The 1,153,433-nt window shown below is 39.9% G+C and overlaps 2 protein-coding genes and 1 long non-coding RNA gene across 30 annotated transcripts; 1 reads left to right on the forward strand and 2 right to left on the reverse strand.

The window, feature by feature from the left end:
- Positions 1 to 29,644: 29,644 nt before the first annotated feature.
- CELF4 (CUGBP Elav-like family member 4) lies at positions 29,645 to 743,973 on the reverse strand. 24 transcript variants are annotated; one of them, XR_014939851.1, is made up of 14 exons: positions 743,485 to 743,973; positions 648,324 to 648,406; positions 341,090 to 341,138; positions 143,163 to 143,288; positions 138,258 to 138,337; positions 122,233 to 122,376; positions 111,423 to 111,570; positions 105,749 to 105,898; positions 92,029 to 92,094; positions 90,339 to 90,419; positions 84,376 to 84,519; positions 61,807 to 61,973; positions 41,119 to 41,206; positions 38,257 to 39,167 (listed from the first exon to the last, which is right to left on the reverse strand). XR_014939851.1 is itself a non-coding variant. In XM_085530178.1 (13 exons), the coding sequence occupies exons 1-12, from the start codon at positions 743,762 to 743,764 to the stop codon at positions 61,846 to 61,848; spliced, it is 1,479 nt and encodes a 492-aa protein (XP_085386304.1). In that variant the 5' UTR covers positions 743,765 to 743,973; the 3' UTR covers positions 29,645 to 30,111; positions 61,807 to 61,845. The 24 variants fall into 24 exon arrangements, 19 of the variants coding, with proteins under 19 accessions (XP_085386304.1, XP_085386302.1, XP_085386307.1 ...); XR_014939849.1 differs by having other exon boundaries at positions 143,163 to 143,291; XR_014939852.1 differs by having other exon boundaries at positions 38,515 to 39,167; positions 92,032 to 92,094; positions 143,163 to 143,291.
- A 1,884-nt stretch (positions 743,974 to 745,857) lies between these two features.
- On the forward strand, positions 745,858 to 900,384 carry LOC107305733 (uncharacterized). Of its 5 annotated transcripts, XR_014939856.1 has the most exons (5): positions 745,858 to 745,946; positions 747,397 to 747,489; positions 758,241 to 758,326; positions 780,433 to 780,587; positions 841,493 to 841,914. It is a non-coding gene; the product is annotated as an uncharacterized LOC107305733 (long non-coding RNA). The 5 variants fall into 5 exon arrangements; XR_014939858.1 differs by lacking the exon at positions 780,433 to 780,587; XR_001551880.3 differs by lacking the exon at positions 747,397 to 747,489 and having other exon boundaries at positions 745,860 to 745,946.
- A 229,750-nt stretch (positions 900,385 to 1,130,134) lies between these two features.
- Positions 1,130,135 to 1,135,996, reverse strand: LOC146754183 (rho GTPase-activating protein 32-like). The gene is made up of 8 exons (XM_085530097.1): positions 1,135,883 to 1,135,996; positions 1,134,974 to 1,135,055; positions 1,133,814 to 1,133,916; positions 1,133,521 to 1,133,653; positions 1,132,787 to 1,132,907; positions 1,131,396 to 1,131,600; positions 1,130,783 to 1,130,922; positions 1,130,135 to 1,130,644 (listed from the first exon to the last, which is right to left on the reverse strand). The coding sequence occupies exons 1-8, from the start codon at positions 1,135,994 to 1,135,996 to the stop codon at positions 1,130,229 to 1,130,231; spliced, it is 1,314 nt and encodes a 437-aa protein (XP_085386223.1). The 3' UTR covers positions 1,130,135 to 1,130,228.
- Positions 1,135,997 to 1,153,433: the final 17,437 nt, after the last annotated feature.

Consider the following 1,153,433-nt stretch of genomic DNA (forward strand, 5'->3'; position numbering starts at 1 on the left):
ACTGTATGTCTACCCTCTGGAAAATGCCTTCCCAATGAACAGGGGCTACCCACGTCTCTTGAAGTCTGGCCTCATGTATTTTCAGGCCTGAGGGGTTAATTTCAGGCTTTGGGAAACAAAAGTGGAGGAACATGGATGTAGCTGACAAATGCAGCCCTGATGAGGTGATAGATAGATCCAGCACACAAACCAATCCACGGGCTGCAGAGGCAGCCTTGAATTCCTTGTTTCTTTGCTTTCGGTGTCCTGAATATGTGAAAAAACCAAACAACACCCCCAAAAAATCCACTTTACTCATTCGTAGCTTTTAATAACCAGCCTTAAAGGATAATGTTCATTCTTTCTGATCTCCTGTCTGCAGAGAGGAGGAAAGGGAAAAGCTGTCTTTCTTGATAGCTTCCCGGCAACTACCTTAAAGAACTTAAAGAACTTAAAGAGGAGGTGATCAGTGCCCTTGTCCAGTCACAGAGCGGTGAGTGCCATGAGCATCAAGGGCAAAGTGGGCAGCCCGCTCCTCTTTTAGAGCTGGTAAGGAAGGAAGTGGTGAGATGGGTTCACAGACACAAAAGCTGTCTGTGAGGTATTTGCACTGACATTTTAAAAGCACCGTGTCACAGTCTTGCAGTGTTTAATTATCTGCTACGAAACTGGATTATTTTGAGGTTGAATTTGCCTAGTTTTAGTTTCCAGTGGGTGGAATTAGTTGTGCCTCAATAAGCAGGACTGCACAGTTCTCCTGTTAGCAGACAGCCAGCACCCCGTAGGCAGCCTGCTTCAACCCCTGCTCAGTCTTCTTTGGCAACCTGAGCTCCTTTGAGTGTCCTGCCGTAGTGTTTGTTTTCCAGTGACTGTTCTTGAATGTTCTGCAACATTTATGCACCTGGAAAGGTTTTCACTGTAGCAGGATGCCAAATTCCAGTTACCGTGGCTGTGAATGGGGATGAAGCGGCCACATTCTCTACAGTATTTCCTTTTTGACGCTTCCAGGAGCCTGGTTTGGAGGTGCTGGCTGGGTACCTGGTCTCATTGCACTTAAGGTCTTTCTTGGAAGCAGAAAGTCTGAGAGTGAAACCAGGAGACTCTGTTATATTTAGAAGAGTTGAGGAGAAGAAAATAATGTGAAGCAGAAATACTAAGCAGGAAAAAAAGCATAGGATTCATTTAGGGTGGAAAGTGAACTTGGGCTTTGCATCTATGAGCTCAGCCACCGAGAAAACAATTTGAAAGACACCTGCTTAGTGGCAATGGGGAAAGCCAGACAGCAGAAACCTTCTGAAGGGGAGGAGTGAACAAAGCAGGAGGTGATGATACCTGATAGCAACACAAACAGACAAGAAGACTTTGGATCTGCAGGTGAGGAGGCGATGACACCTCCAAATTGCAGGGAAATGGCTCCTTGTCAGTGGATCTGGTGCCCCTGTATTTGCACGAGCGCCTTCAGCACAGGGATCTCATTACCAGAGAGTTTACTGGCAGATTGGAGGGATTTCAGTGAGGAGTAATAAAAATGATCAGGGGCTGCTGGAATTGACATAATGAGGAAACAAGACGAGAAGAGTCAGATATTTATAGCTTGGGTGAGAGAGACAATTAAAAGGTGGGATGGGAGATGGACTGGGTGACCTGAAAGCCTTGTCTGTATCTAATAGCTTCTCATCGTCTGCTGTACAGAGGGCCTGAATTTACCAAGGCTGTCAATCTGGCTCCTAACAGCCCAAACTTCCCATGTTGAAAAGCTCAGGTGGGTGTGCTCTGGCTGTACTGACACTGTCAGAATGTCACCAGTACTGTACTTTGTTTAAGAAAAAAAAATAATAATCATCATCAGCCACGTTGTGGAAAAATTGACACTTTGACAGCAAAGGAAAAAAAAAAATAAAAAAAAATTAGACCTTCATAAAATGAAAAGCCATTGAAGTCCTTGCTGGCGACTGAATGGGAAGGGCTCCCAGGGTGTTCAAGTGTTGACTGAACTCTCCTTGCTGTCTGCAGGGTGTCCTGCTGAGGAAGATCCTTTTAGAGGCAAACCAACCCCTGCTTTCCATCCATGAACACAGGCTCTCATCCTTGGCCATGGAGACCAGGGTTTGCTGGGTGTGGGAGCTGCAGCAGCCTGGCCAGAGATACCCTGAGTCCACAGGCAAATTAAGCACTGCTGCTGTGCCTGCGGGAGGCACTTTGGGGAAATACCCACGTGGCATTGGTTGGGTCTGGCGGTGGTGTCTGTGCTGTTTTAATGATACCTGCGTGCAAAGGCCAGCATGGCTTTCATCCATTTCACATCAGTCTGACTTTCACAGAACAGACATAGCCTGGGGTGGTGGAAAGGAGAGAAAGATGACCAAAAAATAATAATAAAAAAAAAAGAGAGCCATCCACTTTTTACTACTCTTCCCATGCTTCTGAGCTGTGATATCGGGCTGTGGCTGAGCAACAGTAATCTTATCCAGCATACTGTTGATTTAAGCCTCTTGGATTTATATAACTTTGGAAATGGTAAACTATATTAATTTGCTGTGTTTTCAAGGGAAAGTTATTTATTGAGAGACATTTTTAACTCAAGTGCCAGGAGCCTTAAATCATTATAATAAATTCATGCTATTCAGGGTTTCTTACATTGTAATAAATTTGTTTTAAACATGAATGAGGAGATCCATGATTTCTTTAATATACTGTTATGTATTTCCTTTCAAAATGACACAGCTCACTATATCAAGTGGGAGAATAATAGTGAGAGATTTACAGTACTTAAGAATAACACAGCCCAGGAGTGTGACACGTTAACCAACGTCGGGCAGGGGCTGGCAAAGGGGACCCACCACTGCACAGGAGAGCTCCTGCTCGGTAAGGACTGATTACACCTCTGCTAACCCTTCCCCTCACCACTGGACAGCTGTGAGGAGCGTGAGACCATAAAACAGGAAGCTGCTTTATGTTGTGTCTGACCCCTTGCTAAAGCAAGTTCAATAGAGCAGGTAGCACAGGAAAGCATCCAGGTGGGGTTTGAGTGACTCCATAGAAGGAGACTCCACAGCCTCTCTGGGCAGCCTGTTCCTGTGCTCTGGGCACACTGAGCTCTGCCACTCAGACAGTTCTCAATCTACCTCACTACCCACCCACCTATCCCACACCTCCTAAGCTTACCTATGAGGATGTTAAAGGGGACAGCGTGAAACGCTTTACTGAAGTCAAAGTACACAACATCCCCTGCTCAGCTGTCACTGGTCACTGGTCTGTGACTTGCCACAGGCCTCCTTGCCCTTTCTTGGATTCTGGAGTGATGGTGGCTTTCTTCCAGTGTTCAGATACCTCCCCGTTCTCCTATATCTTTTGAAAATGATAGAAAGCACTATAGAAATCAATTCTGCCAGTTCCATTAGCACTTGAGGGTGCACCCCATTAGGACCTGTGTGTGTCAGGTTTGCCTAGACCATATCATCCTTGACCGAAGGGAAGTCTTCCATTCCCCAGACTGTCTTGTCTTTGGGGTCCACAGTTCCTTAGGAGCAGTCTTAGTAGTAAAGACTGAAGCAAAGAAAGTGTCCAATATCTCTGCCTCCTCAGCATACCCTGTTACTAGGGCACCCGCCTCATTCAGTGGACCCACATTTTCCCTAGTTCTCCTTTTGCTATTGACATACCTTGAGAAGCCTTTCTTGTTATTCTTGGCCTCCTTCATCAGATTTAATTCCAAGTGGGTCTTAGCCTTCCTCGTCACATTCCTGCACGCCCTGACAAATGTTCCTTCATTCCTCCCACTTGGCCAGTCCTCTTTTCCACATTCCATAGATATTCCATAGACTTTCTTTTTCCATTTGAGTTCATCCATGATCTGCTTGCATATCTTCTGCCATCTTTGCCTGGTTTCTTACACTTCAGGACTCTTTGGTAGATACAGCTTATAAATAAAGGCAGATGGATGGCCCTGCTTCCACCCCTGGTAATCCAAACCTGCAACCCTAGCAGCCCAGCTGCATACATGGGGCTGGTAGGGAGGCCAGAGGGCCTTGTCCTGCTGGTAGGGAGAGGAGATGGGAGAGGGCTCTGCCTGCCCAAGAAGTGATGGCAGGACCTCATCTGTCAGTGCAGAAAAATGTCTGGCCAATAAACTTGCCAAACGTCCCTAATAAAGGGCTGGATGTGTTATCATGTAGAATGGTTTTATAGGGGACAGCCATAAAACGTGCACATTGCCCTTTAAAATGCCAGGACGAGGATTGATTCCAGCAGGGTGGAGGGAGAGGAGGAGGGAGAAGGAAGCTAATTGGAAAAGGGGGATAAATCCAGGGGCTTATTTCTCTGCTGTGGCTCCCAAGGGTGTCAGGGAGCAGTAACAAAGCTGAAGTCATTGCTGGGCCTGGGCTGCTTTACTATATCCCACTGTGATGCTGGGTGTCCCTTCAGCATCTGTTTCTGCTGCTGGTTCAGCCCAGCCCTGTTCTTGCTCCTCACCATTAGCTCTGAGGAAGTTGTGGAGATGCCTCCATCAGCCCCTCTGTAATTTCTCCACATTTCTGCCTCTCCTTGTCATCCCAGTGGTCCCACATCCTTGCAGGCTCCAGTAGATGTGTCCTGTCTGCCCCAGCACCAGCTCACCTCTCCTTCTCCCTTTTGTGTTCCTTTCTGCCTGGTCTCCTGCTGTGGGCTGGCCCTGAAGTCCATCTCTGCCAGGAAATGGACCGACAGATTTTGAGCAGCACTTTGGGTTCCCTGCTCTGTGGACAAGATGAGCGTGTACTCGGGATGCAGGTGCTTGTATGTGCTCTGGACATTGCCTGGATAAACAGGAGACACGGAGATGGAAGATCCCGGCTGTGTATAGAAGCGATCAATAAATATTTTGTACTCCAGTTCAATTTTAATGCTGCAGAAAACAGGCAGTGATTTCACTTAATAAATGCGGACAGTCTTGCAGGGCTCCAAGATCATCTATCCTGCTCAGCCATTCCTACACAACAGGATGGCACGTGACGCAGGGCCCAGCCTTTATCTGCAGCTAAGTCCCGTGGGCTGTGTTGGCAGAGGGGCCTGGGTATGATTTCTCATTTTCTTTTTCTTAATTTCCTTGAGAAGAGATTCTGGGCAGCCAAACCCTGCTGAGATATGCTCACAAACAATATGACTAACAGATACGGTGTATCACGTGAATTTGGGTGAGAGGACTGGTTCTGATATTTATTTATTTCTTCTTTCTGGAAAGCAGAGAGGCTGTGAAAAGCAGCCAAAGATGATGAATCTCAGCTGAATTTTTCATTGCAAGGCACTGCTTCGTGTGCAACCAAGTTAGGTTTATTCAACAGGGGAGCTCCAGGACTGACACAGAGTTTGAGCTCTCCGGACTCAATGGTGTTCAGGATTTTCAGCCTTGCTGCACGGCGGTGAAGTTCAGAGCAACGTTCAGACTCACAGCCTGAGATACATCTCTGAGGTCTGGATTCACTTCTTCACTGCCTTTTGGCTTAGGACTATGCTCTATGCTCATCACAGTGAAACTGTCATGGAATGCATTCTTAGTAATTAAATTTAAGGGTTGGTAAATTTTGCTAAGAACACTTTCCTGGCCTCACTTCCTAAGCTTTCAGTCTATTCATTCTACTACTTGGGTTTTTCCAGACATTACTGTATACTGTATTGTCAGCAAGTATGAAAAAATGTGGGATTTATAAAAATACTAATATATCTTTTTCTTTTTTTTTTCTTTTTTTTTTTCTTTCTTCTTGTTTGTTTGTTTGTTTCTAGAATGATCTCAATATATTAGAGCTATGAGGTTATGGGTCAGGTGGGAGTCTCATTCTACCACTTGACTCCAAGGGCTGTGAGCTTTCCACTTCATCAACTTTATGATCAAACCACGCACATGACAATACCATCTGTAATTGCTCTCTGAATTAAAGCATTTCCTCCAGAATCCAGCAATAAGGAGAATGAAATATTCAGGTAGGGTTTAGTGGCTCACCTTGAAAGAATTTCATCTCATGCAAAACATTAAGCCGTGCAGCGATATCTGAGCACTTGTCTACTTTGAGACCCGTGGGAGAATTAAATCAAATTCTGTTTTAAAGGGGATTAATTAAGCTGCATCTGGACCCTATTTCAACACTCAGAATTTAGATAAGTTGAAGTAAGACCCCTTTAATTTCCATTTTAGGGAAAGAACTGAAAGAGTTGCATGACCTCTGACTTCACACGAGGGTGTCTGAGGAGCTGCTGATGTGGTTTGACTAATCTGTTTTACATTATACTTCAGTTAATTCAGACTGGAGACCTGCTGAAGACAAGCCTGGAGATGCTGGGCCTGGATGTGACTGTGTGGGGAGTATCTGCTTTCCCAGCTGTTTTGTGAGGGGATAGAAGCTGTGTGGGCAACGAGATGATCTATAAAATGCAACAGAGAAGGTAAAGTGGAGGTGACTGCCCCAAAATATCTGTGGCTCTGAGCGGGTTTTGTCCTGTATCACTTGCTGTGGTCTCTGATTGCTTTTTAAAGTTTAATTAGTGCTTTTTTGTTCACCTTTGAGTGAAGACTAAGACTCATTTGGAGGATTAGATACCAGGGCGTTGTGTGCATTCTGTGCCATTAGGACAGATTCTTTTTCTTATTTACGCCACCAGTTACTTGGCTATGAAGGCTGATGTCTCAACCTTTGCCAAGATTTCAGAACTGAGTTCATGGTGTGGGATTTCTCCATCATCTGGATTTTTCCATTTCAAGACAAGAATATTTCTGTTTATTACATCTTTTTCCTCCTCCCTACCTTATGTCCATCCTGTTGTGCACCAAGACCCCAGCAGAGTGGTCTATTTACAAGACTTCCAAAGACCTGTTTGAGAAAATGATTTTTCCCCTCCCTCTCTGTCCCACATCATGCTGGATGTTCTCAGGTTGTATATTAAGAAAAAGTTCTTCCCCAGAACAGTGGTGAGGCGTTGGCACAAGCTGCCCAGGGAGCTGTAGAGTCACTGTCCTTGAAGATGTAGAAATATGGCACTGAGGGGCATGGGTTAGTGGATGATATTGGCGGTAGGTGGATGGTTGGACTAAATGATCTTGGAGCTCTTGTCCAACCTGAATGTTTCCATGATTCTGTGGGCTGTGTGGACAGCCCAGATGCTTTTCATGTTCACCCATCCAAGAGGCAGATCGCTTTTTAATCAGTGTCCCCAAAGAGACACCTGAAGGTAACAACTGTTTTAAAGAAACATTTCTATCTGATCCCTCACCCTCATTCCTTTTGCCTTCCCGCTATAGCAAGTGGAGAATAAATGCTCACAGCAGTGAAGGCTGGACAAAGATGGGATGGGACTCAACTGGGTGAGGCCATATTTCTTGGGATCAGAGGGTTATGGAAAGCAGTACAGAAATGCTAAGAGGAAATTACAATTGCTCCCTTCCCCCCTTTTTTTTTTTCTTTTCTTTTTTTCTTCCTCTCCTGTCACTGCTTCTTCCTCCTAGGTGTTGGGGTCTTTTCAGAGGCAATCGTTGCTGTTAATGATTTTAGCTTGTTGGCTATTATCACATTTGTGCCTGGGGACTGCAGTCGGCTATCTGGGCTCTGGCAGGCCTTGACAGCAATCAGCTCCTTCCTGCTTCGCACTAATTTTCTCAGGGGAGCTCAGAAGAAAATACTTTTTCCTTCATTTCCCCTCCCTCCCCGTGCCTCTCCTTCCCCTCTGCTCTTCCCCTGCCTCTGGGTGCTCTGCTCCAAGAACGATCTGTGGGGAGAAACTCACAGCAAAGCACACGGGAGGCACTGGGACATCACTGTGAGAGGAAACATGTCCCGTGAGGAAGCACGCTGGCTCTTGTTATCCATGCTGTGTTTGCACCCATTGCTGATCCCCCAGCAGCTGGGGAGAAAGGAAGGGATCACTGGTTATTTTATGAAAGAGGTTCGTGGATCTCTCAGCGTCGTCGGCTGAGCACAGAGCTTTTACAGCCCTGTATTTAATATTCTCTTTTTTCCCTCCATCATCATTTTATATTATTCAAAGCAAATCAGACAGCCTTTGAAGAACAGCTCAAAGCCTTTTTTTTTTCTTTCTTTCTTTTTTTTTTTTTTTTCCTTTTTATTTAAGGTGGGAAAGAGTGGGAGCCACCTGCTACACCTCCTTTCTCAATTCAGTGATTTTATTTAGTGGGGAAGAGATTGGTTTGCATCTTGTTCTTGAAAGGAGTGTAAACGTCAGGTAAGAGCCGTATTTCTGAAAACCCTCAAATAAGGCTTTTCTGGAAGGGTGATGAGCATCTTCCTTGCACTGGAGCAGCCTAGATGCTGGAAATGTCATGACTCCTGTGTGGAAAGGCTCTGACCTGGAACCACTGTAATCCTGAAACCTACTGATGAAAAATCATTTCTCTGAGCCACTTTGCTGTCAATCCAGACTGATCTTACAAAGACCACTGAACTAAGCAAGGTGGTTGTCAGCAAACATGTCAACCCACTCTGAGTTGCCTTCCAGAGGATTTTCTGTGCTGAGTGATGCTTTGGCCAAGTGAGCTCCTCCTAAGGAAAGCAGTTTCCCAGAGGTCCGAAATACCAGGTGGAAGACTGGAAGGGGTAAAGGTTTCAGCACCTGTGTTTGTATGAGGACCCACTGGAGTGCTTGGTTACACCATCCCCTTCACAGAGCGTGCATGATGACACTTGGATTGCTGATATTTACACTCTTGGAGGCTGAAGAGTTCTAGGAAGGGATTTTCCTAATTCCAGTTCATGGGTAGATATTGGTGCCTTGGTGTTGATCAAGCAAGATAGACCTTAGTATCTTGATGCCTTGGAACAGATTTCAGTGCAGCCAGAGCTTAAATCACACTCCTTGCTCACAGAGCTTATAAACCCGAGACAATGAAAAGGAAATGCAGTTTTATTAGCCAAACATCATGCTGTTACTCTGTTCCCTACCTGTTCCAAGTGATGAGTACTCTTTGACAATGTCACATGTCCTGGTTTGTCTGTTTGTTTGTTTGTTTCTGCTCCACAATTCTCCTTTTTTCCCCAACTCTGGGGAGCAGAGCGCTCTCAGCTAAAAAACCCTGCCTGACATCAGCCATGACTGCACGATGTTGTTGTTGAGGTGAAAGCACCAACTCACAGGTGCTCAGAAAGCAGGAACACATGGAGGTGTGTAGCTCCTTCTGGATCTCCCTCCCTAGCCCTGAGCTTCCAGACCTGCCCATCTCTGCTGCTCTCACAGTGCTGAGAGAAGAAACATAAAACAAGTCATCAACCCCAAAGGTAATGGTCTCTCTGGGCAGGTTGCCAGTCATTTATTATCTATCTTCAGTAATCATCTAGAAGTGGAAGTAAATAGCATGTTAATGAAATGTATGGGTGAGGCTGGATTGGGTGGGAGCTGGAGGGGATGATCTGGATGGGGGAAATGCTGCAAAAGGACTCGGTGGGGTCAGAAAGACAAGCAGGAAATTTCAGCTTGGGAACATCATTAGTAATCATGAAAATATGTAAAAAAATGTCAAACCTCACATGGATGGTCTTTGATGGAAGGCCTGTGAGTAAAAATCACTGCTAAGCATGTCTGAAATTGCAGTGCACTTTGGAGGTAATTTCGGTCTTTGGAGGAAAGAGGGACATTAAAGAATAATCTATAGAAAATAGGGAAAGGCATTTAACTCAGAGGTATCACATCAGTTTCAAATGGAAACATCTTCTGAACAGCAAGTTATTAGGTGTGTCGAGTTCCTTAAGTTGGAAGGGCCAAAAGAGTTTGATTTCCATAGGCCAGGTTCCCACAGAAGTTCCCATGTACCCTCATGGATAAATAAAGGGGAGGAGGAAAGGGATATGACAGTGCTGGCACAGAAACAAGCTGCTGCAGTCTGTTTTGAGTGAGAAATAGGGAGAGAAGAAAGGCCATGTGCTGGAGATGGCTCTGGATTTGCATGGGAAATGATGATGGTTATAATTTGCTTATCAGACGTCTGGAAAGGTTTAAGAGCTGGTTCTTGCAGTCTTGTGTGGATGGTACTTTTAATGTGAGTGGACAAAGAGGATGTGGTCAAAAGCCGAAGGGGTCAGTGTGACAGAACTGGGACGTTCATGAATAGAGATGGTCAAAATAATCACAATTACCATCTTCCAGTGATCTTCCTTTTGACTTTTTTTTTTTTTTTTTTTTTTGCCAGATACTGAAAAACTTTGAATGTATACATTTCTCTTCACCTCTTCATCCCTTCAGCTTCTCCTGGAAAAAAAATAAAATAATAAAAAGTCACATTATAAAGAAAAAGGTTGAATATATAATGAAAACGTGCAGCCAGTTCTCTACTGTGATCAAAATTGAAGAGCTGTGGCAGGGCACAATCCAACTCGCCTTGCCTGAGCTCCCATCACCTCACAGGTTGCCCGAGGTTCATTTTGCACTGTGTCTGGGTTACTAAAAAGATTTTATGAGTTCCTGAGTTGAACCCAAAGTTTTCTGTATCTTGGCAGAGTTTCTCAGGGGAACGAGCCCAAGGGGAGGCCATGAAAACCATAACAGTAGGTGGAGGTGGGTTTCCCTGCAAGGGGTTAAATCTTCTCACCAGAGCAGGCAAGATGATAGGCTGAATTAGTCTGTAAGTTTGTTGGTGCAGCTCTCAGCTGGAAACAGGAGGGATTTGTGATACAAGGAGGCTGGAGATTGCCTTACAATTCATTGCTAGGTATAGATAGACTCTCTGACTCCAAAACAAGGGATCTGATGAGGCTAAAGGGGTGGCAGGGACTTATTTCAAGTGAAAGGTGTGTGTAAAATCTTCAGAACTGTGCCCATGAGAGGGAGACCTGACTGAGGAATTTGGAGAGGAAGCAAGGTGTGTGATTTACTAACACAAGAAAGCTTACCGCCTCTCCCATCTCTGCTCGTGGCTCAGGCCTTCCCATGTCCACCCATCCCCATGGCTTTTGCTGCTCTCAGAGATGGAAAACAAAACAAGTCATCAGCCCCAGAGCTAGCAGCCTCCTGGGCAAATTGCCAGTTGTTTAATATTGTTGCTAATGATCTACAAGCACAAGTAAACAGCACGTTAATGAAATGAGTGGAGGAGGCTAAATGGGAGAAAGATGCAGGAGCTGGTTTGAACAGAAGATAAAATACAAAGGTTTGGGGAGGGTGAAAAAACACAAGAGAAAACCAGAACATAATTATTTTGGGGATGATTCAAGGGAAAATTACAGGGGGAGTGAGCAGTGCCAGGTATCAGTACTGCAGTGAGCACACAAGCACTGCATGGCACTGGTGGAAAAGAGCCTTTTGTTGCAGCGTCTGCAAGAGCATCAATCACTGCACAAAGCTCTTTCAGGCCATAATTAACCAAAAATAAATATGTTTTCCCAACATTGCAGCTGGGGATTGAAGCAGGAGCTCTGAGATGAGCCCGGTGAAGACAGCAAGTTTTCTATTGGCATGGCAGAGTTGGAACTGAAGTTTCTGCATCATGACCGTCTTGAGCAGGGAGATGGAAAGCTTCACCCTGAGCCAGCAATGGGATGAGTTTGTTTAGCCTCTGGCCCTTGTCTGGCCTGCAGGGGGGGGGGAAGTCAGTTGGGATAAATAATGCCCCAAAACATTTCTATTTTTCTTTTTCCTTTTTTTTTTTTCTTTTTTTTTCTTTTTTTTTTCTTTTTTTTTTTTTCCTCCTCCCTCCCCCTCATTTAAAATTCATTGGCTCTAATTGCAGAGGTAGTCAAACTTTGGCTGCGTCTGAACTGCAGGTCTTCAAGGGGACTCGCAAGCTAGACAGCGAGATGAATGATTTATTATTATATTATTATTTATTCATTTAAATTCATGAATGCTTATCCAAATCAAAAATTGCCCAATTTCATCCAGATCTGAATTTATAGATTTTCAGGCCAGATGGGACCGCTCTGATCAGCAGCCTGACCTCTGGCATCGCACAGGCCAGAAAACACCGCCCGGCAATTCCCGCAGCGGAGGGAAGAGATGCTGCTATGTAAATCAGCATTATCAAGCCCAGTGACTTGTCTCAAATGGTCTCTAGTGGAATCTGAGAAACTGCCTGGTGGTTTTCAGCCCTTCTTTTCAGTGCTTACATCAGGGAAAATGGGGCTTCGGCTCTGCTCTGTCTGGAAGACAGAGCTACCAACAGCAGTGAGGACTATGGGTTCATCTTCTCTGCAGACACAAGATCCAAGCTTGCTTTCGTATAAGCAGTTGGGCAGGAAAATCACAGAATCAGGTTGGAAAAGAACTCCAAGATCACCTAGTCCAGCCACCCACACACCACCACTGCTGCCCACTAACCCATGTCCCTAAGTACTACACCTCTGCATTGCCTGAACACCTCCCTTGCCAGATGTTCCAATGCCCAACCACTCTTGGGTTGAGAAGCTTTTCCTAAAATGCACAACAGCTCCCCATAGTGCTAATGTGAAAAGCTTTGCTTTTTCTATCAAACCTGTGCCAGAAACCAAGGAGAAGTGAGCTCCCAAGGCAAGGGGGGTCCTGCCAAACTGAGCTCTGGTGGCTTAGGGGGAGTTTGTGTGGACACCTGACATGAGGACAGAGAGCAGTGAGCTTTACTGCTCCCATTCCTTTTATTCTTCCTGAATTGTTTTGCTGCCTGTATTGAGGATGCTTTATGCCAGCACAACATCTAAATACCGACTCAGCATGGCAATTTCTGCAGGGTGCAGGGTTTTGAAGGAGTTGAGGGATTGGTGTGTGTCAAGGGGGAAGAGGTTGGGAAGTCAAACAGGAAGCAAGCAAGTAATTAAAGGCAGACAAACTTAATAGCAGGCAAACGCAGAATGGGATCCAGTCTGCCTAAAGAGTGGGATAAGAACCCTATCTCCCAAAAGCTCATTAAAATGTGTCTATGCATATCTCAAGGAGGGGTTAGAAATCAGGAAATTAGCTCTGGCAGCAAAGACAAGATAAAGGAAACCCCTGAGAGATGATCTTACTTTGCTTCCAAAGACTTCGTGCTTTTGCTGTAAACTAACGACTTGGAAGAATTTCTTCTCTACTCACGGAAACACTGGTTCCTTTCTCCTCTTTGCAAGAAGGTCTGCGATGAGATGATGTCTGCTCACCTCAGGTCTCACCGCTCCAGGTTGTGTGGTTGGAGGATTGAGCTGGGGGACCTCTTCCACATTCAGACTATGGTCCCACACTGCCAGCACCTGACTTAATAGCTTTCATTGAGTGAGAGGAAGCACAAATCTGGAGAGCTGGACTTTTGAGGAAACCGCATTTATCTCCACAAACACATCCACCTATCTCGTATCCTTATAAAGAAGAGACCTGTACAGCCATGACAGGTTTGTATGTTACTCTTACATCCTCCATTCTGCTTTAACTGCTGGACAATAAAAGCTCAAAGAGCTCAATCCATGAGCAAGAGCACACAGAAGAGGGTCAAACAAATGCTGAGAAGCAAGAATACAGATGAGCAGATCTCAGAAACTCTGTCACTCTGATGTTGTAAATAGTACTGGTAGGTTGCTCAGGTTAGGAGGAAGCAATGTGGACTAATAAATTGACTGTGCACGTGTTAATTCAGATAACAGTATTTCCATTATGGTTTTAACCATCTGAATACCAGCAATTTGCAGGGAAAGATATGCACTACTGGTTCATTGTTCTGATCAGATCACAGTTCATTTCTGAGGTCTTCTCCTGACCTGGTGTATGAAATTCCCTTTATTTTCTGCTTGGATAAGCTTTTACCTCTGAAATGGCTGTAGGGATTCTGCTGGTTGGGTCTCAGAGGTCTTCTGCTCAGCAGAGCCAGCTTGGTGAGCTCAGAAAGCAGGAAGTGCTGGTCTTGCAAAAGGAATCATTGTTTCAAACATTTTAGCACACATGAAGCAAAAACTACATAGAAGGGAGAGAGACCCAGGTGGTTTGTGCTGCAACGGTATCTTCTGCAGCCCTTCAAAGGAACTGCAAACCACTTCAGACGCTCCTTAACTTGCAGAAATTCAAAGATCACCTTATCCAGGATCAAAAGACATCTTAAGTTCCACGTTGCACAGTGGCAATTAAAGATTAGAAGCGCTGTGGCTTTGTTTTGTTTTTCAGGTTGGTTGGACTGAAGGGAAGAGGATGCAGTCATCAGTTGGATGTTGTCCTGGATTCTGAGGCTGCATCCATACCTGTGAATTAACTGTAGCTGGGTCTGCTCCCTTGTGGAGAGGCCAGCTGGCACTGAGTATCCTGCATCTGTACTATTAAATTCTCTCACCCTCCAAACTGCCTACTGAGAATGGGCACAAGTCTGTGCTAATTACCAGGCTGCACGTAGGCATCATCTGGGATGATGCTAGTTAGATAGTGCCTAAAAGATGCCAGATAGTCTTATATGACTTACATACAGAACATCAAGTTCTAGTACTAAAGATGAAGACTGAGGGTTTATGTTATGGCTTTAGCTGGAAAACCTGCAGATCCTTTGTGTCTACAGGTGTTGAGTCCTTTGTGTCCTCAGGTCCCTGCTGAAGATAGCGCAGTTCGGGGTTTCTTCCCACTGCTCATTGCCAAAATTTCCTTTAATCTGAAGGCACTGGCATATATGGATCTGCCATGGAATGGACAAAGTAGAAGCAAAAAAGAACTCGAGGAAGTACCTGCCACCACAGAGTATTTTGCAATAGCGTTGAGGCCATGGACTGTGCACCCTGATCTAGCTGCAGATGTCCCTGTTCATTGCAAGGGAGTTGGACCAGATGGCCTCTAAGGGTCCCTTCCAACTCAAACGATTCCAGTATTCTATGATTCCATGATTCTGTGATGTTGTCAGATGCTGGAAGCACAGGTGTGCAGTTTCCTTCCAGGCTGATTTATGCAGAAGCCAGGGGAATGCTGAAAGCAGCCCTGGGGTACAGGAGTTGCATTTTGGCAAGCTTCACCAAGGACATGATGCAGAGACTTGCACAGGGTATGGGCAAGGTTTAAACTGTACAGCTATCCTGTGTACAGATTTGGAGTCCATGCACTGATGCACAACCTCAGTAGCTTCCCGTCCAAGCGTTTCCCTCAGTGTGGGATGAGATGGCATCACACGGCACAAAGCCCAGGCTCTGGACTGTGCTGAAAGTTGATGACACATCTCTCTGGTCCGAAGCTGGGGTGAAACGAGGGAAGGGTCACGAGCATGCTGTGAAGGCCATGACAGGAGCTGTTAGAGGCTTTTTGGGAAGGAGCGGGGGGTGAACCAACATGACATCCCCGCACCGCGCTAATGGCAGCCGAGACGACTTTCTGCTAATGCAAATGTTCACAGCTGTACGCTGGATGTTGCTGAGTGGATAATGGCTGATGAGGTTGCCTGTAGACAGTCACTCCACTACCAGTGTGTAATTAATTGCTATGTAAAGTGCTCCGAGATGCGATGCTGCTGAAACGCCTGGTGTATAAATGCCATCCCCACACAAAAGGGAACAACATGTAAATTCTCTCAATATATTTTTAAATATGAGCATTTTTCAGCTGTTTGCTCTTTTGTAAAATTTATTAGGCCCCCTCCTGGGAACTGGAAGGCAGCAAGGGCAGTGCGGATGGATGAGCTGGCTTCCTGGGCTCCCACTGTTTCTGCTGCTTGGCCCCAGACTCCAGGGGGTCATCTGTTTTTCTTCCCCCATTCCTTTAACCTCTGCTTAACTCCTGTTTCCCCTTTCTTTTGCTTTCTTGCATGGTGAGCTGCTGCCTGCCTGCCTGGGGAGGGTAGCAGGGAAGGAGAATGCTTTTCTGCAAAGGACAGAAGCTAATAAATGGTTCAGCCTGTTTCCTTGTCCGGCTTCCAAAAGATATACGTTATTCTGAGTGGATAAAATACAGAGAGATGAGGTTTCAGAAGCTGGAAGGTCAGTGGCGTGGGGTGGCAGCCCTGGCTGCAAAGGGCAGAGCCCTGTAGCCTGGTCATAGAGATTTTATGTCAGCTCTGAGGACTACATACCCTGGGAACAAGTCTAGAACAAGGTGTTCTGAACAGGAGTGTATGAAATCTCAAGTGCTGGAGATTACAGAAATAAGGCATGATGACCCACTGATTCCCATACCACAGACTGGAGATAACATCTAGCAAAATGATCTCGCAAGCTGAAAGAAGTTGGGAAGTAGTTATCCTTAGGGCAAAAAATCCAGACTAGGAATTCCTCATCACAGCGAACAACTGAGGTTTAAAAAAGTAGACTGAATCAGGTTTACTTCTGGCCAGAGGACTGTGGTGGTTTGGAAGCTACCGCTGGTACAGGAGCTTTTATGACTCCAGTTATCAGAAGCTGGGAGAGTATGTGGGGGTCAGGGAGAAAGTCACCATTCTTACAGTAATTTTCTAGGCTTCTCTCATTGTTAATGAATAGAAGAAAGGCACAGATACTATATGGACTGGAAATCTTAGGTCTTATATTGTGCTAGTATTCAGTATATTAAGAAATGAATAGATGAGATATCTTGGAAAGAAATTATGAACAGGAAATCTGTTTAATGAATGCTTTCCTGTAGGGTTTCTGAGAGGGCAGCCATAGCTTATATGTAATTTGATTTTTTCATCGATGGCCAATAAATAAATGAGGACAGTGCCACCTGCCCAAATGTATAGGCAACCTACGGTACAGAGAAGTGCTTAGTATGACTTGGGGGTGCATGGAAAAGACTCTGGGTTCATCAGTAGTCCAAACACATAGAGCATGCCTTTTCACAGCATCAAACTGGGAGAAAGAATGAGAACCAAGAGGACAGGTTCAAGCTGCAGAGCAGCGAACAACAAAAATCACAGAGCAGCTGAGGTTGGAAGGTGCCTCTGGAGATCACCTAGTCCAACCACAGGCTCAGAGTGGGGTCAAATACAGCACTCCCTTCAACACTGTATCCCAGTTCAGTTTTGAACTTCTCCAAGGAAGGAGAGAGATTCAACCATCCCTCTGGGCAACAGAGGTAACCCAGCTGTGACCACTCACAGTAAAACATCTTCTGACATTTCAATGGCATTTCCTGAATTTCACTTTGCCTCTTGTCCTTTCACTGGGCACAACTGAGAAGAGCTTGACTCTGTCACCATATATTTATGTATGCTGGTAAGATCCTCTTCCACCTTCACTTCAGCAGGGTAAATATTCTCAGCTATCAGCCTTTCCTCACATGTCAGATGCTTCAGTTCCTTAATTCTCTCTCCAGTGTTAAGGAGAGGAGAAGAATCACTTCCCAGCAGTGCCTTTCTTTGTGCAAGGGATGCTGCTGCCCTTGTTTGCTGCGCACTGCTGGCTCCTGGTAAACTTGGTGTGAGGTGGTCTGTGGCTTCCCCTTGAAAGGCAGTGACTCTGAAGATGACAGTATGAGAAGTAATGGTCTTTTGTTGTGCTAGGAGAGGTTTGGTTGGATATCAGGAAATAAGTTTCTTCTCAGAAAGAGTGGTGGGCTGTTGGCACAGTTGCCCACCTGGAAGTGTCTGATCATCCCTGGGCATATCAATAAAAGGGGAGATGTTGCACTGAGGGACATGGCTTAGTTGATGTGCTGATGATGGGCTGATGGTTGGAGCAGATGATCAAAGTGATCATAGCGATTCTATGATTTCATGCGTTAAAGATCAAGAAGTTCTAAGATAGTCCATCTGAACCTGAACCTTCAGTATGATGGTGGAACCAACTAATGTTACCTTGGAGGGAAATGGTGAAAGGATGAAACTAATTTTAGCTTAGTATAAGTCACAAGAGAACAGATAATAGAAACCTGAGCTTAGTTTAAGGACATTCACTTTGCCAGGGACATTAAGAAATCAGAGAGTATGCAGAAACTGGGCTGGAGAAAATGCTTCCAAGTAGAGCTCATCAACAAGTTGAAGTGGTGACTTGCTGTGTGTACGTACCTGGTACAAAAGAACTCTTTACTCTGAAAGAGACAGAAAGGCACAAAATAGAGCAATGCCTCAAGCTGAGCACAAATAGATGCAAGCAGGAATCTGGGCACCTATTTTTCTGGTCATTGTCTTTGGGAATGAATTGCCAAGGATTCTGGTAGGGGCTTTGTTTCCTGATATATGTCAATAAAAACCATGCAACTTCAGTTGACCCCAGTTGACAAGTGACTCACTGCAGTGTTGCAGTCTACGGTACCAAAGATTGCAAGCATCTTGCAGTAGTCTTTAGTTTGAACTAGAGTGTTCCCTGAAGTGGTCACAAGCACAACAAGTGATTCACAGCACTTACTTTCTTTCCATGTAGCTGACACGCTGATGGTGGCTTCTCTTGCTGTGCTCACCCTGCATGGGCAAGGATTTTGGGTGGGTCTGAGTGTGGGGTGATAGGCAAAGATTGGTGGGGAAAGTGAATGATGCAGACGGGGATTCCTTCATTTGTGGGAAGGCAGAAATGCCTACATAAAGCTTCTAGAGCCACTCATGGAGACAGCTAGCTGGCAGAAGCCCTTCAGTCCAGGAGAATTTTGGGTAGTCTTCTCATAGCATATCAACAGTAAATGGCAGTCCCAAGGGATGTCTCAGCTTTACCATGCCTCTTTAGCTTGTTTTTCTCCTTGGAATCTGAGCTATTTCTCACAATACCTGTATCCATGGCCAGTAGCAGGTGTCCTCTCTGAGGAAAAGTGCATTCACTAAATGGTGTACAGACCCCATATTTCCATCAAAATGCCTCTTCAAGCCACTAAGGGCCACTGCCTATTTGTACTGCTGTGGGTTCCTGCAGATGAAGCAGAAAAAGTGCCGCAGGTCCGTGATGGGAAAAAATCTATAGGCACAAATGTTTCCTATTTTTGTGCTTTTAATCATCACCCACAACAGCTTCTATTTCTAACCCTGTATTAAAAAAAAAACACACCAAAAACCAAAAAACAAAAAACAAAGAAAAACACCAAAAAACCAACACAAAACAAACCCTTGAAAGTCAATATTTATTTTTCAGTCTCCCTCTCCCCTGCTGTTCATCTCTGAATTTAATGCTTTTGAAAGGTGAATGATTGACGATTTACTGAAAACGAAGTTAAAATATAAATAATTCCATGATTTGGCTGCTGTATTAAGCAGGCATATGAGAAAAACCCAGAAGACCAAGGTTGGCTTTTATTATTAACAAGGAAAAAAATTAAATTTAAATAAATGTAATATTTATTAAAATTTCCTTTCACGTTGTTACCTGAGGTTCATAAAACTTTTGAGCTGTGTCAGCTTTGCACTCCCCAGTACATTGAACTCCAGGGAAAACTATAAGCAAATTCTTAAGATCAATGCAAACTACTTCTCCATTACTCAAAAAAGGGAATTTTAACTATTTTTGAAGGCCCCAGGACTCCACTAATCCAGATATAAAGACTTTTTTCACCTTCAAACTTCACAGTTCCAGCTCCCCTTTCACCTTCTCCCCTCCCATCACCACCCCAACACATGCTCAGCCCTTAATACCCTGAGAGGGAAGTGAATGTACATTCTTTAGCCCATTTTCCATCTTCTACATGGCTTATTGTTCTGGACTAATTACACGTAGATACAATTAAATCTCATATTGTGCCCCACTCCTAAATTATGACAGTATGTAGGCTACAAATAGGGAGTTTAGATTCAGATGGGTATTTGCCAGAAGGTGGAGGAGAGCAGTGCTGGGCTGCTCCTGCTCTCCAGCAGTACTCACAGCAATTCCAGTGCCAAGGGAGGCAATGTAGGACTCCTCTAGAAGAGGATGGCACCAAGAAAAGGACATCTTCCTGGGGTAAAGTCACTACAGTGGCAAACCAAGCCTTGTTCTCTAATCAGCACAGAAGAAAAAGGTTGGGGATGAAGGGTCTCTTACCACCCACTTAGGTATCAGATTTAAATGGTAAAGACAGTGAAAAGATCCTGTAGGTTTTGCCTTATTGCTTTTAGTGCTTACAGTGCAGGAGGAGAGGAGGGAGCCACGGAGAGAAAAAGCCAGACCAATTTTAACAGCAGACACTTGTCTTTGAAGGCATGAGACCAGTGGCCAAAACCTGTTCTTTAGTCCAAGTGTGCCTTCATGTTGATCACTGTAGTGGGCTTGTGTTCTTGAAGTAACTTGTATCTAAGAAAACTATGGCCAAGAGAGAAGGAAAAACAGCACTGCAACGCCTTAAATCCTCACTTGGCCATGCCCCAGGGTGTGGATAGGCTGCCTTGCCTGGTGATCAGCCATGAAGGACCAGTGCATTTCTTTCCATGGCAGTGGAGGGAGTCTGCAGGTTACCCAGGCTCAGATAGGGCTGTCACAGGACCAAGACTTAGGCATCCCTCTGATGGATCCATGTGATAACAGCACGGAGCTAAAGCACTGGCTTGTCTGGGCTGAGTATCCTGAATGAGATCTACAAATATAATCCGGCACATGCATCTTATTTGGTTGGGGTGGGAGGAAAATGCACTGGGGGACAGTCAGAACAATGCAGTCCTGGCATAGATGAGTATGTGCTCCTTTTTGCAGGAGTACCACAAAGAAATGCTCGGAGGCGCACAGGATTTTGGTCCTTACTTGAGGATGTCTGCATTGCCCAAACTTTGGAGGAGATTTTGTGCATAGAGACAAGTTTTTTCTCCCGGTGAAGTCAGTGGATGTGGAGAGCATGGGTAGGCTTGGACTCTGCAAGAGTGGATTCAGAGCAAAAATATGAGCTTTATGAGAACGTGCTTTGATGTTGATAAATGTGCCTTGTGGAGGCGTTAGAAAAAAGCAAAAGAGAGAGGAAGAAGGATGTTGAAAAGGATGATAAAGCAAGAAAAAGATGCATGGGATTTGGAAGCATTTGAAGAAACCTTTTTATAAAGCTGTTCTAGGCACGTCCCGTCAAATCTCTCCTGCTGTGAGGAATTTTCATGTTACTTTGCAGATAAACTTGTTGAGAGCGTGCTGTCTGCCTCCATGGTGACAGAATGGCGTCTCGAAGGAAACAGCCTTGCATCATCATTTCTTCTTCGGTTTCAGGCAGCATCTGTCCCTGCAGAGCCAGGCTGTGAGGGGTGATTTAGACCCACGTCCTTGCTGTCTGTGGGAAGTAGGTTCACATTTGGTTCCTTGCAAGCTGGGCTTCTTAGGCTTTCCTTTGGTCTTAGCTGGGGATTAGGACACTTGGCTTTACTCAGGAGCAATGACAGCCAACTGCATGTGTGTCTGGGAGGAAGGGGCAGCTCACTTCTTCCCTTCCTGCCCATAGCTATGCAATTCCCATGCTTTTGCTGTCAAGGCTTCTGAGTCTTTCAGTTCCTGCTCTTTCTTCATTACACCTCCTTCTCTGCATTGCTGCTACAGCATTGCCTTGAAAGGCTACAAACACTTTGTTGCTTCAGTGTCTCCTTAAGACCACACTGAAAATGGTCCCAGATACCTTTGAAGCCATTTACATGCAACGAGCCAAGGCAGTGTTGCATGGGAGGCAGCCATTTTTTTCTATCACTGCTGTACCCTTGGGTTGTTCCCACAAGTCGTCTGCTGTCATCCTGTTATTACACACATTTTTTTCACCTTTTGCTTACTTTTTCTTGGAAAACAGTGAATATGACTCAGCTACCCCTCATATAACACTGGGCATGCAAAAATGAACTCATCTTTGCCTTGTGAATGTCATGTGCTCAATGAGAAAAAATGGACATGGTTGGCTCAGTAGAGCTCTGTGAGGTTTTGAGGAGGTTGCTTTGAATTTTTGGGTTCAAATCACACTTTGGGCTGCAAGACATTTGGGCTTTGAATGTTATCCAAGTGCAAATCAGCACCTGGAAAATGAGACAGAAGGGGGAGGGAAGGGGAAGAGGAGAAGGAAATGGAAAGGGGAAAAGGATGAGAAAAGGAAAAGGAAGGGCAAAGAGAAAAAGAAAGGGGAAGGGAAGAGGGAAGGGAAAGGGAGTGGGGAAAGGAAAAAAAAGAAGCTATTTCTGGTCTCATGATTCCTCCAGCTTCTTGACTTTTAAGGGATCAAGTCTTCCAATTCTTGCAGGATAGTCCCTGAGGCCATGTTAAGTCACCCTTGTAATTACTGTCTTTAAAGAGAAAATTTGGAGTGCTTTAAAAGCAGATTCCCTTGTATTAAGAGATGGTACAGGTATGAAGCTGTGTGCTCCAGTGAGCTGGAGTTAACTCCCCATTTTTCCACCTCCGTGCCTCTGGTACCAATCTCTGGTAATTTTGCTTTAGCAGCTTGGTTGCGGAGTGTTAACTTCTGCTCTGGGTGGTGAGAATACGGGTGATATCACTCTGGGACATTGTGCCATGCTCTCTTGCAGACATGCTTGGCTGGGAGGGACTGCAGCTCTCCCCACATCTCGCACAGAAGTATTTCAGGCAAAGCCTTTATGATAAATTAGGGAATGTGGTCAGCCAGAAACAGCCAGAGCTCTCCTTTATTAATCTGCGGGTGGGTAACAATAAAAATGATGAAAGATCTAATCAGCTCTGTTATTAGCTAAAGGTTGCTGGGGGCAGGAGGGCAGAAGGCTGTGTGGGTGCTGTGGGTGCTGGCTGGGTTCAGAGACAGAGGGACAGACAGGAGCACTGTCTGCAAGCACAGTCAGCCAGTAAAACTGCATGGTGAAAGCTGAGATGATGCCTTCCAAATTCTAGTCTTCAGTGCCTCTTTCTCACCTGCTGTTTCCTGGTGAGGTCTGGGTGCACCTGTGCTTTGATATCCATACCCCCTTCAGAGCCCAAGGTTCCCATATCACCTCCATCCTGCAACTGGGACCCAAATAAGGTGCTCTGTCTTTGTGGACTGCATTGAGTTGTGAGCTGCTGGGTTTTGTATCAGGTCTTTAATACCAAGGAGACTTCTGATAGATGTGAGGAGGTGGGCAATTCAGTACTAGCTGGAGAGCTTTGTGAACAGCGAGGGAGATGCTTCAGGCAGTGGGTTAAGGCTCCTGTTTATTCTTTGTGCCCTCTTTTGCTTGGGGTTCTATTCTCTTTAAGGGTAGCAAGTTAAGCGAACACAATAGAGGAGAGCCGTGTTTAAGCATCTGGATACAGAGGAATTGAAAGGCTGCAATTCCCCATTAAAGCTTTCATTTGGCAACATCACAAAGTCCTGCAGTCAACACACCTGTATGCAAATGCATTATGGACAGCTAAAAAGCCTCTGTTCCTTGCTTCTTCTGTCATATTTTGCAATGCATATTATTTGCTTACAATTCAGGTCTCTCTCAGAGTCTCTGTGGTAAGAGCATATTGAGGAAAGTCATCTCCTTTCCCAGTAATTTTCTCAGCTTCTCTTGATCATTAACATGCTGGAAATCACTTGAAAGAAACACTGCAATTTTTTAAGGGATTTTATTCATTTATTCATCAAGGTTAAGGACCCTGAAAAACTGCTGTCTACATCTTTTAGCACTTACTTCTTTCAAATCTCATATACATTATAGTCCTCAATCTGGAGCTCTCTTTCGCTATGAGGTTTTCTCTGCCTGTATCTTTTGTTGCAGTCTTAATGTACAATAAACCCCTTTAAAATTAGTTATACTGCTACAGTTGTCAGGAGAACTCAAGTGATCTGATGAATTTAGTAAGAATTCCAGCCTGTGAAACAGATACAATGAAATTCTCTCCTTCAGCCTACTTGCCTCATTATTAAATCTCCAGTTTATAGTGTGCAGACAGTCGCACACTATAATTGAGGTTGAATTGCCATTCTCATTATAAATCCCCTTTTCTCGTGTGCTCATAACTTCAGCCAACACATGGGCTGAAACTGTGCGCACTCACTTTTAGCTCGCAGTAGGATATTTTACTCTGTGATCTATAGGCTTTAGCTCTGCTGCCATGCTCTGCTGCCCCATATATTTCACTGTAACTGCAGCTTTTGGCGAGGTTAAGTCACAAAAGCTGGGTGTGAGCAGGTCTGCATAACTTAGAAACCTGACTTGTACCTGTACTTCAGGTAGGGAGCCAGACCATTGTTATCCATCTGTCTGAAAGGATGTTGCTCAAGATCACCTTAAGTAACAGAAGTCTCTCTGAAACCTTGAAAACCACCTGTCCCTTCCTTTTGACTCAACAAGCCATTTAGGCATTCCCTTCATTTTCTGCCCAGATTTTAGGGATAACTAAGTGTCAACAGAACCCTGGCTATTTTGACCCAGAGCAATTCTGCTGAGCTCCCAGTGCTGGGACAAGGACCTTTCCTCCATTCATGTGCTGTAGCTGTTCTCAGCTCTGCTGCCATCTCTAGTTTTTGAGCAGCCTTACCCTCAATGGGATTAACATAGAAAAAAGCTCCTGGCTGCACACTCACAATGAATGGGCCAACTCAGCACTAAGTCCTCCAACAAAGGGTCAGTTCAGATGGAGATTTCTGCTCTGCATCTCAGCCTGCACCCAAACAGAGCAGAAGGAAATCAGTCTCATGGCTGCAGCACTCAGTAAGGATATGAAGTTTTGGGGTTCAGAACTCATTTCTGCTGTTTGCCACAGGTTTTGTGCCTGCCGTTGGGTGAGGGCACTGGGTCCACTAAGCAGAGCTCTTCTGACCCCACGGTGGCCACAGGCTCACAAGTAGGAACTGACAACTAGATGGGACCGTCCCCACCACAGCTGTGCTCTGAGGGATGATTGCATTGGATGAAACCAGGATATCTCCAGCACAGAATGCACAGCAGTACCCTGGGCAGGTGTCCATGCCCTGTCCCATGCACTCTGCACAGGTCACAGAAGCGTTTTGCTGAACTCACATCAGCACAGTGAGCTCCAGCTTCGTGAAGAGGACTTGAGAGCTGAGAGTTTGCAGAAACTCATGCTGAGAGTTTGCGGGGAGAAGAGAGGTGTGAGGGATAATGAAAAACTAGTGCACATTTGTCAAGAAATCCGAGCCAAAAGGATTTATGTCAAGAGATTTATTTTTTTTTTTTTTCTTGGCAGTTATGAGAGATCACATAAAAAATAAGAAACACACACACTCATATATTTATAATAGAGAGAAGGAGGTGGAGGAAAGAGATTCGTGCTAAAAGGAAATTGTCAGGTTGGGAAACATGAGGTAGAAAAATAAATGGCATCCTACAGTCAGACAAACTGCAGAGCAGGACCAGCCCTGTCTGCAGATGGTTGGCATGGGGGGGAGTGCTTTTGATGCATGCTGTCAGGGAGGCCATAGCTGTTCACTAAATCCCTCTCTCTGCCCTTGCTGTCATGGTCCAGTAGCTGCTCATGGAGTAGACAGCAGCGGTGATGGAAGGTGCTGCCATTTATCCCCAGCGGTTTATCACCAACCCTTCACTCCAGAGGCACAGTGGGAAGCCTCCTTCTGCCTCTAGCCCTCCAGCTCCTTGTCGATCTGTCTGGTACCTCACTGATTTTCTTTGGCCAGCAGCCCAGGACCCACTTCTACCACATCTGTGTAGGAGGGGCTGAGGACACAAGAGTGTGTGGTGACATCAGAGGACACCACAGCGATGTTTACAGCGCTCGTCTTCCCATGCCCCGGATCCCTGTCCTCCTCCAGGCGTACAGCTCAGCATTCTCACACCTCTCCTCCACTCACTTTGCTCCCTGCGTGGTATTTGTGGCAGTGGGTAGTGAAGTGAGGGAGCCTGAGGGAAAGGGGAAAACACAGTCTGTCTCTCTATGAGAATCTGAAAGGGGCCTTCCTGCATGCTTGGATCCTTCCCTCTGCCCTGTGTGTTGCCAGCTGAAGCGCTGTGTCCAATTGCACTGAGAATTTTGCTCAGAGATGCAAGAAAAACTAAAAGGAGGGATGGAAAGTGACTCCTACTCTGCTAGCAAGGGTAATTTTTTTTTACATACACACACTTGATTTAGGTTACAAGGATTAACAACTTCCTTCATAATATTTCTTGCAATTCAGATCCCCCTATCAGAGGCTCCACTGTGTGGAAGATGCTGGAGTTTCCCTGCATGGCACGTGCACATTTTTGAATGCTTTGGGGATCCTAGCACTAAGGCAAAGTCCTTTGAAGCACAGTTTTCCTTCACTGTGATGACAGGAGGGGCTGGGGGTGAGCTTTCCAGGCTGCCCTGTGACAGCAACCTTAACAACTCCTTTACAGTCCTTTTTCTAAGAAGCAGTTCTGGCAATCACTGTCCAAATTTGCCTGGTCTGGACAGAGTTTTAAGAAGTAGGTTGGCTAGAAGAAGGTAGTTCTGAGCTTTGCTGACCGCATTATCCTTCTATGATGAGTTTCCGCAGCCACAGGATCTGTTCTGAATTTTTAATGTATTTGAAAATCATATCCCTAGACTGGAAAAAATGGTTTGCTCTGGATGTGTGTGTAATGACAGGCCAACTCCAGCTAACACTAGGTCCAGCAAACAGAGATAAGATGTTCTGCCACTCCCTGGGTGACAACAATGTCTATGCTCAAGTATCATCATTAGGAATGTTATTCTGCTCTGTTTTTGGCCACCTGGAAGAGGGTTATACCTAAGACAAGTAGAGACAGCATGCCTCAGTGCTGCTTGAATATAGATGCAGCAACATACAAAATATATGAAGATAATGTACACACCTAGGATGATAAGTCCCATGGAAATTTTTTTATCTGCCTCCAACTCATAATTCTGTTCCTTAGATTCATCCTTGCTCCAATAAACTGTCCTCTGAAGAAATGTGGTAGCAGTCATGTGGGCAGTGTGTTCTATCAGCTGTTTGACTAGCAGTGCCATATGTCATAGGGTTTTCCTCTGTTCCTCTGAACAGTTTGCATCTGTGTTGCTTTTGTGTTCTTGTTGCTTGTGTTTTGCTATTGATTCTCAGATTTTGAGCCATCCTCAGCTCTGTGTTCATGCAATGAAGGCCTTCAGGACCCCACACAGCCTGACTGTGGCTACTGGAGATGGACATATCTTTCCTGCATAAATACATTTGATACAGAAAGGTCAGTGCTGACTCCTCTTTCTTTTCCTTTCTTGCTTATTCAGGTTTTTTTTTTTGGGGGGGGGGTCTGATGGACTTAAAAGGCTTTGTTGTTGGTTGTGTGCATCAGTGCTCATGTGAATCGCTGCACTTGCTGGTGCAAGTCTCAGTTTGCGTGAGCTGTACTTCCACTCTTTGTTATGGGTCCTTCTCCTTCACTGAATACTATTTCCCATAAAAAAAACTCTCAAACTCTGGGCTGGTTGGCAGCTTCTCCCTGAAAGTTTTGCTGCTACTGAATCAACAGTTTCTCCATTTAAAAGTTTATGTATTTTGAAAGTTTTGACCCCGTTTGGGCTGAAGAATGTCTGTTTTCCAGGCTGGAATTCAAGAATTCAATTATTTTTCCACGGAGGCCTTCTAAGGAAACGTGTGGGAGATTTTGCTCCCCCCCGCTCCTTCTCCAAAAAGTTCAAGCAGGTCAAATGCTAGTGTCGACAATCTAACTTTAGCTTTACTCTTTCAAATCCCTACCAGTCTCCTGGACTTGACTTTACAAGTCCTTTCATGTCACTTCACTCTGTAGTGGGAGGAAGTGAAAATTACGGGCCACAGGCAGGGTTCCAAAAAGTGCTCTCTCTTTCTCAGAAGGCTGGCATCTTTCCATGGGCCTTCATTGTATTTTATAGCCATACTACAGTATTTAACAGCATAATTTAGTAAGTGTCGGTACTCCGTCGCAGAGTGTGGAGAAACCGTCTTATTCAACCTCTGGCGACGTGCACTGATTCAAATAACGCACTGTGAGGTAACATTAATGTTTTCTGGAAATGAAATTGGAGTCAGGAATGCCCTTATTGGCCATCAGCATAAATACTGGTGTCATTCTGATCAGCAAGCAGAATTCAAGACCTTTTACCCTTAAAAGGTGATTCTCTTTCAGACCTCTGTGTTTTAATTCATTTCCCACCAAATTAGCTACCCCAAAGTGCAGACACCAACTCCATTCATTTATACCTGAGACAAGGACAAGTTTTTTTCCCTGTTGTTCATGCACACCTTTCCCAAGTTTTAAGCAATCAGAACATTCCATATTCACTATTATCGTGTTGTACCTAATTTTTTTTTTCTTTCTTCTTCTTTTTTTTTTTTTTTTTTCCCCCAGTTTATATAATGCATTAAATGAGTTAAAAAATACTATAGATTGGAAATATACCCTAGAGGAACCCGTAGAAGAATGACGACAACATGAAATCTGAGTGAAACTGTTTCCCACCTTTCCAACTGCGGCACCTCGTTGTTTCTCATGCGCTTCACATGCTTGGGGGAGATAGATCTGGTCAGTACCCTGCACTGTCACCTGAATTTGTGTGTTCTAAACATAGAGAGAAGGGGAAGTACTGACTCTTATGGGTTGCCACAGACACCATTTCATGTTTACCTCAGCTGTACAGCCACCATCTGGGGGGGACTTGTCTTACCAGTGCGTCGGGATGTCAGCCATCAGATGAAGTATGAGGCAGCAGTCACATCAGAATCTGGACAGATGTAATCTCCCGAAGAGATTTTAGCATCTTCTCCAGCCTAGAAGGCTGCAATAGTCCATCATAATTTCCATCAGCTGTATCGGACTTGTACTCAGCATTAAAAGACACTGAATCCATGTAATATCATTCTTCAATCTTGCAGCCACAATGACAAGACCCTCTTGCGAGGACTGCTGCACTTTGGTCTATGCTGTACCAATTTTTGACATCTAGCCAGGTCTAAACTGGAGGTTCCTTGGCATATCAGCCAGGGGGATGCAGCAGTTCCTCAGGTCACCCTTCTCAGCTTAGATGAGCTCTAATTTCTGGCTGTGCATGTATCATCTCCTGCCTTCACACTGCAGGCACTGAGGCTGGACTTGGCCTGATGAGGGCAGCCAGTGACAAGCAATTCGTGTGCATATGGGAAACCAGTTCTCCACTGGGTGGAACTGGGAACTACCATGTGAGGCAGGGCATTTACCCACAGAGTGCAGAGGGGTCCTTGTCCCTCTGCACATCCCAGCACTTAGGGTAAATGTTTTTGAGCTCACCACCCTCCCTGCCCACACCAGTTTTCCTTGCAAAGATACCCAGTCCAGAAGGGAGATGAAGTAAACCCTAGTAGATCTGCTAGGTTAGGCAACAGTGAAGAGAGAGCTGCACTGGGTGCCTGTTTCACAATGTAAGTACAATTATAGTTGTACAAGTCTACCTATATAGCCTTTTATAGCTTTATTTCATGAGAATAACAAGCAACATGGCCACAAACAGACCTGATTTTAGCAGGAGATTGAACTAGAAAGCACAGAGCTCCCTCTGTGCTTTGGTTCTATGCCTGCTCTGTTTGGGAATTTTAGGGGATATCTATAGTAGTAACATACTCATAGATCTACGTGCATCCACAGCAATAGGTAATACATTTCTTCTGTAGCCTTGATTTGATGTTATCAAAGCAGTCAGAGTACTTTATCAAGAATGAGGTAGATGAGAAATGGAGCCCCGTATACTTTTAAAAGTCTCTTTTATAAGTCTCAAAACCAAGATGAAGCAAAGTCATACGCCATTTCAAAAATGGGTAAAGTGAAGTGATGCAATGCAGAAATGGTGATGAGTAACACCGCCATAGGCTAAGCAGTGGTCCATACACTCCTCTCAAGATGGCATGTGGCTTGGTAACTGTCCAACTCCACCATCTGCAGAGACTGAAACTCAATTGCTGTTAACGAGAATGAAATTATGGCAATATTAGCATAATTAAAATGAGAAGAATCCTAGTTCAAGGATGATTGATGCCTATGGAAAGCTTTGGGTGGAGGCAGAAAAGGCTGGTCCAAGAGTGTTGGCTCAGACTTTATTTACCTACACAATTTCCCCAGGTACTGGAGGAAATGTCCTCAGAAAAAAAAAAAAAAAAAAGAAAAAGAAAAAAGTTTAATGTGGCTACTGACTGGTATTAAATAAATGATGCATGTTGGCAGAGCGATAGATGAGAATAGTGGAAAACACATTGTGAAAGGAACCAGAAGAATTGCTGTCATAAATCTCCCCAAACTATTCTAGACAGAGAGAGGCTAAAAACTAAGCAGGCTACTGGGAGCACAGGGAAGGGGGCTTTAGGAGAAACCCATAGTTCTATAGATCCATTGCCACAGGTTTTGCCCAGTGTCCAGTCTCTTGGAAGAGGAACATTGGATGACCGGGGAAAGGAAAGGGGTGTGAAGGTGTGACATTGCAACTTGGGTTGTTTGGCTTTTCAGTTTTATTTTTTATTTGAGGCAGGTTAAAAGAGCTCCAGGTGTTCTCTCTAGAAAAAAAGAGATTAGAAGGCAACATTAATCAAGTTTACAACATATTCAAGCAAGTAGATAAAGAGGAGAGAAAAAAAATACCCTGAAATGTTTTTCTAATGAATGCATATTTTAGCTGAAGAATTCACAGGGGTCGACATGGAGAAAGACATGTATATATGCAAAACTAGGGTTAGAAGACAAAGTGGGATTATTTTCAAAGCTCATAAATAATTTAACTGTTGGAAGAAAAATGCAGAGGTTTCTGTTGATCTTATTGCCAAAAGAACAACTTCAGGCCTGATAAAGTAAGGGGCTAAAGGGCATTTCACACATAAGCAGTGCACAGCTGTTTGTCTACTACAACATTTCACATCAAGCACTGTTTTTCTTGGGTAAAAGATGGACATGCTGGGACAGGATATGCCGGCTTCTTTGACTCTCTAAAACACCTTTAGCTGGGGCTAAAGGACCTTTACATTGGGAAGAAATGACTGATTCCTGTTCATTTTTGTGAGGGGTCTGTTGAAATAAGTTATAACGTCCCCATTAGCTTTTCTTTTCTTTCTTTTTCCTTTTTTTTTTTTTCCTTACTTTTTTTTTTCCTTTCTTTCTCTTTTTCAAAAAGAGAGCATTACTGAACGCTTTAAACAACCGTAATTGCAAAAGCATGGGAGGAGCTTGACAGATGTCCAGCCGCTGGAAATATCTGAGGAGCAGAAATGCTGTCTTCATTTGCATTTCTGGTTACCATGAAAATTGTGTAACTTCACAGTGACCAAGGCAGGTCATAGAAGAGCTCAGTGATCTATTTTGCACGCACAATTATCCCTGCCATTGTCATACCTACTTAGTCTTCACATCAGTCACTTTGTACAGTTTAGTCAAGCAGTCAAATGGCTAAAGTTCTCCAAGTCCCTGTTCCATATAATTTCCCTTCCTGCCAGGTGAGAATGACCAATAACTGTCCCTTCGACTTGTCTTCCAATTGTGCGTTACTGAACTGATCTATATTTGTATTTGTCTTTGAAGTCACATTTCTGGACAGACTGGAACTAGACTGGCAGCACTGAAACCGGCTTCCTGCAAACCTATGGCCTCTTTACCCATGCCCACTTGTGACTTGATACACTCCATGTCTGTTGGCTCAGGAAAGAGGGACACGGTATCTCCAGTTCTTCCTCCCAGTTATATGGTGCCTGAGCATGTGTGCACTCTGTTGGGCTCTTTCAAGTAGTCAGAGGAAACCATGGCTAAGCCGTTTGACATCCCACTGCACTCAGCTTCTCTTGGTTACAACCTTTCAGCTGAGATCTAGTGGTTCTCATCTTCACCAATGTCCCTTCAAGTGTTTTCTCATTCAGCCAGATGTAGAGCTCAGCTGTGACCATTTGTCCATCACCCGCTGAACATACAATGTCTTATCTGCACACTCCTGTCTTGGAGAACTAAGGACTGAGAAGTAAGGTCTCAGTAAATTTTTTGGCTAAAACTTCAGCAAAGCACTGGCAGGGCTAATGGGCAGTGACACAGACCCCCCTGATTTAGGTTTGTCAGAAGACGTCTTACTGACCAACATGGTGGCAAGTAGCTATTGCTGATGATCCAGAACAGAGGCAAAGCAAGGTCTGGTCAAAAAAGATTCGTCCCCAGTTGCACAGAGCCCTGCCCACATTTCTTCACTGTTCCCAGTTAATGGGGAAGGAGTGCTCTTTTAAATCTGATGGATGAGAACCCTTCCTGAAATTGGGCATTTGGCGATATCAGCCTCTTCACGGAAGGAAAAATTCCCCAGTCTCTGATTAAACTGGATCTGGACTGTAAGTCTTTCAGGCAAGTGTGTTGCTTTACGTGGATTCCCTACCTCTAGGAAAATAAAACACCTTAAATGTACAGTATTTCACCCAAACACAACTTTCTCCCAGCACTGCAAAAGCTTGGTAGTCAAGCAGAGAAAATATTTACTTAGTAAAGCTTTAAGATCAGACTTTTGGGCTGCAAACCAAAAGGGCATAAATAAGCCAGATACAGGACAAGTCCCACTTAAACTGCAAAGCTTAATCAGCAGAGCCAGGTTCTTTGCCCTGTTTTGGCTTGGGCAGCTGTGTGCAACCTCAGTATCAGAGCTGAGGTTTGGCCTTCTCACACTGAATGCTGTGCTCGCATTGGGCGCAGGGGGTGGCAGCTGGTCTCACACACAGGGCTAGCTTGCTCTTCTCAGGGTGACATGTGCCTAATCCCAGCGTCCTGCTCCTGCTCATATCCTGAACTTGCTGCTGATCAACCAGCAGAGACATACACAGAGTTTCACTTCTCCTTGTCTTTGGCATTTGGGCAGTGTAGGTGTTCGGGATGTCCCTTGAGGTTGCGAGCATTGGATCCAAAGGCAAATATCTCTTTGTCACCAGTCTCCTGGCTGCCTGCCCTTGAACCAAGGCAGGCTGTACCCAGAGCCTATTGCAGTGCACTTGCATGAAATGTGATGCAAAGTGTTTGCTGGATACCCATTGTATAAGATGAATGTGCTCCAGCGTGCTCTGGGGTTGCTGTAGGAAGCATCAGTAACAGTGCAGACCAAGTGGAAGGAGTTAAACTGAGGAAAAATTAGGCTGACGCTTTTCATCTCAGCTTACATGCTATTGTAACAGTGGCTGGGGGCATCGACTAGCTTGGCTTAAAAAAGATATTGCTAATGTCTAACACTTGATGACAGATGGTTCACCAACACAGCTAGGCCCATTGTCTCACTTAATTGCTCTTTGTTCTAGCTGAAAGAAGGTAATCTTTTCTTGTAGGAGTAGGTAGGAGGATCCATGTACAGTGTGCTTGCTGACAGCCACTCCAGTTCTGGAGCCTGCTCTGTAGTTCACTGAAATGGAATCATCTCCCTCACCCTCTGAAGAAAGGACCTGCAAAGGAGTCATTACAGTCAGGATGCCTAATTTGTGGGTGCTTTGCTGCCTGGTAGGCTTCACAGCATAAAATGGGCAATTGAAAATCTCTGTGCAGTGAGTGGAAAAAGCAAAGTGCATGATGTCGCGTGCCTCTGAAGGTGAGGAGAAGCTCAGGGTCCCTGCAGAGCTGAGGAGGGGAGCACCATTTTTGGGATACCAAGCTGTGGCTCAGCACTGCGACTGTCAACCCACCCACTGACCATGTGAAGATGTGTGTGCTTGGGGCTCTTGCTTTGAGGAGCTGCAAGCAATGACTGTAACCCAGCAATGCATGAGTCCCAGGAGCATGTCCCAAGCAGCAGGGTAAGGTGTACCAAGCAGTCTGTGTTCCTTTGCTAGGTGTCCAGTGCTCTGTAACGGCACGTTTACCTGCACGTATGCACATATGCACGTATCCTTCTCCAGTCTGTGCTCAGCTGGAGATAATTCATGGCAGGTTGAAAACTTACCCGATCAAGACCCAGAATTCAGGGTGCCTTCTGAATGCCATGGAGAGAAGATGCTCGGCAGCAAGGTGTTTCTTGCCACAAAACCAGTTGTGTTTTTATCAGTGATAGTGCTATATGGTTTCTTCAGAAGCAGTGTGTAGGGATGTTCAAGTTTGAGTGAGCACTAAGAAAAGCTTGTACAGTACCGGTGGTGACTGTAAGTGTGCAAAGAGATACCAGAGTGACCTCATTCACACAGTAAGTGGTGCACAAGGGCTCTGATTTGCTACCTTCCAAAGATTTATTTTGGATTTGTTTGCTGTATTGAGAGTTCTTACTGTATTTACAGGGAAGCCGTGGGACTAAAATCTGAATTAGTATCAGCTTTCTTCAGTAAGTAGGGCACCAGTGACACTCCAAAAGGCATTTGTAGACCATGACCTCATCTTCCAGTGGCTCTGAAGTGATAGGATGAACCAGGTATTCTCAAATGGAATTTACCGAGGGACCTTCGTAGGCAACAACATCAGCAGCCTCCTTCTCTAAGAGCTGGTGTACACAAGCTTGTACATCTCACTGAGGCACCCAGTGATATGTGTTTCCCCACTTTCAAAAGCCCTGTGGAGTGTGAGTGGCTTCCTGGGACCATAAACAGGAATGTTTGGCATTGATTCACAGTAGTCACAGTCCTGGTGTATTTGCAACAAGGGGAAGTGTGCAGCTGGAAACTGAAATGTTCAAAGTGGAAAAGTCCTCATTTTGCATCATAAGGACATTTCCAAACAGTGTCATGATGTCAGGACAGCAGGAAGAGCTCCGTATTCAAAGTGGTTTAATGAACAGCTGCAGAGAGTGGAAATGGAGTGGTGGTGGTGGTGGTGGGGGAGGAAAGGTTTCCTCTTATGTGTGGCTATGTTGGGAAATGCAGATTGTCTTGAAGAAGGGATTTTCTGTTGTCTTAGAGACACAGAAGCATGATTTGTGGTTGAGGCATGTCTATGGGATTCCCAAAATAATGACTGCAAACCATGGCTCGTACCAAAGGTTGCTCCAAGGAGCACCATGGTGAAGGGTGCATGCTTTACCTTTAATACACCTTTAGTTTCATGTAATGTGATTTAACAGCTACAAATAAGAGGCAGCAGCCAGCATCAAACACCTAGTGGCTTTTGAGCTTCTGCAATGGTGTTACTGGTCTGCTATATTCTGGTGCATGTAGGCAGGCAGCTGCAGGCTTTCAGGCTGGATTTGCCTTTCTCTTCATCTTCACACTGGTCTACATGCCAGCCCCAACAGCACAGCCCCATGCTGAAACCAACCCATGGTGCAAAGCTTTATTGATTATACAGCACCTTAATGGCAGTGTGAATGAAGAAGAGGGTCTCTATATAGCAAACAGTTAAAGCTTAAAACAGGGTGGGTATGTGTGAACAGCCCAGAGAAGGGTGTTTAATCAACCACATGGCCAAGTCTGCATTTCTGCTTCAGCCCATCCTATTTCAGTCTGTGTTTTCAATATACCCTGAGAGCTGAGCTCAGCGAGTAAACAGCACATGGTTCAGGCAGCAGTATGGGCACAGCAGTGCTTCCGTCTCCCTGCACACCAGTGTTAAATGAACCTACAGAGGGCAGACAGTGTTGCAGTATTTCTGGTTTCTGGGGGGAATGGGCATGGAGATTTTCCCACTTAAATACCTGGGGATATGGTGGAAAAAAAAAAAAGTGAGGAGAATGCAGGGTCCCTACTGATCCATTGGTTGTCCCCACTGGTCTCCAATGCCAGGTTCCTCAGTTCAGTAACCCCTATGATGTCTCTTTGGAGCTAAGTATTTTTGGGAGTCAAGTACTGACCTGGGCCACCCAGGTAACTTTAACAGTGTTTTCTGGCCTCCCCTTGTGATTGCTCTCCAGCACTAGATATTTTACCCACTGCATATTGCAGGTACCTGAGAAAAGGTTCTGAAATGTCATCTCACAGTATGCAACTGTCATCCCCTATAGTAGCCAGGGATGTCCCCATTTGGATACCCTGGGAACATATCCCATTTTACTTAGGCCACATGGCCATGCCCTTGCAGGTACACCTTTCAGGTGCTCAGTGTCATGCAGGATGCCCAAGCCCACTGCACTGATGCAGTATTGGAAAGGAGGGAGCTTGGGGGCCACAAGGAAGAGCTAAAATGGAAGCCTGAGAAATAGAGAGGGAATTGGGCAACAGCTTTCAGCACCACTCTTAATATGCCTCTTCCCTATCTGTGTTTTTTCCTCTCTTAGAAGGGCTTTGGGTGATCTAACACTCAAAACTGGCTGATATCAGAGGATGAGCCTCTCTCCCGCATCCTTACAGCCTGGGGTAGGATTCTGAACTGGCTTTGGGGCAGAAACTGGAGACTTAATCCTCATTTTCTAGCTGAGTGACGTTTGAGGCTGATTCCCTCACCTTTATCCTCTTCTGAGCATCCCCTGTGATGTGCTGTAAGCAGAGATGAGACTGATGAATGTGCTCCTCTGCATTTACCCTTTCCTTCAGATGAAAAAAATAATAATAATAATACTGACCATATTCCCTCCCAGTATTTATCACCTGATTTACATTTCATTTATTTCTATAGCCCTGAACAGACATTAGTAACTCATAATAGTAATAATAGGAGTTTCTACTAATAGAACTCCTTCCATCTGTGGAGTTCATATTATGGACAAGCACCATTAGTCCTATTTAGAGACAGATTTAGCTGGTGCAGCTTGTCCAAAAGCAGACGTGGCTGCAAGTATTGGGACTGAAACGCAAAGATCCTGATTTCAGCCCTGTCCTCAGCTCAGCTGACCTGGTACAGCCATTTGAGGCTGTGGGAAAAACCATAATGCAAAGGATGAGATGTGAGGGATGCTCAGGAAGAAACTGAACCTCACCTCTGGAGACTGCTGAATTTCACAGGGTTGTCCCAGAGCAGCAAAAGGAGCAATGTCCCAAGCTCTGGCGTCTATACTTATCAGCATGAAATAACTATGAGCGTGAAATCAAACAACAGGCTTCAAACAGGAGCTACAATGACTCTAATTTGTATGTACCATTATTTGATCTTCTAACCTACTAGGTTTAAGGTAAACCACAGTGGAATATCAAGCAGACATTAAATGAAACAGTGTCATTAATTCAATCCAATGAGATATGTTTTATATAACAAAGGGATTTGTTCTGATACTCAAACAATGTATATTAATGAAAGAGTTGAAATAGATTCATTTCGTTCTCAAAGCAAACACATTAAGGAAAGCCATCAAGAAGCAAAGAACATGGTATTTTTTTTTTTTAAACTGTGCTTTATTTAGGGCTAAGCTGGAAAGCGTCATTCAATAATTACAGAAGATTACAAGGAGTTTTAGGGAATTGAGAGTGAAAGAGCAGTTGTATGGAACTGCAGCTGCGTTACACATCTGTACTTCCTAGCTGTGGGCTCAGTCTGGCTGTCCTTGCTCGGGCAAAATACCCAACACATCCCAGAGGGAGTTCTGCTGGAGTAAGGACGGGAAGATCAGGCCCATTAGGGAATTAAAAAGTAACAAAAAATAACAAAGTAAAAAAAGGGGGAAAAAAAAAAGGAAAAAAAATGAAAAAAGGAAAAAAGAAGCTTGAGATCAAGATAAAAAAACACTAAGAAAAACAAACAAGAACATTAAAACAGAGTTAAACCAAAGAATCAGAAACAATTATCACACTGCTCAGTCAATGCAAACAAGTGTGAGAATGATGTAAATCAAGTTTTAAGACTGCGAAAATAAATTATAATAAATATGATATACTTTAAAATATATGTGTTCTTAAATAATTCATTGTTTTTTTCTTTTTCTGAGTCAGATTTTTTAAAGCAATGTCTTATTTTTTAACTGCTCTAAAGTCATTTACCAAAGATAAATATCGTGCTTTCATTAAATAGTTTTCCTTGTTTTTCTCTATCATTACAATTAAAAGTCCTACAAAATATGCAAATTTATTTACAGAAAAACAGAGCCAGCATCTATTTTTTTTTTTTTTTAAACATCCCCGTTTCTCAAAATTCCTTGTAAACAGTTTCAGAAGTTCTTCAAAGAGATTGTTTGCTTAATGTTTGTCTTATACTTAGGTTTTATACTTAGGTTTTTTTTTTATGTTTTTTTAAATTTTTTTTATTTTTTTTTATATTTTTTTTATTTTTTATTTTTTTTATTTTTTAAGTTTAAGGTTTCTAGGCTAATCACTTGCCCTGAAGGTTTCTAGAGCAAATATGGAAGCTACTGAAGCATAGGATGATGGGAATTTCGCGGACAGCAGATCATGAAGACATGAAGCGTTTAGCTGTGTTTCATCGCTCGAGTTAGAACGAACGTCTGATAAAAAGACAGCTGTTTTGTTTTCCCATTTGCATTGTCTACAGAGTCGAGTTTTATTCTGTTTATTTTGTTAATAGCTGGAATGCTTGCAGTTAAAAAAGCTGCCATAATAGCCATTTATCTCCTTTGTCTCCTTAATAAATAACAGCATCCAACAGCAATTGGCAGAGTAGGAATTTATGCTCAATCTAAACTCTACAAAAATTACAGTTCTACAACATCTTTGTTTTTAGCATTAACGCTAACTTCTATGTAGTATTATTTTTTTTTGCTTTTTTGTTTTTTTTATTTTTTTATGTTGTCTAATTTTTTCTTTTTTTCTATTATATAGGTATTTTAAACTTTCTTTTTTAAATTCTGTACAACTATTAGGATTTTAAATGGGGAGAGTTAGAAGCATTTACAAACCTTTTTCTTTTTTTTTCTTTTTTTTTTTTTTGTTTTGTTTTCCATTTTAATATCAACCATCTTTCCTTTCTCTTCTCTTCTATGCTTTTTAGTGTATTCATTTATGTTTTTCCTTTTTTTTATTTTTATTTTTTTGCTTTTCATAGATATCCATCTAACCTGCCTTTAACAGCGCAATCCTTACGTATTATACAGAAAACCATATGAAAGCTTCATAGACTCTAATTAATGTATAACCAAAGAACCTCCCAAAGTATCAAAGAACTATTATCTTGCCGTTTTAAAAGCATTTAAGCATTTTTTTTTTTTTTAATTTTTATATATTTCTTATAATCGCTCTCAAAAACTGTTTTAGGAACAGCTCAGAGAAAAGGAAAGAACTTCCATATTTTACATACAGCTACAAGTCTGCGGTAAAAAGTTTTGTCCTTTGGTCCCTATATAGCTAAGGAATGACAGATAAAGATGCTCAGTGACTGTTACCATGGGTCGCGCATGGTAACCGCATCCTTGGTGGCAAACAGGCACTCCTTTGTCAGTATCCAGGTTTGCATCTCCTGTTTGAAGAAAAGCCGCTGTGGTGATATCAGTGTTTCTTCAGAAATCCTGGTTGATCTTGTTCCTGTTCTGATTTTACTTATGTGTTTGTTTGTTTGTTTTCAAGCGCATGTCCTTCGAAGTCAGCAGATGTGATACTTTTCTTGAAGAAATGTTACAGTCTAAACAATCAAAGAGAGAATAAGTCTGAAGTCTTCAGCTTGATTGATATTTGCTGATATGTCAAAGGTGTAATCCAACAGTTCACGTTATTTTTTGTTTTGTTTTTAATATATACTTTTGTGGTTTTTTTTTTTGTTTTTGTTTTTTTTGTTTTGTTTTGTTTTTCTAATTGTGGCCCATTCAGCTGCTGCCCTAAAAAATGAAGAAGATCATTGCAAATTAAATCAAAAAGGGAAGGGGGAAGGGGGAAGTAGGAAAGGAGGGGGGGGGGGGGGAGGAGAGGGGCAGTATTTGGGACAGGGGAAAGAGACCTAAAAATGAAAACGAAATTAAAAACAAGTCTGTTCTTTTGGGCCCAATCCTGCTCCTGTTGAAAGTAATGGGTGTTTTCTTCTCCCTTCAATTGGGACAGGATGGGGTTTCTGCTTTAGTGGTTTGCTTTTTGAGTCATTGGCTCTGATTCTGCTCCCACTCTTGTCAACAGAAAGATTCCCCTTGACTTCAGTGAGAACCGGATCAAACCCAAAGCAAGCAAGGTAGTCACGATCATGATAGAGAAAAATACAATTGTTCCTAATAGTAATAATAATCATAAATCAAAATAATAGTGAGGGATGTCTATTTAAATCTGTATCAGTGTGTATGTACAGATAACTACGTTTTAATTATTTTTTTTTAAGAAGTGCCACTTTACAATGCCAAATCACAGTATTGCCTGGTGGGCTTTTGTAGTGTGAAAGGCATTGAGAAAGAATTCTTCTGCGTTTTAATGGGATGCTGTCTATGACAGTGTGTGAGCGTTATGTGGAGACATAGCTGCCAATAACATCTACATCTTTCATGAATGTCAGAAAGTGGGACTTCGAACAGGTAATTTATAGGAGGTTAAATAAAAAAAGTCTGTTAGAATAAACTTTTTTTGGGGGGGTGGGGAGGAGGGGAATGTAAAGCTAATGTTTCTTAAATAAAAAAAAAAGTTATTTAAAAAAAAATGTAATCATGATCCGACTAGGCTTGACATTTAAGTAGGATGCTTAATCATTAAGGATTAGCTCTTATCTCTTTCTAGCAAGCAGGTTCTTCTTATACACTTGGTGATTTATTACATCAAGAAACTTAGAAACTGCAAAAGGTCCACTCTGGTGGAAAAGTGTCATGCGGAATATCAATCCATGCTGGCAGGTTTTCACACTGTTGGTTCAACAAACAGCAAACCGTACACAGCAGTCTAAACAATTACAACACCAAAAATAATAATAGAATAAAAAAATAAAAAACACTCGTCAAGGACCCTTTTTCAGTTGTAAACAAAAAGATGCATTTTGCGTTTTGATCTGGATGTTTTTAGTTTTTTTTTTTCTTTTTCTTTTTCTTTTTCTTTTTTTTTTTTTTTTTTTTCCCATTCAAAACAATCCCACCCTCCCCCTAAGCAATTAATTTTGGCTGGAGTTGCTGTAATACAGAACCTTAGAATTAGGAATTCTTGAAAAGACATACAATGAGGCTTTTCTTGGGGTTAGTATATATATATATATATTTTCGGATTGCTATAGTTTTCAAACTACTGTTACTATCATTTTTGCTTTTTGTTTTATTTCTTATCATTTGTTTTTAAAATTTTGGAGAGTGATTTGAAATATCCTAAGGGGTAAAAAAGGCATCAATTGAAAAAGGCCCCCAATTCTCCGGAAAAAAAATAAAATCACAAGATTTTCAGTGCAAAAATATTAACCACACATTTTTTCTCTCTCTCTCTTTTTTTTTTTTCCAAATTTTCTGTAACGTTATAACAATCCCATTTTTTTTTTTTTCTAAAGAATTAGGAATCCATCTTTTTTTTTCCTTCTATGTGACATCTAGAGAAGCATAAAACGCTGACGAGAAATCAAACAACAAATAAAGAAACCACTGCAAGCACCAAAAACGAAACGAAAATGAGCACAGCAAAAAATTGTGGCAGCACAAAGTCAAAAAAGGCACATGTGATCATGACTGGCCAATCATCAACTGATACAACATCCAAGAAAAATGCTTCAATCACGGCACCTGCACGAAACTTGACGGCATGTCATGCAACCAATTCTTAGCTTGTTACATGACGCCATCATGTCACACTTTCAACTTCGAGTTGATTTGAACTTACGGCCTGGGGGACTGTATTCTCCACTTTCATGTCATTACGTGAACTTTTTTCCTAGCTCAGCGCGAGACTGTGGTGGATTTGACTGGCTCTTGGTTGGTTTTGTTGGAATTTGATTGAATGACAAAAGAAGAAAAGATTTTTTTTATATATATATATTTATATATAGTGTGGAAAAAGGGAAAGGTAAGGAAAGAAGATATATATAAAAATAATAATAATAATAATTAAAAAAAAGTTACAAACACAGCATCAGTCAAAAAGCTCTAATGGAAATACTTGCCATTAAACTATATAAAACAAAACAAGAAGTAATGCAAAGCAAACAAACCAAAGGGAATTAAAGAAAGGAGGAAGAAAAGAAAGAAAGTAAAAAGAAAAGGATGGAGGAGGCCTAGCCAGAGACACACACGTAAAACACACACTTAAATGTAGACACACAGTCAACAGTGAACAGTAACAGAACGCTGTGCAGCGGCTGTTGAGGAGAGCATGCACTGAATGAATGAGCAGAGACACAGATCGGTTTGCAAAGTCTGGAAAATAAATACATTTGCTGCCAACCAGAATGCTTTCGTTAGCACCAGCCTCTCCCGCACCACCCCCAGCCTCCGGGGCATCGCGGGACAGCTAGCCCAAGTCCGCTGGGAGCTGTGCCGTTTCCTTGGATGGACTCTGGAGCTGGCACTGCTCTAATGCAATTACATCCCAGAAAGTTTAAAGTCGTGGGAAAGTAATAGACCAAGAGCTGCTTTGACTACTGAGAATTAAAAGAAAAGAAAAGAAAACAAAAAAAAGTAAGAAAAGGAAAAGGAAGAAGAAAAGCAACTACTGGCGGTTGTTGCATGTCTATTTAGCGGTTCTCAGGATGGCAGGCTCTGGATACAGCAGTGCTGGTATGGTGTGAGAAGCAAACTTGTAGAAGGACTCAGAAGACACGATGGTCCCTACATCTGCATCATTGAAAGAAGGAAATTTACTGCTTTGGTGTTTGGCTTTGGACTGATTAATTAAAAAAAAAAAAGAAAAAAGTGAAGAAGAGGAAAGAGGAGAGGAGAGGACAGAGGAGAGCAGGGGAGGGCAGGGGAGGGGAAAGGGAGAAGGGAGGGAAAGGGAGGGAAAGGGGATGGGAAGGGGATGGGAATATGAGGAGAGGGGAGGAGAGGAGAGGAGAGGAGAGGAGAGGAGAGGAGAGGAGAGGAGAGGAGAGGAGAGGAGAGGAGAGGAGAGGAGAGGAGAGGAGAGGAGAGGAGAGGAGAGGAGAGGAGAGGAGAGGAGAGGAGAGGAGAGGAGAGGAGAGGAGAGGAGAGGAGAGGAGAGGAGAGGAGAGGAGAGGAGAGGAGAGGAGAGGAGAGGAGAGGAAAAAAAAAAAAGAAAAAAAGAAAAAAAAAAGAAAACAGAAACTGCCTGGGGTTGGTTGCTGCAATCTTCAGGAACATTCAGTCTTTTTCTTACCAAGGAAAATGTCCCTGTATTGGCCCAGGTGGTTTTGCCTCAGTAAACTCCAAAAATCACTGCATATAATGATACATTTGTCTTAGTCAGCAGGTCTGCACCCTGCGCTCAGGTACTGCATTTCTACCCCCTTGGCAGGGCTAATATCTTTCCTCCCAGCCTATTTCTAAAATGTCACTGTATACACTGTATACAACTGAAATTTCACCTTGCGTTTGGGTGTCACAAGAACACTGTTGGCAGTTCTCATCCTGAAGTCATGCATGCTGGCTAGAGAAAATTCATTCATTGGCTTTTTATTATTATTTGACTTTATTTTTTTTTCTGAGCTGAAATACACTTTCTGGCTAGCACCACTATGCTCAGCTGATGAGACACTGAACTAAGCCCCTGAACTTAGCACTGGCTTCAGCTCTACACCTTGTCCACAGCTGGCTGCTTCTTGGTTGGAGGTGTCTCCTTCTCAATGGCCTGATCCCAGAACTCTGAAGCTGGATGAGCTGGAAGTGTTAGCCTAAGCTTCCTGGGTTTCAGGTGAATGGAATTGGCTGTTTCCCCTAAAGGGCAGATGCGAGATTTCATTCTACAGTCACTTTTCAAGCCAAAAGGCAGAAAACTGTCTTTCTGAAGATGGCTCAAGGTGGAGATGTTGTCACTTATGTTTCTGGACACTCAAGAAATAAGCAGTGTGAACAGTACAGATCTAGGCTGTGCTTAAGGAAGCAAAACAGCGTCTAGCATCCCTCTTACCCATGGGGGCATTTTTGGCTACAGACACCAGTCACAGGATCAGAGGTGGACACACCATGGTGCATCTATGTGCATCTATGTGCCTATGAGCAAAGATAACACCTCACCTATGCCAGCTCAGGGCAACTCTCAGACTGTGGAGAGGCTTCTGGACATAACCTTGACTGGGAAGAACATTTTCCCTTATGGCTGGAGCAAGAAGGACCAGGTTGATCTGCCATTGGCTTTGGAGCAGGTACTACCATCCCTCTGCCCGTCCTCCACACACACCTTCAGACAGTGGGGATGTGACGTGCACACACACACATACACACACATATGTACAGATGAAGGATTAGAACTTGCTGAGGCTAAAAGAACAAAACAAAACAGAAAACATGCTTTCAAATGAAAGTCAAACATGGTTGTCCTGTCTGCCTAAATCTGGTCTGTCTTCAAGCACCAAATGAAGCTGTCTTTCTAAAGCATGGGCCTGTAGCACCTCCTTGGTAGAGAGGAAGAGATCCATTGGACATCTCTAGAGAGATATCCTGCTCATGCAGGTGAAGTACCTGAGGTTGGGCAAGGTTTCTAGTGAGCAGTAATGTTTTTACATCAATTGACAAATGATATAGACTACCAAGTGCCCAGTGCTCTTTTCTGGGTCCTAACCTCAGGCAGATTTTCCCTCTGGAGAACTCCATAGGTACATGCCTTTCTTGGTTGACTAGGCAGAGGACTCAGATACCCATCTGATGAAGACTGCTTCATCAGATGCCTGGAACTGAGAGGCACATTAGGTGTCTATGTCAGACAGGCTAGACACCAGCCAAAGTCATCTGTTAAGGAAAGCAATTCACTTTTCTGGGGAGAGATATAAACCTTTAGTACTGCTGAAGTAAATTTGTGAATAGAAATGTTAACATTATCAAGACAAGACCCTAGCTCAGAAGTGGTGCCAGGGAAACAAAGAGGGAGCATACTTCCTGACCACCTGGGGTCTGCACACAAGGACAGATTAGGAAAAATATCTTTGCTTCAAGTGACATTGACCAAGAACGTGCTGTGCTGAGCAACCATAGCCAAATGCACCTGGTAAATGCGAATATTCCTCCAAAACAGCTTCTTGTTTGAAGCCTCTAAGTGGAGCTGGAGACCATCTTCTTTGAATGCTGAATGGAGATAATGGCTTAAAGTCCTAATTAGGCTTAAAGTCATAACACCTCCATCAAAGAAAAGGACTCCAGGTGGCTTTAGTGGGGAGAAACAGGACTTGCAGCACACAAGTTAACACATCCTAAAAGATTCTTTTGATCGGACTGAACCATGGCAAAAAGGAGTCTGTGTCTGTCTTGATGATAATGAAGACCCTGAGTGCCTATCTTTGATGGGGATAGTCACACCCTAAGCCTTATGTTACATTTGTTTATGTTATAAAGGGAAACCTTCCTAAAGATCAGCAATGTCCCTCATGTCCAAATCTAATTTTTCAGCTATACATACATATTTCTGCTCTGCATTGGGCTGTGGCATTGCTGAAACCTGACAACCATGCACCTGAGGCTCTGGATACAGGCTAGGCTGCATTGCCAAGACTGTTGGATCATTACTGAAGTGCCTTTTGCAGATGCAAACTGCCTCAGTGTCAACAAGAGCTGGCTTTCTACTCCAGCTACTGAATATTTTGGTGGGAGCTAGTGAAGGACAGGCCTTTCCCAAAGACTCTAGGAATGTGCAGATGAAGTATGCAGCTCATGTGCTCTGTTTCATTCAACACAGTCCAGGGAAGGTTAGGCTTGTGGAGGACCCTTCACGTACCTCTCTGCCTGCTGTCAGGGTATGAATGTATTTGCTCAGCTTGCAAATACAACCAATGGTACATGCGACATAGCTCTGTGTTTTCAGAGGACCAGAGAATTGGCTGAGCACTGCCTCTTCTGTACTGCACTGCCAGACTGACGCTCTCCTCCCTCCACTCCATAAATGCATTCCCTTCTATTCCACATTTTTCCTACAGTGTCCCTCCCAATACTCCTATCTAGCCAATTCCCCATGGATCACCTTCTCCATCCCTTTTGCTGCGCTGTCTTAGAGGCAAGAAACCTCTCCCTGAAGGGACTCAAAAACCCTTCCAGCGCCAAAGAGACAACCTCTTAACCTGCATCCCTTTTGATGACTGAACACTGCTCACCCTATATGTAGGTTTCTTTACCTGTATGCAATATCTATTTGCACAGTCATCCAACAAGGGAGTCCAGACCCTGTCCTTCTGCCTGTTGGAGCCTGTGCCCAAGAACACCTCCAGCTAGGCAGGGGAGATATTTTTCCTACGGGTGACAGATCTTTACAGCTATTGCCTCTGAGGCTGATCAATATTATTTAAATTCGAACCTGTGTTTTTCTCCCTTGCCTTTCTTCTTGTTTCTATAGCAATTTCTCGCTCTGTTTTATACCTCTGCACCAACTTTCTCCCAGCACTGGTTGGAACTGCCTTCCCTCTGTCTCAGTTCTCCTCCTCACCAACCTCTTGTTCACATGCCCCTGTATGAACCCTGTCCAGTGCAGATGGAAGAAGGACACAGGGCTCTCCAAAATAGACTTCATTCCTGCAACAACCACTGCTAATAAGGCTGTCATGGGGAGTCCAAGATCAGGAACTCAAATTTCTTAGAGCAGGGAGGGCACTACGGTCAAGGGGATTTTGCATCCATGCTGGGATTAAATGAAGCCTGATCATTTATACTAAAGATCAGCGCGTTTACCTGGGCTCTTGGGGTGCTATTTTTAGGAAGAAAAAAAAAAAAGAAAGAAAGAAAAGAAAGAAAAAAAAAAAGTGTTTTTGTCAGATGCTTCAGTCCTAACATCTGAAGGTTAAAAAGGAGACAGCATATGTGAATCTATATATACATGAATATGCACACATATATATCGTACATATGTATACATACAGAGGTACTATATATACATATATATCAACAGAGACAATTACACGTATACAGACAAAGGGGCTAATGTGATCTAAAAGGGAGATGGGAGTCCAGCATTTCAAATGCTAATGTTTTCAGTTGTTTTTTATTTAAGATGCTCGATGTTCCTGCCTCATTTTTCCCACTTATAAATTAAAGGTGATGACAAAAATTAGCTTTTAAATTGTAATGCCCTTCTTTCAAATAACTGTATGACTTACTTGCTGTGCAGTGTTGTTACTAGGATTGTTCTCATTTAACCATGTTACATTCAGAGCTAGTTGAAAAATGACCATTATTTTCCAGGGGAAAACTGTCATTATTTTGGCTTTCTTTCCTGTAAATATTTTAGTTAATAAACAAAGCGAAACTGGGGTGGGGGAGGTGGCTGGAGAATGAGATTAATTTTGGGGTTCTTTTTAATCAATCTGAAAAACAGTCCATTTTTAACAGAAATTTAGTGTTTCAAAGGCCAGCATTTTTAATCAAGACAGTTTTGGGTTTTTGTTGTTTTTTGGGGGGGGTGTGTGTGTGTGTATGTGTGCGTGTGCTCTTGGCATTTCTTTTTTAATCTTCTGGAATGAAAATTTGCTGCGGAAAGATCCAGTTTGGTCAAAATGTCACTTTTTGGTCACCCCTTCCTCCCCCAGCCAGTTTGATGAAAAAATGTCAAACAGCAATAGCTGTGTCACCTCTGATTTATCTATTTTTCTAGAGCCATTAGTCTCAAGCAGCAGATGAAAAAGCACCGCATCGGAGCGGCTGTTCCTGGAGAAGCCAGCCTGGTCAGTCAGAAAATGTCACTGGTTCCCTGTGTGATGTTTCCTTTTCTCTCCCTGTCCCCAAGTGGTAGCAGGACAGGTGGCTACTGCATGATAAGGCCCACAGGGGGACACCCTGAAGGAAATGATAAGGACCACAGGGGGACACCCTGAAGGAAATGTGGAGGAATGGAAAGCAGAGGTGGGTGGGATGGAGTGGGATGCAGGGTGCTCTGATCTGCCCTGCACTGAAGTTTAGGTAGGGAGCTGTGGGGAAGGACTGAATGGAGCCCTGTCTGCCCTCCTCAGCAAGGTTCAGAATTTATTTGCACAAGCAAACATAGCCATACATCCTGTTCCTCTCTCAGCTGTGCTTTACCAGCTTTGCAGACAAAGGTCAGTGCAATAAACTCAGGCGGTTTCGGGAAGCAGGGCGGTAGTGATGGTAAAGGTCAAATGTATGTTATGTGGTTACTTTTCCAGCAAAGCCTGTAGCCTCTTCCACTTCTGTTGGCCAGCTCAGCAGCACCAGTGCCCTGAGGAGCACATGTTCTGCCCCGTACAAGGCAATCAGTCCTGCTTTTGCTGCTGGAGAACATTAGGTGGGAGAGGAAATTAAGCTGTGTGGAAGCTACCTTTCTGCACATAATGAAAGGTTCTTTATTACAAGGGGGCCTCAAGGAGTTTGCTATCTCCTGAGCATTGTACCAATAGTTTAATTAAAAAAATGTACATGGTTGAGAACCAAGTCTAATTGGGAAGCTGTGAGCGAGCCTCTGTGCCCTGTCTTTGCTTAGTTCTGTTTTTTTTTTTTTTTCTTTCTGTTTTTTTCTTCTTCCCTTTTCTAAACTGACAAGAGCTTGTCAAAATGCTGATGAACTGAATGCTTTGCTCTTCCAGTTTTTGCTGCTGAGTGTTACACAGGGGCACAGTGCTCACCTTCCCTTCCTTTATCCCTGCCAGATGATGACACCTCCAGGAATTATCTGTAGGGACCAGGGGAGGTTGTGGCTGGGAGATGAGGAGACCCCATCTCTCCTCTAAGCTGAAGTCTCTGCCAAGAGTCCCCAGCTTGAGATCTGCCAGTCCTGCCACACTTGGGGTGGTGGGGTCATCCAGTGCCCCATGGCCACACAAGATTGCCTTGTGGGCTGGAAAGCTCTGCACTCAAGAGGCCGCTCCAGCCTTGCATAGCACCTGGACCCTGCAGCATGTCCCACTCTTCCCTGTGACATACAATGGGACTGCTCTGCAGGGGTGAGACCTTACCCATGTCCTGCCAAGCCTGTTTAGCGCCTCTCCTAGACTCCGTATCCCTCTGAATTAGAATGCAGCCAAGAACACATGCTCCCAGCTTGCAACACTCAATTACTCCTTCTGATATTTTATTTTTTTTGCCTGCAGCTTCAAATTACCTTCAAGGTGCACAGTGCAATTAGCTAAAAATATTTCCTGCTTCGTTTTAACTGCACTAAAACTCTAATGCACCTCCAGCGAGGAGCAGTAAGGTGGAAATTGGTGCCCCAAATATTTCAAATTGATTAAAGCCCAGGATGACTCAATAAGCTTACATAGTTCTATTAATTATTAAATGTTATTAATTTTTTTTGTTAAAAAAAACACACAAAAAAACCCCATTCCTGAAGCCACATTCTATAAAACGTTTCTGAAACAGGCTACTTTCACTAAGGATAGGGAAAGAATTCCTCCATGTAGCTGGAGTGGTTTCCATCTGAAGAATTCACAGCTCTTGGCAGATTTTATTATCTCTGAATTTGATTCTGAAAACACTTATGTACGTGACTGATGTATGTGACTTATGTATGTGACTCATTTCGCTGCTACAGCTGAGGTATTTATATGGTTCCTATTTAGAGCTGGATCACGTTTTTGTTCAAAGCCTTTCTTAGTTGAAAATGCAGGTGATCAGTCAAAATACGTTTGCTTAAAAATAAACTAGAATTTTGTCTGAGAATTAAAAATAAAGGAAAATTTATTTGAAGGCACTGAGAACCAGACTTCTTCATTCCTTTAGTAGCTGGCTCATACGATTACTTCAATGTACTATGAAAAATTATTGAAAATAAACTCCAAATTCCACTTGCATTCAGTGAAGAGTTTGATTAGACTCAGACCTTTGGTTTTCTGGTTCACTGTCATCTCAGACAGCCTATGCCTGCAGCAATGCTGGCTGGAAGTGCTATCATCCTCCATCTCAGAGAGCTGAACTCGGGGCTGGACCCCTTTAGCTCAGCCACTGAGCTTTGTACGGGATCGCTCCATTCAACTCATTTTATTCATAACAAATCTGTGTGTCTCACATGGCTGAAACAGCAGGTCACTGCTGGTCTAGACGACTTTAAACACATCAGGAGGCCACTGCATGAGCCATTCAGCTGCCAGGAGTGAGGTGTTGTGAAAGGCTCTGAGCAGCCAGAGCTGGAAAGCCCTCCAGCTTATCTTGCTGCAGCTGGAAGCTGAACCATAAACTGCTGCGAGCTGCCAATGCTTCAGACTTGCACCTAAGCCTGGTAATTTCATTCCCAAATGTTAATATTATTGGACTTATTGTTTTGGGATGTAGAAAAATATTACAGTCATCTGAGGTCCTGAAATTTTGTCAAGGAGCCTCAATAGGTCTACAGAAGGATTAATACTTATTTTAAGTTCTATCTATCTATCTATCTATCTATCTATCTATCTATCTATCTATCTACCTACCTACCTACCTACCTACCCATCCATCCACTTATTTTGCATTTTTAGTGCCAATGTGAAAAAATCTGAAAGGTTAATGGACTAATGGATTTTGGAAGTGTTTTCATTTGCCAGTGCCAGTGTGATATCTGAGTGTGCTGCAAGTAGTTCTCAGCTATCAAATGCACTTTCCAATGTGCATAGCAGTTGGGATCTGTGTGCAATATGGATGTGCTTAGGAGGAACAAAGCTGAGACCCAACCATTCATTTCACACGAGCCACCCATGATATGTCAGATGAGCAAGATTTCTGAACTACAATGGATTCAGTGGATTTATCATTGATCTCATACAAGTGATAGGCATGTGCTAACCTAACCTTTGTGCCTCCCAGGCTAATGATCTCCTTAAATGAGGAATGGTGGTAGGGTAGAGAGACATGATGTGCATCTCATCCACTTCCATGGTTGTGAACGAAATTTGCTAATAACAGTGGAGTCAGTGGCAAATGTCAGAAAAAAGCTCCCATCTCTGCAACCCTCTCTCCTTCTGTACTCTCCAGGGCAGGAACAATCTCTGACCAGCTCAGGAACCACTTGTGTCAGCAACTAATTCTTACACAATTTCAAGGGAAAATGAAGGTGCTCAGCCTCTTGCCACGGGGCACATTGAGAAGATGAGTGTCTGAAAGAAACCCAGCCCCTTGTTGGTGTGCAAGTCCATTCACTTGCATGCTCTGAAGCAAGACTCCAAGAAGGCAGGTATTGGCTCCTCCTTCCCCGTGGGAATACAGGAGACAGATTAAAGAGAAGGGGAAAAAAATCATTTCACAGCTAGTCTGCCCCGAACAAGAAAAGGTTCCTGACACCAACAAACTAATCAACGCTGAAAGCTTATGAGGTCAAGGTTTCCCTTCTCCTCCATTATTCTTTTGATTTTTTCTGACTGGCTGGGACTTGAGCGCTGCCCTGGCAAGTCTATAAATCTAAAAACCGTTCTTGCCTTCCTCTGGAGCACAGTGAAGACCATTTGAATACCTGTGGGGAGAAGTTAAAACTAATGCAACTGAATGCAACTCACAAAAAACAGCTTGTCCAGCCAGTCTTCAAGCTCTGACCATAAATTGCTGTGAGTCAGGCCCAAGAAGCTTTCCATGCTCAACACGAAATGGGAAAGGCAGCTCTCCCTCCTAAGAGCAGGCCCTCTGGATTTAGTGTTTCATGAGGAGGCTTATGGCCAGGAATGTTAATGCCAGGGAACACGCCAGGTTTTCAGTGGGGTCTGAGCTGTGCCTTGAGGAGGGAGCCCAGGACTATCAGGGTTGAGCTCTGCTGTTCCTTAGTTCCTGTATATCCTTTCCTGTGCTCCCTGAAATACTGCTCAGCCTGCTTGGATGGCCTGCCTGTTCACACCTGGTAGAAGTTTCCCTGACCCAGCAATCAAGAAGATTTCAACATTTGTAGAGCCATTTTCACAGGCACCTCTACAATGTAAAACACTCCTGGAGCCAAAGGAGCATCTCTCCACTATTGCATGGAGAAGGATGACAAGCAGTCTAGAAATATCCACCTGCACAGGCTGGTTCTGAGGTTCCCTGTCCTAGGCTCTTTACATCCTCTCTGCACTGCAGCACAGGGATCTTTTCTCAACAGTCTTTTAAAGGCCAAGGATGTCTCCCTCCATCTTTTCTGTTCTCCTCATCTTTCCTGTTTTCCCTCTGTTTGGCTCTGCAGTACTTCAATGAGTACACTTGCTCTGTGAGAGGCTCTGTTTGGTAGAAAACTGGAAAAGAAAAATGTCCTATTCCCTACCAAGGTCTGACAAACAGGAATCATAGCTGCAGCATAAGCTTCTCTGATGGATTCGGCTTCAATGAAATGAAATTAAGATTTCAGCAAACAAGCCCCAATTCCGTGGTACCAGTAGAACAAATGACATCTGATAATTGCTAACTCCTTTTGCTTATTCTTTGCTCTGTTCACCCTATCAGTCTCTCCAGATTATATTTTCAACTGAGTTTAATGAACGCCATTTATTAAACTAACACCAGGGTTCTGCTCTGGCCTCAGACAGATGTGCCTGCTAATATGAATCATTTTGTTCAATTGGATTATTCTGATAAAGTGTGGATCCCCACCACTCTGCAGAGCACAAACAAATGGGGAACAGCTCGCCTCCAGTTGTGACCAGCCGCTCCTGTTCATTAGGAGGCAGCTCCAGGCTCTGCAGGCAGCTTGGCAGGGTGGTGTCCCTACCGATCCCATCAGCTGGTGCTTCTGCTTCACTCCAAATCCCCACCACACAGAGAGCCCAGGTCTCAGCACAGCCCTGAGCCTGGCTTGTCATCATGAGAGTATCACCATCACCCTTCCTTTTACCAGCTGCATGGGCAAGAGGATTCGCTTTCTCTGTCAAAATGAACGGTCCTTATTTGAATATACACTAAAATCCCCAAACTGTATATTCTTTCCTGCCTGGTGTGCCAGGCCTGACCTCTTTTACATTGACATCTGAGAAAATGTAGACTACTTATTTGCTATTGATCCCTCTTTACTCTGATCTTCTCCAATTTTTTTGGGCAAAGGGACAGGGATGATATGCTTTTAAAGGCTTAAAGTACTTTATGAGTCAGAGAAAAGGGATAAAATCCGTTTGAAATCTCTCTCTCTGAGGTTTCCTCAGTCTATGGTTTGGGATTTTAGCGTTGAAAATGTTGGGTCAATCTCTGTAATACGCTGTGTTCAGGCACCAAACATCCATCTATCTGTCTATCTCGATACAAATCCTACCTTCTGTGAACCATAAAACTCCTCACTGAGTGACATTACCACTTCTCACATCGACAGAACATACTGCGCACACATATCTCGGGGAAAAATTACAGTGGCAATGTGAAAGATCAAAAGAGAAAAGCAGAAGATTTCTCTTCTACCTGACTGTAAGTAGCTAAATCCCACAACAGGCCTTTAATTGGCAGAAATCATTATTGTTCCATTAAATCCTATTTCTTTTCTCCAGGTGTAGGGAAGGCTCAACACTTCCAAAGCTAACTTTGATCCTTAGCACAACTCATTCAAGTGTGTTTCTGAAGGAAGAAATTTTCATTGCAATCCTGAGTAGCACCTAGGAGTTACTTTAAGGAATCGCTGTTGAGAGCCAGAAACCTGACTATTAGAAAGTGGGGATGCACTGACAGAGAAAAGACCCCAAAACCGGCTACGGTGCTAATCTTTGTACCATTACTAACAGTCCTGGAGCATGCTTCTTTATAAAGCCATCTGCTGAGATTTGCATCCCTGTGTTCAAGTTTCAGTTAGGAACACATTTCCTTTAGTGCAGTATTCCATTATGTCTGATCATGACTTGTGGACCTCTCTCTAAATTGTGTTGGATTGGTCTTCATGGGGAACAGGAAAAAAACCTACGTGAATACCTGATGGGGTTTCATTTAACACGGTCTGTAGTAAATAATGCCCTTGTAAGTTGAGTGGAAGACACAAACCCTCAGCTTCAATCCCCTGCTCTTCTGAATTCACCTTTAGGATCTATCCCAGTTTCCTAGAGCAGATGTTGGACTGCCTCCCTGGTTTCCCATTGCAGCACCCTGTCTACCATGATGGAGCAATGTCTGTCATGCAAGGAGAATGGACAGGGGAAAATAAAGAGAATGGAAAGTAATCACTTGTTATATGTCAGAAGAGATGGGGTGTCATGTCTGTTGATGAGTGGGGATAATTCTTCAAGGGGGGTGAAAAATGTTACTCATATTCAGCAAAGACAAATCTGCAGCTGACTGCACAGCCTATGGGTTCATGGTGGTCATGCTGTGCTCAGAAAATGGTCCAGTAGCTTCCCAGACCTTAGAAATCAAGGCAAGGAGACCCTTTTCAGGGAAGTCATTGTATTACATCACTCTATCATGGCAATCAATGTCCACAGAGCTCCCAAATCAAACAAAGATGTTTGCTGGCTTCAAGGACATAGATACAAGTCTCCAATGAAGTCATGTCCTTGCTAAGAGGATTTCAAAAAGGCTTGAAAATAGTCTACTTTTTGGACTTGAAGTGCAAATTGCTTTTCAATTCAAGGAGGAAAGACTGTTCCAGCTCCGTTTCATTGCTGGGACAAAGCATGAGGTAGTTGGGAAACACAGACATGCTGAAAAAGCCATCACTTGTCTTAGAAAGGGATGGGTGCCCCAGACAGACCAGCTGCTGGATCTGTCCTACACAGGAAAAACAGGGCATCTGAAGAAGTGGGGAGGAGAATATCTCTAAAACAACAGGAGAAGTAGTAATAGGAAAGAGGGGTTTTCTAAAGAGAATTGTTTGAAACCATGGCTTCCATGGCATGGCAAGAGAATTTCTCTTGTTTACAAGTCATTGTAGTGAAAAGGTGCTTTTCAAATAAGCCACAGGGATGTGTTTGGAGGTAGGCATGTTCGTTCCCTTAGTTTCTGCTCTCAAAAGACTAGAGTGGACAGAATAGGGATGCTGCATCTCCCTCTAGAATTGCAAATGGTTCAAATCTCTCTGCACTGTCTCTGCAAGGAGATGCTTTACAGTTAAGTAATTGTGGGCCTGAATCCTTGGCTGCAATACATCAGTGTCACTCCATGGAGTTCAGAGGAGCAGCTGATTGATGCTGCCTGAGAACTTCACCTGATCACAGTGGATAGTACCTTTCTGGAAGGAGCACTGAGTTTTCATTCAGTGCACTTCTTGGTTGGGAAATGACTTGACTGCTGTTCTTGCTTTCCCCTCCAGCTCAGCCTTCTATCCAGTCTTTCAGAAGGGTTGGATGAAAGCTCAGCTTAGTGGAAAAATAACCAATTTGAAATAAAAGCTGTCTTTTCTCTAACTGCAGTCACAAGGCAGGTCAAAAGACACCCGAGAAACAGTGTTTGCACTGCAAACCTTCAATTGTCTGCTACAGCTGAATCAAACACTTCAGAGACCAGAGTTTTGATATTCACTTGTATCTGGCCAAAGTTACCGCACCTATGAATTATTCAAATATGCAATTATTGCATTTGATATATCACTGGATATAACTGTGGGAATGAGAAACACTGTTCTAGTGCAGCTGATTGTATATGCCTTCCAAACCATAAGGACATCAATTTAAAGTGCTCACATTGATGGAGCACTCTGCAACCCCTTATTAAGATTCTTGCCAGCTCCTGTAGCAGTATTCCCCTGCAGAGTAAATTTCATGGAGTTTTTTAGCTTCCCTTTCCTTTATACCTACAGTGTAAGTGCCAAACACTACCCCATACAGCTTCAATTCATGGTTCTGCAGTAGCTCTGAAAGGTCAGTAGCAAAAAGTTCAGTTCATTTTCAGCCTATTGATCAGTGCTACACAAGTAACCTGAGTTCTGCGAACCATGTGTTGCAGCTGACTTGTAATTTTGACTTCATTGGGAGCTTCCCCCATTAACCTCCTACTTTTCCTTAGGGCCAGAGGACTGTGCCCTGAGTGGTCTATACCATCCATACTGTCTTTACCTGACAACAAAAAAGCATGTTCACAATGCTGATGTTTTCTTTCAGTTGAGCACACAAAAGGGAGATCTGTTACTCTACAAGCACATGAAACATGGGAACATCTCAGAAGAGCAACTCTTGCCTGAAGTCCTACACTGTGAGGTCTCTCATGTTGGACTTTAAATGACTCACCTTTTCTCTGTCCCCTGGTACATGTATTTAGAAACTGACAACAGATTTCTTACCAGTCTGCTCATTAATGGCTATTACTCTCCCCAGTGCCCCACTGTCAAAAAGATTTTTCTGGTTTGTCCTTTATTTTAAGATCTTGTAGGAAAATGACCATACACCATTTTAAAACTCATACTGGCTTTTCCAAAGCCTCTCTATTTCTGGGTCTTTCCCCTTTCTCATTCTCTTTATTTTATTTAGAAGAAGATTGCTTCTTGTCAATGTTTGCTGCCGCTGGAACAAACATTTTGGCGATGCATTTCCTCTGTCTTTTTCCATCTCCTTGGCTCTTACTTCAAATCACTGCTGTTTAAAGTATCTATCTTTTCCTTTGCATACATTTTCCAGTTTTTCTTCAGCCCCTCCTGCACTGGCCCAGTCCTTCAAAGACCACTGATTATGGGTTACTGCAGCTGCCCATTAATTGAAGGAATCATCACAAGAAGGCTCTAAATCTGACCTATTCAGCTGATGAGCAGTGATGTGGTCTCCATGAGGTCCCATAGTAGTTTTTTATGCTCAAGGGACTAAATACAACACTCCCTTCCACTCCCAGGCAACATCAGGGCTTTGAGGTTTTGCTGTAGAAAGCCTTTCTACATGGCACAACCACAGCAAGCCCCTGGTCTTTTCACAGCAGGGAAAATACTGGCTGCATCATTGGAAAAAGTTCTCAAAAGCCTCAGAAAGTTTACTCTGGAGCATCAGGACCAATTGTATCACAGTGGAATGAGAACTGGGATGTTAGTTTCATATGTATTATTTAATTTTGAAATAATTGCATTATCTAACATTTAAAAAAAATCATGACATGGGTTTTAATGAAGAATTCATGCTCTGTACTGAAGAGAAGTACTACAGTATTGCATTGTGCTGCTCTATCACTCCCATGACAAATAGTGCGGATCTGTTAGTGACCTACATGGACTCATTTAGATGCAAACACAGCAATACTCCTGAAAAGCTGCCCTGCTTTGAGGAAGAACAAGTTCCAAATATTGCTGAATGGAATTCAGTCTCAGAGCAGTAATTACTGATTGTAATTTTGGAGTAAATGCAGTAATTAATTATTGTCGTTTTCCATCAGTGCATTATATTGTGTGCCAATCTTAGAATAACTACAATAATTAGCAAATGGGATTTTGCATGCTCTGGTATTGAAACTGTGGTTTATAGAACAGACATGAGAATTTTACCATCATAAAGTTATTAGCAATTTAAATGGGCAGACAGGTTAAAAATGATTGGCCTGAATAGAAAACATTTCCTTGTCAGTATTGCAAATAACTTAGGCGTTTTTGTTTCAAACTCCCCCAGTTACATCCAGTCGTGTACTCATGTATGAGCACAACAGTGTGAAGTTTGGGTTACAAACACACTGTGACATACGTTTAATTTAATCACAGTTGTCAGTGGAAATTAAAAGGAAAAGTAACCCAAATAAAAAAAAAAAAAGGCTGAACTGATGTTTTTCCAGTACCTAAACAGACTTTCCCAATTGAAGCTGTGCTGATTTCACTCTCACTTTTTTCACTTATATAAAGTTTGTGATGGAGTACTCTTTTGGTGTAATGATGCTAGTGCAAGTTTGTATAATGTAAGCAAGTCCCAAATGATCTAAGTGACGATTAAAGGATGGAAATGACAATAATCTGTGCAGGAGGATGAGGAATTGGTTAGCATGATTGTAGGATGCACAACTGCAAGAAATTAGATTAGGTCCTGACAAAGGATATGTAGTCTGAATCTCAAGCTGAACAGCTGAGCAGCAAACAGTGAGATCATTGCAACTGCACAACAGCCTCTCCCCGGAGGTGACAGAAGACTATCTGAGACAGATAAGCTATCCTAAATTCACTAGCACACTTCCATCTGACTTTGCACTGCATATTCCAATAGAAAAAATATAAATTCCTATGGGAAAAAATCATCACCTATTCCAGTCAGCTGCAAAAATGAGCACCTAATTCCTTCTGCAATAAATCACATATCAGCACGTATTCAAGAAGCTGTAAGGGAGGACCTGGGCATCTTTCATATTCAAACTTTGCTCTATGTTATTTCCTCTTGAAGAAGGAGGTTGCTTGGACAGTGCATTCACTTAATACTTTGCCACTACTCTCCTTAGGAGAGGAGCTTATAAAAAATCATCCTGCTATTTTTTTCCTATCTTCAGTATCACTTCCACCCCACTGAGTCTGGTCACTCATGTACTTTGTCCTTCTCAGTTTCATGCCAGTCAGTACTTCAATTTAGACATATCTCTTCATCTTTAGCTTTGAATAAAACTTCAATAGTAGCCTATCTAAGGTGGAATATAACAGTTTTCCATTGACTCGTCACCAAAGTGAGCGGGTAGTGAGGTCCTGGAACAGGCTGCCCAGAGAGGTTGTAGATGCCCTGTACCTGGAGGTGTTAAAGGCCAGATTGGATGGGGTCCTGGGCAGCCTGATCTGGTATTTGATCTTGTACCTGGCAACCCTTCTTGTGGCAGAGGCTTGGAACCTGGTAATCCTTAAGGTCCCTTCCAACCCAAGCCATTCTATGATTCTATGAAATGAAGCCACAGGAGGAATCTGGACAGGATTTTCACTGTTCTTCTGTGCATCAGCAATTTAGTTGTACTGCAGTGTACTTAAAAAGCTCCTAGGAATGGCCACCCAAGTGAGCTGTGGATTTCAGTACTTTTTTTCTTCATTATTTCATGCATTTACTATCTGAAAGACATATGAAGTGCCTTTGAATCTTTGCTTTCTGGTCCTAAGGGGGGATTTGTAGTAGAATATATTGATTTTGGCAGAGTTGCCTCAAATGATCCTCCTCTTTCTTTTTCTTTCTATTCTCACAACCCTATTCTTTTTTTTTTTCTTTTTCTTTTTCTTTCTTTCTTTTTTCTTTTTTTTTTCCTTTTCCTTTTTTTTTTTTTTTTTCTTTTTTTTTTTTTTTCCCTGCTATAACCACTTCTTTAATTATAAAGGAAAACGAGAACAGGGGCAGACATTTTGAAAATGTTTTGACTTCTGAATTTTTCAGAGCTTTTCTTTCTGCAGCTCATGGACTTATTTGCCACATCACAGAGATACTTTCACTGTGTGATGGCAACTTTAGAACACTTAAAAGGAAAAGACTTCCAATCAGTGTGGACTGGACTACTTGTGTCCCAAAAGAGAAATTTATCAATTAAAAAGTGCATTCAGAATTAAAATAGAGAGGCAATCTTTCCTTCTTGGTTGAGAAAAAAACCCTTAGTGGATTACACCAAGATGGGTGTTTGCTTTTGTTTTTTGTTAGCAGCTTCTTATTTTTGGAAGGGAGTTTGATAAAACAAAGCTCTTTCTTAGAAAAATCCCAACTAAAAAAGTTTCTTGAGCACATACTTGAAGCATGTGAGTAACTTCCCCAGTGTCAATATGGTTACTCACATGCTTCAAATTCGAATTGAGGAACCTGAAAAGCACAGACCAGAGCAAAAGAAAATTAAAAAAAAAAACCAAAAAACAGTTATCGTGTTTCAGTCAGTTAAGGGAGTGCTTGCTCTCAAGCTTTGCAATAGCTATCCCATGCTGTGGACCTTCTATCCTGGTGGCTTTAGGAAACTTATTGCTGCACTGTCAATCTACTGAGTAGGCAAATCACTGACTAACAATAGCATTTTGGTGACTGGAGTCTGCACATCAACAGGCATGGGGGTACACTAACACATTGCTGAGTCAAAGACAATCAACACTTCTTTAAATACAGCTAATTATTGAGGGTTTAGCCCTGTGGCCTACCTGAAAACTGCTGTACTGGGCCACCATGACTAAAAATTCCATGTTTGCTTAGGGTGCTGGCATGGAGATCTCATAGCACTGGAAATCAAACAAGCTGAAGAGAGATTTAAGCCCTTTCTGTCACTAACTGTCCTCTTCAGTCTAACTCAATACAGTAATTCCTATGCTAAATCAGATCCTTCCTTGGGATACACTCCCCTGAAGCCACATAAACTTGGCTGTTCTCTTTTGTGAGGTGCAAAATAAATCCTCAGATAACCAGATACAAAACTTTCTTCCTGGATAACTTCTTTCTGCTAAAAGATAGATGTATATTCAACTCCTTCAATGGGTTCCTCAAGATGGGAGTCTATGTGAGAATAAGGACCTTAGAACTGCATCTACTAAGTTCTGGTAGGTACTATTCTAACAGAGGCAGAGGCACTGATCTGGTGAATTTGCTGGTAAGTAAGCAATAAAATCTAAGTAAAAGCTTGGAACGTTAAAGGACTTTGTAAGCAGAGAAGACCATTCAAAACTGTTCTTATGCTTTGCAAAAGCCAAGAAAAAAATGCTCTAGGAGAAAGATTTGAAATTTCATTGCCATTTTACCTGATGGTACCTTATCACATATATTATATATATTATATATTATTAGGGAAAAAACTACATCCACTATTGTTTAGAAGGAAGCTAAGACTTCAAAATCAGCCTTGTCATGAGAAGCTAGACCAAGAGAACTTGTAATAATCCATGGTGAGGAAAAAGCAATAGACTCATACTCATGGATCTTTAAATTAACTGGAGTCTACAACCTGCACCTTCTTACATAATCATGAGAAACATGCATATCCTCAGTGATCACAGCTGCCCTACAACATAAAGCTATTGCTCGGAGCCACACAACTATGGAGATGTTTTTACTTCTTCATTTATTCGCAGGAATTACTGAAAATCTCCCCAACAAAGACAATCCCTGCTTTAGCAAAATAGCATGCATGCATATCTCCCAACACTTCTGAGCAAAACCTGCATTAATAAAGCCAGTGTGATGAAGCGAAAAGCACTTTGATATGGAAACATATTTTGGTTTCAAGCTTCCAAGAGGCCTTGCCATAAGCAAGTAAAATAAAAGAGGTATTTGTAGAGGGAAAATGCATTGAAATTATCTTGGTGTAGTCACATATAAAGGAGTTTCTGAACTATGGAGGTTGTATCTTGAGTCATTATTGTCATAGAGATACTAAAAGTCCCTATGAAATTAGCCTATGCACCTAATATGTTGATTGTACATTTTCTTAATCTCCTTCATGTTGTCTTTAGTGCAGCACCTCGTTCAAAGACTTGTTGATTCCATTTGTTAATTCTCAGTAGCAAGGATACTGCTCTGAAGTCCAAAATGAAGTATTTTCAAATATATTAGGAACACCAGTGAAAAATGTCGTAATTTTGTAGCTCTTTAACACTGTTGAAGATGGAGGGTTTTCTACCTGAACTCTTGGTGGGTCAAAAAAAGCCTGACTCAAAATCACTGAATCTGAGATATTACGGACATAATGGCCTAGAAAGGTCACCTAACCCATCTCACTGTTACTAATTTGAGAGTGTAAACTGCATGCTGCAGCTTAGGGCCACTGAAAGTGCTGGCTTTATGGGGCAATCTGGTGTGGAATGGCTTTAATAGCAGAGAGACTTCCCATCTCTGTGAGAAACACATACACTTCTATATTCATATTTCTCTACGAATTATCTGGTGGGAAAGCCAGCCAGTGGTGGAAAATATTTCAGTGTTTGAAAATATCTCCATTTTTGTTATTGTTGATAGGCTGGGATTCCAATGAAACAAGCTTCTGCTTCTAATATTTTTGACACTTACAAATATTAGAAGTTTCCATCAAGCTGTCTCCTTTCCCAACAGCACAAAGTATGTGAGTACAGCTATGAGACCCTCAATCAGATTTGTCTAGGTCCTCACTCAAGCAAAGCTTCCTTGGCTTTGATAGGGCTTCCTCTGTACACAGAATTTAACAGTATCTGAGCAAGATATGAGCATGGATCTTTCTATTCATTTCTTGGGAACAAAGGAATTAGGGGTTATTTAATTGTCAGGAAGACATATTAACATATAGTTATTATGCTGGAATGAAACCGGATACAGACTACACTGCATGAAGAATGAAGAATGCTTTGAAACATTTGCAACACAGAGCTATCAAGACAGACACTGTGCCAGTCCAGTCACCTGGGATTACACTGCAACCCAATCCCATTGCTTAATTGCAGATTTTCTTCAGCAACCAGAAATGCTGTCTTTGGCTGAGCAAGAGGAATCAGGATAACTGCTGCCTCCCCTCTAGCAACCAGGAAGACTTTCTAGAGATGCAGGATACCACTAGGTCAGCCCTTGTTAGGCATCCTTCAACCTCTCATTCTAATGAGGCACAAACAGTTCCTCGTTTATGTGCAGGTGTGTGTCAGTGTGGTGTGGCTCTAGCCAGAAGCCTGAGTGGAAAAGGCAGAAGCCAGAGAGTTGCAGAGCTGAATCTTTTTGAGGGTCTACAACACAAAGAGAGGCTACAACCACAGCTGACACCCCTTTCCCCATGCAGTTACCTGTGCTAGTGCTTTGTATCCAGTGGTTCCCATAACTTCTCAGTAGGGACGATTAGCATCCTTTGGCCTCTTCAGCTGCACCTTCAGCCTCTTCATGCCAATCTGGAAGCCATTCATAGCTTGGATGGCAGCTTGGGCACTGGCAGGATTGTCAAAACTCACAAAACCTGTCAAAACATGAGGTAAGGCAGAAGGTTGAATGTGCTGAAGGGGGCCAAGGCACGTACATGCAACGACCACTGAGAATGAACATGGGGAAGGGCTTGAGGGTGGTGGGAGGGAGGGAGTGAGCAGGTAGGAGAGTGTGTGGGTGGGCAGGAAAGTGAGGAGAGTATGGTTGCCAGTAGGGGACGGAGGGTAGGAGGGGTTGTTACAGATCAGTGTCCCAGAACTCAGTGCCTAGTATGAGTGCTAGTTCAGACAAGAGACTACATGAAGCATGGAGGTTCAGATCCTGGTGTCAGTATCAGCACAGATGGGATCTGGGTTGCCCTAGAGCTGGGTATCAGCAGATGTAATGCATGGTCTCAAGGCATTTGTTCTTTTCTGTTGTGACTAGGGTACATCTGTTTCTCCTTCACACGCCAACATAGAGGGACTTATCAAAAGAGCTTTAAACTAGCTACAACAGGAGGAGGGGACAAGACAGGGCTCACCAGAGATGAGCCTAAGGGAATGATGCTTGAGCTGCAGGGTGAGGCAGATGACTTGGCTGAAGCATGTCTACACCAATGCACACAGGAGGAGTAGGAAATGACTGTGCATCAGGCTAACTATGACCTAGTTGCTATTACTAAAACATGGTGGGACCACTCCCATTAATGGAGTGCTGTGATGGATGGTTACAAGCTCTTCAGAAGGGATAGATGAGGAAAGAAGGGTGCTGGTGTGTGGCCCTTTATATTAAAGACTGTTTTGATGTTGAAGATCTTGGGGTTGGGAATGATAAGGTTCAGTGTCTGTGGGTAAGGATCAGGGGGAAGGCCTGTAGGGGCGACATCTTGGTGGGGGTCTGTTATAGACCACCTAATGAGGATGAAAGGCCATAAGAAGGACCCAGGGAACTACAGGCCTGTCAGCCTGACCTCAGTACCAGGGAAAGTTGTGGAGCAAATAAATCATCTGGGGTGCGATCACACAGCATGTGCGTGGCATCCAGGGGATCAGGCCCAGCCAGTACAGGGCCTGATGAAAGGCAGGTCGTGCTTGACCAACATCATCTCCTTCTATGACTGGATGACCAGACTGGTAGACAAGGGAAAGGCTGTTAATGTAGCCTACCCAGAGTTCAGCAAAGCCTTTGGCATGGTCTCTAACAGTATTCTCCTAGGGAAACTGGCTGCCCATGGCCTGGACAGGTATACCCTTCTTTGGGTAAGAACTGTTTAGAGGGCCATGCCCAATGGGTAGTGGTTAATGGAGTTAAGTCCAGCTGGCAAGCTGTTACAAGTGATGTCCTCCAGGGGTCAGTACTGGGGCCCATCTTGTATATGTCTTTATTGATGACCCAGATGAGGAGACTGAGTGTACCCTCATTAAGTTTGCAGATGACACCAAGTTGGGATGCGGTGTTGATCTGCTCAAGGGTAGGGAAGCACTTCAGAGAGGGATCTGGATAGGCTGCATCACTGTGTGAGGTGACTGGGATGAGGTTCAACAAGATCAAGTGCCGGGTCCTGCACTTTGGCCACAATAACTCCATGCAGTGCTATAGGCTTGGGGCTGAGTGGCTGGATGAATGTGAAGAGGAGAGGGACCTGGGGGTGTTGGTCGACGCTTGGCTGAACATGAGCCGACAGTATGCCCAAGTGGCCAAGAGGGCCAATGGCATCCTGGCCTGTATTAGAAATAGTGTTGCCAGCAGGAGCATAGAGGTGATCATCCCCCTGTACTCAGCTCTGGTGAGGCCACATCTTGAGTACTGTGTTCAGTTTTGGGGCCCCTCACTACAAGAAAGACATTGAGGTCCTGGAACGTGTCCAGAGAAGGGCAATGAAACTGGTGAGGGGTCTGGAGTACAAGGGAGCTGGGGTTGCTTAGTCTGGAGAAGAGGAGGCTCAGGGGAGACCTCATTGCACTTTACAACTTCCTGAAGGGAGGCTGTGATGAGGAGGGGTTTGACCTCTTCTCCCAGGCAACAAACAGGATCTGAGGAAATGGCCACAAGTTGTAACAGATGAGGTTTAGACTGAACATAAGAAGGAACTTTTTCTCTCAGAAAGTGGTCAGGCACTTGAATGGCTGCACAGGGAGGTTGTGGAGTCACCGTCCCTGGCAGCGTTCAAGAGGTGTCTGGATGTGGAGCTATGAGATGTGGTTTAGTAGCTGTGGTAACAATGGTGATGGGAGGACACTTGGACTAAATTATCTTGTAGGTCCTTTCCAACCTTGTGATTCTATGATTCTATAACCTTTCCTTTGCCTTTTTATATTCAGAATGAAGGGAACCTGATATACCTACCACTACCTCCTTATTATGGCAATATAAGCAAAATGTGAATTTAATAAGCTCTCCATTATGGTATTCATTGGCGTGAATAGTTTGATTGTTGGCCACTTAAGCAATATGAGGAGCATAACTGGCTGTTACTGCAGACCTTTACTTTATGTTGATAATGCCATTGAGAAAGATGAACGCTGGTGCTTTCCTAAGGTAGTTTCTATAGGTAGTTTCATACCTTGTCAGCATATAATTCAATGAGTTGTGGAGTGCCTTTAGCAATAGAAACACCCACACTGATTAAATTTTGGCCACCCAACATGCCATCCTTTGTCTCAGTGGAAGACCTGCTATCTGTAGATATATGAAGAGGCAAAACAGGTCATAACCAGACTAGACACAATGCACCAAACTCATTCAGCTTTGGGGAAAGTTTTTAATGTGACTTTTTTCCTTAATTTAGCTCCAAGAGGAGACCTCATATGCCCATACTATACATTATTTTTGCTGAAGTGACCATGAGACTCAGATACTGATGAAGCAGGGGGCCATCACTTTGTATAAGGATTGCTTCTGCTGCCTTTGCCAGAAACGTCCCTGTGTGCCAGCAACATTTCTGTGCAAAAACCCTAGGTAAGTCTAGCCTGGACAAGCCTGCACTCCAGACAAAGCCATCTGTTTTCCCACCCCTGCAATGCTCTGGCAGCACAAATCAGCCCCAGGAACCCAGTGCCTCTCAGTAGACAGACTAAAATGAAGAGACAGCTTTAGAGCCCCTCAAAAAGCTAATGCTGAGCATTTGCTGCCAGGTATACACCTGCTCCTGACAACAGCACTGGACATGGTTTACAGCCTTGGGATGTTCTGCATTTGCATTCAGCAACATCTCTTCTTTGGTCTAGTTCCTCCTTGAAAGCAAGTCTCACATATGACGTGGGGTGGCTTGTGTTTGAAAAAGACACACATACACAAGAATACGCACATATACAGAAACACATCTTCTCATTCTTGCATTAAAGCTGTATTCCCTGCCTTTGGATAATAATATAGCTTTATGAGAGGTGATAAAAGCTACAATCTTAGCTTCATAGTGAGACAGCAGTATTTTTAAGTGTGGCAAAAGTGGTTTCAAGAGGGAGACCCATGAGACAAATAGGCATCCCTCCTTGTCCTCCTTTCTTCAAGCAAAGCTCCAACTGACTGTCTCTCTTTGCAGTTATCCTGCCAGCTACCTGGGTGAGGCAGTACCAACACTGCAGCTCTGAAGATGTGAGCAGAAGTGTTGCTCAAGCCTCACAGCAGTCATCAATCTCTAGAGAGAAAACTAGAGTTATAGTGAGTAATGAGCTGTAGTATTATTAAATGGCAGTGGATCTGCATTTGCAATCATATCTTAGCCAGTAAGCACCTGGTAATGTTCCCAGTTTACATTTGACTAGTTGAATAATCTATCAGTCAACAACTCTCTCTGATTTGATCTCAGCAAGAAGAAAGAAAATGAGGACCTCCTAATTTCACCTGAGTGGATTTATTATTCAGATACTGCTAGAAGATCCTTGGAAATGCTTTCCTTGATCTGCAACTTGAAATGTGCTCTCTAGCTAACTCACATCTTTGGATACAATTATGGTAAAATGACCCCTAGGCTGTTAATACTCCTGTCTGAGACTCATCAGTTGTATCCCTAGCAGTAAACCAAAACTGTGCCAGGGAAGTTCAGAGAAAGTGAAGCTCAATCACCTATACTGTTGAATTTTTAGAAGGACTCTTGACACAGTTTTGGCTTTTGCCTATCTCCAATTTCTGGACAAGCTGTGACTATTAGCACAGCACAGAAACTGTTTTCAGTACTTAGCTTGGATGTTGCCATGATATTTTGGAAAGTAACACAATATAATAGTTTGGGTGTGGGTCAGTCTATGCCAGCTGGACCCAATGCTAAACAAAGGTGCCAGGTACGTTTACTATTATACACGGCCACCAAATATGAAAGCTGGGTTGGCTGCAGCTGCATAACTGTTTATATCATGTCTTTGGAGAGCCTAGCTTTCATGTGAACTTTGATTTCTACTCTTGCAACCGGTCCTATTGCAATGTACTTCTGCTGGTTAAACGTTCATTCAGAGTGTGTCTATACATACAGCCATTTATGAGCAAGTCACCTTGGGATCCTAAAATAATCAATGGAGATTTAGCCAATATGGTCAGTGAAGCGTAGAATGCAATTTATTTTTTTGGTGGGCCACAACTAACTGTGCACAGATGAATCATGCTGTTTAAGTCCCACTGGCTGTGTAGCAGGGACCAGTACGGACTGCAGTGAAGATGAGTAGTCAGTTTAAACTGAGGTTTTAGTTGGTCTTTACCTGATTTTGCAGTTGGGACTGACATCTTCAGGTAGGACTGTGTTAACTGGCTAATGCCTGTATGGGTCATTCCTCAAAGTGGTATTAACTATTGAATCAAAATCCTAATGCTTGCAAACCCCACCAGAAATATTGCCAAATGTGTTGGAGGTCTACCATTTGTCTACTCTTCCTAAGACAGACCTTTAATTGGGTAATAAGCTCTGGTGCTGGGATGTTGATACCTCTGCAAGAACTCTGCCTCTTGATAAGCTCACAAAGCTACTCTGGTTTTTATCATCACTTTGCTTTTAAGATGGAATTCTACGGCCATTTTCTCACTCTGTGCAAAGCTGTAAATAATACAGCATTTTAACAAATGGGACTAATAAGAGAGATCAGAAGTGCATTTGCTCACTATATTTCATTTAGACCAGATAATGAAGCTGGGAGTTGTACTTTGAAGCTATTGGTATATCAGTTGCCTACAGATCTTGACTGGATTTGGATTATTTATTTTATTAGCCTTAGTTGTCCTGATATCCACTGCTGTAATATAAAGATCTCTACTGTTTTACTGCTGGGGATGGAGGGGCTATATTGGGTGGAGGAGGAGGGCAAATGCCTTTAACTGTGCATTTTTAGTATAAGCACTTCCTAGGGACAGAGCAGTTAATACCTCTATCTTCATTTGAATTTGACTGTTTTAGTTTTCAGGGTCTTGATATGCCTAGAAGTTGTTGATGTGTTCAGCTCTTCCTGTTCCCATTATTTACATGCAGTAATATTCACGTTATTGAAAGCATTTGGATGGGCTTCAAAAAGAAGAAAAGCTATGGTTTACTCTGAGAGCTGAGATTTAACAGTGATAAAGGGATAGGAAGATAGACAAGCCATGCTAACAATATCATGTCCCTTTCTCTTTACAGGTCAAATATCTACTGATAGATTAAATGACATTCTTCTGCTAATTGATCTATTGACAGCTTACCAGCTTTGTTTCTGTTCTGATACGTGCTGGATTTAAACACCTGTGACTAAGAACAAAATAGATTAGGTGTCTGCTTTCTGAATGGCTTGGGTGCTTGAGTTTGTAACTACAGGATCAAAGCAAAATGCTGGTATTTCCCTTGCTGAAGAAGCTGTGTTTTGAGCACCGCCCCTGCATTGTCATCTGCACTCTTAAAGGACAAAAGAGAAAGGGAGAGGTTAAAAAACTTGAAGCTGTTTCTGTGCATTAGTTAATTAATAATCAGAGAAATATATGTCCTGGTCGAAGATGGTTGGTAGGAGGACAGGATTTTGTGATAAATCTATTTTATGTTTTTCTTTCCTTTTTTTTTTTTTCTTTCCCTTAGGATTATGTAAAAAGGCTGTTCTAATAAATGATTTATCAAAGCAGCAAAGAATCAAGAAATGTGCTAGGATTGCAGCTCAGGGCATCTAATCTTCCTGACTCTGTACAGCAGCTTCCAGAAGGTACTGACATTGGAGTCTATGGCTTCACCTGACCAGATCTTTTCCTGCATGACTTCCTACAGATGGAAATAGGGGCAATGTCTTGTAGGGAGTTTTGATTTCACTCCCATATTTTCCATGGGAATCTGTGTTGTTGGGTCTTTCTGAGGGAGCTTCATTCCTTTATCATGATGCTACCACATTGTTTCTATGTAGCTGATTTTTCTGTTTCAACCAGCTGAGATGGTCAAGGAGGGAATTCACAGTCTGTCTCAGGGCACATTTGAAGACTGTTTTGTGACTGTGAACTTTTTATTCACAGCGAGTAGTATCTCTGCACGGCCATGAATTAGTTTGTGCAGTAAGCGCAATCCTGAATGAGCACATCATTAGGTTCCCATGGATTCCTAATTGGTCTTTGTGAATTTTCTGTTTCTCTTTGCATTCTGAAAGGAGAATTAGCAGTTAATGTGCAAAACAGGCTTTTGATGATCTGCTACAAGGTTGAAATAACAAGTTGCATCTCTTCAGTGGAAGCTTCCCTCTAGACAGAGTGTAGTACATGGAAACTACAGTGAGCATCCCCAAAAACAGAAGACCCTGGTCAGTTGCACGTCCAGATGTAAACATTTCATCCAGACATTTGAGTCTAGGGGAGATGGTTCTACAGCAGGTCTGCTCATGTAACCAGACCGTTCTCAGGCAGTGGAAAGGAAAATAGGAACCTCAAGGAAATATATATTTAACTTGTTTTAAAATTAATAAGAATTATTGGATTCCTGTGCTGGATGCTTATTGTATACAACTACAATTCCAGCAATGCTCTCTGTAAGAGTTTGCCATGAAAATATGGACATTGGTCTTTATAACTACTTTTCTGGAGAGGTGGGGCAGTGGGGCAGTTAGTTTTCTGATTCTGTCAGTCTATTTGTCTGACTAACAAGAGGGATATTTTCTAGCACTCCTTGTTGCTGCAGCTATGAATGTCATTAGCTAAGGAGACAATCTCATTCTGCTGAACTTTTGTCCCTTCATTCAACTCACACCGGTTTCAGCAGTGGGAAATGTAAGAAAAGAGGAAGATGCTGTGTTCTGCAGATCTGTGCATATGGAGGCAAATTCCTATGCAATGAAAGGGAAGAACCATCATGGGTTTGATTCTAGTGCAGGAGAAGTCCATGCCCCTTGCTTCCTTTGACTGTAAGGTGTTGCTACTCATAGATAAGAGGGGTCTGAACTAGACTAGGAAAGTGGAGGAAGCTGCAGAAAGCACTGGCAATTGCTTACACTCTCTTTCTTCCAAAAACAGTTGTGTTAATAATTAGTGAATTAGTTAATAATGCAATAGGCCATTGATATAACTGCTCCTTCAGAACATGGTTTCACTGTTTTTGTTACTAACCAGTGAAAGGTGACATCCAGGAAAGGCAAGGAGGCATTTTCAATTGGGAAGGCAATTGTGATGTGCTCAAAACAAAAAAGCCTTCTCCTCTATAGGAAGGGTTCTGCGGAGGAGCTCCCATCCTCCTCCCCCCTCCAGGAGCTGACCTCCTGCCTCAGAGCTTTTCCTTGCTACTTCAGTGCATTTCATTTTTAAGACTGCTCAATTTCTCTTTTCCCATGTTTATTAGTCTTATCAGAGAATGGAGGCTTTCTTTTAATTGCCTTGCAAGGTCTTTACCTTGCTGTGTTCTTTACACAATGTAGTAGCTGCTTGCAATTTTTTAGTGCTGTAAAGAATTTCAGGATACAATCTGTATGTAAGTAGCTCTATAATGTATGTGTGCATTGGAAGGAATTGTATTGTTAGGTGATTTATGGGTACTGGAATACTCAATAAAGGAGTATGTCTGCAGATCAAGGGCATAGCACTTCAGCTGTTTTCCAGTGTCTAATAGGGTTGGATGACTTTTTGGAATATTTAACCTTCTGATGTTTAATCATGTCCAAGTGAGATCTGTCTATCCAGTTAAACATCCCATGCCTTCATCCATCCATCCATCCACCCATCCATCCATTTTGTAATGTATGAACAGTCAGTAACTGATGACTATGCTAAACAACTACTATTAAATATTTCACATCTGTGGGATGAGATAACTGGAACCTCAGAATATTCAAAGAATTGGCTCAGAAATTTGCTGAACCATTAATGTTCATTTTAGATATTTATGGAATATTAGAAAAGCTTCGAAGTGTTCCAGAAAAAAACAACAACATATTTTCTTAATTTTTAAGGATGTAAACAAAATGACCTAGTAAACTTAGTTAATATTTCATAAGCCTAGGTAAGTTTATGGAAATGTTGACATGAGATGATATGACAGAGAATTAAAAGGTGTACAATCAGTACTAATTGGTCTGGTTTCGTGTAAAATAGAATCTATCAAATGAACTTGATCTTATGAAATTGCAGATTGGGTTAATAAAGTAAGCTTTCATAGAGTACACTTAAACTCTTCTGGAGTACTTGACAGAGATTTCCTTTATAAAAATAAAGGCAGATCATATTAAGCTTCTAAAAAATTGGATAACTCATATACCAGCAAAAAAATTGTAAATTATGGGTTATAATATCAAAATGTTTCCTGTAGGCTCCTCCAGGAGCACATTAAAGTCTTTGTGCTTTTTAGTTTCTCTAACACGACCTGGAAGATGTTTAAAGTAACTACTGGTAAAATTTGCCAGTCATGCTGAAAGTGGTAGAAAATGACAGAGTAAGTCAGGCTGACCTGGGTCACTGTGTAGTCTGGATTCAGTTAAATAGTGTTCATTTTAACCCAACGAAATGCAGAATTAAGTATCCACAGGAAAAAAATAATATGGGTAGCTCATAAAAAAGAGAATTATTCACTAGAAAATAGTGCTTATAAGAAGAATGTAAGTTTCTTGATAATAGCCAAATACATGAGCTCTCGATATTAAGCTGAAATACTTAAAGGGCTCAGCACAGTCTCTGGATAAATCCAGTCTCTGGGGAATATCCTCTAGAGATGGTGAAGTGATGCTACCCCTGAATAGGACTCAGAAAAATCCTTACTGGAATTTTGGTTTTAGTTCAGGTGATTCTTTAAAATTATACATATCTTAAGGATTATTCAGAACTACAAGAATAAGTCTTGATCTGAAAAATTAGTAATAGATGCCATGGTTTATTGAGGAGAATATTAAACAACTTCCCAATCATAATTTATAAATAATCTCTAGTAGAATGTGGGGTTTTGTATTACAGAAAAAAAGAAAAAGAGCTTCCACTGGATGGAAGCAGACGTTTGACAAATTTAAAATGGAAATAAGACACTGAGTCTGCATTTTTTAAATTGTGAAGGTAATTAACTATTTTGGAACATCTTGTTTAGCAATAGGGGTGGAGCACCTATCACATGAAATCTTGATTAAGAGATTTTCTAAAAGGGATGCTATGACTCAAGCAGAAGGTTTGAACATGTCACATGAGCTGTGGTATCTGGCATATGTTACTTTGGAATTCAGTCCAAAGGATCAGAACAGTCCCTTCTGATACTGTATATCTGTTTGTCTGTCTGTCTGTTGTTCATTTCACTTTTGAGATATTTGGAAAATCAGTTCCTGCCTACTTATCTGGCATAGACTGTGGTAACTGTCATGACAAAGGTGACAATTGATGCTAATGCCTTATAATAAATGGCCCCAAAGTGTGAGCTGTGGACCACTGAGACAGCTGACTGGTACTCGTTCTTCATCTTGCTTCCAGCTGAGAGAAACTGAACAGATGGGAAGGGGAGATTAAATGAAGAGTGAAAGTAGATGGCATGATTAACTTTCTCTAAAGGTCAGAACACCCAGTGCAGAAGGTAGCTAGAAATACATGAGCTTCTTCCCTGGGTCACCTTCCCGTCATCCCAAGCAGCTACTTCCATACAGCGAGGCAGTGTGATCTTGAATGTGCAGAGAAGTGGCCCCTACTATTGTGAATTGTCAGTTGGATGCTCTCCAGATGCTGCTTTAAAGGAGCAGTTGCTGAAAAAGTTTGAGGGCTGTGGATGCTGACCCTCAATATGCTAGTTCTACCCAAGAAGACTTTCATTTCCATTTTCCTCCTCTTTCCCAATCTGTTCTTTCATATAGATATTGTTGCCATGATTACACTGAAAGCACATGATTAAAATTCAAGATTAGACTAAAATTTAGACAGTTTAAATTACTGCATGGTCTGGAGTTTTGACTCGCATACGTCTGGAAACAGGGCACATGATGAGGACCAACTTCTAAATACAGAAAAAGAAGAAAAAGCTAATAAAGAAAACCACAATAGATTTCTCATCCTGTGAGCAAAGGTAACCTTAAAAGCTCTTCTTCCCTGTGTACAGAACCCATTTAAAGGATGTGTATCTGAATGTCTAATGCTGTGGACTGTGGGGTTTATGTAAAAGAAAGGTAATGCTCCTACTCAATGACTTTCTCATAAGGAACAAACTAGCCAGCAAGGATTTGCTTACAGATTAGTCAGTGGTACTTGGTTCTGTATGGGTGATAAATGGAACTGAAGCAATTTCCTAACTGCCTTCATGAACTGAAATAACTCTTCTGGACTTACTTTTTGAGATTTCCTTGTGAATATTGAATTCGTGATGTGTCAGTATAAGACTTTTGGGGAAAGTACATAGTTGGAAAAGGTGGATGAACTTTTAAGAAGACAAGTTCTGCTCCTGGTGTAAAACCAGAAGCAAAGAATTAGCTCTAAGTGAGATCTAAGTAGGATCTAAGTTAAGGATGCATTGAATGTTGCTGAATCAAAGTGAAGGTTATTTTTACATTGGTTTTGTTGGTATTATACATTATAAACAAGAAGAAACTGACTACTGAAGCTCCCAGCAGACAAGTCACTCCAAATGGATGTGTCCCAGTCCTTTTATCTTAATCTCCATTTCTTTTCCCCAGAGTTCTTTCTTAGATCCCACTGAATTTCTAGGTTCTTGATAAAGAAGCTATGCATGAACACTGCAGACAACAGCAGTCATCTTTCCTGGACCAGAAGGAAGATGCATTGAATTTCACTACTGACTACAGACAGTTCTTCATGTTCAGAATGAATCAGCAATGTTCAGAATCCTCATCTTACTCCTCACTGATCATTAATTTGATGGAAAACTAACCATCTCTCTCCTTTATGTTATTACATACACTGTATCCCATTATTGGTAGGTTGGGGCAACCTAGTAAAAATAGTAAGACTAGAAGCTTCTCTTGTTGCACAGTCCAGGACTTTCTGTTCAGAAGGCAGAAATAGTGATGAACAGCTTTTGGTAGTACAAACTGCATTACTTTCTATGGAGGTTATTCAGTGAAAAACAGTGAACAAAACTAGAAGTGAAATTAACAGCAAAAAACTTCATATGCGATGTGTCATCTGGGAAGCAAAAGAAAAGAGGAAGGTTCTCAATATATTAAAAAGTAGTTTGCGATCTGGCACGGGCTATGCTGGGTACCAAGAGGAGAAATGAAAGTCTTATGTATTTTAAAGTGGGAGATATGGTATCAAACCACCATTACATCTGTGGTCTTTTCAGGGTCAGTGTAAAACTTCTGCATATTTGATAACTTACAATGGAATGATCAGTTAGCTTCTTTTGCCATTAACATCAATGGGAAATAAACAACTTCATATTACAGTGTAGCTGCAGATAAATTCCTCTGGGTTTGCCAGCAGAGAATTCACCACTAATGGCCTTTGAAAGAATATCTAGAATTCTACAGATCTCTTTGAAACCTAGTGGAAGTCCTCCTGCTGTCCCTCATGAGAGTAACGTTTGCTCTGTGGGATTTGAGTTATATCACTGATTGCCTACAACCTGATCTAATTCTGGCTTTTGGGGCACCTGTACAATGATCCCTTCAAACTCTTGGTCCAGCCTGGAGCAGGAGACAGAAAAATATACTACACTTACATTTTCATTACTGAAATAATGGGAGTAGAAATATCACTGGAAAACTCATTTATGATAACACTTTTGGTTGGAAAAACTTAATATCTAAGAAAGACAGGATTAGTGATGGATAATGGAGAAAGCTGGTTGCCTGTGAAGTAGCCAGACAGAATCTGCACTTAGATGTTACAAAGACCTCCTCTGTTTTTTAACAGTAAATATACCTGTTAATATAGGATTCTAGGATGGTGGAAAAGGTCTCAGGCCTAGTGTCTTAAATAGGTTACATCTCTAGAGGATCTTGTCAGTGGTGTGCAAAGGACAGCAGCATTCTGAGCTCTATTAACAAGGAGCATGGTCGGTCAGTGAGGGAAGTAATTATTCTTCATTGCTCAGCACTTAACCATATCTGGATACTACAGCTATTTTGGGCATCCAGTCTCAATGTAGGAAAGACAGTAACAACGTGGAGTGAGTTCAGCATATATCCATAAGGATGACTATGGGCTGAACACTTGCCTTCTATGGAAAACAAAATGCTTTCCTCATGGTGGTACATGGTTGGGAATGAGAAACAAGGGGAAGAAACTGAAACAAGAGAAGTCCAGGCTGGATATAAAGAAAAGCTTTTTCACCATGAAGGTTAGCAAATGTTGGAGCAGGTTGACAAAATGCATCTCCATCCTTGGGGGTTTTCAGGACCTAAGTGGATAAATCCCTGAGCAACCCTGAGGTCCAATTCCATAGCTGACCTTGCTTTGGGCAGAAGGTTGGACTCCTGAGGTCCGTGAAAGGCTCTGTGAGTCTATAAATAGGGAGAAACAGCAATTTCCACAATTTATGATTAATAATCCCAGTGACCTTCACAAGGTACGATGGATATACCCGAAAGGCTTATAAAGTCTTATCCTTCACTATACACTCATATTTTCAATGCTTATACACCCATCCTTTAGATAATGGAAGTAGAAAGGATTTAATAGGAACCTCTCTTGATGGAGTTTAACACAAGAGTATTTTGACCATATACTTTATCTGATTCTAATCAGAATATCTTGTTCCATCTGGATTTTACTAACTCCTTTACAAAATTCAGCTGCAAGCTAAAAACAGGCGTTTTATCATTTACTCAGATTTGCTTAGGCACATTTTATACAGTCATTTTCAAGCTGCTCTTAAGTAGCTCTAGTTCAGTTGTTTTCATTGTTTTCATTGTTTTTTTTTTTATAATCTGCAGACAAACTGACTATTAAGAGAAATATTTATAAATAAATATGTATAAGACATATATATTTACGTCCTTATACATATGTAATATAGAACATACTGAGAGTGGGGTTGAGATTGAATTTGTTTGGGGATTTGAAATTGGGAACTGAAGATGGATTTGTTGAAGAAGACTATTTTATGGGGATCTGCGACTTGTTTTACTGAAGGCAACCTTTGAAGATGTCATTGCATATTATCTGAAGACGTTCATCTCATCTCATGCATTGGTTTTGGTTCACTTACTTGAAAAAGAAAGATACTGCATGCACCAGTACATTAAAACAATGATAAGATTGCAAAATGAATCATTCAGGAGTTAAAAATGCAAGAATTGATATTATCTATAAAACTTTAATTTTGTATTGCTTTGTATATGCAATAAGGCTTTGCTTCTAGCCACATATTTTTGTATTTTTCATTGCATGCTTGTTTTAATTACTGTGGATAATGAATAACAGGGTGAGGAAGATGGCAATGGATCAAACTTAATATTGCTAGTGTTGGAATATAGACAGTAAATAAGGCATGGAAAAGATGGTTACTTGGTGTGGTTGCACAACCAAATGCTGCCTTGGAGAAATGGACTTGATACCTATGCTTTCCATGATGTCCCTGTTATACTGGGCAGATAACATCACAAAATTCCTTGAGGCTGCAAAAATTCCTCTAAGGCTACATTTTGTTACTAGTAAATAAAATACACAGGATTTGAATGCAAATGGCACATCCTGGTTTTATCTTTATGTCTGTACTCTCTTGCTCCAAACAGAGGAGTAGTCTTTTCCGTACCTAGCCAACCCTGAGCCATGCCCAAAATGTTTTGGCCAAACTAGAGCCAAAGGCATGCAAACATTAAAAACATACCAGCAGACATGGCACAGAGCATGAACTGATATGCAGGGTCTCTTTAGTTTAGTGGTGCAGATGAAGCTTTACTGTGTGTTGCTTTCTGCTTAATGCTCTGTTGATTTGTGACTTGAGATTTGGCTGGTGTAAAGACCATGTGTCTGTACCTGCATAAACACAGCATACCCTGCATTGTGTTAAGTATTTTGAGACAACAGACAGACCTATCATGCTCTTGGCATCTCAGCTGAGGCATCCAAGATTAATAAATAGTTTTGAATATCTTTCTATGTCACACCATCCCCTTGGTGAAACGAGGATGACATGATCACTGTGAAAATGCTGTTTTTCAGCCCCATGAACCTCTCAAATGCTCTATTGGGAAGGGCCTTAGGAAAACAGATGAGGAAATAATAATAAATTCATATTCATTGCAGGGTTTGAGTATTGTGCATGAAGGAAGGCCTGGGGCCAAGCACAGAACTGTGAATATCTATTGAACAGCTGCTCAGTAACGAGTTAGCTGACAGACTTCAGAAAGCTGAAGAGCAGTCCTGTGCAGTGAATGAGAAAGGACAGACAGATATAAAGAAGTTGAAGATATATATGTGGGAATGGTTGGATGGGTTGATGCAGAAGTGTTCATTCTACGGGTTGAATTTGCCTTGAATGAGAGAGATCTTGGGAAAACAAAAATGAAAAGAGATGGAATGGACAGACTAAATGCTCTTATAGTTTTCCAATCTCACAAGAGCAGGCTATGGAAAATTCACATTCAGCAGATCAATCCCCTTGAATTCAGAAACGGAGCTGCCTGATTCACTATTTCTTACTTCTGAACAGAAACTTCTGCACCAAATGAAAGTATCAGTACAGATACTCCCTGGCATTTCTACACATGGGGATGTTTGCATTTGAAACTATTATGTCCTCGGAGCACTGGTGGGACCACTGCATATAATTAGGGTTCATCTATCTAAAATCTAGTATGTATGCTGTACAGTCACAAGTGACAACTCCATCAAGTTCTTTTCCTATTCCAAAAGCTGAAGGTTTGGGCTGAAGTTTGGGTTGAAGCCCAGAACATTAAGTTTTTAATCCCTTTCTAAACTCTTTTTTTTTTCTTTTTTTTTTCCTTTTCTTTTTCCTCTTTTCTTTGTTCTGGTGTTAGCTCTTACTATCGGTCATTTCCATTAGTCACATAAATGGCCATTCCTCCTCTGAAGTTCATTAAATGAGTAGCCACAAAGACCCTGCAGTAATTAGTTCCTCCGTCTAATTACAAAACTAGTGAAAATGTTTTAAACGATTGTGAGTGTATGTGTATAGATATGTATAAACACATACATAGCTTCTAGAAATATTCTGGATGGACAGTATCTATCACCTGGGTGGATAGATGTATATAATAGACACACTGACGGACGGATAAATAGAAGATAAATTCTGCTAGCATATTCTTGTCTAATAAATTGTTAAGCAACAAAAGAAAGCAGAAATCCCTGTGTACAATGTATAGATTTCCTTTAATGTGAGTTATTGGGAAAAGACAGAGCTGTCCCTTTAACTGGAGAGCTGCAAACAGCTGTTCCTTATGCATACATGCTTGCTTGGTCTGAAAGTTTTGGTAAGTCAGTGCATAACTGACAGTTAGATTTATCTCCCCAATAAGCAATCAACATTATAATAAAGGAAAAATGCTTTCAGTGCACCTTTGAGAGTGCATCAGAAATTAATCTAAACATCAAATTAATTATAGTTTGTAAATGAATAGTGGCTCACAGCCCTAATACTTCTCCCGCTCCTCCTCCTCCCCCTAAAGCCTCCCCCAACCAACTGCAGTGGCTGGAAGTGCTGTGCAGTGAGTTTGATGAACATATCCTTCTCTTCCTTATTCACACAACTCTTTCCTTATCAGCTGGAGAAATGTCCCTTCTTTACTCGTTGGAACTGAAGTGTCAGATCCTAGGTGCTTCGGATTGTAATAGAGAGAAGCTAGCAAATACAGTTGTATTTTCTTCTGCCCTTCCTCTGGAAGCCCTAAGCACCCCTTCGATATTGTTCTGCTGATGAGTGTCTCCTCTGTCTCTCTCATGTTCTTCAGAGTGGAGAAGACTCAACAAACCCATGCTGACCTGAACCAACACATCCCAGGGGTCAGACGTGCCTACTACATTTCATAAATCATCTCCTTATTGTCTCAACTTAAGTACTCAACTTAGTGATTTCTTTTACGACACACTGAGCTTTGGTCTACAGCTTTGGTCAGAATTCATTGCTAGTGCTCATGCAAAGCACAAGACAAAGACTAATTCCAAGGGCTCCTAACAGAAAGTCAAGGGTAGAGATTTTTCTTAGGAAGTCTGAAATCAGGCTAAAGGGAAAAAAAATAATTTAATGATAATGCTGGTAACAGAGGCAAGCAGAACTTCTAATATTCCTGTATCTGCTGAGAAAGGTCATTTACCAAAGGAAGAATCAGAGGAAAGAAACAAAAACACAAAAAAAATCTTTACAGCTGATAAATAACTGTACTCATCCAGGTAACTCAGACCCCTCCGCAGAAAAATCAGTGTCCTGATACATGATGGTAACACCAAGGCATACAGATTAGTTAACCTATGATTGCCCAGATGGGACAGGAACACAGGACTGGAATTTCTTACCATTGCATCACCTTACCCCTGGACATGCACATTTCCCTGAATGAACCATTTGCCTATTTATTTATTAATTTGTTTGTTTAAGTGTGAAACCACCAGCTTTGGCAGGGAATGTTGGAGGCACATTGTATGTAGGTGCTCAGCAATACTTTACTGATGTACCTCAGCGTCTGCTGGTACAATTCTATGTCTTACGGAGTGCTGCTAATTTTGCTTTAGACCTGATTTGCAGTGCCCCTAAATCCCAGAGCCCTGCATAGCTTTCTTGATGCCCCGGCTTCCTGATGTTTCTGCTCCTTCTGTTTCAGATTCCAGTGTCTGTATTATGACCTTCTGGCTGCCTTGCTTCTCCCACCCTGCCTTCTGCTAACATATTGAAGTCTTGAACTGCCACAACAGGCTTTTAATAACATGACAAAAACTCTATCTCTCAGTCCTTCTTCTGAGTTTCACTCCCTCACTCACTGCTTTTCTCGCTGTATTTAACGGTGGGAGTTATTAGCTAGAAAAGATTGAGCAGAGAATAGAAATATTTAACAGTGTTATAAGCTACTATAACCCTTGTTAAGTAGTGTTTTATGATCTCTTTTGGTATCTTCAAGGAAGACTGGATGTTTTTTCAAATCAGCGGGCCTGTAAGAAACATCTGGTTGGAAATCTTGGCAGGAATCTGGAGTGAAACTTGACATCCATATTATACTAAGAGTCAAATGATGTTTTCTTTAGGCCAAATAAATCCATGGTTCTGTGCAGCCATCTGAGTTTGAAGACAAAGCTAGAATGCCCCTTGCTACATTTAAATGGGGACTTTCAAAAAGAGCTGGGGCATCCCAAGATTGTGTGAATATCCTTCTGGAATAGGCAGAAGAAATGAAAAGCATCCAATGGATGTGGTTGTTCACACCTGAGGTGTCAGACCATATGGAACTCAAGGAGAGAAACTACAGTATCCCATGGGCATAAAGGAGATTGTGTTCAGCCTTCTGGAGTCAATGGTTTCTGGGGAGAAACTGAAGCTGCCACACCAGAGGGCATGTGGCATAGGCACAGAGTGAGGGACTGCACATTGTGGGTATTACAGGGTATGTGGAACAGAATGACTCTGACAGTGTCTGCTGCTTGATGGAATGCAAAGAGACAGAGCATCAGGTGCTCACTGCTCTCAAGACGAGGTAACCAGAGGAATGAATTTCCAAGTGCACCAGTGTAACAATTCCTTTGGCTTTAATTTATCTACATCTTCTGTGACACCTCAGGGTAATCATTTGGCCTCTGCTGCTCCATCCACTTCCTCGTTTTTCTCATTTCTGTCATGTCTTCCTAATTAATATTGCCCAAATCTATCCTTTGCCTTCTCTGTTAAAACATTTTCCTAGAACCGGGTTGTCTCTGCCTTTCACTAGTTTAATGTCTTCAAATACCTTCTTGAAGTATACTCTATAACAACACTACTCCTGAAATTCTGACTGTTTACCACAGAGGGAGAGTTAACTTTGGATGGACAGCATGGAGAGTGACTCTTCTCACACTAACTTTAATAGCTTTAATTGCATCATATTAGCGGAGTTTTCCTTTTTGCCTAATGCACAAACCACTCACAATTCAATCATCTAGATATCTGGAAGGGAAGCTTTTAAGAGAACCATTGTGATCAGCACATCGTAATATATTGCATGTCCTCTGACATTTACGTATTTACATATGGAAGAACTTACACACATGCAGTGGGAAGTCTCTGCCTTATACAGACACAAAATAGAGCCCCAGGGTCCTGCAGAAGTTGATGGTCAGGCATATTATGATCCTGTGCAAGACAACCCAGATCGGTCTACTGTGAGATTGGGAGCTGCTGTCCAGAAAGCAAGGTAAATTAAGTGTAAATTAAGTCAGACAACAACTCCTATGATGGCCCTGCCATTTTACCGGGAAAGGATAGAATAGGCTAGTGATGGTAAAATAAGTGTGTGTAAAGTGGCTAAAAATATCAGCTGGGCATTGAGTGAAAAGCTGGCGGGAGAGGAGAGAGAAGGACAGAACAGTGAAGGGCTGTGAAAGTGAAATCAATAATTTTGAATACTAGAGGGTGGATGAGGCAGTGCCTGAGGGGAATCCCAAGGAGATGCTAATATGGTCAGTGTGATGAAGGCTTAGGCCATGGGGATAGAGAGGGTGGTGATGAGTGCGAGGGAGGAGCATGGTGTGTATTTGGACACATTTCAGCTGCATCAGGATAGAGGGGAAAGTAAGAGCCAGAGATCTGAAAAACTGAAGGAGAAAAGGGAGGATCTGGGTTCAGACTGGATGCAAGCAGCAAGAGGAAAGTCTTAGGCAAAGAAGCCTCCCTTTTTCAATGACTGCTTTTCAGTGAGAAGTCAGGTTTGTTTCTCAGGCAATCTCATACACTGCAGCAAGCAGACCTGCTATGGTAAACAACAGACATATTTCAACTGCTTTCACATTTTTTGCATGAAATCAGTGCTTGCCATAGTCCGAACTATAACATGTTTGCCTCTGAACTCAGAAAGTCAAAGTCTCTATGACCAGGGTGTTGTTTTTTTTTCAGCGCACACAGGTTTTAATGGGTCTCTGCAGGATGTTGGATTCTGGTTTGTAACTGGTCTCATTTTCTTCCATGTCTTCCCCTATACTACTCTGCCAGCAGTGGCCAAAGGAGATAATGCTTCCATCTTTGTGCTGAAAGTGCAGGGGGAATGCAGGTTCAGAGACAAGAAGGAAGGAATAAAAGTCCCTTTTTGAGATGGTGCTCTCCTGACTCACCGGCTACTTACTAGTAGTTCAACACTGACAGAACAGAAAATGAAGAATTTTCTCTTTCCATGGGGGAAAAAAAAAAAAAAAAAGATTTTTCTCCATGGAATTTTTTTAAGATTCTCAAAAGCAGGACTTCTTGACAATTTCTCTACAACCTGGGGCTAGACTCTGTTAGAGCAATTTACTTGGGATCTGCATAGCAGATACATTTTAAAAGGTCATATAATGGTGGAATATCTTTCTGGGGCCAGACAGCATTGTCCCCCCAGGCTACCAGTTGGAGAGCTCTGGCTTGTTAAAAAAAGTAAAACAGAATGCAAATGCTATGTTTTTTACATGTTGAGTTTTGGGAAATGCTTAAGCAGAAAAAGGAAAGAGTTTTCTTATGTTCAAAGTTGACAAAAATCCTTTTTTTTGGGGGGGGGTCATTTTGGTAAAAGTAATTTATCCTTTTTTTAAAAAGTAGGATTTCAGAACAATAAAATCAGCATCAACTTCAGTGGACACAGCAAGACAAATGAAAGGTCTGATTATCTCTAATACCCTCCACAGTTTTATGTTGCTCTAAACTTGAAGGTCAGCAGGGTGGGAGGTTTTGAAGAGCAGAGTGACATACTTGTGATAATTAGCTACCTGTACTTCTGCCATTTCTGTCCTTCTGGAAGTGTATGTACATGGCTGTTAGTCAGTATCCTTATTAAAAAGAAAAACAGCAAAAGTAAGAGAAAACTGGATCTTGACACCTGGGTTATGAAACTGACTGAACCTGGATGTTTGTGCTTCAGAAGTTAATAAAAGATGACTAAAATCTACTTGCAATCTCTGATTCCCCTTTTTGCTTGGTCTTGAGTCTATACATCCAAAGTGCACCTTCCTGCTTTCAAGCTTGAACATCCTAACATTAGCATTGGATGTTATTGCATTAAACAACTTATGGCTTGGGTTCTTCCAGTAAGACTCATGCTTAAGAAAAAATTGTGCTAAGATGCCCCAATCTCTGCTCATCCATAGCCTCAGAGCACCTTGGAAGTGGCAATAAAGCCAGCACCATAACCCTGCCCCACAAGCTAGGTATGTGTTATTATCCTCATGAAGCCTTGCAGCCAGGAGCTTTTGAAATATAAGGGGATGTGGTGAATCTGTTTCTCACCTTGCATCTCTGTTTAGTTTTGCCTTTCCCCTTGCCAGTTCCGAGAGGAGCCAGGCGCAGTATTCTCCTAAATATTATTTATGATAGGAATAGCAATTTCAGTGCCGAAGGTCTGTTTCTAACCTGTTGATATCCTTGGAGCTCTAGTTTTCAATGTCACTAGAGCTGTACTGGTCTGCTCATTTTGTTATGAGCTTTTATATGGTTAAAACTCCATAAAGAAGGTGGGCTCAGGAGTGAATATGGATAATTAATAATTTCTCATTTGAACTTCCCAACTGCTTCTTCTAACCAAAATACTTCTTATTCTTCATTCTCCCAGTGTTTGAGAGTACAGAAATCTCATGATGACTACCATTGAAGGAAACTGCTGTGTCCTCTCAAACAAGGGAAAAAAACTTCTAGAATCAAAGAGAAACTTGGTCTGACCCTCTTTAGATGGCAAAGAGGAACTGTGCACAGAGAAGATGCAGAAAATTCTTGGAAGTACTGTCTGTCATGCACCATAGCAAGGAATGAGGTAGGAGTTTTGGGAGGTGGGCTCTCTGGGAAGGGACTGGGGAAAATAGCATGGAAAGAAAGCATGGTGTGGAGACTGAACGTGACTTTAAATTCAAATGAAATTCCAACGAGTCTTAACTCTGGAAGTTTGCCTGAGAAACAGAGTCCAGATCAGCTGCAGGTAAAAGGAACAGAAAAGCAATAGTTTGTCCCACCATAATTCTCAGGGAAGGTTTGCAAGGAGTACTGGGTGGCACAGAACATGAAATTTCACATCCCGTTGGTGAACGTGAGGATGAGAGAGATCCAGAGCCCACCAGCAGAATAGTGCCACATGGCAGGGTGGCAGGGTCCCCCTGCTGCTGCACTGCCTGAAAGGACCTTCCATAGCAACACTTTTGCAAACAGTGAAATCTCAATGAAACGCATGTTACCACACAGCTTTTGGCAGGCTGATCCACCCTTGTGGGTACAGACTGGGGTGTCCCTGTCTGGCGGACCACATGCAGCTGAGGCTGTGTTCCACTCATGCTCCAGCTGGTGGAGCTGAGCCAGCCGTATGCCCAGAGCTGTGTGAGCAAAGTATTTATTCAAACCCAGCTGAGGCACAGGGTGATCTCAGGCTGTTTGTATGTGCTGTAGCGCTGGCTCAGGTCTGGTGGGTTCAGAGCATGGTTGCTGGCATTTCAGTGAGCAGCCATCCCTACAGGCATTCAACTAACGTTCAGCCTTTGTCCCTTTGCAGTTTAATGCATCACACCTGCTGGAGAGCTGCCCCTCAAGCTCTGTCTTCCCTTTGACTTCATGACCTGTTTCTGCTTTGCCTTGGATACAGAAATTCCCCTTCTGCCACATGCTCCCACTGCTGACCCCATCAGCATTTCACCTAACCCTCTGACCTCCTCCATTTTGCTGCAGGTGCTTTAGTCTCTTCTGCACCCTCCTCACCTCCCCTTACGAGGCAAGATATTTTCCACCCCACCACCAGCAACTGCAGCACCCAGCTGCTGGTGAGATGCCAAACCTTCACCTCTAAGCAGCGCATACAATTCTGAGCATGAGACAATTAGGAGAGAAAGAGGGAAGGGGGAAAGTATTGACAGGAATAAATCGAGAGAAATCATAAAAGCTTAAGCAGAAAGAAAGCAGTTTGAAAGGTAAAGTATTCAGAGAAAGCCCTTTCCTGGATGAATCTAATTGTTTTGTTATCTTTACCCACCAAAGCATTTACTTTGGTTTGTCGCCCGATCCACAAACACTTTCGAGGAGATGACATTACCGAAAGGCAGGAACATCTGCATCAGCTCAGCATCCCCAAACTCCTGGGGCAGATGGTAGATAAACAGGTTACAGCCCTCTGGTCCTGTCAAGAGAAAAATAAGATCCATGAATAGAGTTAAGTGGGATATAAGAAAGCACATGGTGGGATACTTTGGTGTCTCCTCTCTGACTGGTGATGTATAACTGTGAGTCTTCAGAGCCCAGACTGCATGTAGGGATGCATGAAGAAAGGGCTCCTCAGTGTATCTGACTTTCCTCACCTGGAAAACAGTGGGCATGGGATGTGCTTTCTCCTGACTCATCTCTTTATCGTTACCACTTCATCCTCTTTGGAAAACTCCACGCCTAGCAATGTGACATCTGTCATAATCACCCTTCCTTATTCTCCCATGTTGGTCTTCAAGACACTTTCAGAGGAACAAAGAAAGCAGAAGACTAGGAACTCAGGAAGTAAGTCTATGCTAACCTTCTTAGCACAAACACCAGGATAAAAAAGATAAATAGAGGAATGCAGCAGCACATGTGGCCATGGAAAAATAAAGCAGTGGAAAAGAACAAAAAGAACAATATATGTAGTTCTTGGTTCCTCATTTAATCTGTAGAGTTTTGGGTGACCACCCCCTAATCCTTACTTCTCTGGGTCTTCACCCAAATGTTTCATTACCTCTATGGTTTGCTGTTGAAGACTGAGACACCAGGAGAAAGGAATACAGAAACCTGTGGACTTGTTTTGCTTTGTAAAACTTTGCATTCAGTCCCCACAATATGACTCAGTCCAAAGACTCCCCATAACCTAGACAGCTTAGTATCATTCCATAGGGTTCCTCAAAAGAGAAAATCAAATCCAAAATCCTAGACTTCAGAACAGGAATTGCTTTCTTTTTTCTTTCTTTTTTTTTTCTTTTTTCTTTTTTTTTTTTTTTTTTCTCCTCAGTACTGTAACAAATATCAAGAGAAGAAGTCTTTCAGTGTAATATGCATTTTTGTTAATGCTGAGGCATGGAAAATGTTCAATCGGGATTGCATTTGGGGGTAGAAGAGAACTTGCCTCTGGCTTAGAATGTGACTTGTATCACTGCATGTAGTGTGTGACACAGTGATCGAAAATCAAGGGGGGAGTGGGGTGGTGGAGATTATTTCCAGGGGTATTTCCAGCTGCTGCCCAGCTCTACACTGACCTCCACAGATAACTCCAGCTCTGGTTTGCTCATCAGGGTCCAGATGAAGGGGAATTAATGAGTGCTCCTTGATGGTAGGAGGACAGAGAGAAACAGAATGCCTTCCTTCCACCCAGCCCCTGTGCTTACATCGCTGCGACCTCACCAAGCCTTCTTTCCCCCATTTAGAGCTGGGGCACAGTGTGGGGAAGGAAAAGGTTTTTTAATACTCTTGTTTTCTTCATTGGGGCATAATTATGGTGTCATAACACAGCAAATTACAACTTTGCCTTTCCTGTTAGAGAGAGGAGTTTGCCTAGATGCTCCCACCTTTTATTAGCCATTATTCATCCCCCCGGCTGGCAGGAGAAGTACGGCGAAGTCAGGATTCTGACAGATGCCCATTTAAAGCTCATTAAAATTCCTGGGCCTCAGCATGATTGAAGTCACAGGCTCTCCACATTTCCTTTTGGATTAATGGAAAATGAAGCCCTAATGAATATTTGCTAAGCACAATTTTCCCCACTAATTTGCTAAAAGGACTGTCACGAAGGAACAGCTGATCCTTTGCATCTTGTGCATTTCCTAGAGGTCATGGGGATGGTGACCGAGTTTCTTCCAAGTGGGGGGGATACTGGTACAGCGGTATAATTAACCAATTAAGCACCCAGTCAACCGCTTAACTAATTTACTTTTGAAACTCAGTGGCCCACACTCAGTCTCCCCTATTTTATGCCAAACTTTTCATTCTTCCCATCAGCTCCTGTCTGCCTCTTCCTTTGTCTCCCCACTGAGTGACTGTCCTTTCTTCAGTCCTTTCTGCAGTTCAGTTACATACAATGCAGTTACTGGCAGAATAAACTGGATATGAAACACTCTGAAAATGTTAAACAAACACCAACACCCTTAGGTGTCTGTTAGAGCTGAGAAAATGCTGCCCAGGAGAAGACCGTGGTCCAGAATAGTAGGGAAAATTTCATTTCTTCATCTGAATGTGCCCCAAAGCGCTTCTGCTGTGGGATTTGAGATCTGCATTATTATGGAATGGGTAAAATCTTGGCTTTACTGCAATTAGTGGCAAAATTCCCACTGACATCACGAGAGCCAGCAGTTTGCTCTGTAAAACTGGCAAATTCTTTCAAAAATGCCAGCTGTATTTCCTGGGGTCTTGGATGTGTTGTGCATGAGTAGAGATTCTGCCTGCATGTGCTGAGAAATACCTACTAAGGCATAAGGCGGATCAGAAGGCACACAACTTCATCCACACCAGGCTTGGATGCTGGGCTCAAGGAGAGAACAACACTTAGCTCATCTTAAAATCAGCTTTGCATAACAGTGCTTGGACACCAAGAGAAAAAGGCCAGGAAGGATGTGAAAAAGCAGAGACGAAAGCCCAGCCCTGTTTTTAAGTGTGGCTTTAAAATCCATGCTGTGGCTTCCCATACTGACACAAACATTCAAGGCCAAATTTACTCCATTCCCAGCTACAGAGGATTTTTGCTAATTCTCAATGCTGAAAACTCCACCTGCTACTGAGAAACAACCCGGGGTAGTTTGATTTGTTTTATCATCCTCACATATGAAAATTCTGCCATTAGAATTTAACAAGCAATTTCTTGTTAAATCCATCCATCCGTAAGTTACCTATCGCAGTTAGACTCCTTGGTAAAGAATTCACAAAACAAGCTCTCTCTACCTTGTTTTTTTCCTTATTCCTGAGTCAAGTTAATTCTGTCACTCTATGGTAGACAACATAATTGTGCATATGACCATCCCTTTATGCATATGTATTTATTTTTAAGACTGATTGCATGAATTGTTACACTCAGAAAGCTATGAAGAGCTAAGTTAGTTCTCAGTACACATATTCAAGGAGTTCTAAAGGGATCAAGAATATTGGGACAAGATTACTGTTGGTATGGCAAAATCTTAGTGAAAACTTTACTGCCAAGAGAAAGGTCTCATTTTGGACTGAGTTAATGGATTACTGAAGATCGGTACAGTTGGCAGTTCAAGGCTGAATACAATACTAAAATTCTTTACTAAGCACTTTACTTTGGCTTTCAGAAGGGCTGTAAGTCAGCTCGAAATCTAACCCTTGCAACATTTTATGAGAAGAGAATCAAGGTTCATTTATATCCTGACACCTACCACGGCTTTTAGTTTTATTGCTTTAAGTAATAGGTATTTCTGCTCATTAATACACTGGAAGCAAAGATAGCCTTGATTCAGACAAAAGGAAAGAAAAGTTGTAAGGAACAGGCAGTTTATGAGCAGTTTGCATATTACAGGCAAACCATGTTGGATAACAGAAACACATGTGCCTGGGAACACTAGAACATATGGCAGAGAGATCTGTTCTGGGTCTGTTTTGATTTGGCTTGGTTGGACTTGAGCTGCTAAGTCATTGCTCTGCCCATGCTCATCACTGGCCAGCTTGTGGTAGTTACTTAGGATGGTGACAGCAGCGCCCCATCCTATCTCTGGGTGTCAATGTGAGTAATTAAAAATGAGCTGTCCCATAAGGATGTACTAAGTTTGCATGCAGTCTTTAGTCTGGATGCACAGTAAATCGGATTTATACCTCACCTCCACTCAGAGGCTGTAACTTGTTGCCTATTCTTTATTTGCTTGCTATTTAGTTCTCAGCATACTTGAATGCAGGAGTCACAAGCCTTCCCTACTTTATTTTAGTATCTAAGTGTATTTCTGAGTTTCACAAACTATGTCGAGATGAGTAATACAATACAAATTTGAAATTACCCCCAAGTTTTGCCTGGCTGACATGATCTGAGTTAAGACCTTGTCTCTACCTTTGGTAATTTTGGATCTGTTCCACCCTATGCAACCCATCAGCTGCCGACAGCCTCAGTACTCATGTGGAAGCAATGACTAATCTCTACAGGAATTATGCAGCAGCCAAGTAGTCTGGGCTTGTTATCCAACCAGGATTCAAGAGCTGAGAGTTAGCATCATTATTAACAGTGTGATCATCAATGTTGTTGTTGTGGTAGGATAGGTTCATTAACAAATCAATGTTTGCGCACATTCTTGCAAGCATAAAGCACTCTTTTCAGCATTGAGTATTGTTATTACTAGAGTTTCCTCTTGCTGCATCTTTCTGTTAAAGGGTAGAGAGGTTTGAAGGTCTTGACTTTCTGCTAAAATGCAGCATTGTGCCCCTAATAAATAATAGAGAAAGCCACAGCAGATAAACATTACATGAAAATGGAGGACACTGGGAATGGCTACCTGCCTTGAATCAGTGTTTCCTCTTCTATACCTGGCCCCCAATAATCATAATATCAGATGCTTATAGAAAGGAACAAAAAGTTATGAGATAACTTGTCCACTGGGTGACACTCACCCTCAACCCACAGATACACTGTGCCTTATGAACATGGGGATCTTTGGACAGTGGTGCTCAGAGTGTGTACAACAGTTATTCCTTTCTTTGGATTGTTCCTGGCACAATGCTATGTTAAGCAATGATCTGCTCTCCATTTTGTCCTGTGCTTAATCTAGCCCCAGTAAGTAATAAAAAGCAAAGTCCTTCAGCATGGGGGAAACATCTCGGTAATGATACGCTAGGTCTGTGCATCTGTTCTCACAGCAGGGATGTGTACTAGAGCTAATCAGGAGCTGGAAGTTGTGTTCCCCAGGAAATTCTGACATCAGAAAAAAATTAATTCCAAATTAGATCGAAATGCTGACATTTCTAATTTTCTCACAAAATGAGATTTCTCCCCCAAAGTAGTTCTAGGCCATCAGAATGTTTTAGTCTGATAGTCTAATCTTGATTCATTTTGTTCTGACTGTTACACTGTATTAAAATATTAAATGTAATTATATATATAATAACACATATAGAATATATCTGAATTAGCAATCTAGTAAGGAGTAAAAGTTGAAATATAATTACTTAAAATGACGGTCCCTACACAAAGCTGAAGCACCTGACATAAATGCCTCACTTTAGGTAAGCAGTTTCTTGTCCAAAGAGAGCAGTGGATGGCTGGGGCTATCTAAGCAGGTTGCCTCTGAGGTTCCCACTGTTCCCTACTGGCTGTAAAGCAAACATAAATGACTCCTCTCTTCATTTAAGCAAATTTTTGGTTGCTGTGCATTACCTCCCAAAACAATCACATGTAACACTGGGAGGTTCACTTATCCATGCTTTTAATGTCTCCAGTGCAACTATCCTTTCCTCTGTACTACATAAGTCTAGCTCCTCTTGTAGTCAATGCAAAGAAAAGGGTACCTTTGCTACATGAATAATCTCATCCTTATACGGATATTACTCTCTAAAAGGGCTGATTTGTGTTCCCAGAGAGGCTGAAAGGACTAGATCAGCTCCACTTAATAGCAGGTGTCTGAAATTACATTACTGGCTTCTAATGAAGGATCACCATTATTTGTTTCCTATTAAATTCTTTATTCCAATGCAATTACTCTCGTTGGCTGTCTTTAACAATCCCCACATTGCTAACAGGCCTTTCCATAGCCCATGCACATCAGCACACTCCTATCCCTGGGATCTTAGGAAATCTTGGCAGGGATCTCCCATGAGGATGTTTGCAATGTGGCAATACCGCCACATATGGAAACTGAGAAAAGACTCAGTGGACCAGGGATGCAAAGCAATGGGGCATTAAATGGATGCTCCCTAGGTGCATGAGGAGGGGAACCAGTGTGGTGGGGACAGTATGCTGGGTGCAGAGAAAACAACAGACCACTCACTCACCTTCTCTCTGTTGCTGTGGTATCATGGGAGGTGGCTGTGGGAACGCTTGGCTAATCTGGCCATAAGCAGCAGGATAAGCAGCTGTATAGAAAAGAAAGGGAGAGAAGGAAAGGATAGATTTCAGTTCTGGGAAGCAAGAAACTTTCACGTCAAACAATCACACTAATCTGGAGACGTGCTTTCCCCTGTCTTTTAGACACCTACTGTAGCCTGATATATAATAGAAGTGTCACAGGTAGTAGCACTTGTCCCTGAGCATCCATTCTCCCTTTAACTTTGTAGCACCGGGGACAGCCATGTGATCTAAATTGGGGTTTAAACGGAGATCCACAAGATCTCCCCTACCAGAGATGGGCAACCATTCCAGGAAGTACGAGAAAAACACTCATTCTTGAGCTCACTGTGTTGATGACTGTGGACTGGCATGTGCAGAGCCAATACCCATGTTTTTATTTTGCACTCTGATTTATATACATGATTATGATAACAGTTCATATGTATTCCCTCTCACTCTATACAGAATATGCACAGAAGCAGACTTGTGCATGCATTCTCAGATATACATTTCCTTTCTTGTCTATAGACACAATCTTCTACACAAACACAGTGGAAACAGTGTGCAGCAATTAAACAATTTTCCCCACCTCAGCTCCCCTACCAAGCAGACAAGGGGAGCCATTCAATACCACAGATGGTAGATGATGTGCCTTGCTGCTAAAAATACAGAGTACGGGTCGCCTGCGAGCCCAGAGAGAGGGGGATAGGGGCCATGTGTGTGCAGAGGGGTTAATTAACAGCTCAAAGGGTTGAGCTGCTTCCCATCTATCAAACCTCACAAGCAATAAATGACAATAACTAAAATACCGGCAAATGAAGCCCTACATGGAGAATTAAATTAAGTTTCCAGATACAGCACTGACATGAAATAATAGCCATTCCTCAGCGGGAGCCCATGATTGCTCCAGTTACCACAGGAAATTATGACTTTGAGGTGGCAGCTTCCTTGCAGTGTTGGCCATGGACACCTCGCAAGGGGAGGCTGAACACAGCAGGGTCATGGTCTGCACCAGGTCACTTTGGCTGGTGTCAGTCCATCAACTGCAAAGGAGCTGCTCAGCATACACAGAGACGTGAGAGTGAGAGAGGTCTGCCCACTGGAAGTCATGGAGAAGCTGCTGGGAAATCAGGAGTATATGCAGCTTCGAGGCTAGCCTCAAATCTATACCTTCAGCCACGCCAGAGCTGGCCGGTGCTGGTGTGCCCTCACATATGCCCAACCAGCAGAATTCAGATGTACCCTACAGAATGGACATGTGCAGACAAACACTTGACAGTGCCTTGCACTCAGGAGACCCCCAGATCTTCTGTAACGTTAAGTGGCTGCAAACCAACCTTGCTCATTGTACGTTCTACGGAGGCCAGACCCAGTTCTGTCAGTGAAGCTGCACCAAGGTACAGCTCAGTGGGAGCCATTCCCCAGTGCTTCATGAGAGGAGGTTGCCTCTCTCTCAGGGACAGAAGACTCTGCATCTTCAGGTTTGGTTTCATGAGTACTGCAAATTGAACCTGAAGATCTGTGGCCCTGGTTTCCCCACTGCAGGATCCACTTCCCTTCCCACAGCCCCCCTTATCAGTGTTTACAGAATTTAGAGAAGAAAAAGGTTTACTGGGAGAAAGTGTTAATACTAACGACCTGCGTACTGCTGCACTCCAGCGTAGGCTTGCTGCAAAGGGTCTGCTGCAGTGGGGCTCTGTGCTGTGGAGACAGAATAGAGAAGGAAATAAGGGATTAAAACAGAGAAACAGAATCACAGAACATCAGGACTTGGACCAGACCCCAAGGATCATTGAGTCCAATTCCTGCCTCCACACAAGACCACCCAGAATTCAAACCATCGCTATTACACACAGCAGAGCTCAGCGCTGCCCTGCGCTCTCTGTGAGGAGCTGCAGCCACCATATGAGGCTCCTCTCAGCTCCTCTGCCCTGGGCCCAGCATACCCAGGACCCCCCGGTTGCCCCTTTCTTTTCCCTAAGAAATGTGTGCTCTAAGGCAGACAAAACCAAAAGCTGAGAGTCCTAGCAGTAGAGCAGCTAGCTCGTTCTACAGACAGGACTGGTGCAGACCCCTCCGTGATGGCCATGAGGGCACCGTCCCCAAGCTCTGTGTTTTCCTGTGTGACTTTTTACAGTGCTAACAAACCGCTCTCCACCTTTCTCAAGGTTCAGAGCCCACCTCTAATCATGTAGATTCTTGGCATTGCTGCAGTCAACCCCAAAGAGCCCGCATCCTAATCCAGGACTGATGCTGTGCTAGGTGCTGTGCAGACTCAGATCTCAGTGACAGCTACCAGCACATGAAACTTTCAATCAGAGAAGAAAACAACAGGGGCATAGCAGGGGGAAGTAGAAGAGAACAAAGCACTGGCTCCTGCTATACTGACGTCCCTTCAAAAGACCCATTGCTGCTAGGCAGCCCCATTCGAAGGGAGGAGAGGCCCCTTGGAGGGGAGGGGGACACTGCTTGTCTGCTCCAGGCAGGATGCTGTGAATCTCTGCGTAGAGCACGCAGTCCCTTGCTGGCTTCAAAGTGCATTCTCTCTCTTTACAAGTGTGCAGTCCTCCCCCTTAAAACTGTTTATTTTTGTGAAACTTTGAAGTGTAGCTCAAATACAACCAAAGCTAGTTAAGATATTTTTTTTTTTCCTTTTCCCCTTTGGTTGATAGGGAGAGAAAGGGAGAGCAAGAGAGAGAGAGAAACGTGTTGGATAAGCTCTTTCTTTATCTGCAGCAATAAAATATTTAAAGCAAAGCTTGGCTGAACCTCCAGTCCAAATGTCACCTTGGCCCTAATATTTCACTTCTTGTTATGAGTTTAATTTGTATTTATTGGTGCTGCATAGTTCTACATTTATGCAATCCCTCTGGCTTTGTACTTTTAGGATGTTCCCTTAGGGAGCTGCTGATTCCCCCCCACCCCCCCACATACACACACCACTTCCCACTTTCTTCTCTCCTACAAGAAGGCTGGTGGAAAAGGCATGGAGGGTGTGTAGATGTTGAACTACCCAACAAGGTAGTTCAAGGGGGGAGTCAGGCTACATGCCAAAATGTGTGATTAGGTGGCAAATGAGTACCATGGATCTGAAGAAAACAGACAAAATGCTTTGTAACTGGATATTTATTATGGATTTGCCTTAATGTCAAAGAGTACCACTGATCATGGTGTTTTGTAAGGTCTCCTTGTACAATTATCTCCCCACATACAAAGAGGAAGGCTAAGACCAAGACCAAACTTGGAGGGGAGAAATACAACTATCTAGCTAGGTCTTGGAGGCTCCTATACTTATAATATAACTAGATCTCTAGAGGTGGTGTCAGGAAGAAAAAGGTGTGGGACTGTAGTTCTATGCTGGAAGTTGCTGGGTTGAATCTCTATCTGACTTTTGGCAGGTCCCACAGCATCAGTGTAAAACAGAAAAGCACTGCATTACTGTAAGGATTTTCACTCATATGAAAGAACATGAGGAGAATTCATTAAAACCTCTGGAGATCAGTAGAAGCATCACAGGGATGTAAAGTTGTATTTTTAAAGTGTAGATTCTCCAGGAAACTGGAAGAAATGCTTGAAAAACATAAAATCTCTTCTCCATTTACTCTTGCCTTCTTGAAGAAGGAAGTGACTGACGTCTATTCTTTTCAATTTCTCTTCAAAATCATTTTCTTCTAAAAACAGGCTGTTGACCATAGTGCTCTAGAAGAAAACTGACTGTTACAAAGTTCTGAGTGACACAGCAGTTCCTGCACTCCTTTGGGAGAATGGTTCTTACAAGCTCGGACCTTCTAAACAGACCAAGATTATATTCTTTCAGTTAGAAGGAACATCCTGAGGAAAATGCGAGAGGAGACGTGGTAGAGGGAATAAATCTTTATGGAAGAACCACAGTACTGAAATCTGAAGCAAAGGAGATGATCTGCTGTGTCTGCCCTAAAGGCAACTGCCCTTTCTTGGTGGCACCCACCTGCTCATAGAGCTAAACAAAGAGATCCTCTTTGTTGCTCAGGAGATACACTCACAGCATTTTAGTTCTCTGCACTGGATTAGTCTAGCTGGATCATAAGGTCATGCCTGTCAGAAACCACAAATCAGCTCCCCAGGAGGGCATGGTGTAGAAGGAGCCTGAGCAGCTGGGCTGAGCAGGCTGGTGCAGAGCACCTGACTGATGTCCTGCATGATAGCAGTACAGCTGGGGAACATTTCATCCAATGTGTCAGTGCCATCAATGTGTCCATGCTGACATGGCTCAATCTGCAGGCCATGCAGAAAGGTATTGTAAGAGCTGACAATGGACTTGGGCATGCACTTTCTTTCTCTGACATACTGACAACTGGCAATGCCTGTCTCTTTGTAGATATAGGAGAAACCATGGTGTGACATCTATTCAACTATGGTCCTTATCATTTTTCTTCTTGCCTTATGTAGGCGTATGTGGAAACTGTCCATTCTCCCAGCTACAGCTGAGGCTGAGTCCTGCCCATGCAGGACAATGACAAAAACTTCCAAATAAGCTATATTATGAATTCTTGGGCTTTGCAAGCTTTGCCTTTCCTGAAGGGAACCTGACACTTCTAATTTTGGTTTGGATCAGAATAAACTCTTACAGTTAAACACCTTTTCCTGGACTGAGCTCTGGGCATACAGTTTAAACACAGATTAAATCCTACTGGGGCTGGCCACTTTTTAGAGGAACATGTTTCAGCAGCTTTAGAAGCATTACATTGTTTGGCCTTTGTGCCAGTGCTAGGAACTGAACAGGGCCTCCTGGTTCATTGATGAGCTGCTCTCCTTATCCCATGCTTTGGTATCTTGCCTGTCTTTGGAACCATAATCTGACCACTGTAACCAAGCCATTCACTGTAGGAAATATACACTGAAAATCACTGTTCACGTTTAAGATTAAATGCTAAAACTGGGCAAATGCTTTATTTAAAGGGTTTGGAACAACAAGCATTTAAATGCAGCCTTTTTCCCTCCCACACAGAGCTTTTAGAATTCATTATTTCCCTGCACCTTTAGGACTTGTCAGCAAGGTGTGTATATCTAACTGAGCGTTTCTTTCTCAAGAGACTGTTTCATCAGCCAGAATAACTTCATGGCTTGTAGTATATAGAATCACAGAATCATAGAGGGTGGGAAGGACTTCTGGAGATCATCTATTCCAACCCCTCTGGTTAAAGCATGTTGCCTAGAGCAGGCTGTGCAGGAAAGCATCCAAGCTGCTCAACTTGTGTGATACACCTTTGGCTCTGCAGCTGTACACCTTTTCCTCTCCAGCTGTGCTGGGGCTGCCTTTGTTTCATTATGACCCTAATCCATAGAATCACAGAATCATAGAATTGCTCAGGTTAGAAATGACCTTAAAGATCATCAGGTCCAACCACAACCTAACCATAGTACCCTAACTCTAACAACCCAGTCCATGAGCACCATATTCCCTTCTATTGGCTGGACTCCTTCAGCTTTATAAAAGACAAAGGATGATGTATAAGATAAAGTCCACTATAGAATATACACTGGTGGCTTTAATAAGACACCAAGTTGACTAGCATGACTTTTCTCTCTCTTTTCCAGAAATCACAAAGCTACCACAAGCACCAAAAACAGCAGTTATTGGTCACCTTTCTCCAATAGCCGTCATCAGATTTTCTCCTTCGCTGCCAAGGACTGACATTCTTCATAGCCCAAATTCTATGCCTAGGGTTACCAAACCATCTATTGCTCCCAAGTGAAAGCTCTCCACTGATGCTGAGGGAGGATCCAGTGTTTATTTAAATCATTACTTAAACAAATATCAAATAGTGACTTATCTGATGGAAAGCTGTATGATGGAAATCAATGCAGTACTGAGTGCCCACAGTCTAATAATGAATACATTCTACTTCCTGAAGCTCAGCTGATGAGCAAAGACTGCAATGACTTGGAGAATGGGTGTGATTAGAGCTTAGATTTCTCTGCACCAAAGGAAGTCATGGAAACTCCAGAAGAGGCAGAGAAGGAAGTGGATAACATTGTTAATGATGAGGACACTGGCATTCAAGATGTCATGCACCGTAACTCTTCAGTTATTGCTGAACCAATAAAACTAGACCATGCAGCATCAACCAGAGACTGTGGCCAGTCTCAAGTATTTTGTGAAGATTTCTCAGATGCTCCTGATGGGAATAATTGTGTTTCTAAGAATGCAGATGAAGATGAAGATATTATAGGTGATTGTAGTGAAACCAAAAGTTAGGAGGAAACTTCTAACAATCTAAAATTGGTTAAGGATGATGGTCATAGATGGGCTGATGGTGATAGAGATAAGGGTGATATCTTTAGAAGTCAATAGCAAAACTCTCCCTCGATTTTGTCAGTTTTGATCAAAATGGGAAATAATATACTCGTAAGTAAAGAAAATGCCAGGCGTTTACAGCTGGTTTGGCATGCAGGACTGCACCAGTGGCCAAAGAGTCCCTGGATGCTCTTGGAAAGAGTGGGGTAAAAGCACCACTGGGCTGCAGCACCAAACCACATGTGGAGGCAGAAAGTCCAACCTGGGTATCTGTTTTATTCAGACCCTTACAGAATCACACAGAATCACAGAATCACAGAATGACCCGGGTTAGAAGGGACCTCAAGGATCATGTAGTTCCAACCCCCCTGCCTAGCACGGCCACCAAACATACACCTTTACTAGATCAAGTTGCCCAGAGCCCTGTCCAACCTGGCCTTGAACACCTCCAAGGACGGGGCATCCACAACCTCCCTGGGCAGCCTGTTCCTTACAACCTATTCTGTCTACTTGGGAAATGCGGTTGTGGTGGGTCACCAACTACAGCTTGGAAGCAGATGAATATGTAACTTCAGTACAATGTATGTGTCCCTGCTGGTCAGCCAGGCCAGGGAATACAGGGGCCACAGAATGCAGAGTTGGCTGGGTGTCTCAGTACAAAGCTGAGGTGGGTTGGGCAGCCGTGAACATTTCTTCATGCTCTTATCATTATGCTGGATGAATTAATCTTAGCAAAGGGCAAAACTGCCTGTGCTTCCAGCTGTAGGGTAGATGAAGCCAGTGGTTGGTATTGGTCCAGAAACCTCTAGGCACAGATTAAACATTTGTGGAAACTGTGGCCATACTGTGTTCAGTAAAGTGACAGCTCTCCTATGTATTAATGACCTGTGTGAAGCTCAGAAAGGGCTCAGATGTACAAGAGGCCCATGACTCAGTGCTAACCCAGGGGCTGCTTGTTACTGTAGGCTGCAACATATCACATACAAAAAATTCAAAGTGATGGGAAGATGTGAGTCACTTCTGTGTCTCAACATGAGGAGATCAGGAGACAAAGTTTCTTTATTCTTTCATAAGATGCAGACAATATAATAATGCTCCACTGAGGAAGCAGATCTCATACCTTATCTCAGCAACCCTTTCTCCCCATCTAGTTTCTCTATTACTGTAACTATTAGTTGGTGTGGTGACAACTAATAATTACGATATCCCTGGAAAATGATAGACCAAATTCAGTGGTCGGGTAAACTTTCTGCATCTTGAGCCTTTCTCTCAGCTCTTTATTACATGATGTAATGTACACACTGAGGATCAGCTGGTGAAATGAAGTAAAAAAAGCAGAGAGGCTCCGGAGAGGCCAGGGAACAAGTATCAATCATGTCAGCCCCACTGAAGTTAGCATAGACATGCTTTCCAGAAACTGAGGATCTGGCCTTTCCAGGGCAAACTATAGGTGTACTGTGAAAACAGATGCTAACAGTAACTTCATTTGGCAGCTCAGGGCAAGAGCCTTATCCCTGGACATTGCTTCTATATTAATTTGATAATTTCCATATCTCCATGGGAAAAATTCTGCTCAGATACAATTGTCGCTTTGCAAGACAATCCTGGCCAAGATGCCACAAGGTGACCACAGCAGATAACCTTCCATAAACCTGGAGACATAAAACAAGCCAATGACCTACTATATGGCCATAAATATAAATTTAACGAAGGCAGCACTTATTCATTAGGCAGAAGTCAAGAAATGACTCCCAAGTCCTTCAAAGAAAGTAGATCCGTTAATGTCACTTTCCGAATCCAATGCCCGATGCCAAAAAACCAAGGATGATTTCGATTTCCCAAGTCAGCATGAAATACCACTGCTTTAAAATTAAAACCAGGAAGCTTTCTTACTACTCATATAATTCTAGATTTAAGTCCAACTTTTTAAGGGGATGTTCAGCTAGTGTTAGACCTGGCATTTAGCTTTAGTCAGACAATGAAAGAATGGAGGCGGCAGTAAGAAGCATGCTGTTAAAAATAAATAAAATCAGTTTAAGTGATGTTCTATAAAGAGTGCCTCCTGAAATGCCTGTAACCTCATGTGGAATCGGCAATGGAGCTATTATGTGGATGCAGCAGGTGGAAATGGTTGTAGGAGAAAGGGCAGAAGTCTGCTGTAATTGCTCAGTGGTGTAGATCGGGAAGAGCTGCACTGAAGCCAGAGGAAAAGGTAAGGAAACGTGATGATGGTTTCTGCCTGGGAACAAAGTGCCAATCTCCTCTGAAAGACAAAGTCAGGGTCTGGCACATCTGGGGCTCCCTAAACACCCTAAGATTTCACTTTGGTGGAAGGAGTAAGCAAACTGTACTCCCACATGATATTCCCCTCAGTACCTTCCATTTCATTTCAATAACTGCATTTCCTGGAAGCTGCATTTTATTCCATCTATTTCAACCTGTTTTCTAGCTCTGCTCCCTGCACAGGTCTACCAAAACGTGTTATCACCTGGATCCACAACTTTTTATTCTGCATCTTCCATTAATTTCTCTCACAATTCCAGAGGTATCTTACACCTCCCTTACTCTCTCCCCCCCAGGAATACAGATCTGCCACTGCAGCCTGTGGGAGATAGATAGGGATGGAGGGTGATCAGAGGGTGGCAGGGCTGTTGGGGAGGGGAAGAAAATGATAGCAAAAAAAAATCCATGTGAAGGGTAGGATTAAAATAAATAAATAAATAACTGAGTGGGAGGGCTCTATTCACCTTCTTAAATCCAATTTAAATCACTCTCTACAGGCCTAATCTATAGCCATAATTACATCATTTCGTACAACAAGCTTGTGAGAGGTCTTAAGAAATTTATGTAGATTAAAATTCATGGGTGCCATAGTACAGATCCCATATTATTAAGATTGATTAGGACAGCTGATGCTGTGATTAAAGAAGCCAGCGTTTACTGTTGTAATTAATTAGGTATTCAGACACAACAATAACTGCAATAATAGAAAGAATGTGCTGATCCGGCAGAAAACAGAGACCGATTCTATGTTTTATAGTCTCATTTTGCCATTTAGGGACTGGACACCACTCAGTCAAAGATATGTTGTCCCATTGTCTGTTTCTGTACACATCAGGGGAGCTCCCCTGCTCTATCATGTGAGCTGGAAACAGTCTCAGGTATAGTAGATGCTTGCTTGGGACGACAACAAATGAGCCTACTATGAAATCCATATAGCTCATCACTGGAAATCAGAATTATCTCTAGTATTTTCCCTATAGACCTGCCTCCAACCCCATCCAAAACTGGTCTTCTGCTGGGACAGGACAATAAGAGTCACATCTGGCCAAGAGCTTCCAATGGACAAAGCAAAAAAAGCACAGGAGAACTGGAAATGTCACAGGGTGGAGGTGGCTGGCCAAGGTGACTTACTAATTCAGCAGCAGAGCCAGGACCAGACTTCTCTACCATTGCCTGAGCCCACAAACATATAAATCAGGGTCAGGTTTTAAACATAATGAAGCACTGAACTCCATGTTTTTGGGAGCTTACTTCAAGTGACCTCCGGAAAAGAGAAAACATTCTCACTTAGGTGCCACTCCTCTGAAAACTTCAGCAAAGTGCCTGCTTTGTATTTACACCTTCTTCCAGATCAGAGGAGAAAATGCTTTGCCTCTGAAAAGGCTCCCACAACTGCCTTAAACAACCTCATTCATTATGTCTGCAGTGTGATCGTTCGAAGTACACAGCATCATTAAAGTAGCTTAGACTACAATTGAAGATGGCAACTTGTTATTATATTTTTAATGAGTGCATTCCTTCACTTATTTATTTTACCAGTAAAGCGTGGTTTATGGCACGTGGCAGATTGTTACAAATGGGTCAAATAAATGCTTTCCAGTCATAATGATGTTTCAGGAGCTCACTGTTGCACTTTTGAAACTGCTGATACAAAATATGAAAGTGAAAGCTCATCTCGGGATTTATGGTGGACAAATACAACAAAGCCAGACATTTCCCACAGCAAGTAACTAAGCCTAGGGGCTGCTGAGCCAGGTATTTTCTAGGACATGGTGTATGACTGGGCTGAATGTTATGGGGATTGGGCCTTCCTATAGGTGATTTTGTTATTCTTTTCTTGTTCCTGCTCTTTCCTTGTTCTCCTGACTCACATCCTCTGATAGCTTTGAGATGCGTGCAGTGGGGTGGTGGAACCTGGTTCCTTTCTCTGTCTGCACAAATGAGTCCCTGATCCTATTCAGTATCACTGGGAGGGGTCTGTTGAGACTGGGGCAGATTCCACGACCAACTAGTTTGGAACAGCAGCCTGCCCATAAGTAGTGCTGCTAGCAAATTGATAAGGTAATGGATAAGACTGTTGTATCACTGTGTCGGCAACTCCTCTCGTACACAATTAGCTTGAGTAATGTTAAAAATTACAGATGGAGTTTGAATCCTGTCTCTGATGGCAATAGGTGAAATTGGTTTCTTCTTGATAGCTCTTTGTTGAGCCAAGGAAAATAAAATGATGATCTTGCTTTAGCTCTTAAGACATGAGTTTTCACAGGACATGCATTTACCTATGGGGGACACCTTTGCTGTCAGTTTCAGCAGTGGCATGGAAGTGTGGGCATACAGGCTTGGCTAATAGCTCCTTGCTAACAGCTAGTACTCAACAGAGAGGACTGGACCCTATGCAGGTTATCAAGTGGAGCTTGCTGTCTCACTAACCCAGACATAGACACTGAGTAAGCAAAGGCAAATGGAGGAACTTCTGCAGTATCTGCAGTGAGGATATATAAAGCTGTGCCTGGCAGCAGCAGGCAGCCAGGTACGGTAGCACTGTGAGCAGGAGAACATTGAATGAGGCAACACATTTATAGAGAGTCATGAAGAACTGAGGGAAGTCTTTTGTAGATCTCAGTAACCCAAGCCCAGACTAAATATACTGAAGAAACCAGTGTCCTGGAAAGCATTCTCCATCTGAGGCACCGCACTGCTGCCCTACCATTGGGTCCCACTGAGTACTATGGGATATCTTCATGCTTCCTTCCTGGGCAGCACTCGCTCTTTTCTGAGTGCTCTGCTCAGTGCCTTCTTCTAATTCTCTCCTTTTGTGTCACTGATCCTGTGACAGCTGCTTCTGTCTTTTCCATTCACTGCTCTTTGATCTCCCACTTTTCTCTCCTCCTCTTCCCAAGGAGATTTTATTTCTGCAGGGAGTAGTTTGTCTAGACCCTCATAATGCAATCCAGTAGTAGCAGAACTTGTTTTTGGAGAGCAGGGTGCTGATGGTGTGAAACATAGCAGAAGGCAGTGCAGATGATCTGTACTGTTGTTGTAGGTCAAATGCTGTTACAAGAAAGGCATTGGGCTCTTGATAGCCAAAGAACATGGGCAGAAGAGAGCAATCCCTACTACTGTGACTAATGGTGAAATGGCAAATGCTCTTGCAGTACTGCAAAGTACCATGGCACAACAGATTATGCTCATTGTCCCCACTGTATGTTGTGACACACTGCCATGTTCAATAGCTTTGCAAGCTGAAGACTAAGGGGCATGCATTAGCACAACAGGGCCAAATATCCAGAGGGACTTACACTACCAGAAGAAGAAATATTTTCTCTCTTTTGATTCTGTCCATGCCCAAAAGTGCAGTAAGAGGCATTATGTACTGGCTGTACTTGGAGAGGGTGAGAGCACGGCTTGCAAAGCAAGGAACTGTTTTCAGGGGATACTGCATGGATCTGTAACTCAAGCAGAAGTCACAGAAAGAGAGAATTCCTGCAGGGTCCTGGCTGTGATTAGAGGCCTGGTGAGTAGGGATGTTTGACCTATTCTTGCCTTTGCCCCAAGTCCATAGGGGTTCAGATGTCTGACCCAAATGGTACTTTGTGTGAGTCCCTGCTCCACACAAAGGCAATATATAAAAAAGAGGATGGGGTAAGACAGAAAAAAAAAAAAAAAGAAAGAAAGAAGAGAGAAGGAAGGAAGGAAGGAAGGAAGGAAGGAAGGAAGGAAGGAAGGGGAAGGAAGGAAGGAAGGAAGGAAGGAAGGAAGGAAGGAAGGAAGGAAGGAAGGAAGGAAGGAAGGAAGGAAGGAAGGAAGGAAGGAAGGAAGGAAGGAAGGAAGGAAGGAAGGAGGAAGGAAGGAAGGAAGGAAGGAAGGAAGGAAAGAAGGAAGGAAGGAAGGAAGGAAGGAAGGAAGGAAGGAAGGAAGGAAGGAAGGAAGGAAGGAAGGAAGGAAGGAAAGAAAGAAAGGAAAGAAAGAAGGAAAGAAAGAAGGAAAGAAAGAAGGAAAGAAAAAAGAAAGAAAGAAGGAAAGAAAGAAAGAAAGAAAGAAAGAAAGAAAGAAAGAAAGAAAGAAAGAAAGAAAGAAAGAAAGAAAGAAAGAAAGAAAGAAAGAAAGAAAGAAAGAAAGAAAGAAAGAAAGAAAGAAAGAAAGAAAGAAAGAAAGAAAGAAAGAAAGAAAGAAAGAAAGAAAGAAAAGGAGTGAAGCTACAGGGTAAATACAATTACAGAATTTGCACCTACTTTTAGAGTGCAAAGATTGTGGAGAACTTGAGTCGCTTGGATGTAACATCAAAAATATTATAGCTAGACACAAAGGTGAATGTGTAGACAAACTGCACAATTAATGAGATTTATTTGGGTCTGGATGATGTGGATGTCATCCCTCTACAGATTTTGATTGTCCTGCTTTGCTATTTTCAGGCAACAAAGCACAGGATATAATGGTCTGAACCCACATTTCAGGTTTTTTTTGTTGGGTATGAAAAAGTATCTAAGAGCAAAATTCAGGCATTAAACAATATATGACAAGTCATAACCATAGCTTACTATGGTAACATACATAATACTGCAGCACTCTCGGCCACTTTTAGAATGAGAGATATATCATAAAAGAAAATTGTTTGGAAGATGCTGACTTTGGATGGGCACTGGTATGTTCTTTTCTTCTCTGTAGTGTTAGTGCAATTGAATGCTCAGCTTTAACATTTTATTTCCACTCTTGCATTTAGAAATGCAGAACCACGGGGCAGTGCCAGTAACAGATACAACATTCCAATGATGGAATAAGCTGCCCAGTGATGAAAATTTCTTTCTAACCCCAAGCAACTAGTGGCCGGATTATATAATAAAGCATGAAGGTTTGTGTCTTTTCTACATTTTTATCCAGTCTAATGTGACTCTGGATGTCATTATCCATATAAATGTCTAATCTTTTTTTTTTTTTTTTTTTTTTTTTTGGCCTCAATAAAGCCTATGGCAAGGAATAAAGTTTTGGAGTGCATAAATGCTCATTAGCAGGAGAAGAGAATAAGATGGAGGAAACACATGACTTGTCCTACACCCAACCTGCTACAAAGGAACTTGCTGTAAGAGATTCATTGCTAGTGGGCACAGGCAGAAGTAAAATGAGAGGTGAGGGCTTGGCTGACCACTTTATACCTCTGCTATCCCTTAGGATGTCATTGAGATGAGAGAAAGTTGAGCACCAGGAAAGACCAATGTATTGCTGAAGACATGCTGAGATAAACCCAAATGCTGTACAAAATATAATATTTGCATGTCAGATTTTCTTGGTAGAGGGGAGACCCTCTGCCTGCAGTGAAGACAAGCAAAGATGATTTTACCTTTCAGTATCTAATGCTTTTGATGTTTGTGCATGGACTTACTACGGGCTGCTGGCTGAGCAGGGCTCTCCAAAAACAGAGAATCAGACTAAGGCCATTGACTTTTATATAATATTGGATGAAGTGCCTAACTTAAAGCTTTCTTTAATTATGGAGGTATTTAGAGATAGTAATAAAAGCTCAAGTCATTATGATTCATCTAGAAATATCATCTTTTCTCTGATATTTGCATTAATGGATCGTGGACAATTAGCCAAGAGAAGCTAGATAAAGCACTGAAAAACACTGACAAAGAAATGAGTGGATAAAAAGAGCAATGATAGGCTGGCAAACAGGTAAATACTTAAATGGATAAAGGAACCAATGGATATATCACCTTAAAGATAGGGTTCTTTCCTGATGTTATGGCTGAGCTCACTGAGCACACTAAGGCTTCATCCAAACATCTGATGCCTCCATTAGCTGCCAACTAATCATCCCTCTACACTGCTACAAATATATATACATGCCTAAATTTTAACACAGTAAGTTCCCTGATTTCAGTTCTGCTTAAAGTTCAACTCATGGCTAAATGTTTATAAGATGTGTGTGGGGGGAAAATTATAGCTATTTTTTCATTATTCAATACTTTCCTTCAGTGACTTTGAGCAGCAACTAGGAAAGACTGTTGTACTTCTTTGTTATGATATTTTTTCCTTGTAGCTCATAAAGTCCCTGGTGAATCTTAGAAGTTTTTAGGGCTGTTTGAGATGGAAACAATTTTTTTGTTAGGGTGTTTGTGGGCTTTTTGTTTGGAGTAACTGGCTGATTTCTTGACAGATCAGATTAATCTGAGTGTCCCAGGGTAAAATATGCCTTTGCCAGGTGGTAGATAGGATCAATTAGTAAAATTCACTTAAAATTGTATTGTTGTGATTGGTATTATTAGTGTGCATACAATCATTGCTAAGAAATGTCTTTCCAGCTCCAGCTTGAAGCAGAGGTCTTTATCAAATCCCAACAAAACTAGAAAAATATAAGTGCACATTTAGGACTTGTAAACCCCTAAGTTCTTGGTGATTACAGCCTCACAGTGTCCATATATTGTTAATATAGGCATAGGGGTAGATACATATTCTTTAATCTCCCTGACGGGGTGATTTTGACGTCAGAAATCAATGAGGGAGATTAAAGAATAGTTAAAGAACTAGCTCTTTTGAGCTGGTTGCAGTCTATGAACCCTATGAGCTGTCTCCAGTGGCGTGCCAGAAAAGGATGAAGCTGAGCCTGTTATGTGGATGTGCTGAACTAGCTACCATCACCAGCCCTGGTAAGGCTACAGGGTTTGAATGCAGCAATTGTTTTGGAAACTAGCACACACTGCCTGGTGCAGGGTTTAGCCCTTCTAAAGTAGCTGATGCTACAGACATTTCCTTTATACAGATGAAGCAGGCTGTGAGCACGGCAGTGGTCTGGCTTACCTGGGTAAGGGTGTATGCCATTAGCAAACACGGCTTCTGCGGCGGGCTGCCCGTTAGCCTGCGGCGGGAGGCCAGTGAAACCATTTACCCCAATTGGAGATGGGATGCTAGGCACAGCTGGTGCAGTTATGCCAGGAGGCGTGCTTCCACCTGCAAGGGGGGAAGAACACAAAATCAAAGCTGATGAGTACTGGAAGCAATAAATATGTAGGGAAAGCTCGTGACACAACAGCTACGACCACCACACAGAAATCTCACGATGATTCAAGAAAAGGAAAATCTTCCAAACTTTCTCGCAAAGAAAGCAACCACTCACATGATCGCAGGCTAAACTTACCATTGCTCTTATGTTTGGAAAGCATTTAACATAAGAAAGGTTTGCAAAGCTTTTTCTAACAGCCGCAAATTTGTTTGATGATCCCGATCTCTAAGACTAGATCCGCAGCTAACGTCATATAGTAGAAGACAGCAGAAATGCTGCCATTCCTCCTCAGCTCTCTCCCTGGAGTACTACATGTTTGATGACTTAATAAGCACACATTTCTTTCCTGGATATCATTTAGCACCAAAAGCAAATTCACAGTCCCACTTTTCTACAGTTTCTCTTTGGAGATGTCAGCTTTGTGGGCGTAGTGATTTTCAGGGCCACTCTTTCTGCACTCTCTCATGAATACACATGTGGTGTGCAAACTAATTTTGAACTTCAGCATTAGGGATACTTAAAATGTTTGGCAAGTTGATTTGTAGCCTACAGACAGACAGCAATAGATTTTTAGTGTTGCTGCTTTGCTCCTGCTTGACTTTATAGTTTTAGCAGGGATCTCTCACAGAAAAGGGGCAAAAATTAGGCTAACGTTTTCTTATGGAACAGCGCTCATCCCTTTCCTCCCAGACTCATAATGTGGGGGCTGTTCCTCCTATTTCAGAGGAACAATTTAAACTTTATATTTTGTGTGGGATCGTGTCACCCATTGATAACAAAATCTTAAAATTTTGAGGGGAGAATTAAATCCCTCTGCTATCTTGCTGTCTTCTCCTGTGAATATTTGAAAGGGCTGGACAGTTTGTGTTGCTTGATACATATTCAGGATATTTTTAGAGAACAAAAATGAGTTTTCAATATGCACGAAATTGTATTTTTCTCTTGCTGTTTGTGGGTGGGAAGTTAAACTCTTATCTTTACCTGGTATAGGGAACCTGCTTTGGCAGGGGAGTTGGACTTGATGATCTCTGGAGATCCCTTCCAACCCCTATGATTCTGTGGTTTTGTGATCTTCAGTAATAATTTTCTGTGTCAGGATATACTACTGATTGAAAATACCACTTTTTTTTTCTTTTTTTTTTTTTCTTTTTTCCCAGGAACCCCCTTTTTAAGCCAATTGCAGAAATCTTCACCATCGCAGCACTCCATGATGGGTTAGTCCAATAACACACTTTAACGACTACTTAAATCTGTGCTGGTGCTTTAAGAGAACCCATACAGATTAATGAACTGCTTCAGTACGTTCTGATTTGAGCAGCCCAAGAAGCATGCAATATTTCGTCTCTTTTCTTACACCCTGAGCAGACAAGCTGCTGCTTCCTCTTTGCTTATTTAAATGGTGTTGGCCTTTAAAAACGTCCTCGGTGGGGGTGCTGGGAGCCAGTGGTGGCAACCTGAGTCCAAAGGCAATGCTCTCAGCATATGCCATAAGCTTGCAAATCACAAAGGCTAGTTAAAATTTCAGTTGCTTTTCTGGATCTCTCTTTTATTTGCATAGGCAATGTAAGTAATGTTTTCTAAAACTGCAGCAAGGGATTTGCGCTTGCTATTTTGTGCATGGGTAAGGAAGTTTAGGAATATTCATTGCAATTCTTTAATTTTCTTGTTATAAAGAACCCCCTGGAGAGGTCAGATCTGTAGCTGGAGTAAGACTGGCATAATGCCACCACAGAAAACAAATGGCAGTGGTGCATGCCAGTTGTGGGTTTCATCCCCAGTTTGAGATATCTTGCTGAAGCTACACTGGGTGCAGATTTACAGCATGGAAGGAGGAAGAAGAAAGAAAGGAAGGAAGCCCTAAAGGAAATATCCTTTCTAGTCCTCTCTTTGCAGTAAGCAGAGTGTCACAAACATCTCAGAAGACCCACCTTTCCCTCATGTTATATTAAGACAGGAGAAAAGTAAAATGTGTACCAAAATTCCAGAGACATGAAATCAATTTCCTTGTGGATGTAGACTGTCATGTGAGATGAACTTCATAGGGAACCATTAGAATACAGGCAGACAGCATAAAGTTAGCATGCTGTATGCAGTGCCCACTGTGATTGCCTACTGCTCACCACTGACTGCAGGCAAATAAGATGACTATGTTGGATGTATAACTTTCGTACAGTTAAAGTCTGGTGTGTTGCACCCTGTCTCTTAGATCTGTTAGATCTGCCTGGATCCAAGGCTCATTAAGTTCCCCACTCCCATGGGAAGTTGTGAACATGAATGAACTCATGATCATGTTCTGAGGAACCCACTGTCCTGGAGGCTGGATTAGGAATGCAGCAGAAACAGGTTATGGTCTGAGAACACGAGGGGCCTGAAGATAGAAACTCAGAGGCGCTGTGCTCAGCCAGCACCTCCAGTGCCTTTAGGACTTCTGTGTTACCAATGTCTTTTTTTCTAGCACAATTTTTCTTTTGCTTAGGAAAGATCAAAACACTTTTTCTTTCTCTCTCTCTCTCTTTTTTTTTTTTTTCCCCCCAACGTTCCAAACACTTTTTCTAATGTCTGTTTTTCAGAGAACTTTGAAATGTTTCATTTTCATTCCAAGTCAGAACAAAGATATACTTCAATGACTGGAAATCCTGCTATGAAGCAGAATGATCATTTTCCATTTGGCTTTCTGAATGCTAACAAAAGCCAGCAGGAGAATTCACTTTAGGCTTCAGATATCTCCTGGCTACTCAGAAATTGCTGCTAGTGTTGTAGACTTGCTTGCTCAGACATATGTGAAACATTTTCTATGCATCTTATCACAAGCTTTGTGAGTGTTGTGGTAATACAAGGAGTCATTTCAAAGTCTAAACATTTCACCCAAGGAATAATTGTCAATGGACATTTCCACAAACCATTACAGAGGTTTTTCGTGAAGGAAGCTACACATTCAAGGTAAATCTGCAATAATGCCAAAGTGCATAGGCTCTGGTATTGAAAATATGTCATAAGAAGAGTGTAAAATCTGCCACCGTGAAAGAGATCAAGGGATCATCTAAACCGGCGTCTTATTTTCAATAATGACCAGTCATGGGTTCTCTGAAAACCATGTAAAAAACATGAGCTCTCTTTCCTCTTCTGTATTCTGACAATAGTTCCCAAAAGGTAGTGGGCACATCAGGAAAGTGCTAACACAAAAGAAAAGCTGGGATATTTTTTCATGCGCTGTATATTGTGGCTGGTGCAGAATTTGGCTATCGTGCTAGTATTCACACACCTATGCCACAGAAGGGCTTATTTTCAGGGCATTTATATGCAAAAGTGACTGTGCTTGTTTGTGGTGGGGACATCACAAACCACTGACTGGATTCAGCTTTCCAAGCCCTGAGAGCATTTGAATTCCAAGCATTCTTTGTTTGACGTTCTCTCTGCTCCCACCAACACAAAACAAATCTAGCTAATGCAAATATGATAATCTTTCCAGCAGCGGGTTTAAAGGGTGCACATATAATTAAGCCACTTTTCTATTTGGATTTGCAGTAGCTTCATCGACTCATTGTTTATACATTTATCGCTATGTAAACATATATTTTGAAATGTATGGTGTAAGATTTTTGAGTCAAGCACTTTTCCTTGGTTCTCCATAAGCTGGTGTGGAATTAGATCTCTCTTTCTCTCCTTTTCCCCCTGCACCTCATATTCTAATGGCATCAACAGAAAAGATAAATATCTGATCCTGTAGCTGCTGACATTGTTCCAGCTACAGATTGTGAAGAGATGCTAAGCTGTATGTTAATGTAGAAAGGGTTGGTTTTTGGTTTTTTTTGGCAGACAGAGGTTAGCAGAACCGGGTTCAATCAGAACAACTACTAAGCCTGCATTACTGTGGCATGTTGTCTCCTTGCCATCCAGTGTCTTTCCTAGCTGCAGTGTCAGTTGGCCTTTTCCTGCTGGTGTGGATTTCTCTGCATTCAGCAGTGAGGCTGCTCTCTTACCAATCTGCTCTGCAGAAGAACCAGATCCTTCACTCCCAGCACCAGCTGCAGCATGGCTGGCTCATGCTCACCACTGCCACATCTCACTCACTCAAAACTGTTGTCAAGCTGGTCCTTTCCAGGTTAGTTCAGTGTTTCAGGTCCACATAATGGCATTGCAATGCCTCATTATTGAACTCAGTCTCATCTCCAGTACCTCTCATAGGAACAACTGGCATTGTCTCTGCGACCCTAAATTGTTCCTTAGAAAATATTCTTCTTCACTGTTCCACCTCTGAATCTTCTGCTTCCCAACAGAGTCAGCAGGATATTGCAAACGCCTCCAAATTCTCACTTCTTTCACAGTTCGGCCCCAGCTGTTACCCTGATGCCCTGCAGTTAGGCCAGCAATCCCTAAATGGTTTATCTGTCCTGCCATTTCCTTGACCTGCTCCTGTCCAAATGATTTTCTTGTTCTTGAGGAAAGCCAGTCCTACTTACACCTCAGCTTAATTCTGTGCCCCACCAGCACAGGCTTCTCATGTCCTGCTACAGCCCAGCCAGCTGTGGGCCTGTCACCAACTACCTGTCTATTCTGTCTACTCCAGCTATGAAAAAATCTCACCAAATACTTGCACTCCAGATAGCATCAAAGGACTTCTCTGAGTGCCAGCAGCTCTATTTCACAGTAGGTAAAAGCTTATGCATTCCCAAAATACAGCTCATCTCAATAATGACATTGCATCTCAGTACAGATGTCATTCTGTTTGTGTCTGGGTCAGCCTGGCTACAACAGCATGAACACATCCCTCATACATCTTTACATAATACCAGAAAGCCAGTACAGGTCAGTGTAGGATAATAGAACTTCTCAGGTTGGAAAAGACCTTAAAGATGATTGAGATCAACCGCAGCCTAACCAAACTACACTTGCTCTAACAACCTTCTGCTAAATCGTGCCCCTGAGCACCACATCTAAGCTGTTTTTCAACACATTCAGGAATGGTGACTCAGTCACCTCCCTGGGGAGCAGATTCCAGTGCCTTTGTGTCATTATTCCATTGTGCTAATGGAAAGTTGTGTAGGGGATGATGCTGAAGGTCATGGTTGCGAGCCTTTTCCAGTGCCTTACAACTCCCTCCTTCCAGCAAAATCCATCACATCCCACATCTGGTGGGTCTCATCCCCAGCATTCACCGGCTGCTCAGCATGGAGCATTGGTAGCCCAGCAGCTCACTGTTGGTGATCTCTCTGACTTTGCCTTTGCACCTTTTTTGTGACACAGATACAGACTCCCAGCTGGTCCTGCTCATCGCATAGGACTCCTGTTCCAGCCCCCTAAAATGATCTGGTCTGACCTCTGCTCCTTCCTTGTGGTGGCTTCTACCAGCAAGACCAACATTTCAGCAAACACTTACAGAGGGACAAGCTGACAGTTAACACTTCCTTCAAGGTCTCTCACCCCTCCTAAATTTCCTGCCCTTTGTCTCTTCCACCCATCCCAGCCCCTTACCTGAGGTTGGAGTCATGGGGGCAGCTGCCAGGCCATTCATGTTCAGAGCCGCCATCTGCTGCATCTGGGCTGCAGCAAAGGCTGCCATGGGGTTCAGGTAGCCGCCCTGCGCCACCGAAGCCATGATCGCGGCTTGCTGCTGCATCAGCTGGAACAAAGAGAGCAGGGAAAAAATATCACGCGGTCACCAGCAGAGCAGCCTGGGTCACCAGCACCAGGATGGAGACCACAGGCCAGAGTGTGAGGCATCTCTGGACTTTGAGATGCTAGTTTGGTATGTCCCTGCCCTTTGCACTTCTTTCTCACTACAAGAGCGAGAAGCCAATTGCATCAAATGTGTCTCAGAGCATCAACATGTCTTTATGGTTCCCACATCCCCAGTGTGTTCCCTAGTGTAGAGGTCTCCTGTGAACTGCACTCAACACTCTGAGTTCTGATCTTTCCTTACTGAGAACGTCAGAGAGAATACTTTAAATGTTCCAGAGCAGAGAGATTTCATGGCCTGTGCTGCTTGTATCAAAGCTCTGGGAAGGCACTGATGGCTGCTGATGGGAGACCAGTGTATGTAGAGCAGTTAGAAGTGAGGATCCCCAGTATCTCCAAAGCAGCAAGCTTAACTAGTTCTCTGGGGATGATTTGATCTATTTTCATCTGTTGGTGAGAAAAATTGGTTGGTTTTTTTCATGCTGCTGTGAGGTCTCCAGTGGGCACTAAGCTAAACCATGACCAAAAACCAGAGTCCATGTTAACCCAATTACAGCACCTATTTCCAACACAACCAAGCAGATATACTCCCTGAAGAGCTATGCAAGAGAAGGGAGTTCCCCTGCTTTAGCAAGATTAATAAAGTGCAGTGGGAAAATCCCTTCACGGTGGTTTTGATCTGGGATGATTTCTGTAGCTTTAAGTACTCTTTTTTTTTTTTTTTTTTTGCCTTCCCAAAAAGTAATTAAAATGTTGCCTCTTCTAAGGCCCCTAAAAAAGGTAGAAATGAGAAATCTGGGCTGTATTTTCAGGCATTTTGCAGTATGAGTTTTGGAGCAGAAGAGTGGTGAATGGCAAAGTATGCTTCCTGCATTAAAACCAGACTGTGCCATCATTATTTTACACTCTGAGCCTAGCTTTTAGATGGTGCAGTTCATGCATACAATATGACTGCAGTGGGTTAGCTCCTGAGATGAAGGAGAAGAAAATTAGATGAATCTTCCTCTTTTCTCCTTCCCTGGAGCTGCAGAGTGAGCCGGGCAAGGCACATCTGAGGTTCTGTGAGACAGCATCCAATCCTCAGTAAAGACTGATGGTAGATGCATGGAGAAGGTGTGAGGAAAGAGGATGAGCAGAGTCTGAAACCTCATTTTGTTCATTCCCCCGCCACATTTAGCATGTGATTTGATGATAATAATGGAGAAGGAAGCTATTTTTTTTTTTTCCATAGTGATTGTAGAAGTGACTCATGTCTTATCTGTCAACAGAATGAGTTTTACTCTCTCTGTGATTTCACTCTCTATCAAGAAGTCACTCCCTGATGTTGTTGTTTAAGCACACGGGATACACTGTTCAGCATTAAACAGACCTTAAAAGTCATGAAGTCTGATAAAGCCCTGACAAAGTCACAACAAAATCTGTTCCTTACTGTTTAACATTGAAATATTGGCTGAATTAGCTGCTCATACATATACACACTGGAACAAATCCCTTAAATCATCACTGTCATTCAAAAGCTGAAAAATTCCTTGTCACCACCTGTGAAGAGTCAAAATTAAAGGATGCTCTGCCACTGACCTGTTGTATAACTGTGGACAAATTGTGTATTGTTGCCTTGATTTCTCCAGCTATTATACACTGGGGCACAGGATATCTATCTCCTCACGTAGGGGTGCCTTCAGATCTACAGATGAAAATTGCTGTACTAGAGCTGAGTACTATTATTTTTCATAGCCTCATGCAGATTGGTGCCAAGGCGGTGGCTTCCCCTTTGATTGTTAATTACCCTTTTTTATTGTACCCTGCATAAGACACTTTCACATTTTAATTAGTGATATCCTGTTCTTTGTAATTACTGATGGAGTGATTAGACAATCTTTTCTATTATAGCACAAAGCTGATTCCTCTTTAAGGAGTACATTTGTTTCTAGGCATCACTGGAGTTTATTCTCCAGATGGGGTACTGAGCAGGTGATTTTATTAAGTATGCCAATAAAGTGAATGAGGAAAGGGGAATCCATCCATCTTTAACATTGGTCTGACTCCAGCACTGGGTGTACTGACCCATATTTCATTTTCTGTGTTGGGTAATTCACCTGGGGACAGCTGAGGATATCACTAGTGGCTTGCAGAAATGATAGCCAAGTTTTGTGCCTATAGCATCTATTTAGCACTGCTGACCAAAGCAGCATCTTTCTGAGATGGATGCAGTTGCAAGGGCTTGATTCAGCCCCAGTCTGTCCTTTGCTAACTTTTATTCTACATTCCTCTAAACCTGCACAAACAAAACATGGAGTTTCCTACAGCTGATCATGTGTGTGCCGTGGTCAGTCTGGCTGACAGATAACAGCCTGGTATTTGTAACAGAGACTTTCCTTAGGGCTTCTAGGCAGACAAGGGGACTATGATTTTGGCATTTCCCCCTGTCAGATTCAGTAAACTAAATACAGATGGTATTTTCTCTGAGCTGGTCACCTACTACAGTTGATGCGATAACAGGAAGAAGGGTTTAGGCCAAGATTCATCTCTCCCTTCTGTACCCAATTGCCTCTGGGCAGATGAATTGCAGCCTTGTTTCTCCCTACTAACTGCATTCAGAGCCCTAGGTGATCTGTTCTGCTGCACATAGTGACACAGCCAGGTGAAATCACTCCCACCCCTCACTTGGCCCACAGCAGATATTTTTGGATGACAGTTTCCAACCATTTAAAATAAAAGTATTAATCTTTGTTGTTGTTGTTGTTTGCATTTTAACTGCACTAAAAGAGACACAGGGTTGTATCTACACAACGTTGTCTTGCCAGTGGTAGTACAAATGATTGTGCTGCTTCAAAGACAATCACCATTTTGCACTCAGCAGAGCTAAGCAATCACTTGTGACATTATTTACGGCTTATGCAACTTCTATTCCTGCTTACGGATGTCACTAAGATGTTCATTGTTAACTCCACTGTGGCAGGTGCTCCTCCTGGTTTGCAAATGGTGTTTGACTTCTTGTCTATTCAGAGGGCTTAAAGTTAGCACAATAAGATGCATGTTGGGAGACTATACCTTGATACATGCATGCCACTTACTGCAGTACAATGCCATGCATGCTCTTCTGTTACAGATCTTTAGAAAGAAGGTATTTTCTCTCTTGGTGTGGGAAGAGCAAGATATTCCTAACCTTCTTATTATTGCTTCTTAATACTGTGCAAGAACTGCAGCTAAAAGACTGGTGTGTTTCAGAAAAGCATTCAGATAAAACTGGTCGTATTCCCATAGAGACTCAGGAGCTTGAGGAGCAAAGAGGTTAATTTTAGCTTAGAGTTAAAAAGCTAATGCAGAAAAAATAAGGTAGTAATTAAGGCTCTTAACTGTGTTTTGGGAAACTAGGTTCAGTTGCTTCTGGGATAGCGAGAATCCTGCAGGGAGAAGCCACCTATTTCTTTAATGCTCAGTGCTCCTGGGACACCAGAGTTGTCCTGGAGACCTGGAAAACCCCCTAGCATGGTGAACAATTGAGCTGAGGAACTGTACCTCGTGACCCAGAGGACACACACATCACTACAGCTTTCATAGACACTTCATAAGGTCCATCTGGACGTCCTCCAGGGCTTGAAGGAGTATAGCATCCCAAACCTGAACACAGACACAAACCCCAGCTAACTGGCTGAAGAGGGGACACCAACTCTAACAAACAGACATCACAGCCCTTTGTGACATTCCTGACACCTTTCTGCTTTCATGTTTCCCATTCGTGCCTTGAAGATGTAGTCCTTCCCTATTACGTCTAAGGTACTCAAGGATAAAAGAACCAAAGGGGAAGACCAGGGAGACCTCTTCAGACCATCTTCTGGTGGTTATAGCATGGCCAAGTGCAGCAGCACTGTGAAGGTTGGAGGATGGAAACTCCCTCACCTTGAAAGAAGCTGATGACAAAGATCTCAAGTTCTGTGAGGGTCACTGGTCTTTCTTATAAAATCACCAAGGCAATCCCAAGTGAGCTCAAACAAAAGTCACCCCTCTCCTTCCCCAGCTCCCCATAAAGACAAATGTCCCATCCACTCTCTTTTCACTTTGAAAGGGGCCCAGTGTATGATCCCAGTTAATAAAGCTGTAGAAAGTGAGGCAGTGACCCCACCAGAGGCAAATCAATAGCAGCAGGGCCCCTGGGTATTGTGTACTTTAAAATATGCCATTTGAAATGCAGATTTTCCCTGCCTGAGCTGGGGCCACAGAGCACTAATCAGAAAGGCAGCAGCCTTATTATCTTTGGCTGTTCCAAGGGGATGGAAGGGAGATATTCCTTTCCTCAGCTGAAAGGATGTATTTCCTTTTCTTCTCTTCACTTCCTTGGCGTGATCTTTGCCTCAGCATTTAGAGCTTTTTCCCATCTGATTTTATGGATTCATTCCACAAAATTCCTCCAATCAGGCTATTACTTATTGCTCAAATATTTATCTTCTGAGGAGACCAGAAGATGTTACAGACTGGTTGATGCATAGAAACAGCAGGCTGCAGTGTCTATACCAACGCTTGAGAATCAATGAGACAGATGAAGAGGCACTGGTGAGGCCATACAGGCATGAAGAGGACTCATGGCAATGTGGGAGGATTCACCCCATATGGTTTTTGCTACCTCAAACAGAGGTGGCTAAACTGCAGTCAGCTTTATCATCAGTGGATGGACAGATACCTACATAGGGTTTTCCATTCTATCCTACTCTGGGAGATTAGGATGAAAAATAAAGAAGGATGTAGTGTGGCAGCACAGCTGCACCAAAGCAAGAGGTGACCAGTGCTAACAAGTGTGGCAGTCTCTCAGTCTCTGCTGCAACCTGTGCCCCAGGACAGACAGATGCCTGACACCGCTTAGCATAAGCTCTTGGACATCAGTAGAACATTAAACACGCAGCACAGAAACAAAGTGCGTGCTTCCAGCTTCCGTCCAGAAGTGGGCCCTTGCATGGTCAATATCAGTCTAGAGGAATGTATGGAGGTGTGTGGTCAGAGGTGGTGGTGGGTATGAGAATGCCACCTCTGGCTTGAGTGCCTGTTAGTCAGGAGGGCTGTGCAGCTGCGCTTACTTAAGGAAAATCATCCCTTCTCTACAGGAGCCACATATGCATGGAGAGATGAGATGACTTCCTCAAGGCCAAAAGCTCCTTCCAGTGATAGCACAAGGATGCTCAATTCAACCTTACCCAGACCCTAAAAGATACAAATGTGAAGCTGAAGGTAGGGGAGAAGAAGGATTATTTGTGAAATACTGTAGTTGAAGTAGCATGATCATTTCCCTTGGCAAAGGCTTTCTCTGAATGATCTGATGACCTTCTCTCTTTATTTTTTTTTTCTTTCCCTGCCTCTGAATCACCTGACATTTTGTCTGACTTTTCATATTCTTCATTCTGTAATAATAATAAAAGTAATAACAGCATCCTACGCTTCTCACCTCTAATGATCTATACAAACACTTAGCTAATTAATCCTTATGATATCCCTGTGATAGAAAGAGGTAAATAAAGCGATCAATCAAGCAGTAAGAAGGCTCATATTTGGTGAAATCACAGAACTGATAAATCCACGACTTCTTTATCTATCTGGTCTTTGGAAAAACATCTGGAAGCCCTCAAGCAAACTTCAGATATTCTGAGAAAGTTCAGAAGGGTCCTGCCTTTTAAAAATTTATTTCCAGAAAAAAAATATATATATTTAAATTTTATTAAGATAAAACCAACCAAACAAAAAAAAAGTGCAACATCTGGATTCACATGTCTTAGTGTTTTTCATACTGATACACAATGGTTTGGATTTGTAACTTCAGAGAACCATGGAAAAAGAAAGAAACTGAACAAAATATAAAAGTACATGCAGCCCAAATCTGCAAATGGCCATGCCATGGTTCATTCCCTGCTGCTCAATTTATCTGAATTACCAGGGAAATGACAATCAGATATGAAGTATTCATCCTGCTACAAAGTACTGTGGGTTCAAAATAGCTTCCTCTTCTGGAATGAATCAGAATAACTGGTTTGCATAACTGGCAGTATTTACCAAACATATGACCCTATTTTGGTCACTGAAATGTAATAACAATTATACATAGAAGATTGTCCGTCTATGCAAAGTAATTTTTCCATGTTTTTTAAGGGCTAGATGATTTCATTTAAACATCTTTACAAATTAATTTTACACCATGAATTAAAAAAATGTCCAAAAAATGATTCTTCCCTCCAGCACCTCCTCAGATCATTCATGAGAATGCCCTTTCATTTCCCTGGGAGCTGGGGCAGGGTGATTGAGGTGGGCGGCTGGGCTGTAATGGACAGCATCACAGGATGACTACTGCCACACTGCCCTGAGGTAAGCACTGTGCTGGATGTGCCCAGATTCCTTGCAGTTGCTGTCTGCAGTTCAGGAGCTGCAGCCATTTGCACTTTTTCAGAGTGAGGGGAGCTAGGATTTACTGAAGGAAAAGGATTTGTTCCAGGCCAAAGAGCAAATGTTACTATTATCTGTGCTTCCCCTGTCCCCAGTTTGTCCATTTCCACTCACTGAATCTCTGCCTGTCCCCTGCTGCAGGAAGCAATCAGTTCCACAGCTGGAATTTGGCCAGGAGACTGTGGCTAACACTCCCACCCCATTTTTTATGTAAACTTGATTTATGACTTTGATCTTATTTTAAATAATTTAAAAATTAAATAATTTATACATTATCTGTCATTTTCCAAGGCTCCTTCCTTTGTTCTTGGTGTTCTCTTCTCTGTTCCCATCTCCCCGACCCTTTTTGGTCTCTGCATGTTTCCTTTTGTTCATGGTGGATCAACAGTGACTGAAGACAGCTGCTAAGTTCTCGCTATTTCCTTCACAGAAAGAAGAGTTGGAGGAACTTTTGCCACTGGTGCATATTTGGGCTTGGACTATACGACTACAATTCATAGTCTGGTTTTATTTTAACTGCTCATGATTTCAGGCTTGGCCACCTTATGGAGTCTGAGAAGATGCTCTGTGCCAGTTGGAGAATGTGCCTCATCTGGCATCAGAGCAAAGCTGGTGCCAGTCAGCATCAGCCTCTTCCACAGGCTGAGTTCAGACCTGTGGCCTCACTGAGACTACAGAAACAGTTACCTACACCCAGCTGATGTCGATCCACAGTAATATGACATAAAAAGGGCTGGTGCCCTAAACAAAAGTGAGCTAAAATAATTAATTGCCTCATAAAAAAAAAGAGAAGCTAGATGAATATGTGAAGATATTGCTGGGGGATAAAAAACAACCCAAACAAACTGAAACAAATTAGTAAAGGGGCTCTGGGAGCTTTGGGGAGCCATGAAAGCTGACTTGCTCTGAGCTGCATACAGAAGAGGTGAGCTGGGTCTGGTGTGACTTTCTGCATTACTGAAACAGCTCACGAAGTTCCTGCCAAGCTTTGTCCTGTTGGTTGTGGGTTTTTGTTTTTTTCTTCCAGGTGGTACATGATGGGGAGGCAAAAAAACACACATAGAGAAGAGGAGAATCCCCTTTCCTTCCTGATTCTGTTGTATCTGAAGCTGAGGCCATATGGCTGCTGAACCTGAGGACTAGTGGTGTGGCTGACATAAGGCCGTTGCTGCTATCAAGGTTAAGGTTGCTTAATCTGGGGCTTGGCAAAGAGCAGCAGTGGGGAGTGAACCATGACATGGCCATTTGCTGAGCTGCAAAAGAAGGAACTTAGAGAGGAGCTTGGGTCCAGAACAGTCTTGGTAGCACACTAACAACTGTCAGTCAAATACTGATGGACTGAGACCCCTGCCACTTCTCCCCAGCGATGCTGCTTAATTTGTAAATCCAGAGCTGCCTGGTAATATCTCAGACAACTGCACCATGAGGGTTTCTGCTGCACTGGTCACTCTGACACATGGAAACCTTTTTGTATGAGCTAATTCAGCCCCAGTGATGTGAATGGGCAGAGGGTGCCTCTCTGGGGAGGTGCCCAGTACCCTGGGACAATGCAACCTCCTCCATGGGTATGGCCATTAGAAACTGTTTGTTAACCAGCAGTAGGACTGCTTGGGAACTCTTTTATGGTGATGTCAGTCACTGCTGGACTGCAGTGGGATATCTGGGAGGACATGGTAAGACTACAATTCAGAAAGCCTATGTCTCATGGTATTCCTGGCTATACTGTGAAGCACTGAAGCAGTTCTTAAATTTGCCCTGTCATCAGGTCTGTGTGTGAAAAGGGAGGAATGGCATGAGAGGGAGCCATGTCCCTGAGGGAGACTGGAAAATAAACAAATCTGGTCATCTTCTTCACTTGTAGATGGGGACATAAGTCTAGGAAGTCAAATGACTCCCCCAAGGTCACTCGAGTTGCTGGTGGCAGTGGCATCAGCTGTCACCACTGCCCTGCACTTGTGTTTTCAGTTTCATTTTCCCTTTTCTTGACTTGCCTTAGCTTTTAAACTTCAGTTTGGGCTGAATAAAACTGCCCCCCACCTCCCCCAGTCACTCTCTCACTATCGATCTCTCCATCTCCTGCTGGCATTTACAAGGTGCCAATCATCCTGATATCTAAGAGCCAGCAGTCCAAGGTGGATTAATCGGGACCGAGGGAACGTCACACAGCCTCGGCTCTCCCTTCCTTTCCTTTCGTGTGAGACTCTGAGATGAAGCAGATAGGGAGAGACATAGATAGGGATGCTGATTGAGAGACAGCATCTGAGCACGCTCTGGGTGTACAGGCACCACAAAGAAATGTGATCCCATCATTTAGAAAGCTCTGAAGTCCCCAGGGTAATTGGTATCACTAGCTTGTCATATCCAATGGTCCAAGATCTGAAATTTATTCTTTCCCCCTTATTTGCATACTCGCCAGCAGGAAAAAAAAAAAAAAAAAAAAAAAAAAAAAGAATAAAGAATAAAAACAAAAGAATATGGGTCCAGTACTGTTTTTACAGAAATCAATAGGAAAAATATTCATTGGTTTCAAGGGAAGCAGGAGCTGACCCAGGAATTGCTCTCAGTCTTTCTTCAGAGATAAAACCTCACTCAAGCACCTATCCTCAAAATGTCCTGTATTGCCTAGTGAGAAATAGAGGGAAGAACTTTTGTGGTATAAAGGTGCAGACCTCATCCTCTTTTGTATCCCTATAACTCTGGGCTGACTCTTTTATAACGGCAATTATAATAATTACTCTAGATTAAAAATGAATGTAGCTAAGAGCGCAGTTAAGAGGAGATGTCCAGAGTACGAGGACAGCAGTGTCCTTATTACCTTTCCAGCTGCCTGATCAATGCCTGTAGTGTAATTCTGCAGTCAGATCTTCTGCCTGACAGCCTCTGCAGATGTGTATCCTCAGCTGCCCATGAGTTCCCCTCCTGTTTATTCCCTTGGTACATGGGGGAGCAAGTGCTGCACCCACCTGACAGGCTGCTGGCCACTGGCCAGGGCTCATTTGGGATTTACTGTCTTTTTCCCCTTCCTACAGCCTTGCCCAGATTGGAGGGCAGTTGAACACAGCTGAGATAGGGAAGGGATAGCTCTTCAGACTGTGAGGAGGAGAGCAGGGAACCAAGGAAGAGGCAGCTGAGGCCTCTATTGTCTTTGAGAATAACAAAATGAACAGGGAAAAAAATAGAAGGAAAAAAAATGAAATTGCTTAATGAGAGAATTAAAAAGGTCCAGAGTAGTAACAGGAGAGTGGGAGCATCTGTGAAGCTCCCTAAGTATGTCCTCATGTTTGTTCATGGCCCACATGAGGGCTACGCTGAGCTGTACCAAGTGCTCAGCAAAGCAGCACATGGCACTCAAGAAATGATGGATATTTGTAGGATCTCTATTTAAAAAAAAAAAGAGAGAGAAAGTGTGGATGGGATGGGAAATCCATGATGCCAGTTTATGAGGATTAAATATACAGACAACACAGCTTGGCACTGTGATCAATGTGGCAGAGGGACTACAGGTACACTGGAGAGATTCCTGAATTGGACCTGTATTACCTAAGGCAAGTCTCTCTGATTAAGGAAGATATTATTTTTCAAAATGGGTTTCTTGCTCACATTTCCAGTACAGAGCACAAGAGGGTCATATTTTATCACCAGATGGATGAAACATCTAGGTATACTTTTGCTGCCTACAAATGCTTCTGTTTAATCATCTGTGCTGGAAAAGGTATCCAGAGTCACCTGATAGTGTTGTATCTGCCTGCTGCAGGTATCACCCTGCTTTTCTCTGAAGTATGTGACAAAGGGACCAAGTTACCAAGTTGCTTGTCTTGTGGCTCTCTGTTAATTATAGCCTAAGTAAAGCCAGCTATGCTAAAAGCATCAAATACATAATTATGCCCAGAGCACAGCTCCTTGTTCAGTCATGGGTTGTCCCAGAGGTCCAGGGGACAGGTTAGGAATGGATACCTGATATTACAACACTGTTTTAAATAGCTGAAGTGTTTTCCCAGTGTGCTTAAATCATACTGTTTTGAGGAGTCAGCGGTGTATCATCCCACAAGAAGTGTCTTGCACAGGCCTGGTTAATGGTTCCTCCTCTGCTTGTCAGTTGTCTCTCTGCTCACTTGTGTTTTTGTGCAATCTGGGTGCTCTCCCTATTGCTGTAAACATGCAGAGAGCCAATGTCAATACTTACTGCCTGTGCATAGGCGCCATATGCTCCAAACTGGATGGCCATGGGGTTGAACATGCCCATTTGTCCTGCCATTTGCTGCATGCGCCTCATTGTACGCTCCTTGTCTGTATCTGCAAACTTCACCACCAGGCTTGAAGAGGCTCCCTGCAGGACAGAAAACAAGAGATACAGAAAAGAATTAGCCAGGAGATATACACCAGCTCATGCAATCCATATATCGCACATAGATTTGGTAGTGTAGGATCCTGCTGACACTGATGTTTTTTCCACACAACCTCTCTGGCCTACTGGATGGGGTCTTTTGCAAGAGGCTGACAGTATAGGAAGGGAAGGACTCTGGAGGGAAAACAGCTGAGTCCAGCTGTTCCTACTTTCCTCCGAAGTTCACATTTGCAGGCTGTTATAAATACTGTCTCTGCAAAAGCTGTTGCCTTATTCTTTCAACCTTTAGAAAAGCTTCTGGCCTGTTAGCTCTCATCAGTGGATGAGGACTTGGACTGGTGCAGGAAAAAGTAGAAGTCTTTGATGGATGCATGTTGTGGGATTTTGAACTGACTTACTTTGATGGACTTTGTTAGCTCTGTGCATTCCAGACCCCTGAGCCAAATCATCCTTCCATACTGTGCTGTGTTGCAACCTCCATGTTCAGTGAGAAAGCCCTGTTCTTAGAGGCAAGGATCAGTTTGCTGCATAGGACATAAGTCCCATCAACAAGCAGTGTCTATTCAGCACTGTTAAATCCAGGCCAGTTCACAATATTTGGGTTCTGTCTGCAGGCAGTGCTAGTGCAAAGCTACTGATGATTATGGAACCTGGATACAGAAGTCTGTGAAAAATGTAGAGCTTTTGGGAATGAACAAAATCCCATACCTTCTCAAAATGAGATGAAAGAACAGTAACTGCAACTCTCAAACTTCTGGTAGGAGTTAGAGATGGGAAGAAATAGATCTGCCTAGGAAGGCAGGCACTGATATTGTTTTGGCTGGCTTCAAGGACATCCTCACTTCATGGGTTGCTTGATTTCCTACACCCTGGTCCCCCTGGGGGAAGACAGATGCGGGGAAGGGGGATCTGGCAGCAGCCCTGACAGCAGGCAGACAGTTGCCTCAGGAGCTGGGCTGCCACCAGGTCTGGGGAGATGGGCAGGTGAGCTGTCAGGAGACTGACAAAAGAGCAGCTGAAATCACTGCGCTCCCATGGTACACTTCCCTTTTGACACACTGGTATTCACTGATGGAAATATAGTCAGCAGGGAGATCGCCAGCTCAGCCTCTGGCTGTGGCAATGGGGGGAACACCAGCTCTGTGCCAGAAAAGCTGGTCTAGGGCATAGTGCCCTTTTTTGTCTGGTGGAGTGGGATTCTGTGGGGCTGCACAGAGAGTGTAGTTAACTTTCTTACCTACACATCTATGTACCTGCATACAGTCTCGGGGAAAACAGAGCTGGTCTGTATCAAACTGTAAATAGTTTAGTAAACTACAGCTACAGACGTACATATATGTAAGTCCAAGTTTTGCATATTCAGTAGCCTCTCCAGATCCTCAGTTATGAATAACAGGTTGAGGAATTAACTTGCTGAAACATAAAACAATCTAAGGCCACACAATGAGCGATGTTCCCCTGGATTAGCCACCTGCTCCGGGAAGAAGTGATTTTCATTGGCACAGAATCTTTCTTTTTGACCTGTTACTCTTTCTCTAATAAATCTATAACCCACTTGAACAATGTGGTGAAGAACAAGGGGCTGAAAGAAGTGCTTCAGGAAAACAAAGGTAGGGAGAGATGAATGCGCTATTCAAGGGTGGAGAGCAGTCTTCAGAAGTTATTATGAGAGCAAAACAGAACACAGGGGTGAAGGGAGAAGAAAAAGAAAGCCAGCCAAGATTTTTCTGCATTTCTGCTCAAGGCTGGGCAACTTTTCATTATTTTTTTTTTTTTATTTTTTTTTACATCAGATGATGTAGTTATCGATCCTTCCCCAAATCACACTCTTAATTGCAGCTCATCGACAAATGAATATTTTAATGCATACATTTCCTCCTAATTATCACCTGGACCAGTCCTTAATTAGATTTCAACACTCATTTAATTAACTGTGATCCAAGAGACTGTTTGGTAACCTGAATCTAATGATTTAAACCTATTTGTAGCTGTATTGGAGGGAGGCAATGGTCCACAGCAGATTGGGCTGTTCAAAGCTGCTGCTGTACAGCAAAGCTGCAGCACGGTCAGCACAAAGCAACATGGAGGATTTTTGGACTGAGTAAGGGGAATAAGTATTTACCTCTGCATATGGGTTTTGAAAATGGAACCTTCTCTAGTTAACAGGATGGAGAAATATAAATAAGTTGGTGGTTTTTTTTTTCCCCTTCCCTTTTCTTTCTATCTCTATTTGCTCTGGAAGTCTTATGGCTGGAGACATACCTCAGGAAATTGCTGATCCCTCACATTTTTGAAAGCCAAGCTATTATTGTAGATGGCATCATGAAAATATCGGTAACCTCCACATGAAGTTCTTGCCCCTGGAGTGTTCTTTGCTCCTGATGTGAGTTGTAGTGACTGCACAGCAGCCGTTTGACCCAATGGGATCTAAGACTGCCTCTTATGAGATGTTTTTCTGGGTTGCCTGTCACAGCAGGGCTTCGGGCCTCTTTGAACACCACTATCATAAACACAGGGTGGAAAGGCCATTGGCAAACAGAAACAAGTTACAGCACGCTACAAAGAGTAGAAAAAGGAGCACTTCTATAGAGCATGCTGCAATGAGATGCACACATACGCATTTAAAGACATGTAGCCAATAGAGACTCTGCTCTTGAATATGAAGATTAACTTTGGGATTGATGTTTACTGTATCTGATCTGTCATGTGCAGCCCTTCCACATGGCCTGAAGGAAATCTGCCAGTGAACTCTATCAGGCCATGCATTGCAGGACTTTTAGCAACAGAGACAAACAATTCTTTTCTTCTAACAGAGCTGGAAGACTGCTTTCTACTCCAGTGACTCCGCATAATCCACTGGATAACGTTAGAAATATCACAGAATGGGCCCAATTTTCAACCAGAGTAGAAACTGCAGAGCCCTTCGTGTGGACTATTTATTGCTTCCGCGAGCAGTTAAACCATTGTGTAAATCAGCTGTTGTCCGCTGACAAAGGCAATAGGTCCTGTCTACTTGGTCATTTATCAGTAATACAGAAGCTTTTCCCTTGCATTCCAGTTCTTGTATTGGACACTACATTTCCACAACCCCCATAAGAGTTACAGTAGGTAAGTCAACATTGCTTGAAATATACTTTGAGAGTTGTGTTAATCTGCATTTTACCAAGGAAAAGACCTGTTTATTTCTCTGCCTTGCAGAGCCACAGTCAAAAGAGCCTATTATGAAAGTGAGCATTCCTGCTGGTACCTCTGCAATAGGCTACTTGGATTTGTCATTTATCTCCTTTCCCATCAAATCAAACTCCTTTTTCAAGTGCTTTGATATCTACTGATGAAAAGAATAATATAAGGGCTAAGTATTATTATGCTTTCCCAATTTTCTCCTGGGCCAGCAACTCTACTTAATATGACTATCTTACTTCTTGTCCCCCTCCCGTGTGCGGTAATGAATTGCTCCCCTTAGTCAGCAGTCAGATGTTCTCTAGGCTGGCAGGGTGAGGAAAAAGATGGAGGAAAAATCACCCTGCACCACACTCACTTTGTAATCCCTAATCAGAGTCCTCTGTGGGAAAAACTAATTTCCCAGCCTGTCTTGACTTGTGAAATAAAGTCATTCTTGAAAATGGGAACTTGACAGGTCACTTGTGAAATTTCATATTCAACTAAAAATAAAATATCCATCCATTGATATTTCATTTAAAGGCAAAGGAAAAGCAAATCTTTTCCTTGGTTGTTGGGACTGGTTCCCATTAGTTATGGCTCTCCAAATGGAGAGTGTACACATAATGTCTACAATGTTTTCAGCAGACCAAATAATGCTGCACAGCAAGAGGGAACACTGCTTTCCCTAGGACAATATTCGTAGGAGAAGTTTTGTGAAAATGTTTCCTTGCAGAATGTTTGCCTGAGTCTTCTTTACCTGTCAGCCCTACGTGTCTTTTCTGACTCAGGTTACCTACCTCTAGAAATGGTTAGACATCTTTTATTTGCAAAACTGATGAATTTGGACCAAATTCACCAAAGCCATTCAGATCATATTTCTCTTTAAGCTTAATTAATGGCTTACTGGAGGTAGGCATGCAAACACCTCAATACTATGGAGGTTCCACATAAGCACTTTACTGCAGGAATGTCCATCTCATAGAAATGGACTTTCATTTCATGGTTGGCTCAAATGGTGCCATTTAAAGGTTTTGGGCCAAAGAAAATTGAAAAGGGCTTGTTATATTAAAATTCCAGTGAATAAAGCTCTTGTAAGCTCTGATTGTGCAGGTATCATTAAGTACCTTCCAAAACATCAGCCATGCGCACCAGGTAAAATACTCAAATTAATAGATACTGCTAGATACTTCCCAGTTGGGCAATCAAACTATCATTGCAAGTTTTACCACGTGAATAGGATTTCTGTGTTGGACATTTTGCCTTAGCATTCTTTTCATGACTGCAAAGCAGAGTTTGGAGGATGTTGATCTTTATCAAGCCATTCAAGGTGGTATTTCCACACAGGGTTAGGCTGAAAGTCAAGGAAGGATTTCTTTGTTTTGGGCTCTGTCAGATCAGGACATTTGGTAAAACGAGTCCTAAGTTTGAAAACAAAACTAGATTTTTTTGGGGGGGGGGAAGTCTGTGTAGCTTTACTGAAATAAAGTAGCTGTTGAATTAGCTAGTAGTGTCTTGACCCCAAATGGGATTTTAGACAAGTGAGAAAGAAACTACTGTCCAATTAAAACTGTAGAGCGGAGGGAATTTGAGCTAGGTAGAGATGTAATTACCCACTCTGGAAGATGGCCAGAAGACCAAGACTAACATCCCTTCCCGCTTGTGAAATATGCTATCTTTTTCTGTACTCAGGGCTTCAATTTTGTGTCTCATCTGAAAGATGAGTAGGACAGCAGTCACTAGGAGCGATTTCCATTGTACGGTCCTGAGAGCTGGTTTAGACACACTTGAGACAAGAGTGACAAAGACAGAGTGGGGAAAGGAGGCATTAATCCAGAGCTGGAGTGACAGACCCTTTGATAATGCTGCTCCCCTGGTAGAGGGGATTCTTCATGCAATGTCTTAGCAGCGAGTTGCTGCAGGTACCTCCCTTCACAGGTCTCCAGAGCAGTAATTTATTTGGAGTGGAAGCTTGATTTAGGTTTTACTTGCCCATACACTATTTAGCAGGTGTCCCTCTCAGCTAAAGTTATTGCTTTCCACAGGGCAACAGAATCATTGACTCCTGGTGACACTGTACCCAATTCTAATTAAAAAGAACTCAATATATAACCTAGGTATTAGTCCGACCCTCAGATCAAAGCCAGATGCCCAAACAACCTAAACTTCAAAGCTGAATTCCTTGAACAGCTCTATATTTTTCAGCTCAGTCTTTGGATGATGAAAGTAATCATAGAATCATTTACCTTCTTAAGGTGTTATAATACCAGCAGACTAGAAATTATTTCCCGCTATTTAGAAATACAAAAGCAATATTTTTTTAATTTGTTTTTGATTTTGCTATTTTAAGGAAAAAAACCTAAAATCAACAGCAAAGCCAAATTCAAAAGAAAATTTTGTTAGTTTCTCTTTTCCACTAAGAGCAACATTGTTTGGAGGAGATTGCATTTTTAGCTCACTCTTCACGAATATGTAGTTCTCTGGAAATATTTTAGGAATGAAAAATATTGACTTGCCATAGTTGTTTGTTTGTTTGTTTGTTTGTTTATAAAATATTATTATTATTATTGAGAAAATGTATGGTAGCTGCAGTATAGAATCCTATTAAAGCTAATGTTGGAATGATGACAACCTAGAAGATACAATACCTCTCATTTGATTCCAACAGAAAAAGTAGAAAATGAGTAGAATAATTCCAGTGCCACAAAGTGAACTGCCTATTGTCTCAGCACACTATCATCATATTCAGATGCAATGCTAGTGTGCAAGTGGCACAGAAAAGCACTGCAGCTGCGCTGTGTTGCAAACAGTCTGCATATAACTGGGCATTACAGTCATGATGTATCATTTTGGACTGTTGAAGCGGTAAAGAACGTTGTTTGATAGAAGAATTTGCATTATTGCAGCATATTTAAACTGAAGACCCCAAAGCACTGTACAACTGTAGGGTCATTTATTGATATAAACCTCTGCTTGCAAGGAGGCATTACCCATACATTACAGGGGTGAAGGAGGTGATCACCTGAAACTACAAGGTAAACTGGTGCATACTCAGTAAGGCTTGGTGGGACAAGAAGGTGGTTTATGCTGAAAAACCCACCTATACTGCCTCCCACACCACCAGGGCTGAAACCTATCTTCTTTCTGCTGGATGACACTTAGCAAGCATTATTCTCTGCAAGAACCACATAGACCTTTAGGACGAGAAGTCAGGTAAACTCCCTTGCCTGTTCTCACTTGTCAGGGAATACCTGAGGCAAAGACATCAGTGTCCGATCAGATGCTTTCCAATTATGAATTTGTGCTGATTTTGATTGAGGGTCATATCTGAAAGCTATTGCTGTGATCTAGACGCATTTTTGTCCTTTAAAATTTCATTCTGATCTTTGCATAACCAGTCTGGGTAATAAATACCGAATCAATTCACATTGGTTGTGTTTTTGAAAGGGATAGCAGTCTGCCCATTACTACAGTCTCCCTGCCTTCTTTACAAGAATGTTATCAGTCCAGATCACACTTCTGAGCTGGGCTGGGAAGGAAGTGGATTAAAGGATAACATGCAGAAGCATTCAGAGCGATTTAAAGTTGATCCAGAGACCACTTAAATAAAACAGACGGTCCCATTCTTTAAATGAGGTTAGAACAAAAAAACCAACCAACCAACCAATCAAAACAAAATAATAATAATAATAATAATAATTTAAAAAAAGGAAGGACAGACAGAGGAGGAATGAACCTCTCTTCATAGCAGGCAGAGCAGGAAGGAGTGCCTTCCTTCCTCTCCATGATGTGAAGAGCATATCCTTACTGCAGGAAGATGGAGTACCCTACAGAAGATGGGGGATTTCCCTGATGTGTATGGAGCATTTTACACCATGTAAATGGCTCTGATCTCCCAGAAAGGTCAGCACTTGTGAGTTATTTTAGCCTCCTCCCAGCCCCTAATCTCATCCAGCTCAAACAAATGTTAAGAGTGGTGAGCCTCCCAGGGGCCACTGTAGCATCAGGATTTGGCCAACGCTGGACTACAGCATCATCCAGCTCTTGCTTTCCCCAAGCCACTTCTGCAGCTGTTGATTTATTTCCAAACTTCCCTTGGACCCATAAGGAGGCATTATGGTGCCAATTAGCTTCCTTTGTCTAAGGTGAGGCTGTGCAGCTCATGAGCAGTTATCTCTCTCATCCCATTTGGAAGCAATGAATTCTGTGATTCAGAAGGAAGACAGAGTAAGGAAGGCTGGGGGAAATGGCTATTGAAGCCCATCACGTCCCACAGGTCTCTTCACTGTCCTGCCAGATGCCTGTGTGGCTACGGCGATGTGACCAGAGAAGAAAAGCAGCTCTGATGAGTGTTCCAGCCCCAAAAGGCTGTCTTCAGTGCCAGTATGATTCATACCCCCTGTCAGGCAGCAGGACTGCCTGGATTTCTATTCTGGGACCCAGAAACTTGTGATTTATTAGCTCATTTATGGAATAAGGGAGGAGGAGGGAATGCAGTCCTATGATTTTATTTTATATAGAAATTATTAAAGGAAATTATGTTAACTGGGACACTGCTGGCCCAAAGGATATGAAATCAGCTGTCTTGGTGGCAGCAGTGGGGTAGGATAGTCTATCAACTTTAGTCTGTCTGTTGCCAGAACCTGCCGTCCTGAGGCAAAGCAGCCTGAGATACCAGGAATCATTGCATTTTGGTAGAAGGAATGACTGCAATTTAGCATCCAGGTACTAGGTGTCTCGTTTCATCCCAACAGACAACACATGACTTTATAAACAGTGTTTAGGTAGCCTATTAGTAGAAACAATTCATTACTGGAAGGAGGGCTAGGTCTGTTGATGCTGAGTTATGAACAGACTCCTAATTCATTATTAATTTTTAATAATAGGAATGGGTGTGTTGTGTCTGGCCCAAAGTTAAGGAAGCCAGTCAGAGTGTTACAGAAAGCTACTGCTTGGAGTACATTTTCTTTAACAAGACAGAAGATAAAGAGAAAAAAGAAAAATAAGCAAACAAACAAACAATCTGAATTGGCATCTCCACTCTTTTCCATCAATTCCTCCAGCATTATCAGTGTAAAATCAAACTTCAGCCTTCTTTATTAATATGAGAAGGAGATGGACTTACACTGATTACAGCCCACTCCAAATGTTATGACCCTGGGTAAGTAAGTTTAAGGCAGATCCAGTAAAAAAATATATGGAGCATTTTACATGCTGGACTCATCAACTTTCTCCAGGAGTTATCTGTCTATTTGTATTATGCACTTGTCTAGAGTTCTGTTTATGTTACCTAGATATTTTGAAGATGCCACTGGGTAATGAGGTGGTGAACTGATACTCTCAAGCTTGGTGTTCTTAACTGTATGTTTTCCAGGTTTAAGTAGATTTAAAAATTTGCATCCACCAGTTATTACCTATCTACTAGGATTAGGAACAAGAATTGCTATGATTTTTGCTACAAACTGGCTAAATCTACAGGTCAATTGTGTGTTAGACTTGTTCGTTTTCACTGTACTGCCTCTTGTTGCTTCTTTCACTTCTCTCAGCCCTCAGGGGACCTTACAAATGACCTAACTGCAGCCATTTTTGGTGTCTATTCTAAATCATCAATTATATAAGAGAGACAGATGTCCCCCTGAGGGATCAGTCTCTATCCATTAACTGCAAGAGAAGTGTGTATGATAAGATTAGAGATGATCCCAAAGTTTTATGTTTTAAACAATACTTTGATGTTCATCATGTCAACCCTGGCCTCAACCCTAGTTGGTAAGCCACTAAGGGTGGAGGGTATTCCATAATCAGTTTTTATGGTGCCTAGCGCAGTGAAATTCTTTGCAAGGCCAATGATAACTACATTTCCATCAGCAGCAGTTGTTATGAATCACCACAGAGTTGGTATGGAATAGAAATCAACTAGAATTTTCAGGAAGGTGAAGAGCTTACCCCCGTAGAGGCGTGATATGCAAACACAGCGCCGTGGTTGTGCCCACTCAGCTCCTAGATTTACTTAAGCAACTAATTTTATCGACTTCCTGAAGGTTTGTCTTGTTGGAGGTGGAATGTGCTACAAGGTTTAAGTGGGGTCTCCCAAACGGTGGAAAAGACAAACCCTCCTTCTGAGTACTAAGGGCTGCCACGAGCCTAGAGGGAGAAGTGGATTGTGCAGCTGCATGTGCATGTATTTGCAAAGAAGGGAGGAGAGACAAGGAAAGTTTCTCCTATGAAAGAAATGATCCAATTTGAAGCAAGTCCCTCATGGGAAGAGCTGTGACAGAGGCTGCTCTGTTCCTGTTAATTTTCACAGTGCAGCTGTCAGCGGGTCTGTAAATAGTACTCCGCGAAGCCAACACTTCCTATCCACACATCAACCATTCAATTAACAGAAGAACAGAAGAAGGAAATAAAGTGCACCACCGCCTTCTATCACAGCTTTGATGTTTCCCAGCAATTTATGAAAGTGTACACAAATCTAATTACAAGCCCCACTGCTTCCCATTTACATGGAGCTCCTCAAGTTCAGAGCTGTTTATATCAAAATAATTGTTAAAAATACCTCAGCTGATCTACAGCATTGTGGCCCCCCACTCACCGGAGCCGCCACGCTGCTCCTCCCAGGGAGATTCTGCCGACTCAGCGCTTTGGTGCCAGCATGCATGCATAATAAAAGCTGCTTCTCTGCCACTCTGCAAGCGAGGCACCTGGGCTACAACTTCATCATGCCCATGAAGGCCTATTTTCCTTCTTTCCTCCACCTGCTCAGTGCTCTTTCTGCAGAATCTTACAGCCTGCTTTTCCATCCCTAATTCACCTAAATATTCCTTTGCTGTGTTGATGGGGGTGAAAACAGCTGCTCAACCAGTTTCCATAATGGGGCTGTGTCTGAAGTTAACTTCACAGTGCTGTGCAAAACCTTAACTGCTCTCTAGGAATGCACAGCAATTACATTAGCAGTCATCATTGTGAGCCAGGGTTGGTTTCTTTGGCTGGGGGCCTGAGCATACAAGGAAGATGGCAGCTGATGCCCCATTTGCCATGAGTCTGAAACAGGGCCACATTACGTGAGGACAATTGCACTTGTTTCTTGGGGCATTTTAAAAATTATCTTATATTTAAATCACTCTCGCTTCGTGAACTAAATAGGTTTAAAAAAGAAACATCAATGTTAATCTCTAACAGTATGAAAGGTTACACTGTGTAAAGAAATAAGAGAACCTCTTAGTCTGATTATTAATTGTGTTTATTGGCAATTTTATTGCCATGGTAGCACTTCGAAGGACTGTGGTGGGCACAAGGTGAAAGCCAACCTTGTTGATGGTACACTGTCATTTGTATTTTGTTGATCGATTAAAAAAAAACCAACAACAAATGCAATAATTAGATATCCAATTAGTCTGTAGTCTAATAAAACATAGCCAGAATTGCATGATTATATACAGATGGCTACTGAGCAGAGATTTGAAGTTGGTTTTCTTATTTCTGTTGATCATTGATGAACTGCACAGAAAATATATAAATGGATGTCCCCAAGTTAGCAAAGTTTTGGGTTGCAATACTTTTTTTTTTTTGTTGTTTTGTTTTTAAAAGTTCAGCTAATCTGAATCTTTCTCAGTGAGGCAGACATCTGTTCAGTGCTTGTATCCAAGTCTCACATTTTTCTTTCTTTACACAAAACCAAAGATTCCATCCAAAACGTAATTTTCATGGAAGATTTTCAGCCAGGCATAGATAGACTTGGGATGCTACTGCCTGGATGCAGAAGAAATACTGTGGTTTCATGAAGCTGATGCAAAGACTTTTATAGCAAAACAAAATAGTATCTAGCTTGTGTAATGGTGGAAGCCACCTTACGTTGTTTTGGAGATCTTAACAGTCTCAAAATTCATGGATAAGAGAGATACGGAATGAATATAATACTGAGAGTTGGAGCATTAGGCAAGTTCAGAAGGCATCTAAATAATTAGGTATCAGAGGAAACAGATGAGGGCATGTTTGGTTTCTTACTCCCATTTTGCTTTAGAATCATAGAATCATAGACTTGTTTGAGTTGGAACGAACCCTTAAAGGTCATCTAGTCCAACTTGCAGTGAACCAGGAAACCTCCAGCCGGACTCTGAATATCTCCAGGGACTGGGCATCCTCCACCACTCTGGGCAATGTGTTCCAGTTCCTAAATGCTCTTACTGTAACAAACTTCTTTATATTCAATCTAAATCTCCCCTCTTATAGTTTGAAACCATTTCCCCTTGTTCTGTCACAACAGACCCTGCTAAAGAGTTTGTCTCCTTCTTCCTTTCAGCCCCCTTTCAGGCACTGAAAGGCCACTGTCAGGTGTCCCTTTAAATGGTCAGAAAACACCCAGAATAAGATTCAGTTCCCTTTGCATTAGACATGAAGGACATATGAACAGCATCAATATCTGACTAGTAGATGTGTGATTTGGGATAGAGTTACCAAAGCTTTTAGCTCTGGAAAGGTTACTTTGGAGGTGGCAGTGAACCCGAAGGACTTCAAGTGGCAAGGGTCCATCACAGAGAACAAAGGCCATTGTGTCCTTCCAGTCATCTGCACGAAGCAAGTGTGTTTGCTTTTGTTTTAAAGTAGTGAAGGTCCTTTTTCATTCTCAGTTGCACTTCAGCAACCACTATTTTGGATCTGAGAGACCATGGGAATCTGACACCTAGAATTAGCTGAAAAGCACACTTCTATGTGGGTTTTGGTTTGACAGGTTTTAAAATCTGTTTCTCTAAAATATAATACCTCCAGAGGTATCTGTTTCTATTGACTGTAATAGAAACTTAGATGACAAGCACTTAGATGACAAGCTCATACTTCCTAAACTTTTAGATGTCTTAGGTAAGACGAGTCCAACCTGAAGTATTCAGTCCAATGCCATTATGGAGATATTCATTTTAATTATTTAAAGTGATTTCTGTTTTAATTAACGAAAGGGAACTGTACTGTTTTATCCTTACAGAATCTATTCATAACAACTAGAATTTCTGAGGCACTATGGTATGAAATAGTCAAAGATATGCAAAAGTAGTATAGTATTTAGCCCTGTGTACTAGCATAAACACTACTGAAATTTTGGTGTGAGTGATAATGCATGGAGAAGGGTTTATTCTGTGTGGGTGGGCGAACAAGGCCACATCTTAGATGTGTCGTGCAGAATGACTCTTCAACATTGGCTGTCGCCTGGATGTGAAGACAAGGAGAGAAAGAGAAAACTGAGCTGAAGATGATGCCTAGGTAGGAGCATGACTGACAGGTAGGATGATAATGTTGTCCACAGTGATTGAAAATGGAGGTGAAGGAGAGAGGAGACAGTTTGTGAGGAAAAGTTTAAGAGCTCTGTTTTATACATTCTGAGCTTGATCTGACAGCTAGACATCCATCCTGTAGGAGATGCTGGAAAGACAGGCCAAGATTTCAGTTTGGACAGGAGTCAGTTCTTCACTAGAGAAGTTAGATCTGCAAACCGTCACTTCAGAAATGGTAGCTGAATTCTCGTTGGTGAATAAGGCTGCTAAGGACAAGAGTTGGATGAAGAAGTGAAGAGAAACAAGGGAAGAGACCCATTTGTGCCCCTTACAGGTGAGGAAGAGATACAGGAAAGGACAGAGTAACCACAGCTGAAGGTAAAGGGCAAATTATAGTTAAAAATACATGCAGAAGTACATGAAAATGATGATCTCTCACAAGGGAGGACATGAAGGTCAAGCATAAAACTATTCTAAAGCCGATGAGTTGATAGGCAATATAATTTAAAAAGACCCAAAAATAAAGCACTCTTGGCAGGTAGATACAGAAGGAACTTCGGGCCTGCTCAGAAGTAAGGGGTTTTGGGAAAGTTATTTCTCAAAGCAATTGCTTTGTGTTTAAATTTGAAAGTTGTATACCTGCTTGTTGGGCCCATAGGAGAAAACAAAGCCTTGCATGGAGAAGTGGGCTTGTGACGGATGACAGTCAGGCACCTGTCCAAGGAAAGGTTAATAAAAAGAAAAAAAAAAAAAAAAAGAAAGAAAAAAACTTTCATAAAAGAAAGTTGCCTTTTGAAACTATTAGGCAACATATGTTGTGTGAACAGGAAGTCACAGTAGAGCAATAATCCTGACAGCTGTGGAGAAACAGGAGTCTGCCGCAGGAATGAACGGCTCGAGACCTGACAAGAATGATGATGGATGCCCCGTTGGTAGTACACGAGGACAAGGCAAGAGACGTTTAAATTGGCTGAACCACAGGAACAACTTTGAGTTGGCATCGCAGTCAGACAAATGAGGCCAGTCCTAATGGTGAGAGAAATGGGAGGGGGAGCTGGAGGAAGATGGCAGCAATGCACCCCTCCTTTCCAAGGACGAGGCCTACATCACCATCTCACCACGAGGTGGCTGCATTTCTCTGTGAACACCCAAGCCCTGAATGAAGCTGCGTGCACACCCCGAAGCACCATGAAAATGAGAGCGGCGATCACTTGCAGAATTTGGCCCATGTCTTTCCAAGTGTCCGAAGTGTTTTGAGGCTCTTTGTGAAAAGCACTGTGTGTTCAGTGTCTTGATGAAGTGTCAAGACTTTCGACAGGTCCTCACTAGTCTGTTGAGCCATGGTAGCTGTCTGTGTACGTGATAATAGCTCATGGGAAATGTGAGGAAGTGTCACACAATTGAGCTCAAAACAAAGAGGTCAAAACATAATTTTCTCCTTGCATTTTCTGCAAACTGATAGAATGTGCACCGAGTGCTGCTGAGGTTCAGCTGATTCATGGAAACTTGTCAAACCATTCAAATTTATGAGTCTGGGATGTGTTTAGTGAGTGTTAAAGTGCAGCGCTTTTTGGATACCCAGATTTGGTTATTTAAGAACCAGGTGTTCGGTTATTCTAGAGCAAGTATTTGATTAAATAAGTGAACAAGAATAATGGTCCCATGAAAAACTGACGAAAAGGCCATATTCCCATATTTTTTCACTTTTTTCTTTTCTTTTCTTTTTTTCTTTTCTTTCTTTCTTTCTTTCTTTCTTTCTTTCTTTCTTTCTTTCTTTCTTTCTTTCTTTCTTTCTTTCTTTCTTTCTTTCTTTCTTTCTTTCTTTCTTTCTTTCTTTCTTTCTTTCTTTCTTTCTTTCTTTCTTTCTTTCTTTCTTTCTTTCTTTTTTTTTTTTTTTCCACATCCTCTGTTGACTTCAGCAGCATGGAACAAAAATTTGTTCCAAGGTGGTCAAAATGGGTATTTCTTCTTATCTAAGTAGTGCTGACAATAGGAAGAATATTTTGGATATCGTAGATCTAGATAAAATCTTCAGCTCTTCTTGGATTTTGTCTGCTTTCTTCGCTGTCTTGCTCTCATCAATGTCACCCAAGTTTCTAAGGGGACTGGAACTGACATGTTAATACACCATCTAGTGATACTAAATACCCTGGAATTACAATTACTGACGTCATCTACAGACACCATCACTTTGGGTGATAGTTTTTAAGACATAGTACTTCACTGACCTATTCCAGGAAAGATGTTCGTATTTCACAATGTGGTATTAGCAATAAGCCCAGCATGTCATTCTATTCTAGAAAGTTTCCCAGTCTTCATCGTAATAATTCAAAAGTGGATACCCCATCTAATACCTTCTTTAGTAAATGTGTACCATTTTCTGACATGATTTATCTAAGCATGGGTTCTAAAAATAAGATTTGATGATCTGCTACTTCTTATCAAAAATCTCTTCCCATGGGAAGAACTTTCAATTTCCACCTCTACACAGACCCAGAGACAAGCTACCCATCTGCCAGGCCAATTTTAATATTATTAGGATAAACTCATGAACTGAGATTAGAGGACCTTACTAAAAAGAAGATTTTGCTACCTTAAATATTTAATAACGAGAATCCCTGTACCCTTTACAAGTTGTCAGCATGCTTCTTAGCCCTCCATTATTTACTCTGTGAATAATTAGTAACAAAAGTAATAAGCTATTAAAATAAACCCAAACATACTGGACTAGATTGTCTTTCTGTGCTGATAATGGAATGACTTACATTCCTCCAGGTCTGCATGGCAGTGTACAAGAATCATTCTTCACAGAAAATACATTTGCATTTTAATTTCCACTTCCCAAACTATCAGTTTGGAAACCTCGTATCACAAGACATTAGCCCAAGTTGAGCGATCCCTCAAACATTTCCTGGGAGTTTCAGTAGTTTGCCAGGTGGTCTTTCAAATGCTGGATATAGAGAAGACCACATTTATGCTGAGGTAGCCTCTTATGCAATAGCATAGAAGACACATCTCTGTGATGTGTCTCTAGCATCTACTGCCATCATGTGAAAATTCACATAGAGGTAGAGACTCTTTGTGGAAGGAAAACAAAGAACCCCTTAGGTACAAATCTGTGATTTATTCATCACTCTGAAACTTAAGTGGCTCATGGTGAATTTGACTCAACATTTTTGGCATCTCTGACTGTCTTTTTTTTTTTTCCCAGTGCATCAAAACTGCTGGTGACAGGACATATCACCCCTTGCTTTAATGAACGCCACCCTGTGCTTTAATGAAATGACAGTATCATCCTGGCCTTTCCTTTGATGAGTTAAACACACCCAAGGCCCCATATGCCATCTTCCTATAGTATAAGTAGCAAATCGTACATAAATCATCCCTCCTCCTGTAACAGGCCATGGGCCCCATTCTTGCTTTTCATGGTACAGGGCTACTCACCGGCATTGTCTGGCTGCCATGCAAGGCATTGATGGCTGCTTGGGCCTCTGCATGCGAAGAGTATTTCACAAATGCACACCCTAGATAAAGAAAAAGAAGAACATAAGAAAGGTTGTTTGGGTACAAGTGACAGACCATTTAAGTATCCTATTCTGTCCTCAGAACTGGTGATATAAAAGGAAATGCAGAAAGCGTAACAAAAACTGGTTATTCCTTCCCAAAGTCCAGCCATGAGCAGCTCAAGGACTTCTTGAGGCAAAGCTACATCAAGAAGTTTCATGCTGCTTGCATATAGTTTGGGTGGACACAAACTTAGTGAGAACCTTCTGAATCCACTTATCTTTTGACCTTAATAGCTTCCCATATTAGCAGTGCACAATTTTATAACTTATTGTGTGAAAGTGACATTCCTTTTTTTTTGTATTAAACATAATGTGGAATGCTCCTCTCTCTGGTGTTCTGGAAAACAGTGAGGAGTTGAGCAAAAGTAAGCAGAAAGATTCTCATTCTTGTTGCAAGTCACCACAGGCCAGCTGTAGGGTTTGCTTCAAACACACAAGGTATCTGTCTTACATCACTTCAGAGACTGCTCAGAGCTTGTCTTGACTCTAAACAGCTTTGGTCTGACAAAGAATGAGATACATTCTGATAGACAAATGGAAATGGAAGAGATCTGCATGTGATGACTGCCATCTTGCCACCACTGAAACCTGAATTTTACAGTGAATATGTATCATAAGCTGCTTTACCAGTAGTTCTATGGGTGTTTTCCTCTGAACATCAGAGAAATGTGGGCACTGCTTCTCTGGCCTACAGTGCCATGTGAAGAATCTCACAGTGTCTGAACTCTTACAAAAGATTCTAGGGCAGAAAGGTGCATTTATGAACATATGCTGGAGTGCAGAAATGATCAACACTTCAAAGGGTCACATGCATCACAAGAGTGGGGGAAAGTATTGCTAACACTCTTAGCTACAAGCAAATTGACTCAGAGGGAGGAAGAGTAATTTCCATATGCTAAGGAGGATTTTAGAACAGATTGGAAGAGATCTGAGAAGTTCTGGCTTCCATCCTCTTTCATTACTATTAAAGACTCTTGAGCTTTTAATCAATTTGCAAAGCCCTTGTTGTTTCCCTGAAGGGGTGCAGAACACTCATGAGGGATGCCAGCCCTGACAACAGGACAGCTGTCCTTCATTTCCTTTGTAGAATCTTTAGAAGGTCAACAAACCATCATGGATCCATACAGTGTATGCTGGGAACTGCAGCACTACAATACCTCACTTACAAAAGTGGAAGAATGAGCCCCAAAGGTGTCTATAATCATCACAACAGGCTGGCAGAAGTGGAATCAAATAAAGGAATGATAGCCCCTTTCTTAAAAGAACACATACGTCTGCAGTCAGCTCCTGGTTAGGATTCCTTCACTTTGCATTCCCTCATATCCCTGTGCTCAGACTGTATTTCAGGAAAAGCATAATGATCGTTGCTTAATAGTAGGATCTAATTTATAAGGAGCTGAGAGGAGACAATCACAGGAAAATGAGATAGATAAACTTCAGCTAGAAACAATAGAGATCAATTATGACATAATCGCAGCCCAGCATTCCCAGGCTCCTGAGATTCTGTGCCTTCCTCTTCATTAATCAGAGATAATCCAGAATTAGGGTGTTTAATTATTTGCACAGATTCTTTTGTACTTTATGCCTCTAAAAATAAGATGCTGATTAGCAAATATACAAAGGCTTTCCAGCTTCAGTTACCCATTGCATTTAGAGGAGGATTTTTGGCTACAGTGTTGCTGTCATGTTGAAGGCTTCACTCTCTTCAGGTGAAATTCACCTCTGTGCTGAGCAACCTGACAGATGAGTGCAACTGGATAAAGGTGGGAATGAAGGGAGCAGGAGGCATTTGTCCTATTTAGTGCCTCTTATGCTAATGAGAATCCTCCACTGCTTTTTCCTTTTGCTTCCTACCTGGGTTTTGAGCCTGAAGGACAAAGGAAAACTCAGTATTCGCCTATGCATGATGTCAAGGAAACATTTTGTTCCCTTTGTTTGTGTTTTCAATGGGGTGGCTTCTGTACACAACATGAAATGTGTACATAATCATCCTTCTGCCCTTTGTCACCAGGATTGTGCCCAGGATCTCATGAGCTGAGAAGATGAGTCACAGCACTCCTCAAAACGATGGTGTCCTTGTGACAGGAGCAGTTCTGGAGTTAGAAGGGATTTTGACACATAGAGAGATATATAACCAGTGCTGAGCAGGGAGATACATGTGCACGGATGTGGTGGGGTTTTTTTGTTTGGTTGGTTGATTTTCTTTTTCTTTCCTTATTTCAAGATTGTAGAGCTGGAAGGGCTGCTCTGACTGTCTTGTCAGCTCTCCTGCAAGAACAGAGGAGACTGCAGAGTCAGGGCCTAAGGTTATCATTGGAGAAGGTGTTAGACTCCCCTTGCAGGACTTCTGGTGTCACAGGAAGTCTTTGCTTTCTGAGATACGAAAGTAGACAACTGCTGAATTAGAAAATAAAAGTAAAAAGAATTATATGAGAAAACAACAAGGAGGGTATCCAGCGACCAGCAATACAGACCCTATGGGTCCTGCTGGATTGCTAAACTTGATTCAGTCTCTCTGTGGCTTTTGCACCTGTGGAATCCTGCGGTCCTGCACGCACACTTTACATGCATGCTTTACTCAGATTGACGTAGGGAAGCTCATTCCTTTCCCATCTCTCCCAGCACGGACATTCTGTACATCCCTTCAGGCAGAAAATTGCCCTGGTCCCAGTTCTTCTGACGCCTGCTTGTGCGCTTCAGACACTAACTGTGTCTGTCTGGCCCTGGATGACTCATGCAGATGTCCACAGGCCCTAGTACAGGGCATGCCTCACATCTACCCATTCAGGCAAGGCTGAAAAGGCTTTCTGGCTGTGTCTGAGCTATGGTGGTATTCTCTGGGAAGCTGAAATTCAAAGTCATGATTGCATCAAGGTATCTGGAGGACTGGGAAGTTCACCATAGGTATATGTGGTGAAGCTTCACAAAATGGGTTTGCTAGGACCAAAGCAATCTGATTGCTATCTGACGCTAAGTTAATCTGCCTAAAACTCAATTTGGGTGGAATTTACGCCTTATGGGTCTTGCCCAAAATAAACATCTCACAAGTGATATGTGTCACATTGGTTTCTAGCAGATGGAAAACATTACAGACTGGGAATAACTTTGTGGGAGTTGTGGCTCGCCTGACTGTCTCCTAAAATAAGGGCACTACCCTTAAGTTTTCTACAGGAGTGAATGCTCTTTGTGTGTATGTATCTGTGCGTGTGTGTAAATTAGGATCTCCACATTCTCAGTAAATAGCACCAGTAAATGGAAGCTGGAGCCTCTGTCAAGGCTCAGTATTGATCCTGAACAGCTCAGTGAAATGCAAGCCTGAGACTGCAGCCTGCTAGCACTAATAATTAAACTGGTTAGCAATATGGAGCTGCCACTCAGATTCAGACTTATAATGAAACTGTTTAAGAAAAAGCAAGAAAGAGCAAGACTGAATACAAGTCTGCGGTTTGGATCTCCTTTGAAACCTCTTTCTTACAAAACTCAGACATTATTGCCTTTGTTATTATTCTGTTTAACTCCTTTGTCATTAGATTTTTTTCTATACAAATCCAGGTAGAGGAGGACTTTTATTTTATTTTATTTTATTTTATTTTGGCTTTTACCCAATTTACTGATTTCTTCAGTGAAGGGAGTGCTGAAATACCTGCTACTGAGCAATGGTTGGAGCTCTTCTTGGTCAACCAAGCCTTTGGGTGTCATGAAATTAAAGCAGCCATAAAATTTAAGAAAGATGCCCACAGTTTATTTTAAGCCATTTATATAAGGAAGATTGGGCTTTGCTGACTTACATCAAAATATTGCCTTATAACGCCAGAGTGAAATCATTTTTGTGTTACCAGTGATTTTGCAGAACAGCAGTATCTTTCTCCGGTATATCACTGTGATTTGGATTTCTTGCCTTTCCATTGCAAAAAATATGCTGGTTGGTTTTGTCACATGTCAAAATATCTAGTGAGATATGAACTGCATCAGCAAGAGTGGTCTCTTCCCTGGTGCTGCATATTCCAGCACAGTTTATGATGTATTATAAGCAGATCAATATTTAATGGACACATTATACTGTCAAGAGAAGAGGGCTTCCTATTCAAATTGAAGTAACTTTGTCTAGTAAGTGTCAGGAGAAAAAAATGACCCTCAGATTCAACAGAGAAGTTTCATTCTCCCACTTGAACTCTAGAAAAGATTCCTTGTGCTGCCCAGGTAATGGGGGATTCCAAAAGGTGACAAAAAGAGGTAAGTTTTGCAATTAAGCATTGATGTATTTCAAACAGTAACAGCCTTCTGACTGTGTCATTTACATCACACCCTGCACTCTCACAATTTTGATTGCTGGTTGGTGTATAGACCAACTAAAGAAGGGGAAGACCTGGGACTGGTGCATGAGGAATATGCAGTGACAGTGGTGGAAGAAGAAATGAGCCTGCTCAGTGGGGAAAGAAACTCTCAGCTTTCCCAGGGCTGATGGGGAGAGCACTTGTGAAGGTCTTGTTTTTAGAGGGATCAATCTGCCCTCTGAGGAAACAGGAACAGGCAACAGTGTACACATGGAAGGACAGCTTGTTGTGGAGGGGGGTATCCTCACATGCAATTGGCTCTTTATTCTCACACATAAGCAGACAGAAAACAGCAAAAAAATGGCTTCCCTTGGCAAGTATGACCCTTTCTAAGAGATGTTGTCCTGGCAGCCATCTGCTGACTTTATTGTGCCAGAGTATTACATACACACTAAGATCTGGTCTATCTTAAAGCTAAGGCCACAGTATGCCACAAGCCATCACCTTACCTTTGCTGTTTCCATCGGGTCCCCGAAGGATTGTGCACTCCTCAATGTTGCCAAATGCCTCGAATAGCCTGCGCACATCATCTTCTGACTGCTGCTTATTAAGCATGCCCACGAAGAGTTTTCTGTCTTCTGGAACAAAATAAAGAGATGCTTACCATATTTCAGGAGGGATTTGAAAGCCAAGATAGCTCAGTATCACATGCAAAAGAAACAGTGAATTCATTGAGGTGACATGTTTCAGAAGCTGTAAGTCATTTCAGGTGCTTGGCTCGAAACACCTTAATAACATCTGACTCTCAGTGAGTACTTGAAAATAATTTGACAATTTCAATGAAAGAAAAAAAATCTCCCAAACCCAGAAACATCTAAAATATTTTAACTGCTTCTTGAAACCTAGGCACCAAAGTCTTCCAAATTAGCTTCTTCTGATCAGTTTTTGCAGTCAGCTTGCAGTAAGTGAAATGACAACATTGCTCAGACTGCTGTCCAAGAGAAATATGGATAAAGACAGCATACAGAAATAAAGTCCAATTGAAAAATAACATAAGTTAATATCCTTTGCAATACTAAGTACATAGCAGGAAAAAAAAAAAAAAAAAAAACAGGTTTAACATAAGCTGTTTTAAATGAGGATATAATGGAAGCCACAATCTGTAAATCGAGATTTGTCATCCCACTCCACTCACAGGCATATACCTTCAAGTTTGTATTATTCTTTAAGTTCACCTAAAATAAGCCCAAATTTTTTTGCAACATACATTGTTTCTTGAAATGTGAAGTTAATTTATAGGAATGCTAACATCGGAGGTAGCTTAAGAAAGGTGCTATTTCATGCCAAAGCAGGATGTGACCTACTGACAGATATTGTGTCTTGAATGAAGAAGATTATTTATACTTGGACTTATACTGAGAATGGAAAGTTGCAGTCCACAACAACAACAACAGCCTTGAGAAAATGCCTGTGGGAACAGACCAGACCACTGAGTCCTGAGTGGGTAGGAAGATCTCAGGGATCACTGGGTGATGCCACTGAGTCAGGTTTGAACTCAGAGATTAGTGCCATTATACCACATAAGGAACAACAAGAAAAGACATGTACGTAGTTCATGTCATATATGTAAACAGCCCCTTTGCACATGATTCATAAATGTCTTATTTATCATTCATTAAACAATATGTAAATGAGCTATCCAAGATTTACTTTATTCCCCCCCCCCCCGAACGCTCTACAGAGCAGATGTAGCCAATTTGAATAAATATGTGTAAATAAATAAATAAATGCTTTGTTTTATTTATTTTTAAACGCATACATTAACCTAAAGCTGAAAAAAACACATTGGTTTGCAACAACTCTTTTCTGGCTGAGTAATTGAGTGATTTATGTCACTTTTGTTCACCAAGAAATCATTGGTGTAGGCAATCTGTTCTGCTTCAACCAGTGTTTGATCAAAATTCCCCTTTCCAAGATGCACCTGCAAATTGGCAAATTACTCTACAGCCTTGGGCGAGGATAATTTTTCATGCAGTTGATATCTACTGAGGATATTAGGAGTTTTCAATCCTGCAGTGGAGTTATCCATGTGAACCAAAAGTGTGCTAACCACAGAAAATGAGGGGATATGTTGCTTTCAGTAAGGCTACAGAAATGGTAGGGAAAATAGGCTAAGGAGGATACGTGTGTGTTTCTGATAGAAGAGAAAAAATAGGGCTAGACTTTCAACAGACACATTAAAGGCAAAAAATACGCTTTATGTTGGATTTGATTTGCTAAAGGGACTTCAGTGTCTGCTGGCAGCACAAAGTTGAGGCCTTAATGATGCACAAAACCTTTATCAGCACTGTGTAGCCTATATTCACCTGAAGAGAAGCTGCTTTGGACAACCAAAAGGTTCATTTTCTGGATGGATACATCCAGGAGGGAAAATGGTATTTGTGATTAGGCTCAGTGAATGGATTTTTTTTCCCCCAAACATATTTGTCAGTTTTTTTTGTTTGTTTGTTTGGGTTTTTTTTTCCTCCAGAATTCTTAGAAATGATTTAAGTAATTTTAGTTCAGTAATGTCAAAGAATGAACTGTATAGTCCAAAGATCCCTACAGTCACAGCCCTTGTGGGCCTGAGTGACCTCTTTGGTTCCCCTGGGCCTGTGATGGACTGATGACATTTCTCAGTCAAGTTACCAAACAGCAGAGAGACAGGTGTGAATTTTGCTTTAGATATATCTCCCCTACTTGACCTAACTACTGTTCTCATTGAATACCTTGCAGGTCCCAGAAAACCACTCTGCTTGGTGATTAAAATGACTTGCAAAAGAGCAGTTATAATGCCTTAGAAACACAATAGCCAAAGCTGAATGTGTGCTCTGGGGTTGTTTTTAGACTGGGTAAGGACAATGCTCAGGAAAAAGCCTGGCTCCAAAGGTTTTTTAGATAGCTGAGGAAAGCCCACCTGCAAAGTGAGAACAGCTGTCGTGGCCAACAGGAGACCTTTTAAGGAGGGAGCAAAGTGTTGGGAGAAAACTGGGAACTCTACTGGCAAAAAGCTTTGTCTAGGAAGTCTGTCCAGTAAATACTTACAGCTCAGAGTAAGTGTCTGTTATACCATACTTTACACAGTTTCCCCTGTTTGAAATAAGCTGCATCAGCAGAAGCTCTCCTATAGCTCTGTAACTGTATTTTCACCAGGCTTTTTTGCTAATATAAATGTATCATTAAAAAAAAATCACATCCCTCCTCTGTCAGCAGAACTCTCTAGTGTGGAACTGGCCTGAAACTACCTTGTCTGATTTAGTTTATGCAACGCTTAAACCAGGTGTGTTAGGAAACATTTAATTTTATGTTTTATTTTGTTTTATTTTAGTTCTCTTCTCCATGTCTGGATACTGAGAGGTGTGATGCCTGTCCCCACAGGCAGCTGGCAGAAGTTGTGGTGCTTTTGGGTGCTGCACACAGGTGGCCATCAGACCGCCAGTAACAGGCTTTGCTGAAGGTGAGGACTACCTTCCCCAGGCACTGCTGGTCCAGCTGCTCCAGAGGAGGTGACCTAAAGGGGTCCCTCAAGGCCAGCCAGCACTCAGCACCATCTGGACATTACCCTCAGCCCTGTCTCCAAATCATCACCATCTCTCCCTCATGAAAAACTGTACCTTGGTTTGTCAGGGGAATCATCTGTCACATCTGCCATCTCAGAAATCTACACAATCACGCACTCGGCTGATAAAAAATGAGTCAGTTTAAGATTTTTTTTTTCCTTTTTCTTTCTTTCTTTTTTTTTTTTTTTTTTTTTCCCGGTGATGCTCTTCTAACAAATTGCTGCATTTACCTTTCACATCTCAGCCCTGCTGGGAAGCTCGGCAGTGCATTATAACAATGTCCCTTGCACGTCTCAAGTGGGAAGAGAGAGGAAAGGGGCCAGCAGCTGGGACCATTCAGCACATTCCCGATCTTGGCTAATGAATGTATCCCCTAATGGGCTTGTGTGAACCTCTCACACCCTGAGTGCCCCTAAGTGCTGCTTTGCCAAGGCCTGGACAAAAAGTCAACATGCTGTGCACTGTGGCAACCACTTCTGCTCTGTAAATGTGTCTGAACAGGGTCATGAGGCTGCTGGTGTGAAATGAGGTGAGGATGTGCAGGTTGATCAGCAAGACCTGTCTGAACGCATGTGTACACTGCAGATGCTCCCCACCAAACTTTTCCAGTGTACTTGCTTAGACCATACTTAGACCAGTTTACATGCTACAAAAACAGAGGTTTATGCTGTAGAAAAGACTGAAGCAGTTGCCTAATCAAGCTGTCTCCAAGCTCTGTAGGATGCAGGCCCACTCCTACCACCCCAGTGAATCCCAGGCTTCTTCCTTTTTCAGCAAGAACCATCCCAGACCTATGTGATCCCAGGATCCTTGCATCTCACGTCTAAATTTTTCAAGTGAGTGAAGAAACCTCACTGACCTCATTGGAGCAACAGACTGAAGCAGTCTGAGCAGCCACTCTGCCCTGCAGCACAGACATTCAGTGGGATGTCCACATAAGCCTCTTCTCCCCACATCTTTATTTCATTATTGTTAACACCATGATTGGCCTTTCCCCACAACCTGAACCCATCATGCCTGGTTGACCCATGGAAATAAACATGGAAGTTATTCCTTTGTGCTATGGTTTGCTGAAGGAACAAAATTTTTTCTGATTTGACTCAAGACCTGAAGAGTGAGTGGCCTGAGGCACTCCTATAGTGTCAGGAATTAAGTACATCTTAAGTTGACCCCTTTTTGTTATATATAAAGCATGATGACCAATGAAGCCAGCACTCCTTGTTCCTCCCAGGAACAGAGATAAGGAAAGGCTTCAGTAATCATGGAGTTTCAGAGGTGACCCCTTGATAACACTTCTAGTCTTCCCACAAAATGAGGCTCCTCTCCTCCTAGACTCTTGAGGCTTGCTCGAGTTGAGAAAAACTGTCTGCAAGGTACGGTGGTGAAGAAATGTAACTTGTCAGATAAATATACAGTGTCTATAAATCTCCCAGCTGTGTTTATACAAAGCCTCGACACCTTCCCCGGTGCAAATAGGGGTTAAATTATTCCCTGTTCTATTTGTATTTAAATGTTATGTTTTTATGATAAGCGTAAGGCAGAGGTGTCAGACAGGCCCGGGCGAAGGAGACGGCACACGTGAAAGGTGAAATAATAGAGCATTGCAAACCAAGTGCCAAGAGGAGATGGGAAGGGGGGACACGGGAGCGGGAGAGAGAAGGGGGAGGACGGTCACTAATTAAAGAGACAGAAGAGACAATGAGATGCAGGATGTTTGACCCTCTGCAGAGCAAAAGGACAAGAACAAGAATCACAGCAATTGTGGAGGGACTGGGGGAAAATTAGGGTCATTCACAGAGAGACATGACACAGGTTTGTGTTTATCCAGATAGCTCTCGCTAATGTATGTGTGTGCGTGGGGGTGCATTTAGATAAGAGCATATAAATACACTTGTGTTCTCCTATTCCACACACAAAACAAAGAGGTTGAATCCTTGTATCAGGAAAGCATCAGCCAGCTTTACCATCAAGAACATTACATCCAAGGCCTTGGGAATAAGGAGAGACAGATCTACCACCCTCATGGCCCAGACTAATCAGGAGGGCAAACCAGAAGATCACTACGGTCCCTTCTATCCATCAAACCTCTTATTCTAAAACCTATGAGCATCCCTGTTTTATCATGAGTTTGTTGCCAGGGCATCACAGACAGATAGTGTGAGTGTTTCTCCATGCAAGAGTAAAACCTGTATTTGCCTACTTCTGTAGGGGGATGTATGTCTGCAAGGAGTGTGGGATTCACCAGAGCAGTTCTTCAATATTACTCCATGCTTTTGGCTTTATAAGCATCAGGATCAGGTTGCTGTATGGCTTTGTTTCAGAAAGCAGATGCTAATTAATTCTACTATTTGTATAGCTAATAATTATTTGTTCCTACTGCCATTTCCCTCCTCACCAAACACTGCTTGTGCACACAGTGAAGGACCAGCTGCAGAGCCTCAATCCAAGCACTGGGAAGGCCCCTTTCAGGCTTATCTCTTTGGCACTATGAATGAACAAGTGAACTACCCAGCAATGTTTGCCCTACAGGTGTGGGTAAGAAGAAAATGCTGCTAAGTAGGACTGAGTGTCACATCTTCTGAAGAGGAAGTAAAAGGCAAAGCAATCTTCCTTGACTGCTTTCATCAGTCAATGGAACGGAATGTTCATCAAGGAGACATGGACAGATGATCATGCAGTAGAGGCATGAATGTGCCAAAGCCAAGGAGGAGTTACAGACAGGGGCCATTTCAGACAATTAAGGACTTTGGGCCAAAGGAGGTACAGATTAGAGAGGTGAGCTGTGTGCCCCCAAACCTATGGAAGTTTGGGTTGAGGTCCAGCTCTGAACTTAACTCTGCAGGCTCAAACCAGCACTCAATCAGTGTCTTGTGGCTCCCCTCAACCCACGCTAATCAGGCGGATCAATAGGCTAAAAGCAGGGCATTTCCTGGGGCCTGGGCTGCACACTCCTACTGCCATTTTCACAGCAGTCCTACAGCTCCGTGATGATGATTACAGCCCTTTCCACAGGGGAAGCAATTACGAATTCTGTTGTAGCTAATTGTAAATTAGCTAATTATCTTCTCCATGGTACCTTGCTGGAAAATACATGAACCTTGTAAAATGGAGGTGTTTCAAAAATTAGGACAGGGATAAAAAACAACAACCAAAAACCCAACCTACTCTGGAAATAACAAAACCCTATTGCTACCTAACTGGGAACAATAGCTACCGAATCCTCATTCCACTCACACAGGCTCTTATTTCCCCCCCTTTTCACACCCCTCCCCATATCCAACAACACCCACAAGGGGCTAATTCTGCTGCCGGCTTTAAAATGTTTGCTGAGTTCACCTGTTCCTCACAGCTGGGTGTTTTGGGGCATCCCTAATCACATCTTAGCAGGAGTGATTTCTTTGTGCTGATCTCTTCCCCTCCTCCCTCCCTGGTTTGGTTTTACTTAACAGATTCTTTATATCCCATTCGTTAGCAGATATGATTGCACAGCTGCCGGTCTCTGACTGCTGGAGACAGAGGCTTTGAGACACCCGGGCTAGAGAGAATAACAGCTAATCTGAACAGCTGTGTGATGGGGACAAGCGCAAATGAATGTAAGCCCAGGTGTGGGAACATAATTCTCCTGCACAAAGAAGGAAGCTTCATCCCACAGGTGCATTACTCTCTACTGTTGCATCTGAAGTTTGAAGAATTTCTGTTGTTTAATTGCATGGCTCTACTCTGGGCCTTGACTTGGATGTGGATCCTGCACACAGAGAACAGCTGTATGAGAGATAGCAGATCTGACTCAAAGTGCTGCCTCTTACCATGGCCAATTACAGATGCGTAGGAAAACATATAAGAATGGGGTAAGCAATTTTGAAAACCCCCCAAAATATTCTCTCAGACTCCAGCATTGTGCAGTTTAGGTACTTCTGGAGTCTCAGGCTGTTTTTGTACACAGCAGCTCTTAAACTGTCTTTCTTAGATGTAATTGTTCACTGGGATTTGAACCCATGAGGACTATGAACATAGATGGCATTCTGCAGCAAGAAGATTTGCAGCTTAATCAAGCATTGCGTTATGAACTACCTCCTTGTGCTTACTTTGAACATGCCACAGAGTGGTTTCCAGTGATGGGCCCTTGTTCTTATTTTGAGAGAGAGTGCAAATCACTCCTGACTCAGTTATGGAAGAGTAGACTCATGAGGATGCACAAGAACTTGGCCAAAGTTCTCATCTGTACATTTCAGACTGGTCCTTGGGACTCATCTCAAGTTCTGCTATGGATATTAAAGAAGGCAAAATCACTTTTCCCATTGTATGATTTGTTGTTCCTGGTACTAGCAAGATGGATAGCCATGTAGTTACCATTACCAAACATTTCTAATACAACACTTGCAGGCACAGCAGCATCAGTGGAAATAGAACATATATAATTACCTAGTGAAAGAGCAGCCTCAGTTTCCCTATCTGTAAAAAGAACAGACTACTGTTTTCATTGGGCACTAAAGTTCTTCAGTGTTTGACATGAGCCAGAAATGCAAGCAGTTCTAGCAAAAACAATGAATGGCATCTGACAGACTGGAGGTCAGATTTATGGTTGAACCCTCTGATGGTGTCTATCAGATTAAAGAGGCTTAAGATTTCCCCAGTTGCACATTCATGCAAGAGAAAGGGGTAAATTGGCTTGGTTCTGAAAGGAAATTCCTGCTTTTGAGAATAACAGTGAACGTGGGTCTTGAACTGGTCTTCTGGGAAGAAATTTTTAAGCCCTGCAGTGGCAAGATCCCTGAACACATTGTCAAAGTGGTGATCTGGTTGTATCTGTCCAAGAGAACACAGATGGTAACTGCTGTTGTTTCCATAAGTAACTGGAAAGAAACTAAACACGTGCCAACAAGTGAGCCCGAATTCTAAGATTATGTTTTCAAATTAAACGTGTCCAGGTCAGTTCTCTATTTTGAAGGCTCTCTGTTGGATTCCCCAAGTAGAGAGGCCTTCTTGATGCTGCTGAAAGAGATCCTTGGTCTGTACCAGCTGCTCATCCGTGTCCAGAAGTTGTTTAGGAGAGCAGGGATATAAACAGACTGACTAAAATGCAGATCTGGGATAATAATAATAATAATAATAATAATAATAATAATAACAAGAAGAAGAAGAAGAAGAAGAAGAAGTAATCGAAGGACGTGGAGACGAAAGTTCATATTGGAAGGCTGATCATTGTCTGGACTTTGTTGGCCCATGCTCCTGTGGCAGTACTCACTGTCTACTTGTAGAGAAGTTACATCCAAGAGTACATCTACAGTCCTGTCTAGACAGCTCATATGAAAGCTCAGTCAGGCGTCCTCCAGGTAGGTACAGAATAGGTTATGGACAAAACCTGGGCAACAGGCCAATCAAACCCTGCTATGAAGACATACCCTAAACAACTCTAACAGCAGAATCTCCTTGTACAACTGAAAATATTATAACCCCAAGACAGATATCAGCAGTTCTGACTTGCTGAACAGCACCATCATAACTGTCCATTGCTAAGAGATGCTATACCCTGTGCAGATCTCAAATGACGGGTTTTATGGTGTTAGATATTGAGCTGGGAAAACAACTCACAACGACTCACTTTATTAGTAGCCCTTGCTTAGGAAGTCTTATGGTGAGTGCAAGTCTAAGACCCAGTGTCATGCAAAGCACAAAAACTCTGCTTGATTTGTGTCTGGCAGATCATAATTCTTCCAAGTTTATTTATCATCTGAAACACTCAGATGGAATATTTCAGAGAATGATTCATGGGGCAGTGTTTTTTGGGAAAAGGATCAAGACTCAAAACCTGATCTTTCTAAATTCAACGTATAGCCAAGAACCCAGTTTGTCTTCTCCATCCTCAAACCAGAAGAATAACCGAATTCAAATCAGTCTTTCCATCATGGAAAAAAGAAATTGCATATATTTCCCTAGATATTGGTAGCTTGTGCTTACAGCTGACGTTTCCACCTCTGGCCATGAGCTGGCACACTGGCATATTCATGGTAGAAAAGCATCTGGTATGGAAGTATGGAGGCATGCAGCTGTGCTGTAACTGAGCCTTGCAGGATTTTCCATGACTGTTTGGGCTCCCAGCTCCTGAAAATCTATGGATTTTTACTGCGTTGTAAAGCTTGATGGATTTCTTGGAGAAGAATGAGGTGAAGGAGAAGCTTGTCTTGTACTATCAAATGGCACCTCAAACAAATACTGAGTTACATCATGCTTTTACACTCATCTTTCAGAGTCAGCTTAGATTTGAATACAACTCCTGCAGCCTTTGGTTCTTAAGAATTTAACACATCTTAATTCCTATGTGTAACATCCCCTTTTCACTCTGTGGCAACACTGGGCTGAGGTTGAGCCTGAAGGGCCATTTGGTTTTCACACTCATTCAGAGCAAAGCTTAGAAGCTTCTTGACAAACTCTGTAGAGTCAGTGGTGTCAAAGCTGGTATGTCAAGAAAATAAGTTTCAGTTCCTAAACTCATCCCACTGGTGACCTGTCAGGGCTTTGAAACCCCTTCCAGAAGCCCTGAAGGCCACAACATTAATCCATGGTAGCACTCAAGCCTTGAGCACTGAGAGTTGTTGGAACAGCAAAGACTTGGGCAGGAAAGGGGGGTGGGAAGGACATATTTTCTCTTGCAGAAGCTGTGACGACGTTTCAGATCAAATTAAACTTCAGTCTTTAAAAGACTTCAGTGGAGGTAATTGAAACACTTCCTCACAATTGCCTGAACCTAAGTGTTATCTCTCTTTTCCTCTGTATATCATCCCTTTTCCCCCAAGCCTGAGACAGCCCTGCATGGCCGCAGCCTCCTTAATATTAAAAACGGTGATTAAATGGGATTCGCCAAAAGACAAAGGGCTGAAAACCTGCCAATTGTTAATCCCTCTTTCGCTGTGCTTAAAAATTCCATTTCCTTCATTTGAAGAAAGGTGGGGGGGAAGAAAAGAGAATTATACGCCTATGTCTAATTTAAATTCTGGCGTCGCGGGTCCTGTTCCCTTCTCCCTCTCTTGACGTCTGAATATATTCCTTTATTACCATTATTACAGCTTTCTGATTGCATTAAAATTCATCCACACGCTTCTCTCCACATTCCACTTTTCTTTTGCCAGTTTTTTTGTTAATTCCCTTTTTCTCTCCCCCCCTTCCCTCCCCACTTTCAAATTATACAGAATGTCATTAAAGATCTCCACAAAATGCCTCAACTTCTTTTTCTCTTGCTTTTATAAACTTGCTGGCTTCTTTCCTCTCTATCCCTTCATCTACAAACAAAGAAAATGAAGAAGGAGAGGCAAAAGAATACAATAATAATAAAGGAATTCAAGCAGCATGTCTCATAGGTCTCAATAACACCTCTCCTACATCATACAGCTCCGGGCCTAATGCTCAATTCAGTTATGAAGCCATATTTCACAAGGAAGTTTTGTGTATTATTTGTTTGACGCTTGTATCTGGAATCCACAGCTAAAATCAGAGTGGAGTGTGCCAGACTGTGTCCGTAAACATGAAAAGAGACAATCCTGCCTGTGACTATGAGCAGAAAAATATGAAGGTTAGAAATAGAAATATGATTTTGCCCTGCTTTACTGAGCAAGAGATGAAGTCCTGTCAGATTTGCTTGTGGATGTGTGCAGGAAGGGTGTGAGGTGCATATAGGCTGCAAGAACTGAACTTAAATGAGATTCACCCACTGCATCCTTCAGACATCCCACCATCTTTAAGGAGGCCTTAACAGTGATGTTTTTTCTCCAGAAGACAGAACACTTAAGGTGTATCTTTCCTTAAGCCTGTTCTGCTTTACCCAGGTGGAAGATTCAGAAGAGGGATTTTGTAGGTAAAAATGAAGGTGAGACTTGGTCTTCTTCCCTATAATGAATACCATCTCCTTACAGACATTTAAACTACAGCATGAGGGCATAACATAATGACAGTGTGATCAGGTTGCAGTGGTTCATCCCCCTTAATTTGTTCCTGTGACCTTTCTAGCCCAACTAGGAGGAATAAACTGCTGTTGTTAAACTTTCATTCATCCTCTCCAGTTCTTCCCAGGGTGCCAAAGTGGGTTTTGTTTATTTTTCACTCATACCCCCACTGATGTAATGAAATGACTGAAACTGGATGAAAAACAGGATTTTCTTTCTATGGGAAATACTTATGTCTCAAAAAAATGTGCTTCCACTTAGAATCAGCAAGGCCAAAGTTCTTGTGAAATGGAAATTATTCAGTTGTGAAATGTTACAGGGTTTTGTCTCAGAGGAATAGAAGGCTTTGTCTTATTAACCTCAAAACGTAAAATATCTGAAGTAGAATGGCTGCGGTTTTCATCTAGACAAAAGAAAGTAAACTTTTACACACTGTATGAATAAAGGAAAGTGTTTCTGCCATGAGATGTTGTCATGAATTAGCTCTGAGAAGAATGAAGCAGATTTGTGGTGGCTGTGTCCACTCACTGCTACTAAGTATGAAGATCCATATGCAGAATCTATCTTAGTGACTAAACTTACATCTGCTTGAAGCTGGAAGATACTGAGAGAAGGGTCACTTTTTATAAAATCCCTACTCTTTCTAATGAGCACTGCTGGAGCAGATGAGCTACACTAGAAAGCCTTTGGTCTAACCCAAAGTGGAAATTCTTATGCTCTTCGTGATTTAATACAATACATACTTGAAACAAAATTAATCAAAAAAAGATTATGTTAAAATGAAAGGTTTGTGCCTCCTGAAATGAGAACCTGATGCATTAATTTCTTTTTTAAAAGTGCCCTGGCAAAAACCTCATGGAAGTGAACCTGTTCCAGGGGAATGTTTTGCTTTATAAAGAACTACACATTTCTCTAGATAACTATTACTTGAAATGCTTTGGCCAACTCAAGAAATGAGTTAGGAAATGAATGGGTCTGCTTCAAGACAGTGCCCAGCAGGATCAGGCCTGACTTATCCACACACTCGTTTAGACCATTACCCTAAGGTATGTATGCAGTGTAGCATAGTATTCCAAGTGATGCTGCACCAGTGCTTGAAATAAACATCGAGGATTCAAGGTTACAGCTTAAGCTTATTGAAGTTAATGAAAAAGAGTGTCATGGAACCTTGCAGGCTTTGGATTAGACCCTCAGTTTGCTGAACTGCTTTTTTGTATGTTCCTCCCACTGCTGCTGGTATCAAATCTCCCAGGCAAAATCTTCCTGATGCAAAATTGAGTTTTACAGCTGTGTCAGGGGAGGTCTGGTGAGGAATGAGGGACAGCAGAGCCTGAGTGATGCCAGTAACACCTTTCATGTACTAGGGTCTGGGAATCTGTATATATTTGCCTATACATATTTCCCTGATTCTGCCTCTTTTCTTAATCTCCTTTTACCATTGCACTGCAACAACAAAAAACTCTCCAAAATAGCCAGCACAGACAAAATTCTTCCCTCCTCTGAGCGGAGAGGAAGGTTTTATTGCGAGACTGACTACGCCTTTTAAAACAGCAGCCCAGAGCATGGAATCATGAAATATCTCAGTCTGGAAAGGACCCAGAAGAATCAACAAGTCTAACTCTTTGCCTTCACACAGGACAATCCAAACTCTTGAGTCTGACAACATTGCCCAGACCTTGAGCTCCAGCCCTCCCCTGGCACAGCTCCATGCTGTTTCCTTGGACCCCATCGCTGTCACACAGAGCAGAGCTCAGCACTGCCCTCCCCTCCCTTTGAGGAGCTGCAGCTGCCATGAGGCTCCCCTCAGCTCCTCTCTGTGTGCCCAGCACACCCAGGGATCTTAGCTATAATGAAACACAGTTTGCAACCCACACTTCCCTTTAGAGAAATCAATAATCAGCACATGCCTGGTTGGAAGCAAGGCTCCCAACAAGAAGTTACCCATAGATGTGAGATGCCCCTCAGCCCAATCTGAAGCCTCCCAAACACTTCTCTCTGAATTGGCATTCGTTTCAGTCTCATAGGAAAAGTGTTCCCCTCAGCGCACAGAGCCAAAGATCTCTTATCTCACTGGTGAAAGTGAGATTCCCCTGATAACATTCCCGTGCAAACGTTTTATTGAAGATTATTTCTTCCACTTCCCCCTCTAACTCCCTCAACTTTCAACCCTGACTGGATCTAAATGCCACTGTCATTTCCATCTGCTGACAGAGCTCTTTAACTGCAGCACCGAATGGCATTCGCTAAAACTAACTAATAGAGGGAAATGAGGTTAACCTTTAAGAAAGGTGAAAACGAGCCGGGTGCTATGCCAGCAGTAAAGAACAGTTCATAAAGAGCCTCCTGCTGCAGAGGCAGTTTACTCCAAGCATCGTCTGCTTTCCTGGTAGCTCTGTTTGCAGCTGTGTTTCAGGGTGGGCTTGCACAGGGGAGGGCACGGGACCTCCATGCTCACACAGCTATTCCAGGTTCTGCTGCTGAAGGAGCAGGGGGCTGCGATGATGATGATGGTGGTGCTTTTGTGGGCCAGAGTGAAGGCTGGGCCTATGCGAGGTCTATACAGCTGTTGTCTGACAGGCCTGTGGGGACAGTCCCATGATTCTGAGCTTTGGCTGCTTTCATCAGAACTCGTAGCAAATTTACTTTGACCACAGAGAACACATACAATCAGTGGCTTACACCAGCAGAGATTTTCTCCTCTATTTTCTTTGCTCACAAGCTGGGAGATTGGTGTCTTCTTATTGAGTTTCCCCTTTTCAAGTGCTCTTTAAAAAGTCTTTCACAGCTCACCTTAACATGACCTACTAACTCTTACTAAATGGCTTTGCTTCTGCAAAGATGGCATTGTAGGGTGGTCCTTTACTCTCCGAAGAAGCATTATTACAATTTTGGCTTCCTTCAGGTTTCATTCACTAGTCTTTAGTTGTTAGGTAAAATCCTGGCCTTGAGCCACAACTTGATCCTGCCTGTGCCATTGCCATACTCAATCTGCAGACTCTATAGTGTGCAACTCATGAAAGAGAAAAAAACAGAAAGAAATAGAAAATGGAAACCAAGAATTTCCATACAATAACTGCAAGAGGGTGAGCATCTCTTAGTCTGTACAGAATATGAGCCTTACAAGAAGGAACTCAGTACCTTACAAGTTTGGATACCAGAAGAAGGAGATGGTAGAACAAGATAAATATTTAAGTAATTTTCTGTTGTCAGGGCTCTGCTTCATCTAAGTTTAATTAGACTAGAGAGCCTGAAGGATGCTTCTACTACTACCACCTTTATTAACAACAACTAGCAATAAAGGATTGAGTCCACATGAAGCCGGTATGCTGATATCCTGTTTTCAGTCAGTGCTCTCCTCTGTTTATGCAAGATGCATCTCTGTACAGGAGGGCTCTGAGAGAAGCATTTCGTTTTTCCCCCAGCCAGTACTGAACATACTGTTGTCTTTCTCTTGCCATGAGAAATTGTCCATGTTAAAAGTACTTGCATCAGAAAACTACACAACTGGACCAAACAACCAGTAAGCATAAACTTCCAAAGATTCCTGATGCAGGTTCTTTAGTAGTTGTAAAAACAATAAAGATATATATCTTGCAATGACAGAATTATTTTCTCAGCTGTGCTCAGATAAACAATTATAAATGCCCACTATATTACTACTGCCTAGGGTAGTACCTGCAGATATTCATTCCCCAAATCAGGGCAAAACCTGAGTCACAAAAATGCCAGTTGCAGGCTACCAGAGCTTCACTGTCCATGAGGGAAAACCTAATCCCCAGTAGGCTATTTTCATCTCTGATTTCATCATCACTAACAATGCTTTTTGCTTAATGATGATTTTTTGAGGTCTGGAGAAATGAAAGCTGTGTAAGCCAGATTTGAACCTGGCTCTAGTCTGTATTACTGCAACGGTACTGTAACTGTGCTAAGGGGAGTCATCTCTTCAACAGTGGTAAGGACTGAGACACAGGGAGAGGCAGGGAACGAAGGTGCTGTTTTATTGCAAGCCTTTTCCTGAGCACGAAAGCTCACAGTGCTAATATTTCCCACTTTTTCCCTCATTTCAGGCCTTTTTGTGTTTCATGTTTGGCCTTCGGCAGGCTGAGAGACGTGCTGACAAGTTGTAACTTTCACTCGGCTCTGCAAGGGCTTTGTTCTCTGCGTGCATGGCACAGGCTTGCTTCCTCTTTCGAAATGTGACAGCGAGTGATAACATTGACACCAGGAGCCAGCACATGGTCTCGGCACGCTCTCTATGCTAAAGACCCTCTCCAGCGATCTGCAGCATCAGTCAGGAGGCAAAGATGGGAATCATGTGGGAAGAAGATCTAGGAACAGCAACACCATCTTTCTATCAAAATCCCCTTAACCCTGGGCTAGTCAATAATTCACAGAGTTATCAACAAAAAAAAAAAACAAAAAAAAAAAAAAAAGGTTTTTCAGTCATCTGTCTCTCCCACTGTGCACTGCAGACGCCTACAGAGCTGCTCCCAAAGACCCTCCCATCCCATGGATGAGTCACCATGCGTACGCATTCTGCTTCTGGCATACAGGTATCCCAATTGGATGTATTTTGGCTAAACTGTGCATCCTGGAGAGGAGTCAAGTCTTACTATGAAGACACCAGACACAGCAACTGGCAGCATCATAGGCTGCTTTGATGCGTATCCTCTTGTGACAAGAGCCTGATTCTGACTTCTCACTTCAGTGTGTTTGGCATAGCATTCAAATTAGAAAAGTTTTGGGGAAAAGTTCAGTGTCTCTCCAGCTGATCCCTCCCCGCCCAAGAAATGACAGCTTTTTAACCTGACCCTCTGAGGTATTTGCTTCATTTATCCAGGTCTTTTCAAAATCTTGTACAATTTCTAAAAGCTGCACACTGGGCTAGGATCAGTTTGTCAGAGCACTTTCCCACCAATGCTACCTACTAAAAAGTCATCTTTGTCTTCCAGTTTCCTTATTTGTACAGCAAGAGGTCCCATTAGTTGATTTTACCCACCACCATGCTGGGAGATAATGTTGGCTTCCTCAGCCATGCTAACCACTTTTCTAGGTCACTGCCTAGGTACTTTTCTAGGTCATTGTCTTATGAGGTATAACCCCTAATTCCTTAGGTCTGGTTTTTAGCCTCGTTCCTCTATGAGTCAGCTTAGAGTTAGTTCTGTGAAAAGACGCACATAATGCCTTAGTCAGCCAAAGCTCATTCAGAGTGACCTAAGTGAGTCAGATGATTCTGTATCAGAGTCCTGCCCATACAATTTTCCATTCTGTGTTATCCACAGATTTTATCAGCTGGGATATTTAATTCCTCTTCATTCATGACAATGCTGACTATCATCAGTGCTGGTACTGATCTGTGCAGAACTGTGCTACAAACAGCCTCACTCTATCACACTTTCTCTTTGACAACCGCATTTTGAGATTTGTCCATTACCCACTTCTTAATCCATTTAATGTCCGCTCTCTTGAATGCTGTACTCAGCAGGAACTACAAGAAAGTTCAAATTCTACGGATCCAACCTTTGCAGCTCATGATAGTTTCTACTGATAAGGAAAACTCTATCAGCTGGTTTTGCCAAGGAGAAGGTAAGATCTCAAGGACATATAGCCCTTCTCCTGCCTCCCCTTGCCTCTGGAATTTCTCTGTTGCTTTTTCTCAGGGGCTCACACAGCAGGCCTTCAAATCTATTGAAACACTGGCATTTAAGGAATATTGTATCTTCCTAAATACTGGTAGTGTTCTCCAAATATTGTCACAGAAGATGGACACAATCCTCAGTTGTGTCTATTCCTGACTTTTGGTAGTTACTGCCTATTGCTGATTGCTGGTTCACTCAAAAGTTGTGTCTGCTGGGCACAGACATTATCTTTGTAAATGTTCACTACCACAATAAAAACAATGTTCTTCACCATGTTGAGGTCTTGCCACTACTACATCTGTAAGATTCTGCAATGATAAAGCAACTATATATGTGAGAACTGAAGGAAACCAGTCACAAAAGGAAAATAAAGTCACAAATCTGAAGAGTGTTTCATGCAAGAAGGGGACACAGGACAGTCTTTTCCCTTCCTTCAGCTCAACATCTTTTTCCTGGGAACAGAAGTAATTGTATTGAATACATTTGGAGATTTCCTTGCACAGTGAAGCAATGTAAGGCAATAGGATTCTTGTCATTCAGCTTCCCTGAGCATTTCTATGAGCTAGAAACAAAGCCCAAGTCCCAGTTGGGATGACATTTATTTAGCATATGTAATGTTAACCGAAAGAAAGTCAGGAAGCATGCACTGAACCCAGCTTTGACTGCTCCACTGATTAACTATTGGCTTTCCTCACTCACTTGGCCTATTCCAGCTGCTTTGTCCTAAACAGAGAAAGGTATGGCCCTGAATGATATGGATGCAGACCAGGGTGGTCAATCAGATGCTAAGCCATTTTTCTTTCAGGTAGTAGCATACACAGAAGCTAAGATCCAGAGAACGTAAGCAAGAAGGATTTGATGTAGACTTTCTGAATTTGAACAAAACCACTGAAAAGGTGCACATCAATCACCCACTCAAGAGTAAGATACAAGAGTGTGTTCCCTGCACCCTGCTTGGTTTTACCTTCAAGAGAATGCCTCTCTCTTTCTCTCTATATCTCTATGAAATGGCAGAGTTATTTTGTCCAAATCTTTCTGTCTTCATCTATCCATCTGCAGTTTGGGGGAATTTTAGCATTGGCTGATTAACATCTAATGCTAAAAAAACACACTGTCCTAGTTATAGCACCATAGTATGTAATAACACTGCTCTAACATATTCACGAAACTATCGCCCAAATCATAGCAAGTGATGCTGTTGGCCTCAATTCAGGTTTGGGGAAACTGAGGTATGGTGAATTTAAAGAGAAGCATGATCTGGAATGGACTCTGGGAATTGCAAATGTTGCCTTGCATTGAAACCCAGCAGAATGCACGGTCTTCTCCTCTGGGTATGAATTTTTCTACGGCGCTTTCAGAGCACTCCTCCATAATCCTGACACAAGAGAGTTCTGCACAGGCTGCTTAAATTATATTAAAGCGCAAGATTTGGAGTTCAGTTCACTCAGAAAATATGTGTGCTTGTCTGTGTGTTTGCATATGGATGTGTGCAGCGTGTGGGTGTGATTCCCTAAATACGAGGCGAAATGCCTATCACAGAGAATAGACCTTAAAAGGGGTTTCTGAGCTGTAAGTGAGAAACCAAAGCTGGAAAGAAAAAAGGCAGCCTTCCCACCACCAGCAGCAACTCAAATTAAAAACGCAGTTTTGTGTGTAAGAAACAGAAAGCTTTAGAAATACAAGGATAAGTGACATTTGTTGTGAAATGCCTCCCCAGCTCCTGTCCCCAAGTGATAAGAAAACAAGCTGGAAGCTGGGGGTACTCCAGGTTGGATTTCAGCAGCCAAAACATTTTCAGGTTGAGCTTCATTTGGTGCTGGTTTGAGTTCCCCCATTAACTGGCAGTGGACAAAGGTTCCTCTGCCACCACTCTCAAACCATTTGTGTCACTGCAAGGGCTTGGTGCAAACCTAGGCAGGCACGCACGGGCAGGCAGCTCTTTCTCCCTCTGTTTTCCAGTAAACACTATTATCAAACTGCCTCCCCACCCTCTACTTTAAGCAGTGCCCCATTGAGTTATGGCATGTCCATTCTGCTGGCTTTCCAGGGAGCAAACCTGCAGGAGGGGTTGGAAAGTAGGAGAAACTTCTCACTCCCAGGAGAGCACGTGGGACCCAGGGCGCTGCTGGGACTTTCCACGGCTCTGGTTCATTTCATGGCAGAATCAGCCAGACAGGCAGTGCAGCCAACATCAGGGGGTCTGAGGTGGCTGACAACTGTCAACCAATGTTAGTGCAAGTGAGAGAGACCCATCTAAGGTGCACCAGGAAGTAAAATCCAAGTATTTTAAATGGTAGGGAGGGAGTACTTGTTCCCTTGTCTTTGGTGGAGCTGAGGTCACTGCCTCATCTCCATTCCCATCACCCCATGAGTTCTCAGAAATCTGTGCGGAGCCAGATCCAGTCCAGTGCTGAGCACTGCCTCAGAGATGCTGAGGTGCTGGCAGGATCGGGCTGCTGCTGATTTACTTCCTCACTGCTATTTGGGTGAGCAGCAAGGTAGGGAAGAGGGGATGATTGAAAGGAGTGGGGAGAGATGAAGAAAGGGGGAAGAAAAGATAATAAGAAAGCCCCCACTGCCCTCTGCCATTGTGCTGTTCACTAGAAGGCTCCCTACAGAATTACGCTGTCGTGTTGCAGGAAAGCATGTAATAACTGAAAATACAGTGTCAAAAGGAATTTTTCAGGCTTTGACAGCTCATAAATTACAGTTCGTTGACTTCTTCCTGGGTCTAGATTTAAATTAATAGGCAGGCAGATATATATTTCTTTTGCTCCTTTCTCCTGAGCAGTAGCAGTTGTGGAAGTGACGCAGTTTCTCACATCTCCGTCTCCCCCTTCCCTCCCTCCTTTCCTTACAAGTAATCTCACCCTGATGCAGATCAGCTCAACTCACTCTCAAACCCCAGCGTTTGGCAGAGTGATCCTCCCAACACTGCCTCTCCCCAGCACACATCCCCTGAACCTGCAGTGGGGAAAGAAAAGGCAAAGAAATTCACTGTTCCCTATAGCAAATGGTGTATTTACAAAATCAGGCCCTTTCAGGGGACATTTGGCAGAAAATAGTCAAAGGCAAGTAAAGGTCAGAGGTGCTTGGATGAATTGGTGATGGCTGCTGCATCTGAAGTGAAAGTAAGTGAAAAGGTCTGTCTTCTAAACAAAACGAGATAAGATGGCCTCCAATGAACAAATCTAGATTGCCCTTTCCATGAAATTGTAGGTGTTCATATTTTGGCTGTAGTGAGAATAAAGGTAACTATGCAAATGGATAGCTGGATAGGCAGACAGACACTTATAATAACAAACAGAAGATCATAGCTCCAGAGAGTAACCATGTTCTTAGGGCGATTATACTTTCTCTGCTTGAAATCCCTTGAAGATACTTCCCTGTGGATGCTGCGTTAGCCTGCATGGTAAGTCTGCCAGGCTCAGATGAGCAGTAACCAGCATTTTGGTGCAAGGAGAAAGAGAAGCTTATACCTCATTTTCAGAACCCTAATGAACAGGAACACTGGCTCCATCCTGTCTGCACAGCTATCTGGAATTTGTGCGAAAAAACCCACTGTGGGTAGCTGGAATGCTGGAGATCTGTCATTCTTTCCTATCAAATAGTGATGAATTTATGAGTTTGGGACAGGACAACCTCAGGTCTGCCCATGTTGTTGCTCTGCAGTGATGAGCTCAGCCTGCACCAGTGACAGCTGTGAAATTCCTACAAGGCTGCGGATTGGCAACATGTAGGTAGTAAAATGCGTCAAGTGCTTTTGGGCCCTGTGCTTTGAAAAGGTCTCTTGTAAACAGGGGAATGAAACAGAGGATATTAATAGTATTAATTCTTCCTGCTGCAAGTTGTAATCTGCAGCCACCTAAAAAGCTGAGGTGATACTGGGCCGTGCGCTCAGCAGCTCCTTTCAAAGAGCAACCCAGGATACATTTGTGTTTGGGAGGGTGGTGATGACTCAGAGCTGGCAGCTGAACATTTCCCTTATTTTCCATAGTAACACAGCAAAAGGGGGTGAAAACTGCAGAACCAGAAGGAACATGGCTCCTGGCTGCCCTTATGGAGGTGTGTGAAGGGACAAGTGTGATAATCACACATTTGAACTGCTCAGAAGATCTTTTGCGCTCTAGCTATGGTTGAATTACTGCTGGTGATGAAGGGCCATCATGTTGTGCTGAAGAAATGGTTTCTTGTGAAGACTGCAGGCTGTGGACTTAGTTACCTTCAGCTCAGCACTCCCATGAGATGCCCTGGGCTGTGCGGCTGGGTAAGCTGAGGAGATTTGTCTGAGCAGTGAAGGGCTCTGGAGAACATGCAGGAGCTGAGCAGGTGAAGGACAGAGCAAATAGGAGTCCCAGGTGTTTATTCTTGCAGGGAGACCTCATGTGTGGTGTCATGGGGATGTTTGTCACAGACCAACTCTGCCATGAAATGGCCAGCCACTGGGGCCTGAGTACGATACGATGAGAACTCTGGGTGCTTCCTCTGTTGGATTTGGTGCAATGACTGCAGCAACACAGGAGGAACGGAAGCTCCATTTCAGCCCATCCAGGAGGAAAATAACCTACTTAGTGTTTAAAGCTTTTCACTGTTCAGTTAGGTAAGGCTTGTGTTTGATTGTTCTAAAGAGAGGTGCAGTTTAGGCATGCTAGTAGCTCAAGTGGGGAAAGTATTGAGAGAACTGGGGCAATCTGCTAGATCGAGGAGAATGATCAGAGTAGAGCTGAAGATGTGCGTGCCAGCTCTGGCAAAGGGGTGAAACACTCCTGGCTGCATTCTGTGAGGAGCGAAGCACATGGCTGCAGGCTCTACCAGTTTTATTGCAGGCTGTTAGAAAGCTGCATTCCCCAAATGGGACCGCTGTCTTGGAATGAAGAGTTAGGGGCTGTAGGTGCTTACATTCATTTGCTGTAAGTCATTACATGACAACCTGTTCTGGGAAAAACATTTATTTGCAATGCATTGTTCAGAGGAATACCAGATACCCCATCAGTGGTAATCCTGGCATTTTTGGTGGAGAGGCATCATTTATAGTTTAGATTAAGGTTTGTGCAGAGCTGGATCAGACTTCCTTCAAGCCCCCCAAATACTTGTATCAGCACACTCTCAATTGGAGTTGCTAGAAAAACAGTTTAACAGAGTTCCAAATAAGCCAATTAAGCAGTCTGATGAACCCACTGAAGGCCCTTCTCCACTGCTTCTGGTCCACCACTCATCTGCAGACCGCAGCAGTGGAAAACTATGTTTGGCTAAGAGATACCCTTTCATGAAAAACTGCCTTGGTTTCCAGATTGTGTCCTTTTGTCTAAATTTCAGCTCACAACTGTTTCACATCAGCCCTTGCTCCCAGCCCCTCACTGGGACTATCTAATCTGCTATGCCCCTACAGCCCTCTGCGCCTTGCTCTGATGAATACTTACTGCAGTCCCTTGCTTTATGATTTGCAAAACAGCATTTTGCAGAGGACACGAAGGCAGAAGTGACAGAGAAATAAGGCAACCTTTCAATCCATTTATCAAAGTCCTTGAAGTTCCCATTTCAAGGAAACAATCAGAAACAGGGAGCATAAAAATTGAATATGAAATCCAGGGCATTTTAAATAAATGGAAAGGTTAACAACAAAGCTGACTCCCCTTGATGATAATAAGAGAAAATCAGTCCTGAGACCTGTTGATCCTGGCTGGATCTTATTTATTAGGAAGAGCCAACTGAATGAACTGATAGAAGAAAAACACAGAAATATAATGTTTATTCATTTCCTGTTTCTGTTTTCTTAATTGAATGTTTTGCTTTGCAAAGTGCAAAAAAATGGTTCTAATATTATGCTGTAGTCAAGCGAGACCCATTTAATCACACTCAATGGGTCAGAGTCTACATTAGGCCATGCACTGTTGAGCTGCACCTGTATTCCCCTGGCAGAGGCATCATTTACTGGCAAAGCTCATCCTGATGTTGCTGAAGACTGAGCAGCACATGCAAACCACTGCACCCTCACTTGGAAATGGCAACAATTAATGGAACAACTAAGCAGGAACTTCACAACTGGACTTGGGAGCTATGAGTCACGGCTGCTAATTTACTGCTGCCCATTAGACCATCTCCTGGCTAAGGAAAAGTTCTTTCCATGATAGTTGTCTGGCATAATTATTTTCAGGCATAGAAGCATTTAAATAATAAAGCTCAGGAGGAGTGATTTTTTGAGCTGAGATCTCAACTGTTTAGGTGTTTGCAGCATGTGTCATGATAATCTCTCAGCTTCTGGCTCAGTGAACCAATGAGACCTTGGGCATATTCTCCCAAGTCTGTTAAACTTGCAAGATTTTCTCCATCTTCTAGAAAGTCTGATGCAGTCTCTCTAAAAGGTACTGGACAATGAGACCACAGGTCCCAGCTTTTGTTCACGAGATGTTACAGCTCTATGCTGAAAACAGACATGAATGAAGACAACCCACATCTCTTCGGGAAGGGAACTGTTTAAGTCCTATCAGTCTCACCTGTGTGCCAGGAAATATCATGGAGAGCATCCTCCTGGAAGCTATGCTAAGGCAGATGGAAGATAGAACGGTGAAAAGAGAGAATCAGCATGGCATCATCAAGGGCCAATCCAACTTGACCAACCTTGTGGCCTTTTATGATGGCATCACTGCATCAGTAGACAAGAGAAGATAAGAGGCACTGGAACAGGTTGCCAAGAGATGTGGTTGATGTCCCATCCCTGGAGACATTCAAGGTGAGTCTGGATCAAGCCCTGGGCAACCTAATCTAACTGTGCATGTCCCTGCTCACTGCAGGGGAGCTGGACTAGTTGACCTTTAAAGGTCCCTTCCAACTCTAAGGATTCTATGATTCTGTGATTCTAAGTGTGAGGCAGACAAATAATGAATAGAATTAATCTCCTCCTACGGGATTTGCAAAGAAGTCTATAGGGAATGTAAGCCTACTCCATAATGAGTTATGTACCAAACGAAGACTCTGCGGAAAAAATGAAATGCTGTTCTTATTGTTTCATTTAATATATTGTCACAGACTTAGAGCTGAGTGCCACCACCTTTCCCACTGGCTCGAATGGTGGACTTCAGGAAAACAACTTAGAAGCATACGTTTCTTTTCATTTTGTTTGGATAAACCACAGGTTCCTTTGATGACCTTCACTGTTCATTTATTTCCCCCCTACTTGCTGCCAGTGTTTGAGGCCATGGTGGCTCATAGCATTTAGTCCTTTGCACAGGAATGTACACAACACCCAGAGTTTCACAGCTGACGGTTCACTTGTGATGGCCTCAGCCAGCAGCTGAAGACTACAAGAGTGAAGGAGACTTTGCTCTTTTTGAACATTTATTTTCCAGGTCCTCTGAGGAATGGAGAGAGGATACTGGGGGTACATTACTCTGTCTGCTTTGTGTCTCAGCAGAGGACTAGTATGCCCAAGGTATTCAGTCTGACATCTCTTCACCATCACAAAATATTCTAATTGTTCTGTTTTGTTTTTCTCGTCTTTTGTTGTTGTTGTTTTGTTTTTCCTGTGTGTATATATATATATATATATATTTATTCAATGGTCCTCTAGGATGCTGAACCTCCATTATGATCAGAGGCTGTTGAGTTAAGGATATGGAGAATTAGGCTCAGCTGGGTATCTCTGCAGAGAGCTACAGTAGGTTTTTATAGATTGTACAGTATTTCCAGCAAAATACTTTGAAATCAGAGAGCACCTTCTGTGTGAGGGACAGGGAGCTCTTTACCATCAAGGAGGCAATGCAGAAAAGAAAGCAGGAAGCTTTTAACCCCTGTCAGTCATCTGTCTGCTTCTCAAACCAAGGCCCAGAAAATCTCCCCTTCTAGCTGATGGGATGCCTTTGCCATGACATAGCCCTGACAGCTCCTCACTCCCCCAGCATTGAAGTACTCAATTGCATGTGTTTGTGTCTGTGTGCATTTAAACCCAAGTAGTTTCAAGCAAAATCTGGTGCCACCTACTCAGCATTCCTTTGATAACCAAATAACACTGTCCCCCCTCAGCGTGTATTAAGGTCCTACCAACCCCTACTTCCCCATCCTGAGTTGCAGAAGAAGTTATTTGTCTTGGCACGCAGTGTAAAGAAGTTTTCTCTGTTAGAAATCATTTCACAAGGACTAGCTGTTTTTGAGTCTTTGAGGGAGGCAAAATATCTATTGCATAGGATGAAAGCCAGCATCTAATTCAGGAAAACTGGCAGGGAACTGGTTTGGTGTTAGGCAATCTTAAAACTGCCTTCTGCTTCTTCTAGAGCACCTGGTTCTTCTGAAAAACTTGATCAAAATCAGGCAGCCAGATTCAATTTATATCTTCTTTGTCCAATGTTGATTTAAAAATGGTATATAATGTGACCACCCTCGTTTCTCTTCTGATATGTTTTCGCATCCTAACTGCACACATGTGCTCAGAGAAAGGATCTGGTTCTGTTGGAGGTAGTATCTCCTGGGTTCTTGCCTAGCAAAGAAGGTATCACACAGTATCTGCATGCTAGGAAAACCTGAAGCAGAAACCTGTGCACATCATCAGGCATTAGATGCAAACAAACACCGAGTGAGTTTAAGCATGATTGAAGCATGAAAAGAATAAATGGAAAGAAGGAAAGCAAGAGAAAGAGAAGAAGAAAAACATGAATGCGCTGGGAAGAAAACTTTCAGCACCCAGCCCTGCATTTCACGTTTAGGATAGGGCAAGCAACATGAAGGTGTCTGTGGCTGATGAAGTGGACCCGCACAGCCAGGTCAGAGAACAACGGAAGCTTTAATCCCTTTGCTCATCTGCCAGTTCCACTTAATTCAGAGTGGTTATACCTTCTAGCAAACTAGAAGTCTAAGCCTGCCTTCTTTCAAGAAAGGGAATAATAGGAAGTGTATTTTGAAACATACTGCAAAGCCTTCTGTAGGCTGAGAATAAGTTCAGGTGAGTCACTTATGAGACCTTTGTAACTTACTTTCTCACTACATGTGCATACACACGTATGTGAGCTTCTGCCATCTTGCAGATTCAATGGAAGAGTTTCTGTGCAGCACCCTGGTTTCTTTCTGTTCAACAGATCTAGAACACTGCACCAGATGAAGGCAATTTCCCCCCTCAATCTCATAGGGTCAGAACAAATTAGCATAGCCCTTCCCACCTCCCCCAAGGGCAGGATAGGGTGTAATGTAGCCAAGGACTGATCTTGCCATGCAGTATCATTGGGGGTGACACAGCTGAGCCCCTGATGAGATGTTTGCTGACATGTGTCAGGAAGGATCATGGCATGCTTCCCTACATGCCCAAGTGTATTCTGGGTATGCCAAAGGAGGCAGGGGGCTCGTAACATTTTGTAATATGGCATTTAAGACAAAAAGGAGTGAGCTGAGGCAGAACAAGACAAATTAATGTAGGATGACAACTGCCTTAAGGAGCATCAGATGTCCAGAGAAAATCAAAAGAATTCTTCTGCCCAAGTCTCCAGTGCAAGTATATATATATAAGTACATATATATATATATACACACACAGGCATACATCTGTGTTTGAGAATGCATATAAAGATATACAGACAGGTGATAGTGGATAACAGTCTGCTGAATTAGGCAAGGTATATGAATATGCTTAGATATACATTACCTGTTTGCTTTCTCTATGTATGAGTTGAACACATTTGATTACAAGCCATCTATATATATAGGTGTATGAATGTGTAAATATTCTTTTCACTCTCTCATACATCTTGGATACAGAAATTTTCTGGAGGTGACAAGTATGAATGCTATTAATAGCAAACATTAGGAAGAAAGCTTCTGTGTATAGACGTGGCAGCTATCTGGAGGTGTATCTATAAGAGATGGGAGAATTGAATGATGTGATTCCTAGTGCTTTAACTGCATGTAAGAGGGAAATTAAGGAAGAAAATTTGTACTGAATGGCTTCTTGGCATTGAATTCTCGAGACTGGAGAACTGTCTTAAAAGAAAGGAAGTAGAAATACCACAATTTGAGAATTTTAGATACAATACAACTAAAGTGCACAATTATAGAATAGCTGAAATAGGCAGAGATAAGAGCTGGTAAATGCGTATGGGTTTTGTGTTATCAAGCCCTGCTACTCTATGAAGCTGATGTACAAACACTGATATGCTTACAGACTTCAATATTGCAGAAGCCATCGCTGTTTGGCTATAGGAAGGAAGTGTGGCATACTCACTATCTGTCTGTATCAAACAACTCAGTATTCATCTTTTTAATGAAATCATACTTCTGGGGTGAGGTTGCAGATTAAAACACCTCGATTTTTCTCTCTACAGATATAGACTGACCATTTAGACTGCCAGAACCAGTAGAGAGAGCGCTGTATAGTTAGGGGAGCACAGCATGCTATTCCGCTTACCTTATAATGGACACATGTATTGGACAAATGCATTGACCTCCAGGCTCCATGCTACACTGCCAAAATGTTTGTTGACTGCAATGGGAACAAAGGCTCCTCACCCTCATGTAGACGCCCCCATCTGCAAATCTACAGTTTGGTGTCTCAGTTTGGAGCTGTGTTACTGCTTAAACAAGCCATCCTTTGTTTCAGTGTAATCCTGCTTCTTCTAACACAGTAAGGAGTGTCATTAGGGGCTACAGAGAAGGAATCAGCCTTTTAATATCACATCAGACATCTGAATCTGAGTACATCACTCCCACATCCCTTCACAGTCAACAGAGGTATTTGTGCCTCGACAGGCTGATTCATCCTATCAACAGTTATCTAAGAAAGGTCGGGCAAACTGCTGTGGGCAAGTGCCTATCTCTTTCAACTACGTAGAAAGTAAGTTTGAGCAACTACTTTAGACTCAACAGTTAATATTCAGATGGCTAAATTTAAGAGAGCTGAATCTCACCGAGAACATACAAATTAAACACGCGTAATCTCTGATCCTTAACTGTGCCTGCAGGTGTGTTATGCTGGAAGCGGTACAGATACATATCATAGCTTATCTGACCAATCGCAAACAACCAACACAGCTGGAAAAGCTGGTATCAAATAAACACTGTGATTCCCTTTGTGATAAAATCTACAGAGGTAAAAAGAAATTGTCAAAATATGTGTCTTAATAACAGTATAAAGTTACTGATTGATGGACACATAATCTGCTTGTACACTGTGCGTGAGAAGGAAAGCAAGTCAAAAGGAACTGGGAAAAACAATTTGTGAAGTATTCCACCACTAATATACAACTAACTGCTATCTAAATAACAAACTTCTTAGACAAAGACCAAAAACATTGAAAAATGTGGTGACAGTTGGTAAGACTTTCCAGCTCCTGAGGTTTCAAGATATTTTGGAGAAATAATATTTTGCACATATACAGCAGGTTTCACCTGAAGATCTCAAAGCACTTTGTAAATATATATGCGTTAATTAATCTTCACAGCAGCTCTGTGAGGTAAGCACTGTAAATATAATTATCTTGATTTTACAGATGGTGAACTTGAGACTCAAAGCACTGAAATAACTCCCCAAGTTCACACTGTGAATCAGCAACACCGCAGTGACTGGAATCCAGCAGATTCACCGCTGCTTTTCTTCACTAATGCATATGACAGAAAACCCTTTGCTTACAGTAGCACATGGAGGAGAATGCTTCTTGGGGGCTTCACAGTTTCTTGTTGTTGGTAAAACATTTTCAACCCTTTGAATAGGGGATATGATTAATGTATGCAGTCATATTTATTATTAAAATGTCCATTAGCATCTGCATTACAACCACTGGAGAACCATTATCAATAGATGGCGTTTGTTGGCAGGTGAGATCCTATCCCTAGCATCTAGCATGGCCAAATCTGGTAACCACTTGATGCTTAAAAGGACAATTTCCTTAAGAAGCAGTTCTTAAGAAGGCTCAGACAGCAATCACGCTCCCTGCACATCTTTTGTCTTCATTTAGTGTGACATTCCTGTTGTATCTTGTAAATAATCTGCAGTTGTCCCCACTGGCAAGAAACACATTTTAATATAATGTCAGCCTGACCTGAAACTGAGAAAGCTGAGCTTGCTATGAAGGGGAGGGTCCTTCAAGCACCCACATCCAGAGTGTTCAGCTTACTTTTACCTCAGTAAAAAGTCAACCTGCCAATGGATAAGGGGCAGTGAACAAAAGGGGAAGACATATGGCAAACGTGGGTGACAGTCAGTGATAATGCTTTTGTATGGTGGGCTCTCAGAGTCAAGGGGGTTCTACAAAGGCACTTGGTCCCTTTTCTCCCTGAAATAATAAAGGTACTGCGTAGGGCCATATATTTTGAAATCATTACTTTTTCTCTCCCCGTATTAGCTGTGTCTAAAGATGGACTGTGTTTCTGTTTTCATTTATGTTCCTTCTGATTATTCTATTTTTTTTCTGTTCTGCTCTACTCTTTTCCTTACTGGGTGCCCATCTCCGTGGGCTACCTCTGTTCATGGCAGTGATGCTCCAGCAAAATGTTTTGATGATTGTTTTCTATGAAACCTGCGTATCATAGTATTCTTTACTGCCCTGAGATTCACAAAGGTATTTTCAGCTGGTTAAATCCAGGCTGCATCTATGCACACACGGACTGGGTGTCTGTCTGGGAGACTTGGACTTTCACACTCTTTTGTATCCTACCAGTATATTCATGTCAAACAGTGTCAGGCTTCACCCGCTTCCCTCAGTAGATGGTTGTTCAACCTTCATAAGAATATTATTATATTTTCCTTTGTAATGTAGCAGAGAAAAAGAAAAAAAGAGCATCCTACAAGCCACTGAGAAGGTAACTGGATTGCATAAGGGTCATCACATATGGGCATTCTGGGCTGATGTCAATGTCCAGGGCTAGTTCCCATTTCACTTTAGGAAGACATCTCCCTTGCAACTCAGAGATGTCTCAATACCAAATGGTCTCCAAGGCCACTTCTGCAGGGGACTGTGATGACCCCCTCACTCCAGCAGCCCTCCAAACTTTTGTCTCTTTGTTATGGAAGACAGTGGGGCACAACCTGTCTGCCTGCATTTCCTCCTTGGCATCTAACGATAAACCAAGAAGATGATCAGGTTTCCAGCAAAGATCAGGATATGTCCCTCCTTCCTTGCAAATTCCTGGGAAAAAACATCAGTTGTGTGGGTAGTGAGTTATTCAAAGCCAGATCCTGCCTTGGGCTCCCACCACGCTGCCCCCTTGAACATGTGCACTCCTGGGCTCTCTTTTTCTTCTGCCACACTTCTTTTCCTTTTTTATTTTATTTTTTTCTTTAATTTTAATATAGGCTTAGTTTAAAATCCACCTCTCAGCTGTGCCTGCAGGGAGTTTCCAGCTGAGGCCAGTAACAGATGTGTGGGCACATCTGAAAGCAGGACGCGTCCCTGAGCAACCTCCTGTTTGCTGTCCTGTGGGGATGGACCTCAGCTGCTGGGCACAGCTCATGATTCCCAAAGGCAGCACATACCCTTTTCACTCAGTTATCGTTCTGGTAGTATATTTAAAGGAGAGGGGAAGAGGGAAGAAGGAGAGAAAACGCAAGAGAAGCCTCCAAAGTCAGGTGGGAAATGCCTGCAAGCTCTGGATGCAGTGACATGTGATTCCTTCCTTGGCATTTCTTCCCTAAGTTTGAAAGATGCCCTGAGGTGGGTTGCAATATCTGCATAGATTTACTGGTAAAGGCAAAATCGCGCTATTACACATATCCCTGTTGATTGCCACATTGTTATGGGAACCCGGGGAGTCCGTAAAGAAAAGAGTGGAAAAAAGAAGTAAAAAAAAAATTGTAAACAATAAAAGCCGTGCTGCATTTCCCAGGAAGCCCTGAAATAAGGATGTCTCAGAGAGGAGTAAAGCTGACACACAAACACATGTCTTGATGTAGCAGACAACGCCAGACCTGCATCCCATTCTAATTACCACCTTTGTTTGCACATGTATCTGTTTGTGCAGATCCTTCAAAACACTTCAGCACTGTTTCACACAAATACTGATCATCTCAAGGAACTTAAAAGCTGAACAAGGGAAGAGAGAGGAAGGGAAAAAGAAACCACAGCACTCAACTCTCCCAACAAAACGTGATCATACCCACCACTTTGAAGAGCATTTCATTGCTATGAGCGTGCTCTTCAGGAGCCATGTAGGCATGGCCTATGGTACTTGTGACTGTCAGTGCTTGCTGGCTATTAGAAAACACTGCTTTTGAACATGCTTCTTGCATGGGGTAAAGATGCCAGAGGACCTTCCTAAAGCCTTGTGCTCATTGTCTTGTGCCTCTCAGTTGTGCAAAGGTAATGGAAGGAATGGAAGAATACACTGGTTCATCTGTTTGTCTATTCGGATTTTCCTTGGAGGATCCCCTTGTGCAGTTCTGCTGTCCCCAGAACAGCTGCTGAACTCCTGCAGTTTTCAGCTTTCCCATTAAGGTTAAATCAACATAGATTCAGGGTTCTGCTTTGTGTAATAATATTCAGTAACCACTACTACCTTCTACAGCCTGAGCAGGATGCCTTGTTCTTTGCTTTGCAATTGCCACGTTGTATGTCTAGTCTTCACCTGGCTGCATTTTGGAAACTGAAATGAGACCTCAATGCATTATTTCATGATTGCACAAGTTGCCAGTCTTCAGGCTCTCTGATTAACTTCTACCCTCTCTGGGGACAAGTGGTCCTGCTTAAGCAATGAGAAATGTCAGCGATGCAAAACCAGTATCTAAAACTTCCCCACGAGCTCAAAAACAACAGCACAATTCATGGAAGAAAAATTCATTGAAAGCTACTGATACAAAGAAAGTACTTCTGGCTCAGGAAATCCCTGAGCTGCAGGAAGCTAGGAAATCATTGCTTTTGTAATTTTCCCTACACTTTATGATTGACTACTCTAGGAGATGAGATATGTGTGAAACAGATTGTTGATATGACTGGCTATAATTGTTCTTATGTACTTATATTATATTCCTGTGTTCCCTGGGAAGAGTGAACCAGTGCTCCCGAGAATGGGTGATCACAGCAGCACCCTGTGGAGTGCTGTCCTCAGCAGAGTGTTTTACCATGGCAAATTGGTAGCCATTTCCTACGGCTGCAGCTCTTATTGGCAGCAACAAGGAATAGAAATGAACCATACGCTTGGTGAGCTAAGGCAGATGCAAGAAAGAGTGATATTAGTAGTAGGGTAGATAGAAATGAAAGAAAATAGTTTTTTTCTTTCTGATATTCTCCTTACAAGAGCTGCCCCAAAAGTTTCCATGAAGAACATTTATAGAGAAAACACCAGGCATGCTACTGGAAACAAGGAAACAGCCTTCTGTACACCCTTTACGTAGTTTTGTTTAATTAAGAAAAGTTGAAACCCAACATTTGCAATGAGGAATGTGGTTTAGATCAGGCAAGTGAGATGAAAGGTGGATAGAGGTGATGGTACTTGGATTGCTGTTGGATTGGATTGCTGCACAGTTAGAGCCTGACTTTTGAAGTCAATAACTAGGTACAGACATAGCATTGTAGACAACCACTAAGATAAGATACACTTCTACCAACTGTACATCTGCGTTTTAGAAGAACAAGTGAAATTCTTGACAATCACTTATAGGATACCAATCCAATTTAAGGTGCATGTTACAGGGCTGAGCCCAGTGGTAACAGGTTAAGGTAAATCTTGCCATTTTGATGTACAGTCCCAGCTAATTTTTTCAATCTTTATATTTAATTTTCATAATATAGAAAATATAGTAAATTCTTGGGCAAACAGATAACTGGATGGGGGGCATAGACAGAATGATTCTGCCTTTTGTGATGAGCTTTTTGGCTCAAAGGATAAACACACAATTCACTGGCGGTCCAAAGCACCGCTAATTTGTTATTAATTTATACTAATTTAATATTAATTTGCACTGAGGATATGCTCCCTTGAAAGATGCAACTGAAGAGGAAGAGATGAGCCTTTTCACAAAAGAAACCACAGAACAGGCTCACAGCATGGGTGAGGTCCACAGCTTAACAGCTCAGAGATATTAGAGGCAATGGGTTTGTTTCAAACCCTACTTTTGTTTCAAACTTTTCTGCTGACTTCAAATGGAGAAAACTGGGGAAGAACTGTGAGGCATAGCATCAATAAAATCACTGCAGATTCAATGTGGGAGAAAGAAGTTTCCTGGCTCTGACACAACTTATGCTCTAAAAGCAATATCCTAACTGCTAGCCATCACTCCAAGGTCTTCATTAAACACAAACTTGGTCAACCCAATCAAAGCCTTAAATTAATCAGCTGAGCTCATTCCTCTGCTGGTGTAAAGTGGCATTTCCTTTCTCAAAAACAGGAGCCTTCCTACTCATTCTATTTGAACAATGCTTCGGAAAAAACTCAGTAACTTCTCCCTGTTCTTCCTGGGAACAAGTTAGGATCCAAAATATTTCAGTGGGGACACGTGAATGCCTTCCACTTGGATGAAAGACAACTCCCATCTTGCTCCTTCCAAATGAAAGCACTTTTCCTTTGGGTTTCCTCTTCCCTCTCAATAGCCATTAGCTCCTACAGTCATGGAAGCTAAGGGAATGGACGTGGAAGCTGGGATGAATTAACAACTTCCTGCATCAAATGTGGTCGCTGGTGTGACACCAAAGCCCCTTGGTGACCCTTCCTACCATTCTCCTCAAGAAGTTCTACTAAAGGAGGGTAAGAGGATAGAACCTGCTGATTGCAGCCATCAGTTGCGGGTTGGAAATGGCGTCCCAAGTGCCAAATGTTGGAACCTCACTTTAATGTTTAATTTTGTGTTTAATTTTTAAAATTTGATTTGATCATTACCATAAACATTAAACAATATTTCCTGTTTAAATATGAATAGGCTGCATTATTTGATTGAAATGAGTGTTCAGATGGCTAATGCGTTTTATTACAGCCATAGAATTTTACTGTTATTTCCCCTCCAGCTGCTGCTGTTCCAGGGAACTTGAAGGGATTCAGTTTTCAATAGGACGGGCTCTATCCGATGGCATGGCGTGGTACACAAGCTTGCCAAGAAGAGTCTTTCTCAGCCTGGGGATACTGCTGCTGGTAGTTTTATAACACTGATGAGTGGCTGTTATGGTTCAATGTCCATACAGGGATCTCTGAAAGGCTCTTTACAGCCCATCTCCCCTCTACCTAGCATCTCTTGTTTGCTATTGAAATGCCAGCTCCCATCTTTGGTTATCCTCTGATAACATCCTCTATCACTCAGTAATTGAATTTTTTAGACAGGCATCTCGTTGTTTTCTCCCATGTTGCCCCTTCATTCATGGTAGGAGCTCCTTAAAGAGTGCTGCAATCCCATCTCTGGATGTTCCCTGAAATTCCTCCAAAACCTGTCCCCCTTACTATGATGCTCTCATATGGTTTTGACAGCACTGAGACTGAAAGTGTTTTGAAACCACTACACTGCTGTGAAACTCTTTTCACAGTTTCCTCTACTCTCTTTTCTGTTCTTCTCTCTCTGTTTTCTCTCTCACTATCCCTAACTTTTAGAAAGTTTGGAGCTTTTTATTGACCTCTGTAAAAGCACTTGCATAGTACCATCCTTCCCCATGACATGGATTTCCCAGCGCCATTTTAATTAGGGTAAGATGGAACACCAGAACTGCATTTAGTAGAAAATGTCAAGATTTTGTACATTGTTCCAACTCTGGGCTACAACCTTTCACAAATGCTTGAGTTGACAACATCACCCTTTCCCCTCTGGAATTCTCATGAGTCAGCAGCCCAGGTGTCTCTTGTGCCATCAGAATATGGCTTGCATGTGGGAGCACCTGCTGATGCAAAAAAGTCCATCTTGAAAAATCCACCTCAAAAACCTGTCTGGTAAGTTTCATCAAATCCACTATTTTTGTGCCCAAGGTCTGAATCATGAAAAATTAACATTTTTGCCTGAAAAATTGTCTCTGTCAGCACTCATTAGCATATGGATAATAACCACTTAAGAAAATAGCTTGCTGGCTATTTCAATACATCCAGACCAAATTTTACTGGCAGAGAACAGTGGAAAATAAAAGTCAGTAACAGCTCTTTCTGATTAGCAGCAAAAGCATTTCCACTTCTGTTAAACTGAAGGTGTATTCCAGTTAATCCTCAGGAAGGATTATAATAAGGAAACAAATCCTTACTGTGAGGTTATTCTGAAACTCTATCAGAAGAGATTAAACTTCTTTCAGTGGCAATTCAGAACTTTCTAAGATGACGAGAAGTTAGTTATAGGTATTCAAATTCAGAGTTTCCTGAAGTTAAAGTGAATTCCCTGTTTCTTTTAAAGGGAGGGAAGTGTGATCCAAAGGGAGTCATTTTTTCTTCCCTAAACTGTTATGTATGATCTTATTTAAAACTAGCTGGCCAGACTCTAGAAGAAATGTAGAGAGATGCTGGTGAATTTCCATGAAATGATTCATCCTCACCTGTCTTAGGAGTGCATTAAAGAACCGGTGGGAATACCCATCTTCTTCTTTACTGACTGTCAAAACACACAGACAACAAGTGTGGAATAACTACCTAACCTTTAGAAGACAAGGGAGATGTACTCCACTCCAAGCAACTTGCTCCAAATTCTGTGGAAAGAATTAGACCAGACTTCTGCTCTTCTGATTTTGAGATCTGTCTTCTGTTGTCTGACCTGCTGTGATGTCAGGAGTGGCTATATCTCTCTGGTAAATAAATAAATAAAGTCAAGAACAAAACATCAGGATCGATAATGTTTCCAGTCAGGTACTTTGCAGAGTCTCTTTGATACCATTTTCATTGCTTTTGGATGCTGTAAAATGCATACATTTTGGTACTTCCCCCTTCTTTTGTCTACAGACAGAAGCAAGTTCTGAGTAAGCAGAGAAAGGACAAAAAGTGTCAGGAAGCATTATGAAGATGCCTCACAGCAAGCACAGATGAAAAAGTCTTGTGAGCTTACGTGGTCCTCTAAAGACATGGGACATTCTCATGCAGAATATTCACCATTTTGCCTATCCTCATTTTAAGTAAAGTTACATCATCTCCTTCCATTGAGGCCCACCTCCTTAATCCAACAGAGTTCACCATGAGGACCTTCTTCCTTGCATCTAGTATAATTTCCCCTTTGTTTGAATTTTGCCCAGACAAAAGGACTTCTAATATTTCTTGTGTAAGATTAGTTCCATGGCCCTCTAAAATGTCTGATTATAGAATTCTGAATGCACACATATTTCCCATCCGATATAATGTTTGCCACCCATGAAAACCACATATGTCCTTAAGAAACAGCAAATGCTTGCAGCAAAAGCTAAACCACCTGTCAATTCTATGAAGATACTGGATGCTGATAACTAATAAATATGATCTATCACACAGAGTGAGGGAAGAAAGCCAACAAAGCTGAAGTTCTATGAAGGCTTAAAGCAGGTATCTACCCATGCAGCTGCGCAGTCCTTAAACAAGACATGTTCTCTGCAACAGCTGTTGTTACAGCAGTGAGATGGTTGCCTCATGGCAAGAGGGTGAAGCAGAGTAAATCTTACTTACTCACTTTCCAGCAGCAAGACAGAGCATGTAGCCTACATGATTGTGCTGTTGCTGTCTTCTAGACAGATATACACAATATGCACTAACATGGTACTCCACAGCGACAAAAATAGGCCTTAATTGTATTTGATAATCAAATCTGCTGCCCCAGTCAGGTACTGTACAGCAGGCAATTCAGAATGAACATAACAAATAGGCTCTTTTTTTTTTTTTTTAAGTGCTTTTCTTGATTTTCCCCTAAACTCAATGCAAAATATAGTAGGTTTGTATGATCCGGCAGGCATTCCCAGGGCCAAGCTGTTTATATTAATAAAATAATACTAGAAATGGGATTATGTTAATGGATATCAGTCCCACTTGCATTCTGAAATGGTCTTCTATTCCATTTTATTTCTAATATTTGAAAAAGAGCAGATTTCCCTCTCCCTCTTCCCTTTCTCCTCTTTTTCCTGCTTTTTCCCTGTGTCTATTACAAGGATTTTAATAGACATTCAAACTGCAACACTCAGCAGCCCATGAGAATCAATTATTATTATTATTATTATTATTATTTTTTTTTTTTTCAGTTGCTGGTTACCATATTATTTTGTATAATTGTTGATGTCTGTTGTCTAAATTATCTCCCCCCAAAAAGCGATCAGGTACATGTAGAAAAATAAGAATAACAATAATAACAGCAACAGCAAAAAAACAAAAACAAAAACAAAAAAAACCTAACAACCCTTCACAACCCAGACACAACCTTGAGGGAAGAGAAACACTAAACAAAAGAGAAAATAATAGTAAGAAAAAACAACAACAACAACAACAACAAAAAAGAGCAGTCCTCCTAGCTAATTCATCTGCCCAGTAAGTGCGTGTGTGTGTGCAGCGGATCAGATAGGCTTGACGGCGGGTGATGGGGGTCGGGGCTTTGCACACACTCTGAAAGGGTTTTGATGATTGCAATTACTCGCCCACGCTTTGACATAGCACACAATGAAAGACTACAATTAGACAACTATTATTCCTAACTGCTGATACCAATGATGTCCATACAAATGCATCTCACTTTGTCATTGCATTATTCATACTTGAGGTGCATTTGTGTATATGAGTCTCTGGAAAAAAAAAAAAAAAAAAAAAAAGAGGGGTGGCAGTTGCTGTTTGTATTTGTGGCACTGTATAAATTATCCCGATTTATGCACACTGTCTCTGTAACTCTATATTTAAGCACACAACCATGTGCTTTGTTTCTCTGCCTGTATCTGCAGAGTGGAACACACGGAGATGTAGCAAGATCCCTGGGATGGCACAGTGCAGCTCTCCTGGTCTGCAGGCAGAGCCCATAGGGTTCACACTGACATTTCTGGGTTTGGGGTGAAGCCCTGGATGGGACTGTGGGTAGGGATGCAATGTCCTGTCCCTAGCTTGTGCCTTTTCAGGCTCTCTCATTCTTTGCACCTCATTTCCTCTTTGCTGCTGTGTGCTAAGCAATGGCTTCTGAGTATGCTTTGGTTACAAAGAGGTTTTCTTTAACTACAGAAGAGTTTTTAAATTGGGAGAATGTTAGGACAGAAAATTTTTGAACTCATTTTTTAAACTGAAATGCTTACCTCTGCTCAGCAGACACAACCCAGTGCAGTTCGAGACATAACTATTCTGGAATCATTAATTTCTAATAACTAATATTAACAATGCTTAATAATAAGAGAAGGTAATAGCAAGCAGGAATATCCAAAGTTGATTAATCTAATTCAAGATACTGCAGTCTGACTGGAAAAAAAAGAAAAGAAAAAAGGAAAAAAAAAAAAAGAGCAACTAGACAGGGAATTAATTAAGAAAAGCTATTCCATGTTAAATGCACTCTATACCTTAATCTGAATGAACTTCTCTGTGTAGAGAGCCCTTCTGATTTATTTTATCCTATGGTATAGGGAATTCTAGTCAAATGTTGCCTAAAGGAGTTAAGGCACCGCTGGGATGGGGCTCTGTGCACTGTGTGGGATCAGAGCTGCAGGATATGCCAGTACCTGCTTCAGTCCTTGCTCTTGCCTCAGCTGTGTGCACAGCAGTTCTTGCTATAGATACCAGGGAGGCAATCACCAAACAGGTAATAAATATATAGTTAGATATATTCAGCCTGACTTTGGCAATGTGAAATCCAAAGGCACAAGCAAATTTGCCCGAGTCAATCATGTTTTAATTGATTTACGACAGCATCATCAGGATGAAAACAGGTCCATAGCCCTGCATTACATGTGTGCCTTCTGCCAGTAAAGATTTATTCATGAACGGTTTTGGACTGCGCTGAGAATTCCTCCCAAGAAAGTAAGTCACAATGAAATGAAATGCAAGTGTAACCATTAATGATAAAATCAAATAATAAGGCGCAAAATAACACAAAACAAGAGTAATAAACCTCTCCAGGGAATTGCATCATTGTTAACGAAGCAAGTAATCAATAGACCATTGTTTGAAAGTGTTGCTGGTTGCATGACTGCTTAGATAGAGACTGAGTAACAGCAGCAGCCTGAAAAATGATGTGTACTGTAAGTAGCTACTGTGTGAGAATCACTTAGGAATTACGGTCTGGGATATGAAGGTCTTTTGCTGATGGCTGTTCTGCAGATTTGCTTTCTTAAAGAAGGCAATGCTCCACCTGCTTAAGCGAGCCCTTAAGTCCCAGTTTGTGATTTATCAGTGGGAAATAGCAATACGGGTACTGAGAGCAGGCTGGGGCCTGAGGAATGTGCTCAGCTGAACTCTTTGTACTGATGGCTGTGCTTTCACAGGGCCTTACTGTGGCTGGAGAAGATGGACCAGGGACACTGCAGGGAGCCAAGGCCAGGGTGGTGGGGCTGGTCACTACTGGTAGGTGTTACACTGGGGCAGGGAGGGCAGGCAGTCAGGGCTGGGCACTCACCAGCACCACGCAGCCAGGCAGAGCTCAGAACCTGGAAGCCACACTTTGTCTACTGCCACCTCTCAAAGCTGTCCAGGCTCCCTTCATCTCCCCAGCGGGGTTTCCAGTCACAGACATCCCCACGACCTGACAAAGCAGAGACAGCCCCGTTGCAGGGCAAGGGAGCGCACGGCAGAACGGACAGGGATATTTCAGCACCAGGGATATTCTGTCCAGTTACAGGGACATTCTGCAGCAGGATGGTGCTGGGGGGCTGGGAACTGCTGTGGTTTTGCTTTTGCAAAGTGAGAAGCACCCAATGCAGCAACAACCTGTGGCCCCTTGTCTCAGGCTAGGTGCTCTATAGCAGCACTCTGGAAACTTTCAGGATAAAAACCCCAGTGCTTGGGAAGTGAGCCTCTGCTGGCTGGTCCCATCTTATGGCACGGTTTGGAAGCCATGTGCAAGCAAGGCCCCCCCTCCCCAAATGGACAGTCTGGGGGTAGATATTTTGCTGTCTCAGTGAATCCTCTGGGCTTTCCAAGGTGGATGGGAAGAGAAGGAAAAGGAAGAAAAAAGGTAATCTGCCATTGGCTCCTGGAGCTGGAGCAGACTGTGGGCATCACTGTAAGAACCCCAGCACTACATATTTTCTTTTGGAGATGAAGGTCCTAGCAGCTAAGCCAGGTGTGTTCATCTTAGGTACAAGAACAGCTCCACTGGCTTCAGGCAGAGAGCACAGGATTTAAGCTATGCATTTCTTTAAGTATCTGCCACACAAGCCTTTCTCTCCAGTGCACTTCTCACTCCCTTGGGCTTAATTTCAACTCCTTCCACTTTATAGTCTGTGGCCTCTGCTGCAAATTCAGGGAGCCGGGGAACTGATTTTTAAAAAATACTTTCTGCTTGAAATATTGCAAGTAAAGAGCAGATGAGAATATATATCAGTTAAATGCTTTTTTAAAGGCATATATGACATGGCACGACACACTGGATTCTAAAATTAAGTACAGTAGCAAGGAACCCCCAGCTGGAATTTCCTAAAATATGGCTTTCTTCCTCTGAAACCACTTTTAATTTTAAGTGCTGACTTTCCTGACCCAGAATAAAGTTACAGGCAATGTTTACTAGCCATCATAGAAGGGAATTGCTCCCTTATTGCATTCCAAGCGTGCAAGCCACTGAAAATCAATATAAAGAAGTAGGAAAGAAAGAATAAGAGAATGCCCACTCATCTCCCCCTCCACACGCACAGACAGACACATCCATAGACCTGTCTCTCTCCTCCCCACCGTGACAGGTAATGGCCCTCTCTAACCTTAGAGGTTGGCAGTGAAGGAAGATGAAGTTTGTCACATTGTTCCCAAGCAGTAAGTTGTACAGCTAGGTCACCTCCGATTTTTAGCTAGTCAGTCAAGGCTACATTTCCACGAGCAGCACACAGCTGCCTTTCCCAACAAATAGTGAAATGATGAATCCATGTCACAGTGGAGGACACCGTCTAAACTCCTGGTGTCTCCATCACTTTGGGAACATGATGGGAGTTGACAGGGACATCAGATGGGGTGATGCAAGCCAGGAATCTCCATCACAGGGCTCCTTGCAGAGGTGGTGAGTGGCCAACCTCTGGACATTTCACAGACACAGGGAGCTGTGAAGAGGTGCAAGGTTACATCTGGAAGCTGCTTCTGCAGGGCAGGGCACTGCGAGAAGGAGGCTGATCACTGCTTGACACCGGAGCCTGGAGGCAGACAAGATACTGCAGTGATCCAGGAGATGTCTTCCAGACATCTTGCCTTCTTAGTGCAGTTCAGTGTCGAGGCAGGAGGGAGATGAGAGAAAGGAGGAATGACTCACTTGTCGATTTTGCTAAACTTTCTGCGGGAGGGCCATGCAGCTCTTAAAAGGGGTCAGATTTTGTCTTTGCTTACAGGGACCTGTTTGACTTCAGTGTGACTTGCAGGCTCATCTGCAAGAGAAACATGAGGTCCTGTGTGCTGTTTTGGGGTTTATTTGGCTGCTGCTCTTTCAACATAAATGTCCTGGTGCCACACAAAGCTTTTCCCACTGGTAAGACCAAGAAGAAGACTGTTGCAAGAGGAAATCTTTGAAATCAGCAAGACTGCCCTATCCTGAGTGGCTCAGATCTCTTAAAATAAGTCCCAGGAAGTATCTCTAAATGATGCAGCCCCAGTCAGTCCTCAGTGGCTGCAGCCTTGCCTGCAGCTGACAACTTTATCACCTCCTTCTCTCCCTCCTGCTCTCTCACTCGTCCTTTGGTACGTGGGGTATTCAGGGGGATGGCTTGTGCCAGTTTTAATGGGAATAACACTTGGAGGCTGCTGAAGGGAATCAAGGCCTCTGTCTTCCCAGGCCATCACTGCATTGCGAGCTCTGGCTCTCACCTTTAATGTGGAGTCAGCTTTCTTGGCACATGGAGGATTCACCCTGTGGGATACTTTGCTGACTTTTCTCTTCACCTTGACTCAGACACACACAATAGAAATAGCAGCTGCGGACTCCTATGGTTTCAGACCCTGCCCTGTTTCAATTAGAGAGGCACATGGATCTACAGAGGAGGCTTTCAAGGAGGATTTGTGGGTTTCCTTTTGAATTTTAACACATAGGAAAAAAAACAAGTCTTGCGTTGCGCTGCCTGCTTCTCCTGAGTACCTCCAAGCACCTGGCAAGCAGGCAATAGTGTTGCTGCAGTCCCTCTTCTGATGGGAAACGTGGAGTATGCTCCAAAGGGATTTCCACCCTTTCGCACGCTTCCTTCAACACAGGCAAAATCTGTCCCCATGGTGAGTTGTCCCAGTGGAAGAACTTAAGTCAAAGGATGTTGCTGAGAGCATGGCAATGCTGGGAAAGCTGTGTACTTCTCTATTCCCAGCGACTCCAGGACTGGTAATCACCTGTTGCTATGGTGAGGTCACCCTGCCAACAGTTCAGCTCTGGAGGTGGGCCTAGGGCAGTGAACGGCATCCTCCTGGGGTCTATGAGTGTTGAAGCAGCATCTCCCTGGCTTCCTGATCCAAGCCCTGGTTAATGTTTTCCCAGCCCAGCTTCATCTGGCTCCCTCTGGGAAGCTGTGCAGAAGTTCTTTCAGCCTCTTCCACAGGGCTGCTGCAGAGGAGGTGGGAAGTAGCTGGAAGAGGAGCGACTGCTGGCAGCTGAGCACGGCTTGTTGGGCAGGTTGACACCAAGGAGCATTTGTTCTCAGAATGTCTTTGTGTCCTGGAAGGGCTCTCAGAAGCCCTCAGGAAGCACACCCTTGCCTGAAAGAAAGCAAGCACCTCTACAGTTAATTAGAGATGCTCGATTTGCTGAAGCAAAAGCCTTCTCCCTGCCCTACTCCTCTATTCCCCCCATTAGGATAGAGGGAAATAGCATAGATCACCTTCCTCAAGAAGCACCATCCTTGCCTAGGAAGAGCAGGTAAGATAAACTCAGAAAGTGTTTGAAATGCTGCAGTAAGTAGTTGGGCACATTTAGTTGGCCCTTTTTTCCTTGTAAAGAACTGCCACGAAATTGTTCTAAAATAAGTCAAACTAGCATCTTCCCCACACCACTCGCTACTTGGCTCCAGGGAAAGAGGGGTAGTGCCTGCTAGAGGGTTGTGGCAGGGATGGGGCTTAGAAACCAATCAGGATTTTCACAGCATCTCAAGCTGTTTGAGGCCTTGCCCTCTGCTGTCATGTGCACGCCAGAGATTTTTTTTCTTTCTTGTTCAATAAATCCCCTGTTTTCAAGACCTCGGGAGTGTACAAAAGTTTGAAAGTGACCCAAGTTCAAGCACAAGGCTCAGCAGGAGACAAATAAAAGGAACTTTAAATCCATTATTAAATAAGTGAAATCTCACAACATCTTTAGGTCTGACTTGCGTTTTCTGAGCCCTTGAAGTTGCTAATAAAGACCAGCAAATGGCTTGAATTTTGATCCTCAGCTCTGGGGGAGGATCTGCTTTGCCTGATAATTCTTGGGAAAGCATCCAGAAATTTATTTGTCAACATTTGGAGACTTTGGAAAATGCTCCAAATTTTCAAGTTGGGTCAAGCCTGTTCACAGGCTAAGTAGAGTGCAAATATTGTTTTCATATCTTTAATGGGGAGTCTGTCAGAAAGAGAAACAGAGGAGTTTTAGGCAGAAACTTTGCAGAGAAGTAGCAGAGCAGCTTATTTATCAACGTATGTTTTTCTATGCTGATTATTTCCTTTGTTAACCAATGATTAAAACCCAAATAATTCTTCCTCAAATTCTTCCAAATTGCCCTACCTTACAGTTCACATTTTGAAATGACCTAAATAAAATGGTTGGTCATCTCAACCTACAATATATTGTAGGTCACCTTGATGCATTCAAAATATGGCTTCTACTCAGAATGTGCACCCTCAAGAACACGATAAACCTGAGCAAGCAGGGCTCCTGACCAAGCCTCAACACAAACCAACAGCCATTTCATTACAGATATTATAAGGACAGTGTTGTAGAGCAATCATGGCCAAAAAGCAAACTCTGGAAGTCCATGAAATGACTTTCAGATTGTTGAAATATTTCACATGTGTTAATTAAACTTCAAATCACCTGGCTTAAATCAGAATAGCAGAACTACTTCAAAACTAACTTTGAAGTTCTCCTGCTGGGAGCAGGAAGCTGGACTGCATGTCCTCCAGAGGTCTATTCCAACCAAAATTACCTGATTTTGTTAAAACAGCACAATGTTATCATTACATGGAAAGTTGGTTGCAGAGACAGAAAGAGAAATTGGAAGTTTCTAGCCACACACCATGTTATTGCTCAAGAGCCAGAGACTGAGTGTGACGGTCCTGACTTAGCATCCACAATCCCCATCTCTCAAATGCCAGACAGTGCCCCCAGCACGAGCCTGGGGACACAAGCTGTCTCTCCACTAAACAATTGCGTTACTTTCAGAGGAAGGAAAAGCATGAAGTGTTTGAAGGTCTCTCTGTCTGAGCGGATATGCATGACCAGTTCTGTTAGCAATCACGCATCTCTGGCACGCCTGGGTAGTTAGATGCTCTTCAAAGATTTGCAGTGGGCAGTTTTAGCCATGCATCTTTTCATCTTTTATAGCCACACTCCTTATGTCGGAGCCATTAGCAATATCTCTAAACTCCCTTTCAATCATGTTTTACGGTGCCTGTTCAGTGCATTGAGATACCTTTTATGGTTGGGATGACACTTTCATTATAAGCTGCTGTTTTCGGTGGTTTATAACTTTCCCCCAAAATTACCTTTGGGGGCTGAAATTTTCTCACGTTTTCTTATTCACAGGCCAGCAGTGAATTTATTTAGAAAGTTGGAAGATAATCTCCTCATCTATTTTGGAGTAATCAGAAGTTAGAGGGAAAAAAAAAAAAAAAAAGGAAATCTAGAGTATTTTTAGCCATTACAAAGAAAATGAAAGCATTTTCAGTCTCCTATAATGCAAAAATCTAGGGTGAATGTGGGCAAACAGACAACTGTTTGCTGTGATTAAATTTAGGCAAAGAAAAAAATTTAAACACTATGACAAATTGCAGGGCACTCAGACACAGTGCAATCCTAATAGTAAGAGATGGAAAATATATTTATGACTATTGGAGGCTGAAGGATCTTTGTTGCTGGCTTCAGCACTTTGAGTTTCCTGAGCTTTGTGCAATGAGCCCTTAACAGAGCATCAATAAATGCCTTTTGATTTCATAAAAGCCCAACAGTCATAGCCACTCAACAAATATATAGGCAAATGCAGCTAAGGTATTTATCAACTGCTCTCAAGGTGTTTACTCACTTCTGAGTATGTGTGTTCCAGTAGTCATTGTATGGGCCTTTTTGTAGTTGTGCTTACTTCTCTTGTCAGGAAAAGAAAACACAAACAGAACATTTTCCCTCTTAGTGCCTAAACCTCTTCTCTGGACACATTTGCCTGTTTGTATGATGGAGGCTTTCATCTGAAGACCTAAATGTTGTCAGAAGGAGGCTGCTGGGCAGGATGGGTGCCTGCTTTGATATTAAGTGAGATCATTGACATGATAAACAGGTAGATATTGTTATGGCTGCTGCAAGTCTACCTGGGTTTCTTTTAGGTATATATCAGGAGGAAAATAAATATGGAGACAGATTCGGTTTAGATTATTCTCTATGGATCTGCTCCAGTGCTGGCTCCAGCCAGTGGGTCCCTTTTTCATTGGCTTTAATGGCTTTCCAATCAGGCTCTAGGGTCTGATTTTATGTTCAATGACCTGGCTGCTCATGATGAGGCTTCAGCAATTTCAGAGTAACTGGAGTTGCCGAATAGTTTTGGATATAAATGGTTCACTTCCCTCATAAATTTAACAAAAGCAGCTCCACCTGCAGGATCCCCCAAATTAGTGGGATTTAAGCACCTCATGTGAAAGGGGCTACAAATGTTTGCTTGAGCTTTTAAATTTTGCTTTAAACCTCTGTTAGGATTCTCCTGTGCATTTCAACCTGTGCATGGCTGCCTTAAACAGCATCTCCTCTGGACTTGCAATAGCACCTCTCTAACACAACTAAAATCTGAACTTTGAGTCTAATGTTCTAATTTAGGGAGTTACAAGCTATGTCACTTTTCAGCACAGTGCTTAATCACCTTACTTAAATTTTCAGTGCAAAGAAACCAAAGCAAAGGCGCTCCCTGAAACACCAGGCAGGGCTGAATGGTCTTGGAAGCTTGACCCAAACAGGATGAAGCAAAAACCCCTCCACCCACATCAAAGGTCATGAACAAGATGACAGTTTCTCTTTAAAAGACGAGTTACTTCATCCTGCAGAATGATACGCTGTATTTAACGCTTCATTTTAAGCTGTTTTGAGCTCAAATGAATATAAATACCCAATGGTCATTCTCTTTATTAAACTAGAGCTACACAAAGGACTAATAATCTGGTTGTCTTGTTGTTCAGTCTAATTATAGTAGGGAGTGTGAGGAATCCCATGTGCCTCCTAACTTTGGATGAAAACAATTAGTCTGCAGGTTTCTTCTTTTGGCTTTTATTATTGTCATTATTGCAATTAATAAACTTCATCTTCCGCTGCCAGAGTCCAGAGAAACACACACTGCAAAACTGGGGGAAGAAAGGCAAATGAAGTATTCTGCCTTTTTTTCCTGTGATTTCTGTCTTGCTTTTTGGATAAGATTTGTTTCGTATATCAGGGCAGTCAGCTCAAATGCTGGATCCTGGCAAAGAACATTAGAACAAAATGCTCAAAAATATTTTGGTAATGGAGGCTGCTGTCAACATTTCTCAAGAACAGGTCAAGCGCAAACCTTGAAGAGGGGCCCCAGGGAGTGGTTTATAGTATGGACTGATACAGTAAACGCAATTTGTTTTAATTAAGGCGATGGGTTATTGCATAATTCACATTGCGCTGGCTGAAATGACCGCACCAGGCACTTTTGGAGAATTACAAGCCATTCTCATAAATTCCATTAACTGTAATGCAGCAAATGTTGCAGGAAACTGAGTTTCATCAAGAAACATAAATGCAATATTCCTACTTCTCACAAGTTTACACCAAAGCTAATTCTGCAGTATATCTGCACCTCTTAGCTCCTACACATTATGAGACAGAGTCTTTCATGTGCTTTCCCTGGTATAGTTAACAAACCTGCAACTACAATCAGCATTCAAAGCACCAAACCAAATACTTCAGAAACAACAAAAAACCTGGTGCAATGGATATGGCACATCACCCAGACCACCCAACCATGCCTGGTCTCTAGATCCACACAGGTCATTACACTGGTGTTCTGTGACCTACACAGTATCAACACAACGTGATTTGGAAAAGCAGAGGCTGTTTTTTTGGTTTTTTTTTTTTTTCATTTAGGAGATGGGGCTGTGCACAACCTGAGATGCTCTTGCTTTTCAGGGTGAGCACACAGGGCTGATTCACTCTACTCTTGTCTTACGTAATCTCAATTTTGGTGCACACAAAAAAAGTGCGTGATTATGCAATTAAAAAGTGAGTCAGAATCTGTGGAGCAGGAATGCAATGGAACAGATTTAAATTCGCCTGGGCCACCCTAACATTAGCATTGACAAACTTTTTCACGGACTGTTTTTCAATATTTACATTCTTTTAATGTCAGTAGTATGTGTATCATATCTTATATAGAGAGGGTGAGCTACTACATGTAGTATTAAGAGGAAAGATTCTAGGGATGAAAAGATGCTAAGGATCTGAAAAAAAAAAAAAGAATAAAATAAAATAAAAAATAAAAAAGATGTGATTCCATTGTTAAATATTTACTGCTTCAAATGAATCACTCAGTGCACTTCAGTTACTCCAGTACCACGAAACTGCAAAAATCATGCACTTGAAAGAAAACAACAGCAAACATCTTACTATGATGGTGAGGTAATTAAAGAGAGAGGAAGAAGTGAAAGAAGAAAGATCTTGGTTCGGCACTAGAATTCATGATTAGATGTAACCACACAGCGAAACACTGATAACCCCAGTAGATGTGGGCATCTGCCTCCTAACACTCTGTCTTAGATTTAACTCGCTTAACACCAGCTGCCTAAAACTCACTCTTCTGTTCTCAGACTGTTATCTAGGGTCTGTCTATAGGAAATCGCTATAGGTTAACATAAGCTTAAAATTTCAGGATAAGGTTTAAAACAGGCAGTGTGAGCCATTAATGCTGGCCAACAGAGAAATGAATTGGGAAGTGACCTTTTTTTTTTTTCCCTTCGTGTGTGTGTGTGTGTGTGTGTGCGCAAAGATGTAGCTAATGTTGTAGCAAAGCATAGCTAATGTTGTAGGAAAGCTGCTTTCCTGAGGTGGATAGTTGTGGAAACCTGCTGTTAACATTTTAAAATTTGACAGCCCTTAATGCTGATGTCAGCCAGAAAGCTTTCAGAGTGTTCTATTTGCATGATCCTTAGATTATGGTGGCCAACTGGTTTCTTCTGAGCTGCACAGAGCCAGCAAGGCTCCTCTCCTGGTCTGCTGGTGGCAGAAAATAAAAGCCACGAGGTACATGTCAGGCTACCCGAGTCACAATTTGTGAAACAAACCAGCAGAGCGTGCTGAAGCCAAAATATCCACCTTCTCTGGCATGCAGTTGCATGGCCAGCACAGCCCCATCTGCCACTGGTACTCCACAGACACACACAACCTGCTGCCAAGGGTAACTGGGTCACCCCAGAACCACCCCCAGGACCCTCCTGGGATCTGATCGTGCTAACAGATGTACAGCATGACTTCAACACACCTTTGAGGCTACCTCTGTCTAACAGTGTGGTTGTCACCAATGTACTCCAGGCAAAAACGATAGCATTTGCAATCTCTGTTCAGCTTCAGTTTCCCCTTCCAACTGGCTAATGAAATAACTCTCTTTATTGTGCTTCTTCTTCTTTCTTCAGTGCCTGCCTTATCTATTTATTTTCTTCTCTGCTGGGGGACACAGACCTCTTCTCTGTTTGCATTTGGGCAATGCCGTGATCTCAATTTGAGGAGGGAGAAGAGGCAGATTTAGGTGCTGCCTGGCTAAAGAGGAATGTCAACTTATAATAAGTTGGTGGCTGTGCTCTTTCCTTCCCCTCCTACTCTGCTGTCTGTGATGTGATTATCAGTTTGCCTCCTGTTCTTTCTTTTGGAGCATCGTAAATATAACAGCAAGACAGTGCTGCTTTTGAGCAAAGTTCCTCACTGCATTATACATGAGTTTGGAAACAAGAGGAGTTTGTTCTGAATCCCATTTAGCCCTGTGAACTTTTGCAGGTGAATTTCAGGCCTATTTGGCTGGTTAAAGCTGAAGTTTGAATTATTGAAACAACAGGGGGGCACATTGGATCTCTTCTGCCAGAAAGGCTGAGAGAGACAGCATTTTATTTTCAGCCTTATTAAAACTTCTCTATAGAGAGGAAGTCGATCTTTTCAATTGCTCTTAATCTCCAGAGAAATCTCCCACTGATCCCTAAAATGCCGAACTTGCAATCCTGGAGCAGTTTTTAACCTGCAGCACTGGAACCTTTCTAAATCTTCCAATCCTACTTAAATGCATCTCCTTTTGCCGATTATCCGACTGTGGCTGGATACAGCCAAAGCCTACTATGGTGTTAATTTGCACAAAGTCTGTAATTGTTGTCTACAGACTTGTGCAACCACCTCTGCCAACCTACACTTAGTTCTGGATGCTGAGCGTTTCATAGGGATGCTGCAGCACGAGTCTGAAATGAGAATTGTGGTGGTTCACCCTCAGAAACAGGACCTGTCTTGCCTAACTCCAAGAATTTGATTCAGCTCCAGCCTGCACACATCTACTTCAGACAGATGTCTTTGTGCACATCTCTTTTGGACGAACATGTTTGGTTTTGTGCAGCTGGCTATTCATTTTGACAGATAGACGAGCCACATGTTCTGCACAAGTTTCCCTGTTCATCTGCAAGCTGTTGTCTGGGCATCTCTCCTTTAGCCTAGGCAGGTGGTCTGGTAGCAAAGGAAAGGGGCAGGAGAAAGCAACAGCACTATGGGAGAGGCTGGCAACTAGCAGGAACCACGGTGGATGGAGGGGATTCCTCTAAGGCAGAAACTACACCTGGAAGTGGGGTATTGAAGAAGGAGGATACTTTAAAGTATCCAAAACAAAATGAGTTTTGTGAAGACAAAAGACAAGACCCCATCCAGAAATCTGAGGGCACTGGCCAAGTTTTACCTGCACTTTTAACACATGCCATTTTAAGATGATGCGTGTGAGATGAGCAGCTTTTGTTTTCAGATCCTAGCTGCCTCCATTCCCTGGCCTGGAGTGATTCTTTATCTCAATTGCCAGCTTTGCATGTCATTCAGTTCAACTTTATCGCAAGGACCCACAAATCAAGCGATTTCAGGCTGGGGGCTCTGCCTTACAAACCATTTGCACATCAGCAAATAGGATTTTCTTGCACTTCCACACAGACTTAACAAAGACATTTGCTCTCAGTTTACAGAATTTACATAGTGCAATTTGAACATTTCACAGTGCTATTTGTGTGAGGATCCTTTTCAAGTCAAAGAGCTCAGATGGCATATATGAATGGATAGGGATTAGCACTGCAAATACTGGTTGCAACCAGGTTGGAAAGCTCATAATTTAATGGTCAAGGAATTAAACCAGATTCAGAGTTAATATCCTCAGCTGATTTGAATGGATAGAAGTCTTGCGGAGATACAGGTTACACATAGAACAGCACCAACAGAATTGTATTGATAATAATTATTAATTCTCAACCAAACTAATATTAGAATATTAGGCTGTTAAACTGAGTTATTACGAAGAATTCACTACTAATGCTGTGTATATTCTCAGATCTCAATGCAACTTATTCAGTGCAGCCCAGTACATAAAGTGTACTGAATGGGGGAAAAGAAACTGTACCTGAGAACACTGTGAATCAAGGCTTATTTGCTTCCCTGCAGTCATCAAATAATACAAACTCTTTAATAATATATGGAAATCCAAACATATATGGAAAAGCTAGCTGAGTTCTTTATTATTATTATTTTTTTTTTGGTCACTTGTTACCTTCAATAGCGAGAAGAACTACACGTGAAAATTTAAATAATACATGATTTTGGACTGAGGAACACTGAGTAGTCTTAGCTAAAAATATTGCCCTTTTCTGAGCAAATGTTTGATCTTGGGTCAAAGAGCGGTGGTTGGTGAATTCTTGTTTCAAAGTAATATTTAAATTTTTATCTAAAGCTTGACCTAATTTCTAAAAGGGCATAAATGGGTTAAATAACCCTCACATTAAACACAAATGTATTTTTAATGTATAAAAGTACATTTTGGGCTGATCCAAAATTAAAAATAATTAAAAAAAGAAAAGTGGAGTGTCACTCTGGAGAGCACTCTCTAATGTTCAGGGGATTCATATCACTTCAGCAGAAATCAGCAGAGAGATGTAAACCACAAAGGCTTCAGGCCTTCTGATCCAGCATTATCATGTATCCAGCAGAGATCAATGCCTCAAAGAAAAGTGCAAAACCTCCTGAAATGCCCCATTAAAGGCTATGCATTTAATAGCGATTAGTATATGGACGTCTGAGGTTCCACCTCTTCTCCTTGTTATCATCTCCATTTAATGTGACATTCCCCATACGGGCTGCTGGGATCACATGAATTTGCACTGAAGGAAAGCAGAGAAGCTGCCTCTATCCCAACTAGTTGCAGGTCACTTTGCTGTACATCCAGTGGATGTCCTGTTCTTCACCCAAAATCAATTGATCTTCACTACAAACCCAGTTATTTCCAGGTGTGTGTGGCAACACCTCATTCCATCGCAATCAAGTCTTCAGGACAGAAAGTGAAGCACAACTTTGCATGCTGTTGCTGTGGTCGTGTGGTGCTGGGTGGACACATGGACATGCATAATGTACTCTTAAAAATGGAATTTGGTTCTGAAAATGCCATTAGCAACTGTTGCCTTGCTATCAGTGCCACGTTATCTGCCATGGCCACACATGGTTACCAGTTGTAGGCTACACCAAGAAACAAAGCACTGAGCTGTTTCAATGGAAATGGCTTTCCACAAAGTTGGAAGCTTCACTTCTTGTGATCATCTGAGATTAAAGTCTGAGAAGATGCTTTTGTTGATTGTGGATGCTTTGGAGAGCCCTGGTCTTTTGTTCAGGTAGTCTGATTTGTTTGTCTTTTGTCTTATCTCTAGTTGCAGCTCGTCAGAACTGGTACTACACTGTGCAAACCAATGGAGGAATGGTGTAGGAAACTTCTGTCATGATGACAAGTCCAGTGAACAGGAACATCACTGTTCTATCACAGGTAGCTGACTAAGGATGGAAGAGATGCTTAAGTGGACCTGTGAGCTCCTTTTCCAGTGTTAAATCCTGGGAAACACAAGAAGGAAGCTCTCACTCCAAGCTCAGATAACCCTTCAAAACAGCAGCAGGCATGGGGAGAAGTGGGAACAGGAACACTGAAATGAGCACAGTGTGATTATGTGCCCTACATCCCCTGGGAGCTGGTTATCCATACTTTTCCTTTCCTCTTGCCAAGAGATGATTTCCCCCCTAGTGCAATAAATGTGTGTGCAATCACCTTTCATAACCAGTCAACTCTACAGGCTCCATCTCATGGCTACTGAAGTAAGAAGACTGGCTTTGCTCTGCCCCATGCTCCCCAAAGAAGCAGCTGAAGCCTCTGTGGTCCCATTACTCCATCAGGCTTGTCAGCAGAAAACCACATCCCTTGGTGGCTTTTGTGCACAGGCAGCTGAAGAAAACCTCATGATTCCCATTTCAGAGAGATTCTGATGGGCATTCTGAGGATATCAGGACATCCTCTCTTGAACTCTGTGTCTTCTGCTCCAAGTACATGAAGGCATTCATGGATACTACAGCAGAAGCTGCTGGCAGCTACACTGAGCATGTTACCATAGAGGAGATGCTCCACTTTTAGAGTCACACAGCTTGACGGCGTTTTTGTTTTCAAAATGTCACTGAATTTTTTTTCTTTTTAAAAGCTTAAAATTACACTGTCTGCCAACATGAAGGCTCATACATACATACATGCAAAAATGGTGGTATGAGCACTAACACACACACACACACAAACACAGCTGGAGTTCACCTTGCTAACGCCTCTAGCAAGGAGTATCTTCCAAGGAGTTTGCATACCTTCCAGTGAGAAGCCTTTTTTGTCTTTGAGAAAAGTTGCTTTTCATTACAAATAGGGGCTATTCGTTTAAACTGTTTTTTGAGGTGTCAAACATAAAAACAAGAAGAGACGTCAATCGGGGCCCAAGGGGACAGGGAAGGGGAGACAGAAAGACTGAAAAATGATTCCAATGCAGGAGGCTTGTTTAAGCACAGGGTGTGCTGCAGCCAACTGGATCTTTGGAGAAAGAGATGAATTTCTACCCATTTAAACATGAATAAGCTGATATGAAGGGAAGGGAAAAATCCATGAAGGTGAAGAGCCTTTTCTTTTCTTTTTTTCTTTTTTCTTTCTTCCCCCTCCCCCTCCCTCCCCCCCTTTTTCCCTGTTGTGATGGATGATTTCAGCTTAAAGTACTGAGTTTTCCAGTGAAGAAAATATCTACAGTGATTTTGATAAATAAATGCTTAGACCTTGCAGTTGTCACTCTGATGCTGGAAGGAGAGAAATTGATGCTTGGTTGTTTTTCTTTCTTTGTGTGCATTTTTTTGTTTGTTTGTTTGCTGTTGTTTTATTGTGTTTTGTTTGTTTGTTTGTTTTGTAAGGGGCTGAAAAAGAACAAAACTGGGACAGTTCTACCACACCTGAAGTAAGAAGAGGGACATCCTTTCCTATTATTTTCTTCACTATGCAAGAAAAAAAAAAGAAATGAAGTACCCACAGAGGGCAATGTCAAGATAATAACAGGATGGCATACGAGGCTGCCAAGTGCTTGGAAAAGGCAAAGAGACAGGATACTTCATCCTATTGACCTCCAGTGCTGGCTTCTTTCTCCGTGCTTGTAACATGAGCTGTCTGGAAGCAAAATGTCTTTGGAGCAGAAATAAACTCCCAGACCTCAAAGTACATGGGTAAAGCCTGTCCCAGAGCTTTTTCTTTCCTTCAGCTGCTTACTCAGAGGAGCTGTTTCACCACCTGCAAAATGTGGCTGCTTCCATGACAGGACATCAGGGGATGCACTAAACAGTATTGCAGTTCTGTACAGTTTTGCAGTAAAGTAAAAAAATATATATATCCAATTCCATTTCACCTATGATTGACAAAACACAAAAACCCAAGCTGGAATAGAGCTCAGTTCATAAAGAATAGCCTATGCCTTTTAGAAGAGAGGTCTTTCAAGCACTACCTGTGATTTGTGTTTTACACCCCAGCCACGCTCCCAGCTCTGCTCTGGAGCAATGTGCCAGGAACCTGGTGTGCAGTTAGTCACCAACTCTGATATCTACAGCAGAGATTTCTTCCCCCGGAGCTCTCCTAGTCCTGTCTTGGCCAGATGTAACACTGCCTTGCTGATGAGATGTGAACAGATCAGAAGTGTCAACCTATGTTTTGGAGAAAACAGACTCTGGTGCTTCTGTCAGGCTCTGAGTTGGAAACAAGCATTGCTGGATTCCCAACACAAGTTACAACAAAAAATAAAAATAATGATGAAAAAGAAAACAAACAAAAAAAGCATTTCTTAGCTTTCAGCATACTGGGCATCTGCTCACATCACTTGTCCCCTGACTCCTCCTTTCCCAAAGCCCATTAAGGCAGTCCTACATCAGCACATGGGAAAGGGCAAATGAGGCCAAAGACATATTCAAGTGGAGCAAAATCCCGGTCCTTTCATTCACTTTCTCAGCACTGGGATTCCTGATGGGGACAGCTGTACTCTTATAAAAGGTGGTTGTAATTCCTCTCCCCCATCTCTGCCCAACAATGATGGGTCTAAGACTGCTCAGCATGAGTGTGGAGCTACAGAGGAGCAGAAGAAAAAGCCTGAGTTAAATGGAGAACACAAACACATCTCTGAGCTGCACTAATGAGAACATAACTAATATGTTACATATTCCCAGCAGCACAAAGGAAACCGAAGGGAAGCACAGGCAGTCAGAGGTATTATTTCACTTTCTGTAAGCTAGTTCTATTCACACAAGGGTCTATCTTTCTGTGTATTTAAGCTGCTCTACTGGTTTCTCGTACCCTCAGAAATGCCCTAAACTTTGAATCCGTGTCTAAATTGCTCAGCTGTCTATGCAAAGCTGCATGAAACTTGAGATCCAAGGTATAGAGGAAGAGGTGAGCTTTGGTTCAATAAAAGTGTGGAAAAACTCTTGAAATCTGCAAGACTGCTTTTATTCCCTGTGAAGTTTGCTCAGTTCAGTTAGCAACCAGAGAGCTTCTGAGAGCCTCCAGATTCGCCCAAGCTGCGAGATGAAAAGAGGTTAGAAGGAGGGCTATAAACAAGATATATATCCATTTTTTCCCCTCTGCAGTAAACTGTGGCAGAGGCAGGAGCAGACAGGAATGCAGATGTCCGTGTCATTTGCTCCCCAGTATATCAGGGGAATGACAGGTCAGCACTTGGGTTTGCAGTGATTTGCATTTCCGAGCTGAGCAGGGTGACAATTTGAGGTGACATGACAGCAGGCAATGTTTGGAGCCAAATTGGCCCTCAAGAAACCAGGGACAGGACAGAAAATGTGACATCTCTTATCGGGGCCAATGGACAGACTCATCCAGGGGATATTTCTAGAAGAGGATGCCTACCCCAACACCTGAAAAAGATGCAAGGAAGCTTTTTTTGTTGGACTTGTCACACAGTTTCCTTGTTGTCTGTGAGAGTGAGAGCAGAAAGAGGAAGACAAGAAACTGAATTTTATTTTCTTCTTCCACCCACAGTTTCTCATCCTCACCAGCTCACGGTGCAGCTGTGAGCACACACTCTGCCTCTGCTCCAAATGGGTGCAGCACAGATGTGCCCCCAGAGCTGCTGTCCCAGTGACTTGCTGACACTATAAGATTACCCTTCTGATGCTTTTATAGTTTTCATTTATGTTAAGAAGGTTTACTGAAAAGTGCACAAAACCAGGAACGAGAGGTCTGAGACATGGCAAAGAAACTCAGTGCAGGCTTCTTTGGCACTGCTTTTTCCTGCTTCCACTTGCAAGTCCTGGTGATGCCTATGTGCAGCCAAATACTGCTCACCTCTCTTCTGGGGCTTTGCACTGCCTCCATGGGGGGCACTTGCTCTTAAACAAAAGGTCTCAATCCGACCAGAGCCTGTTGCTCTGTCTTGAGCAGAAGGATCAAAAAACAAGTGAAATTTACCCTTGTGAGAACTTCCACTAGAAGATTTCTACATTTCCTAACTAAAATGAAACCTTTAGAGAGAAGGGGAAAACTAGTCTAAATTGTTAACATTTTCCTATCAGATCGAGCTCAGGTGGGAGATACTATGCAAACAGAATCACAGAATAAATCCCCTCAGACCTTCACGCTGGATTGCCAGGGAAGTGGCTTGTTGGCCAGGAAAAAAAAGAAGTCGCATGAAAATGCCCTTACTATGCAGGCTGCAGAGGCTTCCCTGCTTTGTTCTTCACGTCATGTTTAAGGGATTCCTCTTATGCCCAGTGGAGCATCTCCATTGACTTACAGCAGCTGGAGAGCAGACCCCTGGGCAGATATGTGACTTTCTCTTGCTGAAAAAGCTGATGTATTTCATCCCAGAGGAAACTGCCTTTGAGTATCTTATAAAGCAAATCCAGAGCGTATGCAGGAGTGTAGTCTGAAGTCCTAACTCAAGCAAAAGCCCTTGGCAGGGAAGAAGGATGTAGGTGGATCAGTATAAAGAATCTGTGCTGTAGAAGAAATTTGGGATGTGCTGTGGGGAATGCTGGAGCAGAAAGGGCTAAGCTAACGTATGGTACCTTAACTATTATTTGAAGAAAAATCTGCATCTGGAAACCCCAGCTCCATCATTAACTAAAACACAGGCTCACTGGAGATTCACAGAGCTTGGCACTGTCAGCATTTGGGAAGACACGGTCTAGCTCTTTCCTAAGCGGTCTTTCACATTTATTTAGTTATTTTAAATGGCACTAGAAATGAATCTAATTTACCAAGTTCCTCATATCATTTAAAACGTCTGTTACAGAAAATAACATTAAAGACAGAAGGATACGAAGCCATAGCAAAGAGTCCAACAGAGACTAGGTTTACCTATTCACCTCCACATATGGAAAACAGACCTAACCAAAAGGACTCAAGTCCTAAGCTGTGATTTTTAGCAGCAAAGCTCAGTCAGAGAGAGGCATGGTTAGGAGCAAATACTTCTTTTCAGGTCATTTTAAGTTTAGGTGATGTGATTAAGGAAGCTCACTTTTTGTTGAAAAGAAGGACTCTGAGGTGAACTACTGCCTGGGTAACAAATAAGTGTGTTTTTAGATAGGGTATCTAAAAACTGGGCAGTTCTAACTTTCCTTGTAATTCCTTATAGGTTGGTTTTTTCCCCGCTATGTGATTTTGCAAAAAGAAGCAACAAAGCATCTTGCCAGAGCTGACCTCCTGTGGGTTTAGAGTGTGATTGCAGCAGAGGTACAACCTTCTTGTACCCACAGAGGGGTTTGCAGGATCAAGCCATGCGACGGTATCTCCACGCACAGATGTACCTAGCTTTCACACTACCCAAAAGTCACCACTGCTATTCATAAATGCATAGAACTGTTCTGTTCCTGCCAGGGAACTACTGTACAAGCATAACAAAATTCATCCAACAGCTTTCCCTTGAAACATATATATATAATGATTCCCAGATATTACAGGTGAGGAGCAAGAACAGACAAATCTGTCAGCCTGACCAAATCATCCTTTTTTAGCCTTCCTATGCTACCCAAGCATTGCTAGAAGCCTGTCTGAGTTTCATTTCCCGTGACAGAGCCATGTGCTGCAGGAGTAACCCTGGTGTAAATCTGTAATGGCATTGCTGATTTCAGAATAGCTGGGCTGTATCTTTCCCAGCCTGAACAAACTGCTGAAGGAAAAGCACTGCTTCCAGAGACACTTTTATTCTATCTAAAAACATATTTTCCAGCACGCTGCCCAGTCAATTAGCTGAGAGTGATAGCTGCTCAGGGTACAGGGAATGGCCAGGTTCTGACGCTGTCTCTATGCAAAAAGCTCAAGCAGTAAGACTGCAAAGCCCTGTTCTCTGTAGAGCATCCATAGCTGGGGTTAGGTGACACACATTACTGGATTAGCAGAGAGCTTTCATTAACATGATGGTAGCACTAAGCTTGCACACCTATGTCCCAAAACATTTAATTTTCAGAGAAACAGTATCTTCAAAACATCCTCACTGTATAAGCATTATTTTTGTCAGTCCCAGCAAAAAGGCCAAGAGCTCAAATTTAGCTTTGTCTGTTTCTTATCATCCTGCACTGCCAAGAGGTTCAGGTAAACTGGTGGGAAATAGCATAAAACAGCCACTGCTCATCAGAGACTTGATGGAAGAAATCAGTCCACCGAATGCTCACTACTCCAGGGAAGGGCAACTTTATGCCTGTCTTTATCTGTCCTGGAAAATTCAATCTCATGTGTTCTTACTCACATACATGTGTGCATGTTGTGCATGTGAATGCATACGGAAACAGCCCCAGAGTTTAGTTTAGCAAAATCCCAAGGTGTGTCTGTAATTCTGGGTGGCTTTTTGACTCCACAGTTCTGGCTTTTTTTCTGTGCATATCCATTCTGGCTGGAATGAAATCTGCTGTCCAAAAGAAATAGGGAAGAAAGGGTGAAAGCAAGCAAGGGAACTGTGGGGAGTGGAGTGCCAGGGGCTGTCGTGCAGAGATTTCTTTTAGCTCCTATTCCCAAGAAGCAAAGCAGTGTGCTGGGGATTGGTTTCACACACCCTGTCCACTGAAGGGCTGTGCTTGAGAAAGATGTCTAGGAATGTCATGAGCACCTGCACTGCCCACCTTGTTTCCAGGGAGAGGATGATTTAGAGTGCGCAAAACATCGCGCTTTCTTCCTCCACCTTCTGTCTGTGCTAGCTCAGTCTGGGACTTTTGAGCATGCTTGGTATTGCCTTCCTACACCACAGTAAAACAGCATGGCCCTTTACTGTAGCATAATTTGTGCTCTCCAGCAGTTACAGCAATATTCAGGGTTTGGAAGGTCTGGAATTAATCTCTGGCTCTGCCACAAGTTTCTTTGGCCTGAAGCAAGACATTTTTGCTTCAGTTCCTCAACTCTAAAATTGTGGTGACCAACTTGGCTGACTTGTCTTTGGAAATCAATAGGATTTACTACAGCCCTGAAACAAAGAATGCGCATAGCTGACTGTCTGGGCCAGTGGAGATTGCTCACCATCCCATAGCCTTAGAGATGAACTAGGAGCAGATGATCTTGGAGGGGGGTCCTGTTCACATTTCACCTGGAACCTGCTGAGAATTGCGTGCACAAAAGCACATCTCTCTCACCTTGAAACACCTTATTTTGTCCTAGAGACTGCAGTCCCAAAGTTCAGCTTGGACCAAAGGCTTTTATACCTGTGATGCTTAAGTGTGCATCATTTGTACTTAGGTAAACACACACATACACACACACACACACACACACATGCAAATGAACTCTTTATCATATATGCACATCCATATGTAAATATATACACAAAATACAAAATGATGCTTATACATTTTACATACATGTGCACACACATATATGGATATATCTCTCCCTGAAACACTTGTATTACAGGCAAGATTTTCTTCCTTACCCTGATGCAAGTCCTTTTCTTAACCTCCTCTGAAAACACCTCCAGTGCCTCATTCTGGTGCCTAATTGGCCTTATCATTAAGATTTTTATTTATTTATTTTTTTTTTTAACTAATGTCTAAGCTAAATGTTTCCGTTTTAGGATTCAAGCCATTGCTTCTTGTTATGCCTCTCTCAATGATGTCTACATAATATGGATTGATATGCTAGCCGGGGATGGCTTCAAAAGAAGCAAATAGCATCCATTAAGGAAAGGCAATATAGGAATGAGTCATACAAAAATATCCATCTATCTGTACATATATTTCTGTCTGCACGCAGATGGGCATGCAAACCATTACAAGTACACACACATGCAAACATGCAGAGTAGACTGCTAATTTTCATGAATTTACCACACATTTAAAACTCATAAAATTATAATATCACATTATTTCCCTCCCCAGATATCCCAAACTACTAGATGAGCATACACTTGCACAATCCCAGTAAACCACAGCTAACTGAAACACAGCTTGTCTGCTTCTAACCATGCCAGTCATGCTCATTCTACAATCTTGTGCTCCCTGTTTTCAGATAGTGAAAGTTAGGTGAGATAAATCCCACCCAAACCCTGTAAAGCTGTAGGCCTGAAAACAGTCATTGTTATAATTATATAAGCTTGTGGTATCTAGTGAAAGAGGCCTCCAGGCCCTGATTAAGATCTCTATTTGCTGCTCTAATGCAAAACAGTATTATTAATAGTGTTAGTAATAAGCAGTACAGAATGCAAATCCCAGGAACACATGTTATCAAAGCTTGTGCAGACTTTAATACTTGAATGTTTGTAAAGTACTTTTTGATCTTAAAAATAATAATAATAATAATAATAATAATAATAATAATAAACGTGCCATGGAAGTAACATTATAGCTTCAACTCCTCTACGTACATTTCCCCCATTTTCCTCATTATTTATACAGTAGGTGATAGGCTGGTGATGGTAGCAGTCCTGCAGACAGGACATAGCATAGCTCTGCACATATTGAGAGTGAGGAGTAAGGGCGAATTCTGGGGTGGATAATATGTCTATTGAGATCAGAATTCACTTTCTGCTGTATGTAGTTGGGGTGTAAAATGCAAAGCACAGAACCAACAGGTAGGCTAATGCTGAGAGCAGGAGTTTTCTCACTGCTTTTCAGAAATGTTTAAGTATAATCATTAGGTAGAAGTTATTGCTGCTTTAATGAACAATTTCTTGCACAGTGATGTCCAAACTAAAATTCTTTGATCATCACAGTACACTCTTCCCTCTTTCTGTTCCCAAAGCCTATTAGAATAATTTAACTCACCTCAAGTTTCAGCGCAGCTTGTTGTTACAGGAAATTAACTACTTTGTCTGATCCAATTTCAAATTAGACAACATAATCAGAAGAGCCTCTGCCACTTCACTGGAAGAACCATACTTCCACCATCAAAAAGACCTCATCAGTCTCGTAGTCTCTAAGGTTTTCTTCATTTTCAACCTTCTCTTAATTGTAGCTTGTTTGGACTTCACAAGCATGTCATGTCTTCAATCTGTCACCTCACACATTTATGTAGTTATCTTGCCTTGTTTTCTCGAAGTGATAAATACATCCATTTCACCACTTTTTTCATGCATCTCCCTGAATACTTTTGCTGTGCTTTCTCTGACTTATCTACTCATTTTTACATTGTTGTGTTGGCTTTTTTTTTGCCACCCAAGGAGGACATTCTTTTATACACAGTGATAAAACAACTACGCACGGTGGGGCCTTTATTCTGCATGTGCCACATATCTATTAGGGAGATGTTAACATCTCAGGGAAGCCTTTTCAAAGTCATTTCACTGCTCCATGAATCACAGTGGATGTGTTTCTGGAATGACAGACAACAAACTGACCTGAGAGGCTGGACCATATGAGAATGAAATAGGAGCAGTATCTTTTCCTTTTAATCTTAGCCTCTTACAGAAGAAACAAGGTGCTTCATCTCCTTCTTGCATCTGACATAAGAGGGATACAAAATGAACTTTCAACAAATTTCATTTCTGAAGATTACCTCCTGCAAATCGGAATATGAGATCTTAACTCTGCTGCTGTAAATTGATAAAAAAGCCCTGTAAGATCAAGCTGTATCTGCTATAATCCTTCTGTAACCACAGCTGTACTGAATAAAAAAAGCCAAGTGTAAAGTGTGACAGAGGTACACAACCCCAGAATGAACTTATCTCAGTTTGGACCAAAAAGATAAAAACATCACCAGGACAACAATCTCTAAAAAACAAAAATACACAGCAGAAACAAAGAGACTTATGAAAAAAATCTGGAAAATCATGCAGAACCAAGATGCTGCAAAGCAGCAATGCTTTCATCAAGAATTCACCCTTTCAGTTAGGCTGCTATTAAAAATCACATCTGACTGCTGTGTGGGAATGTTGTGCGGTTTCTTTTGTTTCTTTGTTTCTGGATGGAGACTTGGTTGTCTAATATTGGAAAAAGTGGAAAGAAAAATAACCTGTTTCTACAGTAGATCATATCGACATATTGGGATTTCATCTTGCATAGCTGAATCATTTGTATCTGACAGGTAGTACTACATAGAAGATGTTAGACTTCAGAGATAAATTAATTCTAAGAAATGTTTATAAATCTAGAGAGCTGCACCCATTGACTTCTGCTCCAAGCTGAGGCACAGTAACCATGTTTTCAAGAAATGGCTCTCCTGCTGCTCTGACAAAAGAGTTTTTGGTGGAAGTCATTCACTTTTTATTGCTTGAAGAAGACAGGGCCAGGTCGAAAAATTTCACAGTAATGTTTATGATGTTAATGAATATAAATCACAGGGCTGTTTGGCCAAATGTAGTGGCTCTAGGAAGGGCTTTCTTAGCTAAAGGGATGTGTTTTGCTTTTGGTATCACGTTGTTCAGAGAACAGGAAAGCGGGAATAAACCTCCCTTCATGGAGTGCCAAAGAGTGGCCAGTGATGGATGAATCCTTGCAATGAATGGGGGCTGCAAGGTGATTTTGAGCAAGGGTAGAGAATTATAGAATGACTTAGATTGAAAGAGATCTTAACCACCACACAGTCTCAGCTCCCTGCCATGGGGATGGATGCCATCCACCAGACCACATGAAGAGAGTTAGGAACAACCTTTGATTTTGGTAGCCTAGATTGCATGGCTTTCAGCCTCCTTTGACCAAAATGAACTGAACTACCTCTGTCACTGTCATGGTCATCTTCCTAAAAAGCACCTAAATGAGTCACTCAGAAGCTGATGGAGTAAAGATTTCCCTGGATTTAATTCTATGGTGTACATTATGTATTGATGGAAATTTAACACCTAAGCTGATGTCTTTGTTCATCAGTCTCTGGATCTTGGAAGGAAAACGGTTCAAAGGTAAAAATATTTCTTAAAAAAGGAAATAACAGGGATGAGATGAGGGAAGAAAGGAGAAACTAGTTTTAAATGGCATAAATTATGCTTTTTCATGTTAAGATGGAGCTGTGGCAGGGTGTTTCTGGTACATTAATTTCCACCTGAGTTATGTCAACTACATTAACGCATGCATGCACGCGCTTCATTTTCTGTACAACTGTCCCTTCCTTCAGTAAGTCCATAATCACTTCTGTTCTACAGCTTGCATTAACAGACTACAAGATTTTCATGACCTGGAAACAGCCAAAACAAAGTTTTTGTCTAATTAAAACCTGTGGTTGAGAGAATCAAGCTGAGTATGAAGAGAGAATGAAAGAGTTGTAAAGTACCTTTCATGGTCTACTAGCTAAACTACATGGTCCCTCCAGCATTTTGGCAAATTAATGCATGAATCAGCTGTTATTTAATTTACAGGTGCACGTGGGGGGTAAAACTGTGGTGACTGGCAGTTCTTTCAGTTCTTCTGAATATGTCCTGCAGATACAGAGTTCCCACCTCAGTATATCATAGTGTTAGGCTTAGTGCATGAACAGAGACTAGAGGCAGGGAATAAGGACAGAAGGCAGACAGGTAAATAAACTGACAGTTCTGTTCTTTGCATCTAAGAATATGAATGTGAAGAAATGTCATCCGTCTTCATGACCATTTCAGTGTTAACCTATGTACCGAGTGAAGATGCACTGGTGCATTATGTTCTCCTAGTGGGAGCCTTCTCCTAGCTCTTTCTTTCCCTAATCCTCACTAAGCTCATTTCATGAGCTGATCTGTTCTGCAGGCTGCACTTCCCACTTGCTCATGTTGGAGTCCATGCTATTGGTTAAGAAAATGAGTTAAGAATTTATCCAAGTGAGGCTTGTCCTACCTCTAGGATCGGTCTTAAGGCTAATTTCAAAGTCCACTAATTTCAATGGACTCTGCATCAAACACAGTGGAGTTACAGTAACATTTATCCAAGGCAGGAGAAACTTGGGCAAGTTGTCTTGAAGATGGTTGTGCAGACCACTGTCAGTGGGTATTCTCCACTAAAAGATCTAGAAATCAGAGTCACTTAGGGAGTTCTCCCTTAGGTGAAGAATAGTAGAAGGGGGATAGAAAGCAAAAAAAAAAAAGTAGGTAAGTAGCAAATAATTCTCTTACAGGGTATAGGGTTATCTTCTCAGAAAATAGAGCCTGGTGTGAGAGCAGTGAGCAATATTCAGGAAGCATGGCTGCAAGTGCCTCAGGTGCCTCCTGAGCTGGTGGGTTTTGCTGAGTGCCAAGTTCCCTCTCTGGCTAGACAGTCAGCTACAGGAACCTCTTGGCTAGGACAATATTTCTGCTGGGCAGACAGAAATCAGCAGTGCTGAGAGGATGGTCCCACAGACTGGTAATGAAATGTCTTGCTAATGAGAGATGAGTTGGGCTGGTTACAAAGATCATTGCAAGGTGCTGATGTATATGAGGACATCTGTCAGGTGCAGTTCACCTGCCAGAAACAAGCCATTTTAGTTGGATGTGACTCAAACTTCCTCTGTCTCTACATGATATTTGTATGCTTTATGGAATAAATGCTTCTTGTTACCTTCGTTAGCATGTGTCATTGAATATATAATGTCCTGTCACTTCCACTAGTATGTTCTACTGACTATATTGCTGCTTGCAAAGCTCATGTTGAGTTAATGTACCCGATTTATTTATACAATTCATTTTGCTTTATTTCCAGAGACATGCTGTGACCATACTGTGATGCAGATCCTGTGGTAGTGACTATAATAAATAAATCCAGTGAACAATTATCTCCCAAATACAGCTTCACTGACACAAATCAGCGGAGTATAGTTCTTTGCTTACATTTAAGAGCTGGTGGTCGCATACCAAATGTGGAATTTGACCAACAGGGAGTACAAGCAATGCATTTGTGATCAGAACTGGAGGGGCAGGAGGAAAAAAGCAATCAAACTGCTCCACTAGTAATAATTTGGAGAGGAAAAACAGTTTTGTGGTGTGGATGTGCTGATAAAAACAATCTTTCTGAATATCTGCAATTTTTCCCAAGCTTTCTGGTGCACTGATAGATAGACAGATAAACAGGCAGAAAAACAGATGGACAGATAGATCGCTTTTTAAAAAATTGGGATTTTTTTTTCTTACAATGCTTGCATTTGGAAGAAAAACACCTTGTCCTTTGACAAGAAAAATATATCATTTTTTTCCCTTTGTCTGCAAATCTTTTCTTTTTGACTGGGCAACATTTCATTCCCTGAATATCATGTTTGGACTACCCTGATGTGAAAGTGCTCTACATACCAGCGGAGACAATACCATTTCAGTGTTCACAAAAACTCATAAGGTCTTTGGAAACTGGAAGAAATTTCAGATTTCTATAAGCAGAGTGCTTCAGAACCAAAGGAATCCCATAATCACTGACTTATTCTCTCAGTACTTCACAATAACTCTAACTGTAATGTAATGGATCTCACCTACCAGTAAGGTTTTGAAGTGTAAGTAAGTGTTGACATTTTAATTGGATGTTCAGATGCCCCAAATAGAAACTGAGATCTCATCAATACAGTTAGTACTCTTTAGGACAGGATTCCTCACACCAAATGATGGAAACTACTTTGGGCTGAAATGAACCTTGAGAAAACTCCACTGACCATGTTGCCAGGCTCGCCGTTGACTACAGAGGCACTCAAGCAAGGCTTGATCACAAGCAGACACAAATGCTGAGTATGCACATATTCATTCAGTTGAGTCAGTGAGGCAAACAAAGTTGTGAAAGATGAACCTTTCTATGTGGCCTTTCTTATTATTCTTCTCATTCAATAGCCAGCATATTGAGGAGAAATCCTTATTCCATTATTCAGTGGTTATTTTTAGCACTTTCAGCACCAGGGTCTCTAATTCCTCTACGCTGCCTAATGACCATATGGCATCAGTGAGAAGACTGCAGCTTTGATTGCAAGATTGCTCCGAAACCCTGAAAAGCTAATAAATGTCTTACTCGCTATCATTTTTGTCACTTTGAGCTTTGTGCTCTGAGATATCTAGCTCCTGCTATGCTGCTATGCCTTTGCAGAAGATCTACTAGGACAATGACAGTATCTTCACATGGGCAGGAGCTGCCGCCTGTGAGAGAATCCACATGTCTGTTTCAGAATGAATGAATTCATTCTCTTTGGTAGTGACTCCATTCATTAAGTCATGCCATGGTAGAGGAAAGGAAGGAAAGTCATAGGAGGAAATTATATGAGAAGCTGGGAAATTTTACTAAGTTTACTAAGTTTACTGAGTTACTGAGGTTTATTGTAAGAATAATTTGAAACTTGATAGGTAATGAACTCAGTGCTGAGGCATGAAGCTTCCCCCTCCGCAGTCCAAGGCCATATCACCAGTCAGTAGGCTGTAGCTCAGTTTGTTCATCTGCACCAATGTAATTTGGGCCAAGGCACAGCCTGTCCATGGTACAGCCTCGCAAACACATGACGCAGGTCTTGACCTTAACAGAACTGTAAAGAGTAGGCACTGAATATCAGCCAAAGAAGTCCCGAACTCAGTCCCTGAAGCTCCTGTTAGCAGTTGTACCATGGCTTGCTGATACTTGAGCTGCTGGCAGCAAGAAAAAAACTGTTTTGTGACAGCAGCTATGCACAATGTGTCTCTCCAAAAGCCAATGCATGGCAGGGTGAAGGGAGGGTAGGATTTCAACCTTCGCTCCAAGTTGCCTCGCTTTCCTGGGTTTATGTCAGGCCCTTAGCGTTATTTGAACATAGTTTTTGTGGTTTAATTTGCATAATTGATGAGATGGAAAATTATCTCGATGATTGATGGATGTTCTGCATGCACCAGAGTTTGTCACAAAATATAATGCATCTGTAGGATGAGCCTGCTGCTCCTGCCATGTTATTTCCCAATAGGGCTATAAAATTTTAACTTAACCCTGCAGGTTTTTAGGTTTCTTTTGTTTTTAATCTTTTACAATATAATGTGCAACACAGTAAACAAGCAGAGACACAGCATCAACTAAAGTTACCATCTTTCTTCATTGTACTCCAAGGACATGGAGTAGCAAAGAAGAAAAGGTAACACACTTGTGGAACTGATCCAAGGCTTTCCTACACCAGGTGCTCACACTGCTCAGTAGACTTTCACCATAGCTGTATCTATACATTTTCACTTGCTTTGGGTATGATGTCTTTACCAGAAGCTTGAATTAATAAAAACTTATTTTAATTTGCAATTTGTTTACAGTGTGCATACAGATTCCACAATTCATCTGAAAATTGCACTTTTAAAAATAGTGATCTTTTTCGCAATCAGAAGATAATGCCTAGTGCAATGGAATGGTTAACAATACTTATTCCCATAGGAAACCCAACTTGGTCCATTTCTGTTCAGCACAGCACTGAGATGCAGGGGTGACTTGGAGCAGAACACTAAGCTGACTACAAATTGCATATGTTTTATGTCCAGTGTGCATTAAAGTTTCCTATTGAGGAGAGACAGGCTTAGGGACACACTCAACTTCTTTGATCAATGATGTATTTGGAGAGCTGATGTCATCCCTGTCCTGCCTTCAAATCAGTGTACAGGCACAGCAGGCAGCTATGAATTATATGTTTACTGGTCAAGCTTTGCAGGGTGTCTTGCACAATTGTCTGAGCTGAGAGTGTCCTACTCTCAGTAAGGGGTGGGTCAGTCCCTCTAGGTAGCCTAAGCTGCCAGTCTGAGGATGACTCCTACATACAGAGCTTTAGGGAGAGAGAGAGATGCTGTTTAGTCCTACACAGGCTGTACTCAGGGGGGATTTATGAGGGAAGAAGGGAAAGAAGGAGATGATAAGAGTTTCCTTGATCCTCAAATTGAACATATCTGAACTACAAACAAATTTTCTAGGGCATTTCCAAATCATGATTTCAGCAGACTGGAAGCATAGGCTAAGCCTAGGATTAACACAGTACTTGAAGGACAGTTTTGCTGTGTCAGGTGAGTTTTCTGTACAATTCAAGTCTTGGTGTTACGAGGACACAACTATACTGATGTCAGTGAGGATGGAGAAGATGGACACTGGCAGTCCTCCAGCTGGTTAAGAATAAAGTATTTACACCAGCAGCACTTTACAGTGACAACACATTTGAGCAAAAATTTGCTTGAATGGGAATTCGTTCTCTCTCAGCTAGAAATGGGTTTCTTCAAACTTTGAACAGGCCTAAACTGCTTTCCTCAATGACATAAAATTTACTACACTTAAGTTTACATTTAGAAGTGGATAGAGACACAAATATGGCATGCCACACTGTACAGTTTTCTCATCATCTAGCTCATGTCATTAATGTTTCCTTCAAGAAAAGTGTAAGTCAGACAAAAAACAAAGCAAGTAAGTAATGAAAAATCCACAACAAATAATGGTAATCTACAGGTAGACTTGGACAAGGTTGCGTCTATGCCCTTAGAAAATGGCTTCAAACTTGAAACTGTTCAGCTTCTGAGCACTGATGTAGAAAAATCATATACAGCCACGGTTCTTTTCCAGCAAGGAACCTTTCTACCAAGGAAAATGAGAGATGTTCTTTCTGTCCCTGATCCCCACCAAATGCTGCTCCAGACTGAAGTGACAAAGGGCTGATTAGTTATGATTGGCTGCTACAGCTGAGGCAATACAGAACTCCAATCAATCCCTCGGCAATCAATTCGTTACACCAAACCCTCCTTCCCTCCATCTGCAGCTGCCTGACATCCATCAGGGCCCCCATCTCCTGCCTGCGAGGCCTGGTGAGCATCTGAAGGTAGCTCAGTGGGCTGAAATGGATCTCACTTGCTCAGCATGCTATTGGGCAGACGTGCTAGAGGCCTTAACCCTCCGGAGCTGAGCAGCTCAGCTGTGCACTTCAAGTTTCCACTGTGATATTATATTTGACATTCAATTTGAAACCCTAAACTCCTTTAATGCAATATCTCAGCACAATGATAGTAATAAGGCAGTACTACTTGCTTTTATTTAACTAGCAAAGGCAAAATGGAGAGGGGGAGAAAACAGGCCAATTATATTAACCCCTTCATTACTAGCAACAGTGGGTGATTTGCTTCAGAAGAACAATCTTCCATGTGAAAATAAACTAGGAAGAAAATCTGATGAGTGTTTTTTTGGCCAGCATCTGCAATGCTGTTTTTTTTTGTTTTTTGTTGTGTATTGCTCACTGAAAGTCCCAGAGGCTGCCATTTTGCTCTGTAAATCTCAGCAAAAACTGTGCGGAGGTGGCACTTGTTCCTGGTAGACTAATCACATTGTGTAATTGGCAGGAAAGCAACAATTAAAATTCTACACTTCTAAATGCACAGCCATGATGGGACCCTCAATGATGTCCTTCCAATACTTCAGAAATCTCCCTCCATGTTTTTTTCATGATTCCACATCAAGTTAGACGATAGCAATGGTTTGAAGTACCCTGATGGCCATTCAGTGTAGAGAGATGGGTGGGAAATCAGTGCAGCAACTCTCAGCATCTCTGTTTTACAAAAGGGGAAACCTGTCAAAACCGGGCTTTGCTTTAGATGGGAAATGTAGAATTTGTTTATTGTCCCAGTTGAAATACTCAGCTAAGATAGCAATCCACTAGGGTTTCCAAGGTTAAGATCTCGCTATCAGTAATCAAGTGCGTTCAGACACTATTTCCTGCCCAAATTTTCCTCTAATCCTAAAGCACTGCAGGACTGTCACCCAGAATTTTGTCAACCTTCCAGCCTGAGAAAATACAAAATGTGTTTTTGTTATACCAAGTTTTGTACAGCTCTTCCACTGGACTTCACAGTCTATTAGGCTCAGCAGATCTGAGCCAGCATGAGTCAAAGCAGGGACCAGGCTGGGAGAAAGGAGACTTGGAACAAATGAGTCAAGTCCAAAGTTACTTAATATTCTAACTACAAACACACTTGTTAAGATTTTTTCCTTCTGGTAATGTCACTGTTTTCTTTTCCAGTCCTAGCATTTTGTGTGTGTGTGCAAAGCTGTGCTTTATGCACCAGCTCTCTAGCCATGTTTCTAGACGTATGACCTGTACTTCCCTGCATGCTTCTTCCCAGCTTGCCCTCAGATACCAAGTGAATGTCAGATATCGAGACTCAAACTATTTAAAAGCATTTAGCTAGCTTTACACGGCAACACTTCGGTCAAACTTTCTCTGCTTTAGGAAAGGACATGTCGCCCCTCTTGGCAAATCAATTATTCAGACGCTGTGATAGTCCGAGGCATCGTATCAGTAATAAAGTGGTGAATTATTAATCACCGCTTGTGCCGTTTCGATTAGATTTGGGAAATTCAGGATTAAATTTCTGGCACCCCGTGTCTCGGATTGAGCTCAGCCCAGCTGGCCTGACAGGCATGAGCTGGCTTTGTACTTCAGAGGAGGCTGGTAGATAAAAATTACTTGAAAAGCCTCAGAACTTCAATTATTATTATTAGTATTTTGGAAAGAACTGGAATGACTGAAAATAGATTTCCAATCTGCAGGGCAGTTTTGGATTCACACAAAACTCGTGCTGTAATAGCTCAGTCTTTTTTCCCCAGTTCCTCTGAACTCATCTGCTTGCTGCAAGAAAGACTAACTGGGCTTGAAAGACGAGGCATTCTGGTGTGTCTGTGTCTATGTACAGTATTTACACTTTCCACATTTTATCTGGGCTCTGAGGACACTCCAGGAGACTGAAATCATATTAATTAGAAGCACAGGACCAGCCCTCCTACTGCTCTGTCAGTACCAGCTGAGAGAGGGAGAGCCTTCATGCAGGAAGAACGAGCCTTGGCGTGCAGGAGAATTTGATTACTGCCTGCTTAGGGCCAGTGTAGGAGAGGGAACAAGGAGGTACACAAATACATGGAGGACATGGGGAAGTGCTGGTCAGGGCTGACACATGGCATGAGCTAATGGAGGTTGGTATTGCCATGTAGGGGTTGTGAATTAAGAGTGACCCTGGACCCCAGACCAGTTGGGAGAACAGCGGTAGGGAGGGTGAATTTTGGGTGCCCCTACCCAGAGCAGTAAACGTGCCATAGGACTATGAAGAAAGATCATTTCCTCTCTGGTGACTTTCATCCATGGATGAAATTTAATTTTCCATCCTTGCCTATAGGCATAGCAGATTTGCAGAAGTTAGTAACTTCTCCTGCAGTTAGGCTGGGAAGTTAAGTAACTTTGTACAGGCCTTAAGGAAATCAAAGGAAAAACCCAGGTGACCTGACCTTACGCTCACATCCTTGTCAATGCAAACTGATAGCACAGGTCTGAAATGAAACCTGCTGGGTTTCTCTCTGTGAAGTTGGCCTTTTGCTAGACATACAACTGAGGGAACAGCTTTTGCCACAAATGTAGTCCAATTCAAAACCTGAACAGGACTCAAAAGTGACCGAGTTGAAAACCCTTGACATAAAGGAAATAACATTTTACTCTGCGCAGTTTTAATTTCATCCCTCTGCCCTGGAGTCAGAGGTTTCTGAGCAGAATAGGGACTGAGGACTGCATGTGCATTGTGGGGAGGAAAGTGTGTGGGGAGATGCTGCGTGGAGCTGCTTTCTTACCCTTAGAAGCCTTCATGACTTTGGGGGAAAGGGAAAAAAAAAAAAGAAAAAAAAAAAAGATTTTAAAAGAATTTTTTTTTTTTTTTTTTTTGAAAGAGGAGCTGAAAAAGACATCAAAACAGATCAAAGAAACTCATGGAAGTGGGAAAAAAAATAAAAAAAAAAACAACAGAGAGAGGAAAAAAAAAAAAAAAAGAAGGAAAAGCTCCTGCAGTAACATTGGATGAAAATTAAGCTTCTCAGATCTGTTTAAAAGATATTCTGTTTGATCTTTTATATCTTCTGCTCTGATTATCCAGGTTCCTTTTGATGTTGCTGAGCCCTATAGAACTGATATGTAAAAATACACATACATATGTATTAATATAGTGGGTACACATGCACATGCACACATCCTCTCATGCTTTCCCTGCTGCCTATGAATGGGAGATGCAGAGCCAATGGAAATGAGCTGTGAAGGGCCAAAATCCCTCACTTTGACCCTGTGTTGCGTGTCTCATGCCATGATGTCCACAGGGAAAGAAAAGACTCTTTTTTTCCAGAGTGGGAATCCACCATCTCTGAGATGTACAGGTCTGGTTGATATATTGGCCAACACTGAATTTGGGAGCTGTCACGGATGGCACACGGATGTCCTGTTAAGTGCAGTTCCTAAGAAGCTGCACCTAAAGTTTCCTCCTTGAAAATCATAGACTGACAGACTTGAAAACCTATCTAAGTTCTGCAAAAACACTGGTATCTCCAAGACTGTCCTAAAGAACACCAACAATTAGAATGGCATGAGATCAGTTCTTGAGGTGCACAGAGCACCTCCCTAGCACCTCTGGTCCCTCTTGTCTCACTGCTGATCCCTGTCCCCAAGGCCAGAGAGTCCTTCTCTTAAGTTAAGGACAGACCTGGAGTGAGTCAGGATGATGACAAAGGATTTTGCCCAGTGTGCCAAGGCAGCTGCTGTTGCTAAAGAGGTGGATGGTGGCTGCACTAAAATCCCCTTTCTGGCCATGCAAAGCTTTTCCTACGCTGCTGTGGAATGTGGCCACTTCAGAGGCAGCAGGACCAGCCCTGGGTGGCTATGGTAAGCATAGTGTCCTCCTGAGTCTGGGCTGCACTGCACCGGCCTCTGCTCCCCACTGCTGTGGTGCCCATGTGCCTCCAAACCTTTAATCTGCTTACCCTCAGGAGGCCCAGGGAGGCAGGAAAAGTGGTATTAAGCTCATTTTACAGTGGGGAAACACAAACAATTTCCATACAAATACAGAACAAGTTGGCAGAAGAGGTGGGATGTGCTGCATCTCTGACCCTGCCTCAGTCTGCAGGCAGCTCACCTCCACCTCTCCTCTCTTGGCTCTGCACTGTTTGTGTCCTTCATGTCCCTCTTCCACAGCCACCCCCAATTTCTGCTTTTTTCACCCCCAATCCTCTCATGAGGATGAGCACAGCGGAATTCTTGCTGAATTTGGGCTCAAACACATGCTTTCATGCAATTTTAATGCACCAAAGTGCTTCTAATTGTTGTAAATGTTTGGAGTGGAGCATAGGCAGCTGGGAGCTGTAGGTTCACTATTTTGTTTTTTTTCTCAGATGGAGTTTGCACACTTCCTTGCTTAAGTCCTGGGTGCCTGCAGGTTGATCCCCCCCGCCTCCACAGCTGCAGTACTGAGTATTTATTTTTATTTCTCTCTCCCCCACCCTTTTTTGGATGTTCCCTAAGTAGATCGGTCTGTTGCCACTCCCCTCCTAATGCTCTCAATTGAAGGAGAAGAAAAAAAGAAAAAAGGAAAGTATACAGCAAAATAATTTTAGTTTTACAGAGTGCAATAAAATGATCAAAGGCTTATTTGTAGCTAACAGCATACACACACCATTCATTGAACTAAGATGGTGAGGGGGGAACATTTTCTTCATCTCCCTACAAATGTGTTTCTTTAAAAAAAAAAAAAAAATCAATAGTGGCAGATTTTTTAATTAAAATAGATGCTGATCCTTCCTGCCCCTGATGCTGCTACTTGTTTTGTTGTTGTTGAGGATGCTGTTATCTAATCTGGGCCTTTATTTTTTTATTTATTAGCCCCTGACAATGGGAGATTGTAGCTCTGATTTTCCTGCTAGACTTGGGGGAACAGCAGGGAGGTGGGCCCATAGGGGGAAAACTCTTTTGTTTTGGTTCCAATCTCTTTGCCCCACAGGTAAGGGTCAGACACCCCTTCCTCAGGCTCTTCCCTCCTCTAGCTCTGGCGATGGATACAAAGGCTAAGCCTTGCTGTCTCCTTCTCTCCGTCCTTTTTACAGATGCAAATCCCTGCTGCTCAAGCTCAAGAGTGTCTCGGGGAATAAAATGTGCTCTGTTCAAATTCCTTCATTTGAAAGTGTTATGGAGATCTGGAGCTGAACTGCTGAATGGGGCAGGCTTTTATTTCTTTCACCCGCTTACCTCCACCTTTCCACTGTCCCTCCAGAATAAAACACCAATTTAGGGCTCTGATAACAAGTTCAAGAAAGTCTGTTCCTAAACATTCACCCTTCTTCCTTGCCCAGCAGATTTGAATCCTGTTTACTTCCTCTCACTTTCACACCCCTCCTGTGTGGGCTCCCATTACATATGAGATCAAAGGGTTCCCAACACGGTTTTCTAATGAATGAGTATCCAAGATGAACACATTTGCTTCAAGCACACTGCACTTAGAGCCAGTGTGGGATTTTATGGAACAGGTAGGACCAAGTACATGGCCCATCTATAATGCTCTGGCTCATTTCTACCATGTTTCCTGGTCTTCTGCCCTTCCAACTTAGGCAGGTACTAGAGGTGTGAATTCATTTGCTGACAAGGATTTGCCATGCCCAGTGGTTATAAGCACTCTAAAATCTATAGCAGGGAGATGAAGCTTCAGAAAGTCTAAATCAAGGAAGATTAATTCTCCATTTCAAGAATCTTCACTGTAAGTTACAGTCAGATCATGATGGAGGGAAATACCCTGAGCCTGAACTGTCCTCTGTTGTAGACCCTTCCTGAAGGCCATCTTCCAGTCCTCTCAAATGCCTTTTCATAGAATGACAGAATCATTAAGTTTGAAAAGGCCACTAAGACCATTAAGACCATCTATTCCAACTATCAGCCCATCCCCACCATGCCACTAAGCCATGTAGAGACAGTGGCACATCTATCCTTTTCTTGAACACCTCCACAGATGGTGACTCCACCATCTCTTTGGGCAGCCTGTTCCAATACCTCATCACTCCTTCTGAGAAGAATATTTTTATACTATTCATCCTGAATCTCCTTTGGTGCAACTACAAGCCTCTTGTCCTAGAAAAAGGGTCCTCCCTTCTCCCATTCATAACCTGAGAGGCTCTCTCAACTCTCATGGCACAAAAATGACTCACATCAGATGAAGATCTGGTCAAAACATTTCTCTTTATGTGTCAATAGGACATAAGGTCAGTGCTGCAGTGCTTGGGGACAAATGTGTCCTTTCTGTCCCTCAGTGTGCTGTTGGCCAGGTGCTGTCAGGAGGGTGGGCTTCACATGGCTCTGTGCACCAAGCACAGACCACTGCTGGAGGCACAGTACCCGACTGGATGGATCACTAGTCCCATCTGCTATAGCAAACTATACCTGTGAACGTGGAAGGAAATTGTGGTTAAAACCTTTTATTTTTATCTAGCATATGTCCACATTGCAACCGTCTGTCTGAGCCTGACTATTCATGCTCTGCACACCTCAGACCTTTACCAATTTTAAAGGCTGTCCAGGGCACGCAGCTCTTCCCTGGGACTGTGTGTAGGTGCTGGTATCCCTCCTTACAGATTGAGAGATATGTCTGAATACCTAATTGTTTCCTTCACTAGCCAGCATGCACATCAACAAAATAATTTTAAAAAATTACTTCCCAGGTTGCTATATTGATTCTCCTGACCCCAAATGGAACTTTTTCCATTATGTTTTGTTCCTTTTTCATTAAAAGTAAGCAGATTAATAAAGGAAATTGTGAAAAAGAAAATGAAAACGCTTTGTTTAAAACATGCCTCATCAGCAAAATAAAAGTTTCACATTTTCACTCAATTGAATTGATTGTAGTATCTTATTATTTGATAGGAGCATGCATACATTTCCGCTGAGTGCTCAGCTACTTTTTTCTTCTTCTCTCAATGAATAAATATTTGACCAAAGAGCTTCCTTTCTTGTAATCCAGCAGAGCATCTTACATCATGTCTACAAAGAAAACTAGAAAATGCCGTGGATGGTCTGAATAGTGTAACCCAAACATCCATTCTTTCAGCACAAAACTGATCTCTGACACAGTTTGGGTACAGGACAGTAGGTCCTGTCCCATGCTAGACATAGTGTGGAAGACAGCACAGGGACCTTCCACAGGAGGTAGAAGGATCTGGCCTTCCAGAGGAGATTAATTGGATTTTGCCATTTTGTTTCAGAGAGAGAATTATGTAGAACTGCTGTAAGCTCTCCTGTGCCAGCTCAGCCATTTCCTACAGAAGGGCTCTGGCATTTCTTATTTACAAATACAGGTATATTCATAATTTTTCAACTGTTTTGATGATGCTGGGGATCATGCAACATCTAAAGCACTTGTCAAGGTAGGTGAGGCATAAAAGCTATTCCGACTCCTGTACCTCAATACAATACACACAAAGGAAAAAGACAAAACAACAGCAACTAAAAAACCACAAAGAACTCCTTCCTAATTCAAAATCTCATTGTCTTTGACTTCAAGAATCTGCATGGTTAGAGACTGACTTTTGAAAGGGTGGGAGAAGGTTGGAGGAACCAGTTTAAAAATAGCGTCTTTAAAACTGTTTAGGACACTAACAGGATTATGCATAACTGAACAGGACTATGGTTTCCCATTGCTGTGCACTGACACACAGAAATAAGCACTTCTAATTTTCAGATCAAATGCCTATGGGCAGAGGCACTAAATGTGTGCAGCAATTCACAAGTTGCTATTTGCTGGTGCAAATATTCACTCTGTAGGGGAAACTTTTATCCATATCCATTTTCTACAAAAACTTTCTTTTTCTTATTATTTTTCAGACCTTAAAATGCATGGAAAAATTAGAAACGAGATATAAACAGCTCCCCTTCCCCCACCACCCACACTTACGTAAGCACACACACTGAAAAGAAGTAAACTATATATATATATCTGCAAAAGATAAAATCCACTTAAAAATGCAATCTCTAACCCTGTTCCAGCTTCCGCATTTATCAGGTGGCAAGAAAAGACTTTCACACCAAAGGAGTGTAAGTTCTGTTAATAAATTCTGCTACAATATCTTTGAAAGTGTGAGCCAATAAAATGTTATACCTGGAGATTAAACTATATCCAGCCTCAGTAGAACAGCCGTGACATCTTTTCAGTGGACTGGGTTAGGATATGGGCTTTTTATGCATCTCTCTTTACCTTTCAAAGGGAGCTGAAGAAGGACACTTTATTCATGATACCTTGGGATAGATGTATCTTTCACTGCAACCCCTTATAACCATCCCTGTTTGGGTGTTATCATGGGAGTAGCTGCCTTGCTATATGCATCTTTTCTCAATTGCATGCTATCGATTGATGGTGTAGCAAAGTTTTTGAGTGATAGCTCAACAATGGAGAAGTTCCAGACTCCCCTTCTCTCTTCCTGTGTCAGTGGAGGGGAAAATGTCTTATGCTCAGCATTAATTAAACCCTGTGAAACCTGTTTCTGTGATAGAAGACTTGTGTGTAGTTGTAGACTCACTGACAACATCTTAAATTCACTAACTGGCATTTACTACCTAAATAAATAAGGGGATGAACCAGCACTACTGTATAAAAGCCAAGCAAAACCTTTGATCTCCCTGTTAAACATGTGGACCAGTTCATCTGATCTAGAAAACCACCAAAGCTTACTGATTACACCATTAAAGGATGAGCTCCTGCAAAGGATCTACATGTGAGGAAGTCTGAGCTGGAGGATGACTACTACTGCCATAAACACAGTTTATCCTTAGGTATAGGCTACACCTCTGCACAAATACAGAGATAGTTCTCATCTGCATTTATATGCATCAGATGGGGGCTCAAGCTTTTGCTGTCACATGGGTACATTATCCAAATGAAAAACTCTCTGAGCAGAGAAGGCAAGCATCAGAATCCTCATAAAATGAGGGCTGCTCCAAAAGCCTTGCCTCCTATTTTATTATGTTGACCCATGAATGTCAAGGTGTCAGAGGAAGATGTTGGTGGTATGGCAGATTTTTATGAGCATAGCATGCTCGTTCATTGCTGGTGAAATGCAGAGCTAATGGTGGTGATTATGCTGACAAGAAGTGTTTTGCAGCTGTGAATCTGCCCTATCAAAGAGTATTATTGTGTTATTTGTAGTTGTTGTGGTTTTTATGGAAAAAAACTAGGAGGCATTACCTTCAGAGCAACATATCCCTAAGTGTCTACTGCTGGTCACTGCTTTAGAAAGGGCAGTGGATTACTGTTCTCTTTGATCAGAGGCACTATAACCACATTTATATCCTGCAATTTCTTTGTCACCTTTAAAGATAAAGCATTCCCGAGTTCTCTCTTCTAACTCTCCCACCCCCATATAAATGCTCCCACTTAATCAGCCCATTCTAACCACCGCATTCCTCCCCCTTGAAAATCAGGGCTGACTTTCAGCTCTCAGCATGATTGGAAAAAAAGTCTGGCAGAGTATAAAGCAAAGAGTTGCTTTTCCCTTCCAGAATCTGTGTGGGAGGATGAGATTGGCACAAGTTACTGGCTAAAATATCACTTACAAGTGGCAAAGCTCTTGCTAGGACAGTCTCTTTCACATCCCACTTACAATAACAACAATAGCCTTGGTATCACTATCACTTTGAAAGAGAGAGCAGATAAGGTGTGGGGGTGGGAAGGGCAGGAATTACAGCCCTTATATTAATCAGATAGAAAAGCTCTGTCTCCCACAATTCTTTCATTAGCTGGCGAGACAGGTGCCCTCCGACCTCTAGCATCACTTACTTCCTTGGTAACAACTACTGCTGGCAGATGATCCCTCTTGTAGACTTCATCCATATTCAAAGAGTTGTCACATCCAACTGATGCTAAGAAGCTAATCAAGTGGAATTTTCTTTCCCTTTTCTCTCTTTTTTTGTTCCCCATTTCACTTCTCTCTTGCTAGAAAGATAGTTCCCCACCATGCAGTCAAATTCTTTTGAACCCTGGGAAAAGACCAGATCCGTAGGGAAAGGGAGACAATCCCTTTTCTGCTCACACATGAAGTCTCTGATGATTTTTCCCTTTCTACCCGTCAAGCACATGACTGTTTTGCATTCCCATTAACAGCAGTTAAGAACAACCAAGCACAACCAGAGGCTTGACTAAGACAGCTGTCACCTCACACTTGCTGTTTAAGGGCAAGCTGAAAATTTCCCATCAAAACTTTCTTTTTTTGAGAGAGAGAGAAATTAAATTTCCAATATTGTCTAGGTTTGAGAGGGAAGCGCCCTTACTCTAAGCCAGTTGATTCTGCAACAAATATAAGATGAGAGGAGTAGAAAATTGTGTTTTCCACAGAGAAGGGCAGTGTTTGCACCATTTTTTTTTCCTTATGGTAAACCCATCAGCTACATCATGTTTCTTTCCTGTGATCAGAACCAGGCTTGCCAATGTGGTGCTAACAAAATATCCAACAATAGGTTAAATGAGAGCACTTTGTGTGCAAGGGAAGCATTTTGTATGAAAATAGTTTCTAACAGAGAATGCGTGGTCATCTCTTCTACCCATGCAAAGACTAAAGTGAGGCAATTTCAAACACTGAAAGCCAAGTCTGAAGCAGTAACTATTATATGGGAAATCTGACACATATTCCTGATGAGAAAAAAGAACTAGAAGAATAATGAAGATGCCATTTCTGATTTTTTTTTCCCATTCTGAGCTTTATAGATTTCTGATCATCTGCATCTAAGAGCAAATCTGAGGCCAGTGAGTTCAAACAGACGGTGAATCTTCATTCACTACTGCATGTGTATGACTGTCAGTCAAACATGAGGAAAGGGAATCAAAGTCAGGAATCTCTGCTCCAGAAAGTGTAGAACATCAGTGCTTTAAGGAAGCTTCAAAACAACAGAAATATATTATCTCCAGCTTCTGAAAATTAAATGCTTTTAGATAGAGAGAATTCCTGAAACCAGTCCCTGGTTTTTTTGAAAAATATTTGTAAGCAACTGACCTGAAGAATCTCTAATAAAAAAGCATCATCTATAAACAATAGCCCTATTACAATGCCACTGATTTGCACCATTCAAGAGGAAATGCTGACAGCTTCCATTCAAGCACTAGTTTGAAAATGTTGTTTTAAATCCTGATGGCATCTGTTCCTCTTCTATGAGTTAATTCAAGGGGAATAAATGTGCAAAACAAAGGAAAATAGGAAGGCAGGGCGCACTGGTACCAGACAAACATCGCTCCCACAAATCTCCCTTATTTCCACCATCCGCTGCCAGGCTTCTTGTTAGAATGTGCAATGCATAATTTACTCCTCATGTCTTTCCTTTCATCATCCTGTGAGTACAGATTCTTCCATAGGCATCCTTGGTGTTATTGCCATTCCTGTCACTGGTGCAAACTGAAGCTGGCTGGTGGGTTTACTTCTATGAGTGTGCACGCTGCGGGATTGCTGCTGCAACTTCTTAGCAGCCTCTGTCTTCATGACACTATTTCTGGACCTCCCTCTCACTCTCTCTTGTCTAGCAATGTCTCGTCTCATGGAGTCTGAAGAGCTAAGTTCATTAAAATGGAATTTGGTGGGTTATCGCACAAAATTACCTCTATTTACATCTGCTGCCTGTCACTTTCAATGCTCTATGCCTTTTATCACTTAATACTTCCACTACCTGTCCATGCCAACTTTCAGTGGGCAGCAGTTGTAAGCTGAAGTTAGTACTGCTTGCTGCATGCACTCCTTCCTACCGCAGCCGCCTTTAATGGGCTGTATGAGCTTGTACCTTGGCCAAGAATATTTGTTCATTGGTAAGACAGAGCTACAGCTGTGCTGATATCCAGAAATGCCAAGAATATAAAAAAAATGTTTCTCCCATGCTGAATTATAATTCCTACACTGAAATTAACTCTTTGGCTTCTGCAAAAGGTCTTTTTTGAGATCAGCTGAAAAAGGAAAAATAGAATGAAAAGTAAGCTTTTGTCCACGGCATGCAATGAAGCTGAATCTGTCAGATCTCAGCTGGTCTGAGCTGCAATATCTCAGCTGAAAAAGAAGCTCTGCATTCTTGCTCATAGAAGACAGATTGGCAGTAGTTCAAGAGGTGGAGACCTATCTGAAATCCCACCACCCTGAGTCAACCGACCATACCTATGTCCTGTTTGGGCGGCTGGCAGACTCTGGTGCCTACAGTTCAGCCACAGCTCACAGAGCAGCAAGAAGTTCCTGAAGTGCAGCACACACTCCTGGCTGTACAGCACTGCCCCAGGTACTAGAAAATCATGAAAACCAACCCATTTTCCTGTCTAACATGCCACATCCATCACCTTCAGCTCTGTTTACTTGTGCGAGCCATTCCGCAGAGACACTGGAAGGATGAAGAGCAGCAGAGTATGTGTAATTTCCACAGACCTCAGCAGGCAACGACAAATGCCCCCCATCTGCAGAAACTCAGGCAATTGCATTTTCTTCTTGCTCGCTGCCACTGTGACACCCAAGCACCTACTCAACTACCACAGCGAAGCCAGGAAACCTCTCTCTATGAAAATTAGGTGCATGCTATAACACGGGCTTTAAAGGCTTCCTTCCTTGAGCTTTCTTCCTGCCCTTTCGTCAGTGAATTAACATGGCATCAAAGTGCCTGCCACCCTGATCTCTGACCACGAGCTTATTAAAATTGCATTGGAAGTTAACAATGAGGATGGAAAACAAAGATCAGATGAATAATGCATAAACAAAGCACTTCAATTAGAGATTGAAGGAAATAATATAAATATATTAGGTAGCAAAATATCTTGAATTATAAATCGGATGCGGAAATTCTACATTTTTTTTTCCCACCAGGAGGAAAAAAAATAAAAATAAAGGAAACAAAGAGATCCATAGACTTTGATTGGTTGATGAGAATAAACTGTGGGGATATTTATACTTCTTTGCTGTTTGAGCTTAATAATTTCATGTGTTTTTGCAAGATAACACTTGGGCCATGTGATTTCATCAACCAATTGAGCTGCCAGGCTCTTTGCTGACACTCAGTAATGAAGTGATACGGTAGGGTAGGACACAGTCACCTTATCTTTTTATAAATGCATTGAGTGGCATTTGGGATGCCTTCCTACCTTTCCGGTTCATTTGCATTACACAAGAACCCTCTAAATGTTAAAGCTTTCACTTGCCTCCAAAGTTTGACACTTCCAGCGGCATTCAAGGATATCTGTCTCGGAGTGGCATAAAAATAATGACGCGCGGCTGTGTGCGTGGGGATGGGGCTGCGTACACGACGGGCCCAGCAGCTGGCTGAGGCCTCCATCCGAGCTGACAGGCCTACCCAACCTGAAATCATCGGAGTGCCGTTTCTGAAATCGTTTGAAAGTGGAGTGTCAGGAAGATGCTTGCATGGCGGCTGACATCTCCTCCCGGCGTGGTTTAATGACATCCCTCCCTTGTCACAGCTCTGCTCACGCTTCACAAATAACAACAGTGGCGCAAGGACTTGGCAAGGCAGTGTCAGGGGCAGGAGTGGTAACCTGGGGAAGGGCCGGGAGGCAGGGAAGTGCAAATCGCTGGAGACAAAACCACTTGAATGGGCTTGAATCAACCTGAACATTCATACCTGTAAGGGCTGGGAGCGTTCTTTGCTTTCCACATCATTCTCCTGTCTCGTTAAATGAAGAATACAGATTTGCCTGGCTTTACCAAGTTACCATGGCAGGAAAGGATGAAATCCCGCTTGGTTCGGAGGCCAACCTACACAGGTGCTAAAGGTCTCTGGGTGTTTATTACAAGTTTGGTGGTTTCAAGGAGGAGGGAAGCAATAAACAAGCTTTGGGACTCTCCTCCTACCTCCACGTGGCTTCTGGCTTTGGTGAGATGGGCAGGTGGGCAGCACTGACCCAACTGAGTGCATCAACTAAAACCACGAGTTCAGGGTCTGATGTGACCAATTGAGCTGACTCACAAGGACAAGGTGCTCCCTGTTTTTCTGCCTCAGTTTCCCCTTTGTAAGACTGGGAGGAGATGGCAGCACTAGGACTGTGGAGTGACAGATCAAACCATCAAGATGACATGAAACATGCTACAACACCATCACATAAGGCTCTTTTAAAATGCCTCATTGGCACTATGTTATCTTAATTAAATGCAATTATAGCTAGAAAAAAATGATCAAGAGCTACCTGATAGAGTCTATACTGATGTGATATTTCCCTCATTTCCAAAGAGGTTTATCTTGAATGTGTTCGCTAATTAATGTTATCTCCTAGTTAATATAAGATTGAGGCTTCTGTACCCACTTTTGGTCAGAAGAGATGCTGACTTGGGTTTCTGGCAGGGAAACACCTGGTGGAGCAGTCCACAGCAAAGACGGTGGGCTGCCAGGTAGAGGAAAGACTTGTTTCTGTCAGGTGTGAAGACAGCAGGGAACCAAGGAGCTAGGGAACCAGGTACGTTATCCCTGTGTCTCCGTCTGGTTGTCTCAGCTGTCTTGGCAGCCTTAAGAAACAGCTTAGGAGTTGAAAGCCTGCACCTGCCACTGAAAGAAACATGATTTGGTAGGTGCTTGGTGTCTGAGGATTTCAATGTGCAATAAAAAGATAATTTATAGTAATCATAACAATCAAGGGTGAAACCTTGAGGCCTTTAACAGTCTTTTGTGGGGCAGAACTACCACATAAGCTGGTGACAAGTTTGCTGTCTCAAGGACTGAGTAAATGACTGAACTGCAGCCCAAGGACTCGCTCAGTAATAATACGGCAAAGGGAATGTGAAGACCCTTCTTGCTTTAGGTAATACACCTGAAGAAGGGCTTTTGTACCCCCGGATTCTTTTTTCTCCCCTCCCTCCATGTATTGCAGTCCTTAAGATATAATCTAATAAGATTTTAGGGGCATTTTTTTTTTTGCTTTTCTTTTATTTTTTCTTTGTTTTCTAGCACAGAGGTATGCATGAGCTTCATAGACAACATTAAATACCGCTGGACAAATTATGTTTCTGTTGTTACAAATTTGAGTGCAGAAGAGATGTATTTTAACCACTCTATTCAACTAGGCAAGGGCTATTGCAAGTGTCTGTGCAAATCCCCACAATTTCTCACCACACACACACTCTAGGTGTGTGCATAATTATCCCAACACTGAATTTTGACATTTTTCAAAACAGCCACCATTACTCAGGTGATCAGTGGGCATCTGGTGAGGATGGAGGGCAGCTCACTGAGGGCACAAGCCAGCATTTATGCCTTTGGTAGTGATAACTGACACTGTGGTAGTTTCTCAGGCTTGCATGTGCTCTGCCAGCCCTCCGGGAGTGTATTTACAAATTAAATGAAAGAGACAACAGATGCTTTCACATTACTTCACAGGGAACTGAATGACAAGGTCAAGGAAAAGGAAGGGTAGAAAAGAGCTCTGTCAGAAGAAGTATACACCTCAGTGTCCAGGATTGCTTTACATGGGCTCACATACTTAGTGCTGAGGGAGCCAAACAAGCCTGTCCCAGGGATGATTTGTTCAACTAGTATCTTTTGCTTCTCTTGGCTTTCAAGATAGAGGTTAAAGAATTCCAGAGCATTTTGCTTGTCCAAAAAGACTGATTCCTACTGCTATATCCAAGGTGGTGTGCATGCAGGTACATGACACACAGAGATTAGCAATTGTCCTAGTCCATGCATGACCCTTCTAATTATCCTAATCTAAATACTGTCCTAGGTATCATTTGACAAGGAATGCATGGGCACATCAGTAAGCTACTTGCAAACCAAGAGATGCTCTTGTCTCTTGCAGATGTATGTGCTTGTTGCAGATATACACTGTGGCCTTGGAAGATGTAGGGGTGGATATGGCACTGGGATTCTTTCCTGCACCATGATCATGATTCAGGTTTAAGGAGGCATATATGAGCTTGATGGACAACTTAGAGAAGGCAACTTATGCTTGACTTGCTGAGGATAGATAAAAGTCTGTTTAATAATAGCCTCTCCCTTGTCCCCACTGGGCTTCAAAGAAATCCAAGTGCTTTGGGTGAAAACCCCAGGAACTCATTTCACCAAGCACGAGACATCTGAGGGTTTGGGACAGAGTCAGAGTGAACCATGAAAACTCTCTTTATTACCAGGGTATAGACTCCTCTCTCAAGGGAGTGACTCCTGCCCTAGTTATGGAAGTATAACAAGAACTTCGTGCCAGAAGTGTATGCAGGTTACCAGGGGAAAAGTGTACAAACCAGGACAGCAACTTCAGCCTAGCAGAAACAGCACCAGCAGACACAAGAATATTCCGGTACATCTTGAGGCAGCCAGAACAGACACACAGTTGGCTAAATTGTATGTATTTCTGTTCAGTGCAGCACTGAATCTAAAAGTAAAGTCTCTCAGGTGGAGATCCCCTTGAATTTCTTACATCTTATGTGTCTTGACTTCCTTACATGTCTCCCTGACCCCCAGCTTGTGTTTCCTCTGCTATTCACCGCACAACAGTGATGAGAAGACTTGAGTTTAACTGTTATTGCCAGGGGGTACTTCAGGAAAGTACTGTATAATTCTCCACATTTAATGAAGCAACGGAGGAGGGCTATCATACCTATGCTAACCAAGATTTTTAACAGGGAGGATACCTGATTTCATTAGAGATGTTCAGGATGAAGTGCTTAAGAAGATAAGTACTGGGTAAAATTTGGAGATATGAGCTCTTTCTCGCTTTATTTTTTGTTAGCATAAAATTGTTGTGACCAGAAGGGGACTAAAAACAACAATAAGTACATCTTTTAGACAAACGTGGGGTATATATATATTTAAACCAGAAGTATTTTTGAAAGGCTTATCCCCAGTTTTAACATCTCCATCTGTATTCAAAGAAACTTCTGGAAGCTGACACATAGTCTGAAAACATTAATGTCTTTGGCCCTAAACACAAGTAGAGGAAAGTTGATACTTCCTTTTGAATACTTTGGCCATGCATTTCTGAGCATCACCCTGATGCTTGTTTTACACATCTCTAATGACCCTAGAGTGGTCAGGATAACTGTTTATGTCTGAGCTGAAAGACAGCAAGAGAGAGAGAGAAGGTATGTAAAGGGCAGTCAGTAGTGAAGACAAGTTTTCAGTCTTTGAGCTCCTGAGCTTTTTCTTCTCTGAGATAAAGGCAGGGAACAGGCTATTGCCTGGCACAAGAACGAACCCAGCGTAGCGGAATAGAACGGCTGCTCATGAGCTCTTCTGATGCAGGCAGGCCCATTGGGAGAGCTCCTCCTGCATGAAGATCTGTGCTGACACTAATGAATTTCTTGGCGATTGATTATGGAATCAAAGCTCATCGTTTGTCCTCAATGGGCATCAGTATAATTTCTGCATGTGTTAAAGAAAAGGCTCATCTTTGTTGATACAGATTAGGATTAAAACACAGAGGGGGAGGTGGGAAAAAGAATGGAGCTCAAAGCTTCCACCTGTATCTTCTCATCTCTGGAGCGTAGCTTAATAAAAGCAGAAAACATATGCAGGTGGCTGGTTCAGAAATACTTTGCCAGAAAAGCAGCTGCTTAAAAGCTTCCAAATGTTCAAGATGTTTATGAACTGGGATCTATCTCTTGTCATCCTCCACATCCTGCTCACCTCCCTTGCTGCAAGAATATGAAAAGTGGAATAGCAAGTGCATCCAGATGAAGCTATGGCTTTGGATCTGTCCCCCCTTGTCTCAATCCATCAAATACAGGGACATGAGAGAGCAGTTTATGCTGACACAGTTTGGGTTCTCCCCATTTCATCCATGTGCACTTTATGGCATTTTCTACTTTCTAGAATGCAGTTTAAAGAGGAAATTGAGTTAGTAGGAGCTTTACTGCTGGAATTGCAGCCCAAAATTTAAGAATTGTTGCAGAACAGGAAATGATGGAGCAGCTCTGCATCAGAGGCATGACTTGGAAACCAGAAGCAGAGCTTGTGTAGTCATGCTCTCATGTAGTCATTCCCTTAACCCCCAAGGACACTGAGGCTAACAACCTGCATGGGCACATAGAGACATAACTTCACCTACACCTTTGTTCATACTAGAGCTCCCTTGGTGTTTGAAACAACCCTGCTTGTCTGCAGGAGGACTCAGGAAAGCGCTGACCCATCAGTCTTCCTCCTGTGGCCAGGTCCGCTGCTGTTCAGGTGCGCTGCAATTTGCTGTCAGCTCAGTGAACCAGATCCATGTGCCAAGAGAAGGAGCAGTGCCTCCCGTGACTGTTCCACATCACATAAACTATCAGATATTCCTTTTCTCTTTCTTACTCTTTTTCTTTTTTTTTCCCCCACCCCTGCCCTGCCACCTGTGGAAATTCTAAAACTTTTTTCATTTATGCGGAAAATTAAATAAACAAATAAATAAGCTCCCAGAACTCAAAGATTTCTTATTAAAGTTCTGAACATATGCTACTTAGGAAAAAAAAAAAAAAAATTAAAAAAAATCTAAGTGAAATTGGCTGATAAAGTAAGAATCCCACAAAGGGCTGTTCTTCCAATCATCCGGTATTTCTCCTGTAATTTCCTCAGAGATTGTGGAATGATTTTCCAGATGTCTCTGTTCCTTCCAGGTGGCGTGTTCAACATGATTTGGAACAACGCCAATCTTAAGCTTCTTCCTATACAGGATAGTGGATTCTCAGTGATGCACATATATGTACACACTTTCACATTTTTGGGAACATAAATATTGTTTTCTTAAATGTGCAAGATCAATTTAGATTGATAGATCAATTCAGATTAGCTTAGAAGAAGGGCAGTTTTCTTGTGAGGCCAATGAACTTTCAGAGGAAGGCAGCACCTTCCCTGATGAGTAAGGAGAAAATGAACAACTTTTACTGTGCGACAGGGTTTGTAAGGGACCAGGAAGTGGCACAGTTTCCTGCTGCCCTTTAGGATCTCAGAATCATAGAATGGTTTGAGTTGGAAGGGACTTTTAAGATCACCTAGTTCCATCCCAGCTTATATCAGGGATACACATGAATCCTGTATATTATGAGAGCCACCTTGATTCCCACTATGTGCTATTAAGTCCTTGCTTGTGTGGGTGAACATTGTCTGGCAGCAGAAATGTGCAGCCATGGGGATAGGGCTACAGGGAGTGGGGCTTCTTTTAGGGCAAGAAGCCTATAGCAAATGAAACTAGCAAGCACCAGGTTTAGAATCATAGTATCACAGAAACCTTACGGTTGGAAGGGACCTCTGAAGACCATCTAGTCCAACTTGCCTGCAATGAAAAGGAACATTCACAGGTAGATCAGGTTGCCCAGAGTCTTATCCAGCCTTGCCTTGAAAGTCTCCAGGGATGGAGCATTGACCACCTCCTGTCCATGGCACAAACCCTGCATATTCTGCTTATATCTAGTATCTGGGCATCTGGAACATTGAGATGTGTCAATATCTCTCCTGGAGGGCCTAATCCTCTGAATGCTCCTGCATGGTATGCAGATATGTACATGAACAGTAGGCACACAGCTGCTAACAGGGATCTAGATCCCCCCTCAGCACCTCCTTCAGCTGCAAAAGAGCAGGAACAGCTGACAAAGAACTTGATGATTTGTCATGGAAAGTCTTTTCTACTCTTCATCCCATCTGCTTTTCACCCTGCACACTTAACTGCTTTGCACTAAATGAGAATCATCATTATTTTTGGCACTAGCTCACAGCTCTGCTCTGTGTAGTCAGAGATATTAAGCCAATCAGTACCACTGATAACCCCTGAATCCCTGCGATGGATGAATATGGTGGTGTAAATGCCATGGGTGAATTTCAATGCTGGTGATTTTTAAATGGTGATGTGAATCCTTGCTGGGAGGACAGACAGAGCCAGACATTGGCTGTCACATAGCAGAGTGGAGTTTTCATTCTCCCTCCCCCCAGCGCTGACCTCAATAATGACCCCTTGCATTTTAAGACACAGGAAGAAAGGGAAAGCATTCTCCCTCTTTCATATTGACTCCTGTAATACACCTCCAGCATCACAAGCTAGGCATAAGCAAGGGATCTGGGGCCTCTGTTGCCTCAGCTCCACAGTTCACTATTGCAATTCCCTTAGCTCAGACTCCATGTACATGCTTTATCCATTTTCACTCATGTTTTTTCAATAGAAATCCAGCCTTTTAATGGGTAAGTTTAGCCAGCAAGAGGTAACTAAATGTTCTTAAAGACATATTTCCCCCACTCCGGAAAATGTGTGATTTACGAAGAAACTCCTTAATATTGTGCTACAAAAAAAACTCGTTTCAATTGAAAACTTGCATCACCTGTGGAAATCACAATATTCATCTCCTGTCTATCTGCTATGTCCATCTGAGCTATGCATGAGCAGTACAACCCAGAAGTGTTCTATAGAGCAGTAAGTCTGATATCCTGTGTGAGTACAAGTAAATCCCAAAGAAAATCGGGAAAATTAGGAATGGGATACAGTCTAGAAAGTTCTTCTTCTTCTCTCTTTTTTTGAACTGGAATCAAAAAAGAAAGTTGCTACCTTGATAACTAAGCTGAATAATTACAAAAAAAGAAAAAAAAAAGAAAAAGAAAAAAAAAAAGCAACCACTACCACCAACAAAAACAACCCAAGATTATGTCAGTATCAGAATGCTGTGCCATGTTTTTAACCTTTTGATATCTCTTTTTTAACAAGAACTCTTCCTTCCCAGTATTTCATGTGTTTCTAGTAAGCTCCAGGTCTATGGCATGATGATTTTCTTATCAACCAACATCAACTCAAAGACACACGCATGCATACATGGATCAGTGCTGAAAGAATAGATTTGTACACAGTTTCCATCCTGCTATGTCTTGGTAGAAACCAACGTTTAGCTTTGAATGATTTGAATTTTGAATACTAGCTTTTCCAATAAAATGTAGGACCTGTTTCCCCTCTATCACCCCCTCTTTCCCTAACTGAGGATGTTTAAAAGTCAGATGTCTAAATTAGCTGTTTTAGCATAACTTTGTTGTCATTTTGGATATACAGTTTCTGATTACGGTTCATCTTTCTTACATTCTTGTCTGGTGTTGAAGTGAAACATGCTCTAGAGGTGCTTTCTTGGAAAGCCAGGTAGGCTAATCTGCACCAGAATCATATATTCTAGGATACCTAAACAAGGGAAGAGGAATCCTGTCCCAATCAGAATGGCAGAAAATGACCTCAGACCTTGTTAATAGCATATTCATGATCATCTCTATTCAGATCCTTTGGAATTTGCTGATTCCTGGAGATTTCTCATGGACTAATGAGAAACCAGAGAGGACAGTAATATGCAATGTCACCTGTGGCGCATAGCTAGCTCAGAACTGCTGCTGAAGGGCCAGAAAGTTTGGAGACCACTTTCTACCAAGTCGTCAAAGAGAGCACTGGCAACAGACTATATTTGTCTCTAAAAATCTCTTTTTCATTTGCACCTCAGGTTTATTTCCCCAGAGTTTTCAACAGACGGGTTCTAATTTTGGATACGTGGCTATCTTTTACTGTGACGGTCACCAAGAACACGAGATTGACAATAAGTTTTTGGATGTGGGAATCAGCAACAAATTACTTTTTGAAAGTAATTTGAGCAACACTGAGTAGCTGATAGATTCAGGCCACAAGCAGTTTCACCTGCATCAAGACAGCCTCCAAAACAAATACACCAGCCTGGAAGAAAAGAGCCGCCTTGTGCTGGAGGGATGATTGGGTCACTGAGCATAGCAGTACTCATTATAGATAGAAAAACATAAGAGGAAGGATTACAAGGGGGATCTTATCAGGTCTAGGGAGAAGAAGGGTGTGGAGAGAAGTGTTGAGGACACTGGAGTTATTCTAGCCTGTTGAGATCTTAAATGAAAACTAAACGGGTGTCCAGAAAGACATGGGAAGACAGCAGAAAACGCAGAGTGTTTGGCTGCTCTGATCTCAATGCAGCCTGCAGTGAGCCTGAAAATGACCTCAGGCCAGAGATGCCCAGCTATGATTCTGGCACAGATGGTCCCCCTTGCTGTCAGTGGAGAAAGGGCAGAAGAGCAATAGGTATTTTTACACCTGCACTCACTCCTCAAACACACAAAAACTTTCTGCCCCAGGACAATAATAAAACCTGCACTATCCTCCTCCTGCAGAAAGGGAGCAGTGACCTGCAAAAACAGACTCTGGCAGGAGGGGACCTCGCATTCTCAGACCCATTGGACCGTCCTCTTGCCTGGAAGAACCCCAGCCTGATCCTGCTCTCAGGGGGGAGGACTGACAACAATCCCTCCTGACTGGAGAGCGGAAAGATGTGCTGATACATAAGTTCTTTGGGAAGCACTGCCTATCTAGTGTGCAGCTGCCCAGCAGGAGAGGGCTGTCTCTCTGCAGGACCTCACTAGTTACATCTACATTACTCTGAAGGGGCACCATCTGGAGCAGCAGGAAACACAGCACACTCTACCTCCTGTGGATTGCCTGCCTGTGGAGAGTGTGTTTGGGCCTGCCTGGTAGTTTACAAACTCTCCACCTATCCCTGGGCATGCAAGGTCCTGTGCAGTGCAAGCTGAATATACCTGAAACAACTTAGGCCATTCTTTCAGGCTCATTATCTGCTCGGAGGGTGATTTCCTGGTCTTGAGCTCTGAAGGCTACTCTTAACAGCCAGTGTAGACATCTAACATCAAGTGCTGTTAGATTCCACCTGTTCGCAAGCAGCTCTTTCCCTCTTTTGGACTGGGAAACATTTTACACCAGTGTCCAATGGGGTCATTCTTCTCTCTCTCCACTCAACTACACAGAACTGCGCTTGACATGCGAGAAGGAAAAGCTGATTTACCATAACAGATCAGAGTGTGGGTACATTGCATAAAATATGCTGTTTGTGACAGAGGGAGCCATCCAGCCAATTTGATCGCTCCGCTCCCCGGGGATTAAAACACTTCCTTCATCTCGGCAGAGAGCCTGCGAGTGGAAAGAACATGAATTAAAATCTACCTTTTGCTTCGGTGCTTTCAAAACACCGTTGTCTCTTGTGGGCAAAGCCAGAGGTAATCCTGGATTCAGTGTTCCCTCTCAGTGCTGTTCAGTTTGTTATCTCTTCTCGTTTGTTTGTTCCACTCTCTTGCTGCATCCCCCTGACATTAGGATAACGACAGTCTCTGGAGGAAGGAGCACTGTCCCTGCTGTAACCCATGGAGCTCTGCTTGCAGATTCCCAGGCATCCATAAGCCTCACCTGGTGAAGGGACTCACAGTGGTCCCCTAACCCAGCACAGGAACATCAGCTCTAAGCACCCAGGTAGCGCACACCCATTTCTGCCTTTTACATAGCTCAAGTTAGGTGAAGTAAATAAATCTTAATCTAATCGACTTCATCAGGATAATGCACATAGTCTGCAATGGAGTAAAACACACAATTTACATCAGAGGTCAACGTCCTCCCCAGCCTCAGGTTCATTTCGCTAATATGAAATAAAAATACATCAAAGGCTACTAAAGAGAAAGACACCACCTTTGGCTCAGGGAGCTTTTGAACTACAAATCATGGGAGACTGGATGAATATTTTAGGGAAGAATCACTACCTGCCTGCCTTCGTTTTATATTTTTCCTATTGGCCACAGGCAAAGACAGAATACCAGGCAAGCCAGAGATATTTGGGCTGCCCCAGCCTTGCCATCTTTGTGTTCCTCCCTATCTCAGACCTTGGATTAGTCACTTAGGGACAGCTTTTTAGCAACAAAATTATTCCCAACTGCCTTGACCAAGGTCACATTGAAAGTCTGTAAAAGGTCTGAAAATTAATTCCAAATTGCTCAAGTGAAATTTCTACACATTGGCCTGTCCACCCCCTGATTCATGGCTGCTACAACTAATTTCAACTGCAGACTATCAAACTTTTTCAGGAGCTGTCTCTGATCAGTTGATAGTGTTTAAAAAAAAAAGAAGGGGGGAGGGTGGGGGGGGGAGGCACATGTCAAATAAATTCAAACAATAAATAAGCCAGCTGAAATCGAGGTCTGCTCATGGATATTCAGTAAGCCGCAAAAGAATCAAAATCTGTTGGATAAATTATTCATTGCAAATTATTTGTTCATCTTGACAGTCATAAAATTATACAATCCATTAAAAAAAAAAAGAAAAAAAAAGAAGTCCAGTCACAGTATTTGACTCCAGCCCTGTGCTGCAGAGAAAACCCCGCTAGACTGGTATTTGGGATGAATGGCACACCTGTGCCCTGCTGATGGGAGCTGGGGGTGTTCAGTTCCTCCTAGCTCAGCCTCAGAGATGCAGTAGTGTACAGATTGCTGCCCATTGCCTATTGGGTGTACATTTTCATTTGCTTTCGTACTGTCTGAGGATATTCCTACAAGTTTCTCTCCCTATCCTAGATGAAAAGACAGGGAACAAAGGCCACCACTCTCACAGTTATTAAATACTGTAAGTCACACAAATTCCCCCCAGCTTTACTCCAGTGGGCTTAGTCCATAGCAGGCTGTGTTGTAGCACCTCCTCCTTGGATGTATCTGGTGCTCTTTATGCCCATTTCGGGCACTAGTGTGCATTACTGTTACCTCACAGTGGTCCTGTTTTATATGTGGGTCTTTGGATTTGTTCTAACAGACAAAGCAGGGAGCAGTGGTGCGCGGCTTGCCTTCCCCCACTCTCCATCCTCCTCTCTCTAATGCACACCTGGGACCCTTCTCCCTCACAACATGATAAATCTGCCTCTACACAAGAGAGGCACATTGAGCTATGCTGATAACTCATGGCTGGGCACACTCCTTGTGTTCACTTTGCATTGCCAAGCTTAGAGGGGTTGCACTCAGGTTGATAAGCACAAAGGCCATGTCAGCCATCACTTTGCAAAGATAGATCCTGGTTGGTATGGTCCAAACGCTGAAAAAACCCTTTATTTTCAAAACAAGATGTACAGCACAGTCCTTATCAACATACAGCAAAGTGTACCACAGGAGCACACACTTCAGTGCCATGAGTCCCATACTATGCTCTTATCATGGACCAACCAAAGGCTGAAACAAGTGGAGAAGCCTTTGATTACTTTTATACATCAACACACAATCACATGCATGTATGTATACATCTGTGCGTGGGTTATGTGTATGGATGTGCAGTGATAGGTGAGATCTGATCAGTATTAGAAAGGTTTCAAACCTCAGGAATAAAAATCCCTGTTACAAAGACAGACGGGAAAGAGGTGCTTCTGCTCTGCTCTGCTCTGTCTTAGGTCTTACATGTAAGCATCATCACCATGGCATTTATTTGTCTTTTCTGATTTTTTCTTCTTAAGTTTTGATCTAAGGCCAGGTTTTCTAATGAGTTTAGTAAAGGATCAAAGGATGAGAATCACCATCTGCCTAAGGAAAACAATAGTATTTTCAATTGCTTGATGTTATCTGGTGGGGAAGACAGATTGCTGGGCTCCTCAGCTATATCATAGGAGGGATATGAGAAGAGCAATAGGGAAAGAAAATGTATATAATCAGATGCCAGTTAAGTTTCAAGTCTTCCAAAACCTCTGCCAATTATTTTGTTTTGGCACCAACAAAGGGGAAAAATAGATTTGGGAAGGACTGAAGAGGAGAGGAGATGAAAGGCAGAGCAAGGAAGCAGTGGGGAGAGAAGAGACTACTAGGCATCTATGTACCTCATTAGGGATCCAGCTCCCATTGGAAACCTGGATTTGTGTGCCTTGTGCATCCTCCATCAGACATCATTTCTCCATCAGACATGGAAAGACAGAACAGGTTGCCAAACCTTTGCATTTCATGACATCACCTTTGCAACTAGCTCTCTTTAGGAGAGAAGACTCCACTCTAGTAGAGTGTTTGTATTTTTAAAGCTGGTGTCACTCCCTTCCTCCTAGGCAAGTCACAGGTACAGAAGGGTAAATGAGCTAAGCAGTGCAAAGAGGGAGACACCAAATCCACAGCCCTAGAGAAACAAGATAAGTAAAGGACTTGCTCTGGCCTTTAGCACAGCATCCTTTCCCTTACCAGCTACTTGGCATTCCAGCAGGGTGGGTTAATCCTTTGCCTTTGATGAATCTTTAATCTTGGCACCTTGTGGCTGAAGCCGGCACTAACTAGCAGATCCTGGCGATCAAAGTCATGCACTTAAATATTTAATTTATAAATAGAAAATAAAAAAATAAAGACTTGGCTTCATAATAGCAATAAGGCAACTCCAGGGGCGTTGTTATTGCCAATTAATCACACTCTTGGGACTGATGAAGAGCTCCACTGCTCCTTGTAACTCTAATTGCCCTATGGGTGCAATTATCCATAACCCCCTCTTCCTCTCCCTGTCCAGCCAGACCTTATGGCTTACTTCCACATTAGACTTTCTAGTTTTTAACCTCTATTTCTAAAAGCTATCCTTCACATACTTCAGATTGGTGATGGGGAATGCTAAGACTAATTCCTCTCATGTGCACATTCACCCTGGCTGGCTACAGTGCAGGTGTGTTCACACTTGCTTCCACATGCACAGGTCTGGGAAATGGCAGAAGGCAGTTCATGGACACTGTCTTTTTGGATCTGCTCTGCAGCTCACATCCAAGGAACCACACAATACTTACCTCCTACCTGGGACCTCAAACTTCCTACTGAAGCATGAGCCTCTACTCAGATCCTGGAGCTGGATCTGAGCCATGAAACTTTGGGCACGAACATGATGACTATTTCTGCTGCTTTGAACATCTGGCAAATACTAGAACTAATCCCATTAAAGAGGCGCATACTCTTTTCTGCAGTATTTACTAGTGAAGCATTTCCCAGTCTGTGTTTTGTACTTGAGCCACAAAACACCTAAGCCTGCAGATAGGTAGAGACATGTGGCACTGCCATGGGACTGCTAGGGACAGGTACCTGGGGGAAGGGAAGAACACAGGGATCTCTGATTTAACAGATGAAGATATAGAAAGAAACACGTCCTAGAAGATGAAGTCTGACATTGAAAGTAGAAATGAGGTAGAAAAGAGTAATTACTATCAGAAATCTTTATCAAGTTTTATGGAAGATAAGCTATCACTAACTGCTTTAAAGTGGGATTGGATATTTTCCTACAACATATACTTAACTTCAACAATATCTCTCAGACTTGAATTGGGAAATAATTCAGAGAAGTCTGAAGGCCTGTTTTATGTAGCAGGCTAACTTAGATTGTCACACCAGTCTCTTCTGGGCTTAAAATGCATGAATTATTGAGGTCTGATACTGAGTCTCCACGGCAAAGGTTGCTTTCTCTGAAAGGCTCATGCCTTTAAAGGTTCACTTGCAGCTTCTTGTAATGTTCATCACCTGCTGTAATGAAAGCCCAGAGCTTTGAATTCAGGGCTGTAAAAAAAAATAATAAAAAAATCAAGGACTGGATTCAGACTGTACATGTTTTGTGCCTGATCTGCAGTTGGTCACCCCGCTATGCCTAACCATGTGAATTGAGGGCTGCAAAGAGCTGTCACACTGCAAGTTCAGAGCTCTTTATTTCCTTAAAGAAACCTGGTCTGCAACAATAAAGTTTTCCACACATTTTTATTCTTTAATACATTCTCAGCCGGTATAGAGGAGCAGAGCTCCCCTAACTACAGCCAAGATGCAGCAATTTACCACATCTAAGAATATGTCTCATTTCACCTCTCCATTCACTGATGGCATCACCTCTCGAGAGAAGAAAAAGGCAAATTTAATTCCCATCACCAATTCATTCCTCGCTTGCCCTGCTGAGGCAACTAACTGTTATTGTGGATCGCACACGCATGCACACAGCTTTGCAGAGAATCACCGGAGTGTTCCTGCAAAGAATGTGCTCTCGCTTTCATAAAAATCATAGATGGAACAACTCCTGTGCCTTGTCCTTTCCTCCAGCATTTAAGGCCTGGAAAACTTGCTGTTTGTGTTGTAATCATACCCAGCTGCAGGATATGTGACTGTGTTGCTTATTCCTCCCCTGTGTAATGTAGACCTCCATGCCTCACATGAGCCAGAGCCTTGTATGAGTTATATGGCTATTATGTTATAAGTAGGACTGATGTATTACAGAATGCTGCCATAGATCCTATTAATGGCACTCGGGCTCTATTTTTTTCCCCTGTAGTAAATTCTGCACTTTTTTTTTTTTTTTTTTGAAATGGACAGCTTCACGAACATGCAAAGATCCAGCATCCAGGCTGAGCTTAGGCAAAGTTCAGGGCCTAGGTGTAGAGGTGGTAGCAGAGCATCTTGCTTTTCTGTGGTGGCAGGATTTCCACAGACATCACCAGCCCTGCTGAGAAGCCAGTGTCTTGTCCAGCTTTGAACAGTACCACTGCCAAGAGCTGACAACCCCATACTCCATTGCCCAAATTACTTTTAACATAATATTGTTTTCCCTTGCTCTGAACTTACAGTTACCTCAGCCCTGTGCTACCATTCATTCTTTCTGCCCATTGACAGATTTGCTGGTATCTGCCCTTTTCCTAAAGTTTTTCTTACCAGGAACAAGATGTAACCTGGTATGCACAAGCAGTGTTGGTTTTTTGTTTTTTTTTGTTTTTTTTTTTATTATTATTATTTTTTTTTTAATAGAAGGGTGATCTCAGAAAGAGATGAATCTGCAGCCATTTTTCAGGCTCAAACATCTTGGATCTTTGTGAGATATGCGTATTTCTGGGCTGTGGTCCCATTCTGCTGTCAGCACTGCAGGAAGAACCGTAAAGCCCAGGATACGCACATGTAGGGAGTTGAAATCTCCTTCTGGATGTGACTGGGGCTCAGCTCAGCTCTTAATAATCAGGATTCAAACACAATCCAAATCCTTTACTTCCATGACAACCACATCCTCCTGCAACTAACCTTTGATGAAATTTTCTTGAATTTACAGCTAGCTGCAGGAGTGTATTTGGAGAGGAGCATACAGATATGGAAGATGGTTGAATGGATATCTCCTTCAGTTTTGAAATGAGAAAAGAGGCTCTCATTAATAACAGTGATGGACTGAAACTACATCAGAGGAGGATTAGGATGGGTGTAGGAAAAGGCTATTAACCAGAGGGCTGTGGGCATGGAGCAGGATCCCAGAGCAGTGGTCACAGCCCTGAGTTGCTGGAATTCAGGAGTGTTTAGGCACAGACACAGGGCTTGAATTTTGGGTGATTCTGTGTGGAGCCAGAATGTTGTGGGTCCCTTTCAACTTCAGATATACTGTTATTCTATGGTTGTTCTGTGGAATGGCATAGCAATGTGGCTTTGTCTGTATCTATGAAGTAAACTAAGCCAGAACTTGGGCCTGGCTGCTGTGCCACACCTGTGGGCCAGGTACCCTTTCCAGAAAGAAATTTAGATTTGCTCACTCTGCCCTGGGTAGAAGAGATTTTAGGTATGTGGATAAAAGCTGTACTGTGTCACTTGCTCCCTGGGCCAGAAAATGGGCCTTGGCTGGTTTAATTTACTAGTGTAGATACATGTTTTAAGATTGCATCGTTTGGTAATGATAACAGGACAGCGAGACATGAACGTTTAAAGATAACGATATCTCCCTCAGTCCTTCTAACAGCTCACTGCAGCTCCTCTGTATCTTACTGTTCATTTTCTTATTTCTTTCCTCTATCTTCGCTCCTTCTCAAAACCTAGCCAACGTGCACTATGTCATTTCATACTACATGTCTGAAATAGTTTTGAAAAGAGCCAGGTTCTTTGCTAGAGGGACTATGGGACTTTGATTCAGAGCTGCCTCTGCTCCAGCCTAACTGAATGTTCAGAAGCACAAGTGAGAGAACAAAGGGATGTAAAACTATGATGCAATCCCTTCCTGTCACATCTGATTTAGCAAACAAAGTCAGATGGCCTTACAAGAAAAAAAAAAAAAAAAGGAAAAAGAAAAAAAGAAAAAGAAAAAATAAGCATAACTACTGCTTTTGTGTTTGAACTGAAACATTAACAATCAGAGGACAGTATTGAAGCAGCACAGCCAGCCCATCCATCTTAGGCACATCAAGCCAAATGGAAATCCATGGTCAACAGATACAAGAAGCCTAACAACCTTGGTGTCGGTAAGACAGGCTCAGCCTGATTACAGGAAAGCTGGTGAGGCACAGGACTAATGCATAAATCTGGAGTGCACAATGTGATGAAGACAGCCCTGACCAAGGGGTGGGATTCAGGGCTGGATTAGCTGAGTGAGGCACACGGGATTAGGGAATGCAGGTCTTGAATGTGTGCTGAATCCAACACTAAATTAATCAAGATCTCTTTTCAGACCTCTGATGCATCTCGTATTGCTAATGAAATAAACTATAATAATGTGGGGAGGGTTCATTAAAGGGAAGGGAAGGAGAGGGAAATGAGATTGAAAAAGATTTGCATTTATATATCTCCAAGTGACTCACCCCGGTGGTTTGAAAAAAGAAGCATCCCAAAACCAATACGAGTGCTAAGATTACGTGGCCTGAATCAGAGACATGCAAAAAGCAATGGTTTTCTGCTTTGTCACATGTTCCACATCAGGTGAAAATCTCAAAAAACCGCTAACCTCACCTGATTGCTGGCATGATGCTGGGAAGTTTCTGACACCTGGGAGACTATTTAATAAGATTTTGGTAAGGTGCTGTCCTTGTCAGGAATGTGTTGGTTGAGATCAGGTGTAGCTTTGACCCCGAGTCCTCATGAATGTAGGCATGTCTTAGATAGTGTCTACTTTACATACGTTTTGCCTTAAACGCAACAACCTTTTTTAAATAAAGTGAGGCAAAGGCAGATGTAACAGGGGAATTGATACTTCAGTGTTTGTCCTGTTGGGTGAAGATGAGTGATGAAATAGAGAGAGGGTAGAAAAGAAGGTCAGGAAATCACACCCAATTTGTCAGACTAGCCTATTTCTCCATCATTCGCATCTTTCTCCCTCTTTTTCTTTATTACTAGGGACATTAACGTGAAGGTGGTGTCCTCTCTGAGCTGCACTCCCACAGCTCCTGCTAGCGGAACGTCTCAGAGTACCTTGCTGGTATGAGCATATGAAGCTTCACAGCACCTTTGTGAGAGCAGTCAATATCATTAGGGATGATTGTACATTATGATACATTTTCTAAAGCTCCATCTATGTTACAATTAATCTCCAATTCTAAGCCAGTATTTGGCCTTCCAAGGTACACATTTACTTTCCATCGCACATAGTAACGATTTTCTGTCCCTGGTCCCGACTTTCCACTGGTGTAAATCTATACAGAGCCCTCTCCAGCTCATTTTACACCAGCCGATCATCTCAGACTCTCTCTGATATTTGTGGTCTGGTGGTGTTGCGGGTCATTAAGATAGATGCTTGCGGCTACCTTGGGACAGGCGGATGTCAGTGTGGAGAAGATGTGTTTCCTTATATATGGTTTGCTGCACTCAGTGGGATCTTTCAAGGTGGGATAGACTATCAGAATGCAAAGTGCAATTGAGTGCATGGGCTGTCACGACTGTTGGGCTGGAAGGCACCTAGAAGGAGCTCATTTTTCTTATGAGATGACAGGATCAACTCTATTTGTGTTGCTCTGGTTGAAAGTTTGTCTATCCTGCTCTTCTAAATCTGTAGTCATGGAGAATCTCTGCTCTGTGTGAATAACAGATTTCAGACTTCGCCGTTATACAGCGTGTCAATTTTGTACAAGTTTTCCTTCACATAAATTTTACATTTTTTATTGAAAAGTTTTAAAACTAGCACCTGCAAGCCCAGAACTAAGTGAGCATTGTAGGCATATTATTACAGTAAGTTTTGAAGCTTCATAATCACTGGGACCTCTCTCCCCCCTATTCTTCGGATCTCAGAGGAACAACAACAAAAAAAAGAACAAATAAAGCAAAATGTGTTGCAAACTGAAATAATCCTGTGGGCATTCATTTAAAATGACAGCAAATAAACACCCCCACAAAAACAATTAAAAAAACCACAAAAATCAAGCAAGCAAAAAAAGCCCAACCCTACCCAATATTTTAAAGTAGTTTTCATGCTTCTGTAAAGTTTGACTTAAGTTTAAATGTTTGTGATAAGGACTACTACTACAGTGGGAACCAGCATGGGCCAGTTTACCTGCTCAGCTCACATGAGAAACAGACATTACTCTGCCCAAACTGGAAGCAGATAAGCTGCACACAGCATCACATGACAAGAGAAGCATACAGCCATCACTTGTTTAAGTGGGCACAGATTGGGAAGAGGACACAAGAGTGTTTGGGTGACGTCTGTTATTCGCCCATTCAGGGCAACATCAGTCTCTGAAGAACACCTGTAGTTAGTACCAAGATGCTTAGGAGCCTCTCAGCTGTGTCTGAGAGGAGAATTGGGCACTTAATTGCACAGCATGGCTGCATGAGAAAGGTGTACAATAATAATAATACAGCAGATGAGAAAGCTGGCTATTTGAATATGACAACCTTTGTCAGCTTTATTTCACTTAATAATGTGACATGGCTTGGAGAGGGAAAAAATGATTAACCTTGCCATTTTTAAGCCCGAATTGCTGGGAGTTTTTCTGCTGAAATTCATGTCCTTAACTTTCTTTGATATTTAACAAATTCACAGTTTTATCTCCATGGAAGCTTCTTTCAGGAGGGAAAAAATCTAAATGTGTGTGTGGAGGGGGTGGGGGGAGAGCATTGAGCAAGCCACCATTTGGGAGTTGGGTGTAAAGTAGCCTGGCATTGATTAACGTGGTTAAAAGAAAGTGGGAGGGGAAGTGTACTGAAAATGAGTGAAAGAACTGTATTGTAATCTGCTTTATTGCATTCCCGAGATGCTTGACTTAGCCTCATTGTCATAGCAAGATGATGTGTACCCTACGAGTGTATAAAAATATATGAACTCCTGGGACAATATAGTTCAATCTGCTCTGCTATTACCCATCATGCTCATCTGAGCACACTACAGCTATTAGATCTGTTTGTGAAACAGCTGAGCCCATGGATGGATCTCCTGCAAATGGAGCCTGAATGTACAGTTGAGACAGGGTCTGAATGTACAATACATGAAGGGAGAAACAATGGGAATGAGTGTACAATGGGAACAACTGCACAATGGGAGGTGCAAGAAGAATGATTCTGCTCCAACTGTGGATACGTAATAGTAAAATAGACGGATTGCCATCTATAATTCATGGTGTTTTCTTCCCCTTCCCCTTGTCAGATAGCCCTCAATCAGTTTGACTTGCAGGAGCTATACTTCACTACTAAAAGTTGTTAAAAAGCTGCCATGTTCTGCCTCAGAGGTAGCTGCATTTACAAGACAGGAACTGAGCCATGTATGTACAGAAAATTATGTCCCATGCTGTCTTTCTCTATTCAGAGGGACCACAGTGGAGCCACCTCCGAGTGAACAGCACTAATGCCAAATAAGCTCACTGCAGAGTATGTGCAAAGACAAAACAGACCACATTCAAGAAATTAAACTCCCCTGTAAAATGATGTTAAAGGCTAATAATGCATGCAGAATCCTACCATTCTTAAATAGACTCTGTCACATTACTAATAGAAATTCATTGTTACAATACTGGAAGACAACTATTATGCCATACCTGCAACTAACATTACTAACTCTCGTGTTTGGTTAGCATTGGCACCATGAAATAACTCAGTAATGTTCTTTTAATCCCACATTACATTAATTTTTACAGACACTTTTTTTGTTTGTATTTGTTTGGTTTTTTTCTGACGATGTCACTGCTTAACATATATTAAATACTAAATTATAACACATCTGCATCTCTGTAATTTAATCTGAAACACTATATCCTTCATTCTTACTATTCAGCTTGGAAAAATTGTATAATGCTCCAAATGTTTTCCCTTGTCTATTCCTGAGATACAACTCTCCACTAGGAGAGGAAATAAAAAAAAAAAAAAAAAAGAAAAAAAAGAAGAAGAAGAAGAAGAAGAAAAAAAAAGAACAGAAAAGAAAAAGAAAAGAAATGAAAAAAGAAAAGCTTGTCTTGTTTCCTTCTCTGGATAATTGCATTTTCCATACCTCCTCTTTCAGAGGCATTTACAGTGAGTTCTGCCTTCCACTGCTTCTATTGATTTGTAGCTCTGCAGGGTGAAAACCAGACCCTGGCAAAGCCAAAGGGAGTTTTGACTTCATTCTTTAAGAACAAATCCACTGGTGTGCTGGATCAATGCAACGAGTCTGAGCGCTGGCCTGTTAAACTGGATTTGTAACTGCTGCTCAGAGCTACAGCTATGCAAGCAGCCGAACCATGCTGCTGAACTTTGTCTTTACTTTTTGACTGGCTTTTTTTTTTGTAACTAGGTTGCCTGGGTTATAGGTAAATGAAGGTCTGGGACAGACCTTTCCACTCATGCAGTTGGTTTGTGCATTGAGAGTTGCTCATTTGGTCTAGCCCTGTGACTGTGGTTCAAACTGGGTTTTATGAAAAGGTTCTTTTCCAGATTGTGGTGGCCCCTGAATGGGCTCCCCAGAGCACTGGTCACAGACCCAACTTGCCAGAGTTCAAGGAGCACTTGGAAAGCCCTCTCAGACATAAGTTTCTATTTTTGTGAGGTCCTGTGTGGATCCAGGGGTTCAACTTGATGGTACATTTGGACCTCTTCCGTCTTTGCACATTCTATGATTCTATGATACTCTGATTCTGTGAATGGGGAACTTGGTTCTGAGCCTCCCTAGAAAGCTTTGAGAAACCCTGCTGTGGACAAAACTTAGGATCTGCCATTGTGCTACCTAGTAGTATGAGCTACGAAGTCCTTCAAGCACCAGTGCCCTGACTGGCATACGGCAGTGGACTTTGTATAATAAAAGGTAGATTGGGTCCAAATAAAGTGACGTAACTCCCCACACATCTGGCTGTACTCCAGCAACCAAATTCCTGACAGAGAAAGGGATGGGGTCCATTGCATCATCTCTGAGATCATATCAAGCTTAAGAGCTGAATAAGCTGTTGACCTTGGCCTGTTTGCTGCCTATACCATCAGAGCAGATGGATACAATTGTTAATAGCATAGCCTAATTACTTCCTAATTTCTTCAAGAATACCCCAAGCATAAGAATTCAATTAACTGCAACTATATGGAAAGTTTGAAGTCTGAGCTATTCTCTTATTGACATCATTTGGATGAAGAGAATGTGAGCACAGATGCTACATTTCTTAAAGAATCCAATTTTTAATTAATTTTAACTTATAAGTTAATGAATAAGTTTCTCTTAGAAACTCTCTGAGAATTAGTTCTATTTTCCAAAAGCAAGAATGTTAAGCTTGAGAAGGATAAGCTGCTGTTTGCTTGCAAAACAAAGGGACAGGATCCCTGCCTCCACTGCAGGCAGAATTTTTTGGAGTATCACATCCAGACTACACTCCTGCGTTTATTAAACTTCTTTATACTTCTCCATATGATTAACATAAAACTGTCAGCAGCTTCTAGGAAAACTGTGGAATTGTGATGGTCAGTAAAGGTTTGTCAGATTTTCCTTCTTTTCCTTTCAGTCTTACTCCACTTCCAAATGGAGTTGTTCATTAGCAACAGTTCAGTTTGTACAATCTTTGCAATACCTGAAGACTGTCTTAAGATACTGAGGAAGGGATCCCATCCATTGCATGTGCAGCAAGCTTTACATTCAACGATCAAACCTTTTGGTTTGGGAATTTGTTTGGATTCCCTTTTGGCAGGGAATTTGTGGAGATGAAGCAATGGGAGTATTACGTTTTCAGGGGCTAAAAACAAAAAGCATTAGTAATAGAAGCTCAGACAGTGGTAATACAAGGCCTAGCACAGGTAAGATTGTTACCTATTATCACCACATGGAGAAAATGGTCACAGAAAGTCCCAAAAGTCCTCTGGGTAACCACTCACAGTCAACTCTGCTGCATATCTGGGCCAGTCTGCAAGCATCTCTGGGAGGTATTTTCAATACCTGACCTGATGGTTTGAACATGAACTGCATCCAAATTTGTTTTCACTTTCTCTAAATAGTTGAGGACATACAAGTAAATACAGGCAGAACCAGAGGGAAAGCAAGGAACCAGGAATTCCTGCTGCGCTTGATGAGAGACAAAAGATTGCCTTTATCATGTCTTTCAGAGAGATGAAAATGACCCTTGGGCGATCTCTTAGTTAAAAATTCTACTGAAGTCCAGCATTGGTTTACACACATCCACAGACACACAGGGCAGATGGGTTATAAATAGCAGCTGTGCTTGCTTTGCTTAAGACTGAGCCAGTTTCTTCTTATCTCTCTGGTTAAACTCAAGGAGCTGTCTGTACCATAGAGACTGCCACAATAAGGGTCGAAGGTATGTAGTTAGTTCCCTTTAAGTCTTGTGATGAAACGAAATAGCTATGGCATCCCATTTTGCAGCTCCATATTGGGCAGAGATCTGGAGAGGGTTCTGGTTTTGTATGCAGTGCAATGATAGCAGAAAAACACAGAAATAATGGCTTAAAAGCTTTTTGTCCTCTTGCCCCAGCAGGAGGTTGCACCACTTGAATGTGCTGGAAAGTGAAGGCAAGACAACTTCAATGTAAAGAGAAGGTTCTGGGGTCAGAGGAACACATTCCCACAGATCATAAATAAAAATTAAACTCTGAAAGGTGAGTGTATGGAGCAGAGCTAGTCCTAAGCTCCCCAGGATGGGTGTTAGCTGTACAATTGCAGCAGCATGAATGGCCATGGAAGGTACAAAAAATACCATGGAAGTGCTGAATGTGTCATCAGTCGATGTTACAAGCTGTCCTGAGCTCAATGCAGCTGCAGAGCTGTATTGGGCAGTACAGGAGAAATGGCTCAGATGTGCTTAAAGCTTCTGAGCAGTAGAGGTAACAGCTCAGCTCACCTGTACCCTGCGTGGTTTGTGCATGACTTCACTGAAGAATGCTAACTTTTGGGATCCCATGGGCTCCCCTTCTCCAACTTGCCTCTGGGAGGCCTGAGGATGTACCTGACTTTACTGAGTTAGTCAGATGCCTGGAACTCTGTAAATCATATAATCTCTAAAGTTGGAAGGACCAATAAGATCATCCAGTCCAACCACCAGCCCATGCCTGTGACCTCTCTAGACCATGTTCCTCAGTGTCACATCTACCTTTTTCTTGATCACCTCTGGGGACAGTGACTCCACCACTTCTCTGGGCAGCCCATTCCAGCACTTCACCACTCTTTCTGAGAAGAAATTTTTCCTAATTTCCAGCCTGAAATCACATGCAGACATTGTTGAGACACAGCTAGGCCAAGCCACCACTGACCTGACCGTATGTGGATGATAGCCTTGCTGTGAAGGCGAGGCTGAACCAAACTCTATCAGAGGTCCCTTCCCTCCAACACACTGTTGATTCCTCTACAGAAACTTAGCTGTTATCTCCTTGTCCTGCAAAGTGGAGGGCAGGTGTAGTTTGCCTCCATTACTTGGCTGTTCACTGTCCTGCAGTGATATTCTCCAGAAAGGAGCAAGAAAAGGTAACTTTTCCTACCACAGAAAAAGAAACCACGTTTGCTTTTAAGATACATTCCAGAAAGAGAATCCCAGCTGGCCTTTGAGCCCCAACACAGAGGCAATTCTCACTGAAGTTGGGTTGGTGTCTTCAGTAGATTGCAGAAAAATGAGGGGCAGAGGCAGAGACAAGCATTTCAAAATGTGGTAATGAAAATGCTCACAGGAAATATGTTAGATCAGTAAATACACTTTAATGGCATTTGCACTTATTTAGCATCCCTTTTACACATCCAGGATGGCTGAAGTGAGCCTCAATATAAATGCGAATTGGGATCATACAGAGAGGAATAAATACAAGGAAATGGGCACAAACTCAGATGGAGACTCTCAACTGGGATGCACTGGCATACTTCCCAACACATGGAAGGTAAATATCCAGCCACGCAGTGTGCACTCACACATAGATGAAGACACACAGATGCATGCACTTTTCCTTAAAAATAGTGAGCTTTCACTGGGCCCCACTTCCCATTAAAAAGGACTTACATCCTATGAAAATTCATAAACTCTGCAGGCGTTTCCACGGCGATTTGACGGAGTAATCTCCCGTCATCTCAGCTTCTTGGTGACAATGACAAGAGGAAGATGGATTTATCAAATACACAGTGACATGTTTATGACCCTGTTTTGCATAAGCAGGAACCTGAGCCAAAGGCTGTGCAGCTTGAGATAGCAAGAAGGTTTTTATAAATATTGTGACAAGCAGGAGTGATATTTGGAAGAACATGAAAAAAAAAAAAAATTTATCTTTCAGGGGGTTTTTTTGTGGATTTTTTTTTCCTGTTTTTTTTTTTTTTTTTTTTTTCCCAGCCTTTCCCCCACTTCCCCACACTTCAATTTCCCAGAGAGCACAAAGGCTCAGCTCTCCTTCTCACTTCAAGAAGTTCTTCTGTTAACCCTTCTCCTCCCTGAGTGCAAAACACCCTTTTTATAGACGTGTTGTTAGGAAGGAGGCAGGGGGAAATGATCTCCATTTTTGGCAATAAGAGATAACGTGGAGGAACTGTAGGAACACAGATGGCATCAGAGAACTCTATTTATGACACATGCACGCAAACATGCCAGGCCCAGCTCTAGACGTACTGCTACATTCATCAGCACAGCTTTTAAATGGGGAGCACCAGCAGAGGGCCCACACACTATTTGAAGTGATTTTACCCTACTTTTGCACACAAAAACCTACCACTGCAATTATTAATGCAGTTTCTAAACAGGTATTTCACAGAGGATTGCTCAGCCAACTCTCTCAGGTTACTTGGGGCTGCAAAAGATTTTGTCTCATTGAGGAAGAACAAGGTTGTGAAGACGCTCTAGGTGTTCTGGAGCTGAGGTTTGCAGAGCTGTGCTGTGCAAAAGGAAGGAGCAGGGACAGAGTGATGTTGCAGACCTGAGAATGGAACCTCATGGCTTTATATCTGTGAGTTTCACAACAAGAGGTACCTGAACACCACCAGATGCTCTTTTGGAGGCTGGCAGGGAGATGCTATAAAAATTTGTACTTTCGATTTCTCATAAAACCATGGGAGCTAGTTGGAAATATAGGAAATAAATCACAAAGAGGGGAAAAGAAGAGCCAGTTGTGTCTTTCCTCCTTGGATTCCATAATTTTTGTCATAATTTATATACCAAAAGAAAGGACGAGGCTAAAACAGCAACTGTGTGGAAAGAAAGGTGGGTACCCAGAGAGTTTATGTGGTAGTTCATATGAGCAAAACCTGCAACGCTCACTATGAAATCCAGTCTTTGTTTTTAGTTCTCTTCCCCCCTCCTTGCTCCTATTTTTCCCTTCCTCCAGATAAATATATTAATTAAATGACCCTTCTTTAGAATTACACAGAAAAGAGAGTTCAGGAACCTTTATTGAACCGACCTGTAAAACTAGAGCAAAATCAGCTTCTCTGTTGTTCTCTCTAAATGATTTTTCCATTGCATTTCACATCTTATCAGGGACTTGTTTGGGCTTGAAGCTCTGAAGCCTTTTCTGTAGGTCAATTCAATAAGGCACTCAAAGCTGCTTTTCTCTTCATTGATTGGGATGTTGGGTATGGTTTTGGGTTTTCTGTGTTGCTGTTATTTTTTTTTTTCTTTAAAGTAAAATAATACTCTTATTTTTTTTTATCAATTTTTTATTTCTTGCATCTTTAAGGGAGAACAGACATAGTCTCATTCTCACTCCATCACAATTTTTTTTTTCTTTAAATGAACTCATCCCATTTCATTATATTATGTCCAGAAGGGGCTCGTGCATCCCCATGAACATTGCAGTATCATAAAATTTGACTCCAAGGTTTGGATTCAAAGAGTTGTTCCACCATCTGTGAGGTAGGTATGAAGCAGTAGCCTCACCAGCCATGTCAGCTCCAGGGTAAACTGGTTGTTTGTACCAACAACCGATAGCTAATTCTATAAAACAATTCAGATGCCCCAAATTTCATTTTTGATGTCATTACTAACTGCCAAAATTGCTGTACATGTCTCACATCAGGTCAATAATCTGCCAGCTGATACCCATTCAGGAGTTGCTCACTGGGATGGTGGTGGTGGGACAACCATGATGTCATGATGAAAGTGATGAAAGTGATGCCTATGTGAGAAGCTCATACCTCTTCTGTGGCTGGGAAGCTCCATGCACACTGTCATACATTTTGTTTTCAGTGTATTGGCAGTTGGGCTTAAGTTGGGTGGAAGGGACAGCAAAAACTTTGTGACAGTGGGACATGTATAACAGCCAGGGGACAGGTAACTCAGTCATCTTAGTCCCTCCACCTACATTAGGATGACTGCACAGGTCTGCTTTTCAGTCCACCAGTCACTAGGATATTCTCAGGATGAGCTTCTGGGGAGTGCTTGGGGAAGTATGAAACGCTGCACATGAGATGGCCCTTCAGTATCTCTCCATCCATCTGCCTTCACGATCAATAGTCCACACCACAGTGTCCAAGACCACATGGAGTCACTCGCCTCAAAGATCCCTTATTAATTCCCACTTCTGTTCCTGGAGGGAACACACCAGGGCACTGCATGGCCTCTAGACAGACCTCTGGGTCTGCAGCATTGAGTGGGACTACCTGAAACCCTGAGAAACCAGACATCTCTGTGAGGACAAAATCCAAGAGCCCTCCAAATAATGATGCAGGGCTACATACAAACAGCACAGCCTCCTCCCCACAGCCCCTATTCAAGCCTGAGCCTTCATTACAATATCCCAAGTGGCCAAATACAAAATTGCTATTGCTGTATATGGAAGTCACCTTTCTTTTAGACATTAGTAAAAATTTCCTATCTCCACTTGACTGATTATGTATTTTATCTGTTATATTTCTTCTTCCCTCCATCCTCCAGCCTCTCCCCCCTCGCAGCAAACAGTTTCATGCAAACCTTCTAAGATTTCTGTGGGGAATGGTAGGCAATAGAACTCTGTTGTCTAATGGGACTTCCACCAGCATTTGGCATCCTTCCTGGCATTTCACCCTTCATATTATAATTTATAGTGTAATGTATTTTTTTCATATCACACTATAACATAAATTATTGCCAGTTTGTCCTTAGCACTCAAGGAGACAGTCTAGGGCTTTTCAAACCAGGAAAAAGAATGAGAGAAAGAAAAAGAGAAATAGAGAGAGAGATGGAAGGAGAGCAAGAAGGGGGGATGGGGGGAAAGGGATGAAGGGAGGAACGAGGGAGTGAAGGAAGGAGAGAGGAAGGAAGGGAGGGGGAGGGTAGGAGGGTAGAAGAGAGAGGAGTAAAACCATTTACAGAAAAAAACCAACACTGTTTTCCTAAGGCAAACTTACCAAGTAAAATAAAATGGAGAACAACTTTTTGTCCTAATGACTTATTAAAATGCTCTGCTTCAGCCTAGGATATATCAATGAGTCCTCAGTGGATCAGACAGGAGAGAGTCTGAGGAAGAGACCATCATGCTGAAAAATAATGTATTTTTAAGTTTCCTTATCTTTCTCACTAGTATGTCCCTTAAATTATTAAAAGTGAAAGACATTTTAATATCACTTGGAGGCTGTTTGTTCATTTTTGGCATCTCATTTAGCCTGGAGAATAACATTATAGAAGACAGTTTTACTGTCTATTTACTTTATTACTGTATGTTATTTCTATTATGGTCACAGTTAGAAGCCCTGTTGGGTTAGGTGCTGCACAGATGCATCCCAAGGCATGAACAGCCTGTTTAGCTAAGGGGACTGTGGGGATGCGTTCATATCCCCTCCTTTCTGGCAAAACTGTGCCCTGCATGCAACAATGCTGGCAGAAGATTGCTTCTGTGTTCTGCATTTGTGGAGTTTGATGAGACCATCATACCACAGCAGCTGAAAATGTCCTCTTTTTGCTCACATATCCCATGCCTCCTTTTGAGAGCTCCGTAAGAGCAGCCAAAAGTGCTCAAGTATTACTGAGCTTTTGGGTTCTCTGAACTCCAAGGCGAAGAGACAGACTGATGCCCTTTTCTGTCATAAATTAATCTCAATGATAAGGAAAGAAGGAAGGAAGGAAGGAAGGAAGGAAGGAAGGAAGGAAGGAAGGAAGGAAGGAAGGAAGGAAGGAAGGAAGGAAGGAAGGAAGGAAGGAAGGAAGGAAGGAAGGAAGGAAGGAAGGAAGGAAGGAAGGAAGGAAGGAAGGAAGGAAGGAAGGAAGGAAGGAAGGAAGGAAGGAAGGAAGGAAGGAAGGAAGGAAGGAAGGAAGGAAGGAAGGAAGGAAGGTTATATATATATATATATATATATATATATATATATATATATATATACATCTACACCTACATACAAAGTTTGACATTTTACTGTGGTTTGAAGGATCAGACCAGAAAGGGGCATTTGACTCTTGGCTGTAGCCACCTGTATCTTACAGACTGGACAGCCTCCCCCAGGCAAGCTCTCCATGTGGACCCCTGTGAGAGTTCACTAGGTTTTTAGGTCTGCATGGAAAGGCAGGAACACTGCTGTTGTGCTGAGGGCAGCTCTGGTGGTGTGTGCTGGGCAGGCCTGAAGACAGACACTCTTCTCCTCACACCACACAGGGGAATTCTGCTGTTGGCATGGTCTCTCTCTTCATGGCAGCTAGGCTGCAGAATGAAAGCAGGAGCTGGATGTTTGGTTAAACAAAAATCACTCACTCACTAAAACTCCTAGATCAATGCCCATCTCTTTGTCCTATCTGCACACAGTATTGAGGGACACTGAGTGAAGAGAGAGATCTTGGAGAAAGCCAGTGCTTCCTTCCCGTTTATTTTGGACAGAACTTGTGAGGCACCAAGCCCTGGGAAAATTGTTGTTGCCTTTAGACCAGTATCTTTGCCGGAGACCAGCTCCCACCACACTTTGAACAGATGCAGCAGAGCAGAGAGGTTACAAAACCACCCAGAGCCCTCCAACTGCAGTAATCGGCTTTTCCAGCCTTTTCTTCTGGATGTACATTTTCAGGCTTTGCTTGCTGCAGACCCAACCCCTTCCCATGCCCAAAGGAGGCACTACAGGTGGGCTCCGGTTCTCAATCTATTGCTAAATCTCAAGATTTATCTGTGTTTCACATTCTGTCTGACTGTATAAGGTTTGCCCATCCTAATCTTCTCAGGGGGTGGCTCATAAGAACCTCAGCTGTTCTTTAAGCCCATAGAGATGCTTAGAGGAGGGAGCTCATGCCTATTCTGTGGAGTTGCACTTCTGAGACAAGGCTTATAGAAATAGATGCGCACATATTTTTTAGGCTCTTGAAGCAACAAACACACCTCTTCACTTTTTCTCCCCATGTGAACCTGTCTCCTTACTCCTTACTCAGAATATCTTTCACTCATCAGAGTCTGAGCAGAATTTGACTCAGTGTATTTACTTAGGCATTTTTTGTCAGCCAGCAGAGCAGAACCACTACATTACAGGGGCGCGTGTCGACCTCTTTTGGACTTAGTCCACTCCCTGTGTTTTTGACTTGATGGTTTTGAATCCAATCGATTGGTAAATGGCTAAATAGTGAGAGAAATTGCTTTCTCTCATTACTCTGCATGGCTGTGTCATTACCCTTTAATATTGCATCGTTATTGACTGATGCAGCCCGTCAAGACATGGCCAGCGGGATGTAATGCAGTGGTAGAGATGTGCAAAATATTTAATTCAAAGTTTATGCCTCTAATGGGAGGCAGTTGTATGGTTGAAAGGGGAAGCAGAGGAGAGGAGTGAGCCCCAGCAAAAAATGTACAACCCTGCTCTTGAGCTTGACCGAAGCTTCAGTCTGTGATGAATGCCTTGGTGGAGAGATGGACCTGTGCTTTACCACATGGACTAGGAATTATGTGAGCACACGTAATGTATGCTCTTAAAATGAGATATTCCCCCTGCCCTCAACACAGTAACTCTGACTTTTGTCTTTAAACACTGTTATGGCTCTCGATCTTTTTACTTAAACAGGTGTTTTGAAGTTGCATGCTACCAGCTGTGGGCTTCTTGCCTCCCTCAAGCTCAGATGACGACTTTGGGCAATGTATCAAATTTTAGTAATCTGCTTTCCTAATCTCATTTAGTACTTGGAGACTTCTGCCAAGCAGTCTTTTCCCATTCAGGATCCTAGTTTGCAGCTTCCACGTCTGAGCAACCCAGAGAAAACAAAGGTCAAAAACAAATAGAGGAAATATCACAGAACAGAAGAAAACAAACAAAAAAACAAAGAAAGAATGAAACATAAATATATGAAAAAAAAAAAAACAACAAGCTATTTCACAATGAGAAAAGAAGAAGTGACAGGGTAGGCAAAAATAGTCATGAATTCAGCTGTTCATGCTCACAGCGTATCCATGATTGCTCACTCCTGTCTAACCATGGTTACCACCAAATCAGCTCCAGATGGCTTGAGGCATTTGGACACACTAATAACCACCTGCCAAACACCGTTCAACACAAGTACAACTGATCCACGTAACTCCTTGCTGCTGGGAATCACAAATGTTAACAGTTTACATGGGGGCAAGTAATTGATCACAGGTATTTACGAGTGGAAATTCCACCCAGTAAAACTAGATGCAAAGAAACCCTGAGTCTGGCTGTTTGAGGCGGTATCACAGGGAAAGTAGTGCTGTGCATTTTTCTTAGTTTTGTACTCATACCTGCTCTTTGCTCCCGTGGTTGGGAGGTACTGTATTGTAAAGCCTGGCTTGATGTGTCTCTTGTTATTGCCCTGTGTTCACATAGAATATGTATTTTGAAACAAAACCATACTAAAAAAAGAAGGAGAGAAGTGTAAGAAAGAGACCTTAGCAACCGATTAAGAGTGGAAGAAATAAAGAAAAAAAATGTATTGCCAGAGGGCTGGCTCTCTGCCCTACTATTCTGCTTCCCCTCCCCCTTGCCATCTTAGCCCTCATTTGGGAAAGAAGACCCGTCAAATTAAAGATGGATAAAAACTCATTAAGAAACAACAGGCCTAGATGAAATTGCCACTGGGATTGCACTGATGGGATGGTCTCCCCCTGCCCTTCCTTCCGTTCAAAGATTACAAACCCTTTTTCTCCTCCAGGGCTCTTTCCTCCATCCTGGTCCTGGCTAACTCCACGCCTGCACGAACCCCTGGGTTTGAAGGGTCCATGTGGGTAGAGAGGGGGAGAGCGTGAGGGTTGTTTGTTACGCTACCTTTTGTTTTTAATTAACCTCCGGTGTTTTCTTTGCCTAGAGAGCAAATCCTCTCACCCTGATTTTTTACACATGCCTGCATTCAGACTACAGAAGAGTTAGATCTAGAGAGAGAAAAACTGAGAAAGTTAGAAGGAAAAACAAAGCACAAAAAAAACACCCCACCTTCTCCATCTAAAGGAAAAATGATTTATGGAGAGGGAATTGCAATCTGTGTGAGTTTTACAGGCCAATCTTTGCTTATTAATCCTGGTGCGAGGGAAGCCCACAAGAATAAAACTACTCACAGATCAATGGTGAGCTGCTGCTCAGGATTCTTGTAGTAAACTCTCATTGCAGGGGTCTGCAGGTATATCTGGGCTGGGCTTTAAGTCAGATTTGGGGAATAGAATTCCTCCCCATACCCCTGCTCCAAAGGTTTCTTTTGTTCCTCAGCCTACACACCTCTTGATCACAATGATGGTTCAACATCTGAAACAGCTCTAAGAAACTAAGCAAACAGAACAGTGGTTGTAGAATACACACACAGGGTTCTTCTGTCCTCCTGTGTGTGTGCGCACTGTGACAAGGCAGCGTGAGCATATACTTAGGCCCTGAGGCAGCAGGAAGGTCATGATATTTTATATGGTAGACAGAATGAAGAAGGGGCACGTCACTGCAAAGTGGAGGCTAGCAAGAGCCATTGTCTGCACTGAGGCAGTTCCTGGGGAACACTGCTGAGCATGTGTACCACAATCACAGGTTATATTTCATGTGCCTCAATGTCTGAGGGAGAGCTGAGCTCTCAGTCTCCATTCATGCTCATGCCAGCAGAATTAATTACTGTTTTACCAATATCTGGGGAAATTCCACATGTAAACTAGTAGATGGGTTGACTGGAGGCTAAGGAAAGGTATAAAACCTCCAACACACCACTCTGAGAGGAAGATGTTCCACTTAGCTAGCTAAATTTGATTGCGATTAGAGAAGCAAGAGGAGCATTTCAGATATGTATTGAAACAGATATGGTGGAAGACAGGACAGAGAGATTTTTGCTAGGCAGATTAGCACAGGCACAGTCAAAGGCTAGAGTCACATTTACGCGTAAACATTCATTCCAAGCAAATTGAGATTGAAGATATCTGTAGAAACTGAAGAACAGATTTCCTTAAAAACCCATTATTTGTGTGGACTTGTTCAATAACTGCACAACATCATGCTGCAGAGAGGTTGCTCACTTCAGCAGCCTGAACCTTTCCATGCATATTAGCGTCCTCATCTTTTTTGGTCTCTCCACTTTGCTAACAGTGCTGTTACATAAGGGAACACGCTGAATAACAGCTTTCCTGTGAAAAGCGTTATCTTTCCAAGGAAGAGACAGCCCAGCAAAAAGCTTTCTGTCACTTTTGATAGGGACTTTGGGCTAAATCCTCAGCTGATGTAAATCAGTGTAGCTCCACTGAACCTCAAGTTGATGAAGCAGCTTGAAAACACCTGAAGTTTGTCTTGGAGAATCCACAGGAGACGCTGGCACACAGCATATGTATTAAAGCTATAACAGTAATAGTGACAATGGGAATTGTCATTATTAATACAAGCAATAATTGCAATTTGCTGTGGGCCTCTGGAAAAACAAAAGCAGCCTGAAAATATGGGCTGTATAAACGCTTGAATACGAGCTTCCTGTTCTGTAGACCAAACCTGTGAAGTCAAAGTTTTGTAAATAAGTTTTGAGTAAACATTTTTTTTTTTTTTTGTTAATAAAGAAGTTCTGAGCAAATAATAATCATTTCAGTGCTGTTTTCAAACAGTAAAATCTAGAAGTAAGATGAATTAAATGACTGAGTAAAAATAAGGGTATTTTGCTTTTTGTGCAACTAAGTCCCAAACCCATTCATCTCAGTCTGCTATAAGAAATCCTAGCTGGGGAGTAACATGTGCAGTATAACACTCAAACTCCTGTATCACACTGAATACCTATAGAACACTGCACTGAAATGGTTGGACTTCAGCTTCTTCAGACCTGCAGTTCTCTTAGTACTACAAGGGAAGTTCGGTCACTGCAAATGTCAGTAGTGTCTTTCTTGCAAAGGAATAAGAGTCACCTCAGAGCAAGTTTACTCTCACAAGGGGCACTGCAATACAGATGGCTTGCAGGAAGCATATAGATGGCCATGGTATGACCTTACATCCATCGAAATTAGGTGCACGTCCTGGTCTTACAGCGTAATTGTAAACCATTTCTTTTTGCCTACTTACCACCTACTTTGAGGACCATTTCATGTCATTCCAACTTCTTCACCCTTTACATACCAAACTGTGGAGACTGTGAAATGAAGAAACTCTTCACAAAGCTTTGGGTCTGTTCCTCATGAGAGGACGACCACAGCCACAGCACAGGGGTGTGAAGGATCCTAGAGGAGCTGCTTCTCTCATCTGCACAGGTACAGGACCAGATCTGACTATGGTGTTTCTGACAGTTGCTTTTTTCCCCCCATTTTTAGTCTGCCTCTAGTGATTCAGCCTCAGCCTCCCTAGACAACCAGCTCTACAGCTTTTTTTTCCTCACCATTAGAAAGGATTTTATTTTTTTTTTTCAGCCTGAATCTTTCTCCGTCCAATTTCCTGCCTCTTGCCAGTGGCAATAAGGAAGCGAATAGACCTTCAGACAAACAACAGAAACCCCACTCTCTCATTAAAGATGTCAGCTGTAACATCGGTTAAATGACTGGTTCCATGAGATCTAGACATAGATACAGGGCAGCGAGTTACCCTGACAGGGATGAGGGGAAGGACATGTCCTTCCGCTTTCTTTCTCCCAACTTTATCGAAGCCAATCTTTGAAAATTCAATATTCATTCTGAGCTCCCGCTTAATAAACTTGGCAAACCTGACATTTTTAAAACAAAACAAAACCATGCTGTTCTCTTTCCCTTTTCATTCTTAATTGGCCCATCTAAAAGCAATCAAGTGAACATTTAGCTGTGGTAGAAAGAACTGCAGGAGACCTCTCCTCCAAATGCCATTATTCAGGAGTGCACAGGAGTGTGGATATGTTTATGGAGAGTGGGAGGCACTTTGCAAATACTCTCTCAGCAGCAACAGAGGAGCAGAAGGATGCTCAGGGCTTGGATAACAGAGGGATGTGGGCACGACAGAGCTCCAGCACCAGGGACTCGCTGTCCAACACAAATCCCAGTCACCCACACCTTTGGTTTAGGATCCCTAAATGGTGTTGGGTGAAATTAGGCATTAAAGAATAAGCTCCATAGGGTGTTGCCTAGACTCGCCAAAACAATGCAATGCAGTGAGAGACATCTCTGAAATGCCATCCCTCAATGGGACTCAGTTGCTGCCCAGTGTTAGGGGTCTCTTTCCTGGGCTTAGGTGCTCAAAGTGCTTCCTGCACATGGCACCCACGCTTATCAGGGTCCCTCTCCACTGGCTGCTCAGCAAAGGGAAACACCAGACTATAAGAAGCGTGTGCAAAGCATAATTGTAAGTCTGTGTCTCCCACAGCAGAAAGGCAGACCTGGTAGAGTACTTAATGCATTTCAAGTGTTAATGGTCTTGGAGGTAGGGTAGTCCTGGCTGGGCTGCTGGGTGTGTGCAATGACATACATTGGGTGTATCAATCAAGTTAACTTCTCACAGCAGGTACTACCATTTCTAGAAATACACACGAGTACATCTAGGACAGGAATCAGATTTCAGCAGTGGAGCTATACAGAACGTATAATTATATTTTGCATTTTTAATAGACTTATTAGCATAATAATGCATTAGTCTAATAGAATATTAATGTGATGCAGAAATATTAGCATATTATAGAACCTTATTCATTAATACATTAGACCCTTATTGTATTAGTGGCACAATCTACTAGAGAAAATGTTGCTTTGTGTCTGATATTGCAATCCAAGAAAAAAATTGAGATGGCACAGAGAGAGCTTCCCTGTCACAGGCAGGCCAGCGTGTAGGTGCATCTGCAGGAGCTGAGGGGAAAATCCTCCTGCAGTCAGAAAGTGGTTGATCTTTGAGAAGCTTTCATGCATTCTCTGACTTAAACCCAAGAGCTCTTCTACATTTTTCATTAAACTGTCAAACTCCTCAGCCTTCTGAAACCTCAGCCCCCCACGTACCTCAGAGCAGAAGGAGAAAGCTGCTTTTATAACATTCAGATGCTCTCCCAGGATACAGAGGGCTGAGTTCAGATCCCTGTGTCTCAGAATCACAGAATCACCAAGGTTGGAAAAGACCTACACGATCATCCAGTCCAACCAGACACCAATCACCAACAGTTCTCACTAAACCATGTCCCTCAACACCATGTCCAAATGTTCCTTGATCATCCTGGAGAACATCTCCACCACGGACCCATAGTGACAGACATCCCCTCACAGAGCTCCCATGTTGAATGCTGCCAAACACATCACCTGAGCAGTTTGTACCTCAATACCCCACAATGTCAGTGAATGATCCAACTGCATGACTATCTACTTTTCTGTTGTTTTCCACAACAGAATTGTGAGGAATGTCTTCATGGAAGCCTGATTGAAAACAGTAAGGTCCCATGAAAAGATATGAAAAAAAATCTATTATATTTAGGTTGCAAAAATTCTTCTGTAGATTTCTTAAGACTTAGTCAGTTTGACATCAGCCCTGGAGGAGAGGGTCCCACCCTGAACTGTTCTCTCCATCCACTTTTACTAGGGAGCAATTTGTCCTGTGTTGCTGTCTGTGTCTTTCTACTGGAGAAATGCCCTCTCAGGGCATTTTAAGGCAGGCTCCCATGGCAGAGCATTAAAACAGGCATTTCATTGTCTGCAAGGTACTTGATGGTATGCCCCCATGAGCAGGACAGTGTAAAGCAGTTACCTGCTCAAGCTTTGTACCAATCTGCATGACCCTGATGTCCTTACAGCATCTGAATAAACATGCTCTATAAGCTATAGAAAACAAATATCTAGTTACTTAATCTCACATCTTTCATTCACAGACAGACTGACAAACAGGACAGATTCCTCTCTTACTAATACTTTGACTAAAGACAGTGATTCTAACCAAGATGACTCATGGGGTAGATTACGTGCTTTTAGCAGAATGGGGAAATGTGCTAAAAAGAAAAAAGAATTTGTCATAGGGACGCTGAGCTTTGAAGAAGCCTGTTGTTTCTGTCTTCCTTTCAGAGAAGTGTGGTACAGTCCTTTCCAGAGGCAGGTATTCCCAAGCCCCAGGTAACCCTCCAGAGTAAGGACAACAAAGAGAAGGTGAAAATCACAGCACTCGCTCTCTAGAAAACATTTGCATCTGCCTGACATCTTTGTGGCACTGGGATTGTTTGAAATTCCTTCTAAGGAACTCAGCAAAGTAGATATTTTGCTTTTAAAGAATTACACAAGATTTCTGGTGTACAAAGCTATCAAACTGAACTTGCAGTAGCACAATTTTTTTTCTTTCTCTGTTTTGCATTAGATCCAATGGGCTGGTTTTCTGGGGTTGTTTTTCGTTTTGTTTTGGTTTTGGTTTTGTTTTTTTTTCATTTCCCTGATGCATTTAAACAGCAGCTTTTCTCTTCTCCATGTGATCATGTTAAATGTTTAATTGCTCTTTGCATTTGCTGATGGCACAACATAAGCCCCTGCAGTAAAAGAGATTTGTGCTAAAACTCAAGTGCTTAAGAAATAAGGAAAAGGGTTATATTTTGGGTCAGTTCAATTATCTCAATTTTGGGGGGAATTACATATTAATTTTAATATATGTTGCAGCATAGCAGTGCAATTAGCATTCAGGCAGTGTGAGAAAGTCTTTCGTGAAGTTAACCAATGTGTGCAATCCATGCAAGAAATTCAGGAAGGATAGGAGGTGCAGATCATGGCCATAAGACAGCTAAGCCAGGTGGTGTAAATCAGCACTGCCAATGGAAATACTCTGATTTACACTGAATAATTGTGTCCCTCTACTGCCGTTTGAGATGGACTCAAGATGATGGCGTTGAGATCATCACTAGAAAGCAGACTTACTTCCTAAGCACTAAATTGCATTAAAGTCATCCAGGTAGACTGAAAGCTAGAAACCCAAGCAAGCATCTTGTTAGCTGGCATCAAGATATTCAGAACCAATGTCAGCCACTCCAAATAAGCTTGATTTAAGTACCAAGAAGAAAGCCCTGCATTCTGCTTTCCCAGCATCCCAGTGCAGATGTTTTCATACTCCATTTTAAGTTCATTTTAACTGATTCACTGTCTTCCTGGTATACGGGAGATGCAGAGCCCAGGAGAGCCAAACTACTCTCAGACTGAACCCACCTCCTTAAAGTAATGCCTCAGCTACAAATTCATAGATATTTACCCTACTACCACATCTTGTTCCTCATGTCTGAATTTGCTTTAGCCTCTTAGTAGGGCTGACTTATGTTTTTTCACCAAATAAAGACCTCTGTCCAGCAAAACACAGGCAAACAAAAACCCTTTGTTTCTAGCCTCAAAACTGCCAACCAGTTCTAGTTGGGAGGTTTGCTCAGTTGTTTTGTGAAAAGGTCTTGACTGACAGAACGTCTGAACTCAGAAAATTAATGAGCTTGTATTCTGCAATGGGCTGGGAAAAGGAATCCAGACGGAGAGACCCTTGATAGGACTGCTAGCGCTGCTTTGTTGCCATCCTTTGTTCAGCGCTTGTAGAGTGCCCAGCAGTCAGGGGTTCTGCTGTCTGGAGGAGAGGGGGCAGGTGATTCTGAAATGCAATTAATGCATAACAGCTTCGACCAATCCATCTAATTTACTGCTCGCATTTCTCCTGGGCTTGCTTCCTCTTTCATTTTTCCCTCTCACCATGAAGTATAGCCACTTATCTTAAAAATAAATAAATTAATTAATAAAAAGAAAGGAGGAAAAAAAAAAGAAAAAAGAAAGAAAGAAAGAAAAAAAAGAATGAAAGAAAAAGAGAGAGAAAACACAAGATCTGGATTCACTCTGCTTTTTCACTTACTGAGTGCTGTTTGGGGACTCTTTTATTTAACAAAACAAGGTCAGCTCATCAGCACAAAAGCTGAAAGTTTCGCAGGGTCCAAGACTGCTTCCATCTATGGAATTACTTTTTAACACATTCTGAGTTAAAATTATCCCCTCTGAGCCAAATGCAGATTGACAGCCAAACACCAAACGATCACATTTTGTTAATCCATTTACAGAGGTGCAAATGCCTAATTCAACACTGGTTTGCTCTGACATCACTGTAATGTTGCAGGGCTTTCTACCTTTTTTTTTTTTTTTTTTTTTTCCCTCTCACTCTCTCTCTTTTTTAAAATACCTATATTTTTTAACAGATAATCTGGAAGGGATACTCCAGTTACTGTTAAAAGGAGAAGAAAGGGATCCTAGGAGCCCCTGGTGCTGCAGGAATGCTCACCACCATCTCAGCTCTCTTTTGCTTGTTTATAGTTCAGAATGCAGCTTTTGTGTCAAAAACTGAAGCCTTTAACATTTTCAAAGCCTGTCTACCTCTCATCTATGGCACACATGCTGATGGAGCAAAACAAGGGCACCCAGAGTTCAGTAGCTCTTATAATTGGACGTAAACTGATTTCTGACTAAGGTCAGTTTGAAGAGGAGGCTTCAGGTGCCATTCAGAAATGACAGCGAAGCTCAGCGTAAGCCCCAGTATTGCAGAATCATATAGCACTGATCAGTTAGAAATCATGTCTGGAAAGTTGCCGTCAGGATTGTCTTGCCTGAAAGTCAGCTGTGGAACCAGATCATTTAGACAGACAGGCAGGCAGACAGACAGATACAGGTGAGATTCTGTCCTTGTCACTCAGCAGTCCAATCTCACCTGATTTTCTTCTGTTTAATCTGTGTGCCTTACTGCAAAGGTGCCTATAACCTCAATACCTAAGAAAAGAAAATGTGAAATTGGGCTAACATCTAAGAGAGATAAACAGTTATACCATCCAACAGAAGTATGTCTGTTATTGCCTACGTTACTCCCCTTGCCTATTTTTTCTACTTAAGCATCCATCTTTTGGTTTTTAGTGCCACTGGAAAAGGTAACTTTCAAGGCTTAATATTTGTCTGCATCTTTTAAAGCAGTCAATACACAGACACACACAGGTACACACACAGTCATAGCTCTGCAGCAAACAGACCTCATGAAAATAGTTTGTTGAATACCTCTGAAATATCAGCATCAGGGCATTGCATCACCCACAGGATGCTCAAAAACCATGCCCAGTGCTGAAAACGTACCTACTCATTTTGCTTTTGCCTTATCCTGGGTATACAAAAGCTGTCACCCAACACCTTGACCTCCAGAAAACTACTGCTTCCCACTGTATTTTGAAAACACCTTGGCTTATGCCTGGGTTTTTGGTTTTGAGGACAAGCAGTTCTGCACAATGTGGGAGAAGGATTATGACACACCCTGTCAGCTAATGTGAGTCGATTGGCATTAGGCAGAGTGGCAGTGTTGAGCATGGTGTTGCTTGTCCACCTCATAAATAAAAATGCAATTTCCCACCTTCTGCCTCCTCTACCTTTAAGGAAGAAAAGGCTCTTAAAGATCTGCTGCCCACCTACTGTCCCAAGGACCAGGGGCTGAGTTAATCCCATCACACTAACAGAACATAACAATGTGTTGAGAGTACTTACCACATTCCTTGAAATTGAAGAAAGTTGCTGTGGTTATTAGTAGCTCCTAATGATATTTGCATAGATTAACAGACTTTAATGCAATCATGAATGCTACAATCCCGGGGAAAATAATGAAGAAATCCATTATGAGGTAATAAAGTAACTAAGTCAATACAGTAATAATTTGATCCCATATTAGTAATAATTTTATCTCCTGCTGCAAGGCAATTTTAATGCACATACCATTTCTGGACAGTTTTATAAATATCACCTTTGTTTGAGATAATTAATTAGCAAAATCAAAAAATATATTGCTGGTATTTTATACGATAAATTAGTCATTAGGTTTAAACTGGCAGGCTGTAATAAAACTTATTAAGATAAATGTGCTGGGATTCTTAACACTTCAGAGGAGCTGTTCTCCTCCGTCTTAAGGCTCTTCTGGTGCAAAGCTATTATCGCTGCTGGGTGGTTTCTATGTGTGTTAAAATCCAATTATGAAAATCATGTTTATAACCCCAACTTGCTTAGCAATAGGAACTGGATATGTTAGCCCATACCTGCCCAATGGATGACGCTAAGGTGATGGGGAGATGCTGGATAACGCTAAGGTGATGGGGAGATGCTGAGGGCCCAGCTATCTCCCTTCCCATCATCAGTCAGAGCCCAGAACCTCCTGCATGTCTACTGCAAAGTAACTTCAGCTCCAGAGGAACATGGGCCCAGGTCATTCTGCTGTTCCAGGAGAGCATTTTGCATTCAGGGGCAGGGACAGAATATTAGTCACTAACAGGGTGGTTAGCTACTATTCTGCTTTTCTGCTTTTTGTCTTATTTTGTAATTGCTGAATCTCTTTTTTTATTTTTTTTTATTTTTTTGCTTGCCAGCAGTGCCTAGAGATCACAATGAACCTCAGCAACATATGTGCCAATGTGGTCTGCACTGGAGCTAAAAGCTCCTGCACTTTACAGTGACCAGCATTTCCAGCTCTCTAGGCTCTGAGAAAGGCTTTGCTTTGTGTTTGGGGACAGGTCCCAGCCAGATGGCACAGGCTGGCTGTGACTGTCAGAACTGGATGGGGACCAGCTTCTTGCAAGGAGCGCAAATCTTGCCATCTAATGAGCTGGTCTTGGATTCCTGGAAGACTGGTCTACAGCCAAAGTAAGGACTGCCAGATTGTGCTTCATGAAACCACTTCCCAGGAACAGGGGTATTAAATCAGTAGATTGCCTTCTCAAAGGGAATGTTCTGGGGCTTGTTTGGACTTCCCCTGAGCCAGTTTGCTGTCGTCTTCCCAAGGCATTCTGATTTCACACTCTGACCAGTCTGCACTTTCCCCACAGTTCCCCATTTCTGAGGTTTCCAAATCTCTGTCACTTTGCATTTGAAATGGTAGGAAATGACACAAACCCATCAAACTCCAGTGCTCTGTATGGGCCAATTCCGAATAAAAAATAGGAATGTCCCCCAAACCTCATTCTGATTTATAAAAAAAGCAGGGTGTTCAACATTTATCTGGGAGCTGGCCATGAGTGCTGCTGGAAACTACTATTAAACTGATACTGTAGCCAAGTAAGCAGTCAAAAGACAGAGAAAGTGGAAAAAAACACTGCTACCTCTGGTGTAATACAATATCATTAGGGCAGCACAATATATTGCAGAGCTAAGAAACTCACTATGTTGTAGAAATACTCCCTTTTCTAATACACCACGGGCATCACTCTCAAAATAAAATTATATAATCAATACTTTGTCATACTTGTTTGGGGAGAACAAATGTTTTTCCCCACCAAGTAGCAGTGCCTTCACTTTATGGATACTTTCTCATTAATGTTCAAAGTGCTTTATGTACAAGTTCTGTTTAGGAATCCCATAGGCTCTGAAGTGCTGGAGGCTGGAGGAGCAATTGTGGCAAAAAAAAAAAAACCAAAAAAAACCCACAACAACAACAACAAAAAAAACCCACTGTATAGGCATTTTGTTTTAGTAGTTTTTCCTAAGCATGCTCTACTTGCCATTGTCAGGGAAGGGTATTGGATGAGATGGACCTTTCATATGACACAAAATGGCAGTTCTAACAAAATCGTATCACATCCCGATACCAGTTGACACGAGACACTGTTGGTAGACTGTAATTCTTGTTTCTCAAAGACTAAACCTGGTTTAGTCCTGGATTTTCAGTTCACATAAAAGGTTTGTTAACTGGGAGGCTGTTTACAGGCATTGTGACATGAAAACTGCAAATCTAGCCAAAGTCTCAGAGATTTTTTTGTCTGTTGTTATTTGTGGAACTTGCCAACCCTGCTGTGCCCTCTCTTCAGCCCTTTAGAGGGCTGCAGCTCCTCTCCTATGAAGAAAGTCTGGAGTTTCTTTGTCCAGTCTGGAGAAGAAAAGGTTCTGTGGGGAGATCTCGTTGTGGCCTTCTAGTACTTGAAGGGGGCTTATAAACAGGAAGGAGACTGAATTTATATATGGTTTGATAGCGACGGGACAAGAGGGAGTGGTTTTAAACTAGAATGGGAGATTTAGGTTAGATGTCAGGAAGAAATTATTTACTAAGAGTGGTGAGGCCCTAGCACAGGCTGCCCAGAGAAGCCATGGGTGCTCCATCCTTGAAGCTGCTCAAGCAGAGTTTGGATGAGGCCCTGGGCAGTTTGATCCAGTGCATAACCTAGTGGATGGCAACTGTGCTCACAGTAGGGGATCTGGAACTAGATGATTCTTCGTGTCTCCACCAACCCAACCCATTCTATGATGTGGTGGTTGTGAATGTGCAGTGTGTTCTGTGACTGATCAAAGGGGCAGGTATGGTTTCTCAGGACCAACTTTCTAGGGCTAAGCTTCCTTAGATGATTCTGAGACTTGAGTACCCTCCTAATTATCCATGGGAGATATTCCTTCAGCTAATCTCTGTTGTGCCTGATGTGTGATGAGTGAACGTGACACAAGCTCTTTGTGTTTGTGCTCCATGTGTGTTACAGTAACTTCAAAATGATGTTTCAGGGATATCTTCTGGATGGATTGCCTGATGAATATTACAGTCCTCTGCCTCCCACATGAATTCAGATTACAGAACATAATCCTAGGGGGTTTCTCTATCCAAACAGGACAAGCTCCCCATGCATTTGGCCATCTGAAGCTTTGTCAGTTCACAACAGATTTGGGAACTCTTAAATTCAGATCTCTTTTGCATCAAGGACCATCTTGGTCATGCTGAGCACTAGTTAAATCAGATGACCTCAGGGGCAAGAACAGGGAGGAAAGGCCTAGGTAAAACCCCTTCAGCATCTCTTGTGGAAAAGTGGTTTTAGTGACAAGCATCTCACAACTGCCATTCCCACAATCGTTCCCCTTGTCAATACAATGACCTTTCAGAGGCGGAAGCTCCTTTTTATTACTCTGTGCACTGGGGTAAACCAGGCCACACTGTGTTATCTACTCAATTTATCAACACTATTTACAGCAGGTCCATTCCACTGTCTGGCTTAACTCAGTGCCCAGAGACCCAGCATTGAGAGAGAAGGCGGCTGCTGAAGAGAAGAAATGTCAATTCCAGCCCAGTCCCCTAAAGTGAAATAAAAGAAACAAAGTAAATAAGGAAGGGAAGTAAATACAGTATCTCCAGGGTGATTATGTCTATCTAGTCCAATACAGGCAAGTGTGAAACCAAGAGAAACATAGCCTTATCCTCTTAGTTATCAGCACATCCAGAATGTCATCTCTTGGTGGCCTAAAAAGAAAGAATCATGCCACATCCATCTTTAATGAATATGTCGTATCTCTCAGCTGCTTGTATTTTCAGCAGCCCCAAACTGCTGAAAAATGAGATATGAATGTCTTTTCTCCCTGTTTGCCATGAATCATGATAGTGGATTAATTTATTTTATTAATTTTTTATTTTTTTGTTCTGCTTTGTTGCTTATTTTTATAAGAATTACTTTGGGTAATTTTGTTTTCTTTCTGCTCTTCTGTGCTTTGAGGGTTCAAGTTTGACAGCTTTTCTCCACAACCCTGTGATCAGCATATATCCGTTTATTCCTCTTTGAGGGAAAGTAGAACAGCCTTTTATAAATGAAAACATTTCTTAACGTGAGGGTAATTGGAAGACACCAAATATCACAAGACTTACTGTGAAACCACATGGGTTTCAGTCTCCTCCCTCCATCAGATTCAAATCATTTAAGTTTTGGACCTGATTTTCTCATAGACTCAGATTAATTAAAAGTGGCTAACTAGGCTGTAGTGTTCCCTTGTGATACCTGGAGGATGCTCTGAGCCAACTAATGAAGGAGATGCTGCTCTTATGCATCCCATCCTGTCTCAGAAGGTCTCAACATCATGTCCTTCTGTCATATGATATACATTCCTGCCTCCCTTCAATAATGATCATGCCATGGCCATCACGTATTATTTGAATGAGTCAATGTATTATTCATTGGATATATTTATATATTACTACCCTGTACCCTGGATTGATATCAACCTTTGATAGCTACATTAGCTCAAGACTAAATAGGTGGCCAACAGTATCTTGGTTTTTGTCTTCTGCTGTTCAGACAAGTATTGGACTACCACATGGATTGTCAGTGGTAAATGTGAAGAATGAAAGAAATTGTTTCCTTACAGCTGAAATACAGCCCCTCAAAATCTCACAAAGGCAGTGTATCATGATGTCTGGGCACAGTCAGGAATCTAGATTAACCGTGTCCTCACAGGTTCACAAATCAATCAGAGCAAAATCAGGAGGCCTGCTCAAAATTATTTTCTTAAGTCACATTTGAAATATGAAATTAGCAGAACAGAAAGAGTAAAACATGAAAGAAAAGATCTATGTATAAAGAATAATTCAGACAGGTCCCACTGAAACAAAGAGCTCTGTTCAGGTTTGCTATTAGAATTACACTTCATTGCTGGCTCTCTTGAATGACTGTCTAGGAACAAGTCTCTGACAGCTCTGCCTGTAAAGCAGGCTCACTACAAGTTCAGTGCTCTCTTGGAGTTGTGAACTGTACCTGCTTACTCCAAGCAACTAAATCAGCTGTCTGGCTGAGGACCTAAAGAAACAATTTGCTTGCACATGCCTATAAGTCAGAACTTCAGCCCAGCCACTGAGGATTTGGCTTCAAAACTGATACAGAAGATAGCAGGAAAGAAGACAGTAAAGGTCTAGACTTCACTCCTGCCTACCCTCACAAATACCTCACCACGGCAGAGGAAACCAAGGTCAGGATGATGCTTTGCAAGGAGAAAATCCCTTGACACTGCACTAGGCTCACTCACAATGGGGCTATTGAGCACCTTGGTTTCTACACGACACGAGCAACAAGTCCTGGTTGCATCCAATGCTTAACGGAAAGCATTTAACAGGATTAGCTTGTACCCGTTCCAGAACAAACATCCTGCATGTAATGCGCCTTGTAACTCCCTCTTTATTTACCCTGGTGAGCAGAAAATAGCCCATCACTGGTGATGTGATGTTCCAGTGTCACTGTGTCAGCTTCTGGTAGCTACATCCTGAGTCTCATGGTCATTTGGATACTGCCAGTATTTTAAGATACCTTTGGCACTCCTATCTGATTAGCAGTGAAGTGTAACACCACCAGTACTGAACTTTCTGCAGTGTGTGTTAAAGATAAGGGGGAAAAAACTTGAATAATTTATGTAGTTAGTTTAATTTAAATAATTTATATGCTAAGCATTGCAAACAGAACTGAGTTGATAATGAGTCCGAGAAGCACATTTTGAACTCAGTTGCAGATTCTACTGCATTGTAATTCCTGCAGGATACAGGATTTCCTAGCAGTATAAAGGCCAGAGAGTGTAAACAAGGTAGTTGCTTGAAGAGGAGTCTATACAGACTCCTTCTTTACCAATTACCACCAGATCATCTTACGTTCTCTACAGCTTGCTCAGCTTGAACCTTGCAAAATTATCAAGAGCTGCATGCATTTCCCTGAGCCACAGAGAGATGCCTGCTTCCATTGTCTGACAAATAACAGTTTGTAACTGGTGTAATCTGTAATCAGGAATCAATTAAAGAGATATCAACAGGAAAGGAAAGATAAGGGAAAACCAGGAGAAAATCAATGACCAACATAAGGGAATTGATCATTCAAAGGGTCCTTCTTAAGCAACTGGGTCTTCTTGCAGGACTCTTTGGTGCATGTCCCATAGGCTTTTTCCTTTTTTCCCAGATCATTTAAATGAAGCAGCCTTTGTTTTTAGCAGTGGGAAAATATAAACATCCACGACTCCAACTTCCAGCCTTCCAGGTTCATTGAATGGCAACTGCCTTTTGCACTTCTTATAATGCAAGTGAAACACATCTGAGAGCTTTCTTAGATCTAACGAAAATGGATGCTAAACTTTGTGAATTCTTGCGCGAATTCACAGCAAATATCTCCAGGTTCACTTTAGAGGATATACATTCACTCCTCAGGGATATGAGCACCAAAGAGATCCCTAGCATATACTCCACAAAAAATAAATTCCTACAAATTCTTACACAGTTTAAGATCTATCCTGTCATAGCAGACAAATTATTTGCTACTGGTTTCTTTTTTGGGGATTAATTTTTTGGGGGGTCTGAAGTTCCAGCATCCTTAAAAATATTCTTACTCATTTCAAAGAAGCTGATAGAACACCAGTAATGAATCTATATTACCAATGCCATCAGTTGCAGTGAATGTCATGATATACTGTGCTCACCCATGACCCCTTGCAGAGTTCTGCTGTCATGTGTGCAAATCACAGCTTTCAGTTAAAAAATAAATATCTTTCTAGACATTTGTTGCTGTGAACAAGAAAAGCTTATAGATGAGACTCAAGTCCTGAGCACTGAGGGCTCAAAACCCATGAGAAGTGAAAAGAAGTCACAAGTTTAATTACCAAGGAAAAAAAAAAAAAATGTAGTGTTTATTACATCAATTATTGTTGTGATTTTTAGAGGTTCTTATTCATCACTTTTGAATAAGTTGGCATGCTTGTGTAACTGCAAAAAGCTTTAGAGCTTTTTCATGAAAAATGGCATAATTTGGGTCATTTCCTCTTATCAGCCATATGCTAGTTAAGGAATTCCCATTTGTATTAAAATAAACCTTATGGTAGAGGTAGCTTCCTAGGATCCTAAGAGGTCAAGGGCAAAAGCTCCAAGTGAGGAGGGCCAGAGGACATCTTCCTGCCCAAATGAGAAAGGAAGAAAGGAACACAGGCTTCCCTTGTGCCCCAGAGTGAACTTGGGAAAGGTCATATGAATACCAAAGATATGACCATGGGAATACCTACTTCAAGTGAAGGACTTTCATAGAACTGGGAAAGGTTTTGAAAAACTCAGGACATCGTCTCTGGAATGAGATTTGGCTAATTGCTAGTAAATAGATCTTTTCATATCTCATTCAATGACTGTGTTAAGAACAGTCAAAATGAAGGCTGCATATTTAGAGATGAGTTCCATTAGCCCACATCTAATCTTTCTCAATAAACCCCTTCTTCTTTGCTTGGAAATGCAGAACCCCAGTATCCAAAGCAATTATAACATGGCTGTCTACGACTGAATTTTAGGATCCCTGATTTAACAGGAAGGCAGGAACTTCATTTTGGCAAAGCTAGAATTTTTCTTTTCTAAGCAGTGTGGGATAAGTATTAACCAACTCTGCTATCCAAGGCTGATCTATCGAGATCCCTTCTGATATCAGCTATTCTGTGATAAACCAAAAGTAGTTGAACTATGCTTATAAACTAAGGGGACGGGGGAGGCAGGAACTGACCATGATAGCTATATTTCATAGCATGTAAATGTGGCTAGGAGAATAATTTATCAATTGCGTTAATTTCTTCTCCAATTTGTCAGCAAGCATTCTCAAGCCAGAGAGTCAATTTATGCTACTGATCAGAATTTAACCTTAGCAAGGATGAGATAAAGCCTGGCAAAGAGCCATGGACTTATCTATGATAGGGTTAAACATTCTGCTTTTCAGTTGATGTCTCTGCAGCTTAACTGAGGTGAATACAAAAAGAGAAGAACTGAATTTGCTGTACTGAGCTGTACAGTGTTGGTCCTTGTTGTCTTCTGCCCAGACAGTGCCTGCTGCTTTGGAAGATGGTGATCTCCCCATTTCACCCACATAATTCACTGGGTCAATTATGCAAAGTTAGACACAGAGAGCAGGAGAATTATTTCCTGACCCCATGTGCCATCAGCTGAGAGACTCCTTTATCTTTTGCAAGTGATGCCTTGAAACCAACAGGAAGTTATTGCCACTGCTGGTAAATAAAGGCATTTAAAATCCATTATAAGGAGAATGTAATGGGTTTTCTTTCCATCAAGATCTCTTTGTCTTGATCAAAATACAAGCAGGGATGAGCCCTTCTCCCAGCGGTGGGTGGTAATGGTCAGAGCTCCTTTGACCTCCTCGCATTTGACAGCCCTTTCCCTCTGTTCTTTAGGGAGGGAAAGGTTAAATGCCACCTCTGCCTTTCTTGCTTCTTCCCTGTTGCTTTCTGAGAAGGAAAGGCCTGAAATTCATATGGTGACATCAAGTACAGGGTCTCCTGTGTTACTGCACTTGTAAATTAACAAAATACCCAAGATTCTTTTTCATCCCCTCTTCCCACCTCTACCTACCTCTGGGCTTCTTTATCATTCTGAGCTGAGCTGATCAAGAATTCCCTCTGCCTTATTTCCATTCAGGCTGGTGTATCCCTGCTCTGCCCTCCCTACAGCAGACACATCTATTCCCGTTCTTCTCAGATGTGGGACTTCCTCAAAACACTGGAAAGAGTGGATGGAGGAAAAGCCAAGAATATCCTTTAGCTCTCTTCTCAAAATCCATATGACACCACACCATATAGCCCTCTCTTTCTTTTGCCAATGAGTGCCTGCACATATTCTATTGATTTTCATTTTTTCCCTGACCCACACAGAATGTTTTCCTTCCTTTATACAGTCTTATTTTTTTTCTTATTTTTTTTTCTTTCTTTCCCTCCCTCCCCCACTCCCTCACTTGCTGTGGGGCTGACTGAAAGAATGAAGCTGCATTCACCAAATTACACATTCAATTCTTTTTCTTCCATCATATCATATTCCCCAGTAGTTCTGCCACTTCCATTACCACCATTCTAGCTGCTTGATGCTCAGGTCGTGGCTGAGCCAGCATGCAGAAATGAGCAGTGGTCAATGTGCAGCTCAGAGTCACTGGGGAAGTTGTGGGTCTGCTGGTGCTCTACCATTTACTCCTAACCTTGGAAAGAACAAATGAAGAAAATACAGAGAATGAATTAAAAGAAGGCAGAAAGGAAGGTTCTCCTGTAAAGAAGAGCATTTGTCTGGATAGATGATGTCACCTGCTCACAATTACTGTTCCTTTCCTAGATTCAGGAACCTCACAGAGATGAAACACGGATCCTTTCCCTCTGCCAGACACATGTATTCAGTACATCTAACGGTGTGTGATGTATATCCGCGACTATGCAGCTTCTCTGTTTGTAAAGAATACTGACTCATCACTTCTCTTTCCTAGACTCTTGCTGACCACTTTACTGGTGAGACGTAACTCAAAACACTTTAGAATAAAGCACTGGTGAAATGGGTGAAATGTCAGTGCTTCAATTTATTTTTATTTTAAGACAAAGACTTACACAGGGTGTCCATATGAAGCAACTGGAATTGCTCAAGTCGCTGAGTTCACTTCAGCCTGAGGACTGCATTCATTATTATTATTACTGCATTTAATTAGTAATAACACATCATTATAAATTATGCATCAGAGAATAAGTTGTGTTCCTTACCATTAATGTCTCAGAACCTAACAGGCAACATACTTTGTGGAAAAGTGCTAGTCAAACTGACTGAAAACACAAGTACTGTATCAAATATAGAAAACAATTATTATTATTGTTATTATTGTTTTATATTACGTACAAGACAATTATACCTTTCAAGAATGCATTTTAGACCAAGTGCCCCCATTTTTCTACTGAACTTGCAGACAGTTTTCTCCTTTAAATGTGGATAATTTTCTGTCATTTGTAAAAAAATCACTGAAGGACGCCTGATGAAAGTGGAAACTTCCCATAATTCAAATAATAGCGCTGAGAGCCATTTCTTGCGAGAGCCATAGTTTAGCTGTCTCACATCCCCATCCTTCACAGGACTGAGCTCCCCTGCCAGGCTACAAATCCCATGGTGCCCCCCATCCACAGCATTTGCCTGAGGCACTGCGACAGCTCAGGTTTGGCCTCTTGGAAATTGAATTTCAATTTGAGAAAAGTCTAAATGTTCTTCTTCAATCAAAGATGTCAGACTAAAAAGTTACAGCGCTTCTGGAACTCCTCGTGCCAAGGCAGGGTTTGATATCCTGCCTTTTCATTCCAATTCAGGACAAAACCAAATGTTGACAAAACTGTAATTGCTTAAGTCAGCTTTCCTTTTTAGGTCCATTGTTTTAGAGCAAGACGAAAGGCTGTGAGGACATTCCTACTCCTGCACACATCATTTAGGAATAGCTTTAAAGTGCAGAGGAATCAGTTGCTCTCTTAAAGGAACAATGGCATTTGTTTTAAATAGTTAAGCCCTGGTTAAATGGTGATCCAGGTGCACGGCACCTGCTATAGAATTACAGAAACATGGTGCACATGGAGCAAAGCGCTGATCTTACACTGCTGGTTCAAATGTCTTTGAGGTTTTTGATGCCTTAACTGTGTTTTAAAAACTCTCAGACAGAACCTCAGGTTCAGACAGAAACTGAGATTAAAGCCCCTCTGCAGAAAAAACCAACATTAAAACTTGAAGGTATTAGAAACAGTGACTAGCTCACTGCTGAAAATGTGGCTGAGTGCTCATGTCTGTACTGTATAAATTAGCAGCATAGTGCAAAATGCTCAGCACCTGCTTTAGAGATTTTGGAGCCATATCTAATGAATTGCCCTCTGTCAGCTAACCTGACATAACTCATCAGGTGTGTCCTTAGATCTGTCATCCATCTGTCTTAAAATCAACAACAACAAAACCACCAACACACGAAAAACAGAGATGGCATGAACAGCATTAGTTTGATAACTGCAGAGCACATGACTACCCTTCAGTCCAGTGTTATTACACTAGTGCAGGACTTTTGTGGCTGAAAATCAGGGTTCGTTCCTGATTTTAGCACCGTGGACAAAAATAATGGCAATTTCATATGTCTGTGAGATGTTACATGCTTGGACACCTTCAACTTAAATACAGATCTTCTCAACTGCAAACCCAAACCTAATCTTGTTGTGAACTAAACGCTAAAGTACCTTGCTCAGCTTTTGACACAACCATAAAGAAAGAAAGATGCTATACTTCATAAACTACAAATGGCTGCAACACAGACACAGACTAGCACATCCCATCTCTGACATTGGCCAGGAGTGAATGTGTTGGAAAACTGCAAGAGCAGGTACTATTGCTGCTTGAGGATGTCCTCTCTGCCTTGGAAATTAATTGATAAATCTGTTGGCATGGCTCATGATGTGTAATAGCTCCATCATGCACTTTCTTGAAGGGAGACCACCAAAGCTACTACCCTTTCCCCTGTGATAGGTTTACAGCCCTCATTCAGAACTGAAGGTGGGCTTTCACAGTGCAGCACAGGGGAAAAAAAAAAGTTTCACAACATTTGTGAGACAACAGGAATCAGCAAGGGATACTCAAGGGCAAACACAGCACCTGAAACTACCTGCAATGCACATTTTTTTTCCAGAGAAGGCAGCATGTGTTGGCAGTGTCATTTTAGCTGCGTTGACACTGCAGTGGTGGCAGGGATGGATTCTCCCCGCCAGCAGTGAAGTCAGGTTTCAGACACACGGGGCTATGAGCCTGCTGCTTCCAGCACCTTACTGAAATTGCTTCCCCTTTAATCATATTCCTCTCTAGTCCCCTGTTTCTCAGGGCACTTTGTAACCAGACTTTGTCTGGTCAAACAACAGCCCTCACAGTGATGAACTACATCTCTATTTGAAGGAATGAAAATGGGAGATCAAACGCCTGTCCTGAACGCACCTGAGACCCTGCAGCAGCAGGTGTGCACCTCCAGGATAATATGGGCCTGAATGACAGGCAGTAGTTTGTTTCTTTAAAACCACTTAAGAATAACCCCATACATAACTTAAATAATTCTGCCATGCATTATCATTGCTTAGTTGGTCCTGATGTATGAGAGCTGCTAACTAAACAAGTTATATGAGCAATAACACAAATAAGGGCTTTTTGAACTGATGTAGGGATTGAATAGTTGAAGCATAATCTTGCACATACATGATTAAGCTGAGGCATAAAGAACCACCCCAAAGCTAAGCTGACCTGTTGTCTCAATTAAAACACTTCAAGCATTCTTTTGAATACCTGAAGTTGATGAGGAAAATATGCACTTAGAATTATTCTTTTGAGTCACGCAGAGAAACCAGCTCCTGTTCACAAAATGCAACAAAAAAGAGAGCAGCCAAAATAAATATCCCCATTTACTCCAGTGCTTCTGGAAGATGCTTAGAAAGAAAAGTGACCTTTGCAGAACTATGCAGAATGACTGCCTAACCATTCTCCTTTCTGTGTCTCCTCTGATGTCTGCAGACCACCATGGAAACCTCCTAAAGCCATACACAGGGCAGAAGACACCCATACAGTGCCACTTCCCATCTTTTGTTTGGGCAGAAAGGGACAAAGCTAGGCACCTACACTGCAAGGCACTTCACCCCAAGGACAGCCATACACTGAATCTGAGTGCAGGAAAATATTCTGATGCAGGATGAACTTTAAAGAAGGGAGTTTGGCTATGAATCAGCAGCAAAAGGATTTTTACCAATCTGGAGATAGGTAAATATCACAAAAGGCTTAGCCTCACTAACTATATTATCTGGTAAATAAAGCAACGGAGACTTCAATGGAGAAGAGAGAAATGGCTGTGCCCGTGAACACCAGGCTAAAGGATGGTATTCTGTGTTTGGAAGATCTTTGAGATCTCTCCTGCCAGCAAAACTGGAAGTTAAATGCACTACAGGTTGTCTGAGCCGAATCAGCCTGCAAGTAACTGTGACAAGGCAACCTGAAACTGATTTCCTGGACACCCCATAATATGGTCTCTGGGTGCTTAGTAGCGGTCACCAGGGCAAAGCTGGCAGGATGGTCAGGAGCTGTGCACCATGGTCCTCAGTGGATAAGAGGAACCTTCATGAGTCTGGGTAGTGTGGTGACAGAGAAGGATGTTAATCAATCACACGTTAAAGTGTTGGAGTCCCAACAGGGGCCAAACTTCCTTAATTTCTCTTTAAGCTTCTGTATTGCTTTGAATAGAAAAAAAAAAAAACAAAAACATTTTGCTGACTATGTACAAGAGAAAATTCCAAATAAACAAGCAAAAAGAAAACAAACCCCCAAAATCTCAGAAGATAGTGGGGACAGAATGGGGCAATGAGATCCAAGTATTATGGTAAATTGTAAGTATCTCCTGAGACACACAAACTCCCAGCTCTATCCTCTGAACCAAAATCCTGATGTTGGAAGGCATGCAGGCTCACAGGAAAATAACTGTAATTTGTGTGAAGAAGGCATTTGCAGCAATTCATTATAATTCCTTGCTTGCTGTCACCCGTCTCTAAAGTCACTGGCAATGCAGTACTTGTGTGAAGCTATTAAGGCCAAACTCTTTTTAGATTCATGGCAAGTGCCGAATGACAAGGCAAGAGCCCAGGCAGTGATAAAGTGAAGTGACATGCCATAGCCCCTTCCTCTCCCCCACCCCATCACTACCATGCCAAGGATGAAAACACTGTGGATTTTGCAAATGAGAGCTACCTCTCCTCTCCTCTCCCTGCCCCTTCCTGGGCTCTGGCTGCCACACACACATTTCCGTGAAGCACACACCCAGAGGAAGGAGTAGGAGGCAGTGGAAGACAGCAAAAGAAAATTTCCTTTTCCTCATGCTCCTTCCACAAAGATCACACAGATCCAGACAGATGGTCTGCATGTTAGAGACAGAGATAGGCAGGCTTGGGCAAGGAGTGGAGAGATCCAGGTGGGAACTTTTCAGCTCCCCTAGATAAGAGATACCTCTTTAATATACCTGTATAATTCAATTGCAAACTTATCAATATCTATGGTCATCCTTTTGTCTATGCTTTGTTGTTCATTCCAGTAACGCTCAAGACTATACAGGGGATAAGCAAATCTCTTACAGCTATACAGACTTCTAGCAAACTAAAACTGTAGGTAATGGGTGATAATTCTAGAGATCGGTGCTCCTTTCAAACTGTATTTCTCTGTCCTCTCCTGTTTTTTCATGCATCCATGGCCTCTATATTTTTTTCCTTTCTCTCCCTATCCCTTCTTTTTCTAAGCTGGGCTGAAAAATCAGCTTAAAGGATAATACTGCTCAGCTTTCAGTGGGATAACATAGCCAGCCCACAGGGAAGAGAAAACCTCAAACCCAACCAGAACGATGAAAACAAGCAGGTTATTAAAGGTCCTCCTAAAACGACAGCTAAACTCATGTTTGCAGATACTCACAGGCTGTTGCTCAGCAGTGAGGATCTCTGGTTCAAATCCAAGTACTTGCCAACAGCAGAGCTGTATCTGCAAAACATCCTCTCCTTCCTCTCAGCCCCTTTCTCCAGAAAAACCACATTTTTTTTAGTGGTATAGGGATACTGATATACCCTGAACTTAATCTATCAGAAGCCAAAGAGGAATCACCTTGTCCCAAAAGCTTCTGACAAGTTAAATTAACATGCATTCAGTTATTGTCTGTATTATGTTTAAAACTACTACTATATTGCCAAAACTTTGTATAGACAATTAAGAAGCATCAGATGCGACTAGATATATTTGGACACAGTATTCTATGTTCTCACAGGCCAGATAATGGCTGTCCCTTATGTTATCCTTTATTCCACTGTACTCTCCCTTTAGTCAAGGGAGAACATGTGGGCCTCCTGAAGTTGGTCAGAAAAGTCAATGTATTCAAAATCTTGTCACAGGGAGCCTGCAAAAGTATTGCACAATTGGTACCTGCTGCCAGAGGAAGGTTTATCAGTAGCCAACCCTTTTCTGACCCCCCAGAATGATGTGTCAGAGCTGTTGACTTCTCTAGTCCAAGCATGAGCAGAGAGGTGTTAGCTCCCAAATTCCCAAACTCCTGAGGCTTTCAACTGAAGCCGTCCCTATGACTGAAACAGTGAGGCCCAAGGTGCACGACACCTCAGAATGAGGAAGAAAAGGGGCCAGGATGCTCTGGGGAAGCAGGGCAAAGGGACACGGTCATGCAATGCATCAGAGAACACAGGAGTGAGTTAACTTTGAGACTAGAGTTAAGGCTAGGGCACAACATAAATGCATCCACTTGTTTAAATTAAAATTGCCCATAACCCTTTTATTTCCTTGCATCTGATTCTTCTTTGGCAGATGACAAGAAATTGCTGGTCGTTTGCGTTTTTTCCTTGCAGTGAAAAGCCACAATCAATCACGCTTACTTCTGACCCTGCAGTTAGAGGAAAACAGAATGACTCTGGGCTGTATTTTCAGACTCCACAGGTTGCTCAGAGCCCATATTTGGTGCTCCCCCTCCCCACCCACCCCTTCTCTGCCTCTGTGTTATAAAAGATCAGGACTCTCTTTTATAAAATAGTTCTGGCATTTCTATTATCACACATGCCTGAGAACAGGGATGCGATTGCACTGAATAGTGTGGAAAAAAAAAAAAAAAAGGAAAAGAGGGAAAAAAAGAAGAAAAATCAAAGCACAGCCGAATTGATTATTTAAAGAGCTGGGTGAAATTTGCCATCCTTTTAAGGCATCCTGGGCTCTGGAATATCACTGTGTCACTTAATGTTTGCAGTTAAGTATTTACAGATCTGTTTCTATGGCAACCGATTCTTCAAAGTTACTTTTACAATTCTGTTTTCTAAAATGTGTTTCTTTGGTTGATTGCACAGGGATATTTGGAAAGCAGCCAGGTCTAAATCATGATTTTTTTCCCATTAAGGAGAGGTCCTTTCTAATCATGTTTAGTTAGTTCTTTGATGGCTTTATCTTGATTCGAAAATGTATTTTGTTTTTTTTTTTTTGTTGTGTAGTGGGTGGGAGAAGAAGGGGGGGAATGTGAGCAAGTATCAGGAGGCTTTAGTTAAAAAAAAAAAAAAAGAAAAAAAAGAAAGGTGCTGGGAATTAAGAATGTGAAATATGCTTGTCTGAGTTGATCTTATTTATCCTTTCATTGTTTAGAAGAGTAGACCTTTAAACATATCTAAATAAATAAATAAATGCCCCACTGACAGTATGAACACGTTACGAAGCCATGGAAGAAGATGATTCACTTATTATTATGGAGATGGTTGTACGGTGAGGGAAGATGAGCACTAGAAACAGCATCAAAACTGAGATGGACAGATCCAATTTTTTCCCCCAGCAGATACCTGCTTGGGCCTGGGGAAGGTTGGCCCCATGGTTGAGGACACACTGTAGGCAGCAGTCATGGGATCTGCCACATCCTCCTTTGCAGCTGCAGGCAAAGTCATTGCAGTGTGTCTATGCGAAGAGCTAAAGAACATGAGCGGGTGTCCCAAGACCAGTGATCTTGTTCTTCCCATTACTGCCAGAGCTATTAGTCCAATCTCCAGCCCATCCAGAGTACATAAATGAGAGCACAGGAGCTGAATCTAGTTACCAACACATCAGAAGCCAAAGAAGTACCTGGGATAGATGGAGAAGGGGTGAATATTTTCTCTCTAAGAAGACATTATCCCTACTTAAAGTCAGAAGGATTTAAGCTTGTCAGGATGTTTTCAAGAGAAGTTTGCTTATTAGTGATTTGGGAGATATTTAAACTTTGGGCTCTTTCTGGAAAGAAAATCAGCTCAGATGTGCTTGTAAACCTCATTACAAGTGGGTGCCTACCAGGTCACCACCCATGGCTGTTCAGAATGTGGCTTTTCTTTCATGTCAGTGTTGCCCTACTGAAATACACCATCCACTGTCTCACTGTGTCACTGACAAATGTCAATAGGTCCTGTTTTTCCCTCGTGAAGGAATTCAGTGACACATCTTTGCTTCATGCACACTTCCACGAGTTGCCATTTTGCCAGGCTGCCCCTCTGCTGTCATCTGCCATACGGCAACAGAACACAATGGAATATTGTTGGGAAGTTTCAGTCTCTACTACCATACTACCAACATCAGACACTGATGTTGTGGGTCAACATCATAAAAATAAAAGGCATTAATTTCAGAGCAACCCTTGTATTTTTCACCATGCCACAAAAGGCAAGGTTTCATACCTAAAGAAAAGGATATAACTGAAAGACAGAGTACTGCAGAGCTGGCACATAATATCACAAAACATAAAAGAGAATAAATCAGTGGGGCATCTGGCATTGATGAAGTAGATTAAATATGGATGGATAATTACAATTAGAGGAGAAGAGATAGACAGAATGATAGCCTGATCCATATTTTTCTGTTCTTTATGTGAAACAATATCAGATGTCCAGATGAAGGAATGAGGAGTCAGGGTGCCTGGGCTCTGCCACTAATTAAATATGTGATCATTTAGGCACTCTGTGCCTCCACTAACCTAAACTTAAAGGACTGTTGTCAGGCTCAGTTAATTACTGTCTGCATAGAGCTTAGAAACACACACAAGAAAGATGCTAGACAGGTATCCTGGCTTTAATGTTAAAGTTCAAAATAATATAATTGGAGAGCTGAAAAGGGGTGTGGATCTGAAACTGAAGCAACAGAAATGCAGAGCAAAGCTTATAAAAAAGAAGGAAATCTGGGGAAAAAAAATAATAACTAGAAAAATAAAGAAAGGAAAATGAAGACTCCTAGGCAGGTGACGGGCAAGGCAAATTTTGGCTGACTGAGATAATAAGCCACTCTTCTGAAACTTTTTCACTTTTTCCTCCTGCTGCAGAAATGCTCCATTAACTCTCAGGAAGATGATTTACCATTTGCCCTTTATAGACAAAGCTGAAATAGTAGGAACATCATAGCAAAACATATGACCCAGCTTTTGGCACACCCTGTGGCTCCAAACCTTTAATGCACAATGCAGAGTCTTGGAATCTGAAGGGAGATGACAAAGAGATGCTGCCGTGCTATGATGGTTATTAAATGGACAACAACTACTAAGAGGACCAGAAGAAGTCGCAGGAGGCAGATTCCTTGCCCATAGGCAGTGGAGAGCCTTGATTTCTTTGTGATTTATTTACCCTTCAGTCTACTGGGTGAAAAGAAATCTTCATGAGGCATGGCTTTGAGGACAAAGAAGCAACAAGAGTTGTGCAAGGTTATCTCCAGGAAAACTCTGAAAGGAGAGTAAAATAAGAGGAAAGAAAAGTGAAATTAAATAGAACAACAATGGAGTTGGGCTGTGACCTGCTATATTTTTAGTTTTGGCTGGCTGGTGGGTGTATTTAGCCTCCAAAAATGGGATACAAATCACGAAAACAACAGATAATAATAGCTGCTCTTCCCACCTCCTCCTTCTCCTCCCCAGTCATTTGGTGGCTGGTCCAGCTGAGTGTCCTGTGAGTAAAAGGTTGCTGAATGAAACAAGAGTGATCCAACCAGCTCTGGATAACCAGCTAGTGAGCCTTCAGGCTCAAGATCACAGCTGGAGAAGTAACAGAATAGCTTCCCGGTGCTTAAAGATACAGATTTTCAGCTGCTGCAAATTTATCCTCAATTTCAGAAAACTGAGAGGTACTGGATACCTCTGGATGGCTAAACAGAACAAGGTCTGGGACCATTCTTGAGCTGTGAGGTGCGATGATGTGATCTGACTGTATTCACAAAGTGTCTGTTATGTTGGATGGATTCCTTTCACAGCAGTGGGAGAGAAGTCTGTGTATCACAGCAGGGTTTTCAACACATGGAAGTGCAGGGGATGTGCTGATACTACCAGGAGTGGCACAAGGATGTACCAGGGCCCATGATCATGCAAAGTATATTGATAGGAACTGCTACGCTACTTTTGAGAATGACATGCTCTCACCTAGGAGGAAGGGAACACTTTGGGCTCAGGACAAAACAGCCAGGGGATGTGAAAACAATTCAGTAGTGTGGGGCTGTAGGTCAGGGATCACACCATCACTCTAGACTGGTTTATGTACACACAGCGATTTCAGTGGTGGTGTGGCCCATAAAAGCATCAACTTGTCCTGCATCACCAGCACTGCAGTTGTTCTTTACTCTTTATAGTTTGTTCAGAAAACCAACCCCCAGAATGCTAAGATGTAGGTTTTCTGGAGCTGTCCCTAACATTGTGTATTATTATTTCATTAGGATACAAATAAGGGTCTTCATTCTCATTTATATAGGAGATACGTCAGAGAGGAGTAAAGACAGACTTGGTTTTCTCTGATGACCTATACTATATAGCATGTTCATTCATGTTACGTGGACATCCTGACAAAAAATCAAATGAAAAACAGCTGTTCAAGACTTTCATTTACAGTGTAATAAGTCTTTTCCCAGTCATTCTGGAGTGAAACAAGCTGACTTCACTAATAGTACTCTCATCCCTATTACAAATAATTTTTGTTGCAGACATTTAATTGATGTTATTATATGCTATTTATTATGTGCTGTGGGAAATGACTATTTCTCTCAGTATACATCATATTTTGGTTTATTGTCTTTCTTTGACTCAGTGCAGTAGCCAGGTGCCTTACAGGTTCCCAAGCAATCATAGACAGTGCTACAGGGACTCTGCCTTCATATTCACTCATTCACTGGGGAGAAGGGAGTTTACCATCTTCTTGGAGTCTTTAGGCATCTAACTTAAATGCAAATGGGAGCATATGGAGTGAGGAGCATACAGATGAGACTTGTCTAAAGATAAAGAGTCTAAAAATCAGGTACCTCCCAGTGTAGTCAAGGGAAAGTAGCAACAACCTGGATGCCTGCCTACGGCTGACTGCATGATCTGTGCCCTTCACCAGCCCATTCTCAGTCCACGGGCTCTGAAAAATAACCAACTCAGACTTCCTGTAATTCTAAATACTAAAAACAACAAGGATGAATCCCACCCCTATATAATGAACAGAGACACACAGGAGTCTCCAGATTTCACAGGATTTTCTTTGGATGCCTTAGGGTAGACAGTATTAACACTCCCCTCTTGTGCCTGGGCTCAGATCCATCCCTGTGGCTGCTTCCTTTCCATCTTAGAAATGTGCTGTCAGGTTTAGATTTCCAAAAAGAAGTCAGAGGAGTGAGAAATTTTGATGGGATGAAAGTGCTCTTCTCTAGCAAGCCCCAGCGAAATGCCTAGACTGAGTTTTCAGAATAATGCCATTCACTGAGCAGTAGGATTGCCTCCAACAGTGAGGGGTTTTTTTTATGAGAAAACTTTGCTAGCTACTTTGAGTAAGTTCTCACCATACTTTATGAAGTATTTTCCACCAGAAGATCTGAAACATCTCATACAATTCATTCAAATGGGGCTCAAAACTCATATGCAGTTTGCCATCATTGTGGCTGGTGGTTCTTTTAACCGGACAAGGCATGCTTTGTTTTGACTGAGTAAAAGCGCTTGAGTGGACTTCTGGGCTTTCCTGTCTGACCATACAGTCTGCTGGCTCCAGTGCAAACCAGATGGTGCTACCATTGCAGCTGTTAACTGCAACGATAAATTTGTGATAAGGAAACCAGTGTTGCTCTGGTCTGGTGGTTGGTGACCCTGCCCATGGCAAGGGGGTTGAAATTAAATGATCTTTGAGGTCCTTTTCAACCCAGGCCATTCTATGATTCCTGGACCAAAAGCACAAAGCAGTGTTCTGTGTGAGCGTCCTTGACATCAGCAGCAGAAGTTTCATGCACGTACAAAATGTTCTGGTATTCACCATGTTTGTGAAAGCTGTCCTGATGTATTGCCAGCTGCCTGTAAGCTTCAGCACATGCAACATGCGCGTGCACACGTACTCGCTCACACAGACACACACAAGATAGAGTCTTCTGCCACTTTCTATCTGGCAACATATTAATCTTGTGTTTCTCATTCTCTAAAAGCTTCACCATTATAACATAATTACTGCTGAAATTGACCTTTAAAATATATTCCAAATTTCAAATGTCTTTAAACCCCTCAGTGAGCACCATTTTTCAATTTCACATATTGTTTTCTTTTTTAGGAGAGGCAGGACAAGAGATGGGAAAGAGGATTAGCAAATGAATGTCAGCCTGTAACATATGCACACAGTGATAAAACAAAATCTTGCAAAGATGTACCTGGACATTTTTAATACCCAGTGTTCAAGCAGTTATGATTTCCCGTAAGGTAAATGAAAATGTAATAAGACTAACTAAAATGTTGCATTTGTGTCTCACCTTTCCCCAAAGTAATTCAATCAATCAGTTTAGCTTCACTAATATTCAAATGTATACCTGATGCCAGCAATAAAAAAGTTCAAGTATTCCTTGGCTTTTAAACACATTTAAGCCATTTTATTAGATCACACACTTCCCTAAATTTGTATTAGTACCTAAAATTGGTTGTGTTTCTAACTCTACCTAAAGGAAAAGATAACTCTGTTTGCAAATGAGATGCCAAATGGTGTGGGGAGACAGACTCCTGTGTCCTCAGACTGAAAATATGTATAACACATGGATGGTCATGCATACACTTACATCAATGTGTGGATAAGCAAGTATAAGAAACAAGTGGTGTAACTCCAATTTAGCAGCACTTTCACCCAGCTTAATCCTTTCTTCCCACAGAAAAAGGAGAGGAGAAGGAGGAGAGGAAAGGAAATTTCCTCCTCCTCTGTTGTAGGGTGTCCCTGTGCTGCTTGGGCACAGACAAAACAGGGACTGCCAAGGAAAAATGGCATGTGCAGGGTCTTGTCCCTTTGGCCACTGAAAAGCTGGCATGGCTTATTTCACACGGTTTCCAGCTGTGAGCTTTCCTAGGGAAATCCCAGATGAAAAATAAGTGTTGGTTCATAGTCTGGTCACTCTGCTCCCACAAAAGCAGGTGTACTGTCTGCATGCAGGAACCATGTGCACATAGGACTATAGTCTCTTCTAGATGCAATTCCTTGCAGTGTCATATTAACAAACACTGATTAGGCTACAGAGGGAAAGGCAACAAAAGCATGAGGGAACTGTACCTGCAGAGGCCAACAGTCTGCAAATCATGTGCTTCTGGTTGTTTTGTGCACCTCCTGGTGCTAAGTAACTCTGTCACTGTACCTCACTTCCCAAGCCACTTGGGATGTCCCATCCACAGAGCTGCCCATGTTTCTGGGTACCAAGAAGACAAGATGCCTGCCCACTCCAAAACCTTCCCCACATTTCATCTAGATCCTTTCCTAACTGCCAAAGAGGACACTGGCAACTGAAGGTATGTGACACTGCAGGAGAAGCTCTGATGATGGAAGACACATGGGCAAGTGAAGGAAGACCAACAAACATCCAAAGTGTGGGTCTGCTGCAGGATCAGGCAGCTCCTCAACAGAGGAAAAAGGGGACAGTCTCATTGAAAACACCTGTTTTGCGTCCGTTTACTCCAGCTGAGGATCCAGTCCATTATTTCCAATTAGGTTTGATGGAGGATTAATCCAATCTCAGGTGTCAGTTTTCTGCCCACTGACAGCTGCTTATGGCATGACGTGCATGCTGTAACCTGCTGGCCCACCTCACCTTTCCCTTTATGAAAAAATGCCATGCAGAGTCAAGCTTGATAGAAATGAAGACAAATGAAAATCATCAGAAATCTCATTAGTGACCATCCAACTGCTTTGCTGAAAGCTAGAAGGTTTTTGCTTTCCCATGCACACACCTGCTTTATGTTGTAGGGTTTGTTGTATGTGTCATCCCCCTCAACACACGCTTTCTCCTTCTTCCATTCTTCCATTGCGGTGAGGTAATGTGAATAAATTGCTCTGCCTGATTTGCACAAAGGTTTACATATTGTTCTGTTGATAACGCTTTTGGTATGCCTAATAGATGTAAAGGGGAAATACCTGTCTGTATCACTTCTAAAGTTTGTGTATTATCTAACTAGCTCACACTGCTTTAGAGGTTTTAAGCTCTCCATAAGAAGTCCTTTTGCCTGTGAATCTTTTATGTTACACCTAGGTGTCCTCATTATAAGGGCTCTACTATTTGACAAGCAACGCTTGTCTCTACAGTCGGTGATGAACACAGCATGACAGGCAATGTGTGCCTCTGTCCAAGGCACTGAATCACAATAAAATGGTAAATTACTGTCTGTCATAGCTAGAAACTGCAGTGACTAATATCCAATTCTCTATTCTACATAAAATGAGGTGTGTGTGTGTGAAGAGGGGGTGCACTCATTTGGTGGTGGTGGGAGAAACTAGATTCTTTTTTATTGAATCCTTGTGATTGAAAATGTACCTGGACACTGAGAAATAAAGCATAAGAAGGGGTTCTAGCAGGAGAGAAGAGGTGAATTACTAGCAAAAGGCTTATTGCTTGAATATTTTTGGACAGCTTGGAATTTGTTTTTGTTTGGGGATCATCGGGATAGAGATATTTGCAAATGGGATTCACTCTTCTCACTCCTTGGCAGAAATACGGAATTCAGCTTTGATTAAAATGCAGTAATAATTGTGAGTTGGACTGCGTGTCACTGCTGCTCAGAAAGGCCCCCATTAGACAAGCCTCTATTTTAAAACAAGCCATTCATCATTGCAGTATAATTTCCAGTAAATATATTGTTTATTCAACTGTAATGCTAGAGATAATGTTTAAAATTCTCCCCTCATATCTCATTATGAAATAATTGATAGCAACATGGTCATTTCTTTTCATTTGTAAGGCTTTTTTGTTGTTTTTGTTGTTTTTCTCCCCTTTTCCTTTAAGGCAACTTCTTGAAACAATCAATATCAGCAGTTTCAAAAGTGCGATACAATAAATAAATCTCTCAGACAATGACAGAGAGCATCCTTATTATAATAAATTTACCATAAATAAAACTTTGTATGATATTTCTAAGAGCCATTTTACACGAAAGCCTTCAAATTCTGTACAATGAGAGAGAAGAAAAAGGCGGGGGGAGGGAGGCCAGGAGACAGGAGGTGGAAGGAGAAGAGGACAAAGATGCATACAGATTTGTGTTCAACAAAATGCTTAATTCTTAAAAAATATTAAATTTGGCTTGCTGTATGGATCATACAGACTCCTTTCCCACTGTATGATGCACTGTTGTTTGGAGTTGTTTAATTAATGTTTGCCTTGATTGCCATATATGACTGGATTATCTGCATCCTTTTTTAATAAGATATATTGCTACAGCAGAGGTTATAACTCATCTGTTTTCTAACAAACCACGCTTAGAGTCTTTCTGCTGAGATATTTATAGGGACCAAAATGAGGAAGGAGCTGTTTTAACCACTGAGATCAAGTTTTGATACAACCTAGCACGAACATACATGGCTTAAACATCAACACAGCCCTGATACGTAGCTTACATCCTATCATTTCATATGCCACAATCCAGCATTTTATGTGAGCTTGAATTCTTAGAGAAATTTCTTCCCCTCCTCTTTCCTCCTCTTCCTTCTGTCTTTTAGTAAAACTGAGGCTTCATTGAGCATTTGGCACCCGGCTTTCTCAAGCCTTACCAAAACTCAGCCTAAAGCATGTGCTTTATTTCAAGTACATGCTTAAGTGATTTGCTGAACAGGAATCAAGCATATGCATAACCTTAAGGAGATGTCTTCTTTGACTTTGAACAGAGATGCTTCAGTTGTCTACACAAAAGACCAGAAGGAGGAAGGATAGATTTTTATGCAAGACTTGCAATCTGTTAGGAGTTGATATTGGTACTGGCATGCCGGTAGTGGTATGGAGGTGGTAAAACGCAGGCAGACACAGGGAGAACAGGCTCTTCTGTAGTTTTGGATTGCTTAGATCAAAACACCTCTTTTTTATCTGTGTGCTGGGGATTTTATACTCTCTTACCAAGTTGTACTGGTGTTATCTGAACTTCAGAACTATATTTTTTAGGGGAAAAGAATAATACCTGGTAGGTGGTGTATGTTTTGTTATTAATAGCAATACTTGGCACTCAGCTGTCACTTTTCATCTCCAAAGCACTTTACATAATTAAGTAATTCATCTTACCATCCCTGCATGAGATAGAGCTTTGCACTGAAGCAGCCCAGGAGCTTGTGCTTTTGGGACCCACAGTGTTTGAAGAGCCATCAGGCTATGCAGATGGGACTGCTTTGGGTGAAAAACAGCTGACCTGTGCCAGGACAGGGCAGCCTTAGGACATTCTATGTGTCTATGTAGTAAAGAAGTGTTTGCTTTGGAAATGTTGGCATGTGGTTCCCCAGAGGTTCTCACCCAAAGCTCTACAGAGAGGGATTCTGTGCAGAGCTTGCTCCAGTGACCCCTCACTGGGGCTGTCCCCAGGTCCTGGAGGCTTCTTGTCCCTGTGGGTACCTGGAGGACAGTGGCAGTAGAATCACAGAATCACAGAATCACTTTAGTAGGAAGAGACCTCTAAAGGCCACCTGTTTTAACCCCCCTACAAGGAACAGTGACACCTACACCTCCATCAGGTGCTCAGAACCTGGCTTGACCTTGAGTGTCTCCAGGGATGTGGCACCAACCAAGGGTGGGACCCATCAGTGTCCCCATACCTACATACCTACATATCCACTCAGGTCTGCCTTCAGTGGGATCTGGTGGACACAGTGGACTTAGAACAGGTCTGTTAGAAGAACCTGTATGCAAAGAAATCTGCAAAATCTGCCTTTCCTCATCTTCACAACAACACCAGCATTTGCAGTCACAAAGGGCATGCAGCAGACTTGCCTTGTGGCTCCTTGCTCAGCAACTGTATTTGCTGACAATATTTTGTTATTTTTTTCATTTCTTGTACCTATGGAATAATGGAAATTTTGCATCAGAACCTAATCCAAAGCACCTTGAAGGCACTTTTTTTTTTTTTCTTTTTTTTTTCTTTTTCTTTTTTTTCTTTTTTTTTTTTCTTTCCATTGATTTCATCACATCCACCTTATTTGTGACCACCTTGGAAGTGCTCTTTTAGTCCCATCAGAAGGCCACACTTATATTATACTTATACTTCACTGGCCCAGTGATCCTGCACTGGAGATCATAGTGGGGATCTCCCAGAATCTAGCTCTGGGGAGCAAGTAGAGCAAAACAGCAGAAGATGATTTAAGGGGCTCAGGGCAGAATGACTTTTAGCACAGGATCTCTAGTGCAGCACCAAAAATCAGCCTGCACAACCTTCCTGCAGGCCTAGACATATGCTCTGCTGAATCTGGGGGATGCTGAGGTTTTTTCTCAGTGCTCGGACATCCACACGTGCATGGGAGGGACTCTCCACCAGAAGGTGATTTGTCAGAACTTACAATGAAAGTCAAAGCCTGCAATTAGAGGGAGCGGCTGTACTTAAAAGAGAGATGCAGCCCAGCGCACACTTGGATTTATCATATTGAAAGAACATAGTCCTCTTTCTACGCAGTTGCAGTTTTTGATAAACGGCCTACATTAGGACACCTCAAAGGTGCACTGCATCATTAATTACCAGGGTATACGCTGCAGAGGAAGTTAATAAAACTTGTCTCTTGCATGGAAGTGAGAAATCTTACTACCTGATGATTCCTGATGGAAGAAGATGTTTCTGAAGCCACATGTGCAACCTTGTACAGGTAATAATAGCGAAACACTCAAGGGAGTCTTTTATGCTTGAGGATGTCATTTTTCTTTTTGATTTATAGGATACTAATGGCTTTTCTTTTCTTCCCCCCCACCCTCCCCCCACCCTTTTTTTTTCTTTTTTTTTTTTTTTTGAGCCAAGAGCCATGGTAAAAATCAACTGATGATGCTCAGATTCAGAGAGAAAAACAGAACAGAAGAGAAAACGGAGCAGAACAAAATGGGACAAATACGAGTCTCTCTGGGAGAAATGCCAGCCGCTAGCTCTGCTATTATTATACTGGAAAATCTTATAAAACTCTAGCCATTAATAATGGGCTGCTGCCAGATATTGATAATTTATTCAAATTGTAGGTCTGGATTTGAGGGAGCAGATGTTCCTCATGCAGACACTTTCAGAAAATGAATTCCAAAGAAACAAAATAACATTCGGTGCTATCAGTAGAGAGGAAAGGCAGTATTTTAGTTTTCAGTCAACATCTGGACTACCTCCTATTTTTATTGTCCCCCTTGCCTCCAGTTCTCTCCTTCCCATCAACCGTTACCATGGAATGATTCTGTTGCTCTTCTTCTGAGATGGCAAATAAATAAATAAATGCTTGTGTTTGAATTTATCACAAATGATTTAACTGGGAGTAATGGGATCTGACTAACTTCAAATCACTTTGAGCACAAGCAAAGTCTCCAGACAAGCCTCCTATTAGGAAGATGGGAAATTAATTTTGATCCAGAACAAATTCCTGTAGTATCTGCACAGTTTTGAGTCTGCTCTACCCAATACGGGGCTTAGTTTTACCCTCCAGCAAATTCACAGATGTTCTTTCTCATTCTCTCTCCCCCTCTCCTAAGCCTTTGCTAGGCTGGAAGAAGACGGGGTATTCATAACTCCAAAATCTCACTGGCACAGATGCTCCAAATTAAAGCAAGCTGTTCCATCATCTCTTCCACTTGTTGGCTGCTCCATTTGAAACCATTCTAGACATGGTGCAACAGAATGCACTGTGTGTCCAAAAACTGTTAAACATATTTCCTTGGGCACAGTGACAATTGTTGATGAACACTAAATGGCAATGCTCACTATCAGTCATCTCGTACTCTCCAAAAAAGAAGCCAACATCTAGGACCAAATCCAGAGGATGTATTGAGATGTGTTGGCCAGCTCTTTTTCCTGTGAGGTCACTTTGCTTTCTGTAGATCTATGCGGTTTTGCACTGCCTCTCTTTTGGAAAGGTAGGTAGGTTCGAGGCTACCAAGGGAGCTAGAACATCATCTAATTTTCAGCACTTTACAAATGACTGCAGACACTTGCACTCCAAACCACTCTCATTTTACAATTCCTATCCAGTCCCAGCTAATCCTGTGCTCTCATGCAATAATTTGTCCTCCACCAGTTGCACATTGCCATCTGTCCATTTTCCTGACAGATCCAGAGGTGCCAGCTGCCTTTCTGTAGCTACCCCCCATTTGGAGAGGTTCATAAACATTAATGCACAGAAGTGTAATCCCTTCAGACTGTCTTGTTCCTGCCTATGACTGACACCCTGTTTTCGCAAAACCAGGAGACCGAAGAACACCCCCTTTGTTGCTCCCTCCTAACTCACACACACACATATATACACACACTTGTTAGTGCTACAAAGGATTGTTTGCAAACAAGAGGAATCCAAGCTGGTGTATGTCCAGGGAGCCACATAACAGTGCCTGGGAAGTACCGGGGATGGAGTATAGTCACAAGTAATATATTTACAAAGTGTGTAAAGATGCACTTGCGGGTCATTGCACACTCTGAATATTCCTAAGAGTCCTTATGAATCCCTTTGTTTAGTCCCCACTGCCCTGTGGCCACTGTCAGTAATAACAGGCATCCAGGGAAGGCTCTTGCATGATGGGAAGCTAAAAGCGACTGTTCCTAATTTCCCCCCCAAAGCCCATTTTATGGCTTTTGAGACCTCTTCATGAAAAATTCCTACTGCTTTAGAATCTGGCTTGCTTAGAGATCTGTTCCTTTTGCTGGAGAAACAAAGCATAGCTGTTGCAAAATTCCTCTTGAGTAAATTGTTTTCCTTTTGTCTTCCCTGTGTTTAGGCGGGAGGGAAAAACTCTAAATTTCACTCAGTTGGTGACAGCACTTCAAGGCTAGATAGCAGAAGAGAAATTGAGTCATTACCTCACCTCCCATCCTTTGCAATTGTGGTTGGACTCCAACACTGCACTTCCCATGCATGATACGGAAAATAGTGGAAGTATCAATGACTGCAAAGCATCTCCTAATTCTTTTCTCTGCCCAGTTACCAGCTGCCACTAACTTTGCAAACTTTATTGACTGCTGTTATGTCTGGTGCTAAGTATCTTCCGACTTCATTCCAAGTCATAGGAAAAAAAACTGAGGGGCAATCAGCTAGTTCCATGATGAATGAAGCCCATGTCACTCAGAGAAAATGAATATTTCTTTGCAATAATGACCAGATGGTAGCAAGACTCAGATCCAAATTAAAACATGCATGATAAATGCCAAGAAAACACAGAAAGACAAAAACCCAACCTGGAGTGAAATCTCTCTATAAATCTTCCCCCCTTCCCCCCCCACCCCCCCGCCCCTACAACACAGGCACTTCTAATGGGAATTAAATTATTAAGAGATGTTGCAAGGAGAATACAAATGTAAGAGTCTTCCTCCTTCTTGGAACTTTTTGAAAGAGTGTTTCAGCACAGCCAGCTGGCTTTTCTTCTCCATATGAGACAGCACTGGGCTGAATGGGATCTTTTCATGTAGAAGCACAGGCAAAATACTAATCCAGAAAATAAATTATACATTGGAGTTGGCATAGAAAGAGAATATATTTTGCCTCCTGCAGAGCTGACCTATGGAACTTCTTGCTGCAAGAAATTATTACAGCTGAAATCTACAAGGACTTAGAGAGGAGTTAGCATATTCAGATAGTAATACTACCCACAATTATATTAAAAAGAACAAATGTGGATAGTGGATGTGCATTATCATAGTTCCAGGTGTATTCTAAAGATAAATTAACAGTGTTAGAAAGAAACGATATTATGAAAAATGTAGAGTCCATAATGTTTCCTGTGCTTTTTCATGAAGTATGTGATATTTGAAAGTGGTAAGACTGGGACAAAGGATAACAAAGGCTGCTGGATCTGAGCTAATACAGCATTTGGGGGGATACTATGGATGCCCCAGCCCTGGAGGTGTTCAAAGCCAGGCTGGATGGGGCCCTGGGCAGCCCGGTCTAGTATTAAATGTGGAGGTTGGCAGCCCTGCTTGCGGTGGGGTGGGTTGGAGCTTTGTGATCCTTGAGATCCCTTCCAACCCACACCATTCTATGATTCCCCGATTCTATGACTCTATGGTATTATGAAAGAAGAATGTGTTTTGCATCTTCCTGGATAGCTACTGGGCAAGCCAAACCTAGTTCTTCACTCCCCCATCAACCCTCAGAAACTTCACTTTTAACTCAGTCCATTTCTGTTCCTTCATGATCCCTCTTACGTCCCCTTCCTTCTATTTGCAAGTCTCACAGTGATGCAAAATGGATGATTTCTCAGGGGGCTGGCCAGCTCCTCCCTGTCGGCACTGACAACTTTCCCAAGCAGTAAGTTAATGAGAAATATTAAATTACAGAGGCACACACACACTTTGGAAAGAAACATGGTGTCTGATCCCCCCGAACTGCCAAGCACTACTTAAAACCGATAACAAATGTTCTTCCCCTGCAAGATGTGATTAGCTTTTATACCTGTGCAGATTGTACAAACACACAGGAGGGAGCTTTTAAATATCATTGATTTGCCTATTTGAAATTATTAATTTCAAATTCGGCTGGAACAACCTTTGCTAAATTACACTGTGCCAGTGGGAGTTAGAGGACCCACAAGTCTAAACTTAACTTAAGAATGGGAGGAGGGAGGGCTAAAGAAGAAGAAAAAAAAAAAACTGAAACAACTAAAAGTCCATTTAAACTCAGTAGGTTTCCAGTTAATTACATTTTCACACCTATCCCGGTAGTTACAGATGTATTTATAATGTATGCCTGCCTCGGTGGTTACTGAATACTGCATTCTCCACGGACTCTATGAGCCCAGATTTCTTTCCTACATCTAAAAGACCTTCTGCTTTAATTGCAGTCACATCCAAATACTGTCTCAGTTCAATTGTAACGATTCAAAGTAATTTTCGTCCCCTCATTTCTTCCCTTCTTTCCCTCCCTCCTCTCCCCTATATAGAGGGAACAACTGGATGTCATGTACGAAGACATCGCTGACTAGAGCATCTTGCTGGAGGACAAACCCTTGCTTTCCCACTGGAACAGTTCTACACGACAACTCATCACACCCCTTCCATCCTACCCTCAAAACAAACCCCATCTCTCTTGGGTACAAATATGCTCCCTCCACAGCTCCTTGACAGGATGGGAACATACCCCTTTCTTTCCAAAGCCTTAACCCCATGAGAAGCAGGGCTGTGTGATCTGCTTTCCAGGTCCCAGGAGAGGAGCAATGACTAGATTTAGCCCACCATCCTCAGGTCAGAGCAGGGATCCCATGGATCTGTGGAAGAAACAGGCTCCTCCAGAAGCCAACTGCTCTGTCTTTTTACTTTTTTTTTTTTTTTTTAATTATTTTATTTTTTTTAGGAGATAAATCGCCATCTGGAATTACGTTTTTCTCTCTGTTGGCTATAAAAGGAGCCATGGGTCACTAGCTCAGTCAGATAATCTTCCTTGATACCTAAATTAAAGAAGATGAATCCCACCCTATGAGACTTGCCAGGGTCACTTGAAGAGGCTGTTGCAGAGCAAATGACTGAATGTGGGTACACCTCAGGGACTGAAACTAATGCTACTGAGCCCACTCTGCATATGGAAAGGGCTCCTGCATGTTCAGAATGGAGGAACATGATGTGTAGACAGAGAGTAAGTTCTGCAAATCCCCTCCACTCTGCTATCTCTCTTCCAGTGGAAATTATCAAACCTCTGAGCTCATCCCTTCAGGCCAGAAGTTTCCCAGCTCCTTTAAGCAGCAGTGGAGAAAAGCCCTATAATTGTGCTCTTTAGCCAAATGCTCACAGCACAGTCAGTGATTTTTCAAGGGCTTTGTAGAAGCAGTTCTTGCTGAAACAACAGCTATTGCAGACCTAAGAGAGCTTTTGGTCCTAGAACTAGGGATGTTTCCTCAGCTTCCCTCCTCTAATGCAGGCCTCAAGTGTAGACACTGTGACAGGCTTCAGAAACAAAACCAACAAAACCAAAGTGGTCATGTACCTAAATTTGCCCCCCTGAGAAGAAAATGAGAGAAGGGGCTGCACTGAAAAGAAACTGCTCATATTACTTAATGCATGACTGGAAGGCACTCCACTATGCTGGTGCTGAGGATAGGATGAAAACCTATTTGAAACAGAATAGCACTCAAGAGATTATTCACAGCCACAGCATAAACAGTGAAAATTTAGTGGAGTATATAGACCACCCAAGTGTGTCGCTAAATGAGCTTCATAGTAATGGAATTGCCATATCTCCCTGAATTGTACCTCAGTAAGTCTACCCTGCTGTTTGAAAAGCAAATTCAGACTAGATGCTAGGAGCCTGGACTATTAGAATACAAGCCATAGGGAGAAGATAAACTGTCTAACTTGATAAGGATAGCATGGACTAGTCTGACAGAGCAAAAACAGTATGAGCATTCAAGGAGACAAACAGGTTGTGGAAATATGGCAATGTTACATTTAAGGTTGTGGAAATAGTCACCTGTAGCGATGCTGTACTATCTGGAAAGCCAACCTGTGATTGCTGGAAAATGCAGTTCTTTGTCTGGTGTCAATCATCATAGCTCCATTGATGTCAGCCTCTTTTCCTGGTAGTGTAGTGTGCTGTTTCTTTGCTAATAAAATGCAATATAATTTCACACTTTTTAAACTTCAGTGGAGTTACATATACTTCCACAAAGTTAGGGTTTTGTTGACAACCTTATTATGATGCACATTCAGAAGAAGGCAGAGCTAAGATTATCGGAGGCAACCTCAACCTTCTTTCTTGACATCGGAGTGCTTGACTGCAGAGCCAGAGCATTACAGTAGCAAAGATCCTCCCAAAACACATCAGCCAGCCTAACCACTTCCATTAATTATAGCCATCCCCGTCCACATCTTGAAGAGAGTTTAATGAAAGCAACTGAATGCAGCCTCCATACCCAACTATCGAAGCCAATCTGCAAGCAGCAAGCCTGATGCAGGAGGAGGCTGACTGGTTTACTGAGGTCACACAAACTGCCTCTTATTCTTACTGATTTTTCACTTTCTCCCTGATTACACTTTTAGTGGCAGCAGTCAGCATGAAGCCATAACCAGCAGCTTACGGTTTTTAGGATAGTCCTAGCAGCTGGGGAGGGTCAAAACACCACAGCCACGTTACTGTCTTAGAAGGGGCCTTGCTCACCGGTGCTATGGTCTGGCCATCCCTGTTGTTCTGCTGATAGATAACACACTGGCTGTTGCTAGCCTTGTCTAGGAAGCACTCTCACAAGAAAAACCTGGGCATGGTTTGGGGGTGGGACAAGCATCCTCCACTTTCCTGCAGAGTAAGGGACAGCCTGGGGCTGGAGCAGATGAAAATGCTCAGATATCTCTCTCCTACCAACAGCATTCACATCATGATTTCTTTTCTTACCCAGAAACATTTAAGTGAGGCACCATGACTAAGACACTTAGAAGTACTCTACAAAATGCTTTTCAAGGGAGATTGGCAGTTGCCTCTGGCTTCTGGGAACATCCTCCTTCAGAGATGGTGGCCAAGACTGTGGGTCAGTTTTGGTGTTCCTAGCATCAACTTATGTCCCCCAGGTGCTGAGGCCAGAGGCCTCAGGGCCAGGTCTCAACCACTCAGCCTGGCTCTGAGCGCTTACTCAGCAGAACAGGGGGATGGGAGGTAGCGGAAGAGAGATAGCAGCGAAAACACAAATAAGCCCTACCACACCAAACCAAAATGTTTTCAGCTCCTGTCACAAAAAGAAAGATTGGAAATGACATCAAGTCAACACTCATTGATTCTTTTTTCTTATGACCATTATAGAGAGCTTTCCAATCCTTATGTTTTCCTGACTGGCAAAAGCAGACTGAGCATCTTAACTGAGCGTCTGTGGGCCACCCTCTCCCATCCTCTCTTTTAAAATTATTATTATTATTATTATTACTACTACTATTATCATTGTTTTTAAATCACTTTCCACATAACAGTTGTTTTTCACGTTAAATAACATCAAATGAGAGCCTGCCTTAGTCAGAAGAATGAAACTGTCATCTCTAATTTGCCTGGCAGAAGCCACGTTGACAGGATGTTGTCTGTGGTTGTTTAGAAATAAAATAATGCTCTGAGGAGAAGTGCAGAAACTTAATAGGACTTTAAAAACAACAGGAGCCATGGGGACTGCAGATGGTTCCTAGGCCTAAGGACTAAATAAACAGTGATTTTATAGGCAAGAATGTAGCCTAGGGGAGATGGCCTCTAAAGAGATGTTCACACATATTGTGTCCAACATCATTAGACTGCCTGGTGGGAGCAAACGTTCGACAGTTAAAGACATTTTGAAAAGGAAAAATCAGCCTCAAAAGATGCTTTAAATGAACAGGAGGTGCAAGAGCAAACTGTCTGAAGAACTTCGCGCAGCTAAATGACTCACCAAACATCTGTCTCAGGGACCAATAATTTGAAACTGATTGACTTACTGGGTGTAAAATATATAGATAAATGCAGAGGGAAATAGTAAATAAAAAACATCCAAAAGGGAGGGTGGGATTTGCTGCAGGAAAACAAGCGGCAGGGATCGGTGAGGGAGGTGGATGGGGAGGTGGAGGTTCATAAACAAGTGGCGATAACAGCTCTTTCAAAGGTCCGAAGAACAGCTCACGTTCTCTGCCTTTCTCTGAGGTTTCATTTAAGCCTGGCACACCCAAGTGCAGAGATTATTAAAAGGAAAAAAAAAAAAAAAAAGAAAAAGAAAAATAAAAGACATCCAGGAATTCGCCAATTGAAGAAGCAAACACAGGAACAGCTTCAAAAAGGCTCCAGTGTTGCAATTCTAAAAATAAGGGCCTTGCAACACGAAGTGCAATCTTCTACCCAGGGCTGCTAAACCCTTTCTGCCAAGCCATTTACATTTATAAGGCCTTCAATCATGTGTGTTTTTTTTCCCTTTCCCCCCTTCCCGCCCCACTCCCCACCTCCCCTCTCTCTCCATTCTGCAGAGCGCTCATTTCAGTCTCGCTCTTTTGTTACACCTGTTTGCAAGTGGATATTTTGCAGTTAACTTATCTGGCCTCTTCATATTTATGGCTTTCAAGACAGGAGGAGATGGGGTGATGGGGAGAGCCGAGCCAGGCTTTTTGTAAGGAGGTGTGGTAAATTTTGTCGCTAGCTTTTTTTGGCGGTAGGGTTTGCTACAAAGAAAGGGATGCTGGTGATGCAGCTGCTGCTGGAGAGACTTTTCTCTGCTACAAATAGAAAAGAATAGTGAAATCTCTATTCCGTTAAAGCCAGATACTTATTTTTTATATCTCGATGGCTATATATATATATCTATCTGTTAGATGCCAAAGATTTTCTTGAGTTAATTGCCTGGGAATAAGCTTACATTTCTAAAATAACAGGTTCTTTTATAACTGGAAAGAACATATTTATTTATTTATTTATTTATTTATTTCCTTGGCAAGAATGTCAAAATACAGCATTTTGACAATTTCCTGAGATTTATCCCAGGATTATTATTATTATTATTTTAAAAGTGAAATATATTCTGCAGCGATCTGGTATTTACTAATAAGCTTCACAACAAAGGAAGCCATCCAACTGAAGCAAAATACAATGTATTGGAAAATTCCCAACTGTCTCACTGGACAAGGGATGCTTTTGTTATCCAACCTTACTTTTAAACCTTCCCCTGGACTTGGCAGTTTAATTGATATGAACCATGTTGACCCATTATTTTTTGTTGGTTTTTTTTGTGTTTTTTTTTTTGTTGTTGTTGTTTTTTTTGCTCATTTGAGGGTACTTGGATCATATTCTGTGTCCCTTGAAGCAGTAGAAAAATAGCACCAGTGCTCTTGAAACTAACAGGATGCTCATCACCTTGGGTTTGTAAGACGAACACCAGATAAAGAGAATCAATAATCTATCTCAGAGCAGCAAAAACATCAGAGCAAGCCCTTCCACACAGCCCTCAAAGGCTCACAGTGAGTCACCATCAGCAAATGCGGATCTTGTTTATGCCTCTCACGCTATCAGGATAACACGCTAGAAATAACACTGCTATTTAGATCTTGAGGAGCGTTTGTGGGAGGCAACAAGACTCTCAGAGCTCTTGGGGAAGGCAGCTGAAGCATCACTGTCCCTGTTCTGCAGAGCAGGTAACAGAGAAGCCCTCAGTAAGGGCCTGGGAGTCAACCAGGAGAACCCTCATAATGCCCATCTTGATATCTTACCAACACAGGCTGCCCACATCACCAGAGGTATGTCTGGGCACAGTGGAGACAGAAACTTTGGCTGCAACCAAACACTGCCTATTGAAAGCACTATTCCCTTCCTGCAGAAACTGTTCTTAGAAACAAACTTCAGCTGAACCAGGTCGAAATTGATGATTTCTAACTCCAGGAGCTCCAAAACAGCTCTAGAGAAAGAGCGAAGAATCTCTCTTGATTTAAATGGGTACCCAGAGACATGTTTGGTTCTGTTCCTGATGCTGAATCACCATCTCTGCTTGTGACCTTCATCTCCTCTCCTGTGCCAGCATCTGCAAACATGGGTCCCTGAAATTAAATGCCTGCATCTTTATTCAGATATCAAAATAGTTGGCCTTCATCTCAAAGTTGCAAAGCAACTATGTCTAGCACTGGAGAGAGTGGGACAGGAAGCAGTCTGCAGTGCCATTGCTGATAATACAGGCTTTGCCCCATCCCTCAGTTTTGAAGAAGGTGGCTGCATTCAGGCACCTGATGGTGAGCTTCCTGACCTTAATTTCCTTTTACTTTGTTTCCTGCTATGCAGTGGTTGCTGAACCTTGCTGAGCATGGGGACTGCTCCTGCAAAACTCCTGGAAGGCATCTTGAACTACTAGGGAGAAAGAGCAAGGTACAAAGCAGATAATAGCAAGTAAAAGCCCTGAAACAATGATGCAGCATTAGGAAGCATGAGCAGCTTTTGTATTCCTGTAGCTGCACCATATAATGAAATCCTCATATTAATAAATGACACCTCACAGACAAAGTCTTGCTAACTTAATATGCCCATGCAGGGTCCTATGACAAACCTGATTCCTATGAGTTGGAAAGCCTTGAGTAATAGTGATGGGGCATGGGGGCAGCTACCAAGCACTGAATGAAGTTTGGGGAGTCTCCAAATACCCCAAACCAAGCTCTCTCACCCATTAGCTTCTATGTGCAGCCTGTTTGAACCACAGCTTCTCTGTAGAAGATGCTTTTGTCTATGGCTGTTTCTGTCCCCCAAGCTTTCATAGATTAGTCATCTGAGTCTCACAAAATAAGCATTTCATGGGGGCAGGAGGGGGAAATGATCCCCTAGCTGAGGGCAGATGAACCAGAAGCAATATTGAGATGTAGGGATTCAGAGCAGCAAGTCTTTGGTGGGACAAACTCAGTTCTGCACAGAGGAGTCTGTACCAGGCAAGAAGGTGGAAAATATTGCACTGTCAGTAGTTGACAGCAGCTGGGGAGGATGGGAACAGACCACTTAGTGGAAAGAAACAAAAGGGGATAAGGGACATTACTTGGGGATATTGTCACGCTCATGCTTCAGCCCGAAGAAACATCACAGAACCTGACATTTGATCCAGCCCAGACCAGCCTGGGCATTATGCTGGAATTCTTGTATCTTTGCTCATCCCAGACTTTTTTCCACACTCAGGAATTCCTTCCTTGCTATTACCATTTTCTACCTTCCTTATGTCTGCCTTACACTGAGATAAAGAAGCACATAAATCTCAAACAAATGAATACATCATCATTTTGAAAGCACAAGGTGTAAAAGAAGAACAGAATTTGGTGTAAGAATTTGGAGCAAGTTTGTAGTGTTTGTGGAATCACAAGCATTCTTGTTGGTCGCCTCAGCTCTCAGGTCTCACCCACACCACCCCTCCTCTCTTTTAGAGGAAATAAATGAAGAAAAATTCTGACGACCGGGGAGAGGATGCTGCTGTGACATATGAAATGGCAGTCCCTGCCAGGCTGTCCTTGCACAAACAACCCCTGGGTGCTGGCGAGCAGGAAACATCCAACAAGAGAGAAAGCAGAAGCTATAAACTATAAGCAGCCTGGCTATTTTCAGGTCCCATTCCAGACCAAACTGGTACTAAATTATTTACCAACCAATTGTGTGAAGGAATCAAATCCAGTGGCACCAACATGCGGCACTCATAACCTACTAACTGCATTAACACAGCTGAGGATTAAAGGAGATTTGAATCAAAGTAATGGGAAAGAAATCATGTGCTGAAGTATTTAGATGTAGTCACTTTTCATGCAGCCTCGATGCCTCAGGACTTGTCACCCCCCTTTCCCTGGCAAGTGGCCACAGCCAGCCACTAACCACCAGCACTGATAGCTTCCAGCTCAGCCAAGCTTCCATTTTGGAGATCGAATTTGCAAAGATGCAGCTGGGTCCAGAAGAAAAAATAAAATATATTTAAAAACAAAACAAAACAAAACAAAAAAACAAAACAAAAAGAAACAAAACAATACAAAAGAAAAACCCCACAGGGCTATAGACGAAGAAAGAATGAAAACAAAGGAAAGAAAACTAAAATAGCTCACCCAGTGCTTCAGGGACTATTTGGATTAGTAGCAGGGGGCTGGCAATGGGCAAAGGAAGTCTGTTAGGGGTCTCCTAACTTTTCCCAGATGATTCTGCTAACCAGATGACATCTTTTGCTGGATTAGTGCCTGATGGGATGGGGAAATGAATCCAAATAGCAATAAGGCAGAGAGCTGGAGCAGTTAGTCTGTAAATGAGCAGCCAACTGCTGCAGTTGTGGAGACAGACAGTTTTCCCCTTGAATAAGGAAGGAAGAGGAGAGAGAGTTTCTTACGATTTGGGGAAGAATAAGGGGAATCGGTGAATGTGTTTATGACGTTCTTCCAGCTTTTAACACCATTAGGACTTTCTCTACAGCTCAAATCAGGGCTACAAAGCTCCAAATGTAATAGCCATCCTCCAGGATTGATGGGCTATAGCAGTGATGCGTGGTGAAGAAGAGAGGCAGGCATAGGCTCTCCCACATCTTTGCTTTCTCCTGCAGAGCTCACTCATGCTGAAGAAGAGCCGAATCTGTGAGAAATCCAGGCTGGAACAAGATCAGCACAATGCAAACCACTGGGTTACTTTCAAGACACTTTGTTTTGTTTTGTCCTCTAAATTCTGGGTCCAGGTGATATCTTAGTGCTAACTCCGTGCAGAAGATTTGCAGCACTGGGAAGCAGGAAAGCCTGGTGTGAGGGTGGGCTTCACCCCAGTGGGCAGCGTGGTGCACCTCTTGGAGTGGTGTTTGCGGCAGCGAGGAATACTCTCTCTGCAGAGCCTGTAGAGCAAGGACGCAAGCTGGCTCTGCATAGTTAAACCCTGGAAGTCATCATGCACTCAGCTCACACACAGGCCTTGTGTTACAGGGAGATGGAAACATTGGCAAAGACATCGAGGTGACATCTCTTCTGCGAAAGTTACACTGGGCTCTTTTTAAGCTTTTTTTGGACAGCAGCCACTAGAGATGGGCAGGACAAGAGAGCTCTGGTGAAAGAATTCTCTGAAGGACATTGGTCCTGAGCATGCAGCCCTGCACTCTGGGGCAGCTCAGGGTTGAGGGATGAGAACAGACACCTTTCACTGAGCCATGTTTACTGCAGCCTTTGCAAATTTGAGCTTGAAATATTTATTCACTCCCAATACCCTCTGTAATGTGAGTTTTTGACATGGCAATCAATGATGCTGTTTCCAAGGGTAGTGCTTAGTCCTGGCAATAAAAGGTGGCAAGATCAGACCTTAATGGTGGGAGAGGAAGGAGCCTGAGTTGAAAGCAACAAAAATAGCAGCTAGTCTGGACTTCCCCCAAATCCAATAGTAAATTAAATTCAGTGGGACTTTGATCTTACCAAAATGCTTCTTTGCCCCTCTCTCTTGTTAAAACCCTACAAGACAGATCTATATCTATCTCTTGTACTTTTCATAGATCAGGAAACTGAGGCACGGGCAAGAAGGAGTGGGACATGACGCGCTCTGAACAATCTGAATTCAGGCTGGCTCAGAAGAGGCTAGATGAACTGACTGAGTTCTCAGCAGCTGCCTGGTGTTAGCCAAAAATGGTACAGGGATGAGATGGTTCTATTGCAATGTGTGGGTGTATGGAGAGCTCAAGAGGTAAATACATGTACTTTTTCCTAACTCTGTGCAATAACAACTGCATCTTCCATGTTATCCAACAAGCCACAGCAAATCGTATTTGAAAACTACAGTCCATTCTTGCCTGTGTGAATGATTAATGCTGTGGCCTTGCACATACAGACAAGGGCTCATCAATTTCTTTAAGTGGTGATGGCTCTCAAATGCTTTGCCTAATTTCAGTGAATTTGCAAACCCCATTTCATTCTACCCAAGCCCGTCTCCCAAGGGCTTACGTTGTGCAGTTTCTCTGAAATTTGTGCTGCTTTAGATCTGTGCTTTGCAATTGGTTAACCACCTACTTAGCAGCACTTGTCATTTGGGATTTTCCTCTTTTTAATAGCCTTAAATGTTATCAAAACATGAATCCTAAATAAAATTCCTCCTGATAACTACCAGTCATGGAGTCATTATTGGAAAGGGCAGCTGGTGGAGGACAGCAAAGCAGAGCTCAATGCTGCTGTTTGGAAAGGACAGCTTTGTACTTAATAATAATAATGAAAAGTCACTGCGTACTTATACTCTAGTTTCCCACACCTCTTCTTAGCATGAAGTCTAATCAGAGTTTGACTCTTCTCTATAGAGAAACAGCTGATTCAAAACCAAACTGACCTTCTTTGGTTAATAGTAATAACAATGAGAAAAGAAATAGCATTCACAGGCATCTCCTTAACAAAAGGAAGCACTCAATTTCATGCAGAAGCTATTACCTTCCACTAAGCTAACACATTCTGAAGCAGGCTATAAATGAAAAACCAAAACATTAAAGCAGAACAGCCTTGTCATATATTTTAACTTTTAATCATCCTATCAAGTTGATTAAATAAACAGAGAAAGTGGAGATTTATTAGATTGAGGGAAGAAGGTGACAGGGAAACTCTGAATGCATTCAAAGATCAGATGAGGCGCCGTGTACTAAAGCAGAAGTCAGACAAGGAGGTACAGCCCTAAATGCCTTTTAAAAAAGCCTTTCCTTTGGATCACTTGGTTCCCAGCTCACTCACAGCTCATGGACAGGAATCAAATTTTCAAACAAAGAGGTTTAGCTCACAGTGTAAATGAACCAATGGTCTCCTCCTATCTTGGTAGGATACTACCCCACCAGCAACTAACCCTGCGTGGTTGTGTAAAAATCAGTCTGTCTCATCTTGGAAAGAAACCTTGGATAAAATCCAGAAAAAAAAGTTCACATTTCAATTTTTTTTTTTAGGGCTATTTTTGGCCTAAAAGTCTAACCACTCTAAATACTGGCACAACTCAGGATGAGATTTTTGAACAACATTTCCTCTTGATATTATTAAATCCCCATCTGCTGTCAGATACCACTCTTCCACTTTGTTTCTACCCCTTGCACTCGCTACTTGCAGTTTGAGTAACAAGAGCTGCACAGAACACAGATGAATCACGCAGGCAGGTTAGGGTGAACAGCTCTTGTATTAGTCACAAAAGCCTGAAGAACAAGATGAGTTATGTGCATGCCAGTTGTTGGGAGAAGATTCATTAAACCACTGGGCCTTGAGCTTGGTTAAAATCACACCCTTTTAAATCACCCTGGAGAGCTTTTCTGGTCTGGGGGATAACTCACCAAAGAGAGACTGTGAGAGCTGGGATCTTAACGTGCTCTGACATGGACAACAATATGACCTTGGAAAAGACACTTTACATCTCTGTGTCTTTGTTACCTCTCTTATCTCTCTATGTAGTGTGTCAAAACCTACAGGTCAAGATCTGCATCTGCATGCTATTAAGTGTAAATGCATCACTCTGGAACCTCAAACCACACACTGAGAGAACCCTGAGGTGCTACCAAAGGGTGAACGGCAATGCTGACCCCACACCTGTATGTACAGGCAGAGAAAGGCTTGTGCCAATGCATGTTTCACACTGCAAAATGATTCCAGAATGACAGTGCAGACAATTGCCCTGGTTTTATGCATTAACACCAAGATTTACTCCATCAAGAAGGGGCAAAAACAAACTGGGGAGAGGGCAAACAAGACATTTAGAAGATCTGAGTACTGGCCTTCCAAATGGGAATCAAGGTTGCCTTGGTAAATACAGATATTTTACACAACTCACAAGGACTGGTAAATACATGAGCCAGAGGCTGTGTGTAACAAGTAAGAAGCAGAAGCTTATTAAGTATAAACAAATACAAAAATGAAATTAAAAAGAAAAAGATCTGAGATCAATACTCTCTCAAATACCTGTCTTATCAAGCCTTGCATGTTGATTGCAGCCCAAGTAAAATGACCTGCTGTGAATGATTCCCAATCCTTTTCTCCTTCAATTTTTATTTTTTCATTCTTGCACTAGGATAATCTTTTATTGATATGATACATGCTTATAAGAACAATGCTGTAGAGACTGTGGGCTTGCATCATTTCACAAGCAATGTCACGTTCAGGACTTTTACATCCCAACTATGAAGAATACAGAGGGATACAGGCAGGGATTTTCAAAGGAGTCTAACCTCAAATCAAATACGTAGATTTAAGAGGGAGCTGGAAGTCCCAAGGAAGACAGATAAATTTACTCTGCAAAGGCAGTTCTGAAGAAAGTAAGAAAGGAGATTTTGTCCTCAGTGGTGTTAATTTGCATCGGAGGATTATCTGTTTTTTCATTTGTTACTCTCGTTTTAGCAAGGGTAAAACTAAGGCTCAGGAAAATAAAGTCAGTAGGTTAAAAAGAAAAAGAAAAGAAAAACAAAACCAAGAAACATTATCATCTTATTCTAACTGAATTAGAGAGGTTGCATAACCACTGAGACTAGAGGTGTAGCAACCCCTACACTGCTCTCAAACTTTTCAGAGCACTTGGACATCTCTGGCTGGTCCAGGGATGGTGGGATGGATGCAGGAATCACTGCCTGAAATCCTGCACTGTGTGAGGACAGACAGAGATGTCAAAGGTTAATCATGGCCCTGAAACCTCCAGCTAGTGCAAAAAACTGGAAAAAGTGCAAAAGTTGAAATTACTATAGTTATTTCTACCAGTAAGTTGTTTTATACTGCCAGTCTGAATGCCCAGTTTGTCCACTCAGTTTCAGATTCATCTCTTCTCTACCTAAAGACTTGTATCTTCTTTGTAAGACTGAAACTCGAGTTTTCCATCCAAAGTTGCTCCCTTAAAATAAAAAATTAATAACTCAGTTCTGCCTACCTCGAGTCTCCATCTCAAAGGGATTCACAAAGGACTGTCAAAGAAACTTATTTAAATAGCATTATTTGGACACAGTAACCAATGTGATTAAAATTAAATGACTGCATGAACACTTTGCATGTATCCAACAACTCACGGACCATTACATCCTCTAATTGCATGAATTTGGTGTGCTGGATTTTATGAGGCTACATCATTGAAAACTCATGGAGCTGAACAAGGCAGAACCTGAGGTATGAAGTACTTTGTATCTAGAGAATGTTTTGGTTTGTCCTAAATTCATGCATACTGGTGAGATTCAGGTAATGCCTTGTTCATTCCTTGGCTGCATGGATGAAGGGGTATTCAGGCAGAGATGACATCTGTGTGTCCTTTGAGTAAGAGTCTGCAGTCATTAATGTCTTCCCTATCTGCTGCTTGTAAAGGGTCAGAGCAAATCTCTTCTTTCGCTCGCCCTTCTCTCCTGCCTTTAGACCTCATGCCCAAAGCCTTCATCAGTCCCTCACGTACAGTCTTTTCTCCAACAACAACTCATTAATTTTACAATCAGTGAGCTCCATTTCAGCTTGGAATGTTCCTTTCTCTCTTCATCTTTGTCCATGTTTCACCTCTACCCTCAAAAACTTCCTTCATCTGTTCATATGAGGCATTTTCCCTCTCACCTGTAGCTGCTTACTTCAGAGCACATACGTATTGTTATTTTCATTTTACAAGAGGTTCTGAACCAGCGCATACATTTGCTAGCACCCACTCCTATAAGCATCATAGCTCCTTTACCAGTACAATACTTGCTAAATGGGATTCGATGAGCCCTGTCATCACGTTATTTACTATCCATAAAGGGAGGAATCCTGGGTTTGCAGATCTAACATCTAGTTCACACTTTGCATGATGTAGTGAGTGACTACGGATAAACTAATTGTCCTTTGTGAGAGGGCCACTGTTCCGTGGGGAACACATTGTCCTTTCCAGTCCTTTGCCAACATTTCTAATGCTTCCATTCTTTTTCACTTAAAATGACAAACAGAAATGAGAATGAACACAAAAGTTTAAAAGTTCCTGAGGAAATGAGTTCAAAGAGGCTGTTAAGGACAATGAGGTAGTATAGGAAACTATCAGAATTAAGGGCAACATTTGGCCAAGACACTCAGGGACCAGAATGCTACCAAGCAACTTCTGTAGCATTAAGACATCAATTTTTATTTTTATTTATTTGTAAGAAAATCAAATGCAGAAATTGAGGTAATACCTGAACCTATTGTGGGCAGTTACAAATATTCCTGTCACTGATCAGAGTTGAGCTGAGCAGAGATCACCAGTTCTCTTGCTATTACTGCTTAAGGCGTATATTCAGGAAGAGACACACAAAGCCCAGAAGTCTGGGTAAGCTACCCAGGAGCAGACCAACTTCAATGGAATGTGACAGGACTTAGAAACATTGCCTGGTTCAAATGCACTCAGGAAGGGTGGAACACGAGCACCAGACTGAATCACTGCGGACCACAATTGTTATCACCCTGCAGCCATCATCTTTCCAAATATAGAAGGGGATTCACTGACAACCTCAACTTCTTATCTTTGCTGCTGACCTTTACTGAGTTACACAATTGGCTTCCTGCAACCGCCAGTGCTTGGATTCACAGTTTACTATGCACTGCCTGCCTCCACTTTTATGGTTTGCACTTTTACTTTATTATCTTTAATTTTCTTCTTCCAACTCTTCAGTGGATATTAGAAAGTCAATACAAAACCTATTCTGGCCTTTTATTCTAAAATAACAGCACTAAGCTTGTTTATTTACACTGAGACAAGATGATATTTGTGACAGCCTTGTCAATAGTTCAATGGCATGATGCTAACTTTTTTCTTTAAACTCAAATACACTTTATTTGTGTGTGTTTGTCTGTCTCTCCAGATTAACTCTTGTTTTCCAGAATCAATATCAATATTCTCCAAAGAGCTGAAAAACTGCACAGAAGGCATGTGTCTTTTGAATGCCTCACCTTGGGGCAAAGGTGTGTGATCCCCATGAAAGAAGGGCGAGCTACTCATGCACTGAATTTTCAGCACTCGCACTGCTTAGTTGAGCTGGACCAGTGGACAGAATTAGCTTTTACCATCAAGTAAGCAGTATCTAGGATATCATAGGATACCCTTGTGAAAGGGCTTTTCCCTCTGCAAATTCAGATTCTTTTGTCTCCTAACCCAGCTTCCTGGTCTCCCCAGTCCTTGTGTCTATTATCTCTGTTCTTGCTAGCAGCTGTAAAGTCATAGAATCACAAAATGGTTTGAGTCGGAAGGGACCTTTAAGACCACCTAGTTCCAACCCCCTGCTGTTGGCAGGGACATCTCCCTCTAGACCAGGTTTCTCACAGCCCCATCCAACCTGGCCTTCCATGCCTGCAGGGAGGGGGCATCCACAGCTTTGCTGGGCAACCTGTCTCAGTATCTCAGCACCCTCACAAGAAAGAATTTCTTCAAGATATCTGGTCTAAATCCACTCTCTTACAGTTGAAAAGTATTTCCACTCATCTTGTTTCTACATGCCCTTACAAAAAGTCACTCCCCAGCTTTCCTGTAGGTACCTTTAAAGCACTGGAAGGATCAGGGATGAGCAGGCAATATCCCTTCACTCAGTGTTTCCACTGGGAAAAGATGTATCTTCACCCCTGTCTTGATGGAACTTGGTGCCCCACAGCAACCTGAGAGGAAAATCTTGGTCAATTTTGATAGCATCTATTTTCCAGTCCCGCTAAAACTGGTACTATGGGCATCTTAGACAGGCCCTATGTTTTTTGTGCCTTAGTTTCCCACCTGTGAAAAAGGATAAAATACAAAGCAATGTAGCACTTGGTTATAACTATCCACTGATTAAATTACGTATGCTTTCACATTAGCTACTCAAATTGTTTGATTTTCAGAGGTGCTGCACATGCATTTTTCCCAAAGAATTAAAGTGCCTTCTAGCAATGGCAAAAACTCAAACCACGAGCAGTGTATGTAACGCCTTCCTCACAAGATTAGTATTGGGGTTGGAGCTCTCAGCACCAGAGCAACACTTCAGCCAGGGGAGCTACCTACAGCAATGCAGGTTTCTCTGTTTCTCTAACATGGAGCCATCACCAGTGGAAGCTTTTGCTGCTCCATTTTTGGAGTTGGCAAAAGTATGCAGATCCTCTAGGAATCACTGAAGCATATAGAAATGCCCCAAGAAAGATTGTTCTGTACTGAGAATTTTGATATGACTGAGATTCAGAGCACCTCTCCGTCTCCAAACACAAGGAAAGAATCTCCTACTTGCTGGCTAGGTGAAAGGGACTACACCCTCTTTAGTCCTACAGGGTAAACTGGAAGAGACCTGCAAACCCTTTTAGTTTGGGGCAGGTTCTAACAATGCTGTAAGAAGTGAAAGCAGGCAGGTCAGTCTGGCTAGAAGGGAATTTGTTGAGATCAAAATGTTTGACTTAGATCAAAAGCCAGAAGTGAGGTTGCTCATCTGAACCATCTGAAACCCTCAAGGCTGAAGAATGGGTCACTGAATCGAGGGTGCTTTGTCAACTGCCCTTTTCTCAGTGGATAGAAAGTCCCCAGCACATCCCTTCTCAGAGCCCTAGGCAGCTGCAATGAATGCTGTAACACTATTTTATGCTCTCCGTATGCTTTCCTAGCTCCAGGTTATCTACCCCTTACAAATCCAAAGTAGCAGTCAGGCTCATTGCTTTCAAATCAGGCCCAGCTGCTCTCTTAGTCACCCGCTACAGCTCTTCATTTTTTACCACATAGTGTGGGAAAGCCATCTTCCAAGAGAGCACCCTCCTCCCTAGATGTTATACAGACACAAGTGCTGACTTACCCAAACATTAAAAACCAAGTGTCAGGTGGACACATGCACTGACTTACCAACTTAAGTATAAACTGATCCTTTCATTCCTTAAGATAAGACCTTCAGTGCAAGCCATGTCAGAAAGCCCCAGTGAGGCAGCCCAGGCTATAGACCTCTCAGCAAGTCTGTTGTGTCTAGGGTGGTTTGTGGTTGCAATCAGTAATTTCTGCTTCCCTGTCTCCCATGAAGTGTTTGCTTTCTTAAAGTGCAGCCTACACTTGCAGAACCTGAAATCTGTGATCCTTTTAAGAAAGACTGTCAGGAGAGTTTGATCACCTTTTGAAGGGAAAGAGGCAATTGCCTGAATGTGATCCATTTTCATTCTGTGCAGATCCTGGGGCCTAAATGAATCCTATAACTCAAGACAACACTTGCTCCAGCTCTAAAAATGCCTGATGTTTAGCTTGAACACAAGCTGTAACTTGCTAATTGCACTTGTGCTTGCACACTTTTTCATGTTCTGCCTAGAACACGTAGCTTTTTTGTCTTATCTACTAGACCATCATTTTTTCTTGACTCAGGCCACAGACCAGAACTCACTTCATTTCCCATCCTGCTGCAAATGTTTTGCACTGTTGCTGTGTCTGCTCCAGAAGTAGTTACCTTTTCATACCAGCTACAAACAGCAGTCTGCCAACTTCTGTAAGGACACTGTGGAGAGAAGGCATGCTGCAAGGGCAAAGGTGGGTCACGAATTATTTTTGAACTCTGATTAGCAGTAAAGTGGTGCCTGGGAATAAATGCTAAACTGCGGAATTCAGATGTGGCTGGCTGATTATTTCCCATCTTCTGTTGACCTTAAAAGTCAATAAAGCTCCCGTACTACCCTTCTTTGAGATTCCCCTCTCCTCTCTATAATAGTGTGATTAAAATACCCTAGTTCAGGCCCAGCCTATTTTGATGGTTCCATGTGCCTCTTCCCTATGGATTTCTTCGCTCTGGCTGTCAGCCAATCAAAGCTTCAGCAATCTGATCAGCTGCATGATTTAACGAACCCTCCTTTCGTGGGGAAGGGCACATTCTTTTATAAAAACTGGTGAGATATCACATTTCACAGGATGACCTCTACTTTCATAAGATGATGGGAGAAAATTGGTTTTGGAAATCGAGGAAGATTGCATCTTGTGAAACAGAATCCAGAGAGTGACACAGAGACCACCTTTCCATTCCAGTCCATTTAATTTTCAGGTTTTGGTTTTGATGGGGAGCTAAATATAACTTGGGTCACTGGACCAGAAGCACGAATAATTAAGAAGGAAAGAAGCCCCTCTCCCACTTCTTTAGTCCAAGAAACTCTCATAGCAAATGTACCATGCTCAAAGCTGAATAGAGAAATAGAGCTTGTCCTCCACACCAGTGCAGCAGTCTTTGTGGTGAAAAGTGTACTTTTATTATCAATGTTCTGCAACACTGTTCTGCTGCTATTGCTCTGCCTAAAAGCAGGATTTGAAGAGGCAGAATGCAACGGTCCAGACATTTAGATTCACACACCTGGACCCAAATGTATTGTCTGGGTATCAAAGCGGAATTCAAACCCAAGGAGTTTGGCATCTGGGTTATTTTCAGAGCCCTATCTTGAATTCTTGAAGAAATGAGGCTAAAATAGTTAATGTTCATAACAAGTAGAGATTAACTTTGAGATTGTTCAGAGAACTTAAGAATGATTCTCTTTCATGAGGTCATAAACTTGATGCTGTAGGCTAAATAGAGTCTGACAGGCATGTTTGTTCAGGATACATTTATTACTGAGCTATCTAGGGACATCCACAATTACTGTCATGAGACGTCTGATGATTAAAGAGTAGAATGAGCAAAACGGAAGATTAAAGGCATAGAAAAGGGAGCAGAGATGTCTGTCTTCACTGAGAGTGCTCATTTGAAAGGAAATTTAGAGCCATTCAGGAATGTGCATGGCATATGGTCATACAACGAAATTTGCTGTACATTTTTTAGATATCACCCCTCTGCTTCCATCACCTTTTACACAAACAATAGACCAACAAAGAGCACAACTCTTATGTTTCACATCCTGAGCTCTTAGAAGAACCCATCATGCAACATTTGGGCACAAACAGGGATGAGTTAGAACTACACGAGTGTTTGCCCTTCTCTGGAACCTCCTGAGTTGCTTTGTATCCTCAAATATCTACAAAACATCATTCACTTTCAGTTTCCACTCTTCCTGGCATAAATTTGGAAGGTACAGAAGTACTACCAGATTCAGTAATCTGTTTGAATCTGTTTGCGGTTTTGTTGGTGGTGGGTTTTTGTTTTGTTTTGTTTCCTCTTCTTTTTTTTTTTTTTTTTTTTTTGGTCAGTACTGTTTCATTTCCAGATAACCCTACACTAGTTTCAAAACTGAGGGGATTTGACTGGGGGTCAGCAAGTGGGGTGCAGTGTGCAGTGACTGACCCTAAGTGTAGCTGAACAAGGATCACATAACAGATTTGGGTTTGGTTGGGTTTATTACACCTAAAATACAGGAAAAAAAAAAGATTTCCTTGTGTGTCCTTGTGCCCTGTGTTCACTCTGTCCCTTTTTGAGTCAGACCTTCTTGGACTTGTTTTTCCTGGTGAGCTCCCTGGGGGGAACTAAGGAAGATAAAAGGCCCCTCACTGTCTCTGAGCTGCACTGTTGTTTAAGACATGTTTTGATCTAAATGCATGCAGGGGCCGGTAAGTGTGCCAAGCTCTCTATCATTGAGGATCCATTCTGAATAGTCAAAAATAGAGAAGTATGCATGAAGAATTAAAATGTAATAAATGGTGAACAACGGAGAGTGTCCCAAAGGATTTTTCCTCTAGAAATGCAGGAATGCCAAAAGAATAGGGATGTTTTATAGGACATCCTGCAGCTGGCATGATGCAGCACAACCTCCTCTGTTCCTTCAGAAAAAAAAGTTAAAAGTTTTCAAAAGAGTGATCCACCTATAGAAATCCTGGAGCAAGCATAGGGATGCTCATGCAATGGCCCATTCACAACATACTGTACAAGGGCTGCTCCAAAAGTAACACCTCCTGTTTTTTTCTGTTGACCCACTGCATCAGACACAGATGTTGGTGGTCTGGCAGTAGAGTTTGAACCTTCTTACCAATATTCCACTACATTTTGTTGCTGTGCAACAAGTGGCAGCGGAGGGGCTGTCTGACAGCATGGCCTCTGACATGGAAGTGCATATGTAGCAAGGGTGTGTCACTAATTTTCTACACGAAGGAAAAACAGCACCTATTGGCATTCATTGATGCTTGCTTAACATTTATGGACACCAACAGTGGATGTGAGGACAGTGAGGCAGTGGGTGATGTGCTTCAGCAGCAGTGGCACTGGCAGGGGGTCACCTCTTCTGGTGCACAGGTTTACAAACACATCATACAGGCTCTTGTTCATCACTGGTGAAAATGCAGAGCTAATAGTGGTGACTATGTTGACAAATAGTGTTTTGTTGCTCTATCAAATAGTGTTACTGTGCTCTTTGTATCTGTTCTAGTTTCCATGGAAAACTAGGCATTACTTTCAGGACAACCTACATATATTCCCCTTCTACTAATATCTACCTTTTCATTTCTTCATTCCTCAAGGAATATTTTTCCCTTTGTCTTTATCTAGAATGAGTGTGGAGAGCACCATGCCTACAAATGGGATTGAAACAAACAGCAGAATAAAGGGAAAAAAAAAAAAAAAAAAAAAAAAAAAAAAGGTGTCCCTGGAGTCTCTTCACCTGCAAACACTTTTCTTTCTGTGTGTGCATGGCTACATGTGCTGCAACTTTATGACTGTGCTGGGTTCCCTTGGGAGCTTCCAACTCTCTTAATGCTTATGACCGCCAGTCAATTTCTATCCCGAAATATCCTCCATAGTAAAGACATGCAATAGGCAAGAAGAAAACAAATATTCATTACTCCAGGAGTTAAAGTAGCATCCATTTGGATTGCACATCTGTAAAAGGCCAATAAATTGAAGGCAATGCTCATAATTACATTTCAGGCCAGGCTGAAAACATGATGCATTCCTCCAGAGCAATTTGCTATTGTTGGGGTTTAGAAAATTTCTCCCTCCCTGCTGCTGCCAAAAGAAAAGGAAAAAAAAAGAAGGAAAAAAGATTCTTCTTTTTTTGGATGTTGATGATTAAATAAAAGAGAACTGAATGGCAATAGTCATTAGACCAGCAGGAGGAATAAATAAGGAACATCATTGGTAGTTGTAAATAACGGATGCCGTTTTGAGCACAAAGCAACACATCTGGTAATTATTCTCAATTCCACTCCAATTGCTTTGATTTGGCGGCGTAAGGTGCCACAATGAATTCTGCCGTTATTTATTTATTTATTTATTTGCAAATCAGTGTTTAATTGTAAATTGCCTTGGAGGAATCAATGGGATTTATTGCTTCTGCCACGTGAGGTGTGAAATGTTTGCCATTACTGAACAATGGATTATTTTTTAATAATCTCTGCCTAACGTCCTCTTCCCTTGCAATAGGATTATTTTATCATGAGTGGGAGTTGCTTTTGGCTCTCCTCATGTTCACTTTTTTGTTTTTTTGGTGTTTTTTTTTTTGTCTTCCTCCTTAAACTTTTGAATGGCTGCTCATTTATTATTATGTATCTCTTTTTTAAGTTAGAGTTTAAATAGGACTACTCTGTAAAACCTTTATGTGTCCTTCTTACAGTTACTTTTAGGAAGACATTTTGGAGGGGCATATTTGGAGCAGACCAACACACACAGACCATTAACCAAAAAAACAGGGACTTTTTTTTTTTTGCATTGTCTTATACCTGTTTTTTTCCATTATTATTTTTGTTTGCCTCCGGAAAGCATTCTTCATAGCCAGCCTCACTCCCTCTTTAAAATTGCAACAAATCCCTTCCGCCTCTCTGCAACTAAGGATAAATGAAGAAGGCAGTTTTCCTTTTCTCTTTTCCTTTCAATGCTTATTTGAAAGTTCCAAAAATTTGAAGGAAAAAAAAAAAAAAAAGAAAGAAAGAAAAGAAAAAAAGAAGGAAAAAAAAAAAGAATTTGGTAGAAATTTGCAGTTACAAGAATTCTCTGGCTTTGACTGCAAGCATTTGTAGGTGACCCTCTCCTCATTCATGAGTTTCAATTAACTCTTGCACATAGCATGACCAAACAACAACAGGGGTGATGGTGACTACTGCACCTTTAAAATGTCTCTGGGCCTCCGCTCCTCATCTTTGACACGGTAATAATGGACCTTTTTTTTCTGAATTGTCTGCTGAGATTATAACCATGCCAGGACTTCTCTTTTATTACAGTGCATACAGTACTTAGCAGAACAGGGACACAGTCACAGTTGCTTTCTCCAGATGATACTGTAATTACCACATTAATTTGTATAACAACCTTCAATCCTCTGGCTGGGACACTCCTTCCCCTGAGCCACACTTATTCCTGTACTAGACTGACACATCCTCTCTCCTTTGGACAGGATTCAGTTTGGTTAAGTCTCAGATGATTTTTTTGTTTTGTTTTGTTTTGTTTTTTTTTAAAGGAAAAGCAAAGGAAAAAAAAGTAGAATTTTTGACTTTAATTAGGGAACACCAATTTTCATGAAACTGTCTTGATGTCAAAGCTAAAGAAGGAAAGAATCCCCATCCTTCAGGTTCATAGTACTTGTGCACTAGAATTACCATAATACTTCTTTGTGTATGCAGGGATGAGCTCCCAGACTGGACTGCAGATCCCCAGACTTCTGAGGAGCCCAGCAAGCCCAAAAAAGAGACCCAGGGGAACATCGGAAGGAGAAGGCCGATTTACTGTCTGTGAGCTAGACAGGCTCTGTTTCCCTAGGGATGAACATAAAGTGGCCTCCTTGAAAGCCACTCTGGTGCAGAAGAGCAAAGTCACTGGAGCTAGGCACAGTCTCCCCTCTTTTCTTCTGATGATGATCACCATACATTTTGCTCAGCTGTGGAACGGAGCAGACGAGCTAATTAACACCATAAGTCATAAAGAGACGGTGCCAGTGGGGAAAATGGAGCTGCGTGAGCTGTCTGTATCTGTACCCTGAACAGTCTTTGTGTCACGAGATCCTAAATGTATGATTAAGAATGACAAGTGTTAACCCCTCTGGTCTGGGGGTCTCCCAGCTCTCCTGCTGCAGTGGTCTCATCCCATTTTCTTTCTCTGAATTACAGCAATTAGCAACAGAAAAGACATTAGTTCATCTGTCCCACATGCTCTCTCTCTTCTCCTTGGCCAGGGTGAAATGAATTCCTATATTCTTGCAGTTCATTGTCCAGCCAATTTTTAAATGGCTCACACAATGAAGATCCTTTTAAAAAGCTGTTTCATTGACTAATGCCTGTCTTTCATCCCAATTACCTCCCATACATAATAGAATAAAATTTATTTTGGGGATAGGTGAGTCTGAGAGGTTCCCCTTGAAGAACATTCATCAGATTCCTCCCTTGGGGCTGGTCTAATCCTCTATCCAGAAATCATATATTGACTGGCAGCCTGTATTTTGCCCAGGAGACATGCTTTGAGTCTGAAGAAGACTTCCACATTGGGAATGAAACTTCTCATAAGCAAGGGAAACAAAACCAGGACTCCTACTTTTGGAAAACAGTCTGCTTTGTAGCTGTTCTGTTTACCAAAAAGAAATTCATTCTGGGGGGAGGACTACACGGAGTATGGAAATACACAATCCTGATGGTATTCCCTTGGGGAGATTAAGCTGGATTCATGGCTGAGCATCACCAAAAGCCAGACAGAGTCACACTTGCAATGTCCCTTTTTAAGGACTGCAGCAATTAGTGTGTGTGAGAAGGGAAGAAGGGAAAGGCGCAAAGGAAAAGGGAAGGAAAAAGGATTAAGTGTGTTACTCCAGATCATCCAGACTCAGTGGCTCTCAGGTCCTTACTTCCATCTTGCAGAAAACAAGGATTAAGATAATTCCTATGAATAGCTGAGTCAAAGGATCATCTTTGTTGCTATTTTTTCTTGGAGTGAATGTCCCTGTTTAAATTGCACAAAATCATAATAATTGAAGATATACAGAATAGCTAGGTAAATTCCTTGCATCACAACCCATTGGGAACAAATGTCATTTTCAAGACATATTTGTTTTTTGCATTTGTTTTCCTTCTTTTTAGCTAGCAGTGCCTCACACTTAAATATCGCCTAAAGGGAAAAAATATTAAAACCTACAGAAGAGCTGATATAAAGAAAAGGACTGAAAAGAGCGCCTGACTAAAGAGGTTATTATTATTTGCCTTGATACACACTCACATGCACACATACACATTAACTCTTAGCAATCGCTTTACTAACAGCTTCACTGACACTTGATGGTTCCACTTCAGTAACGAGAATTTATTGCGTTCTATCAATAAAAGGATCAAAATTGGCCAGGAGCATCCCTTCCACTCCAGCAGGCATGTGGGCACCCAGACATTTTGCAAAAACTTGGGTTTGACACAGAGCTCTCTGCTAGCAGCAGTGGTGTTAACATGAGCTGCGCTGGGTGAGATCTCTAGGTTTATTTTCTACCCACAGTCATGAATAAAATTAAAAAAAAAAAAAAAAAGAAAAAAGAAAAAAGAAAAAAAGAATATTATGTGTTGAAGCCTGATTCTGGCAAGTGGGAAAAATTCTCAGCCTACAGACAATTATTTTTTTTAAGTGAGTTATATAGAAATTCTTCACTTTTGGAGAAGGGAGGGAAGTGTGCTTTCTACATTCAAAAATAAGGAATCAAAGCTCATTTTTAGGATACACCATTCCAGAAATTTCTGTTTCTGTTCAACTTCTGCCTTAAATCCCCAGAAGATAAAAGGCAAATGAAGCACCCTAACTATGAAATATTGCCCAACGCAGATTCAAAACACTCACTGGTTCCAGAACTTAATAGTGAGTCTGAACAGACCCAACAATGGCAGACTGAAGGAAGAATGACTTCCAAATCCCAGATTAGTTTCATTCTTCATGAAGCAAGTGACTTGGAGATGGGCATAACTTTTAAATGCAAGTATGCCTATTATAAGTCACCATTGAAAAGTTCTCTTGGAGGCTCTGGGACTTCAAGCCAGGAGATTCATCACTTGCATTAAGGAACACATTACTTCTGCAGTGCCACTGCCAGTACTGAAAGATATTTACTATGAAAATAGCTTAAGGCATCTTAGTGGCATTTCACAGAGACTGAGACAACACAGTTTGAGTTTGTCTGACCTAAGGAAATTTGGTTTCAGAGACTATGGGTCAATCAGGCCTGAGAAACTAAACTCTGGTGGTGCTCAATCTGTTGCCAAAATGGGCATAGCCAAGCATGGCCTGAGGGAAACTGGTCACTGAGGTGTCTCTATGATATTCCATTTCAGTGGTATGTTCAAAGATAATACTCACTGTATTATTGGGAACTGGAAGGAAGGGCTTACAGAATCACTGGCTCTCACACTTGCAGTAAATGTGGAAAAGAAGCTCTACAAACCCTGCAAAACACCAGCCATTTTTTTCCCTACTATTTCATGGAGCACTATCACATACTAGCTATCACAGAAATTTAATTATTTCCTATAGGGCTTCAGATGCCTTTACAATTCTGCCTCTTAAGCAAAGACCATCTCACAGGGGCTGGTGGACATTATCCTTACAGTATATCAAAGACCGAGACAAGTAATATCACTGTTTTAACATCTGCTGAGGGCAAAGGTGATTTTCCATTGTGTTGGCTGTGCTGCCAGATGGCAAAGGTTATAATCTTGACCTGCTTGACTGGGATTTCGCTCGGAGGTCTGTTTCCCTCAAGTGAAACTGTACTAAGGGGAATGATGCTAAGATTTAGGTAATTGCAGGTAACTTTGCAAAGCTTTCTCTTCTTCCTGAGTTGCTTCCTCACATGGATTCAGAAAACACTAGAGACAGATATGCCTCATGTCATCCCCATCTTGATGCTTCAGGTAAAGACAGTGAGGCTATCTGGATGAAAAATCGGGTGGGTATTGCATGTTTGTAAGGGGTATTACCTGAGGTGAGCTTTTATACTCTTTCATACTTAGCAGTCTCAGCTTGTACTGAGTACCCACATGCCATCACTCAAAGCTGGAAGATGACCTCTGGCTATGCCTTGCATACTTGATTCTCACTTCAGTCTTGTGATAAACCACAGTGACTTTTTGAAACTTTTCAACATCTATTCCTCATTCACATTCACTAAACTGAACACAAAAGTAGATTTCTTCCCTGTTTTTTATTTAAGCTGCTTTTGCAGTTGCCTTTCAGGGTGCACACAACAGCTGCAATGGCCAGCTTCCAGTACCTGATTTTTGAAACAAGCTTATACCTCATCTTCTCCCTCTTCTGTAGAAATTTGGGAAAAGACATACACCACCAGCTGGGGACCTCATAAGTCAATATTTCTATATCTGAAACACAGAATCTGTGTACACAAACAGGAGAAGTATACAGATGGACTAATATAATACAAAGTCAGCTTTGGAAAAGCAGCAGTAAAATTAATAGATAAAATTTATCCTCTCTTGGTGACTTTGGCAACAGGTACCTTGCTCAGGCCTTCCCTTCTTTCACATCTCTGGCCCACAGCTGAGGGGTTCTCTGTATCCTAATCCCAGGGCAAGATATTCTGCTTACTTAAAGAGAGCTGCTGCCTCATTTGAAGTTGGCTTATTAGTGCCACACCACCCATAGTGATTGTCACATAAAGGGGTTTGTTTTCAGCAAATAAACCTCAGCTTCTGCAAAAGGCCATGTTGGCAACACTTTCCACTGCAAAGCTGCCTTCTTTTGTCTGGTCCATCACTGTGTAGATATCCAGCTACCAAGAGGATGGTGTGCAAGAACCCTGTGCAGAATCCTTGTCACCACTTTGCTTCCTTTGTCTCTCTTCTCTCCTTCTTTTCAGTTTTCATTCAAGAATGGGAGGCAACCAGCTTTTTTGCAGTTTCATCCTGTTGGTCCTCTATACACACAAACTCTGTCAGGTTAATGTATACCAAAGCCTGCTCTAATGTACCCCACAGTAAATCAAACTGACTTTTAAGAACTTCTGTGGACATACTGCTTAGTCACTACCATTTAAAAAGAAGAAAATCTGGTTCTATTGTTTCACCTGCTTGTTATAACTTCTAGAAATTGTGATGATATTGCCTAGGAGAGGAAAACAGGCAAGCAGGCAGGTGGATAGCAGAAGGAAATACAGAGAGAAAGAAAGAAAGAAAAAATGAAAGGAAGAGAGAGAGAGAAAGAGAGAAAGAAAAAGAGAAGGAAAGAAAAAGAGAAGGAAAGAAAAATGGAAGGAAGGAAGGAAGGAAGGAAGGAAGGAAGGAAGGAAGGAAGGAAGGAAGGAAGGAAGGAAGGAAGGAAGGAAGGAAGGAAGGAAGGAAGGAAGGAAGGAAGGAAGGAAGGAAGGAAGGAAGGAAGGAAGGAAGGAAGGAAGGAAGGAAGGAAGGAAGGAAGGAAGGAAGGAAGGAAGGAAGGAAGGAAGGAAGGAAGGAAGGAAGGAAGGAAGGAAGGAAGGAAGGAAGGAAGGAAGGAAGGAAGGAAGGAAGGAAGGAAGGAAGGAAGGAGAGAAGGAGAGAAGGAGAGAAAAAGAGGGAGGCAGGGAGGGAGGGAGAAGACATTCCTGTTTCCAATAAAAAAAGAATTCCTGTTATAAATTCTAAATAATAATAACAATAATTTGACAAATTGAAAATAAAGCCTTTGTTTTTTCTTTCTGTAAGAAAGAAAAAACATTGTGCACATGCAGCCCACACCTAATAGTGTGTAAATCCACATATTCATATCATTGTGATTTTCTTTGAAAGTAAGAATTAAACTGGCTTTTCTTCTACCTAGATTGCTACAATGAGAACAAATAAGTATACACTTTAAAGAAAAATCATGACCAGAAGAACTAAAGGGTGACAGCATTTTCTGATACACACGAAAAGCAGTAAGTCTGACATGACCTTGATTTCAAATAGCCCTTTGAAATGCAGGTTGCAATATCACTGGTGCAAGCTGGAGGGTGTATTCCAGATGTTGTTCCTTGTTCTCCTTGAAATAAAAATTAGTTTTATACATGTATGCTTTTAAATTCCACCGATTCCTGGAGGTTTTTAGCTAAGGTATATGAGTGTTATTTCAAAAATCTTTGATAGAGAACTTCACCCATAGGTTGCCCTCAGAACATTAAACCATATGCTGTGAACATCTCCATCTGCACACCTCTGTCCAGAATTATGCTTAAGTAATGCCCAGAGACTTAACTTCCATCATGAAAAGCACAAGAATTCCAGATCTAAAGCTGAAACACTGTTTTTCCTGCAGTCAGACATACTGCCACACATTTGGGCTTTGGAAATCTGCTTCAGAGTGCACTTTCCTGCACTTTGAGATGAAGAGAAATACTTTGAGTAACAGCTCAGATTTGTTTATTCCACATGACAAACAGACAAAATACAACACTACTTATGCAAAAGAGTCTGGGAGAAAAACTGATACAAGCTGGATCATCTTAACAAAAAATAAGATTTGCTCACCCACCTTTCTTAACCCTGCAGTCTGTCTAGACAATCTGATGTGACTGATTTAACAGCAACTAGCTTATGTTTGGACAGTACTTTTTATGCTGCAGCACTAACACCATTATGTAAGGCTGTGCTGGTTTTCACTGCAAAGCAGCCACCTCTGATGTTGTGGTGGCTGTTAAGCAATGTTCAGAAACTCTCCCCAGTGGTTTTGGCTGGGGAAGGAAGGGAAGCACAACAAGCAGGCTGACTTTTCTGCTGTGTGAAGCACTGTTGAAATCAGCAGAAAGGAGCTAAGAGATGTGTCTGACATCCTGTTAAAACCAAGAAGCTGTTACTACAGGAGGCCTCTTGACAGGGTATCAGAGTGCACATACTGAAACAAGTTGCTTCATGGGCAGCCGAATGTGTAAACCCTCTTCCAATGTCCCTACCCCCATGAGTTCACTGATGTCTAATAAAAGATGGGCTTATGAGCACTAATGAGAACTCTCTGCTCTGCTTGGCTGCCTATTTTCATGAAATTTATAGGAACACAATAGCTTTGGGACCTCTTCCACCCCATCAACGATAGGTTAAATTACCCAGTGGGTTCAAAGCTCAAAGGAGGAGCCCTTGACAGATTGACTGATAGACGGACCCAGGCACACACTAACAAACAGCTTGATTATACAAGCCTGATTTCCTTTGGAAAGAAGGAGCAGGGGTTTTATTGGTCCCATCCAATAGATAGTATTACTTAGAGCAAATTGCCTCCTCTTGCTTTCTTAAGATGGTGCTTCAATGACAACTTAATGCCAAAGCAGCTTTTGGATTCTGAAGATGTCATGTTAATATCTCCCAGGGACAAGTGTCCTTGCTGGGCTTGAGAAGATAGGATACCTTCACCAGTGAAGGTGGAAGAGCTGTGAGTGCATCAAAAGCAAAGGTCTGGAAGAAAAGGGGAACTATTCTGAAGCATGCCCTTCATTTTAAAGGGCAAGGCTGTGGCTTTGAGAAGCCAAACAATTTCTCTAAAGCACAATTTTGTTTGTGCTGCAGGGGTATTTACTGGTATTTGGATGGTGCAGGTAGAATAGCTTTATGTAAAAAGAGGAAGAAAAAAATCAAACCTTTAAAGGAGCTTTAAGAGGACAATAACCAAACTCTCTGACTGTTTAGGGGATTTTATTTGGACAGAGCTGTTGCTGAGCCTTTTGTGACCAGACATTTGTATGTGTTTTACTGCGTGTTTGCACGGCTGCACGCAGGAGATAATATAACTGACAGCCTAGTGATGACAGATTCCTACAGCACAGAGGATGCAGGGAGGTCAGGAGTGGTACTAAGTCCTCTCCAGTATGATAGTACCATCATTTCCTATTTACCTGCAGTGTCAGCAGCAAGATGTTCCCCATCCACAGGAAAGGTGCATGTGTGTGGGTGCCAAGAGGGCGTGCCCAGAGGGGGCTCCTCTCCAAGTTACCCTCATGTTTACCCCTTTGCCCAGTGATTCACCCTCTATAACATTTAGAAAAGACCAGAAAATATTCAAGTCAATCTGAGCTGGGAAAAGAGGAAGAAATGATTAAGTAAGAAGGCCGTTTTAAGTAGAACACTGAATAGGACTGAGAAGACATGACTACATGGCTTCTGCTCCGAGCTATGTAATGAGGTCCTGCTCTCAATCCACAGTGATTCACTGGTCTTCAGTTTTCCCATCCATAACCTGAACAAGGCAAAGAATCTGATTTTGCATGAAACAAATTTTGAGAGTTCCTGACAAAACTGTGGAAGGGCAAGCATACATCACCCAACTGAGCAGAATGCACTTTTATGCCATCCTTGTACCTGCCTTTTCTTTGTGGATAACGGTGGAGAGCTTTACACTGCTGTTTCAGGGACGAGGACAAAAATGTCCAGCAGGTCCATTTTCTACCCTATCCTGTTTATTTCAGTGGTCAGAAAATGATGTGTTCACAACTAGCTTAGTATTTGAAGCTGTAGAAAGCAATGTCTAACTGCAGAAAGCTACAAGAACTGAAGGGCAGAAAAATATAAAAAGTTGAATACACAATCAGGGATAAACCCTTCTGAAAAATTCTGATGCAAATTTTCAAGTTTCTACCTATCTTAACACTATCTTGACAGAATAAACTACATTTTATGTCTTCAGTGGTTGAATTTTTGTCTGGACTTTTCCTGTGCTCACATCTCAGCTCTAAACACATTTGCAGGAGTGGAAACAAAATGCGTGCCCTTCCTGGTAGCAAATCCACTAACTGTCTCTGCACTTCACTAGGCTGTGAAAGGCAGACTTCACACTACCAGAAACAGTCCAGGATAAATCAGCCCATTCACTCTCTTCATTCATCTTCTGAATGTCTTTTGCATGTGTTCAGATTGTATCGTGGTGTAGATAATGCTGAAAGTCTCTTCAATATTCACTTTTAATTGTTGTCTGTTACAGTGTTTGGCTTTCAGAGAGGGAATGCGATTAGTGAAGAAAATCCAAATAAAAAATAGCAAACTGATGGAAGGAAAATGTTTGAGGGTCAGTTACTTGGACAGTTCTCATCAGATCTTCTATGGAGGCCTTGATTCAAATGCCACTGAAGTCTGAGAAGGTTTTGGTGCAAATGGTAAATATTTCATGAGAAAACATTGGTATCTGATCTCATCTCTGTACCACTAGAGATACATTTTCACAGAGCGAGGTTAAAACCTTTCCCCTGTTCAGGACCAGCATGCCTGTCCTGGCTGTAAAAGGTCCTGCTGACAGAGAAAGTAATTGCTTACATTGAGAAGATACCATTAAGTACATACTACAGCCAGTCAAGAGACCTTCTGAAGTATAAGTGCTTATGATACGCCTCTGCATTTGGGTTTTGGATACTCAAACTGTAATCATTCAAGGAAATCAAATGATGAATGTGCAGATTTCCATCTTTACTCTGAGGGCAAAACCTGCATGGTCTATAAACTCTGCTGGCTTGTGATGAGAGTAGGCTTGACCAAGTGACAGGTAGATCAAATCAAAACACCAGAACTGTCTTCTGGACCAGCATTTCTTTCTCTAGAAGTGATTTTATTTCAGAGGTGCAGGGGAAAACAGACTTACAGAAATCTGCTTGTCTCAAGACTCACATCTGGTAGACAAGTGGAATTAGAGTCCTGCAGTCTGTTTGCTGGTTCTCCCACATCAGGAGCTTGAAAACAGAGAAAAACTGAGGCTGGGCCTAGATACAAGGAATAATGGAAACCTCAGCATCAGACTGGCCTCAGAACTTTCCACTTTGCAGGTGGGAGGATCAGCTTATCAAAACAAGAGCCATATGAAGTGTAATATTCTATCCTGGCACAGCTAAATGATGACACTGGTGATCATTCTTTTCCATTCTGCTGATTTAAATACCAGCTGCAGGTACATATCTGCTCACTAATGCAATCCTGTCTCCTCTAAACAATAGAAAAGGTCTCACGCAGCTTACTGCCTTGCATACTTCATCTTCAGTGAACCATAACCTATGGGGAAACACTGATCTCCTTTGCTCAGAAAAGACAGTGATGTCCCAAAGAGGCCAAGGGACACAACCAAAGTAACAGTGCAGACACTTGAATGGAAAGTTCAGGTGGGCACTTCAGTTTTGAGGCTGTCCTTTTCTGCACATGAGAGAAGGCAGAGTCAGAAGGAGCCCAGCAACAACCACTGGTTTAATAACAATCATTACTATGCCAGGAGACCGGATGGATAATGCAGTCCCAAAGCACAGACATGAACTAATGTCATCAGCATTGGTATAAATAGGGTGTCTGCATTTAATTAATAAATAATAGGCTGCAATGCTAATCTCCTTCTGCTAACTCTTTTCTAAAGGTGCAATCTATTAATCACATGTCACTGCCAGCCTGGTCACTTCTTTTTTTAGATTCAAGAAAAAAAAATAATTAAAAAAAAAAAATAGCTAGAATTAAATTGTTCCTAAATACAGCAGGGCAATTGAATAGCACAGCCAGCATTATGATCCACTGCTGATTTCAATCCTTCGCTACAAGTTTTTTTTTCCCATAAGGACTGATATAATGCTTTAAAGAGAGAGTGAAGGCTTGTGATGTTGTTAAAGGTCAGCATGTTACTAATGTCTGCAAAATGGAGGTGTTTTTTTCCCCCTGATTATTTGCCCATGGAAATTCTGCTACTCTACAATGTCTGTCGACCTGCAATAAGACATATTTCTGTGCGCACTTGGTAAGGCAGATGAGATATTTCTATTGAGCTAGAGACAGCATAACTTTCATAGAAGTTATTTAATGGAAATATCTCACCTGCTTAGCACACTTTGAGACTTGGAAGTGAGAAACTCGAGGAGAAAAAACCATTTGTGTTGGTATGGAAATGTGCTGTGGGGGAAGTGACAGCACTGCTCATCTGGGACCATGCAGAAGGAGACATGCAAATTGCTTCCTTTGCATGTGAATATCCACTTTCTGGGAAGCTTCCCTTTCAGTGCTCTGAATGAACTCCATTGTGTCCATAGACACAATGAAGATTTTCACCTGTTCAGCTTCAGGATTATGGATATCCCTGCTGTGCCTTTTCTAGAGTCTCTTTAGAAAAATCTGGAAAACTTTGCCCGAGGTAAACATTGCCCCGGGTGTCTTTGTGTGCACTGAGGTGTGTGCATTTATGTCACAAATCAACTTGCAATCCAAAATGTTGTTATTAGAAAACATACCCTGCCTTCTCTACTCTGTTGCATGTAATTAATCACAAAGATGTAACATTACTAATGATTAAAAGCTTCTTGGAAAGTTCATCTCTGCAATTGCAACCTGTTTGATATCAAAGTTATACTGAAGCCTCAGAAGTGACATTCTCTGGTTAAATTTCTTTGTTCTTCAGTCAAATGAGAGGCAGAAGTCTCAGCTCAGAACATATGGGTGAAATTTTACACTCTGTTTATGGGAGAGGTTAAATGAGATCTAATGATTCCTTCTAGATCTAAAACCATTAATTTTCCTTTAATCTAGCATGGAACACCAGAAGAACAGCTACCGCTGCAGTGCTTTGGCCTTTCCACTCAAAGTCCAAACTTCAATCAGGGAACACTACAGGCTCTAATAAAAAACACATTGTCTGTAATAGCAGGGAATAGTGCTGGATCACACACTGAGATCAAGGAGATACAGGGATAAATTCAGCTCATTGCAAGCACTGGAAATATACTTGCATCAGGATTTGAACTTCTTGTGGTATTTGACCCTGTTTTGTTCTAGGCGGCTCCAGTCCCTTTGAAGAGTTCCCCATTAAAGAGCCACTTGGTATTCAGGGACAGCTGTACTCCAGTTTCCTTCTGCATCCTTGTTTCTCCTATGGACCTGCCTCTGCGACAGTGAGTGGCACAGTGGCAGAACCCTCTCCCTGTCACTAGTAGTGTGCCCCAAAAGCATCTGCTGAATCTCAGTTTCTTTCCCACTAATCTGTGACCAAGTGTACCAACCAGAAGTATGTAGTGTGAGTGCACAAGAGAGTCCTTCTCAGGAAGGAGGTCATGCTAGTAACTTAAAATCTTGAGTATATTATTCAGGATGTCACCTGTGTTTTATAATTGGACAAGTCCCCAGAAAGAGCTTTGCTTGAAGATTGTCCTTAATGTTTCCTTTCCCAAGGAAGAGCCTAACTTCACAACATCTGGCCTGATGTATTGGTTTCATTCCCAGCTGTACAACACAGTACAGCACTTTTTCTCACGTCTGGGACGACATTAAATAAGAGGTCTGCATCCTACCCTGTATCTGCTCCACTGTATTTTGAGGCTAAGCTCTTAAGATCCTCCGTCTGTTCTGCTCTCTACAACACACCTGGTGTCGTAGTTCATAACTGGTCTCCTAAGTACTGCTGCAAGATAGATAGTAAATAATTAGATTTCTGATGTTGGGAGTGGAGAGACTGCTTTGGTTCAGTCCAATCTCTAAAGTCATTAAGCTCACACTGCCTTCATTCTTGCTTGCCTGAGGTTCTGGCCCATTCTCCCACACCTCTTCTTCATTAGCTACTCATAATAATAATAGTCATAGTCATCTTGGAATAAAAATATCCAAGAAAGCAATTCATCCAATGTAACTTATATTGTGGCAACATAATTTCAAGTTAATTGGATGGCTACTTGGAAGTGTCAGTATTTTGTGGTTTATAATCAATGCATCTGGCCATTCATCAACAACTCAAGAGATGGATAAAGATTTGGGGCAATTAATTACCATTCATATTGCAGTTTATGTGCAAGAAGCATCCTGCTATCAGTGAAATCCTACATACTAGGCTGCTGCAAGAAAGCATCCTAAGATTAATTCCAGTCTTAATACACTTGACTTACTTATCCCTCATTTTTAACTCTCTTGTAGTACTGTACTAATCATTGGGAAATCTCAGCTTGCGTTATGAAACAGACCTGATTTGCCCTTTCAGCTGGGATGTGTCCCACTGCAGTTCCCACAGTATGAGTAGGCAGCATCTCCTAGAGGACTAAGCCTGACCTGATTCCACAGAAAGCAAGTGAACCAGCCCCATAAAGCTAGCCTGAAATATTTAGAAGAACATCGTTATTTGGGGAGATTTTCAAAGGGAATATTTAGACACCCAAGGCCCATTGACTATGTGAGATTTGAGAAGTGTAACACATTTGATACTTTTGAACATCTCTGTTTATCTAACCAAACTACCTCTGTGGAACTAATGATTAGAGAACCTGAACACCTGATAATCATTAATACCTGTGGTCTTGTAGCACCAGCACTATTTTATAGGTGAAAGTTGAAATTACAGCAAGATACTGGGCCAATCTCATATATATGTATATATTCAGACAGTTAAAGGTAAATATTAGTCAATAGTTCAAAAAGGACTGAGAATAATAGCCTGATCCTAAGTAATCTCTTTAAGGTCCAGCAGAAAATCTGCAGCAGTGCAAAAATTGAAGCCTTGGTCTTTCAATCTGCAATCTATTGTCCACTCTACCGCTTTTGCTTCCTCAGGATCATGCTGCAACACTGCCCTTAAAACTGAAAAGAAAGGAAACTGTCCCTCACTAATTGAAGCCAACTGTTTGTCTTCCCTGGGGGAAAATGTTTCAGTGCAGCGCTGCCTTGAAAATTACCTCTCTACAAATGATATTACAAGGGGTCATATTCATTTTCCGCCACAGATTCCAAAACAGGCTGGTTTTAAAGATAAAAATATTTTTGTTAATTATGAAAATGCATTTTCATATTTTAAAGAGACAGATGTTAGGCACTGCTTTCAATTTGAAATCCTTTTTTATTAGTATTTTGAGTTCACCTCCTGCCATAAGAATGGGAGTGGTAACAACCCCAAATATAAAAACGCAAATAGAAATGGCTTTTAAAGAAGAATCAAAATTGATCAGATTTTCCCTATTGCTCAGGCTGATTGGGATGCAACCCATCTTATTCTCCTCTCAATACTGTGAAATAATCACATTAATGGAGAGAGATTCCTTTCCTTTTTAGGACAGAAACCAACATAGCACCTTTTGTTAATATACTTTACTAAGAGTTTCAGAAAAATCAAATATCACCATTCTTATGGTACAAATGGAAAACTGAGACACATACAAGTAAATGTTGTGATCCATCCTACCTCTCTTCAGATGCCTAAAAGCAGGACACCTAAAGTGGTTAGTTGCCATAAATTCACTCCAGATTCAGTGGAGAGAGAGAGATGGGGAACTTCAGAGCACCTTTTATCCCATGTGTTTGAGGATGGGGTGAATCACCTTCTAGAGGTACCTCTTCCTCTTCACTTTCCATAGCAGAAGCCAACATAATTAGCTTTCACTTCATGCTTAATATTTAAGCACTAAGCCCAGATAAGGTGAATTCTGCCAGAAACAACATTTTAAGTACAGTGGCATGAAATCCCACTTTAAAATTTATTCTGGCCCTTTATCCAAGGATCCTAGCTAAGGAGCTCAACTTCTAGGTAAAAGTGCTAGATACTAGTTTACTCACAGTGCCGAATTATTTACATACTGATTTTCCACCTCCCAGATTGACTTATTCATACATGCTGCAATTGAGAAAAAAAAGGTGTATATGTCATGGAGAAAAGTTTGCTTGGCCTCCAGTATCTCCCAAGTCTCAGAGCTTCGTGAGAGCTGTGACACTGTCATCTGGGATCTGAGCAGGCAAGCAGCAAAGCTCATCTAGTAAAATGCTCAGCTGATAGAGGGGGATCAGTCCACACCAAAACAGTCTGAGGCATTTTTATGTTTTAATTGCTCAGCTGCAAACTTGCTGTGCCTATGGTTAGAAGATATTGACTGTAGTCCAGGCATTTCCTAGTTCCCACATCCCAGTAACACCCACTTTCCAGAAAGACCCTCGATTACCCAAGAGTCAAAGGGCATTGCAAGCATGCAGTAAACAAGTGGCAGTCATGAACAAACAGGAACACAGCATTACTTTCTGAATGCTGAACTCAGTTTATACCCTAGTAATACTTTAGGCAGCAATTTAGTTGTTTGAGCTTACCAGATCTAGAACAAACAAACATATTTGTCTAGGACCAGGATTTTAAAGGTGATCACGTTGATGCTGCTTACACTTTGAGTTAGATGGAGAAATAAATACACATAAATTACATGCATGTGGTGGATGCATGCAGCTCTACATTGCCAGAAAGAACTCAAACTCAAACTCAGAGTAATGATGATGAGCAGGAGAGAAAATCTGGAGAACTTACTGTATTTGTTGTTGTTGTTATTTATAAAATATTTCTCTTTTTACCGCAATTCCGGGTGATCTGCAACCACTGAGTTTTCTGATAGATGATTCTTTTATACTAATTTATTTTTATTGTTGTTGCGTTTTTTAAATAGTCATTCTTCCCTTTGTCTTTTTTCTTTGCATCACATTTTACATCAGGCCTCTCCTAAGGGCTCTTCCTTCATGGAGTTTTGTATGGGAACAAGCAATACTGGAATTTCAGCATAGGGAGGAAGATGACTTATGCATTTTCATTTAAATATCACTTGGTAAAATATAAGGGGGAAAAAAAAGCCCTGAAGAAACAAAGACCAGCAAACAATACCCAATGGGAGAAGGAACAACACCAAACACCTCACACCTAACTCATTGTTGACTCTGTGCTGGAAGCTCGTACATCACTAAGGAGGCAAGCTCCTCTCTAGGAGCTCGGCTTGGATTTGATGTGATAAAATTTGGATCCCCTGTGATTATCAGACCAAAGTCACAGGGAAAAAGCCTGGAAAATCTGAACAAGTAAATTAAATCTGTAAAGTGTGAACATTAGTCACCCTTATTTTCTTCAACACCGAGTGGAGGAATGGCCTATACTTTCCATTTCCCCCAGATGCTTCTCTGAAAGAACAGCAAAACATGCCTACCATTTTTTAAAGAGATGTACATGTAACCATAACTACAAGTTAGTCAATAGAAAAATACATAATAAATGGCTGTTATTTCAACTCTTTTGTGAGACAGTTCATTAGAAACTTCATTTGTCTACATGGATTGCACTTATTCAGCTATATTCTAATAAAATGTGCATTGCTTCCAGTAAAGGGAATGCATTTGCTATTGATGTGCTATGAACTACTATACAGAGAGGTGTTATTATATCCCTGTGTAATAACAAGCCAATTATAATGATCAGCAAAACCTTTACAATAAAGTCAATGCATGAGGAGTGATTATCATAATGCATTCTAACTGTTCAGCGCCATAAATGCTTTGCAATTAATCGTGGAGCGTATCTATAAATGTATTATTAATTCTGTATAAAAACCCATTGACAAGCAACCTTTACATTAAAAAAAGATAGCAGGATTGTAATGTGTCCCCAAGTTCACCTAGGAGGTTGAGCTGTATTTACAAAGGCAGAATTTTTTTATGGAATTCTATTTTTTATTTCCTTCACTCTCCTCACCACTTCTTCCATCTTTATTCTGTTACAGAGAATCCAGTTATACACCATGCTGGATTTTTTGGTCCTCTATGCATCATTTTGGTCACAACTACAAGCTTTCACTGGTGTCTTAATGCTATGACACTGACAGCCCATCTTGCTTGAACGCCAAAGGCACTAGCCACAAGAAATAAGCAAATAAAAACATATCATATCCTAAGCAGGCAATGCAGAAAGAGTGAGAAGAAAGGAGTCAAAGTTACATAATTGATCAAAAGTTGTGTGGTACCTCAGCAGCAGCAGAGAAAAGAACTGACATCAGAACCTCAAGGCAGTGAGCTCCCCAGCCTCTCCCTAGGCTCTGCTCTAGGCTCTTCTCCTTGTCATTAAACTACTAGGTTACAGATGCTATGTGAAAAATGTGCAATATGGTTGGTTTTGTTTGTTTCCCCCCCCTTTTTTTTTTATTTCCTTAATGCTTCATTTTAAAAGGTTGTCCTGAGGACATGTGCTAGAACACAATGTCCTGTGGAACTCTTCCAGTTCCTATTGATGGGCACCCTTCCATCGATCTCAATCACGATGGAAAGGGCAGACGTGAACAAAAGTTTGATTTCCCTTATACAATTTCAGCAGGTGAGTATGGAGTGGAGCACATCAGCCTACAGCACTGTCACCGAATATAAAACACTACACATAAGGATCAGCTAGAGCCCTTTTTCTCCCCCAGAATTAAGTTTTACCGGACAGAAGACAGCACAAATTGGGTCACCCAAGTCTACTTTGAATTAACTGATCCATTTGCATGCAGCACTGATGGTCCTTTCTGCCTGCTTGAAAATAGGACCCTGTGAAGACAACAGGGAATCAGCCCTCAGTATGGCAGTGCAGTCATGAATTTCTACAGCACTGGGATATTTTTCATTTCTCATTATCTGCTATGACAAAACACAACTAGAAAGAGAAGATTTCCATGACTACTAAAATCCTGTTTCCAGATCAGCCTTATCCTGGGATTTAAGGAAAAACACCATGTTTTGTTTTTTTTAAAAACAGATGTTTTGTTCTGGAATGAAAACTGGAGGAGACAGATTCCCTTTGCCCCCAGTGGCATTGCTGTAGAAGGCTCCATCACATGCACTGGGGTCTAAAGTTCAGCTCTGCTTCTGAAAGACTGTGGCCTCTCATAGACTTGACTGAGAGATAAGAAGAAGCCCAGGTATGGGTGAGTTTCTTGATTCTGCCCTGGACTCAGGGAATCCCTGTTTTCATTGGAAGGAAACTAGGAAACATGGGCCAGAAGGGACCAGAGAGATGCTCAAGCCTATGCAATATAAGATGGTCCTTGTGGTTCCAGGTCCAAATTCTTCCCTATCTCATGACCAAATAGGTGGAGAGACAAACTGACTTCCTAAATAGACTGTGTCTCAGAGAGCTGTTCCTCAGTGCCGACCTTGACAATGGTGCTTTGCTAGTGCTTTCTGTGGGTTCTTATACTTCTCCAAACTCTAGGGCAAGAAGGCTGCCTCCCAAAATGATATCAGTGTGTATCAAGCAAAGTGTGACACGTGTTCTGTCTGATCTTCACAAGCTCCTCCTTGTTCCACCCACAACTTGAGCTATAAAAGATTTGGGTGAGTACTACTGGACTCATTATGATTTTGGTAAAATGAATGGTGGCCTCCAAGGATGTGTTCAGGAAAGATCAGCTTTGATATTTCTGATCAGTGGTAAGAAGAGAAAACAGTATCTCTCCATGGGTTTTGCCTGTGCTGACTGCCTGGTCCTGCTAAATGGCTCTGGGACTGTTAAGAAGGAACTGAGGAGAAGAAAAATCTGGGCAGCCCAAGCAAAACTGGGATGAATGGATCACCATTTGGAAACAAGACATTCTGTCATTCTGCTTTCTAGCTTCTGAGATGGGAAATAATTAATGAAGCTCAACAAAGATAAAAGCCAGATAACTGCTAGTAAAATGGGTTTCATGGAATCTGGCATCCCAGGCAAGATGTGTGATTCAGAGAAAAGAACAAGACAGTACAAGTCTGATGTGTGCACAGTTTCAGCCTTGGACTTCTGGCACATGGGTAGGAACTTTTAACCTTGAGAAGTGCATGAGAGGAGATGCTGAACTCCAGCAAGATTGCCACTTCCTTACTTACCCTTAGCTCTTGTCTTCACATCTTCCTGGTGGGTGTAAAGGCCTTTTCAAAGCACTTCCAGAGAAGAAGGAAATAATTCCACACGGCTTTGTTATAGCAGAGTAAAGCCAAACCAACCTGAAGACAACCAGTCATGTTTCATTTTAGCAGTTAACCTAGCCTGTGTCTGGATTGTATCTGGACAGAAAGGTTCCTGGGACATTTTTGCCAATAGCGTGACCCATAGAATTCTGAATATTTAAATGAAAAATAGCTAAATACCAGATAGTGAGTGGAATCTTGGGCTATGTTTGTCACAGACAAGCCTTGCCAGCTGCAGCAGAGGGCTAGTGAGAGTTAGAAATGCCACAGATGATATAAGAAATAGATCCAGACTTTTGTCCCCGAAGACAATAGGCCTTATAAACTGCAGAGAGGTCGTTCTGGCCCCATCATCATTGCTGAGCTGATGGAAGGGAATAAAAAGAAACAGATCATGGTGCATGAGCAAAGCACCACAGTATTGCTGCATATTGTGAGTGAGTGCTTGGACATTTTGTTCTGAAGCTGGAATAAACCATAACCAAACAGATAATTTCAGAGCTTGCACACGGAATAACAGCTAGAGAAATGATGCAAGTCAGTTGAAATATGACAGTCCAAATCTTCCAGCAGCTGCTATCACACTCCCTAAACAGCAGACAAAAAAGACACTTAGATGCCTTCCACAAAACATACACAAACAAATTTTCTTGCAAGCACAAACAGACACAAAGGCTTTTGTAGATTTGTGAAGTCTTGCATGCAGAAAGCACTGCAATGTGACGAACTGCAGGGTCTCCTGTAAATCCCTCTGCTCCCTCTGTGCTGGACATTTCTGCCTTTCAAGTAAGCGACTTTGGACTTGGGCTTTTTGGTTGTTGTTGTTTGTTTTCTTTAGTACAGGAACCTTCTGTAACTCCTTCATAAAATACAAGAGGACCCAGAAGCCACTGTGAAGCGTTTCTGGGTAGAAACATTAGCACCAAGCCTGGGCAGCACACTGTGTGTGCCTTTGCATGCCTTCCTTTATGGACCTTCCCCTGTCCTTTGAGAGGAATGTGGAGGCAATGGCGCATCTAAGCATCACTAATAGAGTGTAACTAGAGTAGCAAGAGAGTCCTTTCCTTTTAAAAAATGTTACTTCCAGAACAAGCTAGTGGGACCTTAGGGCTGCGTTTATCACAGGTTAACCCTGCCAGCTGCAGCAGGAGTTGTCTAGCGAGAGCTAGAGATACTGTGAATAAAATAAGAAATGGCTCCAAACTTTTGCCCCAAACCACAAAACAGACTTGAAATCTTTCCCTAAGTTTGCAAAACTTTAATTCATTGATATCTACAAAACTAACTTTAGAGCTGAATAGAAAATTATAGAAGAATAGAAGAACTAAAGTCATCAACAGGATGAAGTAGACAATTCTGTTTAATTGGGATTTGTCTTATTCAGCATATAACATGGAGGTGTTTTGTTGTTTTGTTTTGGTTTTTAGTTTACATGCATAAAACATATCAGACAACCTAACACATGGCAAAATAGCTTCTGTGGGATCAAAATAAAATTTGGGCAGCATAAAGGCCAGAAAAGGATTTTAAGATATCCTTAATGTAGCTAATTACACTCTGAATTTTCTGAAAGAAATACAGGATTTTTGCCTTTTTGTTATGTTCTATCAATCCCATCACTGCTGAGGTCTTTATAAAACATCAAAGGATTCTGACCTTCCTATATTTGGAGCCTCATGAAGCATTTGATAGAAGAAATACTCCAATGTAACATTCTGCAGCTTGAGCATTTGCACACACAAACAGGCAGGAATGCAAGATGCACAATTTTCCCATTAATTTAGACTGTTTCCCAAGAGAAATGTATTGAAAATACATTCATTTCTAGGTCTTGTGAGATTAGGCAAATGTAAATAATGCCAGTTTTTATTGAAAAGGATTGCATTCTTTGTCTTGCTCTGAGTCCAATATGGGGATTAACAGACAAAATAATAAAAACAGCAAAACTAATAAGGGGCAGTCAGCATTTCCATTTTGTTGGGATGAGTGAAATTTGTGCCAAGCAACATTTTGCATTCCTCCCCAAATCTAGATGGTCTGATAGACTAAATTCATGCTCACATACACCAAATGCCAACAAACTCGCTTTTGTTTCAACTGAGAATCAAGACACAGAAGGGATTAAAGACCAATGAATTCCAGACTGTAGAACAAGGGAGAAAAAATTGCTGAGCAGATTCTGTTTTTGTTGCTCATATTGGAGTAAATTCCAGACTCCTATCAGCTTTGGGTTTTGGGAGATCTTACTGGGAAAGTCAAGGGCTCATGCTTCAACAAAATGTGGGTATTTGTCCTTGTGTAAAACACAGTATCATTGCCTCAAGAACACTTCTCATCATTTCCAGTTACAGCCTCCTTCTAAACTACAGGTTCAAACAGCATCACATCCTCTCTTTAATACTTTGACCTGGCACCAAAATTCCCTATGTGTCAGAAGGCAGGGGTGTATTTAGAGCATGGGCTTTGAGCAGACTGTGTGGTACAGAAGAGATGCTTCATCTTCCAAGCCCTCCCCCTTTCCTCATGTCCCATCCTGATACATGGGTTGGGTATAATAAGCTACAACTTAAGTTCCTTTGTTGTTGAAGTTGACCTTTATCTTGCAGCCCTAATGAAGTCTTTTGATGTGCTCCTAAGATACACAGCCTCCTTTTTAGCATTCTGTTTGCCTTGACTCCTTTAACCGGTGGGCTCACAGAGAACGTAAGTTTTCATACAATGCCTCCCTTGGGTGCCAATTGTTCTTTTCTCCCATAGTTGCCCTTGAGTCATGCTGTTCTGAAACATCACCAGCCCACAGGCAGCCTGACAGTGGGAAATTAGGACAATGTGTCTTTCACACCAATGATGAGCACACACGTTTGGCCCCTACATTATGATCACCACCGACAGAAGAAATACGGAAGCAAAGTGGGTAGAAAGAGACGAGGCTTGTATGTGTTGGGGAGATAATTAGGTAAAATACAATGGAGAGGGAACTACTGGTGTGACAGATAATGTGGAATCAAACTGCCACCCGAGCCCTTTGCGGTTCAATCCACTCCTCCTGAAAGCAGCTGCTCTTAGCAAGAGTTTGAAAACCGTCCCCAGAAAACCAGGCATGTGTTCTCTATTAGTGATTTGCATTTAAAAAAAAAAAAAAAAGTGATTGGGAGCTACATACCCTGTAGGCGCACTGAGCAAATTGGCCAGCCTAATTATTATTTTTTGGTATGTCTAATTAAATAGACAAAAGGCTCTCCCTTCACTCCCGCTGTCAGCACGAGCTCCACTGGAATGTGCATAATGTCCCCTCATTTGCCCAGGCAGCTGAGCCTTTCCCTTTTCCCCTAGGAGATCTGCACTGACAACTGCCCATGGCTTACCCACACCTACTAAGACGTGGAGCCAGATCTTCAGAGAGGAAGGAAAAGGGGGCAAATTGACTGTTCTGGTAAAAACCACCAGAAGATGCTGCCTTGTGTGACATGCTTTGTTGCAGATTAGAAAAGTGCTGTGCCCCTTGATAGCAGAACTTGCCACTGCAGAGCCTGTTGAATGCTTTCTGCATGATACTAGCCAAACTACCCTGAATTTACTTTATGGAGACTCCATTCCAGTATTCAGCTCTTGCCCTGCTCTGCAATTACATGGCACCACAGCTCTTCCTTACAGAGCCTCTGCCAACCTGCTGGTTTCACCACTCCGTGACACCAGCCCTTTAACTACGAGCTATGTACAAAGTCTTCCAATGACTTGAGTCACTGGAGAGTTTCAGCCTCACACTGATGCAGTCAAAGCCTCTGGAACCCAAAGCTTTCAACTGAAAAGGAAAAGAATTTCAGGGCCTTTTGTCTGTTGGGCATTTTGCTCCTTTTAAGCAGCTTGTGCTGGGGAATTTCCACTAATGACAAAAACAAAGATAGTAGTCACATAAATGAAGAAGAGTTTATGTCCATGTTGAAAATTAAAGAGTTTTCATACAACTTAGAGCCAGATCATCACTAGATGACAACATCTATTCCCATATTTCTACGATACCTGAGCACTACTACTTTAACTGCATATACTGAAAAAAGTCTCTAGGTTTTTTGTTTGTTTTTTCAGCCAAAGTGATAGCTATAGAGAATAAGGAAGTACCTTGCCATTATATTATATATACATATATATATGTATGAATAATATTTATATATTTATCTATATGTACATAAATATGCAAATACAATAAAACAGAGTGAAAACTTGTCCTGAATGACTGATCATGTTACCCATTTTTAGTGAGCTCTGTATTTGATCTGACAAACAGACCCCTACCGAACAAGTATGCTGTAGTACCACAAAATCAGTTTTGGAAGAAAACCTATCACAGGAAACACCTTATTGTCAATGATCAATTGAGTGGTCACTTAGCCAAGCCTTCTAAATCCACCAGGCAGGATGGAAAAGATAAAGACCAGCTCCTGATTCCAGCTACACCTTTACAAATCCCGAATAACTCCTTCTTACTAAAAGAAGTCTTCAGCTTCCACAACATGTTTATCCACATAAGCTGATGCAGGTGTAGAAAACTCTTCACAATTTACCTTGTCCAAGACCAGAGTTGTTTCAGTTCAAGAAGAAACAACCTGGTCAGATAAATCGTAAATGTCTGCTTTGTCTTAACTGCATTAAACACCTCTGCAGCTCAGCCAAACATAGGTCTGAAAAGCCTATGTTGCCGTCATTGCTGTTAAACTTTGTTAAGTCAGTGCCTGATGCTTCACTTCTTAACAAGGCAGTTATTTGTTTTTCAGGCAATCTCTGGCACCTGCCTGCCTTTTAAAATCAAATAATAATTGAATATGAGGAAAGCGAGACGAAGTAAAGGAGATTTAATAAAGAGAATCTTTGCTGCAGAGGGAATTTCTTTGGCAGTGATTACGTTACTAATTGATCAGCACATTGCCTGAGAGAAGCCAGAGACAACAATTATACTTAGCACTGTAGCTGAAAGCAATGCAGTCAACTACCTCCTCGGCTCTCGCTGTCCGCTGGTTTCACCTGGATCGGTCTATTCATCTGTAAGAGAAAACAAAGAGAGACAGATATTTAACAATGGAATCGAGCATTCATATATAGAGTCATGCATCATAGTAAGCACAAGAATACACTCTGTGAGGAGGAAAAAAAAAAGCAATTAGTAAGCAAATAAGTGACCACAGAGCACAGGCTGCTTGGGAAGCTTCTCAGTCTGAGGTAATTCAGTGCCACCCCATTTACCTGACAGGGGCTCTGCTGAATCACACCAGGAGAGAGGTCTGACTCATTTCACTTGGGTCATGAAATTTTAAACATAACTTTTAAAATTTCTAATAGTTTCTTCTGAAAATGCTACTGTGTGAGAACAGAAGTGCTTTGTCAGAACAACGGGTTTGGTGAAACTTTAATTGCAAAGGTTTCTTGAGAAAAGATAATTGAAAAGTAAATTTCACCTCAGCTGTTGGCTCAGAAGGAGGTTTGGCTGTATGACTATCAGTAGCATGGGGGAATGGTACTTAGATCTAGTTTGCCCATTTTATGGAAGCACTCCCATTGAGACTTCTGAGGACAGGCGCAGTAAGCCAGTCAGAACCTCCCTCTCCCACTTTTGCTTTTTCAAACACGTGTTTCCTTTCTTACATCATTTCCTTACATCCTTATATGTACATATACAAATCTTCCCAGCCTCCTGTGACACTTAGCCAGTTTTTGGTCTAACTTTATTGGGAAGCAGTGGGTTGGCAGATTCCCATTACCATGTTTGTATGGCTTGGAGGATCCCACATTAGTTGCAGCATGCCCAGTAAAGCTGTTCTGGCTTCCAGGCAGAGGGCAGAGGTGCTCAGAAGTGCCCTACATGCCTTGACTGCAAACTACATTAACCATAGCCACCTCTCTGTGCTCTCTCAGAGTAGGGGTAAGAGGAACAGTCGTGATGGAGCTTTGTGGGGGAGTCTCGGTCTGGCCTGCAAATGCAGGGATAACAATTTTTCTTCCTAGTTCTTGTCAGTCTGAAATAGGCGTAGATCTGAATTATTCTCTTTTCTCTGGAAAGCATTGGAAACACCAATTTTGTACCAGCTATCTTTGCAACAACAGCCTTGCCACCTTTTTAGTTGTGGTGTTTGTATCTAGGCACAACTACTATGTAATACTCAAAATATCTTATTATTCTAGCAACTCTGTGCTTCTCTTCAAGTCTTTCTACTACCTTAGAATGCAGTAGAGGTGATCTTGCTCCTCTCTTTGTGGCTAAGTGCAGCTGGCCAACAAATCTGTTTCTTTTCTTTTCTTTGGTTTTTTTGTTGTTTTTGTTATTGTTGTTTTGTTTTTACTCCCCTAATTTCCTTCTTTTTAAAACTCCCCTAATTTCCTTCTTTTTCCTTTTTTTCCCCCTTCTTTTTTCTTTTCTTTTTCTTGAAAGTAGTTTGTAATCATTTAGATTTATTCTAATTGCTCTGAACACATATTTAGTAATAAAAAGTCATCAAACTGGCTGACAAGTAGGTTAAGATGATGGAGAGCTTCGCAGATCCTTCTGCATTGTTGTCTCGAGAGGAAAATGTACTTAGCCATAAACTGACTACAGTTAGAATCACATTTGGAAAAAGATGGATCAGTGGCTCCAGACACTACTGAGCAATTTCTGCTCTTCTATATGCTGGCACCATCTAGAAAACTCCAGGCAGTTTAAGTGCTAAAAAAAACAAAGATTTTGGTACTGGGTAAACCTCACATCAGCCTCTGATTCTGCAACTATAAAGATCACACACAGCTATCACAAGATACTAGCAGAGCCAAACACAATGTATTTGTCATCAGCAGGATGGACATCCTGCCATAACCCTCTTGTAACCACACTTGAGCACCTAGCTGTTGCAGCCACTTAAAGATCTGTTAAAGATACAGGTCCCTGCAGCTTATTTAAAGACAGCGAGAACTTGCATTCCAGACAGCTGGAAAGAGGAGTGGTCACATAAGGTAGGAATTTATAGGAGGTGTGCTAACAGCTACAAAAATCCCCATTGAATTAAAGTGAGCTTTGCATCAGCCTTTTGAACAACTCTCCCTACTTGTGAAGAACTAGATGTAGTCAGTTCACAAAAGTCAGATGAGAACATCAAATTTTTTAGCAACATGAGAGAAAGAAATATTTAGGTAACTTTTCTTTTTTTTTTTTTTTTTTTTTTTTCCTATTTCTTTGGGTTTAGAAGCTGGGAAAATTGATAAATAAAAGGCTAGGGTCATTTAATGTGCACTCTGATTTATACACTTGGCAATTTCTTTATAGACCAAAGAGAAAGTGCTGTATGCACAGAGCCCATAATACAAATTGAGATCATCTTGACATGAAAGATAACCATTATGGGGAGAAACACTGAGAGGAAAATAATTAAGTTTCCTCCCTCCATCGATGGAACTTTCTTCTCTCTCTTTTCTTTTTTCTTTCCTTACACAAGAGACCCTGGAAGCAGGGATCTGGCTTAGGGAACAGGGAAAGACTAAGTGGAGAAATAAAATGTACTCTCCCCAGCCTGGGAAATGCATGATTGGAGAGAAAGGAATTCAGAGGTTCAGGCTCTCTGCTTATTCTTCAGCTGTGAACTGTCACTGTGCAAAGAAACAATTTTTTAATTTTATTTTTAACTCCAAACTGCAGTCCTCTGAAGTGTTTTTGGGAATAATGTTATGGATATCTCTAATGTCCTGTCTTGGTGGACAATGGGAGTGTGTCAGGTGGAAGAATAGTCCTGTGGCATTCAACTGGGCTCACAACAGGAGGAAAATATTGAAGTAAATGAGATTGCATAATGTCATCTTTGCTTTGAACTAGAAAAGACAGCGACCTCAAATTACTGTTTTTAGTTCACTTAATTGGGAAGAACTCAGGTCATTACACTAGACATAGACAATATCCCTTGGTGAGGATGCCCCTTCCCAGAACTGTGAGGAGAACTTGAACTTAGAATTGGTAGAGTTGCTTTTGAAAGAATTAGCACACAAAGGTTTACAAACATGTCTCAGTGCCCTAAAGCTTGGGAAATCCAAAGCCGCTACTATTGTTCACTGATGAAACTTCCACATCTTTAAATGTCTCCAGTGTCATGAAATATATGTGCTAATAGCTGTCAATTCAGTCAGGAATTACATATTTCATATAAGCTTTTCTGCAGGAAACTGTAGTTTTCATCAGAAGAGCCCCAAACAGGCAAAGAAGAGAAAGCAACCTCAGATTTGAGGAAAACAGAAAAGTGTTAATACCAATGCCAATCAGAAAATCCGATTAATGTCATAGGCAGCCACAAGGGATCATAGGAACTAGAGATTGGCTGTGAACTTTTAGTGATTCATATCACTAAAAAATCTTTAAGAGAGATTTGGCATTACAGGGAAAAAGAACTAGGTAGGCTAATCCAGTATTTAAACTGACAGATGGACTGGACAAAATCTGGAAGGTCATCCTCCAGGAACTGTTACACTTCTCTTTGCTGCAGTGGTCCTCCTTTCCTCTGCCCACAGATGCTCTCTGTGGTCTCCTTTGAAATACGATCATGAATTCTCATTCTAGATTATCCCTGTTGAGCTATCACAGTGAAAGAAGTACACTGTTTTAGTATCTATTAATCTGGCATGAGTTTATCTGTAGCCTTTCTCCTGCCTTTTAGGACACAACTGAAAATGTTCATGCTCTGTGTGAGACATGAACATCTATCTATTTGAAGTGTTTATAAGATTCCCAACATTATGGTCCCAGAATGCCCCATTCACAATGCAAAGGTCTCTTTGGCCACAGTAATGATTTGAAAGAGCCTCACTCAACATCACTGCCAAGATGGAGCTGTGCTGAGGTCCACAGAGAGAGAAAGAGATTTAGATAAGAGCCAGAAAATGTAATTTGAATTTCTGGTTACGCATAAGAGACCCAGTTTTCAAAGAGGTGGCAAATAGCAATGAAGAATCAGAGTTTTATTCGCATTTATGTTACTTGTGTAGCATCATGCAACCTTCATGTCTCAGACTCCCTGTGTTAGAAACTGTGGGTGCTGTGTAACAGAAAAATGTGAATCCATGCTATTGCAGAATGGGATGCTGTGGGCCTTTTCTCATAAATGCCATAAGTGATTGGCTTGACTGGGGAGTTAAAACTTCAGCTGCACTACACTGCTCACTTTCCTTTCATTCTTTGCACCTTCATCTCTGCTGAAAACGATCTCTACTGTTGTTTTTGCACACCTTGCACAGAATTACTCTACTCGTTACACTTCACAACCTTCACTTTGTCTTTTCCTTCCCTTTGCCTAAAACCAACTCATTCAAATAATGCCAAATTCATCTTCCCACATCAACTTGCCATTTGCCCCACCTACGCCCACCCCAATCCTCCCTGCAAGTGGAAACACGACATCATTTTTCATGTCCAATTACAGCCACCATGGTGCCACTGTTAAAAGACAGCGCAGGTACTCCTGTCAAAAAGGGTTTGAGTTACAAGAAGCGATGAATTACAGCAAGCCCTTTTTCAATTCTCTGCAGAAATGAAATGTCAGAGCTTGCTACTGTATTTTTCTCAGCACCATCAGCTACAGGCCACTGCAGGAATTAGACAGGGGACAGACGCTTTTCTGTATCATGATTTTTTTCCCCTAAGGTTGTCATTTTCTCCCCCACCAACCTTTTTCTGCTCCCCCTGGCTTTGATATTAATTTAGAGCAGGTAGAAGGATCACCTGGGAAAGAAGAGTAGGAAACAGCGACAGCTGATTTCTCACTGTCTCCATCTTTCTTCCTCTTGCTGTTCCTACTACCCTTCCCTTTCTTGTTTCACTTTTTCATTACTCACTAAATTACACATGGTTTCTAGCCAGGACTAAGGCTCTATCAAGCTTGACAATGGACAAAGAGAACTGAAAACAGTAAGAATGAAGGAAAATATTAAGGGTGGAGACTTGTCTTGGACAGACTTAAAGGAGAGCAGAGATAGGAAGGAAAACTGAGGAAGGAGCTGCTAAAGATCACCAAAATACCACTAAGAAATACCACTAATTATTGTGAAATTAGAATCCTGTGCAGAAGGGAGCAGCATTGGAGATGATCTGCTGGCTATGCTGAACAAATAAGACTCTTCAGCAGACAAAAAAGTTATTCCAGAGGTTGTAGGAAACTTGAATCCATATAGATGACCACATTGATCATTCATGTAATAATAGTCCTTACAGGGCTTAAGAAATTTGAATAACAGATAACAAATTGGGTATATGATTAAGGCTTTGTATCAAAAACCGCAAGGAAAGGTAATCCGTTGTCCATATTGACTCATGCTCCCAGAGAATCAGGCTGGTACAGTCTAGAAAGTAGAGAGCTCAACATCTGACAAGGCCTGCTTCCAGCTGTATACTGGCCTTCTGGATGAATCTGTTCATACCATTATATGTGCATCTCTCTCATCTTTATCTTATGTAAAATGAAGGTGAGGACACCCTGATATAAGTCTACAGTTACTTTTGTGAGTAAAGGTATTGGCATGAATGTATTTTAAGAGTGGGTCATAACTTTTAGAGCACTGAGCAAAATCTGCTGTGATTGAAAGCCCTAAGGAAATGCAAAGTATATTAGTGTCAAAGTTGGAAAGGCCAAGAAAATCACCTACAATTGAATTGTGCGTGTGTAATTGCAAAGTTCAAGTAAATCACTCTGTACCTTATTCTGAGTGACATAATTGAATTACAGTGATCTAAACTAGATTGCTATAAGACTGAATCCAAAGCAATCTCCTCTCTGAAGAAAAAAAATAAACTCATGGCCCAGGTCCTCTGATCAGGGAAATTTCCATGAGCATTACAGAATCAGAAAAGCTGCTTCAGCATGGGTCAGCTACACAGCCAGCCTTCTGTATTTTTCTATTGCATCTATAAGGCATAAAGCAAGTGCCTGCTCCCATGGGAATAGAGGTAAGTGATATGGTTGCATGAAATGTCATGTGAATACACCTTCAGTATACTTCTGTGTGGGCAGCATGAACCAATACAGTGCTGGATTAATGGCAGAGTAGGGACAGTAAACCCTTTAGAAAGTTTGGCAAAAAAATCACAGGGGCTTAATGAACTGTAGTAATGAACTGTATCTGGAATACAGAGGTCCCATCTGGAGTACTGCATCCAGGCCTGGGGTCCTCAGCATAAGAAAGATGTGAAACCCCTTGGAATAGGTCCAGAGGAGGGCTGCTAGGATGATCAGAGGCTGGAGCACCTCTCCTGTGAGGAAAGGTTGAGGGAACTGGGATTGTTTAGCATGGAAAAGAGAAGGCCTTCCAATACTTGGAGGGAGTGTATAAACAGGAGGGGGAACAGCTGCTTACAAAGGTGGATAGTGACAGAACAAAGGGGAATGGTTTTAAACTGTGTTGGGGGAGGTTTAGGTTCGGTATTAGGAGGAAGTTTTTCACACAGAGGGCAGTCACACTGGAACAGGTTGCCCAAGGAGGCTGTGGATGCTCCATCTCTGGAGGCATTCAAGGCTAGGCTGGATGTGGCTCTGGGCAGCCTGTTCTGATGGTTAGCGACCCTGCACATAGCAGGGGGATTGAAACTAAACGATCACTGTGGCCCTTTTCAAACCAGGCCATTCTATGATTCTATGATTCTATGATCTACGATTCTATGATTCTATGATTCTATGATTCTGTGATTCTATGATTCTGTGATTCTACGAATGTCTCTGTTCCAAACCTTATCTGAATAATGGACTCTCAGTTCCTTCCCACCACCTTCTTCTCTGCCTGACTAGATTTGTGTCATAGATGTGTACACAAATAGATGAGAAGACCTGAAATAGGCATGTATGAGGTATGAAAAAAATATCTTGGAGGGTCTGACCTTTACAAATCAGTCAGTGCTCTGGTGCCTACCCCAGAGAATGATTGCTACTGGCCATCCCTGCACTCAGAGTATTTTCTATATATCATATAAAACACATTACAAACCATCCATCTAACTATCGATCCATCTTTCCACTTGTCTCGTGTATATAGATGAACCTAAAGGGGGCTTAAGTTCACATTCACATGCAGAGCCTATATTTTTGAATCCAAAACTTCCTCACTGCAAAATATTTAGGGCTTGATTCTGAAGAAACAGCTAATCTTGTTAATAACAAAATAATGACTTTCCAATTCCACAGATGTGTTGGTTTGTTCCTGGGGAAGCTGAGCACGTGGTGACACTGTAAGTGTCTCTGGTTTTGAAAGAAGTGAGGAAGTTGAGGGGTTTATGGATCTCAGTGCTCAGCCACCCACTGCTCTGCAGGCTTGAGGACAGTAAGAGGAACAAATGACAGGATGCTTGGAACAACAAAGCCTTATTATCCAAAGCAAGAGAGGCAGCAGTCTTGCTTTTTGAGCACTATTTCATATGCAAAACTGCATGTGAAAGAGACAAGCAGGAGGTCTCCTTAGAGCTCTGGGCAGCTACACAGTTAGTCAGGTCTATATTTCTTTGCCTGGAAAGAAAGGGGGCTGGATGACGTTGACTTACAGCCACATGCACAATGACTTGTAGGAAGCTGAAGGTATTTTTGGTTTGGGAAATGTGTCTGCACTCCAAGATCCCTCATATCCACGATGTCATTCTCTGTGTAGTGAGCATACTCGAGCGTGTCCCGGGTGATACTGAGCAATAATGTAGGGGCCTATTTATCTGAAGATCCTGACAACTGAGGTATAAGTCTGGACGAGGAGCTCTTCTCATGAAATCTTTCCTGCTGTTACCACAAGCAATCACAACTGAAAATCTATTAATAAACACGTCAAATTCTGATACAAAACTAAGTCTTTTGCTGCCCTTTCCTCCCATCTTTCCAAATACTAATGGGAATAAGCTTTCCATACTGTCACCTCTCCTCTAATTTCTCACTTGAGTTTATTTCAAGATAATTTATATCCAATTTTAAAATGTGCCCAAATGAACTTTTATCTAAAATGATATTCTCTATCAGGGGCATTTTCTATTAGCTAGCTCTGCATGCATTTACTAGCGAAATCACATTGTCTTTTAGCCTAGATATTGTGATCCCAGCTCTTTCATGGCAAAGCAGCAGCTTAATCCACTTATATGAAAGTAGCCCATAAAGATATGACCAAGATAGCCTTAAACCAGACAGCACGGCTAAGAAATAACAATATATAGATGGTGGCACAGAACTTAAATGAATGCCAAGGGTCCTTGATCAGTTTTGCTGTGTGTGCTCAGCTCTCAGACCTTTTCTATGAATTGTCTCACAGATGCTCTCTGTGCTGATCTGCTCTGAAGATTCCCAGCACTGCCTGCAGCTGGTGCTCAGTCAGGCAGAGGCATAGCCTGGAGGAAGCTCAGGAGCTGCCTGGGTGAAGAAGCATAGATATGGGGGAAAGGATAGAATGTTTGCCACATATGGGGCATGTGGGACAGGCAATCAAGCCAGAGAGACAGATGTACTACTCAAGGCATTATGGACATAACCCCTGCCCTCTCACTTAGAGATGAACATCTGTTCTCCTCTTTTCTTTATCCCAAGCCCATGACCTCTGGCTGTTGGCACTTCCCTGCTGTGCTCTTCATTCTCTAAGCTTTATCTCTTCTTCTGAAGCAAGACCCAAATGCTGCTTTTGCCAATAATGGCTGCTTGGCTTGCCTTTTCAGATTTTAGGCAAGGCCAAGCTCCCATTGACTTCAGTGCTTTGAGTTCAAAAGGAGCTTGGCCACCATCCATCCAAGTAGATTAGGCCTTCTGTGCTTGTGGCTTTGTATGCCTGGCCACAAAGATAAGAACCACAGCCAGCCCTCTTGCCCATGGAGAAATTCTTTCCACAGCAGTGCCATTTAACAAACTGAGTAAGCAGTGCAAATTAACTATCTGCTTTCACCCATTGCCAGATTCATGAAATAAAGGCACTCCCACTGATGTAGTTGTGCAGGAAGCCTCGAGGCCTGTATTCAAGCACAGTCTCCCCAGGAAATGAAAGTGGGCATAACTGGGTTAAGGCTGCAAAAGCAGGGTTTTCCTTCACACTGGCCTGGCTCTGGTCTGTGCCAGAAACCTATCTATCTTCCCCCAGCACAGAGCCTACTTTCAAGAGTGTTCATGCCCTTCTGGATATACTAATTTCCCCTGTTCCAGGGGTTAACTTTAAACATGGCAAAGCTTGCCATAGAAGAGTAGGTGGCTGCCTGTTACCTCAGTCATACACTCTGGGAGGGCTAAACCTAAACCTAAACCTAAACCCATGTAGGTCTCTGAGGCATTTCTAAAGCAGAGAAATTTCCTTTTTAAGGCATGCCTCCATCAAGATTCAGGTAGTACAGCATCCAGTTCTATCAATTTGTAAAACTCAGTATTTTATGCTAACCTGAAATAAGCCCTGTTCAAACACAAGGAAAATAACCCTCCCTCCCCGCCCGCCCTCCCCCAAATGAAAACAAAACAATAAACCAGCCCCACAAACAGAAAACTTCTCAAAAAACAAAACAAAAAATCCAGTAGCCATGCCACCTTCTCTACTGGTTTGTCTAAACTGACTTGAAATCACACATCACATTGGATGTGTGAAAACCTTGCCTAAAGTTAAATCTATTTGCTGTGTGCTAGATCAGGGCTGCATTTCCTGGAGGAGCATGCAAAAGGAAAAACACTAATAATAATAATAAAAGAAAACAAGGAAAGACTCAGGAAAATAATAAGATTATCTTTATCTTGACAGTGCTCCTTTAAAGAAAATCTGTGAAGGGGCTTAGGGAGTTAAATTTTGCTTCACTACTCTCACAGCTAGGAAATGCTTTCTGGAAGGAGATTTTAAAGCCATTCAGCAGCCCAAGTTAGCCCTCTATTTGTTCATAATAGTGAACAAATGGATAAGTGCAAACAGAAACCTTGAAAATATTAGTTCAGCTTTCAAGAAGAAGAGAAAGCAAAAATTCTTAGTTCCCAAAACACTTCCCAATTTAGGAAAAGCACAGAAAGATTTGGAAAAAAAAAATCCTTTGTCTGACACAAAACTACCATTTTTTTCTAGATTCTCAGTCCTCTGAGTCCCCATGCACATTTCAGCTAATGCAGAATCAAGCCCTCTTACTTGAGAAGAGCTGCCCCTCACCCCCACCTACATGTAACTGGTATCATCTGGTCCTGTGTTTTGACAATTATCTATAACATAATTACAAGACTGATGAGAATTGCTGATTAATTATGCCACCCTTCAAAGTTCTGGGTACTTACAATAAACAAACATCCTGGTTGGGCAACAAAGGTGATTTTCTGTGCCTATTCAAGCCAGCAAAGGCTAGTAATTTCATTCCACCAGAGAGGGATGTGGTTGGAGAATCACAGAGCTGCTTCTGCTCTGGTTTGCAACCACACCCTGGTTTCCCCCTCCTGAATGATAAATATTTCCTCTTCGTTGAGAGCTATCCAACAAGAGAGATGTCTGATACTAATGCATCACTGATGCTTTCCTCCTCTAATTATGCTCAAACATTGCCTTTCTTTCTTTTTCTCCCTGAACAACTACTTCATCATTTTTTTTTTTTTTCTTTTGCATCAACATGTACCAAAGCATTAAACAAGACATTCCATTAATTTCTTCATCATCATAACTTAAGCCTGGGACATACCCTTTAAATATTCATTCAGCTATGAAAACTGGGCATTAAAATTTTAATAATGTCAAGCTCATTTGAACTGAGCTCCTGAGGGACTATTACGATACAATTAGAATAAATATGATGATTGATTTGGTGTAAAGGTTCACCTGTCCACATCTGTTAGTGGCCGGAATCAGCAAGCCACCTCTGGCATCCCAGCCGATAGCTCCAGGTTATTTACTCCCTCCTTCCTCACCCTCATCGACTTTTCACTTGGCTGCAAGCTCAACCCCCCAACTTTCTTGCATTGTGTATTCAGCTGGGGTAAGATTGGAAGAGGCAAACCAGGGAGTCCTCACTGAGAAGAGAGACAACTCGGGCGACTGGCCTTTCCTCCCCCCTCCTCCTCTCTTTGTGCTGTGGCATTTGATTAAAGACAGCGTTGATCAGAGCCACTAGAAGTTCAGCCATAAACTTTCCAGCAGTATTAGCCATTAACCTTTTTACAGTATGTGTCTGAACTCCCAGGGTCTGATTCTTCTCCGTGGATCAGGAACAAGTCTATGCAACATTGACATGTTTGAACCAACGTAGGGGATAGCAAGGCTTGCTGCTTTCTAGCAGCATCCTTCAAAATCACAGCAAAGAAATACTCTCGAGACGTGACACAGAGAATAAAAAAAAGCACAGTGAGGGAAACCAAGCAAGAAATCATGCTACTTAGGAACCTTCTGTTTCAAACATAGGATGTTCTCAAATATCCAGACAGATAATTAAAAGATTTTCATCCACTGGGTGGGTGTTGAGTATATTTGAAAATCTGGGCCAGATTACACTGCCCACGTAGATGGTGTAAGTACAAAATGAGAGAAGTCAGAAACATGACCATAAAGAATGAGCAGCTTTTTGTTTTCTTTTTAAAAATCATCTGTTTAAAATAAACTACTCATTGATTCTTTGATTTAGGGTATGATGCAAACCTCTTTGTACTTAAAATGACCCCAGTGGAGCACATAGTGGGGGGACTGAAACTAGATGATCACTGTGGTCCTTTTCAACCCAGGCCATTCTATGATTCATTCTATGACTCTAGCCTTAATTGTAGCCCCTGTTAAAGCTTTTGAGGCTTTAACATCAGTCTCCTGACATACGGTGCTTTCCCTAAATCCTCAGCTTCTGGACCCTTGCAACTTTTTAATGCAGATTTTAATACCAAAATAAAAGAAATTTCTTAGTGCTCAAAACAGAGCAAAAGGAAAATGAATATACAGAAATAAAATCTCTTATTTTTATTACCATATCACACATGATTGCTTGAGATAATTTATGATTGATATATCTTTACAGAAGGCAGTATTAATTATTAGGAGCATTATTTGCTTTTACTGTTTCAGGCTGTTTCTCTCCTATCTGAGCTTTGCTTAAAGTGGATAGTGATTCTAAATCTGTCACTTTCTTTTTCAAATTCAAATCAAGTCCAGTTCCAGATTCTCTGCATTTTCTTTCCTCTTCCATTATTTACTTTTCCAAAAGAATAAAAATATGTAAAGCTGTCCCCAAAACCCTAAAACCACCTTTGATTAAATTTTATAGAAAGAAAATTTATATACATATGCATATCTTTAGGATAATCCTCAAACTTAGCATCTGCTTTTACTACCAGCAGCCCACTGTTGGTTTTCAGTGATGGATCTAGCACTTTAGTTAGGCTACTTACCAAGGAAAGATAATCCCTCGTAACAGTTACGATCATTTGAGATCAAGAGGTCCGATTTTAGTGTTTAATATTATTCTCCAATGTTTGCTTTGTTACCAAGGTCTTTTTAACCATAATTCTTGAGTCCTTTATACAAGTGACATTTGCTGTCTGAACACCTTTACTCTTCTAATCTCTGCATGAAAGAATGTAGTTACTCGGTGAGGGGACTGTAGGTCAAATTAGAAGACCATCCTTGTTATTTGCCATCAGGCAACATAACTTAGGTGACAAAGTAGAACTGGTGGGTGTTTCTAACCTGATAACATAATGTAAAATTTCTGGGGTTAAAAATTCCATGGGCAATGAGGCCATGAGCTGGTGCTGGCTTTTTAAGTCGTGCCCATTAGATTCCTGAAAGCATCCACAAGAACAAGATGTCAGTCCCTGCTAGTACAACAAGCTGTTATCAAAGGTGATTCAGTGTAATGGGTGCACCCTACTCAGGTACAATTTCTATGTCTTTCTTGGGCCCCCTCCCTACCCCAAAGAAGAGGTGATTTAAAATAAATTCAGCCCACTGCACACTACGATACGGAGACCAGAAAGGGAGTAAATGGTCACTTGATGTTTTCTCAGAGGGAAAGGAGCAATTTGGAAAGTCTGAACCCTACTTGCTGTGAATGCAAAGTGTGAAAAGATACAGCCTTGAACTCCTTTTTCAAGTCTATTATCTATCATCTTCTTCCCCACTTAGTTTCCTCTGTGGAAAAGGGGTTTAAACAGTAATCTTTACCTTCAGGGCCCATTGTGAGGATTAATTAGATATTATTCCTACAAAATTGTGAAGTTCTAAAATGCTATATAAGCTCTCAGTGTTATTATAACGTGCCATACTCTGCATAACGTATACCTTTGCAATATTACCCCTTGGTTGTTCAAGACTACAGAACTGCTGCTTCTAATTGAGTTAATGGCTTCATAGGTTGGTAATTTAATAAAACAGACTGCTTAAACCAGCAAAGTTTTGATTAAATGGTGTGTGTGCAAAGGGGAATTTATATTTGTTAGAGGCTCCATGAATCCACAGTACCAAGGCACAGATAATGCCTGTATAATAGTCAATTATACAGGGAGGAAGGAAGGATGGAGCTGGAAGCCATCTTGGACATCAGTGTCATGTACTGCTGCAGTCAGATATTTTAGGCTGGTGTCAGGAGTACGCACCAGTAAGTGATGGGGTATAAATGCAGATCAGACACTGCTCTTCTCCCACTTCCCTCCTTTATTTTTTTGAGTCAGGGAAGCTCAGCTGTGGGCTATCAAGACTGTAGATACAGTTCCTCTGTCCATCTGGACATACACGCATACAGTTGCACACACATACACAGGCTTAGCTGCAATGCCATAAGGAAAGTAGGAAATATGGGGGAAAGTCCTATTTGCTTGTGAGAGAACTTTTCTTGCACTTAAATCACAGACATCTCGTGAAATTGCCTTCCTGAAGTAAACATCCAGCCTTGACCACATAAAGAAATGGACTGCTTGGAGACCTCCAGAGGGAGCTCTTGGCTGCCTGAATTTAGATATCTAAACCAATCAGACCCGATTTCCTAGGTGGAGAACTAAGGATTTACTCCAGGAAGCCTGCTTCGTTAGGCAGTTACAATGAAGTTAGTTGTGATAACAAATTGGCTGCATTGTACCTTTGGCTTCAGCAAATGCCTGGCCACAGGAATTCTGTACACTGGGAATAGCTGTAGTGGCTTCTTCTGTCTCCTGGAGCTAGTAGGGAAAGTGTACTGTGAACTTTATGGAATAAGGGAATGAATTCATCCATCTTGGCACTTTTATGTGATGTAAATACCAATTCATAGCTACACCTGCACCAGCTCACCACTGTGAGTTAAATTTTTTGTTCTTGCATCATCTCTCAAGAGCTCCAACTTAAGCTAATATAAAATCACAGTGATCCTTTTGTGTCCTATGTCCATCTGACCCCAGAGAACAAAGTGCCTAAACCAGACACAGCTAGCTTGGCTATTTCATGTATAAAAAGTAGCACCCGCAAAGCTAATGAGAGGTTTTCACAGCTATTTGCTGAGCACTGATAGATAATCAAGAACAGGTCCAAGCTGAAAAGTTTCATCTGTCAAAAGTTGGGCACAAACTTTCCAAGCTAAAGGCCAGCCACAGAATTCAGATCCTGATCAAGCACAGCCAGCTTAGGAGGACATTTGGCAGTTGTGGTGTAGGCTGGGCTCATATCTCATTCAGGAATCTGGCTCAATTAAACAGTTACTCACTGACATCTTTATCTGACCCAGCCAAGCTCACCAGCATGGACATCTGCATTTCTGCAGGGCTCCATTCAGACATGGAAAGCTGGTGAGGTCCCATGTGGACATGGGAATGCTTGGCCTTGCAGATTCAGCTGGAGGCTTTGGGTCTCAGGCTGAGCCCTGGGCAGGCTTTCTGGCAGGAAGAGCAGCATTTTATGTCTGCAAATGAGCCAACATTGTTTGCACTTTGTGGGGAGAGAGCTGGCTCAGCAGAACCAACAAATATTAGGAGTGTGGAAAGTCTGACATCAAAACTGGACAATTTCCTTTCAATCTAGATGTGCTGGACAACAGGTTAATGACACTGATACTTGTTAGTCTCTAGTCCGACCTATGGTGGGATCAAGATGCTTAATGAAAATCACCCTCCTCCCTATTAAAAACAGTGAACTTTTCTGAAGTTCAGATTGTTGTGGAGCTTTGAAAAAAGGCTCAGGACAATTACTTTGCTGCTCCAGGTGCTGCACTCATTCCCCACTGGAATCTCACTAAAGCATCATCAGAAATGTGACTTTGATTAACATAATACGCTGGGCCAAAATGCCCCTCTTTGCCCTGTGACAAGCTCACTTGAACCAGTGCTAGACAAAGAGAATTCAAAATTCAGCTCCTCCACGTGAGATGGTGTGTGCAAGTGCGTGTGTGTGTTTTAACTAAATCATTTATGGTCAATAATGCCAGGTTATTATAGGTCAATAACTTTCAATTATTCACTAGCCTTGCTGTGCTCCCACTGTCAGGCAGCACACCAGTATGTCGGCTCTTGAGAAGGAAAAAGCTCATGATGAGAGCTTTGGAAAAGCAAGCACGAACACAGCTTGAGCAGAGGAAGAGAAAGCAGAGAAGAGGGAGAGTGTGAAAAGTCTTAGTTGCTCACAGGAGTATCTCGAGGAACATGTGGGACATATTTTATCTTTCTTGTGCTTGCATGCACAGTCAGTCCCAGAATTCATAATTCGTGGATTTCAGATGGTTGGATGTAAAGGAGCCCAGATCCCAGGGCTGCATAACCACAGAATGGTCCTGAGCTAACACTGCCTTTTATTAAGGCCTGCGAACTTGGGCTTAATGCCACAGTAGCCTTGGGGGCTGCATAGGAATTTGTGCATGGACAGTTAATAGTCATGGTTATCTGCTCTGTATTGGGTACACAAGAGCAGACAAGCGTTGTTCACATATTAACAAAGAAACAAATATGTAGAAATGAAAAACTGCAGAACATGAAAATGAGCGTGCTGCTCCCAACCAAATTTTTGGGACATCGAAATAGGGCACTGGAACTGTGGGATGAACTCATCTCTTGTGGAGGGCAAGCAGCGGAAAATGAGCTTCTGTCTGGAAAGGGGAAGCACAGCATCTATCAAAGACAAGGAGGGGACACAAAGAAGAGTAATTCTGTGTTTCTGCGGAAAATTGGGTAACTACACTATCTGCCTGGAAGGCTCTTTTTTTGAGCAGCAGGTTGACACTACTTCCACCTGCCTCCTCTGTGAAGCAGCCCAGCACTGACAACAGTCGTGTAAAGAGACTCAGCTTGGGGAAAAGCATCACCTTTCCTGACGTCTAAGGCAATGACCGCTGCTGGAGATAACATCCCTGGCAGCCTTGGCTTTGTTGACTCCTGCATCTGTGGAGCTGCCATGGGTGATGAGGAGTTAATGGGAGCTCTGAAGAGCTGGTCCGTTTTGAATGTGAATAATGGGAATACTCTCCTTCAATCGCGTATTCAGCACAGGGATGTACAGAGGTATAAAGTTAATCACTAGCTGGGCCACCCCTATTTCCAGAAAAAGAACTTTAATACCTCCTTTATCCAATGAAGTACCATTGTTATACCTGCATATTATGAAGGGTTTATTAAACCGGTGATAATCTATTCAAGATAAAGTGATCTGTATGGCCAACTGAGCACAGATCAGACAGAATGATGGGAGGTTATTGTTAAAATATGCAAATTCACATCCTATTGAAATGCAAACCCTCCAGATAAGATTTTTTAATAAATCTGGTCTTTTTTCACTGCATGAAGGTAACCTAATGTTTATTGACTTCAAGACCATATAATGGAACGTAATATCTATTAGTCAGATCCTTGCCTCTCGATTACTGGAGGTACATGTTCTGGCTCCCGAAGAATTTTTGTTTTATGGTTTGGTACAAAAGAAAAGAGATTAAAAACCCCAAAATTAATTAACTTCCCTCTACTCAACACCCCCCTTCCTCTTCAACTGCTGTCATTAGTTACCCAAGTAAAAGGAAGCGGTACCCATCAGCTGAGGAAGTGTCCACTGCTTTCAGTATTATAAAAAACAGCCAAAAGGAGAAATGATGCGAGCACTGAGCAATTCTGTACAGCAAATGACAGAAATCAAGGCTTTTGGATGTCTTGTCCTACCAGGGAAATTTGTGTAAAGTTTTATTTTATCTTCCTTTAGAAATGGGATTGTGAATAGCTTGACCTGACTTGTGGGTGTGCAGGTTTCTGGTCTGTTTAACACACATACCTAGCATGTTTTTTTTTTTCATCTGAGGGGGAGAGGTGGCTACAAAACCAGATGTGATTTTAGATACCAAAGCAGCAGCTGAAATAAAGGCTTTTATTTTAGCAAAATGCCAGAGCTGCAATAGCAAAAGTTAAGAACCCGTTTCCACTTAAAGGTCGCTTCTTTAAAATCTGCATGCTGATACAGATTGATCCGAGACTCAGTGTGCCTCGTGGAGGTGGCAGGTTTGTTTCTCATCCCAGAGTGAAGGTCAGCAGAGTGAAGGCAGCTTGAAATACAGCTTCCCAGCTCCTTGGAAAAGCCTTTCCCAGCTGTTTTGAGGTGAAATAGGGATTGCGATCATGTCTAAGGGTTCAATAGACAACTGAAGCTGAGCAAAGCAAGATGTGCAAGCAGCTGCCGTACACTCGGATACCTGCAGCAGCTGCATGTTTCCTGACCCATGCTATCCTGTACAGACAAGGCTGTGCAACAGCCTGAGGACAGACTCTTCACATACAGATGAAAACCTTTACAAATTTGCTCTTCTCTTTCACAGCAGACCTCCAGCTTCTACCATGGCTGAAGAGTAACCAAAGTTAAGCCCTTCTGGACAGCTTGCAGGTTAGGCTGCTGGGAATGTGTACAGAACATACTGCTTGCCTGTGTGCCTGTGGTGTGAGCAGCACTTCCCATCCCCAGCCTTCCCCGCTGCCAAAACATGGCCTCTTTGCCCAGGCACCCTTCTCATCAGTCACTTCACTAGGTATACCACCAGTTACAAATTAGCACTTAATCAAGATAAATCCCATAGGAAGGATATGGATAATATGCAATGCATTAAGCCTGCAAATTAAGATGGTCTGATTTAGCCCTGGCTTTAAGACTCCTCGGCTTGCATTAGGACTAATGATGAATGGATGTACGTCCCTGGTTGGACAGGAGCTCTGTCAGGGCACAGCTGCCCAGCAGTGACAAAGTGAGTGCAGAGCAAGTACTCTGCTCAATGTTCATTAGGGCCTTCCACACTCTCCCTGCTTGGGAATGTGCTTTCCCTTGCCATGGAAGGTTGTAATAGTGACAGTTCTCCAGGATCTATTGACTTAATGGTCCCAGAGTTCATTAATAAAAGCTATCTGGGGGCACAAGTACCTGTGCCATTTGTCCACTGACTGGAGTGGGGAAACTGAGTCATTCAGAGAAACATTTGGCATGAAGGGAAATATCTGCCTGACCTGCAGCATGTCCAGTGATTTCAGTGCGCTGTCTCTAAACAGGACCCTCCCCATCATCTTGCTTAGACATTCTCTATTGCACCTCGTGTTCTTCTGCTGGACAGCTGCAGGGATGTCGGTAACATTTTGGCTCACGAAGGATGGCCCAAGTTACAGCTCAATGATCTGAACTCTTGTAGCAGATTAGTGGAGGGTCAGTGAGAGAAAACTCTCCCAATCCATTCCCCAGACTACAGAATGAGTGACGCAATAGGATGATCTTCAGTGCTCCAAGTGCAAATACAGGTATTCCTAATGAGCATCCTTGTCCATGCTGAATCATGCTTTGCAAACATGCAGTCAGATATTGCTTCTGTGACCATGTAAGCAATCACAAGGCTTTGGCAAGCCTCTTTTCCTGCCTCAGTTCCAGTAAGACCACAAAAAAAGCCTTTCATTTACTATATGTATTTCAGATCAGTATATGACAAGATTGAATCCTGTAGAACGCAAGGGGGCTGCTGTTGTGGGAGATTATCAGCTGGGGAGCACGTGCAGCTGGCTACTGTATGACAAGGGTTAAGGGGCTTTCTTCAGACTGTAGAAGTAATTAGGGGAAGGAAATTTCACTAGAAGAACAATCATGGCAACCTACAGGGTTTACTTTTTCCACTTTTCTTTATGTTTGGGTTTCTTCACATATGCACAAGCAATCAAGCTCATTACAATAGGGTCTCTCCTTGATGTGGTTCTGCACTTATTACCGGGAACAACTTCTTTCTACAGGGTGTCTCTATTTTATGGTTTTTAAGATATGGGTTCTGTTATAATATTCCCCAGAGATGTATTTTTGTTCACAGAGAGGCTGTTTTATATAATCTCCTGTAAAAGATTAACACAACAGCAGCAGAAACAACAGTGAAACAATCCACTTCCTGGGAAAAACAAGTTATGGCACAGGCAACAAATATCATCCCATCAAAAAACAGTGGAGATAACTCACACGGTCATGCTTCTCATCCCGCAAGCAAGTTGGATCACATGCACCCCAAGAGCAACAGCCATGTCACCCCATCTCAAGAGGAGCATCTGTTGCTATACCAAACAACATCAGAGATGTTTACAAGAGTCAGGTGGTTTGGGACAGGACAAAGAAGTCATGATGGCATTTCTGCATGATGAAAACAAGGCTCCAGAGTGGTTTGATACCTACTGTGTGATATGAATGACATTGCATTCTTGCTGTTGCTGCTCAGTTGTCCTAAACACTTCAAAGTCCAATACATAGGAACAAGCACAGTAATGAACTTGTCAGGAACCATCAGAACCAGTTTATTTTGTTATCACGATTACTTTTTCATTGCCAGATGATGCTTCAAGTCACATATCAATAACAAGAAAGCTAGTATGCAGATTAGGCAAGAGTGGAAGGGTGCCTTTTTTGTCCCCTGTTCTTTGCTTTTATTTATATCCCCTCTAAGATAAGAGTACAGCAACTCCCTATCCTCAAGAAAGAAGATGTCTTTGCATTGCAGAAGTGAGGTAATGGTGAGTCCTTGTTAATTTGATAGCCCTGAAAACAAATGTTGAGCTGAAGGAAGAAGACAGGGCTGTGCCTATTGTGTCTCCCAGGCTGGAGAGACTTGTGTGTGCTTGCACTCAAATGGACCATGTTTCTGACTTTATTTAAAATGAAGATTAACACAATGGATTTGAAATTTTGACAATGAATGCCAATTAAAGACTGAATGAGCAGAGCTTAAAGCAGGAAAAAAGACAAAAGCACAAACTACTGGCGAAGGAAGGGAAGTGGTGATGAGTAGAAACCGAAGATCTGCTATATAAAGGAGCTGGAAGTGGAAGTTGAAAAAAATCTTATAAAAAGGAGTATAATGAGCGCTGTCATGGATGATTATGAGGGTTTGAACCTGTCACCTACAGTAACAAGAGCACTGGCCTTTCTCGCTTGACCTCGGAGGATAATGTGGTTAGCTGAGGTTAGGGAGGGCAGGTGATGAGTTGCTGTTCAAATACAAAGCAAAGATGTCCTTTTACTCCTGATAATTAAACCAAAACATAAACAAACAAGGTCTGAAGTTCTCGAATCGCCTGGCAATGTCCCTGAAATCCCCTATGAAATTCTGCTACATCGTCTCCTTTCCACAGGATTCACCCATCCTTACAAAATGGCGCTATCTTGGGGATATTCTGTTCCCAAGTGTCTGTTTAGAACATACTAATCATCTCAAAACAATGACACTAATGCAAACACTTGCAGCCACATCCCCTGAAGTTGCAGGGTGCCTTAAAGGACAGTGAATTTATCCAGAAATTCCTGTATGGCCTTGCTGAAGTGCAACCAATTCAGGGAGGTAACATAGATTCTGTTTAACCATGCAGAACTCAACTGAGCGAGACAGTAAAAGTGATGGGAGAAGGTAAATTCCCCTGCTCAAAGGACAGGAACAACCTGTTTATAATTTTTCTTTTACCTATTATGTGCAATTCTAACAACCATTCAAACACTTGTGTTTGACAATGATGAATATTCAAAAAAGGCAAAGTTTCCAAGGCATGTGTACAAATATTAAAGGAAGTTGAATGCTCCATTTCCACAAAGATTTTTGTCTGCTTATTCAATCAGGAATATGAAACAACACTGTATGAATTTGCTGATCAATCACAGCTTACCAAAACAGCCTGAAGAGTGAATATGCATAGATAACAATCCAAATATGCAAAAAGAGGGAGAAAAAGCAACTTACAGTTCTGAATAATTATAAAGGATGAATTAACAAGTCATTAATACAAAGTCTTTGGGATGAAGAACTACATCATCCAGCCATGAATTTATTGGTATTTAGGCCAACCTGCAACAATTCACTTGATGCTACGGGCAGGAACCTTAGGAAACAGATTAGCAAATTAGCAAATGTTGTTGTTGTTGTTTTTTACTGATAAAAATATTGTGAGAACTGGCAGAACTGCTCAGGAGTTCCAGTTTTCAAAATCAGTTTCCAAAAACCTGGACAAAGATGTTTTGATTATCTCTTCATCTGTTCATGATACTTAGTTTTCTCATTTGAAAGTCAAATAAGCTGATGCCATTTGAAATGAGGCGCTGCCTGATGTATGTGAACGAGAATCAAGGATTTCTCTGCACAGTGGCTCAGAAAGCTGCCAGTTTGTGTGTGTGCGCAAAAGTAGTTACTGCCCTCCTGACAAAGACACCCGGTTTGAAGCATGGACCTTTGAGCAGTGGGCTCGAGCTCCACAGTTTGCCTTGAAACGCCAGCAGATGCCAGCTGGAGGCTTTAAAACCTCAGATCTTCAGAGCCAGAGAGGACAGAGCTCATCACATGATTTTCTGATGTTTCTGTTTTCTTGCACACATTTTGTGAAGGGACAGGAGGGAAGCTGAGGAGGTGAATTCAACTAAAACTAAAAAGTGCAAACTATTTTTCCCCCTATTTTCTGGCAAACATGTTGTCTACCAGTTTCCATAAAGAATGATAAAATTTTGTACACAAACATGCACAATTTCAATCAACCTCTTTGCCAGTATTTCTTCTGTGCTTATATTGCAGCCCCAATATTGTCTTTTATACCTCCAACTCCATACAGTGAACATCTTAACTATCGTTCCCCTTCAAAGCTATTCTAAGGTCTAGATCAACTAATTATTTTTGAAATGCTTAGAGATGAAGAACACAGGGGCAATTCTGAACCCTAAATCCTTATGCCTATTAATTCTGGGGTCCAGATATCAATTTTAAAGTACAGGGATTACTTCAAAAGTTGTAAATAACATCCAAAACCCAAATGTAGAAAAATTGGGTTGTGACGTAACATTATGATCAATACAATATTAAAAAAAATACAGATAGAGTGGTTATTCCCATTTTAGGGCCTAGTAACACTCTACATTAAAAGGTAAAAGGGAGAAGACATTAACTGAGAAAAAAAGAAATAGCAACAGCGTGATAGAACTGTCTGTCTCCAAGCAGCTCAGAGCAGCTGCTCTAAGACTTCTGTTTAGGCATGATTATTTCTGTCTGAGAGAAAAGCCCCATTAAAAACCATTCCTGCTCCCTCCCACAGTTATGGGACACCATCCTGTAAAGAAATCATTGACAAGCCTGCCTTCTTCTGAAGGGGTTAGCCAAACAAATTGTCTTTCTTGCCAGAGCTACTCTCCTCGCTTTTGCCCTTTTGTCTTTCTCTCTTCTTGTTATAATCAGAAGTGAACATTTTGGCACGTTAATTAAAAAAAGTAATAGCTGCAAGAGAGAAAGAAGAGGAGGTGTAAGGTGGGGGAAGCTGAAGGGGGACAGTAACTGCAGTCCTAATTAATAGAATTACTCTCACTTGAAAGCCAACCTGATGAGAAGGACTCTTGTCCTTGAATAAATACTCTGTGTGTCTGAATATGTATGCATACGTGCCTCTCTCTCTCTCTCTCTCTCTATATATATATATATATACATGTGTACGTAAACACAGCTACTCTGTTGCTTAGCAGCCTGTAGTGCCCTTTTATGAGAAAACAAAATATATGCAACAAACCTTCTCGAAAACACCAAGTTCCATGAGCATATTTCTTTTCTCATAGCTACTCAGACAAGGTGGAGAGTGGCCCTGAAATTAATGTCTCATCCGATGGACAAAGGCAGAACTAAGCTAATTGGATTCCCATCTGTTCCAAACATGGTCTCAACATCACACAACAATAATAAATAATATGGTAATCATGGCTAGCAATTAATCTTTTAGTTTAGATGTTTTTTAACCAGTGCTGGATGGATCCTAATTTCACACAAACATAGATTGCTGTCAGGATGTATCCACTGGACAAAAAGAAGGAAAACAATCACAGTCTGACCACACAGAATCACATCAGATCTTTGGGTGTATTTTAGGAGACGAAGGGCTGTCTAATTTAAATGCCTCCTACAGCAAAATACAAACTGGAACTTTATAGAGTCTAATTTTAATCTAAATCCAAAACAAATGTGAACCAAACTGACAAATGACTGCTTGAAGTGACACACACACTTCTTGCTTAACATTTGCCTGGGATGAGGCAGAACTGATTAAACCTTTTCCATTTCATTTGGTGATAGAAACTGCATGCCTGTCCCCTTGGGCTCTCAGCCCACCCATTGACACCTGGGTTCTCCTTTTGTCACTTTATCTTTCTCTCGCCCCTGGTTAGTTATCTGAACTGCAAGCTGGTCAGCCCAAATACTATAATCTTGTTATGTGCCAATGCAATAACTAATAAAATAGCAATAAAAGTAGTAAAGAAGGATAAAAAAATGGGCAAATCAGACTTATGAAATGCCAGTGAGAGCTCACAGCCTCTGATATCCAGTGGCATAGCGCTGCCCAACCACAAAGCCCTTCTGATGGGTCTTTTCTGTGGACAGTGGATATTGGTTGTCCTCTCTCTGGATGTCCATAGACACCCCAAAATCTGTAAGGGAACTAGATCTGCCAAAAATAATTTCCTCAATTTCCAATTAAAAATCCCTTTGGTAGAGCTAGATGTGAAACCAAGATTGTATAAGTGTTAAACTGACAGACTGACAACGTAGGCACATCTGTTCCATCATAGCCACTGTAGGCAAGATGGTGTGGATCTCACAGTGTTACTGGGAAGTTTTAAGATAACAGGAGTAACCCTTGCAGGTCATCATTACTCTGTTCAGTTTCAGGCCTCTCACTACAAGAAAAACACTAAGAACCTAAAGTGTGTCCATTGGAAGGCAAGAAAGCCATGAAAGGTCTGGAGCACAAGTCATACAGGGAGCATCTGAGGAAACACGATTACCTCTCTCAGGGCCCATCAAAAGAAAGACGAAAGTAGAATAAATTCCTGAGGCTTCCTTAAAATCATCTCAGAATGCAACTATTAATAATTCACGGGACTTCCTTGTATCAGTGTAGATTTTATTTCTGTAGAAACCCCAACTTGTGAGTCACCCCACACATCCAAGTAGACTTCTAATGTCTACAGCAGCAGGTAGCAATGAGATCCTTAACTCCACCATTTGCTACGTTAAAATCACCTCCTTTTTTCTGACCTGGCTACTTAGTAGTTTTATTCAACATTCCCTTAAGCAGCTTTCTTTGTGGTAACACAGCTATAGGAAAGAAGCAGAGCTAAGCCATGAAGATGTTACTCCATATTGATGTGAGCTCTTAAATGTCTGTTACATCCCAAATCTGAAATAGCCATCATTTAGTGGCGAGAGAAATGCTCTTTATATGGCTATAGTTGTAAACAGATGGATAGATAGAAGGTGATGTATGGAGCTGGAACAATCAGTTAGTAAAGTTTATAAAGTACTTTGGGGGTCCATCTGGATGGAAGGTACTTTATTAATGTAAGGCTGTTATCAGTGCCTCCTAACAGCACCCGACTATCTCTCAGCACTTTTTTGGATGGACAGTTACAGAAAACACATAAAATATACTCCTCGGTAGATATTTCACCCAAACTCTTTTACTCGCAATAGCAGAGGTCTAGGCTTTCATTTGTACAGACCATTCCCATTTGCAGTCATGGGGAAAAATCCGCAATAGCTCAACTCATGAAGTTGCTGGATTTGTTATGTTTGAACAATGAGGTTTCACAGCACAGCCGTGGAAATAAATAGATGGTTTGGGAATTTGCTAGTGGCAGGTCTCTTGCTACAGCTGGGGAAAGGATAACTGAAAAGACAGTGATGGGAGAGGCAAAGCCATTGTTGTTGGTGGTTTTTTTTCCCCTAGGGAAATGCCAAGAATTAAATTCAAGTTGGTAATGATTGAAAAAAATGGACCACCTTTCTAGTGACAAGTAGATGCCAGGTGTGAATGCTGGGCATCAGAAGAAGTTGCACAAAATGACCACTTTGCTTGTGGTTTCACTGACAGTTTGAGGAGTATGGCTGGGGGAATGGAGAAGAAGATTAATTTTACAAGAAACTGGGAAGATTACTTCAGGACATGACTAGGAAAACAGCAGAAAGATACCACTGAAGCTCATCCACAGCACTGGGACAATTCTCTTTCTCATAGCATTTCCATGGCTAAAGATGCCATTTAGTATAAAATCAGGAGGTATTTTCACAGAAATGTAGGGTTTGAATTCTATTTTTTTTTTTTTCATGAAGTAAATGTATGAGTATGGATTTATTATTTCTGTTTTCTATACATCCTGAATGACCCAAAGATTTCAGTCTGTAGATGCTGCTGGAGGAAGTGTTTAGATTTCCTGTACTGCCGTCATTTTCTGCTCTGAGATGGCTTCCCTAAACTTCCCAAATTTCCAATAACATTTAGTAGATAAACATTGATAAACATTTTCTACTGAGACCAAAGTTTGTAACATGTCCCATACACATCATTATAGGAATATGGTCTAAGGAAGAAGACCTGAGCATGAGCTAACTAAATTGCTATTCACAGCATGGTGGTATTTTCAAAGAAGACTTTTTATTCACTCATTCACTTACAATTTATCCATGGAATCAGAATATTCCGTGGACAATCTTGAGGACCTTGTGTAATTATTTCTCTAAACTTTTTTTTTTTCTCCTTTTTTTTTTTTTTTTTTCTTTTAATAGGGAAAGGGGACATTTTCATGTCAGTTTTAAATTGAATTGTTTACCTTTTTCCTACAGACTTAATTTCTCTTTACTTATGTTGCACCCAAAGTGGTATTTAAACCCTTGGTTAGAGAGAATGATTGAATAAGTTGTTTCTTTTCATCAGCTCAATTCTCAGTTGCAGCAGCCTGGAAAACTGATGTTAGAATTGTCCCTTAGTTACAAAACAGCCGTCTTGAGCGTAGGGGTTAATTCACTCAACTCTTCATTTTCTAAACTTTGAAACTGTCATTAACTATCAAGATGACGGTCAACCAAGATGAAGATGGTAATTTCTCGGGAAGATCTGAAATAAGAGACCATCATGAACTCATCTTCTGACTTATAAAGAGCTGTCCATCTGCATTTTAGTAGGAGAGAAGAGAGAGTAAAGTGGACCTTTAGCAACCGATAACACAGGAGCTACATAGTTCTGTTGGACTAATACTGACATTTCTGAAGGTCATTATGTTTGACAGCTAGGAGACAGAACTACACGTTAATAGTTATGTGAGCAGGTAGATTTCAGGTGTTTTCTGTCACATGCTACCTATGACTTCTGTAGTTAAATGACAAAGCAAGAAGGAGGTAATGCTCACAATGACCCAGTGCTCATAGGTGTAGGTAGACACGAAGGAGGAACCACACAGCACATACAAATTTACAAAGCAGCTATTACCATAATACCACTATAGGATGAGTAAAGCTACTAGTCAGGATAGGATAAAGAAGCTCGCACACTCAAAGAGGTTACAATGATCCCACAAAAACTGCCTAAGGAACAGTGGCAGACTTGACCATATATACTGTATGAATAATTGTTTCCAAAGAGGACTAAGACAAAGAGATGACCGAAAAAGTCAAGGTCAGATTATTATTATTTCTTTGACTACAGCAGCCAGACAGCTCTCAAATAGTTGATGTGAACAGCTCTAACAGAACAATGTCATTAAAACCCAACCTCCAGAGCTTAGGAAATGACATTGCTGAAACACCACCAAAGTCTTGGCAGGTGAATATGAAGGTTCACACTGTGAAAAACTAATGTTTGTAATTACTGTTTTATTCCACTAAAGCAAATTCTGCATTTCCAGAGAAGCCCAATGATAAGGATAGAGAATTGAATCAACATACATTTTGGGCTTGTATAAGCCAGCAGCCTTTACCTTGGTCATAGGAAGATCAAACATAAACTTCTATCTACATTATCACTGATATTGCTATTTAAACAACTTTCACACCTGTGTCTATTAGTCTCATGAATACTAATCATTTGCATTGTGAAATGGAGTCTGGTCCCAACTTGTAAAGTGGAAATTGGCTGTAGAGCAGCAACATCACAGCCTAGGTCCTAGTTCAGCAGAGAGCTTGAGCACATGCTTAATTTTAAACACAGGCATACAACCTTTTCAACTCAGCATGACAGGAGCTTGTGCTCAACCTGCAGCATGGGGCAAGGAGGCAGCAGATGGGAAATTGGCACAGCAGGGACTGACACAGCATGGTTAGCTACATGTTTTTTTGGTTATTTATACCTGTAGGGATGAGTGGGGAGGGAGGGAGGGAAAAGGAGAGAAGCAAGCATGGAAACGGCAGGAGGAGGAAAGGAATGAAATCAACACATTACACATTGAGGAATAAGGACTAAGAAAAGTTTCCTGAAGAGACAGATTCCCCAGACAGGGTTGTTGTTTTTTTCTTCTTTTCCTTTTCCTTTTCCTTTTCCTTTTCCTTTTCCTTTTCCTTTTCCTTTTCCTTTTCCTTTTCCTTTTCCTTTTCCTTTCCTTTCCTTTCCTTTCCTTTCCTTTCCTTTCCTTTCCTTTCCTTTCCTTTCCTTTCCTTTTTCTTTTTCTTTTTCTTTTTCTTTTTCTTTTTCTTTTTCTTTTTTTCTTTTTTTTTTTCCCCCGACAGGAGTGCTATTCAAGTAGCACAACAGGATGAAAATGCTGTTTGCTAATGGGCAAAGATGTTTAGCCACTAGACGAAGACACGAAGGAACAGAAATGGAAGGAGTGAGTGTCTTTTGTGTGTGACTGTATTCTCGCAAAGCTGGCTAAATGTGTGAAATAAGCCCTATTTTCAAACAAGCACCACCTGGTAAGAAGTGAACTACTCAGACTACTGTGTAAATGTCTCCCATTGAGCTGAGTGTATTAAAGTGTGCAAGGAACAGCTAGTGCCAGGCTCACCAGCACTGGTGATACCTGATGAAAGTGTGTTTGTTAGAAAAAAACAGAATAGGAACTACAATTGACTTCTTCATGACTACACTCTCAGTACACAACATTCCTAGGTCTATGAGGCAAACAAAGTATTCAGTGTCCTGGTTTTCCAAGACTAGATGCTACTTTAAGTCACTTGGAAATGGATGCTGACTTTGTGTGATGTAAAGTCATGGTCCCTAGTCAAGAAAGTGTGGTCTACATGTTGGTATCATCATTGCTAGTTCAACTGATTTTAGAATCTTAGAATGGCTTTAGTTGAAAGGGACCTCAAAGATCATCTAGAACCAATCCCACTATAATCAGCAGGATTGCCACACACTAGGATCAAAAAGAACTTTCTGTCTCTCCCCTGTTAAGAAGACAAAGAGTATGCATTTGTGCTAGTCTACAGCTTTCTGACTCCTGGCAGATGCTAGGTGCTGTTTTCCATCCAGACTTTCTGGAGGGTCTTATCCAGGTTGTAGGTAAGAAAGTGGCATGCACCCAAGAACAAACTCCCATCAAGTCAGTGCTTTCTCCATGCCAAGGCTTCTGTGTCAAGCATCTTACGGGACAAACACTGAGGAAAACAGACCCCAACCTACATGGAAAATGGGTGGGAGAAGGAACAGAAGCATGGGGAATGCAATAGACCCCTTTACAGTCTTGTTACACACTGGGGGTAAAAAAAGGAACTGAACCAAAGACACCAATCCCCAAGTTAACACTCTCCCTGCTAGATTATGATGGGCCTCTTTGAGAGATCCATGCCAGGAGTTTGTTTGCAAGGTACTTCACCAATGACCCAAAAGCCCTCGGGAATATTCTGGGTACACTACAGAGAGCCGAATCTCTGCGTGAAACCAGCTCTGATAAAGAGCGACTCTGGTGGCCAAAAATACCACATTGATTTTCAAGCAGACTACAGGCTAATCCCTAGGATCATTATTAACATGTTTATTTTGCTCAGTTAAGCAGATTCTAATGGCCAGGGCTGGGTATAAGCATTGCTAAGAACACAGTCACTAAGCTGCCAGCTCTGGGTTGCCTTTGGTCATCTAGATGACCAACCTTGACTCCACAGCAGCCTTGAGCTTTTGGAGGGTGAGGAGGTAGCTTTCTATCCCTTACTTTTTCTTTTTGTTTATTTCATTTTCCACATCTGAAAGATACTCTGTTGTGTCACTGCATAGTCTTCCCAAATAGAAGACCATTGTTCTCTTTAATTAATCACTTATTGACTTAGATTCAGGCAATACATTTTCTTTTTCTTTTCACATCTAAAGAAATTACTGCAGCCCTGGTTAAAAATCTCTCTTGGTCTCAGTGAATAGTAAAAGAAAAAGAATTGACAGATATCAAGAAAATAGGTCTTCTCTCCTTGTCCAGATGCTGTCAGGTTGTTCAACCTGAAAGAAGCTTGGTCGCTTGGCCATTTGTTTTCTTTTTGCTCTTAGAAGAACAGTTGAGCCATATGGCTTTGAACTAATAAGTTCATTTAAAAGCCACCAATAAGAGAGCACACTAGATCTTTCATGACCCTATACTGTATTTGCTTATATATGACTTTTGTGCTAGTTTTCATCACCAGTGCTGCTTGCTTTACATCCTCCTTTCACCTCTAAGCACATGGTGAAGAGGGTATAGAGCATGAATCAGCTTTGGGAGAAAGCCCGCAGTGCAGCAGTGTCAGGAAACCAGACCTCAGCTAAGAAGTACAGAACAGGAAATTTTCTTGTGTACTTTCTGCAAAGCGCCATTCTGCTTCTGACACAGTCTAGATCCTTCGGAAACCTTCAGTGCCCTTTGGATACCTTCCCACAACCAGCCATTAGGGTGTGCTGCACACAAGCAGTCACTAATAGCATCACAGGAAATCAGTTTAATTCAAATTGCACATGCAATGCCAAGTCCTGTCTTCAGAGATCTAGGCAAGACAGTATCTGCCTTCTCACTGCATGCGGTAGTCACTGACATTCTCAGTGAACCCTGATGTTGAGCTCTGAACTGTCCTCTCATGCTGCTTGGAAAAGCTGTCCATTTTTAATTCTTTGTGTTTAACCAGCCCCAGCATGTCAATAGCTGAGTGACTCAAAGGTTACAGGCTCAAGGGATGACAGAGGCAGAACAAATCCTGGTTGGGGCCTGAAGACACCTTAGACAAACTCTAGCTGTCTCTGTTTTTCATGATTTCATGTCTTAGCATCCTAAACAGAAATAAGGGAATATGATCGAGTAAAGAGAAGAGTCAACAGAAAAAGAAATTGCAAGTGAATCTGAATAAGTCAGAAATGTGGTCAACATCTAGCATACCTTCTGCAAAAATAAGAGATAAAAGTGCTGTTGAAATACAGAAAGTGGTTGGCATTTTTTGCTTGTTTAAAAACAGCATTTTTTTTCCTATTATACTGAAAGGAGAGGACTGGACTCACCCAGAAAGAACATTTGACTGAATTTCAGGAAAACAGCAGACCTGCCTCTCCTTCTCTATTGGTATGCTTCTTTTGCTTGTTTATTTGTTTTGGAAAACAAAAGGTTTCTGTTTCTCATTTTCTCTATTTCCCTGTATCATTATCTCTCTAAATGACAGGCTTTCTGGAGAAGAGACCACACCTCATGTTCCCACCATGCTCAGCACACTGGGATCCAATAGCAATCAAAGCCCTTGCTCAGGAGTGAGACCATGTGCTGGTGCAAATTGCAGCAGAGATTGCACAGAAAGACCAAACCAGCAAGACACATGGCTTCAGTCCTTACTCTGCACATATATTTTGCATGATCATGGGCAAAAACAGACCTTTAGTCTGTAATGTCACAATACGTCGGTACTTCAGCACAGGCAGGACTGTCTGCATGTTACCTCTACCAGGTACCTATGCAAGAACTGGGCAAGTCATCTCAAATAAACTCCTGCATAGACCAGGTGACTGGTCCACAGCAGTGGTTAGCTTATCTGGATACAGCTGGCACAAGATTGTGCAGTGAGGAACTGTGTCCAAAATGGGGTGGTCAGATTCTTCTCAAGAGAGGCAATATTGCTAAGGAGTCACATGTGCTCAAATTGCAGTGGGTTGACCCAATAGTAATAAGTCAGTTAAATGAATATCTGGGCAGATAGGCTTTCATTAATCAAACAAATGGCTTGAACAAATAGTCATTGAAAGCATCTAGACAAGCCTGGAAGAGTGCAGCTGTTAGCATTGCATACTACATTATCACCACATATTTAGATTGTTATTAAGTGAACTTTAAGTAAGGTATTCTACATTTGTCATTTTCTCCCCGGTGAATTAAGCTACCAACACTGATTTCTTTTTCTTTTTCTTTTTCTTTTTCTTTTTTTTTTTTTTTTCCTTTCTTTTTTTTTTAATCTGAAAACTTGGCTATTAACTTTTCAAAACTTATTAATCTGTTTTCACTCCATTGGTAGCAGCTTTCCCCCACCTTCCACTTAGCTTGTTAAAACTCAGAGCTGATTAAATATGACACAACAGTAAAATATTACATAAGTGCACGAGAAAATTTTTACTTCATTATCTTCACAAAGTGAGTCATCTTGAGTATGACACTGACTTTGGCTCCATTTTCTCTCACTTTTTTTGCTCTAGTTTTATATTTAATCACAGCTTTTTTCTTCCCCTCTTTACGCATATGATTTTGTTTGTCAAATCCACAGCAGAACGATCCAACTTTGTTCTTGTGCTATTAATTAACACCACGCTCTAGCTTCCAACATACTTAAATGATGAATAAGGTTAAATTCAAGACAACGTTCTGTACATTGCCATCAATTAACAATTTTCGAAGCAGTGCTTCATTAATAAACATTGATCAGCAGAGCCCTTGTGTGGAATGCATTGAAGCTGAGAATTCGTACCACAGCTTCTTTTATATGTGTGCTGGAGTGTGTGGTGTGTGAGCGTATGCATGAGCGTGTACGTGTGCATGTGTGACAAAAATCAATGCAATATCCTAGGAAACTCATCAGCACATCATCTCCTTAAAGGTTAATTAAGAATTTGAGGAAGAACAGAGGGGCTGAAGCAGAGGTGATGGACATCCATGTCTCTCCAGATCATTAAGTACTAATTAGGTTTGGAAAGTCTATTGAGCTTCCTTGGTCTCATCAAGCCATGTGATGGTCCCTGGATACCTCAGTGTGAAATGCCATCAGCACTATATCTCTCTTTATGAACAGGATGCACTTCAGTCTCAGGTGTGCCTGCTTTCTCACTTTCTGTATGTATGCCTTGTTTGGTACGTGTTTGATCAAGTTATTTTATTTACTGTATGAACACTGTATGAAAGATACAGACTGTTTCAGAACCTCGTGTAATGCAGCATTTTTGCTTACAAAGTAAAAAGGGAAAAAGAGGGGTAAAAAATCAAGAAAAAATTTCTTCAAGGCATAAAATCAGAATGATCAGGGGAAAAACTTACAAGACCATATGAACCTTCTTGCTGTGCTGGAAACTCACTTAATGAGCACTTCTACATTGGCTTCCCCTTACTTATGTTATCTTTGATGGAAGTGGGGCAAGAAGGGAGCTCTGTGGTGAAAGTTATCAGAGCAAGACCCCACCGTGCAGTTTCAAAGAGACCACAATATGTGTCTCATTAATTATATCAGACACCTCTTTCAGAACTCTTAGCAAGAAGTGTGCACTGCTAAAAGCAAAAGTGGTGGCAGTTTTTCAGAAATGGCGTCCATGGAAGATCAGGTAACTCTTTTAACTTAATTTTCTGGGATTTCAGTATTTCCCATTCTACAAGCCTTATAGGGACAGACACTGTTCGAGATGTTTCCTTTAAATTTAATTGTGAATGCAAATCGAGATGCTTAGCTACAGATAGTCTGTGCCTGGAAGAAAACTTTGAGGTGTTCAGGGACTGAGTCAGTTTCCAGTGCCAGTGTGCAAAGTAATTCAAACCAGATGCCACTGACGAGATAACTTCTGGTGGCAACCAGTGTTGGTGGAGCTATTAGACAAATACACAGCAGTTTTTCTGTTGTGAGGGTTGCCTGAAGTTGGTAACCCTATAATGCTTGTTGATTCTGGCTTTCAGGTGATCTTATGCTGATGGTATGGCATAAAGCTGATGAAAGGTGAAAGAAGAATGGGTCTAGTTGCACTTCATTGCTGATTCAAATGTTTTAATACCTGGGAATATGCAAGAGGTGTTATCCTAATATATGAAGAGCTAACCCACACTCAGTAATGCACCAACCCCCTTTCTCAGGATGGAGAGAAGAATGATGTACTTTAAGACATTAGCACCAGTGTAACAAAATGGTACTGGAAAGAGTTCTCCTCTGAGTTGGCATTTTCAAGGAACACCTAATATGACAGAGGATGTTGACACTGGGGACAGTTGTCATTGCCTTTTTGATCATACTTGCACCTTGACTTTGATTGCACTCGATGGAATGAAAGTTAATGGTTCACTGGCTCAAACTGTTGCTCTGCCAATACTGTGCTATTAACATTTTGGTTATTAACAGCCCATTCAGTTGAATTAGCAATGTCACAGGGTTTCAGGGAGCAGTCTGGGAAACAGTGGGACACAGACTTGTTTAGATGCTTCTGGAATTAAAATCAACGCCCGCACACTGTCATCACCACTGCCACCCAGTTGTCAGGAGGAGATGGCTGAATTGAAAAGCTGCTGATAATGTTGCAGCCTGCGCGTCTGCTCCCGAATATCAAGGACCCCTTGATAAACCCACTGCAATGCCTGGAGCACTTCATCTGCAGGCGACTTGCTCTCTGCAATATGGAGAGGATTGCCACTAATCCTACCGCATTACTGTTCACTTGACAGAAGTCGCCTGAAACAACTTGCGTCTGTTCTTGTCCTGATTTGCTGTCGGTATTTATTAAGAGCACTGTGTTTAAAATGGCACACAACTTAGCCTGCAGATAACATCTTAAGCTTCCTGTCTATACCAACAAAAAAACAAACACCCCCTCCTGAGAAAATCTCCTCCAAACATTGTCACTCCCCACTTTGCTCAGCCATGTCACTGCTGCTGCTACCTCCCCAAGAGGTTCCTCTGAAAGCAGCAGTGGTAGCAAGAAGCACTTTATCACTGATTTTACAGATATTCCTGAGCTGTTGCAAAATAATTTGCAAAATCAAGCTAAGTTTAAAGCCAAAAATTGGTATTAAAACAAAATGTTAGCCACTCACATCAGTTCTACTTTCATGACTTCTATAGAGAGAGGTTTTGCACTCATAACAACTGTGGTCTTCTGTTGACTGACAAGACCTTTACATTTTTCCCCTTTCTGACCTAACTGAACATTAACCTCCGAGGGCATAAAGATATTATAGCTTCTCTGAGCATTCAGTCTTAACCACTACGTTTATAAGTGAACAAATAGTAATGGTCATGTGACAAGGATGCTAACTTACCAAGAAAGAATAAAAGTTGACTAATTCAATGGATTTGATTGTCAGATTGAATCTACAGAGTTTGACTTCTTACATGAAAAAGACTATAAAACATCCTTACTAATTCCTACTCTGATTCTAATCTGTGTCTGGATACATTTTAGAAGCATAGCAAACCCTCTAAAAAACAAATAAGCAAACAAGAGCTACTAGTAAGTTTCTTTGCAACACAGATTTTCCAGTTTCCAGTTAAAGCCTCATAGCATTTCCAGATTAGGAGATTAGAACTGTTTCTCCTAGCTTTTGATATCTCTTGTTTTCAATACCATCACAGAAAATCCGCTTGAGTAAGAGAGGAGAGTTCTCAAACACATCAGTGGGGAGAACCTTCTTTTGCATGTCACCTACCCTTAAGCTGTGGCTCTTCTCAAAACTATCATGCAGCAAACTAAGCTGGAGAGACAATAGATATTGTCCTGTCTGGTCTGGATGTCAGTGTACTTTTGGCATAGGGTAATAGAGAGCAGTATGAGTTAAAGAAGAAGGCTTATACTGTGAGAATTATCCTAGACAGAAAAGGAGTTAATGTAAAAAGTGATCTTCTGATCTCAGTCATGCAGTGGAAAACAAATCAGTGGAATATCTTTCACTCTGACTTTAAAATAAAGCACAGCATTGCAAAGCAAGGATCCATGCATCAACCCAATTCATGCAGCATCTTAATATTTGTCTGGGACAAGCAACATTAGGGATGGCAGACAGTAACGGCACGTTCAAATGAGGGACAGATGGCTGTCCAATACTGACACTGCAGGTGTCTGAGACTTTTAATTTCTGTTTTGTTCAGGGAACCTTTTGCTCCCCAGTCCCTTGCTACCACTGTCAAACTTTTCCAGAAGCAGAAAAGAATGCAGGGACAATGTGATAGAAGTACAGAAGGTGCTAGAGCCATTTGTTAATTCATCAGGGAAATTAGTCCATCAGAAAATACAAACTGGATTTCTGGGAAGTCGCATGAGGGGGAAGTGTGTAATATAATGGGTGTCTGGAAGATAAAGCCAAAATATTTACCCTAAATCAACCTGTACTAGTTTCATTTGAAACCCTCAGCTCAGAGAGAGATATAGGGTCTCTGGAACCACAGAGCCGAATCTGCCGGTGTCCTTGTAAAGCTTAGTGGGACGAGACGGAGAAGAAGAGATGAAAGGCTTCCTTGTACTTTTAGGTCTTTAGCCTGCAAAAACAGCTATGCTAACTGTTTGATACTATAGATGGAAATGTCTGTGCTAGTAGAAGGCAAAGTTTTTGGTAAGCTCAGCCCAGTATTTTTGCCTTGTCTGGTCCACCAAAATATTTGCAGGCAAAATTCTCTGTGAGTTCTGAAACCAATGAAACCAGTCTTCCTAAGAGTTTATACTATGAATACCAGTGATACTTAGATTTTGTGTTGTCTACTTTGAGGTGTACTCCAGTGCATCCTTTCTTCTCTTTCTGAAAAAGTGTAGTGCTCAGAATTGCTTTTAACAATATATTCCTCTATGTGCCCTCAATAGTATCTTCTCTGGGAAACAGGGAAGATGGGGTGCACAGAAGGAGGAAATCACTTGTGCATCTGCTTACTTTGAGATATCAGCATTGTGGGACACTGTTCTCCATCCGAGGCCTGACAGGGACAAAATCTGTCACACTGTACATCTGGAATCTGCATGAGCTATAGACCTAAATCACTGTATCTACTCTCCCTGAGCAGAAGAGGGAGAGGGAAGAGATAATAAGTGGATACTTGAAAATTTTTATAACTGTAAGGGCAAATCCTCAAAAGTGCTTTTCCAACTTTCAGATATCATCTTTACCAATCGGGAAATGCCAAAAAGATTTCAAAAGCAACTTGCTAAGAATAGAGCTGTTCAGGAATATTATTTTAAAAAAAAGAAAAAAAAAAAAAAAAAAAAAAAAAAAGAAAAGAAAATTTCAGTTGCTCATTTTTTACCATCCTTTGGACTTTCCCTGGACGTGTCCAAGAATTGTGTACATGTGGCACTTAGGGACATGGTGACTGGGCATGGTGGGAATGGATTGGTTGTTGGATTAGATGATCTTGGAGATCTTTTCCAACATTAATGATTCTGTGCCTTAGCTCACACTGAATTGCAGGTCCTGGATACCAAGTACTTCAGCTTTCATGGAATGCTATGAATAAATAAGCACTTTTCTTAGCTTTCCCTAAGAGCAACTGTATTTACTCATCCTGGCTGCTGGGCATGCTAAGCTGTCCTGTTTCTCAGAAACAGGCAATGCTGCTGGGGTATATTCCTATCCATAGCACCAAAGTGCAAAACATCCTTCTAGCATTGTTCAGGGAAACTGCATGTAGCATTCTGACAAGGCATGTTCTTTATACTAAAGATGAATGAACTTAACTTTACATCAGCATTTTATCCATGATCTGTGCAAATTCTACTTTATTTATTGGAAGAAAAGTGGCACAATTTGGTGAAATTAGAAAGTTCAGATGCTTTCTAGTTTCATACAATGGAGTTAGGTTTGCCTGTCTTTTGCTGAGGTGAATAGTCTGATTCCAATTTTTGTAAATATACTTCAGCTGGTCTCTGAGAGTTACTCCGCACTGCAGAGGAATGAGTCACGTTGTTGCTTTCATTTTTACACTGGGGATACTGCTCCTGCCAGGATCATGCCATTTACTTGGAGAACTAGTCAGCTCTTCATTCCTACTCCAGATCATCATCCTCCCCTTCCATTACCCTCTTTCACCACCCCCTGGGAGCAGTAGGACAACATCTTTCTATTGTCCTATAGAGCTACACTTCAGGTGTCTGATCTTGACTGATTCCTGGAAACTGAAGGAAAGATAAACCCCAGAAAAATAAAACCTGTTCCCATTAACACCCCAAGCACTAAATATGGTCCCTTTGTGGCAGCTGCATCATCAAATTACTACTCTCTATCTTGCCATGATTTTTTGGGTGGAAAGCTGCCTATGCAATCCACAAGCACTGTTGGAACAGCCCAATTTTACAAGCATAAAGTATTATGATTGCATTGATTTCCATCATAAATCATATTTTCCATCCTCTGTCTCTCTTTCCTTGCACTGACTGAATTAAGCCTTGGTGTTTTCTTTAGCTGCTGCCAGAGCTGAGGCTTGAGATGATATTAGGGTAATGATGATAAATTTTACCCTCAAGCCAAACCATTTCCACATTACAGATAATGTTTTTTTCCAAATAAGTTCTGTTATTGGAATCCAGGACCCACCACATCTGCAGGCTCAGAGGCTGCCTCAACACAGTCTCTTTGCTGTAATGGGTTTATAGATTTGAAAATTTGCTCTAAACAAATAAATGAAAGAAGAGAGGAAAGAATGAATGAAGAAATGGAGAGAGAGAATCAACTGAAAGGAAGAGAGAAATAAGAGTTGTAAAGGGAGAAAAAGGAAAAAGGAAAGAAAAATATAGGGGAATGAAAAAATAGAACAAGGGAGGAAAAAAGAAACAAGTAAAGAGAAAAATGAGTTGAATGTATGCAGCAAAGCACTAGCAAGCCTGCTGCTAACTGTGTCTCAGAAGGAGCACAGCTGAGCTGGCAAGACCCACATCTGTGTGTTTTGCATTTAATTCCTGCCCTCTTCAAAGACCATGCCATTTCCTGGCATCTCAGTTTGGATGATTTGGGCATCTCAGGCCCAGCAGTGAAATCTCAGTTGACCTTGCAATGGATGAAACTGAGGAAATCTGAGCCAATACTGGGATCCATGCTATGGCCTCAGTCTCAGGTAGTTTCTTACTGGCCTAAGGTTATTCTCCTTTTTTTATTTTTTTATTTTTTTCTTCTTTCTTTTTATTTTTATTTTTCTGAAGCTACTGCAAAGCCCGTCAGCTGACAACCTTTGTCTGACAGGAGTTCAGACTGTGCAATCAGGCCAGAAATGTAGTGCCCTATGCTCAGCAGAGAAGTTTTGGGGCATTTGACCAAGCAGCTGAGGGAGGTCAACTCCTTAACTTACTTCTTCAGAAACTATAAAGGCACAAGTCACTGTGACAGTTCACAGGGGTATTCCTGTATAGCTCACTATCCCTCACCGATGCTCCATACCACATTAGTAGCACATGTCAATAAATCCTGTGCTCCCTGTGTGGCTTGTAAGCAACCAAGTCCCCTTCTGCTCTGCTCCTCACATTCCCCAGACCATACACACTTGAGAGTTCTTCTGCCAGTTGCTCTACTGAGTGAGTGCAGTCCCCCATGAGGGATCATGGACAGAGACATCTGCTTCAGCAGCAGTTAGCCCTTGGAAAGCTGACCCAGAGCAACACAGCAGCTCTGAGCAGCTCTGGCTGGGGACATCACCTGCACATACAGACACTCTTGTGTGGAAAAAAAACAACACATAAACACAGACCCAAAAAAAAAAAAAAAAAAAAGAAAAAAGCCACCTTGATTCCTGTTCTGCCTTTCTCGTGGTTTGCCATGCCAGGTGAGATTTTCTGAGGAAGCTGCTTAGCATCTGCCACCACTTGTACATACAGTGAAATAATAGTTTCCAATCCTTGGCTCATCTTCTGCTATAAAGCTGCATCTCATTATCTTGCAGTGTGACAGTGGGATTCATCTGAATGAAAACAGGTATCTATAACAGAGACCTCTTCATCAGAGGTGGTTAGCCCAGACTCCTGTTAGAGTCAATGGAGCCAAACAGGCAGTCCTAGCTCAGGATTCATCTTATTTTACGATGGACATCTAAGTAAGTCAGACAAATCCCCCATTGGCTCTAAAGGGAGTCAGGGGTGATTTGCTTAGGTAAAGCAGCTACATCTCAGATTAGAAGAGTTGCATGCAGCTGCACCTGACTTCTTAGTGGTCCATCTGCTTACAAAGGGACAACTGACTCGTGCTGTATTTGTGCAGCTTACATAAGCATCCCCAGTGTGATATGAGCTGGCAAATAATACTATTGCACAATGAAATAAGTACACTGAACAGAAGAAGCAAAGAGGTGTCTATCACAGGAAAATTAATTTAATCACAGTGCTGGAATATGAAATGAAGGTGGAGAAAAGGTGAATCCCACGTGGTTTGCTAAAGATATTCCTTGTTGTGCTCTGAAAGGAGGCGTGATCTCACTGGCAAAGGCTGACTTAGCGTGACAAGCCCCTGGGCTGAATTCTCCTAAAAAGGACAGAGTAGAGCCCACAGTTTTAAGCTCCAGAGAGGTGTGGAATCAACGCTTCCTGCAGAATTTGTCTCTCAGTCCTGGACAAGTTGGTGGGTCCTTGACTTTTATCCTGAAGCCACATAAGAATTTCAAGACAATCCAATGAGCTAAGGGGAAAAGTCAGACTCACAGGATTTTTATCTGGGCATTCTAGATTTGCACAGAGAATTGAGTTGTTTGGAGTAGAACAGAAGTAAAGCTGGTGATGTTAGCTCTGAGGCAAAGCCTCTCCCATTGTGTCTGGTATCTGAACCCACAGCTCTAACAGTGAATAGGTCCAGGCATGGCCTTAGGCACTGTATGGAAAGCACCCAACCAACTTTATTGTTAGCATAATCCTTGTCGTGGTTTTAGTTGTGACCTCCAGATCCATGCCTTGACAATCAAGGCAGGCAGAAAAGGACTCTGAGTACCCTGATGCAGCTGTTGTTGTCCCCATTCATTGCAGGGGAATTGGACCAGATGGCCTGCAAGGGTCCCTTCCAACTCAAACAAATCTTTGCTTCTATATAAGGGACACCTCAGACTGAGAACAGTCCCAGATGAAGTCTAAATAAGGGCACTTTGTCTTGAGAGGAAAAGAGTTTAGCCACATGGCTGGGCTCTGTTCTGTACCGTTTTGCCTTGGGGCCGGAGGACAGGTTCTGACAAAATTGATGCTGCTACTTAGCTGTTCCCTTACTGATCCTACCCAGCTAAGCTGACTCCTGTAAATGTTTTACTTCCTGCTCTAGGTTCCAAAAGAGCAGAGGAAGATCTGAGATCCTGATTCACATTTGTTCCTCCTAACATTCTCCCCATAAAGTCAGTCCTGTGCCTGCCCCGAAGGTTGGAGTTATTGTTCTTCTCAGCTCAAGTCAGAAGCCCTCATTGCAACAAGCCTGGGCAATGCTGAAATATAACCTGATGCAGATGGCTGAGAGCAGCTCTGATTCTGGCCAACAAATTTACCGCAGGGAGAAGGTAAAAAAGATGAACCTGCAGATAGGTAGGCAGGTGGCAGGCAGTTTATTTCACTGGCAGTGCTGGAGTGCCTACTTCACGGGATGCTAAATGCAGTAAGTGGGGAGGAGGACAAATTTAAGAGGGAAGCAGTCAGTGCTCTTCAGGGTATAAAGAGAACATCCTGTGCTTCCATTGAAGTCTCAAAAAGGGAAATGCCTTCAGAATATTGCCTTTGCAAGGTCCATGTATTTATTATTCTTATAAGCTCCTAAAGAGATGGTCTTTGTGGACATCAGTCCTCTGGGAAAGCCAGCAGCCCTACCATCTCCCTGGGTTGCCATTGCAGATAGCACAACCTGGGCTAGACATGCCAGATGACATATCCTTAAAATTGGGCTTAGCTGTTCTACTTGCTCACCTGGATGAATCAAATTGGGATCCGGTAATCCAGCCAGCACCCGACAATATAAACCTGTATGCTACTCTGCTGCTTCAGCCAGGACCCTGAGAAATATGTGTCGTTCTCCATCATTCCTCAAAGATAACTGCTTCCTGGTACTGCTGACTAGCAAAATTAAACCTCCACTTTTAATCTATATCACTAGTATCAGCCCCAAACTCTCTGAGACTGCAGCAGGATGCCAAAACAGGGTAGGGCCGAGAGATGCATTCTCCTCTATCCCTTTCTATAGTACAATTACAAAATAAGCAAAGGCTTTGTGTGCATCCTTTCACCTGCAAACTGCCTCCTTCTTCACCTTGCTCATTGCAGGAAAGAAAAATGACAACAGAAATGTGCAATTTAAGTGCAGTAACACAGAGATTTATGAAGCAGAACTGCTTTCCACAAGTGGAATGACTGCATGGGAGATCACCAAAGCAGATGATACAGTGAGAGAGCTGAATGACAGCTGATGCTGTAGCTGCGCAAACTGAAGCAGCCATAAAGGTAATCAAAACAGGGTACAAACCTGTGCACCTGCTGGTACCAGGAACAACAGCTCTAAGGCAGCTAAGAAAAGCCTGGAGCCATGTGTCCATAAGCTCCAGGTCCCTGTACAGTTCTCTCTCCTCTTCCTCCACAAGTGGACCAAAAATAAAGTCCTCTTTTTTGCACTGTCTGATCACTCTGCAATAGCAAAGGTAGGAGTTTGATTGCCTTCCCTCGATCCTCACGGACAAGGCACCTAGGAGGACAAAGTCACTACCACATTTATTAACAACCAGCATTGCTGCTGGCAGTCACACCACTGGGAGAAGGATTAGATAAAGCACAGAGAACAACCCCATCTTCCACCTTGTAAAGGAGCATTTATAACCCAGTGTAATGGAGCATTTATAGTTACTGTCGCTGTACCAGACAGCTTCAGTCTGCTGAGCTGTGATGCTGGGCCTGGTTTTGAATGAAAAGAAATACTAAACTAAATTCTGACTACAGTGTTTTATTTCTTTTGAGCAGTATTTTGGTTTATCTTGCATTTAGTTTGAAGGATGGTTCAGTTTGCCAATAAATTTCATACCAAGATCTCCATGAGAAACACACTTAAAAACCCCCAACCCAACAACAACAACAACCCTTTCTTCTGCTGCTGCTGATAACAAGGCCTATTACTTCCCAGCCCGTGTTTGGTTTCAACACTGTATAATCTCTCAGCTGCAAACAAGAGACCAAGACAGCTCTGACTAGAGCTACCCTATAAATGATTTTGTCCTTGATGTTTGTTCTGACTGGAGAGGTGCCAAACTCTTTGCCACGTGTTTAGGTACAGGTGGTAAATAGGCTTTTTGGCTGGTTCATAGGTAATTCACAGGCAGTTTGCAAGGGAAAGCCAAGTTTGCACCCAGCGAAAAAATAGAATGATTTTAAAAACCCCACTATTCTGAGGATAACATTTTGGTGTGAGGCTCACCATTTTTTTTTTTCATGGTTTGACACAGGTTTGACCTTCCCTTTTTGGTATTTGTTACATCAAAACACCAAGCCTGGACAACAAAGCATTGTAGCAACCCCTCTCAAATGAATGTGTAGCACATGGCAAACTGCACCTATCCTTTGCCATTGTCTCTCCCAGGCACCTGCTCCTGATCCCATCTTGACTTGTGCCCAAAGCTGAAGGAGCATGAGAGCCATGGCAGTCCCAGAACGAGTGAGAGTGTCTCCATTTAAATTAATGCTTATGAATCTGCCATGATTAAATTTAATCTAGAAATGAAGAGGAGATGGAGATACGGAAAAGCCATACAAAACAGGACAAAAAAAGGGAGTGATCTGACCAAACGCAGATGCCTATAACTGAGACAGGCCCTGTCTACTCAGTGGAGATAATTAGGCATCGCTCATGAATCATCTCACCCTAACGAGGCATCTAAAATAGGCTAGATGAATCACAGTCCAGAAACACCTATTTTTCTACCCTCACTGTTAAAGCCTAAGGTACCTATCAGACACAGAGACATTTACACTGTAGGCTGTTAAAGCTGAGTGGGATAAATAAAAGAATATAATAGAACATAATAAAAACAATTTTTAAAATTCACACAACAAAATATTAACAAAAGCCTTTCTTGAAGATTTTTAAATGGAGTAGGACACATGTATGAATGTTGCCTGACAGATATGGCTAAATCAGTAGATGCAAGAATCCACTGGAGGTTGAGTAGGACAATCAATGAAAAACTACCTTGATGAAAAGTGTTCACAACTGCTGCTATGAAAATCCATGTATTTCCCTTTGAAACAAATGAAGCACATCTTGTTTTCTACTGGGATAGTGAAGCACTGCATCTTCTCTGTTAATTTGAATGTAAGACCTAAAGACTTACGAGTTTGTCTTCTTTTTTAATTAATCTATTCCAGTATTCCTATAATTAATTAAGATGAACCAAGGGTTTGGTCTGAGTAAGGAAGATGCAAGACTTATTCAGGAGTGAGTGTTTTCCACAGACTCTTTTCCTTCAGTTTATCTCAGATTTCACCTTTTAAAACTCCTTTCCCTTTAACAAAGCCAATTTAGCACAAGGAGTCTTAGAATGGCTACGGTTGGAAGAGGCCTTAAACACCACTTAGTGCCAGCCCCCTGCCATGGGAAGGGGCACTTTCCACTTAGGCTAGGTTGTACAAAGCCCGGTTCAACCTGACATGGTTATGTCGTTACTGCCTCAAATCTCATTAAGAAAAACAAAACAAAACAAAACAAACATTGCTTATGTGAGGTTTCACTTAACAAAACTAATCAGAAATGGTTTTAAGTGATAGAGGGGGGGATAAAGAGGCTTTGGTGTTCTGAGGGCCTCTATATAACAAAAGTACAGTGACTGTTTTTAGAAAAACCCATGTGTCTCTTATAACCCATGCTGCAGACTGCAGCGTATCCCAGCAGAGCATCCCAGCACGCACACAAGCTAACTGAGCCATAAAGGGGAGCCAGCACACATTATCCCAGAGGTATTGGTGCCTCCTCCAACCCAGGATGAAGTCCTGCCTTCCTGCTTTTGCTATGCATTAGCCACACTAAATCACACTCATGACATTACTGGAGTTTATTTAGGGTAAGATCGACAGGCATATTCTCTACACGATGTCCTTGTGTTGCAGCTGACAACAAAGGACACTGGTTCTTGCTTTTCTTTTGGAGGTGAAGAGTGATTTTTTTTATACAAGACAAAAGTTACTTGGAATTATACTGAAGCTTAGCATCTACCTCCTAGCAGGCTAGGCACTTCCTCTAACAGCACAAGCAACATAATTGTATGCTAACTTGATTCACAGAGCACATCTCAATCACATCTAGAGGATCCAGGCACAAACAGCACCAGGACACAAGGTCTACACCTACAGCAGAGTGCTTTTGTTCAGAGCTCAGTCATATCACTGCTGTGAATGGTCCCCGAAGCCAGTGACTGGAGTGATGCACTTTCTTGTTGCATGTGTTTCCCCACTTGTGTTTTTTCCTTACTTCTCTGTGTATCTTAACTTAACAAAGAAACCTGCATGCTGCCTGGCTTGTCCAGCGTCTCCTCACTCCTGCAGGCTCTCCCACACCCCTTTCATCTTCCGCAGCAGCAGCTGACCTGCTTTGAGTGCAGCATCTCTCTCCCTTGTCTCCTGTTCTGAAAGCCCATAGCAGCACTGCTCCTGCATGGTTCAGATGCGAGCCAACACCACTGCTTACATCCTCTTCAGAGACTAGGCTCCTCTGCACTCTCATCTCACTAAAGAGCTGAAAACAGCGTCACCTGAGCTTCTTCTTCTGTGAAATAATAATAATACGTTCCTAAAACATCACCTGGTGATCCAAACAATGTGGAAAGTGCTTTGGAGAAGTCTGTTAAGTTTAGTCACATGCAGGTGGCTTCAGAGCACCGTTTGAAGCCCCTACCAATTAAGATATTCTATAGCCCCCTTTGCCCCTGACACATAGGTAGGAGCTCATAAACTGCCCCTTTTCCTTCTTTCTTTCCCTTTCCCTTCTCCTTCTTTACAGGTCACTCGCTTCATTTGGGGATGAATGTAACAAACAACCGACTCCATGAGAAAAAAAAAAGCCACAAGATGGCATTATAGAGCAATTAAACTGAAAGTCTGCGCTGGAATTTGAGTTTCTTCCCTGGCTAGTGAAGACTGAATCATAAGCAGCCGAACTGCGCTCACTGTAAGAGAGGACAGGTGTTTCAGAGCAGCTTCCAACACATCCACTGTCCCTTCTGTTGATGGTCTCACCTGGTTAACTCTTATTAACATTCCCAAGACTTCAGATGAAAACCCTTCAGGAAGCAGAGGAGAGCACATACCTCTTCATCAAGCCTTTGTTAGTACAATTTTATTCTTCATGTGTTGTTCTCTTTGGTTTTCCCTTACTCACAGGTGCACGGCACATGAGCCCATTGGCTCTGGAGGGTGTGGATGAGATATAAACTCCCTGTTTTGCTGCAAGCACATTGGAAGTATGTGCAGGCACATCATGGGCCTGATGGAGTACAGGAAAGGGTAAGGGAAAGAATGGAGGGTTTCCACGTGATATCAATGGGAATAGTGTGCACATCTAGACAGGCTGCATGACCATTTCCAGGTAGAGGCATATGTGGTGTGCTGGTATGTCTGCGCTGTGGCTGTCTGTGAAGGAGCAAAGCTGGAAATGTGTTATGGGGAATGGCTGTAGGTGCAGTTTACACTGCACCACTTTTGCAGTGTAAACTTTGTGGGTATCAAAGCACAGGATGAATGCACTGGCAATTTTCATGGCTTACAGGCTCAATGGTCCAAAGCAGGAGAGTGCAGAAAGGGACATACAAGGCATACAAGTTCATGTGTTGTGAGAGGTACATCCATGTACTTCTTTTTTATATCAGTCATCGTCATTTCATGTTTCGGACAGTCACAGCCCATCACAGCAGTGAGAGCAGGAGGGGAGCCAGTAGCATGCTGCCTCACACCATACCACTTGTCCTAAGGTGGAAAGATACAGGTAAAAAAACACAGCCCCATTTCTGACTTTCCCTGCAGCTCAGCAGAGAATGCAGCACTCCCAGAAACAATCGAGCTGCTCACCAACACCTGACACAGCCTGCCTTATTTCTGTAAATAATATAAAGTCCCCTTTATTTCACATTGTGCATTGTGGCAGGCTAGGCCAAGGAATGCATCAGGGCTGATTCCTTCGAGCATCCTGCAAAATGAGTCAGAGCTCTGGCTGAACACGCTTCAGAAATCAGTGATTTGAAATAAAAGCTGGGATCACCAGACCTCTCCAGCTTCTCCTCTTTCTCCCTAATGGTCAGTGAGGGTAGGTGCTGTTTGCGGTGGCTGCTAGTGAACAAAGAGATGCACAGGTACAAATGCTGTACTATACACAGTGCTGTTTGAACGGGTGTGTGAAGAAACTACTTCCCTTTTTTGTTAGAAGTCAGCTTGGTATTGTTATTTTTATAACTCCTACCATCGTGTTTACAATACCCCTATTATTAAATTATTTCTTAGTCAAATGAGCTAAAGGAATCTTTGATTTTTTTTTTTTCTTTTCTTTCTTTATTTCCTTTTTTTTTTTTTTTTTTTTGGCTATAAAAGAGCTAATAATTTGCCGCATTAGGGCTCTGAGGAATTGATGCGAGATTATTCCCTGTTGGATTACTTTCTCAGCGCTTTGTCCAGCTTCATTTTAATATTACTCATCATCATTTCATGTTTGCATTGTGCTCCAGACTGGGATCATTTCAGTGCTGTATTTCCTTGAACACAAACCTCCCAAAAGCTTAAAGGCAGAGTGCTCAAGAAGAGAACACAAAGGTGAGTCTTGCTGTGCATGCAGGTGCTATTTTCTACACCAGTCCACACCACAGCATTCTTCCTCTGCCTTTCTACCACTTGCTGCATCCCTGCACTGAACAACTGAGGCTAATCTGTTCCCCACTAGCCTTCTACAGGCCATCCTGACAGCCCTCCCAAACCAGTTTTGGTGCTCTTCAAGCACTGTGATAGTTCAATCATTGGTCCAATAGAAAGCCATTCCCACATCTTCACTATCAACCCATCACCACCATGCCCTAATAATGTGGGCACAACTATGCCCCTCAGTGCCTCATCTTCACATTTCATTAACACATCTGGAGATGGTGATTCTACTATCTCCCTGATGCCATTGAAAAGGGACGTGGCATGGACCAACCCTCAGAGGACACAGCTTCTGTACCTCACAGGGACACTAACCACATAAAATTCTGCCCTCTCAAAAGCTGTGAACACTTTGGGGTCAGTTTGTCCTTTTCAGTGGCAGCCCATACAGAAAAGCAGTGTGATCTACTCATGTGATGCTTATGTTACAGTGCCCTGCTCTCCCCTTTATGACTGCTTTGAGCCTCCTGCCCAGCCTAGCATGTCTCAACTTTAAAAACATTGTTTTCTGAAAGGTATCATGAAGCTAGATGGCTAGGATGGAACAGGAGGACCAATGCCCCTGCTGAGGAAGATGCCCTCAGACATCAAGCCAAAGGTACTGAAGAGTAAACACAGTATGAGAAAGAGGTGAATGCTTAAATGCAGTGAAAACATACAGCAGGACACAGGTACCACAAGAACAAACTACCATGCAAAAAGACATAGGGAACAGCTGCAGGTGGAGTTCCTTCCTTCATCTGTGGCCCTCTTTCTAGTGCAGGAGTATGCAAGTCCATATGTTGGATCCCAGACCCTGTACTACTACTGACATTGCTATAGTATCACTACTGCTGCTGAAAAATGTAGACCTAAGCAGAGAAAGAGAGCAAAAAGGAGATGTCTGGGGAGCTGAGATCCCAGTAAAATGATTCCATGGCATAACTAAAAGAGGAAGGCATCTCTAACACTAAGAGCCCAATATCACGGTTATTCATGTGATGCGAAGAGACAGCTCTGCACAATGCCTTAGAGAAGAAATCCCCTCCCAGGAACACTCTGAGGTCCTGATTTAGCACAGACTTAAAAATGCATTTGAGTCTCTCTATCTCGAGTGACGCTGACTTCTGCATGTACAGCACAGCTTTCAGATTGCACTGGGGCACGTACCAGCTTACAGCCAGAGAGAAAGCAGGCAGAGGCACACTGCAGTCACTGAGGCTGGGGGCTCAAGCTGCCTTCTTTAGAGGCCATCCCTTTGCTGCGTGCACCTTTTGGTAAGGCAGCATCTGCTTCAGGCTGAGACGGCTGAGCCATTATGTGGATTAGATGACAGCCCTTATGCGGGCACTGGGAGAGCTTTGCTGAGCTCCTTTCTTGGCTCAGAGAAACTCAAAACTTTTCTCTTGTAAAAATCTCCTTTACAGCAGCCTACAAGTGAGACCATCAGAGAAGGGAGAGCAGTGCACCCTCTACCCTGTAACCCTGTGGAACTGGTCGGAAGAGACAGGAGGAATATTGGAGCAGAAGAAAGGAGGGCAGTGGGTACATCTCCACAGCTCAGAGAACAGAGAGCACACCTCAGAGTGGGAAAGTTCATGTGTTTGCCTTTTATCCGATGCTGATTTAATGTATATTCAGAGAGATTTTTTTTTTTTAAGTGTGAAAGAGAGGCTGTTCTTCAATAATACGTTCTATGTATATGGTTGCAATATTAAGAAAAATGTTTTATGCAATTATTATAGAAGACAGTATGATTAGACATGCAGAGAAAGACAGAAAGAGTCAGACAGGCAGAAATATAAAGGAAAAAGGCAGAGAGCTAGCTTGCTGTTAGGAAAGCAGAGTATTATGAGAAATTATTGTGTAAAGCAGTAGTCGTGTAGAACAATAGATTAGGGAGAAAAAACCCTTAGCCTGTCACTGCGGAGGAAAAGTAGCGCAAGTTCAGGAGGCAGCGAAGCATCCAAAGGATGGTTGAGTGGGTTAATAATGTCACAGCAACATAATCAAATTAGTAATGCTACCGTGGCGATGTGGTCTAGTCTATCAAGGCATTTACCTGGTTACATTGTTCAAAACAACACTGCTGGGGAGGCAGAGCGCTCCATATGTCCTCCCCATCCTGCATGGGCACACATGCTCCACAGTCACATCAGTCAGTGCTGGGAGAAAGGGCAGTTAACAGAGCAGAAATTGCTGCCCAGCTTGGAGCCCCATCACCCATTTGCCAGCTCCCCACTTCTTCACTGGAGAAGAGGCTCAGGGCACACTGGCACTGACAGGAGCACGGTGCAATCCCCAAGACAGTCCTGTGAAACAGCACTGACTGCAGGGCAACATCAGCCTCCAGGGTGAAGCCAAGGGGAGAGAAATGGGTGTCTTACAAGCCAGAGCCTGCAAATACATACTGGGATGTATCTCAGTGGTTCATGTGTACATAAGTGTGTGAGACCCCAAGGCTACACTGGCTCTGCTCTAAATCTCCAGAAGCATAAGTGTGAGGACTAATAGAATCCTACAGGACAACTGCGCTTGTGGAAGACCTAGGAGCTTTGATATGCATCACCTGTCCCTGATTCATGCCAAGCATCACAACCTCACTGGGGCTGTGACACCATAGCTATCTCCAATTCATCTTCCAGCATAAAAGTAAGATGGCCCAATAGGAAGAGACCTGAGCTAGCATGAATCTAGCTCACCAGGAGAATAAGAATAAAGCGGATGAGGATGGGCAAAAGTCAAAGCCAAAGAAAATACTCAGGGATGGATGGGAGGCAGACAGAGGGATGGACTAACTTCAGAAGATCAGGTATTTCCTGGCTAAAAATCTGTACAGAGAAGGGGGAAGAAAAGAGCTCATATAGGGACTGGGATACATGAGTGGGGCACGTTTGTACAGTTTCAAATAAATTCTGCAGGCTGCTGCTTTGGAAGAAGGATGTCTTACATCTGCCTTAATTGGACTGGAATTTATATTTATATATATTTTATCTCCGTCTAAATACATATCTGTGTATGTACACACATATGCAATGCATAGGTACATATGCATAAAGAAAAAAAAGATTGAATGGGTGTGTGTCTTCTTTAAATTCCCCAGCCTAGGAAATGCTGTGAAGGCCATCTGTGTGGGAAAAGGCCCGTCCCCGGACCCCTCCCTCTGCTCTTCTCCTCCAGGACAGCAAAGAAATGCAATTCTCCCTGTTCCACCTCAGTGAGGAGGAAACAGTACAAAGAGTCCCCGTGTCCATTGGCAGGACTCGGAGACAAGCGTGGGGCTCTCAGGGAAGGAAATAGAAAATAAAATCAAATGAGGCTTAATCTGAAAAGCAAACGTTTGCAGGGACAAAGCCACCGCAGGGATTGTCATTTCACAAATTGTATTAATCTGGGCAAATAGTGCTTCAGAAGCAGTAACCATGGTGTTGTTTATGCTCAGCTCCCCTTCCTGACCTTATCTTACCTCCCTCGCTCCTCTCAATATGGGCCAAACCCTTATCAGTTTGCACCAAAGGTCCCCTCCTCAGCACAGCAATCATACAAACCTGGAGCTCGTGCACGAATTTGATAAGGATGACTGAAATATGACTTTGTTCCTTTCTTTTAACAAGTGGTGCAAGGGATTAGTGGCACAAGATGACAAAGTCGCTGAGCACCCAGGTCCCCAGGGAGTGGATCCCAGATTTTCTTGGGGCTGCGTTGAAAGAAGCACAGTGTGGTTATCCCCTCTGCATCTTAAGCCCAAGTAAACATGCAGGACAGAGCAGGTGGAGGAAGGTCTGGGAAACTAACCCACATATAAGTGAAATAGTAAGAAGGAAAGAGCAAGGAAATAATTATAACCAGGCTTGCAATACTTCCTGTGCTCCTTTATGTTCCAGCCAATGTACTGGCCAATGTTTGTCCAGGGAGGTGCTTTGCCATAGCTGTAGTTTTTCATTTCAGAAAGGAAATGAGAGGATTTTTTTTTTTTCTCTGGTAGATGTTGTTATTTCTCTCTGTCTGTCCATTGTTAGTACTTTTCCTGATCACTTGGCATCTGAACACCTACAAATCCAAGAGTTTTCTATGTACAACTCTTGTCATCAGGAATAAGAAAAGATACTGGAAAGGGCACTGAAATTTCAGCTCTGAGAATGGAGACTGAGAAAGAAAAAATCAAGAAATCAACCTTCTTAATCAACCTTATTTTTATTATTTTATTTTATTTTATTTTATTTTATTTTATTTTTCCCCCAATAAACACTGACTTGAAATGGTTCTGGAAAAAGAGCTTTTTGCCTTTTTGTGCTACAAAACCCACCAGGCCTGCTTGAGTGGGGAGGGGATTGGAGGCAACTCTTTTTGCTTAATTTCTAAGCCACTAAGACAACGTTGGTTTGAACATCTCAGATCAATCTCCAAAGCTATTGAGTTCATGTTCTGATTAAGAGAGCGGTGAACAAAGGAGCAGAGTGCGGAGGAAGGAGGTAAAAGGGTAAAAGCTAGCATGGCAAAAAGTGAAGCAGTGGAAAACGCTTTGAGACTATGAAAAGAAATAAAGAGCCTTAGAAATGTGGAAAGAGAAAAAAGACCGGGGGGGGGGGGGGGGGGGGGGGGGGAACAACAACACGCATATACCTACCCTATTTTACTAAGACTTCCCACTAATCTTATCTGTCATGCTAATTACCAGATTGAGGTGTTGGTACGTTATGCAAAGACGAGGGTGTGTGAGCGCGCATGTGCCTGGCTTCTGACAGCTCACGCATACAACCTGCTGCTTTTCCCCCTTAGCTAGAGGAAAGATTTAGCTTTTTTTTTTTCTTTCTTTTTTTTTTTTTTTCTCCAATTGAATCACCGTCAGAATGAGCTGAATTACAGGAAAGACGAGGTTAGGCAGCTCATGTAGCTTTTGAGAAATCCAATAAAAAAATCCAAAGGATTCCCTAAACCCCAGAACTCCAGGAAATGTGCTAGTTCCTGTGTATTACATTGTTTCCTTCCTAACATATTAATGTCCAACACGCAGCAATATGCAATGGCATGCTCTGCTTTACCTATTCTTCCCAAGGCTTTAATTCTGCCCGCAGTTCTGCACCATTTTCTTTCTCCCCACTAAAGCTGCACCGAGTTTTGCACCTATATTCACCCTTCCTGCATTCCAAAAATGGCTAGCTTTAGCTTTATCCTGTGTCAGTATTTAAACGGGGTTTATGCAGAGAAAGGTGTGCGGAGGGCAGTTGATGTTGGCTTGGTAATGCAACAGCTCAAGTGACAACTACTCATTAGCAGCTAATCCAATCGCTTCTGCTAATCCAATCAGCCTGAGAGGCTGGAGTTGTTTCTTTGCAAGGTTGGGCATTTTGCTCTCCCAAACGTCGCAGTAAGTTACTAGGGCTAGAGGCAAGGCCCCATGCATCCAGCAGGTGCTGGGGGATCTCCTGCAACGTGGTTTCAGTGCCATAAGGCAAAACAGGAAAAAGCCAAAAGTGAGCGAACCCTTTACATCCTTCTGCAACATCACAAATATCACAGTACCTGAGTGCCAGGGCAGGGGGTTGAGGAGGGTGAACAGGAGGGCAGAGATAACATTGCCATCCCCGGGGTCCTTCTCCAGACAGCAAATTATGATCCTGAGCTGAGAATTTTCAGCAGCTGCATCAGTATCGTTCCACCACGTCTTCCTTACCACCTGATCTCTAAATAAGGGCCAGTTGGACTCAGAAAGCATTATGCAGTACTGTTACGGCTGATATAAACCACTGAAGTGGCATTTTGCAGATGAGAGAAATGAGCAAAAACCCCGCAAAATCCTCTGCAGTTGAGTTTAAACGAGGGCTGTAACTTCTCACACATGTTCCACTCCCAGTGTACAGGAAGAGGCTGATTAATCCTGTGTGTGTTAGCCTGGAATATTGCATTACTGGAAGCAAAGAAACCCCTTAATCATATTGCTGGTTATGCCAGAGGTCTGTTTTTTCTCAAGTGCATCACATTAAGAGCCATCCTTGGGCTACAGCACTGTCCCAGGCTATTTTTCTAGTTGCAGCACAAAATAAAAGGATTTTTTTTTTTTTTTTTACACTTTATTTTTTACTTTCTTGTCACTCTGGTTTTATTTCAGAGGCTAGTTAACATGCAGGTAGCCATGTACACTGTGGAAGTTTTTGAGGGGAGATGGGATTTTATCACCTCTGATCTCCAAGAGAAATACTGATTCACAAAGAAGAGCATTGCTCTTCATCTCCCTTTGCTGTTTGCTCCAAAAGCAGGGGTGTGGAAGGGCTAATGCTGTATGCAAGATAGGAAGGAATGCTCTCCATCTCTCTCTTACACTCTAAAGGAAGAGAGGAATCTCTCAGAAAGAACTGCTGTCTCACCTTCACCCTTTTTTTTGAGAGAACAGTTCAATCCTGATGAGGTGTCTGCTAGCTGTCCTTGTTCCCTCCCAGCACAGCAAGGCTGGTCATTAACAATAGGAAAGCAGAGACCCTAGGACCATGCTCACTTGGGAGATGCAGAGCTTTGGGAGTCTGTAATGCCTCCCTAGGGCTATTATGGGAGTGGATGTGGTGGGGGAAAAAAAAGCTGTTTTGTTGACACAGTGCTTCTAGGAAGCCCTGGGGAGTGAGTGAGAAACACAGACATCTTCTGGGTACAGATCTCAGTTTCCACTCCCAACACAGAGGAACAGTTTCCTCTACCAAGGAATAAGGGATTTCTTTCTGATGCCAATGTAAAGTCCTTGTGTTCTGTGTTATAGCACGTAGCCCAGATTCAGCATTGCACCCATGACTGATCTTGTGCAAAAGCAGGAAAAACTCACACCTGAAAAATCTCCCTTCCTCTTGTAGGATATTTTCAGAGGTTCAGTTAAAAAATAAATAAATAAATAAAGAGAGATAAAAAAGATAAAGAAATACCAACCACCCAAATGTCATGAAAAGCCTGGGCAGAGGCAACCATTATAAACACAGAACCAAGATCTGTGACAGTAAATGATGTCCTATAAGGAGTGAAACTAAGTAGAAATGTTTTTGTGGCATGCTGATTATTGCATTGAACCTAAAGGAGGAGGAGGTGACAGAAGGAAGAGAGCATCTATTTGTACAAGCAACTCTGGACTTTTCTTTTGAACAGGGCACAGGGGCACTGAGTCTTACAGCCTTTTTAATAGGAGCATCTGCTCACATCCCCATCCCAGCTGGATGGTGTCTATGTGCAGTTGCTGTTAGTGGGATGTGCCATGTGTCACGAGGAGGAGCAGATCCTGGCCAGGGAGCACACACACAGCTTGGAGGCCTTTACACCACAGCAGCACATACATTTATTGGGCCTGGGCACTTGCTTGGAGGCAGCAGCTGCATCTCCATGTTCTATGGGATTTCCAAATGGATAAAGCCCCCAAGGGTGGATGTCATTATCAGGGTAATGCTCGTGCTAGCAAATGTGTGGAGGAAGGGGGTTTCATGGGCATCTTGCACTTTGTCTTATCTTATTTTACTTTATTCTATTTCTTCAGCTGACATCTGGAAATGAGAGTCATCTCACTCCCACGGACTCTCTGAACTCAGGCCATCTGTGGGGCCATCTTTTCCTCTCACTCAGTTATGACCTGCCCTGCAGGAGATTGATGGCGATGGAGCAGGGGTGTAGGAAATGTCATGGGGATGCCCACATGGCCAATAGCAATTCTGCCAAAATGGGATTTCTTTCTAGTTCAGGGGCTTGTTACACAGCTCTTAACAGTTTGGTAGGTGTTCACAGAGATGGAAATGCCAAATCAGCCCTATTTATTTGCCTCTTGTTCTTCTCAATCCATCCAATGCTCTTTCCCTTTGGAAACGTCCATCAGCAATTTTTAAAGGCTCACGTTTATAGGGTAAATTCGGGCAGATGGAGGAGTTCATCCCATCCTATCTCTTGTAAAGGACTTCAGAGGCCACATGGAAACCTGCAGCAGCCTCCCTCTGCCCATCAGCAGCAAATTTAACTGCCCCATCTGCCACCCTAGCCCTCCAACAGAACATAAAACAGTCCAGCCCTTACAGCTAAAGGCCAGCTCATGCACAAACTACCATATGCAGCGGTTTTTACAGAGCTTAATCCAAATTGCTTGCATGCAAAAGCAATCCTAGCATGATCAATTCCTAAATTTGAAGTAAGAGCCTCCAAAGAATGGGGGAGATTTTCTGCTTTGTAAAGAAAACTTTGCCAAAGAAAGCTTACAATGAGGTTTGTAAGCGAAGTCTGCTTGGATTCAAGCTGGGTGTTAATAATAAAAGCAAAGAGCTACAGTGCTGGCTCCCCGCCACCCACCTCAGCGAACCCGGCTGAACCAAGCAGACGCAAATTCGAGTCAGACTCTGTAGGCTGGATGCACAACATGATCCTGCTGTCCCATCTGTAGCAGTGCACATGCCAGTGGAGATCAGCTGAACACAAGGCAAGGAGATGCATAGGGGAGCAACTGATTTCCTCCTTCCTTCCCACTTCTTTCTGCTCAGAGCTGGGAAGGGAGCCTGGAAGTCGATGCCATGTCCGTCCTGCTCCCAATAGACTGGCTTGGGTACGGCAAACAGAAGAGGAATCACAACATATGCTCTGTGCTGTGACACAGGGACATGCGCTATGGGACTGATGCAAGAGATAATGACACCCTGAAGTCTCCCCAGTGCTTTAAGATATTGATTCACCATTAAAACAAGAGCAGTGCATTTTTCCCCAGAGCCCTGAGTATTCATGCCAGGACCTAATCCCTGCAATGGTGGGTCAGAAATTTGCCGTCCATGACCTGCTTAATGTCTTCAAGGCCTAATTGGCATCCTGTGCAATTGGTCTGGTTTTGGCTGCCAGGGGAGAGTAAATTGTCTCCTCCTTTCACAGATGGGATGGGGGAAGGGGTGACCACCGCGTGTCTATGTCGGTGTCAGGGGACGGCAACAAAGGATGTCATGAAAATGGCACTGCCAAGGCGCCTGCATATTTGGCTTATAACCTGATGAGTACGAGGCAGGTGGCTGAGTCTATGTCATGCCCTGTGGGGAGTGGGCAGAGACGAGAAAGAAAGGAGGAAAAATAAGACTGGTGCAGATGGGAAGTGCCAGCTCTTCTCACTGAAGCAGAGCTATTCAATGGGGAAACCCAGCCAGATAAATATCAGAAAACTAGGAGAACACAAAGTTGGTCAGCGTCAGCACGCAAAACCTGAGCCTTTCCTACAGCCTGCTTTGGTGTATTTTGATAGGAAAATAATTAAGTAAAGACTTCATTTTAGGGGAAAAAAAACAGGAAAATAAGAAAAAACTCAAAGTCTTCAAGTAAGCCTGTGACGTGTATATGTGCATGAGAAAGAGAGGAAGAGAAAGACACAGATTTTTTTAAAAAAAGCAAAAACTTCTTGGAACAAAACACACACAAGGCAATGCCAAAAACTTGAGAAGGAGAGTGGTTACACACTAATTTAATTCTCTAATCCCCCTACTCCTGTCACTGTTTACTCACTGATAAATGTGCAGTAGCTTCAGCAAGACAGCCACATTTGCAGAAACTGACAGCCTGACTCAGAGACTATTTACCTAAAGACCATGAATATTAAAACAGGTTTCCAAAAGGGCCCGTCTTGAAGGAGAAGATTAGCATGGGGCCTCTTGCTGACAGACTCTTCCCTCTCCACCCCTCCTTCCCCCACTCCGTGATGCATCTCTTGTGCAAACACTGGAGAAGTATCACCTAGCTGAAGAACTGAAATGTTGGACCGATGCCCTGGAGCTGTGCATTCAGCTTCAGCTTGACAGCAAAAACACCCATCCATCCAAGACAGAAGTTGGGGTTAGGGTTTTTTGGGGCTTTTGTTTTGTTTTATTTTTGTTTTGGTTTTTGGTTGTGGTGTTTTCTCCATTAATTAATTAGAAACAAAATTCAAATTCAAATCTTTATTATTTCCTCCCTCCCCCCACTAGAAGATGAGCTACAAACTCACAGTGCTTTAACAGATTTTATAAGGTAATAGACTTATATTCCAAAGTGCCAATCTATAAACGAGTTTGCGTCTGTCTCTGAGGATGGCTTGTGGAATTGCACAGAAAGATGGATAAAGGTTAAAGTAAAACAAGGAAGGGCAGAGCGAGGGATGGATGTAAAGACCAGAATAAAAGAGCGGGTTCTATTAGGTGGGAAAGGAAATAGGAAGGGTACCTCAGCTTGGAAGTGAGATGATGGAGCGGAACTCAAATCAGTGTGCACAAAAACATGAGTGACATCAAAGGGATCACTGAAGGGATATTAAATGGTCATTAATGGTGTTTAACAAAAAAAATAATAAAAATAAAGAGCCAACTTGGACAGAGTTCAAAATCAAGGTAGGAGGCTTTTGTTTGCTTTTGTTTGCGTATGCAACACAGATTTTACAGAAGGAAATTCTTGCCACAGAATCTTGTAATGTTCAAAATGGATCTAAGAAAACCTAAGAAGCTAAAGAAGGCATTGTACAAAGTGCTTTTAAATACAGTAGTTCAGAGAAGAATCACAGATTGCTGTAAGAAGTGACTTTAGCTGAGGAACAACAGGCATGTTTTCCACTCTGTGCTGGTACACTTTCCCAGCTCACTTGTCACTGCCCAGTGAAAGAAGGTACTTAGAAAGACAGACCTTCAGCATAGTATAAAGGACTCTAATATTCCTCTGATGAAAGGAAAAACTGTAATTTGCAGAACAAGAAGTGATGTAGTGAAGTTCAGTGATCATTTAAAATCTGTCTGTATCCAAAACCTAAGCACCTGGAGGAGTGATTTCTGTAAACATTCTGAATTTCATGTTCTGGGAATAAGGTATGTCATGCTTGGCATACTACAGCTGGAGGAGTTTGAAAGCACTCGAGAAGACATCACAGAGATCCAGTGCACAGCAGGTCTGTAACTGTCATTTTTCTTATAATTTGGTTTGGAAATTTTTTCAGAAGTAGTGAGAGACCCTGTCCTACAGTGATTTGGCAATGGAGTTAGAAGCATAATTTATCTGGGGTCCATGTTTCTCTCTGTTCTTATTCCCAGTACTCTACACTGGATATAAGGAGTACTCCATTTCCAAAAAGAAAGGATTTTGGGATGCTTCAGAACACACAGGAAATTGGTCATGCACATACATATCATGCAAACATTCAATATAACTACCATCATATAGCTTGGGATAGTAATGCATAGCCTACTGCCTAGTGCACCAGAATTAAAGCAGTAAGACTAATGTTTCTCCAGTGGACAGTCACTCCAATGTGACACAACTGTTCTGATGCAGACAGTGCTACTTATCCTTGAAAACAGGTAAATATTCTGGCTCTGAAGAAATGACATTCAGCCTCTCTCTTCGGTCAGTGAACTATTTAGACAGAGTTACAGTCTGTGATTTTCCAGTCTCTCAGACTACCCTAAGGTGACTTGATGCTTGTTTGGGATAAAGCAGCAGAGCTCTGTTGAAGTCGTCGGAGTTTTTCTGCTGTTTGTTTTTGTACCCAACTGAGGTTCAGGTGTTTTGAATGCAAGCCTTTGGGAGCATTACTGCCAGCTACTTGATGGACAGGGCTAACGCAAGGACAAGCATATTTGGCTTCCAGGAAAAAGGGCTAATAGTTATCCTGTTTGCACTCTCCTGGCACCCCTACATACTTTTCCAAGTGCAGCCAGGCAGTACATGCCTAGAAAACTTCTATAGCTGCCTCTCAGCTCTGCCCGTATACTCCGAAGAGAAATTAAAAAGTTTCAGAGGGTTAAAGCACATCACCACCTGCCACACAGCTTTTCTCTGACCAACATCAGAAACAACCCCAGATCCTTCTTTCTTCATAGTTCCTAGTTGCCGAGTGGTAAAGGTATATTTGCTATAGGAAGGCTCCCTGTTAACATGCTGAAGGCTAATGAAGGACACCTCTTGTCATCCAGGGGATAGCAAACAACAGGAGCCAAAGCGATTGGAAATGTCTCCTAATACACATAAAAATCCTTGGTGAACAACTCTTGTAGGCTGGATTTAACATCTTGTTAAAGTAAGGGTTTACTTGAAGCCAGAGGCACAAGTAATGATGAGACAAAGATGAAATATTAGCAAAGCCTTCTGGAAGTAGAAATGCAGCCAAAGTACAGAGAAAGCAGAAGTCCCTCTGGCCTCAGTATTCAGCCCTGTGTCAGAATGGCTTTCACCAGCTAATCTCTAGAGCACTTTACTCTGCAAAACCTCTCTCCAGCACCTGAACGTGCTTCACTTTCCTCTATACCTTGTTGTGACTCTAAATATATACTTGCATGAACAAATCAAACCTACTTCAGACCCAGTTCTAAATGCTGACTTTACTGCAAGCTCTGAAGAACAAAAATTATAACGCTTAAATGGTGTAAGCAGTGTTTCTTCATTATCTCACAGAAAACATTTGGCTTTGTGGGACATTGTAGTTGGAAAAGGTCTTGGAAGCTCATTGGCTTAGCAATTGCTAGAAACTAGGAGTGGGTTAATGCAGGCAAGCATCAGTCTGTGCTACATTTGTTTCTTAAAAGCTTCTTCTATGCATTCTCTCATAGATCTTTGAATGGATGGGGCTTGATCTGTCCTTTCCAAAGAGTCTAACTAGGTATGGTTTTCTGTATTGATAGATATCTCATTATGGATTTAATTGTTTGGGATTTTTTTTTTTTTTTTAAATTTCTGTGCCACATTCACTCCTTTATATGTGCAAAAATTACAGTAACCTAGGTCTATGTGCAATATCCCCTTGATTTCTGAAGATCCTGCAGTCTTTATGAAGTAAAGACATGCCTAAACTCACATAGAATAGACAAGTCCATTTTCCATCACTTCCCCAGTGACTATTCCATATGACTATTCCACATGACTTTCTTATTGAATTATTTGTGAGAACTGAGTGCTACAGTCACTTTTCTGCTTTGTTCTGCCCATGTGCTCTGTGACAGACTGACCTCATGTGGACCCTGTTGTGTGTGTGTGTGACATGCTGCACCACACTGCAAGGTGGTATGTGTGTTGCCCAGCAATGATGATGGAGTGCACAGGCTATTTTTCTTGTGTGCCTTAGCAGAGCAATCACATATCTCCCTGTATATTTGTGTGCACCCCTAATCTACGACAGGACCCCATACATAGAACTAACTTAGTGTGCTGGGACTGGAGAAACTAGAGTGACTTGCAAAGACATCAAGGTGTTTAATTCCTCCTTATATGCTTCATGCCCAGCTTGAGGAAGTGAGATTAAAGTCTTCAGTAAGTTTAAACACATAAACATTTTTGTGGTTGTAGGAGTTTGTCAAGGAACATACCTCCAAGACTGAGGAAATAGTTTCTACTTTAACACCCCCAACCACGCATTCATCACCCTGCAGACATGCAGACGGTCCTCCTCTTCCCTCTCCCTTCCTTCAGCTACAGCAAAGCCACACTATTCAAACTTTTCCACTATCAGCAAGAGAAGCTGCCATTTACACATTTACAGAGCAGTAGACACAACACCAGTTTAAAGATATAAGGAAGGAAAGAACTGGGGAGTGATCTGTATATAACACATACACGTGTATTTAAAATATTCAGCAGGAGAGACCCTGCTGTTGTCTTAGTTTACGGAGAAGTAACTAAATGTTACAGAGAACGAGGGCTGATGGAATTGAATGGAAAGTTATCTTTCCAAATCTGTTTGTCATCACCTGTATCTCTGGTTCTCTTCACATATCACCTTCAGAGACATGACATACTGATAGCCACTCCCAGTGCATCTCAGAGAGAGTGCTAGTGTTTTTCAGCATGATTTTTTGGGTGGTACAGCACGGTGGCAGCTGTAGTAAGGCAGGGGAACAGAGGTCAGATCAAGCACTTGCAGTGTTTGCCCAGAGAAAGAAATAGTGATGGTTGTTCTTTGGGAAGAATCACAGGGTCAGCAGCACTGATCTGACCAAGTGGTGTGACTGTGAGACCTCCAAATCTCCAGATTGTGTCTCATGATTCTTATTTGCTCCTTGCAGCCTCTGTGCTGAGACAAAGCCCAGTCCCATGCTCTTCACAGGCTCTCCACATGCAGTCACTGCTCTCTCTGCTCCCACCCTTCCCTTATCATTTCATAACAGCTCCAGATGGGTGTGATTAACAACACACAGGCCTTACACACCTTCCGTGGGAAGGAGTTTTCAGCAAACTTTCCCAAATAGTGTTGTTTTTACAGATGGCCAGAAAGAAAATGAATAACCAAGTCATGCAACAGGCCCTGTGGAAGAAATATGGGAACAGAAACCTTGTTTTGTTTCCTTTAAATTTATCCTTGCTTTTTAGGCAATACTGGATCCTGTAGTGCTGGTATAATTTTAAATATCAGATGAAACCATGGGGTTGAGAAAAGAATTAGGAGGCATTTTGGGATCTTGTTTTTTTGGCCTAAAATACAAGTGATAATGACAGATTGGTTTTGAGTAGCTACTGGTCTTTTTCTTTTTTTCCTTTTCCTTTTCCTTTTCCTTTTCCTTTTCCTTTTGTTCCTTTTCCTTTTTCTTTTTCTTTTCCCAGAGTTATTCATGAAGGCACAAGGGTGAGACATGTTACACTGCAGATAGACTGCAGCCTTGTGTTAGTAAGGCAAGACCCTCAGCACCCATTCACAGTTGATTTGAACCAGAGAGATTGAAGAGACATAGACCTTTTGGAGCATATCCAGTGGAGGGTCAGGAAAACAGTATCTGAAGGATGGAACAGCTCCCTATGAGAACAGGCTGAGAGTTGCGGCTGTGCAGCCTGGAGAAGACTCCAGTATACCTGAGAGTGGCCTTTCTGTATCTAAAGGGGGGCTGTAAGAGAGATGGGGACACATTCTTTAACAGAGTCTGTAGTGATAGGATGAGGAGAAGTGGTCTCAAACTAAACGATGGTGGATATACTGATAAACAGTTTCTTGTGATCTGGGCAGTGATCTACAGAAGCAGGTTGCCCAGAAAAGTGGTGCATTCATCATACTTGAAGACCCTCAAAGTCAGGCTGAAGGGGCTCTCAGCATCTGATCAAGCTGTAGGTGCCTCTGTTCATTGCAGGGGAGCTGGACTAGATGACCTTTAAGGGTCACTTCCAACTCAAACAATTCTTTGTTTCTATGATTCAATGTACAGCTGGAAGTACGAAGGCTCACTTTTACATCTGAATTCAATTTCCAGCTCACCCAAATTGTCTGTCCTGTGTCTAATTGCAAACATTAGGCCATAGAGTTAGTATTTTCCTGCTTCTTGAAAGTTTTTGAGGCAATAAGTCAAGTAACGAGTGAGAGGCTCTCCACAGTCTGACACGGGAAGTACAAGCACCTAGGCAGGCAGATAAATTGTTTCTGTTCTCTGCCTGGAAGAGCATAGCTTTTGCAGTTGCATGTTTCCACGGAGCATTCATAATTATGCCTTCAGCAAGTCACCGTGCTGTGCATATTCCACAGATGTTCATGGAGAAATCATTGTCTGTGAGAAAAGCTCCTGGTTAATGCATTTGCTGCAACAGGCATAAAAATTGAGCGCAAACTGGCCATGAACAGGCAGAACAAATTCAATTTGGGAGTCATAGGGCTATTGTGTCTTACACAACAGTCTGTTGTGACAGAGCTCCAAATAGGATACAGGGACAGACATAGGAAACTTTGACTCGATTTTCAAATTATTTTTAATTTGGTTTCCTAAAGAAATGAGGTATTCTGCAATAACTCTTAATGTCTTCATGTCTATTTAAATCTCTCTCGCTCTTTTCCTCTTCCGTCAATACCTTTGAAACAATTGGCACAACAGGTTTTATTTGCAGCTTGATATAGATGAGAGAATGTAAGCAGGAGATGAAATACATTTGGGGAAATAGGCTCTGTTTTTCTTTTTTTCTCTCACCAATGAGTGCATGTTTCTGAAGAAAATATCTTGGAGGAATAAACGTGAGTTGGAATGTTGTCCTCTCTCACCACTAAAAATGTAGTAAATAAGTTGAGATCTATATTTGAAATTATTTCGAAGCTGAGACAGCTTCTATCCATGATTTACCTTGTTTACGTAGCACAGAGCAGAAGTCATCCTGCTCTATGCTGACCTGAAGACCTAAGTATCGAGCAAGGGATGTCTCTTGTACATGCTCTTTACAAGTAACTCCTTTAATCTCCCATTGCTCAGACTGATATTGAAGGGTCTTAAAGGCAACAGATTCTGAGCTCAGGCTTAGCAACTTCTGGCCTAAACTCATCTGAAAGTCACCAGTCAGGCAGTCAAGTCTACTGCTCTATTATCCGTCAGTCAAAAAGATCAGTCTGGCTCCAGAAATTCATTCTGTGATTTAGGGCTAGTTTTGCAGCCACCCTCGTAACTTCTTCAGGCTTCCCTATATCTTGTCAGTCCTTAAGACTAATATAAATAACAGTAGCCTTCATGCTTCTCTGACTTTTATGGAGGAACTGATTCAGCCAATGCCCAGTGCAAACTATGCAGCCCACCTTCTCCCTGTCTCAGTATAATCTTCACAGACATGTCAAGCCTGACCTTGCAGCAGAAAGTCCCATTGGGTAAAGAACCAGCATGGTTCTGAGCTGCAAGCTCATTTCCACAGCTCCCTAAATAATGTCCAAGATCTGATCTCCTGTACATCTGTACCTTGTTTTGCTTCCTACGGGACAGGAAAAAATGGTACTGTCGTGCTTCACAGGAGCATAATGAGGACAGGATTCATTAACAGATACCTGTCTTATGGTGCCCAGGCTCTACTGAAATGGCAGCACATCTTAGCACTGGTAACGGTGACATAAATCCTTGTGGATACTCTCTTTGTCTCTAGGACAAAATTCACCAAGGACAAAACAGAGAGGGCTCAAATCTTAGCCTGAGTAATTTGTGGTTGCCCCAAAGAGATACTTGTACCATTCTGCAGCAGCCAAAACTCCACCTGCCTGGCACTAAGGTGACATAATTAGCTATGTAAGCTGGATGCTCCTCTGCACTCCTAGAAAAAACTAGTCATGCAAGAATTCAGATTAAGAAGAGCGTGCACAAATGTTTTCTTAATAATAATTAATACATGATTAATAGGAACAAATTCTGAAAATAAATGATTATAAGATGTCTCTATAGCATGCCACTAAGATGATGGGGATAAATGATGCCGAGACACCTGAAAGTTGAGAGCCCATTACTAAGCATTTATAAATGGGAATGCATAAAAATATTTATCCACGTCTTTCTGAAACATGCTCTAATGTGTCTTCAAGCAATTTATCAGCTAAAAAGTAATTTTCATTAATCACTTATTAATTATTAATAAAGTGTTTGTAAGTGTCACCTTAATTTAAAGTGTTTCTGACTCAAGGTGCACTTCCAGACATTCATTCCTGATGGAGATGTTGACTCCCAGACCTGAATCCTTCAGACTCAAGTGACCTTGGTACATCCTGCTTTGCCCAACCCACCCTAGGTCTTCACACCTGTTAGGCTTGCAAATGGGACTAAGCTATGTTTCTGGAAATCACAATTTGTCATTTCAGAAAGAAACTTGATCAGATCCTCTCTCCCCACTCACAAAGCTGGATGCCCGGACCTGGGAACGCAGCATTCAAATGTTTCAATTTATCATTACAGTGGAACCCTGAAGAGATCACATCTGCTAGGACCATAAGTTGGACAAGATCCCACTTCAGAAGGAGCAGGCTCAGCTCGACATTCCTATTCTTGAACAAGGGACCAATTAGGCAGGCTTATTCACCTGCCATAAAATGAGATGTTAGCCAGTGGGGGAAGTCACCTAAGGACAACAACAGAAAGTCGTTCTGATCTCTCCGTTAGAAAAGGCCATCTTAAGAAACAGCAGCCCTTCCCGATCTTAATTCCCTTTATACCTCTTCCTTCTGCTCCTCCAGCTTCTCCATTCCTCCTTTCAAATCAGTCTCCTGTCTGTCTCTGCCTTTTTCCTTCACCTTACACATTTTATCTTTGTCCTTTCTCTTTTTCCACTCTTCATCATTCATCGTTCATAATTTTCTTAATTTTTTCTTCTCCTCTTTTGCTTTTTAAAATATATTTATAAATATACAGATCTGTATATATTTATATATATGTGCATATGTGCACATTCCCATATAAAATTTAATTTTGAGCTTTGCTGCTAAAGAACAAGTAATCAGAAAAGTCTTATGTCTAGGAACAGAATCTAGGCTAAAAAATGAACAAATTCTCACACCACCTTGTCTTTCTAGGTTTTGTAGTGAGGAATGGATCTTCCACTCTCCAAAAACTGGATTCAGGCCTAAAGAGAGTGTAAATGGGAAATCTTCAGGCTTAAAAGTTATATTTTCATAGGTTTTATTAAGCATCTTTGACTAGATGGATAATGGTGCAAAAAGCTTCCAGAGTGGAAGCAGAGAGAAGCAGGCACACACCTGTCAGGGCTGGTCTGTGTACATTTATCCTGCTTCCTTGCTGGGGAATGGAAGAGATGACCTCTCGAGGTCCCTTCCAGATGTACTCATCTATGAGTCCATGATTAATTGGCTTAATGATCTGCAGTTTATCTATTCAAAGAAATAAGCCTCAAAATCTTCTGCAAATACATCTCTTATGGACTGCCTGGGGTTATTGTCCCTCCTTCCCCAAAGTGCTGCACCCTAATTTAGACTCCACAGAGGGGATCTCTTCCTGCTGATCCCTGCAGAAATACAACCCCTTTCACATTCTCAAATAGCAAAGGAATTAAAGAATAAAGCTGATTCATCTCAACAGAGAAAAGAAGGGAAATGCAGCCTCTAAAAGGAAAAAAAGTTTCTATTCTCAGCTTCCCTTGAAGACGGAGACGGAGAACTGAAACTTGGTGAACGCTGCTGATGGCATAATTTGGTTTCCCAGTGTTCCCTTCCCTCCAGGATGAACAATAGTAATTTCTGACTGCCTTCTTGGGGTGACAAGATATGGGGTAGTACAGAACATCTCTGTTGGTGACAAAGGGAAGCCACAGGAGAGAGGCCCACAGTGCCTGCAATTCTTAGTAAGAAGTTGTTCTTTGCTTATACCAAAGCAGTACTTCAATGAGTAAGAATGGACCTAGTCATGTTTTGCCAAAAAGTGCCAAAAGGAGCAGAAGGTACAATACAGAGAAACAAGGGGAAAATTATGATAAGGGCAAGGATGGACAAAAATCTAACATGAATATCTTATGAATGAGATAAACAGTAGATGGGAACCTCTTACCTATCTAAGTAACTGCAATCATTAAATGAATATATTCATCAGAACTATACAGGCCACCTGTGACTGATTTATTCCAAGTATTTATTTGAGAATGAGATAAATTTATCCTTAAATTCTTCTTCTTCTTTTTCTTCTTTAAATATATATAGGAGGAAAGGCTTGTAAGCAGAAGAATGGGTCTTCCTGGAGAAGCTGATCACACAACACTAATTTACCAAGAATGTGCGTGGTTAATGAATACAATGCATAATAAAGATAATAAGGATTTAATCTTGCATATTTAGGCTATCCAGATCTAGGCTATATGGAGCATATATTAGCCTACCCTTTCAACAGTCATGACAAAAATAATGGAGGAAATTAGTTTGGTATCACACTTTCTGTGTCTTCTGAATCATCAGAATTCAAACTAAGTTAAAAATTAATAGGGGTGAGATTCAACTCGCTAAATATAGGTATGTGTGGTAGCTGTGTACATCTCAGCTAGCCACCCTTTATTTACTTGTTAATCAAAAGAGAGAACTAGACACTTTTGTGAATTTCAGCATCTCATTTTTGCCTAAGGTGCACATGTAAACCAGAGATCAGAGGACTGTGTTAAAAATAATGTTTATTTCTGCATACTGACCACAAAGGGAATGTATGGTAACCAGTTTAGATGCAGATTTCTAAAGATACAAGGCAGGATGTCTAAATTGTAAGTTCCAAATTAAAAACAAACAAACAAACAAACAAAATAAGTCACCCAAAATTAATGGTAACAGTGCCCCTTTTTTTGCTGAATGAAGCAGCAAAATAGCATTATCTCTATAGTTTCCTGTCTTTCAAAACTAGAGAGCGGAGATACAATTTTCTACTGAATTCTCCTTGTGACATGAAAAATACAAATTTTACTTAATTTTTAAGACTTGACTCTCCTGAATGATTTTTCATTACTTTCCTTGTTCTCTTAGTTTTCTCCTCTCCTTTGAACAGTCTCACCACTTGTTTCTTTACTTCCTTTTCATCTTGAATACAAAGAGTAGGTTGATCCCAGCTCTGGCCCTGGAAATGTCAGGCTGAAAATGTTACTCTTGGAGTGATTTGCATGCATTACAAAGTGACAGGTGACAGGAGCACACAACCTCAGCTAATAGATGATTAATGATGTGATGTTGGCCAGCACTGTTGACTCATTTTCTTGCTCTTCGGGAAACTTCAAAGGCAGCTGGCATTTCTGTGGCTTTATGACAGGCTCATAGGTGAGTGTAATTGTTTATTCCATATGTGCATAGCGTAAAAGTAGCCATGAGCATGCTATTGAAGCACATGTTTGTGTATGAGGCAACATGCAGAACTGTATGCATGAGCTCCTGGGTATTTCTGTGTACATACAAGCTCCTCATATACAAACTGTGTGGTTTTAGAGGGTTGCTGAGAGCATCATTAACCAGCTACTATATTCTGAATAAAATACCATGGTCCATTGGGGGTTACAGGCTAAAGTAATGAAAGAAACTTGCTGGAATTTTAATCTGAATGGAGAAAAATCAGCCCTAAAGTAAACAGTACATTTGGAAGAGAGCCCAGTAACTAGTAATCAGAACAGGATTAGAAGTAGGTCAGGCTGTAAACTTGAATCTTTCCGTCACACTTTTTTTTCTTGACAAAATTTAGAGGGCTTAGGTCACTACAGAGATTAAGACCAGTAGCAAAATAATATGAGTTCACATTTCAACCACACCCAAAATTCAAGTCACAGGCTCAATTTAGACTGATGTATTTTCAGTCCTGAGCCCACTTAAAACAGTACACAGAGTTTTCTAGGAGAATATTCTTAGGATCCTCCCAGCGCAATACAGATGCCAACTTCTGTGTTGTCTGGATTTAAAACCCCTGTGCCTGGAAAAGGTGAAGCAAATCTCATTTCCTACTCCACACTTGAATACTTCTCCTTTTTGCCCTGGATTTCCCATCCCCCAGTGCTCTCTATTCAGGAATAGCTTTCAAAGTTGCTCAGTATTAGTGGGAAAGTAAATAGACAGAAATTGTAGCTGGGAGATAGGGCTTGCACTTCTGAACAAGGATCAACCAAATTGGTCTCCTCTAATAGAAACAAGGATATTGCTGAATCAAAATTCTGCACCAAAAGTTTTTTACTTTTATTTTTTCCTTCAGATGGTAAAGGGGAAGCATAAAATTTGGTGCCACTTTAAGGTTCCAAAATGCCTAAGAGCCAATGCTGAATAAAGTTGCCGTAGCATAAAGGAAGCATTTCTTTAAGGAAAGCTTAAAACAGGTGTATTTTGTCATCGTTCTTCCAATAGCTATCATTTACAAAAGAGCAATGCAGATTTAAGAAGCCACAAATAATTGTTCTTAAAGTCAAAGACAAATGGCCAGATGAGGTCTTAAAGATTTCTATCCTGTGTTGATTAAAAGGGGAAGATACAAGAGTCACTGACCACTGTCTGTGATAAATCTCCTGCACTGTCACATGAAATTGGATTTGAAAGTTCCTGGAGACAGCAGCTGGGTTATGGGCACAAATACTGTCCTGAGCAATTGAAGTCCACATCTGAGCCCTGAATCTCACTGTAGGGCACACTTGAGATGTCAGGTGGACCCCAGGCTAATTTTGAGTCCGAGTTCTTTCCTGAGCCATAGAGCTTGGTCCCATCGTATGGCAGTTTCCCATTTCACTAGCTCAGGTGCAGAGAAGAAATCACCATTGGCTCACAGGCAAAAGCTTCAGTGCTTCTGAAACTACCTTTATTTGTTGTTGTTTTCCTTACCACGCAGGTTGTCCAGCGTGCTAACTCAATTTAAAGACTTGTCCTGTCCACTTCACCTTTTCCAGACCTCAGTAACCCTTCAACTGAAAGTACATTGCCCACTGCAAACTCAGAAGCTGCTCCAGGCAGGGCAAGATATTAAGTACCAGAACACTGTGAAAGCAAGAATAAAAACAATCCTAGAGTTGCCTAAGCAATTTCAGGCCTCTTGGATTAAGCAGCTCTGTGCGCTCAGGCTGTGGTACCATGCTTTGTGTCTGCTTAAACTGAATTGTTTGAGCTTCCTGAACTGTTGATGGAAAGAATTCAATGAGAAGAGGGAAGGTTTGCCTTTCTGAATCCTTCTCCCAGCACAATGCATTGGTAAAATTTACAAATTATAGAAGGGAATTGCTCCACGTGGCCTCATGACTGGTCTGCCTTGGCCTCAGTGGGGGAAGGAGGCAACTGTTTTCTACTGGCAGTGGCAAAAATAAGCCTCAGCATTTTGAGTTTACAAAAATATCCAGCTCCTAACCTGTGACATTTATGAAATTAACATCATGGACTTTCTAGATTAACTTCAGTAGATGCTAAAAAAACCCGATTTTTGCTTCTTGCACTCCTGGAAATGAAATCCGTTCCATATATTTGATTCAAAGTCTGCTGCATACACATGCGTGCATGTCTTTGTCTGTGAAGGTGTCAAAGACAGGCAGAAAAAACGTAAAAGTCAGTTCTCAAAAATAAATATTTTAGCTTCTTATTGCTGTTGCAGCATGTGAAAATACAGATGCTATGATGGTAGCAATAAATGCATGTACAGGTACAGAGTAAGAAGCAAAGAGATAAAGTGAAAAGGTCATTGACCAGCATTGCTGACATTTTTAAGTGACAGAATAACCAGTACCTTTCTTGTCTCTTAGTTCTTCAGAAGGTTGCTTTGAACATTTTCCCCCAGATTATTGATAAATACTAGCTTCAGTACTACACTGCTGGCTTTAAAGGCTTGAAAATTCAAAATTGCAAAAATCAATTTTCTTACAAATGACCTTTGTGAAATCTTGTTCAAAAAACAAACAATAACAGCAACAAAAAAACAACCAAAAACCAACCAACCAAAAAACCAAACCAAACCAAACAAACAAAAAAAAAATCCAAAAACCCAAGCAACCAACCAAACAACAGCAAAAAAAAAAAACAACCCACACTCAACACTGCGTACTTTTTTTTTAAGCAAAATCTGGATGGCAACATCTAAGGAGAGTAGTTGGTTTATTCTTTTTGTTTTCTTTTTTTTTCCTTCTCTAGGCTTATACTGAACAAATGAGGCAGGTCTGATTCCACACAATCTTTCTGTCTGACACTAAGAATGGAAATTTGCAATAAAAGGGAAATTGTCTTGAGGAAGTTTTCAGCAAGCATAAAAGGGAGAGTTTCGGAGTGAAGTTGGTAACTAGTGATTGCTACTGACACTTGCTATAGCACTGGAGTCATTGCTCACCTACTACAGAATTGCAACCACCTCAGGGTAGAACGCACTATCAGCTGTAAGTCCCAGCCATGACAATGAAGGCAACAGGAGTTTCAGCATGTCCTCAGTGGAATCAGGATTAGTTACCTATGCTATACAGAGGAGCTGAATACAGGTGAAACAGGATTATTCCTTTTAAAGTATTTGTAAGCCTTACGCTGTCTTAAAAACAGACAGCTCATGTTCATTGTTGGTGAATATACAGAGATAATTGTAGTGACTATGTTGACAAATAGCATTTTGTACCTGAAAATTCTCTCTATCAGACAGCATTATTGTGCTCCTTGTATCTGTTGCAGTTTCCATGGAAATAAATGAGAGGCATCACTGTCTGAGCAACTATCAGAGAAGGAAAGATGCAGCATCTTGAAGTCTCCTCTGTGATCTCAGTCAGAACTTCTGACTGTTACATCCTCTACAGCCCATCTCCAACAGGCTTGCCAAAAATGCAGCTCATGCCTTCTAGACACTCAGTGTGTATATCCGATCAATCCTCTTGATTTGTAGGTAAAGAACAAGTCCTACAGTCAGAACCAATGATCTCATTGCTGCTAGCGTGAATGTAAAATACCTCGAGTGAAAACAGGGGGATTGATCTAAAAGGACAGAGGTAATTTAGAGCAAAAGTTGGGCTTTTGTGTATTAATTAAAAAGTTTCCTGTAACCTATGGGACACATCAACTCTTTTACAAAGGTTGTCATCTCTGTACAGCCAGCCATTTGTTTTGCTTTCTTCCTAGAGAAACTTGATTTCCATAATGGGCTATACCTTTTGCTACTATATCCTCTGGGAGAGAGGTCTGGTCAGATGATTAGCATTATCTTCTCTCTTAAATATTACATTATTAAAATTGGGCAGGGTTTTTTATGGCAGCTGACTAATTAGCCCCACGTCTCATCTCAGCTGTCAAAAATCTCTTTTCATTGACAGTTTACTTTAAGTGGCTCAATTAGCATAACAAATGATTCACCAAAAGTTCTGTAGGCATCCTGTTGATTAATGTCATTTATCTTGCAAACCAGCAGTAGATGGCTGAGTTGCTCCTAACAATTATTAAGTACATATATATACATTATGTGTCACTCTCAGAGAAGCAACACAACTTAAGAGATACTTACAGACATCTAAGAATGATAAAGAGCTTTCATCAGCTACAACTATATGGAAGATATCCTAAGCGAGGAGCAAGAAGACGGGACCAGGTTTCCTTGCATATTACCCTGCAAACATCCAAGTGATTTCATGAACAGAAATTTCTAAAGACATGTGATGGGACTGAGGAGAAAAGAGGCTGATCATAAGTTCTGGCATCTGCCTGCCTGTCTTTTTCTACTATATGCATCTGCTTTTCAGTATGTGGGCCTGGTGTATAGCACCTTTGCTTAATGGTGCTGAATAGAAAGTACTGGATAAAAAGTGGCTGGGTTCTTCAGTTTCAAGTTCCCTAGTTAACTCCCTGTTAAAGCAAGACTTGATGAACAACAGTGCAGTAGGATTGGACAAGGAATGGAGAGACTGAGGCTGCTTTTTCTCTCAGCTCAACCACTTGCACTGAGTTTGGCCTTACTTAACCTCCTCTCCACTTCTTTTTTCCCTCCCCTCCAATTTTATCCACTTTGCTCATGAGGTCTAGGAGATCTTTACCTCAAGGACATTCCCTCCCTGAATGTTTACAGTCTTTCACCCTACTTAAGGTCAGGGCCTCAGAAACCCCCATTATATAAAAACATGAAGTTTAACCATAGAGCAAACTCCACTGGGAGTGAAAAAAAAAAGGCTTATTATCAGCACCAATCAGATATACCCTCTGATGACAATGATCTGGAATTTCTGCAAACAGAGGTTTTGTGTCAGTGAAATCAGAGATGGCCATATCTTACACTGGAGGCATCAGTATGAGTGGCTCCGTAATCATTATGAAAAAGTATGTGTGGGTTTCGGTTGTTTCAAAGTAATTCTCCTAGAGGAAGGAGCTTTTATCACTGAACTCTTTAATAAGGGCTCTTCCCCACAGCCCCAGGAGGGACCATGCAAGCTTTAAAGAAAGTACAGCAAGTGCTCTCACCACTGAAGCCACTAGGAGTATATTTTATAAAGCAATATTAAAGAAATACTGAGAGCAGAATAATTTAATCAGATTCATGAAATCAAATACCCCCAAGGCAGCGATGAAGATGCAACTCAACAAGTGCTGGCATTTCATTCCATAGGAAGAGGAAAATTCATCAGCTCCTCTTTTTTTTTCTTTTCCACTCATAGAAATAACACTCGACACCAAATAAAACTGAAGTCAAAATACCTTAGGATATGAGGCTGAGTCCTAACACACCTTGGGCCTCCACTCGGTCACACTCAGTTTGGAAGTAGGGTACTGTTCATTGACAGGGGGCTGGAAGGCGGATTCTCAAATGTTTCTTTAAGAAACCTTTTTTTTTTTTTTTTTTTTTTTTTTTTTTTTCTCCCTTTTTTTTTTTCTTTTTCCTCCCCCCCCCCCGATCACACTATTGGTCACGGGCAAAACATTTCTTCACCTTTTCTCTCTCTGCTTATGTTGTGTCTGTCATGACTCTTTTTACTTCTGAAGGACAGCGCTGGAAACCCCGATCCCAACTTGGGGTTGTTTCATGCTGCAGAGATGTTACAATGAAAAGTGAAAACTGGATTGCAAAATCAACAGAGAATAAGAATTCTCTAAATTTTGAACCATGAAGTAACCAGTGGCTCTAAGTACCAAAAATCTCTTTCAAGCAAAGACCCTAACTAACATTTAATTCCTTTGCTCTGCTACTTTCAGTTCTATTGGCTTTTGGACTTCCTGGAGTTGCTGGAGGAACAGTGTTTCTGTTACTAACCAGTGTGGGCTATGAAAATGAGGAGTAAACTGACTTTGATGGCAGCCTGTACTACTAAGAGGGAAGCCTGGGGAAAAATATCTATATGTATAATTCTTGAGCATCTACTATGGCTCCATTTACATAACATCTGAGCACCAATTTGGAGTGTACCTATCTTTAAAACACCCCTGGAAAAGTAAGCTTATTTTCAGTAGCCAGGTGTATCAGTGAAGCTGAGAGATAAATTAATTTCACTTATATTTAACCACACAGTAGTTGTAAATCAGGTTTATTCCAGACATCCACACTGGCTGCATAAACTACAGGGTATCAGACACCTCATGCAGTGAATCATCCTATGCTGTGAGACGTGGCATCCAAGGACTTATAATGGTGCCTATCTCTACCTACTGAATAGAGAAAGCTGAGAACCTTAGACCTTTTTACAGAACTAAAATTAGATGAGAAGATTCCCATCCAGCTGCCTTCCCCAAGAGGAAGTAGGCAGTAGAAGAAATTATGCCTCCACATCACCAGGCACACATACTGGGCAGGGGATCACCCTTCTTTTCGAGAACACCACTCCACAGTGAGGGGATGGGGTTGGAACCCAAATCAGTGCCCTCAGGGTCCTAGTAAATGCAGCCCAGAAGCACTAAGGTAAGCTGGAAAAGAAAATACTGTAGAACAAAACATACAGGCAGTGCATGATGCTGACAAGTGGCAACAACATCCCTGAGATGGACTTTTCAAAAGTACAGAGAGAGGAGCCTTCAGTTTATGATGCATATTTAATGGCAAAAAATATAGCAGCAGCACTGTCTTGTCCTGCCTGATGGCTTCTCTCTCCGTCAAGGCCATCATAAATTCTGCCTTGGTAAAGCAGAAGTGATTGGACTCAATTTATTCTTCTCTAAAACAAATACACACAGGCGCGTGCACACAGACACAAAAACATCCATGAGGGAAGAATATAGAAGTTCCAGGAAAAAGCTGTAACTGAATTGCCATTACAGAGCAGAAAGATAATAAGTAAATGTTGGCAGGGAACAGCACTAAATAGCAGAATGAGTTCTTTGCTTTGGCCTTTGCAGAAACTATACTGCATTCTCTAGAGACCCCACCCTGGATTGTTTCAGATAGCATCCTTTTCCCTGAAGGAACTCAGAGGAAACAAGGTTTGCAGGGAACACCAAAGGTTGACTTTCTCCACTCCAAGGCAGGATCAACCCAATCTAAGCTGGGAAAGAAGCATGTATTCTAGGCTTGTGGGCACCAGACTGTGCAGGTATGCAGTAACCTCTCCCATAAAAGCTGTCTGGAAAGCAGGAGAACCCTGGTAACATCTGCATCACTTTGATTTACAATTTGGAGAAAAGAGAAGCTTTCTGAAAGATATACGTTAGAACCAAGCAGACGCCTGGTAATATAACTTCTGATTGTGTCTGAGTATCCAGAGTATGATGAAACCATGAACTGCAGTTACTAATTATTTTCAAGGACAGATAAATAGCAACTCTGCTTTTTATTTGTCTCATGTGGTGATCCACTGGGCTTGTAGACTTCTGCACATTTTACGTAATCTCAAATTTATCATGAGTTTATAGCTGGCCAACAAGTTGACAGAAGAAGGGAAAAAAAATCAACAAGAACAAAAGCAATTGCAAATCTTATAAGTCTGAATGGCTTTTAAGACAGAAGGAGTACATGTGAGAAAAGAAGGAAGAAAACAGCAGCAAAATGTTGAATTCACAAGTCTGAGCTCATGTCCATTGAGGCAGGCAGGTTTCAAATAAAGTGATTTCTTTTACATTTCTGTGGGCTTTGAACAGTGTTTTCTGGGCTTTTTTCTGAGCTCAATGAAATAAATGTAAAATGAAATGCATGGGTGTATACACGATCTGCCTTTAAAATGCAATTATTTTAACGACAAATCTTAGAAATTATCCCTGTTTCTTTTAAGGAAGGCTACTCAAGTGCCTTGGTAAAGAATCCTTTTCTAAAACACATTCCACAGACTTTGCATAATAATATCATTCTGTTCATAGACTACACTTTCAGGAATCACCATGTGATGTCGGAAATAAAGCAAAAATAGCACATCTCCTTTCACTGACTTTGGTACAGCATTGCTAATTTTTGAACCTTTGAAAAGATCAGTGCAATCTTAAAATTTAAAACGCACCAAGAAAGTATAATTGGAAGGGAAGCTGAGATGTACAAGTGGGTATTTTTTCACTGACTAGGGGTGTTTGTATACAGAAATTTTGGGTTATCACTATAACTGAAACTTATGGAAGGCAGAGAACAAGGAGAAACATCTTCGGACTGAACAGTTACAGCAGTTCCACCCTTATATGACATCTTCACTTTCATTCTGTGTCTTAGAATCTCTTATGACAACATGTATTAGGAGAGACTCATTTAAAAATATTTTCAACAATAGTGTTGCTTACATGGGAAAGAGAATAAGATCAATAGAAAAACGCATCCTCCCAAATCAGCAAAAATAACTTTTTCTTCCTAAGAAAAAGCGACAGAATCATGTTTAATCAGGGCACTGGATGGATACAGAATAAGAACTATATTTATTTAGCACATGATTTTTTCACCTCAGCCAACCCTAACTTTAAAAGCATAGCATCTAGCTTCAGCTAACAACTCCAGCTTTTTTTCCACATTCAAATAAAGAAAAACACACATCTGCAAAGAGAGATTTCTTCTGTTTTAAAGCATATCTCAAAGATGTGATGGACAAATGTACTTTTGTGATGCTTGTCTTTCTCCACTGACTATAGAGGGGTTCTAGATAGTCAGACTAGCCTCAGAACCTGACCTTCAGGCATCTCATGGAGAGGCTGGATGTGTTGAATGCAACCCACTCAGATCTCTTATTTCAGCCTGAAGCAGCTAAGATAATGGTGGTTGAAAAGCAGCTGAAAAAGCATAGATGTTTTTTGTTTAGATGCAGAAGGATGCAGATGACCTGATTATAATTTATGATCTGTACTTTAGTGCTAACAGGAAGCTTAAACTGCCTGAAGACTTTACACTGTAAGCAGAGATGATGGATAAGAAAGGATGGAAAGTTACAGGAATTCTAACACTGAGATCAAGTGACATCCTTAAGGTCAAAATATCTATCTTGTCTATGGAAAAGGTAGGAATAGAAGCTGGATTGCTCAAAACCCAGCCAGGGGGCCTAACTGCAACACCATTCTTTCATGGAAAAATTGAGCTAAACTACTTAAGGTAGAACAGTCCCTTGTGTATGTGTTGGGAACCACAGTAGCATAAGAATATTTAAAAGCATGATCACGAGCCTGACAAAAACCTGTCTGTTGTTGAGACATGGTGAACACAGGAGCCTGAAAGTGGACTCATGCCAAGAGAAGAGAAGCTGCTCATGTGAAAAGGGCTTCAGCTCTTAGGTAAGGAACACATCGATACAGCTAATACATACCTGAGTTGCTGGACAGGAAATGGAGAGCATTGCAGATAGATTCCTGCTCCTGTAAGGTTTTCCATTTCAACCCAGTTTTTTCATAAGTCAATACACTAGAATTCATGTTCCCTCTGTAGTCATCTTAAAAAGTGACAGCATCTTCCGAGAATATTACAAATTGTCAGGGGTCCCAAACTGCCTCCTAGAATGAACTTTCTATGTAGCAACTATAAGTTAATCTAATATTGACCCCACTAAGAAACACTTAAGTATGATGGAAAGCAAGTACCTATGGAGGTCAGGTGAACGCATGAACAAAACACATAATATGGGTATGCATTATTTATTTATTTATTTTGAATTCTGTGGATGAGCAGAATTTGAGTACAAAGTGCTGCCAGAGAGTTGCCATTGATTACACCACAGCCTGGATTTTACCCTAGTTTACAGATAAGAGTGCCACAGGTTGTCTGAGCTTGCTACAGGAATCCAGAGGGTGAACAAGACATCTTATGGTGGTCTGAGTTTCAAATAATCCTCCAGGAGATGATTACCAGCATCAGTATCTGGGGCTCATCTGTTATAATTTCTTACTAAAGAAGAAATGAGGGAAAAGATCTGCCAAAAACATATATGATGGATCAGCCAAATTGTTTCTAAATGGTACCTTAGTCAGAGATCTCCACAGGGGACCAGCAGCCAGCTGCACTACACTATAGAGTAAATGCTACTGCTTTGGAAAAGAATCAGTGGCAAGTGATTTGCATTAAACATTTTCTTTATTGTTGTTGTTGTTTTTGTTGCTATTTTTGGCTAACTCAGAACTGTATCAGCATGTAAAATTCAGAGAGAAAATGCCCATTTGCTGATTTCCAGGATGTTTTTTTGTCTCTCTGTTAAGAGATTGTACTGCCAATGATGGGTGGGGAGTTGGAAGGATAGTATCAGGGTGGCGATGGTGATGGGGAATCCAAAAAGAAAAAGCAACCAGAGAGACCAGAGACCATCCACAGCCAGGAACAGCTTTTGCTTTCCAACATTTTCTTTCAAGCTCATGAATAAAAAGAAATCTGTGAATTCAAAACACCTGAAGTTAGCTAGCCCTGGAAAGAAGAATAGAAAAGGGAAAACTAAACCTGTGCTGAAAGCCTCTGAACTCATGAATATGAACAGAGGGCATGGGAGTAAATGAAGCCTGAGGACTCACAGCTCTCATCATGAGCTAGAGATGATTTCAATATATTGGAAGTATGCAGCAGGATCTGGCCATTTTCCTGCTATTTAGACTGATCTGGGGACTGCTGCCTTCCTGTGTTTGTCATTTAGGATTGATCTCATTGATAAAGTGTGGTGAAGTACAGTTTGATATAAATATAAGCTCTCGCAGGTGTACATAGGGATGGCGACAACAATAAACCTGCCCACTTGTAGAGAATAGAACATTGCTTGGGACAGTAAAATAGTCTGCCCTTCAGCTTGCCAGCTTCATCAAGGCAGATGTTGGGGGTGCTAGGGAGATGCTCTTTTTATCTGCATCATTGTTCTCTGCCTTCTGATTTCTAAGGTAAAGAACTTTCAGACTTTCACGGTTCCTTTGCATGGGAAGGAAGGGCTCCTCTTCTCCATTCCTATGACAGGAGACCCACCATACCCAGACACTCATCTTAGAGGTGGAGAAAAATGCCCTGGAGAGGTGCTCCCAATTGTTCTTTTTGCTGTTCTCTCATATATCTAGACACACATGGATTTATGTGTAAATAAAATTGCATCATCACATAAGCATAAATGATCACTTTAAGAACAAATATATAGGTAAGTTAACACCCAGCATACATATGACACATATTTAAAGATTAGAGAGAAAAGCAAATGCATTAAAAGAATCAGAAGACTAAGAGTAGAAAAGACCACTGGAGCAATCCAGACTTTCAATCTTGCCAGACTTTACTATCTAAAGAAAGATTTGTTAGGCTACAGAACATTCTGAAATCATACTGAGTGATGAGGACAACAACAAGAACAAACAATGAAATATTTAATATCCTCTAGTGGCATTGACACTGCCTTTGAGCACAAGGCAGTGCATTAACGCTGTTCACTATGCCTCTTAACTCAAGTGGCTAGAACTTGACTACAGGAGACAAAAAGTGGAGAACATTTCTTACAGTGCTTATGCACTGAGAAAGCCTCAGCTGAACCCACTTTTGGGCAATGCACTTGGAGAAATAACTGTGCTGAATATGCATATTGATCAATGAATTCAGAGAAAAAGATGACGAAGGATTAGAAGCTGAGAAAACATGAGCCATGAGAAACAGTTATTAAAATTGTGCCTGTTCGGTGTGCAAAACAAAACTGAGAAAAGAAATCATAATAGCCTTAGAATATGTAAAGGACTTTGCTCAGAAAGAAGTTGCAAAAGGGTTCCAATTAAAGCAAGAGATTTTGGTCTGGAAAAGTCACATATCCGAGGGTAATCCTTGAGATATTACTTTCTCTCCTCTGGCTGTGGAGCAAGCCAAGCCATCCTACCCAATAATTCTGCAATAATAAGAATCTTTTCCAGGTGTGAGAGCACTAGCCAAGGTACAAACGCTTCATAAGTCAAGGCCTTCACTGGCAGGCTATGCTTTTCTTTGATACTTTTTTCCTGAGGAAAACTCCAACTCGCCACAGTTGGAGACAGGACACTAGTCCATGTGAATCTTTAATCTGACTCGTCAGGAAGTACATATGTTCTCACATAAAGAACCCCACCAGAATACCACTGAATTTACTTCAGACTGATGTGCACAGCATGAGCATGACAGCTGTATCTCATTTGAGATTCCTCACCCCACAGACAGTATGTAAGGTTCGAATTCACATCCAGCAATCAGCAGTCACATTTTAAACACCCTGAGAATTCTTGTGAGCCCTGCACTCTTTTGATCAAATCCATAAAAGTTTGACTTCGTGTGTAAAGCAAAAGTACTCAGGTCTGACACAAAGTCATTTCTTACCTTTGAAAATGTTCCTAGGATCCTCCATGGGCCTTGAAGCCTTATGAAACATGCTCTGTTAGAAGGATTTTGTTGCATTTTTGGTGTTTTGTTTGTTTGTTTTGAATGAAAGTTCCTAAACTCTATCTCTGCACAGTGAGAATTTTTGTGTATACTGCTTTTTTGCTCACTGGCTAAGAAGTTCATTTTCAGGTCTCTAAAACCAACTAAATTTCTGGCAAAATGCTGTTTTCTTTGGCTTGCCTGAAACACATTGTGTGAGTGTGTGGAAAGAACACATACGGAGACTATCAGATCTGTTCAATTGGGCCATTTCTCTCTAGGTCCTGGATGAAGGCAGTTTGCTTTTAACTCTGTCTTAGGTAGATTCAGAAGAGGATCACATTAACTGCAGTAGAAGAAACAGCTGCAAACATCCTAATTCATACCTGACTATTCTTTCCTCTCTGCACTTGCACATGAGCAGCCTCCTGACCACCAGGCAGCATCACCAGGATGGACACCTCAGAGGCTGGAAGGAGCATCAGGCACTCAGGGGAGGTCTATACTGTTCAGGCTGCAGGTGAGCTAATTCAGTGCCTTCAGCTGCAGTGAGACCCTCACAGCCTCCTTAAGGAAGGGACAAATTATGCATAGTATACTCTTAGTGTTAACAGCAAGAACCAACAGAGATAAAGAAAGAAGGAAAAATAGAGTGTGCCAAGGGGAGAGAAAACACAAGGCTGTGTTGGTAGTTGTGGGAGGGAAACCTCATCCTGGGTTATTGCCCGTCTGGCATAAAAGGACTTCGCCATTCTTGGCACACAGTTCCCCTTCTCTAACTACAGTGACACATGAGCTGAAGCAGGGACCCATCTTATTTGCTTGCTCATACTCTGAAGGTTCCAAACTACCATTACAGTAAATGTAACTTTTCATAAGAAATTAAGTTACATAAAACTCCAGAGCCCAGGGAGAAAAGCTTTTACCTCTCCATCTCCAAGCAGGCCCTGTAAAAGGGAGCTTTTTCCCTGATACCACTTAGCAGTCTGGTTTTCCCTTGTGCCTGTCCCTTGAAACATAGTACCAATGTTAACTCTTCTCTGGGGTTATGTTTATTGTCTTCATAGAAGAAAAAAAAGCACATTGGAGAAGAAAGCAATTGTATGAATTATCTTACGCCTATCTAAACAGGACAAGGTACTCAAGGTATGAGCAGGAAATAAATGGTTGACATTAGCTCAGGTACCAGAGCCCTCTCAATCCTGGCCCCTGCAGGACTGTCGACATGGTGACCAACAATTCTGGCACTCTTCTGTGGAAGGAAAGCCCTGCCAGGAGCTGGGCTGCATTCACATTAATTTTGTCCTGGCCAACAAAGACTGACCAGATTGCAGAGACTGTGAACTCACAACCTTGATTTGTTTCCCCTTCAACAGCTCCCTGGAATGCTTGGCATCTCTGCCTCTTCCTCTTTGTCTAGGAGCCTTACAGGGGCAGACGCAGCCCTGGCGATGAATCCCTGCAGTGAACCCACCCCACTGAGGTGCAGGTGATGCTGACACGTCCGGAGTTCATCACTCATTCTCCCAGCACAGGTAGGGCTGCCTGGAAGGACAGCACATCAAAGACAGACTACATTTAGCTGGATACTTTCCCTCAATCACTGCATTAGCTTGTCCTGATCCTATAGTTAAAAACAGCTATTTATTCTATCACTACATGCTGGCAAAGATATATTGCACCAAGTCAGCACCTACAATTATTATAGTACAGAAAACCTTTGCTGTAGCACGTTTAGTGCCGCTATTTATCAGACACAAGGCTATTACATCCTGGCTCTCAACAAGGCTATACAATTCTGGCACCCAGGAAGACAGCAGGTGCTCTGAATTAAACCAGAACCCAAAGACTTTCTCTTCACCTTCATCTCACTTTCCCTAATGGTTTAACAAGTACTGGGGGGACGTCAGGAAAAAAAGGGTTTGCAAGGAAGCACTCTGCGTATCTGATGCTATCAGGATCATGAAATATCAAAGCACAATGAGATGGAGGAAGAGGTTGCTGTGTTGTGAATGAGGTGACAGGGTCTGTAGACCCTTGAATCCAAGTAGGCTGCACTTGGTGACCAAACCACAGCATTTAATTAGAGATTTATTTGTGAAGTGCTTACCCATCACTGCCCCATGCCCATGAATATTGAACATCCTAGTCCACCTGCCTAAAAAACTGTCAAAAATGTGCTCACATCAATGCTGCTCCATTCAAACACCAGCCCAGGGCTCTGGACATCTTTTTGGTGACCCTACTGTATCACACCAGATTTATTATGCCATTCTCAAGAAAACTGTTTTGTCAATTATTTGCATTTCAGAATAATTTGTTTTCATGTCTTCCCACTTAATAACTGGTATTTCTTAAAGAATCCTCTCCAACTTGGTAAATTCAGGATTCCTGGTAAACTGAAAATATAGTTCACAAACTGTACAGATTTCTTGCAGTTAATAAAGAGAGATGGGAATGCGAAAGAATAGCTGATTGATCAGCAAAAGGGAATCTTTTTTGGGTACGTTACTCAAAGCCTATTACTTCCAAGTTGGCTCTTTCCCCTTGTTACTAATTTTCAAAAGAAACTCAGGCATGAATCTAAGAAACTTCCCTGATGATTTCTTTCTGAAAAATGATGCATTTTTTTGCAAACATCATTTTTCAAGAGAAAAATGTTGTCAAAATGACTTTTATCAGCCCTTGCCAACGATCTTTCAAGCCTAGAGCTGCCAGCAGCTATGCTGGATAATCTGGGTGTGGATTCCACAGAGCTACAGGAAGAACTATCATTAGTGATTACACATGTTCAAAATGCCAAAAGGCACTCATGTCTGTCAAGTCCAAATGTTTATAGGAATAGAAGAAAATAATATCTAAGATCTATAGGGGAGTCCCAGATCAGAGTAGAGTATACAGGAATAGAATCAATACCTAGCCAGGAACTGAGGACTAAGTATTAATTTTCACCGGGAGCTGGATGTGGAACATTTGCTGTCAAGGATATTTCCCTGAAGAAGTTCTTACGATACTTTGAGGCAGATTTAGCTTTACTCTCACCAACTTCCCACCAAAGGTATCTTTTCAAAGTTGCTCCTTAAGGCCTTAGGCTCCCAGACCTCCTCTTGTGGGGAAGTATGTTGTCACAGAGACACTACTGACCATGATTGCCCAACTGTTTTACTTTTGCAACATGGCAGACATGGCTCAGGGGACTTTTTGTGCTTTTTAATTTTTTTCCTTCTTTTTCCTTTCTTTCTTTCTTTTTTTTTTTTTTTTTTTAATTTAGGTTTGATGCTCCCAGAGAGCAGTGTCATTCAGGTAGAACTGAGCAGATCAAATTCTGTGACAGATGAAAGCAGAGAAAGGGAAATGCAAATATTTTCAGTTGTGCTAGTAATGTTAATAACTGATGCAAAAAGAAGATTTTGCTTCTGGCCATCACTGATGATGAAGAAGACACATACAGTGAGTGGATCTATTGACTTGATATTCCTGCTTACTGTGCAAGTGTTACTAATGTCAGGATGACTGCATTTAAGAGACAGCAGCCCTTAAAAAGTATCTGCTGGATAGAGCTGCAGACACCACCGAAGATTCATGCCACTAACTAGGGGAGGGACCCAGACAGTGGAAATAATTTGCTTAAAAGCATGTTGATTTGGACATCACTAATCTGGGCATTGATCTCTGCCGGCATTAACTTTGCTGTTAATGCAAATAACTGAACATAAGGATACCATTAATTGTATTGATATAATGGAAGGCACTGCCCTTGACTTCAAGGCCCCCTCCTTGATATAGTGCTTGATAATGACTCAACATTTTTGTCTTCTCTCTCTCTTTCTTCTCATCCAAAATGATGTTTCATTCCTTTTTATGTCCCTGCTATGCTTGAAATATCCTGTTCCTATGTTCTGCTCCTTCAAAAGCTCCTTTCTTCCTGAAGGTCCCTCATCCATCTTCCCTTCCTTACACAAATGCAGCAGAAGGCAAGAAAGACCACACATCCAGAGCACAACAGCAGCAACACACCCAAATAATTCAAACCATAATTCTATCGTGGAAATTTCCCTCTGTGATCCCTTGGACTAAGAGAGTTGTGGGTTGCAAGAGGGAAGGTTAATGAAGAAAATGCAGTGACTGTGATTTATCCATACTACATCACTGATGGTGTTAAAAATGATTGAATTTTAAAAAAAATAAATAATGATTTGGGGATTTGAAACCCTCTTTTTAGGGGTGGATTTAGGGATTCTACATATGTAGCATCTCTAAAAAATGTAAAGGAAAGTCTGTTGCCCTTTACTATTACCTACTAGAAGAAAAAATTCTGCTGGCAGAGGGAATTTTAGTTTAAGAGATCGTTTAAGTTTAGTTTAGGAGGTAAAGACACCACAAAATATCATGCTAGAAAGCTAAGTCTAAAATTGTGGTACAGTTTATTTTAACGATGAGCCAACTTTCTGAGTCTTAAAACCTTTAAATCAACTTTAGTTTTCTATAAGATATGTTTAAGATATGAAGCATACGTATACATATATACACACTAAGGAAAAAGCTCTTCTTTTCTCAAAGGAACTGTTATTCTAGACCAGAAACTTGCCAAAGATATAACAGAGTCATTTTCTCCAACCCAAAGATTTTGCAGTGTCAAAAGCAAGGATATAGAAGAAGAATTGGATCTATCACGGACAACTACAGTTTCCATTGAATAATAAAACAAGCATCAATTAACTTCACATTTTCCCTAGCTATTATTAATTGTTTGATTTCCCGAGGGCACTGTCATGACAGAAACTGGTATTGAGTGGATCTGAAGAAGTGAGTGCACGGGGAAGATGTCATATGTGTAAGTGGCTTCCTGGATCAGGAGGCCTTCAGGCTGTCTTTTTCAACCAATCAACACAGCCTAGTTTATAACAGGGTTGCTGACTGTTTGAAATGCTGTCAACTTTGAGATAATCAGAGGCATTGCCTCTGGAAACCAGCACATTGTGAGACTGCAAAAGGAAGCCCCTGCAGGGGAGAGTAGGAATAGGGTATGTTGCAGCATTAAATTGGCATCTATTTGTCAAAAACATCCTTTGCCACCTCTTTTCTCTAAGAAAAAAAAAGAAAAAAAAAAAAGAAAAAAAAATCCACTGCAGAGAAATAAAAACAAAACAAAACAAAAAACCCTTTTATCCTCCAGTTCCTCAATTAACATCTGAACTGTAATCAACCACTTTGCAGTCCAGGAATCTTTGAAGAGACAGGAAAATGAATGCTGTTTTTCAAGCTCAACATAAAAATACAGTAATGATAGTGGGATTATACTGGAAACACTTGGCCAATAGGAAACTCGGAGGGGCTTGATTCATTCCAAATCCAAATCCCTTTTGGTTTCTTAATCCATAAAGCTTACTAAAGAAGTATGCTATTGCTACATAGTTGGATTTAGGATTTGCAGCTGGATTTTCATGTACAGTTGTCTATCATCATGTATCTGTAAATGCATCTTCAATAATTACTTTGCACTTGTAAAGGGCTTTTCTTTTCATAAAGCAGTGGTGCAAATGTTAATTTTGAATGGTAGTTCTGTAAGTTGGAGATACTTGTTAGCTCTGTTTTACAGACTGGAAAACCGAGGGACAGAAGATTAATTGAGCCTAATTTGAAAAAAATAAAATAAAATAATCTTAATTATTTGTATCAAAAGAACACACTGATCTCAAGGCAAAAACTCAAACCCCATTGTGATCAGTGCCTTAAGGAAAATGAGGAAAAGAGAATTCCTGTCTCAAGTAGCCTAATTATAAGACAGGAATGTATAAACAGGTGGTTTATCACAAAACTATAGTACCTATATTGATCTTCTAGGTTTTGGTGAAAGCCCACTGGAAGGCATAATATTCTCATATTTTGGTGGGAATATCCTGATAAAGTTGAGAAAAAAGGATATGACATCTGCTTCATTTTTATTTACTTCAACGTGGCTAATACCATTGGAACTACTTACTTAAATTGTTCTTTTTTATCAGATATAGGAGGAACATCATCTGGGATGTTCCTGTTCAGCAAAAAAATGAAATCATGGTAGCATCTACACTTTTGGTAGCACATAGAATTAGTATAAGATGATCTGTTTCTCCTTTGGACTAACAAGCAAGACAAATTGTGAAAAGAGCCAAATTTCATGCTGATTTATCTCCACTGACTTAAAAATCTAGGACCCAACTGGAGTCCCCAGATATGACACAGATCAGTCAAATTTCAGTGGCTCTGCAGTTCCTGAGGAGGAGGAACAGATGGACAGGAACACAAGGAGGCCAATTGCATAAATCCTGTTTCTTAAGAAACTAGATTAAAATTAGGTGTTTTAAAATCCAGATTGGGGGTTAATTTTATTTAAAAGTAGGTGCCTGGATACTAACACATATGGCTAGGACATTAGCTGTTGTCAAAATCAAGTGTAGATGTACCAAAATCATGTCTGTTATATCATCACAGACTGTTATGTCATAAAAGAGCCCTGGGCCCACATATATCCAGGTAGGTAGGTAGGTAAGCTTTATAGCCATTTGCACTTCAGTCATGTAACCTAACAATAACTTCTGGTTTCAGTCAATTACGTTATAATTGTATTCTAAAACATCATGTCTGATTTAAGCCAAACTCTTTTAGTCTTGCCAACAGAAAAAAAGAGTGTGGCATGAAATTGCAATGTTAAAAGCAAAAGCTGTGCCATCCATAAAGGTATTCACAATTCAAGACTGTATTTCCATGCATAACTTGGAATGTTGTTCCAAGAGCCATCAGAAAAGATTTAAACTTAACTGTTCGTGAAATCATCATTGGCAAAACAATACATGCAAAATAAATAAATAAATAAATAAAATCCTAAGTACGAGTATAACAACCAATGGATTTTATTTGAATTTCATTCAAACAAGAAACTGATCTCAGAAGGTACAAATGAGATGGGCGGTAATCCTCGGTACTACAGTTGTAGTAAGGCAACAGAAGATCAGAGATGTATGGTAATAATGTATATAATCTCTTTCTGAGAGGCCAACAAATGACTGTAAATCCTGATACATGCCCTTTTTCTTAAGATACCACAGACTTTACCTTGGCTTCCTTTTTTTCCCTCCAAATTCCTCCTGTGATGAATTTGCACTGAATGATGGATAAAATGAACCCCACCAATGCTTTCCTGGAACATGCATAGCATACAACATGGTTAAAACCTGCTGAAAGTCTTGATCCAGATGCAGCCTTCCAAGGCTTCCACAAAATCTTGCCTACTTCACTTCAGCAGTATTCCCCCCAGCATATCCTTTTATGAACTGTCCATGTGGTAAGGGAGGAAGACACTAGAATTATGTGGAAATACCTAAATAAACTGGTTTAAGGAGTCAAGTTTTAATTATGAAACCATTTTTCCTTTGCACAAGGGTTCCACATTGTGTAATCCATTAGGATTACCACAAGCTGTGTATTCATGGCACACATACCTAGATTGAATCACCACTGTAGGGTGAAAAAAGCTACCCCTAGTGTTATTCTAAAGCAGTTGTTTGTCTCCTTGTGAACTTATAAAGACAATAATGATAATAATGATAGTAATAATGACTGACATTTATATAGTATCTTTCATCCAGAAGGATCCCAAAGTGCTTTGAAAACTGATTTACAAACAACCGCATACCCATATTAAACACCTAATCCCTATGTTAATGCAATGTTAATATTGAAAATATGAGGCAGTAAAAAGACAGGAAATGCAAAGGTTACAGCTTCAGGAACAACATGCCATGCATCTTGCATAGGAAGGTCTACTATTCACAGCACTACCTGGCAAAATTCTGTACAGCAAGTAATACTTTTTAAACTGAGGGGAAGATGCTTCAAAGTCTGTGCATCTGAGCATGAAGGTAGTTGGGTGAGTGAGGTGGAAATTTTACTCAGTTCCCCTCCTCAGGTGCTGAAGTGGAAAAGCTGAGTTCTCCAATTTTCTATTTTTATTTGCTATAATTGAGAGGGCAAAGCTAGATGTAGATGCCCAGCAGTTACAAGTAATATGGCTAATGGTGCTGCAATTGGGCAAAAGAGGAAACTGAAAGAATCCTGCTGGCTTCAGTGAATGCTGGATCAAACATTTGTCAGAACTGTAAAATTTCACTCTCTCCTTTTTTTGTACTTATTATTATTATAAGCTGCTCTATTTATTTATTTATTTTTCTTTCATAAATGGGAGAGCATTCTTATGTTTTTGACCACCTTGTTCTTTGAGCTATGGGAAGGATGATCTATTTTGGATCCAGCTCTCACATGGCAAGCTTCAGCTGAAAGGCGTTTTACATCCATCTGAGCTATGTTCGTCTGTTGATAGAACAGATGAGCCCAACGTTAATGGTGCAAACGGTGCTGTTTTCAATGCACAATTAACCAGGTCAACACTGTGATGAATAAAAAATAAAGCTGGCATCCCCATGAAAGTTCACATTGGTTATCCAGGTTTTTGTGACTCGCAGAACACCCTTGTCTCTGAACAGATCTTTTTCTTTTTTTTTCCTCACATAAGATCAAATCACTTGCATCAAAAGAATGGCTGGGTGGAATCTGAAGGAAGAGAATCTATGTTTGAGTGAGAAAGGTTTAATGAATGCTCTGGGCAGCCTGGTCTAGTGGTTCGCGACCCTGCACGTAGAAGGGTGGTTGAAACTAGATGATCATTGTGGTCCCTTTTAACCCAGGCTATTCTATAATTCTATGAAAGCAACAACCCAAATCATTTTGTTTCCAGCCAGCTGTGTGGACCATCTGAACATAGAGGGATATGTCCTTCCCCCCCATCCCCCTTTTTCCTTTATGGCAAGAGGGCATTGCAAACAGGGTGAAAGTGCATATGCATACATAGCATAAACTGTCTGCACAGGGCACACACCCATAATCTTGTTGCTATAGCTTCTTAAAAGCAAATATTAAAGTGAAGTTATCTTTTAGGGCAGTCATTTCTCACAAAATAGAAAGTAAATTCTGACTATGCAAATCACTCAGTTGCTCTGGCAGGAGTTTGGCATTTCTTGGACTTGTCTGTCTGAGCTCCCACCATACTTTTATTGAAAACTAAAGCTCACAGCAGAATAAACTGAGGTAAAATAAGTAAAATTTTATCTATCTGGTACCTCAAGGCTTTTCTTGCTCTGTTTCAGAATATTTCCTGCCAACTCTGTGTATCTTCACATGTGATAGGACCAAAAGGAAAAAAAAAAAAAAAAAAAAAGAAGCAGAAATATATAGAATTTAAATGATTTACTCTGAGAAGGACTTCAGCCTATGTTTCCTTCAAGTTTCATATCAGCAATTCACTCCTCCTCTAACTGCTTCTGTCCAGGTAGGTGGAAGAATGTCTTCCCAGTACTCTTGCAGTTGCCCCTGGTGTGACTGTAGTTATCACTACTGCACTGCAGAGACTTTTATTCTGCTTTTAGTAGGGCTCTGTACAGACTGGCTTTGCTCAGCTCTGGGAGAAGAGTGGTTAATAGTGTCATTTTGGAATTTCTTATTAACAGGCCAGCAAAACTGCAAGGTTGACAGCCCTATTAAATATGACAAAGTCTTCTTTAAAACACTGACTGTTTGTCTGGTGGAAGAAAAAAAAATCATGGCATGATTTATACCCAGCTGTACAAGTCACACTCTTTCTCTATATCTTGTGTCCAAGGAATGATCACTCATCTATAGTCTTCAGTGTCCTCAAGCAGCTCTTCACAGATGGCTCTTCTTGACCCTATAACATTGAGACACGCTTGTGTGTCGCATATTTCTTGGACTACTCCTCCACTTTGGCCCCCACCTTGCATCAGGGTTTCATCTCAGTTTTTCACAATGGGAATATCATGGCCATAATGGATGGTATTGCTACTTGGGCTGGGGATGTCACAGCTGAATTGATAAGATGACAGGGTGTCTCAAAATGGAAGTCCACTTTCAGATGGGATTGGAGTTTGTTATACAAGATTTTGTGCATATACTTGGGATTTTTTGAGAGAGAGAAGAAAAATGTACTAAGATTATATTAGAAGAAATGACATTAGATTAATCAAGTGCAGACAGAGTGGACAAGATCAACAGTCAGTCTAGTTCAATATCCTGTCTCAGACAGTGGTCAATACCAACTGCTCCTCTGTAATAGGCAGGGCACCCTTCAGTGGGCAGCTATGGGGATAACATACTCATAAGGACAATGTGTTCCTAAGCCCCATTAATTAGAAGTTGGTTTAAGCACTGAAGCAGGGAAGCTTATATCCACTCCGAAGCTTTGGGCTTTCCTTTTATTTATTTATTTATTTATTTTTTTAAATCCCCACAATTGTAAATCTGGATGTTCTTGCTACCTAATAGAAGTCTAATCCCATTTTCCCTCTTTCCCTCCTCCTCCCAAACTATCAAAATACTGGTTTCATATACCAGGAACAACACTAATTTTTCAAAAATCTGAATTTCAGCTTTTGCTTGTGCAGGACTGAGAAACCTATATAACAGTTTGCAGTAGCTCTGTCTGGCCTTGAAGAAATAAGGGATTTCAGTCACTGAAATCAGAGATGAACAATTCTGTGTTATCCGTCTATAATCGTTAAAGTAGCCTGAAATATATCCCTCTGTGTAGTTTCACTTTTCACATTTAGCATCCATTTCTGCTCTGAAACATGTCTAGTAACTAAACTGCTTGGAAGTGATCCAGTGGGACATTGTTAGCACCCCATATTTTAGATATATTAAGTGTATGTTTTTTGGCTAGGCCACTGCCTTTATACCCCATTTGAATAATATAAGGTTTTATTGGGAGGAAGAGGAAGAAGTATTATCCAGGTGAATAAGGAGAGATATCAGCTCTGCCTCAAATGCCAGGCTGGTGTCTCTTTTCACAGGATGAGTTGTGTAAGGTCAAGAACACAACCACAGGGCTCAGGGAGCAGAGGATACAGGTAGTATTTCTCTGCATGAAGCTTTGCAAAGGCTTAAAGATACAACAGAACATTTTTTTAGGCAATGAAACTGCCTGGTTTGGGTTTTGAAAAAGAAAAAAAAAATATATATATATATATATATATATATTTTGGTCAGTGTTACCTTTTTGCATTTCATAAAATCTATGAAGTGTGTGCAAAGGTTTGGTAACTGGGGCAGGGATTCCTGAACAAATCATATGAGGCACTGCTTTTTGAGGTACCATGTTTTTGGTTAGATCACTCTTCTACTGTAGTATGTCCTTTAACTTGTCCAGTCATTAATTCGTCCTTCCATTAAATCTTATAAACAATTTGCCAGAGGTCTCCATTTCCCTCTGTGGGTAATGATCCCAAGATAGACTTCATGTCTGGTGATGAAGACAGAGCTGAGTCTACAGAGGAAAATGAGAGTATGAGTCATTCTAACTCCCAAGAGGTGTTGCTCTGACGTTTTTCAATAAATAACTGCAGTTTTCAGAAGAAATATCTTATTTTTTTAAATACACTTGTAAATGAAATGCCATGCTTCTCCAGGTAAAGGGGGAACATACTTTGAGCAGATGCAATTTTAATATTCACTTGCAGAGTCCTAACTTTGTAAAGCAGAACTTTGTCTTCTTTCATCCAACCATGAGAAGGTGGAGAAGATTTAGCAATGAAAATGCAAGGTGGTTTAGAGGTCCTGTGAGACAGCTGAAAAATCTGTATTCAGTAAGTATATGAAGAACATATCTCTGCTTATCTATGCTTGCATGCATTTGTGGTATTTTTTTGTTTTGTTTTATGTTATAACAAGATCTATTGACTAACTGTGAGCATTTTATTAAAGAGAAAAGTCTAGGTAAAGCCAACAAACTATTCACTGCCAAAATTTACCCAGAAGTACCTGTGTAATTGAATTTGGCCAGCTCTAGCAAGATATTTGATTTTCTATAATTGGATTGGCTAATGGGGGGAAGAGGGTGGAGAAAAAAAGGAACTGGAAAGTTATCTGTCTCCCTTGACAAAATGATCCAGTCACTTGGGAAATTTCTCTGCCCTCAGGGAAAGAAGAGCCAATTGAAACATGAAAACAAAACAACTGATGGACTGAAGCAAGGAGGAAGGGCTAAAAAGCAAGGGTTAGTCCGTGGCTCTGCTACAGTCTCCTGAGATGCTTGTGGGCAAGACACTTAATCTTCCTGTGCTCAAATTCTCTGCTCTGTGCCTGTCTTATTTCAGATTCTGAGTGCTTCGGGTTGCAGGCATGTTTTAGTGCAGCTGGATAAGAGCTGGACGTTTCCACAGCACATAGCAAAACCTTCTCTCTCATCAAATAAACAAAGGCCTGTAAGTGTATGTGGCTGCGGATAATGATTTTTGAAGAGCTGTCACATCTTTAGCTTGCTTCTATCCCTACCACATCAGTGTAGGCAAATGGGATTAGAGGACAACTTGCTTGTGCTTTTGGGGCATTCAGCAATTCTAGATGTACCCATGGCATACAACTCAACTGCTTGAATGTGTTTGGCATAAAGCATCCTGAGTTTTACCTTCAGCTCATTTCTTAGGGTGACAGATGCTACTCACCCATCACAGCAGAGCCAAGACAATAAGTGTTATTGGATATTTTTAGGGAAACAGATTAACTCTATCATATCAGAGAAAAGGTCCTCTTGTCCGCAGTCTCCAGCAGAATGTGCTTAGGGCAAATGTACCTAGTAAGGGTTATATTTTCCCTGAATATCCTCCTAAACTCCAGACATTTTCCATTCAGAGGATTCCTGAGCTGAAATATGTATGTAAGAAGTCAGTAAACTTTACTGTGTTTCCTTATCCATTTGGTATGCTGCATATATGAAAAAAGGAAGGAAAACAAGTTGTCTGATGGCCAACTGTTTATCAAAAATCTAATTCTAAGTAATATGAGCCTACATTCATCACCTCAGCAAGATCAGATGGGATGGAAGCAAGAATGTTAGGAGAAGGATGAAAACAGAGATTGACAGCTTGCCTCATTTCTCCCACCAAGTATACAAGTATTACTTTAATATTGGTGACATGAATGTATTATGTTTGGCAGTATTGTGACATTATTTGATAACAGTATCAAGAAATATTCTGATATTATCCTTACTCTTAATTAAAAATGAAAGATTTTCATTTTAAAGAATTTTTAAATGTCTAATCAATCTTCCCAAAAACATGAGGCTGACTGAACGTTAAAATGAAATAAAATCTTCAATTGTTGAACCCAATTGTAGTTTGAAATGAGTGGAAGAGTTCTTTATCTTAATGACTAAAATTTGATTTTCTAAAGAAATGAAGCTAATGCAATCATGTTATATATATGTGTTGGTCTTTCACTCTCTCTTGATTACATTATTGCATGCTTTAATTGAACACAGAAAAGGATGGAAATAACAAAAAACCCACCAAAATAAAAAATACTAGCACTGTCATTGAGGGAATGGGTTATGTTAGCAGCTTGTTCTTATTAGGCAACAAATAACGCAAAGCAGTGGCAATCATCATTAACTTCTTGGCCATCAGAGAAGATTCAAGCATGAAACTATTTAGACATCCCAGAATCATCAGACACAAAGTCAAAGGTAATCCAGGTTCACATGTGCATAGCTTACAAAAATAAGTTCTGTTTTATTTCACAGATAGATGAGCTATTACAGAAAGGATTGTAAAACTTTTTGGAATTAAAATAGGTAGAGGAGAAAGAACAAAACAAGAACACATACCTAAATCCTTCTTTAAGATTTAATGACAGTCAACTTCCAACAGCAACCTGTTGGAAGGGCTGTTTTGATAGATGAACAAACTTGCAGTGTGGGTTACCCTTGTTATACTGCTCTTTGCCTGCCTGCCCTTTGTAGGGAAATGTTCTTTTCAGTATCAATATACATGAATTCAACTTTCCTAATCAGTTTAAAAGCCTTTTGGAAATTCTTTTTTGTGGGTGTCTCACTAGCTCAATCTTTTATTTATAGGCTTGTACTGGGATGGCCATTTGAATATTTGTTGTGACTTCATATTTTATTATGCATTTTATTTGTTTTTTATTGAAAGCTCTCTGAAGCACTAAGAAAGATGCCAGGGAAGTAGCTGAATAAAAACAAACTAATTTAGAAACACCTCCTCGATCCTTCTGCCTCTTCTCACTGTAGATATGCACACGCCAAGACTTCTGCCCTCTATTTAATAGCACACACTAATACTTTATTTTATTTCCATCTTCTGTGAAAACCTAATCAATCTGTGCTGTAAATGCAAACAACCAGCATCAGAATGCTAACTGATGTGATGGAAACTGCAGTAAGTTTCTGTATTTTGAAGTAAACTTTCATAGACACTTGAACCTCTTTGTTCTCCTAGAATTTTAGGGTATATTTCTGTTTTGTTTTCTTTTCTTTTCCAATCAGGTGTTTATTTGTGCAAGGAGTTTTGCAAAACATGAAGTTAAATATCACATAAAGATTTTCCAGAAATTCTTCAATTTTAGAGAAGTCTATTTTAAGACCATTCTTTTTCTCCCCCTTTATAATAAGAAATCTTTAACGTCATTACCAATCTCATACTGAAGAGATTTTTTTTTCTTGTAAAGAAAATGAAGAATGGTATTGGCTGTTTTCTGATTTGCTTTGTATTTCCTGTGCTCTTCCCCACACAGTGGCAATCCTTCAAAATGGGTTGTTCCACAGACGGATGAAGTTGCAGCATTAAAGACACTTCCCATTCAGACTTGTTACTTATTCTCACTTTCCTCTGGAAACCCACAAAAGATAAAATCTGAAAGAAAGCCTGTGGACTGTTCACAAGCTTTTTGCTATTGGTTTACTATGCTGGAAGAGGAAAATGCTGCCCAGGTGCCAAACTGCCATCACTTTTGTACAGAAAATCTGCTGATAGAGTAATGTAAAAAAATAAAGAAACAAAACAAAACAACAACAAAATAAAAACATAGATGAATACCAAAGGGAATTAAATGAGATGAATGAAAAGCATATTTGTTTGTAACTACCATAGGGAACAAAGAAAGTCCTTTTGACTGGGATCTTGAATACTCAGTCAGGAAGATCAAACATAACAGAACAACTGGCAAAATTGTGAGCCACATTATCTAATCTGTCCCTTTTGCTGTCAGGAAGGCTGATTTTGCTGATTTCTCCTGAATGTGGCTGGCCAAGATGTGCTACTGAACATTTGCTTGAGGTGAGCCTTTACACACGAACACCTTCCCACACATACACATCTTTATTCCAGATCATCCTGCCTATAGACAAAGGAATCCCTTTATGTTTGGATGTTACTTTAAAGGTTAAGTCAGCATCTCTTAGCACGATAATCTATATACTTATATCCAGCTTTTAAAAAACCAACATTATGGGAACACCTTTTTTAGGTTTCTGCTCTGCAGCTAACCTTTAATGGGTCTCTAACACCAATGGCATGCATGTTTGTCAATAGATTTACAGCAGTGATCTTGTAAATTACACAACCGCATGATGAAGAGCAGACCAGGTGATTAACTACATTAACCACACACCTCTGACCAGATCACCTGCTCTCTGTCTGCTGATTTATCACCTCCATGTGAGAAAGTCAAACCTAGGATTTCAGGAAAGTACTAGAACTGCTGACATGTCAACCGTGAAGAGCTTAGACACAAGGATCTCTTGATTTACAAGAGTCAAATGCTGAAGTCAGGGCAATAAACTTACCACATTTCAACATCATATGGTAAGCCAGACACAGACTGATACATGTACAGCTTTCATTTTTTTGATTTATTTTTTCTTTTTTAAATTAATGTGATTAAAAAAATGAGATGTGAATGACTGGAAGATCATTCAGTTTTCCTGAGCACTCATGAAATCATGATGCTTGCAATATAGAAAACAAATTGTTTTAGTCCCTCCTCTCAGCCATCAAGGAACCTTTAAACAGAACATGGCTTCCCTTAGTCTTCTGCAAAACAGAATGTGGATCAGAAGGGGCTGCTATGAAATGAATTGTTGAAAATTAAGTTTTCTTTGAAGTAAGCATCCTTGCCTTAGCAGAGGAGAGGGATTGTGACCTTCAAACTGATGATCACAGTGTCATCACAAAGTCTGACTTATGCCTTTCCAAAAGGAAGGCACACTCAAACATCATCAACCCTTATTGGTAAAGCTGAAGCCAGAGAAGTATCTTGGACATGTCTGTCTGTTTTTCATATCCAGATGAACCTCCACTGAGCTCTGAGCATATAGGAATCTTTTAACACCATACTGCAATTAGCAAAGAGTCCTGCAATAGAGATGAAATTTTTTTTGGTTTTAGTGCCTGTAGGACATTTCCTCTCTAGAAGGCCAGAGTGAGTTTGAGTTTATCCACCCGGATCTGGTCAATGAATGTAGATGAATCCATCTGAGTTAGTCACTTTTGATTTTCTCTATAATCAGCAAAGAAAAATGGATGCTTTTGGGACAAAATTCATTTGACTGATTTTAAATTTCAACATTAGGATGAAAGGAATCACATCACAAAAGAGCGTACTTCTCTCTGCTGACTGTAGCAGAAGTCCATGCTGATTAGCTGAAATGTATGTAACTAAAAATCTCTGCAGCTACAGATGATGTGTGGCATGTCTGTACAGACAGACTGTAATGGGAGTTCTAGTAAGAGAAGGTGGGACAAGGGAGCAATTAAGTAAAATCTCATCTTTTCTTATGCAAAATTTAAATATAGAATATGGTAAAGTGGCTGAACAACAATTAACTGACAGAGATAATGAGATGGGGGGAAGAACACTCCAAACAGAATGAACACCAGCTTTGGCATATCTAGATTCCTGTGTGTACCTTGCAAATTTACAATGTCAGATTGACATAATTTGAAGATGGTGGGCGTTATCCTGGAAAAAAAAAGAAAAAAGAAAAAAAACAAAAAACAGCCCACTTATACTTTGCATATGCATATTTATTTATTCCATGCAGCAGCAAATTCTGCTTTTCTCTGAGTGGCACCTTTGCAACTTACAAATTTCTCCCTATTTGCACAATTAGTGCTGGCAGATACATGCGCTGGCTGGTGAAGCATTCTCTTCCATCCTCTCCCCTGCCAAATGCATAGGCCCTCAGATATTCTGTTGAAACACACAGCAATTGCATGTTATTGATAAGCTAACCAGTAAATTTTGGATCATAATCCACCATGAAAACAGATTTTCTCTGTGGGTCATATAGAATGGGAGGACCTCCAATGTGTACTCACCAATACTTTGGATACAGACTATAACTAATATGCACTACAAAGAGAAACAGAGGTCCAAAAGCACTGCATAGGGTGAGCTGAACATGAAGTATGGATACTGGTTAGGGCCACAAAATTCTCCTTTCTACAATATAAACTGCTCAATAATCCAAAAGTTGGAACTTCCAAATTCTGCTCCCAGCTTCCACTTGCTTGAAAGGCCTCAACTTCTCACTAGGTCTGTTTGTTCATCAGTGCAGTAGCTGTGCGCCAGAACCCAGGCTGCAAAGTCTAGACATCATAAAATGTTCCTTATTGCTCATTTCAAGAAGAAGCAAACATAAATTTCTTTCTTCATCTAACACAAGTTTTCTCCTGTGTTTTTCTCTTTCCCCCAGTGCAATCTGCCCAGAAACACAAATAAAAGAGAAGCAGTTTAAGTGGGACATCACTTGGAGAGGCCAAGAAGCACCCCTTGGCAACCTTCCCTAGGTACCACAGGCCTTTCTGAAAGAGATTTCCAATTAGGTGTCAAATTAATAAGGCACTTCTGATGCTCCATTCCTGCAGGAAGACATTAGTAATTTGTTTGTTCCAAAGGCGCCACTCATTTTCACACAAAATGGCATTTAAATGTTAATTGAGTCAGGGGATGGGGAGTGCTTGCCAATCACTACGCAACTTAAGGTCAAGGTTTTTGTCTTAAAGGAGGACTCAATGTTAATTTTAAATTTAAAATTCTTGACAGATAGCAGGTTTTCAAATGCCTGCTACAATCTGGCTTGTTTGATTCATTTTAATGAGTAAGTAACTCCTGGCAAAATGAAGGTTTCCCCATGTCTTCAAGGAAATGGAAGGGCAAAGAGGCACAGTGGACTAATCCCGCATCCACTATGGGGAACAGGAAGCAAAACCAATTTAGACTCCCATTCATCTCCTTGCTCCCCATATAGAGACCGAAAAGAGTAATTTACATTCCTACAAACACAAGGCAATTATTGGAGGTTTCAGTTTAAAAGAAGAAAGAAAAAGAGTTCTCAATATGGAATTCAGCTTCGACTCTGTTCTGGAGGAACATTTTGTGTGCATGTCTGTGTATGTTTGGTTATTTCTTTGCTTTATAGTTTGTTATTTGTTATGTTGTTTTAACCTTCATATTGTGACTTATAAATAGGTTAAGGAACTCTGATTTACTTGTGCCTTTTTCCAAATTTGTGAACCAAAAAGGAGGAAGATGATTGCTATATATTGGGTAAAGATGCTCAGGCTGAATCAGTGACAGGTAAATAAGTAGGTGTGCCTGTAGATGAAAAACACCAACAGGTCTTTCCAGAGCTTTAGAGAAGGGTCTCAGGGCTTCAGAGGTGTGCAGACATTGTTGCTCTCTTTTCCTCTCTGCCCTAGCAGACTTATCCCACATCAGTATCACTTCCTGTCAGTCCTAAGAACAACCAGAGGGGTTTGCTGCATTTACTTCTGCTGGTCACAAGCTGTGGATGGGGTTGACGTTCCTCTCACACAGTTCTAGCAACCTCTGTGCAGGTACATGATAGACTGTCACATTTCCCAGGCAGCCTTTCAAGGGGGTGATGGATTCAGATTGTCACTAACTTGAACTTGTGACCTGACCGAGGTAAGAAGAAACAAGGGCTGCTTCTGATTTTCTTGCAGAAAGGAGCAAGATGGTGAGGAAATGAGATGGGTTGTGAGTGATCAGGGCAATCACTGAACTGCCAGCATTTTTGCAGATGCTCTGCAGAAGCCATGTGAATGTCACTCAGAATAGATTATTTCTCTCTGTTGATGGGGAGGGAGGTCTTTGCATAACTAATTCAGATACACAGACCTGTCAAGTCGGCTGAAATGATCTCCACACTATCTGTTGATAAGAATAACAGGATAGAATTTACTTTCATCTCTTCTTAGATCAATTAAATTAACTCTTACCATTAACTGTGGTCAGATTGAGGACTCATGTCTGGCCTTCTAGAAACTGCACTGTAGGTGTATACATTGCATGTGTGCGCACAGGACTCATGGACCTGGACACCTAGCACTGTCTGAGCCTCTCTCTGTTTCACTTCCCTCCCTTCACCCGGCATCGCATTCCCATGACTCACCAAAATATATAATGGTGTGAAAATGCTCAGATTCTACAATTGCACAAATGTTTTAGAAAGACAATATTTGAAGAATGAAGAGTTTTCACTTGATTTACACTACCTAATTTTAGAGGACTAGTTTCCACCATTTGACTTTATGGCAAATTGAGAGAGGTGAATGAATGTCAGCCCTCTTCAGCAAGATATTCAGTCCCTTTAGGATCTCTATTGACCCCCAAGCATGTAAAGATTCCTCAGTTTGGTAGAACGAGCTCGGGGCATTAAACAATTTTATTGTGCTGCAGCTATCTATTTATTATAAGAATCAACAAAGTCCTCAACAAAAAGATTGCTGAACAATAATCTTGACCTCTACATGTTTCGATAACTGTAGTGTTTGCTTCACAACACTATAATACTGATTCATGTCATCACCACAGATGCATGCCATTGCTGTGATTACCCTGGTAAATATACTTTCACTCACTGAGTTGGCATGCAATTGCACTGATCTAAGTTGGTAACAATCTCCCAGGCCTCTTAAAGTCTGCAGGACAAGAGAGTATAAAACACCATAATGCTAAACTAAATCAAGAAGTAATCTCAAGAAAAAGAAACAAATACACACTAGGAAGTTGGGAAGTGCAATCTTCAGTTAATGCAGTATTGTTACCAAAATGATACTGCTTAATTTCCTGCTACTTCTAAGCTACCAAAGAACTTTGAGTCTCGGGTTTGATATTTTCTGGCCTTTGTGATGGCACCCGGAGAGAAATTCCTGTTGATTTACAGTCTCCAATTGTAGCATTAAATGTTATTTATTTTAGTTTCGTTTATTTTTTCTTATTTTTTCTTATTTTTTTCCCTTACCGTGTAATTCATTCTGAACTCTCTGTGCTATTTCTGTTCCTCACATCATCACCTTTCTTTATGAAGTTACCTAAATGCTTATAGTTAATCAGGAAAGAGATTGATAAAACAGATTACCTCTGCATTTGTTCATGGAATGAATAAATTCAAACATACAGAAGAAAGTATCTTACTGCTCCTGAATACTTTCATTTATATTTGACAGGTCACTTACTTTTCTTGCAGCGTACATACAAGTATGACGGTACGACTCAAAAATATAGCACTAGTAAGTGTCACCATTGCTATCTTTTCTCATTTAAGGAGACCTAAAAAATATCCCAGGAGGCTAAGCTGCCACATAATAATACAAAAGTCATTGTTTAAGGCTGTAGTAGAACAACTGCTTTGAATAAAATGAGATCAATCTATGATTTTCCCTTCCAAGGAAAAGGAAATCTATAGTCTCCATCAGATTTGGTTAGTTAGAGAAGCAGATGTGTTGTGTCAATCTAGTCATGTAATTTGCAACCTAACTGCTGTGAATTTCCTACAAGAATTTCCATTTGGCACCTTCCCTGGATAAGTGTTCACATCATTATCAGGACTTTGAATAAGTCTATGTCAAGGCTAGAAATAGACTCAGAATTCAACTGAAAAACAGGAGAACTAAGCTCCTGTCCAGTATTAAGAATCAGCTACAGTCTTTGGAAACTTCATTTCTCTCAATTTTTGCTTGCATTCCCTATCTTCATTTTACCTGGAATTGGTTTGTTTTTGCTGCTGGGACTCTACCTGAATGTAAGCGTGCATAGCACTTAGCAGAGCTGGATCTTGGTGGACACTACTGTGTGCTACTGAAATATAGACCAATAGAAACAGGCAAAGCAACTATCACCCCTTTCTCATCTCAGAGCATAATAAGAACAGAAATAAAGCAATGAATTCCTAGTTCAGATTATTATAACAATACAAGGTTAAACAGAAACATCAAAAATCCACAGTGGGAACTTCTCAGAAACTAATATTGGAAAATGGGAAATTCGAAGACTACCAAAAATATGAAATTATTCCAAAAGAAGAATTTTAGCATCCTGACTGTTTCAGCTCTTTTCTGGGCCCTGGTTTCTAGGGTTCTTTTAGATGCTCATTTCATACACGTAGAGATTGCTTTGTATGGCCAAAAATTACTCCACTGTTTTATGGTGCTTTTTGAGACTCCTGCTCTACACAGTATCACTTTTTAAAAATATTATTACTTCTTGGGAAAAGTAAAATCAAGGGCATTTCAGTAGGCCTGAAAAAATTGTTTACTTCTGCTTTGTCTGGAGAAGCAAGGGAAGGAGTTAAAGTTAAGATGAACCGAACACATGAATGCACTGTGCCCGCTGGGGTCTGGCTGTATATTCATTATACAAGGTCAGGGTCTCACTTCCATTCCTCCTAGTGTAATTTAGGTAAAGCCACCACACAATGCCCGACCTTTCCATGGGACAAGCTCCCTGCCTCCCTCCTGACATGCTGCAGTAAATTTGTGTGTAATTAAACATAGTGTTCCAACACGCCAGGTCTCTGTGGCAACCTGGCCTCCCCTCTCCAGCTGACCTTTCAGATTGAATCCAGCACAGACCACCAAGGCCAGGAAATGTCTGGGATCGGAGTGCAGCACAATAAAGCAGGGCATGTCTGTGCAGATTAAAACATGCTCCCTTCCCTCCCTCCACTTGGGCCTACATTGCATCACATGCTCTGTGCTGAAATAGGGACAGGAGGTGTGGCAGAAGACTATGAAGGCAGCTTTGCTCCTTCATACATCCTTTGGGCACGAGATACCTCCAGAGCCCCAGCTGTAATGTGAACTCAATGGACAAAACACCGAGTAACATGCAAGAAGACTAGGTCCTGCTGTAAGGAGCTCCTGGTCTGAGCAACAAGCACAATTGGATAGAGGCTCTTTACAAAAGTCGGAAATTCACAAGGTTCCATCTGTGGTGGATAGTCTGTCCTGATCAAGTCATCTATCAGACAAAACAACTGCTTTTGGTCATAAAGCTAGGAGCAGAGCTGAAAATTAATTGCAAGAATCTTCTCGTCCATACGAGCTTGCCTAAAACCTCATGTGGGACATCAGCTTACGGGAAGCTGCAAGAAGATATAGTGACAGTTTACCAAAAGAGACAAGTTTACACTTTGTAGAGTAAATGCAGTGCAACACTACTGGTTATTTAAAGATGCTCACAGAGGCTGCAGATACTGTTCTGAAAGGACTAAAAGAACAAGCAGCTACTGCACACAGGACCTGGGGACAGTGCTTAGAGTCAACTCACCTATCTTCATCTATATCTGCACTTGAGCTAGTCTTCTAGATTTATTTTATAGTCAGAGGAGAGAAACTGAATATTCAGTCCATATGAACAGCCAGACTGGATATGGTTTTCAACTGTTAGATTTATAGAGATTGGTTAGAGGAACGCTATCCCAAATTCTTCATTTACACAGTGACCAGTGAGCACAGTTCTAGTGATATAAGGGGATCTCAGAAGTCCTTTAGAGCCCTGAAAGTCAGACTGTTTGTTCCCAGCTATATCAACCACAGTATATTCAAGTGAAATGACCTCTCTGTGCCTCATTTTTCCTAATGGAAAAAAAAAAAAAAAGAAAAAAGAAAAAAAGAAAGAAAGTAACAATAATATGAAAAAACCGTGTTCCTCTGAATTACAGTAGTATATTACTACCAGATATAACTAGCACTGTCTAGAATAATAGAAAGAGTGAGAAACCTGAAAACGAACAATTTTGAAATAACGTTCCTTCAAGCAAATAGTTCTGCAAATTTGGATGTATCCTTTGGAAAGATTTCTCTGCCATGGCAGGGATTTAGGACTACAATTAACTTCCCGTTAGTCAGAAACATCATTATCATGCTGGTTCTTTCCCACATCAGCAATGAAAGCAACAGAAGAGAAAAGGCACTGCAGTCTTTTCAGAAAGATTTCCATAGTTGGAAACTGTTCTTTTTTATCATCTTCCTTCACAGTCAGCCTTAACAAGGAAGTGGCAGTATCCTAGGTGTCCGAATGACCTTTCGGATGCAAGATTTTCAGGTGCACCACATCAAACTGATTACTGAAGTCTTATCACACAACCTTCCCTCTGTTATCCCATTGCTCTCTCATGTTAATAATTCTCAACCCCATCTTGCTCACGGCTCACGATCCCATTGTCCTCTAGAAGTTTCATGATATTTTCTCTGCCTTTACATTCCATTATTTTAATGGCGAGAGAAGTTAGATTTATAGGATGGTAATTGCCAGCACCAGAAGAAAGAAACTGAAAAAGACCTATTTTTGTAGGTCATCCAGCCATTTCCCTTGCCAATGTCTGAATGTTCTCTCCTGTACATGTTTTGCTAAACGTATCTGTGACTGTCCTCAGCAACAGATTTTCCATTCTTTCCTTTGGGAGACCATGGCTTGATATACTTCACTGCCAGTAAGTGTTTTATTCCTGATATTTATTGTGAGTTTTTCTTTGCTTAATTGTATCCCATTACTCTTAGTTATATCCCTACGGACCATCTTAAATAATTCCTTCCGTCATTGGCATCTTTCCCCTTCAAGTTTGTGTATTTATTTCTTGTCCCGTTAATCACCCTTTAAGAAAACTACAATCTTTCAGCACCTTCATCCTTGAGATATAGAGGAGAAGTCTGTACCTTCTTAGAGTCATTTTTTTCCTGTTCTGAAAATCAAAGAGCAGTACAAGTAAATTCCTTGGCAATAAACACAAAAGATAGTTAAGAGAAACTGGTTAAGCTTTACTATTCACAGAAGGAGTGTTAGAAGAAACAGTTGAAAGAAAAGGATTTACAATAAATGCATGAGAGCCATTCAATAGTCTAAAAACTGTAACTATAGGAACTCTCTGGTACTCATTTTTGTGGAGTCTTGACAAAAGCAACCTACAACGAAATGGCCTCCTCAAGAAAAGAAGAAAAGGGTCTTTATCATTTACTTCAGATAGTAAGTAGTTCAGATTGTATATATATTGCAAGACTCCTCCAAAGGATGTAATAAGACAAAAGGCATGAAAATAAAATTTTAGGAGCAGAAAACCAAAACACGTGGACTGAGCTAAGTAGGGTGATTGGTTTGTTGTTTTTTGGTCTCTCCCTCAAAATTATCAGTTTGCAAACTTCTCTAAAGAGATTCAGAAATAAGCAAAGTTCTTGCTGAATGGAAAACCTGTTCCATGCCCACTTTCAGTTTTAAGTCTGTCTTGTTCAGTTTCCAAGGATCTAAAATACAGGCTTTCAATTCAATTATAGGGTGCAGATTTGTTTGCAAAATGCATGTTAGTGCTAGATGTCAGTATCAATACTTCCTCTTGTATCACTAAGGTGCGATGAAGATTACCTAGTTAATGCTCTCAAAGGGCTGAGAAGTGCTGTTTAAATTTTATTCTTATGAGCTCTTTGTTTTTTTGGGCTGGTTTCATTTCTGTTGAAACTGCCGCTAATACTTGCTTGACCTTTTGATTCAGCTGCAGCACCTTTGGCAAGAGACTTTGCTTTTGAGGCTGTTGGTATTTCATCCCTTTGATTCACTCTTGAGCCTGAAGCACATTTATTTACAGTCAGTATTAAAGCACACGACCAAGGCTGTTGAGTTAGTTCTTTTACCCTGGCCAAAAATATGCAACATGAAAACTATCAGAAGAGGAGATGGGAAACAAAGACAGAACGTGTCAGTGTGGAGTCCCTCTTGCCAGCATTCTCCTTTTGCAGCATTTGCAGAGGGAGGAGGAGATGTAAATCAAATCCAAAGAAGTGTTAGATAGAGTAGAACTGACATTTGAAGCTGTAATACCTTAAAGTCAATATCATTATCCCTGATATTTACTGTAGCATACAATGCTTGGATGAAATGGTAAAGTTCACCTGTTCTTCCTGTACACACTATATTGTCATATGTGCTGTTACACGCACACATACACAGAAAACAAGATTTATCTTTACCTAAATATCCAGTGTGAAATGACATCTAAAGCTATCTGCTGCTCAGACTTTTCAGAAGTGTGGTGCTGGCAACTGAGAAATTTTATAGTGTACTTCAGCATACATATACAAAGGTATACAAAAGTACCAAAAGTAATGCCTCCTATTTTATTATACTGGCCCATGACTTCAAAGGTGTCTGTTGTTGAAATTATAGAGATTAAACCCTCCTTCCAATATCACAACTTAAGCCATTTTATGACTATGTGATTCTGTTTGGAATGGTGGTGTAGCTCAGAGAGGCTAAAATGACTAAAAATATACAATATCTGAACAGGGGACTGGGAAAATTTTGGACTTCTCAGGAGGGTGCAATATAGTGAGAATCCCACTTGTACATAGACATTTGCAGTCAGTAAGTCAGGACGTTTTTACTAGACAATGGAGAGAAGCAATACCCCTGGAAGAGCACACACATCTCAGCTTTCTGAGATGCGTATCTCAGGATGCGATGAATCATTCTCAGAAGCGGACTATTTCTCTCCACTGACCGTAAATGGAGGCTAGTATAATTAGACCTGACTTAGATGTCTCTCTTTTAGCCTTCAAGGTTAGGACAGATAGATGTCACCCCAGGTTCTACTTTTTTTCTTTAGAAGGAAAAGATCATATATCCTCAATAGAAGGAAAAAATGTTGAGCGTGGAACCAAGAACTTCTGCAGTGTCTTCCTAGCTCTAAATGATGCTCTGAAGGATGAGGCACTGATAAGACAGAGTTATTTCTAAATACATCCAGCAGTTTCCTATGTCATCTGTGGAGACTGCTGAATGCAACAGAAAACTTCCGGAAAAAAAAAAAAAAAAAGCTTCAGTAATTTAACCACTGAACCATTTTTGTTCATGTCATTATAGTAATAATAGAGGGCTTGGATCTAATATGTTTGTTCCTAACCCAAGAGTATTATTTAAATTATGCCCTGGATGCTGTTTTGTATTTGCTGAACTCCCTTTTATGGTTTGGCATGTATTCTGTAAAGAAAGCAAGAAGAGAAAACACATCCATGTTCTAAGTAAAATTGTATGTTTGAATCCTCATGTGAAAGACTATGTCTTCTCATTTATTTTACATGTCTTTAAACAACTTACCATGTAACATGTTTCTCTTAAAGCAAATCTCACCTCAGAATCACTTGTGACAAGTTGAGCTATCCCACACTAGGCATAAACCCTCCTTCCGCAGCTTTGTGGTGCGCACACTCACATCCAGTATGTCTCTGACATCTCACTCACTTGCTACTATTGTCACAAAAGCATCTCAGAAAGAACCTGGTAGCACAAATCTATCTACAATAGGAGGAGTCTCATAACTTTTATTGGTGACTGTGACTGTTGTTGCTGGCAGTGGGTAAAAGCTATGTGGGGATCCTTGGACCACATTAGGGACAGTATTACAATGTACTGCTTGATAATCAGGAACACTAGAGCATTGTAGACTTACTGGTGACCATAGCAGATGATGGGGACAAAAATTTATTTAAGCTTATTGAGATTATAGGGCTGTTTCAAGTGATGCCAGTGTTTCTAGACACCAGAACATTCTACACTACAAATGATTTAGGTTGGTTTCATTATTAATAAGCTCAGAATTACGTCTCTGAGAAATGACCACCAAGACAAAGTCAAGTGCCTTGACTTCAAAAGGAATCTTATTCATTTTTATGCCTTTGTAAATTTACATGAATTAAACACTTTAATATGATCAAGAGATTCATCATATATGGCTACATCTTAAGATTCCTTTTTAATTTTATTTTTTTTTTCTGTTTTCTTTCTGTTATTCTTTCCACTACTTTGTTATTATGTGATGGTTTGGTCTTCAAGAATAATCATCCCTATTACTATAGCAGCAGTAACAGTGGAAATAGCAAAACACGCAGAGAAAAAGAGAAGACATTGCTGGAATGAACAAAAAGTCCTGCAAAGCACCTTCAATTTTTTAGAGGGGATTTGAAAAGCTGTCAGTTTTCTGCTGCAAGCTGACTACTACCTCTAGCCACAACAATCGATAATAATGAAGCTTTCCACTTATTATTTCTTCACCTGCGCTTTTCAAAACTCTTGACTAAGTCTAAACTTGGCAGACTGGCATCTGGGAAAGCCAGGTAGGCTTTGCTATCAATTCTTCTCCATCTGCTCTCAAAATTCATTACTCCAAGGCATGTGGTTGGATGGTAGGAGCTGATTTTTTATAGGACTGGGGACTAATGTTGGAGCAGATTCGTTTTTCAAGGCAGAAAGTGTAACAGACACTTGTGGGAAATGGTGTTTCCTTCCTTAGACACACCAGAGCCAATGAAATGAAAATGGTGGCACCTTCTTCTCATTCTTGGTGGTTTGCATGTCTACCCAGATGCTCTTTCCTCACAGTCTCCAGTCTTCTTTACTTTTTTTTTTTATTTTTATTTTTTCCCCACTTGTCTATTTATCAAACAGTAACCTCAGAGTTTTTATTATTTTTTTCTCTGAACAGCAGAGTTTCTCTTACTTAATGCTTCATGTATTCACTTCAAATCTCCCTTGAATTTTTATTTTTCCCTACATTTATGTGACTAGACATGAAGGCTCTGAACCTCTATTTCTACTCAATCTGTTAAGGATGCTTCACTTTCTCACTGTCCTCATTTTGAAGGAACTGTTATCTCATTCACCTGAAGTGTGACAATATTTAGCTATTCTGGGAAAATCACTGCTTGGAAGCTGTTCTGCAAAGTATTTTGTCATTTAAAATATAGATTATTGTTTCCCTTGTAGAACCATCAGACACTTTAAATGAGCTCATTCTACTCATAGGAACTGCAGTCTGATTTTACTACAGTGAGTTCATTGGGTCCAACCTCTGCTGATCCTATTGATCCATTCTGGTAGCCTGAAATAATTTTATTATGAGCAGAAATCCCTGCTGGAGAAATCCCTCTGCTTCAGGAAGACAAATGTCCTTGTATCTCTTCCAGTTGCTCCTAACAGAAGTATAGGAATCAGAACTCAATTTACAAACAGTGGGAGGTTTCTCTACATTGGTTTAAGAATGTTTCATACAAGTCTTACTGGGGAAACAAAGACAGGTAGATTTAATCCTATCTCCCCCTCCCCTATGATCTCTCTTTTTAACATATCAGTGGGAAAAAAGAAAATAAATAACAAAACAAACAAACAGAAAACCCCAAACCAAACAACAACAAAACAAACAAAGAAATAAACAAAATACCAGACAGTTCCAAAAAATCCAGTTTACCCAGGGCTCTCCCACACCCTTGAACCACTTATCTATGGGCAGATTGTGATAGGACAAGTGGAAATGGTCTTAAATGAACAGAGGGGAGATTTAGATTAGATATTAGAAGGAAAATTTTCACTCAGAGGGTAGTGAGGCACTGGCATAGTCTGCCCAGAGAATCAGTAATTTCAATATCACCCGTCCCTGGTGATATTGAAGCCAAGTTGGATGGCCCTGAGCAGCCTGATCTGCTGGGGAAAAAAAAAAACAGGCAGGGAGGTTGGAACTGGGTGATCTTTATAGTTCCTTCCAACCCAAGCTATTCAGGGATGTTATGAAAATGGGCACCAAATGAGTGAATACTTCAACTTACTGTGTCAAATTATCATATACATCTAGTGGGTTGATTTAAAAGTTCTCTCCCTTTTACTGCATGACATGTTCTAGTTTGCCAAGGAAGAGTATGACACAAAACCAGAAAGCCACATGAGGGCTCTTTGCTTTCTGATGCCAGGGAAGAGTCATAGAAAAGATGCTAAGCAGGCTACTTGGCTTCACTCTATAGACAGCTGAGGAAAAGGCGACCTAATAGGTTCATCAGCTAATCAATACCTATTTCACCAAGAGATCTCATTCAGTTAATGATATGCTGTATTTTGTATCTCTGTTGTTCTATGTGAAAAAAATTCAAAGCAAAGACAAACTCAGATGGTTTTGCAGCTTCCTGTCTGAGAATAAGAAGGGTCCTTCCAAGGGATCTAGACCAGCTGGCTGAGGCCAATGGGATGAAGTTTGACAAGATCAAGTCCTGGGTCCAAGCACTTTGATAAGAACAACCCCAAACGATGATACAAGCTTGGGGCAGAAGGGCTGGAAGCATGTGTAGAAGAAATGGACCTGGGGGTACTGGTTGATGCTTGGCTAAACACGAACCAGCAGAGTGACTAGGTGACCAAGAAGGCCAATGGCATCCTGGCTTGTATAAGAAACAGTGTTGCCAGCAGGAGCAGGAGTGATGGTCCCTGTGTACTCAGCAATGGTGAGGGTGCATCTTGAGTACTTTGTTCAGTTTTGGGCCCCTCACTACATGATTTACACTGGAGTGCGTTCACAGAAGGGCAGTGATGCTGGTGAGGGGTTGGGAACACGAGTCTTATGGGGAGTGGCTGATGGAACTGAGATTGTTTGTTATCAAGGAGAGGAGGCTCAGGGAAGATCTTACAGCTCTCTACAACTCCCTGAAAGGAGGCTGTGATGACGTGGAGGTCAGCTGCTTCTCCATGTAGCAAGCAGTAGGACAAGAGGGAATGGCCTCAGGTTCTGCCAGGGGAAGTTCAGGTTGGATGTTAGGAAAAGTTTCTTCTCTGGAAGAGTGATCAGGCACTGAAACGGGCTGCCCAGGGAGGTTATTGAATCACAGTCCCTGGAGTTATTCAAGAAAAGTTTAGATGTTGTACTGAGGGACATGATTTATTGGGGCAGTATTGGTGGTAGGTGCATGGTTGGACTAGATGATCTTGGAGTCTTTTCCAAACCTAGTGATAATATGATTCTATGAATATTGGTCCTTTTAAGCTCAGTTTGGAGCTTGCTTCCTGGACAGTATAACTGTGACAAATGGGACCTTAGTCTTGAGGTGTACACTATCAGTCCAGTAGTCCCCAATACTGTGAGGTCTTGACCTCAATTAAACCCACATCCTATGGAATTTGGTGGGAATAACATGGGTGTGCCTTACATGAAATTCAATCAGGCTTATAGTTTAATAAACAAATCTGTGTGAACAGGGGCTAATAAATAAGAGAATTACTGAAAGAGCAACTTGCCTTTCACAGCCAGAAAAGGGCCTTAAACAATCCAGAATTTTAGTTATGACAACTACAAAAAAGGAGATTTTTAACTAAAAGACAAAAATGCACCTTTGGCAGCATTTTATTTACTCATTTAATTGATATTCACTCTCTGAGCTGACGCATTTTAGTATCAGACTGGAATGATCTATTACTTAGTAAACAGAATGATCTAAAGTAGAGGTAGAAGAGATCTACTGGGACAGATTTTCAAGCAATTTACATACTCTCTTATATATACAAAATATGAGCACCATTGCACATATAACTATACATGCAAGTCTGCATCAATGCATATGCAAATCAGGCTATTGTGCAGGGTATTATGCTCATTCAGTGACTCAATTGGTGCAATTAACCAATTTCTATGCAGAACTCTTGTAAGTGGGCATGCAAATTAATGCAACTGCATGCAAAGCTTATACCAGCATTTATGTACTTAAATGTTCTGTGTATCTAGCCCATTAAATAAAGGTCTGTTTTAACTAGACTGTGTAATTCAAGCCCGACCAGATCACAGCGTACTTAGAAGTCCAGTACATAAAAACAAAACCATATTTCTGATACGCTGTGTTGCTCAAAACCAGCAAAAGCCCTTCACTACTTCTCTTGGATTATGAAATCACAGTCACAGTCTATCAGACCGCAACACAGGGAAGACATTTTTCCTGATATTCAGTCTAATTTTTGCCTTGCTTAACATTATCCTACTTCCTCTAGTCATCCTCCCACTCTCAACACTATCTCCCACAATATCATAAAGTGGCTGCTGTGTTTGCTTAACTCAGTTACAATATTTCTAGGAAATAAATTTTACTTCTATAAAGACAAAAGGCCAATGTATATAGTAGGGGGATCCTATTCTAGAGGCCCTGTAATTGACAAAAGCTCTGTTTTGAGCTGTCTAGACTGTGACATGTTGTAGTAAAAGCAAACCTTAAGTTGCATCTTTCACAGAACTCACTAGACCTTGTATAATAATGCTTGATGCTGTAACTGAGTTCACCTCATAACCAGACTCATCCACACTGTGGGTGTCCAACTTGGCTTGTCCAGGCCACAATGGGTGAAGAGGAATTGTCTTGTGTCACATATATATAGGTCTCTCTGAAAGTAATGCCTCCTATTTATTTCCATGGAAACAACAACAGAGACAATGAGTACAATAGCACTGCATGACAGATCACATCTCAGCTAAAAAACTCTGTTTTTCATTGTAGTCATCACCACTAGCTCTGCATTTTTGTCAGTGATGAAATAATAGAGCCTGCATGCCATGCTTGTAAAGCTGCACCAGCTTGTGGACAATTTAATATTACATGGGTGGACAGTGTAAGGCTTGCAAGATGAAGCATCTTCCACAGGGTTTCAGAGTGAACCAGTAACTAAATAGGGATAACCCAGGTTGACTTGCTTTGGTTGGTCACTGAAAACTTATGATGTGGGAACAGCAGACCAATTTCCAAATTCAATGCGAGAGTCCTTAAATAGTATAGTTCAGCTCTTAGGAAAGCAAAACTCCTAGAAGCATTTAGATCAGAAGGAATCTTCTAGTCCAGGCTCTGTCTAAAGCAGCACCAGTTTGGTACCTTCCTGAGCAGACATATATTTCTATAATATAGAGATTATTTTTATATAGTTTTGTTCCTTCAATAATTACATCTTTTTAATGAGTACAGAATATTTATTTTCACAATGCAACCATCTCATGACAAAAACGAAAAAAAACCAAAGTCTTTAAAGGTAAAAATTTGCTTAGATACAAAGATGAGGGTTATCTATGTCTTTCTTTATATGGCTGATTGTGTTAAATCTGTATAAACTCATCACACATTATTGAGTTAAACTGCCATCATTACAAAATCTGCTTTGGCTAATGGCTTATAAACATTCTGCTTTATCAGACTTATGTAATACTATGCTTTGCAGATCACATATCTTAGAGCTATAGTGGAAGCACTTATTCCATGCTCAAGGTCCCCTTTCCTATATATCAAACAACAAAATAATGAAGAATTACACAGAGTTGCTAAAATACTAGAGGGAGAGGAGGAGGGAGATACACATTTTTGCAATATTTTGAACCTAGTGTCACTGGGATTTTTTTAATGCATAAGAGGCAGAGTAATTTTGCTCTAGTTCCACATTAATTCCTGCACAATATGCATTGGGGATATTATTTTTTTACAAGACGTTTTAAAACCAGGCCTGAAAACAAGCAAAATCCATTACCGACTTACAGTAAATTCCTAAAGGATTCTATGTACTTCTATTCCTACATCAAAATGGCTATACGCACACACACAAAAACAGATTCAGCAAACATGGCAGTATATTTTAAGATTCACTATCCTGAAGAAAATAAGACAAGAAACAGTAGGCCCTATTCAGCAAATTTATTGTACTCCCTTAATTTCCAAACCTCAAAAGCACAATGGGCACTTACAGTACACGATCATTTTTAATTCCTAGAAAGTGATTTAAGATGGGAACATTCCTAACGATGACTTCCAGCAAACCATTCAAACATGGCCCTGTTCCTAGATTTAAACATTCTGGTGAGGCTTGTAGCCTTATTGATGCTTTATATTTAATATGAAGCAGAATTAAACTTTTAAAACTACTCTGTGCTGTTAAGTCAGGAAAAATTAGTAGCTGAACTGTAAATCTGTGACTTTATATATGCGCATGTACATATATATGCTGCACTAACAGAAAAGACTGGATTCTCTTAATTAAAAAAAGATGAGGAAAATGAAAGAATAGGTACAGTATTACACTTGCTAACATACAGGCAGGGAAGGAAAACTGGAGACCATACCTTGATGACAGGACAGAGTATATGAACTTGCCTATTGAAGTTGTTCCTTAGATGTAAAGGGGTTTGGCCCATACTCTAAATGTATCTGTGGCTGAAGAACTGGGAAACAAGTCAGAATACTGATGAATGAACCTCAGATCTTCAACAGACTAAGCGAGTAGTTGACTTTTACATACCTCTGTGTTACAGAATAGCTAAAAATATCACCAAAGTTTTCATTATCTGACAACAGTACTTGTCAGAACCCATGACACTTTTAAATGCTGTTACATCCAGAAGGATGCATGTAGGTGAGCACAAAATGGAACAAATATTTAATGTCAGAACCCTCTAGCTCTTACCCTGTGTGATTTGGCTGAGGTGAAGCATCAGCCAGGTGATAGAACCTGCAGTCACATTGCCATGGTTCCTTCCTTGTTGTCAGCAGTCAGAGTGGTGATTAGCACAGCAGACCAACTCTGTTCCTGCTTGCAGAATGAAAGACATGGTACACAAAGTGTTTCAGAAGCCATCTTTTGAGATTGCAGAAGGGGAAATGGGACCCAAGAGAGTACAATTTTGAGGTTTCATCTTGCAAAGAGATTGCAGTTTTGGGTGTTCAATTCAAGCCTCCTAGAGTAAAGCCAGATGTTATACAGATATCCGTTGGAGCTCAGAATCCTGTTTCTTCTAAAATTCTCACATTGTCTTTACTCTCTGTGATAGTTTATGTTCTCCTTCTTTCACCTCAAGCAACTCACTGTAAAGCACACAAAATCAGAGCCCACCTTGCTTAAAGTCTTGAATCTGCAATAAATAGAAGAGAGAAGCTCCAGGGCTGGGTTTTGAATTAGGAACCTGCCAACTTTTGTTGCTTTGTTGTCCATTGCTGCCTGGCTGTGACAGATGTGGCAGAGATGAGACCTGACAGAGGGAAGGCTAGGTTCTCCTGAGCCTTGTGCCACACCATGTCATCCACAGTGCATGCAAGGGATCAGGAGACGCAACACATACCCTTTATATATGCACATATATAACCCTCCTTGTGCTGCACATTCCATGCTAAGTCAAAATTTTTGTAGATTAAAAGAAGCAGTGGTGAATTTGAGTTGAAATGGTGGAACAGAAAAGCATTTTGTTGTCACAAGCAAGATATCTGGTCTCTCTCCTACTACTTTCTTGTAATGTTTTGTTAATATAAGCTAAATCTAAACAGCCACTAGGATTTCCCCATCAAAAGCAAAGGAGGAGGAAGAACTTAATTTCAGTTCTATTTTTAAAGCAAGAGTAGAGGAAAAAGGTGATTTTGTCTTTAGATGTTCAGACAAAGAAAAGGAAGAATGAGCTTGTAAAATGGTACCTTAAGAGTATGTTTTGGGTTAATGGGATGCTGATAAAGCAAGCCCTCAGCCTTACAAAAATAAATAAATAAGTAATAATAAAAAATTCCATGGCTTCTCCTGTAAATTGCTGTGTCGTTTACATATAAATGACTCCCCTCCTCTTTCTTTCCTTTGGACTTTGCATCATCTCCATCTATTCTGCCAGACAATAAAACAGCTGAACTCATCACCAGAATTTATAGGACAAGGATTTGCTCTGGTCACCAGCCTAGGGCAATGCAACACAAAGAGGTTCAGTCAGGTCTAAAGAGAAGGAGGTAGTGTGTGTGCACATCTGCATGAGAGGGAAAAAACTGAAGAGAATTATTTCCAATGATAGTTTTCTTATAATGGTTACAGGATAGGTATGGCTGTGAATATGCATTGTCATGTATATACAGTTGAGCTCTGGGCTGTTGAGTAAGAGATTCTTTCACATCCTGTGTCTAACTTGCTTATAAAATAATGAGCCGGAATGTTTAAGTAAGTTGGATACAGGCATATAGACTTAATGCTGAAGCAACATGCCTGTTCTCTGAGATGTATGCTCCCATGTTGCCTTGTCCAGCGCAGCACAGGGATACGAGGGTGTCTGCTGGTGTCTGAGGAATTTATGGATGTGTGCTGTAACTACACATATGTTAACATCTTCAGGCTTACTGAAAAGCCCTTGAATGCTAACTCTGAGTATGAAGGCTGTATGCTTGTCAGAAAGTCTGTATGGTCGTTAGCATGTGGATCTTCGTGTTCAGGCACGTACTGATACACACTGACTTGTATATGGTTATGTCACATTGTGCAAGTGTGTTTTGCCTTGTTTAAAAGTCTCAGTGAGTGTGTGTATATCTGCCTTTAAAAATTGCATTGCCGCAGCATATAAATATTTATATATGTAACTGTCATAAATCTGTCAGCTTGGCAAACGTATGAGTCGCCAAGGTAACTTTGGGAGATTTTTATTGAAGAACTCATAAGCTGGAGTTGAGGAATAGCTGAAAGAAATGAGAATTAATGGCTACTCAACACCACTATCATAAAGTTAGTTATCCCAACTTTCAGAAAATGAGGCAGACAGTGGGTTGGTGACCATGGACGCAGTGTAAGTACAACAGACTTGAAGAAAGCATAACACTTTGACTAAAACTAAATCAGGGTACTGGGTCAATGCTGTGGGAGAAGTGTGGGCAGTAACACTTCGGAAACCAAAGGCTGTTGCTTTCCTGTGCTACGCTGTGGTTGGTTTTGGAGAAGCCTTCCAGATTTTCAGCTAGAGTTTGTATGTGTGTCAGCTTACAAAGAAGCCCTCCATAGGAAAATGTTTTCTTCATTGAAAACTTGCTTGAATATATGGCAAGCAAGCCTGTGTCATTGCTGCTCTGAGGAGCTGGGCTGCAGAGACAGCTTTGATGTTATGTAGCTGATGAGAGTAGCATACAGTTTGGTATTGCAGAGATGTTTTCGAAGAGAGAAAACACCTTTTCCATAGTCTGTGCAGAGAAGCCTTTCCAGAGTACGCTAGGCAGAGTAGGGTAGGTTTCTTCACCTGTAGCCCACCTGGCTCTGCTGGGTCCCATAACAAGCTGTTCATGCAGTAACACTGTTAATATTTGAATGTAGCAGCATTCCCTGTAATTCCCCCTCTAGCTTCCCCTGCCTTTCTTTTACATTATGGACAAACCCAAAACAGGCTTGGTATATGTGTTTGCTACCGGAGTTGATAAAAGCAGTGAGCTGGGTTATCTCTGGTAGTGCTTCAAAAGCACACAGGGAAAGGATACATAGGAGTATCTAAAATGTGGGTCTGTTTGTAACTCTTACTTCCTCAGATTTCTGGCTTAATAAATAATAATAAAAATTTTCCTGCCTGTTGTAAGGAAAGAAGTGATTGTTATTACTATTATTATTATTATTATTATTTTAATAATTAAAAGATGTGGTTACATTTCCTCTGTTCTGTTCCATGAAACACATCTTTAAAATTTGCAAACACTTCTGCTGTTCAATTGCTTTACAGTACTGGGTTCAGTGGGAAGTGCACAAATCAAAGGTCCTGCCTGGATAGGAGAGACAGTAGTAGAAATCAGAAGCAAACCCTCAAGGATTTGCAGATGAGCCCAGGACTGTCTGCACTCAGAGACACAGTGCAGAGTTTTACCTCTCCAGAGACACTTCTGATTCTTATGCACTTCTGCAATGTTGTGGATAACACTCTCATAAAACAAAAATCTAACATGTACCCTTTCATTTCCATGTAGTTAATTGATTTCCCTTCCATTACCATTATTACTTTTATTAGGAATTCAGCAGGACTCCTGTTTCTTGTCTCAGCTTAAGACGAAGGACTTCAGCGTCTCACAGAGACAGCTTCCACTCTCTCTTCCAAATGCTATGTAAATTTATTTGTTTTTAAGTACATGCTCCTCTCAAAGTTCTGGTCTTCCAGCATAGAAAGTGGGATTAGTAGAACATGACATATCTCTTATTATGTTTATTCATATACGTAATAGTCACTGAATCATAGAATGGCTTGGGTTGGAAGGGACCTCAAGGACATATGTAATAACGTATAGAACTGTAACTATGTGTGCACGTAGACGTAAAAACATCCATATTCGTCCACTCATACAATGAATAAGGCACACTTCTACATTCTTAACTCTGAGGAAAAGCATTTGGTGTGCTCTCCCTCCCTCTGTGGTGCACCTCATCTCCTATCTCCCCATGTAGGGCTGAGCAAGTCCTGCCTGCAATGCTACTGCAGGGCCAGCTGGTCACAGTCGGCAGCTCTAGTTAATAACTTTGAAAGCTGAGTGCAGCTTTCGGCTTGATTTCCATGTAAGTCAGTCTTGCTTGCTATTCATCAGACCCCTATCCCCTGCCCTCCTTCCTCGGGCATAATTGGCCTCTCATTATTTGCACATTATGGAGATATCTCACTTATTCGGGAGTGTTGCAGTCAGACAAAGCAAGAAGTGCACACTTCCTGCCTGTTCTCTTACTGTCTCACTCACAAATTGCTCCTATTTCTTTATGGCAGAAAACAAAACTAAACCCCAAGCCTAAAACAAACAAAAGCCAAGGATGCAAGTTTCAGATAGCAAATGAGCAGTGTGGCACTATATCAGGCTGGATTTATGACATCCCAGAGTGTAGGACAATTCCTTAAAATGCACTCACAGTCAGGAAAGTGACTGTATAAAATGCCATCTGGGGTTTCCATATTTTATTCTCTTTTCTCTCTCGTAATGCTTCCAGGTTGAGTTTGTTAAGTCAAAAAGACTTCTTTTTCTCCATATTTTTTTTTTTCCAACTCTCAGCTCTACCACACTCCCCTAAGGATGGGTCATGTATTATCGAGCTCTTACATCATCTTAGAGAAGAAAGATTCTGCCAAAAAATGCAGTTTGATCATGTTCACCTTTCTACCACGACTGCCTCCTTACAAGCCAGTGGAATTTCATTCAAAATGCAACAAGGGGCTAAGTACACTATTTGTTTGCACCTACTTCACTCAGGGAAAATTATTTCAATCAAAGAGGTAGAAAATGAAACAGACAACTTGGACTGATTTTGCAGATGTTTTACAGTTCATTCAAATCTGAAAACTGTAAAGATATGTTACAGTCAAACTGAAATACTTGTTTTATTTAACTGAGGAATCATACTGCTGTTATGCTAGCAGATTTCGGTTAGGTTAGTTCAAAGCATTAAAGGGCATATGTTTTTGTTTAGTCGGAAGGAATAAAAACATTTTTTAAAATAACTATTTGTTTTATGCTAACTGAAATGCTCATCTTTGGAAATGTGAGGAATGAGAAGGAATCAGTGATGTAGCCTGGTGGAGCACAATGGAGAAAAAAATGTAATTTCTTAATTAAAAATTATGAATGTTACTTTTATTGTGTAGAATTCCCTACAGAATAGCTCAGATCTTCCTCACAGTGACTTCCAATAGCTGCTTAGAAAGCTGGCCTCGACATCAGTACAATTATGATCTTGCTGGCTAGCTAAAGTGAAGTGAGAGGCGTCTCTTTGTGCATTGAGCCTTTAATTAAGAAATAATAAATGAGATCTACCCATAGTTCCGTGCACCAGACTTTGGCTTAGGAAATATAAAGACTGAGAAGCTGTGATTCATGTTCAAATATAATGCATGGTTAGGTAACATCCAAACTGATCAGAGAGGGGAGCCAAGGTCCTGATATAACCCAACCATTCATCACTTATCAGCTCTAACCTCTTGACAAACAGGGCACCCCTCCCTCCTTTGGTAATAGGTTAATTAATTACCAATTTAGAAGTAATCTTACATATCAGCTGTTGCCCTTGATAAGAATTAATTGCAGATACTTTTGGGGGAGGAACACATTAAACGGACCTTTCTTTAAAAGCAAATATCAGAAAGCAGATGAGGAGCAAGGCTTGTAGAGTGGTTCCAGAGATAGGAGGATTGTCTGAATCCACTTTGGCGGGTCTGTGGATGACAATGAAACTCATTAATTTTATTTATTGAGGAATTACCAAGATTGTGATAAAACTGTTCTAAGCTCATTTGCAGCCCTCCTCGCCCACCCATGTTCAACTCCCTGAAGCAGAATTTTCACCCACTCCTCCTTCTGGTGGGGGATTTAAATGCAATCCTGTTTTCCTTGCAGTGAAATAATCAAGCTCCATAATTATCACAGATGTGATTCTTGTCACTTAAGTTTAGGAAACGGGAAAGTACACACTTAGGCTCCTCCTATAATCACTTCAGATGAACTGCAAGCGTCCACTTAAAGATGAGATGAACACTGAGCAAAACTTCATTAATTGTATTGTTTACCCACTCTCCAAAGGAAACCTTGAGTTACTTCTTTGGGTGAATAAACACAAGTTCTAGGCAGAAAATTCTTCTTGAGTGGCATTCAACTGTCTTACTATATCTGAACTTCTTTTCTGGTGCTACTGGCTCTAGACTTCCTCCAGAGACAGTAGAGGAAAGGAAGGACCTTCCAAGATGGGAGGGGTGCAGCCTTTTTAGGTGTCTGCTTTAATATGAGAATCATCTTGCAAGTTCCAATTCCTCTCCACCTATTACAGAGCTTGCTTAGAGATAGAAGTGCTTGTACAATGCAATGTCAATAGGCTTAGATGAACCCCAGCCTACATAGTCTATCCACCACCTGTCCCACTGCTACAGGCTCTTAAAAGGAATATATGTGATATCTGATGTGCTTGAAAACTGCTCCTACTAGATTATTTCACAGTGTTGAGAATGAGCTTTCATCCTGGATGACCATTGGTTTAGGCTGACCTTGACACAATGCAAAATATGTAAGGTGATTATGACAGTATCTGATGTCAGACTGCAAAATCAAGCCCCGGAGTCAGATCATAGAAATGCAAGCTTCTTCTTGCTTTCAGAGACTTTGAAATCTGAGATCATAAGGTAAACAGGTAATGGCTATAAAGAGCTCAGTGAATCTAGATCTAAACTCCTCCAGAGTTGGAAAGGCTTTTCACAAGCAGTGTAGAGTCTTCTCTAATAAGAATTCAAACTCACCAGACCTCCTGATGTTTATCCATTACTACAAGAATATATGCTTCATTTCCCATTCCCATTAACATGGATAGCTGTGGCAAAGGTGCATGAGAACCAGCAGGTTTATAGATCTGTAGCCATATGAATTATCAGCAAGATGCTTCAAATCCACTGGGGTCTGATATTTACATCTCCTGCACAGAGTCATCATGAGGTCTATGCATCACTTGAGTCCTACCTAAGCACTCAGCTGGGCTCTGCTCTTTCATTTTCTGTGCCGCAATGTGATCAACCCAAACTATTCTCACCATCAGCAATATCTGGCTCAGAATTTTAGGGCAAATTTGAAGATTGGTTCTTATCTTATGGTACCGAGTTTCTTATTTCTCACAATATCTATGTAAATTTAAAAGGTCAACATTATATTCTTCCATTGGTAGGTATAAGATTGATGATCTAGATCTTTCCCCTCCATTGCTTTTTGGGCTTTTGTTGGTCAGAAATAACTGATTTTCCACGCTGAAAATATCTGCCATAATACGTTCTTAAAAGGGAAAATCTCCAAATCTGCAGAGAATACTGGACAGAAAAAAATTAATAATAATAATAAAAAAAAGCTTGTATGATAACAAAATAGCAAAGATGCAACAGTTCCAAGACAAGAAGGCTGGGGATATGTCACTACAAATTCACTCCTAGTTTTGAAATTTGTTTCATTCCTGAAGGTCTAAAATCTACTGAGTTAAAAAGCAAATTAAACAGTTTAAAATCATGGTCTTAAAATACGTTCACATGTTCTAATCTGGTTTTCTAAAATTTCTTTCTCACATTTTCTTCCAGTTTCACTTTCCATACGTAACATTTAGAACAATAAATATTACATTGAAACAAAATAATCTCAAAAACTCTTTTCCAATGGGAGGAAGAAATTCCTGTCCAGCTCTGGTGTGCCATTGCCCAATTTTTGGTATATATAGAACGATGTTATTTAGCCATTCCACTGCTAATGAAGAACCTCCTTGAGCTTAGTGGTAGGGGGTAGCATTTGTGCTGCAGGAAAACCTATTTCTGAGACTCCTTGTCACCATGAAATTCTAAGTGGCTGCAGAAAGCGGCATAACAAACACCACGAAGTCACAAACACCAGTGGTTCTGTTACAAAAGCATTTGCTGTTAGGAATTTGAACAGCATTGTTACTATTTCTAACTGCAGCACAGTTCCTAAAATGTTTTCCCTAGAGCCATGCAAACATGTTGTTGTAAGAAAATGAATGGAAACTAGGTTTCTGAGGTGATATTTTCTTTTCTCCTGATCGAGACATGGAGTTGAAACTGGACTCCTGGATTTTTAGAGCCTTCCGAATTTGATAAAAAAAAGCAAAACAACAATAAAAAAACCCAACACCATTGTCATTTATTAGTTGTAGGGCAAGATTCAGAGTTTCACGTCAAATTGGGCAAAATTCTGCTAGTGGAAACCAACATCATTACGAGTCCCAGAGTAAACAGGGATGTCAAATTCAGACCTGTGGTGGTTTTATTTTTTGGTTGTTTTTACCTATGAACCTGTCCAAAACTGGAACACAGCTTCCTCTGAAGAGAATCCCTAGAGATTCTTAGTCCCTGCTAACCCTTCAGTCCTGCATTCCTCACCAAATAGATGTCATACATCATTTCTGAAACTCAGACTACAAATGGGAGCTGAGAATGTGCATTTCCTAGAGGCAGGAGTAAATGATTTTCCTGACATCTCTTTCTCCTATATGGTATTCCACCACTATTGTCCACTCCATATGCGTCCATCTCCCTGGCAGTATCCCCAAGAGATGGCTGATGTCCCACAAAATAAGCTAGCGAATGCATCTTTAATTGGTTCCAGAAGAAACTTTATTACCCTGTAGCTAGCTTCTTTGTTTTTTTTCTATAACAAATTATCCTAATGATCTGACCCAGGACCAGATGTTAATTGCAATGGAAAGTAATCAATTTCCTTTACTGAGCGTGAACTCATTTGCAAGGTTAGTCAGTGAGCAGATATGGAGTTCTTAATGAGGCAAGAACCTAGCAGACCTTCTGGGTTCCTTGTGTCAATTCCAGGTTTACTGCATTGCACCCATTTTTACCCTACCCATCTTTAGCCATGCCACACTATTAAAAAAGTGGTGAAGAAAAAAATTGCAATCTGCCTCTAATCACTTGGTAAAGGACAGGAAAAAATAATAATGCAACAACCACAGCCATCTGAGAGCAGTAGATTCTGAGAGATAAAATCACCCTCTGTGTATATACATATATATATATAAAAAGTAAAAATAATAAATATGTAAATCACACAGGAAATTATGGCTAACAGCATGTTGTTTAATAGAGGGTATTATTATAAATATGGGAGATGCTCAAACAACAAATTAAGCCTGCAGTATTCTGAGAAAGAGCTCAGAGGATGCAACCTAAATTCTAACTTGGCTGCCGTCTTCGGTGCTTCTGTGCTTTCGTCTGGGTTTTATATCACCACTGAGCACAGCTTTAGGAGGGAAAGGTTGGGCCATCCAGAGCGATAAAAATATAAAGAGGGGAGGGTAGGAGCAGAAGGAGGTACTTAATCTTCCAGTGAACTTCTCAAAAGATAGTTTTGTAAGAAAAAGTGTTTTCGCTAGGTTGGATGGGGAGAATGTTTTCCATCCTGGGGAGGACAGGGGGAGGAAGGTTATCTGTTCAGCAGCCAACAGGATAGCTTTAATAGTGCAACCTCTGGTGTATTTGCACCAGTGGAGCTGAAAATTGGAGTAAACACCATTGCTGTAAAGAGCAGTTTAGTCTGCCTACCTAGGGGTTGCAGTGGGGCAATTACACCCTGCTGCTGCTTATGGTAAATCTCTATTCTACCCTGGCTCTAGCAAACAACTTTTTTTTTTTCCCCTTTTTCCTATTTTCTTTATTTTATTTGAGAGAAGATATGCTTTCCCTCCAATTCCCTCTCAATTCCGAATTCTAAAGCACTCCATGCTGCTTTTCAGCCCAATTCCTAGCATGCAAAATCCCATATCCACCATTTTATATGTGAAAGGGGACCATAAATTTAAATCAAGGTCCCTTCCAACCAAACTTGGTTTTAAAATATTTAAGAATTAGCCCTACTGCATCAAGATTGAAAACCTCCTATCTCAGTTAACTGGGAAATTTTAGGTAAGAAATCAAATAGCTGTTTCTCATGAGGTGATCTTCCACAAAATCCTCCAAGGTATACCAGCTGTCAGAACAATCTCCATTCCAAGGATACTTTTGGACACAAGAAAGAAAAGCGTGCTACCAGGTGAGAGATAATAATGCCTAGGACCATCACTCCTTCTCAGAAGATGTCTCTCATCTCCAGTCCCAGCAAATGATTCTGGGAATTTAAATTTTTGGGACTGGCAGTGCCATTCCAGAGAGATGCACAACTAAGGTGAACCCAGACATGAAGGTGATGTGCTGGGGAAATGATGGAGGCAGGGGGGTAGGAGAAATCTAAGGCAGCAAGGCTTAATTAAAGAGGTGTAGGGAAAAGAATCCATCTCCATAATATATTTTTATTCATATATATTATAGCAGCTAATTGCAAAACTGAAATCTCAGTGGCCCCCAATGGAGTTACATAAAGCACAAGTAATTTTCAGTGCATTCAGCTAGAAAGGGGTATTGGAAGGTGCATTCTGCATCTGTCTACATTAATAAATAGTGGTTCAGTAAGAGACTTTCTCAGTGACGAGGTCACCCCCATGTTGTGCCTATATTAGAGACCCTTTCAAAGTGCACACGACAGGTTGTTCTGCTACGTCAAGCACAGGGTTCGACGAAGCCTGGCAGCTTCCCAATTTGTTTGAGGTGAATACGAATCCTGGAGGTTGAGGAGGGTGCCCGTGGCTGAGGAGGAAAATGTGCTTTTCGCTGTCATCTCTCATGCATGTTCAGGGGCAAAATCTGAATGGAGGGACTTAGTATGCGGCAGCTTCCCCACCAAACTGACTTAATTGGAAAGATGTTTAAGGAAGAATGTGTATCACTGTGGTTCTGTCTGAGTAGAGCAAGCATGCAATCAGCTCTGCTCACAGAAGAAAAGCAGCGACTTTCACTGTATGCCCTGGAGTTGGCTCTGCAGGAGGAAACATGCCTTATAAAAGTCCTCTTCTAACAGTTGTCCAGGCTCTTTTGGCTCTTTTCTGGACATTTTAAACATGTGAAGTGAACACCAGAGGATCACTTCACTGAACTGTGAGAAGATGGACTTGATAAGAGGTCACAGTTTTGGGTGACCCTCGAGCCCATTGCACTGCTCTGCCCACCATGGGAAGGAAGAGCTGCTCCTGGAGCTGCTTCAGGAAGAAGTGAAATGGCACGGTGAAGACCTCAAACATCTTCACCTGCAGATTGGTCTTATCTGCTCTCAGCTCTGCAACCCACAGCCTGTTCATCTGCCTGTCAGACGCCAGCCCCGATATCTGCATGAGTAATCACTGCAGATCCCAAACGCTGCATGTAACTTAGATGCCACTCTCTCCCTCACTTATCCTTTCCCTGTCTAGCCCAAAATAACAGACACGATTGCTATTTTCATCTGCTCTCCAGAAGAGATGTCCAAAAGCACTTTTGTGACTACTTATCACCTTTCCTTTCTCCTCAGAATCTTTTTGTGCACCAAGAAAGAAATCCTGTCTGCTGGGCATCCAGAGAATGTTCCCTCACTATTCTAAGGTCGCTTACAAAAAAACTTTTCAGCAGGGAATGCTGCATATTACCAAGGAATGCACTCAGTCATTAAAATGAAGCTGCAAAGAAACTGCAGGAGATATCACAGGTTCACAACCTGTGCTGTGAACCACACAAACACATTTTCTTTCTTCACGAAGACTCAAAGCCATTCAACCTCCTTAGCGGGGGCTCTCATCCAGTGGAAGGGCTGGGAAGAGGGGTTCAGGGGCAAAGTGTGGTGGTGGGCTGATATAAACAGCCAAGAGATGCATGGAGAAAGTGAAGCAGATCTAGAGACTGCCACAACACTAGGCTTGGACACCCACTCTTGTGGTAGTGTCCCAGTAAAGGCATCCCCCCATGAGTGGCACTTAGCCAGTTGTGCAGTGCTGCATGTGGGGAAAAAAGAAACTTCTTCCTGACCCCCGCAGGCAATCAGTTTACGCCCTGAAGCATGAGATTTGATTAGCCTCATTATCTCAGCTTACATAACTGTAAACGTTATTAATGGTAATAAAATTATCTAGCCTGTTTTAATAATACAGCCACAGTATTTGTCTCGATGACCTCCTGTGGCTGTAAATCCCACAGGGGACTAGCACACAGCACAGTAGTTCTTTTTATTTATTTTAAATTTACCAGAAGTTAATTTCACCAAGTCACCTCTTGTTCTCCCATAATGGGATGGAGTGAGAAGAAGCCAATCTATGCATCTTTCCTAATGGCAGACACGTGCTACACCAAGTCCATTTAGTAAGTCCGAGAGTAAACACCCACAGACATTGAGCCTTGGGATTCATCCTTTCTCCCTAGCTGTCAACTGACATATTCCTATGATATCATGGGACTGGGCCTGCATTCTTTAAAACTCAACATGAAGTTAAGGTGATTGAGTAAAGTACATTATTTGAACTCATTATTTGCTTGAAGCCTAAGCTAGAGTTTTGATTTCCAAGTAACTTTAATTCCCTGATCCCCATAGAGAGATCCTGCCACAAGGGAAGCAGCAACACCGCTTTACTTTTCAGACATAACATCTCACCCCACATCTGATGCCCCTGCTACCACAGCCAAAGAGCAGAGAAAATCTCCCTCCTGCTAGTAGGTGATCTTTCTCTGTAGGTCTTCCTCAGCACTTACTCTGATAATGTTCAGGAGAGTAAAAACTGGAGATGGAAACAAATCTCCATAAAGAAGGGGGTGCATGCTTGCTCCCCAGCATGAAAGGCGAAGGAAGATTCTGTTTATCTTATGCAAAGAAGTAGCTGGGCAAGTCAGAGAGAGCAACCTATTTCTACTATTGCCTGCAGCAGGCTGCATCTACCAATGCAATTTTTATGGAAATGCTGAGAATCTTCTCCCATATCCACATTTTTAAAAACTGATGCTTGTGTTAGAATGCAAAGTTGGAGGTGCTTTGAAGAGTAGAGGAGTAATGAAGAATTAATACTTTATGCTTGTTTCTGCACATGGTGCTGTACTGTGTTCTCACATAGGATGTGGGAGGAAGTCCAGCTCAGCCTCTTCTTGTAAAGTTATTATAATTCATGTACAGTTTGTTTGCTTGTTTGTTTGTTTATTTTTAAGTAGTCTTTGCTTGCTGAATAAAAATACTCAATGTAAACATTTGCTCCTTGGCACAAATGAGGCTGCCCCTAAGTGACTAAGCTAGAATGAGCCTGGTTAATGGTTAAAGGTCAACATGGGAGTTGTGTTGTTGATTAGCCTAACATAAATCATACCTTAAATTTTTTTTCTTTGGTTTTTTTTTTTTGCTGTACACAGACAAGCCCTTCTATTTCTTTTTCTTTTCTTTTTTTTTTTTTTTTTTTTCTCTCCATTTTATGCTCAACTAGTGGTGGAGTCTTTCTGGTAGAAACAAGAATTTGAGGTGAAGAATTGTGATGGTCTGCAGGAAAAAGACAAATTCTTCAGACATCTCATCAGGGGCAGGGAAACAGCACCCGCAAGTGTGGCAATGAGATAAATGGTGAATTATCTCTGTGCAGTGTGGTTAGTGTGGTTACAGCACCAATAGCACAGGCACGCAGGCTTTCTGCCACAAGCCACTGTGTGCTGTTCTCTTCTGAGGTAACGATGGGTGTTCAGCACCAAACTGCAAAAAACAGATCTGTCATGACAAAAAATAAAAAAAAAAAATTGCCCTCTTTAATCTACTTGAATCTACACACCCTTAGTGTTTTGGGGAGGGAGCACAGGCTGCTGCCTGAGGGCTCAGCTGCTAATAATGCCACCAGGCTGCTTCCCTTTCACTCATTTGGTCAGCAGCTCCTTCATGATAGAGTTAGAGCTGCATAAAGCCAAGTCCTGAGAGAGGAAGAAACCCTCATTTCAGCAAGAGCAGTCCCCCACTAAAAGCAGTAAGAGGTGGAGTGGTTCCCTCAGTGCTCACCAGCTTTCGGAGTGAGGGACGAGTCTCTGAGAAAACCAGCACCATCCAGGCCTTTCTTATAAAAGTGCTGTTCCTCGTTACTGACATGGCAGCATAAATCTGTGTAGATAAACTCTCCACACTGTAGGCAGAGCTGAATTCCCAGTCCACAGCATTGACCTACTAGTTAAGCACTGCAGTGTCATTTGCTGGATTCCCAGTGCAAACATATGCTTTCAAACACAAATTGGGATTCTTCTAGCAGATTAAAGCTGTTTTCCTTCCCTGGAACACAGCCTGTGAGGGTGAGAGCTGAAGGCTCGGCTGCCTCACTGTGCTCCGTGGCTCAAGAGGATTTAATATTCAATTCGCTCGTCTTCCATCCTCCCTCAGCCCCCCTTCCCCTCTCCCCCTCCTGCAGACCATCTCCACGTCTGGTGCCTTCCTCCTACCGATTTCCCTCAGGTCAGAAGAACTCTGTCATCAATCCCCCACTGAGACTTATTTCCAAAGATCAGCACTGACCCAGAAGTCACTTGGCACCGCACCATCAGAACAGCGTGTGCCGGCGCTGCTGAGAGGAGAATCTCACGGAGACCGGATTCAGGATGTCGGGCCGTCTGCTAAGCACTTGTCAAGCTCCCATATTTCAGAAAGAAGTCTTTATGTGGATGACCCGGTGACTGGAGGATGTATTTATAAAACAACACACAGGGGGCAGGCGGGCTGATCCCGTCGTAGTGCTCTGCATCGCTGAGCAGAAGGGTCTGTGCTGGATTCCTGGTTCTCTCTGCTCTCACCCCAAGGAAGGGGCACAAAGAGGATGCAAGAGCCTGGAGGGAGCTAACGCTCAGTGTTGGGAACATGCTGTGAGAACAAAATGTATTAAGAGGGTGGATAGTGAATGGGACAGAGTATTCTGCACCCAACCATAAGCAAAGGGCACAACTGGGGCTGCATGAGAGGAAGGACCTCCACCTCAGTGCAGATGTGAGGCAGGAACCAGATGGAAAGGGTTCTACCCACAACTGTGGCATCTTTCCTGTTCTGGGACTTCCGTTGTTGCTCCATGTCCATCAGGAGGGTCTTGCCCCCAAATCACAAGATGCAAAGAGATGCTATGGCACTGAGGAGCTAGTACCCCTACCTAGATGTTTCCATCCCACTAGGATTTTATCTATGGCCTGCAGCAAATGATTGCCTTACCCAGCTCATCATCTCTCAAGACAACACTTGAGAGCTTCTCTCTGCAAATAACAAATACAATTTGCAAACATCCCTCATGCAATTTCAGTGTCTAAAGCCTGAGCAAACTGTTACATTTTTCATCACAGTCTAAATACATCTCCATGGTTGGTGATGGCCCAGAAGGCACTGAGGTTTCCTGAAGCTGGGCCACTGGACTATATCCTGCATGCAGACTTGGGAGAGCTGCTCCCACCATCAAGACAAGACAGATGAAGGAAAATGTCTTGGTTAGGGCACAGATATATCAACTATAAACGAACCTCATGATTGCACTAGCTGCTTTCAGAAGCTAACTGGAAACCTACGCTGCTGCAGCACCAAAGAAACACAAGTCATGGAGAATGAGAGCAGATTTTGCCAGTGATATTTGGTGTACCTAAGCAGATGAACATCAAATAGTGATGTTCGAACAACCAGTTTCAAAGGTGCAAATATGAAAATTGAACCACAACTTCTTGCTGTGGTTGATCAGACTATGGCGTATGCCTTTATGAGTCCTTTCTTTTGGAGTGAGTGAGAGAAATTCTTGTGGCGATATTTCAAGTTGTCATTCACACAGCTTTGAATTCTGCATTCTTTGAATACTGCAAAGTCCTCAAGGGCTTAAATGTTCAGAAAAAAAGGGAAAAGACCACAAATGAGAGATGGAGAATGAATTAAAAAGGGGCCACAACGTAGCAGATAGCTGAACACAAACACACAATCAGCTCAGCTGGAGTTTGAATGGCATTACTCCGGGAAGAACAATTCCTTTCACTTCAGGAATTACTGGGTGAATTTCTCCAGCCCATGTTATGTAGGTCAGAGCAGATTATCACAGTAGTCCTCAGGGCTTTACCATCTATGAATATACCCAGCTGATTGCTGAGCAGGCCTTTGGAAGGGCTAGATGCAACGTGTGCTGATACTGCTCAGGCACAGAGGGCGGGTGCTTGCCCACACTAGGAGAACCAGATTTTTCAGATCTTAGTCATGATATCAGTGCTGAGATACTGAATTCACAACCCAACTCACTCACTTTTCCAACCTCCATTTTGATTTCTGTGCAGTCTGGGCAAGGGATATAAGACTCTCGCTGTCACTGTGGATCCCTGGGACACCTTTTGTTAGCAGCAGGAGTTTAAAGCTTTTTTCCTCTCCGTTTCTTATGATAGCCCTGGTGCTTGTCTGACTCTACAGCAGCTCCAAGCCAACCATGGGCAGACCAGGTGCCTGCACTGGTTCAACTTGAGCCTACTGCGTGTAGCAGTAGTGCAGAAGAGAACACAGACACAGCACTGAGGGCAGGAAATGAGGCTGCCCCTTCTCGTGGCAGCTCGCCACCAGAGCTATTTACTTCTATCATCAAAACATGTCCTTTGCTGTCCTGACTTGGGAGCTCCAGTGATTTATGCAGGGCTGACTTCAGACACCGCTCCCCTCTAACCCAGCTAAGTGCCTCGACAGCGACGGCAGGGGGACTGAAGCCGGCTCCTTTCTCAGCCACACTGCTCCATCAGGATCCTGGGCTGGCATCTGTTGCATGTTGTGTTAGGACCCCGGGCTGTGAGCTGTAGCAGCATGGAGCAGACGTGCCTTCTGCTCTGCCGCCGTGTCTGTGGGGAGCAGCAGACGCTAGGGAGTGGGGTAGACAGGCAGCACTACAGATTCCTTATCGTAAAACACCAGGAGCCCTGAGACGGAGCAGGGGCCAGGTCTTGAGGCGGTTTAATCTGTACTCTTCCAAGTAGAAGTCCATCTTATTTTCAGGGCTCCCTCCTCCCTCTGCATATAAAGACTGAGTTATCAGGATCTAAGTATTCATCCCACGGTACAGGTAAAGCCAACATTAATTCTTTGCTCTCCCATCGCACCATTTCTATTTCAGGAGCTCTGGGCACCTTGGGATGCAGCCCTTATACTCTGAGTTTAGCCCACAGGTAAATCCACAGAGGTGGCTGTACTCTTTCTATGCCCACTGCTTTAAAAAATGTAACAAAAAGATGCCCACATTAGTATGCAGAGAAAGCCAATTTATACAGGGCATTAGGCATGCAGTATAAATGAGGCTACAGGAAGAGCAGAGTGGATGGTGAATGTTTATGGAATAACTTAACAACTGGGAATGATGTTGCATTTTCCATGCAAGCAGACAGACAGATATAACATGGTCCCAACAGGGAAGAATAAATCCCTGTAGTTTGTGGCCTACTTTCAGCTTCATTAATGGAATAAAGGCCAGGAGGCATGATGTCATGAAATTAGCTTCCTAATTAAACATTGCCTTTGCCTCTCTTCCCCTCCCCTTTCTGGATGAAGTCAGTGGCTTTGCTGGCTCAGAGTGCTTGCTATTTGTCAAAGGTTGAAAGTTGTTCTGAGCAGGATGTTTAGATGTCTTTGCAGCATCTCACAACAGCACATTCTGCAATTTGCAGCTCAAAGGCTTCTCTTTTCAGGACACCTTGGAAGATAAAGGACTCTGATTCTCAAACATACTGATTTCCTTTCAAAAAAGGAGAAAGGTGATATGTATAAGAAGATTCTAAAACAAACTCTCTGGCTGGGGTATCCCAATGATTTAGTGCTTTCTCTGAATTTGGGACTTTCATTTTTCATATAAAGAAGAGTAAAAAAATTGGATGTAACTCTGGGCTGCATGACCCAGACTAAGCGATGAGCCTCCCCTGTCAGGTACCAGGAGACTGGGTCTTTGTTTTTCATAGCCTCTCCTTCTTACTCTATATACATCACTACTGCAGGACTGACCTATCTGTTTGTCTGAAGAGATTCAAATATATTTTACTTCCTTCCTCTTCTAAATAAATATAACAACATTGTCTCTGCCTCACAAAAGGAGATCAGAACCACATCATGCTCATCCTCACCAAACGTGCCAAGGTGCAGCAAAGAAGTAGACACATAGGGTATCCTACTAAAGAAGGATTTTTTTCGTTTTTCCTATGTATGCAATACTTTATTTGATAAATCCACCGTTTTACTTCATGGTCAGTGATAAGTGATTCATACAGAGCAAACTGTACTTCGTCCATTAAATAGTATTTTAATTTACAATGTCAGCTTCAGAAAGAGACTAAAATTCAGCCATACCATAAAAACGTCAATCATGGACTTTCAAACTACTCCAGAGTTTGTGACATCCTGGCACTCTCTCATATTACAATATTCTCATGTCAAATCCTTGCCATTGCTATGATCAAAATCAAATGAGACCTCTTCCAAGATTTTGAGGATCTACCACTGGCATGAATGTGTTTATTACTCTTTTCTCAATCTACAACACAGTCAATACCCTAACCTTTCTTCCAGAAATTGTCCATGGCTTCACTTTGTCCATTCAGCAAAAAAATGCTGTGAATACAGTATGGCTATGAATAATAGAGAGCCCAAAAGCTGATATTGCCAAGAATGGGTGACTCAGGAAGTGGTTCAGACATATGCATAAGAACATTTAGCCCTGCAAGTCATCAAATGTGGAAGTGTTGCTCGTATTTATCATTTTTATTTCAATACCAAAGCAGCATCCATTGTATATATTAAAAGAAGTGACAGTCCCCATGGCAAAGAAGTTCCCTGAAGATGAGCACAACCTAGTACAAAAGGTAGAGGCCAAGACATTATTCCCTACCCTTCTTCATTCAGGTTGTGTGAGGTGGTTACAAATGCCCTAAATATGTCTGTCTTAGAATTCAAGGTATGGAGCAAGAACACACTACATAGTTTTAGATGGATAAGGCTCTAGCTTGCCCACATTTATCTCCCTGTATGGGATCTCACATCACTGACAGTGCTCTAGTTTCCAATCTATCACCTATGGGAACCCTCCATCTTTTTAAATCCCATGTGTAACAATCCTGAGATTCAGCACTGATCTAAAGTGGTCTCTAAATGTGAATACACCACTGGAGTGCGGCTGATATTTAGAATCCAGGGTCTGCAGCTCCTATTACCTCAGATGTCCATCACCATTCAAAGTAGCCCAGTGCTGATAGTAAACTGAGGCAAAAAGCAGCGGGTGGAAAGCCCAAGGTCATCTGAGGCAGTGGTAATGAACCTGTGTGTCAGCATTCAAAGATGTGATCTACAGCCTTAACCCCAAATCAAGCATACTGCCTACCCTGTTTTGCTCCTCCACTCTCCCCCTTCCTAACTTTGCCATACAACTCCCAGTGTGGTAGTTCTACAGGGCATCCCTGTAATGTATGTTAAGTAGGTGTGTATCTTCGGGTGCGCCTGTCTCCCATCGAGATGGAGCTATTTTCTCTCACTCGGCATCTTTTGTGCAGGTGCGTGCTTTACAAACAGAAAAATCAGCACTCTGCAAAAGTGTTTCTGTTAACATTTATCACCCCTTCCCTTAGTCATCACCACAGCAGCCCTCCCTGGGGAATGGGAATGGTAATTCAAGGGAAGATATAATGCTAGCCCGTTGGGAGCCTTGGATTAGAACAACAACACAAAAGAGAAAAGGAGGAAAAGAGAAGAGAAAAGGAGAGAGTCCTTCTAAGACAGAGGCAGAGAAAGAGTTGAAGTCTCATTCCCTTTTATTGTAGCCCCATGCTTTTTAATTGTTCTGCATGAGTAAATCCTTCCTCTGTGATCCTGTTGTTAATGAAAAAGTCCATTGCGGTCATTCTACTGGCTTTAAGCTTATGCTTGTCCAATGGTTTCTTGAATCCCAGAGCTGTTAATATATCTGGAGTGGAGCAGCTGCAGGGCAACCTATTTCTATGATAATGTGTACACAGGGCTTTTATCTTTTTTTTTTTTTTTTTTTTTCCTGATGGGGGCAGGGAGGACAGTGATGCTTAAGTTTTATCCCCTTTTCCTCTTCCTCACTTCTGATATTTTTCTGAAATACTTCTAGAAGGCTTTACCCAGAGCCCCAGGTGTTACCATGCAACTCTAGTTTGGATAGGTCACTGCTGGGGGCTGAGACTTTATCTATATCTGAGTTCTATAAGGGTCAGTGTTGCCACTGCAAAATCATGGGTGTAAAATGGTTAATCTTTATAAAGAACTAGGCTGTTAAAATGAAAATCCCAAGCTATCCCAAAATGCTTTCAAACTGCAGCAAAACCTCTGGTTCTGAATTCCAAAAGTAAAATGATTTCACCCTCCAAGAGTTCCCACAGATACACAGTGATTGAAATTGAAATCTGGAGTTTCACCCTATAAAATTGTAAAATGTTACACGAAACCAAATCATTTTGCAGACTCCATCAAAAAATGCCAGCATTCATTTATGAGGCACAAATATGTTGTAGTACTCCATGGAAACCTATTATAAACAACGTTTACATAGTTAAATTCTACATTCATCCCTCTGCAGTACAGGTTGGTTAAAAAGTAGGTTCTCTTTTTCCACCCATTCTTATTTCTGATGAAAGCTTTAAAAATTAACTTAAAAGAGGTAAAATAGTCCAGAATGTCTCATGTAATGCCTAAAACACAGCAACCCCTCTGCTCTCTCCTTCTAAACTGCCCCTCTGAAATGTCAGATTCATTTATATGTATATATATATAAAATATATATAAATATATATGTACATATATAACTACAGTTTTATAGTACACAATACACTTATTTTTTAGGAATAACTGAAGTAATATGACAACTGCCCTACAAACCTAAGCATGATATATAATAAAATAATCAACACATAAAGACACAGAACTTTGCCATGTTATCAGTAGGGATCATTTGGATCTTATTTGTATAATAAAGGAGATAATTCCTTCAGTGATGTGCATCTAAAGCACAGTCAGTTTGAAGAAAGTAATATAGAAATTTCCTTAAAACCATTTAAACCAGAGAGACGTGGGCAGGCCTCTAAATACTCCAATTCATCCTCTTTCACTTTTTAATAATGTCCAAAACCAGATAATCCAAAACACAAGCCTCCTTGAGTTTTGGCATCATTAATACAACCTTACATTAGCGTGTGATTGAAACACAGCATAAAAAAATTCAACTATATGTCCTTTTGTTTTCCCCAGTCCACCATAAGGTGGATCCTCAAGTCCACCATAACTCCCAGTAATAATTTAGATTATATTGTTACAAAAATGCCAGACAAGAGAGTGCTTGATTCTGTCTCCCAAAGATGTGTTGGATTAAGAAAGATCAACGGCACTTGGATGTTTCATAGAATTGAAGTTTGAACATCTTTAACAAAGTCTTTGGGGATAAAACAATTACTGTATTCACCACCACGATGCATCCACGCAGCAATGGAGATTGTTGTTTGCTTTTTTTGTTTGTTGATTATGTTTTGTTATTTTTTTTTTATTCCAAGTGGTCAGATATTTTAAGATGAAATGACAAAAATGAAAAAATGCAATGACCTGCAATTTTCCATTTTTCTCAATTTTAAGACAACACTGTAAGTGGAAGGTTTTGTTTGAGCAGCTGGAGACCTGAAGATTTACATTTGTAGACAGTGTAGAATAGTTTGCCAATGTGAACAATTCTAGAGGTGAAAGGAAGATTAAGTCTGAAGCCTATTCAAAACCACTGTCTCTGTAGTGAAGCCAGCAGTAACAAATCTTAGCCTGGTGAAGCTGACCTTTGATTTCACTATGGCCCAGCTAATGATCCTTAAGAGTGCTCTACCAGAGTTGCAGAGGGCTATATTCTACTAATCTTTTCCCATACAGAATTGAGTCCAAAGGGAGAGATGGAAGATACAGGAGGACAAAGATTCATTTGAAATCTCATATATCAGGTGCAATACGTTTACAGTAGTAAGAAGTACCATTCAGTTATGCTTCTATTGACATGTTTTAACATAAGTCCCTTTTTTAGACAGTTTGCGTGATCCTAGAGTGCACAAGATTAGGATCCTGTTGTTTTACACATCGTACAAGATCTTAATAAGGAACAGTGTATATTCCCTAGAGGTCTTGAAACATACATGACAGAGAGTAGGAAAAGTAATAAAGACAAATAAAAAAAGTTGAAGGGGTCCATTTCAAGAGAGGACTCAAATACGAGAATTCAAAGGCCGACTCCTTTGACTGTCAAGTGGAGAATAGTGAAGCCTGGTGCAAACCTCAGTTCTGGATGAGAGGATAGGACAGCTGGGTCTGCTGCTGTGTGGACATATCCACTGGCTCAGAATGGACTCAGGCATTTGTACCTCTCCACTCTACAGTGCAGGCAGCACTTGGAAATCACTCTGAATCTCTAAGGTTGCTTTGGTGCTTTTTGAAGCTTTGCTCACAACTGAGGCACAAGGTTGGCCAGCAAAGTCCCATCAGAATTAGGATTGCAATGGAAGCCTCCAATACAGCAGGCCAAAGTCCACATCAGAGCAGAGCGAAGGAAGGTAATCTCTTCCAAAATTGCTGTTTATTTATGTATTTATTGTTTCTTTTACCAAAATTATGGACTGTGAATGATGTTAGGTAGGGCTAAACTGCAGTCTGTGCAGCAGGTTTGGATGTATAGTTGTAGTTCAGACAGCTTTCTCCAGGGGTCAGGTTTTTGGGTTCTTTAGCAATGCTACAGAGTACTCAACTAGAGTTACCATTGGTGACCAAAGACACTTTATTTCAAAGGACAAAAACAAAACAAAAATCCATCATACATCCAACTGAGACTAATATATTTGGCTAGTTTAAGGGCCAGGTCCTGGCATCTTAACTGGATCAGATGGCTTGGGAGAAATGTTTGTGCCATTTGCCTACTTCTGTGTGGGCTTCAAGCTGGAATGATGCTGCTTTCAGGAAAGCTGCAGCTGTGTACAAGGGAACGAATCATCAGCACAAGCCCAGGATGGCAATAGGTAATGTATTGAGCTAGTCCATTTTCTATTCTAAAAAAAAAAATGTTTTGATTTGATGTCTGGGAGAGTGAAGGGAGAAAGAAAAGAAAAAGGAAAAGGAAGCTGGACCAATCCCAGTTTAGCCTTTGAAAAACCCAGGCTTGGCGTTACTACAAGACAGAGAGAGGAATAGAGCAGCTCCCTCCCTGGGGGCTCTACCAACACATATCACAATGGTACCAACTGAGCTGCAGATGCTTTGTAGCAAGTAGCCTTTAAGGACCTTGGAAGCCAGCCCACTGCCTTATTGAGCTATTACCTATTATACAAACATTACATTTCCTATCCACAATCCTAACAGAACCTTTGCTGTTTCATCCTTGCTTGCTGGGCACAATAGATACTGCTCCCCTCTCAGTCCATCTCCTCTTTTGTGTTTCCTTGCTTTGCTGTCCTTGCTGTCCTCATGAGGAAGGGAACCCGTGACATAGCTGCTTCAAAGCCTAGTGCTGCCTACTGATCAGTGCAAAGCTGAATACACAGGTTTCCATTTGGTCCTCATTGTTTGCTATGATGAGCAAAACCAGATTTGCTTTACTTTTATGAAAAAGTTTAGAACTTAAGAAAGCAAAAACATTCCCATCCTTGCTCTTAAATTACAGCAAGTATATTCTTATACACTTACTGCTAAGCTACACTAAAACATCCTGTGTTTTTTAGCTGCTGCAAGTAACACCAAATAATAACGCAGCTTGCAAATTATCATTTTCAATACAGTAGTTGCTGGCTCAGGCAAAGCAAGGGGAGAGGGGGGCAGCAAACCTAAAAGGATTCTGGGTATTTTTTTTCCTTTTACCTCATTAAGCTTTGCTTCCAATTACATTTTAATGATGCTTGATGTCTTCTGTATGCTAGCATTTACTGCAGTCTCTTTAAATTTAATCGTCTTGATAATGGGTTACTCTGACACTGCAAATTAGGGGCTGAAAGAAACCTTTTGCCACATCCAGAAAAAGCTGTATGTCCACTCTGCAGCCTGTTGCAAGTCAGCAGGAAACGGCAGAATTGGACTGTGGCATTCCTTGTGCCTTCTGAAGAGGACATCCCATTGTGAGCTTCCTAAAGGCTGAAATAAGGATGAACAATTCACGAGTGGAAAAAATAAATTCTTCAACCTCATTTCAGGGTTCAAGGCAGGAATCATCAAGATCAACACATCTCCTTTACCATATGCGAGTCCTAAAAATGAATCCTACAGGGCTCTTATTCCACAGTGTCATGCTCCAAAGATTGTGTGAATGTAAGAACTATATAATAGGATCATAACACAGAATGGCTTGAGTTGAAAGGGATCTTAAAGATCTTCTAGTTCTAAACCCATTCTCCAGTGGCAGGGTTGCCAAACATGAGATCAGGCTACACAGGGTCCCATCTAACCTGGCCTTGAATGCCTCCAGAGATGGGGCACCCCCAGCTAATCACATTTATTACCTCCTTTTTCTTCTTCCACTCTTAATTCATTTTCATGCCTCCCCCTTTTTTTTCAGTACACTGGAGGACCTTAGCAGCAATACGAACTCTTGCCCTGATATTTTTTAGCCCACAGATATACTCTTTTGAGGTCCTAATTACTTTAATAGGGCAAAAAACACAGATTAGGTTCAGCAGTTGAGCACTATAATAGGATACTTCAAAGTAAAATGTTTAGGTTGGATGTTTTCAGCCAAAAAGAAACAAGAGTTCTCAGGACTTCTGGGTTCTGTGTCAAATATCTTTAAGGCAGCCTCCATTCTATTGCCTCAGAAAGCACTGCAGTGGGTTGTGAAGGAAGATGGACAGATTTATGAGAGATGTTTTCTACCAGCATGTTTGAAATCACTGGAAAATTAGATCTTACATTGGAGCACAGGGCATCATTGCAAGGTCATTTTCTCCAATTTCCACCAACCTCATTAGGAGCTCTAAATGATTGGTTTCCTACTGTAACCAGGAGCTAAGGGGAATTTAAGGCATTATTTTCACAGCCTCAAGAGGAAAGATGAAGAAAATAAAATTAGAGGCCCATCGCTCACATATTTTCACACTTGCTCATGACTTACTGTCATCAAAACATCTAATCACCTAACAACTGTCAGGTCAAAACTCTTTCTAGGAATTGGGTATTTTCTCATCCTTTCTCAATCAAGAAATATAACAAATGAAAAAAAAAAAAAAAAAAGGAAAAAAATGAAAAGGTTTTTTTTTATTGTTCCCCCTCCCTCTCCACCCTGTGAGAGCAGAAACAAGGAGAAACAACATTTGGAGAGTTAGGAAACAGATAAGTGCTGTAAATCATAAGTTGAGATCTAGAGTCTTTCTATCCTGGAAATTTAAAATATTTATTTAGAAATCAACTGTGAATAAAAAGTGGTACATGGGAGTTTTATGGGTCCTGTTCTTTATTCAGACTGTTGTTACATTTCCCAGTTCACTTTTCTTAATATTTCACCATGAAAAATTATTATTTCACTAGACAGCACCTTCAAACATTATCTCTTTTAGTAGTTCAGTGGGATAGTTCTCTCTGCAGACATCGCTACAAACAGAAAAAAGCAAAGCACTTTGTTAGCTCATCTGCTCTTCCATCACAACAACTGACCTACTGCTTCAGTTTGGTTCTGTCCTTTTAAGCCTTCCACACATAACTCACAAACTGGACTGGCAGATACATTGGAAGACATTAGAAGAAGGAAAAGTGGAAGGAAGACACCAGTTTCTTTCCAGCTGGCATTTTTCTACTGATCAGAACTAGAATATGTAGGAAACTGTTCCCATCCTCCATCTCGTAACAGAATCTCTTCTGCAGAGACAGGAAGGACATCACTGAGACGGGTACATGATTTTGGGTCAGAAGGCAGCAGGCTTATGAAAGCAATAGAGATCCATCTCATCATGTTCACAAAAAGTAACTACTTCACTTAATAGCTGTTCCATTAAAGACAATAATTAAACAGATTATGGAAGCTGAACTAATCTAACAGCCTCTGTGACAAAGACAAATATTTCCTCTATGAGTCTGATGGATTACATTCAGTTTTTTGTTACTGTCTCCTGGTTTTTGTTTTTTTTTTTTTTTTTTTTTTTTTTCTCCTGAAGAAACTCCTCTGGGATATCACTGACCATAATTTCAGTCATTTCTGAAGGTCATGGCTGAAGCCCATTTCTGGAGGAAAAAAATCTGGAAACAGTTTCTCCAGATGTTTGCAGGAGCAGCTCTTACGGATGCACTCTGGAAAGTACCAGCTTGTTCATGTCTTTATTACATTTCTCAACTGATACCTTATTTTTCTAATTCAGAGTTTCACAAACTCAAATCTGTCTAAAATTGACCAAACATTACCAGATTTTTCCTGAAGTGTGAAAAGGTCTCTCATCCAATCCTTTCCTAGAGTGACTGTAAAAGCCTAATGAGATGACCATAAATATAAATATATTTTTAGAAGTGTTTGCAATTTCTAAAATGGGTATGAATTTGTTGGCAATTTTTCCATCTCCAAACTTTTCCAGTGCAGAATTTTTACCTCCATTGTTTTCTCTCCAGAATATCTCTTTTGTACTAAAACAAATTTAGAAAGTGGAAACAAACAAACAAACGCACAAAACTTCTGGTTTTAACCTTAAAAATGAACTTGAAAGAAAATAATATCCATTACTGCCAAGATGTCTCTCTTACAAGAAAGCACTACTATTTTGGGGATGCAGAATGCGCAGAGGAAAATCCTGACTGTTATTTTCATTCCTAAAATAACTCTCTGTATTTTTTATTTGTTTTTCAAGGGCTTGATTTTGTTTGTTTTTAAGGATCTGATTCAGGTTAAGTACGGTATAAAAAACAATCAATATCTCCAGGAAAATGTATCACTTCAAACAGCCCTCAACCTAGTACTTCTCCATTTGTTCAGCTTCCTTTCCATTTCAGTGCTATTTTGATGGGGTCTCCTCCCTTTTGCTCTAAAATAATCCCCTTACATGTTTAGAATCAATTTCTCGATGTCCCCAGATGCCATCTTGTTGCTTGTCCAAAACCCTTGGAAATGGACTGGAAACCAGAGTGGGTCAGGCCCTCTCTCCAGAGGTTCTAAACACCCATTGATTCAAGCAGACCTTGCTTTATCAAGGAAGGTAGTTTTCTTTGGCACATTTGTATTGCTACTTAAGCGCTCCCCCAGGAAAATGCAAGAAGGCATAAAATATAGCACTTCTTTCCACCTCCAGCTCTGGAAAATTGGTTGTTTTTCCAGTTTTGAACAAATATGACTCTAATGAATGCAGTTTTCACCTGGACCAGGATCAACATAGATACATGTGAGAAAAGTTTAGCTGAATCCAAGAAAGTTTTTGATTTGACATCAGCCACAGAACCTGTGCTTACTTGTGCTTCTTATCACTATTTTGCAAAAAAGAATTGACATCCTCCTATTTGCAAGTGGGGAAGTCGAGGACTTTGCCGAAGTGTATTAAATAAATCTGTGGTAATATTAGAACTCCTTCTAAAAAGACCTCATTCTTCTGTTATGGCATTCTCCTCTGAGCCTTACTTTGTGATAAACTGAACTCCTACTACCAGTTGATCTAGGACCTCACATCTGTTAATTATCAGCTCTGCTCAGCTTATATTCCAGTCTAAAATAAATAAATAACTAATGAGGAAGAAGGATTCTTTCTTTGGATTCTGACTCCCTTTCACCTCCTTCCCTTCTCCATCCACCCATTTATCATTCAGGGAACATAAATAATTGAAAAGAATAGTACATAAAATTAATTGTAGAAAACATAGGCTTTTAAATCCTCATCTGCATTAAAAAATAAAACAGGGATGTTTCAGCACTCCATTTTGTAAAGTCACTTCCAGCAGACTTTCTGTATCTGCACAGAATTAGCCGCAAGACTTAGCAGCACCATTCATCCTGAAAAGATATTCTTATCTGGCACTCTTAGATCGTTATCATATGAAAACATTAATTGAATATTTATTGACGAACACCGGAGAGAGGTGTGAAATAGAGGCTGACAGTGTGAGGATGGAAGGAGACAAAAAGAGGTGAAAGTGGCATTGGAAAAGGTGGAAACAGAAAGATTATATAGTTGTTCCTTTTACAGATGGCCCTGACCAATCTCTTCAAACAGCTCCCTCCCTTCTGCCATGAGCCAGCAGTGTGCCCTTGTGGGCAAGAAGGCAGCGGTATCTTGGGGAATAAAGAATGTGGCCAGCAGGTTGAGAGAGATAATCCTCCCTGTCTGCTGTGCCCTGCTGAAGCCACATTTAGAACACTGTGTCCAGTTCTGGGCTCCTCAGCTCAAATAAGACAGGGATCACCTAGAAAGAGTCCAGCAGAGGGTCATAAATATGATAAAGGGAGCAGTCCCTGTATGAAGAATGGCTGAGACCTGGGCTATTCCAAGCAGAATCTTTTCAGTGGTGTGTAATGATAGGTCAGGAAGTAATGGCCAAAAACTGAACCATAGTAAGTTTCACACAAACATATGTAAGAACTCCTTTATGATGAGAATGTCAGAGCACTGGAACAGGCTGCCCAGGAAAGCTGTGGATTATCCTTCTCTGGGGATATTCAAGACCTAACTGGATGCCTACCTGTGTGACCTGTTATGGGGTATCTGCAGCAGAGGGCATGGATCTAATGATCTCTTGAGGTCCCTTTAAACCTCAGCAATTCTGTGATTTTCTGATTCCTGCTCTATTCAAGCACTGTACAATAGTGAAAGAATAAAATGAATGTAGTGAGCTCATGTTCTCCAGCAAGATCATACTCAGACAGGACAACCGAAATGTTGTGACTTAGAAAATAATAAGAGGAAAGACTAGGGAGAAAGACTGGAAGATTTTGTGCTGTCACCTCCAGCATAAGATAGAAAAATATGTGATCAGGACACTAAACCACTATGATGACTGCCAAAGACAACCTCTCCTACTTGCCCTCTCCACTCAAGACCACCACACGACCAATCTGAATCCTGTATGTCCTGATGAACCTGGCTCTCCTAAAGAAATGAGACTTACAGAGCCTAGCTGTGTTTTATATGTAGTTCCTTGTCCCATTCTTTCCCTGACAGTATTTTTTTTTCTTAGCAGCTGGGCAATTTTAACCAAATTTGACAGACTGAGGGAAAAAAAATTCTTTGAGACAAAAAAAGATATTACATTCCAAAGAAGTTTATAAGACTAGACAGCTGAGTGAAGGAAACCTTTGTGAACCTCTTCTGAGAAAAGCTGAAGGATGAGCACATCTTTATATTAGGCACCAGTGAATCTACAAAAAGGGTGCATTCAGAGAAAAGAGGGAGACTATATGTCACTGGAAACCAGGCTTCATTCTTTCCAGTGTACAAAGATAGGATATTTTTGTCACTAGTACTTAAGCGCTTTCCAACCGTATACAAAATGACATAACTGATGACTGTCAAAAATGTTCTGAGCCCTCTCTCTTCTACCTTCTCCATCTGAAGAAGTGTGTGTGCAAAGAAAAGACTTTCTCTGAAGATTTTGTGGTAAATGTTATTATTATTATTATTATTTGGATTATAGAAGATGGACTTATGAAGGGCAAATGGAACAAAATGTTACAGAAGAGTTAAGAAAGAGGAAAAACAGAAAGAGAGGTAGAAACTGGGGTGAAGCGAGAAACAGGGAATAATGAACCGATAAGGAGGGGTGGATGATAAAGAGATTATATTTGGGTCAAGTAAATGGATTTCAAGGTTGGTGAAATCAGGACTGGCACAAGAGCATCTGGACTCAACCTACAATTCTATCACAGGTTACAGGTTCCTTATTTCTCAGGAAGTAATGATGATTAAAGCCATCACGTGTGCCCATCATAGACAGATGTAAGTAGTTTTGTGACTGAAGGAGAGAGAACTGTGATGATAAAAGATCTATCATTCAAATGTCACTCACAAAGAGATCTAGAACAAGGGTGTTTTTGGAGTAACTGACATCAAGGATGAATCACTGCAAGGAGTAAGATACTGGGATTTAAAAGGGGAAAAATGCAGGCTGAATTGTTGGGGGAAGACTCATGGCAATGACATGATGCAGTAGGCTCCCAAGGGAAGTGGTGGAGGCTGTTTTGCAATACAATACAATAATTTTAATTATTGTATTAAATAATACAATAATACAAAAAAAATACAATAGCAAACATGCATCAAAGGGCACTCACATTGTCCTCAGTACCTTAGCACTGCCCCAGCCACTTTCTAAACCCTGTACATGTAGAAATGCAGCATCCTTGTCCCACCACTCCCTCTCCCATTTATTTTTTTTTTTCTTGGATGTGCTCCCAAACTTTCAGAGGACATCGAGATTCTCAGCTCACACTCTGCTATTGACAGAAGACCTCCGGTTTGTTTGCATCTTGACTGGGAGTCAGATAATCCTGACACAAACATTGCCTAGACATGCTGGCTTTGCTCTCGCCAGAAAACTCATTGATGTGTGGCCCAGGGGTGTGTGTGCCACTGTTGTACTTCTCTTAAATCTCTGTTTTTTTAGTGGAGACAGAATGAAAAGACAGACGATGCCAGCTCTGGTGGGGGTGTAGCTGACTGCTCCTCACCCTCAAAAATTAATTTTGGGCCCCCTCTACTGTCCCTCTCCATGTTGTCATCTGTGGGCTTTCTGTTGTTAAAAAAATCCTAAAGATTACGAGAAAAAAGATGGTCCAGTAGCAAAGGGCTAACAGTCAGCTCAAGAAATGTGATTTTAATTCTTTCTGTGGCTTCAGGCAAGACATTTAGGCCCACATCCACATAGAGAAATGTAAAAAACACTGCAGTTCAACACAGTCAGAGATAAAGTGTTGCATGGTGGGAATGCCAAAGGAAAACCAAAACCAAAACAAACCTTAGCATTTGAAAGTTGATTTTCCTTTGCAAAATGTCTTTTTTTAATCAAGAACTTCTTTGAAGGAGGCGTGTGTATGGGGAACAGAGGAGCAGGGGCATTTAGGAGTAGAGAAACATAATTACATGTCTTTCCAGCATCTACTCCATATGAAGCAAAGCAAGAACAAAGGATTTCGGCTTGCCACTGGAAGAGATTATGTTTCTTCATTGTTTCACCTGAAAGTTATATATATTTTGATTTGATTCAGATGGAAGGCAGGTTTCTCCCTGCTCCAAACTGTAATTCTGCTTTGCCCATCTGACAGAAAATTCAAGCTCTAACTAGGAAGGTATAAAAGAAATTGAGGAGAAAAAAAAAGGAAGAGTTGACAATGTCATAATTTCTGGTTGCATTTTGTTTTTGTTATCACAGACACAGAGAAATAATCCAGGAAGACAGATCTCATAGGTTTGAGGGTCTCTTTGAAGATACATTCTTGACACAAAGATTTCTGTAAGAAAACTGCCTGGCTATCAGCCAATTTCGCTGCTTAAGACTGATGTATCAAACAATTAACAAAGATGGGGAATGTATCTCTAATATAGCAGTTATTGGTAAGCTGTTCTGTTTATGCATCTCTGTCATTTTTCCCCTCTCTTTTCTGGCCACCGGACTACTTACATGATACAATTCGAAAGCCCATTTCTTGGGAAGATTTTGATCGCAACTTTCCTGCTGCGGTGGAAGAACTCAGGGAGGGCATTCAGCATTTCATCCTCAGGCATTTAAAGGAAGAGAGAGAGAAAGACAGAAAGGAGGACAGAAAGAGAGAACTAAGGAATTCAGAGGGATGCATTATTCAGCACGCTTGGAAATAACCCTTTTCACTGGCTCCACTAAGCCCAAATGCCCTGGAGGTTTTCACTATCTATCTTTTTCCAATGCAGCTCAGAAAAAAAAGCTCACATCTGTCAAGATCACAGTTTCAAGAGTCCCAATTTATTCAGTTGAATGGGATAAAAGCGGCTGTTGGAAAAAGATTTGAAAGGAGGCTGGGGGAGGGAAACTGTCCAGTTCCTACATCTATCTATCTTCCTAACTCTGTGTGCATGTGTGTGTGTAAAACACACTCATTCAAATAAACACACACAAGCAAAGCTGCGCTCATGTCAATGCAGAACTGTTTGTATCTTCACGAAGGGCAGTTCTGCAAATCTCACATCTGTCAGGAGCCGGGCAAATTTACATGCATTGACCTATAGATATGCAACCTAAGCACATACGGATATGGTATAAGGAGATATATATGAGAGGCTAGGAGTGTGAAGAGAAGGAAATAGAAGGGAAAAGCTTAAAAATCTTGTTGACTTTTTTAATCTCTGCCCTTCTTGATCTGCTAAATGCTGTCACAAAAACATTTATTAATATGCAAATTCTAAGTAGCAATCTGGAGCCAGTCAGGTTGCGCTAATTTGCACATTAATATCCCTCTTCTGGTTTGCTTTTGCTCTCCAACGGAGGAAAGGAGACAGAGGAATCTCGTGCTGTATCCTTTTAAAAAGCTGCCACTGCGGTGGTCCAAAGTTTCATTTGAAATGCTGATGCACATTTGAAGAGGAGAAATACAAACAGCGTCTAACTCGGAGGCAGAGAAAAGGGTGAAGAGAATGGAGTGGGTATGAGAGAAACCACTGCCAGATGCTCTCCCCCCAAATCCCATAATTGCTCCATAATTGCAGGCTACAAAGAAGGCAGCACCATAATGAAATTGGTCTCAGAAACTGGCTATGGAGTTCTGATTGTTTTCTTTAGTGGACTGAATTGTGTTTTCTCTGGCCTGGTTGCCTCCTGGGCTGGTTTTCCCAGCAGACTGTAGCTCAAAGGCACGGGGGGGGGGGGGGGAAGGGGGGGGAAGGGGGGAAAAAAAAAGGTGCTTTTTTGTTTGTTTGTTTTAAATATTACAAAATCCTTTACTTAAGAAGTGATATTTCTCTTTAAAATGTGTTTATAGGAGAATGATTCTCTCTTCAGCCTGGAGGAGACTGAGCTGAGGCGGGAGGTAATAGAGGTCTGTAAAACTCTCAGTAGCGTGAAGTGAAGGATATGGAGCAGATTGTCAGTGAATGACTGTCCAATATCCTTCCAGCACAAGAATGAGGGACTATTACATGAAAATAGCATGCAGCAGATTCAAAATAGGGAAAGGGGCTGATTATTCACACAGTAGTCAATCTGTGAAACTCCGTGCTTCAAAATACAGGCACCTGCACGTGTCCCAAAGCTGTAAGAAGATTCAATAGAGCAAACTCCACCCAGTACTCCTAAATGCAAAGAAGTAACTTTGGAAAATACCTTCCCTGAATTTGCTGAAAGAAAACTGTGAGGACATAGCAAAATCTGCGTTTCTTGCCTTTATTCAAGGCATCCACTTTCTGCCAGTGTTGTTGAAGAGGGTAATGGAGAACATGGGTTTTTGGTCTGAGTCTTCATACAAAAGTTGGGCTTTTGCTTAGGTGATTAAGGTAAGACAAAACCTTTAATCATGAGAGTTGACCGCATGAGTGATCATATCCCTTGCCCTGTAAGCATGGGAAAAATCATGCAAGTTTTAGGCAGGCTTTAGGTAATGAAGATTGGAGAATGTTTAGCTAATTAAACATTTATTTTTATAGGTAAACTGAAGTATCAAAAGAAGAGACCATCCAATTTTTGAATGAATTCTTTCAGAATTTTTCCTTCCGGTTCTTGGGAGATGAAATAATTGTAATCTTACATACTCCTCTGTGAAAACAAGAAAAGGATGGCTTTGTGATGTAAACCCATGTGAGCTATCCCTCGTATAACTTAAACTGATTGAGATCTCCATACCCTGAACTTCCTTCTCTTGGGACTAGGTTAAGACCTTCAGCTTGCTCTTATCATTTGATAACAGCCACTTTTGCTCCTGAATGCCCTAAGTCAAATGGAGTCCAGTGACCCAGAGGTGAAAGGATCATTTCCAGCCAACTTAATCAATAGCCTGAGTCTGTTTTGCAAAATTGTCAGGAAGATTTACCAGCCAGGTCATTAAGAGTACTTACTCAGATTTTCACTCACGATGTTGATTGTAAAGCTAATAATATTTTGTCCACACACCACAATAAATAAATAAATAAATAAATAAATAAATAAATAAATAAATAAATAAATAATCTGTAACCATCTCAAGCCACAGAGTGACTGTACAGGTTCTTCAGACCCTATAACCAAATGTAATTTTCTGATGAACAGAGTGAGTGTTGTGTTTTAACATGGCAGGAAGCTAAGCACCACCAATTGTTCACTCATCAAGCCACCCCTCAGTGGGATAGGGGGGAGAGTTGTAAAAAAAAAGCAAAGTAGAAATCATGGGAGGAGTTAAACTGAGTTCCAACTGCTTGTGCCCCCTCAGTCCTCCTCATAGGCAGGGAAGCACAAGAAGATGAAACTGAAATGTCCTTCAGTACATTATCAACATTGTTTTTCTCCCAGAATAAAAAATAGCATCCTACCTGGCACTATGAAGGGAAAATCTACTCTGTCCTGAAAGGACAGTGAGGCAACATCATCTGCCTCTAGTTTACACAAATGCATAAAGATAAAAACAAATGGTGGAGTAATGGATATTCGAGTTTCATTTGTAAGTGTAAAGCAGAGATAATGAGGAGGAAACATGTTGCCTAACTTCAGCTACCTCAACAGGAAGCATCTACTTTAACCAGCATATATACACTCCTGCCTTAAGTAAGTAGAAACACCTCTCCTGGAGCAGATTTATCCCATTCTGAGACAGATATCTGTAGCAGGGAGGAAGATGGAGGCACTCCCCTTCTCATCATCTTCTGCAAAAGACCATGAACAGCTATGCTGGATTTATAAGAACAATTTTGAACAGCTTGAAATCAGCTGATGTGCTGATCCCTCAACCCAAGACATAAAGTAGCTGTGATTTCAGTTCTAGCTTTTGACTGTTACTATTTCCATGTTTACAGAGAACTGTATCTTCTGTCAACATTTTTCCTAGGGCAAAGCTAGTATAAAAATCTGACCAAAACAGAAAGATGATGCTTGCTTTTGCTTAGCACTATGAACAGGATCATAGAAAGAAAAGCATAGGACCTACTATTGCTATCTCAAGGGCTGATAGTGAGACAGTTAAGAAGGAGATAGCTTTGGTCAAAGTTGTACCCACTGACATCAATCCCAGACATGCAGGGAAAGGTGCAAGGTCAACCTGTAGATCACTAGAAACTAAGCACTTCCAATCCATTAATTAATTACACAGCTGGAAAGAAGGGACTGTGAAAAAGGTGAACACAATGACACTGCTGACAACGGGAGCCCTCTATTTATCAGTCATAATGAGCTTCCTTCCGCCCCCCTGCATCCTCCCTCCCCCAGAGCTGCAGCTGCACTGATGTGACTGAGCACTTGGGCTCCCCTCTTCGCTCCCCAGCCAGTCCCCTCCTTGCCAATGTGAAGGTGACTCAGTTAGTCATGTCACTTAGGCCTGGGTTATCTCAGTCAATAGCAAGATGCGTGGAGTGCAGGCACTACTGCACTGATGCAACACATCTGCCTGCTGCTGCTTTGGGTTCTTTTGCCCAACAGCTCCTTCCTGACATCATGGGTAATGAGCCCCTGGCCGGAATAAGAGGGATGAAGACAAAAGTGCCACCACCTGCTCTGAATACTTGAAGCTAATGAAGTGAGCAGACAAACATATTGAAGATGTGTTTTTTTGGTTTTTTTTTTTCTCCTGTTTTTTTTTTTTTTCTTTTCTTTATTTTCCTTCATATGGTACAGCAGAAACAAAGTTCAGAAAGACAGATAAAGCAAATTCACAGGTCTACCACTAACTACTGAGCATGATGATGATTTCAGATTGGGATGTCCTCACAGCATGAATTTAATGGGAAAAGTCACTGTTGTTACACTGGGCAAGTATTTGTTCCGACCCAAAATGTTCATTCTGGGCTTGCCCAGCAGAACCATCCACTGTAAGCTATTGCAAAATAACAGCATAAAAATTATAATGGGGAAATTGAGGCAGGACTAAATGATGCACAAAAATGGGAATATCTGTCTTTCTCAAGGTAGAAGTGAGAGTGCATCAAGTGAGAGTGTGTCTGTTTCTGAAAGGTGTTTCTTTTTAGCAAACACATTCACTCCCACTGACTTCATTAGGTAGTATATAGTTTACTCTGGAGAGCAAAAGTGAGTACTGGATCAAACATATTTCTAGGAGGGGTGCTTCAAACTCATGAATAATGTCCCTTAAGAAGAGAAGAGTAGAAAGGTGTGAACCTGCTGTTTGGGAGAATGAAGCTGGGGTGCAGATGATGCAACTTTAATGGTCTCCTTTCATTTGCAAAAGCTAGGAAAAGGAACAATGACTATTACCGTCTCCTGCTTTACTCCACACTAATGGATGCCTCTGAACTAGCAGAAGTCATTTCCATTAAATTCCTGCATTATCAGGCCATTACTTGACAGGGCAAAGATTAATCGCAAACTTTCTGGGGACCATTTATTCCATTTGCCAATCTATCTCTCCCCGGTACGCTGCTTTGGTTGTGTTGTCAATTTTTCAAGTGCCAAGGAGTTTGGACTGATCCAGTTTTCTGTCCATCCATCTGTCACACACCTGTCAATCTGGTTCGATCTGAATGCGCTATTTGCTTTGAGAAAGTCAGAGCGGGAGGGGAGATGGGTGGGATGCTGGATGGTGTGGGAGGCACAAGGCCCATATTTGAAAAATAAACAGAAAATAGATCAGCAAACTGTATTGGAAAGAGAATAAAGGACTTAGAGAAGCCATAGAAGTAAGACTGAAGTTTTAACAACATAAATGTTACAACTCCCCTGTTCTTCAGTCTGACTCATATCATTAGCCCAAGAAACTATGAATGAGGTACATTAAAACACCCATAGATTTATAGTTATAGTTCATTTTATTGTACTGCTTGGTGCAGGACAGTATGTGAAATGAATTGAATGGGAGAAGAGATCTTTTAAGAGTATAAACTTTTAACTCAGTGGTTTAAGTCATTATTAAACATCTTCAGAGCTTAGCACTAGGACTGCTCAGGAAATGTAACAGAGGGAAAGTGAATTGTACAAACACTTGAGAGAAGAGTTAATTACCCATCCTGATTTCCTTTTAATCGGTATGCATTAAGGCAGTGAGCTTGTTCACCGTTAGTTTGGTTTTGAAGAAACCGACCTTTCCTTTCTAAGCTGTTCTGCTTCACCACTGGTGTATTTGTCCTGTGACTAAAAGGGATTCTTGCCTCACTGGTATATATCACAGAAGACAGTGCTGTTCATCTCAGCGCAGGAAACCACCCTTTGCTTTGCCATGCAGTTCATACAGATTTGTGATTTGGAAGTGGTCCTGGCTCTGAATTACAATCAGGGTAAAATCCATCTAAGTTCAAGAGTGATTTAATTGGACAGTGGCCCAGATATTCCATGTAACTTCAGGTATTTAGCTAAGATGCCAAAGCTTGGAGTTCAGCCATCCTAATCTCTCAATACAGTCAGTAGAGAAAAAGAAATAAGCAATTCAAATATTAAGTGGTTGTATTCCCTGTGGAAGTCCCCCCCTCCCACCTTTAGCAGTCTGTGGTTATTAGGTAAATGCTGTAAGTTTCTCAGGTAATTGTATAAAGCTAGGGGGGCTGAATCTAAGCCACGAGCCCATGTGGGATCCACCTCTAGCTCAAATGATCCTGACCTCCAGGAAATATGAAATCCTAGAGTTCAAAGGCTGTAGTATTCGTTTCATTGCTCAGGACTCTCTTGACACTCCTATTCTTTCAATCCTCTTTCACATAAAATTTTCTGGGAAGCACATGGCAATGATTACCTTGCTCCTCCTCCTTCATGATAATTAACCAGACCTTTCAAATAGCTTGACTCCAGTCCAAATCAGTCTTATTCATACCTTCCTTGGAGCCTATCCTCTAGAAAACCGAAGATTGGTCCCTCAACAGGGAGAGCCTTGTGGATCAGCTATTGATTCAGGATCTTTAGCATGACAAATGTAAGACCTATGCTTTGCAAATGCCAAATGACTAACAACTACTAAGAAAAGATGACAAAAAGTTACAGCAGATAAAAGCCAGGTTCAAAATTTTTCAGAGCAGATTTCTTAGAATGCAAATGTCTGAAATCAGAGGCCAATGGCAGATATGCCAGTTCCAAATCCAGATGAGATGGAACAAGGAAATACCCCTTTCTTTACAGAATGAGGGTGTGATGTCCTCTAGAAGTAACAAGAATGGGGGGAAATGACTACTTTTTTTTTTTAAAGGTTTCCTTTTTCTTTGTCTACATGTGTCAGAGCAGAAGACAGATTTTGTTTTAAAACTTGTTTTAAAGAGTAAAAAACTCCTTACTTTAAACAGTAAATAACTTCCAAGGAGTTTATGCTTGTGAAGATCGCTAGCGCAGAATTAACGCTTAAGCATCTCTATACCATCCTTCTTGTCATTTTCCTGCCTTTGAAACTGAAGGTTAAAAATTAGATAGAGTAGAAAGATGTTCTCAGGCAAGTTTGAAAAATCAGACCTGCCAGCTTTCTCCCATTGCTGTGGAGTGCCAGCTCTACTTTCATCAGCCCACATTAGAGGTTTCTCACCCGCAGTCCATTCAATCAAGAGAAAACAGTGCAGGCAGATGGAATAAGGACAGTTGATCTAGCATCTACACAGATTGGAAAACTCCTTCCAGCAAAGCCTCAGTGGAGGTTGAAAATAGAAAAGGATATCTTTATTCGTTCCAAGTAATAGCCCTCCCTCTCACTTGCCATCACCTCCTTTGCATGAAGCTTCAGGTTAACAGTGTCTCCATTTGTGCCTTTGTGCACTAGAAAACTCCTGTGTAAAGCAGAGAAAAGCATGAGGGATTTTGGAATATTTCAAGTTTCTTACGAATCTAAGGATGATGTCTCACTTGTTTGGATCCAGCTTAAAAGTGTCTCAACAGATCTTAGAGTGAAGTAGCCTGTCTGGTGTAAAACAGGCAAGAAATTTCTAATAGAAAGATCTTGAGTCACCCCTACTCTTGACATTTCACATCGTGTTAAACCTGCATGTGCATTTTGGGACAAAAGGACCAGATCATACTGCAGAATGCTTCAGAATTGGGTCTGAGACAAGCTCGATGGGGCTGGTGCTAACAGTGATGATCCCAAACCACACATCAATATAATTCTCAGGAATGATAGTTTTGCAAGGGATAGATAGAAGAGTGCAAACAATTTTTTAGAAATCTTCCCTGAAATACTGTATATACCAAATGTAGGGAGGTGAACTCTGTACAGCTGCCTCCTGTCAGGCCCTCCTTTCCCTGCCTCCGGGCTAGCTCCACTAAAGGTGCTGGAAGGGACTCTAAGCACAGTATCAGATCAGGGCTGGCTGTCACTGTGCTTTTCAACTCTTTCTTTTTTAGTACAACTGCAACTTCCCCCTCCCCTCACTCCTCACTTTGTTTCAAAAACAAAAGATACTTCTGATCTCCCCTTAACACCCACTTCTCCCTTCCATTCAAAACTGACATACTGTGCTTCTACAGTTTCTTTTTAAGTCTTTACTCCATTTCCAAGCTAGTTGCTACTTTGGCTTCTAAAACACTCTTTTCTCCATTTATGTTTTCAATATCTTCTTCTTAAAACAAAACAAAACCAACCAAACAGACAAACAAAAACAACTAAAAAAACAAAACAACAACAACAAAACCACCCCAAAACCCCAAATCATTATTTCAGCAGAAATGTCAAAACTTTCAAACAAGGCAATGGAGGCTGTAGAGTTATCTGTGCTGAATAGAGGAAAAAAGCCTATGAGAGAACTGTAATATTCATCAGTAATTTAGAACAAGACAGGACATGGTTTCTCCTATCCCAGTTCTAACAAACAGATGGAATTGAGAAGCCCTGGAACACCAGGCAGCTGAAACAGCAAATGGTGCATTAATGCTGCATACACAGGAACACTTAGGGGCAAAAAACGTGTAGTCGCCCACTCTCATGGCATGCTTATACTGTCAATACAGTTACAAGTGTAACCTACATATTTCAGCCACTGGATATCCACAAAACAAACATCCTGGTATGCAGCAAGACATCATTTGATTAGATCAGCCAGAGTGCTGGAAAAAGAAGTGTTGCTAACTCAAGCCCTGTGAATAGCTAAGGTTTTTTGTCTGCAATGTTTCAGGTGGTAAAAGACAGCATCTTAAACTATCTCTCAGTTGTACCGCAAAATCTTTCCTGCTTTGTTTCAGAGCCAAGTTAGCGTCATTGAAAACAGAGTTCAACAGCTCATTGTATGAGTGCCAGAAATGGCATGAAACTAGCCAGAAGGGCGAGGAGATGTGGCTTTTTGAAAGACACATTTGTGAGAGACAGGTGCCTCACACAGAAGCAAGATACTGCTGATCAGCTGTGTGTGTCTTTCAGTGGCAGTCTGCTAGCTCCTGTTGGAATTCTACCTGTGTGTGTAACCTCTAATTCTGAAAATAAAGTGCCTTTCACTGAAATAATAAAGAAAAAGAGAAAGAAAAAGAGAAAGAAAAAGAAAAACAAAAAGAAAAAGAAAAAGAAAAAGAAAGAGAAAAAAAGAAAAATAGAAATAAAAAAAATAAAATGAAAAAGAAAAGAAAAGAAAAAAGAAAAGGAAAAAGAAAAGGAAAAAGAAGAAGGAAAAAGAAAAAGAAAAAAAAAATCTGCTATTTAATGGTTGCTGATTCCGTGGTTTAATTCATTATTGACATTTCACCTTGCTCTGAAACAATTAGGAGTGCTCATATGATCAGTTACCAAGTCTCAGTTGGGAGGTAACAATTTATGACTGCAAAGCTGGAGGTAACAACTTCTGAAAGTGCCTTTCAATTGCATCTCCCCACAGTTCCGATAAATGTATGCAAAGACATAAATATGTATTTAGGATCAAAGGAGCTATGGAAGGATGATGTAATGCAATAGAAAGCATGACCATGCTTACGTACCTAGGGGTTTGCAATATAATAGGCTGAAAGCATTGCACATACGGAGAAGAAAAGGATTGATAGAGAAATCTAACTTAAAACCAACTCTCCTGTTGAAGAAGCAATGTAAACAATGCAAATCATTTCGTAAACTGACCACTGCAGAAAGCTTGCATGAGGTAGTGAAGAAGGATAACCCATGAAGACCAAAACCAGTGAAAAGGTCTCAGGGATCTACACTAGCAAGTTCCTTACCATGAACACATTTTGTTCCTATTCTCTTAGCTTGACAGAGAGTTAAATGTGTTTCAGGATAGCATGGATAACCTTGCCTGGCTGTTCTTGTGTGCTGCTCTCCCACTGAGACCATTAGAATAGGTTCCAGCAGGGTGGGGATGAGCAAAGGGGGAGCAGGTTGCTAGTTTTCAGTGCTATGCTGTTTATCCTGCTTAACCATAAAGCAACGTAAATCAAGCATGTCATCCTACCTAATTGCATGTTCATATAGGACTTAATTGGTAATATTCCTGCAACCCAGCTCCTCAACCTTCATGTTGCATTGAGTTCCTCTCAGAGACTAATGAGCTTTATACAACAACAAACATTTAGGTCTGTTGTTCTAATTCATTAACATAATGGGCAATACAATGAGCAGTTATGATAATAAACACTAATAAGAGGTACTTGCGACACTTACTCCTGGCAATACTGGGGCTGTGTCGTGTGCTTGTGCAGTGGCAATAGACTGACAAACGGGTACAGTCACTTTAGGTCCTCTATCAATAGGAACCTATTACATCGATCAGCATCTGCCAGCTGAAAATAACAATACTCCATAAATAACTGCTACCACAGATAATGAGAAGGGAACAAAACATCTTAAGCTTACTATCTTTATTTTAGTTTTTAAGCACGCAAAGAATTTGTGAGAAAAATAAGGAAAACAAGGAGAAAAATGCTGTTGACTCATTTTGTGAAAGAGAGTGGCCCATCCCAATAGCTACAGACTTGACTGCTGCCTGGATGCCTAAAGGAACTTAGACACTCTCCTATTTGCAAATGCTCTTTATTATGTGCAAGAAAGAAACAGTTTTATTTCTTGACACTTAGGTCAGCCTTCTTTGACTGCAATAATTATTCCATGAACAGCTGTCACACTCCATAACCAATAAACAGGTATGTATACCTACACATGTATGCAAGGTTTTTAAGACCACTGAGCACAGCTCAGGTTCACTACAGCAAAATTCATGTTTATACCAATGACTTCTGGAGATTGGACTGTATGTAGAACACCAGCCTGCCATTAGAAAAGCTTATTCTACTTTTTATTTCCAAGACAAATGAAAACAGATAGCACGGTTAACCTGGCTGAAAAATGTAACATATGATAGTGAAGACTTTCAGAATGTGCTCTGTCACATTTTAAACAATGGTCTAAACAGATTCAGATCTTAAGCTATCTGGAAAAATTCTGGTGCTCCCAAAATACTTTAATCTTTAACCTTTTCTTTCTTTTTGGGTTGTGTGAGAAGCACTCTCATCTAAGGTCACACAGACATGCTGTGAGTAAGACAAACCCATAGATTCATACTTATCTCTTTCTCGTGTCAAACTAACTACCTTGACTTAGCAGATTTGCATACCCAGGAAACAGGACATCATTTATCTTTTATTTCTAAAAATGGTACCACACTTGCTGGGCAGTTGGTTTGTTGGGTTTTGATTATTCTTGTTTGTTTTGTTTTCCTCCCTTTGCTTGTCTATGAACAGGCACCTGTCCTTTTTACAGAGATACTCAGGTTCTCAGAGTTAGATACTGCACGAATAAAGAATTATAAGGCTACAAAAAGATATAACTTTTGAAACTTATAGCCAGGTCTTTATTACAATGGAAATATATATATATATTTTTCTATTTTAAATTTACACTACTCTTATGACACTTTGTTAATTATTCCTTATATTTCATCCATCATAACTTGATCTTCTTGTAAAAGGAAAGTCAGTTTTTTCCTTGACATAGAGTTGACTACAGAAGGAAGGGATAAATCTGCATGCTAACAACATCCTTTCACAATTAATCATATTATTTACAGTATTTCAAAGGTGTATAAGAAAAGATCAAACAAAAAGACACCGACAGTTCAGCTTCATATTTCTGAGAAGCTGGGTAGTTCTTTGGCACAATTTAATTAAAAAAAAAAAAGAGTATAGAAGGCTACAGGAGGGTGCAAAACTTTTAGCTGCTGTAAATAAGAAAGTCCTTTCAAATGGGTCACAAATCATCATCATCAAAGACTGCATGTTGCTGAGCATCTGTGATATGCAAGGTATGGTATTAAAAAAATGTCTTGTGCATCATCTTTCTTTACTCTGTCATCCCTCATTGACTGTACCTATGCCAGTAATCTTTACAATGACTCAACTTTCCACATGCTTCCTGCCAAACATACCTGCAGGTATTTCTGCATAGGCAATGATTGTATCAGTGGTGGGAGTTAGTACCTCTACAGGCAGTTTCAGATAGTTATCTTACACACACGTGGCTCATGCATTGTGGTAACTTCACCATTATCTTTGGCTATGGAATTCCTTAAGCTAGTAACAAAACGCTAATGAAACTTTTGCTATGAACCTTCTCTTGGGAGAAAACAAGATGAGGAAGTTTTGTTTGTTTGTTTGTTTGTTTTCTCATACAAGATCAAGTACTATGTTCAGAGAAGGCAGGAAAGAGTGTCTAAGCAACCTTAAGGTATCCAGATTTTAAGCCTCCTTTCTAACATAGTCATTTGAATCAACACTGTAACCAATGAAAAGTAATTAATTTCTCCAAGATGACAACTAATTCCATGCTAAAACTGTTGTCATACTATAAATGTAGGTAATTTAAAGTGTATTATTTTAGATGACTAAAGGGAATCCATGCTTTTCTGTCAACTGCGGAGGTAGCAGGAATCTGGAAGTCCAACTCAGGTTCTCCCAACTATTCATTTCTCTTTTGAACTTATGTTTGCATAAGTCATAGTGTTTATGTTAGACATATATAGCAAGTATCTGAAACACAGTATTCTTGGACCATATAAGGGAAAACTGTGGAAATAGAAAGTTACCTACAGCAATGCCTTCCTGAAATTTCTGTCTTTCATCCCACTCTGTTCTTTGTAGGAGACAACATCTTCAAGGCAGAAGTTAGCTTTTCACGTGACTTCATAATCACCTTCTAACAGCCATTACCATCAAACCATGTCATCAGAGGCCTAGAGAGCCATCAGGTCTGGTACCAGCCATTCACAGCATCCACTGGTCTGCACTTGTGCTGTAATCCACAGCAGCTGCAGGTAGGTGAGCACATGCCACACTTCAGGGGATTATTTCTCCCCCCTCCCTCCCTCAATGCTCTTGTCTGTATTTTTTGCTGATCTGCAGCAGAAGCAAGCCTGTGATTCAAGGAGAGAGCTTATTGCGATTAATGGGGTATGAGGATGGGGAAAGACATGGTCATTTGTAACCTGGGAATTCTGAGGGGTACCTTTGCCTCAGGATCAATATTGCTGGTGCCACGAATATCTCTGCCATCCTGCCCCCTCCACTCTACAAAAACACACACCATTTTTCTTCCTTCCAGGCCTTTTCCTTGCTCATTCCAGAAGCTTTAACAAATCTAACCTCTCCTCACCAAACCAAATTTCTAATGGACTTTGGTTCCAAGGAAAGGGCAGTCAGGAGAAAAGTAGATTGTTTTAGATAGAATTTTTTTTTTTTTTTTTCTTCTGCTATCTCCAGTCCCAGCATTTCGCTTTCTGCCTGGAAATCATACATTGTACTTGAAAGAGATATTATTTTTGAAAGTGAAGATGAGACTTAGTAACTTTGAATCCCATCGTTATCGATTTGTTTACAGCTTGGCTGTGAAGGATGCATTGGTGGCAGCTCACTTAATGATTTGACAACTAGTACTGCTGGTGCCCCAAGCCAATTTGCCATTAAACAGCAGAGTCCTGGCGCCTTTCTACTATACATTCTAATTTCTGGAGGGAGAAGAATGGGTTTCTCAGTGTGCAAAGTTGATTCTCACCAGAAAAAAATTAGAAATCTTGACTTATCTGCACAGTTTTATAATGTACATTTTAGAGGAACTCAGACTGCAGAGCCATGATATGAAGAAACAGGAAGCTATGGCTAGCTTAGGAGCATTATCTACCATGAAAGTGACTTAGTTTTTTCTGTTTATTTATTTACCTAGAAAAGGTGAGCCCTAGGGCTGCCCCTGTAATATAGTCTGTAGTTAGTAGCTTATTTTTCTCTGTAGTCATGTAACAGACATAAATATAACTTAGACCTTCAGATGGAATGTATCAGCTATAATTGAAAATAAACTAAGTTGGATATATGATCGACAAGATTTTGAGCTGCCATCAAGGCCTGATGGCCTCCCCATACCCTTCAAAACAATTATGTTTCCAGCAAGTAAGTGCATTCATTCAGAAAATCTGAAGAGCTTTAGATCAAGTGCAGCAACTGTAAATCCTTCAGGTGCTTCCTGCCAAATTTACTTAATAAAATCAGACCAGCTGGTTTTGGCCCAGATCTCCATCAGTGCCAGGCATAGCACCAATGTCAACAGTTCTCTATCATTTCTTTTCTCTGACCTGTTACAAAGCACAAGACAGTAAATTTCCCTATTAGCTCTTTATTAAGCACTTTTTTTTTTTTTTAATTGAAATTTATCTTTCAAAAAGGAACTAGTAGACAGAAAATATGCGACTTCTTTTTTTAGTTGTCAGTGATGTTCACAAATTAAAAATGGCCCTCTGGTCTAATTTTAACCTATTACCTTTGTTTCTTGAAATGCTTCTTTTCTTACATTGAAATCTCCTTTTTTTGGCCTGGTATCTAATTCATTTGGAGGGCTGGTCACATACTTATGAGCTAACAAGTCACAACATTATGTTTTGAATCACCACCGAGTTGTACAGGTGCCTTCAGATCAGACCTTTAATTCAGTGTCTGCTGTGTAATAATAGCATGGCAGGCCAGCTGCTGTGTCTCACCAGGGTGGTGGTTAACTTCATTGGTGACAATATTGTTTGTGACCATGTAGTTTAGCTCAATTCCTTCCCCTCTGTCTTTGCTTCTCCTCCCACTCCTCAGCTGTTAATGCTTCTGGACATCTTGTTCCTCACTTTCTTTTTTCATATGTTGTACTTCCATACCACTGTCTTCTCCTCCTCTTCCTTTCCCTTAATCCCTGACTTCTCACTGCTCCCAAAACCTGTTTGCTTTGCAACACCACCTCCTCAGCTCCCACTGGTGGGGCTGGCACTTCTGTTTCCTTGACGAGTCAATGTTAATCATGGCAGAAAATCTTATTAGCTTGGATTCTGTAATTTGCTTTTGATGTTAGTGAACTACATTTCAGCAATAGGAAAAAGTGATTTAGACTTCAAGACAAGGTCTTTAGCTCTGATGATATACTGTAATGACATATTTTCACTATGATGGCTTTTCTAACTTGTGGTAACAATTACAGTACGTGATTTTAGTGAAGATACGGTAAGTATGTAATTAAGCGGCTGTCTCTGCCCCTCACCTTCCTGGGACATGTCCCTTTTTAGACTTTGATTACAAGAACTGCCACGACCTTTCTTTTCCCTCTGTGAGCCTTGATTATTTCTGTCTGTCCCTGCCTCTGTTTCTTATGCACTGAATAGTTATAATTAGTCATACCTTAAGGATATGAGACTATATTGTAGTATTTGCATTATGCGTTAGACTCCTTCCATACAAAACCTCAAGATGAATGCCACTCCATTCCGTGTTGTTATAGATCATAATACTTCCTCATTTTAATTTCACTCATATTTCTAATACTCTTGAATTTCTTGCATCTAGGAGCATATTTTCACTCCTCAAGAACAGGCGAGTGAGTTGCTCCTGCATTTCTTTGGAAGATGGGAAGTCAGTCACCATTTGGCTTTCTGGAAAGTTACTAAGTCTTACAAAAGAAGTGATCACTGAAAACTTTATGGCTGATGATGAGAGATTTTCCTTTCAGATCAGAGAAAGGACAAAAATCCTAACAACTGGTGTCATAACCTTCTTTGAAATGAAATAGCTGAATTTCACAGATAACGCAATTGCCGTGTAAGTGTTACCATACTAAGAGTTTCTCTGGTTTATCCAGTGCTATGGACTGATTTAAATGTCAGGATGTGATCACTGGCTCAGGCATTTTCAGAAGCCCAATCTAATTATTTATTCTTAAGGATAAGCAAGAAGTGCCTATGATTTATTCTAGGTATGAGTTCAGGTTGGAAAAATCAGGAAGTTCTTCACAGTCTTGAAGGATTAATCCCTGAAGCTGTGTTATTCTCACAGATTTTGGCAATGCACTATTTGCTTTTTAAGTGTCTCAAGATCTCCCTGTTACTTTAAAAAATATAAAATATCTTAGTTTTAGGAGAAAAAATAACCCTTGAAAATAAATAAAGGATTTATATCTAGATAGAGGACTAACTTCTCTGTGTAATGTTTGCTTCAAGCCTTTAGCAGTCTTTGTCCAGCTTCTAAGATAATGAGATAGAAACAATTTCTATATTGTTGTTGCAATAATGATAATTATCTCCATAAATTCATATTCGGTTCACAGTATTATCCTGTCACTTTCATCTAAGTTGCTCTGCAGAGATCATTCTGTCTTTCTGGTGTTGGTCTAATTTAAAAGCTGGGAAATATCTGTTACAACTCAAACCCAGTTTTAATATTGACAAGTGACAAAAATCTGAAAGTGCTGCCATGGCCTCAAACCTTAATATGTACTCAAAAAGAGTATGATGATTTATCAAGTGTAAATAGTACCTAAAAGATAGTATTAAAGAGACCAACAGGAACTGGATTGGATCATCCTCTAACACTGGTTCTAATCTAGCACCTCGGACAGAGCAGTCCAGCAGTTACTAAATCTATATGAGATACTCAATGAAAACGTATTACTTAGCAGCAGTATTGGCAAATTCCCCTCTACTATCTGTATTTGGATTCAAATATTGTAGTATTCTTCAGAGGAAGAAGAAAAATTCCTTATTCCTTTCCACCTCTTCTCTATTCATCATTCCTTTCTTTCTTTCTTTCTTTCTTTCTTTCTTTCTTTCTTTCTTTCTTTCTTTCTTTCTTTCTTTCTTTCTTTCTTTCTTTCTTTCTTTCTTTCTTTCTTTCTTTCTTTCTTTCTTTCTTTCTTTCTTTCTTTTTTCTTTTTTCTTTTTATTTTTTTATTTTTAGTTGAGAGGCAGATGTTGGGAGGCAAAGGGGGCTGATGTATCATTGAACAATGACAATTAGATGAATTTCATTTAGTAGGTCATAAAGTTAATGTGACTAATTGGAACATAAGATAGAAGAAAAAAAAAAAAAAAAGAAATCCTTGTATTATCCTCTGTATTTCTTCCCTTCCCCCCACACCCCCCACCCCTTCCTTTTTTTTTTAAGGGGAAAAAAAAAAAGTGATAGTGTATCATTAGTCATCATGAAAGCTCTTGGTGACCATTGAAACAAAGGAGGGACCTTTGACACAGCTTGATCAATCCTAATTGAATAGGCCAGAGGGACAGCAGCCAAAAGGAGGGGACCCATTCTTTGCATTTGACAGCCTCGTCCTTTTTAGTTTGTCAGCTGTCAGGAAACACTGGGGCATTCTTAGGTTGTATACAAATGCTTTAAGTTGCCATTCAGTTTTTTGATACATGAAGAAGATGGTCTTAAGGCTTGAAAATTATCTAGTCTGCTCAGAACTAAGATTGTCACATAGGGAAATACCTGCTGGAGAGATGTAGTAAATGGTAAATTTGCTAGATGAGACCTCGCAGTTTTCCTTCAAATTAACAAAAGGCTCAGTTCCACTTATTATCTTGTATATTCCAGTCTAAACTGATCACTGTTATACTCTTCCGCATTGCAAATGGGTATGCAATTACCTAAGATGTGAGACAGAGAAGTGTCAGACTTAGTATTTCTCATAACATGTATCCCTTCAAGATTTGTTCATTGTACTTCTGCATTTCTCTTGAAAAGAGAAAAAAAAATTGAAATAAGAAAATTAAGAGAAAAAAATGAATGCCCAGAAAAAGTACAAGACACTCATTCTGTTTACTGTGCTATAAATGAACAACATCGCTTTGATTTCTGTCTGTCCTGGATAAGCCCTAACAGAATCACAAAACCATAGTATCATTTTAATTGGATGAGACCTTTAAAGGTCATTTAGTCCAACTTCCCTGCAATGAACAGGGGCACTTACAGCTCCACCAGGTGCTCAGTGCCTGGTCCATCCTGATCTGGAATGTCTTCAAGGATGCGGCATCCACCGCCTCTCTGGGCAACCTGTTCCAGAGCCTCATCTCTCCTCATGTAAAAAAACATTTTCCTTATATTCAATTTATATCTCCCCTCTTGTGGTTTGAAACCATTTCCCCTTGTCCTCTCAAGACAGACCCTGCTAAACAGTATACTGAACATAACTGTAACTACACCTAAATGAATACTTACAGGAATACATAGATGAGGGATGAAAAGGAGTAGAAAATGGCTTTCTTTGTCCTTTCTGATCCCCAAGCATTGATCACCCATCTCTGCATCCACAGATTTGTTTTCTCATGAGACATTTCAAGAATTAAATAAGGAAGTAGAGTTGTCATATCTATGCTTGATTAACAAAAAATAAAAAATTTAGACCAGACTATCAACCAAGACCTTCACTTCACACTCACAACTACTGTCATATTCAGCCCTTTTGTAGCAGACTTCCCAACTTTTCCTCTCATCTTTCATTACAGATACTGCCTGAGAATTCTATGTATCCTGACTATAATTTGCATGCAAGTAACAGACTATTAAGGCAATTCACTACTTTCACATTGCTTTCAGCTTGTTGAGGAGTTCAAAATACTGAAAATCTCCTCAGAAGTTCTGTCCTAAAAGGGTTTTCATCCTAGCTGTAAAAGTCCAAACAATTAAAGATGCTCAGGGGTGTTACTATCTTCTGTTCCCATGTTATTCAACATTCAGCTGTGACTGCATCTCATGTCTTCTCTAAGATTTTGATGAGAACTTAAATAATGTCCACATTCTTTTCACTTCCTGATCACGTACCTTCCTACACTGCTTATAAACCACAGGCTTTTCTGCTATAAAGGCTGTCTCATTCCATGTATTTGGCTGAGAAAACGCGCAGAAAGGTCAGAGCTCTTCTGGACATCAATGGCGTCAAGAAGATACCTTCTTCTTGGTTATAGAGGAAAAGAAAATGCTCTAATTGACGGTTCCTATGGGCATAGTTTAGAATTTTATATATATTTCTACAATGAATGATTGTACTTGTACTCTGTAAATCTTGTACTCTGTAAAAGGTTTTAGAAAGAACCCATTTCTAGACAATTGATAGACTACACAAAATTAACATAATTAAAACAAAGAAGTAATGACTCCAGCAGAAATGGAAGAAAGAACTCTGAAAAGAAGAACAAATAAAAAAGGTCAAAATGGTCATCAGCACTGTCATGACTACAAAGGTCTTAAAAAGAACCAGTATGGTCATACAGGGAGTTGACAGACATCCACAGAGAAGGTCTGAAATGGGGCTGTAGTGGTGAAAGTTTCTGTCATATTCTAGAAGCAATCTCAGCAGTGAAAATCCAGGTGAGCTCAGCTGTACTGGATGTATCATCTGAGCTCTGACAGGTCATACCTAACTGTTAGTACAGAGAATCCGCAGGAATCTTCTCTCTCATTATTCAGCATATGCTGAGAGATATGAATTTCACCCTGTTGCACTGGTTATTCCTGTGACAGCTGAGTGGGGCTATGTGCCCAGGAACAGCAAAATGCCATATTCTTCTACTGTATTTCCACTGACAAATGCCTCCCACTGTGGCAGCTTCACAGGATTTTAATTTCCATCTAGAGAAAAACAGGTACTCATACTGGCCACTGACTCCCTTTCAGTCCCAGAAAGGGGAGAGGTCATCAGAGAGATAATATAAACTATTTCAAAATGTATCTCAAGCTGCAATTTAGAGAACCCAGGTCTCTGCTGGATTTAGTCCTCCAATAAATAAACAAAAATGATTTGAAACTCGGGTTTCTTTGCCAACAGAAACTTTTGATTCTCCAGCTGCCCATGATTCACAGAAGTGTGTTGAAAACCAATTTTAGGCCCAGCATAACTAAATACAGCGTGACATTCAGCCAGCTGTGGAGATTCATGCCAGTGCTTCTGCCACAGGACAGATGATGAATGCGCCTGCTGGTGTTTGGGAAGATTTTGCAGCCCAGAACATCTTTCCTTGATCTTGCATATCAGGTCCTCACACTACTAGCAATTACAGGAGTGTCTTGTATTCACCTCTTACTTTTATCATAGCAAAGATAGGTTTAATATTATGATAAACATAAGGGAAGTGTAAGGTTTGAAGGTGGGTGGCACTATAAAAAATTACCAGCATAAGGCACCAGGGTTGTTGATAATATTCTTTTCCACTATAAACAGAAAAGGTGCAAGACAACACTGTCTATAAGTAACATATCTCGCATATTGGCTTCAGGAAGGAAACTCATTTAACTCAGGATTAAGATACCTTCTGGAGAGAGGAGGAGAAATTAATCTGTGACTGTTACTTTTTATGATCTTCAGTACAACGAGGCAATTCCTAAATGCACAGATTTCTGCATATTCACTACCCACCTGCTGCAGAACTAGAAGTCCAATCTCTGTGGCTTGTTATGTGCTGAAATCTAAGTAAGTGATATCAGTTGCCCCTACTGACCTTGACACAAATCAAGGACACGCTGACATCTTTTTATATGATTACATGTTCTTTCTGCTCCATGATCACATGGAATTACTTCACATCTCCCCTCACACTCACATTTATTGTTTGAGCACTAAAGTGTGGGCACATGTAAACATTTCTGGGTGTTCTGAAGGTTTCTTTGTCCCTCAGAAAGGAAGAGTTCTCAGAAAAAACAAGACGGCAAGAAACTATGGGAATAAAGTTGTGTCCTTCATACATATGGAAATATCGCTGCAGGGGACTGAGGGCAGAACAGAGAGAGATTTCAAAACTAGAATTGGTGGCTGGAAAAGATACATACTGAGTGATGGATAGACAGAGGGAGGGCTAACAAAAAGAGAGACTGAAAGCAACTGCTTTAGAAAGGACACAGTTTACAGGAAAAAAATCCACAACATTTCTCTCTAAATTCTGAAACAAAAGGAACCTTATCTCACTGCTCTCCTTGGACTCTCCGTACTCTACTGTTCATCTAGATAAGTCCAAAGATGCAAACACCACTTGCTAGTTTTAGCACACTCTTCAAGACAAACCTTAACAAAGAGGCATCAGAAAGACCAAATCTATAAAAGGGATGTTACCTTTCTGTGGCAATCTGCAGCTGGCCATTGTGTGCAATTAGAACTTCATTGCCATGGGTCTGTGGTGTTCTAGAAACAATCCTAAAAGTGATTCCTTAGCAAAGATACTGAAAGTTTTATGCAACTGGTGAAGAATTACTAAAGATTTTATTGTGAGAACCTTTGATAATATTAAAGTTGTCATGCCTTTAAACTTCAACTGAGGAGCAGTAAAATTTGGTGTAATTGAGAAACAGTTGCTTAGCTCATTACAAAATCAGATGTGCTTTTTTTGCAGAAATTAATGTGAAGACAAGAGGAAAAGAAGAAAAAAAAAATAGACAAGAGAATCACTATATGGCTCATTACAAGCAAATTTGATTCTGTTCAAACAACCCTGACTACAGAGACATTTGAATCAGCAAAATGAGATACTTAACAAGTGACTGGTACATCTCAGTCTTGCTGGACTGTCCTGGCTCTTCCTCCTCTAGTAGTAATCAATTGCAGAGACTCATTATTATTTCACATCTGCTTATTACCAAGATGATTTTTGTGTTAAGAGCCTCAAGAAAGATATGTTATTTCAAAGGCAGAGACAGAGTAAAGAATGACAAACTTATTCTACAAAATCAAAACACTGGAGAAAACTCTTGCATGATGCTTCCTTTCATGACAGAAGAGGGGGTTTTACACTTGCCACTGCTGATCACCCACAGCTCTGAGCTTTTACTTGGCACAAATCTGCATTTGTTTCACACTATTTAAATGATAAAATCATTGCTAATGTATTTCATTCATTCAAAACCATTGGGGATGAGCAAAATATGAGTTTTCTCCAAATTCAAGTTAATTTCTCAGGCATTTCTCTCTTTCTGCTTTTGCTGCTAGCTATGCAAGAAAGTCCATGGGAGGAGATTCCTAACCCAACCATCAAAACAAATATTGACAGGCTATAACTTGTAATCAAAGATTGACCTCACTCAGATTGTATGGGACCCTAGGGAGAATCCTGGGAACTACAGACTAGTGAGTCTGACTTCCATTGCTAGTAAGATGACAGAATCTATAATAAACAACACAATCATAGAGCACATGAATTATATATCTGTTGGGAAAAAGTCAGCGTGGATCCTGCAAAGAGAAACCTACCTCAGTGACCTGCTGGAGTTCTAAATACATGGTCAAAAGACAGGACTTTCAAGAAAAAATTCAAAAGGAGTTGGCCCAGGAAGCAATTTTATTCATCATATTTATCTATGACCTGCAGCAGAAGAACATCCAAGTTTGTAGATGGTAACAACATGTTCTAGAAAGGCAAAGTGCCGTCATGCTAGCAATGAAGTTCAGAGCAATCTCATATGAGTAAATGGCTGATAAATGAGCTACAGTGTGGGTAAAGTTGCAGTAATTCAATGAGGAGAAATACAATCAAACAAAAAACAATAAAGAACAGACAAACAAAGCCCAGCAACCAAATGGTCTTTCATGGTTCTCCAAGCTAAATTGTTGAAAATCAGGTATGTAAGGGAAAACCCAGTAATGTATTAATAAAGCTGCACAACTTAGTTTGCATGTGACATGCATTTGGCTAGTTCAAAGCTGTAAGAACAGTAAGGTCTATCCATAAAGTATTTCATAAGTATAATCTCATTACAATCTGATATCTCCAGGGACAAAGGCCTACCATCTATCTCCTGGAACACTGAGACAATGCTCCTTCTCTTGCAAACTCCTTGTTTTCTAGAGCAGGACAAAGTTTTTGTGAATTATTCGCCTATGGTTATATGACAAATCAGTGTGATCTAGACTGGCTTTCAACTGAGGATATGTTTTCTGAAACATTAGCTAATTTTCTATATATACATATCACTTTGAATGAAATTATGAAATATGTGTAATATATGTAATATATGTAATGCACATAAATATAAGGACCTTCTCAGAGACAGCTGCTTCTTATGATCCAAGTGTTTGGGATGACCTGTAGTTGTCATTTTTATAAATCTAGTCAGCAAGGGCACTGGAGTCTAAATGATAGTGACTGATGCTATGGAAATAGCTTGTCCTTTGCGAAGACATTTTATCATAGCACTCATAAAATGGAAGAGTGAGTCTATAGATCCAAAGCAGGGATTCACCAGGGAAGTTCTGTTTATGATGTTAAAACAATCTTTATGCTAAAAATAGGGTAGCAATTACAACCTATTTTGGTAACAAGAATATACTGTGCACATGACTAGAAATGAAGAATGAGTGAAATTCTGACCGTAGTACCTGACTTCGTTTGTGAGTACTGGAAAGAAAGTGTACCATCCTTGTTCTTTTGGAGATGTAGAGAAAGACCCTACTTAAAAGTCCCCTGCAGCAGAATAGGGACAGTAATTTTGGATCTCTTCAAGGTTTGTTCTGGGCGAAAGTCAACTTTGGCATAATCACAGTGAAAGACATTCAGCAAAGAATAAAATTATACATTTAGTATATTTGGCTGCATGTGTTGGCTGTGGTTTATCTGCTTCTCTTTTATATCCTAGAAGAGGACAGATTCTGCCATCTGTTACTGCTCATGAAAGACTGAGTGGTCCAAGGCACCCACTCCTCAAATGGAAGTCTGTCCACAGTTGAATTCTCGTAATGCACCAAGAACAAGAACTCCTCTGACCTTGTGCTATCTGAACTATAAGTGGCCTCTGTATCACCTTCTTTTTACAAAACATCTTTATTAGGAGCTCCTTTCAAAGATTCAGATTTGCCTTGCATTCCTCTGTCCAGAATCCCAAGCTTTTCACCTGGATCATGTCCTATTGCTACACTCGATGAGTGAAACTACCTCAAAGCATTTTGTGATCCACATTCACAACACTGGCAGTTCTGCAGGGAAAGAAATAAGTGAAGTTCTGAACTCTAGTATCTCTTCCCAAGCGGACAGTCAAAGAAATTAATAATACATAAAAAGTTAAAAAAAAAACAACAACCATCAGTATGAAGGACAAAGAGTGCAAACAAATATATGTTGTGAATGAAACAATAAATCCATTTCCCTATAGGCTCTGCTGCTCATTGCTAAGATAAAACACACATAGGATGGTGCATTTAGCACTACATAGCACAAGGACACCTGTCTGCCCACGTGACAGTTCCATGCGCAGTTTCTCAGAAGAGCCTCAAATGCTGAGAATTTGAAGGGAACTTAGAGGACTAGCATGCCACATGCTTCTAGTCTGTAGATATTCATGATTAGGAGACAAGCCAGACTATTCTGTATGCCAACTGAATATGCCACAATTGCCCCAAGAAACCTATTTCAATTCCAGAACAGCACGTTGTCAAATCTGTAGTGAGGATAAAGCTTGCTATAAACACTACAGCGCTCATTGATAGACAGTACTAATGCTTACACTAGAAGATATTTTCAAACTGGCCACATTCTGATGCATCCTCTCTCATATTCATTCCTCAGAACCTCAGTAATGATCTGTGAGGACTCCTTTAAAACCCACCAGGCATAAAATCATTTGCAACAGAGTCTGTCAGTAAAAAGTGTTGTGCAGTAAATACATAACTTTACCATGTAATAGATAACTTCTGGGCCACATTTTTGATGTATAATCTGAGAGACTGCATCTACATGCAAAGATAATAGCATCGGACCATAAGATGCAAGTCACAGGAAGAATTTCGGTTACATCTTTAACCCTTTATGGTTGTTTTATTTACGCAATTCTTATGCACATTCCACTTTTGTTATGATAATGTGAATCCAGAGTCATTCATTTATCTGAAGACTTTTAGATTTGTTCCAATGAGTTCCAGTGAATTAAATCGACATCCAACAAATAGCCTTCCAAATATGTAAATCAAGAGATACAAATCTGCAGACACTAAGAGGTACAAATTATCACTAATTGGCTAGACGAGGTAAGAGCTTTCCCTGTTCCACTTACTGGTTTTCAAAATGTAAAGGTAAGAGAAGCAATAAATAGTGAAAGAAGAGGTAAGAGAGGCAATAAATATGTAAAAAAAAAATAAAAGAAAAAAGAAAAAAAAACAACAAGAAAAAACAATAAAATGCACTTATCAGTTTCTTTCACTTATTCTAAGCATTACAGACAAGTCTTGCAAGAATTAGCACTCACTGTGGATTAATAATTAATTTTTTAAAAAATGTTAGATGCTGCAACCACTATTATTTGCTGAATGCAGAAAAGAAGAGAAATATTTAAGAAGTCTGGTTTTGAGCATTTTTCAAGTCTGCTGTACAGACTGGTAAGTTTTGAATAATGCACTTAAGGAAGATTTTAACTTTGTGAGTGATTTAGACTTGTGAGTGAACCAGTGATGTTTGATTATATGCTCAAAAAAGATTTCTGCTTCTTGATTTCAAGTACTGCTTTCCTTCCCAAAGGATGAAATACAAGATACAAAAAGGTGGTGGACCGTAATAAGAGCCACAGAGATAGGGTATCTGTCTTAAAGCCCTAGGGTAGTTCCCATTTGAATTCTGTTCTAAACCTCATGGCCAAGGCCTCTGTCTACATCCTTCTGCTTTCATTCTCTTTCGCTGTTCACTAACAAGTTTAAAGCTTGTGCAGAATGTAAGCTGATTGCTTTGAATATACGCAGACTATTAAAAGCAGAATTTAGGCTTCTATACTCATAAATAATAAAAGGAAGCATAAATTCTGTGTTTTAGTGGAGATTTAAATTCCTAAATGGGCTTTATAGAAGCCACATAAGACCTATTGACAATACGACTTTATGATAAAAAGTAAATAGAAGTGACAAAGTCAGAATTCAAAATGTCACTGCTTAGCTCTCACTAGCCTGAAGAAGACCAAAAAATGGCTAGAGGAAATCTCAGAGGGAAACAAATGATAACATGAAATTAAATGTGTAATATTCCTTTTTATGCTGTGTGGGGGAAAAAAACACACTCAGAGAATGAGCTGGTACATTTGCATAACAAAAGAAATCAACAACAACAACAAATTGCCATCGTGTTCAAAGCTGATAATTGCACAGATGACAACAAGAAAGAGCCTTTCTTCTCAGCTCTCTAGGGGACGAGCCTTGTCGAGATGAGGAAATAAGGTGGAAAGTGACCCCACTTGCTTTCATGAAAATTAGCAAGCTCAGAAAATGTCTTTGGTGCAAGGGGGTGGCCAGTGAATGGTGTGAATGCTAATGAACTCAGTGAGGGCAGAGGCTCAGCCAACCTTCCATCAACCCCATCAGATGATCAACACTGGTAGCAGCCTCTTCTTCAAACCACCCTCATTCAGCCTTCTACAGTTTAATTCACCTTGTCAAGTAAAGCCTTTTAGGAAAAGTGTGTTTTGAGGAGATTTCTGTTTTGTGTTCTCTTTCCTTCCCCATTTCTGTTGTCTTTTAGACTAAAACTGATTTTAGACAACATCTTTTAGACTAAAACTGATTTTTAATATTTCAACCGCTGTTAAGTGTGGAGATTTCTCGTTTACATACAGTGCAGCCCCGCATGGCTATCCTCAATTTTATTGTCGTTTAGCTATACAACCCACATTGCTGGGATCAAGGGCAAGATATTTAAAATCACTAACATCTGGGTGATTTCCAGACCCTAGAAAAGTTCTGGCTCTGGAGAAAAAGGTACTTCTTTGGGCATCAGAAGATCACCGATTCTAACTGGTTTTGTCAGCATGAAAATATGTATTTGCTTTGTCTGCAAGATGGAACATAATTCAATTTACCCAATGACTTCCTAGAAGTACTGCGACTCCAGAAGTCCACAAAAAGTGCTGAATAGCGGTAGTATTTTTTTTAATTATCCAGTGCTACTGTGCCCTTGAAAAGAGTTCTGAAACCCTTCGAACATAGGAGACTGATGCTGGAAGTACTCGACAGAAAGGCTATGAGGGAACAAGGACCAACTGATACACACCTATTTAACTAGCCACTTCTTCTTTGCTATGTCCCTGGCTTGCATCAATAATGCAGCAGGCAACAAGAATGAAGAAAGGCACAGCGTCGTCTTCTAGTCTTTCTTATTCTAGGACAAATTCTAATGGAGCAAAAATAGCTCCCATTGGCAAATCTCCACAGACTTAAGAGATTTAAAGTACTGAAACTGTCCTTTAACCTTATGGAAAATATCTATAAAATTTAGCAGAGTTTCAACCACTGGATTAAAAAAAAAAAAAAAGAAAAAAAGAAAAAGAGTCATTTTGAAGTTTGAAGGATTTAACACAAATAAAATGCAATTCTAGACATCTGAATTATTAAAGTCAGTGTTTATTCTATAAGGCAAGATGTGTGTATGTATTTTAAAGTCATCCTAATAGAATTCAGCAGAGGAGTTTTAATTTTTTGTTATTTTCAGTAAGATAGTAAGATTGACCAAAAACCAAACAACTCCTCCTTCCAACTCCCTCAATAAACACAGAGAGAAAAAAAAACCCACAAATGTCTAAAATCAGACCTCTATTGCTTTGTTTTTAAGTCCCCTGGCATTAGTATTTATATTTTGTTTTAGATGTCTAATTTGCTTCTATTCGTTCCAGAATAAATGGGTGAGAGCTTGGATAGACAGTTAAAATTCTCACATGATTTCCCTGGGTTCAAGCCTCTGTAGCAGAGAAACCAGAAACTTTTGCCTCAGGTTCTAACATCCGATGCACCTTAACCTGTCAGTTCTTACAATTGGAAGAGTTTCATGTTGTATAAATAATGAAACACTTGTAGGGAATGAGGGTCACAGGCACAAAAGCTTTGTCATTGGGGGACTCATTTAAGAAGTCTGAAGGTACAGATTCAAATTCTCCTTCACCAAATGAAAAGAATAAGTAAAAAAAAATAAAAAATAAAAAAAAAAATTCCTATTTTCTTGCTTTTTCCAAATGCAGTAAGCCTCTGGGCTACCAATAATCTTTCTTGTCAGTGGATTACTCTCCTTTTGTTTTGTTTTGTTTGTTTGTTTGTTTTCTTAGTCTCCAAAAAATATGAGGTATCTTAACATCATTGTAAATTATAGCTCAAAAAACCTGTCATCTGGTAGAACTTTTTCTCTGCGAAATTAGGCTCTAAGGAACAACACTGAACTGCTGCAGGACAAAAGGTTTAGCTGACCAGGAAAGATATGAACACCTATGTAGGACCGCAAACGAAATCTTTAGCTAATTGAAGACTCTCATTTAAAAGGAATCTCATCTTCTTTTCTAAACACAATCAATCTGAAGACAAACTTCAGAGATCACTAAAAGATAAAATAAATAAATTTTTTATCTCCAACTGCTCCCCTACCAAACTCAATTGTTTATTGCCCAGGACCATCACACTCATGCTGCAGAGCGTGGATACCTTTTACGTCATCTCCATCTTCAACAGTGAAATGAAAATGAAATGTAGACCAGCTTTTCATAGGACCTGGAGAGAAATTCTGAGACACTGACTTGATCTGCATCTGTGATAAGATTAAGAATTGTCTCAAAGAAACCTGTGATGAAAAGGGAATGGGGGCACTGGACTCCACATTATTTAATCAGTTTTGTATGGGATATTCTTAAAACAAGAACTAAACTTTCTCATTTGAATCCTCTAGAGGAGTTTGTGAAGACTTAATCAGATAAGTGGGTCCTTTCTCTGCAGGTTTCTCTGCCTGGCTGATGAAGTTCAAGACCTGTTGGCAATGGATAAAGTACCAATTGGCTCCTTTCTGGGTGCAGATTTCACTACATGCATCTTTAATTAGTTACTCCTGCCAGGTTTCAGTTGGAGCATCAAGTCTGACATCTCCAGACAGATGAGATTTTCCAACTGAGGACAGCAGGTGTGCAGACTGGACTGCACAGACAAGACAAAAATGGGACTGACTTGCACTGATCTTGGCTGAGTAGAGCAATATAAACCAGGGACAACTCTATAAGGGGCTCTGGTAGTTAAACTGAATTATGAAGTGGGGAAGTAAGCAGGGAAAAAGTTGGAAGTGCTTTGAAAAGAGTCTTCAGCCTACACACATTGCAAATGTATTATTAATTACCAAATGTATAACCAACCACAGATACAGGTTGGGCAGAGAATGGCTTAAGAGCAGCCCTGAGGAGAAGGATTTGGAAATGTCAGTTGATGAAACACCCAACATGAGTCAGCAATGTGTGCTTGAGGGCCAAAAGACCAAACATATTCTGGATTGCATCAAGAGAAGTGTGACCAGCAGGTTGAGGCAGATGATTGCACCCCTTTCCTCTGCTCTTGTGAGACGGGAGTACTGTGTCCATTAAAGGGGTTCCCAGCACAAGAAAAACATCAAGAAGTTGCAGCAGGTCCAGAGGAGGGCCATTAACATGATCAGAGGACTTGAGCACCTCCTGTACAAGGACAGGCTAAGAGAGTTGGAGCTCTTCAGCCTGGAGAAGAGAAGACTCTGTGGGGACCTTATAGTGGCCTTCCAGTACCTCCAGGGGGCCTGCAGAAAAGGTGGAGAGAGAATTTTTATATAGACATGTAGCAACAGGATGAGGGAAAGTGGCCTTAAACTGGAAGATATTAGGAAGAAATTCTTTACTGTGAGTATGCTGTGACACTGGAACAGGTTGTCCAGATATGTTGTTGATAACCCTCCCTGGAAGCATTCAAGTCCAGGCTGGATCTCTGAGAAACCGTTCTAATTTGAGGTGCCCCTGACTATAGCAAGGGCATTGGTACCAGATAGCCCTAAAGGTCTCTTCCAACCCAAACCAGTCTATGATTCTATGATTCTGTGATTCTAGGTACATTCATGAAGCTTATTTGGAAAGGAAGCCTACATGAACATAAAAAAAGTTGTCTACAGTCATTAGCTCATGGTTTTCAAAAGGTCATCTGATGATTTTGTTAACTTACTGTGGTGTACTTTGGCTTAGTGTTACAACAGAGCTGGAAGCTTCTACCTCAGTATATCAACCTAGTTCCTCATTGGGGATAAGTAATTCCAGATTTTGTGAAATTAATGAGAATGGCTTGCTAATGGCTTGCTTGTGATTGGATTTTCTGATGTCTAATAAAGGGCAAGATCAATTAGCTATCTTTTCAGCAAAAGCACTAATAGTTCCTTTTCCTCACCATTCTGTTTCCAAAATTCACATTAAAACAGAGTATATTTTAGTCTTTTCCTCCCATTGCCTAATTTAACTGAAATCATCTGAGTCTGAAAGTAATTCTGAAGGACAGACAGTCTGTGAACATATAATCTTCCTTCACCAGAAGCTTAGCTAACAATTTCATGTAAAGTCCAGGGCTGCTTAGGAATCTCTATGGCATAGCGATGCCATTTGCCTAGTGAGCAGATTGAGATGATGAAATTCTCATGGCCAGTTCTCTGTTGAGCTGATCAGGCTATGCTTCACCAACAACATCTCCCCAGGGTCTGACCACACTTCCCATTTCAGATCCTGCTTGTGTATACAAGGAAACATTCTACTGTATTCTGAAGTGTATGGTGAACAATAAGAAATTTCACAGTCTCACCAGAAAAGGAACTGGGTTTTAAACACAATTGACAGATTTTCAACTGAGGAAAAAAAAGAAAATTAGGTAATCAATTTGTTCAAGGAACAAAGAAAAACTGTAGTATAAAACAACCTTTATCTCCCACATGTCAACATACCATTTTTGGTCATATTCCATCTTCCACATGATGGTTTACATCATTCATTTCCCAGCAGAACCATCTCCACCATGTGAAGAAAATTTCAGTTTCTTCCCCATGCATCTCATAGACACAGACTCAACCTCAATCTCCAGCAGAACAGAGAAGACAACTTTCCCAAATTCCATATCCCTGTTTCTACCTGCCGCTGGTTTTCTTTCCTCTTTATTTATTTCCTGCGCTGAATGTGCAGTGAACCTTTCCAGGTTCATTCATTCCTTTCACTTTGGCAGCATGTCACTATAGGGACAATCTAGTGAGGATGAGATGGAAATAATATTACACTACTGAGCTGATAATACCCGACTTTAATATCTCTTAGCTGCATCCCCATTGTACTATGTCAGTGAAACAGATCAGAAGCATAGGTCTCTAGTGTAAACCAAAAGGAAGAGGGGAAATACCTCTTTTATGAAAATTAAACTTTTCATACATCAGCAACAGGAGGTGAAGGGGCAGCAGAACTGCAAGGGAACAGACCAGCTATCTTTCCAGTAGTGCCTCTTAGCAGATAGCTAATAAACACGTGTATTTAACTCCAAGCACTTCTTTCCTCTCATCTCCTTGTCTTGTCTTTTCCCACTAATATACTAGTTTAGTTATACATAGCTCATTTTAGTGACATCATAACCATTCTATTGGTCATTATCATGTTACTTAAACAGATTTACTGTCTGTGAGTTGGAATAATAATAAAAAAAAAGGATGAAAGAGGGATGTTCAAGGAACCATAAGAAAAGATATTCACAAAGGGTGGTTTCCTGCTTACGACAACACTAAGAAGCTCTGCAAGTAGCTTTCTAGCTCAAATTGGAAAGTCTGTCTTATATTTAAGACAAAGAGCAAGGAGAAGGGACAACCTGCATATTGGTTTTGCTCCTTCCATTTATGGCTTTCTGACACTGGAGAATTGTTTAGCTTATCGGTTTCTGCATATTTCAGCATCTCCACCTTGCACACAAGAAAGCATCTTCTGTTCTTTGATGACTAGGTGGATGTGTACAGGCTTAACGTATTCATTCAATTCTGTTGGTATGGCAGCAGCAGGGAACTCAGTTCAACAGTTGACTCTGATAGACCCTGATCATGGGTCAGATTTAGTCCTATGAATGTCAATATTTCATCTGAGGATGAGGATGGAGTCAGATAGGATATTTCTAATTCATTAAATATCCTCTGCTGCCTCAGCAAGCAGCTCATCAAGAGAGTCATTAACAGCATGAAATTTTTAAATGTGTGTTTACAAATGATACTAAAAAGAGGATGCCTGGAAGAGACTTTCAGCTCTTTCAGGTGAATTTAAATGACCCCATCAGCTATGGATAAAATGCAGAAGGTTGAAGAGGTCAAGTCTGAAATGAATAGACTTCTATTTAACTCTTCATGCCCTAATGATGCTGACTACCTTCTTTTTGCCTTTCCAAAATACCTTTAGTTGACAGCCACAACTTAATCCACCAGGGAATCTTTTGCTAGCTTGTGTGCCACTGCCTTCTATAACTGAAGTCTGTGCATGTGAAAATCAGAGTTCAAAGAAGAATTAAAATCTTATATCTATGTTTCTACAACGGCCTCACATTTATTTCTAGAAGAGCAGTGAGTGACATGGTCCTGTATGCTATTTTGCAAGCCTGGTGAAAAGTATGAATGAGAGCTCTGTTAAGACAGAATAATTTACCAGATAGAAAAAGCCCAAGGAAAGAAAACAAAAAATAAAGTTTTTAATGGATTTCTGAACTTTCTGAGAGGCTGCAGACACAGCATCCTAGTTTTTGAGATCTATGCACTGATGAGTTTCCCCTTTTTCTTTTGCTGCTAACTTCCTCATGCAGCCAAAATACAAGTGGTCCCTCGGCACTGATTTATATTATTTTTAGAGATGTGCAGGCAGCAACGGTTTTAGGCACTCAAAGCTTAATAGTATTTTTACTTTAAAGAAGAAAGAGAGAGAGATAAAGTGATCTTTCTGAGAAGATCGGAGCAGGAGGAGGTGACTGATAAAAGTTGGGACTGATGGATTCAGCACTGTACCCTAATTAGACAGGAGCCTGGCATTTGCAGTGGGATTTTAGGGAAGTTCTGTACTGGTAAAGCTCTCCTCTGAAGAAAAGAGGAAATACATTCAGCAACTCTTAAAACCACCGTGGTCTAAAATCTGTCCAGTTCTATGAGAAACTTCAAATTTAAATGATCCTGACTTAAAACTATGTTTGCACATATCATAAATAACATGTTCCAAACTACAACACAGCTGTTTTGGAGGGTTAGTTTCTGGAACAGGATTCAGGATGCCTACGTCTTCTGATCAGTTCTGCCCCAAATATTCAAAATGATGCAGACCAAGGCACATTATATAACTCACGCCTGTTGAAAGGACTTGTTCTATTGACTTGTTTCTTCAGACAACACCAACTTTGGGAATGTGATGGGGTGGTGCTCTTCAGCCACATGAGTCCCTGATCTCATGCTCTTCTAAACTGTAAGTACTCAGAAGCAATTCAGTACTGACATATCTTCATCAGACCACTGGGAGAAGATTCATAAGTACAAATTTAGTCATCTACAGTATTGGCATTTACATCTGAGATAGTCATCTAGGTCACATTCACAGCCCACAGTGAGAAACAGTCAATTCTAGAGTACGATCCATTTAATTCAAATGTACATGTCAGGAGAATCGCTCTTTGGAAATGCCTTCAAAATGCCTCTTTGGAAACATTCACTGACTGTGTATAGAGTCCAGGCAATTAGGTCAGATGTGCGTTTATCACATGTGTTATTAATGAATCACAAGTTGGGAACATGAAGGAACCTTTCTGGAAGCATCTAGAGTTTAGTCATGTTCCCACATCTGGCTAATGGCTAGTTATGAAGTATGGGATCCTTTCTAACTTGTGCAGATTCCCAAGAGCTCAGTTTTTGCCATGATATGTTAGAACTCAGAGAGTTGGATCGGGAATAATATGAGTACTGATAAAACAAAGTACATTTCTGCATCCTTTTAGGCAACAACTTTTAAGTTACTTTGCAGGATAAAAGGGAGGGAAACGACCTCCCCCATAGTGTGAGATATTCTGTCTGTAGGAGAAGAAATGCACTCTGCTTTCTTGTGAATTCCTGATTCAAGTGTGAATGAGCAAGTGTATTCTCTGCTCTCTACTGATTAGTCCATTTCAAAAAGGAAGATGCTAAAATAAACACGTTCCTTAATTTTTGGGTGCCTAGTTTCACATTATTAGTCAGAACTTCACATTTGATTGAATATGTCCAACAAGTTCAAAGGTTACATAGGTGATACAGCAGAAAGGAAGACTAGCAGATAGTGGGAAAGCAACTTCTTAAGAAGATGGACAGAAGGGGAAAACAAAAAAAAAAAAAGAAAGAAAATCAAGAACCCAGTCTGGAAACCACCCCACTGCCACAAAGGAAACCATTCATTTACATTCTTAAGGAACCCAACAGCAGCTGGAGGTGTCTGGGCGCTGCCATTCTACAGATGATGTCAGGCCTGTAGAAGATTTTTCAATTAATCTCTCTTGACCCTATGCCTTGAAACCTCATTCCTATTTTTAATAACCCCATTCTGTTGGATGACCTTGAGACCCAGTGACCAATAATGCCCATTTAAGTAACTGCGGGGGTGTCAGTAAGTATGCAAGGAGAATTTGCAAGGGGCTCATTATATAGACAGTTACCACAAAGAAAGACTCTCTCTGTCGCTCTTTCTTGTCCATAGTCTTAGAGCTGTGACAGAGAGTGCCTCATGCTACTAAACCAATAAAATGCCCTAAAAAACATCTTGTGTGTAGACTAACACAGAATTAGGATTAAAAAAAAAAAACCAACAACTTTGTGTACATGAACACACATAATACCAAGAAAATCACTGAAAAATTCAGGTTTCCTAAGGAAACATAAGAGCAGTTCAAGTTTCAGCCAGCTATACTTTTAGCCAAGATCTCTGGATTGGGGAGACAGGATGAAAACAGATGGGATTAGGCTGAAAGAATGAATGATAAACTGGGCTGGTTGTGAGGATACCCACTGCAAGTGAAAAGAGAATTTTCTTCCTAATATCACTATTCTTGAGGTTCTTGTAGATAAAAGCCAAAGAGCAAATAAGAATACACAGGATTTGCGTGGCTGATGTTAGATTAATGCTATTAATCAGGACGTAAAAACTGTCATCCTGGGTCAGACTAAAAGTCTGTAACAAAATAACCTGTTTCTGACAGTGACCTGTAAAAGATGTTTGGTGAAAGTGTAAAAAGCCTTGGCAATTACAGCATGATCTTTCCCCTGGCTATACTCTCATGCCTGCAATCAGCAGAAATTTCCCAGGTTTTCATTTCTGAACATTTAGGAAGGTTTGTTCTTTAAAAGTTACTAAATCCATCAGGAAAGTCTGAGACTTCATGCATTACTGATCTTTGACTAAAACCATCTTTGGCATACAGGAAGAGCATGTCATGTTTCTCTGGGTATTCTCTGCAGTGTTGTTCAAGCTCCTTGCCCATTAGATCACATCAAAATGCCTGAGCCTAGCAGAATACGTGCTGAAAAGCGGGATGCAGTACTTGAAAAAGGAGGTTTCAGGGCTCTGTGCATGTTCATAAATTATAATAAACCTGTTCATCAAGCACCTCTTGAAAAAACTCTTGTCCGTGTAATTGTCCTTGTACTGCTCTCTCTGGGTCATTGGCTACCAAGGCGGCCAATGCACTCTGCCCTAGCTGCGCTACACAGAACTGATCCTAAGCAGTGATGAAAGGAAAGCAGAAGGGCAAAGCACCAGCGGAACAAAGAAGATAAGGCCCACAGAAATCCATCAAATTTTAAAATGCATCAGATGCACTAACATCTCAGAGGAGACTCAGATAAGGACACAAGTAACTCTTCTTATATATTCCTTTGAGGCTGAACTTTGACGCACAGCCTCGCCAGCTCTCCAACAGGTCTGCTCACCTCTTTGTTCATTCAAGAGCTTTTCTCTTTTAACGGGGAGATTTCATTTTGCTGAGCTCTACTGATTATTAAAAAATAAGAACTGAAGTCCGAATGTTTCTGCATGCGTTTTTCTGCCAGTCATACAAATCTTAATTGCCTTTGTTTGCTCTTATCACTTTAGTTTCATTCAGGACAGACCCTTTGTGTGTTACCAAAACAATCTTGCCACTGCTATATTCAAGCATTGTCTCTATATTCTGTATTTTTGTTACATCAGGAAATGCCTTCCTTTCTTCTCATCTAGCCCAATTAGTTTCTATTATAGTATATTTTCTTTCCGCTCCTTATAACTTTTAATTCCCCTTTCTCTTCAATTCACTGGCTCTGAACTAGTGTAGCTTAACTCTCAGGAAGTATTCTGGGATGTGCTTGATTAAAAAAGATAAAGGAGATTAAATTCAAGCAGTCCTGTATTTTTATCTTTCCCCCAGCAGTACAATATCTGTAATAACTAAACTATTTATATGTTTAGTATTGTAACATTAGTTTTGTCTCAGACTAAATTTTCTATGTTCATTGATTTAAACTTCAGAGAAAGAAAATTTTAAGATGGATCAAAAGAAGATTTTTTTCTTCATTTAACAATATATATTTTAATACATTCATTATTCATATAGCCCATTTCATTTTTTTGACAATTTAGAATAAATTTCTATGAAAATAACAGGACTTTTGTTTTTCAGTGTAATACCTGTAGTGCATCTGTTTTTTCTTTTTTTCCTTTTTTTTTCCCCCCCCCGCCCTTTTTCCAGTCAGTGTTTGAGATACTGATAAATTCACTGATTTACAGAGACAGACATTTCATGACAAAAATACTGTGAGTCCTCAGTAATTACCAGTTTAACCCTCAGATAATACTCATTCTCCTTAAATGAAAATCAAAATGTAATTAATTTTATTTGCATTTCATTCTGTAAATGTAAAAGCTTCCATTTCTTTCACCTTCAAAGATCTCTGCAGCTCTTTAAAAACAACCATAAAAAATATTCAGCCTTCCACCTGGATCTCTGAGTCTGTCTTCTCTTTCCTTCAAGTCATATGCCTGACTTATTTGTAAAAACTTCCAATAAACATAAATCTGACTGTCAACCTAATATGCTGGAATCAAAAGCTATTATTGACTTTGCCATATTGATCAGCGGTGGCCCAAGCCCCGTAATAGATTACAGTGTTTCTCTCTGAATGCAGCTACTCAGCTGCTCTCTCTCGGTATTAAATGAATGTTCCTCTGTCAGGAAGTGTTAAAATGACCTGGTTCAGAGCCACCTGCTCCAGGCTTTGGCCTCTCATGGATTACATGCAATGTGCTTCTCAAAGCCATGGAAATGCCAAAGAAGCAGGTCACTACTTCTCTTTAGAGGTGTTTTTGTTGTTGTTGTTGCTGGTTTTTTGTTTTGTTTTCTTTTCTTTTTTAAATATTTCACAAACTGTGTTTTGCCTGATTTTAACGGTGTGTCCACCCTCTTTCTTATGGTGTCTCTCACCAGTGCTAGTGCACTTCTGCTCCTCCACACCACCTTATAGACTGGGAATGGAGCAGTGGGGAGGCTAATTGACTTGTTACGCATTTGTCATGAGGAAACTCATGAATAAGAGAGGTTTGAAGCCTCCACCTTCATGTCAACAGTACGAGTATGAAACACTGACTAGATCCCTTCTCTCCTTACAGTCTTCAAACCAACTTTCTGCTGGTTTGAAATTCCAAGACAGTTTCTAGGAGAAAAAAAATAAAATAAAAGAGATCTCTTCATCTGTTTGAAAAGTGTGTCAGGATGGCTTTTCCATGACATCAAACCGAGCACGTAGCAAACCTGAGAAATACTATCTCATGCCTAGAGGTGACTTACACTTCAGCAGACTGTGTAACATTGGTCATTTCTGAACTAAGTGGAAGTGTGAACCCCACCAACCCTGGGAACCACAATGACACCCTCCAACAAGCAATAGCAGCTGCCATCTGGAAGGCAGCCCCTCTGCTTTGTGCTGCTCCAGGCTGGGATTTAGGCCAATGATCAATCCGGCTAAGTTCCTAGTGGAAGCAACCTTTCATTAGGAGTACAAGTATTCAGAAAATGGAAACAAAAAATTTCTACAGAATATTTCTACAGCTGACCTTCTCTCAAAGCCAATTGTTAAAAAAAAAAGAAAAAAAAAGGAAAGAAAAAAAAAAGAGAGAGAGAGAGAAAGAAAAAATAAAAAAAGAAAAACAGAGGCAACAGTTCTGCTTCGTGGAAATAACCAATTCAGAAATGTTTAAATACAGAAATGTGTAAGGAAAATTTACATTTGTCTCCTAAACAAAAAGACATAATCTATACTGAACAGCCAGTCACAAACAAACAAAAAAAGTGTTTCAATATCATCTTTGTTGCAGGAAAAATTATGTGTAATGTTCAAGTAAAATGAAATGAATGCATAAATGCTGTTTTTAGTGAAGCCCTGTATCTTTCACAGGTAGTTATTTAAAGCTGTAATATTTCTAATGGATTTAATCAAAAGACAAGCAACAGATTAAAGACTGCCTGAGAGATCCACTCATGACTGGTCACCATAAGGGAGATGCAGGAAGGTCAGGAGCAAGGGGTGCACAGAAGCTAAGCAGAGGAAAGCCAGCATTGCTCATCCCTGAGCAGTTAGCCCACAGCCAACATTTCCAGATCTATTAATCAACCACCCTCTATTCAAACATGAGGAAAACAAAACCAAGCTGTGAAGCAAACAATGGACACAGGTACTGAAATGAAAAAAAGGTATGGAGAAACATGAGAATTTTAGAGCAGGTGGCATCAAATCCTTCCTGAGCAAGTCAAGGGCTCGGTGTCCCCAAAGCAACTCATCAGAGAGCTCCCCAAAGCAATCTCTTACACACTCTTCTGTAGTATGTAAATTTATTGAAATACAGTCCCCTTTGCCTACTGGGAGATGAGTGTGCTGTGATCCGTCCTCTCAACCCACACTGACACAGGCAGCTGACATTGTGGTTTTGAAGATTTCCCTTTTGTTTTTGCTGCCAGCTTGTGGGAGGGGGAGAGGAGGAGGAAGGGTAAGGAGGAGGGGGTGATGAGCCCGTGAGTGTGTGTAGGCAGGCCAAGAGAATCTGTGCCACTGAACACCCAGATGGCAAGAAAAAGTCACCTTTTACTAACTGGATTTGAGGCAGATTTTTGTAGTGCGTGGGCGTGAGGGAGGGCAGGGGCTGTGATGAGAATGCAGGAAAGCAGAGCATGCAAATGCACGTGTGTTTTCTTCACAAAGAGGGCAAGAAGGGCCTGCGATGGATAAATATGTTTCTACCTGCATGTGTAGAGTGACAGAGCTGCACACTGGAGACTTGTGATATGGAGTCAGCCTTAAGGAGCAGAAATCCAAGCACCCCAGATGCCACTCCATGGTTCCTCTCTGTGCATTGGCATAAGGGAGTTTCCAGCTTTCTGTTACCCCCGCAAGACAACTTAGTTCTCCACAATCCTCTGAAAAAGGTGTTACACCAGTGGAAATGAAATGTTTGGTGGCTTGAACTGCACTTTCCTACATCATTTGTGGTGACACAGCTCATAAACAAGCTAAGTTGTGTCTCTTCATTTACCTTGTGGTAAACTGAATCCCTGATTAAAGGAGGAAACAATAAAGGAGAAATTACTCAAGCCAACCCTTCTGGGTTCCCTTATATAATAAAAGAAACCCAGCTTCACACATACACAGTTAAATTCTCTTTCTAATCCCTAAAACTAGGTGAGCTGAGTCCTACCTGCCTGACACAGTCTGGTCTGTGCTATCCCCTAAACTCTCCTAGGGTCAAACCTCCTGCAGAGTTACCTCCTTGTCAGTTCTCAAGGCTACATACTTCATTAGTCAGTGCACAGGTTTCCTTGGAAAGTCCTGCATCTCTGAGGGCTGAATCACAGACAGTTTCCATCTACCTCGTGTTTGAGAAGCTGGCTGTCTTGGGAACCTTGACATAAGAACTCAGAAGAGCAAGAAAGCTGTCTGGAGCCAGTAAATTCTGCTTCTGCTTTCTTGGAGCGTATGGGAGACACAAACAAATGGTTCTCCAAAGGTGTAATTAAATACCGTCAAAAATCCCACATCAATCTGATGTGAACTGAATGTCGAAATTAGTACTGATGTACATCCTGGAGGTATCTAAAGGCCCCTGTAAATCTCTCTGAAGTAGGAGGGGTAATAAAATGCATACAAGACAGCTTAAGGCCATGACCATCTCACTTTGGAGGTTTCTTAAAGACTTGAATTTAAGTCAGATCTGTTAAAAGATTGACAAGTATTTCCAGTGAGAACTGATCAGACTGGAGAAAAAGTTGTAAGTTGTAAGCTTTATGGTGACTGAAAAGAGGAGGGATAGAAAGATCATTTGAGTCTCAGTTGGAATAAAGATGCAAAATCACACAAGTCAATCTGATAAAGAGTGATCTTGAGAGCCCTGCATGGGAGAATATGTTGTGATCATTCACCTCTAATGTGTACAAGCCTATGGATCCCAGGTTTCAGTCCAGAATGGATCATTTTTGGTTGATTTTGACATTTGGATTGCAGAATTTATCAGTAATTTGCAGACTGAACACAAGCCCTCAGCAGAATAGAACAAGCATCACTAAATGCCTCTGCAAGCACGGGTATTTTACCCACTATTTTTTATTTTATGATATCTGTGCAGGAAAAGAGTAGGCTCCTTATTCTTGATGTGGATCCAATGACCAAAAAAGTTCACTGCATTGCAATAATAAGGAGGTATGTAACGTCACCTCACATGCTGGCATATGTCATAGGGGAAGTCTACTGGGGCCTCCTCTACAATGAATACTGAGGTGATATTTTTTTGCAGTGCCTTCAAAAGTAACCAAATGCAAGTAGAAGTGGGGAAAAGTAATCCCCTCACGTCTCCCTCTCTGAAGGCAGCAGATGCTTTAAAATTCACCAGGCAAGGCCTTCCGTGTAGCAGACAGTGGGGCAGAGAGGGTGGCTGCTCCGTACGGCTTCCTTTGCTCCTCAGGTCTGCTCCCAGGGCTTGCATCTGCATGTGCAATTTTGGCATTTCCATATATCTGGGCAATTGTTATGCAGATCTTTGGCTCAGGGAGCTGGGCCTGTTCCCTGGCCCTCCGCAGCCCTCCCTTTGTGAAGGAGGGAGCCCTGTGCTTGGTAAACAGCAGGCTGCCTCGGCCATTAGCAACCCACCAACTGGCCAGATACCAGCAACTGCTGCAAGCAGCATTCCGGCTGACTCCAACACTTTAATTGTTCACTCTGTGCTAAACAGAAACACTTTATTTTTCTGTCTAGAGATTACAAATGAAAGGCTTGCTTCCCCACCCTCCCTACACCGCTATTTTCTTCACTTGAAGGAGATTATTCTCTCTGAGAGAAGACGCCATGGTAGAGTTTGCTGTGATAGCAGAAAAGGACAGCAGGTCATCAGCGTTAGTAATCGAGGGCACGAACCTCAACCTTCCTCCAAACCTCCTCCCACCCTCCATCCTGCACGTACTCCTTCCTACCTTATTGAGGAGCTCTTCCTGGCTGGCTTCTTGTCAGGATCTGCACCTTAACAAGGGCCTGATTCAGAGCTCTCTGGAGCCAACAGAGAGATTCCCTCTGTTCTCAGGAGCTTTGGATCAGGTCTGTAAGGAATCATCTTCACTCATGAAGATTAATCAGTGCAACAGCACCAATTTCCACAAATTGAAGACAAGGTAAGTTAATTTAAACCTATTTCAGGATCTCCATTAATGGAGAAAAACAGTATTCCCTGTAACAGTGTAATAAAACTGCAATGCCTGGAAAACAACCTGAATGAAGCTATGGCTGTATCTCCCAGTGTATTCTCGGAAGTTCTTTGCATAGGTCTAATTGTGATGGAGATCATTTTTAATATATGTTAGCTTCTACTGCATAGTATTTTTCCTTCTGCTTTTGCTAACACAAACAAACAAACAAAACAGCCCCAAAACACTTGCACTAATGTAACAAAAAATATATTGAAGATTTTTCCAATCAGATGGATTTGTATAAAGCTGTCACTATGCAAAAATCCTTAAAACAAACAAACAAACAAACAGACAGACAAAAACAACTAACTTAAAAGGGAGAGAACATGTAGTCAACTGTTTAACGTGACCGTGACCTATTCTACAGCATAAATTCAAGATGCTGCTAGTGCCAGTTATTGGGGCCTAGGTCCGTGTGCTCCGTGGGGTGTGAGTCTCTTATATCAGGTTGCTGTCCTCCTTCAGTGCTTAAAACGTATTGTCACAGACTTGCTGAATGGACTAGCAAGGGAGCTGCATTCTGAACAGGTCCCTTCCTCCATGCTGACATGCAGGAACACATGTCATTTTACCAGCTCATCCTGTCGAGCAATGATGGATCACATAATACTGAATTCTGGCAACATACAGCAGATTTCACACACACAAACACACAAAAGCATCTTAATCTTTTCACTTCATCCTGAACAGAAATAATTTGAGGATCAAAACAGGATCATAAGTAATTTTTCATAAATATAAGCTGCAGTTTCCTCTTAGACATTTGGCTTTAGACAACCAAAACTTTGCCATCTGAATCTGAGGGTCTCACCTCTGCAACAACTCATTTTGAAGGAGCTGATATTGAACTCTACAATTTCAGCTGAATGTTTTACAGACAAACAGTCCTCTTCACTCCATTCTTTTACCACAGCAGGAGTTGAAATAATAATTATCAGCCTCATTTAGTCATTTAAATAAATCTCGTACCCAAAACTCAACTTGAATGGGGCATCTGTCTGCTGCAAATGGCAAAGATTTTACTTGTTCTGCAAACTTCTGTAGATTTCACTGCCAGTAGATGATCCCTGATTCTCACCAGGATACAGATGAAGTTACTACAGCCAGACTGAGAGCTCAGTGTGGTTGTGGAGAGAGTCTTTGGCTGTCCCTGTTCCATGTACATGCTAAATCTGTGTCTGAGCCAAGAAAACGTCTAGTTTGTGAAATGCTTCTACCATGGCTGAAGAGCGGTTACCATCATAAGATTCTAATCTCTCTTTAAATACACTGGCTTTGAGTCCAAGTTTGAGTCAGGCTTTTTAGTATGTGTGAAGAAGAAAACAAAGCAAACTAACAGAAAGCAAGCAACAAAGTGGGGAAAAAAAAAAAAAAAATCACTTTAAAAGTAAGAAAGAAAAATATCAAACAAAGCCAAACAGCTAACACAGTGATTTTGTTTTGTTTTGTTTTGCTTTGCTTTGCTTTGCTTTGCTTTGTTTTGTTTTCAGGCAAAAAGTTTCTTTCATCAAAATAAAGTAAAAAGAAGAAGACAGAAAAGGAATATTTGTCTGTTTTCCTCTGCAATATGAAGTGCCAGCTTCTCTGAGTGCTGACATAACACCTTCTGTTTGGGGTTTAAACCTTAGAGCTGCAAGAATTTCTTGTTGTGGTCAATGGTAATGAGAGATTATGCACTGCAAGACCAATCTGGGGTCCCACCTCCCAGACTTCCTATCCGCATGATTTCCCCAGACACTGATGCAAACATCTGGGTGTTTGTGTGTGACATTTTTTTCATTATTTTTTAATGCTGTAGGGTACTGAGGATTGGGTTTGTTATTTCCACTAACCAGGCATTATTAAAATACCTTGAGTTGATCATGCCTTCACAGCACTTCAGCTGAAAATGCTAGGCCAAGGTAGGATGACACAGCCCCAAGAAGTACTAACAGAGGTTCATGCCAACCACAGCAGCAGCTCAAACAGCACCCAGATGCAACGCAGCTCAGACAGCACCCAGGTGCAATGCTCAGAGTAAACTTTTTTTTTTTTTTTTTTTTTTTTTTTCCTTCGTTCACATTGTGGTACATTAGCCACCAGAGGGAGTCCAAGAGACCCCCATGAACTGCAGAATAAACAGATCAGCTTTCGGCAAAATAAAGGTAATTAAACATTTTCTACCGGGGGCTGCAGAGTTCAAGCCAGTGTGAGCTACTTTAGGTCACTGTGAGATCTGCATCGTGGGAATATTTATCATAATAAATAAATAAATAAATAAATAAATAAATAAGGAAAGAAAGAAAAGAAGAAAGAAAGATAAATTGGACTTAATTTGCAGTTTAACTTCTCAAAAAGAAAAAACAAAAGTCCTTCAAACCATGAAAGAGAATAAAGAAGCAAGTCAGTATTGGTAGTAACACTGCTGTTGCTTAAAATGATCTTTTCCCTGTGTATTTCTAATTAAATAATATTTTGTGTTTATAGGTCAATGGAATGGAAAAAAATCAGGTCAGGAGAACAGCATCCAAAGGGCAAAATGTCTCATCTGTGTTGCTGTATTAATTCCTGTGTGCATGGAAATACACAGATACTTAAACAGAAGTACATTCTATTCTGTTCAGTTTTACAGTTTGATAGCAGAGGATGAGATGTGGTTTCAGACTGCCTTGCATCAACCAGCCTGACCCCAGTGATGGAGAAGGAAAGTGGATCTCCCAGGGGATGTGGAAAGGGCTGAGGATGTCACAGGCTGCTGTTCATGGCCATGTCAGGTTAGAAAGACACCACCACACACAAATGTCAATCATCTCTCTCCTTGAAAGACAGCACAAGAATCAGCACTGGTGGGCAGGAACATTGATATGCCAAAAAAAGTGAGCTCTGCTCCGTTATAGAGATTCTGCAGCAAAAAGTAACCACACAAATGGCAGGAAAGATATCTTCCCAAGAAGACCCTATTACTCTGGTCTGAGCTGGGACTAGCACCTTCATGGCTAACTGCTAAGCAGTTGTCTTCACCACTAAACCAAAAAATCCACATCCCTATCTTTTTTCTTGACTCTCCAACCAATAAGCTCTGAACATTCCTTTTTCCTCTCCTATGCATGGAGTCCTACGAGACTGGGCTGAGAACAGATGGGTTTCTGCAGAATATTGACATTTTAGCAGGAAATACATACACATGTGGGGAAGGAAGGGATTAATTCTATTTCTGGCTGCTGTGGGGAAGACTGTGTTTTCAATATCATTACTCTAGTTTCCAAGCTCACATAGCTGGAATAGATGAGGCAAGAAAAGGGCAAAACAGAGGAGCAAAGAGATGTGAGTATGGACACAGAGCAGGCTGGTGTCAGAGTATACTCTCATCCACTACACCAAACAGACTCTTCTTTCACCATACTTGAATTATCTCATCCATGGTTGCACTGCAATCAGTGATGCATTTGTACTGCAAGAGCCAAGAGCTGAACTATACGGAACATGGACAGTACTCAGTACAGTGACTTGGGAGTAGTTTGTCAAAGAGACCTTGACTGAGGATGAATGTCTTAGGAAACCTCCTGGGCCAAAATTAGTCCAAAATATGCAAGGTGAGAAGCCTGACCTCTTCTTCCTACACAAGGATAACATTCCATGGCAGGCTGTCTGCTATCTGGATGAGCAGATTAGTTGGAGTGATCACAAGAAGCGAAAGGATATTTTCCACTCAGTTATTTACAAATTGTGCCTAATGAATTATTGATCAGGTGAGTAGCACTCTGTACAACCCTCTAGGAATCTGCCCTTTCCAGGTTGCACATATGGCTCGTTGGCCCAATACGGCCAGTGGAGATATTTCACCCCTTGGACCAATTGGGTATCTGGCTGCTGAAGCCACAGTTGTTTTTCCAATCTGCAGTGCCCGCCTGCAAATTAAATTTGTTAAGGTAGAAAGCAACTGAAGTGGGGGAAAAGAATGAAGCAAAGGATGAATGCTGTTTCCACCGCTCCATTCCAAAACAGAACAGAACATTGTTGAAGTGGCTGAAGCATACCTGAGCTCTTTTCTTGCCTCTGCCACTGAAAATACCAAACCAGTTGCTGTCTGTAATTAGGTAGTGTAATTGTCAGCAGTGATAGCATACAGTCTGAGGGGGTCTCATCCACACCTCTCTTCACAGCCATCCATAGTGGCCAAGAGCCCATCAGCCTAGATAGTGATTCATCCAACTAAACATAGGAATCTGATCAAGGCCATTGTGAGTCATGCCCTAAAATTCACCATCTGTCTTGTCTACCTTTCCATTAACTATGGAAGGAGCTCAGGTACAGGGATACATGGTATGGACCCAAAGGTAGATCAGACAAATTCCACCACTGATCTACATACCAGTCCAACAGCAGAAGGCAGTGTCTATTTTTCCTGCCTATTGTGTCTGCTGAAATTCTTCATGTTTGTACTGCAATAACTGTGCAAGCTAATTCTATGCACTTCTGCATCTGCACTCTTTCATTTCAGTACTTTCTTGAGAAATAATAGTAATGAAAAATACAGCCTTCTAAAGCTGGACCTTTGGTAGAAATACCATATTTTATTTGATGTTTGTACAAAATACAGCGAGGCCCCAATTTCCATGGCAGCATACTCCTTTAGCCTGCTCAGACAATAACAGCTTGAGCGGTTCCATGCCAGACCCCTTATTGGCACAAGGTAGTGTCACGGCACTGCAGTCAATGGCACTACTTAAACTATATCATTTGAATACCTGTTTATAATCTACAACAGTAAACATTTATGCTTCTTGTAGATACAGCTTTTTTTTTTTTTTTTTTTTTTAATAAAAAGGGAAAAAGAGTAACTTTTTATTTATTACTATTGTTGTTGGTTTCTTTTTGCATAGCTGGCAAGAAGGTTAGAGTCAGACTCTTTCTCTCTCCCCCTCTCTGAGTACCAGCTGTTCTTCATGGGGGGATATATGAGCACTTTTATACAGTTTTAATATCCACCAGAAATTACATCTCACTGCCTTTAGGGACTGAACCTTTAAAATTCAATTTCAAATAAATATAATTATAAAATAAGGCTGGGGGGGAGGGGGGGGGGTTAGGGCCAGAGGGGAAGGGGGGGGGCGGGGAAAGAGCAAGAAGAGGGAAAGACGGCATCAGAATTCAGTTCCTCTCTATTAGAGCTTCAGGGCACAGCCAGTGGGGCTGCATTCTTTAACAACAGTAAGAAAAATGGCCCACGGCTCTGAGATTAGCATGTTGATGCTTTGGTCATCACTGTTTGAATCCAGAGACAGCAGCATCCCATGCTGCCAAGGAGGAGGAAGGGGAGCAGGAGGTTTGCAGAAGTTTTTGTATCTTCCACAAATCTTTCATCATTGCAGAAACAGTGGAAAGGGAGAGAATGAAAATGCAATATGTAACAGAACTGAAAGGAAAAACCAAGGACTGCTGAAGTGTCATTGTGTTTCTTCTACCCCAGGAGAAAGGATCCGGCTCTGGGCAAAGTTGTGTTTCAGAGAGCACAGATGCAATTCTGGCACAGAAAATCACAAACAACAAGTTTTATAAGATGCTAGGAGTGGAAAAACAAAAACCATCACAAGGTCAAAAGCTGTTAATTTCCTTCAAAGACAATGAGCTGATGACATTGTTGTTAAAATGCAAAACTGATGAAACCATGGACAAGGTTGTTCTTGGAATGGCAGTGAATCTTACTTGTACATGCACCATTTTATCTATCTATCTATCTATCTATCTATCTATCTATCTATCTATCTATCTATCTATCTATCTATCTATCTATCTATCTATCTATCCATCCATCCATCCATCCATCCATCCATCCATCTATCTATCTATCTATCTATCTATCTATCTATCTATCTATCTATCTATCTATCTATCTATCTATCTATCTATCTACCTACCTATTTTATTCCAGAGAAGACTTCAATTAACATAAAACTAGGAAAGTCCTTGTTTACAGACCAGAACAGGATGGAGGTGATAGGTGCTTCTTAACAGTGAAGCTAAGGGAAACAAAGTGCATTTAGCATTTTGCAGAGCTGATCTGCTGATCTGCTATTCGCTGCTTACAATACAGCACCACTGTAACACCTGTTGGCTTGGGGCTCAGGTTTTTCCTGGAGTGGATCTTATTGTAAGATCTTGTTGTGGAACCCAGTGGTCAAGGAAACCTTTTTCCTTTCCTCTAGCAATTTAGTCAGCAACTGTTGGGACTCTGGTGGAAATCTGTGGAAGTAGATTTCCTCTACAGCCTTTCCACAGTGAAAGCGTCAGTGACCAGCTTCACTCAGTCCAACCTTCCCAATTGCAGCAGGACTCAGACAAAACCAGTAGACGCTTAAGGAGCCTCTTTTCTACCTCACCTTGAGCTGACTGTTCAATTTCCAGCCTTTGCCCTTTCTTGAACACATCGAGCCTCATCAGATAACCAAGCAAATATTTCGGAGACCTACCCTCTTTTGTCATGCATTTGAATAAGCACCGTGTTTGCAGTTATTTGTTTAGCCACTGAGCTGAACAAATTAGATTAACACAACACATGCAGTGATGGGAGGAGGACACAAGGAGGGGGTGTGGGGGTGCTCTATCAGAGAAAGGAAAGATGCCGGGGAAGTGCTGTCATCATGGCAATTAACCATGCCTTCATTCCCCAAGAAAATCTGCTAGGTAATTCCCCCATCCTCTCCTCCATGTGCCTTGCAGAACTGGGGCAGTGCTGCACAGGATCAAAGCCGTGCTTCAGAGCTCGGGAGGTTGTGACAGTTGCATTTGTGTGAGGGGAGTTGTGTGGGAGATGCTTCCTTCTGCTAAATTCAGTGACACACTGTTAACAAGACATTACAACAGCCAGGGATGGTTGCTGTTTTCTTTCTCTCCCCCCTCCCCCCCCCCTTTTTTTTTTTTTTAAATTATGGTCCAGTGAGGCTTCTCCTACTGCTTCTGCTGCTGCTGTTCTTTTACTGCAGCTGATGAGTATCTCAGCATCTTACTCTCTCAGGCCCTGTTCTACACATGAGATGCATAACATGGCTTTGTGGCCAAATACCTTGTTCTTAGTGACAGGAGTCTCACAAGATGTCCACTCTTAGTAAGGCATCTAGTCACACTCAACTCTAATTCTAGGGAAACTTAGCATGTTCTTCACACACAGAGTTGGAGAACAGGTCGATGAGGTTTCCAAGGCAGCCTTTCTGTTGGCGTAAATTAACACAGCTCCTCTGTAGACTTGTTACCAGAGAGAGAACAGATTAAAGCATGAAAAGTTTGGAAAAGCTGTTACCCATATTTTACAGATAGCAAAGCAGAATCATAAAGGGGGATTCACACAGAATCACTGTCCCGGGAGCAGCCGGAAATCTCCTGAGTTACAAACCAGTGAGACAAACATAGTACTTCCCAGGAGTGAAGCAGCAGTGACCATTTTACAGTCAGTGCTCTGGAAAGCTCAAAACCTGGTCCATATAAAAAAACGATAGGGATATTTCACAGTAAAATGGTCTTCAAACTATATATAGTACACATAACAAACCCACCCAACATAAGTGAAGAACAGTCTATACCAAGATATCTTCATCGTCTTTGCTGAAGATGATGGTTCCTTTGCTCTCTGTCTCTCTAGTTTAAGGGTCTGTAAGCAGTGTAACTGGAAACAAAACTCTGAATTGTGACTTTCTGTTTCTAAAATAGATCCTTCTGGAGAATAGTACCCCTATTACACGAAAACTTCTCAGTGATTCCTCTTCACTACAGCATAGGGCGGCAAGCACTTAGGTAATTGGAAAAGAGGTGAGTCTAATTGCAAGAAAAGCTTTACTAGATTAATCAGTTTAATGTCACCTCTGATAATACTTGAAGCAATTCCATGTAGATAATCAGGATGTATTGATAATCCAGACTAATCAAGGGGTGTGGAGAGATGGAAAAACCTTTTTCCTCACTGTACTATTGTTACAAAGGACATTTTTGAAAGAACTACACAAAAATATTCCTTACAAAAGAATATTCTTCTTTTTTTTTTTTTCTTTAAATAATAAAAAAAAAAAAAAGACCAGAAAATTTAACTCAACAGAAAAGGAAAAGATCATTGCTCATCTAAACAAATGGGAACAATCTTGAAATCTCTTCCCAGGCTGTATAGCATTTTCCAGTGATCTCCAACCTGGCATAGAGACCCATAGCCAGGAGCTTACTAAAAGCCTTATTGGCCTCAACAGTAAATAACATTAAGAGCCAGAGTTCTTGTTTCTCAATGAAATCTTGCGGGGGAAACTAGTGGAAATGGTGGCAGAAGGGTGACTTTAGATTTGGTCAAGTTCTGTAGCATGCAGTCAAGTAGAAGGGTGAAGGCTGTTGTTTCTCCAGGTCTTGTCTGATACAGGTGCAAAGAAAAGTGCTGAATAAGATGACAAAATTCAAAGCAAAGAGTTAAAGAGTTTGTCTGCTGTTAGCAGACTGAATACTGCTCAGAGGCACTGGCATATAGAGGGATTTTTAGGCCCTAAGTGCCAATGCAAAGTGATTTTCCTTTTATATATATATGAAATCACATTTTCTTCTGCCTAGAATCATGATGCGTGGCTTTCTGCTTTTGCAGAAAGTTGACATTGAGAGAGAAGATGCATACTATCTGGCTATCTGAAGTCTCCCTGCTTTTAACATTTCCCACCTGAGTGCACTTGACAGATTCCTCAGAGCAGTGGGGAACACAGGGCTGATGTAAACCTTTAGATGATGGATTTTCTTACTTTAAAATAATATTTCTGGGAGAAACTCTTCAAACTTGCAGCTTTCTTTTTCCATTTTTCCCCATCCATGTTCTACCCTCTATTCAAAATAGACTCAGACATTCAGAGAATCCTGTTTCCTGTAAAAACACAGTGATTTACACGTACTCAGAGTGAGCAAATCATGACATCTCTGAAATAGGAAGAAACGATCTGCTTAATCCACTGGATTTTGCAAGATATAATTCCTCATAGTCAAATTCAGCAGTTGTCACATGAATCCCTACACTTTGCCATAACCTTGAAGGTTACCTTACCCTACTACATGGCAGGGAAGGAGAAGCAATCTAACTAGTAGTCAGAGAAGGTACCTGGAAAGACAGACTTTTGTGTCTGCTTCCAACACTGGGGTGGCAAAACTTGTAAAATTAGTTTAAACTCAAACACCTCCATAGGTCCTCTGAGGTCTGAAACCACCAAATGTAAGGCCTTTAGGTGCCCTGTGAGTGTCAAACCATGAATAAAGATATTTATGCCATGTCTCTGATAGCACCTCCAGGCAGCCTTGCCTGTCCCACTTCTCTAAGGAGGCTAAAAGTATACACCTGCCAAAGGGCTTGAGCAGCAATGCATACAAGGGGCTTTGAGGAAGTGCAGAGAGTTCTAAGTGGTCAACCTTCCTCCCCTCCTTTGCATTCTCTAGAAGTAAAATTCATTTCTGAGAAGAGAGTGTCCAAAGCAAGGTTTATACAGGCCTTAATTTGTGCTAGATACTTCTCAGCAAATGCTATTCTAGATGCCAAAGGCCAGCTGCAAACTTCACAGCAAGAGCTAAAATCAATTTGCAGCCAAAGTAAAAAGGCCTGGATATCTGTCCCTATCCCCTTTTCTTTCCAGCACAGCCATCAAATGAGCTGCTTGCTGCCTTTCGTTACATGGTTAATTTCAGAAATGAAAAGACCAGTGGCAATAACAGCATCGGGGGCTCCATGGAGTGGAGCTCAATGTGGAGATGCTGGTAGCCTTCACAATCCAAGCTGCCATATGCCCTCTCAGAAACAATTTCCTTCCAATTTTTTTTGAGAAAATAGAATAGAGCTACCGGGGAAAAAAATAAAATAAAGTAAATCAATCTTCAAGAAACATATATTCATGTGAGTGAAGAAGGCCTTAGATAAACAATAGTAAATAATGCTGAGGGCCACAGAAAAAGGCCAAAGATCACAAAAGCAGTGTCAAAATTTGAAGCACTCAGAGAAGGGAAAAGAATTAATGTTCTCAGAGAAGGGAAAAGAATTAATGATAAGTGCGTTCATTAATTTTATTTATTTATTTTATATATTTTCTGCAAGATGAAAAGTATTTCCTGTTATGACAAATACAACCGGGTCCAGGCTTAACTGGGAGATGGACCATTTTTTCCTTTCTCAGAGTCTGAATAAAGCAAAAATATGAAACTTCTGTTTCCCTAAGCATTACTAGAAGATCTAAACCTTGTAATTGTGCTAAACACGGCAAGAATGAGGCCCTAACACTAGTGTCCCATCTGCTATTGAATGCAAGCTACTTTGAGATCCCTGAACTCCAGGAATCTGTTCTTCCACTATGTGAACTGTTTTGTTTCACATTTCCAGTATCTGTCATTCCTCTGTTGGTTTTTTTTGGTTTTTTTTTGGGTTTTTTTTTTTGGTCTGGGGTGGGGCTGTGCTCATACACTTCCAGGAGGATTAGAAGGATGGATGAATATTTGAGGGAAGTTGTGAGGCTTTTTTTTTTTTTTTTTTTTCCTATTATTTCCTTCCTGAAGTGAAAGTTTCTGGATGATAAAGCAAAAACAAGTAAACTAGCAATATACCTGGGATCAAGAAAGGAATCCTTAGGCATATGATAATTATGCAAGGTGAGTTCCTTCCTGTGTTGAGCACCAGAAGCAAACCAGTACCATGAGGACATTTCCCATTGTTCAGGTCTTGAGCAGAGTGTGGAAGGTGGATTGCAGCAGCAATAGGTTTCTGCACCAAAGCTGAATATGTCCACACTTCTTCTCAGGCACAGCAGTAATACTCAGTATGTTATCCCAGCATTTCTTATTGTCTGTAAGGTGACTGCTGCCCAGTGCCATTTTGAAAGGATTGCTTTCCTCGTGTAGCTTTATGGAGGCTGTAAGTTTGTCTCAATAATGCCATTTTCCCTTTCATTACTGTTTCTTGATGTCCCTGCAGGCACTTATACTTCAGTAAGAACTCTATATCAACAGTTTTGGAAACCTGAAATCCAATTGACACAGCATGGAGACATGACAAAACGCAAAATAGAGAAACTATCTATCTGAGATAACTGTATGGACCTGCTGTGCCCAAGCAAGCCTTGCTTTTTAGCATATTGATTTGTAAATGTATTTATAATGAAAGATTCTTTCCTTCTATAAATAAGCACCTAGCATAAAAAGGAAGGTGGGACCAGATTCTCCAAATCTTGAGTTGGTTCTTTTTACCACAGAACAAACTAACTGCCCAGAGCTTTGGTATTTCCATGTAAGAAAACTCTTGGAGCATGATTTAAAACAGTAAAACTCTTAAGTGAAGTCAGCTGTGATTCACATACATGGCACAACAGAGACAAAAGCTCACCCAACCATATCTTCCATCACTAGCAGAAATACAGATTCAGTAGAAGAAAAAAATTACATATATATATATATATATATATACACGTATATATATATATATATATATATCACCACTGCCTCAGTCATCCATGGTAAATCTGAATATATAGAGCTATAGACTGCATGGGTTCTCTACTGTGAATTCTTCCTGGACTGATAGATGAAATACTGTAACTCTTTAAAGGCTAACCCAGTGAGGAGACAGCACTGACACTCCAGTATATTTAAAATATCCATGTTTAACTCAAAGTGTAGCCTGAATTATACTGCATCTTTTTGGCTAGGGTTAAATTGATTCATAATGATTTGTACCTCTCTCTTGACTAATAACTTTTTGTTAGATACACAGATGTCTTAATAACACTTAGGTTTGTTTAGCTTATCCACTAACCAACATCACTCTCAGTAACTGTGCTAGCATATAGGGATGGCTAAGAGATTTCTTTCTTTCTGTTGAATGTAGAAAAAGTTAGCTAACAAATACATCTTTACTGTCACACCAAGCTCTCTTGTGCTCTGAGTTCTCTCTGTATTATTCATAAAACACAGATTCTTCTTAAAGGTGGATAATAACTGTGTGGCTTGTACAGGTTTCTGTCCCTCTCTCCCCTGAAATAAGAAGAAATTGCCCCCATCCCCAAGTAGCCTGTGCTGTAAGTGGCACAGTGAAAATGCCTACATAGAAGAGCTTGAAATCCAACATGAAGAGGGACTATTCCAGAGCAGATGGGCAAGATCCCCACCCTTGCCCAGCTGGCCACACTTCTTTTAATGCACCCCCGAATCTGGCTGGCTTTCTGGGCTTTCTACCCACCAGTACCCCAAGGTCCTTTTCAGCAGGGCTGTGCTCAATCCTTTCTTCCCCCACCTTGCATTGGTAGTGAGGGTTGCCTTGATCCAGGTGCAACATCTTGCATTTGGATTTGTTGAACCTCACGAGGGCCCACTACTCAGCCTGTCTAGATTCCTGTGAATGGCATCCCATCCTTCAAGTGTGTTGACTGCAGACCACAGCTTGGTGTCATCAGCAAACTTACTGAGGGTGCACTCAACTCCACTGTCAATGTCATTGATGAAGATATTAAAGAGTATTGGACCCAGCACTGATCCCTGGGGGACACCATTCATCACTGATATCCATCCAGACATTGAGACATTGACCACTACTCTCTGGACTCAATTCTGCAGCCAGTAAGCTTTGAAACTTTGCCAGATTTCCTCACTGAGTATGAAAACTTGTTAGAGCAGCTCTGAATTCATTCTAGATGGCTGAATAGAACATACCATATCAGGGGCTCCATTTATTGGCATATTCTTCACTTCACAAGCTACAGCATTACAATAAGGAATTAAAAGTGATTGTCAAAAAAAGAGAAAAAAAAAAACACTTTTTTTTTTTTTTTTTCTTTTTTTTTTCAGTGGATGACTTTTACCATTACATGAAATTATGAACAGAGAAAAGAAAATCCTGTTCGGACACTTCTGAGGTATTTTGAAAAAAAATACAAGGGATGGAGAAAATTAAATAACATTGCTTTCCTGTACTATAGTTTCTGAATATATTCTTTTTCTTTTCTTCTTCTTTTCTTTTCTTTTCTTTTCTTTTCTTTTCTTTTCTTTTCTTTTCTTTTCTTTTCTTTTCTTTTCTTTTCTTTTCTTTTCTTTTCTTCTCTTCCCTTCCCTTCCCTTCCCTTCCCTTCCCTTCCCTTCCCTTCCCTTCCCTTCCCTTCCCTTCCCTTCCCTTCCCTTCCCTTCCCTTCCCTTCCCTTCCCTTCCCTTCCCTTCCCTTCCCTTCCCTTCCCTTCCCTTCCCTTCCCTTCCCTTCCCTTCCCTTCCCTTCCCTTTTGTTTCTTTTCATTTCATTTTCCTCTCCTCTCCTCTCCTCTCCTCTCCTCTCCTCTCCTCTCCTCTCCTCTCCTCTCCTCTCCTCTCCTCTCCTCTCCTCTCCTCTCCTCTCCTCTCCTCTCCTCTCCTCTCCTCTCCTCTCCTCTCCTCTCCTCTCCTCTCCTCTCCTCTCCCTCTTTTTTTTTTTTTTTTTTTTTTTTCCTACTTGAGGGGAGGGGTGAGGACTGTTGAAGACAAGAAAAAAGTACTATAAAGTGAGAATTTAGCCCCATAAGGACCTCTTTATAATGCTTCGACAGCAAACTCTATGGCAGCAGCAATAAAAATAATGAAAGGCTTTGTCTCTCAGTTGAAATGACACAACATATTTCATAAGCATTTCAAACATTTTCATTGAAAAGTTGTACTTTAACAGGAGAAAAGTGAAAAACACCTCAACAAGGTTCACAACACTTCCTTCTCACTTTCCTTTTTTAAAAATAACTGTCAAGAAGTTGCCTCGTGGCACTATTTCAGTCTCTTCTAGCAGTGGTGGTGATGATATTTTTTAGGTTTGTCTTCACACTGCCACTCTCTGGATAAGCTCTCCCATTCTGCTCTCAGTCGAGGAGTAAAAGCGTTACCTTAGACAGAATAATGCTGGGACTAGTATTTGGACAAGCTGAATGAGATTCAATAAATTTTCTCTGTATACATTCAAGTTCTTTAGATCTGAGGACAACATCTCACCTTGGCCAACATCTCTCTTTTTTTTTTTTTAAACCCTCCCCCCCACACTTCCTTTCCTTCCCCCTGTCTATTTCCTTCTTCCTAATACTGTTAATCTGTTTCTGGGTTTTGCTATAATAAACTCTCTAGATTAGTATTTTTAATAAAATCTTACAATCCACCCCCTCATTCAATTAATCTATGCATCCTTTTTTTGTATGTCTGAAGGTGTCTTATGTCAACTTTGATGATTTAGTGGCTATAAAAAATAAAAATAAAATAATAAAATCATCTGACAAGCTCTTAAAAAGTAAGGGGGGATGAAGAGAAGGAGACCCTGTGGTACAAAACTATAAAAGGTTAGATTAGACTTTAGCAGAAAAGTCTCTGTGATAATTACTGTTATCTGCTGATCCATAAACTCTTCACACAAACTGCAACAGTAAACCAAAAAACTGACACTTTAATAGCAATGTGCTTTGTAGAGCAGGGACATCTCTCCTCCTCCTTCCCACGTCTCCATGCCTCCGAATGCTTCATTTCCTCGCAGCCCTCTGACAAGCAAAGCTGACAACCCGATTCCTAGGAAGCAGCGAGCAGCTAGAGGTCGGGACTAATTACTGCTAAACTTCTGCAGTTTCACAGCACAACGAAGTTGGGAAGGGAGGAGAAGTGGGAAAGATGGACTGTCACCTTGCTGGTTTGGGGTATATATATATATATATATATTTATATTTAAGAAAATGGGAGGACTCCAAGCAAATCTGAGAGAAAAGTGCTGAGTTTGTCCAAAGTGCAAGTCAAGTCCATCAAAGGTCCACCATCCCTCCAATGACATGAAATGGCATGGCTCAACAACTTGAACTGGTTTACATTTCTAGCTGTGCATCAGTCCCCATAATCTGCAGTGCAGTCCTTTATTGATTCATAACAAGGAGGGATCTGTCCCCCATGCAGATGGAAAGGGAGTAATCCAGAAGCACTGGGAAACCTTGCTGGACTTGGCTTTTATGCCACCTGATAAAGAGCAGATTCATCACTGCCAACTTAAAGATGCAGCTCTAGACAGGGAAATTGAATGCTTTGTTTCTCATGTTTGAAAATCATTTTATGACTGGCAACATTATGCTGTTGCTGTAGTTTTACACAATACAATCTTAGCCCTTTGCAGATATGAAGTGGGGAAAGCAGTTGAAGTGTGTGGGGAAAAAATATAGCTAAGGAAGGACAAGTATCAAAAAGAGGATTGAAGTCAGAGAATTACCTTATACACAGTCATGCCAAAGGTACTCTGAAGTTAATGATTCTATAAAATAATTAAGAGGAAATTGCAATTTTGAATTATAATTAAGGACTCAAGGCCAAAACAGCAGCTAGCATAAATCACTACTGACAACAAACCTCCGCTTCCTTCTGTTGGCCCCATCTTTTCCTCAGTTCTCCACCCACTAAAATTTAACAGGAAAATACCGAAATATTTTGAACTACATAGTAAAATCCAAGCGAGATTCATACCCAGTTTTTCTTATCTCACAAAAATAGTGAAAACTCCCCCTGATAAGATTTTACTTCCTATTTTATGGCATCAGGTTTATTGACTCATTTTCTATAGAACACTTACAATTAAATAACATCCTACTCAGTTCAAGGGGAATTTATTTTGAACAACAACTTTTGCAATGGTTTTATTTAAAATACAATCATATAACTCAAACAAGCCAGCCAATATGTTTCTAAGCCAATAAGAACTGGGACGAAACCAACCCAACAACTTAGAACAGAACATAAACATAACTTTGATTTAGAAACATAATAACAATAGTAAAAAAATTAAATATATATATATAATAAAAAGTTTCTGTATTTATGCTTGCTTCAGAGATTAAACAAATATGGGGAGATACTGTGATTTTTAGTTCCATGTCCTGTGCATAACATTCTCATAGAATCTCACACAGAAGTTTCTGCATCAAGATCCTCTATTTTGTCAAAGATAACAGCTCTTTAAGGACAGTCTAGTTTTCACCTGGAGATATCTGCTTGATGGAACATCCATCATGTTCCTAGGTACCCTGCCCAGTTGCATCCTTTTTGCATATTCTTACAAATACTCTTTTGTCTTCTATTAATAATACACAAATCCAGAACCAAATTAAATAAACTGAATTTGTAACCAAATGTAGTTATTTATTTATTTTTCCACATAGTAGCAATATTCAGACAAAAACGTATGCCCAAATTTATAGACACAGGTGCTGAGAAAATAAGCCCAGAGATCAGAAAGCACAGCCCCTGTTCTTCCAGGAAACTATTACCCTGATGGAAAAGCTTTCTGCAGAATTCCAGCATTAAATTCATATATGCATATATTCCCAGTTTGAGGAAGAGTCCCAGTAAACTGAAAGGGAAAATGCACTTGAAGCAGACAAAAGATTTTTATTTATTTTTGAACTACACTGCATAATTACCCTGTGCAACAAATTGCCACAAGGTTTCACAGAAGCCAAGACCTTACTGTAATTCCAAATAGGATTAGACATTTATATGCATAATGAGAACATTCACAGTTACACTGACTTGGATAAGAAATGCTAGGGAAATAACCCTCATGCTTCTAGGCATAAGTCAAGTGCATAGGAACAAAGTTGAGAAAAAAACTCAGTTTATTCTGTCTTTATGCCTTATGTGTATTTTAAGACTTGTTCTATAGTATCCAAAAAAGAGCACTATCTGGAGGTAGAAACAGACCATTGGTTGAGTCAAGCAGTTCAGCAATATTCAATTATAGAACAAGTACAGTTCTCAAGTCATTGGTGTATACTCTCTGCTTGGATTAATCTTTTTCATTCACATGGCTACCTTGTGTATAACAAATAGCCATGCCGTCTAGAGGTAGATGAGAAAAGACACATCTATAAGATTGAACTGAAGGTGAAAATCTTTAGGGTGTATTGAAACATTCATGGCTATCTATCCATGAGATCAAAACATTACCAAATAGATTATATGTCTTTTCAGAGTTACTTCTATAAAATCCTGATGATTTCATTTCTATTGAGTTTTGTAGGAATTGGCATTCAGAAACCAATATGTCAAAAGTACTACTGAATTTGTCTTATTGTGTCTATGGTAGGCAAAGGGTGTAGATTCAGCAATGGCTGATACTTCAATTAAATGCATCTTCTGAAAAATTAAACAGTGCATAGATCTGAAGGCTGTAATTTGCTGACAATCATTAAAGAATTTGTACTGGGCTTTTGTGTTGATTCAATCATCTCTTTTTTGCAGAGCAATCGCTACACTTATGAATCCACTTCTGCCCACTACTAACTAGAGAAACCCTCCATCACAATCAAACAAGATTTATACTTACAGACAAGCTTATCCTGGGTTACATCTACCACACATCCCAGCAGATTAACAAGATTGCTAACAAACACAATCCTTTGTATGGGCTAGCAGACCATTGCTATTGCATTGTTCTCCTAAGTGTTGCTCTTTGCTATGTTACTGTAAAGAGCTAAAGCAGAAAACTTCCGAGTAATCTCTCTTCTATCAATAACAAGTGTCCTAAACATGTGCTCCTTGGCATCTATTCCTACACTTGTTTTTGCTTGTGTCTTCTAGGACTGCATTGCCTTTTCCATGGGGATTTGGTAGAGCTCAGTATTGTGGGTATGTGACTTTCCTGAGCTCAGCATAAATTGTAATTAATGGAACTTTAACAGACAAAGTGACAGAAAGCAAACCAGAGCAATTCACTCTTTGACCAGCTCTGTTTTATGCAGATCCAAATTGCATTTATGAACTCTCATTATCAAGATGCTACTTGATCATTTCTAAATTGTAAGGCTGCAACAGAAATGACCAGTAAAATTACCTCTCTCTCCCAGCTGGTAGCCTTCCATGCACACAAACCCGAAACACAACCACCAAATCTATCCCTGCCCTTGTCATGAGCTTTCCATCATGGTAAGCTCTCATTAGTCCTGACTGAGTCACGCACCAGCAACCAGGAACTAGCAGATTCTTTTCAGAGATGAAACAAAACAAAGTAAGGAGGGGTGGGAGGTTTAAAAATATCTCAGAACCCCAGCCTCTGTCATGGTGGACCTTCAAATCCATTTATTTATTTATTTAAATAATCTAAGACATGGAAGAAATGTGTGGAGAAATGGAGTCTCACTTAGACTTATTTACTTTTATTGCTTTCCTGCTTGGAGCATCCTGGAACAAGCTTCATATGATGCAGAGGAAAGACGTGGTACAAGCAGGGACAGAGGCAGATTTCAGTCACTCCTTTGACCATGAATAACCCTTAAGAGGCAGTATGTGCTTTTTCAACTTTTTTTTTGTCTGATCACAGCTTATGAAAAATACTCTGAAGTTCTGCATTGAAGTCAGTGCTTATGCTTCTTTGAGAATAAAATTATAGTCAGGGATCCTCAGCTTCAAAGATGGCCTCAGAGGCAAGAGATAAACTCTGCCCACTTTCTGCTGTCCCTTGGAAAACAATCTTGAACCATACTTGAGTCATAACAGCACCTGGGCAGTAGAACTAGGTCTTGTCTGAGGGATAAAATAAAATATATATCACCGAGATTCAAAATACAGCATGACTTCTAGAGACAGAGTTGGCCCAGCAGCCTCTGACAGCAGAAAAGAAGGTGCTAATAAAAAGCCAAAGAGCCAAGAACTAGTGCAGTAAATGCCTTCATACATTTAGTTTGCAGCTTGCTAATTCAAAGCTATGACTTTTCCCCATGCCAGCAAACGAGGCAGAACACTGTAGGCATAGCTCTCCATTTGGATGTTAAAGTAACCTATAATGCAACTATATCTGTCTCTTCCTAAAGTTATCAGTAGGACTCCAGATAAAGCATGAGCTCTGGAAAAGAGATGGGGGAGAGACTGTTTCAGTGCATGTGTCCCAGACCTGACAGGGAGGCAGAAGAGGGGGATGTATTCTGATGCAAAGTCCCAGATCTGTTCTGATGGAAAACGAAGGTGCAGAAATGTGCAGATCTACTGGCCTGGCATAAGTAAGAAATGAGGCAGAACATAAAGAAGTCTGACTCCACTCGAACTCTTCATTTGGTGCCCAGAATCCACCTTCCCCCCCTTCCTTCAGCCTAGACATGTCTTTATTCCTCCTGAAATCTATGTTTTGGAGCTTCACTCAGCTGGACTGAGTCCTTTTCCAGCCACACAGATCACTACAATCCTTTAGCAAAAAGGAGTCAAAGTACTCTTTAAAGTCTTCCCTCTGTCTCCATCTCTCTCTTTTCTTCTTTCTCTTTCTTTTTTTCCTCCACAGCCCCTCACATTATTCATCATAATCATAAAACATTCATTTGTGCTTCTGACCAATTGGAAGGCCCTCGCGGGAGGCCATAAAAGGGGGGTGTCAGGGTTATAATGAATGTAAATGCCAGGTGTTTAAGCTGGATAATGTGCAATTTGCAACTCAAGCAATCTGCACAATAAGCAAACCTAACGTTATGGTACCTGATAGGGGCACGATGGCCATTCAGAGAGAATGAAACATTTTACGACCTCTATGTTGCCCTGATCTCATGATCTAATAATAGTCCAGACAAAATTAGTTCCTGCTATAATGTGTTTGAATGTTTGGGGGGAGGTGGGTGGGGAGGACGGATTGCAAGGAGTTGGAAAGGGGGATGAAAATTATATCAGGTGGCTGTGCTGAAGTTTCAGAGGATCAAAGGGAATTGTTATCTGGATGTGCTATTTAAGACAATAACCTTCTGCTGAAAGTGAGGAGGTCAAAGACGGGTCCTTCATAACTATCTTACACACGTATATGTGTGCACATAGAGCTTCTCCCCAGGACTTGGCTGCTGATTAAATGAAAAGAGGTTGGTCCCTGCAAAAAAAGCTGATTTTATGGCAGTGCAGGGCTGGACAGCCTGATTCCCTGATGCCTAACGGAGCATCATCAACCAGAATTTAGCTAATCTTGGGCTGGAAATAGCTGCAAAGTGTAGTTATTCCCATCTCGCTCCCCTGTTTCAGAAAATGAGCATCATTTTCTTTCCTTCTTCTGTGCAAGGCCAGGTCTGGCTCAGCAGAAGGGGGGTGAGGGGGGTGGGGGGGTGGAGATGGGTCTCTCTACACTCTTCTTGCTCCATCAAAGAAACTGAAGCAGTGGCTAATCTTCTCTGAAGACAGGGCACCAAAATGAAAGTATTTCCCGTTTTATCTGGATCCTATGCACTGCTCTTTAAAATGTCGTTCAGATTGCAAGGAAGATAGGAAGGGGGAAAAAAGCCTTTTGAAGAGGGCCTTGAAAGCCTCAGAATGTACAGTTCCCTTTGGAGAATTCAGTCAGGTTTGTTTCTCTAACCCACATGATATAAACACTTTCCTCTTGTGGTCCATCAGCCTCAGACAGTGCTCACTGTAGAACAAGAAGGGAGCATAGAAGTTAACCTGATGGATGGAGAGACTGGTCCAAACTGCAGGCCCGGCTGAACTCCACAAAAACATGACTTATCCTCTATCTACACTTCTTCCCACCATTTTAGATGACAGACGCAGGCCTCCCATAGGTAGACATGCATTTTACTTTCTGTAGCCTCAACCCTGACCTTTTTCCTCTGGATGATCCCTATAACACAGGCAAGTCTGCAAATATTATGGCTCATGCCAACTTCATTCTGTAAAGGCCATTTCCTAAAGACATCTACAGCATATCAAAAACTATAATGTGTTTTTTTTTTTTTTTTTATAATGTGGCTGTCTTTTGGAGTGGAACCCAGAAGAGAAACAACAAGGCCTGTTTTTTTGTTTTTTTTTTTGATTGTTTTTTTAATTCTTTTTTCCCCTACATTCTTTGTGTTTGTGCTCTAAGTATCTTTATCTTTCTTCTATTGAGGGAAAATGTGCATTTGTGAACTTCACTGACATTTTTTAGTTTTAGGAAATAAATGCTGATAATTTAGCCACAAAACCTCCCTGAGAAGTTCCCATGAGAGATTTCTTTTTTTAATTATTATTATTTTTTTCTTTTTTTTTCTTTTTAGTAAAGCCTCTTTGAAATCAAAGGAACAAGTCAAACACGAGAAGCATCTCCATGGGTCTAATGGATTTACAAGCAACACATGTATTCTGCCTTCTGACCTCTCAGTTACTGCAAATGTATTTTCTCACTGAATTTTTTTCTAAGTAAGTTGTAGATCTAAGTTCTCCTCTTTCCTACTGCCCCATCCTTCTCAATTCCATACATTTTGGATTCATCAAGGTTTTCTAGATCATACACAAAATTGTGTGGTCCATTACACCTTTCTTCTATTCATACAGTAATTTCCCATGTGAAATTTCTGCTAGTATTCTACCACCCTTGAGCAAACATATATCTTAAAGACTAGAGAAGTTAGATGCATACCACTTCTACTTCAGAAGTACAGGTGAGATGAGACATAAGCCATTTAATAGCCAAAAATATGAAGATATTTTTTCTGAAGAAAAATTCCCTAGGAGGATAAAAAAGTCAACATAAATCATTCTAAGTTTTAAAAAGATATCCATTCTGTGGACCACAGAATATGGACCAAAGTGGAATTGGTACTTGTGCTGCTTCATGCTCTGTCACACCCCTTGATGGAATTTCCTTCTTGAGTCAGTGATCATATACAAAACCTGCTGTAAAAGGGATTTAGGCACTGAATAGAAGAACCTGGAAAAGTTCAACATATTTCTTGTTGACATGTGTTTCAACAACTTAGCCCTAAGTGGCTGTCATTTTACTAGAAGCAGGGATGAGAAGTAGCTTGTCTGATTTTCTGCAATAGTTTTCTGGTTTGGCTTTTTAATTGTGTATGTGCAGGGAAAAACTTAACGGATTTTGGCAGGGAAAAAATGCCCCTTCAGAAATGAAATTCCGCTGATTTTATTTTCTGGAGCAGATGATGATCTTTGTTTATAAGGAAAATTAGGCCAAATCCAACATTTTCACAGATGGAGGAGTCTGAATTATTTATCAGAGGTTCATGATTTTTCTCTTCTTTCAGTCTCTCTCTCTCTCTCTCTTTTTTCTTTCTTTCTTTCTTTCTTTCTTTCTTTCTTTCTTTCTTTCTTTCTTTCTTTCTTTCTTTCTTTCTTTCTTTCTTTCTTTCTTTCTTTCTTTCTTTCTTTCTTTCTTTCTTTCTTTCTTTCTTTCTTTTTTTCTTCCTTCCTTCCTTTCTTCCTTCCTTCCTTCCTTCCTTCCTTCCTTCCTTCCTTCCTTCCTTCCTTCCTTCCTTCCTTCCTTCCTTCCTTCCTTCCTTCCTTCCTTCCTTCCTTCCTTCCTTCCTTCCTTCCTTCCTTCCTTCCTTCCTTCCTTCCTTCCTTCCTTCCTTCCTTCCTTCCTTCCTTCCTTCCTTCCTTCCTTCCTTCCTTCCTTCCTTCCTTCCTTCCTTCCTTCCTTCCTTCCTTCCTTCCTTCCTTCCTTCCTTCCTTTTCTCTGTCTCTCTCTTTCTGTTTCTTTTTTATTCTTCCCTGACTGGTAAACAATCAAATACAAGAAGGCTGATTTTTATTTCAAAACTGGGATCAACTCCACACCATCAAAGCTAAAAGAGTTTATCTCCATTTTACTCTTTCCTTCTCTTCTGTTAGAGATATTCCACTTGCATAAATAATTAAACATCCACGGGCCAAGAAACAAGGAAGGAGAGAGGAAAAGAGACTAACTTTTTGGTGTTGCAGTTGAACAGGAAAAAAACAGAAGTTAAATACAATAAGAAACAAATGAAATCACATAATTTAGCTAGTTCCAGCTGTTTCCTTTAAGCATAGAAGAAACACTGGTGGAATGAGTGATGAGATATAGTGTATTCCCATGGAAACTTTCTTCTTAATATCTAATCAGTAAAAGGTTGGTTTAAGTCCTGAATTTTGAAGCATTACCTTATTGTCTCTTTCTCCTTCTGCTATTTACTAGCTCCTCCAAGCACTTTCTCTTATTTTCTGTATTTAAAAGCCTATAAAACTTATTCTCATGGACACCAGTCACATGGCATTGCATTCCATTGGATTTGAATTCAGAAAGACACAAATATCCCTGGACTGAAAATAGGGAATACATTTTTGTTAGTTCCAAAATGAATTATAAACAGTGATTTTTATTTTATTTTATTTTTATTTTTATTTATTTTTTTAATCTGTACTGTCTCAGTGTCTCAGAAGTTCCAGACTGAACCTGAGCATTTCAAAGAGATGCATCAGTAGAGTAAACAAAGGGAAAAAGGCAGGAACTCTTATGAGTAGATACTAACGAGAATAAACAAATACTTTACATTGAAATCTCACTCTGGAACATAGATGCAAGTTAGGATATATTCAGATTTATCACAAGTAATACTGAACAAAACTCAGTGGGAAATTCTAATCTGTATCAGCTTGTTCTACTAGTAGAAATGACAGTCTGAAGGATTCCAGACTCTATTCTAGGACCCATGTGAAGCACTGAAGACTTCTCCACCAAAAAAAATAAACCAGTCTACCCTCTGTCCTAATACTGCAGTAATAACATATGATCAAGACCTGATCCCATAAGCAAAGATCAATATCAAAAAGCAGTGGAAGTATTTGGAGGTAGATGAAAAAGTTTGCTACGTTTGAAATATTATATTCACATACTCACTATGCAATGAAAATTGATTGCATTATCTAGAAGTCTCCAGTTTGAGGAAATTGTGCTATTTCAGCTCACTGATGCCCCATTGGCACTTGAAAAGAAGTGTAAGACATTCAGCAGGTTGAAGAAAGTATAGATCCTTTATCTGTACCAGAAGAGGGTGACGTGCTAGTGCTCATGCATACACATAAGTTCAGGCTCTGACAGCACCTCCTGTGAAACTCCCGGGAACTTATTTTTAGCACAAAGCACCAGTTTAATAAAGGGACAGTTGTGAGAGATCATTACCTGAAATTTAGCAAAGACTTGCACAACAACCAGAAAAAAAAACAACCCTGCATCTTATTGGTCTGCTCAAAGTCCTGCAGATGCACTCCTGTCAAAGCAGCTGAAACTAAATTGGTTTTCCCTTTGATGGCCATTAAACCTGGGTTATGCTCCACTGATCAGCTGATCTAATGGAGAGGTCAATTTTCATGAGATGTGGTGGATAGGAGAACTAAGGAGATGGGTCATTTTTCATCCAAGTATCTGACTTTGGCGTTAAAAGTAATCGTCTTGCAAGAAGAGTGAGATAAATACAGAAAAGTGTAATGAATGTTCTAACCTCTTTCCCTGTAAACTTCAACTCTATCACACTATTATGCTTTCCTTAATCTCAAGGAAATAACCTTAGAAGAAATGAGGGTGATGTCTGGACTAATCGCAATCACAGTACCACAAATAATACGCTAGCCTGTAATTTATCAAACATCCTGTTTGCAATCCGGAAACATTTTCCCATGCTTGTCTACTTGGTAAGTTCTGCTTCCCTGTAGAACATGTAAGGGATTGCTCAACTAAGGATGGGGAAAGCAGGCTTGCCTGCAGTAGCACTTTGCTTCACTGCTCAAAAAAGTTTAAATAAAGGAAGAGAGCTGAAAAGAATAAAAGTGCCAGCAAGCCAAAGCATCTGTCAGTAAGAAGCATGTGCACTGAGAGTGTAAGACAGACTTACAAAATGCTGAACAATCACAAATGTCCTTGAAGCAAAGGGGAAGAAAGTACTTCCCAGGGATGCACAGCAAGAGATCTTGTCCCTCTACAGAACTGTGAGCTCTATTGCCCAGGGATTATGTACATGTGTCAAAATATGCCACAGAACAATGAATCCAGCAATCCAATTGAATTCGAGGACATACTTAGCAGAGAACTATTTGAGGTGATGTTGCATGAAACTCTTTTTTAAACACAAAAATTAAATCTAGGTTATTTCACTTAAAAAAAAAAAATGGATTTTTTTTCTTGATTTTAATATCCAAATAGGAAACAATCTCAAGTTATACTCACTTAAATGAAATAGAGCAGTTAAAGAAAAAAAAGTTCATAGGGCTTTAACTACCCAAATTACCCAAAAGCATCAAAAGCATATTTGATAATTAAATCAGTTCATATTTTTTAATTTAGGACAAGTTATTTGCACCAATTTTCAATTTAATCATTTTCTTAGTTTCAGAACTTTAGATTCAGCTTAATTTTATGTTGGTTTCCATATTGTATTTTGCCAAGGATATCAAATCAGAAACGATCAAGCAGAACTCTGCAAACATTTCTGGTCTAGCAAACTATATCTACAAAAGTAAAACTTTATGAGATTTATTATTTGAATGAAATGTGGATGATAAACTAGTATAAAACTCAGTATGTAGCTAAAAGGCTCTTATAGCGTAACATCTAACTGTCACCACTCAGTAACTGCAATTATAAATTACTGTAACTTCTACCATCAACAATGTGAGATTAAAAACAAGAACTGCTCCAAAAGTAATGCTTCCCGTTTTATGTTTTCCCACAAAGACATAGGCGGATGTTGGTGGTACGGCAGTAGAGTTTGAATCTTTCCACCAACATTCCATTACATTTTATTGCCACTGTGACAGACAGTAGCAGAGGGGCAGTCTGACAATGTGGCATATCATGTGGAAGTGCATATGAAGCACAGATATGTCATTGGACTCCTTTATGCGGAAATAAAATGGCATTCACTGACATTCACTGATGCTTGCTGGATGTTTTGGGAGACCAAATAGTGGATGTGAGCACAGTGAGATGGTGTGTGGTATGTTTCAGCTGTGGTGGCAGTGATGTGAAAGAAAAGCCACGTCTTGGTGGGCCACAGAGATTTTTATGAGCCTGGCATGCAGGCTCTTATTCACTGCTGACAAATGAACAGATCTAATGGTGGCGACTGTGTTGACAAACAGTGTTTTGTAGCTGAGAATTTGCAGTGCCAAACAGTCTTCTTGTAGCTTTAGTATCTGTTGTAGTTTTCATGGGAATAAATAGGAGACATTATTTTCATTCAGAATTCAGACTCGAAGCTGACTGAACCCAAGCACCTGAGGGATGCTCCTGCTCCTGCCTTCCACGTAGACAACACAGGGAAAATGCAGCTGCCGTCACCAGTCCTGGGAAGCTCTGCTTTCTAGCAAAGCATGGAATCGGCATTTCGATTTGAAAGCCCTATTGCAAAGGACCTGAAATTTGTATCTGCAATTTTAATTGACTGAGAGACCCTTAAAAGGAGGAGGCTAAGCACAGCCTGCAGGTACACAATGCCTGACAGCCAGTGCTAACAAGGACACACTTAGCTTGCCTGAAGAGACAAACAAGCCCAGAATTGATAACTACTTCATGAATGAGCTGTAACATGTTGTTTTAAAAAGATGCTGTCAGAAGGATGATACAAACAAAACAACACATGTTATTGAAGGGCAGTTGCTATTATCTGGGCTATTAGCAAATGGAAGAAACTATTAAAGCAGAAACAATGTTTGAAATCTAATTCACTTTTCAGCATTAACGCTATTTACTGCTTTACTCTTCTCTTAAGTTGGAACAGAGAAAATGGACTGATCAATTTTCTGTCCTACTCCAAGTACAATTTCTTAGTAATGCCTGAAACAACATCTTTGTGTACTGTATAGTCAGAGCTCACACAGTGAACAGACTCAACCTCATCAGAGAAAAAGGGTTATAATGGATGAGAGAGCAAAAGTTTTGAAGAACGTTGGCAACACCCTGCTCAATTAATTCCATAATTTCCAAGGCTCATTTTAATTTTCCTGCTTTTTATAGGTTATTTTGCATTTTCCAGTTCCATTGCTAGGTGCCTAAAAATTATCAGGACTGTGATGTGTTTAACAGTATTCACAGATGAAGATATATTCTCTCTCATTCACTAAAATTCACTTTGACAAGATCTATAATGAATTTGTGAAAGCAAATACCACCTTTCTCCTTAATTCTTCCTTTTCATGACCTGTTGAGGGCATTTAAAGCATTTGTGGTGCAGACAGATCCTAACTTCTGAATCCTGTTTTCTTAACTGAAATGTCATTGCTTATGCTTCCAGTACATCTTTAATATCTGTTGGCCCTTCAAATGAAGCGGCCTGTATGAGGAAAATGAAAGAGGAGGAGGTGGCAGGGCATACAGGGCACAAAGAGGACAAAACCATAAATTGAGTATTTGGAATTTTACAGACTTCTGTGTTTACAGTCTGAAAATGCTTCTGCTGAACCTCAGTTTGTGTGAAACCATGAACAATTGGAGCATAGCACTTTAAGCGTAAGCCAAAGGCAAGCAATATACCCTCAGTACTATTTCCATTTAAACTGCTTAGCCACACACTTGCAGACTTGAAACAATTCCACTGAGGTCCTTCTGCACTCAGGAAATTCTTGCTGGGTCACTGACCATCATTTAAAGGGCATATCTTGTCCCAGTGTCCAGCGTGAATTTTTCAAATTAGCCTTCACTTGCTGCCTCTGCAGTACACATGGCTGTGCTCAAAAACCCTGAGCTTTTCAGAATAGTCCTTACACTCATTTAACAAACAATCAAAAAACAACACAAAAATATATACTTACTATATTTCACACACAGTGCAACCACGTACACAGACGCTGTAAAAGTAGATACCAGCTCCCTTGAAGGCTCTTTATAGGGACAGCACACCTTTCTGAGATAGATACTGTGAAGGAATCGCTGTGATTCTGTGGCCCCTATTATTTCCAGAAGGTCAGAAGAAATGATGCTTTCTGTCCTCAAAAGCCTCTGAGTCCTTAACTTTGAGGTAGGCATGGGAGAGCTTTTTGCAAAGGTTGGTTCAGATAAACATCCTAACAGCATGAGAGTGTTGGCTTAACCCCAAAGCAATGTCAGCTGTTTCTACTGTCCAGAGACCTTTGTGTACCAGGGATGCGAAAGCCCTGCCAACATCACAGGCATCTACTACAGAGTCCGCCTTGCCATGCCTCCTTGAAACTCACCTCTGTGGTGACACTTCCAAACCACTCAACACCCGTGAGGCAGCTGGTGTGCTATCACTGCAACTTCCCGACAAAATCATAATCCGCTCTCTATTACCCTGCTCTCCCTCCATCTGTTTGCTATGGCCTCTCTCGGGCGTTCACATCTCTGAGCAACTTGGGTCAAGGACCGTGTTTTCACTTTGCATGTGGTAAGCATTAAGTGCTCCAGAGGTCTGTTTTTTCTTTCTTTTTTTTTTTCTTTTTTTTTTTTTTTTTTCCCGCACTCTTGTGGCAATGCACATTATAATAAACTATTATCAAGCTTGATGATAAGGCCTAACTTTCATGCAAGGCTGGCTTCACTATAAGCTTCACTCTTTCAGGTTATCTCCTCATCTGCTGCCTTCAGCACAGTACTGATGCTGCACTGACACCAGTACAGGCAGAAAGAAGACATCTACCTCACAGACGGACACGGAACCCTCCCTGCACCTGTACCTGCATCCGTCAGCTCAGCATGACCAAGACTGGGAGCCTAGGGTCCACTCCAAGAGCAAGTGAAAAAAACATCAGGTAAATGACATGGATTTAAAAATAACTTTACACATACTTCCCCTCACAGAAAACAAAAGCAATAAACCCCACCACTTTCTTATTTCCCTGTGAGATAACTGATAACCTGCAGCACTCGCTTATATCCCATTTTTCTTCTTCATTTAATTAAAAACAAAGCAAAACAAACAAACAAAAAAAAACCAACACTTTTTTTTTTTTTTTTTCCCATTTGGGAGAGGGATGAGGAGGGAGCATGGGATGGGCATCAACCTTGATTTAAAGCACATAACTAAAGAATTAAAAATAGTAGGGAAATTACCTCGGGGTGATCATTTTATCCTGTTTTAGTGCAGTTAAAGCTCCATTTTCTCCAGAGAAATAAATTAAATAAGATATAATTCTTCTGTTTGCTTTAAAAAGATCAAGTACTGGCTTGAATCAGACACTGCCTTCCCCCATAGTGCTATATTGTATATCATCTCCCTTGTTCCTCATCTGGTCAGCTCTGTTTGCCCACTGCAGAACGGGTAACACCATTCTCCACAACCCTACTTGCCTACTTTGTTCCTAACATCTGATGAGCAGAACCCATCTCCTCCATACCCTCACTGTACACGACTCAGCAGATCTTCCTCCATGAAATGTTTGGTGTTTCCACATTGTTGCTGCTCTCCCATTCAGGAGACGCCAGGGATTTATTGCTTCTAAATTCAAAACATATTCATGTGTATTGTTGTTGTTGTTTTTGTGGAACTGTAAGGACCCAAGGCAACATATTGCACCAGGATCTGAGTCTCTGGGCACTTACTGCTGGGTGATCCCAAGGACTTAACCCTAAATGTTGTGCACTCAAAGGTCCAATTCTAATAAAGGAGCTAAGGATGAGCAACTCCTCCACTCTTCATGATGGCATTTGAGCACGTTTACTGATACATGCAGCACATTTGTTTCAGTGTTTTCCAAAATAGGAAAGATTCCTAACTAATGCTGTAGTTTACAGACAGTACTGCCTGTTTAACTTTGATTTTCTTTATTCACCTAAATCCTTTTCTTTTACTGTCTCTGTGCATAAAAAGAAAGGCCTGCAAAGCAACCTTTCAAATATTCCGAGTCCAACTTCTGCAGTTCCCAGCCTCAATGTCATGATTGCTAAACCAGCCGGATGACTTCAAATTCCCTGACAGCAATCTTGCCTTCTGAGCCTGGGGTTCAAACAAGCTGTCTGGCAAACATCGTAGCAGCCCAGGTTTTGTGGCAGAGCTGCCAGCAAGTTATTCGGCAGTGTGCTTAAATCAGCTACAAACCAGCTGGCCCAGACACCAAGAGTGCGCTGGGCTGCCGAAACTCTTCTATCGAGTGGGCATAAAATTGAATCGCGTCCACTTGAGGGTAGGAACACTGCAGGGTCTTTTTTGCAAGCATGCCCCAGTGATCGGGAACAAATTCTTTCCTTTCAGTGTATCCCCCTGGTTTCTATGCACTGGGTTATGTCTGTATAAATATTCTAGGGACCTGGGACTTGGGGGCTGAGGTAAGGAGAAGGAAGCCAAAGAAAATACATTTTAACTAGCAAGGACTGTCTCTTCTCTTTCTGTCACCTTGTGGGCTTTTGCAATAGAAGAGATATTTTATTTGTATTTAATAAAGCCCAGCGGTAGAGCTGCTTATGAATCAAGCTGCATCATGCATGGAACTAGAAAAAATATATATTGGGATTTTCTAGCTCGCTAGAGTTATTAATCTGGCTCAAAGCCTGCAGTAGGATTTAATATATTAAGTGAAATTGCAGGCCTTTGCCCCTGTCTTTTCGCTAAGACAACAACATACATACGCCATATTAGATTCCATTTTTTGTACATTTCAGATAAGGAGTGGATTAAATAATGAATGAGATTCCCATTAGCTTGAAATTTTGCTTATTTCATGCAACCTCCTCGTCCCCCCCTTCCCCCCTCCCCGCCCCCCCTTCCCCTCCCCTCCCCCCCCACTCCTTTTTTCTTAATCAAAATGACTCCACAGTGGAATATTTTTGCATTGATTTGAAGGGATTTTTTTAAGTACTCATTAAATTTGCATTTACACATCTGACAATACTTTGTGTGTGTATGTGTGTGTGTGTGTCCCAGACACTGAACACTACATTACAAAAAAGATAAAGAAAGAAACCCACCCTTCTTTCATGTCATATGAGATATTTTTTTCTGGCAGTACATAGAGGTTGGGAGACTTTTGGGATTCTCCTTTACTTGACAAAGTCATGTAGAAGACTCAAGCATGGAGCACTGGACATCAGAAGAAGATCCCTGTAATTGATCTGAGAGGCAGAAGATATCAGTAATTCCCACCCCATATTCTTCTTCTACATTGTATGGGATTGTCCCTTTCAATGAACATTCCTAAAGAACCTCTACTGCCAGCTTTCCACCAGCCCTGCAAAGATGCCTTTATATTTCCGTTAAGCTCAGCAAGCACTAATGCAGAGCTGTGCAGTGAATTGATCTCAGGCTGAAAAACAGAAATATTGGCTTCAGTTAATCTACTGACTAAATTGCAAGTTTTTCCATGCTGTTCTGAATGTTAACCATGCCACAAAAAGTGAGAGTCATTTTGTGCTAAACTTGCCCAGGAAAAAGTCCTACCAGTCTGTTGTCTTTAGAAATGTCAGCAGTAGATGACCAACACCTGACATAATGCAAAATGCAGCCAGGAAACACAGTCAAGGTCTAGCCAACCTACTTCTAGAGTAGCAAAGCCAGGTGTGTTTAGACAAGGATTTTTATCCGTTTTAGCTGCACATATTGAAGGGAGAACTTTTCCCCCTTTCCTCTGAGCCTTTTCTTAAATAGCAAGACAGAGTGGAAAGCAATCTGTCCCCACTGCCTAGAAACACCAAATGCAGGAATCAGCTTGCCCTTTCACACTATCGAAATGCTACATAAATATTTATCATCGTTATCTTACCCTTAACAAAGTTCTCCTGACATTCAGCTGAAAATTTTCTTTGCTTAATTTCCTACTACAACTTCTAGTAAATCTCCCTTTGTACCATCATAAGCAGTTCATCTCCTGCCTTGGAATTTACACCCTTGCAAATATATGGAGATAAATATCACCTTTCCTTCCTCCCCCTCTCCTCAGTCATCCCTTAGCCAAGCTATACATATTTGGTTCTTTTAATCTCTCCTCGTAAGTCAGCTCTCCACAGGCCCTTCATCATTTTTGTGGCTCTTGTCTGAACTCCCTCCAATTTGCCGACATCTTACTGATGAGAAGGTGCCAACATGGAAAAATGGGACGAGCTGCTTTCTGCTGTATGTATCACAAACTTGCCACTGGAACCACACAAGGGTCCCTCCATAACCCATGGGGCAGGTGTCCTGGAGACTCATTATTCCTTCATGATTTTCAGCTGACAAGAAAAGGCTCCCAAAATTCATCTAAAAATAAAGATATCTTAGTCTCATCCAGTCACAGGCAGTTCTTCAATCTTCTCATTCTTATTATTACTTTTTCTGTTTTCTGACTTATTGTTTTCCACATATTTAATCAAAAGCTAAAAGCACTGATACTACAGAACAAAACATTTTGACTTCCAATTTAAAAAAGAAAAAAAAAGGGAAAAAAAAAAAGAAAAAAAGAAAGAAAAAAGATAAAAAGAAAAAAAGAATAAAAGGATGGTTTAATGTCAGAAATAGGAGCTAGTGAGCATGTTATCTAAGGAAACAACCAGATCTGGGCTCTGTTCCTTCCTTCTCCCCTTAAATTCTCCTTCAGTCTGTGAATGTGCAACTCAGTGACAAAGGAAAAGGCCCTAAGTGGCCACATTTCTTTGCTTGCAGTGAGCTGGAGGCTTGGTTCACTAGAGCAGATAAAGCACTGAGATCCCCAGCCGGGCGTGCAAATCCTTTCTTAGCTATTGGGATACACCAGCTTCTCTCCGGCTGCTTAAAGAACAAATGCAGTCAGCACAGTAATGACGCACTGCCTGGCATATAATTGTATATTTTTACTATTGCAGTGCCCTTAGAATCTCCCTGTTGAATCAGAAAAAAAAAATAAAAAAAATCTCCATGCTGGGCACTGTAACAGTCAAGGCTGCCACCCCACAGGAATTCAAGCTTCATTGCAAGTTCAGTGCCAATAAAGGTGTGCAAAAGGACAGCCTTGGTTTGCCTGAAAAGCAGTGATTTCAGTGAGGTGGTAGATGATTACAGTTACTGGAGTTTTATTTACAGCAGTGTGAGAGCTTGTTAATTGTGTATGAAATAGAACACCAAAGGACTCCTCCCCTCCATCCCGTATTTGCAGCAGGAAGATTTGGTTTACAAATCTATCCTGTAACAGATACTTTGCAATTTTTCCTCCAAATGATATACTGGTTATTTACAAACACAATTAAATGTGGAGAGGAGGGACTGTAAATTGTGGGGAGTCAGGAGAAAGGCCTACCAGCCTGGTCCAAATTTAAAAGCTGGATTCACTGCGTATAAAGCACTTCAGTAGTGTTTTGCTTCACACAGGCACTCTGCAGAAATAGACATACACACAGGATAAAAAACAAGGAAAGCTGGGGAAAGTAAGGACACTTGAATCCTTTTCCTACATCTGTCACCATGTGATATTATTCAGCCACTTATTTTTGGGACTGAGCTCTTTTGTCCCTAAAAACCTTTTGCCCAGATCTTCCCTTGATAGAAAATTCAGGGAGTAAGTCACAAGTGTTAACAAGGATCAGCAAAAGGAAAGCGGATGTATTACCTTCTCGCTCTTCCTCTTTGGCCCAAATGGCAACCTCAAAGTTGTTTGGCACATTGAGAAGCACAGGAGAGAGAACAAGGAGAGAATTTCTGAAGCTGGGTTAGCTTAATGATAGCCAAGCCCCTTCTGAGTGTGTTTCTGCCCTCTCCCAGTCTAAGCATTTGTGTGCTTATACCTGCACTTCTCAGTGATGTTCTCCCTTGCTGTAGTATCCAAATCTCTCATTCAGGAACTTTTGCTCCACAGCCCATACAGAACTGTGCACCACGCTCTCTCCTAATGAGCACTGCTCGTACTTCACTGAAGTTCAGGGCAGCAGAGTTAACATCTCTTGACTACAGGCAGGCTGTGGGTCCAGGCAAGGAGTTCCTGAGGTGGCAGCTGCTGTATCTGATGCCAGTTCTTAACTGCTCAGCATCAGCAGTTTGAGAACCCAAATCTTCTGATGGATCCACTCATAGACTGCAGGGTACTAATTATCCATCAATTAGACATGTCTGGCCCTGCTTTGCAGCAGAACAGACACTCTTTCAAGATCCCTTCCAACTTGTTTGCTGCATTAGGATTTTCTCGATAATGATTATCTGTGATACAAAGCTGATATATAGAGTAAGAAAGGATGGACAGACAGAAATAATTAATTTTAATGTGAGAAGTGGGGAAAAGATCAATGAGCAACAAGGGAGGGTGGGGGTAACACTTCCCTCTTCTGAATTTGGAGCAAACATCTTCCTTGTGTTTCCTCCTCCTTTTCTCACAGAAAAGGGACCCCTCTGTAAAACTCAAAGGCAGCAGAAACCTTTTGTAAAAAGTCAGGAAACGAGTGATAAATATGGCTCAAAAGCAAAGGAGCTGAGCTGGCAACTGCTAGCAGATTGTTCAAAACTTGCTATTCACCCAAAAGATAAGGATGGGGGGAGGGTGGGAGTGGGTGAAGGGGGAAACTGCTCAAATGAAGACAGATAAAATTGCCTGGCATGTGCTTTCGATTTTTGTTCTTCATTAGCTCCTAGGTTGAGCTCCAGTGTCCCATACTATTCCCAGAAAATGTCATCAGAATCCCTTTTTCCACAGCATCAGAGTCATGCATGGTGGATGAGGTCCATTTGGATATAAGGATGCAACAACGAAAATCATGGCTCCTCTGCCATGCTCTGGGAGTTCCTGTCTGTGCCTGGACCCCGCATAGACCTCTGTCCTCAGCCATAGGCTGTTCTCTACTCTTCCCTACCACCCTTAAGGACAGCTGTGGATGGACAGCTTTCTTAAAGTCTGATCAGCCATCCTGCAGCAAAGCAGTTATTCATATTCCAGAACATTAATAGGGGATATAACCAGACTACTGTATACTGGGAACATTTGGCCCCTTGGATCTAATCACTGCAATTTTCTCTTAACCTGTCTCACTTTTGTTTTAAACACACCTTTGCAGGTCCTGCAGGAACCCTGATCACTGACTCCCAGATGGAAAGTTGTCCTGCTTTTGTGAAGTGTGAAAGCAGCTTCTTTCCCTGCACACTTTTTTTTTTTATTATTTGAAGCTTAGCCCCTGGGAGTATGCACAGCTTTTTAGATCAGACCCAAAGGAAAGCATGACACCAGGAGGAAAATTTTTGCAGGCTTCAAAGCACACTGTGACATTATTTTTAATCTCTTCAAAAGGGGTTATGTCTTCCCCCTTGAATTCAAGGTTCTAATGTCCGTTTATAAAGGTCATCATAAATCTGATGCAATTATCAGTTTCTCATCCCACAGCAGATTTGTCAATTTGTCCATGGCTCCTTCTCAATGAATACCAGTTTGAGCTTCACTCTTTGCTTTAGCAGCACTCAGAATATCCAACAAAGGATGATAAAATTATGAAAACAGTGGTGCTATACCCAACAGATGATTCCCACCCAGCACCTATTTCTGACAGTCATTTCAGTCAGACATTTATAGATAGAGGACAAAAAAGAGTGCAAGTCAATTCTTCTGTTCAGAGGCTCTTATCTTCTGGATATTAGCAGTTATGGAAATTTCTCAGAAATAGGTTATGTGAGCATTCATATCATAAGCTCCTTCTCTAGGAATTTGCCTAGTAAGAAATTTCCTAGTATTTTAATTTATTTTTTAAGCCTTCCATTCCAGGAACACTCTTTCATCTTCACAATATCCTGCAACAACTAGTTCTACATTTTGATTCAGGGTTTGAGAAAGACTCCTTCTATTCAATGGAACAACTTTCCCTTCATACTAAATTTTGAAATATCTACCTCCAAACTATCTAAAAGCTGTCATTTTGCTGGAATCTAGCTAACTTTTACTCCATTTGGATGGAAGCGTTGATCCACTGATCTTGCATTTCAATAATACAGTTTCTACCATTTGCCATTTCTACCTCCAAAAGATTGTGAGCTCTGTGGCTGATGCAGAGCAAAGTGCATGCCATTTGTTTTGGCCAGCGTATGGACACAGATCAGACAGCTGCTGCCATGGCTGAACTCTGCTCACCACCTCCTCAGCTGGGAAACTCATCTGTATCTCCTTTACTAATTCCTATGCTTCTAGTAGAAATATAATTATCGTCAAAACTCTTAGACGTTTTCAGAAGTGACTGAAACCAATCAAATTCAAAAAGATCATGGGGAGTGTAGATGGATGTGGGGGCAGTGCAGAAGCAGCTGAACTAACAGACATGGGTGTGCAACTGAAAAGCTGTTTTCTCCAGAAACAAGACCAAAAAGCATTGCTCGAATCTGAGCAAAATAAAAGTTTGCCTTACTCTATTCCTCCCACCAACATGCTTCTGTTGGGGCCAGTCTGTGTGTTCACTAAGTGCATACTCTCATGCATCATAGGCTGCAATGGTTAGGCAAGCAAGAGTGAAAGACAGCACCACTGTCACATGCTGCCTTGCTGAGGACCCAATCATTGCTCCCCTTTGTGTATCTGCTGTCTCACTGTCTCCTCACTCTACACCCTCTGATGTTTGCTATTGAATGGAAGAGTGGAGATGATGAAACTTCAGCAGTAGTACATCTTTGTGTCACTAATGTCTGTATAGCATGAGTAGGGATGAATGCATCTCTTGCCAACATTTCCAGCCATGGAGGATTATCTATCTGTGTATTCCCACATTTTACTGAGTGGATCAGTCAGTATGGTAAAGAGGTGTGAAGAATTTTGTCCTGTTTGCCAAAAAGCAACATCAAATCTACTCCAAGCAGAAAAGGACATACTTAGAAGGAAAAAAAAGGGGGGGGGGGGGGATAAGAGGGTGAGGGGAAGGGGCTGTGAAGGGGGTGTGCTGGAAAGGGGGATGTTTTTCATTGTTATTGCCAATGATCACACTGCAAAGACTGCACCATAAAGAATGAAGATTTCCAGCTAAGGAATGGAGTGGTCTCAGCTCACAGCACGTCCAATGACAGGATCAGATAACTCGTCCCTCTCTAAGACTCTGCTATATCAGAGATTTCTTTAGGGACTGTATGGGGAAGCCACAACAGTATTTGACTGTGGTGGCAGCAATGAATCAGGAGCATCCTTTTCTCTTACTGCCAAGTTTACTATAGTAAGAAAAGTAGTATTATTCCAACAGGGATTCTGTCTGTTCCCCCAGATCTTCTTTCTCTTTCCCTGCTACAGGTTAAAAACAGAAACTTGCATCTTTACAAGCCTCTGCCTCCCTTCCCTGCTTGCAAAATTACCACCAGAACACCACCAGGTCCCATTTCAGATAATCTCTTTTTCTGCCCTCCTTCTTCTCAGCCTTTCTTAACCCTTCTGTCAGAAAGTGTAAAACAATAGCCCTTTAGGTCAAAATCTTTTGTTTAAATCTCTGAAAGATGAGACTCAAAATGGATTTTAAAAAGGTCAGAGATCTAAGCTTCCAATTCTCTGTGAACATGAAAAGCCTGAATCCGCTCCAAGACTCCACTGAGCAGAAAGACATGGGGATGGGAAAGAATTTACATGGAACTGCTTCTCCCGAGTCTGCTTTATCCTTTTCTCTCCATACAGAGACCACAGCAGCTTCCCTCTGCAGCTCACAAAAATCAGTAATGAACTGGGAAATTTGCATCTGTCCCCTCCGTGCTACACTCCCTATTCTCTTTTTCTGTAATGGTAATGCAAAATATGCCACTGAGGTTTCTGTCCTTAAAGGCAGCTAAAGCTAGAAGGGGGGAGTGAGAAGAGCAAGGAAGAAGATAGGGAAAAAAAAAGAATCCGAGCTGAAGTCATCCAGCAGGGAACATATTTCACAGGCTTTAAAGTGTTCAGCTCACAACTGTACCTGATTACTACAAAGTACATCACTCACTTTAGAACCAAATTTACCCACACAAACTTGGTGTTCTATCCCTGTTTATTACTGTAAGTTATTGCCCTCAGAAATGCTGACTCATGAAACTCAGCTTATGGAAAACATTCTATATGTTAAGGCAGCAAATCCTCACACCATCTCAGCTGCTAAGGTTTGTGTCTCCTACTATGAGTGTCAGCCAGGACATAAAGCAAAGGATTTGGTACTCCAGGTTTCTTAGTTTTTGCTTCAAACAGTGATGATTTATTTCACGTTCAAAACAAAACTTTAAATTCGCCTTCTCCTTTGCCTACCTACTTGTCTGTAACATGGGAATTGAGTGTCCAGTACTCTCAAATGCAAGCACTGACTTACTGAATTGTTTTCCTCAAAGAATAAAAATATATATATATATATAAATTACATTCTTCTTTAGACCGTGAAGTTAGAAATCTGTTTTTAGAAAACACAAAGTAAAAGCTTAGCTTCTTTAATTATCACACATTTCTAGCAGATGAAGCTTCACAGAATATCAAAATAAACATGGGAATATATACAGAATCAGAGATGGAGAGAAGGAGAAATGACAAATCTGAAAGCCCATCTTCAACAGATGAGTTGTCAGGTCTCATCAGTTAATGTTGTCAAAAGTGCTTTGGAAGAATCTCAGGAGAAAGGTGTGAAAAAGTGTACAATGGTTGTTATTTGCTTTCTGAAAGTTAAATATCACACCTTAAAGGCCAGAAATGCAGAAATCCAGAAGGGGTTAGGCACCAAGAGAGTATCTCTTTCAGCAAAGACAGACTAGAAGTGGGAAGATTTACTATTTACATCCACATTAGGGTTAAGCAACAGTACAAACATCACACTACAGCTTGCCCTGAACTTGGAGATGAAGCTCCTGGTCCCAGTCCTGCATGGACCTCCTGCACATACTTAACTTGTGTTTCATTGAGTTTAAAGGGATTACTCATGCATGTAATGTTATTCATACGAATGAGTGCTCACTGGATCCGGGGAGGGAAAAAGCAACCCTTTCCAAAGATTCAGAATATTCAGCAACCTTTATTATTAATTACCCCTCTAATTTGCTTTACATTTAATATCATGCTGCGTTTCTTCTTTGTATTTTATAAACATACACACAGGCACCAGCATCAGTAGGAGCAAACTCTCAAAACTATCATGACAAGGACTACTTTCAGTTTTAAACAAAGAAAGTTCTACAGATTGCACCTGAGAGGGACACTGAGCAACTTTTAATCATCCAATCATAAACATCTCGATCATGTCTGACTGAGAAAAGGATCTTCCTCTACATTCAGATAAAGAAACTGGAAGATTAAAAAAAAAAACAGACCTGTCCAGGATTGGATTGGATTCAGTCTGTGTAACATCAATATTTCATTGATAATCAATCAATTTTGGAAAATAAATAAATAAATAATAATAATAAAAAAATATTATCTACCTTTCCCTACAAATTTATCAATGCTAAAATTATTTTCTCAGTGGAGAAAAAATAATGTTTTGCAAACTTTTGCTAACTGTGTTTTGGATATAACTTAGAAGCATTCTCTGCATTATGAGCAGGAAAAATCAGACTTACATTACTACTTGCACACATGCTTACCATTTGCCTAAACACTTTTTGTTGTTCAGCCACAGCTCATCTACAGTCTTACACATTAGGAATAGTAGACAATGTTTTTTATGGGGTAAAGGGTAGTTCCTAAATGGATAGCTTCAAATGAACCTTCTTCCAGAAATATGGGAAAACAGTTTCCAGTGACAGCCTTGTGTAGTGCTACAGCCAGACAAAAGATCTTACAACGCTTTGTCAAAATGCGCTGTTGAGATGGGCCAACTACAAGTAGTAGCTCTTCCCTGTGGACAAGCTGTTGAGCTCCTACATATTCCTAGAGTGCAGTAGAGATATATTCCCCCACATACACACACATTGTATGCACTTGGCTGGACAATGATGTTCTCCAAAAAAAGTTCCAATCAAGTTTTTGCACTCTCTTGACTAGAACTCCCCAGTGTTCACTGACTGTACAGGGAAACAATGGCCATCTAAAACCAGGATATGCAAATACACTTTTCCTGCTCCTCAATAAAATCTGAAGTTATCTGCCAGGTCATGCAGCGAGTCAGCAGAAGCCTACATCTCTCAAGAACCACCCCAGCACCTTCTCCTCTGCTTTATGCTCTTCCCTTTGTTTTAGCTGATGCCCTGCAAACTGACGGACCCAACTTCCTGAGCCCTCCTGGCCCTGTCTGTCATCCCAGCTGAAAGAAACCCTGTTCAGATTGTCCAACTTGGGCCAGCCCAAGCGAGCTGAGCTCACAGATGGTTAAATGCATTTGACATTTCACCGCAGGGCCTGCAGCAGAAATCCTTGCCTGCTGTAGCTGGAGCCCCGGATAGTAGCGAATCAAGGCTCGTGGCTCCAGTGCTGTGTGTGCACACTCTGCTGTGAGTTAATATTATTGGCTCGCCCCTCAATCATGCCTTTTCCAGCTAGCTGCTCCTGTCAAAGCACATCTCATTAGGCCTGAAGGCTCAATGAAATGGAAATTCATGTTTAAATTTAAAAACAACATATTGACCCTGGGAGCCAGTGATGTCTACATTTTTAATAACTTACTGAGAATAAAAGGAGTGTATGTGTACAGGGGAAGGGGGAGGGCTGGGTGGTAGGAGAAAGAGGGAATATAGAAGTGTAGAGAGGATGAGTGGATAGGGCAAATGGACAGCTAAGGACTCTGGTCCTCTCTGCTTCCCTCCAGTTCCATTCTCACTTTATTTGTCTGTCTTGTTCCACGGAAAAGTGCTCAGGCTTTGCTTAAAGTAATTTCATAGCCTCAGAAGAAGAGCGTGTCCATAATAGGATATTAAAAACAATGAGAGAGGGAGAAGAGCACTGTCTAATACTGCCTGCATGCATGCATATGCGCATACCCATCCACACATGAACCCTGATCCCCAGACATCCCAGAGAGATGTGTTTTATTTGTACTGAGCAGCAGTGTGCTGCAGCGCGTGAGTAAACACAGCCTTCTGGAGGAGGTTGTGAAGACAACCGTGCCACATGTGACTTGCCATGTGGTATCAGCCCCAGCCCCCTCTGCCTGGCTCTGACGTCATTATTCCCTATCAGAAAGGCACATACAGCTCCACTGCTCTTTCTTCCATGCCTACTGGGTAACCCAGGGGCTAGGCAGCCACAAACGTGGCTTCTCCTCTCTGATGACCAGGAGGAGGGATGCTCATTTTACTGGGCTTTTGGTGTTCTTTGCTAGCATCCAGGCAGCCGGGGACAGGGAAGAAAAGGTGGGAGGTCCTCATATAGTGTGATCACTGTGGACTCCACAACTGTGTTTTTCAGAAAGCAAGCAATCTGACAACATTATCTTGGCTGGTGTCCAACTTGGGAAATCACACACTGCACAGCTCAACCCACGCTGACTGCTGCACTCTTCCTCTGTCTCCAGATAGAGATGGGGCTCTATGCTGCTGTGCTTTGTGGGAAGATCCTGATGACTCTGGATGCCTGGCCCAAAAAGACATGCTTATCTCAATACGTGCTCATCTCCACTGTATACGTGACTTCATATCATCTACATTGTGGATGCAAGTTACATCTACAATATTTAGAGCTTATAATTCTACAAATTCTATATCTTCATAGCAGGAACCTGAACAGAACCAGACTGAAGACTTTCTGACCTACATTCCTGTTTGAAAACGTCACTGCCATTCAAACTAAGCTCTAAACATCCTAGACATTACTTCCTCAGGTTTTTCTTTTTTCACATAGATTTCTCCAATGCTCTACAACTTATCCTTCTGCTGTCCTGCTAATTATTCTCCTATCTTTTCTTCTAGACTGCTTACCATTAATCCTCAGTTCTGCACTGCCTTCCCTATCTTCCTTCTTTGCAGTCCTTAACTACTTTGATAATTTCCTCAGCATTTTTCATTCTGACACTAACAGTTTTTGTTTCGTACTGTTGTCATTTTCCAGATATACTCAGAGACTCTGTTCACAGAGTTTAAGGGTGAATTTCTTTCCCTCAACACCTTGACATTTCACACCACAGAATTTCATTCACTCACTGAACACCTTGCTCTTGGCTACGATTTCTCCTTTAGGAAAGCATCCAAATCTTGATTTGAAAACTTCAAGCAATGAAGAATTTACCAATTTGAGGCTACAATAAAGTTCAATTGCACTCACTGGTTAAAAAATAAAAATAAAATAAAATAAAATAAAATAAAATAAAATAAAATAAAATAAAATAAAATAAAATAAAATAAAATAAAATAAAATAAAATAAAATAAAATAAAATAAAACCCTGTGCCTTACTTATCATTTTTGTCTCACTTCTTGTTCTAGGTGTTAATTCCCAGCATCACATTCTCTGATATGGCTAGAGATATTCTGCTGTTCACATAATCTAAGTTATGACACTTATAAACACTTTCCATCTTCTGCAGGACTGTTCTATCTGCCTCACCTTCTTCTTTATGGCTTCCTGAGTGATTCTTCCCCCCTAGTGCTTCCCCTATGCTTTTCCTGATATCCTAGATCCACAAGCTCCCAGTTGACAGATCCCATCACGCAGTGCTCTGGTGGAGTGTGGTTTACAAAAGGACTTATGCTCACTTTTCACACTAATTTGCAGAGGCTGCAAATCCTCTCTACAGGACAGATGGCAGAGACTTCATACCCCCTTTCACAAAAAGCCTTCACTCCAAAAGGAAGCAGAGCTCCTTCTGTATGCCACCAAGACTTACAATCCTCATGTAAAAGCAGGATGAGAAGGAGAAACAGACAACCTAGCAGGGGTCACAAGCAAATGCTGTTAAATAGCCTTCGGGCTTCTATTTTATTTATTTATTAATCCAGAGGAGGAGTGTAGGAAGGAATGGAAATACTTTGTTTCCCAATTTGTGTCTATTATCTATTGAAATTTGACATAGTGTCTCCACAGTTCCCCTTAATATTCCACTGTATATAGAACGTGACTAGCTCCACCATGTAATGTGACAGCTTAGGAAGATTAAAAAGAAAAGCTAAACTAGCAGTAGTTGGAGATGAGGAAAAGTAGCACATTTATGAATAATTTCAGCTGAATTCTAACAACATTGCATTCCCTGGACAGGACACATTTATTATCTTATTCACCATGACTACTGCAACATTAGTGATTTGTTACTGAATCAATTATTAATTCATAAGAGTGAATAAGGCTCTGTCACTTAACTCTTCAGTTGGCTGTGCCCACTATATGCTGATTGCAATTTTAACTGTTTTCCCTTCAATCGCCCTCTTTACTGCTACTCTCTCTGTATATCCACACTGACACAAAATGGTTCTTTCCATTTCAGACATCCATTTGGCAAAGGCCTTTTGATTTCCTTTTAATTGCAAATCTCTTCCTCATGAGGCTTCTCTTTTGACATGCCAATGCTGTGCCAAATAACTGAGGACACAGTCTCAGAAACGGGTTGGGTAGGGCTTGAATTATAGAAGAGATGTGTGAAAGGATCAGTCAAATTTGTCTTCCCTCTTCCCTCAAAAGCAGCTTCGGTACCTAAAGTTGATGTGGTGGGTGCAAGATATTTAAATGGTTTGAGAAATCTGGTCACTAGGATATAAAGTGAGTTTTACTCTCCAGTGGTGCAGGCAGTTTCCCACACTTCATTAAGAGCCTCAACCAAAGCAGAAGCAATGATACAATGCCCACCACCACCCAGTCTCATTCTTGCAGCTAATACAACTACGTGTCAGCTGGTTAGAGAACCAGGCAGCAAATTTGAAGAGCTGAATTGCGACTCTGTCACTGATTTACTGCAGTGAGCAGTGATGGTCAAATTCTGTCACTCAATACCTTTGAAAAACATCACTAGAAAGAAAAAGGAACATGCTGAAATATTCACGATATCCATTTACAAGCAATTGAAATAGCAGTTTTTACTTAGTTTCATGTCAAAACACAGCCTGCCTATCAATGGTCATTAGGCAAAATGTAAACCCAATCATTTTTAACAAGAACTACTTTAAATGCTGCTATCTACCTCTAAGCTATGTTTAAACCTTACATGTAGAATGATGGAAGAATGCAAGCTACCTAGCTCCTGGCAAGGATTAGTTATCTGAATTTCTCCTATCATCTAGTGGAGCAAGCTGTAAGCTGCTTATCTCTGCCTGATGCAGGTGAGATTCAGCTGTAGTTGTATCCCTGGTCTTCTACATCAGACTGTGTCAGTTCAGGGTAGGAACCAGTCAGTCCTTAGTACTGGCAATCATGTGTGCAAGTAAAATATAGACTTGTGTTAGTTATAGCAAGCTGCAGTGTCCTGTGCTGTAGAAAAGAAGAGTTTGCAGCATGCCAAGAGAATGTTCTTGAATTTCCCAAAAAATCTGAGTCTGTCTGTCCTCGGTGCTCAACAGCAAAACCTGCAACTAGTGCTATAAATGATGAGCATAGAGTCAGCAAGCAGTGAGTTCTCCATATCAGGATAGGTGCTGAAACTTGCTGATGGCAAAGTGGCCATAAGTTCCCAAAACTTTGGAAAGAGGAAGGGAAGTTTTTTCCTTATACTGCCTTCTCAGTCTCTCCCCAAAAACTTCCAGCAGAAATGAGCAAGTGTCAAGACAGAAAAAAAGGACTGTTGTTAAACCTAATCCAAGATTTCCCCAAGGACTTTGGTATGTTTGCTAGAATTTGATTTTCAGAAGGAAGACAGGCAGAAGTTTCCATATCATTGTTTGAACTACATCACTCAACAGTTTTTTAAAATGGAGACCTTCCACTTTTCATGCCAGTACTACCAGAGAGACGCCTGGTCTCATATGAGGTACCATTTTGATTAGCATCAATCAGATTGGAACTACTTCCGGCACTGAAGTCAATGGTCATCTTCCAATTCATTTTAATGTTATGGCTAATTAAACTTTCAGAGCCAGCAACTCTCATCCTTACGACAAAACAGTGTTGGTTATACAGGTATTTGGGACAGTTTGCATCAAGGATCAATATGAAAACTTAACCAGTGGGGTTTGAAAGGAGAATACTGAAATGAAAATCTCCCTCAGGCTGTACTTTGCAGTTTCTTAATGGGAAACCAGAGAATTAAGATCACATTTTAGGAAGGTGATTCCACATCATGCTTATCCAGAGCTGGCAGCCATTGAGTTAGGTTGTTCCTTCCAATGCTGTTGCCTTATACGAAGGTTTCTACTGCCACGAAAGGACTGAAAGCATGTAACTTAAGAACAAAATCTCTATTCTTCCATCCTTCTTCCAAGTTTCACTGCCCAAGCAGGAAGCACCACAAGAACTAAAGTAAATAGTAAAGTAAATGATGACAGGTCAATTAGAGGATTGAAATCATGTCCAACTTCATAATCTGAAGCATTATAAGTAACACAGTAAGGATTTGTCTGCATACGCAAGAGTAAATATTTGATTTTTATCTTGACATTGTCCTTTCAAGGAAAGTCAAAGAGGGGAACAGATATTATAAAGGGGACCCTGAACGTGCTGAAAATCAAATTGTTTATGGTTAATGGCTAGATGGAACAGGAGAGAAGCTTGCAAGTAACTGTAGTTGTTGGAATAAAGGGCAGGTCATGACAACATGACTCACTCTCTACTAAGAGAGGGTGAAAATTGGCTAATTACTCTGCATGGCAACATTCTCATGCCCTGAACTTCTGCCTCTCATGTCCTATGATCATGCAGGGTAGTACACAGATGATCACATGAGCAAACAAAAATACACGCTGTACTGTCTTCTTCACTCAGATGTATTTTCTACAGTCGCAGGAAGAGGCCAATGGTAAAAGAAGTAATGCTCAGCCCTCCAGCATTCCATTCCAGACAAAGCAGAAAAGATTCATCTGCTTGCTCTGTTAAATTTTCATGTGTTTCATCTCACACTTGGTCTCCCCACAGTCCTGCCTCAATATTCTCCAGTATTTCAGATCTCTCTCATTTTTTGTCAGGGAAAAGAGGATATGGGACTTTAAAGTTTTTTGCAAGAGTTTTAGTCCTTGTTTGGGAAACTGAAATTCAACTCTCCATTTCCCGCAGTTCTCATTATAATAAAAGCAGCTGTGGAAGACAGGCAAGGTCTCTGCATCAGCAGAGCTGGCTTGACATGGACCTCAGGAAAACAAAGCTACTCATGGAAAATGTTTGTTTATAAAAGCCTGTAAGGACAAAAACTAAAAGAAAAAAGAAAAAGAAAAAAAAAAAAAACCTATCATTTAAGCCTGCCCATAAATCTCACTAAGATTGCAAAGTTGCAGCTTGCTTGGTATATTTTATAGACAGAGATCTTGCTGACTTGGCTGACACTAGCTAGGAGGCGGGGAAGGCAGGAAAGTTGAGATTTGGGGTGGGTAAACATACCCATCCATCAAGCGATTGGATTTGCAACTAAAGCTGTGAAAGCCACATCAGATTAACATTGCCAGGGCAGGAATGATGTGAAAATCATCCATCTTTAATACAAATGACAGGAGGGAGAAGGAATACACATGTGGGGCTGGGAGAGCTTTGGCCCCCCTGTGCATTCAGGTGGAGATGTGTGAAAAATCTGCCTCCCACAATGATGCACACCAGTCCTACTGCTGGAGCTGCTTTTCCATTGGTGAGGAGTGGAGAAAGGAAGGTAGAGGATGGGTCCAAAACCCATTTCCCATCAACCTCATATCTCTTTGATCAGAACAAGAAGACCCATTTGTGCTGAACTATGTGTTAAAAAAACCCCAACAACCACAGAGGCATTTTGTCCTCCAGAATCTCTGTCAAGGGAAAAATCTGAGACCTAGCAATTTAATTCACTTAGGACCTTTGTGTATTAATCCACAGAGCAAGGTTTTCAATCAGGCGTGGCGGGACAGGGGCAGGCAGATTGGCTCAGGCTCCTGGGACGCTGGTCTGTGGGTGGAGGGCAAGGAGGGAGGTGAGGAACTGAGATGCGATCTGTCAATGAGATTCCTCCCAGCCCCAGAGAGCGGACCAGGCACTGCTGCTTACCAGCCTTCAGGAATGCAAAGCAGCTTTTGTGCATGGGTCATTTCAGGACAGCGACGATAATTAGAGTCCTAAAACACACTCAGCACACCAAATGAAGAGGGGAAGTGGAGACAGTGGGTGAAAAGGGTCCAGCTCCTCCTTAGGGGGCAAATGAAGGATGCACAGGCAATAAATTAGCTTTAAAAAAACACACACAAGGAAAAACTATCAAAAGCAGGAGGCTAGAAAATAAAATAGAAGAGGGATGGTGTACATTTGGAATGTGAAAGCAAAGATATAATGCAAACTGGCCAAACTGCCCAGGTACAAAACTTGGACAGCATATCAGCAAATCTAGGAGACATCTACCTCCCATATTCAGAATCTTCACACCCAGTGAGTTTTGTCAAGGGTGGGGACAGGTTGGTTGCAGGTGTAGAAACAGGCAGAAGTCCTATGGATTATGGGAAAGTGAAATGACCTCCAATTTCATGCAGAACAGGGCGTACTTCATAGTCATAGTATCATAGAATCACTCAGATTGGAAAAGACCTTCAGGATCATCGAGTCCAACCACAGCCTAGCCATGCTGCCCTAACTAACAACCTTCTGCTAAATCATGTCCCTAAGCAGCACATCCAAATGGTTCTTAAACACACCCAGGGACAGTGACTCAACCACCTCTGTGGGGATCCCATTCCAGTGCTTAATAACTCTTTCTGTAAAGAAGTTTTTCCTGATATCCAACCTAAACTTCCCCTGGTGAAACTCCAGGCCACTTTCCCTCATCCTGTCACCTGTCACCAGTGAAAAGAGACCAACCCCACTCTCACTATAAGCACCCTTCAGATTTTGAAAGCAATAAGGTTTCCACTCAGCCTCCTTTTCCCCAGACTGAACAGCCCCAGTTCCTTCGGTTGCTCCTCACAGGGCATATTCTCCAAGACCTTCACAAGCCTTGCTGCCCTTCTTTGCACCTGCTCTGGTACCTCAGTGCCCTTTCTGTACTGTGGTGCTCAAAACTGAACACAGTACTCGAGGTGAGGCCTCACCAATGCTGAGTACAAGGCAGGATGACTTCCCTAGTCCTGCTCACCACACCATTCCTGATACAAACCAGGATGCCATTGGCCTTCTTGCCCACCCGGGCACACTGCTGGCTCATGTTCAGATGTCTGTCCATCAGTACAACAAGGTCCCTTTCCATCAGGCTGCTTTCCAGTCACACCAGTCCCCAAGCCTGTAAGGTTGTCTGGGGTTGTTGTGACCAAAATGCAGGACCCAACACTTGGCTCTACTGAAACTCATACAGTTAACCTTGGCCCTTTGATCCAGTCTTTACCCCCCGTAACCCCAGCACCCCAGAAACTGCCACAATAGGACAAGAGCTTTAGCTACCACAGTGTCATTGCATCCTCTTGCTGCTTGCATGCTTGCAAGCTTTTTTTTTTTTTTTTTTTTTTCGTTTAGACTACAGCTGGAGATCAGGATTCTCACAGTATTTAGCAATCAGAAGCTGGCAGAGGACATGGAGCAAGGCTTTATTAATGTGTATGACACCTACGTACACACACAAACCCATCCACGTGCAGACAAGCCCACCCTTTCTCACCACTGACTTTATAAAAGGTTTGCTGTTACTTTAAGGACACAGTTCAGGAAGGGCAGCTGTTGAATCACATTTCTCCACAGAGCACACAGCTCTGAAACAAAATGTTATCATGAAAATCCCTGTGGGCTGAAGCTGGGAAGGAAAAACAGACTCCTGACCTGCAGTTGTTAAAAATGGCTTTTTGCACATCAATGGTAATGTGAAGCACTATGTTGCAGAGGGTAAAAAAAAAAAAAAAAAAAAAAAAAAGTGGGAACTCAAATTGCTCATACTTTTAGCACCTTGAAAAGCAAAACAAAAAATCGGCACAACCTGTTATAACTGTTGGGAAGTAGCATTGGCACAAGTTTGTGGTGTGCTTAGAGGCATGCATCTGCTCCTCAGGTAACCTGATAAAACCATGTTTGGAAGTAGTATGTTGCTACCAAATCAATCCTGATTGCACTGTGCACATGAAACGTAATGGATAGAGTGTGCAGCAAACTGATGAAAGAGGGAAGTTAGAATAAGAGTGGGACACAGTCCCAGTTCTTTCTGAGCTCCAGTGCAGAAAGACAAGAGCTGCAGGCTCTGAAAGGCCACAGTGGATTACTGCAATGCTTTTGAAACAGCTGAGCTCACAAACCAGACATCGTCAAGACTGGGCAGTGGTTGGGCAACAGGTTTGAGGATTACAGGTGTGGATGATGGCAGTGTAGAACTAGGTAGAACTTGTGTAACATCTGCAGGCAGATTCTGTTCACTTTAGTTCCTGACAGAAAACTCTGTAAATGGTGCAATTGAAGTGGCACTCCCCATATAAAGAGAAAACAATCTCAGTGTTACTATGATAATTAAAAATGAGTTGAAATGTCAGCAACAGCACGTGCAATTGCCAGGTAGAAGCAGAACCGCTGCTAACAACAGGTGCATTGTCTCACTGACAGTTATATCAACACTTTCTTGACGTCTTGGGAAAGAGAAGTGATTGTTACCCATGGCTTTCAAAAAAAAATCAAGACCCTTGTGTTCCCAGACAGCAAGTGAGAGTCTGATCTGAATTTACTGCTTCAGACGGAGGTGGAAGTAAATGGCACTTTATGAACTCCATCCTTTACTGACTCACCAACTTTGTTTGCTTTTGGGGAGGCTGATGATACTTTAAAACCTACTTTTCTTCACACTGTAAGGGGAGTTGCACTTGTTTGGCTGGCTGCACTGCCTTGATGTAGTCAGTGTTACCCCCCGTCTGGCCAGCCTCCTTAGCTCTCATTTATGTACTAAAAATGCTCTTTTTCAGATGTTTTACTTGAAGCCTTCTGATGTCCTCTGCAAAGACACCTCCCAAAAATCCTCCAAAACTTCCACACTTTTGCTGTTCCATGAACAGATTGTTGTACACTGAATTTAAACCCAGGTTTAAGATCCTTGTATGACCTCAAGCAAACTGACTGGCATGAGACTCTCCTTCTGTAACTACAGTCAGCTAAAAGTTAGGATCTACTTGAAGACAGCCACTTAACTGCTTTTAGAAATTAACAGAGCTGGACAGCCATCTCAAGTGAGGTTTCATCCCACTTTTGGGTAGGATGGACTGCACTCCATGCATCTTCCTCATTAAACTAAAGAGCAGTCTAGATTGTTAACTTAGAATAGAAAATTTTCTGGCTTTTATGGGGCTAAATATCTCTTAAACCAATGGCTGCCAAATTTATTTCAAACATAGCAACAAGTTCAGAAGCTATTAGATGTGAAAGGGTGGAGTGAACAGATGAAGAGAAACAAGGAGTGCAGGAAAATGAGGTGTATATTAAGGAGCATTTCTGTACCCAAGCTAAATATTCCCTGGAAGGAGTCAGACACTGTCTGATGAAAATCTTGGTGAGAAGAGAAAATCTGGTCTCAAAGCCACTGGGAAGCTCTGCTCCTCTCGTGTAGGCTGTGGCCCCAAGATAAATGTGGGAACAATCCTGCCAGCTCAGTGCTAAGGGATGCATCTCTTTCTCAGCTCTTCATGTCCACTCCCACTCAAGCTACCACACAATAACCTTGTGCTCCCTGCTGTGCCACTGCACAAGGGCTGGCAGGGGAAGGGGCTCGGGGATAATGAATGAAGCTCTATATTAGCCACAGAAGCACAGGACAGTCAAATGAAAGGGTAAAAGTATGGTCATGAAAGACAAGCAGTCACTCCGACTGTGTGCTGGAGGTAATTACTGCTATATAAATAAACCAGAGGAAAAAAAAATCTTTTAAAAATCTAATTACCATGCAGCACTGTGGATTTCAACCTTGGTCAAGTACAGGCAGACCTGATTTACGCTCCATCATAAAATCCTGAGCACGAGGCTGGGCTCTTTCTCTCTTTACAATATGAGTCAGGGAAGCAAGCACAGGACGCTGCCTGATAGATGTGCCCACATCTGGGTGGGTCAGCATCTCCAACAAGCCCAGGACTACACAACTACACCAGCTGCACATACATTCATCACAGTTCTCCCTCTGTAAGAAACAGAAACATCTGTTTTGTAGAAAATGATACTCCCAGAGCCTCTATTTCACTGGATCTTTGGTAACACAGTATGAAAAAAATATATTTGTCCGTGGTATTTTCTGTCTTTCAAACGTGTCATGAAGGTAATCCTATAAACTCTTATAATGCTGTAGGGAAGGGAAACTGAGGCAAAAGCTGAAATAGTATTGATACTTTTGGTTCATCCTGCTCAAGCAGAAGTTCAGTGCTCTAATTTTCTAAAAACCAAGTAAAACAACAAACAAAAGTTAGATCTTTATTTCCCGTGCTTTTGCTTGTTGCAAGAAAGATTTCCTCCAACAAAAACCAGGAGGTGAGTAAGATGCAGTAGCTAACTTTGAATGTCTCATTTTGAACTTGCAGAATTAAGGCACATTCAACAGCACAGCAAAGTAAATCCTAAAGCACATTTGATTCTCCTCATGTGGAACCAAGTGCTACACTGCAGGTTCTTAACTGCAGAAACACTTCTGACAGCAATCAAGTTCAGGCTGGATTTGCAGCCCTGTTCAGAGCTGTTGATGTAAGTGGACAGGAAGCAGATTTCCTGTCCTAGACAAATAGGACACTTCAAATGTTTTTCCATTCCAAATTGAGAGAGAAAAGTCAGAATCTATTATGCCATTAATTTCCAAGCTAGGAGAAACATACATATACATATTATATACATATATAAAATATATTATTATAATTAATAGTATTTATTATTATAATTAGATATAATAAAGTATATATATTAGGTTAGTTAAATTGAATACATAAAGGTAGAAATGTAAAATTGTCACCAGAAATTACAACTGTATACTTACTTAACAAATTTAATGACTCAAAATTATTTAAAATCTGAAAGGCGAATATCTTGCTTAAAGCCATGTCAAAGCAGGATGCTTCAATTGCTAAATATAAACGCATAGGTAAAAGTGGTGGGACACCCTAGGAAGAAACATAACTTATTTTGTCATTTAGTTGTTTCCAGCACTTTCAGAAAACAAACAGTAAAATCAGAATCATCACCGAAAAGGAAAAAACAATATTGCCAGACTTCAAAAATAAGAACATTTCCTTATCACAGTTAATGGAATTTATTACCCAACATCTGTTACCCTATCTTTAAAAAGTCAAAGCCCACTTTTAATAATTGCTTCTTGCTTTTATACAGTACCTGGCACTCTTACAGCTTCCTTGATTAAACCTCAAAGCAGGTAAGCACTGCGATTCAGAGATTCCACACGAATGAATTGCTCTTTTTCAGAGAAATCAGTGCCAGTGCACAGAATCCCACGTCCAATCTTGCATCCCATATAACAAACCACTCTGTGCCTAAAGTCTTGACTGCAGACATATAAGAACACTATCCCCACCACTAGAGTGTACATTTTCACAAGCCTGATAACAATGAAACCTCTGGGTAAATCAGGAGGGCACTGCTGCTCGCTAAGCTGGTTGTACACACCACCACTAGAAAAAAGACCAGTAGTTACAAATGAGCTGCAGACATCTTTAGACTTGAAGGCTGGTGACCCACAGAGGAGTAAACTTCTCAAAGAGGCTTCCAGTAGGAGTACAAGAGGGAAAGAGTATGATGAATTAAATACAGCTTTCCAAAGGGGCTTCAACTCTGGTAGCAACATTGAGGGTGGGGAGAAGGGGATGACTGAGACCTTGTCTCATGCCACAGATGCTACAGGAGAGTGTATGGGGCATGGAAATGACTCATCATATCTTCTACTTCCCCCCTACACCCCACCTTGTGAAAAAATCTGAGCTGAGATTCTACTAGCTGTGAAAATCTCAGCTGTAACAGATAGCATTCCTCTAGCAGCAATTCTTGAAGCTTGTTTATCAAAACCATGGCTTCTGCCTCTAAATTTCACCCCATCTTTCTGCGACACTTTCAGTCAGGGAGAATGGAAGTGGAAAGTTTAAACAGTCTACAGTTCCCTTTACTTTATATTTAAAAGCAAAAAAGAAAGAACAAATATTAGAGTGTTTCCACACAAATAAAAAGAGTGAGCACTAAAAACAACTAGAATAGCTCTTGGGAACAGCTCTTGTCTCTTGAATAAATACTTTGCAGTTTACAGCTTTCTATACAGAAAGGGTATTTTCATTTCTCTGTCTTTCTTCGAGCCATACACACACAACCTTTAGGTTGTAAAGCAACAAAGAGCTTGATAAACCTAAGAATGTGCTTCCTATATGTGTGTCTGAATATGTGTGATTTGGACAAATGTACGTTCAGCACATGCCAGGCAGCAAGCCTGTCCCTGCTCTCAATGCGTTGGTACACGTCTGCAATGCAGGGAGTGGGCAAGAGGCACAACTTAGACCTTGGCAGATGAAAGGGACTACTGGAAGACTGAACTGTAAGGACGTAAGAGAAACTTTAGATCTTTCTCATCAAACTGAAGTGCCTACTTTTTCCCCCTTGATTCTTCACTCACCCTCGTCTTTCTTCCCATGTAGCTGTGGCCTCCACATTCACAGGCAGTTCTAGTACGCACAAGACTAACACTTTACCAGAATTTCCCCACACAATTCTTGCTGCTTGTCAGAAGGGGATTCATTAAAAAATATACAAGTGGTTATTATTACAGGAAATAAACACGGCAACAAAAAGAAGTAATACATGAAAACATACATGAAAAAGCACAAAATACACAAATCTGCACACACACAGTTAAAAAACAACAACCAACCAAACAAACAAAAAAACAAGACACAACAAAATACAGACAAGCTTACACAAGTTGATTGAGACAGACAGTTGTCAGTGCAGAACAACAAAGTTCTGCAGTCACTGATGACTAACACTTTTACCAGGATAATTTCTTCATATAGATTGGGCAGTGAATAGCTTTGCTTACTCTTTAGCCAGCTGACCTTAGGCAACCTTCCCCCAAACTGTTACAGCATAAGATTCATCAAGTAATGAAAGTTCAGAGTGAAACTGCGGAAGTTCAAGAGCACATCAGAAATCTGATTTACTCTTTCAAAGAAATAGGATGTGCCACACTTATAAGTGGTCCTTTAGGCTCCCAGTGTGCCCTTAATAGACAGCAAAAGAGAAAACATTTAAGCGTTTAGCTCCTGTTTTACTATGTAGACTAAATGATAAGATGTTGGAGTCCTGCAGGCAGAATATTTGTATGAGCAACAGGACTTGCTCAGTAGGAGACAATCCCAGGAGAGAAAGAGGCAGAGTTGATATCTAGGGTAAACGAAACCATGGATTCAATACCTAGTGTAGGCTATTACTACTACTACTGGCGTGTCATATATCTTACCTTACAATGGAGTTCTCCCACTCTGAAAACAGATCTAAGATATGTATTTTTGTTTTCAACAGACAGCAAAGTTATGTGGACACCAGAATTGCTGAGAATTATGGATGAATTTCTGAAAATCCAGCCTTTATTGTGTCTCTTAACTACTCTGAAATGCACTGATCTCTACAAGGAAAGGTCAGATTTTTGTTTATTTTACTGCTACAATAATATACTTTTTTAAAGGAAACTTCAGCTTTCTACAGTATTTCTTGAACATGTACCTCCAATTTTGCACAGGATTAACAATAGAAGTTTCAGACTTGAAAACAAAGACATACATTCTGAATAAAGGCATAATTAAAACTGTAGGAGGACACAATTAGTCAGCAATAATTTTGCTCCAAGAGCAGGAGATAAAGTGAGTCCAAACCTCAGCTGGAAACCTGACCAATGAGCCACCAGCAAAACTTGCATTTATCAAGCCATGAAATGAATAAGTATATTCCTACACATATTCTGAAGTTATCTGCAACAACGGTCAGAACAAAATGTGCTCTTATGAAGTCTACGGCTTTCCCCAGCAAAGTGTATGAGGAATGGTTAGAAACCAATTTGATTGCTTAGGCAGGGAGAAAGACATCAGGCTAAGTAGTTAATTTCATGACAGGGATATCCACATGTGGTTACTTGGGTAGAATCAGAAAATTTAACAGCAGGCTGTTTTGGAGCTAAAACCCTCAGTACCCCACAACACAATTCACTAGAACCTTGCTCTGAAGATGCAATATGTTTTAACTTTGTCCCCAAGTTTGTCTCCTCATTTTGGCAAGGGTCCTCCAGCCCCTGTGATGGCACTACAGCATTGCGTCAGCAACACACCCAGCTAATCACAAGAGATTTACAGCTGTGTCAGGCTAAAAGAGGCTGAGTGAGGGCAGCTACACAGCAGAATATTTATTGTGCATCACTTAGGAGATGCAGAATATTGCTTGGACACTTTAATAGATGCATCAGTGTTAACTGATTTGCTCTGAGGCACCATATGCTAATCAAATGGGGTGCGATGCATAATTTCACATTAATGTCGTAATAAAGGAAATCTCAATGTGTTCTGAAATGTCTTTATGATTACCTTTAATTTCAGATAGCTAGTGAAGGAATGTGTGTTCAATACCTGGATCTGCTGTCTAATTACCTAGGATATAACAAGAACCAAATGTACAATAAAAAGCCAGGGTTTTTACTGGAGATGGCTGGTGACAACATAAACCATAAATAAGTCTTATGATCTGTACAAGCCTGAAACACCACAGGCTGATCAGCATGAGAGATTGTTTTAGGTATATTTTGAATTTGTTTAATCTTTAGTCACCAACCTGGAAAAAGGAAATTTGTAGACACTGAGAGACGTACCTTCAAAGCTGCTCTCAGGAGGATTAAATACACAGGTCCAACAGATGTTTTACATTTACTTCTACAAATAATCATACAATCTTGTCATTCAGTTCAATCCACTCCTCATGCTTATGACAGCCTTTTAGGTAAAGGCTCTTTAATTCTGATCATTATTTATATACTAAGTGCTCCTTACTAGTTTCCTACACAAGAAGACTGTACACTTGGAGTTATCTTTTGGGAGTCTGAAGCAATATATAGAAACTATTTTATAAATAGCTTTTGATGTTTAGAAAATATTTATTTGCTGTATGTACAACCCAGTATATTTTGCAGTAGGAAATAGTACAGTAGGTAGAACTGAGGAAATCATGGCACTGCTCTGATCACTTGATTTGGGTGACAGAACTCAAGAGGTGGGATCATGGCATCAAGTCTCACAGATACTAAATCAGTATCTGAGCAAGTAAGTGTTCGGGACAGGCATCTTCATGTTTAATAGCACTATTGGGAAAGGAAAAGTAAAAGATTTGGTCGTGTTGTACCAGGTAAAGGAGGATCCTGTACAAAAGAGGAAATGATTGTAATTTATGTTCCTGTTTACAAAGATTCTGAGCTCAAATCTGGTGCTTTTGTATACATACACAAATCCTCCTTTTGTAGTAGAAGTTTTTAAGACTGCAGTCTGGAGGGAAGGTTTTCAACTGAGGTGATGAAACTGAAAACAAAACAAGTGAAAATCTCTGCAGGAGCATACCTGACCAGACCTGTTCTGAGATGATGTGTGAGACCCTTCACATAGCCACACTCTGAGGTGCTTTCTACCCAAGTACATTCATCAGATGGACATGAACAGAGCTGTTTCACACTCCCATTGATGAAACTAAGATCAAGGTCTTGCCATTACAGCTTAGGGATGAAGGAAGGAAAAGAGTGAATTCTGGATCTCCAAGCTAACTACAATCTGCTATACTAGCATAAATCAGAAAAAAAAAAACTCTGCAGGTCAATGGAGTCACACCAGGGTAGAAGCAGTATAAAACTAGATGAAAACCAGAACCAGGAATTAGAGCAGCAATGCTGTCTGGGCCCTAAGAGACAGCCAGAAACCCTTTGATAGAGTAAAATCCTGATATGCTGCAAGAAATAACCTGCAAGTGAGTTCCCTATCGGCATCATTAATGCATTCCCCAAAGCAGAAATCAGAAGGCACTTTCCAGAGGAGCAAAGCTGTAGAAAGGGGCTCCATGTTTAATGACACCAGGTAATGTTTTGCCTGATGTGGAGACAAAGAAATTGGCTCTTGCTGACTTGGTACCAACACAAAATGAGACTGGCACAAAATTAATGCTCGGATGGGGTGTGGGGGCAGATGGAATGAGAATGGAGAAGCCATTTAAGCAGTGGAGCCACCTAGAGAGCAGTTTTACATTTTATGCACCCCTCTAACTTCTCAACATTCTGAATCATGGGGACCTATGCTCATTACAGTCTGCTTTTCCACCATCTGGATTCACAGGCAATACAGAGGAGGTGGTCAGGATCAGATAGAATGAAATAAACAAACAGCCCTGGGAATTGTGCTGGCCTCAGACAAGAAACCAATTTGAACTCTGCACCTAAGCTAAGAGTGATGTTTTTGGCTATTAGTGAATTTTAAGTTTGGACTTTGGATCCAGTTCAGATCAAGAAGCACAAAACTATTACTAGATGCAAAATATTTCCTACTCCCTCTTCGTTTCTTTAAAATTTACAACTCAAATCAGAGTATTTGCACGTCTCAAGGCCAGAACTGCAAAGACTCCAAAATCGCACCTGATCCAAAAGGAAAGATTAACATCTATCATTGTTCACAAATTTCCCAACAACTGGTCAACTTGTGTGGACCTAGACAGTACAACAACCCTAAATAACACTTGAGCATAACACCCTTCTTAACCACATTAGTGTCATGATAACTTTCTGCAAATCTTATACTACATGTTGAAAGTTACTGCTCCCAGTGGTAGCTGTAAACCACCCAAATTCAGAAGTTAAGCAGCTCCATAGAAGCACATCCACCTGACATCAATATTACCAACAGAAGCCAACAGTCTGATTGCCTGTTTTTTCTAATTCCTAACTGTTCTCAGATGTAAACAATGCCATTCTATACAGGTTCTGTCCTTTTCTGTGTAAAAATAAACTCTAATGAACATGAGGATGCCTTGATTCCTGAGCTCTGTGCTCACTGTTTCAATGCAGGATACCTACCAAGGTATCAGTATTACCAAGTCAGCCAGATATTCAAGAAGAAATTTGTCATTGACACATATGGACTTCTCATTGTTAACACAGGCCAGTGGGTCATGAAGCAACCTAGAGATGAACCTCCAAGCTACTCCCAGAAGAGAGTAGACAGTCAAGATACTGGTAGAAACTTGAAGCAATCACAGACAATGAAAAGAGATTATAAAGACATTTAAAGTTTTCTGACTAGTTTAAGCTTATTTCCCAGCACAGTACTGCAAAACATTCTCTGATAATAGACACAATAATGTCTGTTTATGCTACAAGTACTGCATACCAGAATACAAAATTAAACCTACCACCTCAGCCCAGCTCCAGATAGAACTTAAGCTGAACCTGAGTATTTCTGGGTTTGCCTAATCTGTATTTCTAACACTATTTGTTCTAAGTCAGCAAGCCCTAGTTTCCACAGAGAATGTTTGAACTTAATTCCTAATCTACATGAGCAATAGCAAGAAGATGTGAGAGTGGGATCTGTAAATCTAAAGCATTTATTTTATTTTATTTTATTTTATTTTATTTTATTTTATTTTATTTTATTTTATTTTATTTTATTTTATTTTATTTTATTTTATTTTATTTTATTTTATTTTATTTTATTTTATTTTATTTTATTATTTTTTCATTGCTTGATTATTCCATAGCTCTAAGCATTGTGGTCTCCACAGAGGATAGAAGCACATTGCCAGCAGTATACCTAATTAATTCCTGCTTGCTTGTTCCATGCAGCTTCCTCACCTCCTTCCCAGCTGGCCCTAGACCCATTGCATATCATCAAGATAGCTTCAACATCATTAATTTAGACCAAGTAAAAAGTGAATTCTTTAATTCCAGTAAAGTGCCAAAGCTTATGTGCACCCAACATCAGCTAGGCTAGAAGGATTAGTTCATACCCTTGAGACTGTCTTTCAGGTTTTCTCCCTCTCTTTCCAATTCAGTGGGAATTTAGTTGTCTAGTCTTCAGTGGGTGACTTTTAGATAATAAAGCGGTATATAATATTTGGCATTTATTCTGCGTATTTTCTTCCCTAAGAAGGTCTCAAAATCTCTATCTACTTTAGAACTTGTAATATCCTCAAGGGGAAAGTAAGCATTATCCTCATTTAATTAATGCATTACCAGAGACCAAAAAGTGAACTAAAGGAGACTGATCCTTCAAGACACTGAACTTTCTCAAATTCTGGTGAAGATGGTTGGGAGATGAACACAGCACCAAACAACATGAGTCTCCCAAACCCAGGTCAATTTTCAGATTAGAAACTCTAGTCCAGTGTTCTTCACTGAGCATTGAGTGTTTTAATCAGTGCCTTCACACACAACTGCATTAAGAGTAAGGTTAAAAACAAAAATAAAAACAAAAACAGAAGCATGTAGATATCTCCCCTTTTTATTGCCAGTGAGTGTAATGCATGATGGCAGAAGAGATTAGAAGGGAGCCAGAAAACTTCTTAGGACCTGAATTCCATTTCTGCAGTGACCAGGGCTTGATATATGAACCTGTGGTAGGTGACTGCTCTCTGTTCCTAAATTCAAACTGTGTCTACTCCCATGACCTTTAGTAGCTTTATCAGCAACGTATTGCCTAAAAGTGAGTAAGAATGAAGAGAAAATGAGGCACTATTTGTGCCTATTGGACTATAATTAATTTCTCAAGTCACTTAAGATGTCTACTGTAGCAAATTCAACTGATACAAGCCTTTGTGGAATTAAAGTTCTACCCATTAGACCATAAAGAAACTGAAAAACACTAACATCCTTTCTGCCCATTCTCCTCTGTCATCCATACCTTCATGGCCATACCATCCGTACTTTCATGGCCATAAAGTTGCCTGTTTTCATCAGATCCTGAGATATTCCAGACTTTGTCTACAAAAGAAGCAGACTTGGTAGCTTGATTGAGACTCAAAAGAGACATAAGCTAGAAGATCTCTAAATGTGTTATGAAAAAAGGAAGCAGCAATTGCAAGAAAGAAAACTGTGACATACACCAAATAGCAAATGCCCAGAACTCCACTGAAACCCAGCATCATTTCTTCCTGCATAGCATCTGTAAAACAAAATTAAGTTAGTACGACACTGAAAATAGGATCTCTCCTATGGAGCATAATGCTTACCATCTTCTCAGAGCAATTTGCTGCTCTATATTTAAAGAACTCTCAAGTTTCTACAATAGGCAGTCTAATTGCAAACATTTGGTGTTAATGTTTGATGCCTAGGAGCACAGCAAAGCTTGTATTTCAAAACAGTATGTGCGCTTTCCTTGCTTCAGGGGCAGGATAAGACATCCATTAGAAGGTGATGAGCTAAATGCAATCTTCTAGGAAGGTTTTATGGTTGTAATGGGGTTTAAAGAAATGTTACTAATTGCACCTCAGATAGGTCCAGACACACCACCGCATCACGTGAGTATCCTGACAGTAACTTTAAAAAGGGAAATAAAGATGATTTCAGGATCTGAATCTAAATAGACCTGTAAGGACAACCTTGTGAAGAAGGACAACCTCGTAAGTCAACTGCTTTGCCATGAATCTACCATGCACAGGACTACATATACTGCATGTTATTGTTATCAGCCAGGTTTACTGAACTAGCCTAAACTGTCTCCAGCAAAGTCTTAACTGTGCATGGATAGTGATAATGGCAAAGATATATGAAAAAGCCTAAAGATAACAGCTCACTTAATTCCAAAACTTTCAGTCATCACAGAATCACAGAATGTCTTTTTTTTCTTTTTGACCCAAACCTCCAAGAACAGGCCACCATATTAGTATATGCTTAAAAGATACAGTTTATAAAAGAAAAGGACTCGTTCAAGCCTTCTGACGGAGCGCTCTCCTTGACTGTTGATTATATATTCCTTAGTGTGTGCTTCATCCGAGTGCCACTGTTATAAACCTATAAACAACCCAACCCATAAAAATTCAATACTAGCTTCCAGTTATATATTGTTACTTACTATTTACTTTATTACATCAGACATCTCCCATGCTCCAGGTATTTTACAGCTCTTAGGATAGTTAATGCAATTTAAATATATATGTAGTGACTATACAGACTATACAACAGAAAAAAACAAAAAACAAAAAACTGTAATGTACTAAAAAGAAAAAAAAAAAAAAAGAAAAAAGAAGGAAAAAAAAAAAAAAAAGCTAATTACGATTTATCTCATTGATTTATTTCTCTCCAAGCATCCCCTCCCATTTTTTTTTGTAAGCATTAAAACCTTAGGTTGTAGTTTTGATATATGCTGCTGGATAGATTAAACACCAACTAATTCTCATATAAAACTGGTAGTTTGATCAATACAACTAAAAGCTTCTTCCTCACATATGTATTTTCCAGCTTTAAAACTATCAATTTTAATCTTGCATGCTGGGATTAGACAATAATCGGAACAGGGACTTATCTTCAAAAAATTCAACAAAAGCTCCTGTTAAATCCCGTAGTGAGGAAAGAACAGTTGATCCCTCTTTGGCATAGAAAGATAGAATAGATAACCTCACCAGGTTCAGCCCAAGACTACACCCTGCTCTTCCGTAATTTCCCCTTGTCTTTCTCCTTCTCCCTAGAGGGAGCTCCAGGAAGCAACCTGGGAAGGCACATGAGAAAAGAAAGCCAAACCAATTTAGAAGGGTAGTTTCTGAGATAATCTGTTTCCCAGACTGGAAACATTAGAGCAAATGGTGGAAAATCTTCTTCAAGAAGGTTTGCTCTCATGTTCTGCAAGGAACTGAGCAAATCTGTTCAGCCATTTTGGTATGACACAAACAGAATTCTTGCCAAATAAGTCATTTCATTTTTCAAATAACCCCTATTTCCTTCTTTTAAATCAGTACTCCAGAGAGAAAGAAAAAAAAATACATAGAAATCACCTGGATTCACCAGCGGTGTACGTGATGTAGAAACCTGACTAGAATGTCAGAAGGTAGCCCCAGTATAGAACTCTAAACAGAATAAAGTAAGCAGACTGTAAAGCTTCTGTTTTCAAATAAAATTTATTGTCATGCTGGGGAAGAAAAATGCAGCCAAGCAATAGAGATGGCTGCTGAATCTCCAAAAGGATTTCTAAAGTAACATTGAAGAAGGTCATGTGAAGACAAGAGGAAACTGGAACCCTTTCTTTCCACAGAGGTAAATAAATGGGTGACACTATGCTAATGAAGACAATTCACTCTCAGGATGAGTCATTCAGCAGCAGCAAGGTCTCTGCCTGCCTGTTGATTCATATTCTTTTCCCTTTAGCATCAAGAGCATCTTAAAAGGGTTTGCTGCGTGACCTACTCGCTAACAAGTTTGGGTTTGATTTTTTTTATTTATTTATTTGGTATTAGCATAGTGTCACCCCCAGGAGATTTTCCCTTCAGTGATAGAATATCCTCTGGGTTATCTTCTGTAGGGCGGGACAGAGTGAAGCTTGAAGCAAGACATGATGCCAAAAGAACTACAGTGGAAACAAGACATGAGCAGGCAGCATGTCTGTTGGTGGGAAGGTCAGCTCAGCCTCCACCTCACAATGCAAAAATTAAGATAGGAATTCTTTGCCTTGAAGTCTCTTTGTTGCTCTATGAATAATTTCTAGCAGTTCTCTCTCCTGTGCTTTGACATACAGGAGCTTTTAAACAGATCAGCCTCTCAGATGTGAGAACCCAGATTTGAACTAGCGCAGCGATGGGATATAGGTCCAATTATGCAAAGCTCCCTTGAGCAAAATTGTTTAAAAATCAAAATAAAATGAAGATGTCTACAATGTTTGTTGTAACAAGAATCTCAGCTGCACAAGGAGTCTACATTTGACCCTACAGAACTGCTGTGGAAAAAATTATAAACATTGTCCTTCAGAAGTAGAGCACTTTATTCTCATTTAATGACAACTGTGATGGTCTTTTTAAGCAGCAAGCAAAAATTAAAGTACTATATTTAAGTATGTATTTTTTAAATGTATCACTTTATGGAGATATTACTAACCAGATAGCTGGTATAAACTGTCATATTTCTAGTGACTGAAGGCAGCTGAATCAATACTTCAAATTAGGTTCAATATTTGAATGCAGCAGTAAGGAAGATAGTATAATCCACTGTTATAGATTAGATAGCATGTCAATCCTAAATTGCACATTACAGAGGAGCCTTTAGTTAGAGAGGTTTCTCCTCTAAAGATAGCAATGTTTTTTCCTGAATGGTAAATATTCTTTTTACTTAGTCATTGAGTTCAGAATTTCCCTGGTGTAGTACAATGTAGAATTTGTTTCCTTTATCTATCAAGTTGCCAATAGCACTCAATATAACATCAAATTAATTATCAAAAAGTATTTAAGATCAAAATCTTTGATTGCCCATAATGAGATGTCCAATGATGCTAACAGCAAAAAGTGTCTGTTTAGAACTAATCATCAGAAACACATTTCAATGTGAAATAAGTAATAATCAGTAGACAAGAATAATAGAAGAATCAATTGCAAAATACATTAAGCAAGCACTCTTGTACATTAAATATTCATTTTATGCTTCACCTTAACACCTATAACTTACTAAATAAATGTTAATGTTTATTGGGGATTTTTTAATTTTCAACAATGGTCTTTTGAAAGGAAAACACAAATCTATTTAAGGGAACTCTTTGAAAAGGTGACTTTCGGTTCTGTAATTCAGATGAATCCTTTTCCTCCAGGTTGTAGGCTTTATTAATACAAGAACATTAATAAAAAGAAATCCCTATTCATGTTTAATCCTTTTTGTTTAAAAGGCTTGATTTTCTTTGAACAAGGGTCCTCATTCTATTCTCCTTGAAATTAAAAGGCAAATCTTCCATCCACTTCAGTAGGAGCAGAAGAGGAACTCAAATTTGCAACCCTCTCTCCCAGTCATGAAATCCTGCAGTCTCCTCCATCTGGACAGACTGAAACCACATTGCTTGTTACATGCCTGGAGAGACTGTGTGGGACAAAGAGGTATCTATACTAATGTGAGAGTTTCCCCACATTTTAGTATACTAGTGAATAACTAAATGAATGCGGAGTAGTATGATATACATCAACCAAGTTTCAGTGGCAGCATGACCTGGCTCTGATATTACATAAAAAGTCAATGGAGGGTGGAGATTATTGCTGATGGGCAAAGACTAAGCAAACTGGAATTCTCCCTCCTTCCTATCATTTGCATAGCAGAGGTTTTACTTGCCTGGAACTGTTTGATGACAATAAACATACTCCCCTATGGAAAAAATCATGCTCCGGTTTACTAGTAAGGATCGTATAGAAGTCTCTGTTGAAGAGTGGCAATATCCTGGCAGCCATGCAAGGGGCTTCCAGCACAGAAGGGATGTGGGAATGTGGAGCTGTTGGGGTGAGTACAGAGGAGGGCCTCAAAGATATTCAGAGGGTTAGAGCACCTCTCTCATAAAGACAGGCTGAGGGAGCTGGGCTTTTTCAGCCTGGAGAGGAGAAGGACCAGAGGAGATCTCACTGCAGCCTTCCAGTACTTGACGGGAGCTTGCAAACAGGAGAGGAACAGACCTTTTACATTTTCCACTAGTGATAACACAAGGGGGAACAGTCTTAAAATAAAAGAGGGGAGATTTAGATTAGATATTAAGAAGAAATTCTTTACTCAGAGGGTACCGAGGCCCTTGCACAGCCTGCCCAGAGGAGCTCTGGATGCCTCAGAGGCTCTTACGCTTGGAATGAATGGGACCTTGGGAAACCCCATCTGTTGGGAGGAAACCAGCCCATGGCAGGGGGTCGGAACTGGATGATCTTTAAGGCTCCTCCCAACCAAAGCCATTGTATGATATAATTCTATGAATAAAAATGTTTAATCACTGTGTTATAAGGAATATGGATTTCAGAAAAAATCAAAAACATCCTGATGATCTCAAAGGTGGCTTAAATACATATGTTTAACCAACTGGTTTGAGCTTCCTGACCTGATACCATAACCGCCACTTTATTCACTTGATGAAAAACAAAATATTAAGGAAAGCAAATAAGATAAAGCCAAAGGCTAGTTAAGCAGAGGACATGTTAAAACAACAACAACCACAAAAAATTTAAAAAAAAAAAAAAATGTAGTTACATTGGTTGATTAAAGCACATGCACTGCTGTTACCTAAATTCTGTCACTGAAGTCTTCTGTCTCTTATACCCTCTTGTGCAATTATCCATCTCTCTCATTGTGGTACACTGATCTTCTAGGTCTGGCATACTTGCTAAGTACCCTTGAAGCTCTTGAGTGTTGGTTGCAATCACCAGCGCTATTGCAGGTAACCATGGCTACTTTCTGCCCTTGATTATGACACACTATGAAACAGCATCAGGAACAGAGACGGAGCAATAAGAAAAATCAAGGCATCACTAAAGCAAAGTGCTCTGAGTCCTATCTAGGATTAATTACACTGGGCATCCAGCTCCTTTTGAGACAGAACAACGTATGGCCGTACACATATTAAAACAGTGTGGATATACTCACCGTGCCAAATAAGAACTTTCCCTAGTTTCAGCCTCCTGGGATTTCACACCAAATTGGAAGCAAAATTTTTTTCTGATTGTAGAATCACAGAATTCAGGTTGGAACAAGAGCACAATAACGTTTGATAGACCAGATTCTCAGCTATTAATCATTATTTTTCAATGTAATAACCGCCATTAGCCCTGCATTTTCACATGTGATGAACTAGACCCTTCATACAGCACATACACTTCCATGTTGGAATTTGTTTTGTCACACTGACCTTCTCCTGCCATCTGTCACATGGCAGCAAAGCAGAATGTTGTTGGGAAGGTTCAACCTCTACTGCCATACTACCAACTTTCACCTCTGACATAATGGGTCAACAGAATACAATGAGAGGCATTACTTTCTGAGCAGCCCTCATATGTCCCTACCACTAAAACTCTGCAAGTAAAACACTCATATCCTGGGTAGTGTCATTTTTTGTTTGTTTGTTTGTTTGTTGTTTTTTGTTTTTTTTTTAATTCTGCATGACATCTCCTATCTGCTCAAGTATTCAGCAGGGCTAAGCCTCGGCCTTGTTCAAAACTCACAGTCTGAACTACTTCTTCTAGAGAAGAATCTTATTTACAGGTAACAGTGCAGTTTTCTGAGGCAGAAGTTACCTAATGCCAAAAAAGGATGACAATTGGCAAGACAAACAACCCAATGCTATGCTGATATACCCCAGTTTGTGTGGGAATAAGAGCAGCTGATGATTGGAAAAAAAGGAGAAAGATGGATTTATTTATTTATTTATTGGATAAAATTACTCATTTGGACTCAGCCACATTTCAATACTATTGTCCTATTTTCAAACTGTGATAAATTTAACCCTTCAAAATGATTCTTTCTGAAAATGAACTTTTATTATTATTATAATTATTTATTAAAAGGAGAAAACACTCACTTTGGCACTTTCAAAATGTACCCTCTTCTCCCATTTCACATTTGTTATTATCAAAATAACCATCAAACTTGACTCAATTTGTTCAGCCCACACACAGTTGTTGAGCTGCAGATTTAACAAAAGTGTCCAATTCTGCCCTTATATCATTTGGACATGGAAAAAAATAAGTTCAAATTCTTGGCTACATCACATAATTTTTTGTAAATAACTTGAGGACATTTTTGTTTGCCATACGTTCACTTCTTCTGCCCATCTCACTCTGGAACCTTGTTACACAAACATACACAGTCCCTGAACAGTTTACAGTTTGAGTCTATGATAAAAAATAGGAGAAGATAAACATGAAGAAAAATGATACAATGCCAGAAGAGCTCACTATGTATAAAATGTTCCCCTACCCAGCTGCTAGATGGTTCATTTACTGAAGAAAGAAAAAAAAATGCTTCAGAGCAGACATTATCTCTTACAGGGACACAAGTGCAATAGGTCACAGCTCCTAAGCCATACAAATAGTTTCAGCTCAATCAGTGAGGAAAATATGTTTCCAGATTTTGTGAATTTTGGTAAACACACAAATATTGTACACAATAAGGGCAAAGGTACAAAATTTAAACACATCAGCAGTTCTTCTTACTCCACCATCCATTATACAAAGGTATGCAATGAGTAGTCCTGTTGTGTTTGGGGCATCTAACCCTTGTGTTCTCCAGGCACTGCAGGAACCTTTATCTCTTCATCTCTGTTTTGTCATATCTGAGGCAGGTCCTTACATCAAGTTGTATGAAATCCTACATATATTCTGTCATGTAAAAAACAATATTCCTCTTTAAGGGAAAACTAAGATCCTTCACACTTTGCTGGAGTGACCATATTGCTAGGTGAGACAGAAGAACTGAAAATCAAGAATTTGCTTAGGGCTGGGATGGTAATGTATCTAAGCATCAATAGCCAGCAGTACAGTAGGCAGGAGCTACCCCTATAGCACAGGCACAGAATAAACATAGAACATGTACATGCGAATTATGAGGAAAGGTTGAGGGAACTGGGATTGTTTAACTTGTAGAAGAGAAGGCTGCAGGGAGACCTCACTGCAGCCTTCCAGTACTTGAAGGGGGTGTATAAGCAGGAAGGGGGGTTGAAATTACCTGATCATTGTGGTCGCTTTCAACCCAGGCCATTCTATGATTCTATGATACATCTTATTTTCACGTTATATAGACATGAAATCACTGCTTTACTTGTTAAAGTAAAGCAATTCACAGAGATGTACTTAGAGTTCTTCTTAAAAGGTAGATTTCTTCACCTACAGTTTTGGGGTTTTTTTTTTGGTACCATGCAACTGCTATCAGAAATGTGCAACAAATTCCTAATCAACACATTTGATCATGCTGCCTCTTCAGAGAGGCCACTGGTTCACATAATCTCATTTGTCTGGATTCCTGGAAATTACTTGGAAAAACAAAGGTGTGCAGCTGCAGAGGTGCTGCAGGGTAAACAGGAAAAAGAAGAGCTCCAGCCTCTTCCTCTGCTCTGTCATTTCTCCATCAATTTAGAAAATGCAGAGAATCCAATTAGCAACATTGAACAGGGTTTGCAGAACTATTGATGGGGCTCTGCATGGAGTGCCTCACCCAGGTTGAGAAATATATCTAAACCAAATTACAACCTATACACCTAACATTTACATCACACTGATTAACTAGTAATTGAATGACTGAAGTCATCATCACCATAGCTTAGGATTTGTCATATGGGCACATCAAATACATGTTGTAGACTTCAGTAGGCAAAACTGGCAGGAACCAAAATTGAACCATTTATGCCCCTTTATCACATTAACTTCATGCTCTTAAGTAAACTGTCCAGAAATGCTTCAAGCAATTTCATTGACTGTAGAGTGAACTAAAGGAGATTATCTCCTAACTTGACACCTCAGTTGGAGTGAATCAAAGACTAGAATCCAAAGCCACAAGACCATCATCGGTTCACTTCCCAGCTGTACTGATGGCTACATTTTAGAAGTATGCATAACCTCAGAATTCTTAAATTCCAATCTGCTCTTTCTCAGGAAAGGGAAGTTTCTAGAGGCAAAGGAAATATCTGCCCATTTGTGAAGCGAAATACAGTCCTGGCTTTCACTAGGGTCCGCAGCATAACTTTACTCTCTGAATTACTACATCAACAGCAGAACACATTTTGACAAAGCAACAGTACACTAAAAAAAAAATAAAATAATAAAATAAATTAAAAAAGAAAAAAGCACTCAAATTAGATGATTCTAATGGATGTACAATCTTCAACATCTGAGTAGAATATTAATGTCGAGGTGGATGCAGCACCTTAGTATTAGAAGCCTAGTCCCTAAGTTTGCTATATATTGAGTGAACAGAGATTGGCACAGCCAGATGGTAATTCAGATCCTAAGTAGGATGAATTGACCCCTGGAAGTGCCTGTGAATATTAACAGTTCCCATTAATGATTTGGAAAGCAGGTCTTAATTTACATTGAAACCTCTGGTGTACTTTTTTTCATTCCCATTCTCCCCACAAAATATTGACACAGAAGACATCATAGCAAAACATCCTCAAAAAAGTTCTTAAAATGTGCTTTCATCCTCTTTGTGCAGCTGTCTATGCAACAGATTATCTCCAGCTGCCTAGTTGCACTTGCAGAACAAAAATTTTATTATTTTAAATTTCAAGTAATTTCAGAAGATATCTAGGTGCCATGTAATATAATATAAAGACTTCTGTATAATTCTGTATCTATTGATGTCTTACTCTTTTGCAGATTTCAGATATAAAAGACAAGGTGGGACCACAGCAGTACTGCGGGAATTGGTAGAACCATAAATGATGGGCAAGAGAAAAAAACATGAAACAAAGTTGCCCTTACTCCAATATATCATTTTTCTCTGTTACCACAGAGCATAACAGTTGAAGAGGGGAAACCTGGACATAGGCCTATTTATATGAACAGCTGCTCCTGCTAATTACCTGTCGGTTTCTAAACTCCTTGCCGGAAGGCAAGGGAACAGCATTCCCACCACTGGAACTATTAAAAGATCATCTGTTTCTATCATCAGACCAGAAATGGAGGTTCATCTCACCAACATGCTTAGTACGGTAATTTAGGAGCAAACTGTAGCAGACACAGATTTGTTTCTCTCCTGAATTCTGCCACTGTATTTCTTCTGTCCAAGACCTTTCCATTCCCATCTGCTACAGCTCTCTCTATTGATGAGAGCACTGCAACCCTGGCCCTGTTAAGAGCCTGATCAGTAGTTCTGGAAACCCTAGTCAGTGCTGCTGGCTGGATTCTCAGCACATTCCCTGAGGGTGTCAAGGTGGAAGTAAGCACAAACAACAACGAGCATAAAAAATTAGATGGGAGTAATGAAGGAGTCCATTCCATAAGAGAGGTACAGTGTCTTCAAACTCACTCAGATGTTTTTCACCAGATGCTCTTTGGGAAGGAGAACCTCAGTCTACTTCTTTCGTGATCCATTCACAATTTGAAACCCTAGCTATGAACATTTTCATATGCAAGGTATCCAGGGAGGGTATAAGTGGAAGTGGAAGGTGAAAAGCAACTCATCAGATCAGAAGTATTTGAAATCCTTAAGAAGAAAATATACTGGAGCCAAACAGCCTGTTCCATGGCAGTTTGTCATCGAATCATTAAGCTGCTCAGATCTTCCAAAAATGTCTTTGGGAAGAATAAAAGTGGGATCTGTATCCAAATCCACCAAAGGTAATAGAAAAGTTACTACTGATAACAGCGAGGATCAGATCAAGCTGGCAGCTGCTCACCATCCATTTACATCAGTGACTTGAGACTCTAGAAAATAATTTAGTAAGATGAGTGTCCAAGAGATTTAATGAGACAATTCACTCATCTTCTGACTTTAAAATTCATCCCGTCTTGCCCAGCTCATCCAAAGAACATAAAATACAAAATCAGCTCAGTAAAAGCTTTGTATTAGCTACCATTAAAGCCCACAACACTTTTGTTCATTATCAATATGCAATATCATATCCAACTGAGGAAGTGGTTGGTGGATATTGTATACTGTATAGATTTATCACTCTGCCAACAATTAATTTCTCATACAAGTGAAACACTTTTCCTACTATATTATCCCTGAAATACCAACTTGCCATCAGTAGGGTCGTCTGGCAATATAATTCATGCATACTTTTTTTTCCCATCTGTTAGCATTAAGTCTTGTCTTATATACAAGTATACACATACACAAACTCGCCCACCCTCTTCCAATCCTCCCTGACAGTTACAAAATATTAGGTACAGATTAGATTAGTATTTTACGTACAGAGGCACAAACATGGATGAAGATATTTTCAATGATAATGTGCTAGAGATTCCTTCTTACCAACTGACTTCTATATGGGAGGATTTTCTACAATTTACTGTATTTATTTTTCCTCTATATAGCTTCTAATAATTTTTTGCCTCTTCTGTCAAAGTGAACTGGTCAAGGTATCACTTAGTTTCATTTCCTGAGATCTGACCAAGGGTCAGCAATTACCCTGAACTGATGTCTGACATTAGCAAATAGACAATCTCCTCTTGTTTCCCACTTGGTGAATCAGCAGTCTCCATGCTAATTGCGTCGACAGATTTTGCTAAAGCAGGGGAAGGGGAATTCCTGGTTGACAAATAGGTCCCCAGAGAAATGCAGCTGTCAGTTTCAAGAGAGCCTACATGGCACTGCAGAGGCAAAAGCAAGAGGATGAATCCATGCCACTGAAAGTGATATTCATAGGGTCATGACTAGAGTGTGCTAGGATGACTTGCACAGGTTACTGGGGCAGAATGAAACCAGTAGGCATGATACAACCACAGACCCTAGAAATAAAACTAAAGCAATGCATCATTTAAAAGCACAGCAGTGCAGACTGGAGGAGCACTGGCTGACTTTTTTTTTTTCTTGCTGTATTGTTCCTAACCAACTTCTATACCTTCAGCACCCTATAGCATCCAGCTCCCCCAGTTACCTCAAACCATTCATTCATCCACCCAGCTGTTCCAGAGCAAAACTATTGATGTTTCTAAAGCTTGCTCCCCTTCTTCAAGGTTACTTTTACAAACATTTCAGGAGAAGGTCTTAAATTCTTTAATTTTCTTTTATCATCTTTCTTTGGAAATAGGACCATTACTTCACCCTCTCAGCCCAGCATTTCCCCCAGCAAATATGATGATCATTGGTGCATATCCTGAACCAGGATCACCTAAAGCATTTGAGGTTTTAGTCTTGAGAAAAGGAAACCTGGAACTGTGGCACTTCTCGATGTGGGATGAAGGAGACAGACAGAAGCAAAGACTACCCTTTATAAGTGTTGCAGAAAAAAATGCCTTTCAAAAGGAGTATGAGAGAATCAAAATCAGGGGCTTGAGGATGGGACAGAAGTGGATGGGGGCTCAGCTGTGCTTGTTTCACCCTACACTATAAGCTGCAGCACTGAAGGTATAAAATGCCTCTCTAAACTCAGAAATCTCCATTATTTTCCCATTTCTGTTGCAGCTTTGCTCACTGCAGCACTTTACTAGGGAAAATGAATGTCACCATGAGCTGGGAAGAGCATCCCCAGCAGGAGCCGAGTCTGTGCAGCCCTATGACCAGGACATGGCAGGACAAGGCAGAGTAAAACAAAATGAATTGCACCAATATTGCTATTATCACATTAGCACAGGCTCCAAATCCTTTTCAATTACAAGCCCAGCCTGGGATCAGCCTTCTCAAACAACTCATGGAAAAGCAGGCAATATACTTCTCCCTAGCTGTCGAATCGCACTCTTTTCTCAAGCAAAAGGCAATTTTTGCTTTCTAAGAAGTGAAAAAGAAATTTCATGGGAAGCTGGCATGTCTGTTTAAATAATGAAATGTACATCAATCCAATTTTACTCATCAAGAACAGAGGAGCTTTAAGAGTGCCCTGAATTTTCAGTCTTCAGGTGGCCACTGATGCCCAAATTAGCTCTGTTTCACAGCTGTTATTAGTAGTGCTTTGTGCCTGCTTCACAACTAACAAAACAGTTTTATATTAACACAGGGACCTAAATAGATTTGTCCATTAAACGCTAGTACATTAGACCCAAGGTGTCCCTTACAAGTACCCCAGTGGAGTTTTCTAAACAATCTTGGCTAGAGCAACCTTGGGAGGCAAGTTTGCTGAGAATCATTGCTATTAATAATAACCCTTCCAAGACTGAATACAGTGTCTGATGCATAGCAGTTCTGGCTAAAGCTATGCCATCCTAGAAGGAAGGTGAAAAAATAAACTGATAGAAGTAACACAAAGGAAAAATAAATAAAAAATCCAGCACAGAATGACATGGTCAAATTTTAGATTCATAATCCATTACATTAAGTAGTATCGTTTATTTTATTGTTATTATTATTATTATTTTCCTCCTCCTTGGATAAATATTTGTCAAGAGAATGGTGAATTTGTGACATATCAAAATAAGATTTTTCTCTCTAGAGGTGTAGAGACTTACTTGTTAATATCTTAGTGGGTTTGGCAAAGCAATGAGATTCATAGTGCCATTATTAATTTCTTTAGTAAAGTGTTAAATCTCCACACACTTTACCTAGCGGTGACATTTTTACTTCTTTTGTTATTATTATTTTTTATTTCCAGCAATCTTACCTTCTCGGAGGAAAGAAATTTGAATGGAATTAAGGATGTATGATCACAGCTAGCAAAATTAATAGAGAGAAGAAAAGGAACAAAGAGTTAACAAAGTTCAAATGGTTTACACTGTCCAGGAACACTGGCATAAAATATTCTGTGCAATGTATATTTAGTTTTATTGTGTTAGATCTCTAGCCTGATCGATGTCATTTTTCACCACCTTGGTTGTGCCAATGATCCATATCAGAATAAAAATATTCTCTAGAAAGTCATACTAAATCAATACCATCTTGAAAGAGAAGTAGTGCACAAACATAACCAGCTTGAATACAAACACCCACATATATAATTTCTGTTCACAACTCTTTTCTGAAAAGCATTTACCAGACAGGAGGTTTGCACAGCATATTGAACAAGGGGACCATGTTGTGAACACCTGTGCTTCATCCTTTCCTGAGCATGTATGAGAGAGAGACTACAAGGAAGGTGAATCCAGGCTTCCTACATCCCATGCCAGTGCTAAGCTAGAGAGGATAAAGATATCGCATTGTATAATGCACTGAAGAGCAGACTGATGCTTTCAGCAAATGTCTCACAGAAATCTAAGACCCAATAAATGGTTTGTTCAGTTCCAAATTATTATTTTTTAATTTACTGAAAATGCCATGAGGATTATGCCAGGGGACAAGTGGGAAAGTTCTGTTTTTAATTCTGCTTTCCTTTTTTTTTTTTTTTTTTTTCTTTCTTTTTCTTTTTGCTTGCTCAGTGGTATTCATAAGGCATTACCACCCAGGAATATATTGAAAAGGGTCCAAATGTGATGATAGTTCCTATATTACTACCTGAACCTAGAAAAGGCCAAGGCGGAATGTCAGATGGCTGCTCTGAAAGTAGTGCCATCTATTTTATTCTGTTGGCCTATAACATCAGAAGTGGATGTTAGTAGCATGGCAGTGAAGGCTGAAACTTGCCAACTACATTCCATTGAATTTTGTTGCCATGCAACAGATGGCAGCAGGGGGATGGTGTGATAAAATGGTGTCTGATATGGAAGTGTGTATGAAGCACAGGTGTGTTACTGAATTCCTGTATGTGGAAAAAATATCATTCATTGACATTCACTGATGCTTGCTGAACATATGTGGAGACCAAACACTGGATGTGAGCACAATGAGTGGCATGTTTCAATAGCAGTGGCAGTAACAGTGGGTCTCTAGTGCTGGTGCAGATGTTTAGAAACACATCACACAGCTCTTGTTCATCTCTGGTGAAAATACAGAGCTAGTGATGCTGGCTGTGTTGAAAACTAGCATTTTCTAGCTGAGAATTTGTTCTCTCAAGCAGTGTTATTGTGTTCTTCCTATCTGTTGTAGTTTCCACGGAAATAAATAGGAGGAGTTACTTTTGGAGCAGCCTACCTGCCTCTTACCAAGCTTAATATTTTCGAGGAACAATGCTAAGAAACCACAATGCTGCTGGGACCAAAAATCTCCTTTTAGTAAAAATCAGTCAATGCATCTCTACCTTGGGAAAAATCAGTCTCCAAGCCTCAGCCACAAGTCTTTCCGAGAAGGGGGCTGGTGCTCTGCCTTTCTGGTTCCCTTTTTTTGCCTCACTGCAGCAAACCAGGATGCTAATTGGAAAAGCAAGGCTAATTGGAACCAAAGAAGTGAAAGAAACTGTGAGAGAAGTACAAGAAGAGAGAACAAATAAAAAAAAAAAAAAGTAACTTCAAGCACATAAAGAGCATTTCTGCCCTACTGTTCCTAGGCAGGATCACGTAACACTGGTGCAACAGCCCAGAGGCTACAAGTAAAAAAAAAACAACAAAAAACAAAACAACAACAAAAAAAAAAACCTATAGTGTATAGCAATGAAAATATCAAACCCTTTGTGTACCATCAAAACAGAAACCAAAAAATAAAGTTGAGATGCTAAACATGTTTGAGGAGCAGTGAAGCATGCGGCATGTATTTGACTTCCACCTTCTGGGGAGTGCAAGGAGGCATGACTGAGATCTATTAAGTCCAGGGACGGACGAATGCTCCGCAGGTGTGTACAGGACACAAGCCCTGAAGTTCAGACTCAGCCAGATTTTGAAGTGGCATCCCACCAGGCAAACATGCTGCTTCCCTTCCCTGTAGAGGGAGATACCCTTCATCTCTTGGGAGAAGGTGCCATAACCTTTTTCACTGAGGACTCAGAAATGCTACATGAGCTCATCTTTCAGCTGTACGCTTTTGTCTCTCTCACCCTGGGACCAGTCTACGTTTCACCCATCACAGCAGGGAAATGCCATTGCATGTGAGCAAATCACAGAATACCTGAAGTTTCTAAGAAATCTTACCAGTGTGACACCCCGATTCTTCAGAATATTTAATGCAGTGATGTTTATTACAGCCTGCCAATGGGGAGATGCAATCAACTGAAATCCAGAATTTCCTTTCTCCAAATGAAGAGCTTTTTTGTGCTTAACTTCTCTGATAAGAACTCACTGCATTTCTCCATATCCTAATGTGCATATGCAAAGGAAGATCATGTGGGAATGAAGGTGCCTGAAATACTTTGATTTCAGCAACCCAGAGGTGACTGCTTCATAAGGTCAGACTTTTTATTGTATATTTTTCCCCTAAAAAACTTATTTTCATTTAATCAGAGACCTGAACATTTGTAATACAAACATAAGATACCAAAACGAAACAAAAGAACAACCAAAAGAAAAAACAGCAAACCTACACAAACCCTCAACATAGTTGATTTTTTTCTCACTCCTCTCAAGCTAATCTTTTTTTATCAACTGAAAAAATTACCTCATTAATTGGCCTCAAGGAGGCCATTCACAAGACAATTAACTACTGGGGGTGGGGAAAAAAGGAGAAGAAAGATAAAGCAAACTGTACTGAGAGCTCGAGCGTGGTTTTGCATCATGGCCAGCTGTGGGGTGCATTCATTTTCAGCAGTTCTGTGTCATCCACCCTTTCCCAGCCTACTTGCTCAAAGAATTCCTGTTTTCTATGGGATTTTAACCTCAATCCTTTTGCTTCCTCACTGGTGTCACACTAAGTGTCTTAGGACCTAAAGGGCAAAAAGATGAAAATAAATAAATAAGAGCAGGCAAGGACATTGCAGAGCATCCAGTGTTAAGGTTACCATAGAAAGGGTCTGTCAGCATTTCCATTAGAAACTCCTATTTTCAAAGGTTTATAACTTGGCCATAAAAATTCCCTCTGAACAGTGGCTGGAAACTTGGCAAACAAAATCTCTCTCATCCTCAGCTGATCTTTTTTTTTTATTTATTTATTTTTTAATTATTCCCTGGTCCCCCACCCACCTTCATTCTCTGTCTTTTTTTCCCTTTTCCTTTCCTTTTTCTTTTCCTCCTAGGCAGTAAATTTGGTTGGTTTAACTACAGGAGAATGAGACAGCACCCTGATACAATGTCGCATCATCTCCACCTGCATTTTGCCTTTCCTGCTCCCTGGTGCCATTTGCTTTGCTATATGTCCTGCAGTTCTTCAAGGCATTTGCTTTGCTTGCAGTCATTTTGAGTTTCTGTAATTTTTAAGGACAGAACTTTATTTTGGGCTGATTGCAAGTAGCATGCATTGACATGCCATAGCTCCACAACTTCTTCAAAGAGAAATAAAGCCATCAGCCTGAGAGAGAGATGTTGCAGCTAGCCCTCTGTGGCCTGTGAAGTCCAGTCAAAAATGTCAGGTTAGTTCAGATAGAAATAGTAAACATCTTATCTCCTGGTCTGTGCTGGTTTTGACCCACCAAATCCCTTCTCCTGTCATAGGATGGGCTCATCAACACGGGATGTTTAAGTGAATATGACAGCAGCCATCTTGGCTGACACTTGAGACATAACTGGAGACTCTAAGCACGATGCTGTGCAACTGGAATTCAATTGCCAGGGCGGGTGGACCAGGCATGGAGAGGGAATGCATAACATATGCTGAACAGCAGGAAGGCAGCTCTGTAGGTGTAAGGAGTGACTTGAATTAAATGCAGCTTGCCCTGGTACAAGTCACTCCTGAAACAGCAACTCCAAATACGGCTCTGGGAAGGGAAGGAGGGGAGAAAGGCAAAACATTGTCATTGGACAAGGAGATTTAAAAAGAAATCCCACTAAAGGTAGGTTTTAAGGTGTAGCTAAGTAAGCAAAAATTGTGAAAGCAGAATAAGGAGAAAGAAAAGCGAGACAGGGAAAACAGAGAGTTCAGGTTCAGAAACATCCCTGTGTTCAAGATGCTTGCCTGAACCTCCTGAATCAGCAGAAAGGAGCTGATGATGTAGAAGCAGAGGCCTCTACACTGAAATTTTCAGTCCCAGTTTGTGTTGGTCAGAGCATAAACTCACATGCAAAATAAAACTAAAATAAGTTTAATGAGGAAAGAAGAAAGGCAAAGGGTTCAGTCTGAATTTCTGGCTTTGGAGAGTGGAGGGGTTTATGTTCGCACATGCACAGTGGGGGCTGAATCTTTCTGAGGCTTTCTCCCCACCGTATGACACAGTATAACTCACACTGGTCAACATAAGGCAACAAGACTGAAAATAACCATGATGCGTACTATGAATTGTCTGAAATATCCAGTATGCTCTTTCTATTTTTACGTTACTCTAAACAAAACAAACAATTATATTAGAAAGGCATAAGAAAATCACATCAATACAGAAGTAGCCTCTTTATATCATGATCTAATTTTTCAGACTCTGCACACAGAATTATCTTTAGAGTGAGACATCTCCCTCTGCTTTCTCTTTTGCATATACTAAATTGCCTAAGAAGAAATTTAGGGCAGTGTTTCTATCTTCCTCTAAGTGTTTTATATCTCTGTGTCAGTTAAACATGAGAAGAGAGTTTAGATGCACACAGCTCAAATTGAATTCAAGCTCCATCAAAATTCAGATTTAGAGGGTTTTTTATCCAAATTCCATACAGCCATGATTTGTCGATGGTAAAGATGTAAGCCTTGCTCAGAGGCTTAAGTTTTCTTCAATAGAACACACCAGTTCATATTATAAACTTATGTCTCAGTTACCTCATGAACCACTAGGATAAACAAACAGACAAACAAACAAAAACAGCAACAACAACAAAAAAACACAATAACATCTATCCTTTGGAAGAAACACTACAAAAACTGGTACTTTAAACAAAATAAAGATCAGCATCAAATTATACATGAAGACAAATTTAGTTAAAAATCCTATCCTTACATTTCTCTCAAAGTAAGCTCAGCAAATGCTTGTTTTCCTCCTACAGAGTAGTGGTGTCCCCAAGCAGCAAAAGAAAGGGCAAGCAAATAAAATGTTGGGAGAAATCTGGGGCTGCAAGGATGCTTGCAGAAAAAGGAAGGAACACAGTAATTAGGAGAAGGACTTAGGGAAATAGTTACACCATCCCATAGAGTAAGAGATCAAGTGGAAAGGAGACGAACCAGGAGAGACTTTGTTTTTGATGTTTTTAATTGATGCAATGCATGGTTGATGCCTGAAGATTTGCTACCAGTTTTGTTATTCTAATTAGTGAAGTGCACAGACAGGCAAACCAACATCAAAACCCTGATCCATCGCAGAAGACCTCAGGCAGCTTTAGCAGGAACTGAGGAGATGCATAAAGCACCATGACACGAAACACCTACACACTGAACAAAAAGAAATTTATGGGCTAGCATGCAAGACTGGCAGGAAGGCTGTCCCTCATTGTGGGACAGAGAAACCTCTGGTGAGCTGTAACTCAGCAGTAGAACTAAGACTGAGCATTGAAAGCCCAGACACAGGGCTACTGGCTTAAGCCTGCACTTAGATTTTTTTTATTTTTTTTTTCTTTCCACAGAGGTTCATGAATATGTTTGATATGTAGATGTAGATTTATATCAGTTAAGATAGGCTAAGTAAAGTTACCGGATAAGAGAGGCTAAGGAGAAGTATGGTTAGGGATTAGAGTGTGATGATAAATGATAATATGCTTTTGTAATTAAAGCAGATCTTATGCTAAAAAGGACTGCAGTCTTTTTCACTGTTAGATAGGTTTTTGGGTCTATTTACAGTCCAACAGCACTTTTACACAGCTGAGTCTCTCAGCCCCAGTTCATCATTTAACTATGTGATGAGCATGATTTTCCATTTTCTTACTGGCAAATCCCACATTCTGAAGAATTGAGTTTTTCTTTGTGAAGTTGGATTTGGAAAATGTGACCTAATTATGTAAGCATTTTATCCCCTTGTTCCACACTTTCCTTCATTTCCCTACAAAAACTGCCAGTGAAACACCTTCCTGTCTGCATTACCACCAGTGGGGCAGAAGGGCAGTACAAAAATGAGCACTACAAAAGGAGCAGTGGGGCTGGGATTTCCCTGGACCTTACAGCTCTTAAAATGGCTGCCCAGCTATTAAAAAATAAATACATAAATAAATACATAAAAATAAAAAATAAAATAAATAAAATAAAAAATGAGTGAGGAATTTACGTGCATCATAGATATAAGTATATATATACATACAGTACAATATATGTATTAAAATGAAATAAACTTGGATACAGGTGGGTATATCACAGTCCCAAGTAGATGACTTGGAAAAGCTTAGTTACTGAAAAAGCTAACTTCAGTGTCGCATCCTAATTATTAACATATTACTTCTTCTGCTTTCATTTATAGATGGATCTCCTAGTTTAATAAAGGATATACTCATTTTGAATTAGTAACTGGAACTATCCCTACGTTGCAGCTGAGTTAGAAAACTACACTTTTTATTTAGTAGTTTGACAAATTGATTAAAAAAAAAAAAAGAGTATATATAAAAAAGAACACAGTTTTCATAAACAGTTTGTTGTTTTTATGTTTTATTTTTTAGTAGCTCCAGGATAATCTCTTTGTTTTCTCCAAAACCTTCATATCACCCTTTCCCCATGAACAGCCTTTCCCTCTCATAAATACCAGCATGTTTCTGAACATGTTGTTCTCTGAGGAATCCTTCAGAACAGCATGAACATACACCATGATGTTTGGGTGGTATTGTTTTCTCTGGATTCATGCTTTGTAGACCATTCCCAAATTTACCTCACAGCTTTTTATAGATCCTCATCAATGCTCTGTGTAGGATACTTGCACTCAGGATGCTTACACAGACCTGAGCACATACCGAGTTACATATGCCCGTGGGTGTACACACATGTACACACAAATATGCAATATGTTCTTAGTGAATTATAAAGCATCTTTTCATTAAAATCCTTAATTTATTCTACATAGTCTTATAGTTAACTTATAATATATAATCATAAAGAACTGAGTTTTCTGATATGATCACTTAGAAGGGAAACAGGAGCACTTTGACTGTGGACACTATCAGAGAGCACAATAATAAAATAATGAATTTTAGGCAGAGCAATGAAGACCAGGTGACTTACCATTGAACATCCAGGCAGTCAGAAACAGAGTTGCAGAGAATTATCCGAACCCCTGTAAATAATGCTTTAGGCATGGCACCTTATGGATGCAATTGCACAGTGCTGGTCTCTCACCATTGAGCCTCTGCATCCCCTGTCCCCCAGGCAAGAAGTGTTCAGAGACATAACACCATTCAGATACTCAGGGGAAATTTTATATTCCCAAAAAGGCAGATCACATGAGATTCCTTTCCAAAACAAAAAGTTCACTGGGTCCCTTGGCACCTATGATTTTACACACACACACAAGGAAAGAGCAGAAGAACCCAGCTGTATTCACCAGCACAGATTATAATAATTTCAAATAAATAAATAAAAAAGAACAACAAAGGCCAACAAAAAATAAGGAAAAAAAGAAAAAAAGAAAAAAAAAAAAGAAAAAAACAAAAGGACTCTGGTCATCCATACTTCTGTAGTTTATGGCAGGTGCAAACCTAGAGGCCATCAAAAAAAATCTAGCCTTTCAGAAATACCTTGTGAATAACATAACCTTTATTACACTGCATTTACTTTGTGAAACATCTTTCCCAGGAGCACTTCTTTGCTTTCTCCTCATCTCTTCTCACCATGCCACAGATGGGAAGCTTAAGCCCTTGAGCATTAACTCCCATCAAATCTCAAGTCATCTGCATCACTTTACAGAAATGGGCCAAGAATAATATTAACTATGAGATTTTTCTGCTTTGTTGTGTTACTACTATGGGCTTCATGAAGTGTTAATCTTTGTTAGCAATGATCTGTACCAAACTTGTGTGAGGTTTGACTACATCCACAGCCAGTTAAGTTACTTGTGGTAACTTAAAAAAATCCTGCATTTTTAAGTAGTCAAAAATGCCAAGAAAGAGTTTACCTTCAGCACTACCACTGAAGCAAGACAGTTGTTATTAAGGACTAATTCTAGCTCACATGGACTCAATGAAAGGACTTCATTTCACTCAAATACAGACAGTGCAATTTCTTGCATAGGCAGAGAGAAAATCAGTTATCTCTAAAGACTGATTTCAAAGCCAGCAGTGAAGATTTGCTTTGAAAAGCTCTCCAAAGTGTCCTTTCCCTGTTGGCTATCAAGGGCCCTATATCTTAACTTGGCACCTGTGTTTGAGCAGTCTGGGAATCAGCTCAGCCAGCTCCATTTCCCTTTCCAGTGATCTATTTCCCGCTGTTTATGAGTGCTCCTGTCCATCTTTCCAAGAAATGTAATTCTTCACCAAGGAGATCAGTAAAGACTTTGTTCTGAGATCTAGATCCCAAAAGGGGGACACACTCTTTCGTTTACATGTCCAGCAGAAAAGTGTGTGAAGATTACTGAGTGTAGGAAGGTTACCTAGATGTTTTGGCTTTTTTGACCATGGGGCAATTTACACTGCACCTGGCATGATGGCTGCTGATGCAAGCAGCCTGTCCCTGAGGGGTAAGAGGATCTTAGCTGAAGAATTAGTGGGACTCATTGACAGGTCTTTAAACTAGGAATGAAGGGGGAAGGGGGCAAAATAAGGGCTACTGGGGTTGAACGGGTCATTCTAGGGCTTGAACCAAACTCCGTGGGCAATGATGGCAGAGTGCAAAGGCAGGAAGTAGGGCAGGGGGATGCTGGGGTTGCTGCTGTTCTAGGGGATCCTAGATCCCTTATAAAGGTGGCGAGACAGGTAGCCTGGCTGAAGTGCCTTTATACCAATGCACACAGCCTGAGTAACAAGCAGGATGAACTGGAAACTGTGATGCACTCAGAAAGTTATGACATTGTTACTATCACAGAAAAATGGTGGGATGATTCCCACAACTGGGATACTGTCATTGACGACTATAGACTCTTTAGGAGAGATAGGCGAGGTAAGAAGGGTGGGGTAGTTGCACTCTGTGTCAGAGATTGGATAAACTGTGAGGAGCTCCCTATGAGAAACAGTCAGGAACAGGTTGAGAGCCTGTGGGTTAGGATTAGAGATGGGACTAATAAAGGACAGCTGGTATTAGGGGTATACTACAGGCCACCTGATCAAGGGGAGGCTGTTGATGAGGCTTTCTTGCTCCAGATGTGTGAGGCGTCTGGCTCACGGGCTCTTGTCCTGGTGGTGGACTTCAACCATCCAGACATCTGTTGGGAAAACCACACGGCAAGCTGCAAGAGCTCCAGAAGGCTCTTGGAATCCATTGGTGATAGCTTTTTGGTTTAGGTATTGGACAGACCAACCACAGGTGAAGCATTGCTGGACCTGCTGCTCACCAGCACTGATGAGATCATCAAAGGCGTCAAGATTGGAGGCTGCCTGGGCTCCAGCAACCATGCCCTGGTTGAGTTTGTGATCTCAAGCGATGTGGACCTGGCAAAGAGCAGGATCAGGACACTGAACTTCAGAAGAGCAGACTTCAAGCTACTCAATGGATTGCTGGCCAAGATCCCCTGGCGCGCTGCCCTCAAAGACAAGGATGTTGAGGAGAGCTGGCTGCTCTTCAAGGATGCCCTTCTGGAAGCACAAGAGGTCTCCATTCCTCTGAATAAGAAAGTGGGCAGGCGAGTTAGGAAACCGGCATGGCTCAGCAAGGACCTGCTGAGAGAACTGAGGGTGAAGAAAGGGGTGTACAAGCTTAACTAATCTTGTGGCCTTCTATGATGGAGTGACGGCGTTGGTGGATGAAGGGATGGCGACCGATGTCATTTACCTGGACCTGAGCAAGGCCTTTGACATGGCCCCCTCCACATCCTCATCTCCAAATTGGAGGGAAGTGGATTTGATGGGTGGACAACTTGATGGATAAGCAATTGGTTGAAAGGCCACAGACAGAGGGTGGTGGTCAATGGCTCTATGTCCAGGTGGAGGCCGGTAACGAGCGGTGTCCCCCAGTGGTCTGTCTTGGGACTGGTGCTCTTTAACATCTTTAATTAATGACATTGATGAGGGAATTGAGTGCACCCTCAGCAAGTTTGCTGATGACACCAAGCTGAGTGGTGCGGTCGATATGGTGGAAGGAAGGGATGCCATTCTGAGGGACATTGACAAGCTGGAAAGCTGGGCTCAGGTGAATCTAATGAGGTTCAACACAGCAAAGTGCAAGGTTTTGCACTTGGGCCGGAAGAACCCCAGGCACCCGTACAGGCTGGGAGGAGTTGTCCTTGAGAGCAGCTCAGCTGAGAAGGACCTGGAGGTCCTGATGGACAAGAGACTTAACATGAGCCAGCAGTGCACTCTGGCAGCTTGGAAGGCAAATGGGATCCTGGGCTCCATCAGAAGAGGGGTGGTCAGCAGAGACAGGGAGGTGATTGTCCCTCTCTACTCGGCTCTTGTGAGGCCCCATCTGTTGTACTGTGTCCAGGTGTGGAGCCCTCAGTACAAGAAAGACAGAGATTTTGGAAAGGGTCCAGAGGAGGGCCACAAAGATGATCAGGGGGTTGGAGCACTTCCCCTATGAGGACAGGCTGAGGGAGTTGGGCTTGTTCAGCCTAGAGAAGAGAAGGTTGCGGGGTGACCTCATTGCAGCCTTTCAATACCTGAAGGGAACCTACACACAGGAGGGGACTAAACTCTTCAAAAGTGCTGACAATAGCAGGACACGGGGAAATGGATCCAAGTTGAAAGAGGGAAGATTTAGGTTGGATGTTAGGGTGAAGTTCTTCACTAGGAGAGTGGTTAGGCCCTGGAACAGGCTGCCCAGGGAGGTTATGGATGCCCCGTCCTTGGAGGCGTTCAAGACCAGGTTGGACGGGGCCCTGGGCAACCTGATCTAGTAAAGGTGTATGTTTGGTGGCCCTGCTAGGCAGGGGGGTTGGAACTACGTGATCCTTGAGGTCCATTCCAACACGGGTCATTCTGTGATTCTGTAAATGACTTATTTCAGATCTTGACACATTTGGTAGTTATTTAATGCTAAGAAACAATTCCTATTTCTTCCTTAATATCAAGGAAAATTTCAGACTCAAAAGGCAGGCTTCTTTTCTGGCTACTGCTGTTTGTTTCACACTTCATTAGAATGTGTTGTGGGAAAGGAAAGGCAATAGGGAAACTGGTGCTTCAGAAATCTTCAGAGCAGTAAGGATTTTCCAAATTGCCTTACCCGACTCAATTAAAATGGACGCATATAGGGGTAGCAATTTAGATGTGTGTTTATGTATGGCTAGAAAGATGCAGATATCCTCACTGTATGTTTACATATATATATATATATAAAATCTCCAAGACAGATAAAACGTACACAGCTGTTAGCAGCTGAAGCAGGCCTTAATTACACTCAGGTTGTCATGGTAACATCTGACAAGCTTTGCCTTCCTGGATGGGAACATTTGCCCTCTTGGAGTTTCAGTGTACCAAGAGAGGTTCTAAGGAAAATTAGAATAAATCACACAACTTTTCTCTGGCCTTTGTGTCTTCCTGACAAGGCAAAAGGGTTGGGAAACAGTAGTGCACCACAGGACTGACACATCAGAGCACGGCATAAGTAAAATGCTACAGGAATATAAAGGATGTTGCCACTTAAAATGCTTTGTTTTGTTGAGAACTAGTACTGTGTATTCAGCCTAAGTTCTCAAAGCATTAACATCATTTTATGTATATGTATCTATATACACCTATCCACACACACCAGGCATGTATAAGGAAGGCATCTTTAATGCCACTGAGTCTGGTATGTGAAATGATCAATGGTAACATGAGCTTTTATTGCTCATGTGTGGGTAAGACAACTAATGGGAGAAGGATGTTACCCAATTTACTTATCACCTTGCATTAAACCAGCACCAACCAGCAAGCTAACTTTGTTCTACTTTGGCTACAAGATCAGACTTCATGGCCAGACAGTTTAATATGCATTTACTGATATCCTTCCCTTTGGTTGAGTATCATTAGAAAGCACTAAAACAAAAAACAACACACCACATGGTAATGGATCTCATTCAGGAAAAAAAAAAAAACAAAACAACACAACACCAAAGATAAACAAACTAACAAACAAAAACCACAAAAAAAAAAAACAAACAAACAAAAAAAAAAACCACGCACACACACAAAAGCCATTCAGGCTGTTTATTTCAGCAGCAGCTCACTGAGGAAAGACTAAATAATATGGACAAATCCTCTTGAAGCAGAGATCTGGAGAGGAAGCAGCAAAGCAGATTCTTGCCTTTACCTCCGTTAGAATCAAGTAATTCTTTGTTTTCCCTTCAGATGCTTTGAAAAAGTAATTATTTCAATGAATAATATGTGCAATGTCCTGTCTTTATTTTCATTGTCCTTTCCCATACCTTAGAAATGAAAACAAAACAAACAAATGAGCAACAAAAAAATTAACAACAAAAACAAAACAAACAACAAAAAATAACAGCAACTCAAACAAAACAAACCAAAATACAAAAAATACAAGAAAGAGAAAATATTACGTATCTCAAACACCAGACACCCAGACTGCTTTAATGCTTCTGGCTCACCAGCACATTTTCCTGAATACTTGGCAAAAAACACAGCACCACAGTGCACTACTTCAGTATTAAGTATCCATCTGTCACAAGTGGTTTCAACAGGTTCAGGAAGTATGTAGAGACAACAATGTGGACTTTGACTTCTAAAGATGAGGTGACTAAGTTTGTCAGCAAAGGCTTCTTTTATAGGCAACGAAGACCAACAGAAACAGAGGAAGGCATCCCTTAATGTGGTTGTCCCTTTCCACTGGCTATAAAATGAGCCAAGGACAGGCCACTCAGGCAGAGACAGTTGACTTGTAGGCATCAGAGGTTAAGCAAGATATATCTCCCCCAGAAGCTCTGCAAGAATCAACAAACATACAACAGGTGAGCATGAGAAAGGCAGCTCTGCTTAAATCATGCAGATGTGGCTCAACAGTCTGTCTTCCCTCTTGCACAGAGGATGTTAGTAATGCAAAACCCATGTGTTTGTATAGCAGGCCTCCAAACACTACTGTAATACATCTAAAAAAGAAGAACTGAAAATCCTAATGAAAGCAAATTTGCATACAAATGAAAGTTATTTTTGTACGCACTATTCCCCCATCTCCAGTTTCATTCTCTTCTCAGAACCTCAAGGATGCATAAGATACAAGGAATTACTGCTGGACAGAAAACATGTTTTTATTTCCCACAGAGAAAAAACAGCAACATTTCTCACAAAACACACTTGTTTGCACTGATGCAGTTTACGAAAAAGGAGTTGGACAAAAATTGTCATTTTTTGTAACTTAAGGAAGGGAAAAATTGTGTTTGAAAGTGAAAAGTTAAAATGCTTTATTTCAGAAAACTGAAGTAAAATGAAGAAAGGGATAATCCCTCTGGGCCTCCCACAACATTTCAGAGGGCATTAATGCTCAGAAGGTTTTATGACAAGGTGACTTTTACATTAAAACCTCTCTTTAAAACAATATTTATATATATATAGAGAGAAATATATTGTCATTTAAAAATATATCTTTCTATTTTTTTAACTGAGCAAAGTGTGTGTGTTATTTTGTCTCTGAAGGCTTCTCACATACTAAGTAAGAGCTTTCTGCATCATCCTTTACTAAGAGCCTACATTTCTAACTTCCATTCCTTTCTTCCATCCCACCCCACCCCCTCTTTAATTTTATTATTATTTTTTCTTTCATTTCATAAGCTCTCGGCTTTTTAATATGAGAGCCTTTTATTTCTATAAAACTGCAGCTGCTTTCATTTAGTTTTATGGATTTAATGTATTTAGAGGTTCCAAGAGAAGCTTGGAGCTGGCGGTATTATCCAGACGTTTGCTGCTTAGTGCCTTTTCTAATGACAAGACTTATCTGATTCAGAACATTTCATATCTGTAGAAAAATTAATTCTCTCTCCCTTTGTCTTTAGGCCTCAAGATTTAATTTGTTCAGGGGATTCTTTCATGCACTTTTTTTTTTTTTTCCTTTTTTTTTTTTTTTTTTTCTTCTCTTCCCTTTGCAGATACCCTGATGACTTACTTCCAGTGCTGAAGAAATTCTTCCTGCTGGCATTTCAGTCTGAACCATTTGCAACTTAGTACTTACGTCTTCCCATCATGATGGCATTTGAGCTCCTTTTGGTATTTAATGTATTTTATCCTCATGCTCTGTGATGTAGGGGTTGCTATTCTCACCGTTTTGCATACACAGAAATGAAGCCGAGAAGGAACTAGAGACTCCAGTTGATACACAGTAATTTTAGTATGAGCTACACATCTATAATACTGGCTTGAATGTAACTTCAAGTGGTTGAACAGGAAGTTTGCTAAAAGAGTGAACACAGGGATGGTATTTAAGATCGACATACTTTTTGTCAAAAATCTACCTATCATTCTGTCATGTGATGCTCCTAGATGAAAACTAAAGAAATGTGTCCACCACAGAAATTACTGAAAGACTGAATTAGTTGTCATTTGCTATTTTTCTGCCAAGTTTGTAGCACTGGACAATCCTGTACCTGTTCAGCATTATAGTTATTATCTATACCTATTTTTCTCCATTTAGTTTCTCTACTTTTAGTCCTCTTCAGAAACTCTTGAGAACCTCTAGAAGGTCACATACTGGGCTTCCTCTTCATCCCACCTGATCAGCAATGAAAAAGTTCTTCGCAATATTCATCCATCATTTTTTAGGCTTTATGGTTAATATCTTTTAATACATTTATGGGGAAATCAAACCTTGTGGAAGCACCATTTCTAACCCTTTAGGACAGTTCACTGTCTTGGTTAAACTCTTCCTTCACTTTTCTTACAATATTAATGGAGATAGTAGAGACACCTTCTGAATAAATTTCAGATATTCCTTTCACTCACCCTGCTAAAAAAAAATAATCAGTACAATATACATTAAAAACATACCATTTTATTCAGTCCAAGCCTGAAAATATGTATATGAGAGTATGTGAGAATAAAAGAATAAATAAGAGTGGTTATAATAAGATTTGAATTTAAATTTCAGATGACTTTTTTTTTTCACAAGAACAACATTGAGTGACCAAAAAAAAAAAAAAAAAAAAAAAAGAAAAAGAAAAAAAAAGAAAAAGAAAACCAATGCAAAGTCAGACATCAAACTTTCTCCAAAATGTTGAAAATTTTTCTGTAATAGACTGCGTTCCCTCCATATGCTCTTATTTCTTATTTAGGGGTGGTAGGGATGAGGATTGAATCTGGAGTTCAGAAGATAAAAAATCCAAGAGAAATAGGAAGAGAATGTCTGTGCCTTTTCCCCTTCTAACAAGTTGTTCAGAAAGCTCTGTGCCTTTTCCCCTTCTAATAAGTTGTTCAGAAAGCTAAGCTTCAAAAACCTAGGAGAAGAAGTCTGACTGGGTGTGTTATTTTCCCTCTCATCTTTAAACAAATGGAAGTAAAAGGAAATAAAATATACATGTCAAAATAATCTCTACTCCTTTGAATGCTCAGGTTTATGAGATATTTTATTAAAAGCAAGAGAAAAACAGTTGATACTTTGCTGAAGAACAAAATCAGAAAGAACACCTTCAGGTAGATATTTCATTACAAAGCTAAAGGGCACCCCCAAACTCCATTATATGCATTCCCATGCAGCTACTTTCAAGGTTTTTGATGGAAAAACTCATAAAAAGGTTGTATGGTATCAGTTTATAGAGGCAGGGCAGTCACAAATACATGTGCCACCACCCCCGAGACATGAAGAAAAACAAGGGATCAGTGTGAGGCTAGCTCTGCATTTCCTCCCAGAGCCCCACGGTGCTATTAAATGCACGTGTCACATTTCTCACTGACGAATGCAGAAAGATTGTGTTAGGCATTGCTCAGAGGGGGACAGCATCTTTAAGAGCCTACAAACCAAAGAGGTGATGTCAAGAAGCTTTTCTGGGATTACATCCAATAGGTCAAGCAAAAACTGAAGCGGGAGCAAAGGCCACCTTTTTAGCCCAAAGGAGTCCTCAAGGAAGGTGTAAGGGAGAGCTGGTGGCTCATTAACTAATGAGCAGTGGATGACTGCTCTCCAGTACTAAGACAATACATGGGTATCCCCACAGGAAACCCACCCCAGCCAACACAGCTGGTAACCTTCAGGCAAAAGCTCTGCAGTTCCCAGGAGGCATTGTGAGGAATGGGAGCTTTTCCTTGCAAGTATGAGGCAAGAGGACTGGGAGAGTAGTGGGGAGTCACAGCAGTGGGTGTACGTTCCTACAGCACACAGCATTTTGGGCTCCTGCAAGCACTTTTTCCCTTGTTTAACACCCCAGTGGAGCTGTATGCTGAGCTGAACTCCATCCACTCCATCTCATATCCCTTCCCTTATAAACCTTTATTAAGGTTTTATGTTACACAACTATCACCGATACAAAACTATTGCATTTAGGCTTCTAGGCGACCGAGTGCATTAAAACTCCTTGTGTGGAATGGCAGGAACCAATTCCTCATTTTTACTGGCTGGGAACTGAACCTTAATAGGCCACAGAGCACAAAACTCATAAACCACCAGAGTAAGGGGAGGAGGAGAAGGGAGGGGGTGGGGGGGGAAGTTTGTGGCAGAGGTTATGAAATTATAACAGAAAACAAAAGATGTGGAGCATGGTGCAATGAAGAATTCCCCCCACGCATGGCAGAGTTAACCTTGCCACTGATGCCCAGCAGCTGGAGGGGAAACAAATAAAGTGGGACCATGCTCCTAACAAAAGAAAGCAGCACTCCTTGACACTGGAATAGCAGCAACCTTCATCTCAAGCCCTCTCGCTTCTCAGGAGAGGCTGTGGATTGCTGGCTCAGGCACAAGTTGCCTTTGCCTAGCAACCGGCACAAAGTCCGTCTGTCAGCTTGGCCAGCAGTCCCTCTGTCCTTCCTCCCCCCATTCTACACTTGCCATGTGGTTTCCAAGCTCATTTGTCAGACACTTCAGTCAGGCTCAAAGGCAAGTGGGGCTGAAGCACGCTTTTCTCCCATGCTGACATTAGGCAGAACGGTGCTTTGCACCTTGAGGTAGTTCTTCCAACCCCCTTCCTCTTTTTCTCAGTTTGCTGCTCCTCCAGGGAAAGCTCTTGGAGGAAGGACCACCTGCCCTCATAGCACACCTAAACCCATGGTGTGCAAGTGCACACTTTTCCTGCCTGGATCCAATGTAAAGATGCAGGTTTCTGCTGATGGATGTATGTTCTGCGTGCAAGAATGTTTTTAAAGGTGGATGGGGGACAAAGCAAGAAACAAAACAGTTAGAAAGCTGACTTCTGCCCAGTATTTATCAGGTGGTGCAAATGCAGAAACAGCTTCTGCAGATTGGAGAGGAAAAGTCAAATCGGAACACTTCCCAGTTAAATTAAATTCTGCAGCCATTTATTTCAGTGCTGAAACAAGTTACTGCTAGGATCCTGCCCCGCTGTGTCACTTTGACCTGAGAGGCAATGGGCCTGGGAAGATACTGCTTCCTGGAATAGCAAGAAGTCATTTCACTCCCTCTTGCAAGAAAGGAGCATATTAGGAAATTAAACAAGCTGAAATGCATGAGACAAGCCTAGTAAATGCAATTGTGCTCCAGTCAGCATCAGAAGGGCTGGCTGGACTCCAGAAGTTGAAGAGAGTTAGTCCCTGCATCAGGGTTGCTTCAAATCAGAAAGGAAGATAATCACCCATTTCAGGCACCAGAGGGATATTTACTTAGTGTATTCTGACTTTGAAAATGGAAAATTACAAGATATATGAGAGCAGTTACCTTCCAGAGCTTAAAGTTATCATAATACCATACTTCTAATTACAAATCAGACTCAACAGCAAGGGCTAAAGGGAGCCAGGTTTGAGCAGTAAGCATACTCTGTATCACAAAACCCTGAGAGATGCTTGGTATCACAGTCCAGCTGACCCGCAGGAATTCTCATCGTCAGACTCCTCTTTAAAGACACAAAGTGCCTTTCACCTCTTTTAAGACTCAAAGGAAAAAGGTTTCAATTACAAAGTTTGAGTGGACTGAAGGAGGAGTCTGAAATCAAACAGAGATCTTATCCTCCTTCCATCTCCCTCTAGAAATACTTTTCAACTTGAAAATAAAATGCCTTCTTCTCCTGGTAGGGAAATTCAAGCAGTACGGAGAGAATGCTGCACAGTCTGGGGTGTATCAGGTCTGTTCCCCCACCCATTGTCCTACAGGCTGTATTAAGCCACACTAACCTAAGACTGCCATTGACAGGAGGGAAACTAGCAGTTGCTTTTGCTCTACTGGGTTGCTAGGGCAGCACCAAATTTTCTCATCTAAAAGCTTCTCCACAAAAAGGTAGAAGAGACAAAGTTTTGTTTTTGTTTTTAACATTTTTAATGATACCAAATTCAAATGAAATGAGCTACTTTGTCATCACAGCTTGTTATCGATTGCTAGATGAACATTCTCAGCAAAACTGGGATGAGCAAGAGTAAATCTTACATAAAAAGCACGGTTCTATTGATCACAGCTGCTGCTACCACTGGCCCTCCACTGAAGCAACAACCAGATACTTTAATAAAAATGTAATCCTCCAGTAGAGAGGAACCCATCTGCCTTCCAATCCACTCTGCATCACACTCTTCTGAGTAGTCTTGAGAGAGAAAGCAGACCAGTCCATCCCCCTGATAAAAAACTATTACTATGCAGTGACACCAGCGCGCTTGATTTAAGTACATCTGGCATTTTCAGGTGTAATGCCTGAAGCAATAATACTAAAAAAACAGAACAACCCTAGTTATGCCCTCTGGGAGTTGCATGTGTGTGAACTAAGTAACTTATAGAGTTCCTATTTCCATAGTATCAAGCGCTTTACATTCTGTAATGTATTTATGCTCCTACCACCCACGGGAAGGAGAGGTCAGTGCTGTTCCTCCTGCTTTCCCAGTGCTTACTTAGATCTTTCTTATTGCATGGGAGCTGGAGACCTGAATCTCAGTCCGGGCTTGAGGCTATGGAGCTTGGCTGTGGTCACACAGGAAAACACTGCTGTGGCTGAGAGCTGGCTGTGTTACCAGTCACAGGACAGGCCCCAGGTTTTGCTAGAAGCTGTTTGATCAAGGAGTCTGATAATTACAGATGTTCCTGAGGGTATGGCAACTTCCATCTCCATTTCTACTCCTAGGGAATATACCTGACTCTATGTAGCTGCATCTGTCTTTTACCTGCCACCACCTACTCTGCCATATCATGATGCTCTTTTATAACAAAAGATGAAGAAAAGGAGGTTCAGAAACCCAAGTCCCACTTTAAACCCTGTAAGAAGTCCCCTGTTCTCTCCCTCCCCCCTCTTATTTGGGGTCTATGCTTTGGCCTTCGAGTTTCTCCCTCCAGGATGTCCCTGTGGAGGAGCCTTTGTCATCCCTTCCCACCCCTAGTTCTCACTCACTCTCCTCGGCCCTATCTTTATGTCATGGAGCCTATTTCAAAACAAGGACCAGGGCACTGTGAACAGGTATAAATTCAACTTGCTTTTCTGGCAGCTTGGATTCAGTGAGCAGAAGAGGTTCAAGAGATGCACATGGAAGAGTAAGAGTAAGGTCATGTTCTGATCTCAGACAGCAAACAGGCAAGGAGATACATGAATTGCTAGATATATATAGGGATTTGCCACTGTGCAAGGAGATACACTGAGCAGGAGAATCATTTGCAAGAACAGAACCAGTTCCCTTTCTGTTGTCAGCATGCAGGAGTAACTCCAGTCAAATGTGCAGAACCAACAGCTCCACAGTAAGAGGGCCGAGGTGATGGAGCAGAAGCTGTTGTGAGGGAATCAGTTCCCTTCAGACACAGCCTGGACCCTCAGAAAGTAAAGGACACAGGTAGCACCTGCATTGCCATGTGATGTTAGGGACTATGGGGGGCCTCTGCTCAGCAAGCCGAGGAGATAATAGAAGCAAAACAAATCCCCTTTATTTGCCTCAGGGTCAGGGGTCAGTGTAAGTAAATCATTAATTAACACGCTGGCGCCTCAGTACTATTGACAGGGTTTTGTGTACACAGTGGGACTGTGGCACCCCCTGCAATTAAGCGTGCATTGAACTTTCCTCCTTCAGCTGTCTCCTGCTCAGCTCGAGCAGGCTCACTTAGTCCCCTGTTCTCATCAATGCCCCCTCTCTGTTTTTCCTGTTAGCCATTTGCATGCTCACACTTCTTTTTTTTGCCCACCCTATCTTCAGTAACCAAGCCTCCTTTTTATATTTATTTATTTATTTATTTCATTACTTCCCAGCTCCATTAAGCACCTGCTCCTTCAGAGAACTTACTGGCTATGAATTCATCAACATGTATTTATTTCACCACCATGTTCAGGTAAAGCTGCACCTACAGCATTTAAAGAGCTTACAGGTGCTTGGTGATAACTCATCAAGCTTAAGACACTACAGTGTCTCAAAAGAGAATAAAAATCTTCCTCTCAGCCCCTAGATTTTAAGAAAAATCTGGAATTGTAATCCATTACCACCAACACCTGGATTTTTTTAATTATTTTTTTTCTAATCAAAGCAGATCTGATGACAGTCTTAGTCCTGTACCAGCTGATAAATTGCTGTATGAAGAGCAGTCATCTCAGAGACTCAGCAGTCACGGACTCTCAACAGTCAGACCTACAGGTGCTAAGAAATTTGCATTAATTTTCTTTTCAGAGAGGTCTGCTTGTATTTCGTTGCTTCAGGTTTCTTGTTGGAAAGATATTAGTCTGCAGACTGATTGCTTCAGAGCTGCATCATTTTGAGTACAGACTGGATTCAAAGATGAACTTTGAACTGTAACTTTAGTTGGACAGCCAAGACCTGAGTTCACCATTCCCAAATCCAGAACTAAATTCCAATGACGTTACATGATGTGGCGGCCCCATACTCTGCCAGATCTTCAAATATAAATCAGAAGTTACCTTGGTTCTAGTGTATATTAGTGCAGCTACTAATAAAAAATGATTACAGAAGCTTTGATCTACTTAAACATGTTTGAAACAAGAGCAATTGGACAGCTACCTTCCTCTGCTCATGAAATACTACATTAGCTTGGTGTCATCTTATAGTCTTTGACATATTGTTCGCATAAGGTAGGAATGACATGATAAGCATGTCCTTAACACAGCAGGACCTTGACAACATATCTCCTTGAAACTCCTAACAAGTGTTATCACATTAACCTGATTCCTACTGTTCCCATGTGCACCAGAAGCCTTTATGAGAATCAGAGGGGTAAGAACTTGTCTATATGTAGATGAATACTCATCCACATGAGGAAAGTATACACAGGAAAAAATTCCCTGCACAATACAGCCATGGATCCTGGAACTTCTGTCTGTAGAGACAAAGGATGAGGGAATCAGTGCTTTCCTCCTCTTACAGAGTGTCCCATTGGTATTTGCTGCCTTTGTCTCTCAGCATCCAGTTCACAGCCCTTGTGCTAGTTACATGAAAATGCCACCCCACACGGCTCCCAGATCCAATGGATGTTAGAAACAGAAAGCTGCTAGCAGCCAAATTAACAGCAGATAATTAGTCTCATGCATAAACCTCTTTAAAAAAAGTACAGGGCACTTGGTGTCAAGATTAGACAATTAACTTTGTCAGAGCACAGGAGAACGGACTGAAACGCTTACATTTGCAACACAGTATTAAGTCTGCAATTCTCACAGGGACTCATGTGAGTAAATACTCCAGGTCAAAGCCTTGACAGCCTTATTTAGATTTTGCTCGCTTAGTGCAGGCTCTGCTCAAGTAAAGACCACATATAATCCAAGGGGAGACTTTAGAGTTTGGCTCTATCCTTTGACAGCCTATAAAAGAGTGGCTGAAGCGTAAGCAGGATCAGCAGAAGTAAGCCTTTCCATACACGCCATTCTTTCTGAAGCCAGTGCTGTTTTACACACTAGCCAAAACATGACAGTTCACTGCAGTATATTCTGCAGTGCCTCAGTCAGCTGGGTTTTAAAAGCATCTCATAGCGGGGAAGGACTTGTGCTGATTCGCTTTATTGATGCCACAACTCAACACAGTGATCCATCAGCAATTCATATCCACAATCAAATGGCTTTTTCCCAGGGGAGTGGCAGACCCAGGGAGATTAGCACCTGTCTCTCTCCTGTTTATCACTGGCAGCTGCTTAAGTGAAGCCAGATCTAAGCTTTGCTAAAGTGAACAAAGCTCCAAAAAGATAAGATGAATGTACTGGGCCATGGAACTAACGCTTGCTTGGGAAAGAGCAAATGATTCTCCATCTGTTTAGCAAAGGTGGCTTTGTGAGCTAGTAGGAGGAACAACAATTCATTAATATGGTGAGCATTAAGAGCTAGCATACAGCTACTAGGAGAAAGCCTTCTATAGCGCAAACAAAAGAAATTTACTGCCCCTACAAAATGGAGGGACCTTGGTGACTGTGCTGGCAAGCACAGCTAAGCAGTAGCTAGCAGCGTTCAAGCTCATCCCAGAGCTCAGAGATCAAGAGAAGAAGGATCAGAGGTGTAGGAGGGAGCCATCTCTGATCTGAAGGCAGCATAGCCACATTCATGTGACACTTGAGCTAACAAGTCCCTCTTCTCCCCAAATAACACCATGCTGCTTAACACCAGCAGCTAGTTAGCTGTATCTCTATCTTATTCTGCTTTGCAACTTCTTGTTATAAATGCTAGACAAGAATGCAACTTTTGTAAGTAGCTTATCTAGGTAAGAATCTCCTCAGCTTTGAAGGACTAGTGTGTGGAAAGCAAGAAAATGAGGTAAACTTTTAACCACTAGACCATTCAAAAGCTAGAAGATGTTGCCCATTACTATATGAGTAAGGAAAAGAAATGAACACCTCCCTCAAATGTCAATTGTGCTTAATTTTTATCCACTCATTTATAGAACCATGTTTAGTTTCTCCAAATTACCAGGTATACAGCAACAGAAGAGCACAAAGGTTGCAACAATTTATCCAGAGGGTGAAGTTCAGCACTGTGATACTGTTTCTTGCATCACTGAAATCCCTAAGAATTTGCAGTTTACAGATTTTGCAAAAACAAACAGACATGAGAGACACTAAGTAACTTGTTTGACAGCAAAAAGGAAATGTGCCAAAGGTTCTGATCCAATATGCTGGTGGCTAACATCCTCGCAGAGTATTGATAATCCTTTGACATAGTAAAAGTAGATAGTATTCAGCCTTCTCTAGTTTAAAGAAAAAGAAGTTCCTCGTGAATTTGTTTGATGTAAATAAACCCTCTATTTATCTTTGTCTTCAATAAATTCATACATTATTAGAAAATCCTTTATACAAGAAGACCCACTGAGCTATATCATCTCATTTTAAGAGATTTCCTGTTAGTGGAATACAAAGCAGCCACCTGCAATCGTCGAGTGCTCGAAAGGATTTAAATAAACACACACAGATAATTAGATCAGTTAACCTTGCAAATTAAAACAAGCACATTGCATTATCTCCAGTTTATCCTAAAAGAAAATATGAAGTTCCCTCAGATAAATAGTTTAATAAAGACAGTGAAGAGTTTATACAGGCAGCACAATGCAAGTCTTCCAGGCATGTAGGCTAATAGGATGAAAATCCACTTTCTCACTTGTTTCATGTTGGAGGACTGGATACTGGTTTGCATGTGAGCAAGGATGCAATCTAATTCACGAGACACATTGTCAGAGCTGTTTCACCTCAGTATCCAAAGCAAGTGGTCCTGGGTCACTAACTATCCAATAGAAAAGAACATGTGGGATGTCTTGTCATATTTACCTTCACATGGCTGAAGTTAGGGCAGATGAACAACATCTATGGTCACAAAATACTGTTTATGACTCAGGCATCCACTTTTCTTCTGCAGCCTAACTGGACTTGGTGTGAACTTTCTTACACAACTAGAAATCTAGGCACAGCTCATTATCTGTACCTCAGAGAAAAGTCCAGATTGAGTTGCTGTAGAAGCTGGGTGGCACCGACTGTCCATTAGTATCAGTGTGCCAACTTGAGGTACGGTAGCTCAGCTAGCTACACACAGGGCTTTTCTTGTGAAAAAAATATCACCACTTATTATTCATTGTTCAGAAGAAATTTCTGAGGAGTGTTTTCTGAGAGTTTCAGAGTAGGTTTGCATGTTGCAGACCTCAATAACATGGCAGGCAGAAAATCTTGGTCAAAATGCTATTGTGGATCTGAGTCACCATCATGATAAGAAACACACTGAAAGCAATATCCTTTCAGAAAGCATTTCAGTGCTTCTGGGAGAAGAATGAGCTTTTTTCTTTGTTTTGTTTTGTTGATGTTTGTTTGTTTTTCACTCATCCTTTCTGCTTGCAAGATCTGGCAGCACTTTGTCTCAAACTGTAAAGGTAGCGTTCTCAATTTTAGCAGGTAGCTCCTACAATCGCATGGCACAAACCATGTGCTGCTACACATAGTTTTGAAGCTGCAATGGTTGTTTGTATACCAAGATATGCTATCATTGTGGCAGTTTTTCCACTGCTGATTATGAGCACCTGTTTTCATGACCAAACCTAACTTCTCAAAAATGTTTTGTAAAGCCATGCTTTGACACATTTGAATCTGTTTAAATATTATATATATTTCTATATTCACACTCACATATGTCCCATATAATTATAGTGAATGTCATTCAAGCACCAAGGAGAAAACAGAACTGTGATCTACCAAGGTGCAACCCCTTTTTTTTTTTTTTTTTTCCCCCATAAAATTGACCCCAGAGCATATTTGCAGAATTTCCTGAAATGAGGTGATCCTACTTCAAGGTCAGTTAGACCTGTAGAGAAATAATCTGGTGCCCCAAATTAAATAAAAAAGTTTGGAGTGTGAATGCTCTGCCACCTAATCTGATTGTGTCACAAGTACCGCATTAGCTTGTAAAGATATTAAAATCCCTAGCAGAAATTAATACTTACACATATAGACTCCACAGAAGTAGACTGAAAACTGAATGGACCTTTGGGATTGAACTCATTTTTACATTTAGGATGCATTTAGGGTGCATACCGAGCACACGTCAGAATCTCAGTTTGATCTCCAGACTGGATTCTGTACACATAATGAAATTCCTAAGTCAAGGCTTGATTACCCAGTGCCCTTGGTTACCACATTGTTCTGGGTAGCCTAACAAACAAGCCCACATTTGCATCTGCTACGCTGCAGATAAATCCCCTGGGCTGGCACAGGAGAAGGTCATGGCATTGGAACTGCATCCCTTAATGCCACAGGCTGTACTATGCAGCCCTGTAAATAAACACAGTGGGCTTAGTTACCAAGGCTATCCCTCTGCATCTTCTACTGGAACTTGAGCATTAAGACGGGTAAAAATAAATAAATAAATAAGGCAGAGAGAGAGAGAAAGAGAAAAACAACAAAAACAATACAGTGAAAATAAAAAGCCAGAAAATAATCTGTTTTCTACAATGCTAGGGAACAGTTCTTCCCTCATCTACTTCACACCCCCTACACATTCTGCTGCAGATCCAACACAGTCCTCGAGTTTCATTTCAGAAAGTGAAGCTGCTAAGCAGCTACCAAGTGACCTTTGCCTCTCAGATGAGTATTTATGGCAGGCAACACATACATCAACAACAACAAAAAAGTTTCCCCAGTAACTAAAATGTTTCTGCCAGCAATGTATCTTTTACAAGCTTGCAAGATGTACCGAGAGTCTAATAATCAGATTAAAACCACATCAAACTATGTTGGGAAGTCAAGGTGAAGGCCTTTGGATTGTTCTCATGAATAGCCCTATCCAGACCTACCAGGTGATGATAAATTCAGTTTTTTGCTTGGTTGGTGTTTTTAAAATTTATTTTAGAGGCTTACAGTTTTTAAAAGCCAAGAGGTGGGAAAACAGTTGGTGTTTTAGCAGCTCTTGCCAGCATTTGACAATAGTGAAATGGTTGAGAAGAAAAACACAATTTCTCCTGTACAGGGATAATAAACACTCAATCTTCCTTTTGCTGGTGGAAGCCCATGACTCAGAGGAGAAGCAATTTGTCCAGTGTTACTCATGTTTCTTACGGTGGACCTAAGAACAAGCTTGAAACCTCAAATCTAAGCACAGGATTGTATTGTCTCCCAGGGTCGTTGGAACCAAACTAGAGGGATTTAAAACAGAACAGAAATAGTCAGGGTTTTAAGTTGCTAAACAAGGAGAGATGCTGAAATCCTTGTGCTTTATTTCCGTCTCCTATGTGGTGTCTGCATGAAGTTAAGCTTGAGTCGTTCGTTTCCAGATAGCATACTGCAGACTTCAGATAGGTGCCTGAAATGGATACATCGTCCCCATTTCCTCTCCCTGCAGAGGCCATTAGGGAAATACAGACAGGCATTGATGAAGGAAACACTGTCATTCGTGAGGGTGGATTATTAGATGTGAGGACAGAAGTTTGAAGTGCTAATACCTGCTTTATGGATGTAAAGAACTCTAAAAACCTACCTAGATACTTGCCTCCACTGAAGAGGTATCAGAACTGAGGCTTGTTCAATCTGTCCAGCGACAGGTGAGCATCTAAACTACAGAGACCTATGCAGCTTGCAGCAGTAATGCTATAATCACACGTGTCTGTCTCTGCAGCACAGGGAGGTAGTACCCTTGCTTTCAGGCTCAGATCAGCCAGGTTTGTTCAGATTAGTAACTCAGAAATTGAACCACCCAGCTGACTGAGCAAAAGGCCAGTTTGGGAATGTTCAGGTGAGATGTTCTCCCCACAAACCAACAGAGCAGATGGGCAGTAATCTCATTTGTTCTGTCCAGTCAAGGACAACAAAGGAGAATTGTCCATAGTGTGTAGAATTACACATCAAGGCTCTGTACATTATTAAAGAGTCATTGAACCGTGGGAAAAAGCCGATGCTGCAGTACAGTCAGGGAACAGCCGTAGGACAGCTTTGGGAGCCCATCAGGACAACAGTAATTTACTTTACACTCTTTGGACTTTGACAAACCAGATAGCCTAGAGTTAAAGCACTAAGGCCCATTTAGGGAGGTTTTGAGAGAAGGAAGGATAACAGCCAGATAAAGAGGATGAGCTCAGTGAAGTCACACAGAAACACTGCAAGGGCAGAACATCACATCTGCCTTAGCTAAAGCTAACAGTCAAATCACCTGACTGTGTACTGCACTGTAACTAGCACGTCTGCCACCACCAAGCCAGTCTGAGAACTGTATTCACCTACCCACTGCACGACTCCCACCAGCTTCTCAGTAGAAGAAAAACAGTTTTCTTGGAAATAAGAGCTCTATCATTTGCAATGCTTGTAGAAAGCCAGCTGAGCTTTGTCTCAAGTTTTCCCCAACTTGTAGAGGGGATGAACACTACAGATAGCTTACATACAGAGGGCTTTATGTTAGATTGTTAGATATACTTTGAAGGAATCCTGATGGAGCGTTTGCTGAATACAGAGCACAGCAAAACAACTGTCGCATTTTAGGAAAATCTACCCACCAGCTTCTTTATACACAATCATCATTGCTCTTCTATACAGTGCCAGAAAATCCAATCTCCCTTCCTCCCCCCAGTACTACGCAGGGTTCTCTGCACAGAAGTGAGTCATGTCTATTGACAAGTCCACAGAGAGATATCAAAAACAGCCTGATGAGCCTTTTCAATGCCTTCCTCCCCATCCCAGGAAACTAAAATTCTGTTTTAATCTCAATTTCAGAACATCTCTGGTTATGGTTTGTTTCTTTTAAAAAACAAGCAAACCTACATGAAAATAACCCACGACAAAACAGCTGCTTAATTCCACAGCTCCCAAGACAACAGAGATAGCAGTGGGACTTCAGTACATGCAGAGACAACCTCTCCTAAACACATGAGCTCAGTTTGCAGAGGCATCAGTGAGTCAGCAGTGAGCAGATAGACTACACATATGTACAGATCAAGTGCTACTGGATATATCATACTTCTATGGTAGATCTCACAAGCTCCAGCATGCTCAGGGAGCTCCCTGCCCAGAGGGAAGTGACCTCTTACACCATTACAACCATTCCCAAAACTGGTTTGATAACAGACCAAGCAGAGTGGTCTCAGTTCAGAGATGCCTGAAGCCTGCACCAATCTTGCAGGGACTAGTGCCAGATGTTATGAAACAGCACACCCAGCCCAGCATCCTGAGTTTCAGCAAGAAAATTGGCAGCTCACCAGAAAGATGCCTCAGCAATGCTGGTTGTACAAAGTAGCTTTAGATCTGACCAGTGGAAAGTTCTGATAGTGGTAGTGAATAAGCATACGGTGGAAAATCATCAGGACTTCCTGTGACAGCCCTTTGAGGACCCTGCTGAGCTGGCCCAGACTGCTTGGGTCATAAACCAGAGAGCTTAATTTAAAAGGATTTTACCAGTCTCCTCATGTTAGCAGCCTCTCCTTCTTCAGTGAAATGTTTTGGTCCTTTTTGAGGCATTCCAGTTTTGTGATGGTCCTCCTATTTTTCCTATTTTTACATCACTTTTAAATCTTCCTTTTTTATACATATATACATATTTTTTTCATAAATTTAACTGTCTATCAGAACTGCAGGCAGTATTTTCATTTAGTTGAAGCTGTTGTCATGACATACTTTTTTTTCAGTTTACTTTTGAACAAGGTTTAAGAGATTCTACAAAAACCATGAGTATATTTATTTGCAAAATAAGTTGTTTTTACTCCATTCATCAATATCAGCTTTCATATTTCCCCTGTCACTATTTTTGTAGATTTTCTGTTGATGATATTACTTTAATGACAGACAAGGATGTTATGATCGAGGTGGACAGCTATGCATAAGATGGATCTCAAATTTGTTAAAATTCAGAATTCTTTGCAGTTCACATCTAATCCTCCTATGCCTCTTAAGTGTTACATATTTTATATGCAGAAACATAAAATGTAAAAGACATTATCTGTTTTATGTAACCATTCCATGCCTTGCAGAATCTTGGTCTTTCAGTCAGGAAGACAGATTCCATATTTTTATACTTACCCTACTGCATATGTGAGTTACCACATCATCACTCTACAATGACAAGTGGGTATTATTCTTGTGAAAGTAAGTTAGACACTTTTTTTGTTTGCTTTGCAAGGAACTAAAGGAAAGAATTCAAAGGAATTAACTGTGGTAGAGAAAAAATCACTCTCATTTTGAGTATGGGCTGAGTAGTGAACTTGGTCTCCTGAAGATCTCATCCAAACTAGTAAACAAAAGAAGTCTTCAAATAGGGATCGGCACCTCCTTACTTCAAGACAAGATAGAAAACACACTGTATGTAACAGGGAAATTAACAGTTATTTACTCTGCACGCACTCTTGAAGATAGGCCACTGAGGCAATCCAGCAAATGTATGATCTCATAGCAAGTAATCACAGACTGAAATGGGTTTGTGACTCCTACTTCCTGACAAGCACTGCTTTAGAGAGTACATCTATATTTTTTCCCATCTTCTGAGGACCTGTGTGCCAACTACTTGTAACCTAAGTAGTGTGGACGCTCGAAATTGGAGAAGAAATACCAGATAGAAATGAAACTAAGAATCTTCTGGCAAATAAACAGGGCCTGATGAAGTGGGCATCAAGGGAGGATTTCTAATCTTCTTGAAAGCAGTATGTTTCATCTGCATGCTACTTATGTGTAAGTGCTTCTTTCCATCACTCTGCATCAGGGAGAACCGGAACAAAACGAAACCCAGTAACAACATCAGTAAACATTTACAGGCCTAAACTGTCACAGCTTGTCTCTAGATGTAAGTCTGTGACAGGGGGGCACAGGCCCCAGGAAAAGAAGAACAAATAAAAAATGGGAGAGATAAAGGAGTGGAGGGGGAAAAAAAAGGAAGAAGCTGGGGTCTAGTCCAGAGTTTTATACCACTTCCTCCTCACACCAAGTTCTCTGTGGATGCCACTCCTCCCCTCCAGGAACCCAAAATGCCTCAAATGGCAGTAACATGGAACAAGAACATTAACTCTTTAACTGCTACTTTTCTTCATGATGTTCTGATGTGGAATACCGACAACAGAAATCACAAAACCACAAGAAAATAACAAAAAGATAATTTATTGATAGATTTTTAAATAATTGAATGTGAATTACGGGGTACCAGGATTAATTGTTGAGAAATATGAATCACTAATTATTTTTTCCTAGGAAAAATATGGGCTTTTCCCTGCATGATTGTGGGAACAGGTATTACTTACCATATGCACTCCTCTTGTATTTTCTTCATATGATTAAAGAAAGAAAATAGAAACACCAAAACACAATAAACCTCAGGTTGTTTGGGAAATAAAAAAATTTAAAAAAAAAAAAAAAAAGAAAAGAAAAAGGAAAAAAGAAAAAGAAAAAGAAAAAAAGAAAAAAAAAAGTGTTTTCAGAATACTTTAGGCTAATAGGGACCTCTACTAATGGATTTTCAAAATGATTATTCGCATTCACTTTCCAATGCCTATGTCACAAACTTTCAGAAAGCTTTTCAGAGGCCTCAAGAGATAGAATACAAAAGATTCAAGCTAGTGAGAAAACTGTTCATTAATACATACTTACACTTTCAAGGCAATCTCCTTCAAAGGCATGCTTGTAGCTGAAGAAAGAAAAGACTTACAAGAAATAGTTGCCCATAATAATTATCCTGCACTGAAGGCCATTTATTCCACTTCCAGAACATACTCTGGATCCACCTACTTCTTCAAACATCAGAGGTTATACTGAATGGCAGTTTAGGGAGAAAGAATCTGATAGGGAAGAAATATAAGATATTGAAAAACACCATAGCCAACGCAAACAAGTTAGTTAGCCCTATCTTACTTTTTCATCAGACACATTTGCCCTCCATCGAAGTTCTCCTTTTTCTACTTGACACAACAAACTAAACCCACAGCAGTTACATTAAATCTTCCTATAAAGTTTCAAGAAAGCTGTTCTGCCTATTCTTTCGCCTAGCCAAACTAAGTCTTCTTTCTTTCTTCTCTTTCTAATGAATTTGGGGGAAGGGTGGAGAAGAGTTTCCCTATGAAATCAAAAGCTATGCCTAAATCAAGTCTCATAGGCAGCCAAAAATGCACAGAAACATGTTTCTGTCAGTGAAAGGCCCTGTTTGTTACTGTAAAGATTGTATGCAGCACATTTTTTTGATCCTGGGAGGACTTTGATCTACACTAGCCCCTAAAACACAGCAAAGGATGTCACTAGGCTTTGGAAAAAAAAGAAAAAGGGAGAATATAAAGGAAGTGCAGATGTGCAGCACCAAATAGATGACACTAAGTTCCTTATGCGTTTGTCAAGTAAAACCAGGCTTTGGACAGAAGAGAATGGGCATCACCATGGAGAAAGTTAGATTTCATCATCTTCCTCAGAAAATTCCATTCAAGAAAAGGAGAGATTCAGCGAAAGCATTTCAGGGCAGGTCTGGGCATGAAACTGCAAGTAAATAAGCCCTTTACCAACATGGCCTAGCTTCAAAGAATTGGATGTATGAATGAAATGAAATTAATTTCTTTTCTTTGTTTCCAGTAGTCTCACAAGTGAATGAGGCATGACTGAAGCTCAGTCTTGAAAACATTCTTAAGGACTAGAAACACATTCTGTTATTAAAAAAAGGGAGCCAGATCAGGACTCCTGGGTAACTGTGCTTCTGTGGGCAATGACCAGGAACTGCTAAAGTGAGATATATGAAAAAGAGCCAAGAGCCATCCTTGCCTTTCCTGGATGTGAACAGACCAGAGGTGGGTGCAGGTCTGTGATATCATAGGAAATTTACCAGTGTGGAGTGCACAGCCACAGCAGGACACCATACTCAATACTAAGCTAACAGAGAATAACCTTTATTACATAAAGGCAGGTGCCTAGTGTTTGTGCATCCGTGAGCAGTGCTAGCAGTGATAATAAATCAGGTTGTCCTGGGCTCCATCCAACCTGGCCTTGAATACCTCCAGGGAAGGGGGCATCTACCGCCTCTCTGGTCAGCCTAATCCAGCACCTCACCACTCCCTGTGTGAAAAACTACCCCTCTATGTCCAATCTAAACATTCCCTTCCTGAGCTTAAAACCTTTCTCCCTTGTCCTATCACCATCTATCCGAGTAAAAACTTGATTACACAACTTAATTCCTCCCATTAGATAATGGCAAGAAAACTACTAAATTTCCCCAGACAAAAGCCCTTCTCCTACCAGGCAGGAGGTGAAGACACGCATCAAGCAAGACAACACTAAGGTTCCACCTTTTTTCAGTGTTCAGAAGTGCTTAAGTCTCTTAGAGGAAGTAAGTCTTAGTTTCAGCTAGAAAGAAATTGTTATCTTCAGAGTCTTTTATGACACTGTGTTTTGGTTCTAGGAGAAAGACCATGCTGGTAACAAACAAATGTTTACAATTGCCTGCTAAGCAATGTGGTACACACCCAGGGCCATTCTCAGCAAAGGATCCAAGAACTGAGAGGGAACAGAATTTGGGCAGCTGACTTAAACTGCTCAAAGTGATATTTTGTTCCACATGACATCAGTGGAAGGAGTTTTGAAGGGGGTTAGCATTCATGTGGCTCTCTTCTGCTGGTTGGGCATCAGTTGGGTGGAGAGCAATTGCTTGTCCATCACTTGTTACATACGATTTTTTAATATACATGTATATATGACATAATTTTTATTTTTACACTTTCTTTTCTTTCATTCTTTCTTTTTTCTTTTTTCCCCTTATCTTAGCAGATAGTTAAATCAGAACCCATTAATTCTATTTATTTATTTTTAATTATTTTTCAATTAGCTCCCCCATCTCACTGGGAAGCAGGGCAGCAAGTGAATGACTGCATGGTGCTGAGACACCTGCTGGGTTAAACCACAACAACCTTTCACCCTGCTAATCAGCATCTCTCCTCATGCCTTTGGTGAGTTGTGGTGGAACACAAAAGGCATCTTGTAATATATCTCAGAGAAAAACAGGGAAGAGAGTGAGATACACTTATTACAATGCAGAAGCTCAGTGCAGTGACAATAGTCTCTATTATTCTTGGCATGACCCTAATATACAAGCATGGGGATGTTTGTAGGATGCCTCTTTTTATTGGAAAGTATATCTGACCCAAATTTTATTAGAGCATGAATCTAAGAAATTCTCCTTACTTCTGCCTTCTCTCACCCTCTATTTTAAAGTAAGAATGTCACTTCCCTTGTTTATTTTCAGGTCAATCATGAGAAAGAGGAAAGAGACAACTTGTTTCTAAAAAGCAAGAATCATCCTGAGCCATCACTTTTTATTGGAAGAAAGCTTTTCCCTCCAAACAGTTATCATGTTTTCTCAGCATCACAGGAATGCCTAGAATGGTGTAGTCAAAAGCAGCAGCTGTCACTGCTGAGTACCATACATAAACAGTTGCATATGAAATGAAAAAACCTACTTTGGAAAACTCTAAATGCTTAGTAATCAAAGAGGTGACAGTGGGGGATGCTTCATTAGTTCCACTGTATTAGACGAATCAAAGGTGGGTTCATTGACTTTTCTGCCAACTTACTATATCTAGATTTCCCAAATCTTGATTTTCTGCTTCAGTCCAGGAAAGTACACTTTACTATAGGCTGGTGTTTTCTCACTGTGTTTTTCTCATGGCCCCTCTTGCTCCTCTAAGGAAGATCAGTTTTGAGAGAGATAACTTAGGCTCTGCCAATAAATCTTAGTGAAATCTTAGGTCAGCTTAATAACAGTCCTCTAAAAATCAACCGGTCTACTATTGTGCCTCAAGTATCTATGCATAAATCTTCATCTACAATATATACACATACTTATGCATATGTATATACATATATGTATATATATTTAGTATTTAAGATGAAAGTAGCATAGTAATCTAACTAAAAACAAATTGGAAGAAAAAATAAAGGAAGTAAATGTAGACAGTCTCTTCACATAGTGAGGAAACTAATAAGCAGGAAGCTTTACTGGGATTCATAGAGAAACAGTAATGTCTGTTCACTTCTTAGTCTGAATTAGGTATAGCAGGGATTTGTACCTTGGAAGTTCTATTTGTCCAACAAATGTTATGTTTGCATGCTTGAGCTGACTTGTTCTGTCCCCTACATTTCAACAAGGATTACATAACATATTCAAAAAAACTGATCTTAGATAAATACTTGATCAAAATTACCCTGATATATCAAATTGAAAATCAACATTTACTAGAGAAAAACACTTCTATTAGAAAAAAAGATAAATATGATATGTGAAACAATTACTAGGACCTTAACAAAAGTATTGTAAGGGCAAGGAAAAAAAAAAAAAAAAAAAAAAAAAAAAAGTAGAGTCTGATCATCAAGTGACAGACCAGTGAGCTTCCATGTCAAGATGGAAAGGCTTATTTCCATCGGTAAGACGAATCAGCATCTAAATACAGCATTTTGGAAGCTTAAGCAACCTATTTTAATGTCATAACTGCAAGCATAAGGGAAACAGAACCACTTGCTTTTCAGGAAGAAAACAGGGTTAGGAGTTAGTTTCTGTAAAAGGAGAAATGATATAAACTGCACATTCTGGACATGTACCTTTCCACACAGTGAAAAATAATTTTAGGATGACCAAACTGATAATTCTGTTGGGAGTAACACTCCAAGTTGGACATGGTTCATTTAGAGTTTAGCAATTGGAAGAACTGGTGATTTAAAGTTTTCAAGATGGATATTATGGTTTTACAGGTGTATGATTTCTGTACATCACTGACCAGACCCCTGTTTTAGAAGCTAAAGCCACTTATGGAAAATCAGTTTTTCTTGAGCAAAACAAGATGAAAATTGAGTGAAGCTTCTAAAAAAACCTGTCAGAGGACATGAAAGGAATAGGTATGCAGGCAGATGAAAAGAGTTACACACTGATGTGAGCTGCTATTGGATGGTTGTCTGGTCTCTACACCAAGGATAAATGCAGTTACTTTAACAATTTCATTTAAATAAGCGTTCCATGGTTCCAAGTTCTTTCAGGGAGAAAATTCCAACCTCCTTACCAAAGACTGGGTTTTGATGAAAAGTAGAGGAAAGATGACAGAAAACAGAGCTACTTTTAGGAAAAAAAATATATTGAACTAACTTTTTCTCTGATTGAATAAACACTTTATATATATGTGTGTGTGTATATACATACATATTTCTCTCTATCTCTATATATACACACATAAACACTTGAATCTGCTTAGTACAGAGTTGATTTTATCCTTGTTTATATAATTGCTTTGAAATGAAAAGGAAAAATGTTCATTCACTTTGATTAAAAGAGTATTAGGCTAGGTTTCAAAGAGCAGGGAAGCATGTTCTGTTAGTCTAAGTTCAAGGTTAGAGCTGGTATTAAAAGGCAAAGCTAGTAACATCAAGAGGGCTACTGTTAAACTTGGCACTTGTAATAGTGTCGGCTTCTGTTCAGAACTCTCTTGGCCTCTGGACAAGATACTGCAATTCAATAACAGCTAGCAGAGACTTTCTAGGACTCTCAAGGATGTTTTCCCGCATATAAATGGAGAGACCTCCAGTGGCTCTGCTCTGTATCACCAAGGCACCATGGATTGGTGCAAAAGTGCAGCAACATCTCAGAAGCAGTCTTTGCTGACTGGATGGGATGTAGAAAACCATAACAATGGTAATCACAATCATAGCACTGGCACTTCATTTAAAAAAAAAAAAAAAAAAAAAAAAAAAAAAAAAAAGGAAAGAGGATAAATATGACTCTTAATCTTCATCTGTCTGCATGGGAAAGTATCATTAATAACTACAGAGGCTTAACATAACCTTCTCAGACAACGAATGAGGTGGCCTTCTTTGAGCTCTGATTATGCTCTTCTAATAGGCTCCATTTATTGTGTAAACTAATAACCAAGGCCTAGGCACTGCACACTCCAGGGTCTGCAGGAAAATCACTGGGCCCAAATATGATTAACAGCTGAATGCTGCCTAAAAACACAGCATGTTGCTTTTGTGGGGCTGGGGAGAGGTGGGATAGGGCAGGAGGAGGAAAGGAAAAGCAGTGTGTATTGCAGATAAATGAAGAAAAACAACAACAACAACAAAACATACACACACACACATACAAAAAAAAAAAAAAAAAAAGTGATCCGCTTTTTGTTACCAATTTGATGGCATCAATTTCCTGCATTTCAACTGGGAGCTTTATGAGTTTTCAGCCAGATTTGGTGGAAAGCCATAATGCAGCCTCAAAGTGCTAATACCAAGAAATCAAAGTATTAGTAATGAAGGAATCTGATTGCAATGCTACCCAGAAAGTCATCAGCAATGGCAGATATGGAGAGTAACTTGAGTTGTCAGTCAGAGTTTCTATGCTTCAGAGCAAAGAGGCACTCAAAGAAAGCTGGATTCCCCAAAGTGAAGAAGTTCAACCACACAACCCTGGCCCAGAAATAAAGAAAATGACCTTCCAGCTCCCCTGGCTGCATCTCTAAAATGCAAGCACAGCTGAAGGGAGGCAGCTACACAGGGCAACTGAAAAAAGAGGATCAGATTCTCATTTGAGCTGCAGTGATGGAAATTAGCTTAACTCCATGAGTGTCCACAGAGAAGCTCTGAATTTATGCCCGGTAAGCAAGAGAACAGAATAGGAGCCTCCCTCACTGGAAAGCACATTTCTTAGCAGCACAATGAACATCACATTAGATTATCCAAACCAAAATAATTGTAAATACCCAATTTATCTGGACCCATTTGTGCTGTCTGCTTAATTGTTGCACTTCACTCAACAAGGACAATGAAATTATTTTGGACAGGCTCACTTCAGAAGCATTACCACTCTACTATTGCAGCTTGAGTATAGAGTGCAGATGGAAAAGGTTTAAGGCTTAATAAAATATAAGACAAACACATAAGCAACAGAGATACATTTGAGATTCTTATTGGCACCTGAGACATTCTCTTTGAAGGGGGTCATTTCTACTTTTCACAAACTCACATTCATGGAGACCATAATACAATTTCCAAAAACAATATTGAGCCCAGGAACAAACACATTTTTGCCAAAATTCCCTCAGCAATGACCTTATTGTTGGTTGCAAATGACATGCCATACTTGACTTCTCCAAGATGTCACTGCAAGTTGCTGTTGTTCAAAGGCTAGCCTGTGAGGCTACTCCACCACCCTCTCCCTTCCTCAATGTACATCAGGCACACAAATCAGTCCACAGTTGTACTACAAGAAAGGAAAAACAGAGAAGAGACTACTGCATAAATAAACCTTTCCTGACTGCCTTTTCTTTTCTTTTCTTTTTTTTTTTCTTTTTCTTTTTTTTTTTTTTTCTTTGGGGGGGGGGGGTGTGGGGGAGGTTGGGGGGGGGGGGGGGCAACATGTGCCTCATGATTTCAGAAAACACCAGATTTACAAGCCAACTCTATACGTATAGCATCACAAATGAAGAAAAATCTTTCCTCTTGTCTGGAAAAACAAAAAACAAAAAACAAAAACATGACCTCTCAAGCAGAAGTGGTTGGGAAGCATGGTATTCTGCCTTAGCAGCTATAATCTCAATTTATTTAATGAGGCAGACATCATGTGAATGTTTCCAGCAAATCTACAAAGGATAAAAGAGGTCACAAGGACAAATATGCAAAGTAAGTTGGAACGGAGGAGAAAAGAAGACAACGATCTAAGGACCACTGAGGCAATAGAAGAAAGTGATTGGAAAGTTCAAGAAAAGTAATTTGAAGAAACTAAGGAGCTACCCTCCAAGAAGATGAATACGCCTGCAGCTCAGCTGAAATACCTCTACACCAAAACACAAAGCTTTGGAAACAAACAGGGCGAGTTGGGAGCTACTGTGCTACTAGAAAACTATAACATAGTTGCTGTCACTGAAACCTGGTGGGACAATTCTCATGAACGGAGTGTGGCTATTAAAGGCAACAAGCTGTTCATAAGGGATACATGAGAAAGGAGGAGAGATGGTATCACAATCCTCTACACCAAGAAAAGAATGGAGTTTGAAGAGCTGTCCTTGAGGAGTGGTCACAAGAAAACTGAAAGTTTGTGAATGAGTTAGAGACCAAGGCAGCAAAGGGAGCCTCATGACTAGTGTCTACTACAGGCCACCTGATCAAGCAAAGCTTGTTGATGAAGCCTTCTTCCTCCAGCTACAGAAGGAACAAAGATTTCAGGCTGTTATCTTGTTGGAGAACTTCTACCAGCTCAAAACACTGGAAAAGTAGTGTGGTGAGTTGCTGGCAATCCAGGAGGCTCCTGGAATGTGTTAAGGTTGACTTGTTGAGCCAAGTAAAATACATTACCACTAGGGGTGATTCAGCACTGAACCCGTTGTTCACAAAGATAAGTGACAGGATTGGAGGCTGTCTGTGCTGTAGAGAGCATGAAATGGTGAAATTCACACTCTTGGGGGATATGGAACATACAAAGGTGCTAGCTAAATCAGGGTGCTAAACATTAGGAAAGATAAATTCCAGCTCTTCAGGGAATAAGTCAACAAAACCTCCCAGGAAACTCCTCGGAGACAAGGGAGCAGAGTAATTTTGGCAGATCCTTGTGGAATTTTTATTTAGGGCACAAGAACATTCCATCCCCAAGTGTAGGAAGTTAGGAAAGGAAGTCAGGAGACCAGCATGGTTGAAATGGGATCTGCTGACCAAAGTGGAGAACAAGAAGAAATTGCACACGCAGTGGAAACAGAAACAGGTACTCGAGAAGGAGCATATGAACGTTGTTATGCTGTGTAGGGTTGGGTTCAGGAAAGTCCCCCACAACATGCTTCTCTCCAAATTGGAGAGTGATGGACTTGATGAGTGGACTGGTGAGGAACTGGTTACAACATTATACCCAGAGAGTACTGGTCAATGGCTCAATGTCTGGAAGGAGATTAGTGGTAAAAGGTTTCCCACAGTACTGAGGCAATGCTCTTTAATGTCTTCATCAATGACACCAACTGTGGGATTGAGTGTACCCTCAGCAAGTTTGCACATAACAAAAAGATGCATGATGAAGCTGACATGCCCAAGGGACGAGATGCCATCCAGAGAGACAAGCTCAAGCACTGGACTTAGGAGAACCTCATGAGGTTGCAAGATCATGCAATCTGAGTCATAGCAACTGTCTCCTATGAGGACAGGCTGAGAGACCTGGGGCTGTTCTGCCCTGAGAAGAGAAAGCTCTACCAAGACCTGACAGTGGTCTTTCAGTATTTAAACAAGGACTGTGAGAAAGAATTCAATGGAGTCTCTAGCAGGGTCTGTTGTGATAAAAGGAGATGGTTTCAAACTAAAACAGGGAAGATTTAGATTGGTTATAAGGAAAAAGATTTTTATACTAAGCTAATGAAGCACTGGATTGGGTTGCCCAGAGAGGGGGTGGATGCGCTGCCTTTGGAGACATCCAAGGTCAGGCTGGACCAGACTCAGAGCACCTGATCTAGCTGCAGGTGTCCCTGTTCGTTGTAGGGTAGCTGGACTGGTTGACCTTTAAAGGTTTCTTCTAACTCAGACTATTCTATGATTCTGTGACAATGCTCTTTGGCCAGACATGAGTTACTAGTGAGACTATTGAAAGAAGACACTAAATAATGCAAAAGACATGCAACCTCTCATACTTTCAACAAGAAATATCTTGACATAGAGGCTTATTCTAAGTCAACCATCTTAAAAAAAAAAAAGACACAGAAAATCTGATCCCAGTTTTACCACGTTGGATCCAAACTGTTATTCCATTGATCAAAGCTATGAATGAAATCAGGAACTCATGCCAGCATGCCTTATATGCTACATATTTAACATGTAAAGTCCCTACAGTAACAAAGAAATGACTGAGCTAGTCATAAAAGAAGAGAAAAATAAATTCACTCAATTTGTTTAAGGAAGCAACCTGTGCTTGAAATGGATTCGTTATAGCTGGTCAAGACTTGCTCTGCCAAAATCTGCCTAGAAAGACAATGACAATAAATAAATAAATGAAATCACCCAACATGTCAAAGAAAATATGCAGTGGAAACTAGCAGAGACTTTGAGGATTGAAGTTCAGAATACCTAGGGGGAAAAGAGGAGAGTAACTACATTCTAGCAACAGTGAGTTCATTCAGAGCTGAAAATATGTGAATCTCAAGGTCAAAATTTAGTACAGAACTCAAAGGAATTTGAAGGTGCATGGTTTTAAAAGGAGTTGTATTTTAATGAGACAAGATTTTTTTTTTAAGGGTTGACATGATGGGAAGAAGAAAAAAAGAGTATGGGAAACAAGATACAAGAAGTTCCTATTAAAGAGAAAAATGGGAAATGCACTTTTCTTATTTGAAAAAAAATAGGTTAGGCTTAATTTTGTCCTTGTACTTACAGAAACTAATCAGAAAGATTTGACATTACTGGGAACCTGCCAAGTGCTGCTACTCATACATGCAGTGCCACTATAAAGCTCTCAATGCAGCTACTCAACAGAGCAAAGTCACTTCAGATATCTACTAGCCTGAACTGATAGTGCAATCTCATGACCAGTCATTTCGCACAACTTTCTTCCTGCCAAACAGCATAGCACAGGTGAAGCACAGAAGCAAAATGGGTTACATTATGTCAAGTCCTATCAAAAGTTATCCATATGCAGATAAATAGGACAATCTTTGCCACTCCCTAAAGGATTGAAGCTCAGCTAATTCTTTAAAAACTATTCTCAACTTTACGCACAGTTTTAAGTTTAATGCATGAATCACGAACTTAGATAATTTAACACAGGACACAGAGTTTTTTGAATAGATCTGCATCTACCGACTGTGTTTCTTATGTCAAGGCATGTAGTTTATCTATAATACAACTGATAGTGTGTACTCAAGATGTCTATATGTTCCTAACCATGCTAGCACAGGGAGAAGCAACAGAAATAATGTTACAGTCATGATTCAAGTCCTTATTATCTAAATGCCCCTGTAATTAGTCATGGAGTATAGCTGCTCCACAGCATTTAAAAACTGTGCTGTAGTGTTCTAATTCATATTATATATGGTAGTTAAATTAACCAGGCTAAGACATACCTCTGTTTCAACAATAATTTTGGTGGCAGGCACATAAACTTGATCTATTGGTTCTGTGTATGGTCTTCAACTCTTATTTTACTTTGTTTTACTTTATTTTGGACAGAATTATTTTTGTCCTACTGTGTATACTGAAAAGTGTAGAATATGTATTCACTTCATAAAGAAGAACAGAGTAGATTTCTTACACATACATAAGCTATGGGAAGTACAGCTGCCACTATTAAATCAATGGCACAGGTAGGCATGTTACCACCGATGAAAGCCTGAGTCACATAACTGTACAACATCTTCACTGAAGTGCTTTATTGCAATATTATGCTGGTCTTGCATGACAGATCAGTCTTTACAGGCTTTTCCATTACTATACAGTGCAAATATGGGAAGTAGTTATTTACAGAGAGGTTACGTTATAAACAATGACTATTTCCTATCCCACTAGGTAGTATCACACACACTATCAGTCCTACGACTGAACAGATGAAAAGTTAATTGACTGTTAAACTGTGCCTGTTTTTTTTTTCTCCTGCCCTCTCCCTCTATGAGAACACAGAATTAGAATTGGAGGTCTACTGCTTGGAAGTTATTCCTGGTTGTATCCCATTTTTCCCTTAATAAGTAGGGCGATACAACTGGAAACTAGACACCTAGTATTTAGGGATCATTAGTACCTAATGACTGACACACTGAAACACCAAGGAATCAGCCATTTCTAATCCCTACACTTCTGAGCTACTGAATGGCCCAGCAGGTGTCAGGGATGCTTAGTATTTTGTGAGATCAGATATTTGAATGCAAAGATTCTTGGTAGAAATTTGTTTCTTCTTTTAGAGCTGTGGTACTGGTTCACGATGACATCACTTCAGCAGTGACAAATATAGCTGAGTCTGCTCTTTCCTATGCCATATAAATCCCTTGACCTCAATCAGATCACTGCTGATTTACGCTTGTGTAAATGAAGTCAGAATCAAACCCATGGCATTCACAAATGTAGGCCAGAGTAAGCATTACTCACAGACAAGAGACAACTCCTTGGAGGGAGAAAGAAAAGATCATTTTCATGTAAATATCCTTAATAATAAGGAACAAGAGATAGAAATAAGAGCATGAATGAAAGGCAATCAAGAACAGCTCTGAGATCAGACTTGCTTCCAACTTTATGATTCTACATCAGCTGCTCTTAAAGAAGCTTAAGCCCAAAATCTGACCTACCTGAAACTTGTTAAATATTGTTTTTCACTGGGGATCTGTGAGCTACCTCAGTCCCTAGACTTGGTTTTGAAGGTAGCTGAAGGTGCTCAGCTGCTTGCAGGATCCAGACTGGTTTGATTGCAGTGTGCTATGAAAATGCAAAAAGTTGTGTCTTTTTTTTTTTTTTTTTTTTTTTGGATCTGAGATCTAGGTTTGCCCTCAAATCATTACACATTCTCTATTTATTTATGCATAAATGGTGGCACGATGGCTTGGAGAATAGCAGCCCTTTGATGGAAGGTAAGCTTGACTAGCCTATGGGAGTTTACTGCTACGCATATAAATGAGGCCATACATACAAATATGCAGAACAGACGAGTGAAAATATACAGCATCTCTTTAAAATGAAATACTTTGATTGCTCCAATCACAAGAAGTTGTAAAACTACCCTGAAGAATTAACAGCCTCAGTACATGCTAACTACATCCATCATAAATTCGTCTTTAGTTTCTGTTATCATATCACTGCCTCTTGGGACCCCCAGTCCTGTCATCATTTGCCCTTTATAATTTATTCAGCTTGTACTTGCCTGAATCCTTTCTACTTATCATTCATCTTTACAGTTGTACATAAAATTAGATTGATCCTCCTATGGCAGACATGTCAGAGAAAAAAAAGTTGTCACTGAATAACACAAAGCAAATGAGGGTCCAGCAAAAGCTTTTGTTGAATAACTTGAAAATCATCCTTTGAGAGCCTAAAGGTGTCAAATAAATAGAAAGACAATACAGTACTACTTTCTGCACTTTTATACAGTACTACCTTCTGCCATTTTTCAAGAGTCACCAAATTGCAATCAATTGAGAAGCCTGGTTCTCATTTTGCATATCTCAAGATAAGCTCGGTCAGCCACCACAACTGTGATGAATAAACCAGCCTTAGAAGAGATAAGAGTATGCATCCAACACAGTTCTGCTACAATGCTTGCTCTGTGTTCTTTTCCTACTGTGCTCTTTGGACTGGGTGGCAGAGAGAGAGAGAGTTTACTTTGTATTCCAGAGGCTGCTGTGTAGTGATACAGAAGCCAATCTTTAACTAGTGAAATGGAACTTTAATGTTTACCAAGCAGATAGGACCCAGGTGTTTCATCTCATCTGGTGAACAGAACAGCACTGTCAAACTATAGGAGTTTTTAGTAAATGGAAAGTGCATATGGTTTCCTCTCTCTCTCGTTCCCTCCTCTTTCCAAAGCAAAATCCAAAAATCCTTTTACTGTCTGGTCAGTCAGAAGGAAGAGAGAAAAAGAAAATATATCTTTTTAACCATGACATTGACACCCACAAATTTTGGAGTCCTAGAGAATTTCTACAGAGCTGTTTTTCACAGGACTCTTACTTCAAATCTGTTTTTATTCCTTTTCATCTTCATTTTTAACTTCAGAAAACAGACATGTTTCTCCCAGGGGAACAATTAAATGTGTTTTCTTTCAAAATCTAAAGGGCATGGTGAGCAGGCTGTGCGTTCAGCAGGCTACTTTAATCAATGGAACCCATCCAGCCTGCCGCTGCTGACCAAATTGCAATTTACATCGGTAGATAAAACTTTTGAAATGGGAAGATCCAGGAACACAATAGCAATTTCTGGCATAACACAGTATTCAGAGTAATATGTGGCTTAATGGTTTTCTAATAAGCTTTTTTTTTTTTTGGGGGGGGGGTGAAGGGAGGGGGACGGGACGGGGACTGGATGGACAGACGGACAATAAAAAACAAAAACCACAAATAACAACAAAAAATAACAACAAAAAAAGAAACAGATATATACTAAAATTATAGAAAGTTATGCTTGACAAGTGAAATTCGTGCTAAATGGGCAAGACTTATGAAGTTCACATGACACTCAAGTCTAATTTAAACCTCATTACAGAGATTTAAGAGAAGTTAGATTTGCAAGGCCTCCTCCCTCCACTTCTGATTCTCAGTGGTCTTTCCTCACATATACATACATATACATAAGAATTTAAATCAGGCAAGACTGACAAGATGAAGCAAAATTGTTTTGAACCTGAACACACCTTATATTTCAGACTTTTTTTTTTCTCTCCTTTTATTTTTTTTTTCATTTGCTTATTTATTATTTTTAACTTGGTTTATTAAGTGTCTTGTGTGCTTGTCTTCTAATATTAAAGATGCGTATTTATCATATTTATTTGTTTAATAGAAGTGATGGTGAATAAGGCAGAATGAATTTTTATCAAGATGCTGGAAAAGTTAGAATGCCAGTACCATTCATAAGAAATCTAATATTGTTATGGACTGAGAAATGTATTAAACCCTTAGGTAGTACCATTTGCCTTTTCAGGAGGAATAGCTACACTATGAATACCAGGTCTGTTTCACAACCTGAGTAAGCCCTATGAATTGCTGAGGTTAACATTTTCTTAGCTACTTAATTTCATAGTTATTTTCTGCAAGTATTACAGGAAAGTTTTAACATTATGCAAAAAGGCAGTGCCTCCAACCAAGTATACATGGACTTTTCACTGCCAGTGCCTGAGAGCCACAATGGAGCAATGCTGCTGTGCTTATCAAATATGAGCTCAGTTTATTTGTGTCATAAATAAAAGTAGATCTTGATAGTGTAATTACATTTCTCAGCATTATCCTCTGCCATTCGCTTCAGAAAGAAAAAAAAAGGGGGGGAGAAAAAGTTGCCTTCATGATAATTTGTAATCAAAATGACTATACTTAAAATGTAATTTTATTTTCCTGATTTCATTTCCTGTGGACGTTTGTGGGGCAAATAGACAATATTATTCAAAATCTGCAGGCAGAAATTTTTCACATCCTTTCACTGTCATTGTCTAGATCACTTCCCCACCTCCAAACCGTGCTTTCCCCCAAACCAAGGACTGTGTTTCTAATGCTGAATTTTGTCAAGGAGAGATATATCAGCATCAGAAATCCCATGAGTGAATCAACTTTTACTTTCCCTTTCTCCTTTCCTCCCTACCAAATTACTCTTCCTTGCCTAATTTGCTTTTTATGATGTTGGAAATAAATGTGGTTTCCCACTATGAAGGATTAGCACAGATTATGGTGAACAGTGTTAATTATAGGTGGGGAAAGAGAATTGTGCATCTCTCCAATCTGTTCTTGATTTCCCTCGTGCCTGTCTGGCTGGTAATAAGCCTCCTTTAATCTGGCAGTCCCCTTGGTGAAATCAGCACCACGGACAGCAATATTGATTGCTTCTGAGAAACCATCACAGCTGCTCAACCAAATTACCTTTGATATGTGACCTTTAATGTAATTACTGCAACATCAAAGCATTTCTATAAATTATTAAAGAACTAATATACTTCATCATCCAGCTACTCTATTATATGTAAAATAAACAATCACAAGTAAATGCTTTAATTTGAGATGTCCGATGCCCACAAAAGTGCTCTTTACACACACACACACACCCTCCTACACTAACCTTCAATTTTAGGTGATAATTTCAAACTGTCCAAAAGAGAATAATTCATTTAGAGGACGAGGATTTGACTAATAATTTTATGTTTTACATTCCACTCTACTTACTTCATGATTCCTTCTTGCACAAAAACAAAGTGCCATAAAGACTTTATTAATAAACACATACCTGCCTGGAAGTCTTTTGATTATTCCACAAGATGACTTTATGTCCCACATATAACATAAAAATATGTGATACATATTTCTGTCATCTTACAAAGCACATCCAGAAAGTAATTACTGTAAAATATGTGCGTGTAGCCACTCTACTAAAAACACAGTGACACATAGCTAACAGGCAAGGCGTCTGAATCTGGACACAAATTCCTAATGCCTCACCATTTCCATACATTAGCATTTATGTGCATATTATTAAAAATGACTCAGTTCTCTATTTTAGAATACAAGGAACACAAAGAGAAATGTTGTAAGAGAAGATGAATATAGAGTTTACTAATGGAGGTGAAAGAAGCATTCTGATTTAACTGCTCATAGTAGTACTATTTCCCCCTCCACCACACCAGGCTTGTTAATTATTTTTGATACTTTCTCAGTAGTGCTGTCTGTGTCACAGACAGTAGAGGGTCAAGAGAAGGTGTTATATATGTGTCACTTTTGAACTCATGTGAAAGAAGACTTAGACCCTTGACATTTATGAATGCTTTTTATTTTATTATGATGAACTATTCTTGATATTGTTGGTGCATGTTATCCAGCACAGTCAGGTAAGTCATAAATAATTCTTAGCTACTCACATAGGAATCATAAAACTGTATCCAGGCGTAATAGTTTATCAAGAGACAAGGCTGGTTTCCTTAAATAAACTACAGTGACATCATTCAGAGGATGAGTTCAGAAACTTGGCAGAAGACTGTATGCAGAGGGTTTGCTGGTGAAAAGCAAGGTTTTTCCTGAGGCAAGCAGAACAAGAAGTGAAAGGGACAGAAGAAGACAGTGCTCAGGACTGTCAAAATCCAGGTTGCAATTGCAGAGGGTTCACTGTTCTCAGTTTAATCAGATACATATGAGTCACTTCAAAGTACAAAAACAAATCAAAAAAAGCATTCTGAAATCAGCATGGTCAGTATGGTCTGTATGGCATAGAAAAGACATAAACCATTGAACAAATGTTTTATCTGTATTATAGAATCAAACAATATAATCTGTTATTTTGCACATCTTTATCCTAGTTCAACTTGTGGCATTTTGTCACTGTCCAAAGAACAATTTTTATTATAAGAGTTTGTGATATGGAATCCTTAAAATGTAAGCCAGGATTCAGAAATATAAACATGTAAAGAAGTATCTTTGTGACAAAGTTACCTCTAGTGTTAATAAACACACATTTCAAGTTTATTTTAGAAAATTTCAGTTAAAATACCTGAAACACCCAAATTCAACACATACACAGATTTCTAATTTAATGTACTTCCAGATCTTAATTCTTGAATGCTAAAAGAAAACATTAACTGTAGGAAGAAAAAAAACAACCCAAAACACCATCATTAAAGTAAGAATAAACCTGAACATTAACATCCAATGTTAACTTTCAATCTGTGGCTAACAGGTTTCTAGAAAAAATGTTTCTGAGGGAGTTGTCAGCTGACAGAAATGTATTTTTAGGGAATGAAGTATGTATGTATTTACATAAGGTATGGCCTTCAAAGCAAAGATAGACATAGATGAGCAAGTGTGTGGGCATCTCTGCAATGGCAAGGTGGCAAAGAGATAGGTAAATAGACCCAGGATGATGTAAACAAGTAGACCAGAATCAACATTTTGTTCAGAAACAGAGCAACTGGTTTTTCCTAGGTTTTTTGAAGTGGTGGCTTACGGGTAAACAGGACTCACTGAACACCAAATAACAAAGCAAAACTATGGATCAGTTTCCCCTTGATTTAGGCAAAAACTGAGACCCTCAAGATCTCAGTCTTAGCTACTTGATCACTAACTTTAGGATCAAACAAGACTTGTTCTGGTTTGCAGAATGTAGGAATCCTGAACTCAGCTGCTTCCAATCTGGATACAACATCTGAATTTAAATAATCTCTCTCTCTCCCTTCTCTTGGTTACTGCTAAACTGGAAACCCCTCCCAGCAGAGCAGGTCTTCCCCACGTAACGCTGATTCTATTTTTATCTCTGGTTGTGTTGTCTGAACCTTAGATCTTGCTCATGTGAATAATTTTCCTCATTATCTTGTGTTCATCTCCTCTCTCTCTCTTTCTCTTGTCTCACCGCCTTTCCAATCTGCTACAGCTGTTTGAATACTAAAGCAACTGAGTCAAACCACTTTGTCATCAAGAATATGTTTTCTTTCTGTGATAACTCAATAATGTGATCTGTTTCTTGATTTCTCACTACCACACCATGCTTCAGAGAAGAAAAACAGTAAGAGTTAACACCCTGTGAGCAGTTCTAATACTTCAGTGTAACAGACATAAGCTTAAAGCTTTTCCTCACCTGAGTAAATCTGGTAGAATCCAATCCACAACAAGTTTACTATGCTTCTGACAGGAGCCAGGAAAAGCCTGTTATTTCATGCATGGATATAATTTGGTTGGGTTCGTGATATCTTGATTTTATTAGCACTATGCAAATGGTGAGACATTTAAACAACCAGAGACATTATGCTTCCAAACTCAAGATGGGAACTCCATATGTAATCAATTTTAGATTTTTAGAAAAAAAAAAAAGATGTATTTGAAATATAAATAAATAAAAACAAAAACAGATTAAAAAGAAAATCAATCTGAACTCACCCCTGGCAGTGTCTTCTGTTCATGCAGTGCACTCTGGGCCTTTAGAGCAGACTCCCTTTCGCAGTATGTTAGGAAGGCACAGCCTGTAAACAATAACAGCAAAGAAACCACCTTAGTAAAAGTAGTGTTTCAGAAAATGTTTGTTTAAAAATGAGATGTGGAATAAACCTTTTTCCTATTGTCACCCATTTCAGTAAATTAGCCATTAAATCTCTCTTTAGTAAGTCAGTAGTAAAGAACCTAGAAATTAAGCAGTCATCGCTTCCACTCAGCCCTTGCAGAAAGTGAGCAACAGCAAAAATATAAGTGTTTATTTCTGTTTGACTACGTCATTATCAGACACAAAGAGATGTGCAGGATCTGGGATCCTCATAACACACAAAGTACAAGGTGGGTTGTGAGATCCTTCTCCAGCTCCAGTGTCAGCACTAGGGACAAGTACTTCAGGTAAGAGGTATAAAAGGACTAAGGACTTCCTACTGCAGAGAACTATGACTATTGTTTAGCCTGACTTGAATCCAGAAGGGGTCTTCCAGTTTAGATTCACACCAGAAAGTCACCTCCCTGCAGATACTCCTGTAAGCATTCATTTTTTTTGAGTGTGTGCATGAATAGAAGCCAATCACAGCAAAGCCCAAACAAGTAAAAGATCATTGCTTTACAGATGAGCAGAACTTCAGAGATATTTGAATGTATCACATATATTTGCTTCTTCCAAGAAGCTGTCTTAACTGCAAATGGCAAAACCCTGTCACAGTATGGCAGAGTAAAAACCCTACCTCACCTTTTCAAATCTATTCTCATCTTCTCATATAACCAGTGAATGTTGCAGTATTGTCTATTAGCTTTGCATGTATCTGCTGTGATCAGACTATCCCTTCTTACTGCAGTATTCTGAAAACCTGCCAGTTCCTGCAGCAAAAGAAATGCTTATTATGCAAAGAATATTTTCTTTGAAATTATAACATAATACCTGTAACCTCGCCATCTCTCTGTGGTTAAGAAATCTTTCAGGGTCTAGGCAGCATGTCCAAACTGTAGGCATCTTCCAAGAGGAACACAAGTACACATAGACTATCAAGAAAACCTCATCTTGACCCACTCATCTTCTTCCCATGCATATGTACATACAATATGTGAGTTGACAATAGACTATGGACTCCTTTCCTTTCAATTCTAACACCTGCTATGATATTTTGTCCATAAAACAGACAAAGTTTTATCCAAACTTCTTGGATAGCATTATATGAAGACAATGCACTTGTCTTTTTTTCAGAGATTTTAATAGATTAGTATGCATGAGGGAATAGGAAGAATTCATAAAATTTCTTAAAGATTACTTTGTGGTAGTCAACCTACTCTCCTCAAAATGAAGTGACAAACTCATTCATTTTTCAATTCAACATGGGAAAAAATAGTTTTTCACCTTCTTCTTAGCCCATATTGCTTTTTGAAGGTCTTGTTCCTTTCAGTATATTCAAGCCAATCACATTTATTTTGTCTCAATAATTGATATTCTCAGAAAGAGAAACTGACAGTCAAGGAAGGAGACTGAACAAACAGCAAAAGTTTCCATCCTCTAATTGGAATTATTTGGATTCATTCCCCTTTAACTTTAAATGGATGAGTTTTCAGTCTGCATTTGCCATGAAAGGGAAAGAAAATGTGATAGAGACAGTTTACAGCTAGTGGAGGTAATAGATTGAAAAGGATCCTTAAAAGTCACCCATAGCTTGATAATCAAATGGGAAACTATGCTTAAATTTAATTTCAGTGCTAAATCACAGGCTGAGTGCTCTCTGTTGACTAGACACAATAAGAACGTCTCCCTTTAGTAGCAGACGTGGAGCAGCTGATACAGTCTAATTAGGCACATCATAGTGCACTGTTATAGAGATAAACTATGCAGTGTAAAGCTCCCATAATGATAGCTATATTTTTCTCCTTATTGTGATGGCCATGTCGACAGTTGAGGATAACAATGTTGTGACTTTAATTCAGATGGAGTAGGAAGGCTTTCTCTCTGAAGGGGTGAGGTTTCCTTTAAAGATCTGCAAAAAGTGTGCATGGGGACAAGCTCTCATCAAGGATCAGCCTCCAGAAGTCTTCTCCAATTATGTCTGTGCAAGTGACAGAAGTATCAAACTCACAAACACCAGAGACTTCTCAAAGAAAGTACTCAGGACAAAAGAACTTTGACACTGAGAAAGAGGAGGTGCTGGAACAGGTTGTCCAGAGAAGTTGTGGATGCTCTGTCCCTGGAAGTGTTCAAAGCCAGTTGGGATGTGGCCCTGCACAACTTTGTATAGTGTATGGCAAACTGCAGCAGGAGGTTGGAACTTGATGGTCCTTGAACAAGGATCATCCTATTTTTTATTTTTTATTCCTTCCCAAGTCATTCTATGATTCTATGAAAAAAAAAAATCCCATAAAAGGTTTTAATATGATCAGACAAAAGAACAAAAACCAAAACCCAATAACAACCTCTGCCCCCAGAAAATAAATAAATAAATAAACAAATAAATAAATAAATAATAATAAAAAAAGAATCCACACCAATCTTCTGGGGTAAAAAAAATATTTTATGGGTATGCTTAAAAATATTTTATGGAGACATGCTTATCCTGCTATTTACAAAATATTATGCACATTAACTACACACTATACCATTCTTGCTGGTTAATATGTCCTTTATTTAGGACTTAATCAAAGTAAATCCCTTCTGCTTAGAAATAGTGAGAAGCTTCATTCTAGAAACCCTCAGTTGGAGTGAAATACAGCTTAATCTTTACAACAGAACTCAAAAGTGAGCTTGAGATGACTAGTTCATGTTTGACAATTTTTATGCAATCCTGCAAGAATTTTCATATTTCAGTTTCTCATGTTTTAGGAAGACAAAAAGATTTCTTGTCACTCTCCCTGTTTAAACATCAAAATACTTGATATATCCTTGATATTGCTATGCTTCATGCACATCAAACTGTATCACATTTTTTACATGGTGTTTTTCCTAGGCTACTCCTTTCAATGCACCTATATACAACTTCTCCAAAGGAGGGGAGGGGAGGGTAGGGGAGGGTAAGGGAGGAGGGGGGAGGAGGAGGGAGGAGGGGGGAGGAGAAGAGAGGAGAGGAGAGGAGAGGAGAGGAGAGGAGAGGAGGAGAGGAGAGGAGAGGAGAGGAGAGGAGAGGAGAGGAGAGGAGAGGAGAGGAGAGGAGAGGAGAGGAGAGGAGAGGAGAGGAGAGGAGAGGAGAGGAGAGGAGAGGAAAGGAGAGGAAAGGAGAGGAAAGGAGAGGAAAGGAGAGGAAAGGAGAGGAAAGGAGAGGAAAGGAGAGGAAAGGAAAGGAAAGGAAAGGAAAGGAAAGGAAAGGAAAGGAAAGGAAAGGAAAGGAAAGGAAAGGAAAGGAAAGGAAAGGAAAGGAAAGGAAAGGAAAGGAAAGGAAAGGAAAGGAAAGGAAAGGAAAGGAAAGGAAAGGAAAGGAAAGGAAAGGAAAGGAAAGGAAAGGAAAGGAAAGGAAAGGAAAGGAAAGGAAAGGAAAGGAAAGGAAAGGAAAGGAAAGGAAAGGAAAGGAAAGGAGAGGAAAGGAGAGGAAAGGAGAGGAAAGGAGAGGAAAGGAGAGGAAAGGAGAGGAAAGGAGAGGAAAGGAGAGGAAAGGAGGAGGAAAGGAAAGGAAAGGAAAGGAAAGGAAAGGAAAGGAAAGGAAAGGAAAGGAAAGGAAAGGAAAGGAAAGGAAAGGAAAGGAAAGGAAAGGAAAGGAAAGGAAAGGAAAGGAAAGGAAAGGAAAGGAAAGGAAAGGAAAGGAAAGGAAAGGAAAGGAAAGGAAAGGAAAGGAAAGGAAAGGAAAGGAAAGGAAAGGAAGGAAAGGAGAGGAAAGGAGAGAGGAAAGGAGGAAAGGAAAGGAAAGGAAAGGAAAGGAAAGGAAAGGAAAGGAAAGGAAAGGAAAGGAAAGGAAAGGAAAGGAAAGGAAAGGAAAGGAAAGGAAAGGAAAGGAAAGGAAAGGAAAGGAAAGGAAAGGAAAGGAAAGGAAAGGAAAGGAAAGGAAAGGAAAGGAAAGGAAAGGAAAGGAAAGGAAAGGAAAGGAAAGGAAAGGAAAATTGAGAACTCTTAAGTAACTGCACTTAACAGGTCGTTTGCCATCAGCTTTTTGGGTTGGATGTGAATCTGATTTTGCAGTGACAGGCTTTGAATTCCATTACAAATTTTTGCATCATCCAGCCCTGAGAAACTACCTGGTATTATGAACATTTCTGAATACGAATCTTAGGGAAAGATAGGGTGAAGGCTATGCATTATTTCTGTCATCTACTTGTATGGGTGATAATAACTGAATAAGAATAGTATTTCAGAATTATATATCAATTTGAGCAAAAAATCCAATTAACTAATTATCAATGATGATGGACTTGCTCCTAGATTCTCCTAATTTTAATTCTATCTCTCTCCAACATGCCAAGTTTTCCAGACATACATCAATCAGCTGAAAGATGCTTTGTTTGGATTGTGTCTTTCCAGCTGTTCATTTCCTAGCAGTGGACAGCTTTTTGGGCAAGTATATAAACATCTGGAAACTCCCAGCTGGCAATTAACTCTCAACCTTTTGAACTGCAGTCTCCTGGAAGCATAAGGATGTATCAAGTGTTCTCCTGGGAAACAGGGTTGTTAAAGGGAAGGAAGAAACAAAAACAGGAGTGTGAAATGAAAAAAATAAAATAAAAATAAAAACTCTAGCTTAATTTTACCTCCAGGGAATTCAATAACATAAATAATAATTGCATGGAATACAGATGGATAATGATCACATAGCAACTTCAGCCCCACAGTAAGTCTTCTGAAGATTCTGCACAAGCCTGGGAGGCAAAACAGTCAGGGGACTCATTCTGAGCTCAACAACCTAATTCTGGAAATCAAGAATTGTTTTACCCCACCAGTATTCAGTTCATCCTGGGACAAACTATAGCACACTGTTTTCACTTGACATCTTAGTACTCATCACTTCAGTTAATTGGTTGGTCCTCTGTTGCTTTAAACCAGATTAATTCTGATCAAGTAAGAAGCACTGCTCACCAAACACAGATCCAGCTATTTAAAACAATTATTTCTAGGGTTTACTGTTAATAAGAATTTTATTTTACCTTACATTCAAGAGGAATAAACCTCTGGATAGGACAGTCCTTTGCACTGATGGTAAACCCCCAGAACAACAACCTCAGGCATAGACTTTTAGCTTCAACACTGCATGTTCATAGCAACAGAACCCACCTGCAACCTCTGACCTCCCAGTTACCCCAACTATATGCATTATCTGTACCCTAATTAATCGTCGTTATGTATGATGGAGATGATGATACAAACTTAGGATCTATTAATAACTATCATTAAGGTTTCCTCCTTCTCCCTGCTTCTTTTTTTTTTTTTTTTTTTTTTTTTTTGCTTTACTTTGGCAGGCAGCCACAGGTATCTTGGCAAATTGTTTAGGCCAAAGAATCAAGCACTTAGTGACTTATGACCCTTTCTTTGCCTGTTCTGATGATATTTTATTATATCATTAGAACTACATAACCTCAAACAAAACTTATCTGTAATTTCTCAATATTTTTAAATCCAGAAGCATTGTCTAAGTGCTGGACTACAACAATAATCACTTCCAAGTATTTGCTGTATGTCTGTACAAGTCATTAAAGTCCAGCCCAAATCCACTGATAAAATACTCAGACACTTCAGCAGGCTTTGGAACCAGTCCTTAATCTTTCTGAGCATAACATGGGTTTACTTTTTGGTATTATGTGGACAAATTAAAAAATTAGGTTATTTGAGACTTTTAGATAAATGCCAAAAGCTAAAGCAGATTCTGAGCACAGGAGTGTAAATCCACTCAACGGGAGAGCTTGCATATATCTTATCAGAACAGTGCAATTGCACCAGCACAAAATTAGGTGCATGATTTGATCCACAATCTACTGCATCTCTCAAAAGAGCCTTTCGCTCAGACAAGGATCTCAGCTAAATCGATCTAGAACACTTAGGACAGACTTCAAGAGCGCTGACTCAAGCAATCTAAGCCAGTGTTTGAATCACAAATATTAAGATTGTATTCACTCATCCAGTTACTACAGCTACCTCACAAATGATAGCTTCTGAAAACTACAGTCCTACATCTGATACCTGCAAGGGTAACTAAAATGAGAGACCCCATTCAAGGCAATTATCTTCATGATATGGGTTAAAATGTTTTTCTTAGACAATATGAGAAATCTTCTAAATCTGCCTTCCCATTTTGTTAGACTCTTGTATAGCCCCTGAACTGGTAAACAAGATACTACTGTGTTAAGTTACACAAGAATAATAACAAACAACAATAATAGTAATAATAATATATAAATACAATGTCTACTACTGTGTAGCTCCTGTTCTCTACCACCTCTAATGTGCCTAATTCCTCAGACTCCAAGGCAGATAAGCCAAGGGCCTATCTTTAGCAGTCCACTATCAACATCAAGAACTTCAATTACAGTTCAAGAGCACCAATCCAGGCTATTGTGCTGGCAATGTTTTTTTACCTCTGAATCTTAATTTTGTTTAAGTTATTTAGATCTAGATGTGTAGAAGAAGTCTGTGATGGACTGGGGATCTGCCCCCCATCTTCCGAGCCCTAGGGTTTTTGTCAAAGAGACTTCATTCTCTGAAAATAAACAGTGCCATTCTTCAAGAGTCAGAGATCTGAAAAGAAAGAGACTGTAACACTTAAGAAAACTCTTGCTTCAAAATCAACATCTCAGATTACGTCTCCCAGCTAGGATTTCAAAGAGAAAAAGAACTCTTTTTCCTCTATCCCAGCCCTACATGTCTGGTTTTAAAACAGTTCTCATTTGCTCTGTCTACAGTGAACTGCCCAAGGTTTAATCACTTGAGGGTTTAAGAGATTGAGCTGAATTTTCTTGAGGGGGACACAATCAATAAAGACTTTTGGAAGTAGAAATGTTTTATCCGATTTCTTCCTCTGTTTTTCTCAGTGATTAACTACCTTCTGATGAAAGTTAACATCTTTTCTGGTAAAGAGCATTCACTTGGCTAGAACTTTCTTTTTTCTCTCTTGCTGCACAAGCACTGAAAGCTAGCTGTTTAGAAAAAGATATAGGAATAAAAAATCTTCCCAGATATCAGCTTCCCTGTCAATTATTTTGCAATGTAGATTAACATCCGAAATGCCCTGCTGTGTGGAATGCTAATTCTCTTTTTAATCATATGTTATATTCCATTAACTATTATGATGCTGTCATTTTCCTACTCTAGGTAATTTGATAGGGGTCTGTATACAGACCACACAAAAGGCATACCCATGAACCAGCACTAAAAATAAACAAACCAAGTCAAAATCTGGAAATGCAGAAGTTAACCACATTTATAGAATGTTAGCATACTTTAAATGCATTTATACATCAAAATAAGACATGGATATGCACAATTCAAATCAGTGTCTTTCCTCAGACTGAGCAGTGCTTAATTACATTTAGCAGCATACAAGCAGACAGTAGAGAGGCTTGAATAACTGATAGTATACATAAACATCTCAACAAAATACAGATAGTAGTCTCCATTCTGTTTTTCAAGAATATATTTTCTTAAGGAGAACACAAGTTTAAAAAGTTTATCGTAGGAAGTTTCAATGTAACATCACCATGAATAATTTCTTAGGCCCATGAAACAATTTCTAGTTACAGACTAGAGAAACTTAATCCATTGCAGCCAGGGTCTTGAAATCTACATATCAGAACAGTGCCTTTTCACTGGCAGACTCTTGAAGGTGCATCTCTATTTCTTTGTAGGCAATTTCACAGGTATCCTACCTGCATCCTACAGCGAACCTTGTCTTTTAACATTTTTTTGTTTGTTTGTTTTGGTGATTCACCTCTGAAAGTTATAAATATATTAATCCCATTGCTGAAATGCTGCCATTTAGACAGTTATGAGTTAAATCTTCTTAGAATTTGTGCATTAATTAGATGCTGTATCTGCTGTTCTGGGTCTTGCCTTTTGAGTTCTTTCTATTGTTAGCAGTATTTGAATAACTCAATGGATTTTATGAAAGACTTACATGCTTCAGAAACTTTTTCCTTTTTCTTCAGTGAACCCACTTCTTTTGGAGAAAGTTATCCCCAAATTCTTAAATAATCTCTGCATGTTATGTTAAACATTATTCACCCTGAATGCCTCAAATCTTAGTCAAATAAGTCTGAAGAAATATCACCTCTAAGTCTGTCTTTTCTGCCACATCCTCTAGGCCTTTGCCCTACTGTGTCCACATGGGGCTAGGATTTTATTTACTTACATATTTAAATTTCTCATTTCCTATCACAAAGGTGTTTCTTGGGGGAAAAAAAAAAAAAAAATCAAAAAAATCTGTTGTGTGTGCTGAATGTGTTTGTACTTAAAAAACAAAACAAAAACAAAAAACAAACAAACAAACAACAACAACAAAAAAGACATAACTGGTATTTTCACCCCAAAAATGACAGGATCAAGCACTGAATGTCTTGTGGTCAGCACCACAAAATAAAAAGCTATTTAAGCTTGTGTCTCAGGAAAATCTCCTGTTCTAAATACAAACCTATATGTGCTCCACATAGTCTCTTATTCTTTCTTCTCTCAGTCAAAGCTTACAATATCTGACACTTCCAGCTAAAGGTGGAAATCAAAAGACACTGCAACAGCTGCAAGAAAGAGTGCTTCTAGCCTATTCAGAAGCAAAATACTGTCTCCAAAGTTACTGTCTTTACTGAGTTTGAGTTTGGCATACTACTTTTTTTTTTTTTTTTTTTTACAATTCCAGAAAATCTTATTCAAAGCTAAACCTTTAGGACCTTTAAAAATCAATCTCAATACCTTTCTATTACTTATAAACAATTTTTCCATGACCCTGCATTCACGAGATGTAAATGGGACATCACTGAAATCTCACTGCTAATTTCCAAAGTATTTTGTTCAGTTTGAACTTGGGAAAGTATATCTTAAGACATCTTAATTAGAACTTCTATATGACAGGTCAAACTCAGATGCAGAAATAATGTTTTCTGATTCCAATCAATACAGAAATGAAAATCTTTGAGCAACAGCTCCTCCCTCAAGAGCATCATCCTGAGACTGTAAGTCTCCAGTTTCAACATAAGTCAGAGAAAACTCAACAATACCAGTTATTTTTTTAGGGACAAATTTCAGCTGCTAGAAGTAACATCCCGACTTCCCTAACAAGGTGCTGTTTTTCATGTGTCTTTACTTTGAATACATTCTTCTATCCACTAAATGATGTTGGGAACAAAAAAAAATCTGTCTTTTCTACTTCCTTCTTCTTACCCTTCTTTCATATTTGTCATTGTTCATTTAATTAGAGACAGGGTAATATTATAAAATAGGGTGAAGTCCTTCTGCATGTGGCCAGAGATGAAGTTATCTTCTTGAACAGATGACCTCAATCTGCTTAAGGCCAAGAATCACACACTGTGTGTCAAAATGCAAGATGAAAACATGGTGTTGTGGGAGCATGACAGGAGAAAGAGTGCACTGACTTCTCCAAGAGCTTATCTCTGTTACAGCACAAAGCAAGAGATTCCAAGAACAAAGGTCTCCGCATGTCTCTGGGCAAAACCACTCAATCTAAGTTGAGCCATCACTGTGTTGTACAATTTCTCTTTAAGAGACGGTCAAAATTATTTTGGTGAAAAGACAAGAAACACAAAGGTTAGAAAAATTAACTACTTGTCAAAGCTGCTCAAATAATTAGTAGTAAAGGTCATCCTTTAGCCAAAACCTTCTATGACACAACTCAGAGCTATGAGCACATACCAGTCAGCTCTTCCAAAATCTTGAAGAAGTCTTTTGTAGACTTGTAGAAATGAATGGTCCTAGGAGATTCTTTCAAGAAAGGAAACTAGAAACTCTGTTTTCCTGTGCATCTAGGTACACATTCCTGACCAGTACTGTAGGATTTAGTTCCTTGTAAGGAAGACAAAAAGACAACCAACCTGTAGATTTCAGTCTAGAACTTCACATTTTTACAAGAGGTAAAAGGAAAAAAAACTTCATAGTGCAGAGAAAAACAGTGAAATTAATTACAAGATTTGTATAGTTTACAAAGTTCCAGTGCACCAGGTGTAAAAGGGCTCTTGTCAGTGTGAAGAAAGTACAATTTCCTATTGAATAGAAAACACGGGGTGTAAGCTGTGTGGCAATCATTACTGCAGAAAGATTCTGATAACTTCTTTTTCATTGATAGAAAAATACTAGTGAACAAGAGAATACAGTAGATTGCTTCAATATAGCATGCAAATTCTTTTCCAAAATAAAGATTTCTTCTAAAAACAATGGATTATTTTTTTTGAGCAAGCATTGTAGCTGTAAGAGCTCTGAGGACCACCATGAAGAGTATGCCTAACAAATGTCATTTCTGTCAAGAGAGAAGATCTATCAAGCAAAGAAGCAGATCTGATATTTTTTTAGTAAGAAAATTCTAGGAAAAAATTGGAAATTTAAATTCCACAGCAACAAAGATTTCACACATGAAGAGAAACAGAAACTAAATCACAAAATGATTGCAAAGGATGCTGAGTACTCTGTCAACTCAATCCCTGTCAAGGAGCATTAGCCATGACTAACATCTTATATGATTCAGCTCTTAAATTACAGCTAGTGAACAGCTACAGTGGCTAGACATGAAGCTGAAAGGCAATAGGTGGTGGTGGGCAATATTTTGTGAATAGTTCTGCCTCCTTTTCTTTGTGTATATCATTTCCAGGGCAAAGATATCTCCTTCCTTTGGTGTCAATAGAAAACTCACATCTAAAGTGATCCTGCCAGCTACAATCACCTGGAAGTTTTGAGAAGGACATGGAAGGGGGAAAGAAAAAAAAAAAAAAAGAGAAAGAAGAAAATAAGAGATGAGTAATAAAAATTCTTAATGGGTTGGGCAGACTGACTTACGTGGAATGATTAGAAGAACTAAGTACATATAGCTTGGCTAAATGATTACTCAGGAGAAGAGATGATAACCAGCTACAGGCCTTGAAGGTGTAAATACAAAGTGTAAAGAATTTTTCAGGGTGATATTAGATAATAATAACCAGCTGAAAATACATGAAATTTGACAACAGAGCATTTAGGCTGAGTGTTAGGAATGCTTTCAGATCATGAGGAACATTTGTATCTATTTCCCCTGCCCAGCTATCCAGAAGAATTTTGTACCTCATTGACGTCTATCAAGAACATTTTATTTATGCTTATAATATGTATTTAGATTGTTACCACATCACAAGAAATTTCTAGAGTCTGGAAGTGTAGGGAGAATAGTGGAATAATCCCTCAAACACGGCTAGGATGTATGTTTTAGGGAACAGGCATTACAGGTGGCCTTCATGTCATTATTCTGCTAGAATATGCTAGAACAAAAATGCTATAAATTCTAGAACAAAATACTGACCATAGATTCTTACAGGGTTTAGAACAGTGACAAGTAATCAGTTTAAAGTTTACGACCCTAACAGATATAAAAGTAAACATTACTAACAGTTTCTCCAAGTCATCAGAGAAAACCAGTCCTTCTGGGAACTTTTATAACTCAGGTCACTTGAAACCATAAAACCATAAAAGAGCCAAAGCATTCTAAGGACCTTCATTTAATGTCTTTTGATCCTAACCTAACCAGCTTAACATGTTTTCTAGTCCAAGAGAAAAAATAAATAAATAAATAAATAATAATAAAAAAACCATGCTTTTAAGAAATCAGTTTCTGTGTAAACAAGTCAGAACATCAACTGGCTGGCATGGAAAACTGTCCAGAAATGCAATCCATAGACTGCAAGTCAATTGCCTATATTAAACAGGGTAAGGCGGCAGCCCAGCTATCCATAGGGTTTTTGTTTGCTTGTTTGTTTGTTTGTTGTTGTTGTTGTTCTTTTGTTTTTGTGAGTGGTGTGTTTACAGATTAAATTTGAGGAAATAAGAATGAATTATAAAAAGGCAATTATAATTCTACTAGTAGTTTTTTGTTATATTTCTTTAAGATTTAACTTGGTGTCTTGCTTGATGCTTATTTCTCCACTGATTCAGTATGATGGAGAGGAGATGTAAAACAAATATGGACACAAAGGCAGATCCTAGTGGGAAAATATTCAGAACTGTAGAGCATTCTCCTAAAGATATGGGAAGCAAGGCAAAAAATCTCTCAAAGATAACTTCTGAATACAGTGGCCTGCCAAAACTTCTCCCCATTGCACATCTGTGTAGCACTGGCTAGTGGATGCCCAGAAAAAAACAAACAACATGTTAATGATGTAGTTTCACTTCATCATTCCTTTTTTTTTTTTTTTTTTTTCCATCAGGAAATCTAAAAATAGTGAAGCAGCTGCTGAGCATCTCTGGGAGGCTGAAGCATACTGGTGAATCCCTACTGATGTCAGAGAGTAGAAGTTTAATGAGTTAAAAAAATAGCGTTGTCTCCTAAAAGTGCAAAAATGATGGTACTAGGTCAGACAACGTCCATCTCATCTCAGCTCAGCTCAGCTCAGCTCAGCTCAGCTCAGCTCAGCTCAGCTCAGCTCATCTCATCCTGTCTCCAACAGTGGCACTCTATATAAGAAGAGGATACAAATATTGCCTGCTCTGGGTACTTTCACAGTATCCATCCTTGTGGTTCAAGGTTTTCCAGGCTAAAATGGTCTGCATATCCATCTATCCATCCATCCATCTATCTATCTATCTATCTATCTATCTATCTATCTATCTATCTATCTATCTATCTATCTATCTCCATATATATGTATATCGATATATATAAACAAAAAAACAAAACAAAACAAACAAAAAGAAACACTTGATAAAACTGAACTGAATTTCTTATTTTCACATTTGTTTATTACATTTTACAACTTCAGCTGTTATTTTTACTGTGAACAGACTTGAGGTTTCTCATTGTTTTATAAGCAATTTAGATGAAGCTTTCCAGAAAGAGTAGTAGATTTTTACATTGGCAAGCTGCCTCTTATAAAACATCAACCATAAGAGACTGCTTCCTGGATCACCCATTATGTCACCATATCAATCAGTTCAAAATGTCAACCACAAAGCCTCAGCTTTCAAAGTGTGATCCATTAGGATCTCAGCACCTCACCTACTTATTTACACACAGAGAATTTTTCATGATCCAAACAGATGAGTTGGCAGAACCATTTTTCTTCCAATGTCTGTTTTGTTACGGTTGTTTTAATTTTCTTGTTTACAGCAAATCAGCATTATTTCATGTGGACTTACTTCATCACAGGATTATTCCACTACTTCTAGCTCTGCTGATAAACCACTTTTATTCCTGATCGTATTTTAAAGAATATTCTCAGGAATATGAAGTAATAATCCTCCAACTGCAATAGAAGATTATATTCAACACCCTATCACTACACCAATCTCTGCAAGGTCCTCACATATAAGAGTGAAAGTACAAGATTTTATATGTTTTTGAATGCAAATCAAAAGTCAAGAAATATTAGGATTTAATTGTCTGTATAGCAAAATTATGTGAATGTACAAATGCATTATAGGAGTTGTCAGTTATATGATTACACACTTTTTCCATTTTCTGTACTCTAGCTTCTGTCACCAGACTGTCTTTGTTCTATACTTGTATAGATTCTAGCAGATCAGCATCCTCCAGATAAATGCATACAGACACTTTCTCCAGCAGCTATTCAGTGTATGAATTGAAATATGCGAAGTGATCGCCATAGGATTTAATTGCAACAGATTAGGTTTATTAACATATGCAGAATGTTATGTTATATGATAGCTAAGATGAAGGCAAGATTCCTTACCTTCGGAAGAGGCAAAAAAGTGAAAAGCAAAAATCCCATTCTATTTATTACTACAACAGTCCCAAGACTCTCTTCTCACCCCCTCAACCACTGACATGCATACAATTCTTGTTCCTACCAGGTGGCACTCATTCAGCATTTTGTATTTTTCTTTAGTCTCTTCAAGGAGATTTCAGTGATACATTCTCAAGTATATATGCTGTAATATTTTCATATCTAAAGATGATCAGTACATACATTATAGACTCTTGCTTCAGTTTTAAACATCTTAACTATTTTAACAGCTAAATGGACAAAATGTAGCATATTCAGCCATGCAATGTGAATAAGTTGCTTTGAAGTCTGTACATATGATACAGTAATGTCACATGACTTTTGATGATTTGTATGCTTAGGTCTATCCAGATGAAAAGAGTTCTTCAGTAACAGTCCACTGACACCTTGGGTTAGGGTATGACCTTTATAGATGACAATTGTGATATTTTAGCCTCTTGTCTTTGCCCTCTATGGAATACAACCAGGTATCCACAAAGTCTCTCATTTACTTTGTATTACCATGTCTAAGACTTTCTCAGCTCCTGAATGAATGCCCTGCAGCCATATCTCCACCCCTTTGACTACAGGTCCTTACAGAACACATGAAACCTGGTGTCCCCAGAAGAATTGCACTTGTAAAGTGCTTATGTGTGTCTCAGATCCTACACTAGGAAGGATTACATGCCATCGATCTTTCCCTTAACATGTGGTTTTGCACTGTAAGATAGTTTGTGAATGACAGAAAGTCAGAACAACTTGCATCTGCTTTCATGATGCTGACCAAAATCAGAAAAATCCATGTAGGTATTTGCAAGTACATAGACTGTCAGGAAAGCCAGTGGTCATCCATTGAGCATTACATGCTAGGACACATCTTGACACTTAGAAGTGCACGTTCAAGGATGTAGCTATTACAAAGTGTAAAGATCTGAACATTCTTTCCCTCATGAGCAGAAGAGAAGAGGACAGAACAGATTCTTCTCAGTCTGTCATTTCACTGCAGTTAAAAGCCAAAGCTAATCCAGTCAAGAATAGGGAAAAGAGTACTAATGTCATTAGCACAGCCAGTGAGGCCCCAGTACAAATAAGGGACTGAGGTACTATTCTCTGATCCAAAAGATGGAATTCAAAACCTGAAGCCAGAGAGGTATTACTGAGTTTGTACTTTACGCAAGATCTATGAGTTTTTCTGTCAGTATAGCAAAATGAAAAAAGATCTGCATGGATTCAATCGCTAGCTACGTCATCACAGTAAATATCAGAGAGGAAAAATGGATATTTAAACTATAGGCCAATGTCACACAAGGACAAACAAGTATAAATTGACCATGAATAAGTTTGATTTGTGAAACAGAAAAAGGTTTCTAACCGTCAGAGAAGTGTTTTCCAGTAAGGATAGTAAGAGCAAGCAAGCTAATTAGTTTAAAGATGAGGGATAAAAGGGATTATATGATGTGGTTTTCTATAGAAGTAGGAAACAGAATCTTAGGATCCAAGAGTCATGTCATTTCTCCCTGCACTGTCTTGGGTTTCAAGCTGCATGTTGTTAACCTAAATTTTCAACTGCAGGGCAGTGTTATACCAGGAATCATGTAAAACCACTCTATTCTAAAACAGCACTTGTTGAAGTTTTCCAAGTACAACTGGTATTAAAAGTAGGTGTTTCCTACTAGGCTGGAGATGCAAGATTAAAAGACTGGGGGTGGTTGGGGATATTATATCTAGAAAGAAAGTATAAAATGAAAAGCTTTGAAACCTTATCAAATTTAATGTAGAGTAAAAAACATAAGGTTACTTCCACTGGAAATTTTGTCTAAGTAATCAGTTTGTTTTAAAAATAGTCATAAAAGCTGAAAACCATTTTGATATTTGGTAAGATCAGTTCATACATTTGTAATTATTTTGGTGAAAGATAGCATATCTGGATAAGCATATTAGTTATGCAAGTTATATTTTCTTCTCTGTTCCAAAAATTGAGAGCAGCACTTGGCTCCATAGCAGCAGTAGGTGAATTACAGAATACTGAATTCAGAGCAATTATAATGAAATGGAACTTGGGAGGTCAGCTCATCCATCTAGCTACCAAAATGCATGGCATATGTAAATCCATTTAACATTTTTGTTCAATCAGTTCCTAGAAGTCTTCAGAAATAAAAATCTCTATTTTGGAATCACAATGCAATATGCATTGCCCCATTCTGAATCCTACAGAATGCTAAGACCGGCAGGTGCAGGAGATTCAGAATAGAGTAATTCCTCATTTTCAATAAACAACTTATGCTTTACTTCTGCATAGTTAAATTGTTTAAGGATTACCCTAACGGTGGTTTTGATATTCATTATTTTTTCTTAAGCTAACTGATAAAGTTCCTAGGGAAGATCAGTCAAGATAAGTAGTCTAACTTCTAGTCTAACGTCTTCTGATAACTTCCTCTGGACTCCTCCTAAAAAGCCTTGAGTGTGTCTTAGATTTGCCAAAGAATTGTCAAGGGACTTACTTGACCACTGCAGTATTAAATGTCTCCTAAAATACATCAGCGTATTTTTGATTACCAAGATCAAAGAAATAGACCACTTCTAACCTTCCCATTTCTATTACTACCAGAAGAAAACTGGGCTGAATACTGTTCAGGGCATCAGATTTCATCTTAGCCTTCATGTAAAATACCTGTTCTATAGTCAGGAACTCTATAGTTGATGTATATAATCCATTAAACATCCAAAATTGATTTTCTAGTCATGTTGAAAGAAACTGATTCTTCTTCCAAACTAATGATAAAGAAAAGGAGCAATTGCTATCCCTATTTTACAGTTGTTGGGAAAAAAAGAAAAAAAAAAAAAAAAAAAAAAAGCAGGGAAACTCACTAACTTATTCCCCTTCTCATCTATGCATATGACATACTTAACATATAAGTACTGTTTATCATAGATCCTGAGCCAGTATCTTTCTTCTTGCAGTTTTATCACAGTTTATCCATCATGTGCTTCTCTTGATTTGATCCATAAAGAAAATTGGGATTTTTCTGGAATGAATGGAAGATGTTCCACAGCTACAAACTGTTTTAGCAGACCCATCAGCCTACTGCTCTCCTAGGCACCCGCAATATGAAGACTTTGGTGTTCTCACTCTTCGCTTCAGGATTTGGTGCAACACTTCTGAAACACAGTAGACTGGAGATCAGATATTTTTAAAAGATCTAAACTTTTCCAAAATTGTCAGGAAGAGAAGTTTTGAGATCAAAGAAAATATAGACATTTTGGAGAAAAGTGCAAGCAATGGGAAAGATGTGAATTTTCTAGAACAATCAAGTTGTAGACACTGATTTCTTCCTACTTTGTCTCTCCCACTTTAGATTTGCACAGAGAGAAAGATAAATGGGTTTTCCTTAGTAAAACCTGCCCTTCAGCGCACCTTCTGGATGTACAAGCAGTTTTCATATAGCAGATCAACATTCTTTCTAATTTCAGCAGTGAAAAGAGTTACATTTCCAATTATCTAAATGGTTCTTGAATACTTAAACCCCTCCATGAATGGCAAACTGCTCCTCTTTTTCCATCCCCATCTCAGCAACATCAATGTCTTTCTCCAGTTCCCCCTTACTTATGTCTCACAACACTCCTCTGGGAATTCATTTAAAGATAAACATACTCTGCAACAAAGCCTCTCTCTCCACTATCCTTTCAATAATGGACTAACTGGAGTACTCTTGGAAAGACTCTTAAATGTAAATGCAATGATTCATTATTTTGGATCTTTAAAAGATGAATAGTGAATGTCAGAATTGTCTTTAAATTTTTCTAACTCACTTGGAAATCACTTTCTGAAATCACTCTGGAAGCCATGCTCAATGTTTTATTCCTTTACTTATGCCCTTTTAAAAGCTGCCAATCTGCATCTTTAAACTTTGGGCTTTCTTCCACATATTTTGTGTGCACAAGCCATTTGTAACTCAATTCCCTTAGGCATGCAAGGATCACTGAATAAAAACATCTACTAATCCAGACTATTTCAGGTTTTGCTACTTTTCTGTGGGGGGTGGGAGTTAGAAGACAGAATGAGGGAAGAGGGTGAAAGTGCAAGGCCAAAGCAATAAAATTATTCCTGAAAACAAAGTTCCATTTTTGAAATTTAAAAGGAGCCTCACACTATACCAAGAGACTGGAATGAATCTATTTGTCCTTGCCAAAAAGTGCAGATCAAGAAACTTGGAAGAAAGTCTCAACTCATTGTGAGCTGTATTTCTGTCTACATCAGTTACATACTATTGCATCTCAAAGTCCACCATGGACAAACGATTTCCATTTTCAATTCTAGCTCAATTTGTACTGAAATCTTTGTGTTCTATTTAGAGCATCTGAGAAATCATTCAAAGTAAGCACTGGGTAAAGAATAAGTATGTTCACACCTATTTCTAATCTTATGATTTTCAAGCCAGTGACATGAGGTACCAACAAGATCAAACAGAGACTTAGGTCACTACACATCAGCATTGTATATTGTTGCTGTTACAGGATTTCAAGTGCTTAAGTTTACACATTTCAGAGGAACTCCAAATGCAGTCAGTGAAGACACAAGTCTCTCTGTCACTGGAGCAATGACTTTGCCTTTATGGTATTTACATCAGCAAAAAGTTGATGACCACTTCCTTCAAAACACACCCTCTACCTTTCCATATTGTTGCTTAGGGTTTTGACTCCTGATGTTTATGGATGTATTTGCTTAAGGACAGATTGCTTAAAGCTCCCATCTGCTTTGTAGAAGCAGATGTCAGGTTTTTGCAGGAAGGACTCGGCAGCTTCTTCTTCACTGTTTGGTGCTGATCAACCAGCATGGCTGCAGGAAAAATTAAGTAACAGATACTGTCCAGAAACAGTAGACCAGTCTCTGAACAACACTGGCAAATATTCAGTTTGAGCACAAAGCCTTTATTCTCTTTCCTTTCCCTCCATTCTTCCTTATACCAAGCACACCATGGGCTTACATAAGTGTGTCAATGATCAGAAGACTTACACAGCATATTGAAACACTTGAGGAAAAGCTACAATTAAAAAATAATAATAATTTTAAAAGCCTCATGTTTTTAACCTGGACTGTGAGCAATTGGCCCTGTTTCAAAGTGAGGAGTGAGAACAAAACTAGGCTCTGGGCCTGCCCCTAACTTTGGCTCTGGTCCTCTGTGGCTTTATTCCTATTGCAGCTACAAATGTGCAAGTCTACAATTTAGTAATAATATACTTCTTGACTGACCTTTCCTGGCACGTTAATGACAGGAGAGAGTAATAAGGACATGCTTTTTAATCTAACATCAGTCAATAATAGTATACAACTAATAGACTTAGACATCATACATTCAATAATTGTTTTTACTTAAAGCCCTTACAGTTTGCCCACTGAGACACTGCATGTCAGCAGCAGTCACTGTCTATTGATAGGCACCAGCAAGATATTTATTCATGCCTTTCTGGCTAGTTTACCTTCTCCTGGAGCATCCATCACTTGAGTATCTAAGCACCGAAATATAGATCCATTTATACGTGCACACGTTTTGGCTCAGCTGCCACAGAAGCTGGGATCATTATATCTTTCTCCATAGAAAGCTAGCTCCCCTACAAGCACATTCATTTATTTCACTTCATTGCCAGAGGAGCTTATTTATACCTTCTGATGCCGAGAAACTCCAACCAGAATTGGTACTTCCTTCAAGTTAAGTGGCATATGCATACCTGGGGCCACATCCAGACAGCCTGAACACAAAGCTTTGTCTGTATTTATGTCATTTTTCAAAGGACTAAAAATACTGAAGATGAAGATAGTGAATAAAGCACATGAGACTCAAGCAGGATGGTGTCAAGCAGAATACCAATACAGACCAGTGTCAAAGAACTGGGGAATTCCTTGAAGTAGAAGTTTCTTCTACTCTACAAGAAACAAAATGACTCACTCAAGTTCTCCTGCTAGAGAGCAACACCCTCATTATATGTCACTTAGCTCTGGTCCATGCTACCCCTCAGATGCAGTAATGAGTTAAGCATCAGTCTCTTTTGAAAACAAAGAATAGATTGCCAGGGGTTTTCTTAAAATACATATACACAATTACAATCAATTTTCTTTTCATGTGTCCATTATTCTTCCTTTTGATAGTGGGCATGATAGTTACATCGACAGTTAGTTTTCTAGATAGTAGCTGCCCTAGGGTTAAATTGCTAAAGACACCCTTCTTGCATGTTATTCTTATTTCATTGGAAGGATTAGGTTCATTTCATTTTACATGGTAAAGATGAATGACCCAGTCCACTGGCAAGGTCTAAATTGCAGCCCTTTGCATGCCAAAATCTTCCACCACTTACTCTTGTCACAAACAGCACCCTGCAATCCATTTAGTTTCATTTACAGCAGATTAATTTCTTTCTGACCTTTGGCACTGCTGTCAAATAGGCCTGAGACAGACAAGAGCTTAGGAACAGCAAGCGCATTTCATGATGTCAATCACTGAACCTCAGGGATATTCTTAACTTCTCATGTGCCAGATCAACACAAATTAAACCTTTCTCCTTCTTCTTCTGGAAGAAGAGGGCTTATGCCCACTCCAACTGTACATTTGCTGAGCAAGGTATGCTCAGCCCCCCAGAATCTGCCTGTAAAAAGAGATGTAAGGCAAATATTTTATTTACTATAAACTTACTTTCAAATTGTACTCTGCTCCTCATCCATCAATTAGATTTATTTTCTTTAGGTTAAGTTTTAAAGGCAAATTCTTTAATGTAAGGGTCATACTGCTCAAATTGCTACTCCAGCAGTTTTATTGCCTTACTAGTTTCTGCATACCATTACCCACTGTGCCTTGCAACATCATTACTTTGTTTTTAAGACTCCATCTCTAAGAAAAAGAACAAGACACAGTCAGTCTCTGTAAGAAAAACACTGTCTAAATTCTACTACTGCCTGTTTTTTTCAACAGAAACTTTCACTGATTCACCTCCACCATGATGAAATTCTTCACCTGAATACCCATCCACAAGAGATTTCGTTCAGAAGAGAGGCAGGGTGCCTATCTTTCCAAGGCACAGGAATTGCCTGTGGTTAGAAACAGGGCACTAGATTTGTCGTTTTTTCAAAAGGAAAAAAAAAAACAACTTCTCACATCTAATGTCAGAGCTCTCCTTGCTGGACTTCTGAGACAAAGTGAAGTTGAAAGTACTACAGAAGGTAGCTAAACTGCAAGGTATAGTTGGGTTCATCTGCCATACTTTGCTCCCAAAGCAGTGCTCTTGAGTGCTTCTGAGTCGGACTTCTTGCTATTTCCAGGGCACCACCTGGCTGAACCACAGGAATTATGTCACCTAGCCTCAGTGCCAGTCTATTCCTGCAGCACTATGCAAGTCCATAGATTTTCTCCCCATGAAAAATTCATAGGGACTTGAAGCATGGGGACTGCAGCCAGTTAGATATTTCCATTAAAGGGAACACCCGGAGCAGAATCAGAAGCATCTTTTCAGTCTCTGTTCAGGAAGTCCTTTTGTAGAGTTGGCAATCATATGTAGAAAATTATTTTCCAGAGCACACCCAGACCCTCTTCCTGTAGCCATATGCTAAAAATCACACTTTACATTCTGAAGTGCCCAAAATGATTTGAAGGTCTGTCATTTTTCTTTTCTTACAAGCATAAAAATTCTTAAAATAAGTTCTTTATTACCAAAAGAACTTAGATTCTTCAAAAGCAAGCAATAAAGGAAAATCTGCAGGACTGAGTCATTTCTGCCAGCATATTTCTTGAAAATAATGATTTCCCTCCTCCATCAAGCAAAAACATCTCAACTTCCTCTTCCAGGAAAAAAAAAAAAAAAAAAAAAGTCTATCCATCTATCCATGTAGATAATTCTCACCTTTATTTATAACTATTGCTTGTTATAGTTTGAATTAAAACTTAACCACAGTAACAAGAAATTTCTGATGGTACTATGTTGTATTAAGCACTGTCACACCATCTCACAATTTGAGCAGTGTCTGACCAGACTTGTCCTCATCTCTTCCTTTAATGCAACTATTTTAGGAAGAATATTAGTACCTAATGCAATGGAGTCATTGATTTCAGATGGTGCGCTAAGTCAAGCAGTAAGTTAAAACATTAAAAAAAAAACCTAAACACAAAGGGGATTCACTTGAGGGTACTGAGGAAGCTGGCACAAGTGATTGCCAAGCTGCTTTCTACCACCTATCAGTTTTCCTGATCAACTGAAGAGGTCCCAGAGGATTTGAGACTTGCCAATGTGGATCCCATCTCCAAGAAATGTAGTGAGGATCTGGAGAACTAAAGGCCTGTCAGCCTCACCTTGGTGCCAAGGAAGGTTATGGGACAAATAATCTTGAGAGAGGTCCCATGGCATGTGCAGGACAGCTGGGGGATCAGGACTAGCCAGCATGGGTTGAAGAAGTGCAAGTCCAGCCTGACCAATGTTATTTCCTTCCATGATCAAGTAACCCACCAGGTAGATGAGGGAAAGGCTGTTAATTTAGGAAACACTTCACTATAGAAAAGGTTGTTAAGCACTGGAATAGGCTCCCCAGGGAGGTGGTTGAGTCACCATCCCTAGATATGTTTAAAAACTGTTTGGATGTGGTGCTCAGGGATGTGATTTAGCAGAGCGCTGTTAGTTAGGGTGGCATGGTTAGGTCATGGTTGGACTTCATGATCTTTAAGGTCTTTTTCAACCTGAGTGATTCTGTGTTTCTATGATTCTATGTAGTCTACCTTGGCTTCAGCAAAGCCTTTGACATTGCCTCCCACAGTACTCTCCAAGAGAGGCTGGCAGCCAGTGGCTTGGACAGGTACACTCTTTGCTTGGTAAAAAATAACTGGAAGGCTGGGCCCAGAATGTGATAGTGAATGGAGTTACATCCAGCTAGCAACTGTCATGAGTGGTGTTCCTGAGGGGACAATATAGAGGCCTGTCTTCATCTTTATTAACAACCTGCACAAGGGGTTTAAGTTCACCTTCAGTGAGTTTGCAGATGAGGTGAGGAAGTGTTGATCTGCCTGGGGATAAAAAGGCCCAAGAGAGGCAACTGGACAGGCTGGATTGCTTGGCAGAGGCCAATGGGATGAGGTTCAACAACAACGAGTGCTGGTTCCTCAGCAACCCCGGGCAATGCTACAGGATTCGGACAGTGTGCTTGAAAGACTGTAGAAGAAATGGGCCTGAGGGCGTTGGTTGACGCAGTGTGTCCAGGTGGCCAGGGAAGGCCAGTAGTATCACAGCTTGTATAAGAAACAGTGTTGCCAGCAGGAACAGGGAATTGATTGCTCTCACTGAAACCACACCTTGAGTACTACCTTCAGTTTTGAGCTCCTCAACAAGGAAGACTTTGAAGCCCTACAGAATGTGTTGAGAGAAGGGTAATGAAGCTGGTGAGGGGTCTGGAGCATAAATGATATGAGAAGTGACTGAGGAAACTGGGATTGTTTAAACTAGAGCAAAGGTGGATTAGAGGAGACTTTATCTGAAAGGAGGTTGTGGCAAGGTGGTGGGTTGTTCTGGTCTCCCACTTAACTAGCCGTTGAACTAGTGGGGATGGTGTCAAGATGCAGCAGAAGAGATTCAGGTTGGGTGTTAGGAAATTCTCCTCTCTGAAAGAATGGCCAGGTGCTAAAACAGGCTGCCCAGGAAGGTGGCTGAGTCACTGTCTCTGGAGATGTTTAAAAAATGATTGTATGTTGTACTAAGGGACATGGTTTAGTGAGGAAATATTGGCAGTAGGTGGGCAGTTGGATGGGATGGTCTTTGAGGTCTATGCCAGCTTTGGTGATTTTATGAAAATTCTATGAGTCTATGAAAAGCATACTTTCTCAAATCCTTATATCCCGGATTATTCAGAAATGATTGCACAGGGGTTCAAGAAACAATAGTGTTTTTATTTGGTTTTGTTTGTTTGTTTGTTTTAGATTTCTTAAATTTAAATAAACTTTTTCTGAGTGGAAATCCAGTTACTTAAAACTCCTTCAACTCTTCTCTAACTTCCCGCATCAGATTTCCATGTACATGAGAGAAGCTTTTAAGTGTTTTGATCTCCTTAGACAAGAGACTTTGCACAAATCTGTATGGTTATTATTAATAGTACTGTGTAATGTTGTATGCCTGTGAATTTATATGCATGACACTCCAGGCATATGAATTCGTGCACAAATACAGATACACAACATTATGGGAAAAATCTATTGCTTAGTACTTATGTAGTCTCTTATTCAAGAATTTTGAAAAAATTCTCCAGAGGTAGAGGAAAACTCAAAGCACCAAATATCACTGGGGAAAAAAATATATATATATAAAAAAATAATAATAAAAAAAGAAAAATTAAAAAGAAAAAAAAAATGGAGCAAAATTGCTAGGTCATATTCAGCCATCTGATAACTCAATAGTGTTCAGGTCCACAGCAGTTCACCAGATTCCTGCTCTGACCAGGAGGTTCTGTTTCTCATTTATGCTTGCCTGGATTAGAACAAAGAAATGCTGTCTCTAGTAGAGCTCACCAAACAGCTAACTCTAACACAAATATTTTTTTCTTCCTTCCCTCCACATACCTAAACTCTCCAATTCAAACTACTCAAAAGGGTCATATAAATACCTGTCTCAAATTAGACATGCATTTATGCTCCTTTCACAACTCCATTAGGAAGTGAAAGAAGTTGATCTGGTGTAATGATACATACATACTCTCCATCCTTCTCCTTGCCTCTTACATGCGTCTTCCAAAAGTAGCAGAAGTACCATAATGCAAGATGGGGATTTGCTCTGGGATAGCTGTTTTGTTTTTAAATGGCTGAATATGTCAGAAGGTTAAAGCCTGCCTGCACCACCAAAATATGCCTGTCTCTTACTGTCATCTTGGGGCTTCTACAGTTTCATGAAATGGTTTTATGAAATGGTTTCAGTTTTATGCTTGCCCGAGCTGGGGCTTCCTCTTGGTGGTGGTTGCTTTCCAGAGGTGGGCAGTCTTCCATCGTGCACAGCTTAAAATAAAATTGTGGGAGAATAACTCTGGAAGGGAATAATTATTTGAAGTGGATAGATAAAAGAAACTTTAGTGCTTTCTCAATTTAGCTGCTTTAAACATTGCTCCTCTTCTCCATTGTTCCATCTCCAGTTAAAAAAATAGAATCACAGAATCATATGTTGAAATTGATCGTAATGATCAGCTAGTTTCCAACCCCCTGCTACATGCAGGGTTGCCAGCTGCCTGGGTTGCTACCCAGAGCCACATCCCGCCTGGCCTTGAATGCCTCCAGGGATGGGTCATCCACAACCTGCTTGGGCAACCTGTTCCAGTGCGTCACCACCTTCTGGCTGAAAAACTTCCCTCCTAATATCTAACTTAAACCTTCCCTGTCTCAGTTTCAAATCATTCCCCCTTGTCCTATCGCTATCCACCCTCATAAATGGCTGTTCCCCCTCCTTTTTATATGCTCCCTTCAAGTATTGGAAGGCCAGTATAAATACTACAGAAGTTACCTAAATCAAAGTTTAAGAATTACCGGTTATAACATTAGACTTCCCATATCCACAGCAAGAGATTGCCCAGTTATCACATACGAGTAAGAGAAGTGGACAGTCATCAAAAAGTTTTACTGGTCCCCAAACATGTTCACAGTCAAATACAAGTCTCTTGATTCCCTATACAGCCAGAAACAGATGTTCTTGTTTCCACCACAGATTCACTCAGCTCACCTCCACCTTCTGAATTACACCATTTTGAATTGACTTGCTATGTCTCATACGGACATTTTTCATACAGCAAGGTAAAGATGGCTCCTTCTTTCTTCTGGGGAAGATCTGGAGCCTCTCTACAGCCTATAAAATTCCTGCTGCCTGAGGCCTTTGCTCTTAAAATTGCTATTTTCTTGATGCTTTTCCTCCACATCACAATGAGACTACTCCAGACTCAGGTTTATATCTAAGCACCACTGTATTACCACTGCTCAGGAGGACACTATTCCAAGGACTAGATAATGCTACTCTGTCTTGCAGTTAGATCTTTCCTGACTTATTTTCAAAGGACAGATCTTAGTTTCTGAACAGATTTAGTTGTTATGGATATTTAAATATGAAGGGAGAATCAAGAGCAATTTTAAGGGCATATGGATCTGGTCTTCTGCCAAAGTGCTTTATTCTATAATGAACTCTTCCTTTTAAGCCACTTTGCAGACACTTTGGTCTGAACCCAATATCAATAATATAGGTTAAATTTCACATGCTTAACAATATTTAACCCTGGGGCCTCTTCCTGGGCTGTTAAACACTAGTTTGTCCACCAGGCTTGGGTACTAGGATAGAAGGTATAAGTTGGAATGGCAGCCCAGAAAGGAGGAAGGAAAACCCTGACCTGTGTTGCATGTGTTCAGCATTGGAAATGGTACAGCAGGCATTCTTTTTCTAAGCTGTTTGTAGTCGCATTTAAATAGTCAATAATTCATCACTTACAATGAGAATGTTAAATGTGGAAAGCAACAGAATGTAAATTGAAATGGCTAATCCTTTTTAGCATGATCCATTAACGACAAAATATTAAAGGTGAATAGAGAATGAGAAATTCCATGTGCAGCTGCACTGGCCTTTTACTTCTGAGGCAAGGTCTGTGCTGAAAGTTTCATTAGCTTACAAGCATAAGCAGGTCACTGAGGTCTAACAGATGTTTGTCCATATCACAGAACCAGTAACAGCCTATGAGTATAACCTAGAGCATTAGACAAAGATGAGGTTATAGGGGGACCTTGTTCAATTCCATGCATCCCCGAGCTCTGTGCAGTATGGGCACACAGTTTTGTTTCTTCAGCTTTGCCTTTGGAAAAGATAGCAATTCCTGTGCATCTCCATAGTGCTGGAAGGATTAGCACTTTAAACAAAGTGCTTGGAGACTGACATATGGGCAGAGAAGTGACATGACCAAATGGAAGTGACTATTGTGCTGATGTCACTGTATATGGAATGTAACAGCTGAGGTGGACAGCAAAACAGCAAGAGAGGAAAGAGCTTAAGATGCAGTTTTACACTTTTACCACACCTACATTTAAAATCCTACAGAAGAGATTAAAACCCCAACAGAACAGTATGATGTCAGTTGGAAAAGCAGCTTAACAAGCAGTTCCTGCTGATTTGGGATGACTCTCAAGCCCCTTAAACCAAATCTGAACATCAATTGTTCCACTTTAAACAGGATACTAAAAGACTATCTCTGGAAGTATGCCGTATAACCATTCAGTGCTTAAGCCTAACCCATTCAAATTGAACACTGACATCACCACAGATGTTCTCTGCAGGACCAAGGGTCTGGTGATAGAATGTCTGCCATTGTTCAAGATAACAGAGAGCTAAAGGAAGCAGAAAACATTGTCAGAGCAGTGTATTAGAATGGGGCATTGAGGGGGCTTGTTGGGGTTTGGGGTATTCCTCTGTGAATTCACCTCATTCACCATCTCTCCAAATTGACTTGTTTACTACAAGTTTCTGTTGAGCTTTCATGATCTGGGGACCTCTCACCCCACCTACCACTCTTCCGTATGAAACCTGTGTTCTAAAGCCCTTTCTGCAGTGCTCCAGAACATAGTATTTCTACTGGGAAATGACTGCAAGCAAACATAGCATCTATTTAGCAACAGAACGAAAAAGAGAAGTAGGTTTTCTTTTTGTTTTTATAAAAGACACAATAATCTCTCGCCTGAAGAGTAGTATAAGTGTTTCTCATAAAACATCATAAAACAATACAGTCCTGTGAAACCAAACAACATGTCAAAGCCCTATTTATTCCTTTCATTAACCTGATCTAATCCCAAGAAATTTCTAATGGAACATGCACTGAATCGATGAGTCTTCCTCTAACCCCTCCACTTACCCAAAAAAGCTGGAACAAACATAAATACATCTACACTTTACACTCAGTCTTAATTTGTTTTGTGCAGGGAAGAGCTTAAAAACCCACCAGTGCCTTATGGAAAACTGACAAATATTCTATTTAGAGATAATTTGGCTGCTTTTGGATTTGTTTTTTCCCTGTGGTGTTCCCTTCACCCACAATAATGGAACTTTTACAGTGGGGATAAAAGAATTTTATCAACAGTTGCTGAGGAAGGCCCTGCAACTCAACACAGACCATCCTCCTGCTAGTGGGAAACTTCCCCACAACTCTCAGAAGTGGTTTGAATGGACAGATAAACTCTATTCCTCTTATCAAGACTTCTTCATTCACTAGAAAAGAAAAATGCTCTTGCCCTGTTTGGCTTTTTGGTTTGATTTTTTCTCCTCAAGAGATGTTTTAACAGATTCAATTAGCATATTCTTCCTGATTTTTATAGTGCTCATGTTTCTCCATGTTTGTTTTCATTCCCACTTCTACATGATGAGGACCGACATTCGGAACCACCTCCCAGTAACTGGATTTTTTCAAAGATCTCCGTATTTGACTAGAAAGGAGAACGGCAGGATGCAGTCACAATAAGCTTCACTGAGGAAAGAAGAGCCCTTCAGATTTTGAGCAAAAATCTTTGTGATTCCTGTTGGAAAAGAAACTGATGCTTTTGATCTAGCTAGACTAGAATGGACAAACATGCTGCACTTAATAGCTTTATCTCCACCAGAAAGCGAACATTAACAAAGGGGCTGCTCTGTGGAAGGCAGCAAGAATATATAAGCAGATGGTGTTTGAGCACTTAACCACCTCAATCCAAGCATGACTTGGCAGTGACTGTACTGGAGGCCTTGTTTACCCTTAGAGCTTTGGACAGTGCAGCTGCTGTTCCAGTTCTGGTAGAGATTTTCAAGCACAGGTATGCTTGGCAAGAGGAAAGATGAATGGGAAGAAGGCTCTATCTCACTTTCAGCTGTGCACTTTATACATAAGCACCCTGAACACACACTCCAATTCCAGTCTGCACACTGAATCCCAAACAGGACAGCTGATGGTCTGCATCAGCACCTGAGAATTAAGAAATATTTGAGACAGAAAACTGCCAAACAGTATTTGAGGGATTGACTCTCTTCTGAGCAACAATACAGCTGAAGTTTGAACTGCCCAGGTGAAATTTCACCTTACCCACACCCTCCTCATACATTTCTTCTTTATTAACAACCTGCCATAGAATCTGCCTTTTTTTGCATCCATGACGAATGTGGATGTCTTGAGATGTTATTTACACATATCTAAAGACAGGAAGAGATGAGTATTGTCTGTACAGGAATAGAAATTAAGAAAATAATGAATATCTTCACATTCTTAGACAAGAAATTTAATCTTTGCCTGAAGTGCCAGTGAATGCTATTTCAACAAATGTTCTCCATGGGCATGAAGGGTAACAGAACCTGACTGAAATCTAGTTTTGTACTGAAAATCCCAATAAAGTGACCTCCAAAAGCAGATCTCAATTTTCTCTGATTTCTTAAGCAGCCAACCAAATATAAATAAGTACAAAAACAAATCCAAATTGCCTTAACATCACGTTGCCTGCAGTGCAATGGTGAGGTGATCCCTTGCCTCCCATTACCCACCCCAATAACTCTTTTATATGGAGTGTGAAATAATTAGGACTAGCAAAAATAATTTAGGAAACAAGAAGAAACTAATTGTATAAGCTTGTTTGGGGAAAACACAAAGGACAGAAGCAAACCTGGTAGAGATGCTGACAGATACAGTACCAGTATATTAAAGCCCACACATGTATTAATAATAAGCTAACTAATGGTCCCTTGCACAATACACAATGAATTTACTACACAGCAGCCTGCTGCTGTGGTGCATTGTGGATCCACACAACAGAGAAGAACATGGTTTGTGAAGCAGGAGAGTTTAATATTGTGTCCAGTCCAATGACTTTACACTGTGTTTAGGGAGAGACTAAGGTTTCAGAGAACAGCTCTGGGAAATCAGAAATCTCCAAGCATGCACTGCTGTTGATTACATCCTCTGAATCCAGGCAAAGTCACAAGCTACCTCTGTGAATACCTCCCCAAAGTATAAGATCCCTGTAGCAGCAAGTAGCATTATTCTGCTGAAGCTTTGTTCAGGCCTTCTACTCTTTGTGATCAGTAGAACTCTATGGAAACATTTGTTCACATTTAAGGTTCTTTTACTTTTCTCAGAGCATACAGATTGTAAAAAGTCTCAGACTGCAAACAGGAAAACTAAGGCATGGTGCTAACTTGAAAGCTCACTGACAAAAGGTTGAAGCTGAGAGGAACTGAATGCAAAAGCGCTGTGCAAAGACTAGGAAGAATGCCAGTAGCCTGAAGTCAGATAGTTTGTCCCTGGTGAAGTATGAAACCTTGACTGGACCAGCAAACCCTGATATCTGGTCGCATAATCTCTTCTTGATAGAGAGATAATCTGCAGGCTTGACCACTGACTTCAACGTAAATATCTACATACTTTTTGGCATTGCTTTGTACCACGACCTTTTGTATCTGAACAAAAGTAGTAAAAATTATGGTGGTCTAAATGGGTCTCCACTTTTCTGAAAGCTGCTATGTTCAAGAGAAAACACTCATGAGAAAGGTTGCTTAGAAAAGTGAATTGCAACAAAAAAAAAAAAAATAAATTGTGGAGTAAAAACAAAGAAAGAAAATAGAAATTATTTCTGCCTTAAGATAGAGGTGAAATAAGGCAGTTGTCCTACTCAGAGAAGATCCAGAAGATCAACTTAAGCAGTTGTTCTTTTAAGGTTTTCTTTCACACCACCAATCCTATACATTTGCAGTTCAATTAATACTAGAGTTTCTGACTGCCTATGCAAAGCAGTCTTGATCTGTTTTGCAAACTATCTCATCTCCTCCAGCAGCCCATCTGCATTTGAGTCCTCTGGTCTTTGACTCACTGTCTCAACCTAGCCAAGTATACTTGATCCTACAGAATTATTCTCTCCTGATAATAAGCTTCCTAGTTCAAAACATAGATTTAGAAATGCTATAACTATGAAAATCCTGTTCATATATATATATATATATTTTCCCTTTATGAGGGAAAAATCATTCAAATCATTTGAGCTGCCTGTTCCAAAACTCCTCCACTGCTTCAATGCATCTCTGCTTCTACCTTCAGCATCCGCTGCAGCTGCTGGGGAACATTGCTGTTTGTTTAAACAGCTACTGTGCATCACCCCAGCAGTGGCTGAATGTCAGTGCCAAGGCTAAAGGTTCTCTCTGTGTGTATACACACTTTTGCAAAGCACTTCAGGATCAAAAGGTGCCAATGAAACACAAGGGTATTATGAAAGCCTGGAGTTTCCTCACAGCCAGCCTGTCAACTAATTACAGTTGTGTGCTTTGCGGAGAAGCTCTGAAAGGTATCAAGAGCAAAACCCCATGGCATCATCTGACACTGACAGTGTTGTAACCAAGAGTGCTGCCATTTTTTATACTTTCATAACTGGCTTTGAACTGGACGTGAACTTGCATAGATATGTGCCTGATGTACAAGTCAAGTGCACCAGTGCAGTGATCCACCACACTTTCCATCACTTTACACTTAACTGCATGCCAAGCCTTCATAAATTACACTTGCTACTCTCTAGTCCATTTTTAACAAGAGAGCACAGTCAACCTCAATGTTGCTCATGTCAGCAGTAGAGTGCACAGGCAGTAGATTGGACAAAAGACTGCTCAGCAGACTCATTCCTTCTGATGGAGTCATCACAAACTTGTTTGTTCTTGCCTTCCACTTCCTGAAAACCTGCAGGTAACCTGCAACACAGCAGGATAAGAAAACACATGATAAGAAATTTGTCTGCATAACTTAGAGTCTAGGACATATCCAGAAAAAGAACTTGGCTGGAGGATGCTGTGTGTGTCATCTAAGACCATGCACAGCTCTTTTTTCTGAGAAAGGACTGGTATTTCAGCACTAGATGTTCTTTGTTTAATTATGCTTAGTCTGACACACATGAATAGCATCTCCAAATAATTCCTGAGAACAGATTACAATGTGGGGTAATTGAGGAAAGGATACCAAGAGTGCTACGTCTTTAAGCTTTTTATTTTAGGTGTGTTAACAACATGTCTCCATTTCTTTGCACCCCTCTATTAGGTAGATCAGGGTTTGAAGGCTTCTTTCTCCCCCTTCTTTCCTCACAATCATTTATAAAGAGAAAGTTCTGGATCTTAACAGGTAGTTTATGGAAGGAATTAGATGACGTGGTTGCCAGTAACATGTATGTGTGTGTGGAGTCTGCGTGTGGGATTGAAATGGGGAGAGGCAAACTCAGTCACCCAGTGGGTCCTTTCCACAGTTATGTCAGTCTATAACCAATGTCAGCAAAGATTATTTCATCCTAGTTTTTACATGTAGGCAGGAGAGAAAACAACAAATTAATGAGAATAAGAAGCTCTGAAAAGCTGGTAAGAGGGAACTGGAAGAGAATAACAAGGCACATATTCAGTGTTCAATGTAGGGAAAGTAAGAGTTCAACTTGAACTAAAATACGAAGACTTACGAAGTTGTTCATTTCCACCCCTACTCCCACGTACCTGAAGGGAATAGAATTTAAGTGTCCCAGCTCTGGCTTTGTAAGTGATTTGACAAATTGTTTTCTGTGCTGCCGCCACAGTCACCCAAAATAGGTAAAATATTTCATTTCGGAAAGAAAAACATTTACATGAGGACTTGACCTTTAGCTCAATGTCAGAAGCTCCCCAGGTGGGAGGTGAGACTGATGGGAGCGTCAGCAAAGTCTAGAAGCCTCCTGGAGTAATTACTGTCTCTATGGCAACAAAACACTGACGAGGTATTGTGGGGTTGGGGGGGGGGTTAGGGAAAGGGGGAGAAAGGAGGAGGCTACAGGCCTACAAAGTACACAGGCTCCCACTAACATGCTTCTCCCAGCCATCTTGAATGTCTTTCCCGGAGTGACTAGGACTGATGGGGTAATCCAGATAGACTTCATCCTTGGCTAAACAGCGGGTATGCACAACAGCACCTTCAGAGTATCACACTGTAAGGCAGAATATCTTGGGATGGAGACTGGGATGACTGAAGATGATCAGAATCACTGATCCTTGCTCAGATTTCTGCAATCAGACTGTCAAAAACGGGACAAAGAGAGCAAGGCAGAGGAGCTGCTATCAGGCCAGGACATCTCTGTCAGTAAAGGTACATAGCAACTAGAAAGCTTGAAGACAAAGAAGTTTTCTGTCACAGCTACCTAAGTGTTCAATACAGAGAAAAAACCACAGAAATAAAACAAACAAACAAACAAAAAAAAAACCACAAAAAAAAAAACCCAAGCAAAAACAAACAAACAAAACAAAAACCAAACTTTCTTTTAGAGTACAGTTGACCTGTTCTCATTGTTGTCATAAGCCAAGCAGACTGAGGAGTTTTTTTAGATACTTCCTCATAAAATGAAAGTTCCTGGCCAGGAATTTCCCCTGGGCAGAGGTGATTTAGTGAGTCACCAAGCCGAGAAGAAAAACTAAGCTCCCTCAAAACCAACAAGGTGTGCACTCTGTTCTGATTGAGTTCATCCTTGTATAATCAGTCTGCTTGATGTTGGAAAGGACTTTGGAAGCCATCTTGCTTAAGATGACAAAAACCTTCCCTCTTTTTAGTTTGCACCAGCTCACTCAAAACAGCAAGAGGTGACAGAGGGTCTGTTCATACATCAAATGCATTCTCTACTACAGAAAGTGCCAACTGCCACAAAAGCAATGCTGTATACAGGTCCTACATGACACTATACTCAAGTATTTTAACCCAAATTCTTACTAATGGTTGCAGCTGCTTTTAGAGAGAAACAAAGGGGGAGGAACAAGAATTTTGCTTCTGATTTTAGCACAGAGAAGATAATATTTTCCATCTCGGTGCTAAGCAACAAATGTTTCTTTCTTTTCCACTCAAGTTTTGTATTTTAGACCACTCTTCTCTTGTACTCCTTTCTCTTCCTCCCCTTCCTACATTACTTATAAAAGCTGTTCCTTTCAGTTTAATTGGAACAGATGGAAATATGGAAGGATCCTTTTAAAAATATAAATTATATACACATACGCTTATATTATGATCCAGAGGGGGAGGGAGAAAGCATCAAAATCTAAGAGCAGAGAATATGAAGAGCTAGTACTCATTGTTCTGATTCTGAACTCTAATTTTAGATTTGTTTACAAATGTGTACTTTAAAAAAATAGAAAATGCTGCTCCACAATACGTGCTCTTGCTTCTCTTGTAGCTAATGCATTTTTCTGGGATCAAGCAGTTAAAATTTACATGCAAAGCAATTCTGTCCTTCTGAAATAGGGAAGAAGTGTTCTATGAAGTTCATCAAATATTTGCCACACCCCCCCCCTCATACACTTTCCCTCTCTAAGCAAACAATTTATTTCACTTTCCCATCACCCCCATCTTTTGACCCATGTGCATTTACTTCTTCTACCATTTTGCATCTGAATTTGGTACTTCTGACAAGTGACAGCTACTGGATTGACAACCTGAGAGACTGACATCCTACTTAGCTAGAATGGAGGCACTGGCAACCATAGCTCTAACTACCACGTTAATTCTATCTCACAGACAGCATTTTTCAACAGTATGTCTCAAAGCACTTAGAAAGTTAGCATCTTTACTTCATTTGCCAATGAGAAGATAGAGGCTTGGAGGAATGAGAAGTGACTTGCCCAAGGTGAACCAAGAGAAGCGTAGCAAAGCTGTAAATGAAATCCACCTTTGCCAGGGTCAGCTTACTGTCCAGCTCATCCACCCATCCCCTTGGAAGTAGAAGGCAATGTATTTCCTTCAGCCCTTACCACAGCCGGAGTTCATTCTGAGGTCAGACGAAGACACTAAGTACAAATCAAGCTACAGAAACTACTGGAGCTGTCAAGGTTTTCTTCACTGTGTCCCTCTGCTCACCATAAATAGTAAGTATGTACTCTTACTCATTTCCCGTAGGCTATTAAGGGAGCAATTAATAGTACTAACACCACCATGAATAACCCTGTTTTTATACATTGCCTCTTTTTCTGGCATGAGGAATATCAGATTTCTAGACAAAAGTCTATGCAGTCTACTTGCAGATCTCCCCCCAGCGCCACTGAGAGCCTCTAAACAGTAGCACTACACCTGAGAGGTGCTACTAGTCTAACAAGGGGCAGAAAAACGAAGCAGAAGGCTGTACTTCTACACTGGTAGGTGAGCTGAAATTAACCTATCATTTAATTCAGTGGCAAGAACACAATAATTAACAGCATACTTCCTTCATCACTCATGTTGACTTCCACAATGTTTGGTTTGTATCATATAACATCAAAAAATTTATAATATTGTCCAGAAAATTGAAAGATGAAAAATGAGACTGTGCCTGCTGAATGGCAGTGCAGCCTTCTGGTATGTCAGCCACTCCTCCCAGCTTTGTATCATCAGGAAACTTACTGAGGGCACATTCTGTCTCCTTGTTCAGGTGAAGACACTGAACAAGACCAGACTCAGCCTATGCGACTGCCTTACCACTCTCTGAGTAAAGAATGTATTCCTAATATAGAATATAAACTTCCCCTCTTTTAGTTTAAATACATTTCTGCTTATTCTATCACTGTTAGATAGTGAAGAGTTAGTACTTCTCCTGCTTAGAAGCTCTCTTCAAGCACTGGAAGGTTGTAAAGAGGCCTTCCTGCAGGTCTTCTCCAAGCTAAACAAGCCCAGCTCTCTCAACTTTTCTTCAAAGGAGATATGCACCAGCCCTTTGATCATCTTTTTGGTCTCCTCTGCACCAGCTCCACCAGCTCCACACCCTTCCATTATAGGGGAACCTAGACCTGGATGCAGTACTTCAGATGGGACCTCACAAGGGCAAAGCAGATGGAACAATCACAGATATGGTGGTATTGGTTGATGCTCAGCTGAACATGAGCCAGCAGTGTACACAGGAGGCCAAGAAGGCGAAAGGTATCCTGGCTTGTATCAGAAATAGTATAGCTAACAGGAATAAGGAAAATTTATTTTTTGAGGGAGTGGTCAGGTTCTGAAATGGTCTGCCCAGGGTGGTGAAATCATCATTCCTAAAAGTGCTCAAGAAACATTTAGATATTGCACTGAGGGACATGGTTTAGTGGAAATTGGCGATAGGTGGACAGTTGGACTGGATGATCTTGGAGGTGTTTTCCAGCATTGGCAATTTGATTATTCTATGATTCCAACCCTCTGCTGTCACCCCTCTTTTGATGCAGATTATTGTACCGTTCATCTTCGAAAGTGCAGGTGCACACTGCTGGCTCATATCCAACTTTTTGTTCATTGGGACCCCCAGGTCTTTCATCACAGGTCTGCTCTCAAGAAGTCTATACACTTCTAGTCTACACACTTCTTCTAATCTATTTTACACATATCTGGGATTGCCTTGAGTCAAGTGAAACACTTGAGTTTCCTGCTGCTTTTAAAATTTTTGAACTAAGTGCCCAAGCTACTTCTATTTTTTTCTTCCCTGTGTTTGAAGCCTTTGTAAATATATTCAGTTCCTACTGTTGTAATGAAAATAGAACTGTGGATAGAAGATGGAAATCTTAATTCCTACCAAGCTTCTAGTTAGATTATTATTTAGACATCAGACAATCCAAACTGGAGTGACAACTTCTGGAAGATCATTGTTTATTTGTTCCACAAATATGTGCACTTGCCTATTGAACTCCTATCAATCTGCTCCTTCCTATTAAATAGAACCCTGATGGCTGCTCCTCTTTTCATGCAAAACTTTCTTACTGTCCTTGACCTCCCTCACCAGATTTAATTCCAAGTAAGCCTTCACCTTCCTTGTCAAATCACTACATGCTCTTACAGTGTTTCTCTATTCCTTCTAAGTGCTCACTCCTGTTTTCCACATTCAATAGACTTTCTTCTTCCATTTGAGATTTTCCATGAGCTCCTTCGTCATCCATACAGGCCTCCCATCACCTCTGACTTCTTATTTCTTACTCATATGGATGTATCTGTCATTAGCTTGGAAGAACTAGTTCTTAAGTGTCAACCAACTTTTTTGGGCTTTCCTTACCTTTCCATGCTCTAAACCACGTGATGCTTCCAAGTAGGTCCTTGAAGTCAGTCGGCTCTCCTGAACTCCAAGGTTGCGATCCTGCTTATTGCTTTGTTTCTTCTATTGAAGATCCCAAACTCTGTTATCTCACAGCTGCTACATCCAAGGTTGATCCCTGCTTTCACATCCCCAGTCAGTCATTCCTTTTTTGTAAGAACAAGCTCAGCAGTGCACCTCTCTTCATTGGCTTCTCCACTGCCTGAAAATTATCTTCCATGCAGTGCAGGAACCTCCTGGACGGTGTGTCTGGAAGTGTTTGCCTATCAGAACTAGTGCCTCTGATAGTGTGGCTACATTTAGCTGTCTGTAGAAGGCCTCATCAACTTCTTCCTCCCAGTCAGGAAGCCTGTTGCAAGTGCCCACAATGACATCACCTATACTAGCCTGCCCCTTAATTCCCACCCAAAACCTCTCCACTTGTTCATCATTCACTTCAGGCAGAGCTTGATACATTCCAGTTCTCGAACATAAAGAGAACTCTACCTTGCTGGTCCATCTTTCCTAAAACTATACAGCTACCCATGACAGACTATCTCTATGATCACAATGACATCATAGCATCATAGCCATACACAGACCTCAGATTCTTCCTGTTTATTTCTCCATTGGTATACAGGCAGAAGAAAAGGTTGCAGAGGATGTAGCTATTCCTAAAGTGTTGCAAGAGGATGCTGTATAGCTACACGTGCCCTTGACAGGTCTGGTATTCTAGCTCACATCAGTTAAGGGAGTCAGTTAAGGAAGATTTATCAATGTTTTGCTTGGCCTGTCTCATTCTCCAGTCAATTGCAATGTCATGAGCAGTCCCATGATGGACACCTCTCCCTCAAGTCCACCTCCCTAGGCTAGCTGGCCTGCCACCACACACTGCCCTGCATCTTCTAGATGGGTGGATCTCATCCCTCTCTAAGAGGTTATAACATTCATATTGTTCTATTGTCATACACTTCAAGTCCTATTGTCAATACACTTAACACGTATGGAAAGAAAAAGGCTGCAATTTTCACTGTTATTAGTACACTTCAGATAAAGTTTTACACCTTTGCATCTTGAAAGAGAAAAACAGGTGTAGACTGGCTGAGAAATACCATCAGCTCAGGCTAGTGAGACTCATAGGCTGAACCTTGAGTTTTCTGCAGCTGATCCTGATAGGGTGCCAAAGGATCTCTGCCTCAGGATCTTTGATCTTTGTAGTGAGACTGCCACAGAAGGCCAAGATTTGCATTAGAATTTTGTTGAAGATAGATCAGAAGTGATCTGGACAAGTGAGAAACCAAGTAGCTGTGAATCTTATCTGAGAGTACAGAGGGGGGAAAGAAAGATAGAACACAGAAACATGTTTGGTGTAAAAAAGCAACAAAGTCATACTCCATCATTCCACAGTGTATCAGCCCCTGCCTCCCCCAGACCCAGTTTTCTCACCCTTGCCTCTCAAACAGGATGTCTCAGCCTCTCCTATAGAATACGCCACAAAACAAAATGTTCATAGTATTGCTGATGGATCCCCACCCTTACAGTTCTTTATATAAACCTTTGAAATATTTCTACCAATTCTAGACCTCTCCTTTGGGTTTTCTGTCACTTTCTGTGAATCTACATCATTAGGTAGTTTCCCAGCAAAGGGAGATGAGAGGAATCAATGTAAATTTGCATCCCCTTGATGTCATCATTCTAAAGTCACCCTCTCCCTCCATGAAGCTGTGCCAGTCAAACACTGAAAGATAAACACTATGCTGCCTGCTGATGTGGAAGATGTGGGTTCAACTCCCAGCTTTACAACAAGCTTCTAGGTGACAGGCAGTTCTTATCTGCCCCTCTGTAAAATAAGTATTGCCTTTCATTACTCCATAGGGAACTTAGGAGTATAAAAATCTCACTGATGTTTGAGAATCTCAGTTTTAAATAAAATATAAATTTTCTACTAGAAATATCTAGAAATGAGGAGGCAGGTGGAGGGAGAAAGACAAAGATAGCATCACAACTATTTTTCCCTTAAAATTTAAAAATAAAATAAAATAAAATAAAAAATCTATATGATCATTTTTGAAGTTTTCCTAAGAGAAAGAAATGCTCCAGAAAAAGCTTCAAGAAAAGATAAGTAGTATCTTGTAGTGGTAGACATACATAAACATTCATATTAAAAAACAAACAAACAAAAAACAAAACAAACAAACAAAAAAAACCCACTCAAGAACCATTTAAAGATTAGCAGCTTTTTTCCCCCCTATTTTAATTGTTGTCTCATTTAAAAATAATACATTTTGCCAAATTCCCTACGACAGGTTAAAAGCCACCCCCCAGAGCTGCACTATCTATCTTTAGAGTATTATATTTTCCATCTGCTGACAAACAATATAGCAGAACTAATGGGTAAAGAGCAGGAAACTTTTCTTCTAAATAGGCAGGGCCCTTGAAGCCAGGAATTGCAGAGCAGTGGGCTGGTAGCTAAAGGAGATGAGTGTATAATTTTATACAGGAAAGAAACATCATTCTAAACATGTAATGTAAAGACTTGTTTTGTCTTTTTTAGAGTATTGGTAATGAATATATTTAATGAATGTAACAAAATCCTCTGTGCTCCCACAATTACCTGCCCATGAGCTCCAAGAGAACTGGAAGCACAAGAGAAATTCTGACATGTTTTATTTTGGACCATCAGGCAGCAGTTTGTACTGATAGATGTATTTTTGAGAGCATACAGCTGCCTTATTCACTAATTAAGGCTTCTGAGAGTGTAATGAAAAACTGTGATTTCACTGCATGGCAAACGGCCAGCACAATTTGTTCCAGATACACAAAAGATTTGAGTTGCAGATTATCTGGGTACGGGTCGGGTGAGTTTCATGCAGGTGTGCAGAGGAGACAAGGAAAGTGGCTGGAACTGTATTCCAAGCACACTTACAAATCACACTGGAATTTCTTCCAGGAACAGAATCTCACAAGGCTCAGATGACATGTACTGGTTTCTCCCATCATAACAACCCTTACCTGAGAGGTGGAAAGTGTATGTGATGCGTACCTGGAAACGCTAGAGGGAGCTTGTAGAAGAGGCAGAAGAGGAAGCACCATTATGTTTCTTCTGAAGGAAGTAAATTTGCAAGCTAGTATAACCTTGTTTACACTGTGGCAAAAAGCATTCACCTAAAGGACATGACTGCTGTTCTCCATTTGTTCTCATGATGTGCATTGTCTGGTGTCAAGTCCCTAATCATTAATAGGAAGAGCAAGAAAAATTTAAACAGAAGTCTTTTGCATTCTCAAGGAAACACATAAAAAAGCATAGGCTTACTACAGATTGAGCAGTGCTCACTCCCTGTGATTCAACAAAACAGTCCCCCAGAAAGCAGCTGCTAAATGACCATGTCTGAATGGAGCTGGAATTTCAGCAGTTATAAAGACAAAGCTGAGGCAAGAAGCCATTAGTAGGAACCCCAAGAATTGCTGATGGACTAGAAAAGCATCAACTTAACAATCACAACCATCCCAGAACATTCTTTCAATATATCACCCTGACCACACTGGCAGAAGCCTTGAGCTATCAAATTTACATACATCAAACAGACAACAATATGATCAAAATTAAAAAGCTACTAATACATAGAAATCTGCCAAATTGAAGTTCTGGATCCTTTGGATATCCAGCTCCACGTCTGTGTCTATTATACTATGCACATCATTTCTATGACTATCAGCAGCTGGAACATGCAAGGTTTGCTTTCCTCAGTACTTGGAAGAAAGCCTTACTGTGTATCCCAGTGCTCCATAAATAGCCATTTTCCCGCCAATTTCTCTGTACTATAATCCAGATTATATCCCAAACCTCCAGTCAGATGCCATCAGCTTTCAGATATTAAGGAGGGTATTGATCCATGGAGAGAAAACATGTCAACACATCAGATCCCTGCTCATTCACAGAAATAAACACTCTTTGGAGATGAACCTCAGATTCACACTCAGTTTTGATTATCTGAGCATTGCAAGGAAGAGAAGTCAATATAGTGCACACAGGAAGGTGTTCTTAGTTGGAAATAGGAGAATTTATAGATTCATTTACACTTGGAGGAAAACAGGGCTGGCCAGATCTAAAACTTTAGCCACTGTTTAAGAATTCACCAAAGTCATAAAAATGTCATAGTTTGTCTCATAGTGAGAAAAATTTTCAAAAAGATTTTTTTTTTTTTGTCATTCATAGACCATTTTGAAGACAATTGCAATATGAAGTATTGGATGCTCCATATTATGTGTACCAAATCTCCTGTAAAGTCACCCTTTACTCTTAATGTAGCTTCGAAGCATAGCTATATTTCTTTGTTAAGGTCTTATATCCATTTCTAAACCTCCTCATGATATTTGTTTTGTTTTCAAACAGATCCCTTGGTTTCTTGGTTTAGCTGTCTTTTAAAATAATTGCTATGTAAAAGAAAATCTCATTAGAACTTCTGATGAATGTTTCCTATATTTTCCTCTGCTTCAAACAAAATTTACCATTTTCCTTCCTCTTTAGCCCACAGTGAAATCAGTCAGCTGTCCTATGCCTCAACAAATCACAGCAATTAGCAACAAAACACCACACCACAAGCACTTCTAAAGATTGCCCAAGAAACACATCCAGAGACAATATTCAGGATATTTGTATCATGAAGCCCTTATAAACATCAGTCATGGAAAACCTAATTAAACTGATTCAAAACAAATACTGTGGCCAGACACTAAGTGACATTAACCAGGCTGCAAGAGAATTTCGAAGGAACAAAGCAAACCCTTGACATGGCCAGTGAAGCAGTACTGTAATTCAGGGAGGGAGGGGAGCTTTGGGGATGGATTGCTACAAACCATCATATTAAGAGTAGAATAAGCAAGAGAGGAGCTCCTATTCAAAATACTGAGCTGTGTACAGCCCTAGCCTGGGTATATCTTACCATGATACATTATGGGAACTAGAAATCAATGCTCCCACTAGAAGAGTGGCATGATTTTTCAGAACTGCTGAGCACAGAGATGCCCCAATTGATTTCAGTGGGATCTGCTGTGTATTTGCCACCTCTGAAAGCTAGGCTACATATTTAGGTGCCTATATATAGCCTTGGTAGTCTAACTTTAGACACCTACTCAGAAGTAAGATAGGGAAATCTCAGTCTTTGTTCCTGGAACTACCAACTTTGAAGGGAATATATATATATATGTGGTCCATAGGGGCTAGCATTACTCCTGGCATTTCAAACCCTTTTCCAAAAGTAGCATTCACTCCAGATTTGGCTGCAAAGACTTGCTGGGAAGGTATCACTGGCTTACCTGTCTTCAACTTGAACCAAAGCTTTACAGCATTAAAGGTACAAAAAAAAAAAAAAGCTCCCTCCCTCTCCCTTTTATTACTAAAACTAACGACACATCAATGCTGTGCTGATGGTCAATCACATAATCTTCAGCCCATTTCCTGGTTGGAGTGCATGTTCTTCATTACTGGCTAAGGAACTGTACCCCGATATGGTTAAAAAGCCATTACACATCACCCTGGAGTAGATGCATTTCTCTATTTGGGGAAAAAAGAAAAAAAAAAAAAAAGAAAGAAAAAAAAAAAAAAAAGAAAAGAAAAGAAAAAATACAGCTTATAGTGAGAATGGCAGGTCACCTTGAATACATCAGAAAAGAACAGAGCACTGGCAGCTTTACGTGATTTAGAGTTGTTAACTAGTGACTTCACTGGTCTGCACAGCTCCTGTAGTATGTTAAGTGCTTCGAAAAGTTTATGACATAGCCTGTTTTTAAGTATGATAATATATAGGGATATTACCTCTGAACAACTGCTGTGCTTCATTTGACAGAACAGGTCATAACAAGCCTTCACTTTACTCCTTTGAAGCTTTGAATCAAGGGTAGGATTTTGTCCATTTCTGTACTAAAGTTGCTCAAATTAAGGTCTCTTTTCTCTCCTCACCATAGAACCTGTGTTATTATTATTATTATTATTATTTTTTTCCACAGCTCTAAAAAAAGTGAATAGTCTTAGATCAGGGGCATATGTTGCTCTAACACCTATTATTAAGCTGATACAACACTGAAATTGGAAAAAATTGAAGATATTGCTATAGTTGCCACATAGCAATAAACTAAGGACATATTCAGTTAAGCCTAGTTTTCTTAGGTAAGTAGTTTTCTGTTACAGTTTCAACAAACAAAAAGATCATACTGCTTTGCCCAACATTGCTACAGGGTTTTGGAGGGCATTTGCCATTCACCATTATGTTTCCAGTTTTTACTCGTCTGTAATAGACCCAGAAGCTTCATCCTATCTCAGTTGCATGGCTAAGGCTTTAAGAACAACATAAAGGCTCAAAGTTATGTATGCAACCAGTGTATACATCAGGAGAGCTTTCAGTAACCACAGCCTGCTGGGTCAGACCCAATGTCCATTTATCCCAGTATCCAGTCTCTGGATAGCTATATAAGTAGCTATTAAGTGAAAAAAAGTACAAGAGCAGAGCAAATATGTATGTCTCCCAAGTACACTCTAATCTCAAGTTATCTGCTCCTCAAAGACTTGCTGATCCCAAGGTAGTAACTTTCAGCTAAAATCTCTTGAGTATAGTTGTCTTTGTCCAGTTGCTCAGAGCTGTAGAACTACTGCCAACACCATCATGCTATAGCAGAGAGCTCTATTTTTTAACTGCCTACCCCATGAAGGATTATGCTTGCTTTTTGACCATTCAACTATTATTCCTACAAGAAAGTTGTGTTAAGTGAACATACAAGGGCACAGGGATGAATATTCCCTGATCTCCTTCTCCAGAACACCTTGGATCTTACAGACTTTGATCACTGTCTTTCACCACTCATCAAATTTCTAGGCAGGGAAGATCCTAGTTTTAGACATTCCTCACAAAAAGAACAAAAAACACTGCTCCATTTTTGATCACTCTACTTCTCTCTGAGTACCACACCTAGCCCTTTTAAGGTCAGAATTCAAGAACCACCTGATATTTTAATCACCTTAAGCCAATGTGCCTTGAGTAACTATTCTAGAAGTCAAACTCAGGTGAACATGTCAAGTGAGATAAACATAGATTAGGGAAAAAAGAATAAATAAGACCCACTTCAAAGCAAGTGCAAATAAAGAGCATATTGAGTTCATCAGTGCATAAATAATGATGTAGAAATCACTTCCATAATATTGATGCTTGAAGATCTGGGGAAGATGCTATTATTATCCTACTGCAAGATACAAATAGGCATATTAAGGCGGAGTGCAGGGTGCTGCACTTGGGTCAGGCAACCCCAGGTAAGCATACAGACTGGGAGAAGAACTTGAGAGCAGTTCTGTGGAGAGAGAAAGACTTGGGAATACTTATTGGCAAAAAACTGGGGGGTGTGTTTGCAGCCTGGAATGCCAATAGTATCCTGGGCTACATCAGAAGAGAGATAGCAGGGAGAGGGAGGTGACTTCTCCCACTGCTTTGCCCTCATGAGGCTCCACCTGGAGTACTGCATTCAGGTGTGGGGCTTGAAGCACATGAGGGAGGTGAAGATGTTGGTGGAGGTCGAAAGGAGGGCCATGAAGATGATAAGATGACTGGAGCACATCTGTTGTGAAGAAAAGTTGATAGATCTGATCTTGTCCAGTCTGGGGAAGAGAAGGTTCCAAGGAAGCTTCATTGCAGCCTTCTCGTACTTGAAGGGAGCTTATAAGCAGGAGGAGGACTGATTTATCACACAGTCTGATAGTGATAAGGGGGAATGGCTTTGAGCTAAAAAAGGGAAAAATTAGGTTAGAAGCTGGGAAAAAAATATTAAGAGGGTGGAGAGGCAGTGACACAGGCTTCAGAGAAGCTGCGGATGTCCATCCCTGGAGTGTTAAAGGCCAGGTCATCTGTGGCCCTGGGTTACCTGATACAGCAGCTAGTAACTCTGTCCACAGCAGGGCCTAGATGAAGCAGAGATGGAAATGACAAGGGTTGAAGATCAAACTCTTTTAAGTATCCAAGTTCCCCAGTACTGCAAAAGCACAAGGGAAACTTCTACTAATGAAAGCCACCAGAATTAGTCTCATTTTTCTAGTGTCTTGCCTGAAGTTGCAGGCAAGCTAGGAAACAATGAGACTGTCATCTCCATCATGTAGTCCTTAGTCTAGGTATTCTGTCAGACTACAGCAAGTATTTTCCAGGAGCAAAGACACTGCTGCATTCTGGAAAGGTTTTTGTGAGTCTTCAGGGGAAACACTGATATATTAAAATGTTATTTTCAAAGCAGTTTGCTAGACAATATGTTTAGCCGCATCTACACACAGCTTGAAAAACCCAAATTATTACTGGAAAAAAACAGAAGGCTTCTTGGAATGGTTGTTTAGCAAATTGTTTTTCTGCTGTTTATTTTTCAGCTAGCAGCAGACAGGACTACCTCTCTTCAAAAGGCCTGTAGCAAATCAGTCAGATTCCTTCTGTGTGCTGACTACAACTCCCAGCATCACCTGTAAGACTCTTTCAAAGTCTTACTGTTTTGTTTTGTTTTCTCCTGAACTAACTCACTGATTCCCTATTCAGATATCATGTTATCTTTTTATCTCGTCTAGTCAGTGCACTGCTTTTTAAGCAGCATTATCACTTAGATATATTTGGTACAACATCCACAGGGACTGTCTTGCATAACACTTAATTGTATGCTGTGAAAATGCAGGGCTATTCAATATGCCCCATATTACTCCAAAAAAAGGGTATTGAAACATCATCCTGTCTCACTCCATATCTGCATCGTGCTCCTCAGCAGCTTTGGATTAGTACTTATCAATGTACTTATCTAGACTTCTGGATTCAGCCAGTGCTGGAGTACTGTATGCTGCCATGGAAGTGGGGAGAAAATACAGCTGACTCTGGAAAACTCAACATTTGCATGTTTAGAATTCACAACACAATACTGGGAAAAATATCAGAGTTGCTTTATGTTACGAATCTCCACTGAAATGCTAACTAATCTGAAAACCAGCCAGTAATGCTCAGAGTTATTCATAAACCATGCTTTAAGTCAAAAAAAGGAGCAGGTACTACTGGTAGATGGATAAGAATCCAAAAGGTGAATTCCAAAGGTGAAAAAGATAGCTTTCAAAGTAGCCATGAGTTAGTAATGTGCAACAGTAAAAAACAAACAAACAATAAAGAAACAGCAAAGGGAGAATGCCTGTACTCATAGGGTTGAGTAGCTCCACACAGATCTCATATTCAGGCCCAGACAGAAGGGAAGACATTAGCAACTTTGTATGAGTTGCATATTGTTACATTCCTTCAAAGCCTCACAGACAGAGAGAAAAGCGCCTCCCAACATCAGTCTACGCCAAGGAGACATGGCTGCTAGGAGAGACTGAGTTGTGTATACCCACCGCGGAGGGGTGGAAAGACAAATCCATTCTGCATGTGCAACCAAGGCTTGTGGCTCAGCTGCATCCAGCTTGCTGCTGGCAGCCTGGATATTACCTCTAAGATAAATGAATAAGAGTTTAGGTCTTATTGGATTACTGTTTATTGAACTTTATAAATTCCAATTAACAGGCCCCTGAGCAATAAGAGACATGTAGTGTACTCTTCATTTTATAGTGCAATTATTACTGAGTTTATCCTCAGCTGAACAAGAGGTATTAACGGATAAAACATGGGAAAGAAGACATACTAATAGATAAAAGCAGATATTGTAGACAAAGAGATAAACAGATAAAACCAGGAGAAAATGCACAAGGCAAGAAGGAACACATGTGTTTGTCTGATTAGGTTATTTCTTTGCTTACACTATGCAGAAAGCTTACAGGAAATAGGTGAGAGTTACACAGATGACTTATGCGGCCTAAATATGCAAAAGCAGGATAAAGTAAGGAAGGGAAAGAAATAAAAGAGCAAGTAAATGGCAGTCCAAATAAGAAAATGTGGAATGTACTGTTTTCACAGTTGCTATAGAGGCATGAGCATACTGGGGGAGATATTGTTCAGAATTTTACCAGTGTGCAGAGAGGGCTGTGCTAGTAAAGCTTTGGTACTATCTAAAAAAGGAAATATAGAATCATAGAATTGCTTAGATTGGAAAAGACCTTCAAGATCATCGAGTACAACTGCAACATAACCATATTACCCTACACCCAGAAACCCTCTGTTAAATAATGTCCCTGTGTACCACATCCAAACGGTTTTTAAGCACATCCAGGAATGGTGGCTCAACCTCTTCCCTGGGGAGCCTATTTCAGCACTTAAGAGCCCTTTCTGTAAAGAAGTTTTCCCTGATATTCCCCCGGCACAACTTGAAGCCATTTCCCCTTGTCCTGTCACCTGTCACCAGTGAGAAGAGACCAACCCCACTCTTGCTGTAAGCACCTTTCAGGTATTGGAAGAGCAATAAGATCTCACTTCAGCTTCCTTTTCCCCAGACTAAACAGCCCCAGTTCCTTCAGTCACTCCTCACTCACAGGCCATATTCTCCAAGCCCTTCACCAGCCTTGTTACCCTTCTTTGGACCTGCTGCAGCACTTCAGTGTCCTTTCTAAACTGAGGTGCCCCAAACTGAACACAGTACTTGAGGTAGGTGGTTCATGCTAAGAATCTTCATCTATCAACTCACTTATACAAATAACACGCACTGCAACCCCTCCACCTCCCACTCAGTACCAGACAGAAACCATGTTTTCATGAGGTATGGGGAGATTCAGCTCTGTTAAAAGCCATGATGAAGGAAAGACATTTTTAAAGCACTGCTGCTACAGTTCTCACTGTACAGACATCCTCACCCCCCTTCTCATTCCTGCCTTTTTTTTTTTTTTTTTTTTTTTTATTTATTGAACCTGTGCAGGCTGTCTTTTTCAGAGATAAGAGGAGTATGTATGTGTATAAACTCCAGCAGTAACTAACCACATCGATCCAGTCTTCACAGACGGGGTTTTCTAGTACTTTCACGTGCTAAATATAAGAGCTCCCCTACCTGTCTGCTGCAGGTATTTTGAAGTGGGAAGAGATACATGCCATCTTCATTTCATGCTTGGACTTTTACACCAAGCTTCTCAGCCAGTGGGAATACTGGGGTGGGAGAAGCCAGTTCCTTCTCCCCACTTTTGTGACAGTGCCTGAACTTAAAGGCCCTACACAGGTTCAAGAAGTATTGAAAAGTTACAGCTACAGTCTCACCTTGTATCTCTGCTCAAGCAAAAACTGACAGTTGAGCCTAGATCTTGTTTTGTTTCTCTAGGTAATATTCACTGTAAATGCTGATATCAATTGCAGTAGGTAATGGACTGCAACAAGAGACACCCCAAAGCCCAGCAAAAGACCTAAGCCTTGATCTTCTTACTCTGAGTATCATCTGACAACTTCTTACATCTTCTTTTCAATAGGCAGAAAGTCAATTTGATGATGATTTGAATGAACAAGCCTTCTTTAAGTTGAGGAAGAGATATAAAAAGGCATTCTGTAACTTTTTTTAAGCCTTCCTACAAACACTAGTGTGACTCTTCCATAATATAGTAACAGTTGAATTAAAGAATATTCTCAACTTCACCCTCTTTATTTATTTCCCCCACCACCACCACTTTCTTTTTTTTTTTTTTTTTTTTTTTTTTTCTTCAGGCTTCAATCCCACAGCTACTTCCAGTCACTATCAGTCCCAGGAGGGGCTTTCACTCCTCAGCAACTCACTGAACGCTCTTCCCCTTCAGACACTTGGAAGCTCATACTCATGCCCTTAAAAGCTTATCAGTAGCAAGTGGAAGCAAAATATTTTTTGAGAAACTGGTCTTGTTGCTGAAACACAGTTTGCTTACCCAAGCACTGACACAGCTCAAGGCCATCAACAAAATGGGAAGCTCTCTTTCTGGTTAGAGTTTGTGCAACATCTAAACAGTTACAGGGAAGATAAACATGCCCCAGGTCAACAGGAGCTAATGTACTCGAGGAACTTAATGTATTTAAGTATGTCAAACTAACTAAATCCTGTTCTCTGCTGAGCCCCCATCCCACTGCCTGAGCCCCCCAATCCTGCAATAGATCATACAGAAGGGATTACATTAATTTTCTATAAACTATATCAACTTGAGTGACATGTCCTTAAGGGTTAGATGATTGATATCCACAATGAAGTCTTATAATCTAAAATCATATTAATATTAATGTTAAAGATTTTCTGTCCTTTATGTGCATCATTAAATTCTGAGTGTAAGGTGAAATTGACAACATACATTTTGACAGCTTATCTATAATAAATATGCAAATCTTGATACCAGTGTGTCATCACAGACTTTGCTGCTCCTTGAAATATCAGAGAGATCCTTTCTTTATATGACATTTACAGTGAAAGATCAGATATAAAGCATTTTGTATGACTGAGATTTTCATTGGTTTAGTCTTCAACAACAATGATGGCCTTCGTATTCCATTGGTACCAGCATAACCCCTCCTCCTGTCTCCTCTTGTTGGCACCATAGCGAGGAGGGGAGAAATTTCAAATGATTCTAATTATTCTTTACTTTTCTCACAGAAAATGAATTTAAAATAACACAGTCTCTGAAGGCTTTTTAGCAATGCCTTCCCTGAGGCTCATGTATACTACCAGAGAAAATTGTTCCAAGCAGCAGGGTTGAATTTAACCCAGGAGAGGATTTAAATGAATTAACAGACAAGATGCCACTGATCCTTAACCCTGTGAGGTCACCTTAGGCCCACACAGTGCCACCTCACTCAGGTAACATGGTGTAGGGAATTTAGAAGCCCAGACCTTGTGAAAACAGTATTTCAGAGCAGTACCCTGCTGGTCCTGCTACACAGTTGCACATCTGGTGCACAGCATCTCATACTTGGTATTCACAGAATACTGTTCCGAATTCTGGCAATGAGGTATTCATCTTTGCTCTGATACTCAGTAGGACTCTACACAAGTAGCATGAAACAATGCCACTACTAGACCACAACACAATATTCACAATGAAAGGATACAATGTCCAACCTATTTGTCCTGTGCTGATTTGAATTCATTTTGCAGCTCTCAAACCATCATTCTGTGATCTTTTCTGACCTCTGCTCTCTGTTCTCTTTATCAGAAGATCCTGCTAACTGAATCTGAAACAGAGGAAATTACATACAAACTCTGTCTGAGCGACAGAACATGTTGCCCAGGCAAGATGTAGGGTATCTTACTCTGGAGATATTCAAGACCTGTCTGGACACCAACCTATGCAACCAGATATAGGGAATCTGCTGTAGGAGGTTAGTGGGTTAGACTTAATTACCAAAGGTCCTTTCCAACCCCTACTGTGATGGTGGCAGGAATGTCTGTTGTTTGTTGTTTGGTTTGGTTTGGTTTGTGTTGGTTTTTTGTTTTTGTTTTTGTTTTGTTTTGTTTGTTTGTTTGTTTGTTTGTTTGTGGCAAAGGTGTTTGGTTTCTGTTTTTAGTGTGGAAGTGCAGTGACTAGTACAGTAAACATCCAATTTTGATTAGGAATTTGAAGCATAACTAATCTAAACAGCTAATCACAATTTTTACGCTACCTTGAGCAAATGTGTATGTGTCCATGTGAACATGCAACCACTTTCATTATCTCCTAAATTAATTCTTGCATCTTCTTGTCAGTAGAGAAAGAATTCAAGGAAAATATAAAGAGATTTTCAAAGAGAACAATAATTCATGAAAAATTGCCCTAAGGCTATGAAATGTATTGTTTCAAGGTCTGTTACAGCTGTTTATTCTTGACAAGGGCAGGGTACAGGTAGAACATGATAAAAAAAATGAACCATCTTCTGTCATCTTCTGTCCAAGTTCTGACACTCACCAGGATATGTAGAATATGAACAGGGTTGAAGAAAAGCCTAAAGAGTCTGATAGTGGATTTCCCATAGCTGTCCATATACATATATATTCTGTGCTGAGCAGTAGACACAGTAGGTAGTTCACCCTATGCTCACCAAGGGATAAAGCACTGATCCTTTGTTATATAGCAAAAGAAGGAACCCTAATATTTTAGATACAATTGCTTTCTTTATTCCCAGGAAAACAGAAGGTTTACTTACAATTTGTTGTTGAAACCCTTGGGGTCTTTTATTTCTCTTTAAGTAAGAAAGTAGAGATTGGCCCGTATTTAAGAAGTCTCTATGGATGCTCATCAGCATCCTCACTTTTGGGACAGGAGGAATTTCTGAAGAACTAAAGCTATTCCATAGTATGACTAAGTTGGAGCCCGTAAGGGCAATCCTGCTGCTCAAGAAATAGATCAACATCAAAGAAGATCTCTTCCAACACATCCTGTCAGCAGCCAGTATCTGCTCACGTCCACTCTGAACAGCTGAGTGCTGAACAAGATGCAATGGAGTGCTGCTACCCTGCCTGCCATCTAGGAACCAAAGCAGGAGCTTTTTGATGCAACTCAAAAACCTGAGTGATAAACAAAGTTGGAATGTGGAAAGGGCTGCAATCTCTGAAAACTACACAAACACACACCGAGGGGATATGTTGCCAGTGCTGAACCCAAGATATTGGTTGTGCTTTCAGGGGCAGGGGAATAAAGGAGGTTTCACTTCTTCCTCTGCACTATTCTTACAATTAACACTCAGTTCTTGCGTTGCATTCAACTCTGACTAATCCTCCCCGCTTTACTTTTTATTTGTGTTGATTTGACACACCTTAATCCCTGAGTCAGTTTCTATTTCTTTTAAACCAAAGGTAAATTATACCAAGTCTACTCAGCAGTGTTAAAGCCAGAAGGATTTATAATGCAGAGCACCTGTTAAAAATACTCAGGCAAGCATAACAAGTGGAAGAGCCTTCCACAGCACTAGAGACAAACATGTCGCCCCCAGAAGATGCAAAGCAAGACAGTGGTAAAGCAGTGCCGTGTATGAGGGCCTGGGGTCTCAACCCTGCACCAAGGAGCTGACAAAGAGGAAAAGCAAAGGCAGAACTTTCTGAAATGAATTATCTACACTCCTTACTCCTGGTGGCATGGTCATGCCACCTCTTACATAAGCATCACTCACATCACTCACCGTCACACACCTGCTCAGCCTCTGGAATCTGGCGCTGTTCTTGCTTGCCATCATGCAGGTGTTCTCACTTACAAGGACTCCATTCCCATTCATCCAGGGCACTGCTTGTGCACACTTCCTTGGTGTCAGTTCATATGCACTGCCCTACTCTATTTATATCCTTCTCCCCATTTGTGGCACTGTGTTAGCACCCAGCACCCTGCCTGCTTCTTGCATTCATTGCTGTGTTCTCCCTGCATCCATATCCCAGGTGCTGTGTGCAGCCTGCACTTCATCTCCATTCCTTCTGCCTGTCTACATCAGTTTCTTTCAAGCTTGCAGGAGCCCATGTGCCAGGCGGGAAGACTGTTTTTTGATTCATCCACATTATCAGCAAAGTGCATCCAGATCTGAACAGCCCTGTCAGCTCTTGAGAAATGAAACAATAGTGAGTATCTGGTGAATTTCATGGTTATCAACACTCCTAATCAGACAGATGAACTGGAAAAAAAAAGCATTCATTACTTTGAACTAATGATTCCTTAACATCTTTGCTTTTTGAGACTTGACTCACTTAATTTTTTTTTTTTTTTTTTTTAATCTTTTTTGTTGTTATTTTTAAAAGAATGGAAATCCCAACCCTTTTCGTCCAGGAATTTCTGCACTATACCAGAGCCTGAAGTCTCATTTCCTTTCCTCCTCCTCTGATTTCTGTTTGTAGAGCATCATTATCATTATGTAATGATGTTTCTGTCGAGCTGGCAGAGTTGCATAGTAAAGCGCATTAACCTGGCGATAACAGATCACTTACATTTTTTATCATGATCTATTGCTGAGTTAGCACACCAGGCCACTTCCAACAGCACTGTGTACTCGATAAATTAGTGTGCTGGCCTAGAACCCGTGATGGAATATTGTTTGGATTTCTGGTGGCTCTGCAACTAATCGTCTTTTTCCCATCTGTTTGCTTTGTTTTGACTCAGAGCTGTCGAGGGAGAGGAGTACAGAGGTGAGAGAATAAGGGATCTGCCTCTGCAAGATTTATCCCTCAGTGTTAATTGTCTCATTCACTTCATTAGGGCCTCTCCCATCAGCCCATTCCAGCTGATGACCTCTAACTTGGCCTGATCCAGCCAAGATGCTGAACCCCTCCTTACTTTCTACTGTCTTCATAAGGAAATAAAAGCTTTCCCATGTCCACTAGCAGCTTCTGTAGTTAGATCATTGGAGAAGCCCTAAATTAGTCTCAGACAAATCTGGAATCAGCCAAAGCTTTGGTTTTTTACTATTTCTCTCTTACAAACTCACAAGCCTTCAGACAGAATGCAAACTGTCAGAGCACACCTCAAGCCAAAGGAGAACTCAAACTGCTTATGTGACCAACATCAAATCCTGTCTGGCTTCAGGATCCCCATGCAATGCAAGAACAATGGTTTTTAACATCACTAGGTTTTTGCAAGGATAACAGCACTGGAGGTGGCATTCAAGATGTGGTTTCTGCACAGGTATTCCAGGAGACAGATACTTCCAGCCATCACAGCTGACCTTCCATACAAAGGAGATGTGAATCTCAATAGCCCCTTTGCACATGGCTCCTACAGTAGACACACCTTACAAAACTGATCCAGAGGGATTTTGTCTCCTTTTTCACAAAATATGTGTTTGCCCACACTTCAACAACTAGGATCAAAAATAAATCATACTACCACTGTTTACAAAGGGCCTACAAAGCCAAACTATGGCATTAAATATCTCTCTGCATAGTCTATTGAGAGCTGCCCTGTTATTACTGCAAGCTAAGCAGGTCACTAGAGAGACCGAGAGGTCCCAATTCTGGAAACTTATGCATGTAATCCTTGTGCCACTGCTGACCACAACAAGTTTATTTGTGTACTTAAAGTTAAAAAACTTCATGAAGTGCTTGCAGGATCAGAGTCCTATTTCCCAGGGTGGTAGTTCTGCTGCTGGTAAATAAGTGCCAGGAAATAGAGCAGAGACATGCTGGTTTGTGCATCCCCAGGTACACAGAAGACAGTAGCAAAATAATATTTACCAACCTGAAAAAAACTGTAAAAATATGGAGTTTCCAGCTTTTCTGACAGTAGTAACAGCAGACGAGTGAAATAAATTAAATAATCATGCCATAAATACTAATTAATTGCCATTAAAAAGTACTCAAATCGTTTAAAAGAAAAATGCAACCATTAATCAGAATAGCTCAGGTACCTAAATAAATATTTACTATTATGTGTGCATATTTAATCTACCTACCCATCAAAGACTAATGTTCTGTTCCTTGCCAGTGAGGCTTATTAATATCCTAGAGGGAGAAAACAGTGCCCCAGAACTGTGCAGGAATGGGTATGGGGATTTAGGAATAAAACAGTTGCATAGGTAAGAGCATAAGCCTGGAAATTTAGTCCTATATATAGACATACGTATGGGAATAACCTCATCTTATTATCTGTGTTTAAATTAACAGCTCCAGGCCCTAATACACAAACCTCATTGTCCCAAACAAGTGCCTCTTAATGGATAGATCCAATCCTGAAGAGCTCCTAAGCCCACACATCAAAGTCTTCTCAAGATCAGGATTTAACATATTGTATTAATGAGAACTACTTTCAACCCACTGTGCAAGAACAGGTCTATCTATAGCTTTCAGAAAACAAAAAGCCTCCATGTTTGAAGTCTGCTCAGAGATTATTTGTTAGGGAGGTGGGCTGGAACAATTTTCAAGGAAAAAAAAAGAATCAGTTAGGAAAGAAAAACAGAACTTCTGAGCTTTAAAGAAGAAGAAAAAAATAAAAAAGACTTAACTAGCTTTGAGAACACACGATCCAACTCAAAGCTCACAAACAAGAATTAAGAATACGCACCATCTGGAACATGGAGATTTAGCAGTCTACTGCCTACTGCAAAATGGACCCTTTAGGGCCTTCACGTAGCTTCTGCCCCTCATTTTAAAGGGTCATCCCCTACAAAAAGCATGCTGGAAAAATGCTCTCACTGAAGGGAGAGTCTAACAAAATACAGCTTGGGGGAAAGAAATTATAAAAAGAAAAACATTGGGGGCTTGTTTAGATGCTATTATGAGATGCTTGTAGGCTTGTCCTGAACTTGTGTGCTTCTGGTTTTTGGAGTAAATTGTTTTTCCAAGTGTCTTTAGGGGAAATTAAATATAAACAATTAATAAGCATTGGGAAGATTACTTTTAAGTGTTCTCAGAAGGCATTTGCTATGATTTCTATTATTTCTAATAAAACAAAGGGTAAGAGTGAGATTTTGTTTTTTTTTTCCCTGTATAGGCTTTCTGTGAAAAAAACCAATGATAACAAAACAACAGCAACAACTTTTTTCCATCCCTCAGTGAAATCCACATGGAAACATCAGTAGTAGCAAAGCCAAGAAAGGTTTAGAGAACCTTATGAAGTTCAACAAGACCAAGTGCAAGGTGCTGTACTTGGATCGGGGCAACTCCAGCTATTTGTACAAACTGGGGGAAGATTTTCTTGACAGCAGCCCTACAGAGAAGGACTTGTGTGTCCTGCTGGATGAGAAACTGGTCACAAGCCAGAACTGTGCACTTGCAGCCCAGAAGGCCAACTGAGTCCTTGGCAGCATTAAAAAAGGGGTGGCCAGCAGGGAGAGGGAGGTGATTGTCCCCCTCTGTTCAGCTCCTGTGAAGCCCCATGTGGAGTATTGTGTCCAGGCCTGGGGCCTCCAGCACAGGAAGGATGTGGAACTCTTGGAGTGGGTCCAGAGGAGGGCCACTAAGATGATCAGAGGGGTGCACCTATCTTATGAGGAAAGGTCTGGGGAACTGAGCATGTTTAGCTTGGAAAGGAAAAGGCCTGGGGAAGACCTTATTGTGGCCTTTCAGTACTTGAAGGAAGCATATAAACAGGAAGGGGAACAGCTGTTTTCAAGGGTGGATAGTGATAGGACAAGGAGGAATTGTTTTCAACTGAGACAGGGAGGTTTAGGTTACATATTGAGGAGTTATTTCACACAGAGGATAGTGACTCACTGGAGCAGGTTGCCCAAGGATGTTATGGATGCCCTGGAAACATTCAGGGTCAAGCTGGATGTGACTCTGGGCAGCCTGGTCTGATGGCTGGCAATCCTGCACATAGCAGGGGGGTTGAAACCAGATGATCATCACGGTCCTTTTCAACCCAGGCTGTTCCGTGATTCTATGAATCTTATATGTAAGGCTTATTTCAATTTCTTGTTCAATACGGTTTTATAAAATTCTGCTAACTTCTATAGTTTTAACGAGTAGGAAACAAGTAGAGTCTACTTCAGGAGTTGGACTTTTTAAGCACTAGTAGAATTGGAGTAAGTTTTCCACTTCCAAAAAATTTTGATGTCCTGTTTGCTTTTGCTTAACTGACTTTCAAGACTTATGTGTAACAGTATAAAAACAAAACAAAACAAAAAACAAAACAAAACAAAACAAAAAAAACACTACTCCCTCACTTTCTAAGTGAAACTACCATTGTTACTGAAAGAAAAAAGCTGTGATACTAAAACACTAGGTGTACTTGAGATTCAAACTTGAATTCGTAAACAAGGAAACAAAGTACTTCTTGGCTACTGAGCCAAATCCAATAATCAGAGGCGGTTACTTATCTTCAAAGGAATTTCAATAGCAGGTTTAACATCCAAATAACTTTATAGATGTGACTTCAAATCCCCCTTCACAAAGTGAAGATCATCCATTTGCATAGAAGTTCTGCAGAGAAATATCTCAGGATAAAAAAAGAAAGGGCTCCATAACAACTTCTCAGATCTGAGGTACCTGCACATCGTTATTGACTTTGGTAAAGCACTTCTGATTTACACCAGATGGAGAGCAAACCTGAGCTACCAAGGTTCTCCTGCACAAGATGGAAGCACTTCAGGCTGAAGAGCCATCAGGAACGGCATGTTAAAAAAGAATCTGGCAAGGTCAGAACTATTTCCCTCCTACTGCCCCCATAAAACAGGTACAACAACTCTTCTCTTTTGTCCTTACACTGTGCTGCTGTCTTTATTTATGTAATCCTATTAGGGAGAAGAAGAACTTTCAGGAGACAACTTGTTGTTTCTTAAATATAACAATAGAAAGTTCTTGCCTAGCAAAGGCAATAGCTGCCCCTTTGAAAAGTTCCCAAGAGTTTGAAGGGGTTATTAAGAGATTAAAAATAATAACAATGGAGCTGGCTCTAAATTTTGCACATACCTTGCTTGAAAGAGACATCTGAAAGGAGGTGCCTATGGAGCTGTTTAGTTTTAAGGAATCTGGATATGAAATGCCTGTTAAGGGCTTGATGTTTTCCAGGCTATTTTGTGATTGGCTCAGCAGTTGAACATTATTGTGATCACAGATCTACCATAAGACTTTGTACGAAAAAGGGTGTGTGTTTTTCCTGATTTCTTCTTAGGACTTTTTCACATTAAGGGTAGGGCAGGTTAAGATCAGTGTTTTAGAAAACAGCACCCTGGTTCTTTTCCTTTGATCATAGCCTACTGTTCTCTCCAACAAGCAGTGTTTTTTGTCAACTGTTAGAGAACTGTCAGAGAAACTACAATCCACAACCTACCTTGTTTTTCTAGTGCCAAGGAAGCAGAAAATGCTCAAGAACCCCAATGCTGTGAATATTTCAGGAGAATGGTATTGTTGGAGGATCTCAGATGTCATGGGGGATGAGAAACTGACCAGAGTGTGTTGAGTGTAACTAGGGGATGCTGGTGGTAGTAGTGGTTCTTTGGATCTGTATAGGTGAATGAAGAATTGCTGAGAACATGACAGTGATTTTATGTGATAGCTACTAGCATTCCCCAAAATAAGGATGTGAACCAAAAAGTGCTCTGGGTGCTGCATTAGCAGAGGATAAAAATATTTTTCTGCTTCTTCTGTCTTAATTCAGGGTTAGAGTCTGAGGGAACAGTGCTCTGATAAGGGCATTTATGTGACCCAGAGAAGACCTCAGATCTGGGCCCTGCTCCAAAGTATAGATATGATAGAGAAAACATATTTATACTGATGGGATAGGTGCTTTTGGAGTTGCAAAGAAACTAAGCAGGGCATTTGAGGTTGGGTCATAAGCACCACAAATTGCATCTAGACATTTTTATCTATTTATTTATTTATTTAGTGGCTCTAGTTCCAACTTTTCCTTTATCTCATGTATCTGGGGACCACAGCACTCTCTAATTTCTTCTGGAAAGATAATAATATAAGTTATGAGCTCTTGCATGATGTTGATGGCAAGTAAATATATAATATTCTTACTTGACCTTGCTGATGGTGCAGTACACTGGTGCAGCAGGAGGAACGTTGGGCAAGTGGTCAATAAACTTATGTTCATTCTTTTCTTTTGATTCTGAGTTGCTCTATGGCCTTAAGTGTAAGGCTTCCTCTCTTCTCTTTCTTTCAGCTTGTATTTTTGTTGGAGCATGAACAGCACCTTGCACTGTGGTTCACTGATTGCAGCTGAGTTTTCTAAACACAACCGTATCACATAAGGCAAACTTATGAATTATTTCTTTTGGTTGTCTGATTGAAAACAAATTTATTCTTACTCTTGTAGTAGAATGTCATTACTATTGCAAGGAAATGGAGTTTCTCCCAGCTGTGCAAAACTGGTGACAGAACTAGGGAGCTTTGAACTTCCCGTAAATTTGCAAATGCATGACTTGTCACTGACTGGCAAGTAGAATTTTTCTTCATGCTTTTTGTGGGTGAAATTAATTCCTCTCTGTTTAGGTTTATATAGCTATTTAATTTGAGGCTGATGTAGAGGGCTTAAAGAGTGCACAGGTGTGTGATTGCTCTTTACAGGGAATTAAAGCTTTTCATCTCCTATATGCCCTTAGCTAACATTTAAGATGGGGCATGTGTTGGTGATGTCTCCTTACACCTGGAGTTTGGAGATATAATCAGCGTGGTGTGAAGAGTTATACCTACACTACTTTCATCATCTGTTTTCTGGAGTGCCTTAGATTAATAACTTCTGGTTCTGCATCCTTTAACAGAAAGTTGCATGGGTTTACTACCTTCTGTAAGGTCAGAAAGATCCTAAGTCAGGCTTTCCTGCTGCATTTTAGCACTTCCCGTAATGCCAGAAGAGGGGCCCAGACTCAGCTAATCATATCTTAATGTCTAAGACTAGATTAACTTTATGTTGGTGCCATACTAAGAAGTGTGTTGTGCATCTTTCCAGTCTACCAGAAATTCTATTCTGTGGAGGGGCAACAAGACAGCTTGAGTAAGACAACCTGCCTGCCAACTCACTTACATGCGCTCTGTGGAAAAATGATTATCATAAAAGAATGGTTAGTTTAAGAAAGAAAGACCTATGTGATGGTGATATCAGTGCCTCTCTCTTTGCTCCTTCCTTCCTTCCCTGCAATCATTTCCAAACTTATCCATCTTATCTGAACTTATCGTTCCAGTACTTGAAGGGAGTGTATAAACAGGAGGGGGAATGGCTGTTTACGAGACTGGATAGTGATAAGACAAGGGGGAATGGTTTTAAACTGAGACAAGGGAGGTTTAGGTTAGATATTAGGAGGAAGTTTTTCACTCAGAAAGTGATGATGTGCTAGAATAAGTTACCCAAGGTGGTTGTGGATGCTCCATTCCTGGAGGCATTCAAGGGCAGGGTGGATGTGGCTCTGGGCAGCCTGGTGTGGTGGTTGGTGACCCTGCACATAACAGGGGGGTTGAAACCAGATAATCATTGTGGTTCTTTTCAACTCAGGCCATTCTATGTTTTTATGATCTTCAGACAACCTGAGTAGGCAAAAATCTAAGTGACTGAACTGGAAGAAATTTGGTTTAAAATAAAATGGGTGTTCATATAAAGAAAATACTGGAATCAAAACTGAACTAAAACCAGACCTCAGTGATAACTCAGCCAAATTACCTAAAGGAATCTGAGTTCTGTTGTTCCAAAATCCTCAAGTTTTCTAAGTTTTTCAGTATGCTTACCTGTGTTGAATAGCACCAACTGAAAGAATTCTCCAAGTAGGGCATTTCATGGCAACATCAGCAGAAAATGAGGGAAGAGCCTCTAGTGACAAGCCAGCAGCCAACCCTGCTTTCTGCCTGGCCCCTGACTGTCTATACTGCATTTCTGAGGGTCAGCCTAACCCCCTTTGTGGGTCAATCCTGGCAGGAATAGTGGTTGTCTATAGTGTGATTTGCTCTGTGCTCTTAGAAGGTTTCAACTCATTCATTTCAAGTACATCCTAACACAGAAAGAGTCATGGTCTCAAACTTAGCAAGGGAAATTCTGGGAACAGCCTGACTGTTGGCCAAACAAGGCTGTATGTGAGCTTGGAGAGGCCAGTTTGAGCTTCATCTACAGAAAAAAAGGCAAAGACCTTTGTTCTCCTCCTAAGTGTACAAACATTTCACTACTACCCCCTGCCTAACTCAAGCCCAGATTTATTTCCTTCATTTTCTCATGATTATTGTTTTTAAATTTGTCTTCCAACTTCAGATTACCACATGACACTCCAGTGGCTTCAGCAGGACAGTCTGTACTGAAGTACTCACTAAAATATCAAAGGTGTGAAATGGTGCAGTGTGCTTCTGCCCTGAGGTTTCTAAAATCATTGTGTTTAACTTGGTCCAGCTTCATGAAGTTCTCTGGGTGCCTGATGATTCAGCTCCTCACTTACCCTGCTAGGAAACAAGCACTGAACTCGTTAAGAAAACACACAAGAGCTAGAGCATGCCTTTCTCATCAGGGATTTGTCTGCATGAAAACAGGCTCAAGGTGCCTTGCAGCAATAATGCCAGTGGGTACCTTTAAAACTGATTCTTAAGAAAATGACTTTTTCAAGTAACTATACTGTCTGTCTACCTAGGGGTGGTAGTGTCCATCAGTCTGTCCTTCCCGTGTAACCCTGAAAGTCCCTGGCAAACTGAGCACAATATGACAGAGAGGTCTCAGAGACTATTATAAACTTCATTAAAGGAATGACTGATAGTGAAATCACTAAAGAAAGGGCTACTAAGCTCACCCTTTAGTAGACATTAGGGAATCTGCATGGAGAACAAGACATCAGCAGTGAAGCATCACCAGTTTTCTCTGCTCTCCGAACAACTTGTTTTTAGCTCTGTTGGACCTGAGTGAGACAGGGGAAGGACGGATTTAATTCGCCCGCCCTGGCAAGGGAATATGCTTAGCCCCTGACATCATTATAGATGAATCCCTCCAGAGATATTAAAAATGGAGAGCATAGTTCAATCTTGGTGGCGTCATGTCCAGAGGGCCAGTGGGAGAAATCCTCCTTGCCTAGTTAGGCTTAAAGCGAAACTTAACACGAGGAGGATGACTAAAGTGCATTTAGAGCGAGTGATTTATGTAAAACTATAACCTTTATAAAATAGGATTAAGTGCCAATGTGCTTACATTTGGATGGGGAACGCTTGTTATTTGCCCTGCAAGAGTTATGGCCAATAGGTCTCTGCAAACGGAGACTGAGGAAGAGACAGAATGTCTCAGCTGCTTTTTCTTTTTTTTTTTTTCCTTCTCATTCCTGCCCCCCTCCTTCTTTCATTAAAGCTACACATCATATGAAGTGGCACCAGCCTCAGAGAGTCTCTGACAAAACCATTGCATGGAGCCTCAGGACAGAACTTGCTGCAGTTCATGTTCTCTCCCTCTGCCCTTCCTCTCCCCGCCTTTTGCTTTCCTAGTGTACGTCCAATAAGTCAGATGAAACTTAATCTTGTTTGCTCTGTCTCTAATTCTCTCTTTCTTTCTCTATTCTCCTTTTCTCTTGCTGCTCTTCTTCCATGTCCCTCCTCTGCCCTCCAGCTTCAAATTGTTTTATGTTGCTCTAGAACAGCAGCACTTTTTAGGCTTACCTTTATTCTTTCCTGTTTCTGGCCTTCTCCCTTGGTTGCAGATCAATAAGTGCAAACAGTGGGCAAGGGAACATCAGAGGAATAAAAATGAATTGATACAGCTCAATCCCTATTTTATGCCTTTTAAATTGTTGAATGGGCTGATTTTTTACAGAAGTGATGTGATCAGAGCCAAGGGAGCAATTCTGCCTTTTTGCTCTGAGACCCACAGATACTGGGTAAATCTCCTCAGAGACTCAAATGCTGTCTTGGTGATGGATCCCTATTCCAGGAGGTGCAGGCTGTTGAGGGAAATGATCCTCTGGTCAGTGATGATAAGTGGGGAGCTAATTTCAGAAGGCTCCATTTGCTTCCCCCTCCCTGTCCATATGGCAGAGTCTTGGGTACACTGGAATCTGTTAGGGGCTGTTTTTCAGACTCTGAGTGCACAGATCTATGGAAATCCATTCCTGCACCATGGAATTAGTTAAGAAAGTGAACAGTGACTACCTTGTTTTGTTGTTGCCATGTTTGATCCTTTTATAAAAATCTTGTTTAATTAATAGACAAGGTGTTCTGTAAATGCCAAGGTAGGGACTCGAGATTGTGTCTAAATTACTGTGCAAAAACTTCCTCATTTTCATTCTCTTCCTCTATGGAAAATGAGAAACAGCACCTACCTGAAATGATGGAAATGGGGAGCTCAGACCACTTAAAAATAACCACTGTCCAGTGAAATCTGACTCTATCCATTTCTTTTTAGGAAAATCTTCCCCATCGCATGCCGGTGGGAGAACAGAATTATTGGCAGACTTTGCTTTTCACATCCGCTGCTGCTATTTCAGAAGGAAATTGTGAGTATAAATCAGTTGGGGGCTCTGATCCAGCTATTCTCTTTTTGACTGCAGATTGTTATGTTTTCCTCCCTATGAAATAAGAATTAGACTTGTGGAAATGCCAAGCCTGATTCTTATCATGCTCCAGTTTTCTACGGGTATCACTGCAATGATTTCTGCATTGTTACTCCTGTTATATATTGGGATTTATGAAGATAAGGGTCAGTGCAATAAGATTCTTCAATATTAGCAGGAATAATTAATTTCTAGTCTGAGCCCTAACATGACATATGTCAGTTATTGATGGATGGATAGAAAAAGTGGCACAAGCTTTGTCCAATTTGAATTCTTGCTTCTCCAAACCTTTTCAATATGTTCTCAGAATTTAGCTAGGAGCTGTAACGTTACGTTTTTGCAACGAGTCTATTCTCCCTCAAATTTTTCATCTTGACTTAATACAATTTCTTCCTCAAATAGTTACCTGCAGCTGTCAGCATTGGGAACACTGATCTGCTCTTGAGACAACCCATGAAGACATGTTCATGACCTGGCTTTCTCACATTTTCAGCCCTCTTGCTCTTGACTAAACTGGTCAGCCTCTAACAGGAACTTTTCTTCCAGTGATTCTGTTTTAGTCCGAAAGCTCAGAGCACAGCATCGAGCAGGGAGCTGGGAGAGTGCAGAGGCAGCTAAACTCTCCCTTCCCAGCACCCAAGACACTTCAAATTAGTTTGGTTACAGTTTTACTTGAAAGCTGCTGGATCTGTTCAGGTCTAAATGGTTGTCGTGTTTTACAGATGGGTTATTCGGAACCCTTAGGGAGGGAGAAAAAAAAAAAAAAAAGAATTAACAAGAAGAATAAAGTTGAAAACCACTGTTGGCATAGTCACACCAGCTTTACCTACTCAGTGGTTGCTGTTGTATAATGCAATCCCCATATACAATGCACTACCAACTTCCAATATGCAGTAATATTTACATTAGCATTAGGACACCATCAAGCCTTTACTTATCCACATAGTTAAAATTGTTATCTGTATATGAACCCCAGAGATGATATATCTAGTTGTCAGCAGTGACCTGATGATAATAGCAGTACAATTTAGTTACAATATACAATATCATTAATCATCCAAATGTAGCATAAACAGAATGGACCATTTGCTGAGGTCTTGTTGGGGGTGGAAAGAAGGTCCCTTGCTTATAACAGCTGTATCAGCCAGAGGCTTCCCTAAGGAAGGGGACTGGCATAGATGGGGGGAGGGGGGCAGGATGAAGTGGGTGAGATCTTCAGTCGAAATCAGAATCACCTTCAAGGGTGGTACATGCCTCTATTTATTAGCATTATGCTACATATGCTAATGGCAGACTGTACACTATTTCTGAGCATTAACATCTGCTCAAAGCAACAGACTTTCACTTACAGAAACTGATTTAAACTCAGTGAAGCAGATAAACACAGAAATCTAAGCAGGTGGCTGCGACTGAAGGAAGAATTCTCAATTCCTGCATTCAACCGATGAACTTCACTAAAACCATAATTAATATTCAGATAACTATATTCCGACACATAGAATAAACAAGATCATTTAAAGGATGCAAATGTCTACCTGGGATGAGGGGAGGCAGGGGCTCGGGTTTGGAATACAGAGTGGTTTGAATATAAATCCAAAGCATTCCTTTTTTCATACTGCTGCCTTTGATGTTAGCATGGGCCAGGAAACAAAAATAGCAAGAGGACGTTACTGCATTGTTCAGAGGCAAAAAATGGAAACTAAACTTTTGAACAAGCAGTTTGTGGAATGTAATAATATAAATGAACCTTTGCTTATAGAAATGACTTTTGAACAATAGTGCTGTTAGGTTTGGTTGCTACTTCTAAAACCACTGGCTTCCAAATGGAAAACTTTGCACATGCAAGGAACGAACAATAGAAATCCTTTTCTCTCCGGTCACACTTATTTGAATTTTGTGTTGATCTTGGGTAGCTGTTTCCAAGTGAAAGAACTACCAGCCTTTCATCCACAAGATAATACTGCAAAAACAAAACTCCATCCCATTTCTCTCAAATTCCAGACTCATCTGAAAGGATGGATGTACTTTACTCTGGATGAGTCTGAAGCTTAGAGTGAAACGCTAAACAGCAGTGAATTTTACACGGATTCAGGTTTTACTGCAGGGATTTGATCTCTTTCCAGAAAAATTATGCAATATTTCTTTTCCTTATAAAACAGATATATATCCTTACTGTCATTCCTAAAAGGAATATTCAAACCTTGTGTGCTCAACTAGAGCTCTGGACTGGTATTTCCTTTGTTACTGCAAAATGAGTTACTACTCAAGGTTCTGTTGTGCTGTCTGAATTACATTTCTCCTCCATTGATGTGGTGCACAGATTTGGATGGAATAAACACTGCAGATATGGTCTTAAATTTTCAAGAACTGTGGATCAGATCACCGTAATGATGAAATTGCTTATTATTGTTCATTACATGATGAAATGAACCACAACGGGCTTAGAAAATCCACTGGGTGGAAAATGGTGAGAAGTTGGGAGAATGTTTTAGGAAAGTGTTGAATCCATTTACCTTGTTCTTACCAGTCCCTAGGCATTTTCTCATGGCTGCTGCTGGGCGCAGAATGGCCTTGTGTACACCATACTTCCAGTATGGCAGTACTTAAGATATCAAAAAAGCAACATTTTTTTCTTTTTTACCTTTGTGCTTTCAATGTTTGCATTATTTTCTTCTGTAGGTAGAAAGTAAAAGCTTTGTTCATAATGATGAGACTTGTGTTCACTGCATTCCAGGAGAAGGTGATTGGCTATGAATAGCAAGTAAAGCAAAATTTACAGGATAATTTTGAGACCTGACCCTGAAGATAACTACAAGCACCATGTGCATACTCATATAACCAATTTGCTATTCTTTTTTTGGTATTGCTATCTGTTCCAATTTCTATAAGCCTAGTGAGCTTTGCTGTGCTTCATCAAAACCAGATCTGGAATGTGTGAGAGTATATGAGAATACCAACTTTCTTTTTTTTTTTTTTTTTTTAGGTACATTTTTCCATCCTGTGTGTTAACTGAGAGAATCTGAATCTTAATTGAACTATTAAAAAAAATAAAAAAGAATCTCAAAATGTACTGTTTTGAGACAAAATATTTGAATGGTCTCAAGATTTTTCATGCAACCTCACAACTTCGGAAGCTGTTTTCTACTTTTTGAATGTATCAGAGCCAGCAGTAAAGCTCTATTAATGTTTAAACTTGAATTTCCTGCTGTCTTTGAAATCAAAACATCAAAAGTAGCAACTTCATGGTCTTCCAAAATCTTATGCCAACACCCTCTTCTGTGCACACTGGGAATCACAGGATGCTACTACGTCACCCTAATCTTTTGGCATAGCAGATACCTGTAATACTGTGAAGATTAGAAGTTTACTCCTGCTAATCTGCCAAATTGCATTTTTTTTTCTCCCCACATACAAGTCCATCTAATTTGTCCCTGTGGATTTATAGAATGGCTAAGGTTGGAGGGAACCTTGAAGATCATCCAGTTCTAACTTCCCATCCTGGAAATTTGATCCTAGATGTTGGTATCCATTGGGTGTTTTGTGCTGTGAATCTTCAGAAATGCATGGGCAGATTCTGACCTATGCTCATTATTTACTCAGCCAAGTCAATCAGAAAGTCTACTGGCTTCAACTGTGCATGATCAGAACCTAGCAGGGGAGGATAATGCTATTATCACCTTAAAATTACTAGCTTTCATATGTTTCCAAATTTGTGAGTATTTAAAATGATTGTTAGAGGCATGCATGGCTTTTTGAAAGTTCGGTTCAAAAGGATTTGTTACTTCTGAATATTAATAATCTGGAGAAATTTCTAAGGTGAAATTATTAGGCTGCTGTGGATTTTTTTTATTTCCCTTTTTTCCTTTTGTGCTTAATTGTGTGCATGTGAATGGTTTCATTGACTGCTTTGGAGGGGTGAGAAAAGATCTGCCTGAAAAAGTGTTCTGTAGAAAGTCACAAGGGAAAAATGAAAAGAATGCCTACCAATCTGTTAAAAAAAATAAAATCGCCCAAGTGTGTGGTATCAATTTCCAGGGAAGAAAAAAAAAGGGTGTTTTCAAGAGCCCCTAATGCAGTTCTAAGTAAATCTTCACTGCCAGATTAAAGGAATAATACGTCTGAGGAAAAGCAGATCGAAAGCACCTGCCGAAGACGAATCCTCCCTTTGGGTAACAGGATGCTGCTATTCTCCTCCTCCCCACAAGCAGAGGGGAAGTGAGATAGTTGCAAAGCAGTTGGAAATTTCTGCCTGAGTAGTAGGACAGCTGTACTAAGATGTATAGTTATTATAGACATACATATTGCAAATAAACCCAACTGGCATCAGGATATCAAAAGACTGATGCTCTCTCCCAAGTATTCATCCTTTAAGTACTGTGTCTTTCTTTCTTTCTTGTTTTGTTGACTGCCTATTAGTGTGCTAATCTCTTGGGGGAGATTACTGAACAAATAGCTGTTGGACAAAAATAATGACAGGGAAGGAAAGCACGAAAAAAAATGTAAGAAATGAAGGAGGGGGCAGTGACAGTGGAAGCAGGGCTGCATAAAATCACTTGCTGCTTTAGGGCTGAGGGAGGGCAGAGAGCTTCATTTCCCAATGGGTCAATGAGGAAAGGACCACATCCTCACAAAGGGCACCCTTGCAGGATGTGTTACTGCCTGTCCCAGTAGGAACAGAAATGTGTCATTTGTGGGAGCAGCAGCTGGCTGCTCTCAATTCCCTTCTTCACTCTACCATCAGGGGTAATGGAACTCTGTCCCGGTGAAAGCATCGGATTAAAGCAGGGATCCTCAAGCTTAACAGCCTGAGCGAGAATCTAGAATAGACCCGAGTTCTGCAAGGACCTGGCATGGAGTTATATGCCATGAACTGCAGACCAGCTGCTGGGACCTCCACCAGTTCCCAGTACAGCATCCTCAACCCTGCAGCTGCCCAGCCCCAGCTCTACCAGAACACGGCTCTATGCGAGGCATCCAATTTTCCAGACAACTCTTTTAGAAAACAAATCCATTGTCAGCACTACGTGTCACACAAATATTGTCGCTTCCCAGGAGGAGATGTTTATCTGTGTTTGCCTAGGTTTGCTTTTGAACTGGACATTGAACCTGTTTCCACGCAATGATTAACACCGGCGACAGGGTGAACAAAGGGAAACGTCTTGGAGCAGGATGGTTTGTGTGGGAAAAAGAAAAAGGGAAAAAAAAAAAAAAAAAAAAAAAAAAAAGGAAGAAGAAAAAGGAAGAAAAAAAAAATTCCCTATAGTCTGATAATGCCATAGTCAAGGGAAGGCATTCTGTAATCTGGGAACAGTCCTATATATAGCAATATGCCTGAATGCCTCTGGGGAGCTGAAGCACTTATAAATCTCACGTATTAGATGGAGGCAGAGAGCAGCACTTTCCCTGTTCATATAGAGGTGGCTGTTTCTAGTGGTTCTTGTGCATCTTGGAGTACGATGCCTGTATGCCAAGATGCAGCTTTAAGAGAAATCTTTTCTATTATTCTTATTTACTTTCTTTTGTCCTGGCCTCTTTGGCTCTTTTGGGTTGTCTTTTTTTTTTTTTTTTTTTTTTTTTGTCAGATGATATTTGTAGGGGAAAAACAGCTTAGCAGGAAGAAAAGCTGTTCACAGATTTGGGGTAAATTTGGCAAGTTGTTTCAAGCAGGACAAAAAAGGAAAAAAGTCAAAACATGGATTAACTAAAAAAAAAAGTTTGGGAGATTAATTTCCCTTTTTAAAATATGTGTTTGTATATACATATACATATATATGTGTATATATGTGTTTTTTTGTTTTGTTTTCTTTTAATCAACTTAGCCTAAATTGTTGTGGATTTTCTTTTTACTTACTTTCCTTCTTTTTTTTTTCTATCCTTCTTTATTTTTTCTTTCCTTTTTTTTCCTTTCTTTCCTTTCCTTTTTTTTTTTTTTTTTTTTTTTTTTTCCTGGTTCAATGGCAGAAACAAGCTAACCAAAATTCTGTCCCAACCAAACCTTCCAGGCCAGACTTCAGCACCAGCTGGGACAGCTCTAGTTCTGATCCTCCCTGGAGTTGTAGTCCCCGGGTGACGCTGCCATCTCTGACACTGGTGTGCACCATGTCCTTGGTCACCTCATCAGACCTCTCAGTAAGGATATCTCTCCCCTCCTCCCCCTGTCCCCTGCCCCCCGCCATCCCACCCCAGGCATGTACGACACCTTACACAGAGGGGACCGCGGTCGGTTCCGACCTGAAGGTGTCACTGCTACGCTGTGAATGCTGACACCCGCCAACAGCCTTTCCCTTAGCTGCACGGTGGATGCACTGCAGTTGCAATGAGCATGCAAAAAAATGGTAATAGGTATTGCAAAGTACAGTTTTAGCACTTAAAAGACACCAATATATTGACCCATTTGTGTCGATATTTATTCCTTAGCAGCTGCATTACATTGGCATATAAGCCCCCATCTAGCTTCCATTAAAATCAGTGACAAACTCCCATTGACTTAAATGGTGCAGGATAGAGCCCTAAATCTTTAATGTACTCGTGTACATGTCTCTGTTTTTTTTCCTAGATAATGTAACCACCACAATGTAAAAATACATCTATTATGTGCACTTTGCTCAAATATCTGTAAATGCGATGGTAATCACCCTTTTTACGTGCTGTATATCAACAAGTTATTTCTACTTAGTGAGGGAAAAAGAGTTCTTAAAAAGTTCCTTCCCAGAAATGCTAATGTGCTTCTATATAGAAATTCCCAACTAAACCTTTCTACATATACCACTGCCATCTCACACAAAGAATTTCAGTCTTAAGGATTCAGTTCTTACTCAGTCGCTGAATACAAATACTCCTCAGTCCCTATGCATCCCCTGATTAACAGCATCAATTGGGTTAAAATAGGGATGACAAACTGAGTGCTGCCAGTGGGGATGCTAGATCATTTCCAACCTTGCTGCAGCGTGGCAACAGTTAGGACCAGGTTATGGAGAGTTTTACTCATTGTAACCAGAGCTGCTTCTCATATGCCTTCTCTGATTATTTCTACCCAGTGGCAGAGGAGTTAAGTCCTCTTAGCTGCCATGGCTTCAAGGATTCCTGGGGTTGAGACACTGGACTGTTGCCTAAAATGGCCCTGACAGACAATACAATGGTGGAAAATCCTCAGCGGGTAAGAAGTTGACAGTGTCACCCTTGTGCCACCCAAAGATTTGGTCAACTTGAGGCCAAGAAATGAACACTCAGAGTGCTCAGATGGGGTGAAGAAGAGCTGGAGTGGCAATAAGGGACATGCTGAGGGCATGGTGTCTTGGAGTGTCTGTCACCTTTGCCAGGCTAGTTAGGCAAGACTGAAAGCCATGCCCAAGACTGTTCTTACTGCTGGTTCCTGTCTGGGCACCTAAACCAGCTGAAACAGCTGACACCACATCAGTGAATGACCTGTTGGCATCTCCTAACACTTTTCCCATCTGCTGATAATCAGCTTCTGTACTTTGTTGCCTTGTCACAGCACTTCCAGACAAGCGGTGTCCTTCTGTCCTTATCTCTGCAGTTTCCCTCATAGGAGGCTCTTGGCCTCCTAGAGAGGGGACACAGGGGACAGATGTAGCCCACAGCCAAGCACCCTGTGTGATACAGAGCCCACACTGTGTCATACACTCAGTGATTCACTTAGTGCAGTGAAGAGGCTACTCTTATTCTGCTTCTCTCTGCTGTCTTTACTTTGCCATGCAGATTTTCCTTCTCCCTGAAAGCCACAGGACTGTGATGGGCAAATGCACTGAGTTGCACCCTCACATCCATCCCACTCTGAAGGGAGGAAACAGCCACGGCACATCTTAGAAGATGGGTGTTAGCATGCATTAATCTTCACAGGAGCAAAATATAAATAGCTAATACATACTAAAGTCTCACTGCCTTTTCTGCCTGGGTGTGTTACCTGCTGCTAATCCCTACGGAAAAGATTCTTAACTAGACACTGGGAGAGAAAACAAAATAAAACTTGAGATGACCTGATCTGAAACTGAGATGCTTGGTGAGGGAATTAGGGGTTCAGATTACAGCACTGATGACCCTGATGCTCTCCTAACTGGCAAGTTTCCTATCGTCCTGGCAAGCAAAGCATAGAAAAGCATAGCTCCAGAGGACTGACTCATGCTCCTCTAGCAAACTCTCTCTGCATGCACCAAATCCTCACTTCAACCCTACAGTGCAAGCAAGGAGCCAGCAGGCTTGTAGGAGATGACTGGACTTAAATCAACATCCTCAGTGTATGTTTTTTGGGTAGGCTTTAAACTTGTCCCACGAATCAAAGAAGCTGTGTTGGCATAAGGGCTCCCCCACCCTCTTCCCCTACATAACTGCATCTAAATTTATCTGCAGAACTGTGATCATTTTGGAGCGTATAATGTACACATTCAGCTGCAGAAAATTTTCTGGGTCCTGGTGACTTTAAGGTAGCTCTCATCAGGTTTGGGGCTGAACCCTGCTGTTGTTCTGTAGCTGCATCTCTGATTATTTGAGCGGCAGCATCTGGGAAGGGAGATCAAAAAGATCCCCATCTGTCCTGGTTCAGAGAGAATTGGACCTGATTCTTCCCCACTAGTCGTGTGAGTAGTGCTGCCCTGCCAGCCTGTCCAATGCAATAAGGGATTGCTTGCAAGGAGTAAAGGTGGAAGAAGAGGATGTCAGACAGCCCCTCCTGGAAAGATTTATAAATGCACCATAACCGACTTCACAGGCTCAGTGCCTTGGAGAGTAATTGAAAGAGATGTTCCATATTGATCTTTTCAGAAAGTTCAGTTTGTCTAATCCATCCCCTCCCCAGAGCCGGGTGAAAAATGTTTGAATTTGTAGTGCTGGGGTGGGATTCTGCTCTCTGTCATCTGGATGTAAATGTTGGGAGGCTCCTCTGAAGTCCACACAGGTTCAGTGGTGTAAGGGAAGGCAGCAGCCAACCCCAAGTCCACAAAAAGTGCCCGGTGTGTGTATAGCTGGTGTCGGCTTAAAGAAACCCATTTTTTCTTGTTGCAGGTTTCCAACAATTTTATAGGATGGACATTATGTATCCATGTTGTGATGTGAATGCCTGGGATTTATTGTGTGAAATATGGAGAGGAAAGATGATTTTGTGATTAGGAAATCAGACTGGTGCTTGTATAATCTGTGTTTAATTCCCAACTCAGCTGTAGATTGCCTCTCTGTCCTTGGATAAGTCACTTATGCTCAGATCCATAAAGCTATTTAGGTATCTAACACCCATTGATTTCAATGGCAGTTGGGCTCTAAGTGCCTTTAAGGATCTGAGTCTTAATCTCAGTGCATCTCAGGACCAGGAATCAAACCTATAATATCACAACATGGTATTCCTTTCTTTTCTTGGTGAACGTGTGCTTGTCTCTGTTATTCTGGAATATGGTAGGTCTATATTTTTCTGTACAGTCTCTAGCACAGTGTGGTCCTGATCTCAGCTGTTGCTGGAAAAATACAGTGCAAATGAGATAACAATTACAGGAAAAAAGAAAATGGAAGAAAGAAAAGAAGAAGAAGAAGCACTGGAAGCTAAACTGCAACAAAATAATCTAAGAAGTTTAATATTACAGTACAGTTTTGAATGCACTCTTGTGCTTTGAAGACTATTAGCAAAACCCATGTTTTTATCTATGCACTGATCTCCTTGGTCCTGTTAAATTATTCAGTTCTTTTTGCCATCCTTCCTCAAAACATCCCAAATATTTTACAGGTGCGAATTAGGCTTTGAAATACACATGTTAAGGCACAGGGGTTTTACCTTGCTTGTGTTGTGGCTCCAGAAACTGAGCCACAGAACGTTGTCCAGAACAAAAGTTACGTAAGTAGGCACTTAAGTCTCAATATGTCATAGCAAGACAATAAATGGAACTGACCCACTGTCCCTTTGTTTCAGTCAGATTTATGAGTAACCTAGCTATAAGAGGGATTCCCAGTTCCACTCCTCTGCTTTCGGAAGCACTGTTGTCTATCTCCTCCTCCTCCTTTTCTTTGTGAGTTTGTTCATCTAATGAGAGCATTCTTCACTCTACAACTGTTCCTCTCCCTTGTTAAGAGCAGATAATGTGTGGTTCTTCATGGGATTTTATGCAAATAGGAACACATAAGACTGAGCTAGCATGGAGAACAAAATTTTGGAGATTTGCTGTTGGGTCCAGCAGCCTTTCTGTGTGAGGAACTGTTAAAAATTAGGCCAGATACACCATCAGATGTCTGTCGGTGTTTGCACAGCGTTAGTTGTGCTCTTTGCACTGTCACCAGAGAGAGATGGAGAAAGGCTGGAGAGTTTTCTCCAGACTAACTCACTCTGCACAGGTGATGTGGAGAAGTTCCTCACCTGCAGCCATCAGCTGGGGCCTGCAGGGACCCCGGCACAGGGGGGATATAAGAACACTTGCACAACCAGCCTCGACTAACCTCAAAATCAAAGCCTGCTTCCAGAAAGGCTCAGGCTCTGCAGTGAATGAGCACTGCATTCTCCTTGTCTGAAGCACATTTTCCCCAGAAATAGACTATCCTTGATACACATGCATTTCTTAAAAGCACACATGTGTAAACTTGTGGCATTTCTCCTGATCTTTGGGTTTCAATAACACCAAAGGCTATATCCTGTCTGAGAAGTCAAAGCAGGGAGGCAAAGCATGATGGCTATGGAGCAGTGAGGCTGAGCAGAGAACCACAGAGACATCCAGTGCTTCCTGGCTGCAATGGTTCAGAGTATCCTGAAAAGGCAAGAGGGTTTTGGGGGGATGTTATGGCCATCTCTTAAAACTACAGTTCAGTACAAAGCAATTAATTAACTTCCTGAATTAAAAGGAATCTTTAAATGCACAGTGGTGTTGCAGTACACCTAACACTTGCCTAACTGGGATGAATGGGGAGAAGCGTGCCAGGAGGAGGCCATTATCCGTATCATATCCAGGAAAATGGGAGTAGTTCCACCTGGCATTTAATTTATGTGAGTGTTGCTGATAGGTTTAAAGCTCTTCTGGTTTTCCAAAGTCTGTGGGGAAAAATCAGCAACAACCAACAGATCTCTCCAAATAAATAAAAGGACTTTCTCCTGTCTTCTCAGTTGCCTCACCAGTCACATCCCTATAATCCCAAAATAATCAGAGCAAAATAAATGAGTGAAAAGCCAGCATCTTAACAAAGCATCTTTGTGGAATGGTTTAATTTCCTGCCCTGCTGTTTGTGTGTGTGTGTGTGTGTATTTTTCTTTTTCCCAAAGGAGAGAAGGAAATAAAGAAAAAAGCAATGGGAGAAAAAATAAGGAGAGTTGAGAACCTGACAGCCAATAAAGAGAAGGCAGTTTGAAGAAAAGAGCGGCCCGTATGTCAGCGAGTACATTTTCCTTGAACCAAAAGTATCAGCAAGCTCTACATAGATCTGGAGGGGTGAGAGAAATACAGAACAGGCAGTGCCAGACAGAGAAACAAAGTTTGGCATCGTTACACCCTCCCTTCCAACTCAGACCATCCCTGTACAAAGCGCAAGTGGCCAGAAAAAGCAAAGTATGGGAGAGCACGCATGGTTTGTAATCACAACAATTTACAGCAGAAGGATCTTCTGGGGAAGTCTTCTCAGAGTGGAAGTAAGTGGGGATGGATGACATCCCTGACAGTGTGGTGTGGAGCCCCAGTGTCATCCCTGGGGAGAAGGGTGCTCACCCACAGGATCCTGGAAGCAGGTGAGTGCGTGCAACAGAATGAATAGGAAGGAGCCACAACGTGGCAGCATTGTATCTGGTGTGTGGAAGAGACACTGCGAGTCACGCCAGGCTGACCTTGGTCCTGCCTGTATCAGACCAAGGCTGATTTATTAGGAGAGTGTCGGTACTGAAGGAGATACCCGAGGAGCAAAGTTTGTTCACAGGTAGAAGCACCTGAGTAGTTCTCCTTCACTAGAGAAGAGAAAAAAGAAGGGGAAAAAAAAACAACAAACCTAGAGTGGTTTGATTATTATTCACCAAAACAGGCTCGGCTCCCTTGAGCACAAATCTGGCAAAGCTCTGCCTGTTAGGAAGTATCTGTTAACACAGTATGTGCGAGTCCAACAAGGGCTGATCCCTGATACTTCAAGTGAATGTCAATTTGTTAACTTTCTGGAAGACCTCAAAGTTCATTGCAGGGAAGGATTTTTATCCCATTTCATAGAGCAAGGATAAGAAACACAGTGACACATTGGATATCTGAGTTTCAGAAATCAATCCCTACATTTGAATCCAATTTGAAATGTCAATGGCAGTGGGGAACCCCCTCCCCAAAGCACATACACAGTGAGCATACAAAGCAAGTAGGCACTAAAAAAAGTGTCAGCCAGCTTTAATTTTTCTCTAGAAATGACTTGCTCAGCGTCTCTGGAGTAAACCAGCAGCTGAGCTAGGAAAAAAAAAAAAAGCCAGCTCTCCCAACTCCTAGCTCTCAACAACACCACAACAGAGCATTACATATATACGTTGGAAATCTCAGACCAACCTCACAGTGGGATCCAAGCAGCATGAGTGACTCTTTTGGGCATGAGCAATGCACCTTAGTTTTGAGCTTTTGCACCCTTTAGAGAGACTGACTCCCACCAAGGGAAAGAAAAAAAGAAAAAACACATCTGAGTTGTGTAATTTGAGCATGAAGTTGACATAAAAATAAGGGCTTCAGCATCTGGGCTAGGTAATGGAGGGGAAGAGGGAAGAATTGGAGGGAGGGTGAGGAAATAACAATTTGCTGCCACCTGAAGTATTGTTTAACGCTTTGCTTAAAAATGCTGACAGCTTCTGCACAGCTGTACCCACGGCAGAAGCAGCCTGCTGGCACGTTGATAAAGTATTAAGACGAGCACAGATCTGGGCACAATACAAAGAGATGAGAGCTCCTCGCAGCTGAATGAAGGCAACGCACAAAGTAACCGTTACCTGGCAAAGGCTCGTTTTGATGCTGACATCTTTTGTTTTGATTTCAGATCAAAGGGAGGTTAGGTGGCTCAGGGCTGGTGCTCCAAGCTGCATGGCTAACTTATCTGTGCCACGCAAGCAGGCATCATATTGTCTGCTTGGAGGTAGAGAAAGACCTGAAACACACAAGGGAGGGTTGGGGAGACAAGGGGAAAAGGCAACAACAGCTCTATACTGAGGAGCCCTGCAGAAGTATATTTAATACCCACCTTCCTGCTTTGCACAAATCTGGATGTAAAGTCCTCCTGCTGCTCTCAGATTGGAAGTCTCACTCTGGGTTCAGACCTGAGTCTGGCTCTGCTCTTCAGAAGCTCTGACTGTTATCCCCTCTGCTTCAACACCTTAGTATTTAAAATATCATCCCTGCATGGTGTTTTGGTACAAAGGTGCTTGGCGTTGGCATAGCTTTACTTTCCTTCTGCTACTTGCATGTGTGTGTTCATATGTTACTGAAACTGTTTTTATGCAAGTATTATAATGCCCCTAAGAAAAAAGTTTTGTCATCTTGGTCATGCTGGTGCAAAGCAGGGCAGCTTTTCTCCTTCAATGGACCTAAGTACTGCACTGCAAAGCATTACTTCCTACCAGTTCCTACTGACTTCCCAGGAATCTCAGGATGTTTTTAAGAGGGTCTTTGCATTCCTCTTTGTATCATGAAGGAGAACTGGGACCCAGGTTAACAAGACAGCCTTACTCTATTATCTGCCTGAGAAGTGCCCAGCATTTTGAGAGTGAGAGACAGAAAAAATAAGTTACCAAGGCAATGGGCAACCTTAAAGTAGTGAAGAAAGATGATGTAACATTGCAGCCAGAAGTCAGACACCACTGCTCTGAGGCAGTCTCATGACATGCTCTGAATAACCTGTCTCAGTTTCCCCTGATTTGGAGGTGCAAGAAGTTGCTGGCTCACTGCAGCTTGGCATGAGATAGATGTTAATGTTGAGACTTCTGATATGCTGCTGGATGATCCAGTCTATTATGCAAGCATCAGCTGGAATCAAATAGATTGGCTTCACTGCTGGTCCTCCTGGATCACACACATAAATTATTAGTATGGCTTCTTATCCCATCCCAGTTTGTGCATGCTGCATAGGAAAAGAGAGAACTCCAACCCCATCCCTCTTTTCTTCCCTTCACTTGAGTGGGACAAATCCTGATGTCATTTATAGTGCAGTAATCCTGAGAGAAATTCACAGGAGTCACTTCCTCCAGATCAACATTGGTATAACCAAAAGCAGAATCCATCCCCATGTCTTGTACATGGCTACTGAGCAGGGAAAAATACTGAGGGCTCCTTTATCTTGACGGCACAAGATAGCTCAATAAATGTAAAGCACGCGTTACATAACAGTAGAATAATCTATGGTATTGAGGGCTCACAGATCCTGAAAGTCTTTTCTGCTTGCAAGGAAGGGAATTAAATAAGGAGAAAAATATATATTGAATAAAGTGCTTGTTGCAGAATATTTTTTTAAATACTGAACTATGAAACCTAAAGTAGGGCAATACCCTCCCTTTCAACAATACTTTGACTTCCTACAGTCAGCAGATGCAATATGCATAGGATTCAGAAAGATCCCATTAAAATTCATTAAACCGTGTTTCCAGCTATTTAGTAAATTTTGAAGAAAAGAAACCTATTGCCTCTTCTGCTCCATACGATGGCCTCTTTGAATGTAATTAACCCTTCATTCATGGGTCTTTCTATCCAACTAATCTCCCACCCCGTGCCTTCCGATGCATTTTTAATACCGCAGCTAATACCGCCACCTAAAATCCTCCAGCAGTCACTGTGCAATAGAGCTCTTTGCACAGGCAAGGTACTGTAAATCTCCATAAACAGTGCTTGGATGAACAGCAAATTCAGATAAGTGATGTGTTCTTTTTCATGCCTTCCAGTTACAAACGGGGGATGCTCTTCATCCTTCAAGATAGATTTTTATCCAGTAACTATGTTGGTTTTCTACCTGCCCTGGAGATTTAGACAATGGACTGGACAATGCTGGGCAAGAAGGGCGGTGAGGAGGGGCAGGAGGGCACTGATAAACACAGAGGTAATAAAGAGAAGCCGAGAGAAATACACATGCAAATAAAACTGAAAAATTAAAATGCAAAACAGTAACGAATCCAGATAAACTGGGAGATATTCTGCATCAGCTTTACCTGTCCAGAGTGTAAAACTTTTACTTACAGGAATCAAGACCTGCTCTGGCTGAATCCTCAGTGCTGTAAAATGTGACCAGTTTCAGACTGAAGCTCCTATTTATGGAGATACTGAGCAGAGATGGGGACTATATCATGCAAAATATAAGAAACAAAAAATATTCCTGTTTCCCTCTTCCTCTTTTCTCATCTGATAAATGAGCTGATTTGTCAAAACAGGCAGTGGAGCTAGAGGGGATGAGGGAAAAGGTTTGGCATAAAAAAGGAGAAAACTGAAGTTGAGAACTGAAAATATTCTGTTTCTCTTAACCAAGAGCAAATCCTACTTCCCAGACAACTCTAACAATCTATCCCTAAAAAGATATCATGAAGGAATATTTGAAACTGTTGGAAGAGTTTTAGTCCCATTTACACTGCAAGATGTTCAAGATATGTGGTATTTCTTTCATGATTTCTACGTTCTGCCCCAGCTCTGAAGGAGTGTTATATCTGAGTCACAGAATTATGCTTTTCACTTGGCTCCTGTAACACCCCTGAACTTTATTATTTCATCTGAACTGCAAATTTCCATGGATCCAGCAAAGCATTCAAAAACTTGCCCAACTTTAAGAGCCTATTGCTATCTGGGAGGCTTTTCACAATACAAATTATGCATATGCTTTTCAGGATTAACCACTCTATACCATAACTTCATTTCAACTGGATGAGATACAGACACTTCCCAGGGGGTTGGATGCTGTGTAGTGCATTGTTCTAAAATTTACCTATGCCTTTTTACTGAAGAGTTTCTCCTGTCTGATTGAGCTCTGGTACTGGGTCTGTGATCAGTCTTAGGTAACTTGGAAAGGATTAATCCTGGCACTCCGGGCTTGTACATGAGGGTTATGGTTTGTGTAATAGATGCAAGACTCACCCTAAGTCACTGGGAAGCAAGAAATCTGCATGCCTAACAAAGAGGCACTGTCATTGCCTTGCCTTGCCAATTCACGGTATTTTAAAAAGGAAGCAGAGTGATTCTGTTTAAAATGCACAAGACATCTGTATGGAGGATGAGACTTTCAAAGTATGACACAAGTCTTACTTTATGAGGAAGTATTATTGTTCTTCCAGAGATTGAAAGGGAGGAGAAAAACTGTGGAGTAGTTCAACCCTGCTAAATTTGCAGACCGAAGTGGCAGGCTGAGTTCTACACAGAAAGCTGGGGAGAAATCTCAGCAGTTAAAAGCCAAAAATTTGGTCTCCGAGCTTGCCATTCAAAGACAAATGACGTACTATCTTCCTACTTGAAAAAGAAGAGCAAGTGTGCTCTATAAATTGAAGGTTAGGCATCCATCCACATGCTCCTTGCACCAGACATGGTGCCTGCAACACCCAGAAGCGTGCATCCAAGTTGACAGCAAAGTTCAATAACTGCAAGATGAGGAAGGATTCATTCACTTTAATTGTTTCCACGATTTAAGAGGCAGGCACCAGCAAATTAATCTGGGCAATAGTCGAGACAATCTGCACAAAACTGGGTCCAATGTTGCTAAAACAAGCCGACTGAAATGAAAAAGTGCAGCTGTGACTCTGACTGATACCAACGCACACATGCAAACATGCGCGTGCTCAAAAAAAGGCTCCGATTATTCTCCTTATTATTTATGAACGTGGAGGAAAAGCTGAAGGGAGAACAGTAATGCACCCAGATGCTGATTAGCAGGGGATTATATTGATGATGTAATAAAAATTCACTTTGTCTCTTAAGCTGCACCAGGACAATCAGAGAGATTAGATAAAAATCAGAGAGAATGAATAATAGAAGGGAGAAGTAGCATCGTAAACTGTATCTCCCTGCAAAATATTCTACCTCCGAGTTCCCCTCATCAGAATAAATAAGAGTTGGAGGGTGTAAATACAGCCCAAACACAGATAGGAAAGAGGCTGATGTGGCTATGGACATGTATTATTTATCAACAAGCAGTCGCGTATGCACATATATGTACCCGTGTGGAGATGCAAATTCACACACACCTTCACACATGCACACCTGTCTAGCTGTGTTGAACAGACAGATGATTAGAGAAATCTGAAAAGAGAAAGCATGGTGTGTGGAGAGGGACAAACAGGCAGGGATGGACAATTGGAATCGTAGAGGAATCAGTCTGTGCAAGAAAAATATGAATCTGCAAGGGAAAAAAAAACCAAACAACCACAATGCCATCTCCAAGTAACAGGGCAAGGGATGCAAATGCAGCCTGCTCATTCTCATATATTTACCTGCACATTCACCAGCATGTGTTCCTGCATTACTCAGGGTCTCCTGGCCATGAAACTGACCCCCCTAACCATAGGGAGATATGAGAAAAGTTTTTCTCTTCAAGCACTTGCTTGAAAAGGAGCAGAACTGCCGCACGTCGAATGCTGGTTTTAAGTTTACTGACCGTGTTTAATATTTGATTAAACCTTTGGCATAGCTGACTATCCTGATCTGAATAGATGATCCAATGCTTTCCCTGGTAGTAAAGCCAAGCATAAGTAATAGCCATCCGCTGACTGCTGCTCTCTTGCGCATACCAGTAGGATTTTGCCGCGTCCGTAAACCTGCTACCTGCTTTGGGATTCTTTTCAACTATTCAGTATTTTCAACTGTGCTTTACGGAATGAAACAAAAGCAAAAACACAACCACAACGCTTCCTTGGCCATGCAGGGGGCTGCAATTTATTAACAGATAAACGAAAAATCCCTTCCTTCTCAAGTAGTCCGTGGCTTGAGGATATTACCTGTACTCCTCACAGTACTTTTTGCCTGTAGTTTGTGTTATCACTGGCTAAATACATTACAAAATTCTCATCAGCTTTCTTGGCAGCTTGGGGATGTTTGTGTAGTTGCACACACACACACACACACACAAACACACACACACACACACACACACACACCGCAATTTTATAAATAAATCACAGTCACAGGGGTGAGAAGAGGGCATGCAGTGCTTTGTGAGGGAGCAGAACAGCAAAAAATAAAGGACAACACCAGGATTAGAGAACAGGCTGAGAGAGTTCCTCTGTGCCTCTGAATGGCTGTGAGATTGCCACCAAGGCTGGGCATACAGGGAATGAGGGAACACTGGCCTGGGCTGCTCTTTCCCTGACCTCCAAGATGTGAAAGTATCTAACTCCTCAACACCACCACTGAGCAGGCCTAAATAATCAGTATACATGCTTTACACCTCAAATGAGACAAGGCTTGCCAGGAGAGCTAATATCTTTTATTAGACCAACTGATAGAGTTGAAAAAAATAGACAAGCTTTCAAGCACACAAGGAAGTCTGTCTGTTTTTTTCCAGCTATATCAGCTGGACTAATAAAAGATATTACCTCTCCTTACAAATGTTGTCTCATTTATAACCTCAGACCATCACTGCTAAAGCTACAGCGTGACTTATGCCTTAAATACACACAAAGCTCTTTGCAAAGCCGGATATCATAAATTCCTCTTTAGACACAGCAAAATGAGGAAGAGCCAGGTCTAGGAATGGGATCTTGCAGGACACAGGAGGTTAGTAAGAGGTCCAGGCTAGAAATGGGGTCCTAATCCTTTCCTACCCACCTCTGAAAGAAGCAAGCTGATGCAGCGCTACACCAAAGCCTTATCTTGCCTTTTTGCTTTAATTCATGGTTGCTAGAAAAAGGTCCTGGAACTGAGGGGTAGCTCTATTGCAAAACAGCAGGAAAAAACATTTTTGCAGGAAGCTGAACTGTAGCCCAAGAAGGGTCTGCCAAGAATAGTTAAGAATAAGCTCACGATTTTAAGAATTCAAAGGAAAGTGTATGAAGGATTTTTGTTCAGGTGTGAGAAATCTGCTGCCAATTTAATGAAAAAGGAAAAGTTAAAAAGAAAAAGAATAAAGGTTCAATTGCCTTGGTGAAATTATAGACCTACTGCACTGTTGTGCTTTTTTTCCCCAAATCTCTGGAAGAGGACATTGAGCTTTGAATCTTAAAAGAAAGAAGCCTTTTCTATCTGCACATTCAATGGTTTAAGCACGGGGATATATATGTTTATGCGTGTATGTGTGTGCATAATTTGCAGATCTTTCTGTTACTACTCACAGTTTTTTTAATTCTTGTGAAGAGTCAGTATAGCTGCCTTTTCCCCAACCCTGTTCAGGGAAGAGCTGAGAGAGAAAAGAGGCGGCTCATGCAGATGGGAGGCTTGGAGTGGTGACTCTGGCCATGGACCAGTCAAGTGCTCTGCAGGGGTGATGGCCAAGAGCATCACAAGGGCAAAACAGCAGTGCAGAGCTGAACTGAGGGAACAGGAGCATGAAGAGAGACAGTAAGAGCTGGGCAGGTGGGGCTGGGCTGGCTGGACTTGGCTCCAGCAAATGAAAAGATCATGAGCACATGTAGGGTAGAAACATAGGCATTAGGGGAAGCAGGCATGTAAACTTAAAGTCATGTGTAGGGAAGGGATCTGACCCCTGAGGGCAATGCTGAGTCCATCGTCCTCGTACCCAGGCTCAGACCTGCAACCTTTTCCCAAGGAGGAAGCTTGGCAAGGGAGGATAAGGAGCTGGTTCTGATTCTAAAACAAGATTAAGCAAATTGAGGGGCTGGGAAAGGAGAAGGGAGCAAGCAGATTGGCCGGCACTCAGACTGATGTTTTCTGCCTGGTGGCACAGAGCATAAACATGGCTCTGGCTGGTGGCTCAGCTATTTCTTTGTGCATTGAGAAACAGCAGCCAGGAGCCCTGTTCCTGGATCATCATAGGGGAGGCGACAGAGTAATGACACACCTATTGAGCAACTTCTTTATAAACAAACTCATGAAACCTAATTTTACCACCACCTTTCTGGCCTTTTTCAATGAGCTGGTCAGTAACAAATGATCATTTAATGGCACAGAGCAGCCGTTATATGGGAGAACAGATTGAGGCTAATATAACACATGTTCCCCTCCAAACAAAAACCCAACATCTCTCCTATATCTTTTTCTTCCTTCCCCATCTGCAAACACTGTCAGTAAAGCTGAGTAAATATATAAATAATTAAACAAACAAATATTTTCCCTGCTGCCCCCAGGCCTTTGAATCTGAGACTTCGTTGGATTTCAGACAAGCAAACAGCATCACGTTCACACACTCACTCTGCACGCACGCTTCCTCTCCACCTTTGACAGAATATCATTGACTTGAGTGCACTGTGATGATTTCAAATAGACCTGGGGTAGATAATCAACTGTACACACACTGTACACATATGCACACTCCAGCTCTTCTATTTATTTCATATAAAAAAATGTAAGCACAGTGAGGTGGAAAAACAAAATACCACATACACTGCTATTGATGAACTAGCTAAAACTAGTACTGACATTAAAAATAAAAATTAAAAATAAATAAATAAATAAGAGTAATAAAATAATAGAATAATAGAATAAAATAGAGGGGAGCCTGATTTACTTGCTGGTCAGTCACCAGAGCATAACTGCAGGAGATAATCTGAAAACTACCTTTTAAATGAAAAGGATTCTAAACGAATTTTGTTGTGACTGGCTACTTGAGATCACTGGAATCTTGTTTGTCCCCCACAAAAAGCAGCTTCTTGAACACTAGCCCCAAAAATCTCCTTCTGGACTACCTCACTCTGCAAAAGACAAGGACATTCACATTCCTGCTTAAGGATTCATGTGGCTTCTGTCTGTTATCCATGAGACTGGGTCAGAGACTAACTATTGACTTCACGGAGCATTGGGTCGGTCCTCAGTAAATGGACGACGACTGCCAATTCCATCTGCTCACACTAAGGACAGGAGTACACTTGTCTGGAGGGAACTTGCTCTTTTTACTGACCCAGGGAAAGCAGATTCCTTCGGCTTGATCCAAATTACATTGCAAACAATAGGTTTGGCTCAGACCCTTACAGAAGAAAGGTGGGATGCAGCCCTTCATCAAATCCTTCAGCCTTGCGGCTCCTTCAGTTGCCATAACAATAAAGAGTAAAAATGTGATTCACTAAAATATATATTAAAAAAAATAAAAAATAAAAAAAAATAAACGGAGAGATTACGAAGGCTGAATCCCACTCACACAAAGAAAATTGTCAGAATTGCTGTTGACCCTTTCTTAGCAAAACAGGGACAAATTTGTATTTTCAAGTAAAATGAGCAAAGCTAATTTTCCACCTCCCTACTGTGCTTTTTTTTTTTTTTTTTTTTTTTTTTTTTGGCTAGCTTATTTTCCTGATCTACAATGAAAGAGGCTCTGATGCAACACACTTGTCATCAGGGATGTACCAAAACCTTTCCTGACAGAAAATGAATGTTAAATTTCTGCCACTGATGTCTCCCTCTTAAAAAAAAGTCCAACTGGCCTAATACTGCAGATGAGAAAATGACAGATCAATAACCTGAATCCAACTGGAATCTTCTGATTGATTCAACAGGTTTCAGATCAGGCCTGAAGGCACCGAGCTTAAGTGACTCCATCAGAGAGTGTTGGTGATTAATTATCCCAGACCTGATTAGAACTCAGCCACCCTGGTCCCTTGCTGCTTACCCTCACCCACCAGATCTTTTCCATACTTTGAAAATGCTCTAATTTCAAAAGAGCGGTTCTGAGTTATGGCAGCCACCAGTAAACAGTATAGAAGGAATGGCAGTGTTTGCTTTCCTTACTTGTTTAATTTACTTTTAACTTTTACTGTATCGAGAGTAGAATATAAAACCCAGAATCTTTATATCACCATTACCTCCTATGAGATCTTCACATACATTTTCTCTTGCAGTTTATAAGGATTTACTTGCTTTTCTTTTTCTTTTTTTTTTTTTCTTTTTTTTTTCTTGTTTGTCAATGATTAAATTTGGGATATAATAGTTTGTAAGATACTCTAAATTGTCTCGGTCCAGACTCTTCCAAATAAATATGCAGCACTGCTATGATTTTAAAGACTTTGCCAGAGGATTTCTGTTGGTTTTCTTGCCCATTCCTCACTTCCACTCCTACTTTTTTTCTTTTATTGCCAGTATCTTGAATGAGATTTCTTTTTCTTAAAAGAAAAATAAAAAATCCACTGTAAGAAAAAAAGAAACCACACACAAAGAAAACAAAGCCAGAAAAATGACCAGTTTCTGTCTGAACACACATAACAGAACAAATCCTGCAGAACAGCATAACTGAATAATAGTTTATCTTTTTTTTTTATAAAAGAGGGTGAAAAATTGAATACTTGTCTGTGTATTATTGAAGATGGAATAGGATCAAATAAATTGCTTTTAAAAGCAATTAAATGCTCACAAAAGAAAAACACTCGCCTTGTAAACTGAGAGAAGAAATAATGAAATGCAAACCATCTTGAAACTATCGTATGGTGACTGGAACGAGAGATTTCAGGCCGAATGGTACAGCAGGATCGCACAGCATACCTAGACAAGGCAGCCTACAGCTGAAGAAGGAGTTAGGAAATTCAGAAAGCAAGATGATCTTTGTATCTAGACTTACAAGAGTGAAAACCTTACAACACTTACACTGCATGCTATCTACAGCTGCTGCCCCAACAAGCGGTACATTGCAGAACTGTCCATAACTTAAGGCCCAGTGGAAACCTTGCTGCAGGTGAGGTCGGGTATTCCTGAAGACTTTAATCAGCAGTGGAGCAGATCTCTGCACACTCTGCAAAGCTATTTTCCATCAGTTGTAGTCTGTGTATAGCACATATATCTTATTTTTAACCTCCTTTCCCCAGTATTTTTAAAATGATACTAAAAGTGTGAAAAATACAATAAACAGAACCCTTTCACTGCACTGCTGCATTAGAAAAACAGCTTTCTGGGTTCAGTTCTGCTCCATCCTGGAGTTTCTCCAGGCCTCCGGGTTCTCTGCAACTGCCAGGCAAAGACCTGATCCTACAGCAGGAGGTGTCTTGTCCTATTATGGGGCTGGAGAGGCTTGGGGAAAGAAACAGAGCCCTGTCTGGAAGGTGCAAGGAAGCACTTTTCTCTGGATTGGCTTTCAAAGAGTTGTCAGACAGTTGTGGCTCCTCTGTGAAAGGTATCTGCCTCTCCTTCTCTCCCTCTTTCATGCACCATTTCAAAGAATTGCATCTTTACCTTATTATATTATTAGAATAAATCAATATTATTAATATTACATGTGGGCAATTCTGTAAATTCTTCTTAGTTCTCCTCCCTGCCTGTTAACAGCAGGTACATTATACAGTCTCTGGTTAGACTGGTCAACCAGGCTATCGATAGTCTTAATAAGCAATATCTGTATTGTGACCTTTGCTCGCAGAACTGAATCTCTCCTACAGGGCTGTCATATTCCTTAAAGAAGTATTGATAAGCTCATTACTGTATTGCTACATATAATTTTAGGTGTGATTTTCACTCACCCTCAAGCATCTAGTAACCTAATACCTTTTTTTCCTACTAAAGCATTGGCCCTTTTACAATTGATCAAATAATGAATTAGAGCATTATAGAGAGGAAACATAATCAGGGGATTTCTACAAGCACACTGTGATATATCTTTTGATCTTCTGACAACCTTCATCCCTCTGGATCCTAGGAAGGAAGCACTGTTTTATAGGGATATTATTAGGCTGATGCTGCTTTATACATCTACCTGCAAGAAGCTACCGAATCCGACAAAGATATTTGTGTGTGTTTGCAGTGAGTGATACGTACTATGTGATGCGAATCTATCCTTAGGGACTGAAAAGGAAAGGAAATATGCACAGATATAAGTCTGCCCTTTCTATACATGCATGCATACACAGTATTCGTGTATTATGTACACAGGCATTTGAATTAGGAACAGGCCAAATAAGCAGTCAGATCTCATCAGACCAACTCTGTCTGCAAAGCCCCATTTTTATTCTGTTTGAAGAAGCTTCATGTCCAGTTATCTGCCCCAGCGTACTGGGAAGTCAGCTGGGTTGCCGCAGAAATATTTTGGAGACTCAGACACAATGTACAAATAAACCAGACATGGATTAATTAAGTGTGACTGTATCATTAAATTAGTATAATGAACAAACAACTACGTATCATATTAAACTCTGCATATAATTCCAGGAATAGTCTGTTAAGTCACCTGCCACTTTCACATAAGGATAAGATCTTTGTACTGTCTTTTAGATAGGAATTATTTGGAGGTATATGCCAGTCTTAATGTATATGTGTCTCTATAGAATGCACATTTTCATTAATATGCACATTAACAAATGCTTGCACATGCATATGATACACAAATACAGCAGATGCATTTGTATCTGTCTGAAAACTCAAATTCTTATGAAAGTTAATTCTTGGGGGCATTGTTCAGGCAAACCATACTTCATCATAGTTACCAGATTTAAATAAGAAATTACAGATCTCAGAAACATAAAGGGGAAAAATAGTTTGCGTTATGAACTCTTCCTGCACTGCACATTCATGTCGCAAACTGTAAGCAAGTTTCTGGTGGCAAAGTACTCGGGCAGACCTAACAGAGATGGCACACCTCTCTGACAATATGCATCCCTGGGGACACAAAGATTGCCAACAAAGCTATCTATGAAATAGTTAATATTAAACAATGATTGTCCATGTTCAACAGAGGAGGAACAAGTAAACAGATAAGGATGAGGTAGATCGAAATCTGCATGCCTCATTGGCTGAGCTGTCGGATATTTCTAATGCATTTGAAGGGTTTGTTACTAAGAACCTGCTAAGTATCTTTAAACCTTTGATCTGTAGCCAGTCTTAACAAAGGTGACAATTAATTAAAGGAGAGTGCATTGCAATAAAGTTACATCGTGGTCAGTTTATATATACTGTCCAAAGCTGGTTCACAGAAGTCACTGTCAATTAAAGTCTTCTTGGAGTCCAGTTCATTATCAATTTTTCCCCTTGCCTCGATCAATATTTTTGGCTGCTTCTGCTTGACAAACTTAACACAATGTCTATATCTATATGTCTTGCCATTCATTTACATGGAATAGATGGCCATATATGATTTATTTTTAGCCACTATGTATGGTCAGACACTTTATTTGAGAAGTTTAGAGCTCTCATCCATCTTTATTTTAAGGAACGACAATAATAAGCCCTCTCTACCTTCAAGGGGATGTCAGGTGGATATAATGAATACACATTAAAAGCTGCATTCACCTGTGTGTGTATTCAGGACATGGCTCATGCTGATGAAAGCAAATAAATGCAGTATCTGTGGTGCCATCCTGACTTCAGTCCACCTCAAGTGATGCGGCACATAGAGAGTGATGCAAGAGATCCTGCGGTCCCCAAAATGCGACAATGCATCCTGAGGAGTTACGGAGAGAGAAAGGTCTCTATAAAAATACCCCATCTCAGTCAAAGAAGTGGCAGTAGAAGAAAAACTATAACTTATCCTCACCATGGATATTATTTTATCCTCTTTCTGCTGCAGAAAGGATCAGACTGTCATGACAAGCCCCAGAAACAGTCGTACAGGCATTAGTGGAACAGTTATGCAGGTGAGAAATGTGGCAGGGGTCAGGCTTTTTTCAGTTCCTCAGCATCATTTAAGTTTTATTTTCACTCACTGAAGAAAAGCTAAGTTAAACACAAGCTATCAGGCACAGAAGCTGGTTGTGTTTGCTGCAAATGTGGTTTTCCTGCGTTAATCCACAACCCTCAATTTTAACAGGAAAGGGACACACACAATTTGCAAATGTGAACCTACTGATGCAGTGGCAAAGCCCTCATGAACTTCTGCCCAGACAGCAGAAATGGGGTCTTCACTTCCTCCTGAAAAAAAATGCTGTGATTAATGAAACACCAGCTTCATTAAGGCCCAGGACTCAGCTTAGCTCACCTATCACCTCTCCTGGTTAGCACAAACACAGGGCACAAACATGACAACGCATGACAGAAAGTTCATACTGAGCCCTGTAGTCTGCTGTCATTGAGTACTGTGGTAAGGCTAATGCCAATGCCAACACAAGTCTTTGGGCATTGGATGCTTTTCTCTCTATTTTAAATGCAGGTACCTGGCTCAACAGCCTCAATCATCTTCCCCACTTTTTCTCTCTTGGAGCCATTACTGCCTGTCACATAAACCCGCCTGGGTTCACACTTGATTGACGGGAGGGACGGTAGCATCTCCTTTAGTGTCGTTCTGTTCTGTCGGGTCAGCGCGGCTGGTATGCATGTGCACAGAGTATGCATGATAAAAAAAACCCCTCACGTCTTGCTAAAAACTGTGGCTGAGTATTTCCAGCTCTGAAGGCTAGAGGAGATCCTCCTTGGTCATCTGGCTACTTTTGCCCCTTGTTCTTTGCTTCATGCATTGGAAATCCTGTGCCCTCCCTTGCCCCCATCCTTGACAGATGCAATCTTCTTTCCTGTTGAGCACAAGACACTTTCTGAAATCTCACTCACTCTTTAACCAGGCAAAATTTCCAGATAGTCTCTGATAACTTCTTTCTAAAGACTATTCCATCAGATGCCTAGCTTTTATTATACAGTGCAATTTGAATCCCTTGCTAAAGAAGGCCCTGTCTGTTGTACTGGTTACTGGTAGAAGCAGGATACGGGATGAGATGAACAACCGTTTTCATCCACGGTCACATTGATCCTCAGTTTTTTCCCTCTACTTTAATGCTGACATTTCCAATCTTTTCTGGATGAACCCAGAGAAAAAATAAAATAAGATAAACAAAAAATAAACGATGTTCTGTTTCTGTTATTATTCTTCAGAAATAAGTAAATTCCTGATCCACCATCTAATTAAAACCTTGTTTTGGCCAAATAAAGACTACGAGTTTTGGAAGTTGAAACTACTGCAGTCTTTTTAGAGGGGGAAAAAAGAAAAAACTACATTTTATTTCCTTCCCCAAAATACCCAGAGGCATTTGTATGTGTAGATATTGAGGGGCAGAAGCATCTATAAGTGCGCTGAAAATGTAACACTAACTTGGAGAAAGGAGAAAGGTAAGAGAAGAAACAAAAGCTTCCAAAACACAAACTTTAATTTCTTTCTTTCTTTTCTCCACATTCTATAACTTTAAAATAAATGCATTCTTGTGAGGATGATTAGTTGATATGGTAGTGGGGCTAGTTGAAGAACAGCTTTCAGTGCAAAACTTAACAGCCAAGCGAGAGATTCCAGAAAATTTGAGTTTGTACTCGAAATGCTGACACAACCGTAACAACAGCATCGTAACTGGCTGCAGCTGCTTTTAGAAGCCAGAATCTATGTCCAGACCCCTGAAAAAAAGAGTTAACACGTAGACTTCTAATTTATGAAGCAATCTAGGCTATTCATTTGACATTATCAAATATGCATATAAGCTCATCTTTATGGGAGAGTATAATATACAGGGGGATTTTTCCTCTCTCAAGTTGCATTTTGATTATTTTGAGGAGTTGTTCTTTAGACCTAAGGCATAAACTCTCTTCCGTTTTATTCCAGTTTATTTGTGCATTTACCTCCCTAAAACTTCTCTGGTTTATAACCATACTAAATGCTGTATGTGTTTCTTTTAGCCAGGCAAGCCTTATGTTTCAATTATGGAGGAGTTTTTTCAGCACCAGTATTGCATTGTGTTTCTTTTCAACTACATTTCCATTTCTCAAAGGCAATGTGTGTGAATGTGTATGCATCACTTTTTTTTTTTTTTTTTTGTATTTATACACACACACAAATCTATGCACTTATACATATATACAAATATATCACCTGAACTGAACACACATCTTCATTGCACTTCTGAGTTTCTGCGGTATCCAAAACATTTATAGACATCCTTAGACTTAACAAGGCTTTAATCTTTCTATCATCTATCTTTGTAATCAAACATAACAATATAATGAATGGAAGCCTTGTTTACCTACCCCCTAGGTATTTTAAATTCCAAAATTATTTATACTTTTGAGAAGGTATAGTGGTAAAAGAATTAACTATTCTTTTCCTACTGTATTTTTCTAGCTTCACTGAATACCTTTCAAGTGAAGTTTGGGTCAGGTAGGTACACCATACTAGCCACAGGACTACAATAGTGAATGCTGGGGAGGTTTTCGGGATTTTGTGTTTTCCCCTCTCTAAACAATGCTAGAAAGAATGTTGTAGCTCTCAGGTCCACATAAGATGCTTTCTTTCTCACTGTACGCTGTCTCCACTCTTTAAAGTGCGCTCACCTGCATGTGTTTCAGTAAATCTCAGTTAAGTGTACAATGTTTATTTCTTCTGACTTCCTAAATAGAATATTATGGAGACCTGTGTGTTTTAAATTAAAACACACTCCAGACCTTGGTTACAAGCATGCTTCAGTAGAAAAGGCTGTTTAAACCTATGGGGACAGTCCTATATTTAGATTACATTAATTCATAAATATTATACTAAATACCACTTAAATTGGCCTTAAATGACTTCAAAGATAATGCATTATAATATGGCTGTCCTGAGAGCACTAACCTTTATGTCTCCCAGTAACTCAGCCTTTAAGCATACACCACTGCTAGATAAGAAGGGGGGAAGTTATGAATGAACGGCTTGCTAAATTGTTCAAGTGTGATTAGTTAACTCCGTGTGCGCGCGCGCACGTATGTGAGTGTGTGGGTGGGTCAGCTCTCCCCGGTAGATCTCTACCCGCAGATCTCAGCACACAGCCTCTTCCCAACCCTAGAGCAAAGTGCCACAGCAGGAGTGCGTTTCTGCCCCGTGTGGAGAGAAGCAAGGATGGGGGGAATATGTAGCAGCAGTGCTTGTGCCATGAAAGATTATTTTCTCAGAGAGCTGGCAATTCATTCCAATTGCCATTCAATTCCATTCAATTCCAATTCATTCCCACGTCCCCTCACATGCTGCTTCCCCTATACCCTCTTCTCCATTTGTATGGCTGCAAGAGAATCGTGCTCCCCAGCCTCTTTTCTGGTACCTGGCGTGGCATGAGATGGGTCTGCTGGTGAGAGCACCTAGGACTTCACTGTCCCTTTCTGATAGCTTTTTTTTCTTTTCTCTCTCTCTCTCTTTTCTTTTCTTTTTTTTTTTTTTTAAAGCAGGATAGTTATGTACTTCATCTTCAGGCTCTTAATTTTCAATTTCCCTCCGATATACAGAAGTGTCACCACAGAATCTTTTCATAATATTTTGAATCTTACACATCCCATGCTCTTATTTCAGTGGATTTACACCTGAAATGACTCCGGTTGCTACGTTTTTACTCTACGCTCATTCCCCTCTCTTCCCCTCCTGCAACGCAAACCCACCTTCTCCCTCTCCACACCCAAGATTTTCTTTCCGTACACTTAAATAAACTACATCCTGCTATTAACCCTTCAGAGTATACTACTGCCACAGCTTCATCCTATGGATTAGGAATTTTATCAACTGATAGTGATGGATCAATTAATGTACAAACATGATGCATCACTTATGAAAAGCATTTTGGGGTTTCATATTGCCATCCTACCCCCAAGAACCAGTTGGACTTCTTTATACAGTTCTTCACCTATGCCTCCAGCAAAGCCAAAACAGGGAGATCTGAGTGAATACTATGTTTCACATGACTGAATTTAGAGAAGGGAAAAGAGAAAGAAAACAGATTAAAAATGAAATGAAATGAAATGAAATAAAAAAGCCAAACACAATCCTCATCCTTCAAAGCCCCATCATGCTTTTTGACTTAATAGTAATTAATCACTACTGGCAAGAAAGTAATTTTTTTTCCAGGTAGCCAGAGGCACATTTTTATCAGGATTAGCTAATAAATCAGTGGCATTGCTAGAAAGGAGTTCAAACTCTTCTTGGATTTACTAAATAAAACCAATCTCTGAAACGTCGGCAGCTCGGTGTCTATTGAAGCTTCACTCAAAACCTAACCTACGATATAACAATCAACATCATCATTTTTCCTTCCAAAGTCCAAAACTTCTAGGGTGTTAAAAATGACTGTTTCTTTCAAGACTAACACATACAATTTGGTTTCACAATGTGACAAGAAATCCCACCTGGATTTTTTTCCTATGTTTCAGCTTTAAAACAGAAATGAAATGAATGGAAATGAAGTTAGTATCTTGTTTAATTCAGGAGTATGTGTTAAACATATCCAAGCAAGATAAATGATCCCTCACTCTCTCCATCTCTCCCTCCCCCCTGCTTCCTGAGTTTGTCTTTATGAATACAGGCATACAGTAAAAGCAAAACTGAACAACATTCCCATCTATGAAACAGAAATTAAACTTAGTGCATAGATTGATTAACTGTATGTTTAAGGTAGAACAAAGCAAAAGAATTAATTCTCATCAACCAATCAAAATAAGATCCACAATAAAAAAAACAAAAAACAAAAAAAACCCCAACAACAACAACAAAAAAAAAAAAAGAAAGAAAAAAAAATACAATACGAAAACCTTTACCTATATGTTATCTCAAACATTTCATCTGTGCTGAGTGATTCTCTTCCGTGTAGCTTATTCTGTGGTTATTTTTTATTTTATGGAAACCTTAGATAATTTTTGCAAACACATGCGTGCACACGGGCTCGCTGGCTACTCATTATGCCTCATCTATCAGACAAGACCTCCCAGGACCTTTCCTTCCCTGCTCTTCCTACTGTTATTTTGTTGTTATTATCAGTAATTGTTCTAGAGTGAACATCATGTTTAGAAGATGTCCATCAGACCTTGATGTGGCTTCTAGGCAGCTAGCCTGAAAGGAAAGCTAGGTTCAGAAGGGATAGGCTGATCACTGTAAATATGAGAAGGGTGTCTGGAGCAACCGGCAATACCCTGTAACTTGTACTGAGTCCCCAGTCCCCGAACACTGGATGTTTTCTGTACCCTGTGTGACACTGGTACTTGGCACACCCAAGGTATATTTTAATTTACATTTTCTTAAGGTGGAGAGGAGGGGAGTGACTGGGAAACGGAAAGAAATGCCTCCTAAACATCCTATTAAGTTTAAGATTTACAACTTGCCATGGCAGCTGGAAAGCTGGGAAGACACTAATGCTGTTCCCCATGACTCTCCACGCCAGGAGTGAATCGGCTGGAGTGGATGTTGCTATTGAACCTCTCTCGTAACAGATACAACTTCTACTCACCCCATGTTCCCCTGCACAGCCCTTTTTTCCTCCTGCACTATGTCTGGAGTCACACCCTGCTTACTTCTGATCTAATCTTTTTTTTTCTTTTTTCTCTCTTCCATCCCCTTCCCTCCCCCCCTCCAGTAACTATATACCTAATGAAATAAACACACACGTACATGTACATACACACACATGCATTATATATATAGATGCTGAATTAATAAAGTGACTCACTATGCTTCCACTCCTAAGCTGGGCTACCGTGCAAATTATCTTCAACTTCCTCTATGTGAGTCCTACTTTCCCACCCAGTGATCTGAGCATCTTCCCCGCTACTACACACACCCTCCCCCGTCCCAAAATGTAGCATCCTCTAATCTGAAATGCACCACTGGAGAGACTAAACAGGGAAAGGAGCAGGCAAAACTGGAGAGAGCAAGGCATTGCATGGGGAGCACGTCCTTACTGCTTTGAAAGCAAACCCAAAAAGTTCCCGGGATGGACTTTGGGCACACTAGAGTAGTGCTAGTAATATGCCTACTCAGAGACTTCTCTGTTCTGAAACTGAACTGCAACCCACCCCTACCGGATTACTCTCTCCAGCACATACTCACTTTGTGATTCTATACTTCCCTCCCCGGCAGAGATGTTTTTATTTTTATTTTTAAATTGTTTTTATATCTCTGTTCCCACACTGAGCAGAACCTAAATGAACACCCCCTCCACTCCCCCAGCAAATCACTCTGCTCTACCACCAGTTTCGGAGCAGACTGCAAGTAAGAATCCTAACAGAGTTAAAAATTAAAAGAAAAAAGTAAATAGAAGAAGAAAATGCAAGGCTGCCAGTGCCCGATAAACAACAGTTGTAAAATAGGGGCTTCCCAGCTCCGCGGAAACACGCGGACAGACGGACACACACCCCTCGGTGGAAAATGTGCAGCTCCCAAAGATAAATAAAGAAATCCTCTTAATCTTTTTCAGCACCACCAGCGTGTGGACAGCTGCCTGTAAACCCAGCCTCCCGCTCCGGCTCTCGCCTGGACTCTCCGGCTTTCACAAGTGGCAGCATCTTGCCCCTCTAAAAGGGGGAAAGACATAAAAATACTAAGAAATAAAGCAGAGGGAGCTGACCCCCTTCTCTGCTTCTCTCTCTTCTCTTTCCAGGAGGGTCTATTATTTCTTTCCCTGCCCCCCAGCCTGCTGCCTCCACCCCCGGCCAGCCAAAAATGAAATAAAATGAAATCGAAAGGAAAGAGAAAGAGAGATCCAGAGAGGGAGTGAGAACCTGCCTTCTTCTCCCGATCTCTCCCGGGAAAGTTCAGGAGGTAACTCACCTTTGTGCATGCCAGTGAACCTGTCCTTCAGCACCGTCAGTTCATAGATCTTCCCGAACTCCTCGAAGAGCGGTTTGAGGTCTTTCTCGTCCAGGTTACGGGGGATCTGCCCAATAAAGAGCTTAATGGCATCGTGGTCCTTCATTGGGATGGTGGATGGGTTTCCGGGACTATGGTTTAATCCGTTCATATGCCCGTTGGTGCTGGGGTTGCTGTGATTGCTACTCAGGCTGGTATTGTCTGGTTGTCCGTTTGCTAACGTGGCCATCTTTATATACATAGAGAAAATCTTCTTTCCTTTTTTTCCCCCTCTTCTTTTCTCTCTCTCTCTCTCTCTTCCTCTCTCTCCCTCTCTCTCTCTCTCTCTCCCTCTCTCTCCCTCTCTCTCGCTCTCCCTCTTTCACACACACACACACACACTCACACACACACACACTCCTCCCTCTCCGTCTCTCTCTCTCTCTGGGTCTGATCTGATTTTTTTTTTACATTGAAGATCTGTGTCCTTTCCGTTTAAACAGGCTGGATCGGTTCAAATTCCCAGCCAGACTAGGGGGTGGGGTGTGAGTGTGTGGATGTGTGTGTGTGCGGGGAAGGAAGGCTGGGGGTGGGGGATTGCTTTTGCCTCTACCCTGCCTAAACCCCCTCCTCCCATCCAACCACCCCCCCCGTCTGTCTGCCCGGGAGAAGCTCAATGGTATCTTCCAACACAGCCCCCGGCTATAAATAGCACTAGGCGCATGGCTCTTTGAGAGACAGTCAATTTCTATTGTGCCAAGTGAGCAAAGGGGAACGGTTGCGTTTTTAGGACCAATGATGATGATTTTTTATTTTTTTTTTTCCTTTTCTTTTGCAAGTCCTCCGATCAATCGCTGTCGTTATAATTTCAGTGATCATCAGGAAATCTGCCTTTCATTTGAGAGGGGGAAAAAAAACACAAACCCAAGGTGTTCTGACTTTTTCCTATTATGATGCTGTCTCTTATTTATTATTTACTCTTATTATGAATTCGCAGTTGATAATAAAAGCAGTTGAGATACGGACGAATCCTCGGTCTCAGAGGTTGCTTTTGCTATTGTTGTTGTGGTTGTGATGTTACAAGCTCTCTTTACTATATCTGTTCTTGTTGCCTCTAAAAAAAAATATGCATGCTCTTTATGCTCTTATTTTTAAAATTATACTGCCGATGATGACATCAGGCTAGGAAAGGCACAAACTGTATTGTTGTAGGTCTCTACAGAGAGAAAAAAATAGCGAGATGACTATTAATTTTCATGCTGCCCATATTTATTTTACGTACAGTCAGTGCGGGTGTTATCTCCTCTGTGTGCGTGTGCGTGTGTGTATTGGAAAGGGATTGATTAGATAAGATTTTCTTGCCCGACTTTCAAGCCATCAGGATATTCTGTCTCTCTCTGATGGAAACATAAATCGTATTTTGTAGTCATCAGGGATCGGGAGTTGCTTGTCCGGACAATGCTCTCTAGACAAAGTGTACTGTATGGTGGAAATGAAATCAGATCTCCTTTCATAGCATCAAGGGGTGGGGAGGGCAGAGAGGCTCGGATTAAGGACACAACTCCCCCTTGTCCCCCAAATAATAATAACAATAATCCGGACGGCAACAAAACAAGGCGCTGCGTGTGCTCAGAGCTATTTCCCTGCCTTTTTCTCCTCCCGGCTTTCCCGTGCGAGCCGTGCGGGGATGAAGCTCGGAAAAGCACCAGAAGGCGAGACGGGAGCAGCCTGCGAGTTACCTGGCCTGAACCCCTCAAGCCCCGCGCTCCGGGTGCAGCTCCCCGGCGACAGGTTATTCTCACTACTGCCGCGCTGCTCTCAATCCCCCAGCCCCACGCTCGCCCCAGGCCGCCTTCAGGCACCGCGGGGGCCCCGGGCCATTGTTCCCGGTGCCGCCGGCTGCTCCCCACGGCAGAAGCGGCGGCGGCGGCCCCTGGGGGCGAGCTGGGAGCGGGACCCCTCCGGCCGGCAGTCCCCCGAGAGCTCCGGGCAGGGCATCGAGAACACGTGCGGCTGTAAAAGGAAGGGGCAGCCGCGGAAGAGGGAGGTTATTAGTTACAATTCGCGGCGTTCGTGGGTGTTTTATTGACCGGAATTTATTTTTATTTTTGTTTAAAAATAATAAGAGTAATAAGAGTGAAAAATAAATAAATAAATAAATAACAGGACAACGGTCTGTTTGTAGCAGCAGGGACAGCTTTCACTTTATTTGAGTTTTGTTTTAATAATGGAGCAGCAACGTACGGTACTACTCCCGTGTCCCCCCGCGATCTCTCTCCTCCCCCCTACCCCCCCCGCCTCCTCTCCGCTCCCCACTCCCCCCCCACCTTCCCCCCCCCACCCCCCCCAAAAAAAAAAAAAGAAGTCCTAATCTATGTAGCTCTGCTATCGCACTATCGCAGCAACTCCTGAGACTGTGAGCCCTCCCCGTCTCAAAGCAGGAGGTGAGCGCGAAGCGATCCGGGGCCCGGAGGGGGGTGCCGGGGCTGCGCCCCTCCCATGGGCGAGCGCGGCTCTGGGGGCAGCGGGGCGGAGACGGGCGCGGCCCCAGGAGCTGCCGGGTCCCCCTTTATCCCCCGGGATCTGCACCTGGGGGCTACGCCTACACAGAACCCCCCGGCAGCTCTCTCTGCCTTTTCGGGCTCTTTTCAATTTCTTTCGGCGCTAATGGGGAGGCAGCTGCTGTCAGGCGGCTGATGCCGGGCTGGTGGCAGGCTCCGCGCATTGTCTGCCGTCTGACCAGACGTGCTATTTATTGGGGTCTAAGGGGGGGATCTGTCTGTCTTCTCTTCCCATGCATTTACTTACGGCGTTTAAAGGCTAAAGACAAGGTCTGTCAGCCCGGGAGCTGCGGGAGGGTAAAACCCTTCAGCCAGCCCCTCTCCTCAGTTTTCAGCCCTGTGACTCACCTGCTTTCAGATCCTGCCTGGTGCCTTGGACTGTGATAAAAGAATGACAACAACAATAAACCTACATGAAACAAAATCTTCTAACACCCCCGATCCTGCACCAGGATATTAAAAATCTCCACTTTTTCTGAACCTTAAAACTGCGCTCACAATGGAGCGAGGAAGGTTCACCGAAAGACGACTTGTAAAACCTTTTGTTTTGGAGGAAGGAATAGCCGCTGTAGTGTGAACTGAAACAGCACCCAGCGCGGTTCTGTCCCGTGGACAGCTCTGTTAACACCTTGTCTGTGAGCAGGCCACTCTGCCTGCAGTCAGGGCTTATCCCAAATGAAAGCCAATTAGAAGAACATGGCAGTGAAAATAATCGTTTTGTTGGCTCTCTGAGGGTACCCCTTTCATAACAATCCTGATTTTCTAAAACTTTGAGCTGGTCTGCACCCCGTTTGAACAGAGCCGTCAGTACAGTCATTTAGAAATAGATGCTGTTCAAGTGCAGCCCCCTGGTGCACAGGCACAGCTGTGAGGGGTGGCAGGATGAAATAATATGGACACATATATTGCTACAAGGGCTCCGGGATGAACACAGCTGCTGCTGTGGATGGAAATCGGCTCTACCCCGTAAGCACCTTTACACACATAGAAGGGGCTGCACTGGATTTTAAACAGATACAGGCAAAGGAAGTGTGGAATTGTTATCTATAAACCAACCTTTGCCGAACAGTTCCCAAGTGAGAAATGTTCCCGGTGTAATCACTCTGGGTCCAGTTCAACAATCCATAAACAGAGGAGTCCACTGGAATTTTGTGAGGATAAGGTATTCTGAAACAGGCTTCTGTTTTTCCCTGAGAGTAAAAATCATTTATCTGCTTGGAACTAAAATAAAGCGCTTCCCCCTCCTTCCCCCCCCCCCACCTCCCCTCTCCAGCCCTCCCATTCTTACATTATTATTATTACTATTATTATTTCCTTGTGTGTTTACCTGCAGGAAACAAACAAAAAACAAACAAACAAAAAGACAAGAAAACACCCTCCCACCAAGCTTATCTACAACCCTTTTTCAGTCCCGCTCCTGACTACGGTTAGTATCTTCTTTTGGGAACACACATGCTATGTATTTGAGGATAGGTTAACAGCAATCCTTCCTTCCTTGGATGGCACACGACTCCAAATCAGCACCTCTAGGAAATGCACTGACAATGCCCAGCCTCTAGCAGTCTAATGCCCCAGGACCAGCCCGGGTCTGCTTGCACCTCCTGTGAGAAGGGTTTTTGCAGCACGGGGCTTTGGCTTTTAATGTTCCTTTCAAAGGGCTTGATTGATTGCTGTTAATCCTGTGAACAACTTCGGGGTTGTTAACAGGACTGCCCGCATTAGCAAAGGTACTCGCATGCATTAGTATGCTCCTCGTCCCCATGACGTCAATAGACAGCTTTCCAATGACTTCCAGGAGGGCTGGATCAGGCCCTTGCTAGCAGCAAGTTTTTAATGAACACTGTTTGATGCAGGAAAGGGAGGAATAGTAATACATCAGTCCTGAATATCTTCATTCTCCAGGAAACGAGCAGGTAAAGAAGAAAGGCAGAACAGGCTGAAAGGTTGCCGGAGGGGGATGCTTCTGCTCAGTATCAAAACTCTGGGCACAGAGCACACAGAGACACCATTCACCAAACAATAGCAAAGAAATGGGAGGCCACTCTTGTTCCAAGTAAATATCATGTGTATGAATTATGATCCTAGAGAGAAATTTATCCTTCTTTAGACCTAGGTAGCTAAATCAGACCATGTACTCCCAGATTCTCTGATGGCTTATTTTACTGCAGTTTTCCTAATAAAACATGATACTATTAAGAGTGAGAGTGCATGCTGTAATCACAATCTGAAGATGCAGCTTTCAGCCCTATTACATGCCCCAGTCCCGTGAAGTCCAGCTCAAATGGGATTGTTTACCTCAGCTGGTAGGCTTTCCAAGGAGTGCCAGCAGAAGTGGGGGCTGTTAGCTGCATAACCAAATGAAATAACTGAGAGCTGCAGTGGGGACCTCTGATACAGACAACAAAAGGATAGAGACAGGTACGTGGTAATTTGGGTGAGAACCTGAGCATTGGGGTACGGGCCCAATCCTGAAACACTTAATCTGCATTATTGTTAATCAGTCTGCTGTGGTCAGAGGGATTATTCATCTGAGGAAGGATTACTCCTGTGAACATTTTCAAGACCGGTCCCTGAATTAATGTGTGAATCAGGGTTTCTTTTTTCTCTCTCAATTTTTTTTTTTTTATTTTTATTTTTTTCTCCTCTCCTTTAGTTAGAATCGAGAAGGTTGGCTGAGGAGAGAAATGGAAAACTATTTGCATCCAAAGGAGTTTAGTACTGGATTGTAGTCAGCGTAGGCAACAAAAGGTATCATTGCAATAAAAGGTATCCTTGTTTTTGCAGACCTTTTGTTATTAAGGTAGTGCTTGTGAGAGCTTCAGGTGGTAGAGTGAAGGCTGCATACAAACCAGAGGTTAATAGAGGACAGAAAAATAGACGAGAGTGTGTATGCGCGTGTTCATATGTGTGTTTGGACACAGGATTTGTGCAGGCACATACATACACATAATTACATTCCACCCCATGAATTCTGCTATTTAAACAGAGCTCTCCAGAATATTCCTATTACCCATGCTGTGAGCACTGTAAACATGTTGTCGGAGTCCTTTGAAAAAAATATCAAGTTTATTATCTCCCCATCCCCTTTCCATAATATGTATGTCCCTGTACATAATGAGTAATGAAAGCAGGCAAGCTTGCATTGTGGAGACTATAATGCTTCATGTTAATATGGTCCTTTTCATCACCAAATCATTGTGCAATCATTAACAAATTAATGCTCACAGCGCCCCTGTGAGGAAGGGAGATTTCAGTTTAATAGGAACCCATAGCACCAGCAATTACAAAGGTTGCCTGAGACTTCCTACAATAAAATCCAGTTAAGATTTTACAATCTGCACATGTTTTTTCAGAAATTAACCAACTTGGTGCCTGTGTCCTGCTCATTTTTTAAATAATATTTCTGGAAAATTTCAGCTGGAGCTGTTTGTCTGTCCCTGAGAGGAACCTGGGGGAGAAGTGGGCTGGCTTGAACTGCGTCAAATGAGATGTTTTGCAAAGCTCTCCTGTCCCCATGCTTTGCAGTGTGATACTAACAGATGACAGGAGGTGAAGATCTTTCTCAAACCCTTTTGCTATCTCGGGGAAAATCTGCCCCAAAGTGGCCAATTAAAAGCCTTGGGAAAATGGCAGTGCTCACACACTCACTAGAGATGCAGATTTCCAAACCAGGTTACCCAGTGACTCGATTCTCACTGGGAAAGCTCTGGCAGAGACACAGGCCATTACAGCACTGCCCTGGGAAAGAACAGAAAAAAATTGGAGCCTGGATACCTGAGACTAAAGTAAGGAGTTTGTCTTCCCTGTGCTTTCAGGGACTGACAGGAGATCCCATAACGAGACTACAGCAGAAGGTGAAAAAAGACAGCTGGGGAAAACTTAGGAAAGTAGATATGAGATAGGAGGTTGGAGAAGGGACACAGATAGGAACAAACTGGTGTTCAGGATTGGGGATAATGTGTATACCAGCAAGGAAAGAGAGAACATAGCAGAGGGCTGAGAAATACATTGTCTCCATCTGAGCATAATCCTTGATGTGGGCTTAGTCCCATATTAGCCTCCCACACCCCTTCTAGGGGAAGTTTGGAAGTCAGCACAGACCAATGGGGTGTTTCCAGTAGGTGGAATGTCCAAGGCTAGTGGTGGCGTTTTTTGGGGGCTAACTCATATGGGTCTATGGGGCCATTTCACTTGGCCCCATAAACACTTCACAGGGTTTAAGAATTCCCTGGTTATTTATTTGTGTTGACCCAGTTAGCTATGGAAATCTTGGGAAGGAGTAAAGGTTGTGCTGAGCTGTAGCAGTCTGCTTCTCAGTAGGAAAAATCTGGGAAGAAAAGGTGAGAAATGAAGGGAGATAAACCTAATGGGGAACCGTCTGTCGTAGTATACCAAGGACAAAGAAGGGATTAGTGTATGGAATACAGTGTAAGAAAAGACCAGAAAATAAACTGCGGAAATTATAGTGAACCTGTGGGCTTGTAGGGACGGCAAACTCAGGGACAGAGGAGTGAAAAGATAAAAAAGAAAAAAGAGACAGATTGAGAGGGAAACTCGATACATTACCAGGTCTCGGAGGAGGAATGCAGAATAAGACAGGAATGGATCTGTGATATGGATAAGTGAGAAGAACAGGAGAATATATCTGCCTCGCAAAGCCCGCATTTCTGGGTGCCTGTATCGGGAGGCAGAATGCCCTGGTCCTCTGCAGTCAACAAATGGTACTGCACCTGCAAGCTACTCTGAGCATCCGTGCAATTAGAAGCTGAATTAGAAAGCATCTCTACAGCAAAGACTAATGCAGATTGTGCATGAAATCTCCATTCTGGAAACTCATAATATTTTAAGCATTTAAGTTCTGTTTATGTGTGTATACGTGTTCACAATTATATTAGTTATTCAGATGATGAACACGAGGCAGAGAACTGCAAGAAGCTGTTGCACTCTTTATTTATTTATTTATCCATCTATCTATCTATCTATTTATTTATTTATTTATTTATTTATTTAATGTTCTCTCCAGTTTGGGATTTGGGGATTTAAAGTTAACTTAGGTTAAAAGCTGATTTCAAACCAGCTTTTCAGGAGTGCTGTCCTCCCATGGCTCTAGTCACAGTCAGTTCATACTCTTGAAATTCAGTCCTGCCTCTGAAAAGAACTTTAAGCAGCTAATTCATACTTGGGCACTAACTGCTTGCTGAACTTTATAGAGAATCAAGCGTGCAGAGTGTGTGTGTGACATTAGCGTCCAAAGTCAGTGGTCACTTTTAAAGTGGAGGTTTACAACCCCTGGGGAAGCAGTGAGAAAGTCAGTGCTTAGATTCAAAATGTCCTAATATATTGTGGCATATTTTACTTCTGAAGCTATGCTGGGTCTTCTGTTGAACGTTGATATGTTGTAGGCACAGTCTCAATATTGAATTTGTTTGCATGAATGAATATTTGTTTTACAAAAACCATTCTTGCTTCTATTTTATTCTCGAAGTAGCTGGAGGGAATGTCAGTCAGGGTCCAGCATCAAGACTGCTGACTTCATGTAGCCTCATTCTTATGCAGATACATGGTGGATTATTAAGTGTTGAAGGAATGTGAGGAGCATGTGTGTGAGTGCCTCTGTGTGTCCATGTGTGCGCATGTGTGTATGGAAATGTTGTAGAAAAAGGAGGAGAATCTACAGCCAAGTGTGCAAAAATGCTTCTCATCAACTTTCTGTTAGAATTTCATAGTGTACTTAAAATACATATTTTTGTTTTGTTATTTTGTATTACCTCTGTCTTTTTCTATTTTTCTCCCTCTGTAGGTACATGACTTTACCAATCTTTTAGTTCTCTATTGTCTGGGTTATAATATCTTTTCTTGTATTATTTGTTACTATTGTTGCAAATATGCTCTGTTTCCTTAATAGTCAATTTTATAAATCCATTCTAGAATTTATGAATGCAATAAACTTTAGATCTTTTCTTATACCTTCTATTAATTTCTATTTTTATTTTTTTTATTTTTTTTTTTTCTTTCATTCTGTTTCTGTTCTGGATAATGAATCACCTCCAGCACTGGCCATCTTCTAAATGCTGGACATGCAGATTGAGGCTGTAAAGGAAATAAGCAAGGATATAAAAACTGCCCAGGGCTTCATCAGCAAAGGGAGAGACTACACATGAGTCTAGTTAAATGCATAGTCAACCCAACATTAATAAGCTTGTGGAATAAATACAGAAGGTGGTCTGGCTACTGTGTGCGCACATAAATGTGGAATTCTCTAGGAAAGCACAGGGTCTTGGTCACTTCAAAATTACTTTTTCACCTGGGAGCTGTTTTCATCTCAGACATCCTTCTAGCATCTCAGGGAAACAACACATTGCCTCCCCATGATCTTCTTAAAGTAATAGCTGCAGTACAAGTGACAGCATAATACAAAGACTCAGGCTCTGTTTGCTCTGTTGACTGCAATAGGAGGGTGAAGAGGTCTTTTCCTGTATTTTCAGCTTGTGGGTTGTGCTGGGCCTCACACCTGTGCTGAAATTAGAACAGACAATTTTTCATCCTTTGTGCTTACTGCATGTATCCATTTAATTTAGGAGTCCCGGTTACCTCTGTAGTAGATACTGAAAGATAGGTGTTATCAATGTCTGTTCATCCCTCCGGATCTCTAGCTGAGAAGGAAGTGGTAGATTTGAATTCAGAAAGCAGAGTTGCAAGGTCTCTAGGAGGCTGTAGATGAGAAAAAAATGTTTAGAAATGGTCTATAGATGGACTGGAAAAGGGGGAGAGAGAAATTGGGAGGGAATGCAGAGATGAATAGAAAACTGACTTACAGGAAAGACACAAGACAGCAAAAGAGCTACAGCCCTGTGAAAGATCTATGGAGGCTTGGTGAGGAAATAGGTTAGAATAAGAAATCCAGAGGATATCAGATAAGAGCAGTCTGTGTAAAAGACTGAGGCCCTTCTTAGGGTCTCTGTTTTCAAAATCAGTTAGGAGACTGATAGAAGAAGGTTCCAGCTCCATCTACAGTGTCTCTTTGTGGAGGCTGTAAACTTTCTGCTGCTATATCAACTATTACATGAACTGTTGTGACAGAATATAATGCAATGAGTCATGAAATCTTTAGACTGATTTATCTAAATCTTTAGACATGAAATTTCGTGAATTTATCTATGTGAAAAAGCACATAAGAGGAACAGCAAAATCTGTATACAGATTTGCACACATATTTAACATTTTAATAGTTAAGTAATTAATTGAAACATTGACAATTCAAGCTTAGAATGTACGAGCATATTTTTCACATACAGTTAGAAGCTAGTATTTTGCATGAATGATTGGGTAATGAAGAATGGATTTTGGTCTTTCACATACTGGGCTATCTAGATCTTCCATTGATGACTAAATAAAAATAATCTCAAACCGATACAAGAAGTTAAATGAAATGTTTATATTCAAATGGGGATCAATCAGACAGTTAGAATCAGAACAAGGGAGTGCCTGCCAAATAGTTCTGCTCCCACGTGGTACACAGCCTGAGAGGCCCAGAAGAAAAACTGAGGGAGCCCTGCTAAGTTCTGGGAAGGTGGAATTGAACTTTGCTTTCCAGGGGCAATTGATTTTGAACAGAAAAGGCCTGTTTTTCTTCTCATCCTGTGGCAAGGCAAAGCTTATCTTTCTTCTTCTGGAGGAAACGTCCAGCTGACTAATTAGAGGGATGCATGGTGTCTGTTTTCTTGTACCGAGACCCCACAGAATTGGGCAGGAAGGTGAGAATATTCCATTCTTTCCTCTGGGCTGAAAATGGACTGCAAATGGCAACCATTCATGGTACTGTGATCATTTATGAAGCCAATGGGGAGAGAGCTTTCCTCAGCAATAGTCCTAAGAGAGAATTCTGTTTCCTTGGACAACCAGGATCAGGCCACAGGGAAAAGCAGCTAATATAAAGATATCACAAGTCTGAAAAACATCAGTAATGAGATAGCACACCTGCACATATCAAATAATTAAATATCTTTGGGGTTTGTTTGTTTGTGAAACAGAATTTTTTTGAAAATAGGAGTTCAAATTTAAGTGATTCTTTTACTGTCCATGAAGTTAATATCAGCTGAGCTTCTGTAACTCTGTTTGGCCTGTGTACCTCAGGTAAGCACAGTTCTACCCACATATGATCAAGTCAAAATTGTGAGAACCTGAAAGCTTGGCTGTCTTGATAATCATCTGAAGAGGTCAAATTATATCAAGGGCTTTTCTGGTGAAAATGATTTTCCGTTACCTAAGGTAGGTTGGACTTCAGAACACATGGGACTTGGTGCTTAACTGAAGATGCAGATACAATTTTTGATGATTATGTTCTGCAGAGAATTATTTTCCCTAGGGAGCATGTGCTGCTGTTCAAGGGTCATTGATTCCCAGTGTCTTTGCTTCTCCTGAGCTTTGCAGAAAACCTAGATCAGGTTGCACATCCTAGCATCCTAGACCATAAAATCACAGTGTTTTTTTTTTTGTTGTTGTTGTTTGTTTTGTTGTTGTTGTGTTTTTTTTTAATCTGAAGGGAAGAGCTCATTCAAGGAAATGTGAATTCTGTCTTCAGTGACTGGTATAAAATACCTTTGTTTATATTGGGTAAGAGCCTGCTCTTTCATGACAAACACTTGAATGAGAAATCATGCTACATTTCAATTCCTTCATTGTTTGTTTTTCTTGTTTTGTTTTTAATGAAAATGTGAACTATGTGAAAACCTCTTTCTAACCACAATGAATCCAAAGTCACCAAATCACCTAGCATGCACCTTTGTTCAAAAAACAAACAAAAACAAAAACAAAAGCATGAAGTAAGATTAATCTTAAATCTTTCTATGTGCTGAAAATGGGTAGATAATCAGTATTATTATCTTCCCCTGGCATTTCAAGTATGTGACTATATACTTCCAAAGAACCCTTCAAGCTGTCATACCCTCTTTCCTTTCTTGCAAAGCACTCAACTTGGTCAGCAGCAGATTACATACCAAATTATCCCCAGTTATCACATTTCATTGATTTTGCTATTCTTGCCTTAGAGAATATTGAAGGTTTGAAAATCAGAAGTCAATAATGTCAGGTGAGCTAGGGAGGGTGGTGTGCCTTCTGATGAACCAATTCATCAGCTGAACAATCTCAACATGCTCACTAATATTGATCTGAATATTCTGGGATATTTCTGCCATATATTGCTTTTGACCACTTTAATTTCTATGGTAACATTAGTTGGATTTGGTACTTCAGGTTGTGTAACCAGGAAGACACTGTTATCAATGAATTTATATGCGAGCTGGGGACATACTGAGCAGCTTTAATTCCTGAAGTTACCTGAGTACAGAACTGTTTATGAGCCCAACCGTTACTGTGTCTCTGAGCTCACATCAGGATGAGATTCAGGTCTGTGTCAAGGCACAGGAGCCTGAATATAAAAAAATAAAAAAATAATAATAATAAAAAAAAGTGCTTGTTTGCTAGTTTGGAAAGACTTTATAACTGTTTGTCTACTCTGAACCCTAAAACATGAAGTAAATTTTCCAAGATGTCCTGAAGCTGCATTATTTTGTTAGATGTGAAGACTGTTTCTAAGTTTCATTCTTGAGTCTAACACTGCCCTCACTAGGGACATCACATATCTATGTCATCCTGCAGTTTCCAGTTGTACTGAGTATTGGAGTTAGCAATGAAGAGTCATTCTGTGTTTTTAACACTGATGAATTTAGATTTTGTTTTATCCAAAACAGATGAACCTCTGTCTGAATCTCTGGAGAACATTCCCATTCCTGGCTAGTAAAATTAGCTGGTGGAGATGCTTTTCATTCACTAAACAAAGTATGTAGCATGGCACCTCCGGTGGCACAGTGGTAGGAATGACGCTTGCAACACAGGAGGTCTGGGTTTGAATCCCCCCCCGTGATGCAAGTGGTAGAAGTCTCGCTCTGCTACATAGGAGGCTCGAATCCTGGGGGTTGGACTTGATGATCTCTAAGGTCCCTTCCAACCTGCACGAGACTGTGAGACTGTGACTTAAAACCGAGATGTTTCAAGTGAATTCCCATAGTGATGGGAAAGCTTCATTCTTAAGCTTATAGGTAGTCCATGAGTGCACAGAGGAAAAGTCACTGTAATGTGGACATTTTACACAACACATAGGAGTTTCCCTGGACAAAATAATTTCCTGGGAGGTAATTTGCATGACAATGGATTGAAGTCCATGGGAATATTAGCAGCAACAAAGCAGTATTCTGTAATACAACTCAGTGCTTGTAGATACAATGAATGCAAAGGGCTGAATGTAATGCTATGGTTGGCCTTTATCCAGTCTTCTGATTTAAGAACAGTCTGAAATTCAACAGATGTTTAATCAGCCAAGGCCCAAGATGGAAGAAAACAAAGAAAAGAGCAATGTAGTCAGAAATGCAGGATGGAATATGAAGGCTTGAGCATGATGGTAGCAAGGATTTTTAAAGTGGATGGAAGAAACAACTCTTTCTTGGAACCAATCTCTCTGAGACAGTCCAGGGGGAAGTTCAGCATCACTTGGCAACCAGAAAACAGATTAATATAGAGTTAATAACATTCCCGAGGTCAGCATTCTCCTGTTGAAACAGATTCTAATATAGAAGGCTACATGCAAGCTATTTTTGTGCCTACAATGAGTGCTGTGTTTGCCTCCACTCCCGGCATAACTCTCATTGTACTGTATGTAAAGCACTTTGGGACACATTGGCTATGAAAGGAAGTTCAATTTGTGAAACAAAATTCTATTCTACCCACAGTCACTGCACACTGAGCTGGGTCAGCTCTGCATTCATTTCTTTTTTTCTTTTCTTTTTCTTTTCTTTTTTTTTTTTTTCCTTTTCCCCTCCTGAATTTACAGCTTCTGCCTGCCTTCCGAGTTACCAAGGAAGCATACACATGATTTTATGTCATGCAGATATTATATCTTTATGTGTAAAAATATATGCACTCTTACACATACACACATGTGCACACAAATGCAGAAGAAGTGACTCACAAGGAGAAGCAAGAAACAGGGAAAAAATTAGTTTATGCCTTTCTTTGCTCAAAAATTTCTATTGCTTTTCTGCTGAATGATGTTCCTGTATTATCTACATAATAAGCACCCTCTTTCTTCAGATAATTAAAGAGACGCTGTCCATATCCAGTGAAAATTATATATTTATACATGGCAACATTCTATTAATAAACATGTGAGATTGTTACAACTGAACAAAACCTCACAACTCGTCTTTATTTCCCTTCACTTAGGCTCTTTATTATCCTTCTCCTTGTGCATTTAGCCCTGGTGAAAGTTGCCAGAGAAACAGTTTCAGTTAAAGGGCAAGGCAATGCAGCCTGTTGTCTCACACCTGGAGTCTCATGATTTGGACTCACTTCTTGGTACTGCTCTCTGGTGTGGCTGTGGGCCACTTTGCTTTGTGTTTCCTGAGCTCTAAAATTGAAATAGCTTTATTTTCCCCTTACTTCTCTCACACATAGTCTTTCAGTGAAACACAATAGAACACCATTGTCTTTTTCAAGCCTGAGTGGGATATCACTGTCTCCAGAGCGTGATCCTGTATGCCCCATTATGTATGAAAACCTACCTCTGGATTTGATGGTGAATTTTGGATTCCAGTATTGTGGCCTGCTATGTAACATTAGCATCATAAAGTTATGTGGTACCAGCAGATACAATTAAAACCAAAGAAACAACAACAATGAAAAACAAACAAAGAAACAGAAATCAATCAACCAACCAGTAAACCACAAAAAAAACCCCTAAAAAAAAAAAATAAATAAAAAAACCAACAACAACAACAACAAAAAAAAAAAAACAACACAGCAGCAACAACAAGAGAACAATTAGCCAACAAAAAGAAAGTCAGTTGCATGAAAGAAAGTCTTGAAGAACTCCAATTAGTGGCAGAGCATCCACTGGTAGGTTTGTGTTTTATTCTATATATTTTTCTTTTTTTCCCTTAGCAATAGGGTTGGATTGATTAAACAATTTATTTATCTTCTACTTATACTCATCTTCTTCCTATGTTTAAGTTATCATCATTTCAAAAGCAGTACTACTGTAATGTATTGGAACTCAGGAAAGTAAGAAACAAAACTCAGGTCTAAAAAAAAATAACTATAGAAAATTCTCATTTTGTTTTTCAGCCTAGAACACAAAAACATACAAAGAACACGTAGCAGCCTACCATCTTCCCACTGTGTTGGCATCATCTGTTCTTGCTCCAGGACCGGTGAGTTCATAGGACTCTCAAGGAAGAATTACTCATGGAAAGCTGAAGAAGAAAGTTAGAATGATTTTTGTTGCTTTTTCCCATTAAATGAATACATGAATATATTCTCAAACACTTCTGTTATTTTCAGCACTGGTCAAGGAAAAATGCAGATAATGAAGCATGGCCAATTCTAGTTTAAGCAATATGATGTTTACCTGTTTCCCACAGACTAGCCTAAAACCCAAGCAAAAGGATTTGCTCCACTTCTTCCCTTTCTGCTCAGCATTAATCATTCATCTCATCTTCCTGCTCCCCTGCTAAGCTGTAGGTTGGTCTGTTATTATTATTTTTTAAATTTTTATTTATTTATTTATTTATTTGTTCTAAGTCTGCTAACAGTCACCACTTCTTTTTCTGCTCTCCTATAATTTTTGGCTTGGCTTTTTTGCTGTCTGAAGGCCTACTTTGGTGTCTCTTGTGCTATTGTTTTAGCTCTTTTGGTAGCTGACAAACATTTCAACTCACATTTGACTTCCCCAATAAATCCTGTTATCTCTGTCCAATTGTCAGCCTCCTCACTTACTGTCATTGTCAGCTATATCCTATTTGCCCTAATCTAGTTATCTGGTCCTTTCATCAGCTTATTTTACCAGCCCCCACCCAGGCAAAACTCCTTTGAATCCAATAGCAGGCAAAAGGAAAGACATTTCTCTTTGGAGTGCGTAATTCTGAAACAAATTGAAGCCAGGTAGGCTAAACGATTTTGCCTGAGCTTTGCAACAGGCAGTTACCTGGACTTAAAACCTCTGAGTTTTCACTCCATAGCATTATGCTGCATATCCAACAAAAATCCTTCATTCCTCCCACAGCTGGCATCAGTACATTTCTGCTCTTGCCCACTTCCTAGCCTCTCCCAAACTCTTCCAGGTACTCACTTATGAAATACAATCTCTTGGCAAGGGACACTTTGGCAAACTACACGCTCTGTCCCTGTATCCTATGAATAACACAATGTTTCTCATCCACCCTCATCCATGCTTCTGTGTATCTGAGCCTAGACTGAAATTTTTTCACTGAACTGTTGCTTCTGATTATCTAAAAAGAACATCTTATAATGTTTCAATTTTGCATGCAAAATATCAGCTTTTACAGGTCAGGTCCTTTTGAAAAACTCTGCAGCACTTCTCTGTGCTGAATCAGAGTGTTAGGTGGCAGTGCAATGTTAGACATTCCTTTCTCAGATAAGATGCAAAACCGTGGTCCTGTGAGGCTAGAGATCATTGAGGACAGACTGATTTAACACTAGCTTGCAACCAGAAAAGCTTTTAGATCTGGAAGTGAGGGAAAAATCTCTCCTTCACTGATCCTACAGCATCAATAAATGAGATGTGAGAGCAAATGTGATTATTCCGTTTGGACAATGGGTAGGGCAGACTGGGGGATCTTCAATAACTGTCAGGAGGTGAGGCTGGATTTGATGTCTTGTTTGAAGATACACACCTGCAGGATCACAATGCCTTCCATGACCTCAGCAGAGCCCTATTTGGTAGCTGGCATGAAGTGGAAAATAAAAGAAGTCTTTTACTGACTCATTCCCATCTTTTGTGTCACCTGGGTTTCCCTTACAGGCCTCTCCTCCAACTGTTATTACAAGGTATCAATGCTGTTATTAAAGCTGAATTGTTATACATTACAACGTAAATTTCTCCTGCATGAGATTTTAGTGATCAAATTCTTTCTCCAATTTTGGCACAAATTCTTCTCAAGGAAAATATTTCCCTTCCCCTTCCCCTTCCCCTTCCCCTTCCCCTTCCCCTTCCCCTTCCCCTTCCCCTTCCCCTTCCCCTTCCCCTTCCCCTTCCCCTTCCCCTTCCCCTTCCCCTTCCCCTTCCCCTTCCCCTTCCCCTTCCCCTTCCCCTCCCCTCCCCTCCCCTCCCCTCCCCTCCCTTCTCCTCTCCTCTCCTCTCCTCTCCTCTCCTCTCCTCTCCTCTCCTCTCCTCTCCTCTCCTCTCCTCTCCTCTCCTCTCCTCTCCTCTCCTCTCCTCTCCTCTCCTCTCCTCTCCTCTCCTCTCCTCTCCTCTCCTCTCCTCTCCTCTCCTCTCCTCTCCTCTCCTCTCCTCTCCTCTCCTCTCCTCTCCTCTCCTCTCCTCTCCTCTCCTCTCCTCTCCTCTCTCTTTTTCTTTTCTACTCATTTTTCTATTTTTTAAGATATATATATATTTTTTTTCTTCCATAACAAAACATTTAAAGAAAACTTCTTCAGAAATCTTTAGAAATCTTAATATATTTATTTTTGTTTTCTCTGATTTTAAATTATTATTATTATTATTATTATTATTATTATTATTATTATTATTATTATTATTATTATTATTATTATTTTCCAGTGCCCCCATTAATTTAAGACAATTTCTCCATGCTTCCTGTTCCCCCCTGTGACTCATCTTTTGGATTTCTAAGTCATCTTCTGTGCAGCGGGAGTTGAAATAATCAGCAAAAAAATTGGGCTCTTCAGTATTTATTTTTTTTCCATTTTATCTCTCTCTCTCTCTCTCTTTTTTTTCTTTCTTTATTTTTTTTTTCTTTTTTTCCCCTCAATGTCATAATCAAATCCAGATATGCAAAGGGAAAATTAAAGACTTGACAAATGTACAAAAAAAACTTACAAACAAGGTACAGTATTAAACTGAAAACACACAGCAGAATCAAATTAACAGTAATATTGCTTTTAAACTTCTAACTGTTGTGAGGGCAGCAGATTTTAACAACATAAAAGTAGATAATTCAGCAGCTATGATCTAGGAGATGGAGAGTCAATTTCCTCCTTAAGCACAAACTCTCTGGGTGCCTGTTTCTGTTGCCCATATGTCAGGGAAGAATTATAGCATCTCTTTCTTTCACAGGAAAGTTGGTAGGATAAATACATTAAGGACTGGGAGGCAGTCAAGTCCAGACTCATCCCACTTAGCTCTGACACCTAACCGAGGAAACTGAGAAGAAATTTAGCTATTCAAGAACATATAAAGTTGAGGCAGAAGGACAGACATCTGCAGCAGGCAATTTAGCCTGCTGGAGGTGTCACCCTCAGGAACTGTTTATCTTTTTCTATTGAATCTATGGCAACGGTTTACTTAGGGGTGGGATGCAATTTTCTGAACACAGTTGCCCAGTGATCACTCAGACGTTATCTGGTAGCTAAGACACGTGCTTCAGGCAGGTAGGTATGACACATGGTTTCAAGGACTGGGTGGGATGTCCTACAGCTTGCTACATGTGAGTTGATGCCTGTCTTGAAACCACAAAATTACTAAATATTTAGCTTTCAGAACAATATCAGTGAAGGCCATTTAGAACTTTGAAGGGGATATAGTAATACCAAGCTGAAAACATATGTAGAGATAATTTTCTGGCTACACTGGAAAGTGTGACAAGCCTTGAAAGTGCCTTGCTTTTTCAGTTCTCCCTCTTCCTTCAGTTTTCAATGTCACCTGAATTATAAGCTATCTGTTCGTTTCTCCAGGAATAAGGTGAGGTAAAAGATGAAATGGTTAACTCTGTGTTGCAATTAGACAGTGATGGGCTGTTAGAACAATGACATTTCACAGCCTCACTGCAGAAAGTATGGCACTCTTCACACTGCTCAACCTCTGTCCATTAGATGCTCTCAGCCTTGAAAGAAGTATTTTCTATACCTCTCTTCCCAAGTGGGTGGTTTCTCTGTGTGTGCATGGGCATAGCTCTGTCCCTGTACTGAGTGAGAGTATGGGTATCTTTCAGTGGATTCTGTTAGAGGTAGCTAAGATATCACACAGAAAATTCAAGATCATTTTTGGAAATGCTGTGGAGTTGCTCCTGATTAATGTTTCCTGAGTATGTCGTTCATCATCTTTGTTTCCCTGTGGGTGCATCTGTGGCCCCCATTGCTCTTGCCTTTGAGCATCCCCCTCATCTCAGATGGCTGCAGATCTTACTTAAGAAATTTAAATTAATATGTTAGTAGCTGTACGTTTCCCATACAGTCAATGGAGAGAGACAGAAAGCTGCAGGCAGTGATTCAGATATGAGGTGGGCTGAATTCCCCTCCAGAGGTGTTTTCTGCAGCAGCCTAGAACACCTCTTCACCTAATCTAGGCTCTTTAACTCATTTACAGCTCCACAGGCAAAAGTGTTGTAAAAAATATATATATTTAGAAGCACTAATAAATTCCTTCCTTTCCAGAGAAGATATGACTCTGGTGCTTAATGCCATTCCCTCTCTATACCACTGACTTCTTTTCTCATCTCACTGTACTAAAGCCTTGTCTCTGCCTTTCTGTATTTGAAAGATTATAAGCTTCCTTTCCTGTCTTCTTGATTATTCCTTCCAGTGTTGCTAACAGCTGACCAGCTTTCCACTGTACTGTAGCACAGTATGTAATAGCCTGCAATTATTGTCCATTTAGGCTTTCCCCTGGGTCTGCTTTATTCCTGCCATCAGTGGACATGTACACTGCTTTTCTGCTGATTTTACTACCAGATTCATTGCTGCTGAGGTGAAAAATAAAAAAATAAAAAAATAAAAAACAATACTGATGATCTACAACCTGTTATGTAATTTTCCTGTCGTTCTTTTTTTTTTCTTTAAAAAAAAAAAAAAAAGAAAAAAGTCATTATTATTATTATTATTTTCCAGTTCCTTGGCCTACTGTGGAGACTTCTTGAAAATTGCTTTATAATAGGACTTCCTTAGCTGTTGCATCCTGTTCTGCACTGTATCAGTCCTTGAGTGTTTTGCTGTTGCCTTCTGTACTTCTGCACAACATTTACAGTTTATGTTAGTGTGCACAATAGCTCTGCTATGCTTGACAAGGCTTCTTCACCCTCTTTTCTTGCTCTAGACAACCAAGGTAACTAGGATCCTAGAATCCTAGCTGGGATATTGCAGTTTATTGCCTTTCCTTTTCAGCAGGAGGTAAGAAATTATTACAACAGGTCTGACCTACTTCTTAGCATCTGCATGTGAAATGTGCTGTATCTATAGAGTACCAACCTCTGGTATTTCTTCACAGTCTTAAGTTATGCTCCAGGCCTGGGTTAGGTAGAATAGTAAACCTTTCATCTAATGAAACTCTTGGATTGAAATGCAGTGAATCTCTCAAAGCAAAGGCAAGTGGCAGTTATGTCATTGATGTAAAAAAGACATATTAATAGCAATAGCATTTCTAAACAATTCAGAGGATCCAGGACATTATAGGGCGAGATTTCTGGCATCACATTCTTGTTACAACAACTTCTTTCACAACTCCTTGTTCAATATACAACTAATTGTTTTAACTACCTTTGAATTAATCCAGAATCTGTTCCTGCAAATACTGTAATCATTGTTCTGTGCTCTCTTGCTCAGGTCCACGTATGGTGCTGAAAGGGTTAAATATACACAACTGTTTATTCAAACACAACCAGACATCTGTTGCATCACATTAATATATGGGCTTGTTTAAAACCTTTAGCTATCAGACACCATAGTTATGCTTGCTTAATAGCCAGTGATCATCTATCATCTGTCTACATCCAGTCACTGCTGTGTTGTCAGCACACTTGAATGGAACAGATACCAGTAATGAACTTTGAGCTTTTGCTTTCATCTCTATGCTGCAGCTTCGCTACTCTGCTATGCCTGTTCTTTGTTTCATACGCTTCCTGAGGGTACTTGGACCTTCTCTCCAGGAGGCTGTTTGTGCTACCCTCTAGTGGCCAAAGCAGAAAGAATATATCCAAGTTGAGGGTGCACGCCAATTTTCGTGCAAAGGTGATCATGTTTGTTTGTTTGTTTTCTTTCCTTTTCTTTTGTTTTTTGGCAACATGAAATCAAAGCAAAACGTTTTGTGAAGAAGAAAAAAAAAAAAAAAGAAAGAAAAAAAAAAGAAAACAAACAAACAAGCAAACTAAAATGCCCAGGAGATAAATCTGTTTAAAGTTAAACGTTGGGAAGTGGGAAGTAAGTGGAACTTCCAAATATATGTAATTTGCATAATATGAGGCCTTGATGAAATGGAAGGTGATTTTAGACTCAAGGCGGGCACTCAGAGCATTTTAAATATACCAGAGCTTTCTTGTGTGAACAGAAGGCAATAGTTTGATGTTCCCACTCAACCTCAGTAAAATATGACAGAAATACTGATTTTCCCCCACTCTTTGTCTCTTGTCAACTACAAAGTTTTTCAGGAACAGAAACTCTACTCCACTGTTCATACAGCACAATCAAGTTCTGCTCTTGGTTTAACTCAATTACAACAATGTAAGGAATTAATAAAATTTGATCAATGATAAGAATGTGGAACGAAACAAAATAGTGGAGACCTACTGACCTAAGCAGAACACCTGAGAGCTGAATGAGAGTATGGGCCAGTGTTGTCAGTGTTAGTGAGCACTTTGAGGTTCCAGGTACTGCTGTAGGGCTCATATAGAGCAAGTAAATTTGGGCAAAGATGAGGAACAACAAACACCAGCTTCAAAAAGCTTGAGACTTTTCAGCAAGGGGTTCAGAAATCCTACAAGTCCCCTCCATGTATCTACAAGGAGGAAATTCACTTACTAGTTTTTGTTTGTTTGCTTGTTTGTTTTGAGTATTCAGAAGGTTCCAACTTCTTTCAGAGCACAGTGCTACTGACTTTCAGCTACACTTGTGTTCTCACTTGGGAGGATACCCAACTATGTTTAAAATTACTAAGGAGCAACTTAGGTAGAATTTAAGATATTCATTATAAGAGAAAAATCCCCAAAATTCTTTAGCTTCCTTAGGTAGCTTACGGCACCAGCCAATTTTAACACCTTGTTGGTGATAATCATTGTATGACAACATGCCTAGGAAACCATTTATGTTGCTGAACATGTGGAATAGGAGTGCTGTTTTGGCTGTGATGTACTTATCTCCAATGGGGCTATTTTATCCCATGAAATAGTAATCTTTAATTTGAGGGTTTTAATGCGGTAGGGGAAAATCAAAGTAAGACATTCATAGAAAACTCATGAGTTTGGCAAACAGGGGATAAGAAAGCAGCTGAGGGTTTTGAATTGAAAGCTTAGTGGTTAGATCACTGTTGCTTAGTGTTTGCCTTCAAAGTACTCTTAGGAAGGAGGGAAGGCAACCTAGATATTGAGAGGAAGATCAGATTAACCCTGACATTTCTAGGTCAAGGGAAGAACTGAGGTCACGTCTTTCCCATGCCCACCAAAGTCACATCTGTGCTGATCAGAAGTACTCATGGAAGTACTGATATAAAATTCAGGAGGGCAAATGGTGCCGCTACTCTTTAAAATGCAACATGTCAACAATTACTGATGTTTTCACTCACTACATCACTATGTATGTTCTACCCTGTCTTTCTGAAGCAATCTTATAAATCATTGAAGAGAATGGTTCTATTTTTGCTTCAAATATCCAAGCCTTGAAATCTTATGACTATTTTCCAAATTATGTCTTCGGATTACTAGATCACTTTAATACTTGTAACTGTCTGCTTTATTGTCCTTGCTAGTCTTTAGTTTGGAGAATAATAGCTTTAAGGCAGAACAGTCAACCCACCAGATACCTCTTGATGAAAAGCAGTCACCCTTCCTGGTTTCCAGAATACACTTCTCTCCTGGCTTTGTATATTAAGGACAAGAAAAGAAGAAACAAAAAAAATTTGACCTTAGATAGTAACATATGGGAGTTAACTCAGGTTAGACTGTGGTAAATGAACAGTCAAGAAATAATCAATTCCTTTGTCCTTTCATGGCAGATTTTCTGCCTATTTTGCCTGATAGTTGTTCACTGTGTTTAAAAGAACTTCTAGCAATATAGATGTTACATGCCTTCCAAACAATTTACTCAGCTGCTTAACTATTCTCCATCAGGAGAACATTTTTCTGATGTCTAATTTAAATCTTCTTTGCTGTAATTTAAGTCCATGCCTTCTTTTCCTATCTGCAGTGACTCTGAAGAACAATTCATCACACTTTTCTTGGCAGCTTTTGAAGAACCATTACCTTGCCTCCCACTAGTTTTTCTAGACAAACTGCAACAATTTCTTCAATCTTTCTTTTGGAGACAAAACAGGACAGGTATAGTTTAACCATGTAGCAATATATCTATCCCCACAGCTCTGATTTTGATCTTCCATTTTACATTCACACTCAGAACTGCTCTTTTCTCTTTGGGATCATATTCATGTTAAATCCTATTTCACATTTCACTGTAAATATTAATGATTTATCTTCAGCTTTGATTGCCTGTTTCTCTGCATGTCACCCTACACTGTCTTATGATAGTTCAGAGAAAATGCTACAGGATATTACACTTGTAGTGACGTCTCTTTCTCTACCTCCTGCACTAGGAGAGGTGAGGACCTGTCTGAAATACTTGCGGGTTTCAGTGCAAGAACTGTAGCTCCTCTGTAACAGAACTGCCAACACTGACCCCGAGCTACAGCACCCTGAAAGTGAAGATATCACTAAATCCCTAAAAAACTTTGAGCCCAACCTGTGGGAAACACTTATCTTTGAGCAAGATTTCCAGCATAATCTGTCAATCATGACATTGACAATAGCTTTTTTTTGCTCCATAAGGCCCAGAAACTTCTGTCTTTTGTGCTACCAATATGACTGTGAGTCAGTCATTAAGATTTCTCTTGTCTGAATTTCCTTTTTCATGGGGGAAAAAAAAAAAAAAAAAGGATTTTTTTACCTTATAAATAGAAAGGAATTTAAAACTATGTAATTGCACTAAAAATTATAAAATGCACAAGTAACACTACAGCAAGGGCAACGAGTCTGTAAAAAGTTATAAAATCATGTACAGAGATTCAGATATGCAAAAGCAAAAGCACATGTTGCAATGTTTAGAAATGCATTGCTGTTTGCTTCGTTAAAAACAAAGCATTTGTCTCCTAGAACAAATAATATATATATATAAAAATCTTAGCTTACTTCAAATGAGACTGCACGTCCATATTAATTTTGTGCTAAATTTTTACAGTACAAATCTGTCATTCTGCAGAGCATACTGAGGCATCAAAATCAGAAAAAGAAATGCAGAAAGAAGACTTCTTATTGTAGCACTACTTTAAATGTTAATTTCTCGGTAACTAATGTGACTCATACCCCTGTCTATCTTACAGACAATGTGGAAATCTTAGCACTTTTACTACATAGGGTCTTTAAACTATGTGATTTGTAAACTATGCAAATGATGTCAATTTGCAACTTTAAATGCTCCTCAAGTGGAGAGTTTGGTATTTTGTACAGTAGATAATAGTCCCAGATAATGAATTCATTAGATGTTGTGGGATCTTGTCACCTCCAAAAAGTAGGTCATTTCCTCCCAGATAAGCAGCGCTGTTCGCTCTATTTCCTGCTGAGGTTCATGGAACTTCCCATTTTGTGGTACTCTATCCAGTTTCTTACAGGTCTGCAATCTCTGTGTTTATAATTATACATATATAACATATTATTAATAATAATGTTAAGTTAAGCTTTTATAGATAGTATGACTAGAAAAAAGTACACTGCATGTTGTATATACAAATTATTGGCAAGTTTTTGTTTATTAAGCTCTGAATCTCTGATAAACTGGAGTAAAGATTCAAGTTCTCAGGCCTTTGGTTTTGCAATGTGCCCCTTGCTGCGACCAGGACTTGACTGATGGAGGACTGGCCTGCAAAATTTACAGGCTCTCTGTGCTCCTAGAGTTATCTTAAATTTCAGCTGCTAAACTCAATTTCAACCCCAATTTCAGTTCAGCATTGTGGGCTGCAACACTTTCACCACTACATCACCTGAATGTAATGTCTCTCCTGTGCTTACTGTGGTCCTCCCTCCTTTCTTCTTTCCTCAGATGAGTCTAGCAGGAGAAGATGAGGAAATTTCTTGGTGTGAGTGCAGGAAAGAGAAGATTTGCTCTGAGAATGTTTCAGGTAGCTGAGGAAAAGGACTTTTAAGGAGTGAGTCTCAGAATGAAGAGGAAGAAAGGAGGGGAATGAGTGCTTTTAAAAGGAGACACTGCAGCTAGGTACTGGTGGGAGGGGAGGTGGGGGTGACACTTGAAATGGGTTGGATTGGACAGCTGAAGACAGTAGGCAGATGAGTCTAATAAAAAATGCAGAGTATGGGACAAGAAAGGAATGGAGATGGTTGCTGTGCTGAAGGCAGAAGCCATTGCAGAGAAGATACACAAGGAGGGTGATTATTTTGATTTACCCAAATGGTGAATATTCAGTGACAGATGAATTTGCTGACTGTGGGTCTTTGAACATTCAGTGAAGGATGGGCCATACTGAAGGGGCTGGTGCTTGCTATCTCAGCAGGGTACCTGAAGTTTTAAACCATAGTATCTTAGTGCCTTGGTTTCTCACTCTATAAAACATGCAAACAGAACAAGAAAGGGCTGTAAAGCAAATCTTATTCTGTCTTATTCATGTAGTAAAAAGGAAAGTATGCCAAAAATAAAATTAAAAAAAAAAAAAAAGGAAAAACTGTGTTCTTTTTCCCTGCTAAGATTTCTTTATGAAAATGATTGCCTTCTATCTCCATTATATATTTGTATACATACAACATATATCTACATATATATACCTATAAAGCTGATTTAAAAAAAAAATACCTCAGGAGGAAAACAATCAGGCTATTTAAAATACAACCCTGTACTTTACACAAGTGTTTTGTTATATTATAGACTCTGATTTTCAATTCTAGTCATATTTTCTGCCTGTTTTCCTTTAAATCACTTGAGAGGAGCTAGAAACAAAATCTAAGTCTATGAAACAATTTCTTTACAAGTTAGAAAGCTGCCTGCATGGTGCTGCTTGATGCAACGAGAAAGGTGGTTTTTCTGAGATGAACATTTTCAGCATCTAAACTCACTTCCCCAAGCAACCATCAGATGGTAGCAATGCTTGTTTGCTATCTACCATGGACTAGATTCAAGCTGGGATGCAGAAAGCAAGGCTGTTATTGCCAGTCCCTGCAGCCACCCAGTCGCCTTTTGAGACTACTCTGATGTTAGCATTTCAGAGGACACTAAAGCTGCGGATCGCAGTGTAAATGCTGAGGTAGACACTATGTAAAACAATCTGATCTTATATGCACAGAGTTGTAGCCAATAGCCACATGCATGAGGGAACAGATGAAGCCCAAGGGAAATGCAGATGTCCTGTCCCTGGTTTTGTTCTCTAGATTTTGGTTTGCTGCAAAGAAGGACTCTGAGAAATAAAAGTAGCAAGAAAATTAACTTGGGACCTTGAAACTAACTATGGTAGAGACTCTCAGGCAAATCGATCTAATGTTGCAGAATGGTGATGGAACAGACTCCTGTAGCATGTAGGAGTCCTTGGTGGAGTGATAAAAAGCTTTCTTATTGAAGGCCTGGCCTGAGGTCACTGGAAACAGCTTCCACTAGGGAAACATTTTGTCTGCTTCATCCTTGAAGGTAAAGGCAGTATTCAATGCCTCTGGCTTTAAATGTCAAACAGTGAGACACCTAAGCCAGACTTCCCACATGTGCTGCCCGTACAGCCCACAGAGTGATAGAGACCTGTCTGGAGAGAAAAACATTGCCCATGCCTAGAATCCTGACCTGGGGTAAGAGAAATCAGCCTGTGAAGGTGTCTGTTTCTCTCTACTGATCAGAAACGGATCTTGTTCAATTCACTTAAATGTAGGTCCTAATTTTAGGTGTCTTAGTCCCTAAGAGTGCCACTGAAAGGCACAGTTACCAATCCCTGTTCTGCTTTCTCTTCTAAGCAAAAAACTAAACAAAACAAAACAAACAAACAAAAACCCAAACCAAAACAAAACAATAAAGAACAAGAAACACACTCCTCCCCCTCCCCCACAAAAAAACCCCACAACAGAAAAATTTTATGCATATGGCATATAGTCACAAATATCTGAAATCACCATGTTCAGATCATTAACAACTTCAAATTAATTGATACTTTTCTAATTGCTTGTGTTAGCACATTTCTCCTGTGATATCAGTGCTATTTGGACTTTTATCCGGAGTCAAAAGGTATGATTGCTCACTAGTTCTATTTTTTGCTGGTCTTCACATGTATTCCCTTAACATGCCCCCCTGAAGTAGAGATCTGATTTGGTTTGGTTTCTTTGAGGGCTACACGTTCAGGTTTGCTTTTTCTTGCTACTTGCTGTACTTGCTGTGTCTTCTTGGGCAAAATGTCCCTTTGATTCCCCTCCAGCCCCTGCCCTTTTTGTCTGAAAATGTCTCCTGCACAGTCTTCCCAGGGTGGCAGCTTCATTAAACCTCAGGATGGATGCTTCAGGCATCTTTAGCGTTTGAGACAACTAATTCCTATCAATAAATTACTAAACTGTAGCCCACTGTCAGACTTTATGATGGCAGGTGTACTATATTTAGCAAAAATAGATTTGGCATGCCTGATTACCTGTTTAGCCATAGTGTCTTCTAGTAAGCTCTCGGGGAAGTGAGAATATCATTCTAGAACAAGTACATTTTTTTTCCTGTCAGCATAATCAGACCTATGTCGGCTTTGATCCAGAGAGCTTTTTTTTTCTTTTTCCCTGAGTCACTGACATTGGATTATTTGACTTAGACCAGGCTTATATTTTTGGCATGTATAGTAAGTCTTGACAACTTCTTAAATGTCATTTTGTATTTGTCTAGTATACTTTTTCTTTTCCTCCTAGTTCTACTTTATTGTTGTTGTTTTTAGTTTTTAATTTTCCTCTGATGTTTTATTTCTTAACTGGCCTTTGTATATGTTTATAATCAGTTGCAACATCTGGGTGTGGCCATGAACTGGGAGGAATGGAAAGAGTCTGTGTTGGTTGCACTTGTCCTTTATCCTTGTCACAAAGCAGCAAACCTTATAGTGTCTCCTCAGGGCTGAACATTATGTTGTACCTCCCCAGCTGTATGTGTTCACTTCTTGAGCTGCTGCTCCAGCAAGTGCAGTGTATGTTTTGACAAACCACTAGCATTTGTTTGTGCTAAAAACCCCAACAAACAGGTTTCAACAAAACCTCTGTACTTCACTCTTCTGCACTTCCTCTAGGCGTTCCACGGGATGGACGGAAGCTATGAACTGTCTGTCATGCTTATAATTAGCTTGCAAACCATATTAAAAACAAGAGATGTATTTTCAGTGTGATTGAAGGAGGCCATGAAATGGTTATTCATGGCTAGTAGTCAACATTGAGAATAACTGTTTCATATAAAAAAAGCAGGTGTAATACAAAATATGAAGCCCTATCTTCCATTATGTGCCTTGGTGCTATTCTTTGTAAAAGCTGATGAACCCTATGCCACTCACCTTTGTTTTCCACTATATTGCCATAAGAGATCATTAGTGATATCCTACCTGAGCAACTGGATTACACTTACTGTAATAGCACCTTATGGCTGGCCCTTTCTAAATGCATGCTTTGTGTCTGCAATTCCTTACTGATGTTTTCACCTCATAACCACAGGACATCTCTGCCTGGCTCTTGTTTGGCTAGATAGATTTTCATCTGGATACTTTTCTATATCAGTCATCTGTTCATTTTCCCTTCCTTTCCCAACAGGAAAATTAATGATATTTTTGTGTCACAGGTTTTGCAACTTTCTTGTGTTCTGCTTTTTTAGGCTGCCTTTAGTTATGTCATTCCACTACCTTATCTCAGAGATTTGTTCAAATCATGGTTCATTTGTAGTGTGCTGGTTTTGGTGATGGAACCAGCCTAAATGGCAGTGTGTGGGAATGATGCCTACAAAAGTGCATCTTGAATATGAAAGGATGTATGGCATTAATTGTAGAGGCATAAGCCAAAACTGTGACATTCCAAGCAGAAAATATTTAAGATTGATCCTAACCTCTACTGTTTTTTTCTTTAATGGCAGCAAGAGCCTTTTATTTATTTTATTTTATTTTATTTTATTATTTTATTTTATTATTTTATTTTATTTTATTTCATTTTATTTCATTTTCATTTCTGTTCAATTTTTAATACCTATAAACAGGAGATTTCATTCTTCTCAGTATCCTCTTTTGGCATTTCTACGTCCTCATGTCAATAAGCCTGATTCAGGTTGTTTCAGTCATCCCTTACTGTTATTCTACATGTTCCTTCTTGATGACTTTAAGGCCTTGCTGAATTCCGAGTAATGAGAGAGCTTTCTTTCCTGGAGAAATGACAATTGACATATATCATGGATTTATGCTAAGTGCTTTGTCTTTTGCCTGTTTGAATGCAAGGTAACAAGAGAGTAGATTACTTTGAAGGGAAGATAAAGTAATACTTCCATTTTACAGGTTTTCTGTTTGTTTGTTTGTTTTCCTCCTCAATTATTATAAATGTATGTATGACAGCTCTTGCAGATATAAATAATTAACAGGAAGTAAGAAATTCACAACTCATTTTGGTTAAGTATACACCCACTTGCTCAATAGTATAGAAATTTGGAAATATTAATTCATATGTATTCAGGTTGCAAACCTAGTTGTGGCTTCATAGCATTCAGGCATCGCCTGAAGCTGGATAATTTCTCCCCGTGATTTCTCTACCTGGTTGAAACACCTGCAGCTGAACCACAGTACTTCTTTCAGCACTCCTTTTAGATAGCTGAACCAATTTTGATCTTTATTGTTGCAGTCAAGAGGATAAAAGTTTGTATACATGATGCAGGTGCTGATGATTTGCACTATTTTTCTTGTCAGGGCTTATGCCATGATGTACATGGCTTTGAAAACCTCAGCTGTATCTTGGAGCATGAGAGATGTTATGAAGCGACTCTGAGCAAACTTGAGGAAATGGTATTCTTTTCACTTGCGACAAGAATAACACCAGCTGATATATATCATGGCCTCTATTTATTTTACCCATTTTTTTATTTTTTTATTTTTTTCTGGTGTTGTTGGGGTGATGACTAACATTTCTTTTTTGATGGAAAACAAAATAGTGTGGATAAAACATATTGAAAAGTTAAATCAAAGGCATCTGTGGTTGCTGAAAGCCAGCATTCATCAGTAGGGAAACACATAGGTAATCTGGGAGCTCTTAGGTTTTAGTGCCTTCAGTTTAAATGTCAGACATCAAAATGATATTTTTCCATATCTATAGAATTTAGGTTCAGAGTCTTCTTTAAAAAACAAAATAGGCAAACAAAAAACACCACGAACAAAACCCGGCTTTCAGGTCCCATTGTTACTGACCTCTTTCAACCTCCAGTCAGTTATGCAGCGTAAATGGGAGAGCTTTTGATGACGTTAGTGAGGGTTGATGCATGAGTGAAGAGCAAAGCGTCTCCTTTGGGAAAACGTGCTAGGCCAAGGAAAGCTGCAGAGACAGTGAAAGAGGTGATTCATGGTTTGAAGTTGAGAGCTATTCAGAATTTTTTTTCAAATAACAATAAAAAGAATATGATGTAGAGACTGAAATCTTATGAAAGTGGCATGCATCTGTTCCTCTCACAATACAGAAACACCCAGAGCATTTACTCTCGAGTAAAATAACTCAGCTGTGTGCCAAGAAATACAGAGAAAGATCACTTCCTTTTCACTCTTGGCTACACTCACCTCTAGTTTCAAAAGACAATGCTTTTGGAGGTGGGGAAGTCCTAAGGATAGAAAAAATGATATACACTGGCATTTGCCAGCCCAGGGCAACTTTTTCCAATCCTGTAAAGTTATAGGTTATATCAAGTCAGGTTTATATTTTGTATTGGGCAAACTTGATTTTAACTGGGGAGGATTCTCAAATGGCTTGAACTGATTCTGTGGTAAACATAAGCCAGCCTTTTTTAGCTGCTTAATATAGTTTATTATGTAAGTGTTGGTTCACAATAAATCATTGTACTCTATAGAAACTAGCTTGAATCTAGTGCATAAATATTAAATGGCCTCAGGAATAGAGACATTTAAAGCAGAATTACTGAGTGTGGTTTTCCAGATCCACTGGGAAATCCAAAATCCCCATTGTGATTTAACGACCAACATGCACTGTCATTTGTCGTAATGTAAATCCACTGTGTTGAAGTCAATAGAGTTATTCTAAATTAACATTAAAAAAAAAAAAAAAGGCCTATGAAATACAAGCAACATAATTGCCAGAAATTCTATCCATTAGGATAGAGAAAGAAAATTCTACACCTCTGCAGAAACAGGAATAAGTGGTAGAAAAGTGAAAAATTGCTGTATCTGCAATAATTGATGATCTGTAGGCTTTCTATATTACCAGCAGCAGTCTCTTGCAGATAGGCATAACATGATCATGGTGTGCCTCAGTTTCCCAAAACCCATCTTACATTTGTACAGGTTGTCCTTTTATGTAGGGATGAGAGAGACTTGAGTCCCTAGGAAATGTAACTCAAGGATTCCTCTGTGATTCCATCAGTTATGCTAGAGTCCTGCTTTAAGGACCAAAGTGCTGAATCTCCCCAGCATTGCCTTCATGAATGCTTGAAAAGCAAGAATATGTTTTCTTTCCCCCCAGAGCAAAGCTGGCCATTGAGAGAGGGCAGAGAGTAGGCAGAGTGACCTGATCAGATACGGAACTAATGCTCATAAGCTGAGGTTGAAGTCCTGGCCCACAAAGCTGGTTCGGTCAGGTTGCAAAGATGATGTGAAGAGCATCGCACTGATGAAGGGAAAGCTTTCAACAGTGCTAGTGCAGATCCTGCCTAGAATTTGAGGCGAAAAGAAAGGGATGCAATCTGAAAAATAATGTGTCCTTTCATCAGTTCATTTATATGTATGTTTGTAAGCAGTTAGGACTCTGCTCAACCCAGCAGGTTATAATGTATGTTGTGTCCTGAAACCACTGTTTGAAGCCCAAACAGAGATTGTGGTGCTGTGTGCATGGAGTGCAGAAGACATCATGTCTGAAATCTCTCCTTCAGGACATGACCACTGACTTGATCTCTGCCCTCAGTCACAACTACAGGGGACAGAGGACAACTTTGGGACATGGCACCATATATTTGAGTGCTTGATTTATGAAACACAGTGAAGACAAACAAAAGCTGGAACAACTCATTGATAGAAAAACTCCCTGTGCTTCAGCTCAAAGACACACCTTTAAACACAACCTCAAAACATTTATTATAGAACAGAACAATTTGTATTGCATTCATTCAATGATGTTTTCAAAGGACTGTCAACCTCTGTCTGCAGGTACCTTTTCTTACAACATATCATCTATAGTATTCATTCCCCCCTCTCCTCCCACCCCTTGGTAACCATATAAGAGAGATATGCATTACAGAAAATGTGTATATGTTTGCTTCTATTACAGTCATGATCAAAAGTCTATGATATATTGAAATACTTGCTTTGTACAAATACATCTGTTATGAGAGGGTTCCTTAACATAAATGGTGTATTTTCTATAATGTGCTCCGTCTAATGAATGGTTCAGCAAAGGCACAAGAACAGAACTATGTGGGGAGAATGCAGTAATTTCTCTTTAACATGCAGGAATTCTGAATACAAGTAAATGCATGCCAAATTTTATTGCTTCTAAATCTGAATAATTGTATTTCTGAGCTGTGCATCTGGGTAGATAATAAAGCCACAAAACAATTTAATGAAACATATAAAAAATCAAATGACATTACTAAATATTATAATATGCAGAAAATATATTTTGCATATTGTCACCTAATCTTTCATCCACATTCTAACAAATAATGCAACAATAAGTGAAAGTCTTATTATCCATCTAAGTAAATTGAGACCAAATTCACCTTGTTTCCTTTTCTTTATGCATGTGTGTGTGTGTATGTGTGTGAACATAAAAGTGAGATTGATATTATTGCTTTATGTTTATGGTACATTTTTTTCCATAATAACTAAGGTGACAAATATGAGACTTTTTTTTTTTTTTCCCCCCTTCTGTTTGAATCAGTCCTCAGCTCAAATTTTGATTATGTTACATAGTCAAGTACTTACAAAGGATAAGACTTGAATACATGGCCTATCTTGTTACCTCTCATTTATACATAATTCTGCAAGAATGAAAACTGGAATACCACAACAAAAATGAGGATTCTCATATATAAATTCACTGTGTAAAAATCATAGATCTAAGTTGCTTTGATCATTCCTTATAGCTGAAGGATGGATATCGGAACCTCAGATGGCAATGCTGCTGACTCATGCCAGACACCTATTTTAGGATGAGGTGAACTGTCCTTTGGATGGATTTGTATATTTTTCTGTTTGCTGTCAAGGAATCCTAAATGACTAGCTTAGACTTAGATGTCTAACTTTTCAAAGACCAGGTAAGGAAGCCAGAATCCTATCTAAAGAGGTAAAAAAAATGCTCGCACGATGGAGGTATCTCTCTTGTTCTTGCAATGATTCTAGCACTATGATTTATTTTACTCTGTCATGGAAGAGGTCATTGCAGAGTTCCAGCTGATTGTAGTGTCTGGATTTAAAGGACAGCAATCTGAAGTGTCTACTGCAAAATGTCTTTTGCAAAGGTGAGCCTCTATCATCAAAAGTCGTGCAAACAGTAGGAAAAGGACTTAGTATCGCGAAGACCAGAGTATGGTAATGTCCTGGCTTTCCTCAAGGCAGCTGTCTCCCTTTCTTTCCTTGTGACGCATTGGCCCAGATTTTGCTTGAACAGAACAGCTTCTCATACCATGAGACAACCCGTTGATGTCAGTGAAGGAATCTTTCATTCATCAGGTGAAAGTCAGTAAGACTCCACCTTGTTTCAAGAGAAGGTAGCCAGATGTTTTTTGATACTTAATTTCTGACACCTATAGAGAAGGATTTTCCCCATCACCTCATCCACCTTCATGCTGCTAGAAGGAAATTGGCTGTGTTCTTTACTATCTTCATTCCTACATTAAATATCAAGGTCAGAGTCCTGAAGATGACTTATGGAAAGGTAAATTAAGGACTAATAAACACCATGAGCTAATGAGTGAAAAAAAACAAAAAAAAACTTGTCTCCTCGGGAAAGAGGGAACTGTTCTCAAAGAATATAGAGGCTTTGTACTCTAAGGTGTTTTTTTGTACTAAAGCCAGGACTTTTTTTAGTAAGCATACAATGATTGTGGAACAAATTCCTGTAAGAAGAAAGAACCATTGTATAGATTGCAACTCTTCCCACTTTAGGTGTCAAGTGCACTTCTTGATTCCTTCTGCTGTTCTTACAAACAGTTCACATAGAATAACATACTCAGTTAAAAAAAGTAGGATTTTCTTCTGAGAAGGAGTAAGAAAGACCTAGACATAACCAATTCCACTGTCCACATTTCATAACTTGCTACTGAAATGAGCAAAAAAATGTTTTGGGAAATATAAATACGCAGAAAAAATAGAGATTAGGAATTGCCACATATAGATAGTATACAGTGAAATGGTGAACAGAATAATTAATGCATATAAAAATATTCCGAGTCCTTGATTTAGGAATCAAGTGCCTGCAGACAGATTTTCCTCTTGTTCATACTATTATTATTGTTCAAATAATGCAGAGGAAAACTCAGCCCTTAATTTGTGAGAGGAAGTTTATGGGATAAGGAATTTGATTTGACTTCAAAGAATGTGAATCAGTTCTTTCTATTCTGTTGTCCACTATTCCGTTTCAGTTCAATTCTCTTGTATCTAAAGCTTTCTCTGATAAGGTTTATCTTTATATCCTGCTGCAGTACCCCTATATTCACCATACCTTTGAGGTTTCCTCCCTCCCTTTCTTTCTTCTTCCTTTCCTTCCTCCCTCCCTTCTTTTCTTCTTCTCCTCTTTTCTATCATTCTTCCTTATGCTTCTTCCCTCCTTGGCTTTCTTCTTCCCTTACTTGGAGGACCACTATCATAACCAGAACAAAAACACTGTTAAAATAGCCACTGTTAAATCTCTGATGCTTGAGCTAAGCAAGTTATACTATGCAGTACATCCAGAGGAGATTTACGCATCAGATATCTGGTGTATATACAATTTATTATCTCATTTAATCTTGATAAAAATAAAATTGCAACAGGATAAGACCTGGAATGGAATAGCTACGTATTTCTAAGTACATATACATACATATATATGCATGCATATATTTAACATATAAATAAAATATAAAATACATTTAAAGATGTATATAGAAAACTATCTTAATAGTTTAAACCACTGTGACTTCTTAATACTAAGTTGAACTTATTTGAAAGTGTAGTGATGATCTTATATTTTGTTAGTATTTTAAAACATCAGCCTTCTATTCAAAATTTAAGGCATACATGAAAAATATACGTCACCTACCTTTTAAGTGTAAATATGGGTCACTGTGTACTGTACTGTATACCTAAAATCAATATTAAAAATCTTGCAATTTTCACTTTTGATAGTGAGAAGGGCAGTGAACATCTCATTGTTCAGTCATAGATTCAAATTTGAATGTTTTTCTGACGACCTGAAAGAGAATTTTTTTTAAAATAGAGCCACAAAATATTATAAATATTGAGATTCTCCTCCCATAGTCTTCTCCACCCAGATCAATTTTTAGATGCTTGACTGGAAACAGATCCATTTAGAAAATATTTCCCATAGCTGTAAAAGCAGCATTTGTAGCTCAGTTTAATGGACATTATAAATTTAATGCAGGCTTACTATGTAACTTTAATACACCTGCTATTTTCCATAATTTAGGTATATCTAATTCATCATTTTCTTAACCATTAAATTTTGGAAAATACTCCAGTGGAAATTAAATGGGAGCTATCAACATTACCAGAATTTGTGAAGAAAATAAGAAAACTTGATTTCTCTATTGCAAAGTGTTGTATAATGAGGGAATGTGGCAGAAATTGGAAAGAAACTGAGTCATTTTTTCCCCCTACTTTTGATTTCCATTCTAAACTTCCTTATCTGTACATCAAAAGTCTCATTTAACCTGCTAGATCTGAAGTGTTAAATATTTCCAAAAGCTGTCTTAAAAGCAAAGAAATTATTCAAAACTCTATTTAGAAATGAGGAAGTTAAACAGCTTGTAAACCTGAAGTAAAACTGATTTCAATGTCCCATTACACAGAAGCATAAAACACAGAATAAAAGGAAGTTAATGTCTTCATTGAAAAACTGAGAACTGTGTTACTCACTCTGGGGTCACTGTTTAGAAAAGAGGAAGGTTGCAGACAGTTTGGGGGATATTAATAAAAGAAGTTGAGCTTATCCTTTCTTCTTAATAGGTGAGAGAAAAAGCTTGGCATTTTTTGTGCCTGCCGTACAGCTTTATGATATTAGGAAAAGGGTGAGATTCTGTAATCTAAGGTGGAATTTATCCAGATTAAAAAATGTCTCTTTTTTTAGATACTTAGCTTTACTTTCATTTTCTTTCCCTTTAATGCTAAATGGGTCACAGGACTTACAACCTGCTCACCTTTTAAAACTATTTATGCTTCCACCTGCTGCCTTTAATAAGCAGCAGTGATTGGAATTGCTTAATATTTCAAGCAGGAGTTGGGGTGGAGATATTCTATTGGTACGTAATGAAGCAACACTGGTCTCACTGGTAGCAGGAAGATCAGTGGTTTAGCATCAGACATTATATACTTGGAGGAAATAAAAAAAATCAGGAAAAATATAAATAAAAGAGAGTGCAAAGTTTTATTGTCAAGCGCGTCTGTCACTTCATGAAACCACAGCTATATATAAGATATATGTGACATACTAATAGGAAGTAATTTACCCAAGGATGTTTTTGTGCCTTGAAGTGCCTTCAACATTTCTGCTTTGAAAACTTTGCAAGTGTGTATGCATCAGAGCAGTTACCGAGGCGCTGAAGTTCCCAATTTGTGCACAATGTGACTTTTATAATGCTATTAAACTCATCTCATGGAAAGCGGTGTGCACAAAACAATGATACATGAGATCTCAAGGAGGCTGCTGAGAGGGGGGAAGGATGGAGTGAAGAGAAAGCTTGTATAAAGTCACTTTGAGAATGCACCTTCCACTCCAGAAACCTTCTGTTTATTCATATTTGAAATTATTTGTTGCACTTTGGGCTGAGATTCATGCTGTTTTCATTTGCTACTCCTATGTAATAAATTGTTTTTGTATTTGTTTTTTGTTTTTTTGTTTTCCTTTTTTGTTTTTGGTTTTTATTTTTTATTTTCTTTTTTTTTTTTTTTCTCTAACTTTAGAGTAAACATAATGTTGATGAGATGCAGCAGACTGACAGCCCTGGCAATTGAACTCATGCATTTATCTCCATCATGGGGCAACAAAAGGCCAAGACTACCTCTTGTCTTGTGAGCTCTAACTTGAAGGGATGGTCTCAAATAAGTACTCAGTACCTGTAAGTACATTGGTTGTGCAAACAGCTGCAAAAGCTCAGACTTTTTCAAATGAAATCTGACCTTTCTTCTTTCTTACTCTTGATCCTATCATAGCTACCTGCCCTGCTCTTATTCTCTCTTGCACCTAGACAATAAAACTTGTGTTCTGTTACCTGCTGGAGGAGTAACATCCCCATGGAGCCCTATTCTGAGTTCTGGTATTCCAACAATGTTTTTGGAACAATAAAATCTCAAATTATGCAATTGCAAATGGTATTTGCACGGTAAGACAGATTTTTAGCCCAGTGGAAGCCAAAGAAAGGGTACCAGGTTAATTTACTGCAGAAGAGATGTGAGATGGTCATAGACTTGGGGAGAGAATACAAGCAGATTTTCCTTTGTAATACGAAATCCTTAAACAGTGGATTTTCTTTGTTCATTTGTAAATATAAACAAACAGGGAGAAAAGACAAATGAACTTCTCTCTCCAAACTGAAATTCCCTGAAGGACAGAAAAAATGTGGGAGGTGAAGGTCAGTTCAAATATTTCACTGTGATAAGCTCACAGAGTTTAATTCAGAGGAGAACTACATATAACTTTTTAATATATTGGAACAATGATTTTTTTAAGCTATTGTGAAATTAAAATCAATGCATCCTATGCAGAAATTACTGCTACGGAACATTTTGTCATCATCTGTTTTTCTTCTCTCATGAAATTTCCTTGAAAACAATATTTTTAATGCATTTTGGAAGATGAAGTTTTTATCACCAGGCAAACATCCTAACAGCGTTGGTTTGTAGAGATTTATATGGCACTGACTATGGCTCTGAAATATTCTGCCCAGATTTAGGCATCTAATCTAGGAGGACAGTTTCTGTACATTTCTGTTCATGATAGAGAAAGTGGCAGATAGAGATGCCTCCAAAATGCATACCTAACATTCAGGTCTAACTTTCTGATCTTTTCTCATGATTAACTTCAGCATAGGAAGTTCTGCACAAATGTGTGCAAGAACTTCTTTACGGTGAGGGTGATCACAGAGGCAGAAAGAGTCCAAAGGAGGCAACAAAGATGGTTAAGGTCCTGGAGCATATCAAGTACAAGGAAAGGCAGGGAAACCTGGGACTGTTCATTGTGGAGTAGAGAATGCTGAGAAGGGATCTCATAACTGCTTATAAATATCTAAAACACAATGGGTGCAGACTCTCAGTGGTGAGCAACAGTAGAACAAGGGGCAACATGCAGAAACTGGGACACAGTTTTTTCCTTCATGAAGAGCTTAGCATACATTTCCTTAGTCATGGATCTGATCATACTGGATGTACTCAGCCTTAGAGTCAATAGCTAGGAAAAAACAAAACTCAGTACAAACAAATTCAGTTGGGTTTAGACATAGCGGTATCTATTTTGGAACAGACACTTAGCTCTATCCTTTGTTAGTCTTTAGATCTGATATGGGTCAGCAGCAAATAAACTGTCTAATATTAAAGCAAGAAGAAAGTGGTGGAGGAAAATGAACCATGACACTTTCTCCTGAGGTGGTGAATAAATACAGTACTTTTGTCCCTGCCTCCTTTCTCCTAAGGACACAGCTTGGGTGTTTGTATAGAATTTATCTAATCCAACACCTATTTCCTCACACTCCCCTTCTATTTTCTTAATGGTATTCAGGGAGAGTCAGACTTCTTATTTTTTATACAACATCAAGATGTTGTATTAAATATAGGATTTGGGACTTGGCAAATCAACAAGCACATTGTACTCTGGTGGAGACAAAAGGTGACTGAACAGTTTAGCTAGACAAAATACAGGCAAAAGTAATGCTCCACAGTAAGAGGATTGCCAGCTCTATTGTTGGGCCCACAACAGGAACCAACATATTGCAACATTAAATTCCCATCTCACATGGAAGTTATTTCAGGGAGAAGTCTAACAAGCAAACTGCGCCCACAGTTTAATCCTATTGTCACCCTGATGGATTTATATTTGCTGCTGGGCTGTAGGGGTGGAATGAGGCCGCTTTGTTATTATTTCAGCTGTATTTACTGGGGAAAAAAAACAACTACCCCAGAGTTAGGTGAATATGACTACTGCTACCTTTACATAGTCAGAAATTTATTTTTTGCTAGTGTAACTATAAAAAGACTAAAATTATATCTTAGTTATGCAGAAATTCTTTACTCAGAGATGAGAAAAATATTTTCAGCAGTAATTAAGATTTGTGAAATAACTGGGTTTTTTTTCTTTTTCTATTTTTGGCCTACATATGTTCTTATGACCTCAACTCATTTCTTCACCTTTTTTTTTTTTTTTTTTTTTTTTTTTTAATATGTACTGCAGCTATCACAACAGTACACGAGGTCAAGTGTACTAGTTATTATGTATAATGCATTTTCCTACGTTTTATATCTTGGAAATAACTGTATAGTTCATATACAGGTATATACTTTCACTGTAACCCTGAGATGTGACATCACTTGGACATCAGGTCCAGAATATATTTGAGAGCCTTTAGTGATCCTTTCTTAGCAGAAGGATATTTAACTTTGTGAGTGCAGAAATGTAGCTACATCTTTGGATTACCATGCAGGTGTACTATAGATTCAGTTTAGTCAAATCTTCAGCTGATGTTGATTGGTATAATTTGACTAAAGTCAGTGTTACAGCAATTTACATAAGCAGAAAAAACAGACATGTAGCTTTCCTGAAAGTGATTGTTTCTCTGCATGTTATTTATGGCCAGAGAGAGTGATTAACACAAAAATCAGGAGTTCTTGTTATTATGTTGATATAAAATGTAGGAGTTGTAGAGATGGCCATAATTTCTTGTACTTAGCAGTTTCAGGGAAGTTTCATTTGGGAAATAAATAACAAAAGAACAAAAAATGTTTGAGGATGAAAACAATCTCCTTTTTTCCCTTGCTATTTATTTAATTAATTTTGCATGCAACATTTTTTCTTAAATTATGCAATTCACATTTTCACTTAACTGTATTTAAGGGGGAAAACAGAACAACAAAAATTCCAATCACTTGTGAACACTGCTTACTCATTTTCCAGCCAGTTTTATTGATGGGAAAATCATAGAATCATAGAATGATGAAGGTTGGAAAAGACCCACAGGATCACCCCGTCCAAGCATGAAATAGTTCTTACTAAACCATGTCCCTCAACACAACATCCAAACATTCCTTGAACACTTCTAGGGTTGGTGACTCCTCCCTGGGCAGCCCATTCCACCGCCTGACCACTCTTTCAGAGAAAAAGTGTTTCCTAACGTCCAGCCTGAATCTCCCCTGGCACAGCTTGAAGCCATTCCCTCTAGTCCCATCACCAGTTACACAAGAGAAGAGGCCTACCCCCCAGCTCACTACAAACTCCCTTCAGGTAGTTATAGAGAGCAATAAGGTATCCCTTGAGCCTCCTCTTCTTCAAAGTTAACAATCCCAGCTCCTTGAGCTGCTCCTCATAAGCCCTGTGCTCCAGACCTCTCACCAGCTTAGCTGCCCTTCTTTGAATGCACTCCAGGGCTTCAGTGTCTTTCTTGCAGTGAGTGGCTCAAAACCAGACACAGTACTCAAGATATGGCCTCACCAGTGCTGAGTACAAGTGGACAATCACTTCCCTGTTCCTGCTGGCTATGAGACACATCCTTCACCCCCTTGTTTGATTGTATCAGGTTAGCATTTTGGTTGGTACTATGGATCTTCTTAATGTTCCTCATTATGTCTTTTTCATAATGTGTGTGTTTAATGTGTTTTTTTTGTTTGTTTGGTTGGTTGGTTTTTGGGTTTTTTTTCTTTGTTGTTTTGTTTTTATCCCCTTGTGTGTGTATTATATTTTTTGCTGCTCCATACTTTATTCCATACAGATGGAAACAAGAGCTTGTCAGCCTGACAGTCTTTCTCAGTCTTCTTTAAAAATAATCTCTTTAAGTATTTCTTGATCCAAAATTGCCTTATGCTCTTTGGAAAAAGGAACATTTCTGTTTTTTAAGTACAAAGAGTTCCTTTCTACAATTAGCAAAAGCACATTCAAGGGTGGAAATCTGATATACAGTTCTCAAAAAAGCTCAAAATATGCAAAATATCAAGCAGTCCTGTTTGCGTAATTCTGGTGCTAACAAAGTTTTTTTATTCCCAGAATACATTCCTTCACATACATTTGAATCCTGTCAATTAGAAGTGAGTGCTTCTCCCATTTTATGTCCTACGTGGGGTCCTCACTCTCCTTGTTATAAGCGTGTTTCTGAATTCTTGCTGCTATCATCCCTAACCCCACCATGGGATATTTGATCAGAAATTATTATAGTTCCTAACTCAAAGGCTCAGTCACCTTTAGTGTGACTAGAGCTGTTTAAAAATTATTAGTTTGGCATTTATTTCAAGTAGAGCTGGATTGTTCTCCAGAACTCATTCAGTCTGTTCTAAAGGACAGTCAACAATAACATCATATTCAGGATGCAAGAAACTTTTAGGACCTGATTCTTCTCTGTTAGTACAGTGTGAATGCCTTGAATTATTTGTCACTGCATGCAAGCAAAGGGAACCCTAAATTTTCAGGGATGTCTAAGCTGTCTGAGTTCCCCGTGGAATCAGGAAAGGGAAAGAGCTGTAAAGAATTGCTCATGAGAACTGGGTATTATTCAATCTCTGCCATAATGAAAACTGCTTGCCTATCTTTTGAGACAACTGAAGTCATCTGATGTCAAACCCACATGTAGGATGATGTCTACATTTTAAGAGTACTTTTAAAGAAATGTAACCTCCTGTTATACCTACAAAGTGAATGTTAATATCTTTTTGATAGGAAGGGTATGTCTGACTTTGATTTGTAGAAGATTCTGGGGTAGTTTCCTTCTTAATTATTTCAGTATTTATTTACCTGAGTAGTGAAGATAATCTCACCAGGAATATAATTTTATCTGATATTTATTCTGTGATTTAAGCCACAACACAAGTGAACGTCATAGACTCAAACACATATTGAAGCCCAGCATCCTACATACATTTTGTCCAGTCTGCCCAGGGAGGTGGTGGAGTCACTAGAGGTGTTCAGGGAATGTTTGGACGTTGTACTGAGGGGCATGTTTTAGTGAGAACTATTGGTGAATGACTGGAGTGGGTATACATTGTTATATATTAACAATATAAAAGCATTTATAATCACATTTTGTTAGGTACTGTAAAAATGAATCAAATGGTGCAATTTCTGTACCACAGAATTTGCAGCCTGAAAGAAAATATGTAACAAAAGTGTCCCAATAAAGAGATGAGGTTGGTAAGAGGAACAAAATTTGTCGTACAAAATCCATAACCTGTCAGCAGTAGCAATTATAAGTCATTCCCTGATATTTTTCAGTGCTTTAACACATTTAGATGACAGTCTCTAGACAGGCTAATGCCAGTGTAGGTGAATCATATAGGGTATGAGTGCTTGTAAGCAGACTTGCTATATTTGGGTGAATTAATGTTTGTACTATGAAAAAAAAAAACAGAACAGTATTTGCTTTGAAAATCTCTAAAATGGAATTTGATTTATATTTAGTAAAAGTCATTGTTATGGAAATTAATTAATTTACATTTATCGTGCAGCAGTTAAATAAAAAGCTATTCTGCTTTTTCTTAAATGAAATGTATTTTTTCAGTGCTTCTATTCAGTTGGGTCTAGTGGATTTGACTGGAGAAAAAGCATACCACGACAGAAGAAAAAAGCATATCTATTTCTAGGAAAGTTGTAATATGTAAGGCTAAAAAAGGAATAAAAAACCCCAAACAAACAAACAAAAAAACCCACAAAATACACCCAAACAACAGAAGTCTACTCTGATTTAGGAAACAAGCCTCTCACTCGATCAGCATCATTGAGGCACTCATGCAAACTGCACAGATATTCTGTCTTGGTGCATCAGAGAGTAGTAGTCACCAACTGAGAATTATCCTGCAAATGTGAGCTTAGGAAGAGCCTGAATGTGTGCATCAAGAGCTGATGTGACCAATCTAACAAAAATATGTAATTTTATCTGATATTTATTCTGTGACTCAAGCCACAAGACAAGTGAACATCATACACTCGAACACAGTGAAACCCAGGATCCTACATACAGTTTGTCCTAACTAAGACAGTAGATCCAGATCCTGTTGTAGGATCATCTGTACTGCACAAACTGTAGTTTGAAGCCTGTAGTCCATAAGTGAAGTATCCATCTACAGGAAAATCACATATGACAAATGTAGGAATAAAACTTACTCAGGAAATGCACAAAGCAGAGACTGACTGACTTGCATTTTGGATAACAAGCCAATTCAGTAACAGGGAATTCCCCCTGTGTGAAAAGGCAGACATTGCGCTACCTGGTTTCCCGTATGAACACAGCTGTACATGTTGACAAAATAATTTGTATTTGTTTAATGAAAATAATAATTTTAATTTATTTTCTGTGCAACACTGTATATTAGTATAACCTAAATACATATACTGACCCTGTTTTATAAAGCCCCCAAAAGAAGAGCAGGCAAATTGGTTTCACTTCGCTGAACTGTTACTGTGTACAGTATGGCCTTCTCGAGCGGATATGAGTCAGCCTGAACTCATAGCTGTTCAACAGCTGTTCAACACCATGCTCATTAAGAATGTGATTTGTCTGTCATATTTTACAATTTCCTAGCCTTTAGGTACCTATTTCTATACACAGTGGACACAGTGGAGAGAACTGCACTAACGTAGATGGAAGTGTCTACCTGTTCATGAGAAACTCACATTTTCATTTATATTAAATCTCCATGCAGTATGTGTGAAATATGATGGACATAGACTGAAACTGTTCGTGTTTGTTTAATTACCACCACTGAGCGTATACACTGGTCAGTTGGAGTTGTTTCAGAAACAGTAATTCTGCTAAAGCCAGTTGCTCAATAGTTTGCTTGGTGTGGACTCTCCACTGTCTATGGAGAGATGGCGATCTATGAATCATGACATTGATTTCTTTGCTTGTGTGTTATATATATTCTTCTCCCCTGCCCTCTAAATCTATTGACCACTTACTCATTAAAAGTGAACTAAACAGGTCAAATTAGGAATGGGTTGCCTATTGTAATGGAATCTCTCTCTTGATTTTCTCTGGGTATCATCTTACTATATTTAATAAATAATAGTGACAAACTGCAAACATCATAGAAAGTTGCATTGATTACAATATTAATTCCAGTGTAACCAATATATATATACTTTTTCTTTAATTTGGGAGAAATTAATACAGCAAAGGAATTGAACATAAACAGAGCTGGGATCTGCAATTCATTTTTCTTATTTACTATAAAATTGAGGCTAGTTAAGTTTCAAAAATGCAAATGAAGAAATAAAGTCTGTAGCAATTTTCCAAGGCAATATCTAATTGGATATGTATTTGTTTATTTTTATCTATACTTATTCCTGTTAACTTTTTTTTTTGTTTTTTTTTTTTGTTTGTTTTTTGTTTTTTTCCTTTTTTGTTTCTTTTTTTTTCCTTCCCCCTGGCAGTCCAGTTTTATTCTTCATTTTGTTTCTTCTCTTTGTAGATCTGTGTGTTTTTTTGTTCTTTTACTTTGATATGCTCACACTTATATGCTTTTAAGAAATAAAGTACAATTCATGGAAAAGAGACAGAACAAGAGAATAATTAACTTCTTAGAGTCCTGTAGTCTATTCTTGTTTCACTGTCTACTGAATAACTATCACTCAGACTAGATTTCCCTAAAGCACGTGACTAGCTGTATTCACAGTAAACTCAATGGCAATTCATTGAAGTCAGTGAGATCAGATTTAACCCATCAGTGATTACTCTTGAAAACTTTGTCTTTAATCTCCAATAATTTCTGTTGACCTCTGTAAGAATATTCTCTGGAAGGAAACTTTGACTTCTCTAGAAAACAAGAGCAAAATTAAGATACCAGTTCTTAAGTTCAAGCTGTACACTCAGAAGTTTAAATATGACTCTTGAGTAGAGATGTTGGTTTCATTTGTTTGTTTCTTGTTTTTTTTTTTTTCTAACAAGAATTACATTCATCATCATAAGAGAAAGTTTAAGAGTGAATTGTTCTATGACATGAAATGTATATGGCCCAAAGTATTTTTACAGGACTGTAATTCCCAAACATTTTACTCTTGCCAACACGCTTCACACATGGGCATCAGTTTGGAGAGAGATAACACAATGTACTTGCATCAGAAAATTCATCTGCAATGCAATTCCTTTCTGTTCCACAGAAGAATCAGCATTAAGAAGTCAATTTTCAAACCACATATAAAGACTTTGAATATGACACTCCTGAACCTGCTGATATAAAACCTATTATTATTAGGTCAATCATTTCCCAAATCAGTGACAGATATTCAACACTGTTTTCAAAGATAAATGTATAGTCTTCATTGCAGCTCCTCTTGTTGGCAATTTCAGTAAAGAGGCCAAGAAGTGAGTAGTCTGCAGAACTTGTTCTCTTTTTTCATGCCTGGGGTTGACTTTTTTTAAGTTAAGACCATTTAGAGAAAGTTTGCCCTCTCATAGCCCTTTTTTTTTCTTTTCTTTCCTTTTTTTTTCCCCCCCCCCCCCCCAAAAGTGGCCATGTGTATGAATTTTGAGCAACCAGCATCACCCATTGCTAAAGGGCAGGAGCTAACCAGGGAAAGGTCATTTCAATTCACAAAGGACTTTGATATTTCAGAATAGCTGACTTTGTTATGAACTGAAAGAGAACCTCACATTTTGAATTCTGTGAGTAAAAGTAAAATTGTCATGGTCCTCAGGAACCCCACCAGAAGAGCCATCCTGAAGGTATGAATAAATGCTGGATGCTCTTGGTAGGGTGGCTGTACAGAGGTTCCACAAGATTTCACATTATAAATGACAAGCCACTTTGATGAATAGGAAGATGAGGAGGTGCCAAAGTGATTTGGAACTGAAGCTCTGATGGATTCCAAGCTTTTAAAATTCACTTCCATGCAAGGAAGCACAGTGGGTTGCTGGAAATCCCCATAGCCAAATAACAATGGAGAAAAGACAAGTGATCAAGGAGAAGTCAACTTTTTAAATGAAGCCCAGTCACAGTTTCTAGCACAACGTTGTCAACATTAACTCATTATAAAACCTTTATATTTCTATGGGTCATCACCTCCTAAAGGAATGACATATCCTGGAGAATTTCCAATGAGCAAGAGCTCAAGCATGCTTCTAGATGTTAAGTAATTTTGAAAATTTATTGCTCTTCTATGTTAGCTGCCAAAAAAATACATTTTGGTGACACCTGAAGCGCAAGGATCCACCTTTAACAGTACATTCTATGCTTCTTCATTCTTTAGTTTGTTTTTAGTAGTAGTTTGTTAGTATACACATGAAATAGCATACACCCATATAATATACCTTCTATGTTGTATACAAGGTAGATTTTTCTTCTTTTTTTCAGAACTTTTTTTTTTTTCTTTTCAGAAAGTGAAACTTCACAGAATCATAGAATCACAGAATCACAGAATTATAGGGGTTGGAAGGGACCTTCAGAGATCATCAAGTACCACCCCCCTGCGAAAGCAGGTTCCCTACACCAGGTCACACAGGTAGGCATCCAGGTGGGTCTTGAATATCTCCAGAGAAGGAGACTCTACAATCCCCCTGGGCACCCTGTTCCAGTGCTCCATCACCTTCACCGTAAAGTTCTTGCACACATTCATTCAGAACATCCTATGCCCTAGTTTCTAGTTTCATTGTATGCTAGATGAATTATAGGTATGATGAACAATAAGTAAAGATTTCTTAAAATGACATTTTTTAAACTGTTTCTTCTAACACTTATACATGTCTAAGACATGGAAAAGAAAAACAAACAAACAAAACAACAAAGGAAAGGAAACAGATCAGTGTTAAGGTCCATATGTAAACCAAATCCTTCGTCTTGATACTCCTCCTGTAGAAGCCTCCTTATAGCTCTCACATCTCACTGAAAATACTCAGGTGCTCAGGTTGAGAATGGTGTTTTTTTTTTTGGTTTTTTTTTTAAAGTCTGCCAAGTTTTTCCTGTACCAGCCTTCAATTCTACACTTTTTAAGTATCTGTATCAAGACTTCATTCTTTGGAAGAAGAAAGCATACTTATTGCAATTCTAAGCATCTCCTTAACAAGCCCCTTTATAAATGAAGATTATCCATTACATAATTGAGATTTGTAGTTTTCAGCTAGGAAGTTGTGCTAGTTCAGGTACTGAATGAGGACTTCAAGAATGAATTAGATTTAAGAAAATTCCTCTTCCTAATTTTTAATTCCTAATCATATTCCTAATTTATCATTAGAATAAGTCTTTAATTTTCTTGTTCATTCTCTCTCGTATTCTTCCTTCTTCCTTTAATCTAGACTGTTTGCCACAGTTCTTCTACATAAAAAAAAATGCTTTATTATAGACAATCTTTCAATTAACTTTCCTAAATAAAATGACTGTATTAAGCAAAAGTGTGTATAGGAGCCAATAAAATGTCAGATAATATCGAACACAGACTTGGGCTAAACTTGCAACCCAATAAGTTATTATGTGTAGAAGTTATAACTTGATTTTGAATAGAATACACATGTATGATGAAGCCATTTTATGGCTGAGTGATTGATTGTAGCATTCTGAGCCATCTCAACAAGATAAACTCAGATAAAGGAATCTGCTGATATTTAAGGCTTGACAATTTATTATCCAAAGACTACTGTAAAAATGATTTTATAATTCCCTTCATTTAAGTGGGTTTTTTGAGAGTAATAAAATATATTTTCCAGAGTAACTGACTATGATTCGAAACTATTCTTGCTTGCTGGTAGTAAATTACAGTAAGAAATATAAATGCGATAAACCAAACATTACTGGTGTCCTAGCTTCTTCCTGAAGCTGTTGTGTGGAAACTAGTAAAATGAGAATGTTTTTCTCTTAAAATGCTAAAATGCTTTTATTAAACCTAAAAATGAGTTCTAGGTAACTGGAAATGCACCATAATGCATCAAGCCAAGAATTTATTAGTATTATAATTAATATATTAACAGTGTAACTAGACAAATATTGTTAGTTCATAACTATTACAGAAAAAAATAAAGAATACCACTACCAGTTAAAGAACAAAAAAAAAAAAAAAGAAAGAAAAAAAAAGAGTAATATAGCTATGCAATTATAATTATGCACGCATTTGTACTTGTGCATTTTATTTTCCCCTTCTGCTGCTCCTTTGCAACCTAAGTCCTACTCGAGGAAGAAAACAATTGGAGCAGATCATCAGTCTCCTAGGTTCTTTAATGAGAAAAGGGTGACATTAATTGATTTTCTTCTCCCTTTCCCCATTTTGAGGTATTAGGCATCAGACTGGTTTTGTATTTCTTCCTTGTTTATAGCTCCATTTTACATCTCAGTTTAGTGTACATACTCTTCTACAAATCATAGATTTTTGGTCTTATGAGGAAACTGACATAGCCTAATACTGAAGACAGCAAATTTCAGCCTTCTAGAACCATCTGACTGTTATCTGAATAATGATCTCTATAAATTCCTTACGTACACCAAAAAAAGCCATAATAAATGTTGTGATAATAATGTGTTTGCCTGCTGTGACTATTCTTTCAAATGGATTACAATAAGAAGAATATCAATAACAGACATGAGTAATTAAAAATCACAACAACAAAAGTTTCAATGGAATATGATTACTGGATGCTGAATGATAAACTGCAATAAATGGATAGCATTAAACTAAAGGTGTGAAAAAGAAACAAATTTCATTTCAGTATCAAATTTCTAAGACAGAAAATATGGATTTTTCCTGAATTGGATGAAATATATCAAGAATTCCAGAACTTATCAGGAATAAAAATACTTTTCATCTGAAAATGTTCTTTTTCTAAAAATATTTTTCTATCTTTTTTCAAAATGTGTGTCTATGTAAAAATAACATTACCAAAAACATCAGGCTTTTCATTCAAAAAATAGTGAAAGAGAAATTACAGTGCCATCAGAATCCCTTCTATATTACTTTAAATTGAACTGAAAATTAAATCAATCTTGTTCCCTAAATTATTTCAGTTTTGGTGGAACTCTGTACCTTCTTCTAATGCAGTTTGTCAACATTTTTTCTGATCAGAGAAAGTCATATCACATTACTCAATATTTCCTGTTTATGCTGGCTACAGAAGTCAAGATTTAGCTTCATCCTTCCATAATGAAAGTAAGTGAAGTATAATAATGCAAGTAACTGCAAGTATTTCTCACTTACTTAGAGGATCTGTCATCTGTATATGTTCTTTTACACAACACACATTGAGACCATTATTCAAACCCTACCATATAAGGTAGCTCTACCCCTGGAGAAGGCCAGCTCTCTCCCTGCTGACTTTAAATGGACCATCTAGCCTCCCAGTTTAAAACTGTATTTACTTTTTAAATAATACAATCACTTTTCAAAAAAAGAAAAAAAAAGAAAGAAAACCAATTAAGATTTAGAATATGCTATATTATACTCATTTTTATATATATTTATATATATAAATACATATTTTTATATATAGATAGGTAAAACAATCTATGAAATTTACATTTTAACCTTTAAATTATCTAATTAGGAAATAACCTATCTCAGCTTTTAAAAGGTCTGAGAGAATTAAAATCAAAAAGACTGAGAAGGCAAAAAAATTTTTGATATTGACACTGGCTGATATGAAAACAAAGCCATGCTTTGTAACTAGTGTTTTCCATCTTCTTAGGAATCTAGTTAGGAAAAGAATTTATGCATCTTGTCTGGGAAAATTTTCCTATTTCTCTCCAGCAATTCAGCTTCTCTTAATTAAGTCTTCTCTCTCCTGCTTCATAGCTTTACAGTTTGTAAAAGATTTTTCAGTTGATCACTCAACTTTCAGGGCGAACTGTAAAAGAAAAGAGGACACAAGTCAGAAGGGAATTTTATACCAGTGCTACATGTCTTTGAAAAGAAAAAACTCTGTGGAAGGATGGCACAGGAAGAGGAGCAGGTTGTGTGTTTAGCCTCAGAATCATGTAACTTCTGTCAAATGACTTTTAATTGCTTATTCATTGGGCACTGTGTTCAGTGGGACTACTCAGTTGTTAAGCTGTACTGTTTTTTGTAACATTTGCTTATGTAGATACATATCCCAGGGATTCAGAAATGTTCTGAGCTGTCTGAACATATTCAAGATAATGGCTTGCAGCTTACAAAACAAAATGAACTGATATGAATGAGAAACATTTCCACCTGGGGACCTTAGGTCTTTCTTTGGCCTCAGTGTTTAGGCATTCCATTAAGAAGTTGTGAAACGTACTAGAAGCCTCACTTGGTCTCTCATTACTTCATTATGGCTCTTTCTGACTGCCCTTTGGGGTATGACAAGGTTTTATATAGGATGGGTAGCAGATCCTAGAAGCAGTGTCCGGCTTACTTTCTCAAGTGCATGCCTGTTGAAATATGTCATGGTCAAAAGAAAAAAGAGGAGTACATACTGCAAAGCCTGTTACAAAGAAATTCAGAGCACCCAGTTGTGAGAACAGATGTGAATGTCAGTGCCTTCTGACGTGACCTGAGTTTCATATGCAGATAAAGTAGAAGCTAATATCTAACCTATCCATATCCTGCTGTCTGGAAAGACTGAAAATGCAGCTATTAAACTTTGAACTCATCCATAGAAAAGATGCCCTTCCCTGGGATGAGGTCAGCTCTTTTACAGACTCAGGAACTGTGGCAAGTCTCTCAGACCTATAAGTTTCCATTGTGCTGTAGGTAACTGCCTTCTCCTAGGACCTAGGAAACCCACAAGTACCTCTCTTCTGCTACTGCAGATACTCTTAGCTAGGTATGATTTGAGATGCCGCCTCCAGCCTTTTAGTTCTTGCAGAACCATATTAGACTTTTCTAATCTGATGTGCAGAATCCCTCGACACCTCTTAGATTTTCACTAGGAAAGAGTGAACCTGTCATATAGCTTCATGGACATTCACCACATCCATACTTCAACTAATATTGTCTTCCCTGTGAATGATACCACTTTATCATGACTGTCTGAAGATAAAACTTGCTACCATCTAGGGAGGCAGTTATAAAGATAGGCTCTTAGTCTTTTCTGGCCTGGAAGGGGAGGGACGAGTAAATGCTGCATTTACTAGGAATATGAGACAGAATTTCTTCAAGGCAATACAGGTATTTAACATGCTCATCTATCACTAGAATTTGACTGTCACAACAGGAGTAAAAGTTTAAGTCTAGGGATTTTGGGAAAGTCCTGACTGTGGAGAAGTTTAATAAGATGTGTCAAGTTATTAGTTTTGATCAAAACAAACACAGAATAATATTAATTCAGCCCTGTAGGGCACATAGCATGCTGGGAACAGAAAATCTAAGCTAAAAGGAGGGAACAAATATCTTGAATGTATCAAAGTTTCCTGTGGTAAATAGCCAAAGCTATTGCAGGATGAAGCAGAAGGTGATTCTCTGAAAGTATGGGAGAACAAATATTTTTCACAACAGTTGTGATCACCTGTAGTATAAATCATCATAGTAAATAGGGGTCACATGGATTAATCAAAGTGTAAGCAATTTTATCAGAACCTATAACCCTAGGTTATATTTATAATCAAGGGAGCCAGAGATCAATATATCCAAAGGATTGTTCATCTCATTCAAAGATGGACAGCAAAAGTAGATCAGCTAGATTGCCATCTGGACATACCAACTTTCTTTCATTGACTGTGAGAGCCTAAACTGACCTGTACGTGTAAGTTCAGATGCCTAAATGTAAGTAATAAAAATCACACCAATGTGACTCTCACAATAACACCAGTCATTTAACTTAATGACAGAGTGAAACAGTCGAAGAGTGTAATAGAAGAGCCATAATGCTGGTCATTTCACACAATGTCCGAAAATTTCAGTTATTTCATGAAATGACTGCTTTCACCATCTGACTGTAACATACAGCTAGAATTAGAAATGAACAAGCTACAACCACATTCTTAGTTACTGCATTTGTGTCTGAATGCAGCTGTGCTCTATCTGCGTCTAAATCTTTTTACATGTTCTTATCGGAAAACTTTGCTATTGCAGTTCTTTAAAAGATAAAAATTTTTGCTGCTCTGTTCTTTTCACTCCCTCTATTGTTACCAAAATAACAATGATTATAAACATCACTTTAAAAGCATGCCATGCTAGGGATAGCTATGCTGCAATGCATCATTCTGAACTACATATATTAGTTTATGGTGAAGCATTTTATATCAGTGTTTACATTGCTTATCACAGACACTGGCATTATAATTGCTGAAGTCAACTCAGCTTAGTTATTTATTAGGATGAGTTTCACTACCATTTTCTTGACTTAAATCCTTCCTGTATGCTGTCAGGGAAGCTAGTTTATTCCTGACAATCGCTGCTACTTGACTGTCAATAAAGACAATTGAACAACTCAGTCTATCAACATTAAATAAATGAATTATACGCAGTATTCCTGATAATTAATACATATGCTTTTTAGATATGCTTCTAATTAGGATTATGCGTGCAGAAAACAAAAATGGAAAATGTAGAGTAGTTAGAGAAATCCAACATCTGAACATTCATTTCCACATTTCAGGTGTTAGAATACTCAACATTTGAATTCTGAGCTCAACACTTTGAGGCTATTTGGATTCTTGGTATTTCTCATAATTTCTGTTTAAGGCCTTGACCTTTGCTGATGAATATTAACTAGTCCACGACAGTGTTCACAAGAAGCTCTGCTTCCCTGTCTTCCTTGGCAACTTTCCTATGAATCAGTTGTTATTTTTCCTCAGCCAACAGGTCAGGTGACAGCAATGAGATGATGCTTTTTTTATCTAATGTTGAACCTGTGAGCTGTCTTCCTCAGGCTACTCTTGAATATGCATTTTGTTTGCAGCTGTCTTTTCTTGACTGCCTCCCAAAAGAGAATATTTTGCATCAGGATCTTTTCTGTTATAAACAGGAACACTTAAGTTAAAGTCAGTGGAATTGGACTACTCTGTACTAGCAGATGGTTTGGCCGTGTAATTACCTCTTGACTTAGGAAATTCATGTATGTAACTAAATAATTTCTTGTTTAGTGGCTACTTCATTGTATTGACACTAAAATACTTAACAGTCTGCAGCTTAAAAGCATGTGCTTTGAGAAGGGATTTTTAGCAACTAGAAAAAAAACTGGGAAAGATCACACATAATGCTTAGAAAAGACATGTCTGGAGAGAATTTGATATTCTTTACTCTCCAATTAGCTCCTTACCAGGGAAAAATAAAAATAAAAATCCTGTTCAGCATTGGTTTCAGTAGTGAGATTTGCAAGTGACCAAATAAAATTCTGCTAAATGAGAAGGGCTTGATTTTGCGGTTTCACCTGACACGAACTCTGGATTTTTTAGGATTACCTTCAGATCACTTTACTTCCTTTCTTCCTTTCCTTTCTCCCCTTTCTTTCTTCCCTTCCTTCCTTTCTTCCATTTTTTTTTTTTTTCAAATGCTATACTTATATTCTGTAACTGTCCATTAATTTCTGCTTTTTTTGTATTATTATATTTTTTTCTATATCTTAAAGAGTTATTCTGAAACTGTCACCTTGAATACAGAGGTGTAAGAAAAATCTGATACTGTTGTAGTATTTCAGTCCATGAAATGCCCTATTATGGGGAGAATAACTATAATAATCTATTATAAACTATTATAAATTATTTTAAAAATAAGATCTTTATTTTCTGTGCTGAAAATAAAATCTTCAAAACCTTGGAAAGACCAATCTGTTTTGCTTTCATAAAGTTTTCATGAAGTGGGTCAAAGAACTTGGAGCATCTTTCCTATGAAAAAAGACTGAGGGAATTGGGTTTGTTCATCCTAGAGGAAAGAAGGCTCAGGGGAGCCCTCATGGCAAACTTTCAGTACGTAAAAGCTTATATTCAGGATGGAGACTGACTTTTTACATAGTCCACTAGTGACACAACAAGAGGAAATGGTTTTATACATAATCGGGGAGACCGATTAGATGTTAGGGGGACATTTTTTACTCAGAGGTTGTTGAGACACTGTAAGAGACTGGCTGGAGAAGTTGTGTTCCACAACTTAGAGGTGATTAAGGTCAGGATGGATGGGGCCCTGGGCACTAAATCTAGTGACTGAGTTAGTGGTTGGTAATTCTGTCCACAGGAGGATGTTTGGAACTATTTGACCTTTAATGTTCTTTCCAACCTGGACTATTCTGTGATTCCACGATTTTGTGAAATTTGCTAGGCATTATGTTAAAAAGTGAGTTGCATTGCTGTTTGAAAATACAGAAAATAAATACCTTTACTGCCCATTATGGAATCATAAAAATTATTTTGTTCACTAAGATTCAGTGTGCAAATAATTCCTGTAAAACAATGGCTTAACACTGTGGCTATTCCAGACTGGCTATTCTTATCATGAGCTTCACTCTTCCTCTCACTCACAAGTAATGTCCTAAGTCTGGGCTTAGCTCAACACTATCGCTATGTATAAGATACATAGTGGTGAAAAATAGAAAAAAGAGCTGCTGCGTGACATTATGATACTAGACATTTGGTAAACTAATGTCATTGTAGCAGAGGTAACAGGTCTTGCTTCAGCAATGATTCACGTATAAACAAAATCTGTGGGACAGAATGATCAGAAACAGTATTTATATGATTTAAATGAATAAAATGTTTAAGGACTCCACTGAGTAAGGAATTTTATGGAAAACAAATGCCACAGAGTTAAAAAAATATGATAGTATAATATAATAGTAATGAGAACTGTCTTATGGGAAGTGGTATTGAAAGCTCACCAGGAAAAGTGGCTTCAAGTTTATAAAAAGGCATAGGTAGTTAGATTCACAATTTCCTGTACAAAGAAGCATTAAAAGAACAAGTAAACACAGTTGCTTCATGAAAGACTTCTCTCAGAGCATAAAAAGAGTCACTAGTTCATAGGGCATATGCCGTTACTTGTCAAGATCAGCAGTAGCTTGTTTAATTTTATCCAAGAAAAAATACTTTGGAAAAGTAATTGAAAATCTGGAGAGGTAACAGAAAGGCAGGAAAATGAGTATAATATTGATTTTTGAAAAGAATAAAGAAAAATAATGATCATGGTTGTTATCACTTCCTAGGTCCAGCTGAAAACTGCACTGAAATAATGTATTAAGTACTACAAAATAATAATTAAGGAACTTTTGGATAATTATATGAGTGCAATAAGAACCACAGGCTTATCAAATAAAAATACTGGAGAGACTTATAGCTTGAATTCTTGCTGCACTGCACTTAATATAGCTTTCAGTACCTACAAAATGATAAAGAAAAGCAGATTTGTGCTACTAGTAAGTCAAGTATTTTCCCTGAATTGCCAATAGAGCATTCCACAGGAGGTCGCCTGAGGCTATGGGAGGAACCTACATCAAAATTCTTCTGCTGTGAATTCTGATAAAGCAGTTAAACAAGCTGTTTTGTTTGGTTGGTTTTTTTTTGTGTCTTAGATTCCTGGTATGGAAAGGAGTCTTAAGAAGTCCTGAAAACATCTAGGAGATGTTAATAGCATTTCTCATTAATGGTTTTCCAATAACCAAGAAATTCACTTAGAGTTTATCCTTTGTTTCAGGTAGTAATGTAGACCTTGGAACGCTGTTTCATATAGCTACTATAGACAATGAGTAATATTGTGTTTATCTGACTGTATAGGAGTTAGATTTTGGAGATGCACTTGCTAACCAGCTCAGCACAGAATGTCATCAGTCATCATAAGTATTTGCCTGAAGGTGTAAACCCATGTTGACAAAAATGACACCAAATGAACAAATCCTTCCCCACTCCACTTCCAAATGAGAACAAAGATATCTAAATCATAACTAAGTGGCATCAAATTTTCCAGCTCTTCCATCTTCAAGGAAAGTGCTCAGTTCTTTGGGTTCACAAAAAGCAGCCAGGACTAAAACATGACCTTCATATACAAAAGACAATTTGCACTTAAATGCCAACCTAAACCTCAGAAATTGAAAGGCTTTATAGATGTTAAACAAGTCATCCTTCATCATGTAAAGTGCTCAGCTGAGTCATTCCACTGTGGTTACTAAAATTACTCTCATGAGTAAGTGCTACATGCTGAAGTAGAAGTGGTCAGAATTGGGCCCTCACATTCACCATCCTGATCTGAACTCCAGAATTGTTATGAAGGGTCACTATAAATCAAGATATAACAGGTGGGGAAACTGAGCCATCAAGAAGTGATTTATTAAAGGTCATAGAATAAATTCTGGATGTAGAAGCTAGATGAAATGATTACCAGCTCTATTCTTTAAACATAACATTAACATTTCCCCTCATAAGAAATTTATGTGCATGCTAAGATCCTTAAACATATGATAATAAATAAATGAAAAAAAATAACAGTGCATATATGAGATCTTGGAGTTTACAAAGTAGAGACTTCCCTACTACTTTAACTCCACCAGAGCAAGTTGTCTCACAATGGAATTTGATGAAAAATATTGTTGATTAAAATGTTTCCTGTATCTGTGATTCTGTTTTCAGCATATATGTTCATGAGTAAGAAGGAAAAAGATAATTACTCAATTTCCAATCAAAATAGCAAGAAATCTCACTTGTGGTAAACCTGAAAAGATTGGGGAAAGGATGATGTGGATGGAAAATGAGTAACTCTTAATAATAGATAAACTATTTGGTCTAAGACAGACTGAAAGTGAAAATGTTTCATTTATGAACATAAATAGCTATTTCGCCAAAAGTTATATGAACAAAGGACCAAAGGAAGATCCTCATAGGAAGTTGGAGCCATTCTAATTTTGAGTTTCCTAACTTACTTCAAAGTCAAAGTAGACAGAAATAGGAAAAAACTACAAAGACCTTCTGTTTAAGACCGTATGTTTGCACAAAAAATTAAATAGGAGTTATGTTCCACTATGTTTTTGACTAGTTTTGTTTCTTCTTCTAAAAAAATAAAAAAAATTAAAAAAAATAATAAAAAAGAGTGTTTTTCATTAACTAAGCAACCAATCAACCTTTATTCCTGTTTACTCAGGGAGAAAAGAAAGCTTAAAATATTTAATAAAGAAGCATTTGATTTAAGTCACTAAATGTTGATTTATTCTATTTGAAAGATGCAGTCTAATGTAAAGAAAAAAAAAATAAAATCATGATAATGAGCTTTTATACAGATCTCAAGGCCCTTCTGTAAGCTTAGTTGTTTAGGATGCGCCTGGCACAGTCTGGGGTACCTAAAAAAGGTATCAGAAAGGATCAGTACTGAAGAGGCACAAAACTTAAGGAAGGTGAAGGAACCTTAGTAGAAATTTTCATCTCTGTGTGGTTAGTAAAGAATATCAATAACATATCACTAAGTCATATTACAATGTGCAAATGCTGATATTTTGAATCAACATATAATACTGTATCATTATCTTTTAGCTTATAGATTTCTTAAGAAAGCTTTAGGTTGTAAGCCCTTTGACACTTCGGGGTAATTTCCTCCTCTGCTGTATTCACTGGAGCCTGCCAAAGGTCTGAGGCTTCTTGACAAAAGCAAAACATGAACAGGTATGTGTGTGATATCTTTAACCTCATCCATGAAAATGTCTGAATAAGTTAGACTTGAGTATCTGTTGCATTACTGCAGTTCCTCAGCCAGTACTGAAGATAAAGTAACAAATTATAAATAATGACTTAAAAATTCTGCTCTATATTTATGATTATAAATCTTTGGAGATGCTTAGACAAACAACCAAGGGTCTCAGGAACTAAACTTTTGCACAGACTGAAATCTCAATTCATTTTATTATTATTATTATTATTTTTAATAAATTTATTTTTCTTCCATTTCCTTCCACTGGTAACAATGCCAGAGTGGCTATTAGAAGATAAGAATGATGGAGGGAGTTGAGACATACTCTCCATATTTTTCTGCTAAGCAAGACTGACAACACCTACCCCTGTGCTTCATTTCAAAATCTGCTTAGGCTGAACTGTAGGTTACAATGGTGACATTCAATGAAAGGTCAATCTTTCCTCTAAATTCTGCATAAACTGTGTCACGTCACAGTAAAACTGCATATCACCAATGTGTAAATATCACCTCCTACATGTGCCTATTTGGATTAACCAAAAGAGCAAAATTGGTTTTCCACATAACCAAGATTCTCCCCCTACATACTTTTTAAGGGGAAAAAAAAACCCTTGACATTAACTCTTTTTATTGTGGTCCAGTGGCATTTTCTTACTCTAAAGGATTTTAGGAATTGATTCCCTTGATTCCATTTATCAAATACATCATTGATAAGCACTAAATGGAGCAGGAAAGAAAAGGGTGGGATTTGTGGAATCAGAATAACTCTTCTGTAAATATAAAATGGAATATTAAGGTATATGACTCAGAATTGCACTCACTGAAATTCACTTTAAATACATTCTCTGTGATCTTGGAGGTATCTCAGAGCCATAGGAATTTGGACATTATCAAGAAAAATGACCCCCCTTCCCCCTCCCCCTACCCCCCCCCCAAAAAAAAAAAAAAAAGAAAAAAAAGAAAAAAAAAAGATCAGGATGTCAGGACACTATCTAAATTAATATTTTTTCAAACACAGTCAATATGTAGAACTAGAATTACTAGGGAAGCACTTCCTCGTTATTACTGATTCAGAAAAAAAGCCCAAGTGTGACATGATGTAAAACTTCATGTTGAAATTAGGGTGTACATGGATTAGCTTTTAAGCTCAGCATGCTTAGGGACAGTGTAGTTAGGGCAGAGTGAAATCCTCTTGGGAATTATTAGCCAACATCACATCAGGCAACCTTTTCTTGATTGACTGGGTTTCTGAGGCTGCAGAGCAAACAACAGCATTTTCCTGTATTCTGATTCCCCCTTGCTGTTACAAATGGATATATGGAGGTGAGGACATGCGTCCTACTGAAACCTCTTGGTGCCTAATAATGGATGTTTCTATATACAGGCAAGTGGTATCCTATTATACTCTGCATTCTCTGTGCAGGGAAAGGGGAAAGACAGACTATCAGGAATAAAAGTTTGTATTCATTATTTCTTGGCCTTAAGAAAACATGCCCATCAATCCATCAAAAATGAATTTTATTCTGTAATATTAACGTTTAGGGCTATGCTCTTCTGGCGTATTGATTCTCCATAGGCAGGAGGACTCTGAAATGGAAACAATTTTAGAAATGTAGTTTTCAGTTTCCTTAATATTGTATGTTTCTGTTATGAAAGAAAATGTCTTTTCTTTCACCCTTCTCTCTTTCTGTACTATATATATTAGTCAAAGGAAAGTGGGCCAAGTTTATTTCTTGTACAAGTCCAAGGACCTTATAAATCTGTAACATTTCCACAACCAATTAATTTCTTAAATAATTAAATGTCGTCACTTCGTTAATTATAAATATTGCCCAAAGTCAGGATTACTGTCAGGATTTCTCTTTTTTAAAATTATTTTTCATTGAGTTCCCACATGCAACAAAACAACTGAACCAGGAAATCAGTTGAACAAATGCTTAATTTGGACTGCACCCATAGTGATTTTAGCTTTTACTACTTAACGGAGTTAAGCGTGAACCAAAAAGCTCTCCTTCATTTGTATAACCAGGAGTTGTTTGTGCAAATGGAAGGTGAATCTTCATTTTCTTTAGATCTAAAATCATGTATTCAAATAAGCACTGGTTTACAGAGCATTACAGAAATAATTTGTACAGATTTGGACAAAATTCTGGGGAACTAATCTCCAGACCTCTAAAGTTGAAGAAAGAATTGGAATGGCAGCTAAAAATCTCCTCACATCTCTACAGCTGGTGCCTCTACATCATGGCTAACATACATGAATGCTTCCATTGCCAGTGCTTCTAGTGTGTGACGTGGTTTGAAATCTGTTTTTCCCTGTTGGGGAACAGAAGGTTTTGGTCTCCAGCTCTGTCAGTTTGACACCTCTTGACAGCACAGACCTCCCTCCTTGGCACTGTGTTTCTTAGCTTTTCTGTCAAATGTCTCCTGCTTTTTGAAGAAAGAAATCACTTAATTCATTATGGCTGAAATGCAGTCCTCTACAGATTGCCAGCATATGATCTGCACAACCCTAGGGCACCGTCTGCCAGGATCTAACATGGGGCCTTCAAAGAGGGCTTGGGAGCCATTTTTGAGGTGAACGGATCTTGTTCTGGACCACTGCCCATTGGAGAACTACAGTGCAGGGGGAAGAAAAAGGCATATGAAATAAGATAACAGATTTAATCCAATATGCTGTTATTTATATAACAGCTACTGATAACCCACAGAAGGTCTCTAAGCATGGCTTACCATAGAAAATTGTGTAAACAGGAACTCTTGATAGACAGCTGTCCTCTTCAGCCAATAAAAAGAACAAATGCAGCTTGTTTATAAACTCTGCTAAAATGAAACCTAAATGGTATTAAAATAAAAGGAGGAAAAAACCCTCTATTTATAAACTCTAAAAGTTTGCGGGATAAAAGTGTGAAAAGCCTTTCACCATACAAGTTTGGAAAACACAAGGAAAAATAAAGATGTGTGTGTTTACAGAAAATATCCCAAACTCTCAGGCTGCTCTTGAAGCTCAGGCTATGATCACAGTTGAGAGATTTTCTGATGTCACTGTATTATTCACGATGCCAAGCACCTATTTTGGCTCAAAGATCTTATATATTTCCACCTGCATATCACTCATTATTAATTTACAGGTGTGCCTCACAGGAGGCACAAATGTTGTGTAGATTAGGCAATAAATATTAGGTTCTAGTCTTTCTGAAGTGCTGGGGGTTCTTTGTATCCATTTCTTGTGTCTATTGCAACCAAGCAAGTGTTGCAGTTGATGCAGCAGAAGGAAGGGATGCCATCCAGAGAGACCTTGGTAAACCTGAAAGTTGGACCCATGTGAACCCAATGAGGGTCAATAAAGCAAAGTTCAAGGTTTTGCTCTTGGGCTGGGGTAATCCCAGGTCTTCTCCAGACTAGGAGAAGAACTGCTTGAGAGTAGTTCTTCTGAAAAGGACTTAGGGATCCTGTTAGATAAAAAATTTAACGAGTCAACAGTGTGCAGTTCAGAAATACAGTGATATCCTGGGCTGCTTAAGAACAGAAATGCCCAGTAGGGCTAGGGAGGTGATTGTCCCTCTGTACTCTGCCACTACTGCATCTAGGTCTGAGTTGAGCCTTTGTAGTGTGTCCAGAAGGGAGCCATTCAGATGATCAGAGGATCAAAGCACTTCTCTGATGAAGACAAGCTGAGTGAGATGGACTTGTTTAGTTTGAAGAAGAGAAGGCTGTGGGGCAACCTCATTAAGGCCTTCCAATATTTAAAGAGAGATTATTAACAGGAATGAAAACAACTTCTGACATGAGTAGATAGATAGATAGTGATATAGTGAGGGAATGTTTTTAAAGGAGGGAAGAATTAGATTAGATGTAAGGGGGGAGGTTTCACTGAGAAGGTGGTGAGGTGCTGGAATACCTTCCCCAGGCATATTGTAGATGCCCCTGCCCCACTCTGGATGGAGCCACGGGCAACATAATCTATTATTTTATCTAGTGGTTTACTACCTTGCCTTCAGCAAGGCCACTGAAACTTGATGATTCTTGTATTCCCCTCCCACCCAAGCTATTCTGTGATTATGTGAAACTTTACTCCAATTACATTTACTTAGTTCTGAAACACCTCACAGTCTCACAGTGCTTCTTGATTTGTCCAGTTCAGCCACCAGCCCTTTCTTCCCTTTCTTCATGACTGAAGTCCTAGCCTTCAGTCATGAAATGGTTCCATGAGTAAAACTGGACAATTGTTGTCTGTAGCCTGCTTATTCTGTCAGTTTGTGTGTACTTGTACTGCATTTTATAGCTCATGATGACTTGCGCTTCAAGGAGAAATTGTGTTCCACTTTTTAGTATCTAGGCTTGTAGTATTGTAGGAGGTGGACTGACCTAAGTCAGAGGTGTTGCTGGAAAAAGTCAAAGAGGCAGAAGAGATGCAATGAAAAACAAAAGATGCTGATTAACACTGAAGAATCTGGGAACGTGGAAATGAAAGATGTTTTCATCCATGCAAGAAACTGAACAGTGTTTTTTTTCCTAAATTAGATCACTGTCTACCAGTAGTTTATTGCGGCTTTGTTTAAAGCAGGTGTAGTTATGCAATATTCTTCACTTAACTGAGATATTTTAAAGTCAGGATGGATGCCATATTGGGACAGTTCTCAAAGAACTGATTTAGCAGTATTAATGAACAGTAATGCCTAACACTTAATCAGAGGAGTATTGTAGGGGGAAAACCAATGCAGCAGAGATATGCATTTAATGTATGCCAAGTGATTAAGCGGTGATTAACCAGGGGTTGAATTTCTGAGCTCTGGACTTTTAATAAAGCGTCAAATAAAGATTAAAAGGAAGAAGAAAGAGTAGTCAAAGGAGAAACTCAGTAAGCCTCCATTTTATTACTGTCTCTTTATTCAGTGTAGGGTTTTTAAGTCTTATATATTTGTACTCTCACATGAAATCCTGTAGTAGAGATGGACATTTATGATACAATATTCAAATACACATAATGGATTTGAAATCCTTCCTGTTATCAGTTTGTTCTCCATATTACTTAACATTGCAATGTATTCAAGGAATTCCTACCTATTTTCAGTCTTGCTTTTAAATATAAATAGATACTTTTGTTCCATCATTTGTCTTAGCTCTGTTAAAACTCCACTGCAAAGAATTTAGTAACTTCACAATTCACTGATCATATCCTGCTGATTTTAATCAGTTTGGATAATAATTACTCAGGAAAGTAGCATTACGGAAGTCAATGGGCAGAGGCATCAATGATACCCTGACATGAATGCGTTCATGAAATGGAAACCTGTGGTAGCCGAGCTTCTTTACTGACTCCAAGGGACATATTAATATGCAGTGGAAGCTCTCAAGGAGGTTCTACATTCTAGAGGTAATGATTCATGCTTGGTATTAGCATCATGATCCAGGTCTTGTTCAACTGCACTCCATTTCATTAGTTGTGCAAAAGATTTCATTTCTACATAGTACCACATGATGAGTATTAACTCTTCCTTTGGAATGTAAGAAGTGGTAGCTACTTTAAACTACTATCTGTAAGTTCAGTGTTCCTTCAGGAAAAAAGAAATCAATGAGAACAAATAAATTATGTCAATTTTTAACTCTGCCTGATCATAGGAGCTTGAAGAAGCAGGATCCAAATACCTTTGCAACTCTGTACTGCCCAGTATTATTGTGCAAAGGTGGCAAATTACTGCTGAATAGTTCCGGGCAGCCACTTCATTGTGCAACCCAAACATCACACTGCAATGGGAGAGAAGAAATATTAAGCATCTTTTTTCCCAGTGATGCTCCCTATCATGAGAGCTGCTGTGATAAAGTGCTGTATTTACCATTAAGTTGCCATGCTAAGCTGATTAAGGCAAACATAATCTGCAGCTCAGATTTTACAGTGAGTTAGACAAGAAAATAAAGCTTGCTTTAATTAATATTCAATTTTTGGAGTATTTCAGAAGTAAAAACAAACAAACAAACAAAAAAAGCACAATAAAATTTAACTAGAAGTTAAATTATAATGATTGCTTTATCAATACTTGGTTATTGTAGTCTGTTACTTATATCTTCACTGCTTATTACTGTTTGAAGACTGATCTTGAAATTATTTTAATTACCTTAATGAAAATGAAATTGAAGGCAGCTCAGCACTTCTGAACATCAGGGTTTTAAAAAGTTATTATGTTATAGATATATGTCATGCCTAAGTCATTTCTCAAGTAGTATTACCCTGCATATGTCCTTGCACTTAAGCCAGTGGTGGTTACTTGACAAAGTATTCTTTGGCAGAGAAAAAGTCAGTCTAGGCAGCCAATCTTTGCGGGTAGAGAGTGATTAACACCCTTACCATGCAGAAAAATACAAAGGTGTTTTGAGGGGTTAAAAGGAGTCATTCTCCAATTATTCTGTTTTCCATGTTTCAGATATGTACAAGAAAAAGGAAATAATAATTGTTTTTTAATATGTGGATAATTCTATTTCAATTTTATTTTTGCCAATTGTTCCCTTTTGGGTTACATGATTGCTCAAATTACTTCAAGTCAAGAAATTTGCTCCTGCAACTAATGAAAATCAATGTCACTCATGGTTCATTCCAAACTAAAGATTTCCATACCAAAATCATTAAATTAAATGTAATGTTTATCATGAGCTTGAGGACCTTCTTTCTACTATTTGCTATCCCTACCTTTCTATATATCTTTTCTGTCACTGTTTATATCAAACAGATTCCAGCATCTGGTTAAAGGGATTTGCACAAATTGCTTTTTTTTTTTCTTTTTTTTTTTTTCCCTTTTTCCAAGAGCTCTTTAGGCAGGCTATTGAACAACCTGCCTTTAATCCTTGCTGAAAGGGAAAATGTATAAACACATATAATAACGGCAAAAAAATGATAATCACTCACCCATAAATTCTGTACAAAATGTCCTTCTCTCATCTTAGTAGTTAGAATCAGTTTTCTATCTTTTGCATATAGAGTACTGCACACTTTCTCTCAATGAAAACTTGTTCAGCACATCTTGACATCTTGTATTCTACAGCTGGGAATATACATATAACACTGCAGCACAGAAGTTAGAATATCAGAGGGTAGGGAAAAAAAAAAAAAGGAAAATTTTCATGAAGAATATCATCTTTTCCTACTCAAACTTCTGATTCCTGTTTCTTCTCCGTTCTGGTGAATGCTCTCACAGGACTGCAAATTTTAGCAAAAGCAACCAGTGACATTTGTGTCCTTGCTATTCTCTCTAACCTCAGTTTTGGACAGTCTTGGGTATTGTATTCATCTTCCCCAACTGTGAAAGACTTTTTGAAACATTTTTTCTTGCGGTGACTTTGTTATTACGTTCCTGTTAATCAATCAGAGGTGAAACTTGTGGCCACTGGCAGAGGCATGTCCTTTGTTTTATCTCCCATTGCCACTGCTTCGACTGCCATGCTGGGCACCATTATCAGTAGAGACTTGTTTGGATAAGGGTATGCCATAATGTGACAGTCATAGTCCATTTACAAATCCAATACAGGCAGTTTAACATAACAATAATCATGAAAAAAAAAAAAAAAAAAAAAAATCAAACATAAAATAATGGGAAAATATGTGTATTGTTTGCTCTATTTGACATCATAAAAAAAGGTGCACACTTGGGATGTTTATGCCCCAGATTGTTATTTTCTGATAATGTACCTGGTTAAAGTAGAGTTTTCCCTCTGGATGCATACATAACACTTAGATAAGAACAATTCACAAAATCCTATTACAGTGCTGCTCTACACTAACACATTTTTGGATGCTTCAGATAATATCAGGTGCATATATACAGGAGGAGAAGGCATTTCTTGGAATGTCATTATTGGTGGCATATCTGTTTAAGTTTCCATATGCATTGAGGGCTCTTTCTTTGAGTCAGACATGTTAAACAAACAAACAAAAAAAATTGAATGGGCATTATTTTAAAAGTAAAAGCAAACAAAAAACCAAGAAAGATCAACGTTTTAATATTCCTTCTCCCCCCTGCTTTGTTTCCTTCTTTCTCTTCAGCAACAAAATCGCCTTTGGATCTCCAGGATACTCTTAATTTTAGTATATATTTAACCTGATTCAAAGGGAGAACCGGATGAGAATTTTGAACTGTTATGAAATATAAAGTTTAACTTCTTTTGACTTCTGTCAGATTTTAAGAAAAGTGAAATTATTCCTGCACACTGGGAAATGTTTTGCTACTGTTGCCCCACCATAAAGGACTCCTCACTGAGGAAGCCAATTGCTGAGTTGTTAAACTACTACACCTATGTTTCTACAGATCTATGCTTTAAAGTCTAGACACACTGGATACTTATGGATAACTCCACTCTGACTGGTTATCTTTTTATCAGAGCAGGGAGGTAGTCTTAAGGAATTTTCCAGCATTGCTTCTGACTTCCTTTTGGCAAATCATTTCTTTTCTTGTTTGTTTTGTTTTGTTTTGTTTCCCAGCCATGTCTAATAAATTTGAAACCAGTACTGAATAACACACAAACCTACAGGAGGCTAGAAATGGAGTACAATCACTGCTGTTCCTTGAATACAAGGATAGATTTTTTGGCATTGAAACGCATTCTTAGCTGAATTTAGTCTGGGTGTTTAGTGGTTCTCTGGGAAATTTTAAGATAGCTTTGTAATTGCCTTAAATCTCTTGTGTTTAAAATAGGTTTGAAAGTATCTAAGTGTGTATTTTATTAAAATATTCAGGCTATTCAAATATTCAAGCTAATTCAAAATAGTACACACTGGTCCTATTTCCTTCATGCAAAAGTCTGCTGAACATTGTAAAGGAGATAATACCACTAGCTATAGAGCAGCCAGTATTACATGAAGCCTGAAAATCAGCTTTTACAATTATAATGCATTTTGACTTTCACTTTTCAGCTATATTCAGCAATACATTTATAAACAATGAATATTTTATAACACTTACGGAAGAAGAAAACATATTCAGTAAGGAAATTGTTAACATCTTTGTAGCAGAGCTTAACCTGAAATAAGTATTATATTTTGTGTTTTGGACAAAATATTAAAAAAAAAAATAATTGTAATTGGAATATTCTAAATTCAATGCATTTGTAAAACTAAGGACCATTTGGTCAAGAATCAAGGAACTAACTGAATGTCTTCTGACAGAAAAAAACAAACTCCTTGTACTAGACATCCAGCTGGTACAGACATTATCATAATCTCACAAAAACAGATTTTATAAAATATGTTTAGAAAGTATCCTGACTTTTTAAAATGTAAAGAGCAAAGAGGAACGTGGGGGTATGTTTGCAGAATATAATATAAACAGCTCATTCCACTCTCTAAAAAAACTTCTAGTTGAAATAAAACAGAAACTTTCTGATGGTTTCCTACTTGAAAGTATTTTCTTCTGAAAGTGCTGTAAGCTTCTGAATTTGAAGGAACACATATTTGTTGCTAGAAAGAGCTCCAAAGGAGATAGTGATTACTTCTGTACTACTTGTGTTTTCTCTTAATCTCATAGATACTCTTTGTTTTGATCTCCCGGTAACAATGAAATGGTAAAATTCTTTAGAGATATCTACCTGGAAATGTGAGATTTTAGTTTGTACATGATATGAGCATAGCCTGTAGGTGCCTTACAATAATAATGTCATAATAAAATGCTTGATTCATTTTACTACTTAGCAGAGGGGAATCTAATCAAAACTTGTCTCAAAGGCTCCCCCTGTAGTGAATATGGAAATGCTAATACTTTATTCTCTCCTTGTGTTTTCTATTTAAGATGTAGGGCATACAAAATGAAGCCAACGAAAGCAGAATCTGCTGCAGATACCTATCTGTCTCTGAGGACATCTTAGCTGACTAGTTCAAATGAGATACAAAATTTGTACAGATAAAGACAAGCTGGATGAACATTCCAGCACATTAAAAGGAAAAAGGAAGTATCTTCTGGAAAATGTCAGTATCTTCAAAGAGTTCTTTCTGGAGAGAGATTGTGTCAAGGTACCTTGACAGCTGAAACTTAACTTAGATGGTATCTATCTTTGACAGATTTCAAAGGCTTCCTTCTTAAGATAGATGAGAGAATTAGTTATGTGTATTCCTACAAGAGGGTTCCAAATTCTCTTTACTTGTCACAGGTCACAGAATCACTATGACTGGAAAAGACTCTTTTGAATTCTTAATTAATCAGTCTAATGCTAAAATGTCCATCACTAAACCATGATCCTAAGAACCACATCTTTTTCTTATAAATACCACTAGGGACAAGTCCACCCCATGGCTGGGCAACCTTTCCCAAAGCCCAACACTCTTACCTTGAAGAATTTGTACCTGGTATGCAGCCTTAACCTCCACTGGTACGACTTGAGGCTGATTCCTCATTCCAGTCTAGGAAACTTGTAGAAGCTCACCTGCCCTCATGGATAAATATCTAAATATCTAAAGGGAGGTGGGAGGCAAATGGATGAGGCCAGACTATTGATGGTGTGTAGTAAGGGCCTAAAAATTGAACATAGGAAGTTCCATACTAACATGTGGAAGACCTTATTTACGGTAAGGGTGATGGAGCACTGGAATAGGTTGCCCAGGGAGGTTGTGAAGTCTCCTTCTCGGGAGATATTCAAGATATGTCTGGATGCCTACTTCTTCAACCTGTTGTGGGGTACTTGCTTCAGAATGTATCTCTTGAGATTGCTTCCATCCCCTGAGATTCCATGCTTCAATGAATCTATTATATAAAAAATGTGCTACAGAATTTCACTACTGCACAAAATTTAACATTTCTGTGATTCTTAGCACTGCTTATTCATTTAGGCTTAGTATTTTGGTGTTTTTGTTTGTTTGTTTGTTTGTTTTTAAATCTGTTCATGTTATAATCAGTTTAGGAGAAAGATAAAACAATTTTTTTTGTTGTTACTGTAATCCATATAGCCTTTCTCAACAATTTAAAAAAGAAAAGTAAAAAAGATTAAAGCTTGTATACATAAATTACTAAGGAAATCAGTAATGTTTTTTGCCTGGTCAGTCAATTTCTTAACACCTCTGACAGACTAAATCTGAAAAGACTCTTCTGAGATGTCAAAGATGGTTCCTTTACTCTTTTATAAAACAGAAGTTCACTGGGATTTACTTCAAGCAGAATTTCAGCTTGTGTTAAGACTTATGAAACTAAATGGTCTGAATAAATGCAAAAATTGAAAACCTTGTTTGAAATGAATTTTCAGATGCACACACACACAGAAACAGAAGCACACGACATATGTGTTAAATTGACTGTGTAGTTCAAGTTTTTGAGGCCGTAGAGGTGTTAAGGAATGGATGACAACAGCTACTCTTGATTCCAGCCAAGCCTGAAAGAGATTTTTTCTTGCTTGTAGTATAAAAACCTCGCTATTAAAGAGTCCACTCAGCTTTATAATTTGTCCAACAGTTCTTCCAGTTTGTCCTTTGGAGTCTGCATCCAGAAGCCTAAGAAAAAGAACTGAAAATGCAAGACAGTACAAAACAGATATCAGTCTTCAGTAACTCAGCATTGAACACCTCCCCTACAAAGACAGGCTGAGTGAGCTGGGCTTGCACAGCCTGAAGAAAGGACCATGTGATCTCACTGCAGCCTGCTGGTACTAAAAGAAAGCATATAAACAAAAGGGGAGTCAACTCCTTACAGTGGTATGTAATGGCAGGATAAGCGGAAATGGTATTAAGTAGAAGAAGGGAAGATTTAGGTTGGATGCTGGGGGAAGTTCTTGACTATGAGAGTGGTGAGGTGTTGGAACAGGCTGCCCTGAGAGGCTGTGGATGGATCCCTGGAGGTGTTCAAGGCCAGTTTGGATGGGGCCCTGGACAGCCTGGTTAGTATGGAGATTGGCAGCCCTGCCTGCTGCATGAAGGTCAGAGCTTGGTGATCCTTGAGGTCCCTTCCAACCCAAGCCATTCTATGATTTTGTGATTCTATTCTACGAATACATCACTGAGATAACATTAGAAGAGGCAGCTTTGTCACAAAGCATAGTTCACATTCTCTTTGAACAGTTTTACCATGATGCTGAATAGTATGCACATGGCTGAGGGCTTCTACTTCTAAGCTCCATTTTCTTGGTTTTTGTTTTTGAAAATATATTCCTAGAGAGGACACTGAGGCTAAAATTTGGTACAAAAAAAGAAAAAATTAATGGGATTTAATATAGATTTAAGGTTCTTGATATTCAATGATTTAATGATTTACCTGTCTCAAGACAACTGCTGGACTAGGTTCTTTTGATTAACTGACTTAAATTCATTCTTTGGTGTCACAGGAATTATTTAAGATTAGTCACATTTACTCACTTATGAATTGCTTAGGTTATCTGTGGTATACTAAAGAGAATCTACCAACTCTAAAGAATTTTGTCCATGTATAAACTATTTTAATTGTCTATTATATAGTAGTACTTGTCTGCTCCTAATTTTGCTAATAGTATATGTGGTTCTCTCGAGTTAGTTGACTCTCTGAGGTGTAATATCTTTCAAAAACCTTTTATAGAGACTAAAGTAATCACCATTTGTGTACTGTTTTGCTTTTAATTTAGGCACATTTTCCTGAAACTAAAATGATCATAGCAAAGAATCATCTATTTCTTCTTTTTTGCTTTAATTATGACATGACAAATAATTCAGTTCAAGAGACTTAAATGAAGGGAAGCAACCCTGATTCATCATCCAAAGAGCCATATAAGAAGATTTAGCTTTTACCTTTTAAAATTTCTTCAGATTATAAATAGCTTCCACATTTTCAAGTAAATGAAATGGCACTCATAACTTGAAATAACTCCTTCTAACTCACATCATTATTAGCAATCAGGAGCGCTTCGTGGTCATCTTTAATTTGATTACTAGTTCTTGAGAAACAGGAGCTCTTTTCGTCACAGGTTTCTATTCTGCTTGAGAAATGGGGAACTCCAAGCAAGCTAATGTAACATGATATCAAGCAGACTGGAAGGAACTGCGGTCAAGAAGAGAACAGGAAAACGTAGATGGATATAACATATAGAGAAAGAGACAACACAGTTTTTATAGGAAACTGTTTAAAATAGAATTATTCTAAAGAGCCAGAAGGCATATGTATAAAAGCAGTCTTGGATTTCTAAAAAGTCCCATACCAAAAACTTTTCAAAAAACTAGGGTATTGTAGAAAGAAATAGAAAAGACTTTTCCTGGATTAATAACTTTTTATGAAGTTAGATGTGAAGTGTAGTAATAAATAGTTGATTTTCTTAATAGAGGGAGTTGACCAAGGGAGTCCCACAAGGATCTTTTATATTGCAGAGGAGGCAAAATCTGCTGATCATATTCAGGTAGTTCAAATCATAAAACCAGATCTGACAATCAAGAGTACAGATATCATGACACTGAATGATAGGGCAATAAAATGGCAGGTGAAATTCTGTACCGATAAATGCAAAGTAATGAAAAGGGGGGAAAAGCAAAACTGCATACACAGCGTGTCAGGCTGAAATCTCTCAGGAAAGAGAGCACAAAAGAATGTGCCACCAGAACTGCAGCTTATTTCTCACAGAGCTTAGAAGTGTCATTGTGCCATTATCACTATAAACTGCACCAGTGTTTTGAGTTCTGCATGCATTTCTGTTTCAGTCCAGAAAGGATATAGCAAATCTAAAAAGGAAAGAAAAGGGCAACTAGAAATGTTTACAACTGTGAAACAAGTTTTGTTTCTTTTTTTTTTTTTTTTTTTTTTTTTTCTTCTGCCTTCTCATGTTAAAGATGTCTAAAACCATGCGTGACATAGAGAATGGAAAATGGGCAACAATTTTCAGTTTCTCAGAGTAGGTAAAACTAGATGACCAGAAACTATATCATCAGGAAAGAACTTCAAAACAAAGAACTTTACTGAGCCTCAGTTGCACAACTGGCTAAGGAATTGCTAGAGACTATAGTTGTCTCTTCTTAGTGATCATATATCCATTTAACTCAAGCAAACATGCATCTATCAGTCTACATGAACTATAATGGTAATGTTTTCATTTTCTGCATAGGTGTTTGCAGTATATACATTAGAAGTGGTCACAGCACTGAGCCTATCATCGTTTAAGAAAGAATGTGGTCAGTGCTTTGAAATAAGTTTGAAATTTGAGTGGTCTTGTGCAAAGCCAGGACCTGTACTCTGTGATCCTTGTGGGTCCCATCCAACTTAAGATATTCAATGATTCTATGATTCTACATGTACATATATTTATGTTAGAAGTACAAAGAAAAATACATTTTCTAACTTAAGCAATCCTTTGAGGTACTTAAAGCAGGGATTTCACAGGATAGAGAGCTCTAGCCTCTGCCAAAGGGAGAAAAGGGCTTTTTTTTTTTTTTTTTTTTTTTTTTTAATATTCTTCTGTAGTTTTGAGTGACACACAGGAGAAAAATGCAATGAACTAGATTGCAATCTCTCTCTCCCTGAACAAATCCAGAGCAGATAGACTTAAGGCAGCCACATCACTCATGGTGTACACAAGACAAGCCAAGAGCAGACCGTTGCCTCACAAACTTTGATGAGAACTTGCCACCGCATAGCTTCTGGAATAACAGATTACAGCCATATGACTGAAACTCTGAAAGTTTCTGACATTTAATATCAGTAATTAAGAGTTCAGATTGGTGGTTGAATCAATAACCCCTTGCAGTTATTGATCAGATGCTGCCATCCTGCCAATCACGGAGCATAGCTGACCTTATGAAAGCTGATTTCTACTTCTAGCATTGTCCCAGTACCACCTCCCTACTGCCTGACTTCATCAGGAACACTTTAATAGCAGTATGGCTCCTGTCGCCAGGATCTACTTTGAAGCAGGGCGTATCTCTGTAACCCACCTGGGCACAGTTAAAGCTTCAAAGGCCCAAAAGGCAGGAGAGGTGAAAACAGCTCCTTCCCCATAGACCAGTTCACCCTGAAGTCTGCCACCTCTCTGCTTTCAAACCAGAGCAGCTATCCTCTCTCCCCAGAATGAGACAGCACAATGCATCCTCTCTCACCTGCAAGCATGATGGTGCTTGTGGCACAACTTGCAACCCAGAAAAATTCAAACAAATCTACACTGAAATCTCTCATCATCCTTCTCATGTTCCCATCCCATGAAGATGGCCAGCATCCCCACAGTGACAGCAGTGAGTGATGATGACATCACTGCACTCCACAGGATAACATGGCGCAACCTGAGGATGGGGGACACTTACATGGGTGTGCAAAAGGCACTGGACTAGGGAAAAGACCTTCTGAAAAGTTCAGCTGGGCACAAAGGTTGTTTTTTGTTGTTGTTGTTGTTTTTTTTAATAGCTTGTTTGAAAAGAAGTTTAGATTTTATTTCCCCATTGAAATGCAGGATTAGCAGTAAAGTTACTATAAGACTGAAAAACATTATTGCTACTACTAATACCCATCAATTTTTGGAAGACAATTGAATAGAAAAAACACACCTCAAACTGGAATATCAGCAAACTTAATTTTAACTCACAAATAGTTATCTGGAGTTTTGTAGAAGCAATAATTTGGTTGCTTCATGTTCACCCTACCACATGAGACCTCATCAATTAGAAGCCTATGTTCAGAATACTTCCGCTTCTAAGTAGTGCTCCTACTTTTTCTGCTTTGATGCATACTCATAAGGGGCATATGATGGGATTTCCCATCCTCTCCCACACAGTTCATTTCTTCAGCCTGGTTTAATGTCTTCCCCCTGAGAATTAATAGTTATTTAAATTTTTTTGGACTAAGGTAAATATTTTTAAACTAGGAGATATCTATAGATCCTGATTTTGGTTTTTAGAGATGTTAGTATCACATAAGGATTTAGATGTTAATAGAAAATTTGATTAAATTTTACATTAAGAAATATCTGCAGAAGCAGGTATCTATGGAAAGAAATGAGAAAATATTATGGGGTTTGGACTTGATGATCTCTAGAGGTCCCTTCCAACCCCTACAATTCTGTGATTCTGTGATATTTTAGGAAATATTGTATATTGTTACTAATATTTGGAACCACTATACACAAGGAACTATACTTCAATTAACTTCACTTGTCATAGTACAGCTACCCTCTGGGCTGAACCTTCCAGGATGGGATATGGACAGATCCTACCTCTTTCAGCAAGGACCTAGGAGCAGCAGAAGCTGAAGGAAACTGGACGTACACTCAATCAACTAATGAAAATCAGATTTCTTGCTTTACAGACCAAACTGAATATGCTACTGGCTGTGTGCAGAGATTTAGCTATGGATGACAAAAGTTACTGTGTTTGTCTTCACTGTATGCTGCCCAGTTAAAGCCACTTCTTATCTCTATTTCAGCTTTCCTCTGGTAGAAAGAATGGCATGCAGAAGCATGTAGCAGAGAGGGCTGTCAATGATTCGGAAGCTTGTTTCATAGGAAACTCCTTGCTGGTATCTCATAAGCCTAAACTAGAAACTTATTAATAGTCTAGAAAGTGATGCTAATATAGGGAAAAGAAGATGCATGTTGTCACTCATCTGGAGACTGTTTCAGGATGACACATTTTTAGTGAGAGAACAGTTGAGCTTACATTCAAGACCTGAGACCTGGGCATACACAACCCTAGTTTAATTCCAAGCTTTTCCACGGCTGTTAGCATTCCTAATGCCTAGGCGTTAAGAACCAAGTCTAAGAAGAGATTTGTGATTCTTTATATTTGAAAAGTGTGTCCTTCAAAGTCTAAGATCTCCAAGACTGAGAGAAAAGTTTCCAGTATGCGATTGGTTTCCATTTTCTCCCAATAAACAGCAATGGGTGTTATCATTACCTGTGTTTGTTGTGACCCAGTTGGAACCAGGATGGATATATCCCCTGCTGATCTTGTTGGGGGTTCAAGGTTCAGTAAGTTTGATTTAGAGCTGAGGACTTGTGTCCACTCTGAAGGAAACATGGTGTTTCCCATTGTCTGCATGAATAATACCAGGCATCATTATAGATTGGGAGCTGACCTTCTGGAAAGAAACCAGGTGGAGAAAGATCTGAGTCTTCTGGTGGACAACAGGTTGGACATGAGACAGCAGTGTGCCCCTGTGGCCAAGAAAGCCAATCATGGGGTGTGTTAGGAAGAGCATTGTCAGCATGTTGAGGAAGGAGACCCTCCTCCTCTTCTCTTCAGCCCTGGTGTATGCCTTTCCTTATGCTGTGAATATGCCTTCTTTCTTTGTGTGTATGTGAAAAAAAAAGCATCTTTTCTACTCTTTGGAATTATGTATGTAGCTATTCAGGTTGTAACCTTTTGCAGTCTGAGTCTCCCTGCCCTGCTAGTCACAGAACTGGGCCAAATTAGCCTGCAAACCGTCAACACTGTCTCAAGGAGACTGCTAGTGGAGGTCTTAGTCATTACAGTAGATGGTTCCCTGGAATTTACAGGTGGAAATCAGCTGGTAATCTGGTTTTAGAAAGATATATATACTTAATTTCATGTATCACATTGAGACAAATATCTTGGCGCCTTTTCTTCAGGTTGAGTGATAGCCCAGGGGAGGGCTATGCAGATACTTCATTTCACACAGGGGCTATTTCAATTTTCGCCACTTTCCTGCATGTGGATAAATGGCAAAATGCATCTAAGGAAAAACAATTTAGACAGATAGATTTTGGCTGATATCTAAGAACCATAATAAATAATCTCTTCCTCACACACACCTTTCTTCAAAATCTCCATACCTTTCAGCGTATTATGTAACAAACTCAAATAATGCAAAATGGCACCTGTTAAAAGAAAAAAGAAAAAAAAAAAGAATAAAGCAAAAAATGTAGGTTATTGAAATACGAGTGTAATATAGAAAAGATAGCAGTGCTGATATTAATGACCTATCTGTCTCCTGGTGCACTTAAAAAAGTCTCTCATGTATTTTATTTTATTTTTTATTAGAAGCTTCATCATTAGCTTTAAAAGATCTTACTGCAAAGGAGGAAAAGAGGAATCTGAATTTTTAAAAACCAAATTCAGATGGACTTCTTATTCCTTACTTGAAAAATAAAACAGAATAAAATAATATAAAATTCATAAACATATTTTTTTCCCTCTGGCTGGAATATTAGGATAGTATATTAAATTCCCGCCCCCAACTCCACAAAAGGAAGACCCGGCAACATTTACATAATAATGTCCCTACTGTGCTTTTGACAGATGGGTTTCATTGACACAGACATACTGTTAGGGGCTTAGCAATAGATTAAAAAAACAACAACAATACAGTGTAACATAATAAAAGTGCATTGTAATGTACATCATAACTTCTGGCCAAGGTTAAATTTCCAGTTGGTGTATGAAAGTCGTATTCCATTAGACAAAATAGATGTCATGCTGCAAAGCATTAAAGATGAGTTGACTGAGCTATTTGTTTTTATTTATATTACATTATATATTCCTTGATTCTATTTATGCAGTGGGTAAAAAAATAAAAATAAATCTTACTGCCCCTTCTTCCTCACCTACACCACTGCACCACACTGTTATTGATACTGAATGTCTCCATGTGGCTGACCACAGTGCAGGGTGTTGTACAAACCCGTAAGAATCTCCTGCTGTGGCTGCAGCAGCATCATGTAGGCCCACCTGAGTGGGCTGCAGGATTCTGCATGCTCAGCAATCTATCCATGGCAGCAATGGGCTCACTGAACAATGACCTAAACTTCCTGCACAGCTTTGTCCATACCGCTTCACTGTCTCTGCGGTGAGAACTGGTTGTTCTGCTCTGTTAATTATTTCAAAAGCCATATTGACTCCATGCTTCAGCTGCTGTGTTCCTTGCTGTTCTTCTGTCTTAAACTGCCTGCCTTAGACTTCTGAATAGAATAATTTGTAACATATGGATACTTGAGAGAGGTTAAGGTGAAATTATTGTCTGAGATGTGTAGTCATAGCCCAGGAGCACTGCCCATTCTACAACTCTGTATGGACCAATTCACTTGTGTTTCTGTCTCCAAACTCAGGAGAGTTTCCAAATGCCTCTAAAATCATGTTTCTTGTTTTTATTGGTTTCCGTTCTTTCCCTTTTCCTCTGCTCTCCAAGTTCCAGCAAATTTGTGCCTTTCTTCAGTAATGGCTTTGTGCATCTTCACAATAAAAGTCATCCAGTAAAGAGACAGAGGAGTTTTTTCAGCATGTCTCCCTAAAAGGTACTCTTGGTTGCAAGAGATTCACAGTCTCTTTTTAATGTCAAGTTATATGGTTTTGGGGGCTTTCCCAACTCCATCAATTCCCTTGACAGCACAGACACTTTGAGTGGAGTGGTGAGGACAGAGCTGATAAACTGCAGACTCCTCCAGTACTGGCCTGTGTCCAATGAAACAATAGTGCTCTCTCCAGGAAGCGGTTTATGCTCCGTGTAGAAATGTTTTCCCACCAGGAGGTGGTAGCCAAGATGCATATGGGCCCAATGTTACCAGGCCTCATATCAGGATGTCCTTGCTGGTGCCACTGTCCTTTCCTTAGCAAACTCTGAGTCAGTGGGCCAGGTGTGTTGTTCTTCCTGCTGTTGTCACAAAACACCAGTCAGTGGGTCTCATCCTGCCTCAGAGGGGCTGCTGTAATCACACTATCTTAGAATTGCAGAATCACAGACATACCTTGTAGAATGGCTTGTGTTAGAATATCATTAAAGACCACTTTATTCAAATCCCCTGCTGTGGGTAGGGTTACTACCCATCAGATCAGGCTGTCCAGGGCCCCAACCAATCCAGTCTTGGTCATCTCCATGGATGAAGCATCCACAGCTTCTTTGAACCTATGAAGCTTGAAACTGTAAGTAGTAGTGTAGCAGAAGTTCCAAATGTAACCTTTGGCAATTAGGGAAGTTATTGGTTAAACAGGATCTGGAGTCCTTGATTCATGTCACACTAGTTACTCATCATTATCTGCCCACTGGTTTAAACAGAATAGGATATGACGTGGGTAAAGGAAATTCACAGAACCACAGAATGGTTTGGGTTGGAAGGGTATTTTAAGACCCTCTAGTTCCAGACAGGGACACCACTGACTAGATCAGGTTGCTCACAGTCCCATCCAGCCTGGCCTTGAACGCATCCACAGACCACAGTCAACAGCTCCATGTCCTTCTTTCGTTGGGAGCCCATAACTGAATGCAATACTCCAAGTGAGGTCTTATGAGAGTAGAGTGGAAGGGCAGAATCACCTCCCTGAATCTGTTGGCCACACTTCTCTTGATGTAATACAGAACATGGCTGACCTCCTGGGCTGCAAGCGCACACTAATGGCTCTTTCTGATTCTTTCATCAACCAGCACCTCCAAATCCTTCTCCTCAAGGCTGCTCAGAAACCATGAGAAGTAATTCACAGGCTGAATGTACTAGAATAAAGGAGACAGACTTCCCACTTCATATGGACAAAGTAGATGGACTAAATCCACTCTTCTGTTTACTCTTTGTTTCTGCATAAATGGAAACCATCTAATCCATAAGGCATAACAATCACATTATTCCTTTTATACCATGTGATCCTCGAAATAATAAGAGGTTAAATATCTGTACAGACATGTTTCTGGTTCGTCTACTGGTCATGGCAAACAGGTGGTAAGTAACTGCTCAGTAGAAAATTCATAGGGGTTAATACCTGACAGGTGTAAGCAGTGAGATTCAATCAGGTTTTGTTTTGTTTTGTTTGCTTTATTGTTTTGTTTTTTCTTTCTTTATATCATTTTATAAAACTGAAGAGACCACAGACCATTTTGGTGCTTTCTAGACTCACTTTTTTTTTTAATGCTGCTATAGCATCATAATCACATCAGAGCTAAAACAATCTGAATTTTGTTGCACGAGGGAAAGACACTCTTCTTGACATGACATTGCAGAACACTTAAAATTGGTTTTTGCAATGGGCATACATTGCCCTAATGCACACTACTCTTAATTTCTGTGTAAAAGTATATTATATATATCATAAAAAAGGTGGTTTTTTTAATTTTGTTTATTAATCACATAATGAAGAGATCATATGAAAAACAGTCTCAAGAAAAATGCTTGCTTTTTTTAAATCTCTTTTTCTATATATATGTGTGTGTATGTAACGACCATTCTTGTTTATTCCTAGAAGGTTGTATACTATCTACTTATAAATTCTTACTTAAGGCATCTTTCCAACTTGTATGTAATTTTTACCTTCAGTTTAGGTTTTAGTTTCCAATTAGTGAAGAAAATGCATTGAACACCACCTCCCTGTTTCGGAGTTGTTGATGAAAATAAATCTAATTATCTTCTGTCTTTGCACTTGTGGATGATATGTAGAACTTTTTATACACAGAGGAATCTCAAATCAACATAAACTGGTGCATCACTGTTGTGTCTTGAGAACTTGCATCAACTTTCACCACTTGAAGAATGTGTTAATGTTTTAATATCAAATTCTTCTCAGGGCTGCAAATGAGGAAGAAGAATGAAGAGAATATTTTTGTTATAAGTTTAATTTAACCAGTGGAAACTAAATCAAATCATCTGAGAATACCAATGTTTTGTTATACTTCTACACAGATCCAGTTCCACAAAAGATCTGTGATGCTTGGATGAGCACTAGGGAAGTGTTTCACTCTTTATAGTGCATTGCTCAAGCTTGCAGATATATCCCTGATAGAGTTATAGACAATTAATCTTTCCAACAAGAGATGGTAAGAAATTCAGTGATGTCTAAACAGTAATCATTGTTTCCCCAGGAAAGAAAACATCTTTTGTTTCATTATCTAACCTCTGATGTGCAGTGGGTAAAAAGACAGTCATCCATGCAGATAAGAAGATCCTCAGATGCTGCTGCAGGGCTAACTCAATTGCTTTCCTCCTGCGTCTGCTAAGATTGGTACCTCCTGTGCAAAAGCCATGATAACCAAATAGCACTATCATTCCAAATCCACTGTCATCATCATCATCATCATCATCATCATCATCATCACAGGCCTCCTCCTGGCTACTGAAAGATGAAGGCTTGACCTTAAAAATGGCACCCCTGGCTCTGACCAACTGTGTCCATTTTTGTCTCTGCCATCTGTCTATTCATCTTAGTGACAGACAGCCCTGGCTCTGTTCTCTGCCTTTTCACTATGCATAGACAATTTGTCTGCAAAAGAGCTTGCTTACATGGAGGGAGTTGATACCAGCCTCAGAAAAGTATTTGGCACATCACAGTTGGAAACAGCCATTGTTTTTGTTCAGATTTTGGTTTTATTTCTTGCTGTGGTTATAAGAAATGAAATTTTCTTCCTTGGGGGCAGTGCAGAAGTGAGTTCACTGTCTGTGTGGCTAGTTAAGGGCCAATAAGAGGTTTCAGGAATTCTGTTAAAGTAGAAGAGGTGGCATGGGATAAAGGTTGGAGATACACGAGAGAAGAGTAAATTGCAGAAAAAGACCTGACTTAATGTGTCTGCTGGGCCATGAGTTTCTTTTGTAAATCTGGAAAATGAATCAACATTTTGGCCCATGAGTTTCACAGATAGGAGCCCGTGAAATGGATGTAACAGCATTTGTTTACCTTTCAAGATCTTGGAAAGGGAACACTAGCTAGAAGGATCCAATATAGGGACAGCAGTTTTCTGCTGAGATTATTGTCATCTTCTGATGTGACACTGTTAAAATACCCATGCCTTTTAGGTCCCAGATTTCACCATAAGCCTACATTGTTTCAGTTTCTATTGGGATTGAAGTTGAGTATAATGTGTTGTTTGAAAATTTCATTGTAATGTACATTCATACCTGTATGTGCATTTTGCCTTTTATGCATGTAAGCAGTGCTGTGGTTTCTCTCTCTGCATATGTATCTGATGAAAGAGACGGGAACAAAGGCATATCAGATAGAATAATGGACACCATATTTTGGGGGAGTATGAAGTAGCTGGAGTATGGAATAGACCATAAGAGGGATAGGAATGAGGGAGGAGAGAAATTTGCACTCAGTACAGTAGATCAGAGGATTGAGAAAGTGATCTGTAGGTTCTGGGCAGGAGTGAGGAGGAGGGCTTGTACAGGTGTGCCATTGTGTGCTGCTTGGCTGCTTCTCCAGATGGAGCCTTTTGAGCCCAAGCATCACTGACAGTTTACCTAAACATGTCGCCCAGCATCCGATATATATTTATTAGCTAGATCCTATTAATCTCTCACACAAGCTCTTATTTAAAAGTCATTAATAACATTTAATATTGCTTTTTGTTTTGCTTCTAAGCATTGCTAATGTAGGGGATAAAGATGGAGGAATATAAAGCAGGCATCATGATACAAAAATACTGGCATTTTGTTTTCAGTGTGATTGTTATTACCTCAGCAATGATTTTATCTAGACTTCTCAAGGTGGTACTGGGGTCTATTGGTGATCAGTATGAAATAAAACAGATTACTTTGAAGAGCTGGTCACATAAATAAATGGGCAGACTAAAGGGAAGGAGAATAGCAAGAAATATATCAGTTCCAGGATACAAAGAAACATTATTCCAATATCCTGATTGCTAAACAGATATTTAATCTACTTCCACAGACTTCTTGCACTGGGCAGTAGCATGATTGTCTAGTGTAACAAGAACGAATAAGCACTTCATCGCAGGATGAAGACATACTTTTTCTAATGCACTGTAAAGTTCCATACAGCAACTAGGTTGGATTACTGTTCTTCATAGTCTTCTACCAGTGGATGAGTTTAGAGGATCATAATTTGGGAAGAAAAGGCTGAAAAATGCATGCTTTTTATGTGGGAGTATTACCTGTCAGCCAGCTGAACATAAGGAATGTGCCCAGGTGGCCAAGGAGTCCAATGACAACCTGTCTTGTTTCAGAAACTGTGTAATCAGCAGAAGCAGGGAGGTGATCCACCTTCTGTACTTGGCAGGGGTATGGCCACACCTCAACTACTGTGCTCAGTTTTTGGCTCCTCACTACAAAAAAGACACTTAATCTGTGGAGCACATTCAGAGAAGGCCAATGAAGCTGTGAAGGATCCAGAGCACAAGTCCTATGAGGAGCAGCTGAGGGAACTGGGATTGTACAGTCTGGAGAAGAGGAGGATCAGGGAAGATTTTATTATTCGCTATATCTACCTAAATGGAGGTTGTGGTGAGGTGGGTCTCAGCCTCTTTTTCCAGAGAACTGTGATGGAATGAGAGGTGATGGCCTCAAGTTGTACAAGGTAAAATTCAGGTTGGGTATTACAAAAAAATTTCTTCTCAGAAAGAGGGATGAGGAAATGGCACAGGCTGCCAAGGGAGATGGTAGAGTCACCAACCCTGGAAGTGTTTAAGGAATGTGTAGATGTGGCGCTGAGGAACATTGCTTAATAGTCATGGTAATGATGAGTTGAAGGTTAGAAGCGGTCCACAAGGATTGTTGAGTCCAACCCCTGGCTTCACACAGGACCATTCAGAAATCAGAGTGAGAGCATTGTCCAGATGCTTCTTGAACACTGGCAGGCTTGGTGCCATGACCACTTCCCTGGTGCCTGTTCCAGTGCTCAACCACTATCTTAGTGAAGAACCTTTTCCTGATATCCAACCTGAATCTCCCCGTTACAGCTTCATGCCATTCCCAAGTTCTAACACTTGCCAGAGAGAGTAGGTCAGTGTCTGCCCCTCTGCTGCAACTCACAAGGGGGTCGTAGTCCCCAATGAGGTCTCCTTTCTGTCTCCTAGACTATGTGATCATAGTCAAACCTCAGTGGTTCTATGATTGTACAAAAATACAGGGCACAAGAAAGTCCTCAGGGATCTGATTGAAATGACAAGACAATTCTGATAAAAATGGGAGGTCTGATTGCACTTTACCAAGCTGAGATAACAGTTCCGGTCTGTATTTGAAATTATCATCCACTCTTTTGAAAAATGTTAATGCTGTCCACCACTAATCAGAACCACAGTATGAAGCATGGATAGTCTACTTACTGTGCAGACAGGCTGGCATTAAAACCATGAGATTGTCTCAGGAGGAGCCCAATTTCATGCATACAGCTGTGGGACTGCTATTCATAAGGCCCTGCGACACTTCCAGAGAAATTTGCTTTGGAAAGTCTACTGTTCAGGAAGTGAATTTCCACCTTCTCTCTCCCCAGGTCCCAACATGAGACATTTCCACTATTCTGCCTTTAAGGAATCTCTTTCAAGTTCTGTCTGATGGAACAGAATGGTTATTATATCAGAGGAGGAGAAGGACACCCCATAGTGATGTTTAATAGTTGCCTGTGATTCTCTGGCATTTGTAATAATATCTTCAGACACTATTTCTGTATTTCTTCTCCCCATTGGAGGCTTTGGATGAATGTGGCCTGGAAACCACGTATTTTCAAATGCAGATGCAGAACTAGATGGGAACTAGAAAAGTGGTAAATCCTGGATTAGGATTCAGAAACAAATGGAAACTTCACCTTGGATCTTGCTGCACATCAGTGTACAGCATTTTAGCACGGCACATTACCTAGATTTAGATGGCAGGTTGTCAATTCAGGACTTTGTGCTACCTTTCTGTTGTAACTAATGGGCGAGTGTAGCCAAGTGGGCTCCTTGCACAGCTACTAGAGAGGAGAGGGAAAAGTGATCTTAGAGTTCATGGGTTTGAATAGAGCCTTTGAACACACAGCTTCAGTTTTTCCTCCTGTTGCTGCTCTAGATTTAATTTTGCCTTATAAAGGAGTAAAAACAGAAGCAGAGATGAGATGAAATTCTTTCCTGTCTCTGGGTGACACAGATGGCATAATGATGAAACAGACTGCAATAAAGGTGGGCAAGCATGGAAATCTCATTGTCTTAATGTAGGTAGGAGATAGAGAAGGTAGAGACTTGGTCTTCTTATGCATTACCTGAACAAATTCTTTCAGGGACCAGTTGTTTTGGGGACCCCAAAATACGCCTTTGTTGTCTCCACTGACAAGGTAGAAAGGAAGGGTTTCGCATCAAAGCTGATCTTCTGGAATGTATGAATACTGAGTTCAGATGTCATCTTTGTGATGCCTAGCAGATTTGCTTTCAGATCCCATTTCAAATAACAATAAGGAATGAAAAATAATAGATAACTAAAATGTGAGGTGGAAAAAAAACAACAGCAATTTAGATCTTTTCTGTAATACTGCAGAATTTTGCTGCCAGGACTATTTTTTTCCTCTCTGTCTTCATAAAAAATTACTCTAGTTGTAATAAGAACAAGGTGTTCTAATTAAATAGATTTGTTTACATCTCGTAGTGTGAAAAACTAATTCAGTCTGATATAATGTAGGTTCTTATGCTATCCCTCTCCCACTTCATGTAAAATTACCCTTTTAAAGTAGTATTTTATTTAAGAATATTTTAAAAGTGGCCTTGATTAAAGAAAAACTGATTTAAGTTCCAAACTGCTTCCTTCTTAAGATAAAGCTTTTGTTTCAAAGCACAAGAATATAGGAGGGAGAGAACAAAAGCTGTGCTATCTATCATAGTGTTTCCTCTGTGCTTTATTGCAATGCAAAGGTTCTTATAGTTAGCAGTCACAAGAACTCACAGCCTGTAGCTAGGATGCATTTTTATTAAATGAAGGTTACAGTCAGGGCCAAAAGAAGTCCACTGTAATGTGCTTACAAATATAACATCCTGACCCACACCTCTGCATAGTCTCAAATCCAAAGCAGAATTAAAGAAAGACAGCATTTTCTGTTTGCAGTTGTGTTCCTATCTGTATAAAGAATTCTGAATGTTCTCAAGCAGAGCAAAGGAAAAACAGAATGTCAGAGTTCTGTAAAGGCAACTGGTGGCCAGAAAGTTCTAGACAATCCCTGGTGTGTCTCTGGTTGTTAGAGGTGCGCATTCTTCTGAAGACCGTAGAAGCATATCTACTAGAAGGAAGAAAATTGAGAACTGAACATGTAGATAGCTAGGTATAAATACAGAGTAGTATTTGATGAAGATCTGCAACACATTCATCTTCTCTATAGATTGAGTAGTGAAAATCATTTAATATGCAAAGTTTATTGAAGTGTATGTAAGGAGAACACGGTTTTGAGATAGTTCTTCTTAACTCCCTATGCCTCAAAGAAAAAAAAAAAAAAAAAAAAAGAAAGAAAAGAAAAGAAAAAAAGAACTTCCAAAGTTCTTTTTTGGGGGGATAAGAAATTTGTTTTTACAAGTTCTCACTCTGCTCCAGCTCTCTGGCAGCCAGAGTTGCAGGAGATGCGGGGACGTTAAGCTACTTGGGTTTGTGCCTCACTGGCAGCTGGAGCTGCAAGGAGGCTGGGAGCTGGGCGGGAGATGGGTGTTCAGCCTCTGGCCCTCTGCCTGCTGCCAGGATCCTGCTTTTATCAAATTCCTGCTTGTGTGCTTAAAGTGAAGAGGAGGACTGTCTTCTGGGAGGGAGGACAAAGAAAGAAGCCAGTGAAAATCACTGCCATCTCTCTAAAAGAAACATACATACAAAATACATTAAATAAAAGAAAAAGAAGAAAAGAAAGGAAAAGAAAAAAATAATAATAAAAAATGTCACTGAAGTTAAAAATATCCACTAAAATTTCATGTGGATGAAGAGATAATACTCATCTGGAAAATCATTCTTCTGGGAAAGCAAAGAAGGTGAATACGCACATCTCTGTTCATGGACATGAGACTTGATTGAGAAAGATGCTAAACATTTCAGTCCCCACAAAGAACTCTTCTGGCCTCTGATGGTCTCAGTGGTCTCAGTGAAATGTTCCTGGAAGAGGACCACAAAAATGATCAGGGAGCTGGAGCACCTCTCTTAGTCTTTCAGGATAATGAACTTTCCAGGATACACTTAGCACCTCAGGAGCTGCGTTAAGTTTGGTGTAACTTAGAGATAAGGCATGCAGAGGGTAAAAACTCCAGGGAAGACTAATTTTCACCTTTCGGGTGCTTGCAGCATGATAAAAAACTTTCCTCCGTGCTTTTGAATTAATTTCTCAAAAGTTCCAATGCCTGCACACCCATTTGTTTCCTCATTGTTTTTATTAAACAAGAAAGGCGAGCTTTATTACTGCGCAAATGAAAGCATCACCAGGAGATAGATACTTCCCAGATTCTTATTAATCTCTAAGAGTTATGAGGCCGCCTAAGTTCCACAGAAATTAACATACTCTACAAATTTCTTTCAGCAAGTCACTGAGTCCTTTCTGCCCTATCTGGAGAGAGAAAGGAAGCCAAAAAAGCATAACCAAAGCAGAATAAATCTGTATTATTAGGAGGTTGTTGCAAGTCAAAACGTGTGTGTGCATGAGTATCTTTGTCTACAGATACAGGGCAAGGTTCTGTGTTAAGGTGTACCATTTACAGCACCATTATAGTAATTTACCATAGGCTATGGTTGTATAGATTGAACTGTGTGCCACAAAGTAGAGGTCATAATCATAATTAAAGGAGAGTTGGATTTGCAATTCAAAATCATTTGAAACTAATCTCCAAAACTGCAATGTGCAAATTAATACAGTAGGGCACTGAATATATTCTTTTTCTTACTTCTTAGTGCAAGATTATCTGTGCCTAACTGAAGGCACACTTAGTGCCTGCATTGTAGCAGCATTTAATAACCCCACAAGAGAGAGGTCCCACTGCAGTAGCTATTAGGAATGTTTATTATGAAATAATATCATAACAGTCACGAAAGAACCCAGAGGCACAGAAGATAGGTGAAATGACTTCATCTTCCATGCCAGTGGCTGAATACCTGACTAAATACTCAAACCAGAACATCCTACGTGTAATGGTTAGGGAAAAAAAAGCAACACAGAATGAGAAATTGAGAGAGAGTGAAAAACATAATCTGCCCACCAACCCCTGTTCTAAACCCAGAATAACAAACAATTAGGGCAGAAGAGACTTATGGCATTGGCTTCTGTTCTTTTGCAGTGGCAAATTCCACGTTCTGTGGCTTTTTGTTTCTTGCAGAACAGGGATCCAGTTAACTAGATGTGAGTGTTGGGCAATACTAGGAACATTTCTGTACTTCTTTTCTATTGAAGTTCAAGCTTTGTTAGTGTTCTTGATGTAGGTGACCAGAACAAGGTTTTTGACACAAAAGGAGACTTGGATATGTGTCACCAGTCGTCTTGCTGTTATTCCTAGTTCCTGATATGTTCCTATTGACATTTCAATTTCTATAACATCCCACTTTTCCAACTCTTATTCATGCATCAGAGGCATGCAAGTCAATATCAGTTATCACTGGCTTGGAAGAGAGGGGGCCATCAGGGCAGAGGAGTGGGTGGTTTCTCTGTATGCTGTCTGGAGAAAAACCACAAAGATTATCAGAGGGCTGGAGCACCTCTGTTATCAAGACAAGTTGAAGGAGCTGGCCTGTTCAGTCCAAAAAAGGAAAGGCTCCTGGGAGATCTCATTATGGCCTTCCAGTATTTAAAGGGAGATTATAAACAGGAGGGAAATCAACAGTGTGTGTGGGGGGGGGGGAGGGGAGGCTGGATGGGGCTGCTTCCACAACTCAAAAAGCTGCAGGGAAAAAAAAAACACCGAAAAACAACAAACAACAACAAAACAACAACAACAGACAAAAAGCAAATCTAACACTTAAAATGAGGTAGGATCGGGTGCAGAAGATCCTTGTGTCTGCCGGGGATTAGGGGGGAGGCGGCCCACAGAAGCACTCCGGGGTCTCATCCACACTCACACAAACAAAAAGAGATCCAAGAAAAGAACTGAGCAGAGCTCTGACGGAGCAGAGCCCAGACTGTCGAGGCTCAAGGCTTAATCATTTCAGTGGTGGGCTTTTGTGTTGTTCTGTTTTTCCACCCAAGCTGTCAGTTCCCAACTACTTCCCACTCTGCTGGGATTCCCCACATTAAGGGGGTAGGGATATGGCTGGAGGAAGCGGGAAGAATGGGTAGATAATGGTAGGAGAAGGCCACATGGTTTTAAACTAAAGGAGGGAAGAGTTAGATTCGATGTCATGGGGAAGTTTTCACTGAGAAGACGATAATGTGTTGGAAGAGGCTGCCAGAGAGTTTGTGGATGCCCTGCCCCAGGAGGTGTTGGATGGATAGAGCTCTGAGAAACCTGATTTGATCAAGTGGTTGGCAGCCCTATCTCTGTCAAGAGGGTTGGAACCTGACAATCTTTGAAGTCCCTTCCAATCCAAGCCATTCTATGATTCTGTGATCTAGTGGGTGTGAAACAGAATGAGAAAATTAAAGAGCGCTGACTGCCAAAAATATTGAGAGACGTTCCTGGCATATCAGCAACACCTCAGACAGGTTATATGTGGACTCCCAGCAACTGAATCGTAATCACGTGCTGATTAACTTATTTGATTATTGCCACAGGAGCACACTAATGCAAGCAAATATGAATAAGTGAAGTAATCTTCTGTGGAAAGCTAAACTTGCTATACAGGAAACTGAAAATGAAGAATGACTATAGTGACAATGATAAAACTTGTGAGTGGATATAATTTTTATGATATGGATGGTCAGGTGAGCTAAAGGTTATAATAAAGATTGCATGAAAGCAGGACTGTGGGTAGGAAAAATAAAAATTAAAAAGTATGAACCTAATACCATCAAGGAACCAGAAACAGGAGAACAAGAGAGCCTGGGATCCCCTAAGAAGTTATTATGCTCACAGTTCCTGAATCTATACCCACACTTATTTGTAACAAGTACTGAAGTATTTCAAAATGTCCTGTAGTCTTTTATAATAAAGTCACACTAATAATAATGATGTCACATATTGGATGACTCATGACATAGTGTGTTACAATTTGTCCCTTGAAATGTCATGCTAAGATATATCTGAATATCTGATTATTGCCTATGCAGACTCCTTCACCTGTCTCATTTAAGTACCAACCTGTCAGCAGTTGTTTTCCCATGTAAAACTTCCATCTGATATACATAAAGTTGTCTTGTATTTGCCCCTGATCAGATAGAACATAGACAGAATTATTAAGGATGAGCTGATTTGCAACATCTTAGAAACAAGTAACTCAGTAAAAAATCTGAACCCTATAACTTCAGAACTAAGCTGATCTGTTTCAGCTGAAAATCTACATTCCTGACAATTAATTTAAAATTCTTCCTGAAGAAATGAGATAAAGTTGTTTGGCTTTCTTCTGCTTTGTGCAGTGGGTCATTCTATCTATCTATCTATCTATCTATCTATCTATCTATCTATCTATCTATCTATCTATCTATATCTATCTATTTATTTCCCTTTGATTTTGGATTGCTGAGGGTGGCATTTTCAGTGTTCCTTCTTTAAGAAAAAATTCCTGTGCACACACATTGTTTTCCTCATTTATGCTCCCCCACTACCCAATTAACGTCACACTAAATTATATACCTACAACAGATTTAATTCCAGACCACTGAGCTGTCACTTTTAACCCTCTGCATGTTTCTTTACAATATTTATGAGAAAGCAGAACTTATTTAGCAAGTAATGAGAAATTTCTAAGGGTTTTTAACAATTATATTTCTTATTGTAAAGAGTATAGAATATATTCTTCTACAGAAATCTGTGGAATTTTCCAAATGGATAAAGAAGTATTTTGATACCTATTCAGTTTTCAAGGTTTTAGATCAGTTTTCCAAATCCCTATTATACCACTATGGAATGAAAATGGATGAATCTCTGGCCAGAGTTAAACAGAGATCTGGGCTTATTTCCAAACTCTGTTGAACTCTTCTCATATGACCTTGAGCAAAGAACTTCAGATGTAGTCCAGAGTGTTTATTTTAGTGTCCAAATGGGACTTAGAATGAACTTAAAACCTTCAGTTCTAAGAAGATGCTTTCAAGGGATTGTCTAAGCTCAGAGACACGCAAACCTTGCTGCAAAGTTTAATGATGCCTAAATGCAGAAGGTACAGGACAAACATGAATTGCCTGGCCTGAGGCATTAGAACGCAGCCAGGTCCAATATACAGAGAGTCTTCATATAATAATTCCTGAACACAAAAACCCTCCTACCTCTCCATTATTCAAAGAGCATTTTGAAATGAGATTATAGCCTATATCAAAGAAACAACAACAACAAACAAACAACAAAAACAACAAAAACACAACAAAAAAAAACCTTAGCTAATTGTCTTGCTTTGTGAGAGATCTCCATGTGGCCATTAACTCTGTCAATTGGAATGATACCTTTAGATGGTAGTCAACTCTTTTTACTTTCTTTATTTAATAAGGAAACAAATGTTCTGGTATTTCTTAAATCATAATAATGCAAAAGCATTAGCAAACATTTTCAGCTGGACATAGTCCTCACAGACAAATGCAGAGAGATGGAAATTACATTTTCTTACAGTGTGTGCAAGACTTGATTCTGTAGTTCAAATTCAGTAGTACAAATAGCTGTTGGCATGAAACTCTCATGATAAGATTTTCCAAATACTCATCTGAAGAATATGTCTGGAACTGGTAGCTGAGTGGACCACATGTGCCATTTTTGGTACTTTTGCCACTTCTGTAATTCTATCTTAATTACTTCTGTCACTGGATCGCTGATGATGTAGCAACAGAACAAACCATGTTTTGAAATATTACCTGATATTCCATGAACATTCAGAATGACAAAACAAATCTCTAAGTGTCTGCAACTGCTGTTGTTTTTTTGTTGTTGTTGTTCTGTTTTGTTTTTGCTTTTTTTTTTTGTTTGTTCATTTTCTTGTCTTTAAAACCTGAATAGCCCAGGATTTTTTCCTGATTTTTCAATACCTGTGATTCATCAAAAGAAAAAAAGCATTATGGTCATCACATACCTTTTCCAATTAAAGGTAGATTAAATCATAAAAAGACTCAGAAATGGTACAAAGATCATGTAGTTTTCAACTAATTTATCTTAATTAGGAATCTAAAAGTTAGTGGTGTAATTTGGCTCTGGGTTTAAGGCATCTAATTTTAGATGTCTGTGTGTGTGAGATAAATGCCCGAGATATCATTATAGAGAGTACAGGTCTAGTCAATACAATTAGTGGTTTAGAAAGAGACGAAACAAATGTCTATATCTGGTCAACCAATTGCTCGCCAAGCCTAGACACCTAGATCATATGCAAGTACCTAAATTTAGATGTCCAGAAGCTTGAGTCAGTTGCCTGGAAATAGAAATCCAACAACACTTGAAGTGTCCTTGAGTGCTGATGACATCCACGTGGCGATCACTTGTACAGCACAAGACTCCAGGGAAATGCCTACCTTTTTGTATCAGTATCTGGATACCCAATGTGGCACACTCCAAAATGGTACCCATCTCCTGATCTCCTACTCATAGTCTACTGAAAATATCCATCAGACTCTAAGCTTAACCTAGATACGCCATAGGCCTTTCTGCTCATGCACAAGTATCTAGTGACACTCAAGGTGTTCTAGAATATCTGAAACAGCAAAATGGGGCTGGCAGATATGACATAGGATCAAAGAGATGCTGAGCCCAGAAGTCAGATGTCAGCCAAAATAGCCCAGGGCCTGTATGTTTAAGCAATTGAATTGAGCTCTTAACTGTTGAGCTAATCGCCTGAGGCTTGTTTTTATAGTCAATGGAGAGATATACAGAGAACAGTTCATCCCATTCTAAAATAAAGGTCAAAGGCAGGTCAGATAAATTGCCCTCTGGGTTTTTCTCCACATATGATAAAGGAGTCCAATATGACTAGTCCCTGGTATTATCAGTTTGTGAGATTGAATTGGTAAAAATGCAGGTAACATGGGAGTCCATGTAGCATCCTAAGCAGCCAAGGCCCATCAGCCTTCTAACAAAATACTCACATAATACCATATGCATTTATACTGTCACTATATGCCTTTCAAACTCTATTACCAATGACTGACTGAAGAGACTGACACACGATGTGTATTATAAACATCTATACTGGAATGGAATCTCTGGCAGCAGTACCCATCAGTATAAAACAAACCACCACATCTTGCTGTACTGAATAAGATCCAGTGCATAGATTGCATATGACAAATTGCACACAGCTTGTTTATGACCAACGGGTCTTTTCTATTTATTTATTTATTTTTATTTTTTTCTTCTTTATTTTTTCTGTTCTCGCTTTACCAGCTAATGTGTTATACAGTATCGAGCTTTTCTCCCAGAATGATCCCAAAGCACTTCTTAAATTGAAAAGATACAAAGTGCAATAGTGGCAGTTTTACCTTTGTTGAGAAAATTAAGGTGTTTTTTTTTCTTTTTTTTTTTTAATCTTTTTTTTTTTTTTTTTTTTTTTTCTCTGGTTTAGGATTCTAGCAGTTAAAACTGTTAACGGATGTTGGTAATACATAAGTGTTTTAAGTGGTCTGTACATGGGTAGTACTACACCAAACTGCTTTTAGATCCAAGATAATCGTGAAGTTCATTGAGGTGCATCAGGTGTGGTCTTTCAAATTCAACTTATTAAGCAAGGAGATCTCTTTCTATGATAAAAATAACAAAGGATCTGAGATCTGAAGTCCCATGGGTAAAAGGGAAAAGCAGAGGGGCTTGGAAGAGTCTTCTACTGCAAACCCAGAGTTGTGTTCAAAGTCCTTGTAGATAGAAGCTGGTAAAAATCACACTGGACCCTGAGCAAAATCAAACTCACAGCTTTTTTTGGGGGGGGCGGGCGCTAGAGAGCTTGCAGAAGATACAGACAGTGTTCTGTGAAGGAAAAAAATACTGCAAATATGCTCACGACCTGCAGGAAAATGGAGTTTCCAGCCTTTTTAAAAATTATTTTTGTGTGTGTGTGTGCAAGGTTTCCACTACAAGGTACCTGGCTTCTGTCAATATGTTCTTACTCTGTCAGGCAGAGCCATAAGACACCACCTAAACCAGAAGGATGTGAATTTCTTGCAAGCCTACTCCCTCTTGATTGACAGAACTGAGGCATTTTCTGCAGAAACATGAACTCATCTGGGCAGAAAATAATCTCTGTGGTTTCTAGAGAAGAGTGTGCATGGCATAAACTAAAATAAATAGCTCCTAAAAGGGGCACTGATGTCAAAACAGTAGTCTTATTACAACAACCCTCCCAAAGTCTGCAGTCCAGTTTCTCCTGAGATAGCTCTGGGCAACATCCTGGAAGCTTCTCCTTTGCCAGAGGACAGACGACTCTGTCTGCTCACAGCTTCTCACCAAGCTCACCCTTTTCAAAGGTACCAGCACTTCTTTCTGCTCTGTTCCTGCTCAGTGCTCTGTGCTGAAGCAGGAAATATTATTGCACTGGTGACATTTCCATGTGCAGGTTGACATTTCCTTTTGGAAGAAGCTAGTCACTTTACTGCACCTTTTATTTATTGTTACTTTGGCTTGTGGGCTGCAATGGAGGTTGCTTTAACATAGTTGTAATTAAGGATCTATGATGATAAGGTCCTTTAAGCAGGGATCTGCTATTTTTATTCAACTGTAAGAATTACATACACCCACAGGGACTGTGTAAACCATAAATATAGACATGGTTGTTATCCAGAGCCCAGCAACAGTGGTGTAAATTGACACAAAAGCACTATATTTAAGAGAGTCCTACTGGCATAAATTATATTACTAAGCATTCTACATCTACATATTTTGAAAGGTGGCACTGGTAACGTACCACCATTTTTTTATTTTACTTTTTTTTAAGATGAATACTTTAAGGTCATATTTCAAGTCAGCTTGGTAAAGAACTTAGCCTTGGAAAAGTCTAAGGAAGTATATTGTATTTTGGATGAATAAAATCAGAAGTGGATTGAAAAAAAAAAAAAAAAAAAAAAAAGAGCAAGAATATCCATTATTTCATTTTTATTTATTTATTTATTTATTTTTAACCTGAAGGTTTAAATGGGAAACCACAGAGATGGAAAGCAGAAAGAAGTGCCAGTGTGAAACTGTTTTCATTATTTTTATTTATTTTCATACACATATGCATACAGAAAATGAGAAGTAGTGCAAGCTGAAGATTGAAGAAAATATTCAAATTAAAAAGTGAAACTTTTTCTTTCATTTCAAGACACAGCAGGAAGGAGAGGTTTATTCTTTTGAGGGAATTACAGAAAATGATATTTTGGAAATAGAAACCCATAATGCTTCAATCTCAAATATGTCAGAATGTGATATCATAATAAAATTGACACTAAAGGTTTATTTTTAGTCAGATTATATTTTTTTTTCATAAAAATAAAATAAAAGCAAACGTGTAAAAAGCTTTTAAACTGGTGTTAGAAATTTCTTGTAAATTCAGATTAGCAATCATTCAGGAAAAAGAGATTGATGCTTCCTATAAAGGAAAATAGCGAGGAGCACTGAATTAAGAGGGTTTATAGAGTTTTTGTGGATTTCTTATCAGACCTCTTACTTGACGTTGATTAATGAATTTATTTTAAAACAAGTAGCAATACACTGAATATTGAAATCACTTAGATACTTTCAAAACTATAAAAAGCAATGTTTATGAGACATTTTTGATGTCTGCAGTTCAGTTGCCTATTTGAAGTAAGACAGCTTCCAGCACTATTTTAAGCCAGAAATGGCTTAATCTACCTGATCTTGAAAGTATCCATAGATGGGGATTCCTCCCGTCTACTGTGTGATATGTTCCGAAGCTGCAAAATCCCAAAGAGAAGACATTTTCCTAGCCTGAAATACCCAAGTTATACTTCACAGTAGATGTTCTGCTTGTTCTGACTGCTGCCATCATACAAAATTCAGCTTTGTAAAATAATCTTTCTGATTGTCTTAACTCATTTATTTTATTGACAACATTTATCACCCTTTCTCTATTTATTTATTTATTTATTTGTTTGTTTGTTTGTTTGTTTTACCGTGCTCTTCAGTCTAAGCTTCAGTCCTTTCAAAATATATTCCTGGTGCTTCACGTGGCACAAAATCTTTTCACAAGAACAAAGCTTGTAGTTGTAAATTCCTGTTGGAGTCCTGATCCAAACTCTCCTACATCATAGATTTTTTTTTTTTTTTCTTGTAATATTTGCTGGCCTTTGAAAAAAGTCTAACAATTATAAATCCTACTCTGAGTATAAGCTGTTCAGTGCCACCATTGCATTTTACAAGTTTAATGCACAGGTGGTGCACAGGACCAAACTGGAGACTCCAGACATAATTATATTCCCATCATAATCTGATGTTTATCTTTTTTTTTTGTTTGTTTTTTTGTTTAAATATTTTTGATATCACCTGTTTCAAATGGCTTACTACGGACACCAGGAAAAAAAAATGGTGAAAGGTATTACTTCTCATAAAATGCTATTGTGCAAACAGGATTCTTCTCATAAATTAAAAGGGGGAAAAAAAGAGGAAGAGGTCAGATTCATTTAGAGCTTGCTTGTCCACAAATCTAAAGTGTAATAAATACTATCTTTCATTGGAATGGTAACCATAAACAATTAACATTCCTAAAAAAAACTAATTAAACAGCTGGACTAAATCACAAATACACTCAATGAATTTATAAGTAACATTTGAGCAGGAGCATGTTTATTCTTTAAATACAGACAATGAAACACGTGTAAGTTTGAATTAGCTATTTGCTAATTTCTTCTTCCTTCTATTCTCTTTGTTAAAAAACAGATATCAGATCTCCTCAGAAATTCAGTATAAGGATCTACTCTGAAAACACCAAATCTGGCCACTGAGATGCGCTTTAAAAAGCAAAAGAAAAAAAATAAATCCACAAACTAAAAAAAATGTGTTTTGAAGCTAATCAAACCTGACACTTTCCATTACATTAATCAAAACAATCCTATTGGTTCTCTGTCCTGGTCTGGGACAGGACTAGGGGTAATGGGATGAAACTACAGCATAGGAAGTTCCGCACGAATGTGCGGAAGAACTTCTTTATAGTGAGGGTGACGGAGCAGGCTGCCCAGGGAGGTGGTGGAGTCTCCTTCTCTGGAGATATTCAAAACCTGCCTGGATGCCTACCTGTGTGACATGGTGTAAGGAGCCTGCTTTGGCAGGGAGGTTGGACTCAATGATCTCTAGAGGTCCCTTCCAAACCCTACAATTCTGTGATTCCTTTTCTTGTTTCACTTGTTTGCTATTTTTTTTTTTTTTCCATTTATCTCTACCTTTCATTAAAGAAAAAAAGAAACCTAGTTCTCAGTTGCTTGCTTAACTGTACAAAAAATTCTATATACACATACACCCATTATGTATACATATACAAGTATGTACATACATGATATTTGTGCTTAAAGTTCAAAGAGTGTTGTCTGTGAATCTTGAAAGCAAATTCTTAACTCCGTGCTGGTACAAAGTCATGCTAGTATTGTTTCTCTTTAGGGTCACAGAATATCTCAGTCACCTGAAAATGTATTTCTATAGGGTGCTTCAAAGAAAAAGATATGGGAAAGTACAAAAACAAGGCTATTGGGTCTAAGGCCGATAAGGGGCCAGGATTCATTAGCTCCAAGTCATCACTGCACCAGCGGTGTTCACTCAGCTCTGGGTCACCATGTTGGAGAAAGCCTCTGGCCCCAGTCACATCAACCACACACAGACCTGTGCTGAGCTGTGCCTTTTCTTTGAAAAATAAAACTTCGACCTAAAGACATCTGAAAAAAAAAGTCTTTTCTGATGTTGGAGATATGAAGTGATGGAGAATACAGCGTTTCCCTCAGTAGTTTGTGCTGCTGGTTAATCATCTCCTCCGTTGTGCCTAATTTCTAATTTGAATTTGTCTGGCTTCAGCTCCCAGCCATTAGTTCTTGATGTGCCTTTCCCCGCTAGATTAAAGAGCCCATTAATACCCAGCGTTTTTCCCCTGTGAAGGTACTGATACGTCGTACTGCAGTCACCTCTCAGTCTTCATTTTAATAGGCTAAACAGATTGCGCTCTTTAAGTCTCTCTTTGTGAAGCATTTTCTCTGGACCTGAAATCATTTCCATGGCTCTTTTCTGCACCCAGCTCATTTTTTTTAATAAACTCCTTATTTTTATTCATGCAGATGCCACAATTATATTCTAGTATCAGTCCTATGAGCATTGAATGCTGAAATAAAATGTCTGCTTCACTTCTTCCCAGTTCTTCCCTATTTATTCAACCTGGGATTGCATGAGCTCTTCTAAGCATGCCGCTCTTAAAGGGAACCTTATGCTTATTTCCATAATGCCACCTGAATTCTATTTAAAGTCTTCAATTTCCAGTATCCCGTGGTTCATTCTGCATCTAAGGAGCATGGTTCTTTTATTATATCCCATACATATAACTGCATTTAGAGAGCCAAACAGCAAAACAAAATATCATGGGGCTTGGTAAACCTTGGACCAGTTTACCAAGCAATCTAGATTCTTTTCTATGTCTTCTTGAATAACATCTTTATCTCTTTCTCAACTAATGGAAGGATAAATATTTTGTCATCTGCAAGTTTTATCAATAATGATTTTATATTCCCTTCCAGCTCCCTGTTTAAAATGTTGATGAGTGTTAAGCCTTTCTTCAAACCTCTCATATTCACTGGTGATTCTCTGTTGATAACATTTCTTTTTCAAAGCTGTCAGTTAACCAACTCTCAAGCTAGTAGTGAGAATTGTGTGTGCTTTATTGGTACTGGGAAGAGAACATATTTAATCAAAATGGTGTGCTGAAGTAAGGAATACTATAATGTATAGCATAGTAGCAGAATTACTTTCACCAAGCAACTTGTAAGCAACTCCAGAAATGAAACTAGGTTTGCTTTAAGGGACATATTTTTCATAAGGTACTTTTTTGTTGGTTTTGATTATATTCTTAATTTATAATAATAATAATAATAATAATAATAATAATAATAATAATAATAATAATAATAATAATAATAATAATGTATTGTCAAATTTTGTTGTCTTAATCACAATTAACATGTAACTTATATAATTTATTTTCATTTTCTTTTCTTTTTTTTGTTTTTCTCCTTGTTTCCTTTTCTTTTAGTAATATAGCAGTAGTGTTATCTTTCTAGAAATTTGGTATTTTGTCCAGAGCAGGGCCACTAAGATGATCAGAGGGCTGGAGCACCTCTCCTATGAGGAGAGGCTGAGGGAACTGGGCTTGTTTGTCTTGAAGAAAAGTATCTGGGAGAACTCACTGTAGGCTTCCAGTACTTGAAAGGAGTGTATAAACAGGAGGGTTAACAGTTGTTTACAAGGGTGGATAGTGATAGAACAAGGGGGAATAGTTTTAAACTGAGGCAGGGGAGGTTAAGGTTAGATATTAGGAGGATTTTCACTCAGAGGGTGGTGACACACTGGAACAGGCTGCCCAAGGAGGCTATGGATGTTCCATCCCTGGAGGCATTCAAGGCCAGGCTGGATGTAGTTCTGGGCAGCCTGGTCTAGTGGTGGTAACCCTGCACATAGCAGGGGAGTTAAAACTAATTGATCACTGTTGTTGTTTTCCACTCAGGACATTCTGTGACTCTATGATTCGATGAAATATCTAAATGGTTTCAAGGGGCCACTAACAACATAAGCAGTGGTGGACGCAATCTGGATCACAGGAAGTTCGGAAAGAACACAAGAAAAAACCTTTGTTTCTTTGAGGCATACAGAGCACTGGAGCAAGCTGGTCAAAGAGGTCATGAAATCTTCTTTTTTGGAGACAGTCAAAACCCATCTGGATTCTGTCATGTGCAGCCTACTCTATGGAACCTGCTTTAGCAGGGCATTGACTTAGGACATCTCCAAATGTCCTTTCCAACTCCTAGAGTACTGTGATTCTGTGATCTTCCTTCACATAAATATCGTAATATGTAAATGAGTAGGAGTTCTGACTGTAATAATTAAAAGCATGTTCTAAAATAAAATACAATTTCAATATTTAAATAATCAATAGTTACCGGTTCTTTTTTTTATTTAAATTTTTGACAAATCTTTCACCTTATATCTGACAAGCTTTTCTTACTTAAAACAATAAAAACGAAATATTAAGTGGACTAACATATTGTAATGGGACACAGCAAGTTTGTAATACTGGAAATATGTATCTACAAAGCTCTTTGGAAATCAGTAACTGAACAGTTTTTGGCATTTATCAGAAAATAGCCTCTGTCTTTCCAATTTCTTTTGGTAAATAAGAAATATCTCTAGATCTCTAGATGGTTCTCATTCCTCAATATTCTTGCTTCTGCAGGAGATCTGATATAATAAATAAAAATACATTGGCATTAGTTGCAGTCCAAAAGAAGAAACAGTTCAGCGTGGTATCGTGAATGTTGAATGAACATTGTATGGATAAAAATACTGAAGATATAGCCATTTTCACAATAATTTGACTCCTTGTACTTTCATTATCACAGTATATTTCCCTACTTTTGCAGAGCAGGAAACTAATGCCCATCTTGGGATGAGATATTTAAATTGTTTGGGGTATCTTTGTTTTACTGTGGTGTTTTCTTATATTGCACTCTTTGTTCCAACAAAGCAATCCTCTTTTAGACAGCAATGATAGAATATAAAATAAAAAACTGATGAGAAGCCCTATTCCTTATGCTCAAACATGCTCAGACTAATTGTCTGAGTAGATATTAACTACAGTTATTTTGAAATGCTTTCAGGGCACTTATTTCTCTATGTGCATATATGTGCACACTTGTATGTATTTGCATGTGTTTGTATACATATACATTAAAATATGTACACAAACATAACTACAGATTGAGTATACATCAATCTGAACTCTCTCCTTGACTTTCTTTTTCTGCCTACCTGCATAAACTGTTAAGAATTCTTACTTTTCTTTGTTAAAATGACTCAGATAAATGTATTATTTAAATGTGTATTCAGATATGAGTAGTTTCACATCTGTTTACTATAAATAGTTGTGTTTTTCAATTAGTAAAGTTCTTAGTGAAGGTTATAAAACCTAGCTGTCTTCCAACCTGTCCTGATTCGTATGAAGATCTGTCTGAGGGACTGTAAGGACATGGTTCATGTTGATAAAGGAACAAGTGAAAGGATTTAAAATGAGCAGATATCTGTCATTATACTTCCCGGATTTGCTTGTAATGCTTTTTGTCTTTACATTCTCAAGCTTATTCTGTCTTGAACTTTTGTGGAAAACCTATGCTAAGTGGGATCTTGCAGCATAGATCATGTGATAAATTGGATGCCTCTCAGGAACATAAATCTGTGCTGGTGCATCTTGATGTAGAATTGGTGCTGATGTTAACATGTCATTTTCCCAAATGCTTCAGAGTCCTTTGGGCTTGCCCTGAAGGTAAGGATTTATCTTCTAATCTCAGAACTGTTTTCCTCTGTCTGGATTAGCCATGAGCAGGCAAGTCATTAACATTTATGAACTGGGGATTAATGACACTCCAGAGCATATTATGGTGGTCTGTTTATCCCCTGCCCAAACCCTTAACCTGTGTCTGAAATAGGAAACAAATTGGTATCATAAGCTCCTACTCACCTGGAAGCTTCTCAGAATAACAGATTTCTGAGGTTGGAAGTTTAGAAACCCAAACTAACCCTGTTCAAAGCAGGGTCACCCATGGAAAAGTTCTGAATCCTATCCAGAGTGGTTTTGATTATGGATCAAAAATTTCTCAGGATAATAAGTTGCAGTGTTAAACCACCTGCACCATCAAAATTTACCCCTTTTCCTTCCTATTCCCTTCCCTCTGCTTTCCATCTGCTTTCCCTTACCTCTATTTTCTCTCTCCTTTCTCTTCCCTCTTATTCTCTCTCTTTTTCCTCTCCTTTGCCTTCCCTTCACTTTCCACTTCTCCTCCCCTTCCCTTATCTGGAGTACTGCATCTAGATATGCAGTCCTCAGAACCAGAGAGATGTGGACCTGTAGGAGTGCATCCAGAAGAGAAGCAATTTGAGTGATAATTTGAGTGATGAAATGCCTCCATATGAGGACAGGCTGAAAGAGCTACTCAGTCTGGAAAAATGAAAGCTCTGGGGAGACTTGAGAGTGTGCTGTCAGTATCTAAAGGGGGCTATAAGAAGGAGGGAAACAGATTCTATTTTGATAGAGCAATGGTTCCAAACTAAAAGAGGGGAGATTTAGAGGAGATATAAAATTTTTTACTATTTATTTATTTATTTATTTATTTATTTATTTATTTACAGTCAGGGTAGAGATGCATTGGTAGAGGCTGCCCACAGAGGTGCTGATGCCCCATGCTCGGAGACAGCCAAGGTCAGGCTGAGCAGGGTTTAAGCAATCTTATCTATCTGTAGATGCTTCTGTTCATTGCAGGGGTTTGGATCAGATGACCTTTAAAGGTCCCTTTCAACTCAAAAAATTTAAGGATTCCATGGTTCAAAGAAAATTTTCCACTCACATTTTGACCAATCTAATTTAAAAAGCATATGGAAAACAAACAAACAAACAAACAAACAAACAAACAAAACATGTTTAGAAATGAGCTTTTTGTTTCATAGGAATTTATGGGAATTCTTTCAATAGTTTTCATTCCTTCTAACTGAGGAATAATGATAGAACAAGTACAAAATTTACTGGAGAATGAACGTCAGAAATAATACAAAAGTAATGATTTTGATTCGAAACAATTCACTGCAATATTTGTATTAAATTTAATACATCATATGTTGTTTTAAAATGATACCAAAAAGCTGAATTAAATAGAAATATCTTAAGATTCTTTTCCATTACAAGATCACCAGAATAATTTTCTCAGATTTCTTGACAATGAAATTTTATTAGATTTGATAGATTATCCACAAGCATGCTGTTTTGGCAAGCTTTTTTAAATTTTTTAAATTTTTAATTTTTTTTTTATTTTTAATGAAAGAAGATCTGTAGAGACATCCTGGTAACTAAATTTAAATATCTCTAAATCATACTAAAAGTAAAGTAGTAATATCACTGCATGGGTTCTCTTTAGGGATAGAACACTTAAATACATTTCATCTAAAAATATTTTTGTATATTTAACATATAAACATATAAAATAACATATAAACTTAACATATAAACTTAAACATATAAAATATATATGTTAAAGATTATTGTACAAAAATATTTTTGTACATAAAAATACTGTTTTAATACTTTTTAAAAATATTTTTGTTATATATATAGTATATAGTATATATATATAGTATTTCCAAAGGATAGCATAGCAGAACTATACTCATTTCCCTAAGAATTGTTCTTACTTCCTTATTCATAAACTAACATAAATGAACCTTGAATTTGATGCAAAATCCAGATTCAGTCATTGTCATGTCACACAGCTAAAGGTACATCTCCATCTCTTTTATAAAAGATTAAATAAAATTATATTCATTTTTTGTACATAAATTCTACAGGTTAGCCATACAAAGGAAGATGCTGTGTCATGCTGAGGAATCAAAGAAATACTTACAAGTTAAAAGCAAGCAAACAAACAAACAAACAAACAGAAAGAAAAAGACAGAAAAAGCAGCCTACATTCTGCATTAATAATAAAACCTAAGGACAATTAGCATTTGGAGAGTAGATTCTTGTCACATCAAGCACCACTTCAGAAGTGATATGATATCGACAAGTTCTATTACAATGGCGAACACAGTGGGACAAAGGGAAATATTTCACTTTAGAAGGTGAAATCCTTTATTTAAAGGCCAGCTACAAAAGAGACAATGATCTTTGCTCTTGGACACCTACTAGCCATTAGTGGGAAAGTTCGTCTGAAAACATACACATACACTTACAACTTGGGCTCTAATGAGGGCTTTGCTGTTTGATGACGACACATCTGGCATGCTTTTAGAACTCTGCAGTCCCAATTATAAAACCATCCAGCAGGAAAACCCATTACAGATCTGAGCCAGTTCTCCAAAATGAGGTTGAAGGGGAAAAAAAAAAAAAAAAAAAAAGGGGGGGGGGAGGAAAAGAAAAAAAAAAAAAAAAAAAGGAGGCAACGGAAAGGGGCTAAAGGTAAAGGAAAAAAAAAAGTAAGCCTTGATTTGGAAAAGGAAAAAGGAAAGAAAAAAAAAAAAAAAAGAAAAAAAGAAAAAAAGAAAAAAAAAAGAAAAAAAAAGGAAAAAGTAAAACGCATTTAAAAGAAAAGTTGTTCCAAAAGCTCCTATAATGTGACAGAGCTAATTTGTGCCTTCAAAGATCTAAAGATCCTGTTAGCTGCAGGTGGCAAAGAGGTTACTTTTGGCATGGACTGTGGACATCAGATAACATAACACTGAAAACTTCTTTCTCTCATGGAAAAGTTAATGAGATCAACACTTTTAGGATCCCCTGAAAGAGTTCCTTCAATCTCACCCCATCCACATCTCATTCTCTCAGCCAAACAAAAGGTTTCTAGTTGAGTTTAATTGGCGCACCAATGCTTTGATAGCTGGGGTTTTTTTCCTTGCCCTTAAGGTTACTCAGTGTAGAAGAATTAGGCCAACTTTCTGAGATATGAAGACTAACGTTCATCAGGTTCTTCTTATTTTGTGTGTGTAAATGTGCGTACATGTGCATTTTGCATTTTGGTTTCTATGGAGAATCTAAGACTGATAATAAACTCTAAAATCTGTCACATTTCTCAGTATGGATTTCCAGGACTACTAGTGCAGTCCAAAGAATATCCAAGAGAGCTCTAAGCAAATAAGATGTAGTATTGGTAGTGGCACACCTATATAATTATATGGTATGACCTAATGTAATGTAAGAGAAGTGCTTCACTATGTTACAGGATTTAGCTATCACCTCTACGATATACTGAGCATGCAGATTATGGAGTCAAAACTGGGAAATGATGAGATTTCATTGTACAGAGGTACACCTAGATGCTCTTTTTTTGCAGTACATGCATCAAATAACCACCCCTGAACAACAATAACAAATCTGTACAGAGAAAATATTAATCAAATTTATTCCATATTTCAAAGACCACACTGGTTTCTGTAACAGAATGAAAAGAAATCATATATATATAACAGAGGGAGCCTTAAATAATTGGAGTGTTGTGGCTTTTAACACACTAGTCACCGGGATGCTTATTTTCCTTCTTCTACTTTGTAGATTAAACTCAAAGCATATCTGACACCACACTGGAGCTAGAGTTTTCTTCCCAGATTATGAATGATGTATATACACTGGCCAAAAAGGTCTGAACTCAGGCCACATACAGAAAGAGTGAGTTGCAGGGTGTTCGGTCCCAGTTGCATCCTTTGGGTACAGTCAGTGTGTCTGAGGACTTGTTTTGAGAGCACAAAGCATTCTTGGCTGTTGCCCATCCCAGGAACCTCAGATCTTAGCCTGCATATAATGCCTGTATATGGTCACCATGTGGAAATGGTAAGTCTGGTCTGGAACATAGTAGCCTTTCTCAGCAGAGGAACACATGTATCACAGGAATGGAAGCAAGTTCTCAGCTATACCTTCATCCTGCTGTTAAGGTAGTCTTTCTTGCTTAAATAATCATTACAGGTGAAATTCTCAGCTGACTAGACGACTGTACCTCCTTCCACAAACTGTTTTTCCTACCCTTCCTCGTTCTGTGCTTCTAGATAGAGGATTATCTTTTCCCACTATACGCGTCTATTGTCATTTACCCAAGCCATTCACCCTTTATAAAGGGTGCTAAAGGAAATCACCCCTCGGTGTGGCAGGCCTGGGAATTTAAACTCTCCTCTTTTTCACCTCTTAAGATAATGTGAAAACATTTTCCTTCAGAAAACATGTTTATGCAGCATCAGCATCAAAAAGCCATTTTCTTGTTTTCCCTAATGACTTTATCAGACACACAGCAACACAATGAAAGATGTTGTTGTTATTCCTTTTTCTTTCCTTGATCTTTATATTTTCATGGAAACATCATTAGTGAGGATAATAGTGGTGCCAGAATATATTCAACACATGGGCCTGACACTCTCATTTTAATGTATTGCCAAGATGATTTTCTTTCTTTCTTTCGTTGTTTTCTTTTTTTTCTTTTCTTTTCTTTCTTTTTTTTTTTTTCCTTTTTTTCCCCTTTTAAGTTTCCTGGCATTCATCAAAAGCTCTTTCCAAAGCAGAAACCCTGGGCTGCCCTTCTGCCATCTTTTAGAGGGAGAATGCAGGAAAATTCTTTAGCAGTGAGCCTTCTCCTTTGCCTTTCCATTCAATGAGATAGATATTTGCATAGAGTGTTAGCATCTGAAATATCAAAGACTTGAATTCAATTTCTTTCTCCTTCTCCAAGCTGGTATGTAAATACCTATCTCCCTGGAGAAGGAGGCAATGCAGACTATGCCAGCTATGCTACCAATATGATGAAATATACTTCCCTCCCAGTGCTGGCAGAAAGTCCTCCTATAATTAACAATGATATAAACAGTAAAACAAACAAATAAAAAAGAAACAGATACCCACTATTATTCTTTCTAGCTATCTGTTCTTGTTAACTTAGTCCTTTTATCAGCAAAAGTTTTTGAAATCAGGCTTGTGATTACAGAATGGAAATCTATATCTCTGTGATTCTAAAGTAACTAAAGCCATAGACAGAAACCCTTCACTGAGAGACACAACTGCCTTTCCTATCATACTTACCAGCTGCTGTGAAGAGTATGGTTTCAGTCTCACTGAACAGTTCTGTTTCAAAAAAATTATGTACCAGTTTTTGGCCCTCTGCATCTTCACCTCTCAGCGAGATGTTAGCAGTAAATGCCTGCTGTAAAATCAGTATCTGAGGAAGTCAGTCAGCTGTGAAGCCCAGAAAGCATGTCCTCATGAGTTTAGAGACCCTTTAGATAGTGGAAACAGAGAGTAAAAAAGGAAACAAGATTACTCTCTAAGCAGACCCAGGAAAAAATAATTCTCTTTCCTACCAATGAAACAATGCTTTTGTATAATGCTTTTAGGGTGTATAATCAGAGGATAAATTGCCATCATTTGGAAGGTGTGCATTGTAAAGTTTTCATAAAAGAGCCCAAATAAATAAATTACTCTTCAAGACTTGCTAGTTTGTGCTCTTCGTTGAAATGTAGCTCATCAGAGTGACTTTCTTCCATTCCCAGCTATCTTGCAGGCCAGCAGCAGATTCAAATTATGCCATGAACACCTTTATCTTCCTCCCAGCATCAGCCTCCCTCCTGCATTTCTGAGGGCATCCTCCTTGGCTCAGCCATGCATCTTGGTTACACACTGGTGACCATGTTTGTAGAATGCTAATGGCTGACTGACATTTCAGTGTTCTGCAGTAGATACTAATTGCTTTATCCTTACAGACTGGTTTGTAGAGAATTGTGTTTACTTGAAGGGTGATATTTACTTAAAATAAAAGTCTGGAAATACACACTGGTTTTTTTTGAAAACTTTCTCAGCTGGTCTCTTAAGAAGTGGCTTTCCCCTCAGCAGTGAGCTGTTCTCTCTGTATATCACTGGAGTCCCCTGTTCACAGTTCATCTAGAAGAGAGTGAACTGCTCAGCCTCAGTTCATAGTTCTGAAGTCCCAGCTGAGATCTATTCATGAGATTTTCTATAGTACAAATCAACGGACCCTTAGGGCACTGTAGAAATTCATAACAAGGAATAATCCATTCTTATTGTTGCATACAATGAAAAAATATATATATGAAAACACTGTAGGAAGCATTGGAAGAAGGCAGAATGAAAGGGACACTGTGCAGTGGTGTTACAAAAGCTCCAAATTTTCCAATGCACAGCACTTTCAAGCTGTCTTAACACTATGCAGCACAGACAGAAGGTGGACAGTACTCTTACGCATCCTCCACAGAAGAGGACTGTGCGTGGCAACTGAAGATGTGCTGATGTGAGGAGTGTGATTGTCCTAAGTTTTCTCAGTTGAACTTGGGAGTCCACTCCAGATCAACAGAGAGGAGCAGCACCTCAAGAATTCTAAATATTAAAAAATTAAATAGGATAAGGAAAACCTAAGTGTTTTCATATAAATATAAGAAAAGCTGTGATAAGCCTCAAATCATGCCACATTCTACTAGTCTCAGGAATAAATCACAGCTCTTTCTACTGCTACAGATACTTACTTCCTCCTGATATCTCCTTTCCTTTGCCACTGCAGAGAAATAATGAAGTTCAGAGATGTAACTGGTCCTTGGGACAAGCAAGCTGGCTAGTGAGTCTTCTTATGTAAAGAAATCCTGAAGCAGCTTTATGATTTGTAGAGCTACAGTTATGTCTCATGTAGAAACCTACCTTAGATATTGGAAGCAATTTTTTTTCACTGAGGAATGGCTAAAAAAAAATGCTGATCATTCCACTGGATGGAGTTCATTAAACAGCCTCTGTATGCTAAATTTGTGTGGACTAAAGAGGACCAGACCAGAGGCTCTTCTAACAGTTTCCTGCTGCAAAATACACCAGTGAATCAATCTGAGAAAGAAAACCTCCAATTTCTTAACTGAAGGACATATCATTTCAGTGTGACCACTATTAAAGTGTTACATCTTTGACCACAGAAGCTAGAAAAACTGATCAAAAACTGGTCAAATATTAGGACTGACTATCCCCAAGTGCTAGTGTCAGTATTTCAAAACACTGGAGATATTTTTTTTCTGTGTTTATTTATAACATCTCACAAGTAGAAAGGGAACAGGTTAGGCTTATTCAGCACTCCATATTCAAACTTGCTCAAAAATCTTTACCGAAACAGTGCTTATAATTATAGTACTGCCTCATGAGGTTTCCAAGAGTTTTCAAATTTATCTATGAACGTAAACTCAAAGAATGATTTTTACTTGTTTCTTACTACTATTTATTGCTTCAACTCTGACAAAAAGAAATGTGAAAAGCATGTGAAAAAAGCTGACCTAGCATATTTGAAACTGTCAGGACTTTCAGAACTAATTGGGTTCATAAGGCAAAAAAAGAACAACCACCACAAGTGGACATTGATATTGGAATGCTGGGTAGAAATCTTCAAACTGTCATGAGACTGATCTAAAAACAAACAAACAAACAAGCAAAAAACCCCACAAACAATAAATCTTTTTCATTTATTGTCTAAAAATGAGATTTTTTTTTTTTTCCTGTCTGCACAGTCATTAATAATAAAACTAAAAATAGGTGTCCCTGATGTTGGTGAATATAGGTATTCTGAGTATATAATAACACAAATACAATTCACGACAGATCAGACAGAAGTGGTATTAACTGTGACTGTACTGAGAACTTTCAAACAACACCTTCCTTTCTGCATCCTTAGTCTCTACCAGTAATGCAGAGTCTGGACCTATGTGCTGTTTCAGAAAAAAAGAAAAAGAAAAAAAAAAGAGAGAAAGAGAGAGAGAGAGAGAGAGAGAGAGAGAGGAAAAACAAACAACAACAAGCAGAGAGAGAAAAACAATCATTCTCATGTTAACAAAGGCAGGTATGATTTCAAGGATGGACTCCAGACAATCATATATATGTTAATAAGAGTAAGCACACATCCCTGAGAAGGACAGACTCCTCAAGCAGCATGTCCACAGTTCTAAGAAGGAAATCAGACAGTGGATGTACAACAGAACAGTAAGAAGACACGGCTCATGGTGGAGCTTATTGTAGTGGCAAATCATCCCAGTATTCTCTTAATTCAGATAGGAGAGGGGAACTGTAAACAATCTCAGACTGCTAGCTTTTAGTTGAAAAGAATATTCTTTTAATCAGGACACTCTTCGTAGCTGGACCTCTTCAATATTATACATGAATTATTCTACTACTGCACTCATATGACAGGAGTTGGGGATTCATCATGTAAGAAAAGTGATCTAAGAAAAGTGAGAAATGGAAATGTTAATGTGGTACAAACTTCATTACAACTCTAAGAGCTGTTGTAGCTCTTATGAAAAAAGTAACTTTAGGTGTAAGCAGAAAGGCTTTAGGGGGTGCTGGCAAATTAGTTGGCAGAATTGGCACTGGAGACTCTATCAAAGTCTTTTGAAGTCACTGCAAAAACTGCTCTTAACTTCAACAGGCTTTGAGTTAGGCTTTGAGTTCAAGAGCTCTGACAGGGCTGCAGGGAAAGGATGAAAAACAGCAGAATAATAAATCAGTGCTGTGGTGAATGACATAAACTCCAAGAGAAAGAAATAGCAAAGAAGTTGGACAGTAGCAGGAAGCAGGGCTATTGAGACCAGGTAGGTAGACATTTCAAAACAGAAAAGAGGGGTGAGACATGCAATGGAAACAATAGTCTTCCCTTGGAAATAATGGGATACTATCTATGTTTAATTGACATGAACATAATATCCTTTGACCAAGTAGTGCTTATATTAAAGCAGAATATCTTAGACACTGGTGTTATCTGATTAACCAAGGACAATTTTGCTCTGAAGAACACTGGCAAGAGGACAGTCCAGACTGTTCTTAGGTGAGCATATCTGGATAAAAAGCGGTCGAAGAGCATCTCTAAATCACTGCTGAGAATCATGTAATTCCCCCAAGCAAAACTGTGCTAGCACAGATGGCTGGGAAAGTAGGCAAAAGGGGATTGAGTATTGCTATTGCTAAGCCTTATCAATAGGAAGGTAGTAGGTGCTTCTTCTGTAGATCCATAGAGTACATGTGAAGTTTATGTATAAATATGGTGAATAAACTTGCATTATCATGCTTAATTTGCGGATTCTTCCACTGTCACCCAGGCCAGAATAAAATGCAGTATCTCTCCAGAGTGTTGTGAGTTGGCTTATTGAACACCAGGTAACGAATCTGCTTTATGGACAGTGCTATGAGATGTCTACAGAGTGTGTGAATTCAGAAAACATCCATTCACAACATTTTTCAGATGTTCAAGTTTTTGAGCTGTAAATTTACTCACCATTTTTTGAAAATATATATTAATTATTATAATTATTTTTTTAAGGAAAAGAAAAGCATGCTTTTGAATATAGTGGCTCCAGGATGCTGAGTGGGAAGGTAATGATTTATAATACATTATAGGAGTGGGCATGATAAAAGTCTGCAGAAAGATTCCATTGCTCTGCCGCCTCTGGTCTCTGCATAACTTAAGCAACAAGGTGCCTCTTGCAGACTGCATGGTTTTAACCTGAAGCTATTACCAGCATTTGAGATAACATATTGTTTAATCCTTCTAACTTCAACATGAATCATTCAGAGAATGGGGGCGGGGCGGAGGGGGAAGACTGAGGAGAGAGAAAGAGAAGGACTCTCACAAGAATTATTAGAAGTGTGAGCTGCAGGATCTGTTGATCAGGCAGAAGGAGCTGCTGAGGCAGTGTCTGGAAAGTAGGATAATATCTGACAGCTCTTAGGAGTCTGTGGGCACACCTACCAGGCTGGGAGGAGCACACAGGGACTGCCCAGCGATGCCTTTCTTGAAGCCCTTTATTTTCCTTTAGCAATGACCACTGCTAATGTCATTTGGAGTGCCAGAGTCTATTTCCCATGGTGTATCTCATTCCTGCCAGTCAGGGCTGAATCACAGCAGAGCATATATCTGGTATATTTTACTCTGCCTCTGGAATTAGGTGGCATTTAGGGTTTAGCAGAGACATGCAAGACTGAGTTTAGGACTCAGAGATCCAGCTCGGTGAAGTTTCAGAGCAGAGCATTTACATACAATAACCACAGGCCTTCCTAAGGTCACATAGGAACTAAAATAAATAATTCACAAAAGCCAAAATGATGCATCTGATATCTCGGGAAGCTGCCTGTGCAAGAAGTTTTTCTTTCTGCCTTTCCTTGGGATCACTTTCATAGATTCTTGACTTAATCCTTTCCCATTTTAAGAGCTGTTGGTATTCTTATTACCTAGAAGGAAGTCTCCATCCTACACAGTCCTAACCTATCATATACACTAGTTCTGGGCTTTGACACAATCCATCTGTTTTACTGCAAATAACAGCTTTTTTTTCTCTTCCTCTTTTTCCTCTTTTTTTTTTTTCTTTTGTTTTTTCCTGAGCCTGTAGAATACACACACACACACATATATATATACAGCCAAAACACTTGTTTTAATACATCAATACATGTATTGAGATTTGTATCTGCATCCAAACTTCAACCACTTTGGCCTTTCAGCCTTTCAGCCAGGTATTGGCAGCCCTGTGCATTTGAATACTTGTTTGAAGTTCAAGTATGTGAAGAAAATTTGTGCCCATTAAAGTGATGTGAATTAAATATTCTATTAGAATTGTCTTATGCGTAACAAAGAAAATGCAGTTAAAACAAGCAGCAGCAAGAAGTTTGGTGTCCTACAATTTCACTGTTCCTGTTTCTTTTCGTGGTTTCAGTACAAAAAAAGAGCAGCATTTTGTTTCACCTAGAATCAAAATGATTTTATTATTTTGACCCATTGATCTTGAATTGCAGCACAGAGGAATTCCAAATCCAAGAGATCTCAATTTTCTAAGTAACTTACATGCTGAGAACACTTGCATGTAAGATGTTTCGGTTCTTGGCAATCTAGTAATCTTCTCTTCATATTACTGGCACGGTTGCATGCACTTAGACATCTAAGAATTGGGACTGGGTATTCAAAAATGTTGTGGCCATAGCTTATTATTGCTGGTAACTACTGAAACTTGGCTCCCAACTGAAACACCTAGATGCAGATTTCCCCAAAGTGGTTTGTTACAGATGGGCAAGGGTTCAGTTCATCAGCTTAAATGGGGACAGCTAGAGGCACTGGAGGCTCTTCAAGGAGCCCGTGAATTGTGACTGGAGTTGGACATTGCAACTCAGTATCTACTGAAAATTTTATAATCTGGGAATTTGTAATTGGAGGCTTATCAGAATACAGTTGGACAATGCAAATGGTAGCAAGTTTCTGAATTTTAAAAAATGTAGTGACCTATGGGCTCTCCACTCTTGTTCAGGTTAGTGGAAATCTCATTAATACAGGACAGGCTGACCAAATGAAGGTATTTGCTTAGCATGAGCTAAATCATTATCTAGGTTACATTAACTGCATGGATTGTAGCAGAAGCACTTTCATCTATCTTGGATGTAGAGTCCATCTAATAACATCTAAATCTGCTGAGCTTAAAAGCAATCTATATTATCTTGGAATAAACAGAAAAATACACTGAGTAGCCAGTGTCGTAAAGATCATTTGCTTGTGTGTTATGAGAAGCAAAACAAAATTCCACGTGTTTCTCATCTTCTTTTCTGTCATTATTATTCCTTTCATTTGCATAATGATATTTGCAAGGAAAAAAACATCGAAGTTTGTATCACAGTCTTGTTTTAATTCTATTATGATTGTGGTTGTTACTATGAGCAGCACTACTTAGCTTTTTATACCACTTTTTCTTGTATATTTTTAAAATAATTTTATAAAACAGGAAAATGATCCTAGTCTGGATTTTCTGAGCCACTGAAGCAAATGGAAAAGATGAAATAATAAGCCAGTAGTTAAAATGAATATCAGTGGTATAGCTAAAAATGAATCATAGCTTAGATAAGGGTCCGTGTACATAGTAGAACAGCACATTCAAGAATAAGGCTCTAATACATCTGGAGTACTTCCCCATTTAACATTAGCAACTCTTCTTTGAGTCAGAATCTCTGTTTTGTATGAGAAGAAGCTATATACACACTGCCAGCTCCATTGGTATCAGTCACAAACTCTTACAAGGATTACAGCATTTTAATGAGCTTTTGTACTAATGACACACGTTTTAATAACTGCTATCTGTACTTCCAGTTGTAAGTGATAAGTGAGACTATATTGTTAATGACAAAATGCCTCACCTTTACTATTCTCTTACCTTGATACTTCATCTCACTCCAAATTCCTTAGATGAAGGTTTTAGAGAAATTAAAATTAATTTTAAAGCTGTTGCCTGAGACCTAATCGTTTTGTACCTGTCTGGCAGCTCTCAGATGATCATGTTTGAGATCCTACTTTGCTTGGGTCCGTTAAGGGCTATGACATTGACTGTTCATGCTGGGATGTGGTGAGGGTGCCCAAATGGAAAACAGTGAAATACTTCCTTTTATGGCAGAAGCTGACAACAACTAGGCGGAACAAAATGTAATAGTAGTAGTTTTGATTTAGAGGCAAAGAAACCTGCAAAGGGACAGGAAAATTAGAGGATAGGACTTAGGCAAAATGAGCTCAGCTTTCCGCTCTGCCTTACCTTGTGATGTTGGCCAAGACATTTATTTTCTCAGTGCCCTCACTAAAGTAAGGCTAACAGCATTTTCCATGAAGGATCGGAAGGGAAAGGGAATGGGGATACAGTCATTCTGTGAATGTCAGGTCATTACTTATTGTGATGGAGACAGAACGTTGTGAAACTTCATTGCTCTAGAGCTTTTTAAGAGGAGATTAGACAGTGTCAGGGCTTGTCTGTATTGCTCATCCTCCCAAGGGTGCAGATAGGTCTGTGTCCTGTGATTATATAGCTGCAGTTACATCTTTGTCGAAGCCTTGTTTAAGCTTTAATTTCCCTTCTCAGAAGGACTTTCCCTCCCCCCCTCCACCCACCTCTCTTCACCCCCTCAAAACAGAAAGAGCCCTTCACAGTGGAGCAGAGTCTGAGCCAGATCAAATTACAGGCTTGCTGAGACTGTTCATCCAAAGGTACCCATCCCTGATAGTACAGCCAGAATTTCTGGGGTCTCAGACTACCACTGCATCCCACATTCTAGCATGAACTGTAACCATAGAATCTATGCTGCTCTGGAGGTCTTTTTTGTTGTTGTTTGTTTGTTTTTATCCTGATAATGAGCCCAGAAACATTTCTGTGTGTAAGACTCACAGGTCCAAGAAATGTTTGAAGCATGGCCTGTGAACTTCAGTGAGCAGTGTCCTCTCACCTGGGGCTCTCATTTGGCTCAGCACAGCTACACAGTCATGGTGAATTTGGTCTACAGCATGACAGATTGCTTGACTGGCAAGAGTGGAACGGTTTTGCACAGTAAGAATGAGAACAAAATTATGAATATGAATAAGAAAATATTTGGCTTCTACACAGGGTTTATAATGACAGTGAAATGAGTGAAACCTTCTGGGAATGTTTTCATATGGGTGTCAACTGGAGGACCCACCCGTATTTCTACCAGTTGCCCAATTCATCTTGTCATCATGTTTCATAAAGAAAAAGAAAGCATTAATAAAACACTTTTATTGTTGAAGTGATATATAGAGCTGTCCAGAATATGGAATTTTCAGAAAGATCCCAAGTCTTAACCACTTCTTTTTTTAGTTCTAATTTAGAACAAAATGCAGTCTCAAATTTCATGCAAAAGAGAGTATTTGCAGTGGGAAATGTCAGAAGCACAGTAAACACAGCTATCACTACCACCTGGAACTCTTTAAAAAAATTTCCATGGGGAATTTTATCAAAATTAGCACATTCCAGAAACATTTTGTTTTTGCTTAAATGGCAATTTAAAATGGAAAGGAGAGAAAAAAAAAAAAAAGAAAAGAAAAAAAAAAAGTAATATAAAAATAATTTGATCAGTCGTATGGATTCTTTTATTTATTTGTTTTATTTTCAGTAAACCTCTTTGCTTAGATTTTTAGGGCTGGTGAGAGAAGAAAATCACTAGACAATGTAAGTGTGAATAATAATCCTACCCTGGGAGATAAATTGAATATTTAATATTGTGAGATCCGTATGGTCTCTGCCTGCTAAGATTGTATGATAATAATATTTTTTGATACAAAAAGAGGTGCAGTCTTTACTGTTCAAAATATCACAGAAGAAAGACGGTGCCACATGATGTTATTATCAGGCCTGAAAAAACAGTTAGGAATTTCTGTCAACAAACATCCGCTGTTTCAAGTTTATCAGTGCAATTTGTTTAATAAAAATAATAAATATTCAGAATTTGCATGCATTTATGTTTCATATAAAATAGTCATTTTATTTGTGTAAATAGATTTGAAAATGTCATGTTTAAATATTCCATTCCGATGTTTAAGAAATATTCCAGTTGCTTCATTTTTTTCCTAATGTAATAATGTACTTGAAACTAAAACTTCTAACAATATTTCAAGTATGTGCATATGCACACGAGTGTTCACGTATGCACACACAAAGTTTTTCAAAGGAAGTAATGCTTCTGATGGAAATCTGTTTTATTATTTATTTATTTATTTATTTATTTTTGTCTGGTCAGTTCCACCAAAGCACAAGAAATGCTGCATGAGAAGGGGGTAAGCAGTAGTATATTTCAGTACATTCCCTAAGGATTTCTTGTTTCAGGCTGTTCTCTGTCCTGGGACAGTATCTTTTGTCAAAATAATTCTCAATGGACTATTATTTATTTTATCTCTTTTTAAATCCGTAGGAAATTGACCATTCACAACATCCTGTAACAAGGTGTTCCAAAAAGTGTGGCCCTTTTTTCAATTTATAAATTCCTATCTACTAGTTTCATTTAATGCCTTACTTCATGTTTTGAAAGACCCACTGAACAATAATTTCATAGATCCTCATCATATCTTCTTTTGATTGTCTCTTTTTTTAGGCTTACGATGCTGTTTCATATCTGTGATCTTTCTTCTTGCATTTATATATATATATATATATATAAATGTATAAATGTATATAAATAATTTTTTATATATGTATATAATTATTTTTTTACAGTTCTCTTACTTGCTTTAATAAGTGAGGGAATGTAGAACTGTGCAGAGCATTGTATGCAGGAGTACTACAGATTTACAGTGATTTTCTTCCCTCTCATCTTCCAAAATTTGACTGCATCTGAGATGCTATTTTCTTAGTGTTATCTTTTATCATCCCAAGACTTCATTTCTAAATAGTCCATCATTGCACAAATAAGGTGAAGCTTTCTGTTCCCATGTTCATCAGAGCGAGTTCCCTATGTAAGGAAAGAGGAAATAAGGGACAAGTAGTTCTAGGACAGAGTAATACCTCTAGATAATTATCCTACACAAGTTCAGGGTGAAGACCTTCGTAGAAATCAGTCATCTACAAGAAAGGCTGAGTGAGCTGAAGGATAATAAAGAGGCTGATACGGGGGTATAAATTGTCAGAGAACAAAGGATGGTGAAAAGTTAAAAAAAGGATTAAAGATTAGCATTGCTTATAATCATATGTCTAGGAAACAGTCTACTAAAAGAGAGCACTGTGGTGAAAAAGCACTCAGCATAAAGTGTGCTTAGCCAGAAAAAGAGAGGAAACTAAGGGAGGGAAAAAAAAAGAAAGAAAAAAGCTGACTGATGCTAGATGTTGTCATCTCTGTTGCAGAGCTGTCAGTTCATTTAATAATTTTCAAGCCTGTATCTTGGTATTAGAAGCTTTAAAAGCTCCAGCTGAAAACAATCGCTATTAATAACCCCCTGTGCTTTGCAATATGAAAGCAGCAGGTACAACAGTGAAACACCTATAATCCACCCATGTTAGACAGCAGCAGAACAGCACTCAGCCAACCATGGAGGAGAATCCTATAAAAATACCCAAATCCATCTCTCCATGATGGATGGTCTTTGTACAAGCACTAAAGTGTATTCCCTTTAGTACTACTGTCTATTGATGCTGAGCTACTAAGTAATCTGAGGGAAACTAGGAAGCCATCGCCATGATAAAAATAAAATGGATTGGGGATAAAGCTGGAATTTCGTCAAAACCATCATGATCAGAACAATATTGCCTGAGAAATGGAGAGCTTTATATCTGTCAACATGTCAGTGTTTGGACAGGAAACCAAAGCCTTGGAGATTGGTGTCAGAAGAGGGATTTTTTTCTTCCATAAGCGCCATGCATGTACCAACATGAAATACAAATGCAATCTTGCTGACTAGAATTCATGACAAGTAGTTCCTGTGAGAACAGTCTGAAACTACTAAGTCTGCTCTGGTATTCCTAGAAGACTTCTCATATATTTGCCAAGCATTTACTTAGCCTTTACTCATGAAATACATTCTGCTATTTCATAGGATTCTGTCCTGAAGATTTCAGAATTTATGTTTGAGTTTCAAATTAAGGCCAATCCTGAACACTTTACATGAACTAATAAGGAGGAATCATTAATGCCAAGAGGATGATTCACAGGATTAAAGGCAAGAGATAGGATCAAGCCCTACACAAGTACTAAAGCTTAAATCCTAGGAGCATTAGTGGGATGTAAACTGGATTAAACAAACAAACAAACAACAGCATTTAAAGCAAGCAAGCAAACAACAACAAGGAAAAAATAAATAAAAGGAAAATCAAGAAAGATGTGTCAACACTGGTTTTGAGAAAGACACCCCATTAGTAAAGTCACAAAGGAGCAAATTAACTTTTTGGGAATTGATACTGGGGGCCACAGTATCTCTGAACACTACAAGCACCAGGATGAAAGCCTATATATATGCGCAGTGATTCTGGAAGAATGATAACACAATACCAGGAAAAAGCAGCTCACATCAACACTGTTTTCCCTCTATATAAGTAATAGGGATAGGGATTCAAAGCAAAGAAGAATCATAATCAGAGAATATGTGGTGTAGGAAGACTTCTCTACTCAAACCCCTTCTCAAAGTGGGGAGAACTTGACTAGGCTTCTCAGGACCATTTCCAGTTGGAATTCAAGCATCTTCAAGGATGGAGACTCTGTCATCTGTTTGGGAAACTTGCTGACAACCTTCACAGTTAAAGACATTCTATTTATGTTTAAATGGAATTTCCTAAATTTCCTTTTGTGTTTACTGTCTCTTGTCCCATCAGTAAGTTTTCATTACTGTCCCTCCTGAAGGCATTTTATATGCTTTGATAACCCTCTCCTTCCACCCCCCAAGTGCTCCCAGGTATTAGCTCAACAGTCGCAGATCTAGCAGCCTCTATTGAAAAGCCAAGTACTCCAATATCTTCAGTTATCTTTGTGACTCCACTATCTCCATATCTCCTGGTACAGTGCAGGCCAGAACTGGACTTGCACTAGGTATGTGTCTATTTTTGTTTTCTGCATTACAACCATATTAAATCTCAGAAATGAAATGAAAATCACCACAAAATGATCTTTCTGAAGCAAGAACTGAAAGAGTCCTAAGTTTTTATCAGGATGATTTCAAGTGATTTGTAGAATTGCTGGGGAAAAATGCCAGAGAAAAAAGAAAGTGAAAGCCATGTGAGTAATTTTCCTCAACGAGATGAAATAATGTACACTTCATGTACAAATGTTTTTGGAGAAAAAGTAGATTGAAAATGCAGGATTCCTGAGGTTTCTACTTTTCTGAAGTCTACAGAGGGATGTTCATGAATGAGCAGTAAGCCTAGAATCTGTCACTTATGAACTTATGATTATTTGCTGCAGACAGCTGCAGTGCCTTTCTTTTGAGCATTAACTGACCAAAGTGAATAAATGCTCACAAGGTAGCTTTAGCATCTTCATCCTTTTAAAAGAACTTCTGGGAATGAAGGAAATTTCTCTTGCCTTAAATGCATCTCTCACTTAGAGCTGAATGGATATTTTATTTTCGTTCACAAAATGTTTTAATATCTCTAGGTTTGAGATATCTTTGGCTGGGAAATTGCAAGTACTTTTCATGTCTGAAAACTATTTCAAATACTTTGCTTGTACACAAATAACTCAGTGTTTGTAAATGAAAACCTTGGCATGGAGATCATCTGCAATGAAAAACAAGAGATCTTTCTTATGGAAAGGAATAATAGGGCTAGAAATAACAAAAAAGAAATGAAATATTTTTAAGGCCACAGGGCTGGTTGGCCCATTTGTGCCAGAAGATGTCATAATTCAAAGGATGAGGCATATACTTAGATAATATTAATACCTAGAAATGTAAGTATTTATCAGCTGCCATCTTTTGAAGTTTTATGGCAGAATATTTCCTTGGGACAGGTTATTCAGTAACATGAATCAGCATTTCTTTCTTTCTTTCTTTGTTTATTATCGATGCTTAATTTTCTTCACTGAGGCAGACACACACTTTACTGAAAACAGGACACTGACCCCATTAATTATTTCTCTGATCTAGTAGAATTAGTTTTGTGTTCTATTACATATTATTTATTTTTGTTGCTATGGATCATCCAAGTACAGCCAATGCCTCAAAAGACATATAATCATCTGTGCTCTGCAGGTGGAACATGCCACATTTTCAGAGCTGGATTCAGATTATGTAGCCTTTTCACATTTAAATGCCACCTCTGAGATGGTTTGCTTAGCTCCTGCCAGCACTCAATGAAGGGATGTAGTCAGTGATCCATAGTTTCAGCCCTGGACAGTGATCTCAATCCACGATGAATCTGCTATTGCTCTTGCCCTATTCCTTCCAATGACATTGCTAGCGCTTAAGTCATTAACCCTAAATGGAACAGATATTGAATCACCAGTTTGTATAAATTTGTATGTGTGTAAACAATAATGACTTCACATTGGAAAGCTAGTTGCTTTCTAGAACACCGGGGAATGAGATGAAAAAGCAAATAAACGCTAGGGAGGAATAACAAATTACGAAGTATAAGGATAATTTTGAAACAAGAATATCCGGAAGTAAATTGACAATGAATGTATGTGGGATGTAGAATGAGGACTGCTCAGCTAAAAAATGATCTTCCAGCTTTATATTATGAAAACTAAGAATAAAAAAAATCATTCTTTTAAATAAAATACTTTAAAAAAAGATATTTTCTGAGGTAACACCTATACTTTATGACCAAAAAGTGACTGCATTCCCATGGTACCAATACTGCAAACTTTGCTATGTATAAAAGAGATAAGAGTTTAGCTAAGGTACCTTTATTTCAATGGATGATACATTGTGTTTCACAGAAGTAATGTGTGTTAATCTATCTCTTCCTCACCTTGAATGTTCATTACATATTGCTGTAATTTCACTGTTTAAATGGTCATGTAACTGTAAAAAAGTGGAGGACCACAGTACATTAACTGAAGCACAGATTTTCATTGAGATTTTAAAGAGTTTAGTTGAAGTTAATGAGAATTTTGGCATTTGAATTCAGGAGCGTCAGTGTGTACATACTGTTGTTCTCCCTTTTGTGGTAAAAGAATCTGGGCAAGTGTCCTTTTCTATCCCTTCTGATTATTGCCCCTGAGGGCTGAAAGGCCTACAGGGCCTAGATTTACCAAAAATGAAGAAGTCAGTTGGCAAACTCATTTCTTAATGAGACTTAGGTTAGAACTGCTAACTGTATCATGGGTTATGTCTTAATGACACTCCTGAGAAATAAGGTCTGTCAGGAAAGCTTTACACTGAACAGCAAATTATGATGGAGATAAGTGTTTCACATGCCCTGGTAAGTTAAAGATAAATTTAAGCTTGGTCCTATATATCAGTGTAGAGATGTTGCATTATACACTATGAAGAAATGAGATCAGCAAGGTATATCTAAGCAAATAATTTTGCTTTGTGATGTGCATACTGAAGTCACTGGGGAAACAAAACTCTTAATTCACTGACTTTTATCCATATCAATTTTGTAGCTATATAGCTTCATTGCTTAGGAATTTGTTATGATTTGGGGATTTAATTTTATGCCTTAAACTGCTATTAGTTTTAGACCAGTTTGGATGCACAATACATACTGCCTTTTCACTGCAGAAACCATAGCAAGATCAGTATGTGTAACTATCATGTACAGGAAATTAGGATAGAGAATTTTCATAATTCATAATTCATGGGCTTGCATACAAATCTTCAATTTGTGGAACACAGACAACACTTCCCTCCCTCAGAGCCAAAGATAAAAGCCTATGAGTGACACTGGGGTGCTAAAATATGAGGGAGGGAAGGACCAGATCTCATCTTGGTAGTTACGATAGGCAGATAGAAATACTAGCCTTGGATAAGAACTCAAGAAATAATTTAATCAATATACACATGAGCAAATGAAAATGCAAATAAACCACAGAGATGTAAATGTTCAGGAAGAAAGAAAGATTTCTGTAATACTTACCTGTATTGCATTGACTTCAAGTAGCCCTTAAGTGGAACTGACGGTATTACAAACACAATAAGCACTTCTAGACAAACTGGAATAACAATCACTTCAGGAGCCTGGAAGCATTCACAATTCTGCTGTTGTCAACTCTTTCAGTGGCTTTAATTTTCAATGGTAAGCACAACTCCTATATAGTGTTGTCAAAACCGCAATGAAGTTATGTCATTGAATATTAAAGCGCTGGCCCGCGGAATGCCAAACACACAGATTTGAATTTCATGCTCTCTACTAAACATCAAGACAAATATGTCTAATTTCATAAAAACCTCACTGGCCCAGAAAAGCTGACAATCAGGCCCAGTGTTGCCATTTTACCACGTGAAATAGGAGTTCATATTGTAAAAGAGCTCTCCCAGGAGGGCAGAAGAGGAGTGAAGAAGCATAGGACTAGGAGTCATAAATGCAGCATGAGATCGAAGAATAAAGAGTGTGGGGTACTAAGGATGTATGAGTTCAACACTGAAAAGATATCTTCATTTATGAAAAAGTTCCACTTGTACTGTTTGGAAAATGCTGGGATGCAATTCAAGAAGCACTTAAGGAAACTGTCATATTTACCCCCAGAAGTCAGGCTGTCTTTATTCAATTGCTTTTTGCTTTAGAGGTCTCTTGGTTCCAGCAGTGGCTTTTTCAATAGGAGAAACATCACAGTTAACACTTGTAACAAAAACTCATCCTTCCTCCTCCCAGTCCTACCTCAGTCTCTAAGTCCTACTGAGGATCTCTGCTCCTGCATGTGTTCATGAGATTGAATATAACTTGTAGTAATCTTCTGAGGTTCTTTGGTATCTCTGCTGAATCTACTTAGGCCTGATATGTGTTTTTACCCTTTGGTGTTTGTTTTATCCTGTTAGCCAAGTTATAAAGAATAGTGAAGTGCTGTAATCACTGAGAGGGCTGGGGAGACTGTATAAATATGAAATTCATGGAAATTTCCATACCTGTTTTCTTTTAGGATGTTTTCTAGGGTAATTTTTTTTTTTTTTTTTTTTTTTTTTTTTTTTCCCATGGGTGAAATGTGTCTATTCAAGTGCCTAAAACAGACCAATTGTACTCAGATGCTCAGAACAGTATGGGCACTGGTGTTTCAGACATAAGAGGTTTCATAGCAAAGAATTCCTGTCAGGCAACAAAACACAGAGAATTAATTGCTTGGCTTTGTTTGGTATATTATTTACAGATAGTATTGTGGAAAGCAGCGTTCACCGTGATGGGTTTGAACTCTGTGACTTCTCCAGTCCGGGACTGAATGAAATCCACTAGGTTATTTTCATCTACGTAATCTAAAGTTTGATAATTAAATGTAATTTAATTAAATTTAAATATCATGATTGCTAATTCTATGATCATATTACACTGTCTGTCATGAATAATCAGCAACTGTAATAATGAGTGGATTTGTCGTTGTTTGTTTCGCTGAGCACCAAATATCATCTTTATGCTCATAGAAATCTTTTGGATACTCTATTTTATTGTGCATATGCCCTCTGAGATCTTGCATTATTAATAATACAAATTATTGCAATTATTTATTATTAGATGAAGTCTGAGAGAATTTCCAGCAATTTGCAAAACACAGAATTCAAACCTTAACCTGCGGGGGTTGTTGAAATTTCAGACACTTGAAAAGGTCTCAACACAGAGGAACCGAACTGAGCAACAACAGATGCTAAATGGTCAACAAAAATAAATAAATAAATGAACCTTACATATTGCAGGACTTCTTATTCAAAAAGGCCCACCAGAGGGATTGAAAAAGTGTAGTAGAAGGTATAATAATCCAGAATATAGATAACTATCTGGAAATGATGATGAACATTCAATAATTTCCTGAAGTAAACTTCCACAGGAGGTGTTCTCTTTCTCTTCTGGAGGACAGAAATGTGCTTGATTACAAAGATGGAAGTGCACTGAATGAATAACCATTATTCATAGTATGCTCTGTTGTGTAAGTTTTCTGAGCTAGACCGAGGATAAGAGAGAGATGCTATATCTGCAGATGCAGAATCACAGCTCACAAGCCAGAAGGAGAGACTGAGATCAAATACCAAATAGCTCACAGTAATGACCCAAGAACATGCAAGGTCATAGAATAATCTGACTGGCACAAAAAGCAGTCTTAGTCAAAAGGAAAGCTTCACATCTTAGATTTGCGACAAAGCCTTTCTTTTTTTATATATATAGGATAATGAAAGCTCAGAAATGGAGGATGGGGCTTTTAGAAAAAATTATTGTCAATTATCTGTAATTTTGAGGATGGAGCATGCACTCTGCAAACCTAGCCTGCCATATCCACTACCACCTCTTTCCAAGGAATAGAAAAGCACAACCTTTTTTTTCTTTTTCTTTTTTTTTTTTCCCCTGTATCTTAAAAGTAAGGGCCTTTAACCCACCTAATAGATGACAAAGTAATTTAGGCAGCTATAGACATCATTGTAAAATTATTTATATAATATATATATATAAAAGTGTATGTAAGTAAAATTATATATTATATAATATATATATAAATATAATTCTTCCTTCTAATTATTATGCAACTATTTCCTCATCACCATATTGCTCTGATTAGGACAGTTTAATATTAAAGTTCTAATATTTTCTCTTTAGCATGGTTTAAAGCTGAAAAAACAAGATGGTACGTAGAAACTATCGAACACATGCACTACCTGAAGCAAACCACGTGAGAAGACCAGACAGAGAATACAGACAAAATTGTCTCTGTAACTATGGCAGTAATGTTAGTGACTTACAGGAGCTTTTAGTTATTATTACTCCCTTCAAAAGAAGAGTGTACTACCCTTTTCCTCTCTTTCCGACACTTGCCTTCCTATCCAAACTCACAGCAAGTGATTATTATATCTGAAATGTATTCTATGGAATAAAGAACAACAGATGTACAATTGGAAAGTGATCCAATCCAAAAGGCTGCTTCTAAACAACATCTGACTCAGAAATCTTTTTTCTTTTTTTCCAAACAATGCAGAAACAAAGGTGGGTGGTTTCTTTCTTTCTTTCTTTCTTTCTTTTTTTTTTTTTTTCCTTTATCTTTTTTTTTTTTTTTTAAATTTTCATTTTGAACCTAACACCTGTGTGCTAAAGAAGGAGTCCTACTTTAGATTCCAAATGGCTTAATGCCAGCTGAGTATGTATTAGATAGAATCACAGAAAAACAATAGGATTGCAAAGGGTCTTAAGAGGGTGTATAATCCATGTAGTTCTTTCCCCAAGGCAGGATCAACTACTTAAGCCATTTGTAAGAGAAGATCGTATATCTCTTGTTCTCAGTAATGACCAGTGATGTATTGCAAACCATGTACTTACATATATTACAACAGAATTTGTAGAATACAGGTCAGATTAAAGTCTCACTTCCTGACAGTGTCTGAACTCATAATAAGAAGCAATTCTAGTTCCAAACAGCTTTCAGTCTTAGTAGACAAAGATGGCAAGGGAAAGAGAAATAACATATTAAGCTTATTCTATATGATTTTTTTAAACTTTTTAGCATTAGCCTAATCCATCTCCTCTCAAGCCTAATAGTAAATCCCCACCTGACCAGGATTGGAGTTAGCAAGATACACTACTGCACAAAGAATATAAGGAACATAAAAAGTGTCCATATGGGACTGCAGTATAACCCAGACGTCTCACATATCAAAATGGTGGCAAAAACGTCTGTTACTAGCAGGGAAGGGTGTTTTGTTTGTTTGTTTGTTTGTTGTAGGGTTGGGTTTTTTTTTTTCATTGCACATTTTTAAAACCAACAATTTCCTTAAAAAATAAATAAAAAAAAATAATAAATAGTAATATATTTTTTTAAAAAAAACCATTGTATATTATAGAGTTTCCTTAATGCAGCATGAAGACATGAAGCCAAACAAGCTTATCCATATTCCCTGAGCAATGGTTTATGTTTTGACATTGACTAACTTATCCATGCTCAGGGCACAAGCACTCAGACAATCTCCATCAACAGTTTCCCATTAGAAATCTTGATCTCTGCTGAAACAAGCTCAATTCCCTTCATTATTTCCAAGACGACAAGCAGTTTGAGAGGGAGGATATTACAAGTGTCATTCTCTTTGCCTGCGGACAGACCACAGATGAGACAAGAAGGAGGAAAACAAACAAACAAACAGAATCTTTGTTCATGTGGTAACTTTTTAATGTGTTAGTTGTACAGCTATACTTCATTCATTCTCCTAAATATAGTTTATCAAGATAATACTCTTTGAATTCCCTTAGCAAAAATGATGCTGAGTAAGGACGTACTGGTTAAGCTGAGGAAAAAGAAGGAAAAATACGAGCAGTAGAAGCAGGAATGGCTGGCCTGGGAAGAAAACAGGGATGCTGCCAGACATGCAGAGATGGAATCAGGAAAGTACAGGTGGAAGTAAACATAGTGAGGGATGTGAAAAACAAGAAATAGGGTTTATTTAAAAATACTGTGTGAGGTAATGAAGGTCATTGTATTGCTAATGAGTGGTACAGCTCAACAATAACTTGAGTCAGACACGAACACCTATAGTGCACCCAACCCTTACATGTAACCAGTCTTTGCTGCACAGGAAAACTTTTGTGTTGTGCGGGTATAAAAGGCTTTAAGTGTCTACAATAAAGGTCTTTTTTTGTTCTGCAACAGTGAAGGAGTTTGTACCTCTTCCTCCATGCCTGCAAGGGAGCTTGATGCCCTCTTGCTACAACATTAGGTAGAAAGAGATGGGCAAAGGAGAGTTTACTCCCTCTGATAAATGAAAAGAGAGAGCTGGCATGTACTTAATGGGTTCTCAGTCTTCATTGCTAGTCATGTTTTTCACATGTTTTGTGTCCCTGAATTTCTCAGTGGCGGTTGGGGGAGAAAAATCCCTCCCCCTGTAAGACTGCCTCATTATTACTGTTCCTCCTGGAGCAGACACAAAGGCACACACAGCATGAGGTGGTGATCTGAGACAGCCAGCATGGCATCACCAATGGCAGATTGTGCCTGACCAATCTTTGGCCTTCTATGGCGGAGTGGCAGCAATGGTGGACAAATAAAGAGAAAAAGATGTAATCTACCTAAACTTGTTCAAGGCCTTTCACCACATTCTTATCTCTCAATTGGGGAGATGAATTTGAAGGATGGACTATTCAGTGGATAAAGAATTGGTTGGATGTTTGTATCTGGAGGGTTGTTGTCAATGGTTCTTACATTCAGGTGGTGTCAGTGATGTGTGGTGTCTCCCAAGGGTCCATCTTGGAACCACTGCTCTTCCACATCTCTATCAATGGCTTATACAGTGGGACTGAGTGTACCCTCAAAAACTTTGCTGATGACACCAAGCTGAGTGGACACAATAGAAGGGAGGCACATGGACAGGCTCAAAGAATGGATATAAGAACCTAATGAGTTTTACCAAGGCCAGGTGCAAAGTGCAATGATGCTTGACAATTTTGCTCAAAGAAATGGGGATGGAGTATTAGATAACTTTAAGGTCTTTTCCAACCCAAGACATTATATCATTCCATAATTGCATGAAAAGTTCAAGTTTCCCTCCTGTTTTTCTCCAAATTTTTTTATAGGTTCTATTTTTCCTACTGTTCTGCTGATAGTTGCTTCTTTGTTAATGGAAAGAATTATAGGGCCTCTTAAATTACCCCTTGTGAAAAATCTAGTAATTATTTTTGGAGATAGATGCTAAGACACAGAACAGTACACTGAGCTCTATTGTAAACTTTTCTGTAAGTATCTTCAGAGGTATCAGCTTATTTTTATTAATACTTGAATTAGGTTTCTAATGAGAGCTCCGTAAGTTAATGCATACAGTCATATCTCCATTCACTGCAGTGGAGCTATGCTGCTTTGTGCTAAGATTTAGTCATAAACATAGTGAAAGATAGTATCTGACCTGAACAACTTATTTTTCAAAGGCAGAATATAGACAAAATTGAGAAAAAGTATGAAGAACAAAACAAAATATGTTTTCCCCTCTATTAAGTCAAAATTGGTCATTTGAATTTGCAAGCTGTTTCTGAATCTGTGTTACTCCTGGGTTATTGAGGGTATATCCCATAGTTTGTTTGGTTTTTTTTGTGTGTGGAGGTGCTCCAGAACTCTTAGTCGTACCCATTGAAGAAGACCCTCTGGCTATGTAGATACAAGAAAATTGAATATTCACAAGTACACTCCTTAATAATGATGCTGATTGCCATGAAATGGTCCTCATCCACACTGTAACACTCTCCTACCATTCAAAACAATATTTTAACAGCTTAATATAAATGGTCCCTGGTCTCTTCTGGATGCTTAAACCATGCCAAAGAATAGATGTTAATAGACTGTTAATTGTCATAAGACAAAACCGTGTCAAGAATTATTCCATTTAATAGTTTCAGTAATCATATTCCAGTGTCCATGAATGTTCCTGAACAGTGTCTTATTCATTATTATAGCCATTGCCTACTTATTCCCTTAGGGGAATTGCATGACAGCCAGTGAAAGAGCATAAGCACACAGGTAGGTTTTATTAAATGCTTATGAGTAAGAACATCTGAGAAGTAAGATAATGAAGGATTGGTAGTGTAGATATGCAACTAAGGTAGTTATCTCCAAAGAGAATCTATAGCCTTAGGAATATGAAAACATTAGTATGGACCACATTAAAAATTTAAACACTTTCCTTAGCTGTTGACATTAAGTATTTTGAAGGTTTTCATGAAAAAAAAACAAACAACAAAACGCTCCCCACACACAAAAAACAAAACACATCATCTTTTTTGCATATATTAAAGAACTTCAGTAACAGAGAATAAAATCATCAACATTTTGGCATTAAAAGGAGGAGAAAAAAATAAGAATCATTGATAAGAAAAATGATGCAAAATAAAATAAGTCAAGGAAAACTAAGGGAGGATGAGTGTAATGTCTCAAGAAATCTAGTAATGGCCTGCTAGAGGATGGAGTAGAAGGAGGTGTGTTTTGCTTTATTGTGCATTTCTGCAGAGTGCAGTAAAAGAATATTTCACCATCTGTCATCTTCAAGAAATTGGCATGCTCTGACATTGGACAGGTTTGTTCATACTTCCAGTCTGCAGCTCACACTTTTCAGCTGAATATTTTTGTTCTCCAGTTCTCCCACATAATTTTTATTTTTGTCATTATTATTATTATTATTTAGAAGTTGGATCATGTCCTGTTATCTTTTCCTACAGTTTGAATTTTTCAAGCAAATTGTAAAAATATAAGGAAAAAATAATAATTAAAAAAAAAATTAAGAACAAACAATCAAACAGAAAGCACTGGATTTAATATGATGTTACAGTATTGACTGAAATACTTCATAATGCACTAACTCTCTCTAAGGTCCTTTCCAACCTGCACGAGACTATGATACTATGATGATGATGAACTCATGTTAAACATACATGTAACGTTAATCTTTACTTGCATAAAAATCAAAAAAGCAATACATATGAAATGTGAGCAGCTTATATCTCCTATTGTACAAAGTATATTTCTTCAGAATATAGAAGGAAAATGTCCATCGTCAGTTAAGACTGCAAATCCAAAATACAGAATTCTTCTTGCCATACATCAGTGAAAGCACTAGCTGTGTAGCATGACATTCAGTTAACCCCCGGGCTAAGCTGGCTGTTATGTATATATGTGTATATCATTTCTAAGCTGATCATTCAGATTCTATGGTGTACATTAGGAGACCACTGCCTTTTGTTGATTCATTGGCCTCATACTCACAGAATCACATAGAATTACAGAAATGTGAGGGTTGGAAGGGACTCCTGGAGATCCCAGAGCTCAGTTTCCTTCTAGGGCAGGTCCCACAGAGAAGGTTGCAGAGGAACACATCTAGGCAGGTTTTAATTATATCCAGAGAACCCCTCTGGACAGCTTCTTCCAGTGTTCTGTCACCCTTTCTGACGCTCATCTAGAACTTCCTGTGTAGCAGTTTGCGCCCATTACCCTTCATCTTGTCACTGGGAACCACTGAAAAGAGTCTGACTCCATCCACTTGACATATGGTCTTATACAATGGTCTTGACATATGGTATGTATAAGTAAGATTAGTAAGATTCCCCTTCAGTCTTCTCCAGGGTGTACAGCTCTGAGTCTCTCATCCTTTCCCCATAAAGAAGATACTCCAGTCCCCCAGTCATCTTTGTGGCCCTCTGCTGAGTTCTCTTTAGTAGTTTCCTGTTTTTCTTGAACTGACAAGCATAAAACCGGACAGAGCACTATAGGTATGGGCTCACCAGGGCAGAGTAGAGAGAGGGAATACTGCCTTTGATCTGTTGTTTACATTCTTTTTAGTTTATCATACAATACCATTGGCATTCTAGGTCACCAGGGCACACTGCTGGCTCATGTCCAGCCTGTTGTCCAGCGTGACACTGAGGTCCATCTCCTCAGAGTTCCCCTCCAGCAGGTCACCCCCTAACCTGTACAAATGCATGTGGTTATTCCTTCCCAAGTGTAGGACTCTAGACTTGTCCTTGTTGAGCTTCACAAGGATCCTCTCTGCCCAACCTTCATCCCGGTCAGGTCTTGCTTAATGGCAGCACAGCCTTATCATAGAATCACAGAATAGCTTGCATTAGAGGGGACCCAAAGGATCAAGTTCTGACCCCAGTGCCACAGACAGGGCCACCAACCTCCAGATCTGGTACTACACCAGGTTGTGCAGGGTCTCATCCTACCTAAGTCTTGCACACCTCCAGGGATAAAGCATCTACAGCCTCTCTGAGCAGCCTGTTCAAACTCCTCACCATTCTCTCTGTAAAGAACTTCCATTTGACATCCAATCAAAACCTTCCCTCCTTCTGTTTAAGACCATTCCTCATTGTCCTATCATTATCTTCCTCTCTCATTCTCCATGACCTTTCAAAGATGATTGATAGAGGCTTGGCAATCACTTCTGCTACTTCCCTCAGTGTTCATGGATGCATCTTATTGGGGCCCATGAATTGTATGCATCCACTTTATCTGTATGACCTCATCTGACCAGATCTTCCTTGACCAAGGGTAAATGTTCCTTTTTATAAACTATTTCTTAACTTCAGAATCTGGGATTCCTGAGGGCCAGTATGTTACCAGATATAGACACAGATTCAATTTCCCTTTTTTATTTCAAACTGTGCAACTGGTCCTAAGGAGAAAAAGAGGTCCTGATTTAGGAAAATAAAATGAACAAAAACGATAATTCTACCTTTTAATTCCTGTAGCTGCAGAACACTTTCTTAAAAGTCTTCACCACCTACTTAATATTCCTGATTTTAAATTATTGGTACATCTCCATATTTGAATCCCAAATTAAATAAAAAGGAGAATAAAGGAGAGAATTTAGGGATCTCCACATGGCTTTCAATACATATTGTACAATAGCTGTGCAACTTAAAATTCAGGGTGAATTGAATTATTTTGTAGAAAAACAATATAGGAGTAGAAAAAGATGCAAATTCTGAATTGCTGAACTAAGCAGGTCTATATGATATATAAATGTGTTGGTGTTAGATTACTAAAAGAGCATTCCCTTGGTGTTTCAGTAGAATAGGTTTTTGATGTTATTACATTTATTTATGGGCCAAATTTCTTACTGGTTAAAATTGTAACACTTTCATCAATTTCAGTGAGATGAAATTATTATAATTGTATAATTAAATGAAGAAGATTTATTATTTTTTATTTTTCATTTTATTTATGTTTTATGGGGGGGGATGTTTGTTTATGTTAAGGGATATTTTAGCTTTGTTTGGTCAGTTGTATTGGTTTTTGTTATAATAATAATAATTATTATTATTTTTAACCTGAGGATTTGGGGTCACTGAAGAAGGGAAACTGCAAACAGAATAGGATTAATTAGTCTGAAGCTGCAGATAGACTTGTAAGGAAAAATGCAAGACTCAAAACACTGAGAATGGTGATGACTCAGGGGACTTACGCGAGGCTTATAGCAGTGAATCTGATATCACAGTTTGGCCCACGGCCTGTAAAAGTTCTCTTGCTGTCTGTCAGTGTTCAGATGAATATTCTTCAAACTTAGCACTCTTTTTATAGTTCTTCCATCTGGAGATCTCTAATGTCAAGGTATAAGAAAGATCAAAATTCACCAGGTAGTTTATAATTCAGAGGATAGAGCTTTTAGGCTGTTGGCACATATTATGTAAGTAATACATAACGATATTTAGAACATCTATGAAAAGAAATGCTTTGGTAATTAAGGTACACAGACACATTTTTTCATAAATGCATAGCAGATTACTTACACCAATAATGGTGATTGAATGTATACTTTTGCTCTTGTTTCATTATGTTTTGTTTTGTTTTCTAATTGTAAGAAGGTGACATTTATAGGATTTCCAGAAGTAACTGAGTTCCACTAATTCCATCAAGTGAAAATTAATACAAGCAAAACAGAGAAACTAACACAAAGCACACACTAGAAAAAAGAGGAGGGAAAGGTCTTTGATTTGCCATTGTCTCCCCTAGGAAGAACTCTCTCCGCATGCTTTCCAGCATAGTACACTATTTGACCAGACAATGAATATATACTAGCTCTTCCCATTGTCTCTGGAAATCTTAGATCACCTCAGAAGACTGAGAAAAATACAGAGATGCTGTGCAGACATGCAGAGATGATGTCAAGAAAGTCAGGATGCAGATGAAATTGATGCAGGATGTGAAAAATAACAAGAAGGGATTCTACGAAAGGGAATCTACTTTAGATATACTGATTAGAAGAGACAGATAGAGAGTGCAAATGTAAATGAGGAGAAAAATATGGCAGCAAGTGACACAGAGAAGGCTGAAGTAGTCAATGAGTTTTTTTGCCTTGATCTTCACAGCAGTGAGGCTTCCCACACCTCTCATATCCCTGAAGATCTAGATGGAGGTTGGGGGGCAAAAACCTTCCATCTTTAAGAGAAAAGCAATTCAAAGGCACATTTTTTTATACTGAATGTGCAGTCTTATGTGGCCAGGAATTCATTCCATGGTTCCAGTTCTCATTTACTTGGCAAGCTACTCTTCATCTTTTGGAAAAGTCATAGCTGAAGACTCTGGTGACTAGAGAAAGGGAAGAAAAATTCCCATTTTCAAGACAGTAAGAAGGGAAGACCTGGCAAACTACAGGCTGGTGAACTTCACTTCTGTGCATGGGAAAATCATGGAACAGATCCTCCTGGAAGAGATGTTAGGCACATGTGAGTCAAGATTGTGATCTGAGACAGTCAGGACAATTTCACCAAAGGAACATTGTACCTTAGCAGTCTGGTGGCTTTCTGTGATGGAGTGGCAGCATCTGTTGTCAAGAGAAGGGCAACTGATGTCATCAACCTGGACATGCCTTTGTCACAGGTCCACACCACACTTTAATTTCTAATTAGTGAGAGACAGATTTGAAGGGTAGACTATTCAGTGGATAAAGTATTGGTAGAATGGTTGTAGCCAGAGTGTTGTTGTCAGACATAACTGGTAACCTCAAAAAGTTTTCTTGGGATTGGTGCTATTCAACATCTTAATCAGTGGCACAGACAGGATATAGCGCACCCTTGGCAAGTTTGCTGATGAAACCAAGCTGTGTGGTGCAGCTGCAGCAATAGATGGAAGCCTTCCAAAGGAACAAGGATAGATTTGAAAAGTGAGTCCACATGAATCTAATAAGGTTTATGAAGGTCCAGTGCAAGGTGTTATAGTTACACCAGTGCAATCCCAGACATGAGTAGAGACTGGGAGAAGAAAAGCAGAGGCAGCTGTGTTTGTTTACCTTTGAAAGGTTTATGGTAACAACTCCACTGCATCCTTCCAGTATTTGAGGAGAGCTTATAAACAGAATGGGAATGGACTTTTCATGTGATTGGATGGTGATGGAACAAGGGGGAATGGCTTTCAAATAAAAGCAGGAAGACTTAGGTTAGATGTTAGAAAAAGATATTTTATTCAGAGTGTGGTGAGACTGAAACAGGTTGTCCAGAGAAGCTGTGGGTGTCCTCTCCTTGAATGTGTTCAAGTTCAGGTAGGATGGAGCCCTGGACAACCTGATCTAGTATCTGATTTAGTGGATAGCAACCCTGCCTGCAGCAGCTGAGTTGGATCTGTGCTATCTTTCAGATCCCTTCCAACCCAAGCCATTTTATGATTCTGTGATTCTCTGATCTGATCTCTAAATCACTGTGTGAGCTTCAACTGATATTCTCCTTCAGTGACAGAAGAAATTGAGAGAGGCCAACTCCTCTCAATGTTCCTAAAATCCATGCTTTCTACCCCTTCTTTCCTTGTTTAAGCAAACAAAATAAGTATCAGAAATGGAACAGAAAAACTTCTCTGGTCTCTAGCTTTCCCGGGTTAAAGTTCCAGGCTCCAAATGTGGTGCTGAATTTGACACACAGCTCATTAGAACAGTAGGCTGAACACCAGGAGGTACTTCAGCATCATCCACATTCCTTCACATGCTCCCACTCACTGTGTCTCGTATCTGATATACAGAGAATTTGAACAAAATCAAACATTCAACAAGGTAGAGCTGGAGAAAAAGGTGAACAGAAAATCCTTCCTTGTCCATTCAAGCAGTGAGAATAAACTGTGACGTATAGGATTAATGTACATCAGAAGACAACTACCATACCTTCTGCCAGTGTTAAAAAAAATTTGTTGTTCTGACTAACAATAGATGGTTGGCTTTTTGTTATATTCTCATCTGCTCATTAGCCATCAAACTCTGCTGTCATGAGCCACTACTGTGTGATATTTCTGTTCATTGTTGGTTGAGGATAACAAATATTTTTGATTGAATCTTATTTTTCTGGTGTATGGTAGGGGGAAAAAAACAAACAGTTAATCTATTTCATTTTACTGATCACCATCAAGAGTTCTGGATGGGTAATTTTGTGTCGTTACTCTGTCCCTATCTCATAAAGTTTCATTTACTGCCTTTTTAAACAAATGATGACTCCAAATCTATTTGTCACACAATAGCTTTCAAATATGCCAAACAATAACTATTACTATTCTTGGCTTGTTTGATCCAAATGGCATTCGCAGACATTATTCCTCCCCTCTCCTTGATATGACTTGAATAGAAACCTTTAAATAAATAAAACAAAACCCAGAGCAAAGCTCGAAAACAATAAACCAACATCCAAGCTCTGGAAAATAATCACAAAAACAGTGGCTGTTACTGCTGTAAGTGGGGAAATCCAATTATGAGATGTCAATATTGTTCTCCTTTCAATTGCTTCAAAAAGATTCATATGTGTGTAATTTTTAGGTTGATTTCATTGGCTTTATCAAAAAGAAACAGAAATTATGTAGCTGAAAAAGGACTTAACCCCCCAAATCCTTCTCGCACATACCATACACATGCAAATGCACAGACATACAAACTTACATACAAACACACACACATATACACACACAGTGTGATCGATATCAATTTTCAAATGTACTATTGATTTTAGTAGCCCTTAATTTCAAGACAAACAATAGTTTCTTTAGTAATTTCCATGCTGCTGATATAACTGCCATCATTGCTGACCTGCATGTTGTCAAATAATATTGATTGGGTATGAAATGAAATAAGAAGTGGCTGGCAGTAAGGGGTGTGATGGGAGAGGAGAATAATATGGGTGCTTTCTCTTTAGCCAATGGAATTAATAAAAGGGATATGCCAACCTTATCAGCTGAGTAGCTGAGAGGGCTAGATCACCAGGCAGAGCTTTAGTCTCCTTCATAAACTGTCTTCCTGAATAAGCTGTTTTACCTTCTCATACTTCTGTCCTCCCCTTTCTCATGATGGTTTCTCCCATCTATTCACACTATGAACTTCTGAGAGGGAATTTTCAGCTTAAATCCATTAAATGCACATGTCAAGCCAGTGAAGAAGGATGTTTTTATGACAACTGCTGAGGACTAAGGAGAACTGTGTTTCCTCTCTGCCCTACCAGTGTCTGCTGAATCCAAACGTACATTTCCATATCACTGATAATTCTGCATGATCCCTATGAATGGAGTCCATTTGGCATGTTGGATCTTCAAATTCTTTGTCTGTCCTGCCTATTAAGTGGTGCACTTTTTCATGACAAGAGACAGTGATAGAGACATTCCATGAAATTTATCCAGACTTTGAGACTCTGGAAGTTTTTGGGCAGCAGACGTTTTTGTTTGTGTTTTTTTCCCTCAAAGTTTTGTATCTGTGGAAGTCCGATTGCAGGTGCAAAGAGCAGGAATCCAGCTCAGGACTAAATTTCAGAACTCTTTTAGGTCACTGGAGCATTCACCATGGTTTTCTGAAGCCTAGCATGACTTTGCAGGATTCCATGAAGTATCTTGCACTCTCTGAATCAGTATTCAAAACAAAATGTTCATATAATTACATCTAGAACTTGGAATTATGGATATCTGAAAGAAGCTTCTAGCTTTCTCACAGTTCTCCTGTTCACATTTCTGGGCCACATGCAAACTGGTGCAAACATATTCTACCAGCCCTGATTTCTCCTGGAGTATCTGCTGACTCTGAGAGCATTCTTAACTTCCTTTACTGCTTTATAGCACTGATGTATGTTTTAAATCATCTACTTCTGTCATATATCTGCACTGATGGTGCCACAACTAATCCATTCATTTGTGACCAAACCTAATGCAATTAACCTTAGAATCATAGAGTCATAGAATCACAAGGTTAGAAAGGACCTTTGAGATCATCTAGTCCAGCCATCCTCACATTACCATTGCTACCACAGGCTACTAAACCATATTTTGTAGTTCCTCATCCAGATGCCATCTTTCTCTTAGCAAACTATATAAATAAGACCTTATGACTACATGTTATGTAAAATCTATCCAAAATATGTCTTATTTGGATATGCATATTTATGTTCATATGCATGTATGGATATATACATATGCCTGTACATAAAATGAGAGGGACAAGAAGAGCCTATAATGCAGTGTTCAGATCCAAATTTGGGTCATAGTTACAAAAGATCCAGCTTCAGGATATGCTGATGCTCTGTGGACTTATTTACACTTGCAGTTCTCTTAACTGACTTCATTAGGATTCAGGAGAATTTATATGCAATACATTAGGTTAATCTATAGCATAGATATAAGCCTATGGGTAAAATCCATGTCCCTTCGGAATCAATGTAGAAATTCCCAAAGGAATAAAAATTTCTTTCTGTGTAGGAATAATTCCCTTTGGCATGACAGTGCACCCCTCACTGGAGTGGGAAGCAGCTGCAAAGCTTTAATGAATGAAAAAGAATATAATATCCAGCTATAACTAGAGTGGGAATTATAAGTAGGCAAATCAACCAGCAGTTACTCAAATTTAAATCTATTGAGGATGCTGGGGTTAATGACTAGTTTATGCACTACATTTCCTTCCTTTAATATTATTTTAATATTGTTGTATTTTATTTTAATTACATTCAATCTTAGTTTTTCTGTTACTTTATAGAGGAAGCACATTTGAGCTCACTAGCTTGGAAAAAAAGCAAGAAGCAAATGTCAAAGTTATACCACCACACGGGATCTAAAGCTTGGTTTAATTCCTGTTGAGAAAGATCTAAATTAAAACCACTTTCCTCTCCCTATGGACCCCTTATTCAAAGATGACAGGCCCCTGAGTGTATGTGCTTGGGAAAAATACATACATATTATTGCAGGATCACTAACAGAACCAAGGAAAGAAGTAGGGAAAACATAAAGACAGATGTAAAGGATTGTTTTGGATACTAAGATTTATGTGGGTTTCTCATTCTCTTAAAAGGCATCTGTCCTCCTTGCCCTTTGTGAGGATGTTTTTTAGCTTTTAGTCTGCTTCACAGAAGAGGAAAGTAATTTTAGAATCATAGAGAATAAGTAGAATGATGGTATACAAAAAAAGGAAATCTACTGTAGAGGGAATTGGTCACAAGAAGTCTTTATGATGTATTCTGGTGCATGAAAAAGAAAAGCTTGCAAAGTTTCCACTAGATAGCAATTGTATTTCCTAAGGATTTACTTATTTAGTGGCAGTGAAAGTGCAAAATATTCTGGAGACCCAGAAAGATTAAAAAAAATCAAATATTAAGTTTTGGGATGCTGATTGCTAAAACTGATTGTTCAAATTCTGTTAGATTTATATAAATGCGTAGCAGCAAGTACAAAATGGTAAACAAATAAAGGGAAGATAAAATAGCTGTAAAGGCAGCTGTAAGCATGAGGTTGTTCAAATCTTTAGAATCAACTGACAGCTTGGGAAAGAAAATTCTATGGACAAATTAATTTCCCCCACCCCTTAACTTCATGAGATCGATGAATGGCATTCCTTCACAGTTTTATCAATAGAATGTAATTCTGGCTAGATCAGTCTGTCAACAAGATACAACATCAAATCATTTTGTCCACACAAATAAATCACTTGCTGTTTATTATTTTTTTTCTTTGTTTGTGGATGAAATGGGGCCATCAAAATGCCCAGTAAAAGAATGTAGTCTCTACTTCATTGCAGATAAAGCACATAACGTGGAAAGAAAAATGACATCATTCAAACAATTATAGAATGCAAAAGATGCAATAAAACAGATGCAGAAGAACTTCTGATTGAACAGTGTCTTATACTTAAAATGAATCTGAACTGAAAGTAAAGTTTTTGAAGTTATTGGTTAACAGCACAGAGTACATAATAACCTCATCCAGATCTAGATTTCTTTCTTGCAATCTCAGTAAACTTACAAAATTGTAAAATTTTATAAGATTGTCTTATTGAACAACTTACTTTGTGATAACGTTTTCATTAGTGATTGGTATGTAACTGCGGTTGGGACAATTTTAGGTGGATACTGTTTTTCATTTCCTTTTTCTCATTTTTTTCTTTTTTTCCCCCCCAGTTTCTTTCCCCAGAAATTTACAGTCTTCTTATGGAAATTCAAAAGTGTTGGGAGCAAAGGGAAGTCAACTGTCTTTTCCCAAACCTGTTTAGTAAAGATCATCAGTACAGGATGGCACTTCTTTATACCACTGCAGTCTTTACTTCTACCCACAGGTTAAGTCCTTCCCTGTTCCATCTATTTCTTAACCTCCTGAAGCTCCATTCAAGGTGCCATCTGTTAGCACTGCTGAACTGACTAACAGTATGATCTCTGTGTCACAAAGAAAGGAAAGGAAATACTACAGGAAAAAAAAAAAAGTAGTGTTTTTCCAGATGACATTGTGATGACTTTAAGTTGTAACAAAGAAGATTCACATTGGATGTTAGGAAAAATTTCTCCTCTGGAAGAGTGGTCAGCTACTGGAACAGACTGCACAGGGAGCCTGTCGAGCCACCATCCCTGAAGGTGTTCCAAAAATGTTTAGATGTTCTACGAAGGGACATGGTTTAGTGAGGAAATATTGGTGGTAGGTGGTGCTTGGTCTGGACGATCTTGGAAATCTTTTCCAGCCTTGGTGATTGATTCTGCGATTTTGTAATGATTTTCCTGTTAACAGATAAATCTCAGAGCGATACTTTCACAATAGAAGATGTAATAGACACATCTACCTGTAATTCAGAGTAAGTTCCAGTCTCTGGATTATCCTTCACATCATATGAAGATATCTTAGACTCTGGGACTCCTGAAAACTAATTTTGGCTTACTGCAGGGCTGTAGATACTCAAAGAATACAATTGCTGGAGCAGTGAGAACAACAGACCATAACTCTTTTTGGAATCTTCAGTATACATTAAAGGTGCAGGGGTTTATTATTTAAATATAACATTTGGAGAAAGATGAATATTTGAGTTCATATTCTCAGAGCAGTACAAATGTAAACTAACAGGCAGACTTAAAATTATCCTTTATACAGAGGTAGGTGTTTAATTTTGGGGTGGTGTGATAATTGTTTCTATCTGTTTGGGATCTGTAGCAACAAACTCTCTTTAAAGTCTAGCCTCTCTGTATGTTTACTGTCACCTCTGTAGTTTGTTCACAGTTTGGTTTCACTTTATGTTTATAGTGATTTAAATTCAGCCCTCTTAAGTTGCGGAAGACTGCACTTGCTCCTAGACAATACACTGTTTCATGCATGGAAATGTTATATTTGTGCCCAGAATTTCTCAGAGGTATTAATGAATGAGCTGTGAAAGTCCAATGCTCTACTAGGTTGGAAAAGAAATTAAAGAATTTTCCTGGATAAACAGGAGTAATGGAATCATAGAATCAAAGAATCATGGAATGGCTTGGGTTGGAAGGGACTTTTAAGATCACCAGTTCCAACCTCCTGCTACAGGCAGGCTCACAGACTGTTGTTGTCGCTGTCTACAACAGTCTAGACAGGCTGTCTGGAGCTCACCAAGTCAGGCCTCAAACAAATCCAGAGATGGTACATCCATAGCTTCTCTGGACAACTTATTCAAGTGCCTCACAACCCTCTTGTTAAAAAAATAAAATAATTTTCCTTATAATATTTAATCTATGTTGCAAAATATTCTGGAGACCCAGAAAGATTAAAAAATCAAATATTAGGTCTTGGGGTCCTCCCCCTCTACTCTGCCCTGGTGAGGCCTCATCTGGAATACTGTGTCCAGTTCTGGGCTCCCCAGTACAAAAAGACAGGGATGTCTTGGAAAGAGTCCAGCGGAGGGCCACTAAGCTGGTGAAGGGCCTGGAGCATCTCCCCTATGAGGAGAGACTTAGGGAACTGGGTCTGTTTAGCCTTGAGAAAAGAAGGCTGAGAGGGGACTTGATCCAGGTTTATAAATACCTGAGGTGTGGGAGCCATAGTGGTGAGTCTGGTCTCGTTTCAGTAGTGCGTGGGGATAGGACTAGGGGTAATGGGATGAAACTACAGCATAGGAAGTTCTGCACGAATGTGTGCAAGAACTTCTTTACAGTGAGAGTGACGGAGCACTGGAACAGGCTGCCCAGGGAGGTGGTGGAGTCCCCTTCTCTGGAGATAATTAAGACCTGCCTGGACGCCTACCTGTGTGACGTGGTGTAGGGAGTCTGCTTTGGCAGGGGGGTTGGACTCGATAATATCTAGAGGTCCCTTCCAACCCCTACAATTCTGTGATTCTGTGGGATGCTGATTGCTAAAACCGATTGTTCAAATTCTGTTAGATTTCTAGTGCTAGTAGAGGAACTGAGATCAAGCTCATGTGGAGTGCCCAAGGCCATATAGCTGGTTTGTAATCCTCGGGGATAAGCAAAAGAGACATCTTATGGGGCTAAGCGTCATACAAAGGTGAATTTGGGTCAAAGTACCTTAAACAACGACTAGGCAAAGACTAATCACAAACTCCTTCCATTATCCTAACTGCATCAAGCTAGTGACCATTGAGCTCAAAAGCATCTTAGCTTGAGCCAGATGTCTCTTAGACAAGTGCAAATATATCAGTTGCTTTCAGTTCTGCAGTTCTGGAAGAGAGCCAAGGTGGCATGTTGAAAGAGGCAAATGATCTAGGCATCAAGTTAGGTAGCACATGCATCCTTCACTGCACTGACTGAAAAGCTTTACACCTACAGCAGAGGCTCTCAGGGTAGATAGTGCACCCCGGTCTTCCCACATCAAGATTTCTCAGTTACATTTCTTCCCCTCATTTTCCACAATCCACCCTCTTTTATTGGCAGGTTTAGTCCATGCAAAAGCAAACTGTAAATGCTTCAGAGTTTGTTCATTTTAGTTGTTGTTCAGTTTTGTTGTTGCTTTTCTTCCTGAAGTCCCCAAAGAAATATCAGAGTACAAAGGAAAGAAAGTAATACTGAGAGTAAGAGTGAAAGTCAAGCAAAAAGACATAGGGAAAAAAAAAAAAAAAAAAAAAAAAAAAAAAAAAGGAATAAAAGAAGCTAGTGTTGGCCCTAGGGAACTTTCTTCAAGGGGGTTAGAGTTCCTTCAGAGAAAGTTTAGATATATGTTTGTTCGTTTGTTTGCATTCCAAATTGGGGCTGTTTGTGCACATTCGGAGAAGAACAAAAGCAATGCAAATTTCAGAGGAGGTGTTTAGTGCGGCAGATTGCTGGCAAGGCCACCTGGCTACTGCAAGCAGCCCACTTCCCGCTGTGTTCACCTGCTTAAATATTAACTATGAAGGGGAAGGTGGAAGGGTATCAATTAAACATCAGGAGCTTTCTGAGCAGGGAGATGAGTTGCTTTCAGGGTACAATGCCCGTAGTCATATATTCTTGACTTCTAGGCTGCTTAACACTCTGAATGGTAATCCATGTTAATGTGTCATCTCTCTCCACCCTTCCCTATGAGGATGGGTTCCAATGCATAAAGAAACAGCATTGTTTTTGCAAAAGGGGGAGAAATTAATTAGTGTTATTCTGGAAGGAAACTTCAGTTTACTGCAGCTCCAGACCAGAATCTGGTATCTTTCTAATATAAAGTCCTCATCCAAGCTGCCGCCTATTTCAGGGAAGGCAGAAGTCAAGAGATGCACAAAATAACTCCTAGTGAGACTAAGAAAATGGACAGTTGCTAAGAATTCTGACTTCATTGTGTGGTGAAGGAAATACATGACAAAGCCAGGGGAAAAAAAAAAACCAAAAAAAACCCAACATGGTCAGCCTTAAATGAAAGGCTTTTCTCTACCTAATTATTTCTAACAATAACATACTGGATCAGAGTTGAAGTCCTTCATCCCCACATTCTGAGCACTGTCAGTGATGAGAGCCTGAGGATAAGCATAAGAACAAAGTAGGTATACACACCTTACTTCTGTACAATTGACTAGTCACCAGTTCTTAAATTATTGAAAGGCCCTGAATGTCTACATATTCAGTAACTCTGCATTGATTTATTTTCTATGAAGTTGACCAGGTCTCCCTTGGACACAAGTTGTTTTCTGACTTCCTTGACATTCTGGGATGAGAAGCTCTTACATTTAATGTATTTAATTGCACAGTTTAGCTTACTTGTTATGTGTCTAAATACATTACCAGGAATGTGTCCCACTGCACAGAAGACAGAGAAGAGACCGGCTCACAGTTTCTTTAGGCTGTTGTCTTCTATAATAGCCATATTGTCAGATGCACATTTGTGAGAGGAACCTCCAAATTTTGCTTGTCAATAGGCTTAAAAAGAGGATAACCTGTAAAAAAAGCTCAGAAACAGTGACCTGGATGGGTGATATTTTATGGTTGTGTAGTGCTACCTGAGCAATGGGAAACATGCTTTCACCTATACAGATTCACCTACAACTTTGACAGTCATTATGGTAGATGGCTTGATGGTCTTAATTTTCAAAAAGCCCTTTCAACACTTATTAATGCCTTGATTTCCAACCATCTTGTTTTGTTTTTATTTGTTTTGTTTTGTTTGAATTTCAAGACCCTTAAACTAGAACATCTTTACCTCTTCATCTGGGCCATTTGAAATACTTGCTGATAGTTCAAATCTGCAGTTAATTTACTCTCCCAGTATTTCTAAGAACTAATTACCTGTGTGTATAAAATGATGAAATCTCATTATATTTTCTTTAAAAAATTCACCATGCATTTCATTACATTATCCAATTCCTGCTGTGCTTCTACAGTGTTATGTTACTGCCAGATCACAGGCTAAATACTATGCACATGTGTTACTTTAATTAAACAAATGCAACTAGTCATACAGAGCAATGTTTATTTGAAACAAAATTTTCAAGTACTGGCCATTGATTTTGAGCAACTTGACTTTACTTTAAACAGTAAAGGATGAATTCAGGGCCTATTTTGCAGACAGATTTGCCCTTCAGTTTCTATAAATGTTTTAGTAGTGGTGATTGCTTGGAATTTCTTCAAATCAAAACCGTCTACAAAGCTAAAAGCTTTTCACCTTGAGCTAGAACTCATAAAAATGCATTTAAAATTATTGTTATTACTCTACTATCAGAAATCTGATGATGTAATTCTTAATGAAAACATGAATAAGAGACTTTTTTTTTTTTTTTGCAGAGAAGATGGAAAAACAATTAGAAAGAAGAAAGGGAGAAAACAGTGACAAAAGAAGTTGCCTGAGGCCATCTCCTGTGCCAATGATACAGGAGTCTCGGGATCGATCTCAGTTGTCTAGAGCCTGGTGTAGCCTCTTGACAAAACTGAGAACTTTTACTGGGAAAAAAATGTGATTTCCAAGAGGAAATTCTTGAAACAGCTGAGAAATTGGTCAACAGTACATATTTGCAAATACAAGACAGAAGCTTTCTAAAGGGATATATTAACAATAATAAATAAATAAATAAATAAATAAAAATCTACATTTTGTTCTTGCAGCTAGTTTTCTACTGAAGAACAAATCAATGACTGCATATGTGGGTTCAACCAGTATGACATACTGGTGATATACGTGCTAAATATTTAACAGAACTGATCATGTCAGAATTTGGACAATCCCACTCTCAAGAACTTAAGCGCCACTCTTTGCTTAGTTAGAAAACTAAGAGAGTGAAATTTCATTGAGCTGCTTGCTACAGATCCCCACAAAAGAGCTGCAGCAAAGACTTAAGGATGATGCAGCATTTCTAAAAAGAGAAACTTGCCACAACTCCAGTACTGTTGGAAACTCCTGAGGCTGTGTGTGAGTGCCATCTGCTGACCCCTGCCATGGGAAAACAAAGCTGGTCTCATCCCTGGAAGCATGGTATTCCTCTAGGTTTGCTAATGCTCTCCACCACATTGAAAACAAACCTGTTAGCTTTCTACAGCACATTCTCTAAGGCTTTCTCAAGTTGCTCCACTTGCTGTCTTTCTCTAAGAGCTCACAAGTGTATAACCATGCATACATTCTACACTGCAGTTCCTTTTATAATCCAAAAACCTACTATAGAATCCAATTTCTACATAGTCACTTACTGAGTCTAAAGATCTATTTGGTTCCTACGAACATAACTTCTTGAGCTTCCTGCAGCTCAGGAACTTAGCACTTCTTAGAACCGCCTCTTCATCTTAAGCTGAATGGACTAAGTTTATAACACTTGGACACCAAAACCTATGCATTTTTGCATTTTACTTATATTATGTAGGAATGATATCATGGCAATAAAAATATCAGCCTGAGATTGAACTACCTGCTCTGTATGACCTAGCTTTCCCAGAGGCTGCTTGTGTGACTTTGGGCTTGTCACTGAAATCGTTCAGGTCTTGGTGTGTAAAAGAGAGATAAGAATATTTCCTCTATCTGCCTGCTCTGGATGGATTGTTAAGGAGCTCGTTAAGGAAGGCACTATCTCTTTCAATGAATGTCTTAAAGAATCTACCACAGCATGTTCCTTCCAACACTGTGAGTCCTGCACATCTGAAGTACATATGAAAATATGGTACATTAATCATTAATTTAAAAACATTTTGAGGACTATTTTATTTTATTTTTGGAAGGGGAAGGAGGAGAGAATTCTTCTGCACATGGGAAGTTTCATTCATAAAGAACAGTACAGACTGAATTAAACAACAAAACCAATGGGAGACATTCAACCATTTCAGATAACTGTACTGATATCTATATGAGTGATCTACTCTCAGTGGTGCATGTTAGACAGACTTGGAGAACAGAAAAAATATCCAAAGTTACAGAAGTAGTAGCATCATCCCATTGTGCTCACAGTTTTAGTAGTTGGTGAATGGATTCTTTGTTCAGATTACCCTAACTTTTGAATCATTATGTTCCTTTCCCAAAAAAAGCCAAGTGAGTAAGCTGATTCTGAAGGACTTCTTAGCCTCACTCTACAGACAGGAGAGAACTGAAAGGAAATGTCCAAGATCACAAATACAGCCATATGGTTAAGAATGGCAATTGAACCTAGACCTTCCCCCCATTACAGTGCAAAGAGACTTACAGGTATTCTGAGCCAGTAGTATTTTCATCTGCTGCTCTAATACCTCATGATTGTGTTTGCACAAAGTGAAGCCATGTCTTTTGGCTGGGCTCATAGGACTGGCCGTGCTGACATACCACCTGTATTTATACAGGTTTTATCCACAGTATAGGCAGTCTTTGCCTCAGCACATAGTATCAGCACATCCCGATTCTTAAACCTGGGGCACAAGAACAGCTTTTAACAGTTTGTTTCCTTAAGGTAAAAGAGAAAGTCAAATTATGCATTTATTTCTAAAAGCCTCAGAATAAAGTGAGAAAGGAGGGGGGGAAAAAAAAAGAAAAAGAGAGAAGGGGGATGGAGGGGGAAATGGAAAAAGAAAAAACATCAAAATACTCTGCCCCAAAACAGCAACAAATTCCCACCCCTGAAGGCACTGCATTTCCAGTCTTTAAATAAATAACAACACTAAGGCCAACCTTTCTATCTCCCCTATGTAAGAGGAGAAACACTCTGGCTTTGCCACATGTCCTGTAATTACGGGTTGAACCCCTGTTCACAGGGGTATCGATCTGCTGCTAGCTGAGTCTAACTCATTAGGTATTCCTTCATTGTTTCCTATGCAAATTAAGTTAATGAGAATTAGGAACATAATGGAGCCCATTCACCGTTCTAGTTGGTGGAAAATGGGTTTGACTACCAATTTTCCATTACAGCTGTTTTGTAATTACTCTGGAGCACTCTGAATTCTAATGGAGATCCTGAGCTGATCTGACAGTTGCTTCGCTTTTTTTCTCCCCCTCCTCTCTCTCATCTTCTCCTTCATCTTCTCTTTTTCCCTGAAAAAATAAGAGTGTTTTTTTTTTCTTTTTCTTTTTTTTTTTTTTTTTTTTTTTTCCCATTTCAGTTGCTGGAGCTTGATTTCTATTGCAGTAAAAATGAAACTAGTGAAAAATTCCTTTCTCTATTTTTTTTTTTTTCTTGGAACATTGCTCCTTTCTTTCTCCCCAGATCTGACTTAAGAAATGCTGTTTTTGATGCCGTTAGTTTGCCATAGGAATAAATACATCCATATGTATTTTAAAAAGAAAATAAGTCAGATTTTAATCCTTTCTGCTCTGATTTCTGAAAGAAATGAGGCTTATCATAGTCAGAGCATATGTGCCTCTGCCTATCTGTCTGTCTGTCTGTCTTTACAGACTGATTAGTTAATTTCAATCAAATTTAGCTGAAGATTGGAGGTGTCAAGGATATCAAATTACTACAAGATTCAGAGGAGATGTGTCTGAGAGGCAGAGAAATGCTCTATGAGCACAGCCATTAAAGACAGTCTGCAGGGTGAGTTCACTTTTGCTAGACTCAAAAGAACCCACACAGAAGAAAATGGTTTTGAACATCTCAAGCAGAGGATCAGGGCTTGCACCTTCCCTGACACATCACAGTCTATCCACCAGACACAAAGTTAGAAAAATACAGGCTTTGTTAGTTCTGTTCATCATAGACTGAGTTGTTTTAAGCCAGTGAATCTGAAAGTGTATTTAAGGTTGCAAAAGAAGTTCAAGGCTTCTAGCTTTGGAAACTATTCTTAGCTATTTCTCTACAGGATGCATATTATTAATCATGCTAATTACAACAGGGCCTATGGGCCAATCAGGTAAGAGGATCTTCTCTGCAATTAGGCACTGAATAAACAATGCCTAGTATTTGGTTCTGACCCTGTAGTGCTTCTTATTATCAGACATGTCACATATGAAGCTGGGGACAGGTTGGAACGTGTGGAGTCAGATGTCGTGGTGGTGTTACCATCAAAGCTGTATCTGATCACCGCAGTTCCTCCCTCCATCTTTGCATCACACAGGGCATTATCATGCTGGGGACACTCTTCTTTTGGGACTGTAAAGTTTCTTTTACATTTCATATGTTCTGTTTCAGAAGAGAACAGCTGAGATGTGATTCTGCAATAAAAAGAATATGCTTCTAAAGGATGATACAATAAGATGCCTTCCCATGGTTCTTCAACAAAGGAGTGAAAGCTACTGCCACCACAGTTATTTCTAATATTAGTAGCAAATGTAATTTATGAACACAGATTATAAGAAAGCTAAGTATGGTCTGGCATGTTGCTGTGCTCACAGCAAAAGGGATGGTTGGTCTTGCACAGTTCTTATGAATTGCCTTCTTAACTTCACCTCTATGCTAGGGCTATCCTGGTGTTCAATAAGGTAGTTCAAAAGATTAACAGTTACTGATTCAGGGTCCACAGGCCACCTTTTAAAAAAGAAGCTCAGAGCTTTTGGAGTGTTTACTAATACTTAACTTTTTTTTTTTTTTTTTTTTTTTTTCCCCCCTTCCCATTTTTCTCTTTTGAAAATCTTGAAAATGTTAAGCATCATCCAGGCCCACCTGTTTTCACTTCTGACTCAGCGTAGTTCAAGATACATAGTGGACTTGTTTGTAGTAAACAGGAAAAATCCCAATCATATTTAATGAGAATGGGATGAGGCTGAGGGTCAGGAAAGGCTAATGGCTAGATGGAAAGAGGCAGCGGGAATGCAGCTGTATAACTCCATACAAGGCCAAATGCACACATGGTACGTTATACCACTTGGATTACGAGGGAAGTTTAATTGGAATGCACAAACCAAAAGGTCAAATTCATGTAAAATTTAAAGGCCATTTTTATTATTTGACATGGAACAAATTGCAACTTTATATTGCTTTTAGATGCAATCTTGTTCAATGAAATTAGTTTAAGCTAAAATAAAACACGCCCTTTAAAGTGTTAAGATGAAATATTAGAACTTATTATGGGTGGAAAGAGATTTTGATTTCTATAATAAATATTAAGGAAAATATTTGGTGGAAAGTACAGCCACCTAATTTGCATTAATACAAATGAGAACCATTAAGTTTATCTGATTAGCATATTCATATGTACTGTAGGCACCACATATTCAAAACAGACTCTGATTATTAATCAAAAGTATTACATTTAAAAGCATAACCTTTGAAACTAAGAATACACCATTCATTAAATTTGTAACATGATGTAAAGTGAAGTGTTATACCAAAAAAAAAAAAGCTAAATGGAAAAATCTGCTTTGTTGTTGGGTTGCTTTTGCTGTTGTTGTTTGTTGTTGTTGTTGTTTGTTGTTTTTTATGTTGTATTTTATTCACACAAATGAATTCACACATTTTATTCACAAAATGAAATAAACAAACAAAAACATACAACCAAACAAAAGCCTTGTCATGACAAAAGAAAATCACAAATACAATAGAGATGTGATCTCTTACTGACATACTATCTGAACATTAATGCATTTGATATCAACATTTAATAATAACATTTTAAGATCATGGGATAATTATTATGCATATTTACACGTGAGACAGGGTAAATGAAATTACTGACAACAACCAAAGAGAAAGATTTTGGCTGAAATAGAATTGAAACACACATATATTTTATTTTATTTGCTTCTGCAATTTATGCCCTATTTCATATTTTATTCTGACTAGACGTTTTCTTCCATTTATCATAACATGACCCATTTAGTCTAGCAAACTATTGTTGTACATATTTAAAACTATCTGACCCAGTAGTACTATCTGAATTGTTTTGTTGACTTCAGTAAAGCTAGTTATATTTAATGATCTCACTCATTCTAATGATGGATCCTGATGTAAAATAGAAGCGATTTCAATCTCAGTAACTGTTCTAATTTTATCTTTGGTAAGTGTAATATCAAAGAAATGCACTTTTCACTCTTTGGATATTTTAGCTTAGGTGGATTCTATTGATCTTTTTATTGTTTGACTTTCTTCTTTTCTTCCAGGAGCTGCAGGATTTAAAAAACCCTCCATCCTTTACACTGTATGAATCTGTCATAAAGACATATAGGGGCAAAGTCACTGGTGAGATCTTTTCAGACTCACAGGGAAAAGGACAGAGGGAAAATTACTTTTTTTTTTCTTTTTTTTTTTTTTTCTTCTAATTACACTATATAATGGTTTTAAACAGATTTATCATTTAAAAGCAACCATGCAAATTCATTGAAAAGCATGGAATGGTAACACTACATTTTCTGTTTTATATTTTCCTTGAAAAGAACTGAGTACACTTTAATGAAAGAAAATATTTAGCCATGATGAACCTGTCTATTTAAGCACATAAGAACAGGAAGATCTGTTCAACAGTGAGCTTGATGTACTGGCTTACCAGTCAAAAATGTAATTTCAGATCTCGTTGTAGTAGCTTTATTTTAATGCTGTGAATTTAGTAAAAGCTTGAGATATTATTTACTATTTTTTTAAAGTGTTATTCATGAGATAACCGTTTCAGCATTCATTTTCCCATCATTACTGGTTTTCATTTGTTTGCTGTTTGACGAATAAGGAATGTGAAACTATCATCACAAGACTACTGTGTGTGAATTCAGTCACTGAGATCAGATAGATCATAAGAAAGTTAACCCTCAGATGTGTATTTCTGTCTCCCTCTTTACCATAGGTATATTCAAATCTGTCAGTTTCTAGGGGATTTGAAATAAATAAATAAATAAATCAAGCTGTCATAATATTTTCAATTCTAATAAAATCTGAGTAAGATGTTAGGACAGAAATGGGAACAAGTTATTCACTACTGAGTTTTGATGGTTCCACTTACTCTTCTGCCCTGCATTTCTGGAAAGTGGATGAATTGTTGAAACAGACTGTGAGAGTGAATCACTGAAATGTGCTTCAGAGAATTCTCAACTGGAGAAACCTGTCCAGGATAAGGGAGTAGGAATTCACAACAGAAGAGTTTCAGTGAAGACTATAACAGCAAGAGATGCCCAAAACAGCAGTTGATATTAATTCTCCAGTGGAAAAGCAAAATAAAAATCCACATAGTCCACACATGTATCTACAAATATTCTATTTTTTTTTTTTTATATTAGATTGGATGAAGCTAAAGACCTAAAAAGGTGCATACATGAAACAAGATATACTAAGTGAAGAACATCTGGTCCCATTGTAATATTTGTACAACTCAATCTCAGACGTGCATACCTTCCCAACATCTCACATGCAATATCACCTGAATTTTGAATACACGAGGGCACAGAAAAAGGCCTCCTAGGCTTAAATAGTGCCGTAAATACTGCATCATATTTCAGTTCAGTAGAATTAAAGCAAAATTCATTGCAAAATACAAGAAAATGTCCAAATCCTTGAGACTAGAATAAGCTAAGCAATCTGTAGCATTTAGCATTGCTTTTTGCTCTGGAGATGTTAATGGAAATTTTTATGCTTTAAGGATGTTTAAAACATCACATTCAGAATAAGCAGCATAAACCTTATTTTATCCCATCCTTATTCACCTGGTCTGTGATTTGTTAAGAAGACTGTGTTAAGAGCAAAGTATAGTCTTGTTTGTCGCACTCAAAAGGGGTAGCTTGAATTCCTGAATTAATTGAAGTAGATGAATGGGCTTCCCATGGACCTTAGTGGGATCTAAACTTCTCATTTTTCATTTGCATTACTGAGATATCATGGGTATATACTGGCAACAGTTCCTGCCAGAACAAAAGCAGAAAATAGAGAAAATGTTCAGATTATTCTTGCTAAACGTAAACTCTGGAGACTGCAATGAAACTTCTCTTTCTCTGCCTTATTACTGAAGACTTTCTTATTCCTTTCTATAAATAATCAACCATTCATCAGACAATGAAACAACTGGAGAAGGAAATACAGATCTATTAGGGCATCTTCTCAGAAAGCAACTGAACTTAATGTTTTCCAACTCTTTCTAGTACACTGAGATACACCTATGTGTGACCATATTTAGAAAAAAAGGAATATAGAATTCCTCATTAATTTTCAGAATTATCCCAGCTCAGCAGAAAACTTCCCACGGGAAAATAGAGTTTAGAGAGTCCTAAAGTTTCAGATCAAAGCAAAACAACAACAACAGCAATAACAACAAACCAGTTTTGAAACTAAAAAAAAAAAAAAAAAAGAAGAAGAAGGAAAAGTGCATTTGGAAAATCATCTTCAATGAAACCCCTGGGAAAGAAAACATATATAAATACATATCTAATGGTATTTTAAAAAGGAAAATTAGTCACAGTAGAAGATTTGGGAAAATTTTTAGGGCATGGGTATCCAGCAATTTACCTTGCCTGGGCTGTATTGAGGGAAGGCGAATTGTCTTAGGTCACATATATAATACATGTTATAGTTAATGTATAACTATAACTTAGAGTATAACTAAGCCAGATCTCCATTTACTAGAAACTGTCATAAGTTTATGAAAGAAAATAAGTCTATACCTGTCTATATCTGATAAGTATTTGGAGAATGATACAGAGAAAAAACTGAATAAAAATTTCAAATATTTGAAATTTAAATATTTGCATCTATTTACATACAGATACAAGGATATCCGGACAATGGTACTGAGTTTCTAAAGTCAAGCACTCGTATATTAGTCACTAAACACAGGAAATAAGATTGCCTGTGCTGTTTGGCTTTTCTTCCATTATGAATGTTGACTACTAAATCACTTTTAATTACATGAAGACATATTATTCACTCCAGGGGTGTCCTGCTGTATTCAACACTTTGGTTGAATAGAGCTTCTTTTGTACATAAAGACCCTGTACATGCTTTCCCATCGTTGTTTGTCAGTCATGGGGTTCACCTCACTTCCTTACAGATATCCCGTATACAGGGATCAAGCCTCCATCTATAAACATGGGGAAGAAAGGGGCATTTTAAGAGATGAACCATTTTAAATGTGCATTTTAGAATGAAATGAATCGCCTTCTAAGGAGAAATACTTATTTCCCTTTATTATATTTCCCTTTATTATAAATAGTTCAGATAGAGCCCTGTACTCTTAACAAAACCTAGTACATGTGACCTCAGCCATGATCTAGAATTTGGTCTTTAAACCCTTTTTCAAACAGGGTTATTATCAACCCCATAGGTAGTCTGGTGTTCTTGAGTGCTTCTTGTAACACATTCACACTGTAGGCAAGAAGGTTCAAATTGTCCAGTTTCCATAACTTGTGTTAGCTGTCAGAACTATGGAGCCCATCTCACCTCACTCTATCAGTCATGTATGGAAGGAGAGGCCTCCCCAGCAGATTACCTTCCCTCATCTCAAGAAAGATGGTACAGGGATATATTCTGTGCTTAATGTTCAGTGAACTGAATAACTCTTATCTAGGACTTCCCTCTCAAGAGTACTTCACGTAGCATTTTATATGCTGAGTGCATAGTCCCTCTTTTCTTTCATTATTGCTATGACCCAGCACGCACCTTCACAAATCAGACCCAAGGGTCTGAAGTCAGGCAACAGAAAATGTGGAATAAGCCATTAGTGACCACATCCGAGAATTTTCAGATCTTCATTTGCAGCACACGCAAGGAGTAATCCTGATCTGCAAAACAGCAGCGACCATCTTTGCATTTCCGTCTTACATTCTGATCACCATATGTATCACATATGCACTTGTGCAACAGGTGAATATAGACTCTTTTGTTTTGTATTTTTTTGTTGTTGGTTTTTTTTTGTTTTTTTTTGTTTTTTTTGTAATTGTTTCATAGTCCTCTTTGACCTCTATGATATGTCCTTCCTTTTGAACAAAAAGAAACAGAAATTCTTTAGACTTCAAGAGAAAAACAAATGGTCCCTGCAGTGCTGTTAACCTGTTGCTTTTCTCTGTTGCCTGCAGGCTTGTACTATCCTGAAATGTGCAGCTGACAGAGAGCGGGTGTTCAAACTGAATGGACTTGATGAGAATCCAGCACAAACTCTGACTAAGTCTAAATGACTGTACATTCACAACCTCTGTTTCACTGCAGCTTATCATTTTATTTTTTCCATTTTTTTTTTTCATAGCCCTGTCTTCAGTATTCAGTAATATTGAAGTTAAAGTGATCTTCATCTGCTTCATTCCTCGTACCCAGTGCATGTAAAAGTATGCCCTCCCATATCAGTTCCAACTGTCTATGCCTTTTGCATTTAAAAGTTGGTGGCCCCATTCTTTCTGTTTACTTCTTATAACTAGTGACACTTTTGTTAATAAAATGCACTAGTATATGCAGCGTAAGGTTTTGGTACCAAATATGTTTAAAATAGTATCACATGAATAGCTCTTCTAAACCAGGAAGGACCATGACTTTTCAAAACGAGACCTCTTATTGGCTCCAGCATGTGCTGGAGAAGGTTTGGAGGAGTTTAGTTAATGTTTTGTGAAATCTCACACAGACCAGATATGATCAATAACTGCTTCTAGTTACAGGCATCGCTAATGAGTCTGCCAAGGAGGTTGCTGGTACGTTGGGACAAAATAGTCCAAACCTATAAATATCTATAAATATCTAAGGTATGTGGGGCAAAGTGGTGAGGCCAGGTTCTTTTCAGCAGTGTGTGGAGACAGGACAAGGGGAAATGGCCAGAAACAAAGGAGCATGGGAAGTTCTTGTCACAAAACCATGACAGTTCTGCATGAACATTCACAAGAAATTCGTAATGGTGAGGGTGACGGAGCATTGCAACAGGCTGCCCAGGGGTGTTGTAAAGTTTCCTTCTCTGGAGATATTCGAGATCTGCCTGGATGCTGAGCTGTGTGACCTGGTGTAGGGAACCTGCTTTGGCAGGGCAGTTGGACTTGATAATCTCTGGAGGTCCCTTCCAATCTCTACAATTCTGTGATTCTGTGAAACCACTGGTCTGAATCCAGACCAATGTGGAAATTCAAAAGGACTGTTAATTTACAAGTGTTTATTCACAGGAATGTGAAAAATAAGAGGTTGATATGTATGTGAATTGTTTCTTCAAGGATGAATATATAGTGATACCATTTTGCTTTTTGTTGTTGTTGTTTTTTGTTTTGTTTTGTTTTGTTTTGTTTCTTTTCCTGTCTGGAGGTGTCAGACTCTCAGAAGGGCAGGTCATTTTAAACTGACCAGAATAACCCTGATTTTAAAACCTGAAGTTTTATCTGATGTGAGGAACAAAGGAAATTTCATTAAATTATTAATAATGTCTTCAGAAAATATAATTGGAAAGCTTTGGAAAGGAAATATTTTTTCATTATTTATCAAAACAGACAAGTTGGTTTGTTTAACCTAATTGTTTGTTTTCTTGTGCACCACCGTTGTACTGTAACATTTACTGGGATTTCCAATGATGTAGCTGGTAGCCAGCATCACTTCCACTGCCCTTTTCTTTTGCTCCAGCTACAAAGACAAATCAGGATGGATGACACCTTTTTCATTCCTTGATGTTGAAAGCAAGTGTAGCTGGCACAACTGCCACACAGAAAGACCTGCCAGCAAACAGTATTCACAGTGGATATCTAAGGATTTTTTTTAGAAAACAGAACTGGGTTTCTACAATTGGAAAATTTAACTTTTCTTCTACTTTAAAACAGTATGTTTTCAGACAATTGGGAATTCATTAGAATTTTATCCCTTTGGTTAATACTATAGTCAGTGATGTGTTTGACCATCTAAGAGCCTGCAGTCTAAGAAACTAATTATTGCCAGTGATGTTTGGATGTTACTTTGTGATCTAGACTAAAGTATTTGTATCTCTAGAGCAAAGTGAGTTTAATTTTACCATGCATTTTCTTATGGTCTTATATATACTATAAGGAATAGAGATAAAATATGAAGGGACTGAGTCACTGAATCTGTCTGTCAGACGCATCTCTATTCCTGTAAATAATGCACCCCTATGCATTCAGCAGGTTTCCTTTTAAGTCTGTTGGGCTTCTTGCTCTTCCTCTTCTGGCTGAATAATGTTTGGATAAATAGATGTATACTTAAATGGACAGACAGTGAATTGAAAATACTCTGGAATGCATTTTAGTTTCCTTTGCTGATGATCTATTGAATATACCTGATGCATTCTATGTGTTCATTGACTTTTCTATTTGTTTCATACTTGTACTCATTTTTACTGATCACCATCCTGCCTTCTGTAATGTCAAGATATAATGAAAAATCTTCCACCAGCAGAGGTGTCCTTTGATATTTCTTATAAGCATTTTTTTTTCTTTTAACTTTTTTTTTTTTTTTCTGTGGACCTGTACTGGTTTCTTTTTGATGAAGTTTCAAATGTACAGCATACAGGCATAACTGTGACTTTTGCAACTATTTATTTTTCATTTCTTTTCACTGTATTTTTTTTTTCATAGTTGTAATATTACAGAGTTGCTGCAACTGTGCAGAACATTTATTAAGTATATTCATAGTATTATTATTATCTAACTAGTAGGGAACTAAGAATTATTCACGGTAGTGTACATGAATATCAGTGTGAATGTCAGTTCATTATTCTGTTACCCAAATAATTGACAATATTGACTACAACAATTTATCAGCTTCACAAAGGTGGAATGTTTAATAGACGTCAAGAGACCTTGTGGTCTGTATGTGTCTGCACAGCTAATACAAAACAGAGGTACCTTATGCAATTTAAAAGCTGTTTAGGAAATGTTTTATAAATGCACTGGTGTTTTTTATTTTGTTTTTGTTTTGTTTTTTCTATTTCTTTTTTGTTTTATTTATTTTTTTCACACACACGAAATAAAAATAATAATAATGAAAAAAATCTAGTGTTTTCATTGTTTGAATATAGAGGACAAAAGGACCCTGGAGAATAAACTCCCACTTTCCTACACAGTGCTCTGTGGTGGTGAAAAAGTCTTAGAGCAGTCTTCAGGGGAATTGGAGAAGCCGGCTTTCTAAATTAATTTTCACCAGTATTTCTGTATCTAGCAAAGGAATGGCTGTGAGTTAACATTTGAAAGAGAGCACAAATCTGTAAATTAGCAAACAAATAACTAGCTTCTCCCTGTGAGAAAAAAAAAATAATAAAAGAATAATAATAAAAATCAGAAGCAACTTGCTGGGAAATATCATCCTTAAAAGAGGCATCTGAATGAAAAAAGACTGCAAGTCCCTGTCCTTCTTGAGGAAGAAAAAAACGTTAATGTTTCCTTGATGGCACTCTCAGTCACAATCTTAGGAGTTGTGAAAAATGACCATGATCTGAAAGGTTTGATCCCACCTGGCCTGCACTGGTGTGAATCAGGTCTATGGATTCCAGTGGATTTATCTCTGGGCAAACCCACTGTTCAGCCAGAATCATGCATTTGTCTTAGAAGACATGTTTACCACAGGTTATTGGGTGTTGTACTTAAATTACTGGGTGAAGTTCCCCTGGCTCTGCTCTGCAAATTGATTGTGAACTTAAGTGATTTTGTGGGGCTTTTTTTGGTTATGATCATTATTTTTAACAAGTTTTATTTCTGTTTCCTTAAGAGATCTATAGTTCTGTGGTCATAAGATTAATTTGATGAGAAGAATCCTTAAAAAAATATTCTGATTCAAACATAGAGAACCCAGAATCAGACAGAGAGAACTGGGAAAATGTCTGTCAGCACATTCTAATATTTTTTAATGTGTTTCACTATTTGGTAGGAGGAAAAGATGAGTTTTAGTATTTTAATTCCTGTATCTGGGAGCAGTGTGGATAAGTGCAACAGCAAATAATGGCCTTAAAACTTGTGCATGTAAAATACATCTTGGCAAATAAACTTTTAGAGAGAACATTGGTAGCAAAAAGTTCCTGGGTAAAAAATGTTTGTCCTTTTCACATTGTGCCTGTTGGATGAACAGAGGAAGAATAACAGACTCCAGGGTGACAATCTAGTGTCTGCATTTATTTATTTATTTATTTATTTATTAGCACTAAATAATTTTGAACACAGAGGAAAATCATTTAAGACTTAAAAAAAAAATAAAAATAAAAAAAAGCTTTGGCAAGCCTTCCCAAATCTGATTAACTTTCTTATGTAATTTAATTGGTAAGAAGTGACCTAGAACACAGTTAGTTAAGCATATACTTAATTACTATATGATAAATAAATATTCTGAAAATTGGAAAAATGGGAAAATTATCATTCTTTAAACCAGTCTGGTGCTTTCACCATGCAATCCTTGTGTGATCTGAGGAGTTCAAAGAGTGCTTGCTCTGTTTTTGTTATTTTGACAGCCGGTTGAAGAAACATTTGAAAGACATCATTGGCTTGAACCTCACAAAGCTGAATCAGAAGTTGCCTCCACATATTGAATGAAGCTTTGAAGAAGGTAAAAAGCAGTGAGAGTTGACTCCAGCCTGCAGTTATACTGCTGATAAGGAGAAGTGCTGAATAGTCTGTAAATTAGTTATAATCAGGTCTTATTATAATTAAAACTGTCAACAAATAGACAAAGACTCTTACTGACGTACACTTAAACTTGTAAGTAACAGGAATGAGGTACATCTGTATGACTAGCTGACATATTATTTCCTTTCAGTATATCTGTTTCCTTAGGAAACTGCCCATTCACGTTGTCAGCCTAAATGTCCTGTTGTTCTAAGACATTAAATCTAACTTAGGCCAATGACAACTTTTGTTTATCTGCTTCCATCTACACTGTAAATTTTTAGGACTTGCTGAGGAAGACTTTATGCAAGTTTCTAAAAGCTTCTGGATGCCTTTAGACCTACAAAGGACCTGAACCTTTTCCCAATTAAAATTGCAGTGTTTATGTTCATATACCTGTCTTAAGTACCTCTACAATTCAGCCTATCCATTATAGCTGTTTACCCATACCTGTGTAGCAAACACACAGTCAAATGTGTAATGCCAATATTGTGTGTGCATAAGAAAAATAAAATGAAATGATAATGGAAGGGATCTGAAAGAAATGTTGTGACTCTGTAAAGAACTGTAAATCAATGAATAATCAATATTAATATATATATAGTAAGAGTCCCACCAATGCAAAACAAGGAATTTCACAAGGAATTGGTTTAGGTTTCTGGCATGCCAGGCTTGGCTATGAGAGAACGTTAAGTAGATTTAATTGCCTACATGCATTTTTTTTTTAAACCAAATTGCTTCTTCTAAGTATAATGTTATACTTTCTTTTCCTTGTTACATCAGGAATTCATGGGAAATTATTAGCAGCAGTTTCACAACCTTTGAATAGTATCACTCCTTTTATTCTACTGTACAGAAAAACACACTTTGCAACTCTCAGCTTTTCAACCTCAAGTATTTGCCACTTAAAAATAAATTTGAAAGCCACTTCAGTGTGTAACACAACATATATTTATAACTTGGGAGAAGAAATCAAACAACAAAATTTGAGAGAGGGCTGGAAAAAGCCCATATCTATTTCTACAGGCAGATCACTTTGCATATGGCATATAACCTCTAAGTCAAGAGAGTCTAGCACAAAGTGTGAAATAACTCCTCTCTTTTGAATAGGATGAATGCAACATGAAGTGATTAAAAGGATGATTGTAATATTGTACGTCCCGGAACATTAATAAGCTGGCATTACAAATGCTCCCTGGTAACTGTTTTTGACATCAGCATTATTAAATGTTAATCAAGGAAGAGGAATCACTAGATAAACATAAAGCAGTAGTGATCATGGAGTATTAGTAAACATGGAAAGGAACAATGAGTATTCACACATGGCTAGAGCCAGATTCTGCACCATATTTCTTCCTTATTGTTTCTACATCTGCTCCTCTGACTTATAGAATACCCTGAGTAGGAAGGGACCAATTAGGGTCATGGGACATTCTGAGAGTTCTTTCTTATATTGGATGGGGAATTGGAATAGAGAATTTGTTTCTCTACTTTTATGTCTTGCTTTATTTTAGAGAAGAGTCTCCTCACATTCTTAGTAAGATTTGTGATGTTGGGAGTTTGTAATTATTTCTTGTAAAAAAAAAATTTAGCACCTTCTTTAAAAGGATCAATTATTAGTCCTGCTACAACTACAAATCATGGCAGAATATTCAAAATGGGGATGTTCCGTTTTATTTTCATGTTACGATTTATCAGACTTAAAATGAACTAGAAATATATGTTTTAGAAGTCTTAGTTAAGCAAAATAGCAGTGTTATTAGAGAATTAAGAATGTTTTTATTCATCTATTGGAAATGTGCCAGGTTTCTTCAAGATTAAAGGCAGACATGAGAAAAAGAAATGGCATGATAATTGCTCCTGAAAGGAAACTGAAGGATGACATTATGGCAGTGTTCTGACTTTTCTTAAGCCAGTCTCTTGTTCAGGCTTACACACTGTCGCAGAGAGGGAACAGCCACAGAGTTCCCCTAATATACACTGATTGAACATTTCTGTCAGGCCTGATTCACCTGAGAGACACTGCAGTACTGCTCTACTTCCTCCCTCTTTTCTATCCAACTAACGTCCCTAGCCTGGGGGGCCTTGTGGTTGTTGGGTATCACTCCTTGATAAGGAAATCTTTAGTGGACAGTTTACATCAGCAGGATATCCTTAAAACATTAGCGTAGTTGGAAGGGGAGGTTAGTTGAAGTTGTTGAATTATTTTTGGTTTTTTTTAGGAAATGTAATTTATTGGCTTGGACTTTGAGAACAGAGTAAATGGGACAAGGAGTAGACTTTCTTGAGATGAAATGTGTGCATCTTTCTAACACGGTCTCTATTTAAGATTGTTTCTGACAAAACTAAGTTAGAATTACTCTTTTATCAGCAGTTGATTGTTTTGTGCATGATTTACAAAGATTGTCAGGAAGTGTCAAGATCCCTAGGACACGTGCATTTTATTGACACTCCACTAGACATGGCAATAAAGGTACATATTTCTAGTAGCCACTTTTCCTTTATGCTCTGAGATATACAGTTTTCCAGTGTCACAGTGGTATGAGTGTGGTGTTATCACTTAGTCTTCCTAGAAAAAGATTAGATAAAATTTAGTAAAAAAATATTTATTTTGTATTATAAAGAATATAACTTCATAATGCAAACTCATTCCCTGTAGGATATGCAATCCAAACATTGGTCTGCAAAGGGGAGTCCAAGCCTTGCATACACATTTCAGATTTAGAATTTAAGTCCTTAGATCCAGATACTTGGAGTTTGTGTCTGTCTTTTATTTAAAGCAACTGACTCAGGTTCTCTACCTGAGTCCTCTGAGGCAACTCTCCAGGCAAGGACCATATCCATGCTTAAGCATGAGGGAAAAGTTATCTTGATGCAGTCAATGCCATGAACACAGGGAATTGATGACTTGGCATTCAAGTACCAAGTCATCAATCATAAAGAATCAATCTTCACTCCCTGAGGAGCTGGCCCCAGGTAAACATAATTCTCTCTCACTGCCACAGACCTGATAGCTCTTGTCTCATTTGTAGAGAGCGTATTTGTTCTTATTTCAACATTGATTCACTTGGCATTCAGGAGTATTTTCCACATTCCCAGAAAATGTCACCTAATTCATACTATCTAGAAGGAAGCAACTGGATGGACACTTGTGTATTAGAAGATCCTAACACTTGTTTTCCCAGTAGTATACCATAAGAGTTGAGTGGAAAAGAACTTTCTGTTGGTTTCCACACTGCCTCTTGTGTATGTGATTTGAAACGGGGAATGGTATGTACACAAAGAGAGCTGTTACAAGCATTTGAGTGCTTTAAAGTCAGTCAGACTCTTTATGTCTGTCAGAAGGTTGATTAATCAATACACCTCATTATTTGCACTTAGGTGACACCTCAGCTGCATCACCATGGACTATGACATATTCGAACCAGGACTTATACTAAACAATGAAAGAAGGTTGGGCTCTGTATGCTTAAAGAGCAAAGCCTTTTAGACTCAGTAAACTTTGATGGTTTGATTGTACTTCCTTGGGACAAAGCATTCTGAAAAACATCAAGATAAATGAGTTCTAGGAATTTGAAGGGCTAACTCTGAAGAATGGTTGCTGCACTTGTTAGACAATTGAAAAAAAGAACTGTTTTAATTTTCTTTTAAAATTATTCTTAGTCCTAGACAGGGATTCAGAATAGCCACCTCCTAAGCACCAGATTATTGCAAATTATAGCTCGCAAATTATATTTGAAAAGGAGGAGTGGATTTACAATGTATTCTTGTGCATACTTTCTTGTAATCTGGGACCTCTTGAAAGCTGTTTGTTTTTTTCTTTTTGTCTTTTTCTTTTTCTTTTTCTTTTTCTTTTTCTTTTTTTTTTTCTTTTTCTTTTTCTTTTCCTTTTCCTTTTTCTTTTTCTTTTTCTTTTTCTTTTTCTTTCTTTTTTTTTTTTCCTTTTTAAGGTAAGAATTGCTTATAATTAGATATCTGCGCTATATTTTTATCTTCAGAAGCAGTGCTCTTATTCATAAAATCTAAGGAAAAAACACTTTCCAGAAAGACAGAAGTTTTCCAATGTTTCTCCCATTTTGTGCAGAGTAGGCAAACTTCCTCCACAACAAAACCATTCCCGATCCGCAGTGCAGGCAGTGCTTCAAGAGGTTACATCCTTTTCTTCAAATGTGGTTTTCCACTTGGCCTGATCTGATCTAATATTGTGCTACAGGCTAAAAGGGTTATCTCAACCATCCCCTGCTCCTGACTGTGATCTCCTGCTGTTACCTTATATGAGTTCCAGAAATCATGCAACCATGGAGACCGATGATGCAGTTCATTGCTCTGGCTGAAAATGAATTCAGCAAAAAACAAACAAACAAAAAACCGTAAATGGTTGAAGTGGTTGGTTTTCAATCAGAGAAGCAAACTGATTAGACTCACCTTGTATTCACCAACGTGCTAAATCTGATATGAGGCCAGGAAAGAGGATGGGGCTGAAAGAACAGATAATTCCTTTTGGACAGTGTCTGAGCTAGACCATGAAAGGACAGTGCCCACATTTGAGTTACAGTGTAACCAAGACTGTGAAATTCATGCGTTTAGAATTAAGTTGTGTGAGATGATATGGGAAAGATGAGAGGTCTTGACAACTTAAAAAACTTCTAAAGTACAAGTGAATATAAAGTATGTGTAGTCATCTGAACTGTTTTTTCCTCCACTTACCGGATGGTTACACAGTGGTATGACCCTGATCCTAGTTTTACACGTTTTTCTCTCCTTTAAAAAATATTAAAAAAAATACAAAATAGAAAATAAATTCTATTTTTTACTTTTATTCTTTTTATGTTTATATGAAAAATGGTGAATAAGTCAAATTAATCGTAATGGCATTGAACATTTAAGCACTGGAGAGAGCTTAAATACTGTTTCTGTCATTTCTCAGGGCAAGAGGCACTGAAATTGAACTGGAATCTCTCTCTACTTTTTACAGAGAGAGATTAAAATGATCATATTTAGACTAGTTGAAATTTGCCTAAGAAATGTAATGACAGCAACATAGTCTTCAAAATTTAGCTTGAGTGGGACTTTTGTACTATGGGGAAATCGTGTAGGCTGTTCACATAGTCCTGAAATTACCCCCTCAGAGATAAACTGGGATAATGACGATGAATTTGCACCTTGTTGCACTTGCACTGAATTCCTGGTCCTTTGGGAACTTAATAATCATATTTCACTTGCCTAGAAGAATTTTTGTTCTAACTGCTTTGCTGATCTGAAATAAATAATTAGTAATTTAACGAAAAGTTCTGGTTTATCTTTACACAGACATGAGTTTCAGAATACATTTATATAAAGTTTGGGTAAATCTCTAAACTGAACCTCTGAACCATCCACATTTTGTTCATTCCAAGCTTTAATGCTTGGGAAAGTGACCAATGAGGCATAAAGCAAATCTCATTGCTTCATCAGATGGTGAATGCAATTTATGATCTACTGACAAACCCAGCAGAGAATGCTGAAATATTGTGGTCACGCCTAATAAAATAGAAGGTACAGTCTGTAGATCGGAGCAGAGACTAATCTTAGCACTAATCTTCACCAAAGCCAATGGGAGTTACTCTGGCCTCCATTCAACAAAATATTTAAGCACATGTTTAACTCCAGGTCTGTGGTTAGAGTGACTGCAGGCTACAAATGAAAGAACGTGGGTGCAAGCTGGACAGTGTGACCGATTTCACTTCTTTTGCCAGTCCCCTCATAGCGCTGCTTAAGGCTCCTTGTTAAGAATGTTCCTAAGTAATCTGTGCCTGATTTGAAATGCTGTTAAGTGTGTGTTTTAAATTAAGGTTTTCCATTTAGCTGAATTAGATTTTGAGTAGAAAATGTGCCCCATGGAACTGAAATGGTGGTGATAGGCAAGTAATCAGGAGGTTTTACTGGCCAAAGAAATGCACATTAGGTCCTTAAAAAGTGGATTAATTAGCCAGGAAGTTTCGAGGAGACCTGGGCAGACACTCATAGTCCTTGCAAAATATCAGAGATGCAAAGTCTTGCTGAGACAGTGAGGGACTTGCTTGCATGATGAATCCACGATTATCTTTCTCCCTGCACATTTCTGCTTATCCTTCTCACCTAGCTTAGGAGAGCTCTTTTCAGAGAGAATTTCAAGGGCTGCTTTATTTGTTAGGAGACAAGGAGGCACTAATAAATTCCTCTGTGTGAGGTATTTAATTACATAATAATGTGTACACTAATCAAGGTAAATGTGTTTGTGAAAACACCTTGATATGGGAACAGTTAATCACCCAAGGCATTGCTTCTTAACACACCTTGGAAGTTAACTTAATTAAATTAATTAGAACAATGAAAAAAATGAACTGTTTATTGGTCTACAATGGCCCGAAGCGAGCACTTTTACACCAATGCTAAAAAATCTCCCAGACTACAAGCCATTTTTTAATTAATTATTATTATATTTTTTTTTCTCTGAGCTTCCAGTCCTTGCACTTATGGCAAGCTTGTGAAGAGCCTGAAACTGATGACATTTTCCCACACAGCCATAACATCTGAACTCTTTGTCTGAAGTAGCCAGATGATTCATGCCCACAAGTACTAAACTTACTGCTGAGACACAAAAAAACCAAACTCACCTGTGAGCTGATCTGTGTAGATATTTACTTGTTACAAAAGGACAATTAAATACACCAGTGGTACGCTTCTTCACAATAAAAAATGTAATGGAAACATGTGGAAAGACACCTTATTATTCCTAGTAAGGTTTGCGTTGAATCTCATTATTACTTCCTGCTTCCAAATATTACATTCAATACAGCTACTTGTTATATATGTATAAAATTAATATATGCATATATTAATATAAATATACAATAAAATAATAACCATATTTTATATATACATATATAAAATTATTATATAGAATAGCAATAAAGGTACATATATATATATATATATATATATATATATATATATATATATATATATATATATATATATATATATCAGATTTTGTTTTCCTCTGTGGTTTCTGCAAATTTCTGTTGATCACAAATATACCAGGCATGCAGCTGATTTCTAAGAACATGACTGTAGGTTTGGTTATACAAAAAAGATCTGCTAGCTGTATGTGACACCCAGGCTGATTCTGGATAAAGGTTAATGTATAATTTACGATATGGTCAAGCCTGACTCCCTGTTACTCTTTGTTTCCTGTTCCCTTGCATTCCTCTTTATTTTTGGAGAAAACATTCTTAAAGGTCTATGGAAAGATGGATCTGATAGATGAAATATATATATTTTGCTTACTTTTCTTGAACCAAAAAAGACCCTTTACTTAATTCCCAGTGAGACAGCAAAAATAAAAATAAAAATAATAAATAGTAATAATAATAAAAGGTTTGTTTTAGCACAAGACAGGGAGGATATGTTACAGGGCATGGAAAGAGGGGCTGGGTGAGCATATGATGGGTCATCTTTGTGAAAGCAGTAGCTTATGCTAACTTAAATCATGCATGAAATTAATGCTGTGGCAAGTCACCCTTTCTGAGTGATGCAAGAAAAAGGGCTGGAAGTTCAGCAGATTGCAGATGAATGGTTGTTCATAACTTCTGTCATGCTTTGGCCTTTAGAAAGTTACCTAGATCACTATATCTAGACTGCAGCAGGATATGGCTGACAGGGACTATCCTGCCACATTAACCCATAAGCAAGGCAGCCAGGAGCAGCTACAGCAGTACCAGCCTTAGCATCACACACCTCCCTGGGCACAGTCCAAGACCAGGCTAGACCATGCCATTAGTTTAGGTTCAGTTCATGGTTGAACAGTGTTGTGGTAAAGTGAAAAATGAATAACCTGCAGCATCATTTGATCAGATTCTAGCAGTCTATCAAATGCGAGTCTTAGCTTGTGGGTAGGGTGGTGGGATCTTTGTGCTGGGCAGAGACAGTAGGACACTTCTTGCCTTAACTCTCAGATGCAACAGAGGAGGAAGGTCTTCATTCTGAAAAGTCTGAGATAGGAGTTAGTCTTTTAAGCAAGAAGGCACAGCCTTCATTATTCTCTCCTGTTTATGCTTGTGAAAGGGAAGATATTGTTTCTAAGGGAAGTGCTTTTTAAAGAGTTGTATCTAAGTGATTACTGACACTCAAGGAATGTGGCTTTTAAGTTAGGATCTCCATCTTCTTGACATTTTACAAGCATCAAAGAGAACAGAGGTCTCTCTCTCAAATTTGTACCATAGTGTTAGCTGTTTCATAAACACAGTCTTTTCTCCTGTGTTTGACACTGTGTTGAAAAAATGGAGCTGTGCTTTCACAAGGTCTGTCTTGGTCATCTTTCAAACCTGTTTATACTTCTTCGGAGGACAGAAACAGCAGCTTCCACACAACTATAAAATTGTATTCTGTAGTTCCCATGAGTTCAGCAGTAGGTGCAATTCTCCTTTTAGAGCAAAAACAGCATTATCCCAACTGTATCCCTCACGCTGAGCATCCTAGGAACTGGTGAAGAAGCAAAATTGAATCTATAAACAGGCTAGTTGTATCAGCGTGGTGTTGCATCCCAATCCACATGTCCTGCTGATTAATGTTGCAGTTTGAATGAAGGAATGTGTTCATATAGTCAGAACAGTCCCTGCTCTGGAGCAGCAACATGGGCAACAGCAGCCTAGGGCTCTGAATATCATGCCCTATTGACAAATGCTGATAAGCCCTATGATACAGGAAAGTTTAGTTACTGACTTGAAGTGTTTGGCGGCTGGGCCAAAAATGGAAATAGACAAATGAACAAATAGTAATAAAACAACAACAACAAATCTTCAGAAAAAAAAATAAAAATCAATTAATGATTATGATAGACAGCTTCATCCTGGGCAGTAGTTATTTTTGCCAACTCTTTTTGGTTATCAGGACCTCTGAAGGCATCTCTTACTAACTTAGGAAATAACAGCTGTGAAGAAATTAACAACAGGTTTCCTTTCATTTATTTAGCCATGTAAATTGATCTGTTGCTGTGGTACCTCTTTCGTACTCCTGTTCCAGCTTGTTTCTCACTGTCACAACTGAAAAACAACATATGAAAAGAAAGAAGAGGAAGGCATCCTTACACATCATCATGTTTTTTTTCAAAAATTTTCTTTTTTCCCCCTGATTCCAAGTCTCCTTATATGCATTGTTTCTCTGTGTAGGTGTCAGCATTCCTCACATTGTCTTTATTTTATTTTATTTTTTTTTATTTCTCTCTTTTATTTTCTTTATTTTCCCTCTTTATTTATTTCTTTTTCTTTCATCTTGGAATATACATATATATATATATTTTAGTTGATGTGCATGTGTAAATATGTTTATAATTTTCTCGGGACTCTTTCATCAGAACCTATTATCCCAAACTTATGTTGTTGCTATGTAACAAAGCCGTGCTTCTGTTTCAGTGTCTTTCTTTTTCCTTTTTTTTTTCCCCTTTCTTTTTTCTATTTTGCCTTATCTCTGCGCTTCTTTCATTTCTTATTTCTTTTTCTCTCAAACCTTTGTCTCTTTCTTTCTCTCCCCTGAAGGGTTCCAAACAGCTTGCACCACATACTCACATGCATGCACATTCACATGCACACAAAAACACAAAGAAACACTGGGGGAAAAATGCTCTTTATTTACTATTTGTTGACTTATTTATATATTTTGAAGGTCTCTCTTGGAGCTGAGAAATAAGACACGACAAGGCATGTGTTATGCTGAGATAACACATACCTTGGGGGAAGTGTGAAACACAAGGCAAAATGAAGTGCCTTCAGTGACCCAAGATGAGAGTTATCTTGTGGTAACACACCTAGATGTGTTCCATTATGCCTATGAAGGAAGGAGATGGAGAGAGGGGAAATAAAAGGAATAGTGGAACTTAGATTTCTGTAATTGTTATTATTATTTTTAAGTTTGTCTGCAGCATGTCCCCCTGTTATTAAAAGAAGACTAGAATTCCAGCCAATAGTCCTGTGGGGAGTGCATTGTAGTCTGAAATAATACATATGGAGATGATAAAGCCAGAAGGGACACTCACATTACTCTTTCTCTGGATAGTTCTATAACACAATTCATTAAATGTCGATGAGTTACTCAGCACTGGATTCAATGTACTTGCTTATGTACCTTCCCAAAAGGCAATCCTACCACTCTGAAGACATCAAAACATGAGAAATCTATTACTTACTTGGAATTTTTTTTTTTTCCAATTTCTTATTAATCTTACTATTAAAAAGCTGTGCCTTCATCCAAGTTTGCGTATGTCTGACAGTTCAAATGTGTCCAGCAATTTAAGTTTTTTGTTGTTATTGTTGTTTTGCACTAGGTTAAATCATATACTCTGCCCTACTTATATTTCAATCAAATCACTTACTGGCCTTCATTTCAGAAAATTAAGTGGGCCTAGTTCTTTTAATCCTGCATTAAAAGTGGGATTTTTAAATTCTTATGGACATTTTTGAGACTTTCATATGGACTATTTCTTGTTAGTACCTTTATTTCTTGGAACTGTTATGACTCTTATCTCATCTGTATTGTATAGGGAAAGAACTGTCATTTCCTGACCTCTACTCCTCATTCCTGAGTTCAGGCACTGAAGAAAATTAATGTAAACACATTACATATATACCAAGCAAATAAACAAGCTAACAACAGCATAGGAATTTATGATGAGCTTTTTGTTTTCCAAGGAGTAAAGAGTTTTCCTTCTAAAGAAATAAAAGAACTTTTAGAACTTCTCTTTAGAGAGATGACCTTGGCATTTGTTGCAATACACTTATTTCTATATGGTGGGCACTTATTGAGACAGCTTTATCATTTCCCTGCTCTCATGATTACTTACCTGTCTGCCAATCTCTGTGTCATTTGCAAATTTTAATAGTATATGGTATCGCCAGTTAACTGATTAAAATATTGAATAATACCTCATAAATAACCAACCCACACTTGAAATACCTTCCTACTGAATTCCATGATACAAAACTAGCTACCATGCTTTGAGATCCGATAGCTTACCTGTTAATCTATTTAGCTTTTTTTTGCTTTTTTTTTAATTGATATGACATAGTGACCATTATTAAATTAGACTGTTGACTAAGATACATAAGATACTAAGATACATTCAAACATATTCCAAAATAGGATGAGATAAAACAAAACTTAGATCTTACTGTATTGACACTTTCAGCCATCACAGAATAATAATAATAATAATAATAATAATAATAATAATAATAATAATAATAATAATAATAATAATAATAATAATAATAAAAACACAAAGCTCAGTGTATGTTTGAATTAACAAGTGACTTCTTTCTTAAACGTCAAGACTTTGAAGATAGTGGAACCTGTCAAAACTTACAGAAGAAGGCTAATCCAAGTGCAATTTAGGAAAAAAATCCATCTGATCTTTCTATCAGTATATGAACACAATGTTACCACATGCAAAATTATTCTACATGCGATGTTATAAACAGTTGTTTTAATGTGTGACCTGAGTGAATTGAATTCAATATTTGTTGTAGCAAGTTGTGCTCAATGCCCAGAAGAATAAATTCCTTAGATTAATAGATTTTAAAGCCAGAAGGGAACGCTACAATTATATGCTCTGACCTCTTGCTTAGCACTGCTCATGGAATTTTAGGCAGTAATTCTTGCCTGGAGGTCAGTATCTCATGATGCATAGCAGGCTATTACGAAAGTAAGTATTGGTCTTCTTTGGTGCTGCCTGCATGAAAGAGTCAAGCTTTTTCAGATGTCAGTTTGGGTTTAACTTGGGGGTGTTGTTGGAAATGCCTGTGTGATAATATTGCTGCTTTTTGTTTTTGTTTTTTAAGTGAAGACATAGTAATCCATATTCCTTTACAAACAAATGTTTTTTATGTCTTACGTTCCTATTTTATTTTAATGTTTTATGTCTCCTTATATATATATATATTTCTACATCCTATGTTCTGTAGAAATGGTATGCTTCACAGCTCATGGCATGTTCACCTTCACAGTTCAGTTTGGAACAGGACAGCACTTCTTAAGTGACCTTCTGGGTCCTTTCCAATTACTGCAGTATGGTTCATAACACAGAGTGATTTTGGAGTGTCTGAACAGAATCCATTTTGGACAAAATTGGTCCCAGTGATAAACTTTAGTGGTACAACTTATATCCTCCTGTAGTTAGCATTTACAGAACCAGCTTAGAGCTAGGCTGAATTCAAAAGAAAGAATACTAATGAAAACAAACAAACAAAAACTATAAAATGTGTATATTGTGAGTATTGGCTTCTCAGCAGCAGTTGATTTTATGTATTTACTCAAACTGCATCATCCTGCTCACTAATGTGAATATATCACTGCATATCTTCATATCACTGAACCTGTGCAGTTGCTCTGAGGCTAAGCACACTCCTTTGCAGCCGTGACAGTAAGCCTCTATTCAGAAGCACTCTTTAAGCTTTAAATCTAAGCCAATAGGCTAATAGTCTCATCCCACAATGAGAGAAACCTGCTTTGAATCATAGAATCATAGAATCACAAGGTTGGAAAGGACCTACAAGATCATCTAGTCCAACCATCCTCCCATTACTGTAGTTACAACAATCCACTAAACTGCATATTGTAGATCCTCATTCAGATGCCTCTTGAACACTGCCAGGGATGTCGACTCTGCCTCCTCCCTGGGCAGCCATTCCAGTGCCTGACCACTGTCTGAGAGAAAAAGTTCCATCTTATGTCTAGTCTAAACCTCTTCTTCTTGTACAACTTGTGGCCATTTTCTTGGGTCCTGTTTGTTGCTTGGGAGAAGAGGACAAACCAAATCCCTTCAGGAAGTTGTAAAGCGCAATGAGGTCTCCCCTGAGCCTCCTCTTCTTCAGGCTAAACAATCCCAGCTACCTGAGCCACTCCTCATAAGACTTGTGCTCCAGACCAGTTTAATTGCCCTTCTCCGGAAAGGTTCAGTGAGAAACAGGCATGGTTTATCTGTATGATGAATAATGATCTCAACAATAAATGAAAACTGACATTCTTGCTGTAGTACTGTTCTATCCCTGTATGATATGGATAGTTCCAAATGACAGCTCTTGAATGCCACCATCTTTGCTGTGTCACAAACAAGATGCTAGGTACTTCCCTTTATCTCATTCATAAAGATATGCATCTGGATGGTGTAAAGTTGTTCTTCCAGATTAAAAATGATATGATTAAGCAGCAGTATTCTTGCTACTCAGCAACCTGCTTCTAATACTGGCTTTTACATTAAAAAAAGAAAGATAGAAAGTTGGGAATCTCAGAAAACAAGAAAAGAATGAGATTTTCAGTTCCACAGTGTCTTAAACTCATGATTTCTGTGTTCAGTGAGTGTCTTTATGACACTTATTCTATACTCCACTCTTATTTCATAGAATACCATAGTGCGCATCCCACTTTAAATTTTATTCTTAGTGGTTCATCTCTGTATTATCTGAGCATGTGTTTTGAAAAAGCTACATACACAAGAGGCTGGGATTTTGTGAGGAATGTGTTTTCTGAGCCAACAAATTCTTTGAGTATTCAGTGGGACTTGTGTACCTTGCATAACAACAAAAACTGCTACCAGTTTTTCTAAGAAGTGTCCATTCCACAAAGATGATTAATTTGTTGTTACTTCATCTACTCCTTTTTGAAGTTCTTACTTGATTCTCTGGATGTTGGTCAAGATGGCAGCCTTTGCTAGTACGAACAATGGAAAAACTCAGCAAGTATGTAATGAAGTGAATGCTTCACCATTTAACAGATTTTTATAGCAGTTCTTCCAAAGGCTCTCACCAAAACTGACATACAAAACACAAAATGTTCTCTAATATTCCCAGAAATTGGGTACTTAAAATCTTTTGAACGTACTCCTGGAAACAGGATATGGTGAAAGGTTGTCATTCTACTCACTAATAATGACATATCCATTATTGTCTTCAAATGCCCCTTTTAGAACTTTGCTGATCCTGTTGAATATGCTGGGTAGCTGAGTTTTCAAAACATATTCATTCCCAGTAGAGCTCTATGCTCTGTTGATTGGATGCCTCCTTTCCTGATCATGCTGTGAACTTTAGTGGATGAAATTTTATACATAATCACGCTGTATTCTTTGCTGATTGAGCCGCCTATTATCACTGTTTATATAGCTATTACATTCCGCGTTTGCCAGTCCAGTTTCAAGCTTGTTTTTCCTCCAATATATTATGCAAAATAAACTGAACAGGAATTACAGTACTTCCAACCTGCTGTGTCTTCAGAATCTAAGACAGCAAAATGCTTAGGTTTTCTTTCAAACAGTGGGATAAATGCTTCTCCAAAGACTGAAGCTGCCGGTTATGGAAAGCTTGTGCCACTTACTATATGCAAAATGGGGAGATTTACAAAGAAACTGATTGCATCTTTATTTGCTTTATCAAAAAATCTAAAACCATAACTGAAACTATAGAAAGTGCATTTTAATGGTCTTAAAACAAATGATATCCCCAACAGATTTGTCAACAGCTTAGCACATAAGTCTAGGCTGCTGAACCAAAAAACATCTGGAATTTCTCCTGCTGGAATATGCACCTTAATAAGGAAAAGATTCAAAAGTTCAGAGACTGAATTGTACAGCTTGGTCAGCGGAGTTTTGCAGCTGATCAAGCGTTGTCTGTGCAGCTGGCTTTGCCAAAAATAAATAAATAAGGGGAATGAATAGGCTGGAGCTGAAAAATATGAATCTTTGCTAATAATAAAATATGCAAAAATGATATTAAACTATCTCAATTTATTAAATTAAATTATGCATCTCAATCAACAAAGTGTGCAACAACTGCATTCAAGAAGAACGTCACTAAATCACGGGAAGACACAGACCAATCAGAAAAATTTAACAACTTGGACATTAAATTACACAGCAGTACCAAATCAAGGTAAATTAAAGGAGGTAAAGTGTAGGCTTTGATCTTTGCAAGCTAACACATAGAAAAGGAAACTGAAAGACTCTACTGGATAATAAATAGGTCAGTCTCCCAGTGGACCTGACCTTTAGGTAGTGTAAATGATTACTGCATTAATGAAGTCACTGGATCCGTAGGATCTGTATCTGCTCTTCTAAAGAAAATACCGACTACAACAACTATGCTTTGTTTTGTGTTGTTCTTTTTTTTTAAAAAAAGAGAATAAAAATTCCTTTGTATACAGATTATCACTGCTACTTGACCCTCTCAGGAATCTACTGTAACAAGCATTTTAAAGATAAGCAAAACACTGAAATTAAGTTGCTGCTTGTGTAAAAGTTCTCTTTTGTGCCTTTACTGTCTTAGTAAAACAGGGTAAAATTTTTTCACCAGTTCTGTCCAAACCATCACTATTCTTGCTCAAAGAATTTCTATCAGTATTGAAGTAGATAAACCTGAAAGGCAGTGTGCTATTGATATAAAAAATGGACAGACATGGCTAAAAGTTATAAAGGAACAACAAAACAAAAAGCTCTGATGAGGTGATGCCTGGGAATCAACAGAAATTTTGCTATGGGTATGAACAGGATGTGAGGAAGTCCTGGCAGGTCACAATAATATTTCTTTAACTTCTCCAGTAAAGCAAACTACTGTAGGATGATTTGTCTGGATGGAGAAAAATCTGGATGGATTAAAAAGTCAATATATATTGTATACTTAAGATGATACCTGGCTTTGTACAGCAGAAAAGACTTAAAGGAAACTTTTTTTTTTTTTTCTTTTGACATTTATACTAATTCTTACCAGTAATTTCTAAGACAGATATGATATGATAAAAATGGCTGTAAAATGACCATACTCCTACAACAGAAGAGGCAGTCACATTCCTGGAGGTTTTGCAGTCTACTAGATAAATCAGAGGAAAAGGTGAAAATACACAGGAGGTTCATGACGAAACTAAGGAACTGGAACATACTGTCAAAGAAACTGAATCACACTGCCCTTAATGTTCTGATCTTTATTATAGGAGCCATAAGATCATCTTTGTCTAATCCATATCAATTTTTTACTGCCAGTTGTCATTAACCTGCATCACGTTCTTTCATAAGAATTGTGGGTCCTGAAGGTTTAACCAGGGCTTTTGGTGTGTGTATATGAGTTCACAGAATCATAAAGTCATAGAAGAACTTCAGCTGGAAAGGAACATTAATGATCATCTAGTTCCACATAGAGTTTTGTTTGTTTGTTTGTTTGTTTTTTCTTCCTAGCCCATGTCATCATGTCATCCCTGTTATCTTTACACATATCAAACGGGCTATAGGAAATCTGCTTTGAAACCATGACTCTAATTTGCAGCATAGACATATGCTTAGTCAAATCCTTCAGGGAAGCTGCCACTCATACAGTGTATGGAAGTGCTGAAGTTACAGGTGTTTATTTAACCTTGGCATACACGGGAAAACTATAATGATCTTTTTTGTACCAGAAACCCCAGAGCGGATTATGCTGCCCATCTACTGTCTGTATGTGAGGTGTTTGAGAAAGGCAACTTAAAACCACAGCCAATTTCTGTGCTTCATCAGGATCAAACATTTCCATTAAAATACTAACTTTTAAACATTAACATTATTCTGAAATAATTATAAAATAATGCTCCCTGTGGCCATTATGTCCTTAAGCGAAACGAGGTAATTTCTGCCGTTAGTGTGCTTAGCACTATTCTACTATTTTTCTTCTTTATTTTTTTCCCCAAATAAATTCAGTGCTCTTGAAAATCAGATGCTAATTAAAACAATTCAAGAAGGGAGGTGCTACAAAACAGTAAAACACGCATAAGAATGTGCCTATTCACATACATACAGACACAAAATGAATGTCTCTATGCACAACAAAATGCTCAAATTCTCTCAAAACTTTGTATTCTCGATGGTTTGTTAAATTTCGTATTTTACAGGTTATGAGGCTGTAAGGGAATTGCATGCAGAGTCTAAATTCAGTTGTCACAAATTATTAGGTGTCTGGAGGAATCATGTTTTGAGGATCTGTTAAGAATACAATTCATAGGAGTTTAAAAGAGCCGTGAGAGGTAAATTGGTAAATTGTCCTTTCATCCTCTGCATATTTCCCTTGGAAAAATACCATTCTTGAAATGGAGCTCTCTAATCACTTCCTTTTGTCAGATCATATCTGATTCATTACTGGGTGTCTGCTGAGATCTTTTCAGGAATAAACGTGTAGTCGGGAGATGTTGCTGTAAAAGGGGATGAGATCCTAGAGGCAGTTCAGCAACTACCTAGGTGCCTCAGCTTTGCTACAAGCAATAGACACAGAGTAGCACTCGTCAGCATCTTCACCAAAATGTCCATCTGAGCATGAACATTTACCCATTAAATGTGCAGTTTTAGAGACTCTGGACTGCTGAGCAGTCTGTAAGCCAGTCAAAATGAAGCATTGATGGACTTGTTAACTCCCACTGGAGCCTAAAGGAAGTGAAATACCCAACACATCTGGGGCAGGGCTGGGTGCCCTGCAAGGCTCATCTTGAAGCGTAGGAGGCTTATTCACTAAACACACAGACTAGTGCTTCAGAGCCACTGACTTCAATAAGAACTACCCACTTGTGCTCAGTCCTGATTGAAACCAATGGCTCTGAAGCACACGTCTGTATGCTCTGTGGGAATAAAACCTGAGGAGCTGTCATCTTCCTAAGCTGGTTCACATTCAATCAAGAAGACACCTTAAACTGGCTTAAAAATCTCACAGAACATATACGCAGACATTTGTCCACTTTTCCATGCCTTGAAAATCTAAGTGACTTCTCTGTAACCCTGGATAATGAATGAAAAGGTAAAACATATTTGGTACAACCTGGTTTTATCTGAAATGGTACCGTAATGAGCATTTGGTCTTTACTTAATGATCCAACTTGTTAATATGAGTTGGAAGTTTCTTTATTCACTCATTCACTTATTGGAGGCCATAATTATTTAATTTTCCAAGAATAACGCATAGAACATGTAAATTTAATAAGTGATACTTTGAAAATATGAAATTTTTCATTTAAAAGAAACTTACCCCAGTTATTCATTTATTTTTACACCTTAAAGAAAGGAAGTTGCTGCCAGTAGCTGTTCAGGGGAGCAGGTGTTTCCTTTGCAGTTGTTAGTTGCAAATGGAAGATCATAAATGTCTATGTACTGAGCTTGTAAGTCTCTCTTAGCCTGGTTTTCAGCATTAGAAACATCCATACACTTTTAAACAGCTCACAGCAATGATCAAGTCCTTAGCCACAATTAATGAATAAAATAACCACATCACAACATTTTTATTGCCAGGAAAGAAGATGCAATTTGTTTAGCAAAATGTAGCTATTTGTATATTGTAGGTGGTCAGTGCATTCATTACAAAAAATAACAATAATAATGACAGTATTCAGATCATACATATATTAAAGTGTTTTAGTACTATTATGCTCTTATAAAATTTGATTTATTTAAGCTAGTGCAAAAGGGAAAAAAGAAAAAAAAAAGAGAAAAAAAAAAAGGAAAGAAAGAAATTGTCTGCAACCTTAGTGGGAAGGATCAGGGATAGTACTTCATATTTCTTTGGGAGGAATACAGATCAATTAAGTTTCTCTGAAGCCTCTTTTCCCTTCTAATCCTGCTCTATACCTTTCAAAATTTCATATACCAAGTAAAGACTTTGATAAATATTTTGACTTTCTGTGCTGATTGAGGTCTGTTAGATCAGTTTATAAACTGTTAACTGCTGCTGTTTCAGGACTGGGTGCTTCTTATTTGAGATTTTTTCAGGTTATGCTCAGTGTGGTTCTGCACACATTGAAGTTACTGGTAGTTAAACATGTACTTAAGAGCAAGTTTTGGTTTCAGCGTTCCCCTGAATGTGAGTTTTTGCTCCTTAAGCATGTAAAAGCACTGTTAGATTTTGTTTAAAACAGTTTTAAATCTGACCAGGTAATTAAATATTAGCTTTCTCAGTCCCCACAAGGGGGCTGAGTCCTGGTTCTTTCAACACTTTTTGGAGTAATAACTTTTGAATACTTAATCTGCAATTTACTGAAGTTCTTTTAGAATGATGCGTTTGCAATTTTTATAATGTCCTCAGCATTATATGTTGTACATTTAAAAAGCCTTAAAACAAACAAACAACAAAAACCTGTGTACTACTCTGAAATGTAATTTTTTATTACTGTACCTCAGAAGCTGTTTCTCAGAAATACGGAGCAATATTAATTCTTGTTTGACCATGTCCCTTACAGTATGAAAACATGAAATTATTTTTTCACATGACCTAACCTCAAACTGTCTTTAGAAAATATTACTTTTAAAAATTACACATGCAGTTTCTTTGAAATATATTGTTAAATGTTTCTTTAATGAGAAACTGTGTGCAGAATTTATACTGTATGTTACTATCATTATACATCTAATTGAACAACTGCACAGAAATGGAAAATGTAATTTTTCTGTAAGCTGACAAAAAGCATGCATGTTTTCAGGTGTAAAGTATTTAACTGTATTAATCTGCAGCTGTATAATTGTATTGCTGAGGCTAACAGGCAGCCTTACAGTCGATGATAATTAATCTTGCAGTTTAATTCTAAGTCTCTGTATTTACCACTCAATTTTCTCTATTACTGAATGTTATATTTCCTTATGTGGAACAGTCCTTATGTAAGTATTAGTTTTCAATTACTACTTTGCTTTGGAGTATAAAGAATAACACACAACAGTTTTGTAAGATGCTAAGGACAGGATTTAACTCACCTTTCTTTATCTGCCCCAAAATTAGGTACTTATTTCAAGCTTGGTGGCTGAACTCTCTTTATATTCAGTGGAGAGAAATGGACACCCTCAGAGACTGATTTGTCCTGCTTGTGTCAGACATCTGGCTTACGTTGGGACAAATCACTATTTGGAAGTGTCTGTTTTTCTCTGCTGACTGCAGAGAGACCCTAGGTGATTATTTTAAACCATTCACCTTTCAGACAGCGAAGGTTAGTTGAGATGAATCCTATCTGTAATTGTGGAAACCCAGATGGCGGTTGAAAAAAAAAAAAAAAAAGAAAGAAAAAAAGAAAAAAGAAAAGATGAAACGAGAAAGAAAACAACAGCTAAAATAAATGTTCAGTGTTTCTTGCACTTACTCAAAAATAAGGAGACAGACACTATTTAAAACCAGTGCACGATGTTTCATGCTAATCATGTAAAAGACACAGAAAAGAAAGCAGCATTCTCCATGTGTGTGAATGTGTGTAAAGGGACTAAGCAGTTTAACACATGCTTATGCTTCCAAAATATCTTTTGGATTGCGCCCAAATTAAATTTAGTCAGTCCCACACACCTGTTTAAGGCTGTGATGACACTGCCATATGGTGGGTCAGTTGTTGCACACATGCAGACACCATGAGGCTTATTTGGTCAGTTCAAGCAGTAATAACCCAATCACCAATCCAGGACCCAAAGCACTCTTTTAGTGCACGAGATTTGTAAGAACTGAGGTTATGTTTACCTGAGGCATCTATCCCACAGGTTTCTTGTGCTACATACCCATGGTATAGCTAGGACTTGCAGTGTGGAAGTACTTGAAAGTGCCTTGTAGTGCCACAGATCTCAGCAAAATGGAGGACAAAAAATGACCTTCCACTCTTTCCCTCTGTTCTAACGTACTGCTCCACCAATACAGTGTAGCATTCATTGCAGTCTTTATTGTTCAAGTGGAAGAAAATGGGTATCATTATGTATGGTCTTTGGCATTTCCTCTGTAATATTCTGGATCTCTTAACATGCACAAAGGAACCAAAGTATGATGGCATACTCCCACTTTAAATTATTGTAACAGGCAATGTAAGGTAATACAAAGCAAACAAAAAACAAAACAAAATAAAAACAACAAAAAACAACCTCTAAGATCAAAGTTGTTGGACTTCACAGTAAAAGAACACGTTCAACAGTGATTTAACAATAAGATCATAAACAAAGCTTGTTCTTTTTTAACCATAATTAAACACAAGCACAATCACAAAAATAAAGAAAATTATTTTAAACCTCTTAATTCATGGTTTGAATCATTTGTGTTTCACAGACAGAAAAAGCCCCAAAAATAACTTTTATTTCATGCATATTTTGATTAGTAACTTTATTAAGGTCCAAATGTGCATACATGTATACAGGGACGACTTAATCTGTTGCAAAGTATGTTTACAATAGCATGTTTTTCCCTCCTAAAAACACTTATGAAAATAATCAATAAAATTCATGATATCAGCAAAATATCTTCTTTTCTCACAGAAATAAACAAATTTTAATGTAGATTTTTGATATAATTTTGCCTGTAAAGTGCCTAGTCATTTTTGTATGCTATGAATGGATACAAATAACTGCATTTAACACTTGAGACCCTTTTGCTCTAGCATCATCTGAACTTGCCTTGACTACTGTTATATTGGCTCTTACACTGTAATAATGTGCATTGCTGGCATCTCATTGAAATTTTCTTTGCTAATTTTAATAGTAAAACATCAATTCCTATAAAATCATTGGAAAATCTGCATTCATTCTTGCTGTCTTCAGTCTGAGGTAGATGCTTTTTTGTCAGTCTTCTCAGATTATGTCTCTCTTTCATTCACCAGAGGGTAGAAATCCTCAGGAGTAGACAATTTCAGTGTCTTTTCTAAGGCTACACATTTCCTTTTGAGTTAGCTGCCTGTGGACCTCTCTCACTGTCATCACTGGACAGAATGTTGATCTTAGCCCACCTCATCCTGAAGTAATAGTGTAGTTGTTTTTGTTTTTGTTTTTTTCAGTTAAAGCATGCCCTAAAATTGCTTAATCTAAAGAATCTAAAAAATGTCCATCAGTTGTAGATAACTATAATTACATCCAATTACTCCTACTTTTTGTGATCTCGAGTAATGCACTCAAAGATGACTATTCTCTTTTTTCATCTGGATATTGATTGTGCCAGTCATCAGAAGTGACAAGTTTCTCTGATTTAGTTCAACAAATAATCACTGAATAGACACAGGTAAGGTTTGTAGTTTGAGCAAACCTGATGGTTTCAATAGGTTGGTTTGGGTTCAGTTTGACTTCGTAGCTTCAAGACTAGATGGTTAAGAAGAAAAATATAAACACATGATGAGATTTGCTGGTAGATTTGTTCCTCTGATGTGACATATTTTCTGCTACTAGTGTTGCATGAAAGAGATTCACTTGTATAAGCAAAACAGCTAGTACTGCACGCCTGTCGACCATTGACATTTCAAGAACGTTTATCAGGGACCATCAATAGTTGGTCCCATGAACTGTAAGTCCACTAACAAGAGAAGAGAACTGAAGAACTCCTTGAATATATCTTTTTTTTTTTTTATATATATCTTTGGTTTAGTTTAATCTAAGTAGCATAGTGTTTGCCCACTCCAACACTGTCACATAATGCAAACCAAGGCATGGTAAATAAAGACATTTGGGAAATTTATATCAGAAGCACACTTCTGCTCTAAAGTTAAGGACTGATGTAGTTGCATATACTAGTAAATACATTTAGGGTTTATTATCAAACAAGCTGTGTGCTGCTACCTGCAGTCAAGGTGTCATATTTTACAGATGTAATTTAACAATGTAGAGGCCACAGCCTTAATAGTAAAATGTTTCCTTATTCATTTCTCTGTCCATATTAGAAAGTATACTTACGTAATCTGTGTTATTCGTCTCTCCCTTGGACTTATATTATTGTATTGTCAAGAAACAAATTCTTTTTGTTAAGAAATTTAATTACACGTTTGAGTTATGGGGTGGGGGGGCCATAATTGAGTTTCATTGCAACTTATGAAAACATAATCTGTCTTAAACACACTTACAGAAAATGTTGCACCATCAAATCAACACGTTTATTATACAAAAGTAATTGTGTTAAAAGACACCAAACATATGTTACATACACAAAATAAAAACATGGAAAACAAACAAACAAAAAACAACAACAACAAAACAAAAATCCAGAACTTTAATATTATTCAGAAGTCCTTGCAGATTTTGGATCTTCAAGAATTGTTTTAGTTTTTCGTTTTAAATTAAAATGATTCAAAATTTAAATCAGTGGAACTAGCACCTATTAAGCTCGCCTCAGCTAGTTTTGGACAAAGTCATTTGAATAAATCACTTTTGATACAGAATTAGGATTCCTTCAGAAGTATGCAAGGCACACACATGCAGCAGAGTTTACTGTTTAACCTTTTTGTCTATACTAGTAGCTGGAGAGAAGAACACATTGAACACATTTCATTTTGTTCCTATCTAGATTTGGAAACAAAATGAAACAGAATAAAATAAAAATAACATAGAAAATAAAACAAAACAAAATAAAGTAAAATAATAGGAAAAATTAAACCAGTACTTAAAATGCCTATTTATTTCCCTGGAATCAAAGGTAAACATCTGCATAGAGGAAGTTGATCCAGACAAGATCCACCTGTCATCAGTATGCACTACTAATATAACTGGAATTAGGATCTTCAGTTCTAATCAAAGTTGAAATTACTGGACTATTAGTAAGAAGAAGCACTGCATATATAATGAGCTATAATATTTTAACTCCTGTTCTAATATTCAATGCCTTTGGCTTTGGAGACTCACTGAGAGAAAACAGTTTTGTCAGCCTTCAAACATCATTTCTTCCTTCCCAGTTCTTGATGAAGTATATTGCTTTTTGTCATTTATTAGGGACTGTTCATCACATGGGTCCCAGTTCATTCAAAGCTTTCCATTTGACGCTGAACTAATTTGAGATTTCCTTTCTTAAATTCCTTGGAGGAACAGGTAGGCTGCAAGACTGCTTTTCTTCTTGCTAGCATGGTTCTTCCTTTCAACAAAATGAATAAAATAGAAATGAAGTTTCAGGTATGCAATAACTCCAACTAACTTCGAAAGGAACAGCAAAACATTCCAGTCTCTTATGAGCTGAATAAAAGGTATCACTTTACTAAAAAATAAAAGTCTCTGAAGGTCTTTCATGTGTACATGAGATGTATGTCTTGGAAATCTTTTCTCTGTGAAAACCATTTCAACTTTCAAGTGAAACACATGGTCAGACTTATCTTATCTTTAGAACAGCATCAATATTTGTGGCATGTGATGATACTATAAGATACAATGCATAATACTATAGAAACTGTAGAAATTCTGTCTGTGACAATGGCAGGAGTTTCTCACACAGAATGTTTAATATTCCATGGTAGTGTCCTGTAACATGCAGACATTTCGGTAAACAATGAAATCTTTCATTTGAGATTAAAACTGCTTTCAGAATTAACCTAAAATTCCTGTCTTTCTTTTCTTAACAGAAGTATTTAGAAGATAAAACAAGTATTAAACTCTATCAAAAAACCTAACCTCTTAAGGTAAAATAAGATTTAAATTGAGATACGAAAGGTTGTTTTCTCATGTGTTTCCCAAGGAAAGTATCACAGAGACTATATTATCTCCTTATATTTTTACCTACTAAATAGCACAATGGAGGAAAAGGATACAGTAATTCTAAAGTCCTGTCCTGACTTCTATCTTTCTAGGGCCTAATGTGTGATTATTGGAGCTAGATACCCATGTTCCACTGAACTGAAGTATGTTGGTATCTATATATGTATATTTTATATTTTATCTTCCATTTCCCAATGTGTGATATCTTGCATTTTGGATTTAGCTAATCTCATTCTCATATTTAAATTACCTCCTAGAAGAACATTTTAAGTTTTATGTTAATATTTAGTTTTCACCAGTTGCTTTGAGTTAAATTGTTATTACATCTGATATTAATTTCTAATAAAAATGCTATTTTAGGATGATCTCTTTGTTTTACATTAAACTGTTAGGATTAAATATAAGGAAACAGTCAATTCTCTGTAAAGAAGAGTCTGTTTTGTGAGTAGAACACAAAAAATTGGAATGAATGGACATAGGCAATAGTTCATAACACACCCATATCATGGAATGATTCCCTGGTTCATAAATCAGAGACTTAAGACATTTCTAATTCAATCTAATCAATTAATCTAATCATTGGGTAGTAAGTTGCATATCACACCCTTTCCTGATCCTCAACAGTAATTTGTTCAGTATAAGCATCTGATATACTTTTCTGACTACTAATATAAAACCGTGCAGCTATTCAGTCCAATCAGTAGCACTTTGACCGTCTTTCTCCACAAATAAATGGTGAGAATAAGAAATAACCTAAACCTTTTTTTTTTTTTTTTTAACTTATTTTTATTTTTCTCTGGAACTCACTGTCTCCTTTGCCTTATCCATCAACTCTTTTGCTAGGATTTGTAATGTGCCCTAATGTGACATCTTTGCTTGCTTCCACATGTTTTATCCATCAGTTCCTCTAACATTCAGGCAGACTATATAGAGATCTATTCGCAGACTGATATATGTGCACTATTAATTGTATATATTATATATAGTATATGAAGTGGATGGTGAAAGAGAGAATCTGATTACTCTAGGGCATCCGCTCCTTTCAACCAATAATAATTTAACATCTCTATTAACTACGTTTTGATGTTCTATGTAGAAGGTACATACTGTTTTATATACAGGATGCATTATAAATTCCTATGAGATTATGCTGCAATTGAGTAGAAAGTCTATAATGCATAAGTGATGGAGCTGCAAAGCAGCTAGGAAGGATTTTCCTTTCAAAATAAGGTCACGTATTTATTTCTCATAGGACAACATGATGGGTGCTAAGAAGCAAGAGTCATTGAGCATCACTTGCTGGTATGCTAACCCTTTCCTTATATTCCCTTCTGCTGGAGTCAGGGGTATTAGATGACATGAGGAAGATGAGGAAGACAAAGATTTAACATTCTGAGCCCTCAGCCAGAGATCTGGTGTGACTCAGAGTAGAGAAAACAGGGGATGGGAGCAATCTCAGCTATCATCAGCTAAATGGGACATCTCTTTGGTAGAGTAGCTCTCTGACTCACTTCTCCTAGGTGTGATAGTTTAACTGTGAGAAGTTTTCACTTGTGCTACATATGCTTTTTCCTTTGATTCCAGAAGGACTTTAGGGGATGAGCACCAGTATCTTGGAAATGGGTCATCCAGTTCACAGTCTGAAAGAAAGATATTCTATATCCCAGCTGTATCTCCAATGCTTTGAGATTTCAGAATATATTTTCACTTGCTGTAGCAAAGAGACTGCATGTCTCTAACAGACTTCCCTCAGAAGAAATAGATATATATTCCAATCTGTGTCAGCATCTGACAAACCAGGAATATGGAGATTTTTTTTATTAGTTACAGAAGGGTGGTGCATTGTGTAGTCAATTCCAGGATCTGCCACTCAGTGTTGCCTGAATTTCCAATGAACAGGTAAGTTTCCAGAGTAAGCTTTGATATGGACAAACAAGTGTTTTCAGTGGGAGAGAAATCTACTGCAAACAATGCCATCTCAAATGGCTAATGCTGCATGGAAAATCTTTGCTATAGATTAAAAATAATAACAATAATAAAATTAACTGCTTGCATTGCTTAAGTTGGAAATATGATCACAAAATATTATGTATTCCTATACTAGCTACACATCACAAAACAAATATTCTGATATTCTTTGCTGTGCTAACAAAAGCTATTTAACTTTGCTCACAGAGATTTGAAAGCTGACAGTTGGAAGTAAGGTTCAGAAAACTGTCTGTTCAGTTGTTCTTAATTCTTACTTTTCTTTGTGATTGCTTTTACTTTTACTTCAGTATGAAATAACAGTTTGTTAAAATTAAAATTGACCATAAAGAGCCCCTTAACTTGAAAACTGAAATGGTTGAGGAACATGCATAATTGTTAAAATGTAATATGTAGCTTTCCAAATGAAACAGAGAAACAAACAACAAAAGTCAAAATTAAACAGTACAAAAAAGTTAAGGGAGCTGGTAAGTTAATACTTTAGAATATTTCTTAAGAATGAATTGAATTAAAAATGAAAATGAATGGAAACTAAAAGGACAAGCTTAGATTCAAATCTGTTTTATTTGTTATTTATTTGTTTATTTTCCTGGGTATTTATTGAAGAAAAAAAAAGCAAAACAAAACAAACAAAAAAACCCACCTGTTTTGAGTGTCTTGGAACAGATTACTTTTTTATTTATTAATTTTTTTAATGTATTCACAGGAAAATCTCTTTCTGATCCTTCTTAGGCTGGGCTGCATACCTCTCCATAGCCAGCTCTTTTCAAGGCTTTCTCTAAATCAGACACGTCCAACTCACGACCTATGGGTAGCAAAGAGCCTGATACACCTCTTAGTGTGAGCCCCATTGCTCAACCACAACCATATATCAGTGTGCCATCAGCACTGTCTGGACTCAAACTGAGTCACTGGGAGTGACACTGCAGTGTTTAACTCATGGCAAATGAGTTTATGCCTTTTGATACATAGGCTAAACACCTCCTGGGAAATGCAGCATTGCTTTCCATTTTGATGCAAGAATTTGAGAAGAGGTTTCAAGACTGGCAGAAAAAGTAATTTAGGTTTGTGACTCCATTTTCATTCAACATACATACATTACCTGCAAATTTTCATATGGAATGTACAGAGTTGCAATTAGGTATTCAACTCAAAAATTTAATCATGTCTGTCTTCTGGACTTATATGAAAGAAACATCCATTGCTTCACAATCACACCTTCTTCGTGTCATTACTTCTTGGCAGAATGTAAATTTGTGTACGATTGTCAGGGAGAAGTACAGAAATAGTAAAAATTCATCAAACATCTCTGATGAACACCTTAGAACTGACTGCGAATTTCAACCACTGCCACCACACCAGACTGATGGTTAGCTTTATAGAAACAAGGTAAAATACCATGGTAGTTTTGTGGGTGTTTTCAGTTCTCTATCTTTGTTTAAAGTTTTAATTAAAAATGTTAAAAATTAAAATGTTTGTAACTTACATACATTAATGCTAGTATATGTTTTAAGGAGTACTGCTCCAAGAGTAATGCTTCCTATTTTATTATTTTGGCCCACAACATCAAAGGCAGATGCTGGTTGTACTCCTGTAGGGGTTGAATCTTCCCATCAGTATTCCATGTTGCCATGTGACAGTCAGCAGAGAGGCAGTCTGACGAAACTGCAGACAGGAGTCTTATCCTTACTAAGAGATGTGGATCCAAAAGACAACGCAAGCTGTTTATATGGGGATGTCTTTACCACTCTATATGTTTTAAGATTTTAACCAAACTGTATAAAACAAACACAAAATCTAAACAAAACAAAAATATTGAGTTTTCAGAAAGTTAAAAAACAAAAACAAAAAACAACCACTAAAGAGAAGAGCAGAATCAGAATATATATATATATATATATATATATATATATATATATATATATATATAAAAGAGAAAAAGGAGCAGCGTGGAAAGAGAAACAAAAGATTATTATTTTTTTTAATCTCTAGATCATTAAATTTGTGACCTTTCTTTCAAAATATTATTATCTTACTTTCTTTTTAAGCCTTAGTGCTAATGTGACTGATTCCTTACTTGTTTAGACTAGTAAACTATACTAATGACTATTTTGTGAACCAAAGCATTTACAAACATAAAACCAGTGTAATACAAAGGATAGCTGACTTAGCAGTGCACAATTAATGCAAATACAACTTCTTGTTGCCTCACGTTATGCACTCATTTCATAATCTCACTCATTCGCACACTTTTCCTCTCTCTGTATGTCCACACACAGATACAAGAATGCACAGATGTGGTGCTCATGTGATGTGATGTTTGCAGTCTTTTGGATCAGAGGGACAAAAAAAAAAAGCAGGGAAGACAGACCTTGCTCAGCCACAAGCTGTGCTCTAGCTTCACAGTTCAGCGGGAGAGTTACCCAATCTTGAACTGTCCCCCTATGTCTCCAGACTCCTCTGGCAGTTAAGGACACTGCTATAAAGTGGCATTCACTTGATAAAAATGCTTACATTTTTGGAGAGTGACTGACTGGGATGAAGGTAATGAAATGTGATATTCCACATAACAGTGCAGTGCTGGAATCACGCAGAGTGACTGTCAAATGTCAACTTTCAGTGAATAAGATTAACTTGAAATGGAAAATGAAGTCATTAAGTTATTTTTCACTGTACTGAATATCTGGACAGAAACTGGCCTCATCATGGCCTCAGATCTCCAGTCAAATTTCGTAGCTACACCTGTGTTACTATTACTTGGCCTTAGCTATTCAAAGCTCTATATTTCCAAGGCTCGGACAAAAAAACTTAGTGTGAGGAAATACTGACAAACTATTAGCCTATAACCAAGGATAGACTATAAGCAATATTTTAAAGAACACATTATTTCTCTGTATTCTCCACTTTGCTTATTTTTGTATTCTCTCACGAGATGCACATAAGTTTTGTGAAGTTTTTGAATCTAGGTAATCTTTTTTCTTTCTTATCTTTATCTTAAAACCTCTGTCACTGAGCAAGCTACTGTCTTTCTCATGCTTCTCTATCTTTTAAGAGAACCAGTAGTATGGAAGACCTCTGAAAAGGAAGTTTGATATCAACTGCTGTGTAATTAAGACTGGAACGTGTAATCCCATGCATTTCTAAAATACAACTCAGGGATTCTCCAAGATGTTACATATTCATTTATAGGAGTTCCTGGATAGTAATAGTGAATTCATGTTTCATATCATGGGATGAGTTTGTTATGATTGTTTGGAATAAAAAAGAAAAATATGAGCAATTGCCTGAAGTAGCTGTCTATGTAAACTTCCTTTTTTCCTGGTATTTTCTTTTATCCCTCTTCTGATTCAAATCTCCTATTTCCTTCCTTCTGAGGAATTATTATTATTATTATTTTCTCCTTTTCCACAACTGTAGTTTCTGTGATTTTCTTTTCTCTTTTCTCCTGTATACTCTCCCTTCTTTTTGAATACTTAAAGCGAATTCTGCTTTATTTCAGTTTTTTTTTCTTTCTGCTACTCAGATGATGCCCACGTCTACCAGTTTTATGATCACACAGTGACCCTTCAGTGCCTGGTACCCCTCAGGTGTTCGTTTCCACAGCAATCGCCCTCACTTTCTGCCTTCAGGATTATTTTTGCAACACCTACTTTTATTGATGGTCTTTCTTCTACTGCTGCTGTTTTCTGCTACGGAATGAGTAGTGAATCTCACCTGAGCCCTGAGGGTTTCTCCTGCACTCCTGAGGATGCAGTTTAGTCACTGACATTTTCCCTGCAAAGAGTTGTCACTGTGATTGCTTGTATGTGGCATCTCTTCAGCATGAGAAAACATGCCCTACCAAGACACATTTGCATTTGACCTTTTGTAACTCCTCTGTCTAGTGTGTATCAATTACAACTTCCCAGATCCAAAGAATCATAGAATCATTTATGGTGGAAGAAGCTTAAGATCATCAAGTCTAGCAATTACCTAGCACTGCAAAGTTCACCACTAAACCATATCCCTAAGTATTACACCTACTTGTTTCTTAAATACTTCCATGAATTATGATTCCACTCCTAAAAACATTTCCATGAAATAAATTCATCCTGATTTCCAATCTAAATCTCTTCTAATGTAACTTGAGGATTTTTTCTCATCTGCCATCACTTGCCATCTAAAAAATGAGATTTCCAGGATAAGATAGTAGTTTCAGTGCTGCATTTACTTTTTCCTCAGGTGATTACAGTGGCCAAGTTTTTCTCATTGAACAAGAGATCCAAAGAAACACTGCTTTTGAAGAGCTTAGAATAATCTTCATTTCATGTTCTTTGGGACTGGGTGAGGTGGGAACCATTTTGTGTTGACTTGGATCCCTGCAATGATTTATCCTGAAAGAAGGTCTCACTTGCTCAAGCTAAATCCTCTTCTAAGATCTAATCAGTAATTGTTTACTAGAGGGGTTCTGTAAAATGTATGGGAATTGACTTCATGGCTTGAGGCTATCCACACTAATCATGTGTAAAATTCAGAAAATTAGTTTTTGACTATTTTTTGCTTTTAGATGATAACTAACATATTAAGCTAACTCTGTCCTTCTCAACCTGCAATTCAGGAGGTATTAGGAACCAAGAATTAATCTGTGGAATGATTGCAAGACATAATTACAATTTCTCACTTCTTTTTCCTCTTTAGAGGGTCAAATCTCCAAGCCAGATATCTTCTCTGTTTATCTGCATGACAATTTGTGTGAAAGATAAGGAACTTTCAACTAAGTCATGTCAGATTAATCTAACTTGTTATACTTACATCTGAGAGACGCCTGATTTAGCCAGGACTGACCTGGTCAGTTTATAAAGTATGGATTAATTATCTTAGTTGAGGCACTGGTGGGATATCTGTACACAGTTTCCATTTTAGCATTTACTTATTATGCGTTAATCTCTCCAGAATGTCTGAGACACTGCTCAAATACCAAGAGTAGAGCTGTAGATACTGATTGATAGTTTTCAGTTTGCTTGCATGATGCATCCATCTCCCCTTACTCAGTACCTATTTAGGTAAGTTGCTTTTTACATTTCAAGAATTCAGCAGAGACTACAGTTGACCCCAGACTACAGGCAAGCTTGCTACCAAAAAAAATAAAGTCTTTGTTTTCAATCGCCAGAGATTCTTCTCCATCTCTCATTTCTTCTACAAAATATCAGAGCTCCAATATGTCAGTCAGCAAACTTCCATGGACAATATAAGGGGAACAGCATGAACAGGTAGTGTCATAGCACCGTTATTTATGATCTGGTGGGAACAATAAGAGAAAGAAAAAGCAATGTTTTAGTTCTTCATGTTGGAAAGCAAACAAACAAAAACCCACAACACTGATAATGTGCAAGTTTATAATTATTCTGACGCTGGTAGTGATTAATGCTATGCAGTCTTTTGGAAAAGCTGCATCCCTTAACAGGGAATAGCATACTAGCACAGTTAAGGTAAGCTCTTCTGACATGTGCTCTTGCAGAAATGTTTGAATAAACAAACAGTGTAGTAGTTGGAACTGCTTTATTCAGTCCTAATATGCATTTTGGATACAGATATCATTCTGACAGGCCTGAGCAAATGCACAAAAGCTGCCTCTGATTTTTTCCTTGAGGCTGGTATTCTGACTACATGTATCTGTGCCAGCCCAGTGGCTAACAGATCATTTCAAGACCTCATTCCTGCCTAAATCCCACTTACATGCCCACCCACCCAACCATGAATGTCTGGTTGGTCATCCTTTAGTACAGTAACACACACACACACACACACATACAAAAAAAAAAAAAAAAAAAAAAGGGAAATCTCGCTTTGAACGTTGCAAATGGTATGAGACAGACACACTCAAGCTATTAAGCACAGAGAAAAACTGTTAGCAAAACAAGATGAGATGAATGTTTTAGTTTAAGTCAGTATGTTTCAGCCATGATTACCCTAAAACTTAATAATTAACTCTCTTTAACACTTAACTCTCTCCCTCTTTCTCTCTTTTTTTTTTTTTTTTTTTTTTTTTTTTTTTAACTGCAACCAAATCCACTGTTCAACTTTGGTCTCTGATTTGTCAGACAGCAGGGAAGAAGAGAAAGCAACTGCAACACACTGTTTGAAATTGTCTGTTTTCCTTGATTGGCATCTTGTTACTATGAAATGAAAGAGGCTTTTTTATTTTATTTTACTTTTTGGCTCCAGGGGAGCTGTCTTGCATTTAAAATATTATCTTGATTAACAGCTCCCCTCTACTACACATACACATGCACACCACCCATGTTTTTATGTCAGTTCTGCTTCCAGGTTTCACCTTTAAATGCTTACTTGCAGCAGAGATTCTGAGTGACCTGTGAACCATATAGAAAGTCTCTGAAACCCTGGGGCAAAAGGGTTAACTACAGATGACAAAGTGCAACCGTCACTGCTATAACTAACCCTTCATGCCATTTTTTCTAATAGGCTTTTGCACTTTCAAATTGCTCCATTCTCAACCTGAAAGAAACAGCTACTGATCCTGGGGCAAGAGCAAGTTAAAAATAAATGACAGCTTGATTTAGCCAGGATGGCTTGTCATATAGAGTAGTGATTTGTTGCTTTCTGCAGTTGTTTAGTATACTGTAGCCCAGCCAGGTACAGACATTTGTGTGGAATGGGCTGGCAGCATTTGTTTTACTTCCGAAGAGATTCTTCTAAAAGGCTTCAGAGTTTGCAATCTATATTTATAGCATCCAGAGCAATGGTACAAATACTGGTCTTTCAACATACTGGGACCTCTGTGTCACAGGCTTTAAGGGACATAAAGACCTCTGTGTTATCTGTCCCATGTTAGGCATTGGGACACAGTGGAGAATTTTATTTAGATCCATCACCGTCTTCTTACCTGGTAATAAAAGGGTTTCTTTACGACCCCTCTTTGCATTAAGATTTCTGCTGCACTACATTATTTTCTACCTTCACACCATCAGCCCCATGTTTTCTCATTTACACCTGTAGACCAGTCCATGAAAATAGATAAATACCTGGACCAAACTGAACCCACACCTATCTTGGTCATTATGTTATCAGTGACAGTTTTAAGAGAAACTTCCTCAGAAGTCTTCAGCCTCCAACATTTTGAGACATTTCTCATCTACATATGATAACTTTTAATTTAAAGCATTTGATTAATATTTTCTATAATTAGCCTGATGAGTTTTTGAAACTATCCTCTTTTTGCCTCTATGCTATCTTTCAGTGAAGCATACCACAACTTCATTATTCCATTATTCCAGTTTAAGAACACAACCTGCTAGCATGTCCATATCTAGCCACTGATCTGTCAATCATCACTCCAGTGTTTGTTCTCCTCAACTTTACTAGTCCTGAATGGAACTGGGGAGGAAAACAAACAAACAAACAAACAAAATAACCACAAACCAGTAGTTCTCACAGTTTCTAAGTACACAAGCTTTACATTTAAAATATTTTTTGACACTTCCAGGCATATCATCATTCATCACCTTAAAACTTATTTATTTTCTTAAATGTTTATTTGCCTCAGTGGTCCCTGATTTCCACATTCCAAAGGATTCAAGATCTGTATAGGTTTCTGTTTAAGTAGAACACAGGGTTTCCTTTTGCTACTAAATTGGGTGAAATCACATTATCAAAGGAGGGAAAAGACATCTAATTTTTGACTGACATTTATCCATTCTATTCCTCTTTAATGTGAGTAATGAACTTTATACAAATTTCTTAAGTTTTTCCACATATACCTGTAAGCAAAAAACACAAATGAAAATCTCACATCCAATCACTCACATTTAGAAAAAGCCTAACTATTCAGGAACAATCCTCAAAGTTCATTTTCAACCTGTTGTAATCAGGCTTCTAAATTAGATGTCTTAGTTAATTGCTAGCAGTTAAATGGGATGAAACTAGCCTCACATCATTTTCTATATTAGAGACCTTGCAGATGCATTTCTTTACTTTGTTGAGTGAAAAATGGCCCAAAATCAAAGTTACATGGTTTGATTATTTTTAATTGACAGTTACCAATAGCAAAAAGACAATAGGTAATAATGGCTGGCCATAAAGGCTTGTAGTATATCTAAATGATCATATAATTGTCTTAAATTGTAAGGTCTGTATCAGGAACAGGCTTGTACAAATCCTGACACACTGTTGCCTCAAATCAGGACTATAGCTCCTAGTCATTATCATGCAACAAATAATAATTTGTATTATAATAACAGTGTATTTTAAGTCAGGAGATAACTATAACCAATAGTAGAAGTATGCAATGCCAAAATGACATTAGGAACCAGTCATCTGAAAAATAAATCTGTTTGAAGATATCATATTATGATGCTATGTCTTTACTGATTAGAAATTCTATAGGCCAGAAACATAATTTTGATCAAGCCACCAATAATAATTAGGGATATTGAAGTCTAATTATTTGTTGCTCTTTTCTTCAAAAATTCCATTTCAATCATTCAAAAAGTCTTTGTTTATTTATTACTAACTACCGTAAAAACTTCAATTTATACCATGAAATTAAAAAGTGGTATTGGTAGGAGCTGCCTTCATGCTGAAACTCATATCAAGAAGGTGAAAAGAAAGAAGGAACATAGTGCTGCTGTTTGTTAATTAATAATAAAGCAGCCAAGCATTGCAGAACACTCCACTGCAGCTGAGATGTAAGTCATCCTCTTGTTTTGTGTGCTGTTTTTTTTGGTGTGTTTTTTTTTTTTTTTTCCCTTTCTTTCTCTTTTTTTTCATAATTATTGTCTATATTTTTAACATTTCTAAAAGCCCCCTGACATTTTAGGGTATCTTTGTACAGATGCAAAATTAATGCATGTTCTTGGATAATGCCAGTCTGAATTTCATCAAATATAAAAAGAATGAACACAATGAAGCAGATTGTCCATTTACACTCAACAGAAAAATTGAAGAATTTCATCTAAATCTCCTTTGCTTTAGCTCAGGAGTATGGACAGTGGATCCTACATCTGATATATATATCAGATTTTAATTCAATTTTTTGACTCGTCATTTTTCTATGACTCTACAATAAACTTCACACTTTTTAAAGGATGTGCATCTTTAACATTGATCTACTAATTTAAGATCTTTCTGTTATTCAGAAATATTCAGTTGTTCAGTATTAGAAAACGTAAGGAGCATATAATGGCAATATAAATGTCAGACTAATAAAACGTAAAAGAACAAAATTAGAGACAATATATGGCCTGGTTGTTTTTAGTCATAATAATGGAAAATAATTTGACTGTTATTAAAATGGAAAAATTTACAACCAAGAAATTTCTCAGAACTGAGAGATGGATTAGAAAGCAGGCTTTACAGACATCTTCTTTTTTTGGTAAAACTATTATACTAGTAACAGTTGAATACATTTTTTTTTTTTTCATTTCTTCTATAAATATAGCCGAGAATTACTAACAGTTCTTTTCCTTAACAAGCTGCTAGGCTTTTTTGTTTGGTTGACTGGTTGTTTTTGTTTGTTTGTTTGTTTTGTTTTGTTTTTTTTAATTTCAGCTTAGAAATAGTGTTTCATTAACACTGAACCTCTATTCACACTATGGTTCACATCTGTAGATGTCTCAAAACCTTGCTTGAAAAGTACTTCTTAAGTATAGATAATAGTTGTGATTGAAATCTGTAATAGATTGGCTGCTTGTCAGTAATGTTCAAGATAAATCCCAAGTTTGTAATCTCCACATCAGTTTTCTTTGTCATTTATTATCTATATAATCAGTCACTTCACAAAATGTCATACTACTATATAAAAACTCTTCATCACACACTAGTATAACATTGCTTTATGGTTAACTCATGATTCTAAGATACTAAGAGGTATGGATTTTTTTTCCTCTGCTTTGTTTCATATTTGTTATTTGTTTTGATTTGCTCTTTTTTGCTCTTCCTCTGAAAAAAATTCTTTCTTTTGTGGTGGGTTCCTTGAATTAAGGGACTATGTCTAGAAATAAACGTTGATTTGACCTGACCTTTTGTAAACTAAAAATTCTGTAAGCTATAGACTCTCTAATTTATTTATTCTCTTCATTTCATTTGATTTTCAGCCCATGATCAGAAACAGAATATCATGATGCTAAATTGAAGTTGTAATTGTTCCTGTACATTTACAATAAACAGTTTCAGCTAGATATTGGCTTACTTTCTTCTAAATTAAGCTCAGATTTCTCTGGGAATCAGTCATTGTTGAAATGGAGAAAGTTGTTTACCCATAAAGTTCCATTCTATTTACCTTTCACTTTTAAACACATTCACATAATCTGTACCTTAGATACAGCTGTAAAATTTTAAAACCAACCAACAAACCAAAGGACAAACATAAAAGCCTAAAACCAACCCTAAAAAAAACATCCGTATGCTTTGAATTCATTTCAGTTACCTTTTGGAAGCCAAATTTGAATAGAGTTGTCTTTGTATGATGTTCCTGGCAAAACATAAAGAATTTTCAGCAGCTGTAAGTCCCTCAAATCTTAAGAGAGCTATGGAATTTTTTTCACTTTTCCACTGACTTTTTCCATTTGCCATTTTCCAGACAAAACATGAAGCATTTTTTGAAAATTCCTGATTTTACAACCCTGTTAAATGTTTGTAAATGGTCAGCATAATCCTTACTCAACTACATACTTGGATTAAACTCTGTTTTCAAAATATAGACATAAGCCAGACATAATCTAAGCCAGCACTATACTTCCTAACTTATTCCCAAGGCAATTTAAGGATTGATCAGATTCAGATGCAGAAGATATATCCACTTGATTTCATCTAAGACAGAATTTCATTTTTGGCTTTATCATTGGTTTTGATTACAAAGCCTTCTAACAGTCCATTTACTTGGTACTGCTCACACTCTCAAGAGGTCTACTTTTCACTTTGCACCCTGTTTTCAGATAAATAACTCACTTTGAACACCTTAACATTTCATGCACTCTAGAATGTATTCATTTTTAATTGTTTGATGATGAATTAAACAACAAAAACAGATCACAGCTAAGGACAGAATTTAAGTATGGGAAAATTCTTTGCTGAAAATATACCAAGAAACTGGTATAAGAATGTGAGTGCTATATAAATAGCAAAATATGACCAACACTAGGCCAGACATCATCGATCGACAAAATGAAGAGCTTAAATATATTAAATTAAACACTATCTACTGTTCCATTTGTACATTTAGGGTCATCATAACGAACTTCAGAAATAAAGAATTAAATTCACCAGCAATGATGTTCGAGGGCTGCTTAAATAATGTTACCTGCATGTTATCCAATGAGTTCAGATGGAAAACAATGAAAAAAATATCTTTTTTTTTTTTTTTTTTTTTTTTTTTCATTTATTTGAACTTCAAGTCTCTTGAAATATATGGAGGTAAATTGCAGTTAACTGGCTTCAGGGCCATACAGTCAATTATTTAATTATTATTCTTCCATTGTGTCACTTGGTACATTTGTGGAGATGCAAAAATGACTCAGTTATCATTTCTGGACAATACAAGGTCAGCTTGACTTTCAGTTCAGTGTACTCCTTTCAGGATTATTATCTACTCATGAGAATGAGTTAAATAAGCTGAGTACAGGTGGTGGCTCTACAGGAGATAGTAACTGCCTTTCTCCATTCCCCTCCCATCCTTCACTCTGCGCTGAACCTGAGGAACCACAGGAACAACTCGTGGATCAGTAAATCAGCAGAGATCAGAGATCAGTCAGTCAGTCAATCCTAAGAGCAATTCACTCCTGGATTTGCGGATGTTGTGCAAAAGGATGCTTAGAAAAATCTAAGATAGGTTAGTTATTAAAGAAGATTAAAGGGTATTATCTAGTGCTTCAGCAAGTTATAATTAAAAAAAGAGAGAGAAAGAGAAGGGATTGGATGTTGGGGGAGGGGTAGACCAGGGGGGAGGGGGCTGCAGAGGGGGGGACAGAGAAAGGGAGAGGCTAATTTTTTCCAGTCAGTGAAGTTTCAAGGATGAGAGGCATAGTTTTGCTTTGTTATTGACTTCAGAATTAATTAGACAATATTTTTTTCCACTTAACAAAAAGAATCATCTCCTTCAATGCAAATTCCCTAGCTAATTTCTTTAAAGTAATAATTCATACATAAAAAATAGACTCATGTTTTCTACCAAATAGAGGTGCATCTACCTAGTGCACATGCTGAAGAATTATCCTCTTCTCTCTCCCTTGTAACATACAGGTTGCCCAAGTATCAACCTCATCTTCATAGTTAGGAAAGGCAATTCAGGCATTCAATTTCATCACATAAAGTGTTTTACAGAGCAGTGTCTTTCTGTTTTTTCATCTTCAGGTGAATTTTGTGGTATTACGTAGAAGCTCAGTTTTCAAAACCTAATGGTCCCTGTGCACTCAAAAAAATTACATCTCTGTTTCTGTAGTAATTTATTGTTTTCACACATTTACATTTACTGTAGGATCTGATTGCCCTCAATCAAACATTTTTAAAGCTAGAAGGCACTCCTTTAAAAATTCTTCCCTAAGAATCTCAAATAAATTTGAAACTTTCAGAAATTCTCAAGAATTGAGTGAGAAAATCTCTTATTTATCTGTCTATCTGTTTATTAGATTTTTATTTTAGATCTAGATTTTTTTTTATTTTATTTTATATTTTATTTTATTTTATCTTATCTTATCTTATTTTATTTTATTTTTTTCTGTCTTTATCATTAGTGAGAAACTGAATTGCAAGATCTAACTGCTATTGCCAGCTGAAATCTATAAATATTTTGTTCTAGGATTATTTTTTCCAAACAACAGAGCAAAAACTTTATCCTAATTCCGTCATTAGAATTCATTTCCATTTCCAAATTGCTGATAGAAGTTCTGCTCTGAGGATGTTCATATTTCTGGCCAGTGGAGTAAGGCCTCAACTCATCTGAAGGTTTGGAGATGAGAAAATTCAATCAAGCATTAGCATTCTCAACATTAAAACACATCCTTATTTTTCATGAAGCATGAAAAATGCTGGTCATTTCACTTTTCCTAGCAAAGTCATGCAGCTGATTAACACTTGTTGACCATGCTGAAATCTTGTAGTCATAGCTATTTCCTCTTTCTGCATTCAGACCACATTCAAGATTCAATTAAAATATTCTCAGCATGTGCTATATCTTTCACTTATCAATGCTAATAACCATGTTCCAAAACCTCCATTATATTGTGTGGTGCTTTTTTACTTGCTGGAGCTGTGCTACGGCAAAACTGACATAGCCAGAGCTTGTAAAGACCCTTTAAGTCGTTAGATTCCAGACCTGCAAGGTCACTTCATCAAACCAAAGCTCATTAAAAAGAAGGAAGAAAGGTGATCTACCATTCTGACCTCAGATATTGTAGCTGAAAAAGCCCTTTGCCATTTATATTTCAACTTTCAATGAGTATATGACTCAGTACTGGAAGGATTTGTAGCTGACACTCAATAGATGCTGCTCTCAAATTTTGACAAATCCCATCTTGAGCCGAGAAGAGAAACAGATATTGATCCTAAGTGTACCTAATTCATCTCTGCACTTGTAATCCCAAAAGAAAATGGCTTCTATGACCAGAGGGCGTTCAATATTTTTTCCATCTTGTAAAATAAACAGCAGTTATTTTGATGTGTCTTCATGCGTCAGGAGTAACATTGTAAGTAAACAAAGCACTGATTTTTCCTTTCCTCTTTTCTGAGCTAAGTTATAAGAGCAGTTGAGCCTTTTGATTCACCTAATTAAACTATAACAAATAATTTAGATTATGAAAGTCCAGAGGCCATAGCTTCACAGCTTAGATATGTGATTCTGAAATGAAGCTTCTTTATTTTAACAGAGGGATATTTCAGCAGGGATAATGTAGTAGAACATGGCAAAACTCATTTTGCCATAGTATTCTAGCCTCAGTTGCAATGTGGTAGTACTTGTAGCTGGGGGTACTAAGTGTGATGATACACAGAGAGTTCTGCAGTGGATTGTAAATTTGGAGAAATTCTACTGATTCCACTTGTATTGTTTAAGAAACAGCCTGAGGTCAGGATCTAGCCCAGGATTTTACTTATATTTCCTTTCTTGAGCATGTCGGTATCAAAACAATTGACTAGAAAATATCAAAGGTTTAGACATTCTTATGTGAGAGTCATAAGAGAAGTAATAACAGCTGATAAGAAGCAATCACCATAGGTCATGAACATTTTCAGTATCTAAAACACACTCAACAAGAAGAACCTAACAGTGTATCACACTGAGCTTTAAATCCTCACATGTCAGAATCATGCTGGAAAAAAAGTCTTTTGTGGGAAACAAGTAGGTCTGGCATTTGAACTAAATATCCTGCATTATTATTGGAATATTGCATTTTATGAGGCAGCTGGGACTCTTTCCTGAGATACCTAAGATTCTCTAGTTATACTGGGTTCCAAAAAAAATGCTTTTATTTAGTCTTCTGACAGCACTGACAACAAATCCTGAAAAAATTCTTGTCAGATCCAATAATCACACATGGGAACATCTGGCTGCAAAAGGCTGGTAAAAAAGTCAGTATTTAATAGGCAGGTGAGAAACATTAAGGACAACTCAGAATGATTTTCACTTTTAAGGAAGAGATAGTTACGACAGAGAGAAAAATAGGAGAAAAATTAGTCTATTTTTTATAATTTTATGAACATTGTTATCTTAGAAGGGTAACGCAAATTATGTTTGACAAGGAATGCTATACACCTGAACACCCCTGTTCTAAATGTAGTTTCAGGCACGTTTTTGTTGTTCACAGTAGTGGTGGCATGTGACTTCTTTCTAGAACTTCTTAATTTAGCATTAAATGCTGCCAGGAGATAGAGAGGATTTTGTCAGTGACTAATAGTTTTTTCCAGACTGAAATCTCAACTTTCTTATGTAATTACAGAGCCTTAATTCAACAAGTACTAGAAATATGCATGTCCAGGAAGATCTAATGCAAAATACATGGAAGACAAGCTGAGAGAATTCTGGTTGCTCGTCCTGGAGAAAAAAAAGCTTTGGGGAGATATAATTTAGGCCATCCAGTATTTACAGGAATCCTACAGGAAAGCTGGAGAAGGCTGGGGTTAGAGTTAGGTGATAGAACAAGAGGTAATAGCTTTAAAGTAGAAGAGGGTAGATTTAGATCAGACATTAGGAAAAAAATCTTTACTCGGAGGGTGATGAAGCACTGGAACAGGTTGATCAGAAAAGCTGTGGATTCACCATAACTGGAAGTGCTTGTGGCCAGACTGGATGGAGCTTTGGGCAACTTTGTCCAGTGGAATGCCCATAGCAGTGTTGGAACTAGATGAGCTTTAAGGCTCCTTTCAACCACTCTGTGATTCTCTGTATGAAATTTTGGCTAATGGGAAAGGAAGGGGGAGACCTGAGTGCTCATGTAGAAGCAAGTGAGGATTCATATTCAATCAGGAGTCCACATAATCATTCTGAAATATCAAAGGCCTTCTGAAATTTCACTGAACAAATTTTGTCAGATATATGGCATAAGAATACCTCGTGAATTGTGAATTCTTTTTTTGTTTGTTTGTTGGGTTTTTTTTGTTTGTTTGTTTTTTAAGGACTGAGATATTGAGATACAGAGAACCGTAAATAAGAAATTTACTTATTGCCATTTTTATTTGGAAATGTCTTACTGTTATCGGTATATTGGTATTGGGTTTTTTTGTTTGTTTTCTTTTGTTTTTTTTCTAACAAAGGTATACGTTTTGTGCTTTCAGTGTAAATCACATTTTTGTTGATGAGAAGGAAGTGTTTGCATGAGTAATTACAATAAACCATAAAGTACTCTTATCTTATTGGTTATCACAGCAATAAATATTCCATACATGTTTTACCACATTCTTATATATTTACTCTTATCAGTTGTGATTCCTAAGGGAGAGGAAATCTGGGTTATGATGTGTTTCAGACAGGAACAGAGAAATGTGGTGACACTGTAGATTTCAAAACTTTTAATATATTGCATATTGCCTAGGGCAAGATTGCTGATGACGATAGAAAACTTAGAAAAAGAATAAAACTTGATTTTCTGTGAGTTTTCATGAATAGCTGTCAGAAATATCCAGTAACTTCCTGAGCCAGAATATCACACAGCTTTACAGAAGTCAGAAAATTCTCCTGCAGAACAGGTTATAGATTATCCAGAATTAATAGTAGACAAGTATATATGTAGGCATATATAGAGAGACATATATAGACAAGTAGACAAGTATATATATATATAGGTTTGCATGTGTGTGTGTTTAATCCTTGTTAACTGTGGTTTGTTTCTATATATTAAGCATGATATGATGATGTAGAGTAAGTGGTGCAATGTCATGGTTTTATAATTTTTGGTTACCGGTATTCCATATCATAACGTCACGTGGTGCTCTGGGAGTTAAAGTGTTAATGCTCCAGTTATAGGTACCTGTTCTGAAGAGACAAAGAACTACATTCCCGAGGAGACTTTGCAGTCAGAGAGAAGACAGAACTCCTGGCAAGGTCACCTGGCTGGGTTGTGCTCTTCTTTGCTCTTCACTCCTTCACCCCTCCTTGCTGCTGCCCATCCCAACTGTGAACATCACTTCAGTACCACTGTGAGACTTACAGCTTTCAGACACTCTCTCATTATATTTGACTTATTAACTTCAATTCTAATTATATTGTATCATAGTGTGTTCTCTTGCATTCCAATACCATATTTAGTAAATTAGTTTGTTTCTCTTCAGATCGTTGCTGCTGTTTTTAATTATTTTGGGGCCCCCTGTTTCCTTTTTCTGGAGGCACAGATTTTGCAAAATCCCTCCACCCCACTAGTCATGGAGCTGGGCTGAAACAGCTGGCAAACTGTTGACAACAATAAAAAAAAATGAAACTACCCTACTACATGAGTATGTAAATCATACTCATATTTCAAGAACAAAGGAATACAGAAATAGTTGGGACCATGAGAGTGACTTTAAAAGCAATCGTCATAAGGACAGTGTGTAATGGTCAGATCATTTAGGTATTCTGATCACCAGATGAAGCAATGTGTATGGTGCTATCTAGAATCACAGGACTATTGAATCATCAAGGCTGGAAAATACCTCCGAGATCATTCAACCATCCACTTACCACCAATAATTTCCAAATCAATCATGTCCCTTAGAACAACATTTAAGTGTTTCTTGAGCGCTTTTCCCTAACATCCAACCTGAAACTCCCTTTGTGCAACTTGAGGATATTCCCTCTAGTCACAGAATCATAGAACTGCTCAGGTTGGAAAAGACCTTAAAGATCATGAAGTTCAACTACAACCTAACCATGCTACCCTAACTCTAACATCCCACCACTAAATTTTCTCCCCATGCACCACATCCAAACAGTCTTTAAACACATCAAGGGATGGTGACTCAACCACCTCCCTGGGGAGCCTATTCCTGTGCTTAGCAGCCCTTTCCATAAAGTTTTCCTGATACCCAACCTAAACCTCCCTTGGCTCAACTTGAGGCCATTTCCCCTTGTCCTGTCACTTATCACCATTGAGAAGAGACCAACACCGCTCTCGTTCCAATCACCTTTCATGTATTTGAAGAGAACAATAACATCTCCCCTTAGTCTCCTCTTCCCCAGACTCAACAGACTCAGTTCCTTTAGTATCTTCTCATAAGGCAAATCTCCAAGACCTTCTCAAGCCTTGTTGCCCTTCATTGGACCTGTTTCAGCACCACCATGTCCTTTCTGTATTGAGGTACCCAAATGTGAACACAGTACTCAAGGTGAGGCCTTACCAATGCCTGCTCACCACACCATTCCTGATACAAATCAGGATGCTGTTGGCTTTCTTGGCCACCTGGGCACAATTCTGGCTCAAATTCAGCTGCCTATCCATCAAAACACCAAGGTCCCTTTGCATCAGGCAGCTTTCATAGTCCTATTGCTATTTATGTGGGAGAAGAGGCCAGCCACCAGCTCACCACAACCTCCCTTAAGGAGTTGCAGAGGACAATAAGGTCTCCCCGGAGCTTCCTTTTCTCCAGACTGAGCTCTCTCAGCTGCTCCTCAAAAGACTTGTGCTCCAGACCCCTCAGCTGCTTAACTGCCCTACTCTGAATGTGCTTCAGTGCCCCAGTGTCTTTTTGGTAGTGAGGGGGCCACAAGTGAACACAGTACTCAAGATTCAGTCTCACCAGTGCTGAGTACAGAGAGATGACAATTTCCCAGCTCCTGCTAGCAATAGCATTTCTGATACAAGCCAGGATGCCATTGGCCTTCTTGGCCACCTGGGCACACTGCTGGCTCATGATCAGCGGTGCATGTACCAACACTCCCAGGTCTGTTTCCTGCACACAGACTTCCTGACACCCTGCCCCAAAGCTACAATATTAACTGGGGTTATTGTGGCCAAAGCGTACAAATGAATATTAATGCTAGCATTTATTTACTTTATTTTCTAAGACAGATTTGCTACAAATAAATATATAGAGCCACATGGCATGCTTGCTGCATACTGGACATAGGCAGTAATGGTAGTGACTTTGCACTTCCATATCATTTTTAATCTAGTATTGTTAAAATGCTTCACATTAATTAAACTTCAAGGCCATTTGTTGAGGTCCATAAGACAAGTCTTGCTGTCATTCTTTGAATATAAGAAGATTAACTCAATAACTCAATAGTATTCAGAAGCTTGCATTAAAATTCTAGCAAAGAAAAAAATGTGAATTTCCTCTTTATTTTTATTTTTGTAGTTATTTGTATTTGATACTTCTTTTCAGATTTGTTGCCCCTTAATTTCTGGAAATAATTTATTTCTTTACTGCAGGATGGATGATACAAAGGAAAAGATGAGATGCTTAAAAGATCTTGTAGAATTCTGCATCTAAACATCAGCAGATCACTTTTCATTGTCCATCAGTGTGAAAAATGAAAGAAATATATAATAGTAATAATTTTTAAAATCCCATAAAAATAAAAGATCTGTCATGGCTGTCTAACAAATCACTGAGAAACACACTCACAAATACCTAGATTCACTGTTCCCTAAGCACCTATCGGGTTATAATCATACAAAATACTCTGATGTTAAAAGCGGGAGCTTAATTTCTCCAGAGGATAATTTAACTTTCCTCAGATCTCAGTTAACTGGTAAAAAAACTTATCTCTCTTCCTTGACTAGATATGAAGCTCAAGGCAACTATATTCGAGTTTAAAAACCCTCAGATGCTCAACAAATGATTGGGATTACTCCAAGTCTAAATTTCTATGTTTGACTGACTCCTTTATATAATGATTCCACCAGAAAACTATTTGCCAGTCTATGTATTTAATTGAAAACATATTGAGCAATGGTCAAGGGACGGGTACTCTTAATGGAAGCTCAGTTATATTTTGTAGAATTTAACTAGAATGACAGTGGTAACCTGAAGTCCCCAGCTAGACTCTTCTGATGCTCATGTGTGCAGTGTTTCCTTGTAGACGTTCCATCACACAGAAATGTCCTGTGCTAGATGCACACTAATCACTATGCTATTGCTGAAAAGCACAGTGTACATTATTGTTAGCTTCATAGCTACAAAGGAAGTCAAACTCATCATACTGAATGTGTATAACTATGGATAATAATGACCAAATGTTCAGGTCTTCTAATTTGTACAGCTAACTTATGTTTCAGTGTCTAGGTCACAATGATTTATATGTTACTTACCTAAACATTTTTAATGACCCCTAAGATGCCTGCCTGGCATCCTCAACAGAAGAGACATAGGTAAGGAAGGCAGGAAACTACTGGATAGAGTCCTGCAATGGACCAGAAAGATTACTGTGGGCCTGGAGGGTCTCCCTTGTGAGGAAAAGCTGATGGACATGGGGTTGTTCAGTTTTTCTTTCTCTTTCTCTTTCTCTTTCTCTTTCTCTTTCTCTTTCTCTTTCTCTTTCTCTTTCTCTTTCTCTTTCTCTTTCTCTTTCTCTTTCTCTTTCTCTTTCTCTTTCTCTTTCTTTTCTTTTTCGATTTTTTCTTTTCTTTCTTTTTTTTTTTATTTTAAGTTTTTTGTTTGTTTGTTTGTTTCTTTTCCTCTCCTTTATTTCTGTTGTCATCTTTTGGAAAATTGCTGTCCATTCTGCAATGCATTGTAGTATTTCTACTTAAATGCAGTATTTTCTGTGATCTCTCTCTTGACCAAAACTATCTTATTGATAGTTATTGATTATAAGAACACTGTTTGTTGACTCTGTGTTTGACTCCTTTTCATGCACATGCAGGAACATACAGAACTTAAATATATAAATGCATATAAGTTGGCTTTTCCTGTATAAAGACACATTAATATTATATATAGAGAGACACATTTTATTCATTGTTATTTCTTTCAGATGAATAGAGCAGTGTCAAAAGCATTATTCCTTGTAGGTGGAACAATAATATATTGTCAACCAAAAAGTACCTTAATAAGAAAAAAAACAAACAAAAAACAAAAATAAAAAACCCTGTTCAATGACAGGAACAATAGATTTCATTGGAAACTATGTGACAGAAAAGAGGCATTGCATTGTTTGGAACACCTGTGGTTAATTATCATAGCTGCATACATTAAAATCAGTTTCCAACCTCATATATCTTCATAGACTGTTTGGCGATATTAAGTGATAAAGGCTTAATAATCAAAACTACTGAGTTAGCAAATGTTTTCTAATTTTAATAACTTCTTGTTGTAATTACCAAGTCTTGGAGTGAAATGATTTAATTAGAAAGTAATCAAGAAGTGTCTACTGTTAATTGAAGGAATTATAAAAGATCTACAATTTTAATATATTTCTTCGTAATAAAATTAAAGTCTATGATAATTATTTTTTAAACCGATAAGAAAAGTTTGATACTAAAATGAGATATTGTGTATAATAATTCCCATAGCTGCATTTGCCTTCGGCAGGTATAAGCCAAAATATGGATACTTTGGACATATTCATTATCTGTCATTTTACATCTTATCATACTTCAAGAATGTCCATTCATGCTCACAGTTCTTACAAGAATATCAGTAATTATCATTATCTCTATTTTCACAACTAATAAAGTGAAGTTAGGTACATCAGGATAAATCATGGCTATTTGTAGGTCAGATTGAAATATTTTTGTCTAATCTCTTTGTGATAGAAAACTGGAAACATAATTAAGCTGTTTTTAAAAGAAATGAATTTAATTTTCTTTTCAGGAACATTTTAACTTTTGGAAAGAAAAAAGGTACATCTCAAAGCAAAAAAGTGGAAAGTAATGATTCAAAATGTTCAGCTAAAACTAAAAGTATTTGGATTTAGAACAGTCAGCAATGTAGGAGGATTTATAGCTCATATTCTTCATCTTCCCATTATTCTCTGCCAGCTGAGTTCTGAAAATGGATGATATTTCCCAAAACCCTCTATGGTTATGAATTCACGTGTTGAACCATATTCAGCAAGTGGGGTGTCAAAAATGTTAAATGTGTCATGTGGATAAAACCTTTTTTTCCTGACAGTTACTGTTTCTGTTAAACATTCCAAGACACTGATCATCCACTATGAAACTTATGTGGTGAACTCCTATTCCCTCTTGGGTATCTGTTGAAGTTAATTTGTCAATGCACAAGAAGCACAGGATAAAGATCTTCTTATACTGGGTTGTCAGAATAGAAATGCTATGTAGGTTTCTGAAATGGTATGTGTTCTCAAGTCCTACGTTTGTGTGAAAAAATTCTGATAAATAAATGTTATTAGAAAAGATGTTTCCCATGAAAAGTAAAAATTACCTCCTTGCAGGAGAAATGACAACTAAAATCAAACACCCATTTTTTAATTTTTTTTTTTCCAACTTGCAGTGGCAATATTAAATAAATTCTAAGAAAATGATAATTTAATTTACCTTTCATGAGAATTCTATGGTCATTTTAAGACTAATAATTATTTCTCCTGAAAAAAATCATGTGACTTAGGAAAACAAAAACAAAAAAAGAACAAGCAAGCAAACAAACAAATAAAAACACAACAAAAAATCACTGTTCCTGATGCTGCTTTTAATCCTGAAGGACTTTTCAAACTGTCAACAAATGACGCTGTATGACACACGTAGTACACAAATACTATCAGGACGAAATATGACATCTGTGCAGCTGAAGAAAATTTAAATGATCTATCTAATGAGACTGCAATATCTTGAAGAGGTGATTGACAAACTGTCAGACACTTCAGACCAAGTTCATGAATACATACACATTTTCACTGCTAATTTACGCACGATGTTAATACAATGGTAAGTGCAAATAAGATACTTACATGCCAGAAATGTACTAAGAGCTGGAGACATTTGGCTCACATGTGTATTTTTTGTCTTTCTCCTGCCAGTTCATCTGATTTTTATGCACACATACCTTTTGTTAGTTCGGTAAACATTTAAAAATCAGTAAAGTAAATAAAATTAAATTTTCTGGGAATGATGAAATCAAATTAAATGTAAATAATGCACTCATTTAGAACAGTTGTTTCATTGGATTTTTTTATTTTTTATTTTTTATTTTATTTTATTTTTTTTTTTTTTGGCTCTGTGTTAAACAGAAGAGATGACCTTGACATTAGGCATATATTTGGAATTATTAACTAGATGAGGATAAAGTTCACTAGGCTGTCACCTTCTCCTGGCAGTTCACTAATCCCCAGCTTTGATTATTACCGCTTAAACTAACACATCTTGAAAACTTAGGAGATTCCTTTTCATTTACCTGCCATCTGAATTCAGAGACTTTCTGTCTGCAAAATGAGTCAGTGTCTTCACTGTGAAAAAAAAAGAAAGAGAAATTTCACTCTATTGCATGTTTTAGATAAAGAAAAAGGGAAATCATTTATTACTTTTTCCAAGAAGGAAGTTTCTAGAGTACTTCTTTTACAGAAGGAGGAAGTCTGTTTTGCAAATGGAAATAAAAAAGGTAAACAAACAACAAAAACAAAACAAACAAATAATGAAATGAAATAATGAAACAGAATAATTAAAATCAAAACGAACCAATATGAAACAAAACTGGAGGAGTGGAGGAGTGGAGAACTTTGGAGTCTATTAGGTAAAGAAAATGGGGAGCATTACAGAGACTGTTCCCTTCTGTGTATGGCTTTGTAAGTTACTCAGAACAACTTATTTACTGAAATGCAGATGTATATGCATGAGAAATTCCCAGTTGCTGACATTTTGTGAGCTTTTAATAGTACCATTAGTCAATATATCAGTATGCAGCATATCATATTGACTAGAGTTGATGTTTATAGTGGAAAGCTATTGACTTATGGGATGAAAAAGTGGATATAATTCAACTTTAGGCATTACTGCCCACTGGAGATTACTTTTTCATGTATAGGGATGATAATTTGCCCCGTAAACTGAAAACTCTTGGCTTACTATATATTTTACTGTGCAATTTAACAAGATTATTATTTTTATTTTTTTCCCCCTAAATATGCTTTACATAGAACCTGGAACTTCAGCAGTAGTATACTCTGTTTCCATAACTGGTACTAAAACAAATGCAAACAAGGAAATTTACAAAAACCTTTCAGTAACTAACTAAAAATTCTTAATTTTAGAGAAAGTCGATGGCATATTTAGATATAGAACGAAATAAATACTATCCACCTATCTATTAAATTCTATGACATTGTTAAAAGTGTTGAAGTCGAATTTTAAATCTTGTCTGTTACTTATTTATATGTCTTCATTGTGGGATTTCGATCCTTACTGTAAGATTAATTTCAGTTAACTGTGCCTGTCCCAAGCAGTCAAAAAGGTTCTTCAGACAGAATGTGAAATCCTCATCTACAAAGATTAATAAATAATATTAATTATTATTAAACTAATGAATAAATAAAGTGTCTGTCTAACGCTGCTTTGAGCAAGAATTTGAACAAATTGGCCACCTGATCCCCTCTTCCTTGAACTCTCTTACAGTCCTATCTACTCAGTCATTCTGAAACTTCATACAGGCTCTTTCTCTCTTTCTGCATTCAGTAGAGAGACAGAGAAAGTTTCAGGAGTTAGTTCACATCAATAAAAGAAAATGTCAGTGACAGGTAGCATGAAATGTCCTCTGAAGGAGCCTGTAAGATTAACCTGCATTTGATAATTTCCTTTCAGACAGTTAAAAAATGATAATATGGCAAGGCACTTCATCTTGACCACACAAACTATTGGTCAGTTAAGGATCACACAGCTATTACAAGATGTTTTGTTTTGTTTTGTTTTTTGTCTGTGACTCATTCGTCTCGAATCTCAACAGATGACTCTGGATGCTATCAAATCAGTATTAAATAATTGCACAGGATAAAAAATCCTATATGCATTGACAAACTAATGGTCAGGATTCTACAATTTTAGTAAAAGATTGGCTTGTTAGATGATACACACACTTCAGCTGACAATAGTTTTTGATAAGCTGAAAAAAAATGTCAGAATTAGCTTGTCAATAGCAGAAATGACTCAATAGCAGAACAACTGCTATCCACTTCTAATCATAATAATGGCACAATAGACAATATTCACTATCCACCTGCCAAACCTGGAGTGAAAAAAACAGCCATAATAGATAAAAAAAATATAACAATAACAGGAACAATAATAATAATAATAACAATATATGAAGACAAAAATAACAAGAGAAAGATCAAAACAAAACAACAAAATCATATCCTAAAATTAATGACATAAATCTATGAATGTTTTCGTCTGTCATTTCACATTATTGTACACTGTAAAAACAGAATAACCCAGGATATGATAATAGAATATGACATCCTACTTTTACTTCATGTATTATAATTTAAGACTTGAGTTTTTCATCCTTTGGATAGTTGCTTACTATAATGAAATGTGTTCATGGATTTTCCTCAGGTTTCTTGGTAAGATACCCACATACATATGGTAGTATTCATCCCCAGAATCACTCTATGTAGTGGACCAAATCTTTTCAATCACAGTTTGACCTGTCAATGCCAGAGTCTTCTCATAGAGGGTAAAGTCATTTAAAGCATACTAAAAGCTGGTCTGGTTTAGAGAGCTCAGGAAAAAAAGCATTTGCTCTGTGTACAGTTCTTGTGTTGTTATCTCATTAGGCAACTTCCTTTTTTGTCCTCGATTAGCACTGACAGCATTGCAGAGAGAGCCAACATAGAGATCATGCATTTAAATGTCATTCAAGATGCCCTACTGTATCTAAAATATTTGTAGGGAGTTGGTAGATATGACACTAGGAGGGTAAAAATATTCTGTTTGTTTGAAGTGGCACAAAATGGGACAGCCAGGGGCATCACAAATGACAGTAGTTAAAGATCATAAAATCACAGAATCATAAAATCTTCAGAGTTGGAAGGGACTTTTAAAGGCCATCTCTCCCAACTCCTCTGCAATGAACTACGACATGCACAGCTAAATTTGGTTGTCCAGGGCTTGATTCAGCCCCACCTGGAATGTCTCTAGGAACGGGGCATCAACTATATCTCTGGGCAACTTATTCCTGCACCTCACCACCCTTACTGTTAGAGTTTTTCCTTATAACCAACCTAAATTTACCCTCTTTAACTTTGAAACCACTTCTCCTTGTCCTATCACCACACACAACCTGCTAGAGACTCTGTTTTTCTTATAGTTCCCCTTTAGATACTGAAAGGGGGGGGGTCTATGCAAATCTGCTTTATTCTTAGTCAAGTTTATGACAATCATTAAGAATATACATACAGAGCGAAATATAATTAGATGAGGAACATTTTTGATCACTGAGATTAAGAAGCAAAATATATTTGAGACTACATTTGTGAGTTCTCTAAGCTTCCAAATAGGCTGAATATACCTGGACTAATTATTTGCAGTGAGTGGTTCTAACCACCACATATTACATTTTTCATAGTTGTTATGTATCAGAACTGAGTCAGAGATAATTCTAATAGATCCTTAATATGATCAGAGATGCTCAGGAATAATTCTGGACATTACTTCACTTAACAGTCATAGATTAAGTGTTTAGGAATCCAGCCGTGTAGGAAGACTTTAATAGAAATGTATTCCCTGCTCAGACACTAGAAATTGTAAAAATTCCCATTTTCCAGTCTCCTCACTTCTATCTCCATCCATTATCCCTAAAATAAAAATAAAAATAAAAAAATCCAAGCCTTCTAGATAACATAAAACTAGATGCACTAAGTTCTGGTATATTTGTTTTTCTCCATTTATCTTGGTGTAATTGCCATTCAGTTCTTGAGTTCACGTATTACAATAGGCTTGTACCTTTTGAGCTTTTTATTCATTCTTCTCTCTGTTTCTGATTTCCTCTTTCCATTCAGACACAGAGCATAGAAGAATTGCCACTGACAAAACTCTCACTCCATTGGACTGAAAACCATTCATTTGTTGTCTCTGTTTTAAGATTCCTGACTCCAAATGCAAGGGCATTCTCCATGGACGTTATGGGACATTTAGCAATTCATTCATTTTCTACACATGCTACTTATTTAGACACTCAGTAGTTGGCAGCTTTGATGTGGAGTGGTGGAAATTATAAAGACATTACGTATCATAAAAATATAAATGAAAGAAAACATTTTCCCTGTTTTATATCTGAATAAATTGACTAGTGTCATACTCAGGATATTCTATTTTATAAATTATAATTGTTAGAGGAAGTGTTCTCTCGAGTGAAACACTACCTATCTATTTCACATATAACATCAACCCTTTACTTTTTCCTCTGCAAACAATTTCTGTGTAAGACGAAAGTACACAAAGAAGTAAATGTATACACTCAGATGGCTCGCGTATGAATACAAACAAGTATGTCTGTGTTTGAAATCTTAAATGTAGTTAAGGTCTCTGAGTGTTATTGAAGGAAAAGAAATAATATTATACAGTAACAGTAGACAAACAACTTCAGAAGTGAGGTTATGATTGTTCGGATATATTTGCACAGAAGGAAAATGTAACTCCTTGTGTTATTATTCTATCCCGTTTTCTGGACATTTGCTGTGGGGTGAACCACAAAAAATTAAGCACCCATGGATATGCAAATTCATATCAATCCCTGCAGTGGAACTGCAGAAAAAAGAGGAAGAGCAAGAATCAGAAAACTCACAGAAAAAGATAAGATAGTTTTAAAAGTGAAGAGAGGAAAACAAACAAACAACAACAGAAAAACAACCAACCCCAAGTGATGCAAAGATTACGCACCACTTGCATAATCAGTCTGTTTCTTTGCCAGTCTGTGAGCAAGAGCTACAACATACAGCACCAATTTTTCATTGTGTATCATGACATTAGTCAGCATGGGCTATGCTTATGCTCAACTAAGGACTGCTGTCTTGGCTGTTCCAGAAGGGGGAGAGTGTGAAGGACAGAACTGTTTTTCTTTTGTTGTCTCAAAGCTTGCTTCATGAGGCCTTTATGATGATAAGACTCTGACTGGTGACTGCTAACTATCTAGGAGGGTGAATGGTGGGTGTTGTTGTGCCACAGTACCTTTGCTTACAATTGCAAAGATAAGCAGAAGCAGGATGAGCAGTCTTCCTCAGGGGTGCTGCTCGAAGGAGTGGACCACTGCAGAAGGCAATAATGCTTGTTTCTGGCATTGTTGAAACAATAATGCTTGTTTCTCCTTGCTGGCTTATCTGTGGGCCAGGAATGTCACAAAAGCTGGTTTAAAATCATTTTTCATAGTGTTTGCCTGCTTGTTTGGAAGTTCAGTGTTTGCTCGAGATACATTCCCAAAAATGCTGAGCTGTAATCCTCAAACTTCAGAAAGAGAGCCCCCACAGAAATGGGGGATAAAAGGCCCTCACTAAACTGGGGACTTCGGAGACAAACTCCCAAAGACACCTTTGACGGAGAATTCCCTGAGGGGAAAACCTCGTCGGAAGAACCCCAGAGGCCGGCTTGCTGCGGAGCTCCCTGGCTTTCTCCCATCCCCTGCGGTGATCAGACGAGTTTCTGAGATCAACGGACCTACTGTGTACCTCACTGGACCCACGGTGGTGACTATCTCTTTTGCTCTCTGCGGAGACTCCTTGCTTATATTTCCTACTTTTCCTATCGCCTACCTTTCCTTCCGCATCTCCCTAAAAATGGCTAGGACTTTAATAAACTGGTTGGACCAACATTTGAACCGTTGCTTCTTAATCTCACACTGGGTATACACATATCGAAGAAATTTGCCTCCCTCCTGTAAATTGGAGCGAGACAGGAGAGTGAGAAGCAGAATACCTTGATGATGTGCATCCTAAAGTTAACCAAAGCACTGGTGTGCTATCAATGGTTTCAGTCAGAAATCCAAGCACTGCACTACCTTATTGTTCTCTTCCAGTATCTGAAAGGTGCTTACAGTGAGAGTGAGTTTCTTCCCAATGGTGACAGGACAAGGGGAAATGGCCTCAAGTTGCACCAAGGTAAGGTAAGGTTGGACGTTAGGAAACACTTCTTTACAGAAAGGGTAGTTAAACACTGGAATAGGCTCCCCAGGGAGGTGGTTGAGTCACCGTCCCTGGATGTGTTTAAAATCCATTTGGATGTGGTGCTCAGAGATACGATTTAGCAGAGAGTTGTTAGAGTTAGGGTACTATGGTTTGGCTGCAGTTGGACTTGATGATCTTTGAGGTCTTTTCCACCCTGAGAAATTCTATGATTCTATGATTCTACCTGGGTTCTTATGAAGAAAGTTAACAGCATTCTAGACAGATTCAGTACGCCATTGTAAATGCTGGTGTCAAAACAATGTCTGTCTTAGACTACAGTACTGATACAACAAATAAATGAGATCAAACAAATGGGTCCACTTTGGGATCTTAGGATCTCTCATATTTTCTGATTTGATTTTACTGACCCTCCTAATTTTTAATTAGTTTTTTTTTGTTGTTGTTTTTTGTTTTGTTTTTTTTTTCCCATAAAATTTTATGATTACTCACTACAAGCTCAATAGGTATTATCCTTGTAGATACTCAAAATTTTGACAGACACAACACTTAGCAACCTGATTTACATTATCTCAACTTTGAGTGTTGGACAGAGAAGATGACTACCAAAAGTCTCCTTTAGCCAGTACCAAATAGTCCTTTTCTGTTTCCATTCTAGTCCACTCCTATCAGGTTCAGCAATACTGTACAGACCTACTACCACTTGGATCACCACTTCATCCACAGTTTTTGCAGTATCTTCAGATACAGTGACCCTCAGTAGCTGGGGATCTTACTTGTGGTGATGTTCTCTTTGCAGTTTTCACTCTGTAACTCTGAAATACAGTGATAAAAATCACAGAGAACTAGCAATGTTTGTTAATACTTGTACACATCTAAATTTAGTAAATGTCTTGATCTGCAGAAAGTTTGTCCACAGATACAGATTATGGAAAGTACTGAAAAACTCTAAAACTTAATAAAACATAGTAGTTGAAATGGAAATTTAAGGGTCATCTAATCCAAATCTACTACATTTAACAGGGACATCCACAGGCATAGTGGTCGCCTGCTTCCCCCATTTGACTTCTGCTGGGGGATGGAGAGAAGATGGCTCACAGAAGGCTGTCCTTACAGAGCTGCCATCTCTGTTTTGTACCCATGCCCTTAGGGGCAGTTTTCCAGAGGATCCCATCCAGCAATAACCTAAGCAGCTGTGGACAGGTGACTGAAAGAGAACGGACACATCAAGGAGTTCAAGGATGTTGTGATATTATAAATGAACAAACTAACAACTTTGAGAAAGTTCCCATGAGAAAGAACTCAGCACTCATAATAAAAGGCTTGAGCAAAGTGCGCGTTGTCACGGTGATAGGTGACACATATCAATTTGGCCATTTGTAGACTGATACATATTGCCTGTCATATACATTATCAATAAGTTGTTTTAGCAGACTTTAAATCTTGCTGCTAACTCGTACCAAGTCATCTCTTGATTCCAAGTCTCGTTCTCACAAGCAGCCATAAGTTTGCATTCCTGAAGAACAGGGTCCTAGCTCTGCTTTTTGCCAGGCCATTCTTTGAGACCACAAACTCCACCAGGGCATGGCCAGTGCAGCCCAGGCTGCCTCCAGTCTTCTCTAATGTTTTATACTCCTCCCAATTGGTGAGCACCAGGTCCAGTAGATGCTGGTCTATTTAATACCTGGATCAGGAAGTTATCATTTATAGACTTCAGGAATCTCCTAGACTGATATAGACCATTTGAATGTCAGTAATGCTAAAGTTCTGGCAATAGCACCAGTCATGAAGTCAGGTATTTAAAGCTAAGATCCTTTGTTTTGTTTCTGTGTCCATACCCAATAGAGGAGGGAGAAAAAACGATCTATGCATTTAATACCTTTAGCCGTTGTCCAAAGGCCCTGAAGCTCCTTCTGATAGCCCTTGACATACATGTAGCTGCTTCAGCTCTCCCTAAATGTAAAAGCAGTAGGGGGTTGTGCTGTGACAGCTGTACCAGACTAGGTAGTTTTCTGGTGATGTCCTTCACCTGAACCCCATCATGATGTTCAGCAAACCCAAGTGTAAGGTCTTGCACTGTGGTCATGGCAACCCCCACTACAAATACAAGCTGGGGGAATGTAAGAGTGGAGAACAGCATTGCTGAAATGACACTGGGGTACTGGTGTATGGCAAACTGGACAAGAGCCAGCAATGTGTAAGCACAGCTTAGAAAACAAACAGTATCCTGGGCTGCATCAAAAGAAGTTTGGCCAGCACGATGAGGCTGGACATTGTGCTCTCCTCTGCTGTGTGCTGCTGAGACCTCAGCTGCAGTAGTACATCCAGATGTGGAGTCAGCAGTACAGGAGAGACATAGACCTATTGGAGCACATCCATAGGAAGTCCACAGAAATGATCTAAGGAATATTTCTCCTACAAGAACAGACTGAGAGAGATGGGGCTGCTTAGTGAATATTTTCTATAAAACATTACATGTATTGAGGTACTTTTACTCCAAACATTCAACTACTTTAATATCTACAAAGACTGCTTTTATGATGTGTGCCCCTAGTTTTACTATTCTGTCCTCAGCTGAAGGACATTCTTGTGATCACATGCCATTATATACAGGTTATTCTCACAAAAAGGGCACACAATGATATGTCTTACTTATTTTGTTCTGCAAGAAATAATGGTTTCTCCAGATACGGTAATATCTCTACAGTAATATCATTTATCTGCATTTATTTAGTAAAGTATAATGGATCTTTTGCCCAAGGCAGTTTTCAGTTTGTTTGTTTATTTATTTATTTCAAATTTAAAAATATATATAACATTAAAAATAATCAACATAGATAATTGCTTCTCACTGAACTGATGTTAAAATTCTGAATGACAATCATCTGAAGATTCATTATTAAAGAAACTTTCTCTTTAAAGCAGACTTTAGGAGTGTTTCATAATGGGAAATTACATGAAACAGGAATGATGTAAGTATTACAGCTTTTTTTTAAATGGTTTTTCAGTTGATAAATAGGCAAATGGCTCATATGAAAATTGCCACTGTCAGATTTTATGTCAGTCATGAATCAATCTTAAATCTATCAATAGTTCTTGAGAATTCAGATGCATTAAGTATCTGTCCTTCTTTCCCCAATATTTTGTAATAGTGTGTATTAAAGTATTTTGTTTCATTGCTATCTGTTGTTTTTCAGTCATCTGTAATTCCAGTGTATTTAAAGTCGCACCCTTTTTTCTTTCCTTAGGGCTAGACTGTAATGATAAAATGTATGGCTGGAATATATTTGAACAATTTATGTTTTTACATTTATTCTACTTCTTTTTCTCAATGATTCTTAGTATTTTAATTTACTATGAAAATCAGGAATATATTTATATTTGCTACTGATGTCTGATAACTTTTACCCTCAACTCTTTATACATTATTAATTATCTTTTAACTTCCTTCTCCCCATACACAGGGTTTTCTTGCCAAGGTTCCTGAAGAACATAAAGAATATTTATTTTATTAGTCTTTTGACATTGGACATACTTTTCCTATACCTTACTTTTTTTTCTTCTACTGCTTATTAGCGCTTCCTTTCCCTCCTTTCTCCTTACTCAGTTTTCTATTATCCTTTTTTTTTCTTTTCTTTTTTTTTTCTTTTTCTTTTTTTCCCAGCGTAGCCTGACAACTTACTGAAATAACTTTTGTCTAAGATACAGCATTCCAGCAGTTTTCTATGTTTGAAAGGGAAAATAAGCAGACTTTCTCAATAGTCATAGTCATGTTCTGGTTCCACTCAGCTGAATCCTCTGCTGAATTTATTCTTGTTCCTTTTGTTCTTTATCATTGAAAATCTTAGTTTCAGACCTATTTTCATCCTTTCATTTAATTTAAATGGAATCAACTTAAAATCACCCTATCTAGGGTTAATTTTCCTGCTCGATTTACTTTCTCAACATACCACTACCAAATCTTGCAGTGAGATCAGAAATCTTTCAACTCTTGTGTATGGCAAACTTGCAGACAGCAAGGACTGATATTCTATCACAATGAAATTATTCTGAAGGAATGATATGGTCAATGCAGTTTTGATTTTCCATGTTCCTGGGAAAGTACAAAAAACAATAAGCTGCTCTATCTAAGATTAGTATGGAAGGAGGCTAATTGGTCTTTCACCTTATTTTTGCTGCCATTTCCTCAGGGATTAGGTTAAGCCTTAGTGTATGTTTCATCAGGGAATCACAGAGATTACACTTTGTCTCACTGTCTATCATCCAGACACTTCCTCTAATGTTGACTTGATTTTTATAAGCCTAACAACTCATTGTACATTTTCTTTTAATCGAAATAAGTATATAATTTATAGCACCAAATGCAGCTGTTAGGGTAATTGAATTCAATGCATGAGATAGTATCTTGCTTACTAAATCTTTATTGAGCTTACTGATTTCCCACCTTTTACCCAGGCCAAGTCACATCCTACCTATCAGAATTTTGCATCTTTAAAATAAGAGGATGCTAATGAGGTTGTCTGACCTCAGACACATAAAGCATTCTGGGTAGAAATGAGCTTGCCTACTGTGAAGTAATATAACCAAAAGTCATGCCCTGGTCCTTTAAAATAAAACCCTACTCACTGACAAAATCAAATTGCAGTAGGAAACTGTTAATTACTCAGCAAGATTTAAATGACATAAAAAGATCAAGCCTTTTTCTTTTGTTTTCAGCTAGAAATCATCACCAGTACTGTAAAATTGTTATCACTGTGACATCTAAGTGCTTAAATAACTACAAAATTTTTTATTGTTCTAAAGCTTAAATCATTTTATTTCTTTGAGGCAGAACTCATCTCATTCAGCTTCAAAAGATAGCAACTTATACACCTGGGATATCACTTTCAAGCCAGTAAAGTCATTTTTTTCGGTAATGATTCCTTGGCTCTACTTACAAGTTATCTTTGGGATGAGTTGAATTCTTCTCTACCAATACCAATTTCTTGTTTTGACTACAAGGTAGACCAAGGGTAAGACTAAACAAAGAAATCTTTGACTGTTCAAACAAATCTTATCCTTTGTCTCTCTGCAAAGTAAGTGAAAAAAGATACCAATGGATGATAAATTGTACCACCTACAATCCATGTTTAAGCCAATGCCTACTTGAAGGATATTTTTGTGTACTGCATATGCAGAAAAAAAAAACTTTAACATAATCAGCTTAGAAAAAAATAATTCCTAGTTGAACAAAATACGTGAATTTTGAATTTTGAATATTTAATTAAATGTACGTACCATTCATGAATAAATCAGGTTAAGGTATGACCTGCTAGAGATGAGCTTTGTGGAGATGGACCTGGAAATTTTCGTGGACAACAGGTCTAGTGGACATCAGGCTCTGAGCAAGGAAATCATTTCAACATCTTGTTATAAGGCTGTTATAAACTCCTTTGCTTAATTTTACACCAGGAACTAAATCTAACATTAATGTAGTCCTAAAATCATTCTCGTTGAACTTCTAAACTTAATCTTCTTTTTAGGAGCCGTCCATCATGATCTGGAAGATTCCACTTCTGACTATGCTGGCCCTATTCCTATTTAATTCCATGTGGTCTCAACTTCACAAAAAAACTTTGAAAGCAAAGAGCCCTCTAGCAACAATAACATAATTTTGTGCTCCTAATTTCCTTTCCTTTTATATCCCTTCTCTGATTTTCTAATTTGCCTATATATAAAAATTACAAAAATAATTTTTAAAAAGAGGCTAGTCAGCAATTTGCAGAAATGCTCCACTTTGCAAACAAGAACTGTAACGTGGATAAGCCAGGGCTTGATTGTAATTCATGTAGGAAAGAATAAGCCCTGGCTTATTCCTGACTGGGAAGAGTCGTTCAAGTGGCATTAATTTATGGGGAGTATGCACAGATTCAATTTCATATATCTATGTAGATGTACATAGTATCACTCTAAGCTTCAACTTTTCAATGATGATATCTTCCAGTTTCTCAAAATTACTACAGGACTAAATCGATTAGCAGCTGGCAACTAAAACTTTACTGTGATTATCAGGAGGAATTAACTCCAGAGGAGTAGGTTTGCCTTATTCAGCTGCCCTAGCAGATATAAAACTTTCTGAAAATGATATGCATACTTCTTCTTCCATTTTGAATAGAGAGCACTTGAGGGAGATACTACCGTTTCCAGTGATGTAGATGCTAATTCACATCTTATTGGCAGCTACTCAATGTTATCAGGTGTACTAGGTGAATCTTAATAAAGGATTAATGAAGACAGCATGCTTCTTCCTGCTTTTATTATAGCTCCAGTAGAGTTTCAGTACACCAGTTTGCTGGTTTTGTTTTTGTTTTTTCTCCAGTCTTCTATCAACCTATGAAGAAGCCAATAGCAAAGATAGTGGTGTTTTCCCGTTTACAAAATGAAGCCCACTTTCCTTGTAACTTCTTTTTTTTTTTTCTTTTTTTTTCTTTTTCTTCCCCACCTCTAGCCTTTGAAGTTGTTTTCTAGATGGATTTGGTGCCATCTTTTATCTCACTATGAGGACAACATTTCTCCAAGACAGTGACAGGCACTGACACTGTAACTTCCACCAAGGACTGCTATTCTTTTTGGCATCTGTACGTCACACTTGCGCTCCCAAGTTCCCCAGCCTTCCAATTACATGCACTGTACATAACACCTCTTTCTTCCATTTTGTTTCAGCAGCCATTTTATAGCAGGGAGCCATCATTTTTGAAAAGTTCATGATTCATGTACTTTCATACTGCTGTATGAAAGGACCTGAGTTACCCTTTCTAGCTTACTTGGAGGCACATTAGAGTAGGAAGGTCCTATGCATTGTATACGTAGAGACTGTAAATTTTGATGTCATATTCCCTTACACTATCAGTCTGAATCGTGCTAAGATGTTTGCTATGTATTGAAATTGCCATACATAGACAATTTCAGAGCTCTGACTGGCTGTCCAGTTGACTTTATGAGCTCTTCCTGTGCTCGTTTACAGATTTTAGGCATATATAAGCTCACAGAAATGCACATGAATATATTTATCATTTATTTGTTCATAGATCCTCAGTGCCTAAATGGCAAAAAGTTTATTGAAATGGCTGGAGCTTTAAAAAATATATTTTCAGAGGTGTGTGCTTTCAGAATTTACAGACTAACCAGAAACAAAGAATTTTCAAACTAGCACTTACAGCTACAGAGACTGTCCTTCTGTCTTGTCTGCCCACAGATATCTGGGTTTTCATATTCCTTGTGGGAAAGTGTCACAGTCACTGAGAACTTTCTATGAGCCTGGAAAAGTGCTTCAAGGGACTTTGCCTAAAAAGAACTGGCTTTCTCTAACTTGCTGGATGAAAGTCATGGCCTACCAGACCAGGATGCGGGTTACTTGGTTGTCCAAGAAAGAAAATGGCATTGGAGGAGCTTGTTTCAGAACCTGCACATACATGAATGACACATAAATTAAGCTAGTCTGGAAAAGGCCAACGCTGGGTTTAGGAAATGAGGGTGCTGGCCCACACAGGTTGGGTCACTGCTTTTGCAGCCTGGATTCTCTGCCCCACATCACATCCTTCTCCTGTCCTGATTCTTGTCCCTTATTCCTAGATAACCCCAAACACAAACCACAAGAAGAGCTTCTTCTGTAGATGGCTGACTTAGCATGTGCTTGTTTGTTTATCTTTTAACAGATTTGGAAGATGAGAAGTCTGGATGAAATTCCATCTTGCTGAAGTAAATGTCAATGTGTCACTGGCTTCTGAGGAGCCAAAATCTCACTGGGAGTCAGTATCTCATCCAGAACTTCTGTTCAGACACTGACATGAGCTTAATGTCTGTCCGATCCACAAACTGTTAAGGTGTGTTTGTTCAATGATGCCACCAGAAATCACATTATTCACTACAAAGGATACTTGCCTTTTCTAAGTATAGAAATCTATCATTCACTTAGTTATGTTCCTTAGAATTCCAGTGAACAATATAAGAGTGCTTAATTCTACTTTAGGTACATAACCAGTCTTGGGACGGGATGGATCCTTTATTAGATCAGGGAAAGAACTTAGGATACCAGATTAGCCCCCATGTGTATAGTAAATCTGAACACAGATCATCTTGCAAAAGTCCAAGATAACACATTTTGATTCTTTTACTCATTTGAAAAAAGGAATAACACCATCTGCTGAATACTAAGACTTGATTTATGATTTTTATGTGAAAACAACTGCAAGATTTTTCACCACTAACATGATTATGAAGCTTTCTTTTCTCCCTAGAGAGTATGCTTGATCAAGAAATCACTTAGTTTCAGGGACAGATCATATTTGTGTCCAAGTGATAAGAACAGTATTTTGGAAATACAGTAAGCAATACATCTAGAAATTAATATCTGGTGACCAAAAAAAATATATAGGTAAAACAAACAAAACAAACAAACAAGAACAACTAAATAATGCAGCTGGTCTGACCCAGGAAATCACTTCTTGTCACAGTAAAGAAACCTATGGGTTGAGCTGCGAAAGCATTATGTCATTTAATGGAGAGATTTTAAAGTTTTGCCTACATATCTTACATCAAATAATTAATCATCACTTTTCCCACAAAGATATCACCATAAACTTTGTGTTGTTATCAAAACTCTTCAGATTGCTGCTCTCCTTTTTCAGTGTCCTGTTTCTTGATACAAAGCTTCCATGCTGCCCAAAGCTTAACTGTTTGTATCCCCTCCTCAGTATAATGTGTAATACATGTCAGCCACACAGGCTTTTTGAATTATGCCACATTTCTCATTTGCTTGCCTCCCACCATGGTTCAGCTCTCATCATCAGCTTCAAAAGAGCACACAGCATGACATAGTTCTGTGTGTTCACTCAGACTGCAGTGGTCAAGCTGAACCATGAAAAGTCTGTGCCAGTTCTTCTCTGGCATTTGGATCTCATCAACTGCCAGACCCTGTAAAAGAAATAATCTCCCAGTTGAAGAGAGTTTGTGGTGGAATATGGTGATGGCGTAATTGTTCAAGCAGCTTTATTTGCCTTTCGGAGCCAGAGTTTTCCACTGTCAAAGTCACTGATTATCAGCTCAACCAGTGCAGGAGGTTTTCCTTTCCCCTCCACGCTACAGGACATTGAGTTCCATAATTGTTTACAGTCAAATGCTTATGCAATTGTTAATTGCCTTCTGTAAGCTGCTTGGCGAGTGGAGCAGGAGGAATGGTTTGATGAGTAGAGCTAGAGTCCAAAACACTGTGGAGCTTGCAGCAATAGGATCCCTGCTGATAAGAAACAAACACAACTGCTTCTGTGTCATTGTTTTTTTGGCTGTATCGGACAAGTTAGGGAAAGTTATTGTCTCCTACCAAGCTGTGTAATAGACAAAAACAATGTGCTAGTTCACCAGCCTTTCATCTCCAAACCAAGCACAGATTCTGACTCTCATTGCTCTTCAAAATTACATTAGTACATCTCCATCTATGCTAATTTCAGTGCCACACTGGCTGGCACAGACAGGCTTCAGGTCGCTTCAGGTTGCTGCTGAGATACACAGAATGAGGCTTGGAATAACTGTATGATGAAGCCTAGACAAAGATGTTCTGGGAACAGAGAAAGCAAAGAGGGAATGGTCAGATTAAGACACGGAATGGCAGGCAAGTTTGGGTATAAAAAATAGTAGGTGTATGTTGCTCCAAAAGTAATGCCATCTATTTATTTTCATGGAAACTACAAAACAAAGAACACAACAGCAGTATTTGATAGAGCAAATTCTCAGCTAAAAAGCTAGAAAGCACTGTTATTCAACGCAGTCACCACCATGCACTCCGTATTTGTGTTAGAGATGAAAAGGAGCCTGCATGCCACACTGATAAAAATCTGCACCAGCAGAGGTAAACCACTGTAACTGTCATAACTGCTGAAATGAGCCATCAACCATCTCACTGAACTCACATCCTCTGTTTGGTCTCCATAAACATTCAGCAGATGTCAATGAACATCAATGGATCCAATTTATTCTTCATGGAGGAATTCAATGACCCAACATTGTTTCACAAGCACTTCCGTGTCAGATACCATTTTGTCAGACTGCCTTTCTGCTGCTATTTGTTGCATGTCAACAAAATGTAATGGAATATTGGTGTAAAGATTCAGCCTTTATTGCCATTCTGCTAACATCTGCTTCTGGCATTGTGGGCCAATGTAACAAATTAGGAGGCATTACTTTGGAAGCAGCCTCTATATATGAAGGATCCAGTGCTGGTATACAATAACCCTACAAATCAGGACTTCTTTATATTTTATTTTTATTTCTTTTTACTGTAATGCAAGGCTATATCCATTACTGCAGAAACTGGTTTTGAAGAGCAGGGAATTAGCTTTGATATTGTACATCCAGAAACTTGAAATTCTTGAACAATAATTTTTTTTTTAATGCTTTCTTCTGTTGAAGAATCTTGTAATTTATGAAGAGACTAAGTGGGGGGGGGGGAAAAAAAAAAAAAGAAGAAAAAAAAGAAAAAAAAAAGAAAAAGAAAAGGAAAATCAGAACAAATTACAGAAAACGTAGGTGCTAAATGAGTCCTAAGGTACCCTGCAATGGCATGATAATACAGGCTTATAGCTAATATGATGATACTATTTCAAGAGTAAGAGATGTATAAAAATATTATATCTCTTGCTGATGGCTAGCTAGATAATAAGACCACATTTTTAAAACACTTGCACATGATCTTAACATTAATAATTAGGGAGTTCCATTAGTTTTGCAAATATATAATTATTTAGTTCCATAGCTTTAAGCATTGTGCTAATTTCATTACAAAGTTAACTAAATTCTTTGTAGTAATGGACGTAAGTAAAGCATAGTATTATTATTATTAATATTATTATTTTTAACAAATTTTACTATTCCCACTTCACTGTAGAAAAAATCAAAATCTTACACGGCTTTGTTAAATAATTAATTCCATTAGTAAAATTTGAAATTAAAAGATTATTACAGATTCCTTAAACAATAGTATTTTGTTCTACTTTTGCAGAAGACAAAATTAAAAAAAAAAAAGTCAATATATTGCCTTAAAAAAACAAAGCAAGAGAAAAGTATGAACTCTGATATATACTTTAATATTATGAAAACACATATGTAATACCTTTGAGCAATTACAGTGTACTTTGGAGGACATATATAGCTAGGAGAAGAAAGCAAATATATGAAAGTAACAGCAATTTTAAAAGTGACTGGATTATAAAATGGAAAACCATCTACATTCCAAGATCTCCCACAGAAAATCATTTTTATTCCTATTTGTTTGCTTGTTCATTTGATTCTTCTATGGGAGTTACTGCTCAGAACAACTGAGAAAAACATTTCAACCACTAAGGCTTTCCAATTTGGCTGGAAATTTAAATATTTTGTTAATAATCCATAGAAAGCGTTAATTTATTTTATTTTATTTAGTTTTAGAAAGTTGAAATTACAGTGGTTTGATTTGAGAACTCTGAAACAAGCAGTTTTATTTTCTACATGGACACTTGAGATAAGGAATTATTCAGTTCATTATATGGAGTTTTACCATTCTAATGACTGAGGTGGGTCCTGAGAACAAATATATTAGCAAAAACTGTGGGCTAATAAGTCTACTGCATATTCTACTTGTTGAAGAGGATACTTTGAAATAATTCCATTTTGGCAACATCTGTTATTCTGGATCATAGAAATAATGAAATTAAATGCTGAATAAAGCTCTGAAAACTTAAATTACTTGTAACAGAATTATGTTGCCAGAGCATGAACTGTTCATGCCCTTTCATCCACTTAGCAACTGTAGCTGGATGGAGGTAGAGTAACTTCTGAAATCTAAATAAACAGATCTTCATCTAAAGACCTAGGCACCAAATGTCTGTTGAAACCAAACTGAAACCAAAGAGAGCAAGACACTTCAGGGCTTTCACATATGAAGTTCATAGACCAATGTCTCATCATTTTTCATGGATGTCTAATCCATACAGTTAAAAAATATTTAAACATAGTGAAAATTTGGTAGCTGAAACTTTGCTAAAATTTATGAATTTATTTATTTTTTGCTTAGAACAGGTTTTGTCACAGTAAAAACTAAAATCGAATCAAAATAATAATCATAATGACGACAAAAAACATAACACCAATATATGCTTATTGATTAACTTAAGATTGATTAACTTAAGATACACTATGCAATTTTGTTTGTTTATTTTCTGGAGTACCTCTTGTGGAGACCACATAAATAATGTGTAACTTGTCTTTATTTTTTTCTTTTTTGTTTGTTTAAGTCAATTTTACTATTTTTAGATACATATCATTATTACAAAGATTTATGGCAAGGGGTCTGTTGCTAATCTTAACATAGTATTTTTCTTATTGCTAAATTGTTCTACAAGTGGTTTAGACATTAGTTTTTTCGTTCTGAAAATAGGAAATAGGATTTTTCTATTACAGATGATTGGCTAATTAGTTCAGAGTTTGTCTAATGGAGACTATTAAAAATGTAAATAAGAAATGATCATATAGTGCAAAGTTTTGTCCAGACACAATATACTAATAAGTTTTTGCTAACGTAAATCTGTAATATTATGAAAGAAAACCAGGCTTTAGCTGGCACCTTTAACTATAAAGGGGATGGCTCCAAGATAACATGGATGAAAGCCAAATGGCTTCTAACATTTACATTTGGACATAGCTATAAAAACAGACCCTGGGGGAAAGAGGGGCAGGGAATAGCTTGTACTGGCTTTATAGTAAAAGATAATAAACAATAGTAACCCAGTGTTTCTCTGTGGTTTGGGCTAATTTATACAACATCAAAAGGATAGTTCACAAAACCCTCATATTTTATTGCTGTATTAGATTAAAATGCAAATCTACATAAACAAGAAAACAAACAAGACAATGTGACAGAATAATAATAAACATACAAAATTCAGCCTAAGTTTTATTTCTTCATGAAATTAAAACCATTGTAACAACTGCATAAATTGTACCAAGCTTAAGTTTGGTTTGAATTTAAAAAAAATAAAAAAATAAAAAAAAATGCTGAAAATACTATGATAAGTAATCTAAAATAAATGGCTCTATAATTTTTTAAACTCAGTGAATATTCTTTTATTTCTTGTTTCAAGAAACTGGTAGGTAGGAAGAGAAACTAACTTGATGACAGGACAGTCTTACTGGCAATTCAAATTCAGAAATGTTAGAATACTTCGATTCACCTCAGACAACACTACAGACACAGGAGCTTTATGGACTGTGTATATTAATCAGTCTGGAAAAGTAGCTTTGTACAATTTATTTGTTACAAATTGTCCAGACAAGCGATAGCATCCCAACTGTAAGTTACAGGGTTACATTTATGTAAAGAGAAGGTATTTCTACATCAAAAGTAAGTTCACACAGAAAGAATGAAAGAGGGAGGAAATGCAAAACTCTCAACTGTGTTATGACTGATGTGAAGGAATAGTTGGGGATGCTGATGCTGATAGAATAGGCCTCTGTAGTAATTTGGAATTACTCATACCTTTTATAAGATTGACATCATCTTTTTTGCCAACTTCATTTACCTCTTTTTTTTTCTGTTCTATTAGTGAAATACTTTTTACTTTCATGCCATTTATTAGCAAAGATGACTTGACACCTGTCCTCTTACCTTCTGCTCCATTCCCCATAAATTCCAATAAAATATAGTGTTTTACTGTTCAGTGATCCTTTAGTTGTTCCTCATTATTGTTCCTACTGATTGGACAGTCTTAATATTAATTTCTTTCTCCAATTACTACAGCAGGATTGCTATTTACATGACTGTCATACACTTAAACCTCAGCGCCAAATTCCTACCCATTAGCAAGCTGCCTTGTCCTATTTAGAAAAGGCATTTGGTGTCCTGACTGTCTTCTAAATAAGTCTCTTGCTGGTTGTAGCTCCTTTTGGAAGCGTGTGTCCCTGTTCTGATTAGAGCCTATACTGAACATTTGCTAAGGAGGACCAAGACAAACTTCTATATACACAGGTTAAGTCATGCATAAGATTGGCTCCCAAAGGCAGCAGTACAATCAGCAATAGTTTATACACAAGTTAAACACTCACTCAGAGGGGAAAGGGTTTTAACAGCATGTAAACATGAGCAGCTAACTAGGCACTTGACCTCCTTTCCTTGTAAAATTTTACTGTTCAGTGGTGGTCACGAGCTCAGTGACTTTACCTTCCAAACTGTTTCTTGAGCATTATTCATTCTGGGTTATTTTGACAATTTCAGTTGAAGCAAAAGGAGTAAGATCTGGTGAATTTGAGTGAAAGGATCTGCAATGAGCAAGCTGTTCCCTCTGTAGATTGCAAATGTCTCTCTGACTCCAAAAAGGTGTGTGGTGGCTTTAGCTGGGAACATGACCTGCATTTGCTTAGTAGGGTTCAGCACGCCATCATCTTTTTCTCAGTACCTCCTATTAAAGCTTTACTACTCAGTTTGCATTTCTGTATGTACTCACACATACCTAAGGAAATATGCTACATAATTTGATAATAAAGTAACTGCCACACTTTATTTAAAAAAGAAACACCTTAGAATGTTTCACTCACTGCTCATATATCTTTTCTTCTGGGCTACCCTAAGACGAGAAGCTTTTGCTTTCTCTGGTTTTAATCACAAGCCCCACTGGGGAGCTGAGAAAACTTCTGTGACAAAAGTTTCCTCTGCACTGACATATCTTCATGAAAAGTTTCAGTTTTGATGATTCATCATTTTCACACACACACACAAAAACACATTGTGTTGAAAGATTTCTGACCAGCCCTAGTAATGAATCCATCTGCTGCAGTCAGTGAACACAATTACGAGACAAATCACCCATCTTCAACGGTAAAGCTGAGAATAGAACCCTGCTTCTTTCTTTCAGCTTGGAGGTTAAAAAAAAAAAAAAGAGAGAGAGAGAGAGAAGAAACGAGAAGGAAAAGGCACAGACTGCTATCTTTTGATCTTAAGGAGCTTTTTACCATCCTCTATTAGCAGATCACTTATTCTACTCTCCTAGGCATGGCCCAGCTGTCAGAGACAGACATGATTTTATTCCCACACGCAGATGCACACAGAGAAAAAGAGAGAGGGAATATGTGTATTTCCGTTGTCTAATCTGTGATCATTAAAAATCTGATAACAATTCTGTTCGGGAATGAAGGTTAGACCCCACCTGCTAGTCATTCTGCCCAGGTATCTGCTAAACACTATCTTCTTTATTCTCAGTAGTATGGCTAGGTAGCTGTTATATACCTGCTGTGCTCTGCACAAGAGATGGCTGCATATGAATGGGTTGTGAATTGCTCTTCCTTTGTGCCTGGTCTACCTTACAATGCGTCAGTTGAAAGCCCATTGCTTCTGAAAATGATAAGAAAGTGAAGAATGTTATTGAAAGATCAAACCTGAGGCCAGATTTTGCCTGAAGACTAAACTGCTTTATGAGCAAAACACTGAGGTTCAGGTAATCGATGTTCGATGTCCATTTCTACCTCAGATTTCTTTCAGCCCACTGGGGACACCATTTAATTTAGCTGTTTGCTGTAAAACAAAGATTGTGCTCATTCTGCCTCTACCCTCCAGCCTCTCCCTGGTCCTCTCTACTTACACTGTAAGATCTTCAAGTCGGGGAATTTAATGTGTTTGTACAGCACCTTGCACATGGGGACCTGTTTCCCACCTGGGGCCTTTACACATCTTCACCCAGAAAACCCACAAAAAATGGTTGGAAATGAGAAATTAAACACAGAAGTTGGCAATGCTTGCACCAGTGTAAATAGAGCTAGCCCCTTCCAATATACTTCTCTCCGGAAAATACAGATATTCCATTTAAGTAGATCTGGCTTTTGGGAATGGTGTAGAAACCAGGTTAACAAACAAACAAACAAACCAAGACAACAACAACAAAGAAGAAGAAAAAAAAAAAAAAAGAAAAAAAAAAGAATGAAAAGAAAAGACACAATCACAGAGCAGATACCACCTGCCTGGACTTCTCCATGGGAATGACTGATCTGACAATTATAGACTTCAGGTACCTTGAGGAATCATCTTTCCAAGCTACTGCCAGGTAAAAAAAAGACTAGTTCTGGACTGATATCTAGACAGTCTAAGAGTTATTTCTGTCCTTGAAGCTTAACAGTGGGTTATCGATAATTATAGAAAAAAAAAAATAAATAAATAACCTAGGGAAAAAAAGGAAGAAAAAAAAAAAAAGAAAGAAAAAAAAGTGGGATGTCTTTTTTATTTCTTCTTTATCTGTTCAGTTCTACAAATATACTGTGGCACTATGAACTGCCACTTTAAAGAGGTTTTACCTTTATTAGTATTTCAAATTAAATGATATCTGTTCTATGATTTTTTAAAAATATATAAATATATATTATCCTAATGCTTATATTACTGCCTTTAAACTGTTGTGGAGAGCTTCTACAACACTGCTCAGAGAAACAGCTCTGTTTTACACAGCAGCTCATTGCCCTCAAAAGGGAGGGGGAGATATGCCTGCAGCTAGGGGAGGGGAAACACAGAAATGAAAGCTGACAGCAGATGGGAGAGGAAGAAGAGCAACTGAACAGAAGACAAGTGAGAAGGAAAGGTTAGCAGAGAAGAGAAGGAAAAAGAAGTAGTACAGTCCAAAGAATAGGAGAACAGGATCACAAAAGCCCTACATTAACTTGGGATAATAGAACTGTAGAAATGGTGCAGACCATCTAAGTTAAAGGTCATCTAATCCATCTCTCCAGCAATCAGCTGGAACATTTACAGTTAGATCAGATGGTTCAGAGTTTGGTTTAGACAGACTGTGACAGGGCTGACTATTATTTGGCTCAAGAATTTATCCTCAGTGCATTTCAGGAGCCTCCTGGACAGCCTACAGCACACCATGCTTCTTTTCCAGCATGTCTGGCTCGTCCTCCAGTCCTCCAGTAGGATGAGACCCTGCAATTACAATGCCTCCTGTAGCTGGAGGAAGAAGACTTCATCAACAGGCTCCTCTTGATCAGATGATCTATAGCAGATATCAATCAGAAATTTCCCTTTCTTGCTTCAGACTCTGATTTTCACCCATTGGCTTTCAACTTACTCATGGACATTTCAGGGACAGCTCTTCACATTCTGTTCCTTTCTTGATATAGATGGCAACACCAAAGCTTATGCTCCTCCTTCCTAGCCTGCCCCCTTTGAACAGCTTGAAGCCATCAACAGCCACACTTCAGCTATGTGAATCATCCCACCAGGATTCAGTGATGGCAACTACATTATGGTTTTCCAGCAGCATGTTGGCTTCCAACACCTTCCCAAACTTCATGCTTTGGTGTAGAGACACTTCAGCTAGGCAGCTGGCCTTTCTGTCTTCTTGGAGAATGACTTTTGAAGGACCTTCCTTGGCAAGATGACATAGAGTAACCTTTATAGATATCCAAACATTCTATTTAATTTTATTTAGGAAAGGAACCAAATGCACCTGAGAAGGAGTTTTAAAAATGCCAATGGGTCCCACATGCTATTCAAGCTATCCCAAACAAGCAGCAGACATCTGGGTTCCCTGTTGGATAGCGAGAAGAAATTGACTGCCAAATAAAACAAAATGAAATACAATAGAATAAAATCTTGAAAAACAAATAAACAAACAAAAACACCACCACCAACAAAAACACCCTCTTTTTTAGTCTGACAGTACAGTTTATTAAACTGACAAGTAATCTAAATCCATTCACACCTCTGGAAGCACTAGGGGAGGGTCAAAATGGGTACACATTGAAGCACCTTATTGAATAATCTGCAAAGATCTCAGTTTCAGTGGGAGAAACAAGCATATTTGTCATTGTATCAGACCTTTAATACCATACATTTTATATAAAAAGTAAGAGGAGCAAAGAGGACTGTGGAGGAAGACTGAAGAAGATGAGTAAGAAGCAATGGAAGTTGGAAGAACTGAAAGCCTGAATCTGAAGCAGGCAGCAGAGGGCTCTAGCAAGGAAATCTGCTCTTCAGCCTGATTCAATTGCACAGACACTGCATTTATTTTTTTATTTTTTATTTTTTTTCCTGAGCTGCCTAGCATTGCTTCAAACTATCTGAGAAACCAGTGGCATTCAGGGCAAATTACATCTAATTTACTGTACAAATTGCCAAACTATTGGACCCAGCAAATGTGTTTATTAAAAACCAGAGGCATAGGCATGGGTCACATCTTTGTGGCACCAGATAATCAGACAGAGACTAAGCCCACTAATATGGCAAATTGCATTTGATTTTTCATGCTGGAAAGGTTACCAGTAAGGGCTCCTTCATCCTTGCATTCACAATCCTGAAGTTTACGTGGCCCAGGAGGGGGTGCTTGCCTATTCCAGTACTATTGAATTATTTTGGGATCTGAGTTATTGACCCACACTCACGATTAGGACCAAGTAAACATTTTTCTCAATTTGTAACTCATGATGTTTCCTAGCAATGAAGATGTAACCACGGAAAACTGGGATTGAACTGGATGAACTGTTTGAATGGCTATAACTATTCAGAAATTCTTCTCTTACCTTGTGGAGGCACGAGGACTGGTCATTAGAGGCATTCTGAAATTTACAGGGGTATTCAAATGAAGCACTGATACTGATAAACACACAAAGCTGGTAGAAACTGTTTTGCTATTATCTAGCTAACTTTTTGTTTTCTTCTGCAAAAACAGATTGGGGAAATATTTGTTTGTCTTTTATTCTGTAAAATCATATAAGTTTGTCTTTACAGAAATTCAACTAATATATTATGACTAGTAAATAACATGAAACACTGCTGAGCTTAGGAATTATATTCCGAGTCAAGGAGTCTTGGCAAATTTTCTCTCAGAAAGGTAGAAGATGAAGTCAATATCGTTTTGTTTTGCTCAAGGAAAACTTTCCATAGATTTTAGAGAAATAATCAAATTCTAGTTAGTGAAATAATGAAGAATTTTAACACATCTGATTTTTTCTACTTTTGCTTTAAAAAAAAAAAAAATCTGAATTATTTCTAAACAGAATATAGTATGGGAAAAAAAAAACAAACAACATATCTCAATTATGGTAGTATATCAAACAAATAATTTAGAGTTATATCTCTACAATGAGACTAAGCATGGAAAACAAAACAAAACAAATATATGGAAACAAACATAGAAACAAAAAAAAATCAATTTTTTATTTTTGTTTTTCATATCAGAAGGGAAACTGGGGATGACTCATTCATTCTAATTCTTCCTGTCTTGACATACAGAAGTCCAAATTGAAAGCATTCACATATGCCACATCAATTAGTTAATTTAAACATGTTTGCAGAACTAGACTGGGTTTTGTGATTGGAAATTAACCAGTTTGCATGAATTTATGTAATTCTGTTTAAGATCTAACTTAAGTGGATATCTCATCTAAAGTCCTGCTCCATTATTCACTGATCTCCTTTGCGTCAGAAACCTGCCTCACTGCAAAGTTCCAGTCTCTTAATACTCTACTTATAGATGAGAATTTTACTGTTCAACAGAAATTAACTTAGAGCTGGACAGTGTCATTTGGAATGGAAAAAGACAGGACAGGATTTTCCATCTCGATTGGAAAGAATAATATCTGAAAGGGATGAAAAATCACAAAGTAGATTTTGTTGAAAAAGAAGATATATGCAAAATGAAACTTAAAAGCCACAGCCTTAATGAAATAACTACATGGAGATTTATTTATTTATTAATTTCATCTCTACCTTAGTATCAAGGGACCAACTTGTAACTGGAAATGCTATAATTCACACTAGCATGGTGCCAAATAATTATATGGATCACTCTATAATTATGTACATTCAAGATTCTCTTCAAAAGATTGATTTATTCACAACCATAAATTCAGACTATACTTTTGATTCTAAAGGTCTTTGTTTTAATATCCACTTATGCAATAGATACCATCTTGACTGACATTTAAGGCTTGAACTAGATGTAGTCGGGCTGAGAGCATAAGCTATTATAGCTTGAGCTCAAGTTCCAGACTATGTTTGTTAGGGCTGGAACAGACTCAGAGCATCTGCAGACTGAATGTACAGGGAGGGCTATAGCACACATTCTCCAATATACTGCGATTCCTGTGATCATGAATTTTGCTGAAGCGTGCTATAACACACCATAGGCATCTACAATTCCTGTTTGTTTTCATAGAGGTAGGAAGAGGATATTTATCTTTTTCATTTTTATTTTTTGAGAAAATCAGAAATATTATCAAATTCATATTTTTAATTATGGGGAGGGGAAATTCATCTTCCAGATAGTACTCAGAGAACTTAAAATTTTACTGTAAAATAAAGGTGAAAGGAATAATAAAGGAAGTGTGAAATTTCATTATGATTGTTATACAAGTGTTGGATAATCAGTGAATGTGCTGTTTTCGTGGAAATATGAAAATTATTTACAGTGTTTTCTGATTGAAATAATGATCTCTTATGTGCCTGTATGCTCTGATGAGATTCAAAAGCTCAGTACTCGGTAATTTTGTGGACTTGGCTGGGAAGCTGTGAACAGTTATTGAAAACATACCAGGAATTAGTCTGCAATTTAATAAAATTTTGAAATTTATACCTACTGAAATTTCTAAAATTTCTACATAGAAGAAATCTGCTCTGATTTATATATGTTGTTCTCATCCAGAGAAATCAAGGGCAACTTCATCAGCCAGAGTTCAAGACTGAAGTGCCAAGGAAAGACTGAAAGCATCAAAGCATCTCTGTATAAAAATACTGAAAAACTGGGAAGTGATTATGTATAAAAAACTGAGCATTGTACATTGGCACTGTTAAGGAAACTGTCAATGAGGTTTGTCTGTATCACAGTCATTTTCTATAAAATATTTCCATGGATGAGACCGTAGGATATTATTTTAATGAATGTCTCTTTAATAAAAATATGTGTGGACAGAGAACTTGAATTGTTTTCAGAAATATACAGATCTGAATTCTGCATATACTCTTAGTACTAAAGAAAAGAAAGAAAAGAAAAGAAAAGAAAAGAAAAGAAAAGAAAAGAAAAGAAAAGAAAAGAAAAGAAAAGAAAAGAAAAGAAAAGAAAAGAAAAGAAAAGAAAAGAAAAGAAAAGAAAAGAGAAAAGAAAAGAAAAAAAGAAAAGAAAAAAAAAAGAAGAAGAAGAAGAAGAAGAAGAAGAAGAAGAAGAAGAAGAAGAAGAAGAAGAAGAAGAAGAAGAAGAAGAAAAAAAATTGTTTTTCTTTATGTGAGGAAAAAAGTAAACTTTCTTTGTTCTAGTACAATGCTCTCATTATCTATTTTGATCTCCCACAGAACTTGGAGCACTGAAATGACCTGTGAAAGCTGACTTAAGCATTTTTTCCCTACTGGAGTTCATTGTGGTCACTGTTTGAAACGCACCTACTCTGATGGCTGAGTGTTGGAACACATGTTGGCATCTGAAGAAAATACTTTGAAAAGAGAAGTGTCCCTGGAAAAGTCCCCTTTGGCTGACACTCTTGAAAAGTGAGTCAGTAGTTCAGTATTTCTGTTAAATTTCTCTGACATACAAAAGTCTGTTTTCTTCCCAGCATTTTTTAATAACTTTTTCTAACCTATTTTCTATTTAAAAATCCTCTGTTCTGTTCCATAAGTCAATGACCTGTTCTTAATTAAACATGTTTAAAGAAAGCGATGCTACGTACCTAAAAATGACGCTGTCAATGTATATGAGACTGTCTTGTACTCTTAGCCAAAGCACGTCTGACCACAATCAATCATGTTAGTTTGGCTGTCTGTAGTATGTTAAATAGAGGACAGACAAAATTTAAGGTTTCAGTTGTTATTTGTAAGATTAGCTGTTTTCTGTCTTTGAAAACAAATTCAGGGTCTAGATATATGCAGTGCTATCACCACTACCACACAACTGTCCAGCTTGTTTAGTTATTAGCCTACTTCATCAAATGGTTTTAGCTCTCCAGTCAAGGTCTGCCATAGCACTTTTAATAGGTATTGCACACCTATAGAAGAAGACAATGAAGATGGCAAAATTCAGTTAATGTCCAGGATTACACAGACTTCTAGGTTTCTGACCAATTAAGTTTCATAGGTTTGTAGTCAGCCTTTCCTGGCTAAGGTGTTGTACCACAATTTTGTACCATCTTGCTCTGTGATACAGTTTATGATGTTCAATTGATACATAGGATGAGAATTAAATCAGCTGGTAGGAATAAGGCTTATTTCCACAGCATAACTACACATGTGGCTCTCAATGACAACAATATTATAACTAATGTACTAGCAAACTGTACAAGACCTAACCATGATGCTTTTTATTTTCCAGGTGTCTGAACTCAGCTCAACTCATAAATCATGATTGTTGGACTCTGGAGAGTTTCTTGGTAACTCTGCCATATAATGATGCCTGACAAAGCTAATTTTCTTTTTTAAATATCCATGTTTAACATAGGAAATCAGTGCTATTGAATGTCAGGTTGTACGTATCTTGGTGTTGGATACTAGGAGCAGTTTAAGCCTGCATTTGGAGGTTGTGGATGACAAGAATCAAAATGTGACTCTCCAGAACTCTCTGAAAGTTTTCATTAGGATCACTAGGTCTGAGGGATTTATAGACACATGCTGTTCAGGATGGATGTACAAAATGAACACCAATCTACTAATTGCATGTAAAATGGTAAAGAGTAAAAGGAGCCATGGTTTTAAAATGCAAACATATTCACCCTCCATAGTGTGAACCCTACTTTTTTCCCTGTTCTGTCCCATAGTTAAATGTACACACAGACCGCAGGACACAAAATATAGTTGAATGTTCTTTACCATCATCTAAGGATATTGTGAACAATTCCTTTGATTTGATGGCTACATCACTTTGAGTGAAGAAGGCTTATGCTTGCTTAAGTCTGTAAAGGATACTAAGACACTCCTGTTATACAGTATATCCTGCCAGTATGCACTGCTGTTCGCAGCCATCTCATAGCATTTTGCAGAACAAGTAGTAGACCCAGACTTGCATGGTGATAAATTGCAAACCAATAACACAGTGCCCTAGCAAAAGTTGAAAGGCAGCAATCTATTGGTGACGTATCTGAAAGAACTATCATCCTTGCATAAGATCAAACACCGTTCTACCCTGAACTGAAAGACTGTAAGAGACAGGGTAGGTACAAAATTATTGTTTTTCTGCTGTAACACTTAGGCTTCTATCGTCGTTCTGACAAAATTCTCAAGTTGATGGATTTAATAGCCTCTAATAGCCCAATCCTTCAAAAATTTGTTTAATTCTGTTTAAGCTTTAGATACCACAGCATCATGTGGCAATGAATTTCACAGTCTAATGACATAATTCTTCTTGTTTGTTTTCACTCTGCTTCATAATTATTTCGTTAACTTATTTTCATTCTACAAAAACTACTGTACCATTTTGCCCATTTGCCTACCTGATATTATTCACATCCTCCCTTCATACACTCTTTTGCTTTTTACGTACTAGACAAATAACTTTTAAAATATCTTTATATAAAGATATTTAAATCTAAATTTTTTTTTTCAATGAAACACTGAAAATTTAAGAGAGCAAATTAATTGTTTTCAGAAAGAAATGTCATGCCAATTCTGTAGCCCTCTGCTTTTTGAAGTCAGGTCATATCTTTTGGAAATTTGAAATGAATAGTTTCCTTAAGGGGATATTTTGAATACATGTCTAAAATGATACTATTTCACTATACTAAAAAAGTTCTTCTGAATACAATGTTCTAGTACAAAGGATAGAATTTTTATTTACTTATTTTTCCACCATAATAAACACCCACAGAGGTTGTAGAATCTTTAGCCTTCGGGATACTAAAAACTTTGACAGGCAAGGCTTTAAACACTCTGCTTTAATTGCACTTTTTTTTAGCTGACCCTCTGAGGTCACATTTACTTCAGTGATTTTGTCAGTTTTCAATGTATATATCTCTCACCCTGCATCTAAGTCTGTCCTGGCTTTATTATATCTGATTTCAAATATAACAAGAGAAATTATACGAAGGCCTTACACTAATGCTGAGGCGAGACTGCAGTTGGATTGAGGAACAGGGAGAAGAGCCAAAAAGGGGGAAAGAAAAGACATCGGATGACCTTGCCAGGGGTTGTATCTCCTCTCTGAATGCAAAATATGTAGTCCTCCTTCTCTTCTGGACAGGTACCCAAAACTGGAGCATTAACTCTTTAACTCCCAGTGCACTACATGGTGCTATGATGTGGAATACCAATAACCTAGTAAGAAAAAAGAGGAGTAATACAAACAGGATTTTTCAGCTCCAAACCTTCTACAACTGCTTGAAGACAAAACTAGCTGAAACAGAGCACATACACAACGTTATTACAGACCTGACACATATTCCAAAACATTTCTGGATTTTGCTTCTTTTGTACTACCCCTATGTTTACAGATACTACTTTAGTAATGTTTTGGATTGTAGAAACTTTTAATAAAGTCATGCAAGGCTAACAGTTTAAAAACAATAACTGACAATTATCTACTTAGGGGGTTAGAAAACAGCCTTGAGAATGTAAAGTACACTATCAATCATATCTTTGTTATTTAATGGAGACTACTGTAATTTAGTTGTTGTGACTGTCATATAATGGGCCACAGTAAATTCACTTGAGAAGACCAAAGGCAGGATATATACCACTGTAAGGGCTCTGAGAGTCCTAAATTTATATTTTCCTGTAATGCTAAAGAGGTTTTTCCACTCATTTTCCATTCTGAAGCCTAAATTCTTCAGACTGAATAAACCATAACTCGTAAATTCACTGTGACAAACAAGGAGGCGAGTGTATGTACATGAAATATAGATTTAATAAATATTCCTCATATATGGGGAAGCTGCCAGTATGCGTATAGCCTACTGCTGTCTCGTCATGGACCTTTCAGAAAGTATGACTGGCAGTGTGCCATATTTTTTTTGTGAGGCTGCTAAGAACTGATTTTTGTTACCTTATTTTAATACTGCTTTTTCCTAATACCTGAACATTCAGAGGCCTATGGTCATGAGAATAGTAGACTGACACACCTTAGAATCAAAAGATTGATTGCAAGTTCCATTCAGTGCTTGAGTAAAGGTTGAAATATTCCATGTATTAACCAAATCCACTTAGAAATGCCTAGTTCCAAAGTTTTTTTGACTTATTAACTCTCAGGTCTACTTGCATGTTTTAATTATTAATGCAAGAATTAAACAATGTGGCTGTTTTGGACTGCTGAAGCTCTGCCATTTAGCTCTACGTGCCTGTCTATATAGATCTAAACCCACAGCCTCAAATTTAGGACAGTATTAAAATAAGAAAATACTGATCTCTCCTCTTCTCTCAGACTGCAAGCCTTCAGTTAAACTACTTAATAACATGATTTGTATGATTTCTGCACATATCATCATGCATTATTATTGCACAATTAATCATAGTGCCTGTAGTGAAGAAGACAGAGAACTGAATAAACCTGCTTGAAAATACTGTTTGTACATTACAAACATTTTCTCAATTTTCTCAAAATTTTCACTAAAAAGTATCTTCAACAATTATTTTTATTTGAAAGAACAGCAGGATCATAGGAAAATCCAATATTGTATTAGTTAGTTAGGTTGGTTTTTTTTTCTATTTTCTTTTCTTTTTTTTTTTTTTTTTTTTAAATCAAATTTAAATATTTAACATTTTTACCCAGGTAGGAATTTTTCTAATTACTGGAATGAAGAGGAAAGCCATAAAGCCATAAGCCATTCCTTATAGTCTAGGAAAGTTTTAGTAAAATGTTTCATTCTGTGATAATCTTGTCTTCTTGCCGCATATGCAAGAATGTTCAGTTTTTGGAGCACAGTTTGAATAAATATATCTGGAAGCAAAATTATTACTGTTTTCAGTGTATAAACATATTTGACACAAATCAGTGTTACACTTATCCAATCATTTTCTTACTAAAGCAATCCTTCCTTATGTTACCCTTTAGTAATGGGTAAAACTATGTAAAAGAGAGATTTATTTTTTTTTTTCTTTTCTTTTCTGTATTCTCATTTTATGCTAATTGTGTTCAAATTCTACAACACATACCAGTGCCTGCCTTTAAAGAGCCTACTACATTCTGGGATTAATATGGAGTTCAAAATGTGCCAGTGATTGACTGCGTATTATAGCTAGATTATTTTAAAATCTGTCTCATTCTAATTAGCAATATGAAAGATTCTTTACCTGACTTGACTTAACAGAGCAATGATTGCAGAAGAGGTTACCACTAATGTGAGATACAAGAAGGACTAATCACAGATGAGTAGAAGAATGTGTCACCTTACAAGTGCTATGATGATTTACCATCAGAACGCTATTGTCTATTTCTTTTCATCATCCTTTTGGTGTGAAAAAATCCATATAAAAATACAGTGTCTGATTAAGTAAGGCAAGCACACATCTGTAAAATAAATCTGTCTTCTTGAAAAAAAAAAAAAAAAGAAAATAGTCCTGCAGCTCTGTTTGTGTAGTATTAAGGACACTTATCTTACTCATAAAGCCATTTCTTTCTCTGGAATATAGACATTAAAGATATTACAATTTCCAATCTGCTTGCAGTATAATTGATTCTTTGATGTCCATTTTCTGTATTACAAACATTAAACAACATGTCTGCAGGTCACTAACGATTTTTATTTTAGTGGGACTTTATATTGTTGTTCTTCTTTTTTTTTTTTTTTTCCGTGTATTTGATGTGAAGTTTCATTTATTTACAAATATTTATTGTCATGAGACTAGAGTATGACTACAAATTGTACCTTCAATATAAAGGAATAACAGGCTCAAAGTCACCTGGCTTGGAGAGATTATTCTCTGCTTTCCGTACATCAGGAGGATATGAGAATATTACAGAAATATAATTGAAGGCACTGAGAAACCGGACAAATCAAAATATACAACTACTTTTAGATGGAAAGATTAGTTTGGATTAAAAGAAAAAATAATGATTAACATATATTGCATTCTGTAAAAGGGAAAAATGTTGAAAAAATTTGTCATGAGTAAGACTAAGATCTCAGCATTTTGAGAGCTCCTTTATTTAAAATATGCAGACAAAAAGTTTGTGTCTATCAAACCATTTAAACATTAATGTTTTTTGTTGACCCTCAGTTCTCTTCAAAGTGTACTTAATTTATGAATAAAAGTAATTTCATAGCTGGAATAAACTTCTGTTTTTGGTGGTGGTGTGTTAAGTTTGGCAACACTGAAATGGGATCCATGAAATATTTATTTTCAAAAATGTTCTGAATCATGACATTTTGTATTTTGTATAAAAAGTGAAAATCAGATACACAAGAAAGAAAGAGAAAAAAAAAGTTTAAGAAGTCATTCATTATAGTGAACATTTTCTTCTAGTAATTGTTTTGTTGTTTTTGTTTGTTTTGTTTGCTTTGATTTTAGGACTATTAATGGACATTTATTTATTATTTATTTATTTCTAAATGATCAAGTAAAATCATTAGATTATGTGGGTGTTTTTTGTTTGTTTTTGTTTTTTCTTTCTTTTCAACAAACTCTGTAGTTTACTGATAGAATAAAATGGTACTTTGAGTGATGACAGGAAATTGTTATTCTGGACAGTACCAAATAACTTGCTTCTGCATTTCTATAAACCAGAAATCTTAATAAGAGAATAGAAAATTAGTGCTAACCCTAGCAAGATTTACACATAGTAATTTTTTTTGGTTTATATTCAATCTATTTTCCTTTTACTGTTCCATCTATCTAATAGACTCATATTCCATCATGAATCTTGGAAGACTATATGGTAGGACATCTGAATAGAGGCAGTAGAAACCATTTTGCTTACTTGAGAATCAACATCAAGATGTTTTAAAGAAAATTTCTAGGGTATCATCAGCTGTAACCAAAGCAGCTTGGGAAACAAACAGAAGTTGGAAGCCATTGGAAGCTGGAAAAATCTCATAGTAGTTGCCATCAATGAAACCTGGTGGGATGATTCTCATGATTTAAATGTGTCTGTTGATATCTATACACTGTACATTAGGGACAGGCAAGGAAGGACAGGATAAAGTGTTGCTCTCTACATCAAGAAAGGAGCAGAGTGTGAAGATCTGTCCCTGAAGAATGGACACAAGCAATCTGAAATCATATGGGAGAAAGTTAAAGATAGAGGCAACAAAAGGAGCCTTCTGGCTGAAGTCTAATACAAGCTACCTAATCAAGTAGAGCCTGTTGATGAAGCTGCCTTTCTTCAGCTAGAGGAGGCATTGCATTCACAAAGTTTTGTTCTGTTGGACAATTTCAAGCACACTAATTTCTTGTGGAAAAGCAACACAGCAATCTGTAGGAGGCTTATGTGTTTCCCTGTTTACTGAGGATATGTTCCTGTGCCAAGTAGTAGACAGCTCTACCAGAGGTGATGCCATGGTTGACCTGTTGCTCAGCAGTGCTAGGGAAGTGATTAGTGACATGAGGATTGCAAGCTTCCTTGGCTATAGTGACAACTACAGTGGAGCTGTGCAAATACACTGTTTCTCTATTTCCGTGTTATGATTCAATGCATTAGCTTGCATAAAGAATCACATAGATTTGCTAAGGGTAATATAACTTCTGTTCTGAAGTTTTCCAGGTGTTTATGCAGGTTTTGGTCATGTAGGTAAATCTATGTATCCCAGATCATGCAAGAGTACCGGTTAAGTTTCCAAGCCTGCCATATTCCATGTTAACACAATTCAAACTCCAAGCAAGGCCTCACATTTCAATCTCTTCAATAAATGCAGAGGGCTATTGAATATCATGACCAAGGTAAAACATCATCTCTACTTTGGAAGTACAATAAGAATATGGTGAGTGGCTCTCTAAGGTTAGGAAGCAAATTGATTTTGAACTAGAGTTTTGTCTACCAACAATTTTTAATATGTAATCTTGTCATGAGTGAACTAAAGTCATTAATAATACAGTAAGCAAAATGTGCTACAGTTAACCTTAAATTATAACTTACAAAGAGCATTCTTGCAGTTTCTGCTATGATTTATGGGCTCAGTTTATTCTATGCAAATTCATGCACAGTTTCTAATAAGAGGGAGGAGGAAAGATAAAAGAGCCCTGAATATTTTATAAGCTTTTTCCACTTACCTTAATTTAGAAATATGAAGCTGAATATGTAAGTAGAGAATAATTACCTATTACTAATCTCCCACATAGTTTATCTATTTCAGCCTTGAACATCCTGAGCAATGCAAAACATAACTGTTTTACTACCTGTACCACTGTAAATATGATAATTAGGTATACTTCAGTGCTAGGTTTTGCTGATACATGAGAAGATAGATACTGTAATATAAGCAAGCAGTGCTGTTCTATTGTTTTATATCCCTTTTAAAAAATAATATGCCTGCTGTTCTATATTTCGTTCATTGGACACAGTAAAGTTAACTTTAAAGAGGTTGGTGCCCTACATATGTTCCTTGAATGTGCTTTTCCAGATGTAACCCTTCAATTCTGCAACTACTGTAACACATTTGGTAATGTCTCAGAAGTCCATGTAAATGTCTGCAGCATAACACTGCTCTTTTCTCAGTAGCAGGAGCACTTCTGACAATTGGATTTTCCCATTAACCCCACTCATTTTGGACCCTGACTCATAAAGGCACTTAGGTACCCATGTTTTATTTGAAAAAACTCACTCTAAAAGAGCAATATGCAAGTTGTCTAGCTCTAAAACAGCAGTATGCAAACCCTGTTCCAATCCACTCCTCCCATTTACCAGCTACTAAGTTATGACTGATCAACTCTGAAATTTAAGTAGAAAATTAATTTATGAGTCTTGAGGCTAAATATCAGATATGCCTCTCAACTCAGGCTCTCTTTGGAGGACAGCCATGCTGTGTATGAGTTTCATCTTGTGACAAGTCGGCAGAAGGGTTAATGCTGTGGTCTGTATTTCAAGTCCAAAAATCTGAGGCAAGCTGTCCCTTTCCTTCATTGTTATTGGGAAATGCAAATAGGAACTAGAGGGGCCTGTTTATGGTTTTTGAAGATTTTACCAAAGCAAAACACACTGATTATTTGATTCAGTGAAGAAATACACTTTGTAATCCAAGACTTCTTTTATTGAGAGAGACTAACCTGACAGTAGCCTTCTGGCTCATGCTTCTTTTCCAGTCACCATGAGAAATTTGAAAAAAAAAAAGAAGAGTTAATTGTCTAAACTATTGCTCTTTAAATTATCACCAAGGGAAGGAAGGAAGGAAGGAAGGAAGGAAGGAAGGAAGGAAGGAAGGAAGGAAGGAAGGAAGGAAGGAAGGAAGGAAGGAAGGAAGGAAGGAAGGAAGGAAGGAAGGAAGGAAGGAAGGAAGGAAGGAAGGGAGGGAAGTAGGAAAGCTTTATTAAACAAAAAAATAATAAAGTAAAAGGAGAAATAAAAGGAAAAACAAACAAACAAACAAACAAATCCCTCTCTCTCTGCAATGAATTGGAATGACTGTTTCTTCTCCCATTGGGGAGCAGCTAAAATGGTTTGAAGTAGTTCTACTTCCTCAGCTCCATCCTCTTTCTTTTAACTTATACTTACAGTGTATTAGATACATTTTTTTTTTTTATTATTTTATTTTTTTTCCCCAGGAGAATCTAGTAATGGCTGAACACCAATTCCTTCCATCTCACTTTTGGCGGTTAACTGAGCTACCTAAATTATAAAATCACTTGTTCTCTTTCTCTTTCTTTTCCTATGGTGATGGAAAGAAATGGTCATCTCTAGATACCAGATTCCTATGCTCCACTTATAATTCCTAAAGTAAAAAAGTACTACTCATTTATTTTATATTAACTTTAGATAATGATATAACTAACAAATGAGAATCAGTATAGATGTTGAAGATGAGTTATAGAATCATAGAAGCATGGTTTGGATTGGAAGGGACCTTTAAATTATGTAGTTCCACCCCCCCTGCGATAGACAGGGACACTTCCCACTAGACACTTCCTAGGTGGCTCAAAGCCCCATCCAGCCTGGCCTTGAACTCTTCCATTATAACTCTCTTGAGTTGAAAACTTCCTCTTAAATATCTAATCTTCTCTCCTTTAGTTTAAAATCATCTCTCCTTCTCTTATTACTATGTGTTCATATAAATAACTATAGAACTGGTGAATGCAGCTCACGTCTTAGGTTTTCTGGGTAACCACAGACTGAAATAGGTAGCGTTAGCAGCAGACTGCTGGAAATCTTTACTGAACTTGAACAGTGAAGCAAGAAGCAGAGGCTCTGCTGGAATTTGGAATAATGGGGGGCTAAAGGGGGATAGTTAAATGTAGTTTGTAGAGGAATGATCTAGTTAGTTAACAATGAGTCTGGGAGAGCAGGAAGGATGCAGATAAGCAGTGAGACCTCTTTGAAGACATCAGGCGAGGAGGAGATTAGATGTTGTAAATACCAGAAGAGGAGTTGCATCTCCCTGATATGATGGGCGATAACAAGAGGGGGTCTGCATTCTAAAGAACTATTGAATATGTATCAGAATTCCAAGAAATCATCGACTATGTACTATATGTACCTATATCTGTGTCACGATTTTACAAGTTGGAGTGCAAGTTTGGTTGGAGCTATCCCCCTTGCACCTGGTGCTGCACAATGCTGGAAAAAACATACCTGCTTTATAACCAGTCTCTCTGAAGGATTTTCACTGAATGAGAAATTTAAAAGGTCTCCATTTACACAGACTGAAAATACACAGAGACCATCTGAAATATATTTACACATATGTGTGTGTGTGTGTGTTGGCTTTTAATCTGTGTCTTGCTGATGAGGATGTCCATGCTTGCCACTTCTCAGTCTTCATTCTCAATGACAATACAAATGAGGAATCTGTTAAAATAAAGCCAGATGTGCCAAGTGTTACGATTGCCTGTGAAGATTGAGAGGTCTGTCATTTCTGACTGCAGCCACTGGAACCTGAAGGGAACAAACACTTCAGGATCAAATACATAGGTCACAGGAAGAGAGAGGTGGAAGAAGACCTCAAATTATTGTACTAATTGGCAGTCACCAGAAGAACAACAAACAAGATTATTAGCTTTTGTCTGATGATAGAAAGTTGATAACAAACTGAATCCTTGGATGAAGTGAAACAAAATGAATCTCTCTCTGTGAGTTTTACACACACACATACATGCACGCACACCTCCCTTTTTCTTTTTTTTTTTTTTTTTTCCCCCTTTCCTTTTAAGATTTGAGTGTTCTGGGAGAAAGAAGATTGCATTTCTTCGACGAGTGCATTGTTTATACGAAGCTGTCAGTATTGATCAGTGGTTAAGGCTGGTAGAAAGAAAACGGTTTACACTTTCCATTTTAAATGTGAGAAGACTAAATAATCTTACAAGCTGCGCTGGATAGTAGCTCCGTCTCACTAGCATTTCCTTTGTTGTCACATGGATATCTGAGTACTATACCTCTCCTAAAGGCAATCCAGCCACTGGATCTCCAAACCACTGTGAATGGCAGAACATACTCCTTTCCACTGCTCTGTTAGCCACACATTATATCTCTGCAATGGTAATAAAAGGCAATAAGATATGTCATCTTAAAGGGCTGTGTTAGCAGAAATGAGGGCAGGTGTGGGAGCATAATGCACAAATGCATAGGAAGTGGATGCAAAGTAGAAATTTCATGATTTTACAAAGCAAAGAGAAAATATAAGGCTTTCTCCATTTCCCTTCCTTTCAGAGAAAACTTATTCACTGTTGGTGGAATTCAGTTTTCAGAGGATGTTGAATTTACACGTTTGGTCAAATTTCAGTAGTTTGATCACATTTTGATTTGGAAGAACTTACTCCATTTTATTTTACTTTTTCCTGTCAAGGAAAAAAAAACCAACAGCTTAAAATGTTTATGTTTGCTTGTTTGTTTGTTTGTCTTAGCTCTGTTCCACACTCAGTTTTCAGCTCTGTCTTCTGTGATGTAGAAAGGGGATTTTCTCGCATACTGGGATTGTTCTTTATAGTACCTCATTCAATAATGCCATAATAACAACCAAACATCATATTTTTAAGAATTGTAAACTTCCTTTAACCTGCATATGTCTTCTTGAGTACCAAATTTTGCAGAATGCTGTTTGACATTCTCAGATGCATTTGTAAGCATGAAAGGTTTGTTTTTATTACAGCTACTCAAAAATTGGAACTTTTTGAATAATCAAATGCTCTGGGGAGCATTGAACATAATGTGGTTAATGAAAAGACATGCTAGCCACAGCAATTCCCAACCTAGACAGAATTCAAGGAGATAATTTATTGGTTCTACTTTTTTATTTATTTGTTTGTTTTTTGTTATTTGTTTTTTAATTTTAAACCAAGTGGATGCAGCAGGCAAAGATCATATATGAATTTCTAGGTGAATTAAAATATGGACACTCTCCCAGGGTTAAAATGTGACTAGCTTGTTTTCCAGGCAGCAAAAGAGATCTTTTAATTTATTTTATTTATTTATTATTATTATTAAATAAAAGGATAAAAGAAAGGCGGGGGGGGGGGGGGGGGGGGGGGGGGGGAGGAAAAGAAACAAAGAAGAAACCTACATTAAATAGAAGCAGAGACACTGCTAGGAGGAAAATGAGGATGCCAAGTAAATTGTTGGTATAGATGGTACCCACCAACCAATCAAGTTGTTGGATAACATTCTTCTTTACACCCATGGGAGAATAGGTAATGTATGGTAGAAAGGTTAGCAATACCTTCTAGGGCTTTTATGAGGCTTACTATCGATCACAAACCTTTGTTGTCTAGGAAAAAGGTAAAAAAATATCTAGATAAATTGGAATCGACAAAGCTAGACAACTTTGAGAGAGAAATCTCTTGAGTCGCCTGTAACCACAGAAGAAATATTGAAAGTGATACAATCAATGTATCTCAGGAAGTCTCTGGGGAAAAATGACTTTACCCATCAGGTATCCATAGTTGGAGGAATGTGGCTGATATCAACTTGTTCTCATGCTCATTGAGGCTTCTATCCCTTGTCTATTTAATGCCATAATTTCAGAATTTATCGAGAGTTCCTTCCAGTTTTAGGGGATCCAAAAGTCTTTTCAGCATTAGGAGAGACATATAGCTTTGTGCAGGACAGATATAAAGCAGAGGAAGGAGAAAATGGATTTACTCTATGCTACAAATATCAGTCTTAACTTCAGTAATTGTTAAAATACTAAGTTTGTATACTAAGTTTGCAGAGCATGTTATGTTTGGCGGAGCTGCTGACTCTTTTGAGGATAGATAGGCCTTGTGGAGAAATCTTGACAAATCAGAGGGCTGGGCAATCACCAGTCATATGGAATTTATCAAGAATATTCAGATTCTGCAGGTGAGATGAGTAAACTTCAATATATGTACAGGCCAGAGAGTACCCCCATGGAAGGGGGCCTAGGGGTTCTGGTCAAAGGCAAGTTGAATATGAACCAGCAGTATACCTTGGCAACCAAACTGGCAACAGTGCCCTGTGAGAGGCAGCAGGTCCAGTGCTGCCAGCTTGGTGAGGAGAGGGATTATCCCACTCTGCTTCATGCTGGCGTGGCTTCACCTTGAGCACTGTGTACTGTTTTAAGCATCATAATATAAGAAGGTCATAATGCTATTTGGTAGTGTCCAAAGAGGGCTCCAAGGATGATAGTGAAAGGTTTAGAGGGCAAGGTGTATGAGTAGTACAAATAATCCCTTTTATTTGCTTAGCCCAGAGAATAGGAGACTGAAGGAGGGGCTCATGAATCAGAAATCAGAAGTGTTTTCTGATTTCTGGTCTCTAGGGACAGCAGTTATTATCCAAAAGAAAAGAATGGGGTTGCATCAGGAGAAGGTCAGACTGGGAAAAGGTTCTACACCAGAGCATGGCCAGGCACTGGAACAGGCTCCTTATAGCAGTGATCACAGCCTCAAACCACCAGAGATCAAGAAGACCTTGGACAGCTTGATTTTTGGATCATTCTATGTGGGGCCAGGAGCTGGATTTTATGATCCTTGTGGATCCTTTACAACTTGGAATATCCTACAGTACTATGTTTTTTTTTAACTCTTCCAGAGGAAAGAGCAGAGATATCTGAAGAGAACAGATGCCTTCAGAAACAACTTAAAAAATGAGTAAGTCACAATTTATAATTTAAAAGACTGAAAGAAAAGAAAGACAAAAAATAAATGCAAGCTGAAATGAGACACCCTATTGAATTCACAGAAACTGAGAGAACTAGACTTATGAGAGAAAACCTACCTTTTTCACCAGGCTTGACTTATTATTCTCCATCTACAAATGAGGCTTAACTTGCAGATCTATTTTGTAGTCATTCACCTTTAGCTGATTTTTTGGTCTTCAGTGAATTGACAAGTTTCCATTCATTATCAAGAGTTCATCAGGAACTTATCATGGTAACTTAGCTGGGCAAATCAGAAGACTCTCTATTTACAAATGCAGCACTTGAACCATAGTCCTGGAGGCACGGTTTAAGAGAGAAATGAGAACATTCCTTGTTCTCATATGGGAATGGGCTATATAGCACTATAGCGATCTGTTATTGGATTAGGCTTAAACAAACAAGCAAACAAACAAATAAGATACATATTTTTTTGCTAGTTTCATGGCCCTGTGAAGTTAAATTCAGATATTTCAGGTGCAATATGATGTCAGTACATTGCACAATATTTCAGTGGCTTTCTTAATGTCTTTGCTTGGAGTTATAATTATAGCTATTTTCTGTGTAACTACAGTGATCAAGAGCAAATTCAGACAGCATTTAATCCTGAGGATGTATTTGAAAATTATGATGTTACATTAGCAAGATCTTAACACTGCCTGCTACAAGTAATCTGGGTATGGACAGTCAGTAATGCAAAATGGAGATATGGAATTTTTGAGAGATCATATCTGGCACAGGCAGATAGCATTACACAGAAATGTAAATTAAATACTTCTTACTGTAAAGGTTGTTAATAACCTTGAAACTTTCGTCGCTTCTGCAACTGTGTGGTCTTCTTAACTCAGTGCTCGATATATAAATGCTAGTGTTATAAAACTTTTACAACTGACATTTCATTGCTCACCTAAATCAGGGAAGGTCAAAAATTGCACGATCCTTTGAAAAAAAAAATGTTTTTTTCTCTGAAAAACTTCTGCTTAGGCAATGTTTGGGAAATGTAGACTGGAAATTACGAGAGCTTGGTTTCTACACTAAAAATGCATCGAGACATCTTCAGGATATATTTAAAAGTGAAATGGAGTTGTCTCCATCCCCATCACATGCTCCTATAACTGTGGTATAAGTTATTCCCATGATTCTGACATCCGTTACTCCAGGTAAACTGAGACTCCCATAGGAAAAATCTCCAGTTACAACTGACCAATGACAAGCTGTTGAAGACAATCTGTTTGTATGTTATTTCCTGCAGTGCTCTTAGGCATGGGTATATTTTCACAGAATCATAGAATGTCCTGGGTTGAAAAGGACAACAATGACTATCTGGTTTCAATCCCCTGCTCTGTGCAGGGCTGCCAACCAGCAGACCAGGCTGCCCAGAGCCACATCCAGCCTGGCCTTGAATGCCTCCAGAGATGGGGCATTCACAACCTTCTTGGGGGACCTGTTCCAGTGCATCACTACCCTCTTTGTGAAAAACTTCCTCCTAAGATCTAACCTAAACCTCCCCTGTCTCTGTTTAAAACCATTCCCCTTTGTCACGTCACTATCCACCCATGTAAACAATTGTTTCCCCTCCTGTTTATATGCTCCCTTCAAGTACTGGGAGGCCACAAATAGGTCTCCCTGGATCCTTCTCTTCTCCAAGCTAAACAAGCCCAGTTGAAGAGCTCAACATCCTTCCTATGCTAGGGGCCCCAGGCCTGGACACAGTACTCCGGATCGGACTGCACAAGAGCTGAGTAGATGGGGACAATCACCTCTCTCTCCCTGCTGGCCAGTCCTTTTTTATTGTAGTTCAGAACATAACTGGCCTTCCAGGCTGCGAGTACACAATGCTTTATCATGTCCAGCTTTTTATCCACATTTTGATATGAGGAGATGGAGTAAACAGGCAAGTTAAACCAGAAACCAAATTTAGTCTTCTCATGTAATGAAAGAAAAAAGGAGATCTGTGCCTCAAGCCTCAGGAGTACAGGAGCAGCACTGTAGGGTGGTCTCATGTTGCTAGTGAGTGTAAAAAAAAAAAGAAGAAGGAGTAATGCAGCGCAACTTACTTTTGGCTGGGAGTCTCAGTAGGTTTTGGCTTCTGATCCTTTGTGCTGCTCTGTTTTTTTTTGTTTTGTTTTTGTTTGTTTGTTTGTTTTTTGTTTGTTTTGTTTTTGTTTGTTTGTTTGTTTTTTGTTTTGTTTTGTTGTTGTTGTTGTTGTTTGTTTGTTTTTGTTGTTCTTTCAGAGATCTTTCAGGGAAGAAGGATTTCAAATTGAGAGGGAGTTTAGAGGGAAGGTGTCTAAAGGGATATTTACTGAATGCTGTGCATTACCCCCAGCAGTATTGCAGCCCCAAATAGCTTTTCACTCACTCCCCCATGGTAGAATGGTGAAGAAAATAAAAAAGGAAACAGTGGGAAATCTGAGGGGTTGAGGTAAAGACAGCACATAAGGTAAAGCAAAACCTACATGTCAGTTGGAATCAGCTGTCCTGACCATGTCCCTTCCCAACTTCATGTGCACCCACAGGCTCTGTTGCTGTCAAGACAGCTTGAGGGGGAGACATAGCCTTGATGCTGTATAAGCACTTTCTAGATAAAGCACTGCAGTTTTTTGTTTAGTTGGTTTCTTTTTAACTACAAATTAAAAACATAGCACCATACAGGTCACTATGAAATTATCCCAAAACCAGTACATTAAAGTCACTCTGATATAAGCAACTTTGAATTATATCTACAGTGGCTGAACTCATGGTGGAATAGGAAAGGCACCATTTCTTTCTTTGGCAAAAGACTGTATGGAAAACCTAGACACCATAAAGGACAAAGAGAGAGTGAAATGAAAAAGGAAGTGGCACGACAGAATGCTCACCCAGGGAGTAAAATGCCTTTGTAATGGTTATGAAGATACAATGCAGGGAGCCAATGCCAACCTAGGATTACTTCTCTTCAAAAAGTAGTCCATGGCGCCAAGGGTGTGGTGATGCCCATCTCTCTCCAGTACTTGCAAATAAAGCTTAAGATGCCCCTTTTTCTTACCTGAATTATTAAGTAGTCCTTTTAAATTTAGGTGAGAAGAATCTAAGCTTTCATTCATAGAACCTTTGATCTGTTAAAATTAATTATCCTAACTTCATTCTGCCACAGTTACCAACCACTACAGGTTTCATATATAATGCTGAGTACAGAGGGGAATCTCAGCTAATGAAAGAAGCCATGGGCAAGACGTATCTTCAGTTTTGCTCTTTTGTTTTGTTTGTCTGTTAAGAGTGCTGACTGTAATATTTTCTTCAGGAATGATGAGAGGATCAAGTACAGACTTGTATCACTTGAAAGAGGGAACAGACATGTATGTCTGTGAGTCCAGATCTGTTTATCTGTAACTGCGTGAAGATTCATCCCCATAAATCCAAAGGTACAGGGTGCTAGGACCATCACACTCAGAGGAGAATACACAGACCTGCATATAACTTCATGCTGAAAGGTTTAAAATTACAGCTTTGTTGGAAGAACTGCAGTTCCTAGAGTGGCCCTTAGGGCATAAAGCTCTGCTGTATCAAATGATACAGCCTCAGCATGTGAATATAAGGACTATAACACTGAAGGTTTTACATATTTAATTTCCTGGCAGAGAACAAGCTACTGTGATTTAAGCACTTGTTTGCCTTATCCAGGACCATTTGCTTATGCTGCTTTTAGTAGTAATGATGATATACTAAAACCTTTTGTTTGTGGGGGTACAAAATAAGAACTTATCTTCTAATAGCAGCAGTTTTGCTATGTTTATGTCAGCGCTGCAGTGCATGAGGACTGGCATGTCTCTGCTGATTTAAATTCTCCTGAATACAAACCTTCTGGAGCTGTAAATAGGAAGAGGTTAAGGCCAGATCTCCTAGCTCAGATGAAGTTGCTTCATTGTTTATTATTGTTCACTTACAATCAAATTATTGATGTTCTCAACATTGCTGGGGCTACTGCATGATGCAAGCCATGTGAATGAGACAATGGGAAACAAAGAAGAGCAAAATAATAATGCAGAGAAGAATAGAGCTCTTAACACTTGCATATACAATTGTGAGGGAACTAGAGCCCATAATCGCGCAACAAAAAATAGATTTTTTTTTTGTTTTTTGTTTTTGTTTTCTGCTTCTTTTTTTTTTTTTTTTTTTTTTTTTTTTTTTTCCCTTTTTCATGCATTATTTGAAAATGTTTTGCATTGGAGAGTAAGAAAAAAATAAACATTCCCAGAAATGTTGAAATGTCAAAGTGCAGTGTTTTCTTTTTTTTTCTTTTCTTTTTTTTTTTTTTCCTTAAGCATATAAAATATTAAGAATGCTTGGTAAAATCCAATAGGGAAGCTGCTTAGATAAGAAGATGAAAAATTAATTTTAATGCACAGAGGGCTAAGTAATACACTTGTTTCACAACCTCAATCAATTTTAATATTTTAGTATTTGAAAGTAGTGTCTCTCCAATAATACTTTTAAAGTTGCTTGCATCTCTTTACTAACACATGAAGTTGTTTTTCTTTCTTTGCTTCTCTTGCATATTCTTTCTTCCCAATACATGTAAGAGACTGTTTCTTGGTAACTAACAGTATGAGGTGATTAATGGATTCCTTCATTTAATGGTTTAGTATTTCTTCTCTACTGTTTTTATGTCTAAGAATAGAGGGTTCTTGCAAATAAACAGAAACAAAAGTAAGTGTACTGAAGATGTCTTCTAATCAGTCAGCGTAAGTTTCCTTGGAAGACTGCATGGACATTGTCTGAATACTCCTCAGTTAATTACATTGAAAAAGGCACCCCATAGGAGCCAGTGGTTCAGGTGCAGACTGGAAATCAAGTGAAGATAAATGTGGTTAGGTCAAACATTTCCATGGCCTTGATTGTATTATCAGTACTGTCTGAATGATCTAATTTAATGCTGTCTCATTCATAGCTGCTTGGGTGCATTGCCCCATTAGGGTACTGCATAGACATGCTTTGAGAGGAGATCTTACATGTCAATAAAAGCAAAAACAGAAAAGCAAATAATAAAGTTTAAGAGGAAGGAAATAAAAAGAAACAAAGGAACAAATTATCAATTCTCCCATTATTAATCTAGAAATAACCATAGGAAAATGTTCTAATGAAAAACAGCTTTTAAAAATAATTTTAAAACAACAAGTTCTGTTTTGATTTCCAGGTAGATCCCTAAGGTTCAAGGAATTATTATTATTATTATTATTATTATTATTATTATTATTATTATTATTATTATTTGGTTTTGGTTTGGTTTAACAGTGCTCCTATTGGGTGCCGCGTATAATGCACTTATTTTCATCATTAACTGCTCAGCTACCAGTGAGGGAGTTTAAGTCGTCTGCCTTGTACCTCCTTTCAGGCATTTATCTCTAAAATCACATACCTGAATCATTTTATAACATAGATAGTGATGGGCAAGTCATTTCCCCTATATTTTCCCCATAATTTTATTTGAATCCAGAAGAGATTTAAGTCTATGTGAAGAGAGAACTCTCAGAAGCCATGTACTTCTCAGGCAAAGGCGTACTCTATTTGTGCCTAATAACCTCATACAGAAGTAGATAGTATAGATATAGAACAGTGAACATCAGAAAAAATTCAGTATGTACTACAGACAAATATACCAGCCTTTATCGATCACATCTGCCGCTTCATTATACAAAATATGCCTTCCTATTGGAGATAGATTTCCTAATCATCATACCATCATAGCACTTAGAGAATGGAAAGACTGACTAAGTACCATTTATAATGTTATGGCAGAGAGAACTGTGATTTTGTTTATTATTATTATGGCACTATATTTTATTTAAACATTTTAAGCCTTCATTCATAGCAGCAATGAAACTAAGAGTGAATTTCAGTCATGGAAGAATTTAGGGAAATACAATTTTTTTCTTGTGTTATGTATAACTTCTTAAAAAAAAAAAAAAAAAAAAAAAAAGAGGCAGAAATGTTATGGCCATTTCCTCAGGAAAAAATCCACATTCATCAAATGCTTCATAAATATAATGAATGATATTAATAATGATATATATAGTGTGATTTTCTTTCATGCTCTCTTTTCTTTCCTTCTTTCCTTCCTTCCTTTCTTCCTTGCTTCCCTCCCTCTCTCCCTTTCTCCCTTCCTTTACTCTCTCTCCCTCGCTCTCTTGCTCTGTTTCGGACATTTACAGTTTTTGCTCTTTTTCTCTACTTGCTCCTTGTACTTTTTAGTTATTATTATTATTTCTATTCATTTATTTATATATTTCTGTGATACTAAGATATCTGAGGCTGTGTCTGATAACCCAAGCACAGACGCCTTAACAAGGCAGCTATTCATGAAATACCTTTAAGTATTACTGACAGGAGAACTCTGGTAAGAATACTTCTCTGCTCCACAGATTCTAGTTTAGTCATATACAAGATGGACACATAAGGAGACTAGAGATAAAATGTCTTGATGAAAAATATTTTATAACTTTCACATTTTTCATCTGAAAAACATGTTTTCATTATATTCAAACTTGCATGTAGACAGTGTCCATTTTTGTGATATTTCTGGGACTTTTTTGGGTTTTTTTGTTTTTTGTTTTCTTTTTTTAAATCATTAGTTTGAAACAGAGTAAAATAATTTTTTAAATTCTTTGTTCAGGTCTAACTGCTTACTTTTGAACTGACATGTGAATTAAAGCAGAATATGAGTGGCATTTTAATTTTCAGTGTCAATTTTATACAAAATGTCTGTTTCATGTCAGCTTTTCAAAATGAAATGTTTCATTTGAAATTAGCATTTTGATCCAATGTCTTATTTTATTCTGTCAAAACATTTTGTATTGATTGGGGGGGGGAGGGGGGGAAGAAAAAAAAAAAGAAAAAAAAAAAAGCTTATTTCCCCTTATTTTATCATTATTTATTTATGTTATTTTAGGTAATTATAACACAGATTACTCTTAAATACAAGAAATTGCTATAAAATTCTGAAGACATTTTTAGAATGTTAAAAAAACATCTGAATATAGCTATATGATTTCCTAAATTTAACTTTAATTTCCCTTTGATGAAGACTCAAATAAATGAAATAGTTTTATGCACATTCTGTTCACATTGCAATTAAGTGATTACCAGGTCCCTGAAAGATCTTTGAAAACTACCTTTAAAATTTTAAATGTAATGGAGGGAATTATTTACATAATTTATAAACAAGTTTTGTTTTGTTTTGTTTTGTTTTTTCCTTTTAACAACAAGAACACAAACATGTTTAAATTAAAAGCAAAGTGGTTTTAAATTTCAGTAGTAGTATTATTTACCTACCTATTGGTGTTTACATAGATATTTTTAATGTTCCTTCTAATTCAAGCTACAGTTTAGACTGTGATTTCTAGGAAGATTAAAACATATACTTCTGTTACTTCTTATTTGTTATTTTGTTGTTTTGTTTTCCAAAATGTAATTAACTTTTTTTTTAACAGCAATATATGAGCGTAAAAAACGTAACAACTTTAAAAATAATAACAAGTGTTATAAAACAGACTTGTCTTAACAAAGGCAGAAGGAAATATTTTTGTTATTAACTAAACCAATTTACTCATTTTCCTATAGTCATGTTTCTAAAATAGGAACAACTTCAGGCCACAGTCTTATTTATAAACTGTATTACCAAAGAAAATGCAAATTCTTTAACACAGACAGGTAAAAACAATGAGGCTCTTATGCTTTTTTCAAATAGCTTTACTTAGTATTTTTTTCATAAAGGGACCTAACATAGCCTTACATACATACTTTGGACAGTATTTTGCATATGAATTACAGTAACTGATAACTAAATGTCACCCAGATAAAACCAAAGCCTATTAAAATATTTATTTACAAATATATAATAATACAATATTTACAAATCTTGGCTGAAATAAATATTCATAATAAACTTCATCATGGACTCCCTCTGACAGCCATTTTGAGAAGATCTTTTCTATTTGTACAATGAATTAAAGCAATTATTGTTTATACTATGGGAAGCCCCAGAGGCTCCATTATGTTACAGTCTCAGGAAGGACATTTTAAAATACAGTCCTTGCCACTGAAAATCTTGTCGTTGCATGGCAGAATGCGGGGGGGGGGGGGGGGGGGAAGAGGGAAAGAACATTGAAATATGCAAAGAAAATTGACACATGAATTAACTCTCTAGAAGTACTAATTTGATTTATAAATAGATAAATAAATAAATGTTATTTCTGATTTCTATAACTGTATGTGACATTTAAACTTAGAGATATAAACAGATCCACTACAAGATATTTTCTTGACAGGTAGAATCACCCCAGCTTGATGTATATATCATTATGTCCTGGTTACATTTCAAACAGAGCTGATTTTCCTTGCAGTGGTAAGATGCTGAGTTTTGACTCTGGGAGAAAAATAATGTGGATAACACACCAGCGGTTTAGTTGTTGCTGATCAGTGCTGCACAGAGCCAAAGATATTTCAGCAACTCGTGCTGCCTTTCCAACATAGGGGTTGGGGTTGCACAAGAAGCTGGTAGGAGTCAGAACTGAGAGAGCTGACCAAAGCTGGATAAAGCAGGGATGTCCAAAATTTTGGCTTGCCTGGGTTACAATGAGGAAAGAGGAACTTCCTTTGGCTGTATAATTTGCCCTGTACTGTGCTTATAAAAATCTTCACCAGTGGAAGTAACCCACTGTTGCCACAGCTGAGACACACCACCCAAAATCTCAGTGCTCTCGCATTCACTATTTCATCTCCAGAAACCTTCTGCAAGAGTCAATTAATGTCAATGGGTGCCATTTTTTCTACATGGAGGAATTTAATGAGACACATTTTTTTTTCATACGCGCTTTTATATCAGACACCATTTTATCAGAATGTCCATCTGGTGTCACAAAGCAAGAAAATGTAATGGAATGCTGATGGGAAGGTTTTGCCCCTACTGCCATACCACCAACATCTGTCGCTGACATCATGGGGCAACATATTAAAATAGGAATCATTACTTTTGGAGCAGCCCTCATAAACTGCAGATAGATAGATAGATAGATAGATAGATAGATAGATAGATAGATAGATAGATAGATAGATAGATAGATGATAGATAGATGGATAGGCAATATATATATATATATAAATATACATGCACTATATATAAATATTATATAAATATATATATCTTTAATATCCTTACTATAAATAATAACAATAATTTTAAATATTTGTCTTAAAATATTTAAAGAAAGAGAGTAACAAAACCATAAAACTAGTGGCATGTTTGATGTTATTTTTGTATTTTTGTTCATCAGGCTGGTGTGGTGGCAATGGTTGCAATCCTTTCAAGGTCTTCATCAGAGATTTTTGATGAAATTTTTTTCTTCCTCTGTTTCATCCTTGACAGTTGTTCACGAAAGTGGATACTGCCAAAAAGCAATTACATGAATAAGGTGTAGTTCTGAAGCAAAGGATGTTTTTCACTGGTAAGAGAGGTTTTATGAAACATATTTGAATATCTGAATTCAGCTCTATACATTCTATTTGTAAAACGTGCTGGTCACATAATTATTGCAACTTAAAATGGTGTTGGAAACATAAATTGTTTTGTTGTTGTTGTTGTTCTTTTGTTGTTGTTTTTTTAATAGTCTTAGATCATAGATCATAGAATGGTTTGTGTTGGAAGGAACCTTTGAGATCTTGTAGTTCCAACATCCTGCTGTAGGCAGGAACACCTGCCTCTAGACCAGGTTGCTTACAGCCCCATCCAACCTGGCCTTGAACACATCCATGGAGGTGGCATCCAGAACATTGCTAGGTAACCTGTTCCACTGTCTCCCCAATCTCATAGTAAATAATTTCGTCCTAATATCTAGTCTATACCTACCCTCTTCCAGTTGAAAACCATCTCCCCCTTGTACCTACAAGGTGTCATGGTTTTGTAACCCGTGACACAAGGGAACTTGACTACAGAGGAGCTGTGTCTTCTGCTCTTGAATAGGTCTTGAAACCTTTTCTCAAAATCCCTTATGAAAAGATTAAGTATGGCTGCATATTCTTTCCTGGTCAGAGCCCTTTTTTTGGCCTGCATATCAAAATGCATACAATATTTGCTATCAGTTGAGTTAGCACTGCACAACACAGCACTCTGCATGCCCTGCTTTCATTGTTAATAATGCATTGTTGGTTTGGTTGTTGCTGAGTAATGGGTGTATATGCTGGGTAGGATACAGCCTCGTTGCAGGTTATGCTATTCTACAAGTAACCCAATACAAAGAGATGTTCTGTACTATATGGTGTCATGCAAAAACTATAAAACTGAGAGGAGCTGGCTAGAAAGTGTAAGGAAGATTTGTACACACGTGTATACATACAGATCTATATATGCTTACTTCAATTTTTATTTTTTTTTTTCTTAGTTAATAGACTTTTAATCTCAACCCACAAGTGCTACTTTGTTGTTTTTTGTTTCTTTCTTTCTTTCTTTTTGATTCTCACCCTCAACTCCCTGAGAAGAGGGAATGAGAGAAAGGCTGCATGGTGCTGAGCTGCCTGCTGACTTAAACCACAGCACATCGAAAGTAGTTGTAGATCTCCATAGATATCAGCAAAATTTGAATTTTCATTAAAAAAAGCATGTTATACATATGGACCTGTGCATTAAAAATGCGTAGAGGGTATGTTTTTCACACACAAAATTTCACTTGATATCAAAACATGCAGAAGAACATGGTGCTGTAGTGCTTCAGTAAACTCAAAATAACATAGTGACTGAGGTTTACCTGAAGTTTGTTTGTTTGTTTGTTTGTATGGTGTTTTGTATGTGTGTGTGTGTGAGTGTGTATGTGTGTGTGAATGAGTTTGCCATATGCTGACAGATAAGGCATAAATAAATAAATAAATAAGACATTTTGATTTAATAGAAACAGAGCATTCAGTTTGTATTGAGTTTATTTATTTCTTCTTTTTAATGCAATTTTATAAGAAATGTTTCAAGTAAACTTTTTTTCCCCCCTAATCCAGATCAAGTAAAAATATGTTAAATTGGTGGAGTTTCACAGAAAAACAATTATTCTGATATTTCTTTTGTCATGCCTAGTAGATGTATGCAGCTTTTTTCATTTCTGTAATTCAAGGCTAGTATTTTGAAGCTGTTTCTGTATTATATGAAACAACTAGTGGAATAAATCCAGGAAAATTTTGTGTAATCTATATACACAAATCATTGCACTCCTCGCTCTCTTTGTTGTTCCTTCTAGTTCTCCTTCTGTTTCCATGTAATTTGTTCCTCTTGTAGCCTCTTAAGAAACCTGCCAAACACTAATTTTCAGTAAGCGATTCTCTAAATTAATCACACACATGGAATCAATTCTCCTTGCTCTGAATTTCACCGAAGGGGGAAAAATAAATGGAAAAAAATGATTTTTTTTTCTTGTAAATTGGGTTTTGTTATGTTTCTTATGTTCATTTAGGCCTCTCATTTTCATGTTTTTGTTGTTGATGTTGTTGCTTTTTGGTTTTGTTTTTAACTAGCAAGAGAGAAATATTCTCCAAACAGTGCATTGTTTAAATGATGGTGGTTTATTTTAACTAATAAAATTTTCAGTAGGTTTTTGAAGTAAAAATGAAAGCACTACATATTTCTTTATTTAAATAATAAACTAGGGTTGGAGAAGGCCAAAACAGTCAGTAAAGTCTAGTAAAGCTTCCACAAACAGGGAGTTTTACTGGATTTTTTACCGTACACCAACCATCAACTTCTAAGTGTAACCTCCTCTTTTCTGCTTCATGCAGAGAGTATTTGGAGATACAGGGATATTTTTAAAGACATTGTTTTCTTTACAATATACTGTAGAAATCTGAATCCTTCTACCAGTCCTCAGTAATGAAACCAAGCTCCATATCTCTGCCCCACAACACGTGATGTGCATTGTCCACTGAATGGTGAGCAATGGAAATTGGTTCCCACAGAACACTGAATTAAAATCAAATCAATAAAATCATTTCCTGAAGTTAATTGTATCTAGAAATCTGTCCAGATAAACAAACTTTGGTTTTATAAATATGAATATAGGTTGTTGGTGCTGTCAGGAAAAAAATAACTAGTGGAAACTGGTTAATTCAGAGGTGATTCCTATTAGTACATGCATATGTTCTAGCTGACTGTAGAGCTTGTGCCAAGTCCTCTTAGTACAGCAGTTCAGGATCTGAAATGAAGCTAAGGCCATTTCTGGCTAGTTGCCCATTTAAATCAATCCAAGCTGAATGGGAACCTACCATAACCTAGCATCTGGTGGTAGTTTACGGCAGTATGTAGAACTCCAAAATAGAGGACTACTATGTATTGGGTCAGAAGATTTAAGTACAAAAATAGAGCGCTCCACCAGCTAAATCTCTGTTGCTAAGGAGACCTTCCTACGCTGATCTGTAGAATTGTGCCAGTGCTCCCATTCTTTCCAGCAGCATCTTATTTTTAAAAGTTGTTGGTGCTAAAGCTTTCAGTGATCTGTCTCTTAGTGCCATCTACATCAGAGAGACCACAGAAAATGAGATAATTTGTATGGCCATTCTTTGAGAGATAATTTGTAACCCAAAGTTACTCTGGATTTGAGAATTTGCTTTTTCAAAACTGATTTTCTCTTATCTGTTCTCTCTTACTATTCCTCTCTTTTTTGATATGACAGAAGTTAACTTACGATCAATGACAAAGAGAAACATGATCTGGACTATGTCACTATACATAGGATAGGATAAAAATGATTATTCTTCTGTGAGTATTAACTCTTCACACTTTTAATGGCAACAGTCAAATAAGATCGTATTTCTTTCTACCTTATCCAACCCATCTGAAAAATATAATTAAGCATGTAAAAAACATGTTAAAACACTAAATTTCCACAAGGCATTAATGTACTACAAACTATCCATGCAAACAGTTATTTGGGCAAATTGTCTGCTGGTCCAGCCTCATTGGCTTTAATAAGTAGAGAACTCAGCTGAGGTTCCCCAAGGAATGTTGGATTTTATACAGACACTGTATTTGAATTTAGCTAAAAAGCCATGATGAATTATATATATATTATATACTCAAACATATCAAGGAATGCCTCACTTTTTCATATGTTTGTGTTTCTCAGACAATTACTCTTAAAAAGAATAAATTAGTGACAATTATGTATTTCTATTTCCCAATTTTTCACACTGAATTACTAGAAATATCCATTAGTTATTGATAGATCCTATAGAAAGGAAAATAAATTAAAATGCCATCCTTGCCTCCCCCAGCCTTGCTCTGCCTCTCAATTTGTCCCCCATGTTCCCTAAAAGTGAAATTTAAAATTAAAAAAAAAACACAAAAAAAACAAAAACCATATCCAAATTAGAGCTCTATTAATATATAGGAAGAAATATCCTTCACTGATGATAATCAATTGTTCTAAGAAGAAAAAATGGCACTATGCATAATGATATGCCAAATACAAAAACAAATAAACAAACAAACAAACAAACAAAAAACTGTGAAAAAGCCATGCTGCTCATCTCTAAGCCCTTTTGTTCCTTGAAGTGAAAACTCATTTTAAGAAGATTATGCTGCATATATTAGAAGATGGGCTGATATTCTGCATTCATACTCTACTGGGGCTTTGGCAGTAAAAGAGAAAGAAAGAGAAGGAAAATAACAAAGCCAAAAAACAACATTTGTTCCTCTTTACCTAATACGCTAATATGAGGAATAAGTTTCTTTTCATTCATTTAGACTTTAATGTATATATAATCTGACGGATTTTTCAGTTGAAAAGGAATCCTACAGTAATTTAATTCCTTTACTACATGAGGGGCAGGGAATAGATCTCTAAAGAATGAGTAGTTGAATGCGAGCTTCTTAATGAATTTGTAATGAACAAAGCCCTTTCAATTCATACCCAAGGAAGATATTGCTGGGGTTGGTGTTGAAATCTTAAATAAGAAATTGTGTGTCTGTTCTCTACCTTAATTATCTCTTAACAGTATTTTTGCCATGGGAATTGACTAAGTTTTTAATCTAATAATTTGTTTAACATAGAAATAAGATCTGCTCTTAATTTTTTAGAGTTTATTGAGCCAGTTTAGAACTAAACTGTTTGCAGTTGCAACTTCAATGCTCTGTCCAAATCTTTTTCCTAGGTATCTAATTTGTTATTCAAAATAAATTAATACAAATTTTGGACCTCATGTATTGAAATCATATTCTTTTATAGTTCTGTTGTGATTAAAGGGTTGGGTCCAATGACCTCCAGATCTTGCAGAAGAAATTGCCATGTCTATTTCAGAGTTATTTTATCAAACATTTTGTCACCTATTTTATTTCATTTTACTATTTTATTTCGTTAACGTCAGTAGAAGTGATCTGAAGAGAAGAAAGGGACTGGTCCAAAATCATTACATTTTTAATGATTTTGCATTGTTGGGAGAAATTAATCTGAGTTGCTGCTGGATGTAAAATAAGCTGGATATTTTTTCTAAATTATGCTTTTCACTTCTTGTAAAATTTATAAAACTTCAGAATAGCACAAATTTTTCCATCTTTCTCTCTTTCATAGAAAATATCTTTCCCTATTCCCTATGGTTGAGGGAATTGAGTGTCAGTAATTCTGCAGATGACAGTAAGTTAGGTTGAAGTGTCAGTCTGCCTGGGAGTGGGAAGGCCCTACAGAGGGACCTGGATAGTCTGGATCTCTGGGCTGAGTCCAATGAAATAAAGTTCAACAACCTCGTGGATCACTATAGGCTTGGGGCTGAGTGGCTGGAAGGTTATGTAGAGGAATTGGACCTGGAGATGTCTGTAAATGCTCAGCTGGATGTGAACCAGCAGTGTGCTCTGGTGGCATCCTGAATTGTATCAGAAATAGTGTTGCTAGCAGGAGCAGGGAAGTGATAATCCCCTTGTATCAGCTCTGATGAGACCATATCTTGAGTGCTGGATTCAGTTCTGGGCCTCTCATTACAAGTAAGATATCAAGGTGTCCTTTGACTATGTGCAGAGAAAGGAAAGGGAGCTGGTGAGGGGTCTAGAGCACAAGTCTTATGGGGAGCAGCCGAAGGAGCTGGGATTGTTCAGTCTGGAGAAAAAGAGGCTCAGGGGAGACCTTATCACTCTCTACAACTCCATGAAAAGAGGTAGTGCAAGGTGGGAGTCAGCCTCTTCACCCAGGTATCAGCAATAGGATGAGATATGATAGCCTCAAGTTGTTCCAGGAGAGGATTTGATTGGATTTTTAGGAAGAATTTCTTCTCAGAAATAGTGGTTAGACTTTGGAACAGGCTGATGAGGAAAGTGGTGGAATCATTGTCCCTGTATGTGTTTAAGTAAGGGGTTGATACAGTACTTAGAAACATGGTTTAGTGGACAATATTGGTGTTTAGGTGAACGTCTGGAAGAGATGATCTTAGAGATTCTTTCCAATCTTAGTGATTCTTTGATTCTATGTTTCTATAAATGTACAGATCCACATATACATATAGTCTGAGTTAAAATAAGCACATTTAGCTGCAAAGAAATTAGGAACCAATTTTCATGTTTGTCTTTCATGTTTAAGAGTCTTATTTTAATTGAAATACAAGGGAATTAGACTTCTGAATATAAAGCTACTTCATAAAATTAAATTTAGACTCCTAAATTATTTATGCTTTGATGTTGTTGTTGTTATACAAAAGCAAATAAACAAGAAATCCATTCGTCTGTCCTCTAAAATGTACATGGTTTTACACAAGTAAAGATTAAGAATGAAGTCTGACTGAACTTAAATGCTTCATGAAATGAAGAGAGACACAAAAAACCCCAAAAACTAACAAACAAATGACAACAAGGAAAAAAAAATAAAACCACACCATTTAAACTGGTTAAAATACACTTTAGTTTGGAGGTTTTCTATCTGTTGTCTAGGAAATTAGCTGAAATAACTTTTAGTTTAAGTCATAAACAAGACAGAATATGAAGATGTGTACAAATATACATGGCTTTGTTAAAATAATTCTGCCCATGGAACTCATCTGCATCCTCCAGTCCTAGGGTGCCAGAGCCTAGGCATCTGATCAGGGAAACTTGAAATGCAGTTCATGAAAGTTGAACAGTCCGAAAAACATATGATCTATCTAATGTTTTATGTATACCTACAGATCAATAACTGGCATGTAGACAGAGCCTGAGAGAGGACCACAGGGCTATAAGCCAAGGGGAAGTACAAACAAATGACAGAGCAGCAATGCAGTGCATCTATTCAGTGGCAATTATCAGTTTGTGAGTAACTACCAGGAAAGCAGTGGGGGAAAAAAAAAAAAAAAAAAAAAAGACCTAATGGCCACAGGTGATGGTTAGAGACCTCTGTGAGTTCTGTGGAATAGCTGTGGAAGAAACTTGTTAGCTATGGGTCAAAGTAAGTAATTCTGAACTAAGCAGCAGTAAAATATATATATATATATATATATATATATATATATATATATATATATATATATATTTCACAGCTTACATGAAGCAGTTATAATGAAATTCCACAATGTCAAGAAATGCCATAAAATTAACAGAAGAAACAAGTATCCAGATTAATGAAACTCTATTGAATATTTTGTTTATTTATGGCTGTCATCTCAAGTTTTAATCAGATAAATCAGTTGAAATTTTCCCGTGTAAGTAATAGTAGCAATACTGAGGCTATACTACCTAATGTGCCACATATATGAAGAAATGAATCATAGCAAATGACCCTGCAGGAAAATAATGTACTCACCTATTGCAAACATTGCTGTGTACATAAGACATATAGCAGTGTCAGCCCTGCTTTCCCGAACCCAGAGCCAGACTCAGTTGAAACAAGCTGAGCAATTGGGAATTAGGAAGGGAAGAAAGGATGGCATGAAATAAAACCACCAGTGGTTTGCAAGAGAAGTGAATGGTAGGCACAAGGGTAGTAGGCATTAAAGGTCAATGGCTTAGTAATTGTTTTCCTTTGAGCATTCCTCTAAACTGTGGCCTTGCAAATGCTGGTCCCTGGAGTGCTCTTGGGTATTCTCTAGAGCCACCTCTCAGAATCACAGAATCACAGAATTACCCGGGTTGGAAGGGACCTCAAGGATCATGTAGTTCCAACCCCCCTGCCTAGCAGGGCCACCAAACATACACATTTACTAGATCAGGTTGCCCAGGGCCCCGTCCAATCTGGTCTTGAACACCTCCAAGGATGGGGCATCCACAACCTCCCTGGGCAGCCTGTTCCAGGACCTCACCACTCTTCTAGTAAAGAACTTTCCCTAACATCCAACCTAAATCTTCCCTCCTTCAACTTAAAACCATTTCCCCTAGTCCTGCTATTATCAGCCCTTTCGAAGAGTTTACTCCCCTCCTGGGAGTAAGTTCCCTTCAGGTACTGAAAGGCTGCAATGAGGTCACCCCACAACCTTCTCTTCTCCAGGCTGAACAAACCCAACTCCCTCAGCCTGTCCTCATAGGGGAGGTGCTCCAGCCCCCTGATCATCTTCGTAGAATGGAAAGCTTTGTATCACATTTCTTCAGGTGTCATTCCCTGCTAATTGCAGCCCAGACTGTTAGACTTAAGAAAAGCATAGGTTTCTCTTGGCTAGATATTTTCTTAGCATATTTGTGACTGTTTGATCTTATGCAGAAAACATCACATTTAGAGGAGAGTCTACAAAAGGGAATAAATAATGTTACCTTGATCTGGTAACCTGGAAAGTCAAGTCCCTTTGTGAATGTGTATCGACGGCCCCGACCAAGTCATAGCTGTTTGTTACAACATTATGGTGAGCAGTAAAATGGCATTTATTGGAATGTGAGGGTCCCTTATATAGGTATCCTGTTTCATCTATATCTTTTTTACATATGCATGACCCAGCAGGGGAAGGCCTATCATGTTACATCCCGAGGGTTCAATTTCGCCTAATACAACAAAATAAATAAATAAATAAATAAATAAATGAATAAATAAGTCAGGTTGCATGAGAAATGAGAGATTCAAGAAACTGTGAGAAAAGCTGCAGAGACAATCTAGAAATCTTTCTGTTAGGGAAACATACATGGATACAAATCGGGAGATGCAATGGAGAAAATTCCATTTGCGCAGATGGAAAAAGTTCATTTCGTTCAAATGACTTTTATCATAGCAGTGTGTAGTTAAGTTGCCACAAACAGTATATAATATAAACTCATAATCAACTTGAGAAACAAAACTTTTTTCACTGGTCTATATGATCCATGTAAATTAGATGGATTTTTGAATACTTTGCAGGAGAGTTATTTTGGTGGTATCATAACAAGGAAATGGCTCTCTTACTTTCATGACCTCTTACTTTCCATGTTTGGCTTGCTTTGTCTATCTTGTCCATCTACGCAAGCTCTTTAGGTTTGACTGAAGTTCAGATTTTACTGAGATCTCTAGATTGGGAGCAGTGTTGTCTTGGCTTTTTATAATGACAAGTGCAGAGGGCACAAATAAATAGCCCACAGAATGACTCAGCATTGTTGTGATGCAGAGAAAGCCTACTATTTATGCTTTTGTTAAGTGCCTATATTAGGATACTACTAATGTATTTAAAAACTGTGTCTGTCCCTTGAACAGTGGCTAGCAGAATGGAGAGAGCTAAGTAAAACTGTAATACAGAATATAGTAATAAGCTGCATAAGGATAAGTAAAGTTGTTTATTACAAATCAAACCAAGTGATATCTCTCAGCTACAAAGCCTGATTTATTTCCTTTTTCCTGGCATGGCTTATGGCATGTGTTAGTACTGTTATCCATGCATTATAAATATTTATTTATGTATTTATATTTTATGCTTTTACAGGCCAGTAAAGGCAAATAACTGAACAAGTTTACAGGCAGTTACTTTTGTGTTTAATGGAAATAATAATCTGCAAATGTCCTGCTTTGTGAGAGCACTGAGCTTAGCTTCTCCAGGGAGCAATTTGTAGTAACTGATTTTTTTTTCCCTCTGGGTGCTGAGAACCCAATTTTTGAGTCCCATATTTATTTGTTTTAAGACAATAGAAACTGCAAATTCCTGTCAGTTATGCTGAAAATTCTCAGAAATTATTTTTTTGAGGATGTAAGTACGAAGCATGAATAGCAAAAGTTCGCCATTATCATCTGAAAAGAAATATATAAGGCTCTGCCTTCTTTATTGAAAAATAAATAATTATTTTTCACTCATGTAGTAATAACTCTGTATTCATATTTTTGAAATTAAAAAAAAAACGAAAACTAAGACATTTAAAAACTATATTTTTAAGGAAAGCTTTATTGCTTTCCTTAAAAAAAATATGGAAAAATAAAGGGAAGAGGATGGAAGTTCTGGGGAAAAGAAAATGAATGAAATGATAAACAAATGAAGAATCTTTTTGAAAATATAAACTGAAGCAATGAAATGATTCTGCTTTGATTATTTTCTCTGATCTATTTAGTTGTGGTTTGTAGAAAATGAGAATATTTTGAGAACAGGAGATTTTCTTTGAGAAATATAAAACAAAACAAACAAACAAAAAGAAACAAACCAAAAACAACAACAAAACAGAGTTGAAAAGGACTTGCAAATGCCACAGTATCCTATGTCCACACAGGCAACCTCAAATTCATATCTTATGTCTGAGAACACTTTCCAAATGTTCCTTGAACTTCAGCGTCTTAGTACCATGACGACTACTCTGGGAAACCTGTTCTAGTGCTTCACTCTTGAACCCAGAAAAAAATTTTGGCAAAAAAACGAATTCCCAGTATGCAGTCTGAGCTTCTCTTGATTAAGCTTCATACCCTTTTCTTTGGTCAAATTCAAATACACGAAAAACTTTTTTTTTTTTTTTTCTCTCTTTCTCCCTTTCTTTTTTATTATCCTTCAACCAGTTGAACTTGGTTCAATTCTACAAATTCTTGCAAAGTGCAAGGTCCTGCAGCTGGGCTGGGGCAATCCCTAGCACAGATACAGGCTGGAAGGAGAACAGCTTGAAATCAGATTTGAGGAGAAGAATTTGTTGGTGTTGGGTGATGGAAGACTCAACATGAACCAGCAGTGAGTGCTTGCAGCCCAGAAAGCAAACCATATCATAAGTTGTATCAAGAGAGGTGTTGACAGCAGGTCAAAGGACGGTGATTCGGCCACTCTGCTCTGCTTTCAGGGGACCCCACATGGAGTACTGCATCCAGTACCCCAGCACAAGGACACTGAGTTGTTGGAGCAGTGTCAGAGGAAGGTCACAGAAAGATCAGAGGCCAGGAACACATCCCATATGAAACCTTTTTTGAAGGGCATGTAGTGACAGGACAAGGGAAAATGGTTCTAAACTGGAAGAAAGTAAATTTAAATGATATATTAGGAAGAAATTATTGATTGTGAGGGTGCTGAGACACTAGAAAAAGTTGCCCTGAGAGGTTCTGTATGCGTCCTCTCTGGAAATGTTCAAAGCTAGGCTGGATGGGGCTTTGAGGAACTGGTCTAGAGGGAGATGGCCCTGCCTGTAGCAGGGGAGCTGGAACTACGTGATTTAAAAATCCCTTCCAACCCAAACCATTCAGTGATAGTATGAAAACAGCTCAAAAATGATGAAAAGACAAATCTCTTCCTCATTTTTTTACTAATAGGAGTGCAAATGATCAACAAATCCCCTGCAAGAAAAATCTATATAGAGAGTTCCAAGCCACTGTGGTCATCCTGATGTTCCAGAATAAGAAAATTTATTATATATCTTTATCAAAGTTATTTATTTTTCATAGTATGTAAAAAAAAAAAAAAAAGGAAAAAAAAAAAAAACACTGAGCATTTCATTACGTCCCCCCATCTCCTTTAAGCAATTCAGAATTCAGCTTTCACTTTGATAGTGGTTTAAGAGGACTTGATAATAAAGTAAACTAATTACAATGGAAATGGAGCTCTGCAAAACTTTTAGAAAAACACATTATCTTGTTTTAGGGTTCAGTTCATAAACATTCATTTATCATCTTTATAAGAGATGTACAGCAGAATGATGAATAATCCCTGGCTTCCAATCAGGAAATGTAAACTATTCTTCCTTTCAATTTTTTTCCACCCTTTATTTATTTATTTATTTTTCTTTCTCTTTTTTTCAATGAATAATGCATACTCATAAATTAGAAGAAAAAAAAAATGTTGCCAAAATTCTGGCAAGATGTTATACCAAGCAAAAATTGTTATATGATGCGTTAATGAAAATGCCTTTACAGGGAATCTAAACATTGTAATTCCTTCAGTCATAATTACATCATCAAGTATGAACATAGGGAAAAGTCTGTGAAGTACAGACCAGAGGAAAGATGGGGATTGCACAGTGCTTCATGATAAATCCATTTTAAAAGGTTATTTTTGTTTGTTGTTTTTGTTGTTTATTTGTCATTGTTGTTGTTGTTTCTCAAAGTGGATCTCAAAATCGTGTCACTGAACTTGTGACATCCACCTACCTACCTAAAATTTCAATAATCATCAGCATCTTGTCTCTCCATAAATCTGCATGCTTACAACATCACTGAGATGTTACATCTGGAACTAGTGGAGCAAGTTCCCAAAGCTCCCAGACTTGCTTCAGTGCTGACAAAAGGAGCTTCAGGTGATTGGACTTTATGTTACATCAAGTCTTCAAGTTCCTAAACTTAACATGAGCTGAATCTAGTTTGTAGCTTTATTCTGCTGTCTTACATAACAGTCAGCTGTAATGAACACAGATGAATAAGAATTTACACAGCACATGAAGGTGTTAGTGGAAGATGTCTAAATATCTGTGTAGGAAGATCAAGGAACTATCTAGCAAGGTCTCATGGTTTTATGTTTTCATGATTTTTGTTATAGGTATTTCACATTAGAACTCACTGGGAGTTAAAGAGTTAATGCTCCAGTTCCATGGACTGTCTCTATTTCTCAGTACCTGGATCTCATAGGAGAAGAATTGCATCTCCCAGAAGCCTTCACTGTTCCTTCCCATTCTCTGTCCAGAGCTAAAGATAAAACTGCTCACATGTCATGTGATTGCCTTTCTTTTACTGCTCATCTCTGTGGTGTTTCCTCCCTAGCCACCTTGCCTTCAGCAATAGAGTAAGGCCTTCAGTTTTGGACTCACTCTCTCTCATTTTATTTGATTTATGAGCTTCAATTCCTATTATATTGTATAATAGTGTGTTATCTTGTGTTCTGCTATCATATGTACTGAATTAATTTTCTGCTGTATCTCACTGCCACTCTTGTTTTTATATCCATCTACCTTTTTTTCCGTCTCCCCCTTCCCCCTCTCAGTGGGCATGGGTTCATGGCTTTCTCTGTCCCAATTAGTCATGCAAATGGGCTGAAATGGCCTGCAAACTGTTGACATGCATTTCCCTGAGGTGTCCAGGATAAGTGAAGGCGTGTTCTTCCTCTTCCTCTGTGACTTACAGATGAGCTCCATAGTAATAGCAATAGCACATCTGAATCATAAAGTGCAGAGAGAAAGCTTTGAAATATCGTATTTCCTTTTTCCTTTTTAAATTTATTTTTTATTTTTTATTTTTTTTTTTTCCCCAACATCCTTAAATCTCAAAAGTGAGAAACGTTATGAAAAGGTACCCCAACATTTCACTATTTTAGTTACAGTCTTTAAATCTCCTCTTATAAATTTCATTTATGTGCATCTTTTTTTTCTTGCAAAGCAAAAAAGAGGAAAAAAAATGTTTTTTTAGGGATTTTTTGTTTTTTTTAGGTTTTTGTTTGTTTGTTTGTTTGTTTTTTACTATTTTCTGATTTCCTTTGATTGTTTCAGGGTTTAATTTTTGCCAAAAAAGAAAAGGAACAAACAAACCAACAAAAAATAAATGATACTTAGCTTTTGCACTAAAATGTATATACATATATTTTATTTTAAAAAGAAACACTTTCTCATTTCTAAGACATTGTTTGTCTTAGATCTGGTTTGTTACTAGTATTTCAAATCTACGGATCACTTGGTGTGTCATCCAGAGGAATGATTGCAATAAGTAAGATAAAGCCAAGCAGTGTGACAGTGGTAGAATTATGATGAGATATTATCTGAAATTTCCACTGTTCTAAAATAACAACTTCAGTAATAATAATAGTAATATTTTGGTCATCCAGGCAGTACCAAAAGATGTTGTGTTTCAGTTTTGCAAATAAGTAGATATTTCAGGCACAGGTACTTGAGAATATTGGCAGAACTTTAAAGATGACATCTTGATAAACCGTAGTGGATTTCAAATGGCTTTCACTCAGTAGACATCTACAGATGTCTTTAAGTCCTGAGCTCTACCAGCAAATCTAGGAACGTGAGACAGCCTTTGAATCTTAAAAGGAAAACCAACTGAACAACCAGTTCCTACAAGAATGTGCCTGAACCAGCTCTACAGAAGGAATTACACCTCAAAGCCTATTCCTTCTGACAGCTGCTAGTATTACTATAAAATATATCAGATTTTATGTGTTTATTATTATTTACTGAAATAGTGTTTAATTCCACTGCCAAAAACCTATTCTTTCAATATTGAACAGATGGTTTCAGTCCTTTCTGATGACCAAATTACACTTTATTTATTTATTTATTTATTTGCACATAAGTGCACGTTCAAGACATTGTGCTGATTCCAAACATGAGCTTTCTTCTCCTTTTGGTAATGAGATTGATGTCACAATTTTTAATCTTTTGTTTTGCTGTTGTTAATATTTGTCTCTTCCATCTACCTCCTTTGTATACCAAAGACCACCAGAAACCTGTTAACTCAACTACCAATATGTAAAGAAATATTTAATGATGGACAATGGCCAACATAGGGATATTCCATTAAGACACAGAAAAATCTGCTGCTTTTGGCATTCCTCTAAAGAATAAAGAAATCAAGGAAGGATGGGAACTCTCATCATGTTAGAAGTAAAAAAATATTTATTCTCCAGATGCAATTTCAATTTTATTGCCTAGATCGCAAGTCATTGGTTAGCAGATGCTGGGCAGGGAATCTAGCCGGTCAGCTAATAGCCTCCCCACTGCTGAAATTAACTAACAGTCAGAAGATTTAATAACCAAAGGTCACGATAGGCTATTTGAGAGTCAGTAGGAATCCAGCTGATAAATTATCTTTTCTGGGGAAAATGCCGTCTCACCTCCCTCCGTGATATAAAATGAGAATTAGAAAAGTAAACTCTTACTTCAGGCCAAAAAAGTTGATTTTCACAGCTTGCTAGCATGTTCCAAGGAGTGCAGTTCCTGTCCTAAACTCTTGTCTTTGCCGTTGTTGTTTCTTCTGATAACAAAATTAGGAAGAGGAGCAAAATTACTGATAGATGTATTTAATCCTTAGGTGTGTGTGGAGATTTTGAAGTTCATTTTTGTAAAAGATATTGAGAATATCAAAGAGAAGATATTGTGTGTGTATGTAGAATTTTTGTAATGCTTATTTTTGAGTTTATATCTCACTTCTTCTCACAGTCTGTCATGACAGGGTTAAGAAAACCCAGCAAAGTTAGGATGGGAGTCCTAAAAAATGTTATGATATCAGAATTTACCATCAAATTACACCAACTCATCAGACTTGAATCTAATTGCTTGAGGCATGTAGAAGTATTTTTTGTCACGTTCCTTATTAAGTTCATCATTCCCATCTAAAATGTCAAGAAAATGATAATCTGGAGCCTTCATAAGTTTCTAGTGTTTTCAGTAAAAAAATGACCATTAGTGAACAGTGAATGTTTCATGCTTATTAAAATTACATATATATATTTTTTTCACCTTCAAATTCTCCCCAAATTTGGAAGAAGCTGTTTCTGACACCCTTAAAGTTGGCCTCACAAAACACCCGTGTCTGAAACAAATACTGCCATTTTGGAGTAATTTCAAGCAGCAGGCAAAGGAAGAAAACTTTTCCTTACTTATCCTTCATTAAATTCATCCTTATGTGCTCCTTTATTCACATGATAAAAGAGTTGCCAAAACATTTGGTCTGTCATTCAAAGTGTGGAACTTTATCCATGCTTTATTGAAAAAGCCTGAACTGCAAGACAGTTGATGCTATAATGTTAATACTAGTGGAAAGACACAATGGATTCCACTATGGTTGCCTCACAGTTATAAACTGGTGAGCTTGAACTTGTTCTGCAAATGTTCTTGGCTCATCTCAGTTTGGTCCATGTTTCAGTAGAGAGAAGAGTTTGAATTCAGATGCTCAGTTTACCTCTCTGGCTGACCTCCTGTCTTGTTCTTGATTTTACACAGGTCATCTCCAGTGTGAAAATATTGAAAAGTATGGCTTAGAGATACAAGAGTGAATAAAAACAAAGTTATATGTTGAGAACATTAGTATGATTAAATAGTCTACACAACTTTTGCTGCAGCCCAAATCCAGTCATTGAGATTTGATTTTATGAAACAAATGTCTTATCTGCTTGGTGAAGTTTCATGCACAGTACACTTCATTAGAGAAATATTATTATTAATAACAAAATCTATTGGACAGAACTTGTGCTTTTCATAGTATCATAGTATCATAGTCTCATGCGGGTTGGAAGGGACCTTAGAGATCGTGTCCAATCTCCGGGATTCAAGCCTCCTGTGTAGCAGAGCGGCACTTCTACCACTTGCACCACAGGGGGATTCGAAGCCAGGCCCCAGAGTTGCAAAGCGGCATTCCTACCACTGCACAAATATATTTGTACCAATATATAGTCTAAATTTTCTGTTTTCAAAGTGGCAACAAATGTTGAGCAAAGTCAAATTGAGAATTAGGATATTATTATTTATGGATTGTAGTTCATATTTGGGAGTATCTCTTGCAGATCAGGCGACACATATATTTTCATGTTTCCAACTCAAGAGATTCTTAGTTTTGAAATTAACCTAATTCATGCATGTTAAAAGAAGAACAGTGGTTTATTATGGTTGGAGGTCAAGAAATAAGAAAGAGAGGAGTAGTAGTCGAACAGTTTGAATTACAGCGTGGGACTTATTTGTCTGAACATAGATGAATAGATCAGTAAGTACTTTTAGGAGGGACTGAATAAATTTATGGTAGATATCAAAGCTAGATTAATATGTATAGATCTCTGGAAATGTCTGGGTTTTGTTTGTTTGTTTGTTTTTATTCTGGACGCTCACAAAGGAAATGTTAGGTAGATGAGAACAGATTTAGGCCTCTAAGTTTTAGACAATGGAAGTTGTGGGATATTAATCATGTCTTTACTTATTAGTGATGTACCAATCTTAAAATAATCCAGCTCCATACAGAGGGACAGACAATACACTATGGAAACAGCACAGTCAAGGGCATATGGGTTATAAATAAAATAAAATAAAAATAAAATAAAAGTAAAAAAATACTATTGAGTGGTTTGGATGCTTGATAGAGCATCTACTAACTCCTTACTATTATGGGAGTTTGCATAACTATTTCTAAACATGAATACTTCAGAAAGCATTTTTGCTTATGCTGCATGTGATCAGGGTTACTTGTTTCACGACTTCTATAAGTTATATTTATAAGATTTGGATTGTCTGGCCTCAGTTTAATTTTTAGGCAACAACTTCATTGCTTAAAATCCTTGAAACACTTTGGGAATGGAGGGGAAATATGTAGATGTCTCAGACAGGTAAAGAGCTATTCCACATTCAGAGATCGTCTCTGCACTTGCACAGAGATTTCGGTGCCAGCGCGTCAGATGAGCATTATATTAGCATCCCTGTCAAGCCGTTACTTCTCTTAGTCAGCAGTTTTTCTCTTTTAGTCCCACACTTCCCTTGGCCAATTACATTAATGTGTGTTTGTCAATACTGAATTTCATTTGGTGCATAACAGCTCTGAGCCCAGCAAATCTTGTTGAATTTTCCTTGCCTCTTAAGCCTGAGTTCTTGCTTCTCCCAAGCTTTTTGTTGTCAGCAAAACTTAACACATTTACAATCGGTCTCTTGATCTAGGGCAATTACAGAGAGAAGCAATAGCAGGTGCAGGAGGCTTAACAAGCAACGGATGTTGTACTATCACTGTGGTCTCCAATCCTGTGTTTGTATCAGGGATGTCAAATTGGTTCAAATTAAATTGACATGGTGGTAGAGTAGGTATCACAAAGTTGTTATAAATCTGAGACTTTCTTGGCTCAAATACCTTGAGAGGAGACAAGGGGAATGAGACAAGCATGTGAAGAGAGAACAGAAGAAGGTGAGAGAGGATGAAGGAAAAAAAGAGTGAAAAGACTTTAATAGGCTATCTGCTGTATCTGTGGATCGTCATAAAATAATTGATGAGAATATGCACAGTACAGAACATAGTAATGCATACATCATTATCCAGTAACATTTTTAACTATTCTCAAGGCAAGGAATGAGCAGGTTAGAGCTTGCAAAGGATGGAAGACCCCACAGCTTTGTGTTTTCTGTTTTTCCTGATCAGGCCATCCTCAGTTCTGGAACATGGAGTTCTGAAATGAACATCTGCAGCACTTCATAGGAAAAATGACGCTTCTAGAACATGAGAAAAAATAAGTCCAGGCACTAATGAATGCTGGCAACCATTCATCTGGAAAGAAAAGACTTAATGAACAAGAAATGGAATATGAACAAGTAGTGTGATTTGGCAGCAAAGAATTTTACAACATCATGGGATGTATTTGGAACAATATAGCAAGCACATCAAGGGAGGCAGTCCATCTCTATTCAGTGTTGGTGTGACTACATCTAGACTTTGGGGTTCAGTTCTAGTTTCTGTAGTACACAAGAGATGTGTGTCAGACTGAGTATATGACAAAGATGATAACTTTGCTGGTAAGTTGTCCACATGTGAAATGTACTTTAAAGTTTCAGAGGTAGCCCACAGAATACAAGTAGTCTAGGAAGCTACTCAATTTTTCCTAGCATAGTCATCTAAATTTGGTTGATTGTAAACTCTGTAGGCTTTACTATCTTTGTAAACTAAAGATTTGGTTTTGTAATCTAAAAAGAAGCATCTAGTGTTATTTGAAATTATGGGAGAGCATAAAAAATCAAGATAACTCTGGCAGAGCTACCAATAATCCTGTGTGCTCCAAGCTGGAAGCCAAAACCAATTAACTAGAGTACCGTGATTGCATTAGACACCAGATTTTGGTCTAAGCCTCTATTTCTTTAGTAAAAGAAGTTTAGAAACATATTTCAAAGGTAGACCTTTACATCTAAATATCCACAGTTATGTTCAATACTGCCTAATACAGAGGTGGATTAAATCTGCATTTATGCAGAACCAACACTGCCTTGCAAAAAATGCACTTTTTTTTCTTACCTCCATATCCTGTAATAGGAAAGATAATAAAGCCATACAACAATTTCATCCCATGTTTTATTTTATTTTACCCACAATTAGCTTAGATCCCTGCTGACACAGCAGTATTAGTAAGTCTCCTAAAATGTACGTTCAGTTGTGAGAGACAGGGGACTGCTATTTACAGACTGGCTTCAGTCCGAGGACAGAATCAGAGCAGAAAACTTGTCAGCTGAAGAGAATATTGAGACATTAAGGTTATTACCATGAGACAGGTAGGCTTGCTTTTCATTTCCATCAGTCTCCTTCAAATAACAAGTATTTTACTATCAGGACATGCTAAAGCTACCATAAATTGTATGCTAAGCACCCAATACACATCTTCTTCATAGACTTAGGCAGACTATTGTACTTAATTTTCCATATTTCACTACATGTTTTTTATTTCATCACCATCTCTCACTTCTTTTGTGCCCCCTTGGTTTTACTTTCTCAACTTCTAGGTTCTGAATTCTTTCACTCAAAAGTGAAAGCATGAGGTTGAGATTATAATCCTATCTCTTAGTGGCCTATCCAGAATATTTTGAGAAAGTGACACACACACACACAGATTACACTCATGCTTTTTGCAGTTTAACTACTCTCTAGTAACCCATCTAAGGGAACCAGTTACTTAAGTAAAGCATAATGCAATTCACAACTTTAACTCCTGTTGCAATAATGTACTGCTTTCTATGAGATTCCCAATTATTGACATTGGTCATTGACTTTGGATTTAATGCACTGAAATGATTCTGCGTGTATTGTAGCTCTCATGAAAGCACATCTATAATTAAATTTATTGCAAAATATCTGTGAAAAAGTCCCTTCTTGGAGAGCATGCATTTTTGTTGCTGAAAATCCAGTCTGTGCATCTGTGAGCAGAAGGAAGATTTCCAAAGTCTTTCTAATAGTTTAAGTATTGTTAACTACTGTAACTGTTTTTTTTTTCCCCTCACCCCCCAAGAATTTTAAGAACTTTAACTATTAGAGTTCTTATAAAGTTTTAAAGCTTTTACTTCAGTTCATTCCAAACCCAGAAGGAGACGTTTATAGAAATTATTTGCCTTTACTGATGAAGCTTTTTATTTTTAGTTTTTTGTTTTATTTTGTATGAGAAAATAAAAAGAGAGAGAAAAAAAAAGTAAAAAAGAATAAAAAGTGTTAGCTGAAGGAGTATAGTTATGATGTGGAAGACGTGGAGCATTACAGAGAACAAATGATCAGCTGAAATGCATACTGTGGAAATATTTGCTTGGCTTGTATGATTCTCCCAGGGAATGTTGGGATATTCTCCAGCAGATGTTTCATTGTTCAGACATTTAAAACTAGATTAGGAAAAGCAATACGAAAGCTAGTGCAGTGAATAAGCATTCAAATACTGGATGAGACTGCAATTGGAACAGATGAGCTCAGTGTACCTTATTAAATATTTGACTGCTATGATCCTAACATGACCCATAATTCTTTGTAACTTGTTTGTATGTTCTTAAAAAATAACTTAATACAATAAATTGCAGGAATGTGGATTTGATTCAAATCCTTAATTAGATGATATATTTTGCATGTTTAACTAAGAATTGTTAAACCAATACCACAGTGAGATACCTGCCTGGATTATGACATTTTCACTGGTGATAATTACCCTTAAACTATATACATGTTTTGTTCTTGTTGTTGTTGCTGTTGTTATTTGTATTAATAATATTTACGTGTACATGTACACACACACAAAGTTCAATAGAGGAGTTATTCCTCCTGTCTGTCATATATTGTTTTCCCTCACATTAGACATCCCTAAAACAGCCATCCCAATACTATTATTATTACTATTATTTGCACCCTTATGCCACCTGTAGGCTTCTAGCAGATGCTATAGTCTCTGTCCCCTGAAAAATACAAATATCGGAGATGCCACTACGCAACTCAGTCTATAGCACTAATACATAAATGATTCTCCCCTGCCTACAAACTGTTATTTTTTTGCATGTGTGAATGTGTGGACTGTGTTCATTGGGATGGGAAAGGTGGAAATTAAGGGGAAGAAATGAGACTGCACTTGAAAATTAAAATTACAACCCCACCAAATGCAAAGCAGAAAGAGAACAGAATTTTAAATAGGTTGGTAGATAACATCAGCTCATTAGCAGTTCTATTACAGCTTACACTGGTGTGTTTTCTCTCTGAGCATGCATACAAAAAAAAAAAAAAGAAAAAGTCATATGTTTGTGTCAATATGCCTGTTTGTGTATGGAAAGTAGTAAATTAGGCAGACATAGAAAAAGTTACATTAGGACAGTCTGAAAATTAAAACACGGTCATGAAGACAGTGGGGAGGGGGGTGGGGGAAGAAACAAAAAAGATTGCTGAAGCTGGTTTTGAAAAATTTTGATGTGTCTTAGATGGACACACGTCTTGTGAGCTTCACAGCCTCAAGCTGACAATAATTTATTTCTATTTTAAAACCATACTGTTCAAAGCTGGAACATATCTGGATAAATGGAAGCCAGGGCCTTGTTTCCACAGCCTCTGCCTCAACAATCAAGCTCAAGAGGTCAGCACAAAGCTGATCAAAATAATGAATACAAAATCTATTTGCCTTTCTAAACTCAAATACACCACAATGCAAGATTTTCTTTGTTCTAGAAGAAGTGATATAGTAACAAATTAAATATGTTGCAACACCAGACATGAAAACAAAGCAAAGCAAAACAATCTGAATAACCAACCAACCAACTAAAAAAAACCAAAAACACACACAAAAAACAAAACAAAACAACAACGACAAAACCCACAACATTTCTTACTTTAGGACTAAAACTTTCATTTTTTATAATAGGTGCTGTCATGAAAGGTCTGGGAACTCTGTTTGCATAAGATCTTACTGCTATTGTCATTGTGATAATGAGTCAATATGTATCAGCTTAATGAAATGAAGGCTGAACAACAGCTGCATGCAAATATTAAAGCAAAATCACTGGAGTTAGAAAATGGTTTATGGACAACAGAAATGTAAACTGGGCTTAAAAGGTTTTAATGGGATTCTGGAAGAAAGAATTAGTGTCATAGATAGATGTGAATAAGATGAAAACAGTAAATGCAGACAATACTTATTTTGATGAAAACTGGATTCATAAGGATTTATTTATTTATTTATTTAATATATTTTTCTTAATATTTTTCCATTTTGAATGTTACAAATCTGCATAGCTGTAAAGAGTCTAACCACAGTGATTACTTATGTATCAATGGGTGATTCTGCTCCTCTACTCTTCACTCACAAGACCCACCTGGTATATTACATCTAGTTCCTGAGCCCCCAATGCAAGAGGAACGTGGAGCTGTTGGAGTGAGTTCAGAAGAGAATGACAAAGATGATTAGAAGACTGGAGCACCTCCCATATGGGGACAGAGCTGGGGTTCTTCAGCCTAGAGAAAAGAAGGTTCTGGACAGACCCTATAGCAACCTCTGGTAGGCAAAGAAGGCCAAAAGGAAAGGTGGGTAGGGACTTTTTAGAAGGGCATGTAGTGACAGACCAAGAGGAAATGATTTTAAAATGGAAGAGGGCACACTTAGACTAGATATCACAAATAAGTTCTTTACTGTGAGGATGTTGAGACACTGGAAGAGGATGCCCAGTGAGGTTGCTCAGTGCCAGATTGGATGGGGTTTTGAGCAACATGGTGTAGAAGATGTTCCTACCTATGACAGGGTGGTCAGAACTAGATGATCTTAGGGGTGCCTTCAAAACTAAGAGTAGCACAATTAATTTTTATAAAACCAGTATTTCCATTGGTTTGGGGGGGGGGAGGGGGGGGGGGAGGGGAAGTATAGGGAGAGAGTAGAAAAACAAAACAAAAAAACAACAAAAGAACCTCGATATAATTAATTATAGACATGGCCCATTTACTGTCTACTATCTATAGCCATATTTTTCTGAAAAATATTTTGTTCCCTGTTTCTCTTTGAGTCAACAGAATCTGAAACTAAATTCAGTTCATACAGCAAATCCCTACTTAAGGTGAAGAAGTTAGAAAACCTAAAAATTTTGTTATAAATACTTTTAGTAGGCTTAATATGTTCCTGCATTAATTTATCAGCAATGTAATCTTGGCTACTGCATGCTTTATTCTGAATGTAGATACTGGAATAAATTTCTATGATCAAATTAATATTCTTAATTACCTTGAAGATTATATAGTATTTAATCACTGGGGAATAAACATTTTTACTTCTTCAGAGTTTTGGGTATTCAGGAGAAGTTTCCTCTTCTGGGTCTTCAACACCTGTATGGACTTGTGAAAGTGGACCTAACATGTACTGGCTAGAAAATTGGTGAATCTTTCAGAAAGCACAAAATGAGATAAGTGAATTAGGTTAGAGCATTAAGAAAGAGGTGCTTTCTTGGTAAAAGGAACTACTGGCACATTGTCTAAGCTCTTTTGATGCTTCTAAGAGGAACTAGAAGCATTAGAGATAAAGAGGCATTGGAGGAGTTCACCTAGTCAGGGTGAGATGTATGTGGGGAGGTATTTTACTTGCCTGAAATATGGTTTGACCAATCGAAAGCATTTGCAATTTATGCCACTGGAGCAATGAACCTGGACTAGAGAATCATTTCACTGTCAAATTAAACAAAAATTATTTGATCTGCATTAAATTCCCATTCTTTATGAATGATAAAATCACATCTGAATTCAAGGGGAAAAGTGGACAGAAATACAGAAACAAACAAACAAACAAAAACAAAAACAAACAAAACAACAATAAAGATAACATGAACAAGTTCCTATGTACACAAGAATTAGTTTTTGCTCTCAAATCCCATGAGTTTAAATTGTTTGGAGGTCAGAGAAATCTTGAGATAAATTATTATTTATCACTTACATGGCTTACCAAGGAGAATTCTATAGGTTCAAGTGTATCATTTTGGAGTCACTATCATCTAGTCATCTAATCTAGTTTATAAATTGTGTTGGATAGCAAAGACATTACAAAATTATTTCACACTACATATGTTTCTGTTGGTTTTCATGAGTGTGTGTCATCTTAAACTAGGCATCTCATAAAGGCTAAACTAATCTCAAAATAAATATTCTTCACTTTCTTTATGAATTATAGCAAACACAAACTCAGGTTTGGTGAATTAATTTACTTCTACTAACTTATGAAAATGTTAAAATATGGAGTATTTGCATCCTTTTAATGGAAATGCAAAAATGTGATTTGAGTCTTTAAAATCAGTTTTGAACATCTGGGGTTTGCTTCAGAAGAAATGGCCTGCATCCAGTGGTGGTGGAAGGTAGGTTCCTTAGAGAACAGCAGGAGGAAAAAGAAAAACAAAAAAATCAGAATACCAGGAAACAATCAAGCAGATATAATGACATAACTCCTGTTACATATAAGTGATATCGTCTATTCTGTAATTTACCACTAACAGCATTATGTGCTGTTCACACCACAATTTTCCTTCCACACCAGAGAAGCCAAGGACACAGAAAGGCAGATGAAAAACAACCTTAAAATGGTCCATAGATGTAACTTCATACAAGACTGAGGCACTTGGAAAACCTTTGAATTATATTTTTATTTATTTAGTTAGTTAGTCAGTTGTATCTTTTATTTGATAGAAGCTATTTCAGAACTCATTCTATCAAAGACAGATACATATATGAATGAGTATAATGATATTATAGTAGTAAAGAACACAAGCTAAAAATCCCAAAATATTGTTTTCTTTTGTAAGTCCAAAGAAGGTTTTCATTCCCAATAACAGTTATTTGAACACTCTTAGTACTTTGCCATGTTTCACACTGAACTTCAATCCTATGATTTCTGGCACCAAGGTATTATTTTCACTTCAAAGAACTGCTTTGTGTTAGTAATAAATAAATAAATAAATAAACAACCTCAGTCTTTCACTGTAAAAATACAATATTTTCAAACAAATAACTTCCAATTAATAATAATAATAAAAAAAGGGGGGGGGGGGGGAGCTGTATAAAAGACCTTGTAAATAAGGTTTAAGATAACATCAGTAAAAGTAATATACAGAGATGGAAATTAGAGGTTGTGTTTTATGGAAGCTGAAATAATGCTCTTGGGTATGGCAAATCAAGGAAAAGGAAGTGATGATGGGTGATGTAATCTGGAGTAAATCCTCTTTTGTTCTGCTCATAGATACTTTGAACCTGTATTGTTGCTTAATGACTGCTATTTATTTATTTATTTATTTATTTATTTATCTTTGCCCCAGAGAAGAGAGGTGGTTATAGTGATAGGGACTCTCTATGACCTGCACTGAATACATTCTTCTGTCCCGATTCTGCAGAAATGTGGCATTGGATGGACTCTTAGGAGTCCAGAAATTCTGTTTTCCTGGTATTGCGAGGACAATAATATCAACTTCAGAAACCCAATTTCATATCACTCTGGTGAAAGATTATCTCAGAATTATTTGCAGTTTTCTATTTAAAACCAAGATTTGGATTCATCTAAATGCTAACACTGCTGAAATACATCCTTTTTAGAAAAAGCCAGAGAAGCTCCTTTGATTTCAGTGGGTCTTCAAAGATTTATGTCATCCAGACTTCTGACTCTTAAAGTCTTAATATCAGAGAGGATCATTTTCCTCTCCAGACTGTGTACAAAAGTAAATTTAGACACCTTAATCCAGTGCCCTTGAAGATCCATTAGTGATACTGATAGTGGAAATGCCAGTTTAAAGCAGTGTCCAGGTATTATTTTTCCATCAAATACCTGCAGTAGGTAATAACCCTTGAACTTGAATTATACCTTGTTATTTTCCATTCTGTTTATGGTTGTGAATCCCTATCCTTTCAACCACAACTGAACATATTTTTGCCATGCACAAACACCACTTTAAATTTCTTCTAGAATCCATCTTTTTTCCTTCCTAATCATTAACAGAGGTATTTTTTGCATTATTTTCATTACTTTCAAAGATTATTATTATTATTATTATTATTTGATACACAACCCGTGAACTAGTGTAAAACTGGTAAAATGGAACATTTCCATGTTTACAAAAATTGCTGTTTGATCTTCTGATCAGCATTCAAAGTAGATAGTATACAGATGATTCCTGCACTAGTTATATATATATATATAAATATATGTCTATATATATTTATATATAAATGTTTAAAATTTCTGCAACATCAAAATACAAGTTGAGATGGATGAACTCCCCCCACACATACACACCTCCACCCACACTCGCCATTCCCTACCCTGAATTATAACTTTTTATAAAAGGCAAAACAACTCAGAAGGTCTGGAGATGTTCTTTCTGGATAGCAGAGACAATAGTCATGTTTGTCAGTGCTTATATGCAACCATAACCTGTGACCTGACAGAGTAGCTAAAATAAATGAGACAAGAGGTCTACTCAGATCAGTCTCTTGTCTGTGATAGAGGTGTAATGCAAATGCCTCACAAGGGGTATGAGATCAGGACAAGAAGGTGAAGTAGAACCAAGTTTCTTTGATTTCTTTCTTATCTCCTTACCATTTGTGGCACAAGAGATTTCTGGTCTGGTGTAGTGTCTCAGTATTCAGTAACCTATGATTGATTTATCTTACAGAATCTTGGAATCATAGAATGGCTTGGGTTGGAAGGACCTCAAAGATCATCTAGTTCCAACCCCCTGCTGTGGGCACATTTGCTACCTACAATATCAGGCACCAGACCAAGCTGTCCAAGGCCACATCCATTCTGGCCTTGACCTCTTCTAGGGATGGTGCATAAACAGGTTCTCCAGGCAGCCTGTACCAGCAACTCATCACCTTCTGGGTGAAAAACTTCCCCCTGACTCCTAATCTAATCTCTACCGGGAACTTCTAGTCTCCCTTGGAAATTCATTCCTTGTCAACATTATGCACCCAAAACATCCATGGAAAAGACAAATGGGCTGACATGCTGCTATGTTGCTTTGTCTTCAGTGTCACACAGAACAAAAGAGGAAAATATAGAAGAGCAAGAAACACAAATGTTCAAAAAGAGAACTACAGGCTAAGCCTCTCCAATATGTTATTGTAGATGCCAGAAGAATAACTTCTAAGGAAGACTTATAATCAAGTCCTACAATGAGTACAAGTTCATACTCCATCCATAAACTACCACAATAAAAATAAATAAATAAATAAAGTTGAAACACTTTGGAGTAATCTTCAAACAAATCCAGTCCCAACAGCCATCTTAACTCTTAAAATAGTGCAAGTGAAGAAGTAAAACCAGAGACTGAGAAAAGCAGGTCAAATTATCCTGTGTTAAAAAGTGTCTTTCACTGAGGTTTATGAACAAGCCATCTTGCCCAAAATAGAGGTTTTGCCCGGTGGTGCTTCTTAATATTATTTTAGCCCAGTTATACTCTTACAACATGTGAATTGAAAGTAATGTAGAATTTAGTGATGTGACACTTGGAGAGCACAACACAAGCACAAACTTGGTTCATGGATATCACAGCTCGAAGACAATAGAGGAACAAAATAGCATTTTTATGGTATAATTCATTCAAGCAATTTCAGACATCTATAGTAAAGTTAGCAAATCACCTCCCAGGAGTGCCTATTTCTCTCCATTGAATATAAAGAAGTCTAGAATGATGAGCTCAGCAGCTAACACAATTTGCTGAGCACTACGTGTTGTTGTCTCTCTTTCAGAAATGACAAAACTGAAATACAGCAAAGTTTAACTAAGCAGTCACGCTGCTGGAACACAACTCAGCTTGGCAAAGCACCTCCACTATGCTCCCTGATGTTGGAGAACACTGCCCACAGTATACAACAAATATGCTGTTACTCTGATGCAAGACAGATCTGGAAAGAGCCTGTCTGAATACATGGTTTCCTTTGCTTAAGAGATTTCTTGTTTTCATTTTGATTCGTTTTCTGTACTCCTCCTTTCAAAAATGGCACTGTGAGTTCCTCTTTCCATTAACTTTGGGAAACAAGAATCATTTTTAATAGAGCTTGACATGTTTAACAGCCAATGTAGACTAAGCCTTCATATTGATTATATGCACTTTGGACAATTTTATTTCAGTGAGGACTTTATGGAGAGAAAAACATGCTTCACATTTTTTCTCAGCATGATGCAGTTATATCCTGTAGGGCTTTGTATAACATGCACATCACAATGCATTTGGCTTCCTTGACAATAATATATTTTCAGTTGGAAGAAAAATGAACCACCACATGATTCATTTTGACTTTGTACATTGGGTTTATTTCACCCTTTGTAAACTTCATATAGCCAAGTCCAGAATTAGCTGTAAATGCCAGTATGATATATTTTTTTTCCTACCATTTACAGTAATTTGAGCTCTGAGTGGGTCCAGAATTTATTGGCTGGAGGCAACTGGTCTGCCTTCAACGATAATAGACCCCTGCATTGATCCAGAAACAACAATTTATTTATTTGGGAATTTTCCTCATTGAAGTAAGAAAAAATGAGGGTTTTGTTTTGTTTTGTTTTGTTTTGTTTTGTTTTGTTTTGTTTTGTTTTGTTTTTTAAATTGTCTTAATTGCAAGTCCCGGTCCCATTGCTGATGGTTAGGTGCAACTGTCAAAGAGTCAGCCATTGTTTCTAGTGATTGTAACAAGGTGATCAGAAACACACACAGCTCCCCACTTGTCACTGAAGCTGCAAGTCAGGTTTCTAAGACCATGTAAGACATCACAGTTTCTTTGACTTAGATCTACTACAAAAAGACATAGCCAGTCCAGATAGCTGGTTAAATAGCTGTTATCATGTGCTTTGACTTTTACTGGACCTTCACTGAGAACTCTTCATTATAAAGAATCAAGTCTACTGTAAAAAAAGAACATGTCTCTTCCGAGTAATGGTGGGAGAAAGAGGCTTTATGGAAAGCTTTGTGTTGTGTTCAAATTCTTCATGGTGCTGTTAGTTTGCTCCACCTATTTCTTCCCTATTTCTTCCTATGGTCCAAGAGGCAATGATGTCAGGGGAAGGGTGAAGGGGACAGGTATAGTAATATGGCTCTTGAGGTTTACAAACATTTCCCTAATGGATATCTTAGAAATGTAGCTAGTTCCAACTTGTGTTTATAATTTTCTGAGTTTAGAAAGATGCTAACTTACTTCTCCAAAAGATAAAGTGTTTTTCTGGTGTTTTCTTAGATCAGAAAAAATTGTATTTCAGAAAACTTTTTTCTCTATAAATACACAGTAGTGTAAGAGAGAAGGTGATACAAATATGTTTCAATGTGAGGGTGAGTAAGCACTGGAACAGATTTCCCAAAGAGGTTGTGGAGTCTCTTCCCTGGAAATATTCAGAATCCTCCTTGATGATGAACCTGGACACTGCATTTTAGGTGATCCTGCTTGAAGGAGGGAGATTGGATTTGATCACCCTAAATGGCCCTCTTTGACCTCAACAATTTGATGATTTTGTAATTTTGTGACACATGGCAATACTGATATTGTGCCGTGCAGGTCTAGTCTCCCCAGTTTGCTCTACTGAGGATCTGCAAAGCTGTGTAGACTTGTCTTATAACCAGTGCAAGAAGTTTGACTGATCCTTAATGATTTATGTAGTATGAGGCACAGTGGACACTGAAGGAAGAACTAAATAGAAAGGCACTGAGTGTAAAGATATTTTGAGAAAGGATTTATAGAATGACACAGTAGATGGACTTTGTCTGATTCACATCTGCATACATGGCCAAGTCAGGAGGAAAAGAGAATTAACAATCAACACTAGAGTAATTTGCCTGATAATAGAAAATTAAAGAACTGGAGAGAAAGAAAATTCATGAAGATTTGGATCTTATGCATAATTAGACACAACAGTTAAATCCGAAAAGAAAAAAAAAAAAAGGTAGAGAAATCTTTCTGAAATACACAATGAATTGACAGAAACATAGATAATGGAGAGAAATTTAGAAAGCTTGCTAAATATTCATAATCTGAGCAGTTGAAACTTTTGATATGATTAGACAAACATCTGTGATTGACTGTGTCAGTACAGGTTGTAGTGTGATTATGAAATAAAATTGATGTACAACATGCTAGCACAGAACAAAGCCACCATGAAAACAGATACACGAGGGATGGATTTGAATGACAGTCCAGAGAATGTAGTGGTAAAAGAAGGAGTTTTTAAGAGGAGGTTTTCACCCTGCATACATCTCTAATTACATTCTAAAGATGACACGTGATGATTTTGGATGATGAAGATGAAAGTTAACCTTCTATGAAAATCAAGTTAAGTTATTGCAATATTATTGGTTCTATGTGTCTTTGGGACAGAAGCTTACCACGAAGCATTACATCCACATCATTGGAAACTGGACAAACTGTTGTGACTTCAAATGTTCTGAAAATTCTCTTGTGCTGTGTAGTCACCAGAAATTCTTCATCATAATCAATGTCATTAAATTGTGGACTACATTTTGGGACCAGTGACTCAAGGGAAAGATAAAGCAGCTTTTTTAGGGCCATAAAATCTGAAGCTGAATGAAAGGCAATATTTATTTTTAGCAACCAGTCCTTCAGTGGAAAATCTGTGTCAATTCTCACTTTCCTTCTCTTTTTATCTTGCTAAGAGCTAAGAGTATTGTTTTTATTTACTTGTTTGTATTCAACGGAACATGATGAGTACATTTTTTCTTCTCATTCCTATAGAGTTTATACTGTGATTGGAGAAAAAAAGTATTTCAAGTGTTCTTTGCTGTAACTTTTGTTATAGAAGAGCTAATGCATAAGCAAGGAGCTTTGGAATACACACAGTAATCTCTGGATTTTGTAGAATGTCATGTATCTCTGTCTTCACTTTTGAGTATCTGTGTATCTGAGTACTCTAGTATCTACACTTGGACTTGAATACAGGTAGGATATGTCATTGAATCAAAAGTAGCTCATAACAGCATATTTACAAGTTACCATTCATCTTTAACAGTATCTCAGAACAACTACTCTTTAAATTAATTTTCTTCCAATTTTTTTCTTTCTCTTTTTTCTTTTTCTTTCCAGAGTCATCTCGATAAGAATCTTTTTAATTATAATTATTAATTAAAGGATCAACAGCAATAAATAATAAGTGAACAGAATTTAGAACGATAAATTATTGTCTGTTTGAGCTGCTAACAGGGTCTATTTAGTAAGGCACCCAGTAGTTTGTGTGATGTGGAAGAGCTGATTGGTTACAGAATTATTTTTTTTTTCTTTCTCTTTCCTTCCTTAATTAGTCAACTAGTCTTCCCTAGGAAGAGTCATGAGCAGTGTCCCCCAGGACTTGCTACTAGGGCCACTTCTATTTAACATCTTTATTAATCATCTTTATAAGGGGATTGAGTGCACCCTCAGTAAGTATGACACCAAGCTGGGAGAGAGTGTTGATCAGCCAGAGGCTAGAAAGTCACTACATAGGGACCTGTGTAGACTCAATTGGTGCACCAAAGTAAACTGTATGAGTTTCAGTAGGGCCAGGTGTTGGGTTCTTCATTTTGGCCACAACAATCCCAGGCAACCTTACAGGCTTGGGGAGGACTGGCTGGAAGGCTGCCTGACCAAAAGTGACCTTGAAGTACTGATGGACAGTCAGCTGAATATGAGACAGCAGAGTGCTCAGGTGGCCAAGAAGTCCTGGCTTGTATCAGGGATGGTGTGGAGAGCCAGACTAGGAAAGTCATCCTGCCCCTGTACTCAGCACTGGTGAGGCCCCACATCAAGCACTGTGTTCAGTTTTGGGTACCTCACTACAAAAAGGACATTGAGGTGCTGGAGCAGGTCCAAAGAAGGACAACAAGGCTTGTGAAGGGCTTGGAGAATACACTTTACAAAGAGCTACTGAAGGAACTGGGGCTGTTAAGTCTGGGGAAGAGGAGACTGTGGGGACAACTTATCACTCTCTTCATATACCTGAAAGACGGTTGCAGCAAGAGCAGGGTTGGTCTCTTCTCACTGGTGACAGGTAATAGGAGGGGAAGTGGCCTCAAATTGAGCCAAGGTAGTTTTAGGTTGGATGTCAGGAAAGATGTCTTTACAGAAAGAGTTGTTAGACATTGGTATAGGCTACTCATGGAGGTGGTTGAGTCACCATCCCAGGATGTATTTATAAACCATTTGGATGTGGTGCTCAGGGACATGATTTAGCAGTGGGTTGTTAGAGTAAGGCTAGTATGGTTAGGTTCTAGTTAGACTTTATGATCTTTAAAGTCTTCTCCAACCTGAGAAATTCTATATAGTTCTATGATTCTGCGACTCGTAAAGAGGTGAATGACACTAGAAAATGAAGAACTGCTAGTTCCACATGACCAGAAACTGTAGATGAAAAACACCTTTGTTTATTAGAACAACTTTAGGAGCTATAACTGAAAAGCACTATATGTATGCATATAAATATGTGTGTGAAAATGTATGCAATAAATCATACAATTAAAAAATAAAATGAAATGAAATGACCATATAATTTAGCAGAAGGCTTTGACAGCTGATGACAAATCTTTGGAGAACTAGGAAGTATGAAGTGTTGAAGAGACCAGCTCTGTCTTGAGGAAATCCTTTATGTTTAACTGAGGTCAGTAAGAACACGATTCATTTATTATGAGCTAGAAACAGAAAGGAACATTGAGATTTCAAACAGAGCAGGATGTATCTATGATAGATAAAGAATTCATCTAGTCTCAGTTTCTGAAGAAAATCGTGGTCCAAAGCATATCTGCATTCAAAAGTGAGAGCTGTTTAGTGGAAATAGATACTGACAGTTTGTTCACCCAAGAGAAACATGAGCCAGTATAGAAAAAAAGTCAGGCTATCCCTGCCTATGTTTCTCCTGTGGAAATGATAAGAAGTTACCTTTTAGATATCATTGTTATTCTATTGCATTTTGTTACTTATATTTCTATCTCTCTTATCCTCTACAGGCAAATTTTCTTTTTACCTTTAATACCGTTGCTATGCTTTATGTTTTTTACCCTGTGAAAAGATGGCCCAGTTTTCTTTCATGTCACTGTGCTAATCAAATTTTTGATAAGTAATTTTGTTCTTAGAAAAACACTTTTTCATAGAGTTGGTCACTACCAATTGAAAGTCATAAGAAAAAAGCTTCCTCACTTCTTACTTTTCTAGTCAAGTGGTTTCATCTATTTATTTATTTATTTATTTGTTTGTTTGTTTGTTTATTTTTAATTAGATCCAAAACCTTTTTTTTCCAAGATTGTGGTTAGCTCTCCTTTCATAGGATAATAGTTTGTCAAGTTCTAAAGTATAATTAAGTACTTGCTCTCTGCCTCTTCTGTGTTGATTTCATCTATTTCCACCCCTAGAGTTTAGTAAACCACAGGTTATATCTCAAGAATTCATCTATCCATATCCTTGCCCACCAACTTACATATATACATACATATGTATGAGGGTGTGAAATAACATCTACTTTCAATACTAAAAGCCTCATCAGTTGGGTCTAAAAAATAACAAACTACAACAGATTTTCCACTTATGCAAATAGGTAGTTAAACTGAGTGAGATTAGTTTCTATTTCAGAACATCAACAGAAAATTTGAATGTTTTCAAAGTGATGGACCCAGTCTACACTCTAGATGCACACTTGTCTGCACTGAGGTACAGGTCTTCGTTTCACACTCAGAATAGTATTTGAATAGGAAAAAAAAAAGGCGGAGATTTTATTTTTTCTGGTGGGATAGGGAAAAGAATTAGAGATTTAAAATAAAACAAAATAGAACAAATTGAATGAGAAAAGAAAGAAAAAGATATCGACATATGTGTCAACATACATTCATGACATATATACCATTATATATCCCACAGCTTTATAACCTTTCAAATGATATCACATGGTATAGAATAATCCCTTGACCTTTCCAGGCTAGCTGTCCTGGCTCCATTTGCTTAGCTCCAAGTATCATCAGGACAGCCTGAAAGCTGAAATGTCCTTGGCTTTGCACTGCACCACTCAAAATTACCAAAACATTGGTGGGCTATCAACACTGTTTTTCTCCCAAATAAAAACGTAGCATCATACCAGACACTGTGAAAAAAAAATCAGCTCTGTCTCAGCTGAAATCAGGACGATTATTTTTATAGATATGGAAGAAATAATTTATGTAAAATATTACCTACCACACATTTCCTGAATTGTAAAAAGAGGACTAAACAATCAAAAATTATAGTAAGTGTGATGTTTTATTGGAGCATTTTTATCTTTTTATCTGTATTATATTTTCTTTCAGATATTTTTGTCATATTGATTACCCTGTGGACTTATTTGATTGTCTTTCAGATTGAAGTCCTCTATTTAATTAATGGTGTAGGTGCAGGAAAAAGGAGTACTGTCAGTTGTTCTGTGTGTATCACTTCCAGTCAACTGCCCTAACTATCCCTCCAGAACAAAGATGTTTCAGGTAAATGCTGAATGGAATTGAATGGGATGGAATGATGGAATAGGGTAGGGTAGGGTAGGGTAGGGTAGGGTAGGGTAGGGTAGGGTAGGGTAGGGTAGGGTAGGGTAGGGTAGGATAGGATAGGATAGGACAGGACAGGACAGGACAGGACAGGACAGGACAGGACAGGACAGGATAGGATAGGATAGGATAGGATAGGATAGGATAGGATAGGATAGGATAGGACAGGTCAGGTTAATCAGATCGGGTTGGATCAGATCATCTAGGTTAGAAAAGATCTTCAGATTCACCAAGTCTAATCATCATCCTGATTTACCAAGTCCTGTCACTAATCCATGTCCCCTAGTGCAACATCCACAAACCTCTTAAATACCTTTAGGGATGGGGACTCCACCAATTATTTGGTCAGCCAATGCTTAAATATGTGCTCCGTGAAGGAACTGTTCCTAATATTCAGCTTAAAATTGCCTGAGTGCCACTGAAGGCCACTTCTTCATATCCTATCATTGCCATCTGAAGTCAAATTAATTATTTTAGCAGAGTAGGATACACCGGTTACCCATCTCTCTTGGAAGTGAAAGGTCTAATATATGCATATACCCCCTTCCTTTTGATGTTTTTAACCCTTTAACAGTTCCCTTACTACTTACGAAGCAATCGGAGCAAAAGATGCAGTGAGTGTTTTGAAGGATTTTTGCATTACACTTAAAACTAATTTGCAAAATGTTTTTGGATTTAAAACAGAAGGATTGTGTATTCCTCCCTGGGAGAAAACTCACATCCTCTGATGTCCCTGCAGCAATGAGTTATGAGGTTTCTTTATACAGATTAAAGATGAAGGTTAAACTCCAAGGCATGAATTTGTTGCAAAGGTGATACTGATTAACTAAAGTAAAACAAACAAACAAACATGAAATATCTTTCCTCATCAGTATTTATTTCTGGTAATCTTACAAATTTAAGGAAAACCAACTGTTATTTAAAACAAAACAAAAAACAGGGTTATTTATCTTATGTGATATTGAAAAATACATCAGGAATGGATGTGACAATGCTTTAGGGAAAAAGGAAAGGTAAAATCTTAATGAGCTTTTAAGCTCTTTCCAAACAAAATCTTAATTTTAATGGGATAATTTAAGAAAATGATTAATAGACATATTTGATTTTTAAAAGACAGATAACTTCTTTTGGATATTTTATCATTCTTTTGCTTCCCTATCTTCTCTCACTGTTTAATGGCCCAGTTTTTATTGTAAATCAACATAGCTGCAATTATGCCAGCTACTCAAAGTAGATAATATTGGCCCAGTAATTTTATTCCCATGTATATACAAGGTCAAGTTTATCTGGAATCTGAAAATCATTCTGACAGAAGACAGAGGAGATGCTGCTGAGTAAGACAAAATGGACAAAGACTCAAAGCCAGATCCACAACTTTAATGGACTATATTTAAAATTTACTCTTCCAGATAGGACTATTTCAGCGTTACTCTTATACACATGATCAGTAACAAGAGGAGCTAGGAATTATGGTTCTTCAAACCTAAAAAAGAATAATTTGTACCACCTTACAAAATAAACATCACTGTCAGTAAAAGAATACTAAGCTATCAATCCACACCATATTTCCCTGTAATTAGGCATCTATAAGTTAAATGTCTAAGCCTAAATCATATTCTTTCAGCTCCTTTTAAATTTGAGAGGAAGGAAGAAATGTCTGCATAGTAGCAGAAACATAACAATGAATTCATATCTCAGAACTTGGTATACAGCTTTTCTCCCTTTTTTTTTTTATTTTTTTTTATTTTTTATTTTCTGTTTTCTCAACTATTTTCTCTTCTTCTTATCTTCCCTATTTTGCTCTTGCTGGCTGTGGATTTTATCCTTATTTATTTATTTATTTATAATTGGTACATCCCCCTTTTCCCTATGTTCCATGTTAGACCCATAACTTAAGATTCCAGAAATAAACCTCTCTTTCATTTCTCCTGTAGTGTGATGCCAGAAATATCATGTTGGCCAAGGATTATAAGAAAATCATAAGGAAACTGCAAATAAATTGCTATTTTATTTTAAGTGATTGAATTCAAGAAGTTATGCCTACCCTTTGTTTCAGACTCTTGCATTAGCCACCTAGTTTCCCCTAACAAAGGAAAATTTCTGAAGAATCCAAACACTGTGAGATGGAATTTGAGGTGAAAGTAAACAAGCTTAGTCAGTCAAAATTGCATCAATAAACAAGGGAAGAGACACTGATGTTGTCTATATAGACTTCAGTAAGGCCTTTGGCATGGTTCCCCACAGTGTCCTTTTGAAATTGGAAAGATATGGACTCGGTGGATAGACTGGTTGATAGACAAAAAACTGGATGCAAGTCAAGAAACTTCAGCTCCTTGTGTGGACGGAGATCAATGACAAGAGGTGTCCCACAGGGATCGGTGCTGGGACTTATACTATTTAATATCTTCATTGATAAAATCAACAGTGGGGTTGAGTGCACCCTCAGCATTTTGCAGGTGACATTAAGCTGTGTGTTATGGTCAGCACACCAGAGGGACAGGATGCTATGGAGAAGGACCAAGATAGGCTTGAGCAGTGGGTCTGAGGACATCATGTGGTTCAACAAATCAAAATGCAAGGTACCTGAGTTGAGGCAAAATCCTTTATCAATACAAGCTGTGTGATAAAAAGATTGAACACAGCCCTGCCAAAAAGGACCTGGAGGTACTGGTGGATGGCAAGCTGAACATGAGCCAGCAAAGTGCTCTTGCAGCCCAGAAAGACAGCTGGATCCTAGGCTGTATCTAAAGAAGTGTGGCTAGCAGGGTGAGGGAGATGATTCTGACCCACTACTCTGTACTGGTGAGACCTCATGTGAAGTATTGTGTCTGTATGTAGAAACCTCTGTACAGGAGAGACATAGGACAGTTGGAGTGTGCACAGAGGAGGGCCACAGAAATGATCCAAGGGATAGAACACCTTTCCTGTCAGGACAGGATGAGAAATCTGGATCTGTTCAGCCTGCAGAAGACTCAGAGGTGACCTGACAGCGATCTTCCAGTACCTAAATGTGAGCTACAGGAAGGAAGGGGACTGATGCTTTAGCAGAGTGTGTGGTAACAGATCAAGGGGAAAGGATTTCAAACTTAAAGAGAGTAGATTTAGGTTGGATATAAGGGAAAAGGCCTCACTGTAAGTGAGGATGGTGAGGCACAAGAACAGATTGCTCAGAGATGTGATGGCCCCATCCCAGAAGATTTTCAAAGCCAGGAGGGACCAGCATCTAAGCAATGTGATCCATCTGTGGATGTCCCTGCTCATTGCAGGGAAGCTGGACTAGATGATCTTTAAAGGTCCCTTCTAACTCTAAGGATTCTATGATTCCTTAGTGGTGGGATGACTCCCACAATTGGGATACTACCATCGATGGCTATAGGCTCTTTAGGAGAGATAGGCGAGGTAGGAAGGGTGGGGGAGTCGCCCTTTATGTCAGAGATTGGATAAACTGTGAGGAGCTCCCCATGAGAAACAGTCAAGAACAGGTTGAGAGCCTGTGGGTTAGGATTAGAGATGGGACTAATAAAGGTCAGCTGGTATTAGGGGTATACTACAGGCCACCTGATCAAGGGGAGGCTGCTGATGAGGCTTTCTTGCTCCAGATGCGTGAGGCGTCTGGCTCACGGGCTCTTGTCCTGGTGGGGGACTTCAACCATCCTGACATCTGTTGGGAAAACCACACGGCGAGCTGCAAGAGCTCCAGAAGGCTCTTGGAATCCATTGATGATAGCTTTCTGGTTCAGGTATTGGACAGACCGACCAGAGGTCAAGCGTTGCTGGACCTGCTGCTCACCAACGCTGAGGAGATCATCAAAGGCGTCAAGGTTGGAGGCTGCCTGGGCTCCAGCGACCATGCCCTGGTTGAGTTTGTGATCTCAAGCGATGTGGGCCTGGCAAAGAGCAGGACCAGGATGCTCAACTTTAGAAGAGCAGACTTCAAGCTACTCAATGGAATGCTGGCCAAGATCCCCTGGCGCGCTGCCCTCAAAGATAAGGACGTTGAGGAGAGCTGGCTACTGTTCAAGGATGCCCTCCTGGCAGCACAAGAGGTCTCCATTCCCCTGATTAAGAAAGTGGGCAGGAGAGGTAGAAAACCGGCATGGCTCAGCAAGGACCTGCTAAGAGAACTGAGGGTGAAGAAAGGGGTGTACAAGCTCTGGAAACAAGGCTGTGTCACCCGGGAAGAATACAGGGATGCCGTCCGAACTTGCAGATGTGGGATCAGGAAAGCCAAGGCGCAGGCAGAACTGAACTTGGCGAGGGATGTGAAAAACAACAAGAAAACCTTCTACAGGTACATTGGCCAGAAGAGACAGGCCAAAATGGACGTGCCTACTCTGGTAAATTTAAAAGGAGAAATGGCTTCAACAGATGAAGAGAAAGCTGAGGTGCTGAATGAGTTCTTCACCTCGGTCTTCACTGGTGGCCAGGATTCTAGTCTTTTTCACGTCCCTAAGTCTTGCACCCCCATACCTCCATGTGGGGACCAAGGAGGTAAATCCCTCCCCACTGTAAGGGTAGAGCAAGTCCGAGAGTGCCTCCTTAGACTGAATGAGTATAAGTCTATGGGGCCAGATGGCGTGCATCCCAGGGTCCTGAAGGAGCTGGCTGAGGTGGTTGCTGAGCCGCTCTCCATCATATTTGAGAAGTCGTGGCTGTCAGGTGAGGTCCCGGATGATTGGAGGAAGGGTCACGTCACTCCCATTTACAAGAAGGGGAGCAGGGAGGACCCGGGTAACTACAGGCCGGTGAGTCTCACCTCTGTGCCTGGGAAGATTATGGAACAGATCCTCCTGGACAACATGCTTGATCACATAAAGAACAAGCATGTGATCCGAGACAGCCAGCATGGCTTCACCAGGGGAAGGTCATGCTTAACTAATCTTGTGGCCTTCTATGATGGAGTGACGGCGTTGGTGGACGAAGGGAAGGCGACCGATGTCATTTACCTGGACCTGAGCAAGGCCTTTGACATGGTCCCCCATCACATCCTCATCTCCAAATTGGAGGGAGGTGGATTTGATGGGTGGACAACTAGATGGATAAGCAATTGGTTGAAAGGCCGCAGACAGAGGGTGGTGGTCAATGGCTCTATGTCCAGGTGGAGGCCGGTAACGAGCGGCGTCCCTCAAGGGTCTGTCTTGGGACCGGTGCTCTTTAACATCTTTATTAATGACATCGATGAGGGAATGGAGTGCACCCTCAGCAAGTTTGCTGATGACACCAAGCTGAGTGGTGCAGTCGATACGGTGGAGGGAACGGATGCCATTCAGAGGGACCTTGACAGGCTGGAAAGCTGGGCTCGGGTGAACCTAATGAGGTTCAACACGGCAAAGTGCAAGGTTTTGCACTTGGGCCAGAAGAACCCCAGGCACCTGTACAGGCTGGGAGGAGTTGTCCTTGAGAGCAGCTTGGCAGAGAAAGACCTAGGGGTCCTGATAGATGAGAAACTTAACATGAGCCAGCAGTGCGCTCTGGCAGCCCGGAAAGCAAACGGGATCCTGGGCTCCATCAGGAGAGGGGTGGTCACCAGGGATAGGGAGGTGATTGTCCCTCTCTACTCTGCTCTTGTGAGGCCCCATCTGGAGTACTGTGTCCAGGTGTGGAGCCCTCAGTACAAAAAAGATATGGAGATTTTGGAAAGGGTCCAGAGGAGGGCCACAAAGATGATCAGGGGGCTGGAGCACCTCCCCTATGAGGACAGGCTGAGGGAGTTGGGTTTGTTCAGCCTGGAGAAGAGAAGGTTGCGAGGTGACCTCATTGCAGCCTTTCAATACCTGAAGGGAACTTACTCCCAGGAGGGGAGTAAACTCTTCGAAAGGGCTGATAATAGCAGGACTAGGGGAAATGGTTTTAAGTTGAAGGAGGGAAGATTTAGGTTGGATGTTAGGGGAAAGTTCTTTACTAGAAGGGTGGTTAGGTCCTGGAACAGGCTGCCCAGTGAGGTTGTGGATGCCCCATCCTTGGAGGTGTTCAAGACCAGGTTGGACAGGGCCCTGGGCAACCTGATCTAGTAAATGTGTATGTTTGGTGGCCCTGCTAGGCAGGGGGGTTGGAACTACATGATCCTTGAGGTCCCTTCCAACCCGGGTAATTCTGTGATTCTGTGATTCTGTGATTCCATGACTCTGTGATATATAGATTTTCAATAAATTATATGAACAGAAATAATGCAGCTTATCATTCTTTTAAACGTACAAAACTCCTGGAATAATACCATATGAAAAAAAAGTACTTTATGATATAGGAAATAAAATGCTGGACATTGTCCTGTAAATTTAACTTCTTGAATTACCCAAATTGCTTTCAAAAATATATACATACATATATATATTTCTCTTTCCCACTTGATCTTTGACATCTTCCTGTACATTTGATTTGAATAGGTAAGGTGCCTATCTGCATTATTGTCCGCATTCTAGAGCAGTGAAAGCAAAACAGCAAAAGTGAGACTTTTTCCTTAATTGAACAAGCACCTCTACAGTGATCTATATTTCAAATAGTGTAAGTTCAAAATGCGCTTAAAACCATAAAAAAATCCTACATATAGAAATATTCTGTCTGTAGCAGTCAACTATATATTTTTCTGCACTTGTATACATATAAGAGGTATAGAAAGGTTTGTAGGCTCAGACCAATAATCAAATTACCACGGTTTAACAATTTAATACACATCACATCTCTGTTTATGAAAGTCCTTAGCAACGATGACATAATGAAATGGCTTTAAAATAACTTTCATTATGATTCATGTGTTACAGACTCATAATATGCACCTTGAACACAAGCAAATCACACTGATGTCCAGTTATCTGATGAGCTGCAGTGACTTGACTGAGTTTACACACTACAAATAGCAAAATTTCTATGCAAATATGAAAGGATCAGCCTTGGCAAATGTGACGTGATCAGAAATGCTTCTTGGTCCTCGTTTCTCATGGAAAGCTGTAATGTTGAAAATATAAAGCTTGGTATCAGTGAAAAATATTGCCAAAGATGTATGTCAAAAATCAAATCAAAACAAAACAAAACAACAACAAAAACACAAAAAATAACAATCTCGCCTTAATTTTTCTCATCTCTCTGCCCTCGGCATCCCATTTTTGCCAATTATTACATTTTACTTTATACATTAGAAGAGTTTAACTAATGTACAGGCAGAATATTAGTGCTGTGTTATTCTGCTTTGGTAGAATCTTGATTGCAGGCCATCAGTTATGGTAATAAAATAAATAATACCAAAGCTTTCAGTAAGCAGAAGTCTCAGGCTCTAATACATACTTAAGCTTATTGATTACACTAGTTTATGTGATAATAAAAGTACAAACATATGCACATACCTTTTGCAAATAAGAAAAATCATTTGTCTTGGGCTATCTCCTCCTTTGTGCTTTCACAGCAATTCAAAAGTCATAATAGATAATGGGAAAACAAAGTGTTTGCATTTCATGGATGACCTTGGAAAAGTTGCCAGATTTCTCTGTGCTGCAGTTCTAGTGAGTTGTCCCAATGTAAACATTTGTGAAATCATACAGCTCTTGCTGAAGTGAGAGTGAAAATACTTTAATTTATCTAGTATTTTTACATTATATATTGTTGTGAGCACACACTTAATATTTAAAACAAAACAAAACAAAACAAAAAAACTCAACAAGTACACTGTAAATTTTGATTTTTAACGTTACTATATATATAAAAAATAAATCTATTATAGACATATAATTTTGTTTCAAGTGAAAAAAAATAGTATAGGTGTTCTGTGACAGTCTGTTCTGACCCAGAAACCTGGGTGGTTTCTGGTGAGAAATTGCGACATTTTTTATTGAGAAGAAGCTCAGATCTTCTCTATAATTCTACCTGCTTTGTCTTTCCTGTTGTTTGACTACATGAACTTTGATATTTCAGGCACATAGAAATGCATTTATGTCTTTTCTTTCTTGCATTTTGAAATCATTGTGTATCATAGAATCACAGAATCATAGAATCACCAAGGGTGGAAAAGACCTAAAAGATCATCCAGTACAACCATTCAGCGAATCACCAATAGCTCCCACTAAACCATGTCCCTCAACAGAAAATCCAATAGTTCCCTGAACACCCCCAGGGTTGGTGACTCCACCACCTCCCTGGGCAATCCATTCCACTGCCTGACCACCTTTTCTAAGTAGCAGTACTTTCTAATGTCCAGACTGAATCTCCTCTGACACAGTTTGAAGCCATTCTTTCTAGTCCTACCAATAATGACAGGAGAGAAGAGGCCAACCCCCAGCTCACTACAACCTCCCTTCAGGAAGTTAGAGAGCAATAAGGTTTCCCTTGAGCCCCCTCTTCTGCAGGCTGAACATTCCCAGCTACTTCAGCCTCTCTTCCTGTGGCCTGTGCTCCAGACCCCTCACCAGCTTTGTTGCCCTCCTTTGAACATGCTCCAGGGCCTCAATGTGTTTCTTGCAGTGAGGGGCCCCGAACTGGACACAGTACTTGAGATTCAGTCTCTCCAGAACTGAGTACAAGAGGAATGTTTGTATTTGTGGGGCACAACATTGTATGAAAAGACGAATGTGAAGAAAAGCTGATATTATAAAGTAGGCAATACTAGTCATTAATCACATTTGGTCTATATGAAGGAAATGTAAATCAAAATGTTGTTAGCAGCATTAGTTCTACAGTCATCCATCCTGATATATCCATACAGCAGTACCTGGATCTGGACAGTAGGCTGGATCATGGCGTACGCACTGCCATCATCTATGGCATTCCAGACTATCTCAAAGGAGATCTTTTCTTGTTCAGCTCTGCTGCCACTATACTATTGGTACAGGCACCCTCCCAAAAGATGTTATAACTTGTTTGTCCTCAATGGATTGTTTTCATATTCCAAATTTTGTATCCCTAGGAAGACAAACAAAAGTTAGACTGCCTGTTCTAGGGATATAAGCCAGGTTTCTACTCCTACATCTCTGCAAAGGTTATACAGAGTCATAGTCTTGTGGCAAAGCAGATTTGAAATAAGTGCAGTCATAGGGATATTTAAGCGGCAGTCCAGTTAGCATGCTTAAGTTCTGAAAAGTGATTGTACATCAGTGAAGACCTGGCTGGCTTGGAGCCACCTGTGCTCCTCTCTTCAGAGTCAAACAACAGACTTTGCTTATTCTGGTGTAGCCTGAGTCCAGAGCAGTTTATGCACCTCCAGTTATGACTTATGGACTACTCTGGAAGAGAGAAGCTCTGGAATGCCCTGAGGCAAGTGATATTTTCTATTTTTATTTTTATATTATTTTATTATCTTATAAAGCACTTTAATCAATGAACTCAAGTAGATAGTAGAAACAGTGTCTTCAGTTTATGGGGAAACTTTTGAGATTTATTTTGGCCATTTGTAACTAGTGTCAGTGTTTGAGCTCTGAAAGAGAAGGAAGTAGAAAATGACCTAATGCGCTTTTGTGCTTTTTTTCTCAGTATATGAAGAGCAGAAAATTTCTTAGCAGGGGCTCCACAAAACAGAAAAGTGACAGGATTGTTGTATTTATGATGTTTGTTGTGCATCTGTGTGAAAATAAATAGATTATTCCATATGAATTCCAAATAAAATATATGGCTAAAGTAAATTTTACTTATGGATATTGATTGTATTGACTGAAAACTCCTTCTTACAAATTCCCTTGTTTGTATAACACAAGTGTTATCACTTGGCTAAAAAAAAAATATGATAAATTCTGACATTGCATATTTTGCTTAACCATGAACTGAAAAGCTTTATTCTTCAGAGATCTGTATCCTGAATCTAAGGTGGTGGTGGTGATCATTTATCTCCCACAAGACAGTATAATCCTATGCTTTTCTTAAGAATATATATATATATATGTCTCTTCTGGTTTGCCTACATAAACTGCAGTATTAAAGGTAGCACTGGTAGAAGTCTGTTCCTCTCTCTTAAAAGTATGCTAAAATGTTATTTCTGAATTCAGTCATGCCTAAGCTAGCAAAGAACTCTCTTTTTTTTTTTTTCTTTTGAGAATTCTGATTAATAATTGTCTTGTTCTGATAAAGCCCATCATTATTTGCTAATAATGGCATGGATGGGCAAAATGCAGTGTAAAAGAGGCTGAAACACTAAAATGCTCTAGGATGCATTCTAATGTGAGTAAAGCTGTAAAGCTTCCATTTTACTCAGCTCAGGTGACAGCATATTATTTATTTTCCGTCTCTTGCTTCAATTACTTGTCTTTAACATGCCTGAGGTCACATATCTGCTTACAGGATAGCATTGTTAGAAGCACAATCATATTAACACAGGTTAAAATCTTCAGCACCTGCATGGATGTCTATCTTCCTCTCAACTGAATCCACAGGGAGTATAATCCCAGCTGATATCTTTAGATAGTCAACAGTAGATGTGAAATTAATTTGGACCAATATTTTCAGAAAATATTCAAGGAAAGGAAATTAACCCCCGGTACATACCCTAATCAGGAGAGAGGAGCAGCAGAAGAAACACTGGTAAGATTACATGAGGTTCAATATCAACTAATGTGTTAAGTTTAGTGGATGCAAAAGAAACACCAGTAGTGCAACAGGTTCATCAAAAAGCTCTGCCAGTAGAGAGTCAGCTTATAGATGAATAAGTTTAGATGGGCAAGGAAATGCTATGTAAAATATGGAGAAAAGGAAAACAAAAGGAATCATCTAACATAATGCTTCAAAGTCAGTTTCATTTAACTACAAGTTAATATATGTCAATGATAATTATATATGTTGTGCTCACTGAGAGTAAAATGACAGCTGAAGTGGTGTTGCTTTTATTTTGGTTTAAAGTTTTAACCTATTTTCCTTCCCTTCCCTTTCCCCTTTTTTTTTTTTTTTCTTTTTTTTTTCTTTTTCTTTTTTTTTTTTTTTCCTTTCCCTAAGGGGCAAATATTGTTTGTAGTTGGATGGTTGGACTATATGATTTTAGAGGTGGTCTTTTCCAACCTTGGTGATTCTGATTCTTCACTTCTTCACTGAAGATTATGTGTGAGTGTAGGAGCAGATTTACACACAAAAACTTGGCATCTCCCAATAACCTGTCAGACAACTCATAAGCTGCAGGCTTCACATCAGGCATAAGTGGAGTGCAATTTGCAGAACTAACTCAAGCATGCTAATCTGCATATATTCCAGTTCCCTCTGAGGACATACAACTATATATTTATATATGTATGTGAACATGTATATAAATGACATTGTGGCAAGTTCATTTTGTCTTGAAGAACCTGTCTTCAGCAAATATTTAAAGAGATTTATTTTTATCAGTGCTGAATAGTGGGAGTCTAAAGCATCAGACAAGTTACAGAGTTCATCAGAATAAAAATCTTGTTAGAATCAACGCAGTAAATCTACATCTTTTCAATCACAGTCTTATGTTGTCACAAAGTGAATAATTTTACCTTTGTACACATCTGTTTGGTAACAATAATGGTGGTTTTAATATTTGAAAACCCTGATTTGACACAGAAATGTTTCAAAGGGCTTGTCTAGACAGCTTGTACTTCTGCTGCAAGAATGTGTTTAATCATTCTATGCCTTAGTTTACTGATCTGCAAAATGGGAATAGGCTGAATCTGGCCTTAACTCACAGAAAAATTTTGTCACCCCAACTGACTGCATAAAAACTTAAGGATTTGGCCCTGTGCTGACAGTCTGTAAGCTGAAGTGCAAATGTTCTACATGTGCTATTTGACCTCTACAGTTGAGGATTTAAAACTTTAATTATAGGAATGAGAAGATGAGAACAGATTCTGAGTTAGCTACTTTTTTTGAATAGATATTCAGACTCCAGAGGGAATAGTGATTTGCAGGCTCATTGAGGGAGAAAAAGGATGTCCTTTCTTTCCTAGGTGTACAGGGGAGGAACAAAAGCAGGCCTTGATACTGTTCCATTAAAATAAATCACTTCTCAATCCAGGCGAGAATTTGTATCAGAATATTTGATAACTGAAACTTTACCAACAAGAGCAAATCAGAGAGGGCATTTGATTATAAGGGGCCATATCCTGCTAAGCCTCTCTCAGAAGTGACTCACTGAATTCAGAAGGAAATCAGTATGCAGGAAGTTACCTGGATAAGGCTGTTAGACAGTGAAGTCTGTGAAAGAGAGAGCTACGTTGCTGTTTTGTTCTGGGAGAATTGGCAGTGGACGAATTATAGGAGTCCTAATCCTATAGCCCAACCTCAAGCTGCCATTGAAATCAGTAAAAAAGCCACAAAAAAGCTCTGACTTAAGCAGTGATAAGACAGGACATTTAGGATTAATTAATTCATTGTTTTCAAGAAAATGCTTTGATATCCTCAGTTGTTGAGGTCCTCCATAATGGCAAAGTGGCATTGTAATACAGAGAGCATGACTTCATATTTAGAGAATTATCATTTATGAATACTGGAATACTATCATTATACTATTGTAAATAGTTTTGCTTCCTCCTGTTAGGGCAAACAGATACATGTTGGGGGATTCAAATTGTCTAATCAACAACAGAAGCAGTAGTTTTGTACAGTAAAAGGAGTAAAATAGTAAAAGAGTTCAGAGAATGAGTCTATCTGCAAGCAGTGTCAAAGAAATATGCTGAAGCAGTCAAATATTTTACAGAGACATTTGTTAGAAAGGGAAGATTTGAGAAGAGTGGTGAAGTAGCTGTACTGGATTCCGGGGATACTTTACTGTGGAATTTAAACACACAATAGGTTTAAGAAGGAAAAACAAACAAACAAATGAACAACAAAACAAACAAACCAAAACAAAATAAACCTACTGTCACTAACAAAATATTCCAAAAGATAAAGTCCTTTCTTCCTTGTGTTTTGGGTTATATTTGGAAAGAAAATTGAATTGGAGTATCACAAATTAATTTTTCCCTCCCTATTGCCCAAGCAGTACTTTTAAAGTTAAGCCAACAGTTTGTGAATACATTTGTAAATAGATGCACATTCTTGCACTTTTACACATAGAAATTATCATACCCTTGCTTTCTGTATCCTCTCCAGATTCTTAGAGAGAAATTACCTCAAAGCAACCCTAGAAAGAAATGCATGAGCCTGAATATATGTACTTTTTAAAAGACAGAAAGTTAAAGTTCCTGCCTGAAATGATTATTAGCATGAACAAATGTCCTGTCTGTATTCTCTTTCAGCTATAGATTGCAGTACATCTTATATGTAGTCATTTACTTTTGCAACACCTTGACAACATAGTACAACATTACCATTCCCACTTTATAGATGAGCAGAACCAAGGCAGAACAATTAAACAAGTCACCCAAAGTTATACAAGGTCTGGGGTAGAGCCAGAAATAGAATCAAAGTCTCTCGAGTCTCTGACCTTCATATTAAACACAAGATCATCCTCCCTCTGTTACTAGTTAGAGCATTCAATTCACCCCATCTGGTGTGCATGTATAATTTGTACCAGAGGGGTAATTTATCCCTAGAGGAGGGCAGGCGGGGCTTGCAAGGGGTGTCAGCTGTGTGCTCAAGATTTGCATAGCCTACACATTCACTGAAATGAGAATTTCTCCCAAGGAGTAATTCTGGCAAACATATAAAAAGAGGTGAGGCAAAATTCTGTTTACACCTCCCCAAGTTTTTAAGATGGTGATTTTCCTCAGTTGTTTCATTACTCTGATTGAAAAGCCAAAAATGAAGCCTATCCCTCAATAATTCTACTTTATTTACTACCCTGAAACTGTCATTTGGTGTTTGAGATAGGTGATCATTTAACGTGTTCTACTTAACCCTGCAGGGGACAGGCTGTTGATGGGAATTGTGTGGCTGGGAGAACCAATCCTTTACATGGCTTTCATGTGCTTAATTAGCCAGTACAAAATAAATGCCTCTCAGCAATCAATGTCATCATTGTTGGAGCTCAGCAGCACATGTTCCAATAATGCACCAAAGATTTGAGGGAAGTACCTCTAATAAACTTGTGGAGAACCTCAAATGTGTTTGTGCTCCTGTGTGCATGTGTAAATGTGTACAAAAAAATGTGTCTATTATATGTAAAGACATACATGCTCCCAAACCATGTTTAAGGATATCTATCTGGAAACTGTATATTTTACTATTAATTTATAGATTATTGTCTATGTCTTAAATATTTTTTTCTTTCCATGGTACCAATTCCCATTTGGGCAGGCCAAGAGAGTCAGGGTCTTCAGCCCAGAGAAGAGAAGATGTTTTGGGGACCTTATAGCAACCTTCCAGTACCTGAAGGAGGCCTACAGGAAAGCTGGAGTGGGGCTTTTTAGAAAGATGTTCTGTGACAGGACAGAGGGAAATGGTTTCAAATTGGAAGAAAGTATATTTAGAATAGATGTTAAGAAGAAATTATTGATTGTGAGAGTGTGGAGACAGTGGAATGGATAACCCACTGAGGCTGCTGATGCCCCCTCCCTGGATGCATTCTAAGCCAGGTTGGATGGGCCTTTGAGCAACCTGGTCTAGTGGGAGTTGTCCCTGCCTATAGCAGGGGGGTTGGAACTAGGTGATCTTAAAGGTCCCTTCCAGCCCAAACCACTCTATGATTCTGTGATTCTATGATTCTATGAATTAGGACACAGAACTGATCTAATAAGGTAGGTTAGCTGTTCTCACAGGATTACCTTCAAGATGCCTCAGACTAAGGGCCTTCAAATTTGGATGAGAATCCTAACTTTGTAACTTTATCTGAAATAAATGCTTCAACTTCTTCAGATTTATCCAAGGCTAAAAATTAAAAATTTAACTTGTCAGACTGTGGACATGTCCATTGTGAATTTGAAACATTTCAGCTTCAAATTTCTAATATATCAGTCTCAAGTAGTGGGACTGAATCTACTCTCTTGTCTGTTCTCTGAGAATATAATCCTTCTGTCTTCAAGAGCTTTCTGGCAGATTTGTGTCACTGTATGAAAGTGGGAAGAGAATCAAACTCGGTATCTCTGTGCCTAAAGCAAAAGGCAAGATAATTTGATTTGTTATTTGGTGTTAAAATAAGCAAAGTGTCATTTCACTTAAGTCCATAAGTTTTGCAGTAATACTGGACCATTTTCAGCTGATGTTGAAGTCAATGAGTGTTATTCACATGACTTCAGTAGTCAATAGGCTCATATTTGCTTTAATATTTATCTTTCCCAGGGGAGTGAACCACTTCTGCTGATTTCCTCTAAAGGTCTCAATCAAGCAAACTGGTATTGACAATGTACTCTCCTGAGTTTGGCCCTTAGCAGTGCTGAGCGGCCCAAGGGCAGGCAGGTATTATCTCGCTTCTATAGAGCGATCTAGTCCTCAGCCCCTCCTGCAAATCTGCAACACTGCCTGATCTAGGAGTGTGGGGTAGGGCAAAATAGACCCTCAGCTTCCTCCAGTCCCTAGTCAGGGAATGTAGTTTCTTATCTCGTCCCTGACCAAGAGGCACCTTAGAAGCATCATATTTTGGGGAGTCAGTATTTAAACTAGTGGATGTAGTACATTCAACCTCGTTTCTTCCCCAATTCCAGACATTCTCAGGATCAATAACTGTGCATGGAGATCTGTAGTAAGATCTGTACTAAAGACTTCTTAGACAGATTTCTTCAATAGCAATGGAGCTCCTCACATGAGTAAAGCTGAGCTGGATAGGGCCCAAATTTAGTATTAAATCCTGGCAGTTCCAGAAATGTAGCTTTAACAAGGCTTATTTGAGATGAAGGCACATTTTTCAGTGCTCATAACAGCAGCAAGATTCTTATTATACAACATTTAAAAGCAATAATTTCTGCAGATTTAACCTCATAGATTTTCTAATACAATAAAATTAAATTTAAAAAACCCTGAATGCAGCAGATATAAACCTTTCATGTGCAATTAGCAAATTTTAAATAGAAACTTTAATATTAACATTATTCTTTATGCCTCGATAAGTGGAATATTATTTAAATTGATATGACATAAGAGGATATAAATAATTCCTAAGTGTAGATCTAAACCAGAATTTCAGACCATATGGAAATGGCAAAACGTTATCAATTCCTTATCTCCAGTTTATCTTTCATTACAAGCCTGATGACACTTTTTTTTTTTTTTTTAGGAGATTAGATTAGCAATGGGGCTCTGATAAACATTATAAATAAATACAAAAAGCTATTCTAAAAATCCCGTGTAACAGAAAATAACTGTGTATACTCCACCAAACTGTCTCTTCTTTCCGGAGGCTGAAAAAGTGTTATGAACATAATTAGAGAGACAGTGAACTTCTAGTGAACTTCTGCTCTCTTCACTGACGTAAAAATATAAACATCTTAAACTATGTAAGAGTAATTTAATTAGAGACAATCTTTTGTTGCAAATAAACATAGAATTCATAAGGGAGAGAATTACAAGTGGCATTTCTGACTACAGAAAACAACTAAAAAAAAGGGCTCTCTGTGCGACTCAGTAAGTTAGATGAAAAAGTTGATTTCTCCTCTGTATGGCATAAAAAGAAATCTGTAAAATTATGACAGCCTATTACCAGAAATAGCCCTACGATCCATATTTATTTATTTATTTATTTATTGATCACAGCAATAATTTCATTCAGATCAGATGATTGTGTGATGACAGCACATCCAGCAGATAACAGACCTCTGTAGTTTCTATACATAGTCTGTTTAGGCTGCAGCTATTTTAGATTCTTTGGGGTGAGAATAGTTTAGGGTACAAATCCAGCAATCTCTTTGCAACATTCTCCATAAACTTGTAAGGATTGAGATTTTATGAAGTGACATACATTTTCTAATATTGCTTAAGTAGATAAGAAACAAATTACAAGAGACAGAATACCCTAAGATTCACCTTTTTCATATGTATATACATATACACATATATGCCAAAGGGACTTTTAACAAAGGACTTTGCAGAATAATTAAAAAAACATTCTCTCACAAAAAGAAGAAATAAGGAAGTAGCTGGATATCCTGAGTACCCAGACTTTCTTCAGGCTCTTTCTGTTTAGTTCTAAGTGGAAAGACAAACAAACAAAAACTCTTAAAAATAAAAAACTTTCATCACTTTCTCTGTGTATTAAATCACAGTGAAAAGATAGAATCATAGAATTACTGAGGTTGCAAAAGACCTTTAAGATCATCAGGTCCAACAACAACCTAACCATACAACCCTCCACTAAATCATGTCCCTAAGTGCCTGAGATATCCTAGTATTCCCATTTCAGGGGTAGGAATAAAGTGAGAGAGTGAAAACTTCTCTACTCCAGTAGCTCATATTAGAATATTCCTTTTTCATTTATACAGTTTCATAAGAAGGCAGACAATTCACTTTAATAAGAGAAAAATAATTTTACATTCTAATACAAACAAAATCTTCCAGTTTTCCCCATCACTTTGCTGAAATAGAGCTGTTAGGAATAGAGCTCTTTTCACTGCTACCACCCATTTTCCAAATTCCTGTGGCAAGTGAATAATAGAAAAAAATAACAAAAATATCTCCAAACTAACATGAACTATGCCCTACTTGTGGATAAGAGTAGAATGGCAAATAAGGGGAAGAGCTTCTAGACACACAAGTTAATCAACCATATACTCTGAAGCATAAGATTTGATTAACCTTAGTGTGTGCAAGTACAAAAGCTGTTCTGAAGGTAACTTTATTTTTTCTTTTCTTCTTCTTTCCTTTGAAGTGATAGAGCCAGGCTTTCAGTGCAGGTCTGGTCACTATTTCTTATTCTGTATGATCAAGCATATAGTTTTTTTAATGACTTCCATGACTCCACATCTCTTTGAAAGTGTAAAATGATTCACTGAACCACATCCAGCTGCAGACAGACATAGTTCCTCCTGCTAACCAGTATGAGATTGGAACAAGTGAATATTAGTCATTTTTAAATACATATTACAGCCACAGGCTATCCCCATAGTATGTTTGGTATTGCATATCCTGCAAGTATTAGTAATTTCATGAGCTGAACAGTCAGATATCTGCAGATGGATAAGGGAAATATGTTCACCCTTATAAAACATTTTGAAAACCGAGACACATGGTCTCTGTTTGCTGTTTGGGTGATAACACCCAAATACAACAGAAATAGAGCATTGGATGTGCTCACAATTTTAACAGATAAACAAAAACAAACAAACAAACAAACAAATAAAGAATATGGTTCCAAATTCTCTTCTGCTATTTGCCCTTTCTCTGGGTCACGGACAACACTGTGTCAGATCCAGAAGCTAGGAGCATTATCTTTCAGCTGTGCAGAAGGTGTTCTAGCTTGCCTCAATTTATTCCAAGGCTGAAGTAACATATCCGGCCCATGTTTGGTCATGCACTGTAATGGTTGACGATTGCCTTAAAGAAAGAAGTTCCATCTTCTCTGGATTTGCCTTCTCTGGTCTGAAGGACATCTGATAGTTGGCTCTTATTGTACTGTGTGATAATACCAAGTGGTTATTTAATAAGATATTGAAATATAAATACTGAGGCACAGTTAGTCACTCAGATTTCCTGGACGATCACCATCATGAAGGGAATGAACACAGCACTACACATAAAGCTTTCATGAGAGGAGACATCTAGAAAAGGTGTATCTTTTTCAGCATCATGCAAATTATTTTATTAAATCTGTAGGAAGAAAGCAAAAAAAGCCCTGCTTTCTGTGAGAAAAAGGATAATACTACTAAATCCTAAACAATACCTTCCTATGCTGCTGGATGGACTGGTAGTCTAGGATCATCAAAAAATGTGGGAGAAAATAGATGGAATTGTTAATTAAGTTATTTAATCCTGGATAAAGAGCAAGTCATATACCAAACTGTTCAGACAGGGCAAGTAATATTTGTTTTCTGCAGTTCTGCACTTAGTACACTTTGCTATGAAAACCAGCACCTATGTAATGCAGAGTGAGCAGCTTGTGTTCTCAAAAAATTAGCTACCTGGGTTGTCAGATTGTTTAAAAGCCTTCTGGAATGCATGCAATACAATGAGCACTTTTTTTTTGGAATCAGCAGCATCCACACCTGAATGATCATGGATAAACTAGTTTGTGTAAAGAGCACAAAAGAAATGGCATCCTCATTGCTTCAAAGACAAAAAATAAATATTTCTCCAATTTATTAAGGCTTATTGGATATTGTAGTCCATTCTATTCCTTCACTGTGAGTATTTTTGAAGTTAATGCAAGTATTAGACAAGTTGACAAAACTTTATTAATTTGATAGTTTCTTTTAATTTCTTTTTGAAACCAATCACTAGCCAAATCTCATGACTTTTTCTGTCTCATACTGTTAAAGATTTTGCTTGCAGGCTAAACTTAAAAATTATAGCAGTTATATGGTGTGTAATCTCTAATTCAGCTGGAAGATACGTTGAGAAGCCAAGCAGTCCATCCTCAAGGACTCAAATGCAGTTTCTCAAAGAAAGATCAATTCTACCCACAACATTCCTGACAGACGTTAATATTTCTCAAAGACCTCTAGTACTGAAGAGCCTACAGCTTTCCTTCACTAATGGTCTCAGAACCTCCTAGTCATTAACTCAGTTTTCTTTTTCCTTTCTTTTTTCTTTTTTTTTTTCTTTTCTTTTTTTTTTTTTTTTTTTTTTTCCCTTCCATAAATGAGGACTCTATGGACATAATTTAAATTGTATCCTCTTTTCTCTCTGTGATGAACAGATCATTCCCTTCCTTTTTAAATTTAAAATTAGAGCTGACCATCTACTCATTTTGAGTGTTTGCTTTACTAAGTGCATATATGTTCACACAAAGTGAAGACAAAGGGGTTACAAACAAGAATCAGTTCAGAAATTACTAAGCCAAATTAATATTCAAGGCTTTCTCCTGTCTCAACCAGAGTTATCTACAAAATGGATTTTGTTTATAAACGATGCAATGCAACACCCAGCACATTTTCCTATTTCTTCTCCTTTTTCAGATTTTTGTATAATAAACAAAAACTCCCAAATAAATAATTAACAAAAATGACTTATTTATACTCAGAAATGTTTGGCTACCAGATGGTCCAGAGTATATCTTCATATAATAGGATCTCTAGTACAGTTTTAGCTCTGCGGGAACAAACAGCAGAATATTAATAAAATGTCAATTAGTTTAATTTAGTCTCATATCTATTGAATGTATTTATTGGCACCTAGATGGTTTTAATTTCGTTTTGAGATTCCAGCTGCTTTTGAGGGCAAAAAACTTTAAAACAATCAAATAACAATAATAAAAAAGAATTACAAAGAGAAATAAAAATGTCAAAGAATGGAAAGAAACAATTTTAAATGAAGCTGACAAGACACTTCACTGGGAATGAAATAACTTTTTGTGCATCTATATTGTTTATATCCTTGATTGTTTTCTCTCTAATTTTGACACTAATCTGAGTTTACCTCAATTTTAAAGTATAAATATTGCTAAAGTCCCTCTGCTTTCAGACACCTAAAGTTTCTGGTGAATGGGCAGATTTCTGTAGAGTTTATCCAAGTTTATTCTCAGAATCTCAGAATCATAGAATCACCAAGGTTGGAAAAGACCTAAAAGATCACCCAGTACAACTGTTCTCCTATTACCAATAGCTCCCACTAAACCATGTCCCTCAACACAACATCCAATCATTCCTTGAAAACCCCCAGGGTTGGTGACTCCACCACCTCCCTGGGCAGTTCATTCCAGTGCCTGACAACCCTTTCCTGAGAAGTAATACTTTCTAATGTCCAGCCTAAATCTCCCCTGCCACAGCTTGAAACCATTCCCTCTAGTCCTATCATTAATGACACAAGAGAAGAGGCTGACCCCCAGCTCACTACAACCTCCCTTCAGGAAGTTCTAGAGAGCAATAAGGTCTCTTGTGAGCCTCCTCTTCTCCAGGCTGAACATTCCCAGCTCCTTCAGCCTCTCCTCATATGGCCTGTGCTCCAGACCCCTCACCAGGTTTGTTGCCCTCCTTTGTACACGTTCCAAGGCCTGAATGTTGAACATGTTCCAGGGCCTAGATCACATCTTAGGATGAAAATTACAGTTTTATACATTTTCCTGAATTACTGTCATGTTAATGGTATCTCAAATAATTAAGCAGTCAATGTGAGATAATCACAAGATTGTACTTCACTTCAGTGCAAGATGTTTGAAGGATCAAGCTGAGAATAGATAATGGATGATATATCAAGCTCAATTTTAACTTTGGGCATTGCTCTGGATCTAGCTGGGATAGAAATAACATTCTTAACAGCAGTTTATATAGTGCTGCATTTTGAACTTGTAACTGAAATACTGTTAACAACACTCTAATGTTGTAGCTTTTGATAAACAGCACTTGCAGGGCCATGTTCTACTGTTTCTCACTCTGCCCCACTGCCCACAATGAGTAGGTTGGGGATGGGCAAGGGTCTGGGCAGGGATGCAGATGGGACAGGCAACCAAACTGACGCCATATTCTACATCATACAATATTATGTTTAGTAATAAAAGCTAATAGAGACTGTCTTCTAAGATAGGTCTTGCTTAGACACTTTGTAGGGCATTGGATTGACTCTGGCAAGTGATGATTTCCTCTGCAACATAGGAGAGAGAGAGAAGCTTGTGGGTTGTTAGTATATAGTCATGATCAACCCACCACATACAGTTAGCAACTGCAGCAAGGATGGCCCAGCTGCTAATGGAATCACTGCTTGATGACTAACCAAAGCAAAGCTCCTGCTATTGAAAAAATACTAAGTACCTGAATTATTTCTATTGAAAGCATTATCACTGTTATATATGTATCTAGCCTTTTTGTTTCCCCAAACTTGCTGTCACCCATCTGCAGCCTCGACTTAATACATGTACATAGGCTCTGTAAATGCCTAGTCTGATCAGAGTTCATGGTAAATACATTGGTCTGTTTTTAGAGTTTGAGATAAACTGGGATTTATTCCATCAGAGTTTCAAAACGTAGACAAAAGGGCTTCACTTGAAGAGATGAAAAGAAAAAATAAAATAATAATGTCAACAGTTTCAGAGTTCTGAATTATGAATAAACACAGATCTATGCTTAAATTACAGGACAGTATTAACTTCTAGTTTAAGACTAGACATAGAGACAGATAGACAACAGAAGCAACTGAATCAAAGACAAACCCTTAAGGTAGTATTTGAGGATTGTTTGAATTTCTATCTATGCAGCAGTCTGAAGTTGAAGTCCTGTACTTCTCCAGAAGTTTATTAGGGAATATTCTTTGCTGCAATTAATGTAGAAAAGGAAAACAAAAGCAAGTGCACAAACAACAACAACCTAAAACCAAATAATACCAAATAATGAATAAAAGAAAGAAATCCAAGTAAAACAAAACAAATACAAGCAACAACAAACAATAAAAACCCCCTCACGTTTGCTCTGATTTTCGCTGAGATAGAGAGAAAACAGAATAACATTTTAACCCATGGTTGAAATGTGCCAGGAGAATCTACCTACCTGTCTATGCTGTCCTGGGTATTACTTATGTGGATAACTCCTTCTTCCTAAACTCCACGTTCTTCAACTTTTTCCCTGTTTGTGAACAAGTACATAAGTTCACACTCTCTGGCTACAGTTCTTTTCTTCAATAAAGGATGCAATGTAAGGATGTAATTGCCATATTACCTGAACCAAATGCATGCACAGCTCAAAAAGAAGTGCTAACAGAAAAGGATTTTGGTTCCCTCATTACCTCCAAATATTATCCACAGGAGAAATACAGTCTTGTCTTTCTAGCATACTGTTCTTTTTGAACACTGGGTTGCTGAATTTTCCTCTCTGTTTTTTGGTATTTTATTTTATTTTATTTTATTTTATTTTATTTTATTTTATTTTATTTTATTTTATTTTATTTTATTTTATTTTAACCTGTAACACATCTACAAGGACTCTCTGAAAGTAATGCCTCCTATTTTATCATGCTGGTCCACAACATCAGAGGCAGGTGTCAGTGGCATGGCAGTAGAAGTTGAACCTTCCCAGAAATATTCAGTTAAATTTTGTTGTCATGTTACAGATGGCAGCAGGAAGCAGTTTAACAAAATGTCATCTAACAACATTCATCAGCATTTGATGAACATTTATGGAGACCAACCAGTGGATGTTAACACAATGAGTAGCCACAGCAGTGGCAACAGTGATGTAAAAGACAAGCCACATATTGGATGGCCATTCACAGCTGTGACATTGTGAAAAGAAGAGCATCTTGATCTGCTCATCCATGCAGATCAATGCATTATGACCAGAGAACTGTATACAGGGCTGAAGATTGGTTTCAATGCATGGGAAATGATAGTGGTAACATTGAAATACGACTGAGTTTGTAACAGGTGGATCCATGAATGCTCACACAAAAGCAGACAGAACACTGCATGAAGTTTTTCAGGACTTACTGAAACAATATGAGGCTGAAGGAAAGTTTTTGGAATTGCATTATTACCAGTGATGAGATGTGGTGTCATCAGTACAATCTGGAGTCAAAACAACAGTTAGTGGAGTAGTGACATAAATTCCATTCTGGAGAAAAAGTCCTCATTGGGCAAAGTGATACGCATCCTTTTGGGATAGGAAAGGGATGATGCTTCTGGATTTCCTGGGATCTGGACAAACATCAACTCTGACCATTACATTTTATTGTTTATTGAGCTGAAGACATGAAATTCCGGAGTCAAGCCAAAAAAGAAGAAAACCTTTCTCTTGCAAAATGGTAACATCAGGCTTCATACCACGTTGAATACCACGGGGCACACTGCCAACCTTGGCTGAACTGTCCAACTACACCCATTGTATAATCTGGCTTGGTTGTCTTGTGATTTCCATCTGATCAGGCTAATGAGAGACGGACTGCATGTGAAAGTTTTTCTAATGATACTGTCATAAGTAGCCATGAAACAGTGAGTGGGTTATCTCTAGTTGTACAGATTTTTACGAGCATGTAGTGCAGGCTCTTGCTCATCACTGGTGAAAATGTAGCTAACGGTGGTAACTATGTTGAAAAAAATATATATTTTTTGTAGCAGAAAATTTGCTCGATCAAGTAATATTATCATGTTTTTTATAACTGTGTAGTTTCCATAATAAACAAAGAAACAAACAAACAAATAAATAAGAGTCATTACTCTAGGAGGGACCCATGTATTTTCCATCAGATAAAATCCTAAGCACCTCTGTTATTATCAAGGTCTATAGTGGTATTTGGGTCCAAAGACTTTGCACTGCTGCACTGTATTGGAATTGCTGGTGAAAGACAAATCCTGTGTTGTCACCAGATTGTTTTATTTGCTTGTATGATCCGTATACTACATGTAACCCAGAACCATCTGCAACCACACCAGCTGTGCAAAGATAGACTAACATTATCTTTGACATGTGGATCTCTGAGATTTGTTTCAATTATTATTTGTATAATGTTCCAACAGTGAACAGATCCGCTTTGCACTTTGGGCTGTATAAACATGCCACAAGGGATGGTAGTTACTCTGAAGGCCCTACAATATAAATAGACAACAGTGTGGGGAGGGGAAGTTGGCTCAGAGACTCACCTAAATTCACACTGCAGGGAAGAGCTGGGAATAGTATCTAGGTCTCCAGATCCCCTCAAGTCTGTTGCTTTATTCACCAGGCCAGGTTGTCTCTCTCCATTTAATTCCCTTTTCCTTTTCTTTATTCTACTCAACAGAATTCATCAGGTTTCTGTATGCAGATAGACACAGCTAAAAGGAAGAAAACAAAATAAAGCAATCAATCAAATAAATAAAAATGTCTGGAATTATGCATGGAGGAGAAAACCCTTTTCTATATGTTTGTGACAATGCTCTGTGTATAGAGTAGTATGACTACTTTTGGTTAATTTGCATAGGAAATATGAGTGTATGTTTGGCTGTCATCTTAGGAGTGGCAAGAGAGGCCATGCAGCTTAGTCTATACTGTATGTCCTGTTTGCTAGGAGTATGTCATCTGTGGCGTGAAGATGAAGAACAGCACTGAGATGAGAGAAAGAGCAAAATAAAGATCTTTGAATATTTCTTATTCTTTAAAATCTAGTGCATGCCCAACATCAATTTAAACAATTATTTAATTGCTTAAGTTAAATGATGATTAGGATGGTATCTCTAAACATTTCCTGGTTTTGTTCTTAAGCTCTACTGGAATATTTTTACCTTTTCTTTCTTTTTTTTTACCTCTTTCAAAACAAGATGAAGATTGAAAGAGCCTTAAGTAAAATTTCTATGTCACATGATATATTCATGACTACTGGACATTCTTCATGCCTCCTATGCTTTACTGCTTGTTTAGTGATTTACATAAGCATAAATAAAACTCACATTAATGCACAGGTTTTTTGTGAGCTGGGGTTCTTGTACAGTAGTGAACATGGAGGGCTGTCAAAAAAAAAAAAAAAAACAAAAAAAAAACAACCCTCTCTTAGATTCTCTTATAATTGGAAAATATTTCATTGGCTATCTTTGTCAAGGACATTTAAGACTGTAATTTTAATGTGTAAAAATGAGCGTAAACCAAGGTCTTTGTGACATTCACATTAGGTCTTTCTGAATTCTGTGTAAATATGTCATGGAGTTATCTAGATCAATCTGTGCCTGTGACAGGGGCAGTAGGCCCGTGGGCCTCCTGGCCCAAAAATGGGAAGGGAAAAGGGCAAGGATAGGGAGATGTGGAACTGGCCGCATAAATAGAACAGTGGTAATGATCTAAGAAGGAAAACTTAAATTTACTAAACATGATATCAGAATACAAGATAACACAACATAATACCATATAATCAGAACAGAGGCTAATAAATCAAAAAGATGATAGAGTATATGAATCTGTCACGGGTTGCCTAGATTTACCTATGCCCGTGACAGCCTACTTTGAACTGAAGGTGCACAGCTAGAAAGCAGGCCCACAAAGGGGACAAGACCCCCAGTAAGCAAGTGAGAGAGAGCTTGAGCCAGAGAGCAAGATCCCATGACTTCCTCCCATGGCTTATCTTCCTCTCTGACCATGAAGTCCCTAGGGATATGTAGTTCTTCTTCTGAGAACGAGGTATTTGGAAAGTTGTCAGTCCATGGAACTGGAGTATTAACTCTTTCATTACCCATGCTTTACATGATGTTATGATGCAGAATACCAATAACATCATTATAAAGCCATAACAAAGAAGAAACCTGAATGTGAGTAGGGCCACTTTAAAGCTTTGTCCCTACTAAACAGATGCCAAGTTTACCTGTAAGGAGATATGTATTGTGATCATTGTAAATGTTGAGCTTCCTTTTCACTTGGAAACATGGTCAACAAATTTCAAGGATCCATAAAACCCTTTAAATGCTCTATCCATAAAATTTGTTCAATTGTTGTGTCTCAGAGAAGACAGTTGTTAGGAATCAGAAATTAGAACTTTCTATGGGTTCAGGGATACCTATGTGAGAAAAATACTACATAGCACTCTAGTGGAAAAAGCTTCTGCTAATCAGAAATTTGATTTCACAGCTCGTTCATTTGATACGTGATTTCAGCTTTGTCTCTTCCCACAGTCTGGGACAAGACAACTTCTCAGTCATATGCATATCTGCTTCTCTTGTTGCAAAATAGTGAATAACAATATCCTTTGCCTTGTTTGCTTAAACACAAGCTCTGCAGGCAGGAAAGAATTCTTTATTATGCATATGAACAACATCTGGCCTAGTGTGCCAGGTGTACAAATCATTTATTTATGTAATTAGCTAAAAAGTGAGCTAAACTGTGATAACAAATCCATGTAGACAGTCTTAGTCTGTAAGTTAAGTAGAATTAATTCTCTTTTTTTAAAGCTTAGTGTGTAATACCTCTGATTTGCTATGGGCAAAAATCACAGCAATCATCCCAGATGAGCTGACATAGGATCATGTGATGTACATTCACCTAGCCACTTGTTCATGTCTTTGAGCCTTTATACACTTGCCCATAATGTTCTCAGTAAAGTGAGTTATATTTGCAGTGTTAGTTGTAGTAGACTTCAGAGTGTACTTAGACCTCCTTACCAATACTTAGGCAATGCCTATTTTTGTCCTTGAGATACTCAAGAAATGAAGAAAATGCAAGAAAACTCCAGAAGAGCTTTTGATCTCTTATCTATTAAATGTTATGGAAATAGGCAGAAATGTAGGAAAGTAAGAGGCTTGTAATCAGTGCAGTGACTAGTTGTTCTGCACCAGTAAATGGCTGTGTGTTTATTTAATATTCTAATTCAGAGCAAACTCAAGCCAGTTTTCTCACACTATTAAAGAGCTTCCAAAGAAGGACTACAGAAGAGTCTGGAAGGCAACATATCTGAAGAATGGCCAAGAGCCTTGGGTGTGCTGGGCTCAGAGGAGCTGAGGGGAGCCTCATCATGGCTGCAGCTCTGCTATCTGCAGCAGAGACAGAGTCCAAGGAAATGGCATGGAGCTGTGCCAGGGGAGAGCTGGGGGCTTGGGAAAGGCTCTGCCCGAGAGGGTGGTGAGCATGGAGCTGGCTGCCCAGGGCAATGGGCACCACCCACCCCAAGCCGCTAGAGTGCAAAGTATTTTGACAGTGCTTTCAGACATCATAGATTTGAACTTCAGGTGGAGCTGAGAGCTGGACTTGGTGATGCTTGTGGGTCCTTTCTGATTTGGGCTTTTATATGATTTTTTGATTTTAAGGTATTGAGCATTAATCTATTCACAGATTAGAACAGAACAGGAACAACAAGCTTCTACATCTCGCTAATGTGCTTGGCTGAGATCTAGAAATGAAAAACATAATTTTCTGTGCACTATAAAACTTGCTGCATTTATGCTAAGATGTTTGTACAGTAGATATAGCATGTGGGAGAATACATTAGTCTAAGGGGTACTTAAGTACAAGACAAACACAAAGTATGCAAAACTGTTAGAGCACTTCCATATAAGAGCTGAGGGGAGGGGAGGGGAAGGGAGGGGAGGGGAGGGGAGGGGAGGGGAGGGGAGGGGAGGGGAGGGGAGGGGAGGGGAAGGGAGGGGAGGGGAGGGGAGGGGAGGGGAGGGGAGGGGAGGGGAGGGGAGGGGAGGGGAGGGGAGGGGAGGGGAGGGGAGGGGAGGGGAGGGGAGGGGAGGGAAGGGGAGGGAAGGAAAGGGAAGGGAAGGGAAGGGAAGGGAAGGGAAGGGAAGGGAAGGGAAGGGAAGGGAAGGGAAGGGAAGGGAAGGGAAGGGAAGGGAAGGGAAGGGAAGGGAAGGGAAGGGAAGGGAAGGGAAGGGAAGGGAAGGGAAGGGAAGGGAAGGGAAGGGAAGGGAAGGGAAGGGAAGGGAAGGGAAGGGAAGGGAAAGCTTAAACACTTGATTGAAAAGGAATGTGTGTTTACACTGTCTTGAATATTTTTAAGAATTAGACAACAGTGGATAACGCTGCTTTGAAGTCTGCTCTGAGATTTGTGATGATAAATGACCCACAGAGCACATGGCATGGCAACGTAGCATGTTCGTGTATAGGCAGATGAAGAGAGATGCAGCCAAATGAACATTATGGTAGAGATTTCTATCTGATAGGTACAGAACTTATGAAAAAGACAGCAAATTCTTGAGAAGAGAACTGACATCTTGATTATGTCTTGAAGAAATATCATAATTCTTCTGACCAGTAATGTATAACGTTCCTGCTCCATCCACTTCAAGACTTACGCAACAAAATTTTACACCTATCCCTTTTCATAGCAGAACTACATGAAGGTCAGCATCACATGAATGCCTCCCCCTGATGGCATTTAATATAAAGGTTTCATGTTTTGAAAGGATCCAAATGGAAAATAAATAGGAGTTAGTTAATAACATAATTTCCTAAGGAACTGTATTTTTTATTGCATCAACCAATATTTTTATTTTGTGATATTAGTTTAAAGTCATACTTCTGTCTGGAAATTCTTTCCTACAGTTCTCAGGTCCTACGGAATTCAATGGCCATGAACCTTACAAAAAAAAAAAAAAAAGTTCTTTTATTTTTCTTTCTAAAATTTTATAATAATAAAAGACATATTGTTCTACTGTTAAGTCAGTTCAACTTGCATTTAACCTTCGGAAGTCTTCTAGAATCATAGATAATGCTGAAAATGATCTGTGATGTTAATCTACTACATTTCCCTGCAAATGCATACTCAATACCCTATATGAATCATTTCAAGGTAGTCAAATACTCTTTTAATCTTCTGTTTTCTTCTGGAAAGGGAGAAACCAAGGCAAACTTCCCACTGTCCTTAAGAGATTTGAAAGATATGGCAAAAATCTCAAACTTGTTTGGCATCCAGATGGAATTTTGAGGATTAGTTGATAGCCTAATCCAAGTTTAGTTTTGACAGTAAATCTATTGTTAACACGATTAATTATTTTGGGTCTTATCTGAAAGATGGTGTTTCTTGAAAGCTCTGTGTTCTGACACTGGTGACAGACAGTTTCAGCAGCAGAGAAGTAGTTGCCTCTTGTGCATCACCAGCAGCATTTCCCACAAAGCTGGAGTATGTCACTGTATCTCTTATTCAAAAATCAACCCTCCCAACTTATCCAGGGAGAACTGACAAGGTTATCACCAGAGGCAAGTTGCTGGAGGCCTGTGCTGACAACAAAAATGAGAGTATGTGAAGGCTAATATCCAAAGAGACAGCTACCTGCTAGAAGCACTTGCCTGGAAGAGGTACAGGAAACTGTGGGGAGTGCCTGTATAAAAATAACCCTCTCCTTGTCCCATCCCTATGAGGCTTAAGGCCAACCAATATGTGCTGTTTCTGGGACCCAAAAGGGAGCAACAGGATGTTTGATTATTGTGCTCTAAATAAATGTTCCAAGTGGAAACTTGTTAACCCTAGTTGTTCCTGCTCTGTCTGCTTATATGCAAGACCTCCTCCAGCAAATCAATCCTTACATTGTAATGGCACTCACTTGACAAGGTATGTTTGGCTTAGTGCACTGCTGCTATTTGCTCTGTGTGTGAAACATCACAGAGGAATGTAATGTGTAGAGAATGTGTAATGTGCAAAGAAAACTGAATAATGGAGCTCATTGATATTCACCAAGGACAAAGAGAGCTGGCTGTGTAGTATGCTGGTAGTGTGGGGAAGGACTCATCACTCTCAGTGCTGTTATGTACTGAGGGTGTTCAACGCTGGCTTAACGTGAAAATAAATAGAGATGATCACTGCTGAGGTCATTACATCTTCCATAAATGCTACTCTTTATTTTGTTCTTTACTGATGTGCTTTTGTCTTTATTTTTTCATCCTCGCTATCCCTTTGTTCCTTAATGAGAGCACTGTTAATTCCCTAAAATATAGGATGAAGGAGTGGACTAATTATGGAGAACGTAAGAGCAGGGATTTGATTAGTGACCAGATAACATGTAGGTGCAATGTGCACGAGCTTCTTTGGCCCAGAATGCACCAGAAATTAGAAACACTCCCTGAAGCACTGTCTCTCCAATGCTTCTTGCTTGATCTGACAAGGTAAGTGTAAATGGAAGAGGAGAAACTTCACAATATGGGCATAAAACTATTAGAAAGCATCCAAAGATGTGCTGTGAGGTTGGTACAGGGTCTAGCAGCTGAGATCCCTGGGTTTGTTCATTCCACAGCAGAGGACTCTGAGGACTTCATGGTGTCTATAACACATTGTGGAGAGAAGAAAGACAGCACTGAGCTTTGCTTTCTGTTGAGAACCACAGGGGCCATGGGAACCTGTTGGAACTGTGTACAGGATAGGGTCAAGGGGTTGTTAGGAGTGATGCAGTCAATAAAGCAGAAGAAAGAAATGCCATCCAAGGGACCTGAAAAGGCTTGAGAAGTGTGCCTGCATGAATCTAATGAGGTTCAACACAGCCAAGTGCAAGGTATTGCATTTGGGTTGGAGAAATCCTGAGTATGTGTACAGACTTGGAGAAGAACTTCCTGGAAGCAGCCTTGCTGAGAAGGACTTAGAAGTCCTGGTAGTTGAAACACGTAATATGAGCCAGCAGCATATGCTTGCAGCCCAGAAGATTAACAGTACCCTGGGCTTCATCCAGAGGGATGGGCAGCAGGAAGAAGGAATGACTGTCTCTTTCTACTCTGCCTTTGAAGCCCTGTCTGGGTGCCCAACTCAGGTAAGGATCATGAAGAAGAATGTAGGGCTGGAGGATCTCTTGTATGAAGACAGGCTGATGGAGCTCGGCTTGTTCAGACTGGAAAAGGCTGTAGGGAGACTTCATTGCAGCCTTCCTGTATTCAAAAGGAGCTTATAAACAGAGATAAATCAACTTTTTACACAGACAAAACAAGGGAGAAAGGTTTTAAACTAAAAGAGAGGAGATTTAGATTAGATGTCAGAGGAAAGATTTTACTGAGAAGGTGATGAGACACTATCAAAGGCTGCCTAGAGAAGCTGTGCATGTGCTGTCCCAAGAGGTGTAGAAGTTCTGCTTGGATGAAGTCTTGGGCGGCCTGATCTAGAGACTGATTTATTGCCTGGCAACCCTGCCTGCAGCAGAGGAGTTGAAATTAGGTGATCTTTAAGGTCTCTTCCAACCCAAGTCATTCTATAATTCTATGATAAGATTTTGGTATGTTGTTGTGTGGAGTTGGATTTGATGATCCTTGTGGATAATCTGGGATATTCTATGATTCTGTGATTTTAGGCCAGTATCTCTGCACAATCCCAAGACATTCTGAGCTCTGCTTGCTTCAGTTTACATCCCAGAGCAACACGATCATAACTCCTTGCTGCAGTATTATTCAGTTGTATGTGTGCTGGGAAAAAACAAAACAAACAACAACAAACCAAAACAAAACAAAGCAAGATGACCTTGCAGGAAGTAGGTTATTTAATTTTTTCTTTTCTGCTTGCTGAAGTTTAATTAAAAACAACAACAATTACAAGCCTGAGTAAAACAAGTAGAACAAGTAAAACATTAAAAATTTATATATATATTGATGACACTAAGTGTGGTGTAGTCAATAAAACAGAAGAAAGGGATGCTATCCAGTAGGACCTGAACAGGCTTGACAAGTGGGCCCATGAGAGCCTAATGAGGCTCAACCAGGGCAAATGGAAAGTGTTGCACTTGGGTTTGGGCAATCCTAAATTTGGGTACAGACTGGGAGTTGAACTCTGGTAGCTTGAGAGCAGCCCTGCCAAGAAGGACTTGGGTGTCCTGGTGGACAAGAAGCTGGACATAAGCCAGCAGTGTCCACTTTCAGCCCAGAAGGTCAACTATACCCTGGGCTGCATTAAAAAAGAAGTGGCTAGCAGGGAGAGGGAGGTGATTGTCCCCCTCTACTTTGCCTTTGTGAGGCCTCATTGGGAATACTGTGTCCAGGCCTGGGACCCCCAGTACAAGAAGGATGTGGTGCTGTTGGTGCAGGTCGAGGAGCACCGCAAGTATGATCAGAGGGCTGGAGCATTTCTCCTGTGTTGGAAGGTTGAGGAAGTTAGACTTGTTGAGTTTGGAGAACAGAAGACACTGGGAAGACCTCATTGCGACCTTCCAGTATTTGAAAGAAGCTTACAAACAGGAGGAAGATTGATTTTTATACACAAGGTTTTTTTTACACAGATAGGAGAAGGGGGAATGGATTTAAACTGAAAGAGGGAAGGTTCAGGTTAGGTTTTAAGAAGAAATTATTCACTCAGAGGATGATGAGGCACTGGTACAGGATTCCCAGAGAAGCTGTGGGTGCCCCATTCCTGGAGGTGTACAAAGCCAGGCTTGATGATGATTCCTGGGAAGGCTGACCTAGTTGTTGGCAACCCGGCCCATGGCAGGGGGCTTGGCACTAGATGATTCTTGACATCCCTTCCAACCCAAACCATTCTATGACTCTTCGTTTCTATGCAGTAGAACAGCAACAAGTAGAACAAAGTCAAATCAGTGAAACAAGCTCATCTCCAGGTAAAGATACCCAGTATGACACAAATATGTCAGTGTGAATCCAAAGGACAGAATCTCTTCTCTGATCTCTGACTATGACATATTACTTTCATGACATGCGGTTATGTAGTGTATCAGTTGCCCCTTGACATTTTAGAATGTAGACTTGATTGGTTCCCTGTCCCAGAACTAGCGTTTATGTTCACCTCTCACCACAGCTGAATGATACCAGCTGACTTCTGATCATACAAGACATTGGGACTGTTTCTCTAGCACTCTGAATTAAAAGTCCAGATATACTTGCATTTTAAACTTATTGTGGTTTGTGTTTTTTTTGTTTTTGTTTTTGTTTTTTGTTTGTTTGTTTTGTTTTGTTTTTGTTTTGGATTTTTCTCTAAGTGTAAATGAAAATCACTGCTTTCAATATGTATTTACCAAGCCCAAGCAAACTTCAGTTTATGTGTAGTACGGGCTTTTCTGGCATCACACTTTAAGCAGCAACACAGAACACTTAATAAACTGTGTTAATGCATCTCTATCTTATCCAGCAAGCTCAGAGGACAGAGAGGATAAGTTCCCATCTGTCTGCAAAAGACTGCGTAGACTTCCACTGAGTCATGAGCTGGACTTTGTTAATCTGTAATGAAATTAATTAAAACCTCTCCCTTCCCTCAGTATTGGTTAAATATTATGACTCACCTGGTTGTCTTCTGAGGATAATAAAACTTGACAGGATTGAGGAGGGGGGAGATGTGGAGGAAGGAGAGGATGCAAGATGTTTCTCTGTCTTTGTGTTTTTTTTGGCTTTTCAATGCAAAGTCACATTCTGTCATGTTACATACACACCAAAATATTTAGAAACACGTAGGGCAAAGATCAGCTTGCAAGCGTGAGTTCATGAACTCTGCCAGCATACAGATTTCTCTGCCACAGCAGCACAGCATCCCAGAGGCAAGTCAAATGAAAACAGTCAGAATAATACAGTCAGGTAACAGAAAAGGCAATTGTACAGCCAGCACAGATCCTAAACAGAATATATTTTGGCATGTACCTGAGACCTTGACAAAAGGAAGCCTCCAAGGTTACTGACTGAGTTGACTTAATTTTTTATCTACCTTTTTATTATTTTATTATTTTTTTTTTTAAGGAGAAGGAGTGTTTAATTATCAGTTCTCCAGCAAATGGTAGTTCGGCAAAATGTCAGATCTCCAGCTGAGACGCCACCAGTTTGTGCTTGGGATTGTGTGCCAGGCGGCTGTATGGACAGGCAAAGACCTCCGACTGTTTGCTGAATGAATTTCCACTCATGCTTCTCGACATTGATTGAAAGCGAAGGCTGCTGTTGGAGCCCTCAGGCTGTCTTAAGAAACCCATCCCTCCCCATGCTAGATCCTTGATGAGTGTAACTCCAGCTTCAAGGGACACAGTGGAGTGGGAGAAATTTAACCCCTTTGGCCTCTAGAGGCAAAGCACTATCATAGGTCTGAGTTGATATTCAAAACAAAAAGAAAAGAAAGAAGAATAATGAAACCAGAAGAAGCCCAGGAAAAATCTTTTCCTTTTATTTTTTTTTTTTTCCTCTTCTTCCTCCTCTCCCTCCCCCTCCAGTAAGTTATAAAAGACATCAGCACAGAATCCACTGTAAGATGTTATTTTGTTTTGCAAGTTTTTGATAGATCTTTTCTACTTCTCTTCATTTTAATATTAGAATTATAAAGAAGGGGAAAAAAGCAAGTCCATGTATTTGGCATTGAGCATTAACTGTAGTTGTTGCCAAAGGGAGACAAATCAGACCAAACATAAATTGGTGTAAATGTGTCCTAGAATATCCTAGAGAGCCACTCCAGCAGTGGTTCCTCAGCTATTTGTACTCACTGAAAATTGAATTTGTGATTCAGAGGCAATAAAACTGGGACTGTAGAACACTGAGCTTGAGTTAAATAGTGTGCCACAAGGTTAATGCAAATGCTAATAGAAGCACCTGACAGCCAGATCCTAGTGAAGCATAAGGTGAGGGTGTTCTACCATTAAAGCCATACCAATCCATTCTTTCCAGGGATGTAAACCATGAAATATAGCAAAAGTGTTTGTTCATTACATGAAAAATTTAGATTTGCTTTTGCCACCCAATGTAGCATTTTTTTCTTAGAATTTTATGTGGTATTTTTAATACCAGGAATGCATTGCTATGAGAGCTAAATGAGACTGCAATCTGTCATATCAATAAGTGTGTGCTGTTCTTTTCTTCCTTTTTTCCTTTTTGTCCCTTTTTCTTCTTTCTTCCCCTTTTCCCTTTCCTTTCCCTTCCCCACCCCTTCCCCATCAGCCTCTCTTCTCCGTCCCCTTCCTTTTCCTCTTCCTTTTTCCCTTCCCTCCGCTTCCTTTTCCTCTCTGTGTTCTCCTGCCTCATATTTCAGGGATCGTATTTTGACTCAGTACTTGTACATAATGTAGCACAGTGTGATTCTTATATGTCAATTCTAAACATGATGGTAACTACACTAATAACTGGAGGCAAATCAAGAAAGGCACTACCACTGCAGATCTAAGAAACACCAGTCAGAAACTGAGTGAAACCAAAATTTATTCTTCCAGTCAGTACAAAAATAACAAAAATAAACAAACACGGGTAATTAGCATTGTGTATATTAAAAAATAACATAAAAATAATAAAAATCTAAAGATAATTAAAACTACTATTGATAATCACAAATTTTTGTTCAAAAATATCCTCTAAATTTCGGAAATAATCACTTCCTTCTGCACAAAACTGCATAAAATCCTTTTGTTTATTCCTTTGAATTTTGGTGTTTCATGTAATAAATCCAATTTTCCTTTCTTCTAAATGTAAAATACACATAAAATATAGTTTTCAAAGCAGTAAAATGTTTGGAACAGCAAGATAAATAAGTGAATTTTCTTTTTTTTTTCTTTTTTCTTTTCTTTTTTCTTTTTTTTAATGCTGTTAAATATTTTGTTTTTAAATATATAATTATTTGTGTTGCCTTTTCCCCAACAGCAGAGATATATAAAAGTGAACATTTTCAGTATAAGGGGAATGTTTTTGATGCAAATAGCCATTTGGTAGAATACCAAACCAACTTCACTTGTATCATTTTGTGGAGGACAGAATACTAATTAAGGTCCTCCTGGCATGTGAGGCATGAACTATCCCCTACTGAAAACAATGAAATGCCTGATATTGACTGCATGCTGAACTGGCCCTTAAAACAGGCTGATGAGAAGAAAATCTAGTTTTGATTCCTAAAGCCCCTGAAATCATTGAAATCTCTGACATTAATTTCAGCCTAAATGAGCAGTTTCTGCTCATTTATTAAGAACAATTTGCTTCATCAGCTAGAGCTACATGTGCAGGTGTGACAGAGGAACATTTTTGCAGTTTTCCACTGGTGGAAGACTTTTTGCAGATACCTTAAAATCACTGCACCTTCCTCTGTGATGAGAAGGTTCACATACAGTTGTGCTTTCCTCTGCCATAACAACCAGGGCAGTAAGCAAGCAAACTTTTCATCCCTTTAAGGGACAACAGAAACATCTGGTCTCTGTCCTACATCTCACTCTCTTGAAGAGGACAACATAATAGTGACTTTGCACAGGGGATGTTCATCCTAAATAAACCCCTGTGGTGGATCCTGGGTCTAGTTTTTACCCACAGAACTGCTTTGGTTTTCCACCAAAACTGAAAAATACATATACCAATTTGTATTGCATTTGAACCTCACTTTAGAAGTATGCTGCAATCCCCATGTGTGCGCACGCTCAACCAGAAGCCTTGCAGTCCATGCACAGCCCAAGGGGTGGCTGCTATAGTGAAATATAGGGAGATATGTTCTGCTAGAGTACTGGAAATGAGATTTTAGGCTCCTGGAGAATGTCATCACCAGTGAGAGATCAGAAAATAGGTTTGTGGTAAAACATACCTTGCTTCCCTTAAAAGAAGAGAGCCACATGCATTTAATTCAAAGAAGAGCAGTATGAGACTGCCCCCGAAGAGGGGTCTGGGGTACCAGATACCAAGCGATTGAAGGCAGCTACCTACAGTCTTGATCAGGAGTCTGAGCTTGACATATGGCCAGGATTTTCTGACAAACCCCAGTATTCGCTGCTTTTTTTCTCATCCCTCGGCTTTCCTTTGTGAAAACTCTTTGAGGTTCATTATACTTTTATTTCATCCTTTGGAACAGCTAAGGTGCCCTAGAGGTCTATTCTTTGAGGCAAGGACTGTTAAGTTAGTGCCTGTTTTCCAGCATGTTCCAGTCAAAGTGATTTAGATGACAGGTAGAATGACACTGTTAACAGTCTGGTACCTGACAGTACCTAGCACACACAAGTCATCCAAATTTTTTTAAGGAAATAACATGCAGTGTAACTGCAACTCACACTTTCTTCTGTTTTTCCCTGCATGGATATCTGTTTGTATAAATGCGACAGGTGTATAAACCACACTGGAACATCTCTTTCCAAAGGTTTATTTGGTATTGCTGTTAGAGAAATTAATTTACCTGTAACAAATTCAAGAAGGACCATGTGAATTCATTAAGGATGTTGAATTGTTGTTGGAAACTAACCCATGGTTATTTTTATGACATGAATCTCTGCACTTTCTTTCTGTGGACAGTAGAACTAACATGCAAAGGATGATCTCATACAGATACATTCTTCAGTTCATGTGTCAAACCTTCCCTGCAAATTTTCAAGTGAATTTTCTTCTGCTGAATTGAATTTGAAATCACAGAAAGGCCTGGGTGGGAAGGGACCTCAAGCTTTACCCCCCCTCCCCCCCAACCCTTCCCCACCACAAGCCATCAACCTCCATGTCATGAAGGAAAAAAACAGGTAAGCAAATTCTGCTTATGTGTGTAACAAGTTATAATAAAGCAGATAGTCTAGTTGGATTTAGATGTAAATGTATCATATGTTTAACCGCATGATCTTCTGCTTTAAGATATATACGGGCATGGGGAGCTGGGAGGAAGCTGCAGAATCATGCACATTTCTCAGGTTTATAAGGTCTCTTGAAGAGCTAACAGTTAAGATGGTTTCTTGTCTCCTGGTTTGGAGATGATCTGTACCCTCTGTCTTGGCTCAGGTTAAGCCTGTAACATCCCGCAGATAAATTCTCATAATGCTAGTGCTGTCTGTGTACAACACATATTTTTAGCTCAGTTTCTCTTCATAAAATTTGATCTGGAACATTAAGAAGGAATTGCAGCAGATAGAGTAGTAGACAGACTGAGGAATCCTTCATTGCTAGCTTTTGCATTTTTTTTGACCCTTGCCTTCCTTATTTATTTAGCTTATCAGTTATTCAGCATGGAGAAAGGAAATTCTGAAGATGAGTACTGTTTTATTTGTCCTGATGAAGAAACTGTTCAAACACATGTTCAACTCCAGAAATGAGCCGCACATTTCCTGACTTTGGGAGCGTCTTAGGCAGAGGATGTAGAGACAAATTTTCATATTTTTTGTTGAACACATGTCCTTGGTTTGGAATTACAGGTTGTGCAGAATCAAGAGACAAGTTTTTGGGCTTCACACATAGGACTTTTTGAGATTTGATGGCCATCTCAGATGAACAGAACAGAAAGTCAAACAATGAGAAAAGAGTGACATACAGAAAGGCAAAATAATATAAGAAGGAAGTACTTACCTGGAAAGTTGTGTCCATGACTTCAGAATACAAAGTTTGGATTAGTGTAAGCATCTGTTCCTCTCTGAGTAACAAACAGTGTTCTGATTAAAATGAAAGCTGAATCCATTGTTATATTCTATGAAAACCTTTAGTGACATTGCAGTGTACCTTCACTGCAATGCCTTCTTCAGCTTGAAAGCGCTCAAATTCACATATCCCATGTACCTGGCTATCAGGATATTTCTTTTTGATGACAGCAGTTCTTCCAGAGGAGGAGAAAAACGTGGACCTTTTCACTCTGAGGAAGGTGGAGACCACAGATTTCCAACCTCTTAGCTGAGTTCTTTGTTATAACTCATATACAGTGCCCAGTTTAGAAAAATAAAGTAACTCTTGAAAATATATCTTTCCCAAGGATGGATATCTAGCTTTGCTAGCATCTGAATTATTTTGTTGTTGTTGTTTATTTCCCACAGAATCATAAAATGGTTTATGTTGATGGAACCTAAACCTAAGAGAGGTCATCTTTTCACCCCTCTGCTCATGTAGGGTTCCCTAGACCGTTACCTAGGACCAATTCTTCATCTTTTTCTTTGTTTCTGAAATTCTATAGAAGCTGGGTCCTGGTATCACTTGAAAGAGAGGAACTGAGCAAAGGAGGAGATGTTGTCCAAATATTCTTTCAATATGAAAATAATAGCTAATAAAGCTTCTGTCTGGCATGTCTTATGTTTTACTGGCATTATTGTGACTTTGGAGTCCCTGCATGCTTTCAGCTGTGCTGTTTCTTAATTTTTCCTTTGTAACTCATATTAAAAATAACATTTATAGAAATCATGGAATCATAGGAGAACTGGTGTTTTAAAGGAGCACTATGATCCACCAATTTCAATATTTCCTCCAAAGCAGAGAAGACTTCAAAGCTACATTAGTTGTCGTTGCGTTGTGCAAAAATGCAGAGACATCAACCCCTTTTCTGATCTGTTTCACTGTTTGAACACCCTTATTACAATTTTCTCTCTGTATTTGTTGCAGTTCAACTTGCTGCTTACTATTTCTCATTCTGTCACTGGGCATCTCTGAGAATAACCTGGCTCCATATTTTTCTAAGTCTCCCTGAGGTTGTGAAAGGCAATGAATAAACAAGGCCTTAGTTGCTTTCTCCACAGGGAGGTCAGAGTCTTCTCCAGCAGCATCTCTGTGTACATCTCGCTCTCCAGGCCCTTGATCATCATGACCTTTTGCTAGACATCCTCTGATCTATCTATGTCTACCTTGCGCTGGGAAGCCCAGCACTGGGCACTGTGGATGTTTCTTTGGTGTTGAGCAGGGATGGATCACCCAGTCTTCTGGGAGTGTTCTGCCTAAATGTAGCCCACAATGACGTCGGCCTTCTTGTCTGCTAGTTCACAATCAGCCAGTCCATCAGGGCTCATCCCAGGTCCATCTTTTGCAGAGCTGTTTCCTAGCTCCACTCGAATAAAATCCTAATAATTAAGATTTTATTTTATAATTCTAATAATAGAAAAAGCACACAAAGAAATCTCATTAGTAGAGTTACATCAGTATTCCCTGTCCTGGTTAGGAAGCCAAATACATTCAGAGCAATGCGGGAAGGAGAGAGGTGGCCCTCCTTCCTGCAGGGAGCTGGGCCAGCACTCTCAGGGAGAGCAGTACGCCTACCTACTGTGTTTGTTTTTCATAAGGGGAAGGGAGTGTTTGCTGATCTGCTGTGCCTGTGTTTAAACTGAGTTCAGGACTCTAATTGCCTAATGTTTTCTGGAGTGTATTTGCTTGCTGTCTTGACTGGCTTTGGACTGGAGTGTGTTTGTTCTGAGTGATTTTGGAGTTTGTTTGCTTTGAGGGAAAGTGGGGATTTGTCTGGACTGAAACTTGCAGTGTGCCTGCGCCAGCTGCTTCACATGAGGAGTTTCTCTTCCCTGGGGGCACTACTTTCAAGCTTCAGCCTTATTTTTCCTCTCATGCAGAAAGGGGTCACCAGTTTTTCCTGTTTCATCTCTCTTGCAAAAGGAATTTTTTAGGAAGAAAAGGGGGGGAAAGAAGAAAGAAAAAAAAAGAAAAAAAAAAGAATGAAAGAAAGAGAGAATTCCCTTTAAAATATATACATTTTTTAAACTACACCTTGATGTTGTTGTTTTCTTCAAGAACTACAAATTGAATACAGTCATTTCTTATTTGTAGACATAAGTGCATCCAATCTAAAAATAAACAGATACAGCTATAGATTTATTTCCTGCAAGGAAAATGCCAATTATAACTGACAAACTGACAAATCAGAGTAGAGTTAATTATATATGTGGTCTATATGTCTGTATTGTCAACTTGTCTGCCAGATGTTGGCAAGAAATTACATTTTAAAAAGCAGATTTCAGGACCCAATAAAACCTGGATGACAAAAATGGACAGTTTTTCAAGGGGAAAAACATAGATAAATAAAAATAGAAGAAGAAAAAGTTTCTATTTGTATTACTCATCAGCAGTATAATGCCAGGAGAATTTCAAAGGAATTGAAAATGAAATAAAATAAAATAGGAAAGAAAAAGTACTGTAATGGAGTTGCCTTAGAAAATATGCATCAGCTGTTTCTGTGTAGTTTTTTAAAAATTCTAATTGTTTCTTTTCTGAAATGCATTTTGAGTGATTAGACTGGAATATTCTAGACAAAACATAGACCAATAAAGCAGAAGTGGAGACCTAAACTTTTCCACAGGAGGATTACAGGAAAGGAGCTATGAAACATCAGCTAAAGCTTGGTGAGTAGAGAAAGGTTTTCAAAAAAAAATGAAACCCTACTACATCACTTGGAAAGACTGGGAGAATAGAATCCTTAAAATGTGAAGAGAACTGAAGCATTTCTTTCTGTGTATCTTCAGTGATTATGAAAGCACTGCATACTTACATGTTTATCTGCAGTTTATCAGTTACCCACTAGATGTCTCTGATTATTGCACAGGGTTTCAGGCCAGTTCAGTTTCTGGTAAACAAAGGAGACAAAACTGGATCTAGGGAAGTACAGCATCCTCTTTATGTAGATTTCAACTTACTTTTGCCATATTAGATAAATGGACTACTTTTGAAACACTTTTGGTTCGTCATACTGCAGCAATGTCAATATTTCCTATGAACTATGCCTTTTATCACAAAAGAGCCAGGAATGGATCCTTCTTTTAACTTCCAATTTTCCTCCTTTTTGTGTCTTTTGAATTGTGTAAATAAGTGATTTCTGATTTTTCACAGTAAGTGAAAACAAGTCTAATGCTCTCCACTGTCAGTAGTCCATCAATTTGACAGATTATAGCACTGTGACATGCCAAAATTACAGTTACACTATTTACTTACAAATGTGCCAGATAATAATAATAACAATAATAATAATAATAATAATAATAATAATAATAATAATAATAATAATAATAAATGTCTTTATTAAATACTAATTGTGTTCACTGAAGTTGCTAATGTTTTGTTTTGTTTTGGTGTGCATCCAAAACAAATACTTGTGAATACTGACAGAAACATGGCGGGAAATATTAGGGAAATGTGGTGAGACTGCTCCCATGACTGGAGTGTTGCAATGGATGGCTACAAACTCTTCAGGAAGGATAGGCAAGGAAGGAGGGGTAGTGGTGTGGCTCTGTATTAGAGGGTGCTTTGATATTACTGAGCTTGTGGCTGGGAATGATAAGGTTGAATCCCTATAGGTAAAGAACAGAGGAAGGGCTGACAAGGCAAACATCCTGGTAGGTGTCTGCTATAGACTGCCAAACCAGGATGAAGAGACAGATGAAGTGTTCTATGAGCAGCTGGCAGAAGCTGTGATCGCCAGCCCTTGTGCTCACAGGGGAGACTTCAACTTCCTCAGCATATTTCCCAGCACAGAAGAAGCAGTCTAGGAGGGTTCTGAAATGTGTGGAAGAAAATTTTCTGATGCAACTGGTAGAGAGCCCACAAGAGAAGTTGCTCTGCTTGACCTGCTGTTTACAAACAGAGAAGGTCTGGTGGGAGATGTGGAGGTTGGGGGCTGTCTTGGACAGAGCAACCATGAAATGGTAGAGTTCTCAATTCTTGGTGGAGCCAGAAGGGAGAGCAGCAAAACTGCTACCTTGGAATTCTGGAGGGCAGACTTTGAATTGTTCAGAAGACTGGTAGAGGGAGCCCCCTGGGGTTCAGACTTAGAGAGTAAAATGGTCCAAGACAGCTGGCTGCTCTTCAAGAAGGAAGTCTTAAAGGTGCAGGAGCAGGCTGTCCCTCTGAGCTGCAAAATGAGCCAGCAGGGAAGACCAGAGTGGATGAATAGGGAGCTATTCTTGAGGCTCCAGGAGAAAAAGAGAATCTACCTCCTGTGGAAGAAGGGATGGGTGACACAGAAAGATTATAGAGATGTTGTTAAGCTGTGTATAGAGAGCTTTTGACTGAAAAAGCAATATCCTATATATTTTTCTTAAACATAGTATGTTTTCCAAGTCTTTTCAGGCCTGAGCAATGATGATTAGAGAAACAGAATCTTATACACAAGTGCACATTTATTTCTCGTAACATGGAGCCCAGTTCCATCCTGTCTTTTCCTTGCAAAGTCAAGTTTAGTGAGTTGCAAAGCATACATAAGATAGAATTGGTCTGGAACTGAGCTACGTACACCTGTATAATTTAAAGTGAGAGTGAAACTGAATATACTGGATATAGTGACATGTTTAGTTTAGGAAGTATTCAATTTGTACCTGTCTTTTTATGTCTCCTTTAGATCCAAATGGGAAATGATATCTTGTTGAGGAAGGAGACAGAGCTGGTACATTACAGAAACATGCAGGTTTAGCTGCTTACTTTTCTTAAAAAAATCCCTCAAGATTGGAAAAAATCTGAATCTGACAACCCAAGTGCCACCTTCAATTTCACCATCTCTTTAATAATGTTCTGAAGTGGGTTAGGACCTCTGGGATGTGTTAAATGTATCACTTCATCATGATAATGATCATTGGAAAGGTTTATTCATTGCCATTGTTGGCAACAATTTTTTCTCTGTGCTATGCCAGCCATACTGAAGGAAAGCATCTCCCTATTCCACATTGTGATTAAGTGTGCTGGGATGTCAAACACAGAAAGGACTTCTTGGTAGAGAGCAAAAGTGATAGAAATAGGAACTGAGATTCACAGGGAGATAAATGAGTAGGAGAGATTTATTGATGAAGCATAGATAGTGCTAAGAGTAGAAGTTAAAATAGCAGAAAATGAGGTTCAAGGGAGTAAATTGAGGGAAGAGATTTGTACTACAGGGAGAAGCAGCAAATGGAAAGTATGTAGCCATGATAAAAGAGCACCAGAAGCACAAGCAAGAAACAGAGATGGGAAGCTATAAACACCGCCTGGTCCTCCCGTGTGGGTAACCCATTTTAGCAATCTACCTGCAGTGTCATTACTGAAAATGAAACTTGGTATTTACATGATGACTTTGAAAGGTGGCAGGCCTTGTGTATTGCTGCTGTAATCCCAGTGGTGTCACCACAGGCTGTGAAGTTCCTCTGGGGAGAGCACACTTGGATGTTACACCTGCAATTAATAAACCTCATCGTATCGCGGCTTCTCTTTTCTGATCAAAGGCAGTGGCTCATGATAAGCCAGACATAACAGCTGGCTGGAGGCTTTTGTGGCTGCGCTTAGGAACTAGGCTTACTAGCAAGGCTGGCTTTACTATAGCTAGTGTAATTCTTAGTGTAATGTTCTTTAATGCACTCATACAACAGACGTGAACCAGAGCTGTTAGAAGTTAGTTTGAACAGTATCTACTATACTTAGCAGTATGATAAATATTTCTATTGGATATAAATTAAATGTTAGAAGAAGAAATGATTACATTTTCTTGGATCTATATGCAGATGAGGTTTGTAATGAATTCTGATGGAGAACAACTTAGCTAATTTTGATAATAATTCAGTGCAGAGGCAAAGAGATCTGGTGAGAAAGATGTCATATGAACTGTAAACATAAAGCAATTGACACTCCTAAGAATGTAGTCAGATCGGTAGGCTGCAGTTTGGGCTATAGTAACACGTGCTTTATGTAGTTACTCCTGCACTGATGATGCTTGAGTCAGAGTGTACTCTGGCCCAGCTGAACTAGTACTCATTTCAGCTAAAGGCACGAGTCTTATCACTGCTTTGATTTATACTGATCACAGAACTGATCAGAAAATACTGTAATTAAAAAAGAATTACTTGAGGTGCCTTAGTCAGACATTACAAGCACGTGTGTCACTAAAGTAGCTAGCAGTGTAACAGTTCTGTGGAATTAGTATAAGATGTCTAGGCTTTTCAGTAGAGGCACATCTCAGAGCTGTGATCACAGGTGCTGGAGCTCAAGCACTCAGAAAAAGAAAATGTTAACAATTAACTCCATAAAGACTTCTAAGGGTAGTGATCAGTTCAGCTAGGACTTAAGAATCTTTGTCTTTGCTAAAAACAAGCAAAGCATCAACACTCCTATTTCAAAGTTAGAATGGGGAAAACTTGTTTATTCAGAAGTCAGACAGAATATGCTGCACTCTCTTCTGTTACAATCACAGAATGTCGGGGACCTTGAAAGATCACCTATTCCAGTCCCTCTGCCAGAGCAGGAACACCTAGATCAGGTCACACAGGAACATGCCCAGGTTGGTTTTGAATATCTCCAGTGAAGGAGACCTCACAACCTCTCTTGGCAGCCTGTTCCAGTGTTCTGTCACCCTCACCATGAAGAAGTTTTTTCTCATATTTATTTGGAACCTCTTATGTTCCAGATTGTACCCACTGCCTCTTGTCCTATCTTTGGATTTTATTATGAAGAGCCTGGCTCCATCCTCATGACACTCATCCTTTTCATAGTTATAAACACTAATGAGGTCACCCTTCAGTCTCCTCCTCTCCAAGCTAAAGACCCAGCCCCCTTTCGTTATAAGGGAGATGCTTCACTCCCTTAATCATTTTTCTGTGTCTGTGCTGGATTCTCTCAAGCAGGTCCCTGTCCTTCTTGAACTGAGGGGCTCAGAACTGTACACAATATTCCAGATCCTGTCTCACCAGGGCAGAGTAGAGGGGGAGATTTTGAGATGCATGGCTCCAGCTTCTCTGTTTCAAAGCAAGCCACACTCATGTGAAGAAGTCTACAAGTTATTCCAGCTTGGAATAAATAATAAATCTTGTCAGCATCTGAAATCAATGGCTCACATCTTGAATTCTGTTCTCTATGATCTATATATATTGGGTTAAGAGGATACAATGAAAAAAGTTATCCCTCTATCCACTAGTGACAATATGAAATATATCTTTATTCACATTTTGTTTGACCAATGACTTCTCTCAAATTACACTGCATTTTTTAGGAGGGCCAGCTCTTTCAAACAAACAGAGAGAGGAAGTTTAGGTTAGATGTTACGAGGAAGTTTTTCACACAGAGATTGGTGACACACTGTAATAGGATGCCCACGGAGGTTGTGGATGCCCCCATTCCTGGAGGCATTTAAGGCCAGGCTGGATGTGGCTCTGGGCAGCCTGGTCTGGTGGTTGGTGACCATGCACGTAGCAAGAGTTTTGAAACTAGATGATCCCTGTGGTCCTTTTCAACCCAGGTCATTCTATGATTCTATGAAACCACATTCAAATCTAAGTACAAAACACAACTCTGCCTTAATTTTTTTCACGTAAGCACCTGCAGAGAAACAACCACAGACACAGCTTGGCAAATTGAGTGATATCCCTGCTCTAGGAATGAAGAAAAAGATTATAGCTGTCCTGTCTAATCTGAAATATTTGAGACATACCGAATTACTGTACTGATGAGACTTGTGATTTCCATGAGAAAATGAGATGTGGCTCCTTCTGGGAAGGTGTTCGATTTTAACAGAAACATGCATGTTCCCTCAGGCTGGGATATGACTAGCAACGTACCATTTATCCTTAAATCTACTGATTTCTTATCCTGCTTGCCATGAGCAGTGTTATCAGCAAAGAAGCTGTTCCACATTTACCACAGAGAAGCCAGAGAAAGTGATGTTCCATCCCAGATTCTCTCCTCCATCCATCTCTACTCTGTCCAGCATTCAAATAGTGGAACAGGTGAAATTTTCTTTCCACGTCTCACACAGTAAAGCCTAAGATAATATGCAGGTGACTGATTTTTCTATGTTAAGAAGGCAAGAAGGATAGCAAATTAAAACATACTGAAGACCTTGAAGTCTATTGTAGTTAGACACAAACCTCACACCTGTGCTGATTCCCCAATGTTTTTGGTTCTCCTGTAATCCTCTGCTCTGACTGACCTATCACAGGCATCCACTAGCATCCTTAGACAACACTTCTTCCCTTCTGGTAGTGACCAGCCTTTAATACTGACTCTGTCCTGGGATTTGGGATGAACTGGGTAAAAAGAGATCAGTAACTGAAAATAAATGAAATAAAATAGCAAAATAACAAAATGAATAAAATAAAAACTAAATTAAAACAAAATAAAATAAATACAAAATAATAAAGTAAATCGTCCTTAAAATCATACCGTCAGCTCCAAATGGTGTTAGATATCTTATACAGGAGTGTTCATAATCCTTCATGAAGAGCGTAGCATTGTGATTTAACTCCAGTTAATACACTCTGTGTCTGTCTCTCTGTCATATTCTTCAACAAAAAGAAAAACAACTCCCCAGACAGATCATAGATCTTGAATTATTTTATTGGAATTATTTTTAAAATATTTCAACGCTTATTGATAAGGTTTTATTTGATACTGGTTGGTTAGGAACAGTGCAGATAGCAGTGCATGTTTTTATGTGAAAACCTACAGACACTGGGTTTGATATGGAGAGAGTACACTTGAGGAATGAATGAATGGGGAGCGGGACAAACAGTAGATGGAGAAATAGAAGAAACTGATTTTCATCACTGGAAGTAAATAGGGTTTTTCTTTAACCTCAGGCCAATAAAAATGGATGTGTATAGGTTGGAAAAGAAAAAAAAAAAAAAAAAAAAAAAAAGATACTAAACATGAAGTGTAGAAACTTGTCTTCCAGCCCATTGTTCATGTGATAGATGACTTTGTAAATGTCACACAACTTTTTTCCTCCCATATGAAAAAGGAAGAATCTGATCAATTCCTCCCTACTCCCCCCTGCATCCTCAGGCAACTTCTGCAACGGATGCAAAGCATAGCATTCAGTGTCAAAGTCTGTTACATGCTGCTATCTCCTAATGATATTAAAATGAAAATGAAAGTAGCTCCCAAACAATCTTTAAATCAATCCTAATATGATCAAATTTAATATCTCTCTTTTTTTTTTTTTTTTTTTTTCCTCCTTCCCACTCCCTTCCCTGTCTCTTGAGCGTTTACTACAGCATTTTGTCTGCAACAATGGATTCAATTGTCACATTGCTGATTGGTGTCCAGTCTCTTACGTTTGACATAATTGTTCTGCTCAAGGGGTTGCTGTACCTATCTTTTTAATGTGATTTTTTTTTTATTCTTTTTGACCTGAGGCTGCAGCATGCTTTTGTTGTAATTGAACTGACCATAAGAAGATAAGAATTTTTGCAATGACAGGGAAGGGAGCAGTTTCTGCCTATTCTGCTCTAAAGATGGTCTCTACCTTCCAGACCTTGTCTTTCTGTGTGCTAGCCTTAATGCTTTCCAGAACAGTTATTGCTGGTATACACTGTTTCCCTGTTTTTTGCTGCTGCTATGAAATAGCTACAATAAAGCTATAGTTTGACGTATTTCGTAATTCTGAACTGTGCTTGTTTTTTGTTTTTTTACTAAAAAAAAAAACTAAAAGCATTTAAAGACATCTGGAAAGGTATATAGAACAGCTATCACATAGAATTTTCTTTTTATATAAAACAAAGGGGTTCTGTTTGTTTGTTTGTTTGTTTATTTAAGATCAAACATTGTGAAGTGGACTAAACTCCATTTTCAGTGCTTCTGTCATTACTTTTTGGAAAGACTGATATTATAGAGTGCAAAAAAATACTTCAAGGTTCTGTCTGAGGACTAATTGTAAGAACTCTTGCAAGATGAAGAGCTCTGTAAGAAGGGGAAGAGGAGTTGGTAATGCTTGTTTTAATAATTAATATTGCTTACTTTGCAAAGATGAAAGTATACTAACTATTGGATCCCAAAATATCACATAAAATGAACAATTTGCTCTCAAAAACTCATTTCAGCGTGGAATTCTAGAGAGGTGACTGCTCATAGCTATTATTAAATAGTTTAATAGCAAGGACCTGTATTAAAGATATATATACATGTATATTTTGAAGAGCATTTTCAGCTGATGAATTTGGGGAGAGTAGTAAATTATGAGCAAAATAGGTAATTTAGTTAGAGCTCTCTAGATTGTTTGATAAGGTGGATGTAAGTGAACAACTGGAAATAAGTATTCTGATAAAAATCCAGAGGTGAAAAGGGATTAAAGCTGACTATACAAACAGGAGGATAATACAAGGAGGTAGTGACCCATTTTTTAAACATGGCTATAACTGCTGCTCTTCCAGACTCCTTTTTAAAAATCTTTTTCATTGCAGAGTTCAGACATAAATTATTCTTATGTCTCCCTGTATGAATTCAGTATTTCATTTGATTTGGCTTGGCAGAGGTAAAACACATGTGGAGATTTGATTAGTCTGTAAGTATCTACGAAAAGAGCATTGTGGACAAAGCTGCAGTGTTGTTCAAAGGTTGGATGTTAAAGCTACAGAAATTCAAACTGAAAATAAAGCGTAGATTTAAACAGCAAGATGATTAACCACAGGAACTATTTACCAAAGGAGGCAGTAGATTTTCCATCTCTGGGTGTTCTTAAAATGGGTTTGCTAGACTTCAAACATACAATTTGGACTTCATGTAGGAATTAATGTAAGGAACTCCCAGGGATTGCTTTGTGCAAAGAAGTTTTCCTTCATCCATACTGCTAAAGAAATTACACTGCCAGCAATGTCAGTTAGTGTGAGAAATTCTCCTGCTTGCATTACCCACCAAGCTCCATTCAGCTAGACGTGGACACAAACCAGAGGACTAACAGTGCACTGTTAATTCTCTGTCTCCCTTCAATTTATCATCTATTTTGCCCATTTTATACTTTTTCATTTGTTTGTTTGTTTGTTTGGCTGGTTGGTTGTTTTTCATATCAGTCCTAAATTTGGCAATGCCTCAAGATTTGTATTATAACTTAGAAATAAATCCTTAAGTCTCATGATATAGCTACTTATGTCACAATAATCACCTGAGCAAAACATGTTCCTGTTGTGAAGCTTGATAGGTTAATTGAGCTTCACAAAGCCTATAATGAGGTTTGAGATGCTGGTTGAAGAGTGATAAGTATATGGTGAAATCATTATTAATATTCTTTAAAACCTCCCAGCTTTAGTGGCACCCATTTAGACATGCTGAGAATATTAGCAGAGTATTAGTCAAGATATACATCAGCACCTTTCTCTCCTCAACCTTCTTTGCTCTAAGAACAGAGAATTAATTTTGTCCGTAGATTCAGCACTGAATCATTAGGGCTGGAAGAAGGACCCTAGTGGGTGGCATATCTTGTGCTTGTGCTTTACAGCAAGACTGAATTCATTTTCCTTAAGCCATTACTGTTAGACTGATTATAAGTCCGCCCTTCAAAGCTTCTAAGTGAAAGTGATTCTGTGACCTCCCTTGGCAGTTTGTTCCATGGCTCTAGCTATCCTAATAGTTATAAAGTTTGTCTTAATCATTAACTTAAATTTCTTCTTTGTTGCAACTTCATCCCATTACTTCTTGTTCTGACCTTGGTGACTAATTAGAATAATTGGCCCCTGACCTCCTCCTATTATTCTTTATGGATTTGGAACAGAGATGTGTGTAGGCCAGAAAATGTGGTACCAAATCCTAATGTCCTGACAGCCTGCAAAAACATACATCCTTGAGACTTCTGTTTGACCTATAGGAAGGGTAAAAACCATGTCCAAAAGTTAGAAGAGCATTCTGTCTTTAAAGAAGCTGCCTTTTTCTAGACTTGTTATGTAGGCTGAAGAAGTCATCCCAATTAGCAAGAAAAATGTATCTTGCTGAACTGGCTACAGCTACTGGTTAATAACTGCAGTTCTCCCCTTACTCAACAGGAAAGGTACACTGAGGGAAGCAGTGTGTAGTTTAGAGGTGTTCAGAGGTTTCCACTGGGGAACTTGCCTGTCACTCAGTGTTACAGTACCTGAACAATGCCAGGTCTTAGGTGCTCCATCCAACGAGGCTAGGATTTGCCAGCATCCCTGCTTTTGGGAGGAAGAACAGAAAAGACAGGTTAGACATCCAAAGATATTTGAGGAATCCATGTCTCTCTAAGATACTAATTCGCATCACATCCTTTCCCTCACTCTATACTGACTTGTTTAGGATTTAGAATCTTCTCCATGATTACAGATATAGTTTACTTTGTAGGTCATTATTCCTGAGATTGAGGATTATTAAGATTCAAAATACTCATATTTTCTATTGCACTCACAGTTCTCAGTAGTGACAATGATCTATTTAAATTATATTTTCATGAAATATTTGTGTAATTTTACTATATGTGTTGTCTTACTTAAGTGGATCAAATTCCTTGGAAGGAATGCAGATAACTCACAAAACTTTATTTCTTTCCCGAAGAGTTTATAATTTCTTTTCCACACAAACTTGGATGTCCTCAAAGCTGTTTTCCACTGTTACGTATTGAACCAGGGAAATTGCATCCAAAAGATACACATGACCTTGAGATCACAACAACATTGATAATCTCTTAATACAGGGTGTTAGAATGTCATATATTTTCAGCCCACCCAGGCACAGAATATATCCAGAGAATGTGATGGATTTAAAGGAAAAGTAGCTTCTGTTCTCTCTTTGGGTGTGCACCCCCTGGTTAAGTCATGGTCTGAAGCTGTCCTCAAATGCCATAGAAACAGTCTTCGTAGGATTCAGAATAAATTTATCAGTTGTTTAATTTTACCAACAAATTTTGGTTTTTAGAAATGAATTCAGTTATTTTTAAATTAATTTATACTTCTTTTTTTTTTAACCCCAGTGCTTAAAAATTGTATTGTGTTCTCTATGTTCTCCAGAATTCTTTTGCTGAGAAGCAAAGTAGTCATTTATTTTTAACCACTCTCCATAGCATTTTTGTAATAAAGATCTTTGTTTCTTTTCTATTATTTATAGAGATCTAATATTATTGCACTTGCTTGTACTTCTCTTGCACATTGACATTTTAGGTGTCAGAACATGTATCTCATTGATTTCAAAAGGACTGTATGGGAGCAGACATCTTTCTTGCTCTGATAAATAGATTTTTCCTCTAAATGACAGAATAAAATAATTCAGTACATAGAACAGTGCACCTAAATTCAGGACCAGATGCATAACTTATGTGTAAAGAAGCTGAACAAGATTTCCTTACCTTCTGTTCTTTTAACATGATACATCCTTGGGGTAGTGTAACAGGAACATAGTGAAGTACTGGTTTCTAAATTAGGTAGGTAGATAAGTAAATTTTACTGGATTTCATGCCTTGCTTGACAGTTGTGACAGAAGGTAACTTCTGAGTTACAACATCTTATTCATGACATGTCACAAAATATTAACACCCTTGAGTATGATTAAGTAAGTGACACATCGTAATAACTTATCATATATCTCAAAGGAAGTCAGAAGAGAGTACTGGCCTCACTTGATGATCAGCTTCTACTACATGTAGAAAAAGTATATATTTTACTTGCAACCTAAGACCTTACATCCCATTAAGATATCCAGTGAGAACGTTCTCCAGTAATACTTGAATAAAATTGAAATGATCCTATCAAATGAAAGCAATAAGTATGTAGCCATCAGCATAAATCATTTTTCTGCAGTATACATTGGTTTGAAATGCAATGACTGCATTTGCATACAGTCTGTTTAACATGGGGATGCAATAGAACAACGAAAAGTCCAAAAATCTGAATTTTTATTGGCTGGTGGTGGTTGCCATATCATGACAAATAGTTGTCAAGCTGGTCTGTGTTTGTACAGATATTTTGTCTATAATTTAAAGTAGAAACAGTAACTGGTAGAAAAAAACATGTATATATAAATATATGTATATGTATACATATATATACGTCATTCATGATATTCTGTAGGTTTATTAAGATGTATTTAGTGAAGAAAAGTCCCTGTCAACAAACTTTCTTTTCTTCCTGAAGTATTAAAATTCTGAAAATGTTCAAGTTCTTTAGTTATAAAAATAATACTAGCTTTATTTAATTATATATATATATGAAATATTTATATTTCATTACCAAAATCCATCTATTTCAGTTCCCAACCTTTCAAAATACTACAGGTCTATGGATTTTTTCACAGCATAATACAGACAACAATTCTTAAGAAGATTCTTGATGAAAACCATAATAAAATATCTATTTTTCAAAATCATGCATACAGAAATGCAGCCTTTCTGCAAAAGCTTTTATCTCTATTCATTTGAATTCTTCAAAGGAATGTATCAAACAGTCTTAAGAGTGTATTTTTTACCATTTACATTAGCTATTTTTCAATTCCACATTTCATTATTCTATGAAGCTTGTATCAGGTGTTCTGAGATTCTTTCCCTTTGTATTATGGAGTGTCTTGATCACAGTTCATCTAAGGTAGAGGATCACTTAGCTGTTCTTCACAGAACTGCAGCTGCGATCCACAGCTCCCAGGAGACCATCTGTGACACAAGGTAAGTGACTCCCAGGAGGATGTCACACGGTTTTCTATCAATTAGTATGTTCAGATGCTAGAAATATCTGTTAGATTGTGAAGAGAGGGGAAAAAATAAAATATATATATATATATATATATACATATAGCAAAAGAGGACTATGAAGCTATAATGGAGAACCACGAACACAGAAGAGACTGTACTGCTGCCTCTGAGTGTCCCTGAGGCCACCCAGGCATATTTCCGTAAGTTTAACGTGGTTCAGAATTCATTTATTTAGACAAAATGCAGTGTACTATTATCTCTCCAAGGCAAACAAATCTCCCAATATTTAAAAAATATATAGTCTGTGTTTTACAGTTTAATAGCATGACACATGCTATTATGAGCATCTGATGACTGTTCACTGCTGGGAAGTGGCATGCAAGGGATGCATAGACAGGGGCAGAGATAACTACATATATCCATACCCCTCCAGGAAGAATTTATATCATACCAAATTAGGGAAGAACCAGAAATTTCATGCTCCACTGTTTGAAATGTTCTTAGTGCCAATCTAAAGTGGGTAAGAGCAAAATCCATTAAGACAGGGAGTGTGACACCCAAATTCAGGCAATAAAATAATACACTTTTTAAAATCTGTGTTTGTACTTTCAGAGTGTCTTACATTATCTCATTTGGCTTCACTCAAAAAAGAAAAAGTCCATCAGAGAAGTATCAGATGACACTTATTATTCAGAAATAAAACAATCTTGGCTGATTTTAGAAAGAAACTGTAATTCAATTGCTGCTGTGGTATGTGGGTACCATTGTGGACTTCGTTCATTCCAGTTATCTAGAAGGTAGCTAAATACAGTGAAGTTTTAGATAAATATAAACCCAGAATTGAAAGAGTAAGTGAAACGACCATGGCTGTACAGAATGTATGTAGCTAAGCAGGAGCTTAGACGAGGACCTAACCATTACAGTACTGCTCATCTAACTATCTCTTGTTTCCTGAGTCAGCGGACAGACAGGTATAAATGAAGTAAAGCTAGAGAGGAGACATAGGAATCTGCATGGGCTCAAACTGTGGAAATCAACTACTTAAACTGTTGAAAGCAGATGTGTAGTATTAGGTAAAATCAAGAAAGACAGGGACAAGAAGAATACTTGGCAGATGTATCCCTTCTCTGCCCCACCTCATTCTTCCTTTGCTTTCTTGCTCTTTTGCTCCTTTCTCAACCAGCAGCAGTTTTTTCCACAGCAGATGCCCACCTGATATACATAAATGATTCAGAGATAGACAATTTTGACAGCTACTCTGTGAAATTTTTGGTGGAAGGGAGGAAAGAAAGGGGTTACCTGTGCTCCATGCAGTTGTAGGACATTCTGCTCTTGTTTCGTTTTGCTTTCAAATGCGTACTCCTAGGTCCACCCTGGAACCATCAAAGTCACTTGTACGATGATACCATTTGGCTTTAGATTTAATGACCAGTATTAATAATATTCATTCAAGGGGACGAAAAGTGTCTTTCAAGATCTGATGATCTGTTCCTTCTGCCTGCATCATGACTGCTTTCAATTCTGCTGAGGAATGAGTTTGCTTTTTCTTAGTCCAAATCTCTCTTTTCTTCTCTTTTCTTCTTTTTCTTCCCTTTCTTTCTTTTCTTTTTCCATTTAAGTTCTCAATTTTTCTTTTTTATCTTTTACCTCTTTGTTCTACTTCTCTGTGGACCCTTCTGCCAAGATCAGATTTCTTTTGTTTTTGCCAGTTTCATTTTCACTTTCTAAAACTCATTATTTCTTTTGATGACCAGCATTCATCCTTCTAATAATTCAGATATAAAGAAAGGCAGTATGTAAAGAGAATAGCTAATAACTTCTCCTCTTAATGTTTCAGTCTGCAATAGGAACTGACATCCTCAGGAGGACATGGTAACAAGTTTTGGAGAAAGTTGTGAGGAATCTGCCATTGAAATTAACAGGAGAGATCCTAGTCACAAAGAAAGAAAAGCAAATTCTTCCCCAGGCTGGTGACAGCCCCTTAACTCATTTGCGTTTTCTTCTCAGAGGCGCAACAGGAAAAAAGAAAAAAAAAAAAAGAAAAAGAAAAAAAAAAAAAAAAAAAAGCCTACAGATGGGAAAAGGGGATGCAAGGATTGATATTTGAATATCATGAAAACGGACCAGATCCTCAGCTGGCATAAATCAACAGCCCCACAGGAATCAATGCAGCAATGCCAATTTACACCAGATGAAGACCCTGCCCAATAAATCTATCATGCTCTGGATAAAGGGGCGAGTGGGGAGAGGGAATGTGCTATGAATTAGTGTCTGGGCAAATAGGCAATGAAATAGAAGCACAGCTCCTTCTCATTTCAGAGTTGTAGCTGTAGCAAATGGTTCCTTTGCAGAGCATGCATATCCCTGTGGACCCTCTGCATCCTTCACTCCTGCCCCCATGAAGGAGGTGGTGGCAGATGTAGCACCACAAACATTTGCCTGAAGGTCTGAAGGAAATTGAGACATTGATTCCATGCTACACAGAGGGGGCTATTAAGAAGCTGTTTAAATGCAAAAGAAGGCAACCATCTAGTATAGGCTCTACCTCTTACATATCCAGTCTTTGCCCCAAAACACCAGGCTGAGTGCACTGAGCTTGCACTCAGTGTTTGGTATCCCCTCTACCAGCCATGCTGTTATTAACCTGCTGTTGTATCTGAGTATTTTATAATGATTAAGTAAAATGCTGCATCTGTTTCTTCACCTTTAGTGTCTTTTAAGTGTTTAAAATTATGGTTTTAGGCTTGCTTATGGTTTTGGGCGAAGTGATGTGAAGAGTGTGACATTCTCTACAGTGTTGCTGAAAGTCAAAAAAACAAGGATATAAGCCTCTTCCCTTCATTATTTTTCTACTGTTAGATTCCTAATATTTACTACCTCTTCCTTTCCTTCCCACATGGCACTACATTTGAGAGGAAAGAAAAAAGTTGGAAGCAAGAAGAAGAAAGGCAGAAATGAAATGCTTTTGATTCTAATCTTCAATGCTTAGTAATTTTTTAAAAATTATTATTATTATTATTATTATTATTATTATTATTCCATTTGAGGAGTAAAACTTTCTTCTCTCAAAATCTCTATTAAAAATATCCTGGAAAAAAAAAAAGAAACTCAATTTGAAGATAGGATGGATGAAAGGTTTTGCTCAGTTCTCAGTGTTCTAGGCTGACATTTGCTTTTTGAGAGCAAATGCTGACTGCTTGAAAGAAGATTGCTGAATAACTCCCAGATATTTTCAATAATCTTTGAACTCACCTGTTTTGTTGGAAAAGTTTTTGCTTTTGCTTTTCTTTTCTTTGCTTTTTTCTTTTTTTTTAATTGTTATTATTTCTCTCTCTCTCTCTTAATACAATTTCAGTATAGTAAATGTATACAAGTTCAGTGCAGTAAAATGAATACAGCACATATCTGCCAAAACCGAATACCAGCTGGCAGTTAAAAACCAATACAAACAGTTATTTTCCCAGTGACAAAACAAAGTGAGCAATTTCTCACTTAGTATTTATATAATATATAATCTGATATATATATATTATATATATATATATATATATATAGTTTATATATATATAAACAGAAGAAGAACAAAAAGTGGCCAAAAAAAAAGGTACACAAAACGCCAAAATTATATTTGGACTCAAAAATGAAAGTTTCTGTTTCTCTTCACTTCTGAGAAAACTCACTTGGAGACATAAATAGGTAATGTTTCCATTCATCTTACTGATAAAATTTAAAAAGAAACAAAAACAAACAAACAAACAAACAAAAAAAACAAACAGCAGCAAACTATATAGGCAGAGAAATTGTTGCAAAATCTGATGGTTTTTTTTCACTTCTGAACACAGATTTCTGCTGGTTTCCTCTACCTTTCCCCCCCCCCCCCCCCCCCCCTCTTTGCCATGTTTTCAAGCCTTTTCTGGCCCTTGTCTATCACTTCTATTTCTGCATCTGCTCCTTCACTCTTCCCTCCCCTTCTCTGAACAGCTGCAGACAAAGCAACACTCCCTTTTTCCACTCCACTGCTGTATTCTGATTCAGAGCACTGTTTTCCACCCATGTACTCCAGATTTATTTTACATATGACCTGTATTTGGGGCAGCAGTTCTCATTGTTTCAACCACTTCTAAACAAAGGGTCATTTAATTGTTCCCTCATTTAGCTCCAAGAGGAGGTGTCTGCTAGGCACACTCACTTCCCTGAGATTTTCCCAATCGTAACAGAGGCTCTTTATTATATTGTTCAAAATTAAAATACTGAGAACAACAGGCTAAATAGATTTGGGCAGATGAAACTCCATGGAGAGGATGAAATATCAAGCATTAAGAAAGGAGAAAGTAAGTGAAAGAAAGTGACTGCTGAACAGAAACAAAAGGGGAGTAGGGGGGGTGAAGATAAATGCAGATTTAAGTTACAAAAATGTTCTAAAATGTCCCCAAGGAGAAATACAGGACTTTATTCAGAAGAAGGAAGTCTTATCAGGGGTTACAGTGTATAAATATTGAAAAGCTCCCTAACAGGTTAGCCACACTGCTAGAAGTCAGCGTGTTCTTTTTAAGATCCAACTTGCAGCAAATTGACTGTGAAAGGAAGGAGGGGAAAAAAAAGAATAAAGAGAAAGAAAAGAGGGGGAACTGCTCAACAGAAGGCCTTCAAACATCTCCTCACCCCCCCTCTTTTTTTTTTTTTTTTTTTTCCTTCAGCCATACTGCATATAAATGCACTTAAACATCTCTGAAATGCCCAGTTCATACAACTTCTATCTTGGACTGTGATTTTCTCCAAAACCCCTTTCAGTTCTGGAAGAAAAAAACTACAAAGTTATTCTTCCTGCCAATAACACCTCTGTGAAATCTCCTTAAAGGATGGTACTTCTTGTACCTATGCTCTTCTTCTACAAGTCACCATCTGCTGTAATTCATCTCTATTTTAAGATTTAAGTCATGTGACTTAAATCCACATAAGTGCTGATTGTACGTGATTGCCTTTATTGATTCTTCTGGGGACACAACTTGCCTGCATTCAACTTTATACATAGTTGTACCTTGGAATTTTCTTCCACCTCGTCTCTTACACTTTATCTTTCATTTTTTTTCTTCCATATTTTTTCAGTATTCTTTTTACTCTAGTAGTTTGTGGAAAATTTGAGTAGTTAGAAAGAGCCCTGTACTTGCAACAAGTGTTTCTCAGAGAAAAAAATAAAAATAAAAATAGGTATTTCTTTGTTATTGTAGTAGCAGATAGCAAAGCTGCTTGTTAAAAAAAAATAATACTAAAAAAAGTCAATCTAATACAAAATTAAGAGAAAAAAATACAGTAGGATATGTCTAGTATTAGACACGGAGTTTGGTGGCCCTGCATATGGCAGGAGGGTTGGAGCTTGATGATCTTTGAGGTTCCTTGCAACTCAAGCCACTCTATGACATAATATATATGTTTAATGATGGACTGGAGCTCAGGTCGCTAACAAGACTTCTGGATACAGATCAGCATACGTAGAATGAATCTTGAATCTTCAGTTTCACAGTCTGCTTGAGCAGAGTAATAGTGTGAGGTGCTCTCAGGACCTTTGCAGGAAATAATAAGAGTAGCAAATTTCTGTGATCTCACAGCTGGGGAACAGAGCACGGGATATTTAGATGACTGAAACACTGAGAACTGAAAAGGCATTTGATTTTGCTTACCTCTGTGCACACTGTAGCTGATAAATTAAATGAAGAAGTATTCTACATTCCTTCTGTGGACAGGAAGGAAATGGAAGGATAAAATACAGAACTGAAAAACAGCAAATTCAGGTATGGCACTGCTGTAGGCTGCTTAGTAGACTTGCTTGAGATTGGATCAATCTGTGCACCAGTTGTGGCTGGAGGGTGCCGGGAAGAACTGAAGTAGGTAGAATGAAAGGGTAGGGAGGCCCTTCAGAGAGATCTAGATAAGCTGGATCACTGGGCTGAGGTGAGTGGGATGAGGTTCAACAAGGCCAAGTGCCGAGTCCTGTACTTTGGCCACAACAACCCCATGCAGCACTATAGGCTTGGGATGAGTGACTGAATGACCATGAAGAGGAGAGGGACCTGGGGGTGTTGGCTGATACTCATGGCTGATACCATGAGCTGACAGTGTGCCTAGGTGGCCAAGAGATCCAATCCTGGACTGTATTAGAAATAGTGTGGCCAGCAGAAGCAGAGAGGTGATCATCCCCCTGTATTCAGCTCTGGTGAGGCTGCACCTAAAGTATTGTGTCCAGTTTTAGGCCCCTCACTACAAGAAAGACATTAAGACCCTGGAGTGTGTCCAAAGAAGGGCAACAAAACTGGTGAGGGGTCTGGAGCACAAGTCTTATGGGGAGCAGCTCAGGGAGCTGGGATTGTTCAGTCTGGAGATGAGGAGGCTCAGGGGAGACCTTATTGCTCTCTACAAATTCCTGAAGGGAGGTTGTGATGAGGACGGGTTTGGCCTTTTCTCCCAGGTGACAAACAGGACCAGAGAAAATGGCCACAAGTTGTACCAGAGGAGATTTAGATTAGACATAAGGAAAAGCATTTTCTCTCAGAGAGTGGTCAGACACTGGAATGGCTGTCAAGAGAGGTGTTAGAGTCTCTATTCCTGGTGGTGTTCAAAAGGCACCTGGATGAGGAGCTAAGAGATGTGGTTTTGTAGCTTGTGGTAGCAATGGTGATGGGAGGACAGTTGGACTAGATAGTCTGGTAGGTCCTTTCCAACCTTGTGATTCTGTAATTCTATGAAAGAAAAAAGTGTTGAGGAAGGTGACTTGGATTTCTCTGGTAGAACAAAAGTGATCTGGAGATGAGCTAGGGGGTCATAGATTCTCCTGTCTAGGAATCTCCAAAAATCTTGCAAAGTCAGTAGATTTTTGTCTCTTCTATGAAGCAGTCTCACAAAGAAGCTTGCTCACTTTTTCTCTACTAATTATTTTTAAATAAAGTTGAACACCTCAATGAAGAGATCCTTTGGAGTTTAATGCAGAAGACAACAGACATACGTAACTCTATCTGGTTGCCTCTGGAAAGATGCTTTTCTCCTGGATTTCTTCAGTCAGTACTACCAAAATTTATTTTATTTGTACTTAGCATACAATCAAACATCAAAACTAGTTAAGCAGGGAAAAAAAAAAAGTGGCTAGCTAAATATAAATGTATTTTTTCAACTTGTCCACTGTAGCAAGTAGTAACAGGATTTCTATATTTTAACATTAAGGTGAGGGAAGCATGAAGTTGGATTCAAGAGGAACCTCTGAATCATGTGCCTTACCTAATCACTATACATTAGTGGGACATTAATGGGATTGCAGAAAACAGTTGTGGACTCACCAGGCCTAGCAGAGTACTTGTGAGCTAATTCATTATGGTTTGGTGTTTTTTGTTTTGTTTTGTTTTGTTTATTTGTTTTTGTAATTTAGAAGAATGTAATTAAAACTGAACTTGATAATTAATTCTGAACCGGTGAGAACCAGTTCCAGAGATTATGACTATACTGCTATGTAGCCACTGATATAAATATTCATGAGATTTCATTGTTTTATTTTTTTTATGAAGCACACGGCTCATCTGAAGAAGTAAAATTAAAGTATTATTTAACATCACAGTGTAAATAAGACTCAGCAGAGACAAAAATATATGCACAGAGATATGTAACATGCACATTCTCCAAATATGATTTTGAGTATTTGTTCATTTAAATGTGTATGTGTTATGTAACGCTATATAATGTATGGATTTTGTGTAGTTGAATTCTTGATATACTTTTACAAGCACATGCAAGTCCGAAATATATGAAACCATCACACATAAAAGCACGTGCACACATATTCCTCGAATCTCCATCATCCATAAATACAACAAGGAATGAGAAATGAATGAACAGATTTGGATCTTAGAATCTGAGAATCACTGGAGTGGCTGAAAATCATAGAAACTGACATATCCTGCTACCAAAAATAAATCATCATATAAAGCTCATCATTTGTAGTTGGTGACAGTAAGAAAATGATGGTCAGCATCGTTTACCCCCTAGTTTGAGCTACATATATATATATATATTTCATTTCTTAATTAGTGCAGAGATATGATGGCTTGCTGAAAATTATTTCATGCATATTAGAGACCTGTAGAAGCTGGCTTTAGTATAGTCCATCCAGTGAGTGAATGCAACATTCATATTAGAGCAAGATTTAAATCTCCTGTGCTGGTATGTTCAGTTCATTTATTGTGAGGTACTGAAAAGTCAAATTCAGTATTATGTGATTAAGCTACATCTGTCTCAGCACAAGCAGTAACCATATTTCTTTAAGTTCAGCAGGTGTTTTGCAAAGAATCTAAAGGATTTTGCACAAAATTAGTGTCTATAATAAAGCGCCAGTGATGAAGAGACAGGTCTTTATATCACTGATATATTGTAGTTTCTTTCTAATAAATGTCATTGCCAGATATTTCAAAACCTAAAACAGGTTTGCTGACTGAACTGTTTTGCAAGCATATTTGCTATGCCTTATTGCAAAGATGTTCTTTTATAGACATACAGTTTAGAAATTTTATTTGACACTGCTGACTACTAAATTAGCAGCTTTTCAACTTTGCCAGACTTGTGCAACACAATTGAGATAAAAGGTAAAATACATAACTTCTGCATTAATTCTTGTTGGTAATGTCATAAGAATCCTCTAGATGTGTTAATTGAGCATAGAATATGTGAATCAAATTATAAAGTCTGCCTCCCACCTAGAGATCCTGTCTCTTTCTACCTCATTTTGTCTGTTTAGTCTTCACTCAGCCTCTTACACCTGAATGTAGCCCAAATGGCTTGCACTGAGACATGTGAAACTAAGTCTTTGGTAGACTGCTACTTCTGAGAGAAGCTAGTTTTCTGAATGAAAAGAGCCTTTACAGTTTATTTATTCTCACTTCTTGCATTTCCTGGTGTAAAGTTTATTTGGGCTATGAGTGTAACCATGTGACTTTACAGTTTCCTATCACATTGAGATGGGGGACATGGCACCTGAAACATAATCTTACTGGATTTCTAATCGATGTGGGTCATGAATATCCACAAAATTAATAATGATGATGATAATAATAACACAAAATGCAATAGGGATTGGCTTTGATTTAGAACCACATATAAACTACAGTACATATTTTGTTACTGAATTTTATATAGAAACCGAATATATATTAAATGCATTTTTCAATGTGATTTTTTTTTTTTTTTTTTTTTTCTTTTTGTGATCCTCTTAATGAGGGGGCAAAATTACCAAAGAAACAGAAGCAAAATTCTGTAAATTTTAGAATGGGGTGATAGTTTGGGTAAAATCAGGGTAACTTTTCTGTTGTTTTTTGGTGCTGGTGGTGGTGGGTTTTTTTTGCTTGTTGTTTTGTTTTGTTTCTCCTCCTCCACCCCTGAAATCCAAGGGAAATCTTAAATAATAAAATGTCCGGACAGTTGTTAGTTTTGCCTAAATTTCTGAACCTCTGAAGAAATTGGGAGCTGGTAATAATACGTGTAAATTCAGAAAACTAAATAATTAAGTAAGTGGGAAGCTTTATTCCATGATGTGCTTGTCCAGAATGATCTAGGATTCCTGCAAGTTCATACTGAAATTTGTTTTGCCTTCCATTAGGAGTTTCACTCACTCTCTTTCATCTCCTAAAACATACTAGAACAAGCAAATCAGAGCTGACGGATTCAAGGAGATTAGTCATGTTAGTTTTATAACTTATATCTACAACTAATTTCTATTGGCATACAAATAAAATTTAACAAATTGTCCAATCATTTATTTAAGGTATGAGGAAAAAGCAAAAATTAATCCTTTCCAAGTGAGAAATACAGTCTGCCAAAAGAAAAAGGAGGAAATTGCAGCTTAAAATTTCACTGCACAAATTAAGAATGCACTTCCAACACTGTCTTGAGTCTTACTCAGTTAGATTTTATTTTGTTTTGAGAAATTTCTATATAATCATCAAGGTTTTACTGGCATAATGTAAAATATCAGATGCATTAAATTAGGAATGCAATTACTCTAAGGTGTCCTCATTTTCATGGTAGAAAAATAAATGCTTCTCTGTTCTGAAGCAAACCAGTGTGCCCTCCAGAATTACCTATTTCTTTCCATTGATTGTGAAGCAAGCCTACTGTGGCTGTGCTTCTAACTTAGGCATTACAGTTAGGTTCCCAATGCTAGGTAGGATGAATCCAAGCAAAAATCAATAGCAATAACAAAATCTATGTCAGACTTCAGGAAATAAAAACTAAACTAAAATAAAAATACCATTCTCTCTCTCCTCCTCTATTCTATTATTTTATTCTCTAATTTTGTAAACCAGGAGACATCCCTCCATGCTTTTCCTTGTAGTGCTACAGCTGTTCTTTGCAAAGAACTCTGAAAGCAAGGAGAACACATAGAGCATGTTGATCCAGAAATAACCTCTGCAAAAATTCTTCTGAGTACATCTCCCTCTTCAGAGAGCCTTTCTGAGTTTGGTCTTCAGTGAAAAGGTGACTGCTGGACAAGGCTAAGAAACTGTGGTAGTATAACAGTGATAGACAGCTAAGCTCCAACGCTATATGTCTTCTGTAAAAAGGAAAGGAGTGGTGAAGGGAGAGGATGGGAAGAAAGGGGAGGAGAGGCCATATGGAAGCAAAAGGAAAAAAACAATTAGTTTCTACTTCCCATCAACAAGTGATGTTCAGCCACAGTTTGGTAAGCAAAGCCTCAAATACTCATAATGCTTGCTTGAGAAAACAAATACTTTTGTATTGTGAGTATTCTTTTTCTTTTCATCTTCCAGCTTTTACTGTTAAACATGACATATGGTATAGAATATGCTTTGGTCACATATTCTGGTGATGTCCCCACCTCAGCTCTTGTCAGTTCCAGCAAGAGGGTGTGAGAGGCAGCCTTGATGCTGTGCCAGCACTACTCTGCAACAGCCAAACCAGTGGTGTGATATCAACACCCATGTTTTAGTTGTAAGTCAAAACACAGCACAAAATAGGCTGCTGTATTTAAAGTTATCTCCGTCCAAGCATACTCACTACAGAAATCTTGTGTACATCCCATGTTATTGCTGACAGTGGATACCTAGACTTTACTTTCAAATACATTTATCTGCTGTTGTCCTGATCTACTGAATGAGAAGTTCCTTGATTATGCACTTCAATCCAATAGTTGTATAAATATAAAAAATAATGAGCATCACAAAACTTCTTTTTATTTATTTATTATTTTGAAAAGAAACACAAACAAGGAATGTGTACTAGAAAACTTATCAAACTCAGCTGTGATTTCAATTATCAGAAATAAACTGTTTTTGTTTTATTTTTTTCCTCAAAAAAATAAAAAACTCATTTGCAAATATGCTACTAAAAGCACTAAGCTCTTCTTTGAATCTAGATCATACATTTATGGAAAGGCAGAATATTGTTATCATTAAAAGAAATGAGGGGCCTAGTTAAGCACTGTATTTCTTATAAGTTTTTATCTCTCCTAGATTTAAGGAATTTACAGTAAATTTAAATAAACAACACTTTCTAGTAGGAAAAAAAGAAAAAAGTGGAAAAAGCAATAAAACAAAACATTACAGTTTTCTGTCCTTTTTCTTCCACCAAAATATTCTGCCTCTACAAAATTCTAGCAGCAGAATTTGACCACATAAAACCTTCCTTTTTTTGAGAAATCAAAAGACAAAATACTTGCTGAGTTTCATTTATATCCCAGCTCCAGCTAGTACTCCAGGTAAAAAATAGTATGAAATACAAAATACAAAGCTATAAAATGTAGAAAATGTATTTGAACTAATACTTCTTTCAATGATGAGATAAAAATATGTAGGTTACTCTGAAAGTAATGTCTCCTATTTATTTTCATGGAAATTACAACAGCTACAAACAGTGCAATAAAACTTTTTGACTCCACTACAAAACAAAACAGTATTTTTTGACATAGCCAGAATCATTATCTATGCATTTTTGACAGCTATAAGCAAGAACATTCATGCAGTGTTCATAAAAATCTGCATCAGCAGAGGTGACCCACTGTTGCTGTCACTGGTGTTGAAACACACCGCTGTCAGACCACTAACATCTGCCTCTGATATTGTAGGTCATCATAACAAAATAGAAAACATTACTTTCAAAGCAGCCCTTGTGTTTAGAAATCTCACAACTTCCATACCTGCTTGTCATTTCTCAGGGAAACATCAGATAGGTAGAAGACATTCTCTCTACAATGCTGGAGTTTGCAATTTAGATTAATTTTTCACTTTGTTTTCAGTAACACTGTTGAGGATGTATGTCTACAATGTGGAGAGGTTTTAGAAGAAAGTAATGGAGAGCATAGAAATATGTCTTTGATAATGGAGAGGGATATGAAAGCACTTTCAAGTCTTACCCTTCAGAAGGTGGAAATAATCCCTTCTTCCTGGGACATGGGACAAGAAGTTGCTCATTTAAATTGCTGTAACAGGAATATGATTTACAAGTAAAGAAACATTTCAGTGATGAGACTCACTAGGGGCTAGAACATGAATTCATAGAGATATGATGGAGTTTCCAGCCCTGAAAGACTTGCAGAAAAGATCTAGACAATTGTTAACTCACAGTAGTAGAGGTAGGGTCAAATTTGGCACATGCCTGGGACACAAAGACAGCCTGATTCACTTGACATCTCTTTGAGCCCTGTTCTGTGATCATATGAAGAACTATTTGGAGATAAATGCACAAAGGTGAGCGCTAACAATATGTATTCAATGTCATTCACTTCCTAAACTTTGTATGTCCCACAGCAACTATCTTTCATCTTTTCATACCTTAGCTTTATAAAATAGTACAAATTCCCTATTTTGTCAGTCCCTAGAAGCAGTATCTTTAAGACTGTCCAATAGTGTTGTGACAGAAGCTTTAGAAGAGTCAGTAAAGCTATAGTAGTGACAGCCATTGTGTCTACTGAACCTGAAAATAGGCTTCTTTTTCCCAGTCATGAACAGATAAAGCAGTATAAATAAATATTAAATTTGATGTATGGATAACAAATTTTGTCTTTTTAAAAGAAAGGAAAAACAAGAAACCCTCACAAATTTAGAAAAGAGATTTTGACAATTTATAAAGTGGGTTAATTCTTTAATTACTTCTATGAAACAAGCTACCTGTGTATATTGAACAAATACAACAATTATTGATGCTAGTGGCTATATTTCACTAATTTCAGAGTTGTGCTGTTATGGTTACTTCTCTCTTCGACCAATAACTTTTTGTAATATCTTAGACTTATTCTTAAACCATTATTTTCTGGGAGCCTGGACCAATTGGAAGCCGGTTTAGAACCCTAAACAATACTTTTTGTATTTGTCACGGTTTGAACTAAAAATCCACCTGCGTCCGTGACAGGGGGCCGTAGGCCCCGGAGGGGCCCTAGGCCGAAAGGAAAAAGTTAATTAGGAAAAGAAAACAGCGGCAACGATCTAAGGAGGCACACTTATTTACTAAATACTATATCGAAATACAGGATAACACAATATAATACAATATAATTGAAATTGAGCTAACGAATCAAGCAAAATAGGAGAGAGAATGAGTCCCGTAACCGAGAGGCCTACTGTGAATCTAGGCGAACGGCTGAAGGCTCCCACACACTCCCCTGAACGCCAGAACTCGAAAGACGTCAGTCTGTTCTGCGACAGAGTTAATATAGAGTCCAGGTCCCGTGACCTATCGTGTTGTTCCCTGGGAGATGTAGTCTTCTTCTGTAAGTTGCAGATTCAGTAAAATTATTCATGCTTAATATGATGTTATGATGTGGAATACTGATAGCAAAAATTACAAAATTATTAAACCATGACATTCCACCCCTTATTCTACATCATTACATTATGTTTATACATACATACACACTCATATGTATAATTGTGAATAATCAGCAACCTTATTTTTCTCAACAATTTATATTTATTCCATACAAATCCCTAAGTTGAGAACAAAACTCTATAACCTAACCTACTATTTATTAATTTTGAGAAAATGGCAAAACTGCCAGAAAAAGGAAAACATGTCAGCGGTAGAGGGGAAAAGCAGCGCTAGTAGGGCGTCCCCCACATCAAGGTGCACTCATCCTTTCCCAGCCACCACAGCAGATTTCCTTTTGACTTATACTTCTTTCCATGTGTGCTCTACACATGCATGGCCAGTGCAGGATATAGAGTCCAGATGGAAAACTTGCTTACAGAATGCCTAATTAAGGTATATAGAGAAAAAGTGTTTCCTTAACATTAATCCACTCTATCTTAAGTCCTATACGTAATTGAACTATTCTGTACCTAATTGAAATATTTTCTGAGACTCTACCTATATATTTACAGGAAAATCATTGGCTGCACTCCCCCAACATCAAATTCCCTTGTGGTACACATTGAACATTCCCATTTTTGTCCATCACCCACCATGTGCACCCAGGTCCCTGGGCAAAGACAGTACCCCGGAGAGGTTTGCCCTTTCCAGACGCTGGAAGGACCCAAACTGTTTTTCCCAACACACTCTTTATGTGTACTACAGGAACCTTATCTCCCTCCACGGTACGTAGGGAGCTGGATTGGTTAGGACCATTACGATTACTAGATCCTCGAGTGTTGACCAACCAGGTGGCTTCTGCTAAATGGTTCTCCCAATTTTTATACGTTCCGCCACCCATTGCTTTCAACATAGTTTTCAATAACCCATTGAATCGTTCAATCTTACCAGAAGCTGGTGCATGATAGGGAATATGGTAAATCCACTCGATGCCATGATTTTTGGCCCAAGTGGTTACAAGGGAATTTTTAAAATGGGTCCCATTATCTGATTCAATTCTTTCCGGAGTGCCATGCCGCCACAGGATTTGCTTTTCCAACCCTAATATGGTGTTTCGGGCGGTAGCATGGGGTACTGCGTATGTTTCGAGCCACCCAGTGGTTGCCTCCACCATGGTGAGTACATAATGCTTACCATTGCGAGATCGTGGCAAGGTGATATAATCAACCTGCCATGCCTCTCCATATTTATACTTTTGCCATCGCCCTTCCCCCCAAATAGGTTTCATCCTCTTGGCTTGTTTAATTATGGCGCATGTTTCACAATCATGAATAACTTGAGCAATAGCGTCCATAGTTAAGTCCACCCCTCGGTCTCTGGCCCACTTATATGTTGCATCCCTTCCTTGATGACCTGAAGTCTCATGGGCCCACCGAGCTAGGAATAATTCACCCTTGTTCTGCCAGTCCAAGTCTATTTGAGCCACCTCAATTTTGGCAGCTCGATCAACCTGATGGTTATTTTTATGTTCTTCAGTAGCCTTACTTTTAGGCACATGAGCATCTACATGGCGCACCTTTACAACAATGTTCCTTATTCGGGCAGCAATGTCTTTCCACAGTTCAGCAGCCCAAACAGGTTTACCCTTTCGTTGCCAATTATCATTTTCCCACTGTTGCAACCACCCCCATAAGGCATTTGCCACCATCCATGAATCAGTATAAAGATGAAGCATTGGCCACCTCTCCCGTTCAGCCACATCTAAAGCCAGCTGAACAGCCTTTACCTCTGCGAATTGACTTGATTCTCCTTTACCTTCGGTGGCCTCTGCAACTTGTCGTGTGGGGCTCCATACAGCAGCTTTCCATCTGCGATGCTTCCCTACAATACGACATGATCCGTCTGTGAATAGGGCAAATTTCTTTTCGTTTTCTGGTAGCTCATTGTATGGTGGTGCCTCTTTAGCACGTGATACCTCTTCTGTAGGTGGTGTTTCAATTTTTTTACTCTCAGGCCAGTCCATGATTACTTCTAGAATTCCAGGACGGCTGAGTTTTCCCATTCGAGCTCGTTGAGTAATTAATGAAATCCACTTACTCCAAGTGGCATCAGTAGCATGATGGGTGGAGGGAACCTGTCCTTTAAACATCCAGTTTATTACTGGCAAGCGAGGTGCTAGAAGAAGCTGAACCTCTGTCCCAACTACTTCAGAAGCAGCCCGAACCCCCTCATACACGGCTAAGATCTCCTTCTCAGTTGGAGTGTAGCGCTCCTCAGACCCTTTATATGCTCGACTCCAAAATCCTAGGGGTCGGCCTCGGGTCTCTCCTGAGGCTCTTTGCCACAAACTCCAGGTGGGACCTTTCTCTCCAGCAGCAGTGTAGAGGATGTTCTTCACATCCTGTCCCGTCCGTACTGGCCCCAAGGCCACGGCACGGGCTATTTCTTGTTTTATCTGCTCAAAAGCCTGCTGCTGCTCAGGACCCCATGAGAAATTATTCTTCTTCCGTGTTACCTGATAGAGAGGGCTCACTATGTGGCTGTAGTTTGGGACATGCATTCTCCAAAAGCCCACTACTCCCAGAAAAGATTGGGTCTCTGTTTTATTTGTGGGCGGAGACATAGCAGTGATTTTGTCAATCACATCTGCTGGGATGTGACGACGTCCATCTTGCCATTTTATGCCTAAGAACTGGATTTCCTGGGCAGGCCCCTTCACCTTGCTGCGCTTAATGGCAAAACCAGCTTTCAAAAGAATTTGGATTATCTGTTTCCCTTTCTTGGAAACCTCTGCTGCTGTATGGCCCCACACCACAATGTCATCAATATACTGCAAGTGCTCAGGAGCATTACCCTGTTCCAAAACAGCTTGGATCAATCCATGGCAAATTGTTGGGCTGTGCTTCCACCCCTGGGGTAAACGGTTCCAGGTATACTGAATACCTCTCCAGGTAAAAGCAAACTGTGGCCTACATTTTGCAGCCAATGGGATGGAAAAGAAGGCATTAGCAATATCAATGGTGGCATACCACCTAGCTTCTTTTGACTCCAGTTCATACTGGAGTTCTAGCATGTCTGGTACAGCAGCACTTAATGGAGGTGTAACTTCATTCAGGCCACGGTAATCTACCGTCAGCCTCCATTCCCCACTGGTTTTACGCACTGGCCATATGGGGCTGTTAAAAGGTGAGTGCGTTTTGCTAATCACTCCCTGATTTTCTAATTGGCGAATTAGCTTGTGAATGGGGAGCAATGAGTCCCTATTGGTGCGGTACTGCCGTCTGTGAACCACTTTGGTGGCAATTGGTACCTCTTGGTCTTTTACCTGGAGCAACCCCACAACAGAAGGATCATCTGACAGACCAGGTAAAGTTGACAGCTGCTTAACACCATTTGTGTTTACAGCAGCTATCCCAAAGGCCCATCGATACCCCTTGGGATCCTTGAAATATCCCATCCTAAGGTAATCGATTCCCAGTATACATGGAGCCTCTGGACCAGTCACAATAGGGTGTCTCTGCCAGTTTTTACCAGTGAGGCTTATTTCGGCCTCCAACATAGTCAATTCTTGGGAACCCCCAGTCACTCCATGGATATATATTGGTTGTGTCCCTTGGTGACTTGAGGGCATTAGGGTGCATTGTGCACCAGTGTCCACCAAGGCTTTATATTTCTGTGGTCGAGATGTGCCAGGCCACTTAATCCACACAGTCCAGTATACTCTATTGTCCCTTTCCCCCCCCTGGCTGGGGGCAGGGCCCCTCTATTGTTTACCTCGGCGGCTTGCAGCAACTGGAACTTTCCCCCGTTTGGAAGAGTTCACCTTGGTGGTTGTTTTGGATTGTAATTCTTTCACTCGTGCCTGAAGTGCAGAAGTGGATGAGTTATACCACTTCTTTATATCCTCCCCATGATTACTCAAGAAATACAACAAAGCAAAACGTATGGTCTTATCATTGTCGTTTGCTTGAATACGAGGTGTCTTATCGTTGTCATTTGCTTGAATACGAGGACGTCTCTTTTTTATGGTTGAGATTTTCGATGATACAGGTCGAGAGGAACTCATGTTGTTTAGCTCTCTCAATAGGCGATCGTGGAAATCCTGGTTTCCATCATCTGGTACCACCGTGGATTCATCTACATCAGGCACATTAGCCAATTTGTCAATAATATCACTTTGTGTTTCCTCCACTTTGTCTAACCTTTCCACTATTTTTTTTTCCCATTTGGACAATGGCTGAAGTATAAAGCTTAACTTCTGTAGCGCTTATAAATAATTCAAGCTCCTGAAGTCTGCTAATTAGCTCATTTACAGGGGGCTTTCTTTCCCCTTTGCCATATACCAATGCAAGTGCACTGGCATGCTTTTCTGGAGCTGCCTTTGTAAAGTCACGCCACATTTGTCGTGGAACGTGGACTGCTTCAGGATCATGTAATTGGTTTGGATTGTTACGATTGAACTGGGGGCTGTAGAGCATTTCCACCAGAGCCCTTTCTCTCAAAAATTGGATACCTTTCTCCATATCAGTCCATTTCTTTTTCTCAGGCTCCAAGTCCCGTTTAAAGGGGAATCTATCTCTTACCGCTATCAACATCCGCTTCCAGAGGGTGTAGGACCGATTTTGGCATGTGCCTATACCTCTGTCCACACGTGAGTCCCTGGAAATGCTACCCAGTTGGCGAGCTTCACTGCCATCGAGCCACGCACTGTTGGCACCATTGTCCCAGCAGCGAAGTAACCAAGTGACCATATTTTCTTTTGGCTGACGTGTGAAATCCTTTCTCAGATCTCGAATTTCACTCAGTTTAAAAGATCGATCAATAATGGTCGTAATACTTTGCTCACCTTTTGCTCTATCAAGAGTCCCAGGTGTTGATGTTGGCAGCTGTGTTGATGAGGCTGCCCCATCTATAAGTTTGGACTCGAGAAATTCTCGTAAAGAAAATCTAGCTTTTGGCTCCTCGTCTGACTCTGACCCTGACTCTGACGCTTGTGTTATTTCCTCCAGGCGACCTTCCTCCTTTTTCCTCTCTCCTAACTTTCTCTCTCCTAACTTTCTCTGCTCCTCTGACTTCTTCTCCTCCTCTAACATCTTCTTATACTGCTCTAACAACCTCTGCTCCGCCGACTTCCTCTGGTCTTCTGACTCCTCCTGCTCTCCTGAGTCCCCCTGACCTCCCGAGTCCCCCTGCTCTCCTGAGTCCCCCTGCTCTCCTGAGTCCTGCTCTCCTAACTCCCTCCGCTCTTCTAACTCCTTCTGCATTTTCTCTATCTGAGTTGAAACTCGTTTTGTTTTTCGCCCTCTTACAGGGGCAACCAACATTGTATCTGGTGCCCCCGGTGGTTGGTTAAGTTGGAGTACATACGGTTCAGACTTGAGGGTGTCGCATTCTGCCCTGAGGACGTTATAACTAGACTGGAGGGCGTCGTGCTCAGACTGGAGAGCGTTGTGCTTACACAGGAGGGCGCTGCGCGCTGCCCGGAGATTGTCGTACCTGGACTGGAGGTCTTTGTGTTCAGACTGGAGAGTGTCGTGCTCGGACCGGAGGGCATCGCGCTCAGTCTGGAGAGTGTCATGCTCGGACCGGAGGGCATCGCGCTCAGTCTGGAGAGTGTTGAGCTTGGTCTGGAGGGCATTGTGCTCGGTCTGAAGAGTGTTATGCTCGGACTGAAGAGTGTTGTGCTCGGTCCGAAGGGCATTGTGCTCAGTCTGAAGAGCGTTATGCTCGGACCGGAGGGCATTATGCACAGACTGAAGAGTGTTGTGCTCGGACTGGAGGGCATCACAGTTGGATTGGAAGGCATCATGCTTGGCCTGAAGGGTGCCGCACTCAGACTGGACGGCGTCATACTTGGACTGAAGAGTGTTGTGCTCGGTCTGGAGGGCATTGTGCTCGGTCCGGAGGGCATCGCGCTCAGTCTGGAGAGTGTTGTACTCGGACCGGAGGGCACCGTGCTCGGACTGGAGAGTGTCGTGCTCGGACCGGAGGGCGCTGTGCTCGGACTGGAGAGTGTCGTGCTCGGACCGGAGGGCGCTGTGCTCGGACTGGAGAGTGTCGTGCTCGGACCGGAGGGCATCACGCTCAGTCTGGAGAGTGTCATGCTCGGACTGGAGGGCGCCGTGCTCGGACTGGAGGGCGCCGTGCTCGGACTGGAGAGTGTCGTGCTCGGACCGGAGGGCGCTGTGCTCGGACTGGAGAGTGTTGAGTTGGGATTGCAGGGACCTTTTCTCATCCCAAAGTTTTCCTGCGTCAGCTCTAAGATTCTCTTTCTCGTACCAGATTGAGTCTCGTTGGTACAGGAGATCTTTTCTCTCAGCTTCAAAAACTTTTTCTCTCTCTACCTTCTCATCCCAAAGTTTTTCTGCGTCAGCTCTAAGACTCTCTTTCTCGTACCAGATTGAGTCTCGTTGGTACAGGAGATCTTTTCTCTCAGCTTCAAAAGCTTTTTCTCTCTCTACCTTCTCAGCCCAAAGTTTTTCTGCCTCAGCTCTAAGACTCTCCTTCTCGGCCCTGAGACTCTCTCTCTCTACCTTCTCATCCCAAAGTTTTTCTGCGTCAGCTCTAAGACTCTCTTTCTCGTACCAGATTGAGTCTCGTTGGTACAGAATCGCAAACACGAGATAGCTCCTTAACAGGGAAAAAAACTCGTAGCTCTGTTAAAAGCTAAAAGAGCAACAGAAGAAAACACAGAAAAAACAGCAACTCAAATTGCCCGCATTCTCCACCAAAATCTGTCACGGTTTGAACTAAAAATCCACCTGCGTCCGTGACAGGGGGCCGTAGGCCCCGGAGGGGCCCTAGGCCGAAAGGAAAAAGTTAATTAGGAAAAGAAAACAGCGGCAACGATCTAAGGAGGCACACTTATTTACTAAATACTATATCGAAATACAGGATAACACAATATAATACAATATAATTGAAATTGAGCTAACGAATCAAGCAAAATAGGAGAGAGAATGAGTCCCGTAACCGAGAGGCCTACTGTGAATCTAGGCGAACGGCTGAAGGCTCCCACACACTCCCCTGAACGCCAGAACTCGAAAGACGTCAGTCTGTTCTGCGACAGAGTTAATATAGAGTCCAGGTCCCGTGACCTATCGTGTTGTTCCCTGGGAGATGTAGTCTTCTTCTGTAAGTTGCAGATTCAGTAAAATTATTCATGCTTAATATGATGTTATGATGTGGAATACTGATAGCAAAAATTACAAAATTATTAAACCATGACAGTATTACATTTCTTCAAAAGGTTTGTTTACTTCTCTATCATAGTCGCTTCCGTACTGTGACCAGTAGGTACCTTTCACTGAAGTCCAGAACTTGTGTGTAGTGTGTAGTTATGTAATATCTTACACCGAGTCTTAGTGAACAAGGTGAGCGTGCTGTATGAATATATGTATTAATTGGGTTTTAGTTTGGAAAGACAGTAAAGTGAAACTGATATTTGTTAGACATGTGAGTTCTCTCTGTTATTACTGGAATACTGGCCACATAAAGGTATATGAAAGTTTAATGATTGAGACTTCCAAAACTTGGGAAAAAAAAGAATGGAAACAGGACACTTTCTATGTTATCAAAAATACAGCCATATTCATTATTTAGAAGAATGTAACTCAGACACTGAGTCACCACATTAAGATGGAGATTAAGTAACAACTCTGCCATTAAAGTACCCCTAGAGATTCACTGTAATTCTGAATCCCTCCTTCCACCCTTTCTCCCCACATATACAGAGGAAAATATCTGTAAACAGATTTTGTTTACTTAAAAAACTAACTTGTGAATTTCAAGTCAAGTTCATTTTAAGAAGACCCCAAAATATTTTTATCTTTAATGAAATGTCTTCTAATATTTATGGGGAAAACATCAAAACTGATACCTATCACTGTAAATGGATTAAACTTAGGTGCCTGTAAGAACTTGGACATTTCAAGAAAAAGGACTGAACAAGTAAATAAATAAATAAACACCCACCCAAACCATAAAGATCAGCTTTATCAAATCAGACCATCCTCTTATCCTTTTTCTACCTGTCTCCAGACAGTACGTTTACACAGCCTCAAAAAAATTAGTGACAACAGAATTTTTTAAGAGAGATGATATCTTTGCTTGCACTTCCCTGAAAAGTCATTATTCTGCAGTCATTTCTTCTGTTACCATTTTGAAACCACATGAAATATCTTCTGTGCCCACATATAAATGTCTGTTTCAATCAGTAGCATCATGATGTACTGAGTAGGGCTCCAAAAACAGAATTTCTATTCATTTAGTTAGTAAGATTTACATTGGTTTGGACAAAAGGTGGTCTAGCAGTGGTCACGACTGCAGTATCAATTACCAGAAAATAAATAGGCAGTAGGTAGAAGGACATACATGACCCTTTGCAGAGGGACAGATGTGTAGATACATATGTATGTGTACTGGTTATTAACCTGAGATATGTCCAGCTGATGAAAAACAATAGAGACAGAGGTAAGAATTTATGCTCACAGCCTGGTTTTCACTTAATGTTGCTATATGATATTTAAGTGATCTTTTATAAATAATAATAATAAAATAATAATAATAATAATAATAGATTTTCTCCCTATTAATCCCCTCCCTTTTCTCAGATTGTAGAAGAGTCCATTACTTCAGATTTAGTTTTTATTTCTGTTTTATTTCCTTTTTAATCTTCCTTTCAAGCAATGAAGACAACCCATTGTCTCCTGCTACATTATATACTGCACCTAGCACTGTGAAGACGTGGTATTATCGGGGGATTCTAGACATTACTGAAAGGCAAATTATGATAATTACATCGCAGCTGCTCAGCTGGTCATTTAGTTTGAAGAAAAAGAAGTTTCTCTCTACTTTCCTCACACTGTATTTCCATCTTTATAGATTTGCAGATGTAAAGAAGAAAGGGAAACAATAATAAAAAGACCTTATGATTGTTTTCTGGAGAGGACAACACTTTTATAAATTCCCCTTGAAGCAGTATTTCTTTTTATAGTATTTTTTTTCTTCTTCGGTTGGACTGCACACATTTCAGGCAAAGGTTGCAGGGGAGGAAGGCAGAGGAACAGAAGCTGATAGCTTTGCAACTAAAAATTATTTAACAATAATAAAAACAATCTGCTGTGCCCTCAAGCACCCATTGCCAGTCAGATGTTTCCTTTCTTGAGAACCGAAGAAAGCATACTCTTGTTGTAGATACTTTCTGGAAGTTACCACCATATCAGTGATTTCAGCATTATTTATGTAAGCAAGCAGAATTTAATTCCTTGGCTCCTGATAGCATAGAGACAAAGCTGGAATTTGCGTACTGTTGTTAAAGCATAGGGTGATAGCAAGGCTGCAGCTGCTTGGCTCCCTCTTAAACAAGCCTCCTAACCAGCCACTATGGAGAACCTTTCACTCTGTTCCCATGGCAACACCTCTATCCTCTGGTGTCCATGTTGTCTCTAATGCTTTCCACTCCTTAGATTCCTTGGCACCTGCCTCCAGTGCTAGGTCTTGTCAAACCTTATTAGACTGAGAATCCATTTCTACTGCACTAGTGGGAAAAGAAAGCAGACAAATTTAGTTCACCTGAGATCTCTTTCAAATCCCCGTAAAGTCAATTTCTCAAGTTTCTAACTAAGAGGTGAACTTGCCTAGGGCAAAGACCTGCTCATGCAAACACGCAAATACACAAAATCTCCCTGCTTGTCATGTACTTCTGTAAACTACAGATGATAATACTTTCTTGTGCACACAGACTGACATAGATGCTCTTACTTTTTGTTTTTAACAAGAAAATAGCAAAAAAATGTGCATTTTACTACCAAAGAAAAAGTCATACAAAAAATTTACTACCTAGTTAGCACATTAGCTCATTACAGGCTTCCTTGAACAGACACAGCTATAAAAACTACCTATCCATTTCCTATATTGACGTGTGGAAACTGTTTTAGAGGTGTTGAAGTGATTTCAGGTTTACAATACAGCGAACTGTTGCTGATGCTAAATTTTACTTTGTTTAGTTCTTTTCACACACATTTACTCTTCTGCACTCATGGTATCTCCTATAATATCATTATGTCTGTCTAAACACAGATAAAACTTTATTGATATAGTAGGGAAACAAAAAGCTCATTCCTAACAAATATATATGCTTACTGACTAGGAGAAACAGTGTTCTGAGTGTACCTGGATATGGTTATGTCCCATGATCTCAACCATCATGTTCAAATGCCTATGCATGTATAAAACATCTTGATTTGCTGGAATGATCTACATGCAGGTATCTGTAAAGCATCTTTGTTCAGTGTGTTTTACTATTTGGGGTATATCTATTTTGACTTTGTTCCCCAAGCTGACTTTTTCAATTAACATGAAGTTTAGAGTGAATTTAAGTTTTTTAGAGAGAAAAGTGATTACTTTGACTTCCATCTGTATTTAATGTTATGCACTGATGACTTTCTTCAGTCATCAGAACAAGTCCTGTCTAGTACTCTCTAATCTAAATAAGTCATCTAGGTTCTTTCTTCAGAGGCAGAACGGAAAAGACCTGTGGAGATGAATCAGTACATTAAACATACCTTAAATACCTTCTTTTCAGTGGAACTTAGATGACTGTTTACTTTGCAAAGCGTGTAGCATCATGCATCAGATCCTCCTAAAGTCCCAACTATGGAACATGGGAAATAAATATGAGGTTATTGGTGGTAACCAACATGGTTTCACCAAGGAAAAGTCATGCCTGACAAATATGGTCACCTTTTATGATGGAGTAGGAGTGATAGCAGATAAAGGAAGAGAAACTGATGTCATCTATCTGGACTTCTGAAAACCATTTGACACTGTCTTGCATGTCATCCTGGTTGCCAAATTGAAAAAAAAAAACAAAAAATGGATTTGATGGATGGGCCCCTTGCTGGGCATGGAATTGGTTGGATGGTCACACTTAGAGAGTTGTGGTCAATAGCTCAATGTGTAAGTGGAGACTGGTAATGAGTGCCATTCTCACAGACCCATTTTGGGACTGGTGTGATTTAACATCTTTGTAGGTGAGATGGACAATGAGATCAAGTGCACCCTCTGCAAGTCTGCAGATGACATCAAGCTAAGTGGTTCATTTGACATGATAGAAGGAAGGAACGCTACACAGAGGGACCTGAACAGGCTTGACAGGTGGGTCCATGCCAACCTCATGAAGTTCAACAAGGCCAAATGCCAAAGGCAAATGCATCTGGGTTGGGACAGTCACGAGCACTGATGCAGTTTGAGTGGAGAATGGCTTGAAAGCTGCCTTGAGAAGAAGGCTTTGGGCATGTTGATTGATGAAAGATTAAACATGAGCCAGCAACGTGCTCCTGCAGCCCAGAATGCCAACCATATGCAAGGTTGCATCAAGAGAAGCATGACCAGTAGGTTGAGGGAGGTGATTCTGTGCTTCTGCTCCGCTTTTGTGAGACCTGACCAGTAGTACTGCATCCAGTTTTGGAGACCTCAAGACAAGAGGGACGTGAAGATGTTGGAGCAGGTCCAGAGGAGGTCCACAGAGAAAACTGGAGGGCTGGGCTACCATTCTATGATTCTATGGTTCTATTATATGTAAGTTACAAACCCAAAAATGAATTCAGGGCAAAATAGGCATACACTTCACTTTCTGTCGAACAAACTGATCTAGTTCTGGATGTCTCTGTTCACTGCAGGGTAGCTGAACTAGATGACTTTCAGAGGTTCCTTCTAATTCCAAAGATTCTATGATTCTATGATTGTATTTGGAGGAAATGCAAATACTATTATCTTCAGGTTACTTTCCACTGTACAGCATTCTTAAAGAAAGGAATACATCACTTTTCTCTTTTAATATCCTCCCCTAAGTTTTTTGAGCAAATAGTAGCTCATTATAATTGGATCCTCACTGGATTTGCTAGTACATTGCCTTTTCACATAGTCAAAGAATAAATAGCTCTTGCTCTGTCAAACCAAATATATTTAGTTAAAGATCTTTCTATCTTTTGAAGTTGTCTACACTCCTACATGTTTACATGAAACTATTCAAGATGCAGAACAGTTTTCATGGAAGAAATATACTTTCATCAAGATTTTACTACAAGATAGCCTGTTCTATTAGTTGTGAGTTTAAGTAGCATTGTTAGGAAAAAAAAAAATCATGTAAGAGAAAAAGATTTTTTGTTTTAGTTGTTCACAATTTTGTACTCCCCTTTACATTCCCAAGCCATATTAGGGAATAGATGATTATTCAGGCATGAAGATTAGTGTCTACAGATACTCTTAATATGTAGTAGTTACTCAAAGTTGTAGTGACATATAAAAATATAAAAATATCTGCCTAATCTGACCACGTTTCAACTTTTGCCATTGGAAAAGTAGTCAGGAAGAATGTCAGGCAGTGTAATGCCTAATTTTTCTCATGTGTCAGTTTTTGCATAAATTCATGCTTTGCATTGGACATGGTTAAAAATGATTAGTTTACTTTATTCTGTCCACAGCAAAGGTTAAAGGAAAATTTTAATGTTTGATGAGAGGGCAGCATAAATGAATCTGACAATCATACTCATGACATGACATTAGAGAGGCCTGTAGTCAATAACTTCTTTGAGATTCCTTTCAGTGAGGAGTCACTCAATCTCCTTCACAACTTTTGTCAGAGACTAGCTCCATGAAACTGATCAATTGGACATAACCCTGCACAGGGCTATCATCTCCATTCACAGATTCTCTCCAAATTCTTCTGCCATCACTGAGTTTAGAGGCTGACAATTAAGCTCAAGTCTTAAGAGTGTATTTCATCCATTAATGCAGAGGGCCAATATTACTTCTGTCAGATTTTGTACGCCAGACTGCAGTTATTAAGGCGTCACTACACCCTTTTGTAAACGTCAGAAATCTCTACTTAAGTGGACTTTCAATCATACAATCTTATTTCCTTTCAGGGAACATTAATAAAGTAACAACAACAACAAAATACTACACTGCTTTCTATTTCACTCATAACTTCAATGGAACTCACAGTACTTGGGTTTCACACTTAACTAATTAAAATTAATCATCAAAGAAAGCCAAGGATCCTGTTTACTCACAAAACTCAGTGGCTATATAAATATCTTAGTTTGGGGTATTCGTTTGTTCCTTTTACTTTAATTGGAAGACTTGGTTCATCCCATTTCTCTGGTGCATCCTAGGACAATCCACGTTTCAGCTTATCTAGTTGTAGCAATTATGTACTTTAAAGATAAATGGATAAAATCACAGTAGTATCAAGCAATTCAATTTCTCCTTAACACATAAATAGAACAGCAAACAAAATCAAATGTAAGGAATTGTGATTGTTTCTCTCTGATGTTTTCTGATAGTTTTTTAGTTTTTCAAAGCTTCCCAATGGGTAGCAATTTGACTGGGAACCCCAAATTAATCTGTGTGTCCCCAGACTTTAAGCTTTAGTATTAGGAAGGCAGTCTATTGATTACTAACATAAAGTACTCATTTTTGCTGGGGGGGAGGAGAGAGGGGGAAACAAATCAACAACAAATTAACATGCAGGGTTTTTGTTTGATTGATTGTTTGTTTTTAAATCACATTTTCTTCTGAAATGGAGTTGTGAATTTCAGACAGTATTGAGCTGTGTGAAGCCAGAGAAAGAGTTCTTCCTAATCATATTCTGTCCTGTTATCTCAGTCTCTGTTCATCATGATAACCTGAGACCACAACATTCTTATGTTAGTTGAGTTTAGAGGTGATGTTCCTTTCATCAGAAAAGTTTTAATCCCTGAAGAATAAGAGTTCCCTCAAAAATAGTCCAGGCAGAAAGATGGATAACCTTGATAACTGAAAATTCAACCTTGCAAAAATTCATCTGCTCAAAAATAAGATGTAATTTGGACAGGCACTTGTTAATTCCATACAGATCACTGCCAATGATCTTGAGGAGACTATAGTGCATTTAACAAACAGAAGTTGTAAATTTCACATTCAACATTAAGCAGCAACAATAACAAATTTAGCTAAAATTTGGAATTAAAAAAAATGTTAAACAGTAAAACAAAGATTATCTATTTTTTGTTTGGTTGCTTTTTAGTTTTTTATATGTATATATATATATATACCCATTTAGTAATAGAAATAATAGGCTTTATATTATTATTAATATTATTCTCCCTTTTCATCTTAAACTCAGTTATTATAGGTGAAATCCAGATATTTCTTTCAGTTTTTTACTACTGTCATACTAAAAAAATAATTCTTTATTCTCCTTTGCCCATTTTGCATTTTGTATCCTCTTGCAGGTTTTGTTCTAAAGCACAGCAGAAGGGCTGTGACTGAACTGACATATTGAGATGCATTTCAAAATCCATTTCAACTTCTCATCTATCATCGTGGTTAACACTGATTTCTGTTGTAATCTTGTAAATAGTTATATATAAGTACATGGAAAAAGTGAAACAGGACCTTCTGGCAGAGTGATCGGTAGATGTCGGTTCATGCTACTTGGTGCTCCTGGTAGGCTTAATTGCTAACTTGAAACTTTGAATGGGATTTAGCAGTTTCCTAACAAAATTAGGTATAGGATCTGGAAAAAAGTCCTGGATCTGAAATCTCACTGAAAATATAACAAATCCAAGACTCTATTAAAACTTTTTAAATCCAAAAGAAAAAATACAGCATGGAAAACAACAACTCTAAGGGTTTAGGTGAAACTGGATGTGAATGCTAACAATATAAAAGTAACCTTTAGATATTTCTTCCCTTATTAGCAGCTTTGTCGGCTTTAACTGGAAATCCCGCAATACTTCAGGTATCCCATAAGAGACTCTGTATCTCATAGAAGCACGAGAAACACATAACTTGTCTGTTAATTTGCCTTCAGATAGTAAACCAAAAATATGGCAAAAAGGAAAGTTATGGAGACACATATTTGGTTAAATTCATTCAGATGCTAACACAGTCGCTAAAGAGAAGTGTTTCAAATTGTCTTCTATAAACTTCTGTAGAAGATGTGCATGTACACCTGGTCTGTAGCAACTGAAGAAGAAATTTCAGAGATGCTTCAGCTCACATATCTGAAGCATCTTTTTAAAAGCTGGCATCTCCATGGCCAAAAGAAAAGTCACATGGCCATCCTACACTAAATATTGAACATTTACACAGTGAAGTCTAGGCGAGATTAAAAACATATTTGACTTCCTTGATTCACTTACCTAAAATCCATGTCACCTTATAAATTAATTCAGTTAGTATTTTTCTTACCTCCACAATCTAAATTAGTGTTTGGCATTATTAAAAAACAACTGTTACATAGCTGCACCTTGTCACCGACACTTGAAAACTCACTGACAAATCTGGACATCTCTTTAACAAGGGCATGCTTACCTTGGATTGTTAGGAAGCATTGTTGTAACAGAGCATGCTAAGATGCTTGAATAAAGTATGCTTCTCCAAAGAACATTATTATTATCATTACAGTAATATTTAATATTACTACTAATCCTAATTCTAAAATTAACAGTGCAGTAAGAACTGAAATACTAAGTTGAATAATAACAATAATAATAGCAAAAATAATAGCAATGATCAATGCATATCGTAATAGTAATGCTGTGAATAACTGCTGACAGCTGTAACTAAAGAAGTCAAAGAATAGTAGTAGCTATAACAGAACAAAGGTAGAACTAAACAAATTCAGATGTTAAGTGCTATTGAATATTAATTCTCATTGGGAGAAATACTTAATAGAAGACAAACATGTGAGCTTTGGCATATGAACAAGTTTTTGTGAACAAGTTGGCAAAGTTAGGAAGATTTGTTCAATTCTTTGTTAGCTGTAATTGTATTTTGTTATTCAAATATCCAAGGTCTGGGTCAGCCATATTAAAGACAATCACCAAGATTTTAGAGCATTTTAGTATCCATTGAGATGGATGTCCTTGTACAAATGCAGTGTATCATTACTATTATTGCTGCACATTACAAATATTGTTTGTCTGGAATGCTTTCTGACACTCATGCAATCACTGATGTTCTCTGTAATGGGAAAAACAATTAGTTTTCAGTCATTTTCCTTCCTGAGAGTGCTATGTGCTAAATTACATCCCTCATTCTTCAATGAAGACATTCTGTAAGACTTAATATTTCTGTTGCAAGAATTTCAGACAATAAGGGTGGATTCATTCCTCTTGCTTGCTGTCTGCATCATTGTTTTTAGAAGCTGTAATCACACTGCAAGCATGTAGGTCTGAAAGCAGTCTCTGATGATTTTCCAAAGCCCCTGCTGTTGTCCTAGGGACTCAGATATGTGAAACTCAGCAAGGGGCCTCAGGAAAAGCTAGTGACAATGTGACCTGGATGTCTTTCTAAAAGACTACCTCTAACACAGTCCAGGCCTGATGCAAGAATTATTTGGCAATTGTTGTTGTTGTTACTTAGAAGGTCAGATTGGAAACAAACTGTTGGCTTTTTGAGCTGTAACAAAATATGTCTAACTATTTGACTACAGTATCTGACAGCAAGAAATGCCAAGAGGACATTTTAAGAGAGAAAACAAGCACATAATTATGGAGGAAGAAACATGTGCTTTTTACCAATAAGCATTCAATGTTTATCTGAAGTTTATGTGGAATCTAAATATCACAGAGGTTCAGAAATTTTCAGTGCTGCTCTTCCTGACATCGGAAGTTTGTACATAAGGTAGCTTCCAGTGTCCTTCAAGCCCAGCTGAGAAGCTAGGAGATGGTGAAGATTTGTAAACTTCTGCTAGAGTTTCAATTACTTTTAGGGCTGTAAATGTGGGCTATAAATCTGAATTGAACTTCTCTAATCATGGGCCAAAATACAAGGCCTAGCTCCAGTTACAATGCATGGAGGTAGATCTGGAAAACTGTGTAGAACTTTCTTTATATGAATAAACATGCAGTAACTCTTTATCAGATAAATAGCAGCCTCAATAACTTAAGAGTACTGAGTATGGAAGAAAAACAACAAAAATTTACTGAGAAAGGAAGAGTTGTTTCTTTGTTTGACCTTTTAACAAAGCGTATGTCCTGAAGGTATTTTCTAGATGTACTGTGTTGACGTAAAATTACTATTAGATATAAAAAATGCATTTACCTTCAGATTCAGATGCTACCAGAAACAAGGGGAGGTTGTTACATTCTGATGAATCTTAAAGTAAAAATAATAAAGAATAAAAAATACTATTTTTAAATATCATGAATATACAGCATTTAGATCAAGTTTCAGATGTTCTAGGTGTTACTTGCTGAATACTCTGAGATTTGCAATTCTAATACTTCAGGTTAGCTAAGTTAGAGTTGCAGTTTGGGGTATAGCAGCTCTTTCAGTTAACCCAAATAAACACGGAAATGGTAATGCCTTCACAGTAGAGATGAGTTTCTGGAATCAGGAGTTCTGTGTTGTTTGTATAGTCATCTACATAAAAGTATTTGTTCTTCCACAGAAAGACAAAAGTAAAACCTAATATCTGTAGCCACCTGATCACCTAGAGAATTGGAGAACTTGCTGTTATAACTAAATTAAGTGAAACAAAGCTGTAGATCAAAACGAGTTCAGACAGGTGAAGCCTGGCAGTGAGTCCCTACAAACCAAGCACAAAGCCTGAGGCTTGATACTGGCAATGGTGATTGGGTATTATGGGATAACAACATCATCAGTCACTTTCAGTCATAGCCTTCTTTTGTTAAAAACAATGTAACTTTCAAAAGAAATTTCAGTACATCTTGTTGGACATAATGGAATTATACTGGTAAAAGGGAAGTAGATTTTCTATTAAAGCCCTAATCAAACATGGTTAATCTGTGTTGAGTATCTTAGGCACTCTACAGCTGCCTATCCTACTTGCAGATTAAGCTGGTTATTCAGCATTGCGACAGATATTCAGGCCTTGTTTCTGCTTCAAAAAGCTTACTGTCTAAGTTTAGATACATGACATGGAAATGAGAAATGACAAGTGAACAAAAGAAACAGCAGGGGAGAGAGAGAGCACAAAAGGATAAGTTCTGCAGAATTACCATAGTTTCTCGAAGGCATGTTTAATCTCACCTAAATTTAGTTATCAAAGTTGTATGTCTGGTATCAGCAAATATAAGACTATTTCTATGTGTGGTCAGTGGAGCTAAATGGATACCTTATTGGATGGATTATTTAATTTATAAATTTATTTTAAGATGAATGAGTGACTTTCTGGATGTCACTGTCTGTATTCTCCAGCAATTGAAAAATCCTTGGTTCATCCAGCTCACCTAGTTTCCAGTTTCTACAGTGTTTTTCTACAAAATTTTTGTAAGACCCATAGGCTAGCTAAGTAATGATGATAAAGTAACAAGACAATGATAAGGAATTACTGTAGTGAAAGATTGTGCAGCTTCATTTTGTACCACAAGGCATTTTAGAACTGTTTTAAAGAGTGACAAAGATTGATACCATTCTCCTCTCTTAATACACTTAAATTTAGCACACTCTCTGCCATAGGTCTTCTATGGTGAGATTCTTCTTGCTTCAAAACAGTGTTCAGCAAGGAAGCTCTCACAAATACACAGTTGTTAACGTGAACAGATGAAAGAGGAAGAAGGCTTCATGCTTCTAACTAGGAATGCAGCCACTCTGTAAACTATTTTAATAAAAACTAAATAAATAAGTAAATAAATAAATGCATCTTTTCTGTTAATCCCATTAAAATCCAGCAGTAAACAACCCCATAGCCTTGGCACAATGTGAATATTCAGACCTCACAGTACTCAACAAGACTAAATTTCCTGCACATGTAGCTGAATTTTCAAATCATACAATCATAGAACTGCTTGAGTTGGAAGGGATCTTTGAAGGTTGTCTAGTCCAACTCCCCTGTATCAAGTCAAAATCTCTCTTCTTCTAGTTTGAAACTGTTCCATCCTGTTCTATCACAATGGATCTTCCTAAAGAAACTTTCCTCAGTCGCCCCCTTTTTAGACACTGAAAGACCACTATCAGGTCTCCTTGGAGCCTTCCCTTCTCCAGGCTCAACAGTCCCAGTTCTCTCAGCCTGTTTTCATTTCATTTGGATCTTTTTTGTGGTCCTGCTCAGGATGTGCTCTGCTTGATTGAGTAGCCTCTATTAGACTAGAATCATGAGGTTTACTTTGTTGCCTCTGTTTTAGTCTCTCTTATCTACAGGCTTTCAGCTTGCTCATGGCCATTTTTCTCCAACAGCAATTCACACTCTGTTCCTTACTTGATGAAGAGGACAATGCTTCCTCCCCTCATTCCTCCCTCAAATGTGCCTTATGAGCAGCTTGTAGCCATAGATAGCCACACTTGTGTGCTGCCCACAGGTTTTCACTGACATCTACATTATGGTTTTCATGGGGCATGGTGGCTTCCAACTCCTCCTCTTTACTTCCCAAGGTGTGTGCACTAGTGTAGAGGCACATCAGCTGGGTAACTAGCCTTGTTGTCCTCTTGGAGGATAATGCCTTCATTCCTTTGAACTATTTCCCTTTAGTTTCCTTACTGCCTTCTTCTATTGCCTCAGTTGTTCATGGCTAATTGTCATAAGATTTCAGGTGTTCTGCAGTGTTGCCAGCAAATCTCAGGCCACTAGTATGAGTTCCTCTGCTAGCATCCTGTACCTCTATCTGTCATATACAACTAATATCTACACTGGCAATGAGAGGATACCGCCTGCCTTCAGACTTGTGCATTCCATTCTTTTATGATCAATTACCTTTCAGCAATGACAGAATATGCTTTTCCTCAGTTTCTTCTCCTTTTTGGATTCCTTGAAATTTTTTTAACGCTTTTTATCATGTAGTCTCACCACAATGCTGAGTAGATTGTTCACCTGCTTGTTCACACAGACATTCTCACTTTTGCCAAACAGTGACAGTGAAGGGATCAGGCACTCTGTGCAACTGGAGGCCTGAAAGGCTGTATGTTGGCCTGAGAGATAAGTCTGGGTAGCTACAACCATTCTGATGTGTGTAGACTTCACTGTTGGGTGGATACCATCACTAGGGTCTCTATTCTTGAAGAGTGAGAATCTTGCAGAGGATGACCCTATATTTTAAGGGGGATAATCACCTATTGAACTTGCCCCTGTGCTGCGGGTTGCTTGGCTTCCCCACATGCCTTGCCTGCATGTTCAGCCTGCCCTTATTGCCTGCTAGGCCTGGTCACCATATACCCTAGGGATAAAATTTTTATGAGTCGAGGTTTGGCTGCCATCACTCATGGTCCCACCTGCGTTGGATCAGAGCCATCTCTCCTCAGGGATTCTGCACTTCCTTCTCTGTGGGTGCTGGGGCTCCCTCTCTCTTCCTGCCATTCTGACTTTGTGATTTTTACCATGGAAAGGTCCCCTGGATCAATCCTCAGTTTTAGAGCTAATCCCCTCAAAGTCTACCTATTAATTTCTTCCATGCTAAATAGTATGGCTAGCACTGCCAGAAATCCAGAAAATTAAGACTCTGCATGTGATTGTTGAATTAAATCTGATTTCACAGGCAGAAGAAGGGGAAGAAAATAGAATTTCAATTGTACTTCTAGCCCATTTATTAGAACAGTTGCTGACTAAATAAATGGGACAGTTCAAAGTTGTACAAAAATTTAGAAATGAAAAAAAATATCATGTTTTTGACTGTTAGTCTGGAAGATAACTTATGATTAGGAGGAAAAATATTAGGAACCTATTTGGAATGCTTATCTTAGATGCCAAACTTAAATTCTGCAGCCCTTAAAAAACAGACATTTGACAAGTATTCAGAATACTTGGCTAAGACATTTGCTTCTTCTGATAGAACACATAAGAAGCATGGTCTTTTCTATGCCCCTGAATACTCTAAAGGAAGATACCAATGGGCACTACTACCCGTTGGAATGCAGAAGGCTACATTTTTATTGTACTTATTGCAGGAAAGAATTATATATATATATATATAAATACGTATTTAAAAATACATTATTACATATTATATATATGTAATATATAACATATATATACGTATTAAAAAAAAAAAAAAAGAGGTCTGGGACTGACACTGAATCTAGACAGTAGAAATGCAGTCTATAGTGACTTCAGAATAGAGGAATGTCTTCCAACGTAAGTCTTTGATCTGCGGCTAAAACATCTTTCTTCTGTAAATGTCACGACTTTTTAGTCTGTAAATACTACCTACACTGGCTGTAAAGATGAGTTTTAAAACGGACATATTTAATGCTTCTTTCTAACATAGGGAGTTTCCTGTCATCTAAGGTACTTTTTTTTTTTTTTTTTTAGTAAGTGTGAAGCAGTATTTCACCAAGAGCTTTTAAGTATTGTATGTGTTTCTCTGTCTGTACAGGTGAACTTACCAGCATTCACTTTAGTAACTGAATCTAGAAATGTTCTGGACAATAAGCAGCTTGAGATCTACATAAGCACTCTTCCTCCGAGACTGTACAAATTTAGAGACATTTGGTAAAGCACTCTTTTAAACTTTGTTGCATATATCCAACTCACATACATTAGGATACTCGTAGTATGGACCGTAGGTCATTTAAAATGCGAAGTGCAAGACGTATCCTCTCCATTTTAGACATTATTTAATAGAATCACAGAATTACTCAGGTTGGTAAAACCTTATAAATCATCAAGTCCAACCACAGCTTAACCACAGTAACCTAACTCTAACAACCCTCTGCTAAATCATATCTCTGAGCACATCCAAATGGCTTTTAAACACATCCAGGGACGGTAACTCAACCATCTCCCTGGGTAGCCTATTCCAATGCTAAACAGCCTTTTCTGTAAAGATGTTTTCCCAAATATCCAACGTAAACTACCCTGGTACAACTTGAGGCCATTTACCCTCATCCTGTCACCTGTCAACAGTGAGAAGAGACCAACCCGACTTTTCCTGCAATCACCTTTCAGGTATATGAAGAGAGCAATAACATTTCCCCTCACCTTCCTCTTCCCCAGGCTAAACAGCCTCAGTTCTTTCAGTCTCTCCTCATGGGGCATATTCTCCAAGCCCTTCACAAGCCTTGCTGCCCTTCTTTGGACCTGCTTCAGCACCTCAATGTCCTTCCTGTACCAAGGTAACTAAAACTGAACACAGTACTCCAGGTGAGGCCCCACCAATGCCGAATACAGGGGCAGGATGACTCCTCTAGTCCTACTCACCACACCATTCCTGATACAAACCAGGATGCCACTGGCCATTTTGGCCACCTGGGCACACTGCTGGCTCATATTCAGCCACTCTCCATAAGTACACCAAGGTCCCTTTCCATCAGACAGCTTTCCAGCCACTCCTCCCTGAGACTGTAAAGTAGCCTGGGATTATTGTAACCAACATGCAGGACCCAACATTTGGCCCTATTGAAACTCATGCCGTTAACACTTGCCTATCAATCTAATCTATCCTTCTGTAGTGCCTTTCTCCCCTCAGGCAGATCAACACTCCCTCCCAAATGGGTGTCATCTGCAAAGTTACTGAGGATGTACTCAATCCCCTCATGAAGATGATTAATAAAAATGTTAAAAAGAAGCAGCCCCAGTACCAAGACCTGGGGGACACTGCTCATGGCCAGACACTGTATTTCACTCCACTGACCACAATTATTTGGGCCCAGCCATACAGCCAGAGTTTCATCCTAATTTGGGGCTGGAGCTCAGGAGGTCAACACATCAGAAATAACACAAAGTGCAAATGGAAGATGCGTCTCAAAGCCCAGAAAATCCAACTCTCTGATCTTAGCACAACTCACAAACCCAGAGCCAGGCTTGACAACTTGGCTGATCTGAGCATGCAGGTGGAGGCCAGACAGTGGACCACTAGTGTCGATTTTCACTGCAGCACCATGTAGAGAACAGCATCAATCAGCAGGAGTGAATGAACTCAATCACAAGTAGCACAATGAGTCTGTTCACAGAATCACACAGAATCACAGAATTACCCGGGTTGGAAGGGACCTCAAGGATCATATAGTTCCAACCCCCCTGCCTAGCAGGGCCACCAAACATACACCTTTACTAGATCAGGTTGCCCAGGGCCCCGTCCAACCTGGCCTTGAACACCTCCAAGGACGGGGCATCCACAACCTCACTGGGCAGCCTGTTCCAGGACCTAACCACTCTTCTAGTAAAGAACTTTCCCCTAACATCCAACCTAAATCTTCCCTCCTTCAACTTAAAACCATTTCCCCTAGTCCTGCTATTATCAGCCCTTTCGAAGAGTTTACTCCCCTCCTGGGAGTAAGTTCCCTTCAGGTACTGAAAGGCTGCAATGAGGTCACCCCGCAACCTTCTCTTCTCCAGGCTGAACAAACCCAACTCCCTCAGCCTGTCCTCATAGGGGAGGTGCTCCAGCCCCCTGATCATCTTTGTGGCCCTCCTCTGGACCCTTTCCAAAATCTCCATATCTTTTTTGTACTGAGGGCTCCACACCTGGACACAGTACTCCAGATGGGGCCTCACAAGAGCAGAGTAGAGAGGGATGATCACCTCCCTATCCCTGCTGACCACCCCTCTCCTGATGGAGCCCAACATGTTCTTAACATGGAAACAAACAAACAAACAAACATACATTCCTGACCAAAAAAAGGTGGGAGTTAATAATGACCAAAGAGGTTCCTGTTCCTACACCTAATCCTCTCACCCCAACTCCTGGGTGATGCCCACGGGTTTCAAGTCAGCTCTCAAATCCATTGGACTACCATCTCAGAACTCAATCCAAAAAGATGTCACACATACATCCATTTTGCACCAGAACCAGCGCTGCCAGCAGGAGCGGAGAGGTGATTGTCCCCCTATACTCAGCACAGGTGAGGCTGCAACTTGAGTTCTGTTTCAAGTTTTGGACCCCTTACTGCAAGAAAGACATTGAGGCTTTGGAACATGTTCAAAGAAGGGCAACAAAGCTCGTGAGGGGTTTGGAGCATAATGGGGCCATATGAGGAGAGGCTGCAGGAGCTGGGAATGCTCAGCCTGGAGAAGAGCTGTCAGAATGTAGGCCACGGCCTAGGCCTGGGTGGGGCCTGCAGGCCTCGCTGCGGCCCAGCCGAGGTGGGCAGTTAAAGGGGGTCCCCGTGAGGCTCTAGGCCGCCCCGCAGGGCTCGCGGTCGGGACAGAGGGCGGATGCAGGAAGCACTGATGTAAGCGAGGGCAGGGATCCCGTTGGGCTTTGTTAAGGCCGGGCTGGGAGGCGTTCATGGTAGGATCCGCTCATAGCGAATTTCGTTGTGGCCTTAGTGGGGAACATCCCACCTGTCTCCTGAATCCAGAGCCTCAGGTTGTAAGAGGAAAGCTGTGTAGGAGTCGCACCTTGAGTACTGTGTTCAGTTTTGGGCCCCTCACTGCAAGAAAGACATTGAGGCCCTGTAACGCGTTCACAGGAGGGCTACGAAGCTGGTGAGGGGTCTGGAGCACAGGCCTTATGAGGAGAGGATGAGGGAGCTGGGATTGTTCAGCCTGGAGAAGAGGAGGCTCAGGGGAGACCTTCCAGCTCTCTAGAACTTCCTGAAGGGAGGTTGTAGTGAGCTGTAGGTCGGCCTCTTCTCTCGTGTAATCGGTGATAGAACTAGAGGGAATGGATTTAAGCTGCGCCAGGGGAGATTCAGGCTGAACATTAGGAAATATTACTTCTCAGAAAGGGTAGTCAGGCAATGGAATGCACTGCTCAGGCAGGTGGTGGAGTCACCAACCATGGGAGTGTTCAAGAAACGTCTGGATGTTGTGTTGATGAATATGATTTAGCTGGGAAGTATTGGGAATGGTTGGACTAGATGATCTTCTAGGTCTTTTCCAACCTTGATAATTCTGTGATTCTCAGGGGAGACCTTTTTGCTCTCTAGAACTTCCTGAAGGGAGGTTGTAGTGAGCTGGGGATTGGCCTCTTCTCTCGTGTCATTACTGATAGGACTTGAGGGAATGGTTTCAAGCTGCGGCAGGGGAGATTCAGGCTGGACATCAGGAAATATTTCTTCTCAGAAACAGTGGTCAGGCACTGGAATGGACTGCCCAGGTGCGTGGTGGAGTCACCGACCCTGGCGGTGTTCAAGGAACGACTGGATGTTGTGTTGAGGGACATGGTTTAGTGGAAGCTATTGGTAATAGGAGAACGGTTGGACTGGATGATCAAAGGTCTTTTCCAACCCTGGTGATTCTATGATTCTATAATTCATATGCTAAGAAGCAAGCAGAGGCTCTTTTGTTAAATCTTTCAATATAGAGAAAAGTTTATATCCGCTTCCCCCGTCAACAGAAACAAGGTACCAGCTTTCCAAGCCCACTCGCCATACAGTACGCGGACAACACACACGTAAAGGAGCACGCACATCACCTCCAGCATAACTCAAGCCCACAGCACACCTTCAGATCTCTGTGGATTTCTTGTGTTTTACACCAATGCAGCCTCGCTACAGCTCCATGGGTGTCACACAAGGCCTGCAGGACCTCTTTCTCTGCAAACCCCACCCACAGGCCTTGGTCCAGGAAGAATGCCACCTGCCCTCCTGAGCAAAAACAAGCACTAAGAACAAGAGTAAAGCACACTGGATTCGCCCTGGCCTGACCCAAGCCCCAGTCCTACCAGGGAAACCCCGGATGGACATCAGCAAACAAGAAGTGGACCGGATCCAGTCCCAAGTAAGCACATAGCCTCCCCAGGAAGCTCTTGGCCATCAGCTCCGTCGTCGCCTTTCCTTTCCTTCTCACCTCAATCCCAAGTGGTTTCCACATCTGCCAGCACCTGTTACCTCCCACCTTCTCATCACCCAGTGCTTCAACAGCACCAAATTTGCTACCAGGGCCCTCCTTCACCTCACTGTGCTAACACATGATTCAAATTACACAGAAATCCTAGCAGAAGTTCTCGGGGAGAACTGCATCTAACATTCCTCCTTCTACAAGCAAACAGGCCCAACACGTGATCGTGAAAATGCTTTCATCAAAATGAAGCAGAGATGGAACAGCAGTACAGACTTACTTGGTGTGCACGTTTGAAGCCATTCGAGAACCTAGTCATTCTTGATGCAGGACCCCTGACTTCTGGTAAAAGCTGAACGGTCCCCACAACACCTGGTTCCATCAGAGCTGCCACCATCCTTAACAGCCAGCCTTCTTGCAGTCACCACGCCCAAACAACCCTTTTGCTCTACACTTGATTCCTGCAAGAGAGATGGGAGCTTGGCACGCACACCATCCTTCCAACACCCCATCCCAGCAGCAAGGGATCACAGCACTCGCACAGCTGAAACAAAAAGGGTGTGCGAGTTTCCTATTAGCACTCAGTGTGAACAAATCTACCACTGAGCAACACCGTGAACCCCCACTCACCTCAGCAGAGGTCAGCCTCTAACCCCAGCCTTCCCCTATCCATGTGCACACGCACACCCGTGCGCCACCCTGCCTGCTTTGCACACCCCCATGCACGCACTGCATCTTGTGACCTCCTTTGCATTCATAGATGTGTACACACCATCCCTGGGAACACGTACGTGCCTACACCTATCACAAACATCCCTTTGTGTGCACCTGTGTGCAACCCAACCCCTCAGCACATGCACACATTTGTGCCACCCTGTCCATGCACTCACCACGGGCCCTCCAGCATCACTGCTGCCTCCTCTAGTACTGTACCCGCAGATGCTTCTTCACAGCTCATTAGCATGGACTTCCTTCCTCCCCTCAGCAGCTGCTCCTGCATTCATCTTCATTCCTACTAAGATACCGGCCGCTTCCAGCACCAGCTGACCTGCAAGATGGAGAAAGGAAAGCAGGGATTCATGCAAACACAGAAGCCCAGGGCTGCATCACGACCACTTAAGGCAGCCTTGGGTAGTCAGCTGCAACTACAGCCTTTGGCAGCATGGAAACAGGCACCATCAATTAAGTGTGACCTCCAAAGTCACTGCCACCATCAGAAATAGGCACTGAAATTGCTCACTTCACTGCAGGTGGTTACCTCCAAATTCTTTTGCTTTTGGGGAAATGTGGACACGGAATTCAAGGACACCAGTAAAATGACATCTACTTTCCTGCAGGTTGTTAAGCTTGCAAGGAGGACTTGAGCAAGAAAAGCTACTCAACTCCTTGTAAGGCACTAAGTGATGGGATGTTTTCCCATACCTGCAGAAATCCTGACCTCTCCCACAGGTGGGTGAGTGACACAAAACCTGTGTCCTTGGTTCTCAGCCTTACCTTCTCATGCTGTTCATCTTGCTCTGCAGCTCCTGCTCTGAATACTCTTTTTATGTTCCCACATGACAGGTAAAAAACGAAGACACAGCCCCTGCCACCAAGGTCAGCTCTGCAGCACACATTACCTGAGGAGCACTTGGCTACTCATGCAAACTGCGCAGTGCAAGGAAGATTGTTGCATGTTGCACTTCTTCTTCTCCTGGCTCAGAAATTAATTTTCCTACACAGAAAATGAACCAAAAAAAAAAAAACAAACCACAACACCAAACATACAAAATCCAGCAGAGGAGGCAGGAAAGCAGCGTGGCTGAACCTGCTGGTTACAGGGAGCAATAAGAAGGAAATGGAGAAACAGCGGAAACAGAGATATCCAGCCCACTCGCTTTGGCAGCCTACTACAGTGGAATGACAGCATCAGTGGGGAAAGTAAAAGCAACTTACACTACTCAGCCAGACTTTTTCAAGGCCTTCAATATTGAGTAAGTTTCATGATAGCGCTCAACATGAACAAATCTACCACTGAGCAACACCGTGAGCCCCCACTCACCTCAGCAGAGGTCAGCCTGTAACCCCAACCTTCCGCCTATCCATGTGCACACACACACACGTGTGCCACTCTCCCCCTTTTGCACAGCCACGTGCACGCGCCGCATTCGTGTGTCCTCAGTTGCATTCACAGACATGTGCAAACCATCCCTGGGAACACGTACGTGCCAACACCTACCAGAAAACATCCCTTTGTGTGCACCTGTGTGCAACCCAACTCCTCAGCACACCCCTGTGCAAGCACACATTTTTGCCACCGCGTCCATGCACTATCCATGCGCCCACACACACTCACGCTTCCACATCCCTTAGTGCAGCCCTGTGCGCACACACACAGACACATGTGTAACCCCTTCCTTTTACTCTCAAAGTGCGCACACACACCGGTACCACAATGTCCTTGCGCAACTCCAACACTCTGCACAACCCTGAGCATGCACATATATGTGCATGCTAATTCTTGCACACATACCCACTGACCTACACACACCTGAGCAACCCCACTGGTTTGTACACTCATGAACACAAACGTGTACAACAACACCTGTGCACAAATCCACACACACACACACACACAGAAACTAGTGGAACCCCACTGCTCTGCACAATCCTGTGCACACTCACGTGTGTCATGCAATGATTTCCCAGCCAGTTCTCGTGGGGTCTCTTACTTAGGACGGGAGTGCAGGGGAGCAGCCAGAAGCAGTCTGCATTCCCTGCGGCCTGCTGGGCAAGTTTGTTGGCAATGGTTGGGTTGCTTTGCTTTTCCTTGAGAGGTGGAGGGGAGCTTTGGGTTGGAGGCGTATCCCGTGCCAGAGCATCCCGATGGCACATGTGGGATCAGCAGGTCTGTCAGAGAAGTGGGTGAGGTTGCACGCCAAGCTGCAGCAGAGGAAGGGGAGGAGGTCCCAGCGCAGCTCTGCACCATGCTCTGCCACGCTGGGCAGCTTGTTCCTGGCTCAGCAGTGCCAGCAGACAAGAGGCAGGGAAGGAAATCAAGGAGGTGGGGTACCATCAAATGCAGTTGGTGCATGCCTGTGCAGACCCGCAGACCCAGAGCTTGCGGGTTGTTTCTGCTTTTGTAGCATTCGTGTGCTGTAGCTGAGCAAAAGGTTCTGCTGCTTGAATCTTCTTCTGCAAGAGCCGCCTACCAGTAAATGGCTGCAGGGACGGAGGATGTGACAGAAAGCATTTGTCTCCACGACAGCGTAGTTACACTTGGTCTAGAGAGTGAGAGAGGCAGGAAGTACTGCCTGATGTTGGTCAGGGTCAGCTCCTCCTGCCGCAGCGTGATGATGGCAGGGCTGGAGATGATCTACAGGGCTGGCTCAGACGTGGGAGCCAGGAGTGGACAGAGGTGTTAGGGAGCAGCCACAGTGTCAAGGAGCATCAAATGGCCCTGAAAAGCATCACAAAGCCACAGCCAGGAAGCTTGGGGTTTCCATGAGAAGAATCCAGGATGCTAGAGATTATTTGCACCCATACACAACAGTAGCAGAGCTCTCGATGCAGGCATCCCAAAGTCAGGCAAAATGGGAACACACCCAGAGCTCTGTCGCACGCACCCCACAGCCAGAGCGCTGCAAGCTGAGCTGCCTTGCTGTTTCTTGCACTCGTCCCAATCTCTGCGAATGAAGACTCGGGTTGCAGTCAAGGTGTTGACTGAGAATGAGCGTGTCTTTATTCAATAGGAGAAAGGAGGGGAGGATGTGTGAGGTCTGGAGGAATGATGAGACTCATCCTTTCTTGTCATCACGAGAGTGGCTCCAAGCTTGTGCTGTTGCCCGGAGCCTCGGACTGGTGGCCTGATTCTACTCCCCCCTCCATGATGCCAGGCTTCTCCTCACTGATGCTGACCTGAGCCTGAATGGTGGTGCTGCTGTCGGGGCACTCGGGCTCTGCTTGGGCTGGGCTGCACTGCAAAGGCATTGGATCTGGGCTGGTGCCTGTGGTGTCTGGCAGGCCCAGGTCAGCAGCTTCAGCAGGGATGGGATGAATGAGGGCTTCAATTTGGATGACATTCTTCTCTCCATCCCTGCTGTCACATGGAAGGCTGTCGTTTGAAGTGCAGCAACCCATGCTTCCTAACAGTTCCCCAGTGATGGAAGCACAGGACGCATCATCGTCACATGCCCTGTGTCTTCGTGGTAGACGAGGGCTCGATTCACCTAGGAAAGAGTAGAAATACAGGGGTTAGTGTCAAATGTTTGCAAGATGAATCATGAAAGAGGCTCTAGACATTTGGCTATGTAGTGGTGGTGGGCAGAAGCAAATAGGTAAATTGTAAGCTGAATTTGCACCCTTACCTGCCAGGACCACGACTTCTGCTTCTGAGGCACTGCGCTGCAGTTGGCGTTCCGCCACAGAGGATGATGGTTTGCCCAGGCAGAAGAAGGAACGCCAACTGCCAGCTCGTGACTCCTTCCGCTTGCAGGGCACACTTGGTCTGGAGAGAGAAAACAGAGCATTATGTCAGTCGTGGTGCAGGGTAAGGGAAGAGCTGCTTTCTGAGGAACCATGCAGCCCTAAGGGAAGTTCAAAAGCATCTCTGACTCTTAACGCTATCAACTCCTCGGCCTCAGCTCACTGCCTTCTTTAATTTCTAATGCCAGCGAGTCCGACCAACAGGTCTGCTTACAGGAGAAATGTAATTGGTTTCAGGCACATGGCCTGGAAATCTAGAAAACCCCTACGCTTTCTGATACAGCCAGCACAGGCCAGGATAGACGTCAGTGTGGCTTTCTGCACCTCATGGCTGCCTGCCCAACCAGGAAGGAAAGGCACCCTTGTGTGGCTCCACTGAGCCCCTCAGGCAACTGTATGTTAGTTGAGTCCTCGGAGATATAATGCAGAACAATTAAACCAATAAAACCCACCCGACCAATGATGACAGGGGCTGGAAAGGGAAGTCCTCTTTACCTTTCAGGTGGAAAATCAATGACCGTGTGGAATCTCCCCACTACAGCTGCGGGTCCTTCCTCCACCTCAATGTCATCGCAGCTCTGTGCCACAGCAGGAGAGCTGCTCTGGCCTCTTCTCTGAGTCTGTGCCTCCTGCAGGGTGAGCAGCTTTCTGACAGGAGGAGACTCCCACGCAGACTTGGGCTCCGACAGAGAACTGTGCCCTGCAAGGGAAAACCACAGGTAAGATGGAGGATCAGAAAGCAGCAGCACAGCCACCCCAGTTCTGCATTTTTCTCAGACTTGCTTATTCGAACCACTGGAAGAAGAGGAGCTCAAAATAACCATGTGCTCAGAGGTATGCTCGCAGCAAAGGACACAGCCATAATTAAGAGCAGCTCAATCTATCCAAACAGGCAAACAAAAACCCTAGAAAAACTAGGGGCCAGGAAACTCAGAAAGCTTCGCTGCCACACTTCAATCAAGCTTCACCTGCTTGCAAAACACCTTAACGGCAGTGTCAGTTTTCTCCATGTAAGGTTTGGGTTTGGACACACTCAGGATCCAGTAACAGGGCGCCATATTCTAATCTAAGCCCAGAAGCCTGTTGTCTCCTCAACAGTAAGAGCATTTTCAAAGGTCCTGGATTGGATCAAGGTGTCATATCTACTTCAAGATAATGGAGGAAGATGCTCACCTCCTCCCTCTCCCTCGGCTGGTGTGGATTTGGAGCCGAAGAGAATGTCTGCGTGGCTTATGAGGAGTTCCACAACAGCTGATTGTGTCTGCAGCTCCATGCAGGCAGCTTCCCCGCTGGTGGTTGCAGACTGGCTCCTCTGGGATCTGAAGAAGAGACAGATCTCACAAGTCATTTCCCCAAGATCATTTCCCCAAGTCTGAATTTGTGCAGCCAAAAACTGTCAAGTTGGGCTCTGCAGACTTCCGCAGTGGGCCAACAGCCATGCCACTGACAAAATTCTCCTGGATGATCAAGGACACAACAGACCCATCTAAACATGAGAGCAGAAATTGTCATCTAGAGATTGTACTCCTGGGGTTTAGGGAGAGCAGAAGTAAGGATCGTGTTGAAACAGGAAAAGAAGTTTACCTTAAGAGGTTTGGAGCCCACACAATTGCTAAATTCTTAGCATGCATGTTGGTGATGGAGCAGTTCCCGGCCAGAGACAGCAAGTGCCTCATGAGATACTCCAGTGTCCTGGAAAACAAGAGAGGCAGATGTTCAGCACCAAAAAGCAAGCCGTGCTGCAGTGCACAAAACAAACCTCACTTCATGGTAGTGGTTGTCATTGCTACCATCCCTGAATATGAAAGAGATAAAACATTCCCAATGCCACAACACTGCAGCACCAAGCCCCGCAAAGTACAGCCACAGCCATCAGCTGCACCAACTGTGCCCCTGTGCCAAGGAACTGACCCAATCAATTGACCCGATGCAGCTTTCAGCCGCTTCAGCATGCACAGGCATGATGTTGCCAGTGTGAGACAACACCTGGAATCGCACCATCACCCTCTAAAAGGCAGCAGGGTTGAGCTCAGCAGACCGAGCGCAGCACTGACCTGTAGTGAGGAGCGGGCAGCTGCTGGATGGCGTCCTGCATTCTCATCAACCGCTCCTCCTCTGTAGCAGCACAAGCAGCGTCCTGGAAAAAGGCGGCAAGGGATTCAGACACCAGTCAGGCTGGAGAGCTGCCACAGGTTTGGGAACCATGGGGACAGTGTGCTGGTGGTCAGCACCGAGGCAGACTTGACGCCTTCCAAGAGGCACGCAGCCCATGCAATCAAGGCCAAGCAATGCAAGCTCTGGGGGGCTTTACTGCCTGATTGCACAGTGCAGCTCCTCGCAGCAGGCATTTGTCTCCAAGTCCACTTTGCTATTAACCCCATTCTACCAATAGCGGGGGAACAGCAAAGGAAAGGGAATTCTCACAAGCATTGTGAATAGCTTAAATAAGCACCTCTTGGCACCACCACAAGTGCCATCAGTGAGAGGCAGGATGTGGCAAAGACATGCCTCATGGGGCTAACAGAAACAGGACCTCAGAGCTGGGGCACTGCTGCAACCACTAGCCAGGACGCCCAGGGAAGGGGTACATGTCATTTCCAAGACATTGCCCTGAGCTTACCGAGAACTTGTCATACAGCTGGTAGGTCAGCAAAGGATTCGGGAGCTCCCTGAAGTACATCTTGCAGAGGGAGCTCACACTGTGAATGTCTCGGACACTGAGCTCGGGAACCTGCTCCGAATCGAATTCATGGCTGCAGAGAAGGACACAAAATTGGGCAGGGGGCTTTGAGAAAGATGAAAACAAGTCCAAAGCCACACAAAATACAGGCAGGAAATGGAAGGGGTTCCTCCGAACGCCTGCAGCATGGCACGTGCCCCTACTGACAGCTGCGTCAGTTGCAGCACTCTTACCGTAGTTGCTGGATCTTGGACGCAACGCCGGACCGGCGGTATATTCCCTCCACCACGCCATGCTGCTCGATGAACTGAGCGCAGCTCTGGAGGACCTGGGGGACTACAGAACAAGAGCCAGCACTTAGCTGAGCTTCTGACTCAAGTCCTGCTTCAGGCCGTGCTCTTCTCACATCCCATCCACTAAGCCCAGCCGGGCTACCGCTTGCTTCCTCCTTAGAGGAGAAAGCTGGCAGAGACAGCTGTGAGGAAACTGCACAGAGATGTGTTCTTGGCTTTCCAGAAATGCCACGACCTATCAACAGCCTGGAGAAAGAAATTCTGGCAAAGCCACAGACACTGCAAGTCCCATCACAGCTCCCTCGGGAATGGAGGAATCCAATCTCACATCCAGAAGAGCTACGAAAAGGATGCAGTATGCTCTCGTTGGCCAGAAGGCTTCCTACGTTTTCAGGCTTACACAATTGCTGGATATGACCTCCCTTTCATCTTTAGATGCCCAACAGAGGAAGATCTCAGGAATGGGCTGCTCCTTACCATCACAGCCAGAGTGGAGAAGGTGCTCCCCCAGGTCACAGCCAAACACCCCTTCCTTCTCTGGCTCCAGCTGCTTCGCTCTCCTGGGGCGGGCCTTCACCACGGAGCGAAGGAAGGTGTTGAGCTTGCCCCGTTTCTTTGGCACTGCGCAACAAAACAAAGAAACCAGTTCATTTCAGGCTTGGATTGGTTGGATGAGTCCGAGCGTAATGCATTCGAAAGAGCACGAAACAATGGGAAGAACATTCCCAACAAGAAAGACACACAAGAACAGATTTTCCCCGTCCCTGCATGTGCCCAAGGCCAGGTCGGAAGGGGCCCCGCACAGCCTTCTCTCGTCTCCTACAAAATGCAGAGACTGGTGACCCAGACTTAGGCAGGGGCCTTGGGAGCTTGACGATCCTTTAGGCCCCTTCCAATCCCAAGCCATTCGAGGAGTATTCTATGACTTCTCCAAGCCCAATAAAAAACACAGTGCGATTGGGACAGATCTCTGCATGCTCCAATGCAGCTTAATGCAGTCCTCTTGCTAAGCTTGCTCAACTCGGGCATTAACGAACCCCCTGAAAGCCACGCTCTGACCCCATTTTACAAAAACACATTATCAAATGTAACATGTGTACCTGGCTTTGGCAAGGAATTGATCAGGAACTCGGGAACTTTTCCGCTAATGAGCTCCACATACTCACCAGGGAAAGTTCCAACCTGTAACAAGAACAAAAAGGTGGGCATTAGCCTGAGCCCAGAGCCAAAGGGAAAGTCCTCTGACACCGACACAAGGCAACCATTTGCGTCCAGAATCCACTCTGTGCAGGCAGAGCAGCTCCAAGCTGAGATTCCTGACTCTACTCAAGTTGTGCTCTCTATTCGCAAGCATGTGCCTACCTCAAAGCCACGCTTGCCTCTCCACCAGGGGCTCAGCTCCTTTGGCGGCATTGCAACAATGCACACCAAGTCTCCTACCTGCAAGAGATTGAAACGTCAATCCCAGCTTCAGCACAGCTGGCAGGAAAGCACAGCTCAAATAACTGCCTTCTTCTGCGACGCAGAATATCCTAAAGCTTGACAGCAATTGCACCAATGCAGCCCCCATTGCATTTTCCCTTCTAAAACTCAACTTGGAGGTACAGGAGTTACACAACATACACAATACAGACGTGCAGTAGGAAACGGGTCTCAAAAGCAGCAGGCTCTCTGCCAAAGGCTATGGAAGAGCTCCAGTTTAACCACAGGCATCAGTTAGTAGGGCTGTCTGAACACATCTGCACACTTCACATGCCGGTCTGCTGTTGCTCAGAGACCAGGTTCCCAGAAATGGGCAGCATCTGCTTGATCAGAGGGTTCAAATGCCCAATCAAACCAGATTTGAGAGATGGCTCAACTCCTCCCAACCCAGCACAAGTCTAAGCTGGAGCCAAACCTTCCAAGCTTCACCTCACGAGACATTCTCAAGGTGTCTGAGAATATTCCTGAGGCGTTCACACCTTCTACCCTCCCGTGCATGACAACAAGAAACGCCTGTAACTGCTTACCTCCAGGGAGAGTTCCTCCGGCGCCTGGGCGACGTAGCGCTTAATAACATGGGCTGCCGCAATTGCTGGAACGTTAAGAGATGACACCGCACGCTCCAGCTGCGGCTTCCTCATGTTATCAGCCTGCAAAACAGAGCACAGGCCATGTTCAGGAGATGAGGACAAACGAGGACGATTTCAAGGTGAAGAGCACAACTGCAGAGAAAGCTGTAGGAAATGCGCTCTGTCCTTATCAGGAGCACTTCAGAAGGAGCTGCACATCTCCTAACAGTTCTTTCTCTTCCTGGTGTGCAGCGGGATCGCCAGGCCATGCAAAGATGCATCTCTCTCTACACAGACTCGTCAGCAATGGCGCTGGCGCAGACGGGCACCTGGCCCTCTTTTTGGCCCATTCTTTCCTGCAGGGGAGTACATCTACGGCTCCCTCTGCTGGCACAACACAGGGAACAAAGACCAGCCAGAGTTTCATACTGTACCTCCGTCCCCGCCACATCAGGCTCACGGCTCATCTCGCTGCACGCAGCGCCCATCACAGCACGTGTGACTAGCTGGAACAGAACAGAAACACACTTCTGTTTTTTCTATTCATGCAGCACACTATGGAGAGACTTCTTCACAACTACCCTTGCATACCCTGCGGCACAGACAGGTGTTTGAGAAACCACCCCTTGCTTCAGCCTATTCCAACGCGCCAGCCTATCAGGCAGCACTGCACCAAGTTGCAATCCCTCTGCCAGCAGATGGGGACTCTGGCACAGAGCAGCAGATGCATTCGTCCAGAGTGCTCTGACAGTGCGATAGCAGGGCATTAGACAGCACCCTTCTGAGGGCTGAGCTGGAGGGCAGTGAAGAAACCCACTGCATGCAAAACGATGTGGGGGGACAAAACATGGCACGTACCTGGCAGAGAGATCACCACAAGGTATCTGTAGCAGTTCCTTGTCACTTTGCTCAGATGTTCTGAGAGCCAAAGCTGCTCCAAGGCAGCGGGCGGAGAGTGGGGAGAGAAAAGAGCAGGTCAGTGACCAGGGCTAAGACAGCCATGCAAGAACGCACACAGCACAACCCTCCCATCCACTTGCTGTAAGACATGCTAAGTCTCAGGCTATGTGATGCCTGCCCGCCCAGCAACTTTACCATGCTTCCACGATTGAGCAAAGACGACAACGGAGGAAGCATGGGATGGGTACCACCTTTACAGATACCCCCTTTGGAATGTGTGTGCCGGGGGAGTTACGTCTGATGGTCAAGAGTAAGCCATACGGTGCTGTGAGCTCTGACAGCCAGCAGTTCTCAACACCTCACTGCCCACCCGTCCATCCCACGCTGGCTCAGCTTACCTACAAGATGCTGCGCAAGATGGTGTGAAGACAAAAGTACTCAACCAACGCACAAGAACAACAAGCCAACCGACCACTCCAACCACTAACTCGCCCACAAAGGAACACGGAACACACCGCTCCTCCCCTCATTCCAACCGCTTATGACATCACCAAGGGCCACCAGCCTGGTCCACCATGACCTCCCACAAGGGGGGAGGCAAGACCACGTGGTCACATCTGATTCCAACATGGCACCACAACATTCCCGAACTCAGTGTGGCCTTAGAATTCTGTCCTGCTGTGGCAGTGCAATGGGAGGTGTTAGGGCACAGCTGAAGAGCTGACCGACACCGGAGGTTGCCAAAGGAGGGTGTCAGATTAACTCTCAGCATTCTTTTGCATCTTAGGGATGCTTCAAACCCATTTTCACCGCCTACGTCATTTCTAGAAAGTCCAGCTGACAAATGCTCACTTGGTCTGGGGAACGCCTCTATGCATCATGAATGAAAAATAAAATAAAATAAAATGGACATGCGACCCTATGAAACTTACCTCTCTGCTCTTGTTGTCAGCCAGACACTTAAGACGAGCATTACGTGTCCTTGCTCTTGACTGAAGATTCACCCAAGTCTGTGTTCCACTCTGCTCCACCTCAGGGGCTAAAAGAAACACAGACAGAGATGATTAGAAGATCCTTTGCGCAGACAAAAGTGCAGGGTGCACGCGATTTCTCTTTAGCAAGAAATACTACTTGAGAATCCACAGAGTTTTTTGAGAAGTAGTACGAAAGATGAACAGAAAAGAAATAGATTCATTAAAATAACCTAGTTAATCCTCTCCCCGTCAAAAAGGAAGCCTTCTGGGCACTGTAAGCAGCAGTTCTGAGAACACCTTGCACCACAAATTGCGGCACATCTGTTTTTTTCCCCCAGGCCTCTCGCACCTGTCTTTAGTGTCTGATTCACTCAGGTTAAAATATGTGGATCAGAACAGCCATTCAGTTCTGCTGAGGCAGGATCCCACCGCCGGGATGTCCCCCAGTCCCATTCCCTGTTTTTCCTAGCACGGGTGGGGAAAGGAACAGCAAGTGGTATCACCTTCCCAGACTTCTGCAGGGCCTTCCATTCCATCTCCCATCACAGGGAGAAGCAGGAGAACTCTCGTGGCACAAAGCTCGGGCCTGGAGAAATCAAGGCTGCCTCTAAGATGGCACTTTCAAGCAACACGAGGAACTGGATGTAGGACTTGAAACACAGGGTAACGTGAAAAAGCCACCAGTCCCCATGAAGGTGGCTGTTCGCAGAGACAACAGCTGCGTGCTTTCCATCAGTGTGATGCTCACCCAACAAAGCGCTCAGCCAGCAGATGCGTCCAGCGTCTGAGCACCCCTCTGGAGATGGTTTTCTTAACATCCAAGCTGAATCTTCCCTCATACAACCTGAGGTCGTTCCCTCCAGTCCTGTCACTAGTTACATGGGAGAGGAGCACGACAACCCCCACCCACATACACATAACCTCTCTTCAGGTAATCGTACAGAATGATAAGGTCTTCCCTGAGCCTCCTCTACTCCAGACTAAATAATCCCACTTCCATAAGAAGCTCCCCATAAGACTTGTGCTCTAGACACCTCACAGCTTCATTGTTATTCCCTGGACACATCTCAGGATTTCAGCGTTCTTCTTGGGGCCTAGAACAGAACACAGAACTCAAGGTGAAGGTGAGGACTCACCAGTGCCGAGTACAGGGGGATGATCAATTCACTGCTCCTGCTGGCTACAGCCTTCTGCATTCCAATTCCAATCTAAACCATTCCTGCTGTGGTAGTACTTGAATCCTCATTTGGGGCTGGAGCTCAAGAGGTCAACACATCAGAAATAACACAACGTGAAACTTGAAGTAGTGTCTCAAAGCCCAGAAAATCCAACTCTCTGACCTTGGCACAACTCACCAACCCAGAGCCAGGCCTTGACAACTTGGCTGATCTGAGCATGTGGGGAGGGTCCACACATAAGACCACAAGTGTCCATTTCCACTGCAGCTCCCTGTAGAGAACAGCACCAATCAGCAGAAGTGAATGAACTCATTCACAGGCTTCACAATGAGTCCATTTTTTATACAAAAAACCCACATTGATTCCTAATCAAAAAAGGGAGGAGTTAATATGGACCAAAAAAGTTCCTGTTCCTATGCCTCATCCTTTCACCCCAGCTTTCCTTTCCTCATCTCCAACTTCTGGGTGATGCCCATGGGCTTCAAGTCAGCTCTCAAACCCATTCGACTCCTTTCACAATCCTCCATCAGAAAGGATGTTACACTTGTTCTATACACTCAGGCGGACTGAGCACTGGTATTTCAGTCACTTAAAACACACAGAAGCATCCGAACACAGAGCACACACATCCCTTCCTGTGCTACTGGATCCCACAGCTCACCTTCACACCTCTGTTGATTCCCAGTGTTTTACACTGATGGAGGTGCAGCTCCATGGATGTCATGCAAGACCTGCAGGACCTCGTTCTCCGCAAATCCCACCTGCAGGCACTGGCTCATGAGGTTCACCACCTGCCCTCCTGTGCAAGAACAAGCATTAAGAACGAGAGCAAAGTGCACCAGATCCAACCAGGCCTGCTCCAACTCTCAGTCCCACCAGGGATGCAGACTCATCCTCAAAGCCAGGCTGGACATCAACACATGCATCATTCTTCAAACACCCCATCCCAGCAGCAAGGGATCAAAGAGCTGGGACAGCAGAAACAAAAATGCTGTGAGAGTTTCCTGTTGGCATTGAACATGAACAAATCTACTGCTGAGCAACAGGATGTGAGACAAACAGCAGAAAACAACCAACCTGCAGAAATAACTCGTTTGGGGTTGGCCCAGACTTTTGCATGCTCCCTTTCCAAGGCCCAGGCCAAGCTTGCTGAGCTGTCATCAGCTGGTGATGTCATCATAGAAGGCTAACAGGTTGGTCAAGTACAATTTGCCTTTGGTAATACCATGCTGACTATTCCTGAAGATCTTCTTCTCCAATTGCTTGGAGATGGCATCTAGAACAAGCTGTTCCAGCACCTTTCTGTGCTTCTTTATACCACAAAAGCTAGGAAAGAAGAAAATATTTCCACATTAGGCATACATTTCAAGGACGCTCCAGACAAGCGGAGACAGGGGAAAGCACTGGCAAGCCAAAGCAGGTCAAAATTTCCCACACAGCGTTAGCTACGGGGACGATAAATCTTGCCCCCCAAATTGCTTGCACTAGAACACCCAATCTGAAATAACAGAAGCTGGTGAGATACGAGTTTATCACAACCCAGAAGTCCTTTAGATCATGCATTCCCTGGTGTAGTGACACTGGAGGATCAGAATCCTTTGCAAAAAGAACTGGGCCTGCTAAGCTCCTTCCCACCCTCCCAAGGGGTGACTTGGGGATGGTCAGCTCCTGCACCTTTAAAATAACTTTCTTAAAGTATTTCCAGCCTTCCTGGGCTTCCACACTCTCCAAAACAACCTCCCAAGGGACCCTCTCAACCATGGTCCTAAAGAGATTAAAGTCTGCCTTCTGGAAGTCCAGTGTGGCAGTTCTGGTGACTCTCTTCTGTGGTGGTTCAACAAGAATTGAGAAATATGGCATCTCGTGATCACTGTGCCCCAGATGGCTTCCAACCTTTATATCCCCCACAAGATCTTCTCTGTTGACAACCAGCAGTTCCAGGATTTTGCTTTCCCTCATTGGCTCCCTCACCAGCTGTGTCAGGAAGTTATCGCCCACACACTTTACGAACTTCTGATTGTTCCCTATCTGCTGTGTTATAAATCCAGCAGATGTCTGGGAAGTTGTAGTCCCCCACAAGAACAAGGGAAGTGACCTTGAGACCTCACCCTACTGTCTATGAAGTGTTTTGTCCACCTCTACATCCTGGTTGGGTGGCCTGTAGCAGACACCCACAATAATATCAGTCCTATTAGCCTTTGCTTTTATTCTGACCCACAAGCTCTCCAGCCCAACATCACCATCATTAATTCTTATACATTCACATTCTTTCTTAACATAGAGGGCTACACCTTTGCCTTTCCTGTCTTGTCTGTCTCTTTTGAAAAGTCAGTAGCCATCCGTCACAACATTCTAGCTGTGTGAGTCATTCCATGTTTCCATGATGGCGACTATATCATAGCTTTCCACAGCTCCTCCTACTTACTACCCATGCTGCGTGCTTTAGTGTAAAGGTACCTAAGGTGGGCCCCCTTTTGAGTGACAATAGCCCTAATACCCTCGTGACCATACTCCGGTGTTTCCGTAGCCACCAACTCACACCAACCCTGGTGTCCTTTATACAAAGGGTGAGTCATCCTCCTCCTTCACCAAGACCGAGACTGTAGGATTTTACTAGCACATCTGTCTCCTACAAGCACTGGGACGCTACATACAGGTTCTGTACTAGCGACCTGTGTTACACACCCACCTCACTTTGTACCTAGTTTGAAGCTTTATGAATGAACCTTCCCAACTCCTGTTTTAAGACCCTTTTCCACCAGTGGGAGAAGCTACTCCAATTGGTTGTTAGCTGGCCCAATCTCATGCAAACAGAGCAGAGGTCAAAAAACCCAAACCCCGGCCGGGCACACCAGCTTGGAGCCAGGTAATCCATTGGCCTATCATATTTAGTGCCTCATTATTCCCTATAACTGGAGGGTTAGAGGAGAACACAGCTTGTGCTCCAGAACCCTTTACAGGTTGCCCCAAGACTCTGAAGTCCTATTTCATAGTCTTTAGGAAATGTTTTCTTATATCATCACTGCTAACCTGAAACAACAACAGGGGATACTGATGGGAATGCTGAAATAGGGAAGAAAGTTCCTTCCTCATGTCTTTGACCCTGGCTTCCATGAGACAGCAGAACACTACGACATATTAGATCACTTTTCTAAATTTTGGACTACTAGAGATTCTAGATTTGATCCATTTAGGGAAACAAACAAACAAAATAATGCAGGAAAAAAACAAAACAAAATATTTTTTAAAACAATTATTTTTCTTACTATGGGTTGCAAGAAAGAAGTATTGGAAATCTGGAAAAGGTTTGGATTTTTTGTCCTATTCAGATATAGTGTTGCTGTCCCAGCTCTGTCTACCGAGCTTCAGTTCTTCTCTTCTCCCATGACTCAGGTTTCTCATTTGCAGAACAGAAATAAGTGTAAGTATATTTTGCTCTGGTTATACAGAAGATGTAATTACAACTTAACGAAAACTGACAGAATTGCCAATTTCAGCTGCATATGACTTGAAAGAAGAACTGAAATTGTTAATTTCTCATCACGAAAAAAATCTGGCTTGGATTGTTATGAGACATTTGAAACATTACAATTGACTTTTATCATTTATATTATGATGTAGTATGGTCTGGAATAGTATTGTATGGTGTGTTATGCAATATTAAAACACAAAATGGAAAGTAATTTCAGAAAAAAAGAGACAAAAAAGAAAGAAATAGCTTATTTCAATGGTGTCAAAATGTAGTATTTTGAACTGTGAGAGCTTTTATTCTATTTTTCTTCAGAATAATATTATATTGAAGCTGACCCAATTTTGTAAAGTGTTTCATTTCTGACTGAACTGTGCATTCCTGATGGGAATGTGGTTTTGTCAAAGCCTCTTTTACTTCCTTGAAAAATGCTGTGAAATCTAAGAGTGAAAAGTGCTATATAAAAACCAAGAATTGCTATAATGGGTCTGATCCCAATCAAGCTAAGGAAGGATGACAGCTCAAATAACTTGTTCTTCTCCTTTTATAGAACTATGAAAGTATCAACACATGCCTGTTTCTTGATCTCTGAAGGAAGAGTGCAAAGACCTGGCCTTGAATCATGCATCAAATAATACCAAGGAGGCAGCATAAGTAAGGAATCCATGTATACTATGGCTGTTTCATGTCTAGACTTGAAAATATCCATGGCCAGATATTCTACAAAAAAGGATCATTCACTGCCATATTTTCTGTTGCTGGGTCAGAACTTGGTCCTTCTTCCCATATGGTCTCTGTTGTCATTCTTAAGAACACATTTCATGATCTTGCCCACCAGATAATAATATGGATTAATAATTTATTTTATCTTTTTTTAATTTTTTGTTGCCAGCCATTGTTTTCAAGAAATAAATTACAGTTTAATAAAAGTCTTCTCTAACAATTGTGAACACAACTGAATAACAGGTTCTCGAGCTGCTGAACAGGGAATGCTGACACACAGATAAACAGATAAATATGCACACATGGAATTAAATGTAATGACAGTATGTTATTTTATCAAGTTCATTTACTTAGAAAACCTGAATAAAATGTACCCAGATAAACAATTACACATGCCGATCAAATCTTATGGATTGGAATGGTTAATGTTCCAAAGTCTAACACACAAGTTGAACCACGTCATACAAGAAACTAAAAGATGGAAAGAAAAAGACTGAAAAAGTAAAACTCTCTTGGTTTAAGTTGCATAAGAAATGTCTTCTTGTGATTGGAATAAGATGTATTTGGATCAATATGTGAGTGAGAGCCTGGGTCATCTGCTATAAAGCATAAGTGCTTAAAGTATCACTTGGCTCTTCCAAAATAGGGTGTATATCCTATGAAGCCAAAGTGCAGACTAACAGGGTGAAGTATCGTGAAAAATCCAGTAGTTATGAATGAATGACACTAGCAAGCATTAAACAACAGGGGACCTCAACCCCCCTGCTTCAGGGCTCAAATTGTTTAAGAAAGATGAAAGGTATACTCACCCCTTTTTCCCTGAAGTATAATACTGCACAATTGGTTCTTCAAGCTGCATGTCAGAATCTGTTGCCCTCAGGAATCAAACACTGACCATTGCTGATGAGAGGGCAAGAGGAGAGTGGGACCCTTGGGTGCTAATTCTTGTTTACATGCAACAACAACACGTGTAGGCAGATGGATGCCTCAAAGCTGGGGAAAAAGAAATATCAGTGTGGCTTCTTGCAAGTGTTAGAGGTTGAGACATGCAGATTCCTGTGCCTTTAGGTTAAATAAAGTTTTGTCATCCTTAGCCTTTGAAGTGATTAAATTTGTCCCAGTATCATTACAAAATAGAATTAACAGCTATTCATGGAGCCACAGTAGCCCGGGGGTGGTTTTAACCGATACGATGACACGGATCTAATAACAAGGGATGAGAATGACATGTCATAATTACTGTTGGTGCTGCTGTTGATTTACGTCAATGCAACAGTTCCATGGCAGCCATCATTCAGTTTTATGCTGATTTCCTGGCATGTATTTCTGGATATGTAAATTTTACCAAGGCATTGGTATGCACTAGTGGGTAATGAAGAGGCATCCATTATATGGTGAAGCAGAAAAAAAATGCATGGAAATTGGATGTTAGTAGAAGGTTTCTGGAAGCCAGGCCTCAAACTGTAGAAGTGAGGACTGAAAAGAATGACCAAGAAAACAAAACAAAACAAAATAAAAAATCTAAGAACTTTTAAAGGAAAGGATGTTTAAAAGAGACTGTAACATAATATTTCCATTAAAAATATGACACCTGATGATTCTTGCACTTGGGGAGGAACAACTGCATGCATTAATGCAGACTAGGGGATGAACTGCTTGAGACCAGCTCTGTGAAGAAGGACCCAGAGCTCTTGGAGGACAACAGACTGGCCATGATCCAGAATTGTGTGCCCTTGTGGCCAAGAAGGAGCAAATTAAAAAGAGCACAGTCAGCAGGTCAAGGGATCCACCCACCTCTCTTGGATTCTAAAGCTCCAATTAAAATACATAAAATGACAAAATAATGACAAAATAAATGCATGTGAAGATTAAATGGTATTCCAGTGTTTCTCACATTTCAACAAGGTTTGTGCTAGGACCTAGAAATATCCAACTTTTTTTTTTTTTCAGATTTTTTTTTTTTTATTTTTTATTTTTTAATCCAAAGGAAAACAGAAACAATGAATGGAATGAGAATTCATCAATAAAATATATAATCTTTTCACTGTATGACTTAGCAAGCACAGAGTTGTGAAGCTCAAAAGTTAGTTTGATTAAAAATTGTCCACAAGTTTTGTTTTCTTCTACAAGTAAAATAGTATTCTGCAGGGTTTCTGGGTGGTTGTCCATGATATGTGACAACAGCTGCACATACATGTGCATATATGCATGAATACCCAAGGACATGTGATTCTGTGTGCAAGAGCATTTAATATCAGTGACATAATGCGCATTTAACTTTTCTCAGGTAAGATAACAATATTTAGAAAAGCCCAAGTGATTTTTGTTTTTGTTTTTTTTTTTGTTTTGTTTTTTTCCCCACTGATTTCTTATTATCAAAATATGTTTTAAGATCTTTATTTCTTAGGTTTGATCAGTTATTCTGGTGCATATCAAATATTTCTTATTTAGATTCACTAAATATAGAAATGATACATAGTCAAAATGAGTATAATTAAGATTCATCTTTATTTGCTTTCTCTACATCATTTAACAACTGTTTTTACTACCTCTCCACCTCAGCTCTGAATTTAAACAAAGTCAGGCAAATGCTTCACAAACACAGCAGCTTTAAGATTCTTCCTGAGACCCTGTGTAACCTCTCAACTCCAATGTTATAATTGTATGAGCACTTATAGATTTTTTTCTTGCAGCTTTCTTGCACTGACATAAAGGTTGACAAGCCTGGTTGTATGATGGCTATTATTTCGAGTAGTTTCTAAACAATATCAATTTTGTGCCTTTCTGCTTTCAATAAAATTATAGGTTTCTTTATTTTTTATGAAACAATGGCACTCAGCTCTTATGTTATGTTTCAGGGGTAAATTTCCAATGAGTCTGTCATGATTTGGTATTAATGCTATTATTGTTGACGTCAGTGTAAGCACTGGCTATGCTGAGATTTCCATTCACAGTGCCACTTGTGAGGACAGAGTGGGGATAGTTATAAACAGTGTCTTGCTGTTTCGCCTGCCTGTGTATGCAAACCAACCAACCAAATAGAAATATATGTATAGATAAAATGAAATAAAATAAGATGCTAAATCAAAATACATCCAGATAAATACGAGCAATATTAATAAAAAATGCATTGTTGAGAGATCAGAAAATATGAACAAGAAGTTGACGAATGCTCTTTAACTCTTTTGGGCTGACAATTGAAATGGCCTGCTAGGTTTCTGCTGGAAATTCAATCAGATCCTGCAAATAGCAGACATCCCCTGCAAAAATCCAACATGTGTAGAGTTTAACTTGGTATTAAGATATTTCATTCCTGGATGATCCAGAGTAGAAAAGGCCTGTCAAGATTTCAAACTTATCTAAGGCACAAATGAACTTTAAAGTTTTTAAAGATTTATCTTTCTTCCTACTTTAACATATTGAAAGTTTCTGTTTTAGTTCCTAACAACAAAATAGAAAACTTATGTGTTTCATTTTTCACGTCCTTTGGTATCATTAATAATTTATATTGACCCCACTGCAATGTGTCTGCAAATAATCAAACTGAAGAAAGAAGGGATAACTATGGTGGTGATAGACATGATGCTTTACATGACCTCAAGAACTTCTGCCTCCATCAATTCTGAAAGCATTGCCTTTTCAGTCAGAACTCTCTCTCTAGCCCTCATTTTATATTCTGAATATCCCCAAAGCCTCTTATTATAACTCCTTAATATCCTTCTGTCCTGTCTTAAAAATTGACCGCCTCCCAATAAAATTACATTTCTCACTGAGGTCTCAGTGGTTTTCTGTTGGATTTCATCAAAGATGTGCTAAAACTGTATTTTTTCTTGGGAAGAATGAAGAACCATTAGGCAGGAATTCCCAGTGGGATGGGGAGGGGAGAGGGAAGATAAACCGAATTTACACATCTATAACTCAAAAAGCAAAACAAAATTAAGAAAGTATTAATGCAACTCACGCAGGACTTTGGAAAGCTACCTACATATTTTGCCTCACTTTTCCCCATGACAGATAAATGTTGAATTGGACATATTATTTGAGAAGGCTCAGGAATGACACAGGAAAAGGACAACTTATTTTAGAAATAATTTGTCTTGTTTAGATCAGCAATATGAAGGAAGAGTGGAAATTTATTGTTCACCATTAAAGAAATAAACACTCTCATAGTTGCTCGCTCACTTTACTAATGTCCAGGTAAACTAAGACATTTTAAAAACAAACAAACAAACAAACAAAAAATGATTAATCACAAATAGTTCTGCTAGAGGTGAAGAAGTGAAGGAAATTGATAAATACCAGAGAATTGCTATTCTGGAAGATTATTCTAGAAGGAACATGGTAATACAAGGTTTCTTAGATTTTTATTATTATTATTAATTTATTTATTTTTCTGGTTGGCTTTTGTTTTAAGTTTAAATGTGATCAGCGTGTTAATGGCATTATATATAACTCAGCTTCCTGTGACAACAGGGAAAACTATCTCATGATAAATTTCACTTCCTATCTTACATGTTCCTAGTTATTATAGTGATACATAGCATTAAAACAAGCAAGAAAGCCAAACATCTTTTTGATAGATTGCACATATACATACATATTATGAAGTCGCTGATACACTCAGAAATTTTGCAGGTAAGATAAATACAAATACAACAATTAACAACACTGAAGATACCTTCCAGCTGACTAAACCAACTATTCGTAGAAGAACCTTGAGCTCATTCAGGCAAGCAAAATAACTCTAATGAATTTTATTTAGATTTTATGCTCTACATACTTAACTCTTGAACATAACTTAATAATTTACCCGAACAACAGATATGTCTATGTGAGACTGTTTGGTACTGCAATCTTTTTTACCGAATGGTCATTGGTCAGCCTACCCTAATGGCTGTGATACAGATGAAGAATTCAAAGAGACAATATTTTATTCTGTCATTAATTCAATGAACATTTTATTTCTTACCAAATCACTCTCTTATAATCAGGACATCAGGATTGGGGTTTTTTTTTGGTTTTTGGGTTTTTGTTTTTTTTTTTTGTTTGTTTTTTGTGGAAAATGTGCATGGCAGCTACCATATGGATCCAGTTACTATTTCCTTTTAGTTAGAACTGCTGGATTCTCTCCAATGTAGGTATTAGGACAATAGAATGCTGGTCAGACTTACACTTTTAAATGCATCAATTATATCAATACTTAATTTTTTTTAATTATTATTTTTAAAAGGATGCTTAGAGGTTAACATTCAAATCCTTAAAATACATTTACATATTTTCTAAATTTCAGTGTGAATACTGTCTAGTTTGAAAGAAAAGGTATCAAAAAAAAAAAAAAATCCCTTTGGAAATTTAAGGGAAAGCAAAGAAAGATGCTAAAGTCAAGCTAACTACGTAGAATATCCTTCACCAGTTAAAATGAATGATCCATAACATCACAAACTATGGACATGGAGGACTTATGACTTTTGGAAGCAGTTTATACAGAAGGATGATCCCTGCGTACTTATGCTTTCAGAATCCTGTGTCTTCTCCAACAAATTTGCTTTCTTTCACACTTTATTTTTTTTTTTTTTTTTTTTTTTTTTCCTATAACTGTCACGGAGGTCTCTCTAGAGCTGGAACAAACCCAGGGGAGCAGGAACAAAAGTCTCTCCCTTCCCTAACATGGCGGTGCGGCATGGCACGGCCCGACCACGTGCGCCCCGGGAGAGGGGAAGGGAAGGGAGATTGCGAATGGGTTTAGGAAAAAAAAAAAACGAACAAACGGCAGTTTAATAAACCCAACAACACTAAGAAACAACAAGAGAGTTTCAACGAAGAGAAAACCAAATCCCAAACTCACTGACGGGCTGTGGGAGGCGGGGAGTTCCGACCGCGCTGTCTCCTCGTAGGGAGCTGGGACAGAAACCCCGTCCCCTTCCCGACTTCGCCTCCGGTGCCGCTCACCACGTGCCCATTTAAGGCAGTCCACAGAAAAGAAAAAACAAACTTGTCCCCTTAACTCCCATCATCCCACATGGTGTGATTCTGATGTGGAATGGCAACGCCAACCAAATTACAGTGACTTTAGAAATCATGTAGTTCCAAATATTCTGCCATGGCCATAGTTGCCAACCACTAGTTTAGGCTTCCCATCATGTACTGTCTTCAATATCAAAGTTTCTGAAAGTTTTTGTTGAATGGAAAAAGTGTAAAGATTGTGACAAATTTAATTCCATTAGGCAATATGTTCCATGGGCAAAACCAGTCTTTGTGTGTGAGTTTCTCCTTCATGCAGACAAATAGAGAAGCAAATAAACAAAATCCTCCTAGCACTTAAGTCTGCATTAAAGTCACTGTAAGTTGTAACAATGACACCTGCACTTCGTTAGAGATATACCTGAAGTTTGGACAAAGTGAGATGCTTTCAAAGAATTCCCCTTAATCCAGAAAGAAAAGACAATTTTCCAGTTCAGGCTTTAGTAGAAGACTGACAGAATAATTGAGATCCTAAACAGCTGGGTAGCAAGCCAAGAACACCTGTTACAGTCCCCACTGGAAAAAGGAAAGGAAATTATAGCATTAAGAAAAATCTACTAAAGTTGTATTTTTTTTTAGTTCAATTCCATGATTATGAGTTTTCTTTCCCTCACAAAATATGAAGATTTAGTTTAAGAGGGTAGTTGGCTCAAGAGCTGTAAGTTGAGGATGTGAAAGGTTAGGTGCCCTATAGAGAGGATGGACTTGAGCGTTCTGCAATGATTGATGTGATTAACTTGAATTATTGTTATTAGCACTTGTACAACAAAGCAATTGGATGAATAATAGAAAAAGTGGAATTAAAATGCAGTACAGAAAATACTGCAAGAAAATTGCTAACTCTTCTTCTTTCTAGCTAATTTAGCATATGCTAAAATAAGTTGGAAAAAAAAAACAACAGCATGTCTGATAATCCTTCAGACTCTAACTTATATACATGTCATATATATAAATACATACATGCATATTTATATATTTTATGTGTGTCTAAATACTTTTTTTTGCATATATGTATACACACACAGTAGGGGGTACACACGGGAGGAAATATATATGTATTCAGCAATGGTCAGTTCTGCTTGGATTTGTTAAAAGATGAATGCATTCAATTAAACAGCCAGGCAATCATTACTGTCAAAGCACAGACATGCAGTAACTTTCAGGTATTACATCTTTACCTATAATTTCTCATGTCTTCTCTACTGAGCTATATCACTTTTGTTTCATATTTTTTCCAGTGCTTTTATCACTTATGTTACAGAGGAAGAGGCAGATGAAGGGACCAACTATTCACAGGGGCTTTGATTACTCTTACTAAAACATGTACCTCAGAAGATTATTCTCTGAATTTCATGCCACAAGAGGGGAACATAGGATGACATTGACAGGGTCAACAATGAAATCAAATTCAAACATTCATTTTTTTCCATCTGCTCTGGCAGTTGTTGTAAGGCATCAACAAGTCTTACACAAAAACATGTCCACCTTTGCTAAACTGTCCTTGTCCTTTAGTCAAACTTCTTCAAATTGGTACAGGTGTTCCTTAAGTGACTTACAGTGTTTTTTTGGCCTTTAGACCATGCTGAACACAACTCCATGACTTTCTGTCTGGAGCTGGCTTGTGTTTAGTAAAAACAGTGTACACAAAGCTCAAGTTCTTTACTCTCAGTTCATGCAGAGTGCACTTTCTGGCACTTATTACTCAAACTTATATAGATTAACATGCCCAGAAATTCTGGAAACCAATAGCTCAGACAAGTTTCTAAAAGATAAAAATGTACCACTAGAATGCAAGGTATTTTGAAGTGATAAATGAGTACTGACATTCATGATCATATTCAAGTTAAATGATATTGGATACCTCATGTTTAATCTAATGATCTATTAGGCTTTCATATCTTCCATAATTTTGACCAGTTCTTTGCTAATCCTCACAATGGCTTTTATTAAGGCTTATCTTAGAGAATAATATCTCTGTCACAGCTCATGTTTCCAGTGTGTCTTTGTTAGGGTGTTCAGTACAAATATCAGTACTTTATCTTTCCAAAATTTATTTGCCAAAAAGCTAGAGGGATTATTAGAGCAATGTTTCATTCACAGTCACTACTAGCCATAGGCAGTGCCAAGCAGCTCCCCTCTTGTCTTATCAACAAGTGGCAGAAGCCTTAGCGTTGCACACAGCATCAGCTGGTTCCACAGCAATAGCTGCACTGACAGCCCTGTATGTGTCAGGTCCTCCAAACCATAATAAGGCCTGACAGTTTTAGAACAGCACACGCTTATGCTGGCTAAATATGTCAGAAACCTAAAAGGAAATTGCCACAAAAAAAAAAAAAAAAAAAAAAAAAGTATTAATAAAACTGTACTTTTTGAACTGACAGTGCCAGATGGGTTGAAAATCAGGACAGAGAGAGACAATGAATGAAAGTAGAGGGAGGCAGGTAAATGAGAATGATACAATGCCCATTAAAGCTAATTGGATCCTAGTCCATGGTGTGCTTGGCTTATTTAGTCCAACCTAAATCTCTTCCATAGGAAAGGTTCACACTGAGGAAAATCAAAGCCAGAAAACCAATTGTCCCCACTTGCAGTCCAGAGCTGAAGAGTCCATTTATCATAGTTCACCCTTTCTCTGTGCATGATCATAACTTCATGTATTAATGCAGGCCTACGTATGAAAATCAATGTTTCCTACACATATAAACACAGCAGATCTGAATCAATCCCTCAAAGCCAAAGAGGGTTAAATATTTAAACAAGCTATGTATTGAAATGCATTTTTAATGCCATGAAGTCATTCTGATGAAAGATTACTCAAGAGCCTTCATTACTGAGTTTAGAGAGTAATGTGGTATTATTGGAACAGATGGCACAGCTGTGAACAGCCTCAGCCTCAGCCCTCCCCCATGGGGTAAATCCAAGTGCCACTCCTGTGCAAAGTCATCTGCTGTCAGCCTATGGACTGAATGGATGGATGGCTGCATCTAGCTTGTGCATTCACATATGACATGCAGGACAGCTAAAATCTTTAACAGAACAGGCTCCTTAAAGAGAATGGTGCCTTCTGTAATCCCTTGTTTCCTATATGCAGTGGTAGGCAAGGAGGGAAAGAGGGAAGTAATGCCGCAAGCATTGAGAATGAACTCGCTGTGCTGCTCTTTGACTTAATTGCTAGGATTATGTGGTATCATTATGTCAACTGCAATTGTCTCCGTTAATTTCAAGCTGGCAACTTCCCTCTCCCTTCTTCCTCCCCCTTCTTTTTTCTTCTCTCCCCCTTACTGGGTGAGTGGGTGTTGAGAGAGAGTGGAAAGGAGAGGGGAGAACCATCCAGACACGTTTTGATGATTATTAATTAAACAGAAAACAAAGGAAGAAACAGGCAAATGTGAAAGCAGGGTCTGTGCTGTCACAGTCCAAGAAAGGATTAGCTGCATGTCTATTAACACTATCACAGCTGCAGGGAAGAACAGCCTCACACCTCAGGAGAGTACTTCTGGAGCTTTCCCTTGTATTGAGTTTTCTGTTGGATACAGGCAATAAGAATGATTAAGGCACTGGCTCCTAGATTGATATGGTAGAGTCCATGTCATCAAACTCCCCATTGTCCACATTTTCGATATTGTATGCAAAGAGACAGAACAAACCCACAAAACTCCCTCCTGGTCTTGTACTGTTGTAATTTGTTTGCTGTCTGTGGAATGACTTCTAGTTTAAGCGTGTACTGCTTTATCCACCTAGCAAATAGGTTTTCTGAAAGACTAATATTATAGATGCTTAGTGTCATTCAGTCATGCTGGATGGTATTTTGGAACAGAAGGCAGAATCTACATTAAAGGATCTTTATCTACAGGAGAACCATCAGTCTCGCAAAATCTACCAAATTGTTCTTCCAGAGATTTAAGGATTTCTTGTGAGCTGAACTACTTACCTGGGGGAAAAATATCCTACAAAGTGCATTTAATATGTTGATTTTTAATTCCACAAACCAGATATAAAGTTACAGAGCATATAGCAGTACTCACAATGTTCCATAGTTCCTCCAGAAATTTCCTTACTGATCTTAAAGAACTGTCTTATTTTTGAAATAGAATTTCGATAGCTTTAGTTATCCTTCTCTTTCTGTAGCCAAGTCTGCTCAAGTAAAAGTGGCCAAGACTGAATTCTAGGGAAGATAACACAAATGCTGTATAACAGCATTTGCTCTTTTTTACCAATATTATAGACAACTACTTCACATCAAT

Source organism: Coturnix japonica, chromosome Z (assembly GCF_054131305.1).
Source record: "Coturnix japonica strain WE chromosome Z, WE-NBRP24, whole genome shotgun sequence".
In the NCBI taxonomy this organism is placed as follows: Eukaryota; Metazoa; Chordata; class Aves; order Galliformes; family Phasianidae; genus Coturnix; species Coturnix japonica.

What these genes read in the sequence shown, in the direction of transcription:
- CELF4 (XM_085530176.1), bottom strand. Translation starts at nt 743,764, where the DNA reads ATGTATATAAAGATGGCCACGTTAGCAAACGGACAACCAGACAATACC. An exon ending in ACCCGATGGAAACAGCAAAG is followed by an intron (nt 138,338 to 143,162) that starts GTAAGGTGATGG and finishes TTCTTTATCTAG; the next exon opens with GGTGTGCATTTGTGAAATAC. An exon ending in ATGGCGCCTATGCACAGGCA is followed by an intron (nt 111,571 to 122,232) that starts GTAAGTATTGAC and finishes TCTTTGTTCCAG; the next exon opens with CTGATGCAGCAGCAAGCCGC.
- LOC146754183 (XM_085530097.1), bottom strand. Translation starts at nt 1,135,996, where the DNA reads ATGAGGAAGCCGCAGCTGGAGCGTGCGGTGTCATCTCTTAACGTTCCA. An exon ending in AGCTGTATGACAAGTTCTCG is followed by an intron (nt 1,132,908 to 1,133,520) that starts GTAAGCTCAGGG and finishes GCTGCCTTTTAG; the next exon opens with AGGGTGATGGTGCGATTCCA. An exon ending in TTCCTTGGCACAGGGGCACA is followed by an intron (nt 1,131,601 to 1,132,786) that starts GTTGGTGCAGCT and finishes TTTCCCTTGCAG; the next exon opens with GGCACAGTTCTCTGTCGGAG.